This window comes from Ambystoma mexicanum, chromosome 2p, assembly GCF_040938575.1.
Source record: "Ambystoma mexicanum isolate Mex_15411 chromosome 2p, UKY_AmexF1_1, whole genome shotgun sequence".
Lineage (NCBI taxonomy): Eukaryota > Metazoa > Chordata > Amphibia > Caudata > Ambystomatidae > Ambystoma > Ambystoma mexicanum.
The window spans coordinates 1,012,190,315-1,013,297,031 of record NC_090923.1 but is presented as its reverse complement, the minus strand read 5'-3'; the positions used below and the strand labels follow the sequence as shown (position 1 = coordinate 1,013,297,031).

General features: G+C 46.8%; 1 protein-coding gene across 4 annotated transcripts; it reads right to left on the bottom strand.

Moving 5' to 3' along the window:
- Window positions 1–209,549: 209,549 nt before the first annotated feature.
- On the bottom strand, window positions 209,550–954,596 carry EHBP1L1 (EH domain binding protein 1 like 1). Of its 4 annotated transcripts, XM_069644852.1 has the most exons (21): window positions 953,835–954,596; window positions 701,804–701,861; window positions 641,085–641,180; window positions 551,726–551,779; window positions 550,831–551,009; window positions 478,762–478,907; window positions 473,284–473,319; window positions 472,759–472,854; window positions 471,621–472,104; window positions 421,436–423,431; window positions 414,194–414,448; window positions 412,628–412,797; window positions 411,158–411,206; window positions 352,579–353,442; window positions 308,814–308,889; window positions 269,347–269,435; window positions 268,844–268,964; window positions 254,045–254,144; window positions 253,589–253,662; window positions 221,137–221,251; window positions 209,550–212,495 (listed from the first exon to the last, which is right to left on the bottom strand). In XM_069644852.1, the coding sequence occupies exons 1-21, from the start codon at window positions 953,936–953,938 to the stop codon at window positions 212,408–212,410; spliced, it is 5,250 nt and encodes a 1,749-aa protein (XP_069500953.1). In that variant the 5' UTR covers window positions 953,939–954,596; the 3' UTR covers window positions 209,550–212,407. The 4 variants fall into 4 exon arrangements, with proteins under 4 accessions (XP_069500953.1, XP_069500955.1, XP_069500954.1 ...); XM_069644854.1 differs by lacking the exon at window positions 414,194–414,448 and having other exon boundaries at window positions 953,835–954,595; XM_069644853.1 differs by lacking the exon at window positions 473,284–473,319 and having other exon boundaries at window positions 953,835–954,595.
- Window positions 954,597–1,106,717: the final 152,121 nt, after the last annotated feature.

The following is a 1,106,717-nucleotide window of genomic DNA, read 5'->3' as shown; positions in this document are numbered from 1 at the left end:
CCCTCTAATATTTCAATCTTTGCAATTATTTAATGCAGAAACATGTGTACCCTTGCATTAATCCAATGGGGGCAAGAACATCTTTGTCTCATGGATATGCGACCTAGAAATACACAAGACCAGCTGTAATATTTCTACAGCTCTTTATTATTCAGCTGTTGTATTTTTAAGAGGTTAAAGCATGTTATAAATCAATTGATCAATGAATAAAGCAACTGGCAGTAGGCCAGTTCACGCACCAAACAATAATGCCAATTGTGTTAGAACACAGTGGGCCTCAATACGACCCTGGCGCTCACGTAATGAAGGGTGCCGGTACGGAACCGGCTCCCTTCATCACGTGAGCGCCGATTACGAGGTTCCCTTTGCGGGACCCGGACCAGACGTCTGGTAAAACCAGACATCTTTTCCGGGTCCCGCAAGGGGAAGAGGGAGGTAATAACAGGCCTTTTGTAATGTGCCCGTTATTACCTCCCTCCCCATTCCCATTGAGCCCTATGGGGCTCAACTGGGAATGGGGAATGGTTCCTTCAAGGAGGAATTACCGGGTCCTCCAATGTTGGAATGACCCAGTTATTCCTCATTGAAGGAACCCGGTAATGGTGCCCGGTTTGGAGGCAGCCATGGTGCCAATAGCACCATGGCTGCCTCCAAACTCGCCTCATTACGAGAACGGAAGTAGCCATGGAGCTATTAGCTCCATTGCTGCCTCCGTTCCGGGCTCCATTACCGGGTTCCTGCAATGGGGACTTACTGGGTTACTCCGAGATAGGAGGACCCGGTAAGTCCTCCATGCAGGAACCCATCCCCGTTCCCATTTGAGCCCCCATAGGGCTCAATGGGAATGGGGAGGGAGGTAATAACGGGCAGATTACATCTGGCCCGTTATTGCCTACCTATTCCCCTAGCGGGAGCCGCAAAGCACGCCTGGTTTTACCAGGCGTGCGCTCCGGGTCTCACGATGGGAAGCTTGTAATCGGTGCTCCCGGAATGAAGGGGGGCGGTGCTGTACCGGCCCCCTTTATTCCGGGAGCGCCAGCCTTATAATGCGGCCCCCAGTGTCTTGTAAGCACTTAAATGACCATAAATCTGTTAGTCACTTACAGCAGAAATGATCAACACAGAAAATGACCACACCATAATGTGGTCTTCAGCAGTATAAATGAACAGCAAACATACATTTGGTGACTTAAACCACATTTAGTGAGTTTACATTTTATGTCACAAAATGTATGTTTGCTGTTCATTTATACTGCTGAAGACCACATAATGGTGTGGTCATTTTCTGTGTTGATCATATCTGCTGTAAGTGACAGATTTATGGGCCCTCATTACAAGTCAGGCGGTGGACCATGGTGCTATTAGCACCATGGTCCATGCCGGATTCCGCCATGGTGGATGGCGGAATTACCGGTAATTCCCCATTCACCATTTGCTCTTCCCCATTCCCATTTTTGCCCCATAGGGCATAATGGGGATGGGGATGGCGCTAATTACAGCACCGTAAATTACGGTACCGTAATTAGCACCAAGGTCGCTTAGCGCCTTGGACTTTAACACCTGCAAAAAGCAGGCATTAAAGTGTGAATCAGGCGCCGTTAAACCCTTAACGCCTGACTTGGAATGGTCATTTAAGTGCTTACAAGACACTGGGCCTCATTACAAGAACGGCGGTAGCCATGGAGCTATTAGCTCCATGGCTGCCACCTTTCCGGGCTCCTTTACCGGTTTCCTGCAATGGAGACTTATCGGGTTACTGCAAGATAGGAGGACCTGGTAAGTCCTCCATGCAGGAACCCTTCTACATTCCCATTTGAGCCCCCATAGGGCTCAATGGGAATGTGGAGGGAGGTAATAACGGGCAGATTACATCTGGCCCGTTATTGCCTCCCTCTTCCCCTTGCGGGACCCGGGAAGCATGCCTGGTTTTACCAGGCATGCAATCCGGGTCCCGCGATGGGAAGGTTGTAATCGGCGCTCCCGGAATAAAGGGGGCCGGTGCTGTACCGGCCCCATTTAATCCGGGAGCGCCAGGGTCGTATTGAGGCCCACTGTGTTCTAACACAATTGGCATTATTGTTTGGTGCGTGAACTGGCCTACAGCCAGTTGCTTTATTCATTGATCAATTGATTTATAACATGCTTTAACCTCTTAAAAATACAACAGCTGAATAATAAAGAGCTGTAGAAATATTACAGCTGGTCTTGTGTATTTCTAGGTCGCATATCCATGAGACAAAGATGTTCTTGCCCCCATTGGATTAATGCAAGGGTACACATGTTTCTGCATTAAATAATTGCAAAGATTGAAATATTAGAGGGTAGGACACCCCCCTGTTCTATTGGTTATAATTCCACAGCATTCAAGGTACATACATATTACACAAAGTTACAGAAAAGATTACATAATGAAACAGTATCAGTTTACATTTATATTTACATATGTTAGCTTTAGTGGTCCAGGTTACTTATTTACATGTTTTGTGGAAGTCCATAGTTAGTTTGTATCATCTCTAGTGAGGCGGGAGGCTAGCTGTTATTGGCTGAGTATTCAGTATCTAGAATTGGTTAAACAGCCACATTTTTAGTAATTTTTATGAAGCACTGGAAGGATTCTTCATTTTTGATGCTTAAGGGGACAGCATTCTAGTGTTTGGGGGCCATAACAGGGAAGCTGCTTCCCATGGCTCTAGAGCTTTTGTAGCGCAGGATCACCAGGAGCGACTTTTTGTTGGAACTGAGCGTTCTGTTGGATTCTTTTTTTAATTATTGAGTTATTAATGTAAATAGGTGTTTTCTTAGCAAGGCATTTGTAGGTGACACAAAGTGATTTAAAAAAAATTCTGGCCTTAATGGGTAGCCAATGGGTTTCCCTCCTAATATTGGAGATGTGATCTGATTTTCTTAGGCCTAGGGCTGCTCGTAGTGCTTTATTTTGCATGAGTTGCAATTTGCATAGTTTGGTATTTGATGTGCCTAGTAGGAGTATGTTACAGTAGTCCAGCTAGGATAGTATCAATGTTCTGGCTAGGGTGATGCAGTTTGTAGGCGTGAGGAACTGGCGACTTAGGGCAATCAGCTTGGACGTATAGGAGGTAGATGATGACAGTGCATTCACATGTTTCTTGATTGTTAAGTTGGCGCCTAAGTAGACTCCTAAGGTTTTTACTTGTTTTGATACTAGGATCAGCGTACTGTCAATGTTTATGGATGTGTAGTCCGAGTGGAGGGCGTTGATTTTAGTTTGGGAGCCCACAATGAGAATCTCTGTTTTCTCATCGTTGAGGTATAGGCTGTTCAAGGCCATCCAGTTTTGTATTATTGCGTAGATTTTATTGATGATCACCAGGTCATGGTCATAGTTTCCTGTGATCGGAGTGAGGATCTGGGTGTCATCTGCAAAGTTAGTGTGGATGACACCCATGGCATCCAGTGCCGACAAAAGGAGCTTGGTATATGCATTATATAAGTTAGGTGAGAGACATGATCCTTGAGGTACCCCAATGGGGACTGGGATGGGGTCTGCTGCTTCTTTACCAATGGCTACTCTGGACGTGCGTTCAGCTAGAAAGGATTTCACCCATAGTGTGGCATCCTTGGAGAAGATGAAGTCATTCGCTAGTGTAGCACATCATTTATCGTGGTCCACTAGATCGAATGCTGCCGATAAGTCTAACAGCAATAGTATACATAGTTTACTGTTGTCCCCAATGGTGTCCATCTGGATTTCTAAGCCCAGGAGCGCTGTTTCGGTACTATGGTTAGGCCTGAATCCTGATTGTCTAGCTCCCAGGAGCTGGTTTTGTTTTAAAGGGGTTTGGATTTGGGTCTAAGCTATTTTACCTATGATTTTGAGCAAGAAGGGGACTGTAGTTATTGGTTGGTAATTTGTAGATATTGATGGGTCTAGTGACATTTATTTCAGTAGAGGAGTCACCCAGGCCTCTTTTATACTGGCTGGGACCGTGTTCGTGTTGAACGAGGCATTCAAAAAATTAGTAATAAGCGTGAGAGTGGGGGTGCATAATTTGACTAAATGTGCTGGGAAAGGTTTATAGTGAAATTTCCGAATGTCACATTTTCGAATGCCTTTTTCTCGAATGAAAAATGGCGGGGAAAAAAATGTGGAATGTTTTTTTTATTTTTTATTTTTTAATGGGGGGGGTTCCTCCCAATCCCCTTTTTTTTATTGACCCTTTTTTAACTAACTAAAACAACAAAAAAATATGAAATAAAAAAAAATTATATTCGGAATTTTATTTTCGAAATTCTTTTTTCCGACAAAAAGGCATTCGAAAATGTGCATTCGAAATTTTAACTGGTTACCACTGGGAAATTATCCCCTTTGCAATTAGGAGCTTTTAATTTAGATATGGTGTCTAACACTGAGTTGTTAGTCACAGGAGAAAAGTAAAGTGGAATAGCATATTCGCATTGCCTTTCGTTGCATTGAGGGTAGGTTCAGGAGTATTTTTGTCAGCTAGCATTTTTCTTTTTGTACACATTTTGTTTTGTAGCAATTCGATTTTGGAGGCTAACGTGTTTTGGATAGTGGTACACCACACTTTACTAGAGTTGGCCGGAGTGGTGACTGGGGTTGGATTTTACAATTCTCTAAGGATGGTGAAAAGCTCCTTAGAGTTGGAGGTGGCATTATTAATGTGAATGTTGAGTGCATTAGCTTTGTGAGATATAATTGCTGATTTATATAATTTATTTGCAGCTGTGAATGCATTGGCCGAGTCTGTTGTGAGAGTTTTTTTGTGGATAGGTTCAAGGGATCTTTTTGATCTCCTGAGTGCGACTAGTTCATCATTAAACCAAAAGCTTGTGCGTTTATCGCCTCGTCGTGTTTTGGTTATCATGGGAGCTACTGAGTCAATGGTAGTGGTGAGACACTTGTGGTACATATCTGCAATGTAGCACTGATTATTGCTTGTGGTTATATATTTTGAAAAGGCATCACTAAGTAGTGGGGATAGGTTGTCTGCTGTAAGCTTCCGGGTGTTTCTAGTTGCAAATGTGTTCGTTGTCTTGGTTTTAGGGGAACATTTCTCATTATTGACAATAGTGAAATTAATGCAGTGGTGATCGGACCAGCTGAGGGGCGCGATCTCCTCGATGCATACCTGGGAGTTGAGCGTAAGTACCTAGTAAAGTGTTCTTCCTTTATTATGGGTAGGTGCATTTACTAGTTGTGTAAAACTTGTGGCTTGGAGTGCTGCATGGAAAGATTCGGCTTTATGATCCTGGTTGTCGTTGAAGCCTAAATTGATGTCTCCTGGTATGATGGATTTGGTGTTAGGTTTGATGTAGGGTGCTAATAGGAGCGGGATATCTAGATCTGGGTAGGTATTAATGTTGGGTGACCTATAGATAACTAGCATGTTGGTTGTTGTTTTTGGGTTGGATGCGAATTTGGCTAGGAGAAGTTTGTATCCTTCTATTTCTTCAAGGGTGCAGAACCTAATTTGCACATTAGTTTTGGCTATTATGGCCACGCCGCCTCCTTGTTCATTGGCTCTATCCGTCCTAATGATATTATAGCCTGGAGTGATGGCAAGAGCTAGTAGAGGGCCAGATGCTTGCTGCAACCAAGTTTCGATAACTACAAGGAGGTCCAGCTGTTGTTCAATGATGAGGTCATGGATCTCAATGGCGTGGGCTCTGAGTGAGTGCACATTAATTAGCATACATTTGACGTCTGGTGGTGTCTCAGTAGGAGACAACGTGATAGTGGTGAGTAGGTGTGGTTCTGGTGTGCTAAGGAGGTGTTTAGTGGCAACTATAGATGGTTACTTCTGGAACCTAACCTGCAGCTAGCTGCTGTGTGTATTTACAGCACTGTGACAGACACAGAAGTTCCGAAGAATTTCTGCAGAGAGACAGAGCAGCGTCTCGGAGCTCTGAACATACAGCACCATGAGCACAGGATGGGCGGGCAGCTCTGAGGCACGGGATGTGTGTGGAGTCACACTGACACTTGCCTGGACCTCGTGGTGTCCAGGGAAGAGAGTGTGTGTCTAATTCACAGTACTACTATGCTGAAAAACGCAGGGCGACCCTACGCTCTGGACCATGATATTATCATACCAGTATACATTGAAAAATTGTCCAGAGGACTCTATTCAGATATTGCGTATGAAAAGTATTATTTATTAAACTTAATACAAAATGTACAAAAATAAATCAATCATGCATTAATCAACACTCTAAATTACATTAAAGTTGCAGGCAGGGGGGCGTGGCTAGGCGCCGAGGCAAGATGGCTGCCTAGAGGATCGGCTCCGCCTCACATAAAAATAAATATAGCATTAGGGAACATATTATGTCACTAAACCTACCTTAATCTTCGTACCGAGCGTTGTTAACATCCCGCTCTCACTCGGTGGAACTTCTCCGCGGCTCCGGCATGAGGAGGGGCTCCACACGCTGCAGGCTTCTCTTACGGGCTTCCGCATCGGACGAACGTCAGAACGCGAACCGCCCCTCGTGAGGAGAGGTGCGGCGTTCCTCATCAGCTGACAGCGCGGACTGGGCCTAGACTTCAAGCACCTTCCTACGGGTGCGCCACCTGCTGGAAGACAAAGAAACAAAAAAACAGTTAGAAACAGTCTTTAAGCGAACTTATTAACATATTACATGAAAGCATACTGAAGAAAAAGGCTAAAAAAATAAATAAATAAATACATTTAAAAAAAAGAAATACTTTTAAAATAACAGAAAAGACAGAAAAGTTTGTTTCATAACAGAGGCAACACAAGTCTTCAACCTTATCGAGGAAGCTAAAAGTAATTAAAGGGGCGAACAGGCTACTTTACAAAGTCATACAGAAAATTATAATAGTGAGCACGTCATTCAATCTCCCTTCGGCAAAAACTAATTTCTCCCTTAAACTTTACATCACTACCATGCCTTCTCGCTGCAACTTTCCGATATTGTACAGTCAGACAGGAATATAATCATACAACCGGTTTATTCCTACAGCTCCACAGGTTCAAACCTCTATTTTTGGATAACAGCTCTAAACAACAAATCTATTGCAATCTCCAGTAGTATATGCCTTATTATTCTGGGCTTTTCCACTTTTGGGTCTCTTTAGCTCAGAGTTAAGCTTTGGGAATAATATGGATGTAATAATTATATACTACTCGTCATCATAAATATCTTCTACAAAGAATCATACGCCATAACTACTTGAACTTGTTAACATTTTCTCAGATATGGCAACCAGCAAAGCAAACCAAAAAAATGGCGCCTCTATCAAAGACGCTACCGCCTCCTCAACTACTCTGAAAAGTCCCAAAAGCGACTCACCACCTCCAATTGGAATCTCAGACCCAGCCATTAAAACCATTCTTGCTGAAATCAGGGCACTCAAACCCTTTATGGAAACCACAAATATTAAGTTACAGCAACTAGATGAAAGGTGGATGGGAGTTAACAACAGAGTAGAAGAGGCAGAGAAAAGAATTGGCGCGCTTGAAGATTTATCGCCTAAGGTAGCACAAATGGAGAAATCATTAAAGAACTTCAAAAGCATAATGAAGATTTGGAAAATCGAAGTAGGCGCAATAACCTACGCATCTCTGGCCTTCCTGAAGGAATTGAAGGCACGGACCCCATTGTCTTCCTACAAATATTCTTACCGGCCATACTACATTTGCCTTTGGAAACTACTTTTAATATACAACAAGCCCATAGGATTGGCCAACCCTCAGTCTCTCCCTCATCTCGTCAGCCACCAAGAACTATTACATTTTACCTTTTGGAATACTCTCAACTGCAACTTATCATCTCCACAGTTAAAGAACGTAAATCTCTAATTTGGCATGGCAGTAAGTTATATATCTCACAGGATGTTGCTAGAAGTACAGCACAAAGAAGAAAAGTCTTTTTGGCGTTCCGGCCTGCTCTTAAACAACTTAATGTCCGATGTGGCTTGTTCCATCCTTGCTCCTTTAAAGTTACATACGAAGGACGCTCTGCAGTCTTTGATGATCCCGCTGACTTAAGGCTCTTCATACAATCCATCAAAAATGAAAATATGGACACCTCTTCTCCAGCGGCGGCCTCTACTTCACCTACTACTTGAAACTAGATCTCCATCACTTTACTTTTATACTCATAAGTATCTAATTACCTAATGCTATGATTTTACATTGATATTTACTATGTGGGGTGGGCGCTCTTTTGGGTCCATCTTCCACAGGTAGTCGCTTTTTCCTAGTTAGCGACCCGGTAGGCGTTTCCTATCCCCCATATATATCTCCCTTTAACTCCTTTTCTCATGTCCTGTTTGATCTCTAAAATTATTCATTTGTCATGGTATACTACCCGTCAAGGTGTGATCAAACCCCTCTCTCCCCTCCCTGACCCCCAATGTTCCTTCCTTCTGTACAAATATTGGTGTAAACATAATTTCAATCGAATAACAATGGTATATGCTTTTTTATGTACGATAGCTATAAGGTGTATGAATATCAAATCTCCTCCAGCTAAATGATCTTTAAATGCATAACATGGAATATCAAGGGTTGCAAGAATCCAATGAAAAGATGTAAAGTATTATCTCACTTGAATAAATTTAAACCAACAGTAGCTTGTCTACAAGAGACACACTTATCCCTCAAAGAAACAATGAAACTCAAGTCTCTTTGGGTGAAGGAGGTTATTGCTAGTCCAGCTTTATCCAAGAAAAATGGTGTTGCTCTACTTATTAGTAAAAAACAACCCTACAAAATCCTTGCCCAAGATGCAGATACAAATGGCAGATGGGTTTGGGTAAAACTGCAAATTGACACGACACAAGTATCTATTCTCAATATTTACGGACCTACACTACCAGATCCCTCCTTTTGGAATAATATCAAACAAATGATTTTGAAAAATGACTTCACCAACTTGATAATGTGTAGCAATGTCAATCAGGTTCTTAACCCTTTTTTGGATCGTAAATCCAGCTGCATATTTAAACCCAACAAAACTCACAAATCCTTTATAAAATGTCTAAGAGAAACAGGACTTATTGATTCGTGGAGGATATCTCATCCTTCACATTTGGATTATACCTTCTATTCCCCCCCACATAACACATTGTCACGTATTGACCATATTTTTGCTACAAAGACTCTATCTGGATCCATTATAGACTCCAAGATATCCAATATCATTATTTCTGACCACGCTCCAGTCATCACTTCCTTCTCCCTTACAGATATGAACAAAGGTTCATCCAGATGGAAACTTAACAATTTTCTTTGAAATGATCCTAAATCTATTCAATCCATCAATACTTCCATTCAACAATACTTTAACGAAAACCAAGATCAAGATACCTCCACTGTCAATAATTGGGATGCATTCAAAGCGGCCCTTCCTGGTCACATAATGTCCCTATCAGGCAAGAATAAAAAAATCAGAAAAAAACATCTTGATGATCTTAATTCTAAACTCACTATTGCAGAACAACACTACTATACTGACACTAACTCAGCTAACCTACGACAAGTCATTAAGATACGCTTTGAAATCAATAAAGAAATCACTGAGTTAGCTGCAGGTACCATTCTTAAATATAAAACAAAGATCTATCAAACCTCTAATAAAGCAGGTAAAATGCTAGCTTCTTATTTAAAAACCAAAAAAGAAAAAGTTCAAGTCTCTCACATTCAAGATAAATTGGGCAAAATGCATCATAGGTCTGATGAAATATTGGAATGCTTTAGAACATTTTATACGGATCTACATACTCCAGAATGTGCTATTCCCAGAGAAAACATTGATTCCTTTTTGAACAACATCACTAGAACCACCTACCCTGAAATTGATCTATCTCATCTAGAAAAGGACATCACCTCTATCGAGATTAACAAAGCCATCCATGGCCTCAGAAAAGGTAAAGCACCCGGCCCTGATGGACTATCCACAGAATTCTACAACACATTTTCTCAACTCTTAACACCTAAGCTCCAAAAACTTTTTTCATATTTCATTTCACAAAAATGTTCCTCCGGATCCTTTTCTGAAGCTTTACTTATCATTTTTCCAAAACCTGAAAAGGACCCTGCTCTTCCTAGCAACTATCGACCCATTTCCCTTATCAATATTGAAAGCAACATTTTTGCCAAAATACTTGCCAATAGAATCGAATCCTCACTCCCAAGTCTAGTTAAACCAGACCAAACAGGTTATGTAAAAGGACGTAACATATCCTCTAATGCAAGACTCCTACTAAACGCCATCAACCTTGCAGCCAATGACAAAAAAGACACTCAAGGCTATGCGGCCATTGCATTAGATGCGGAAAAAGCTTTCGATCGTGTTGACTGGAATTTTATGTTTCAAACCCTACGTTGGCATGGGTGTGGTGAAAAATTTATTTCACTGGTTAAACTTCTTTATTCTACCCCCAAATCCGCTATTTACTTAAATGGTCAGACTTCCTCTTCTTTTCCCTTACTAAGAGGAACGCGTCAAGGTTGCCCCTTCTCACCATTACTATATATCCTCTCTCTTGAACCACTACTTGAATTAATAAGATCTAACAAAAACATCCCGGGAATTCAAGTCGGTGCCTCAATAAATAAAATAGCTGCATATGCGGATGATATTCTTATATTAATTAAAAACCCCAAACTTCACATTCCCAACCTCTTGAGTGTATTATCGCAATTTGGTCAGGTCTCAGGATATAAATTAAATATGCAGAAATCAGAAATTATGCCCCTAAATCCATACTGCTTTAAACATGATATTGTCACTTTTGGCCTCAAATGGTGCAGTAGCTCTGTCAAATATTTAGGTCTTCGTTTCGCCCCAACTATCCCAAATACGATCAAACTCAATACTGAAACACTACTGGGCACCCTCAAGGATCTAACATCCAAATGGTCTCCACCCTACCTCTCCTGGTAGGGGCGCATAGACACTATCAAGATGATGCTTTCTCCCATAATTCTATACTATTTACAACTTCTCTCCGTCCCATTATCCCTTTCCTTTTTCAAATCCATTTACTCTATTCTACTTAATTTTCTTTGGGGAAAAGGAAAAAGTAAAAGAATTGCTCTGACAAAACTGAAAGCCCCCTATGATATGGGAGGAGTTAGATTCCCTGACTTCAAGTCATATCACTATGCATTTCTTATAAAACAGTCTCGTCAATGGTTCATGGATCCTATATCCGCTGATATCCAGACCTGGTGTGCATTAGAAAAACAAGTAGTGCTACCACACGACATCACGGACTATATATACATATTTAAACATTCGTCTAAAAAGATTTTAGACCCTATTAAAGCTTCAATCTCAGCTCTACAAACCTTTCTTTTTCCCCACACTATAACCCCAAATAAGCATCTTTCCCCACTATTATGGCATAATAAGAACATAGTAATTAATAATAAGATCCTCAACCGCAAAACATGGATTCAAAAAGTTATCAGATTCATCCAACACATTATAGATGACCCGTATATCCTTTCCTTCCAGCAACTTTCTATCACATTTAACATTCCTAAGAAGGAGTTTCAATTTTATAACAACTTAATTAATTCCTGACTTGATGCACTTGCCCAATTTTCCAATGAAATTCTCACTCCAGATGCTCTTAGACTAATGCACCTTACCATAGTTGGTGAAGTTCGAGCCTCTAAAATATACAATATTCTCACCTCAACTTTTAAGATTTGCCCTATACGTCTGAAATGGGAACTTGATTTGGGCTTCATGTTTGAAGATGAAATATGGCATCGTCTGTTTGCTAAAATCAAACAAATATCGGTATCAGCAAATATTTCACAACACTATTATTTCTTCATGCATAGAGCATTCATTACTCCAGCCAAACTGGCTAAGTCTAATCCGAATTATAATGCTAAATGTTGGTCATGTGGCATATCTCCCGCCACGTATATGCATATGTTTTTTGAATGTTCGTTTATTGTTAAATTTTGGCAGGAAATTTGGAAGATTCTTAAGTGTATCTTCTGTGTTGATGTGCCCTTTTCCTTTGTTAACATATTTTTAGGAAGTATAGCCGTTACAACTTATTTCCCATCTGACTCTGCTAGACTTTATGATTTATTTATCTGTGTAGCTTTAAAATGCATCACTGCTAACTGAAAAGACTCTAGTTTGCTTTCTACCAAAATCTGGTGGAATACCATTTATAACACTCACAAACTGGAAATGTGCATGGCCAATAATCATAACACAATTCCTAAATATAATGCTAAATGATATTATTTAACCAGGTATTTTAACTGTTTTAATGCAACCGCTCATGGTACATGAACCTACACCCTTATATTTGCATCATTATCCATATTTCCATACTCATATTGAAATGCTAGAACTTAATAATGTTTGAAATGATTATTTTGATGAAATAATCCAATATACCCATTCTCCCCCCCATCCTCTACCTTCCTGATTCTTATATGTCTCTTGTCTGTCTCCCTGTACGTCTCCCCCCTAATCTCTATATTCACTACATATAAGTCACTCTTTGCAGACTTGTACTACTATTAATTTTATACTACTTGTTATATTAATGCGGTTTATATCTACTATAGTTCATATTATATTCGTAAGTGATTTTAACAAATGATTTAGCTATATAGAAATACTATTACAAGTGACCAGAATCATTTACTATGTCATTTCTCTATGGTTCTTGTTTTATTCAAAGTCTGTAACTTGTTGATATCTGTATCAAACTCAATATTTAAACAATAAAAATCATTAAAATAAAAAAAAAAGTTGCAGGCAGAACAAAATGTAAAACATTGCAGATAGCCAAACACATAGTTGCAATGAACAGTTCAATCATTCGTCAACATACACACACATACATACAAAAAATGCATCCACAGAAATTTGCTTTAGATATAAAAAGACGTTCAAATGATGACATGAAAAGAATTTAAAGAGAATGTCATAATATTTCATAAATTATGTCACCAAATATTGGAATGGATCAGAATAATAAATGCTGTAATTCATAAAATCACATCTCCAACAATCTTCAGTTTCTGACTGGTTTCGACGTGATGGAATTATTAAATCCATGTCTTCATCAGGGAATCCCGACTTTTTGCCACAAGTGTGAAGGACACAAGGGAATGTGCCTGCAATGGAGTGTCTACAAGAGTAGCACACAGATCTCACAGGAAGGAAGGAGTCATTGAAACTTCCCACTTAGTAGTGCCGCAATCAGTTTTTTCCCCCTTTTCCCCTCAATATGCAGCGCAAGATGACTAAAATAGTCTGTAGTGGCACTTATACAAACAGTGCATATTCCAATTTAGCACTTAAAGAAGTCGTGTAAAGCCCACGTGTGCGCCCAAATAGAATACACATCGTTCAGACCGGCAGCCGCGACGCCACCGTGCTGGGTACTTATAAATAGATGTGGAGAAAAGAGACCAAGGATTGTGATGTCACATCAATTTGACTCAATGAAATGACATTAAATGACATCACAGGCTGCAAATCGCACATTTAAAGCCCTAGAAGGAAAGGAATAGAGAGATACATATTTTGCTGTGTTAATATGACTGCTGACTGGCAACATGGGGCAGTTGCTGGGCCCTCCTGAGGCTCATGCACGGCCCCTTTCAACTGAAAGGCCCTGATGTTGTCCCTGCCCTTTACACATCAATTGTCATTACACAAAGTAACTAATTTTCCTTAGCTGCCCTGCAGCTAACAGCTGTGTGTATTTACAGCACTGTGACAGACACAGTTCAGAAGAATTTCTGCAGTGAGACAGAGCAGCGGCTCGCAGCTCTGAACATACAGCACCATGAGCTCAGGACGGGCAGGCAGCTCTGAGAGGCACAGGATGTGTGTGGCGTCACACTGACACTTGCCTGGACCTCATGGTGCCCAGGGAAAAGAGTGTGTGTCTAATTCACAGTACTAGTCATGGCCAAGCAGATTGTCATCAATCAAATGAATGGGCCATTTAACACACCCACCTTACACTGGAGGTTGCTGCTGGGCCTCAGGCAGCCCCTGGAGCCATTAATCGGTAGGTTTTGAGAGGAAAATCTGTAGGCGGTAGGACTGCTTAAAAAGATGTAACCTCCCGCTTGAATCTGTAGGGTTGGCAAGTATGCACTACCTGCAAAGGACAGTCTTTACACAACATTCAAAACTCAAATGCTCCATTGTTTCCACGTGATCTTGCCACCAATCCAGGAATGCCTTCTCGCGTAACTATCCATGCTGCTCTATTTCGTTCTGCTTTCTGCCGCTGCCTCAAGTTCTGTAACTGAAGCTTGTCAACTCCAAACAAGACAAACTGAAGGTGCCCAAATTAGCACAACGTCTCCAATTGGTTTATGCTCCGAGACGGATCCCGCTCGTCTCTTCAAGAGCCTGCCAGCTTGTTGTCTGTCCCTAAACAAAAGTACACATGTTATAGACACTGGTATCTGTCATGGAGATAGATGGACAATCGCATGCATTTTCGCTACTCCCTCACCCCATTCTTGGACCTCGTTGCTTGCGCCTTTTGCGAGCATAGCTTGCCATGCGCCTATTGCCCTCTCTAGGCGCCCAGCGATTGCATGGGTGGGATAATACTTCGCATCTGTGTCTTTCATAGAATTATGACATTCCTGTACGCTAGTCTAGAAAATCTGAATTCTATGTCAAGACAGAGAGGCTCGTATTATGCTTGTTCAAAGCCCTGAAACGAAGGTGCAGAGCGGTGGAACGGAAGTGGCAAACTTCAGGCTCACCCTCTGACAAACTGGCCTGCCGCCTGCTCCAAAGGTAATACAGACTCTCTATCCGTGCCAAGAAAAGGGCCCAGATTCAGGCACGTGTATGTGGTTCATCCAACAACACAACAGAACTTTTCAAAATCTGCAGGGAGTCTCCTCCTCCCTTATTCCTTCCCAGGCCTTCTGCAACGCACTAGCCACTCACTTCACTTTGGTGGTGACTCAAGACATCCTGAACAGTCTTGTAACTCACCCTCCCAACCCATCCCACAACCCCTTGCCTCCCCTGGTCACTCACCCTGCTTCTTCCTCATTCTCCTCCTTCACACTTGTCACACCTGAAGAAGTCACCAGAGTTGTCCGCTCCATGAAGGTCTCTTCAAAACAGGTGTCCCCTTGCTCATCCAGAACCATCAAGAACAACATTGGCTCTCTTGCCCCCGCACTCACTGATCTCTGCAACCACTACTTTTTTAGTTTGGTTCTTTCCCCTCCTCCCTCAAGCACTCCATTGTGCGCCTCCTCCATAAAAAAAACCATCAGCAGACCCTACCTGTGCAGCCAACTATTGCCCTGTTTCCATCATCCATTCCTGGGGAAACTGCTGGAGAAGTTGGCCTTGCCCCAACTCAGCTCTCAAACTGAACTTGTTGGTGGTCTCCACGACCAACAATCTGGATTCCGAGCATCGAGAGGCACGGAAACTGCTCTTCTGAACACCCGTAAAGAATTGCTCACATCCCTGGATTCCACCTCCTCAGCTGTTCTCATCCTACCTGATTTCTCATGTACTTTTGACACAGTCAACCACTCCATCCTCATATAAATGCTCCACGAGAACATTGGTATTTCGGAGCGGGCACTGGACTGGCTGACCTCCTTCCTAACTGACCACTCATCCAAAATCATCCTGGGCAACTTATCCTCTCCAGTTCCTTCTCTACCTGTGGTGTCCCCCAGGCCTCTATCCTCACGCATTGGCTCTTTAACATCTACTTTACTCAGCTGGCACTCCTCCTTGTCCCCCAACTTCCAGTGTTATGCAGATGACACACAACTATTTTTCAAACTTCCTGCTGACCCTCTTGCACCTTCCATCATCCCTGACTTCCTACATGCCATCCAGACCTGTTGCACTTCCAATGATCTCTGCCTGAATGCCAGCAAAACAGAGATCCTTCCCATTGGGACCCCTACTCCTGCCTTCTTCCCTTCATTCTGGCCTTCCTCCTTGGGCTCTCCACCTGCTCCTTCTTCTGAAGCCAGAAACCTTGGAATCATCTTCGACTCTCCATGTCTGTATGTGTGAGGGGAGCTCCTGCGCCTCCTCGCACATACGGACAGAGCAGCCTGAAGCGGGGCATTTCAGCACCCACACGCAGACCCCTGCATGCACGCGCAGGAACCAGAGAGCTGTTGCTTCCCGATTCAGGTTCATGATGCAGGAGCTGGAGTGCTAGGGAGGAAACTTCAGGACCGGGGCAGAAGGTAAGTTTATGTTCATTTATTTTTTATTTAAATATGTGTATGAATGCTTGTATGCTTGGGTGTATGATGATGGGTGCTCATGTGATTGATAATGTGCTTGCTGTGCGAATGCTGTGTGAATGTGTGTGTGTTTGTGTTGGTCCGTGGAGCTGATTTTGGAGAGTGGGGGGTGGGGGGTTGTACAACAAAGGCATTTTAAAAATGCCTTTGTTGTACAATCCCCCTACCCACCTGCCAAAATCAGCTCTCCTTCTGAGACACTGTGGAGCCCAGGGGACATGGATGGTATTTTTCTACTAGACATCTATCAAAGATGTCCAGTCAAAAATACCATGCTTTCCCTCTGGGCACCCCTTTGCCTTGTATATGCACATCTATGATACATGTCCAGTAAAAAATATCAGGCCTGCCCCCTGGACCCCCCAGCGCCAGGGGGCATTATGCTCTAAAATGCAACCCATTATTTTAAAACAATTCCCAGGGGGGAAATCCCCCTGGGCACCTCTTGATTGGTTCAGGCTACCTCGATACGCCCGGTCGCTATGGCATATCATGGCGAAATATTGATGCCCCTCCATTTAAAAAATTCACCAGCCGACAGTAAGACTGAGATCATTCTTATTGGATCCCTGCTACCGCTTTCCCTCTTTCACTCCAGCAGCCCTCCTTGGGTCCTGCAGTTGCGCCTTCTGGCGAGGAAACAAACCCTGATGCCATCTTGGACTCCACCCTCTCCTTCTGTCCTCACATACGGACGTCTCTAAGAAGTCCCACAGCTAGATGCACCTACTGAGTGGTATTCTTCCTTTTGTCACTTCCCCCAGAAGCTGACTGTTTCAAGCACCCTAGTTCTCCTGAGGCTGGAATATTTGTAACAACCTCTTTCTAAATCTTCCTGCCTCTATTCTTCACCCTCTGCATCTTATCCAGAACAGGACTGCAAGACTTGACCTTGGCCTTAAGCCAAGGGATTGTATATCTCCAGTCCTGAAATCTCTACACTGGCTCCAATTGGCACTTGCAAGGATCAGGTTCAAGACCCTCTGCATTGTTCACAAGGCTTTCTGTGGCCGGGAACCACACTACATGCAACTTTATCTTCCTAAGCATTTTTCTTCTTGAGCCCTCTGCTCATCCACCTCCAACTCTGTGAGGGTTAGACGCTTCTCCAGGTAGAGAGTGGTGGGGGGGCAGATTTCTCTCCTCGGCTAGTGCCTCCCTCTGGAACAGCTTCCCTGCTTCTCTCAAACTTGAGCAGGAACACCTCAGGTTCCGGGAACCAATTGAATACTTTCCTTTATGCTTCTGCTTTCTCTCTCTCCTGCTGATGTTCTCATACTGCTGCACTAACTGGTTACCTGGCCACCCTCTAAACCTTATGGGAGCCAGGTTCCCTCATGACCAGTAGTCCCATGCACTGCCTCCGGGCCCACCGCGCACTATGGACTGTATCTGCAACCCTCCGGTGCCATGCCTATTTGCACTTACTTAGAGCCGGCCACCCCAGCGTCACTTACTGGATGTTGCTTATTGCTCTCTCCCTTCCATCCCCCTGGCACTTCTCCTTTTGTTTCCCCTTGCACTTGCACGATCAGAATGACGCAAGGCCTAGTAAGATTGTTTGTTCTGTTGCCCTTTGCTTTTCCCTTCTTTGTCTTGTCACGCCTAGAAACTCCTGTGTACAGGCACGTTATAAATGACTTATCATATCATTGTTGTTTTGTTCCTTGGCCTCCTCACCCTTTTTTGGTCTTGTGGCGACGTGAAAAAAATGTTTTTGGTGTAGGCGCGTCCCAAATAACCAAGACATAAATGAATAAAGTAAACGAAGTCTGGACACGCTGGAAAGTAGGTACCATGATAAGTGGCTGCAGATTGCAATAGACCAAAGGTGTATGTGCCACAGTGTTAGCCAACATTGAAATTATGGGCGAACGAAGGAATTTGTATTGCCAATGTGCATTATGAACATGCGCCTCTGGCCTTTGCACATTTACATCTTACTGTGGAGGGCAACGGGGGCCGCCTGCATGAATGCAGAAATGGATATGATTGCGGGAAAATATCTATACAGAAGCTATTATGCCTGTACTCCACTGTTCGTGTCTCTACACTTTTGCATGATCACTGTACCTCTGTTTCCGTCACTATTATCCCTTCAGGTCTCTGCAATTATGCCAGACAAACTCTGATGCCTTTGTGGTTGCTTTAAGGATCAAATTCAAGACCCTTGCATTATCCACCAGGCTGTCTGAGGCGTGGGAACACACTAGCTGCAGCTCTCTCTGATAAACAACTCTTCTTCACAATACCTTTGATCGTGTCGTTACAACTCTCTGCTGGGGAAACGCTTCTCATAGCAGAGAGCAGAGGGCAGATCACTATTGACGTATAGGGAAATTCATGCCTGTGTGGGTCACGTCAGAGGTAATCTTTGAAAGAAAAAGTAAATGTATTTTACCGTTAAAATGGAGGTAAATATTGTGATATGTGGTTTACTTTAAATATTTCATTATTTTTCAGTACATTGATTGCCACTAATTTAATTCATTTTTGTGGCATGCTTTACCGAAAAATGAAAGTGACTCAGGCACGCAGTGAACGCTAGATGAAGGGTCTCACTGTTGTGTCCTTGAATACACTGCACTAAGAATTTGAAGGAGTAAATGTGTTGAAAATTCACAAAAAAATAAGATTCACTATATTGAAAGCTTACACTGGAAAGTAAAGTTTCTATTTAAAAAACAAAACAATGTTTTGAAGCCGTTGGTCCTCTGCTCCATTGGAAGAATGGATTTTCTAAACGCAATGTAAGCAAGATTTGAAATAATATTCCTTTAAGTGTATATGAAAAGTGTATTCTGTGCCATATGATGAACGTTCTGACGGATGAATGTTCAATTTGATGCAAAGAATAGACATCGTAGGTGTTAATTGTAACTTAAATTTATAGCCAACATATGAATGTACTGTGTATATTTAATTATTCAGTAGTTACTGAAATATGTTTTTGCATTCTCGATTTTAAATAGTTAGATAATCCTGATGTGTGCATGTCATGAGTACAGTCTACCGGCCGACAGCTTCTTCAACAGTATTTGGACAGTGTTAGGAAAGATTTCATAATTGTATGTAATTTTCCTTCCATGTATCAACCCCAATACTTTTGCTGCTGTTTAGACACCATTGACTGACTTTGCCAGAGAAGCACAGACTTCAGCTGCACTCCTCTGGGCTTTCGCTCACTTTTCATGGGGAAACTGACATGCCCTTAAGACAGTCAGTACTGGGAGACTTTGTTTACCTAAATCCTTTCCTCATGTTGCAACTTTTACCATACAGCATACTTGGGTCTATAGTCATTTCCAAAGGCCCTAGATACTCTCGCTGAACTTTTTATGAACTGTGCAGTTGTGTCATCGACAGGACTGGTGGCAGTTATCTTTTTGCATTCATTTTAACCCTTTCCTGCCATGTTAACCACGTTAACCGTGTTTGGCACAAATAGGTGGCCTGGCTCCAAAATGGCCATGCCACAAGGTTCTTTGTCCTGCCCTTTGGCCATCTTGCCCCTTCACCTTCCCCAGGTCGAGTTGACCCAGGTCAGTCCTTATTTGGTCATGCAATTTCCTGCGAATCCCAATGCTTTCATGGGCTTCCTCATGCCTTGTGTGTGCGCCTCCAGGATGTGGGCTGGAACGTCTGGTTCCAATGCACATTCTGTGTGCCAGAGAGTCTGGAGTGCCATGAATGACTGGGACCACCGTGGTCCGTGATTGGTCCACGTATGGAGTGTGTGTTTGTGAGCAGATCTCCCATTGAGTCCTCTCTGTTTTGGCACAAAGGGAACTTTGGATAAGAGTAGGCAGAAAACACCCATACCATGTCAATCTCCTGAGTTCTCACTGAACAAAGGATAGGCTCCAAGTATCCTGCAACACAAAGCCGAGTCGAGGAACAGCTCGTGACCCGCTAGAAGGTTTGGCACCCTGAGACCGCTGTCGTCGCGTGGGACCCCTCTGCATCTGGTCATCCTAGAAGGTCTGCGAAGATGCTTCGACCCATTGCAATAGTGGGACCAACTATTTTCGGCACCTTCATCAAACCCTGCAAGTAAGCTTTCTCGGAAGTGTCCCTGGGCTAACCAGTGGACTGACCATCTTACCCAGTTGCTTTGCTCTGTCACCACCGCCGTTTGGAGGAGGCCCTCGAATCTTGGTATACTGCTAGCTCTGTGTCCCTGGCACCCTCACACCAAATTTCGTAGGTCTGCAGTCTAAGAGTGCGCCAGGACCGGAGTGAACGCAGTTACCGAGTTGCCCTGCCGCAGCAACGTCTTTTGCAAGTCCGCTGCATTTGTGATTCTCTTGCCCATGAAGCCTGCTGCAGTGAAACTGGATCGATTCATCCACCCGGAGCAGAGAAATCGCCACTGTCCCGTTTGGGAATGATCGCTGTAACTCAGGACCTGAAAGGTGCAGAGACGTCCTTTTTGCTGCATTTGAACCTGCAAGCAAAGTGGACCGACCTTGCGAAGTTTGGGTCCTCTTGCATCGGGGAATGGTGAGTACTCCATACCCACACTAGTGGCCCCCTAGCGCAAGGGCCCCTTTTTACGCACAAGTGGCTCCTGGGTACCCCTCTCCTTTCTACTGCTATTTGCGAAATAGCTTCAAGTGGTGGTCCTTCTTGAATAGTGGGAACTTGTTCTGCATCGCCTCATCCACCTTCCCGAGCTGCTAGAGACCCCTGAAGAGTCCCTGTTTTGCCCATTGGAACAACCGCGTGCGCAGGCATTGCCTGTACTATTGAGCACAATGCTCCTATCTTCTTAGGGCTTGGACTGCCTCTTAGTTAGGTGTATTGTCAAAGTCGAACTGGGCCTAAAGACTATCTGCACTGCCTGTTTCCTTCCCCTCTAGTTTGTGGACATATTTCGTGCATTTAACCCTTTAGACCCCAATAGTCTTGTATATACATTGTATTGATATTGTTGTGTTGGTTTACTTAGTGTTACCGTGATTCTTTTGCTATGGTCTATGTTACAAAGGTCTTGTAATAAATGTGTCTATATTTTTGATATAACACCTGTCTGGAGTATTTTGTAAGTGTCCTTGCTCTGTGTGCTCATTGAGGTCCTTCAGTCACCCTCACCCCTCCTGAGACTATGGGCCTTATTACACGGATGGCGGTAAGGATTTACCGGTACCGGTAAAATACCGGTACCGGTAAATCCTTACCACCTTACTACGAGGTCCCTTTGCGGGTTGGGGGATTTAACGTCTGCTTTTTGCAGGCGTTAAAAACCAACCCGCAAAGGGACCGAGGGAGCTAATTACGGTACCGCAATTTGCGGTACCGTAATTAGCGCCTTCCCCATTCCCATTGAGCCCTATGGGGCAAAAATGGGAATGGGGAAGGGCAATGGTGGAAGGGGGAATTACCGCCCCGCCAACCTTGGAATGGGGCGGTAATTCCCCTTTCTGCCAAGGCGGTGCCGGTATTTTACTGGCATGAACCATGGCGCTAATAGCGCCATGGTTCTCCGCCATCCGTGTAATGAGGCCCTTAGTCTTGACCACCTGCCATAGTGACCCTGATTGGTCTGGCTTGTCCAGAGGTTACCCTGTTCCAAGAAACTAGGCTGGCCTTCTGAACCTCTGCCCCTCCAGGTCAGAGTTCAGAAATCCATCTTAACAAATTGGTGTACAGCGGTGGGATAGGACTGAAGGTATCCAGTGTTGCATACTAGTGAAGGCATTTCAAGTTATTCCTACCAGGACACATAGTGAATTGTTGTAGTATAACTGAAAAAGGCCATAGTCCTATCTAACAATATGGAAACAAGTACCTTGTTAACTTTAAATGCTTCTAAATCTGAAACATTGAGAAAGATGTGTGCTGAGAGAGGTATCTCTGCTCAAGGCACAAAAGTGGAAATGATCCAAAGAATCGTAGACTGGCAAGAAGCTCAACTTAGTGCCATAGCTTCTGATAACAGTGCAGAAGGAGGTGGGGCTGCTCTCACTGGCACAACTGGTAGTTCTGCCGCTGCACTGATTCATAGAGACCATGAGGATTTGGAGGATGTAATGTCTAATGTTTCCTCTGCCAGTGCTGAAGGTGAGGCCTGAAGAGGGAAAATGGGACGATCCCTTCCCCCGATTCCCGTCCAGACCATGGCCTATGAAGTCACGACCTAAGCACCCACCACGGGATGAGTTCAGCCCTCTGACTGCTGCCCCGAATGTTAAGATCCACTGTGGCCACGCCCCGCACACCCAGGCCAGCTGCGCGTCATCCAAAGCACGTGGTGGGACCTCGGGTGTAGCTGAGACCGACCATATGGACCAACTCGATTAGACGTCACCCACCAATATCGCCATCGTTAGAGATGACATGATGACATAGCCAACGGACAAGAACACACGTGCCACCAAGCACCTGGATCAGACACACACCAGCCCTCACGAAGAACAAACTCAGTGCTATGACGTAGAGGACTGCTCACACTCACAGACATGCATCGTTGTTATTTTTCACATAGGCTAACTACTGCAGCGCAGAAATGCAAGACGCCAGGTGGGCTCGTGTACATGCTTGCAGACGCTCCTTTGCTACTAAAACCAGGAAGATGTCACCCTGTAGATGGACTAATGTATAAGGACCCAAGTCGCCCCTTGCGACCCCAGTGTTATGGACTTTATGCCGCCACCCATAGACTAGGCCAAGGTAAGCCACAAACCAGAGACCCCAGGCCCGGAGCAGCTCAGACAGAGCTGCAAGGTGCTGATCATGCAGAACAAACCCTAACGGGAGCCCCACAGCCAAGGCCACGAAGTTTCAATCTACACGCCGCGCTCCCAGCGCCAAGGTTACACCTGCCACTGCTAAACACTCCTCGGAGCAGAAATCCAAATCAAATCCCCATAATTCTGCTTCAGCCACAGTCTCTCAACACGTGACCAGGCCGACCTGATACGATGCCAAGCTCCAAGGACCAGAGAAGCTCTGGGGTCTCACGCCTGGGACCCAGACTGCAACAACAAAGTTACAAGTTGGACACCGGCAGCGATGTGAAAGGGACACTCAACAGCCAGTAGTAAGACCTGTCCATTGTCCACCACTGACATATAGTCATAGGTACATCGCGAGCTGGGAACAGCGATCGTCCCAGGCTTGGGGGCTCGCAGATGAACCAATCAGAATATGAGGGGCTAACCTCTGACGACACTATAATTCAACCAATCACTAACTTTCCCCATGTAACTATTTTCATGTAGCAACTCTTAGGAACGACCCAAGCGTACCACCTGACCCCTTCTCTACCAATAACATTTCCTTCTATACGGGTCTATACTGACCCTACCACTCGGGGAGCCAACCCGAGATAGTGTTAGGTTTAGGGGCTAGTTTTCCCAGGTGACGCACGTAGTTGCGTCATCTGGTTAGAAAAAGGGCCTAATTCAAGAAACAAGAACCACTGTTTAGGGAGAAGGAGCTTGAATTTAACATGGGCAAACTGAAGATAGAGCAGGCAGAAAAACAGAAAGAAAGGGATCACCAGTTGGAACTGGCCAAGCTTCAGGTTGCCAATGGATCCAAGGGTCCTGGACATGGATCTGGGTCCTCCTCTCATCCAAGGTTTCCTAAAGATCTGCTCAGTGTGTATGAGAAAAGAATGACATTATGGACTGGCAGAATATATTTGAGTATGTATGTGAAGTTCAACAAGTTGACAATGCTGATATAATTGCCTGGTTACTTAGCAGACTGCTTCATTCTGGCTGCAGGACAATTATGGAAATGTCAAAAGCTGAGAGAGCAAATTTTGCAATGTTGAAGCAAACTCACATCTTAAAGTTTGGAAAGACTCCTGCCCAATGCTTAAGAAGATTCAGAGAGTACAAAAAGAAAGAAGGTGGTACTTGGGTATCTTATGTAACTGAATCCTTAAAAAACTTGACTGGCTGGGTTGAAGGTTATACGGTCTCTACTTTTGAAGGTATGATATGCCTTGTCATGCTGCAACATATTTTTGCATCTTCTTCCCCTGACCTGAGCTTAAGCAGCACTTGGCAGATTCAAAGGAGAAAGATCATAAGAAGCTTGCCATATCAGCAGATTTGTGGGTGTCACATAGAGTGTCCCATAAGGACAAGACTCGTCCTGGTAAGCAGGAGGAGGGGGAAAGTCTGAAGATAAGGAGGGTAGAGAATGTGATAAAACCTCCTCCGAGAAGGGCCACAAAAGGAAAAAAAAAGGTAAGACACACGAGAACTCACAGGGTAGTGGAGAAAAACCTCCAAAACAGAACTCTGGTTATAGTAAGGCCCCCTATGTAAACGGACCGTGTGGATCTTGTTTTGCTTGTGGAGCAACTGACCATGTGAAGGGAGATCCCAGATGTAAGGTCAAAACCTTGGGTGTCCACTCTGCTAATCTGGCCTTCTCCTCCCATGAGGAAGAAGAGATTCCAGGGGCATCCTTCTCCTCAGACTCCTTTCCCAGTGGGATAGAAGCTGAGGTAGTTTTAGTTTCCCTGGGTTCCTGCGAGCCTAAAGTCTCAGAGGCTTATGCTAGGATTCCAGATAATACCAAGCACTACTTTAAAGACAGTGTGCTGATCAGTGGAGTAGATACTCCAGCTCTTAGGCATAGTGGGTGTAGTCGAACTGTAGAGGATGCCACCTTGGTAGACCCAGAGGAAGTTGCCAGAGCTCCCCTGGTACCCACTAAGTTGGCTAATGGCCCACCTCTCATGTTCCCAGTAATATCTGTAAATCTTACTATAAATGGTACAGCAGTCAAGATTCCAGTGAGCATACAGAGGAATGTCCCAGGAAAGATCCGTCTGGGAAATGATCTCAGAGCTTTAGGGCTTGTGGGAGATACAGCAGAAAGACCCTGCACAAGGTCTCAAACAAGGGCAGCAGTGGCCAAGACCACGGCAATGCCCCAGCCAAAGGGTAAACCCAAGGCTAAAGGAGTAAGAAAATCCAAAAGAGGGAAAGAGAATATTCCCCCTAGCTCACCTACCACTGAGGTGGAGGTAGTTGGTCAATCACCTGGACCTGATGAGGAGGAGGTGATACCTGAGGTCTTTTACCCAAATGACCATCCTGAACTAAATGATTTGTTAGTAGAAGGTGGTCCTGACGGGGAACGTTTAGTAAGGGCCAACGTTAGTGCCCATCTCTGGAAGGCCTAAGGAAACAGGTCTGCTCCCAGCTTGAGAGTGAACCTCCTGGGAAGCACAGGATTTATTGGGAAGGTGGGCTCCAGTATTGTGAGCCTACAGAGTCTACCGAAGGAGACCTTTGGAGGTTGGTGGTTCCCCTTGCTGTAAGACCCTTCCTCCTTTAGCTGGCGCATGAAGTGCCCTTTGCTAGTCACCTTGGAATCAAGAGAACCAAGCAAAGGTTATCCATGCACCTCTACTGGCCCAAGATGGGGTGCAAGTAGAAAGTCACTGCAGGAGTTGTGCCTCCTGCCAGTTATCTGGTAAGAGTGGCTCAAAAATCCAAGCTCCACTGGTACCACGCCTAGTCATGGGGGTACCATTTGAGAGGGTAGGGATCGACATTGTTGGTCCCCTTGACCCTCAAATATCCTCAGGTAATAGGTTGATCCTGGTGCTGGTTGGCCATGCCACCAGGTATCCTGAGGCCATCCCATTAAAAACTATGACTGCCAAGTCAGTTGCAAAAGCTTTGCTTGGCATATATACTAGGGTTGGCTTCCATAAAGAAGTTGTGCCTGATAGGGGCAGCAACTTTATGTCAAAGTATATGCAGGCCATGTGGAAGGAATGTGGTGTCACATATAAGTTTTCATCCGCATACCACCCACAGACCAATGGTCTGGTTGAAAGGTTTAACAGGACCTTGAAAAGCATGATTGGGGCTCTGGAAGAACCTTAAAGAAGAAAATGGGATCTTCTGTTACCATGCTTACTGTTTGCCTACAGAGAAGAACTTCTGTTTGGTCACCCTGTAAGGCGACCCTTAGCCATAGTCAAGGAGGGATGGGAGATGCCCACTCCCCCCCATTACTACCAACATAGTGGACTATGTGCTAGGGCTCAGAAAAAGGATGGTGCTTCTGATGGGTCTGGCTAGTGAACAGTTGAAGTCAGGGCAAGCTCTGGTGAAACATTGGCATAACCACAAGGCTTCCCTTGTCAATTTTACACCTGGTCAGCAAGTCCTGATCAAGAATCCTATAAGGACTAGAGCTTTACCGGACAAATGGTCAGGCCCTTATACAGTGGTGGAGTCACTGGGTGAGGTCAACTATTTAGTGGACCTTGGAAGGGCTGGACAGGCTCCAAAAGTGTTCCATGTAAATAGACTGAAGGCTTTCATCCCAAGAGTTGAAATCGCTGCGTTGCTGCTGGCTTCAGAACCTCTTCCTGACCTGTTCCAAAGCAGTCCTTCAGACAGCTCCATTGAGGGTGTCCAAGTGGGCCCTCACCTGACTTCTGATCAACAGGCTGAGGTGAAAAGTTTGCCTAGGCAATTTTCCCCCTTGTTCTCACAGTCCCCTGGTTTGACACCTTGGTGAAAACATAACATTGACACAGGAGACAGTGTACCTACCAAATGTAGGGGATACAGAATGTCGGACAAAGTAAGGTCTAACATTAAGACAGAGGTCAACAAAATGTTGGATCTTGGTCCAGCACAGTGGTTTTGGTTCCAAAGGCAGGTACTTCTGAATTGAGGTTCTGTGTGCATTACAGGGCTCTGAATCCTGAAAAGACATGGAATTCCTATTAATAATAGGAACTCCCATCCCCTGCACACCTCTTGATATTGGAAACAAGATCCAACGTCAAGTGTGAACAGTATCCAGTTCTCTTCAACTTGATCTAACGTGTTTAAAATATTCAATAGGTGACTGGTATCTCTTAGATAAGTTGATGTTGCTTGAATAATTGGTTGAAGTAACATATCCAGGTACCTAGACAGTTGATCAATAACACTTTCGGTCGTTGCCACAATCGGCCTGAATGGAGGAGTTGTTATATTTTTGTGAACTTTAGGTAATCCGTAGAATACCGGAAGAATTGGATTTGTATTTAATACAAAATCCTTGGTTTTCTCTGTGATCCACTTTCTTATGAAAAACAACAATGAAATAGTGAGATGACTAGCACGTATTGCTGTTGAAAACGTTGATTGATGTTCCCTTGAATTTTCCCTTGTTATCAATATTTGTTTTTTATACCTGCCTTTATATTCATTTTCATATTGTTGTATAAGTAATAATCAAGGTGAAATGATGAGGAATAATGGAAAGACAGCTTATTAAACTGCACATTGGTGAAACAAAACGAACAATTAATATGTGTTGAGATACCATTCAGTATAAAAGACTACAATTCCCAGAATTCCACACCATCAGATGGAATACCTCTATATACACTATTAGATATAGATACCTCTTGACTACAAATAAACTCATGCCCGCAAGTGCTTTTAGACATATCCACTCGTTGAACATTATTATTCCCAACAGCTAGATGTTTTTAACCACACGAGTTTAATGTGGGACAAAGTGTGCAACAAAGTGAGAGATTGAAATGTCTTTGTAGGTCCGTGGGCACTACAACTTCCAGAAGTCTAGGACATCACGTAACAGAGATCATATGTCACATGACAGTAAATCACACGTGACATGACTTTAAATAATCATAGATAGCGAGTGAACCGTGTTACCCGCGAGAAAGCTGTAGGACAAATCTTTTGAGGCGAGGAAATCATTGATATATCTTTTGAGGCGAGGAAATCACCGACATAGGTAAGAATGCGGATGGACCAGCATCTAAAAATGAGTAATACGTAGTTGATCATTCAAAACATTTACACTCATTATTCTTTGTGTAGATTTTTCGAGAACCAATGGGAATTGACTTCTGTGCTGGGATTGTTAACATCGCTATTACCCGATACTGCAGCAACACACAGGTAACACACTGACTTTTGAATCTAAATTTGTAGAATTGGAAAAGCGTTTTTATAGCCTGACACATATTATTATACCTTATATAGAATGTAAGCTGACTAGGCATTACAGTGGATAAACACGTCGATACACGGTGTATTACAGAATCTGGAAACACACAGGACTAGACAACAATACTCAGGTAGGAACAAGGATACCTATCCTTCTAACACCATAGTGACGATTTGATCTAACCATTATCTAATACACATATCACTATTATTATTTTCAGAACATATGAGAACTGTTTCATAAGATGACGTTTCCATCATTCCACATCGAAATGGACAATTGAAGTCCTAAAGAAAAGAAAAACACTGTTGTTTTGTGTTTGGAAGAGAAATTATTTGTTCAAATTTATATTTATTTAGAGGATTGCTGAATTATCATTATTAGGAAATACTGTGTTTAATGAAATAGTTATTGCTCCTGAAGAAGAGAGGCATACTCTCGAAACGCATAGAGCTCCTTATCAAGAATGCTTTGTATTTTATGTAACCGTGAGTGAACTGAACTCTGATGTTTGTTGAAAATAAGCACTAAAAATACCATGTAGATAAAATAATATTTTTTGTATAATACTGTGTCTATTGAAACTTGCTTTCTAATTAAGAATTACAAAACAAAATGATTTACGAATTTAGCTGTTCCAAAAACATAAACTAGTGAAAATGATGACATTTGTTTAAATTTTGGTTGGATCTTGTTTCCAATATCAAGAGGTGTGCAGGGGGTGGGAGTTCCTATTATTAATAGGAATTCCATGTTTTTTCATTATATAACTGGCCTTTGATACCAAGGTTGTTGGTTTTCTCCCCCGCACTCCTAAGGAGCATTTAACGACTGAACAAGCCATTGGAGCTTTGAATTTCTTTAACAGAGACGAACAACTTATTTATAATATAGGGTGTGCAATTTCTTTTTTGCATTTTCTAGGGCTCTGAATGCTGTCACCAAGACAGATGCACACCCCTTGCCTAGCACAGATGAGCTGGTGGATACTTTGGGTGTTTTCAAGTACCTCATCAAGTTTGACCTCACTGCAGGCTATTGGAAAACACCCCTTGCAGTACATGACAAGGGGAAGACAGCTTTCTCAACAGCAAAGGGTCTTTACCAGTTCAGGGTAATGCTTTTTGGGTTGAAGAATGCCCCTGCCACTTCCCAGAGGCTTGTGAATCATGTGTTGAGTGGGTTGGATGAATTCTGTCTTGCATATCTGGATGATATAGCAGTTTTCAGTGCCACCTGGGAAGACCATGTGAAACACCTTGGGATTGTGTTACAGGCTCTTCAGAAGGCCCACTAGACCATAAAGGCCGGTAAGTGCCAGATTGGACAAGGATCAGCGGTCTACCTTGGACATGAAGTAGGTGTAGGAAGGATACAGCCACTACGCAGTAAAGTACAAGCAGTACAAGACTGGCCTACCCCCACTACACAGACCCAAGTGAGAGCCTTTATGGGACTCACTGGGTACCACAGAAATTTCATGGCAGACTAAGGTACCATATCTGCCCCTCTGACTGCTCTTACTACGCCAAAGAAATCCAAGAAGGTAACTTGGTCTGAAGAGTGTGGGAAGGCCTTCAATGGCTTAAAAGACTCCTTGTGCCAGGCCCCTGTTCTCAGGGTCCCTAATTACCAAAGACCTTTTATTGTGCAGACAGATGCCTCTGACACTGGGATAGGAACTGTACTATCACAAGTAGATGATAAGGGTAAGGAACACCCTATTGCCTTCATTAGTCACCAGCTTAAGGACAGAGAGCTCAGATGGTCCACAGTTTCTCTTTGTGTGGGCCCTAAGGAAGCTGAGGCCCTACCTCTATGGGACCCACTTCACTGTGCAAACTGACCATAAGCCCTCAAAGTGGCTAATGAACATGAAGGGAGAGAATCCAAAGTTGCTTAGGTGGTCTATAAGTCTTCAAGACTTTGACTTCACTATTGAGCATAGGTCAGGTGTCAAACATAGCAATGCTGATGGGTTGTCCAGATGTTTAACCAACCTGAACAAGAAACTCATCCAGGGGTGGATTAGTTCCCCCTGTCCTTAGTCTGAAAGGGGCCCCTAGGGGACCCTGACGTCTATGGAAACAAGGCGGGTCACCACACACGATAGAGACGCCAGACACGAGGTTGTATTCCCAATGCTAGGGTTTTATTGCAAAGCAAAAGTCTCAGTTGGCCAACTCGGTCTCACGCCCCGCGACGTGTATCTCTAGACCTCGAGGGACGCAAGAGAGTGAATTACGTACATCAGTTACATATATACAAAATGCATATCAAACAATCAGCTATGACATGTTTTACACCCCCCCTTTATTGGGTTTCTTTGAACTTGGTGTAATGATGGACATCTCCGACCACTAGGACACCTTCAAACATCTATTCTAGTAACAATTTGTAATTTGTGAGTGCGAAGGCATCTTTTGGTTATTGAATAGAACACAGCGCTTCTGTTCTTGGAAGCGAACTACATACAGGGGGGGAGTTGCATTCCGGACCTTGCTATCTATCAGGTGCTATTCGCGTCCTGGGAGCCGACATGCTCTAGCGGGCTCAGCAAAGGGGGGCCGTTAGAACAGCATAATTCGAGCCTTTAGCGGTATTATTCTAACATATTCTACCATGTAACGAGACTGGCTGGAAGCTGTGAAATTATTAAATGCCCTGCAGCTCTGCTTCAAGGCTACATTCGGGAGGGAGCCGGGCATTCTTCCTGGCGCTGCCTACGTTTGTGTTTCAGCGAACTCTTGTTATCCTCACGGCCCTGCGGCCTTGTCCTTTTCACATACAGACAACAATGTTCCACAGTCGAGCAGTGTAAGCGGAAAATATACTGTGAAGCAATAGGAACAGAAAGCAATGAGCAATGGTTAGAAAACAAAATGGCAATTCTTGTTACATCAAAATGGCCGTTCATTGGCAAACTCGAAAACCTATATTCTGTCGTATCGTGCATGAGACGGTTGGTCCACGGCCACCAAAATGCGTTTGTGGTCTCAAAGTAGAGGTATCCGTATTTCTAGACTGACAAACCCTCCTTTGGCCGTATGCCAAACGTCTCATCTATTTATTGAAACCTCCTCTAGTGATGATGAATCTGAAGTACTAATGTCTAAGTCTTGCATGCTATCGTGGACATCATTGTCTTCATCAATATCTATTACCATCAACTCTTTCACTGCTCTCATCTCATTTGGAGCTGGACTAGTTCGATCATGAGGTTGTTTTTTCTTTGTTATCAATGGCATGCATCCTTCCGTACATCCCTCAGTTACCTCTGCGCAAACTATGGGTAAACAATGTATACAACAACAGCACTACTAATATTGAGATCAACTTCCATCCCCAAGATCGTAGTATTCCCCAAAACCAAGATCCTATTCCCCAGCTCCCTTCTCCCATGGGGAGTTCAGAGCTTAGAACGTGCATTTTCTTTATTGCTTCAAAGATCGTGGGGGAATAGTCATCGACATAAACGCAACATGCTGATCGCACTATTTTGCAAATTCCCCAACGATCAACCAGGATTACATCGAGAGCCATTCTATTTTGCAGCGTCATTAACCTTATTCCTCTTTCTTCCAACGTCATGTTAAATAATATATCTGTTGTTGTGTGTATTGTATTCTTTAGGATTCTGGACAGTTGCCTTATATTATAGGAGTTCACTATCTGTCCTAAGAATGGAATGAATGATTTCGCTACATCAGTTGCTATAAAAACACCTTTGTCAGTCCTCTTGACTCTAGTTCTGGATAATCTGGCCATGGCTGCTGTTTCTAAGAGGAATACTCCTGGGAACAGTAGCCCTAGGTAACATGTACCTCCCCAGTTTCTGGGCAACCAAGGGTATGCTTTCTCTCCACATATAAAATAAACTGGATCACCTACGTATACTGGTTCTATTTCCCATTTTAGTACCACTGTATTCATACAACCAGTATATGTTCTGACTGAAAAAGAGCCTTTCTTTTTTAGACAAAAAGGGACAGTTCTTGGGCTATAATGCACCGTGTAAGATGGGGGAATTGCATCTTTGTCCCCTTCTGTTCTTACACGAAACGTCATTACAGATGGTTTTCTGGCGGGGACAATCTTTCTCATCTATTTTGTCGTGTTATCTTCTGTGTACTTTTCCTTGTGGGCTCTGGGCCTATTACTTGTGTTTTATGGAAAATGGAACAACCCACAGGCTTCATTATTATCTCTTCAAACTCATTCATGTTGGCTCTGTCTAACTGACCCGTATTACTCTCATTCCACTTCCCATAGAACATTGCACCTAAAGATGCACTACATGCAGAACTTAATGGTAATGGCTGTACATACCACCCTATTCGTTTTCCGGCATGCTGTGGTAAATGGGCACATACCCAGCAGTTTGTTTTCTTCAGGATTGCATATGTCATGTTCATTATCAGTAGTAAGGTGTTATTTCCAAAACCTTCCCTGTGTTTTTCTTTCATTGGGGGTAGGGTATAAGTGATCACCTGAACCGGGCTTTCAGTAGTGGATATATTAATTATTGGTAAATACATTTCTAATGGGTGTATTGGTGCTACCCACCATAATATTAGGGCTGTCGATATTGGTGCTACCACGCTCATAAAGCACATTATTATCGTTAGTGCCAGCATACAATTTGTTTTACCATGCATTTTCCTTAAATTTATAGTCTTTATAACTGACTCATTCTCAGCGGTTGTGGTGCAGGAGGAGGCTGGAACCGGTCCCGGCATGTTTCTCGTCGTCCTTCTTCTTCCTTATCACAGTTCGTTGTGGATATCTCTCTTCGTCGCGCTTGCTCTGATGTCTATAAATTCAGTGGAATTCTCACAGTTCAGTTTTGCCTGTCCTTTTTAGCCAGGATTCGATAATTCGTTTTTAGGTGAGATCACTTGTCCCTTCTTATACTGCTCAGAGGACCTTTGATCAGTTATCGCCTCAGTATCATGTGCGCCCAGCTTGTCCGCTCTGGTTCCGGACACACGTACTGTTAATCAATTATCTCACTTGCCATAGTACCATGTGCGCTCAGCTTGTCTGCTCTGGTTCTGGACACATGTACTTATTATGATCGCACCGAGGAGCCGCGAGTCTTGAATTGTCCGATTTGCACAATTCTCACGCTTCTCTCCTCTACAACCCTGGTTCCATCTCCATCCATGAACTGAACCAGAGGTTGACATAAACACCAAAAAAAAGAATGCGGATCACTTTGTCTTCCGAGGCCGCAGGTTGTATCGCCTTGCTCCTGGTATCGTATGATCCGTGAACAGTGCCGGTGCACTTTCAGATTCAGGCTTGAAGTCAGCCTGTGGCGCTACTGTATGTGCTGATGTGCCCCGCGCCAATGATGCAGATCCGTTTTTTGGCGTGCTGGCAAGTACTGGTGGGCACCAAAGGGGTACACAATTTGGTTTTGCTGGTATCTGCAAGGCAGATTTCACGTCGGTCAGCAGTGATGTCGATTCTGCTGGGGAACGTTGGGGCACTCTTTGCCCTTCCCCCTTTTTGGCAATCGTCTCAGGATTTGTTTCGAGTTTCACTTCTCGTTTTGGCAGATTAGGTGGCTGCTCACTGGCAACAGTTTCTTTCGTTTCTGGGACCGCTGTCTCTTTCCGGTCAGCAGTGTCAGGCAAGACTTTCAGTGCAGTTGGAATCTTTTTGGGATGGGTGGCATGGATCCACGACTTCCTTCCATCCACCCGTATTGCCGTCTGTGTCGCTAAAAGTACTTGATGGGGCCCGCACCAGCTGGGTGCTAATGATGACTTTCTTTCAAAGTTTTTTAGCAGCACCCAGTCTCCTGGCTCCAGCGCGTGCCCCGGATCGGTATACCGTACTGGTAATGCCTCCTGCACCTGCTGATGAATCAAACGCAATTTCTGCATTAAAAGGCCACAATAAATACTAAGCACAGGATGTTCTATCTCACTAAGTCGTTTTGGCTGAGGTGCGCACCAAACATTTGCCGGCCTCCCCATTACGATTTCGTACGGGGAGAGCCCAGTTTTAGCCTGTACATACGTACGCATGCATAATAGTGCTATTGGTAATGCATCCACCCAACTCAACTTGCTTCCCGCACAAATCTTGCTAATCTTTGATTTAAGAATCCCGTTGTGCCTCTCCACAAGACCGGCAGAACTCGGATGCCTTGGACTATTGAATCTCTTATCAATCTGGAGACCAGCACATATCTGTAATACCACTGCACCCACAAAATGCGGTCCATTATCAGACCATAGGACCCGGGGCAAGCCAAATCTGGAAAAATACTCCTTCAACATTACTTTTGCCATAGTCATTGCTGTGCAATCTTTCAAAGGATATGCCTCCACCCACTTACTGAATGCACAGATTACCACCAAGACGTATTTTAAGTTTTGGCACCTCTTCATCTCTATGAAATCAAAATGAACTACCTCAAACAGCATGGAGGGCGGGCCAAAACTGCCTGTTGGTGTCACTGTTCCCTTTCCTACATTGTGTTGTAAACACGTGATACAGTTCTGCACCAACCTCTCTGCATTCTTTTTTATGTTTACATTCTGCCATACATACTGTAGAAAGGTGCTGTATCATTTTCTTGGCACAGATGTGCGTAGGGCTGTGGGCCAGTCTGACCATTACAGTCACATACAAATTTGCCAACATCCAGTTTCTAGTTCCCTTGTCCACCCAACAACCCTCCAAATCCAACTCAGCAGATCCCTCTGCCCATCCCTGTATTTTATCGGCCGTAGCCTCGGCCTGCATTTCTTTGACAGTCGCAACTCCATCTTCTATCATACAGGGTACTTCCTCTGCCTGAACCGTCATCATCTTGGTATTCAAATCAGTGGCAGTTTGTTTCGCAATTCTGTCTGCAAACGCGTTTCCCTCTCCTATTTTGCATGTTACTTTTTTATGTGCCTCGCATTTCACTATTGCTAGGCGCTTTGGAAACGTGAGTGCAGACAGCAATCGTACAATCAAAGGGCCATGTTGAATTCTGGCACCATGTGATGTCAGAAACCCTCTCTCAGCCCAGAGTCGACCAAAGTTATGAACCACTCCAAAAGTATACTGACTATCAGTATATATATTCACATTCAAATTTTCAGAAATCTCGCAGGCTCTGGTTACTGCTATTATTTCCGCGGCTTGTGCTGAATTATAGGGGATTCTTTTACTTTCTACAACACTCTCTAGAGTAGTGATAGCGTATGCGGCAGTTGTCGTGCCATCTGGTAATTTAAAACATGAGCCGTCACAAAATAACTCTCCAGCCGGCTCTTTTTGTGGAATATCACTTAAATCAACTCTTCCCTTGGTTTCTTCCTCAGTGACCATTAAGCAATTGTGGGGGGTGATTCATTCTTCCCAATTTCTTTTATGGTTAGTGGCATTAATTCTGCAGGATTCAAAGCGCTACACCTCATAATTTGGATATGGGGCGCGAATAGGATGATTTCATATCTAGTCATTCTAGCAGAGGTGAGGTGTTGCGTCTGTGTCATATTTAATAAAATGTCTATGGCATGTGGCACCATCAGAATTAAGGTGTGCCCCAATACCATCCCTTCCGTTTGTTTCACTGACGCAGCAGCCGCCGCGACAGATCGCAAACATCGTGGTAGAGCGCGCGCTACAGGGTCCAGCGCAGAAGAAAAATAGCCGCACGGCCTATTTCTTCCACCTTGTTCCTGTGTCAAAACCGCCAATGCACATCCTTCACTTTCACACACAAATAGTCTAAACATTTTCTCATAGTTCAGCGTACCTAAAACTGGAGCCGAGCATAATGCAGTTTTCAATCCATCAAATGCTCTCTGACCTTCCTCATCCCACTGCAAAGGCATAACCACATCTTTTCTAGTTAAATTATCTAATGGTTTCACAATTAACGCAAAATTACCAATCCATTGTCGGCAATATGAAGCCATGCCTATTATGGCTCTGACTCCTTTTTGTGTCTTTGGAATAGGCATACAAGAAATACTTTCTATGCGTTCTGGCGTTAGTCTTCTCCCTCCTTTTGAAAGTAGGTAGCCCAAATAAGCCACCTCCTTTCGATTATACTGAAATTTCTTCAAACTAGCTTTATGGCCATGTGCCGCTAGGTGTGACAGTAGAAATACAGTGCTTTCTTTACAAATCTCCTCTGTGTCTGCAGCTAGCAACAAATCGTCTATGTATTGCAAAAGTACACAACCCACGGGTAATTCCAGCATGTCTAGCTGTTCTTTTAATGCTCTACTGTAAATACTTGGACTTTCCGTATAACCTTCCGGAATCCGCGTAAATGTAAATGATTGTCCTCCTAATGTGAACGCGAACAAATATCTACTGTCCTTGTCCACTGGAATACTAAAGAATGCGTTTTTCAAATCTATTACACTAAAGTATTCTGCTGAAACAGGTATCATTGTCAATATTGTAGTGACGTCTAGCACTAGAGGAAATTGCAGATCTACTACCTTATTCAATGCGCGTAGATCAATTATGAAACGGTATGGTACCTCATTACCTCCTTTTTTATAAACCGGAAGAATCGGGCTGTTGCATGTACTGCCTGTGATTTCCTCTGTTACCCCTAATTTCACCAAATCGGTAACAATACTCTTCAATCCTTTCTCACCTTCAACTGAAATTTTGTATTGGGGTATTCGCGGTAGGGTAACACCTTCTTTTAAAATAATCTTTACTGGCTCTATTTTTAAACATACCACATCGTTGTCATGCATTGCCCATATACAGGTTGGTACTTTACTTAGTTCCCCTGGTAACGCTTCGGACATGAATTCCGACACAGGGCATCGTGTGGCCATATCGTTAGAAACACTCTGTCTGCCGTGCAATGTATAACAGAACCTAGTTTTTTCAACAAATTTAATCCCAACAAATTTTCTCCACAATTTTCTGTAAGAAGGAAAGGACAATGTTCGGTAAATGGTCCTATGGTAACTGGGACTGGTTTGGACACTGGGTTTATGACTGGTGTACCTGCGAACCCTACGGAAATATTCTTTTGCCCAGACAGTGGTATATTCAGAACCAAGTGATTGGGCCTCATTACGACCCAGGCGGTAAGTTACCGCCTGGGCCGTGACTTTACCACCATGGCGTAAACTACATTTACGCCATGGTGGTTGGCGGACTTACCGCCCCATTCCGAGGTCGGCGGGGCGGTAAGTCCCCAATCCCCATTTACCCTTCCCCATTCCCATTTTTGCCCCATAGGGCATAATGGGAGTGGGGAAGGCGTTAATTACGCCACCGTAAATTACGGTGGCGTAATTAACTCCATGGTCCCTTAGCGCCATGGATTTTAACACCTGCTAAAAGCAGGTGTTAAAAGCGCCATGGCGCTAAGGGACCTCGTAATTGGCGGTAAGGGGTCGGCGCAGCTAACGCTGGCGTTAACCCCTTACCGCCAGGGTCGTAATGAGGCCCATTGTCTATTGAACACTTCTGTGCTCCTGTATCTACAAGAAAGCGGTGCTCCTCATTCCCGACTCTCATTTCTACATAGGGTCCTCTCTGATTCACGGGAATAGACACTGGTTCCGACCCCTGTCCTGGGCTATCCTATTGGGGAAATAACACATCGTCCGATATGTAATCATTACTATTACTGTAATACGTGTTTGGCTGTGTATCGAAAACATTTCCACTCTTCCCTCTATTTCCCCCACTATGATTTCCATATTGTTGATTCTGCTGTCCCTGACTCTGGTTTGGGGCATTTTGGTTTTGGCCTTGGTTTTGATTACCTCCGTTATTATGATGCTGCTGCATACGGTTACCAGACATTTGGTCGAAAAAAATTGGTCGACCAGACAAATGGTCGAACCAATTTGGTCGAAAACCAAATGGTCGAATTTTTTTTTTTTTTTATTTTAACCCTTTTTTTTTATTTTTTTGGGGGGGTCCCCCCCAACCCCCTTTTTTTCTCTAAAAACCCCTTTTTTTTACAAAACGAAAACCCGAAAAATAAATATATAAATAAAAAAAAAATCGACCATTTGGTTTTTGACCAAATTGCGTCGACCAAATTGCAGTCGACCAGTTTTTTTTCGACCAATTGACTGGACACCGCTGCATACTATTCCTATTTGGTCCATTCGCTCCTGGGTGTCCTTTATGCTGTCTCCTCTGACCAGACCCATTTCTATTCTGTAGATGTGGGCATTGCGCTTGCCAATGTCCTTCCTCTTTACAATATGCACACTGATTCGGCCCCACTGTTCCCCCATGCATATTCAAACTACTCCTTCCTTGTGCGTTCCCTCCCCCTCTATTATGTCCTACTACTTGCTGTATTAGTACCTGTGTTCTAATTAGACATTCCTTCAAGTCTGCCCCCACCTGTTTTAGCAACGATAATTCGTTCACCATCTCCTTCTGTCCCAGCGATGGTAACTCCTGTAGTTTATTATGCGACCCCTTTTCCCCCTTCCCAGGTCTCCCGACTTCCCTACTCCTGTACGCAGGTTTAGTAAACATTTCGGCATAGTCATTATCAAATTCATCTTTAAGCTCAAAAAGTCTATACACATGTTCTCTCACTTCTTCATCCCTGCCATTGCTACCCTGATTGGTCTAGCTTGTCCAGAGGTTACCCTGTTCCAAGAAACTAGGCTGGCCTTCTGAACCTCTGCCCCTCCAGGTCAGAGTTCAGAAATCCATCTTAACAGACAGTAGTTATCAACAATGTATCTGTGATAACAATCATCTCGGATGATCGCCAGACAACTATCTGTCCTTTCGCGTTTGCAGTAACAAGGAGCAACATGGGAGCGTATAGGTTTTACAAACGTGCATATATGAAATTGTTGCATTTATTTCAATTTTAAAGCACTCATTTCACCTGGGTAATGGAGCGCCATGTGCGTAAATTTCTTGTCACTCATGGAATATAACTTTTTGTGAAGAACGCAGATTTGGATTAATCGATTGATGATCGGAGTTGGCATTAGAAGATCACTGTTGACAGTTAAACTAAAAATAAGAAAAATACATAGTTCGGTAACTATGAACTGTTTGAAAAAGTTAAACAAGTTTTTGTGGACTTAATTAAGTGTTTTCATCGTTATGTCAAAATCAAAACTACTTGTTACGGTCCTGACTATTGCTCTTTTCTTCAAAATAAAATGTTTCTATCATTTTTGTAAAAAGAAACAAAGGTTTTGCGCTTGTTGTGGATGTGTGTGTTTAAGTTACTGGTTCTGCGTTAGATAACCTTATGAGGTTGGTGATGACAGGATACCTTTGGCTATGCTGCCCACTAACGGCATTGAAATAGGTGGAGCTCATCCTGAGTGTATAGCGATGTTAGTGTTAGGGGCAGGCAAACCTAATCAGTGCCGCAAGGGCCTTTGAACTTAGGGCCATAGAATCTTATTGAGTCTATCTACTTAATTGAGAAATGTAAAGTAGATAGAGTCTATAAAATAATTTTTTTTAGATTTATTTTTGAACTGTGAAAGGTGGTTCCTACAGGAACCTTTATTTTGTTGTTTTTTATTTACTTTCTTTTTTTTTTGCAAGAGAGGTCAGAAAGTAAGGTGGGGAGGGGAATGAGGAAAGAGGCACCAAGAGGCACTGACCACAAATATGGAGGGGCAAGTGGACAGGGGAAGATGTTGCTCATGTGTTACATCTAAGGTAGGGGGGAGTGTTTCTCATGCTCTTTGATTAAAGCTTCAAAAGCACTTCGAAATTGCTCCCCACTGCAGAGTGGTGTGTTGCAGTATATACAGAGTACTGTTGTCTGGATCAACAACCTCTTTTATAGCTTGCAAGGTAGCTGGTGGGATTTTGTGTCCCACAGAAGTAGGCTGCGTGGTTACAGTATTGGTTGAGGAAGATGAGGTGGAGGAAGAGAGCCTACTACTTACTAAGAAAGGAACAACCTTTCTGAGAGCATTGCAGTAGTTGGATTTGGTGTGGCGGCGCATGGAGGTGGTCCCATAGGAGTACTGTCCAGGTAGTCTGCGACTGAATACACCGTGGCACTCAGTGGATTTCACTTTGGTAGCTTTAGCCTTTGGTACATTCCCAACAGTGGTAAAGAACTGCCACACCCATGATTCTCTCTGGGTGCTAGAGGTAGGCACATCCTCTGCCTCATCTTCTTGGTCCTCTTCATTGTCTTTGGAAGTACTGCGCTTTTTTTTTGTTTTGTAGGTCCTCCAGCTGGTGGTGGTGGTGGCTGTTGAAGAGGAGGGATGGCAATAGCTGATGCCATTTCTTAGATAAATATCAGTTTTCTTCCAAGTATGTGCTCTTTGCTAGATTGTTAATGGATAATGAGTAAGAATGGGTGTAGGAGCCGTGCAAGGGTACATTTTGAGCTTGAAAGTTCCTAGATCAGTAGAATATGCAGTACCGACTGTTCGCGAAGCACGGACCCTATCGCGAAGAGCAGACGTGTTCATGGCCACATCCTCATGCTGCGCGCGAGGTCATGTGACTCTGTCCGAAAGGTCAGCGATGATGTCCGATGGTCGTGGATGTCGACGAACGTAAAAACAGTGGGAAAAGTTGCAAAAAGTGCATAGAATTGCTAGAAAAGATGATAGAAGGTGGAAAATGGCAGAATTTTAATATGAAACTGTGTAAAGTGGACACACATGTTTCTATATGGGGTAAGTATGGTATTAGTAAGTTGTAGGAAATTCGCATGCACTGGTAAAAACCTATGAAATTCACTGAAAAACTTTGTTAAAGGGACATTATGGTTAAGTTGCACTAATACAAACCTATGAAAAACATTTTTAAAGGGACGTATGGTTACAAGTAAACCGAAAAACCTCAGAAATTCACTGGTAAACTAAGCAACCATAACTCGTGCCACCACCGTGCACCGCTAAGACTAACACTCAGGACATCAAAGATGATATCACAAATGTCATTGATGACATCACTGAATGACAACACATATCCGGGCCACTTGTTTGTGTTTACTGACATGATTAGGCTAGCAACCATAACTCGTGCCACCACCGTGCACCGCTAAGACTAACACCCAGGACATCAAAGATGATATCACAAATGTCATTGATGACATCACTGAATGACAACACATATCCGGGCCACTTGTTTGTGTTTACTGACATGATTAGGCTAGCTTTTTGTTTTTACTGACAATAAGAATTTTCAAAATTTAGAACGTGCTATATATCTACACACTAACCTTTTTATATGTTCTTAAAGTACTTTCCTTAGAGTTTAATCTGAGCTCCAACAAACACTTCCAGGTCCCTCTATGTGTTGATATCCATAAAGATTAGATATTGTAACTGTTCTGGGTTCCAGTTTATGATGCTTGTGGGTGATGTGGGTATCTTAAGGTGTTCTTGATTTATGTGTTGCGGACAGGGGCATTGGACATGTCAGTGAGGCTGACCAAAATGGGCCATGCTCTAGTTTGAGAAGTGTATGCTCTAATTGGTCTAATTGGTCATTGTCTCCAAATGTGTGATGACTATTATGTTGTTAATATTATGAGTGGTGCTTCCCTTGAGAGGTACAGCTCTATGCTGGGTTCTATGTTCATTCATCCCCAGGATTTTTTCTGCAGTTTTTTTTCCTGAAAAAATGCATCGAAATCGCCCAAACTCCCCTCCTCTATTATGCATTATGTATTCCCTATACCCCATCCCACCCTAACTCGTATATGACCTTAACAGGCCCCCTCCCACACTCCATATTTTTCAATGATTTTTTCAGCAAAAAATGTTCGGCAAAAAGTGCAGCAAAAAAAACCTGGCGATGGATGAATGTTGTGCCCTTTACTGGCACATCAGAGTGGTTCTGGTGAGACCCAGCCTCGGGTGAATAGATGATATAGATTCTGGTTGAGCCTTTTTTTAGAGGGTGCAGTGTTAGTACACCTGCTGTGGAAAGGTAAAAAGCCATGTTTTTAGAGATTTTCTGAAGATTAGGTGGTCACCATCTGTGCAGAACCAACCGGCCATTCAGTTCCATAGTTTGGTTGACATAAAATACATAGAGGATACTCAATATACTACATGTATCAAATTCTGAAGGATGACAAGCCAATCCGACCCCGCCAAAATTGAACGTGAGTGGCTGCAGGTTGCATGCAGATGGAGAGATGAGCGCTTAATTAGTTAGAAAATATGCGCACAGGCATTCTCAGCTTAAACACATCTGCCCACACTATCCCTGCGTTGCAATCTCCATAGTAGCTACTGATAGTGAAGGGTCATCTTTAAAAAGTTATGCTCGATGAACTCACAGTGAATAGTGGGCCCAAAGGTCACAAATATATACGGAAACTGCCACCTGACTCAGAATCTGAGGTCCACTTTGGAAGAAAAAATGACTCAGCATTATTGAAGCATAAACATTTAGGAGGCTAAGGGCCTCATGATAAGTGTTCAGGTCTGGAAATAATACTGGTAATTCCGGCTCCAGCAGGTTTTCCGGACTGGCACACTTCAAGTTTGCCGGTGGTGGCCACGGATCTCCCGGCAGGCCTGCCCTGCCAGAAGTTCAGGCCCCTACCAGCAAATAAATGCCTGAATCTCTGTCACTAATTGTCTGCTTACTTTACTCACTGTTAAAGCAAAACATTTTACTTCGCTACAAGAAAACGCCAACATATTTATTGCTATTGACCTTGGGAGGTGTCATTATCGCTTGGGTCAATTACCCTTCCCCAACGTATGGCCCTCAACTTTGCCTTGGGCCATAACTTGGTGGCAGAGCATTATACCGCGAGAACGACCCCTTCCTCAGTCTATGTGGCTATATTGGTAGTTGGGTGTCAGTGGGTGGGGGAGGTTGGATAAACTAGAACAGGGGCCTGGAACCCTTGGCTCCCCAGATGTTTTGGACTACAGCACCCATCGACCCTCACCAGCATAGTCTATAGTGAGGGATCACGGGAGTCGTAGCTCTAAACATCTGGAGAAACAAAGGTTGCAGACCTCTGGGCTAGAGGGACCAGATAACTACAATGCCACAGAGACACCTTTTTTTCAGGCTTTTCTATTCCAAGAATCCTTAGAGACTTTAATGAGAATTAACCAGACACACCTGAAAAGGAAAAGAAACACAGCCTCCCTGATGATTGATAGAGTCAAGAAAACGTTTGGAGGAGAAAACTAACTGTTGCTTTAGCAGGTAAATCTGACTGGGAATCAGAGTGCGCGCCTCGTCTCCATTTCTTCTTACAAGGGACCAGATAACTACAATACCACTGAGACACCTTTTTTTCAGGCTTTTTTATTCCCAGAAATATCTCAACAGTCTGAAAGTGTGCAGCAACTCCAAATTTGCGTCAGATGTAGACAATACCTTTTTGTCAATTTCATATAATCCAATATGCTCTAAATGTCCTTTTGGTGTGTTCTTTAGTATCCTTTATCTACATCCCCAAACATACATAGTTAATATCACATAGCTAGGTTTGTATGGCATCACTTGCCACAGGAGTCAAAAGTAGCTACTGCTAGCTGTTGGATTCAAGCTAAGCTGGCTCCCCTTGGGTATAACCAGGAGTTAAATAGCTCCCAGCTCCTGGCAATTTCGAAATTTGGACTGTTGTCGGAACAATAGAAATATTTAACTTTGATAGAGCAGTTTGACAAGCCAAAGTCAACTTTAGAAGTATTTCCCATGATAAAATACTCAAAGGAAAGGGCACACAAATAGAAGGGTATGTGTGGGCGAATTCACACAAAAAACCATAGATTAAAGAAATAAATTGGTGGCTTTAAGTTTAAGGAACGGTTTTCACTTTGGAAATGTCTTTCTGTTTCATGTTAATTGTAAGTAGTGCATGTATGTGGCAAGCCCGCTTATAACCTAGATGGCCCTTACCACTGTAATTAATGTTCATGGCTCGTTTACTCCTGTGGTGCCTGCGTCTGGTCAGATGAAAGGACACAAAGAGAATGTAAAAGTGTGGTAACCTGCTGATCAGAGGGGCAACTAAAGCATGCAGAGAAGTGTCCTTCATGGTGGGGCAGACCAACAGTTAATGGGGCACAGCAGCAATTAGGGTGACGATTACCCGGCCTTGCCCCCCACCCCTGGGATACCTATGCCACCAGGATACCTGAAATCCTAGCCACAGAGCAAACCCCCGTAAATGCTATGCCTATAGCCGCAACACCTTACATTATGTCATGTCAGCTAAATGTCATTTACGCTACCACGCGTGGGTGGTGGGCAGTTCCAACCCTAAGACGCAGAGCAATGTATCATACCTCTCAACCTTTGAGACCCGAGGACGGGTTAGCAGCTGATTTTGTTTTTTGGTGAGAACCCAGGAGGGAGCTTTCTGGTTGAGTGAATTGATTCCTTGGCAGTTGACACCTGCCAAAAGCATGTGAGTTGAGAGGTACGCTGTGTCGTTATTACCTCAGTAACTTCCTGTTTCACACCCGCTCATAATGAGTAGGTCCACCCCGTGCTTCCTCAGTTAGTGGTGACAAGGAGTGGCTTGCGCTGTTCTCCCACGCCACTCTCGGCATTGCCACTCCTTGTGGCACCTTCTTCACGCTGGTCTATGGGGAGAAGGGTCAGAGAAAAGATTTCTATCATCATCATGCAATGCAAGGACGTATAAAATACAAACAATGGCAGAGAGAATGACTGACACATTAGGAGTGAATCAGTACACCCTCTGCTTTGTGACCGAAGGGTTGTGGCTAGGTGGCCGAGTCTTCAGGTGTCCCGTCGACATCCGTTTCCATGACTGTGCCTGCTCGTCGGCTCCTGATCCCCCATATAGCATTCTGCGGGTGCAATGATTGTGTTGCGCGTTGACATCTGACATAGACTAGTGGAAGGCATCTTTCTATCCTTTTACGAGGCTGCAGACATTCCCATTGCCAGAGGCTCAGTTCCTGAGGGCAACTGAACATAGGGTTAAGGAGGACATAGCCGGGAATTAGTCACCCAGCACTGATCCCATATGGGCACATTGCCAATGGATGAGTATGACTTGTTCAAGGCCTGAGGTGGGCTTTGTGGTCAAGAGACTAGAAATGTATTTGACAGCTACGAAAGAAGATTACGATGAAGCCAAAAGTTCTACACTACTCTACATGGTAGACCCAAACATGTATAAATCTTCAACACTTTGACAAGTGATTTCTACCAGGAGGCCAAATAAGTCTTCAGGCTTACTTCAGCCCGATGATCAATGCTGCTTACGGACTTTGGGATGCCAAGAAAAAGTAAAATTGTTGGATGTATTTCATGCCCAGTTGCGTCCACTGAAATTCACCTGCACCCTGTTCAACAACGAGAGCAAGGTTCGAGCTCAGCTGATACAAGAGTGCTATTGATATCAAGAACAAATACAGAGAGAGCCATGCATTTCTCTAAGAGGATTCTTGAGCTAGTTTGCTCCAATGAATAGGCTTTAGAAAGGGCACATGGCATGAACAAGCACTATCACAAAACCCAAACCACAAAGGCAGGCTCGTCAATCACGTCCAGATACCTCAACTCGTTCCCCAGGCTTGTGCAACTATTGCGGAGAATCATTGTCAAAGACAGGAACATTCCCAGCCCAAGGGCCGTCCGGTGTAAGATCCGGAAACCCAATAATTTCACTACAATGTGCAGGTTGCAGTTTCCCCAGCAATTGTGCAGAGGCCCAGAAAACTCGACCAAATGAAAGGCAAAGGTAGTGCAAGTCGAGGTATCTCCAGACGAACAGGGAGAATGAATGCAAGATGAGTACCAAGAAGTCTTCTTCTTCTCAACGGCTGGCAACCAAAGTACACCAACATCCAAGGGAAGATACCAGCATGCTAATTGACACTGGTGCATCAGTGAACAGAATAGTGCACTCACACATCAGGTTGCTGCGGAAACCTCAACCGCTGTTACTAACCAAAGCTTGTATCTTCACATTTTGTAAATCTGGGCCTATTCCACCCAAAGGTTTTTCACGTCCGAAATTTGTCATGGGTAAAATTAAATACATTCCAGATTCTGTATGACAAAGATCAACAAGGATATGCTATTTGCATGTGACACTGCCAAGGCACACAAGGTGGTCCATTTTGCATTTGGTGTGTATATGGAAGACGCAGGTGGCCTTCTTAGGTGACATGACAAGCTGTATCAAGGGGTTGGGTTTTTGCAAAGGCCAGACAGTGAGGCTACACATCGATGAAGCGATAAAGCCCCTAACACTTCAATACCAAAGGGTACCTTTTCACTTTTGGCAAAGACTTTGAAAAGGAGCTGTACGAGCTGGTGCGTGATGCCATTCACTAGAGAGTGACAGGTCCTACCCCCTGGGTGTTGTGGAGCATCTCTATCAATATGATACGATAGGTTATTTATAACGTGCTTAATACCCAGAGGTTTCTAAGCGCAGACCTGGGGATCGAACCCGTGGTGCTCGGTGTCGTCTTGCTTCCAAGGAGAGCACGTTGCCCCTGAGCGATACTCCAGATAGTAGGTGCACCTACCTAATAAAAGGCTAATGCGAAACTGAGACTGATTTGAGTTTCTTCATGCTAAACTTGAGTTTGATGGCTGCGTTCTCCAGACTGCTAACCTATTGCCTGACCCACTTGGCAGCCGCTCCTGTCAATCCATCGGAAGTCAGGAGCTTCATGGGTATGCTTACATACTTCAGGCGTTTTATCCAGAACTTGGCCAATATATCGGAGCATCTACACAACTTGACCAGAAAGGGCCTGTGTCTTGGAGGTCTTTGTGGATGTTAGCCTGTTCAGGCTGGGCAAAGAATTGACCCAGAAAGCTTGTAATGGGGTACTGCTGCCATTGTGAATGCTAGCCGGGCCCTAGGGGAGCAGAGGTTCTCTCGCATAGAAAGGGAGGCCCTGGCTGCACTATCATGTCTATGGGATGCCATCGGTGATTGTGACTGATCAAAAGCAATTGGTTCCCATAATGTCTGGCTCAGCACTGCGTCCCCTGGAAAGAACAGAGAAGGGGCTCCCGCAGCTCCAAGAATTTGAAGTGACTTTGGTCTACTGGCCTGGAAGTGGCAATCAGCAGACTACTTTTCACGACACCCCAAGGCTGTAACAGGAAGAAAAAAACACAGATGGGCTCAGTGATTCCACACCTGGGCAGGTGCCCATGTCAATCCAGGGGCTGGCTGATGCCTCAGTGTAGAGGGAATGTTTTAGGATGGTATCGGGCGCAATCGAGACTGGACAATGGAGATATCTCCTTCAACCCCAGGAGAGTGGCACAGCAGAGGCTAAGGCAACGCTGCAGTTTCTATATAAAGTCAGTAATGAACTAACTGTCTCGTGCAAGAGTTTACAGCCGAGAGGCTTTTGCCTCCTGATACCCTCCCCATCTATTCCCGAGGTCCTGGAGCTGGCACATAAATGGCATCAATGATCTGCCAAGACCAGAGCTTGTCTGAGCAAAAAGGTATTGTTTCCCAGCCGCGAGGTGCCGGCAGACTGTTTGGTGCAAGGTTGTCTATGTTTCCCGGGATCGAGGTGCCGGCAGACTGTTTGGTGCAAGGTTGTCTATCTTTCCCGGGATCGAGGTGCCGGCAGACTGTTTGGTGCAAGGTTGTCTATCTTTCCCGGGATCGAGGTGCCGGCAGACTGTTTGGTGCAAGGTTGTCTACCTTTCCCGGGATCGAGGTGCCGGCAGACTGTTTGGTGCAAGGTTGTCTATCTTTCCCAGGATCGAGGTGCCGGCAGACTGTTTGGTGCAAGGTTGTCTATGTTTCCCAGGATCGAGGTGTCGGCAGACCGTTTGGTGCATGGTTGTCTATGTTTCCCAGGATCGAGGTGCCGGCAGACCGTTTGGTGCAAGGTTGTCTATCTTTCCCAGGATCGAGGTGCCGGCAGACCGTTTGGTGCAAGGTTGTCTATGTTTCCCAGGATCGAGGTGTCGGCAGACCGTTTGGTGCATGGTTGTCTATGTTTCCCAGGATCGAGGTGCCGGCAGACCGTTTGGTGCAAGGTTGTCTATGTTTCCCAGGATCGAGGTGCCGGCAGACCGTTTGGTGCAAGGTTGTCTATGTTTCCCAGGATCGAGGTGCCGGCAGACTGTTTGCTGCAAGGTTGTCTATGTTTCCCAGGATCGAGGATCGAGGTGCCGGCAGACCGTTTGGTGCAAGGTTGTCTATGGTGCCCCACATCTGCCTCAGCTCTGCTCCCGCTCCAATACTAGCTGTGGCAAATAGAGAAAGACAATGGACCTCTCACAGTATAGACTTTGGCACCATAAACACTGATAAACATTTCCTAGCCAGAGCAGACCAATGTCCCCGATTCTCCGAAGTAGACTTTTCACAATCAACATCTCTGAATGATTATCTGTGTTGGAGGAAACCTTTGCAAGGCACGGGTTGCAAGATGGACAGCGCACACCGCCCCCTTTTTCAAAGGAAAGGGAAGTACTTCCATGATGTTCTATTATCACTAGGCATGAAATATCAGTGCATCACCCTGCACCAACACAGATCTCAAACGGTTCATGCACACCTTGAATAAGGCTGTCTGCATCACCCAAGAATAGTGATTCTGTGTCAGGAGGTAACAATATAATTTCCTACACTGTAGCCCATGGCCCCAAGGGGCCCCCGCTAGTGCGTCTACATCCTGGCCCTTTGAGGGAACACACACACAGAGAAGACAGACACAGCCACCAGGGGAATAAAAGGTTTATATGAAAAGTGAAGTGTGTGTTTTGTTTAAATGTTCTGTATGTGTGTGTTTGAAAGAATCCATCCAGCCCACCATGGGGCTGGGTGGATTGTTAAAGGTGAAGCAAAGAACAATAGGAAAGAACTCCCCTGCTCATGAATGGGCTAGGCAGGGGAGAGAAGAAAAGAATCCAGAAAGATTGGAGAAGAGGGGGGAAGAGAGAGACGTACCTGGGCGTTTGCTGCCTCGAGCGGCCCCTTGTGGCTTCAATCCTTCGATTAGCACGGGGGGGAGGGGGATAGATGGGGGAGCCCCACAGGGACTGTGAGCAGGGGGGCCAAGCTGCTTTTTTCAGGAGCAGCTCGGCCACCCCTAGACCGTGGTGCTTGTCGGCAAGCCAGGAGCCAGACCGGACGGTCCCAAAGACATTTGTGGCCCAGGCAGTGGGGAGGTGGCTGCCTGGGCCCATTAAGAATAGCCCTGCTAGGGCTGCGTGTGGGGGGCAGCCCTGACCAGACTGCCCGGCCGTGCCCCCAAAGCCCGCCTCGTGGCCAGCGAGGCAGGCCCCTTCATGAATAAAGTCCATCCGGGCTGTGTATGACAGGAGAAGCCCGGGAGGTGAAGGAGAGTTGCACAGCGGAAGCCCGCTGCACCAACCTGGCAGCCAACCTGGGGGAAGACAGGAGGCGTGAAATCCCAGGCTGCTCTGTTGAGCGGCCGTGGTGAAGACAGCCTGGGCCACCCAGCGGAGTGGCCTCGGTGAAGGTGAGTGGTCTGCCCCCTGCATATCGCAACGCTTTGCAGAGCGGTTGGGCCTGAAGATCAAGGCTGTGGGAGCCGCGGTGAGCATGGCCGCATCCCCATGGTAAGCGGGACACCGCCGAAAATAAAAATTGCACCCGGGAGGGGCAGTGATGTTGGGTGGGACCCTCAGCCAACGAGGCACACCCTGAATAATATTAATACTGCTGGGTCATGGCAGTGAGTGAAGGTGGGCCTCCCAACCAATGGGGCTCGCCCAACAATAATACTAATACTGCAAGTGCGGCGATGAAGTGTGGGAGGACCTCACTGCGCAGGGGGGCAACCAGGACTATGAGAGCCCGGGTTGTACCGTGAGTGTGTTGGCCCCATGTGGTGGATGAGGCCACCCTGAATGGAAGAGCTGGGGCTAGGGCCCAGTCACCAGCTGGAGGGAACGGGGTGCCTAGCCCCATCCGGAGGGGGCAAGCCTCATCCAGAGGAGCCAATCCTCATCTACTCATTTGGGACAACCAGCACTTTGCAACCGTGAACCCTCACCCAAAGCCACACACACCTGGAGGGAGGTTGTTGCTGTAGGAGACTTCTGAGTTGTTTGAGAAGCTTAAAGGAGTGCTTTCTGTTTGTTGTTGAGCTTTGTGTAGTATCCTGCTGTTAAGTGTGTTTGTAAGGCTATCTATGCGTTCCTCTTTGTCTGAATGTTTGTTCAGTGTGTGTTAGTGCCTTGCGTTAATTTACCCTTTTTATTTCTTTAATTCAAGTGCATGCGGTAGCATTCAAATCAACCTTTTACACTACAAAAGGAATATTCATACATATCGAAACAATTAATTACATCATGGATTCAAACATCTAATACATTAAAATTTCATACATTCACATCAGGTTAAAACTTGAAGCGAACATACTTTATAAAATATTTTATGTTTAGGAAAAAATCGATAAAAGATTAATAGGAAGAAATTAAATGGGAGAGGTGCCTGAGTGGAAACGCATTAGTTGCAGTCGCTGTCTTTTTTCTTTGTGCTGCCGGAGTATCTGTACACTGTTTTTCATTGAAGGAAGAGGAGCCTTTAAAAACTGCAAAAGTCTGCTAAGCGGAGCGTAGTGGTGCTTGAGTGGAGATGCAGTCGTTGCAGTCCCTGTCTTTTTTCTTTGTGCTGCCAGAGTATCTTTACACTGTTTTTCATTGAAGGAGGAGGAGCCTTTAAAAACTGCAAAAGTCTGCGAAGCGGAGCGTAGGGGTGCTTGAGTGGAGACGCAGTCGCTGCAGTCCCTGTCTTTTTTCTTTGTGCTGCCAGAGTATCTTTACACTGGTTTTCACTGAAGGAGGAGGAGCCTTTAAAAACTGCAAAAGTCTGCGGAGCGGAGCGAAGTGGTGCTTGAGTGGAGACGCAGTTGTTGCAATACCTGTCTTTTTTCTTTGAGCTGCCGGTGTATTTCTACACTGCTTTTCATTGAAGGAGGAGGAGACTTTAAAAACTGCAAAAAAAAAAGCGGAGCGGAGTGGTGCTTGAGTGGAGACGCAGTCGTTGCAATCCCTGTCTTTTTTCTTTGTGCTGCCGGAGTATTTCTACACTGTTTTTCATTGAAGGAGGAGGAGACTTTAAAAACTGCAAAAGTCAGCGGAGCGGAGTGGTGCTTGAGTGGAGACGCAGTCGTTGAAGTCTGTGTCGTCTGCCGTGGCCTGGCTAGGCTTCTTACAGTTATTCCATCTGGCAGGTAAAGCCCCTTCACCCTCCTCCTACATTGACTCCGCAACTTGCTCCATTCTTCTCCCTGCGTGTTTAGCATTGAGCTCACTGCGAGTGTTTGTTGACTTTCAGTCGTTAACTCATGGCACACCTGCAACGAATATTTGATACAAGCACCGCCTGTTTAATATTACTTTCCCCCTTTTGAGGGGGTCTCACTCGGACCGGCGCAGTGACTGGTGGCCTCGGTCTTTGAGCCGCGAGCTCTGCACTGTTTTCTGGAACCATCTACTTCTTTTTTTTTCTTTTGTTTGGTGTTTTGCGGTGACTATTGGCCTTTGGCCTTTGAACTGGCCTTTTTCCTCCTTCTGTTTGTATAAGATCTGGTTTTTCCCATTATGGTTGCCCTGAGGAGTGGCTTTGGGGCCAGTAACGGTGAGCTGGACCTCGAACAGCTACCTAATCCTGGGGCTCAGCCAGGATCTAATCTCAAGCAAACACTGGGACTCTTGCCTATTCCCTTATCTGAGGCAACCAACAGCTTACTGTTCAGGGATGCTGCAATGAAGGGGACAGATGGCAAGTCCTTACTTACAACAACTGCATTAATTAACCCGATGCCGCCTGGTCTGTCTCTAGGTGACCTGCCTTTGAACTTTTTACCTCCACATAGAGGGGCTATGGATAGTTTGGCAATTGTACCGTCTGGCAAAGGGCTTTTGGAACTAACAGATGCAGAATGTCTTCAAGAAGCTGAAGTGTTGACAGTTCCCCCGCCCATGAGGAAAATAGTTAGGTTCCATGCCTCTACTCCACAGCGTTTCATGAATTTTAGGAACTTTGGCGAAGCAGGCGGTCTTTCACGCTGCAAAAAAATGCATGAGGTTGGCGGGATGGGGGGTTCCTTTGCTGACTGGGGTGCTTCTAAAGTGACCTCTACACCGGATCTCTCTAATCTGTTTTTTTTTTGGAAAGTCTAATGATAGATGGACGTCTAGTAGTGATCATCGATGCCCGCCAGAAACTACTGGTGGTCACTTGAGTCAACAGGGTCCTCTCCGAGTGAGCAATTCTACCATCGCTCTAGAGGTTGGCCCTCAAGAACGGACTCAGGAAAGCTGCCTGGAGGATTCAGTCCATATGGTTGCTGATGCCACTAGGGATTTGTTAAGGGACACTATAGACCTGGACATTCCCCCTGCTTTGGCAGCACCTAATTATAGGAACTGTTTGCCAAAAACGATGACAGTTATCAGTGCTTCTATTGTTCACAGTACGTTAAATCCAGGGGTGGGTCCTGAAACTCGGTCGGGTTTGGGGAATCCTATGGGCACGTCTGAGATAGGGATCGGTGAGCTAATTTCCCTCATTATGTCCAATTTACACATTAGTCTAAATCTGGTGCTAAAACGTTATGTGATACACAGGACAATTTGGGTGGGATTTTGGCTGGTCAGCAAACGGCTTTCAATGATCTTTTGGTACATATGGCTTGTTTTGTGAGTCTACTTGGCAATGCAAATCTAGCCAGCAGAAATGTACCTATGGGGAAGAGTACCCAAGACGATTTCAACTGTAGATTGACAACATTGGATGAGAAAGTGTCTGCTATATTGGAGGCTCTCTCATCAAGACCTGCGGTGGACCTGGAAGACAGGGGATCCCAGTGTGGGGTCCTCTTCCACCCTGAGGAGACTGTTCGGGAATCGTCACTGCTAATTCAGGTTCAAAGTGCACCAGACAGCCCCTCAGCTTTGGTAGAGGCTATGGGTCTCTTGCATGACAATGTTGATGAACAGGAAGTAATAGTAGTGGCTGACTCAAATTCCCCTTCTAATGAAAATGAATTTGATTCAGAGTCAGCAACGAACAATCTAACAAGGGGAAAAAAGCGTAGGAAGAAGGTTAAACACACATAAAAACAAAAAACATGCCCCTTTTGAAAATCAGGGGGAGAAACTCTAACCTTAAAGCCATATGACAATTACAACAGCATGATATGCACAGGCATAATAATGGTGGTTGCGATGAGGCGGCTAATGGGGATGCAGAGGAAGTGTGTACGACTCCTCGTCTAGGCTCGGTTAGAGGTACTGGTGTACGTGGAGAGGTGAATACAGGGAGCCTTGTACGTGGAGAGGTGAATACAGGGAGCCTTGGTATCTCAATGGGAGCGCATCGGGGGCGGAAGGTGAGAGCTTGGTTGAGCGTCCTCAAACAAAGCAAACAATGATGATAGCTTTTGGCAAAATATTAGCACAATGCATGCATGCACTTCCACCTGTCCATTGCAGTCCAGTGGTGTTTCCATCACTCATGTGACTAGTTTGCTTGGGGTGACTCTTGAGAACAGTTCGGAGGAACTATCCAGGAGCTGTAGGTCTGCTCCCAACGCAGCTGTGGTGATGTTGAGCTCTTTGATAGTTGGGGTGGGCGAGGCTTCTCAAGAGCAACAGGAGGTTAGTCTGGCTAATAGTGAAGTCTTGAGAGGGGCTATACTTCCAAGTGCTGAGGTGAGCCTGGGTCAACATGTACCCACTGTGGCAATTGTGCCGGCGGCAGAAGTCGCTCGCTCTGGCAGCAAAATCATAGGCTGGGTACCTAATGTGAAATTTGTGAAAGGGACTAAACTTAATAGGACAGGGTTACTAGCCATCTTTAAGACGGTCCGCTCTTGAGAACAATAACTACTGATGGTATAGAAGCTATATCCCGGCCAGAATTGATAATGGTAGAATGGTCAGTGATTTTCACTCGGTCATGGCTGCAACCATGGTGTGGGACCAACAGTTTGATCTCCAGTCCATGAGATTTGATCTTGTGGAATTACAAAACACTGTCGAAGCCAATACATTTCTTACTTTTCAGCAACCTGGAGTATTGACCCCAGCTGTAGCGGTAAGGACCCCTTCTGTACCACCGGGTGACTCTAGCACTGTGTTGTCTCTTATTTCTAACCTCCTGGGCAACGGCCAAGACTGGTCTTGGATTCAGCTGGCTCTTAAGACTTTAGAGAGCTTGAGGCAAGGTCTGGGACATGCATGACAGACTTGCTATTGAAGTCATCTCCTGGAATACTTGCAGCAGCTCTAATTTGTACAAATGTATGCTTAATCCAGCAGGTATTAGAATTCCGAGAATCTATTTGTTTCAAGAGTCTATGCTCATGGTAAATCCTCTGCTAGACGGCTATCTCTTGTCCTGCTGTTAGGGGTGAGGCGGGGTGTCCGCCGGTCAGGGGGGCTTACTATCGCTATAGACTCTATTGTGGGGCTTTCATGGGAAATCATATGCTGTACAGAATGGCTTCTGGCCATTGGGTTAAAGATGGGGCTTGGCTTCACTCCAATCTTGATACTCAATCTCTATTGGAATCCCATTAGAGTCACGTTTGAAACAATTGAGTATGGTTTGGGAGAAATTATGTATGACTGGATTCAGAGGGGATGTGGTAATCAGGTGATTTTGGGAGGGTATTTTAACTCCCTCTGTGCAGACGGTGCACAGTGGAATTCTAAGGGGGCTTTGCCTACAATGCAGCATGCGAATATCAGACGAGGTATTCGGTGGGATCTTCTTCTGGGGGATTTGGACATCTTGCACTGATCTTCTGCCACTTTGGTGCATAAAACAAGCAACGCGTCAAGTTTGGATGTTATCGTATTCAATGTGGAGAAAGAACAGAGTGTTCTGTTGTGCTGACCCCATTGGGAGTTGTTACTTAAGGTTGAGGCACCCTCTTCGCTTTTACTTTCATGGTACGAAAGTTCAGGTGGAGAAACTAACCTCTCTAAATCAGGACTTGCCGAGAGCTTAGTGCCAATAATGTTGTAATAACTAGTACTATTATAAGCCAAAGAGTTACGTTGCAAGCTTAAGCACAAATTGAGGAGTGATCCATTATTGCCAATCGTAGAAGAACAGAAGGGAGTGATTTTCGTATGTTTGTTTGTTATTATCATCTTTACTGACATTTTCTTCAGTGATCTAATTATCTATCGGATTGAGACCTTCCACAGTGTTGGCTTCCTTATTTACACCTTCCACATTGTCTGCTCCCTTATTTACACCTTCCAGAGTGTCGGCTTCCTTATTTACACCTTCCACAGTGTCTGCTTCCTTATTTACACCTTCTACAGTGTCCGCTTCCTTCTTTACACCTTCCACAGTGTCGGCTCCCTTATTTAGACCTTCCACAGTCTTGGCCCCCTTATTTAGACCTTCCACAGTGTTGGCTCCCTTATTTAGACCTTCCACACTGTTGGCGTCCTTATTTACACCTTCCACAGTGTTGGTTCCCTTAGTAACACCTTCCATAGTGTTGGCTTCCTTATTTACACCTTCCACACTGTCGGCTCCCTTATTTACACCTTCCACAGTGCTGGCTTCCTTATTTTCCAAATAGCCAGTCATTTCATTTGGGAGGTGTCCGTTATGCCATTTGTGTCCTTCTTGTCTTTTTTAGTTCTTGACAGAGCGTTGGTGCCAAGTATGCCACGAGTGGGGCTGCGCGCACGTTTCCTGCCCGGGCGCAGTGCTGCGTAGGCCATGGGGGGTCATTACGAGTATGGAGGTAGCCATGGTGCTATTAGCGCCATGGCTACCCCCATATCGCATACCGGGTCCGGGTTCCCTGAATGGGGAAATACCAGGCCAATCCCACCTTGGAGAACCCGGTATTTCCCCATTCAGGGAACCCATCCCCATTCCCATTCGAGCCCCCATAGGGCTCAATGGGAATGGGGAGGGAGCTAACAACGGGCCCGCTAATAACCGGCCCGTTATTAGTTCCCTGGTCCTTTAGTGGCTCCCACTAAGGGCACCTGGTAAAACCAGCCACCCTTAGCGGGACCCGCTAAGGGACCTCGTAATGCGGCTTTAAGGGGTTAACGGCACCAGCATCCTTACCGGCACCGTTAACCCCTTACCGCCAACCTCGGAATGAGGCCCCATGTCTTCATTGTTTCTTGCTTTTCATGTGCGCAATGTGCAAGATGGAGGTTAAGGTAAGGAAACTCTAACCTGTGCTCAGTGCTTTAAGTGGGATTAGAAATTGAGGGGGGGCCTTGTTAGGGGGCGTGGTCTAAGTACGGATGTGCTTAGGCCACGTCCCCTATCGAGAGCCCCCTCTTGCCCAAGGGGTGGGGGCTGCCAAAAGAAGCAGCGCTGGGGTGCACTGGCATTATTACCTTTGATGCGGCCAGCCCCTCCTTTCAAACAAAAGAAGGGGCTTGGCGCACCAAAGGCGTGACACCAGTGTGCGCCAGCACACACCCAGCAGGCAGCCTTTTCATTCAAGGACCCAAATGGTGCAATGCTTTACCACGGGCTTCTTGAATGAAAGTGCTGATGGCTCTGTACTCTGAAACAGGAGGAGGGCTGGACTGCCCAGCACTTTGTTTGTTTCCGAGTAAACAGCCATCAGACAGCGTGAGGAGCACAGGGGCTTCATGCTGGGTGATGGCTATTTTCTCAAAAACAAAAGGGGGGCTGGGCACATGCATGGTGTAGGGCTGTGGGAAGTGGATCAAGCAGGCCAGAAGGGAAGGGGCAAGAAGGGCCGCTCCCTAGGTACTACAGTGATGAGCAATCAGATAAATTGGTGGCACGGGAGGATGCACATGTTGAAAATGTCCTTAGAGGCTAGCGGCCATGCAGCCATCACCACTGCCCCCTCCAGTAGTGGCTGTGAGGAGAAGGGTCCTTTCATGTCCCAGGGCAAGGGTCCAGCTAAACTATGACACATGGTACTCTGTGTCCAAAGTCCCACACAGCCAGTGTCCAGTTAGCTCAACCGGCATCAGTTGCACCAGTGGCTGACTCTTTTTGCCAGCGGCACCACCAGAAGCGGTTGGGGTTGGTATGCCACATCAATAGCACACATCTTTGTGCAGGAACCCCTGGACGAGACCATGCAGGGACCCACTGCATTTACTGCGAGGACTCTGTTGCCATTGAGGAGCAGGACTGTGAATTGGTGGTGGGCAGGCTGAGGAAGCATATAGCACCCCACCACTGTTCCCTCCTCTAGGGCATTGTTCAGTGGAGAGGAAGGAATGTGGTAAAGAAAGGAGCCAACCTCACAGGGGTACTCCCCTCCCGCGAGAGTGGCAGTAGTCTGTGAGAGAGGTGGACCACTTTAGGAAACACTCTGTGGAAGAACTTAAGAACTCTGGTGGGCTCTGTACCCTGTGAAAGAGCCAGAGACCCATAGGTGCTGGCTGTTCCTTGTGAAGGCACCAGATAACCTCAGTGGGTGGCTCTTCCCTGAGAAAACACGAGAGAATCTTAAACTCTATCTACGCCCTGTTAAAACACCCAAGAACCATAAAGGCGGTCTGCACCCTGTGAAGATACCAGGGAATTGTACAGGGTGGTTCGTCCTGTGAAAATACCTAAGAACCTTAATGGGTGGCTGCAGGAACCTTAGTGGGTCGCTGTGCCTTGAATAACATGACAACATTTGACAAGTATGTGATCAGGATTCTATGGGCCTCATTACGACCCTGGCGGTACAGAGTGAATGGCGCTGTAAAAGGTGCCGCGCCGTTCACTCCGTACCGCCGCATTACGAGTTCCTCTCGCGGGACACGGTAAGCACGCCTGGGAAAACCAGGCGTGCTAACCGGGTCCCGCGAGGGGACGAGGGAGCAAACAACGGGCCATCTCGTAATGGCCCATTGTTTGCTCCCTCTCCCATTCCCATTCAGCCCTTTGGGGGCTGAAATGGGAATGGGGAAGGACTGTGACCGGGTCCTTGGAGGGAGGAATTACCGGGCCTTCCGAACTCGGAATGGCCTGGTAAGTCCTCATTCTGAGGACCGGGCCCCGACGTGATTTCGGCGGCAGCCATGCCGCCAATAGCGGCATGGTTACCGCCGAACTCGTAATGAGGGCCAATGTCAAGACCAGGAGGCTTGTTTTATGCTTAACTCTTTATTCACCACTCAAGCAGCAAAGAACAATGGGCCTCCTTACAAGGTGGGCGGTAAGGGGTTAACGGCAGCGGTAAAGGTGCCAGAGCCATTAACCCCTTACTGGCCTATTACGAGGTCCACTCGCGGGACCCACTCTGGACGTCTGGTTTTACCAGACGTCATTAGCGGGTCCCGCGAGCGGCCCAGCATGCTAACAACAGGCCCATCATTAACGGGCCCATTGTTAGCATGCTCCCCATTCCCATTGAGCCCTATGGGGGCTAAAATGGGAATGGGGATGGTCCGGGTCCGTGTACCCTGAATGGGGAAATACCGGGCCCTCCAAGGTCGCAATGGCCTGGTATTTCCCCATTCAGGGAACACGGACCCGGACCCGGGTTTGGAGGCAGCCATGCCCTTATTAAGGGCATGGCTGCCTCCAAACTCATAATGAGGCCCAGTCTCTTTGAAGTTTAACTCCACTACACCTGACATGACACTAACATGACACTATCCACCAATCAGGACACAGCTGTCCACATAAACCTTACTCACCCTCCATATTTCTCCTCTTTCTGTTGCTGCACACGCAAAACTTCTGTCAACTGAATGCCCAACCATGGCACAACAGGGAAAGTGTCTGAACTGACGGTGCCTAACATGGCACAACTTCAAGCATTTGCTATATATGCCTGCCAAAAACCTGTGCTCGGATCTTCAGGAATCCACCGGTTCACCTTCCGCACCTGGAGAGGACATACACAATACAAACACTCATTAAGGCGATGGGTGGGCAATCGCTTATACAGCCGCCTCCGCATCCCTCTCTCTCAGCCTCGTTGTCTGTGCCTGATCTACTGGCGTATCGCATGCATGACTTACGCTACCCTCTCTATGCGGTCAGAGATTGCGCTGGTTGGATAATACTTTGCCTCCATGTCTTTAATGGAATTATGACTTTCCTGAACATAATATGGAAAATCTGAATTGTAAAACATTACTTCTAGTATATTCAATGCAATTACATGTGTAAGGCAGCAACTGGTCAGGGCTATTCACACACAGTCACTTCTAAAACTATGGGCCTCATTATAAGTTTGCCGGTGTGGGAACTACGGAACCAGTAAGCTTGCCAGTACTGTAGTTTCCGGACCGGCAAACTACGAGTTCTGCTCGCGGGTGCCTTTCTGCCAACCAGGTCGGACCTGGCTCCGAGCTAAGTATAGCTCACACCTCCAGCCTTCCTTCCACAACAGCCCCTGATTTGACTATTAGCCACTTCCCCAACAACTCCCACAAACCTCTGTCCTCGTTTCAATGTGCCCCATTAATGTCGTCCCTCCCAGAACACACCCAGGAAATGTGCAACCTGCGCACAACTTGGACCTATTAGCCATCTCGGAAACCTGACTCCACAAAGCCTCTTGCCCTGCCATCTCCAGAGCCCTACCCCAAGGCTACAACATCTACCATCAGGACAGCCTACACACCAAAGTGGGTGGAGTTGCCCTCATAGTCAAAGAAGCCCTTCCTCTAAGACAGGTCACCAACTCTTTCGAAGGTAACAGTGATATTTTGTCCCTCAAGCTTACCACCTCCCCTAACTGCACCATCACAATACAAATTGACACATTGTTTATCGCCCCCGGCCCCATGGAAGAGTTCCACGAGAACCTCCTCCATCTCCTATCCGACAATCTAAAAATCGCCTCTAAGTCTATCCTCAGAACCTCAGATTCAACGATCCAGAGGATTCACAAGCCAAATCTCTCGGCAAAGCTCTAGATACCTTGGGTTTCAGACAATCGATTGCGAACCCCACCCACTCTAAAGGCTGCATCCTGGACTGGATAGATAACCACAATTGCTCTCCATCCATCAGCTCCAATGCCCCCTGCCCCTGGACAGACCACCATGCCATCTTGTTCTCCATCCCTATGCCAACGAAACAAAAACCTCTTACCGCTCCCCTACCGCCCGCTCTAGCTCAGAGCATAAGTAAACTAACCAAAGAGAAGCTACAGCCTTATTTAGAAACCCCTGTCTTTAGACCTCCTTTCTCCAATGACCCTAAAATTTTAGCTGAGATCTATAACTCTGCACTAAAAAAGGCAGTCGATGTCATAGCCCCAAAGACAGCCAGGAAAGCAAAAACTGTTATGCATGCAAACTCTTGGTTCAACCTGGATCTACTGTAACTCTAAACCATAAAACGCACCACCCATTCTGTAGTAATCTGGTTTATGTGTTTCCTAGGAGAGGAGAAGTGTAGTAATCGGGCTTACAGAGTAGCAATGTGTGTGAGGTCATCTGCTAGTGGAATGTTTGGGTGGAAGTGTTCTGCTGGGTGACGGTTGGAGAGAGAGAGAAAGCTGTGAGCAGAGAAGATGGGTGTGGGGGTGAGCCCAGTGTTTCCCTTGTGATCTTGTATCCCTACAATCCCCGTGTCTTGTGGAGGAGTACAGGACAAGGACAATAAAGAGACTGAGAACCTACTTGAAGTACTGGAGGTCTTCATTGTTACACTGGCGACGAGGATGGGATGGTAGGTGGACTGCCTGTTAAATGGCGCTGCTGGGGGGGGGGTGCAGCTCTCCTGGAACACTGCCCCTGTGAGGTCCCCCCACACCCAAGCCGGCCCTGGGCGTGCTGGCCTGTCATACTTCGTATATCAGACATGGTCCATGTTGATGTCCGGAGCACCTCACTTGTGCGTGGGGCAGAATTTGCTGCAGTTCTCAGTATAGTGCCTTGCGCGGCTGCTATGCGGGTATGGGAGGCGGCGCTGTGAATCTGCGTGGTCAGTGTCTCCTGTCTGCAGCTTAGGCGACCGCTGTTCTGTGTGCACCTGGTACCGTGTACTGAAGGCAGACCTGTGCCCTTGCGTTCCCAGCCTACGGGCTCAGAGGCGGTGGTAGCGGGAGTATAGAGAAGTGCTCCCTCTATCCATGTTACCAGAGCGTTTTGGTACGGAGAGCAAGCCCGTTGTTGCGGTGGAAATGGGAGGAGCGGCATGCGTTCAAGTTTTGTTTCCGACCTCCGTGCCCTGTGAAGGCAGCTGTGTCTGGAGTCAGATCTGGCTCTGAGCGCAGCCTCCATGTTGCTGATTTGGCGTCCCAGGGAGTAATGGTGACGTCATAGCAGCCCGGCAGGTCTTCGGCCAGTCATGGAGCCGGGCCGTTGGCATTCCCATGATGCGCTTTGCGAGCGTGGCGTTGCCATGGAGTTTCTTTGCGCTGGCAGGCGTCGGATCAACAGGAAGTTGTCATCGTCGTGGAGAGAGCCGCGGTTGAACATGAAGTTGTTGGCCTTCAAGGAGGGGCATGTTTTTGACTTTCCGCAGTGCTCTGGGTACAACTCGCTGTGTTGGAGTTCACATCTATAAGCCAGGAAGGCATGTCCGGGTCAACGAGATTTGATCAGCTGTTTCCTTATTACATGGGAATTTCCAGTGTTTTTCCCGAGGAGTTTTGACTGGTATTCTTCTTGGCTATGGCAAAAGTCAGGTTAGTGTCAGGGCCGTTTACATGGGCAAATGAGTGTATATGTTGTGGCCATCATTAACAGAATAGTTGCTCAAAGTCCGATTTTAGCCCCAGTTCATGGTCCAGTGTAGTGTTAGGGATATTGTTGCTGAAGGCCGTTGTCAGTTCCCTGTGGTGTCCTTTGTTGTTGATATAGAACCTTATGTAATGGGTTCAGTGTTTTTCCCTTTGCATCTCCCAGGTGTGGGGGAGGGGGGTTGAAATGTGATTAATTCTGGTGGTTGTTGTGTAATTAGTACTGCAAATGCAAATGACCAGTGCCATGTCTGTGTGTTCCATCTGGGGGTGGAAGTTGTTTCTGGGTAATGTCAACTCCAAGTAGTGTGGATTGGGGTTTGAACTTATTTATGGAAGAAAATACGAAATGCATTAATGTGACCTTCGTCATGTGGAACACTGACTTTCATGCAACAGAGACATTGTTTGGTGCCCAGGAGTTCATGCCAGTTTTCATCTGTGGGCTGTGCTGGGGGCCATCATCCAATTTCTTCACATGTATTATGCAATGTTTACAGCTTTGAACATGTGCTTTTCATGATGTCTGCTTTCAACTTTCATGGTTTATTATACAATGTTATGAGAATGTCATATTTTGCATGTTTGATGTTATCAGTCTTTGGGGTGTGAGTGTGGAGTATGGGTGCATGTAAGTAGTTTGTCGCACCTGTGGTCACATGTTTTTTTAATGCATTTGGGTTCTTGGCGCCTGGTATGTGTGCCGTAGTGGTCTCCAGATCTGTGTGTGTGGGAGTGCGTATTGGGCTATTTGACTCTTGGAGTTGTTGTTCCATGGTGCCCTGATTCTGAGGTAGGTCGCTATGGTGTGTGTGTAGAGTGCTTGATATGCCTGTTCATATTCTGTGTTCTGTTATTGTAGTGCCTGGTCTAGTGCCAGTTTAGGACATTGTTTTGGGGTGTATCTCGGGAATGTTTACCTGGGTTTCATAGTGCCGGGTTTGGTCCCAGGGTAGGTCGCTATGGTGTTTTATGTCCCAGTTGTGTTATCCCTGAGTGTGTGGTTGTAGTTATGTGGTGGTTTGGTGTGGTGTTGTGGTCATTAGTGCCTGATGTGTAATCAGGGTAGGTCACTATTGGCATTGGCGTTGTGGTCATTAGTGCCTGAGGGTATCAGGGTTGGTCACTTTTGGCGTGGGTGTGTAGAGGAGGTCCCAGATGTGACCTGCACCCCTGCCCCCCATTGCGAGTTGCCAGTAAGGTACTCGCCATGGTACGTGACGTATGAGGAGCAAATTAACCAACAGAGAGCCGCACTGGGACTCTGCCCCTTGTACGTAAGGAGATCAATACCGGTTGAAGCAGCCATAACGCGACAACCCTGGGCAGCACGATACCCTATCAGACAGCCATACCAGCCACTGATACGAAATGAGGAATACCTGCACACGGTCCACGAGAAGACCCCCTAAAGCCTTAATGGAAGGCCAGTGAAAATAAACCAAGGGCCCGAGCAGCCCCGAGAACAAACAGAATTGGCTACTTAAAGCCCGAATGCCAGTACTAGTAACTGCAAGGATAATGATAATGGATGCAGGGGAGAGACACTGTTAAAGCGTAAGAGAATGGTGCCATAAAACAAGATGGAAGCAACCACCCAGTTGAATGTGTGTAAATAAGCTTGAAATGCAAGTGGCTAAGAAATCGATACTGCTTGCAATGCCTAGTAGAAGAGTAAAGCGGCAAGCACCAACCATATATCTACCTCAATACTGCACAATGTACACGTGCAACTCCATTTTGTGAAAGCAGAAATGTACCCAGGTGGCCAAAGAGTTTAGAAACCCAGCAAAGACCAGAGAAGGAGCGGAATCAAAACTCAACAAAGAGAGGCTTATGCCGGGAGATCGAGGTCAACCAGAGAAGGGGAGGTGAGCATGAGCTCACGAGACTCCAACTACAGAGAATACCAGCCCGCCAGTGAAGGTCAAGATAAGAGAGGCCCATGCAGGTGGCCAAGCGCACACAGAATTAAATGCACAAAAGGTTGGAAACTGAAGCAGATTCACAGGGAACCAACACGTGACCAGACAGGCGCGAAGATTTGCCACTGCCTGATGTCATCCAGAACCAGAGGGTGCCATAACTTTTCCTGATAAGAGACTACAGATCCGAGGCCATACCCAGCCAACTAATTGACACATAGCCCTAAAACACTGATTGATGGAAGGGAGGAAGGGTGAATCTTGGGACACTAGGCACCTTGGTGTCTACTCTGCATGCTGCTAATTAAAATGGCGATTTATGTTTAGGGGTGTAACTTGCCCAATCACAAGGGACCATGTAATCTAGGGTCCTATAGACACTGTAACCAATGAGACGTCGTACTTGTAGTGATGTCAATCATTTGTGTTGTAGAGGGAAGGGCGTAGACGCCCACCCGATAAGAGTTGTCCAATCCACTTGCGTTATTTCCATATACAGATATAGCACCTATACTTAAGTTACCTTTCCCAACCAATTGTATTGCATGATGATTTTTTGTAGAATTAGACGTCAATGATGACGGATTTTGCACAAAAAGGCTGTTCGACTAAAGTTCGAGGAAGTCGGGGTAAGGCAGGTGTTCGTGATGCTGCTGATTTCCATCTGCTGATGTATGTATCATTAAACGGACTTCCCTTTGCCAATTTACTGAGTCCTGATTATTGAACCTTGCTGAAGTATGTGAATCCTGCACTCTGTCCTCGCATGGTGCAGCTATCTTGTATTACTAGTTTTCGAGGGTGAGTACTGACCAATGGGCCATCAGTAATTTCCTCTCCTTGTCAACACTTGGTAGCAGAGGATGGTTTCAGCCATCGATTATAGATTATCGATTGATATAGTATAAGACACCTTTAGACCGATGGCACAAAGTAACTCTGGGCCTTCGGTTACATCACGAGTCCTTTCGCTATTCCGGCTGAGTAGGCTGAGAAGCTCCCCATGGACAATGATAGTGTAATCATTCCCAAAAAATCTGCAGTGGGTCTGAAGGAACCCGCCTTTCCAAGCATAACCCTTCTCATTCCCACGGGCAGCGGATCGGATGAAAACCATAAAAGCAGGAAGAGGAAGGTGCGGTGATCCTGAAGTTCCAGAGAGGAAAAGAGGCGATCGGTGAGTGAAAACAACGAAACTCGTTACCTTGGCAAATGTCTTATAGGCCTTACAGTAAGAAGGGGAAAGGTAACGGAGGGTGGTGGAGAAGATTAATACAGTTAAAAGTAGGAAAGACTGTAGAGATATAGAGGGTAAAAACCCGGGCACCTGAAGTAATTGGGAAAACCAGGGGGGCACCCGAGAAAATAACTGTAAGTAATACCGGGGGGGGGCACCCGAGCAAAAAACTGTAAGGAATACCGGGGGGCACCCGAGAAAAAAAAAACTGTAAGGAATACCGGGGGGGGCACCCGAGAAAAAAACTGTAAGGAATGCCGGGGGGGGGCACTCGAGAGAAAACTGTAAAATTCGCCTTGTTCCTGCGCTTTAAAGAGTGGTCAGAAGGAACTTGAACCCAGAGCCCACAGAGGGGGGATTTTAGGCTACAATGACTTTTAAAGACGTCATAAAGGGGTTAGTTCAAATCCCATGACGGGGTAACAATTAGAAGGCAGGTATACGTATGACCAGCTGGCGTCTGTCTAGTCTGTCAAGCGTCTGTCCTATATGTCTTCTTATGTCCTTTATATGTCAAATGTGAAATTGTTGTACTGTTGATTAATTGCAATGCATTTTGGTTTTATGCGATTCCGTAATTGAGAGGGAATCGCCACTGAATTGAGAAGTGTTGAGCGAAACTGTTGGTGTAGAGCTTGGCGGAAAAGTTGGATTGGAGCTTGCATATATGGTGCTCGCTCATAGTAGTAAAAAGTTAAAAACTGTGTGAATATTGTTGGAGACGAAACTAAGAATGGAGGAAGTTACCCCGCTTGCACACTTATGCAAGCAGTTGCCAAAACATGCAACAAAGCTGAAGAAATATAGCCAGGGGTGGGTTAAGAGCACGGCGAATAAGATGTTTATGCCGTGGCCCCAAAATGGGTCATTGTCAAAGGCGGTTTTACAGCACATGACCACCTTCCTACATGCCACATAGAGCGGGAAGAAGCTTGAAAAATGCCTTGCTGTTCTCGAGCTTTGGAAAATGTTTGAACAAGCAAAAGAAGAAGAACGCCGCGCAGACTGGATATTAAATGTATGTACAGAGGGGGGTGAGACGCCTACCGCGCCACCTGCCCCACCGGAACCAGTTGTTGAGGGAAGTAAGTCAGAGGGTCTTTACCCACTAAGAGAGCTTAAGGCAGCCACAGGTTATAGCAACCCTGCATATGAGTCACCTGCGTGTAGCAGTAACGAGACGAAAGAGAAGGAACAGGAAATTGACTCAGCCTCCACAGTCCCATGGGGAAAAGAGAGGCGAGGTGAGGAAAGGAAGGAACAGGCACAAATGAGTGCACCTCTAGATAGAGAGAGAGAGGGAAAGAAGCGGAAAGGAACTGATGAGTTAACATGTACAAAGGACGAATGGATGGGAGGGCAGATACTGTTGAAGTTAGATGGAAAAGGAAGTGATAGTGCAAGGCCGAGTGAACGGTCTGATGAGGCACAAAGAAAGGAAAGGGAAAAAGAAGTGGGCATAAGAAACGAGAGGGCAAGAAAGAAGGATAGGTTGAGGCGAGAACAAATATATCACGAAGAAGCAAGGTATACCGCTGAGTCGCACGCAATATGCAGCCTATGAAAAGTACAGGCAGAACATGCTAAGGTTAGAGGAAGAGAAGAGGATGCACGAAAGAAAGGTAAAAAAGCGAGAAGATGAGGAAAGTAGAAGGACAAAGGAACATAGAGATGAACAGATGAGGGAAGTTGATAAGGCTAAAAAGGAAGCAAAAAAGCGAAGAGAAATGGATGAGGAAGCAGAACGTAAACACAGGCAAACGGCGCGAGATTTAGAATTCTAGCAACGGGAAGTGAAAATACCCAATCCTGTTGTAGACTGGGAAGACATAGAAGAGTTCTTCCCTGCACGCGATGCGGTACCAGGTGCAAGCAGGACAGTTATTGATGATGACTTCGACACCAGAAGCATCGGGAAGCAATTAATAAAATATATGATGAGATGGGACTGGAACGAATCTCCCAAGAGGGAAGGGAAGATGAGCACTTACAGAGCACTCAGTTATATGACACTGAAGATGTCACCCAAAGAAGTGGGACTAGGGGACGTTCCCTAGATAGACTAGAAGTTGGGCAGAACGAAGATGATGCGAGAAGTTGTGTAAATTGGGAGTACTCCGAATCAGACTCCGATGGAGGAGCGGAGGAAGTGGCATATGACGAAGGGAGGCGGTGCGAAAAGTGACTCCCAGGGAACCGAGAGATACGATGGTCAGATGCAAGCGGGTCCATAGATAGGACACCCAAGTCCGCTGGACAGTCCAGCTGACATGAAGAGACACCCCACGGTCGGAGGGGGGCGTCGGTACCTGCCTATACAGATAGGCTAAGGGCATTTCCAGGTAGACGGCAAGGCGGGAACGCTGCCCAGGAAAGAGACCGAGGAGGTATATAGAAGGAAACGGAGGATTGCGCATTCCAATTCCCACTGTTAGAAAAGGGGGGAGCAAGACCGCAATATATTCCATGGTCACACATGGACCGAGAGAATCTTAAAAATAAGCTTCCAATGCTGACCTCGGGAGCCGGAAAGTGGATACATGAGCTAGAGAAAATGACGGGGGGAGTCACTCTAGCCATAGGGGAGACCAAGGGTCTTCTAATTGCTATACTTGGTGAAAGAGCAGACAACATGTGGAAAAGGGCAGGATACCCTTGGGTAACAATAACTAACACCTCTCATGACGGAGCACCATTTAACAACTGTAGAGCAGCAGTGTGGAAAGCGCTGCGTACGCTATATCCAGACACATCTGATATGGGAGCTATAATGACTCGAAAAATGAAGGAGTCAGAGGATCCTTTGCTTTATATCCAGAATTTTCAAAACGCATGGGTGCTCGAAACGCATGAGTCTTGGACAAAATCTATCCCTGTATTCTATCATATATTGTGCCAAGGGTTACCAGAACCGGTACAAAAACAGCAAAAAAAATTGGTAGGAATAGAAGCTAAACCGTGGGCCGAAATCCAGTTGACGATTGCCCATTACTGTAGACTGTTGCAAGAAAAGAATCGGAAGAAAGAGGCAACGCGTAAGGGAGAGGAGGCGAAGCTAGTGCAAAGGAAGCTCTCAAAGTATGCTCTCGAGGGAGCCATGCTAACAAGTCCAGCTGAATCGAGTGCACAACGTGCCTCTCACCCGCCACAAAACAATTAGGGTAGCGCAGGATATTACCCGAGAGGAAGGGGATTTGGAGGAAGAGGATGGCAGAGCAATCAGGGAGGCTTTAGAGGTAACCAAGGAGGTTTACAGAATGTTCAAAACGGTATCCAGAACGCACCGATGGCCAGTCCGACTATGCCAGATGGACAGATGGCCCGTCCGCCGCCAGTGTGTTGGCTGTGTGGAGTGGCAGGACATGTGGCGCGCATGTGCAGGAGCCAAAACATGTGGCAGAACAACCAAGGGGTGGGGGCAGGCATGGTGAATCAACCTGCTACCCCACAACAGGGCAAGGCACAAAACTATACCGTGCAGCAGGAGGCAGCTGGCTTGCAGCAAGGTGCACAGCAAGTGGTCCAACCACTGAACATGGGGAATGTACCACAAGGGCAACCCCAGCAGATACCGCTGCAAGTGTCTCAGGGCACTAATTCCGGTGGGGGAAACCCACAGGTATACAATGGACCGAACCTGTATATGAAATAGGATGGCTCACAGGGGACTCTGATGTGTTCTATCCTATCAGTGACACCAGGCCCTAACAGGGAACCTATGGTAAATGTCACCATAGGGGGGAAAGAATATTCCTTCTTAGTTGACACGGGTGCAACGCAAGAAGGCAAGTTCTCCTTGTCCAGTGAGGCAATAGATACCCAGAGTTTTACTGGAGCTCATAGCAGAGTTCCCTTTACTGATGCACTCCCAGTCTCTGTGGGAGAGTGCGACATGAATGTACCTTTATTGTATTCTCGTCAGTCCCCAGTAAATATCATGGGTCGGGACTTGATGACAAAGTTGAATGTGACCACCTCATTCACTGAGGATGGCATAGTGTGCTCCACCCCAGGAATGCATTATTCAAATGTGTGCGAAATGATTAGAGCATACTCCGGACATGCAGCCATGAGAGCCATACCACTGGAACCAGAAGTGTTCTCATATGGCGTACAAATGCTTATGGCGGGGTTGCCAGGCCTCGCAGAGAAAACTATGAGAACTCCGGATGAGTTTCTATTCAGGCCAAGAATACCCATGCACGAAGAGGAGGGACAAGTATTTCCCTTAATGATACACTCTGCCGCAGTGCGAGGAAAAGTGGTATTGGTTGAGGGATGTGACGATGAGGGCAGACCTTGGTGTGCGATTGTCGCCATCGAAGAAGGGTATCGAGTGACTGATGTCACCGATGACGATCTGTTCGAAGAACACCATGACCTAGAAGAGACGCGGGTGGAAGTGAGTCTCATATTTTGGGTCAAGATGATCAGGCGGGAGGTACCGCAGAGGATGATGTTAACATTAGCACGTCCAGAATACTTTGATAACGACATGGCCCTGGTGCCGGCCAAGGTATGGACTACAGGGCCCTATGATGTAGGTCTCCTGAGGGGGGCCAGCAAAGTAAAAATTACATTGAAACCAGGAGCAATTCTGCCACGGGTACGACAGTATCCCATGTCCAGGGAAGCAGATGAAGGGATTGCAAAGTCAATCTCTGCCATGATGGAGCAGGGCATCCTGGTGACGTCAGAACCACCATGCAACACAGTGATTTACCGTGTCAAGAAATCTAAGGGAGGGTCCTGGCGTTTAATCTAGGACTTACAAGCATAGTTGAAGCCGAGTTCCCTCTAGTCCCTAATCCATCCACAATTTTGTGCAATATACCCACTGCAGTAAAATAGTTCACGGTGATCGATTTGAAGAATGCATTCTTCTCTATTCCATTACACCATGACTCACAAGACCTGACGTCATTTACTTTCAGACAAATGCGCCTGAAAAGTACGAGGCTGCCACAGGGGTACTGCGAGTCACCATCTATTTTCAACAGAGTCCTGCAAATGGACCTAAGCAATATTGCAGTGGACAGTGTTGTTTTGCAGTATGTAGATGACATTCTAATCTGCAGCATCACTTAAGAGCAATGCCGACACAACTCTGTCCAGCTATTGACTATATTGGCTGAGAAGGCGTACAAAGTGGACAAGGACAAGTTGCAATACTGCCAACAGGAGGTGCTGTACATTGGGCAACTGATCTCACATGAGGGGAAAAAGCTAACCCCAGAAAGGGCTGAGGCTATCATGATCATGGCCGAGCCATGCACAGTAAAGCAAATGCAAAGCTTCCTAGGCCTGTGCAACTATGTCAGAGCATGGATCTTTGACTACAGCTCGTATACCAAGCCCTTGTTGCAGGCCCTTAAAAAGGCCTAGGCGACGAGAGAAGAAATTGAATGGAATGAAGCGATGGAGAAAGGGTTTACAGAACTCAAGGGGGCAATTTGTAAGGCCCCAGTCCTCGGGATTCCTAATTATGCTGAGGAATTCTATCTGTTTTCTCATACTGATGGCGATTTTATGACGGCAGTGCTAGCGCAGCGAACCTCACTGGGCTATAAACCCCTAGCCTATTACAGCGGGAGTCTGGACCCGGTTATGAAGGGGCACTTCCCATGCGAACAAAATCTATCTGCCGCCGCGTTCGCCGTTGAGAAGGCATCATCCATTGTGATGGGGTGTTCCATGACATTATATGTTGAGCACTCACTATTCGCCATGCTAGAGAAGCCAAAGGGCACGCTGACTTCTCAGAGAACATCAGCCTACGAGGTGATGATCTCTAATCCATCGATCAAAACAGTGCGAAGCAAAACTGTGAACCCTGCTATGTTTATAGCTGAGCCAGTCACAGAGGGAGAACCTGTGCATGACTGTGCAAATTATGAGGAATTCGATGATGAAATCCCCAGGGTAAAGGAAAATGCCCTGGCAGATGGAGCGATCATCTTTATTGACGGGTCATCAAGAATTGACCAATATGACGGGCAAAGGTATACAGGTGTGGTCGTGATCAAACACATGGCGAATGGAGAATTCCAAGTACTTGTCAGTGCACAAATACCATCCGACTATTCAGCACAGGCTGCAGAACTAGTGGCATTGATACTCGCCATTGAGAATCATATGGACCAGGAAGTAACAGTGTACAGTGACTCCGCCTATGTGATGTCTACAGTGCACGCAGGACTAGCACGCTGGAAAAGGAGGGGCTACCTCTGAGCGGACGGCACGCCAGTGCAGCACGCGGCCTTGCTGGACAGGCTGATAAAAGCACTACAGCTCCCAGTGGGCATAGCGGTCATAAAATGTGCCGCTCATACCAAAGGGACAGATTTTGTGTCACGTGGAAACCATGAAGCGGACACGGAAGCCAAATGTATGGCATCCAAAACTGAAACAATCATGGACGTGGAGGTGGCACGTACCCATGAACGAATGATGGTAGCACGAGCCACTCCAGAAGCCTATCGCAATATGGGGCAGTCTCAATTAATGGAGCTCCGGGGGGGGCACCTCAGGAGGAGAAAAATGTATGGAAGCGTCAAGGGTGTTCTTTAAACCCCTCTGACGGATTGTGGAGGCAGGACAGCACTTGTAAACCAGTAATGCCTGTCGCCCTTCTAAAAGTAGCGCTAGAACAGCTTCACTACCCCATTCATATGTCAAAAGAAAATCTTGCTGCAACGCTCGCGGAAGACTGGTTTATACCGAATTTAGCCGAGCATGTTGCATTCTTTGTGGTAAAGTGCATTGTCTGCCAGCAATTCACTTCTGGGCACACATTAAAAGTAGTGAGAGGAGTCATCCCCAGACCAAATGGACCTTTCCAGCACCTACATATTGATTATGTCGATATGATTCAGGTGTGTAATGGGTACAGGTATTTACTTGTGGTGGTGTTTCCCTTTTCCAGATTGGTAGAAGCAGGCCCCTGTACACACCCTGACGCTGCCTGTGCTACCGAATTCCTGATGAGGGAGGTTTTTCCTAGGTGGGGGGTGTCTGAAGTAATAATATCAGATAATGGGGCGCATTTTGTAAATGCTCTGTTTGAACAGATTAGCTTGTTGCTTGGTATAAAGCACAACTTCTCGTTGGCGTATCACCCAGAGGGAAACGGGATATGTGAACGGGTCAACGGCTTGCTTAAGGAATGGATAGCCAAGTTGAAGCTCACATTAAGAAATGGATGGATGCACTGCCTACCACTGGCATTGTATGCGCTTCGGTAACCAACCAGGCTCCGACCATCATCTCACTCCGCACTAAATAGTTACTGGGAGAAGGATGAGGACTCCCCTTAACCCCCGAGATAGAGTTAGATGTGATGTCCAGTCAACTAGGGAGGTTCTAGGAGAGGAGATGAAAGCCTATCTGGATTGTCTCACAACAAGTGCCACTGTCATTTCAGGCCAGCTGCAGCGACGGCGGAAAGGGGACAGCATTGCTCAAAACACAACAGATAGTGCTGATGCAGGCGCATCTCACAGCCCATGCGCGCCTCTTGTCTTCCCTGGAGATCGCGTCCTCGTGAAGAATTTTACAAGAAAAAGATGGGATGAGCCGAGGTTTAATGGCCCGTTCATCGTAGAGGACTGCACCCCGTCAGCTGTCAAGCTCAAAGGCAGAAGAGCCTGTATCTTCCTGAATAATATAAAACCCTTTATCGGAGAGAGAACTCCTACTGCATCTACTGCCGGGGAATCCACAGACAACGGGGAAGGACCACAGCACGTGCAGACAAGGTCTATGGCGAGGAAGAAAGATGCACGAGCAGAAAACACAAACTAAGGAACTCGCTGTGAAAATTGTGGCTGTACACTGAACTTCTCCTCCAGGCACTGAATGAGGTACAAGACCTCCCGTTTGCCTAAGAACTTCAATTGATCATTGGACGCTCTCGTCTGCATCGTCACCCACTTGTCTCCCGCTGAAGAAGGCCTGACCGTCGACGCGCCGAGGAGCATCCACCGGTGGGTTTCCCACCACCTAAGGACCACAGAGACGCCGACGACTCGACGCCCTTGCTGGGCCACAGTTCTTCATCATCTCTTTGCGGTCCAGAACTATCGTCACCGAGGTGCCCCGCACGCCTCTTCCTTGCAGGACGCCAACGCTCTGTCGTCGACGAGCACCGCTAGGAATGAAGCTGCCACTTCCCTGCCGTAGTTCACCCTGTTCACCGTCGGACGTTCGACGACCCGTGACTCCTGCCTTAAAGGGAGGGCACTCAAGAAGGGCCGTCAATTCCCCGACACCGAACGCAAGTTCCCCGACACCTCTTGACGATCCGTGGATCCCGCCTGAAAGGGAGGCACTCAAGAAGGATCGGTCGACGCATCGTCGGAGAATTCCACTCCACCAGGTACATTGGGGGGGGTAAAACCTTAATAGGAGAAAGTGAGACTATTGGTGGTTGCCCGGGCTCTCCTGGGCATTTTCACCCGTGTTGGATTCCCCAAGGAGGTTGTCTCTGACCGAGGATCCAACTTCATGTCTAGTTACATGAAAACCATGTGGAAAGAGTGCAGGGTAACCTAAAAGTTCTCCACTTCTTACCACCCCCATGTCAATCTGGAAAAGTGAATACCCTTCATTTGAATGACAGACGTAACTTGATGGCCGTAGGCCAACCGTCTTATGCACCGAAATATAGAAATATAGACTGCTATGCTTGACCAACAAGCGGCCATTTTAAAACGTAGCAAGAATCACCATTTTGCTTGTTAACCATTGCTCATTGCTTTCTGTCTAAAACTGCTTTGCGGCTTGCAATTCCTGCGAATTCTGCTTACTCTGCTCAACTGTTAACATTGTTGTCTGAATATGAAAGGACAAGGTCGCAGGACTGAGGAGTTTGTTGAAACTCCTCATGAGTAGCCCAGAAAGGAATGCCCACGCTCCCTCTCTGTAGCCTTGAGAGAGAGCTGCACGGCATTTAATCACTTCACAGCTGCCAGCCAGTCTCGTACGATGGTAGAATATGTTAGAATAAAACAGCTAAAGGCTTGAATTATGCTCTTCCTACGGCCCCCCTTCGCAAAACCCTTTAGAGCGTGTCGGCTCCCAGGACACGAATAGTACCTCATAGATAGCAGAGCATGGAATGTGGCACTTCCCCCGTGTGCAGCTTGCTTCCAAGAACAGAACCACCGTGTTCTGTTCAACAACTAAAAGCTGCCTCCGCACTTTCTAAATTGCACATTGCTACTAGAATAGACATCGAAAGTGTCATAATTGTCATACCCATCGGAAATGTCCATCGTCATCCCGAGTTCAAAGAAGCTAACCAAAAGGGGTGTTAAACATGACATTGCTGATTGTATGATATGCATTTTGTATATTTGTAACTGATGTACGTAATTCGCTCTCTTGCGTCCCTCAAGGTCTAGGAAACTCACGTCGTGGGGCGTGAGACCAGAATTGGCCAATTGAGACTATTTTTGCTTGCAATAAACCCTAGCATTGGGAAATTGAACCTCGTGTATGGTTATTGCCTTGTTTCCATTGCACGAGGTACCCCTAGGGGCCCCTATCAAGATGGCGCCCGAATAGGGACCCTCCCCGACTTGCCCCATCGTATACTTTGTAACGTAGTAAAGGCGGAAGAACGGCGAGGACGGGACGGTCGAGCCGGGATCAAGAGGTGTACGGGGCACCTTGTAGAAGAGAGGAGAGATTCCTTCTGCAGATCTGCACACATCTGATCCCTGATCGACGTACCGGGCCAGAGGGCAAAGGAGGCGAGGGTCCTGAGACGAGGCAGAAGCCAGAGGAGTGCAGACACGACGTTGGGAGAGGTTGCGTTAGGACAGGCAACTTGTTTTATCAGGTGAGTCATTCCCCGATTCAAATAAAAACCTGATTTTTGGTACAGTGTTGATTTTGCAAATTCAAACGTCCAGGTAAAGGTTAGCTAACCAAAGGGGAAGGTTAAAGAAACATGCCTGGAGTACTGTCCACTTTAGCAGGGCTTTTCAGCTGCGGTAGACAGTCCTTGGAATATGGCCAAAATGCACCGCCTGGGGGAACGCCGGCTTATGACATGTATGCAAAATATGGTGTGGGTGCGATAATATTTTGTGAAATTTGGCATAGGCAAACTAGAAAGCAACCCGACCATCAGTGGTCGATTAGTGGTAGCTTTGAGATTGCGAGGATAGATAACCTAGAAAGGGTGCTAATTAGGAAAAAAACGCGACCCGCAGCTTTTGAGACTGTCAAAGATTGGAGGAGGGAAGCAATGCTCCGACTTAGGAGTAGAGAGAAGCATGCGCGTAGGCACAAAACGAAGCTTGAGGTAGCAGAGAAAAGGAGGAGGAGGAGTGGACGGCAAGTCTAAGACGGGAAGGGAGACGTGACCAGATGAACATAGAAGGAATATACCCGCAGCGGGAACTACACATAGCAGACAAATTAATGGAACATTTGCTAACTAACACGGGTCGAGGCCCAAAATCAGAATCGAAACCAAACACGCCAGTAGTGACTATGCAGGCCCATCCAGTAGCTCTCATACCCCCTCCCGTAGCCCAAGCACTTCCCCTCACGCAAGCATTAACCCAAGCCCCACCCATAGCTCGAGCCCTCCCACAAGCGCAGACCGCAGACACACAATTTCCCAGCACCCAGGAAGGCCCTTCACAGATGCCACCTGTGTCACTTGTCCCATCCGCACCTCCCGCTCCAGAGACAGATTCAGAACCATCCGTCCCTCCCGAAGTCGAAATTGAGACCGGGGAGGCGAGAGGCGGGGCTGAAGGAACAGGATTTGGACGGGTAACTCGAAGCGCGATCAGCAAGGAAAGAAAGATTGAATTACGGCAAGAGGCAGAAATGTACATAGAAGGAAACGATGGGACGGCAGCATTGGCCGCATTGTATGGGTACCGAAGAAGCGATGAGAGACAGGTAGTGTTGGAATGCATGGGGAAATTTTTGGTGGGAGAATGGAAAAAGTTACTTGACAAATTACCACCACAACGATTGTTAGATTTGAACCAATTAGCATGTTGTAGAATAAAAGATGAAGAAGTAAAGGAACATGTGAATGGACTTTTTGATTTTAAAAATGAGTTGGATAATGAATATGCATTGTCGGAGAATTCCACTCCACCAGGTACATTGGGGGGGGTAAAACCTTAATAGGAGAAAGTGAGACTATTGGTGGTTGCCCGGGCTCTCCTGGGCATTTTCACCCGTGTTGGATTCCCCAAGGAGGTTGTCTCTGACCGAGGATCCAACTTCATGTCTAGTTACATGAAAACCATGTGGAAAGAGTGCAGGGTAACCTACAAGTTCTCCACTTCTTACCACCCCCATGTCAATCTGGAAAAGTGAATACCCTTCATTTGAATGACAGACGTAACTTGATGGCCGTAGGCCAACCGTCTTATGCACCGAAATATAGAAATATAGACTGCTATGCTTGACCAACAAGCGGCCATTTTAAAACGTAGCAAGAATCACCATTTTGCTTGTTAACCATTGCTCATTGCTTTCTGTCTAAAACTGCTTTGCGGCTTGCAATTCCTGCGAATTCTGCTTACTCTGCTCAACTGTTAACATTGTTGTCTGAATATGAAAGGACAAGGTCGCAGGACTGAGGAGTTTGTTGAAACTCCTCATGAGTAGCCCAGAAAGGAATGCCCACGCTCCCTCTCTGTAGCCTTGAGAGAGAGCTGCACGGCATTTAATCACTTCACAGCTGCCAGCCAGTCTCGTACGATGGTAGAATATGTTAGAATAAAACAGCTAAAGGCTTGAATTATGCTCTTCCTACGGCCCCCCTTCGCAAAACCCTTTAGAGCGTGTCGGCTCCCAGGACACGAATAGTACCTCATAGATAGCAGAGCATGGAATGTGGCTCTTCCCCCGTGTGCAGCTTGCTTCCAAGAACAGAACCACCGTGTTCTGTTCAACAACTAAAAGCTGCCTCCGCACTTTCTAAATTGCACATTGCTACTAGAATAGACATCGAAAGTGTCATAATTGTCATACCCGTCGGAAATGTCCATCGTCATCCCGAGTTCAAAGAAGCTAACCAAAAGGGGTGTTAAACATGACATTGCTGATTGTATGATATGCATTTTGTATATATGTAACTGATGTACGTAATTCGCTCTCTTGCGTCCCTCAAGGTCTAGGAAACTCACGTCGTGGGGCGTGAGACCAGAATTGGCCAATTGAGACTATTTTTGCTTGCAATAAACCCTAGCATTGGGAAATTGAACCTCGTGTATGGTTATTGCCTTGTTTCCATTGCACGAGGTACCCCTAGGGGCCCCTATCAAGATGGCGCCCGAATAGGGACCCTCCCCGACTTGCCCCATCGTATACTTTGTAACGGAGTAAAGGCGGAAGAACGGCGAGGACGGGACGGTCGAGCCGGGATCAAGAGGTGTACGGGGCACCCTGTAGAAGAGAGGAGAGATTCCTTCTGCAGATCTGCACACATCAGATCCCTGATCGACGTACCGGGCCAGAGGGCAAAGGAGGCGAGGGTCCTGAGACGAGGCAGAAGCCAGAGGAGTGCAGACACGACGTTGGGAGAGGTTGCGTTAGGACAGGCAACTTGTTTTATCAGGTGAGTCATTCCCCGATTCAAATAAAAACCTGATTTTTGGTACAGTGTTGATTTTGCAAATTCAAACGTCCAGGTAAAGGTTAGCTAACCAAAGGGGAAGGTTAAAGAAACATGCCTGGAGTACTGTCCACTTTAGCAGGGCTTTTCAGCTGCGGTAGACAGTCCTTGGAATATGGCCAAAATGCACCGCCTGGGGGAACGCCGGCTTATGACATGTATGCAAAATATGGTGTGGGTGCGATAATATTTTGTGAAATTTGGCATAGGCAAACTAGAAAGCAACCCGACCATCAGTGGTCGATTAGTGGTAGCTTTGAGATTGCGAGGATAGATAACCTAGAAAGGGTGCTAATTAGGAAAAAAACGCGACCCGCAGCTTTTGAGACTGTCAAAGATTGGAGGAGGGAAGCAATGCTCCGACTTAGGAGTAGAGAGAAGCATGCGCGTAGGCACAAAACGAAGCTTGAGGTAGCAGAGAAAAGGAGGAGGAGGAGTGGACGGCAAGTCTAAGACGGGAAGGGAGACGTGACCAGATGAACATAGAAGGAATATACCCGCAGCGGGAACTACACATAGCAGATGAATTAATGGAACATTTGCTAACTAACATGGGTCGAGGCCCAAAATCAGAATCGAAACCAAACACGCCAGTAGTGACTATGCAGGCCCAACCAGTAGCTCTCATACCCCCTCCCGTAGCCCAAGCACTTCCCCTCACGCAAGCATTAACCCAAGCCCCACCCACAGCTCGAGCCCTCCCACAAGCGCAGACCGCAGACACACAATTTCCCAGCACCCAGGAAGGCCCTTCACAGATGCCACCTGTGTCACTTGTCCCATCCGCACCTCCCGCTCCAGAGACAGATTCAGAACCATCCGTCCCTCCCGAAGTCGAAATTGAGACCGGGGAGGCGAGAGGCGGGGCTGAAGGAACAGGATTTGGACGGGTAACTCGAAGCGCGATCAGCAAGGAAAGAAAGATTGAATTACGGCAAGAGGCAGAAATGTACATAGAAGGAAACGATGGGACGGCAGCATTGGCCGCATTGTATGGGTACCGAAGAAGCGATGAGAGACAGGTAGTGTTGGAATGCATGGGGACATTTTTGGTGGGAGAATGGAAAAAGTTACTTGACAAATTACCACCACAACGATTGTTAGATTTGAACCAATTAGCATGTTGTAGAATAAAAGATGAAGAAGTAAAGGAACATGTGAATGGACTTTTTGATCTTAAAAATGAGTTGGATAATGAATATGCCGAAATGTTTGCTGCACCTGGATACAGGGGTTGGGATATTAGAAGAGAGGGGAGAGGGACGGTAGAATCATACATACAGCGGAGACATTCAATGTCATCTGTACAGAGGGGCGACAAGCTGAAAGTGTGTATACGAGAAGCTATAAAATGGGTGTCGAATCCTAGTATACCAACAATGGTCATACATGACATATTTGACGAATATTCCATGCCAATGAAAAGAAAAGCACTGCAATCGATGGCTGAACATTTGATGGAGAAGGATATAAAAAATAATAAGGCCAGCCCACCTGAGATACTAGCGATATACAAGAGAGCATTCGAGCGAAGTACAGGAGAAACGGGCTTATCACTGGACTTAGGAATACTATTGAACCTAAGAGAAGGGGGAGGGATCGTGAGTGGGGTATTTCCAATGAGAGAGGTTCCGCCCACGTTTGTACCAAAAGTAGAGATCCCTGCGACGGGTACATTAGGAGCGCAGGTAACACCAGCCCTTTTCACCGCCCAGTATGTGCATGTCTCCTTCTCCAGGCAAGAGGTGAATACTATAAAACAGACGATTCCCGATATAAGAAAGAATCCAGCAGGTTTCTACAAGGAAGTAGAGTCAACCCTGAGATCAGCAGTGCTTACTATGAGCGATATAGATTTGATTTCCCAGTCATTTTGCCAGCAGATATATGGAAACAGATGAGGACAGTAGATGACGTGGCGGCTTTTGGCTCCACATGGGCAGAGTTATTATTGGAGGATAAAAATGGAAAAGTAGGGGAAAATCCAGGAACCCGCATGGCAGATCTACCAGAACGGATAATGCAGAGATTGAGGGAAATAATTCCAGAAAAAAGGATTCAGTGGGACAAATTAACTACATGTGTACAGGGCAAGGATGAGCCAGTAACGGATTATTTCAATAGATTTGAAGGAGTATTCACAGACTTCAGTGGGCAGGATGTGAGCACAGAGTCGGGAAAAAGGCTATTTGTTGATAAATATGTGAGGGGACTAATATCACCAATTCAAGATATGTTAATGATGTCAGAAAGTTCCTGGGTAGCAAAACCGGTGAGTGAGATATTACACATAGCCCAATATTACGAAAACAGGGTAAATGTGGCGAAAGAAAGAGAGGTGAAGGATAGAGTAAATTTTAAAACGAGGGTGTTACTGCAGCAGGTCATTGGATACAATAAAGGTAGAGGAAATGCAAAAGGCAGAGGAAATTTGAATAATATGCATGGGGTGTCATTGGGAGTAAATCAATGTGCGTACTGTAAAGATGAAGGACACTGGCGAGCGCAATGCCCGCACCTACAGAATAGAGGTGGGTTTGGTCAGAGAAGGCCTCATAGAGGACATCAGGGGTCAAACGGCCCAAGCAGAAATAGCATGCAGCAGCAGCAGGGATATACCAATGGAGGTACTCAAAACCAATCCTATGGTCAAAACCAAGCGCAACAGAACCAGGCATTGACCCAAAGTGTGTCGATCCAAAGTCAGGGCGGGCAGGGCCAACAGAGAAATGATCAGAGTGGAGGACACCGAGGGGGAAATGGGAATATTTTTGATACACAGCCAAACACGTATTATAGCAGCAGCGGTGACTACACATCGGACGATGTGTTATTTTCGCGATAGGACAGCCCACGGCAGGGGTCGGAACCAGTGTCTATTCCCGTGAATCAGAGAGGACCTTACGTAGAAATGAGAGTCGGGAATAAGGAGCACCGTTTCTTTGTAGATACAGGGGCACAGAAGTGCTCGATAGACCACCACTTGGTTCCGGAGATCCCACTGTCGGGGCAAAAGAATGTTTCTGTAGGGTTCGCAGGTACACCAGTAATTAACCCCATGTCCGAAGCTGTGCCAATTACAATAGGACCATTTACTTTTGACAGAAAATTGTGGAGAGAACTTGCTAGGATTAAATTTGTTGAGAAAATTGGGGGCAGTCATACATTGTACGGCAGACGGGGTGTTCCTCACGGTGTGGCCTCACGATGCACCGGTGACGGAATTTATGTCAAAAGCGTTACCAGAAGAGCTAAGTAGAGTACCAACCTGTCTGTGGGCAATGCATGATAACGATGTAGGATGCTTGAAAATAGAGCCAGCAAAGATAACTTTGAAAGAAGGTGTCACACTACCACGAATTCCCCAGTATAAAATTTCTGGTGAAGGTGAGAAGGGATTAAAAAGCATTGTTACTGACCTGGTGAGATTGGGGGTGGTTGAAGAAATTGCAGGTAGCAAGTGCAACAGCCCGATTCTTCCAGTTTACAAGAAAGGAGACAATGAAGTACCCTATCATTTCATAATTGATCTGCGTGCATTAAACAAAGTGGTAGACCCACAATTCCCTTTGGTCCCAGATATCACAACAATACTGACAATGATACCGGCCACTGCAGAATACTTTAGTGTAGTTGATCTGAAGAACGCGTTCTTTAGCATTCCAGTGGATAAAAGCAGTAGATATCTGTTCGCGTTCACTCTAGGAGGTCGATCATTCACATTCACACGCATTCCACAAGGATATACAGAAAGCCAGAGCATTTACAGCAGAGCGCTAAAAGAGCAGCTAGACATGTTAGAATTACCCGAAGGTTGCATACTCTTGCAGTACATAGATGACTTGTTATTAGCTGCTGACACAAAAGAGATCTGCAAAGAAAGTACTATATTACTATTGACACACTTAGCGACCCATGGTCACAAGGCAAGTTTGAAGAAATTCCAGTATAATCAAAGGAAGTGTCTTATTTGGGTTACCTACTTTCGAAAGAAGGGAGAAGATTAACACCAGAACGCATAGAAAGTATTTCTCGTATGCCTATTCCAAAAACTCAAAAAGGAGTGAGAGCTGTAATAGGCATGGCCACTTATTGTCGGCAGTGGATCAGTAATTTTGCGTTGATTGTAAAGCCGATGATAAAGTTGACTAAAAAGGATGCAGTGATGCCTTTACAGTGGGATGAGGAATGTCAGAAAGCGTTTGAGCAATTGAAAGCTGCATTGTGTGCTGCGCCAGTTTTAGGCACTCCTAACTATAAAAAGATCTTTAGACTATTTGTGAGTGAGAGTGAAGGATGTGCATTGGCGGTTTTGACACAGGAACAAGGTGGAAGAAATAGGCCGTGCGGCTATTATTCTTCCGCGCTGGACCCTGTAGCACGCGCACTAGCACGATGTTTGCGATCCGTCGCAGCGGCTGCTGTGTCTGTGAAACAAACGGAAGGAATGGTATTGGGGCACACTTTAATTCTGCTGGTGCCACATGCTATAGACGTTCTATTAAACAGGACACAGACGCAACACCTCACCTCAGCTAGCTGACAAGATATGAGCTCATCTTGTTTGCACCCCATATCCAAATTATGAGGTGTAGCGCATTGAATGCTGCAGAATTAATGCCACTGCCCATAGCAGAAATTGGTGACAACGAATCACCACCCCTTGATTGTTTAATGGTCACTGAAGAAGAAACAAAGGGAAGAATTGACTTGAGCGACATCCCACAGAAAGAGCCAGATGGGGAGTTATTTTGTGATGGCTCTTGTTTTAAATGACCTGATGGCACATCAACGGCCGCATATGCAATTACTACCCTAGAAAGTGTTGTAGAAAGCGGAAGAATCCCCTACAATTTGGCACAAGCCGCAGAAATAATAGCACTGATCCAAGCCTGTGAACTCTCTGAGAATTTGAACGTGAATATTTATACTGACAGCCAGTATGCCTTTGGCGTGGTTCATAACTTTGGCCGACTTTGGGCTGAGAGGGGTTTCTTGACATCACATGGGGCCAGGATTCAGCATGGTCCTTTGATTTTGTGATTGTTGTCTGCACTCACGTTTCCAAAGCGCCTAGCTATAGTGAAGTGCGAGGCGCATAAAAAAGTAACATGTAAAGTGGGAGAGGGAAATGCATTTGCAGACAGGATTGCGAAGCAAACAGCCACAGATTTGGGAAATAAAATGATGACAGTACAGACTGAGGAAGTACCTTGTATGATACAGAATGGAGTTGCCACAGTCAAAGAAATGCAGGCTGAGGCCACGACCGAAGAGATTCAGGGGTGGGCTGAGGGCTCTGCTGAGTTAGATTTGGAGGGATGTTGGGTGGACAAAGAGACCAAGAACTGGATGTTGCCAAATTGTTATGTAACCGCAATGGTTACAATGGCGCATAGCCCTACTGTTAAGTTGTGCGTCCCGAGGACGAGGCGTACCTGTATCTCCAGGAGTCTTGCGTGCCGAGGTAGCCAGGTCGTGGTAGGTGTAGACAGGTAGCTGATGAAGAGAAGTGACGCAAAGAACCAACCCCGGACCCGTCCTGTAATACAGGATTGAACAGGGGCCAGCTCCTGACGCCACAAATGACACTTTCCGATATTAACGTGGCATCAGAATAGTGCAAGCACTGATTGGGAAGGTCATAGAAGTTACTGGCAGATACTGGCAAAGTATCCCAAGCAGCTATCCAGGATGGTGAAGGTTCAAGGTAGCCAGTATGGGTAAGCAGAGAGTCCAAGGTACCAATGTAGGTAAACAGAGAGTCTAAGGTACCGGTGCAGGTAAGCAGGGAGTCCAAGGTACCAATATAGGTAAACAGAGAGTCTAAGGTACCGGTGCAGGTAAGCAGGGAGTCCAAGGTACCAATGCAGGATGATGAACAGGAATTCACCGAAGCCGGAGAAGCGGACCAGGACCACAGGAACCCCAGCAGGAGGCGGGCAACACGGGCAATAGAAAAGGAGCAGGAAGGGGAACCAGAGAGAAGAGACCAGAGAACACAGGAGAACAGGTAAGGGCAGGAGGGAAGGCAGCCTGGCTAGAGGAGGAGCAGAAAGGACCAGCCCAGGATCAGGATCAGGACCCAATAACCCCAGAACCAGAGAAGCGAAGCGGAAGGGAACCAACCGCGTTGAGACGCGATGAAGAACAAAATCGGATCGCTTAAGTAGCGGTCCTGTGCGAAACCGAGGCTTGAACCGCGCTGCAATGCGCATGCGCGAATGGGTGCTGCCGCGCGAACGAGTCTCGAAACGCAAACTCGCTCAAACAGCTACGCGAACGACACCCGTGCCCTACACGGGTCAGGACGGAGAAACTCCGCCGGGGAAATGCGCCCAGAGCGGCGCGTCGTCTCCACAACCTGAGACGTGGGTACAACTGCCAGGAACCAGCACGCCCCCCAGAGCCCCGTCGCCCCGCACAGGTAGGTGTTCTAACACCTACCCACATTTGCGCGAAGAAGATGGTACAGCATTTATCCACAGTATGGAAAAATGAGCACATAAAAAGGAATGCAGAAAGGCTAGTTCAGAATTGTATTACGTGCCTGCAACACAATGTAGGGAAGGGAACCGTGACTCCAGTAGGTAGTTTTGGCCCACCCTCTATGCCATTTAAGGTGGTCCATTTTGATTTCATAGAAATGGAAAGGTGCCAGAACTACAAATATGTGTTAGTGGTGATTTGTGCATTTAGCAATTGGGTGGAGGCATATCCTTTAAAAGACTGTACTGCCATGTCAAATGCAAAAGTAATGTTAAAGGAGTATTTCTCCCGGTTTGGGTTGCCCCGTGTCCTGTGGTCAGACAACGGCCCACACTTTGTGGGCGCAGTAGTGCTACAGATCTGTGCAGGTCTGCAGATAGAGAAGAGATTCCACAGTTCCAGGCATCCCAGTTCTGCCGGGCTTGTAGAGGGACATAACGGAATCTTAAAGTCAAAGATAGCTAAAGTCTGCGCTGGGAGCAAGTTGAGTTGGGTGGATGCATTACCCCTAGCGCTATTGTGCATGCGCACGTCTGTGCAGGCTAAGACTGGGCTCTCCCCCTATGAAATTATAATGGGGAGACCAGCAAATGTATGCTGCGCACCGCAGCCCAAGAGATTATGTGAGGTCGAGCATCCTATGTTAAGCACGTACTGTGGCCTTTTAATGCAGAAGTTGCGTTTGATTCATCAGCAGGTGCAGGAGGCGTTACCAGTGCGATATACCGGACCGGGGCACTCGCTGGAGCCTGGAAGTTGGGTCTTAAAAAAGAACTTTGAGCGGAAGACAGCATTAGCACCCAGGTGGCGCGGCCCCTACCAAGTACTTTTGGCAACGCAAATGGCCATCCGAGTAGACGGACGGAAGGCATGGATACACGCAACACATGCAAAAAGATTCCCAGGACTGTTGACAACTTCCGACGACCAGAGAAAGGAAACGGTCTCGGAAACGAAAGAAACCGTTGCCAGTCCATTGCGACAGCATCAGCCTGAGCGAGAAGTGTAGGTTGAAACAAAGCCCAAGCAAGAAGTGAAACTCGAAACAGAGCCTGAGGAGGCTGCTAGTAAGGGGAGAGGGCGAAAAGTCCCCCAACGTTGCCCAGCAGAAACAACATCACTGCCGGGCGACACAAACCCTGTATTGCAAACACGAGCAGAAACAACGCGTGTACCCATTTGGCGCCCACCAGTTTCTACAAATGCACCAAAGCCAAAGAAAGAAATTACATCATTGCCACGGCGCTCATCGCTACCCATCATTGTGCCGCAGGCTGACACTGAACCTGATACTGGGAGTGCAACGGCACTATTCACGGATCATACAATACCAGGAGTGAACCGGTATAATTTGCGGCCTCGACAGGCAAAGTGAGCCCCAGATCTTTGGTGCTTTTCTTTTGCTTTTGGTTCCACTCACGGACGGAGTAGGAGCCAGGGGCGTAGAGGAGAGAAGTGTGAAAATTGTGCAAGTCGGACAATTCAAGACTCACGGCTTCTTGTTGCGCTTATAAAAGTACATGTGTCAGGAGCCAGAGCAGGACAAGCTGGACGCACATAAGTACTAAGGCTGATAGAGTACATGTGTCCTAAGCCAGAGCGGGACAAGCTGGATGCACATAGTACTGTATCAATAAAGAACTGTTCAGAAATCGTCTGAGCAGTGGGAGAAAGAACAACTAATCTTGTTCGGAGTGGATAGGTGATCTAGACTGTGAAAGGGCTGGCAGAATTGAACTGTGACATTTTTCGTTGAACTTTTCTGGCATCGAGAACAAGAGACAATTGCGACGAACTTTGCGAGCAAGAAGAAGGACGATGAAGAACAAATCAAGACCAGTTTCAGCCTCCTCCTGCACCACTGCTGAAAAGACGATAGATTTAGAGACTGTAAATTTAGGGAAAAAGCATGGTAAAATGAATAAGGTACTGATTTGGACATTGGTCCTGTGTTTCTTAAGTATGGTAGTACCAACAATAATAGCTATTACACTATGGTTCCTGGAGTACGCGCGCCCGTTAGAAACACTTTTGCCAAAAGCAGCTACTGAAAGCCCGGTTCATGTAATCACTGGTACTTTGCCCCCAATGGAAGAGAGACATAGAGAAGGATACGGCAACAATACATTGTTGCTCATCATGAACATGACCCATGCGGTTTTGAAGAAAAAAGATTGCTGGGTTTGCGCCCATTTACCACAGCACGGTGGGAAAGGGATAGGCTGGTATGTACAACCGTTACCATTGATTTACTCATGTGAAGTAACATTGAGTGCAATGTTCTTTGGGAAATGGAACAATAGTAATACGGGTCAGCTAGATGAGACGAATATGAATGAATTTGAGGAAGTGATCATGAGACCTGTGGGTTGTTCCATATTCCACAAAACTCGCGTGGTTTCACTAGAACCCATGAGGAAGAATACACAAAAGATAACAAGACTAGATAGATTACATAGGCAAAATAGACCAACCCCGCCAGCAGAAAAAACATCAGTAATGGCATTTCGAATGAGGGATGAATGGAATAAAGATGCTGTGCCCCCTGCCTATACAGTGGATCACAGCCCCAAAACTGCTCCCCTATGTTTACAGAAAAAGGTATCCTATTAAGTAGGAACGATTAGCAACTGCCTGAACACAGTGGTTTTAAAACACGAAATAGAACCTGTGTATGTAGGGGACCCTGTTTACTTTATATGTGGGGAAAAAGCATATCCACGGTTACCTAGGAACTGGGGAGGTACATGCTACCTAGGTCTACTGTTTCCAGGAGTGTTTCTCTTGGAGACAGCAGAAGTAGCCAGACGAACAAAAGGTAGAACTCAAAGGAGTAGCGAGGATGGAATGATAGCAATGGATATAGCCAAATCATTTATACCATTCTTGTCCCAAATAGAAAATTCTTACAATATAAGAAAACTGTCTGGAATATTAAAAAAACAATAGATTCAACAACGGATATTTTATTGAATATGACGTTAGAAGAAAAAGGAATAAGACTAATGGCACTTCAAAACAGGATGGCTCTCGATATAATATTAGTTGATCGTGGGGGAGTTTGCAAACTCGTAAAAACTGCATGCTGTGTGTATATAGATGATTACTCCCCTATGATATTTAAAGCAATCCGGAAATTACATGTCATAAGTTCCACACTCTCTACTGAAGAAGGGGGTTAGGGGATAGGATCCTGGTTTTGGGGATTATTGCGGTCTTGGGGATGGAAGTTGATTTCGATATTAATGATGGTACTTGGTATATTCATAACATGTTGCTGTTGCATACAATGCTTACCAATAGTTTGCACTGAAATAACTGATGGATGTACTAAGGGATGTATGCACATGGTGTCGAGAGGAAAACAAACGCATGGCCAAAATAACAGAGACACTGATGAAACAAAAACAGTAAAACAATTCATGGCTATAGACATTAATGATGAAGATGGTTCAGACATAGATACACAGAGAGGCACAGCTCCTCCCTACTGATGAGGTCCAACCAGACCGAAACACGTGTCTGGGGATGCTGTTGGTACTCTTGTTCAGAGGAGAATTGCCTAGCATTTCGGTGCTGGACTGCCCCAGGGCAGGACAAAGACTGATATGTTTGGGATATTTCTTCTCTGTGAAAGATAGTGAGCTAAAGACTCTGGGTAAGTCTCTCGCAACCAGGACTAATGTCTGGCAGAGAGACTCCCAGGACCCCCCTTGTTAATTTGCATATGCAAGTAACTTTGGGTCTCACCCTAAGTTACTAGGGGAATCCAGACGTGGACCCCTTGCTCACTATTCTTAGAGAGGTACAGCTCCTCCCTACTGATGAGGTCCAACCAGACCGAAACACGTGTCTTGGGATGCTGTTGGTACTCTTGTTCAGAGGAGAATTGCCTAGCATTTCGGTGCTGGACTGCCCCAGGGCAGGACAAAGACTGATATGTTTGGGATATTTCTTCTCTGTGAAAGATAGTGAGCTAAAGACTCTGGGTAAGTCTCTCGCAACCAGGACTAATGTCTGGCAGAGAGACTCCCAGGACCCCCCTTGTTAATTTGCATATGCAAGTAACTTTGGGTCTCACCCTAAGTTACTAGGGGAATCCAGACGTGGACCCCTTGCTCACTATTCTTAGAGAGGCACAGCTCCTCCCTACTGATGAGGTCCAACCAGACCGAAACACGTGTCTGGGGATGCTGTTGGTACTCTTGTTCAGAGGAGAATTGCCTAGCATTTCGGTGCTGGACTGCCCCAGGGCAGGACAAAGACTGATATGTTTGGGATATTTCTTCTCTGTGAAAGATAGTGAGCTAAAGACTCTGGGTAAGTCTCTCGCAACCAGGACTAATGTCTGGCAGAGAGACTCCCAGGACCCCCCTTGTTAATTTGCATATGCAAGTAACTTTGGGTCTCACCCTAAGTTACTAGGGGAATCCAGACGTGGACCCCTTGCTCACTATTCTTAGAGAGGCACAGCTCCTCCCTACTGATGAGGTCCAACCAGACCGAAACACGTGTCTGGGGATGCTGTTGGTACTCTTGTTCAGAGGAGAATTGCCTAGCATTTCGGTGCTGGACTGCCCCAGGGCAGGACAAAGACTGATATGTTTGGGATATTTCTTCTCTGTGAAAGATAGTGAGCTAAAGACTCTGGGTAAGTCTCTCGCAACCAGGACTAATGTCTGGCAGAGAGACTCCCAGGACCCCCCTTGTTAATTTGCATATGCAAGTAACTTTGGGTCTCACCCTAAGTTACTAGGGGAATCCAGACGTGGACCCCTTGCTCACTATTCTTAGAGAGGCACAGCTCCTCCCTACTGATGAGGTCCAACCAGACCGAAACACGTGTCTGGGGATGCTGTTGGTACTCTTGTTCAGAGGAGAATTGCCTAGCATTTCGGTGCTGGACTGCCCCAGGGCAGGACAAAGACTGATATGTTTGGGATATTTCTTCTCTGTGAAAGATAGTGAGCTAAAGACTCTGGGTAAGTCTCTCGCAACCAGGACTAATGTCTGGCAGAGAGACTCCCAGGACCCCCCTTGTTAATTTGCATATGCAAGTAACTTTGGGTCTCACCCTAAGTTACTAGGGGAATCCAGACGTGGACCCCTTGCTCACTATTCTTAGAGAGGCACAGCTCCTCCCTACTGATGAGGTCCAACCAGACCGAAACACGTGTCTGGGGATGCTGTTGGTACTCTTGTTCAGAGGAGAATTGCCTAGCATTTCGGTGCTGGACTGCCCCAGGGCAGGACAAAGACTGATATGTTTGGGATATTTCTTCTCTGTGAAAGATAGTGAGCTAAAGACTCTGGGTAAGTCTCTCGCAACCAGGACTAATGTCTGGCAGAGAGACTCCCAGGACCCCCCTTGTTAATTTGCATATGCAAGTAACTTTGGGTCTCACCCTAAGTTACTAGGGGAATCCAGACGTGGACCCCTTGCTCACTATTCTTAGAGAGGCACAGCTCCTCCCTACTGATGAGGTCCAACCAGACCGAAACACGTGTCTGGGGATGCTGTTGGTACTCTTGTTCAGAGGAGAATTGCCTAGCATTTCGGTGCTGGACTGCCCCAGGGCAGGACAAAGACTGATATGTTTGGGATATTTCTTCTCTGTGAAAGATAGTGAGCTAAAGACTCTGGGTAAGTCTCTCGCAACCAGGACTAATGTCTGGCAGAGAGACTCCCAGGACCCCCCTTGTTAATTTGCATATGCAAGTAACTTTGGGTCTCACCCTAAGTTACTAGGGGAATCCAGACGTGGACCCCTTGCTCACTATTCTTAGAGAGGCACAGCTCCTCCCTACTGATGAGGTCCAACCAGACCGAAACACGTGTCTGGGGATGCTGTTGGTACTCTTGTTCAGAGGAGAATTGCCTAGCATTTCGGTGCTGGACTGCCCCAGGGCAGGACAAAGACTGATATGTTTGGGATATTTCTTCTCTGTGAAAGATAGTGAGCTAAAGACTCTGGGTAAGTCTCTCGCAACCAGGACTAATGTCTGGCAGAGAGACTCCCAGGACCCCCCTTGTTAATTTGCATATGCAAGTAACTTTGGGTCTCACCCTAAGTTACTAGGGGAATCCAGACGTGGACCCCTTGCTCACTATTCTTAGAGAGGCACAGCTCCTCCCTACTGATGAGGTCCAACCAGACCGAAACACGTGTCTGGGGATGCTGTTGGTACTCTTGTTCAGAGGAGAATTGCCTAGCATTTCGGTGCTGGACTGCCCCAGGGCAGGACAAAGACTGATATGTTTGGGATATTTCTTCTCTGTGAAAGATAGTGAGCTAAAGACTCTGGGTAAGTCTCTCGCAACCAGGACTAATGTCTGGCAGAGAGACTCCCAGGACCCCCCTTGTTAATTTGCATATGCAAGTAACTTTGGGTCTCACCCTAAGTTACTAGGGGAATCCAGACGTGGACCCCTTGCTCACTATTCTTAGAGAGGCACAGCTCCTCCCTACTGATGAGGTCCAACCAGACCGAAACACGTGTCTGGGGATGCTGTTGGTACTCTTGTTCAGAGGAGAATTGCCTAGCATTTCGGTGCTGGACTGCCCCAGGGCAGGACAAAGACTGATATGTTTGGGATATTTCTTCTCTGTGAAAGATAGTGAGCTAAAGACTCTGGGTAAGTCTCTCGCAACCAGGACTAATGTCTGGCAGAGAGACTCCCAGGACCCCCCTTGTTAATTTGCATATGCAAGTAACTTTGGGTCTCACCCTAAGTTACTAGGGGAATCCAGACGTGGACCCCTTGCTCACTATTCTTAGAGAGGCACAGCTCCTCCCTACTGATGAGGTCCAACCAGACCGAAACACGTGTCTGGGGATGCTGTTGGTACTCTTGTTCAGAGGAGAATTGCCTAGCATTTCGGTGCTGGACTGCCCCAGGGCAGGACAAAGACTGATATGTTTGGGATATTTCTTCTCTGTGAAAGATAGTGAGCTAAAGACTCTGGGTAAGTCTCTCGCAACCAGGACTAATGTCTGGCAGAGAGACTCCCAGGACCCCCCTTGTTAATCAGACATAGATACCCCAGACTTATCCTCATCGGAGGAGGATACAATGAATGAATAAGACGTTTGGCATACGGCCAAAAGGAGGGTTTGTCAATCTGGAAAAGTGAATACCCTTCATTTGAATGACAGACGTAACATGATGGCCGTAGGCCAACCGTCTTATACACCGAAATATAGAAATATAGACTGCTATGTTTGACCAACAAGCGGCCATTTTAAAATGTAGCAAGAATCGCCATTTTGCTTGTTAACCATTGCTCATTGCTTTCTGTCTAAAACTGCTTTGCAGCTTGCAATTCCTGCGAATTCTGCTTACTCTGCTCAACTGTTAACATTGTTGTCTGAATATGAAAGGACAAGGTCGCAGGACTGAGGAGTTCGTTGAAACTCCTCATGAGTAGCCCAGAAAGGAATGCCCACGCTCCCTCTCTGTAGCCTTGAGAGAGAGCTGCGGGGCATTTAATCACTTCACAGCTGCCAGCCAGTCTCGTACGATGATAGAATATGTTAGAATAAAACAGCTAAAGGCTTGAATTATGCTCTTCCTATGGCCCCCCTTCGCAAAACCCTTTAGAGCGTGTCGGCTCCCAGGACATGAATAGTACCTCATAGATAGCAGAGCATGGAATGTGTCTCTGCCCCGGTGTGCAGCTTGCTTCCAAGAACAGAACCACTGTGTGCTGTTCAACAACTAAAAGATGCCTCCGCACTTTCTAAATTGCACATTGTTACTAGAATAGACATTGAAAGTGTCATAATTGTCATACCCGTCGGAAATGTCCATCGTCATCCTGAGTTCAAAGAAGCTAACCAAAGGGGGTGTTAAACATGACATTGCTGATTGTCTGATATGCATTTTGTATATATGTAACTGATGTACGTAATTCACTCTCTTGCGTCCCTCGAGGTCTAGGAAACTCAAGTCGCGGGGCGTGAGACCAGAATTGGCCAATTGAGACTATATTTGCTTGCAATAAACCCTAGCATTGGGAAATTGAACCTCGTGTCTGGCGCATCTTTTCGTGTATGGTTATTGCTTTGTTTCCATTGCACGAGGGACCCCTAGGGGCCCCTTTCACCCAGACCAATGGTCTGGTTGAGAGATTTAATAAAACTCTCAAGGGCATGCTAGGTGCTTTGGGAGAGCCCCTAAGGAGGAAATGGGATCTCCTCCTGCCATGCCTGCTGTTTGCTTACAGAGAGGTACCTCAAGAAGGCGTTGGTTTCAGCCCCTTTGAGTTACTCTTTGGACATCCCGTGAGGGGGCCCCTTGCCTTGATCAGAGAAGGTTTGGAAGCCACCCATCCCGGTCCCGCCAAGCAAGTGGGGGACTATGTGTTAGGCCTCAGATGGAGGATGACACAGATGATGGGTCAAGTAACGGCGAATCTCAAGGCCAACCAGGAATTGAACAAATACTGGCATGACCTTAAAGCATCGCAAGTGGATTGGACTCCGGAAAGGAGGTCCTCGTGATGGAGCCTACCAAGCCTCGAGCATTGGCAGATAAATGGACCGGACCCTTCAGGATAATCTCCAAGATGGGCGAGGTCAACTATCTGGTTGACATGGGAGTCCCAGGGGTAGCCCCTCAGGTTTTCCATGTTAATAGGCTCAAGCCTTTCCACAGGCGACCCGAAGTCTCATGTCTCTTGCTGGCTTCAGAGCAAGAAGAGGATGAGAGTGAGCCCCTTCCTGATTTGCTGCATAGCAACCCTCAGGATGGCTCAGTGGAGGGAGTGCATCTCTCTCTAGATTTGACAACCGAGCAGCAGAGGGCCTGCAGGACTTTGCTCCAGCAGTATGCCTCTCTGTTTTCGCTGATGCCAGGCCTTACACCGTGGTGTAAACACAAGATTAACACTGGTGACAGCATGCCTGTCAAGAGCAGGAGCTACCGAATGTCAGATACGGTTAAGAACCACATCCAGGCTGAGGTCGCCAAGATGATGGATCTGGGTGTTATTGAACCCTCAACCAGTCCCTGGTCCAGTCCCGTAGTCCTTGTCCCCAAGGCAAGTTCCCAGGCAGGTACCAAGGATTGGAGGTTCTGTGTGGACTACCGAGGAGTCAATGCCGTCACCAAAACTGACGCGCACCCATTGCCCCGGACTGATGAGCTCGTGGACACCAAAGGTGCGGGCAAATTTGTGAGCACCTTTGACCTCACCTCAGGCTATTGGCAAATAGCTCTGACGGACCATGCCAAGGAAAAGACGGCGTTCTCAACACCAGAGGGACTCTACCAGTTTAGGGTCATGCCTTTTGGGTTGAAGAATGCCCCTGCCACCTTCCAGAGATTGGTCAATCATGCTCTCAGTGGGCTGGAAACCTTTTGCGTGGCTTGTCTAGACGACATTGCCGTCTACAGTTCGACTTGGGAAGAGCACTTGACACATCTGGGTAGAGTGTTGCAGGCCTTAAAAAGGGCTAACCTCACTATCAAGGCCACCAAGTGCCAGATAGCTCAGGGGAAAGTCACGTATCTTGGTCATGAGGTAGGAGGGGGTCAAATCCAACCTCTCCCCAGTAAGGTACAGGATGTACAGGACTGGGAGACTCCCACTATGCAAACCCAGGTGAGAGCCTTTTTGGGCCTCACCGGGTACTATCGCAATTTTATGGCGGACTATGGAACCATAGCTGCACCACTGACAGCTCTGACTTCACCCAAGCAGCCTAGGAAGGTCAATTGGACTGAAGACTGTCAGAGGGCCTTTGATGGCTTGAAAGAAAGTCTGTGTCGGGCACCTGTGTTGTGTGCGCCTGACTACAGCCGACCCTTTATCGTCCAGACGGATGCCTGCGACACCGGAATTGGAGCTGTCTTGTCCCAGTTAGATGACAAAGGGAGAGAACATCCTATCATATTCATCAGTAGACAACTCAAGGGTAGAGAACTTAGGTGGGCTACTGTTGAAAAGTAATGTTTTAGTATAGTTTGGAGCCTTAGGCGTTTTAGGCCCTACCTTGCGGGGTCTACCTTCAAGGTCCAAACAGATCATAAGCCCCTGAAGTGGCTTATGCAGATGAAGGGTGAGAACCCGAAACTGCTCAGGTGGTCCATTAGCCTGCAAGGGTTAGACTTCACCATAGAGCACAGACAAGGGAAGAGTCACGATAATGCAGATGGCCTTTCCAGAAGGTATGTTGACCGTCTGGATGAGGGTGTCTATCCCGTGGGAGATTAGGCACCCTCCACCTCAGTCTGGGGGGGCGACTGTGATGCTGGAAATGCATCGGAGGGACAGGGCCTCCGTATCCTTGTCCTTTACTGCTTTTTATCGTGTGTTCTATCGTGTTTTCCGCACAGGAGTTCATGTGGGACTCCTGGCGGTGCAGCTCTCTTTTGGTTTGGTGAACGGACCCGTGGGATACCGTTATGGCACCCATGGGTGGGGGTACAACCCTGTGCCCCTAGTGTATGTTTTTGGGCACCTGTGGGAGGCCTGCAGAGCAGGGTATGGGCTAGTGGCAGCTCCATGCTGAAATTGACAGGTGCGCGGAGTATCCTCCATTTTGGGATACCCCGGCCCTGCCATTGCGATCCGTTGATTTCTGATGGTAAACAAGATGGCCCCGGTGGCCGCTTGCTTTCTATTACCCATTACCTTGTTTTACCAAAGTCCTGGGAAGCCCTGACTCTGTCCCTTCCCCCTGACTGGCTGTTGGGTGGAAATGCCATATATGGTGTTGTTGTGAAGGCCCGGCCAGACTAGCTGGAGCCTTCCCAGTGATGTATGTTGTGGGTACCTCCTGTGGGTGGGACCTGGGTGAATAGAGTGTGTGACGAATATGCATTCTGTGTTGTGGGTGTCTAGTATCTGGTGGTTGACACAATGACTGAGACAACCCTGCCCGAAACCGGTATGAATGCAACTTGGAGTGTTGAATGGCTCAGTACTTGTCCCACCACACATAACTTGTTGTGAGTGTCTGGAGAGAAGTGAATGGCCTGAATACCTCATGTGCCTGATTGGCTGCCTGCCTGCATGAATGCCTGTAGTCGTGATTGGATGCTTGAGTGTGACCCAGCAGAATGAATGGGAGATCAACAGCATATCTGGGGACCTCTCACTGCTAGGAATCATGTCCAGAAGCTGAAGTCCACTACGACGAGTAACTGGAGTAACTGACGCTTGACCTTGAAACCCCCGCTGGACGAGAAGGAGTGCTGTGGCTCTCCCTCGCAATCTGAAAGCTGCTGTGTTTCCAAGGTCTGACCCAGAGAGGACCTGGTAAGGCGCCCTCTTCCCGAGCTACGAGGGACCATCGTGCACCGCTGTTCTTTGCCAACGCTCCCTGGTAGACAGACCTTCGACAGGCTGCCGACCCGATACGGGGACTGCTGCGAAACTCCAAGGGGAAGCACTCGGACTGTTGTCCGCCACTGTCGACGACCGCCGTCGCCGACCGGAGCCGCCGTGCTCCCGTTTGCCTAAGAACTTCAATTGATCATCAGACGCTCTCGTCTGCATCGTCACCCGCTTGTCTCCCGCTGGAGAAGGCCTGACTGTCGACGCGCCGAGGAGCATCCACCGGTGGGTTTCCCGCCACCTAAGGACCACACAGACGCCGACGACTCAACGCCCTTGCTTTGCCACAGTTCTTCATCATCTCTTTGTGGTCCAGAACTATCGTCACCGAGGTGCCCCGCACGCCTATTCCTTGCAGGACGCCAACGCTCGGTCATCGATGAGCACCGCTAGACACGAAGCTGCCACTTCCCTGCCGTAGTTCATCCTGTTCACCGTTGGACGTTTGACGACCCGTGACTCCTGCCTTAAAGGGAGGGCACTCAAGAAGGGCCGTCGATTCCCTGACACCGAACGCCAAGTTCCCCGACACCTCTCGACGATCCGTGGCTCCCGTCTGAAAGGGAGGCACCCAAGAAGGATCGGTCGATGCATCGTCGGAGAACTCCACTCCACCAGGTACATTGGGGGGGGGGGTAAAACCTTAATAGGAGGAAGTGAGACTATTGAACATATGGGGCCTCATTACACGGAAGGCGGTAAGGGTTAACGGTCACCGGTAATGGTACCGGTGACCGTTAACCCTTACCGCCTTACTACAAGGTCCCTTTGCGGGTAGGTACTTTAACGCCTGCTGTTTAGCAGGCGTTAAAAACCAACCCGCAAACGGACCAGGGTGCTAATTACGGTACCGCAATTTGCGGCACCGTAATTAGCGCCTTCCCCATTCCCATAGAGCCCTATGGGGCAAAAATGGGAATGGGGAAGGGCAATGGGGGAAGGGGGAATTACCGCCCCGCCAACCTTGGAATAGGGCGGTAATTCCCCTTTCCACGAAGGCGGTGCCGGTATTTTACCGGCATGGACCAAGGTGCTGATAGCACCTTGGTCCTCCGCCTACCGTGTAATGAGGCCCATGGACTGGGCTTGTACTATATATCTTTTATTTACAGGTTGCCCAGGTGGGGGGGATCTCCACACAGAACTGTGCCTAGCGGTAGTGGTCAGCATTCTGCCTATTGTTTCAACCATCTTACGTTCCTGCCTATCTCTATTGCTGGTTTCCGCGTTATTAATCTGTGTGACATTTTAACCGTACAGTTGATGCACTTTAATGAGATTCGATAACATTAGTGGTACCACTTTAGAATTGTATATATTTATCATTATTGACTTCCAAGTACAAAGTGAGTTATTGTGATCGTGTACATACCTTTGAATATTAATTATATAAAGACTGTGTTTTCAGTAATACAGTGTGTGGACATTCCTTTGTGGGGGCTCGGGGACTACACTGTACTTAAGAACCAGCCCGCATCACCTCCTGAGAAGCTAGGCCTTGATTGCTCGTCCATTGCTACCTTATAGAGAATCTTGGCTGGGGTCCGCTGTGCCTCTCCTCTACCATATAGAGAGCGGAAGTACAGACCCTACCAGTCTAAAATCCTTGACAACGCAGTTTACACTCAGGTCCCTGAAACCATCCGCATCCTTGGTCTATGACAATCTGGTTTTTGCCCTGGTCATGACACAGAATCTGCTCTGCTTGATCTAAAGAATCAATTAGATGAGATTAAGGATGGAGGCAGGCCAGCACTACTCCTCCTCCTGGACTTATGAGCTGCATTTGACCTAGTGGACCACAACATTCTGTGTCATCACCTCACCTCCTCAGCTCACTTCTCCCTAAAAGCCACAGCTTGGATCACCTCATTCTTGGAAGGAAGAGCCATGGGAGTGTTCTCAGATCAGGCTTGCGCAGCCCCCACCACCATCCACTGCTGAGTCCCGCAGTGATCCTGTATCCCTCTCACTCTCTATAACATTTTCACTCAGCCTCTATTTGACATCTTAGACGCCACTGGCATAGCTTACACCAACTTTGCTGATGACACCCAGGTCCTCCTCCCACTCCCCGGTAACTACGAAACAGATGCCAAGGCCCTTAACACAGCCTTCTCCACTATTCAGGCCTGGTTGGCAGCCAATTGTCTCTGTCTCAATGGCGACAAGACAGGAATCCTCCAAGTGGGTGCCCAGGAAATCCTCAAAATACTCAGCAGCCAATACACTACTTTCACAATTGACAACAAACAGATCCCTGTTTTCTCCTCTGTCAAGACCTTAGGAGTCTAACTGCATGCGACCCTCACCATGTCACGTCAAGTAGGTGCTATTGCTTCCTCAGCGGCTTACTCCACTAAGCTGATTAATGCAGCCAAACCATTCCTATCCACTGAGAACTGCCGCTCGATTGCCAGAGCGATAATAGGTTCAAGATTGGACTATTGCAATGTCCTCTTTTCTGCCACTTCTTCTAAAAACCTAATGACACTCCAAATAATCCAAAACAACGCACTTGGAGCTGCTCTTAACATTCCCAACAGAGAACACATCTCTGCAGCCAGACGGGAAGCCCACTAGCTTCCCATCAAAGAACTTGTCTTATTTAAAACTCTCCCCATCACTCACAAGTGCATCACTCACACAGTCCCCCCGCCCCACCTTTCCTCGAAAGTAGACAGAGCTGGCTCTTCCAGACCTATTACAACACCATACTCCCACCGACTCATAATCCCAGAGTCAAACTCACAAAAGCAGTTGGTGCTAGCTTCCCTTTCATTGCTGCCAGACAATGGAATTCCCTGGCACTTACCCTCAGAAATGAACCGTCCCACCTTGCAATCTGTAAAGCCCTCAAAACCTGGCTGTTTGACTAACCTTTGCAAAGCCCTCAAACCTGGCTGTTTGACTAACCTTTGCACTCCTGTTTTTTCTTTACTGAAGCGTACTCATGTTCTCAGTAAACAAACTAACTGTGTACACCTGATATGTTATGTCTTTCACCGTTGTACCTAAGTAACCTACCTACCTCTGTAATAGAAATGTTATTGTATGCATGTACCACTGTAACTACTATAACTAAGCAACTTACCTACCTCTGTAACAGTGCTGCAATGCCAACGGGCTGTTGTGCGCTATACAAATAAAAAAAATAAAACATTAAATCAATTAAAATAAAACATAATAAACTAGCCTTTCATAGTAAACTAACCATACACTATATACATTGTCATAGAAATATGTTCAGGAATGATAGTATGGCTTTAGTTTTATTCTCTGCATCCTGCATGCAGAGTCACAATGGCATCATGCAGGTTAATGTGAGCCTAACAAATCCTATGTTGAGGAAGCGGGGGACACCCCTGCAACCCATGAAACTGCAAATACCTAACATGGGCAGCAGCGACACCCCCGCAATCCACGCTCTTCATGTTTAGTATCTTTGGCTTCAAACTAATGGCGGTGAACGAATTCGGTCAAATTTAGCATTCAATCACATTTTTACGAACTATTTCTGTGAAACGAACCCTCAGAGCCACATCCGCCCTTCTTACACCCCGCCCCTTTCCTTCAGTAGTCATGTCCCCCACAACATTTTCAGCAAAGATACTCGACTGCCGTGAGCACTAAAAGAACCGAAAAGATGGATATAATAGAGGTGTGGACATGTTACTCACACCCTTGTTAGTTTTTTGTATAAGACCGTCTATGATATGCTCATTTTTGGAGCAAAGAGAAAGGTGTTTAACTAAGTTTAAATGGTAACAAAAATAAATGCCAGAATCCCTGACAAGGACATCCCACCGATTCTCCTCTCCATATGCTATGCCCACAGTGCTCTCAAAGCATTAAACAGGTGTCAGTGATGTACTGACCATTGATGCTGCCGTCATTCATGACCTTGACATGCCCGGTGCATTAGGCAAAATTGGGCTGGATGATGTTTTTCTTGCTGCTTGCGTTCTTGCACCAATTGATGTTACAAGTGATGCAGCGAAGCCTTATTGCACATTTGCACAGTATCTCTTCCTTGTGGTGCTTGCTGTGAGACCTCCTCTGAAGACATGCAGATGAAAAGTGGCCACTTTGACTTTGAAACATGGATCCACAAAGTAAGCCAGCAGGTATTCAATGTTACCTTTAAATCTTCCTACTCGTGGATAACCATGCTTATTCAAGGGAGGAACTGAGGGAAGGAGAGTTCACTAGGACCTAGTTCAATGCCAAGCTGAAACCTGAATATTTCTGGCATTATGGCCAAAGGCGACATGGAGAATGTTATTACATGGGGAAATACTGGCCTACATTAGTACACCTGGCATGGACATGTTCTCTTAAAGTGGTATGGCACTTGGGTAAAGTTGACATGATGAGTTTGCTCATGAAAGAATATACTGGCATGCATTGGTACAGCTGGTATGGACATGTTTTACAGTGGCTAAGAATTTTTACTGGCATTATTGGCAACGTCAACATGAGTGTTCTTATGTGGGGATACTAGTCTACATTGTTGCAGCGGGAACATACATGTTTTGTAACAGCGGCATGACCTTTTTTCTACTGGCATTATGGGCAAAGACAACATGATGAGTGTTATTAAATAGGGATACTGTCTGTATATTGGAATAGACAGTATGGGCATGTCTATTTACAGTATTGTTACTGCCAATATAGGCAAAGCATACATCAGTATGTTTATACTTGTGCATAATAGCATGTATTGTTGTAGCCAGCATTGACATGTTTGGGTGCAGGTAGCATGAAAATGTTTTTTACATTGCAGAGTAATGGCATATATTGTTGGAAATACATCATGAAAATGCGTTGGAAATTGCTCCTGTGAACTGTTGGTAAACTGGCATCTATTCGATTTGTTCATGCATTAGACTACAACACTGATTGTGAACTTTGTGACTTTTTACCCAATCTTTTACACAAAGTTGGCTGTAAAATGCAACATTTTACCCAATAGTTTTTAAAGGTTTCTCAGTGGGCAACCCATCAGCACCCCATTTGGTAGATGTGTGACCCACTCACTACTCACGGTCAGTGGAGTAACTTTGCTGCAAATGTTGGGGGGGACATGACATCTGAAGAAAAGGTGCCCCAGCCAAATGAATGGGGACAAAATGGTGTGCCATGAAAGTTGTCCCCACCTAAAATTACGCCCATGCGTCACGGTTGCTCGCACACATTCATGAGAAGTGTTTCCCACCCGCGATTTGAACTAAATGACGCATCACCACTGTCCAGATTTGCAAATCAGGTATGACATTACGGGAGCAAATCTCAGATGCTCAGAGCAACTCCTAATTTGCTTCAGTGCAAATCTCTGTGAATCTGTTCCTCTTCCAGATCCTCCAGTAATACACATTGTAAATAATGAGTGAACTAATCCAACACCCAGTCCCCACCGAAACGCACTGGGTAGAATGAGCTTTGGCAAATCCTCTTGGAAATGAATTGGGAGCCAGGATCTGCTCCAAATCTCCAGTGAAATCTACATGGAGAAATGCTGCAACACCGCTTTGAAATACATTGATCTGCAGGGATCTACTGAAATACTCAGAACATGGAGCTGTTCCAATATCCCACTGAAATGTAGTGCTTGTGAGGGACTTGACCCAAAACCCCACTGAAATGAACTGGCTCAGTAAGGGCCATGCGCCGCAGCTCCATTGAAAAGCACTGGATATAAAAAGGGGACCACTCCAGTCCTGCTTCAGACTAACGGGGACCTGATCAAATGGCGGTAACTGCGTGTGAGTACAGCCAGGCTGCAGGAGGCCACCTAGAACATGTCTTCAGCAGCCGGTTTATTCACTATTTACCGGCTTCAACGCTCCCGAACTGGAAACTTGAAGAAGTCTAAGGCCGGGTGCATCCCAGTGTGACCCACTGAACTCTCCTTGTTTCCTGGGCTTGGCGCTGTCCTAGAGTTCCAGAGACCACTCCTTGCCAGGCCCCTCGGCTTAACCGACCGCTTCTTTACCTCTCATGAAGAAACCGGTTGGGCTTGCCTTGCCAGTGAATAGGAAGAGCCGTTTTTCTCATGACGCAGGCATCGTGGTCGGCACTGGCACTCCTACAGCGCAGATTCACGCCCTGCACAGGTCAGAGCTATGCGTAAGGGCTGCCGTATGCTTTCGCAACCCCATAGCACATTCTTGCGGCAGCTAGACCAGGCCGGGCCTACGCACAAGCACGCCAAAAACAGGCAACCCCAGGATAAACACATCGAATATGTGCACACACATTCTTTGCAGGCATATCAAGGGCGGGTAAAACGTATCATGTATCTGAACGGTGCCAACATAGCTACAGATGCAATGAAAATACCCTGGAAAATATGGCAAATAACACATGGTGAGTGTTTTAGAGTTCATATATCAAGAATTGGGGGCTACTATTAACAGTGGCAGAGCCAGCGGGGGGAGGGACGGGGATGGAGGGGGGTTGGCATCCTCCCACTGGCGCCCTATTATCCACCTAACCGCCGCACTCCCCCTCAGCCCCCCATCCCAACCAGGGCACCAAAACCTGCCTCCGCTACTGAACCCATCACAGACCAAAATTCACATTTTGACTGATGTGCTAACAGTCCAATTTATACATCTGCTGAGGGTATTTACACCTCAGAAGAACGTTTTTGGGGAGAATAATGAAACCACGTTCTGTTAACCCGTTGCTGTCGAAAAACATTAAACAGTAGTTCCTGGAGCAGGCATGGCAATTCCACGTTAAGCATTCAAATCTAGCAGTGACAAACGTACTAAACGTCCGAAGGACATTTTGAAATACATGCATTTTAAAAAATATTGTTTCATTAACCCATTCCTTTACAGAACCTTTTTTTAAGGAGGAAAGTCTCAGAACAACATGGCTATTCCACTTTAAGCATTGCAGTCAGGATGCAAAAGTTATCTACAATTCTGAACAATATTTTAAAAAAGTAAGTTGTGCAATTATATGCTGTTACTAACCTGTTCCTGTCTAAAAACCCATTCCAAAGTGCATAATGTGCCCAGGATGGTTGTATGTGATTACAACCACTGTTAATTTGTGGTCTTCTAGTAAGACTCCTTATTTCATTTTTGTATGTGGTTATCCCTCTGGCCCCCACTACCTCTGGCCCCTAACCAATTCCCTCGGACCAGAACATACCTGAACGATATGTGAATAATAAAATTACCTTTAAAGCCCCCACATATAATCACAGTGTCATTGTGCCTGAGCAACTGCTGCTCAATCCAACCTAAGTGTTCCTCAGTGTCATTGTGCCTGAGTAACAGCTGCTCAATCCAACCTAAGTGTTCCTCAGTGTCATTGTGCCTGAGCAACTGCTGCTCAATCCAATCTAAGTGTTCCTCAGTGTCATTGTGCCTGAGCAGCAGCTGCTCAATCCAATCTAAGTGTTCTCCAGTGTCTTTGTGCCTGAGCAGCAGCTGCTCAATCCAACCTAAGTGTTCCTCAGTGTCATTGTGCCTGAGCAGCAGCTGCTCAATCCAATCTAAGTGTTCCTCAGTGTCTTTGTGCCTGAGCAGCAGCTGCCCAATCCAACCTAGGTGTTCCTCAGTGTGATTGTGCCTGAGCAGCAGCTGCTCAATCCAACCTAAGTGTTCCTCAGTGTCATTGTGCCTGAGCAACAGCTGCTCAATCCAACCTAAGTGTTCCTCAGTGTCATTGTGCCTGAGCAACAGCTGCTCAATCCAACCTAAGTGTTCCTCAGTGCCATTGTGCCTGAGCAACAGCTGCTCAATCCAATCTAAGTGTTCCTCAGTGTCATTGTGCCTGAGCACATAGCTATTGACCAACGTAAAGGTGCAGTTATCTATGGCACCCGTGACCACCAGGGCCCTGTACTACGGGTCTCTAACCACTTCCACAAGTCGAAATCGTAGTGACTTGTGGATTAAGAAACATTCCCCCTGGAAAATGAGGTATAGGAGGAGTAGTAACGATGACAGCCCCAGTTTTGCTAAACGTGTTTCTGTGTCTGGGGCTAAGTGCGTCTCTTGCAACAAGGCAATGTCAGTACAATGTCTGAAAAGGCATAGTAACACTTTCCTAGCCTTAGAGAAACAGTTAAGACCCCAGACATTTCATGTGAGAACGTGAACTCCTTTAGTGCATTGCATTGCTGTACAACCCCATTTTCTGCACTGAAGAGGCACCCAGAAGACCACTCACCAGGCCAACTCCCAATGACAGTGGCCCAGCTGGTCCCATGTATTCATCTTACATCCTGTCCCCCCATAGAGTCTGCATGTCACCCCAGCTCTCTTAAACTCAAACACATCTGAAAACAGTAACTGTGTAAGCACAACCCCCAAGCCCTCCCCCCACCCCGAGCAACAACCTCAACCTGCCGGTAAGAACCTCCCACCCCATCAACCATCCCTGTTGCATGCACGCTTTACCAGGGAGGCCACCCTGAGCCGCCAATCGGCACCACCCAACAGAACATGGTTAACCAGCTTCAACTGTGAGAGCACATTTCTTATTCCATCGGCACCATCTTCTGAGTTTGCCCTGAAAGGCCATCAGCCTGGTTCCCTGGCTGCCGATGAATACTCCCCATTATTGTCAGGCGACCGAAGGAACCCCGGTGGCAAGGAGTCCAGGAAGTCTCTGGCTTCCTCTGTCATATGAAAGAACAGGGATTTCCTCTAGTCCTACTTTGCTGGGAACAAAATGGCGTATTTGATGCCTTTGGACCTCATAACTCGCTTAACGTCCATACAGGATTTTCTCAAGGCTTGAACTTTATTTGAGAAATTTGTGAAGATGCAAATCTGGTCCCTTTTGTACACCAGCTGACCCCTTTCCCACGCTAGGTGCAAAACTGTGTCTCGGTCTCTATAGTTAAGCAAGCAAGCTATCATCGGCCTTGCAGGGGCTCTAGGCTGGGATGCGATGTGCACGCTTGACCAAAAACACAGATGAAAAGCTATCCGGGCCCAAGATCTCTTTCAAGTGCAGTTCCACTAATAGTTCCATTGATTAAGTATCGCTCACTTCCTGGACCCCAATGATCCAAATTTAGTTCCTACGGGATCTCGATTCTAAGTCCTCCTACTTATCCTTTAGTTCTTTCAGCATCCTCTTGATCCATTAGATGTCCCACACTAGTGTAGCCGATCCGTCCTCCACCACCGAGATCTGTTTTTCCGCTTTTCCCAGGTGCTCACAATGTTCGTCCAATCTCACTTTCATGTGGTCAACTTTACAGGTTAGGGAGTCCAACTTGGTATCCAGGATATGTATTCTAAGCTGCAGTTGCCCAAATATATCTTTGATGTCATCCAGAGGCTCTCATCTCACTGCCTGACTGACCTACATGGGGTTCTGGAGGGGCCGCCCCAGATGCCCTCCCTTTTTTGTTAGCAATGCTTGCTTCAAAGGAGAGCTTGGCCTGTTGTTTATCCGCTTTGCCCATTATCAGTTGTAGTGTGAAAAGCATGCTTGTCCAGTACATGGGTACCAGTCATCTGCGCCAGTTAGGCTACCACAGTGCACACCAATAGGGGTTCAGGCCCAGCACTTAATGAGAACTCTGGGCTGACCAGCACCCTTTTGCACCAATGGAGACCTTAAAACAGCTTGGAAGACCTCCACTCAGATTTGTAATTTACCACGTAGCCATGGCAGTGCGACTGGTATAGCTGGGGCCTCTCCCCTTCCTCCAAAAAGACCAACCAGGCATTAGGCCTGTCATGTCAGCTGGGAGGCCCAGACTCCACTCCTCACCTTTTTCAAATGACAACTCCTGCTCCCCATTCACCGTCAGTGTTCCATCCAGCGTAGATGCAGCAGCAGCAACAATTCCCAGGGCAATGCACCCACCAGCCCTGTAACAGAATGTCCGCTCTGCATCTCCCGGGACCGCGATGTATGCACTCCCAGTTACCTCAATGCTGCCTCCAAAGCTCCCCAGCTCCTCTTCCCAATGTGCTTCGGCAGCTCACGCGGACTATGATTTGCTGCCTCATTAGGGGGCCGTCCTGAGTGCACCACATTGTTCAGGTGTCCCGCTTCTGGGCTAACCCGGTTCCCTGCCAGCGCGGGCCGTCTCTTCCTCACTGCCCTCTCCTCCACACTTGGCGGGCACACCCACGAGGTCGGACTTTTCTCTACACATCTGTCAATCGAGGGAGGCCCAGCTTCCAGCACCTGGCCCTGCATCGAAGACAATGGGCACGACCTGGCCCAACAGTTAGTCAAGGGTATGAACCAACAGGATTTTTTCCAACGTCACAAGATATTCAGCGTATTGCGCCTGGAATTTGAACGATCAACCGATGCCGCTGACAGTATGAATGTGGCGGATTGTACGGGGTGTCACGGAGCTGAACCACCTTGACTGGGCTCGAGCACCACCCCCCTTGCAATGATAAGCTTTTATCAGAAAAAAACGCATGTGGTTATTCTAGTTTTTGATAATGTGATTTGTCCGCAGCAAAACAGGTCTATGGTTCTTATTATGAGTACAATACATACTGGAAGTGATCATTAGAAATAAATATTGTACAATTTTATAACAAGCCAGTTTACAATGTTAATAGAAGCAAATCATTTCCTTTTTAGTTTTTTTTAAAAGTGGCTTTGGCAAACAAAAAACACAGACCCACACTCGCCCCATAGGTCTTTTCCTCTGGTCCCGCAGCTATCAGCAACGGCTGGAATGGTTCTAGCGAATTTCCACCTAACTAAGCAGCTCATACTTACATAGAGATAGAGAGCTAGAGTGAGACACAGAGAAAGATAAAGAGATAGATAAAGAGAGTGCAGAGAGAGAGTCAGAGAAAGAGAGGGCGCTAATGATGTGCTACTGCTAATGATACGCCGAGCACTGCTCGCTACCCTTTAGGTGACTCACACAGATTACCTTTAGGACAAGCTCATTAGTACTCTGGCCTGAAAGACACTCCAGTTCTGTTTTTGATGTATTTCACATCAATAATTTGGACTTCCTTTTCATAAGGGAAACGGTTTATGAACATAGCCTCTACCAGGCCAGGTAATGCCCGAGCCAGTTAGAAGCCCCAGCAAGCTAGGGCTTTAACGTTAGCCTGGGCATTACCTGCCTCGGTGAAGCCCCCGTCCTGAGGGGTTTATTGCTATTAGTATCCCGGGAGTGTTGCTGCATTTGGAATATCGTTTTTGTGGCATTCTGAATGTTTGTCTGCTGCTGCCACTTATCTCAGCATTGCGAGCTAGAAGAAGCTCTTGCTGAGCACTGTACGCTTCGTGGAGGAGGCAGAGCCAACCGGCGGTCACGTGACCAATCACGTGACTTTCTGCACTACAAAGCGCAGACCCAACCGCCCGAGCGGCGAGTGTTGCTGCATTTGGAATATCGTTTTTGTGGCATTCTGAATGTTTGTCTGCTGTTGCTACTTATCTCAGCATTGCGAGCTAGAAGAAGCTCTTGCTGAGCATTGTACGCTTCGTGGAGGAGGCAGAGCCAACCGGCGGTCACGTGACCATCACGTGACTTTCTGCACTACAAAGCGCAGACCCAACCACCCTTGCGGCGTTAAGCCCGACGGGGTAAAGGGCGCTGGCTGTTCTGCGGCTGTTCGGCGCAGGAGGTGCTCACCCTGAAGTTAGCCAGGAAGCAATTAAGGTGAGCTAAGCAGAACACTGCTTAAACGCTGTTGGTATCCTTGCCTATTGATAATATTGATCTGTAAACAGTGACTCTTCTTGATCATATCGCATTACTGTAACAGCTGGGCCCGGGCCAGGGAGACTGCGGGGGGTTGACCCCTTTGATCCCTTGACCCCTGTGAGCCCAGCAAGCCCGGAGAGCCCACTGAGCTTAGCCGAGCCGACCCGGTTGAACAAACTGATTGAGAAAAAGAAAAAAATGTGATTAATTGAGCATATCTGAGCTTTTACGCCTGGAAAGGATAGGCGTAGGATGTCTGCAACTTATGACAAACCCAATACCGAACAGCTGGCACGCAGGAAACAGGAGCCTAATGCTCCAACACACATGGAGAATCAGATTCATCACCAAACTAGATTACAGCTGCGGCGATGGAATTCGCTAGCTTCCTCTAGCAAAATCACACGCGCCCTCACAAGCAAGTCAGACTGTGACTACAAGAGTATGGAAAACACCCTAACACCTGACTTTGCTTTCGATCATGGTCTAACTTCTGCTACAAATCAGATACAATCTGGGAGCCTACAGTGCAAAACAGACTGTAATACCCTAACGAGCGAAAAGGAGGTCGCGGACCTTACTATCGTTAATTACCAAGATATCACTCAACCACATGCTGCGAGTGCAAACTGGATGGTGAGCTGCCCCGCCGACTTGTGTCCCGTCAGTTTAAATTCTGATGGTGGCCGCGAAGGAGAATCACTCTGCGAAGCCGAGACCCAATGCGTGTGTAATCATGCGCCAGGACTGACTGGTGCTATCTTCAGGCCATCTTCAAAAGATGGAGAGGGGGTGACTCTCATCCCCATTGTAAGTGGAAACGTGCTTTCAATCTGTCAGACCGAGGATTCCACTCGAAGCTTGCTCACAACGGTCCAAGAACTCACACAAACAACCTTAAAGAGCCCTCAAACAAACGGAGAGGAGGCTCCTTGTAGAAATTCAAATTGTTGGAAAGACTCTGCACCCCTCGATGCCTTGCCTGAAAAAATGACGAAGTATTCTCTCAAGCCCATCACTCCACAATAGAGACTCTATGCTGCGAGGAGATCAACAGTACAGGAATAAATAGACAGAACTTGTTGGAGGTCATCAACAAAATTCGAAACGACATTTCCTCTATAAATAAATTACGCAGCTCTTTCAGGAAAGAAAATGTGGATGCTACGAGACAAAAGCCCAGCACCAAAGAGGCTATCATAAACATCACGGAGGTAATGCACGAGTCGCTGAGCGCATCGTCTATGCGGAATCGGAACAACACCTATGGGAAACGCAGGCGCATTGAAAATAGCGTATCCCCCACTCTGCCGTGCTCACAGAGGAAAGGCACGAATCCACCTGTCCCGCCAATAAAGAATATCATAACACCTACTCATACGCATAGAGGTGCTCACAAGGCAAGACAATCATCTACCTCCTCATCCTCATCCCCTGACTCACTTACCTCAAACCAAAACTACACCAAACCAAGATACTCTAAACCTCGACAGCAGGCATCTTTTCAACAAAGGAACAAGGAGGCACGTTCAGAGCTAGTGGGTTCTATAATGAAAGTAATCCAACCCATAGTGATGTCGTCACTTGCTATTTCAATAGCTCCATTCATAAAACTCTATGAGCAAGTGGACAGGAATCTGAAGGACCTGACCACCCTGGTTGCAATGATGAATTCAAAATTGGTAGGCATGGACATGGAAATCACATTAACCAACCAGGTACAGCGCGATTCTAATAAAAGAATAGGGGCTTCCTTAAACACCCTGCTGGATCAAAGAAAAACTAATGGTAAGGAAAAAAAGCTGCTGGTTGAAATCACGAAAGAAGCACTTAATCTATTAAAAACAAAGAAAATGTCATCTGAGATCGCCAGAGAGGAGACCATGCCTGTCAATCCGAATCAACAGGAAGAGAGTGTGTCTAACAAGAGACTGAGTGGTCAGCTGACTCCAAATCTGGCACCTTCATCGAACACTGCAGAATATCCGTCTGACCAGACCGCATGCATGATAGGTCGAAGACATGAAGAGATTGACCTAATGCTGCCTCCTATAGATCTATAGATCTAACTAAAGATGAACACATACAACAAGACAAAATACAAAAGAAAAAAAAGCTTGTATGCTCAAATAAGAACTGAAGTACTGCATAACTCGATGGAAACCAACACACCATGCTCCACTGTACTCGAGTCTGGTAGAAGAGAGGTTCCCGAACCAAAAAACATGTCCTGCTTCGAAAGTTTTTTGGAAAAAACGAGATCATCAGATAATACAGCTGTGCTGGATCCACAAACACCAACTACCTCATCAGACGTGAGCAAATGTGGAACCCTTCAAACCAGCGAATTAACGATCTCTGACACAGAGGAGACAATAAATAATGACATATTTCCGATCTTCAAGGGAAACACTTAAAATCCAATGCAGCAAGAACTTTCGACGTGGTAACGACTCCAGAAAGTTCTTACGTAACATAAAGGCCCTCATTACGACCCTTGCGGAAAGCGACTGACCGGAGCACCACAGCGTAAATAGCGTTTCCGCCATTGTACGAAGGAGCAAAGTGCGGCCCATTCCGACCCATCGGGCACGAGCACCACGCCACGGCGGAAGTGCAAAGTCCGCGATGGCGGAAATGACCCCAAAACGGCCCACACCGCCGCCGTACGGCGCCCTAGGTGCAATACCGCCACCCCTCTTAGCGGTCACCGCAGTGTGCGCCTACCGGAAAGTACGGTGCCCGGAAATATACGGAAACGGAAGTTAAAACATGGGCCCGGAACGGGAAACATCCCGGCGTACACCTATAAAAACACCAAAACCACACAACCACTAAAATCACTACCCTGAAACACACCCCAACCCGTCAACCACCCTAGCGAAACCACGAAAAATGGGAAAAGTAGCGAAGAAAGCGTGCGACCGCAAGCGGCAGGTCCACTTCTCCCGTGAGGAACTCACCGTGCTAACAGAGACCCTCCAGGAGAATGCAGCCGTCGTCTTCTCCACGCAAATGACCAGGACGGCACTTGCAAACAAGAAGGCCATATGGGCTCTGGTGGCACAGCGGGTAAGTGCGGTGGGGACCGCACCCCGCACCCCACAGCAATGCCGCAAGCGATGGGACGACCTGCGGATACGCGTCCGCAGCATACTCTCTGCCAACCGCAACATTGCCACAGCCACCGGGGGAGGTCCTGAATCACCCATCAAGTTGACCCCCTGGGAAGAAATCTGTGCCTCCACCATCGGAATGGAGAGCATAGAGGGAGTCGGAGGGATGGAGAAAGGAGTGCAGACATCCGAAGATTCAGGTAGGTGGGCCAGATAAAACAATGCCAAATCCACAAAGTCCAACCATGTGAAGTACCATGCGTCCACATAGTGCAACAGAAACACATGTCCAGGAGAACGTCCACACACATCGGCCTGAAAGCGCACGTCAAAACCCACAATAAATACATAAATAATTAAAAACCCCTAATACACGCACTACACGTGCAGCAGGCACACCCTAACTGCAGGCTGCCAAACAACTGCACCCTCACTCCACACACAAATCAAAGCACCTCCAAGACCCCGACCCAAATCACCCTCAGGTACCACCCCAATGCATGTGATACAATGCCATTCCAATTCCCACTGACCCATCAATAACCCTCGCCCTCCTTTACTCCACCACAGGGTCCGATCCAAACGACGAGCTACAGGACACCCCTACCAGCACACCTGCAAAGAGGGCCAAGACCAACGGCCAGAGACCCTCCACCTCAGCTGCACGCATCAAGACACGGCAGCAGCACAAATCAGGTGGCAGCACAGAGGAGGGAACATCAACAGGCACCCCAGCAGCCAGCATGGCCACAACACCACCACCACAGGTCCCCCCAATGGATGCCACAGAAGGCACTGCCTCTGGTGGCAGCAGCACCATAGGTGACACCCCATTGATGGCAGCATGCTCGGACACAGAAGACGGGGATGTCGAGGTCAGATCCATCCATGACCTGTCCCAATCCCCCTGTCTGTCCCCTCCCGTACAACATGAGGATACCACGCAGGTGCAGCCACAAGACGACGACTGGCCATCCCCCACAAGCCCTGTGGCAAGGCAACATGAGGACAACAGCCCCTCTGTGACACCACCGCAAATGGCCATGGCCCAGCAGAGGCAACAGTCCCTCGACAAGTTAATCGTCCAACAGCAGCAAATGGCCACACTCCTCAAGGGCCATGCCGATGAATGTGGGGGCACCAAGGCAGACATAGAAACATCAACAGAGACACTTAGGGCAGAAATGGAGAGAGGTACAGAGACGCTAAGGGCACAAATTGAGAGTAGCACCGAGAGCCTGAGAGTCCAAATGGAGAGTAGCACCGAGAGCCTGAGGGGGGAACTGCATGCGACGTCCAAAGACGTATGTGCCGAACTTGCCGCAGTGCGCCGTGTGCTCACTGAGCTCTCGCAAACCCTTAGGGACATGCATGGACGTGAGCAGGCAGACACATCATCCGTTGCAAGTTCCGTCCAGGGCAGCCCCCAACGTAGATCTGGAAGGAACCTGCGCTCCACAGGCAGGGGTGCCCCTGATACCCGCAGAGGGGGCATGCAATAGCGACAGCCCACTGACAATGAGCATCTTTGGACACTGGTGTTCGGGTGGGAGGTAGGAGGGTGGAGGGGGTGTGTTGGGCTCACTTGGGTGGCGGGTCGATAGGGTGTTCAACATGATATCACATATGCCATAAAAAGTGCACGATCAACCAATGAGAAGTGTGGACATTGATCTTTGTGTACTAGGCCATCATAGGCGTACAGTCCATATTGTGCATGTCCCAGACACACGCAGTGCCACGAGTCCCGTGTCCATGCATCAGCCACCAGGCGTGAGTGCTAGAAGCATACATCAATGAGATGCTGACGAATGTCACGGCCCTCCGGTGCCTCGCAGACTCCATGAGGTGCTGCCACATCCCCACCCTCATCATGACCATCATCAGGTGCTTGCAGTTCTGCGTCAGGGGGCATGGGCACATTTCTACGTACGCACATGTTGTGGAGCATGACACATGCCATGACCATCTTTGCAACCTTCTCATGGCGGTACAGGAGTGCCCCGCCAGACCTGCTGAGGCAGCGGAAACGGGTCTTCAGTAGGCCGAATGCCTGTTCGATGACTACACGGGTACGTGAGTGGGCATGGTTGTAGTCCTCCTCATGCTGGTCCCGTGGGTTCCGGACTGGTGTGAGGAGCCATCTCTTCAGTGGATATCCAGCATCACCTGTATGTGGACGAGAAACGTATGATGTGGAATGCCATTGATACGTACGCACACCCCCCCCCCCCTTCCTGGCAGGTCATTGACAATTCACATACCCCACATCATCATGCATGTAATGAGACTCACCGAGTAGCCAGGATCTGTTCCCTGCGTGTCGTTCCATGTAGCGTGGTATTGTAGAGTTCCTCAAGACCATAGAATCATGGGTTGATCCAGGGAATCGGGCACAACAATGTGTAATGATCCTGTTGGAGTCACACACCATCTGTACATTCAGGGAATGAAATTGTTTTCGGTTGCGGTACTGGGCCTCCATGGCATGTGGGACGACCAATTCAACATGGGTGCAGTCGATGGCACCAATGCAACCCGGTATGCCGGCAGGTGCATGGAATCCCACTTTTGTGTTGGTAATTTCCTGCTCCGAGCGTGGTAGAGAGATGTAGTCGTCTGCGTGCTTCAGGAGGGCATCGAGCACTTGCAATAGTGTCCGTGAGAACAGTGGCTGAGAAATGCCATGCAACTGTCCGACTGTGTGCTGGTAGGTGCCTGTGGCCAGGAAGTGGAGTACAGACACCACCTTCAGTAGGGGTGGGATGGCGGTTGGGCTATCTATCATGCTGACAAGGTCAGCCTGTGTCATGTCCACAATGGCGGCTATGGTGTCCCGGTCCAGACGGTAGAGGGTGTGGATCTGCTCATCAGTGAGGTTGAACGGATGTGCTCGGAGGCGTTGAATTGCGGGCTGCCTGCGTGGTGGTAGTGGCTGTGCTGGTGGGCCTTGCTGGCCCTGCCTTGGCCTCCTCCTCCTCCTGCGTCTCCTCCGTGCGGCTGGTTGTAGTTGGTGTTCGTCTACTTCTTGGAGTCGGAGCACTTGCAGTGCTATCAGGTCCCCCAGGGCCAACATCGCGAGTCCTGCCGGTAGCATTTCGGTGTGGTTGTGGGAGGAGACTGGCTGTGCAATTTATGTGTTTTCAGGCTGTATGGCCTCCACCTGTGGTGATTGATTCCACCTGTGCAAACTGCTCTCCCCTTTGGCCGAGCACGTCCCGCGCACAACGCTGCAATTCGGGGAATTGTATCTTGCTATTGCAATCATGTATTAGTACCCGATGGCCGTGTAAGATTGGTTGATATGTTCATTCTGCTGTGGTCCCATTGTTTCACATACTATCTGTGCAGTCGCGAACAGACTTGTGAGGGGTCAGTGGGACGTAGTACTCGAGTAACGGTGGGCCCTCATGCATCACTGTACCGAGTTGCAACGACGGGCGGGGCGTCCCATTCGTGGGTGAAGGCAGTTGCCATTTTCACACACAGCCGCACTCGATGGGATGATTAGTGATTTCAAACGGCCACAGATGCCTTTTCGACGTGATGTTGCAAATGAGGAATTCGAAGGGCGGCGCTTTCGGTTTCCAGCTAGCGGCGAGGAGATGCCCACAGGTCTGACTGCAAATGTAACGTTCTATTGTTCTATGTCCTTGAGACAGGGCCCATGGCGAGGGAGCAATGATTGATATGAATAGTTTGGGATGCGCAATAGCTACGTGGGCGATGAGGCCGTCCGTTCCCAAATACATGTTACTTCACAACACTGGAATTACGGGCTGGGGCACTGTGGATTTAGCAGGCTGCATAACGCACAGACTCAATGGATGTTTCTAATGTCATGTGAGTAATTATTCAGGCATTTTGATCCCGGGATGAGGGAATGATGGATGGATGCATGGGCAGGTGATTTGATACAGAGTTTGCCATGTACAGGGCTTCTTGGGATCTATCCGCCTCCCCTACGCTATGTGATGCAGGGCTGCCATAGTGGGACCATCGTCCATCTGGCCTTGTTGAGCCCTCCCTGTCTCGAGGCGCCCTCAGACACTCGTTTGCGATGGTGTTTGCACCTCGATATAGATGGTTATGAGTCGCAAGTGGTTTTGGGGTGGTGATGTTCCTTTGGAGTGGGCTAGCATGCATATGGCTGTGGATTTCGTGTGATCATTGAAGTGAGTTGTTGGTATGTAGTTCTGATGGCCATTCTGTTCTTTTTCTTTTCTTTTGGTTGACAGGTATCTCCTCCCCTTTTGCCACTGCCATCTGTATGCCACTCCTGCAGATGGATTTTACTCCCGACACCTGCTGCTTCGTGTTAATCAGTGGAGCAGCATTACGATCTTATGGGACGATCGCCAATGGGCCACATGCCCTTACGCAGTACTGGTGGCTCGGAGCAACATTTCGGCCTTTCAGCTGGACTAGTGCCTCCCCATTGGGACGGCCCTGCGGTTCTGTGCGCTTCCATGTTGCCTTTTCGGACGTGAATGTGGCTCTGTGTACCATGGGGGAACAGGGCGACACACAGGTAGTGGCTGGTCATTTCTTGCGGAAGCAGCCCACAATGGTGATTGGTGTTTTGGATTTCATGGCCTGATGGCTGTATGTGCTTGGTGATTTTGATGTGCATAAATATCTATTCTGATTTGGCCCGTGTAGCGTTTTTCTTTGCAAGTGATGTGGCATATGCCTATTTGGGGGGCGATGTATTGTGAGGAGATCTGCATTGGGTTCCAGCTTCGGGGTTTAGTTGCGTGGTACTGTGCTGTGCGCGTTTGCCTACGAAGCCCAGTGAGGTCAGGGATGGGGGCTGCCAATATGCCAGTTTGAATGTTGTCATGCTCAGGGGCGGGGGATTGGGTTTTGTGTAACAGATGCCGGTCAGCCAGGTGGACTGGTTGAATGATGTGGTTTTCGGAATATTGCTGGTCACAGGTGCCTGTGTTTGCGTGCGTTTCTTGGTGGGGGACTGTGGTCATGTCCATTGGGATGGCTTCTGTATTCGTGCCATCTGTGCCCTGCAGCTCCCATTGGCCCCTGTTGTGTTTCTTTTGTTCGTTGGCATGCATGGGTGACTTGTACATTTCAATGGTTGCATTGTGGCTTCATTGCACCTACGGGGAGTTGTACTTTGTGGGCAGGGAGCGGTGTACAGGCACTCAGTGGGGCCGTTTACGGTTGATTCGCGATGCCGTACTTCTCGCCATGGCGGAATGGTACATTCCGCCATGCCTGATGGCGTTAGGTACATGTCCGCTAGGGTCGGAATTGGCGTACCGTTGCACCATGGTGGTGTTTGCGGTTTGGCATGGCGCGCGCGCGCGTGCTTGGTGCAGTTAGCGTTGGCGTTCACTACGGTGTCGCTAATGGCTTCGTACTTTGCGGTGACGGGTCATAGTCGCACCGAGCGCTATTCGATGGCGGTATTGCATTTCCGCCATCGTTTTTCGATTTCCGCAAGGGTCGTAATGAGGGCCAAAGACTGTTAATGTTACTGTAAATCAAAATCTAAGAACGGAAGATCAAAATCTATGGGCAAAAACACGAACTCAACACAAGGAAAACTCTGAAACGGCAAATGTAGGGGAATTAGATGTAAAATCACCCGTGGATGCTAACAAGGACAACGAGCAAATTAATGAATTACTGAACTTGTCCACCCATGAGGATGCAGATGAATTGGAAGCACCCGAATCTGCGTTACTAAACGGGTCACCGACAGCCCATAAGGTTCCCTTTCAAGAGAATGAATCGACTAACATCGAGCCAAAAAATATGAACCCAACGTTGGCTCCCACTGATCTAATCCTTCAACGAATATGTTCGCTGATACCGAAGTTGGCAAAAACAGTAGACGAGCAGGCCGCTGAGACAAGCCCGATTTTCCTAACAATGAAAGAAAGAAGAGACAACCTCATCAAGAAAAATGCTGAAAGAGAAAAATGGAAGATGGACACAAAAAAAAAACACCCCTTACTCTGAACGCTCGGAGGAAACTCGAGGGGTGCAAACGGAAGTTAGAAAGTTTGTACCCATTAACCACAACGGGAAGGGGTCCCTTGCAAGAAACAGATTTGTGCCGAAACAAATGCCCGAGGAGTCCAAAATACGATCAACATTTCAAACACAAAAAAAAGTCGGCGAAATTCCTGTTGTAGTGTACAAACTGAAACTAGAAAGAATTGAAAGTCGAGATGATCCGATCATGAACCGCAACAATGTTCTACGCCTCTTGCACTGTGTACCGCGTCTGCGAACCATACAATCGCTTGATATTCAAACAGTGGAATTCCCGCAAGAAGGCCAAAATGATCATGTGATCCTCCATCTGAAGTCAAAAATGATATTTAACATTATCTTAGAGGCAACTTCGGAGATGATGTCATTAGGGTTTGACATCTTTGAATTAACCGACAGAGACAACTATAACGAGTACATACAAGAGCACACAGAAGCTTGCTCAGCTTCTCCTGATAGGAAGAAATCCATCGAGGCTCAGATTTCGGCGTCAACGCGACAGACGCACCAGTTAAAATGGGATCACGAAAGTAGTCACGACTCTAAAAATGTGACATACAATGAAAGAGACTTGGGGGAGCAAATCCAAATAACATTTGCTAGTAATGAAGCATCCAATATGAAAAACAGCAAAAATGGAGCGAGAAACTCTGAGATGGAACAACCTGAAAATTGGGGGTGGCTCGCTAAGGCCCTGAATAAGACAAATCAAAGTTAACGCCAATCGGAGCCCAAGTTACAAACGATTAAGATTGGATCCTGGAATACCAGGGGATTCCCACACTTGTTCCAAGAAAGCTGGCTTTCTGATTTGGATATCGTCTGTCTACAAGAGACGTGGATGGGCAACTGCCCTAGTTCCGGAGACTATGAGATTGCTTTCAATCCCGCCATCAAACAAACACTCTAACAAATCTCAACTCGCCAGTCAATGGATGCTAGAGATGGAACTAAGAAACTTGACAATGATGAATGGAAATATCGCAGGTGACATCCCGGCCAAACCAACGTGGTCCAGAGGTAATCAACGATCCACGCTTGATTATTTCTACGTCAGCGAGAAAGTACGCCAAATGTCGATCTCGCTTGAGGTGCATCAAACGTTCCTGAGTGATCATAACTTAATCATTTTGTCCCTTGCTACAACCAATGGACTTAAATGCCCAGCATGGAACTTTCCTCTACTGATCGAATCTAACAGAGTGAGACTGAGTCTAAAGAAGACAGAGGTTTCTCACATTATAACCTCGTATGTAGAAGAGCAAAAAGAAATCGAGTATACCCATCTGCTAGTCGATTATAAAGAAAAACAACAGGGCTCTAAAGCCTGTGGATTCGTCACAAAACACAAATTTGACCTAGAGGTGAGAAAAAGGAAGAGAGAACTGAGAGCGCAAATAAGACATCTGCCAAACTTTGATTCCAACATCTACTTAAACGCGAAAAGAGCATGTAAACAGAAATACAAACACTGGCTACGAAACCACAAAGCAACTATGTTACAAAATGACTCAGAATTAATAATGGAAAAGCTGCAAAACAAAAACTCCTCTGAATTCTGGAAGCTAATTAATAACAAAGGAGCGCCGCAAATGGCTTTGCTGGCTAATGTTATAACCGAAGCTGAATGGGTTAAACACTTTTCGGAACTATACAGCAAAAGAAGAACTGTAAAAGAGAGCTCACCACCCAACCTCGAAAGCTGGAATTTAAACTTCGAAAAAAGTGATATTGAGGAGGTAATAAAAAAAGCCAGCTCCTCCAGAGCTCCAGGTCCCGACGGCTTAACAAACCACACTTTCAAAGAAAATCCGGAGATGTGGACAGAATTATGCTATGCTTTGTTTCACAGAATATCGGCCAATTGCAAAAGCCCTGAATCGTGGAAATGTGCGATAATTATCCCAATTTTTAATAAAGGGAACCACGCAGATCCAAAGGACTATCAACCCATTGCGCTACTAGATGTGTTGGGCAAAGTGTATGCTACCCTATTACAGCAGCAACTAGCGAAATGGGCAGCCAAATCAAAACATCTCGACCCACGTCAGACTGGCTTTGTCAAGGGAGTTGGAGGCGCCTTGAATCTACTACTGATAAATCTACTCAAAATGGAAGCCATAGGAACTGGAACCAAGGTGTATCTAGCCCTAATTGACTTCTCCCATGCCTTCGACAGCATAAATCGAGACCTATTATGGGCCAAAATGAAGGCCTGGGAGTGCCCTGAAAATTTGATCGCAGCCATCCGTGAACTCCACACTGGCACACGTATTAAAATTCGACTTGATCAAAAAGGCACCCTTTCTGAAGCTATCAACACCTTTTGCGGAGTCAAGCAGGGTTGTCCTTTGGCTGCAATAATATGTAATCTATTCCTATCAGATATTGGAGGTGCAATTGATAATGTCCGATCCTTTTCTCCGAAAATACAGGCTCCCCAATAAGTTGGATGTTGTATGCAGACGACCTGATATTACTGGATACTACACCAATAGGTCTACAGCGTAAGATGGACGCCGTGGAACACTACGTAAGAGCTAACGGTCTACAGATCAACAAGAAAAAGTGTGAGTTGTTAACATTGCAAAACTTGAAGAACTCTAAGAAGAAGCCTTTTAAATGGCACCTAGAGAACGAATGCCTAAGTAACATAACAAACACAAGATACTTGGGCATGCAAATTAATACCAATCTGAATGATAGTCCCTGGGAAGAGATCATCAAAACCAAATGTCGGCAATTTGCTTGCCAAGGAAGCGTCTTACATAAAAAGTATGGCAAATTCTCCATACAACCGGTAAGGAACTTCTACTGTCAAAAGGTAGTGCCTGCACTCATATACGGCACAGAAAATGCATTTGGTTGCTCCCCTGATGTTTGGTTGACTCTAGAAAATATCTTTTGGGTACGAGTCTTGCAATTACCGAAGGGAACTTCAACTGCTTGCATCAGATATGAATTAAATCTAATATCAATCAATGCACAAGTTAGTTGGAACATGTTGAGCCTCTTCCAGAAGGTGACCATGAAAGATGTAGCCCTGCAGTTTGAGATACTCCAAAATCCAAGCAAGGGAAATATACTGAGTGCCTTCTATCACTATGGAATAAACGTTGCGAGGAAATTCTTGCCTTTTACAACATAGACCTAAAAACTCTTCATGACAATCCGAATGCAGCAAAAAGCAAAGTCTGGTGCCTAGATTGGATTCTGACAGGGGAGCTTAGGACATCAAACAAGCTAATGAAAGACGCCCCGCTCGAAGCCAGAAAGCTAAACAAGCTGCAGAATCACGTTGATATATATCCAGATAATGTGAGTAGATCGCTGTATATACTGTTTCGATTAAATGTCTTCAAAACTAAAGAGTGGCTAAGAGAGTTACGTAATACAGAAGACTCCAATGCAAAGTGTAGATTCTGCAACCAGACGGACGAAACGCTAAAGCATTTAACACTCTTTTGTAAAGGGCTACATGAGCAAAGATCGCTGACATTGAGGCCACAGCTAACTAAATACCAAACGCCAAGTGCTGATGAATGGTGGCAAGCCTTGTTTGATAGTCGTGAAAAGCAGCTGAACTATGCCTTAATCCGCTTTTTGACTCTGCTGGAAAAATTGTTGACGTAGTACAGGTCGCGGTTACACTAAAAACATTTTTAGGGGAAATATGGATATCTGTAAATTTGTAATGATGTACGTGTTTCTTTTTTAAAGGCTAATTTTTGCCAAAGAAAAAAAAATATGTGTATCCCGGCATGTTATAGCAGGGTGAGTTGATAAACATCGTGTTTGCTGTTTCTTAACTTGAACAAAAACTACAAACCAAGCTGGCTGCCATAGATTAGAGAGAAGGGAACTACACATAGTCCCTTCTATGTTTCCATGGTGGCTCATGCCGTGACGGTGATACACCAGAAACATTGAGTGTTCCCGGCGTCGGTGAGGAAGAAAGGAGCCTTACGTAAGTGGGGAGGGTTTTGGGGTGGTGGGGGATGTGGAAATTACTTGGGGTGGCGGGAAGGAGAGGAAAGGGAGCGAAGGGAAACATGTACCTTATTCTCAGCAGGGAAGATAGCGGCCTCCCGCTTCCGAGGAGGTGCACATCGGCGGCTTTACCATGAGGTAAAGACCTGGTTCCGAGCTTCCTGATTAGCTGGGAGGCTGCCACCCCCGGGTACTAATAGAAAATATAAATGGTTATAGCTTGGGGGGGCAGGACCCGGAAACAATATTTGTACTCAAGTGGGGGCTCAGTATTAAGAAGTCTGAATACTACTGTTTTAGGAGCATCTTTGTTGTGTCTCGGGAGGATAGCTCAGGGGCAATGTGCTCGCCTTAGAAGCAAGACGACACGGAGCAACACAAGTTCTATCCCCGGGTCTGCACTTAGAAAACAAGACGACACAGAGCAACACAGGTTTGGTCCCTGGGTTTGCGCTTAGAAAGGAAGACGACACGGAGCAACACAGGTTCGATCCCCGGGTTTGCGCTTAGAAACCTCTGGGTATTAAGCGCGTTATAAATAACCAATCATATCATATCTTTAAACCTGGTCATCCCCACTGAATCCTACTTCTTCCCCCAAGCATAGCCCCAAATGTGTCTGACCACTTTCATAAAAATACGAAATATTACACAACACTATATCGTGAAATGCTCATATGCACCTGCAGAAAAGGTAAAACATGTCGCACTGAGGCTTATACTGCTGGAGTTAAATCTACAGCGTGCCAGGGGTGTGTTTGTTCCCCTTTTCAGCCTGCAGCTTGCAAAAAGAGACGTGCAAAGTCTTATCTGACGTACTTTCTCCAGAGCCCTTAACAAAGACTTTATTGCTCGAGCTTGCCTCGACAAACTACCAGGTTTGTTTAGTGACAAAGTACAACCCATCAGATCGAATGTTCAAAGGAAAACCTCTTTGGTGGACGTGGAAATCAGGGACGTCATTTAGGGGTCGTCAGAGGTCGCAACTGCGACCTCTGAGGTCTCCCTCGCAAACTCTGTGGTCTCCCTCGCGACCTCTGTGGTCTCCCTTGCGACCTCTGTGGTCTCCCTTGCGACCTCTGTGGTCTCCCTTGCGACCTCTAATGCAAGCTCCTGGGCTGTGGCCATCACCATGTGGCTCTTTACTTCTGGGGTGGCTGGCTTTCTTGTTCAGACCCCTTTCAAAAAAGAAGAAAAATAAGAACAGGAGTGCCCTAACCCTAAATAAGAAAGAATTGGAATACCAAATAATGTATCTTTCTGCAATTCTATACAATAAGTGCCAGACTCATGAAAGGTTTATTTATATTTATATTATTTCAGGCACACTTCAGGGGTGAGTCACTGATTTAGTCTGTTCTTAAACACCTCTACTCAGCCTTTCATCTTTCTGAGGTCGATAAATGAGTACCAAAACAGGTTGGGTGATATTGGGTGTATATTGTTTCTATATAAAGCGCTTAAGAATAAGTGCTATAAAATACCACATCATTATCATTTGGTCATGGACGTCTGCTTGCATTCACAGTAATTTGGTAACATGGGCCTATACACACTGATATTACCGATACATATGGCGATCCATTCTTGTATGAAATGTACATCACAGAGTGATATCGTAACCATATTTTTCATAGTGTACAATGCTATGAGATGTCACTTCCTGTTTTGTCAACCGGTGAAAGGTCGTGTTGCATCGCTTCCCGCGATATCACTTCGGGTGGTGTCAAATGACATCACTTCCTGTGATGTCATCAGGGGTCGTGTGATGTCACTTCCGCTACCCCTGGCATTTTGGTGAAATGACGTCCCTGGTGGAAATCACAAAGAATAATATCAAAAACCCTCAACGGCAGTTATTCGCGTGCCACCTAAGGAGTACAAGTACAACTTAAGTATTATTATTATTATCGCTATTATTATTAGTTTTTTTCTACTGGCTAACAGTACTGCCCCTTTCTCTGAAATGGGGTGTATGGATGAGATGGTGAATGTGTGGGTTCAATGGATGGAGGGGTAGATAAATACATGTATGAGTGAATGGATGAGTGAGATATTGGAATGGATGAGTGACTGAGTGGGTGGGTGAATAAACAGGTGGGGGGTGGGTGAAAGGCTGGAGGGATGGGTGAGCAGTTGGATGGGTGCCTGAGTGGGCAGATGGGGGAGTGGGTGAAAGGCTGGAGGGATGGGTGAGTAGTTGGATGGGTGCCTGAGTGGGCAGATGGGGGGTGGGTGAAAGGCTGGAGGGATGGGTGAGTAGTTGGATGGGTGCCTAAGTAGGCAGATGGGGGGTGGGCGAAAGGCTGGAGGGATGGGTGAGTAGTTGGATGGGTGCCTGAGTGGGCAGATGGGGGGTGGGTGAAAGGCTGGAGGGATGGGTGAGTATTTGGATGGGTGCCTAAGTAGGCAGATGGGGGGTGGGCGAAAGGCTGGATGGATGGGTGAGTAGTTGCATGGGTGCCTGAGTGGACAGATGGGGATGTGGGTGAAAAGCTGGGGGGATGGGTGAGTAGTTGGATGGGTGCCTGAGGGGGCAGATGGGGGAGTGGATGAAAGGCTAGGGGGGTGGGTGAGTAGTTGGATGGGTGCCTGAGTAGGCAGGTGGCTGATTTAGTGGGTGGATGGATAATTGAGTTGATGGATGGGTGAAAGAGCAGATGGATGGCTGGGTGGGTGGAGCAGGTGGACACATGACCTAGTGATGTTCCTATATTCCTGAGTGGATGGATGGGTGAGCAGAGATGGGTGAATTGATGGATGATCGAGCAGCACTGCATTTGATCATGGCAGGACCTGCCCACACCTCACCAATTAAGAGTGCTAATGCTATCGACCGGACTACGCACATTAAGCGACATGTCCATCCACAGTACAGCACTACAGACAGTGTGGTCAGGAAAACTGTTTTCATGTAGTGTACCAATCAGCATAAGAAAGGGAAAAGTTCCCCCAGCGTGAGAGACAGATGACAGGGCAGGGACGCTTGCCTTAGGTCCTCCAGGAGGGAAGAAGACAGCAGGACAATTATCACAATATGCAAACCAGAAGTCATTGGTCAATTCGGGCCGACTCTCCGGGGGCCATGCAAGTGTGATACAAAGAAAGGGCGCCAGGTGTAGGAACTAGTCCGGTCGCAGTGTTATGCTGGGGAAAAAATGGGTGATTCACCAAAGGCGAAGACCAACACCAAACTGCTGAAGGCGCGCAGCATATATTTAGTGCATGGTGCAAAAAAATGCAAAGAAGAGTGCATGCGAAAGTACCATGGAAACAGTTATTCACTCGAAAACAGTGTGGAAACATTCACGAGTTAAAAAAAAAGATATGCAATTGCTTCTGATGTCCCCAAGGACCCCCGAGCCACTCACAAACTATAGAGTGAGGAAGAGCAACACGGCTCCAACAAAAAGACCCAGGGCTACAGCCCCCTCGCATCCCCCTGCCCCCGCACCCCCCGCCCCCAGCAACGCGCCTGAGCAACACTAGCAATCCTGGAGCACAGCATGGATTAGACAAGTGAGGACAATAAAACAGCGTAGTGTGTTGTCAGACACAACCACGACAACACAGGAAGGGCAAGGAGAGATTCAAGGAGGATGCCTGGCTATTCCTGAGGCGCAGGCAACCAATGAAAAGAGCAAACACTTAGACAGCAGGAAGTTCCCACCTGGACACATCCTTAAAAAAGGAGCCAAAGCGGACAATGGAGAATGAAACGAAATTAAGACATGGAAAGGAAATGCACTTAAATAGAGATGGGGAAAGAAAATGAAAAGAAAAATTGCAAAAGAAAGAAATGGCCAAAGGGTAGAGAGGGACTGTTAAGGAGGGACGGGGCGCCTGCGACGGGTCCCCCAAGGACCCGAAGGGGTGGGGGGGGCAAGGATGCTATTGCTCAGTGCAGAATCCTGAGGATAGCGGCAAAAGAGAACACCTGTAAGCTAACTCCTGACTTTATGGATGTAATAAAGTTTGCTGTGGCAATTTTTCTCCCACTCAGTCAACTGGTCATACCTCTCATTGGGGTAGCTGTTGGGGGGTTGGGCTCCAAGGGCGGGGGGTAGCAGTTAAGGAAGGGGGGCAAATCGGGGTGTGTGAGCAGCGGATGGAGTCGTGCCCCCACTGAGAGTGTCAGCGCTAAGAGCAAACACTTAGCAAGCAGGAAGTTCCCATGAGTGCACAAAAGCCATCAGGACCTCGCTCCAGGTGAAAGGGAATGCTATGTGCATCACTCATCGGGCACACCTTCATCACACCTACAGGCTCGGCGCAATGATGTCAGATAAAGTATTTTGGAAAAACATGGAAACAAGTTCAACAGGAAGAACGCCATGTCAAGAGGATACCGTGGTGGCGGGAACCCAGCCACCTGCGGCAGTGCATGCATGATCAGGCATGCCTTGACTGATAAGGTAAGTGCATTAATCCGTTTAATTAGCCGAGCTACTTGATACCCAGCAGGGCGTTGCACGCAATGTTCTAATAATAATTGTTCTTTTATAACCTGCTTAATACCGGAGACCAGTTCTAAGCATGAGGCTGAGATTCGTGCCTGTGTTACTATGTGTTGTCTTGCTTCCAAGACACAAACCCATTGCCCCTGAGCCATCCTCCCAGAATGCATTGTGTGGCTGTACATCACATGAACCAGCAGCCTGCCTCTCGTGTATACAACGCACTGCCAGTATGGGAACCCGGAAAATAACATATATACAGTAGGTGCAAGGCGAGGGATACAGTACTCGGGGATATACAAAGGAGATATCTCCATCAACCCACCCCGGTTACCACAACAACAGCATTGCGTTTATTACATGTTAGCTCCACTAATACCAAGTGACACAATACCCTGGAAACCCTAACATGCATGATAATGAGAGACTGCAGTGTGTGTCACCTCCATGACATGAAATCACGTGTCTTCCATGTGAGCATTACCTCGGCAGCAAGGTGCGGATACTGAACACCTTGGCACCCCGTGCATATGTATGTAAAGGCTAGAACATGACTATAAGGTGATTCCTGTTGAGATAATTCTGCCCTGTACACTAGACAATTGGTTCCATTCACATTCTCATTTGATGTAGGGGCAGAAGAGTCTGACTGACAGGAAGTGTGGTATAGGACCCCAGTTGGGCATCACCATGAGCTGTCCCATAACAGGCAGAAGAGGAGGAACTTCTCCAAAGCGTTATGAGTGCACCACAAACCATTTGCACGCCGCCCCGTCAACCACTAACTGGAATGTATCGAGGACAGAGAGAATCACCCCTGTGCGGGAGGGATTCTCTCTGTCCTCGATACATTCCAGTTAGTGGTTGACGGGGCGGCGTGCAAATGTACCTTCCACTGAGACATTTGAATGGGCTACTTCCTTTCTCCGGACAACTCTGTTACATAGTATTGCTGATCTCACACTTGCCTTTTACTTCAAAGTTCATTCACGGGTATGTCTTTCTCCGCATTTCGTCCATATGTGTGCAGCCTTCACTTGTGATGTAATGTTGCTACTTCATTTGCTTTAACACACACCAGTCTCTCAGGTCGCTTGCCAACTCACCGGCTGTGTTTGCTTCTTTCTTGTTTTTCTATTTCAAATTCACAAGTCAAGGTTAGTACCACAGGCTTGGCCTCCCCTTCCCAACTCTGCCGTTCACCCGGGAGGGTCGATGGCGTCCTTTAAACACAATGCAATCTTCACTTGTGGGATCTAGCCTTCTCCATGTGTTTTTTTGCACGGAGGCAACGACCTCCAGTAGGGAACCCTTGCGGTTTTCAGTCTGCTGCTCTCATCCCTTGGCCCGTTGCTCTGCTCCAGTAGGTGCGCCTTCATCCTGTTAGTTCTGCTCGTACTTGTTTTCCGCCTTGCAAAGAGTGTGTCTTTAGGTGTTGCCTTTTATTCATGTGAGATGAGCTAACTGGTATCAGGTGTATGCACTTAGTGTAAAGTGCCTGACTTTACCTGACCCGATTAACGCGACATGTCCAGAACAATGTGAGCGAGTTACTCTGGTCACTCTCAGTCACCCTCTTCCTCAGCCCAGTGTTTGTGTAAAAATGAGGGGGAATTGGGACTTTGGAAAATCCTAAAAAGGGGGGAATACCGCGGCTCAGCATTATCAGGTAATAATGTACCCATGCATAATGTCCCCAGTAAAAGCCATTGGCGACATTATATATAGTGACATTATTTATGGGGACATGTTGCGGGGATGTCCCCTGCACCCATTTAAAAAAAAAAAACAAGGGTTGCAGGGGTGACCCCCGCAAGTTAAATGTAATAATGTCTCTGCAAAAACAGCTACTTTTTTGTCAGCTGACATTTTTGCGGGGATATTATATGGACCGTCTCACCATTGGCTGTCTCACACCCACTCCCCGAACAAAACAACTGCTATTATTAAAATCTGGCAACATTGATGAACAACATAATTAGCCCAAAAGAATATTTTAGCCTTTGCTGCAGCTCTCAACTGCATTGATAGGGCTTGAAAATGTAGTTGTCCTGCGGGTGAACAGATGTCACGTCATACTGGCCTACTCGAGTTTTGGCTAACAGTCTTCATAATTTGGCAGACCAAGCCTTCATCAGGGCCTCAGAGAAATTTGATACATACAAGATAAGAGCAGTCCTTCACCCCAGTTGTCACATCAACAGGTAGTGCAAATTGTGCACAGAGATGAGCTGGGCACGCGCCATAGTTAGGAAAGGGGACATGGTTCATATGTCAAAACATGGAGCAATATGTCTCCAAATGGTTTCAAACATAAAATGTATCACAACATCCCTTTTTGAAGAGGGTAGCTCCACTGGATTAGTACAATACAAAAGTTGCCCTTGATTGTCATTTTGCTTCGTATGCTTCTCCTAATCCCTAGTCACGCAAATCCAGGCAAGTTGGAACTTGGAATTTCCGTGGCAGTGCAGTGCAGTCATTCAATAAATGTAAAGACAGCAACACACTCTATTTCACTATGGTGTCACAACCTGCGGCTCACGCAAATGAAAAACTAAAGCTGCGTTTGAAGAAGCCAACTAAAACCCTGGGAGCGCTGCTGGCTTAATAGTACAGGATGGAGATCCCACAGAAGGGGGGCTGGCAGCAAGCGCTGCTCAAAAGCAGTGGCGAAGCTACGCACGAGTGCTGGAGAGTTCAGAGCGAAGCACCCAGCAGACAGGCTTTGCCGCTCGGGGAGAAGCTGTCAACAGGAACAGAGCTGCCAAGCCCGGATAAGTGTCAGGGACACTGGAACGACCAGGGCTCTCCAAGTGACCGTGAAAGAAGTAGCGGTTCGCAGCAACAAGCAAAGTTGTCTTTATTGAATACCAAATTGAATGAAATACATAACGATACCTTTTTAGAATACTGAACTGAATTAAATACTTAACGTTACCTTTATTGAATAGCGAACTGAATGAAATACATAAAGTTGCCTTTATTGAATACCAAACGGAATGAAACAGGCAAAGTTGCCTTTATTGAATACCAAACTGAATGAAACTTGCCTTTATTGAATACCGAAACGAATGAAACAAGTACAATTACTTTATTGAATACTGAGTTGAAAGAAACACGCAAAGTTGCCTTTCTTGAACACAGAATTGAATGAAAGAAGCAAAGTTGCACCTGTTGATTAACACATTGAATTAATCAAATGATGCAAATCGAATGAATCAAACAATGGAGCATTTTTTTGGAATACCAAATTGAATGCATCTTTTGAGTACTGAACTAAATGAAATAAGCAAAACCTGCATTTATAAAACACTGAATGAAAGGAAAGAATGAACTTACCAAATAATGAACAATGAGCTGAAAGTGATTATGAAACCAAGCTGAATGAAAGACTCTAAGAGCAAAGTGGACGTCAATGTTGAGAAACCACTTGCTTTGTGGAGCTACATTGGAGAAACTACTTGTTTGGCGGAATGTTGAATTACTCAAGGACACCTGGACGTTCCTGGTTGTGTGACCTGTAATGGGTAGACTGTGTGGTCTAAAACTGTGCCAAGACCAGAGCACCCTATTATGCTATCAAGGAAGTTTACGGTTGTGGAAGAAGGAAATCAACCATTGATGTATATCAGACTTGGGAAGGGAACCGTACGTTGTAGAGAATTGTCGAAATACGAAACCAAAGCACCAAGAGATTTCTTTTGTGTCGCCTTTTGATACTGATCTTTGGGAAGGAAAACCTGAGGCATGTTGCCCTGAAATTGCTCATTTGAACTTGGAGAAGGCCATCCTGACCTTTATAAAAGTGTTTTATTGCTTCAAGTCGGAAAGAATGTAAATTGAACATTGTAATGAACTTATTGACATTTGGGGAAAAGAAGCTGAAGAATAAGCTTGAGCTGAAAATAGCTCAGTACTTTACTTTTCAAACACTGTTTAGTTTATTGTTGACATCCCAACATATTGTTTTGTATTAGTTTTGAGGGCAGTATAGGTTTTGGACACAGACAGACTTTTCAGTTGAACATACTGACACAGACTTTCCTTAGTTTCTTTAGGTAGGGAAATCCCACCTTAGTAATGGACAAGTTAGGCCTTACTCCATCAGGGCATTTTCATTAATAAAAGCTTTTGTGATATTTTGAATCTGTTGTCTGTGTCTCCTTCCATGATGCCAATCTCACAAAGTAAACGTATGCAAACAAACTATTTTTATTTATTTATTTATTTAATGTGTTTAGCGCCGAAAGCACACAGGCATAGTAGCACGGGAAAGAAAGAGACCATAAAAACGAAAAGGAACAGTCCTAAGGCAGACAGGAAGAAAATATCAAGGCTCAAGTCTAAAATGTCATGACAGGGGAGATTAAGAAAACAGCAAGGTTTTCAAGTATTTTGCGAAAGCCTACAGGGTCTGTTTCCTGTCTGAGGGCGGCGGCAGTGCATTCCAAGATCCAGCAGCAATGGATAGGAAGGATAACCCCACGCCATTGGTACGCAGGAAATGTACTGGGCAGATCAGGTGCCGGGAAGATGACCACAGGGTTCTCGCTGACTGGTATGGACGTATCAGTTCTTTGAGGTAGGAAGGGCAAGAGACATACAGGCATTTATGCACCAACGTGGTGTTCTTAAATTGTACTCTTGCCACAACGGGGAGCCAGTGTAGAGATTGGTGGAATTCTTTTATGTGACCCCTTCTTGTTTTCTTTTTAACTATGTGAACCGCATCATTTTGGACCACCTGGAGTTTCGGCAAGCTTTTCCTCGAGGTACTCCAAAAAAGAGCATTACAGTAATCAATTCTTGGAAGTATCACTGCACAAGAAATTGAGGGGCTGTTTGATTCAGACAGGAGAGGGCTAATGTTTTTCAAAAGCTGGGCATGTGTCTATTGATGAAGGTCTCAAAGGGAATGTTCACCACTGTATGAAATGAATGTATTAAACTGTAAACGGCTGAACATGTTTGTCAAGGCTTCTTAAGACTATGGGTTGCCAAGTACTTTTTCGCACCATGGTTGGTCGTACCTCATGTGGGTGACCACCTGCTTTAAGGTCAGCCGAGGCTACCATGCTTTGCAGTGGTACAAGTGTACCAAAAAAGTAGTGGAACTGTGGTCGCTGCAGGGGAGAGGCTAGGCGGAAGCATAGTGCAACATGTGACAAGGTGATGCAGCCAAGGCATTGCAATATTCTAAGTGACTAGTAACTAAGACTCCTATTACAACATTACACTTGCACAGGCACATACATGGACAAATCATCTATACAGAATTGTGAATATGGTCGTCAAAAGTAGAGGAATAATAAACAGAAAAAATAAAAGTAGTGGAACACCGCTCCCGACTGTTTCCGCTCACTTCGATCACAGCTGCTTTGAGTTGTGAAGGCATCACTCTTGGTAATTGGTGTACAAGTGCTTCACCAGGCCTGACTCGCAGTAATCAGGTCTCTTATAGATGTGGAGACCTGCTGCAGCTATTTGGTCATGACTGTCTTGTATAACACCATGTCCTCATGCAACCTTAGTCTGTGTCTGCCAAGGATAGTAGTGGTATTAGCCAATCAAACATTAGAATGACTGTACTCCATTCGAAATGTGCCAGTAAGAGTGCACAAGGTGCTTCAGTGGCCTGGCAGCCAACCAACTAGTTGGCGCGGGTATCCCCTCAATGACTTGTTATGTGGTGTTTGATGGTAGGAGGGCATGTCCCTCCTACTGATATGCCCAACTCACCATCCCAGCCTACCCAGCACATTGAGAAGGCTGCACACATATGGACGAAATGCGGAGAAAGACATACCCGTGAATGAACTTTGAAGTAAAAGGCAAGTGTGAGATCAGCAATACTATGTAACAGAGTTGTCCGGCGAAAGGAAGTAGCCCATTCAAATGTCTCAGTGGAAGGTACATTGTTTGAAGCTATAAAGCGAACAAACAGGAGAAGTGAATTAAGAGAGAGTAAACGTGAACTTTAAGTCGAAGTGGTCCTGCATTGGTACGTAAAGAAAGCCGCACACATTCGAAAGTCTTCGGGATCCGAAAGGGGTCCAAGCCCGATTGAGGGAGACTCGAAGAACAATAAGCTTGGGAAAGGGAGCGCCCCTTGCAAATTTGTGTTGAACTGTGATGTGAGATGTCTGAATCTGACAGAGGGGGACCTACGTGAACTGTGTAATGTAAGGTCTGAGCCCGACAGAAGGGGACCTTTGTGAACTTTACGTTGGAATACCATTTTGAAGTCAATAAAGAGACTTTAACGGGAAGGCCAGGTAGGCCTCAATCCACGGTTTGGAACTGTCATCCTGCCTACAAGGGCAGCCTTACTCTGTGAGGTTTAACATGAGGAGGAGAGCTGGCTCAACTACCTTTATTCTTTTGAACACTGATTTTTCCTTTGCATACATTTCTCCTTTTTACACTTTTTGTACAAGAGATAGGGCAGGCATTAGGTTTTTGTTAGTATAGGCCATTTTGATTTAACAGACTCCACTAGCACTGTTTTTTTTAATCGTTTGATGGTCGAGACTACTCCCATCTTAGTTATAGGGCAAAAGTCTTAGTTACTTACCTGTAACTGTATTTCTCCAGCATTGGTATCTTTCATAGATTCACATGCTTGAATATTCCCCGTCCTCAGACTGGGAATCCTCAGTGATACTTTTTTTTTTAAAAAATATACATCCATTTTCATTATTCCATAGAGAATGCATGTAAATACCCCATTGTGGCATATAGGCCGTTCTATTGTGTAATCCCTCCACCTCACTTTGGGCCTTTATGGCCCCAACCAATGAGATGACAGGGTTTAAGCTCCGCCGCAGTCAGCCATCTTCAGATTTTGAACCGTAGGAACTACAGTATGATGGGTGCTGAGCGTAGGAGCAGCCTCTCAGGGGAGACGGGTGGGCACATGTGAATCTATGAAAGATACCAATGCTGGAGAAATACAGTTACAGGTAAGTAACTAAGACCTCTCCAGCATTGGATCTTTCATAGATTCAGATGCTTGAATAGAATACCAAGCAGTTAAAACATGCCACCATCATATATACATATATAAGCATAAATGTAGAAACAATATTTCTGACAAACCTTTGCCATACAGCAACCCAACGGTTACATACTCAGGGATACATACTCAGGGAAAGGCGGGAAAGGAGGCTGGTCCTACTTTATGCAAAGAGGTGGCGAAGCACTGCCGGTCCAACTGCAGATTCTTTGTTGGTATCTTCTGCCAGGCAGTAATGTTTAGCGAACGTGTGCAGAGTGCTCCAGGTAACGGCCCTGCATATGTCTTTCAGGGCTACCCCTGCGTGGAACTCTACTGATGCCGCTCTCCCTCTGGTGGAGTGTGCCGAAGGCGGTTTGGTGAGGGGGTCACTCTTCACTTGATGACAGTGGGTGATACATAAAGAGACCCATCGTGCCAAACTTTGTTTGGAGATATGCTGTCCTTTTGTGCGACCAGAAAAGGCAATGAACAGTCTGTTTGAGGAGCGGAACTCTTTAGTTCTCTGTAAGTAAAATTTCAAAACTGTAGCCATATCTAGAGAATGCAATGCTCTTTCTGCTTCAGAGGTATGATTCTGGAAAAAGGATGGCAAGACAATGCGCTCTGTGAATGTCATTTCCGATAAAACCTTGGGAAGGAATTTAGGGTGTGTTCTCAAAATTACGCAGTCCTTCTGAAACAAGGTAAAAGGAGGTTCTGAAGACAAAGCTTGCAATTCACTGATCCTCCTGGCCGATGTAATGGCTATCAAAAAGGCTGTTTTCCAAGATAGGAATTTCATGTCACATCTGTGAATGGACTCGAAAGGGGGTTCCATGAGAGCCATTAACACAGTGTTTAGACTCCAGGTAGGTACTGGTGAGGGCGTAGGAGGGTAAGTACGCATCAACCCCTTCAGGAAGACCTTGACAGCCTGAAGAGCGATTAATGACTGTGTTCCTGGAGTCGTTGTGTATGCTGATATGGCCGATAGGTGAACTTTGATGGAGGACAGTGAGAGCCCTGCCTTAGCCAAATGTAATAAGTAAGGTAGTATCTGTTCTACCGAAGCTGTAAGTGGGTTAATTGTAGACGTCTCACACCACTTAGAGAAACTAGTCCATTTCCGGACGTAGGTGATTCTCGTCGAGGGGGCTCTAGATGCCCTGATTATGTCCCAGCAGTCTGCCGGGAGATTCAGATTCATAAGTCTACGCTGCTCAGGAACCAAGCCTTGAGGGAGAGGCTCGCTGGGTTGTGGTGAAGGACTTTGGGGTTCTGTTGCGTCAATAAGTATTGAGGCGCTTTGAGGAGAATTGGAGACCATCAGGATAGATGCTGTAGAGTCGGGTACCAAATCTGTTGCGCCCAGTCCGGCGCTATTAGGATCATGGAGCAATTCTGCATAGAATTCTCGCTATGAGTGGAAAGGGGGGAAAGGCATACAGGAATTTCCCTGTCCAGCCCACTGAGAAAGCATCTCCTGCTGATTGCTGTTCCGGGTACCTTGAAAGGAATTCTTGGCATTTTCTGTTGGTTCTTGTGGCAAAGAGGTCGATCTGTGGATGGCCCATATGGAGAGAATCCGCTGGACTTCCTTCTCGTCTCCCTGCTCAGTTTGTCCGCTAGGATATTGTCCGCTCCGGGAGAGATGTTCCGCCCTGATTTGGACTCTGTGGTGTAAGGCCCATGCCCATAGCAGTTGAGCTTCTTGTGACAAGACCTCTGATTTCGTGCCCCCTTGCTTGTTTGTGTAGTGCATGGAGGTTGTATTTTCTGTCTGGACGGTCAGTACCTGTCCAGCTACTCTTGGAAGCAAGGCTTTCAGAGCCCACCGTATCGCCCTGAGCTCTAAGACATTGATGTGGAGCTGTGACTCCTGATCTGACCAAGTCCCTTTTGTTTGGAGGTCCACCAGGTGAGCTCCCCAGCCCGAAAGGGAAACATCTGACCTTAAGAGAAGAGTAGATGTTGGTGTCGGCATGGCATTCCTTGTAGCAGGTTCTGCGGAGTGTTCCACCACCGAAATGCATTGTGTACTGTTGTTGGTATCTGGACTACATCCTCCCATGAACCTGTAGCTTGCTTCCATTGGTGGTCCAGGGCCTCCTGGACTGGTCTCATGCAAAGTCTGCAAATTGATATGAGAAATATACATGAGGACATCATGCCCAGGAGGGATTTGAAAGAGCGTGCCATGGTTGCCCCATTTCCTAGGAACCATGAGGTGGAGCGGAGGATAGCTGTTACTCTGTCCGCCGATGGTTTTACCCTGAGAATGCTGGTGTTGAACTCGGCCCCCAGGAACAAAACTGTCTGGCTGCGTACTGGGCAGGATTTTATGTTGTTTATTGAAAGACCTAACCCTTTTAGGAGTTTTATAGTTTTTGAAACTGCCAATCGAGCGTGACTAGAGGAGTTCGCCCTTATCAACCATTCGTCCAAATATGGAAAAACTTCCGTTCCCATCCTTCTGAGTTTTGCTGCAACAGGCGGCAGGCATTTGGTAAACACTCTCGGTTCTGACTTAGCCAGAACGGTAGCACCCGGAATTGGAAATGCAGGTCTCCTTCCGCAAACCTGAGGAACTGTCTGTGGGCAGGATGAATTGGAATGTGGAAGTATGCATTGGAAGTATGCATCCTCCAAGTCCAGAGTGGCCAGGAAGTAGTTTCTGTTTAGCCACGGTAGGACGCGCTCCAGGGAAATCATTTTGAATTTGAGGCATTTGATGTATTTGTTGAGCGTTCTCAAATCTAATATGGGTCTCCACTGGCCGTTTTCCTTCTTGATTAGAAAGAAGCGGGAGTAGAAACTTTTTCCCTTCTGAGGGTAAGGAACTGGTTCTGTTGCTGCTTTGTGCAGTAATTTTTGAACTTCGGACATGACTTGATTTAGCATATGCACTTTGCGAAGGGTGGGAGCAAGGGATGGAGGTTGGTTTAAAAATTCTATGGTGTGACTCTCGCGGACCACCTGCAACACTCACTTGTCTGATGTTATCGAATGCCAGAATTGGAAAAATTGGCTTACTCTTCCCCCCAAAGGAGTGTGACATTGAGGGGGAAGAACCGACCTTTCAATTGTATTTGTTCTGGGCTTTACCTTGGGTAGAGCCGTGTCTTCCTCTTTGGGAGTACTTGTTGGAGGATTGGTATCTGTTGCCCTGAAATGTGTTTCCTTGCGCCTTTTGACCATAGGACGATCGATTATATCCTCTGTCTTTTGACGATGAGCCTCGAAAAGGGAGAAAATACCTACAGTCTCTATATTTATCCTTTAAGGAACTGATGGCTCGAGCTGTGTCCCTGTCCGTTTTTATTCCTTTTAGATGGTCATCGACCTGCTTACCAAATAACTCTTGCCCATCAAAGGGCATGTCCAGTATTTGTGCTTGCACCTCAGGTCTGATATTTGCGGCTTTCATCCAGGCCTGTCTCCTTAGTACAGTGCCGTGAGCCATCTGCCTGAATCCTGACTCAGCCACATCGACTGCAGCATCGATCATGTGATCTGAAGTAGCTTCTCCATCTGCAATGATCGACTTGGCTTCTTCCTGGGGATCCACAGGTAGATTTTTGGTCAGCTTGGACATGCAAAGCCAAAGCTTGCGGTCAAACCTAGCGGTCATGGCCAGCGCGTTGCCCGCTCTAATAGTGAGGGATGCTGAGGAAGACACTTTTCTATCCATGGCTTCCAGCTTACGACCTTCCTTGTCTGGTGGTGCTGACAGTGGTGATGAAGGTTTGGCTAACTTTTTTCTGCCCGCTACAGTGATAACAGAGTCTGGCTTAGTATGACCCCTTAGACAAAGCGGTGCTGAGTCTGGCACCTTGTATTTCTTTTCAGGTCTTGAAACCAGAGCAGGTGTGGATAATAGCGTGGCCAGTATCTTTGACCCAGACTCCCATATGGTGTCGAGAAGAGGAATGGTGGTAACCGTTCATCTGCGCTTGTCCCTTTGCTCGTAAAGCACTGATTTCTTCTCTTGCGATGCAACTTGTAATTTGAACAAGTCGGCAGCTTTTCCGATAATAGTATGAAACAATACTCAATCGTCCAGTGGTGAAGAATCACCTGGAGAGTCTTTCTTTCTGGGCTTCTCAACAATATAATCATCCCATTCGCTGGGAGCATCAGGATCCTGTGTGATCTCCCCTTCTTCAGGGTCTGAGAAATCCCTGAACGGGTCCTCTTGCCAATCAGAGACTCACACAGACGATGCTACCATAGTTGTATCTCGAACCAGAGATCGAGGTCTATGTGATGATGCTGGAAACGGGACCCTTGTCGGTGAAGCACTGAGTGTTCTGCTCCTGGATCTACGTAGAGGCTCAGGCGATCTTGCTCTTTTCTGTGGTCTACTCTTGGAAGGGGAGTGACTTGGTGTACTATGTCGAGGTGCGATGTCCCTCTGGTGGGTTCTCGACTCTTTCAGCACAGATGACCTATTCCTTTCTTCTTGCCATCTGTTGAATTCCTCGATGATCCTTCGCATCGATTCCATGAGCACAGGGTGATAAGGATCGGCAACGACCTCAGTAGATTGCTGCCAGGGAGGACTGTTTTCCATGGGGGTGAGAAAAGATTGCTCACCAAGAAATTCTGTGTCTGAGAACTCCTCTTGAAGAATGATGTCAGGGAGTTCTGTCATCTCTTTTAAAGGAGATAATTGTGCTCCAAGTGGTTCAGGAGCCTCTGAAACCTGAGGCGTTGCTCCCATAGGCTTGGGGAGACTGCTCACATTGGATGGTTTAGCTGTGATGTCCACGAGGGGCGTTTTGGGCCTTATTTCTTCCATAGACGAAGAATTTTGTGGTGTCGTCAACGGAGGCTCCGTGAACGACGGCTTCGACAACGGTGGTTTCGTCGATGGTGGCTTCATGGACGACAGCTTCGTCAACGGTGGTTCTGTGGATGAAGACTTTGAAGATGTTTGGTGACCCTTATCCGTCGACGAGAGGTTTGTGGACGAGAGCTTCGTTGTCGAGAGCTTCGTCGACGAGTGATGAGCTTCCTTCATCGACTACTGTTTTGTAGAAGTTGACCTCAACGACGAGGATTTGGTTGTGGACGATGAGGCTTGGAGTGTCGTCGTCGTCGATGGGGGTTTCGTCGACGGCCTGGTCGTCGGCGGGTCCCTATCCTTACTGCCGTTCGTAGATGGCTTCTCCGTAGACGATTGCCCCCCACCCCTGTTTTTTTTTAAAATGCCTCTTTACATTTGGAGGGGTTTTTTTTCTTCAGGGTGCCATATCCTGTGGCCTCCAGAGCCCAATGGAGGCATGGAAGAAGTGGTTTCCAGCTTTCTCTTACTCTTTAGAGTGGGGGAGGAACTCCTTTCCACTGAAGAGGTCCTTCTCTTAGAAGTTTGCCTCTCAGATGGTTTAGTAGACAGTACAGGAGCTGTTTTGGCAGACTCCTCGTCAGAGGACAGACCTTTGGCTTCTAGGTGTAACAGAAGTCTCCTGTGTCTGTCTGGCAGGGTTTTGGTGGAGAAAGACCTGCAAATGTCACATTTATTGATGTCATGAGGGTATAGGCAGTAGATGCAGTGGTCAGGTAGATCCTTCATGTAGACCCATTTTTTCCTGCACCTCGTGCAGTCCCTGAATAGGGAAGGCTTCTTGGCAGCCTGAAGTTCAGCCATGCTGAGGAGAAATTCAGTCAACGAATTTGAGGCAAGAAAAAAGATTCTCGGTGCCCAAAAGGTCAGAGCTGGAGGATTCCCTCTGTCTGTGAGACTGCGGTGAAAAATCTGAAGATGGCTGACTGGGGCGGAGCGTAAACCTGTCACCTCATTGGTTGGGGCCATAAAGGACCAAAGTGAGGTGGAGGGACTACACAATAGAATGGCTCATAGGCCACAATGGGGCATTTACATGCATTCTCTATGGAATAATGATAATGGATGTATATTAAAACATTTTTGATAATTATTTTTATCACTGAGGATTCCCAGTCTGACGACGGGGAATATTCAAGCATGTGAATCTATGAAAGATCCAATGCTGGAGAATAGGAGTTTCTCCAACTCCAATATTTTCAATAAAGGTTTTACAAATTGTATCAATTTTGTCAGTGTCATACTTGTGATACGATGCCTTCCCCACAGTATGAAGTTTGTGAGTTCAGTAGGTAATGAGTGACTATATGTGATTAGGTATGATTGACTATGTTTGTACATGTATGATGGGACTGTCAATTGTATTAATCTTTGCACATCCAATGTTGTCACAAAAATAATTAACTTTATTGTTTTATTGATTTTGTATTAAACCAATAAAATCTAAAATGTTGAAATAAATCACCTTGAGTGACGTTAAACTGAGCCAAACCTATTTGTTGATACTAAAATATGGTATGGGAGATTGTTTGTGTGAATTGTGTTAGGAGCTCCACGTTCTCCCACCTAGAAACTCAAAATAGTGGAGGACCGCAGGTTTTTATTGTTAGTTGGCTTTCTCAGCATCTCTGCTTCACCTGGTTCCGCACAGCTCCTGGTTCGGCTTCTTTTTCTTTCTCTGTCTCTCCATTATGGTTCAGTCTTCTACCTTTTATACACCTGTTGTCCATTAATGGGCTGCAGGTGTATACCATTAGCTAATACTGCCTGGCCCTCATTACATGGACATGCCTGACCTTTCTGCATCTTCTTCGTCCCAGTACCAATGTGGTGAGAGTGTGTATTCTTCATAACTATTAGTTGCTTCTTCCTTGTCTCAGTACTATTAGGTTCCCCAAGAGGGGAATAAAGGGGGACTGCTTTATAGTGACCTATAAAGGTCGTGAGAGGGTTGGGCTGATTGTCATAAGGACAAGTGGGATACTGTGTTTTAGTTCATTGTACCTTATTGTCAGGTTGTTCTCCTTCTATGCCTAACACTTCGGGATGACAGGATCCCGTGTTCTTTTCAGAGCTAAGGAAGTCTGGTGCGCAGTATCCCATAAGGACCTCTGGGATAGGCATTCCCTCCTGAAAGGAGGATGTAGAATACTGCATCTTACTTAAGGTTATCTCACCTCCAATACCCAAGGACCCTCCATCCAGGTGGTCCTCCCTTGCTTGTCCATCTCCAGGGTGCAGATCCAAAAGCGATTGCCTTTGCCTGGCCACCCGCATAGAGGATCCCAGGGAAGTAAATGTGAGACGACCCTCTGGTTTCTCACAACTTCCGGTTGGAAAAGGAAAATAAAATAGTTCATAACACTGCCTTATGTTTCTGTGTATTCTTATTTAGAGATGCTCAGACTGACCTCAGAAGTGGTGTTGTGCTGCTTCATTTCTATGATTCTGTTCTTGCATTGCCTGTCCTCACCCTGTCCATGCCAGACACAGACATTTACGTCCAGACCTGGGTTATCTTCTTTCAATATGTGTTCATCATTGCCCGTGAGGAAATGATTGCTAAACAAGTCATAAGGCAGGGTCCCCTAGATTTGTGAAAGGCATCTGAATGACTAATCCAAATGCCCACTCATGCACAGGCCTTGTCCTGCGATGGACATGATTGTACTTGTTGTGCCTGGCCATTGTAGGGGTCAGCTTCCACCTATGTATACCATATGCACTATCCACCACTGATGGTTGGTTTTGGTGGTCAGATTGGTGCAGTTGTTCCCCCTACTTCATTCCGTCCTTCGCATTGACCACTTATCAATAAGCCATCAATCACCAAGAACACCATTATGATATGATAGGCCATGGGATCAAACCTGTGTTGCTCCGTGTCGTCTTGCTTCCAAGGCGAGCACGTTGCCGCTGAGCTATCCTCAGGCATGTGCTGTATCTGAATTTATATAACTGGTGTGCTGCCAGGAGTTTGTGCCAAGGTATCTGTGATAACTGTTGTGGCACATATGCTGTGTAGCAGTTTGTGGCCACAGCAGTATCATGCGTCATCACAGGGCTTGGTAACATTGGAGAAAAGTGCAGTGACCTGTAACTCCTCCTTCAGGTGCCTCAGCCTATAAGACACGCCAGGGAAGCATGTGTGGATCCCAGTGTTGGTGAACAAGGTGAAGTGAGTCTGGGGCAGAATGACATATGCCAACTTTTATGGCTACCGTGGACTGATACTTCTTAGATGGCAGCAGGTGCAATGCGCACAGCACCTGCGTAGATACTGCCTGTGGTCCTTCTGTGTCATGATCCATTATTGACCTTTAAAGCATGTAGGTCTCTTCCTCACTAATTTCAAATAGGATCTTCCTCTGCCTGCACATCTTCCTCTGCCTGCACATCTGCCTCTGCCTGCACATCTTCCTCTGCCTGCACATCTTCCTCTGCCTGCACATCTTCCCCTGCCTGCACATCTTCCTCTGCCTGCACATCTTCCCCTGCCTGCACATCTTCCTCTGCCTGCACATCTTCCCCTGCCTGCATATCTGCCTCTGCCTGCACATCTTCCTCTGCCTGCACATCTTCCTCTGCCTGCACATCTTCCTCTGCCTGCATATCTGCCTCTGCCTGCACATCTTCCTCTGCCTGCACATCTTCCTCTGCCTGCACATCTGCCTCTGCCTGCACATCTTCCTCTGCCTGCACATCTTCCCCTGCCTGCACATCTTCCCCTGCCTGCACATCTTCCCCTGCCTGCACATCTTCCTCTGCCTGCACATCTTCCCCTGCCTGCACATCTTCCCCTGCCTGCACATCTTCCCCTGCCTGCATATCTGCCTCTGCCTGCACATCTTCCTCTGCCTGCACATCTTCCTCTGCCTGCATATCTGCCTCTGCCTGCACATCTTCCTCTGCCTGCACATCTTCCTCTGCCTGCACATCTGCCTCTGCCTGCACATCTTCCTCTGCCTGCACATCTGCCTCTGCCTGCACATCTTTCTCTGCCTGCACATCTTCCTCTGCCTGCACATCTGCCTCTGCCTGCACATCTGCCTCTGCCTGCACATCTGCCTCTGCCTGCACATCTGCCTCTGCCTGCACATCTTCCTCTGCCTGCACATCTTTGTATATTTCTCCTTGACCTCTGCTTGTTGTCGGTTATATGTGATGTGGTCAAATTATTTTGGTCGAAAATGATTTAATCAAAATATTATTCTTTCTTTTTGACTCTGTCGCAAATATATGTGGGGGGGAGACACCCCCTGCAGCCTCCCCATGATCCCCTCACATTAGTTATTCACCTACACCCACCATATATTTGCGGCAAAAAGCGTTAAAATAAAATTAAATCAAATCGTATTCGACCAATTCTTCTGCGGCCAAACCATCCGTTACCATCATAGTCAGCTGCCAGAAGACGCCTACGCCTCACCACCATGTATAGCTCAACAATTGTGTGGATTACTACTGCTTTCTAGCCTGCCTCTTTACTTTGCACCAGCTTTGGCTTTTTGCCAAATATATTTTTAAATTCTATTTGTTCCTAAGTTTCTTTATTTATACATGGCTCTTTTGTTTCACAATCCCGGGTTCACTAGTAAGCACTGTGATATCCTCGTTTTCCTGCCATAAAATGTTTTGAATTTTATCAACATGGAGCATATTAGAGTGCCAGTGGCGAAAACAGCTTTTGGATCGGGGAGGCCGGAGAGAGGGTATCCCGAGGGTGCACACTGGTGGATGATCATTCTTTTTCATTGTACAGCAGCACTAAGGTGGGAACAAGTGGTGAGCCAGTCCAAGAGGTTTAAAATAAAGTGAGGCATAGACCAGGGAATAAACAACAGAAACAGAAAAAAAGGCATAGGAAACAAGTGACTTATAGAGGTAACATTAACTTAATGGAGAAAGTGTTTCAAACTAAAGAGGGAGTGGTGGGGTCAGGTAGGGAAGATGGGGGTAAAGGGCAGGGGAGTTCGCTCTTTAGTAAGTAATTGAAGCCTAACTTTGAGGAGATCCACAGTTGGGCTGGCTTTGATTATGATGGGCAGCAGGTTCCAGTGGAGCAGGGGTGGTAGCGGGAAAGAGCGGAAGCGAGAGGAGGCACGGAGGCAACAAGATGATCAGTAAACAGAGAGTCAATCAGAGAGTTACTGAGGAGGAAGACCATTGATAGTTTTGTAGTCTAGGTGAAGGAACTTGAAAAAGGAATGGTTGTGCATGGAGAGCATTTTACCAGCACTTTTAATGGGGCGGCAAAGTATGGGTTCAACAGAACTCAGTTCCCGGAATTACCGTCGCCAATTACACCTCTCACGGTATTAACAGCGTCAGTAGCCCAGGTAATGGAAATACCGGCAATACCAGAAACATGTGCACATGTGCACAATGCTATCACTGGCACATTATGTACATGGACTTGCCGGTAATACTGGCAGAAATTTGCCGGTATTACAGGCAAATCCAAGCCGGTGATACCACCACCTCATACCTGCTAGTAAATGGACCCAGGTGAAGGAAATAAGGCCACAGGTGCACCCAATCTATCCCGGCGCAACCAATGCACACAGGAGCAGTACTAAAGGGCCACACCCACCCCAAGAACACTTCCCTAAACAACCATGCTGCCACGCGTTGAAGCTGCCATGGACCTGGAGGTGCTGCATGCTGATGTGCAGCTGATAGTCCTGGAGCAGCAGCAGTGACGACAGGAGGCCAGGATAGAAGGAGAAGGCGAAGGAGGATGATGGGGATACAGGTGATGCAGGATGCAATTGTTTTTATAAATGATAGACTTTATAATGCACTTACTTTTTTAATCCAATGACAGTCTTCTTTTCCTCTCAAACATTCCTCATATTCAATTGTCTCTTAGCATTCACGCTGCTCTGTAATGCTTCAACTGGTATAGTAATAGTTTATTTTACTGGTTTCCTTCACAGCTAATGTTTATTTTTACGTCTTTTTTTGGGTCCCCTCGCATTCCTACCTCTACTTTTATGTGCCAACCTATGCCTTGAACGAACTGCAGTGTTTGTAAAAGCCGGCAGCTATACACATTTCAAAACTGAGACAGAGCGAACAGGGATTTCATTTCACCAAAATGCCAGGAGTGGCGGAAGTGACATCATACAACCCTTGACCTTTGATGACATAACAGAAAGTGATGTGATTTGACTCCCACCCCAAGTGACATCATAAGAATTGATGGCACCCAGGGGGCGTGGCTAACCGCCATGTAGAGCGGACGTGTCTCCTGAGAGCACCGCGCTGATGTGCCTTGATAAACTGTCTTTAAGTGACTTTAACGTGCTCCGGAACCCTACAAGTTGCACCATCCACCGCAGAACCACCTCGGCAACTTTTGCACCGTCTCCCAAGCGACTCAGTGACGGCTAACACCTTTATCCGGCGAGCGAAGAGGGTCCCCGAGCGGATTCAAAATGGCGGCTCCCGCGCCCTGATCCCTTGAAAGGAGGAGGGGACCGAACAGCTACACTCATCGATCAAGAGGACCGATCCGGATGCCCTGATCGGACCGCGCCTTGCCCACGGCACGCGACCGGGCTTGGGTGTGTCCTGGACAGTTGAGGGGGCCCCTGGCGTGAGCGGTGGCCGACCGGTACCGCAGAGGTAAACGGGGGTGGCAGAGGACCACCCCGGGCACCTACATCGGAGGCAGGGTGAGGGGGGGCCTATTCTACCCCCCTGCACCTGAAATTGGGCTGTCCTCCTCGAGGCGTTGTGACCCCCGCCGTCTTCCTCCCCCCCGCCTGCTGATCCTTCACCGGGGGGGAGGTGTGGGCGAAAACACCTGACCCCCTCCTGCAGACTGACTCTCCGGAGGACCGCGAGGCCCACTCCTAGGGCCCCCATCAATTCACAGCCGACGGCGGAGGGGGCAACTGCGCCCGCCTGATCCGAGATTTCTTTTTGTTTCCCGAAATCAGCCTGCTACCCCGCTGCTTCTTAACATCGCCCTGCGACGGGAACGAGACCTAGCGGCCTCTCGACTGCGCCCCCGGCATTTTCGGTGCAGGAAGGCCCTGTGTTGACGACATGTCCAGCAGGAACAGCAGGCCCAAGCAACAGCGCCAGACCACGATGGACACCTTTGCAGCCTGTGAATCCCCGAATCCTGAGGGCACAAATAAAGCGGCCCCGGATGCTCAATCTAACCCAACGGCGCCCGCGGCTTCAGAGCCTAGCAACACCCAGATACTCGAAGCCATCAAGCTTTTCCAGGCAACAATGGAAAACAAAATAGATGCCATTGCCACAGACCTAGGCCACCTGCGCCAAGATGTCCGCTCCCTGGCTGGCAGGACTGAGGCGCTTGAAACACAAACACTGAATCCAAAACTCACCTTCTTCGAGACGTCGACGAGCTTCAGCAAAGGGTCAAAAACTTGGAGGACAGAGCCGAGGAGGCAGAAGGAAGGGCTCGCCGGAACAATATACGACTTCTCGGTTTGCCAGAGGGTTCCGAAGACTCCGACCCCACTAACTTCATAGAGAACCTCCTGCTACAAGAGGTAGGAGCTGGCAAACTCTCCCAGGGCTTTACCATCGAGAGGGCCCACAGATCCCTGGCCAAGAAGCCACCGCTTGGAGCCCCACCCAGGCCAGTGATAGCGGGAGTTCTCAACTACAGGGACCGTGAGGTCATTCTGGCCTTTTCCCCGACTGGTGGCCAAATCCAATGGGACTCTGCAAAAATCGCCATATACACTGATTTTACTTTTCAGGTTCAAATGAACAGAGCACAGTTCATACACACCAACGCCAGATTGAAAGCCGGCGGGCTGCGTTATATGCTCTTGTATCCTTCCAGACTTAAAGTACTGCATAACAGCAAGGCGCACTTATTCGACACCCCGGCCCAGACCAGGGACTGGATGGACGGATTACAGATCCCTGATATTGAGGAAAGGAAATGAAACGGAGACCGAGATAACGATCCTCCTGTCATTCAGGGGGGAACTATATTTGCTTGAACCGTTACACAGCTGAATGGATCCTCCCCTCGGAGACCCGGAGTCCTTGTTCACTCCACCCCCTGATTGTTTTCCCTCTTTTTTGGGTACATATACCCGCCCGTAGGGCACCTGGAGACCGATGCGCGGTCCAACAGAGCAGAAACGGGACAGTCATAACGAAGGCAACCTCGCTGGGCCAGCTCTATGTTTGGAGTTTTTTTCACAGTTAAGTAGGGAGGGTGGGAATACAGGAGTTTTTGTACACGTTTGTGCACAAGTTGGGGACATGCACTGGGACACATCGAGACCACGGGAACAATTCACATGCAACGCAGCACCTCCTAGATCCCGAGCTCCACCCGCTACACAGAATAAACCACACCACCCCTATGGCTGACACAATAAGGGTCATTACCTGGAACGTCAGGGGCTTGAACAGCTTTGTTAAACAACAACGGGTCCATACTTACCTGAAAAGATGCAGGGTCGGAATCGCCATGCTGCAGGAAACTCACTTAATACCCAAGAAACTGGAAGCCCTGGCAAAAACTTGGCGGGGTACCCTAATAGGTTCGACTTACTCCTCCTACGCCAGGGGGGTTCTGATTTGGATTGCCCCCACTGTTCCTTTCCAACTCACTAGCACTAAAACAGACAACGAGGGTAGGATGGTGGTGGTGTGCGGCTCCATAGAGGGCAAAGAGGTTTGCTTGGTCAGTACTTACGCACCCAACCATGACGCGACTGCCTTCTTCCATTCCCTTCATGCGCGACTCAGCCCATATGCGGACAGAATTATGATATGGGGGGGTGACCCTTGATCCTCTACTTGACAGATCTGATAATAAACATGACCGACCCTCCCCCCCAGCCAAAATACTTGCCCAACTAATCCAACAGTTGCAACTCAGTGATCTATGGAGGGTCCAGCACCCTGAGCAGCGGGAGTACTCCTACTCCCCACCCCACGCCGTACACACCAGGCTGGATTACATCTTTCTCAGCCTAACGCAACAGTCCATATTTATTGATGCGCGCTACCTGCCTACGGTGCTGTCGGATCACTCTCCCCTTCTGGTAACCTGGGCGGTGTTTCCGCCCATACCCCCGATACCCACATGGAAGCTGAGGTCCGAGGCCCTACTTGACTCTGCATTCAAGGAACGCATTAAAGATAGCACTGAAGAATATTGGCAAAATAATCTGCATAGCCATAGACACTTGAGCACAACTTGGGAAGCATATAAGGTGGTCATGAGGGGCGAGATGATTGCAGCGGTTGGGGGAGCCCAGAGATCCTTATATCCTCGCTTGAGCGCGCAGAAAGGGACCTGAGTACGCTCGAAGGTAAGGCTGACCCATCCCCTGACCACTTAAAAAAAGTGGCCGAACTTAGACAAACCTGCCTAACTCATTGGGAATCCCTTGGTAAACTGAGTTACGCCAAACACACAGAAAGAATCCATGCCCTGGGAGACAAGCCCGGGAAACTCTTAGAGTGGCTCTATAAAAGGGAGACCCCCAGGCCACCCATCTGCCATATACTCACCCCCGATGGCACGGCGGTACATACCCAACAAGAAATCAATTCGGTCTTTACTGACTTCTATCGTAACCTGTACTCCGAAGCTCTGCCCCCCTCTGATACCAGGATCGAGGACGCCCTTGACGCCATCGACCTACCTAAACTAGACTTGCAATTGGCTGCGACCCTTGATGAGCTTGTCACCCCGATGAGGTCAAGGTGGTAATCAGATCGCTACCAGCTGGGAAGACCCCCGGGTTCGGAGGGGCTCCCGGGAGAATTCTGCAAGACCTATGAGGAAACTCTTGCCCCAATATTGGCCCAGGTCTTTAATGAGGCCTTTGAGCGTTGCATCCTCCCGGACTCCATGAACGAGGCCGCTATTATACCCTTGCTTAAACCGGAGAGGGACGGGGCAGATTGTGGTTCTTACAGGCCCCTCTCTATGCTTAATGTTGACTGTAAGATCCTCACCGCGCTGCTGGCGAATAGACTGCGCAGAGTTATCCCTCTGCTGATCCATCAGGACCAAACGGGATACGTCTCAGGGCGCTCCATCACTGAGAACCTGCGCAGGCTGCATCATGTTATCTATAGCACTAAGGGAAGGCCGCAGAAACTTGCAGTGGCATCACTTGACGCCACCAATGCCTTTGATTCGGTGAGGTGGGACTGGCTGTATGCCACTATGGCCAGAATGGGGATAGGCCCTGTGTTCCTTAAGTGGACCCGGCTGGTTTACGCCAGCCCCACTGCGAGGGTACGTACCAACAAAACCTATTCCGCTAATTGGTCCCTACACAGAGGCACCCGCCAGGGGTGCCCTCTGTCCCCCATGTTAAACATCCTCGCTGCTGAACCAGTGGTGGCCTACCTGAGACAGGAATATGGAGAGGGTGGCATTAAGATAGATGGGGTGACCCACCTCATCTCTATGTACGCTGACGACACCCTACTGTACCTACGGGACCCTGAGCACATCCTTCCCTACATCTTGGAAACCCTGGACTGTTTCCACAAGCTCACCGGTATCCAGATCAATAGGAGCAAGTCTTGCCTTTACCCCCTTGCAGCTCTCTACACCGATGAATACAGGTCCCTCCCCCCTCTGGACATCGAATGGCAGACTACTTCCTTCAAATACTTGGGGATAACTATACACCGCAACCCAGCCACCGAACACATCCTTAATACCGTAAGGGCCAAAGACTCTCTCACGAAATCTATGGAGTTCTGGGGCCGGCTCCCGCTTTCGATAGCCGGGAGAGCGGGACTCCTCAAAATGGTCGCCCTTCCCTGCCTATTACATAACTTCACTAACGTCCCCTTCAACATCCCCCCTCTTTTTTCAAAGATCTCAACAAACTCTGTAGGGGCTTCCTTTGGCAGGGAGGCAGGCACAGGGTAGCATTGGAGACTCTCCAAAGACCGTACGAGAGGGGTGGACTTAAGATCCCCAACTTTGAGCTGTACTTCCTCGCCAGCCAACTGTCAGGTACTGTCAGGTTGGAGTGACATATTCTTTACATACAGTATCATATACTCATTTACATTGGGTCAGGGGAGACACATATTTAGTATAGAAAGGTTTTGGGAAGTTATTATGGGTTACATTTTTAAACAGCCAATTTTGCCCTTAACCTTCATTGCAGTCTATGGAAAATGCCCCAAGCCAAGATGAAGGTTCTCAGTCTAAATTCTAATTGGCTGGAGATTGTTTATAGGGAGGACAATGAACATTCTAAACTGCCTTTCATTGTCCTTGCCCAGCTGAGGGGTCATGTGCCTTGCAGCTCCTGCTTAACTTGTTCAAGGGTGACAAGTTTCAAGCAGTTGAGCGGAATATCTGAAAGTATAACAGGAGTCGTGTATGGAGTTTGGTGGAGACACAGGACAGGAGTTAGAAATTTCCAATTTTCTGAGAAAAGAAGTTTTCAAGTCTCAATCACAAGATAAGTGACTTTTCATTTTTGATGAACTTTGTAAAAAGGTTATATTAATTTAAAGGGATTTAAATCGCAAATCTGTATCTAAAAAATTGAAGCGCGTACGTTTGTTTTCATCTATACGTGTCATTTCAAACTAGCGTGTGAGTTTTTTCCCGTTACTTTGAGCCCGCGCGTGTGTCTCTGCGCGTGAGAGTGAAGCGCGAGCGTGAACTTTGGACTCGCGTTTACTGTTCATATACGCAAATTTTTTTTTTCTACGTGATAAAATAAAAGCGTGTGTGCTTTTTCCCGCGATTTGGTTTTTGCGCGTATGCGGTTTTTTTCGTGGGTTGGACTTTAGCGCGAGTGAGTTTTTATCGCGTCTTGGACTTTAGCGCGTGTGCGTTTTACCCGCGATTTGGATTTTCAGCGTGTGTGCGTATTTCCCGCGACTTGGAGAAAAGCATGTGTGTTTTTTCCCGCGGTTTGGATTTTCAGCGCGTGTGCGTATTTCCCGCGACTTGGAGTAAAGCGCGTGTGTTTATTCCCGCGGTTTGGATTTTCAGCACGTGTGCGTATTTCCCGCGACTTGGATTAAAGCGCGTGTGTTTTATCCCGCGGTTTGGATTTTCAGCGCGTTTGCGTTTTACCCGCGGTTTGAATTTTAGCGCTTGTGCTGGCTTTCCACGTGAAGATTTCATCGCAAGTTTAAAATTCGTTCCTGAGTAAAAGACACTCTACAAAGAAAATATAAAAACAAATACAAGAACTTAAAAGAACTTCCTTAAACTTATTTGAAGAACTTTAGACCTTGTTCAAGAATCTTAGGGTTGAGAAGACGAACTACAAAGTTAAAAATTACATTCATGGACCTACTGAGAAGGCTGAATGATCTATAAGATTCTGGTCCACAAGTAAGGAAGTCTTGTCTGCTTATCACTTCTCTGGGCATACTGAAGAGAAGTACCAGGTATGGTTTTCTGACTGTTTTGGTAAAGGATATAGAGTTTAAGGTTAGTATAGTAACCCATTGAGTAATGAGGTGTATTGCATGTTTATGTTTTAACTACAGGTGAAGAACCAGCGAGTTGATAGCTTCCAGCCTGGTGTTTGGTTCTTTGTCCCTTCCCCCTTTCCCCTGAAAGTGAGGTAAACTGAGCAGTTATATATATGTCAGCTCAGAGTGCCACATTTTGGGTGGATTGTCGGGGGTTCAGCAGCTTCTGCAGACACCAGGTTCTCAGCATGACACCAGCTGAGACATGTCACGCAGTGGATGGCGGACGAAAGCACGACAGACACCCGTCTCCTTCAGCCGGCCCTCTGCCGGTTGTTACTCAGAGGCATACTGAGGGCCGGGGAGGGTGCTACGAGTCACCGCCCTTACCTCGCCAAGCTCAGGATCCGGCTTTGGACAAGGGCCTGCAAACTGGTTGGGTCGGATGACCCGTTTTCCCCACAGATCCCTATCGCTGGAATCATGGTCACTCACTCTTGGGGGCATGTCGAAACACACGTACACAATGGGAGCCCCTTGGGGTGGCCACACTGGGGGACTTGATCCAAGAACAGGAAATACTAACTTTTTCGGAACTCTGTGAGACCACGGGCCTCCCGGCTGGACAGTTCCTGTTGCACAGGGTGGTTGTACAGGCCTTGTGCAGTAGATGGCCAGTCGCAGCTGACCTGACCGAGGAGAACAAATGCATTGAAATGATATTGAACTCCGCTGAGGGGGGCCACGAAACCTCACAAATCTACGAAGCCCTGTTATGGGGTACGACCAGGGGAGACCTCAAATGTAGGAGTAGGTGGGAAACTGAACTGGGCCTCATTTTTAAAGACAAAGATTGGGGTGACATAACCCACTATCATAAGAAGGTCTCCAGGAACGCCCGCTTACAGCTCATTCAACTGTATATCAGCAATAGAGCGTACCTCACGCCGGAAGCCATATCGAGATTCACGGGAGCTGGAACCCAGTCATGCCCCAAATGCAATGAACCCAGGGCGGGAATGACTCATATGTTCTGGGGCTGCCCAGTAATCAGGTAGTTTTGGTAACAAGTGAAGGACAGAGTGGCTGGCGCAGACATCGTAGTTGAGGTGGACGAGCCAACGGCCTGCATTCTTGGCAAATACAGGCGAAACAGGAAGAACAAACCCCTATCCAAGCTCACTGACCTTATTTACATCACAGCCAAAAGACATATTGCCATGGGGTGGAAAAGCCCCAGAGGTCCACATATGCCCCTATGGTGGGGTGACCTCACAAAGTGGATCATAGCTGAAACCGTGGCATGGGAAACGGCTATTCATGTGCAAAGACTGTATTCCAGCGAGGAACTACACTGCTGGCTGGCCCTTACGGTGCCCTTGCTCCACCCTGATGCGGATGATACAGAGCGGAGTGGAGGGAGTTGCCCGGATACGGGCACGAACTAGAGAGGAGCAGTGAACTAACCGGGGTTTTGGGGGGAGGGAGAGGGCGGGTGGGGTTTTGGGTTGTTTTCTTGATATGCTTAACCATTCGCCAATGATGCTTTTTTGTATTTGTTGTTTATTTCTTGTTTTGAAACCAATAAAAATATTTTTTTTAAAAAAAGAATTGATGGCACCCAACGTTTCACCCCTTGAAAAACATTAAGTGGCTTTACATAGCATTGTTCCAGTGCACTAAGAACAATATGGTTAAGATATCACTGTAATACGATATACATTTCATACAAGAATGGATCGCCATATGCAGAATTAATATCAGTGTGCATAACGCCAACAACCATAAGGCAATAAAGCACTGTCAACCGGCCAGTGACAAACTGTTGCTGCTGGAATGGAAAATACTGTATGAACAATCAATATAGTGAGAAACACTCAGATCAATATATGGCCAGAACAAAAACGTTTTAAAAAGCTTTTTACAGCATGTAAACTCGAAATGCAGCTTAAAAAGTTATAAAAAGTTGCCAAACCAACTAAGACACGGTCTAGGAGCTCTGCAAGGGTATAGTTTCAGCTTGAAACAACCTAGATTGGCCAAAAATGAAGTTTTAAACTGTCCGGGGGTATGGACACTGTCTGCTGATACTTCTGTTGCGCCGCACAGGTGCGGTCACGTGATGACGTCCCTGGACGTCCGGGCACACGACGGCTGTCCTGTGGACACCTATTGGGCCTGCAGATGATGTACCCATGTGTGCTAGTGTCCGCAGGACAGGGGCTGAGTTCTTGAACTAAGTAAAAGTGCAACACGTGCGATCGGACATGTCCAGACAGGCGCAGTGTCCGGGGACACAGTGAGATCAGGTGCGCATGCATGCCAATGTCCGCAAGACAGGCGCGGAGGTCCAAACTAATTAAAAGTGCAACACGTGCGAGCGGATAAGTTCGAACAGGCGCTGTGTCCGGGGGCACTTCCACTTTGGGTATGGACAGCCCGGACAGTCACGCAGTTTGCGGACTCAAAATTGGGCTTTTGAAAAAAATTAAATGCAACAGTACACACACAGATATTTATTGAAAACAAAAACATCCATTCAATTAGGAAAGAGATGGGAATCGGAATGGGAAACATATATGAGATGAATGGGATTTTCTACACAAAGTTCATGAGGGGAGGAAGGGATTGAGGTTTCATCATAGCGTCTTTCATTTAGGGAATTTAATGGGGATGATTGGTTGTGAAAGAGTGCATGGGCAGTGATATCCAATATTTTCCTTCACATGATTTTTCATAAACGTCAACTGCATAAAATTATTAGTTAATCCATTTTTGGTGATAAGTTCATCAGTTCATTCTGTGCATTTGGAGTTATAGGCTGGTTATCAACTGTTTTGTGAGAGGTAGGCGATTTTGGCCATTTTTGCCAATTGGACACGCATGGACGGAATGGAAGAAAAGGGTAGGAAAGCCGAATTGGAGGACAGAAAGGCAAATATTTCTGAAAAGAAGACACAATTCCAAGTTTAGGAAGGGGTGATTTGCATAGGTCAGGCAAACACTAGGTAGGGGAAAATGCCATAGATTGGGGGAAAAGCGGGAAAATTACCGAAAAAAAGGTATGTGTTGGACATGGTTGGCTTGGTGCGGCAATGGCTTTTATGCATTTTGAGAAAAGAAATGCTCAGGTACATTCCCCCGACTCTTGTAGTTAGGAAAGCACACATTTTTTGCAGTGTTTTACACAGGAGTTTTACGCTCACGACCTGAACAGATGCACTTTGCATGTGTAAATCGGGAGAACCAATGTGGTGAGGATTGGCAAGCACACATTTTTTGAAAGAGCAGAGGCAGACCTTTTCAAGGGTAGGTGACTTGTGCACGTTACAAAAGTGTATGGTGCCTAAAGCAGCGACTAAATGTAGGTCACATTTGGGAAATGAACGGGTTGTGTGACAAACGGAAACAGCAAATGGGTCAAAACGTTATGAAAACCACACAAACAACAAATGTTATACCTTCCCACATTCCCACAGGGGTGCCGATATAAACGGTACCTCACATGTGTGGGTGCACCTACCTGGGCACCAAGGGGAAAGCCTAAAACACAAGTAACCCCAAGTCTGTTTTTACACCTGAATTTCACACTTTCTCCAGACAAGCGCAACATACAGCTATGGGCCTCGGGTGTCCTAGCCACCAAGGAAAACAGGGAACCCCATGCATTTCCGGAAAGAGGACACCCGTGGGAATCCGCAGAGGTATGATTTACGCAAATCGGCCCAGAATGTTTTACCAAGACACCCCCGCAAAGTCCGAAATGTGGGAAAAAAACGCATTTTCCGCACATTTCACTCAGCTCACCCATTGAAACACGCCGCCAACAACACATGGCATACTGTCCCGTGTTCCCACAGGTGTTCCGATCAAAACGGTACCTCACATGTGTGGGTGCACCTACCTGGGCGCCAAGGGGAAAGCCTAAAACACAGATAACCCCAAGTCTGTTTCCACACCTGAATTTGACAATTTCTCCAGACAAGCGCAACATACGGATATGGGCCTCGGGTGTCCAAGCCACCAAGGAAAACAGGGAACCCCATGCATTTCTGAAAAGAGGACATCCTTGGGAATGTGCAGAGGTATGATTTGCGCACATCGGCCCAGAATGTATTACCCAGACACCCCAGCAAAGTCCAAATGTGGGGAAAAAAAACAATTTTCCGCACATTTCACTCGACCCACCCATCGAAATACGCCGCCAACAACACATGGCCTACCGTCCCGCTTTCCCACAGGTGTCCTGATGAAAACGGTACCTCACATGTGTGGGTGCACCTACCTGGGCGCCAAGGGGAAAGCCTAAAACACAGGTAACCAAAAGTCTGTTTCGACACCACCTGAATTTGATACTTTCTCCAGACAAGCGCAACATACAGATATGGGCCTCGGGCGTCCAAGCCACCAAGGAAAACAGAGAACCTCATGCATTTTGGAAAAGAGGACACCCGTGGGAATCCGCAGAGGTATGATTTGCGCACATCGGCCAAGAATGTATTATGCAGACACCCCCGCAAAGTCCCAAATGTGGGAAAAAAATGCATTTTCCGCATATTTCACTCGGCTCACCCATCGAAACACGCCACCAACAACACATGGCCTACCGTCCCGCGTTCCCAAAGGTGTCCCGATCAAAATGGTACCTCACATGTGTGGGTGCACCTACCTGGGCGCTAAGGGGAAAGCCTAAAACACAGGTAACCCCAAGTCTGTTTCCACACCTGAAGTTGACACTTTCTCCAGACAAGCGCAACATGCAGATATGGGCCTCGGGTGTCCAAGCCACCAAGGAAAACAGGGAACCCCATGCATTTCCGAAAAGAGAACATCTGTGGGAATCCGCAGAGGTATGATTTGTGCAAATCAACCCAGAATTTATTACCCAGACACCCCCGCAAAGTCTGAAATGTGGGGGAAAAAACGCATTTTCCGCACATTTCACTCGGCTCACCCATCGAAACATGCTGCCAACAACACATGGCCTACTGTCCCATGTTCCCACAGGTGTCTCGATCAAAACAGTACCTCACATTTGTGGGTGCATCAATCTGGGCGCCATGGGGAAAGCCTAAAACACAGATAACTCCAAATCTGTTTCCACACCTGAATTTGACAATTTCTCCAGACAAGCGCAACATACAGATATGGGCCTCGGGTGTCCAAGCCACCAAGGAAAACAGGGAACCCCATGCATTTCCGAAAAGAGGACACCTGTGGGAATCCGCAGAGGTATGATTTGTGCAAATCAGCCCATAATTCATTACCCAGACACCCCCGCAAAGTCCGAAATGTGGGGAAGAAATGCATTTTCCGCACATTTCACTCGGTTCACCCATCGAAACACACCGCCAACAACACATGGCTAACCTACCACGTTCCCAGAGGTGTCGCGATGGAAACGGTACCTCACATGTGTGGGTGCACCTACCAGGGCACCAAGGGGAAAGCCTAAAACACAGGTAACCCCAAGTCTGTTTCGACACCTGAATTTGACACTTTCTCCAGACAAGCGCAACATACAGATATGGGCCTCGGGTGTTCAAGCCACCAAGGAAAACAGGTAACCCCAGGCATTTCCGAAAAGAGGACACCCATGGGAATCCGCAGAGGTATGATATGCGCACATCGCCCCAGAATGTATTACCCAGACACCCCCGCAAAGTCCGAAATGTGGGAAAAAAATGCCTTTTCTGCACATTTCACTCGGCTCACCCATCGAAACACACCGCCAACAACACATGGCCTACTGTCCCGCGTTCCCACAGGTGTCCTGATGAAAACGGTACCTCACATGTGTGGGTGCACCTACCTGGGCGCCAAGGGGAAAGCCTAAAACACAGGTAACCCTAAGTCTGTTTCGACACCTGAATTTGACACTTTCTCCAGACAAGCACAACATACAGATATGGGCCTCGGGTGTCCAAGCCAACAAAGAAAACAGGGAACCCCATGCATTTCGGAAAAGAGGACATCCGTGGGAATCCGCAGAGGTATGAGTTGCGCACATCGGCCCAGAATTTATTACCCAGACACCCACACAAATTCCGAAATGAGGGAAAATAACGCATTTTTCGCACATTTCACTCGGCTCACCCATCGAAACACGCCGCCAACAACACATGGCCTACCGTCCTGCGTTCCCACAGGTGTCCCAATGAAAATGGTACCTCACATGTGTGGGTGCACCTACCTGGGCGCCAAGGGGAAAGCCTAAAACACAGATAACTCCAAATCTGTTTCCACACCTGAATTTGACAATTTCTCCAGACAAGCGCAACATACAGATATGGGCCTCGGCCTGAATTTGACACTTTCTCCGGACAAGCGCAACATACAGATATGGGCCTCAGGTTTCCAAGCCACCAAGGAAAACAGGGAACCCCATGCATTTCCGAAAAGAGGACACCTGTGGGAATCCACGGAGGTATGATTTGTGCAAATAGGTCCAGAATTTATTACCCAGACACCCCCGCAAAGTCCGAAATGTGGGGAAAAAATGCATTTTCCGCACATTTCACCCGGCTCACCCATCGAAACACACCGCCAACAACACATGGCCTACTGTCCCGCGTTCCCACAGGTGTCTTGATGAAAACGGTACCTCACATGTGTGGGTGCACCTACCTGGGCACCAAGGGGAAAGCCTAAAACACAGGTAACCCCAAGTCTGTTTCGACACCTGAATTTGACACTTTCTCCAGACAAGCACAACATACAGATATGGGCCTCGGGTGTCCAAGCCAACAAGGAAAACAGGGAACCCAATGCATTTCGGAAAAGAGGACATCCGTGGGAATCCGCAGAGGTATGAGTTGCACACATCGGCCCAGAATTTATTACCCAGACACCCCCACAAATTCCGAAATGTGGGAAAAAAACGCATTTTTCGCACATTTCACTCGGCTCACCCATCGAAACACGCCGCCAACAACACATGGCCTACCGTCCTGCGTTCCCACAGGTGTCCCAATGAAAACAGTACCTCACATGTGTGGGTGCACCTACCTGGGCGCCAAGGGGAAAGCCTAAAACAAAGGTAACCCCAAGTCTGTTTCGACACCTGAATTTGACACTTTCTCCAGACAAGCGCAACATACAGATATGGGCTTTGGGTGTCCAAGCCACCAAGGAAAACAGGGAACCCCATGCATTTCCGTAAAGAGGACACCTGTAGGAATCCGCAGAGGTATGAGTTGCGCACATCGGCCCAGAACTTATTATCCAGACACCCCCGCAAAGTCTGAAATGTGGGAAAAAATGCATTTTCCACACATTTCCCTCGGCTCACCCATCGAAACACGCTGCCAACAACACATGGCCTACTGTCCTGCATTCCCACAGGTGTCCCGATGAAAACGGTACCTCACATGTGTGGGTGCACCTACCTGGGCGCCAAGGGGAAAGCCTAAAACACAGGTAACCCCAAGTCTGTTTTCACACCTGAATTTGACACTTTCTCCAGACAAGCGCAACATACAGATATGGGCCTCGGGTGTCCAAGCCACCAAGGAAAAGAGGGAACCCCATGCATTTCAGAAAAGAGGACACACGTGGGAATCCGCAGAGGTATGATTTGTGCAAATCGGCCCAGAATTTATTATGCAGACACCCCACACAAAGTCCGAAATGTGGGAAAAAAACGCATTTTCCGCACATTTCCCTCGGCTCACCCATCGAAACACGCCCACAACAACACATGGCCTACTGTCCCGCATTCCCACAGGTGTCCCGATGAAAACGGTACCTCACATGTGTGGGTGCACCTACCTGGGCACCAAGGGGAAAGCCTAAAACACAAGTAACCCCAAGTCTGTTTTCACACCTGAATTTCAGACTCTCTGCCGACCGGCACACCATACAGATATGGGCCTCGGGTGTCCAAGCCACCAAGGAAAACAGGCAACCCCATGCATTTCTGAAAAGAGCATACCCGTGGGATTCCACAGAGGTATGATTTGCGCAAATCGGCCTAGAATTTTTTACCCAGACACCCCCGCAAAATCCGAAATGTGTTAAAAAAAAGCATTTTCCGCACATTTCCCTCGTCTCACCCATCGAAACACGCCCCCAACAACACATGGCCTACCGTCCCGCATTCCCACTGGTGTCCCGATGAAAATGGTACCTCACATGTGTGGGTGCACCTACCTGGGCGCGAAGGAATAAGGCTAAACCACTGCTATCCCCCCAAAGGGTTTGGGGAGCCAACCTACAGATTTAGGCCTGGTGTGTTTCAGCCACCAAGTAAAACAGGGCGCCCCCATGCATTTCTGAAAAGAAGACATCCGTGGGAATTCACAGAGGTATGACGTGCGGCAATCGGGCCAGGATTTATTACCCACAATCCCTGGCAAAGTCCGAAATGTGGCAAAAAACCCCACAATTTTCAGACATTTCCCTTTGGTCACCCACTGAAACAAGTCGCCAGCACCACATGGCCTACCGTCCCGCGTTCCCACAGGTGTCCCAATGAAAGGCAGACCTAGTATGCGTGGGTGTCGTACATGAGTGAGAATGGGTACATCATTTGCACAGCAAGTGGTCTTTAGTGCTCCCAGTGCAGAGGAAGTGCTATCAGTAAGCCCCTTCACATGCACCTTTGCTCACACTTCTCATACAGTCACGTCACAATGCAGTCGGACAAGCAAGGTGGGATTTAGCACAAGGACGAACCTCCGTGCTTAGCACAAGGAGGAACGTCCTTGTGAGCAGTGATGCCACGGCAAGGCACCCACCGTATCACTGGCCATTTATACACCTTTCGTGTCTGCAGTCAGTGGGCATCCGTGTCAGCAGTCGCACCTCTACCAAATCACTTGCGCCAGAGCAAGCGTATCTGCACACTTGTACCATGTGTCCGTGTGCACATAATGCAACCGTGTCTCCAGGCAACATCTTTCACATCATTTTCCAGCAATTGCACATCAACTGTCCGCATTCAAATGGCATGTGCCAACAATCATATCTGCACGCTGATAGCAAGTGCACATTGGCTCCCTTGGTTGCCTGGCCTACAGACGCTGTCTCTCACACCAACTTCAAGTATGTCCATAGCAAGATTTTTACAGCACTCATATGTGCAACCTTACCCACACTAAGCTAACACCCTCTAACATGCTACTCATTTCTGCAGTGCTGGGAAAGTGCATTCACAGAAATGACATCTGCATGTTCTATGTTGCTATGCCTCACTCACACACTAATAGTATCTAAGTCATTCCTACAGAAGACATTTCATCTACACCACACATACCACAAGTTACGGTAAAACAATAAAGAGGGCAGGGTGGTACGGGGTACGCAAGACACCTCCGCCATATAGGTGTCCAAGTACCACTTTCATGGCCTCAAGGGAGGGAGCCAAAGTGGCGTGTACTATTTCCAAAATACACCCCTTGAGTGGAGGGATCTGGAATGGTGTTCCCATCTTCACCAACTCACCCCTCGAGTGGAGGGAGTGGGACTGGCGTTTGTTTGCATGGCAAGCCTTAGGTGGAAGGTGCAGAAATTGCCTTCCTTTCCACTGTACGCCTGAAGCCTAGGGAGCTTCACTGATGTTTTTTTCTAAGGCAGGCCTCAATTGGAGCGAGCTTCACTAGCATGCCTTGCAAAGACACCCCAAAGGGGACAGAACCAGAGTGGTGTTCCCTACTTCCCCAAGCAACGCCTCAAGTGGAGGGAGCTGGAGTGGCATGCCTTTCCAAGATACACCTCCAGTGAAAGGAGCCTGATTTGCGTTCCTTTGCAAGTCACACCTCGCACAGAGGGCGCGCTAGACTGAGCCTTTCCATCTACGGCAGGCCTCAAGTGAAAGGTACCGGAGTGGTATGCCTTCCCCAAGGCAGCCCTTAAGTGGAGGGAGCAGGACTAGCATTGCTTGCCAAAGCACTCCAAAAGGGGAGTTAACCACAATGGGGTTCCATTCTTGTGCATGGCATGCCTCGAGTGCAGGGATCCATACTGAATTGTCTTTCGCAGGCACGCCTCTAATTGGACAGAACCTGAATTGTGTTCCTTTGCAAGTCATGCCTTGAGCTGAGGGAGCTGGACTGAAGTTTATTTCTAAGGCAGGCCTCAAGGGAAAGGTACGGGAGTGGTGTGCCTTTCCAAGGCAGGCCTCCAGTGGAGGGAGCAGCACTAGCAATGCTCGTGAAGGCACGCTAAATGAAGTGACGTGAGGTGAAATGCTGTTGCATTTTCATTGATGGTACACCTCCAGTGCAGGGAGCAGGAGTGCCATTCCTTTGTAAGAGGTGCACGAATTCAGAGCCCAAGGGTCCCTTTCAAGGGATGATGGCCATTTCTGGAAATCAGTCCATCTCCCAATACTTTTCCTTTGTACGATACAAAAGGAAACAAGGCTGTAGGCAGAGGCCTGGATTGGAAGGGCATTGGGGACAGTACACCCAGGTATCCTTCCTCACTCCTTGTTTACTACACACCTTACATCTTCTGTACAGGTGTCTTCATTGCTGTGGCAGGAACAAAATCAGCAAAGTGTCGATCTTACAATCTGGCCACCTCTTCTACCTCTGGAACGGAGGGAATTGCTACATGGACCATAGTCAGCGATTGAACAATTTCTGTTTCAAAGTTCAATAAGGAAAGGTTGTTTTGTGGAGTAGCTGCACGGTACACCACATAAGTATTGTACGTTGCTATATGCATAATGCGTGTGGCCAACATTTTGTACCTGTAGCGCGACTTGCGTTCAGCCTTGTATGACCCAAGCACTTGGTCGGCTTTATCTACTCCACCCATGTACTTGTTGTAGTCCAGAATGCAGTTGGGCTTCCACACTTGCTGAGTCTGCCCGCGCTTAGTGACTGCAGAAGTACTTTCATCATGAATAGTACTCAGCATGTACACATCCCTTTTATGGAGAATTTTACTGCCAACAGTTCATCCCGCCGCAATGCCATACATTCTCCCTTGGCCAACTTCTTGCACACAAGTTTTCTGGGGAAGCCTTTGTGGTTACAGCGCATTGTACCGCATGCCAAGTGTGCCCACATTGAACAATTCCCTGAACAGTGGAATTCCTGTGTGGAAATAGTCCACATACAAATGGTGACCCTTGTGGAGCCATGGTGTAAGAAGATCCCAAACAATCTTCCCAGTTGTCCCTAAATGGGCTGGGCAGCCCGGAGGGTTTAGGGTAGAGTCTTTCCCAGTGTAGACTCTCATGTTGCAGGCATAAACAGTGGTACTTTCACACAACATGTAAAACTTGATCCCATATTGTGCTCTCTTGCTAGGAATGAATTGCTTGAACACTAACCGGCCTTTGTACAACATCAATGACTCATCAATCGATATGTTCTGGCTAGGAACATAAACCTCTGCAAATCGCTGAGTCAAGTGCTTCAGAAATGGCTGAAGTTTGAACAGCCTATCAAAGTTTGGGTCAGTTCTGGGTAATGCTGCCGAGTTGTCATTGAAATGCAACATACGTAGCAGTGCTTGAAAGCGATTCCTACTCATTGTAGCTGGATAAAACAGGGTTGAATGAACCGCTACAGTAGACCAGTACATTGAGACAGACGGCTTCGGCGATATTCCCATGAGCAGAATGAGACCCCAACATTTTCTCATCTCAAGATCGGTTGTTGGAACCCATGCTTGTGCTCTGGAATGGGGTTTCAGAGTGGGACCCCTTGACCTCAAGAACTGTGCAGTGTACAATGTGGTTTGCTGAACCATATCTGCAATTAATCCATCATCAGAAAAAAGGTTGAAAAAGTCAATAGGATGAAACCCATCCATATTTACTGTGCACCCTGATATTCCAGTGAAAGGGGGCACAACAGGCTGAGCCATTGCTGGAGGCACCCACTGCGACTCATCATCCTTGAGAGGAACTGGCACATGCCTTGCACGTCCTGCATGTCCCCTCCCCCTTACAGGTCTCCTGCATGTGGGAAGGGTGGGAATAGGTGCATGTACTCTTTCCACCTCTTCATCATCAGATGATGAGCAGGAAGAACTACCATCCACAGAGAAATCACTTCCCCAATCAATTTTGTGCTGACCCTCAGAAGCAGTATCTGTTTCAGATTCCATATCCACCTCTGTGCCATGCTCTGAGCCAGATTCCATCAGTGCAGCTAACGCCTCTGCACCAGACAGTGATCGTCGCCGAGAAGCCATGACTACTGTCGCTATGGAACCCTTCACTGCCCAAAGAACAGATAAAGACTGAAATAACTATGTGTGCTTCTCAAAGTGTGGAACCTAGTAGAGTAAGTGCTATGCAATGCCACAAACCTACACCACACAAGGACGCCAAAATGTCCAAACTCTGCAATATGACGTACTCTGAGCATGCTACAAAAAACAAAGTACAATTTTGCTAACACTCACGTGAAATGCTAAGGACCAGCTCACTGCTTACTTACAAGTGGGTAGACAGGTACAACACACCTGCACCTAAAACAAAGACAACAAAAAATCTAAGGAAGATGTCCTCAACTATACATTACAGAAATACAAGTGTGGAGACGAGGATTGCACCCACAGTACCAATTCAGAGAAAGCCAACGTGCGTTGCACCCTCCCCTCCTCCATGAAATGCTGATGGATGGGAAATGCCGTTGAGAAGCAACAATGTAACGTATTAGTGATTGGGTGAGTTGAAAAGGCAGAGGCGATCAAGACGCAGACAGGGAACAAAAGCAAAGTATATACCAGACACTTTTCACAAAAAACCCTGCTCATTCACGTAGGGTTCAGTGTTGGAGGGGGAAAGGTCACAAGGACGGAACTACTGCAAGGGCAAGCAAGTGCAATTAGGCTGTTGAAAGTGGTGATGGTTAGCAAACAAATAAGTAGCACCGACATACTGAATACATTCACATGCCATGAACACAAAGCAATTGCTAGGAAGCTGGAGTCTCACTGTGAACAAATGTACTTACATGTTTATTACACTTACACAATCGAGTTAGTCCATCAGTTATTGCCCCCCCCCGCAACATATCGTCTGGGCAAAGGTGAGGATGTGCGCAATAAACAGCTCCATGCCTCTTTTAGAAAGGTGCACCCCGTCTCGGTGAAGCATCACTTCACCTTTTATGAATCCATGATGGATTGTTTTAATTCTGTCATTCCCCTTTGTTAGTCTTGCCAGCTCCCCATTCAGTTTCCTCACTGAGGAGTTGATGGCTCTTGCATTCCCTGGAGTTCTCCAATCCCTCCTGGGAATCATCTGGGACCAGGCCACCATAGTGTTTGGAAAACACTGTGCAATCCATTAGAGTTCCGCCATGAGCAACTCCTGTACCCCTTTCCGTCCCACAGACGACAATTAATTTCCTCCTAGATGAACCACTATAAGGTCGGGGGGGCATCTCCTTTTGCCTGGGCATCGCTGATGGCTCCTCTGAGTTGGTGAAGGCCCATCCCTCCAACCCCAAACCAATGGACATCGAGGCCATCCCTTCCAGCCCCAGATGCGGTTGGCCCTCGGAAAAGTCGGGCATCCCTTTTCATGAAAGAGTGGCCGATAATCCACACAACCCTCATCCTCAGGAAATGGAAACAGGAAACCCCCATAAATATGGCCATACATACAGTTCACCAATAAGCACAACTATTGCTTGAACACATGGCTCTTGCAACAATCCCAGACACACACTTCCCCCAATCTGACATGCACTTCTCATGTGAGATTACAGTAGGTGCTTACAGAATTGGCACATTCTTCTCTGGCAAAGAGGTGAAGAACACTCTATGTCACTGTGTGCCAATGACACAGTTCTGCTGTCACAATTGCAATCAATGAAAGTTTCTGCTCCTGTGGGCCACCGATTGGACTGCACGGTGGTAAGGTAACTTGCACATGCTGCAGCGTTTACTTTGCCAGGGTGACTATTCTGACAGAAGAAATGAACTCCACAGCTCGTGTGCTTTGTATGCTCTCTAAATATTGGCACCCTGACAGAATGTGCGCTATTAATCACAAATGGATGCCATTTTGGACAGTTTCATTGTGAGAGCTTCGGCTACAGCTCCAGCACCACTGGTGAACTTGGGGGCAGTCGACCAACAAGGCAGAGAGGCGGCCAGAGTCACACACATCAACCACAACCATCCTACATCTCTGCCTGGCCAACGCTACAGCTTTCCCCTCCATGAAGGGATGGGGACCCTGCCGGGGCTCCCTGCAACCACTGCTGAACTTGGGGGACAAAAGACACACATGGGAGACGGGCACCCAAGGCCAGTGACATCACCCCCTGACTGTCCTGCCCCTCTGGCTTCCCTGCGCTACAGCTTTGCCCCCTGTGAAAGGATGGAGACTCTGGCGGGGCACACTGGGACCACTCCTGGACTTGGACGACAGAAGTGGTGACCATTGCAATAAAAGGAATGAGCTCTGTACCACGTGGGCATTGCATGCTCAGAAAAAATTACCATCTGCATTACTACTGCAAACATTTTTGTGACACTGCTGCTAGTTATTGTTACCACATTTGTATTTCTGCAAAGCAACCACCTTCCTCTATGCAAGCCACACCCATCATTGTCCCCAGGACCTCCCCACTACCCATTCCCTCCCATACCATTGACACTGCAGCCACAGTTCCTCCCACCACAGTAACCATCCATCTCCACATTACAATGGATATCTACAAAAGTAATATATGAAGTACGTACATCAGTCAGTGAAAGCTTTCCAGGAGCCACAAGTACAAAGGAAACAAAAAATAATTACATTCAGTACTTAGCCTACCAATAACACATCTAAACTGTCTTGGGGGTTTCTGCTAACTTTTCGATTTCTACCACCCGATACATGGCACATCCCAGTCATCTACCACCACAGAAGGCTACACTGCACACTGATAGGAAATGGAATTAAGACCAATAGGCGTATGGCTACCCCCAGCACAAAAAAAAACTTTTACAGATAGCTAAGTTGTTCTCCCAGGGGAACAGCACTGTTCAGCTGCTCTTGGGGGGGACACATGGGATGGCCCACCTCATGCATCCCTCCCTGGGGTCAGATGCCCCTTCCTAGAAGCAGATATCTGCCCCCAGGGAGGGCTGCATGAGGTGGGGCCCTCCATTTGGGGTGGGGGGTGAGTGCCACCCCCCGTTGCAGTACAACATTTGCCGGCAATGTAGGGTGCCTCTCAGCCCCCCTAAAATGCAGCCTACGATTTTGTATTATTTTTTTTGTTTACCCAAATTCGATTGCCGCAGATGGCCACATTAGTGTGCCAATCTGCCTCCAGGGTGCCCACACCCTACTGCCCCATCTATTCGGGGGCCTGTCCCACCATTTGTGGTGGCCCCCTCCTCACCCACCCCGAACGGAGGGGGGGGCACATCATGCAGCCGTTCCTAGGAGGCTCAGGGAGGGCTGCATGAGGTGTCCCCCCCAGCCATTTGGGGTGGGGGGGGGAGAGGGCCACCACAAAAGGTGGGGCAGGACCCCCAATGCATGGGGCAGTAGGGTTTGGGCAACCTGTGGGCAGATTGGCACACTAATGTGCCCATCTGCACCAAGCCAAGTTGGGTAAACAAAGAAAATAATACAAAATCGTAGGCTGCTTTTTAGGGGGCGCTGATGGGCGGCCTACATAGCTGGCAAATGTTCTACTGTAACGGGGGTGGCCCTCTCCCCCCCACCCCAAATGGAGGGCCCCACCTCATGCATCCCTCCCTGGCATCAGATAGGGGGGCCCCACCTCATGCATCCCTCCCTGGGGTCAGATGCCCCTTCCTGGGAGCAGATATCTGCCCCCAGGGAGGGGAGCATATGTGTTAATAATGCAAACCTCTCTGTTCTCTACCAGGGCTCTGAGCATGACCAGCCTGCCCTCCATGTCCACCACCTCCCGTGTGACTCTGAGCGGAACGTGCGGTGCCACCCAGATTAGCACTCCCCTGGCATAGGCAGAGTACGGGGAGCCCACCACCGTGCCACTCCACTTTTTCCCCACCAGTTCCAACTTGTGTCGGGTCAGATGTGTTTCTTGCAGGAGTGCGATGTCAATCCTCTGTCTTTTGAGGTACAACATGACTTTGTTCCTTTTCAAATAACTATTAAGTCCCCTGACATTCCAGGTGACAATCTTAAGGTCTCCCATGGCAAGTACGTATCTTCCTGCCTCCCATGTAGCGGTTCCAAACTGCCCACGTGACACCGACGGCGTCCCAGTCCAGTAGCTCCTCATATAAGCTCATACTCCCTTTAACTATACACACAACAAAACCCCTACTTCCCTCCCCTCCCCCCTCCCGTTCCTTCCCCAACATCACACACCCCAACTGCTGCCCAGCTCCAGCCTCAGAGCTCAGGCACCCCCACATCTAGCTCCGCAAGCACCGGTCGGTGCACGGAGCCCAGTAGGGTGAGGTCACCCTAGTGGCCACCCACCTAAAACTATCGTGGGGTAAAGAGTATCGCCCTGTAAGGCTCCCGGTCAAATAAACATTAATCACAGTGTCCTTGACAAATAGTGCAATCATCTGACCTTCTTTACCGAAGGTGTCGCTCCGACTATATTCAAGTCCCACGAACCACGCCATCTTGTGACGCCATTTTACGCCTCCCGTATCTCTTCCGAGCCCTTTCTAGGCCGAACTTCTGATTCCTGGGGGCATCCTTGCGCATCGAGCCATCCCATGGCATCCTCCGGGGTCTCAAAAAACAAAGTTTTATGTGCATGAATGATCTTCAATTTAGCAGGATAAAGTAACATGTATTTGTGGCCCGCTTCTCTCAGCCTCCGCTTTACAGACCCAAAGTTCATGCGACTACGTTGTACAGTCAAGGTATAATCTGGGTAAGCCGTGATGTTTGCCGCTCCTCTCGTGATCGTCCCTCCTTTACGGAAGTATTCTAGTATCCTCTCCTGGTCGCGGTAGTTGAGAATTTTGGCGATCATAGGCCTAGGCGGGTTCCCCGGTGGCGGCCTCCTCGTTAGGGCTATATGTGCCCTTTATACTGCAAATCCTTGAGATAGGGCCCCTCCAGGTATCTCCTGTAAGAACATGGATTCGATGAAATCCGTAGGGTCACGGCCCTCCATCCCCTCCGGTAGGCCCACGATACGGATGTTGTTGCGACGGGCTCGTCCCTCCGCCTCCTCCACTCTGCTCTCCCGGTTGCCCACCCTTTGTGTCAGGGCGTGCAGATCGGCCTTATGGGTGGCACAATCTGCAGTATTCGGGCCAACTTCTTTTTCGAGGGACTCCGTGCGCTCCGCTAGGGCCCTGACATCCTGTCGTAGCAAATTAACGTCCTCTTGGACCTCTCCAACCTTAAGGTCCAGCGCCGTTTTTAGTTCAGTGACGGCCAGTTCCAGCTTTGATTCCCAGGCCGCCCTCAGATCCGCAATCGCCGCGAGGGTTTCTTGGTTGGTGCACGAAGGCGTCGCGCCACTCACAGCCAGCGCATCCTTACTTTTGGTAGTGTCCTGGCTCGGGGACGTCCTAGTGAAGTCGTCTAAGGTGGGCTGTTTCGCCTTCGGTCGCACTGGCCTGCACGACATGGCTCAGGGAATCAACCAGCTGCTCAAGCAGCAAGTGTGCGTACAGTGCACCTTCACAGCTGGGACACCGTGCAGCTCGCTTCTATTCCTGTCCCGGATCCTGGTCGGCCATTTTGAGTCGCCCTTTGTTCCCGGCGTCTTTTAACTCATCGTCACCGATCTCCGTCGCCGTTAATCCTGTGCCTTCCAGAAGTTCACAGTGCGTGGCCAACACCTTCACACACCAGCATGTGTATCGTCGGTGGTCAGTGGTCCGTCGTACCGCACACATTTGCCCGGATCGTTGTAGGATCTCGGGAGCTCTTCCAGAACGCGTCCTCCTACATGGCTCTCATAGCCACGCCCCCTCCCCATATATACACTTACTAAATAATTTGACTTTTTTGTTGTTATTCAGGTGTCGTTGAAAATGTTTGTCATTATACTTTTTCATTATTAACACTGCATACCTCATAAACTTCCTCCCCTCTTCTGCCACTCCTTCTTCATCTCTTCACACCTTTCCACCACCACCGATGGGAGTACCACGCCACTGTACCCCACTCGGAAAACCTTCAAAGGTGGTAATCAGCCTCATTTAGCTACCTTAAATGCTTGCTAAACTGTCAAACACTCCTCTGACATCTGTCTCCTTCTCGAAGACTTTGACCTTGACGTCCTTGCGATTACCGAGACGTGGTTGAATGCCAGCTCTGTCACTGCTCTTGACACTCTCCTTCCTGAGTGCTAAAAAATCCTCTCAAAACCCAGACACTTCAGACCTGAAGGTGGAGCGGCCCTGATCTTCCCTGAGTGGGTCCCTGCCTCCATCATACCTACTCCATCCTACTCCTCCTTTGAATGCCTCGTCTACAGGCTTGGGGTCTCACCTACTCTCTCTCTCAACCGTGTCAATATCTACAGGCACCCTGCCCTATCTCTCTCTTCCTCTCTGAATGGGCCGACCTCGCCTCCTGCCTCTCGACCTCTTCTTCCAATCTCCTCCTCCTTGGTGACTTCAATATCCACCCGATTCCCTTGAATCATCCACTTCGAATCCCTTGAATCACCCACCTCTCAGTTCTGCATCCTCTGTGACTCTCTCTCTCTTTATTCTCCCATCCGTCCCGACCCACTCTGCCGAGTCACACCCTCATTTCTGGTGACAACCCTATCTCTAATTCGGTCAACAACCGCCTCTCTTGGTCTCACCACTCTGTCCTCTCCTCCCTCCTTGGACCCCTTGGCCCTCTATCCGCACCACCCCGAGCACCTTCACCCCCCATTCCCACCTCTGACTCTCCCTCTGACTCTGTCCTTGCTAACCTGCACCTCTCCATCACTAACACCCTTGGTATCCTTACGCCTGCCATGAGGGTATGCTTAAATCCTGCTTCCAAGAACAGTTTCTATGATTCCGATCTTGCATCTCTGAAACACAAGTGCAGAGTTGCAGACCTTGGGCCTACACTCTGACCAACTGGCCTGCTCCAAAGGCAATATCGCTTCTCTATCAGTTCCAAGAAGCATCCCCACATCCAAGCCTGCATTTCCGGAGCCACTAATAACACGGCTGAACTTTTCAAAATCGCCAATCAAGTTGCAGTCTCCACCTCTTTCCTCCCTGTCCAGGCTCTGTGCACCGTCGTGGCCTGCCATTTCATATCCAAAACACAGGACATCTTGTCTTTGCTCTCTCCCACCCCCATCTCTACTGCCGTGCCTGCCCCCCTGCCTCCCTTGGCTCCTCTTCCTCCAACCCACGCACTCTCCTCCCTCCTGCCCATACCAGCAGATGAAATCTCTAGAGTGGTCCACTCTATGAAGGTCTCCTCAAAACAGGTGCTCCCCTGTTCCTCCAGAACCATTGAGGACAACATTTCCTCTCTCGCCCTGGCACTTGCTGACTTCTGTAATCATTCCTTTGACACTGGCTCTTTCCCCCTATCCATCAAGCACTACCTTGTCCACCCCCTCTTAAAAAGCCACCTGCTGAACCCTCAAGCCCGGATAATTATCGCCCTATCTCCACTACCCCCTTCCTGGGTAAACTCCTGAAGAAATTGGCTCTGCCCCAACTGACCCTCCACACTGATCTTGTTGGTTGCCTCCATGACCATCAATCTGGATTCCGGGCATACAGAGGTACGGAAACTGCTCTCCTGAACACCCATGAAACCATGCTCAGAAATATCGTTTCCAGCTCTCCTGCTGTTCTAATTCTCCTCAACCTCTCCTCTGCCTTTGACACAGTCAACTATTCCATCCTCCTTAAACGACTCTGTGACATTTTCGGCATCACTGACCGGGCACTGGATTGGCTGACCTCTTTTCTCACTAAACGCCCTTCACAGTTGCAATTGGGCCCTTTCTCCTCCACCACCTCACTCGCTACCTGTCGCGTGCCCAAGGGCCCTATCCTATCGCCATGGCTCTTCAATATTTATCTTGCCCCTCTTGCTCACCTCATTTCCTCCGTCTCGCCCCATTTGCAGTGGCATGCCGATGACACTCAGCTTTCATTCAAACTTCCCTCTACTGCCTCTTCTTCCCCCTCTCCCATCTCTAACTATCTGTCCGCCATTCAGGCATGGTGTGCAGCTAACGATCTCTACCTTAATGCCAGTAAGACTGAGATCCTTCTGATTGGGACACCTGCGCCCACTTTTCCTCCCACCCTCTGGCTACCCTCTTTAGGTCCTCTATCCCACCATCCTGTGAGGCCAAAAACCTTGGGTTTAGCTTTGATTCCGCTCTCTCCTTCATCCCTCACATCATGGGCTTTACTAAGAAGTCCCACTTCCAGCTCCACCTCCTCAGAGGTATTCTTCCTTTCCTCACCTTCCCTCAGAAGCTCAATGTCTCCAAAGCCCTGACCTCTCCAGGCTGGACTACTGCAACAGCCTCTTTCTCAATCTACCTCTTTCCTCCCTACCCCCCCTCCAGCTAATCCAGAACAGGGCTACAAGACTTATCCTTGGCCTGAATCCCAGGGACTGTAACTGCCCAGCCCTAAAATCTCTCCACTAGCTCACGGTGGCTGCGAGGATCAAATTCAAGACCCTCTGCATCATCCACAAGGCCTTTTGGGGCCTGGGACCATGCTATGTATCTCCAACTTCCCCCCCCTAAATACTCCCCTGCCAGAGCCCTATGCTCCTCTCACTCCAACTCTTTCACTGTGAAATGCTTTTCCAAGCAAAGAGTGGGGGGTAGGTCCCTCTCTTTGGCTGGCACCTCCCTTTGGAATATCCTCCCTGCCACTCTCAGACTTGAGCCAGATCTCCTCAAGTTCTGGAAACTGTTAAAAACTCTGCTTTTCTCTACCTCTTTCCCTTCCCTGCTGATCACCCCACTGATGCTTTGACTGTTGGCCTGATCCTCATGAACCTCACAGGATTCCAGGCCCTTCTTCCCAGATAATACCAGCCCCCCACTGCACTGCCCTTGCAGGTCCCTGCCTGGCAGCGCTGCATCCCACCCTCGGGAGTCGCTTGCACTAGCACTTATCCTGAGGTTTTCCTCCTTGGTCCCCCTGTAGCACTTCCCTCCCAGGCCCGCCACCTGCACTTGCCCATTCCTCTGCCCTACTCCCTTTCTCCTGCATGTCTCCTCACTGCACTTGCACGTCTGAATGCCATAAAAAGCCTAATATGACCATAACTGTATTTTACTGTTTTTGTCATTTTTCCCCTGTTCCCTTCCCATTTAGCCTTGAGGTGCTTTGAAACACTAATCAGTTGCATAAGCGCCTAACAAATGCTCAATAAAATAAACATAAGTGAGTAATGCAAAGAACACATAAGTAGAAAAAAAGAGTATCAGAGAGGAGGGATACAGATTAATATGACATGCTCCTACCATAAGCGTATTGGTGTTGAAGCACTGCCTGTCCTATTGCCGTTTCCCTTCTGGTGTCCTCCAGGCAGGAATACTGGGTGAACGTGTGGAGTGTGCTTCATGTGGCCACACGACATATATATCTTAAAGACACTCCCACCTGGAATGCTGCCGAAGCTGCTCTAGCCCTGGTGGAGAGTGCTGTCGGCACAGACAGTAGTGGATCGTCTCTCATCTGGTGGCAGTGGGTGCTACAGCTTGAGACCCAGCGAGCCAGTCCCTGTTTGGAGATACATTGTCCCTTGCTGCAACCCGCAAAAGCGTCAAAGAGCCTTTTGGAGGTTCTGAATGCCTTAGTATGCAGAACTTTAGTGCTCAAGAAACGTCCAGTGAATGCAGTGTCTGTCCATCTGCAGTCCTATGATTGCTGAAGAAGGTAGGTAATACTACCCGCTCCGACAATGTATTAGGGATGGACCTTGGGTGAGGTTGAAGAATGACTTTATCCTTCTGGATTATGGTAAAGGGTGGGTTGACGGCAAGTGCTTGCAGTTCCCCAATGCGTCTGGCTGATGTGATGGCCACCAAAAAGGCTATCTTCTAAGACAGAAATGTTGGGTTTCACCTATGAATAGGCTCGTAGGGTGCTCTCATCAGCACTGTCAGAACAGTGCTAAGACTTCAGGAACAGGTGGGTTTCCCTTCCTTGGGAAAGGTTTATTTTATTTTTATTTTATTGTTCATTTATCATGCGCTTAATACCAGTGGGTGGTTTCTAAGCGTGGGATCTGATTTCGAACCTGTGTTGCGCCACGTTGTGTTGCTTCCCAGACAAATGCGTTGCCCCTTAGCTATCCTTCCTCGCAAGATGCGCATCAAACCTCTCAGGGAAGCTTTAACTGCTGGGTCAGAGACCATAGACTCTTCATGGGCTTAGTGGTGAAAGCAGAAATGGCTGTAAGGTGTACCTTCTGGATGAAAGCGCTAATCCACACTTTGCCAATTGAAGGAGATAGGGTAAGATCTGCTCAATACATGCTGAAATGGATCTGTGCTCAATTGTGCGCACCACACCTTGAAGCGCTTCCAGTTCTTGGCGTACGTCTTTCGCGTGGACAGAGCACTGGCCGCTCTGAATATGCCCTAGCACTCTGAGTCTAGTGCGAGGTTGTGGAATCTTTGCTGCTCGGGAACCAGCCCAAGAGATAGACTTGTGGGGATGTGGTGGTGCAACTTGCCCTTGTGCTGCGACAGTAGATGCTGATGTGCTTGGAGATGGATGGAGGTCTCCTGCGACAGTTGTTAAAGTGCAGTGTACCATACCTGATGTGCTCTCGCCAGGGCTATGATGACCATGTGCATGGTTGCTCCTTCATTCTCCAGAGGACACATGGTATTAACAGTGATGGAGGGAAGCTGCGTAGGAATTTCCCCCTTCAATCCACTCCGAAAACATCTCCAAGAGAATGTTTCTCTGGGTAAATGGAAGCGAACTGACTGCACTTTTTGTTTTTGAATGTGGCAAACAGGTCTATCTCGAGCTTCCCCCACCTGTTGAAAAGCTTGTTCAGTTCCCGATCGCTCAGTTCCCATTAGTGGGATTGTAAGAAGTATCTGCTGAGCTTGCACACCAGTATGTTGTCCTTTCCAGGAAGGTGTTCTGCCCTCATGTGGATCTTGTGTTTCAGTGCCCAATGCCAGAGTCTCTGCGCTTCTAGCATCAAGACGTTGGATTTTGTGGCCCTCTGTTTGGTCACATAGTGCATCAACATTGTGTTGTCAGTTTGCACCTTCACTACTTGACCGGTGAGAAGTGGTAGGAAAGATCTCAGGGCCCATTGGATGGCCCTGAGCTTCAGCACATTTATGTGCATGCAAGATTCTTCTTCCGACCACACTGCGCTGGCCTGCAGACCATCATCAAGATGTATTTAAGGTCACACAAGCATGTAATGAGGTAAATTATGTTAATGGTATTAAAATTTGTAAATGTGAGTTGTCTTCAAGCGGTGTGCCGGCCCAGGTCCAATGTAATGTACCTGGAGGTTAGAGGGCATACTGAGTATAGCCTGCAAGGAGAGTGGCCGACCAGTTGTGTAGAGTGCCATAGGATGGATTGTACATTAGGCCCCGGGCCTGGAAGGTAAGATCTCCCCAAAGACTCACTGATGTTTCTCCTCCTTTTATAGCGAATCGAGGTGGCAGCAGGGTGTAGTACCCACATTCAGGAACGTCCACAACTTGAGTATTTTTTATTTACTCTGTTCAATTGTAAGGAGTAACTTAGCACTGCTATTATGTGATTCTCCTGTACTGGTCTTGTATTCTGCGCTCTAAGGTGATTTCTCAAGGAATGTTGCGTTCACGCTTCTTAGCGTGTTCTCAGGAGTTTTCTTGGATATCCTCTTGCTTTCAATCTGTTTGTGAGGGCTGGTGCTTGTCCATCGTATTCAGCAGTGTCGTATTGCCCAAAAGATAGGTTTGCTGTGACTGTTTTGGGATGGAAACTATCGAACTGTAACAACACATTTCTATCCGTAGGTGTCCTGAACAAGAGTCTTCAATTGTTTGCCTTTATGTTTAGATCCAAGAAGTGTACTTCTTCCATGCTGCTGGAAAAGGTGAACTTTGGGTACCTGTTCCTGCTATTGAGCCAGGTTACGAATGACTCTAGGTGTTCCTGATCCCCTATATGGATCTGCAGTACATCATCTATGTACCTGCGCCAGAGGGCAATCTGGCCTTGGAACTGGTTGTTGGTATAAATGTGTGTTCTCTCAAAGTTAACCACATATAAATTGGCCAGTGCTGGAGCAAAGTTGCCCCCAGCGCAGTGCCCAACATTTGTTCATAGAATTCATCTTTATACATAAGGAAATTCTTTGTTAGGGCTATTTCAGCAAATTCTAACAGTAGCAGGCTTGGGATCTCCAGGGGAGGTATTTGTTCTTTCAGAATTTTGTCGATCACCAAAAGTGTCTCCATCTGGCGGATGGAGCAATAGAGGGACGCTATATCGAGAGTAACCAGTATCTGTTTATGTGGATCGAAGTGTGTATCTTTTTTATCAGATTAAGCACTGCAGCAGTGCCTTTAATATAAGATTGTATTCAGGGTATCTCTGGTTGCGATAGTGGTTCAAGGATGGAATTAATACCTGCAACCATCGGTCGGCCAGGGGGAGGTGAGAGGCCTTTGTGTATCTTCGCCAAAGTGTAAAATGCTGGGATACATGGGAAGGTGGGGAATAGGAATTCTGCCTTTTTTACTGATGTGGCCCTCACTTGCTACTTCTTCTACCAAGTGGAAATACTGATTCTTAAACTCTCATTGGGGTCCTGTGGTAGTCGTTGATAATGTAGATTATTATTCAGGAGAGTGGTGACGATTTGTTTGTATGCTGTTCTGTTCATAAGTACAATGGAACCACCCTTGTCTGCTGGTTTGATGACGATATTCAGGTTATTACACAGGTTGTGTAGCTCTGTTTTTTCTAGTCTGGACATATTCTGTAGGTCAGAGTCTCTGAAATATAGTTTGAGTCTAATCTTGCGCAAGCTCAATACAAGTGTTTAATGAATCGTACCTTGCTGTAAGTATGAAGCTGAGACCTTTCTGGAGTAATGCAGTTTCATACTTAGGGAGGACATGATCAGATAAATGTATGACTAATAGTTCAGCAGTGGGAGTCTCCCTTTCCCTCTGCTCCTGGTGATTCTCGGGGAGTTGTGCTCTTGCCCTCTGCTGCGGCCCCATCCTCTGCTGTGTTGATCTAAAAAAGGCTATGTAGCTCCGTCCTGAAACCTTTGGTCGGAATTATCTTCAAAATGGACCATCTACCTTGTACATTGGAGCATGCCTTTTTCTGAAACCACACGACGAGGCCTAGCATCACTGCCACTCTTTCCAGAGATGGACATACCCTTGGGACCTGAGTATCCAGATCTGCCCCAGGAAGATTGAGGTTTGCACTCGTACGGGAGAGGACTTGTCCCTTTTGATAGAAAATCCTAGGTCCCGAAGCAGACTGTAGTTTTTGCCACCACTTCTGATGCTGCTCCCAAGGACACCCCCTTTAGGAGCCAGTCGTCCAGGTATAGAAAAACCTCTACTTCCAACCGCCTGAGATAGGCGGCTAATGGTGCCAGACATTTTGTCAAGACTCTAGGTGCTGACTAAAACCTGACAGGAAGCAACTTGAACTGGAAATGGTGTTTGCCCACTGAGAACCGAAGAAACTTGCCGTGCTGGGGTGGATAGGAATATGAAAGTAGGTGTCTTCTAGGTCTAAGGTGGCCCGAAAGTCTCCCTTGTTGAGCCATGGGACCACCATTTGGAGAGATGTCTTTTTGAACTTGAGGCAGCGCACAAATTTGTTGAGGGCCCTTAGATGCAGTATTGGGCACCACTGTCCATTATCCTCTTTATTAGGAAGAAGTGAAAACAAAACCCCTTTCTTTTTTGCTGGAGCGGGACCCACTCTATTGCTGCCTTCAGCATTAGTTTGTCGACTTCTGCCAACGGTTGTTCCAATAGGATGGACATACCCTTGGGACCCGAGTATCCAGATCTGCCCCCAGGAAGATTGAGGTTTGCACTCGTACGGGAGAGGACTTGTCCCCGTTGATAGAAAATCCTAGGTCCCAAAGCAGAATTGTAGTTTTTGCCACCACCTCTGATGCTGCTCCCAAGAATACCCCCTTTAGGAGCCAGTCGTCCAGGTATGGAAAAACCTCTACTCCCAACCGCCTGAGATAGGCGGCTAATGGTGCCAGACATTTTGTCAAGACTCTAGGTGCTGACTAAAACCCGAAAGGAAGCAACTTGAACTGGAAATGGTGTTTGCCCACTGAGAACCGAGAAACTGCCCGTGCCGGGGTGGATAGGAATATGAAAGTAGGTGTCATCTAGGTCTAAGGTGGCCAGAAAGTCGCCCTTGTTGAGCCATGGAAGCACAATTTGGAGAGATTTCTTTTTGAACTTGAGGCAGCGCACAAATTTGTTGAGGGCCCTTAGATCCAGTATTGGGCACCACTGTCCATTATCCTCTTTATTAGGAAGAAGTGCAAACAAAACCCCTTTCTTTTTTGCTGGAGCGGGACCCACTCTATTGCTGCCTTTAGCATTAGTTTGTCGACTTCCGCCAACAGTTGTTCCAATAGGTTTGTTTCTTGATCGAGTAGGTCGCGACGGAGGTTGCTGAATGAAGTCTATGGTGTGGCCCCCTTGTACCACCTGTAACACCCACCTGTCTGATGTGACTGTGCCCCAGTGTTGCAGGTGTTGGGTTACGCGTCCTACCACCCAGGTGCTATGCGGAAGAAGCAGCGTCCTGGAGTCAATTTATCTTGCCTTAGCTCTGCCCTGGCTGAGTGCCCTTTTTCCTCTTTGGGTTTGGTATCTCGAGGAGCTCTGATGGTACCTGCCCGCTCTTTTGTAGGAGCCTGATGATGACGTTTGTGCTTGAAAAGACCTGCCATACGCTCTGTATCTAGCGCTAGAGCGAAAAGAGGGAAAGGGACAACGCTCTTTATCTTTGCCTCTGAGGGAGCTGGTTGCCCTTGCTGTATCATTGTCCGACATGATGCCTTTAAGTGGTCGTTAGTCTTCTTCCCAAACAGCTCTTGGCCATCAAAAGGCATGTCTAGAATTTGTGCTGGTACCTATGGCCTAAAGTTAGTGGCCTTCATCCAGGCTTGACGTCGCAGGACTGTGCCATGGCCATTGGCCTAAACCCACAATGGGCGACACCCAAAGAGGCATCTATGAAATGGTCTGAGGCACTCTCACCATCCTTGACTATGGATTTAGCCTCCTCCTGAAACGCGGCTGGTAGGTGTTTAACCAGTCGTGACATTCAGAGACATCATAGAGCTCTATCTAATCTGGCCATCATAGCCATTGCGTGGCAGGCCCTTTCAGTCGATGAAACAGTCTCTGATACCTTTCGACCCCTTCGCCTCGAGTTTGCGTCCCTCCTTGTCGGGTGTGGCTCTGAGTGGGGAGGCTGGGTTCTGCAGTATCTTTCTTGCAGCAACCGTCACCACAGAGTCAGGCTTTGGGTGACCTCTAAAGTACAAAGGAGCCGAATTGGAGGCTTTGTACTTTTTCTTTGGTCATGACAACAACGCAGGTGTGGAGAGTGGGGTGGCCAATATCTTCTCCCCTGCTTCACAAATTGTATCCAGGATCGGAATCGTGGTTACTGTCTGGCGTTTTTTGTCCCTAAATTCATAGAGGATTGATGTCTTCTCCTCCGAAGCCACTTGGATTTTGAAAATCTCTGCAGATTTGGCAATGTGGAGTGAAACAAGACTATATCATCTGGAGGGGAAGCTCTCCCTGGAGAGTCATGCTTTTTCTGCTTCTCAATGACAATGGTGGCCCAGATGTCTGGCTCTGTGTCAGGCGTATCTCGTGGTAACTCTCCCTCTTCCAGCTCATCCCCTTGTGTCTCAGTGCCAGTAAATTCCATGAAAGGGTCGTCCCCTTGGTCAGGTTCCATCAGATCGTCCATGGGGTCCTCATGCCATTCAGAGATTGTGATGGTAGATGATGCTCTGGGCTCTCTGGTCTTTCGTGGTGAGGACCGTGGTGGGGAGGGAGAAAGTCTCTGTCTTTGAGGTCTGGGTGACTCACTATAATGTGATCCGCTGCCTCTGGTGACTGCTGAAGGTGAAGAGCATAGAGTGCGGACCATGGGGAGCTGCTTCAAGTGCGGGCCACAGGGGACCTGCTTCGTGAGGGTCTACCTTCAACCTGACTTGGCAGAGCAGGAATTAGTCCAGCTCTTTGTCTCCTTTGAAATTCCTTAATTATTGTATGAATGGATTGCATTAGGGCCGCGTCTAAGGGATCTGCTGTGTCGTCCATGACTGGTTGCCAGTGTGGGCTATGTTCTTTAGGCTGTGCCGGCTGTAGCTCCTCTCCCTCTGAGTGCTCTGCCTGCAGAATGAGGTTTGGCAATTCTGCCATGTCTGTTATTTGGAAAAGCTGTGTGCCCCCTCTAAGCTCCCTTACTGTGGAGCTTGTGATTCCATGGTAACTAGCTCTTTCTCTGGGTGAATTAACTGTATTGGAGGCTCGCCGAAGTTGTCTGCTGCCATGGACGATGGGGCGCTAGTCGACAGGTCCTTTTTCTGCTGCTTCGTCGACGATTATGCCCTCATTGTTTCGTGGATGAATTCTTCGTCGATGATTTATCAGTCACTGGGCTAGGCGTCGTGGTCGGTGCAAGGCTGCTCGTGGACGATGGCAAAGGTTTTGGCATGGACGGCGCCCCCATGGATGATCACTCCGCCGATGAAGAAGACATGAATTCTTTCCCTTTCTTCTGATGATCCCCCTTCTGCAGGGCGGTGCAGGACTTCTCTGACACCAGGGTGGCTTTTTCACTCCTTTTCTTCGCCTTGGGAGGTGGAGATTCCCCCCTGTCCACTGATGAAGCTCTCATCTTTGGAGCTTGCTTCTCAGTGTGTCTGCTTGATGTGGAAGGCAGTTTTTGAAGATTCCTCGTCGGAAGTCATTTGCCTGCTTTCCAGATATAGCAGAAGTCTTCTATGCCTGCCCTCCATAGTCTTTTTAGAGAAGGTTTGGCAAATCTTGAAGGACTGTATCTCGTGAGGATAGAGGAAATAAATAGAATATTTATGAGGGTCTCTGATCAAAATTACCCACTTGCCACACTTTCTGCAGTCCCTAAAGAGAGAGGTTTTCTCCTTAGCAGTGTGTATTTCTGGCTCTGCCATGAGGTGACAGGAAGACAGCCAGAATTCAACGATTTAGGAACGAAGGAAAGTGTCCTGAGCCCAGGAAAACTATGGCCAGTGAAGGCAAAATCCCATCAATGAGACACTACCTTTAGGTAGAATAAAAAACAGGTTTAAAAGGATGAAAGTGAAAAAAGCTCAGAGAGCTCAAAAGGATTCCCCTGTTCAGTTAGACCACAGTGAAAAATCAGCAGATGGCTGCCTGGGGTGGAACTTAAGCCCTACCACCTCGTTGGTTAGGGTCCAAAAAGACCAAAGGAGGTGGAGGGACTGCACAAGTGAAGGGCTACACAAACTCTATGGGACTTGATGTGTAGCATTTTCCTATAGGAAAAAGTTTAATTAAGTATTACACCAACGGACAAGTATCGCTTCCCACACTTAGCACCCAAACTGTGGAACACCTTACCTAACACACTTAGAGCCGCGACTTCCCTCACAGCCTTCCGGAAAAATCTCAAAACAACACTCTTTAACTAACACAGCTTCCCTTGGCCAACCTGCCCATCCCCTCACCATTCACAATCTCCTTGTTTGCAACTAAGTATGTACAGTGCCTCTCCTCTGTATTTCATGTTTTTTACGATGTCTGTAACAGCGCGACAATGCCCTTGGGTTGTGGGTGCTTTATAAATATTAATACATAATTATTATTTAAATTAACGAGGATTCCCAGTCTGGTGACAGCAATATTCAATCATGTGAATCTATGAAAAACAGTATTTTTCTGTCTTATTTAAAAGATTGCCGAGGGGGGAAATGCCTGTTCCAACTCTGTGTGAAGATTCAGACGTAAAAATTGACAAAGCGCCTGCCCAGCACAAAATAATGAGTTGATTCGTCCAATTGACAAAGGGCGACGAGGAGAAAAACGTAACTGAATCGCTACAGCTCTTGCAGAAGAACAAACACGAAACAGGAAAAAAGCAGAAATTACTAGTACTTAATCTGCAACTTCCGGGCAAACCTCATACACAGGTATGTCATTTAGGGGTTGCCAGAGGTCGCAACTGCGACCTCGGAGGTCTCCCATGCGACCTCTGTGGTCTCCCTCGCGACCTCTAAATAAAAAAATAAAAAAACTTTTTTTTTTGTAAAGCTCCTGGGCTGTGGCCAGCAAGCACCATGTGGCACTTTACTTCTGGAGTGGCTGGCTTTCTTGTTCAGGCCCCTTAAAAAAAGAAGAAAAATAAGAACAGGAGTGCCAGAAGTCTAACACTTTCAGCACTGACCCTAAATAAGAAAGAATAGGAATACCAAATAATGTGTCTTTCTGGAATTATATACATTAATTGCTAGACTCATTAAAGAGTCACTGATTTAGTCTGTTCTTAAATGCCTCAACTCAGCCTTTCATCCTTCTGAGGTCGATAAATGAGTACCAACACAGGTTGGGTGATATTGGGTGTATATTTTTTCTATATAAAGCTGTGGGATTTATCAACCCACTCATCCAAGCCCTGCAACATCACTGTGCATTGCTGGCAGCAGAAACATCATAATGGCCACCGGAAAGCATGCTGCTCACTAGAAATCACCAGAAATTGCACAGTGAAAACCTAAGAAATAGGCCACCATCCACTTTTGCCTATTTTAGTGAGCACAGGAGATCACTGGCCAAAACCACCAGTGTGCTATCCACCCAGCAGCCTGAAACCACTTGGAAATAGCAATGCTGATTGCAAAAGAAACAGAGTTATTTTCAAAAAAATCAGTTTTTATTTGGTGTCAAAATGTGCTCAAATCATGGCTCACAAAACCACCAAAAAGATCCAACCTTCTTGTTGGGTGTTCCACATTACTCTACAGCAGGATTCCACATCAATGCAATGTCAGCAAGAATCATGGGTTCTCAGAGCAAAAACCCCTATTTTAAAGATACTGATGGAAAGACAGCTGTCAAAAATGGGTGTAATACTGCTGCTCGCCTCTACCAAAAACCCGGCGTTTTAAAACCATTTTTGTATAGTTAAACAATTGAACTCAAAATGCCATATAGAGTGCCACACATTGATTTAATGTGGAAAAAGACTGGATTTAAAGATATGGTGCTTATTTTGAATGTATAAATGTATTTTTACAAGGAACTTTGTTGCAATTGACCAGAAGGTAATCTGATTTAGTTAAAACTTCAAGAGGCTTTCATTCCCTGAGAGCCCTTAACACCTCGGGCCTTCACACCAAAAGGGAGGGTGTCGCATTGACATGCTAATCAAGAGGGGATGGGATTTTCTCTGCAGCCCAGAGGAAGGAACAATGGGGGCTTTGGGATGAATAGGATTATGCTGATTTGGGTGTGACTGGTCAACAACTGCTCTGGGAGAGACAGGACATGTGACCCTCTGAGTCAGCCAGCTCTGGGGGCGGAGACAAACCATTGTGGATTCAGATAGCCCAGCAAATATTTGTTTTATAAAAAATGCTTATAACAAAGTGCACTGAACTGACAAAAATGTAAAACATTGAGATTGTGAAATTGAAAAATTCACTCACAGTTTAAGACGAAGCTGGACACTGTGTGATGTTCTGAGACCAAACCCCGGAATTTATTAATATCGCAGCTGCAGTGTTTTTGCTATGGACATAAGAAATTACAGAGATGTACTCAGATGGAGTGTGTATGCCTGTGTAAAACTTGGTGCAGAACCAATATTGGGAAACCCACCAAAAACCCGAATAAGTGGTCATTTCTGAACCCAAGCTCGTAGGAACATGGGACCTGAACAGAGACATGCCTTAATTAACCTGTGATGTGTATATGTATTATGAACAACTTGTGTATCTGGGAAATATATGTTTTGGGTAATAGAGTTTCTATGAAAAAGCAAAGGGCAGGGATTTCAGTTAAGCCATAAACACAGCATCACTCTGACTCATTCTGACACGCTGCTCCTTTCTCCAGTCAGGGGACAGGGAATTCTCTAACCTATCAAATCCTTAGAGGGTTGGGCATAGAGAATCAGCCTACCCACCCACTTTAGAAACAAATAAATAAGGACTGCTAGGACAGATGAGGAACACACTCTTTTCCACTACTCAAACTATTCTTGCGAAGCACCCTGATGGAAGACTACAGACTCCAGATAGATCCAGAGACCAGACTCTAGAACCAAACTCTAGAACTTTGAAGCAGAGAGAGGCCTCCCCAAAAGCTGAACCCTTCTCAGCAGGACTTCAGAATCTTTTGCAACCTGATTCTAACACCTAAACTTCCACGGGGCCTAACCAAACCATTCAACAGCCGGGCCGTGCTGTTGGCTTCTAGCTTCTAGCTAAGAAACCTGTGCTAGAACCAGGGTCCAGACCCAGAAAGCAGAGCTGTATCCAGACCCGTCAGATCCAGTTCAAGAGGCCGCAGACCACCGTGCAGTGCTGAACGCAGACCAGAGTGCCTGAGACCTGTCCCGTGGTGAGAGTGAAGCCAAACCCTTGACCAGATCTTTGACGAGGCCCACTCCATTCTAAAGCCTAGGAGTGAGTATCTAGTCTAGAACTGTGCATAGTCATCTCTTAGTCTAAAGTAATCTTATCCCATCCATTTTAACCTGTCCAGAACTGCATTATAGAATCTTGTGTCCATCCTGATGATTCCAAATCTGTAAAGCGCAATCTGTCAATTTGAAATCTTGACTTTATTTCTGAAAATCTACCTTCACAAAAACCTCGGTAACCTTTGAACCGCATGTCCTAAGATCCTAAGCTTTCCAACGAACCCAAAACATTCCAATTCATGATAGTTTTTCCATAATCACGTTTCACGCACGCGGAAAAGTTGCCGCGAATTGCAATTTGGCTCCATTTCATTTTTGTCAAAATAGCTGTTTCTTGCTTTCCACTGCTGTTTTTCGTTTTCAACCTGATAATCATTCATGAATCATTGCTAGTGTTGACCTGAACCGATCCAAAGTAACTATCACTTATCCTGAATCTCCTTTAGTGAATTCAAATCATTTTAGCATATTTTACACATTCATTGCAATCACATTCAAAAGTATGTTTGCCTGTTTAAAATCATACCTGTTCTCTCTAAGTTTGCTGGGGGAACTGGGATTGAATTGCATTATTGATTGTATTCCTGAAACCTGTGTGCCCTCCTTTCCATCTCTTCATATTGCATAGTGGGGGGGGGGGTGAGTAGTCACAGGGGAAAAAGTGATTATATTATTTTGTGATTGAAATCATATCAAGTTTATTTCTGTGTTGCATTCTTTCCATCTTGCATTTCCTTGAATCATATAAAGTATTCTCTGCTACAGTATCCTTCCTATTCCTACTCCTAAGTGATTAAAGAGATTGTTGATTTTGTAATATTACCTATTGTTGATTACCGTCCATCTTCATAAGTGTGCTATTCAGATATTATTTTGTTCATAAAAGTGTGATATATATATTGTTTAATTCTTCAAATAAACCTTTTAATTTGCAAAACAAACCTACTTCTTGGCTCAGTGAGGTCGGGGGGGATTCAAAGAGAGGGGCGTTATATAAGGGTTCATCATCGAGATTTAAAGGACTTTGACATAAAAATATATAAATAAGGGCTTCCATTGGGCATCCCATCCTAAGCATTGACTTAGTTGGAGTGCTGGATTGAAGTTATGTTACTTTATGTTATTTTGCACTTATATAGCGCCTTATATACCATTGGTATGGTCTGAAGGCGCTGGTAGGTTGAACGCCCTTGGGAACCGAAGTTCAGATCAGTAGAGAGAGTAGAGAGAGTCAAAGGTGCATGTGAGCACCGGGTATGTGTGCAGCTCGTGCGTTATTCGTGTAATAGCTGCTTCTTAGCGGTAGGTGTGGTGGTTGAGAGGTCAGGAGAATGTGTTAGTTCTGGCAGGTTTTATCCAGAACGGCTGTGGCTGCGTTAGGCCTGAGGAGAACGCCTGGCTGGGGGGTGTGAAACCAGCAGTGTTTACTTAGAATGATGTGCAGTGAGCGGCGGATGTTGGTATGAGAACATTTATACCAAATGGTGTCATAGTATCTCTGTGTTCTAGTTGAGTGGTGATGTAAAGAAGATAGTAAGCGTGGTGGTGTGATATGATGGGTTATATGCTCTTTAAACGCTCTCTGCATTCTAAGCCATACTATATATGTCATGCAATTCTACGCGCTCCAGTCCGTCCAATACTCCTGTCTGCCTCGCGCTCTAGTCTTTCCCGCACATGCACTCTTGTCTACCCACGCATGCCCTCTTGTCCGCCCCACGCATGCCCTCTTGTGCATACCCATCCGCTCCATACACTCATCTGCTCCCTACATTCATCCACTCCCTACACTCATCCACTCCGTACACTCATCCACTCTGTATGCTCATTCGCTCCACATGCCCATGTGCTCTATACACTCATGTGCTCTATACATTCGCCAGGTTTGTACATTCATCTGCTCCGGCGATCTACACACTCTCCGCACTTCCACAATCATCCACTATCCACACTCGTGGGCTCTACATACTCGTCCGCTCCACATATTCATCTGTTCTACACACTCATCCAGTTTACGCTCATCCGTTCTGCGTATTCGTCTGGTTTGCGCATTCCTTCATTCCTGCATTCTACTTGCTTCTCTGAGATTTACGCACTCATCCGCATTACGCACTCCCCCTCTCTACCCCCTCACCCCCTCTACGCACCCCCCCTCTGCGCACCCACCCCCTCTGCGCGCTCCTCCCCTCTGTGCGCCGATCCCCTCTGCACGCTCATCCCCTCCGCGCGCTCATCCCCTCCGCGCGCTCATCCCCTCTGTGCGCTCGTCCCCTCGGCGCCCTCATCCCCTCTGCGCACTCATCCGCCCCAGCACACTAATTCCCTCCGCGCACTCGCCCGCCCCCCGCAACCTCATTCCCTCCGCGCACTCGTCCGCCCCCTGCGCACTCGTCCCCCCTGCGCACTCGTCCCCTCTGCGCACTCGTCTCCTCTGTGCACTAGTCCGCTCGATGCACACTCTTCCCTTCTGCACACTCATCCCCTCTGCACACTCTTTCCCTCTGCACACTCTTTCCCTCTGCACACTCTATCCCTCTGCACACTCTTTCCCACTGCACACTCATCCACTTCACTGACTCGTCCACTCCATGCACTCATCCCCTCTCTGCACTCATCCACTTTAAGTACCCCTGTTTTTCACGCATCTAGCAGCAATATCCTGTTCTATATATTCATCTCATACACTCATCTGTTCTATACCTTCATCTGCTCTGCACACTCATCTTCTCCATAGTCTCATTTGGTCCATACATCCAGTCGCTCCATGCACCCATGTGCTCCATACACCCATGTGCTCCATACACCCATGCGCTCCATAGACTAATGCGCCCCATACACCCATGCGCTCCATACACCCATCTGCTCCATACACCCATCCGCTCCATAGACCCATCCGCTCCATACACCCATCCGACCCATACACTCATCCTTCCTATACACACATCCGTCATCTACACTCTTCCGTCCTATACACTCATTCTGCTATATATACTTATTTCGCTTTATACACTCATGTGCTCTATAGACCCAACCTTTCTATACATTCATCTGCTCCGGCTATCTACACACTCTCCACGCTTCTGTATTCATCCGCTATCCACACTCGTGTGCTCTACATACTCATCCTCTCACATACTTATTTGTTCTATACACTCATCCGGTTTACACTCATCCGTTCTGCACATTCATCAGGCTTACGTATTCCTGCGTTCTACTCGCGTCACTGTGTCTACGCACTCATCGCACTACACGCTCGTCCGCTCTACACACTCATCCACTAAATATGTTTATCCATTCTATACACTCATCTGATCTACATTTTCATTAGATTTCCACATTCATTCGAACTATATAGTTATCTGTTCTTCCATTCATGCATACACCCACTCAGCGCATCTGCTTCACCTGCTTCATCTATTCTAACTATTTCATCCATGCCATTCACTTTGTTCACTCGTCATGCAATTCTGTCTATTTCAGGAGTATAAATCTCGTTACTGATTCCGTAAGATTTACTCTTATTAACCATTTCACTGCTTTGATCTGCTTTATTTGTTTAATTCTGGATGTCCTTCAAGTTTATATTGGGGATTATTGGCTGTCAATTTCTTGCGTCAGGTAGTTTGTTGGATTGGTATCATTGAATTGCTGTTAGTCTGTTTGGGTTATTTGGTACAGGTTGGTTTTTAGGGGAAGAGCCAGGTTTTCAGCAGTTTGCGGAAGGACGTTAAATCCTCGGTTAGGTGGATGTGGGGTGGGAGTGAGTTCCATAGCGAGGGCGCCAAGGCTGAGAATGATGATCCACCTAACCTGACTGAGTTTGTCTTTGGTATTACTAGGAGGCCGGCTGAGCTCAGGGTGCGAGGGGGGTGATAGGGTTTTAGCTTGTCTTGAAGATATTGAGGTCCGGTTTTATGCAGTGCTCGATGGGAGATGCATAAGGTTTTGAAGGTCAACCTTCAGGCTACTGGGAGCCAGTGCAGCGTCTTAAGTGGTGGGGAGATGTGGTCTCTTGGGCCGAGCGCAAGTAGAAATTTGGCAGCCGCATTCTGTGCCCTTTGGAGTTTATTCAGTTGGTACGCTTGGACTCTGAGGTATAGGGGGTTTGCGTAGTCCAGTCTTGATATAACGATTGATCGGACTGCGGAGAGTCTGTTGGGAAAGGAGAGATATGGAAAGATGTGACTAAGGGTTTTTAGGTGGCAGTGGCAGGACTTTGAGACGTTGTTGACTTGGAGCAAGAGTGTTAGATCAGAGTCAAGGGTGCATCAAAGATTTTTCAATGAGTTGGAGGGGGTCGGTGAGTTGCCCATGGCGGATGGCCAGGGTAGCGGGTGCGGAAGAAGTTCTGAGTTGCCACATACCATGATTTCCGTTTTGGAGGGGTTTAACAAGAGGTGGCTTTGGGACATCCAGAGTTCTATGTCAAGGAGGCAGAAGGTCAGGTCGGGAGTTGGGTTTTGAGTTCAGGAGTTTTAGAATTAGTTGAGTGTCGTCGGCGTAGTTGTAGCACAGGATGTTGTGTGAACGAATTATCGGTGGGAGGGTGATCAAGTAGAGATTGAATAGGAGGGCGGCTAGGCATGCTCCTTGTGGGACTCCTGTGTTGACTGGTCTGGCTTGGGAGGTATAGGTGGAGAGTATTGTTATTTGGTACCTATCTTTGAGAAATGAGGCTATCCGTTTAAGAGCAGTTCCACGGATTCCTAGGGAGTGGAGGCGGTCTAGGAGGATTGAGTGGTTGATTGTGTCAAAGGCGGCGGATAGGTTAAGAAGGTTTAGTGCGGCGCATCCCGCAGAGTCTGCTGTCATTTTATCCCAGATTGAGGTTAGGGTGGTTTCGGTTCCATGACGGGCTCTGAAACCTGATTGTGCGGGGTCAAGGAGGTTGTTGGCTTCGACAAAGGCATTTAGTTGGGAGTAGGCGGTTCGGTCAATGAGTTTGGCAAGGAACCTGGTTTTTGAGATGGGGCGGTAGTTTTTGGGCTCGAGAGGGCCGAGCAAAGGTTTTTTAATTAGAGGTTTGACATGAACCGTTTTGAATGCATCGGGAAAGATACCAGAGGATAAGGAGGCATTTATGATGGATCTTGCGTGTTCTCCTGCGCAGGTGGAAGCGAACATTTCTTTGAGGGTTGTGGCTGGGCAAGGATCCAGCGGAGAGCCGGATGGTTTGCGGGCAGATAGAAGTTTGAGAAATTGCTCTGGAGATATTGGACTAAAGGATTCGAACGTTGGTCGGGTAGTGGTCGCAGCCAATGGACTGGGCGGTATGGGGGAAGTATTGTCTGGTGGATGTAAGAGAGTTAGCTTGGTGGCTAGAGTATTTGTTCTTTCGAGGGCTGTGGTGTAAAAGTGGAGGGAGAGAGAGTCGCACAGTGATTGGGAGGGGGTCGGGACGGTGATGGTGCAAGCGGGTTTTGTGAATTCGGAGATGATTTTGTGGAGTTCTTTGCTTGGATTTTTGCAGTTTAGGATTCGGGAGTTGTAGTGGACTCTTTTTGCTTTGTGGATTTCGGCCTTGTACTGATAGAGATGTCTGGATAAGGGGGCCTTGCTCTCCTGGGTTTTAGTAATCTGCCATTTACGTTCTAGGTATTTATATAGATGTTTAGTGGTCTTCAACTCTGGAATGAACCATCTGGGGAAAAGGCCAGGGCGTGTTGATGGTTTGCAAGAGGGAGTGAGCCGCATCAGAGATGCATTGAGCCACGAGTCAAAGGCGCCAGGGGTTAGTTGTTTATTGAGTTGGCAGGTAGGTGGTGGAGACTGGAGGAGGGCGTCCGGCACGATTATTAGTTTTTCCAGCATTTGCGTAGGTTCGGATTCAAGTACGCAAAGGGGGTCAGGTGAGCGAATGGTGAAAGAGAGAATGAAGTGATCGGACCAGATGATAGGGGTGGGTGGGTTTAAATGAATCCGGGTGTTGGAGCTAAAGATCGCATCAAGAGTGTGTCCTTTATAATGAGTCGGCCCATTTATGTGGGGTTGGAGGTTCATTGCGTCTAAACCGTCAACCAGAGAGTGTGTCATAGGGTTGGTGGGGATGTCGAGACATATGTTGAAGTTTCCAAGAAGGGTGAGATTGGGATGGTTTAGTTGAAGGCTGGCAATAGAGTCACAGAGGTTGTTTGCGAATTGTCTATCGTGGCCAGGGGGTCTGTAGATTATTAGGAAGCTGTGTGAGAGCGACGGGGAGAGGGATAGTTTAACGAGGAGAGATTCGCAGGAAGGAATGGAAGGTTGGTTGTCGATGATAGAGGCGCGGAAGAGAGACTTGAAGACGAATGCTAATCCCCCTCCTCTAGAGGGACGGGTCAGTGGGATGAGGGAGTAGTCAGGGGGGAAGGCTTCATTGGCGATTGGGGCGAAGTCGTCTGAGAACCAAGTTTCGGTGATGAAGACCAGCTCTGGTTTGTCAGAGGCGAGGAGGTCAAAGATGCAGTGTCTGTTTTTTGCTACGGATCGGTCATTAAAGAGGATGCAGTTCACTTCGGCAGGCGAGGATGGTCTCGGGGCTGGAGCAGAGGGGGGTGTTGGTGGAGAGAGTGGAAGCTGGAGAGGGGGGGTATTAGTGTGGGTGATGATTGTTGGGAATAGTGGGCACGCTGACGAAATGGATCGCTTCGGGCCAGGATGGGTGATTGCCTGTGTTAGGATGATCGGGTTTGGTTCGGGGGATTTGAAGGTGGGTTGTGGGCGGTTAGGCGTTTCAGTTGCAGATGATGAGAAGTCGAAGGAGAGGGGTTTCAGGAAGGGTGAAGCCACGGGGGAAGGAGGTGATTGGGGAATAGAGGAGGTGGGTCGAGACAGGGGAGGTGAAGAGTGTTGAGAGATTGAGGGGGACCAGGTACATTTCCTCTTTAGTTTCTTTGTTGCGATTGGAGTGTGAGAGAGGGTGGGGGGTTGGAGGGGGAGAGGGATGCAGCTTTGGTTCTTGCTAGGGCCAGGCATGCAGTTTTTAGGGAGGGGAAAGGGTGTGGTTGGTGGTGGAAGGTGGTGGGGGTTTGTGGGCAAGGCGGGGGGTGGGAGGTTGTAGGGCGGGATGTCCTGGTATGATAGTGAGAGGAGCGGGGATGGTTATCCTTGGCTGGTCGGTGGTGGGGTTCAGGGGAGGAGTGGTCTTAGGGTGGATGTTTGCAGAGCAGGATGTCCCCGGTATGATAGTGAGGGGAGCAGGCATGGTTATCCTTGGTTGGTCGGTGGTGGGGTTTGGGGGAGGAGTGGTCTTTGGGTTGTTGGCTCGCCATCGTGCCCCTCTGGCTTGGTGTTTGGAGAGGGGAATGGTAGGGAAAGCGAAGGAGGGTTGGTTGATTGGGGAAGAGGGGGGCCGGGACGGGAGGGAGGGCAGATCGTGCAGTGGGAGCGGTCCATGCTGCTTGTTTCCAACAAACTTTGGTGGAGTGAGTGCACTCATGCTTAGTAGCTGTTAGGTGTAGTCTCAAGTGCGACTTCTAGTTTATTGGACTATATAAATTCGGTGATATCACTGGCTGAGAGTGAGCTTGATTTCAGGGTCCCACGAAGCCGGGTGATATTATTCACTTATTCTAGGTTTTGGTGAACTATTTGTACTAGCTTGCAGATATTAGGCCGTTTTGAAGTGTAGCTAGTCGTTAGGAAGTGCTAATTAGGCGGTCTGTTTAGTTGTCGCTACAGCACAGTTACGCTGTTGGGTAGGCTTTCTAGTAGGCTGGAGTACAGGCAAACTATTAAGGAGGAATTGGATGTAGCAGCACCCCAGGTATGGTTTTAGTTGGACTTTTAGGAGGAGTTTAGGCAGGTCTTTACTTGTAGTTCACGATTGAGTGGGGGTATGCTATTAGGCACATTTCAAGTTCGATTTGCACAATTGATATTCAGACTATTACGTGTACTTCCAGGTTCAACTGATCACAGAGATGATGTTGGGTTAATTAGGTACTAATAGGTACACTTCTAAATTCGACTGTACACATTACTAGGGCTATTCTAACTTAGGCTTTGTGCAGGGAGGCTGTTGGGCACACTTCTATAATCAGCTTTTGCAGAGAGGCTATTGGGCACACTTCTATAGTCCGCTTTCACTGAGAGGTTGTTGAGCACACTTCTATAGTGAATTTTCACAGAAAGGCTATTGGGCACACTTCTATAATCAACTTTCACAGAGAGGCTTTTGGGGACACTTCTATAGTCATTTTCACGGAGGGGTTGTTGGGCACACTTCTATAGTCAACTTTCACAGAGGGGCTATTGGGCACACTTCTAGATTTAACTGTCACTGAAGGGCTATTGGGTACCCTTCTATAGTCACGTTCACAGAGAGGGTGTTGGGCACACTTCTAAGTCAACTTTCACAGAGAGGTGGGAGGGCACACTTCTATAGTCAACTTTCACATAGAGGCTATTGGACACACTTCTAGATTCAACTGTCTTAGAAGGGCTATTGGGTACACTTCTATAGTCACATTCACAGAGAGGTTGCTGGGCACACTTCTAGATTCAACTGTCACAGAAGGGCTATTGGTTACACTTCTGATTGTAACTTTCCAGAGAGGCTATTGGGCACAATACTAAATTCAACTTTCACAGAGAGGCTATTGGGCACACTTCTAGATGCAACTTTCACAGAGAGGCGATTGGGCACAACACTAAATGCAACTTTCACAGAGAGGCTATTTGGCACACTTCTAAATGCAGCTTTTCACACAGAGGCTATTGGGCACAATACTAAATGGTATTTTCACAGTGAGGCTATTGGGCACAACACTAAATGCAACTTTCACAGAGAGGCTATTGGGCACACTTCTAGATGCAACTTTTCACACAGAGGCTATTGGGTACACTTCTAAATGCAACTTTTCACAGAGAGGCTATTGGGCACACTTCTAAATGCAACTTTTCACACAGAGTCTATTGGGTACACTTCTAAATGCAACTTTCACAGAGAGGCTATTGGGCACACTTCTAGATGCAACTTTTCACACAGAGGCTATTGGGCGCAACACTAAATTCAACTTTCACAGAGAAGCTATTGGGCACACTCCTAAATACAACTTTTCCCATGTATAGGATGGAGTTTCCAAATGCAAATATACTACAGATGGAGTGAATTTAGACTGGTGGTGCTTTGTTAGATGAGTGGTAGGGTAGTATGGCGTGAAGTAATTGCTTCAGTCCCCGCCCAGTCCTGAAGTCACTTACAGATTGGGGGCGCGGTAGCCGGGATTTCTGGATTAGATCTACCACTTGTGCAGCTTAATACAGTGTGCTAACTGACAGGATACATAAATCCTGTTGGGCTACTACGCTGTGTTACACTGTAAAAGCACACCTCAAAAGGGAACGCTCTCAGGAAACGGTCTGTTTTGCAAAATAAAATAATAAACTTCTGTAAATCAGGAAGGAAACCAATTTCCAGAATGGCGACATTGGTAGACATCAAGATAGCTAGAGAACACCTTTTACATAAGCTATTTGTGAGAGGTGAGTGGACTGAGCAGGACCAGAATGCGTGGTTGCAGATGATCACACAACAGGTCATTGCAACTCGGTTAGATATCTGAAGAGATCAGGGTCCCTTACATGTGGCCCTGAGTGAACTATATATGGCCCCTAAGGCCAAGGATGAGCACAACAGGATTGCCAGGGTAGCGGCATATTTATATTTATCTATGGGAGCCATACAGGACAAACATGATGAAAGCCAAGATCTGGCAAGTAGGCAACTGATATCATTAGAGAAGGCCCAATCGGACCTGGATTCTTCTGAGCAGAAGCAACTAAAATGTCACTATTTGAGTTGATGACTGGACGCAGGATGGTGCTTCCCCAGCATCTGCTTTACAAGACCCAAGAGCAGACATTGATCAATGCCTCCACAACTCATGAGTATGTTGAAAATTTAAGAAAACACCTTCAACATGCTTTTGCCTATGCTCAGCGAAATCTAGAAAGATCAGCCGATAGCATGAACACCCACTATGACTTGAAGACTACCAGGAAATAATACAATGTAGGAGACCGGGTCTATCTATACAATTTCCAAAGGAACCAGGCCAAACAGCGGAAATTTCTGCCTACCTGGAAGGGACCTTTTGAAATTGTAGACAAGATCTCACCAGTCGCCTACAAGATCTGCATCCCCAAAGGAAGTTTGGCAGAAGGGGAAGATAAGTGGGTCCATATTAATCAGCTGAAATGTTGCCATCCTAGGCACACTCTGCAGCAACTGGAGCAGTCTTCTGGAACCCCAGAGGGGGCTACTCCAGATCAATAAATTCCAACTCTAAAACCAGTCCACACATAGTCTATAAAATACAATAATGCAAAATGTCTCCTGATTTATAAAATGTATATGTCCGCCCCACTACATTAATAGTGGTGGGGAAATGTCTACAAATATGTTTTTGCTTTGTCATCCTTGGAGCGATAACCTACAGAAACCACAGAGACTAACCAAGGAGGATGACCCGGGGACCGGGAGCAAAGATCCGAGGGGTCCGGGGTATCGCTCAATACTCCCATCAGGACTGGCGAGGAGAACCGATCGGTCCTCCCCTGATGGAGGAAAAGATGCTGAACTTTGCCATTTGTGGAATCCGAAAAGATGAGGCTTACATCCCAGTCTTGCGAATTTCCATTGATGAAAGACCAACGGCCATCGCAAGAAGGGGGCTTGTGGGATGTATCAACCCACTCATCCAAGCCCTGCAACATCACTGTGCATTGCTGGCAGCAGAAACATCATAATGGCCGCCAGAAAGCATGCTGCTCGCTAGAAATCACCAGAAATTGCACAGAAAAACCTAAAAAATAGGCCACCATCCACTTTTGCCTATCTTAGTGAGCACAGGAGATCACTGGCCAAAACCACCATTGAGCTATCCACCAAGCAGCCTGAAACCACTTGGAAATAGCAATGCTGATTGCAAAAGAAACAGAGCAAGTTTAAAAAAAATCAGTTTTTGTTTGGTGTCAAAATGTACTAAAATCATGGCTCACAAAACCACCAAAAAGATCAACCTTCTTGTTGGGTGTTGCACATTACTCTACAGCAAGAATCCACATCAATACAATGTCAGCAAGAATCATAGGTTCTCAGAGCAAAATCCCCTATTTTAAAGATACTGATGGAAAGACAGTTGTCAAAAATGGGTGTAATACTGTTACTCGCCTCTACCAGAAAGCCGGAGTTTTAAAACCATTTTTGTAAAGTTAAACAATTTAACTGAAACAATGCCAAAGAAGAGAATTCCATCAAAATGCCATATAGAGTGCCACACATTGATTTAATGTGGAAAAAGACTGGATTTAAAGATATGTTGCTTATTTTGAATGTATAAATGTATTTTTTTATTTACAAGGAACTATGTTGCAATTGACCAGAAGGTAATCTGATTTAGTTATAACTTCAAGAGGCTTTCATTCCATGAGAACCCTTTACACCTCGGGCCTTCCCACCAAAAGGGAGGATGTCGCATTGACATGCTAATCAAGAGCGGATGAGATTTTCTCTGCAGCCCAGAGGAAGGAACAATGGGGGCTTTGGGATGAATAGGAATATGCTGATTTGGGTGTGACTGGTCAACAACTGCTCTGGGAGAGAAAGGACATGTGACCCTCTGAGTCAGCCAGCTCTGGGGCGGAGACAAACCATTGTGGATTCAGATAGCCCAGCAAATATATGTTTTATAAAAATGCTTATAACAAAGTGCACTGAACTGACAAAAATGTAACACTTTGAGATTGTGAAATTGAAAAATTCACTCACATTTTAAGACGAAGCTGGACGCTGTGTGATGTTCTGAGACCAAACCCCCTGAATTTATTAATATCACAGCTGCAGTGTTTTTGCTATGAACATAAGAAATTACAGAGATGTATTCAGATGGAAACACATAAATAAGGACTGCTAGGACAGATGAGGAACACACTCTTTTCCACTACTCAAACTATTCTTGCGAAGCACCCTGATGGAAGACTCCAGACTCCAGATAGATCCAGAGACCAGATTCTAGAACCAAACTCTAAAACTTTGAAGCAGAAAGAGGCCTCCCCAAAAGCTGAACCCTTCTCAGCAGGCCTTCAGAATCTTCTGCAACCTGATTCTAACCCCTAAACTTCTGTATCCAGACCCGTCAGATCCAGTTCAAGAGGCCGCAGACTGCCGTGCAGTGCTGAACGCAGACCAGAGTGCCTGAAACCTGTCCGGTGGCGAGAGTGAAGCCAAACCCTTGACCAGATCTTTGATGAGGCCCACTCCATTCTAAAGCCTAGGAGTGAGTATCTAGTCTAGAACTGTGCATAGTCAACTCTTAGTCTAAAGTAATCTCATCCCATCCATTTTAACCTGTCCAGAACTGCATTATAGAATCTTGTGTCCATCCTGATGATTCCAAATCTGTAAAGTGCAATCTGTCAATTTGAAATCTTGACTTTATTTCTGAAAATCTACCTTCACAAAAACCTCTGTAACTTTTGAACCACACGTCCTAGAACCGAAATTTAACTGTCATTTTGAAGCTAACATCCTAAGCTAAGATCCTAAACATTCCAATTCATTATGGTTTTTCCATAATCACGTTTCACGTGCACGAAAAAGTTGCAGCAAATTGCAATTTGGCTCAATTTCATTTTTGTCAAAATAGCTGTTTCTTGCTTTCCACTGCTGATTTAGTTTTCAATCTGATAATCATTCATGAATCATTGCTAGTGTTGACCTGAACCGATCCAAAGTAACTATCACTTATCCTGAATCTCCTTTAGTGAATTCAAATCATTTTAGCATATTTTTCACATTCATTGCAATCACATTCAAAAGTATGTTTGCCTGTTTAAAATCATACCTGTTCTCTCTAAGTTTGCTGGGGGAACTGGGATTGAATTGCATTATTGATTGTATTCCTGAAACCTGTGTGCCCTCCTTTCCATCTCTTCATATTGCATAGTGGGGGGAGTGAGTAGTCACAGGGGAAAAAGTGATTATATTATTTTGTGATTGAAATCATATCAAGTTTATTTCTGTGTTTCATTCTTTCCATCTTGCATTTCCTTGAATCATATAAAATATTCTCTGCTACAGTATCCTTCCTATTCCTACTCCTAAGTGATTAAAGAGATTGTTGATTTTGTAATATTACCTATTGTTGATTACCGTCCATCTTCATAAGTGTGCTATTCAGATATTATTTTGTTCATAAAAGTGTGATATATATATTGTTTATTCTTCAAATAAACCTTTTAATTTGCAAAACAAACCTACTTCTTGGCTCAGTGAGGTCGGGGGGATTCAAAGAGCGGGGCGTTATATAAGGGTTCATCATCCAGAATTAAAGAACTTTGACATAAAAATATATAAATAAGAGCTTCCATTGGGCATCCCATCCTAAACATTGACTTAGTTGTAGTGCTGGATTGAAGTCACTTACAAAGCGCTTAAGCGTAAGTGCTATATAATAACACATCATTATCATTTGATCATGGACGTCTGCTTGCATTCACAGCAATTTGGTACTATGGGCCTATACACACTGATCATATCGTTACATATGGTGATCAATTCTTGTATGAAATGTACATTACATTATAGTGATATCATAACTTTATTTTTCGTAGTGTACAATGTTATGTGATGCCACTTACTGTTTTGTCAACCGGTGAAAGGTTGTGTTCCATCACTTCCAGTTATATGACTTCGGGGTGGGGTCAAATGACATCACTTACTGTGATGTCATCAAGGAGCAAGGGTGGTGTGATGTCACTTCCGCTACCCCAGGCATTTTGGTGAAATGACATCCCTGCTCATACATCCTCACCCATACCTGAAATGCCCACTGCAACACCAAAATTAAAATGAGCTATTGGTGTCGGTTTGATAAAAAGGCCACGCTTGACCTCCTTTGACCTGGCAGATATAGTCCAATTTCATAACTGGCATACATAGGCATTGCAACAATTCGTTGAAAGTAATAATCCATTAAACCCTATTTGGTGTAACTGATGCATTTTCTATGTACATTTATAAAGGATGGAACCAGCTTTAGGAAGCCAAAATCCTGAAGCGCTACAATGAGTGATCAATACAAATAGCCCTATTGCCTCTGTAATAACGTAATCGGATAGCCTTGATGTTTCATATCCCACTACAGTCCAATACGACTTTCAGAATCTTGGACCTCCTCTTAAATAAAGACATTCAGATAAAAAAAATGTTTTGCAATGCCTAATGCAATTTTAAAAAAGTATCTTCCCTCTTCAATGGCAAGTTGGCACTTCATTTTTTAGGACACTCATAGCATAATCCACATCTATCTATTCGTTTTCACAGGAGTATAATAAAACTGCAGGGCATTAAACACATGCTATGGCATAGGATTGGTTAATCCACGTCTGTCTGGGGTGAGGCCAAATTAGAATGTAGAAGACTCATATCCAGCGCTGTATGGTGCCATAAGCTCAGGTGTGTAAAAGTGAATAGCCCTTGGAAAGTGTTACACTAAAGTACACACATGCAGAAGGTGATTGACCTCAATAAGATATGGGGAGTGGATTTCTTTCTTAGAGGTTCTGAACACAAGTCCATTTGTTGATTTATGAATTCTATCAAAGTGCTTTTGCATTGCTAGGGAATGTTGGGCACAGATGCTTCATTAGGGCACCTCCGCCAAACTGACAACCAGAAAATAATGACCTGTTCTCAAACCCAACCATATATAATTACTGGTCTAAAAACCAAAAGCTAGTCCTAACTACAAATGGTGCATTTAATTGCTGCACATTTCCAGCCCCAACCCCGCAAAACAAACGTCAGAGTGACTGCAGTGTGGAAATTTCCAGAAGAGTCTGCTGGAGAACCAGCACAGCACAGATGACAGTAAAATGTAAAACAAAGGGCGTCTGATTCCCTGCCTGTTATACAAATCTGTTATAGGAGGGACAGTTTCTGTAAGGAGCAAGTGCAGGATACCTCCAGGTACATTCATTGTACCATAAATCCTGCGCTGCTCAATTTCATGAGCTCACATCAAATGCATCTAACATACTCAGCCTTGATTGTCACACCATCATCCTTTCGAGCTTGACATGAGGGTTGCTCTGCTCCTTTGCATTCCCGCTCTTCACGGCAGTGCGTGGCTACTTGCAAGCATTTCCCCCACATTTAACAATGACATCGGATCAACGCACGTCTTTCATCCATGGACCCTAAACAAGAATCCAAACACGTAACTAAGCCTACTGCTGTTATAGAAGAAAGCATTGCTGCCATTTTGAGCAAGGTGCGACAGCTGTTGGCACTGGATCGCCACAGTGCGAGCCATCATGTCGCTGCTCGGCATGATGTTGTGTATCTACCTGATCAGACTCTCCACGTTGTGGATGTGACCCCGCCCCCCTCAAAGAATTCCTGGATGCTCGATGGGTCTAAGTGTCTGGATGCTTCACGGACCGGATTGGTCTTGATGAGTACCGTCGAGCGATAAGGTGGTGGGGCCTGCGCACCAATAGCTCCAGAGGCATGGACTTCCAGAGCCCCATACCAGTTGACGGTCCCTACAGATGCTTCCCTGAAGGGCTGGGGAGCCCACACCGGACGTCTCCATGCCAGAGGCCAGTGGTGGCAGGAGGAAGGGAATCTTCACATCAATGTCCTGGAACTGTGAGCAGTGTTCTGGGACCTCAAGTAGTGCCTTCCGTCCCTCAAGGGCAAAGTGGTGAGGGTCTTTACGGACAGTACCACCAGGATGCTCTACATCAGGAAGCACCAAATCCCCATTGCTCTCTAGAAGCGCAGGACTTGTGGCACAGGGCCGTTGCCCAGGGATGTTTCTCATTTTTCACCTGGCAGGAGTCAAGAACACCAGACTCACTCGGCAGGGAGCTGCGTTCTTGACACGAGTGGGAGCTTCAGCAGGATCAAGTGGACAACCTCTTCCTCAGGAAGTCACTGCTGCCACCAGATTATCCTTTTAGCACACCTAAAGTAACCAAACATTCTCAGTGTTAGTCTAGGGCAAAAGTACCCCATTGTATTGCAGTGTAAGCAACTTTGTACAATAAGTTACCACAAGTGATACAAAGTAACCAAAAGTAGTAACCCAGTAACACGACGAAGGGAAACAATGTTCCCCAGTACTGACAGCCTGAAAGACATGCCAGTTCCCCATAATATATGAGCAAAAGCCAATCTAGTGATGCTTAAGACTTCACTGCACTGCAAAGAGCCAGACAGAATCAAAAATAAAAGCAAAAGGTTTAGGGGTTCCATAAAGATGTACAGAAAAGTTCATCAAAGAAATCTTTCCTAACGGCAACCCACCCCCATCCTGAAGCAGAGTTTAGTGGTTGTTTGGAGAGCGGTCAATGAGTGGCTAATCTGCACCGGTGTTAGTGTGATTTTACTTGTATACATTACTTTCTAAATTGTGTGTTTCAGTAAAGATACTGTGGACATTCATTTTGAATGTAAGCTGTACCTTACAAACACCTTCACTCCTGAGATGAAAACGTAACTTAGGGAAAATGTAACTTGCTACAGGTTGGTCTTCCTAAAGTTTGGAGAATGTCCCAAATAAGTGTTAAGAGCATTTAAGATACCTGTACTACAGACAGATTTGTCATAGATATGCCCATGTATGTTTGGCATTTATATAGCGCTCTATATATGACTTCAAAGCGCTTGTGGTTTGAATGCCCTCGGGGGCCGTAGTCCAGGTCAGTCGAGAGAGGGTAGCACAGGCTAATGCGTTTGCCCGACGGTAGCTGCAGTCTAACATTGGGTGTGGTGGTATTGAGATATCACCCCTGTTCCACGATTCCCCACTCAGAGATGAAGATACACGGTGGTGCCGCCTGGTTGCAGGAGAAAAAACAAAATGGTCAACAGCCGCAGTTATGATCTTGGAAGCAGCACTGCAAATGGCAATAGAGACTGAAAACCTAGTCACTAACAACTAAGTGAAAGCCTTCTGACAAAATCTATGATCTCCTACACCTCCTTTTATGAAATGGTTTCTTGTAAAAAACAATTTTGTTTTGATTACAAACAAGTAAATAAAAAAAAATAAAAAAGATATCAGTTCAATGTGCATTCTGGCAGCATTAGCCCTGTATAGGACGTTTATGTGTGCAGCAGGTCGATAGCTGCGTTCTAGCAGGATGTTCAGGTGTTCATGGGGTATTGTTCGTATGTGAGCTGATATGCCGAAATTGATTGAGAGTTGTAGCTGTGCTCTATTGTGTGTTGTAGAGAGCATAGTGATAGGAGAGGCATATATGTCTGGAGTGGGTATGTTATTCTTTTGAGCCCACTGTTCTGGATTATATTCATGTGTTTCACGATAGCTGCACTCGGAGGGAGATGCACAGGACACAGCTATGCATGTGTAGTAGACTCTGGAAGTGGATAGTCAGCAGTCGTACATCTAGCACTGTTAGGGAGAATTCTCATAAATGTGCTAATTCCCTTCACTTTAGAGACCCCCAGCAACATTGCTAGATTTTGAGGACTTGATTTTGTTACCTGGAGAGTGAGAGCCTTTTTTCCCACTCTCTCATGTATTTTGATATGTTTTACCCTTGTGTTTTCTTTGGATATGGAGTCTAACCAACTTCACAGGCTTCTTGTTCATTTGTATTACAGAGCACCTTCAGTGCAGTGACACAGGGAAGCCGTTCAGGCTTTCCCCAAGGTTTAAATACCTTCTCTGGGATCAACTGTTTCCCAGAGCAGTGGAGTGAAATTGACTTCACTTAGTCTTTTAAATTCCTAGGCCCAGCATACCCTCTTACAAGAGTGCTGGAGGGGTTACCTAGTATCCGCTGTATCTAAATACTCATGTAGCAGTCAAATGCTACCCTTTCCTCTCAATGGCTGGTGGCAGTGGTTTTACAACGAACTACCATGATTTTTCCCGACCGCAAACACCAATAGTGTTAATCGCAGGAGCTGTGTTTTTCAAGATTGCCTCTGAACCCCCTCTGTAAAAACAGGTCTCATCTTCTTTTTTCACCATTTCTTTGTGGAAAGGTCCTTCTAGAGTTTTGCTCAATGCGCCAAACCAGGCTTGGTCTCTTTGTTCATTTGCTTTCAGGACTGAAGACCGCCTCTGGCGCCTGAGTGTCTGGGGTGGGCAGGAAGTGAGGGAGGTGCCCGAAACGCCCTGTGCTTAGTCTCCTAGGAGACCCAAATGCACTCTGTGGTGGTTGGCTGGCTGACTGTCCAGCAAGGACAGCCACCCTGCTGGGTGAGTGACAGCTCGGCTGGAATGAATGGGAGGGAACTGAATAAAAGGTGCGTTTCTTGGCTTGGAAGGCAGTCGACCACATGACCGAAGAAACCAAAAGCGCTTGAAGAGGACGGCTGCTGAAACTCCTGGACCGTTGGTTTTCCCGGTGAAGCCCTGCTGCAGGTCCGAATCACCAAGCTCACATCCACATTCACCAAAGCATCATGCACCACAACCCTCCCGACCCCCTCACAATCGCTGTGTGACTCACTCTTTCTCCACTTTTACACCACAGCTCTCGAAAGAACAAACGTTCTAACCAACAAACTAGCTCTCTTACACCCACCAGGCAATCCACCCTCCATACCGGCCATCCCACCGCCTGCGACCACTACCCAACCAACGTTCGACTCCTTCAGTCCAATATCAACCGACCAATTTCGCAAACTTATATCTGCCTGCAAACCATCTGGCTCTCCGCTGGACCCTTGCCCAGCCACAATCCTCAAAGAAATGTTTGCATCTACCTGCGCAGGAGAACACCCAAGAACCATCATAAATGACTCCCTTTGCTCAGGAATACACTCTCTGGTTGACGGTTTAGATGCAATGAACCTCCAACCCCACATAAATGGCCCGACTCATTATAAAGGACACACTCTTGATGTGATCTTTAGCTCCAACACCCGGATTCATTTAAACCCACCCACCCCTATCATCTGGTCCGATCACTTCATTCTCTCTTTCACCATTCGCTCACCTGACCCCCTTTGCGTACTTGATTCCGAACCTCCGAACCTATGCAAATGCTGGAAAAAACTAATAATCGTGCCAGACCTAGCCGACACCCTCCTCCAGTCTCCACCACCTACCTGCCAACTCAATAAACAACTAACCCCTGACGCCTTTGACTCGTGGCTCAATGCATCTCTGATGCGGCTCACTCCCTCTTGCAAACCATCAACACGCCTTGGCCTTTTCCCCAGATGGTTCATTCCAGAGTTGAAGACCACTAAACATCTATATAAATACCTAGAACGTAAATGGCAGAATACCAAAACCCAGGAGAGCAAGGCCACCTTAGCCAGACATCTCCATCAGTACAAGGCCGAAATCCGGAAAGCAAAAAGAGTCCACTACAACTCCCGAATCCTAAACTGCAAAAATCCAAGCAAAGAACTCCACAAAATCATCTCCGAATTCACAAAACCCGCTTGCACCACCACTGTCCCGACCCCCTCCCAATCACTGTGCGACTCACTCTCCCTCCACTTTTACACCACAGCCCTCGAAAGAACAAATACTCTAGCCACCAAGCTAGCTCTCTTACATCCACCAGACAATACTTCCCCCATACCGCCCAGTCCATTGGCTGCGACCACTACCCGACCAATGTTCTAATCCTTTAGTCCAATATCTCCAGAGCAATTTCTCAAACTTCTATCTGCCCGCAAACCATCCGGCTCTCCGCTGGACCCTTGCCCAGCCACAACCCTCAAAGAAATTTTCGCTCCCACCTGCGCAGGAGAACACGCAAGATCCATCATAAATGCCTCCTTATCCTCTGGTATCTTTCCCGACGCATTCAAAACGGTTCATGTCAAACCTCTTATACAAAAACCTCCCTCGACCCTCTTGAACCCAAAAACTACCGCTCCATTTCAAACACCAGGTTCCTTGCCAAACTCATTGACCAAACCCAACAATCTCCTAGACCCCGCTCAATCAGGTTTCAGAGCCCGACACAGAACCGAAACCACCCTAACCTCAATCTGGGATGACCTTAAAAACACGACAGATTCTGCGGGATGCGCCACATTAATCCTTCTTCACCTATCCGCCGCCTTCGACACAATCAACCACTCAATCCTCCATGACCGCCTCCACTCAATAGGAATTTGTGGAACCGCTCTCAAATGGATAGCATCCTTCCTCAATAATGGGAAACAAATAACCCTACTCTCCTCCTATTCCTCCCAAGCCCGACCAGTCGACACTGGAGTTCCACAAGGAGCATGCCTATCAGCCCTCCTGTTTAACCTCTACATGGCCACCTTCCCACAAATAATTTGTTCGCACAACATCCTGTGCTACAACTACGCCGATGACACTCAACTAATTCTAAAACTCCTGAACTCAAAACCCAACTGCTGACCTGACCTTGCTTCCTGCCTCCTCGACATAGATCTCTGGATGACCACAAACCACCTCTTGCTAAACCCCTCCAAAACCGAAATCATGGTATGTGGTAACACTGAACTTCTTCCACACCCACTACCCTGGCCATCTGCCATGGGAAACTCATTGACACCCTCTAATTGAGTAAGAAACCATGGATGCACTCTAGACTCAGACCTAACCCTCTCGCGCCAAGTCAACAACATCTCAAAGTCCTGCCACTACCACCTTAAAACTCTTAGGCGCATTTTTCCATACCTCTCCTTTCGCAACAGACTCGCCGCAGTCCAATCAATTGTTATATCAAGACTGGACTATGCTAAACCCCTCTACCTCGGAGCCCACGCATACCAACTGAATAAACTAGAAAGAACACAAAACGCGGCAGCCAAACTGCTACTAGAGCTTGGCCTAAGGGACCACATCTCACAGCCCTCAAAACTCTGCACTGGCTTCCGGTGGCCCGAAGGGTGACCTTCAAAACCTTATGCATTTCTCACCGAGCAGTGCAGAAAACCGGACCTCAATATCTTCAAGACAAACTAAAACCCTATCAACCTGCACATACTCTAAGATCAAGCTCAGCCGGCCTCCTAGTCATAACAAAAACAAACTCAGTCAGGGTAGGTGGATCATCATTCTCAGCCTTGGCCCCCACGCTGTGGAACGCACTCCCACCCCACATTCGACTCACCGAGGACCTAATGTCTTTCCGCAAATTACTGAAAACATGGCTCTTCCCCTAAAACCGACCCCTAACTCAAACTGGATAACTGCAACTCAATAACATTAGCCAAACTGCTAGATCATAAATAACAATCCAGCATCATGATACAAGCGAAAAATCTAAAACTAATAACCTATAAGGTAAACTAAAAAGGACAAACAGAATAGAATGAGTAAAATGGATCAAAGCAGTGAAGTGATAAAAAGAATAAGTTGTATGAGAGCAGTAAAGTGGTTGAAATTAATGAAATAGATAAAATAAATGTAATTGACAAGAGGAACAAAAGGAACGAGAGGAATAAAGTGGATAACAGCAACTCAAATTAGCCCAAACTACTAGATCATAGATAACAATAACATAAATAATAATCCAGCATCAAGATCCAAGCGAGAAATCGAAAACTAATAACCTCTAATGCAAACTAAAAAGGACAAACAGAATAGAATGAGTAAAATGGATCAAAGCAGTGAAGTGAACAAAAAGAATAAATTGTATGAAAGCAATAAAGTGGTTGAAATTAATGAAATGGATGAAATAAATGTAAGGACGAGAGGAACAAAATGGACGAGAGGAATAAAATGGAGAGGATGCAAAAGATGAATACATGATATGGATGAGTGCACAGAGTGCACGGGATAGGTAGAGTGCATGGAAAAGGATAGTTGGCATGGAATGTTAGAGGTATTAGTTCCATGGTATAAATGGAACTAATAGAATAGACGATTCAAGTGCATGAGACGGGTGTAGTGCATGGGACAGATGGAGTACATGGGACGGTTCGAGTGCATGCGACAAGTGACATAGGTTGAACCGATAATGCAGGATGAATGGATGAATGTAGGTGGAGCGGATGAATGTCAGTGGAGCGGATGAATGTCGGTGGAGCGGATGAAGTGCGTAGAGCGGATGAGAGCGTAGAATGAATGTGGAGTGGGTGTAGAGTATGCTGAGTGGGTGTAGTGTGCGGAGCGGGTGTAGAGTGCGGAGCGGATGTAGAGTGTGCGGAGCGGGTGTAGTGTGCGGAGCGGGTGTAGTGTGCGGAGCGGGTGTAGAGTGTGCTGAGAGGGTGTAGAGTGTGGAGTGGGTGTAGAGTGTGGAGTGGGTGTATACAGTGTGGAGCGAATGGGTGAAGTGGGTGGAAGGAATGGGTGAAGTTCAGGGTTGAACGGATGAAGTATGGGGTGGAACGGACGAAGTATGGGGTTGAACGGATGAACTGGGTGGAACGGATGAAATGGGTGGAACGGATGAAGTATGTGGATGGAAAGGATGAAGTATATGGATGGATGGAATAAGGGGAAGTGGGTGAATGGAACAGGTGAAGTATGTGGAAGGAACGAGAGAAGTAGGTAGATAGAACGGAGAAAGTGGGTGTATAGAACAGGTGAAGTATATGGAAGGAAAGGGTGAAGCATGTGGATGGAAGGGGTGAAGCATGTGGATGGAACGGGTCAAGTATCTGGATGGAGCGGGTCAAGTATGTGGATGGAACGGGTCAAGTATGTGGATGGAACGGGTGAAGTGGGTGGATGGAACGGGTGATGTGGATGGATGGAATGGGTCAAGTATGTGGATGGAACGGGTCAAGTATGTGGATGGAACGGGTGAAATGGGTGGATGGAACGGGTGATGTGGATGGATGGAACGGCTGACATATGTGGATAGGACGGCTGAAGTATGTGGATAGGACGGCTGAAGTATGTGGATAGGATGGGTGAAATGGATGGATGGAACAAGTGAAATATGTGGATGGAGCGGGTGAAGTATGTGGATGGAACGAGTGAAGTATGTGGATGGAACGGGTGAAGTATGTGGATGGAGCGGGTGAAGTATGTGGATGGAACGTGTGAAGTATGTGGATGGAACGGGTGAAGTATAGGGTGTAGTATGTGGCTGGAGCGGGTGTAGTATCTGGATGGAACGGATGAAGTAGGTGGAACGGATGAAGTAGGTGGATGGAACGGGTGAAACAGAGTGTATGGAACCGGTCAAGTATGTGGATGGATGACACATGGAGAATGGATAACGTGGGTAGAACGGATGAAATGGGCAGACCGGATGATGAAGGGATAACCTGCATAGATCGGACAAAGTACATTAATCAGAAGGAGTTCATCGAACTGATAGTGTGCATAGAACTGAGCGAGTACATGCAATGGATGGAATGCACGGAACAGATAGAGGGCACGGAACAGACACTGTACAAAAATGATTAGAGTGCATGGAATGATCTGAAGTGCATAAAACGGTTGGAGTGCATAGAACGGTTGGAGTGCATAGAACAGTTGGAGTGCATAAAATGGTTGGAGTGCATAAAACGGAGTGAATGGAACGGTTTGGAGTGCTTGAAACGGTCGGAATGCATGGAACGGGCGGAGTACATGGAACGGTGGGAGTGCATAGAACTATTGGAGTGTGCTCAATCTCAAGCACCTAAGGTAAACCACCATATCACATCTCCACGCTTACTCTCTTCTTTACACCATCACTCAAAACAGAACACAGCGATACTAACACACCATTCGGTATAGCTGTTCTCATAAATTGCCTCATACTCCCCATCATCCTAACTAAACACAGCTGGTTACACACCCTCCAGCCTAGGCGTTCTCATCAGGCCTAACACAGCCAGAATCAGTCTGGATAACAACCTGCCAGAACGAACACATACTCTTGATCCCCCAACCACCACACCTGCCGCTAAGAAGCAGCTATCACACGATTACCACACCTGCTGCACACATATCCGGTGCTCACATGCACCTTATGACTCTCTCTCTCTACTGACTTGAACTTCGGTTCCCGAGGGGGTTCAACCTACCAGCGCCTTGAGATCATACCAATGGTACATAAGGCGCTATATAAATGCAAAGTAACATAACACAACATATGCAGATGCCATGAAACACGTACCCGCCTCCCCTCTTTTACAAGATCTTTAGAGGCAGGATGACTAAGAGTTCATTTTTTTTTAACTCCCCAACTTCCTGATAACGGGCTGTTGGCGAGTGCAACATGCATGTTGTGGTTTAGCAACATGTTGGCTTAATGCTAAGGACTTAAATATGGAAGCAGCACTTAACTGTAAAAGGAAGAGGAGATGTAGCTTAATCTGCAATAACATGCATGGCTGTGCATGAATTGGTCACACACCCGAACATGTGTTTACGTTCACCGTCAGCATGTGTATAGGGGTATCAGGAGTGTAGAGGGCACGGGCACGACGGAAACCTCCACGCTCAACTGAGAGACAATAAATGCCCGAATTCATGTGTCCTGCGGGAGACCATTCTAAAAGCATGAGCTCCAGTGCCTTCCAACGTGGAACTTTCTTGTAATGAGATGCTCCTTTCTTCATGTTAAAGCCCTTGCACACTGCTGTGTTTGTGGGTGGAAGACCCGCACGTTTTACATTGACTTAAAAGTATAACATGTAACTAAGTTGGTGGGATAGGGGGGTTATTGGTTGGTGGCTGCAATTCAACTGGAAAATCGAATGCATTTAGTTTTGAGGGAATCCTGAGTTCAAATCAGAGCAATCATATATAACAAAAGTCCCTCCATAAGGTCATCAAAAATCTTATTTCAATTATTCAAAGTATTTACAAACACAACTATTTACAAAAAAGACTAAAATCATGGAATTTTATGTTTTAGTTCATTCTGTCTCAAGTTCACCAATTAAATGTGGCCCTTTTGTGGTCAATCCTTATAAAGGGCAGCCATTAATGTGTCATAATAACTGTTTATCGGTTCAGTTTTCGTCTAAGCCATTATTATTATTACGTCACTGGAACTACTTTAGCGGTGTTTATAAATATTTGAATGTTTTTTTTTAATTAAAAAAAACATATTTGAATGTTCCCCTTGTATAATACAAAATATACAACACTCTGTAATTCACATATCACAGGGAGGCATATTTTGTGCACACGCATCTGGCTTTTGCTGTGCCATGTTCCCATGTGTGGCAAGTGATCTGTTCCATCACTTCAGGTTGGAAAATAACTTAAGCCTACAAAGCAATAAACACTCTCTGTAAGCCCAATAGCTACAAAAAAGATATTTTCTCAAATGTGCTCACTAAAGAATAACTAGATGAATGGTGTTTCTTGACTTGAACCAAAAGGCTGGTACACAGATTGCCCTAAACGTGTGTGCCGAAGTAATGTGACAGATAACTCTGTCATATACTGAAGTACAGAACACCAAAATTCAGATGTACATATTTGTGTGGGCTCTGTTTGCATGGGCCTTCCTTACCCAGACCAGGGAGGTGCCACACTGGAACTACCCCCATCTCCAGGCCAGCTGGTGAGGAAGGGGTGGAGAGCAACCTGCAATGTAAACAATAGTAGGACAGGAAATTAACCACAAACCTGGGAAATGAACCACAAACATGGGGAAAGGAACCACACACCTGGGCTGCGGATGACAAATAAGGTACAGCGCACAGTGGGTGGGGGGGTCTTAGCCTTTGTGGACACTTACATTCAACAACAGGCTAACATAACACCATACTTCATAGCACAGTCCTGCTTCTACATTTCCCCACACACTAGTTGCCTTATTTTAATGAGGGTAGTGAATACACCTGCAGAGCAGACCCCAAACCAAATGAACCCTGTAAAGGCTCCCAATCACATCTTCCTCTTCTTCGTTTCACTAATACTCATTACTTCCTACAACACCTTCCCTGCTAGACAACATTGGCAGCTGTAGTCTGCATTAATCATAACTCTAAATGTAACTATGCCAGCCACAGAATATATACAGACATCGGTCCTTGGCACTGCACATTACTTCTATTCTATTGAACTGTGGCCATCCTGTTTTAAATGGCTTCGAACCCCCACTCACAGGCAAATATTCTGGTGTGCAGTTAATCCCTTTTCTCTGTGATGTGCCACTAGTAATGATAGGACTCAAGCAGCCCTGATTTCCTCCGTGACAGTACTTTATAATTTCCTCCCTGACGGTGTTGACAGTTTGTATGGGCACCCCGTGGGTGGGTCCAACTGGATGAGCCCTCAGCTCAGCCCTGGTCCCTCCCACCTGAGCAGAGCCTACTATGAGCTGCCACACTCCTCAATTGAGCTCTGGCCGCGACAAACATAGTGACAGAGGTTACAGGTATGACTCTTCGCCGCCTTCCCTGTTTGGCCCTGGGGAGGCCACTTGGATGGCGAGGAAAATGAATCTTCACTGCCCACCCCATATGGCCCCTGGCTGGATTGACTTACCCCGCAGACTGCACCATCTTCACTCGGCCCGCCACATGTACACGGCATGGGGACTTGGATCTCCTCAAGTCTGCTTGAGCTCACCCCTGGGCAGACTTATGCCCCCAGGCCACACCGCTTATCTGGGGTTGCCCCGCATGTCTGGGTTCTGCCCATACATGCAGCCCCGCATAGGGGTGCATACATCACCTGCGCTGCCACTCCATGCAGCCCGGAACTTTCATCAATCGTTGGGCCCACCCTGTCTAGCTCCTGGGTGGGCCAACAGCTCCTCAGGCCACACTGGAATCTGAGCTGCTCCTGCCGCGCAGTCCGGCCCTGTATACTGCTAGGCCGCATCTGGCATACACAGCCCAGCTAACAGGATCCCGGGAGCCCTCTTGCTTTCTCTTTCTCATTTTTTTCGTATCTGTTTCCCGAACGGTCTTTTTCCAACCGCCCTTGTTTCAACCACAAAGGTAATTCCATTATTGCATTATTGTTGGCAGTGGAGTCCTGCCCATTATCATCAGTCTAAATATGCCATGTGTCCTTCCTGGTGGGGACACTTCAGTACAGTCATGTAAGTCCAGTAAACAATCAACGCACGTACACATTAATAAATAATTGTTATAACCCTTTTTCTGTGTTTGTGTGTGCTTTTATCTGACTTATCCTCTCCATTAACGCCGCACTACCTATACCTGTCTATAAGCCAGACTTGAAAGAGCCCCATTTGGGCAGAGTGTTACATATGCATTTGTAAACAAATGCGTAATACGTGAAATAACATAATATAATACTTCACGTTTTTGAATAAAAAAGAGAAAAATAAAAACAGTGTTTATTTGTAAACATTAATTAACTTTAAAATAAGAATGAGTAAGATAAAAGCTGGGCACAGGAACAGTCATTTTATATAAAGGTAGATGGCCTGATAAAGATTGATCAGGCATGTGCACATTAAATGGGTCGAGTGGAGACTCAGAACAGGACTAACCAAAATCTTAAACCCAAGTATGCTTTTTGGTTAACTGAAATAATATTAATAAAGACCTTCAGAATGTCTTGTTTTACTTGCTGTTCAGCAGGATTTGGTTCCAAAAAGGCTTTAGAGGTTGCTGGTAGCTTCTACACGTTGTGCACATATTGTTCCTAATGAATGACATGCGTTTTAAGGTTTGCGCGTTAGGCAGCACGTTATTAATTGCTTGTTGTCATGCTTTTCAAGGACTTGATACTGAAAAGGATCTGGGCTCAAAAACCAGTTGGTTGTGTAATGTGATGTGGTGGATGCTGCTTGGCTGTGCGTGTGTGCCGAGATCCTGACACAAAAGCCCCAGAGTCAACTTGCATCACCACCAGCCGTTACAGCCACCAGGTTCTTGCACAGCCCCGAAATCTAACTCATATTCACACAGGTCAGGGCAGTTACTTTGTTTTCACATAGGCCGCTACAACCACCTTGTTTTCACAGTGGCAATGGCATCTATTTGTTGCTCAGGTCAACGATGGCAGCCATCTTGCTTTTGTGCAGGCTTTGGCAGCCAACATATTTTCCACATATATCACAAGCACTATCTTGTAAGCACATTCTGTGGCAACTAATTTGTACAAAGGCTGCACCAGCCAATTTTTGTTTTGTCCCACAGATTTATTCAAAATGTTAACTGCATGGAGTGCAAAGACAGCTGTTGGGACGGTGAGGGCGTCCAGTGCATAACAATTTTAAGGCACTTACGTATCTCCTGGTGAAGGTAGTTTGCCCCTCTCGTACCAGCACTTAAAGGCACTATAGAAAGTGAGGTGTCAACTCAGAAGTCGAGCGAGCCCCATGCTCATTCACATTTCTATCACATCCTCCACAAAATTAAAACACAAACACACATGCGCACACACAGAAAAATAAATAGAATGTAGAACAGTGAAGTCTGCAGAACATTTGAAAACCAAAGGCATAGCCGGCAGCTTTTGTCTCTGTCCTTAATGCAGGAGTTCATGGATTGTAGGTATCAATGTCCTGGGCTGACATGACGGTTCTGAAAAGCATCTGGGTTTTGGCAAAAAGTTTATAAGGGACTCTGCCAATACCTGCTGTAACTCTTCCCTGAGCCTCTGGCTTAAATCGGCCATCCCAACAGCATTGCTTGTCTCTCCGAGAGGCAAGGGTAAGTAATACTATCTTCACTTGGTGAAAGTATGGTGGAGCCTTCTCCTTTGTGCATTAGTAGTAGTAGAAAACTGCATTATTCGTCTGTGGATTCCTGGCGCAAGGCAGTGCTCTCATGGTTGTACATGAAAAATACTTTTTCGGGAAACAAAGGAGCCATAGTTCAGATATCGTGAGAAGGGTAAGCCCATGTAAAATATCAGGCCTATGTAGAATGGAGATCAGAACTGTAATGAGGAAAAGTGAGAGGAAGTTCAGGTGTGGAATGAGGATCATAGCTCATACCAAAAATTAGGGTTGGCCGAAATTCTGATTTGTAATGCAGGACGAGTAATGACAGAAGAAAGTGGACGCGTGTGGGAGAAGAGATCTCAGATCTGCCATGATGGACAAAAGACATGCATTACAGGTGGTCTTTGAAGGACCAGAGAGATAAAGAGCAGATCTGTAATGGAGGGATGGAAAAAAAAAACTCAGACCTGCAATGCATAACGTGCTGTGATGTGTATTGAGGTAGAGGAGAAAGGGGGCTCAGAGGCTGGTCAGATCTGCACTGTGCCCTGTGCAAGGGGAAAGATAGAAATAGGTTGCAGCTGTAAAAAGAGACAGGTGAAGGACCTAGATCTGTGATGAGGGTCATATGAGAGGAAGATCGGATCTCTAATGTGGGAGGGGTTAGAAGGGGCACAGATTTGTAATGAGGGCGTGGAGCCAATGAGCCAACCTCTGTAATAACTGACAAGTGAGAGGAATCCTATTTCTGCAATTGAAGCCATGTGCTGGGGAGCTCAGATCCGTAATGAGCGACAGGCGACAGGAATAATGCATTCAATAACAAAAGAGAGAACTACGTGGGACAAAGGGAACTGCAGTGAAGGCACACGGTGTGACAAAACTCAGGGGTGTGATGAGGGACATGTGAGAAGGAGCTCAGATTTATAAGGAAAGGCAGGTGCAATTGACCTCTGAACGATTATGAGGAACAATACCATGGAGGAATACAATACTCAGTTGTCCTAAATGTCACAGCTAAAAAAGAAAGAAAGAAGGATTAAGGTTGTAGATGTTTGCCAGTTCACAATGAGATCAATGGCTCCAAGAATCACCAAAAAAGATGGCAATCCTAAATAATCTCTTGCATACGTTCTGGCGTAGGTTATTTTCAGGTTTTCCCTTTGGTTTGTTCATCCCTCATTCCTTCCATCAGATTCTTCACAGCAGGAGGAGGTGCTATGGTTGTGGGTGTCAATGGTGGCAGTAGGAGGAGGTAGAGTATTCATAGCATGGCTGTTTCGAGAAAGCACACAGAAAGTGATGTTATGTTATGTTTGTGTTGCCTCTGTTTAGTGGAGTTGCAGGTGGTTGGTGGGGTCAGGACCACAGAAGATTGCGTTATGGCTGCCTCTGGTTAATAGTGCAATTCAGCAAGAGAAGATGCAATTACTGCGGGTGTCTTTGATTGGTAGTAAAGTCACATGAAGTTGTGTTATGAATTTGAGCGTCCCTGGTTAGTAGTAGAGCCACAGCAGGTGACCTTGTGTTTGGTTGGTAGGTGTAGGGTGGCAACAGCTTGGTTTATAGCTGCAGTTCCTCTGGTCAGTAAAGCCGAGCAGAAGGATGATGGTTGTTGTTGAGTGGACGAGCAGCAGAAACTGGTGGTAAGGTTGTGGATTCTCTGGTTCGAAGTAGCAGGGTAGGAGGATGGGGTATTGCAGCTGAGGTTGTCTCTTGCTGGTAGGGGTAGACCCGTAGAACGTTGTTCCATGGTGTTAGCCGTCCATAGCTCCTCTGGAAGATAAGGCTCAGCCAAAAGCGGTTTTCAATGTTTGGATTCCCACCGTTTTTCTAGTAGTTACTTGAACGGCTGGATATGGTTATTTTATGACATTGGCTGTCACAGCTCGTCTGATAGGCAGTGGTAGGACACACTGAGGTGTGTTTATGGCTTAGGGTGTCTATTGATCCCCTGGTGTGCTCCTCTGGTGTGTAGGGGCAGAGCCGCAGTAAGAAAGGGTATTGCCGTTTGCTACCTCTCTGTTAGGGAAGGATAGAATGACAGAAGGTATTTTTATGGCTTTGGCTGACTTTTCTGCTGCAGAATAAGGTGACGTAATAGAAATTGAAAGAAGAACAAGACCCCTCTAGTTTGCCCATTTCCCTATCAATCGCAACAACCCAAACCCAGTATGATTGCCTTCATCTCTAGATCATCCTGTGGGTAGGGCCACAGAAAGTGGACTTAAGGCCATCTTCTTTTCAGATTGTCTAGATTCTTCCACTGGAAGTTCTCCGCTGGTGGGAACTGTAAGTGCAAGGCTGCCCTAGCTTATCCGACACTTTTCTTTTTTGTTGTACTTTCTGCGCCTCTGCTCCAGTCCCCGCTCGAGACGTTCATCCTCCTCGATTGCCCTACATCAAAAGAAGAAGAGAGTTAGGTTTTCACATTGAAAGAAGAGGGCTTTGGGCAAGGTGGACCAGAGTCCTGGCAAACAATTACAGTCACACAGAAACGCCCCCACACACACGCAAAAGAAGAGGAATGGAGAAGCAGTGAAGAACCTCATGTGAGATAACTCAACAAAGGATTCGGGCAACTGCAATTACTCTCAGGGTCACCTGAAAAAGACTGTTCCGCTCTTTGAGAAAGACACTTCCCTTTCTGGAAACTCATGCTGCTGCCAGGATTTTTCTTTTCATTTAAGTGAAAAAAAGACCCATTTTCAGTATACAAATCACATTCTATGCTACTCAAAGTCAAAAGGGTTGGCATGTACTTAGATGATACAAGTACAGACTTTGTAATCAAATCTGGAAGCATAAAAGGTGTTCTAATTCATGTTTAAAAGAAAACTTCGGTACTTAAACTTTATTTGGCCGCAGGCCATACTTTTTTCTCCATTCAACCATCAGGTCCCTCTCAGTATAGGGGACACAAACACCTGGACAATGGCATTAGAAAGAGGTGATAAGATCATGAGGGTATAAGCTAATACAAAAATGTGTGTATGCACCATTTTAAACTCATTTTGAGGAGCCAACAACCACCAAAACTGTCCAGATCTAGGAATCCGAGGTTGCTATGGTAATTAAGGGGGTCCTCTGAGTCTCGTGTGAGCTTACGGGCGTTACAGATAGGCAGCTCAGAGAAAATGTAGATTGTTTCCTCATTTTTACATTACTTCATAATGGATAACCTTGGTTCAGAAGAATATGTTGGGCCTCATTACAAATACGGCAGTGTAGTAAAAACAGTAGTATGCCGGAGTTACTCCATTACCACTGTGTTACTACCACATTACCGCACCACCATACTGTAGGTTTGGTAATAAGATGAAGGATTTTCCTCCAGCAAAATCAGTAATTTAGCTGAAATCCCCATGGACCCCAATTGACTCCAAAAATGGGACTTACATCACCCTATCACTACTTGTAATCCCGTGGTTAATCCACGGACCAAGTGGAAGTATCAGAAAATCAGTTTGGCTGTATTTTGGCAGATTTACTGCTGCAATACCGCCAAACTCCTAATGAAGCTGTTTTTCTCTTCTGCAAAGTCTTTAACTTTGAAATTCCCAGCCAAACTTTGAATCATTCTTGTAGCGGAAAATGCCATTATCTCCTGTGGTGCTGTGTGGCTGCTACGTGACACCCACACCGGGTGACAGAACCCAGGTATAAATGGCGATGGCGATGCCTTCCGTGAGCCCAACAGTTCCTTGGATACTTCCTGTCAATGGTGACTGAGGAAGGGGTGGACAATCCAGAATCTGCAGTGAAGACAAAAGATCCTTGTGCCGGCACTTGCTGCAGTCCCTAGATCCATAAAGACGAGTCACGCCGCATTGACCATCTGCCAAGCAGACTACCATAGCCCATGTGACTGCCAAGAAGTATACAGATGCCCCAGAAATCCCCACGTGAATCATGCCAAGCACCCCTCCTGACTATTTAGACTGCACACTGCATCGGCAGCATTTGACACTGTCGACCACTCTCTCGTGCTGTCTTATTTCTCTTTCTTTAGGTTTTAAAAGCACTGTTCTTCACTGGTTTTGTTCCTATCGTTCTATTCACAGTTGTTCTGTTTCCTGGGCTGGTCACACTTCCTCTACGTTCCCTCTTCAAGATGATGTACCTCAGACCTCTGTCTTGGGCCCCCTTCTCTATTCTTTTCATACAATTCCTCTTGCATCTATCGTCACGTTTATGCTGATGATTCACAACTTTTCCTATCCTTTGCTTCTTTCACTCCATCTGTTCATGGTACTATTACCTCTTGTCTCCAGGCCATTCAGTCTTTGGATGCCCGATCATTTTCTCCACCTTAATCCCTCCAAGAACTAGTTTATTTTCTTTCCTGCTGCTACTACTACCTCCTCTCCTCTTCCTCCTCCTTCTTTCTCTTTTCCCCGACTCCCTTCCCATCTCGCTGTCTGCCCGTAATCTTGGTGTATATATTGATTCTTCTCCCACCTTCTTTTCACAGATCGCTGCCCTTTCTCATTCTTGTAATTTTCACCTCTTTAATATTTGGAAAGCCAGACTGTCGCTCTCATTTCATGCCACCAAGATACTAGTGTCTTCTCTTATTTTTTCTCGGCTTTTCTACTGCTCGAATCTTCTTTCTGGTCTTCCTGCTACTCATCTCAGTCCACTCCAATCTGTCTATCACTTGTCTATATGACCCCGTAATCCCCACATGGATGAAGCCAATTGCTCCACCAGACTATCAAGATCCCACCCTGCACCAAGCAATTTGAGGTATAGGATCCTCCATTGGCCCTGGGCCACATTTTCTTGGAGGTCTTGTAGTCACATTGTCACTGTTAGGTTGGGCTGGCATAGCCTAGCAAATAAGCAGTATGCAATGGGTTTTGCCTGTTGGCCTGTTCGCCAGGCTCACCCTCCGCCCTTCATTCTTTACTTTAACCCATGTACCTCATTTTCATTGAAGACCTCAACAACTGGCCATAACTCAGCAAAAGGTAAGACTGCCTTCTTTGTTCACTGCCCATCTGATCTGTTCACCATAGCTAGACCTTTAACAATGACCACTTCAAGGCTACTGTTCTCTTTTGCACTGTCAACACTTGGCCACTTTGCAATTGTGTGTGCTTTAGGGCTTTTAAGTATTTGCATAGGTGCTACCAATCCACAGTATACCTGTATTGCCCCCTACTAGATCACTTCATAAATGTCATGCTAAGCCTCACCAGTACCCCACTTGTGGGATTACCTATCACACGCAGCCTTAACTACTGATGGCCCTGATGCTTACTTAAATCAACCCACTTCCACCATGCACCCATGCATTCTAACTCTCCTTTTCACACCTTGTTCTCCTATCCCCAAAGGGATTTTATGCATACCCTAGAGTTATCTGAACCCCCAACTCACCACATCCTCCATTCGCACTGCTTTCCTGTTATTCACCTCTATCACAAAAGACACACTACCCAATCCCCTCACACACTCATCATTCACGCCTATCGCATCTATCCTACGCTAGTCCTACTTTGAGACCCTCCTCTCTCCCCTTCCCCTTGCTGTCTCAGTCTTACCTCCCTCTTGGGTTCTGTACGGACAGATTCTCTGCAACAAGTCTTCCTTTATCACTAATTACTTTGACTCTTATCGCCCACACCTATCCATCACGACCATTACTGAAACCTGGATCTTCCCCCACCACACTGCCACACTCACTGCTCTGCACATGGACGATGACTTTAACTTCTTTCCCTGAATCAAACACGTGGGTGGGGTTGCCCCCATGATCAGCTAGCCTTTGGCCCCTCTGACTTTACCTCCTCATCTTTGAGCATAATGCTTTCCAACTCCTAGCTGCTAGTTCCCTCATTATTCTCATCATTTTCCACACCCAGACTTTCTAAACTCTTTAATCCCTGACCCTGATCCCCTTGTTGACTCCCTTCCCACTGTAGCCCCTATTGTCCCAACCAACAATTACAGCCTCCCTAATGTCTCCTGTGACCTCGGCTTTGAAAATAATTCTAACTGGTGAATCAAAGTAATGAGCAGTACCACCACTGGGTGGGACAGCACTACTCCAGCAATCCACAAGCAGTAGTAGCCATAGTATATCCTCAACTACAACAACAGCTACTGTAACCATAATACAATCAATTGCCCACTTGCCTCTTGCTTTCGGACTTTAAGTGATAATGAAAAAAGCACACAGGCAGGACCTATGAAGTGAGTGCCCTCAGGAGGGGAAACGACTCAGGTCTCCCGCCAAACCCAGAGGCAAAATAACATCAGCTCTCTGATCGGAGAGAGCAAAAAAAGATGCCCCTAAGGGGGCACAAAGGAGGATTACAGGGTATTTTCAATATCCCTCTACGAATTCACCTTGCCCTCTCTATTTTCTCTACCAAACCTGCGTAGTCCTTTTCACCCCGTGGGCATGCCAGGAGTGATAGAGGGTGTGACAGACGGGGCTATAGCTGCTGTCATTGACTCTGCGGATAACCTAGATCACAGTCTGCCATCAATTGACAACAATGGATCCCTTCCGCGCATAAGTGAGAACCCAAGGCGGTATTCATTGACCGCTGACAGCCTCAGCCATGACAACCCCCTCGATGACAACTGGTGCTAGTATAGTATTGACTTCTATTACAGTGGCCACAAATTCAAACCAGGAGGTTCCCTACACCGATGGGTGTCTTGCGGTCATGGGAACATCCCCGACATCTCCGATGACCCTGTGTGGGACTGCTAATATCCAAGCAGATGACCTATCACTCGGCGCAACGTCCTTTATTTTGGCTAAAATTGAGGGCTTATTTCTTCTCTGCCCAAAGATGACAGTGGACCAGCAATCTATTAAACATACACTTGTAAAGGTGGCAGAAGCCACTATGACCAATAGACAATGCAACAGCCAGCCCAACAATCCTGTGCTCCAGGCTCTACCTGGCGACGGGGGTAACAGGGGCACAATGGGGGGAACATGTTTGTCTCAGCGTGATCCCAATGGAAATCCCTTCCCCTGTTCTCTTAAGAGCGTAGTCCCCCATCTCGATAGGGCAATCCGATTAAATCTCTGCCCCTCGAATGACTTCCTGCATATTGAGGATGCTACAGAGGAAGATGCGATCAAGACCCTAAGAGTGAACAGTTGATGTGTGCTGGTGTTCCCTGCGGGCAACCACGGCAACAGGCCCACGGCCCAGCCTCAACTATTTGGACGACGACTTGGATACCCCACCACACAAGGTGGAATCCTTGATGGTATTGCATGGGGTGCCACAAAGACAGACCCAGACACCTCTCCCTCACTGTGATCCTCCTCCTCTGAGCTTTCATCATAGGTCTATCACAATGGCCCAAGGGGATGGAACAGTGAGGCAGGTGGTCCTTCAAGGCCGCGAACAACTCAGTTCCCTCACCTTAATTTAAACCCTCCAAGTAACCAGCAGACCCGAAGCACCATACAGCAAGGATGTGGGACTAATCTGGACGCAGATGGTGCAATGTTTTTGCCAAGGCCTCAACCCCTCTCTACAGAGGGTAATTCCCAAAACTTACCTAGCATAAACTAGAATCTACAGCCCTACAAGGAGCGTCCAATTGGAGTCCACAAAAACCACAATGAGGCACAAGTAAACTCTTTGCTCTCCAGATCAGTGAGTCTTGAGCAATTCGAACCAAGACCCGATCACATTTTTGAACCGCTCCCCACTGGTATCTATATGGGGGACTTTCCACAGCTATCTTCAATTCGTAGTAGAGACATAGCCCGAATTGAACTACCTAAGTGCAACAGCGCCCAGGATTGGGCTCTAATTGAACTAGTCTCATCAGTGGTAGTCTCACTATTAACTACATGCGCAGGGACCCTACTGTCTATGGGCTTTGTCCTTTCAATCTGCCAAATGCGGCCCTCAAATCATCACCCCGTGCCAATGTTAGCCCACAATGAATAACCTTAAGTTATTTTCTGAGAGCTGGCAGATGGGTAAATGAAAATAAGCATCCTGGAGGTCAAATGTCACTAGCGAGTTGCCCTGTGTTAGTGTGCCTAGAATCTTGAACTTTCCCCTTTTATTAATTTTTTTAGGGCCTTCGGTCTTAAAAGGGCCTCTACTTCAATGGTTCTCTTAAGTTGTTCTCCTTTGGGCAATATTTCCATTGCACTTCTTTGGAGCATTTGATAGACGGCCAAGAGCAACTCTGCTTTGTATTTGCTCTTGTGGCTGCACCTGTGTTGGGAAATCTGGTGGGTCAGGAAGGGAGTAGTTTCTTACCTGTAACTCCATTTCTCCAGCGTTGGTATCTTTCATGGATTCACATGCTTAGAATATTCCTTGTCGTCTAAGCATGTGAATCCATGAAAGATCCAATGCTGGAGAAGGGAGTAGTTTCTTACCTGTAACTCCATTTCTCCAGCGTTGGTATCTTTCATGGATTCACATGCTTAGAATATTCCCTGTCGTCTAAGCATGTGAATCCATGAAAGATCCAATGCTGGAGAAGGGAGTAGTTTCTTACCTGTAACTCCATTTCTCCAGCGTTGGTATCTTTACCCTTGGCTTGGGTTCCCAGCCTGACGACGGGGAATATTCTAAGCATGTGAATCCATGAAATATCCAATGCTGGAGAATGGTAGACTGTATACCGTTTCTACAATTTGAGTGACCCCCAACTCCATGGTCACAGTCCTTTAGCTCTCAACAAAGTTTACCAGCCTGCCCTCCACAGGCATTTGTTGTTGTAAAGGCACATCAAAGTGGCTTTCCTTAGGCAGTCATCTTCTGGGATGCCACTGGATGAGTAGGCTGTCTCCTTCTGATCACCTGTTCCTCATTTTTGTGAAGGACTGTCCCTTAACTTGGACCACAATGCTAAACGTTGCCTCTGCACTCTGGCAGGAGTTTGGCTTGTGTGGTGTGCCCTAAAAAACAGTTTCATAGTGCCGGACAAGCCCAAGGACTCTGCTGTCTGCCTCAGCTTTTTGAACTCCTCCCAAATATAGACAACCTAGTTAACAAATAGTGTTTCCCCCTTGAAAAGGAACGTTCATAATCACGAGTGTTGTTTGGGGGAAAAACAGAAAGCCTCAACCAGCAATGGCATCTGAACCCATCAGACAATGTCATGCCTATTGCTATTAAATACACTATATCATTAAGCATGAAAGATATGTTTAGAAGGCTCAAAGCCACCTGATAATAACTTCTTTATTGTCTTGTGACTCTCCAGAGGCATGTGGCTAAGCTTCTTCTCAACCACCTGCCACAAGGTGTACTGATATCGGCCCAACTTGGTGGCCACATTGACTGATCGTTAAGTCAACGGTCCAGAAGTGAATACTTAATATGCTGTGTTGTCAATCCTTTTTTACTCTCTGTCAGGGGGTAATGCGGGAACACAGGTGTTCTCCCCTTGGAATTAGTGTCATGTCCCACAGGGAATCTTCAAGAGGGTGGCCAAACAAAGTGGAAATATCCCTTAACAGTCTATACTTCTTCAACATTATCCTGTTCAAATATGTGACCTATGTTCTCTTTTATCAAGACGTCCATAATCAGATCTTTGAAGCATTTGCCGAATTGCAAGAAGGACTGATCTTCCGTAGGTCACTTCTGAAAGACAAGAGAATTGCTCACTGAGTCCCACTGTTTCATGCACTTTGATGTGAAGACACTTGCTTGTCCGTCCCAATGTGGACATGCAGAATGGAAATTCCACATTCAGAGATTAATGGCACCTGTTGATTCAGCATTATTCCTGGGTAGGTGTCCAATCCACTTGTGACTTGCAAGTCTTGCTGTACCTCAGCCTCCACATACTCTTGTATGCTCTTAGCCCCACAAATGTTTCTTGTTATTGAAAAGTGATTCTCCCAGACAAATATATCAGATTTAGGATATGAAGCCAAGAAATAATCCACCATCTTACTTACTGCTATGTTTGGGTTCCCCACTTTGAAGCCCTTAGCCTCTGTGGCACCTTCTGAAAAGTGACTGATGCCCTGTGGCATGAGGTCTGGCAGCTCTGATGCCTTGGAGTCTGGCGAACCACCATGGATCAGCTAGTCTGTCACCTTGACCTCCAGCCTATCAACTGGCACATTAAGAGCCCCTGAAGCTCTTGGCATGACCCAACCTTGTAGAGCCAGCTTTCTGGATCCATGCTGCAGAGCAGGCACAGTAGGAGTAGCAATCAGTAGCTTCACTGATCCCATGAGGCTGGTCAATTTGGACTTGGACATTGAAATCTTGCACTCACTGGAGTATCTGCCCTTCAACGCCAGGGGGTGACACGCTTCAGAATTTTTGCTATTCTGATTTACCCCTCAGATTTCACATACAGAGAGTATGGGTGTCTCTCTTAGACATCTATCTGGATCACGTGACATAAGCCTTAATCCCTGAAACATTTTTACTCATTTTGAAGTTACTTTAGAGTAACTAATCACATTTGCAAAACCAAAAGACAAAATATGAAAGAAATTAAACATAGTGTGACATTTTTAACCCATGGTTTTAACCGTGACCCTAGATCAGCAAGCACCTTATGGCGTAGGAAAAGGAACTTTTGGGGTAGGGCTACTTGCACCATTTATAACTGACTGGGGATATGTCACTTCCGGTGTGCATCCGGTGATACCCAGGCAGTGGCGCGAGCATAAGTAGCATGTTCGGGTGTGGTGCAAGCATATTAAAAGGTTTCAAAGGTCCCAACTTGTTGACTGGCCGATTCATGAATAAAGCATCTGCAGTGAGGTTATTTCCCATGAGGAGTAAAGTGTTCTTATATGTGACTAGCATCGTTGTTTTGTGAGTCAGGATTTTCTTTTAAAGAAGTGTTAGCTTCAATGGCTTGCATTTTAGGTAGGTTCTTACAGGAGAGGCAGTGCTGAGGTTGCAGGGGGTGCTGAAGGTAGGTCGCATAATTAAGGGTCTTTTAGGGGAAGTGCACGTGTGTGCGTTTGTGTGGGATTGAAGTACACTGGCAAAGCAGCGCGTGTGTCCTAGTACTGGAGCAAGTGGAGGTGCTTCTACTTGTGAGCTACAGGACGTACCGTCTCTCTTTGATATCCAGGTCCCGCACAAGCTCGTCCCTCTGGTTGACTAGGGACACAAGCTCCTCCAGTAGCAGCTGTTCCCGTCTCTGCTGGGCTTCTGTCTTCAGCCAGTCTGAAAGGAACAGACATCAGAATTACCAGCAAAAGGCATTTCATCAACACCCCATATCTAACCATTCCACTTTGTGGCCACCCTTATCCCACCTTATTCTGTGGCTTCACTGAGGTAGTCAGAACCAACTATGCCTGTTAGTGAAAGACACATCCTGTGTCAAAAGGTAATTTTGGCTACAGCATTCCCAGAATTGCTACTTACTTAGCCTCTTCCTATGGAAATTCACTCCACACCCAAGCTGTTGTTTTGCAAATATGGCTGTTCTTTTTTGAATACATAGGAGACATGATCAACAGGCCAAATTGCTGAACCTTGGAGTCTGAAAATTTGTGTTTTAGGTCCAGCTTCAATACTTCTGGGCACATCACACTGTATGCCAGTGATGTAAACTAAAAGTATGAAGCAAGTAAGTATTCATAATGTACTGTCGAGTGAGTTGTATGGAATAGGCTCAATTATGTTTGCCCATCTCCCTCTTGTTTACATTCAGGTTTCTGCAACCACTTCTAAACAGGACCCACACACCAAGCTATTCACAGTAAAGTTATTTATTTTCAAATGTAATTTTTATTGAGGTTTTTCACATAACAAAATTCAGAAAAGAATACAATAACATTAAGAAAGGGATACACATACTCTGGTGTTGCATGGAAGATTGAGGAAAGGGGCAGAAGCCGGTGGTTTGGGTTGATTACTGCAAATCCTTTTGGTCGTTGGAGATTTGAGCACAATTAAAATTTTTGACAGGAAGATTTTGCTGCATATATATGTGGGAGAGACCCCACGCAGAACTGCCCTTAACCCGTTTACATTCATTATATCCCTATACCCACCCCCCACTTATATATGTGGTAAAATGCACAAAATGCATTGGGACTTATTCCTCAACGCCCAAATTGCACGTGCATTAATCAACTCATCCCAAGCCGGCCATGAGTCCTTCCCTGGGGAAGTGATGGTTGGGGAGTAGTTCATTGTGAAGATAAGTTCATAACCTGTCCCCACTTCTCAGGGGCTTCGTTCACTTCTGGGGATGTATAATAGTCTCTTGATGCTGGCTTGGTACAGGATTAGTGTAGGTCTCGGGTGGGTCCCAAAGGGGGACCAGTCTGGTGGGGCATTGCTTGTCTTAAGCTTGGTAATTGAGCCCTTCGTTCTGAGTCCCCAGTGGATGCACCAGAGCCCACGTTTATTACATGGTTAGGTTAGTTTTCTCCTGCTTTATGTCCCAGAGTACTATCGTAAGACAAGTTGATAATGAATAAACCATTAGTATGGTATCTGCTTGCTATGAGGGGGGGGGTGTATCATAGATTGGGTAGATCACTGTTCCCCTGATGATGATGAGGCAGGGCTTGTGAGTGGGGGGGTGAGGGATATCGCATAGGTGCCGCTCCACCCCTGAAGCCTTCATTTGTACTGTGCCTAGGGATCTTCACTCTTCTGCTGTCGGCTATAAGTTGTAGTCTAGAAAGTGCTCCCAATGTTTCTGCGTCATTAAGGTGGTAGATCAGTCGCTAATATGCTGCAATCTTTGCTAATTCTAGTGACCATTCTTCTAGGGTGGGGACATGTGGCTGTCTCCATGGCCTTATAATGCATTGTTTCACCAGTGTTAAGATTGTGCTGAGCTACCTTTTTGAATGCAACGTGAGCTGTTCTAGAGTGGGGAAGTCATGTATTAGAATGAACTGCTTCCACCGCTCCATGGGGGTACTTAAGTAGTTTCTGATAATCACCAGGTTTTCCCACCAGTATTGATGTAAGTGTGGGTATGACCACAATACTCGCAATATATCTGTAACTGTCGTGGGGCATCTTGAATAGACTCCTGGTTCATTCTGTGTGATGCTGCTTAGCTTGCATGGGGTCCAGTGGTAGTCGTGGATCACTTTAATTTGTGTGAATTTGAGTCTCGCTTCACAGAGGCCATGTATGTTGTAGGCTGCAATGTTTGCACATTGCTTACCTGTATATGTGCATTCCAACATTTTCTCCCATTTTTGTTTCAGTGCTGCCACAGTGCTCCTGTTATATGCTGCTTCAAGGAGTGTTTCTGATATTATTCCTTTGTCGCTCTCCCATTTCCCTATTAACGTGGCCAGAGGAGAGCATTACTACCCTCGATTTAGAGTGGGTTACTGCCACTTGTATGTACCTCTTCAGTTGTATTTATTGACATTGATGCTCGTTTTGCAGGAGAAACGTTGTAGTTTTTTAAATGACACCATCTGTTGTGGTCGAGTGTCCCATATATCTCCTATTTTCTTTATGCCTCTCTCTGCCCAGTCTTGCCACTGAAGAATGCGGTTGGCTATTCTATGGCCTATTCACAGGGGAGCCTCTGTGTGCAGCTAAGTGTCTACTTGTAGCAGCTTATGTGCTTTCCCCCAGCTGTACGAGGAGCACGCCATGATGGGGGTGGTGGGGGGCTTTGTCTTTCCATATAGTGATCTGTTGATGATGTTGGTATTTGATATCATATGATATGATATGGCATTTGTAACGCGCCTATACACAAGTGTTTCAAGGCGTGACGAGGCAGGGAGGGGGAACAAGGGGAAGACAGACAACGATCCTACTAGGCCAGGTGTCATTTAGATCGCGCAAGTGCAGGGGTAGAGGGGAGGGAAAAAGTGCAAGGGGAAGGGGGAGAGGGGGAAGTGCAGGGTAAGTAGAATAAAAATACATAATAGGGCCAGCTGGTGGCAAGTGCAAGGTAAGTGCAGACAAGTGCTGGGAAGAGGGGGCTGTAGGGATACAGAGACAGTCCCGCAGTGCAGGGGTTGCCAGGGAGGCAGTGCAAGTGGAGAGTGGCTGGGCCAATGACCGAGGTCGGTGAGAGTGGCCCAGTTGCAGATTCAGTGCAGTTTCAGTGAAGAGTTTAGCAGGGGAGAGGGAGAGAGAAAGCAGAAGCAAAGAGGAAGGCTTTGAGGTGCTTCCGGAACCGGAGATGGTTTTTCTCAAGTTTCAGGGAGGCAGGAAGGCTGTTCCAGAGGGATGCCCCTGCCGCGGAGAGAGATCTTCCCCCAGCTCATTGCTTCGAGAAGCGGCTGACCCTGAGGGAGTTGGAGACGGATGAGCGAAGGGCTCGGGGAGGAAGATATTTAGGAAGAGAGAGTTGAAGGTATTTAGGTCCCAGGCCCCAGAAGGCCTTGTGGACAATGCAGAGGGTTTTGAACTTAATCCTCGCAGCCACAGGGAGCCAGTGAAGAGATTTCAGTCCTGGAGAGATACGGTCCCTGGGCTTGAGGCCAAGGACAAATCTCGCAGTCCTGTTCTGGATGAGTTGCAGAGGGCAGAGAGTGGAGGCAGGCAGATTAAGATAGAGGCTGTTACAGTAGTCCAGCTTCGAGAGAACCAGGGCTCGGGAGACAGTGAGCTTCTGGGGGAAGGAGAGGAAGGGAAGAATACCTCTGAGGAGGTACAGCTGGTAGTGTGACTTCTTAGCAACGTCAGATATATGAGGAGAGAAGGAGAGTGTGGAGTCGAAGATGACCCTGAGGTTTTTTGCCTTGCAGGTAGGAGCAGGAAGAGGGCCAAGAGAGGCTGGCCAGAGAGCTGCAGGGAAGGAGGGAGTGGGTGTGCCGATGAGTAGAATCTCAGTCTTACTGGCATTAAGGCATTAATAGCATTTGAAATGCTATTCTCCAGGGCAGACCATTTTAGCTTGTACTTGGATCTGGGGGAAAAGGTTGTGTAGGGTGCAATATTCAGTGCCCGGCTATACAGTTCCATGTTTGCCATTGCCAGGCCTCCTGATGGTAATGCCATGTAGAGTTTAGCTTTGTTAGTCTTTGGTCGGAGTGGTCCCCATATGAATGTCTTCATTTTCCTCATGACTGATTATAGCCACGCCGGGTCTGGTTTTATTAGTATTATTCCAAAGGCATAGTTGAGTTTGGGTGTTATTGTCATTTTTATCACTTGGATGTTGCTCCAGAGAGAGAGAGATTTAGCCCTTGCCGCTTGTCAATTTCCCTGTTAATCTTCTCCCAAAGAGGTTGTACATTATGTTGTATTAATGTTGTGCGTGCCTGTGTTAAGTTTGATGCCTAATTATTCCAGGCCGTTAGGCACCCAACGGCTGGGTGTTGGCATATGTTGGCTCTTGTCATCTACTTAAAGTTAACTTCTGACAGTTACCTTTGTAGCCTGAAAAGCAGGAGAAGTATTTGATGGTGTCCATTAATGTTTGGATAGATTGTTTGGGATCCGCTAGTGTTAGCAGAATGTTGTCTGCATATATTTTTTGTTTTATTTCTCCTGATGGGAGGTTCATTCCTTTGATCACATTATTGTGTCGTCTCACTGCTGATAATGGTTCCAGTGCCAGTATAAATAGGAAGGGGGACAAAAGGCAGCCCAGCCATGTACCTCTGCTGATGTTAGAGAGTGTCCATTGCATTGCACCATAGCTGTTGGTTTTGAATACAGTAACTTTACCTTATTGATAAATCCCACTCCTAAGCCAAATCTGGAAAGGATCCGAACCAGGAAACCTCACTCCACCCTGTTGCACCCAGAAGCACTTGTGTACAGGCACGTTAGATATTACTTATCATATCATATCAAAGGCCTTCTCAGTATCTAGAGACAGGGCGAGAGGGGGGTGTACAGCATCCTTCTCTAACCACAGCACATGTGGGACCTCTCTTATATTATCTATTGCCAGTCTGTTTAGGACGTAACCCATCTGTGCTTGGTCCACTAGCCTTGTTAGATACGGTTGAAGTCTAATAACCAGGATTTTCCCCACGATTTTAACGTCAACATTGATGAATGAGATTGGCCTGTAGCTGCTACAGTTAATGTTGTCTCTTCCTTCTTTTGGTAGGATTGCTTCTTTTAGTAGGACCGTTACCAGGGCTCCATTGAATTCGGGGAACAGGGCGCCTTTGTCATCGGCCTCATTGTATAGTCTCAGTAGCAAGGGTACCAGCATTAGTTCACAGCATTTGTAGAACTCTGTCGGTAACTGATCTTCTCCTGGTGACTTTCCAGATGCCATATCTTTCAGAGCTCTATGTACTTCTTGCTCTGAGAAGGGGAAGCCTGGCCTGGGTTGTGCTTCTTGATCCAGATGCTGCAGTGAACGCCCCCCATGAAGGCAGTTTCCTTTGTGTGGTCCATGGATGACTCTGTTGAGTACAAGGCTGAACAGTATTTTGCAAACTAGGTTATGATGTCTGTGGGCTGTGTGATCATCTCCCCTTCATCTGAAAAGAAAGTGGGAAAAACCTTTATCCGACTGTCACTGTTTAAGCTGTGTGGCTAAGACCTGCCTTCTCGCCTTGCTCATAATGCTTCTGTCAGAGGTGGAATAGAGCCTGTTCTGCTTGCGTTGTAAATTAAGTGTTACTCAGCGGAGTGACTAACATACTCCTAGTCCATAGTCCCCTTTCCTCCATCCTGTATAGGTGTCCCTCGCGAGGGACAGGAACTGAACCCTTTTTCACCAGAAAAATCACTTTCCCTTTAAATTTGTATGCACGCGGGGGCGCGGGCCGGGAGTGCAGGCTCCCTTAACCCTGCTTACCGGCACCACACCTCAGTCCCGGCTGTATTATGTTGAACAACCTTGCTGCTCTTATTTTAGGGGGAAGGTTGGCAGGACGAATGGAGGAAAGAGGACTATGGACTAGGAGTATGTTAGTCACTCCGGTGAGTAACACTTAATTACTCCTATGTCCCGTCCCCCTTCCTCCATTCTGTATGGGCGATTAGCATTGACACAACCACCCTAGGGAGGAGAGCTGCCCCTGTGAGCGAAAAGATTACGCAGGACTGCTTGGCCGAATGCTGCATCAACCCTGGCACAGGTAGCCAGGCAGTAATGTTTGTAAAAGGCCGATGGGTGGCCCATGTGTCCGCCCTGCTAATCACCTGCCATGGCACATGGCGCTGAAAAGCGACTGCTGCTGCCTTGGCTCTGATGGCATGCACATGCATGCCCCCTGGCGGATCCTTGTGCTGCATCGTGTATGCTTCCTGGATTGAAGCAGTCTTCCATCTAGCTATGCAAGCTTTGGATGCTTACTAAGCCGCTGAATGTGACAAACAAGGCGTCAATCTTGCGGAATCCCTTAGTTCTCTCCAGATAGAATTTTGGTGCTCTTTTGACATCTAGGCAGTGCAGAGTCTTTTCTGCCTCTTCCTTGGGTTCTGGGAAGAAAGTGGGGATCACAATCTCCTCATTAATATGGAAAGAGGAAACCAACTTTGGAAGGAACTTGGGGTGCGTACGGAGCACACCTTTGTCCCGATGAAACATGGTATAGGGCTCTGAAGCCACAAGGACTTGGATCTCGCTGACCAAGTGAACTGAAGTGATTATGACTAGGAGCGCTGTCTTTAGAGTAACCAGTCTGATATCCACAATGGCCATGGGCTAGAAAGTTTTGTGCACCAGGGCGCTGAGCACAAGGTTAAGATGCCAGATTGGTTGCAGCGCTTGACCGGAGGGTAGAATCTCTCCAGACCTGCCAAATGCCTTTTAAGGACCGGAATAGCCAAAGAGAAAGTACATTTGTCTGAGTTCCTGTATGCACCAATAGCCACAAGGTAAGTCCGGCAGGTGTCAACCTGGACCCCTGATCTAGCCAAGTAGGCTGAGAAGAATAAGACATGGTCCAGCGTGGAAGCCAGTGGATCCACGACATTTTCCTGGTCCATTTCATTTTGTACTGATTTCGTGTAGATAGACTTCTTGCTCCCTGTATGATTTCCAGGTTGTCTTGAGATAGCTGGAGATGTTGAAGAGTTACATGCTCAGGTACCAGACTGCTAGGGCTAGCCTCTCTGGATCGGGGTGCTATGAGGATGAGGTGCAACCGCTGGGATTGACTGATCTTGCTCACTACCCTGTGCGCGCCACCTCCCGTCCCAGTACGCATACTGTTGACAAGTCTGGTTGCTCTCTACCGCAAACAAGTCTATGGGCCTCATTACAAGTTTGGCGGTAGCCATGCCCTTAATAAGGGCATGGATACCTCCAAACTCGGGTCCGGGTTCCTTGAATGAGGAATTACTGGGCCATTCCAACCTCGCAGGACCCAGTAATTCCTCATTAAATGTACCCATCCCCATTCCCATTTGAGCCCCCATAGGGCTCAATGGGAATGGGGAGGGAGCTAACAACGGGCCCGTTAATAACGGGCCCGTTGTTAGCTCCCTGGTCCCCTCGCGGGACCCGCAAAGGATGTCTGGTCTGACCAGACGTCCAGAGCGGGTCCCGCGAGGGAACCTCGTAATAGGGCGGAATGGGTTTAACAGCGCCGGCACCTTTACCAGCGCCATTAAACCCATTCCGCCAGGGTCCTAATGAGGCCCTATGTCTGGGCGACCCATTTGTTGAAAACTTCCTGTGGAGTACTCTCCCATTCAGCTGCCACTTGTAATTGTCGGAGCCCAACCGACTGAGCCTGTCCGCCCTCCAGATTGGACACTCCCAGCAGATTGATTGCTGAGAGCCATACCTCTTGAGCAATTGCCCACTCCCAGATGTTTAGGGTCACCCGACACAGCAGAGGGGATCTGGTGCCCCCCTGCTTGTTCGGGTAATACATGCAGGTAGAGTTGTCCGTTTGGATACACACTGCACTGCCCTTAATCACTGGAAGAAAAGACTTGAGTGTGTGCCAGATGGTCATCAATTCTAGCCAGTTGATGTGATTCTACTATTCGGTCAGAGACCATAGCCCATGTGCTTCCTGTGCCCCCAGGGTGGCACCCCATCCCTGGAGAGAGGAGTCTGCAGTAATTATGTGTTTTATCAGAGCCGGTCGAAACGGCCTGCCCTGCATGAGGTTCGCCTCCTGGCCCCACCATCTGAGGTCCCGCTGAAAAGTGGGAGGGAATGGTGACCAGTGCCCCCTGATTACCTGTTTCTTGGTCCCAGGAAGCCACAAAATGCAGCTGCAGCCTCCTCATTCGGAGCCTGGTGTTGGAGATGGCAAGGAGGCATGCCACTGCCTCTCTAGCAGGTGTTGGTACCACCACGCTGTTGTTGCTATTCTGCTGATAAAATGAGCGACCGAAGCCTTGATAGCTGCCACCTTTTCCTCTGTAGGGAATACATTCTGCTTCTGCGTATCCCATAGCAGTCCCAAGAACATCAGAGTTTGCCTGGGGCACAGCTCCGACTTCTGGTAGTTGATTGAAAAGCCCAGTTCGAACAGTGTAGCCATCAGTCTGTCCACTGAGGCCCTGACCTGCTCCGGAGACGTGCCTCTGACTAACCAGTCATCGAGGTAGGGATATACAGGCAGACCCTCCATTCTGAGGAGAGCCGCCACAGCGTTCATTAGTCTTGTGAACACCGCCAGAGCTGAATTGAGACCAAAGGGTAGTACTTTGTATTGAAAATGCAATCCCATGACCCGGAACCTGAAGAAGGACCGATGAGGCTGCACTATGGGGCCATGTAGATATGCGTCTTTCAGATCCAGGGAGCATGTCCAGTCCCCCACACAATGTCTGCACTATAATAGCTGGTGTCACCATTTTGAACTTCTGCAAAAGTAGGTACAGATTGAGGAAGGAAAGATCTAGCACCACTCGCAGGCTCGCTTGTTTCTTCTTTTGAATGGCGAAGATTCAGGAGTAAAAGCCCTGGCCCTGCTCAAGGGGAGGGACCCCCTCCACTGCCTCGCTCTTCAAAAGGGAATGGATCTCTGCCAAGAGTGAGGATGTTCCGATCTGAGGGAGGGGGGGACAAGGGGCAGGGGTTGGAAGGGGAAGTTGGAAGCTTGTGGAGAATACCGAGATCACCCTTGAGTCCAAAAAGTGTGCACCCCAAGCTTGACTGTGTAGGGCCAGTCTGCCCCCGACTGGGGTGCTGTGCACCTGAAAAAAGCTGTAATTGCTTCTTTGGTTCTGAGGCTGACGACTGGGAGAAGGACTTGAAGAACCCCTTGTGGGCCAACTTGTGAAGTTTTCGCCTATGCTGGTGTAGAGGAGGATCCAAGTACCCACACCTCAACCATCTCGCCCATATTGCCTATATGTTGGGAACCAGAGTGTGAGACACGTGCAGTACCAGTAAGAATACTAATACCAAGGAGAATACTGGAAGCAAGGTTCCCATTGAGGAAACCATACCTGCATACGAGAAAGTATGATGGCCATTTAAATGAAATCCCGGAAGAAGCAGAAAGAGTGAATGGCAAAGACGAATGGTGACGTCACACATAATCGAGCTGACGTACATAGAAGATGCAGAGACAAGATGTCTATAAAACATCAAGAAAGTATGGAAGATAAGTGACATCTTGGGGCCAAGGTGAAGAAACTAATGCTACAGAACTGAAGTAATTTTACACGTGTACAGATGAAAAAGAAACACAAGCAGACAAAGTATTCTTGAGGCTAGTTTTATAGGGAATAGATTGCAGCAAGCCCCAACGTATTTATATGTATATCAACGAGTAAAGGATGGATGTTTCCACTACGTATTATAGCAGTGCTGGACTAACGAAAGAAGGCCTCTTTTTCAGTGTGTTGCAGTTAAAAACGATTGAATTACAAAGTGAATCTGAGAAAGGCAAGGCTGGATGAGCCAAGGAAGCCAAGGTCTTATCAGGATGGGGTGAGCTGACATTGGATACAAATCGTGTGAAAGGACAAAACTCTTGTTCAGAAGGCATGAACAGAACAAGGGAGACTTCAGAGATCTATTCGAAAATAGAATTTTAAATACACTAGAGGCTCAAAATCATGGTCTTCAGTCACGTGGAAGGATGAAATTGGACAAACATGACGACAAAACCTATGCACGAGAGCAGAGTACTGACAGAGGTTAGAGTGCCAACCAATTGTAGGGGCCACGTAATTAAAGGTCCTATAGTTTGTGTAGCCAATGGGACGTCGTATATTTAGTGACGTTCATAGTGGCCATTTTGAGGGGATGGCTTAGTTGCCCCACCTGATGTTAAGAAGCCTATCACTTATTCTCACTGTCTTAGACTAGTATGGAACGTATACTTAGATGTTTGCGCAGGCCCTATCACAATTGCCACTCGGTTTTTGTAGTTTGCTACATAGGATGATGTTAATGATACGTAGGTAGAAGTCACCTATGATGATTTCTTGTTATAAAAGGATGCTTTTATTTAAGATGCATTGAGAGTAAATAGCGCTGAGACGTCTGTTGATGTCCGTTGTACTCCCTGTTTTAGATAATTGATATTAAAACAGTTATCTTTTTTGCCAACTACCTGATTCGTTTCGATTATTGATGTATGAATACATTCTGCATCCCCATCCATCTCAAGGGTATTGTTACTCATCTTAAAGGGCTGGGATCATCCAGTTCACTGGCTAGGGGACCTGTCTGGTTGCCTGGCTCGGCGGTCCTGAAACCCCTGCAAACTACCGAAAGATCGACCCTTGTCGGAGCAAGATTGGTTCTGATGGAAGGCTTTTGCTGCCAGCTTGGTTAGAATGGCCAGTGATTTGGCCGTCTGCAAGCTGCTTTTCTTTTTGTCCAGTTCTTCGTCCATAGTAGAGTGGAAAAGTTTGCCACCCTTGAAGGGCAAATCGAGAATTCTCTCCTGGACCTCTGGGTTGAGCCTGGTGGCCTTAAACCAGGCCGTTCTCCTCATGTCTGTAGCCACACAGATCGCCCGACTAGCAGCGTCTATGTGGGCCACTCTGGCCTTCATGATATCTTGTGCCAGTATTTTAGCCGCAGCAAGCCCAGCCTTGAAAGAGGCTTGTTTGTTGGCCGGAATGTCTGGGATAAAGTCTGCAATCTCTCGCCATACCCTTTGACTGGCCGCCACCAGGATGGCATCAGCGTTGGCTTGTCTGAGATGTAGGCCTGCATTGGAATGGACCTTTTCTCCTCTTTCCCAAGCAGTGCTGAAGAGGAAGTGCTCAAAGAGGAGGCCTGGGGCTTGGCATTCATAGATGCCGCTGCTACAACTGAGGATAATGGCTGCAGGTGTACCAACAAGAATATAGTGTCGCCCTCCACCTGCCTCGACTTTGCATCCAGCCTCTTGTTGACTGGTTGTGTAGAGTGTGGCTTGAGCACACCCTTTTTGGCCAGTGCTTCGACATCTTTCTGAAGCGGGATGCCGGATCTGGCCTCTGCTCTTATGTTGAGCACCTCCGCCAATACTCCTGATTCCTGCTGCTCTTTTTGGGGCTGAGGAATGCCCAGGTATTCGGATAGCCTGTCAAGGAAAGCCCTCACAGAGGAAGGCGTGTCTTGCTCATCTTCATCTGTGTCCTGCGGATCCTCGCGTTGGCCGGGACCGCTGGATCCATAGGTGGAGTCTCTGTCGGCGCTGAGATCATTGGCACTGGTGTTGATGCCAGCGTTACCACAGGAGCTGGTGGAGGCGGTGGTGACGGAGTAGGGTGCGCAAGCTGGCAGAAGTGGTCATGTGGGAGGCAGCATTTCCTGTATTATGCCCTTCAGGATGTTTCCCATCTGCGGAGACCTCAAGAGGGATTAAAACCTGTCAAAGAAACGGTCCTCACAGGCAGGCTAGGAGCATACCTGTGTGGTGCCGGAGGCGAATATGCCAGGTTATGGCATATCTGCCACCCATCACCCAAGAGTACATGCCCTCATTGTACCGAGCTCCAGTGAAGGTCGGGTACGACGTGGTGCAGGTGATCGGAGTCATTGGTACCCAGTCCGCCCTGGCCGAGGGTTTGCGCCTCTGCAGTTCATCCAATTGGCGGGCCTCAGTCCTGGCTGGGGTGCTTTCCTGCCTTTGAGGGTCTGGCTTGGCCACCATTTTGTCTGCAATGCGCCGCCATCTTGTCTGTGCCTTCCGCACGTGGGACCATGGTCAACGCTGGCCTGGGCTCGGCCTGCATACCTGGTCGCATCAGCTCTGCCTCGCCTTCCACCTCTGACGCGTGCCTGGTAGGCTGTTGGCCCTCAGCCATGTGGCCGGTAGTGCTGGTGCTGCCAGAAGACACCCCCTCTGACGAGTGTCTGGTACTAGAGCTAAGCCCCTCTGGGTGAAACCCGGTACCTCCTCTGTGGTGGAACCGGTAGGTAAGAGCCTCGGTGCCCCTTATGCTGGTGCAAGGGTCCGACTGACTCCTCCAACCCCCCAGGCTTCCCTGGAAAGGAGTCGCCTCTGCGGGGTGCTTTAGAGAAGAGTACACTTACCTTCTTGGGTTTTCTCCTCACGTATTCCTTGATACTCTCTGGCAGAGTTGTGGAGAACAACTCTCTCCACTGCATGAACTGGTTTTTGAGGGACCGGGGTGTTAAGTGTCGTGTAATATTAGGGGAAAAAGCGTGCATTGAATTACGAGGCTTGGGGCCTCAGCCAGGAGTGCTGGTGAAATTGGTCTGCTCCCATTGATGTGGAAAAGGGGACTGAGTTGTGGCGCCGGTGGGCGGGGTTAAGGGAAAGTAATTTTTCAGGTGAAAAAGGGTATGGTTCCCATCCTTCACGAGGGACGCCCATAAAGGATGGAGGAAAAGGGACAGGACGTAAAAGTAAGTATGTGCACAACTCATATTTGGGCATGATGAGCTTCTTCAGCTTGATGGGAATGCAACACATCGGTCGGTTTGCTGTCCGATCACTTCCAGTTCTTTGAGCCCTAGCGCTTTCCGTCACTTCTGCGCTGATGAGGCGTGTATCATTAGTCCTCTGGTGTATGCTTTGAGTGGGGCCAACACTGTGACTGTCAGTGGGTGTCTTTGTTCAGTTTCATATATACTTCCGCCTTAGCAGGGATGGCAGTCTTTTCTGTCGGGTGTTTGTATTGGCTGGCGTTCATTCAGCATCTTAAAATCATCAGTTCCTGAGGGGACCTATCTACCTTTAGTTGCACCAAGGCGTGGTCCGAGAGGCTTGTTGGGGTTATGGAGCAGTCCACTATGGCTGCATTCGCTTTTTCGAGAGTAATCAATTCTTGCGGATGTGCCAAGAGCGCATGAGATGATCGCTTCTTACTTGATCTCTCTTCTGTCTTTGACACGGTCAACCATGCCATCCTGCTCAACCATCTCCGTGATAATCTGGGCATCACCGATAAGGCCTGGGCTTGGCTGACCTCCTTCCTCTCTGATCAACCCTCCCAGGTCCAACTTGGGTCCTTCCTCTCCTCTATCTTTATCTCTACCTGTGGTGTTCCCCAAAGGTCTAACCTCTCTCCCTGGCTGTTCAACCAATAACTGGCTCTTCTTGCCTACCGCATTGCTGCTCTCTGGCCCAACTTTCAGTGCTATGCGGACGACACTCAACTCATTTTTAGGCTCTGTTCCGCCACCTCTTCTCCTTCTCTCATCTCTGACTGTCTGTCCGCCATCCAGGAGTGGTGTGCTGCCAATGATCTCTGCCTTAATGCCAGTAAGATCAAGATTCTACTCATCGGCACACCTGCTCCCTCCTTTCCTGTCACTCTCTGGCCGGAATCTCTTGGCCCTCTTCCTGCTCCCACCTGTGAGGTTAAAAACCTTGGGGTCATCTTCGACTCCACACTTTCCTTTCTCCTCTCATCTCTGACGTCTCTAAGAAGTTACACTACCTGCTGCACCTGCTCAGAGGTATTCTTCCTTTCCTCTCCTTCCCCCAGAAGCTCATTGTCTCCAGAGTTCTGGTTCTCTCCAGGCTGAACTACTGCAACAGCCTCTTTCTAAATCTGCCTGCCTCTACTCTCCGCCCTTTGCAACTCATCCAAAACAGGACTGCGAGATCTCAAGCCCATCAATCGTATCTCTCCAGGACTGAAATCTCTGCACTGGCTCCCAGTGGCAGCAAGGATTAAGTTCAAAACCCTCTGCATTGTCCACAAGGCCTTCTGCGACCTTGGACCTCAATACCTTCAACTCTCTCTTCCTAAATATCTTCCCTTCTTCGCTCATCTGCCTCCAACTCCCTCAGGGTCAGTCGCTTCTCCAAGCAGCGAGTTGGTGGGAGATCTCTTTCTTCTGCTGGTGCCTCCCTTTGGAACAGCCTCCCTGCCTCTCCGAAACCTGAGGAGAACCATCTCCAGTTCTGGAAGCACCTCAAGACCTTCCTCTTTGCTTCTGCTTTCTCTTCTCCTCTTCCCTGCTAATCTCCTGGCTGAATCTGAAACTGCACTGGTTACCTGGCTACCCTCTGATCTCAGGCCCAGGTTCCCTTCCCGCCAGTTGTACACCTACACTGCCCCCTGGGAACCCTTGCACTCGGGGACTGTTTCTGTATCCCTACAGCCCCTACTAGCACTTGACTCCTTATGTCGGCTCTTACCGTTGCACTTGCCACCAGCTGGCTGCACTTTTATTTACTGTCTTTATTTATTTTACTCTTATCCTATGTATTACACTGCCCCCTCCCTTTTTCCCACGCACTTTTCCCCTTTCCCGCCACCCCTGCACAATCTCAATGTCATCTGGCCTATTAGGATCGATGTCTGTCTTCCCTCTGTGTCCCCCCCTTGCCTCGTCACGCCTTGAAACACTTGTGTATAGGCACGTTAGAAATGCCATATCATATCATATATTCTCTGCCTCTTGGATGTTTTAGGTGCCAGGGTTCGATCGGGCCATTGTCTTGTTTCAAATACCATACAATCCCTTATTCACTCTTTAGCTTCATGGCTTTTTTGTGGTGTGATCTGTCCAAGAGAGGGTCATTAACCATGTTCCAATCTCTCCTGAGAATTACAGGAGTTAATCCCACTTCTGTTAAGAGACTGCTACGAGAAGCCTGACTAGCATGGATCCTAGGATTATTTTATGTGTGCTTGGGTCTATTTTGATTGGGATGATTCTTCCCTCTCCGTCTTGCCAGGTTCACAGGATCTTGTATCTCATGTATTTGTGAAAGAGAATGGCAACCCTGCATTTCTTTCTCTCACTTTGCCCTAGGCAGCTGTATAACACTTGTCCCACCCAATCGCTTTGTAATTTTGATGTGAATTTTATATGTAGAGGTCTCTCCTGGATGAACACCACATCTGGCCTTTTGTATTTCAGGTATTGTAATATCTTGTTCCTCTTGACAAAGCTTTTTAGGACGTTAGGACGTTCATTAAGGTATTTTAAGGGTGGACATACTTATCTAGTTCAAAGTGTTGTACTATTAATAGGCTTGTTTTCCCCCTGAAGGAGACACCTCAGGTCTTCTGGATGATATCTTCTCCTCCCATTTGCAGTGCGCCTCTGCGGGTCACAGGTGTTGTTTAGTGGGATTAGCTTGATTGTACTGGATCTTGTGAACATTTTTAAACCGTGTCAACCGAACATTCAAACTTGGGATCATCGCGGTTTCCTCTGCTGTGCTACTCTTCTTTGTCTTCCCACATTGTTGCATTCTTCCGACTGGGTGCGGTTTTAGCATTCCCTGAGGACGCACCATGGTCCCCACATTGGGTGTGGAGCTTTGATGTCTGGCATGGTGCGGTTACTTTCCACAGTCGTCTCTACTATGAGTTTCTTACCATTAGTTGGTCCAGGGGAGGGATGAGGGAGGTAGCGCAGCAGTTTCTTCTTGTTCAATCTCATTGCTGAAGTTATGTTGCTAACGTTTCTTTCAGGTCCTGACTGGGTGAGGGGAGCGCAACTTATCTGTCACATGTTCTTACTTTCAGGTGGGCTGTGAGGTAGGCTTGAGCATCGAGGCTGGCTTCTTGTACTTAAGGGTCTGTTTGCATCTGTCCTCCATCGGTTTGGTTTGCTGTTCTTTGGGGCTGTCGTCACCTTGTCTGCCATGGAGGCCTGCTTCGGTTCTTGGTCCAGGGATTCCAGCAGCATTTTTAATTTGTCTGGTTGTGAGTATTCTGTGGTCTTGCCATTTCTTATGACGATCATCTTGGCTGGATCTAGCAATCCATAGCAGGGATCTAACTTTTTAAGGGTCGGTTTTAGGGCTAAAAACGTCTTCCACTTCACAAGGGTAGGTCTAGCATAGTCAGGCGTTATGTGTATTCATTGACCGTTGTATACAAATGAGTTGTGTTTTTAGCCACTTGAGGTATTGCTATTGTATGTTTACTGCGCAGAAGCCAAGCGATAAGAGGAGGTGCAGCTATGTTTGTGTTGTGGGGTTTTTCAATCTGATTCTATGTGCCTGTTTTACTTCCAGAGACTGTCAGGGTTCCCCACCATACACATATAAGACGGACAACCAGGGTGTCTAGGAGAGTCAGGCTGTCTATGGCTGGGTCTGGAAATAGGAGGGTTAGTGATTCCTAGTGTCTGTGGATGGCTGGGTGGTGTTTAATATCATACACAGTGTTAGTTCCTTAACTCTCTTTGCAGGAAACCTGTGCCACAAGATGGAGACTCTGTTTAGCAGCCCCGATTTGCTATGGGAGAGTGTGTGGTAGATTGGAATAATGTCTAGAATTCTAAGCTGCCTTTCAGTCAAGTAATTGGCAGGTCACAGCTGTTTGAGCTCCAGAAAATCAGAGACTTTGAGTTTGATACAAAGAACCTTTCAGGCCATATCAATCAGAAACTATATCATAGTCAATTGAGTTAACCAGAGACGTTGAGACCTTGCAGAAGAAATCAAGAGGAATTAAAACAGTCATAACAAATACTTGAGAAGAAGAGACAGAGAAAAGAAGCCAAGCCAGCAGCAGTCTTTTGTGAGCTAAGGAACAACTTACCTGTAACTGTTGTTCTCCAGCATGGGTCTGGCATGGATTCACATGCTCATGAATATTCCCCACCGTCAGGCCGTGAATCCTCGGTAAAGAAAAAAATCAGTATCAGTTTCGTTTCTGATCTGTCTTTCTTAGTAGTAACCAATCACTGGTCTCTGGGTCATACTGCCCCCAGCCAATGACTGCCCTCTCCCCACGCCCCGCCTCTGGCAGCCATCCTCAGATTTGGTAGCACGTAAAGTGGCAGTATGACCAAGTGAAGAGCCGCAGAGGGGTAGGATGGAGGGTTCGCATGTGAATCCATGCCAGACCCATGCTGGAGAACAACAGTTACAGGTAAGTAACTCGTTCCTTCTCCATCATGGGGTCTGGCATGGATTCACATGCTCATGAATATAAGAATACATAGCAGTACACACATGCACAACCACGGGAGGTGGCAAAGGCTCAATATTAAGCATTACATCAAAACTCAACATTAAGCATTTCTTACCTCCTCACCAGGCTCACCTTAAGCGAACAGGTTGCGCAGCACTGCTTGGCCGACCCTGGACTCCTCCCTGGAATCCCGGTCGACGCAGTAGAATCTTGTGAAGGTGTGCATCGATCTCCATGTAGCAGCCCTGCAGATGTCCAGCAGGGGCACACCAGACAGGAACGCCGTGGTACCAGCGTCCGCTCTGGTCGAATGGGCTCTCGGACGGCCGGGCAATGGTCGGTTCGCCAACCGATGACAGTGCATGATGCAGCCGGAGAGCCATCTGGAAATGGAAGCCTTCGAGAGAGCCTTCCCTTGGTTCACAGGTCCAAAGTTCACAAACAGCTGTGATGTCCTCCGAAAAACTCTTCGTTCGGTCCACGTAGAACTTCAGCGCTCTAGCTACATCCAGCGAGTGCAAAGTCTTCTCGGCCGGCAACAAAGGCGACGGTAAAAAGACTGGTAATACCAAGGGCTCGTTGAGATGGAAGTCCGATGGCACCTTGGGCATGAAGGAGGGGTGCGTCCTCAGCACTACCATCGTATCGTGAAAGGTCAGGTATGGAGGCTTGCAGGATAGCGCCTGGATCTCTCCCATGCGTCATGCAGAGGTGATGGCCACCAGGAACGCTGTTTTCCACGACGGAAACTTCACGTTGAGCTCCCACGCCGGGGCTGGTGCCTTTACCAGCGGGAATGATCGAAACTGTCCTTTCATAAAGATTCCTTATCCAGGCGATGAGACCACGTGGATGACCGCCCTGTAGTTCTGGTGTATCGGGAAATCGCTGCCAGGGGTATCTTGATTGAAGCATGAGATAGTCCAGATTTGGCTAGCGACAGAAGGTACGGCAATACTTGAGGGGCCGTAATCTGCAGAGGGTTAATCTTCTGTGCACGGCACCAGATAGAGAACCTCTTCCACTTATGTCCATAGCACTTGAGAGTTGAGGACGCCCTGGCCTTCGCAAGAACCTCTCTGCAGTCGGCCGGGATATCGTATCATCCAAACTCTAGTGCCGCAGGAGCCAGGCCTGCAAGTTCAGCGACTCTGGGTCGTGATGAAGAATTGCGCCTCCTTCTCTGGAGAGGAGAACTGTGTCCGTCGACAGCTTCACTGGTGGGGACGCTGACAAGTCCAGAAGGTCCGGGAACCAGATCTGTCTCGGCCACGCCGGTGCGACGAGGATCATTCTGCACCGGGACCTCTTGAGCTGGTTGATGAGTCGGAGCAGCAACGGCAATGGAGGAAACGCATATAGGAACAGGCCGTCCCAGGGGAACGAGAAAGCATCGCCCATGCTCCTCGGTTGGGGAAACCTGCTGGCGAACCTCTGGCACTTGGAGTTCGTCGCTGTCGTGAACAGGTCGATCTGGGGTTTGCCCCATCGCTGAAAGAGTCGGTCCACTTGAACCTGGCGTAGTTCCCACTCGTGGCACGAGCGCAGCTCTCTGCTGAGTGAGTCGGTGATGGTGTTTTTTATCCCTGCCAGATGAAACGGCACCAGAAACATCCCTTGAGCAACGGCCCAATGCCACAGGTCCTGGGCTTCCTTGGATAGGGCCGGAGATCTGGTTCCGCCCTGCTTCCGGATGTAGAACATTGTGGTGGTGTTGTCGGTGAAGATCCTCACCACCTTGCCCCTGAGGGACGGGAGAAAGGACCTGAGGGCCCAGAACACTGCCCGGAGCTCCAGGATGTTGATGTGGAGCGGCTTCTCCTCTGGGAGCCAAAGGCCTCTCGCTTGAAGATCTCCGGTGTGGGCTCCCCACCCCTCCAGGGAGGCATCCGTCATCACTGTCGCCTGGTGGGCAGGGATCTGAAAGTCTGTCCCCGCCGCTAGATGAGCGCGGGTGCCCCACCACCGGATCGTTCATCGGAAGGTCTCGTTGAGAGGGATCCTGTCCTCGAAGCTGCCCGTCGATTGAATCCAGCGGGCGTCTAGGAACTCCTGTAGAGGGCGCATCCGAAGCCTGCAAAGGCGCACGAGATAAATGCAAGAGGACATCATCCCGAGGAGGGACTTGATGGACCTCACTCTGGCCACGTTCGTGGCCAGCAGACGCTGCACCTTGCCTAGGATGGCCTTTGTCCTTTCCTCCCACAGCGAGGCCAGACGCGCCACTGTGTCGAGCTTGGCTCCCAGAAATAGTGCGACTTGAGAGGGGACCAGGTGGGACTTGGGGAAGTTGATGGAGAACCCCAGGTCCATGAGCAGCTGGACGGTCTTCGCTGTGTGTTCTACGGCGAGCTCCCTTGTCCTTGCGCGGATGAGCCAATCGTCCAGGTAGGGGTAGACGAGGATCCCCTGCAGGCACAGCTGCGCCGCCACTGGAGCGAGGCACTTGGTGAAAACCCTTGGTGCCGACTTCAATCTGAACAGGAGGGCTTTGAACTGGTAGTGCCGCCTTTGGAGAGCTCCTAAGGCCTTAGATGTCTCCGTGTCCGCCTTGATGCGTGTCCAAAACCTTGGCTTGTACGTCCTGGCGGAAATCCGTCACCTTGAGCCACACTCATTGTCTGAGGCAAACGCCGTTGCCTAGCTGGCGGAAACCGGTGTCGGCAATATCCGATGCCACCGTTATGGCGTGGTCCGACGCCACCTCGCCTTCCTGCAAGATCTCCAGGGCCTCAGCCCTCTTGTCGTCTGGTAGGAAGTCCAACAGTGGGGCGATCTTGTACCATAACTCCCTGTCGTAGCGGGCCACGATCGCGAGGGCGTTGTCCGCCTTAATCGTTGTTGCCGCTGACGAGATAACTCGTCGTCCCATTGCATCCAGCTCTTTTCCTTCGCCGTCCAGCGGGGAAGTTGACGTTGAGGCCGATGCCCCCTCCGCTTTCTTCTTGGCCGCCGCTGAGACAACCGAGTCAGGGGTCGGTTGCGCCCTAAGGCACAAAGGGGCCGCGTCGGACACCCGGTACTTCTTCTTGGCAGGCGTCGTAGACGGGTTCTTGAGAAGGGTGAGACCCTCGTCCCAGATGTCATCCAGCAGAGGCATGGCGAGGACTGTCTTCCTCTTGGCCTCGTGCCTCGTGCCGTTGGTAAAGGAAACCTTCCTTCTTTTTCTCTTCGGGGCAGAGCTGAAAAAGCTCAGATGCCCTGGCGATCATAGCGTGGAAAGACCCAATCTCGTCGGGCGGGGAGGCCAAGGCTGGAGGCGATGGGAGCTCTGTCCCGTCATCGCCGCCGTCGTCACCTGTACCCGTCGTGGCCGTCGTGGCCGTGTCCGTTCCTGCGTCATCCCCAGGTACGGGGGATGTGGTCAAAGGCTAAGCAGGCCGTGAGGGCTGAAAAGGCGGGGCTGGATTGGTCCGTCTTCTCTTGTTTGGGGGTCTTCCCGAAGGACCTTGCTCTGGCTCCTCCGACGGGCCTGGTTCCAGCTCCTCTGTCGGTGGTAGGGGCAATCTCGTCTTTATCTCTGAACATAAAGATTATATTGCCAACAAAATGGCCGCCGAGTTGTCCTGCAGCTCTGGAAGCGACGGGCGCGGTGGTTGACTAGGAAGCTCGCTGGCGCCGCCGTCGCTCTCGTCATCCTCTTCCATGGGACTGGGCCTCTTCGACGCCCTCGTCGAGGCCCTCCAAGAATTCAACCAGTTCTTCCTCAGAGGCTCTGTCCATGTCCACAATGGCCACCGGCTCCCCCCCCTCTTTTTCCGCCGGGGTCTTCACGGGAGTCTTCTCGATGGGCCTGAAAGAGGCTTCCCTCCGCGGTAGCAGGGAAACTCTGGGCCCCGAGGTCGCCTCCACTGGTGTAGCCTCCTCAGGCTGCGCCTGGGCCGCCGCAACTTCCTCGATAGAGGCCTTGGCCGGGTGATCCAAGGCCTTCACCACCTTCTGCGGGCCTGTGGCCTTCACCTTGGGGAGAGGGTCACCACCTCAGTCCCTCTCGGCTGGATCCTTCGAGATCGACCGGGACCTCTCCAGAAGCTTCGCTGGGTTCTCGGCCTTCCTCTTCCCTGAGCCAGAGCGTTGGCTTGTGGTTGATGGCGCTGGAGAGGATGCGACCTGCCTGGCAGCCGAGGAACCCGACCGTTCGGTGCTCCCGGTGCCCGCGGACTCGCAGTGCTTTGCCTTCTGTTGGACCCCCGTCGCCGGGGCACCCTCACAGGACTTAGAAGACTGCTCGGACTTCTTCTTCTCACCTGACGGGCTCTTTCCTTCCAGCCAGTTGGAGAGACGAAGGTGTCGGTCCCTGATGGTCTGTTCCGACATGTTCCCGCAAAACGCACAGTCCTTCTCCACGTGCGTTTTGTCCTCATGAAGGTAGTAGAGACATTTCGAGTGCTCGTCCTCCTTGAACACATTCTGCACCTGGCATCCAGGGCAAACCCTGAACAGCTTTCCGTGCGTCGAGCTTCCTTTCTCCTGGGCCATGACCGGGTAGGCCGCAGAAACTTCTGGACTCCTCCAAGAAGCGTAACTCAACGAAAACTTCACCCTTGAGGGGCGTAGAAAATCCAAAACGGGTCCCCGTTGATCAGATGTAGATCACGGTGGAGCTTGAGGCTCTATTTGACCGAAAAATGAGAAAATCTCTTTGAAAAAGCGCGAAAACGCAGCAAAAGCTTGAGAGCTAAACACGAGGACTCCCAACACTTGAGCGTGCGGTAAAAATCTGAGGATGGCTGCCAGAGGCGGGCTTGGGGAGAGGGCAGTCATCGGCTGGGGGCAGTATGACCCAGAGACCAGTGATTGGTTACTACTAAGAAAGACAGATCAGAAACGAAACTGATACTGATTTTTTTCTTTACCGAGGATTCCCGGCCTGACGATGGGGAATATTCATGAGCTTGTGAATCCATGCCAGGCTCCATGCTGGGGAAGTGAATTTATTTCTGACCAAGAAAACTGTTATGAAAGAAACTCTTGAATGTTTTTATGAGAAACTCAGTTCTTGTTAATAACTGCCGTGCAGCGTGAACATAGAAAAGATAGTCCACATCGCACCATTAGAATTTTGTATCGTTTTTGATAAGTTGCTAAGAAAAACTGATGTGAATGGAAGTTCATTGCGCGCATTTAATTAGAACTAACTGAGGCTTGCGGGCAAGCGATTACTCGGACACTAACATTTATTAATTTAGTGTGTTTCCTTTTGTCAGTACAATTACAGCGTCACGCATGTTGCTACCCTCGGGGGTAGATAAGGAGGACACACACACGGAGAGGTCGTGGCATACATCCACTTTATTATTTTACAATAACGAACTGGCGCCTCCTTGCGCCTACCCATAATCCCCTTCCCCTTCCGTTCTTCGTTCCCCGTGGCTCCGCCCTTCCAGTGGCGGGGGCCGCACTCTTTAACCCTCTAGTGCCGGGCAACACCACCCCCGGACAAATATGTTCAAACATCAGAGTCAGCATTCCTCGACTAGTCTCACCGGCTTCCTGACTGCTCTCCGAGGTCTTTCGTCGGGTGCAATCGGCCTTGGTGACTCTGGCATTCCTTCTCCCTGACTCGTTCCTCCCGGGTCCTTTCCCAGAGGGATCCATAGGTAATCCCGCGGATCTCGCGGTTCTGGAGAGGTCGATCTCTGATGGGGTTCTGCATCTTCTCGTCTGCTGTAATGTCTAAATTGTTGGCAGTTCCTGGTGATGGCTCGGTTCTGGTCTTCTGCTGTCACCATCGTGCCTTTGACTGCGGTTATCCTCATCGGGCTTGGGACGAACCGTGTGTCTGTTTTCTTTGGTGTTGGTTGTTGGACGAGCACTTCATCTCCGATGTGGAAATCCGGTATCACTGCGTGTCGTCGGGAGTCAGTGTCTTTCTTTGCTTTCTCTTTGGCTTCTGCATCCTTTCGGAGTACTTCCATGTCGGGGAGCTCCTCATGTGATGCGTTGTGGGGTATGCGAGTTCTCACGGTGTAGCGGAGCATTAACTCTGCCGGCGTCCTGTTGGTGACTTCATGAGGTGTGTTTCTGTAGTCTCTTAGAAGTCGGCACAGCGCCTGGTGTGGGTCAACTGCTTCCAGTCTGGCTCTCTGTCTCATCTCTTTGATCGATGCCATGAAGCATTCAGCCATGCCGTTAGCTTGCGGGTGTCGGGGGGTTATCTTCATATGTTGGAACCCCAAATGTTCCGCTAGAATGTTGAATTCAGCTCCGCAAAACGGTGGCCCATTGTCGGATTTGACTGTTTCGGGTATTCCCCACTCGCTGAACACTTCCTCTATTGCTGCCGCTACTTGCGGGAATGCGGTGGTGGTGACTGACTTGACGATGGGGAATCTTGAGTGCTCGTCTATGAAGAGTAGGAGGTATTCACCGGACTCCGTTGGCCCGTAGAAGTCCATTGCCACACGTTCCCACGGGTGTTCTGGAATCTGTGTGTGCTGTAGTGGAGGTGGACGTTCTGGAGGGGCTGTGCACTGACAAGCGTGACAGTTTCTCACCCATTCTTCTACGGCTGCGTCCAGAAAAGGGAACCAGACGTGGCATCTCAGTTGCTTCTTCGTGTTGTCGGCTCCTCTGTGCCCTTCGTGGGCCGTGCTGACGACCTCGTTTCTTAACGTGGCGGGGATGACTATCTTGCATCCTCTGAGGAGGATGTTGCCATCTTTAACGGCTAGTTCTCTATATATCCTGGCCAGTCTTTCAATCTCTTGTCTACACACCCCCGGGTGTGCCAGCATTGCTCTACGGTGGTCGTTCCACTTGTTGGTTGATGTGAGGCTGATGGCAAGAGCCGTGGTGGGGTCAGCGGCCGAGGCGGCAGCGACTCTCTCGAGGGATAGTGCTGGGGGTAAAGAGTTGGCTGAGATGTATCGTACATATGCGACATCTCCTTCCCGGGTCACTGGGGGCCCAACGGGGTGTCGCGAGAGATAGTCAGCGGGGTTCAGGTCACCCCCGGGACGGTGGATAATGTCATAATTATATTCTTGTAGCCGGATGCCCTACCTCTCGATCCTCGGGGGCATTTTTGTGTGCGGATTCCCGAATAGAGACAGCAGGGCCTGGTGATCTGTTATGAGCGTGAATTTCTTCCCTATGATGAACGAATGAAAATGCTCACAGGCCCAGACGGCGGCCAGGCTCTCTTTTTCTGCTTGGGAGTAAGCAAGTTCTGTGGTGGACAGCGCCCTGCTCACATAGGCGATCACATGTCTCGGATGGATGTCTTCACCGCTGGTCTGGGCGAGGATGGCGCCCAGGCCCACGGGGCTTGCGTCGACGACGATTTCGGTGTGCCATGATGGGTTGAAATACGCCAGGCGGTGTGCTTCAGTAAGGGCGCGCTTGATATCCGCAAACGCCTGCCGACAAGCAGGGGACCATGCGAACACCGAATCTTTTTGGAGGAGTTTCCTCAATGGGTCCGTCAGGGACGCGTAGTGAGGTATATATCGTGCGCAGTAGCCTGCCATGCCGAGAAAAGAGCGAACGTCCGCTACTTGTTGCGGCTCGCCGAGGTTGGTGATCGTGTCGACCTTGTCGGGATCTGGCAGCATCCCTTCACGGGAGAAAATGTGTCCAAAGAACTTCAGTTTTGTCCTGCTGAAACGACACTTGGAGATGTTGAGGGTGAGGCCTGCTTTCTGAAGTGCTGCGCACGTGGCACGCAGAGCCATGTCATGGGACTCTTTCGTGGACCCGAACACAAGGATGTCGTCGCTGTAGTTCAGCGTGCCTTTAATGGGTCTGATTACGTGCCGAATGGCTTCTTGAAAGATCTCCGCGGCGGACGAGATCCCAAAATTTAGCCGGCGGTATCTGTAGAGTCCGTCATGTGTGGCGAACGTTGTGATGGGTCTGGAATCAGGATGTATCTCCAGCTGGTGGTAGCCTTGATTAAGGTCGAGTTTAGAGAACATCTGTGCATTGTTCAGTTGGACGATCATATCTTCGATGCATGGTCCCGGGTGTCTTTCCCTTTGGATGGCAGTATTTGCCACCCTCATGTCCACACACAGCTGGATTTTACCCCCTTCCTTTGGTACGACCACAAGGGGAGATACCCATGGGGTTGGCCCCGTGGCAAGTTCAATTATACCATCATCAAGTAGTTGTTGGAGTGCTTCTGATACCGCTGTTTGCAGGTGGAAGCCAACTCTGCGGGGATGCTGAGGTACCGGTCTGACTGAGGGGTCAATGTGGAGTATGATGGGGGGGGCTCTGAGTTTGCCCAGCCCTCTGCATAGGTCAGGAAAGTCCCTTACAATGTCAGCTTGGGTGATCAGGGTTTGTGGTTGGTAGGATGCTATGGAGCCGATTGAGTCACTTCCGAGTTCGTTGGTTGGGGTTGCTGTGATGGTGTCACCTGCTTTCACATGTATTTCAATGAGCCCCAGACGGGACGCGGTGAGGTAGCTGAGCAGACATCGACTTCTGGCCAGTGATCTGATAACGTGTACTGACGTGTTGATCTGGCGGCCGTTCAAGAGGAGGCGTTGCGGGAAACATCCCATTGACTGTAGGGGAGTTGTGGCACCCCATTGAAATATCCTGGAGCGAGATGGTTTGAGAGCTGGCGGGTTTGGTATTGCGGCGTAGTCCTGCTCGCCCATGATGTCGACAGTTGCCCCTGAATCAACCATGAAGTTGAACTGGCAGTTGCCTAATTTGACAGGGATTCTGGGGGCTTCTCTGGCTTCTTCCGAATCAAGTATAAGGTTGACGAAGTCGTCTTGGGCGTATGTGTCGTACGGCATGTCATACGTACATTCCTGCTCATCCTGGTAGGTTGTCTCGTATCTGTAATCCATCGGTGGATAGTCATATTCATCCACGGGGCGTCTGGCTTGGTCTGACGGCCCGTATGGTGGCATGTACTCTTGTGGTTGATACTCGTCAATGGCTCTGATGTACCGCCTTTGACCTGGTCCTTGTTGGTGGTATCTGGGTTGATTGTAGTGCGGCGGCGGCGGGCGGGGTGGCGTTCTGGTTAGTGCTTGCGGCCGCATCGGTGGAAACGGTACACCCTCCCGGCACACGGAGTGAAAGTGCCCTTCTCTTCCGCAGTTCGTGCACCGTTGGGATAACGAGGGGCACGACCCAGCATGTGGGAAGGACATCCCGCAGCGGTAGCACTGCCTTTGTAGTCGGGGAGTGTGTGTAGGCTGTGTTCTATAGGATTGTGGCCCTCTGTCATGTGGGCGAGGTGGTGGTATGGCCGCAACGAGCTCAGTGGTGTCTAGTTTGGGGCTGCCACGGACTGGCCATGGAAGAGGCTTGGGCATCAACCCTCTCATGTATGCGGGCGAGTTCGCTCACTTCCTGAATGGAGAGGGGTTTCTTTAGAAGCTGCTTCTTTAGGGCGGGAGACAGACATCCTTCAATGACCCTCAGCCTGATGGCTTTCTCTAGGGAGAAAGCGTCGAATTGGCAGTTGGCGCCTTTAACCCTCAAGCGGGTTATGAATTCGTCCACGGTCTCTTGCGGCATTTGGGTACATTTGTTGAATAGGTAACGTTCATAATCGCGGTTGACTTCTATGATAAGGAGTTTGTCAAGCGCAGCAATTAATTTCTTGAACGTGTCCTGTTCAGCCGAGGGGATGGTTTTCACCAGTTTTGATTTCGCCCCCTACTAGGTTAAGAAAAATGTCTCTAATGTGGGGGGAGTCGCCGTCACCGGACCCTCTGACGTAGTGCTGGAAATCCTCCATCCAATCGGTCCATCTTGGTCCTTTCGTGGCTTGAGGGGTCATGGTGAATGGCGGTGGCAGTCGCAGCTGAATCGGCTGCGCGGCACGAGCCTGCTGTGGCGAGTCGGGACGGGACCCACTCAGAGAGTTTCTTCTGCTCATGGTGCTAGGTGGCGGTGGCTGGAAGGCGCGGGTTCAGCTCGCGTGGTAATCGTGGAATATGCACGTGTTAGGGGCACCCACCTGGAGGATGCTGTTGTGGGTGAGGTCACCGCTCCACGTGTTGCAGGACAAAGGTCTGCCGCGTCTTCGTGCTCCTGCTGTGTAGGGGCCAGGTGTCTGCTCTCAGGCGTGTGGTCGCTGTGGAGGCAAGGAGCGGCCCTTGTGTGGGCGGGTGTGCGGGTGGCGGGATTTGCCAGCCCGAAATGCGAGTCTGCACACTGTGGAGGACAGGAGGAGGCCTGGATGTGGGTGGTCACGTGTGCGGCGGATTGCCGACACGAAAATGTGAGGCCGCACTCTGTGGAAGGCAGGAGGAGGCCCGGATGTGGGCGGTCGCGTGTGCGGCGGATTGCCGACACGAGAAACAGGAACGCGCGCCGCCTCTGGGGCGATGGAAAAGCCGCGGCTGGAGCCCGGGAGCTCAGGAGCGCTTCAGGCGCGGATGCGTCGTGCTGCAGGAGGAGGAGGACTCCGTCGTGTGCGAGGAGAGGCCTCGTCGCCAGTGTTTCTACCCTCGGGGGTAGATAAGGAGGACACACACACGGAGAGGTCGTGGCATACATCCACTTTATTATTTTACAATAACGAACTGGCGCCTCCTTGCGCCTACCCATAATCCCCTTCCGTTCTTCGTTCCCCGTGGCTCCGCCCTTCCAGTGGCGGGGGCCGCACTCTTTAACCCTCGAGTGCCGGGCAACAACGCACTGTAATGTTATCCTTTGATTCAGCACGAGGAAACAAATCGCGTGCCGGATACTAGCGCAAAGGACCCTAGTGAACTAGAGCGCTTGACGCTGCACACTCGGAATCTTCTCTATGAGTGACAAGTCATTCGCCTTCAGAAGCAGTGTGTAAGCAAGGCGTTGCACCTCAAGGAATCCAGACTGCGTCATTAACCAGACAGCGCAGCACTTCAGAGAAGCTGTCAACATTTCTTTTGAATAGCGCGAGGCAGCGCTGGTAAAGGCAAGGACAGAAGTTTAGCAGAACAAAACGTTTAAAAGTGAACTCTGAAGCATTCCATAGCTTGATCAGGAGGTGTACATTGTTTCATTTCGAATTTATAGAAAAGGAAATACAAGGTGAATTCAAGTGGTTTTCCAAAGAAAAGACTTTCAAAAGAAAAAAAATACAGCAATCTTTCGTTATTTCTTCAAGTGCCTATCAGCAATAAGGTATAGGCAGCAGGTACTGGAAGGGGTTTTAAAGGAATTCATCGTAGGCAAGATAGAATAAGAAGTTAATGCTATTGTGTGTTAATTTTGCGGTCATCCAAACTACAGCTCATTCTAAGGAGGTTCCAGGAGACGAGGGCAATTGACGAGACCTGCGTTTTTGTTATTTCATCCACTTCCCCTTTCCCCTTGAGTTTGTCAGCTTGGCAATTGTAATCTAAAGATTGTCTGGTGTGCAGGGTTGGGGGGGGTCTGGTGGGCTATCATCACTCCTGCAGGAATCAAGGGCTGGGGCCTGACAGAGACGGTTGAACTCTATGTGGAGTAGTTTAGGCAGCCATTATCCAAGGAAGGTGGACAGATCTTTTTCTCCTAAGTCCCTTGGAAAGCCCAATAGGAGTATATTGTCCCTCCTGCTCCTGTCTAGTTTGTGTGTTGACTCGTTCAGCTCCATCACTTTTAACCGTATGTGTTCCAGCCCCTCTACTCTGTTTTCTACCATCTTTATACTCTCGTCAGTCAGCGTCTAGCAGTCGGCCCGCCTGTTGCTTAAGATCCTTCGCGAGGTATAGCAGCTCTATGCGAGTTGCTGATGTGCGTGTGTTGATAGAATCAACCATGGCTTGGAATACAGACATGTCTTACTTCCATTGGCTGGGCCGCCGGCTTGTGCGCCTATTGATACTGTGCTCTGTGGGTTCCCTGTTCGAGCCGGTTCAATGTAATTTCATTGCGGGATGTTTTTTTGCAAGGTTTTTTACCGCAAATATTTTCAAGAAACAACCCATCAAATTTTTTTACAATAATTTTTGGGGGGCAACCCCCTCAACCCCCCCATTCCCTTTCATTTTTGATTTATTCCCAAACACCCACAACACATATATATAATTTTCTATCTCCCTCACCTCCCCCAAAATTCGATGGTTTCTTTTGTTAAAAATGTCGCTGTGAACAACCCCGCAGAAAAACGTCCCGCGATGAAAGAACATTGTACCGTTCGAGCCATTTCCCCCTACTTGTCAACCTGTTGGGTGCGTGGGTCTGTGATGGGGTGTGGTTTTCTGTGTCCGGGTATGGTGTTTCTATATGATCATGGGTTCCCGGGTGCCACGCTCACACATGCTGTGCCCCCAGTAAGAAACCTCTCCACTAATGTTGTTTGGAACCCCCCCATTCGAGCTCATCATTCGAAGCTCAGAGAAATGGGCCCATCTTGGCCCAATGCTGGCTATACACCCCTCTCGATGTGCCCCTGCAACAAAAACATTCTCCTGTGAAGTTTTCATGCACCCAGGTCCACATCATATCAAGGAATTTAAAAAGCACAAGAGGCTGTATTCCGATAGCATTTGGGTCTTTCATATCAGCAACGTATAGGAAAACGTGTAATACCTTCACTGTTAAAAGGCCACTGTCTCACCACACAGACAGTCAGAATCCTGAAACAGACGAGTGAAACCTTTGCAGAAGCGAGTGATCCAGCCTTATACACGTCCCACATAGCTACACAACCTCTATAGCCAATCAGAGAACATGAATTGCTAACCAGTCCACTACAAACAGGGTGCTCCCTTTGAGGTAAGACGGACTATAACGCACCTAAGGGGTGAGAACAGAGGGTTAGGGATTTTTCACCCCAACACAATTCCAAGAATGTTCTTTATCGTGATAAAAGAGAAGTTGCCAGCATTCCAGGAATATGGCATATGCAAATATACTGAGAGAATCTCTTGCATCATGGAATCTCGTCTTATCCAGCTCCGTGAGGTGAAGATCCCAGGCACAAACCATCTCAGACAGAAATTCACACACTTTAACGTGTTCTGTTCTAAGGACTCGTAGGCAATGAGACTGAGTGGTGCCTTATTGCAGAATGGGAGCACACTGATGAGTGTGCAGTCCTCCCCCCTCTAAGATGAAGGGAAACTGGATTCTGAGGTGGAACCAGTAGACACGGAGGGAGGTGGTAAGGCATATGTTTGTCTTTTAGCTGTTTGAGCATTCTCATTAACTGTCTTCCCCTTCACAGAGCCTCCTGCTGTAGGGTGAAAACTACTTGCAGAGAGAGCCCTGTCTGCTCTGCTGCCCGGTTTAAACCGAAATAGTTGTAAGTGTCCTGAAAGTCACTGCCCTGGAACGTTTGTTGGCATCAACGCTTTACTAAATCAGAGGTGCAGAACAGTAGCTGGAGTTCACAGCTTCCTTCCCCATCTAACTACTATACTTGCCACTGCTTTTAAACAGGTCTGGCATGAGAAGCTAAGGAAAGTGAAGACTGAGCAGTAAAAAACGATTCCTCATAGGAGGGGATAGGACACTACTCGCAAAAATCCTTGCAGAGAAAAAGAGTGTGTACAAAATCAAATTAACTGATCAGGGATCCTTCCGGAATGAGTGGAAAATGTAAGCAAGGGTTGAGCAGGCTGCAATGCATCGCGGGGGCTCTCTGCCAGCCTTACACTCGAGGTGCACTTATTGCAGAGCACAAATAAAAAGAGAAATAATGTCAGGGACGCTACCATTTACAGAGTCGTGCAGGGCTTGTAGGCATCATTCTTACAGTAAAGACTTATGATGACGATCCCATGATAGGGAACTGGTGGATGTACCAAAAGCTAAGGAAGTTGTGACACAGAAGCCACATTGACTTTAAGTATGGTCAAAAAGGGCTTGAGCATTAAAGAAAGCCAGGACATAACATGCAAAGCAACTTCAGTATTACTAATGATTGTAGGAGGAATACAGAAGGCTTAACATGCGCTGAAAAATACAGCTACCGTGTACTGTAGGAATGTTTTGGAGCATTACATGACCAGTACAATTATTTTCAATACTGGAGGATTACAATGGTCTAAGCAGAGCGTGAAAGAGCAGATACAGTGACGGTCAGTCTGAACACTGAGAGCAAAGAATGACAAAAAGCTAAGTAGGCACTGTCACTTTCAGAACTCTTGACAACTACTTCATGATGTACTGAAGGTTTTTCCGCCTGTGTCATACCAGGCATGAAGGTCATCGAAAGTGCTTACAGTGAGCACTGCAGAGGAGTTGTGAACCAAACCTCCATTTTAATGCACTAGTCACGCGAGACAACATGATCAATATACATAGAATCGCAGCTGTTGTGTTTCTGCTTTCTGAGCAGTCTGAGAAAGTAACCTTAAAATGGATGCTAGTATTTACAGAGAGCAAACCAATTCTAACAAGCATTGGCAAACAAACAGTTTTGGCTGTTGTGTAACCATGGGATAGTCATTTGCCAAGCACTGTCTTAATGGTACGACTGGCCTGAAAGATGGCAACAGCTAGAAAATGGTGCTTTGAATAGCACTGCCTGGCAAATGCCAAATATGTATACGCAAGCCAAAAATGTTGGCTTTGCCAATGCTGTTTTTAACAAGCCATCGGTGAAAGGACACACGTGCTGCTTATGAATTAAGTGGCTGAAGACACACTCATTTATTGAACAAGTAACACATTTATAATAACTGCAATTAAGCCATTGACTCTCAAAGGACTACTCAGAAATAACACTAAAATGCCAAAGTGGGATGTTACTGCTTGAGAAAGCTAGCTCAGAACCTAAGAGGATGTGTTTTGGGTGGGGAGGAGCCAGTAGTTGGTGGGAATTACCATAGCGATTAGCATTGTCATGGTCAGTAATTTGGTGGGTAAATAACCAAACAATACCCACAAACCAAACAACGCCCACAACCTGTGTGTCAATTTACAGATCCCATTTCACTCCTGGTTGTACTAAAATGCAAACGTTGTGGGTATTAGGTGGCACATTAGCATTAAGTTCAACTAGCACAATAAGGGCATTAAGTTCAATAGGCACCACCTAATAGCCAACATTAAAAAGAGTATAACAGCCTGGGAAAAGGGGAAAGCTATTTTAACTCTTTAGTTCTTACCCCTGACAAAATATTCAGAGTAATAATAATACTCCTAGTGCCAATCAACCTGCCCAATTTCAATTTATACATCCTCTCTCATTCTCTCTTGCTCTCTATTTTACTACTCGTTTATTTTAATTTCCTCTTTTTCCTTCCCCTTCCCTCAGATTCCATCTCTATCTCACCAAAACTCTCCTCCATTGGTCTATTGTCTCAATGCAGCTTGTTCTCACTCGTCAATGATACTCAACCTCTTTGTGCACTCCCCCACCTGACTTTGTTTTCTAACCTATATTCATCTAGCCCTTCCGTCCCCACCACTTTTCTCTACCACTCAATGTGCCTGTTTCCCTTGTGATTCCCCCACATATTTAGAGGACATATACTGTACCTTCAATTGCCATCATAGCGCGCAACTCCCGGCTCAGCAGCTCAAAGCGTCGCTCCAGGTCCTGTTCCTCCATTCTGGGAGAAGAAACAGACAATTAGAGGGGATAATGAGAAGAGAGCATAGGTTAAAGACGAAAATACTGAGAATGTATGGTTATGTCCTACACCTCAACACCACAAACAGTACATGCGGGACTGGTTGCGTTTGAATAAGGTGCCCTTACTCCAGACTCAAACTTCCAGGATTTCATTTCCTTCTCTCTCTCTCTCTCTCTCTCTCTCTCTCTCTCTCTCTCTCTCTCTCAATCTTTCTCTCTCTCTCTCTCTCTCTCTTTCTCTCTCTCTCACACACACACACTTTCTCTCACACACACCCTCTTTGTGGCCTACAATGCTATCCTTTTCCACTCACTGCCTACCACTTGTGTGCCCCTTTTGTACCTGCCAAAGCACTTACAGCAGCTGCAGTTGGTCTTGGCGCCGAATCAGCGCATTCTTCTTGTTCACTAGCGTGAACCACTCCTGGATGAACTCTTCCTCCTGAGACTTGTTTGATCCTTTATAAGAAATGTTACCAGGTTAGACAACAAGTGAACAATATCCTTGATCCCACACTGGTAAGCAAGCCCCTCTCCTTACCCTAAAGGGCCTATATGTTTCAAACTCCCCCCGCATAACTCAGACAGATCACCCAAAAAGATCAGCCACATAAGCATGCTGCAATAACTTAAATATCATACAAGACACCCTTAACCACCACAAATCCTCTCCTGCATTAGCCATCAATCTGAAGTCTATAACCCCCAGCGCCACCTGCCAGATGTTAAGGTGTCGAAGCACTGTAGATAGGATGGCTCTTCAGCAGACCGTTGTCAGATAAGACGAGGGAAAGGAGCATACAAGTGCACACAGCAGCAGGTGTAGTTTAAGGGACTACACCTATTGTGAAATTATATCCTGCAGATTGTATATTTGGTGAGGAATGTGAGAGGTCAAACTTCCATAAGCAGATCATTGATAAAATACATATGTTATTTTGCTTCAAAAGGCTATTACTAATCTTCCTCTAAAGCAGGGACTCCAAAATGTAAATGGTACGTAGATGGAATACAGGCCCGTTTCCTGGGGCGGGCAACAGCCTGGTGCACAGATGAGGCAATGGACGCAGCAGAGAGCTTGCTAAATTTTCCACCTGGGAAAGCAGGGAGCTTTCACATTTAAGATCATTAAGCACTACGCGGTCAGAGGCAGGGGACAAAAGCCTAGCCTGCCTATAATCCATCTAACTCCCATGATGCAGCCAGTGGCTTAAAACTTGCCCAGAGTTAAGAAAACACCCACCTCCCAAATTGGCATCTGTTTGTGATACTAGAGATTCTTAAACAGCCCCAAAACCTTGGATGGTTTGTTAAGTTCTGCAGAGCACTGGCATGACAGAATGGAGGCGGTTGTGGGGGCAGAAGTGGAAGACCACAGTAAATGGGCAAAGGAAGGCATCATTTGAGGAGAGGAATTCGTGTATTCTCTTTTAGCTGATGACTAGGCTCATTTGTTTAATGCTAGGGCAAGCAAATGAGTGACTCCATGTTATCTGAACATCACTGGAGTTTCTTTTGAAAATCATTGTTTTCTGATATGTTAATGCACTTGAAACAAAAGGCCAAAACTCTAACAATGCACCGATCTGTTAAATTAAAGTCCTGGACTGGAAACACACCCTTTGGTGACATGGAATCACCTGCTAAAATATTCTGGAAGGCAAACAAGTTTGAGTAAAGAGGGGAAAAGGCAATATTGATATCAATTATGTTTTGCTGCCGTTTAGTTTTAGCAAAGGGGCAGGAGTTTAAAAGATGTAAGTTTGAAAGCTGAGTGGATTGACCTTAAGGGGATTACTTTTGCTTGGTGGTGTGTGTGTGCGTAAATTTGTTTTATTTACTGTGAAAAAATGTATGTACAAAGGTAGAAAACAATTATTATTGAGAAAGCTAACGGTTTTGACATGTGTGTAGTGAAAGATTTTCTTTCTTGTGACCGCAGGCTTTCAGATCACCTGCCCATGTATATTCACGATTTGCCTATTTTTACAAATGCGTGTCCCAGTTACCATTATTTGATAAGGTTTTACCAGGATATGTGAACATCCAACCTATGATAGGCATTGTCATCATACAATAAGGAGCTAACATAATTGCCAGGTATTTATACAAATGGCCAGCTGTAGCCATCAGACAACAGCAACTAGCATAATTTACTAAGTATTTCAACATGTTGGCATTGTAATTACACCACATAATTATCATTTACGATTTGTACAGAGCTTCACGTAGATGGACCACTTCTAAGCTCTGTATTAATCAGTGATATTATCAACCACTGATGGTACTCGATTTGCCTTCAGATTGATGAAGAGCCTAGTTGGTGCAACCAGGGTTTGGAACTTGTCACATGGTATTGTCCCATTCCCAAAGCCAGCCCGTTGCACATGAGCTATCCATCGGCGTACAACTATTTGCCAGAAGTTAACTTTAGATGCACAGGTATCCCGCACCATTAGGCAGCTATTGCCATCACATGCCTAAGTACTCATGCCATTTTCTATATATTGCATCCTATATTTAGGTTCTCTCTATGTAGCAGGTTTGCCAATTAAATGCTCATGTACTCACACCTGGCAAGTATTGTTATACTTTTCCTAGGCATGCAGATCATATGGCAACAAGACTGCTTTACCTCCCTCATAGCCTAATCCAGGGGCGTTGCCAGGTCTGGAAAAGACCTGGGGCTACACTAATGTTGGAAGTTTCGGAACTGGGGACTAGCTAGCCTTGTGGTTGTAGCTCCTGAGATTCTATCCGGGGCTAAAACCAAAAGACCAGGGGCAATAGCACCATAGCCCCCCCCCCCCTGGCCTAATCTAAAATGTTGGTAAATACCCAGTATGCTGCGCTGCTAGATGGTATTGGGTAAAGTGGTTACAAGTCGTGCTAGAGACTGACGGGGTGTGTTTCCCTCACACACCTCTTGAATACAACTACCGCACAAACACAAAGTCTGGATGCCTCACTCAAAAAATCAAAGAGTCAAGTACCTATATTTTTCAATGTATTGTGAATATATTAAAGATAATGATTATCCTCCAGTAGAAAAACGAAGAGAAAGTTACAACATTCAGCATGTTCTAAGTACATTCCACAAGGTGTTAGTAACACTGGTTCAAGGCAAACAAAAAGATATCCAAGGATCACATAGATTCAGCCAACATTTGACCAGTGAATTACACCAAGTGTTAATGAAACTTCAAAACAAACAGAGAATCCAAGGAGCGCATGTATTCAGCCATTTAGCATACGTGTAGTGAATTACACAAGGTATTAATGCAACTGGTTCAAGGCGAACAGAAATTCAAGGAGCACATGTATTCAGCCAACACGTGTTTTGAACTAAGTTCTTCCTCAGGGCTGTTACTGTCATGTGCATTTTCTAACCCACAAATACATCATCATACAAATACATGACAAACAGTTGAAACAAATGACGTACACCAACGAGAAATACAGGGAGAGAGAGAGAGAGGTAAGCAATAAAATCAAGCTTGATTATGCATGCACAGATGTTGTCATTAGTATGTATACAATTCTCTGGCATTTCCTAGTATCTGCTAGCATGTAAATTAATTTCCTAATTTCTTGTTAATGAATAATAATGTTTAAAAAAGTCGTGGGAGTTGTTCCGTGCAGAAAGGCAGGTATTGCTATATTTGTGCACCACCATTAGATTTTGGGCGTCGGGCAAGAATAGAGGTTGTGCAGAGAATTAAGTTCTTAGCACCTGAAATGAGTATGTTATACATAATCCAAACACCCATAGTGAAAGTTAAATATAAATTGTTATTAAAGTTGGCCGCTTCATAATATGAGCACCTATAGTAAGAGTTAAAGGATAGTTCCGGGACTTTTTTTTTATTGTCCCTACGGTTCGGCCATGTGTTTTTAAGCATAACTCGGTAGATCGTAGAAAACTTTCCTATGGACCTTACCCGACTTTTCGTCCATTAACGCACTCGAAATCAGCCGCCATTTTCTGATAATCCTATCATTTCCCCCCATCGCCCTGGCTCACCTGCTTTTGCGGCACTAAATCAAATCCCCCGCCCCTGAGCCTGACATCAGCAGACGCGTACCGCCCATTTCCCAACGCCAAAGCACGTTTCGTGTCAACAATCGCTGCGCCTCAGCTAATGAAGTGTCGCCATGGAAATGGCAGGACGCCTCTTTCCTCAATAAGTATAAACACACCGTTTCACAACACACAGCAGCAGATTTTCGTTTCCATTACTCTCTCTGTGTTACTTTGAGTATTCTGTGACTCGTTTCTGTGCTCTGGTCAGCTACCTTCGCCGCTTCTAGGCCTTGTGAACACCTGTACCATCTCTGTAAATTATTTTACTTTCTTTACCACACAATGGCTACAATAATGCCGTATATGTACGAGCCCGAGTACACCGAGCAAGAACTACTGGAAAGGCAAGCACGCGAAAACGATGGGGATTTGGACGGCAGTTGGGAGGACCAGTCAACGGATGAAGAGCCTGGACCATGTCGCATGGACGGCGTCTCCACCTGGTGCATGTGCAATCGGTGCGAGCAAATGCCAACTGAGGAGGAGAACTGCTGCTGCCGTGAAAATTCCGGGTGCTTGGCCTACATTTCGGAAGGCGAGCCAAGTCCGCAATGCATCACCGAGCTGCCAGAGTTCAGGGAAGCCTGCCTCTCACGGACCGTGTTGAGGATGATGATGGTGCTTATGCACGAACTTCGCGGCACTGTTCGTCCGCGTAATCCGAGTAACGAGTAAGTATACTCTGGTTTTGATGTCAGTGATGCCACTACTATGTCATGGTCGCCTCCCACATATAAAATTACATCTACATATCATTCGAATGCATGTAAATTGGTTCCATATTGTGCATTTTCTAGATAGAATTTTTTTCAAAGCAGAATGACATTTTTTACCTGAATCGACAGTGATAAGAAAGTTTTGTCATTTTAATACAGTTTGCATCTTTCATTTTCACAGGTGGTACAGGCTGGTGGCCTATCGTTGCTTCACTTGGTGGCTTCACTGGAGGCTCGGACACCGCGTTCGGAGAGTAATACCTGCCTGTGCGGTACTTGCCATTAGACAACATTTCCCCAGCGACAGTGGACAATACCGCGGATTTTCCCTGGATGTGCTGCAACCAGAACTTTACAATGTGTAATGTTTATTATTTATGTTCAATTGAAATTAAGATCTAAAATAAAACCCAACATATATTTTAACAATGGTTGTTTTGATTTTTTAAATGAATCTAGTGTGTCTCCATTGAATAGTCTTCCTGTGCCTTCTCTTGTCACACCACATGTCTCCGGCCAGCATCCTCCCTCACGCTGGCCGCCCACCTTCAATCCACATAACCGTTGAACCCATATGCAGCAGACATACATATGTTATTTTGCGGGTTGGCATCAAGCCTCCCGGCCTTGCCTCCTCCCCCAAAAATACTTACCACACCACTTTGTTCAAGCGTTGGCAATAAAAGGAAGGCCGTTGGATTTTATTGATACAAAACATGGTTATAGGTAAATAATCAATATGGTTGATCATAATAAATCATCCTTTTGGGCACCGGGTACAGAGAAGACCCCCTCTGGCCCGTGCCGCCTTGCCACCACAGGCCAGCCTGCTGCTGACTAACTGCCTAGGCATCCAGGGTCTCCAGGGTGAACTGCACCCATATATATTCTCCTGAGAGGGTGAGGTATTTATAAACTCACCCCCCTGCCTTCCATGTACTAGATCCTGCAGCCTGCCTCTTAGATGCAGTTAGATGGCCTCTCCTTGGTGAGGCCCTGCGGCAAACGAGTCTTGTCTGCACGACCACCGCCCTAATCCACACCCCCCCGCCCTATCAAAGGCAGTTGGCACCGGGGTACTTGTGCTGCCAAGTGGAGCTGTCAGGGAGCGATAAAGGCCAAGAGGTGCCAAAGACCATGTACACTTCAAAGTGGTCTATAGAGCATGGGTTGTTGTTCCCATGTCTACCTCCAGACCCCGTGTCTCCAGCCAAGCATCCCCCCTCACGCTGGACGGCCCCCTGCAATCCACATAAGTGTGTCTCCATTCACGAGTCTTCCTGTGTCTTGTCTGCACGACCACCGCCCCAATCCACCCCCCGCCCTATCAAAGGCAGTTCGCACCGGGGTACTTGTGCTGCCAAGTGGAGCTGTCAGGGAGCGATAAAGGCCAAGAGGTGCCAAAGACCATGTACACTTCAAAGTGGTCTATAGAGCATGGGTTGTTGTTCCCATGTCTACCTCCAGACCCTGTGTCTCCTGCCAAGCATCCCCCCTCACGCTGGGCGGCCCCCTGCAAACCGCATAATGCCACGACATGTACACGTCATTCATTCACAAACACACCCCTGTTTCGAATTATTTATAACCCACTTCATATTTCTAATGTGAACTTCTTTGCGCTTTGCTAGTCAACCCGTGAAGGTGCTGGTTATCTGCTCTTCGTCTCTGTGAACTTCCGTGACCACTTCGAGGAAACTCGTCAGTTTGCAACCTGTGAACTGCTCCCTGTTCTACGACAAGAAACTACTCTGATCCCTGCATCTAACTGTTTGTTCGTCAAGGTAAGGCCATGTACCATAATCATTTTGCGTCCAATTTCTTTTCGTTCAAGACAGTACATGCAAGTAACTAGTCACATGTTCTGAGTTTAGTCAAATTATTTTTCTATTTTTTTAAAGTTATTCAAATACTTATCCGCATGTGAATAATGTGTATAGTTCCAAGAACCAAAACGAACCTTGCATTGAACCTTTTATGTGTCATTTAATTTTTTAACACATTGGTATTCATAGAGAATTGTTGATCTTTACTTTTCAGAACTTTCCACAATGCCTGCCTGTTCCATTGGCGGTTGCCCTTCGAAGACCCATAATAAATCTGAAGGTACTATAATGCATGTTTTCCCTAAGACAATAGATCAGATAAGAGAATGGGTCCGATATTGCGGATATCCACCGTCTGAGCTTGAAAGTAGAGTCCTAGAAGTCTTTGCGGACAAGAGGGGTGATCGATACCGCATCTGCAGCAGGCACTTTAGCTCAGACATGTACTCCACATCATTGCTAATAAAGAAGAACACACCGCGAGCGAGGCGAAAATTGCTCTCAACCGCTATTCCCACTCTATTCGTCCACATCCCTCCACTGGTGAGTCAAGTTTACGTATTTATCTCTCGGCCTTGCGGTAGTGTGTAGCATTAGCTAACAATAATTTCCCCATTTATGTATCCACTCAATATGAAGGTGGAAGATTCTCCATCCGTGTCGTTATTGCAGTCATCAGCCACTTCAAGCGCCTATCGGGTAATCTTACTTGGCTATTCTGCCACTGACTTGTTTTAGGCATGTAAATCAATAGTTTTAATTTATTGTGCAATTATTTTACCTAATGGTACACCTTTGTACTCGTCCTCTAGTCTTCGTTTTCAGTTATAATTATTGTTATCCAAAATAATGCAAGTACTGTCTTTCAGGGAGATGCTGAGGAGTCCAACGTATTGACGACAACCGTTGATGTCACTCAGATGCTCGAGGTACGTTTCCGGACAGTTCCATCGATGGAGATCATCAGATCTTGCATTCTTGTAGCGTGATTGTTACACACAATGTTTCTTTCGTTTTTAGCCATTGATATGTCCTTCTGTCGTCTCCCTCCTATGTGTCTTCTTTTTTCAATATTGTGTTCATTACTAATGAAAGTCCTATGTTTAAGGGAGTCGATGGAGCATTAGTCCAAGAAGAAGGGGGGAGCATGCAGTTACGTGTCGGCGCAACAGCTTGCAGAAGTGTGCACCGCAGTTACATCGTCCCTTGATGTTCTTATGCATTTCGAGGTATGGATACTGACAGTTCGATCAAGCAAAATCATATGACGTGATTACATCTGCTATACTTCCTTCTTTATTAAAGCAAGTACTATGTTTCAGGGAGATGACGGAGCTTCTTCTACAAGAACATCACCCCTAGTAGTTGATGCAGATCTCTGGGTGGTGACACTTCCAACGATCGAGCAAATCGAATCATATTTACATATCCATTATTTATTTTAGACAACTGATCATTTGTGCAGGTCTATTTAGATGAGCCGTTGACGCCTGCACAAAGTTTATGTTCTTTTTAACAAAATAGAAAACCATACTAATGCAATTACTGTGTTTCAGGGAGTTACTGAAGCATCATCTTCAATAATATCATCAATGGAAGTCTATGAGGAGCCCGAGGTATGGATCTTGACAGTTCCATCTAACTAGATCAACAATGCGTGAATAATTGTCGTTTGAATGTTCTACACAAAGCGTTCATTTGTGTTTTGCTATTGAGATGTACGTGGGTATTGGTCCCCAAGTACATTTTGTGTTTTCGATATTATTATACATACTAATGAAAGTTCTATGTTTCAGGGAGTCGATGGAGCGTCAGTGCGTGATGGATGTGCTTATCATGAAAATATAGTCGTTGCAGCGCAAGAGGAAGTGGAGACATGCACACACGAGTCGGAGCAAAAGCGTCCTGATGTTGAAGTTCGAGGCAAGAAAGTTTCAAAGAAAAGAAAGCAAAAGAAGGTTAGTGTCCTGGTCACTATATTATGTTGTTTTTCACTGTTAATAGTTCAATACTGTAAGTTGTGTTTAAACTGAACATCCCTTTTCCAATCTGTCCTCTAGATGCGAGTGGGTGTACGAACTAGATCTACACAGACACTGAAGCGAACGAGAGATGTTGCTTGTCAAACCTTTTGGCAGGGACTTGAGACTGGAGATGCATCGTGCCAATGGGAAGAATATGAAGTGATTGACAACGGAGCTATACCACATCCAGCCATTGATAGTGAATGTCCTCCTGATAGTTCGGATGCAGTCGGAGATCAATTCACAGAATCCACACCCGCAAAAACTAAGACCGCGAGAAAGTTGAAGAAATTGTTTTATTCACCCATCGCCAGAGAAGGAACAGATGTTGCAATGGAAGAGAATGAAGTGGACGACAATGAAACACCATCAATATCACTGAACATAGCGGAAGACGATATCAGAGATTCTACCTTTCATCTGAGTGACATGTCCTCAACGTTACAGGCCGAACCAGCTGGGATGCAGAGTGACAGTATAAGGAAAGAGGCCAAATTCATTGTATTCGATAGTTGTTTGATTGATATTATTATTCGGATGAAATGTGGGCATTCGGTTGGTGGGGAAGTATGTGGGGAGCCATTGATTAATGTGACTCGTGCAATTCGAGGCACTAACCTTAAAATACATGCCACCTGTACAAAATATCATCCTTTCTCATGTTCTGCACAACCCACGCTGGGGCAACTGCCAGCAGGCAATCTACTTTGTGCAGCGGCTGCACTTTTTAGTGGTTCAAGTTTTAAAAAGTTAGAGTCTTTCTTTCAGTGTGTGGGAATCCATTTCATTGCGAAAACTCAGTTCTACAAATACCAAACCGATTATCTATTTCCAGCCATTAGCGAAGCTTGGAGAATGGAAAAAATGTCTATTGATAGTACATTCGCGGGCAAACGGTTCAGGCTAGCCGGTGATGGACAGTGCGACAGCCCAGGATTTTCAGCCAAGTACTGCACCTACCACTTTCAGGACATGGAAAGTAAGAAAATTGTGAGTTCGGTGGTCGTGCAGGTGTCACAAAGTACATCCTCAGTGGCCATGGAGAAAGTTGGCTTTGTAGCATCATTGCAAGAACTACAATCGCGGGGAATGGTGATCGACCTGATAGCCACGGACAGACACGTTTCAATTGCCAAGACAATGAGAGAAGAGTACAAAAATATAAATCACCAATTTGACGTTTGGCATCTTGCAAAAACAATCAATAAAAAAATGTCGGCTGCAGGTAAAAAAAAAGATATGCAAGGTATTTCACAGTGGTCCAAGTCAATCAGCAACCATTTTTGGTGGAGCTCAAAAACATGTGGAGGGTCATTGGAAATTCTACTGGAAAAATGGCGGTCAGTAATGCTACACTGTAGCAACGTTCACTGCTGGACCACAAACCAACATTTCCACAATTGTGAACATGGCCATTTGTCCACAGAGGAGGCACGGAAGAAGAAGTGGTTGATTCCTTCATCACCCACTCACAAAGCCATTGAAAAGATTGTATTTGATAAAACTATAACAAGAGATTTGAGGGGACTCACGGAATTCTGCCACACAGGAGATTTGGAGGTGTTCCACAATATGTGCCTAAAGTACAGGCCAAAACGATTGCATTTTGGCATGGAGGGCATGATAAATCGGACTCTTCTAGCGGTCTTGGCACATAACCATAATGTTGGCCGTCAACAAAGTAGGACGACCAGAACTTTAGGGACGCTTCGCTACAATAAGGCCTTCACTAAAAGAAGTAAACAATGGGTTATCAAACCAGTGTTTGAGGATATGCAATATGACTTTATTGAGAGACTTATTGTTGATGTCTTAGATAGGCACATACATGGAGTTGTGAACGAACCTGTGCAGGGGACAACTGCATTGCCACCCAACATTGCCTCTGTTCCATGTCCACCTAAAGAAGAGCTCATTGAGAAATACACATCACGGTTTAAATGATTGTAATTTGATTGTCTGTTCTCACGAGTCTCCTCATGTCGCAGGCCCATTGAATATGTGTAGCTATGTATTGTGTAAATAAAAGTGATTGCTCTGTGAGTCCTGTGAGATGGCCTTACACTGAATGTAGCTAACTAGGAATGTGTGCTCGTTCAAAGTGAAGGTCAGTTGCTTTGATTTTTTCTCGGGTGCCGGAATGGCCCACGACTCAGTATAAGGTTCTATTGTTATTTGACCTTGACAGGCCGGGACCATCCCGAAAGACTTCTTTTTGGGGGTGCGGGGCAATAACGTAAGAAATGATAATGAATATAATTTCAGAAACGAAAGCCATTTAATGTTCGTTCATTAGAAGAAATAACGTCGGCATAGAAGGAGTGGTATTTCGGGGCTGCCCTACGCACAGACACAATGGAAAATGCAAATATAATGTAAGTAACTCTTTAGATGAGTTTATACCGCAATTTAATTACTATACAGTAGCTTTAAAGACGGGTTAAGTTGTACTTGTTCGTTCTATGTGGCATATTGTTTTGTACCGCGCACTATCTTGAGGAGAACCATCTCCTTTTACGGAAGCACCTCAAAACCTTCCTCTTTGCTTCTGCTTTCTCTCTCCCTCTCCCCTGCTACAACTGGTCCACTGTCTGCGACCTCGGTCCTGGGCCCTTCCACTCTCCACCTGCACTGCCTCCCTGTCAACCCCTGCACTGGGGGACTGTCTCAGTCCTACAGCCCCCCCTTGACGTATAATACCCAGTTGCAATGTCCTAGCTATGAAATAATTTCCCGACCTAATATATAAAATGAATAATTTTAATAAAGATCTGATGGTGAGACTAATTTCATTTTTTATGTTTTTAAAACAGGTACATCCTTCATTATTGTATGTGTCACGAGTACCAGACACCGGCGGATGGCTTTTTCAACCGCCAGTTGCTTCTCCGCGTGAACAACGTTACCACCCTGACCATTTTATGGGACGATCGCCAAGTACAAGTATGCCCTTACGCGGTACTAACGGCTAGATGCAACATACAGACCGTTGTGGTGGCCTAGTGCCTCGTTGTTGGAACAGCCATGCGATTATCAGTGCGACCGAAGAGCTTATTTTATCGTAAACCAACACCCTGTGTACTGCACACGAACATCGCTTGCCTCAAGACGAACTATTTTGGATCGAGAGCAAAGAAAAATGCAAATCGCTGAATATTCTCTAAACATTTGATGTCCAATAAATGTACTTTGCCAAATGTACAATCTTGCCATTTGCTTTTAAACCACAGTTTCATATTCCGAATTGTGGCGCTGTATTGTGAGATGATCTAAGACCCTGCGGAAAAAACGGAACTGAGGCTATGGGCGTCGTGCGTCCTACTTATCACATCGGATGATGTCGGACGTCTGAGGAGGTCCTCGACGACGGCGCATCGACGTCATCGACGCAGGACGCAGACGCCGAAAAGTTTCCGAAGCAGCACAGCTGTGGTGATTACATGTCATAGATATGGAATACGTCGGAGGACCCAATCCCCTCGAAATGTACTTTACCAAATTTACAATCTTGCGGTTTGATTTAAAAGTACAGTTTCATATTCCCAATTGTGGCGCGCTGTGTTGTGTGAGCTCATCTGTGTTGATTTCCGGGTTCTGTGTGGAGTCACGTAGAAGACGCCTGGGCGCGTTTGCCTACGCAGCTCAGTCACGTCACGGATAGAGGCGGGGAATATGAATCTTTTGATAAAGTCTGTTTCAGGGGCGGGGGATTTGATTTAGTGCCGCAAAAGCAGGTGAGCCAGGTCGATGGGGGGAAATGATAGGATTATCAGAAAATGGCGGCTGATTTCGAGTGCGTTAATGGACGAAAAGTCGGGTAAGGTCCATAGGAAAGTTTTCTATGATCTACCGAGTTATGCTTAAAAACACATGGCCGAACCGTAGGGACAATAAAAAAAAGTCCCGGAACTATCCTTTAAGTATGACTTGTGTTAAATATTGGCCGTAAAGGCGGTTTCATACCTCGTGGTTTCTTGTATCCTACAGTCAGGAAATACAAGATATAGGTATTAATACCAGTTTTTGAGATAGGTCAAGGGCAGATATTGGTATTTTCTGAAAGAGATGATTGTTAGTCGCTTACTCAATTTCCAGTGGCAGTAAGGAAGTCTAGTCAGTACGCGAATGCTGCCAATGCGAAATGGTAACAGACCAGCTTGATAACTGAACTGCGCCTAAAGAACTACATTGTTCTTTAGGTCTAATCCAGTTATCAAGCTGGTACATTTCAAACGTTGGCTGAATATATATGCTCCTTGGATAGCTTGTTTGTCTTAAACCAGTGTTCGTAACACCTTGTGGAATGTACTTTCCGGTGCAGATGCTGGTGCATTTATATTTTGGGAGGAAGGAGGTGGCGGAAATGCAAGTTTCGTTCCACCTCTCTGCCATACAAATGAGCCGTGGTGTAATTGGAAGGCATTAAAAGCCTAACTGGAGGCTTTTACGCCTTTCAATTATATGATGTTATTTATAACGCGCTTAATACCCAGAGGTTTCTAAGCACGGACCCGGGTATCGAACCGTCTTGTTTCCAAGGCGACCACGTTGCCCCTGAGCTATCCTCCCGAGACTCAACCACGTTATGGCTCTGAAGAAAATGAGCCCCTTTGAGTGCTTTCTTCACCAACTGAAGAGAGATATTGGCTCTTGTTACACTTTCAACCGAGGGCCAAATTGTTGGAAAAATAGTTCACGCAGCACCAAGAGACGCTTTTGCAGAAGCATCATCGAGTAGAGTGCCCTTCATTTAGACAACGTGCAAAAACATGAGATAGAAAATGAATTGCTATTTAAAATAATTTTCAGTACAAGTCAATAAAATGGTATTTAAATTGAAGAGGAAGTGCAGAGCGCAGGGGAGCAGTACAGGAGCAACTTGGGTGGGCAAGACGTATTCTGGTGTTTTGCACTGGGTGCAATATTGTCTAGAAACGGCGCTAAAGGTTGCAACTCTGCAAATTGAAAGTAGGACAATGTCGTCATAGTGCTAAGAATAATCTTTGAGTAAAGGCTGTGTAGATTGTATGAAGCAGGATACGGCTATCCAGGGCCAGAAGGACTATTGTAAACCATGGGAGCGGTAACAGCAAACACACCACGGATCTCAATAAAGGGCACAGTATAACGAAAGAAGACCGCGGTGCATCACTGCACTCCTGTGGCTATTTGGGAAAATGCAACATCGTGTTATCGCAGTTGGATAATTTACACATGACATTTCACAATGGCATATCTTCCAAGATAAGGTCACATCACATGTTCCTTTCATTCAAAGGTGAGGGCAGGAGGAAATCAGGAGATGGAGGTTATACGCTCACAATATCCCCTCTGACCTCTGAATCCGAGAACAATTGCGGAGGAGATCTGATAGGAGTCCGTGTTCTGCCGAATCTTATTGCAAAGGACCATATTCTGTTTGGACACGGCAACGGCGGCGCTTTTCTCCGCTGATTACAATGTCAAATGGTGTAAGCTTTTATAGCAAACAGAATATGCCACTCGTACCTGGCCTACTGGCGCCAGGGAAGGCATGACCATGGCGACGATGGCCAGAACAGTGGAGGTTATTGTGGGGGAAGCCAGGAAGTGGTGGCATGTGTGAAGGGCCCTATGCCGTCTATGGTTCCAGTGTTATCTGGCTTAAACAGTGAATAACATCACCTGTTAGTGACTTGTATCACCATGGGACGTGTCGGGTGCAAGTAAAGCAGAGGAGGAATGTGTATGTATGCTCATAGGGATGGTGTTCACCAGGAGCAGAGAAAAGCCTGTTGGGGTACTTCTCTTCAAAAACAATTCAACAACAATGGTAAGACGCACTTATTTGATAGAAAATGAATGTCACTGCACATTGGACCCAAATAAACAGCCCCATTTACAAACATGATAAAATCATTAATTCTCGGGTATAGGTGCATACAAAATCAAATTGACAGGAACTAAACTATAATTAAACTATTGCAGCACTGTGGAAAAAGCTGAAATATGAGGCATCAGCCACAATTCACCAAAAATATAATTAGAATTTCTGTGCAAGGAACCTCTGTTCTGCCAGCCGTACTCACTTTTCAGAAAATGGCATGTGGGCATGTGCAAGACAGGCCACAACAGCGCAAAAAAACATTTTTTTTGTAATTGTGAAGGCATGGGACTCTTTAATGACACAAAATAAAAGCATGGGGACACAGGAGACATGGGGGCTCAAGAGTGTCTCGAATGAGCCCTACTGCCATCTGAAGGGAAGCTCCTGAAAAATAAATATGTTTTTCGGGGTGCAAACTCCCCATGTGCACACCTTCAATAGATTGTGGCTAAAGAGTGCATGTCAAGAAAAGAACTAAAAAAGTCTCTAGTCTATCGCCTGAGACGATGAACCTTATCCACTAACCCCTTTTCACAACTTGCCTTCTTTCTAATCTGCCCCTGAAGTAATCGTTTTCCACCATTCCCTCAACAAATTCCATGTATAAACCCAAGGCCCACAAACACTGTCCCCCAAAAGCACCTGAGTCCATGAGGTGTCGTAGCTCTGTTTCCACCACCGATGCACGACTGTCGATCTGGCTCTGTTCATTCTCCAAGGCTTGCAGCTCTGCCAGAACATACTGACTGGTGTCCTGGAACCTCTGACAGGGACGAGGAAGAGAAGTATTAAAATACAGGTGGAAACTCACCTACTCCATGCCTAGGTGTTATGCGTAAGGACTGTGAAAATCGAAGCTATCCAATCCACATAGACCAATAATGTAGCTTCATCACCCCCCAATAAATGCACATCCAAAGCTAGGCACAGCATACCACGAATACTACGCCCCAACATGTTATGATAGCCACAGATGTTGCACTTAACCACACTTTTCTATGATAAACATATCCAGAAACTATTTCCACCTCATCAAACCTGGTAAACAAACATTCGGGAACCTTGCTAAAACCTTACTACTATGGACACACAACCAGAAATTAAGCTAATCATACCATGATATATGCATGTTAAGTCAACCATACCGGAATTTCTTCCTCTGGGATGCCAGGCTCTGTGACAGGCTCTGGGGATGATGAAGGCTCTTCCAGGGAAACACTCTGCCTCTTGACATCTGGAAAAAAGGAAGGGCACAATCATCTCTCAAAGGTTATCACTGAAACTTTAAATTAGTGTACCTTTACATCTTTTGAACAGCTTGTCACGTTATTGCTCATAGCGACTACAATATCCTTACTCTGTGAAGCCTTTCAGTCAAACTCAGAATCATCTGCGTTTCCAGGACCTATTCACGTTAACTTTATCCAGGAGAGGACATGGATGTGTGACAAAAGCAAATTATAGATGAACCGAACCACTCGCTCTCATCGATGAATTTTGAGAAGAGGACTATTCCTTGACACACCTGCATGAGATATATCAAGTCACCCACACATTGTTTGGAATGATGGAGGGTGGAAGAGCAACGGCCAATGCCCCCCCAACTGATCAATGCGAAAGAGTGGAAGTTAACTGAAAGTACCTGGTTCCAAGAAATCTAAAAATTAGAACACAACTGCCGCAAAAGGAAGAGGAAGGGGAAAAAGCTTTACAAGACTAGACTTCAATAAAAAGGGAGGGACATGGATTTTGAAATGTGCATCTTGGGTTCATCATGAAGCTACTGTCGTGAAAGACGTGTTTCACATTGTCTCGGGGACATTCTGGACATGTTAGCTAAAAACGATAGATGCAGAGTAGGGAAATGTAAAAGATGTGTAATATTAACAACAGATGAAAGGAAACTGTTACATATTTTTGTGAATATTATTGGAGGTAAGAAAGCACATTATTTCATGTGAGAGGAAGTGTTGGAGGTGGGGCGTGAGAAACTGATTCCTATTGACCCATTTTATATGGGTTTCTCTTTTGACCTAGACTGTGTTTATTGTCTTCTAAGGGGGACTTGAATTTGTGAGCACCTAAAAGGAATGCAGATAGCAAAAGACAAATAATAGGGAAGTGGATGTTTTATCGGATCTTAGATTTGCCATGAGAGCATCACTGCTAGTCATGATAGGCTCCATGGATGAGGAAGAAAGCTTACAGTCACAGTTTATGAATGGGATTTGGGGCAGGGGCAGAGGGTCATGACCTGAAAGGGAATGTTTTATACATTTAGTGGGCACAGATGCAAATGTTTGGTATATTTACACTCCAGGCTTGGTCAGCAGAAAGTTTGAATCTTGGCCGGGTTGGGAATCGAAACATGACAAGATCTATTAGTTGCAAGTTATACATCTCATGAAGATAATGATGGATTATATCCACTCTTTAAGTTAATGGTTTACATTTATATTACAAGATATCCCTGGTGGCCACAGATTTTAAGACAACTCTACTAGATATTTGGCTTTTACAGGAAACACACCATCACATTTGAAGCTTTTGATTAGGAGAAGACCAATACAAATAAGGCTTGTTGCCGATAATATATTGTTTTATGTTACATATCAAAAGGGGTGATTACTAGCCCTGTCATAGCATTTCAAAGGAATGGGCAGCTATCAGTATTTATTTATTTGTAACGTGCCAAAGCCCGCAGACATCAGGGTGCACACAGAGACTAAAGACAGACATGAAGCACAGGACAAGCAAAGGCTAGATGGTTTAGGACAGTGTTGTTTATGTGAACAAAAACATATTCAGAAATTTATGAAATTGGAGTGAGTTGGATTCTTGCCGACGTTTCAGAGGCATGGTGTTCCATGCTTTCGGGGCTAGAGTGACAAAGGATCTTCCGTTGCCCAAAGTGCATCTTGCTTTAGGACAAGCAAGAAGCCAGGTACCTGACAATCTTAAAGTTCCACTTCGTTCGTAATTGCCAGTCTATCTGAGAGGTAGATAGGTGCAGTACCCTTAGTGCACTTGTGGCCAAAGTGAGTATCTTGAACTGTACACGACCTGCCACAGGCAGCCAGTGTAGTTCCTTCCTCATTCCAGAAATGTGAGTGTTTCGAGGTACGTTTTTTGCAATGCGAATAGCATCATTTTGTATTACCTATAGTTTCGGGATGCTATTCTTGCTCGTACCTCCCAACAGAGCATTATAATAATCAATTCTGGGAAGGATGGTAGCTCGAGCAAAGGAAATGCAGTTTTTTTCCGAGAGAAAGGGTCTCAGCAACTTAAGATGGTAATGTGAATTTTTAGAAATATGATTCGCTTGACCATCAGAACCCAATGGGGCTTCTAAGTAAAGAGCCAAGGTTTTTACTTTGTTGAGAACTGGAATTATACAATCCTCAATCATGAAACTGATGTAGTTTTCAGGGACCTTTGACCTAGATTGGTAAGAGCCAAAAATTACCAACTCTGTTTTGTTGCTGTTGAGGAACATCCATTTAGTTGACATCCGCTCCTTAATGATGCTGCTAGTGAACTGTAGATTATCCGGGTCTACTGTGTGTGCCCCCTCCAACTCAACCAGCAGCTGAACATCACTGGCGTAGTACGTAAAAAGCATGCCCATGTCGGTCAGTGTGTCACAAAGTTGCTTAGTATAGAGGTTAATAATACTGATGACAAACTTGCACCGTCAGAGACATCATAGGCTATTGGAGCTGAAGTGGAGGAGACATTTCCCCATCACACGGCTGACATCCTGGTACCCAGAAAAGATTGACCCAAGCAGATGGGATTCTCTGAACAATGACCGACAGTGGATACAGTAGTTAAAAGGTGGTCATGGTCCAGGAATGTAGGTCTAGCAGTGTACTCTCTGTCCTGTGCTGCGGGCGGAAGCCAGACTACTTAGGATGTAGAAGAGTAGTCTCCTCAAGATGTTTTTTTTTTTAAGCTGTATACAGGCAACCTTGTTGATTACCTTAGGTAGAAAGTGTAATAGGCCTAAGGTCCAGAATTATGTTTGATGGGATAACATCCCGAAACATGAGGTAGGGTGTACTTTTCTCAGAACATCTTCCATCTGAAGCAATGTAATTGAGTGAAGTGAACATTTAGTGTGGTGAGATTGATGCTTAGCACCTATGGAAATTTTACCCAAGTCAACAGTTGGTGCATCCCTATATGGAGCTGGGCTAAAAAACTGATCCTTCTTGATTTTATCTCGAGCGCTGTTTACTTTGGCCGCAAAGGCTTGTTGAGCTCTAGCACAATCCACGGTATATGGAGTAAACGGCTGAACCTGCGCTTTGGGCTTCTCTAGTTAACTCATCATTTCAAATAGTTTCTTTGAATTATTTTCTGCATTTATGATTTGGGCATTAAAGACATTTTCTTTTGCTTTATATGTGGGCAGTTTGTAGGTCATTAGCGAGGTACTTCCACAGTAATTTGTTAGCCTCTGTTTTAGATTTTTTACCAGTAACTTTCGGCCTGCTGTTTAGCCTTTTTAATAACCCCTTGATCTGGTGTAAACCACCTTGTATGGCAGAGGCCATCCCTAACCGTCTTCCATCTCAAGATAGCTAGTTGCATCCATTGGTCAGTCAGGATTGTTCGGTAAGTAGCGGCCAACATATCTGGAAGGTCTGAGTCCTTGGTAGCATTCAGTAGCATCTTTGTGCATTTGGAGAGGGCCTCTGTTTTGATTCTTTTAAAATTGCTACTAAGGATCCTTTTTGCAGGGTTGACTTTTTTCTCTATTTTATCAGGGGACTGGAAAGAAAATTCCCCAAATAGGTGGTCTAACCATCCACAAGGCCTGGTATTGGAAATGACAATCTCTAAATTATGAGACGCAACCCAGTCCAGTATCTTGCCTTTGGAATGGGTGGCTTCTGTATTATGGACACAGAATTCAATATTATTCAGATTGGATTCCAAAACCGTTGAACAGTTAGGCTTGTTTAGCGGGCCAGAATCTTCATTAAAGGTAGCCATGTTCTCCGGAGGGCAGTAAAGCAAAACCAAATGTATACAGATGTTGTAATTTGGGTACATTTCAGATGCAAAATTTCGCAGCCAGACTTAAAGAGCCACCTTCCAAGTAAGAAATGTGATCTGGGTTGTCAACACAGGATCGAATGGAGGCTTCATAAGCCCTGCTAGGACCAGGCTCAGGCTCCATACAGGTGGAATCCTTTTCTTTTGTGGGAAGGTACGTAAAATGCCTTTTAAGTGTTTGATTAGCCTGTCCCTGTAGAGAGAAGATCTTCTTTTCCGTGTAAAGCTGGAGATTGCTGATAAGTGCACTTTGATGGAAGAGATCACCAGACCCTCTGTAGCTAACTTTAGCAAATAAGGAAGGATCTGATGAGGTGTTATAGCTAGCAGAGGCAGGTTAGGCGGCTGTGCACACCATGCACAGAATCTTTTCCATTTTTGGCCATAGGAAATGTTGGAAGAAGGCGCTCTAGCTGCTGTAAGAATGCACCAGCAGTCCTGAGGGACATTCAAATGACTGAGTTTGGAGTGGTCAGGAGCCATGCTGTTAACTTGAGAGAGCCTGGGTCGTAATGAAAGATCAACCTGTTGCTCTGGGATAGAATATTGGAATGACATCCTAGATGAATTGGATTGTCCGCTGCCAACAGAAGAAGATCCAAAAACCAGGTCTGCCTGGGCCAGTACACGGCTACCAAGATTATTATGCAACAAGCTTTGCATATCATCTGTATCGTTTTCCTGATAAGAGGAAATGGAGGGAACACGTAAGCAAACACACCATTCCAAGGTAACAAAAATCCGTCCCCCTGAGAGTTGGGATGCGGAATCCTGCTGGCAAATTTGTAGCATTGCTTGTTGTTGACGCTGGAGAAAAGATCTAGAGGGGGATGACCCCACCTTGGGAAAATGTTGCCTATCTGGATGCTGTGCAGTTGCCACTCGTGTGTCTGCGAGGAGTCCCTGCTCAGGGTGTCTGCTTGCTTGTTCTGCATCCCGGGCAAGTAGAAGATCTGAAGTAGAATGTTGTGCCAGATGGCCAAATGCTAGATGGTCTGTGCTTCCTGGGACAAGGTGTTTGATCGCGTTCCACCTTGCTTCCGTATATAAAACATTGTGGTTGTGTTTTTGGTGAGAACGCGCACCATCAAATTCTCAGTTAGAGGAAGAAACAATTTTAGAGCCCAGTGCACTGCCCGTAATTCCAGTACATTGATGTGTAGGACGGATTTCTCGGGGGTCCAGTGGACTTTGACCTGGTGCTGGTTCAAATGAGCACCCCATCCCGCCTGGAAGGCATCGGTTACAAAGGTAAGAAGGTAATTTGACTCTATCAGTGGCATTCCCTTCGCAATGTTGCAGGGGTATGTCCACCATTTCAGTGTGTTTTACAGAGTCCGGGAGATGGCTACTTTGTCTGACCAGGAACCCCAGGTTTGTGACCATGTGACCATCTGGTAGCCAGAAACATTTGCACTGGCCGCATGTGCAGCCGGCAGTGGGGAATAAGCGGAATGCAAGAGGACATGGTCCCCAGAAGAGCCATGTATGCACAGACTGTGACTAGCTTGTTTGGCTTGAATGAGTTTGCTATATCAATCTTTTGATTCTTTCCGCAGAAGGTTTGACCAGATTGTGACCCGTAAGGAATTGCGCACCCAGGAAAAACAAACTCCTTGAGGGAACTGTACAGGATTTTGTATAGTTGATTTTAAAGCCCAACTGTTGGAGCAGTGTCTCTGTTTGGTTAAGAGAAGATAAGGCTTGTTTATACGTTGACCCCCGAACCAGCCAATCCTCCAAGTAGAGGTAGACGTGGTGGCATTGTTTCCAGAGGCAAGCTGCTACTGGTGTCAGGCACTTCGTGAATGTTCTGGGTGCAGATTTCAGGCCGAAAGGCAGTACCCAAAATTGATAATGGCTTTCGCGAACTACGAATCTGAGGTACATTCGGTGCCTTAGATGTATTGGCACATGGAAGTATGCATCTTTGAGGTCTAAGGCCGCCAGGAATTCCTGGGCTGAACGGCTTTTATTACCTCCTGCAGCGTTACCTTTTTGAATTTTTGTTTTTTGATGTTCTTGTTTTGTCTTCGTAGATCCAGAATAGGGCGCCACTTCCCGTCTGGTATTTTGACGACGAAGTACCTGGAGTATACTCCTTTTCCTCTTGCTGAGGGAGGCAATTTTTTCCATAGCTCGTTTTCTTAGCATTTGTCGTATCTCGTGCTGTAAAACCTGATGATGCAGGTGAGATACCTTTGTAGGGGGGATTGGAATTTGTGGGCGCTTCAACTCCAACAAGTAGCCGTACTGGATTGCATCTAGCCCACCTGTCATTTTTTATTGTTTGCCACTTGTCGAGGTAGAACGCCAAATTTCCCTTCACCTGACTGCCCTTGCGGCAGTCATTCTTATGCCTTATTTTGCCAACCTCTCTGAGAGGTGGCAGATTTGCGCTTTCTTTGCCCTTGGTATTCTCTGTTGCGCTGGGAGGATTGATAATTCTGCTTGTAGCCCTGAGAGTAATATCTGGGCCTACCATAGTTCTTGTTGTCTCTGGAGGATGAGAATCTTGCATTGCCTGAGGAAAAGAGCAAAAGGACCTCCTGCCTTGAAGGGCTGTGAGAGACCTAGTCATGTCCGAGTCAGCCTTCACCGCTTTAAGGGCCTCATCAATTTTGTCACTGAACATATTTTCCCCTTCACATGGCATAGCAATGACCTTGTGTTTAACTTCCTGATGAAAATCTGTGCAACATAGCCATGCATGGTGTCTAAGGACTACACCATTGCTGATCTGCTTGAACCCAGTTTCTGCAAGGTCTACAGCGATGTTGAGGCTGTGATTCGAGCCTTGCTCTCCTTCCCCCACCAGCATCATGGCCTCTTTTCTCTGCTGATCCGGCAAGTGTTCCAATAAAGGAGCCAGACTGTGCCACATCTCTCGATCATATCGAGCGACTATTGCCAGCCAGAGCATTGGCTGCTTTAGCAGTTGTCACCCCAATGGTAAGAACCTTCTTTCCAAAGGCATCCATTTGCTGATTTTCATTGTCTGGCGGAGTGGTACACTTATGCTGTGTTTGAGCATTGCGGCTTGCTGCCGCTAAGACAACTGACTCTGGAGCAGGTTGTGAAGTGAGGCATTTCGGTGTAGTATCTGGACCCTTAAACCTCTCCCCCAACCTTCCTTTAACCGCCTGCTCCGTAAAAGGATGTTTCATAGTACAGAGGCCCTCCTGCCACACGTGATCCAGAATGGGTACGGAAAAGACTGCCTTCCTGTGTTTACCCATATGGTCGACGAGGAAACAATCTTTCTTCTCCTCATCTGGAATAAGGCCAAACTCATGCATGCTTTGGACATCATGGAGTGAAGTGCCCCGATATCATCCTTAGGCGAAGGCTGAGTCGGGCTACCCAGTGCATCTTGGTCTGGATCAGTGTCCCACGTGTCAGCACTCTGTGGAGATGAGGAGGCAGTGGAACTTGCATCCCTCGGATCAGTATCCTGGTCTGTGTCAACCAATTCCCCTTCTTCTTGGTCTCTCCTACGTGGACTGAATGTACATGGAGCTGGTGGTCTAGGAGGTGCTTGAATCCTAGAGTGTATGCCCTGGTTTCTACAAGGATAGGTTGTATCCCTTCCTTGAGGGGTAACGTGAGGTTCTCCATAAGGTTGAATTGCTTGAGCTTGAGGAACCTGAAGTCTGGCATCAAGCTGACCTAACAGACTGCAGTGTAGTAAGGACCTGCAGGGAAAGCAGGGATTGTGGATTTATAAGGGGGTATTTTGTCTGCATAACGCCTATTCCTGTAGATGTTGATGGCAGAGTCAGTGTTTGAGACTTTAGAGGCGTTTTTTCCTCTCTAAAGGAGGATCAGAAGTTCCTGCTTCAGGATCGGATTCAAAGGCACCTTGACATTCGTGTGGTGGAGGCTCAATATAAAATGTAAGCTCATGCTGCAGAATGTCTTCTGGCATAATAACTGGGTACTCCATAGGAGACATTCCCAGGGGAGCCTGGTTGTCCTGCATCGTGGTCCTAGTTGGGGTTTTCAAAATACCTTTAGGGGACAATATGTTGCCTTCTGTCAGTAATTCAGAAATCTCTGACATGGAGGTCGCCAGGCGCGTAGGCTTTTCAGCAGATAACTTTTTCTTGGTCGTCTACGGGGTAGTCGTCGACGAGGTGGTCGTCGATGGGAGATGAGCCGCAGACACTGAAAGATGCCGTTGTGGTTGATGCTGTCGTCGATGGTGCTGTCATCAGAGTAGACTTCGATGACGATTTGGCCATTTACGGGTGTCTCGATGAGGGTGCATGGCCATAGGAGGATCTCTGAGATTCCGACGACAAGTAGTGGTTTTTTTGCTACTCGTCGAGGTAGACTTTTTCAATGACGAGGTCGAGGAGGATGCCGTAGCCGATTTGGCTTTGTGTCTGTCTGTTGACAGAGGAGATTTCCTGGACTGGTCTACAGATTTTGACGATGGGTGCAAGCCCTGGCTTTGTCCGACGGTGACCTCGGCAACAGACAGTTGTAAGAGTGCCTGGACTCTGAATGGGACTTTTCACCACTAGGTGGAGGTTTCTTTACAGGTAAAGAGTGTTTGGCTTTATCGTGCCCCGAGGACGATTTTGCCTCCCCTGTCTTTTGCCTCTTTAGCACCGGCTCCTCAGATCTGGACCTCTGTCTTGACAGTGACGTCCTGTCAGAGGGAGTGGTTGTTCTCCCACTCCGTGATGCGCCAACCTCAGACGCCGGATAGGCTCCTTCATTGAGCCAGCAGATTAGTCATCGGTTCCTGTCCTTAAGGGTCTTTTGAGAGAAACCCTGGCAGATGTTACAGCTGTCAGCGGAATGGTTCGAGTATAGGCAGTAAAGACACTCTGTGTGCCTGTCCTCCTCGTAAATGTTTTTAGGCAGTAGATTTCGCAAGGCCTAAATAAGGACTACTTAGGTCCTGACGTTTCCATGGTTGAAATTGGAAACCAATGTATTTCGACGTTGGTTGTATGATATGATATGATATGCTATGATAGTTTATTTATATAACGCCTATACACAATATGTTTCAAAGCGCTTCAAAGCAAGGGAGGGAACAAGGGAACATATAACTATATTCTTACAGGCCATGAACAGTAAAGATGCGAAATTAACTATCGTACTCGGCCTGACAACATTTCAGATAGTGCAAGAGATAAGACATAGATAAGGAAGGGAGGGGGAGAGTGGGAAGGAAATGGAAACAGACAGGCGACTACCGTACTAGGCCTGACGACATTTCTGGTAGAGCCGGAGAAAAACAAAAGGTGAGCGAGAGGGGCGCAGAAAGGGAGGGGAGGAACAAAACAAGCGACTATCATACTAGGCCTGACAACGTTTCCGATAGTGCTGGAGGGAGGGGGGGAACAGTAAGGGGATGGGGGAGCAACAGACGAGGTTGCTATCATATTAGGTCCAGGGACAATTCTGATAGAGTAAGTGCATAGAAGAAAGTAAGGGGAGAAGGGGAGGAGATAGGAAAAGGGAGAGGGGAGGAGAGGAGAGAACAGAGAGTAAGCAGTCAAAAAGAGTGGAGAGCAAAAGGGGAGAGCAAATACAATTGCAGAAGTCATTAGTAACACATAATGTTGCAAGCCAGGATACAAGATGAAGATGGGAACAGCATGATTCAGGGCCACCATGAGTACAAGATGCAAAGGAAGTCCAGCATGAGAGTTGAGTAAGGGTGACGCACCGTGAATCAATGAAGTCCATGAAAGTAAAATCCAGCATTGGCCACAAGACGGTGATGGTGAAACCAGAATGTATCAGGACAGACTCCTGTGTGCGGGAAGGGGGGGCTCAAGGGAACAACACGGGTGGACCAGAGAGGGTGGGGATGGCCTGTGGGGACAGAGGGTGTAAATACATGTTGGTGCATACTTACCTGCTGTCTTAGCAGGGGGTCGGACCCTGGATCCTCCTGGTCGGAACAGATCCAAACAGGAATTGCCCTTTTCTTTGACTGCCCTTCACTTTGGACATCCTTGATCTAGGAGTTAAGAGCAGGAAGGAAGAGGTAGGGCTAAGAAGGTGGGTGGTGCTTAGGCCAGGTGACCTAGATCCACTTACACCTGCTCTCCAGCTGCAAAGGAAAAGAGGCTGGAGGGCTCCTTAAGTAGGGAAAAGAGCAGCAAGCAGGAAGGCCCCCAGGTGGGCGGGGCTTGCTAAGTGGTGAAAAAGAGTGGCAACAAGGAAGGCACCAGGTGGGTGGGCCTTAGGCCAGGTGACCTAGATCCACTTACACCTGCTCCCCAGCTGCAAAGGAAAAGAGGCTGGAGGGCTCCTTAAGTAGGGAAAAGAGCGGCAAGCAGGAAGACGAAATTTTCGAAGAAATTGAATTTTATCTCAGGAGAGAGGAATACCAACAGCTCAGAAGAGGGTTGAAATCAGAGGTGAAGCTGCTGGGGCGGAGCCATACACTCGACATCCCATTGGTGGGTACCAAAAGCACCCACAACGACGTCAATGGGACACCCAAGGTGTCAAGTTTTTCCATAGGAAAATTACTAAGTCAAAGTAACCAGGGTTTCCCAGCCTGACGACAGGGTATATTCATATCATGTGAATCCGTGTAAGATCCAATGCTGGGGAAGAGGCCTTTCCCTGAAGTGGCAGGTCTCCTTCATGAAGAGGGGCCTTGCAGTACCAGCTTCTTTGTTACCACCATGAGGGTCGACGTCCGCCGTTTGTTCGCAGTGGCCATTGCTAATCTCTACCTGCAGCATGCCAGGAACCACTCCAGAGCCAGGCAAGTAGAAAAGTTAAGCTTCTTTAATGTTACAGTTCATAGTAGGAAGGTAAGACTGGAGATCAGGTAATATGCTTCTACCTCCTCTGGCTCTCTCTCTGCCTGTCCCCAACCGTCATCCCTGGAACCCTCATGCCCCCTCAGTTCCAGGCTTCATACCAACACTCCGAGCTCCTATACTCTCATACACATACACACAGCTCACCTAGCCAGATGTAAAGTTAGGCCCTAGCACAAGGTTAGGCGCTAGGCTACAACACATCTTCCTTAAAAGAAGAAAATAGAAAACTATCCACGTGTGCACAAGGAATTTACCATATCGAGAAACAATACTCCTTGTGTCCTGGTCTGCCCCCCAGGACCTCATGGCTACCACCCCCAAGCACCACCTGCTCCTAAAGAGCAATAGACTTTACTAACTCACATAAACCATCAATACAAAAACCTTGCTCCTTCTGTAAGGGCCTGTAACGCCCAAACCCTAGACTTGCCACGTCCAGGCACAACCTCACCCAGTACAGGACACCCCAGTCTCTGCAGTGCGTGCAACACTCAAACATCCACATTCCTAAATGTTTATTCTCAAAGAACTATATACAACACGTGGAGATTAACTTTGAGGTCTAAATATCTCCAACCCTACAAATAAAATCACTAGCACCAACCTTTATTGCCACTAACAACTCGCCACTTACAACACCACCACCTCTCTCCGACACAGAACAGAAAAGAAAAAGTATAGGAAAGCCACTCACAACACAAAGATCACATAAACACAATGATGCAACCACAAAAGACGTGGCGCGCAAGGTATGCACAGACACTGCTGTACAAAAACTGCACACGAGCACAAACAAGATGAAAATAGTAGTGCTTGATAAATTTAAAAAAAAAATGCAAATAAATATATAATTCATCAAGTAACTTGCCAGTGTAATGGTCCACCTGGTCACAACATGACCTCACCATCACTTAAACAACTTAAACAAATACACTAAAACTACACTGGCATCAATCTGTGTGTCCAACTCACTAACATTAAAAAATCAAAAAAGAAAATATATTTCAATTCTAAATATGCACTGCCTGGCACCACAGACCTCAAGTAGGAGTCAGAACCATCACTCCTAGAACAATACTATTTCTATAACTACTACAACTGGAGACAGATGCGGGTACCTACAACGCACCTTTCCTAATGTATGGGTCCAACCTCCTACACTTCACACATCCAATTGCGCTTGATCAGCCTCCGACCCTAAATTTCAGGCCCCATTAAAATACTACCCTATCCTCCTAGGGTTCAGCTCATCAGAACACTACAGCTCTAAGTGTTCAAACCTCTTTATCACTCCAGTTTCACGTAGGTTTTATTACCAAGGCACCACACCTGGCCAGCATGCGAGCCTAGCCTTCTCCTTCAAACATGCTCGTGCTACCTCTCACACACACGCAGTAAATCATGTATGTCACTAAGCACCTCACTTGCATTCACTCAATGCAACCTCAACATTTGCTTGTGCTACCTCTCACACACACACACTCTCATATCAACACGTATGTCCCTACATACTTCACTTACATTCACACAACACAAACTCTTCATTTACGCAAATATCACCATACTTGCCCTTAACACCAATACATGCACTCAAACCATTTCCACTCAAGACTTTTACATGTACCTTAACAAAATACACATATATTCAAAGGATGATCAACACTAACAGACATGGTGGTGACCAAGCACCATTCTGAAAGTGTGTGCGAAACTAATATAACATACATTTAAAACACCCCAATAATTAATTTACGAACGTTCCTCATTTATAACATAAGTGTGCAATTGCATTTTCAAAAGAAATTATTTGGACATTTCGCCTTTAAAAACCAATTATCATCATTTAAGAAAAACTTCTCATCCAATTACAAAACCCAGTGCATCACCATCTAATAGTTCATCATTATTCATACCGTAATGGATCAATAAATAAAATTATGTGCATGTTTCATTCAAAAATACATTGACTGCATTTTAACATCCTTGCTCTACAGAACTCACTGCAACTTGAACACGACTCCAAGTGTTCATTCACTCCCTGCAAACACACAAAACAGGCTTCCCATACACATCAATTCACTTTTAAATTGTCTCCTTTGATTTCCTTATAATGGTCAACAGCAGCGCTTTGAAAGCTGCATAACCCTGTAAAAACTAAACTTGCATTTAAAATAAAAAAACACCATTCGTGAAACATGCAGCCAAAATTCCTTCCATGGCCGTTGCATTTATCACGTGCGTGTAATGCGCATTCTCCAAAGTCACAACTTGCTGTTGAACCGGCCTCGAATTCACAAAATAAACTCTCACATTCTCCATTGTCAGTGTGCAGTTCAACCGGCATTGAAATTTCAAATTCCACTTCTTTCCTTCCTCTGTCAGCCAGCATGAAACAAAAGTTCCTTATCTAACGTCTTTTTTTTCCAGAACGTTCTGCAAACAGACTTCATATCACCAATAAAACAAACTGGCTTTTGTAAACGGTCCGAAAACAATGATGTAGTTCAACAGTACCTCAGAGCTTCTCATGCGCCCTGCCGGATTGCCGCTGCTTCATATTTCCTCACATTCATTTCCATTGACTAAACAGCCGGCATCGCATTAAACAAACTTCACAGTACGCCGCCCAACGAAATCTTCATCAGTCCATTCCAGGAAACGCTCACCAGTTCCGTGGACGTCATCACGTGTATGAGCATTTTTCATGAGGCCTTTCTGTTGGGGGCTGCTCTGGGTCACCGGGCAGCCCCATACTCATGTGGGGGGGGGGCACCCGACGGGACTCACAGGGGCGGCGATCACGCCGCAGACACAAGGGGGGGTCACCCCACCCGCTCCGGACCACCAGAGCTCCACACGTGGCCGGGGGCACCCGGCACATAGCGGCCCCGGCCCTGGGGGCACCCAGGCCGGGGTTGCCTCCCCAACCCGCCTCACATGGCTGGGGGGACCCACAGGGACGGCGTTGCCCGGCAGGGGCACCGTCCGGATGGCGTTGCCCGGCAGGGGCGCCGTCCTCAAGCTGGGCCCCGTCCATGGGCCCAGATTACCCAGCGCAGCACCAGCATGGTGCTTTCAAAGACGACGCTAGAGTCAGGATCACTCGGACTGACGAGCCGGAAGCGGCCCGTTACTTTTATTATGTTGGTCACGTGGCTAATGCCACGTGACCCATGACAACATCCTGGGAGCTACCATGCTCCGAGGGGTTTACTTTGCAACACTTTCCTTAAAACTCCCTTTCTCCGAGAGAAGGAGAATCATGGCACCGGGTCCTCTCACTGCATTCCAGCCTAACGGGCAAGCAAGAACGCAAACAAGGGAGGGCCAGCTGCACATGCACACCACCCACAGCCCTGAGGGACCCTCTCCATGTCCCCAAATTCGTCTGCCCATCTTTCCTTTATTTTTTTCACAGTACCTTAAATCAGGTGATTCGCAACATGGGCTGCACTCTTCAAAAGCCTGCATATTTTTCAAACGCCACCGCGCTCTCAAGGCATTGGCCACTGCCCATAGCTTCATATGTACACCGGCAGTGTGTACTCTCATCTTCTGGCTGCCTGCGTGGGTACTTTGCTCCAGCCTCATGTACCCCCATAGTGCAGGATTTATACCTGTCCTAGTCCTCTCCAGACCCTCAAGCAGCACAGACATTTCTTGATTTCACTTGTTTTGGCCTCTGCTTTACTTCAATGGACTTAGTTCTTCACATGGACTGCCATCTCCTCCAAGGCCTCCCTTCTTCTCTTTGAATCTCCACCTCCATCACTCATTACTTTCCCACCTTCCTCTGGGTTCTTAAAATCCTCGTCGCCAAAATGATGTATCTTGGGGAGTGGTAATAACTTAGGCAGGACAGACAGACACCACTGCAGAGCCAGGCATGTAGACAGGCTAAGTTGATGTATTGTTTCAGTTAAAGTAGGATGTTAAGACTGGAGATCAGGTAATATGCTTCTACCTCCTCTGGCTCTCTCTCTGCCTGTCCCCAACCATCATCCCTGGAACCCTCATGCTCCGTCATTTCCAGGCCTCACACCAACACTCCAAGCTCCACTACTCTCCTACACATACACACAGCTCACCTAGCCAGATGTAAAGCTAGGCACTAGCGCAAGGTTAGGTGCTAGGCTACAACAGTGAGAATAATAGATTTCTAAGCATAAGGAAGCATTGAGGATCTAGCTCAGAAAAAAATAAACTTTGGGTAAGTAGGCAGCATTTGCATTCTGCAGCATGGAGAACACAGAATTGAATAAAGGGAAGCTTCATGGGAAGATTACCATGAAGCTTCGGAGCAAGTGGAGCCAAACACTCTGATAGTGTCAGACACTATGGCACTAACGGCACTAAACTGTCCACTTGGCGACTGCCATGGCGGCGCCATGACAGATTGCAGAGCAGGGGACTACATTACCTGGGTTTCTGAGTATGCGCAATGTATCCTGTGATACACCGCATTGGACCCCAGTCCTAGGACATGGAAGCGGCGTTCAAAATGCAGGGATTTAAGCCCTGACAGTCTGCACGCATGCCCTTCTCAAATGTTCCCAGCAGGACAAGGAGCGCTTTACCCCTGGTGCCCTGACTTGCTTTTCTTGCTTAACAGCAATTTGACATCAGCTTCCCGCTTCTATTAGATTGGATTGGACAATGGAACCTGGTACTGGTGCTTAAACTCTGTATAAGACGAACTGGTATATGAACCTGGACTCTGTTCAAAGGATTGGCTTTGGGTTTCTTCATTGTTTTGGAGATTTGGATATGGATTTCCTTGCAACTATCTTGACTCTGTTTGGATTATTATTCACTCATGGAAGAACCGCCTCGGCAAACCTGTGCCTTACGGATTCGTTGAAGACATCAGATGTGTGCCCCCACACTTTCCCACTTTAGTTTGTCCTTGTGACACCCAGGTTAGGTCCATGTGTGGTTGTTTTTTTTGCAACTATTAGGACTGCCATTTTTTTCTTCTCTGCCTTTCGTCATCATTGTATTTCATCAACCCTGTGTTCCGTCCGGATTCTCTTTTTCGCACATCTCAGGTAAAACTATTAAGATAAGGTGCAGTGGGACCATACAGTTGTGTATGCCTATTACCCGTTTACTCACTTAACTGCCTGTTTCATTGGTAGCTACAAAGAGAGCTGTAGCATCTTTCCCTTCCATTTGATCAATCAGCCGGCTCGTGCAGTGTTTTACCCATTCCCCTCGCCTGCTTATTGAGAAGAAGGCTAATCTTCACCTGGGATATCCACTCCTGAGAAGTAGCTTCTAAACTTTTTAAAGTGATAAGTCATCTGCTTGGCATCATTCATACGTTTGCATTTCATCGCATGATGCCTTTTAGAGTACCACAGGGTCATTACGAGTTTGGTTGAATAAGTGGCTATAATTCTGTTACTGAAACCTCTTTCGGTGCTCATGGAAATACTGATGTTTTTACCGCTCTGCAAAATCCTGAGTTTGGCTTTGCGATGAAGGATTTACATCCAGCATCATGCTGGAGGTAAACCCTCCACTTCTTGTAATCCAGTGGTAATACCAAGGAGCCAAGTGGCAGTAACAATAACCAATTTTGGCAGTAATTCTGGTGGAATTACTACCAAATTACTGCCAAACTCCGAATGAGGCCCATAGCTGTTTCACGTGATTTTCGCCTGTCCTTTGCGGCCATCGTGTATCTTGGGGTTCTTCCTGCACTCTCAGGGCTGGATTTTACATATATCATAAGCCTTTTCCAAAGAAAAGCCTCAGCTTTCCCATACAAAGCGGAGGTATGTGTTTGTGGGCGGACGTGAGAGCTGTGACTATCTGTCCTCAGTAATGAATTCCAAGACATGAATGTATTCATCTGTTTCACCCATGAGTCAGTCATGGAGCTGGGATAAGATATCTTTAGGAAACCCAGACTCATCAATCTCTAGAGTCAGGCCTATATCCCCATCTGAGACAGCAAATTTGTGATTGAAGCCTCAAACTATTAGCTTTGACGTGCCATTACACGTTTTGAGTGACCTGTCTAAGGCAGATTTCTCTTTTTGCAACTTTCCCACCATAGTCCCTATGGACCTCCAAACATTGTGCTCTGTTTTTCAACCTGTTCTGTCTTTTTGAGGGTGAGTAAAGCCTTCAGCTTCTCTTTCCCTGTTTTTTGCTCATTTGCTATGGGGAAACAAAATAGTCCTTTGGACTATCAGTACTCAGATACTATGTTTCCCTTTTAACTTTGTGACTTTTTAACATTGTACACAGCATCTTAGAATGCACTGCAATGGGTATACTTTTGTATCACCCACGCTTTTTACACTTGAGATTTTTGGTTACTTTCATCTGTGCACAAAGACACGCTGGTGGGTAGCAGATACAGTTTTACCATTTTTGCATTATTTTTAGTTTGCACATTCGAGTTTACCACGTATAGCTACTAAACGTGGCAAGTGCCCTAAAATGGTGGTGCCATAACATTTCTGCTTGCTTTTTGGTCATATTGTAGTTTGGCCTTCTTTCTGCCTTGCCAGGTCAGGAAATCTCTTATAAGGTCAAGCACTTGTGGGTGGGACTCTCTAGTTCGACTGAAGATCCAAGAAGGACTCATGAAGAGGCCTGGCATCCCTTTGTTTGTCTGCCCCGATGAAGCACTTTTGGACTACCTGATCTCTGAAGACCCTGAGCGATGCTTCAGCCCTTGGACTAGTGGGATCAACTACTCTCAACACCTTCTCGAGGATCCAGCCATTCTTAGCCTTTGAAGTGTCCCTGGACCACCCAGGGACTGACCAGCTCTCATGTGGGCTACCTCACCAGAAGCGTTGCCATTCCGCAGTTGCTCTCAGAACATTGGCAGTTGCCAGCTTGTGGTACATGGTGCCATCCTTCCGAATTTCCGCACTCCAGTATCAAAGGATCCTGTGCTAGAGAATCATCTACAACCACGACTGGGAGGATGCCTGTTGTCGCCTCTGTGCGGAGACCATCACTGGAATTCATGTTCTCATGTCCTGCGAAGTGCCCTGAAGAGGCCTACATTGTGAATATAGCATATCTTCATTGCCACAGGTTGCATCTTGCATCTGGACCTGTCCGGAAGAATCTTTGCACCCAGAGCTCCTGGGCACCTCTTACTGGAACCAACGGCGGGAAACCCAATCTCCAGCGACCACCCAGAAGACCCAACAAGTCATCTAGGAAAATCGGAGCCAGGGGGTAATAGAACCCAAAGCCTTTGTCCCCCCTGTCCTCCATAGGATAACATTGGAAACAATTCCCTTTGGCTCCTAACCTTCCATTCCACTGCCGTTTGATCATCCAACCTGGGTAGTAGTTTCGGAAAGATAAGAACACAATTACTTACCTCAGTATCATTGTTGAATATCTTCTTTGAACAATCACCAACACAAGTAAATTCTAACTTACCTGCAAAAACTCATTCAGGGGAGAAGCAATGTGGCTCCTGTGACTTTTGGGCACAAGGCCTCATTCCTCTTAGGGATTGGACTGCTTAAGCTAGGGAAATCACCTGTGAATCGGTTCTATCATATGCTGCATTATTGTACTTACCTCCTGTGCTGATTAAGTAATTTGAATGCATTTTATGAACCTATGGGGAATGTATACATGTTTACAATTGAGTACTGTCAGATAATATCACCTGCTGGTTTCATGTTTCAGGGTGCGTAGAAGGCCTAGAATAAATATTTGTATTGTTATACATTCCTGTCTGAATTTAATTATTGTGTAATATATTGTGTTGACTCATTGAAGGGCACTGACCCCACTCACACTCTCCTGAGAATAGCTTTGACTGTTGTTTGCCTTGATTGGGTTTTGGCTAACCTCTCAGAGTTCCCTGTTCATAAAACTAGGGTGGCCTCCTAAAATCTGTCCATCAGGCCAGATTCTAGAAATCCATCTTAACAAGAATCTTCTGCAGTTACATCTGCCATGACGTCTATAGGATGTATGCATACTTTTGCTATCAAAACACCATCACCAACAGTAATATGGGTCTCGTATGAGACTTTGATACACGCTGCACCACTGAACACAGCTTGTAGGTTTATGTTAAGAGAATTCCTAATAGCAATTAGTATTCCACCCATGTTCCACCCTTGTTCCACCTCTTTGATGCCTAACATTTTATGAGCCATTTATTTATTTATTCTTTATTTGTAATGCGCACTATACAGCAAAGTTGTGTTTCAAGGCGCATCAAGACAAGAGGAGGAATAGGGATAAGGGAGAAGGTATAAAATAAAAATGTTCTTAAACGGTCTTCAACATTTGGAACGTGCAAGTGCTCTAGAATAAAAGGGGAGGCAGGGGGAGAAATAAACAAAACGCTCTGACTAGGTCGTAAGACTATTTAGAACGGTCAAGTGCTGGATATGAAAAGGGGAGCATGGGTGGAAGGAGGGTGATAATGGGGAGAGGGTGTGAAGTACAACACGTGAATGCAAATACAAATAAAAATGCTGATTCGGGTAAGGTAAACTGCATAAGGACAAACCAGAAATACAGTTAAGACAATCAGGTAAAAGTGGCTGCAGACTGGAAAAGCCTTGCCTCATGGAATGAGGGGCTACATGAAACAGCAGTAAGACTAGGCACAGCTGAGAGTGGGTGCACAGGGTAAGGGAGCCACGCTGGATGGTGCATGGGCAACATCACGTTTGCAGGTAAAAGGAAGGGTGCAGACAAAGGAATTAGGAATGCTGGCCTTAGGGTGTGGGAGGACTGAATCCATTTGCAAGGAGGAAAGAGTCAAGATGGTGCAAATAGGTTAGAGGAGAGAAGCACAGGGAAGACAGTGAGGTGCAAGGGAAGAGGAGAAGGGTGAGGGAAGAAATGGGAAGCCAACAAAGATATTTATATAGCGCCTATACACGATGTGTTTCAAAGCGCTTCACAACAAGAGAGGGAACAAGGGAAAATACAAACACATTCTTACAGGCCATGAACAACAAGAATGTGAAATTAACTATCGTACTCGGCCTAGCGACATTTCAGATAGTGAAAGTGTTAAGACACATATAAGAAGGAAATGGGAACAGACAGATGACTACCATTCTAGGCCTGACGACATTTCTGGTAGAGCCGGAGAAATACACGAGGTGAGGAAGGGGGAAGAGAAGGAGAGAGAGGAACAAAACAAGCGACTATCGTACTAGGCCTAGCAAACATTTCAGATAGTGCTGGAGGGGGAGGAGGGAATAACAAGTAAGGGGGGGGAGACGAAGGAACAAGTTACTTACCTGTAACTGTTGTTCTCCAGCATGGGTCTGGCATGGATTCACATGCTCATGAATATTCCCCGTCGTCAGGCTGGGAATCCTCGGTAAAGAAAAAACCAGTATCAGTTTCGTTTCTGATCTGTCTTTCGTAGTAATAACCAATCACTGGTCTCTGCGTCATACTGACCACAGCCAATGACTGCCCTCTACCTAAGCACCGCCTCTGGCAGCCATCTTCAGATTTGGAAGCACGTGAAGTGGCAGCATGACCAAGTGAAGAGCCGCAGAGGGGTAGGCGGGAGGGTTCGCATGTGAATCCATGCCAGACCTATGCTGGAGAACAACAGTTACAGGTAAGTAACTTGTTCCTTCTCCAGCATGGGGTCTGGCATGGATTCACATGCTCATGAATAAAGAATACATAGCAGTACACACATGCACAACCACGGGAGGTGGCAAAGGCTCAACATTAAGCATTACATCAAACTCAACATTAAGCATCTTACCTCCTCACCAGGCTCACCTCAGGCGAACAGGTTGCGCAGCACTGCTTGGCCGACCCTGGACTCCTCCCTGGAATCCCGATCGACGCAGTAGAATTTTGTGAAGGTGTGCGTCGACCTCCACATAGCAGCCCTGCATATGTCCAGCAGGGGCACACAAGAAAGGAACGCCGTGGTAGCTGCGATCGCTCTGGTGGAATGGGCTCTCGGACGGCCAGGCAGCGGTCGGTTTGCCAACCGATGACAGTACATGATACAGCCGGAGAGCCATCTGGAAATGGAAGCCTTCGAGAGAGCCTTCCCCTGATTGACAGGTCCAAAGTTCACAAAGAGTTGTGACGTCTTCCGAAAACACTTCGTGCGGTCCACGTAGAACTTCAGCGCTCTAGCCACATCCAGCGAGTGCAAAGTCCTCTCAGCCGGCGACGAAGGCGACGGGAAGAACACAGGCAACACCAAGGGTTCGTTGAGATGGAAGTCCGACGGTACCTTGGGCATGAAGGAGGGGTGCGTCCTGAGCACTACCCTCGTGTCGTGAAAAGTCAAGTACGGGGCCTTGCAGGAAAGGGCCTGGATCTCTCCCACTCGTCGTGCGGAGGTGATGGCCACAAGAAACGCTGTTTTCCACGACAGAAACTTCAACGGGCCGAGTGCAGAGGCTCGAACGGAGGTCCCATGAGCTTGGTCAGCACCACGTTGAGCTCCCACGCCGGGGCCGGCGCCTTCACCGGCGGGAACGATCTGAACAGTCCCTTCATGAACTCTTTCACCAGACGATGAGACCACAGGGACGACCGGCCCGTGGTTCTGGTGTATCGGGAGATCGCAGCAAGATGAATCTTGATGGACGCGTGTGCCAGTCCAGCTTTGGCCAGCGTCAGCAGGTACGGCAGTACATGGGGAGCCGTAATCCGTAGAGGGTTAATCTTCTGTGCGTGGCACCAGACAGAAAACCTCTTCCATTTGTGTCCGTAGCATTTAAGAGTCGAGGACGCCCTGGCCTTTGCAAGAACCTCTCTGCAGTCGGCCGGTATGTCGTATCCTCCAAACTCTAGCGCTGCAGGAGCCAGGCCTGCAAGTTCAGCGATTTCGGGTCGTGGTGGAGGATGGCGCCTCCTTCCCTGGAGAGCAGATCCGCGTCCACCGGCAGCTTGATTGGCGGGGACACTGACAAGTCCAGAAGGTCCGGGAACCATATCTGCCTCGGCCACGCAGGTGCGACGAGGATCATCCTGCACCATGACCTCTTGAGCTGGTTGACGAGCCGGATTAGCAGTGGCAAAGGAGGGAACGCGTAGAGGAACAGGCCCTCCCAGGGGAACGAGAAAGCATGGCCCATGCTCCTCGCCTGGGGAAACCTGCTGGCGAACCTCCGGCACTTGGAGTTCGTCGCCGTCGCGAACAGGTCGATCTGGGGTGTGCCCCACCGTCGGAAGAGGCGATCCACTAGATCCTGCCGTAGTTCCCACTCGTGACACGAGCGCAGCTCCCTGCTGAGTGAGTCGGCGATGGTGTTTTTTATCCCTGCCAGATGAAACGGCACCAGAAACATCCCTTGGGCGACTGCCCAATGCCACAGGTCCTGCGCCTCCTTGGACAGTGCTGGGGACCTGGTTCCGCCCTGTTTCCTGATGTAAAACATGGTGGTGGTGTTGTCGGTGAAGATCCTCACCACCTTGCCCTTGAGGGACGGAAGGAAGGACCTGAGGGCCCAAAACACTGCACGGAGCTCCAGGATGTTGATATGTAAGGATTTCTCCGTCGGGAGCCAAAGGCCTCTTGCGTGCAGATTTTCGGTGTGCGCTCCCCACCTTTCCAGGGAGGCATCTGTGGTCACTGTCTCCTGGTGGGCTGGGGTCTGGAAGTCCATGCCCGCCGTCAGATGCGCGCGGGTGCCCCACCACCGGATCGCTCGTCGGAAACTCTCGTCGAGTGTGATCCTTTCCTCGAAGTTGCTCGTCGTTTGGATCCAGCGCGCGTCCAGGAACTCCTGCAACGGGCGCATCCGGAGCCTGCACATGGGAATGAGGTAGATGCAGGAATACATCATTCCGAGGAGGGACTTGATGGACCTCACCTTGGCCGCGTCGGCCACCAACATCCGCTGCACCTTGCCCAGGATGGTCCTGGTCCTCTCCTCCGACGGGGAGGCCAGAAGGGACACTGTGTTGAGCCTCGCTCCCAGAAACAGAGCGTCTTGCGCGGGTACCAGGTGGGATTTGGCGTAGTTCACGGAGAATCCCAGGTCCGTGAGAAGTTGGACGGTCCTTGCCGTGTGAACCACGGCGAGCTCCCTTGTCTTGGCTCGGATGAGCCAGTCGTCCAGGTAGGGGTAGACGTGGATCCCTTCGCGGCGCAGCTGCGCCGCCACCGGTGCGAGGCACTTGGTGAACACCCTGGGTGCCGACCGTAGTCCGAAGGGGAGGGCTTTGAACTGGTAATGACGCCCTTGGACCACAAACCTGAGGAATTTTCGGTGCCCCTTCAGGATGGGAATATGGAAGTAGGCATCCTCCAAATCCAACGACGACAGGAAGTCTCCTTCCTCCAGCTGACCCAGGACATGCTGGAGGGTGACCATCCGGAACTTTTGCGCCTTGATGAACTTGATCAGACGTCGCAGGTCCAGGATGGGGCGCCATCCCCCCGTCTTCTTCTTCACCAGGAAGTATCTCGAGTAAACTCCGGAGCCCCGAAGCCTCTTTGGAACGAGTTCGATGGCGCCCTTCCTGAGCATCGCCTTTACCTCCAGGAGAAGTTGAGGGACGTGAAGTTCTTTCCTGGCCACGGGGGGGACGCGCGGACACTTTCTTTGAAACTTGAGCGCGTGGCCCCGGGCCAAGGCGTCCAGCACCCAACGGTCCGTGGAGATGGACTCCCACACGCTGACGAAGCTCGCCAGCCGGCCTCCCACCGGGGTGCTTCGGTGGGGGCCCGACCCCACGGCCGGTTCAATCCTGCTTCGACGAGGCTTTGCCGCCTTGTCCTTGGCGACGACGGCGGGGTCCGCCAGACTTGCCTCGTCCTCTGTAGGCCTCCTGAGACGACGAGCGGGCCGCTTGACGGTAGGAGGAGAAACCGCCGCCGGAACCTTTGGAGGCGCCCTTGCCTCCGCTGCTCCGAAAGGGCGTCCGTCGTTGTTGCAGAACTCCAAGGGCCCGGGCCGTCTCGGTGTCCGCTTTAATGGCCTGAAGGGAATCGTCCACTGTCTTCCCAAACAGGTTGTTCCCATCGAAGGGCATGTCCAGGACTCTGGTCTGAACGTCCTGACGGAAATCCGTAGCCTTGAGCCATCCACGCCGCCTAAGGCAAACGCCGTTGCCCAACTGGTGGAACCAAGTGTCGGCGATGTCCGTCGCAACGGTAATGGCGTGGTCCGAAGCCACCTCACCTTCCTGCAGGATCTCCAGGGCCTCTGCCCTCTTGTCGTCCGGCAAGAAGTCCAGCAGGGGAGCCAGTTTGTACCAGAGCTCCCTGTCGTATCGGGCCACGATAGCCAAGGCGTTGGCAGCTTTAATCGTCGTCGCTGCAGACGAGATGACTCTGCGTCCCATAGCGTCCAATTTCTTTCCCTCGCCGTCCGGTGGGGAAGTCGATGTGGAGGCCGCACCCCCCCCCGCTTTTTTCCTGGCCGCCGCAGAGACGACGGAGTCCGGGGTAGGCTGCGCCCGGAGGCACAGGGGGGCCGTGTCCGGGATCCGGTACTTTTTCTCGTACCGGTCTCTTCTAGCTGGCGTCGTGGAAGGGTTCTTGAGGAGGGTGAGGCCCTCATCCCAAATGTCGTCCAATAGAGGCACTGCGAGGACCGTCTTCCTCTTGGCCTCGCGCCGCTGATAAAGGAAACCTTCCTTCTTCTTCTCCTCAGGGCAGAGTTGGAAAAGCTCGGATGCCCAGGCGATCATGGAGTGGAACGATCCAATCTCGTCGGGCGGAGAAGCCCTGGTGGGAGGCGACGACGGTACATCCTCGTCGTATACCTCGTCGTCCGTACCCGTCGCTGCCGTGTCAGTCCCCGTATCATCCCCTCGGGTGGACGGGGAGGAGGGCTGGAAGGGGCGCGACGGCTGAAAAGGAGGAGGAGGGTGGATCCTTCTTTTCTTGGTAGGGGGAACCCCAGAAGGTCCCGGTTCTGGGTCCCCCGACGGGAGAGGTTCCGTCGGCAACGGTAGTCTCGTCCTTATCTCTGAGCATAAGGACTGTATAGCCAACAAAATGGCCGCCGAGCTGTCTCGCGGCGCTGGCAGAGGGGAATGTCGTCGTCACCTGCGTCGGGATCCATCCCGACGGGCCGGTTTTCTTCCACGCCGAGGCCGTGGTTTAAGACTTCGACCGCTCCTCCTCCGAGGTTGAGGCCGAATCTACGACGACGCCCTGCCCCCCCTTTTTCTTCCCCACGGGGGATTTCACGGGGGTCCTATCGATGGGCACAAAAGAGGACTCCCTGCGAGGTGGCAGGGAGACTCTGAGCCCCGAGGTCGCCACCACTGGCGTAGCCTCCACAGGCTGAGCCAGGGCCGCCGCGACAGACTCGATAGAGGGCTTGGCCGGATGGATTAAGGCCTTCACCACCTTAGGTGCGCTCACCGCCTTATCCTTGAGGGGGGGGACAGTGCCTCGCTCCCCCTCCGCCTTCGAGCTCGACCGGGGCCTCTCTAGGAGCCTCGCCGGGTGCTCGGCCTTCCTCTTACCCGACCCAGAGCGTTGGCTCGTGGTTGATGGCGCCGGGGAGGGTGCGCCCAGCCTGGCGCCCGTAGAGCCCGACCGTTCGGTGCTCCCGGTGCCAGCGGACTCGCGGTGCTTGGCCTTATGTTGGACCCCCGTCGCTGGGGCGTCCTCAAAGGTCTTAGAAGACCGCTCGGATTTCTTCCTCTTCTTCTCGCCGGACGGGCTCTTCCCTTCCAGCCAGCTGGCGAGACGTTGATGGCGGTCCTTCATGGTCCGCTCCGACATGTTGCCGCAAAACGCACAGTCCTTCTCCACATGCGTCTTGTCCTCATGTAGGCAGTAAAGACAAAAAGAGTTTTCGTCCTCCTTGAAGACGTTCTGCAGCTGGCATCCAGGGCAGACCCTGAACAGCTTTTCGGGCGTCGAGCTTCCCTTCTCCTGGGCCATGACTGGGCCTGAGAAACTTCTGGAGTCCTCCAAAAGCATAGCTCGACGAAATCTTCACCCTTGAGGGGCGCAGACGAATCCGACACGGGTCCCCGTTGATTGGATGGAGAGTCGGTGGAGCTTGAGGCTCTTTTGACCGAAAAATGAAGTTTTTGAGAAAAAACGTGAAAAAAATAGCACTAACGCTCGAGAGCAATAGCACGAGGATCCCAACACATGAACGTGCGGTAAAAATCTGAAGATGGCTGCCAGAGGCGGTGCTTAGGTAGAGGGCAGTCATTGGCTGTGGTCAGTATGACGCAGAGACCAGTGATTGGTTATTACTACGAAAGACAGATCAGAAACGAAACTGATACTGGTTTTTTCTTTACCGAGGATTCCCAGCCTGACGACGGGGAATATTCATGAGCATGTGAATCCATGCCAGACCCCATGCTGGAGAACATTTGTTACTATCATACTAGGTCCGGGGAAAATTCTGATGGAGTAAGTGCATAGAAAAAAGTAGGGAAGAGGGAGGAGAGAGAGAGGGGAAAGGAGAGGAGAAGAGAATAGAGAATACAAACAGTGAATGTAGCAGAGAAGCAGGGGGAGTGCAAAAAACAGAAAACAGTTGCAGAGGTCAGTAAAACACATAATGTTGCAAGGGAACAGAGAAAATGCAGGCAAGGATTCACGATGACGATGGGCACAGCATGATTCAGGGACAACCTGAGTGCGACATCCAAGGGAGGTCCAGCAAGAGAGTTGAAGGGGTGAAACACCAAGGTATAGGGGGGAAGCAGCAATAGAGAAGAAAGTGAAAGCAGGGTGCCGAAAGAACCAGAGGTGTGGGGGGAATAGTAAGGAAGCAACAAGAGGTGAGCAGACAGGAGAAAAAGACAGCAGTAGGTATGAGAGCCGTAACACGATTGAACATGAAATGCAAAGGGATCACAGCAATGGGGAATGCGCCAGGAACATCAGTGCACACAGTGCTCAGCTGCAGCGAAGCAGCGGAAACCCCAAGAGTGGCAGGCACCTGTGTGGAGGAGCTGCAAAGGGAAAGCAAGGAAAAGAAACAAACACTCAGTTGTAACCCAGCCTACCTAAGGGGGGCACGTAGGCTGCAGCAGGAAGATGGTGCTCTGGTTGTAAAGGCTGGGGGCGGCACACCGGTCATGGCCTTACAGGGACAAAGTCCTCCGTGGGGGCCTTAGTGGGGAGCCAGCTTCTCCTGCCGGCTCACCCTGATTGGCCATAAAATGGATGTGGGCGCCAATCCGCCTCCAGCAGCTCGGAAGGGACTGAAAGCAGCGAAGCAGGCTGCAAAGCAGTAGAAATGGCAGCGACCATGTTGGAAGTCACAGGGCGGCAGTGCATACCTTGAGTCCTGGTGCTGCAAACCTGCCAGGGCCAGCCATCAAAAGCAGCATCTGAAGTTGGGGTCATGCAGGCTGTGGGCAACAGGCCTTGAGGTGGTGGTGGAGAGCCCACAGAGCTTACAGCCTACAACCTCCTTCAGCAGCCCTCCAGCCAGACAGGGACAAAGACCTTTGTGAGGGCCTTAATGGGGATCCGGCTTTGTTTGCTGGCTCATGCTGATTGGCAATAAGATTGATTTAGGAGGCCAATCCGCCTCCAGCAGCCCAAAATGGACTGAAAGCAGCAAAGCAGGATGCAAAGTAGTAAGAATGGTGGCGGTAATGTTGGAAGTCACAGGGCAGTGTATACCTAGAGCCCTTGTGCTGCAAACCCAGCAGTGCCAGCCATCAAAAGCAGCATTCAATGTGGGGGTCATGGAGGCTGTGGCCAACGGCAGGGCCATCTTAAGTACTTTTGGGGGTCTGGGCACAGATATCTTTGGGCCCCCCCCCCACCAAACCAAAGAAATGAAGTGATCAAGAATATCTGATCGCACCCTTCCCAAATACCTCCCTCGTTGTGATCACAACCTACAAATTGATATGCTTCCTCGCAGCATGCAAAAGTAAGCATGACTTAGTAAAGTAAGCAAACTGACTATGTATACTGCAGTGAAAACAGAAAGCATTACATGTTGAACTGATCAAGGCAGAACAACTGACAGGCAATAGGTTTCGAGCCTAAGCAGCACGCCATCAAATATCCTGACGTGTGCTGTTTAAGTCTGGTGACAAATGGAATATTACTTATTTAGATCAGGCAGCCTTGTGGGGCCCCCTCCAAGTTAGAGGCCCGAGCAAGTGCCCATTTTGCCCTCCCATAAAAACGTCTCTGGCCAACGGGCCTTAAAATGTTGGTGGAGAGCCCAAGGAGCCCACAGCCTACGACCTCCTTCAGCAACTCTCCAGACAGACAGGCACAAAGGCCTTTGTGAGGGCCTTAGTAGGGAGCTGGGCAAAGGCCTTTGTGAGGGCCTTAGTGGTGAGTCGGCTTCGCCTGTCTCCTCAACCTGATTGACTACCAGATGAATTTAGGCAGCCAATCCGCCTCCAGCAGCCAGAAGGGACTGAAAGCAGCAAAGCAAGCTGCAAAGTACTAGAAATGGCAACGGCCATGTTGGAAGTCACAGGGCAGTGCCTACCTTGAGTCCTTTTGCTGGAATCCCAGCAGGGCCAGCCATCAAAAGCAGCATCTGATGTGGGTTCATGCAGGGCAACGGCCCTTGAGATGTCAGCAACCCTCCATTACCATATTTATAATGCTTTCCCTCCTCCACTCGGAAATGCACAGAAGGGGCCATCTCCCAACATCTTCTTAAAGTTGACAAAACCCCTTGACAGTTCTTCTGCATCCGTTCAATTAGGTCATTGGCAAATAACACACATATGTATTTTGAATGATTCTTTGAAACACTCCGTTCCCTTGCCAGAAGCCATGTTTTGGCTACAATAAAAGGAAGGCGTAAAAGTCAATCTTTCCTTTATTCAGTTGTAATCAGAGATTATTGATTATTCACTCAGAGGGGCTTATGATAATTGTTCAATTTATCTCTAAGATCACATTTCGCAAAGGCTGCTGAGAGCCGTCAGCGAGTTGCTGCTCTAGCAACGCTCCGGCCAGGTGAATTCCATACAGGGCAGTGGAATTTGATCTCAATAGAATCTTTGCCTTCATGAGAATACAGTCCAGGAAGGAAATAGGCTTCTGTGCTTTGGTGCTTCAAAAAGAAAAGGATTTAAGGACTTTCCATAGATTTTTTCTAAAGAAAATGTCACTGGGGCACCGTTGGTTGGAAATCCAGGCATTTTAAAGTGAGGTTACAGAAGTCAGAAGATGGGAAATTATCACTAAAGAAAGAAAAATTGTTTAAACATAACTTAAGAGGCATAAACAGACCAGAAGGAAAAGAGAGAAATATGCACTTGCACGTTCTGAATACTCACAAGGCATAGTAGGTTTGTCTTTTATCTTCCACTGTAATCATTGTTTTCAATCCCATGTTCCTTCCCTGTTGCCCTGTGGGCGCTTTGAAACAGAATTGACTTACTTTATAAGCGCCTAACAAATGCACAATAAATAAATAAATAAGTTAGAATCATAGATTTCTACACATTCAGAAGTACTGACAATCTAGTTCAGAAAAAAAGAAAAAAAAACTTTGGGTAAGCAGGAGGTATTTGGATTCTGCAGCACGGAGAAAACAGAACTGAATGAAGGGAATCTAGATGGGAAGATGACTGCGTAGTTTAGGAGCAGATGGAGACAATCACTAAGCCGCGCACTTGGTGTTGATTGTCACACTTCCTCGGATCATGGTAGCTCCCAGGACTTATGCTTGGGTCACGTGGTGTTAACCATGTTTCCCACCTAATAAATGGGATGAGCCGCTTCCGGCTTGTCAGTCTGACAAAGAGCTGACTCTTGTGTGGTTATGTGGAGCACCATGCTGGTTCTACACCGAGTGCAGCAGGCCCCATGGCGAGGCCCTGCACGTGGACCGGCATACGGCTGTATGTGCAACCCGGCCTGGGTGCTCCCAAAGTAGGGGCTGCAGTGAGTTGGGTGCCCCCAGCCCACAAGTACCGCTCCGGTGATCCGGAGCCTGCAGGATGATCCCTGTGGATTGTCTGCTGAGTGAACGCAGCCCAACGGTCGACGTCGGGTGATCCTAACATCAGCTGTGGCCAGCTCCGGTGATCCGGGAGCGGACCACAATACTGGCGACGAGGGCTGGTCTGGGCCCCGCATGCTGAAGTGTGTGGGCTGCGGGAAGCCCGTGTTTTTTTTTGTTGTTGTTTTGAACGTCTGCGGCATCAGCCGTAGAAGAAAGGAGGAAGTGCTGCGGGGGTCCAGGGCCCCGTGTTTTGCTATCACACAGGCCTCTTGGTGCCCGCAAGGTGGATGGAATGCAGCGCCGGCCTCATCTGAAGAGGCGGCGGCCGGTCCGTGGCCGCGAGTTAAAAGAAAGGGAGGCAGCTGATGGAGAGGGGTGCCCGTGCTTGCGCTGCTCCAGCTGCAACCCTATCAAAGAGGGTGCTCGTGCTGCCGGGGTCGGTGTGTGCCTGCACCCCCGCCGTGTCCACCGCAACATCAGGTGAGGACATGTTGCGGCCGCAGCAGCTGCGTGTGAAAGGAAGCTCTGTGATGGGAGCAAAGAAAAAAAAATGAAAAAAAGAGCAAAATGGAACAGAGGCCCGTGGCGGCCCCCAGAGTAACAAAGGAGGTGGGCGTGGCCTGTGATCACCGGGCCTGCGGTGGTGAACAAGAAGAGAAAAAAAACATCGGCCCTGCGGCGACCCGAACAGCCGTTGGAAGCGGTCCTAGGAGGGATAAAAGGGAGGAGGAGCTGCGCACCAGCAACATCGACAAGAGGGGCAGCCTGGGGGCACATAGAACACCAGAGGTTCGTGCTGCAAGCCCCGTGAGGTGGGGAATCACCATGCTCTGCTCTGGAAACAGAAAGCATGTCAACAAAGGTCATCTCTATGTCAGTAAGGGCAGCACCAACGGCTCCTGATAGCCCCACGGGTGATACGCCAGCAGGCGTGCACACACCAAGGAGACACGTCATTTGGGGCAGTCCCCAGAGTAAAAGAAGAAGCAGCATTAGCCGCACTGGCGGTGAGTGTGCAGCGTGCAAGAGCCCGAGCATCGATGCAGGGGAGCAAGGCACACGCTCTAGGTTGGAGTAGTAGAAAGGAAAAGGGCGGCCAGGGATAGTGATGGCGTCCCAGGCTGCATGTGCAAGAGTGGTGGTACGATAACCCCTCTCGGTCCCGGCGGTGCAAGTAGAGGCCCCAAGGTGATCCGGGGTCCCGCAGGGGTGGATGGCAAGTGTGAATACAAAAGGTATCTGTGTTTGAGGAGTGCCAGTACAGTGACAATGGCACCTGCAAGACACTGCAAGACACTGGGCCCAATGGAATGTGTTTGTTTTGTTTGTTTGTTTATTATTTATAATGCACGGTCATACCCTAGGGTAACAGGGCGCAGCAGTTACATGAATATGCAAAGCTTGGTTACAACAGTGAAAATATATACATACATACATGTAGAACAAAAGTTATATACATATCTACAGATGATGGTAAAATCTTACTTTTTTAGCCATAGGATGACATTAGTCCGGAAATTGCAGTAGGGGAGGTCTGTTCTCAGAGTGGGGGGCAGGGAGTTCCACAGTTTGGCGGCTTTCGCTGGGAAGCTGTTACCCCTATTGTGGAACGATTGAAGTTGGGAATGGAGAGGCAGTCTTTGTATGCAGTTCTTGTGGGTCTCAAGGAGGTCTGTCTATGGAATCTATCGATCAAGTAGATTGGGGCAGCGTTGTTGAGAGATTTGTGAGTAAGTGACAGGGTTTTTAGCATGATTTTGTCGTTAATGGGGAGCCAATTAATCTTTTGGCTATGTACAGAGATGTGGTCTCTTCTGGAGATGCCTAGTGCCGCTCTGAGGGCGTTATTTTGTCGGGTTTGAATTTTACTGATAGTGGCTTTGGTAGACCCTAGGTAGAGGGCATTGCAATAGTCCAAGCGAGACAGAATAAGGGCTCTAGCAAGGGTAGTGCAACTGGTATCATATAGAAATGGCTTGGCTGCAGGGATCAGTTTGCACATATAGGCAGTAGAGGACGCTAAGGAGTTCACCTGTTTCTTAAAAGAGAGATTTGAGTCTAGGTACACACCCAGTGTTTTGACCTCTTGACCCACTATGATACTGTTACCATCGATTATAAATGAAGAATAGGCATGGCCTAGTTTCTTTAAGCTTCAGGGGGTGCCCAGGATAATGAGTTCAGTCTTGTCATCATTTAGGCATAGTCCATGTGTGGCCATCCATGCCTGGATGATGATGTACACTCTATTCACCAAGGCCAAATCCTTTTCATAATCCCCAGAAAGCGGAAGGAGGATCTGAGTATCATCTTCATAATTAGTGTAGGTGATACCAAGATGATCCAGATCATCGAAAAGGGGCTTAGTAAAGATATTGTGCAGTGTGGGCGAGACACAGGAGCTCTGTGGGACGCTGCAAGAGATAGGTATGGGATCTGCCGCTGCTAAAGGCGAAAAGACCCTCATGGTTCTGCCATTGAGGAAGGATCTAATCCAGGTGATGGCCTCGTTGGAGAAGTGAGCAGCTGTGCCAAGGTGAGTGCATAGGATAGTATGGTCAACAAGGTTGAATGCAGCCGAGAGGTCTAGGAGGAGGAGTAGGGCAGCTTTACCGTTGTCTCTGAGTTCATCGTCTTGTGTCTTAAGGACAATGAGGGCCGTCTCAGTCCCATGTTGGGGGCAGAAGCCTGATTGTCTGGCTCCTAGAAGGTGGTGTGCTTCCAAGTGCTTCTGTATTTGTACATAGGCAACCTTGTCTAAAATGTTTAGAAGAAAGGGTACAGTGGTAATCGGTCTGTAGTTTGTAGGTGTGGAAGGGTCAAGGGTGGGTTTTTTTTAAGAGTTGGAGTACCCAGGATTGTTTAAGATTGGTAGGGATAGTACCAGAGGAGAAGGATGCATTGATTAGCTTAGTGATGAAGGGGGAGAGGTCTCGGGCAGCATCCTTGATGAGCTGTGCGGGGCATAGATCACCCTGACAGTTGGAAGGTTTCAATGACAGGATGATTCTTTCTACTTCGAGTATGGAGACTTTGGTAAAGTTGAAGCGGGTAGATTCAGTGCCTATGGTACTCTCAATCGGTTTGGGTGAGGGGGTGGCATTTAATGAGGCTCTTTTACTGGAGATTTTGTTTTGTAGAGTAGAGATCTTGTTAGCTAATGCGTTTTGGATCTCTGAGCACCAAGTTTTATCTTTGGTGCACGTGTCAAGCGGTGCTAAAGGAGTCTCTATTTCTTTGAGGATAGAGAATAGTTCCTTCGTACTAGATTTAGCTTGGGATATGCACAAGTCGAAAGTGGTTTGTTTTGCTAGGCATATTTCTTTTTTGTAGAGGGCTGAGAGTTTAGTAAATTTGAGTTTATTGGCTGCTGATGGTAGTTTTTCCCAAGTAACCTCGCAATTTCTTTTTTGCTGCCTTAGGTTTTTGACGAATGGTGTAAACCATTTGTTCAGGTGCGTTTTGGGCTTGCTTGGTCTGAGTTTGAGAGGGGCAATTAGGTCCAGTGAGGAGGACATCATTTTGTTATATTCTTTGACCAAAGTTTCAGGATCCAAGTTGTTAGGGAGCATGTTAATTGTGGGGAGTAAGGTCGGGATGTGTCTCTCCATGGTAATACTCTTTTTATTTCTAGTTAGCGTGGGTGGGGCTCTGATGGCTAGTGGGAGTGGGGGTCTGGTGGTAGAGAGCGTGAAGGACACAACGTGGTGGCCCGTCCAAGCTAGAGGTGAAATAGCATGGATATTTGCTTGACAGTTGTAGTCAGCCACCCAATCAAGTATCCTACCTTTGTCGTGTGTAGGTGCATTGCTTCTTTGAGTGAATCCTAATTCAGAAAAGGTATTGGAGGTACTGCTGGCAAGCTGGTCAGTTGTGTCGTTGGAACCCATATTGTGGTCCCCGAGAATAAGTACTTGAGTTGAGTTTTTGAGGTTGTTGGACAAAATGGTATTGGTGTCCTCATCAAATGTTCTTATTGGGCCAGGGGGGCGGTAGATCAGGTGGATATTGAGGGTTTGAGCAGTAGTGAGTAGAACTTTAACAGAGAGCAATTCACAAGAGAGGACATTAATGGGGGTGGTTAATCTCATGGAGAGACTGCATTTGTGAATAATGGCAATACCCCCTCCTCTGGAATTTGGTCTGTCTTGTCTTAATATGGAGTATCTGTCCGGGACTGCTAGCATGAGCATAGGGCCTGCTGCCGGATGTCGCAAGGTCTCTGTGATGGCAAGGAAGTCAAAGTCTTCTCTGAGGATCAAGTCTGCAATTTCCGTAGCGTGAGCTACTAAAGATCTGGCGTTAATTAGCGCTCCTTTGATCTGACGATTTGTGGAAATTATGTGCAGGTGTTGGACTTGTACTTCTTTAGGTTTGTTATGCTTAAATTGACTATTTGGGGGTCTGGAATCAGAATTATGGAGTGGGTTTAAGTTTAGGTTGATTTGGTCAGGCCTGGTTGGCAAGGATTTTAGTCTAGATATAGTGGGCATTGAGCAAATTGGAGGTCCATTTATTTTGGCTAATCTGGCTCTAAGTCTTGAATTCCTATCTAGAGTTGGGCAAGGATTGCTTGTTATTAAGGGTTGGGTGCCATTCATATTTGAAGGTAAGCTGATGAACGGCGTGTTGAGTGAGTACATAAAGATGGGTAAGTAGGGTGGCATGTTATGGAGCATGAGATTGCATATAACGAGCACGAGACAGGCAGTCTGGCTGGTGACCAGCGGGGACATGCTAGATGGTTGGAGGTAGACATTTCTTAGGTGGCTAATTAGTAGTCCTGTCGCTAGGGATGTTTAATTGATGAGATGAGCCTAGTCTACTCAGAAAGGCTAAATCAAACGGATATCTGCAGGTTGAGACGGGCAAGGGATACAGGGTACCTCTTAGATGCAAGTCAGTGGGGCAGCAAGCTAATAGGGACTAACCACAAACTTGTGTCTCTGGTCAAGTAGTAATAGGCCACATACTAATATACAAATGTACAGTGCTAGTAAATGAGCATCAGAGCAATTGGGGCAGGCAATAGCACAGTCATCAATATAGGGAGACAAAGCAGTCAAACATGGGAGGTACTAACCTCGTTAAGGGGTGCACAAAGTAAGTATATGTGCCCTAAACATAGAAGTGTGGGACATAAGTATGAGTAGATACGATAACGGGAGCATGCACATATGGGCACTGGCATAGTGCTAGTGATATAATGTATACAGTCATTGTAACGGTGTGTAGTCTCCAGTAATTACACAGATAGCTATATATATATATATAAAAGCAAATTAAATACAGTGCTATTAAACAGCAAGGCAAATAAGCACAGGCAGAAGCTGTGGGAAGTCAGCAGCAAGAGTGGGAGGCGAGGCAATCAGGCGGAGGAGGCACAGGCCTCGTCGGAGTAAACCAGGATAAAGGTGCAATTTCAACTACAGATGGGATGCTAACTTTGTGCATGAGCAGGGTAGAGGAGGCGGGTTTGCCGGTGAAGGCACTGGTCTAGCGCTAGTAGAATAGAGAGGGTAGGTGAATGCCCTTAATTAGTAGCAGTAAGTACAAATGATACAATCAATTCTGGGCAGATATGTCATATTGCATCAATCGCAGAATGAACAGCATGGCAGCTCGAGCAAAGGCAATTGCATGCTTATGAACATTAATGAGACAGTAGTGCACATGGTCACTTGCTGTTAATTAGGCAAAGTAGTGTGTATGTGGCACTTACACGGCAAGAATAAGTAAACTAGCACATGCAGTGTTGTGGGAGCCGTTCGCTACAGTATAGAATGTAGTAGAGATGCACTTGTTTGCATAGTTCATAGAGATTATAGCTAGCATAGTGCTCGCGGATAGTCTTGTGTTGCCTAATGTGGGAAAGTTAGTGTAGAGGTTCTTGTAGTGGAGGGGGAGCCGTGGCCGGATCAGGCCGTCAGTGCAATATGCTAACGTCTTTCGTCCAACTCAGTAGAAGACGTAGGCAGCGGCAGCGACCATATCTGGGTGGCTAGGCGGGATAGTTAGACGATGCTTGCAGGAGTTGAGTAGAAGGCGGCAAGTGAGTCGTAGGGCGCATAATAGGTTTCAAATGGAAAGAGGGCCAAAATAGCACTCCTCGTGCAGTCGGATGGTTCCAGGAGTCTCACCTTAGTAAATGCAACATCAGAGTCACTGAGCACACGAGCATGTCCAAGCTCGGTCAGGCTCAGTCAGGAAGCAGCCTTTGTCGGTTGCTGGCTTTCGCCTGCCGGTGCTCCCCGATAGGCTAAGGGGATGCGGGCAGCCAATCAAAGGGCAAGGCAGGCTTCTGGCCTTTGCAGCAGTGTAAATTCAATAGGAATAAGCGGCGGCGGCCATCTTTGAGTGGCAAAAAACCTGTTTTTGCAGTTTCAAATTTAGGTGGAATAGGCTTCGTTTTTGTTTCCAGGAAGCGCAGAGGGCTACAATAGATTCTAAGGCAGCGCTTAGTCAGTGCCTTAATTAAGAAGTGAAAATACGATTTTGAAGATGATGTTGGGGCAATGCCTAATAGCAAAAAGGTGTAGCCTCCAGGCTTACCTTTGACCAGGCAGTGCTTGGGGTTGCATGGGGCTGCTCCAGCAGCTGGAGGGAGAGGGAGATCCTGCTCCAACCTCTGCAAGCCAAAAGGACATCAGGCTCAGTCAGGAAGCAGCCTTTGTCGGTTGCCTTCGTCGGGGGCCGGCTTTCGCCTGCCGGTGCTCCCCGATAGGCTAAGGATACTGGAAGGAGGGAAAAAGGGTTGCAGCTCTTGCAAGTGCTTGTGCGCCCTCTGACGTCAGCAATGTCCGGCCAGCAGCCTATGTGTGGAGGGGGAAGTGAAGTGAGTGGTCCGTCATCTTGCCACCGGTGTCCTGCCACTGTTCGCCCAACTGTCTAGAGACTAGGCCGAGGTGGCCCCTGGTACACCTAGGTGCGGCTTTGCCGGCCCTTAACGTTGAGCTGGTCCGTCATCTTGCTACCAGAATCCAGCCACGAGTTTGTCCCACCATCGAGAGACTAGGCCGAGGTTGCCCCTGGTACCCTGGAAAGATGCACATGGAGGTCGGACTGGTATCCTCTGGTGTGGTTCGTGTTGCAAGGGTGTTTTGTCAGTGGTGCAAGTTCCACTCACCCAGGTTAATAAAGGGTGTGCTTGCATGTGGGGTTTCCAACAGGTTGTCAGTAACCCACCAACCCTGACTGTCACCCCCATGGGTACCAAGGCTCAGTCGGTGGGGGTAACCTGGACTACCAAGTGTGTGAAAATTAGTTGCATCTATATTACTAGTGTATTAGTTTGGTTCTTATGGAAAAGGAGGGGTGTTGCATGTCATGCCTCCAGGAAGCATGGTAGCTCCCAGGACTTGTGCTTGGGTCACGTTGTGTTAACCATGTCACCCATCTAATAAATTGGACGAGCCGCTTCCGGCTCGTCAGTCTAACAAAGAACTAACTCTTGTGTGGTTATTTCGAGCACCATGCTGGTGCTATACCGAGTGCAGCAGGCTCCATGGTGAGGCCCTGCACGTGGACAGTGCCCCTGCTGGGCAACAGCGTCCCACCTGAAGGTATTGGCCGTGTGACCATGGCTGGCTGTGCAAACCCGGCTTCTGTGCCCCCAGAGCCGGGGCTGTGGTGAGCTGGGTGCCCCAGCCCACGTGTACCGCTCCGGTGATCCGGAGCCTGCAAGGTGACCCCTGTGGACTGTCTGCTGTGTGAATGCAGCCCAATGGTTGACGTCGGGTGATCCCAACATCAGCTGTAGCCCTCTCTGGTGATCCGGGAGCAGGCCACAGCACTTGGTGACTGCCATGGCGGTCAAATCGCAAAGCAGGGGACATTACCCAGCCTCATGGGTGCGCAGCAGATGTATCATGCACTGCGTTGGATCGCAAGTCATGGGACATGGAAGCAGCGTTCAGAATGCAGTGTTCTAAGCCATTGTATTCTGCATGCGCGCAATTCTCAACTGTTACCAACAGGATAAGCAACACGTTAACCCCAGTTTCTTGACTTGTTTTCCTTGATTGCTGGCTCTTTGACCTCAGCTTCCTGCTTTTTCTAGATTGGACTGGTCCACAGACCCTTGTTTTGGTGATTGAGCTCTGTACAAGACGAAATGGTATGTGAACTTGGTTCAAAGGATTGGCTCTGGATTTCCTCATTCACTCACGGGACAACTGCCTCTGTGAACCTGAGCAGTAGGGACTTCTTGAGGACATCCGTTGTGTGCCTCAACACTTTCCCACTTTTGTACGTGCTCCCGCCACCCAGGTTAGGTCCTTGCACAGTTGTTTTTGTTGCAACTATTGGGATTCCCATTTTTTCTGCTACACCGTTCGTCGGCTCTGTTTTCTCATGCCTGCCTTCCACCGAGATTTCTTTCTTCTCACATCTCGGGTAAAACTATTAAGATATGGGGTGGGTGGACTGTACCGTTGTGTATGCCTAATACCCTTGTACTCACTGTATTGCCTGTTTCATTTGCAGTTTTGGAGAGAGCCTGGTGCAATGCATCCTTCCTTTTCTTTTGCTCCATCAGCTGGCTAGTTCAATGTTTTACCCATCTTCCTCACTAGTTTATTGGGAAGAAGACTAATCAGTTCACCTGGGATATTCACTCCTGACACGTAGCTTCTAAACATTTTAAAGTGAAAAGCAACTTGCTTGGCTTTTATCCATGCATAAGGCATTACATCGACATAACTAAAGGATTTAGGGTGCGAGAATAGTGTTTATGAGCGAGGAAGCGGAAAAGAAATTAGAAGTGACGGCCCAGAAATATGTTTAGAATTACAGGTAGTGACCCTTGAATGGAAAGTACAAGCAACACTCAATACCCAGGAAGGGAAGAAGGAAGCGTTGCTAATGACCTTATAGGCCACCTTTGGATGGTCCGCCAGCATTTTAAACTAATTTCAGTAAAAAATTGCAGTTTTCCTGCTGTAGGTATTCTTCCAGTCTAATGGCACTGAATGGAACGTTCAAGTTGGACCAGCATATCAATGTAGGGAACATTAGATAACACTTCAAAAGACTGAGAGCCACATGGCTCCTCAAATGTCAGACATAGTCATAGTCATACCCAGGAAAGAGAGGAGGAATCTGTGTCCAAGTGCATGAACCAGGAAGGCTGGTCAGAATTGGCGTTCATTACATTGCAAGAAGATTAGTTATCCAAAGCCTGAACCCAGCTCATGGGAAAATGTAGCCTAAGGCATGACCCATGAATGGGTGTAGGTAGTGCTCATGGATTTGCAAGGGGAGGAGTTTGCTCAGGTAATGGCCAAAAAAGGAGGGGTATGTCTAAAGGTCTCTGGATAAATATTTGCAGCTGGCTCTGCATACATTTTAATTAAATATATATCAGGTCCTAGGTACAAAAACTCACCTGGTTCTATGCCTTCATAGCTAATTATACCCAAAAAAAGGGTAGGAAGACATATTGTTGTTCATGGTGCTGGAAAGGGAAGTATTAGCCGAGGCCATGCGCCAGAAAGAAAGAAAAGAGCAGCGCAGCAGAAGAAGAAATTAGATAAAGGTCACAAAACCTGAAGCGAAATATGAAAAAACGGGTCCTGAACAAGAAAGAGAGAAGGAAACAGAGGGCCTGCACCGAGTCAACTGAGAAACAAAGTTCCTAAATGCGCAAGGGGGAGTGTAAGGCAACACAGTTAGGGCATTGACAAAAGGGATTACAGCATAAGTAGCTATCTGGCTTAGCAGGGTGTATTTACCAGTATCCACCCCAACAACCTTCTTTCAGCAAGCAGTGAGGAATACATCGTGTTGCTTTTATAGCCTCCCTTGGGCAACTAATGTCAAAGCTGTATTAGATGTTTCCCCAAATCTCAAAAAAGGTAAACAGTGGCTTACCAGAGTGGAGCTGCTGCGGGGAAGGAGTGGATCTAGGTCTTGCAGTGTAGGAACTCTGAAACTCTCCAGTGACGTCCTGTGTAAAAAAGTGGTCCACAGTCAGAATTTGCAATGTGAAGATCAGAGAAAGAATATGGAAATAACAGAGGGACTTTATTAGTAAGGAGCAAAAAAAAGAACGTGTGAAAATGTCAACTTGTTATTAATCAACACAATGGCATATGTACTGACAGCCCGTTGTCCTTCTTCCTATAGATACTGACAATGTCCTAAGTGCTGCTAGCTGCAACTTGAAAAAAAATAAGAGGAACATTTTGCAAATGCTCCATTACAGGTCCCGCCCCAATTGGCATGTTATACCTCACTCCTTTTCTCTTTGTCATACAGAAAGAGTAGACACAGCGGGGGCTAAATTAGTGGGTTTGTCAGCAGGAAAGGGCTACTAGAACAGGAGTTACTATGCCGAGAAACGTCTCATCCCCAGACGCATAGAAAGCATGAATCTGATAGGAGGGAGGCAGCCTTTTAATTAACACAGTTAGCTAAAGAGGCTGTTCGGGTGGCATGACAAAGCCAATCCTCTAATCTTGAGCTATCACACATGGAGTAATCCAAATACATAACATTTTCTCTCTCGATGTTTCTCTGGCTTGCTCCTGGCAATGCAGATCATAACAGGAAATGGCTACTTATTTATCTAGTTAACAATTAGAAGAAACAGGAAACACATAACAATTTTTACAAAATGTGTGAACAGTAACACACATTGCTGCCTGACGAATGACACAGAGAAGACGATGACAATGAAAAGCTAAAATAGCAGGCTAGGCGCCACTCTAATTTTAGATACCTTCAAGAGTAGCTGTGACAGCATTTGTATGCAATTCTAGCATGGAAGACACCACATCACAGGAAACAAGCTCGTCGGTCATATGTTTACCAAGTGCGCATTCACCATATCTCCATATGAACCTCATGACCCAGCACTGAAAGACACCCCTCACCAGTATCAAAAATGTACTTCATGAAATGGTACGGCTTCCTTCTATTTGCGTGTTAGCACGCCTAGGCAACCAGACAGGGTGCTCTGCCCCTCACTGATTGTTTAAGTACAATATTGTAAATGTGTTGCCTGTGAATGAAGATTTTCTTTTCACTGATGGAGGCCAGGAAGGACTTGAGAGAGAAATATATCTTTCTTGTGGAAAGACACCGTCAGGAACCCTCAAAGGAAACAGACTTGCCTCACCCACACTTTGAAGAATCTGTGGTGATAGATGTTTTTAGATCTGTGGCAACAAATCATATCCCCATAAAAAGGTTAGTTCCACAGTAGATCATTCTTAACAATAACTGAAAAAGGCATCTGAGCATTCGTATTTCTGGGCTCCTTACACCAGAAGAGATAACAAGTGTATTTGAAACCTCAACATCATGAGCAAATCAAGGAAAGTGATATGCATACATGAGGCCGTTCTCTCCAAGAACCTTTGAAACCATTGTTGGAGGCTTGACTCTTGAAGCAAATGTGAGCTTGCCGAGGATCTTGCATTCCCTCTGAAGAGAGTAAGGCTCATCCAGCCTTTTACCAACCATTGCCAGATGAATCTGAGGCATTGTGAAGGAAAGGAGGGGGACCTTAAAATGATGAAAGAAAGCCATTTGTGATGAGTCGGACACAGAAGCATATTTTGATTGCTATATACTTTTATTCAAGAGAAAAGGGGTTGGAGAAACACCTACCTTTCCCTATAGCTATGAGGGGTTTCACTGCTTCAACCAAAATGACTAGTGTCCAAGTCAGGATGTCCAAAAGTAAAAGTCCTGTGTCCAAAACCTAAGCTGACCCTCACATTCTAAACTAATCTTACAGTGAAAGGGTGAATGGTCTTTTGACTGCGTCCTTGCAGCTCTACTTTGCAAGTTCAACTTAAAGTTCCAAAAAAGTGCAAAAAGGAAACAAACAACCAATGTTCCACAAGGATATGAAAGGGGTTCCCTTCCCCTACAATTCCACAGTTCCTTCAAAACACACAGTCTCAAGATATCAACAGGTCTTCACTTCCTTCTTCTGGTTTTCCAATGTTGCCACAAAATAAAATATATTTTCCTCTTTTACACAAGGCTTGTAGCATCAAGATATAGCTTCTCCTCTCTTGACAACTACAAGTTTCCTTACATCAGTTAATATGCTTTACAACACTAAGACATTGCTCCTTCTCTCTGAAAGAACAGAACTTCCGCTCTTTTGCAGATTTCACAGGTTCAAGAGATTGCTTCTCCTCTCTTGACAAAATGACTGAAATATGTACAGCTTTAATATCTTTCAAAACAGTCTACCTGGTATACTCTCCTGCCAGGTTTTATTCAAACATCTCAGTTCAGAGTTCTCCAAACAACGCACCTGGTATACTCTACTGCCAGGTATGACTCAAGTTTACTTGTATTATATTTTACAGTGTTTTATTCTCTTCACATGCCTCCGCGAGTGGCGTTCGCTGAATAAGTCTTCCTCCTCTTTGCGTCAGAGTCTCTTGTACTCTCTGGTCTTCTCACCGCTCTGGCATTCGCGTTGTAGCTTCCACTGCTCTGTGTATTGTGACAGCAGTCCTCCCGGTCTCGAGTCTCTCCTGCCAACATCTTCCCGACAGTTCTTCTGCTCTGCTTGCCACAACCTGGCTGCTTCCCAGACCGCATCGGCAGAGGAGATTCTCCATCTTTCAATCTAACCGTAGCTTTAAAGCTTTCTGGTATGGGTCACCTGATCAGAAGGACTAGAGTGCATCACATGCTTCTTGTTGTTACTCTGCATTGCTCTTGTTCTCTTCCTCGTCCAAGTGGATTCATGGGAACCAAGATATATTTGCCCATGGCTTTCAATATCTTTTTCTGCACTGTATGCCATGCAGGTTTGAGATGCATATAGAGGACTAATATTATTAGCCCTTCCAAGGAGGGGGAGGCATTATGTAATTTCCATGGCGAACCGCCTGCACTCGCCCGAGGTTGGTCTGCCCCCATGTCGTCCTCCCGCAGATAGTCACCCCCGGGGTTGGAGTCAGATAGTTTATGCCCATCCCTGGCAACATGGGGAAAGACTTTTCCCGGGGCATCAGGGACGACTTCGTCATATTTGTCATACAAGTTTAAACAAAATATAACAGACCTTATGGTGGCAGGGCACAGTCACAGACACATAAGGGGCGAAGCAATGTAAGCTATGACATTGTTGAAGATACGAGGGGATGGTTATAGGTCACATGTGGGGACCCAATTCTGGAAATGAATTCAACGCACAACAAACCTGCAGAATCTCTTGGGGGGGGTCATCATTGCCTTCTGTAAGCTAATGTTCCCATCATTTAAAGCTGTCATGGTGTAGCCATGAATCCCAGTGTTCAAGGACTTGTTTAGAAGGAAAATATTGAATTGAAACAAATCCAAGATATTATGCAGGCCACCACACCCTGTCTAATATAGCAAGTAAGAATTGTAGATTTCACTCCTGTGAGGGGCATTGGACCTATGACCCCTTGGCCCCTGGATTTATTTCAATATTTTTGCTGATAGGCTTGGGAGAGAAAGTGGACAACCTATGAGGTAGAAGCCCTGGAACATGATCTACAGGTTCCATCTACAGGTTATGCTTGTTCTCCAGGGTGGCAGATTACTCAACACTCTCACCATGATGATTGGTGGACCATCACTTTTTCTTCTTTTGGCCTGATAATGTGCTGAAGAAGAATCTCTTGATTACTCTTTTTTACTTCGTCCTGTGCCTGCTTCCCATGTGTGTTAATCCTCTAGCGCCCTGAAAGTATCTGAATCGATTTTTGGGTGGGATTCAGGCATATCTTGAAACAGGTTGGATGGAACATTGAGAGCAATTATTGCTAGGATCTTTTCAGTCTGAATGACAGAAATCCAGTTAGCAAGCTGCTCATAGGTGGAGTCAGACAGTTCAGCGGGGGTTGGTCCAATACCTCCTCCAGTGCCTACAATTTTAGAAAAACACTGCAACCAGGTTTACCTCCATATGTCTGCTCCTGAATTGGCTCTTGATGCAATGTCACCACAATAACAGTAGCAAACCGGTGTGGTGGGGCAAGGTGCATCCCGTAAAACACATGCTATTAAACCTTGAAAACACAACAGGGCCTCATTCCGAGTTTGGTGTTAATTCAGTTACTGCCAAAAAAGTCTCAGTAGCCAAATTACTGCCACTTGTTTAATGCACCCGAAACTTGTGATGATGCCCCATGTCTGTTACTACTCTCCTTACACAAACTCAAACCACGAGACCAGATCAAACATTTACCATGCAACCTTATTTGTTGTGCCATTTTTAGTACCAATAAAACAATTCACAAGTGTAGTCTAATTATCACCACTTCACTGGTTATACAATTTGCGACCTGCCACCAAACACCAAATGACAAAGTGTCATGTTATATATTGTTAATCGTTTATGCTGTTATGGAGTACGTGACACCAGGTTCCTCTCACTTCTAAGTGTTGAAGTATCAGCTGCTACTATTACATATTCAATAGTACTCAATATATGGACATTAGAAGGATGAAAGGCTAAGTAGATCATGTGGCAGGATTTGAATTTATGATGTGCAACATGCCCCACCTCTGAAGAGAGAGCTTTTCTTGGACGCCATCCACCCGGGCATCAAGACACATTTGAAGAACCAACATAAAAAGTATTAGTTAATTAATAAAGATAATTACTGGGTTTCAATTATATATCAGTCTTATTCCAATGTTTGCATATAACAACCAATTAAAATCCATTGTTCCAGTCCACTTGAAATTAATTAACATTCCTCCGGGGGAAGCAGGTGGTACTAACAAGTTACGTTTATTAGTGGAAAGGCTCAGAGCGCACATGTGCAAGAAAGCAGTCCAACATCTGAAACGAATGCAATAATGTATAACTGAAAAAGCCGCAGGGCAATCCACAATATGCAATAATTAGAGATTGATTATGAAGGACTAGGCTGACAAAGATTTCATTTTTGTATTTAATCAAATAATTAATCGATTGGTTATCAATGGTAGGTACCTGAGTAAGTTCAGTTGAAAATGGGCTTAAACGGGGCTGAAATCCAATTCAGCTACTGGTAAGTAGAACAGTTCTAAAGTTAGTCTATAGACAATCTTACCTAAACAGACTAATTATTAATACAAATTAGATAGAAGTAGGCTCATTATTTGCCTTCATACAGTGACCACATGGGCCAGAGGACACCTCACCAGGAACATACAAATCTGTTTCCCTTTTTTAATAGTTACCCTGAACACAGCCTGTTGGTGAGATGACAGTTAGCAGCACCAGCTATGCCAATCCACTTTATGAAGCCACATCCCGCCACAAAAGAATCCAAGATGGCCTGGCAGTGTCATGAAGAGAAGCATTCCGGTGGCAATACACTGAGAAAAGTTGCCTCGTTATCCAGAGAAGAAGTTGCAAAGGAGGTTGGGACATGGGTCGTGCACAAAGCAATATGATATAACGTGCCAAAGCCGTGCTCATTGGGCCATGTGCTTAGTTTCAGTTGTATATCTAGTGACAGGGTGGAGTGAGGCTTCTTGCATAATTACGTGCAGTGTCTGGAAAGGTATTTTCGTCCTCAACAACAACAAATATGAGATAAGAGGCATTCAAGTGTCATCTGGATAGGTGAGGGAAACTGTTCTGTTAGAGCCATCCACACCACCATTCCATTAAAAATGGAATGGAAGAACTGTGCCTTTAGAGCCCTCCTTCATGTCATCCAGGGATTGCAAGCCTAAAAATGTCTGATTAAAAGCTACTAAAATGCATAAAAAGTCACTCGTCATCTCAACTGTCCCCGTGCACAAACGACACCATTTCGTATTCGCCAAGAGCCAATTACCACTCACCAATGGCTAGTGGCAAGTGCATTTTTTCAGGCCTGATCTAAGGTGCGCTTATTAGGGTCAGATTCCAATTCTTCAGCTTGAAGTGGGAGAATGTTGCTGACCTAAGTGTGGGCCAGCAAGGTTGGATTGTCAGCATCAGTTTAGGAACCTGAGGTAGAAATGAATTAACGATAAGGCTCTTTCACAATCATTGTCAGCATGCAGAAAGCGATGGGCCTGTATGTAAAATGTTTTTAGTGCAATTAAGGCATAGGCTCTATAAAGGTACCAATGAGCTGTAATTCCATTAATGGTGCTGGCTTCAGGAAATGGTATGGCAGTCGGAAACTATGTTCCCCAAATCCTAGTACTAAATGGGGGTAAAGACTGAGTATGCATGAACGCAGGGTAGCAGAGGACAAGAGCAGCCACCACTCTGAGGTGAAACTGTATAACGTTTCCACGGTCAAGTCTGCCGATGAGCAAAGTGGTTCCATACTCAGCCCATAAGTGTCTAAGACTCTAATCTAGCAGAGCCCACTCAAGATAAAGAGCCTCCACCCTTCTTCTTGATCTTTCCACCACTAGATACAGCACACATCGTGGTTCTTTCTACACACAAGAAAGACAACAAGGTTGGAAGCTGGGCACATGGTGCTTGTAGGCTTGCGTCAGTGCAACAAATTGTCAAATCATTAAATCCACTAATGGCAAGAGCATGGGGTGTATTTTGCAGTCTTCTTGGCTCTGGTATGTGGCTCAGAGACAGCACTCAATTTAGCCCCATGGGAATCAATGTAATCGCCACTGGGAACATCAGGGTAGGACCCGGAAGATCCATCCCTATTGGCAACCTAGGCCCAGGGCCAAGTTAGTTTAGACAATGATAGTACTGTGGGCCAGGCCACGGTGGAATTAGGCGTTGATGGCATCACATGCAAATCCCTGGCAATATTAGGCATTGTGTGGAACACATGATAGAAGGAACAGTACACTTCTGTCGGGATGTGGATCTGCTGTTTTCACACCTTCCCTCATCTTTCAAGAAGGGACACACAGCCAGTACAGGTCAACACACTGAGAAAGCCAAGATGTCAACTGGAAGTCACGTTGATGTAAAGAAAATGGAGAACTATTCTTGACGACTCCTACAACACACGCTTTGCTGTTTTCAATGTCTTCACAGTTATATGTGATTTTAAAGAAGGAATAATATCCAAATGGATATATAACGAAAGGTACACGTAACTTACCTGTAACTCTTGTTCTCCAGCATGGGTCTTGCATGGATCCACATGCTCATGAATATTCCCTGTCATCAGGCTGGGAATCTTCGGTAAAAAAGAAAGCAGTTTAGCTTTAAACTAAAAATGATCATCTCCTCTAGAACCTTTCAGTGTCCTTTGGGTCATACTGCCCCCAGCCAATGAGGATCATCCTCCTATGCTCCACTCATGGTGGCCATCGTCAGATTTGGTAGTGCACGTAGAGTGGCAGTATGAACCAAGAAGACCCAGTGAGAGGAACGATGGGGGGTTTTGCATGTGAATCCATGCATTACCCATGATGGAGAACAAGAGTTAGAGGTAAGTACCGTGTACCTTCTCCAGCATGGGTTCTTGCATGGATTCACATGCTCATGAATACGATTACACAGCAGTAAATGTACACAACCTTGGGAGGTGGTAAGGCTCACAGAAGCAATACACTTACCCCTGGAACAGACTTACCTCAAACAAACAGGCTGCATAGCACTGCTTTGCCACCCAGGACTCCTCCCTGGAATCTGTGACAACACAGCAGAATCTTGTGAAGGTGTGGATAGACCTCCACGTAGCATCCCTGCAGAGGTTGAGCAGAGGGACACGAGAGAGAAATGCAGTTGTTGCCACAATGGCTCTAGAAGTGGTCTGTTGGCCACACAATGGCAATACATGATACAGACGGAAAGCAACCTGGAAATGGAACCCTTAAACAGAGTCTTTCCATTTCCCACAGGTCCAAAATTGATGAAAATCTGAGAAATCTATCGAAATACCTTTGTTCATGCCACGTAAAACTTCAGGGCGCGCGCAACGTCCAGTGAATGCAACGTCCTTTCAGCAGGCGAAGAAGGATTCACAATGAAAGTGGCAGAACCAAGGGCTTGTTGAGATGAATGTTCGACAGATACTTCGGCTTAGTGGCATGGAAGGACCAATGCAGAGGTTTACAGGAGAGGGCCTGTATCTCCCCTACCCGCCTGGCCGAGGTGTTCGCCACAAGGAAGGCGGTTTTACATGACAGGAGCCTTAAAGGGGCACAATGCATTGGTTCAAATGGAGGCCCCATCAGTTTAGACAGTACTACGTTCAGTTCCCACGCCGGTGCAGGAGCTTTTCCTGGTGGGAATGTTCTGAAGAGACTCTTGAGGAACTCCTTAACGAGCCTGTCCGACCACAGCGAGAGCTTGCCCGCAGCCTGTGTGTACTGGGATATGGCAGGTAAGTGGACTTTTTTAAAATTTTGTTTTATTTTTTTAGGTAGGTGGACTTTGATAGATGCATGGGCAAGGCCAGCATTGGCCAGTGAGAGCAGGTATTGGAGGAGCTGCGGGGCAGTCACGAGCAGCAGCAACATCTTCCGCGCCGGGCACCACATCATAAAGTGCTTTCATTTGTGCCTGTAGCAAGTGAACGTATAGGGAGCCCTGGGCTTAGCCAGGATCTTCGTGCATTCTAAAGACAGCGAATGGTGTTCAAATTCTGCAGGAGCCAGGCCACTAGGTTGAGTGACGCTGGGTCGTGGTGCAGGATTGAACCTCCTTCTCTGGAGAGGAGGTTGGGAAATGGAGTTAGTTGGATGACCGGAACCACCGACAGATGGAGAAGCTCTGGGTACCAGATTTGCCTTGGCCATGCCGGTGCAATGAGGGTCATTCTGCAGTGGCAACATCTGAGTGTGTTGATCACATGTAGTAGAAACGGAATTGGAGGGAAAGCGTACAGGAAGAGACTCTTGCAGGGGAACGAGAAGGCATCCCCCAGGCTCCTTGGCTGAGGATACCTGCTGGCAAACTTCTGACATTTGGAGTTGTGCAGCTGTCACAGAGAGGTCAATTTGAATAAGACCCCATTTGCTGAAGAGGTGCAATACTTGCACTTGCTGAAGCTTCCATGCATGGCAGCACTGTAGCTCCCTGCTGAGAGAGTCCACGATTGTGTTCTTGACGCCTGCCAGGTAAAAAAGGATTAGAAACATGTGCTGAAGAATGGTCCCAGGCCATAGAGACTGGCCTTCCAGGGAGAGAGTGGGGAAGCGCGTCCCGCACTGTTTCCTGATGTAAAATAAGGTGGTTGTGTTGTCCATGAAGACCCGCACCACCTTTCCCTAGAGTTGAGGCTGGAAAGACTTGAGGGCCCAGAAGACCGCCTACAGTTCCAGGACATTTATGTGCAGCTCCTTTTCTTCCAAGAGCCAGAGGCCTCTAGCGTGAGAATGTCCTGGGTGGGGTCCCCAACCTTCCAGGGAGACGTCAGCCGTGACTTTAGCCTGGTAGGGAGGCATTTGAAAGGGAGATCCCTGTGTAAGGAGTGGACGAACTGACCACCACTGCAGGGTTTGACGGAATGCCTGACTGAGGACGATCTTGTCTGTCCATGTGCCTGTGACTTGCTGCCACCTAGCATCCAGAAATTCTTGCAGGGGTCTCATCCAAAGCCTGCAAAAGGGGACCAGGTGGATGCAGGAAGACATCATACCCAACAGGGACTTGATTGACAAGACCGTTTCAATGGCTGCTGCCCAGAGCCATCGGACCTTTCCCAGGATGTCCTTCACCCTCTCCTCTGAGGGAGTCGCAATGCACGGGATTGTGTTGAGTATGGTGCCCAGGAACAGTGCATTCTGTGATGGCACTACACAGGACTTCGGATAGTTGATCAAGAAGCCTAGTGATGCTAGAAGTTGTATGGTCTCTTCCTTGTGCTGGGTTACCAGAGTGTGGGAGCGGGACCGAATGAGCCAATCATCCAGGTAAGGGTAGGCATGGATTTTCTTGCGGCGTAGATGTGCTGCCACTGGGGGCAAGCATTTGGTGAACACCCTTAGAGCCGATTTCAGGCCGAAGGGAAGGCCCTTGAACTGGTAATGTCTTCCCTGGATGACAAAAGGCAGGAACCTCCGGTGCTTGTGATGAATGGGGATGTGGAAGTACGCATCCTCCAAGTCGAGAGTTGCCAGAAAACCCCCTTCCTCCAGCTGGTCGAGCACATGCAGCAGTGTGATCATCCTGAACTTTTGGGATTTGAGGCACTTGTTGAGGTGCTGCAAGTCTAGGATTGATCGCCACAATGTTGACTTCTTCTTTAACAAAAAGTATCTGCAGTACATTTCGGAGCCCCAGAGGTGCTGAGGGACTGGTTCTATTGCCCCTTTGTGAAGCATGGTCGAGACCTCCTGCAGCAGCTTTGCCATGTGCAGCTCTTGATGTGTGAGGGGAGAAATGCAGGGGGCATCTGTCTTGAAATTCCAAAGTGTGCCCCTGCTTCAGAACGTCCAGTACCCTTTTGTCTGTGGAGATCTTTCGCAACTGATTGACAAAGTTTGATAGTCGGCCTCCCACTGCGGTGCAGAAGAGGGGGTGTGGGTCTTGGGCCGGTTCAGGCCTTCCTTGGCATCTGTGTCCTGGATAGGGGGGCGACGATGATGCTTGGTGCCACTGCCGTAGGCCTGGGAGTGACCCCTATAAGCCTCCTGGGAGGTGGAGCGGTAGGGCTGGTGATAGGGAAAGGTGTAACCCTGGAAGATCTGGAGACTCTCCCCTTTGGGGAACAAAAGGATGGCCTCCTCTGTTTCAGGGTCCCCAGAGAGCAAGCCGTCTCTGTGTCGGTCTTGATGGCCTGGAGTATGTCAATGAACGCTTTTCCAAATAGGGTGTACCCATGGAACAGCATGACTTCGGTTTGCACATCTGTGCGGAAATTTGCAGCTTTTAGCCAAACCTGGTGTCAGAGAGCCACACCATTGCCCTTCTGGTGGAAGCCGGAGTCCGCAATGTCGAGAGCGACAGTGATGGTGGGTCGGAAGCCACTTCCCCTTCCTGGAACAGGGCCAAGGCTGCACCCTTTTTATCATCAGGAAGAAAGTCAAGGATGGGCCCCAGCTTGTAACATAGCACCCTGTCGTACCTCTTTCTGGCAGTGGAGAAGGCTGAGACCTGAGGCACGTAGGGGCCGAGTCTGGAGCCTTGTATTTCTCCTCCAACCGGTTATGCTTAGCAGAGTGGTATTAGGGGCCTTCATGACCACTAAGCCATCCTCCGATATGTCATGCAACAAAGGGACCGATACGATGGTCTCCTTGGAGGACTGCTGCTGCTCAAAGAGGGAACCCGCCTTTTTCTTCTCTTTTGGCACCAGGTTGAAGAGTTTGGCTGCTTGTGAAACTATGGAGTGGAAAGAGCCAATTTCGTCTGGGGGGAGGCCGTGGCAGGCTCATCAACATCCAGAGGTTCCCCATCCATGGGAATGTAGTCATCAAACCCATCTGTACGAGGACCTTTGGTGTCAGTGTCCATGCCAGTGTCAGTTTGAACTGGCTCCTCCACCACGGTAGGCTGAGCCGCTGTTGCTGGCCGAGAAGTAACAGAGTCCTTGGGAGGCGGTGTCGGCTGGTGCCGAGGGGGCCTTAGGGGGCTCATGGCCGGAGCAGGGACAGTAGCAGTGGGCATTCTCTGTTGAATTTCTGCCACCAGAGTGTGCAGGGTGGTTAGGATGTCCAAGGGCATGTCTCTTGGTGCAGATGCAGTCAGTACAGCAGGAGCAGGAACTGGGCCTGAGCCCTTTGGAGGGCTAAACGGTTGGGAAGTCCCACGGGTCGGTGAACCCAGATAAGGTATGGGTAGAATGGGATTGGATTCCCCATGGCCCCCATACTGATCTGAATAAATATATTCTAGCAGGTCCTCCTCAGAACTAATATAAATGGCTGGGGACTTTCTAGGGGAAGCCCAGAGGAGCAAGAGTAAAAAGTGGGACAGCCTTGGTGGGCCTGGGCAGGAATTCCAGAGCCGGAAGGCATGTCTCTCTCCTGATCAGAGACCTTTGGAAAGGAGTCAACAACTGGAGCCTGCAGAGCAGGAACAGGTGCTGTCGAAGGGGAACTTGCCTCTCTACAAAGGAAGTATGCACAAACAAAAAGTGTAGAAGACTGCTTGAAGATGTACCGTACACAGGAACATCTGAAGCACAAAACTAATATGATGGCAAAAGGGTATTTTTTCATGAGACAAAAGTACTGAGAGAATGGGGGCAAAAGTGGTAGATTACTAGCTAATAGTTTGAAAAGGATGACGGAATCTTAATTTATACACAGTATTGAGAATGCGCAAGGTGATATAGTCATTAAAAACAAGGAAATTTGCCAATGATTCTGCTCTTATTATAAGACTGTATATAGAGAGGATACATTCCCATTGGTGTTTGAGTTAGAGAGTTTTTGTTGATGCTTTAGATCTCCCCAAACTAAAAGCTGAGGACAGAGATACATTGGATGCAGAGTTTGAATTAGGAGAGATCTTACAGGCCATTAAAGAGCTTGGTGTTGGCAAGTTGCCGGGATTAGATGGCTTACCGTCAGAGTTTTAGAGGGCATTTGAAACTATATTGGCTCCCTTTCTATGTGACTTATTTAACGATTTTATATGTTAAGGGGCCCTTTGTCACGCAATGATATTGGCTATTATAATGCTAATTTGGGAGCCAGGTAAATACCACAAGAAGTGTGGTAATTATAGACCCATCTCATTACTCAACGTGGATGTTAAAATATTTTCTAAAGTACTGGCTAATAGACTGGATAAATATATTGGAGGCCTAATACATAAATCACAAGTGGGTTTTATAAGGCACAGATTCGGGTACGACAATAGCAGGGCTATTATTGGCATACTGGGACTCGACAAGGATGTGATTCAAGAAACAGTACTAGTTTTTATCGATGCTGAGAAGGCTTTTGACAGAGTGAATTGGACATTGTTGGAGTACACAATGCAGAGGTAAGCTTTTGGATTACGATTTTTACAGGTGGTGAGATGTTTACTTAATGATGCCATGGCAAGGACTTGGGTCAAATATGGGGCTTCCACCTCATTCAAACTTGAAAGAGGTACGAGGCAAGGATGCCTGCTATCTCCGTTTTTATTTAACATGGCTTTGGAGCCCTTAATTGCATATATACATAGAGAAATTGGTATTAGGGGTCTTTAATTTGGAGATGCAGAAATTAAAGTACTGTCATATGCAAATGACATGGTGTTTATCTTGTCAAATCCTGGGGAGGGGAGTAATGCTTTGAAGAGAGCATTTGAAAGAGTGAGTAAACTCTCAAGACATAAAGTAAACTGGGAAAAGTCAGAGGTTTTCCCACTCTCTGAGAGATGCAACAGAGTTGATTTTGAAGAATGGAATTGTAAATGGTCGGATTCACAGGTTAAATATCTAGGAATATATCTTATAAGGGACCTCAAGAGAATTGTTGAGATAAATGTAGAAATTTTGATTGGAGATCTACTTTCGTACGTCAGGAAATGGGAAAGTCTAAATCTAGGAATTTGGGCCAACATTAATTCCATTAAAATGGCTCTGTTACCTAAAGTATTATACTTGGTCCAGTCACTCCCTCTGCCTTTTTCCCAAAAACAATAAAAAAATATTGATAATACATTTCAGAGGTTTTTGTGGGGTGAGAAGGGGAAGGCGAGAATCCCTCGGTATATTATGATACACAAAGTACTGGAAGGTGGATTTGGTTATCCGGATCTTATTAAGTATCATAGGGGCTTTATCTTAAAGAAGGCTGCCCACTATATGGTGTCCATAGATAAATATGAGCCGAGATGGCAAACAATTGAAAGGGAGGTGTTTTATTCATTTGAATGAGATAATATTTACTCAATAGGAAGAATCCCCTCAAAACTGAATAGACTACCTAATATAGATGTGACACGTACAACTCTAATTAATTGGTTGACTGATAATGACCAGAACATTTATTTACATTACAAAGCTTCACTTTGGGGTAATCCTGGTCTTCAATTGGCGAACAAAACTATATATTGGCGCCTTTGAATCCTAAAAGGTATTCTGAGGGTAGAGGACTTGGTAGGAGAGGGACATGTGGTTTCCTTCTTGGAACTACAGAGGAAGTTTGGTCTGGGAAAGAGGGAGTTGAATACATTTAAAGAAATAAGAACACTTCTTCAACAAAGACTGAGAATGCTGTCAAGCTAATTGGAGAAAAAAAATGACAGGATGTGCAATACTCGAGTCGTCCCCGCGTGCAGTCTCTACTTATATTAATCTAATGCCTTTAGATGTTCTTACTATTGGGTCATGGAGAAAATTGAAAGATAAATGGGAACATTAGTTACAATGTGCAATTTCGGAGGAAGAGGAAGAGTGGAGAAAGCTACTACAGGTGGGTTATAGGAGCAAATTAGATTGAAACCTGCGGCTTATTCACCAAAACATTGAGTTTTTTTTATGTTGGACTCCTGTACTTGTGCATAGCTTTGATCTCCTATACAATGAAGAATCTTGGGGGTGTGGGAAGGAGAGAGGGACTTTAGTTCATATGTTATGGAATTGTTCAAGATCTAGTGGTTTTTGGGGAGATGTATTTGATAGGCTGGACACAGTACTGTCTTTAGGTTTTCAGAGAACGTCCCTGTGTGCAATTCTTCTGTCTGACAAAGGAAGATGACTGCTAAAAGATATAGATGTTGGATTGACAAGGTTTTGATGGTGGTAATAAAAGACATTGTGGAAAACTAGGAAAAAGCCACAAGTGGAGAATTTGGTCAATGATATGCAGTTGTTGTCAGATTTTGAAAAGTACATGTATAACAGCAGAAATCAGGAGAATGTTTATTTGGATCGCTGGTCACCCTTTAATGATTTATATGGTTCATAAAAATGTGTTCTGCAAATATAGTCCTAATCAAAATTGGTGTTTGCCTGTTGATACATACTTGGGTACATATTTTGTATGTGTGATGTGTGTGTTATGTGGTGGTTTTTGTGTTGTGTTTTGGTTTACTTATTTTGTTTTCTTTTTTTTCTTTCTCCTTTCTTGTCTCCCTTTCCTCTTTAGCATCTAGGTCTTAGTTAACATGCAAGCTCATTGGTTGTGCTGGAGGGTTCATGGAAATATGTTACTGATATTTTGTTAATGCACTTGATAGATATTTAAAATCTTTTAGTAATTGTTAATTTAAACCTTTGGTAGACTTGTAAGCTATTAATATTGATGTTTGGCTTTTGCAAAGTGCTACTAGTTGCTGATTTTATTACTTGTTTCTGAAAATGATAAAGTTTTCAACAACAAATAAATAACGAGTTACGTTTTTTATGAAGCCTAATATCTACATGCAGTTTGTATCTATTGTCTGAGAGTGCCATCTAGTGGTCCTTTCACTAATTCAATTCCAGGATTTATAGTTGTTTCATGTCATTTCACTAACCCTAATTACATTCTACCTACACTCACCTTATAAATACATTTTCCGGGGGGATACTCCCGTTCTGCCGTCACCTACCCGTGAGTCCTCTTTTTTCCCCTCCATTTATACTATTTTTAACTAAAATCTAATTATACTTTATTTTACAACCAAAAGTCACAACTGTATTTCAACCATCACACCCGCATTTCGAGATGCATATAGATAAAATTGATATTTTGTACTGTTTATTTTTTTAGTCTATGTTTTTTTGGTCGACTATATCACTAGTTACAGTCTTCACCAGAGGAGCTACAATATTCTGACTGCAAAGTTCATACGGTTAGGAAACCCCTAAATACAAAATACTTATTTGTATAAGGAGCCAACTAAGCTGGCACACTTGATCAGATATTTGAAACAGATGCAGTGGGTGATTGACCACCTCTTTACTGTTACAACTACATTAACCTTGACATCCTATTTCTCTTAAATACATCAAACAACACAGAAACGGTACCAGTGGTAACCCGTTTTAATTCCGCCAAAATCAACACCATAAATGGGGACTAACACCGCCATAGCACCACTTGTAAAACAGCACTAATTCCATTGGACCCAGTGGCGGTAACGGTAAATCCGTTTGCTGGTAATCTGACATATTTACTGCCGAAATACCACCAAACTTGTAATGAGGTCCAAAGCCTTAACATTGAAAAACATACCCCTCGCTTTCATCAGTGTCAATTAAATTCAAGCAGTATTAGTAGTGTTTAGCCGGAAACTATTTGTACTCATTCACTAGTTTCAGAGAAGTAATTTTTCTGCAAGAAGCTCTGGGAGCTTTAGAGAACCGTGCTTGATACAAAGTTGTAAATATGGGGGTGTTTGTGGGTTTCTCCACGTGTTAAATGTGAATAGGATGTGCTACTTTAAGTGTTACTTTGTGTTCCAGCTGATACATATTAGATTTGCACGGGCAGAGCAAGATAAATGTCAATATTGCCAAATGAAATACAAACACAATCCAGATATAATGTGCTATTAAGTGCCTAGAAGCTGGGTGATGATGAGTTTCATAATGTGCATGCGTGGAAGGGGACTTGTCATGAAGAACTCACTGTAAAGAGGACATAATCGTTTTTATATATGCATACACATTGACATATGGACACGAGGAATTTACAAATTCATTCTTTTTCATAATCTGGTTAGGATCTGTAAATTAGAGCTCGGGAGATAAACTCTGAGTGATTGGAAAACTGGTTTGGCAATGCTTGGAGCCCGAAGCAGCTGCAACAATAATTAGCTAGTCACACACCAGCCGGCATGGGAGTTTTATGGCTCAGCAGTATCACAAAGGAAGATGTCATCTTTTTACGTGCATGAGAGCTTGCAGAGGGTTCTGGCCATTTGCTTTGACCAACAATAATTGTGGGGTGAAGTGACGCTTGAAGCAAGAGTGATCGATGCTCCCTGGGTTTCTACTGTTTTCTCAGGATGTGCCATGTGTGCTGAAATGGTAGTCATTTAAATTATAATGCTCCGGGACGCCAGTAAAGTCGGGCGGGTGAGATGGCTATTGACCTTTTTATTCTGCTCTTCCTCATGTTGTTTGAAGTACCCATGCAAACCATATGCAATTACATTTAGGGTTAAAAGGTTTCAGGCCAGCTGAAACTTGTAATAAATCACGTTTGTGTGTGAATGTGTAACTGTGTGATGATATCATGACCTGCCACAAACAAATCCTAAAGGGTGTGCTATGAATATGATCTGACAATGCTAGTTAAGATTATCGTGACCAATGAGAATGTGAGAATTGAAGAAAGATTGGAATTATTTTGTGTATATCTTGTCCAATGGACATGGCTACAGAGCCATGATATAGGACGTGATTCTGAGGTGTTCCTGCTGATCCTGAATGATCCGGATGAGAAGATATGATCTAAGGCGGCTACAACACTCAATTTTGGTGCTGGAGATGCATGAATAAATGGGGGACAACGTGATCACAATTCCGCAGTGAAACATAACACAGTTCAGGAATTGTGAGCCGGAGAGGGGGGGACCGAGTCCTGTCGGAAGAGAAACAAGATGGCGGTTGAACGGGGACAAAGGATTGAGCCGACGGGCTATAACAGAGAATGAAGAGTGGGCGTGACATGGATGAAGCAGGATGGGACCCCGACCGGCTGGAATGAGAGGATTGGGAAGGGACGAATAGCAGGCAGGCAGATCCGCAGAGCGCAGACGAGCATAAGAGCCCCTGCGGAGACTGGAGAGTGGATTAGTGGCTTGGAACGGGGCAGAGGTGGATACGCCAAAGGACTGAAGTGGCTTGGCCCTCGCACCGGAGCTCCCGACACCGAGGGATCTACGAGAAGCTAGACGCAGGAATCATATGAAGAGCCCAGTAACCTCAGGGGGCCAGTCGAGCAGAGAAGACAAAGTGGGAACTGAAACGAGGCTGCCGGCACACTGGCACATCTTGCGAACCCTAACAACAGTGTAGCCATAGTAGACATTGGAAGTATCCCATCGAAGAGAAATTCAAAATCGGAGGCCGCATATGGCTACGCAGCAGAACTTTACATGAATCGTCAAAATAATTACATTGGATACTTTGCGCTCTGATACAGTAACAGGCATGAAAGAGGTGCAGCCCGGGCCTTGCGAATAAAGTGAAACTGACTAGTAAAAGAAGAGCCACGGATTCCCATACACATCGGAGGCACAGTGAGTGTATAACACTGGGCGAGATCTGCGCATGAAAGAGACGGCCACACGAGCCGTGGTAGTCTCTTTCATGTGCAGTAGCTGTTAGTCTGACTCATGGTAGTCAGACTAACAGCTACTTGGATGCTATAACTTGCACGCACTGGGTGAGGGCAGTAACTACACCGACGAACGCTGCAGCAGAGACCCAGGAGCAACATGGCGACCCGGCCCAAAGAGAATACCGCACAGCAGTTATTCAAACAAAGGAGCAGACTGACACTCTGGAACCGGCCAGCACAGTTTGCAGGAATAGGACAGGACAGAGAGTGGATGAGGTGTTGGCCAACAGGGTAGGAAGCAGAAGACTTTGTGCGGCTCGGGCGGCAAAAGGAAGAGACAAGACACCCGAAACTGCCATAAGGCCACAACTGGACTAATTACAGATACAATACCCATGCAACACACAGTCTCTAAGGAGTGCAGCAACAAGGACCACATCGCTACCCAGTGCGATCCCAGCATCTGCAACAGACCTACAGCAACCACTCTACCAGGTGAGCTGAACTACAGATGGGACAGTGCCTTTGGGGGTTAGAGACAGTGCTGGGTTCCCTGGGAGAGCTGTAGACACCAGGAGGGGTCACAGCAATCAAGCACAGACTGTGGAATACTGGATCCCATGGAGCAGGGTAGCCCCAATTCGGAACGGGTGCATATCATCTGTGAGAGCCAGGACACGGGGTGCAAACTGACAGCAGCACCTAGCGCGAAATGGTGGTATTAGCTAGGATATTCCGAAATTAACAGCAAGTACTAGGACAGAACAGAATGCGGACTCCAGGGAAGTGCGAAAAACAGTGAACATTGGTGGACTGGGTAGACTGAAACACCACCACCGGCGATATAATCAACGGAGAGAACCCCTGCCACGAGTTGAACTCTAAGGAGACTCCGGAGAGAGAAGCGGGCGTAGCAACAAGTACAAGCCCCAGAAAGACATAGGTAAACAAAAGGCTACGAGGAACAACGGTAGAGAAACCACCCAACACAGTACCACAACAGACAAGAAACTGCACCACGTTGATTTTAGTAGGGAAGAGTGCTACAGCACAGTTGGGTGAAACAATGGCATCCAAGTCAAATAAGAGCAAAGGGAAACGGTCATCGATTGATGCATTTGCCAAACCTGCACAAATGGCGGATAGGGCAAAGACAACAACGCAAGAGGCATGAGGAGAGGAGGCTCCCGGACGAAGTGACCACTAGATACTAGAAGCCATAGCGGAGCTAAAATCGACACTTTAATTCAAAATTGATGCAATCATTATCGATGTGAACCTCTTGAGACAGGATGTCAGGGCATTAACCGAACGCACAGGAGTGTTAGAGAAGGAGGTGAAAGCTTACACAAGCAGTTGCAACAAAAACTCTCAGGAAGTATCCATACTGCAGCAACAGGTTCAAAATCTAGAAAACAGAGCAGAAGAGGCTGAAGGTTGAGAACTAAGGAACAATTTACGGATTGTTGGGCTCCCGACAGACTTCACTGAAAATATGCTGTTGCAGGAAATAGGAGTTGGGTCACTCACCCAAGGGTTCACAGTTGAAAGGGCGCATAGGGCCCTGACAAGAAAACTTCTGCATGGAGGCCCGGCTGGTAATAGCCAAGATACTGAATTACAAGGACAGGGGTGAGAATCCTATAACACTTACGGAAAGGTGGAACGATCTGCTGAGCATCAAAACAAAGGATGAACTATGTGGCTGTCAAAAGGAGGTTACATGCAGCTAACCTTAAATACATGTTGTTGTAGCCGGTGAAAGTTAAGGTACTATATAAAGACTGTGCTGTCTTTTTCGAGACTCCGGAAGACGTTAACAAGTGGATGGACACGATGATTATGCCGACAGAGAAAGAAGACCCGGTGGGAGGCGGGAGTGATAAGTGAATCTGCGTTGATTAAATAATGTACACTTGAGCCGCAAAGTGGCCATTTCAAAGGGATCAGACGTCGACATTTAAGCCATTTAAGCCGGAAGGTCAAAAGCTAATCTAACAGTCAGCTAAATGCAGGAATCAGCGGGGCCGCTTGGACAAAAGCGCCACGAGGAATCACACTATCACTCACATTAGTTTAGTAAGAATAGGATACTACACTCTGAATACCGGCATCAGAGCCTTGATAGGAGCGAGATGCAGGGATGCCTGAGCTTCAGATTTGGAGCTGGGCACAAGTTGGGAATGGTTGGGGAGGGATGTGGGAGGGGAGTTGGAGTAGTTAGAAGGATGTTGGCCTACAGATACGCACAGGGTAAGAAGGGCGAATGTGACAAGGGAGAAATGAGTTCCGAAACTATTAGAGAGAATGGGTGAACTCAAAATAGCAACCTGGAATGTCAGAGGCCTGAACAGCTATATTAAAAGGAATCGGGTTAGGGCATATTTGAGACGCCAGAAAATAGATATAGCTCTCCTGCAGGAAACTCATTTGACCAAGGATAGACAAGATACATTGGCACAGAAATTGGGAGGGATAACGTACGCATATGCTAGAGTGGTTCTCATATGGGTGGCACCGAAAGTCCCATTCAAGATCCTCCAAACCTTTCTAAGACACAGACGGTAGGATGGTAATACTAGGGGGAATGGTAGAAAATAAGGAAATAAGTGTTATCAATATGTATGCCCCAAATCAGGACACAGCAGCTTCTTTCACATCTTTATATCACAAGATTAGCCTAGCCCGTACAGAGATTGTGTGCTGATATGGGGGGGGGATTTTAATTGTACGCTGGACCAGATGAGGGATAGGTCCGATAATAAATATGCTTATCCAAACCCCTTGGCCAAGGCTCTGAATACACTGTTACATGCATTCAAGTTAGCTGATATATGGAGAACAATGGACCCACAGGACCAAGTGTACTCTCACTACCCCGCTCTGACTAATCTATATACGAGGCTAGACTACGTGTTTGTGGGAAAGGAAATGCTGGGTGAATTCAGACATGCTGAATATAAAGCACGTTTCCTCTCGGACCATGCCCCTCTGTTTGCTACGTGGCAATCCTCCCCACCCCCACCACTGAGTCAGAATCCCGACATGGAGACTTAGGGTTGAAGCACTTAAGGACACAGGGTTCTGAGAACATTTCAGGGAAGAGGTGAAGGAATATTTCAAGTACAACACAGGCAGCGTAAACTCTGCTGGTACACTTTGGGAGGCCTTTAAAGTAATGGTGAGAGGGGCGCCATACCAAAGTCGAAAGGGATGCAAGATGTGATTTTCCGAGACTTTCAAAAAACAGAAAGTAGGCTGGAAATCATAACGCAGGCTGGAAATAGGTCCCTAGAGGAGCCCTAGGAGGTGTCCCGCTTACAACAGGAATGTAGGGAACACTGGGATAGGTTAGGCAAATTAAGCTACAGGAAATATGTTGAGAGACAACATGCAGAGCGGGATAAGCCGGGGCAATTGCTGGCCTGGTTGTATAAGAATGAGACTAAACGGGAGACAATTAGAGCACTTATGGGTGATGACAGGGAGTTGCGGCAGACTCAGGAGGAGGTAAGCAAATGTTTTTATAACTATTATAAACACATGTACAGGGAAACCTCAAAGAGTGTTATGTCAGAGATACATGAAGCATTGACCGAGATCTGCCTCCCCCAACTAAATATGGAGGAGAGGGACAGCCTAGAGATAACCATCACGAACTCCCGACCGGTAAAGTCTCAGGGGCAGATGGGCTTCCCAGAGAATTTTATAAAGAATATAAGACAGAAATCCTAGCCCCACTACTAGCAATGCTATACGAGGTGCCAGACACGGGCAGATTGCCCGAGTCCCTGAGATAGTCAGTAATTGTGCGCCTTCTTAAACCATAGAAGCTGAATACTGACTGTGGCTCGTATAGGCCCCTTTCATTGCTAAACCAGGATGTAAGGATTGTCACGGCAGTCATGGCACATAGACATAAACCAGTCATATCTAAACTAATACATCCAGATCAAACAGGATATGTCCCACACAGGAATATTACCAATAATCTAAGAAGATTGCACTACATAATAGATTACACTCAAGGGGAAACACAGGAAGTTGCAGTGGCATCACTTAATGCAGTAAGGGCGTTCGACTCAATCCGATGGCCTTGGCTGTTAGCAGTGGTGGAAAAGTTTGGTATTGGACCCACATACATTAAATGGGTGCAGTTGCTGCACAACGAACCGCTAGCAAGGGTCAAAAGGGGCACAGGCATCTCGGAACAGTGGCAGTTGGGTAAGGGCACGAGACAGGGATGTCCTTGGTCACCAATGCTCTTCATTCTGGCATTGGAGCCACTAGCGGTTTATTTAAGAGAAGAATATGGAGAGGCAGGCATCAGCACCCCGGGAGGAAGGCATTTGATTTTGTTATATGCGGATGACATGCTTCTGTATTTGCAGCACCCTGAGATGAATTTACATTTTGGATGTGATGGAACGATATGCTGCACTGTCAGGTATAACTATTAACCTCAAATCTGTTCCCTTTGGGAAGGTACGCTGTGAAGCCCATGCGCGACATGCCGGTATTACCAATTAAGTGGGAAACAGAAACATTTTGGTACTTGGGGGTAGACATCTACCACAACCCTAAGATAGAACACATACAGAACACGGGCGGTTAGCAACATTGAAAACTGCATGTCTTTCTGGGCTAGATTGCCACTGCCCATGATGGGACGTAGAGCACTGCTGAAGATGGTGGTGCTGCAGAGACTACTACACTATTTTGCAAATATCCCGTTTGCGAGACCGGAAACGTTTTTCAGGAAACTGCACAGTACATGCAGGAGCTTCTTATGGCATAATGTGAGGTGTAGAGTGGCATTGTGGAAGCTCCAAAATCCATACGAACGAGGGGGAATAAATGTGCCCAACTTTGAGGTATATTTTGTAGCTAGCCAGTTGCAATTTGTGGCCAAATGGCTATCGGATGGCCAAACACCCGAATCAAGGTTACTACGGGTAGAAAGTACTCTGTTCTTTTTGAACAAAGTGATATGGCTAGCCGATCTAAGCGCAGCCCGCGCGCACTTGCTGTTGCACCTGGGGTGCCTAATGTGGCCAGGGCCTGCTATCTGTTGGAGAGCACAACACCGTACTCCCCGCAGATCCCACTTGTAGTGCTGGAGGGGGTGGACGAACAATGAGGTTAAATGTGAGGAAGTACTGGGAACTTAAGGGAGTGGCAACAGTGGGAGATGTGCTGAAGGAGGGGGTGGCCAAGGATTTTGAGGAATTGACAAGAGACACGGAGGTAGTCCTCACATATTCCCGCCTCCTGAAGAGTCTTAGACGCAGATGGCTGGAGACCAAGACGTCCTTACAATAAGACGAGACTATAGAGACATTTTATGATGTGTCGGAAGGTGGACACTAAGTCTTGCGGATATATGAACTAATAATGAACTAATAATGTCTAAGATAGGAGGGGAACTAGGACAGACGAGGCAGAATTGAGAAGTAGACTTACAAGAACCAATTTCGGACAGTATGTGGAGTAGGAATGCACAATTACAACCAATCCAATTATATGTGACCCATAGGGCATATCTGAACCCGAACAAGATCACCAAATTTAGCCAGGCAGCAACACAATCATGCCCGAAATGCGGGGAGATAAATGCAGATCTAGTGCATATGTTCTGGGCATGTATAGAGATTAGTAGATTCTGGGGTGAAGTAGCCCAAGCATTAGCAAAGGTAGATATTACCCTGGATATTGGATCCCCCATAACTTGTCTGCTAGGGGGCTTCCCTATGCCTAAAAGGGCTAGACATGTGAGTAAGCTCAAGGACTTGGCATATATACTGGCTAAACGCAGAATAGCGATGGGATGGAAAGCACAGATGAGGCCAGCTGTACACACCTGGTGGAGGGACCTGTTAAAATGGGCAAACGCAGAGACTGTGGTGTGGCAGGAAGCGATAGGACGGACCACAGAACAAGGAGGGGTGGGGGGTGGACGCTTGGTAGTGGATCTGGCCACCTCTGAACAGGGTGACAAAGACTTGGAGGAAACTCTCATACAAGAGAATAACAAGGCTAGAGGGGGTGATGGGGAATAAAGGAGAGAGATGGAATATTAAGTGCGATGTAGGCCAGGGAGGGGTGGGGATCAGATTGACAATTTTTGTTGTGAAATGTTGTGTATATGATTAAACAAGTCTGCAAGTTGCCATGTTATCTAAAAATATTAAAAATAGTTTTAAAAAAAAAATTAAAATCTTGTCCAATCACATGTGGGGGGTTGTCATACACCCCGGCGCATGGAGGCTACGGCATAGATGGAGGGCTGTGGGACGCCTCCATTAAAGCATCCCATTACATTTTTCTCACGCCTTCCATACGCGGTCCAGTCTTTTTCGACTACAGCACTGCTGGAAGCATTTAAGCAATTACTTCCGGTTCTCCTACGCATTGCAACTGCGGTGTTTCCGTACTGCGCCTTCAACGCTAGTTTTGCGACTTTCTTTGAATACTGCTGTCCCCCGTGCCTTTTTCCTTGGCACCTCTCTGCCCTTCTCCTTGGGCCCCCTTTCCATTCCTTCTTTCCGTTTTCCCTCGTTTTGCTTCCCCTATCGCTCCTCGCTTTGCCTACTGACATTGCGGCTTTCTTATTCATCTTTCTAGCTGTTTACAATTCCTCTTCTGTTATTGTTTTGCTTACCTTCTCTGTTTCCGACTTCTCTCCCGCTTCCTTCCATTTCTTTTGGATTCCGTCCATATCCTCATTCCCGCTGCCATTCTTTGAGCCGGATCTGCTTGAATATATACCATTACTGACTCCTCGGCACGGATTGCATCTGCATCTTCCTTATTCTCGCTGCTACTTCAGCACGGAGCAGGATCAATATCCCGGACTTGTAATAACACCTGATCTCACCTTTCCTCTGGGGTTTTTTGTGCCGCCTGGCTTTTTCCCCGTCCGGCTGTTCCAGAAGGGGGTCACGAGCGTTTAGTCAATATCAGACTGTAATGGTTGCTTCTTTTCGGGGCAGACCGCTGCAACCAAAAAAGCCCAAAGATTTCAACTACAGAAGAAGGTCGTTAAAGGCAGCATATCACAGATTCTTCTGATACAGGTGAGGAGGAGAAGGAGGATGGAGAACTCAGAGAGTTCGGGGAAGAAAGACTTAGTATTGACAGGGGTGGATTGTGATAAAATATATAGGCATGTTTTAAATGTTGCAAAAATGTATATAATGTGTCCATTTATGTGATTCGGGGAGACTCAGGTTAGTTTGACTCTACAGCATCACCTAGCTCCTCCCCGGACGATTGTACAATGAACTTGCTTTACATACAAAACATGCACTTGCTTCTTAAGTGGTGGGCCTGCTTGGGTTAAGGTGATTAAAGGCCCATCCGCACAAGAGCTACCACTGAGAAAAATCAGACTGGAAGTCTTTCACATTTATGCCAATAGATACAACAGGAAGTAGTCCAGGCCTGGAGGTACCCCACCCATGTTCTTCAGATTGCTTAGTCAGGGTATCACAGGAAGAACAACATTCCTATAATTAAGTTTTGAGACACTTGAGGTGATCCTTTCCTACTCCTTTAACATAGCTATGCTTATCAAATGGAAAGTGGCATTTAGAAGTTTGACCAATAGCCTCTCTGAAAACTTGAATTTAGAAGTGTGCCCAGTAGATGCTCTGTGAAAATTGCATTTAGAAGTATACCCAATAGCCTCTGTGAGAGTTACATTTAGAAGTGTGCCAAATAGCCTCTCTGATAAATTGAATTCAGAAGTGTACCCAATTGCTTCTGTGTGGAAAATTGTACCTAGAAGTTTCGCCCAGTAGCCTCTCTGGGAAAGTTGCATTTAGAAGTTTGCACATTGAAAAAGCATACAACCCATCATATCACACCACCACGCTTACTCTCTCCTTTACATCACCACTCAACTAGAACACAGAGATACTATGACACCATTCGGTATAACTGTTCTCATACGAACATCCGCCGCTTACTACACATCATTCTATGTAAACACTGCTGGTCTCACACCCCCAGCCATGCGTTTTCCTCAGGCCTAACGCAGCCACATCCGTTCCGGATAAATCCTGCCAGAACGAACACATTCTCCTGATCTCTCAACCACCACACCTACCGATAAGAAGCAGCTATTACACAAGTACCGCACGAGCTGCACACATATCCGGTGCTCACACGCACCTTTTGACTCTCCCTACTCTCTCTACTGATCTGAACTGCGGTTCCCAAGGGCATTCAACCTACCAGCGCCCTCAGACCATACCAATGGTATATAAGGCGCTATATAAGTGCAAAATAACATAACATAACATAACATCTGTAGCTTGATCGTCATATACAATATTGGTCTTACACCACAAAGTTACTAAAAAGAACATTCATTTCTGATTCATGATTTTTCTGGTGATTTTGCACCATACTTTATTTCTCTTATCACAGCTGCAGTATCAGTCTTGGCATGGCCAAGGGGCCTAGAAGGCTCAGAATGCCACCAGCTGCCAAGACCAGCCCTGGACTTACTCGTGGGGGAACAGGGGAATGATATGGCTGGCTGTTTGGAACCTATGCCCTGTGCCTTGGCAGTTGGGGCACCAGTATTACACATGGCCTCATTGTTTCCACCCCATGCCCTCAAAAAGTTCTTCCTATCGAGTTGGAGGTCCTGGAGGAGGTAGATTAAATTAAACCATGCTTGTCTCTGCATACTCATCCCAAAGGTTGATGCACCTGGAGATGGCATGGACATGGTTTACGGGAAATGTGTTTTCCTTCATTGTCAGTGGTTATAAATTATTAGTGCCCTCTCAGCCAATCAGGAAGCTCACAATGGGATCTTTACTAAGACTCAAGGCTCAAATGGTTTACCTCCAATGTAACGGACCGATCGTGCTTCATCTCATAGAGAATTGGAACCTATATTCCCACAACAAAACCATTTTTCTGCCCCGTCTTGCATAAGGGGGACATAATCCTTGATGGCTTTGAGTGTAAACTTTACCATAATTCCACTCTGCATCTTTCGTCAAACCATCACCAATGCTATCAAGGCTGCAAGTAACAAAAAGCTGTGGTTGGAAAAAAGGGCATTTTAAGCGCTTCCGTCACCTGAGCATCAGGAATCCTTTACATTTGCTTAGACAGAGGCCAGACAAGTACCCGCTGATTTAATGGAATTATCAATCCCTTGTATTGACACAGCAGGGGAATGTGTTTAGGCTCAAATGTCTGAAGGCAAGCCTGTATGTAGGCCGCCAAATTCAACAGTAATGTGCAAGAAATGATTTTGGATCTTCCATTGGATGCACTGGAGCTTTTGTTTATCCCAGCGCCAAAGAGGAGCTCAGCAAGGAAAACACCTCCATCCAGACTGCAAGTCACTGGTAGAGCAGAATAAACATCCATTCTTTAGGGACTATCCCGGGTCGGAAAGCTTGTGTTCTTTTGCTTGGAACAGAAAGCACAGTCGTAAATATAGATGCCACATCCAAGAGAGCAGTCAAGATCCCAGCCTTGGGGCTTCTCCTCCACCCATCCTCAGCTGATCTCAAAGGGACACAATGATGTGAGGATCAGGGAGCATGTTTCACCTGAAATGGGACCCCTGTCAGTACACTTGCAAGCATGGAGTCAGCTTTTAAAAGACCCTTGGGTACTATCTGTCGTTTCAGAGGGTTTTCATCTCATCATCCCCCCCATTCCTTCATCCCATTCTCCCTTTCCACAAAGGAAAGTGAATTTCTTTTTCTGGAGGTCAACCAACAACTCTCCATGACGGCCAAAGAGCCATTCGCCAGCCCATGGAGGAGCTGAGACTATTTTTAGATTGGGATATCAGGTGGCAGAGCCACCTATAATCTGAAACTATTACATCAGAGTACAGATAGGGAAAAATGGCACATGAGGAGGGACACAAAGCTTGAAGTTGTTGTTTGATTATTTGCCCGCCCATGGCCATTTCCACCCAATTCATGCCCCTCCCTACCGAAAAAATCTCCTCATGGGAACTCTTTCAGCTTGCTTTAAACAAGCCAAACTGTGCACTCGAAGTGCCTGCCAGTGTTTTTTCAAAGCAATCTTTCTGACAGTAAATTACTTAATTACCTTGACTAGAGTGCATGTAAAATGTTGCTTTAGTCTTTGAATTTACATTGAGGTGACCTAGCAGAATATGTTCTGTCATTGCAGTGAGGGAACATAAGGAACGTTATCGTGAGTTTTGTCAGGGTTATTAGGGAGCGTCTTAGAACTGTGTGCCTATTTATTTTCCTTATCAGCACTTTAGCGAGCCGGTTTGTGCTGGTCCGCGCTGGGGCATGTGGCGTTGTTTATCTAATGCTGTGGACCATGATGCCCCACAAAGAATAAGGAAATTACCTATGAAAAAACTTGTGGTATTCTGTAGAGATACATAGCTTAAAGAAACCTAAGTGGAAGGCCTATAATATCTGGCCAAAATCAATGCACAGGAGAATAAGGAATTGTGCCCAGCAGTGACTAGGAAACATAAGCATGCCATCATAGATGCAAAGGAGACTGCCTATGATGCGAGAATTCAAAATGCAAAGTCTGGCTCTGGAGAAACATTTAAAATCCTGAGGCAACTTGAAAACCCAGCACCATCGGACAAGAATTCAATTAAAGATAGATCTTGGTGTGTGGCCATCCAAGATGCACTGGTTAGCAAGCTGCTTAAGATTTACTTATAACACGCTTAATACCTGAGTTTGGTGGTTTCTAGTGATTGCATCGAATGCAAAACCATTGAAAAAATGCATCGTAAAAATGCATTTTTTTATTTTTTTTAATGGGGGGGTCCCCCGAACCACTGTTTTTTTACCCCTTAAAACCCATTAAAGTACTATGTATTCGATGCAATGCCTAGATACCAGTTTGGTTTCTAAGCGCAGATCCAAGATTCAAACCTCTGTTGCTCTGTCCGATCTTGCTTACAAGACCAACACGTTGCCCCTGTGCTATCCTCCGTTCACAAGATCAGGGAGATTACCAAGCTTAAGACATTAAATATCACTCGACCTGAGGGTTGTGAGAATTTGCCCAAGACCTCTGTTGTGTTCTCCACCTCAGGTAATCCACCTGAAACATTTACTTTTAGACATGTGTCTGAAATAGAGGTAACAGGCATTTTGGTGCAGCTTAAACTAACTGCCTGTAAAGGTGACAATTGCCCGGTGGTGGTTGTTAAAAGGTTGTGTGCCAGCAGTGATACCAATTATCACCAAGTTTATTAATGGATCCTTTCCTGAGGGACAGGTAACAGACATGGTAAAACAGGCATTTCTGGATCCCAATATTGCGACCATCTATAGGCCCATCACCAGTGTACCTTTTTTGCTAAAAATTCTAGACCAGGCTGCCCATTTGGAGATTCAGGAACACTTAACGAAAAACAACATCCTGGGCACACGTCAATCTGGATTGCGACAAGCACATGGTACAGAGACAGCGTTGCTAGATTTGAAGGTAAACATACTTCAAGCAATAGACCAGGGCAGCAGAGTGCTACTGATGCTATTGGATCTGTCAGCAGTGTTCAGCCTGGTCGATCATTCATTACTGGTTGAAAGATTGTTAGAATCTGCATATTTTTCACCATCAACAGCATACTGGGTTAAGTCGTTCCGGTACAATGTCCTTTCATCGACACCCGTTTTGGAGTCTGCCAAAAAAAACTAATTGAAATGTTTTTGGGGGGGTGGGAAAGGGCATATAAAGGGTTGGGGGGGTCGGGAATAACAAAACAAAGGTTATCCGACAGGGAGTTTGGGGGGAACCCCACAGAAATAATTAAAAACAATATTCAATGCATCATAAAAACACCCGTTGTAAAAACAGGTGTCGATGAAATGACATAGAACCAGTCGTTCCTATCTGACCGGTCTTCCAGGGTTTTAAGTGGCACTGCGGCAGCAGACGCGATTCAACTGCCTTTTGGTGTATCTCAGGGGTCCTGTGTAGCCACTCTTTATAATATTTTTACCATGCCATTGTTCGAGTTATTGGATGAGAGAAGAATTATTTACACCAACTACGCTGACGATACACAGTGCCTCATTCCGATCCCAGGGTATTATGACAAAGACACTGAAGTACTCAACGAAGTATATTCCCTTATTCAACAATGGATGTTTATTATTAATGGGATGGCCCTGAATGACAACAAGACTGAGCTGATGTTAGCAGGTACAGTGAATAGGCTTAACTAAATGATGCACCGAATATGATACTTTTATTGTAGCTGGGTGCACTATAGCAAGGTTAAGAAAAGTCAAAGCTTTGGGCATTGTCCTGAACATGAAGGCGCAGGTGAACAACATTGTCTCTACCTCCACTTACCATCTCAAATTGTTGAGGTAACTGCAACCCTTCCTGACTAAAAAGAGCTGCACCGTGGGTGCCAGCGAAATTATTGGTGCAAAGTTGGACAATTGCAGTAGTCTGCCACTTTGCTCCTTGGGATCAACAAGGGAGAGATCAGTCAATTGCAAGTGATTCAAAACAGCGCAGTTCATGTGATTGAGGGGCTAGGAAGGAGGGAGTGTGCCTCGGAAGCCAGAAGGGGGCTACATTGGCTACCATTGAATTCACTTGAATTGATTGTTTATTTGCATAGCGCCTATGTGTTTTAAAGCGCTTCAAGGAGGGAGGGAACACGGGAGAATACAATTATATTCTTACAAGTCCTTGAAACAATACAGAATGAGAAAGAACAATAATAAAATAACTGTCTTAATCAGCCTGGCGACATTTCAGATAGTGCAAGTGCAAGAAACAATTGGGGTGGCGGGAGGGGGACATGAAACAGAACAAACAGTTACATTACTATGCCTGACGACAGTTGTTGTAGTGCTGGAAAATTAACAAGGGGAGGGCAGGAGGGGGGTGAAGAGAGGGAGAAGAAGAAGAGCAAAACAAGCAACTAACATACTAGGTCTGACTATGATTCATAGTAGTGCTGGGGGGGAGGGCAGGGGAAAGGGAGGGGAAGAGGAAAGGAAGGGGTAGAGACAAACAAGCTGCTATCACAAAGTCACGAGACAGATGATAGAGTAAGTGCTGGTAAACAATAATAGGGAGGGGAAGAGGACAGAGGGTGAGAGAGGCAGGTGGCTGCAATTACTATGCCTGATGGCAACTGAGGTAGTGCATAAAAAGACAGAAGGGAGGGCAGGGGTGAGGAGGGGGAGGGAGCAGGTGGAATGAGAAATACGGGCGGCTACAATTACTATGCTTGACGGTAATTGAGGTAGTGCTGGAATTTAACAGAAGGGAGGTGCGAGGTGGGAAGGAGGAGGGGGCAGGTAGAGTGAAAAATACAGGCAGCTGCAATTACTATGCCTGACGGCAATTGCGGTAGTGCCGGAATTTAAAAGAAGGGAGTGAAGGGGTGGAGAGGAGGAGGGGGCAAGTAGAGTGAAAAATACAGGCGGCTATAATTACTATGCCTGGTGGCAATTGGGGTAGTGTCGGAATTTAACAGAATGGAGTGAAGGGGTGTGGAGGAGGAGGGGGCAGGTAAAGTGAAAAATACAGGCGGCTACAATTACTATGCCTGACGGCAATTGAGGTAGTGCCGGAATTTAAAGAAAAAGGAGGGGACGGGAGGGGAGGAGGAGAGGTAAGAAGGAAGATAAGACATGTGAAACATCTTCTCCAGCTGCAGTTGGGTTGGCAGGGGGCGGAAGGGGGCACAACAGACCAACACAGGGAAGAATGGGGGGCACACACAAAACCACAGGGGAGGTGTGGCGGGGATGTACACAAGTATCAAAAGGGGGCATGGGGGGTGGGGGACGCAATCAACCAACATGGGGCATGGGGGGTGGGGGAAACACTCAACCATCACAGGGTCATGGGGGTGGGCGGACGCACTCAACCATCACGGGGGGCATGGAGGGGTGGGGGGTTGCACTCAACCATCACGGAGGGCATGAGGGGGTGAGGGGACTCCCTCAACCCTCACAGGGGGTATGGGGCAGTGGACGGACACAGTCAACCATCACGGGGGGTTTGGGAGGGTGGGGGGACACAGTCAACCATCACAGGGGTGCATGGGGGCTGCGGGGACACACTCAACCATCACAGGGGGCATGGAGGGGTGGAGGGATGCACTGAACCATCAAGGGTGGCTTGGTGGGTGGGGGGACGCACCCAACCCTCACGGGGGGCATTGGGGGTTGGGGATGCACTCAACCATCATGGGGGGCATCAGGGTTTGGGGCACTCACTCAACCATCACGGGGGCAGCTAGGCAGCGTACCAGCGTGGAGAGGGGCAGACAGGGCCTTCGATATGAGCCTTAGATCGTAGGGCCGGCTCCCGCCTCCTGGTGAAATTGATTGGCTAAAGATGGGAAGCTTAGCCAATGGGAGCGGCAGCCAGCCAGGCCTTAGGGAAGGGGGGCCAGTGGCACAATGGAGCAGCCATCCTAGAAGGCCAACATCAAGGTGGAAACAAAGTAATTACACGCAAAATGTCACAAAACACATGGGAGCTGCACCTCCCAAGTGAACAAAGTTTGTGCCTTTTTGTTATTGTAGAAAGTAAAATCAGAGCCCATGGATGCTCACCCTGCATGCCGGCAGTCCGATCAGCTGTGAGCAGCTCATCTCACACACCGCTGCCACCATCTCTGAAGAAAATGCAGCTTGAAACTTGCATCTCTTTTTGGGTGCTGACACTAACACATACATGTCTGTATGGTTACAGTCCAAGCTATCTTTCTAACAGTATCTCTTGGTTACCTTTTTGCAGGGCGCTTCGATCCAGTCATACCAACTTGTTGACAGTCCCGCAAACAAAACTGGCAGTTGTGAGTCAGGGAGCATTCTTTAGTGCTGAACCCAAACTATGGAACACTCTGTCACCAGACATGAGGCGTTGTAACTCTCTAACCATGTTTAAACATATCCTGTCCTGAAGACCCAGCTATTTGCATAAGTGACTTTTCTATGCCTACACAAAAGCTGAAACTGTTGGCATTGCCAATGCTTGTTTCATATTGTTTACAATACAGGAAAAGGACTGGCCCGATGTGGACACAATCATGGGCCTGTTCTTCTCTTAGACAAGCTCAAGATGATCACGCTAGCTTCGCCTTATTGAGGGAAAGTGGCTCTGTGTGGAATATCTGAAAAACGCTTACTTGCACGTCCCAAACTTGGAGCCCCACTCGAAATTTCATTGGGTCTCTCTAGGGGAATTACAGTTTAAATATAAAGTCCTACCCTATGGGCTGAACTCAGCCCCATGAGTTTACTAAACCGACGAGGGAAAGAGAAGCAATTTTCTGTCTGAATGACAAGTCCAGGGATCTTTGCAACAGGAGACCTTGGCTTTCAGTTAGGTACTGGTGGATTTGCTCTTCCTCCTATGGCTCTCTACTAAAACAAAGAAATTGCTGCTTACTCTGTCCATGCCTTTTTCTCATATAAGCTACATCTGGGGAAACCCAACAGGCCAAAGTATTTCTGACAAAGCAGAGGGCCAAAGATGCCAAGTATCACACTTACTAAAGAGAGAAAACATCATGGATTGGTAGTGTAAGAGGCTTCTCAGCCTAATAACTGCCTATGACCTCACTGTACATGAAACCCAAATGCACGTATCATCTCTACAGGATCAGGCAAAATAAAGCATTGTCTTTTGGCTTCCAATAACAGTGGGAATCAAGCAGGATCTTGTCTGGTGAAAGACAGACATCACTCTGTTGGTCTAGTTACTTCTTCACAAACCTTACCCCCTTATTGTGACAGGCTCTCGTTTCTTCTGGTGGAGAGCCACACTGAAGTATTTGAACAACATCTGTGATCTATGAAATTTAAAACACTTGTGCCCTCATCCTCAAATTAAAGCCCTTGCTTCCAGTCCCGAAAGCCTTCCTCCCCCTGATCAGTAACAACCAGGATTTGATCTTGATGGACGATACATCTTTGATGTTCTACATCAAAAAACAAGGGGCACCTGATCACCTCATTTATGTTGATTAGTCATATGCTCCTGCAAATTGGCAGTTCAGCACAAAATATACCTACAGAGGAACCATTTACCAGAGAGATCAACTTTCAGGAAGACATCTCAGTCACTTTTATTAACAGATACAAGAGGGGAGTTGTTCTACATCAAATTTCTTCCAATCTTCCAGTTATGGGATTCCCTCAACAAAGACCTATTTGCAAATTTTGATAACTCCAAATGACAACAATACACATTCTGGATGGAGATGGGCCCACTTTCTTTGTAGGACGGTGTGAAGGCTTATTTATTCCCTACGGTCCCTCTCATCCAAAAGGTCCTGATGTCGTCCATTGGGCCAAGGAGTTTCATCATCATTCTCATAGTTTCCTGTTGGCTTTCGAAGTTCTGGTTCTCTGAGCTGATGTCACTAGCATTAGCCACTTCCATACCTCTTCCACAATTTCCAGAGCTGCTCAGTCGTCAGCGGGAAGAGGGGCCATCTTTTCCCATCTGTTTCACTGAGTTCAGCAGCATGCTAAATGATGTCTTAACCATGGGCCACTTGGACCTTTCACACTCTAACAAGCCAATATCACAAAATGGATCATTTCCTGTATCACTGAATCCTACAAATGACAGGGAAATCTAAAAAAGGGCAATCTTTCCCTGGCATATAGGAAACAATCCATATTGCAATAGTGGCATTGGAAGCTTGTGTGCTCTGCCCAGCAAGTCTGTAAGTGATGAAAAGCCTGTGTGAGTTTCTTATCTGTTCACATGTATTCAGCTAGAGCTAAGGCAGCCTCTGTTACCTTTTCAGAGACACATTCCCATTGACGTAATCTGTAGAGAGGGCACATGGCCCTCCCCATCCGTTGTAGACATTATTCCATGGAACGTTGTTCCAGAGTGGATTCAAGATTTGGGCAAACAGTACTATAAAATATTTTTGGGGATAAAAAGGCATCTTCCTGTTACTGCCATTGCTTTATAAATCTCCCATGAGTATGGAGAAAGGGGATTACAGACTAGGAGTATAGTAGTTACTACGGTGGGAAACTCTTACAATTTTCCTCATTAATATCACAGACTCACAGACCACCAGGGACATTGCATAATCTTCCCCTGGATTAGACAACTTCCTCACATCTGGTGAAGAGGTGTGAGGAGTAGAAAGGTGCGTAACAGCCATGAGGCTAAGAATGGACTCGGGAGCCTTTGAGATTCTCCATTTGCCTGGCGCATGCAAATCACATCTGGAGGCGATATCGGCTTCCAGGGTATCACACAGAGCCACCACCTAGCCTTCCGTATGGGACTTTGTCACAGATTGCGTAATGGGTTCAAAGGGAAAGGCAACGGGGGATGGAAGGATGAGTGTGGCAGTTGATGCTGGGAAGTAGATTACTTTGGTTTTAGATGAAATGAACATTAGGCACAAAAGTGCCATACAGTGGTGGTTTACAGAGAAAGCTGGAAAAAGGAGATGATAGTGCAGGGGTGAAAAAGGAAAAGGAATGGAAGAGGTTGGTGTCCTCAGCAGATACTTGGTAGGGGTGCCCAGAACAGGAGACAGGTATGCTGAGAGAGAAGGTGTATAGGGTGTGAAGAGGAGCAAGCCAAGAACTGACATTTGGACTGTCAACAGGGGGCGGTTGAATGGAAAAGTATGGTAGCAGCCACTTCTGAAAACTGTGCCTGAGGTTCTGGCACAAAACAGAGGTCCTCCGATAGAACTGGCCTGTTATTGATGTATTATGGTTGACCAGTTAGACTGAAATGCAGTTTCTCAGAAATCTTCCTGGCCTTCAAGATGACACCCTTCTGGATGTGAATGCCAGATAGTGCTAAACTCCAGGATACAAGAACCAAGGATAAAATAGCTCCCTCAGACATCTTTTTTAGCTTTTCACCTATTAAGCTACTAAAAATTACGATTCTTTTTAATCTGAATTATTGCTGTTGGTTTTATGTTGGGCTGCCTAATTATGCTCTTCCATTTTTTTCATATAACATGCTGCTGTTCGCATTCTCTACTTTCTTGGTTTTACTGCTAGAATTTCTCCATACTTGGCTAAGCTTTGCTGGCTTCTCATTCCAGATCACGGTCAGTTCCACTTTCTTTGAGTTACTTTTAAATGTGTTAATGCTGTTGCTCTTTGCTATCTTGGTGACTTTGTCTCATTGGTTCAGCCAACTAGGCCACTTCATTCAGTTAACTAAGAGTTCCACTCACTTTCTTCTTACTACTCTATAACCACTCTGCATAAACCATGTGCCTCTTCTCGTTTTTGCTCCTTTCAACTCCAGGCTCCAAAGTTCTGGAACATCCTTCCATTAGATATTCGTTCATGCTATACCTTGACCTTGTTCAAGAAACACTTGAAATAACACCTGTTACACATAGCTTTTTCCTCCTGACCATGTTACCGAATGCTTGATTGTTATTTTTTCAGAACCATTTTTTTTCCTCACTTGTGGCTTGTGGTTATTATTCAGCACTATGGATCGTGGTGTGATTTAAATAACTGAATAATAAGAAAAGGCAATTCCAACGAATTCCATGAGCTCCTTCAATCTCTTGAAGAATGCTCTGGTTACAGAAGAAATGTCCTCTTTGCCCCATCTGCATGGTCTGGTCATCCCCCGCGACCACAGGTAGAGAGGACAATAGTGCTGGTAGATGAGGTGGATCCAACAAAGGATGCAAAGAAACCACAGGAGAGGTTGCTTGTGGAGCCGGAGGAGAGTCCTCATGGCCATAAGATACCAGAGGATTGGATGGAGAAGGGTCCCTTGGAATTGAAGGTTGAGGAGGAGCCAAAACTAGCAGATCTAGAATCGGAGGCAGCACAGAAGCCTGCTTGTCTCCGATTAAGCCCAACATAGCCCCTCAATCCCTGGGAGGTCATTCATTAGCCTTTCAAACTTTGTAAAAAAGTCCTTGTTAGAAGGTACTGTATTGGTACTAGATAATCAGCATCCTCAAGACTTGGAAGGCCCATGATTTCAGGTGTCGGGGTAAACTAACAGAGACAAATGCTGAAAAGAGTCAAACCCGGCAGCAGACACTGGGATCTATTCAACCTTGCTAGTAACGGGTGGGCCGTAACCAACCCACAATGATTTCGGTAGCGTAACCCCGGAATCCTACTTTGAAGCCATATTCCTGCTAGCTATGTTGACCAGTGAATGGTCCTGTGGCTTCAATGACTAGGAGTGAGATGAACTTGGCTGAGACAAGACTGGCTGATCAGCTGACCCCTGGCATCCCTGCGTCAGAGGGGGGCCGGCTGAATTAATGCAGCCTACACAGATCTGCATAATAGGCAGAAATATGTGAGAACTAACAACAACTTTGGTGCAGCAAGTGGCCGAGACTTTATAACAAAGAGGAACCCAAGGGCGTACCCTGGTACCAAGCCAATGGCCCTCAGGGCAATATACCCTGTTTTTTGGTATTTTGGTGCCCAGGCTCTGCATAGCCCTCAGCCCATGGGCCAGTGTTACCCCAATGTGGAGGAATCTCAGAGTCACCGGTATAGTGGATAGTCACAAAAGGTTCAAGAGGAACCCTCCTGGTGACGGATGAATACACCTGGGAACGTGTCACCGGGCCGAGGTGCAGAGGAGATTTACTTGCATTTCATTATCTCTTTGAATTGTCACTGACAACATACTAGAGTCTGAGGAGGTGGTTTCTTGTATACATTCTACAACCACAAAAGATAAAAAACCACGTTGCAACAGTGATCATGCCCTAGGAATTCGAGACAATGCCTTAGGATCTGCATCCGGTAAGTTCCTGTTTCACGATAGGCAGGTGGTGAATCCAGATTGATGCAGATTAAGCCAGGTGCACAGAATCACAGGAGGATGTGGGAAAAGAAACTAGACAAGGAAATTAAGAAAAAATGGGCTGGCACAGGAAACATTACAGTCACTCTGTTAAAGCATTCAGTCCCATCGGGTGCGGTTGAAAGAACTGGCAGTTGTAGCTATGGGGCGTATATGGCGAGGCAGAGCTGTGCTTCATGCATGCCCTGTGCACTGTATCTTATTTATAGATTGTCTTGGTGTCAAAAAGTATCCAGTCATGAGTATGGAGGAAAGGGGACTGGCAGTTGGAGTAGGATCTGCTTCCATTCTCAGGGATCCACATCGAGCAGGAGGTCTAACCCATTCAGAAGAGAAGTGAGTATGGTGCTAGTGGGCAGCAGCTCACAATGTGGATTCAAAACAGCAAACACAAGTTAAATAGAGCTGCAATATACTGTTAACCAATTAATTGTAAATGCTGAATATGTAGTTCATTTGCCTGAACTGCAAACACAATGCCTGCTCATAGGTTAGGCTCACATGAAATTCAGTGAACAATTATAAGTCCCATGGACCAACCCAAGCAGTGATAAAATGTAGCAGGAATCAGTGAGCAGTGTGAAATGTAGGGTCGTTTTAGGGGAAGCAATGCGAAGGAAAGAAGCAGAGAGTCAGGAGCTGAGGTGAATGGTGAAGAAAGGATTGGGAAGCAGGATGTTCAGAGATAGATAATGTGGAGGTGAAAGAGGGAGAAAGAAGCATGAAAGATGGGGAGGGAGAAAAAGAGAAAAAGAGGAAAAGAGGGAGATCTAGGACTAGAAGAGAGAAAGGAGAGAGGAATTGTGTAGCAGCCTAGAGCATAGCAGAAGGTTAAGGAGGGAAGGAAGAGGGTGAACGAGGAGGGGAGAGAGGAGCAGAAAGCAGGATGGGGTAAGTGATAAGAAGCGGAGGAGGAGGAGTAGTCAATGAAGAGGGCAATAATGGAGGGGGCTTATAAAAACCTAAGGGACTGGCGAGATTCCTAAATGGGTGGATATGCATAACCAAGGGTAGGCTCAGAAAGCCCACAGGAGGGGTTAAGCCTGAGAGACCCAGGGTCCTAGGTGTCTGATGCCTGTCCCACGTTTAGATGATCTAAAGCATCAGGAGTGGGGGCGGTTACAAGAAATTACGGAAGCTAAGGAGAAGATTACAACATCCTGAGAAATCCTACAAATGATTAAAAAAAAGACATCACAAAAGACCAAGAAAGAAGTTCAGGACCACATTAAACCCCAAAAGACTGTGAGTAACTCAAAAAGAAGACTAACTACTCTAAATGATATCTTTCAGAACTCCACCTCATGTCTTCAGCTAAACCAAATCCCTTACTTTCTGTTGGTTAGAGTAAAAGACATCTGGGCTGTGGGTTGTGTAATAATGGTACATCTGGACGCTCTTGTAGCTTATTGACATAGGCTTTATTGTCAGTTACATTAAGCTAACATGTAAGGCAACCACTGGGTCCCATCACCCAGGCTTAACTGACATCAGGTAGAACACTCATACAGCATTCACACATCAACATTCCAACATGACATCACAGTGTCTCACATTCACAAGCAAGCACTTCACAACACATCTTCCTTTCCAATGACGCACATCCACTTGACATTCACCAACAAGCACTTCACAACACATCTCTTTCCTTTCCCACATACACCGATAAACACATCACAACACATCCCCTTCTTACCACAACCATCACTGACACAGGGAAGACAACACAAGGCATTCACACATCAAAACATCCACACTGTGCATCTTTTTAATGAGAGATGCAACTCAAAATAAAACTTCAGGGACGCTATTCCTACCTAACTGGGACACTATCCCTACCCTCATGTTGAGAGACGCTATCCCCACTCCGGGTCTCCACCCCTTTACTACACTTAACAGGGACGCTACCCCTAAACCTTATGCTAAGGGACGCTATCCCTTCTCAACAGGGACACTATCCCAAAACTCCTTTTGAGGGACGCTATCCCTACCACTTACTTGGGACGCTATCCCCATACTAATACCTAATATCCCTACTTCACTCAGGAACACTACCCCTATCCAGATGAGGGACGCTATCCCTAAACTGGTGCGGGACGCTATCCCTACTTCACTTAGGGACGCTATCCCTATACACATGAGGGACACTATCCCTAAACTGGTGCGGGACGCTAGCCCTACTTCACTCAGGGACGCTATCCCTATACATACGCGGGACGCTATCCCTACTTACACACTGGATGGGACACAATCCCTCCTTCACACTAAGGACGCTATCCCTTGTACATGAAACGGAACGCTAACCCTGCTTCACAATCGGGACGATATCCCTCTACTTAAACACTGACTAGGGCGCTATGCTCTAACGTGGCGCTACCCCACCACTTAACTTCAATTATGTGACATACGATCCTTACACTTCTGGGACGCTACGCTATCCTACTCTTTACAACATTGGCTACACATACACACACCTCAGGCAAATAACATTTGCATTGAAATCACTGTGTAGCTATAATCAGTCAATATATATATATATATATATGCGGCCCTAAAGTCCATGCTGCTTTATTGCAGCCTAATTTTACTCTTTGCGCATTCCTTCCAGCTGCCTAAAAGTCTTTGTTGCTCTGGGCAACGTAACCCTAGAATTCCTCCAGAGGTTACGTCTAGCCCATTCACCCTCTCCTTCTTGATTCCCCAGGCATGCACCAAGCAACTTCCTACTTTGTCACCTAAGTCACATTAAATATTTATTAAATATCCTGAATGTCCACTTGTACCTGAAAATCCTCAAAGGGTGACACAACTCTTAACACAAACCTGACATAGCCACATCAACACACCCATACTGCTTGATGCACACCTCTTCTTCATCTCTTTAACCTGTTAGCAGTTCCATAACCCATCCTAAAAACACATTATCATAACGTGCACCGCTAACAGTAAAGGTAAAATCATTAAAGGATACCTTAATTCTCCCGCAACACGGGAGCCTCCTCTTCCAAGTCTCGTACAGAGGCGCTTTGATCCCTTTTCAACCAGAGTTGCGTTGTCCTTCTCGGACGCTTCACTTCCACACCTGCCACATACTGTGACTCTACGCCGTTACACAGGCCTCTCAACTGCATGCTGTGACTAATCCTTGCTTCACCTGTTTGCGCCTATGCCCCCTTCACATCACTTCACTTCATATCTTTTATGAAACCTGTCTTCCTTACGCCAATCACTGATTTGTTTACAAATACGGCTTGAAGAGAATACAGTTTCCGGGCTCACCCCACTGTGTCTTCATCACGCAGATGGGTCCTTTCCTCTGCTCCTAGGGCACTTTCAGTCTTTGTACACAAATCGGAGGATCCTTCGCCCGCTCTGCCACGCCAACCCAACGCATCCTGGAACGGTGCGCAACTTCGTTCCAACTCTTTGCCTACACTCCCATGTAGCTATGTGACATCATCAGATGCGCACACACCACAGAGGCACACCGAGCTCTCCCAGTCCAACGGTCGTCGTTCAGGTACAATACGGCGTGCCTCACAATGTACAGGCTGAGTCCTGAACTAAACACCTCAACTGCATGCTGCTCCTTCTGGCACTTCAAAGAACATAAGAGTATATGTCAATTTTTAACGTTGGAGCCATGGGGTCTCATATGGATACTCCACCACTGGTTCCTACTTATACCAACTTGGTAGTACTTCACTTCTAGCGATGTCCTGGGCGGTGCTGGGGATTGCTACACTGCACTCCCTCTACGCAATGCCCTTTCTTCCATTAACGGCTTTTGGACGCTGCTTCATACTTTGGGCATTTTGCTTTTAATTTGGGGATTCATCCTGTTCTTCAAATCTCTACTTCAAGCGTCCTTACTTCTCCTTTGGGGCTTAACTTCTCTTTTCATTTTTTTCTACTGCTTCTACACCTGCTCTGGGTTGTATAGCTACCCCTGCAGTGGGCTCTTCTTTATTTTCCATATGTCCAGGGTCTGTGCTGCGCTTTATTTACTTTTAAACCCTTTGGCTACTGGGCTGGGCTGCCCCTTGATCTTCATTTGTGCCCTGGGTCTGCGCTGGGCTTTCTATACTTCTCAACCTCTCTGCTTCTGTACTGTGTTGCCCGTTCTTCTTTACATGTCCCCTGGTCCTGCACTGGGACTTTCTCACTTTCTCAATCCCCTGTGCTCTGCACCCCTGGGTGATGGGACTTACTTCTGGGTCTTTGGGGGGCAGTGGTTCCTTCTCTTCTCCTGTTGCTCCCCCTTCAGCAATTTCATCTTCAATTTCTTTGCATAGGTTCTTTGTTTCTTTAATCCTCGTCCCCAGTCTAATAATGGTATATCTGTACACTCTTGTAGCTTATTGACATAAGCTTTATTGTCAGTTACATTAAGCTAACATGTAAGGCAACCACTGGGTCCCATCACCCAGGCTTAACTGACATCAGGCAGAACACTCATACAGCATTCACACATCAACATTCCAACATAACATCACAGGGTCTCACATTCACAAGCAAGCACTTCACAACACATCTCCTTCCTTTCCAATGACGCACATCCACTTGACATTACCAACAAGCACTTCACAACAGGTGGTCCATTGATCCCTATGATGTGGCACATCCTCAAGACTCACAACCTTAGGGTCCTTTTAACAGCATCCTCAAGCTCCAGCAATTCATCAATACTCCTATAACCAATGCAGTGATTAGTCTCCTGAACACAATGAAAACCTGTATCCACCTCACCTATCACTCCACTAAAACCATAATCTCTACCTTTGTTCTGGCTGGACAATGTTTCTAGCTCCTCCTTTGTTATGCCCTCTACTCCTTCACTCCTCTCAACAAAGTACTAATATTTGCTACTCACACACACCCTTTACAACCTCCCTCAAACCCCTCCCTGTCCTCTTCTTATAACCTGTGGGCAGGATAGCTGCCCATGAACAATCAGTCCCTTTTCAAATGTCTCCTCCTGTTCTATCAATCATTTTGAGTATTGACCCCACACCTGCCTTATCTGGCTACCTCCATCTCCTGCTAGTCTATTTTATGTGCTATATGCTCCCAAGCACTACCTAACATATCTGTCACCATTCATCCTGCAGTGCCTCCGATTTCACTCCCTTTCCCTTCTGGCGCCCACCCACTAGATCTCGTTTCTGCCAGAAATCAAAAACATTGTCATAGCCCAGGGGAGTCAAAGTGACTATCAAAAAGTCTCCTCTCCTTGGAAGGAGGACCCATGCTGTCAAGTCTTGTCACACCCAACATTTACCCCCGGTTTCCATAAGTATATCCCTCTAAAACTGCACATAAATGTAAATAATGGATTACTGTCATTTTCAATATTTATGTCTTTACAAAGCGTTTGAGTCAGCGCTAGTCCAGAAAGGAGTGGTATGGTCACTCTTTCTCTTTCAAGTGTAGATGAAGTATATGTGTTGGCCTCTTTCTTAAACAACTTTTTTGTCCCCACCTTTTTTTAGCAGTGCTTTGGCTTCTGGGATCTGCAGACAGATATGGTCTTTTTTTAAACCTGTGGATTGCTCATCCCTAAATACTATTTGGGCTAATTCCCAGTGCAAACAACAACCTCCTGTGAAGTAATCTTCCTCTGCTGCATGTACCACCATGAATCCCACTCTCCCCCCATCATGCAGTAAACATTGTTTTGTCCTCTGTGGGCGTTGCTGCAGGGAGCCGCGCTCAACAAAATGACTCCCATCATCTGCGTCGTAACCTAGCTAAGCATGCATTATTCCCCACTGAACAAGGGACTTACCACAGTGAGAATCTCTGACTTCCGTCTCATGTTCTCTGACATATGGGCCCCCACCTCATTATCCTCCAGTGACAAAGATTCGCTCTTCAGGCGCAATCGCCGTTTCTTCACCAGGTCAGCATCTCTAACATGAGAGAAGCCACACTTGCTGCCATGGGTGCGTGGAGGTGCAACAGGCGTCCCCTGGCTGGTGTTGGAGATACTACGCTGTAGTCTCTCCTTAACTGTTCCCACCTCTGCTCCTTCTTGCTGAACAGAGCCCTTCATGTCAGCCGTGGCCAGGTCTCGATCGCCATTTACTCTCAGTTTCTTAGACCTGGGAGGGGGCAGAATCCCCCCCGGTCTGGCAGCCCCAATGCCTGCTGTCACAACCCCGTTTACATTCACAGCTTCCTCCACTTTGGCGTCATTCAAAGAATCCTTGCAAGGTGTGTCAGGCTGGTCTTCTGCCAATGGCCGGGTATTGTTAACACTAGTGCTTGTGGTGGGCAACACTTCCAAAGTCTCAGATGCACCTTGCCCATGCACGACTTTGCCTGCACCCATCTGTAGCTCTTTATCCTCTGGCCTCCTGCCGACTGGTTTTAGGACAATGGTGCCACCAGGGGTAGTCTGTATCTTTTCAGAGTAGAAACGTGCTGGGTCCACAGAGAAGTGGTCATCTGTGTCAAACTTCCCCACCTTGTATGTGCTCTGGCTGCTATTCTGCTCGATCTGCACAATGTTTAGCTCTTGCCCAGTGAAGAAGGCCCGGATTTGGCACAAGTATGTCATGACAATCAGCTTGTCTGGAACCGTCAGGAACACCATGTCGGAAGGATCCAATAGCCGAGAGATACCCAAGAGGGCGAAACAATCAAAGGCCTAGAGAGAGGATGAAAAAACATGAAGTGTTAACGCCAGAGTATTTGAATAAAAAAAGAAGAATGTTAAATAAAATTTGTATCCATTTTACACATTTCCTAGATTATGCTTGGCAGGAAGTGAGCATTGTGAACTATAACCCAGTAAAGTGGTTTATGACCTTTTCCAAAGGAGATCCATTGCTCTTAATCCTTCCCCTTGGATTGATGTATGTGTCATGTTCCTCCAAAGGAGTCAATCTCGTTACAAACGACCGGACAGGACTGTCTGTACTGCATAGCAAAGGCATATGTTCAGCCCCCGAATATGCTTTCGAAAATCCCTGTGACATTTGTGTGTGAGTCAGGTTCTGAATAATGCACAGTGGCTTTGTCTCAGAGAGCACGGCCATTTCATACCTTACTTGTTGAAGAAACATAATCTAAATATCCAAATAAAACTACTTTATCAGTTGAGGGAGAACCCCATATCACAAAGCGGAGACAACCAATCCATCATTTACCTAGGGAGGATATCACATCGAACAGAGGTGACAACAACTACATCACTCCCCAGTGTGATTCAATGAGATGTGGCAAAGTCCCCAGGCTGCCCTTTAAGCTGGGTGGAGAGGAAACCATGCAGCGGATTCCACCACATGCTAAGTGATGTTGGTCCCAGGGTGGTATGGGGTGGACCCCCTGGGTGCCCTCATCATGCAATGGACAGGGAGCACAGTTATTATCCCATTGACACCATATTATTGCCTGGCCCTTTAAGAAAGTTGCGTCAGATTATTACCCAAGACAATTATGAAAGCGAGAGAACTTCAAGCCCTTTAAGCCACAACCCACAGGATGAACTAGACTTTGGGCAGAATAATTAATGCAGACATAAGTAAACAGTAGAGACGCACTGCTACAATGCCAGGTGGGGACACATGCAGTGAAGCTGGAGAGCAAGTGTCAGTTGCCTCCTTCAAGGCACATGGTGTCTGTGTTTCCTCCTGCATGTGCAAGTGGAGGAGATCCACATTACTGAAAGAGAGAAACCCAAGAAAATTAACCGATTTAGATACAGCTATTCCTGACTAACGAAAGAGGACCACCCACACAGGCAAACCCTCATGAAAGGGATGGCCTTCAGGATGCAGTCAGGCACCATAAAAGGGGAAGCGCTTTTGAGAGAGAGGCTGCTGCTATCTGAGTTTGTGCAAGGTGTGCATATGGAACAGGTCAGGGAGGAGAGAAGAAGGCGCTAAAGCACGGACTAGGAATTGGAGATACTTGGCCAAACAAGAGGAACAGCCTCAAGAGGTAGGTGGCTGGGGAGTGTTGGCCAGACAACAAAACAAACTGAATCAAGAACTTGGAGGCTGCAGAGGGTTAACCAGAGGACAGGTGGAGATTAGTAGAGTTAAGGGAAACAGATAGAGGGAATGATCAAAAGGTGCTTTAAGGTGACAGCAAGAGGGGAGGGCTGGAGATTATTAAAGAGGGGATCAGGGGGACTCTAGTTTTGAGGAGAAGGACACAATTGAGTTGAAGATCAACAGTGACTTAAGGTGTGAGAAATAGAGCCTGATGTCCTGGGGGGCACTAGCTGGAAGGAGGGGGAAATTATTAAACTAGACATAGAAGGTAAAAATAAGTGTGTGAAGGACAGTTTTGAAGAAGAGCACTCGAAAGTTGAAAATAAGCTTGAGGGAAAGAAGAAAAGTGAGTGTGCTGTAGAGGTAGCAAGAAGGTCACAGAAGAGGGACACTAGAGAGAGGATATCGTAGACATTGGAGGTAAAAAAGGAGGATCCATCAACGTGGCAAAAGGTGAATGAGAAAGGAGAATGAGATTTGATTTAGGAAAGCGGCAATGAGGCAATGAGTTTGTGGAAGTGATATTAGAAGAGGAGGGGGTGGAAGAAACACAGGCATTACATTCACGATAGGATGAAGTTGAAGGTCTTGTTGCCTTCAATGAGAGGATATGTGGGCCTCTGAGCAAGAAGAACAAGTTACTTCTTACCTTGTAACATTCTTTCGACGGGATGTTCCTCCGACGTATTCCTCATCTTAGATATCTCCTTCCAGCTCTACTGGCCTCGGAAAAAATTTTCTCTAGAGGGCGCTGCGCGTTGACGTCCTCCGAGTCGATGTCCCTCGACAGCCGCCGTATCGACGTCGACGTCATCCTGCCTATAAAGGCTGCGCGCAGCGTCCGTTGCTCAGTTCCGTTTCGTAGCCCACTATAATACTTTCTGGACTAACTAATCACCCTGAAGGAGCGTAAGCTGCAACAACAAGGGAAGTAGAACTGCGGGGATGGATGGGAGGGTCGATGAGGAATACGTCGGAGGAACATCCCGTCGAAAGAACGTTACAAGGTAAGAAGTAACTTGTTCTTCGAAGGGATTGTGTCCTCCGACGTATTCCTCATCTTAGATAGGCTCCCATAGCAGTATTCTATTATCGGAGGAGGGAGTACTGACTTCACGCTGTCTTCTATTGATGAATAGAATGCAGTACAGCCCTTCCAAATCTAGTCTCTTGACTGGAGGAGGAATCCAAATTGTAAAAACGTGTAAAGGTATGGACAGACGACCATGTAGCGGCCGCACATATGTCTTTAACCGGCACGCCTCTTTTGAGGGCCGATGAAGCTGCAATACCTCTGGTCGAATGAGCCCTAAGGTTTTGAGGGGGCTCTTTCCCTGCCAGTTTATAACATTCCAGAATGGCTAGAATGATCCATCTGGAAATGGTCTGCTTAGTTATTGGTAACCCCAGCTTGTGACCTGCGTAACCTACAAACAGCTGGTCTGCCTGTCTTATCCTGGCTAGTCTACTGATGTAAAAACTTAAAGCCCTCCTAGGGTCTAGCCTGTGTAACCTCTCTTCCTCTTTCCCCGGGTGAGGAGGAGGATAGAAAGATGGTAGGGTAATCTTCTGAGTGATATGGAATTCAGAAACCACCTTTGGGAGGAAATTAGGCTTCACTTGCAGGACAACTTTGTCTTTGTGAAATATTGTGTGAGGGGGTTTACAAGAAAGAGCTTGTAATTCGCTCACCCTTCTAGCAGATGTAAGTGCTATTAATAAAAACAGTTTTAAGGGTAAGGAATCTTAACGAACAAGAATGGAGAGGTTCGAAAGGTGTACCCATCAGGAAAGTTAGTACTAAGTTTAAATCCCATAGGGGAATTTGGAATGGTCTTGGGGGATAAACATTGGTTAACCCCTTTAGAAACTGTATTACCAAGGGTAATTTGAAATAGGATGGTTCTTCCGCAGTACGCTTAAAGATGGATAGCACTGCGAGATAGCCCTTAATGGTGCCAACTTGAAGGCCTGAATTTGCCAAATGTAGTAGGAAGGACAAAACCATTGGTGTACCACATGAAAAAGGGTCGATATTCAGTTCTCTACACCAGCTGCAAAATTTGTTCCAACGGCAGTGGTATAAAGACTTTGTTGCTGGCCTCCTTGCCGAAAGCAACACCTCCATAACATCATCAGGGAGGTCCCAATCCTTGTACCTCAGCCTTTCAGAAGCCAAGCGTGAAGGTTGAGGGTTTTGATGTCTGGATGGAGAACCTGACCTCCCTTCTGTGAGAGTAGGTTCTCTCTGAGTGGAAGTCGAATTGGAGGGCAGATGGACAAGTCTAGAAGGTCCGGGTACCACGTTCTCCTGGCCCAATCCAGGGCAATTAGGATCATGGTTCTCCAGAATCTTCTCAACCTCCTGATCATTTGAGGAATGACAGGGACCGATGGGAACGCGTACAGAAGCGGAAACTCCCAGTCCACTATGAACGCGTCTCCCAGAGCTCCTCTCGGGGGAAATTCCCTTGAGCAGAACAGGTCGCATTTCCTGTTTAGGCTGGTGGCGAACAGATCTACCTGAGGGGTTCCCCAAAGGGCGAAGATCTCTTGAAGGACTTCCTGAGCTAGCTCCCACTCGTGGGAGACTGTGTTCTGCCTGCTCAGAGCGTCCGCTGTCAAGTTCTTCTCTCTGGCTAGGTGAACTGCCGATAGAGAGATTCCTTCTTGGATTGCCCAAAACCAGAGCTGCATCGCCTCTCTGCACAGGGGTAGTGATCCTACGCCTCCTCTTTTGTTGAGGTAATGCATGGCCACCGTGTTGTCCGTCATTATCAGGACGTTCTTCCCTTGTACAGCTGGCAGGAACGCCTTCAGCGCAAGTCTGATGGCTCTCAGCTCTAACAGGTTGATATGTAGTCTGGACACCGATGGAGACCAACGACCGCTAATGGTCAAGTCGTTGGCGTGGGCTCCCCACCCCGTGAGTGAGGCATCCGTGACTACTGTTATCTCCGGCCAGGGTTGCCAAAACTGTTCTCCTTTCAGAATGTTCTCCTGATAGGCCCACCACTGAAGGTCTCGAGCCACCCTGCCGGGAACCTGAAGAAGATCTGTCATTCTCCCTGAGAATTGTGACCACTGAGTCCTCAGTGCCCACTGGAGGGATCTCATTCTCAGGCGAGCCTCTGGCACTAGGAAAATGCAGGATGCCATGAGGCCTAGCAACCTCAAAAAGTCGAAGGCTGGGAGACGTTGGGCATGTTGGAACTTGGTAACCATCTGTAGAATATCTTGAGCCCTCACCTCTGGTGGCAAGGCTTTTCCCAGGGAAGTGTCCAGGATCGCTCCTATGAACTGGAGTCTCTGCGATGGTATCATTTGTGACTTCTTTAAATTGAGGGAGAAGCCCAGTCTGTGAAGGAAGTGGCACACGTGATTTAGCTGGATCTGAGCTTGTTCCGGAGAAACAGCCCTGATCAACCAATCGTCCAGGTAGGGGTAGACGTGAATCCCTTCCCTCCTTAGACTTGCAGCCACTACCGACATTAACTTGGTGAAGACCCTCGGGGCGGGGGTCAGCCCAAATGGCAGCACTCGAAATTGATAGTGAGAGTTGCCAATTGCGAACCTCAGGTATTTCCTGTGTTTGAGATGGATAGGCACATGGAAATAAGCGTCCTGAAGGTCCAGAGATACCAACCAGTCCTGGAACTGAAGGGCCTGGAGGATCTGAGAAAGAGTGACCATCTTGAATTTGTCTTTTCTGAGGAATTTGTTCAATTTTCGCAAGTCCAAGATGGGTCTCAGTCCTCCGTCTTTCTTTTGAATGAGAAAGTAAGGGGAGTACCAGCCCTTGTTCCTCTCCGCTACAGGTACCGGTTCTATGGCACCTTTCTCTAGCAGGTCCCAAATTTCCTGCAAGAGGAGCGGATCTGGAGCTTTCTGAGAGCTGACCCCCGGTGGATGACTCTGAGGTATACGTAGGAAAGGCAGGCAGTAACCTTGGGCAACTGTTTCCAATGCCCAAGCATCTGACGTGATAGCCTGACATACCGCCAGATGTTGAGTCAACCTGCCTCCTACAGGTGTGCTGTGAGGGAAGTCCTCAGAGTGGTTTTGGGGCGGCTGATGCAGATGCCGATGGTAAAGGGGTACCTGCTGTTGCTGCGGCTTTTGAATATCTACTCCGTCCACCTCGGGTAGTTCTTCTTTGTCCCCTTTGAGCCGGTCGTCCTCTACCTCTTCCGAATGCGGAGTAGAAGCGAAAGGACTTGCCCCTCGCAGAGGTTCCTGTGGGACGAAAAGGAGTCTGACGGATTGCAGCTCCTAGGGATTTTGCTGCTGCTTTTGAAGTTTGCAGTTTCTCTAAACTGTCATCCGCCTTTTTCCCGAACAAAGAAGAGCCATCGAATGGCATGTTCAAGAGCCTGGCTTGCACATCTGGGGCAAAACCAGACTTTCTCAACCAAGCGAATCTCCTGGTTGATGTACTTGCCGCCATTGCTCTGCTGATACTGTCAGCCAAATCAATGCCCGTCTGGAGGGATTCGCACATAGCGTCTTTACCGTCCTGTATAATATTCAGGAACGCATCCCTTTCTTCTCCCTCCGGGATGCAGTCAGCCGCTGTAGAAGCACACTCCCAAAGTGTATGGCTGAACCTAGCAAGGGTGCAAGTAGCATTAACAGATTTTAACGCCATGCTACATGCTGAAAAGACTTTCTTTGCCATAACATCATATTTTTTATCGTCCCTGTCCTGTGGGACGGTAGGATAAGCCGTCTTGACATCGGTAGAGGATGCTGCCTGTACCACCAGACTTTCTGGGGATGGGTGTTTAGACAAAAACTCTGGGTCTGTAGAAGATACCCTGTACTTTGTAGACAGTTTTTTATTTACTGCTTGTACTACATCTGGGGTTTCCCAGTTTGTCATGATCTTTCTCTGAAGAGCTTTATGAAAAGGCACCACAGGATCCTCCTGTGGGCCTTTGTCAAGAATATCCGTGAGGTCATCTTGTTGGAAAGATTGTGAAGGTGCAGACCACCCCATGAACTCTGTGATCCTGGCCATTAAGGCTCTATAGGGGGTTTCAGCATGCTCCCCCGGGTCTGGCTTAGCAAACTCCACCTCAGGGGAAGTGTCTAACCCACTTGCCTCATGTAAGGAATCATGAAGATCCTTTAACCTCCTCTCTTCAGAGGAAAATTCCTCTCTAATTGGGGTTACAGGTCCCTGCAACTCAAATGTGTCTTCCTGTTCAGACAATTCACCCTCTTCCAAAATTGAGGACATAGTTCTCAATTGTTCTGAACTCATAAAGGGAGTAAATCCCATTTCCAAGGCAGAGGGTGCCGAACTTGTCATTATCGGCCTCGAAAACGTCGATGTCGTCGACGCCGACGTCGAAGGCTTCGAGCGTGGCGTCGAAAACAAAGGCGGAGGCCTCGAAGACCTCGACAGAATTGGAATTCTACTCGACAATCTCAAAGCCATCGACGTCGAGGACCTGGGGATAGTCACTGGGTGTGTCGTAACCGTGACTTTTCTTGGCGTCGACGCCGGTGTCGAAGCTGGCGTCGAGTCGACAGACCCGTGTGTCGAAGGTCCCTTCGACAATGGCGTCGAAGACATCGACCTCGGCGTCGACGGAACCCTCGTCGACGGCGTCGACGGACCCTTCGAGGAAGGTTTGGAGGTCATAGTCCTACTCGAGGGTTCGAGACGCGCTCGAGAGGTTTCCTTCGCCGGGTACTGCGACTCGCGGCGTTTTTGACCTTTGGTTCTTTCGACCAGAGCATCGCTCTCGGCAGTCTTCGAGGGGGTCGAGGCCGCTTTCTCGAAGACGCTCATCATATTTTTGCGGAATTCCTCCCATTCAGCCCGGGAACTATGTTTCGTGGGGCAAGGGATTCTTTTTGGCGAAACAGAGGAAGAGGAAGACGGAGAAGGGGATCTTCGACGTCTCCTCTTTGAGTGCTTCGATCTCGAGGAGTGATGAGACCCACTCCGAGACCTGGAGCGCGAATGGTGACGAGGAGACGAATGTCTCGACTTCGTCGACGAAGAAGAAGCTTTAAAAGTCTTACCTTTCTCCAGCTTCCCCCTATGCTCCTTCAGGGCCTTAGCTGTCATGGACATACAGTCCTCGCATTCCGAACAATGGTGTTCAGTTCCCAAACACCACAGACAAACTCTGTGAGGGTCAGTCAACGACATCTTTTTCCCACAATCTCGACATTTCTTGAAGCCGGATCGAGGAGTTGTCGGTTCCGACGAGGAAGCCATCGAGTACGGATCGAATGACTCGAGGTAAATAGGATTAATCTGACTAAGAACTGAGCAACGGTATTCCGAGGCACTGAGTAAGCGCGGAAAAACGGAACTGAGCAACGGACGCTGCGCGCGGCCTTTATAGGCAGGATGACGTCGACGTCGATACGGCGGCTGTCGAGGGACATCGACTCGGAGGACGTCGACCCGCAGCCCCCTCTAGAGAAAACATTTTCCGAGGCCAGCAGAGCTGGAAAGAGATATCTAAGATGAGGAATACGTCGGAGGACACAATCCCTTCGAAGAAGAGGTTTGGGACTGCCGAGAAATATGAAGCAGACTGGTGAGTGGTGGAGAGGACTAGTGACAAAGAAGTAAAAATTACTTACCGGCAGTGGTGTAGGAGACTAGTGACAAAGAAGTAAAATGTACTTTGCCTGCAGATTCCTCATCAGATTGATATCCATTCCAGTGTCAGCTGCTCAGAAACGTTCTCAACCGGGGGTGCAGTACAACTCGACTCGACCCTCTGTCCCTCTTGATTTGGTCGTGTTACTCATCGGCTCGGGACGTTACGACGGCCGTCATATATACTATGTCACTACGTCCCTGTACCTCAGTTCCTCACCTTTGTCCCCCTGACCTCAACATCCGTGGAAGAAGGATCCAAGGATTTGGGCTGAAAACAACCAACAAAACTTTTTTTATTTTTTAAACCAAGAGGAACAGGATTGCACTGAAAGTCACTGGGCCTCATTACGAGTCCGGCGGTAACCGAGGAGGTAAAACCACCTCGGTTACCGCCGGACTCGTATTACCATTCCGCCTCCGTGACTCCCGGAAATACCAGGGCATTACGACCCTGGTGTCCTGGGAATTCCAGAGGCGGAATTCGGTAAATCCCCATTCCCATTGAGTCCTATATGGGGAAGTGAAAACACCAGCACCATCTCGTGATGGTGCTGGTGTTTTCACGTCCGCCTGCAGGCGGGCGGTGTTAAACCCGCCAGGTCAGACCTGGCAGGAACATCACCTCCCGCCTGCAGGACTCGGGATCGGGCGGTCCGGAATTAACAGTGGCGGCGGGTTTACCGCCACTGTTAATTCCGGACCGCCTGACCTGTAATGAGGCCCACTGACTTACAGCGTTGCCTCAAACTGTGCCTGATACATAACTATCAAAACCTAATCCCATAAGAAGAGGATAACCACATAAATAATGCAGGCCACTTTCATAGCGGAGTCAGATCGGAGGGTGATAAGGAATCCTCGGGAGAAGAATCCATAGAAAGAACAGCAGTACAGAGTACGGAGGTGGGATGAAAGTCCTTAGACAAGGAAGCTCTGCAAAACCGCCCTACCGAAACGGGCATCCGATCCACATACTTCATCCAGGCAGTAATGCTTGGTGAACGTGTGGAGCGATGAACATGTCGCTACTCGGCATATTTCCTTTACTGGAACGCCTCTTTGTAAGGCAGATGAAGTTGCTATACCCCTTGTAGAATGTGCGCTGATGCCTGGTGACAGATCTTTCCCTACTCTCTGGTAATATTCTGCACACAGCAGCCCTGCAGATGTCCAGCTGGGGCACACCAGAAAGGAACACCGTTGTCGCAGCGATCGCTCTGGAGGAGTAGGCTCTCGGACGGCCCGGCAGCGGCCAGTTCGTCAACCGATGGCAGTGCATGAAGAAGCCAAAGAACCACCTAGAAATGGAAGCCTTGGACAAAACCTTCCCATGGTTCACAGGACCAAAGTTTACAAACAATTGCGAAGTCTTCCGAAAAATCTTTGTGCATGTCACATAGAACTTCAAGGCATGAGCAACGTCCAGCGATGCAAGGCCCTCTCCGACAGCGGCAAAGGTCTTGTGAAGAAAACAGGCAACACCAAAGGCTTGTTGAGGTGGAATTCTGTCTGAACCTTCGGTATGAAAGAGGGGTGCGTACACAGTATCACCCTTGATTCGTGGAAAGTCAGGTATGATTGCTTGCATGATAGGGCCTGGATCTCACCTACACGTCTGGCAGAGGTGATGGCCGCAAGGAAAGCCGTCTTCCAAGAGAGAAACTTGAGTTGGGCCTGTTGCATAGGCCGAAGGGCGCCCCCATGGGCCTGTCATAACCACGTTGAGTCCCCACGCTGGGGCAGGTGCTTGCACCAGCGGGAAGGATTGGAAAAAGTATTTGAGAAACTCCTTAACGAGTCTGTGCGACCACATATAGGATCTCCAGGGGGATCTGGTGTAGCCGGAGATAGCCGCCAGATGTACCTTGATGGATGCGTGAGCCAGCACAGCCTTTGCCAAGGACAACAAGTACGGCAAGGTCTGAGGAGCCGTGACCCTCAGAGGGGTAATCTTCTGTGACCGGCACCACGTAGCAAAACATTTCCACTTATGGCCGTAGCAATTCAAAGTCGTCGATGCCCTGGCCTTGGCCAGGAACTCCCCGCAGTCCGCTGGCAACTTATAAACCCCAAACTCTAAAGCTGCAGGAGCCAAGCCTTCAGGTTCAGTGATACTGGGTTGTGATGAAGGATTGCAACTCTCTCTCTGATGAGAAGATCGAGAACCACTGGCAACTTGACTGGAGGTGCGGATACCAAATCTGCCTCAGCCACGCCAGAGTGATGAATCTTGCATTGGCAAGGTCTAGGTGTGTTGATGACTCGTAGCGGGAGAAGGAATGGAGGGAACGCATACAGAAACAGTCCTTCCCACAAGAAGGAGAATGTGTCCCCCAAGCTCCTCGGCTGGTGGAACCTGCTGGCAAACTTCCTACATTTGGAGTTCACCACCGTCGCAAACAGATTGATCTGGGATCTGTCCCATTCGACCAACAGGCGGTCCACCTGATCCTGATGAAACTCCCACTCAGGGTAGGAGCGCAGTTCCCTGCTGAGGCAGGCTGCAATGTAGTTCTTGACTCCCGCCAGGTGAAGAGGGACGATGAACATCACCTGTCTGACAGCCCAGTGCCATAATTCCTGGGCTTCCTTGGAGAGAGCCTAGGATCGAGTGCTCCCATGCTTCCTGGTGTAGTACATGGTGGTGGTGTTGTCCGTGAAGATCCTCACCACCTTGCCTTTCAGAGACAGTAGGAACGACTTGAGGGCCCAGAACACCGCCCGTAGCGCCACGATGTTGATATGCAGATCCTTCTCCTCTGGCAGCCACAGGCCTCTGGCATGTAGACGTCCGGTGTGTGCTCTGCAAGATTCCAGGGAGGCATCCGTGGTGACCGTCTCCTGGTATGGGGGTTCTGAAATCCTGTGCTTTGGGCGATGTGGGAGCGGACCCTTCACCACTCTATCACCTGTCAGAACTCCTCGTTGAGAGGGATCTTGTCCGTGAAGCTTCCAGACACCTGTATCCAACGGGCATCCAGGAATTCTTGTAGTGCTCACTTCTGCAACCTGCAGAGATGGACGAGGTAGATGCAAGATGACATCATGCCCAGTAACGTCTTGATGGCCCGCACCATGGCCGTTTTCGCCAGTGACAGTCGTTGCACCTTTGCTTGGATGGCTGCTAGCCACTCCCCTGAGGGCGACGCCAGGCGAGACACTGTGTTGAGTCTGGCGCAGAGGAACAGCATGTTCTGCAATGGCGTTAAGCAGGACTCGACGAGTGGGCGTGCATCAGCCAGTCGTCCAGGTACGGGTATAGGTGTATGCCCTGTAGGAGTAGATGGGCTGCCACTGGTGCCAGGCATTTCGTCAACTCTCTTGGGGCTGACTTCAAGCCGAATGGTAGGGCCTTGAACTGGTAGTGCTGTCCCTGCAGCCCAAAGCGTAGAACTTTCCGATGTTTCTTGTTAATGGGGAATTGGAAATAGGCGTCCTCTAGGTCCAACAACGCCAAGAAATCCCCTTTCTCCAGTTGGCTGAGCACGTGCTGCAACATGACCATCCTGAATTTTTGGGACTTTAAGTATTTGTTCACACGTTGTAGGTCCAGGATGGGTCTCCTGCCCCCTGTCTTCTTTCTGACTAGAAAGAATCTGGAATAGACTCCGGAGCCCCAGAGCCTTTGGGGAACTAGCTCTATTGCCCCTTTTCATAGCATGGCACTTACCTCTTCCGGAAGCTGAGGGATGTGCTGCTCTTGACGGTGTAAGCAACTCATGGTGGCAACAGTAAAGGCAGACACAAGTGATCACAGTTCAAAGTGTTTATTAAACTGTAAATGCAGGGTGGAAAAACGCCTAACCTAAACCTAAATCTAAGATGGGAGCCAGTGTCGACCATCAAATCATAATAAGGCAGTTCTCGTGGCTTTGTGTCAAAATAAAAAGGCCTATACTAAAAACATGATTCCTTACAGCTAATTACAGGAAGAGTGTGGCATAGGGTTTCAATAAAGGAAAAAGTGTTCACAAATAATAAGTCAGTATGCGATTGCCAGGGGTCTCCTTTCCCCATGGTTTTCAGCACGGGACAAGGTGGGTCTCCTGAACAAAGCACAGACGCAAGCTTTACCAGCACAAGCTGACAGTTCAGTTCCTTTTTAAAAAATGTTTTATTGATGTAGCTGTACTTTGTCAACTTTACAATATTTTACACAGTATTCATATATAAAATTTGAAAAAATAAAAGGTATTTGCATTTTTAGTTTCATTTCAATAAACACTTAAAATAAATAAAGAAAAAACATTGTTTAAAATTAGGATGAACTAGAAAAGAAATAAAACAGCCAAATAGAACACAAATTGCACAACAGATTACAAACATGAAATATAGATAATTCAGACCCAAGTGTCTGTCGATAAGTTCATTGATTACCTACACTTTGGATTTTAAAATAGCTCAATGCCAGCTGATTTCATATGTTGTCATTTATATCATATACAGTTGTCAATTGAATCAAGGATCAGTTCTCTTTTAACTTAAGGCCCTTCAAAAATTCAATTGCCCTGATTCGCAAATGTACAAGGAAACCTGAATGTATCATGAGCCATAATTGATCAGGCGTGGGCTCACGGAACTCCTTCAGTGCTGGTTTGAAATGCGTAATTCTTTGATTCATCAGAGCCGGACACTCGACCATAATGTGTTTCAAGGATTCTTTTTGCTCAGGTTGCTCACAATAACGACACAAATTGTTGGTCGATTTTATCATCTTCAGCTTCGCCTGAATTTCTCAAGTGTACCAAAGATTAAAGCGTAATCGCATAAAATCTTGTCTATGGGACTCAGATGGAGATAGCACTACATATTTCTCTGAGTTGCTATAATCTCTGATAAACTGAATGGGTGCTCATAAAAATTGCGATATTTTTCGCATTTGGCTCGCGTTTGGATCCAATCAGTCTGAAAGAGCTTGGTTTTCGCTCTCATCGGATTTTGGAGGAGTAGTAGTAATGAAATGTCGCTCGCGGCCAAGGTATGTACCACCAACTTGCGCCGTTGTGAGATGAATTTGTTGCCAGAATAGAACACATATGTGGCCAGCATGCCCACCACCATTGACGACTGAAGTGCTAGGGTACATTTTCTGAACATAGCCATTACTTGCCATTGGTAGCGCACATACAAAGATATCAATCTAAGTTCATGTCAGATCCATACCACAGGGACACATTGGGGCAAATGGAGTACTTTATGCCAAAATTTCCCTTCCATATTTGTCCAGGTCTGGTCTGTTAAAATCGATTTAGTTTCTGAAGCATACAGAACAATAGGAGAGACTTTCTGCAAATAATAATTGATTGCTGGTTTCAAGGAAAATTTACCATACTTGGCCTGGAGCCTATTAGCTTGCGAGGTTGCAGTTGTTACTTTTGTTTTTAAAGACTCTAGGGCCTCATTACACGGACGGCGGTGGACCAAGGTGCTATTAGCACCTTGGTCCATGCCGGTAAAATACCGGCACCGCCTTGGTGGAAAGGGGAATTACCGCCCTATTCCAAGGTTGGTGGGGCGGCAATTGCCCCTTCCCCCATTGCCCTTCCCCATTCCCATTTTTGCCCCATAGGGCATAATGGGAATGGGGAAGGTGCTAATTACGGCACCGCAAATTGCGGTACCGTAATTAGCTCCCTGGTCCCTTTGCGGGTTGGTTTTTAACGCCTGCAAAAAGCAGGCGTTAAATTCTCCAACCCGCAAAGGCTACCTCGTAGTAAGGTGGTAAGGGTTTACCGGTACCGGTAAAATACCGGTACCGGTAAACCCTTACCGCCTACCGTGTAATGAGGCCCTATGTGTACTTTTATATTCCCTTGTTTAGCAATAACCGAGCTCAGCTATGTGTATTGCTGTACACACTCCAAGACGATGCCCATCAAAGACTAAGATTGTTTTTTGATCTTCCAATTCTTTGGTATATTACACTTCATAACTTTTGTTTTGAGCAAGTTGATAGTAAGATCATTTGTTTGATAGTAGTTATCCTAGACAGTTCAGGTCCAGCTATCCGGTTCTTTGATGGTTAAGTCTCTTTGTAATAAAAAGTCTCTTGCCTTCGAGGGCCTGATAATTTCAACTAACAAACACAAAGTTCTATTTCACATATGACTTTGGGTGACGACCTCACCCCTGGTTCCCCCTCGTCCGGGTTCAAACCCCACACACAAAGTTCTGTTTGCCAAATCAACCAGTTCCTTTCTCAACAAACTTTGGGTGGCGACATTCCACCCCGGATCTCCCTCTTTGGGCACGGACCCCTACTCAATCGTCAGCCTCCCTCCTTCGGGTTCACAATAGCTTTTCTTGTATCCACAAATCATAATGTCCTTTTACACATATCACTGTGGACACCCCTCCCCCCGGTTCATTCCTATCAACACAAATGCCAAAGGGGACAATCCACTTCCCTTGGTCTCACGCTACTTCTCGTATTCACAAAACTTAATGTATCTTTTAAACACTTCTTTTAGGCTTCACCCCTTCGATAGAGTTCACTCCTGTCAATATTTGTTTCATAGGGACTTTAGGCTTCGCCCCTCTCCATTAGCACCCCTCTGCCAGGTTCACTCTTGCCAACCTTTCCATTGTCAGCTTCCCTCCTTCAGGTTCACTCTTGCTAACACAATGTTCATGTATTTTTCATACCGGTATTCGTTTCCCTTAGTTTCCCATTCATATGCAGGTCAAAGTCTTTCAACTGTATGGAGGATTTGACAAGACTCCTTTATGACCACTTTGACCCCTTGTGCCTTTTTCTAAAACCTTCTGCTTACTGTAGTTCAACTGCAGGGTAATCGCATAGTGTTTCTTAAGTGCACACTGACATGGTGTTTGATTCTGTTATGCTGGCTTTTCCCTTTCCTTATATCAATTGTTCTTTGTTCATTCAAAGTTCAATTAGCCACTTGCTACTTTCGTTCAACACAGTTCGGTTTCTTTATCGGCTCTACCCTCGACTCACCAGCTGTGATGAAATGCTTTGCTTTCTTGTCTGTATAATTAAGGCCAGTACCCTTTGGCATTGCATCTCTCCTTGGCTTGGCTGTTAGCAGAGGAGGCGTCCGGGTACCGTTGACATCTGCTGCAACACACGCTGACTATGGTCCGCGGTCTTACAATTCCATCTCTTGAGGCTTCACGGGTCTCTGTCGATAAGGGCAAGGTCACTTCTCCCCATGATATCCTCTCGACTCGTGCCGTCTTTTGCCTTCTCTTGAACTGCTGTGCTGAGTTAGCTCTCACGTTGTGGGGTCTGCCTTGCTCTTCTTGTGCTTTAGTGCTCCACCGTTTATCCCTGTGGGGAAAGGAAAGGGCCGTCAGGTGTGTGAGATTCTGGTTAATTGCCTGACTCTGCCTGGCCCTTAGGTTGGGACATGCCAGGTACACAGCTCTAGAGTTGATCTGCTGTCTTCCACAGGGTGACAAATTGTTTGTGTCAAACGGGGGGGATACGTCATGAGAAAATATATTCTTTGTCCTAGGGGGCTAGGTAAATTCAGAAGGGTGAGATTGGTAAAGTTTGTGAAATAAACGTGAATGACCAGGATTGCTATCTTGAAATAAACAAGGGGAATTGTGGGAATGGTAGTTTTCTGTCCTAGTAGATTGGGTGTGGTCGGAAAAGAATAACCTGAGGGACAGGAGACGAAAGATGGGGAGTATTCAGTTAGAAACTGGAAAAAAAGGATTCTGGGAGTTGTGGGGTTTGAGGGTAACGGGGTGGTAGGATTTTGTCAAGGGAGTTTCTTTGGGTGGAAGGGATGTTGATGTGAATAACCGGCAAAAAACTCAGGAACTTCGTCCCCCTCACCTTCCTCTTCGTTATAATACTGCATCACCCGTCCTCCCACTGGGGTGCACAAGTGGGGGCCCAACGTCTTGGCAGGTTCAAGCTTGCTTGGGTGCCGGTGTCCTGCCTTGCGGGCGATAGCAACGCTGTCCTCTGCTACCATAGGCCTGGGAGCGGCCTCTGTAGGCTTCTTGCCTTGAGGATCGGGAAAGCTGTCTTTAAGACGTGGAGAAATCATGTGATGACCTGCTCGATTTTCACATGGAGGAGCAAAAAGAAGACGAGCGGTGGGTGCCGAGGTAACGGACCCTCTCCGTATCCATCCTCATGGCCTGGAGGGACTCGTCGACAGCCTTCCCAAAGAGATTCTCCCAGTCTAAGGGCATGTCCAGTACCTTCGCCTGGACCTCCTGACGGAGGTTAGTGGCCTTCATCCATCCCTGTAGACAAAGACAGACACTGTTCCACATCTGGCGGAACCCTGTGTCAGCGACGTCCACTACTAACGTGATGGCATGGTCCGATGCCACTTTTCGTTCCTGGAAGAGGGTGAGGGCTTCCATCTTCTTATCATCGGGGAGGAGCTCCAGAAGCAGTCCTAGCTTGTACCACAGTTCCCTGTCATACCTGGCTAGGATCGCCAGGACATTGGCCGCCTTGATTGTGGATGCCGCTGTGTAAATCACTTTCTTCCCCATGGTGTCCATCCTTTTCCCCTCGCTGTCCGGAGAGACTGACGATGATGAAGACGGGTTTCGAAGGCTGTTTTCTCGCAGCAGCCGGCACTACCGAGTCTGGCGATGACTGCAACCTCATGCACTTGGGTGCGGAGTCTGGCGCCCTATACTTCTTCTCCAGCCTGTCCCATTTGGCTGGAGCCGTGCAAGGGTTCTTCATGAGGGCCAGGCCCTTTTCTCAAATATTGTCCAGAAAGGGTACCACCATGATAGTCCTTTTGACCTCTCGCCTTTGATACAAGAAGTCCTCCTTCTTGGTTTCCTTGCATACCAGCTGGAAGAGCTTGGATGCCCTGGCGAACCTGGAGTGGAACGATCCCACCTCGTCCAGGGGGGAATTCCTATAAGGAGCATCCAAATGTGGCGATTTATTGTCCGCTGGGATGAAGTCTTCATCATCATCCGTAGTCATGGCCGTATCCGTCCCTGTACCAGTATCAAGGTCCACTGGGGAGTTGAGGCCCAACGTGGTGGAGGAGGTTGATATGGGGTGTCAAACGATTGGGGACCTGGTGGCACTGCAGGTTCCACCATGGGCATCCTCATCTGCATCTCTGACACCAAGGTGTGGAGAGTCGATTGAATGTCCGAGAAAATGTCCCTCGGCTAAGAAGGCAGAGAAGGAAAACTAGGCCCTGCGCCGGCGTCGGCCTCGCCGTCCTCTTGGACCGTTTGCATACACTCTTGATCCTCGTCGTCCGTGGACCAAAACCTCCATAGTTTGAGCAGCGACCTGAGAGCACTATTTCAGAGTCAATTCACCCCCACACCCTTTTCGACCAGGTGCATGACCCTGCAATGGCCACTCAATGTGTGTCTGGATCACTGTCCCAAAGGAGCCTGGTAGATGCACCTGACTAAGATGGCCGGGGCTGCACATGGTTCCAAAATGGCAACCCAACTGCTGGAACTGGATATATCCCTTTGTCATGATTCCTGCCCCTCATGTCCCCAGCCCTCCAAGATGTCAGGCTGGAGCCAGGCCACAATCACCTACATGACCCTCAAGGGCCTCTCCATCCCTCCAAAGACCCACTTGGAGTCAGACTTGGCACTTGTGGCACCAGACTCACTCACTCCCATAGGGTAACATTGGGGATTGGACTTGTAGTGCATTGATGGGGACAAGATGGATGCCCCCAACATATTTCGGTTCCCAGAACTGCATGTGCAGTCTAGTCTTTTGGGTGTAGTTCACCCCAGAGACACCTGGGATGCCCAGGCTGAGAAACATGCTTTGGGCCTCATTACAACCCAGGCGTTAAGGGGTTAACAGCGCCGTAAAAGGTGTCGGGGCCGTTAAACCCTTAACGCCTGATTACGAGGTCCCTTTGCGGGTTGCACTTTAACGCCTGCTTTTAGCAGGCCTTAAAAAAACCAACCCGCAAAGGGACTTAGGAGCTAATTACGGCACCGTAATTTACGGTGCCGTAATTAGCGCCTTGCCCATTCCCATTGAGCCCTATGGGCCAAAAATGGGAATGGGGAAGGGGCCATGGTGAATGGGGAATTACCGCCCCGCCAACCTTGGAATGGGGCGGTAATTCCGCCATTCACCATGGCGGACCCCGGAATGGACCATGGTGCTAATAGCACGATTGGTTTAGCGCCCGGGTCGTAATGAGGCCTTTTGTGTTTTCTGCACCTGCAGCGTGACACTCACCGTGTTCGGATCGGTCTCCAGTAGGCCTGCATCTTTCTTCTGCGCTCTGCTCCTGCAAGAACAAGAACACCGTTAGGAACAGCCTTACCTTGCAGCGCTTCTGCCCATCTTTCATCGCTCCTTCTGTTCTGCGGGCATCTTCGGCGGTGTCATTCCCATCCCGGCACGCCGCTTCCTAAGGAAAAGGGAAAAGAACAGAAAAAAGGCATTAGTAAGCATTCAACAAATCTTTGCTTATTTTTAAAGACTGTACGAGCTTCAAACGCTTACCTGAATCCCAGCCGCTCTGAGGGAACTCTGTCTCTGGAACTTCTCATCCATCTGCAAGAGGGAAAAGACACTCCAGGTTAGCGTGGAAACATTTAGAGGCGCTGCATACCGCGCTTACTCACCGCATTTCTTCTTCATAACCGGCATCCACGCTGAAAACGTTGCGGCACCTAAAAGACACAGAAAAAGAACTCAGTTCAATACAAATACGAAAGGGTCGCATCGCGCATCGCGCTCTCACTCACCTTCAGCACTACTCATCTCATCAGCACGTCGCCATCCCCGGACGCCGGCCATCTTCTAATGAAGGAAAGGAACAAAGTTAGAGAACTGTTCAAAAGACTCATTATACTTACCTGTCGGACTCTTGCCAGTGAAGTAACTAGGCAGCAACAAGCCCGCATCAATCAATGTCAATCAATGTGCCCCTGGGCTGAAAGCAGGACGGAGAGCACACTTTCCAAGAAAACAAGGTGAGCTGTGGATCAAAGGGAAGGGTTGGACCCCGGGGAAGAAGGGGTTCAAGCACACAGAGACAATAGGGAATTTAAACTCTACCAATCCTGTGTTTCAGGCCCAGTCTCCAGTCGAGTAGACTCCAGGGAAGGGTTCGAGATCGTAAGAGGTCAGAACAGGCTGAGTGACGTCCCCGTGCATACCAGGTGAGCATTACACCCTTGTGTACCTGACCCCAAGATGGCCACAGTTCAATGCGTGCGCGCACACTATTGTACAACTATCATCCCACCAGTCTTCACAACACAGTTTTCCGATCAGGTGCAATCCCTGCCTGTGCTTCCATTCATTGGCGGCTGGCACGTCACTCTTTTAGCGCTGCTGTCCCCACAGGGCAGCTTCTGCCTGTGGCACCTGTCTGTTAGGGGCTCCTTCTGTGCCCCTTCGCCCTGCGGTCCCAGGTTCAGCTGACAGCACCCGCTGATGCTGTCTCCTCCACACCGCAGCCCATGGTGCTGCAGGAGTCTCCTACATGAGGATAATTGACAGGATGATCCTCTGGGGGCCCCACCACGAGCTTGTCGCCACTATTATACAGTGGACAATGACATAGGTAGGATTTCTTCAGCATGGGGGCTGGCATGGAGCCTGTGTGCTCTTTTCCTAATCTACCGGCAATGGGGATCCTTTGTCTGTGAAGTTCTGCGAGGAAGGTGGGGTCAAGCTAGTGGGGATAACTTAAATCTATATGAAGTGATATTGCGGAAGTTGGACATTCTCTTTGAGGAAAAGTCAAGTATCATATTGGAAAGAGACTATTTTGACATATGTGAACAAGGAGTGGGGGAGTCCATTGAAGACTTTATTACTGGATTGCGTGAATTGGCTAATAAATGCAACTTTGGGTTGACTTGCAATGAGCGTCTACGAGATGAGTTCATGCTCAAGGTACGGGAAAATAAAATCAGAGAGGAAATATGGATGAAGGGAGATCCAAGTTTGGATAAAGTGCTTGACCTTTCTAATAAAATGGAACATATGATGGATTACATCAAATAATTTGAAAAGAAAGGTTGTTCTAGTTCAGACAAAGTGTGTGCGGTGTCGAACCGCAAAGCAAAAAAGGAGGCCATAATGAAGAAGGTGGCTGTTCTGCAGAAAAATGAACCCCCAAGGAAGATAAGTTCTGCAGATAGAAAAGCAGACTCAGTTAAAAATACTTTAGGTGTGGCAGCACCTTTCACTTTGCTAATTCAGAGAAATGTCCTGGGTTAAAGACAGACTGCCATAAATGTGGAAAAAGGGGACACTTTGCCCAATGTTGTGAACATTTTTGTCGTGGGAACGTGCAAGAAACTGGGGAACTTCCTGATGAGGACGAACATGAAGATGGACAAAACTCATATGTTGAAAGTGTTAGCTGATCAATCAGCCAAGTTGGTTCCAAACAAACAAAGGAGAAAAACGTGTGCAATTGTAAAAGTGAGTGGAAGGAAGTCTCCATGTTAGTGGGCACAGGGTTGGACTATACCATCATTGAATGTGATGTGTCAAAAAATAAATTCCAAGGGACACGATTGAATCCACCAGAAGTAAAGGCGAGTGCCAATGGTGGCATCCACATTGAAGTTTTATGAGCGTTTGAGGCTCACCTGGAGTGTAAGGGGAGGAAAATTGTAGCCAAAGTGTATGTCTCGTAAAAGGGAGGAAATCTTCTACGATGGTATGAGCAAAGTGAGATGGGGATTAAGATTGATCCCAGTGTACCAGGTCTTGTGGTAGTGGTCAGCCAAGAGGGGATGAATTGGCATGTCTCAAAGGGTATCACCACAAGAAAATAATTGAAATAGGCGCTGTACCTGTTGTTGCACGAGTAAGGAATTTCTGATTTCCTTGAAGGAAGAGGTAAAGAAATCAATAGGTTGATAAAGTATGGTGCCATTGAAGTAGTGGAAACCTCAGAGTGGGTTTCACCGCTGGTTGTGGTCTGAAAGAGCAATGGTCAGGTACGACTGTCAGTGTGCCTCAGAGGTTTCAATAAGGGTGTGGTAGTTGATACATTTCCCCTCCTGACTATCAGTGAGTTAGTACATTTAGCTGCTAAAGCATTCAGGAAACTTGAATTAGCCTTGGCTTATCACCAAGTCAAACTTCATCTGGACTCAAAAGGATTATACCACCTTTGTTACACATAAAGGAACCTTTAGGTTTAAGAGAATGCCCTTTGGTATTGTGTCTGCAGCCTCTTTTTTCCAGAAGTTGATACATGTACTGCTGAAGGATGTCAAGGGTGTGGTGTATTTTCAAGACGATGTGTTGATTACGGGGAAGGATGTCGCAGAACATGATCAAGGTTTTGCATCAGTGTTGAAAATATTGTCGAATGCAGGTCTTACCCTTAGGAAGGAAAAGTGTTGCTTTCGAGAGTGGCTTTGATTGATTATTTGGGTCAGTGAGGATTGGAGCCTAAAGAGAAGAACAAGTTACTTACCAACTGGTAACGTTCTTTCGACTGGTTGGTCCTCCACCGCATTCCTCATCTTTGATAATCACGTCCAGCTTCGGCTGCTTCGGAAAAATAAATTCTCAGCAGAGGGCGCTGTGCGTCAATGGCATTGAGTCGATGTCCCCGACAAGGCCTTGTCGGGGGTGACGTCAACAGGTGTACAAGTAGCAAGCGCTGCGCCCGCTGGCCTCAGTTCTGTTTTTCCCCTCCTGTTCGTGTTGGTTGTTAGTGTAGGCGGAGAATAGACTGCCCTGCGAGAGCTGAAGTTGTGACAGCACGGGAAATTTACTATGGGGTAGGCTGGGAGGCCGATGAGGAATATGTTGGAGAAACATCCAGTCCAAAGAACGTTACCAGTTGGAATGGATTGTGTCCTCCAACGTATTCCTCATCTTTGATATACTCCCAAAGCAGTATACTGAATTTGGTGCATGTATTAGAATTTTGAGATTGTCAGCATTCATAAAGCCAAATAAAGTACAGCTTTACCAAAGGCAACGTACTCAGAGTAGGAGGCATCTAGACTGTAATACTTTGTGAAAGTATGTATTGAAGACCAAGTTGCTGCATCACAAATCAATTTAATAGGAAAGCCCCTTTGAAGGGCTGTCGAAGAGGCTATACCTCTGGTCGAATGGGCCCTCAAGCCTTCTGGCAGATCCTTGTCAGCTAATCTGTAGCATTCTCAGATGCCAAGTATGATCCACCTTGATAAGGTCTGCTTTGAAACAGCTTGACCCAATTTCCTTCCGGTATACGAAATAAAGAGTTGGTCATCCACTCAGAGCTTGGAGAGCCCAGAAATATAAAAGCTTAAAGCTCTTCTATGGTCCAACCTATGGAGCCTTTCCTCCTCTTTAACGGGATGCAGCGGGGGATAGAACGCCGGCAGAATGATTTTCTGATTCAAATGGAAATCAGACACGACTTTAGGTAAGAAGGAGGGTTTAACCCTCAATACAACCATGTCCTTGTGGAACACGGTATAGGGTGGCCTGGAAGAAAGTGCCTGCAACTCGCTCACTCTACGTGCAGATGTCAATGCAACCAATAAAATGGTCTTGAAGGTTAACAACCTCAATGGGCACGTGTGCAAAGGTTCAAATGGGGCACACATTAAAAACCTTAGAACCAGATTAAGGTCCCAAACTGGGACTTGAAAAGAAGAAGGTGGGAACAAATTTGTGAGCCCTTTCCGGAATTGAATTACCAAAGGAATTTTTAAATAAGAGCACTCTTCCAAAGAGCGCTTGAAGATGGAAAGCACTGCGAGGTAACCTTTAATGGTCCCAACATTGAGACCTTTGTGTGCCAGTGATGAGAGGAAAGATAACTCCTTTGGAATTGAACAAAGAAAAGGATCAACATTATTTTCCCCGCACCAGTCGCGAAACTTGTTCCAACAGCAACGGTATAGAGATTTTGTTTATGGCCTTCTTGCCGAAAGCAACATCTCCATGACGTCATCCGGGAGGTCCCAATCCTTGTATCTCAGCCTTTCAGAATCTAAGCGTGAAGGTTGAGAGTGTTGACCTCTGGATGAAGAACCTGTCCCCCCCTTTGCGAGAGAAGATCCTCTCTCTGTGGAAGACAAATTGGAGGACAGATGAACATGTCTAGAAGGTCCAGGTATCACGTTCTCCTGGCTCAATCTGGGGCAATTAGGATCATGCGTTTTCCGAACCGTCTCAACCTCCTGATTACTCGAGGAATGACGTGGATCGGTGGGAATGCGTATAGTAGTGGGAACTCCCAATCTACCACAAATGCGTTTCCTAGTGCTCCTCTCAGAGGAAATTCCCTTGAGCAATACCTTTCGCATTTTCGGTTGGTCCTGGTCGCAAATAGGTCTACTTGAGGGTTTCCCAAAGGGCGAATATCTCTTGAAGGACTTCCTGCGATGGTTCCCACTCGTGGGACACTACACCCTGCCTGATAAGGGCGTCCGCCATCGTGTTTTCCTCCCCGGCTAGGTAAACTGCTGATAAGGAGATTCCTTCCTGAATTGCCCAGTACCAGAGCTGCATTGCTTCTCTGCACAGTGGTAGTGATCCTATACCTCCTCTTTTGTTGAGGTAATGCATGGCCACTGTGTTGTCTGTCATTATCAGGACATTCGTTCCCCGTACAGAGGGCAGGAAAGCTTTCAGTGCTAGTCTGATTGCCCTTAGCTCCAAAAGGTTGAAGTGAAGTTTGGACTCCGATGGAGACCAATGACCATTGATTGTCAGATCGTTGGCATGGGCTCCCCGCCCCATGAGTGAGGCATCCGTCACTACTGTAATCTCCAGCCATGGTTGCCAAAAATGTTCTCCTTTCAGAATATTGTCCTTGCAGGCCCGCCACAGGAGATCCTGTGCAACCCTGCTTGGAACCTGGAGTAGGTCCGTCATCCTTCCTGAGAATTGGGACCACTGAGTTCTCAGAGCCCATTGAAGGGATCTCATTCCCAGGCAGGCTTCTGGCACCAGAAAAATGCAGCATGCCACGAGGCCGAGCAACCTCAAGAAATTGAAGGCCGGAAGATTCTGGGCAGTCTGAAATTGGTAACCATCTGAAGAATGTCTTGAGCCCTCGCCTTGGGTGGCGAGCTCTTTCCCAAGAATGTGTCTAATACAGCTCCGATGTACTGGAGCCGTTGGGAAGGTGTCATCTGTGACTTCTTTAAATTGAGGGAGAAGCCCAGTTTGTGTAGGCAGTGGCAGGTGACTTTGAGATGGTCCAGGGTCAGCTCGGGAGAGTGTGCCCTGATCAGTCAACCGTCCAAGTAGGGGTAGACATGAATCCCCCCTCTCCTGAGATACGCTGCCACCACCACCATCAGTTTGGTGAAGACCCTCGGGGCGGAGGTTAACCCGAATAGCAGGACTCGAAACTGAGGTATTTTCTGTGCTTGAGATGGATTGGCACATGAAAATAAGCATCCTGAAGTTCCAATGACACCAACCAATCCTGAAGTTGGGGGGCCTGAAGGATCGGAGAAAGGGTGACCATCTTGAAATTGTCTTTCCTGAGGAACTTGTTCAAGTATCTCAAGTCCAAGACAGGTCTCAGTCCTCCGTCCTTCTTGGGGATCAAAACATATGGGGAATACCAACCCTTGTTCCTCTCCGCTACAGGCACTGGTTCTATAGCGCCTTTCTCTAGCAGGGTTAACACCTCCTGCACACAGAGCGGATCCGGACTCTTCAAAGAGTGTTTCCCCGGTGGATTGTTGTGAGGCTGTGTTATGAACGGAAGGCAGTACCCTTGAGCTATTGTTTCCAGAGCCTAGGCATCTGAAGTAATGTCTCGCACTTATTGCAGATGCCGAGATAGTCTGCCCCCCACTGGTGTTTCATGATGCAAATCCTCAAAGCGGTTTTGTGGCGGATGCTGCAGCTGTTGATGGTAAAGAAGCTGTGGCTGGAACTGGCTTTGCACACTTAACTCGTCCACCACGAGGGATTTTCCTTTGGCCTCTTTGACTGGCCATTCCTCTTGCCTTTCCAAATGAGGAGTAGTAACGATAGGATTGTCCCCTCCAAGACTGTCATGACGAACGAAAAGGCTGAGGTTGCCTAACAGTGGCCCCTAAAGACTTGGCAGCCGCCTTTGAGGTCTGCAACCTCTCAAGGCTCTCATCCGCCTTGTTTCCAAAAAGGTGAGACTCTACAAATGGCATGTTGAGAAGACGGGACTGCACATCTGGTGCGAAACCAGACTTCTGCAACCACGTAAACCTGTGCATAACTGTGCTAGCAGCCATGGACCTGCTGACGCTGTCTGCAGTGTCCAATCCAGACTGAAGGGATTCACGCATGGCCTCCTTGCCATCTCTAACGATAGCTAGGAAACCCTCCCTTTCCTCCCTCTCTGGTATATGCTCTGCCGCCATAGAGATGCACTCCCACAGAGTGTATGAAAATGTGGCTAAAGCACAAGTGGAGTTGGCGATTTTAGGGCCATAGTCCCAGCTGAAAATACCTTGCGGGCCCATCCATCCACACGCTTGTCTTCCCTATCCGGAGGGATGGTAGAGTATGCTACTTTGCTAGATGTAGCTGTAGCTGCCTGGACACCATACTCTCGAGAGTGGGGTGTTTGGACAGATAACCGGGGTCGCCACTGGAAGGACACTATTTTCTACTGAGGGACTTATCCACAGCTGGGATAGAATCTAGGAACTCCCAATTTTTGGCCACCCTATTTTTGCAAGGCCACATGAAAGGGTAACATTGGGTCTGTAGGTGGACCTTGGTCTAGATTGTCAGTAAAATCATCTTGAATAAATTGAGCTGTTGGTCTAGCCCAGCCTAAATACTCTACTACCTTTGACATCAGATGCCGATAAGAATAGTCACCATATTTTCGCCCGGCTCTCGTTTGCCAAATTCAGTCTCTGGTGAAGTATCCACACCACTGGCATTGTGCAGTGTGTCAATGAGGTCCCTCATTTCACTCTCTTCAGAGATTAAACACTCTGGCACAATAGGAGTACTAAACTCCAGACCAAACGGGACCTCCTCTTCCTCAGATCTTTCTTCTTCAAAAATTGAAGATAGAGATTTAAAGTACTCTTTCCTGGGCAAAGGAGTGTAAGATCTTTCAGGAGGTGGAGTCAGTTTTGTGGAAAGTTTTGACTTAGCAGCCTTTTCCTTTGCTGCAACATGCTCCGATGGCTGAGCTGGAACTTTAGAAATCTTCAGCGCCGATGGTTTCGGTGTCGACGTCGACAAGGGCAACAATGGTGTCGATGGAAATGGCATTGAAGGCGTTGAGGCTCGACGACCACCTTCAAAGATTTTGCCTTCTTAGTATGTAGAGCCTTGGACGGCGTCGAAGACCTCGAGCGCTCGCCACGACTCGAGTGACTCTTCTTTATCGGAGACCTTGAAGGTTCTCGATCGGTCTTTCTTCGATCACCCGGGTTTGAGGGTGCGCGAGTGTCGGAACGGGAACGCTCTCGCCCGGCTTCCGAAGAAGGCGCAGACAGAGGCTTGGCCTTCTCAAAAACGTCAAACACTTTTAAACTAAATGCCCCCCACTCTGCAGAAGACGAATGCTTAGTGGGGCACCTAAATTTACTGGGGGCATCACTTCTTTGATCTTTTTGTCAAAGATGGCGAGTGGCAAGAGCCACTTCGGGATCTTGACCTTTCTTCCTCCCTTCTGCGTCGAGGAGAATGAACTCCAGACTCAACGGTCGGATTTGGTTTTACGACCCACCTCTAATTTGCCCTTCCTCTCTCGCGGGGCTTTACCGGTCATCGCCTGACACTTCGAGCAGACCTCCGTGTCATGGTTTTCTCCCAAACACCACAGGCAAGATCGATGTGGGTCTGGGATGGACATCTTTGAACTGCATTCCTTGCACTTCTTGAAACCCGAGCGAGGGGTAGTTGGGGTCGATGATGACGACATCTTCGAAGATTTTCTTACGAAGAACGAACTATGTAGTTTGAAATGAACTAACGAGGCGTGCCAAGTCTCTGAAGCAACACATTCTGTGGAAAAACAGAACTGAGACCAACGGGCGCTGCGCGTGATACTTGTACACCTGATGACATCACCCTCAACGTGGGCCTTCGAGGGACATCGGCTCAATGCCATCGACGCACGCATCCCCTGCCGAGAAACATTTTTTCAGAAGCAGTCAAAGCTGGACGTGATTATCAAAGATGAGCAATACGTTGGAGGACACAATCCATTCGAAGTTGGTTTCGGTCATAGTGAAAGTGGACCACCAAAACACAAGCAAGGAATTTTGTTATTTCTTGGCTTTATATTAGGCTCTTTGCTGACAACAGCAAGGCCATTAGAGAACTATGTAAAAAGAGTTGTCAATTTGAATGGAGTAGTGTGTGCCAATGGGAATTTGAGGATATCAAGTGTGCTGTTGCGAGTGCAACGGCCTTGGGGAATTTTCGGCACTGCATGCGAGACATTTGTGATGACTGATGCGAGTGATTTTGGTTTGGGGCAGTACTTCTGCAGAATCAAAATGATGTTGAAAGGGTTATAGCCTTTGCCTCACAGGTGTTGAGAGGCGCAGAGATGAGGGACACAGTTTTTAGAAGGAGGCACTTAGAGTGGTATGGGCAGCAAAAAAGTGTAAGGCTTTTCTGTGGGGTAGGTCGTTTACAGTATTTATTAATCACAAGCCACCGGTGTGAACCCATAGACCTAGGGTCTTTTAAGACGAGGCAGCAATACTTAGAGGTGGATAGCGATGCAGAAGTTACTCAAACATAAATAATAAAAATGACTCAGAAGTTGGCAAAACTTAGTTCTGTTTTAATATCAATGATCTAAAACAGGGAGTTACATCATCCAACGTTCGCTCGAGCTCTCAATATATTTAATAAAAAACATAACTACGTGGCAGAATCAAAATGATCTTGAAAGGGTAATAGCCTTTGCCTCACAAGTTTTGAGAGGGCAGAGATGAGGGACACAGTTATTTATGGTATGGGGAGCAAAAAAGTGTACGGCTTTTCTGTGGGGTTGGTCGTTTACAGTATTTATTAATCACAAGCCACCAGTGTGAACCCATAGACCGAGGGTCCTTTAAGACGAGGCAGCAATACTTAGAGGTGGATAGGGATGCAGAAGTTACTCAAACATCAATAATCAAAATGACTCAGAAGTTGGCAAAACTTAGTTCTGTTTTAATATCAATGATCTAAAACAGGGAGTTACATCATCCAACGTTCGCTCGAGCTCTCAATACATTTAATAAAAAACATAACTATGTGGCAAACTGCAAAAACCTACTTGGGGATATATTAGGCTCTCAGGGAACATCTACGTATACGTTCCATACTAACAGGGATTGTGATTGGGTCTCTAAATCAGGTGGGGTTCTAAGCCCATCCCTAGTGACAAGTTATCTTCATCGTCATAAAATCCTTGACAATGAATTGGTTACACAAACTATAGGGCTCCCTCATACGTGGCCCTCTACAATTGGTTGGCAAGCTTGTACCCCTCTGGAATATTCCACCCGCTAGCAGCACGCAGGCTAGCATCTCAGGTGCATGGATAGACGGCATGGTCTTGCCTCCCCACCCAGTTAGCCTACATCTATCATCATTCCTACAGTCTGCCAGTCAATTAAGGCTTTGATCTTGGCCTTTTAGGAGCTCTCTGTGCCTGAGAATTAAAGGGAGTGTAGTATCGCCTTGTCTTCTAGTTTCGGTGTAGCTTGACCCAAAGCTATTTTGATCTTGACCATTTGACTAGAGACCACTCTTTCGAGCCTTTTGCTGCATATAATACTATTAAATGATGAACTTTTGACGCTTTCAGTGTTTTTTCATACTGCTTCAAACAGAAGTTTGTTTCTTTCTCACGTTCATTGTAGCCTTTTGATAGTCGTCCAACTCACTGTGGCCTCAACTTCTTGGTGCTGGGCCAGCTAAGCCTTTCTTGAATTTCTCCTTCGCCATCAGTTTATTTCCTATTGCGCCACACTGAAATCCCTTCCAATCATGGGGTTTCAAGCCTGGTATTACCCAAATTGACCTTTTACAATTGACCTTTTACCCAATTGACCATTATATTATTTTAGTTATTCTATATATGTATTTGGTTGGTTTTGGATTATCAATAATATAAGGGGATTGGGTGGGGCGTTGCAGGGGGTTTCCCCCTGCATATATGTCCTAATTGACCTTCTAAATTAGGTACTTTCTCCTGAGGTCATTTCTCCAGAGGTCAATTGTGAAAAGGTCAATTAGGAACAAGTTACTTACCTGTAACTGTTGTTCTCCAGCATGGGTTTGGCATGGATTCACATGCTCGTCCGGCTGGGAATCCTCGGTAAATAAAAAATAAATCAGTTTCAGTTTCATTTCTGAACTGTCTTTCAACTAGTAACCAATCACTGGTCTCTGGGTCATACTGGCCCCAGCCAATGACTGCCCTCTACCTAAGCCCCTCCTCTGGCAACCATCTTCAGATTTGGTAGCACGTAAAGTGGCAGTAGGACCAAGAGAAGAGCCGCAGAGGGGTAGGAGGGAGGGTTTGCATGTGAATCTATGCCAGACCCATGCTGGAGAACAACTATTACAGGTAAGTAACTTGTTCCTTCTCCAGCATGGGGTCTGGCATGGATTCACATGCTCATGAATACATGAATACATAGCAGTACACACATGCACAACCACGGGAGGTGGCAAGGCTCAACATTAAGCATTTCAACAACTCAACATTAAGCATCTCTTACCTCCTCACCAGGCCCACCTTCAGGCGAACAGGTTGCGCAGCACTGCCTGGCCGACTCTGTACTCCTCGCTGGAATCCCGGTCGACGCAGTAGAATCTCGTGAAGGTGTGCGTCGACCTCCACATAGCAGCCCTGGAGATGTCCAGCAGGGGCACACCAGACAAGAACGCCGTGGTAGCAGCGATCGCTCTGGTTGAATGGGCTCTCGGACGGCCGGGCAACGGTCGGTTTGCCAACCGGCGACAGTGCATGATGCAGCCAGAGAGCCATCTGGAAATGGAAGCCTTCCAGACGGCCTTCCCTTGGTTCACAGGTCCAAAGTTCACAAACAGCTGTGATGTCTTAAGAAGACTCTTCGTGCGGTCCACGTAGAACTTCAGCGCTCTAGCCACATCAAGCGAGTGCAAAGTCCTCTGAGCCAGCGACGAAGGTGACGGGAAGAAAACAGGTAACACCAAGGGCTCGTTGAGATGGAAGTCCGACGGCACCTTGGGCATGAAGGAGGAGTGCGTCCTCAGCACCACCCTCGTCTCGTGGAATGTCAGGTATGGAGGTTTACAGGAGAGGGCCTGGATCTCTCCCACTCGTCGTGCGGAGCTGATGGCCACAAGAAATGCTGTCTTCCACGACAGGAACTTCAATCGTTCTGAATGCAGTGGCTCGAATGGCGGCCCCATGAGCCTGGTCAGCACCACGTTGAGCTCCCACGTCGGGGCCGCAGCCTTCACCGGCAGGAATGATCGGAACAGTCCTTTCATGAACTCCTTCTCCAGGTGATGAGACCATAGAGATGATCGCCCCGGAGTTCGGGTGTATCGGGAGATAGCCGCCAGATGGATCTTGATGGAGGCATGTGCCAGCCCCGCCTTGGCCAGCGATAGCAATTACGGCAGCACTTGAGGGACCCTAATCCCCAGAGGGTTAATCTTCTGTGCACGCACCAGACAGAGAACCTCTTCCACTTGTGTCGGTAGCACTTGAGAGTCGAGGACACCCTGGCCTTTGCAAGCACCTCCTTGCAGTCCGCCGGGATATGGTACCCACCGAACTCTAGTGCTGCAGGAGCCAGGCCTGCAGGTTCAGTGATCCTGGGTCGTGATGGAGGATGGCGCCTCCTTCCCTGGCGAGAAGATCCGCGTCCGTCGGTAGTTTGACCGGGGGGATGCTGACATGTCCAGAAGGTCTGGGAACCAGATCTGTCTCGGCCACGCCGGTGCGACGAGGATCATCCTGCACCAGGACCGTCTGAGTTGAGTGATGAGTCGCAGCAGCAACAGCAACGGAGGGAACGCATACAGGAATAGGCTGTCCTTGTCCTTTACTGCTTTTTATCGTGTGTTCTGTCATGTTTTCCGTGCAGGAGTTCATGTGGGACTCCTGGCGGTGCAGCTCTCTCTCTTTCGGTTTGGTGAACGGACCCGTGGGATACCCTTATGGCACCCATGGGTGGGGGTACAACCATGTGCCCCTAGTGTATGTTTTTGGGCACCTGTGGGTGGCCCACAAAGCAGGGTAGGGGCTGGTGGCAGCTCCATGCTGAGTTTGACAGGTGTGCCGAGTATCCTCCATTTTGGGATACCCCGGCCCTGCCATTGGGATCCGTTGATTCCTGATGGAAAACAAGATGGCCCCGGTGGCCTCTTGCTTTCTATTACCCATTAACTTGTTTTCCCAAAGTCCTGCGAAGCCCTGACTCTGTCCCTTCCCCATGACTGGCTGTTGGGTGGAAATGCCATATATGGTAGTGTTGTGAAGGCCCAGCCAGGCTAGCTGGAGCCATCACGGAGATGTATGTTGTGGGTAACTCCTGTGGGTGGGACCTGGGTGAATGGAGTGTGTGACGAATATGCATTCTGTGTTGTGGGTGTCTAGTATCTGGTGGTTGACACAATGACTGAGACAACCCTGCCCGAAACCGGTATGAATGCAGCTTGGAGTGTTGAATGGCTCGGTACTTGTCCCAATACACATAACTTATTGTGAGTGCCTGGAGAGAAGTGAATGGCCTGAATACCTTGGGTGCCTGATTGGCTGGCTGCCTGCCTGCATGAATGCCCGTAGTCATGATTGGATGCTTGAGTGTGACCCAGCGGAATGAATGGGAGATCAACAGTATATCTGGGGACCTCTCACTGCTAGGAATCGTGTTCAGAAGCTGAGGTCCACTACGACGAGTAACTGGAGTAACTGACGCTTGACCTTGAAGCCCTGCTGGATGAGGAGAATTGCTGTGGCTCTTCTTCACAATCTGAAAGCTGCTGTGCCTCCAAGGACTGACCCAGAGAGGACCTGGTAAGGCACCCTCTTCCCGAGCTACGAGGGACCATCGTGCACAGCTGATCTTTGCCAACGCTCCTTGGTAGACAGACCTTCGACAGGCTGCCGACTCGATACGGGGTCTGCTGCGGAACTCCAAGGAGAAGCACTCGGACTGTTGTCCGCCACTGTCGACGACCGCCGTCGCCGACCGGAGCCGCCGTGCTGCCGTTTGCCTAAGAACTTCAATTGATCATCGGACGCTCTCTTCTGCATCGTCACCCGCTTGTCTCCCGCTGGAGAAGGCCCAACCGTCGACACGCCGAGGAGCATCCACCGGTGGGTTTCCCGCCACCCAAGGACCACAGAGACGCCGGCGACTCGACGCCCTTGCTGGGCCACAGTTCTTCCTCATCTCTTTGCGGTCCAGAACTATCGTCACCGAGGTGCCCCGCACGCCTCTTCCTTGCAGGACGCCAACGCTCCGTCGTCGACGAGCACCGCTAGGAACGAAGCTGTCACTTCCCTGCCGTAGTTCACCTTGTTCACCGCCGGACGTTCGATGACCCGTGACTCCCGCCTTAAAGGTAGGGGACTCAAGAAGGGCCGTCGATTCCCCGACACTGAACGCCAAGTTCCCCGACACCTCTCGACGATCCGTGGATCCCGCCTGAAAGGGAGGCACTCAAGAAGGATCGGTCGGCAGATCGTCAGAGAACTCTACTCCACCAGGGACATTGGGGGGGTAAAACCTTAATAGGAAGAAGTGAGACTATTGAACATATGGACTGGGCTTGTGCGATATATCTTTATTTTACAGGTTGCCCAGGTGGGGGGATCTCCACACAGAACTGTGCCAAGGGGTAGGGGTCAGCATTCTGCCTATTGTTTCAACCATCTTACGTTCCTGCCTATCTCTATTGCTGGTTTCCTCGTTATTAATCTGTGTGACATTTTAACCGTACAATTGATGCACTTTAATGAGATTCGATAACATTAGTGGTACCACTTTAGAATTCTATATATTTATCATTATTGACTTCTGAGTACAAAGTGCATTATTGTGATCGTGTACATACCTTTGAATATTAATTACATAAAGACTGTTTTTCAGTAATACAGTGTGTGGACATTCCTTTGTGGGGGTTTGGGAACTACACTGTACTTAAGAACCAGCCTGCATCACCTCCTGAGAAGCTAGGCCTTGATTGCTCGACCACGTACCAATAATAGAGAATCTTGGCTGGGGTCCTCTCTGCCTCTCCTCTACCATATAGAGAGCGGAAGTACAGAGACCCCCTACCAGTCTTTACAGAAGGGCCTTAAACTGATAGTGTTGCCCCTGGACCACGAATCGTAGGAATTTTCGATGTCCTTTTAGAATGGGGATTTGAAAGTAGGCATCCTCCAAGTCCAGCAACGATAGGAAGTCACCTTCCTACAGCTATCCCAGAACGTGCTGGAGGGTGACCATCTGGAATTTCTGAGACTTGATGTACTTGTTTAGACGACGAAGGTCCAGGATGGGTCGCCAACCGCTGGTCTTCTTCCGGACGAGGAAGTACAGCGAGTACATTCTGGAGCCCCGGAGCCTCGTTGGGATGAGTTCTATGGCTCCCTTTCTTAGCATCGCTCGTTCCTCTAGAAATAGTTGTGGGATGTGGTTTTCCTTCCTGACCACGGTGGTATACGGGACACCTTCTGGGCATCTAGCACCCAACGGTTGGTGGAGATGGACTCCGACATGCTGATGAATTTCGCCAGCCGGCCTCCCACCGGGGTGCTCAGGTGGAGTCCCGACGCCACGGCCGGTTCAGTCCTGTTTCGTTGTGGCCTTGCCGCCTTGACCTTGCCGCCTTGGCCTCCTTGGCAACGACAACGTGATCCTCCTGTCTTGCCACGTACTCTGTAGGCTTCCTGCGACGAGGAGCGGGTCGCTTGGCGGTACGACGAGGAACCGTCGCCAAATCCTTTGGAGGCACTTTGCTTACCTCCGAAGTTCCGAAAGGACGGCCATCATTTTTGAAGAACACCCAAGGCCCGAGCCGTCTCAGAGTCCTCCTTGATGGCCTGCAGTGACTCGTCCACTACCTTGCCAAACAGGTCATTCCCGTCGAAGGGCATGTTCAGGACCCTGGTCTGCACATCCTGGCGGAAATTGGTGGCCTTGAGCCAACCGCGCAGGCAAAGGCAAATGCTGTTGCCCATCTGGCGAAAGACGGTGTCGGCGATGTCCGTGGCCACCATAATGGCGTGGTCCGAAGCCACCTCACCTTCCTGTAGAATTTCCAGGGCCTCAGCCCTCTTGTCGTCCGGGAGGAAGTCCAGGAGGGGAGCGATCTTGAACCACAGCTCCCTGTCGTAGCGTGCCATGATCGCAAGGGCGTTGACCGCTTTAATAGTCGTTGCCGCCGTCGAGATGGCCCGTCCTCCCATGGCGTCCAGCTTCTTCCCCTCACCGTCCGGCGGGGACGTTGAAGTTGTAGCCGTCGCCCGGCCGATTTCTTCTTGGCCGCCGCGGAGACTACTGAATCCGGGGACGGCTGTGCTCTAAGACACATAGGGGCGGAGTCCAGGACCCGGTACATCTTCTCGTACCGGTCTCTCTTAGCAGGAGCCGTGGATGGGTTCTTCAGGAGTGCCAGCCCCTCGTCCCCGATGTCGTCCAGTAACGGGACTGAGAGGACAGTCTTCCTCTTGTCCTCCCGTCGCAGGTAGAGGAAACCCTCCTTCTTCTGTTCTTCGGGGCAGAGCAGGAAGAGCTCAGATGCCCTGGCGATCATGGCGTGGAAGGAGCCAATTTTGTCGGGTGGGGGGCCCCGAGTAGGTGGTGATGGGAGGTCCATTCCATCGTCACCACCGTCGTTGTCCATCCCCTTCGTCGCAGTCTCTGTTCCCGTCTCATCCCTCGGAGGAGGGGATGGGGGTGAAGGCTGGTAGGGGGGAGGAAGATGGACATGTCTCCGCTTGTTAGGCAGGCTCCCCGACAGACCAGGCCCTGCTGGGTCGTCGGTGGGGGGTAAGGGCATCCTTGTCCTTATCTCCGTACACAGGGTCTGTATAGCCATCAAGATAGCCCCTGTATTTTCCCATGGTACGGGCACCGGCTGCAACGGGACTGACGGCTGGGTCGTGGGGTCCTCCACGGCCCTATCTTCCTCATTGCCCCCCTTTGTTCTCTTCATCTGCCTCGTCGGGATCCTTCCCGTGGGCCTGGATTCCTCAAACTTCTTGTCCAGGATCCTTTGGACGCTAGCCAACTCCTCCTCAGAGGTGGTATCCCTGTGCGTTATGGCTACCGTGCCCCCCTCTTTCTCCTGCTGGGGTTTCACGGGGGTCTTCTCGCTAGGCAGAAAAGATGATTCCCTCCGGGTGGCAGGGAAACTCTAGCCCCTGAAGCCGTATCCATTGGGGAAGCCTCCGTTGGTTTCACCAGGGCTGCCACGACTCCTTCAATCGAGGCCTTAGCCGGGTGAATCAGGGCCTTCACGACCTTGGGCGAGGCCTTCGACCGGGGCATTCTCACTGGAACTGCACGTGTCGCCATTTCTGGTTCGCAACATATAGGCAGCATGGGGGCAGAGCTTTGGATGGAGGTATCCGGCTCCTCCTCTACATGTGGGAGTGTTTTTGAATAAAGGTCTTGAAGCGGTCTCTAGGAAGATAATGAGGTGGGTCACCTAAATACAGGGGCATTAGTTTGAAGTTAAGACTATGCCAGGCAAAGAGAATATAATTGTGGATTACCTATCAAGGGGTAGCTATGTTCAAGAGGAACAAAATGGGGATGATGGTGAAGATGTTGAGGAACAGATGTTCTTGGTTTGCAAGGGAACTATCGCAGGACGAGAGTGGGCAGAGGCTGCCGAGCAGGATGTGGATATGCAGCGTGTTATGAACTTTGTGAGAACAGGTTGGAGGGACTGGGCGTCAACCAATGTGTTGGTGGGCAATCACAAAGTTAATGATGAGTTGCGTATAGGAAGTGAATACTTGTGTAAAGTTGGGTGTTTAGTACCGCCGCTGAGAATATGGAGAAGACTATTGGAGGTTGCTCATAGAGGGCATTACCGAATAACGAAGACCCTAGGAACGTTGAGGGGAGATTTTGGTGACCTGGCCCAGATGCTGAGACTGAGGGGCTAGTGTAGGAATGTGCAGTGCGTCGAGACGCAGATAAAATGCTCAGGAACTTGGTTCAACCATTGAGGCAAATTGAGCTGCCTAGTGGGCCTTGGGATTTTGTGGCACTGGACGCCCTAGGTCCGCTCATTGGGGAAAGAGTAGTGAAGACATATGTTATTGTGGTGATGGGTTTGTTTACCAAGTAGGTTGGAACAAAAATTGTTCGCAAAGCGGACTTTAGGGATATAATAAAGTTTTTGGATGATGTGTTTCAAAGGGAGTGTTGCCCCAGGAAACACATGACTGACAACGGAGTAGAACTGACATCGAGCATCATGGAGTAATTTCTCGAGAGCTTAGGGGTGACACCTCATCGTACCTTGTTATATCATCCTGAGACCAATGGAGCTGTTGAGTGGTTTAATCGCAACCTGATGAAGGGAATCAGATTGGCTACAGATGCTGGCCAGAATTGGGAGGAGCTGGTGGGGAAGAGAGTTTGTGCTTACCGGTTGGCTCCACGTGCCACCAAGGGTCTTATTCCATTTGAGGTCCTGTGAAGAAGTAAACCATACATGGTGACCAATACGCCAGGGTTGGGTAGGTCTGGGTTTGTATAGTGGAGTGATAGGGAGTTCAGGGAGAGGGTGCAGGCCAGAGGATTGCACATGAAGGAAAGGTACGATGTGCAGAAACGTGAGGAGGGGAAAGTGGGGTGTGGCCACCATAGTGTTTGTGTGGAAGTCTGGAGGGGTGCCGAAATGTGAGCAGAGGTTCTGGGGACCACAGAGAGTGAGAAGAAAATTTGATAATGACGTGGAGTTGAAGAACTGAGGCATATGGAACAAAAAGATGTTGGCTGGGAGGGAAGAGTATAAGGTCTCATGGAGGTGAGAGGTCTTCAACTGAAGAGACTTCGTCTTAGGGTTTCATATTTGTTTCACTTGGGAAGGTGTGTGTTATATTGTACAATGCAGTTATGTTCAGTTCAGGGTTGCATGACATCACAGGGAGGGATTCCACCTGGGAGCCCCAGGAAAGATTGTTGATGGACAAGACTCCACAGAGCTCTAGAGTGTGGATCAGTTAGTGGAAGAAACTGAGAGGTGCAGGAGACTAGGGGACCCATTTACCCATGCACTGCACCTCAAATATATACAAATAAAGCAGTGTATATCCTACTTGAATCCATTGAATATCATCAGTTTCCTGGTGTCATAAAAGGAAGAAACATACAGCAATCATGTTAGGGAACAAAAGCAAATCAAAAGTGCAAGAGGCAGCAAAAACCAAGTTTTACTGAGGCAAAGCTCACAGTTCTTTTTGATGAGGTGGTGGCTCATGATGATTAGCTATTTGGAGCCACAAGTCGCACATGAGCTTTCAAGTTTTTATTGACATGCAAATATATGCAATCATTGGTGACTGAGAAGCAATTGGATGAATTGTTCTCAGATACATATGTGCACATATTTTCCTTTAAGACCAAATAAGGTTGAATCTTACGTTGCATGTAGGTTGGAATCTATTTATTCCTTCATTAATTAGAGATATAATTGAGAAATGACTGGGTGGATTTGCGCACTTTCACTAACAACAATGTCATGAAATTACATTTGTTTATACATAATAGTGTATAAATGGCTTTTCAGAACCAATTTACATAGAGCTGGCTAAGTCCAATGTAATGTTTCTCATTAAAGATTAAGGCGTCTGCTGCTGTGAAACTAGCTTCTGGGTTATTTATGCCATTGGAAGCTGCTCCCAAACATCATGCTCACCAGGACAGTGGCTGATATTTTGTCGAAATATGAAACCAAGGATGTTTAATGATGCCCAAGCCCTTTATGTGGATTACTTGCCGAAATCAGCTGATTTCATGCATGGAATGTTATCACTTGTGCATGACGTTAATACCTTGATCAATGTATATTTGTAACACCCCAATCCATTCACACAGTACTTAAAAAGTGGTCCAATTGCCTTATCTCAAAACATCAAGCCCATAGCCTAAACTCACTCATGTTTGGAGGCCTTTGCATAGCAAAGAGATGGACAACACCTACTACTTCCCCTCACAATTGCTATTCTATAATTCATCTTTTCTATTTTCCCACTGCATCATGGGACCCGCGACAAGAGAACCAGTTTGCTTACAGGTTGGGATTCACAGTCAAACCTATAAACTAGAATTTCGATGGACACTTGATGATTCCTTATTGAGATCTTGTACTTTAGGAGCCTTGTCAGACAGTAATAGAGACTGTGATGATTCTATCAATGTCATAACTGCCCCCCCGGGGGACAGTCTATCCTCATGTAGCCAGGGAAAGGCAGAAGCTACCTGATCCTGACCCTGAGGGCGACTAGCTGAGGGAGGGCCACATGAGGGGAGATGACCCTCATGGGAGTGAGGTGTACTCGCTAGGTGGATCAGGGTATCCCCTTTCACCTTAGAGCCTAACAAAATCCCCATGACTCCCCAATCTTCTATGGCATATTGTAATGTTAGACAAGAACATCCAGTCATGACGAATAGCAAAGTTCTTTCCGTTCATATCCTTATTTGAAAATGTCCGACAATACTGAGATGAGGAGGAGGACTAGCGCGATGAAGATTGTTGATGCTGAGAAGCAAGAGACACACTCTAGTAGTTGGGAGAATTCTATCGGTCCCAGGACATTCAAAAGCACCAAGTGTCGGGAAAGATAGGGTCTCAATACTCCCGATGCGAGTTGGGAAATCCGATGGAAGCAAGCTGCAGCGTTGAACGAGGAAGCTCCTGAAGGCGCCGTCAGAAGAAGCACTGAAACGGGAGGTTTGCCACCAGGACGTCATTTGGGGGTCGCCAGGAGTCGCAACTGCAACCCCTCTGCTCTCCCTTGCTGCCCCTAAAAAAAAGAAAAAAAAACGTTTTTTCTTTTTTTAACCTTTTTTTTTAATGGAAGCTCCTGGGCTGTGGCCAGAGCCATGCGGCTCTTTGTTTCTGGAGTGGCTGGCTTTCTTGTTCAGGCCTCTTAGGGGGTTCCACAAGTGTAACACTTTGGGCAGTGACCCTAAATAAGAATGAATGGGAATAACAAATAGTCTTTCCGGAATTATATTTAATAATTGCTAGACTCATTAAAGGTTTATTTTAGGCACACTTCAGGGGGTGAGTCACTGATTTAGTCTGTTCTTAAACACCTCAAATTCAAAATGCAGATAAAAACTATATGTATTTTGCTTTTCGCAAGTTGCAGTTATGGCATATTTGTTCTGCCATTGTCTCTGTTACGATCATCTCGAGACATTCCATCTCGGTGTGTTCGGTCACTTGATAAAATCCTTATGTTTTATGCTTATCCTACAGCTTATGTACAATGTAGAAATGTTTGACCAGTGGCCCTTGATTTCATTTTGCCAAAATTAATGCTCTGTTGTAATGTGTCTATCTTTCCTATCTCCCTGACATGCTTGCTGTTCAGGATGTTTGTTTGCATGTATGAGGTAATGAGTGCCCAGAGTACGGAATGCAGTCTGAGTGCACTGCTTTCCCTGCGCTACTGTACATTTTTTAATTCACAGTTATGAACCCTCTCAATGGTAGGTATTTTGCCAACCTCTGAAGCCTGAAAAGTAGATCCATGCAGGCTTGACATGCGGCCAACTTTGCACTGACCTGCAGATGAACTGGCCTGCTGTTAAATCTCAGTTACCAGTTTAATGGTATCCACTACAGACTGTAATCTGCTTACTGATTTTGAGAACATTCAGACATGTAATTGCTCCTTTTACTATATCTGGTAAAATAGCTATAGCTGGTAAAATAGCTCAGTGGGTTGAGTGCTAGCTGCTGCAATGTGTGTGTGATCAACAGGTTGCAGGTTCGAATCCCAGCAAGGCCAACGCAACCTTTCATCCTTCTGAAGTCTATGAATGAGTACCAGCACAGGTTGGGTGATATTGTATGTATATTTGTTCTATATAAAGCACTTAAGTGTAAGTGCTATATAATAACACATCATTATCATTTGGCCTTGGAAGTCTGCTTACATTCACAGTAATTTGGTACCATGGGCCTTTATACACTTATATTAAAGATACATTTGGTGATTTATGCTTGTATGAAATGTATATCACATTACAGTGCTATCATAACCATATTTATCGTAGTGTATTTAGTTATGTGATGTCACTTCCTGTTTTTTAAGGGGTGAAAGGTTGTGTTCCATCACTTCCTGTGATGTCATTTCGGCATGGGGTCAAATGACATCACTTCCTATGGTGTCATCAGAGGTCAATGGTCGTGTGATGTCACTTCCGCTACCCCAGGCATTTTGATGAAATTACATTCCTATTTGCCACGTGGATGCCGTGAGCAGACGAAGCTGCCGACTGAAGTCTGAGGCATCGCGGGAACCGGAGAGCCAACGAGACGCCTGTCAGACAAGGAAGCAAACCGATGGGAGAACCGAGGACCGCCAAGGATACCGGAGCTACGAAGTGAAGCCGGTGAGCCCATAGAGGGAAGTTGGGGCGCTGGGGCGCTTTGTGACATGTATCATGTACCCATTGCTTCATTTGTGAGGGTGTTTGCCAGGGCTTAGCCCTGGCACTTATTTGTGAGCCTCAGCACTTATTGTCTCAGACCCACTTTAATTATGAAGTGGAGAAAGTCAGTGCATCCATCAACCACAATGAGCAGGATAGAGCTGTAGTGCAAACCTAAATATGTCGACACTGTGGGGAGCAGCAATGGGTGGTGGCAGCAGTGGTACCCACCCACAGTGTCACAGGAGTACTAGAAAATATTTGGACCCTGGTATTTATCTTTTCACAAATTAAGGACTGCGTGTACCATTAGAGCAGAATTGTATGAACTTGATGAGCCCAACCAGGGGAGCTAGGACTCTGGGACATTTGTTGAGAGAAACAAAGGCAGATGATAATGGGTTGAGGACCCAATGTATAAAAGAAGCAGATATCAAATCTTGGAACTGTTTAACATTGAGAAAGAAGGAAAGTTTGTTCATTGATAGAAAGCCCTGGCAGGAGAGTATATCAGGCATAAGGATTGCGAGCCTGGGACCGCACCCAAATACATATAAGCAAGTCAAGAACGTCCTAGCAGAAGAGTATACCAGGCATAAGGAATGCAAGTCTGGGACCTGCACCCAAATACATATAAGCAAGTCAAGAAAGCGCTGTCAGGAGAGAATACCAGGCATAAGGATTGCGAGTCTGGGACTCGCACTCAATTGTGTTGATCCAAATCATTGAAAGCATAATAGGAGAGTGTACCATACTGCCGGAGGAGGGTCTGGGACCCACTCTCATACTTGTTGAATTTTTTGGAGTGTGTGGAATCCAGGGGAAGGGAGTCAATCCCCCCGGAACTGGAAATGTGACATATTGTGACCAGGAAATAATTTCTCCATGCTGCTGTCAAGAGGCTAAGAGAAGTGGAGCAGTTTCTTGACCTTGTGGAAATCTGGGAAAGCTCAAGGGAAGAGTAAAATTCCTTGAGATTGTAAATTGCAGAAATCTGGGAAGAATCAAGGGAAGATCCATACACCTTGAGAGTGTGAACTTTACGTAACCTGAAGAAACTCGGTGGAAGTGAAGTCCCGCCCGCCCCCTTTGAGACATGTGGAAATTTGTTTTATTTTCAGCACCTTTATTTGGAACTTTATGTTGGAACCTTGGAAAAGAGCTGTGAGGGGCCAGCTGAGAGACATTTCCCCTTTCACTTTATATTGAGTTTAGCATGTAAGCGTCAGGCTAGGATTTGGACACAGGATGGAGAACTTTACTTTGGACATTCTGACACGGACATCATTTCATTGTGTTGAGGCAGGGAAACCCCTCTTAGAGTTAGGGCGAGATAGGATCTTCTCCAACCCCCTTTTTTCTTTGGTTACTTAACGTCTTTGACAACCACCATGACACCCCATAGGGCTCTATGGGATGGGATTGCCTGAATCCCCGGCACCAGTACTATCAGTGTCAGTGATTCTGGCATTTCTTTGCCGGTAGGGGCCTGATCTACTGGCAGGTCAGGCCTGCCGGGAGATCCATGGCCCCCAACGGCAAACTTGTGTATTGCCGGTCTGGGAAAAAAGATGGTACCGGAATTACCAGCATTTTATCCGGACCAGCAAACCGGTAATGAGGCCCACAGTGTTGGCCATGGATTTGATAATGTAAGAGGTAAGTTATGCTATATTATGTTATGTTAATGGCATTTATACCATGCACCGCTGCCATTTGCATGTTCTGCAGCACTCTGGTAGCTCTGAAAAAAGAGGAAGGGGTGGGTTTGTTAGTGGTAGGAGCGGGAGAGCGCACACATGCTTTTGCAGTTGTGTTGTGTAGGTGGCATAGTTGGTCAGTGTGTGGTGTGCTTGCAGGTATATGGAGAGTTTATGTAGGGTAAGTGGGTGAGAACGATCATGCCAGGATATAGGGTTGAAACATGATTGTGCTGGTTGTCTGTTGAGCAAACTGAAGCAAACTGCGTGGTAGTTAACAATGGTAGGCATCTCTTTTACTGGTAGGCCAATCTGCTTGAATCGTGTGAACCAGGAATCCTGAACTAGGACCCAGTACATTGTGCTGCACCTCTTTGCATTAAAGTGGCATGCTTCTCTTTGACCATGGGCCATAGTTTGCAAGTTAGGGTGACAAATCTAAGAGCCATGTTTTTAGTGTTTCCTGAAGGTTGGGTGTTCCTCTATTGTGCTTATTGCCTTGGAGAGGGCAAACCAGCGTTTCGTTGAGATGTTCAAAAAGGCTGATCCACCATTTTTAATTTTCGATTATGGTTTGTGTTTAAGATGCATGTCATTGCTAGAACGCCGGGTTCTTTTTGGTCTGTACAGTGATTTGCTCTGTGAACAATGCAAAGTGTTTTGAAATAGATCCTTTTCTTGACTGGTAGCCAGTGTAGGGATCTTAGTGCTGGTGTGACGTGTTCTCTCTTGCTAAGTCTTAGGAGGGGTCTTGCTGTTGCATTCTGGATCATTTGTTTGTGTTTGTAAGGTAGTCGGGCATTCCAAGGTAGAAACTGTTTTTTTTTTTATTAAAATTTTTGTTTTTGACGCAAACGCATCTTTACAAAAACACGAAACGGATCTTCCAGTAATTCATTCACTTATGACATTCTATCCAGAATTAAACAGGAATAAGAAACTATTCTTATAGTATTAATCAGAATTACATAATTCTTATAAAAGGACAAAAACACAAGTAACATAACATAAAAAACAATACATTACACCAGCAGGGCTAGTAAAGGACGATACATTGAGCATAGCATAATGTTACATAAAAGTGCCTTCTAATATATAAATTTCTGCTAACAAACATTTTCAGAGCGTATTAAGTAATCGCAATGCGGATTCAATGATTTTCACTAGGCGAACAGTTGCGTTAACAATGGAATTGCAAGAGCCCCTCATACAACTAGACCATATAAGTTCTCTCCCAGCTTCTGAATGGGCAGAAGCAAAAGCCTTAAGATTCAGTATTCTCGCTGTTTCGAATAACGGACAAAACAGAAACAGATGTTTTAAAGTTTCAGGGATGTCGGTTTTTTTTACAGAATCTGCAAGATGTCTTTACAGTAGCGTTTAAATCTTCTCCCCAGTGTTTTGTGCGTGTACTTGTGTGTACCAGATCTAAACGAAAACGCATATACTCTGTCCTAATTTCAGGACTAGGGCAGAGCAGGAGATATGGTTGACGTGGAATTTGTGCATGTCTAAAGGTTGCATATTCTGAAAAAGAGGAGTAGGTTGCAATCTGATCACATGTAATTGCCCAGTCATTCCAGAAAAGACGTTTATGTGCAGTGAGTATTTTATAATCGAGTTCTTGAGAGGTAATATTTATACCAGATAAAATCGTACATATCCGCTTTTGAAAAAGCTTAATTGACTTGGGCTGCAGCGAGTGTAACATTTGATAGAGATCTTCATAGAGAGAGTTTGTCATCGGAAACTGCATCTTTGCAAAGAGTTTAAGAATACGCCAATTGTGTCGCGCTCCAAGAGAGATTAAGCCCAGTTCGTGTCTCAGAATAGCATTAGGGAGATATGCCGGCAATCCTAAGGTAGTCTTCCATAGTCTAGCTTGTAACTTATTCAAAAAGGTAGTTAAATCTAAAAGGCAAATGTCAAGGCCATATAAAATGATTGCTTCCACCTTTTTGGTGTAAAATTCGAATAATGGTACTAAAGAAAACATACAGTATTTCCTATATATGATTTTCATTTGATTTTGTAGAGGGATTATTTTTTTCACAAAGCGCTTTGTGCCAAAAGGTTGCAGAGGAGTTGTTGGCAAGATTGTATCCTAGATATGTGGTGTGTGTTGTCATTTGAAGATGATTTAGGTTGATGTGCCAACAGAATTTACGCACCTTTTTCTTCGAGGATAAGACTAGGATGTTTGATTTTACAAGGTTTATCGAGAGGTTGTTTAATGCACAAAAGTGGCTAAAAATTTCAAGTTTTTTCTGCAAGCCAGAATGAGTGCTGTCTAATAACAGCACATCATCGGCGTATGCTAGCCATGAAAGTTTAATCCCACCCAACCGAACTGGGTTGATTTGTATCGAGTCCCAAAGATCTTCTATATCCGATAGATAAAGATTGAAGAGGACAGCTGCAAGATTGCAGCCTTGTTTCACTCCAATTGCTGTGGGAATAGCATCCGTCAGCAGTCCACTACTGGAAATACGGACTCTGACAGAAGTTTGATGGTGTAACAATGCAATAAGAGCAACTAGCCCTGGAGGAAATTTTAACCTCAGCATCTTTTCCCAGAGGATACTACGGATCACACAATCGAATGCAGATGAAAGATCTAATGAGGCGATGAAAACAGGACCGGTAGCGGAGGTGTGTGCCCCCGCAGTTAGATGAGCTAAAATTGTGGCATTTAGTTGCGTACCTAGATTCTTCCTAAAGCCAGTCTGTGCCTTATTTAGTGTGCCATTTACTGTGATATATTTTTCAACCTCATCTAATAGAAGCAGTGCGAACACCTTGGCCGCAACATCCAATAGTGCAATAGGTCTGAAATTTGATGGTTCTTTTAGGGATCCCTTCTTGTGTAAAAGAATGATGACAGAGGATGTCCAAGACGGAGGAAGCCTCTTAGAGATAAAAATAGTTTGATAGATCTTCAAAAAAATTGATGCCCAAAAGAGTGGGTCGTCTTTAATAACACAAGGAGGAAGTCCGTCAGGACCTGCACATTTAGAGCTTTTTAGTTTTGAAATCGCACAAAGAACGTCTTCGGTTGACCACGGACAAAAATCTGGAATTTGAAGAATTAAGGTCTTAATATCAACCTCTTTGAATCGTGTGGGTAAGATATACTTTTGGGTGAAAAATGCCACCCAAGAGTTACCATCTAAAGCGGATTCAAAGAGAGACGCGGAGTTGCTATTGATACCTCTGAGCAATTTCCATGTGTCTCGGACATTCTTGTTACAAATAAGTTTCACCATATTTTGATTGCCAGTTAAGTAAAAAGCATAACGTGATGCCTTTATTTTGTGTTTGTATTTCCCTATTAAAGCCTTTTTGGCAATCACATAGCTAGAAATGTCCGTAGAAAAGAGTTGCTTTTTCAAGGTTCTTAAAGCACTATTTCTTTCAGATTTTAGTTTAGCTAATCTTTTAGCTAAAATGATTTCTGTATTAGATGTCTTATCAAGTGTTGTTGATGAGTGCGCAATGTAGACAAGATGTGAGTGTATCATACATAAATTCCATGTTAGAAGGGTTTGATAATTACTATCATTCACAGAGAAGGGCCACCAATCACGATTTACAAGAAATGTTATTTGACGGCAAGTATGTGAATTCCATCTGATGGATAAAAGATGACGATCGCTATGAATTAAGGCTAATGTTTGAGACCTATCAAAGGTTACTACTTCGGCAGACAGCGTGGAAAACAAAATGGCGTGGTCTCCGAGACCAGGGAAGATCATAGTCGTAGGAGAGAGCAACCCTATAAGATCATTTGATGCTACAATATAGTCAATACAGGAATGGGAGTTGCCCCTCTGCCATGTAGCAAGTGATGTAAGCACCTTGGGGTGGATCACATCGAGATCCCAGTGTGACAATAGTTGCACCCATTTTTTCCCATTTGAAGAGGCATTCTTAAAATAATTGGAAAATGTGTTCTGATTATATGGGACTGTTAAATCATATAGGAATGCATTAAAGTCACCAGAAATGATGGTCGTGATGTTTGGATGAGTGGAAAATACATCAAACAACAAGTCATTTAATATTTGAAGTGCAACATCAATAGGCAGAGAGTTAGGATTCCAGTATAGACAAATTAACAAAATTCTTTTCCTTTCAGAAAAATCAATGTCAACAATTACAGCCAAACACAGTTGATTAGTAAACCTTTGAATTATATGGAAAGTCAACTTGTTATTGAGTAAGAGAGTCAGGCCACCACTTGGGCGACCGGCTAAGGGAAGCAAAGCAGCTTTGTGTATAGCAGTAAATCCATCCAATTGAAAATCATAACAGTGCATCGTTTCTTGAATAAAAAAAATTGATGGTAAATCGTCAGCACATGTGTTTTTGATCCAGGAGAGCAAATTATTAAAACCACAACAATTCCAAGATTGACTGTGGAAATGGTTACATTAGGATTTTGAAGTCGAACCCAGAGAGGAGGACAATATAGGGTCCGCTGAGGTTATTGTCGGCAAAATCCCTAGTAAACCATTTAAGGCCGATGTTAAAAGAGCTAGGTTGGATATAATTTTTTCATTTTCTGATGTAGAAGATGAAACATTCTCATTTGTGAAATTAATTTTGGAAGGCGAAGGGGGCTTGTATTCCAAGAACTGCATCGCTTTTCCTAGTGCTGCAAATGCCTGAAGATTAAGCCCCAGAGAGGAAAGATCTGATTTGTGTTCCCAAATGACCTTTGCAATAATGGGAGATAGAACCTTGCATAACATCCTGTTGTTATTGACCAAAGGGAGCTTTATCCATTCTACATCCAAGGAGATTAGATTTCGCAGTGTTGGAATTTTATATAAAGAATTCATCAAAAATGAACGATTAATTGGTACTATTCCATTTATTTGTACATCGCTGGACCAGCCAATTAAAGTTTGGGTTTCTTCCGGGATGTCATTGAACGAACAGAGCTCCCTATCTATTGTGCATGGAATTGAAGAAGGATTTTTAATACACAATTGCAATTCCTCATTCTTAACTTCGCCCAGATTCTGAGAAGACCTCCTTGCTTCGTGGTTAGATGGAATTGGTGTTTCAAAAGCAGAGGCAAAATCTGGCTTCAACGGGGCCTTAGAGGCAAACAATTTTTGCGAAGCACAGATTGGGATTGAAGTCAAGGAGATGGGATCGTTTGGGATAGAAATTTCCTTGACATGTAATCCCGGAGAGGTATGAACCTGGTGCACCGATGCTTGCACAACCGTAGTTTGTGGAACTGCGAGGTAATTACCTTCTTTTAAAGTTTTATTTGTAGTAGGATTGCAAGAAGTTTTTTTGTTCTCTACAGAGGGAAAGAATAAGTTCAGATTAGGTTGAAGCATAGTGCTGCTTACTGATGAAACTTCTATGCAAGGGGCCATATAAAGTTCCTTTTTTGTATCAATTGTTACTTCACTGTCTTGATTCAGATGTGAAGTACCAATAGTTTTTTTAATTTTTTTAGGTTGTTTTTTGTTAGACTTCAATTGTAGAGCAAATAGGCTCTCTTCGTTGAGTTGACTAGCATTCAGATGAAGGTCATCATTAGCTAAACACAACGAGGAGGAAGAGGTGACAACGCTGGTTGGCACAACTTCAACACATTCCTGCCGACTATTATTGAGAACCACTGTGGTCGTAGGAGCTTCTTTCATTTTACGTTTATTTCTGCGTTTAAGTGCACGTAGGTATGATTTTTTCATCCTACGAGACACGTGGTAGAAATCTGAGCCATTATTTGTAATTTCTGCATTCTCTTGGGCTTCTTCTTCGTCTAATAAGTTGGTAAGAGCAGAAGGGCTATGTAGGGGAGATTCCAAAGGATCGGGGATTATCTGTTTGCATGAGTCAGTATGAAGTAATTCGACTGAAAATAGCTTGGAATTATGAAGCAGTTGTTCTATTTGACAAATTCTTTCGTGTTGGAGATGAACTACTTCCAATAAATCCAATGGCGAAGTATTTGCATCAGTCGAAGCAGGGTTAGATGAGGTGATAACATTTGCGAAGGATGTCGGTCTACCCTTCAATAAGAAGGATGCGTCTGAGGTTTGTGTGCTATGGGAAGCACTAGCCTGAGATAAGATGGTAGGTTGCAAACTCTTCCTTATTAAATCAGCGCTACGTTCTGCGCAATTGTTATGAAAGGTGTGACAGGCCTCCTGAGCAAGTATATACCCTTCAATTTTGACCAATTGTAGAGAATTGTTCGCAATGGAATTTTTAATATCTTTTAGCTGAAGATGCGTAAGTTCATGACCCTTGTCTAACAGATTTAATATACGTGTAAGAACAGGAAATGTATGTAATTCCTGTTCTAAAAGCTGAGAAGAATTTGTTATTTGAGGAATGGGAGACGATTGAGGATAAGATGCAAAAGAGTGAATGGGCGACTCTTGGAGTGGTTGTTTGTTAGAGGAGTCTAGATTGGTTGGGTCAACAAGCAACAATTTCTTCAAAGAGTTGTGCTCAGAAATTAGGGAACTGCCCAAACTCTTTGACACGGAAACACTAGATGTTATTTTCGGTAAAGTGTCAAGATTAACGTGCGCAGGAGATGTAACAGTTGGGGTAGGATGAAAATGAACTTGTTCACGCATGCCCCAAGAAGCCGCGGCAGGTGTCGAAGGGCCTAATGAGAGACTAATCCGTCTTTCTAAAGCAGCAATGATTCCTGGGGCAAGCATTGAAGTATCCGAGATGGGGATTAAGATTTTATCAAGCACCCCAGGCGAAGTATCAAGGTTGGACTCCATGTCATTTGCCACCTTTAGTGAAAATGGAACATCCTTTTTTGTATCATATGTAGATTCATAGGACTGCGAGATCATCTGGGTCTCAATGGAACAAGGAGGCTCACTAGAAACATTAGCAATAATATTCCCATTAACCGTCAGGGGACTAGCTTGAGGGGACAACTGCCCTCCCTCTGAGGGGTCAGAGCTTTCCATTTTTACTTTTTGTGGCTTATTAGATAGACGCTTTGCAATAGAGTCTTTCATTCTTTTCCCATTCCTTAACATACGTGGCGAAGTATCCATAGAGAGGGCACATCAACCAATACAGATCACAAAAGTCAGCATATAAGTATTTACCTCACTCACAACAGATAGTACTCCTACAGATAGAAACAAAGTTGCAGGTGGAGTTATTTACCTAAACGAAAGATTCTAAGCATTTTCCACTGTAGAGAAACCAGCCACCATGTGATCGAACATCGCTAACAGCCAACAATCGTTTGCGATACTTCGCAACACTACGCAAAACTTACTTGGTGAGGGGTCGCCACAAATTCTGTTTTCAACCCAATAATATCTTATGGCATTGATGGCTAAATATGCCAACAAAGATAATGTATATGCAGCTAAATGTGCAAAGTGCACCCCGCACTACGAACAGCGAACAGCCACCAGTACTTGACTGTACTTCACAGTGCGCGGCGCAAGTGCGCCAAGGTATGGCTATTTAAAGTTGAGAGGGTGGGCGTTCAGGTAGCAGGAAGGGGCGGAGCCACCCTTCACGTAGTACACCCTAAGCAGGTAGAAAAGAAACAAAATATTTCAAAATATTTCAAAGAAAAAAAATAAAAAATTGACATGTGCATCTCATGCAAATGCGAACTTCAGAGGCGTGACTTTGGGCAAAATAATCTGCACGTGGTCATAAGGGGTGTGTTTGGGCCAAATAAAGGGCACACAGTCACAGAAAGTGTATTTAAGTCAAGGGCACACAGTCACAAGGGGTGTGTTATAATCGAGTGATAAACACACAGACAGAAAAAGTCACCTCCTACTTCCTCCAGGAAGGGCCAGGCAAATAAAGTGTCCTCTTTAAAGACGTCCTCCAGGCGAAAGTTTTTCACGGCTCACACGCTGATGTCATCTCCCGAAGGGTCCGTGTGCAGCCACAAAGAAGCGCGGTAATGGCGATTCAAGCGGCAGTCATTCCGGCAACAGCCAACAGTACTTGACTGTACTTCACAGTGCGCGGCGCAAGTGCGCCAAGGTATGGCTATTTAAAGTTGAGAGGGTGGGCGTTCAGGTAGCAGGAAGGGGCGGAGCCACCCTTCACGTAGTACACCCTCCTACTTCCTCCAGGAAGGGCCAGGCAAATAAAGTGTCCTCTTTAAAGACGTCCTCCAGGCGAAAGTTTTTCACGGCTCACAAGCTGATGTCATCTCCCGAAGGGTCCGTGTGCAGCCACAAAGAAGCGCGGTAATGGCGATTCAAGCGGCAGTCATTCCGGCAACAGCCAACAGTACTTGACTGTACTTCACTGTTGGTGTGGTATATTCTTGAGATGACGAGAGAGATGATAGCAAGTGTTCTATGTGGGAAGGTGAAAAAGGGGAACATCTGCTTGATAGTACATAGGTAGAAAGGCATTTCTTACTACTGAGTTGACTTGAGGTTCCAGTGTTAGGTCATTGTCCCTGAAAATTCCATGATGTATAACCACTTTGGATACTTCAGGTCTCAATCCCATGACAGTAGGCCATGATATATGTGGACACCTCCAAATAATAGAGAAGATGTCCCAGATGGTGATAGAACAAGGAAGAATTTGAGAAATAGAGGACAAGGAATGAGGAACTTTAGAAATGATCTCAAGATGATTTAAAAAAGAAGGTTTCAGATAAATAGAGATTAAAGGAATTGAACTGACATATGGAAAAGTTTAACAGTGAAATATAAAATGGCAAAACAATGATAATTGAATGACAATTCATAAACGGAGAAAATGTAATTTGTCAGAAAAAACGTTTTTGCCACAAGACAGTGAGCCTTATCAAATTGATGAAGAGAACAGTGTAGAATAAACAATAATACATTATGGATCATAATTTTGGATCTAGTGAGTCGCATACGTTTAGGTGGGCAGCTGGCACATATTTTAAAGGTAAGGAACAGACACATGTTATTAGAGGATGATCTGATGAGTCTATTGGAAAAGGAGGATGACAACAAAGTAAGGGCTGTGAGGCAGAAATGACATCTAAAATGTTTCCTAACTTGTGAGTGAGAATTTTAATGCATTGATAGAGGTCTAAAACAAAACAACAAGTTACTTACCCCTGGTAACGTTCTTTCGACTGGATGTTCCTCCCACGTATTCCTTATCTTTGATATTTCCAATATCCAACTTCGCTGCTTCGGAATTATTTTTCAGCAGTGGGCGCTGTGCGTCGATGCCTGCCGACTCAATGTCCCTCGGAGGCCTCCATCTCGATGTCGATGTCACTGTTGTTATATGTAGCATGCGCAGCACCTGTTGGCCACAGTTCAATTTTTATGAGTAAAGCATTTATCTTGTGTTCGACGGTTACCCCCCCTGAGAGAGTGTAGACTGCAACCACAAGGGAAATTCTATTGCGGTGTAGGTTGAGAGGGGCGATAAGGAATACGTGGGAGGAACATATGGTCGAAAGAACGTTACCAGGGGTAAGTAACTTGTTCTTCGAATGTATTGTGTCCTCCAACGTATTCCTTATCTTTGATAGACTCCCAAAGCAGTTTACGTAATTTGGAGGAGGGAGTAGAATTTAGTATGACATGAATATTTTATGGTTGTATATGCACTGAATGCAACACTGCTTTTCCAAATGCCAATTCTTGTGCAGAGGAAGAGTCTAAACTGTAATGTTTAGAGAAGGTGTGTACAGAAGACCATGTGGCAGCTGCACATATATATCTTAACAGAACACCCCTCTGTAAAGCAGATGAACTTGCCATGTCCCTGGCCGAATGAGCTTTTAGGTGTTCTGGAGGATCTTTATCTGCCAGTTTGTAGCATTCCGATATTGTTAGAATAATCAATCTGGATATAGTTTGCTTCGTAATGGCCAGTCCCAATTTGTGACCTGAATAGCCCTCAAATAACTTGTCATCTTGTCTAAATCTTGCTAATCTGGAGATGTAAAAGCACAGTGCATGTCTAGGGGCAAGCCTGTGAAGCCTTTCCTCTTTCTTCCCAGGATGTGGAGGAGGATAAAAAGATGGTAACGTTATCTTCTGAGTACGATGAAACTCAGAGACAATTTTGGGGAGAAAAGTGGGCTTCACTTTTAGTACCACTTTATCCTAATAAAAGACAGGAGGCTTGCAGGATAAAGCCTTTAGTTCACTCACCCTTCGGGCTGAAGTAAAAGCTACTAAAAAGATGGTTTTTAGAGTAAGAAGTCTTAAGGGACAAGAATGTAATGGCTCGAAGGGAGCTCCTATCAAAAAGTGTAACACTAAGTTAAGATCCCAAAGTGGGACTTGAAACAGGACTGGAGAGAAAACATGAGTTAGTCCCTTTAAGAATTGTACTATTAGAGGAATCTGAAAGTAAGAGACTTCCTCTGAAGTGCGCTTAAAAATAGAAAGTGCTGCCAGATATCCCTTGATGGTACCAATCTGGAGCCCCAGATTTGCCAGATGTAATAGAAAGGATAACACCATCGGTGCATTACATGTAAAAGGGTCAACATACTTATTTCTACACCAGCTGCAGAACTTATTCCAGCGGCAGCAGTATAAAGATTTAGTTGCTGGCTTTCTGGCCGAAAGTAAAATCTCCATTACATCATCCGGGAGGTCCCAATCCTTGTATCTAAGCCTCTCAGAAACCATGCGTGAAGGCTGAACATCCCGATATCCGGATGGAGAACCCGACCGTCCTCTCACAAGAGAAGGTCCTCTCTTAGTGGAAGACGTATCAGTGGGCAGATGGACATGTCCAGAAGGTCCGGGTACCACATCCTCCTGGCCCAATCCGGGGCAACTAGGATCATGGATTTTCTGAACTTTCTCAACCTCCTGATTTCGTGAGGAATCACAGGGACTGGACGAAACGCGTACAGGAGTGGAAAATCCCAGTCCACCACAAACGCGTCTCCTAGAGCTCCTCTTGGGCGAAATTCCCTTGAGCAGTACAGCTTGTACTTCCGGTTGGCACTAGCTGCAAACAGATCCACTTGAGGGGTTCCCCAAACGGTGAAGATCTCTTGAAGGACTTCCTGAGCTAGTTCCCAGTTGTGCGAGACTGTGCGCTTCCTGCTCAGAGTGTCCGCCGTCGTGTTCTTCTCTCCGGCTAGGTGAGCTGCCGACAGAGAGATTCCTTATTGTATTGCCCAGAACCATAGCTGCATTGCCTCTCTGCACAGTGGTAGGGACCCTAAACCTCCTCTATTGTTGAGGTAGTACATGGCCACTGTGTTGTCCGTCAGTATCAGGACATTCTTTCACTGTACAGCTGGCAGGAAGGCCTTCAGCGCTAGTCTGATTGCCTTCAGCTTGAAAAGGTTGATAAGCAGTTTGGACTCCGATGGAGACCAACAACCGCTGATTTTCAAATCGTAGGTATGGGCTCCCCACCACGTGAGTGATGCGTCCGTCACTACTGTTATCTCCGGCCATGGTTGCCAAAAAGGTTCTCCTTTCAAGATGTTCTCCGATAGGCCCACCACTGAAGATCCAGTGAGACTCTGCTCAGAATTTGTAAGAGGTCTGACATCCTTCCTGAGAATTGTGACCACTGGGTCCTGCGAGCCCCTCATTGGAGAGATCTTGTTCTCAGGCAAAGCCTGTAGCACCAGAAAAATGCAGAATGCCATGAGGCTGAGCAACCTTAGAAAATCGAAGGAAGGTAGATGCTGGGCATTCTGGAATTTGGTCACCATCTGCAGAATGTTTTGAGACCTCACCTCTGGTGGTGAGGCTTTCCCCAAGGATGCATCCAGGACTGCTCTGATGAATTGGAGTCTTTGTGATGGTATCATGTGGGACTTCTTGAAGTTGGGGGAGAAGCCGAGTCTGTGAAGGGAGTGGCAGGTATAGCAGAGATGTTCCAGGGCTTGTTCTGGGGATCTGGCCCTGATCAACCAATCGTCTAGGTACAGGTAAACGTGAATTCTGCCTCTCCTGAGACTTGCTGCCACAACTGCCATGAGTTTGGTGAATATCCTCGGGCGGAGGTCAACCCAAATGGCAGAACTCGAAAATGATAATGAGAACCACCAGCGGTGAACCCCAGGTACTGTCTTTGCTTGTGATGGATCGGCACATGAAAGTAAGCATCCTGAAGGTTCAATGATACCATCCAATCCTGAAGCTGGAGGCCTGAAGGATTTGAGAAAAGGTTACCATCTTGAACTTGTCCTTCCTGAGGAACTTGTTCAAGTCTCTTAAGTCCAAGATGGGTCTCAATCCTCCATCCTTTTTGGGGATTTGAAAATACAGGGAGTACCAACCCTTGTTCCTTTCTGCTGCAGGTACTGGTTCTACATCACCTTTCTCTAGCAGAGTTAAAATCTCCTGCATAAGTAGTGGATCTGGAACTTTCAAAGAGTTGTTCCCCAGTGGATGACTCTGAGGTTTTTGAAGAAAAGGTAGGCAGTTACCTGGGCAACTTTTTCCAGTGCCCAAGCATCTGAAGTAATAGCCTGCCATTACGTCGGTTGTTGTGATTATCTGCCTCCTATTGCAGTCTTGTGTGTCATGTCCTCAGAGGTGTTTTGCAGCGGCTGGCGCAGTAGCTGAAGGTAAGGCAGCCGCTGCTGTTGCGGTCTTAGTTTTCCTTCCCTGTGCACTGCGGGGGAATCTTATTTGTCCTCTTTGAACTGGCAGTCCTCTGCCCCTTCCAAATGTGGAGTAGTGGCGAACGGACCTACCCCTCCAGGGTGTTCCTGTGGGGCGGTTTGGAATCTGTCTGATTGCAGCACCAAGGGATTTGGCTGCTGTCTTGGAAGTTTGCAACTTCTCCAAAATCTCATCGGCTTTGTTCCCAAATAAATGTGTGCCATCAAAGGGCATGTTGAGTAGCCTGGATTGTACATCTCGGGCAAATCCTGACTTTGTCCATCAGGCAAATCTGGGCATCACTGTACTTGCCACCATAGCTCTGCTGATACTGTCAACAGAGACGAGAACTGTCTGGAGGGATTCACACATTGCATCTTTCCCATCCTTGACAATGTTAAGGAATCCGTCTTGCTCTTTTCCTTCGGGGATATGGTCAGCCGCCCTAGAAATGCACTCCCAAAGGGTGTGTGTGTGAACCTTGCTAGCGTGCACGTAGCATTGGCCGACTTCAAGTCCATACTTCCGGCCAAAAAAACCTTTTTGGCCATGGCATCATAACATTTGACGTCTCTATCCTGAGGTATCATATGATAGGCATTTTGCCTACTCCTGGAGGTGGCCACCTGAACCACCAGACTCTCTGTGTTGGGTGCTTGGATAGGTAAAAAGGGTCAGAGCTTGAAACTATGTACTTTGCCATCAGCTTTTTATTTACAGCTGGAATGACTCTGGTGCTTCCCAATTAGTAGCCACACGCCGTTGTAAGGCTTGATGAAAAGGAACAATTGGGTCCTCTTGTGGCCCTCTGTCCAAGATATCGGTAAGATCATCTTGTTCAAAGACTGGTGTAGGTCCTGACCACCCCATGTATTCCATAACCTTTGACATCAGTTGCCTCTATGTCACCTCAGCGTGGTAACCAGGGTCTGCTTTGCCAAAATCAACCTCCGGAGAGGTGTCTCTTCCACTAGCCTCTTGAAGGCATTCTTGCAAGTTTTTCATGCATGAATCCTCTGGTATCAATGCTTCAGGCACTGATGATGTTACATACTATAACCCAAAGGGCCTTTCTTCATCAGAGGTTTCCTCTGCACCGTCATAAATAGAAGAGAGGGATTTGAAGAAATCTGAGTGTGGCAAAGGAGTATAAGTCTTTTCAACTGATGTTGTCATTATGTTTGTTGTCACAGGAGACGAAAATGTTGAAATTGTTGATGTTGACATCGGTGGCTTCGACAGTTGCGTCGATGGCTTTGACGGTTGCGTCGAAGGCTTCGACAAATGTGGTGTCGAGAAGGTCGATGCTCGAGTCGTCGATGACATTTCCATAGTTATCGGTGCTGATGGCATCAATGACGCACTTTTTGTTCCTGTGGAATCAAGCCCCTCGGCGTCGATGACGTTGATGGTTCAGTCCTCAGGGGGACTTTTTCTCGACTCGAGGGATTGGATCACTCTCGAGGAGACTTGGCTGTCGGGTCCGAAGACACACAGCTCTTGTGCTTCTGAGGTCTATTGACCGGAGCATGGCCTTTGGGTGTAGTTGAGGGGGGCAAGGCTGCGTTCTTGAAAACCTTTAACATTCGGAGTCTAAACTCTTCCCACTGGGCCGGTGAACTAGATTTAGTGGGGCAAACGACCCGTTCCGGTTAACTTGAAGATGAGGAAGATGGCGATATATGGCGCCATTTCTTTCCATGTCTCAAGGTAGAACGAATGGTGAAAACCACTTCGTGACCAGGAACTTTTGGTCTTTTTTCGACAAGGAGAAACTGTTCTCGACTCATCTGATGTTTTTTGTTTTGATGGAGTCGTGGGGGATTTCTGGGCCTTACTTGCCGCAAGCATCCCTCTACGCTCTCTCAGGGCTTTGGTTGTCATAGATAGGCAGTCCGAAGACGGATGAGTCAACTGCAGGCAGATCCTGTGAATGTCCGTCACGAACATCTTTGCACCGCAGTCACAGCACTTTTTGAAGCCGGATTAAGGAGTGGACAACGCCGAATATGATGCTATTTCACGTCGGAACTCGAGAATTAAAGAAATTATCGAACAAGATTCGAAGATACTCCTGTCAGGGAACAAGGCGTACCGCATCTTCAGAAAAACTGAACTGAGGCTAACGAGCGCTGCACGTGCTACATAAACCTAAGGTGACATTGACATCGAGATGGAGGCCTCCGAGGGACATCCAAATGACCAGGCATCAATGCACAGCGCCCCCTGCTGAAATTATTTTTTTATCCGAAGCAGCAAAGCTGGATATTGGTAAATATCAAAAATGAAGAATACGTGGGAGGACAAAATCCATTCGAAGAAGTGTTACCTAATTAAAATTATACATGGATCACCCATCCTATGCCAGAGCATCTTACAATTGCTAGGCAAGATGTTATGTGAAGAGGAAACAAATCTGGAAGCAACAAGTTCACATATAAGATCTAAGGTCATGTAAGAGGTGGGGGGGAGAGCAAAGAATAAGTGAAAATGTAAAGAAAAGGATGACAGATACCTAAAAGTAAATGACATCAATTCTAAAGTCAGTGAAGAAAAAGAGTTTAAAATCTAACATTTTAAAGAATCTTTAGAAATTGACCTAACCTTCACCCCGTACGGTTAAGGTAGTCTGCACAAACAAGTAATGTAGCTCCCAATAATTAATATATCTAGAATGGGACAGGAATTGAGTTTTAACCAGCTTCAAACAATTGATAACATGTGCAGCTTATGATGGGCAATTAAGTCATATATACGAGTGGTACTAGAAGCATGGGAATTCATTAACATGGATTGATTAGCACATATCCAAATTCCAATACCCAAACCCTAAATCTAGAGGTTTAGAAGAAAAGAATACACAATATACAAATATAATTTCACATTCTTGGATTTTGGGTAATGTTTTACTTACTTTCTTATTATTCAGTTTGATATCAAGAGGGTCCAGTGAGTCATAATTACTATAAAGGAAACACAAATGAGAGATTAAATGATAATTAATATCCTCTTCACAACATTAATGAGAATTGACAAATTTACTACAACAAACATTGTTGTTTTTACCCTGACTTTTTCAAAATGAGATTCTACTCATCGGTACTCCCACTCCCTCCTTCCCTGCAGCTCTCTGGCCTGCCTCCCTTGGCCCCCTCCCTGCTCCTACCTGCAAGGCAAAAAACCTTGGGGTCATCTTCGACTCCACACTCTCCTTCTCTCCTCATATTTCTGACGTCACCAAGAGGTCACACTACCAGCTGCACCTCCTAAGAGGTATTCTTCCCTTCCTCTCCTTCCCCCAGAAGCTCACTGTCTCCCGAGCCCTGGTTCTCTCGAAGCTGGACTACTGTAACAGCCTCTATTTTAATCTGCCTGCCTCCACTCTCCGCCCTCTGCAACTCATCCAGAACAGAACTGCGAGACTTGTCCTTGGCCTCAAGCCCAGGGACCGTATCTCTCCAGGACTGAAATCTCTACACTGGCTCCCAGTGGCTGCGAGGATAAAGTTCAAAACCCTCTGCATTGTCCACAAGGCCTTCTGGGGCCTGGGTCCTAAATACCTTCAACTCTCTCTTCCCAAATATCTTCCTTCCCGAGCCCTTCGCTCATCCGCCTCCAATTCCCTCCGGGTTAGCCGCTTCTCGAAGCAACGAGCTGGGGGTAGATCTCTCTCCGCGGCAGGGGCCTCCCTCTGGAACAGCCTTCCTGCCTCCCTGAAACTTGAGGAGAACCATCTCCGGTTCCGGAAGCACCTCAAAACCTTCCTCTTTGCTTCTGCTTTCTCTCTCCCCCTCCCCTGCTGAACAGCTAATTAATTCTTCACTGAACCTGCACTTATCCTGCAACTGGACCACTCTAGACGGCCTCGGTCCTGGGCCCAGCCACTCTCCTCTTGCACTGATGCCCTGGAACCCCTTTGCACTGCGGGACTGTCTCTGTATCCCTACAGCCCCCCCCCTTCCCCAGCACTTGCTCTGCACTTACCTCGCACTTGCCACCAGCTGGCCCTATTTATTTATTTATTTATTACTTTACGCCACTTACCTTGTACTGCACTTCCCCCCCTCCCCTTCCCCTTGCACTTTTTCCCCCTCCCCCACCCCTGCACTTGCGCGATCTGAATGACACCTGGCCTAGTAGGATCGTTGTCTGTCTCCCCTTGTCCCTCCCCTCCCTGCCTCGTCGCGCCTTGAAACACCTGTGTATAGGCGCGTTACAAATACCATATCATATCATATCATAATCAACATCCAACCCCAACATACTATTCTTACTAGGGTGCATCATTGGTTCCCCTTAAGACTTGCTGCTTGCTGACTTGCACCAATTCCAATTTGATTCACACTCACCCATGCCAACATACTAAAATCAATTGCCAACTCACATCTTGTCTGGGTGGAAGTGGTGCAGGATGGCACAGAAGCCAAGACCATTGCGCCAGGATGTTGTAAAGTTGGTGATCCTCACACCACGATAGCCTTTGGTGACTTCCCTGCACCACTGAAGCAGTGAGTGGCTGGTACTGACCAGGCTAGAACTGTCCAGGAGGCTCATCTGCAACCAAAATAAAAAAGAATAATTAGAATGACACAGCAGTAGTGGGTGGGCAGAGAGGGAGGAAAAGATATGGCAAAGATACTTTCTAAAGTCCACACTGCGGTTACTATAGAAGCCACATGTCCGCCTTTGGGCTCTGAGAACAAGGTTAATGTCCAACATAAGGCCAACAAGCCAAACAAGTCTCTGCTTCATTCATAATGTTTTCAGGCCCACATGGGCCCAACAATTATTTATTGCTGATTATAAATAGGTAGAAGTGGAGGAGTCCTCTGGGTAAGGGATTAAGTATAGGGGAAGAGTGGTGTCCTTCCCCCTTATTTTGAATCCCTCCACCAAAATATTAGGCTTAAGGGCACAACATATCTAATTTCACAATTCCTACAAGATTGAACCACGACCAAAGCAAGAAAGAGCCAACCGAAAAACATGCAAGAAGTCCACTGTTGCATGCATTAGGAATGTAGCGAGGCCGGCCTGCAAAGCACTAACATGTGCAAATACAAATGTTTACCAACGCTAGACTGTGAATCATGGATCTTTGGAAAAACTAGGGGTAGAACTAAACTATCTTGTGTAAAGTACACAAGTTTGCAAAGTTTGATCTGTTATTTTCACTTCCCAGATATTTACACACTTCTTTACTATTGCTTGTCCCCGTCTTAACTGTTTGGCCCTTTCCAATATTTACCACTTTTCTCGGTTGGAATGTGCAATCCCATTTAACTGCTATTTCTTTTATAATTTGTCCCACATAAATAATAGGTGATTGTGCTCTATAATGTAAAGTGAATGCAACATTATTCTTATTTTTCTACCCTCGGCTTGTGCCCCAACCTATTGCTGTAAAAAAAGAGGACAACCTGTTCATAGTCTCCCAATCTTTGAATAGGGGAACCTGTTATCTCAAGCTGACTCTTTGTGTCACCACTCACTGTAATGAAAAAACACAGTCTCGTTTTACCATGCTGAGTTGCTAGCTAGCCACAAGCCAACAAAATGGTTCTTTATGTTATCAGGGACCTAAGTACAGTCTCTACCTATTTGCTAAATGTTTACTCGATTAGAACGAAAACATTACTGCCCTTTCCTTATCTTCTTTTATTTGAAAAGTACAAACTGCCACTGCCAAGTGCCCATGTTGTCATTCCTTTAAAATATACACATTGGATCCAACAGCTCTCATCATTGAATGACGATATCTGCATGTGAGTGACTATCTCATTTGGTCTCTTTACATCTATTCCCCACCCACACACTTTGAAGGCATCAGCGCTGAATCACACACCATGAAGAATATTTAGATGGAGCGGAGTTAGTTCAAGCAAAACCAGGAGATTACCGGCTAGAGCACACGTGCAAACTCTGCAGATGTGAGTTAAGACAGTCATACCTGGGCACACTCCTCAGTTTTCACCTTTTCCCCACTTCCCTCTACAGCAGGGGTAGCAACGGTAGGTATGTTATCATGTGCTAGACAGTTATTGGGCAGAGACTGGTCTTCGCTCTTGCACTTGCTCTTGGTGAACCTCTCATTGGTCATCAGGACAGGATATGCCAGGGAGCCGCTAAGCTCATAAACGGATGGAGCAGCTGCAGGGGACAGGTCAGCAGTTTTCGTGGAATTTGAGAGAGACAAATCTAAATCCTGGATAGGAAAGAAGATGGCTCTGGTTGTTTGGTTGTCTGCTTGGTTTGCCTCTTTGTTACTTTGTTTGGGTAAGTCGCTAGATGTTGAAGCTTTTACTGACAATGCCTTCCATGTGGTTGAAGGAGGTTCAACAAGAGGCAGAGAAATGGCTGCTGGGAGGCTCCCAGCATCTCCTCTGGCTGGTGCTGATGCTTCAATGTAACCCTCATCCAGGCTTATGAACACAGGAGGTAGCTCCAAAGAGGAGGATGCATCCTCCCCCCTTAGCGGGGCAGTAGGAGAGAATGCCCCAATCTCAACTTCAGCATACATCTCAGCATGTGCCATACCGCCTTTCTCCTCATGCATTAGAACATGAAGTACTTCTGCAGAAGTTACTGTGTCAACCCCTCCATCTGTTACAGCATGAACATCAGCAACCTCTTTTACAATACCTTTTGCTGCACTCTCTGAATTGCAAGGCAGCTCTAAGCGAGACATAACATCCACTATCCAGGCATCCCCCGCACTCAAAAATGAACCCTCCTCTAACTTGTCTTTCTTCCCATACTCCAAGGAAGACAACCCCAATAAAGAAGTTGGTTCAACCTCCATGACTCTACTACCCTCCATCATTAATTCTTCCTTTTCATGTTCTAAAATGCAAGTTATCACCTCAGCAGACTTGACATCATCTAGTCTACACGCATCTGTGATTAGCACACCTTGAGTTATCTTCTCTATAGTGCCCCCATTTTCACTGTCTAAGTTAATGGTAGATACATCTTTCACACATGCAACATCCTTTATGCTAAGTTCCATAGAAGCTCCCTGCAATTGTTCCTGTTCTCCATCACTCCTCTCATTCAACAAGGATATAGCATTATTTATGCCAAGTAACATACAAGCCTCTTGCATTGGTTCCTGTTCTGCATGACTCATCTCATTCAACAAGATTCCCCGCTCTTTAGAAGGAAACACTTTTAGTAATGTATACTCTATGTCACTACACCTCTCATCAAGCTCATGGTTGATTGGCTCTTCTAGACCTTCATGCTTTAACTTGAAGACAGTAGCTTCACCAGCAGAAAGTTTCACATCATGTAACCCATCTTCTTTTGACTTGTGCACCCAAGCAACACTCAACGTATCCTTTGGCCTGTCTTTTCCTTCAGTCTCTGAACGAGGCACTGTTTCAGACGAGGACGCTTCCACTATCCCCGCTCCCTTCATTCCATGCACTTCAGGATGTCTAAAGTGGCCTTTTACTATATCTTCCTCTTTACATTTATCTAAGGATTCCACTAACCCAAAATCTTCAAACACATCAATTTCCATATTACCACAAGTGTCCTTTGTCTTATTATTCTCATGTCTTACTGTGGAAACTAGCTTTAGCACACCATCTTCAATTCCACGCATTTCAAAATCGTCCAAAATATCCCCTGTCCTTCCTTTATCCTCACTCCTTAATGGAGATATATTTGCAAATGATAATGTATCAATTGACCCAGCACTCCTAAACTCAAGCATTGATGCATCTTCCAGTATCTCCTCTAGACTCTTTCTTCCCTCATCTTCTGAAGTATGTAGCACTATGGGTGATAACTCTTTACCTAGCCCAGCGCCTTTGAGTTCATCTTTTCCCAAGACTTTGCAACTTTTCTGCACTCTTCCATTTTCCTCACCTTCTGAAAGGAACTCATTTATAGTTGGTAACCCCTCTACTCCATCATTTATGATCTTGTGCATGTCAAAACCTACTGGAGGATCCTCTTTCTTTCCATTGCCTTCCCTCTCTAAAAGAGATACCACCACAAAAGGGGAACCTGGCCTTGACCCAACTTCTGCAAATTCAAACGTCCCTGCATCTCCCTCATTTTCCTCCTGCCTCAATCCCTCGTCATTCACTAAGGAAGATGTCTCTATAGATGATAACATCTCAGTTAATACAACCTCTGTGTTCAAATCTACCCCATAAGATATGAAAGTGCCATCTAAAGCAACATTGCCCACCCTCTCATAGGGTAGTACATCCCCAAAAGATGTATCATCCTTTAATCCAACATCCTCCATCTCCATCCTTGGGGTACATTTGAAATGTTGGTTCACTTTGTCTTGAGAACAGCTTTCTAGAGAATCAACATTAAAGGGATAAAAAGCTTCTCCTAATACAATATCTTTGTCTTCAAGTGATTCAGTAGATCTGTAGTCTTCTACCATAACATTATCCTCAATCTTAGGGGCTGGATCGTTCAAAGAAGAGAACGCTTCTTTTAATGCAATATTCTCCAACTCATGTGCTTCATTTAGCCTGAAAGAGCTCTTGGGCATACATTCCTGCTGACTGTCTGAAGGAGTTTCTTCTTGAGAAGAATCTGTATCCACAAATCCAAAATCTTTGGTTGTGTGTGCTCCTCTACATTTGAAGCTGTCCTCTGCCATATCTTTCACCACACTGTCTAAAGAATAGACATCTACAAAATGTAATTCTTCCACTAAGCAAACATTCTTAATCTCAACTGTTCCACTATACCTGGAGGTGTCTTTCACACAATTGGGCAACTCGTTCTTCAAAGGAGATGCCTCTACAGAATATGCAGCTTTCATTAAGTCAGTAGACAAAGTCTCAGGCATTCTAGTATTTATGAAGGTGTAATGTATCCCCTCTCTCTCATCACTTTCTAAAGAATCAACTTCTATAGAGGTTTTCAATGATGCATCATCCTTAATATCAACTGTTCCAATATGCTGGAAAATGCTTTCAACCTGACATTTCCCCTCAGTCCCTAAAGAAGGTTGCACTACACACGTTAAATCTTCCATTGGCTCAACATACTTGATCTCAGACAAAGAGTCTTTGGGCACACATTCATGCCCATCTACTGAACAAGCTTTCTTTTGATGAGGCAATGCATCCAGCAATTCAAAACCCCTGATTTTCCCTTCACTCTCTAAGGAAGGTTCCTTTTCAGAAGGTAAATGTTCTACTGAATCAACATCTTTCACCTCATTTATTGCAGAAAATCTAAAGGAGTCGCCAGGTATACAAAACTCCTCACTTTCTGAATTCTCCTCTGCTTTCTCTGAAGAATAAACCTCCACAAAATGCAACTCTTCCACCAACTCAAAACCCTTGATCTCATCCATTTCGCTACAGCTATATGTGTCTTTCACTGCATCTGCCAACTCACTCTGCAAAGAAGCTACCTCTTCTTGAAATGCAGATTGCATTACCTCAGTAGTCATTGCCTCATGCGTTGTAGTACATACAAAGGTGTCCTTTATCCTGTCTCTCTTATCACTCCAAAATGAATCAATTTCTATAGATGTCTTTGCTGGCTTAGCATCTTTAATATCAAGTGTTCCAGTGTTCTTGAAAAGGTTTTCAACTTGGCAGGCACCTTCACTCCCTGAAGGCACCTCTACAGGAGTTAAGGCTTCAATGTCTTTCATCCCAGGCACTGCAGAAAACCTGAATGAGTCTTCAATCACAGATTCCTTCCAACTCTCCAAAGGAGCCACCTTTTGAGGAGGTAATACATCCTGAAACGTGGAATCTTTGATTGTATGCACACTGCCGCATTTTAAAATGTCCTCTTTCCTATCATTTACCACAGTGCCTGGGGAATGTACCTCTACAAAATGCAACGGTTCTGCTAACTGAACAGCCTTGGACTCATCTAGTCCTCTATACTGAAAAGTGTCCTCTACATTATTTGCCAACTCTCTTGATGAAATAGAAACATCGACAGGGGCTGTAGCTTCCATTTGACAACTATCTCCAACCTCAAACCCCCCAGTATGTATGGAGGTGTCCTGTGTCCTGCCTGTCTCATCATTCACTAAAGACTCTATGGAAGTTAGACCTTTAGCTGACTCAACATCCTTAACCTCAAGTGTTCCAGTATACATGAAAGTGTCTTCAACTTGATATTTTCCATCACTTCTTGAAAATTGCACCTCTACAGGCGTAAAAGCTTCCTCTGGGTTAGAATTCTTAACCCCATGTTTACCAGAGTATCTGGAAAAGTCTTCAACCACGCATTTCTGCTCACTGCCTGATGGCAACTCATCAGGTAATAACGCTCCATTTAAACGTGCATCCTTGTTATCATGATTTCTAGGATACTTCCACATGCCTCCTCCACTGTCCTTCCCATCACTCTCTGAAAGACCTATGACTGAGGATGGTACAGTTTCCACAAACCCAAAATATTGGAAAGTGTCATCTACCCTGTCTTTGTCCTCACTAGCTGGAGGAATCACTGCAGGAGATGGCACTTCCACTGAGACGACATCCTTGATTTCACATGTCACAGTATATCTGAACTTGTTGTCAGCCTTACTTTCCTCCTCGTTAAATGATGGCTCCTCAACAGAACATGAAGCTTCCAATAATTCCACATTGCTTGTCTCTTGTGTGTCAATAGAACCCTGAATATGTTCTGTTATAACTTTCATGTCACCGTCTGGGGGAGGTGTCTCTACAGAAGAGGACACTTCCACTAATACACCATCTTTGATCTCATATGTTGCCGTATATGTGAACATCTCCCCTACTCTGCCTTTATCTTTACCCATCGAATGAAGTATCCCCAATGAAGGTAACACATCCACAAATTCCTCTTCAGTAAATGTGTGTGTTCCAGCAAGCCTGAGAGCATCTTCTACCACAGCTTTCTCTGCGCTATTAGAACGTGGCAACTCTACAGAAGACAACACATCCATAAGCCCGATATTCTGGCTTTCTTGGATATCAGTATACCTGAATGTGGCATCTGCAGCATCATTTATATCACACTCTGAAGTAGCTAACACTTCTGTTAACCCAACATTTTCAACATCATGTGTTACATTATATCTACAAGTCCCTTCACTCAATTGGATGGGTTTTTCTAACGAAGATAACACATCTCCTAAATCAATATCTATGAATGAATGTGGTGCAGTCTGTTCAAAAGTATGATCTACCATAGCTTTTTGCTTACTCTCGGATGAGGGTATGGTATTTGCTACTTGTGCTGCCTCTACGTCCATAGGTGGAAGTACAATTGAGGAAGACAAGGCTTCAACAAACTCAATCTCATTGACCCCCTGTTTGGGAGTATTCTTGAAGGTATCTTCTACCCTAGCTGTCTCATTATCTGTATGAAACTCCATTTCAGAAAATGAAGCATCCCGTAACCTCACTTCCTTGTTCACAGTCATACCATAATATCTTGAAGAGTCTTCTAGGCCACCTTGTTCCTGGCTCTCTATGGAAAGGTGTTCTGTGGAAGGAAATGATTCCCATATGTCAACATTCTTAATAGCATGTGCTCCAATATATCTGAAAGAGTCTTCTAGGCCACCCTTCTCCTCATCCACTGAACCAGCTCGTATGTCAATGGAAGACAAAGTGTCCACTAAGACAACATCTTTAGTATCCTCTGCTGTACTAAACCTAAATGTGCCTTCTTTCATTGCTTCACATGCTGAAGGAGTTAACTCTACAGTAGACCAGTCTTTCACTCGTCCAATTACCTTAATTTCATGGGGTTCTAAAGAACTAAAATTGTCTTCTGTCCTATCTTTCTTACTACTCTCTGCAGGAACAACCTCTAGATACGACATCACACCAAAAAGCCCACCATCCTTGACCCTGTGTGTTTCTGTGAACCGCAAAGCATCCCCAGCACTTCCTTCCATTTCAATTTCTGAAGGAGTAACAGCTAAAGAAGACAACATTTCTACCTTTGCAGCATTGCTTTCTTGTTGTTCACAGACTCTGAAAGTGTTTTCTAGTGCACCTGCCCTACCATTCTCTGAAACCGGTACTTCTATGGAGGGTAACACTTCCACACCAGCATCCAAGACCTCACGCGTTCCAACACACATGAACATATCCTCAACACTGCATTCTGCTTTAATTGTTGAAGGAGCTGCCTTTGCAGAAAATGACATTTCCACAAACCCAACATTTGTAACTTCATGTGTTCCACTATTACTGAAAGTGTTGTTTAGTCTAGATTTTTCCAAGATATCACATGGAAGTGCTTGAACAGATGGCAAAACTTCCCTTATTCCATCTTTCTCAATCTCACACACTGCAGTACATCTCAATGCACACTCCACAACCATTTCCACTTCATTAGCTGAAGTAGGTACTTCTACAAACAATGAAGATTCACCTAATTCCATTTCGTTTTCTTCAGGTACCTGGCAATCACATTCTAAAGATTGTGTGGATGGCTCCTCTATTGTGACCTGACTTTGCCTTATAGAAAAGACTTCTAGTGTATCTGTTGAACCCATTTGTCCAACAGTTTCATCAGTGCCAACCCCAACATGCATTGGTGCTACCTTACCCACTTCTCTGCTCCTCTCCTCTGTCAAGGCAGGCTCTATCGAAGACAGAAGAGTGGCATGTTGTTCTATTGTAGATGTTCCTGCAGAGTTGAGACCAGCCTCCCACCGAGCATTCCCCACTGTATCTGATCTACACCTAGCTTCACTCTCCATTACACGAAGCATCTCCACTAAACTTGGTGCCTCCATTGACACTTCAAAACCATCTTCATGAGCTACCCCAATGTGTACTCCAGTGGATGCATCTGACTCATTTCCCATAACCTCATCCACACACTCAAAAGCAGGAGGCACGCTTTCTAAAGGTTTTCCCACATCAACATCTTTTGTGGCAAACATATTTATATACGGTTCCACTGGTGACAATTTTTCACTTGCTGTCCCTTTCCCTTCAAGGGCCACAGTGAAGGGTACCTCTTGCAAAAATCCTGTTTCTGTTGCCTCATCAATGGTTGCCTTTATACCCTTCTTTATATCTAGGTCGAATGTAGCAGTTAACTCTACAGGCGAGAAGCCTTCCATAAACACACTTTTTCCATTTAGCATCTTTGGCTCTTCCTGGGTGGTACCCGCTACCCAACCTATCTTCTCATATTCTAAGGGGGTTGAAGTTACTTTATAGGGGGACCCAGCCACTAGCTTAGCCACCTTTACCTCGTTATCCACAGCATCATCTTGAGAAGACTCTTCTCCTCTATTTTCCTTCTCACTGTTCAAATGTACTTCTGTGGAAGACAACATCTCCACCAAACCCGTGTTTGAAGTTAGCAACTCAGCATCTTCTTGAGAAGATGTATTTATATAATTCTTCTCTTTGTCCATAGCATGTATCACTGTTGAAGGCAAGTAATTTATAGCCAGTATCTCTGCCTTATTTTGAGAAGGTTCGGCTTCTCCACAAGTATTCTCATTGTCCCTAGACAGTACCTCAATGGAAGACATGTCTTCCACCAAATCCATATTGTTTTTAGATATTCTCTGAGAGTCCTCTTGAGAAGGTTCAACTTCTCTATGATTCTTTTTACTGTCCATAGATTGTACCTCAAAAAAATGTGTATTATCTACCAAACTCATGTTTTCCCTCGTCAGTACATTGGCATCCTCTTTAGAAAGTAGATTATTGTCACTGTCCATCAGAGATACCTCTGCAGAAGATACATCTTCCTCCAACCCAGTGTATTTTGTAGTCAGTACCTGTGCTTTTATTTGGTAAGGTTGAACATCTCTATTATTCTTTGCACTGTCCATAGCAATCCCATCTATGAACACTAACTCTTTGGCCAACTCATGTTTTTTAGTCAGCACTGCAGCATCCCCTTGAGAAACACCTTCCCTGGGACTACCCTCACTATCCATACTAACTACCTCTGCCTGGGTTAATGCTTGCTCTACCCCAACTAGTTTTGCAGTCACACCTTCAACATCTTTTTGAGCAGATTCAACTCTCCAGTCTGTCTCCTGACTTCCTAAAGATACCTCTACAGGAGGTAGGCCATCCAAAAACTCAGCATGTTTTGCAGGGATCAGCTCAACATCCCCTTGTGAAAACTCAAACCTATGGCTCGACTCACCTTTAAAAGAAGGAACCTCTACAAAGGATAATCCTTCCACCTCAACAACTAGATTTGAAGACAGTACACCAATATCCACTTGAGAAGTTTCAGTTAGAATCTGAGACTCCTGACTGTCTAAAGCAGATACTTCTACAGAAGATAGGTCATCCACCAAACCAACTTTCTTTGCGTCCAACTCAACCTCACCTTGAGAAGAATCATGTGTCTGATTCTTCTGACTGTCTTCCTCAACCAACCCAACTTGTTTTGTAGTCAGTACATCAACATCATGTTGTGAAGAAACAGTTCCTCTGTGAGTTTGCCGATTGTCCAAAGCAGAAAACTCAACAGAAGATAGTTCATCCACCAACGCTGCTTGTTTTGCACTTAGCAGCTTAGTGCCTTCTTCGGAATAACCTTCTTTGTGATTCTCCACAATTTCCAATTCAGGTACGTCTATGGTAGGTACCTCTTCAACAAACCTAACATCCTTGGGAGCTGCCTCATCAGCATCCTGTTTTAAATGTTCATCTTCTTTACCTTTTTTCTCATTTTTTAAGCTAGGAACTACATTAACGACCTCATGTACCAACGCAATATTTGTTTCACCCAGTGATGCAATATTTCCTTTAGAAGCTGCATCCTCACTACCCAACTCCTCACTGCTTAGATCAGGAATCTCTGCAGATGGTAGCTGTTCTGTAACATTCACATCCATGATGGTGTTTATTCCAATCTCCTCTTTATATGTTGTCTCATTAGTAACACTGCCAATTCCCATTTCTAAAGAAGGCAAGACATGCTCTGCTAAGTTGGCTTGGGGATTCACAGTGGTGTCTTCATCTGCCTTTAACTTCTCCTCAGCCCTAGACTTCTGCTTGCGTTTTCTCACAGGAGGTACCTCTACAGAAGAAGGAGTTTCTGTCTCTACCACTAACTGTGCTGTTTGTGAAGAGCCTTTATCAGCCTCTGTCAGATGCACTGTCATTATAGATTGTGCACTAGAAACTTCTGTAGGATGACTTGCGCTGAGTGATTTCTTAAGCCTCGGAGCCGGCTGAGGATGGTCTTCTCTTGTCTTCCAGACTGGATCAGACCTGAATATGGGAGAAACAGAAGTTTGTAACAAAGATAAACACATCTCTACACTTCATTATAATCTCCCATTACAGTAGGATATTAAATATTTATAACAAACAGCTTGACTGAATCCTATAAAAATGCACTTGAGAGGCCAACTGGCGTTGCAGGGCAGAACTTGGAGACATCAACAAATGGCTGAATTGAAACACTACTCATATCTCATGTATTAACCTGGGACAGGAACATCCCAGGAGAGTGTGCAAAGTAATGTATTCTTGGAGATAATCAATACTGGATCATGGAGATCTGCAGGATTCCCACAGAGGCACAAGATGCAGGCAGAACAAATTACTTACTTACATTTAGTAATGTTCTGCATGATAGGTACACTCTTCCTCCCACATCTTTTTAATTAGCTCCAGGCACAGAGTGGATCCGAAAATCTATTGACAGCCACTTGGGGTTCTGGTGAGGCTTCAGGCCACATGTGCATTGGTGTATGGGGCACAGAAGTGACATAGCTTGATTGTATAAAAACATGCGCAGGTACGCACCTGTGTGTGTGTGTGTGTGTATGTGTGCGCGTGTGTGTATATACATATGTGTGCGTGTATATATATATATATATATATATATGGGATACATTACTCACCGTAATCGTATTTCTGATGCTTGTATCTGCTTAGATTCACATGCTGTGCATAGGCCGACATCTAGTGGAAGCTGCGGAGTATTACAGTTTGTTTTTCGAAAGTCGAAAAAGGGCGTCGACACAGGGCGTGCCAGTAATACTATCCCTAGTGTGACGTCCACTGTACCCATGATCCCTCACGCGTCTAGGATCCCCAGATTGTGTTTTTCCTGACATGAGGTAGCATGAGGAGTAGCGTGAGTACAGATAGTCCAAGCAGATAGACAGAAAGGTAAGACTACAAGCAACCATGCGCCTTCTCTCGGAGGGGAGGAAGGGTGGGTCGCATGTGAATCTAAGCAGATACAAGCATCAGAAATACGATTACGGTGAGTAATGTATCCCTTCTGAGGCTTGTGGAATCTGCTTAGATCACATGCTGTGCATAGATTAGCGAGCAGTACCAGAAAAAGGAGGTGGGATGTGAGAAGGGTCATGAGCAAACAGGTGTCTTAGAACCGCTTGTCCCACTTGTGTATCTGTCTTGGAATGAGTGTCAATGCAGTAATGCTGAGTAAAAGTGTGAATAGAGCTCCAAGTAGCTGCTTTGCAAATGGTGTCGAGGGGAACATTTGCAATGAAAGCCAGAGTGGCCCCAATGCCTCTAGTAGAGTGGGCCCTTGGTGTAAACGGCAGAGTCTTTTCAGAAAGAGAGTAACACAGCTGTATACAGTTGATAATCCACTTAGAGATAGCGCCCTTAGAGACGCGATCCCCCTCTCTGCCTGTAGCTACGGAGACAAACAGTTGATCTGTTTTCCTTAGCGGTCTGGTTTTATTTACATAGTATAAGACCGCCCTACGCACATCTAGGGTGTGTAGTTTCACCTCAGCCGAGCTTTGTGGGTTTTGGAAGAAAGCCGGAAGCTCGATGGACTGGTTTACATGGAACTTGGATATGAATTTAGGTGAGAACCTAGGGTGTGTGCGTAAAACCAGTTTGTCCTTGTGGATAGTAAAGAAAGGATCTTGCACTGACAGAGCCTGAATTTCACTGACCCTTCTTATGGAGGTAATGGCTACTAAGAAGGCCGTTTTATAAGTCAGGTGTTTGAGACTACTTTTATGCATGGGTTCGAAGGGGGGCCCCATGAGCTTAGCTAGCACCACGTTGAGGTCCCATCCTGGCGGTGGGTTCGAAATAGGAGGGTGAAGTCTCTTTACTCCTTCCATGAAGGCTTTAACCACTGGTACTTTCCACCACGAGACCCTGTTATGGGATGTGGTGTAAGCCGAGAGGGCTGCCAGGTGTACTTTCAGAGAGTTAAAAACCAACCCTGCATCCAGCAGGTGGAGCATGTATGTTACAACGTTGGAAGGAGTGCAATCAACCGGGTTGATTTGTTTATTCTGGCACCAGATAATGAATCTTTTCCACTTGTCAAAGTAACAGTGTCTTGTATTTGGTTTCCTGGACTCTTTTAGAATGTCCATACACCTCTGTGGTAATTTGAGATGTCCAAACTCTATGACTTCAGGAGCCATGCTGCTAGGTTCATAGAGTTGGGTTCCTGATGCAGTGTTTGACCTTGTTGCTGGGACAGAAGGTTGTACCAGGCTGGGAGTCTGATGGGGTCGCACACCGCCATCCTGCGTAGGTGTGGAAACCATGGTTGTCTCGCCCACATGGGAGCAACTAGGATGAGCGTCATTGATTCCTTGTTCATCTTGCACACCACCTTCCTGATGAGAGGAGTTGGTGGAAAAGCGTACGCAAACCTCCCTGACCAGTTCATCCACAGGGCATTCCCCTGGGAGTCCGTTTGGGGGAACCTGGATGCAAATCCTGGGCATTGTTTGTTTTCGCTTGTGGCGAATAGGTCTATAGTGGGGAAACCCCACTGAGAGAAGAGATTTTCTACTACGTCTCTGTGAAGGACCCATTCGTGTTCTTCTGGGAGGGGGTCTCTGCTTAGAGCATCCGCTAGGGAATTGAGCTCCCCTGGAACATGTTGCGATGACAGGAAGATGTTCCGTCTGAGTGCCCATATCCATATTTTCTGGGCAAGCTTGGACAGATTTGGCGAACGAGTCCCTCCTTGCTTGTTCAGATAGAACATGGCTGTCGTGCTGTCCGTCCTGATCTGCACCGACAAGTTCAGTAGATGGGGCTCGAATGCCTGCAGTGCTCGGAATACTGCCAGAAGCTCTAGCAGATTGATGTGGTTCTTGGCTACTGAGTGAGACCAGAGACCCTGCGCTGTGTGGTGGAGATGGTGAGCTCCCCACCCAGTCAGGCATGCGTCTGTAGTAACCACTGCCTGTACTTCGGGATCGTAAAAGGGTTTCCCCTTTGCGATATTCTCTCTTGTCCACCAGTGTAGGCTCTGTACGAGTGTTGGCGAAACGACCACTAGATCGTCCCACTGACCACTTGCCTGAGACCACTGTTTCGCCAACCATTCCTGCATGGGACGCATGCGCAGACGCGCGTGGGGGACCAGGTAAATGCATGACGCCATCATGCCCAGTAACCGCATAGCTTTGCGTACTGTTATCTGTTGACCTGACTGATAATGCGGAATTTGCAGAAGTATATTCCGAATTCTTTCTTCCGAAGGGAAGGTCAATTCTCTCTGAGTATCTAGGATCGCTCCTAGAAACTGTTTTGAGGTGCTTGGCACCAGACTTGACTTCTTCTCGTTGATAGAGAAGCCTAATTCGTGGAGGAGGTCGATAGTCCTCTGAATGTTTGATCTGCAGATTCCTGGGGTTTCCCCCGTTATGAGCCAGTCGTCTAGATAAGGGTACACTGGGATTGCCTCCCTGCGTAGGTGTGCAGCTGCCACCGCCAGTACCTTGGTGAATACCCTTGGTGCTGAAGCTATCCCGAAGGGCAGTACCTTGAATTGGTAGTGGCGACTGTCCACCTTGAAGCGCAAGTATTTTCTGTGCGCCGGGAGCATGGAAATATGAAAATAGGCATCTTTCATATCCAAGGTTGCCATGTAATCCCCCTTTTTTAGGAGTGGGATTACCTCTTGTAGCGTGGTCATACGGAATTTTTGGGGCTTGACATACTTGTTGGCAGGCCGTAAGTCCAATACTGGGCGCATTGTTAAATCTTTCTTTGGCACAAGGAAGTAAGTTGAATAGATACCCTTGTTTACCTGGTGTCCTGGGACGAGTTCTATCGCGTCCTTTAGGAGCAGATTGTAGACTTCCTCGAGGAGGATCTTTTGATGTTCCAAAGAGTGGACTTTTTGTCTTGGAGGGTGGTTTCGGGGACGTTGCAGTAATTCTATACAGTACCCCTTGGATACTGTCGACAGCACCCATCTGTCGGATGTTATCCCTTCCCATGCCTGGGTGAAGCTGGATATTCGTCCCCCTACTGGGGTTGCATGGGAAGGGACCCTGAAATGAGCGTCACTGCTTCGGTGGAGGCGTGCCGCCTCCTTTACTGGGGCTGCCTCTGCCTCTACCACGTCCTCTTCTACTAGCCCTACCATACCCCTGGGTAGACTGTTGTGAGTTGGTGTTCCACTGTGTACCCTGGGTGTGGGAATAGCTATTACCTCTATTGGAATTTTGGCCGCGGGGGCGACGAAAATTGCCGTTCCCTCTTTGGTTAGGTGGTTTTGTAGTTAACTGGCCAAGGGATTTGAGGGTGTCGAATTCCTCCTTAGCGTTTTTTAGTGCGTCCTCGACTGCCTTTCCAAACAGGAGATCACTTTCCACTGGTTTGTCTAAGAGTGCAGCTTGTGTTTCTGCTCTGAATCCCGACTGCCTCAACCAAGCATGTCTTTTGATGACAGTCCCCTCTGCTATAATTCTACCCGCATTGTCTGCGGCGTCTAAAGTTGCTTTTAAAATGCAGCCTGAGACGTTTCTTCCCTCTGCACAAATGCGAGATAGCTGGCTTTTAAGGGGTTCGGGAGCGGAATCTATTAGTGCTGCCACTTCTTCCCACTGATGGCAGTTGTAGCTGGCCAACAGTGTGGTGGAATTCGCGATTCTGGTTTGGTAGGCTGCCGTGGAAGCTACTTTTCTACCAAAACCATAGAGTTTCTTACGTTCTTTGTCGGGGGGAGCCTCCGAGGAAGATAATGGGGTTCCAGCTCTCTTGCGGGTGTTAGTTACGACTAGAGAGTCTGGCTTAAGTTGGCCTCTAATATATAGAGGGTCCGACTGGGCTGCTTTAAACAGCTTCTCTACTCTCGGGTTTACAGGTCTTGTCAAGTTTGGGTTGACAAGGGATGGTGCTATTCTGCGTTGAATAGATTTCAGGATGGGAATGGTCTGGGCTACTGTCTTCCTTTCCCCTATTAGTTCCTCCGCGAAGTCCCTCTCTTCCTGGACACCTTGTGTGTCTATGTGGAAGTGGTTAGCTGCCCGAGAGAGCAGTTCATTTAGGAGGGGCTGATTATCTATTGGGGAATCAGACACTGGGGCTTCCCTTTCGACTGGTGAGTCCATTCTGAAAATATCTGGGCTATTTTCTGGCTCATCCTCGTCTTCGTCCTCCCCGTAATAGTCTGACACTGCGAGATCTTCTGGTGTCTCAAAATCCTGGCCCTCTATAAGGGAAGAGTCTCCTTGGCCTGTAGGGAAAAGGCAAGAATAGGGTTGGACCTCGAAGGGTTCTGAAGCCTTTACTGGTGTCTCGACCCGGGGCCTTTTATTTGAAGGGATAGGGTCCCTTGAACCTGAGGGAGAAGATTCCTGAGGGTTTAAAGCTAGTAGTTGGTCAGGGTGTCTTTCGAAGAAATTTGCTAAGGAGGACATCCTTGACATTACTCTGTCAATGTCCTCGCATGACCAGAGTTTTGAGCTTGGGGTGACCCTGCTGGAACTCTCTATGGACTGTCCCTGAGAAGACTTGGACGGGGAAGTCAGTTCTATTGTTGTGGGGGATTGCAAGGGTTGTTTCCTTTGTTGCTTACCCCCTTCCCCGTGGGTGGAAGTGTGTTTACCCTTTCCCCTATCTTTCGACGCCTGGCGTCGAGGAACGGATGTGGAATCCCTGTGTTTCGAACTAGGCTTCGAAACTGGGCCCTCCTCACTCCCAAGAGATGTACCCTTTCCCTGGGGTGCGGGCTGGGGATGGAAGCCGTGTTCGTCTCCGGACGAGTGATCTTCCGTGATGTTAATGGGCGAGGCACTCTGTGCAAGTGTGGAGGCTTGCCTGACGTCGTGCGGCGACCTCGACCGGGACCGCCCAGAGGACGTCCTTTCGGACCGCTCCTTTTGTGCCTCTTTCCGAGGTTTCGACGACGTCGAATCTCGGGTGGGTTTTTTGTGTTTAGCGTGTGTATGTGTAACGCACTTGTCACCGGGGGACTTCCCCATAGTCGCCGGGACGGACGACCTTCCGAGGCCGGGGACGTGCGTTAGGCTGTCTTTCGACGCCTTGGTGCCCTCGCCGTCCGAAAGTCCGGCGTCGCTGCCGTCGCTGAAGGTACCCTCCGCCTCCATAGCTGCTAGCTTGGCGTGGTGGGCCCAACGCTTGGTGGAGCGGTCCTTAAGAGTTTTGGTCTTAAACCTGCTACAGGCCCTGCAACCCGCCTCGGGGTGGTCTCTGGGCAGGCAAAGGTTGCACGTAGCGTGCTTATCTACCCAAGGGTATTTCTTATTACACTTGGGGCAAAACTGAAAGGGCGTACCCTCCATACGCGCCTGTGGGCAGCGGGCAGGTGTGTGTAGGTAAGAAGGTGTCTATAACCGAGTGTGGAAGTGTACCACCCCCCACTCTCCCTACTTGTAGGGCCGAGGCCAGCGGCCCAGGCCCGAGCCGAGGCGGAAGCCTCAAGGCCCAATCCGTCAGGTTTCGACGTTGATCTCCTCCCCGGTTCGGCGTCGAGATGCTGATCGACGTAAGGGTGACAAAACGGGGCAAATTAGAATTAGTTTTAAGTGCAAATATGGCAAAGCCAGGGAACTCCGATGAAGTGCTTCCGACCAGAATGGCGGAAAAAAACAATCTGGGGATCCTAGACGCGTGAGGGATCATGGGTACAGTGGACGTCACACTAGGGATAGTATTACTGGCACGCCCTGTGTCGACGCCCTTTTTCGATTTTCGAAAAACAAACTGTAATACTCCGCAGCTTCCACTAGATGTCGGCCTATGCACAGCATGTGATCTAAGCAGATTCCACAAGCCTCAGAAATATATATATATAGCAATTGCCCACCTCACACTCTACAGAGTTTACAATAAATTGAGTAACTGCCATAAGAAAGCAAAAAATAAGCTGTGAATAATCAGAGAATTTCAATCTGTTGAGGCGTAGGAAGGAGAGAGATGGGGTAGGGCACCAGAAATGATTTTGACATGGAAGTATTTGACAAACTATTTTTTGAAGTTGGATATAAAATGATTCTTTTAGATTCATAGAAAGTAAAATATACTTTCTATTTTCCACGGGGCCCTGGCAAACTACCATCCCATCACTAGCCTCACTTTCATCTGAAAGACCATCGTCAAGGTAGTTGCCAAACATCTAAAATTTAGCAGCTCAGCCTGCTTCACGATTATCAATCTGGCATCAGCCCCAAATGCAGCATGGAGACAGCCATCATGGGTCAATGACGCCTTGCAAATTATTGGTAAAGGTGATGCATGCCTATTAGTCCTTCTCGACCTCTCTGCCGCATTCCACATGGTTGACCATGATATGCTACAGTCCACCTTTATTCAGAGAATAGGCTTGGCAGGCACCATCATAAAATGGCTCTTCTCAAACCTATCTGGGAGACACCAGGCCATCCAGTGCCACCACGTGACCTGCAATGTGCCCCAGGGCAATATATGGATAACACCCAAATATACCTAAAAAATAGGGGTCCCTAAAACATCACCTGCCTCTGTGCAGGCCTTGCTATCATTCAAATGTGGGTGTCACGTGCCTATTTGAAACATAACCCTACTAAGACACAATTTGTCCTCCTACGTCCCCCAGACAGTCTACCACTCAAAGGTGGCTGTATAGTATGAACTTGGGCAGATTTACCCTGCAACTAACCATCCCAGGGAAATCCCCTGGATTCATTGTTGAGAGCAAACTACCCATTCAACGACACATAGCTAAAAAAGGTCCCAAAAGCCAGGCATCAAACCACCCTACTTCGCAAGATCAAACTCCTCATGCCACCCCAAGACTTCAGTGCGGTAGTGCAGGCTTTGGTAATCTCTCACATAGATGGGGAAACACCCACTAGCAGTGCTCCCAGCCACATAGCTGCCCCCCGTAAGGCACCACAACATGTCTCTTTTCAGGGACATGCAAGTTTGACCACAGCTCCCCCACCATATGCGAGCTGCACTGGTTACCCTTAACAGCTCCATTCCTAGTTAAAAAATACCTGTACTTCATTTCATCTTGTATTTCCTACAGATTAGAAGATGCATTGTTACAAGAAAGTTGCACTTTAGCTCAGGCAGTAAAAATAGTGGACATCCTCTCTGTGCCCCTGCTCTGCTGGTACCACTGATCCAAACATAACCATAGAAATGGATGTTTGGAAGTAGGGGCTGGAGGATCCTATGTGTCCATTGCTTTCTATTTTCAGTTTTCAGTATTTTTACCAGCTAGTTATTTCTTTTTAGTTTGAAGTATTTACAAATGTTATGAAGTCATAGTGGCTGGTGCACAGCTGATCTTTAGGGCTAGAAGCAGAATTAGCTGGAGGCAAATTGAATGCATCAGAAAGAACAGAAGCAGAAGGGAAGTAATTTACCTCATCTTTTGAAAGGCTGTGAAAGCAGTGCAATAATTTAGGACAGCCTTTGCTGCCAAATAGTTCAGGCATTAATGCTTGAGTGTGAATAGACAACAGATTTCCAGAAACTGAACTATACACTTCATGGCAGAAGAAACTAAATGATTCGTAGTCGAATAGGCCAAGATATTGTTAGGAATATGTTCGGTCATTGAAAGTCTTTTTGACAATGCCCTTGACCTTCTGAGGGCCGGCAAGACCAACAAACAGCTGCATGTTAATAGTGTGCTCTTTGGAATGAGACACATAAAAGTTGGGATTTTCATAAGATCATGATGATGAAAACACTTTTGCTTTTAGAACGATGTAGAAAGGAAATGAGCATGTATTTTCTGGGATGTGAATCTTGGAGACAATTTTCGGATGAAAAAAGGTGGACTTTCTTTCAGGGCCACCTTTTCCTTAGAATATATCAGGAAAGAAGGCCCGACATGAAGTGCCAATAGATAACTCCCACATTATACATAGATGGTAGCCCACTAGAAGATCATCTTTATAGTAAGGCGTCTCAGGGACAAGAATGCATAGGCTCCAAAGTTGCCCCCATTAGAATTGTCAAAGCCTGGTACACCTCCCTGGATACAACAATGAAAGGTTTCGGAGGAAAGAAGGTGTACTCCCTTTCAGAAATTGAATGACTTTACGAATCGAAAAATACTACCCCTGCTCAGCGACACTCTTGAACAAAGATATAACAGCTCAAAAGCTCTAACCAGTTCCTACATTAAGGCAATACCGGGCCAAAATCCTCAAGAACTCCAATTCAACAGCGCTGGGCATCACAATCTAGAAATCCTTCCCCCTAAATTGCCTTAATGGAAGGCCTATGGGCAGATATCATCAGATCAATAACATCATTAGAGAGGTCCCACAGAGTACCCCATCCTGATACCTCAGCCCTTCAATAGCCATGCACAATTGCTTAGATTGCTAGGCTAGCCAAGTAAAGAATGAAACATCACCAGGATCAACTCTGGCCACAGCAGTTGAAACTTATCTATTTCTCACAGGTTGGACATGGAGGACACCCAATGGACTGATAATTGTGAGCTGATCCTCAATGTCTCCCTAGAAATGGGACCACTGAAACCCTAGGGCACATTGCAGGGTTTTCAGTCACATCCTCGCCACTATGACTGGAAAGATGGAAAGATTCATGAGGCCATGAGAAACAAAAGGGAGAGAAACTGCAAGCCAAAGCCTGGCTGGAACAGAGATGTATGTCGAGAGCTGTCTCAAACTCTCTATGAAGGTGGGAAGACTTGTCCAACTTCACTGTTCAAGATAATCCTAATGAAGTGGACCATTGGCAGTACAATTAACTGGAAGGGAACTTTCCCCTAAGCCGAATCACAGGTACCTCCTGTGATTAATATGAATGGGTATGTGGACACACACACCCTGGGTACATAGGAACAGTCATCTAACAGACATAGAGAATTAAGGCAAAAGTTCAATAGGCAAACGTCTAAATTAGGCTGCCTATGACTTGTAGCTGGAAAGGATCATGAGAAGGAAAAGCAATAGGAGATGACGGCTCAACTGGGGCTACCTGAAATAGGAAGCAGTACCTGTTAGGCAGAAACCTGTGCAGTTCCCTTGGGGAACACTGCAAAAGATTTAAGACTACAGGTATAGCAGTAAACCCACTTGGTAGCAGTCTGCACCACCCAGATTTACCTGGTAGCTGTGGCTGAGCAGTCAAACTTCCCTCAAAAAGAGTTAGGCAGTATGCAAAGTATACACAATATGTACTCAGACACAACAGCACAAGCAAACACTGACCAGAGCTTGGTTTCAAAAGTATATAATTATTTATTTATAAAACACACATAAGTTGAAATCACTCTAGCAAAATATAGTAAAAAACACTTCAAACACAGTTATAATGAAAGCAGTTCCAACCCTTACTCCTATCTAGACAACTCTAAGTTAACACCACATAATTAAAACAGAGGTGAGCGCTTAACGTTAGATGACACTCTAGTAGGTTCAAGAAAGGGGTAAAAAGAAACAGGAATGGGTTAAACACACCACTCTAAGGTCCAGAACACTTGCAATAGACTCAAAGAAACACAAAGTCTCAGGTGAGCAAAAGTCACTAGGCAGGGCCCACTCTTAGAGTAGCCGGAGCGAAAATGTGCCCAAGATCACACTGTTGTTAAGGATTCAAAGTCTTGCAAAGAGTTAGAAAGAGTTTAGAGTGGCTTAAAAAGTTTAGCCAGGGTGTCCCAGGCACTCCCAGGTTCGAAAGCCGGGGGCTAAATCTACCCCGTACAGTCGGTAGCAAGGGAAGCCAGGCGGAACACGGTACCTTAAGCGGAAAGGATCCTCCAGCGGTGGCAGTTGTTCCAGGCAGTGGCAGCAAGGCTCGACGTCGGTCAGGGGAGAAGAAGTTCTCGCTGAAGAGCAGAAGAAGAAGGTCGTTGCACTGCCCGGGAAGAAACCAGCCGCGGAGTCCTCCGGTTAAAGGGTTGTACCGACTTTCGTGGTTGGGGTAAAAGTGGTGGGGTTCCGGTTGCCGGGGTGCTTGGCACTGGCAAGGCGGCCACGAGATACCTCGAGAAGCGAAAAGAAGGCGAAAACTGGTTGTCCCCACCAGTCAAGGGAAGGAGCCACTCCGTTAAGAGTTCTCCTCGGTCGTCGGGAAAAGTGGTGAGACGGTTCAGCAGGGCTCCACCGGGTGGTGTCGTCGAAGCAGGTCGGCTCAGCTCTTCCCTCGTCGGATTCTTGGTCCTGTGGCGACTTCTGAAGTTCCAGTCCCCAAAGCCCTGCTTTTATGCAGCAAACCCCCATTCACCCAGCCTAGCTGTCACTCAAACATGCTAAGTGGTGAGCCGGCCGGCTCACCACTTGGGCCAATCAGGACGGAGTGCGACTTGAGTTACCAAGGTAACTCAGTCCAGGGTGCCTAAATCCCCCTCCACCCCTCCTAAGTACCCCAGACAGAGTGGCACCACTTTGGAGGGCTTCTGTGGAGAAGCCCGCCAAAAGTGGAACAAAGGGCTCCACTTTGGGTCAGAGTTACAGAGGCGAACACCAACGCCATTTTAGAATCAAGTTTTGGCAAAAAATCCCAACCGGAGTTATAAAAATAAATATATAAACCGGCGGTATGTTTAAGGCTACCGTAAATAAATAATTAAATGTGTTAGCCTAAAACAATGGGAAATCCCATAGGGAAATATTCGCGGTCGAATATAAAAAGTAGTTTCCACTGCCACCAGCCAAAACTCGATCAGGGGGGACGGAGACGTGCCCCCTCGACTAACAGACCCTGGGGCAATCGAATTGCCCCAGCCAGTACGTCCACAATATGATGGTTTGTACTGGTTCTGTTCAGGATCCAAGACTAGCAAAGTCTTTGGTGACTTTACATGCCCTGGGAGACAGTAGTCAGTCCCAGGGTATGGAGTCTATGTTGGGGAGTCCCTAGGACACCCCTGGGTCACGGCACAGAGGGTGCTGTGTAACCCACATCACAAAAATACATGAGGCCCTATGGAGTAAAAGACCCCATAGCCCATTCAACACAAGGTTTAACCAAGAAAACACACTTCAACATGTTCAAGAGTGAGGGTAAAAGAGTCCCACTCTTGGCAGGAGAAAAAAAAGAAACCCCAGAAATCCAGCAAAGCTGCTGGGGGACTCACTAGGTAGGGAAATTCAGCCTAAACAGAGAATTCTCCCTAACACTCGCCCCCCCCAGACTAAGGGACAGGAGGATTTAATCCACTCCTGGATGAACCTCATACCTCTAGTCGATGATATACATCCTAGAGAGTCCATCAGCATTTTGATGGTGACACCCTGACCTGTGCTCAATGGTGAAATCAAACCCTTGCAGGCAGATTGACCATCTCAATAGTTTTGGATTTTCCCCTTTCATTTGCATTAACCATCTCAAGGGTTGGTGGTCAGTCTGAATAACAAAAGTAGAACCATACAAGTATGGCCTAAACTTCTTCAGTGCCCACACAATAGCAAAGCATTCTCTTTCGATAGTTGCCCACCTTGTCTCAGGATCCTTCAGTTTCCTACTGATGAAGCAAATGGGGTGCTCCCTACCCTTCTCATCCAGTTGGCTTAGAACTGCACCTATACCTACATTGGAAGCATCAGTTTGTACAATGAAAGGTTGGTGGTAGTCCGGGGCTCTCAATACTGGAGCTTGGCAAAGAGCTCTCTTCAGTTTTTCAAAGGCCTGATTGCACTCCTCATTCCATGTTACCTTTCTAGGGAATTTGGGAGAGGAGATTACATTCAGTGGAGAAGCTATGGTCCCATAGTTCTCAATGAAATTCCTGTAATATCCAGTGAGGCCTAGAAAAGCTCTCACTTGGGTTTGAGTAGTTGGTGTTGTCCAATTTTGCACAGCTTCAATCTTGCTGGGCAAAGGCCTTATTTCTCCACCTCCTACCTCATGTCCAAGGTAGACCACTTTACTTTGACCAATCTGGCACTTACTGGCTTTGATTGTCAAATGGGCCTGTTCCAGAGCCTGCAACACATGTCCTAGGTGGTTCACATGTTCTTCCCAGGAGTGGCTGAAGACTGCAATGTCATCCAAGTATGCCATGCAGAAATCTTCCATCCCAGCCAGAACTTGGTTCACCATCCTTTGGAATGTGGCAGGTGCATTTTTTAGTCCAAAAGGCATGACCTTAAACTGGTACAAGCCAACTGGGGTTGAAAATGCAGTTTTCTCCTTGGCATGGTCTGTCAGGGCTATTTGCCAATAGCCTGACGTCAGGTCAAATGTGCTGAGGTACTTGGCTGCACCAAGTTTATCCACCAACTCATCTGTCCTGGGCAAAGGGTGGGCATCAGTCTTGGTGACTGCATTTAGAGCTCTATAGTCCACACAGAATCTCAAGTCTTTGGATCCTGCCTTTGGTACTAACACAACTGGGCTAGACCATGGACTAGTAGAGGGCTCTATTACCCCGAGATCAAGCATCTTCTTGACCTCTCCTTTGATGTGGGCTCTGATATGTTCTGACATTCTGTATCCTCTGCTTTTGACTGGCAGACAGTCACCAGTGAGTATCTCATGCTGGCCCCAAGGGGTCAAGCCTGGTGACAGTGAGAACAGGGAGGCAAACTGATTTAACATAGATTTGCACTCCTCTTGTTGCTCAGGTGTCAGGTCTGAAGAGAGATTGACTCCTTCAACTTTTTCATCTAAAGGCACACCTCTGAGGAGATCAGGGAGAGATTCACTCTCTTCCTCCTCTGCAGCTGAAGCTAGAAGCAAGGCCCCTACATCAGGTCTGGAGATGTATGCTTTTAGTCGGTTGGTGTGGAAGACTCTAGGAGCTTCCCTGGGTCTGCCCAGATCCACCAGATAGTTGACCTCTCCAAGTTTTCCCACAACCTTGAAGGGTCCCATCCATTTGTCTTGCAAGGCCCTCTGCCTTGTTGGGAGCATAACTAGAACTAGCTGGTCTTGAGTAAACTCAACCATGTTAGCCTTCTGGTCGTGCCAATGTTTGACCAGGGCTTGACCAGCTTTCAAGTTGTCACTTGCTTCTGCCATCATGTGTGACATTCTCCTCCGGAGACCTATCACATAGTCAGTCACTCTGACTGGCTTGAGGGGAGGAGCACCTTCCAATCCCTCCTTAATCAGGGCCAATGGACCTCTGACGGGATGGCCATAGAGAAGCTCAAAGGGAGAATAACCTACTCCCTCCTGAGGGACATCTCTATAAGCAAAGAGAAGGCATGGCAGTAGAAGGTCCCACTTTTTCTTAAGGGGTTCTTCTAAAGCACCTATCATGCTCTTCATGGTTCTGTTAAACCTTTCAACCAACCCGTTGGTCTGAGGGTGGTATGCGGTTGAGAACTTGTAGGTAACTCCACAGGTTTTCCACATGGCTTTCATGTAGTGGGACATAAAGTTTGACCCCCTGTCAGAGATTACCTCCTTAGGAAACCCAACCCTGGTAAAAATACCAAGGAGGGCCTTAGCCACAGCCGGAGCTGTAACAGTCCTCATAGGAATTGCCTCAGGGTACCTAGTAGCATGGTCTACTACAACCAGTATAAACCTGTTGCCTGAGGAGGTTGGAGGATCAAGGGGACCAACAATGTCAATCCCTACCCTCTCAAATGGGACTCCCACAACTGGGAGAGGCACTAAAGGTGCCACATTCTTGGAACCAACCTTACCAGAAGTCTGGCAGGTATGGCAGCTCTTACAATATCTATCTACTTCAGCCCCCATCTTTGGCCAATAAAAGTAGAGTGAGAGCCTTTCCTTGGTCTTCTTGAAACTCAAGTGACCAGCCAAAGGTATCTCATGGGCTAGTTGTAAGAACTGTTGTCTGTTCTCTTGTGGGACTACAAGGCGTTTGTAGTCTCCAGGTTCAGACTCAGTGGGTTCACTGTAGAAGAGGCCGTCTTCCCAGTGCAACCTATACTTCCCAGGCTCTTGCCCATCAGCTTGAGAAGCTGCCTGGTGGCGGAGACCTTCCAGAGTTGGACATTCTCTTTGCCCCTTACGAAAAGCTGCCCTGCTAGGCCCACCTTCTGCCAGTAAAGACTGCAGCTCAGGATGGTCCTCAGGGTCCAAATCTCCAATAAGGTTGGGGCCTCCTTCTAGCTCTTCCTCAGAGTCTAGCTCAACCACACAGGGTTGTACCTCCCTCTCAGCCTCAGCTGGAGGTGGAGTTACAGGTGTAACTTTGGACAACCTAGGGGAAGTCCTTGTTGGAAGCCCTGGAGTGCTTGCTGCTGGCTTTTTCCTAGGAGTCTTGGGTTGCCCCTTTGCTCCTGATCTGGTAGTTACTGCAGTAAGTTGCTCCAGTGGGAGAGGAGTGATTTCTGTCATCATCTCCTGAGATAACCCTCTCAGGGTTTTCTCTCTTGCAGGTTTGGTGAGTTCCTGGAACCGTTTGCTAGGAGGTCTGGGGGTATGAGATACAACTCCAAGAGCTTTGAGGTCATTACCCAACAGAACCCTACCTGGCACCTCACATTGTACACTGACAGGTATTTTTACAGCCATATCATTACATTGGATGAGAACTGGTAACTGGGGACACATCTGCACAGGCCCACCAGCTAACTTGGTGAGGCATTTGGGTGCCTTAGCAACATCCTCTGCCTTGAAAAACGATTCATCCACCACAGTTATGCTGGCTCCAGGGTCCCTAATGGCAGGGGTCTCCTGACCATTCACCTGGACACTGTCCTTATAATACTCTTTAGTATTATCTGGGATAGAGTTATAGACATCTAAATTCTGTTGTTCCCACAACCCTAGAGAGACTAAAGAAACACTAGCTGAGACTCCAGTGGGTTCATCAGCTAGTAATAGAAAGTTTCCACTTGCCATATGTACTTCCTCTTCTGGAGCGAAGGCTAAGGAGGCAAGCTGGACCCCTGAAGGTTTACCCTTACATCTGGGATCTCCTTTCACATGGTCAGTAGCCTTACAAACAAAGCATGAGCCAAAGGCTCGCTGGAATGGAGGCTTGTTCTGACCTCCTTCTGGTCTGGGACCAGGAGGTACACTAACCTGATTTGGTTTCCCTTGTGGCTTACCCTTATAGTTTTGTTTGGGGCCCTCTTTGGAATTTGTAGTATTAGAATTCTCTTTGGAGTCCTTTTTAGACTGTTTCTCCCCATCCTTCTTCTGAGTTACCCCAGAATCCTTGTGAGTGGCCCTGTTGGCAACCCACAAGTCAGCAGCCTTAGCTAGTTTCCGGGAATCCAATTCCCTGGAATCAGCCAAGTGTTGTCTGAGCTCAGGAGAGCAGGCATCATAAATAGTCTCCAACATAAACAAATTCTTCATACCTTCATAAGTGTTCACCTTGTAACCCTTAATCCATCCCTCTAAGTTTTTCAAACATTCACTCACCCAGGTAGCCCAAGGGGTACCATCATGCTTTTTGAGGTTCCTAAACCTCTTAAGATACTGGGAAGGGGTCTTCCCAAACCTAGCTATCAAAGCTAGTTTCACACATTCATAGTCCTTCCTATCCTCCTCCCCCATCTCCATTACCACATCAGTTGCAACAGGGGGAAGCCTAGAGAACAACCAGGTGAGTAAGTCATTTCCTGTGATGTTCTGGAGCCCATGATTATATTCAAACAGAGACAGCCAATCCAACACATCCAACTTAGGCTCATACATACCAATCAATTCTTTAGGCATCCGGGATCTTTTAGGACTGGAACTTCTAGAGGAGCCAGAGAGAGAAACATTCTCAACAGATAATTTCTTCATTTCTAAGTCATACTTGAGCTCCATTTCCCTTAGCCTTAGTTCTTTGTCAGTTTGAGCATTAAGTTTCTTATACTCCAATTCTAGCTTCATTTTCTCCAGTTCAAAGTACTGAGGACTGAATGTGGGACCTGGTAAAGGTCCAGTAGGTACAGCAGGTAGAGCAGGCAGAGGCCTAGGGGGGACAGTTACAACAGCCTCACCCTCCTCTTCTGACTCTTCCTCAGAATCATCAACATTTTGCTCCATGTTAACTTCAATACTGTCATCTACAGTTGCTGGAGTGGTAGGTTCCTCTGAACCATCACCCAGACTTTGGTTAGCCAACAATCTTTCAATCAGCTCCATTTTCTTGCCCTTAGTCAGGAGATCCTTATGTTTACAGAGCACTCTTAAACAATCAGCAGTTTTGGCTGCAAGGGACTCTTGACTATAGCTTTCTATAACTGACATGTTAGAGGATTACTTTTACAGTGCTAAGCTTTGTGGTTAGTTACACTAATGTATCTAAAGCACAATAAAATGTATACTCAATACAAATCCCACCGCTGTACACCAGTGTTAGGCAGAAACCTGTGCAGTTCCCTTGGGGAACACTGCAAAAGATTTAAGACTACAGGTATAGCAGTAAACCCACTTGGTAGCAGTCTGCACCACCCAGATTTACCTGGTAGCTGTGGCTGAGCAGTCAGACTTCCCTCAAGAAGAGTTAGGCAGTATGCAAAGTATACACAATATGTACTCAGACACAACAGCACAAGCAAACACTGACCAGAGCTTGGTTTCAAAAGTATATAATTATTTATTTATAAAACACACATAAGTTGAAATCACTCTAGCAAAATATAGTAAAAAACACTTCAAACACAGTTATAATGAAAGCAGTTCCAACCCTTACTCCTATCTAGACAACTCTAAGTTAACACCACATAATTAAAACAGAGGTGAGCGCTTAACGTTAGATGACACTCTAGTAGGTTCAAGAAAGGGGTAAAAAGAAACAGGAATGGGTTAAACACACCACTCTAAGGTCCAGAACACTTGCAATAGACTCAAAGAAACACAAAGTCTCAGGTGAGCAAAAGTCACTAGGCAGGGCCCACTCTTAGAGTAGCCGGAGCGAAAATGTGCCCAAGATCACACTGTTGTTAAGGATTGAAAGTCTTGCAAAGAGTTAGAAAGAGTTTAGAGTGGCTTAAAAAGTTTAGCCAGGGTGTCCCAGGCACTCCCAGGTTCGAAAGCCGGGGGCTAAATCTACCCCGTACAGTCGGTAGCAAGGGAAGCCAGGCGGAACACGGTACCTTAAGCGGAAAGGATCCTCCAGCGGTGGCAGTTGTTCCAGGCAGTGGCAGCAAGGCTCGACGTCGGTCAGGGGAGAAGAAGTTCTCGCTGAAGAGCAGAAGAAGAAGGTCGTTGCACTGCCCGGGAAGAAACCAGCCGCGGAGTCCTCCGGTTAAAGGGTTGTACCGACTTTCGTGGTTGGGGTAAAAGTGGTGGGGTTCCGGTTGCCGGGGTGCTTGGCACTGGCAAGGCGGCCACGAGATACCTCGAGAAGCGAAAAGAAGGCAAAAACTGGTTGTCCCCACCAGTCAAGGGAAGGAGCCACTCCGTTAAGAGTTCTCCTCGGTCGTCGGGAAAAGTGGTGAGACGGTTCAGCAGGGCTCCACCGGGTGGTGTCGTCGAAGCAGGTCGGCTCAGCTCTTCCCTCGTCGGATTCTTGGTCCTGTGGCGACTTCTGAAGTTCCAGTCCCCAAAGCCCTGCTTTTATGCAGCAAACCCCCATTCACCCAGCCTAGCTGTCACTCAAACATGCTAAGTGGTGAGCCGGCCGGCTCACCACTTGGGCCAATCAGGACGGAGTGCGACTTGAGTTACCAAGGTAACTCAGTCCAGGGTGCCTAAATCCCCCTCCACCCCTCCTAAGTACCCCAGACAGAGTGGCACCACTTTGGAGGGCTTCTGTGGAGAAGCCCGCCAAAAGTGGAACAAAGGGCTCCACTTTGGGTCAGAGTTACAGAGGCGAACACCAACGCCATTTTAGAATCAAGTTTTGGCAAAAAATCCCAACCGGAGTTATAAAAATAAATATATAAACCGGCGGTATGTTTAAGGCTACCATAAATAAATAATTAAATGTGTTAGCCTAAAACAATGGGAAATCCCATAGGGAAATATTCGCGGTCGAATATAAAAAGTAGTTTCCACTGCCACCAGCCAAAACTCGATCAGGGGGGACGGAGACGTGCCCCCTCGACTAACAGACCCTGGGGCAATCGAATTGCCCCAGCCAGTACGTCCACAATATGATGGTTTGTACTGGTTCTGTTCAGGATCCAAGACTAGCAAAGTCTTTGGTGACTTTACATGCCCTGGGAGACAGTAGTCAGTCCCAGGGTATGGAGTCTATGTTGGGGAGTCCCTAGGACACCCCTGGGTCACGGCACAGAGGGTGCTGTGTAACCCACATCACAAAAATACATGAGGCCCTATGGAGTAAAAGACCCCATAGCCCATTCAACACAAGGTTTAACCAAGAAAACACACTTCAACATGTTCAAGAGTGAGGGTAAAAGAGTCCCACTCTTGGCAGGAGAAAAAAAAGAAACCCCAGAAATCCAGCAAAGCTGCTGGGGGACTCACTAGGTAGGGAAATTCAGCCTAAACAGAGAATTCTCCCTAACAGTACCTAGAAAAAAAATCATCAGGAACCCACTCTTCACTGTGCCCAGACCAGAGTTGAGGATCTGTTTAGCAGTATCCTTGCCATCCAACCCTACCTCGAGAAGTGGCTTCTGATATTCATCAGGCATGTGCCAAGCTGCCTTATAGACCATGCTCTGCAAAGTATTTAAACAACAAGTCAGGTGTGCAGGTGGCCATTACCTTGCATATATGGGAAAGTTCCTGTAGGCAAACACTTTCCTCCCAAAGGAATCCAGCAGTGTGGATCCCCTGGCTAAAATCAGGTTTGGGAATGCATTAGGTCTAGAGCAATCACTGGATGCTTGGACCAACAGGCTCTCTGAAGTAAGGCACGTAGTCAAAATGTCAGGCTCTCTAGTTGCAGTCCCATGATTTTTGCAACCTTTTGCACACATGGAGTGCTCAAAAAGGTTTCCCCCACAGAGTGGACACTTCCCCACTAAAGGGAATGGGGAACTCCTAATTGACATTTGACTCCATGATGACATGTACTGATAATAGGTGATTTCAATATCTGGTTGGAGGACATACATCTCTTGGAATCAGCCAAATTGTGTGATATACTAAATAGCTATGCTTTTCAGTCTCTGACCATGGCTCTCTTCCACCGACAAGGCCATCGCTTGGATTTAATATCATTGCGGGGACAAGGAGTTACCATGGGGGCTACGTTACCTACCTCCTGGTCTAACCATTTATTAGATTTTTCTCTCTTAATTTATCTCGAGCATATTATGCTCCCACTCAACATATGGAAAAGGTCTGGAGAGGAAACAACAAAGACCTTGCAAGGATCTCTGGTGCAGATTTAGCCGCAGCTGTAGAATCTTGCGATAAGGACTGTATGTGATATGTATTTTGCTACAAGGATGAATGGATTACAATTAAATGTGATAATTTGGTGCCAGTACAACTTAAATTGCCTAGAATTTTTTCCAATCCATGGTATATCCCAAATCTTGTGAATTTATAGTAAAATTATCACCGGAAAGAAGAATCATTAAAAAAAAGCATAGAGTTCTGCACGACAATAATACTGCTGCACTGAATAAACCTAAAGAACTGTTCTCTACTATTACAAAATTCTCAAATCTTTCAAGTGGTGTTTCTAGTACCACCCCATCGTCTGACTTAGCTAACGATTTTAATATGGTTTTTTATAGATAACATTGAAGCCCTCCAGGATGAGATACGCCAATCGGCCCCTCAGACTGAATATTCTATTTCTGATTCCAGACTGGCTAAGAGTTCTTTCAGCTTTGCTTTTGTCACCACTGATGCCACTCTTAAACTCCTTCAAAGTCTGAAACCCACGAATCACACATTTCATATAATCCCAGCCTGTTTTGCTCAGTTGCCTGCTACCCATTTGGTGCACTTTTAGACATTCGTAAATCTTTCGTTAGATCGAGAACCATCAGTGTTGAAATTCTCTTTGGTTACTCTTTTGTTAAAAAAAAGTCATAATTGGTTCCAACATCTCTACAGATTTATCGATTTATCGCAGGGTGGCAGGCCTGCATTGGCCAGCAACAATTTGGGGGAAAGTAGTAACACTTCAGCTACAGGCTCATGTGTAGAAATTGCATGCACTTGACATTTTTCAGTCTAGTTTGTGCCCTTTGCGGTTTGGATTGACATTTTGAAAAATGCAGATGAGGGTGACATGACGCTGTTGATCATATTGGATCTGTCTGCAGCATTTGATACAGTATATTTGGACATCCTGCTCTCCAGATTATCGAATGTTGTTGCAGTCTGTAAACACTAATTGATATGGTTTAGGTCTTTTTACACCAATTGCACTCCATATGTTAAGACTGGGACCTACACCTTGGATCCCATCCCAGTAAAGTGTAGAGTTCTTCGGGACTTTTTGTTATCACCTCTGTTGTTAAACATCTATATTCAAGCAGTTATGGAAATGTTCAATATCTTTGTTATCACTCACTACACAGTGTATCAACAAAGTTGGTAAGTGGATGACGACAAATAAGCTCCTATTGAATACAAACAAGCAAAGCTTATTTTGTTCAAGCTAAAACACCTTATTGGGTATTCTGTTTGTATCCCTTTCCCCTGCTAATTCAGGTTCCCTATGACCTTCTCTATGAAGATGAAGAATTTAGGCTGCTTGTGACAAGTACATGTTGGAGCAATAGTACATTCTATTTTTAACACCCTACACTTGCATATGCATGTGCTTCCATTTCTTACACCATCAGACAATGCTGTTGTGGTGGGCTCCTTGGTCAATTCCAGAATGGATTATCTGCTTGGCATGTTATCCGACATCCTCTTAAAGCAACTTTACCATCTACAAAGTGCTGAAAACCCAGCAGTTGGACTGATATTTAAGCTACCTAAAACAGCTTCCATTTCTGTTAAGCAGAGGATAGATTTAAAAATCTTATGCTTAGTTTTTAAATGTGTTAGTGGTCTTGCTCCTGCCTACCTAGCTATCAAAATGTCATACTATCAGCCGACTCATTCCCTTAGTCGGCTGAAAAGTATCTTTTGACAATCCTGCTGTTCCGTTGCGTTCACAGAGATGGTAGGGGATTTTCTGTCTATGACCCCTGCGTATGGAATTCATTACCCTTATCCTTTCGGAAACCTACCTGCCTAGTAGCCTTTCGGAAGGTATTAAAAACCCACCTCTTTAAGTTATATGCATTCAATGCTTGAGGTCTTTTGCTTTCGGTCAGTGGCTTATTTCTATCACCTAGATGCGGTTAATTCAGCCCAGTGCGCTATATAAATCACACAAATCAAACCAACTGTTACATTCTGTGTAGTCCCATAGTCAACAGTGGCAGAAATTCAGCAGCCTTAAGTATTACGCTTTATTCAGACACAATACCGTACATGTCTGGAAAGTCCAGCTCATGTTATGTAGCTAGCTAAATGGCATACTGCAGACCCAGTGGTGTCTGATCTACACATATGTAATAGTGCTAAGCCAAAAAACCATCATCATCCACTACAGGGCCACCATAAGGGAAGACATGCTCAGACACATCCTCAAACATATGCTCAAAGAAAACTTTTAATCCGGGGAGAAATATCCCCAAACCCGGTCTCAAGACATGCACTGAAGAACGATTAAGTCTGGACGCTGGTCTATATGCTAGAAAGACAACAACCAATGCTTCTATATCAGCTCTGGCACCCAGTGGTGATAGGGGCAGTGTCAAGCATGATTCTGGTGGCAATGACACCCCTAAGAGCATTCCCAGAGGAGCGCAGTGTATGGCCTTAGGTCCAGTGAAGTGGAAGCAGGGGACAAACGAAAAGGCATCACGTTGTTCTGATGAACAACTGTCAGCCTTAACCAGAAAATGTCTTAAAAGGGGAACTGTATATTTTGGATCTTTCCAAAGAGAGGGAATCCAATGCTTCTTAGAGCTGTGTTTGGAGTCCAATGGTGAGTCCCAGCACTGCCTCCTAGAATAAAAAGAAGAATGTTGTCAAGAAGAAGATGATTCACTGCTTGAGTTGGAGCTCTCACAAATCTTTTTTGCGACAGATCCACTCAGGCTGGCTTCAAGTCATGGTATTGTTGTGGCAGAGAATTGCACTGGAGCACAGGGGACTGAGAGCCACTCTCTCTGCCTCTAACTTTATCGAACTCAGTAAACACCTTAATCACTTCTCTCGTCCAGTCAGCCTTTTGATGTATGGCCTCATAAGAGCCACAGGCGTTGGTGTCATGATGCAGTGCAAGGAACCAACCTTCCTTGTATATCCTAAACAGACATCTACATCTTTCAATCTTAAAAGGCTTGAACCTTGATGTCTTAGGAGGGGTCACAATGCAACAAAAAAACACGAAGTCTGCAAGCACCAAAGTGGTAAATACTTGAAGCAATGTCTGCAAAGCATGGAGAAAACAAATGGTGGAGGACTGTGGCTTAACGGAGACCTTGGGGGTCTGTTTTGGAAAGCAACAGTGGCACAGGCACCTAAAGTGGCAGCCGGCAGACACATGTATTCCTCCATTGGCCCCAGTATATGATGAAAGGATCATATGAAGGGACTGTCTACACATGAAGAAAGGTTCCTGAGGAAGGGACTTCCCTGAGGTCCTCCAAGCACCTTTCATACGGCCCCCATATCAGGTACTTGCAGCCCTAAAATTATTGGAACAAAATCCATTTGGGAAGGTAAGACTGTCTGCCATAATATAATGCTTTCATATTTCTTTGGCCTGTGGTTGGACAAAACATAATATCAGACCGAAGACAGAAGTTAGTAAATGAGAGGTTTGTTGCACAGAAAGGAGCAGCCCCCACAAAAGGGCAAGAAGATCTACAGATGACAGAGCACTCTCAGGAGGTGAAGTATATGAAGGGGGAACAAGCGCTACTCAGCACTCTTAATGCCTGTCATAAGGGCACGAAACAAAAAAACAAGTAGTATCGAAAAAGCATTCCACCCACTTGGGGGTAAATTGAAGGAGGTGGTAAGAATGGCACAGTGATGGAGGAGTCTCTGAATCGAAAAGAGACGAAGGTTAATCCCTTGAACCATCGCTTCACAGCCGGAGAAAAATTGTTATGCTTCAATAACAACTTCAAAGATCAAGCTGTGGTGAGCTTTATGAGACTTGGATGGCTGCAATTGTTGGATAAAGCCAGGAGAGGGGATCACCTCCGGGTGTTGGGCCTTTATGTGGAGGACACGGAGAACACACTCTGCACCGATCTACAATCACTGTTGGTGGACAGATTGTGCAGACAAGTGATTCAGCGACTATGCAGGCAACTTTTTAAAAACCCGTCCTAAAATGCAACTTCATTTTAGCACTTTGATGGTAGTGCTAATAGCAGGTGAAATGAGAAGAGGCATTGATGAGGGTGATATTTAAATTGAAATCTGTGCAGTTTAGACAAAAGTACATCTTATTTTTTACCTATGCCCTGAAACATTGGTCAAGAAGAATGACCTCATATAACTAAGAAAAGTGCTTGTGGCATTGGGCGCGCAGGGTTCCCTGGGGCACCCCATTCAGCTTAGAGTGGATCGCAAAGACAAGTAATACATCTTTGAAACAGGTGGAGGCTGCTTAGGCCTTTCTGGGAATTATCTGAGGTGAGGGGTACCGCCATTAACTTGATTGGTTTCTAAGTGTTTTGAGTTGTTGGAAGACACTTCATCTATTGGGAGGCAGAGTAGGAGCCCCAGAAGACCATAATGGAGGGTTCTCTTTGAAGGCGGCGGCGGGAGGGTTTGAGCTGGGATTAGGCTTTCACTTGCTATTGGAGACTTTTATACTGGTGAAATACAACCACAAGTTTGAAACAGTAAAAAAGTATCTGATATTTGAAAGCAGTAAGCAAGGATTTGTTCCATATTTGTTCTGTTTGATTAAAAGTATACTACACACCACACATTCGTTCAACAAAGGGCATGGGGCAGTAAAATCTAGGAATTTCTGTTTTGCGCATACTATGTAAGGATACAATGCATGGTTTTCTACCTAGATCCGACCTAGGAGCTCGAGGACACACTAATAGGGCAGTAAGTCACAATCACCTGTTTTTGCCCTTCATGCAGTTTAGGCTTGCACTTTGTTATGTTTTGCTATAGTTCCTTTCTGTGAAGTTGGATCCCTTTTTCCATCAGCCCCCCTCCCGTCCCATTTCTGGTTTAGTTGGTCCACAGAGTTGTTATTCATTTTGAGATCTATGTTTCCTGAGATTCTTGCATCTGAAATGAATCTAGCTTGAGTTGTGAATGAGGGGTGAAGCTCACTGCGTGTATTTTCATGTCATGATTGAATTCTTGAGGAGGTTATACTGGAAGACTGTGTGATTGGGTTGTGCTTATCTCCCATCTTAATGATAACAAAACGATAAAACATTGGAAAAAGAAACTGAGGTGTGGTGGCCCGTTCACCCCATCTATATCCACCAGCACAGTCATTTTTGCCACTAGTTATGCCCACCTGGACACAAGGCATGGTAAATACCCTTAACTCACTTACACCTGGGGAAATAAACATAGACAAAGAACTGCGAACATATGACACCAGTTCGATGATATGTGACACCAGTTTGCAGTTCTTTGTCGCAAGCTATGCCGTGGCACTGTGAAGGAGTTGGTCTCCTGATAGCTGCTAAAAGACTTAGGAAAACATACAGATCAAGTCTGTCCATGGAGTTATTTCAAAAGATGAAGACGGAAGGTTTTCATTGGAAATGACTGCTCCGTGGCTATTAGAACCACTGTGCGTTGTTAGATTGGTAACATTTCTAGTCTTAGCTAGCTACTCAGTCCTGAGAGAAACGTGTTCAATACAGAGATGTATTTTCCTTTTTGGTGGGAAGAAAGCCTGGAAAGGGTTGAGCAACAACCCACTAGGAAACACTGCAGAAGCCTTCAAAAGCATTTGTTGTCAAAGGACGACATGCGCTAGCACCTCTACTGGATTGTTCTAGCACAAATTAAAAATCTTCGCACATAAAGTTTAAATTGAACAGCGAACAGGAAGGTTCTCAACATAGAGACTAGTTTACTCCATTACCTTTAACTTCATATTTTTGTAATGTCACCCAGAGACTGGAAAATGGTGCACAGCAGCCTTTCATTTAAAAATGGAGCTACAAAGCATGCATGACAACGCCGGAACCTCCCTCACATATGCGTCCCACTGCAAATGCCAGTCCAACATAATGTCCCGTGGGTTCTTCTTAGCAGGGAGGGTTTTATGGAAGACAGCAGCCTGCTCAATAGCAGTTTTAGTGAGGAAAAGGTGGGACTGATTTTGAGTCATTAGAAACTAGCTATGGATGAATAATGTACACTCTGTCACTCTTTGGTGTATGGCAGGTAGTGTTGATGACGTCATCAAGATGGTCACAAACACAGTACATATAATCTTCAATATTTCCTTTATGTATGGACAGATTTTAATTTCTACGGTCTCAATCAAAGGGCCTAAACAAGTGGTCCTAACAACATGGGTGAGACCCCACCTGCATCCACTCTGGGATCCCAGAATGGTCATTGGAGTCCCAAATCAGAGGACTTTCAACAGTTGATACTCATAAACCAGGAAGTGAGACGGTCACGCCATTCGTAGATGGACATGGACTACTTGTTGAGAGATGCACTGTTCTGGTATACTGCTCCCAGTACGCCATTTCCCAGGGTTGGGGGATGCACACAAAGGTCAGGAAATCCAGGGACTGTGTACAGAACAAGAGCAATCTATGTCATCGAACCTGAGGGAACTATCTGTCATTTTTAGAGATTTAAAGTGTATTCTTCCTTGCCTGAAGGGTCATTCCAAACTAGTGAACACAGATACACAGGTGCTAAGTCAACAGACCTGTGAGGGAGAAGGAGGAGACAATATCTTGGGCCCTTGCACAGAAGGCCAGGGAGTTGGGATTGTGGTTGAAATACCATGTGTTATCTTTCTCAGCCTTTCATATACAGTGATTAGACAAGTCTCAGGTAAATCGCCTTAGCAGCGTTTTTTTTCCTCAGAGCACCTGTATCTCTCACTATGTATCTGCATGAGAATAAACAGGACATTTGGCCTGCTTTTTAAAGATCTGGTTGCCACGAGGGCAAATGCTCAGCTACCTAACCTCTGCCCCAGATACCTGTAAGAAAGAGAATGGGAACAGAAGCTGTCTCTATACTATGGACAAATACCCTGTGTTAGGCCGTTCCCATTTCCCTGCAAACCAAGTGTGCTGACACGAGTAAGGGAGGAACATCATCACAAGATCATGATTATGCCTTACTGGCTGAGGCATGCTTGGTTGCTGCTTCTGTCTTCAGCTAGCAGTAGTACTAATATATCTCTTGCATCTTCTCCTGTACCTGGTCCCTCTAGGATGGGCAGGGAGGTCAGGCAGAAGGCACTATGAGTGGGGGCATATACACTGAGCGTTTAGGTCTTCAGAAACAGGGCATCTTCAGGAGGTATCATTCTCTCCCTTTAGGGCCAGACATCCATTAAAACTTAAAACATACAAAAGAAATGTGGGGCATTTTCAGAGTGGTGCTCCCACACCTCTATCAATCCTTTGCCTGCCTACCTACCTCAGGTCCTGCTGTTCCTTCAGGATGGCTTTAACTTAGCTCTATAGGTATCACCTTCAAAAGTCAGTGATCTGCCAGGCAGTCTTTCAGTGAACCGCTGAATTAGGTGCGAGATGCATCAGAGCGGGGGAAGAGGTTGCTCAGAAGCTGTCACCTTTTCAGGCCTCCAATTAGATACCATCTTCCTCTTAGGACATCCCATTGGTCCTCAGGTCCATGAAGGTATCACCCTTTGAACCAATGAACTCAGTTGACCTGCAATTTTCTCTTTCAAAAGCTTTTTTTGGGAGTGGTGACAACAGCTTGCATTGTTAGATTATTCTGTACCACCCTGGGCAGGAATCCATATTTGACTATCCAACCAGAAAATCTGTGCTCAGACCCAATCCAGTGTTCAAGCCCAAGATCATTTTCTCTTTCCAGCATTTGCATCAAGTGATTCTTCCCTCCTTATTTTCCTTCTCTAGGAAATGATAAGGAGAAACTGCCCCATCTTCTAGTCATATGAAAGGGGGTTATCTTTTATAACTGATGAACAAAAGCAACTAGAAAATCCAACAGCCTGTTCATCATATAAAGGGCATCTGGCCAAGGTAGAGAGGCCAATTCTTCCCCCCTTAGTTGTTGAATCGGGAACCCCATTACCAATGCTTACTCTGCCAATATCGGTCCAGAGCAGATCAACCACGGTCATAGCTGTATTGTGGGCAGAGTTACAGGGATTCCTTTCCCAGACGATTGTAGGGCTGCGACTTGGCCAGTTCCCCATACATTTATCTCCCACTACAGCAATTATTTAATGGGTTCTGTAGTAGGAGGTACAGGACTTGACAGAGGTATGACTCCCCACATGGTGGTTGATATGCAATAAACATGTGTGCTGCATTAATTTACGAGCCCATATCTTCTTTGGCGTGCCACTGACAGAGCTAGTGCATTCCTCAATAGGTTAGGACTGGGATGAGGAAGAGGGATGCACATACATTACTCCCAGTACTAGCATTACTCGTCACCCACCACAGCCCTATGAGTAGGGCCGCTGTGCTGAAAAGTTGGTATCATACTGGAGGCGTGCAGGGTGAACTCCTCCCGTATACTGGAAGAGCAAAGGATGGAGGAGTCTCACACTGAACCAGGATGGAAGGGTAAAATCTTCAGCTAAGTGTTGCTGGGGAGAGGCAGATACTGAATGAAGCCCCACGCTAGTTTGGGAGCACACAGGCATGGAGTCAGCTGCTGGACAGGGTGCCTTTGAAAAAAAGAACAGTGTTCTTGCTCAATGTTTCTGTATAACGAAGGCCCTGAGGTCAGCAAGAGGTTGGTTTGAGCGAAAGAGAGTGGGTTGGCTGAACATGCAGACCTATGTACTCCCACAGTAGGAAATCCTTGGCAGCCAAGCCAAAGACAATAAATGGCATGCACATGGGAGAATGGTGTGTAACTGACCTCTGCCTTAGAAGGGCAGGGGTCTCTTTATAACTTTGCCTGCTATCATCATTATGGTGGGGGGCATTCCACATCAGGGCGTCTCTAGTCATAACATCCCTAACAATGCATAACGAAATTGCAAACACAACATAAACTTTTTTGTTTACTAGTCCAATATGTAGCCTCTTCCCAGTGGTCTCGCCTTGGGTATCTGGTTCCAGGGAATTCTGGGGATTGACGTCTAACTGTTAAAGCTTCTTCCTCAGTTCTTTGGATATACTCTGCCAATTCCCTTTCCTACATTTTGGCATCAGACTCTGTGCTCGTTGGTGGTCTGCCATGGTCGGTCTCGACATATTCATCTTTGATCAGGCCTGGGCGTCTTATTTTGCAAAACCAGCCATAGTTCCTGGTCACTCAGGCACCCCATCTCCCGCTACGACCCCAGAGCCCATTTTCTTTGTTAAGGTCCAGGGGGTGGTATTGAAGGGAAAACAGAGGATTTGTATGGGGGTCAAGTGTGAATAAGTGCCTAGTCCCCATTCGAAAGCGCAATGTCCTGGAGTCATCTCTGGATGCTCTCTTTTCAGTAATCCCCCACCTGTTTTCAAAAGGAGTGGACCACCTTGAACTCCTTCCTACGTCTTGATTTGTGCTCTGGGATGGGTGGCCTACCTTCCTATTCTACAGAGCTTCACTGGGGCAACACCTGTGGCAGTGTGAGGTGTCGCCCGGTAAGCCATAATGAAAGACGTGAGGACGGCTTCCAGGGGCTCTCTTGTTTTGGGAGATTCTTGCTCAAAGTCCTCATAAAACGTTCAACATCCCTGTTGGCTTGGAGTCAGCAGAGGGTGATCCATTTGTGGGTACTTCCATAGAAACTTACAAACTCCACAAAGATCTTACTCTGGAAGGGTGGGCCATTATTGGAGCGTATGGACTTCGATATGCCTTGTGTTGCAAACATTTCTACTAACACCAGCTCAGCACCCATCTATGGCACATACCTGACTTCTGGATACTGGGAAAAGTCATTTAAGTACTACCACAAAGTGCTACGTGTTTAGCACTGTCCCGAAATCGATGTTCAGAATCTGCCACAGTGCCATGCCCCTCTAAGGCAACTGAAACTAACGTTTTCCTTTACCCATGCCTTGGTATTGCTCATCCCTTGATGCTCGGAATAGGCCAGTTGCATTATGCATGGTATGGTGTCAGGAGAATGATCATTCAGTAGCCATGAAACAGGACTTCTTGCAAGCCCACAAACAGCTCATTTCGTACCCTCCCGAGTCCTAAAGAAAAGCATAAACTGCTGCCATCTACTGGCTGTGCTCTGAGAGGAAGACCGATTTATTTCGGGTGTTTTTTGTGCGACCTTTAAAAGTGAAAATCTCACACTACGGCGGGGCAGGTGTGTGGGGGTAATTCACCCCCTAAACCTGTCTCAGGAAGTAGCTCCCCTGCCACCCCCACACTCTCCTCGCTTGGCAATTTTACTATGAGATTGGGGTGTTTCACCCGACAAGCCCCCTTTCCTCCATTTCGCCTCCTTTCCACCAAAGCATTCCCCCGCAACCCCCACCACAGACACACTGATTCACACACACAAACATGCACAATAACCCGTTCCCCGCCCCGTTCCTTCCACGCCGTAAGCATTCCCCCTTGTCCCCCACAGACACAAACACACACACAGAAAATCCCAAAACACTTACCTGGGACACCCGCGTCTCCCCTCTTCTGGCCCGGCCGTGCCTGTCAGTCGCTATGCACACTCGTGTGTGGCCGGGGCGTGACAGTCTGATTTAGAAAGACGCTCAGAACAGTCTCTGACCGGTCTTTCTAACTTGTTAGTTGTTTATCGTTTAAAAAAAATATTTTTCAGTTGGTACCGCGGGAGGGATCCCCACAACAGTCACACTGAACCTTTGATGGTTCTGTGTTTCTCTGTGCCTGTATGCGATATTGGCCACCTCCACTGCCACACTGTAAGACTAATGGGAAAGTTCTCACAGCGTGTACTTCTGCTACCTAGAATCGCTTTAGGGAGATGTACAGTTCCCTCAGGATTTGGCTGCAGAGTTGTGGTGAGAAAAATCTTGGGATCGTTTATGTGGTGATATCATCTTCCTCTTCATTCAGGGTGCAGCTGCTGCAGACGGGCATAGAAGGCGTCAAGGGATTCGCTCCCTGGCTGGCCTGGTGGAGTCTGAAACTTTCATAATACTTGTTGACCAGGTGGCTGGAATACGTGTGTCTTTTGCCCCCTTGTAGCAACCATCTCCAGCAGAGTCTTGAATATCTTATGAACCTCCCCTCCAGCGTAGAATAAGAGCAGAAACCTATTTGCAGCATCATTCAATTCCCGAGAGGCAGTAAAGAATATTTCCCATCTTTCTGTCTACAGTTCCCACCTTGGCCCTACGGTGGTAGGAGCTCCACATATTTCGAATTGTCTGCCATGAAAAACAGGGCATATTCTAGCCTCACTCAGACATAGTGCTACATAGTGTACCTGCATGTGGCGAAGTGCTCTTAATGGGATGGGAAGGAGCAGAGGAGGATGAGGCTGCAACATGCTCTCCATGGGCTTCACTGCCCATCCTGATGCAGGGAAATGTGCCATTTGCCAAAGGTAATTTCCTACATTGTCTTTGGTAAGTGTAGTCGTAGAGAACAAAGCTTTATGCCTGGCAGCAGTGGCTGGACTTCACCCATTCTGGAGGGCCTGGAGAGGAGGGTGTGAAAGTGATGTTGGGCAAGCATCCGGGCCGGCAGATGTACACTGCCTCAACAAGCTTGTTGATTTTGTTACAGCCGAGCACCAGCCGTTGGGTGAGTGCACCTGTGGTGTTATGGGGTGTCTCCTGCCTGTCAAGACACCCCCAAGAAAGAGACATACAAGGGGAAGTGCTCTCTATTGGACCAGCCCCCTGTTCCTGGTCCGCTTTTGTTAACACTGTGACGTAGGGCACCACCTGACACGGGTGGCGTCCTACATTAACAACCCATCCAACCTTTATGAAACAAACAAATGAACATCACAAGCAATACACCAACAACTGTCCACAGACCCTCAGGTCTATGCATCAATATTCTTCACTCGAGCACATAGTCCTGGAGTCGTCCTGGGGGCTTCCTCCCTGGTCGTTGCAGGTACCAAGATAGTCTCCCCTCTCGCTGACCCAACGCTATGCCACTTTGGTCAGCTCTTTCACATTGTTGTTCGGCATCTTCCAGTTGTGACATGGGCAGCATTCTGGTTCTGATGCCAACTGGGACTCCAGCCCTGGCAGATCTGCCTCGGGACCCCCTTGAAGCTGTCTAAATCAGCTACAGTTAGGGGTAAGGGATTGCTAACCTCTCACTGCTGTAATCATGAACTCCTGTTTGCTGATAAATGTCAAGGCACTTGTCTCATGTGGTAAACACAACTTGTGTCTCGGAATGCGCAAGCGGGATAGAACCATGTCTCCCACCTCCATGTGGTTCTCCTGAAGTCGTCTCCGGTCTGGATCCTTGACACTGGCCCTTTCTATAGCTTCTCTTATCCTCATGTGATCATGCATAGCGAGGCTGTGTGAGCCATGTTTTGGGATCAAGGACAGCACTTTTCGCCACAGAAAGGCTTGTGGCGTATGGTATTCCCTCGTAGACCATCAGAAACAACATCAGGGCCTGTTCAAGGTGCTGTTCATTATCCATAGCGACACAGAACGCTTTGCAAGCATCCGCATGAAACGCTCAACATCCTCTTTGGCCTGTGGCCAGCAGGGTGAGATGCGTTGTTGGTTGACTTCATGGAGCCGTAAGAAGCGTGCAAACTCCTAACACTGGAATGGCGGTCCATTGCCTGACCTGACCAACTCAGGGGATCCCATAGACCGCAAACAGCTCCTCAAGAATAGGAATGATGACTCCCGCCGCTGTGGATTTCATAAAACGCCCTACCAGGTAGCGGGAGAATTCGCCAAGGACAACCAAGAAATTTCCAAATGACTGCAACGTGCCAATGTCCAGGCTAAGTGCACGCCACGGAACCGCTGCCCTGTCCAGCCATGCAATGGGAGGTTCTTTGGCCAGGAGTTTGGCCGCCTGGCACCAAATACATTGGGCTGAGGGTGTCGTCCACTGTTGGTTCAAGATATGGGAAATAACCTTCTCACAGAAGCACGCCTTTGTTTTGCTAGCACCCTTGTGCCCTACATGGGCCAGCTCAAAACATGATCCTGCAGCTTGAGAGGAATGACCAGCTGGCAGCCACAATGTACCACCCCTTCATGGCCAACCGAGCACTTGCCTTTGGTCTTCCTAAGCCCCTGGCGTCTGGTGTTGTGTGGTGGACAGGAATGTCTTCTACTGGCCTGTCTGCAATTAGACCATGAGATCCTGGAGGCCGGCATCTCTACGGGTGGCATCAGAGATGACTGTCAGAGACATGGACGTCGGGACAGAAGCCCTGGAGGTCATGGTAATTAATCCCTCTGCATCCTCGTCAGCCTCACCATCATCGGTACCCTGCATCACGGGATGCCGCCACAAGTAGTTGGATGGGTTGTCCGCTCTGGCCCAGAAGAGCAGCGTGACGGCATATTGCTGACACTGTAGCAGCCAACGCTCAAGCCAGATGGGAGGGTAGCTTGTGGTCTATGAAAACGGTCACGGGTGTCCGTAGAGGTAGACAGTCTTAAACAAATGATGAGGACCATGTTTCTAATAGCAATGCCCGAATGGGTTGAGCTATGGTATGGTCAAAAAATGCCAATAAATAAGTCTTGCGTATCTGTAATCTGGGTACAATCCCTTGTCAAGGCAGCATTTCAGTGTTCAAAATACCCATTAGTGTTCTGCACAATGCTCCATTCGGGCATTGCTACTAGAAACACGGTCCTCATCATTTGTTTAAGACTGAACGGCCTTGAGTACGACCCAGTGGGTCGAAACACGTGTCGGCTGAAGACCTCATTCTGGATATCAATAAATACAACACTTTTCTTATAATGAGATTGTGGAATTAATGAAATGACTATATGAGAATATTAGACTTCTTTTTGGGAGAGCGCAGACACCCCATACCCAGCTAATATCTACTGTGCAATGTATTTGATAGACCCATACGGTTGGTCTATGGGTTTGGAGTACACCACCCTCCTTCTGTTACAATTTCTTTAAGACTTTAGTGCCTTCTGATTAGGATCATACCCGTACACCTGAAATTTATGGCATCTGATCATGGACCACATTGGTACGAAATGTACTGTCTAGCGGTATAGGCGAACAGCCACCGTAGGTGAAGATCTGTATCCCTGGCAGAGCCAGTTTAAGGGCTGAGTGCTGCCTGTGAAATCGGGAGGAGAACATGATTAACTGAGGCCCCTGTGTTATAGGAAATGGGCACTGCCATGGACAAAATGGATACAGAGCTTCAAGGCTTTTGGCATTTGCCCTGGGACACTAGGCTAATGTCTGAGGTGAACAAGGCATCCTCAATATCAGCCGTGCATTCTAGCCTTGACAACATTGACATTTGGTCATCATCCAGGGCCGCCACTTATGACATCACTGGCGGGAGCGTGGCGACATTGGCAGTGGTCAGCTGGACTGCGCAATTTCCAGGCGGCACGGCCTGGCAAAGTGGTTGGGTTTGCCACATCGGCCACAGGAGAGGCCAGCAGTCGGACAGGCATGATCATGAGGCAGCACGCCCCGACACGCTTTGAAGGACTTCTGATGACATTAAGCCAGTTTTGGCATCGACTGCCTTGCCTTATGGTTGTACCAGCATCTGGGCATCAACGGGCCTTTCACTGCAACTGCATGGGCGGTTTCTGCGTGCCCGGCCTTGGATGCTCCCACCATGAGCGGTGTCCCTGAGGCAGCAAGCTCTTGTGTTCGCCCGAGTTCGAGGATGTGTTGCAACAGAATGTCTGGTTACTTTGTTTGAATTATCTGTGCCCTGATCACATCAGTCCTGTCGTTTCGAGGCGATCATGATATGAATCCTGAGACTCTGATGGATCCTGATGTGCCTGGTGCAGACAGAAACGCTCATAGTCTTGGTTGACATGGGGATGAAAGTAGGCCTGCAATGCACCTTTTGATTCCTCATATGAATCATCCCTTGGCTGTAGAGTCTTGAAAATGTGATGCACCTCGCTCCCTTCGTAAAGCAATAGCATGGCATTCACAGCCCTGTCGTCCGTCTCTCAAGCTGTGTCAAAAACATTTCAGCCTCTCGACCCACTTGTCCCATTGTGGGCCCAAAGTTGCTGGGGCACCTGTGATGTTGAACTCAGAGACAGGTTTCCCTGTAAAACCACGATTGTATCCTCTTTGCACAGCATTGGGTTGACTGCTGAGCAGTTGAGAACGAGTGGGACGTGTTATGATCGATGACAACACCTCGTCATCTGCATCATCCCTGTCCATCGCAGATCACCAACTTCAGGAGTGCAGCAGGAGAATCACAAAGGTAGGGCACAGCGGATCAGCATCTACAGTAGGGCCGCTAGCTGGCACCACCATCACAGCAGGGAATTCATGGCAGATTGTAATTGGTTATTTATAACGCGCTTAACACCCAAAGGTTTCTAAGCATGGACCCGGGGATCGAACCTGTGTTGCTCTGCATTGTCTTGCTTCCAAGGCGAACATGTTGCCCCTGAGCTATCCTCCTAGGCCCAGGGGAATGGGACCCCACAAGTGAAGGAAGAGTGTGGTCCCCTTTGTGGCAGCTACACCAAGCAGAGGTAAGGACGCACAAGGGAAACCTCCAGCACCACACCCACCTTGGGCGTGGCCAGTCGTTGTGCTTAGGAGCTGCTGGGAACCAGTCAGCCCCCAGGAGGAACAGAAGAGCCTCGTCAGCAAGTCACTGTGGAGATGCTGAAACAACTGAGCTCCATCAATAGGAGTGGGTTGGGCGGCTGCCCGTTCAAGCTGTCGACTCCAGCTGACTGAAAAGCAGCAGTGGATGCACTCTGCAAAACCTAGCGGGTTTGGGAGTGCAGCCCATGCAGGGAGTGGGAGTGGAGGCAAAGCAGAGGCAAAGCAGAGTTGGAATCCTGCAGCATGTCCTCCAAGCCGCGGTGCTCCTTGCATGCTGCCTGCGACAGGACAATGAGGGCGTGGGGTGTAACTGGCCCACCGCCCTCCTTCGTCAACAGTTCTAAAGGGGTGTCTTCAGCCTGGCAGGTGACCCCCCTCCCCCAGAAAGAGACACACGCCGTGAAGTGCGCAACAGCAATGAGAAACATTTTTCGTGTACTTCCAAAAAGGGCACCAAAGCAACAAGTGTACAGCGGGCACAAAAGGAAAATGCAGTAATAGGAATAAGAATGCTATTTGTGGGGGAAAAATGCTCGTGCTGGCAAAGGATAGATTCTCATTTGTATAGTAGGACAATGGCACAAGTTGTAAAAAGACACAAATACACTTCTTGACAATATATCGTGCTTTCTTCATTTCCGCACCAAATGAAAATGGCTGCATATTGGGAAACAAAATGATGCACGAGATTGGAAACATAATCATTGCCTGCCCTACTACCTCCCTCAGCACAAATGCCACTAAACATTGTGTTACATGGTGTGCATTTCTCCCTACACAATCAACAACAATAATGTCGTCTGCATCTAGCGTCACCAAAGTCTCACACAAAGAAACCAAAAGCAATCACTTCAGTGTAGGTGCTCCATTCGCGTACAAACCCACATGATACAATGCACACAACTCCCATCGGACGCACTTTTTCATTCAATGTCAAGTAATGTATGTGCAAATCACCCACAGAGCATACGCTGTGGCTCGTACAACACACAGCCATAAGCTCACCCTCTGCATTAAGGTGAATAAATATATTGTATAGCAAATTCTGGGCCCACATTGCACACCACAAATCTTATTGCGCAATCCTGTGTCCTCCACAATCCCAAGCAGAATATGTGCATTTGCTAAATCGGCGTATGTTACACTTACAACCCAGCAACTGTGGCGATGCCTGCGATTTTTTGCAGATGGGCACTCATGGAAGTAGTGTAAAACAACTTCCATAACAACTCCTTTTTCGGACTTTTATAGTGGTTTTTATTTGTTACTCTGTGCCTCACATTCTTACAATAGCATTTTCACTGCAGCCTTTAGATTCGAAAACCAAATGTCATTGCCACTGTGCGACAATGAAATGCCATTTCCATTAAAAAGGTGCAGATATAGATGACCAATGTTCTCATTCTTACAGAAATACATCCCAGCAGCACGCAAAAATTTGCACATACTTCTGTTGATAAGACGCCTTCCCACCTCTGGCTGCCGACAACATTCATTAGAATAGTTATATACTGGACTTGGTGGTATACATGAGAAAATCACCTTTGCAGTGGAAAAAATGCGCTTCACTTCTTTCATCATCTTTTTCAGCTGACGGTACATACTTGCACAAGCCATTGAACTCAAAAGCAATGCTCCATAATGCACAATCACTGGGTGTACAGTACCTAAAGTGGCCACTCGTCAACATTCTTCAACCAAATGGTGGAAACTACGGACAGGGACAACGCACCACAAAGTCTACACTTCGTCTAAATTCAAATTGCTATTATGGCCTCTTCCAACGGCATATTGGAGCAGATCGAGCACAAAGCGATCACCCACTATGAATACTTTGCGTTTAGCCATCTCTGCCCGCCTCACTACACACAGGAATTAAACAAAATATGGCTGCCTTCTCTTGTGACGTACAATCTAAGCACCTCGTTGGACAATTGCAACAATCGCATTTCCATTGGCCAGCATGTTCAAAAGGCACAGAATATAGCATGTGCTCCTCGCAAAGTACAGTTAGAGCCGCACCCCAACATTTCATTAACAGTTCTTCTTCCCTTTCCACTATCCTCTTCCCACCACGCCCTGATTAGGTATATGTAAGTACTGACACACGTATCCACCAATAGCCTCCAAGACTTGAGCATCCTACATTGTCACTTCTCCACAACAGTTCATATGTACCGTTACAACTTTAGGCTGCACGTGTGCTGTTTTTGGAAGCACTTCCAGTTAAAACTTCAGTGAAACATTGCAGTAATTATACATGCACATTCATGCACATAAGCACCCATCACCACAAAAGAAACGGAGGGACATTTTTTTAGCAGTGTGTGCACAACTCTGTTAGAAGTACCTGTGCGCACGATATCTGCTTATAAGCGTCCACTATGTCTTTAAAAAGCATACTAATGTTCCTCCCATCTGCCACCATAAAGTGGCAATTTGTTGGTATATGCTTCCAATGTTTTTATTTACCCATATCACACACTATATTAGCTAATCAGTAACTCTGTTCTTGCCTTCCCACATTGATGCCACATGTGTTCCCTACTAACCCACCTACTACAAAACTCGTGAAAATAAGGCACTAAATGCGCCACTGAATGTATTTTAGTAACCTACAGGCACTTTCCAAAAGGTCTGTGTCTGCACGGGCGTGGTGCTTTCTAGGCTGCGCTGTCGCCACAGGCTCTTTTTAAATTTGCCCACCTCCACTTTCTGTCCTCACCAACTCATGCATATAAGAGTGTGCAGCTTGTCCTTCGCCAGCACGGCAGGTATCCTATCTCTGCTTTAGTAAAATGTGTGCACTACCTCCCACTAACTGCAAACAATAAAATAAAAACCCTGTGCATTATGCAGAATGACATCTGGTCCCTGGAACCTCAATACCTTCCACTCTCACTTCCTACATATCTGCTTGCTCCACCTTTTCCCTCATCAACCTCTTACTCCGTCCGGGTCAGTTGCTTGTACACGCGATGAGATGATGGTACATGTCTTTCTTCCGCTGCATCCTCCCGGTGCAACACGCTCTCTACCGCCCTGAACCTTGAGGAGAATAATGGTAGTGGTGAGGTGAGGGTGATACACTTAATGCTGGCTTGGAGATGCCAGGCAAGGTTTCCTGCGTTGTTGGAGAGTGAGTGGAGGCTCCAATGCTTCTTCCCCGGAAGAAGCAGATTCTGTGGGACCCTCTAGGACAGCAATATCAGCTTGTGCTGGAAGGATCGCTCAGGCATCTAGCTTGGACATTTTCAAGGGTGCCTGGCAAAAGCAAGGCCTTTCGGGGGAGGCTACTCACTTCATCGAAGAGTCTTGGGCCCAGGAATTACCAAATCTTACAAATCAGCTTGGGCTAAATGGTGATGCTTGTGTTTGGAGAGTAAATTGCATCCCGCTAGAATAGATGCAGTGCATATCATAAACTTTCTAGCTATGTTTGCATCCCAGGGTAGAGCCTGCAGATCGTTGAATACCTTAGGATATACTGTTTCTGTGGTCCATGAGCAAGCCATTTCTTAGACATCAACCAAGTGTTTATGGGATGGACGTACAACGATCACCTTTCCAGGAAGGCATTCTTGGCCAAGCTGATCTTGCTTCTCTGTTGCTCCCTTGGAGCAGAGTTTCAGATGCCATGAGTTTCAGATGCCATGGCACTAGAGGTGGCTACGGAACAAGTTACTTACCTGTAACTGTTGTTCTCCAGCATGGGTCTGGCATGGATTCACATGCTCATGAATATCCCCCGTCGTCAGGCTGGGAATCCTCGGTAAAGAAAAAATCAGTATCAGTTTCGTTTCTGATCTGTCTTTCTTAGTAGTAACCAATCCTTGATCTCTGGGTCATACTGCCCCCAGCCAATGACTGCCCTCTCCCTAAGCCCCGCCTCTGGCAGCCATCCTCAGATTTGGTAGCACGCCAAGTGGCAATATGACCAAGTGAAGAGCCACAGAGGGGTAGGTGGGAGGGTTCTCATGTGAATCCATGCCAGACCCATGCTGGAGAACAACAGTTACAGGTAAGTAACTTGTTCCTTCTCCAGCATGGGGTCTGGCATGGATTCACATGCTCATAAATAAAAGAATACATAGCAGTATACACATGCACAACCACGGGAGGTGGCAACAGGCTCAACATTAAGCAATACAACAACTCAACATTAAGCATCTCTTACCTCCTCACCAGGCTCACCTTAAGCGAACAGGGTGCGCAGCACTGCTTGGCCGACCCTGGACTCCTCCCTGGAGTCCCGATCGACGCAGTAGAATCTTGTGAATGTGTGCGTCGACCTCCACGTAGCAGCCCTGCAGATGTCCAGCAGGGGCACACCAAACAGGAACTCCGTGGTAGCAGCGATCGCTCTGGTCGAATGGGCTCTCGGACAGCCGGGCAGCGGTCGGTTTGCCAACCGGTGACAATGCATGATGCAGCCGGAGAGCCATCTGGAGATGGAAGTCTTCGAGAGAGCCTTCCCTTGATTCACAGACCCAAAGTTCACAAACAGTTGTGACGTCTTCCGAAAACTCTTCGTGAGGACCACATAGAACTTCAGCGCTCTAGCCACATCCAGCAAGTGCAAAGTCCTCTCGGCGGGCGTCGAAGGCGACGGAAAGAAAACTGGTAACACCAAGGACTCGTTGAGGTGGAAGTCCGACGGCACCTTGGGCATGAAGGAGGGGTGCGTCCTCAGCACCACCCTCGTGTCATGAAAAGTCAAGTATGGAGGCTTGCAAGATAGGGCCTGAATCTCTCCCACTCACCGTGCAGAGGTGATGGCCACGAGGAACGCTGTCTTCCATGACAGGAACTTCAAAGGCGCCGAATGCATAGGCTCGAATGGGGCCCCCATGAGCCTGGTCAGCACCACATTAAGCTCCCACGCCGGGGCTGGAGCCTTCACCAGCGGGAATGATTGGAATAGTCCCTTCATAAATTCCTTCACCAGGAGATGGGACCACAAGGACGCCCGTCCCGTCGTCCTGGTATATCGGGAGATGGCAGCCAGATGTATTTTTATGGAGGCGTGAGCCAGTCCAGCCTTGGCCAGCGACAGCAGGTACTGCAGCACTTGAGGGGCCGTAATTCGCAGAGGGTTAATCTTCTGTGCACGGCACCAGACAGAGAACCTCTTCCATTTATGACCGTAACACTTGAGAGTTGAGGACGCCCTGGCCTTTGCAAGAACCTCTCTGCAATCAGCCGGGATATTGTACCCTCCAAACTCTAGTGCTGCAGGAGCCAGGCCTGCAGGTTCAGCGACTGTGGCTCGTGGTGGAGAATGGCGCCTCCTTCTCTGGAGAGAAGATCCGTGTCTGCCGGCAGCCTGACTGGCGGGGACGTGACAAGTCCAGAAGGTCCGGGAACCAGACCTGCCTCGTCCACGCCGGTGCGACGAGGGTCATCCTGCACCTGGACTTCTTGAGCTGGTTGATGAGGCGGAGCAGCAACGGCAATGGAGGGAACGCGTATAGAAACAGGCTGTCCCAAGGGAACGAGAAAGCATCGCCCATGCTCCTCGGCTGTGGTCGATCTGGGGTTTGCCCCATCGTTGGAAGAGTCGATCCACTTGATCCTGGCACAGTTCCCACTCGTGGTACGAGCGCAGCACCCTGCTGAGTGAGTCGGCGATGGTGTTTTTTATTCCTGCCAGGTTGAAGGGAACCAGAAACATCCCCTGGGCGACGGCCCTATGCCACAGATTCTGGGCCTCCTTGAATAGGGCTGGGGATCTGGTGCCCCCCTGCTTCCGTATGTAGAACATTGTGGTGGTATTGTCGGTGAAGATCCTCACCACTTTGTCCTTGAGGGACGGGAGGAACGACTTGAGCGCCCAGAACACTGCTCGGAGCTCCAAGATGTTAATGTGAAGAGACCTCTCCTCCGGGAGCCAAAGGCCTCTTGCGTGGAGATCTCCGGTGTGGGCCCCCAACCCTCCAGAGAGGCGTCCGTAGTAACCGTCTCCTGAAATGCCGTGGTTTGAAAGTCTGTGCCTGTCGTGAGGTGACCCCGGGTGCCCCACCATAGGATCGCCCGATGGAACTCCTCGTCGAGGGGGATCCTGTCCTCGAAGCAGCCCCTTGCCTGAAACCAGCGGGGGGCATCGAGAAACTCCTGTAGCGGATGCATCCGAAGTCTGCAAAGGGGCACAAGGTAGATGCATGAGGACATCATCCCGAGAAGGGACTTGATGGACCTCACCCTGGCAACTTTTGTGGCTAACAGGTGCCGGACCTTGCCCAGGATGGTCTTGGTCCTCTCCTCTGAAGGGGAGGCCAATTGCTCCACTGTATCGAGCTTCGCCCCCAGAAACAGTGCTACTTGCGATGGAACCAGGTGCGATTTGGGGTAGTTGATGGCGAACCCCAGCTCCGTGAGCAACCGGACAGTCCTCGCTGTATGATCGACGGCGAGTACCCTTGACTTGATTAGCCAGTCGTCCAGGTAGGGGTAGACGTGGATCCCCTGCAGGCGCAGCCGCGCCGCCACTAGTGCCAGGCACTTGGTGAAAACCCTGGGTGCCGACTTTAATCCGAACGGTAGGGCTCTGAATTGGTAGTGGCGTCCCTGAACCACGAACCTGAGGAACTTCCTGTGCCTTTTTAGAATGGGGATGTGGAAGGAAGCTTCCTCCAGGTCCAACGACGATAGGAAGTCGCCTTCCTCCAGCTGTCCCAGCACGTGCTGGAGGGTGACCATCCTGAATTTCTGCGCCTTGATGTATTTGTTTAACCGACGCAGGTCCAGGATGGGGGGCCAACCGCCTGTCTTCTTTCTGACGAGGATGTACCTTGAGTACACTCCGGAGCCCCGGAGCCTCCTGGGGACGAGCTCGATGGCACCTTTCTTGAGCATCGCCTTTACTTCCAACAGCAGTTGAGGGATGTGATTCTCCTTCCTGGCCATGGGAGAATGCGAGGGCACTTCTTTAGGAATTCCAGTGAGTGCCCGTTGGCCAGGGTGTCCAACACCCAACGATTGGTGGAGATGGACTCCCACACTCTGACGAACTTCGTCAGCCGGCCTCCCACCGCGGTGCTTCGGTGGGGGCCCGACAACCCGGCCGGGTCAGTCTTGCTTAGAAGCGGCCTTGCCGCCTTGGCCTCCTTGGCGACGAAGGCGGGAACCCCCTTGCTTGCCGCGACCTCTGTAGGCCCCCTGCGAAGAGGAGCGGGCCGCTTGGCAGTAAGTGGAGGAGCCACCGCTGGATCCTTTGGAGGCACCCTGTCTGCCTCCGGGGCTCCGAAAGGGCCGTCGCTGCTGAAGCACCCCAAGGGCCCGGGCCGTCTCCGAGTCGGTCTTGATGGCCTGTAGAGACTCATCCACAGCCTTACCAAAGAGGTTGTTGCTGTCGAACGGCATGTCCAACACTCTGGTCTGGACGTCCTGGCGAAAGTCTGTCGCCTTGAGCCATCCTCGTCGTCGGAGGCAAACTCCGTTCCCCAGTTGGCGAAATCCGGTATCGGCAATGTCCGTCGCCACCGTTATGGGGTGATCCGACGCCACCTCACCCTCCTGCAGAATTTCTAGGGCCTCCGCCCTTTTGTCATCAGGCAGGAAATCTAGCAGGGGAGCTATCTTGAACCAGAGCTCCCTGTTGTAGCGGTCCACGATTGCTAAGGCATTGGCTGCCTTAATCATCGTCGCCGCCGACGAGATGACTCGTCGTCCCATAGAGTCCAACTTCTTGCCCTCGCTGTCCGGCGGGGAAGTGGAAATTGAAGCCGCCGCGCCCGCTGCCTTCTTCTTAGCCGCTGCCGAGACGACCGAGTCCGGCGTGGGCTGGGCCCTGAGGCACAAGGGGAGGCAACCCCTCATTTTTCTGTTCTTCAGGGCAGAGCTGGAAGAGCTCGGATGCCCTGGTTATCATGGCGTGGAAAGAGCCAACCTCGTCGGCTGGGGATGCCCGTGGGGCGGGTGACGACGGGATGTCCGCTGCATCATCGCCGCCGTCATCGTCTGTCCCCGTCGCCGTATCCGTCGCCGTATCCTCTCCCGGCGAGGCGGATGAGGGGCCCACCGGTCTCGCAGGCACGAAGGGCGGAGCGGGGTGGACTCTCCTCCGCTTGTTCGGAGGGCTTCCAGACGGGCGTGGTTCTGGCTCCTCCGTCGGGGTGCGTGGTAATCTCGTCTTTATCTCGGTACATAAGGATTGGATTGCCAACAAAATGGCCAACAAGCTATCCTGGGGCTCAGGCAATGGCTGCGACGGACGGGATGGCCGCTCCACTGGGCCCTGTTCGTCATCGTCGTCGCTATCTTCGATCACGTCAGCAGGGACCATCCCCTGGGATCGAACCTTCTCGAACCTCTCGTTGAGGTTTATGAATCTCTCGTTGAAGCCTATGGACCTTTCGTTGAGGCCTTTCTCAGTCTCCACCAGTTCCTCTCCTCAGAGGCTGATTCCGAGTCTGTAATGGCCGCCGCCCCCCCTCTTTTTCAGCCGGGGGCTTCACAGGGGTCTTAGCGATGGGCTGGAAAGAGGATTCCCTCCGCGGCGGCAGGGATAGTCTGGGCCCAGAGGCCGTTTCCATTGGCGTAGTCTCAGCCGGCTCTGCCAGGGTCGCAGCGACCACTTCGGTAGAGGCCTTTGCCGGGTGGATCTAAGCCCTCACCACCTTAGGTGCGTCCTGGGCCTTCGCCTTGGGGGGAGGGACAGCGCCTCGCTCCCCCTTCGAGACCGACCGGGTCCGCTCCAGCGGCCTACCCGGGTTCTCTGACTTCCTCTTCCCCGAACCAGAGCGCTGGCTCGTGGTCGAACGTGCCGGGGAACTAACGTCCTGCTTGGCAATGGAAGAGCCTGACCTTTTGACGCTCCCAGAGCCCGCGGACTCGCAGTGCTTGGCCTTCTGTTGGGCCCCCGTCGCCGGGGCGCTCTCAAAGGACATAGAAGCCCGCTCAGACTTTTTCTTCGCCTTCTCACTTGCTGTGCCCTTCTCCAGCCAGGTGGCGAGGCGGGAACGACGATCTTGTTTGGTCCGTTCTGAAAGGTTCTTGCAGAACGCACAGTCCTTCTCCACGTGCGTCTTGTCCCCATGGAGGCAGTAGAGACATCGCGAATGCTCGTCCTCCTTGAAAACGTTATATAATCCGCATCCAGGGCAGCTCCTGAACAGCTTGGATCCGGGCGTCGAGCTCCCCTTGTCCTGGGTCATGTCCGTTGAGGTAGGCTGCAGATCTTCCGGAATCCTCCAAGAAGTTTAAACTCGACGAAAACTTCACCCTTGAGGGGCATAGAAGAATTCCGAAACGGGTCCCCGTTAACGGAAGTAGAAACGGTGGAGCTTGAGGCTCGATTAAACCGAAAAAATGAGAAATTCTCCTGAAAAAGCATGAAAACGCAGTAAAAAACTCAAGAGCTAAACACGAGGACTCCCAACACTTGAGCGTGCAGTAAAAATCTAAGGATGGCTGCCAGAGGCGGGGCTTAGGGAGAGGGCAGTCATTGGCTGGGGGCAGTATGACCCAGAGATCAGTGATTGGTTACTACTAAGAAAGACAGATCAGAAACAAAACTGATACTGATTTTTTCTTTACCGAGGAGTCCCAGCCTGACGACGGGGAATATTCATGAGCATGTGAATCCATGCCAGATCCCATGCTGGAGAATAAGAGTTATTTTCCTGAAGAGGAGGACTTTCATATCTCAAGAAGCACCAAGACAGGTATAAGGACAGTTAGAGAGCCAGCTTTCCGGGGGCAGCCTAATCTTTGCACAGTTAGATGCCTCACAGCTTACAAGATGCCTCGCAGTTTACAAGGCTGCCTCTGACAAGGCAGTATAGGCCGCGGAGGAGTCGCAGCTCTTAGATGTTCTAAGGAGGCCCTTTAAGGCAGTTTCTGCTGCTATCCCAGCTTGATAGGTCAAGTGTGCGATACAGCAGGAAGGCATAGATACAGGCATTTTCATAGCTCACGTAGCTGGAGGGGCTATGGCTTCCAAGGCTTTGTGCCTAGGGGCTTGTCTGCAGGACATTCTCAGATCTGCAGATTGGTGCAACAAGTTGTTTTTCAGGAATATTTACTTTAAGCCAATTGACCAGATGGCATTGTTGGTGGTAAGCTTTAAACTGACAAAATACAAACCTCGACACTTGGAATATAGATTTTCCATGCTATTGTTAAGAAGCTAAACAATTAGGGGCCACTTAAGCACAAAGCAAGTTGCTGTTTAAGGCGCAAACATGGTTGTGGTTTCCCTACTGGAGGTTGATGTGCAGTCCTTGTGCTTATGTTTCCCGTGCCACAGGTTTCAGACAGCAATCCTGCTGGATCGTGAAAGTGGAGGCGGTATTTGCCAGGGATTTGCACATGCAGAGTTGGAATTCGTCATGATTTTTCAAGTTCAGCAGTGAAAGCAAGAGGACATGCGGGGGAGCGTGAATAGCCGGTTAGAGGACAGATTGAAGAAGTGATTGGTAACATCTTGGACTACAGTGTCTTCATTTTCTTTGGGAGATGTAGTTTAGTTCGCTAGTTATTTAATTTATTGTTGTTAGCTGCTTAGTTAGTTGTTAGTTGCTTTATTGTAGCAAGCCCCTCTTCGGCCTCCTAGGCTCCCTGGGTGTCTCCTACACCAACTATGCTCACGACACCCAAATCCTCCTTCCTCTTTCCGGATCTTACCCCACTGATGCCCTGACCATCAACAAAATCTATTCTAAGATCCAAACCTGGATGGTAAACAACCACCTATGTCTGAATGACGAGAAAACAGAGATTCTGCTGGTGGGCACCCCGACCATAATGGAGAAACTCTGAGAGGATTTCATCTCCCTTCCTCATTGATGGCATACAGATACCAATATCCTCCTCAGTGAAAACACTTGGAGTTCACTTGGACTCTAGTCTCTCCTTCACCAAGCATGTGAGTGTTATCTCCTCCTAGGACGCATACACAACAAAACTTATCAACGCTGCCAGACATTTCCTCTCCCCAGACAGCTGCCTAACCATTGCAAGAGGGATCATTGGAGCAAGACTCGACTACTGCAATGTCCTGATCGCTGGAACCTCTCAACACAATGTGAACAAACTCCAAGTCATCCAAAACAATTCGCTCAGAGCAGCCTTGAATATCTCCTCTTTAGGAGATATTCAAGAGGTTCCAGCGATCAGGACATTGCAGTAGTCGAGTATATCAGAAACCAGAAAAAAGGCCATTGGCTACCTATTAGGGAAAGAATCAAAACTCTTGCCATCACCCACAAATGCCTGTCCAACAAAGCCCCACAATACCTGTGCCAGAAGATTGAAAATTCTACCTTCACCAGACCAGGAAGGACAATCTATGCACACCGCCTAAAAACTCTGAAGACAAAAATGACAAGAGGAGCAGGCCTCAGCGCCCCCTCAATCGCAGCTAAGCACTGGAATTACTTGCAGCTGGACCTTAGAGCAGAGCCCTCTTATGGAGCTTTCCGTAAGGCACTAAAAATGTTGCTCTTTGCCTAAACAAAACTACCAGTCTGCGTATTTTGTACTCAATTCGGTGTAACCGGTTGCAAAAGCGCCCCAATGCCCTTGGGCGCTTTACAAATATAAACAATAAAAATAAATAAATAACAGATAGTTAGAGAGTATAATACTTCACCCATGTGTCTTTAATAGAATCGTATTGAAAATGTGTATTCTATCACTTTACCAGAGATGATATGGAGGAAAGGGGTGCAGGGCACATACGAATAATAATGAACAGCCAGTCAGATAGCATAGCAAGCTAAACGCTCACCCCTGACATCTGTACGCAGCCTGCTGTTGCAGGCTCGAATCTCGGCAGGGTCAACTCAGCCTTTCATCCTTCCGAGGTCAATGAATTCAGTACCACTTTGTTGGATAATAATGTCTATTATTATTAACATCAAATAAGCCTATTGAGTCATGCTGTTCCTTTTTGCAGGCACATCCAAATTTAGGGTCAAAAGCAGAGAACTGCTGTGATGCAATCAAAACCCAGGCATATACCCCATTCCGCCACTGACACCACATTCAAACTTTTAAATCAGTCAACTTGGAATGGTGAAAGTTCAGTGTTTCTTAAGCTATCACCATTTGGAAAGTAAAAAACAAAATACGTTTTCCAAAAGGTCTACAATTTAAAATAGTTTGGGATAATTTATCATAGAGATTAATTGCAATTTTATCAGCATTTACAATGACAGTTTGTGTTAAACCGTAATTATTAAGTACTGAACATAATTGGGCTTCTCGTGATTGCATGGTGGAGATTTCATTCCACTAACTGAAAATAGTACCACACCAAGATGGCTGACTTTCTTCTTACTTATGGCCGTAGGCAGGATCTTAAAGAGTGTCCCCTATAGATCTGTGATAAGGGATCCATAGGGAACTTGACATTCCTGTGTCACTTCTGTTTGCATGACTAACACCATTTAATCTTTAGATATGATAATGATTTGGAAATGTGTCTACAATACTTTTTTAAAATGCTATTACTGTTTACAGTCTGCGGGCGAATGCCCTGACATTATCAATACAATGGGAAGATGTATGTAATAAAGCACTCACCTGCCCTCTGCCTCTGCTGCCTGTCCCCCGGGTGTCGACCTCTGTGCTGCAGCCCCTTGCCAGTCGTTCAACTCCTTGGCATTCAATGGACCTGCTTGGCATTCTTCTGCTTTCTTGTCTTCTACTTTTGCTAACTCCAGACATTGCTTGGGTACCCCAGGGGGTGAGGAGGTCTTTGGATCTTGATGAGGCTCTGAACGGGACCCCCGGAAACGTGGCTTCAAAACAGGAGGTTCTTTAAGTTTAACACCCTCAGGGGCAGGCTGCCCCTCCGTGCAACTTACTCTGGTTATCAGGGAGTTCTCGCTCGTAGGTCCAGACTCGGTCTGCAGCTGTGGCACTTCCTTGGCATCTCCCGGTGTCTCAGATGGGGGACGGGTGGAGTGGCGGACTTGCGGGGGCGGTTGAGATGGAAGGGCTGGCCTAGCCCGCATTGGATGGGGCCCACTGTTTTGTACTGAGTTGATGATCTGGTTGGTGCCACCTGCAAGAGATATGGTCAATTTAGGCTGGCTGAAATAACTGACTCAAATCAGGAGTAATGACAGCACTGACTTCGTAAATGCCCATTGTACATTGCAGTGGAACTACACCAGGGTGACTTGTGCAGTACCTATAGTACCTATAATCCTGAGAGACCTGATTTTCTCAACGAGCCTCAAGCCCCCTTGACTCTACCCCCCCCTGGATCCCCAAGTAAGTTCGACCGAGAAACTGCAATATCAAACCCACACTCCCCCCCACACTATGCCCCAGTATGATCGGCCAGACCCCACCGACCTGAGACGAGGGTCCGAAAACAAAGCGAAGAGCCAACACCTCGGAGGACACGCGGACAGTTAGTTTTACTTTTGTTGTTTGTTAGTTGCTTAATCTTACTAAGCTCGAATTGCATATATGTTATACATTAGGTGACTCACCTTCACCATGCTCTTGATGTTTTAATGCATATATATATACATAAATGCTAATAAAAACATTTAAAAATAAAAAAATTAAGGTATAAGTGCAAGCTGGGAATAGTGCTAGAGCTTTTCTTGTACGTAACCTACCGTGCTGCAGAAAGGACATTTCTGTAGATAAAAAATGGCAGATCTACAACTGAAGGTTCAGTGGGGAGTTCTGGTAAGGCACTCACCTATGTCGGGTGGAGCCCCCCCAACTCCCTTAGTGGTTGCTGTGAGTGCTGGATCTTCCTCTTCCTCTGTCAGCGTGTTTAGCTCCCTGCTGGTGTCTGCAAAAACAGGAAATAGAATCCGGGAAGGGAAGAGGCGGTAGAGGGTTACTGCTCTTACTGAAGTGGATGCAGGGTTTAGAAACATAGGGAAAAGAGGAATGGAAAAGCAAGAACAAAGGGAGAGAATGCCACAGGATGAGGGAGGAAAGAGGTCTAAACACACAGACAGGGAAGATAGAACACGTTTGAGCAAGAGAAAAGATAGCAGGTGTGAGAGATGTGAGAATTTTGACAGAGAAATAAGTGAGGAGAAATGGATGGGAGGGGGTGGTGAACTGGCGAAATAAAGGAGTCGCAAAACGTTTAGAAAGGTTCACGGATCAGCATGGCATTAGGATTAAAAACAAAAAAGGAAAATAAAGATAGCGAAGCAAGAGGAAGTCAAAGAAATAAGAGGTATTCAGGGAACACAGAGAGACAGCCTACCTGTAAAGTATTCTGATAAGATGCTTTTAACAAAACCTAAGGAAGAAGAAGAAGAGGAAAAAAAGGAAAAGGAGAGCGAAAGTAAAGAAGCACAGACATATTTATAGTGCAAAATATCACACACAATACACACTGCAAAGAAAAGATCACATAGCCAAGTAAATGGAGCATGGTACACACTCGTGCACACACGTAGACAGAGCCCATTCAAAAGGAATATCTGACACAACCAGTCCAAACCTAAAATATTCACTACTAAACAAAACGAAAATATGATAGGCAACATTCAAAAGGAAATATATTACACACCTGAACCAAATGAAAAATCTCCCACACCCCGGCCAAAAGCAAATAATACACGCCGATGTAACTGGATTGGTAACAGACCACCAAAAAATTGAAAAATAATACACTCGGCAACCCGAGAAAATATATTGCGAACATTTGAAAGTATCAGTATCCATCCAAAGCGAAAATGTATCAGTCATCTGAAATGGAAATATTTCACATTCCCTCCAGATGGCACTCATCTGATCATGCAAAGGTTACACCCCCAAACCAAAGCGAAAAGTATTGCAAAACACATCTAATCCGAAAATATTCCAAAAGTGAAATATTAGAGGGACCAAAGGGGGCCTTAAAGCATACCTATTGAAAAGAAAGTAATTGCACATTCATCCGAGACATAATAGTGTCCAAAAGGTTCATATTACACACCCCAAAGAAAGGGACAATATCACACATCTGTCCATCGAGAAAATGTATCATATCAATTCCTATGAGTGACCATCATACACGCAGCCCTAGAAAAAGTATTGCACACTCGATGTCCATAGGGGCATATTACCCGCTCTGCCCAAAATGGAAAACATATGGCACCCACTCTAAGGGGAAATTGTTACAAAACACGGCCGAAGGAAAGCATTTCGACAGACCACCTGATAGGGAAATATCACAACCCTGTCCAAAGTAGAAACATTGCATAACTGCACAAAATAAGGGATATTTCACACTCGCACAAATGAAAATATTACAGAACTCATCAAAAGCCAGATACCAAACCTGTACCAAAACAAAATACATACCTCTCGACTGTGAGTGAGACTGCTTTATCAGAAAAGCACAGTGGCAAGTGCGTATGCCTGCTTTGTCCGTCTAAATAAATCACTCAACTCAAGCGCATTAAATGGAGGAAAGATTCACATTTGCACAAAGAACAGTTAGTGTATGAAATTTCTAAGGAAAAAAATGAACCGTCAGCAAGTATCTTAATACTGTTCTCAATCATTACTGGGAACCGTCAACATTCAAAGCCAGGCTTAATGGCAAGAACAGTTGAGCAGAAAACTTACAGTCGAAAAGGAGGCAGAAACGAGTTATTCCAGTAATACAGGCAGAGGTGGCACAGTGGCTATCTTGGATGGGAGGGGGGTACAGCCAAAAGTTGCCCTTCGAGTGACACCTGTGCGTGGCTGTGGTGCTGCTTTTACTGTGATGTTGCTGGTCGCAGAAAGGTGCGCTGCTCCCGCAGAGCCATCTGCTGGATGGGATTGGGATTGTCATTTTATAGTGACAGTTGCTATCTTGGGCAGGAGGTGTTACTTTATATGCTGGCCGGACTGGGAGTGCTGCTCTTCTGGTGACGCCTGCTGTCCAGGGCCTGGGGAGCTGCTTTTATAGTGAAACCTGCTGCCTGGGAGTGCTCACTTTACAGTGACAAGGGCTGCCCAGAGCTAGGATAATGCTTTTAACATTGATGTTAGCTGCCCAAGACTCGGCGTGCCGCTTTTACGAAGTCATCTTTTTTTTAAAATGTGTATTGTTATATAACAGCCAAATAGGGACTTTTAATAACAACATATATACAAAAAGAAAAAAAACATCTCATAAAAACTAAAAATCTGATATTCAATGGGAAAATCAGGTATTAAAAAAGGGGCTTTATTTAGGGGGAGTTTCCACATTCCCATATTACCCTATCATCCCACACCCAAGGACCATTTACAATCAACCTAGCTATCAACTATCCCTTATTTCTGGTCTCAAAACTTTCTTTTATAATCACCCAAAAGCGAGTATAGTGATATAATAAGGGGATATACTTCCCTCTCATAAAACAATCGAAGGCATCCCAAGTTGCTATTTCCCACTACCCTATGCGCTCAAAGTATATTTTCTATTAAAACGTTCAATGTACAAGGAAGTGCTTTGCTGACTTCAATGCCTGCTTATAGAATCTACACCTTCCATTATTCTTAGGTATCCCATGTCTAGCAACCAGTGTTTCAAGAGTATTGACTAGATTGAACTTTATTCTCATATATTCAGCCCTCAAAAGGGAACGTGGAAATTCCCTAAGGTACCTAGCCATTTGTCCCAAAGAGAACTCCTCCAGTAGGTAATTATGAGAGCTACTCTTTGCTGCTAGGTTCTCTAAATTCTGCAGCCTGTCCACACTTGATTTCTACCTTCAATAGTTGCTTTCAAGATAACTGTTCTTATAGAAAGTTCCCTCATTGTACATGCCTCTGCAGCTAGATATTTTAGGAGATTATGATCCTCAGTGTTGGACAATCTCCAATAGTATCTCACTCTTCTGCTTCGAAGGAGATCGTCGACACAGCTAGTATGACACTTATGTCTTAGATACTCAATGGGCAAGTTCTTAGGAAAGTTGAGCAAGAATCTAAGGCAACTAGCCTCTATTTTTTCCAATTCCTTTACCTTTAAGGTAGCCAGATCTTCTTATTAGGTTTTCTAAAAATCATGGTGTTGGATTTGCCAATGTTAATCTTTAAGTCAAGTAATTTAGCAAATATGGCCAGCTTGTCCAAATATGGCCAGCTTGTCTATGAGCATTTGCAATCCATGTGGAGTTTTATCTATCAACAAAAGATCACCTGCATAATCCAACCAGATTTTGTTTACCACTCCCCACGTTTCGTATGTAAGAATTCTGCTTCTCGAAAATAGACAGGTCCGCAAGATATAGGGTGAATGGCATCGGGGCAAGGATGCGCCCTTGCTTCAACCCTGCACATGTAGCAATGGTCTCAGTAAGACATCCCACCTGATCAAGTCTGACTTTAACAGTTGTGTTCTGGTACAGAAGAACAATCAGATTTAGAAGATCAACTGGAATTCCCCAGCCGTGTAGCATTTGCCACAACAGGTTTCTATCCAAGGTGTCGAAGGCGGCACTGAAGTCTATAAAGGCCACATAAATGTCTGCCCTTACAGACTCCAGGGACCTTCCACTACAGTGATCAAAGCATTAAGATTATCCAAAGGGGAATGAGACTTTCGAAAATCAGTTTGATTGTAAGGCATGATTTAGTTCTGATTGGCCCAATCTAAAAAATCGCGTAAGAGAAGTTTGGCAAACAGTTTTGATAAAATGTCCAACATCACAAGAATGGAAGAGTTCTTAGGATTCATTATCTCATCACGTTTATAGATAGGAACAAGAATACTATTCTGGCAGCTTGCCGGTAATTTATTACTCAAGCTAATGCCTTTGAATACAGGAAAACGATTTTTCTCCAGATGGCTGTATTGAGTTTCATAAGCGAAATACACAGCCCTTCTGGACCAGGCTCTCGAGATTCCTTGCTACTTTGAATAAGATTAGCCAATTCAACTTCTGTAAAGTTCCTAGCCCACAGGGCAGACCAGTCACCCTGCCATACCTCAGTATTAGGTGATTTCCCCAGTGTTGCTTTTATATGCAGAATCTATGCTTCCCCCAAGGCGCCCCACCACACGTTCCAGCACAAGATGACAATTAGCACATTGCCAAAGACCCTGTGTATCTTTTGTTCTCTACAGATCTCTATACAAGCTTTCCATTTTTCGGTGGGTTGGGTGCTTTTTAAATTTCAGTCACTTTCTATACTTCCACTTAGCGCCCTTAATGCTCATAATGGTCTACAAAGAAAAATCATCAGCCTGCATCAACTATTTGATCTCTTTTCTCAGAGACCTTTATTTATCCAGTATCCTCTGATCATACGTATGCTTATGCTTTGCAGAACCATTCTGAGCAAATTCGTAACACCAGCTACCATTTTCTGATGGAAGCAGTGATCCATTACCTGTGCTAGGAAGTTTTCAAATCTGGCAATCAGAAGACCATCTTTGCTTTCACTATACTTCTCTTCCATAATCAAGGAAGGTAGACAAGTTGCCGCCTTCAACCCATCTGCATATCTGAGGACCTCTGTTCCTTTCACTAAAACAAAGTCATTAGCTTTTGCCAAAATTCCCAGTCTCCACTTAAGACTGTTTAGCAGCTATGTTAAGCCCAATCTCCCGTTTTATCTCTGTCTTCTTTTGCAACATGTGTTGCACTGCTAAGAATCAAGGGGTAGTGATCACTTTCTTCATGCAGCTCTACTACAAGGCTTATAACACAACGAAAACACCAGGACGACACAAAGCAATAGTCCAGCGTGGAACAACTCGTGGTGCCAACCTTAGTGAATGCACCTAGTGTATCACCATTAGTCCTGCCATTAAGCATGGTAAGTCATCGGTTGACTAGGCCAGGCATGCTCTTCTCACTACCTGTTGGCTAGGACTGGAAGAGGTTCTCTTACGGTGACATCTGCTTGCTTGGCAGCACTGCTAAAACATCACAGCCCCTTGGTACCGGACGGACAGACTACTGCAAATGACACCTCCCAATGGCACATCATGGTCAAAAGTCAGAGTGCTACAGAAGGGACAAGTTCCCTACAAGTCGGCGTCCCAAGTTCCTCATTCGAGTAGCACCTGCAGGCTGGGGCGCTGAATGCTCTTCTCACAGAGACACTTGCTGACCATTGTTTTGGGTTTCTACATACAGTTCCCAGCCCCTCTACTACTTTAGCCCACCATACTTATAACCCCCTGAGTGTGTCCCTTACAGTGCTCCACTGCTTCCAGCTAGGACACACGCTGCTCCATGTTGGAAGTGCTGCTGAATTACCCCTGCACATACTTGTGAATAGCACTTGACAGCAAAGGTTAACAGATATAATATCAGCCACCAAAATAAAACCGGCTCACATACTCCAAGATCGCATGTAACAATCCATTTGAGTGGTACCTTGGAGCATCTTTTTGTTTTGGGCTTGTGTTTCAAAGGGTGCCTATTAAAGCACGCATATCCAATTATATTTATCAAAATACAAGCTTCACAGGACACAAAGTCATTAAACTGGCCCTCATCACCCACAAAACCGTCCCAAATAGCCTGCTGGGCTGGCCATTTGGGCATTGCCCTATTTCCTTGAAGCCCAGTCCCAGTCAGCTAAGAGGGCATCTTAAATAACCCTTGCATCCACTGAGGAAGAGAAGCCTAGCCCATGCTGAATGGTTATTGAGAGGTCTGTAGGACACGTGTTATCAGTGTGTGTGAATGAAGGGAATACCATGAGCGTGAAGGGTTCATGCAGGATGTTTGGAAAAAGATGGTCAAGGTAGGATGATCCCCACCTACGGGTGCTGCTCCAGTGGATGACCGGTCGTCCTGGCGAGCTTGCTTCTCATCCTCCTCATCACTGTCAGCGAAGTCGTCCAGATTGCCAATATCCAGTGGCTTCACACTCATCAGGCTAGCCAGGCTCTGCATGTCTTCATCCCTGTAGCAAGGAACAAACAAAGTGAGGCTGTGTAGGCCAAGCAGACTCTAATATTAAACCGAACAACCTTAGGGCAAAGGGGGAATACACTCTTACCTCTTATCTCACAGTTGCAAGCTTCAAAGCGCCCAAAAGACATGAACAGCATTCTAAAATCTACATAACCATCTATGCACGTGTGAAAAGTTCACCTAAGCAATCTGTGAAATACCAGATATGGCAGTCTTTAAAGGCTGAGATGCACAAGTTATTTAGCATGCGTTGACGTTTATTCAGATGAACACTTTGAACATATTAAGAGTCCAGTAGTATGGGGGAAAGGCAGTAAAGCAGCAGTAATTCTGCTACCACTGCTGTAATGACCCATGACCGCAACCGCTGTACCACAGGCTACGGAGATAAGGTGCAAGATTTACCTCCATCAAAAAGCTGGAGGTAAATCTATCACGTTACTGCTAAAACTAGTTGGATTTACCGTGCAGAATTATTGCTTGCATTAAATCTGCAAACTATCCCTATTGAGTCCCATGCAGGTTCAAAATGTCTGCAAGATAGGGGCGGTTTATTTCCTGCTTCTAGCCTAGGAGATCCTTGTGAGCTTGAAGCCAACAGCTACAAGGGGCTACTTTTGACTCTGCAGGACTGATGCATTTGAGAATGTTAATAAAGAAGAGCTGTGAAACATCTACCACTCATTTAAACATAATGAATCAAACATAATGTGCAAAAATGTAAGATTTGCCTCTCCTGTAGAAGTTATAGGTTTGCAGTGCACTGTGTACTCGCTCCTAGCTCCCTAGCAGTTGGTCCTGCCTATTGGGTGATGCCCGACAAACAGGAGCTGATTTTAGCTCCTGCTTATTGGATCTTTGAACCCTCCTATGGACTCCAAAAATGGGAAACACCACCACTGTGTCGCCACTTGTAATCCTGTGGTACATCCACGGGTCTAAGTGGCAGTAACGGTAAGTGGTTTTGGCAGTAAATCAGTATATTTACTGTCAAATTCGTAATGAGGCCGTCTCCTCTGCATATGCCGCCATCAACTGTGCCACAATCAAATTGATGTCCTGCTGCACTAGTATGTAGGTAATCAGAGGATAATGGGTAACTAAGCTCTTTAAGAATTGCATGACGGGTAAGTCAAAGAAAAGCCCATGTTCAGTCTTGCACATAGCAATTGATAAAGCGTCCTACTATCCTCTCACCGTGGAGATCTGCAGACCATCCTTCAACAAGGAAAGCTCAACATCCAGCACCCTCACCACAGTCGGTGGGAAAGGGTTGATCTGTAGCCTCTGGCATGAGAACCACGTTCTTATATTTTTCCCTCAGGAACAAACCATTAAGGCTAGAACTTCCACTGACCTTGACCTTTGAGCATGACCACGAAACTTCAGACATTCAGAAGCCAAGAGTGTCGCTGTAAATTGCCCTTGTTTGTGTCCAGAGATACTGAAATCATCCAAACCACTCTGTGACTGAGATTCTATGTCACAAAAAAGAGGAGACCAATATTCCTTAACTTCTTTTACTTTTTTACACCATGTGAGTCAATTAATCAACCCAGGCCTTATCAGGCCTCGCAACCTCACTTTTTATCCATAATCACGTACTCTTTTTTTTGTTGCAGCAGGTGTTACCCTTTTTTTAATAACCACAAGTATTATCTTTAAATTGCTTAATTTGCTTTGTTTGTTCTTTGATATACATGCATTCAATAAGGCCATGTTTTGAGTACTGATGCTCTTTGGTTTTCGCTTGTCTTCGACATTTTATGACGTTTTGTTTGCTAATGACGAGTGTCGCAAAGGCCCGACCTGTTTATACATATATGGTTGTTTTGTGCTTCATTTTCAGAACAAACATGAGGGACCAGAGAGGTCACTGAGTTGTTTGGTGACACTCGGTGCGGTCGCTTGGTGTGCCCTGAAGTAACACGATTCTTCCCCTCAAGTCTTCAACCCGGCCTGTCCCACTGCTCAGTGGTTTAGCCAAAGTTTCACTACAGAGTGGTCTGCGGCGGCGTATACATGGTGTCCTCTTTGGGCATGACTCCTATACACTAAGAAAAAGCTATTTATTTAATTGGAATGTTTTCTCGTGTGCGCTTTCATGACCAAGCCGAAGTTTTCGTTTTTTTAGACTGTCTTCATTATATTTATTATTACCCAACTTAATAGTACACATTTTATTGACTGTGTAAGGATGACAGATAGAAAGGACCCTCCCAAAATAAAAACATTTGCATGCAGGTTCTACAAATATCTCTGGACATCCAATTGTATGTGAAACTAGCTGCATAGGATGAACTCTCTTAATTGGCCTAACCACTGCAATCTCTCCCTGGTTTCTGTCGCAGTATACTCTGCTGTTTTGTATGTGCGCCATCGTCTAACGCCACCAGCAGGCAGGTGCTGGGACTGGGGGAAGGCAGTCAAACTGACACAGCATGCGCATGACTATTTGTTACCAGCCCGCAACCCTAGGTGGCGTTTCATCAATGCATTTCAAGTGCTCTCACAATGTCTCCTGGATAAACCACATTATCAAAAGTCTGTGTCTTTTTGTCTGAAATTGAGGGCAATAACTGCTCTGTTACACTTGTGAAAACATGTGACGTTCAGTTTTGTGTTTTCTCTGAATAAAGGGATTTATTGTGCAAGATCCATCAACAGGATTTGCTCATTACACAATACGCAGCTCCCCGGGTGTTTTTTTCTGGCCCTCCTCTCATGCCCTTGGCCAGTATAAATCTCTGTTGAAGGATTCCAGCAACCTTGGACAACCTCAGGACCCATATTTAGCACTGCTGATTGGAAAGACAACTAGGAGGTGGGTGATCTTAGGGAGTAATATGATTTCGAGTTGTGACACAAGCTATATTCCCCCAAGAGGACTGTTATAGCAGTACAGTGCAGGATTACCCAGACCTGCCCTGGTCGTCATATTTCAAAAAGTCCTGGGGACTTTAGTGTACCAGACCCCTGACGGTCTCAGGCAAACTACAGTGAGAGCAACAGAATTATAATGCCCAGGCAGCATATGCCATAGTGCCTCCACCATGCTCCTAGTGTTTCGGTGTCCACCTCACAGGTGGCCTTGGGTGACTCTCAAGTGCTGCCAAAGAGCACTCCAGGAGGTCAACATTGGGGGCAGTATGACAGCCCTAAAGAGGCCTGCCTTTTATACACTTCTCAGGCTCCACTATTACATGGGAGAGCACTCTGTGGTCAGACCAATTTGCGATTAGATTTTTTATTTTGCCTTAGTCTACTGATCTTAATTTCCTGCATCATGATGAACAGCGATATCATACATTGAAGTATTTAGACCTTAACACCCATGCCTCCTTTGGCAATACATGGGTACTAGCGACTAACGTGATGATTCTGGCATATGGCTTGTGAACCCTCGTTTTTGCTTTTGAAGACCTCCTGCTGCTTTACAAAGAACTCCAGCACAACCAGCACCTCTCAATGGGTAAGCGCTTCAATTTTGGCGTGTTTTGCTCCTGATGCGGCGCGCTTAGCATTTTGTGCTCCAAATTCGAAAAATACCTTGCTGGCAAAGCACTAACTACCTGGAGAGCCCTCACCTGGCTCATTTCTTCCAAAAACCCTGGTTTTCACTCTATTTCTGCCTCTCCCTCCTTGGGGCCCATTGTTTCTTTCCTGCCTCCAAGATGGCTGCTCATTTTCCCTTTGCCTAAGCTCCACTGGGCCTGCACTGGTCTCCCCCTCCCGTTGGTTTCAATGGTCACCATAGACCAATAGCAGCAACCCGGAGACCAGTGCACCAAGGCCCACACAAAGGCTCCTGTCAGCTTCCCTGTCTGCTTTACAGGCTGCAACATGATATTTCTGCAACAGCCAAACCCTCCCTGAGGCTGCTACCCCTGGACTATTGGACTACCATGACTCGTACAACACATTCTGCCGTGGTTAGTCCCTCCTTTCTGACTTCCTTTGTACTACCTACTCTGCTGGTACTCCCTCAGCTCTCCTTGTTAGGTTCTCAAATTGTAGTCGTGTCTGTACTCACCCTTACCATCTGACTCCCACTTGAGTCCTTAACTACAGGACCTTCATCTATCCTGAAAGTCAAACTTGGGTGTATTTTTGCATTTAACTTGAAAGTCAAACGTGGGTGTATTTTTGCATTTAACTTGAAAGTCAAACTTGGGTGTATTTTGCATTTAACTTGAAAGTCAAACTTGGGTGTACTTTTGCATTTAACTTGAAAGTCAAACTTGGGTGTATCTTGCATTTAACTTGAAAGTCAAACTTGGGTGTATTTTTGCATTTAACTTGAAAGTCAAACTTGGGTGTATTTTTGCATTTAACTTGAAAGTCAAACTTAGGTGTATTTTGCATTTAACTTTGCCCATTGATTGTAATCCTGCTAGCCCAGTGACTGTTCCATACCGCTGCACTTGCTTACTCCTTCCCCTGCCTCCTCTCTTCATACTCATGGCGCTGTCTGTTTCCCCCATCTATTCCAACTGCTTCTCTATCAACTATCCTTCCCTTCTCACTAAGTCTGGAAAGAAGAAGTTTAAAAAGGATATCCTGGCCTCCAACCCTGGTCTCCCTATTACTGATACCTATACCAGCGCCTCTTCCAGCCAGACCCTCACCGACATCCTTTGTTGTTCCTTCGCCGGATCTATGGACCCCCGTATGATCTCTGAGCTCTGTCCTGTCTCCTACTCTCCCATAAATGGTGGCACTCGCTGGGAAGTCCTCATGGCTTCTTTTGACTCCTCCAGAGTCATCCTTAACATCTAACTAAATGGCACTGTCATGGTCCAAGGTCCCCAGGCCAATCTCCTCCTCTTCAATAGGCATTTCCCTTGCCTCATCACCTTCCTTTCTTCTCCGGCTGTCCCCTCCTCTCATTCCTTGGCTACCTTGCCCACTTTTCCCTCCTCTGCCCATCTTCTGGCTACCTCCACAACTCCGCAGGACGTACCTCTGATTTCTACCCCTCCCCGGAAGGTCTTTAGGCCAGCAACCTTCTTCATCTTGCCACTCTCAACTCTCGCTCTGCTGTCAAACACTCCTCTGACATCTGCCACCTCCTTGAAGAACTTGACCTTGACGTCCTTGGTCTTACAGAGACATGGTTCACTGCCAGCTCTGTCACGAGCTTTGACACTCTCCTCCCTGATGGCTACAAGATCCTCTCTGCACCCAGATCCACTGGCCCTGGAGGGGGTGGAGCCTTGATCTATCCTGAGTGGATTCCTACCACTATAATTCCCGCTCAGATCTACTCCTCTTTCAAATGCCTCGTCTGCAGGCTCTCAATCTCTCCTAGCCACTCTCTTACTGTTGCCACTCTCTACCGGCCCCCTGTTCAAATCACCTCTTTTCTCTCTGAGTGGGCTGACTTCTCCTCCTCTCTCCTGGCCTCAACCACTCAACTCCTCCTCCTTGGTGACCTCAACATTCACCTTGATTCTCCCTGTCCCTCAACTTTGCTCTTTCGCGACCTCTGCGATTCCCTTTCCCTCTCTATCCTCCCCTCTGGCCCAACGCACTCTGCAGGGCACACACTTGATGTCTTGATCTCCTCTAGCCTCCCCTATCTATCCCATCCCTCTCTCCACTCCCCTCCCCTCTCCTGGAGTGACCACTACCTCCTCTCCTCTCATCTCTCTCTTCCCCCCAAGCCAAGCCTACCCCAACACTGCCACCTACCTTCGTGGACATCCGGCCCATGAAGCATGTGTCAGTCGAGGCTTTTGCTTCCACTTTTCTCTATTCTTCTATTTCTGATACCCTTGATGTTCTTGCCCCTGTCATGAGGATCCGCCTGAAGTCCAAAGGCAAGTGCAATTCCTAGTATGACTCCGGCCTAGCTACACTTAAACGTAGGTGTAGGGCGGTTGAGAGAAAATGGAGGGATTCCTGCTCATCCTCTGACAAACTGGCCTGTCGCCTACTCCTAAGGCAATACCGTCTTTCTGTCCGTACCAAGAAGAGAGTCCACATTCAAGCCTGTATCTCTGCGGAATCTAACAGCTCGGCCCAACTCTTTAAAATTTGTAAGGAGCTGGCCAACCCTGCTGCAGTCTCTATCCCTCCCCTGGCCTCTCAGGCTCTTTGCAATGCCCTGGCCTCACACTTTATCTCAAAAACCCAGGACATCCTGTCCACACTCTCCTCCACTCCCTCTCCGTCGGTACTCACTGACCCTCGTCCAGCCACACCCCCACCCTCCTTTTCTTTCTTTCCTCTCTTCTCCCCTGATGAGGTCGCTAGACAAGTCCGATCTATGAAAGCCTCATCAAAACAGGTTCATCCCTGTTCCTCTAAAACTCTCAAGGACCACATTGATACACTGGCTCTGGCCCTTGCCGACTTCTGCAACCACTGATTTGCCTCAGGATCCTTCCCCTCCCCTCTTAAGCACTCCCTTGTGCATCCTCTCCTCAAGAAACCCACAGCGGATCCCTCTTGTCCGGCCAACTATCGCCCAATTTCCATTGCCCCCTTCTTGGGCAAACTCCTTGAAAAGCTGGCCATCTCTCAGCTAAACCTTCATTCTGATTCTGTTGGCTGTCTCCATGACCATCAGTCTGGCTTCAGATCTGGCAGAAGCACGGAAACTGCTCTCCTGAACATCCGTGAAGATCTGCTTTCCGACCTTGACTCTAGCATTCCCTCTGTTCTCATCCTACTTGATCTCTCCTCTGCCTTCGACACGGTCAACCATACCATCCTGCTCAACCGTCTCCGGGATAACTTGGGCATCACCGATCAGGCTCTGGCCTGGCTGACCTCTTTCCTCTCTGATCGACCCTCCCAGGTCCAACTTGGGTCCTTCCTATCATCTATCTTCCTCTCCACCTGTGGTGTTGCCGAGGGGTCTAACCTCTCGCCCTGGATTTTCAACCAATACATGGCAACTCTTGCCCGCTATATTGCCATTTTCTGCTCAAACTTTCAATGCTACACTGACGACACTCAACTCATTTTCAGGCTACTCTCGGCCACCTCCTCCACCTCTCTCATCACTGATTGCCTAACTGCCATTCAAGATTGGTGTGCCGCCAATGATCTTTGTCTTAATTCCAGCAAGACGGAGATCCTCCTCATTGGCACACCTTCCTTTCCCCTCACTCTCTGGCCGGCCTCCCTTGACCCTCCTCCTATCCCCACCTGCGAGGCCAAGAACCTTGGCGTCACCTTTGATTCCACACTCTCCTTCTCCGCCCACATCGCTGATGTATCAAACAAGTCAAACTTCCTACTGCACCTCTTCAGAGGTATTCTTCCTTTCCTCTCATTCCCCCAGAAGCTCACTGTCCCCCAAGGTCTGGTTCTCTCTAAGCTGGACTATTGCAACAGCCTCTTTCTTAATTTACCTGCCTCTACTCTCCGCCCTTTACAACTTATCCAGAACAGGACTGCGAGACTTGTCCTTGGACTCAAGCCCTGGGATCGTATCTCTCCAGCTCTGAAATCTCTCCATTGGCTCCCAGTGGATGCAAGGATTAAATTCAAAACCCTCTGCATTGTCCACAAGGCTTTCTGGGGCCTGGGTCCAACATACCTTCAGCTATCCCTCTGCAGATACCTCCCATCTCCAGCACTCCGCTCCTCTACCTCTAACTCCTTCAGGGTCAGTCGTTTCTCAAAGAAACAAGCTGGGGGTAGATCTCTGTCTTCGGCTGGGGCCTCACTCTGGAACAGCCTCCCTACCACTCTAAAACTTGAGAACCATCTCCGGTTCCGGAAGCATTTCAAAACCTTCCTCTTTGCTTCTGCCTTCTCCTCTCCTCTCCCCTGTTGATTCTACTCTCCCTTGGCACCATGCACCTGGCCACCCTCTGTCCTCCGGACCCAGGTACCTGCTCATCTTGCCAACCTCACTCACTGCCTCCGGGCCACCCCTTGCACTGGGGTCTGTATCTGTACCCATACTGCCCTCCCCTTTTCTCCCTGCACTTTCAGACCTACCCGGCCTGCTGCCATAAACCCAGCACTTGCCACTTGCTGGCTGCATTCCCATTGTATGTTGCCTTTTTATTTATTATTTTATTATTATTTTTGTTTTTTCCTTCTTGCTCCGCATTCTCCTTTTGTTCCCCCTTCAATGCACTTCTCCCCCTTCCCCCTCTACCCTGCACTTGCACGTTCTCAATGTCACTGAGCCTAGTAAGATCGTTGTTTTTGTTCTCCCCTGTTCCCCTTCCCTTGCCTTGTCGCGCTCTGAAACACTTGTGTATGAGCGCAATAGAAATAAAATATCAATATCAATATCAATAATTTCCACACACCCATTCATAATCCTTTGATTATAATTCAGACACTGAAATGAGGTGAGAGCTTCTTGGCGACATAGAACACACTTTAGACATCATCCTTAAAGAAGCAGACGAGAAAGATTGGATAAACAATAAAACCAGGATGATTTTATATACCAACTATCCTAGAAGAACAAGTTACTTACCATATCTGGTAACGTTCTTTCGATGGGATGTTCCTCCGACGTATTCAATATCTATGACAGTAATGTCCACAGCTGTGCTGCTTCGGAAAATTTTCGGCAGAGGGCGTCCTGCATCGATGTCGTCGATCCCATGTCCCTCGAGGGCCTCCGTCGAGGGTCGATGTCACTGCATGTTATATATAGGACGCACAACGCTCGTAGCCTCAGTTGTAGTTTTTTCCCAGAACGTATGGCACCAATCTTCTGCCAGCCTGACTGCAGATAGCCTTGCAGAAACGTAAGCTGCAATCGCATAGGAAATTCTCCAGAGGGGCAGGTTGGGAGGGCGATGTGGAATACGTCGGAGGAACATCCCATCGAAAAAACATTACCAGATATGATACGTAACTTGTTCTTCGAGGGGATTGTGTCCTCCAACGTATTCCATTTCTATGACAGACTCCCAAAGCAGTACCAGATTATGGAGGTGGGAAAAGAATTTAGAAAACCAATCAAATGGCGGAATAAAGAACCGCCTTACCAAAGGCCAAATCCTGCCCGTGGATTGAATCCAGGGCGTAATGCTTGACAAAAGTATGTAGAGAAGCCCACGTGACTTCTTCACAAATATTCTGAATAGGAACATCCCGCTAAAGGGAGGTGGAGGTAGCCACACCCCTAGTAGAGTGAGCATGTAATCCTACCGGAGGGTCCTTACCCGCCAAACGGTAAGACTCAGTAATAGTGAGGATAATCCAGCTGGACAAGGTCTGTTTGGTAACAGCCTGGCCCAACCAGTGTTCAGCATAACCGATAAAGAGCTGATCGTCCACTCTGACCCAGGACATCCGTGAAATGTAAAAGCTCAGAGCTCTCCTAGGATCCAACCTATGGAGCCTCTCCTCATCCTTGCCAGGATGCAGAGGAGGATAAAACGCCGGAAGAACTACCTTCTGGCTTAATTGAAAATCAGACACGACCTTCGGCAGAAAAGAAGGCCCCACCCAAAGGACAACCCTGTCCTTATGGAAAACAGTAAAGGGTGGCTTGGCCGAAAGGGCCTGCAACTCACTCACTCAGCGAGAGGAAGTAACCGCAACTAAAAACACTGTCTTGAAAGACAACAGTCTCAAAGCACAAGAGTGCAAGGGCTCAAACGGAGCACCAATCAGAAACTTCAAAGCCAAATTCAAATCCCAATCCAGCACCTGGAAAGGGGACGGTGGAAACACATTAATCAGTCCTTTTAGAAACCGTGAAACCAAAGGTATCTTAAAGTAAGAACACTCTTCAGACGAGCGCTTAAATATGGACTGCGCCACCAGGTAACCCTTAATGGTACACACTTGAAGGCCCTTGTGGGCTAAAAAAAGCAGAAAAGACAAAACCATAGGAATGGAACATTGGAAAGTATCAACATTCTGTCTCTTGCACCAGTCGCAGAACTTACGCCAGCGGCGACGGCACAGGGACTTTGTTGCTGGCCGCCTGGACGAAAGCAACACCTCCATCACGTCATCCGGGAGGTCCCAATCCTTGTGTCTCAACCTTTCAGATACCAAGCGTGAAGGTTGAGTGTCCTGACCTCTGGATGGAGAACCTGAGCAGATCCTCTCAGTAAGGAAGACGTCATGGAGGGCAGATGGACAATTCCAGAAGGTCCGGGTACCAATGTCTCCTGGCCCAATCCGGAGCCACAAGAATCATGCGGGTCCCGAACCTTCGCAACACTTGAGGAATGACGGGGACTGGAGGAAATGCGTACAGCAGCGGGAATGACCAATCCATCACGAATGCATCTCCTAAGGCTCATCTCAGAGGAAATTCCCTTGAGCAGAATCTCTTGCACTTCTGGTTTACACTGGTGGCGAAGAGATCCACTTGCGGGGTTCCCCTAAGGGCCAGGATCTCCAGAAGGACATCCTGAGCCAACTCCCACTCATGAGAGACTGAGCTGTGCCTGCTCAGAGCGTCCGCCGCTGTGTTTTTTCGTCTCCGGCCAGATGAACTGCTGAAATCGAAAGACCTTGTTTGAGGGCCCAGAACCAGAGCTGCATCGCTTCCCTGCACAACAGGAGTGACCCTGTACCCCCTTTTTTGTTGAGCTAGTGCAATGCCACTGTGTTGTCCGTCATGATCAGAACACTTCTCCCCCGTACAGTCGGCAGAAAAGCCTTGAGGGCAAGCCTGATGTCTCTCAGCTCTAACAGGTTGATGTGGAGTCTGGACTCTGATGGAGACCAACGACCACTGAAGGTCAGCTTGTTGGCATGAGCACCCCACCCTGTGAGGGAAGCATCTGTCACAATCGTCACCTCCGGCCATGGTTGCCATAACGGTTCCCCATTCAGTAGGTTCCTTTCGTCAGCCCACCACAGACGATCCTGTGCTACCGAGATCGGAATCTGAACGGGATCCGACATCTTGCCCGAGAACTGGGACCAGTGCAGTTTGAGAGCCCATTGCAGAGATCTCATCCGCAGTCTGGCCTCCGGCACCAGAAAGATGCAGGATGCCATGAGGCCCAGCAACCTTAGGAAGTCAAAAGCCGGGAGACACTCGGCACGTTGAAACTTGTCCACCATCTGCACAATGTGATGAGCCCTGACCTGGGGAGGGGAACACTTCCCCATGGATGTGTCTAGCACAGCCCCGATGTACTGGAGCTGTGGGGAAGGTGTCAAATGCGACTTCTTGAAATTCAGGGAGAAGCAAAGCCTGTGGAGGGTGCAGCAGGTGAGACCGAGATGATTCAACACTTGCTCAGGAGAGCGTGCTCGGATCAGCCAGTTGTCTAGGTAGGGGTAGACGTGAATCCCCCCTCGCCTGAGGTAGGCTGCCACGACCACCATGAGCTTGGTGAAGACCCTCGGGGCGGAGGTCAAACCGAATGGCAGGACCCGAAACTGAAAGTGCGAGTCGCCAGCTGCAAACCTCAGGTACTTTCTGTGCGTGGGATGAATAGGCACATGAAAGTACGCATCCTTGAGGTCGAGAGACACCAACCAATCCTGAAGTTGAAGGGCCTGGAGGACCTGAGAAAGAGTAGCCATCTTGAACTTGTCCTTCCTGAGAAGGTTGTTCAACCAAGGCAAGTCCATGATGGGCCTCAACCCACCGTTCTTCTTGGGAATCAAAAAGTATGGGGAATACCATCCCTTGTTCCTCTCCGCCACAGGCACCAGTTCTATGGTGCCTTTCTCCAGCAGGGATAGGATTTCCTGCACAAGGAGCGTATCCGGGCACTTCAAAGAGAGATTCCTCGGTGGACTGTCGTGAGGCCGCCGAAGGAAGGGAAGGCAGATGCTGTGGGCTATGGTATCCAGAACCCACACATCTGAAGTAATGGCAAGAAATTCTCCGAGATGCTAGCCTGCCCCCAACCGGCGAACCATGGAACATGGCCTCATGACTGAGATGCAGCGGCTGCGGCAGTGCCTGATGGCAAAGAGGCAACTTCCTGAGCGGCTTTGGCACCACGATTTCCCCGACCAGCACGTGGAACTTTTTTCGCTGACAACTTTGACTGGCAGCCCCTCTTGATCTACCAAATGAGGAGTAGTATCGAAAGGATCCTCCCCTCCATTGCTGTCCCCTGGGACGAAAAGGCGGAAGTTGCCGTACTGCAGCGCTCAAAGACCTTGCTGCAGCTTTGGAGGTCTGCAACCTCTCAAGGCTCTCGTCAGCCTTGCTGCCAAACCAATGAATGCTGTCAAAGGGCATGTTCAGAAGATGGGATTGCACATCCGGGGCAAAACCCGACTTCCACAACCACGCAAACCTGCGTATCAAGGAGCTCGCAGCCATGGACCAACTGACACTATCTGCCGTGTCCAAACCCGACTGAAGGGATTTGCACATAGCATGCTTGCAGTCTTGCGTGAGGGCCAGAAAGTCATCCCTTTCTTCCCCCTCAGGAATATGCTGAGCCGCCCAAGACACACAGTGTGTGTAAACTTCGCCAAGGCACAAGTGGAGTTGGCCGACTTCAACGCCATACTCGCAGCAGAAAACACCTTTTTCGCCCAACCATCAAAGCGCTTGTCGTCCCTATCAGGAAGGATGGTAGGGTACGCAGTCTGCTTCGAGGTGGCCATAGCCGCCTGCACCACGAGACTCTCCGGAGTAGGGTGCGATGATAAGTAGCAGGGGTTACTACTGGATGGGCGGTATCTTTTCGGGTACGACCTGTTAACTGCCGACAGACTCTCCGGAGCAGTCCAAGCCACCGCCACCCTCTTTTGCAAAGCCATGTGAAATGGCAACACCGGGTCAGTGGACAGACCCTGATCCAGGATATCCATCAAATCATCCTGATCAAACTCCACTGGGGGGCAGACCAACCCAAGTACTCCGTCATCCTCGACATGAGACGCTGATAAGAAGATTCAGCATGTGCCCCAGGTTCAGGCCGGCCAAACTCCACCTCCGGCAAGGTGTCAAGTCCACTGGCATCATGCAATGACTGACGGACTTCCTCCATCTGACTATTCCCAGATGCACAGGCAAGCCCATCTCCTGATCCGACAGTTCCTCAACCTCCGAAATGTCTTGCAAAGGTTGGAAAAACTCCAATCTAGGAGGAACAGAAAAGGGCTCAAAAACAGGCCTCACATCATTGCTGCAAGCCTTCCTCAGAGGTTCCACAGCCCTCAGGGGCACCTCAGGCAAATCCTCCACAAACGGCGTTGTGGGCGCCGACAACTTCTTCGAGGGCGGAGACTCGAGAGAGTCCTTCAATGGACATGGCGCTGACGGCTTCGACGACTTCTTCGAGGCCGAAGCCTCGAGAACATCCTCCGCCGGACACGGGCCCTCTGCACGGCCTTGGCCTCTCATTTCACTACTAAAACTCAGGACATCTTGTCCACCCTCTCTTCCTCTACCATCTATTCCTCCTACTCTACCACTCCTGGCCCATCTGAGGCCCTCTCCCCTCCTCCTTTCCCCTGTTGACCCCTGACGATGGTTCTAGACAAGTACGATCTATGGAAGTCTCATCAAAGCAGGTTCTCCCTTGCTCATCCAGAACAATCAAGCACCACATCGATACCCTTGCTCAAGCCTTGTCCGATTTCTGCAATCACTTCGTTGCCACTGCAACTTTCCCCTCCCCCTTAACCACTCTCTTTTGTATTGCCTTCTAAAAAAGCCCTCAGCCGATCCTTCCTCTCCGGCTAACTATCGCCGATCTCCATCACTCCTTTCCTGGGCAAAATCTTGGAAAAGCTGGCCATCTCTCAACTTAATCTACACACTGAATCTGTTGGTTGCCTCCATGGCCATCATTCTGGCTTCAGAGCTGCAAGAAGTACAGAAGCTGCTCTCCTGATCACCCGTGAAGACTTGTTCTCCAATCTTGACTCTAATCTCCCTTCTGTCCTCGTTCTCCTTGATCTATCCCCTGCTTTTGACAAGGTCAACCATGCCACCCTGCTCAATCATCTCTGGGACAACATTGGTATTGTTGACCTTCTTTCTCACCGACCGACCCTCTCAGGTCCAACTGCGGTCTTTCGTCTCTTCTGTCTCTCTCTCTCTCTCTCTCTACTTGTGGTGTTCCCCATGAGTCTAACCTCTCTCCCGGCTCTTCAACCACTACCTGGCACCTCTTGCCCACCGCATTGCTACTTTCTACTCCAATTACCATCGCCAAAGAGAGCTGTAGGCATCCCTCTGTCCCCACTAGCACCCCTGGGAAAGGAGGCCAACACTGGAGCCTGTGGTGATGGCAACAGTGCAGCCGCTGGCACAGCCGGCACCGGCGTGACTGAACAAGGCCTTAGAGGCAGAGCCACTATGGAAGCGGTCATAGCCACTGTGGAGACAGTTAACGTGGTTGTTGACAAGGTTGTCGATGGGACGAAAACTGGTGAAGCGGGCTCCGTAGACGAGGTCGTTGACAAAGTTGTTGACGAGGTAGCAGGCTTCTTGGATGAAGTTGGAAGTCATTGACAGGACAGCAGGAACATCCATCCGCATCGTGGTCTGGATGCAAGCAGTAGATGCATTTTTGAAGTCGATCTTCGACAAAAATTTTCTTTAGGCCGCATTTTGAGCAGGCCCTGAAGAGGCTTTTCCTTGTGGCGTCCGCCATAGTGCGTGTTTAAGGCACAAGTCTGAGACTGCAGCTGCACACAGTCTGGACATCCAAACGGTGGCTAGGATCTCAACCATCAATGGATCCCCACCGCCGGTAGTCACAACGGTGACTAGGATGAAGAAAAAAATTATTTCTAAAAAATAGGATAAAGAAAATATCGAGATTTCGAGGCATGAACACGTGGACTCACACAACAACGTGCGGTAAAAATATGGTGATGGCCATCGGTGGAGCTAAGGAGTACGAATATCATTGGCTGGGGAAGTATGACCCAAGATGACAACAATGGGCTATAGAAGCGACGAGAATATTTTAGCTTTAAAGCAAAACTGCTTTAACATTACTGAGGATTTCCAGCCCGATGACGGGGAATATTCATGAGCATGTGTATCCATGTAAGACCCCATGATGGAGAATGGTGGTTAGAAAAGGAGATGGGTAAAGTAGTACCTTATGATTTTTGGATCTTACAAATATGTTGCCATAATCAGTGATTTGCAGATGTGGTCCCTGACGAAGGACTTCCTATGGTCCGAAATGCATTGGACACTCACACTCGTTCCCATTTCGTCTCCTAATTAAAACTTGTATTTTAACAGCCTGGATTGTTGTAAAGGACAGTTTGCTACTGAAAACAGTATCTAACTGCTTAAATTGTGTGTTTGAAATTAGCAGCATTATTTGCAAGGAAACAGACAGCACTTATGGGTTTTGCTCCTTGGTGCTAGCTGTATATATCTATACCCCACTGTCTGTGACAGTGGTTAGCTTTCTGATCCAAATACTGTGTTTACACAATGTATAGATTATACATTACGAGGAGGTGGTGCCCGCTTCCTTAGTGATTAATGTTTCTTAGTAATTGCCATTGAGTTTGGCCCAATTTCCTCGATGTTGTTCCAATTTTTTGTGATGGATTCCTGCTAAGGTGATCATTGTCGCTGTTTGATGCCTGCATCTTCCGCACCAAAGAAAGGGGGAGTGGGTAAGGATAGGAAGTGAGATCATAAGGCCTGATAAGGAATTCATTGGTTAAGGGTTAAATCTTTAAAACACTGAAAACTACCGAATGAGCCTAGCGCTACATGTTTCTGCTATTGAAATAAATATAAAGGAGTTGGAGCATAATACTTGACTCCCTGACTTTAATAGATTTAAAACTACCTTATTTCTATTTGTATTTGGTGCTTATGTAGCGCATAATGACCCAACAGGTATCAAAGTTCTGAAGAGTCTGGGAAAAGCAGTTGATCAGTAGAATGAGGAGACAGTTAAAAACTAATATGTTTTTCAAAAAGTGAGACAATTATACTTAGAAATATCTTGCAGGAGGGTATTCCGAAGCTTTGGAGCGTGAACTTGAAAAGAGCGACCTATCACTCTTTTTTTCTTGCATCGTGGTACAGACACCAGACATTTGTTACTAGATCTAAAACCCTTTTTCATACATGCCGATGCAGTTTATTTGGCAGATACTCAGGTGCTGTCCCATAATGGGCCATATGGGTTAGCATGAGGGTTTTGAATATAGCACGATCCTTCACTGGTAACCAGTGCAGCTTCGGTAGGTTAGGAGAAATATGGACATGTCATAGTGTATTTGTGACGGTTCAGGCAGCTTTGTTTTATACAACTTGTGCTAATAATTTTGCAAGCTATGGTTGCGCAAATGTCTTTTTTCAAATATGGCTGTATTTGTTTTAATAACATTGGAAGATCATTTGATGAATTGATGAACTGATAAGTTCATTTCAAAGATCATGTACAGCGAAGAATGAAATATAACACACAGCGTGCTCACTTCGTCCTTGGGTTGTATGCATATATTTGAAATCAATGTAGAAGAGCACTGTTTCTCAATTTAAGAGTGATGGTAGCTAGCAGAATTAAACAGAATTAAACTATGCATACTTGTCATCAAACACAAATGCTTATCTAATACAGCCCCCCAATATCTGACTGACAAATTCTCGAGGCACCGATCATCCATACCCACCAGATCATCGTACCTACATTGCCTCATTATACCCAATTATAAACTGAAAACGGCAGGGGGGTTGAGCTACCCGGTGTCCTCCCCACTGACATTCGAGCCAAACCCTCCTTCTGGACTTTTAGATCCAAAGTGAAAGAATTGCTCTTTGCCCAGCAACTTTAGCTCACCCCAGTCACACTCGAACTTCCTCTTTTCTTGTTCGACCTATGTGAAATTACTACTCCCCCTCCTTTTTTTACTCAGTAGCTGTACCAGCACTACTGCTATATTTAGTACCAATGCTCATCAGCCTGTGGAGTCCTTGTTCCCAGTCCAACGTATCCTCATTTCTCGCTAATATCTGTAACCATCTGTCATATTATTAATCATATTGACCACTTTGTAACCTGGTCCTCATACCTAATATCTTTAACCATCTGCCATGTTGTAATCATTTGACCACTCTGTAACCTGGTCATTATAATTCTTCATTCCCCAGCATTTGTAACTGGAACAACTTATTTATGCTCAAGCGCCCAGATTCCTCAGGGTTAGGTGCGCTCTACGAATAATAAACTAAACTAAACTAGCAGCAAGAATTCAATTTTGTTTGATTCTAACTTAACCAATTATTGCCCATCCAAGTTTCAATGCTTTCAACACAATATAAATATAATATAAATTCCCATTACTAACAAGTGCGGGCCTGTGTACCAATTTTTCTGTAGCCAACCTTGTGCTACTAAGACCATCGTTATATTATGGTACTTGAATCTCTTCAGTACTATCTGAAACAGGGTAATCAGAGGAAATGAGAACATCGCAGTGAAGTTCCCTGGAACCAGTAAGGCATCACTGTTGGGTGAGAAATGGATCAAAAATAATTGAAGAGGAAGGCAGAAGACTAATTTCCAGATTTGTTTTGTCATCCGATTCTGTATTTTTGTGATGGTGGTCTCCCTGGCATGCGTGGACCCGTGTTCTCATCCTGGCTTCTGTCTGCACATTCAGCTGCTTCATCTTGGCTCTTTCCTCCTGCATTGGAGGAGCATGATGCCGGTGCGTCTTTCTCGCAGGAAGTGTCTTCCTATCTAAGCGGTCCTGGGCTTGGAGGAATCTCTGCCCTAGGGGAAGAGGCAGCGCTGCGCTGGCTGCTATGGGTACCCACCAACCACGCTGACTGCCTGGCTCTCCCGTTTGGCTCCTCTGAAGGGGGCGGGACCGTCTCCTTTCCATGGCAGAGCAAGCCGGCATCTGTCACCCCTTTGCTGGTCTCCCTTTCTCTTGATCTGCTGGTATAGTTTAGACCCTCCTTGCAGTGGGGGAAGAGATCCCATTGTTCTGCGTTTCACATTGAGGCTGTAACAGATATGACATAGGTCGAGCCATCCACCTTAAAGGGGCCTTGCACATGGTTACCCTGCTTAGTTTCCATATAACCAACAAATGCTTGGGGCTTTGCAGTGAGGGAGGGGGGTGAAAGGGAAACTGATACTTCACCATTCCTTATCCCCAGAGGAAGGGTCGCTCCCAATGGGATACCGTTTGCCCTGTCTCCTAGAGAGGGTATTACGTAGTGGGCTCACCTCCCCAGTCCCAAAGGGGTGGCTACCCCTTATGGAGAAGGGACAAATTCCCTGGATTTGTCACAGAATGATTAAACAAATAAGATCAATGATCAAACAAATATGAAGTGTAGCCTGCCAAAGCACCATACTAGCTGTGTATGTTTCTATTTAAAACTGACACTGAAGCATGCTTCTCCAAGATATCCATAGGTGGTATTTAAAACACTCACTGAAAGGCAAAAAAGGATTTGTCTTCCTTAGCACTCTTCTACAAAACACTAATGCCTGTGTCTTCTCTACTAGGCTCACAGTGTCTTACAACATAATGTTTAGTCTAGACACGTCACTGGCCTCCTCATCATGGACAAATTGTAAGAAATCAGCTGGACTTAACAAACGATGCAACACAAATCTAGTGAAAGGGTTATTTTTGGACTGAACATAACAGAGATCAAGGGAAAGGGCAATATGCCCTAAGCAACACAACAGAGTGGCTCTGTTCTTCAGTAAAAAGCAAATGTGTCTTGGGTTTTCAAATTAGTCTCTCCAGCTTTCTACTAAGCACACATAGTGCAAGGGTTCATGGGAGCTCTCCCTTCTTTCATGGTCTTCCTCGATTCGTCCTACTTTGTTTTCTTACCTATGTCTTATTTAACTCAGGTATGGTGAGTAAGACCTCCTCCCGTGGTCTTAAGCATGTCTGGAGGCTTACAGATATGGGATTTGAGTTTTTACATAGCTTAGAGTGTTTCTTAGCAAAAGACAGTCTTAGCGGCTTTAAGTGGTGTTTCTCTGTACCCTTGCAACTACCCTGTCCCTGGATCCTGTCTCTCTGGTGCAGCAGACAACCATCACTTTTCTTCTTGATTACCTTCCACATGCACGTGCACATACTTTACCAGTCCTCCCTTTCCCTTCATTCAAACTTCACCTGTATATCCGTGATACTCCACCACACGCTTGTTCCTCCTACCCTTCTCAGCAAACTCCTCCTCCTACGTTATCTCTCTTTTCTACAGATTTCTTTATCTCCTCATGATGACTTTCACGCTCCTACAATTCTTCTGAGGTTCTTCTTCACCTCCTGCTAACAGTTCTCCACCTCCCCCTTTGTAGTCCTGATGTTTTTTGGCACCCCCTCCTGACGCTTCTCACCTTCCTCCTCTCCTGATGTTCACCTCCTGACAACTCTCACCCTCCTACTCTCTCCTTTAGATGTTCTTCTCCACCTACTCCTGTCTCTGCTCCTTTGTGGTCCTCAAGTCTGCTCCAACCCCTCCCCTGCGCCCACTCCAAACACCCACACTGTTTTGAATGAACTTTCTCTCTTTTTACTATTGGCAGGTCAAGAAAGTTACTGCTTTCACATGCATGGAAATTGGATCGTGCATGTAGAGTGGCTAATTTGGACTGGCAATTTACTCTCCCCAGCTGTGCGCCATTATGCTGTTTCCTGCTTTGCAGATGTGCTGCTCGAGGGATTAAGCCAGGGAGTAGCCATCTTGGATGTGTACTCTCTTGGAGTCACAGCAAGAAGCTGCTTGCTCACCCTGGACCATGGCGCCTCGGCAGTGTCACTTTTTTGTAAAGGTGCTCAGTGCTCGGGACACCTTCTTTAGACGCCGGGCCCCTGGAGGTAACAATGGAAGCAGGAGTTCGGGCACCCCCGATCCACCAACTCCTCCCCACAACGTCCCTTGTGTTGTGGGATCCCCCACCACATTTTTTCTATTTCCACCACTGCTTTTGTCCCTTAAAGGAACAAGTGCACAGAGTGGACACATTCTGAAATCAGCTATCATCCAGAACTAAATTGTGACTTAATGTAGCTATTTGCATGAAAACGCACCAACATAATGATGTGCGCTGCATGAGGTAATGCAAGATTTTGTTCATGCTTTTCTTGTTAAGTTCAACAGAAACTGAAATACCCATAGTCTATGTATCTTGCATAAGGTAATGCAAGATTTGCCGACACTGTTTAAGTACCTTGCATGAGCAAAGCAAGGACCCGTTATTGCTTGCACCAATGTATTGTTGCATGAAGTAATGCAATTTCCGGGCAAGTTTCTCAACGCTCAATGTAATAGTGATGTAATGCAAGGTTTCTCTACGCACAAAGTATCTTGCATGAGGTAATGCAAGGTGTTCCCCTACAATCAATGTATGTTGCATGAGGTAATGCACAACCTTGGTTCTCGCCATAGTGTGGGTTATGAATGACATTTGGGCAACAACTGAGTGATTGTGATGTGTACAGTTTATAGCCTCATCAGCACAGAGGTCTGTTAGGGAGAATTCTCTGTTTAGGCTGAATTTCCTAACCTAGTGAGTCCCCCAGCAGCTTTGCTGGATTTTTGGGGTTTATTTTTTTCTCCAGCCAAGAGTGAGACTCTTTTACCCTCACTCTTGTACATGATTTGAAAGTGTTACTGTGACTTGCTATGTGCTTATGGGCTAGGGGGTATTTTTTCCCCATAGGCTATCATTGGTTTTTGAATGTGTGTTACACAGCACCCTCAGTGCAGTAACACAGGGGTGTCATAGAGACCCCCAAACATAGACTCCACACCCTGGGACTGACTACTGTCTCCCTGGGTCTGTAAAGTCACCATTTACTTTACTAGTGTTAACTTAGGAACTTAACCAGTTCAAACCATCTTACTGTGGAAATACTGGTAGGGGCAATTAGATTGCCCCTGGGTCTGTTGTCGAGGGGGTACTGTCCCGTCCCCCCTCGCCGAATTCTGGCTGGTGGCAGTGGATACCATGGAAATATTCCACCGGAATACTTCCCAATGGGATTTCCCATTGTTTTTAATGCACCACTTTTTGGTGCAATGTTAAAGATACCGCCGGTTTATTTATTTAATATAAATTCACCGGTTGGGATTTTTTGCCAGAACTCGCCGCCAAAATGGCGTCTAGGTTCACTTCAGTAACCCTGAACCCGAGTCGAGCCTTTGTTCCACTTTTGGCGGGCTTCTGCACAGAAGCCCTCCACAGTGGTGCCATTCTGTCTGGGTACCACAGGGGGTGTGGGAGGGGGTTTAGGCACCCTGGACTGAGTTGCCTTGCCAACTCATGTCGCACTCTGGTGTGATTGGCCCAAGTGGTGAGCCACCCCGCCCACCACTTAGCATGTTTTTTTTTTTTTTTTTTTTTTTTTTTTTTTAATTGTAATATTCTTTATTGTGCAGTAATGACCTAACACTATACATTCAGTAGTCTGAGAAAATGCTATGAAGCTTTACAAAATCAAATGCAAATACAAGGTTTTATTTAACTGTTTCTATTGAACACTGAGGATCCTCTGGAACTTTAGCATGTTTGAGTGACAGCTAGGCTGTATGAATGGGGGTTTGCTGCATAAAAGCAGGGTTTTTGGGACTGGTTCTGGAGAAGTCGCCACAGGACCTAAGAAGCCGAAGAGGGAGAAGCCGAGACGACCTGCCAAGACGACACCACCGGTGAAGCCCTGCGGAACCGTCTCACCACTTTTTCCGACGACAGAGGAGATCTGCCGCCGGAGAGTCTCCTTCCCTTAACTGGTGGGGACAACCAGTTGCTGCTTTCTTTTCTCCGTACCGAAGCATCTCGTGGCCGCCTTGCCTGTGCCAAGCACCCTGGAAACCGGGATACCACTTTTTACCTCAACCACGAAAGAGGGGTAAACTCCTTTGTGAACGGAAAACTCCACGGCTGGTCTCATCCCTGGTAGTGCAACGACCTGCAGCTTTCCTCCACGTCGAGATCACCTCTTCCCCTGGACGACGCCGCGACTTGCACCCACTACCAGGAACAACTACCACCGCTGGAGGATCCTTTCCACTTTTAAAGGTACTGTGTTCCGCCCGGCTTCCCTTGCCACCGATTGTACGGGGTAGATTTAGCCCTCGGCTCTCAACCCTGGGTAAGCCTGGGACACCCTAACTAAACTTTTTCTAAACTCAGTAAAAACCTTTTCTACTCACCTGCAAAGACTTGTGACATTGTGTGATCTTGGGCATATTTTCGCCTGGCTCTCTCTAAAGCGGGCCACGAACCAATTCTCCTTGTTCCACAGTTGACTGCCTTTGCTAACCTTATGTGGAAAGTGTTTTACCTTGCTGCTTTCATTACTTCTGCTTTTTCCCTCCCTTTTCTAATAACTTGTTGGAGTGCCATCTGACGTTAAGCGCTCACCTCTGTTTGGAAATAAGTGGTGTTAACTTAGACTTATCCAACAAATGACTAGGGATGTACATATAAAGTAATAGTGACTGTGTTTTGACTTACTTACCTTTTTCTGTGCTAGTGTAATTTATGAGTGTGCCTTTAAAATAAATAAGTATATACTTTTACACCTAGCTCTGGTCAGTGTTTGTTTGTACTACTGTGCCTCTGTACCTATCCTGTATCCTCTATATACTGCCTAACTCTTCTTGAGGGAAGTCTGACTGCTCAGCCACAGCTACCACAGTGAATCTGTGTGGTGCAGACTGCTACCAAGTGGGTTTACTGCCAACACCTGTAATCTTAAATCTTTTGCAGTGGTCCCAGAGGGAACTGCACAGGTTTCTGCTTAACACTGGTGGCAGCGGTGGGATTTGTATTGAGTGTACACTTTAGTGTACTTTTGAGATACCTTAGTGCAACTAACCACAAAGCTTAAGCACAAGAAAGAAAAAGTCATTTTCTAACCTGTCTACTATGGAAAGTTATAGTCAAGAATCCCTTGCTACAAAAACTGCTGATTGTCTAAGACTTCTCTGTAAGCATAAGAATCTCATGACTAAAGGAAAGAAAATGGAGCTAATAGAAAGGTTGTTAGAAAACCAAAGTCTGGATGATGGTTCAGAGGAACCTATCACTCCAGCAAATGTAGAGAACAGCAATGATATTGATATTGAACAAAGTATTGATGATCTTGGGTCAGAACCAGAAGAGGAGGATGAAACTGTTGTAGATGTTCCCTCTAGGCCTCTGTCTGCTCTACCAGCTGTACCTACTGGACCTTTGCCAGGTCCCACATTTAACCCTCAATACTTTGAACTAGAGAAAATGAAAATTGAATTAGAGTACCAGAAACTTAGTGCTCAAACTGACAAAGAAATAAGGCTAAGGGAAATGGAGCTTAAGTATGAGCTAGAAATGAAAAAAATTGTCTGTTGAGAATGCTTCTCTCTCTGGCTCCTCTAGAAGTTCCAGTCCTAAAAGACCCAGGATGCCTAAGGAATTGATTGGTATGTATGAGCCTAAGTTGGATGTGTTGGATTGGTTGTCTATGTTTGAGTATAATCATGGGCTCCAGAACATCACAGGTAATGAGTTACTCACCTGGTTGTTCTCTAGGCTTCCCCCTGTTGCAACTGATGCGGTAATGGAGTTGGGGGAGGAGGATAGGAAAGAGTATGAATGTGTGAAACTAGCTTTGATAGCTAGATTTGGGAAGACCCCTTCGAGTATCTTAAGAGGTTTAGGAGCCTCAAAAAGCATGATGGTACCCCTTGGGCTACCTGGGTGTGTGAAGGGTTGAAAAACTTAGAGGGATGGATTAAGGGTTACAAAGTGAACACTTATGAAGGAATGAGGAATCTTGTAATGATGGAGTCAATTTATGATGCCTGCTCTCCTGAGCTCAGACAGCACTTGGCTGATTCACGGGAATTAGATCCTAGGAAACTAGCTAAGGCTGCTGACTTGTGGGTTGCCAACAGGGCTACTCACAAGGATTCTGGGGTAACTCAGAAGAAGGATGAGGGAAGACAGCCTAAGAAGGACTCCAAAGAGAATTCTAATAATTCCAATTCCAAAGAGGGCCCCAAACCAAACCATAAGGGTAAGCCACCCGGGAAACCACAGCAGAATAGTATACCTTCTGGTGCTAAACCAGAAGGAGGTCAGAACAAGCCTCCATTCCAAAGGACCTTTGGGGCCTGTTATGTTTGTAAGGCTACTGACCATGTGAAAGGAGATCCCAGATGTAAGGGTAAACCTTCAGGGGTCCAACTTGTCTCCTTAGCCTTCGCTCCAGAGGAGGAAGTCACTATGGCAAGTGGAAACTTTCTACTACTGGCTGATGAACCCACTGGAGTCTCAGCCAGTGTTTCTTTAGTCTCTCTGGGGTTGTGGGAACAACAGAATTTAGATGTGTATAATTCTATCCCAGATAATACTAAAGAGTATTATAAGGACAGTGTCCACGTGAATGGTCAGGAGACTCCTGCCATCAGGGACACTGGGGCCAGCATAACTGTGGTGGATGAATCATTTTTCAAGGCAGAGGATGTTGCTAAGGCACCCAAATGGCTCACCAAGTTAGCTGGAGGGCCTCTGCAGATGTGTCCCCAGTTACCAGTTCTCATCCAGTGTAATGATATGGCTGTGAAGATACCTGTCAGTATACAATGTGAAGTGCCAGGAAGGGTTCTGTTGGGAAATGACCTGAAAGCTCTTGGAGTTGTGTCACATACCCCCAGACCTCCTAGTAAAAGGTTACAGGAGCTCACCAAACCTGCAAGAGAGAAAGCCCTGCGAGGTTTATCTCAGGAGATGATGACAGAAATCACTCCTCTCCCACTGGAGCAACTTACTGCAGTAACTACCAGATCAGGAGCAAAGGGGCAACCCAAGACTCCTAGGAAAAAGTCTACAGCAAGCACCCCAGTGCTTCCAACAAGGACTTCCCCGAGGTTGTCCAAAGTTACACCTGTAACTCCACCTCCAGCTGAGGTTGGGAGGGAGGTACAACCCTGTCTGGTTGAACTAGACTCTGAAGAAGAGCTAGTAGGAGGCCCAGAACTTATTGGAGACCTGGACCCGGCTGACCATCCTGAGCTGCAGTCTTTACTGGCAGAAGGTGGACCCAGCAGGACAGCTTTTCGTAAGGGACAAAGGGAATGTCCAACTCTCGAGGGTCTCCGCCAACAGGCTGCTTCTCAGGCTGATGGGCAAGAGCCTGGGAAGTATAGGTTACACTGGGAAGATGGCCTCTTCTACAGTGAACCCACTGAATCTGAACCTGGAGACTACCAATGCCTGGTAGTGCCCCAAGAGAACAGACATCAGTTCTTGCAACTAGCCCATGAGATTCCTTTGGCTGGTCACTTGAGTTTCAAGAAGACCAAGGAAAGGCTCTCCCTCTACTTTTATTGGCCAAAGATGGGTGCTGAAGTAGATAGATATTGCAGGAGCTACCTTACCTGCCAGACTTCTGGTAAGGTTGGTTCCAAGAATGTGGCACCTTTAGTGCCTCTCCCTGTTGTGGGAGTCCCATTTGAGAGGGTAGGGATTGACATTGTTGGTCCCCTTGATCCTCCAACCTCCTCAGGCAACAGGTTTATCCTTGTTGTAGTAGACCATGCTACTAGGTACCCTGAGGCAATTCCTATGAGGACTGTTACAGCTCAGGCTGTGGCTAAGGCCCTCCTTGGTATCTTTATCAGGGTTGGGTTTCCTAAGGAGGTGATTTCTGACAGGGGGTCAAAATTTATGTCCAACTACATGAAAGCCATGTGGAAAACCTGCGGAGTCACCTACAAGTTCTCAACCGCATACCACCCTCAGACAAACGGGTTGGTAGAAAGGTTTAACAGAACTATGAAGAGCATGATAGGTGCTTTAGAAGAACCCCTTAAGAAGAAGTGGGACCTTCTACTGCCATGCCTTCTATTTGCTTATAGGGAAGTCCCTCAGGAGGGAGTAGGTTATTCTCCCTTTGAACTTCTCTATGGCCATCCAGTCAGAGGCCCCTTGGTCCTGATTAAGGAGGGGTTGGAGAGTGCTCCTTCCCCCAAGCCAGTCAGAGTGACTGACTATGTGATAGGTCTCCGAAGGAGAATGTCACACATGATAGTAGAAGCAAGTGACAACTTGAAAGCTGTCCAAGCTTTGATCAAACATTGGCATGATCAGAAGGCCAACATGGTTGAGTTTACTCAAGACCAGCTAGTTCTAGTTATGCTTCCAACAAGGCAGAGGGCCTTGCAAGACAAATGGATGGGACCCTTCAAGGTTGTGGGAAAACTTGGAGAGGTCAACTATCTGGTGGATCTGGGCAAACCCAGGGAAGCTCCCCGAGTCTTCCACACCAACCGCCTCAAAGCCTATGTCTCTAGACCAGAAGTAGGAGCCTTGCTTCTAACTTCACCAGAAGAGGAGGAGGAGAGTGAAGCTCTACCTGACCTCCTGAGAGGCTTACCTTTGGACGAAAAGGTTGAAGGAGTTAATCTCTCTTCAGATCTGACCCCTGAGCAACAGGAGGAGTGCAAAGCGATGTTAAATCAGTTTGCACCCCTGTTCTCACTTTCACCAGGCTTGACCCCTTGGGGACAGCATGATATACTCACTGGTGACTGTCTGCCAGTCAAAAGCAGAGGATATAGAATGTCAGAACATGTCAGAACCCACATCAAAGGTGAGTTCAAGAAGATGCTTGATCTCGGGGTAATAGAGCCCTCTACTAGTCCATGGTCTAGCCCAGTGGTGTAAGTACCAAAGGCGGGATCCAAAGAGTTGAGATTCTGTGTGGACTATCAAGCTCTTAATGCAGTCACCAAGACTGATGCCCACCCTTTGCCAAGGACAGATGAGTTGGTGGATAAACTTGGTGCAGCCAAGTACCTCAGCACACTGGACCTTATGTCAGGCTATTGGCAAATAGCCCTGACAGGCCATGCCAAGGAGAAAACTGCATTTTCTATCCCAGTTGGCCTATACCAATTCAAGGTTATGCCTTTTGGACTGAAAAATGCACCTGCAACATTCCAAAGGATGGTGAACCAAGTTCTAGCTGGGATGGAAGACTTCTGCATGGCATACTTGGATGACATTGCAGTCTTCAGCCACTCCTGGGAGGAACATGTGTCCCACTTAGGACATGTTTTGCAGGCTCTTGAGCAGGCCAATCTGACCATAAAGGCAAGCAAATGCCAAATTGGACAGAGTAAAGTGGTCTACCTTGGACATGAGGTAGGAGGTGGAGAAATAAGGCCTTTGCTCAGCAAGATTGAAGCTGTGCAAAATTGGACAACACCTACTACTCAGACCCAGGTGAGAGCCTTCTTAGGCCTCACTGGGTACTACAGGAATTTCATTGAGAACTATGGGACCATAGCTTCTCCTCTGAATGTGATCTCCTCTCCAAAATTCCCAAAAAAGGTCAAATGGAATGAGGAATGCAATCAGGCCTTTGAAAACCTGAAGAAAGCTCTTTGCCAAGCTCCAGTACTCAGAGCTCCTGACTACCACCAAACTTTCATTGTACAAACTGATGCTTCTGATGTAGGTATAGGTGCAGTTCTTAGCCAACTGGATGAGAAGGGTAGGGAACACCCCATTTGCTTCATTAGTGGAAAACTGAAGGATCCTGAAACAAGGTGGGCAACAATTGAAAAATAATGCTTTGCTATTGTGTGGGCACTGAAGAAGTTTAGGCCATACTTGTATGGTTCTACTTTTGTCATTCAGACTGACCACCAACCCTTGAGATGGTTAATGCAAATGAAAGGGGAAAATCCAAAACTATTGAGATGGTCAATCTGCCTCCAAGGGTTTGATTTCCCCATTGAGAACAGGTCAGGGTGTCACCATCAAAATGCTGATGGACTCTCTAGGATGTATATCATCGACTAGAGATATGAGGTTCATCCAGGAGTGGATTAAATCCTCCTGTCCCTTAGTCTGGGGGGGGGGGGCGAGTGTTAGGGAGAATTCTCTGTTTAGGCTGAATTTCCTAACCTAGTGAGTCCCCCAGCAGCTTTGCTGGATTTTTGGGGTTTATTTTTTTCTCCTGCCAAGAGTGAGACTCTTTTACCCTCACTCTTGGACATGATTTGAAAGTGTTACTGTGACTTGCTATGTGCTTATGGGCTAGGGGGTATTTTTTCCCCATAGGCTATCATTGGTTTTTGAATGTGTGTTACACAGCACCCTCAGTGCAGTAACACAGGGGTATCATAGAGACCCCCAAACATAGACTCCACACCCTGGGACTGACTACTGTCTCCCTGGGTTTGTAAAATCACCATTGACTTTACTAGTCTTAACTTAGGAACTTAACCAGTTCAAACCATCTTACTGTGGAAATACTGGTAGGGGCAATTAGATTGCCCCTGGGTCTGTTGTCGAGGGGGTACTGTCCCGTCCCCCCTCGCCGAGTTCTGGCTGGTGGCAGTGGATACCATGGAAATATTCCACCGGAATACTTCCCAATGGGATTTCCCATTGTTTTTAATGCACCACTTTTTGGTGCAATGTTAAAGATACCGCCGGTTTATTTATTTAATATAAATTCACCGGTTGGGATTTTTTGCCAGAACTCGCCGCCAAAATGGCGTCTAGGTTCACTTCAGTAACCCTGAACCCGAGTCGAGCCTTTGTTCCACTTTTGGCGGGTTTCTGCACAGAAGCCCTCCACAGTGGTGCCATTCTGTCTGGGTACCACAGGGGGTGTGGGAGGGGGTTTAGGCACCCTGGACTGAGTTGCCTTGCCAACTCATGTCGCACTCTGGTGTGATTGGCCCAAGTGGTGAGCCACCCTGCTCACCACTTAGCATGTTTGAGTGACAGCTAGGCTGTATGAATGGGGGTTTGCTGCATAAAAGCAGGGTTTTTGGGACTGGTTCTGGAGAAGTCGCCACAGGACCTAAGAAGCCGAAGAGGGAGAAGCCGAGACGACCTGCCAAGACGACACCACCGGTGAAGCCCTGCAGAACCGTCTCACCACTTTTTCCGACGACAGAGGAGATCTCCCGCCGGAGAGTCTCCTTCCCTTAACTGGTGGGGACAACCAGTTGCTGCCTTCTTTTCGCCGTCCCGAAGCATCTCATGGCCGCCTTGCCTGTGCCAAGCACCCCGGCAACCGGGATACCACTTTTTACCTCAACCGCGAAAGAGGGGTAAACTCCTTTGTGACCGTAAAACTCCACGGCTGGTCTCATCCCTGGTAGTGCAACGACCTGCAGCTTTCCTCCACGTCGAGATCACCTCTTCCCCTGGACGACGCCGTGACTTGCACCCACTACCAGGAACAACTACCACCGCTGGAGGATCCTTTCCACTTTTAAAGGTACTGTGTTCCGCCCGGCTTCCCTTGCCACCGATTGTACGGGGTAGATTTAGCCCTCGGCTCTCGACCCTGGGTAAGCCTGGGACACCCTAACTAAACTTTTTCTAAACTCAGTAAAAACCTTTTCTACTCACCTGCAAAGACTTGTGACATTGTGTGATCTTGGGCATATTTTCGCCTGGCTCTCTCTAAAGCGGGCCACGAACCAATTCTCCTTGTTCCACAGTTGACTGCCTTTGCTAACCTTATGTGGAAAGTGTTTTACCTTGCTGCTTTCATTACTTCTGCTTTTTCCCTCCCTTTTCTAATAACTTGTTGGAGTGCCATCTGACGTTAAGCGCTCACCTCTGTTTGGAAATAAGTGGTGTTAACTTAGACTTATCCAACAAATGACTAGGGATGTACATATAAAGTAATAGTGACTGTGTTTTGACTTACTTACCTTTTTCTGTGCTAGTGTAATTTATGAGTGTGCCTTTAAAATAAATAAGTATGACAATGCATTACTTACCGTAAAAGCATTTCTGATGGTTGTATCTGCTTAGATTCACATGCTGTGCATAGGTCCGACATCCAGTGGTCACTGCGGAGTATTGCATTTTGTTTTTCGTAGTCGAAAAGGGGACGTCGACAAGGCGTGTCTGTAACACTATCCCTATAGTGACGTGCGTTGTACCCACAATCCCTCACGTGTCAATCCCTCACGCGTCGAGGTCCCTCTGTTTGTATTTTTCTGCCCTGAGGGAGCCTTCTAGACGTGAGTGAGTACAGAAAAGAGAGAAATATATTAGAGGATGTCTATGTTCCTTCCATCCGAGCGGGGAGGAAGGGCGGGCGCATGTGAATCTAAGCAGATACAACCATCAGAAATGCTTTTACGGTAAGTAATGCATTGTCTTCTGATGTTTGTTAATCTGCTTAGAATCACATGCTGTGCATAGACTAGCGAGCAGTACCCGGAGTTGGCGGTGGGTTATGAGAAGGAACAGTAGAGAAAAGATGTCTTAATACTGCCTGTCAGATCTAGAGTGTGCATCTAGACAGTAGTGTTTTGTAAAGGTGTGCACAGAACTCCAGGTAGCCGCTTTGCAGATGGACTCAAGAGGAACATTTGCAATGAATGCTATGGAAGCCCCAGTGCCTCGAGTGGAATGTGCTCTTGGCTTGAAGGGTAGTTCTCTCTTAGCAAGAGTGTAACAGAGAGTGATGCATTGTACAATCCATCTAGATATAGTGGACTTAGAGACTGCATCTCCTTCTCTTCCTGCTGCCACCGAGACAAAGAACTGATTAGTCTTTCTCAGTGATCTGGTTCTTTCCATGTAGAACATGACAGCTCTGCGTACATCTAGTGTATGCAGACTTTTTTCTCCCAAGCTGGAAGGGTTTTGAAAGAACGTTGGTAGTTCTATAGATTGGTTTACATGAAAGTTCGAGATGAATTTTGGTGCAAGCCTTGGGTGTGTGCGAAGAACCACCTTATCCTTGTGAACTGATACGAAGGGATCTAGTACAGAAAGAGCCTGTAGTTCACTTACTCTCCAAATGGAGGTGATAGCTATTAGGAAAGCAGTCTTAAGAGTGAGGTATTTAAGAGTTGCCTTGTGCATGGGTTCGAAAGGAGTGCCCATGAGTCTAGAAAGTACCACGTTTAAGTCCCATCCGGGAGCTGGGTTAGCTATTGGGGGGTGTATTCTCTTTACCCCTTCCATGAAGGCCTTGATAACTGGTATCTTCCACCACGACACTTTAAGTTGGGAAGTGGTGTATGCAGAAAGTGCCGTTAGGTGGACTTTAATGGAATTAAACACTAGACCTGAATCCAGTAAATGGGTCAAGTACAGAATAATGTTAGTGGCAGAGCAGTCAACCGGGTTGATGTTCTTACTTCTACACCAGATGAAAAATATTTTCCACTTGCTAGAATAGCAGTGGCGAGTATTAGGTTTTCTGGCTTCCCTGAGGATGTCCATACATCTCTGAGGGAGATGTAAATGTCCAAATTCTATGATCTCAGGAGCCAGGCTGCTAAGTTCATGGTCTGAGGGCATGGATGCAGTGTCCTGCCCTTGTCTTGTGACAGCATGTTGTACGGGCAGGGAAGTTTCATTGGGGGAGATAGGGACATCTCCATCAAGTGAGCGAACCATGGCTGCCGGGCCCACATTGGGGTCACTAGTATCATGGTAACCTGCTCTTGGTGCATCTTGTGCAGCACTTTGTTGAGGAGGGGAGTCGGGGGAAAGGCGTAAACAGATTTCCCTGACCATTGAATCAACAGACCGTTCCCCTTGGACTGGTTCTGGGGGTACCTGGAGGCATAACTTTGGCATTGTGAGTTCTCCAGGGTTGCGAACAGGTCTATTTCCGGGAAACCCCATTGCGTGAAGACGTCTAAGACGATGTCTTCGTGCAATTGCCAATCATACTCTTTGGGTAGGGGGAAGTCTCTGCTGAGTTTGTCTGCTAGCAGATTGAGTTCCCCTGGTACATGTTGTGATAGTAGGAACATGTTGTGTTTGAGAGCCCACTTCCATATATTCTGGGACAGCTTGGACAGTCCTGGCGAGTGAGTGCCCCCTTGCTTGTTGAGATAGTACATGGCTGTGGTGCTGTCTGTGAGGACCATCACTGTCTTTCCTTGTAAGTGTTCCTGAAAGGCTTTCAGTGCTTTGAACACTGCTAATAGCTCCAGCAGGTTTATATGTTTGGATGCTAAGCTCGGAGTCCACACTCCGTGAGCAGTCTGATGGGATAGGTGAGCCCCCCATCCTCTAAGGGATGCGTCTGTGGTTAGAGTGGCTTCCACTGCGGGTGTGGCAAAAGTTTTCCCTAATAACAGGTTTTCCTTTGTCCACCACCGTAGCGAGAGAACCAAGGCCTGCGAGACCACCACTAGATCGTCCCATTGTCCGCTGGCCTGACACCACTGGCTGTAGAGCCACTCTTGCATTGGGCGCATGCGCAGGCGTGCGTGAGGTACCAAATAAATACATGACGCCATCATCCCTAGCAAGCGCATTGCTTTGCGTACCGTAACCTCTCGACCTGCCACATAATGGGGGATCTGAAACAGCATGTTCTGGACCCTCTCGTTGGAGGGGAAGACGAGGCCGTCCTTTGTTCGAATTAGAGCCCCTAGGAATTTTTTGATTTGGCTGGGGTCTAAGCTGGACTTCTTTTCGTTGATGGAGAAGCCCAGTTGGGACAAAAGGTCTACGGTCCTTTGGGTATTGGAGAAGCATGTTTCGTAAGAATCCCCTGTTATGAGCCAGTCGTCGAGGTACGGGTAAACCGGGATGGATAATCTGCGCAGGTGGGCCGCTGCCACTGCCAGTACTTTCGTGAATACCCTTGGTGCAGATGCTATCCCGAAGGGTAGTACTCTGAACTGGTAGTGTTGTTCTCTATCTTGAACCTGAGGTATTTTCTGTGCGCTGGCAACATTAAAATATGAAAGTATGCATCTTTCATGTCTAGTGTTGTCATGTAATCCCCCTGTGATAACAGTGGGATTACATCCTGCAAGGTTACCATACGAAACTTTTGGGGTTTGACAAATTTGTTTGCTGGACGCAGATCTAATACAGGGCGCATGGTTAAATCCTTTTTGGGTACAAGGAAGTACACTGAATAAATACCTTCTGTTACCTGAGATAGGGGGACAGCCTCTATAGCTTCTTTTTTCAGTAGCTCTTCTACTTCTTGAAGAAGAATAGTGAGGTGTTCCGGTGTCATGCGCCGGTTCCGTGGGGGTCTGTATTTTGGGGAACCGTTGAATTCGATGCAGTATCCGTGGGCTATGGTGGATGATACCCAGCGGTCTGACGTTATTCCCTCCCATGCTGAAAGGAACGATGTTAGCCGGCCCCCGACCGGTGATGCATGGGAGGGGACCCGAATCTTTGGGTCATTTGTTGGTATTGGGCGTGGGGCCTTTTGGACTGGAGCCACGCCCTCTTCCTTTGCCACGACGTTGGCCTCTTTGACTGAACTGGGTGCTTTGGTTAGAGAGCCAGTTGGTAGCAGAGTAATATTGTTGTTGGCTTTGCTGCTGGCGTTGGCCACGAAAGGAGCGTCTATTGCCATAGCTGCGTCTGTTAGGTGGCCTAGAAATTTGGTCAAGAGTCTTGATGGTATCAAACTCCTTCTTCGCATGTTCTAGGGCCTCATCAACTGCTTTTCCAAACAGATGTGTTTGCTCTATGGGCTTATTTATTAGGGAAGCCTGGGTTTCTGGCTTAAATCCCGAATTGCGCAGCCAGACATAGCGTTTGAGAAGTATTCCCTGAACCAGGGAACGGCCAGCTGTCTCTGCGGCATCCAAGGAGTTCTTTATGATGCCCTGGTTTACAAGAGTTCCCTCTGATATAGTAGCCAACAGGCGTGAACGCAGGGGTTCTGGTGCGTCCTCTGCTTCGCTGCGCAGCTTGCTCCACTGTGCATCTGCGTAGCTAGCTAGTAGGGAATTGTTATTCGCAATCCTAGTTGAGAAGGCGGCGGAGGTCGTGATTCTCTTCCCAAGTGCATAGAGCTTCTTGCCCTCTTTGTCAGGTGGTGCCTCACTAGTAGATAGTGGTACCCCCGCTCTCTTTCTTGTGTTAGTAACTACCAGAGAGTCCGGAATAGAATGTCCCCTGATGTACAAAGGGTCAGAAGACGAAGGGCTGAAGAGCTTTTCTATCCGAGGGTTGACCCCTCTGACTAAGGCCGGATTGGAAAGGGAAGGAGTTATTCTTCTCCTTATAGAAGCCAGGAGCGGAATGGACTGACTGACCGGGGCTTTTTCTTTAATAACTTTTTCTACAAAGTCTATGTCCGGAAGAGTCTCCCCTGTGTCTATTTCAAAATGCGCTGCTGCCTTGCGCAATAGTGCATTAAGTGAAGGCTGGTCATCTATGGGGGAGGTGTTCCCAATAGGTGAGTCCTTGGGAGGAGAAGGGTGAAAGACATCAGGGTCTGAGTGCACTGATGGGGATTGCCAAGGCTGCACTGATGGGGAGTGCCAGGGCTGTGAGGTAGCTGTATCTTCTTCAAAAGCTCCTGCGCTAGTGTAAGGGTCTTCCTCAAACCTCTCCTCCTCATGTTCTTCCTCTCCACCTAAACACTCCTCATCTTCCTGGAGGTATTGCTCCTCTTCAGTGAGGTCATATGCATCTGTAGAAGGGGGAAACAGCCTAGGAATCCTGCCCTAGGGTCATCCTGGGTCCATTCTCTTGGTCCTTTGGGTGTGGGTGGGTTTTGGCTACCCAAAAACCTCTCCATCTTTTCCATACAAGAATGGAGTCTTTCCAGGGTCTCATGGGGGACCCCTGAATAGTCTAGAGGGGGGAAATCAGTGTTTTCACCTTCAAAACGCTTCAAACGCTCCCACAACGTCGACGAAAGGTTTCCGTCGCCCTCAGAAAAGCCCTCCGGTAGTTCAGAAGTGCCTTTAGATGAATGGGGCAGTTCCTGGATACTCTTGTGCTTTTTCGGCGTTTCTATTTCCTTGGGTGCGGTATTCGACGTCTGTTTTGTCGTCCGCTTACGTTTGTCCTCGGAAACAATTCTCGCCAGACTCTCGACGACGAGTTCGTCAGTCGAGGGTTCTGATGTCGTCGTTGCCTGCATTGCGCGTTGTTTTTCGACGGCCGCTCTATGGAGCGTTACGTCGGATGTTTTTGAGGTAGCGCCCGTGTTAGATGAAAGCCCAATCGCTGGTCGCGGCTGCGTTTGCGGGTGGGGCTTGAGACCCTTGCGGTCTGAGGTCGACGCCGGAGTGCCCTGCGTCCCCTTCGGCGCTGGTGGATCCTTCGTCCTCGACGAAGAAGAGCCGTGGGTTGTGTGCTTAGGCCTATGGGGTCTGTGTGCGTCCTTGTCGCCGGGGTGTTCATCCCCATAAGCAGGGCGTGAGCCGAGCCCGTCGGGGCCGGGGACGGACGTCGAGGAGCGCAAGCGCTCCTTCTGGGGGTTAATGACTTCCGTAACGGATGTCGAGTTATCACCCTCCTCGTCACTTTCTGTAACAGCGGCGGCGGGTGAGGAAACTGACTTCGACATAGCGTAGTCAGCCCACCTCTTAACTTTCCGTTCTTTAAGAGTTCTTGGTTTCAAGAGCTTACAGGCCGCGCAGCTGTCCTCTTTATGATCGAGGGGCAAGCAACGATTACAGAGCTTGTGTTTGTCCTTCCAAGTGTATTTGCCCCTACAGCGTGGGCAAAACTTAAAAGGTGTCCTCTCCATAGCTGAGGCAATAAAAACTGGTGATAACAACCCCAAGGGACCCCAAGGGAAAGATAGGGGAGAAAGAAAGACATTCTCGACGAGAAGATAAAAGTTCGAACCCCCACTCTCCCTACTGTATGTTGGCCGGCGAGGCCTGGCCACGTGTTCGGCAGCGCCGAGGGATCTCCTCCGTCTCTTCCCCTCCGTCGAAAACTTGCTCGGCGGAGAAACAGCTTCACAGCTAACGTCGAGGGGAGGGATCTTTAACAATAAGTATATATTAAGGACCGAGGTCCGTAGTAATTGTTTTGCAATGTCTCTCTAGGAGCTCCGCGTAAGGCGACCATAAGCTGGGCGGAAAAAAACAATCTGAGGGACCTCGACGCGTGAGGGATTGTGGGTACAACGCACGTCACTATAGGGATAGTGTTACAGACACGCCTTGTCGACGTCCCCTTTTCGACTACGAAAAACAAAATGCAATACTCCGCAGTAACCACTGGATGTCGGACCTATGCACAGCATGTGATTCTAAGCAGATTAACAAACATCAGAAATACTTTTACACCTAGCTCTGGTCAATGTTTGTTTGTACTACTGTGCCTCTGTACCTATCCTGTATCCTCTATATACTGCCTAACTCTTCTTGAGGGAAGTCTGACTGCTCAGCCACAACTACCACAGTGAATCTGTGTGGTGCAGACTGCTACCAAGTGGATTTACTGCCAACACCTGTAATCTTAAATCTTTTGCAGTGGTCCCAGAGGGAACTGCACAGGTTTCTGCTTAACAAGGCCCAGCAAAAAGCAAAATCACTGGAGAAGGAGTCAAGGAACATTTAACCTTTTCCCCCCTTCCCAACCACAACATCCCCTAACCCTCATTCCGGTTAGTCCACATCCCTGTACGTATCCAATCCAGTGGACCCTAACTCTCTTTCCCCAACGGGTATGCAGTGGCCTGTGTACGTTTACAGTGCAGGTGCCAAAACCCTGCGGGGAGCAGGACTTCCTGCTGCGCCTGGGCAATAACCAGAGGAGCCATGACAGCCTCGTTGGCGACCACAGCAACAAACCCTAGCGTCACAACGTACAAAGCAAATGCTGTGCTACGGCAAAAAACATCTGTTGATTAAACATTAGCTGTGGAAAGGTGTCCAATTCACTTGCAAGAGCTCTAGCACATCTCCCTCCAAGTCTTTCTGCAGACTTTCATTTCCAAATCTATCTCTAGTTCTGGAGAAATGCTCCTTCCAATCACCTATATCGTAATCAGGTAAAGCAGTCGAAAAACCATACACCTTTTGTGTGCTGCAATACTTGTATTCTCAGTCTTGAAGATTTCTGGCCTACAGGATGGTTCCACGTGTTGTCGCCATGGCCACTTTACGCGTTTGCATTTTAAACGTGCAGTTTTCACTGAGGTCGCTGATTTCTTTATTTTAAAATGGGGGTTTTCCACCCAGCTCGCATCTAACCTACACCCCACCAGCTCACCCTGCCAACCACCATCCCCTACCCCAAACACGCAGCACATATTTAAAAGAAAAAATCATCGAAACTGCAAATGTGTAAGGTGGCCGTGGCAAAAACACAGCATACGCCCCATGATACCTCCAGATTCTTTTCCGACAATAGTCATAACGCCAATCGGACAACCTGCGTCGCATCACATGCCTTCAACCTTGTGAAGTCTGCAGAATACCAACAAACAAGCCAGTCTGTCACAACCGTCCCAGCTTTTCAGCTAGTGCATAGAGAGGCCCTAGTGCTCTTCAGATCAATGTTGCAAATCAGGCACAGTGTAATGAACTGCTTCTTTAATTCACAGAACATAAGGAGCAACTCTCTATAGAAGGATTGCACATGTCCACGACGTTGATTTTGAAAATGGTTCCCCCTGTTCCTTCTGCAACTCCATAATTGTCATCATCATCCTAACTCTTTCTATTCGGCATTAAGCCATTAAGAGTACAAAAACACAACATAAAATGTCATCAAAGTACAAAACACATTTAAGAACAAGATAATACACATCAAGAAATAAATTAAGGTTTGCACGTAAATAAGACTAACAATCACCAAATGTACGGGGGAATACTCACAACCCCATCAATAAGTTTTAAATAAAATAAGCCAACCAGATACAAGAATTAAATAGCTAACCTACTAAAATTACCTTTTGTGTGGGAGAGAGCCCATGCAGCACACAAGATTATAAAATATCTTACATGCACAAATAGTCAATATCCTGAATAGTTAGTCATAATACAGATAACATCAACCCTTTAGCTCAGGGGCATGGGTCCCTCCTAAATTTTGCTCTTACCAATGATGCACGTTGAATGAATGTAGCTATTCTGCAGACCTTGTCCATATCATCTGTCGGTTTGCAGTGTTTCCAGGCTTCATGTGCAGAATGAATCCCTAAAACTCTAAGGAATGGCCTCAAATAGATAGACCTCAGGTTTCTTAACTGCGGGCACAGAAAAAGGAAATGTATCTCACTTTCCACATCTGTGCCACACTGAGGACATCAGTCTAAGTTTCCATTACCCCAGAATTTCGTTATGAGGGCTAACAAAGCTTCCCATTCTGAAGTAGATGAAAAGAGCCTGTGCAAAGGGGGTTTGCAGTTAGTCTAAATACACTTCATGACCAAATTCCTACTTTATCCTAAGGTAACCAGGACCCAATTTTAACTTCTCACTTGCCTGGAGCCTTCTCCTTCTCATGTAGAGTATGATTACTTCTTTTTTAAATTGTTGGACAGTGCCTTAGTGATAATCTAGTTTTGTTTTATTTTTTTTACATGGACGGTCCACGACAGGCTCTTTACCCTTCCAGATTCATTACATAAATCAACTCATCTCTACATTTTTCAAGGGACGGGGTATACCACAATCTCAGCCAATATAGTGCAGGCTTTAAAGAAGCCATGCTATCTAAAAGACTCGACTCCAAATCCATCTGAATGAACATGTTCCGAGCGCCTTGCGGAAGTTGGAGCATGTTTTTTAGGAAATTGCTCTCGGCTATTGCCGAACTGGACAGATTGGCACAACCCCAGAGTTCAGCTCAATATGTAGCCACAGTTACGGCCTGCTTCTCGTACAGGTATACTGCTGGGTTTACTTCACCCCTACCATGTCGAGTGTAAAAGGCACAAGTAGTTCCACTATATTTTTCCAGATTGGTACGAGCTTTAACGAGTTGTGCAGACCACTGGCCGTTCTCATGCAAGCGGGTGCCAAGAAACCATAAAATAGGACTTGCTCGAGTTTCCGTCCATCAACCCTGATATCCAGAACCTAGTGGTTGACACACCTAGATCTAGATACCAGTGTTTTAGTTTTGCTTATGTTTAGAAGTAGTCTTAATTCCTCACATTTCGTAGGTAAACGTCGACTCAGTGGTTATAAGACCCTGGAGAGATGTGGCTAAAGGTACAGCATCCTCTGCAAAAAATAAACAAGGGTAAATATCTGCACCCGTTTCTCAGGGGATCTAAACAATTTTGCTGGAGGGCAACTATCAGCTCATCCATACTATGGGGTGGTTTCACCGGCTAGGCCATAAAATAACTGCTCTATTGTTACAGTAGAGCAGTTGGACACAGGAAATCAGCTGGGATGGCAATTCTCTCTTTACTAAACCCTCCCAAAGAAGATCATGTGGAACACCGTCAAACGCAGTTTTAAGGTCGACAAAAACTGCGTATAATTTCATTTTACACAAGACAGTGTATTTCTGGATCAGCAGATTTAAACGAAAGCCTTGGTCAGTGGTGCCCATACCAGACTGAAACCCCACCTGGAGGAAGCTAATATTGTTATTGCTTTCCACCCAGGATTGCATATGGTACAAAACTACCTTGGCGAAAAGCTTCCCCGAGCTGTCAACCAAAGGAATCGGTCAGTAGTTCCCTGGTTGCCCCATCCCCCCCCCCTTTTTGTAAATTGGGAATATTTCTGCATGGCGCCAAGAATCTGACACTTGGGCAAGTTGATACAAGCAGAAAAGAGTTTTAACAAAACTGGTGCCCAGATTACCGGCTCACCTTTAAATATGTCTAGATGGAGCCTATCAGGGCCTGCTGCTTTACACCCCTTCACTGAATTAATGGCTCTAACAACGTCCTCCAAAGAAATTATCAATCCACTTATGCAACCCTCCAATTTCTCATCTGGATAACGACCCATCCTCTCCACCCCATATACATTTGCGTCAGAGGTGCTAATTCACTGGATGGTTGTGTCCCTGTTTACCTGTTTTCCAGAGGCTACCTTCCAAAACATAATAGTCACCATTAGCATGGGCTTCTGCTAAGTCGGCCCATCTCATTCTTAAGTGCATCTCTTTTTTCTTTTCAATGATTGATCTGTATTGCGTGCGTCTAGCTTGCAACAGAGATTTATCGATAGGTGGGGCCATGGACAGACAGTCCACCAAACATTACTTAGCCTGGGCACATTTAAGATCGTAACACCCCACCTTTGCTTATGTGTGCCTTTTTACTGCTGATATTGGGTGGGTTCCAAGTGGCTAGACACCTGAGATCATCTTCCCAAAGTCGGAAAGAACCCTATGGTCGTTGGAGTCTCGGCTACACATATTTTCAATATATGGAAGGCTTATTTTCTAGAGAGCCAAGAGAATATCCTGCTTCAAGAGATTCACCCACTTCACCCCTTTCCTTGCATGTCCTGTAATGGCCACAGCTTGAGCTGATAAGGGGGAGCTTTTGGTAGGGAGGGAATTAAAAGGGAACGAGAGGGAGCTCGATCATGGTTATTGGTCACTTTCTTGTCGGTCAAGAATCGTGAACTTGGCTATAAGTCTCCAGGCTCCAAGAAAAACTAAGATGTAGTCGATCAGTGAAGAACTTTTAGGCCTAAAAACCGTGTGGGCAGTAGGTTGATCTTCACCAAATCGATGATTACATGCCCGTAAGCCGAGCGTAAAAAGTAGGCGAGATGTTTCAACTTCCAGGTTATGCGTTGGCTGGGGCAGCCGACAGAGATGGTATATCCCACACTGTATCCTGGTCGTTCCACAACCCTTCCAGATCGACCAGCGGTTCCATTTGTAAGTTGAGGTCACCTACAACCACTATATGGGTGTTTAGTTGATCATACGCTACCTAAATGGTTACCAATTCGCATATTTTATTAACAGTGATCATAGAGTTGGTTCTGTTGTACACATTGAATAACAGGAAGTGAAGGCCATCCGGCGTGAAATTCAGGGAGGAATTGACTCATATTATAGCCGGCCACTTTGTAAAGCCCGCTAGATCCCCGTGTGTAGGCACCTAAAATGACTGGTAGCCTTGGAGCTCCACTGTGTCCATAGCCCATGTTTCCTGAAATAAAATGAGTTGATATTCTCCAATGAATTCTTGCCAACCTGGAACCTGATATGGTCAATGGGAAAAAAACAATTAAATAATAAAATAACTGGGTCAATCGCGAAACTAGGGTTGGAACATTCCTCCTCAAGTTCATTAGTAGTGGGTATTTGAGAGACCTCAACAGGAACCCCAACGTCCTGAATATTACTATCTAGGTTGGCTGTAGTTCCATGGAAACAGTGTCAGGTGGGTTATTGACAGGTTTCACACACATCGTCTGGGAGTAGATTTCGACCATATCTCCAGGAAGGTTCTGACCCACTGTGCCAAAAGACAATACAAAGATCCTTCCCTCTATTTGGTCGGCTATGCTCCCTACCTCAAAGTCTTCCAAAGGATCCCTGGCAGGCTTCCTTGAGCGCTTGGAGCACAAGCTACTAGAGCTAGCAAGGGAAGGAGTGTCCTTCTTAGCCTGCTCAATAAGCTCACATCCCTCACATGCAACTACACAGTTAGAGCCTGCAATGACACCATTTACCAACATCCCATTTTTAGAGGACCTATCCCTCTTCCCAAGGGGATCAAACAGTCAATATCCTGGATTAGATCTTTGATTTCGGAAATAAGAACATTAACATAGTTAATTGGCTCAAAATATTTAAAGGTTTTTTTCTGCCACTCCTTAGGTGAGATTCGAGTTAGGACTTTTCTTTTAGGCATATTAATAAGCCGTTAATAAGCTATTGTGGGTACACAAAATGTCAAAAAAATACTGGCGATGAAAAACGGCAGGAGAAGAATCACTCAGCCACACAAGATAACACAGGGAAGAGGAGATCGAACCATACAACTACAAGTAGAGGTAGAAATACAAGATCTGGCTAGTTGTTAAACCGCTAAATAACACTCTTTGCTTAACGAAAATAAGGGCAGCCAACCAGCCTGCAACTCCCAGCCAAACACAATACCACACTGATAGGGGCAGGAGCAGGGCACGTCCGACTGGCTTGGTGGGCAACCAGAGTCCATCCTGCCTCCTCCCTGCTCCCTACTTCATGTACAGAGCCACAAGGCCCCCACTAAGGCAGAAAAGAGAAAGAAAAAAACAATTAGGGGCACTGCGCCACGAAAATCACTGCCAGGCTAGAAAAATGTCCAGACGGTGAGTCAGCACGCAGATGTGACGTGCAACTTTTAGCGCTTAGCACTTGGGTGGCCAGTCGACCAAGTACCAAAGATCTGGTATGGCCAAGTCAAATGAATGGTTCCTATTAATAGTTCCAATGTTGCAACGTTTCGTCAGGCAACCTTGCTGGCTCCACCCCACAGTTCAGCTGGCATCAGTCAATCACCAACCGCAGCGATGATAAAGTACTTCAGTGTGTTAACATCACCACCCGGGGCCAGGTTTAAGAGTAATGGGGATAAGCAGTTTGGAGAACTGGCATACCCCAGCTCCTTGCTCACACCCTCGTCGCGGAACCCCTGCAGAGCTGAACACCGCGGCCCGTCTTTAGTCACCCAGGCTTTGCTGCTCCGGGCCGTGGGTTCAGTTAAAATAATATCCCATTATTTGGGGAGGAGCCTGGCGACACCAGCACACCTGTGGCCTGCAGAGCTGAACACTGCCGCCGCACTTAGTCCCCCGGGTTTAATTGTCACCACCTTCTGAACTTTTAACAATGGTGCAGGAGAATCTCCAGACAGTGTCCCATACTCTAATGTCTTTTTAGTTTGGGCTATTATGTATTGTTTGTGACAGCTATAAGTCGAAACTATTGCATTAGGACATACAAAGGGATATCTGGCATATGAGGACACACAGCTTGTAGATGTTAATTGGTTATTTGCCCACTGATTGACTGCCCCTGACCATGCTAATCCCTATTGTTATTCCCACCCAGTGTTTGCCCCTCCCACCCTCATGAGAGCTCTTTCAGATAGCTTTATTCAACCCTTACCATTAAACTTTGCAAAGTGCCTGCCAGTGTTTTTTTAAAGCAGTCTTCTGAGAGTTAATGACTTAATTGGAGTTGCAAACCTGCTTCTGGTGCAATCAAAATGTCTTTACTAGGTCTGCCATCAGTCAATTGATTTATAAGCACTATGCCTGTCATTCACTTAAGTCCTGTTAAAACAAGCATTGTCAAAGCCAACATTTTGGCTTGTGTATAAATATTAGGCATTTGCCAGGCAATGCTATTAGATTCCCAGTTACTCGCACCATTGTGCAGCCGCTACAACCAATGGCTAGTTAATACCACTACAGTTGTGCGTGGGAAGTGCCACCCTGCTCAAAAAGTACCTTTTGTCGAATCGTTTTATGGCCGGAACCACATGAAGGACTCCAGCCAGAGTGCTTCCCTTGCAAGTACTCTGAACAAGCCAACTCCAGTTCCTCCTCCCACTTGTGCCACTCAAAAGGAAGAGTTCCTTTTTTTCAAGGTCAGGCTGCGACAAGCCCCAAAATTGTTGCTTTCATGACAGGCACCTACACACTCAATATGAGGCACAAGTCTACAACTGTAAAGCCTTTTCGTTTACTTTGGAAACGCGTAAGAAATAGCCAATTCTGGTAAAAAAATAAAAAAAATAAAAACAAAGGTAAAAGAAATAAGTTTAACATTCAAAACGTGCATTACTATTGGGAGTGAAAGGGGCAGATTCTGAAACACATGTGCATCTCAAAGATGCACTTGCGCCACCGACCCCTCTTTGAGCTGCAAAAATTCACAAAGAAAATACCCCCATTTATGCGCAAATGTCTAATATATGCATATTGACTAATTGGCAAGACACATTTGAGGATTATTTAGGAAGTTGATTTGCATTTGTATGTATTTCTGAAATATGTATTTTAACTGTTTCTAGTAGTTGTTTAATTGTGGGATTTTAATTGAACATATATGCACAGGTACTTTGTCAGATGGTTGTGCACTCTACTGTCGTAAATAATCGCGTAATATGATGCTGTGAATAAGTGTCTTTCTTCCCTTGTTAACATATTGACTATGACTATATAAACGTAATATTGATGGTAAAGTGAATGTTTAATTAATTTAAAGAAATATACTCAGACAATTGTTTAGTTGTTCATGGTTTAAGTTCCTCAAACTTCGAGATCTTCGCAAATTTTCATAGATCGTTGATGACTGAGATGTGTCAAATATGTGTGAAATCCCATTAAAAACAAACACAAAGCAGTAAGTAGCCTCAACTCCCCACCTCCCACGCCCCCCCATTTAACACAGAACATCGACTTGGGAGGCTTCCAGCCCTATCTAACTTCATCCAGGACAATCAGATGACATTCTAGAATGATTACGGTGGACAGGATGAGGAAAAGGGGTGACGAGCCTAGAAATTCTGTGCAGAGTATGTAGACCTCATGATAGACTACATGGCAGAGCAGGAAGGCAATCTCTTTCAGATGCATAGAGTGAGATCAACAATCAGTGTCCAAATGAGACAGGATGGAAGTAACTACCAACATGAATGGCCTGGGAGTTGCCCTATGACACCCAGAAAGATAAATAAGCACTTGGGTGACATGAAACGGTGCATAAAGAAGAATCTTGCCTCAAATGAGATCATGCCAGTGGCAGGGGTAAGGCTTGTTCCCTGAAAGTGTCCTGGCACTGGCAGAGGAGGCAGTTTCTGTGATGGTCTACACTGTTCCATTTGTTGGAATCAGGGGAAATAGATACAACTGTGGAAGAGCCAGGTGAGCATCCACAGAAGCACACTGTGCCTTCTGTGTGCTTTAGCAACATCTGCTTTATGGAAGACTAGCAAAAAAGTACCCATACTCAGCATGGGTTTTGTAAATAGACATGATAACACTCTGATCAATTGTTGAAAATCAATGATCCTGTAGGCCACTGTTTCGGGTCGCTTGATGTGCTTTGCACGCTGAAGTAAACTGTACTGAGAATGGGCGCGTGTGGCTGGCTGACATATGCCGGAGCATAAGTGGAAGGGAGGCGAGAGTTGGCGTGCTGCAACATACTGTGAACTTCTGTGCGCTCTCGCCACCTGTCGCCTCACTCTGGCGCAGTGCAGCGTGCTGCAGTGCAAATAACATGGAAATGGTGGATCCTAGGGCCTTGAAAAGTGTTTTTCAGGCCTCAGCTTTTCTTTCTCACGTTGAGATGCTTAAAATGAGCATTGTCCCGTCCTTCTACGACCACCTTGAAGTTTCGCTAATTTCAGGCAGCCGTCTCATGTATGAAGGGACAGAAATCTGGGGAAAGGGGTGAGTTGTCCAAATGTCAGGTAACCAGTAATGTCCGGAGGGTCCCAACAAGTGACTGCAACATTTTGTGCAGATTGGTGGAACAGTGTGGAATTGTATAAGGAACAAGCTAACAGATGTTCTACTTCATAAATATATATATAGAGAGAGATGGGGTACAATAAGATTGGATACCAGAGTTTGTAGGCAACGGATGCCACCTCCAAAGCATGTTTAGGCCACTGAATGTCTGGAGTAGCCAGTGCTGTGTGGTGCAAGGTGTTGTCCCGTACCCTCAGGGTAAACACAGAGGTACAATGTTGCTGTTTAGTACGATAGCTGTCATTGTGCATAGCCATACCCTTAAGTCCAGGTTAGGGCCTCAAAGTCTCCATTAGCCAGAGTGGATGACTGACATAGGTCCATGATGACAAATGGATGCTTGGTGATCACTGAATATTGGCGAAATGTTGTAAAATGTAGAAGATCATCACATGCATATATACATACATACACCTACCAATATCCCTGCTCTCTATCAAATACATGCAACTAAACAGGACACCACCAATGTGCATATATATGATGTAATGCCACCTCTTGAGGATAACATTGTGGAGGGGCCAGTACCGACAAACATGTCCACAAACCCAGAGGAGGACCAAGGCACCTAAGCTAGGGATGGCAGTGTGAAGGACATCCAGAAAGTTGAGGTTGGGGCCCACCACCTGACCACATTGACACCCTCTTCTCTGACCCAAATACACCAAGACAAGTCAACAAGTGAGTACACACAAACTGACCTAGCCGACACCCAAACTCTCATGTAGGAGCATATGCACCACCTCTCAATCAGACACAACACACTTCTATTTGGTCAACTCTTGTTGAGGGACTGCAGGCTCTCTTCAAGGAGGTTTTTGGAACATCCAGGGAGCATGGTGCAACCAGGCAGGTCCTGATACATGTGGTCAGGGAGGTCCACCAGGTAGTTAAGCAGGGGTTTGAGGAACTGTGCAATAAACTTCAGTGCATTGCAAGGAGGCAGATCTGTCTGTCCACGTAGCAACAGTCTGACAGCATGGCTGCTGCTAACTGAATTGCAACTGCCTCAGGGGGAGATGTAGCTGTAATGACAACTCCATTTAGTGATAGTTCTATGCCAAGAGTGGCTTCCCTCAGTTAACAGATTCTGATGATCTAACAAGCCACACCTAAGAGGGCACGTTATGGTGGTGGGAATGTGGTTTGAGAAAGAAGCAAAAACTCTGCCACAGCAAGCGTCATATCTGTTGGGGACATTGTATCCTAACAACTTTGTATTCACTTTATTTGTTTGCCAGCATTGCACTTAAGCATTCATTGACAGTTGGTGTTAGGGTGTTTTGTATTTCATTTTGTCATCTTCTGGTATGATGTTAAGACTCAAAATACACTTGTTTGCAGTTAAGTTGTGTGTAAAGTCTAATCTCAATTATGCACAACTTGAAAGGGGTCAGGAGTACATGTGGGTACGTCACAGGTGACAGAAGTGTTCCCCAATCTAGGATACCACTTTGTTCAGATGCCCACTAGTATCTGTGAGGATGCAGTGCCTTAACATCTTCTCTTCATCTGCCAGTGGAAAGGCCGTCAACCACCTCCTGTATGTTCTTTCACTTCTCATCCTGCCACTGATAGGTACTTTTAGTCTTTGCCATGCTTAGGGCATGATGTCTTGTAGTCTCGAAGGAGAGCACATACTGAAATGCATTTGAAATGTATTCAGGTGCTGGGAAAGAATCCACAATTAAGAACAGAGAATTATGTTTAGTTTGGATTTTTGGGCTGTGCACCATTCTTATCTTTTGTTATGAAACACACAGCACATTGTGTAAGAAATATTTCTGGGATGCACTCCAAACGGTCAGGGAATTGTGCCAGTTGCTTCGGTTTGTTATAATTAACAGAACTAAATGTCCTAGCTAACAATAATTATTTAAGGAACTACAATGAACTACAATGTTGCCGGCTGAAGCCGAATATGAAGGAAATAGCTGTGGGACGATGAGGAGGCAATTTACAACAGGGTGAAAGGATTAGGCAATTTGCTGTTGATCTTGCTTTAGACATAAACAAGCAACATGCTACTGCTAAAACGCTGATAGTGGGAGATGACACAAACAGCAAATTTCTCCCGCTAAACGATGACAGCGTGGCATGGTCTAAGCCGCATCTTGCTCTTGCTGATAGTGAGCTTAGACTATAAAAAGGCTGGCTTCTGGGAGGGCGAGGGCGCGGCTTGTGGAGCTGGGCGAAGCAGACAAGTCAGACCAGAGGCTGAAGATAACCATCCAGAAGCAGACTGGAAGCTCCCTTCATGCGAGACAATGAAGAGGGGAGGAAGGGACCTTCCTCCTTTTTTCTGGCTGGATTTTGAAGCCTCTGAAATTGCATTTTTGTGCTTCTTACATCTCAGAAAGACTTAACTTTTAGTTTTTTGAGCAGACCTACTATTTTTGAGAATAACTTTTAATGGAGCTGTATGCTGTCTAACGCACTCGGCTCACCCCCTATTCACAATTAATTATTTTTGACACCATGATCAACTCCAATTGGCACTGAAACCTTTTACAGCATCTTTTCCTATTTTCTGCTGCTTTTTGCTATCCAAGGTGATTTGATATGTGGTTTTTGGAGTCAATATTTTTAGATTTTTCTGGATTGTTCAAGACCAGAGGCATCCAGGCATCCTGCCTCCAACTCTAATCTCTCTACATTCTGAGGATAGTAATGAGTATGAGCATCTTTTGTACCCATCTTTAATATTACATTGGGAAAGAGGAGAGGTATTGAGAGGGCAGGTCATTATATGAGGTTGCCTAGCGAGATCTGATAAGGTGGGCAATTACCGTTGAATTGGTTATTAGACTTCTGATATGATTGATTGATGTTGAATAGACATAGAGGCAAGTTATTAATACAATGACAAGGATAGAAATTAAATATGGATACGCAGTAGCTAAAAGCAGCTCCTGGGTGTCCAGCATTAAACAGTAAACAGGAGCTAACACTGGAGAACCAGGAGGTAGTACATAGCTTTCCGCAAATCTAACTTCCACATAAGATGCAAACATATCATTTTGCCTGTTATTTATGACCCCTATGCTTTAAATGTCATATAGCTGTCTAAACGTTGATGAATAGCTTGTACCAAATGTACAGAGTTAAATTCACATAGGTGTATTTGTTCTGCATCAGTTGGCCTGAGGAGCCAAAAGTAGCTCCTGGTAGCTGTTGGTGTTGGCACTTCTAGGCTATAAGCAGGAGCTAAATAGCTCCCAGCTCCCCTCAATTTCGAACCCTGCAAGGCTAGCGTGTACTCATTAATAACCTTTTGCATTAGTGTGTAACGTGTAGTGATAACAGTAGAAATGTTTCTGTATTACTTATTTCTCATAAGTAAAACATTTACAATATACATGAGCGTGTAAGAGCATTCTTTGAGTGCTCATTACTGAGAATTTGTTAGAAGCATTTGAAGATGAGCATTATGGGTGGGGCATCTATTTGAATATACTGTGTATTTATATGTTATATATTGTGCATGTCCTTAATACACACACAAAGGGTTAGTGGATGATGTGAGCAGTGGACAATGGTCCATCACAAAATATAATGTGACATTAGCAAACCGCTCCTATGCGGATGAAAGAGATTAGCCGCTCACTGCAGGGGGCTGTTGCCTACTCTCTTTAATGATGCACAGTGACCAGTGTATTCTTTTTCCTACCTCTACTCCTACCACAGCTCCTGCTGGGGGGAGGGGTGTCTTGGACACTCTCCTGGGGGTGGAGGCAAGGCTCTGCGAGGTAGGGGTGATAGGAATCATGTCACTTTTGACACCCCAGATGGGACATCACTGCTTAAACAATCCTACACCCTAAAATATTCTCCCTAATTAGCTACTGAAGAGAGGATAACGGGGTTGCTACAGGCCTGGAGATACAAAGAATACAAGTAAATATTTAAACACACTCTCTAGTGAAGATCAGGGTGTAGAATACATAGCTTAATGCACACTCTAGTGAAGAGCACGTTGTCTTTTTAAGCAAGAACTCTTAACAGCTATCTAGCTAACAGATACTAGAATGGCTAACCCACATGTTGATGTCTTTATACCTGTAAACTGCTGCAGAGCAGTAACCAGGTGGTTACAAGAGGGAGGTGTTAAAGATGTCAACACCAACTATACTGTGGCAGTGGCTGTGCCTGGAGGTTTGTCAGGGGAACCCTGTTTACATATATGACAACACCTGGTGTCAGGCTTGGAGAAGTGTTTGAAACCCTATACATTAGAAGGGCTCTAGATCAAAAACAGTACACAAACTTTACGTATCCTGAGTTAGCTTTGCAGCAGGTAGGCCACCAGACCCATTTTCAAGGGGGTTTGACATATTCCACTGCCAGGCCTAGACATGGCCCTTTTGCTATGGAAGGGTTAGTCTTAGAACACATCCTTAGGTCCCGCCCAAATAAGGAAACAAATGCCCATATACCAGGGAACACTATGACATTCTGCTGAGATACTTTGATACTGTTCACGCTCAAGCTGTAGAACATAGAGCTTTGGGAACTGCCCCAGCAGCACTCAGACCAGTAATAGCAGGGGAGGAAGGAACACTTCCCTTCCAGACCCTCAAAGCCCTATTGGGCACCTACCCCACAAGACAGGAGGAGATCCCTAAATGGTATTCCTATAAGTTGAGTCTGTAGAGGCAGCCTACCCTCAAGTCACTCCTCAGCAGAGGCAGAGGGCTCTAGCAATCATAATTCCAACAGGTTGTAACCCACCCATACAACACTGCAGATCTAAGGCGATACACCTTACATCACCAAAGCAACAAGAACTTCCAATCAACAACCACAACTCATGGAAGACGAACCCGATGAAAACAAAAACCCAAGACAGAACCTAGAAGAACTCTTCGAAGATGCTGACACCCCAAAACCTACACCTCAACAAGAGATCGACCAGGAAGGAAACCCCAACACCGATCAGAAGACGTCCAACAAGAAAGTCCAAACCAAACAACATTGCCAAACTCCACTGCAATTTTATAAACACTAGATCCATTTCAAAACACTCAACAGAGATCTTGGACCTACTCGATGACAACGACATTGACATCCTGTTCATCACAGAAACATGGCTGGACAAGAACTACAAAATCACACTCCAAAGCTGCCTTCCAACCAACTTCAAATGCCTTCAAATAAACAGAAAAAACAAAAAAGGAGGAGGCATCGCAATAGCATACAAAGAACACCTGAAAATAAAAACAGACGAACCGCTCTACATTCTCAACTGCGAAACCATGGTAATACATCTAACAGCAAGCCCAAAAACAAACATCGCATTCTCCTGGTGTACAGACCACCGACATATGATGCAACCTTTGTCGACAACTTCGTAGAGGCCATCACCATCCTACCATAAACCATGAACACCTAATCATCCTGGGGGACTTCAACATCTGGTTTGAAGACAGTCACCCCAACTCCCAAAACTTACTGATTGAACAACTCACTACCATGAAACTGCAACAAATAGTCAAAGGGGCAACACACTTCGCAGGGCACACCCTCCATGCAATTTTCGCAAGGAAAAACTCATCACCACGGCACCGCGATACAAATACTGTGGGGCGACCATCTCATCATCCCATTCGTGATCACTATGCCTACTCAAGTCTGCATCCAGCCACCTAAACTCACAAACACCACAAAAAGAAACTGGAAACACGTCAAAGAAAGCAACCTATTCGAACAACTGGAGTTAACCAAACCCTCAACTACAGAACTAGAGCTAGCTGACCGAGATGGCAAAGCGGAGCTACTACGCAAATGGATTGCAGACACATTTGACAGAATCGCCCCAGAAAAACCATTCACCCCATCAAAAAAAGAGCAATGGCAAAATGGTTCACCCCACTATTAAGCACCATGAAAAAGGAAAACAAAAAGATGGAACTGGAATGGAGGAAAGAATCCAACCCAAAAAAAAAACACTGTTCCACAGACAAATCCGCGCATACAAGACGGAAATTCAAAAGGCGAAGAGAAGGCATTATGATGACAGAATCACCAATGCCACCAACACACAAAAAGACATGTTTAACATCATTAAAGAGATGAGAAACCCACCAGGCTGCAACAATACCCCAACCCCCTCAGAGAAACTATGCAACGACTTGGCAGACCACTTCAAGAAAAAAATCAATGGCATCCGACAAAACATAAAAAACATACCAACCTACCACAACACACTACCAAGCAAACCTATCACAGAACCTCAGCACAAACTCAAAAACCTTCCTGAAATATCAGCAGAGGCATTCGCAATGCTGGTAAAACACAGAAAGAAAGCTGGATCACCCATGGATCCCTGTCCCCCGGACATCTACAAATCAATCCTTGCACAAGGAACGCCAGCAGAATACTACAGAAATCTTCTGAACCTATCACTAGCACCAGGAACTGTACCGAGGACCTTCAAGTCAGCATATATCAAACCACTTCTGAAAAACATAAGCAGCGACGTAGAAGACCTCTCCAACTACAGGCCGATTTCAAACATTCCCTACCCGGCAAAACTCCTGGAAACCTACGTATATAAACCAACCCAAGAATACGTAGAAAAACACCACCTGCTAGACCAAGCTCAAGTTGGTTTCAGGCCCGCAAGAGGAACGGAAACAGCACTACTATCCATCTGGGACGATCTAAAAACAAACACAGACTCAAACACAACCTCAGCCCCCATTCTACTGGACCTCTCCGCAGCCTTCAACACAGTTAGCCATGACACCCTAACCAAAAGACTAGAAGACATAGGCATAACAAACACAGCACTGCTCTGGACTAAATCATTCCTAGCAGACAGAACAGAAACCGTATGGATCAAACCCTTCAAATCCACTCCAAGAGTCAACGACTGTGGAGTGCCACAAGGATCCTCACTATCACCACTGTACTTCAACATCTACCAGACCCCGGTTATCAGAATCTTCAAAAAGTACAACATTACATGCTGCAACTATGCAGATGATACTCAAATCATCTACAAAATCAAAGACACCCATACCGATCATTCTAACCTAATCGAGTGTCTAAAAGAAGTCTTCAACTGGATGACTGCCAACAACCTATAAATCAACCCAGGAAAGACAGAAATCATAATCATATCCAAAGACCAAGAGAACGGAAACGCCATCCCGTGGCCAACGGAAATGGGAACCCCACCATCACCATCTAAGGTAGTAAAAAATCTGGGAGTCCTGATGGACAACACCCTAACCTTAGAACCACAAATAAATGCAACAGTCAAGAAATGCTTTTTCCGCCTCCACACGGCAAGAAGAATCCTACCTTTCCTCTCCTTCATGCACAAAACACTCACTATCGTCGCCCTCATGTCAAAAATCGACTATGCAAACAGCCTCTACATCGGAATACCAGAATACCTCCTGGAGAAACTACAACGGATCCAAAATACAGCAGCCAGACTACTCCTCAAACTATCAAGAAGAGAACACATCACTCCTGCCCTAAAAACACTACACTGGCTCCCAGTAAAACATTGCATCACCTTCAAAACAATGTGCATAACGCAAAGGGCAATCAGTGGACAAGGAGCAGAATTCCTACAAAAGAAAATAACAATCTACAAACCAACAAGACTCCTCAGGTCAAGCAACGAAATCCGCCTGGAACCAAAACCATACCTCAAGAAAAAATATGGAGGCAGCTCCTTCTACCACTTAGCCGCAAAAACCTGGAACAACATCCCAAAAGAAATAATAAACACCAAAAATCACCTAATATTTAGGAAACTACTGAAAACCTGGCTCTTCAGCACCACAGATTCAAACTGAAAACAGAAACAGAAAGAAAAAGGGATGACTAAACTGGAGTGGACACGGACAACTCCCCAGAACGACTGTGGAAAAGTCCCTATGTGGAAAAGCTACCATGGCACCTAGACGAGGGACACCAGGGAAAAGTGGAACACAGGCAACACCCATGGAGACAGAGTCAACAACCCCAACCTAATCCCGCCCAACACCCGCACTCGCCCCTTAGTTGCCACCAGGTACCACAGTGTTATGGAATTGTCGGGATACTGGCAATCACCACACTAGCTGAGCTGTGGACATTGGCAGTTGCACTAGCCGTATGAGTATTTGTATTTTGTTTATTTGTATAGCGCACAAGGTCTGAGGGCAACCGGGCGCATTTTTTAGTTACAGGCAGGTTACAGTCACAATATTTACATTAAAATATGCAAAATATAAATGATACATAATCAATGGTACGCAGGTTACACAGGCTCAGCAAAATACAAAGGCAAGATATAATGCAAAACGGCCTATGATGCTAAGATTAATGTTACAGTCAAGGTCATGCCTGGTCATGGGTGGACAGCCAAACTTTGGCCTTACGCTTGAAGGCAGGGAACGAGGATTCAGCTCTGAGTGGGTTAGGTAAACTGTTCCACAACTTAGCTGCAAGGACTGGGCAGCTTCGACCTCCAGATTTTTGGAGGTTGAAGCCTGGGATGACAAGGAAATTAGAGTGTGTGCTTCTGAGAGGTCTCGCAGCTGAGTGAGATGTGAACCTGTTGGAAAGGTAGGTGGGGGCTTGGTTCGCGATACTCTTGTGTGTGAGTGCCAGAGCTTTAAGAGAGACTCTTTGGGTAACTGAAAGCCAGCTGAGGTTTCGTCTGTATTCCGAAATTGGTGAGGTCCAAGGGATGTTAAGGGCCGCTCTGATAGCATTCTTTTGGATAATTTTGAGTTTTCTGATATTGCATTGGTTGGTACCCAGATAAAGGGCATTGCAGTAGTCAATATTGGATAGGACCAAAGTCCTGGCTAGGGTAGTACAGTTGGCTGGAGACAGAAAGGGGAGGCAGGCTGTGATGAGCTTGCATGTGTAAGATGCAGCTGATGAGACTGCATTAGTTTGTCGAGTTAAGGAGAGGGTGGAATCAAGGTACATACCTAGTGTCTTGGTGTCCTGGGCCACTTTGATGGAGTTACCATCAATGGTGAAGGACTTGAATGAAGAGTCAAGTTTACTGAGTTTTTGGGGTGAACCTAGGATGCGGAGCTCAGTCTTCTCATCGTTTAAGCACAGTTCATGCTGCGCCATCCAGGACTGGATGACTTGATAAATGGCGTTGATAGCTAGGGAGTCAGTTTTGTGATCACCTGTAATAGGAATAAGTATTTGGGTGTCGTCAGCGTAATTAGTGTATGTGACGCCCATGCGGTCCAGGATGTCAAATAGAGGTTTTGTGAAGACATTGTAAAGTGTCGGGGACACACATGATCCTTGGGGGACTCCACATGTGATAGGGGAAGGTTCAGCAGTGGCGGTAGGGGAAAAGACCCTCATGGATCTGTTGTCCAGGAAGGAAGTAATCCAGGCTGTAGCTTTCTCAGAGAAGTTGGCCGCAGTTTTGAGGTGGTGGCAAAGGATTTGATGATTGACTAAGTCAAATGCTGCGGAAAGGTCTAATAAGAGAACGAGCGCCAATTTTCCCTTGTCTTTTAAGTCTTCGATTTGTGTTTTTAAGTCTAACAGCGCAGTTTCTGTGCCATGGAGAGGGCGGAAGCCTGATTGCCTTAGACCCAGGAGGTTGTTGGTTTCGAGATAATCTTGGATCTGCAGGTATGCCGCTCGATCAAGAATTTTTAAGAGAAATGGCACTGTGGTGATTGGCCTGTAATTGGTGGGAGTGTTAGCATCCAAGGTTGGTTTTTTCAGAAGAGAAATAACGCAGGCATCCTTGAGGTTGTCCGGGACGATCCCCGACCTGAAGGAGGAGTTTATGAGTGTGGTGATGAAAGGCAAAAGGTTATGTGAGGCCTCCTTGATAATAGTGGCAGGGCAGGAGTCTACCTGACAATTAGAGGGCTTAAGGCTGTTAATGATGTGTTCAACTTCAGAGGTGGAGAGAGGTGAGAAGCAGAATAGTTGCAAGGATGCAGTATTGGGTTTGTAGTTGGCCTGAGGGGCACGCTGTGATATAAATGAGTGCAGGCTGTTCTTTTTCTCATTAATTTTAGTTTGGAGCATGGTGATTTTACCCAGGAGAGCCTCTTGGATGTTAGTGCACCAAGTGCTGTCTTTGGTGCAGGTGTCTGGAGGTGAGGCAGGGGATTCCAATTCCTTTAGGATTTTGAAAAGCTCCTTGGTGTTGGATTGGGCAAGTTCAATACGTTTATTATAAGTCTCTTTTTTAGCAGACAGTATGGCTTCTTTGTAGTTTAGAGTAGCTAATGCGATGCTTACTTTATTAGATTCAGTCGGGTGGCTTCTCCAGCGAGTTTCAAGGGTCCTTTTTTCCTTGCGTAAGGTTCTCAGCTGAGGCGTGAACCAGGAATTAAGGTGAGGCCGGGGTTTAGGTTTAGGTAGTTTGGAAGGAGCGATAAGATCCAGTGCTTTTATCATAGTCTGATTATAAGAGTCTACCAAGACAGTAGGATCCGAGCATACCGAGGCAAGATCATTGAGGGCAGGGAGGAAGAACGGGATAAGTTTGGCGCAAGTTATGTTACGCTTGTTCCTGGTGAATGTGGCAGGTGCTATGTTAGGGGTGGAGTGGATGGTTTTTGGTAAGTTGGAATTGACCTTAGAGTCACAATTAAGGTCAGCTATCCAATCTAGGATTCTGCCCTTAGAGTGAGTAGGTGCGATAACACATTGTGTGAAGCCTAGGTTAAGTAGTAAGCTGTTGACATCATGGGCAGATGCATCGTTAGGGTCAAGAAGGCCTAAATTGAAATCAACTAATACGATGATTTGAGAAGTAGTCTTGGTGTTTTCAGACAGGGTGTGGGCGAGATCCTCAGTAAAGGTGGATATGGGGCCAGGGGGTCTGTATATAATGTGGACAGTAATAGTTTGGTTGGGAAGATGGCAAACTTAGCTGTGAGGGATTCTGCTGATTTGAATCGGCCAGGAGTGGAAAGACGGAGATTTATAGCTGTTTTATAAATAATAGCAAGGGAAGACAGCTAGGGCTGCGAGGGAGGCTGGGGGAGGAGGAGCCAGATATGGAAGGGACCTTGAAGGTCGGACGGACCCAGATCAGGACAGAGGTGCAGGGGTGCTCCCGAACCCCACCTGGGGAGATTACAGAAGCCCTACGCCTCAATTCAGGATAAAGAGGCCAACTAACCAATTGCACTAACAATTTCCCCCTCTGCATACTCCTCTCAAATTCCAAACCAAACCAAACACAACCACAAACCTACAGCACAACAAGCCGCACAAACTTCACTACATCGCAACAACAAAAGCACACATAGACTTGCACAACAGTACACAACGATTACCGGCCGCAAACACCCCAGGCCCAGCCAACAGAGCCACCGGGCTGAGGCCGCCAACAGCACATCACTGCTCTCTTGCACTTTTCCACCTTCCTCCCACTAACCCCCCTCCCTTCCTCTTTCAGAGCTGCCAGAGCACCAGGGGACCACTCTGGCGGTGATAGTGCACGGTACAAATATCCTTTAACATTAAGATAACATAGTTGGCTTTCGTGTATAGTTGGTTATACCTACATTTAATTGGGACTCCTTCAATTACAGCACTAACCTCCATTCTGGGAGAGATACTGAACTCACAAGGAGCCAGAAGCAGCAATGAGTTTAGGACTGGGAATAGCTGGGGTAAGCTATCCCATGGTAGAGGGAGTACTTATGCCCATCATAAAAGGAGGGTCAGTGAGACTAGAGGTCTTCCGGCACATAGCGGTATTGCTCAGTGACCAGGAAAGGAAACTACAGTTTGGTCACATTGTGACAGCTACTTAAGGTCCCTAGGTAAAGATCATCTAGATAGACGATATGCACAGTGGCCAAGGAAGAAATTAGGTGAGAGTAAACACTCTAAAAGGATAAAAGCTACTAGTGCCACTTGTATCATGCAGGAACCAGGCAGAAATGACTTTTCAGCTAGAGGCAGAAAAGTAAGGACACATGTTTCCAGTATGCTTCCTGTCGAAGAAGAAAGGGGGACCTTTCATGGCAGAACAGTATCTGTACAAAGAGACAGTACAGGCCCCTGGCAAATAGCTGGTTGGGGTAGAAGACCCTACAAGGACAGAAGTGGTGAGAAAAGTACCTAACAGTAAAGAGATAGGGCACAGCTTAGGCAACCACAAAGATACAGAGATGAAGATTATCCTTCTTCTCCTTCACAGAAAGAGAAGTAACAGGGCTTGGCACCCAAGAGGGAGCAGAAAGCCCATCAGGAGAGAGGAGAAGAAAGGAGAAACGAAGCAAACTGCAGCTTTGAGAGTGAACAATGTCAAAAGCTCTAAACCAGACTCACAGGATCATAGCAGTGACTACACATCCAAGTAATTGGATTCTGGCACACAAGTCTCCATATTCAGAAAAAAAGCACAAGCTTTTACATTACATTCCTACAGATCAGAAAGTAGAAGTTATTACTCCCACAGGAGAAGTGGTTTGCATATAACACAAGATGGCCCTTTAGTGAAGCACAATTAGAAAAGGCTATATGTTATAGAAAGCCCCAGGGGGGAAGCAATTAAACCAGCTTTTTCTGATGGGCTGTTTTAGGTGCAGCACAATCATTCAAGAATCATGTAACACATGACACAGATTGCCCTCCACATAAAATGCCAGTGTTTGCAACACCAACATCTCAGAGACAATATCAAATCAAAGCATAGGCAATACCACATTTGAGAATAATTGTGGATCAGTTATTAGACCGAGGGGATCTAGTACAACAGGCAAGCACACACAACACAACATTACTTCCAGTGTCCAAACCAGGTGGTTCATAATGACTGGTTATTAACTTTAGGATTTTAAACGCAAGTACACGCACAGAGCCCATTCAGAACATGCATAGTTCAGGCCTTCTGAGTAACATAGAGATATAAATATAAGACTGTGTTGGATTTGGGAAATGCATTTTTTGCACAGCCATTGGATCCCGAGAGCTATACATACACATCAATAACATTCAGAGAGAAACGGCTTTGCTTCACGAGACTTCCCAAGAGTATACAAAAAGTGCAGGATTATTCTCAAGTAAAATACAATCACTATTGGAAGGCATTCAAACATGCTGGACATAGGTAGTTGACATATACTGCAAAGATGATGCCTTAAAAATGAACACGTAGACAAGTGGACTTAATCATAAGGATTAAAGGCTACATTTTAAAATTCTAAAATAGCCCATACAGAAATTATATTTTGAATGGATTGTGTCCTCCCACGTATTCCTCATTTTATGATATTCGTATCTCGCCAGCTTGGCTGCTTCGGAAAAAAATGTCTCAGTAGAGGGAGCTGTGCACCAAGTTGTGGCGTCGATGTTCCTCAACGCGCTCCGTACAATGTCGACGTTACCATCAGTAAAAGTAGCTTGTGCCGCGCCCGTTGGCTTCAGTTCCGCTTTTCCGATTGCTTCGCTCGAGTTAACGGCGCGCTTTGAATTTTCTTCAAGAAAATGTTGTCTTCATCTACCCCTTGTACTCCCAAGACGGGGTTCAAAAAATGTGTCGACCATGGACCTAAAATCTCAATCACTGGTTAGTGTTTTGTGCCTGGGTTCGGACCATCGGACCGGCGAGTTTGGCTCCTGTCAGTCGATGACGGAGAAAGCTCTTTGTGAGAGAAAAGGTAAACTGGCGGTGGGGCGGGAAGCTTCCAAGGCCTCTTCAAAGGCCTTGTCAAAAAAACATAGAAAGTTGGGCGAATCGAGGGATTCAGATCGTCATAAAACCTTCGCCAAACTGATGGCGGTTGTGGCAGCGAGTCTCAGGAGAGGGGGGATTCACCTCTACCCCTACCTGGACGAATGGTTGATCAGAGAGCATTCTCCCGAACAAGCTCGGAATCATCTGTCAATCACCTGTCACTCCCTTCACAGACTGGGCTTCTACCTCAATTACAAGAAGTCCCACATGATACCATTCCAAAGGCTCCAATTTATTGGGGCAGTCCTGGATACTTGCTCGGGCAAAACCTCGCCTCCCGAGGTGAGAGCTCTCCACAGTCTGCAGATAGTAACAACATTCCAGAATGCCCAGCATCTGCTGGCCTTCGATTTTTTGAGGTCGCTCGGCCTCATGGCATCCTGCATTTTCCTGATGCCAGAGGCCCGACTGAGGATGAGATCCCTTCAATGGGCTCTCAGGACTCAGTCGTCCCAATTCTCGGGGAATATGTCGGATCTTCTGCAAGTTCCAAGCACAGTTGCTCAATACCTTCTTTGGTGTGCTTGCAACGACAACATTCTCAAGGGAGAATCTTTTTGGCAACCATGGCCGGAGATAACTGTAGTGACGGACGCCTCACTCACGGGGTGGGGAGCCCACACCAACGATCTCACAATAAGCGGTTGTTGGTCTCCATCGGAGTCCAAACTAAACATCAACCTGTTGGAGCTGAGGGCAATCAGACTAGCGCTGAAGGCCTTCCTGCCCTCTGTACGGGGAAAGAATGTCTTGATAATGACGGACAACATGGGTGGCCAGGTACTACCTCAACAAGAGAGGAGGCGTAGGGTCACTACCACTGTGAAGAGAGGCAATGCAGCTCTGGTTTTGCGCAATACGAGAAGGAATCTCTCTGTCGGCAGTTCACCTAGCCGGAGTGCAGAACACGGCGGCAGATGCTCCGAGCAGGCAGAGCACAGTGTCCCACGAGTGGGAACTAGCTCAGGAGGTCCCTCAAGAGAACTTCACCCTTTGCGGAACCCCTCAAGTGGATTTGTTCGCGACCAGGGTCAACCGGAAGTGTAAACAGTACTGCTCAAGGGAATTTCCTCCGAGAAGAGCTCTAGGAGACGCATTTGTGATGGACTGGGAGTTTCCACTTCTGTACGCATTTCCTCCAGTCCCTGTGATTCCTCACGTAATCAGGAGGTTGAGAAAGTTCAGGAGAACCATGATCCTAATTGCTCTGGATTGTGCCAGGAGGACATGGTACCTGAACCTTCTGGACATGTCCATCTGCCCTCCAATACGTCTTTCACAAAGAGAGGATCTTCTCTCGCAAGAGGAAGGTCAGGCTCTCCATCCAGAGGTCAAGACATTCAACCTTCACGCATGGTTTCTGAGAGGTTGAGATATAAGGATTGGGATCTTCTAGATGACGTAATGAAGATTTTGCTTTCAGCCAGAAGGCCAGCAACTAAATCTCTGTACCGGTGTCGTTGGAATAAATTCAGTAACTGGTGCAGGGATAAGGATATGGACCCTTTTCAATGTGGCACCCCAATGGTGCTTTCTTTTCTGTTCTGTTGCATCTAGCCAATCTGGGGCTCCAAATTGGAACAATTAAAGGATATCTGGCTGTGCTGTCCATTTTCAAGCACTCCTCTGAAGAGGTTTCCTACTTCCTACTTAAAAATTCCATTGATTATCCAATTCTTAAAAGGGCTCACTAATGTGTACCCTCCAGTCCCTTTTCATTTCTCGGCTTGGGATTTGAATCTTGTACTAAAATTTCTAACTTGTATATTTTTTAAGCCTCTACATACTTGTCCCTTGAGGCCTTTAACATTAAATACTGTTCTTCTTGTGGCCTTAACCTCAGCCCGCAGGGTTAGTTAGTTGCAGGCTCTCTCGTGCAAACCACTGTACACTACCCTTTACAAGGACAAGGTAGTTCTTAATTGCCGAAGGTAGTTTCTGACTTTCATTTGTCACAAAAAATCACACTACCATCTTTCTACCCTCCTACCCATTTAGGTAAAGAAGAGGAGAGGTTTCATAGGCTGGACCCAAAAAGGGCTCTCAATTTTTATATATCAAGGATGTCAAAATTGCGTCAGGATGACCAACTTTTCATGGGTTATACTGGCCATAAATTGAGATTAGCAGTGACAAAACAAACTATATCCCGCTTGATCATTTTTGCTATAGTAGAGTGTTACAGATTGGCTGGAAAAGACCCACCGGATGGGCTTCGTGCCCATTCCACAAGGGGTATGGCTACTTCCGCGGCTCCAAAGAGGGGAGTCCCTGTAGCAGATATTTGTTCAGCCGCAACATGGGCATCATTACATACCTTCATCAAACATTACTGTTTAGATGCCTCTTCTTCCCATGAGAGATTATTTGCTAAGGCGCTACTACATTCTGTTCATGATAAAAACAATTAGAACTCCCAACTCCCAAAAAATTACACTGCTATGGGAGTCTATCATAAGATTAGGAATACGTGGGAAGAGACAATCCATTCGAAGAACAAGTTACTTACCAACTGTAACGTTCTTTCGACTGAATGTTCCTCCCATGTAATCCTCATTGCCTCTCCCATCCTACCCCGCAGTACAGTTTCCATTATTTACACTTCTCTCTCACAAAGAGTTTTCAGTCATGAGGCACGCCTGGGTGTTCCTCGAATATTTCCTCGAAAAAACAGAACTGAAGCCAACGGGCGCGGCACAAGCTACTTATACTGATGGTGACGTCGACACTGTACGGAGGCCGTCGAGGGACATCGACGCCACGACCTCGTGCACAGCACCCTCTGCTGAGAATTTTGTTTTTCCGAAGCAGCAAAGCTGGCGAGATACGAATATCATAAGATGAGGAATACGTGGGAGCAACATCCAGTCGAAAGAACGTTACAGTTGGTAAGTAACTTGTTCTTCTGGGATTTTCATTATCTGATGAGGGACGAGGGCTTGCACCACAATTCCTAGAGAAATGGGCACACTTTCAGAGCCCACATATACTTAAGCAGTTACAGGCCATACTAAATTTTTGGTGTTCATATGTTGCTGACTATGCAGTATTAGTGAAACTAATATGATTTGCTAAAGCCCAGCTTCCGTCCAGCAGACTGGGAGGGAGAGCACACACACATTCTGCAACACTTATATCAACTGATGATTCATAGTAGTCCTCTCCAGGACAGAAACACAGATAAGGACTTGGAAGTGACACTGTTTCCTGGTCCAAAACCTTTTACATATGTAGTATGTAACCATGGAGAGACAAAACCCATAGCATATCCCTCACATGTCTATGCAATTCCAGAGCAAAAGTTTGCTCCAGAGAAAAAGACTCTAGCTTCAGTTCAGATAATAGTGCAGAAGGAACACACATTAGCTGCAAACATAATTATGCAAATAAATACATCATTGGTGCAGTTAGATGCAGCTACACACTCTTAGTATTGTAAATGCGAAGGCAATACTCTACAGATGTGTACAATGGGCCTTGACACAGTCTTTAACACTAGAAGCAGATGCAGCAGTACTAGACATCCAACTTTGGATGTTTGCAAATGTTATATACTGTGATGGAAGTGCTGGTCCAGCAGTTGGTACAAGCTCTTAATATTCTGCTGCCTGTGCTGCTGTAAAAGGGTGATTCAACCATAAAAATTAGTTTGAACACCAGGATACCGAAACAAAACATTTAGGGGATACATCAGCTCAGGTTGGTGAGATACAAAGCCTCCTCCTTGCACTGCGACAAACTGAGGTTGTGCTGTGAGGTTATCATTTTGGCCTTCAATGGTGGCAAGCCAACTCATTCAGAGATTCTAAAGGCAAACCAATATTGTCAAAACAACTTTGCCAAAAGGTATGGGACATCAAAAAGGGTAGACCTCTCATCTGGGTTACTCATAGAAAAGCACCCAGAAAAGACTCTGTGCATAGGGCAGGCAATGCTCTTGCTGATCAGCCTGCAAGACAGCGGACTGTATAAAAGATGGTAGCAGAATGAACACGCTCCACCACATACATAGATGGAGAACATAAAAGCACCTTTAGATGCAAATAGTTCTAATCCACCAGGGGTCCCCACCACATATGCCTACACTGTAAAAGAGAATACAGTAATAGTCACTCTACCTACGTCAAAGGGAGGCACCTTTGACATGGTACTACCAAACAAGCAGGGTATATCAAAACTGAACTCTGCCGCACATGCAAGTGTATCAACAACCCACTTTGGGGTGTTAACTGCTACACAACCCTTGCAAGACAGATATTGGTGACCAGGGCTTGGTAAAGAAGTATAATATGTTTGTAATTCCCGAAAACCACCAGTGAGCACACTAACCAGGGTGAAAGAGCCTTTTTAATGCATGTATATGGACCACATAGGTCCACTGACACCTGACAACAAGCACAAATATGTATTGGTTGCGGTAGATTTGTGCACAAGATTTACCTGGCTAATTCTCCGGAGGAAAGCTGATTGTAAGGAGGTCATAAAAGGTATGCTGTCCTTAGTAGCTATGACAGCACTGAAATTAGTCCAAGCTGACAATGGGCCAGCCTTTTAGGGCAAAGCCTTAAGAGAGGCCCTGTCAAGCTGGGGTTGTACTCTGCACTTCTCTAATCCGTTTCACCCACAAACAAATGGAGTTGTAGAGAGAGCCAATGGGATAGTAAAGCCAGTCTTGACTAAATGCATCCTTTCTTCTGGTGATAATTGGGTGAATCATGTATCTATAGTACAGCGTAACATAAATAACCTACCTCACCTTTCTCAATGTGAGGGTAAAACACCATATGAGTTGCTATCTGGCACTCCTATGTATATTCCTGACTTATACAATCCTTGTAGGTTTCAAACCAGACCAGCTGCTCTTCATAAATCTCCTGACAAGTCACAAAACAGTTTGAAATCTGGGCACTACATCCTGGAGAAGATCCATGACAAAGAAGCACTTGTACTGCACTACAGACCTCCCATTAAGGTACTGGAACTCATTGGCTCAGGAACAGCAGTCCCACCAGCCCCCTTCCTCCTAAGATAAGCATGCGTCAAGTGTCTGTTGACCACCATCAGCCAGTTCCTGATGGTTATGCCCCTGTTCCTGAAGGAGGAGACCCTCTATCCTGAACAACCTGACCAGGTGGCAAGAATAGAAGATCACATGATGTTACCAATAACTCCAGAAACCTCAGGATATTATGAGCATAAGTCTATTTTTCTGAGAACAGAAAAGCCAGAAACAAGGCTAGAAGTAGAGCCAAGCACAAAGTCCATACGAGGGAATTGTGACCGCCCAAAGTGCACCAAGAACTGTAAACCTTTTGTTTGAGCAGTAGTCCTGTTCTATACTTTGCTGTGGATAAGTATTCTCAACTTTTTTGTCCTATTGACCACAGGACATTTTTTAACCCCAATGGAGAGCCTGATGATCAGCAGACAGTTGAACATAACACCTTTAGCTGTAGAACACACACTGAATAGGAGGGAGGTGCAGGCTGCTGATGAGGGTGGAGGCTCAACACCAATAAGAATATACCCACTAGAGTAAGGGCAATTCTGGACACACCAGTATAAAACCAACAGTGGGCCAACTATGCTGCTCGAGATACATGCACTATCGGTGATAAATGAATCTAGGATAGTGTCCCCTAAGACAGCTGTTGAGGCCTAATTTAGAAGCCTTTGCTTAAAGAGCACTGTTAGATCCTGAAGATGATCTAGACACTTTAAATAACATGGCAGACCACGTATGTTTTGCAAAATATTTGGACACCTTTCCATTTTATTAACAAAACCCGGTGCAGTGGCTAGACAAAACCTAATGAGAGCATTGTCCTGTTCCACTTTTGAATTCACCACCACAGTTTAAGGCACAATTTCCTCATGAATCAAAACTCTAGGTGGAGGGGGATCTTAAAGCGCTGAATGGATATATATGCCCTCAACTCCTGCAAATAGCAGGTTTATGTGGTCCACTCATTCTGTGGTGTATGATACAACTTTCTATGCCACTATGACAGAGAAAACATGGCAAGGGTCAGTCCCTCTTAACATGACATGCAGGTGAACCTTGGAAAGCACATGGAACAGACATTCTAGCATGTAGAAATACACATTTAATGTATTTCCGCAATCACACTCATTTTGTAGTAATGTGTAGTTCAAGCTGTTTATCCACTTATCCAGATTGGGTGACCAAAGAGGGTATCTTTACAAAGCAATACAGGAAAACAAATATGAATTTATTACGAAGGCCTCAGGCATTCCAGTACACTGAAATCTTGGCGGCAATTAATATTGTAGAAGACACGAAGGTATAGGCGTAGGGGCTTATGGCGCTTGGGTGTCACAAAACATTTCACAAATGTATGCCATTTCCATAGGCAAAGCATGTCAATTAATGGCAAAGCAAGCGCCTTTAAATGAGGTTGTTCGCGAGATATTCACATGGGGAAAGTCGGGTAATTGGTCAGCAATCCTAGATAAGATAGATCAACTAGGAGATGCTAGGTCCAAAAGGGAGGTGAAAAAGCAGAAATCCCCTGCACATGGAAAGAGGCTGTCCTGGAAATCCAAAGAATGGCAGGACGGTCCATACAGAAGAGCCTTCTTGCTGCTGATGACAACTTCATTGCATTTCAACAGGGAATCTACAAGCTGAGAGATGTGGTAGTAGATATGGTGCAGATTATCCAAGCAGACTTGGAAACTTTACAAGATGAACCACAAGCAGTTGTTGAACTTTTGAAGATCACAGACTTCCTGGACACGCTGTCTAGAGGTGTTCTGAGATTGGACTACCATCACGTGACCAGAGCAACTGGCAGAACTGAACCTATCAAGAAAGGCTCAGAGAAAGGCCATTTCGGAGTCCACCTGCACTCAGCATGGGAAAAATACCTTATGTACTGACATTTCATGTGATTCTGAACATTCCAGCAAATACACCTCTGTTGTGTGAGAAACTACAGTTCTGGAGTGCCATGTATCAGTAAATGAGCAATGGATACAAATCATCTATGAGGTGCCCTATACCCATGCCTGTGTGGCGAACAGGGACTCTACTGTTCGTGGTTACTCCCTCAAAGACGCCATGCCAGATGCCAAGACATTGCTAAGATCAGTCCATGTGAACAGAATTCCAATACCACCAAATGTACTCTGAGTGTAATTTGAATGGAAACTTTCAGTAGCAGAACTCTACTACTACCTAATGCATCTGATATCGTGCAGTTCAATAATTCATACTGTGGTGTGCTGTGGGGATTGCCAGCTTGATCACTGTCTCAAAGGTGGTGAAATGTTGCAACATCATCCTTCATCCACCAGTGCAGACAGAACAATTAAATTGGCCTGAAATAAAGCTATTGCCTCTGAGGTTCCCGCAATTATCATTGAAACTGGCATATCTCCTGAATATGAAGCTACACATCACTAGCACCACAGAAACCTTTGTGGAAGCATCAAACGGAGCACAGCAAGCAGCCAGAGACATGCTGGAGAAATCACCAGACTGGCCAAAAGAGGTTCACGCCCTATTGGAGAGCTCCACTCCAATGAATGGGAGCTCCATCCTGGGATCCATTACTGAATGGCTGATGAATACAGTTTTCTCCATCAATCCATTGAAAAGCATATTGTACTTCTTTGAAAACATAGGCTCAGGGATCACATCTGTGTTCTACATCCTCGCAGCTGGGTTCATCCTAATCTTGATCATCTTTTTTATTTCAATTTGGGAAATAACAGCATTTGTTCAGCAAAGCACCAAAGCTGTAACCTGACTTACAGATGAGAACTGTGTGGAACATTTTGTGTGACGGATATCTACCCATCTCTGATTCATCTACAGACATACATCATCGGCTGGAGGTTGTCTGCTGACCAGCACCTGCTGCAGCTGGCTCTTCTCAAGAAGATATATGTTTATATTATAGTATTTAGTAACCTGTGATGATCCTGAATTAACACATTTATAGCGAATAAGTAGTATGTGATGTTCGTTATGCTCTTTTGTCTATTCACTCTTATTTCCATGATCCCTAAGATGCCTCCACGGGGGGGAGGTGAAATATATTTTTAGTTTTAGCCATGTTTAGGGCATGATGTCTGAGCAATATTCCAAGTCGTGTAATCTCGAAGGCTCGAAAATAGTGAAATGCATTTGAAATATATTCAGGCACTGGGAAAGAATTCACAACTAAGAACAGAGAATTACATTTAGTTGGTTTTCTGGACTGTTCACCATTCTTATCTTTTGTTATAGAATACGCAGAACATTGTATGAACACAATTTCTGGGATGCACTCCAAACAGTCTGGGAAGTGTGCCAGTTGCCTCGGTTTGTTATAATTAACAGATCTAAATGTCCTAGCTAATAATAACAATTATTTAATGAACTACAATGAATTGCAGTGTTTCCAGAGAAAGTTGGATATAAAGGAAATAGCAGTGGCGCAATAAGGAGGCAACTCAGAACTGGGTGAAAGGTTTAGGCAATTTGGTGTTGGCCTTGCTTTAGACATAATCAAACCATGTCCTCCTGATAAAACACTGATAGTGGGACATGACTTAAGCAGTAACTTGTTCCCGCTAAACACTGACAGTGTGGCATGATCTAAGCCGCGTCTTGCTCTAGCTGATAGTGAGCTGAGACTATAAAAAGGCAGGCTTTGGGGAGGGCGAGGGAATGTTTTGCGATGGTTGGCGAATCAGATGAGCCAGGCCAGAGGCTGGAGGACAACCACCCAGAAGCAGACTGGAAGCTCCCTTTGTGCAAGCCACTGCAACAGGGATGGGAGAATCTTCTTCCTTTTTTTCTGGCTGGTTTTTGAAGCCCCTGAAATAACATTTCGGGGCTTTTTAAGTCTCAGAAAGACTTTTCTTTTCTCAGCAGACCTACTATTTTTGAAAAGAACTACTACTTTTAATGGAGCTGTATAAGGCACTTGACTCACCACCTATTCACAATGAACTATGTTTGACACCATGGTCAACCATGGTCAACTCCGATTGACACAGAAACCTTTTACAGCATCTTTTCCTATTTTCTTGCAGCTTTTTGCTATCTTGGGTGATTCTGCCTCCAACTCTCATCTCCCTACATTCTGCGGATAGTATTGAGTATGAGCATCTGTTTAACCCATCTTTAATATGAAATTGGGAAAAGGGGGAGGGATTGGGAGTCCTGGTCATTCTATGAGGTTGCCCCATGGGATCGGATGAGGTGGAGAGTTAATGTTGTTGTATTGTATTGTTTATTTATATAGCACTTATAGACAGGCAAGTGTTTCAAAGTGCTCAAGGAGGGTAGGAACACAAGGAAAGAACAACAATCGCTCAAAGCCCTTGAAACTCTGAGACGATAATAGTCTGCACAGACAGAGTAAGTGCATAAAATACATTTAACAGTGTGGGGATATAGCGATTCTGCACGTTTGTAACAGTACAATTGGGGTTAAAGACAGACAAGACGATCTTCAGGTGTGGTGCGTATGGATCGAGAAGTGCACAGAGGGCCATAGGGAGGGGAGGGTCAAGTGCACCCTGTCGGTTGTGACTGGGTTAAGTGCAGCGAGAGCCACTCTCTTGGGTACATTTCTCAATGCATTGAGTGAGGGTGGGGAGAAGGGCCCTGAGGCAAGTGCGAGAAGACTGACAGGTGCGCCGGGGACCAGTGAGACTCTGAGGTACACCAGGCGGCCAGTCAGCGTGCTGTAAGGAATAGGAGTGAGAGAGGGAATGGAGAGAGAGCTAGGTTAGCAAAGTAGAGGGAGAGAGAAGGAAGAGGAAGGTCTTGAGGAGTTTCTGGAATTTTAGGAGATCCGGCTCAAGGCATAGAGCGGCAGGGAGGCTATTCCAGAGGGGGGCACCTTCTGAGGATAAGGATCTCCTGGCAAATCTCTGCTTGGAGAATCGGCTCACTCGCAGAAGGTTGGAGCTAGATGAGCGGAGGGCTCGTGGGGGACAGTATTTAGGTAGGCAGCATTGCAGGTAGGTAGGTCCCAGGCCCCAGAAAGCCTTATGGACAATGCAAAGGGTCTTGAATTTTATCCTTGCAGTCACGGGGAGCCAGTGGAGGGATTTCAGTACTGGAGAGATGCAGTCCCTGGGCTTGAGGCCAAGAATAAGTCTTGCGGTTCTGTTCTGGATGAGTTGCAGAGGGTACAGGGCAGAAGAAGGGAGTTTGAGGAAGAGGCTATTGCAATAGCCAAGCCTGGAGAGAACCAGGGCTCTGGAGACAGTGAGCCTCTGGAGGAAAGTAAGAAAGGGTAGAATACCGCTGAGGAGGTGTAGTTGATAGTTAGATTTTTTAGAGATGTCTGAAATGTGAGAAGTGAAGGAGAGAGTGGAATCAAAGATGACCCCAAGGTTTCTTGCTTTGCAGGTGGGTTCAGGTGCAGGGCCAAGGGCGGCCGGCCAGAGTGAAAGTGAGAAAGCAGGAGCAGGGGTCCCAATGCGCACAATCTCAGTCTTAGTGCCATTGAGTCAGTGGTTGTTGAAGTGGTTATTAGGCTTCTGATATGATTGATTGATCTTGAGTAGGCATATAGGCAAGTCATTAATACAATGATGCCTGCTTACTCATGATTAACCTTTCGCATATTAAGTGTCTTATGTATAGCGACTATAATAGTAGAAATGTTTCTTTATTACTTATTTCTCATAATTAAAGAATTTACACAATACAGGAGAGCATAAGAGCATTCATTGAGTGTTTATTACTGAGAATGTTGTCAGAAGCATTTGAATATGAGCATTATGTGTGGGGCATCTATTTGAACGTACTGTGTATTGATATGTTATATTTGGTGCATGTCCTTAATACACACACAAAGGATTATTGGAAGGTATAAGCAGTGGACCATCAATCAAATATAATGTGAAATTAGCAAACCGCTCCTGTGTGGATGAAAGAGATTAGCTGCTCACTGGGTTGTTGCCTACTTTCTTTACTGATGCATAGTGACAGGTATATGCTTTTTCCTACCTCTATTCCTACCACAGCCCCTGCTTGGGGATGTCTTGGACACACCGGTGGGGGTGGAGGGCAGGCACTGTGAGGTAGGGCTGATAAGAATCCCATCATCCCTCCTCCTCTACCACAGTTGACATGGCAGTGGAAAGCTCCCTCGTTTGGCTATTTTTTAAATGTTGACCTGTATGCCTTTTCTACTGGATTGAGTGGTGTGATATGTGTCAATTGATTGTGTTGTCTTTTAGCTTGCGCTCTTTCCAGGATCACTTGCTGCATTATTTTGGGCACAAATGTTGATTTGACATTTTTTGCTATAAATAAGTTGACATTTTTTGGTATAAATAATTTACTCAACTCTAACGAATATGTCTCTTTAGCATTTTTGCCTACGTTTGCTGGTTGCTCCTCTATTACATGCTTAATTTTGCTACTTTACATGTCTTCTACCCACTTTGTGAGTATATTTTGCCCTCCTTTTGCGTAAGTTCAATGTGTTTCCATAGCTCCGAGATGTGCATTTCTGAGTATAATTCACATCTATTTCTTGTGCATCTCAGATTTGTGCCCGCACAATATTTCAGTATCTGCCCAAAGTGAATGTTCTGTATTCTGTTGTGTTGGCAAAGAAATCTTTAGGGTTAGGGTGGATGGTGCCATTTATTTCTGAGTTATCATTACTCCAGTGGTTGGCGCAGGGTGATTTAAACATTTGAGGGGTAGCAACCTAGTGGCTGTACAATTCAAAGATAAAGGGCCTCATTACAACTCAGGCGGTAAGGGTTTTACGGCGGCGTAAACAGCGCCGACCCTTACCGCCCGAGTACGAGGTCCCTTAGCGCCATGGCGGACTTAACACCTGCTTTTAGCAGGTGTTAAAATCCATGGCGCTAAGGGACCATGGAGTTAATTACGCCACCGTAATTTACGGTGGCATAATTAACGCCTTCCCCACTCCCATTATGCCCTATGGGGCAAAATGGGAATGGGGAAGGGAAAATGGGAAAATGGGGATTTACCGCCCTGCCAAGGTTGGAATGGGGCGGTAAGTCCGCCTACCACCATGGCGTAAACGTAGTTTACGCCATGGTGGTAAAGTCACGGCCCAGGCGGTAACTTACCGCTTGGGTCGTAATGAGGCCCAAAGTATCTAGAGAGTAGAAAGTGTTCAAGATGTTAAACTGAAGACTGCGAAATATAGAGACCTAAAATGACAAAAAGATGCTGATCCTTGGGAAAATAATGCATCTCCCCGTGTCTTGGGATTCCTTATCTGAAGAAAAGCTGAGATTGCTTTGAGAAGGATTGAAGAACAGTACTGTGCCTCAACAAGCAAAGAGAACTGGATTTTCACATTTCCTAAATACTTTTCATTTTGGTGATTTGCACTATTGCGCAGTCCAATGATGATGTGCAAACTGTCAACAACAGAGATATACCCCAGAAAGTTGCTGTACATACTTCATTCCAGCTTGCACAGAATACTGCCATTGTGTCCTACAAGTGGATGTTGTGTTTGTTGTCTCAGAGATGAGGCAATTTTTGTAATTAGATTTTTAAAGTGTTTATTTATTGGAGCTTCTGGCAAGAAAGAGGACTAAAATGTCATCTATAGGTATCAAATTGAGTTAGGTTTTTCTAGATGTTATCATTTGTTCCTCTACTTGATGGCCCATGGGAGCCGGTTACTAAAACTGGAAACTTTCCAAGAACATAAATGTTTTGTCATTATCATCAGCAACATCAGCCTATGGCCATATGATAAATGTAACCACTGAAATGGGATTGGCATTTGCAAAATGTTGGAAGAACGGATTATGCCCTCAAAAATTAGCACCCCTAGAAAAAAAAATGCAAGCCGGAAATCAAATTCTGAGGGCATACAAATTGATCTTAAGTGCAACAGCTGGTTGAGCATTGGGAATCAAAAACATCTCTCAGCAAACTGATTTTAGCTGAAACTAAATGGAAACACACAGATCGCTCTATCATTCTGCCACATAATTCCATAAAACTACTATAAAGTGTAGGGGTGGGGGTCCGTGCGATTCACGTCGAACTGAACATGCCATATACTTGCCCCTTCCACAGACTTCATGACCATTCAGAATCACAGTTTTATCGGAAATTCTCTCAAAATCACAGGTCACATAGCTTGCCCACTATTAAATGCCCTCATGTCCTAGTGACGATCATAATAGAGATAACAAAAACTGGGTGGGACTTACGTTGCTTTGCCCTCACGAAGAAATACACAGGACAGGGAGAGTTGCAGGGTGGCATCCACCACCTTGACTGAGCGTGGCTTGAGCTTGAGTTTGAGTTCTGTCTGTGTCGGTGTGGCACTGACAAACTTCTTCATGTTCACGTCCACCGAAGCCAGCACCTTCCGCTGGCCCTTTGACTCCTGGGGTGCCAAAGAGGTGAAAAGAAATTCAGATAAAGATGAGTAGGAAGAGAAATATGTGTCAGTGAGTGTGGGGCCCATCAGGCTATAGTACTGATGGTGTCAATGACGATGGGTCCATGGAATTCTCATATTAAGGATGGATCAGCTTCATGTTAGTGAGCGTCTTTTGTATGGTCGAAAGATCCACTGTCAATGGAAATGGGACCAGGGGGAGAGCTATAATTTCAATATCACTGAGTATGGAACCTTAAAGCGCTTTGATACTATTATGGTGATGATATGGCACAATATAAGAGCATATCAACATAACGTACTATAAGATTGCGATACAAGAGAGAGCTGAGTTCTGTGTCAGTGGGAGTGTAGCTTGTGAGGCAGTAGTACTAAGTAGAAAGATCTCAATTTAGTATCCAGGAGTGTGGGAATGATTAGGTGGTCCTAGTGGGATAGCTTTGGTCGGTGTCAATATGGGGTCAAAGAAGCTGTAGCAATGTGCAGAAACTGGTTTATTGTCATTAAGTGAGGTAACCATGAAGCCACACTACGACTGAAAACTCAGCTGTTTGATTAGGTTACTATGTTAGGGACAACTCAGTGTGGTACCAAATGATCTGTTATGGATGAGACATTAATGCTGAATAGAGAGCAGGTTGGTATAAATGTGTGGGAATCTCATGGGATGGTGAAAGTTCAACTTAAATTGCTTGACTTACGTTTTCGATCACAAATGTCCATTCTTTGTCCTCAAACTCATCGACGTGGGGGTCCTGAAAGAAAGAGAAACAATTGGGAAAGTCACTAATGGTGCCAGCGCCCTACCATCACATAATGTTTCATGCACAGATTACAATATATTTTTCTATGTGGAGTAGAATAAAAAGCATCCGAAAAATGTATGCATAAAAAATGTATGCATGCTTTTTACTCCAGTCAATATTTTAATTGATTTGTAAGGTGGAGAGGAGAACATACAAATGTGCAAGGCTTTATGCCAGCATGACATTTTTATGCCGCCGAAAATGCTTTGAATTCGTATGGAATCCACCTGCTATTTACACCAGATAAAAGCAGGGGGATTTCATAGGAATCCAAACACTGCCTGCCAGGTATAAGTGGCAGGCGGAATTTACTCAATTTGCACAACAAAGTGTACCTTTGTTGTGGTTGCAAATGACTAAAATTGCACAGAGTGGATCTGTTTACCCCTACTCCTCTGTGTAATTTGCAAATCTTCACAATCTGTGCAATTCAGTCTTCTGACGGCTAGTATCACTGCCCCACCCTTCATCCGACCATAAATAGCATTGGCAACACCTTATCTTGTATACAGTTCTACAAGTATCACCTGTACTCATCTATGGAGCTCTTTAAACCTCATCTAAAGTATTGTAGCCCTATCTGAACACCCCGTCTCTGGTATTGTGGCCACATCTGAGGGCCTCACCTGAAAGAACTGCTTAGTTCTGGTTGGCCACACCTGGAGCATTATGTTCAGGTGTTGCAACCACATCCTTGGAAGGATAGTGAAAGATGAGGAAGACGAGTTGACTCATAAGTCAAAGATTTAAATGCTTGAAAGGGATGAATGGCAAGTGAGCTGTATACTTAATGGTACAGCACACAGAACACATGGCACTTTCTAGAACTAAATGTCGTGACACAGACTAGGGAAGTTGGGCTTGTAGCAGCACACGTGGATGCTTCATCATGGAAAGGTTTGTAATTTAATGGAAATAGTTTTTGTCAAAAATGGCACAGGTAAAAAAGAAGAGAAGCAAATTAAAAGGCATCTGGAATGTACACAAGGCTGCAAACAAAACAAGCAAGCATTTGCAAATGCAATAGTTTTGGATTTGTTTTATAGTGCAACATCCGTAAGTGTTGTGAAGGATTTATGTCATACATGATGTCCGATTATTCACATCCTCTGAATGCTATTGCAATCATAGGCCCAAAACTAGCACATTTTGCCAGGATGTCCATTATACGTTCAGATACTGATATCATATGCCAGATATTACTGCTATATCCGAGATATAGATGGTATATTCGCAGATACAGGCACCATATGCTAGGCATGTTTATACATACTCCGGTAGACCTGTTGCAAGATATTGGCGTCGTATGATATGATATGGCATTTATAACGCTCCTATACACAAGTGTTTCAAGGCGCTACGAGGCAAAGCAGGGGGAACAGAGGGAAGACAAAGGCAACGATCTTACTAAGCCAGGTGACATTGAGATCATGCAAGTGCAGGGGAGGGGGCAAAGGGAAAAGTGGGAGGAAACGGGTAGTGCAATAGATAGGATCAACAGTGAAATAAATAAAATAAAATAAATAAGAACAATAGGTAAAAAAGTGCAGACATCAAGTGTCAAGAGCTGGTAGGGGAATGTAGGGATACAGAGACAGCGCCCAAGTGCAGGTGTTGCCCGGGAGGCAGTGCAGGTGTGCAACTAGCGGGGGAGGGGAATCTGGAATTCACCAAGTCCCAATTTCAGAGATGTTAGAAGCTCCAACCTGGCCTACTTATAGCCCCCATGAAACCGTTTTGACTTCTGTCAGCTCCCACCACAAGCGGAAAAAGACTTGTCACATGAAACCAATCCTTTTAATTCATTTATAATTTTACGAAAAGTTCTAAAAATAACAGACAAATCTGTTACATTTAAATGAACATCACTCATTATAGACTTCTTCAATATGGGTGATTTTTTTTCCAACACACTATTATTTTAAGAGCAAACAAAACAAGAAACAATACAAACATATTCATAACATCAGTGGATTACATTTTGAGTACATAGTTCTTACAACTTCAAATAACCTAATTACTATAATAACCATATTTACATTACCTAAGATTATCCACTATAACTAATCCTCTATACTACTACAGTAATCCTACACATATAACAAAACCAGACAATACGCCCAAACATCGACAAACAACAAGTAGAAATTCCATATTAGTCCCCTCTCCTTTCACCTCCTATGCTCCACCTATTAGTCCTATAATGCTTGCGTCAACTATATAGCTCATTAAATGGTCCCCATACCTCAGAATAAGAGTCTTCTCCCTTCTGTTTTTTTAGCATGAGTTTCTCATAACTAGACAGTGTTCGCATGTCCGACAGTCATCCCTCAATTCTTGCTTTTTCCTCGACGTCCATGCCCTTAGAATGTGCTTTGCTGCCACCACAAGTACTCGGTTAATCCACCCACTATACTCTTGAGCCACCACACATCTCCCAGTATTTGACAGCAGAATTGTTGAATATGGCGTCCTTGGTAGTGCAACTCCCAGTATTAAATCTAGTATGCTAAGAACATCATTCCAGAAATCAACCACTCTCGCACATTCCCATTGCATGTGTAATAAGGTACCCCCATCACGGCCACAGCCCCAACACGACTCTTCATCAGTCATACCTAAGCCAGCCATCTGTGAAGGGGTCCAATATAGGTGACAGAATCCTTTGACGCACATATCGTAAATTCAAATCCATCTTCGAGTGTGTGCCAGTTCTCATCAGGCTATCCCACTCCTTTACAGATATGTCCTTGTCTAACTCCTTCACCCATGCCTGCCGCAATTTCTCCCATGCATTCATACAAGAACTATCCAACGGCATCATTTTCAGATAAGTCGATACCATACATGGAGAGGGCTGAAAAATGCTGCAGAGCATTGGTCTCTCTTTCATAGGGCTATCTAACATCCCGTCTTTCCGCTAGGAGGGACTTCAATTCTATATATATGCCTGTACTCTCTTTTCCCTAGTCTGAAATTTCCTCTGAGTAACTCAGAAGGAGTAATTTGACCATCTTTCCACACATCACATACCCTTAAAATACCTTTCTTAACCCAGCTTTGCCAGCACATGGTCTTATTTCCAATCTGAAGCCCCACATTGTGCCACAACAATGCATCATAATGAATCCAAATATTTTCCTCTCTATTGGTCATGAAGGTTCTCAAAGCATCTCCAGTCGTTCCTATAGTAGGCAATTTGGTAATTAGATTAGGCACCCTCCCCATTGTATATACATCTGGTAAATATTTCTCTTTCTATATAATGTTCCATAACGGTATGTCATTATCCCTCCCATCAAAATATATTGATGACTTCTTCAGTACAAACCCCCTACAATAATCTTTCAAATTGGGGTGCCCAAAGCCCCCATCTCACACTGACCGTATCAGAATGTACCGTGGAATCCTAGGTCTCTTGCCTTCACCCAAAAGAAATTTCTGAATCACTTTATCAATGCGTCTAATAGTTGTCTTTGTAAACCTTAGTGGGATAGACTGAATGATATAAAGAACTTTGGGCAAAAGTACAATTTCTATTGCATTCATCTTTGCCCAGACACCGACTTCTAACCGATCCCATTTTAACACATCCTTCTGGAGTGTCTCTATTATATTAGCTACATTAAATTCCACCATCTTATTCAGATCATGAACCAGATGGACCCCCAAATACTTCACAGTTCCTGTATTCCACTGACAATTCCACAAGTTCAAATCGCTTCTTGGTTGGGTAACATCCAAAGGAAAGACCACTGATTCTCCCAATTAATCGTATGACCAGACAGGTGTCCCACCTCCTCAAACATATCTTAAGTTTACCCCCCTCCTTTGGGTTGGACAGTAATATTGTCATGTCATCCGCATAACATAACACTTTGATTTCTCCGTCCCCAACTCTAAGCCCCTATATACCTTGTTCCTCTCTAATATAAGCTATCAAGGGCTCTACTGCCAGGTTAAAAAGATAAGGCGACAGTAGGCAGCCATGTCTGGTACCCCTAGTCAAAGGAAATGAAGCAAAGGGATCTCCATTTACCCATATTTTTGAACTAATACAAGAATGTAAAGCTTCAATGATTCTCAGAAAGGCATTCCCAAATCCCATCTTCTTAAGCGTGTAATCTAAGAAAATCCAATTGAGCCCATTGAATGCCTTCTCTGCATCCATAAAGATTAGTAGCATGTTCTCAACCTCATCCTTAGGAAGCCCCAGTACATCAATAATAGTTCTGATGTGATCATAACCATGCCTCCCACGAATAAACTCAACCTGAGAATGTCCATTTAGCCGCCAATATACATGTCCAGCCGATTAGTCAATATTCTAGTGAATATTTTTGTGTCCACATTTAATAATGATATTGGCCTGTAATTCTCACATTTTGTATAATCCCTATCTGGTTTTGGAATTACTGTGATGCACGCCTCTTGCATCGTTGGACACATAACCCCTTCTGTCCTGAAAGAATTGTACAGGGTACATAGTAATGGAGCTAAAGAGCCTGGTAGAACTCAACTGGCAGCCCATCCAGGCCCGGCTATTTACCTATATTAAATTGATCAATTGCTCTTAATATATCCTCCTCCCTGATAGGCTGATCAATGGTTATTGCATGTTCCACAGTCAATTTTGGCAAATTAATTTTTCAAAAAAACTCTTCTAAGCTGTCTGATGTCGGAAATTGGGTTTCTCTATACAAAGACGCATACAAATTATTAAAACACTCACATATCTCGGCCAGACACAGAACGGGCGAGGATAGCAGCCTCACTCAGGAACACTGAGGTAAGATGAGCTGCACAGCCATGCCAGCCGAAAAATAAAATAACAAAACTCTGACTATTTTCGTTAATATAAAATGTATGCATCATAGGGTGGTACGCACCTCACTGGTATTGTATTTATACTTTAACAGGACCACCTAAGCAGGTATGGGACCAGAGAGGATCCTGCTGTCACCACCTCATTGTCCAGATCACCTGACTGGGGTAAGGTTTGTGCCCTACACAGTGTGAGTGCTCCACACAATATAATGGCTTGGCAATAAAAACAACATGTATTGGCAGCTTACACAAGGTGTATGCTCACGAGCGGTAATGTCCTCACCAGCCTGTGGTAAGGTTTGTGCCCTACATAGTGCGAGGCCTCCAAACAAATTGCTTGGCAATAATAAAAAAATATGCATTGTCAGCATACACAGTGTGAATTCACACAAGTGTTAAAGTCCTCCCTGTGTCTATGTTTTATTCACAGGCACAACTAGGACATCAGAAGTCGTATAACACATGGTCCAAACTAAAGGATAACGTGGCCAGAGCTGGAAACATGGCTGTGTCGCAATAGGCTTTGCAAGTAAATTGAAACATGGTAAGTCTCTCCTTGGGGACACTTTCTTAGCTATTAGTGTAGCTTTATACACATGTTTACCCTGGACAATCACACTGAGTTTTTTCTATTTGGTTTATGTTATAGAGTCACAACACAGAAAAGGTTGTCAAGAACCCAGATAACATTTCCCAGTCCTGATGAAGGCCGTTGGTAGCAATAGCTTGTTGAACTGCTATAGGCCAAAATCCAGACGTGTCGACTGTTTATGAATACTTGTGTCCACTACAGACACCGGATTCAAAATATCTAATGTTTAGTTCTATACCAATGTTAAATCCTACATAATACACAAGGGGATGTATATTGTCAGTCATCTAACAGTGATAAAATGTGTCAACGTATATGTAAAGTGATGTATATGTTTTTTTCCGTAGGGAATTTATTGGGTTCACTTACCTGTGGTGACGTTTTCGCCTGTATGTAATGCACTATAACATCTTTATGTTCTAAATAATTGTTCAATTGTGTTGGTTTTTGTACAGACGCGGTCGCCCTGATCTATTGTTTACATTGAGTTTGACTTTCCTGGAGAGATCAGAGAAGTACCAGGAGCCCCTCTTTTTCTACACATTGCTATAGTTATTGCCATCATCAAAATGTCTGAATTTAGGCAGTCTATTTTTTCTCCTGTCTGGTCATAAGAAAAACTGGTCATGAGAAAAAAGTAAAAAAGATCTCCCTAAAACAACACTGTCAAACCTAGTTAGCACTCAGAAGTGAACAGGATGGCAACAGGTGAAAATCTCCAATGGGTAAAACAGTCTTGTAGCAGAAAGAAAACCCTTGGAAGGTCCGGTACAGAACAGGAGTTAAGGGAAAAAGGTCAAGGAGTCCTCTGCCATAGAGAGTGTATTCCAGTGTCAAGTGAAAGAGCTGCAATGTACTGTTTAAGAAGCATGCACTGGCAAACAAAGAGGGGAAGGTGGCGCAATACCACTACTGTACTGGAGCAGGTCATGCAAGTGATGCTAGAATATGCAGTGCATTGCTTGTTAATTGTAATGAATATATATATTTTTTAAATGAGGCCCATACTTCCCCTGCGGTCCAACAATAACCTCAGCAGCAATACAAACTATTTTGGACTGCACATTAGCAGGCGGTTAGGTTAGGATGTTTATGACCACTTAAAAGTGTTGCTGGTCACATGCCCCTTTTACTGAACTAGTACTTTAGAGGGTCTGTATAACTTTCCAGCAGGCAGGTGTCAAATATATTTGAATCCGCCCTTTGCGCAAGCATAGGTCCACTATATGCTGTTGATTCACATGGGAGTCATACAGTGACTCCTCTCTGGGTCACTGAAGAAACATGACTATGGGTGAGGGTGTTCCCCAGTCTAGTCTGTCTGCAGTGCTGGCAACATTGGTATTCTTTGAACCTAAGTTTTAGGAGAGAAAGAACAGGCAATGTCCATTGAAAATGTTCTTGGTAGCTGTAGTGGAGAGTGCAGCCTAGGAGCATTGCATGTCCTTACTGCCTCTGAGCATCATGAAAGTGATGTTCCAACTAGCTCAGCAGGGTGTCCTTGCACAGATTCTGTCCTCAACCACATGCTGCTAAAAAAGCATCTTCCTTAACCTTGAAGTGTGGATTGCAGCATGAGACTAACAGGTATGTGTTTTTGTATCTATTGAGCCTGTTAATTCATACAAATGCAAGGTTCACAGCAATTATTTCGCCCCCTTTATTATATCTGCCTCATGTATATCTGCCTCATCACTCAAGCCATAGTCCGCACCATGCTGGACATATTCTGTTCCCGTAAGCGCACCAGTGACAGCGCCTCATTGATTTACAAAAGGTTTAGCCTAGCATGGTTGTTGCCCGCCAAAAATGGTTGTGCACATTTTAGCAATAAGCAGCAGAAGTAACTGACTTTATATGAAGAATCCCACATCCGATGCTCAGTCTTTCATTTTAACACAGGTTTCACACTGCTGAATGTGGTTTATTACCTTATTCATGTCGGGACACCAAAACGATCTCTGTAGCAAGTGTAAGGTTTTCCATATTCCTCCATGTCCAAGAGTTAGTGCTCTATGACACCACCCCAAAAGTTGTTCTTGATCCTCAGACACCAGAATAATCAGTTTGTTTTACTTGAACCAAAGTTCATTCAGTTTATGTAGTCGTGTTAAGCCTTGTTTGGCAGGATCATGTTCAGCCTGAGCATAGTGGTCCTTGTTTCTTTCCAAAATCTCCCCCGGCCAAATGATTTGCGGAATTGTTGTGCAGAAAACATTGTGTGTGAAGGTACAGAATCTTCAGAACTTTTTGGACCATCTAGACAAGGCATTTGCTTTTGTGTTGCTTTTTCTAGTTAGGTAGCTAATTAGAAAAGAAAACTGGGAAAAAAATGGTAACAATCTTGCAAGTTTCTTCTTACCAAAACGTAATGTCTTCAAATACTGAAAACAGGAGTGGAATGCGTTGTTCCTTCTAGTAAATATCTCTGTACTATGAATGCTTCCTAGTAGCTCTTTCTCTAGTATCATATCATTCATTTGCACCCGAGGAGGGCGTTCAATCAATCAGGTGGCTGGAACAGCAGACAAGAACACACTGTGTACCACCCACTGCTTCCAGCCACCTGCGGCCCTTTCCCGGGTGGCACCATCATGATTGTGGGGAGGCAACAGGGAGCATTTCCCTGTTTCCCCTGCATGCACCCACCCTCCCCAACCCAAAAACAAATCATACCCTTCCCCACCCCGCCCGATCCCACTTACCCGCTGGCCGGAGCTTTATGCTCTATTCACGGCGCTCCTCCCGCCTGGGGTCACCGCCATAGAAATGGAAAAGGGACTAAGTCCCTTTTACTATGGTGGTGGCCATATTGTTTTTATTTATTTTCAAGGGAGATTGTGCTCGCAGAATATGCAAATCTCCTGTAAAAAAGAAAATTATAATAATTAAACCATTCACACCTTGAATAAACCCTGGGGTGTGAATGGCTGTATCCCCCCTTGTCAGGGGTGGACATGGCTGGTAACAGCCCACAGCCCTCACTGAGGTTGTTGTTTTGCTCGAGCTTGCCTAGGCTCGGGCTGGCGGGCTGTTACTGGTCATGACCGGCCTCCGATGCAAGGATGATTGCCATATTTTTTCGTTATTAAGCAGTCGAGAACAATTAGGCAACCCAAAGTCTGTCCACTCTGCATGTGAAGTTCTGAGACAGATTGGTGCCAATGGTGATATCTGAAACATTAGCCTTAGGTACATACACAATACCACCAAATTCAGCAGGGCGAATCAGGTGTTAGTGCTATTTTGTTTCAACAAACGGGATGCCACGCAGCGTCCCGTTCACTGAAACAAAATATTTACTTAAGATGGCCACCATGGATCTGGAAGACGAGATTCTCTACGGCGCCCCTCTTCCAGGAGGCTGGAGCGGATGTAGCGGCGGTTGTGCACCACCATCTCTGAAAGAAATCAGGTAAGTGGTGGTAGGGGGACTGGAGGCCCGTGGGGAAGTGAGGGAAGGGGGGAGATGGCAGGGCAGGGGAAGCAGTCATCAGGTTGCTTTAACGTAGGCTTGGATCATGGGATTCCGCCTGAGGTCTGAGCAATCTGATTGGTTTGGTCCCCCGCCACAGGTGCTAATGTTGATTGGTATATGAGAGAGTAATTATTGGATCTTCTGTAAAATGTTTATTTAATTCCTTGAAGGTTGTTTCGGCTTCGGAAGTGCAACTCATGGTTGCTTCAAATACACTGGGAGATTGGTGCTTTCTTGTCTGAAATGCTTGAATGAACTTGCGATAAAAAGTAAGAAAACCAGTATGATAGGTCAATCTTTTGTTTTCCGAACACGCCAGCACCCTCTGCTTCGAATAAGGTAGTGACTAAGTTGGCGGATGATCTCAGGCGATCTTCGTTCAAATCTTGGCTTCCACTTGATCGCATTTTGGGAACCCTGAACAAAACGCTTTACCTCCCTGGGCCCTAGTTACCTTATCTCCCTGCCAAAATTAGAAATACTTTAAAATGAAATATGATCAATCATTTATAATGCGCCTGTACATAAGTGTTTCTAGGACGAGACAAGACAAGGGAGTGAAGTGTGAGAAACCTGAGGGTTTTCTCCCGAGTAGACCTCGAGAATCCCTTATTCAGGTGGCCAGGGGAGGGCTGGCACTCTCAGATCCCAACCCTGGGGGTGGACGAGCGAGGGAGGATCTCCTGGGTAGGGGAGCCCGGGGTTATGCTTGGGTTATGCTTGGGGGGAATCTTGCAGGCGAGACGCAGTATTATACTGGGAAAGAAGAGAAGGAGAACAAAGTCCTTGAGGCTTCATAGGCTGTGCCAACTCAACCTCCCTTCCACCCGATGAATCTCTCTTGCCAGAATCCAACAACCCCTAAGCCTCTGGTAAGCCTATTAAGAGCCCAAACCCTGTTACAGTATGAAACAACCTCTCCCAGAATCCCTGTTTTCCTGTTGCCTACCCAAATACTCCCGGTCATTCCTTTCCACGTCCCTCTGGTTATTATTTCCTGAACTCCCAATTTATTTTGACAAAACACCATCGTTCCCCCTATTCATTTCACATATCCTACCAAACTCACCCTTCAGTGCGTAACAAAGCCCCTAGGACGAAGGATATAATATCGTATGACACCTTTTCCCTATCCTTCTTAGCAGGATACGTAGAAACTCTAACCCCCCCCTTTCTGACACCAACCATGAAAGACAACAGACTAATACCAAAATCGTTTACCTGAAATGTCCCGACACAAGGGTCAGGCAATTGACAATAATTACACACATCTGACGGCCCTTTCTCTTCCCCACAGGGATAAAAGGTGGAACTAGGGATCACACTTTGAGCAAGGCAGACCGGATGACGGGACAGCTATTCCAAGACGGCAGTTCAAGTGGGGAAAAAAGGCGGCGAGGACCGAAAGGACGACAAGGAGGCAAGTGCCGTTGCCCTTTCAGACCCAGACCCGCGAAGCCTCCGGGAAAGGAATCACAAGGCCGGTACAACAGCCAGCGTGTGGTGTAGCAGGTGTCAGCGATGCACGGAACCATCCTACACTGATAACCGAGTCAGGGAGACACGCTTGCTACCAATACCAAGCGGTTCATCACAGCCAGTGAGTCGGAGGGAGAACCAATAGTAAATGAAACTGTGATTGAGCAAAGGTTGCAAGTGGCAACGTAATATGAATCAAGGAACAAAGACTTTGGGCCTCATCACGAGTTGGGCGGTAACCCTTAAATCCGGCAGAAACAGTATTAGCGCCGCCAATACTGCCCTGCTGGATCACAAGTGCAAATCCAGCCGGCGGTATTACTGCTAGCTGTATTACCATTGGCGGTAACATTGCCAGCAACCAAACGCGCTATTACAGAGCCATCAGAAGTCCAGAGTTGGCGCTCTTTGCGCCAGAAAACTGGCGATAAAACCACCAAAAATACCCCGGCCAAATTCTGGAGGTATTTTAACACATGTGACAGCAATAAGGGCCCAGGCAAAAAAAATGCACACCAGAGTCCTACAAAAGACCCTCCCATGCACAACACACCCTCCCCAACACCATTTCACCATCAGGAGCAGGGAGGAGACAGCAATAAGGACCCAGGTGAAAACAATGCACACCAGAGACGGAACAAGTTACTTACCTGTAACTGTTGTTCTCCAGCATGGGTCTGGCATGGATTCACATGCTCATGAATATTCCCCGTCGTCAGGCCGGGAATCCTCGGTAAAGAAAAAAAAATCAGTATCAGTTTCGTTTCTGATCTGTCTTTCTTAGTAGTAACCAATCACTGATCTCTGGGTCATACTGCCCCCAGCCAATGACTGCCCTCTACCAAAGACCCTCCCCTGGCAACCATCCTCAGATTTGGTAGCACGTAAAGTGGCAGTATGACCAAGTGAAGAGCCACAGAGGGGAAGGAGGGAGAGTTTGCATGTGAATCCATGCCAGACCCATGCTGGAGAACAACAGTTACAGGTAAGTAACTTATTCCTTCTCCAGCAAGGGGTCGGGCATGGATTCACATGCTCATGAATATAAGAATACATAGCAGTATACACATGCACAACCACGGGAGGTGGCAACAGGCACAACATTAAGCAATACAACAACTCAACATTAAGCATCTCTTACCTCCTCACCAGACTCACCTTTAAGCGAACAGGGTGCGCAGCACTGCTTGGCCGACCCTGGACTCCTTCCTGGAGTCCCGATCGACGTAGTAGAATCTCGTGAAGGTGTGCGTCGACCTCCACGTAGCAGCCCTGCAGATGTCCAGCAGGGGCACACCAGACAGGAACGCCGTGGTAGCAGCGATCGCTCTGGTCGAATGGGCTCTCGGACGGCCGGGCAGCAGTCGGTTTGCCAACCGGTGACAGTGCATGATGCAGCCAGAGAGCCATCTGAAAATGGAAGCCTTCGAGAGAGCCTTCCCTTGATTCACAAGTCCAAAGTTCACAAACAGCTGTGACGTCTTCCGAAGACTCTTCGTGCGGTCCACGTAGAACTTCAAAGCTCTAGCCACATCCGGCGAGTGCAAAGTCCTCTCGGCCGGAGACGAAGGCGACGGGAAGAAAACTGGCAACACCAAGGGTTCGTTGAGGTGGATGTCCGACGGCACCTTGGGCATGAAGGAGGGGTGTGTCCTCAGCACCACCCTCGTGTCGTGAAAAGTCAAGTATGGAGGCTTGCAAGATAGGGCCTGGATCTCTCCCACTCGTCGTGCGGAGTTGATGGCCACAAGAAATGCTGTCTTCCACGACAGGAACTTCAACGGCGCCGAGTGCATAGGCTCGAATGGGGCCCCCATGAGCCTGGTCAGCACCACGTTGAGTTCCCACGCCGGGGCGGGGGCCTTCACCAGCGGGAACGATCGGAATAGTCCCTTCATAAATTCCTTCACCAGGCGATGAGGCCATAAGGACGCCCGTCCTGTAGTTCTGGTGTATCGGGAAATGGCAGCCAGATGTATTTTGATGGAGGCGTGAGCCAGTCCAGCTTTGGCCAGTGACAGTAGGTACGGCAATACTTGAGGGGCTGTAATCCGCAGAGGGTTAATCTTCCGTGCAAGGCACCAGACAGAGAATCTCTTTCACTTATGTCCATAACACTTGAGAGTTGAGGACGCCCTGGCTTTTGCAAGAACCTCTCTGCAGTCAGCAGGGATATCGTATCCTCCCAACTCTAGTGCTGCAGGAGCCAAGCCTGCAAGTTCAGCGACACCGGGTCGTGATGGAGGATGGCGCCTCCTTCTCTGGAGAGAAGATCTGCGTCCGTCGCCAGCTTGATAGGTGGGGATGCTGACAAGTCCAGAAGGTCCGGGAACCAGATCTGTCTCGGCCATGCCAGTGCGACGAGGATCATCCTGCACCTGGACCTCTTGAGCTGGTTGATGAGACGGAGCAGCAATGGCAACGGGGGGAACACGTACAGGAACAGGCCGTCCCAAGGGAACGAGAAAGCATCGCCCATGCTCCTCAGCTGGACGAACCTGCTGGCGAACCTCTGGCACTTGGAGTTCGTCGCCGTCGCAAACAGGTCGATCTGGGGATTGCCCCATCGTTGAAAGAGCCGATCCACCTGGTCCTGGCGTAGTTCCCACTCGTGGCACGTGCACAGCTCCCTGCTGAGTGAGTCGGCGATGGTGTTTTTTTATTCCTGCCAGGTGGAAGGGAACCAGAAACATCCCCTGGGCGACGGCCCTGTGCCACAGATCTTGGGCCTCCTTGGATAGGGCTGGGGATCTGGTGCCTCCCTGCTTCCGGATGTAGAACATCGTGGTGGTGGTGTCGGTGAAGATCCTCACCACTTTGCCCTTGAGGGATGGAAGGAACGATTTCAGCGCCCAGAACACGTCTCATAGCTCCAGGATGTTGACGTGAAGAGACCTCTCCTCCAGGGAGGCGTCCGTCATTACCGTCTCCTGATACGCTGGGGCCTGAAAGTCCATGCCTGCCGAGAGGTGTGCACAGGCACCCCACCATAGAATCGCCCGACGGAACTCCTCGTCGAGCGGGATCCTGTCTTCAAAGAAGCCCACCGCTTTAAACCAGCGGGCGTCGAGGAACTCTTGTAGCGGACACATCCGAAGTCTGCAAAGGGGCACAAGGTAGATGCACGAGGATATAACCCGAGGAGGGACTTGATGGACCTCACTCTGGCCACCTCCGTGGCTAACAGGCGCTGCACTCTGCCCAAAATAGCCTTCGTCCTTTCTTCCGACGGAGATGCCAATCGCATCACTGTATCGAGCTCTGCTCCCAGAAACAGTGCCACCTGCGACGGGACCAGATGGGATTTGGGGTAGTTGATGGCGAATCCCAGCTCTGTGAGCAGGCGGACGGTCCTCGCTGTGTGTTCAAAAGCGAGTTATCTTGACCCTGCACGGATTAGCCAGTCGGGGTAGACGGGTAGACGTGGATTCCTTGCAGGCGCAGCCGCGCCGCCACGGGTGCGAGGCACTTGGTGAACACCCGGGGTGCCGACTTTAATCCGAACGGCAGGGCTCTGAATTGGTAGTGACGCCCCTGGACTACGAATATGAGGAACTTTCTGTGACCTTTTAGAATGGGGATGAGGAAGTAAGCATCCTCCAGGTCCAGTGACGATAAGAAATCGCCCTCCTCCAGCTGTCCCAGCACGTGCTGGAGGGTGACCATCCTGAATTTCTGTGCCTTGATGTACTTGTTCAACCGACGCAGGTCCAGGATGGGGCGCCAACCGCCTGCCTTCTTTCAGACGACGAAGTATCTTGAGTATACTACGGAGCCCCGGAGTCTCTTGGGGACGAGTTTGATGGCCCCCTTCCTGAGCATCGCCCTTACCTCCAACAGCAGTTGAGGGATGTGATTCTCCTTCCTGGCCACGGGAGGAATGCAAGGACACTTCTTTTGAAATTGCAGCGAGTGTCCGCGGGCCAGGGTGTCCAGCACCCAACGGTCGGTGGAGATGGACTCCCACACGCTGACGAACTTCGTCAGCCGGCCTCCCACCTGCTTGGAAGAGGCCTTGCCGCTTTGGTCTCCTTGCCGACGGCGGCGAGACCCTCCTTGCTTGCCACGGCCTCTGTAGGCCTCCTGGGACGAGGAGCTGCCCGCCTGGCGGTAAGTAGAAGAGCCGCCACTGGATCCTTTGGAGGCTCCCTGTCTGCCTCCAGAGCTCCGAAAGGGCCGCCGTTGCTGAAGGACTCCAAGGCCTCGGGCTGTTTCTTTGTCTGTCTTGATGGCCTGGAGGGACTCATCCACCGTCTTTCCAAACAGGTTGTTGCCGTCGAACGGCATGTCCAAAACTCTGACAAGAACAAAGTTATGGCAGAAAAAGTCACGAGTTCACAGCGCTTATACAGTGATTAAGAAAATAAACATCAAGGCTGCGGGTATCTGGGCGGTGTGGGTGTACTGCCAATACACATCGACAGGAATAGTTGAAGAAAAACAAAGATGTTCCCAGTCTCACTGCGCCAAGAAATTATAATTAGTTGTTTGTGCAAAGAAAAGCCTTTATTGTTTGTGCGAAGAGAAGCCTGACACGTGTTTCAAGCTGTATACAGCTTTTCATCAGAGGGTTAGGTTGCAGCAATAAGAACTCCACATTTAGAGTAGGACAATGCCAGATACAGTTCTCAAAATGCCTCGCAGTTGCGGAAAGCTCAATGACCTCTTGTTTCAGTCTACTCGTGTTACCATTGCACCCAATGGGAGACTGGGAACATCTTTGTTTTTGTCCAAAACTCTGGTCTGGACGTCCTGGCAAAAGTCCGTCGCCTTGAGCCATCCTCGTCGTCTGCGGCAAACCCTGTTGCCGAGTTGGCGAAATCCGGTATCGGCAATGTCCGTTGCCACCGTTATGGCGTGATCCGACGCCACCTCCCCTTCCTGCAGAATCTGTAGGGCCTCCGCCCTCTTGTCATCCGGTAGGAACTCTAGCAGAGGAGCTATCTTGAACCAAAGCTCCCTGTCGTAACGGGCCACAATCGCTATGGCATTGGCCGCCTTAATCTACGTCGCCGCCGACGAGATGACTCGTCGTCCCATGGAGTCCAACTTCTTGCCCTCGCTGTCCGGCGGGGAAGTGGAAGTTGAAGACGCCGCTCCCGCTGCTTTCTTCTTGGCCACTGCCGAAACGACAGAGTCCAGCGTGGGCTGAAAAGAGCCAATTTCGTCGGGCGGAGAAGCCAGAGGGGGGGGTGATGACGGGATGTCCGTTGTGTCATCACCGCCGTCGTCGTCCGTCCCCGTCGCTGTATCCATCACCGTATCCTCTCTAGGGTCCGGCGAGGGGGATGAGGGGTCACAGGCCTCGCGGGCACGAAGGGCGGAGCGGGTGGACTCTCCTCCGCTTGTTCGGAGGGCTTCCCGACGGGCCTGTTTCTGGATCCTCCGTCGGGGTCCGTGGTAACCTCGTCCTTATCTCAGTACATAAGGATTGGATCGCCAACAAAATGGCCGGCAAGCTATCTTGGGGCTCGGGTAATGGCTGCGACGGACGGGATGGCTGCTCCACTGGGCCCTCGCCATCGTCGCTAACTTCGATCACATCAGCGGGAACCGTCCCCTGGAAACGAACCTTCTCGAACCTCTCGTTGAGGCCAATGAACCTCTCGTTGAGGCCTTTCACGGTTTCCACCGGATCCTCCTCTGAGGCTGAATCCGAGACCGTAATGACCACCGCCCCCGCCTCTCCTTTTCCGCCAGGGTCTTCACGGGGGTCTTAACGATGGTCTGGAAAGAGGAGTCCCTCCGTGGCGGCAGGGAAACTCTGGGTCCCGAGGCCGCCTCCACTGGCGTAGCCTCTGCCGGCTTCGCTAGGGCCGCTGCGACAACCTCGATAGAGGCCTTTGCCGGGTGGATCAAGGCTCTCACCACCTTAGGTGCGTCCTGGGCCTTCGCTTTGGGGGGGAGGGTCATCGCCTCGCTCCCCCTCGGCTCCCTTCGAGATCGACTGGGGCCTCTACAGAAGCTTACCCGGGTTCTCGGACTTCCTCTTCCCCGAACCAGAGCGCTGGCTCGTGGTTGATCGTGCCGGGGTGTCGCCCCCTGCCTGGCAGCCGAGGAGCCCGACCTTTCGGCGCTCCCAGTGACCGCGGACTCACGGTGCTTGGCCTTCTGTTGGGCCCCCGTCGCCGGGGCGCCCTCACAGGACTAAGAAGACCGCTCAGACTTTTTCTTCGCCTTCTCACCTGCTGTGCCTTTCTCCAGAAGGCGACGAGGCGGGAATGACGATCTTGCTTGGTCCGTTCCGACAGGTTCTTGCAGAACGCACAGTCCTACTCCACGTGCGTCTTGTCCTCATGAAGGCAGTAGAGACATCTCGAATGCTCGTCCTCCTTGAAAACATTTTGCAATCCACATCCTGGGCAGCTCCTGAACAGCTTGGATCCGGGCGTCAAGCTTCCCTTGTCCTGGGCCATGTCCGTTGAGGTAGGCCACAGATCTTCTGGAATCCTCCAAGAAGCGTAACTCGACGAAAACTTCACCCTTGAGGGGCGTAGAAGAATTCCAAAACGGGTCCCCGTTATCGGAAGTAGAAACGGTGGAGCTTGAGGCTCGATTAACTGAAAAAATGAGAAAAATCTCCTGAAAAAGCGTGAAAAAACGCAGTAAAAGCTCAAGGGCTAAACACGAGTACTCCCAACACTTGAACGTGCAGTAAAAATCGGAGTATGGCTGCCAGGGGAGGGGCTTGTGTAGAGGGCAGTCATTGGCTGGGGGCAGTATGATCCAGAGATCAGTGATTGGTTACTACTAAGAAAGACAGATCAGAAACGAAACTGATACTGATTTTTTTTTCTTTACCGAGGATTCCCGGCCTGACGACGGGGAATATTCATGAGCATTTGAATCCATGCCAGACCCCATGCTGGAGAATTACAAAAGACCCACCCATGTACAACACACCCTCCCCAACACCAAGTTGCCATTTGGAGCCGGGAGCCTTCATGTGGACATGTACTTGCTGCGCCTGGAGCTACAGAGACCTGCCAACCAGCCCAGGGCTCTGGGAGCACAGGTGAAGCTTGTGTCCGTCTTACAGTACCTCAGGACTGGCAGCTTCCAACACACCGTTGCCATGATGCATGGTATGGCCCAGTCCACCTTCATTGCCGTGCTGGGACAGGTGCTGGATGCACTGCTGCTCCATGTCAATAAGCACATTGCATTGCCAGCCATAAAGACACAGGTCAACCAGCTCAAGGCACAGTTCCATGCCAGGTGAAGCTTGTGTCCGTCTTACAGTACCTCAGGACTGGCAGCTTCAACACACCGTTGCCATGATGCATGGTATGGCCCAGTCCACCTTCATTGCCGTGCTGGGACAGGTGCTGGATGCACTGCTGCTCCATGTCAATGAGCACATTGCATTGCCAGCCATAAAAGCACAGGTCAACCAGCTCAAGGCACAGTTCCATGCCATTGCCTGAACGTCATAGCAGTCCTAGATTGCACACATGTAGCACTAGTAGCACACCGGGAACATGAGGCAGCCTACAGGAACCGTAAGAATTACCATTCCATGAACATGCAGATGACCTGTAGCCATAACCTAACTTTCACCCATTGCTGCGCCACAACCCAGGATCCACCTACGACTACATGGTCCTGTGCAACAGTATCCTGCCAACGTACATGGAGCGGCCCGAGGCCAAAACACATGGATGTAGGGGGAGCCCAAATCCTATCTTAAATGCATGCCAATTTACACCTGTTGGGGGGAGGTATAAACACAGGAATCCCTGCATGCCACCAGGAGACACAGGCAGCACTAGCACAGCACCATTTCCATGCATGTGTCTCTCACGAGAACCCTTGCACACGTTCCACACAGCATAACACACTCAATCGGAATGCCACACACTTGTGAAAACAGAGTCAGATATGGAAAGCCAACTACCACAAAGCATCTTGTGTGAGTTGCAGTGCTGCACCTCACCCGGACACACAAGACATAATCCACCCTGGCCACCAGACAGTCATGGCAATAGAGTCCGAATGTAGGCACATCCACAAAACCACCTCACTATTTGGAGTCATGACCATGGCCATCCCTGAGATAGTGACCCCTGATTGGCCATTCACATGCCTTGCCAAATGTACATGATTGTGCCACGTACCAAACGCAACACCAGCAATAGCGATTGCCACAACACATGACCTAACAACATGTCACGTGAACATGCAGATGGGAATAGTTTCTTACCTGTAACTCCATTTCTCCAGCATTGGTATCTTTCATGGATTCACATGCTTAGAATATTCACCGTCGACATACTGGGAACCCTCGGTAAGCTTATAAAGCCGTTTCCCCTAGGAAAACGTTCGACACTTTTGTGTCCTATCTATGTCGTTTTGGGCTACGCACGCACGCCCCACTAGGACGTAGTGGTATAAATGCCCCGCCCCCGCGGCTCCCTTCAGATTTCGACCCCTCCAAAGTAGAACGGGGTGAAACAAGAACTACAAAACAATTGCATGTAGGGGAGGCCGGCGGGCGCATGTGAATCCATGTAAGATACCAATGCTGGACAAATGGAGTTACAGGTAAGAAACTATTCCCTTCTCCAGCATTGGATCTTTCATGGATTCACCTGCTTAGAATAGAATGCACAGCAGTGAACCTGAAACAAGAGAGGAGGTGTGAATGCAATCCGGCACCCACTCCATCCTGCATAAGGCGAATCACGATCACATAAGGTTAGAAATTAAAACGTGCCACAGTACTGCACCGAGTAATATTCATATAAGCCATAAAAGCATACATAAAACACACGCGTTTACATCTATACATATATATATATATATATATATATATATAAATGCATATCCAAACCAGCATAGACCCTTCTTGAAGAAAAGGGCTTATCTTACTGAAAAAGATGTCGCAAGACTGCTCGTCCCATTTGTATCTCATCCGCATGATGTTGTTCGAGGCAGTAGTGGCAGGTGAATGTATGGGGCACTGACCATGCTGCCGCCCTGCAAATGTCTGTCAGTGGAATCCCTGCCCACAACGCCGTCGACGACGAAGTCGCCCTGGTTGAGTGAGCTCTCGGACGTCCTTGTAGCGGTTTCCCCGCTTTTGAATGTCAGAAGGCAATCGTCGACGAGACCCATCGGGCCAGTCCTTGTTTTGAAATTGCCTTCCCCTTTGCCGAAGGCCCATATGCAACAAAGAGTTGCTGCGTAGATCGAAGTTGTTGAGTTCGATGGAGGTAAAATTTTAGAGCTCTCTTGACATCCAAGGTATGTAAGACCTTTTCCACAGCTGATGAGGGGGTCGCAAAGAAGGTGGGCAGGACAATGGATGAGTGTTTATGATAAGTCGTAGGAACTTTCGGGATGAAACGAGGACTTGTTAACAAAATCACCTTGTCTTTGACAAATCTGAGATACGGAGGGTCTATGATCGATGCTTGCAACTCTGAGATCCGTCTAGCCGATGTTATAGCTATTAGAAAAGCCACCTTCCATGATAAAAACTTCATCAACGATGTGGCCATTGGCTCAAAGGGTGGTTTCATTAACCCTGCCAGTACCATGTTCAGGCTCCATGTCGGTGGAAAATGCTTAACCGGAGGGAACGTCCGGAACAAACCTCTCATGAAGTGCTTCACTAACCTGTCGCTAAACAAGGGCGTTGATTTTCTCCCTCTTGTGAACCTAGAGATGGCCGCCAGGTGAACCTTTAGTGATGAAAAGGACAATCCACTCTTCGCCAAATGTAGTAGATATGGAAGAAGCTGTTCCGGAGTAACCCTCAGAGGTTCCACTCCTGCCTGTCCTTGACACCACATACAGAATCTTCTCCACTTACACCTGTAGGACTTGTTGGTGGAAGGGGCCTGCGCAATCTGTAAAATCTTCCGACAGTCCGATGGAATGTTCAAGGCACCAAATTCTGAAAAGTCAGGAGCCAAGCTGTGAGGTTGAGACTGCTCGGATTGTGATGCCACACTGTTCCTTCGTCCCGGGACAAGAGGTTGGGAACCTTCGGGAACGTTATCGGATGATCCGCTGACAGGTGGAGCAGGTCAGAAAACCATGGCTGCCTCGGCCAACACGGCGCCACCAGGATGACTCGGCACCTGTACCTGCATATCCACTGCAGAGTTCTCCGTATCAGAGGAAACGGAGGGAAGGCGTAGAGGAACTTGCCCGTCCACGGGAAGGAAAACGCTTCTCCCACCGAATATTCCTGTGGCCACCTGCTGGCGTACATCTCGCACTTCTTGTTTGTTTTCGTGGCGAAGAGATCCAGCGGAGGCCGCCCCCATTTCTCGAAGACCTTCGACAATTGATCGGTGTCTATTTCCCACCCATGAATCTGGTCCATATTTCTGCTGAGCGAGTCCGCCTGCTCGTTCCTTACTACTGGAAGGTGATGAGCTCCAATGGATATATCGTGTTTTAGAGCCCAGTGCCACACCTTCTGAGCCTCGATGGAGAGGGTTCTGGATCGTGTACCGTCTTGCTTCCTTAAGTAAAACATTGCTGTGGTGTTGTCCGTTAAAACTCTCACTGTGGACCCCCTGATGTGAGGCAGGAACGCCCTCAGGGCCCAGTGCACTGCTCTCAATTCCAGAACGTTGATGTGCAGGAGAGATTCCTTCTGAGACCAACGTCCTTGTGTCTGCAGAGTGCCCATGTGCGATCCCCAGCCAGTTAGGGACGCGTCCGTCACTACAGTGAACCGGAACTCTGGCTCCTGTAGGGGTACTCCTTTGGCTATATTCTGAACTCTCTTCCACCACCGAAGAGCTAACAGGAGCTCGTCGTCGTCGACGGTCAGCCTGTCCAACCAAAGGCCCTGAGCCTGCGTCCAACGATCCGCTAAAAACTGTTGCACTGGCCTCATGAACAGGCGGCAGTTGGGCAGCAGAGGAATGCAGGACGCCATAGCCCCCAGGATTGATGTATATTTTCTCACCGACAGTCTGGAATTGATTTTCAACTGACTTGCCAATCGACTGAGCCTGGTGATCCTGTCGAGGGATGGTCTGACTAACCCTAACTGGGTCTCGAACTGTGCACCCAGAAACACCAAGCATCTTGACAGCGTTAACGAGGATTTTTCGAAGTTTATCGCAAACCCCAACAGTTGCAAGAGGCTCATGGTGTCCTAAGACTCCTGTGCGTCGACATAGGGGAGGACCCCCTCACCAACCAGTCGTCGAGATACGGGTATACATGGTGGCCTTGCCTTCTTAGCCAGGCTGCCACCGGAGCCAAGCATTTCGTGAACGTTCTGGGGGAAGATTTCAGTCCAAAGGGAAGAACTGTGAACTGGTAGTGAGTCCGCCCTACCACAAACCTTAGGTACTTCTTGTGTCGCAGACACATCAGTATGTGGAAGTACGCGTCCTGCAGGTCCAGAGACGCCAGGAAATCCCCTTTTTGAACTGACCAGATCACCTCCTGGAGCGTGAGCATCTTGAACTTTATGTTTTTCAATGATTTGTTTAGCTCGCGCAAGTCTAGGATGGGACGCCACTTTCCATTTGGCTTTTTCACCACAAAGTATCGGGAATAAACCCCTTGACCCCTTTGTGATGACGGGACTAGTTCTATAGCCCCTTTTTGTAGCATAAGTGCTACTTCCTGCAGCAACACGCTCAGATGGGATTGAGTTACACCCGCCGGTGGAATGTGCGGAGGGTTGCTTTTGAATTGCAGGGAATGTCCGTATTTTACTGTGTCCAACACCCATTGATCTGTTGTTATTAGCTCCCATTCGTTGATGTAACATGATACTCTGCCCCCCAGAATGTACCGATGCCCGTCATTGCTGGTCCTTGTTCTGCTTATCCCTCGTTGACGACGAGTAACCTGCTCTCTTATTGGAGGCCTGGTAGTCCCAGCGACGTTTAGCCGCTTGCGAAGCTCGCCTGTATCCCTGAGTGGAATATGCTGGCCTACCGAAGGGTCTGTCCCTCAATGTCAAGAATCTGGACTTCCCCGATGCTCCCCTGAAGGGACGAAAAGACCGGAAACTCCGACCACTCTGGAGGGCCCCCAAGGAACGCGCCATGTCCGAGTCCTCCTTCATGCCCTTCAGGGCTTCGTCAATCTTCTCGCCGAAGAGGAGGTCTCCTTCAAAAGACATATCCAGTACCTTGTACTGCACCTCCGGTCGGAAGTTGGTGCATTTTAGCCATGCTTGCCGTCGGAGAACCACACCGTTGTTCACCTGCTCAAACCCCGACTCCGCAAGGTCTACTGTGATGTTTATGGCATGATTTGAAGCCTCTTCACCTTCCCTGACCAGCAACATAGCTGCTTTGCGATGTTCATCCGGAAGGTGTTCCAGTGTAGGAGCCAGCCGATGCCACATCTCCCTGTCGTATCTAGCAATTATGGCTAGAGAATTGGCCGCCTTCACTGTTGTAGCACCTACCGACAGGACTTTTTTGCCGAAAGCATCCTGTCGTCTGGCATCACTTTCTGGGGGGGTCGTACACTTATGTTGAGCCCTTGCCTTTCTCGCCGCCGCCACCGATACCACACAGTCAGGAGTTGGTTGTGAGGAAAGGCACTTGGGAGTAGAGTCCGGGGCTTTGAATTTTTTCTCTAGACAACCCTTTATCGCTGGCTCTGAGAAAGGGTGACGCATGGTTTGAAGTCCTTCCTTCCACACATGATCCAGGATGGGCATTGAAAACACTGGCCTTCTCCTTTTCCCCATGTGGTCGAAAAGAAAACAGTCCTTTTTTTCTTCTTCTTGGGCCAGTCCGAATTCCGTACAAGCCCTGGCCATCATGTTGTGAAATGACCCGATATCGTCTGGGGGAGACGGCTGAGCCGGGCTCCTCGGGGCTTCCAATTCTGCATCGGACTCCCAGGTCGGATCCCTGGAGGGGGAAAGGGAGACCACTGACGAGGCTCTGCTGCCTGATTCCGAATCCAACAGTTCCCCTTCCTCGCGGTGTGGGGCTGAGAGGTTTGCTTCCGGAGGCACTGCCGCGGGGGTTGAAGGTGGTGGGCGGCGAGATGGGCCCGGGTCGTCGACGACCGACCTGGCCGGAGTTGTTCGAGGTAGTCTGTCAACCAGTGTCTTCAGCAACGTTTGCAACGTGGACAAGACCTCCAATGACAAAAATGATTGTGGATTGAGCAGGGGGGCAGAACCCGGAATGCTCCCAGAGAGAGGTGTGGTAAGTTGTAACCCCAGGTCTGCAGGGGCAGCTATTCTCTCACCCTCGTCTCCCGAGGACACTCACAAGGCCTCTTGCTGTAGAAGTGCCTCTGGCAAAATTGGGTCAAAGACCTCTGGACGCCAGACCTCTTGCGGGATTTCCGTCGACGAAGCGATAGTCGGCCCCGTCATCAACGTCGTCGTCGCCTGCGGTCCAGGAACGGTTGATGTCAACTGCGTCAGCGGCAGAGAAGTAGTTGACGACTGCCCTACTGTCGACAACGGTGGTGGTCGTGCAGGCTTATGCGTTGTTCCCGCCTTTTCTGAACTCGACCTGCATTTCTCTGCCTCTCAACTCGAGGCCGATCTATGACGATCGCCCGAGGAGGATTTAGATTTTTCTTTGTCTTTCCTCGCTGAAGATAAGGACGAAGATGCCTTCTTCGAAGAAGAGTCCCTGGAATGGCCTACCGACGATTCCTTGTCCACCGGTCGCGATTTCTTTACCGGGGGTTCCGACGACGATGAGCCACGTGGGGCCCCTGAATATTTTGACACTGAAGCCGCGCTGCGTGTGGAGCCCACCTCCGAAGGCGGGTATGTTCAACCATGCTACAAATCTGCGACTCCGATCTTTAAGAGTCTTCTGGGAGAAGCCCTTACATATGTCGCACTTGTCAGCCGAGTGATGAGGGTGCAGACAGTATATGCAGTCCATATGTCCGTCCCCCTCGTACACCTTCTTTGGTCCGCACGTAGCGCACGGGCGGAAAAGTACTTTTCCCGACATCAGGAGAAAAACTGCAACAGCACAACCTAACTAAGTAGAAATGACACGAGGTGCTCCCACTTTGGAGATGGTTGAAATCTGAAGGGAGCCGCAGCGGCGGGGCATTTATACCACTACATCCTAGTGGGGCATGTGTGCGCGGCCCAAAACGACGTAGATAGGACACAAAAGGGTCCAACGTTTTCCTATGGGAAACGGCTTTATAAGCTTACCGAGAGTTCCCAGTCTGTCGACGGGGAATATTCTAAGCATGTGAATCCATGAAAGATCCAATGCTGGAGAAATAAGGGTACCCCCATCCTGAATTGAGGGACAGACTATTGTGGCAATTAGATACAGGGGTAGTGCATGAAGTAAGTAGTTCATAAATGGAATGCTGCACCTTGCACAGCACACACCATAATACACGTAGATATCTGAGAAATACTGTACTTGCTCACCATGAGTGTGACACACATAACCATTAACATATGAATTGATACACTGCTGTATGTAAACGTCAGCCCATGCATGCCCCAGAAGGTGAAGTATGTTTGACAACATTGCACTGAGATAGCATGTACCTTTTACATTACTTTGCTGCCAATGTCACTGATGTCTGAGCCTTGTACATCCACTGCACCTACCTAGGTCTAATGTCCGCATTCTCTACCCTGCAGGTGATTCTGGATACCCGCAGTACACATGGCTCATGACCCCTGTGCGTAATCCACAGACTTCAGATGAACTGGCATATAACATTGCCCATGGGCGTACACACAGCTGCGTTGAAATGGCATTTGGATTGCTGAAGGCACGCTTCTGGTGCCTAGACCGTACAGGAGTGGCATTGATGTATGCACCAGAGAAAGTAGGCAAAACCGTACTTTTCTGTGCCATGCTGCACAACATTTGCTGTCGCAGGCATGTGCCACTGCTCCCCGATGCTGATGGCCAACCACCTGGGGATGGGAGTGACGATGAAGATGTGCCCGTAGCTGGGGCACATGCACACAGGGATGGGGTGAGGGAGGGGAGGGTGGCCAGACAGGCCTTGATTGACAATTATTTTTGATCTGGTGGATGGGCACATGTAACACATATCACTTGTAAAATAAATAGCACTTTCACTCAATCATGAATGTCCATACTTTGTATGCATTATGAACGTGATTTATTATTTGTTGGACAATCCCCCCTCCCCCTGTGAACACCCAAGCACACAATCCCCCAACCCCCTGTGAACACCCCAGCACACAATCCCTTCCGACCCTCCTGTGAACAACCCAGCACACAATCCCCCCCCACACCACCTAGATTTAGGTTTAGATTAGGCTTTTTTCTCACCCATTTATGCAGTTTAATAAACACCCTTGAACTGTGATCATTCGTGTCTGTCTTTAATGTTGCCACCATGAGTTCCTTACAGAAGACAGCTCGAGGACAAGACAAACAGTCTTACTAGGCCTTGTGCCATTCAGATCGTGCAAGTAAGAGAACGAGAAGTGCTTAGGGAAAGGGAGGGGCGGGGGTGCAAGAATGAGTGGAGGGGAAAACAGGGCAGCAATGCTCTGAGTAAGTTCAGCCTCTGCAGCGTGGCTCTGGGTAGTGCAAGGAGAACAATGGATTGTAGGCTTACAGTTACAGCCCTTAAGTGTGTGGTAGGCCCAGAGGGACTGATTAAGAAAGAGCCTAGTAACTAGTGAGACCTTGAGGGTAGCTAAGCAACCAGTTGATACAGCAGACAGGTAGGTCAGCAGTGGAGGGAGAGAGAGAGAGAAAGCAGAGGAGAAGAGGAAGGTTTTGTGTTTGAGAGGGGCAGGGAGGCCATTCCAGAGGGAGGCACCTGCAGAGGAGGGAGATCTACCCCCAACTCTCTGCCTGGAGAAGTGTCTAACCCGTAGAGTGTTGGAGGTAGCTGAGCGAAGGGCTCGAGAAGGAAGGTATTTTGGAAGAGAGCGTTGGATGTAGTGCGGGCCCCGGCCCACGAAAGCCTTGTGGACAATGCAAAGGGTTTTGAACTTGATCCTTGCAGCCACCGGGAGCCAGTGGAGAGATTTCAGGGCTGGAAATATACGGCCCCTGGGCTTTAGGCCAAGGATAAGTCTCGCAGTCCTGTTCTGGACTAGTTGCAGAGGGCAGAGAGTAGAGGAGGGCAGATTGAGAAAGATGCTGTTGTAGTAGTCCAGTTTAGGACTGAAGAATACAATTGTTGTAGACATATACCTCATGTTCTGCGTAGTGTCGCAATGGTAAACAACCTGCTGATTCTGCTTCTGCCTGCCACTAAAGGCCACGTAACATTTATGAATACCAAATGATATAAAAGTAATATGTGCTTAAATGTTTTACACTGACCATTAGCCACTGGCTTTGAATTTTCTAGGCTGAAAGTGACTGGGCAATGCAAGGCAGATATACCTGGAGCACCTTCAGTTACCCAACAGTCAGAAACCTTTGAATGGCTCTGTCACAGACTTCGCTGTGGGTAAAAAATACATGACATTCTTTAGAGGTCAGCAAGACTACGGGAGGAGATGTCGTACAGCGAATAGTTGGTGTCAGTGTTCCCAAATCATGATTCCCACATTTGCACATTGTATAATCCTGGGCATATCAATTTACTTTACCTTCATGCACCCAGGTTTCATGTTCTTCCAAACTTGCAGCACTTAAACTGGCTAAATACAAGTATATGAGAATAAAAGGTAGTACACTCAGGGCCCTTTTATGTGTTCTATTGAGGTGTACAGTTACTACATAGGCAAAGCTCGTTATGCTACATTTATCAAACAGCATGGTTCTGAATGCTGGCACCATACAGAAAACACATAAAATAGATGCCCATATTCATGATACTCTTTCACACACTGTGACCTAAGGCAAATCACTTAATCTCCTTGTGCCACAGTTCCTTTATCTGTCAACTTTTTAAGGACACAGATTATGCAACATGACAATAAACCACTAAAAAGGAGTTGCAGATCTGTATTGTGCTTCAGACGTTACATTCTGCATAAACTACAGTGATTCTTATTGGCCAAAAACAAATCAGAAGCTATAATGTCAAGCACAGGGAGATTTGAACGCAAGCACTGACAAGAGAAATACTGAAGCATTTTACTTTGAATTGCCTGTAGTTTCCTTTTGCCACTCGTTTTAGTGCATTTTTGACATCTTGCGCAACATTTGGTTTGTTTTCCTTCAGACAATGAGCAGGCAAAGTCAGAATGTAATGCTGTTTATTTTGCCGGTGCCTATTATAAGATAAGATAACCTTTAACCAAGCATCAAACACGTTGTTTTTAGAGATGAGCCTACCGTAGTTCTGTGTAATCTAGTCTTCTGTAAACAACAAGAAACAAGCAACACATTTCCTCTGAAGAGAGGATCCCTGTAATGCCACTCTGGACCCTATAAGCATGACAGTCCAAAGAGTCAGAAATGCAAGATGCCAGTGACTGTTTGGCCAGCCCCCAAGAGGGCCAGTGACTTGTACATATGCAAACAGATATTCTCTTAGACAACCATTCAAACCTTATCCAACTGGTGTCCTCATGGATACAGGTGCCTCAACACTGATCATGGATACAGGTGCCTCAACATTGGACCTGGTCGACTAATGATAAATATCCAGTTGTGCTGACATCATTAGAGACACCACGACATAGTACCGTTAGCCACGAAGCAAACTTGCATCCCTGCACGAAGTTACACGGACACACAGATGCACACGCAAAGAATATGCTTACACAGTTCTGTAGATAGAGGACAGATACATATACATACTGTCAGAAGCCTTTCCTTTTCATTAGCAAAACACAGAAAGGCAACAAAGCAAGAGATGCAGAGCCAGCTTGCAGCCGCTTATTGCAACTAACCATATGAAACTACAAGGTCGTATAAGGAACCTGGAAGGACGAAGTACCACTAACCCAGATGGAAAATAATACAATATAGACATATAGAAATCATAGCATAACTATACTAGAATTACATGAAGCCACAGGCCTCAGACTATGGGACGAAGGAAAACAGATTTTGCAGCACACTGTCCAGGGCTAGTGCTCACAGCCAAGGTCGAAGATGAGCAGAACATTTCTGGCTCCAGGGACAGTGAGCCACCTGCCAAACAGCAGAAAAAATCCTCAATAATTGCAGACAGAAAAGCTCAATTTTGCTGTCTTCACCCACATGATCCGGCCAAGCCGAACAATAGCCATTTACGCACGGTTGGAAGAGGAGCAGTTCCCAGTGAAGCAGACAAGAACTAATACATGTGGTGTTTTAGAACATTGCAACCTGCAGGCACCCTCTAAGGCAAAGTAATTATACCAGTAGCAACAATGGGAAAACATAGGGCCTCATTACAAGTATGCTGGTAAGTAATCCCAGTTTCGGCATTCCGGTGCCACCGTTTCCGGCAACCCGTGATGCGAGAATCTCTGGATGATTATGTGCTGTCGTGCATGCGCATTCTGGCATGCCGTAAACTGCTGTACCGGCATCACGGAAACACTATCAAAACCCCAAAAAACTATCAACACCGTCGTCCTCAGTGCCGGTACCTCCGAATCCGGCAACACGGTCCCGGACCGTTCAGCACCAGAAAAAGCGGTCCTGCAATTAAAGTGATCGCTAGAACAGGAAATCGGCTTGAGGCCATTAAAAATCAAAATCCATTGCAATCCTCAGAGCACAGGTGTCATCCACCCCTACTGGGCAGACAAACTCCACTGTGAGCATGACAGCTAGAGTCTGTGAGACCTGAAAGTGGAAGCCACGCTTTTCTGAGGCCGAGCTGAACATGCTAGCGGACACCATTGTCCATCATGCTGCAGAGCTCTTCACCAACGACCAGTGCAGGCAGGCCCAGCTGTGCAAGAAGAGCATCAACGAGAAGGTGGCCCAGAAGGTGTCGGCAGTTGGCATAACCCCCCGCACACTGCGAGACTGCCACAAGCGGAGGGACGACCTGCGATTGAGGGTTTGCAACCTTCTCTTGGCCCAGTGGAGACAGGGCATGGCCACAAATGGCGGGAGCACATCCCCAATACGCCTGCTACCCAGGGAGGAGACGTGCAGCAGTGTGCTGCACCTAGAGTCTAATGAAGGGGTCGGTGCAGCAAAGGCCGGAGCTGGCACACCGGAAGATGCCGGTGAGTACATGTCATGTCAACCCCCATGTCCACCATGCACCCACTACTGTACCAACATATGACATGAATGGCAATAGCATAGTCCACAACACCAAAAAGAACCTGCATGCGCTACACCCCAAGAAACCAACAACCTGGATACATAAACCAACATACACCCTGGCAACCAAAGCATGACACATACCACCAATAAATGTACAACACAGCACAGGCACCCTGTACTGCCAACTGAACATGCATCACCATAACACAGCGTACTGCATGTGTGTCTGTCGTGCTTCCCATGGCACAAAGTCACAGCAGTGCTAAAACCCATCTCCACCCACAAATTACCACTCTTACACACAAAGGCAACATGTGACCGCCTTGTCCCAGCCAACCCGAGCCCTGAGCATAAATGCACAACTGTCTCCGTAACTGCTACAGGCAGCAGGCCCATGCTGACCCTATCTATACAACACCCCTCACCACCTCAACATCCCACAGTGTGAAGGTTCCCTCCCCTAACACTGTACCCAACAATTGGCAGTACACCACGACAGTATCCCCAGCGCACTACACTACCATGTACAAACAATACACATCCTCCCGCTGAGTACGGATGACACAAGCTTGTGTGCATCATGCCATGTACCCTGCCATGTCCCCACCATAGCACAGCCACAACCAACATAATGCATGTATCTCTGCCTCATCAATCCACACTGTTCAATGACAACCTGCCTTTCTGACTCCCTCTGACAATGAAGATGCCCAGTCAAGCACCTCACGGGGCACCAGCCGCCGCCGCAGGACACCACGGATAACCACCTCCACCCAGGACACCACAGCCTCGACTGGCACATCTGCCACTGCCCGCACAGCTGCGCCCATCCAGGCAGCACTAGTCTTCCCTGCTGCGCCCGTCCAGGCAGCACCAGTCATCCCAGATGCGCCCGTCCAGGCAGCACCAGTCATCCCAGCTGCGCCCGTCCGGACAGCACCAGTCATCCTTGCTGCACCCTTCCAGCCAACACCATTCATCCCTACTGCGCCTGTCCAGGCAGCACCAGTCATCTCAGCTGCGCCAGTCCAGGCAGCACCAGCTGCTGCAGTACCAGCACCACCAGCGGAACAGCCAGATGCACGTGCACATGTATCCAGTGCAGAGGAAATGGCTGACGATGGTGGAGTGGACACAGGGGAGACCACTGACCACAGCACATATGAGCCAATGGTATTCAGCCCCATGGACCCAATTGAACTGGGATAGCCAAGCCAGCCCTTTAAGACAAGGTAGCAATACTTTGAGATGAATGGGGATGCAGAAGATACTCAAACATCAATAATCAAACTAACTCAGAAAGTCGGCAAAGTGGACTGTTTTATTGTCATTTATCTAAAACAGGAAGTACAACGGACATCAACGGAAGTCTCACAGCATGATCTCAAAGCATTTCATAAAAAACATCACTTTTATAGCAAAAACTCATCATACTGATGTCAAACAATGTAATTGCAAACGTCATCCTATGTGGCAAACTACAGAAACCTATTGGAAAGAGTGATTGGTTCTAAGGGAACATCTAGGTATATGTTCCATGCTAGTCTAAGGGAGTGATAGGGTCTTTAACATCAGGTGGAGCAACTAAGCCCTCCCATCAAACAGGTCACTATGAACGTCACTAAATACATGAAGTCCCATTGGTTACTCAAACTATAGGGCCTTTAACTACGAAGCCCCCTATAATTGATTGGCTCTCTAACATCCATCAGTACTTTTCCACCTATGTCAGCAGCACGCAGGCTAGTCTTCCATGTGCTGGTGGGCTGGTCATAACCATAGCGTCCCATCAATTAGCATATCATCTCTCATCACCTCAGTGGTCTGCATGTCAATTAAGGCTTTGAACACAGCCTTGGAAATGTTCCTTGCTCTGGAGAATACGAGAGAGTAGAGGCACGCTCTGTCTCCTTGCGTAGGTGTGGTCCATCATGTGTGTCCATTTCCACCCCTCCACGGGCCTAAAGACCACAAATTTGAGCTCTCGTGCATTTAAAATACTAATATTTAACGAACCTCTGACGTCTTCCTTGTTTTCATGCATGTCTTCTGAACAGGAGTTTGTTCTTTCATTCTTTCACACGATTGTAACTACTGTCTGATCATTACAGTGCAAAGCGGCCTTGGCTTCTTGGGGCTGGTTCAGCCTCGCCCTTCTTTGATTCACTCCTGTAATTTAATTGCTTTTCAACTGCGAAACACTGGAAAAAAGGCCTTCCTTTCCTGGTCCAGCTCTGCTATAATGTGTAGTGGAATCGTCCATAGTTCACTCAGTTCTATATATATACGTTGGCGCATGCCGCAACCTATTCACTACATAGCTAGTCTCAAAAATACTTTGTCTGCTTGCGTTTCTTTGCATCTGTACACATGTAAAATAACTTGATATCTTCATTGTTTCTGTAGCATAAGCCTCTTCATCTCGAGCCTGAGATGTTACTTATCTTTGATACTTTCTTGATGCTTATAGAATATCTACGTTTTCTTGTCTCTGCATCTCTTCAAGGTATGTCAGCCTTACTTCGTGTGATGTCACCAATCTGCTCTTTTGCTCAATTTTCATGCTTCTTCTGGGATTTCATTCAAATAGCCATCATACTGTCTCGTATGGAGGTATGGCTTTCTTAATGGGAACCTTGCCTCCAGGATTCTCCTTGGTATCGGTATTCTCACTGGTGCTGCTCGTGTTTCACATTCTGATTCCGAACATATAGGCAATATGGGTGAGATGCTTGAGGCAGGGTACTTGGCTCCTTCTCTACACTCGCCCCTCTGGGTGATTCATCGACCACTCTCACATCATCTTTCACATCTAGACTGCCTTGTCTGGAGAAATGCTTTTTCTGGACCCATGTCTTGATTACTCCTCTCAGGCATCCAGCTGATTTTACATGCTCATCCTTGTTGCAAGTCATAAGCATGCACTGTCCACTTGGACTACAATAGATCCATTTTCCCACATACGTCTTATGATTCTTTGGGTATAGGAACTTCGTTCCCTCAGGTGCATGGATGCTGGCTCTTACATAGTCTCTGATTTCTTCATCTGTCAGCTCTTTGGTTTTCCACCCTGGTTCAACATCAATCATGATCTTCATCCCTATGGCTTTCTTTGCAGTCTTCCTGCACTGTGAGATTATTATCCTGATCACACAAAATCCAAGCATGATCATTACCAACAGGGCTCCAAGGAACTTAAACATGTCTGCCATCCATTGTGGAACCCACGAAAAGAGTGATCCAAACCAGCTATCATCAGCAATGTCCTCCACTTCGTCTACCATCTGGACGTGTCACTTCGTCAGTATCTCTATGGCCTCTGTCAAGGTACCATTCTTATCGTCATGAGAAGGTATGAACGTGCAACATGATTCTCCAATTTTGGCACAAACACCTCCATCCATAGCTGTGTTCATGTCCAGGTCATATCTATTCCGGAGAGTCATCAGGCGTATGGCTCTCAACTCTTCCCTTATGGCATTGAATCCCTTTATGGTAGTGTTGATGGTCTGCAACAACTCCCATCTGGTAATCTGCAGCCACTTAGTATTTGCTGCAGTCTGGATCCTTGGCATAAAGATTATTGTGAATACCGACGAAATCTGGCTGAACAATCTGTGTTTATATGGGATTGAATGAAAGGCTTCTATTGACTTTGCTGAAAAATAGTTCTCTCTCTTCATATGATGTATCAGTTCTACAGATCTCTTCTTCCTCAGGTGTGCATCTGCTTTGGAAAACTTCTAATATTCAAGTCACCCTTAGGAATCACCAATGCTGGAACATGAACGTTTACTATGGCACATCGTCCTACCCAATCCTTGGGCAGCTTCATATATGCTCAGGATCCACAAGCCCAGTAGCGATCCATGATCACTGCTGTCCCAATGTTCATTCCTGGTACATCAAAGATTCAACCACAGTTCTGGTTCTCTCCAACTTTTCTTGCGCCATTGTTTCTGAAACACAGTTTTGCACTTTCCAAAGGCACTATCTGCAAAGGTCCTCCTTTATCTTCGACCCATGTCAGTAGTTAGCAAGTTTCGGCCATAGAGGCTTGCATTCATTTTGTACCAGGTCAACAGTAGGCTCATCAAAGCCTATTATCGCCCAGGCTCTGCAGATAACCACTGCTTTTTCCCATTCATCTGGTGAAAGCACTGATCCCCAAATCTGCATCTGGCCTCTCTTCTTCCATCTTCGGATTTCTTCTGCAGGTTTTCCTGGACTCTCAGGTTTTCTGTTTATCTCCCATCTAATTCAAGCTCCTTTTACTCCAGGTTTTTCATACCTGATCACGTGATTCTTGGTATGTTCTCGGAATCTTGTCTTTGTGTCTTGGACATAGTCATCTTCTTCTAGATCTGTCCATTCAGTTGCCCATTTGAGATAGGCTGTTCGGCCGATGAACTGACCTCTTGTACGGCAGAGTGCTATGTGTGATAGACAATGTGCTGTCTGGACATCTATTTCAATAGCTATGAAGATCTTAGACTTCCCCATACTATAAGGCGGGAGTGCACATACAAAGCATTCCTCCTTCGAGGTTCTCCTTCCCACTTCTTTCATATGCTGATACCATATGTTTCCCACTTCTTTCATATGCTGATACCATATGTTATTTCCCAAGTGTGCTGTACTATCGAGGTAATCATTCAACTCACGATCAACCTCCTTAGCACTTCTTTTAGGTATATTTTTTTTTCTTATGCGCTTCTATAATCATATAATGAAGTACTTCAGCATAATTCCTTCTTACTGAGACAATCATAGGAACATCTGTCAGTGAACTTGTTGGTTTCCATGTGCTACTTGTGTAGGAGAAATCACAAAAAAATCTCTTTCTTTGCCTCTCCTTACGAATCTGTATCTGTTGCTCAAGGAACATCTATATAACATTCTTTCCAAAATAAGGATGCCTGGTGACATTTATCACAGAACCAGTCGCTTCTGCACAAGCTCCTTGAGTAGGGACAATTACATAAGGTCTCGGCTGTCTGGCCCTCCTTCTGCATAGGAAGATACACAGGGATCCATACTTTATTTGGATCCAAATAGTATGCAGTACGTTTTGTAAGTGAGATAATAATCACAATAAACAAGATGCATGTATAAATGATATACAAATAGGCCACTTGGTGCAGCAATAGCTCCTTGCCCATCATGGTGGCCTCTCTTTGGTAGCAACCTTATTGTTGCCTTTGACGTTACCCCTTCTCAATCTTTTTAAGGAAGGAAAAAGCACATTTTATTCGGGTAACATCATGCAATACTCTGGCAGTATCTGGATCTGCTCCACACGTTCTTCAAACAGCTGGATTATTGTAGGACGATTAACAGGATTCCTGATGTACAAAAAGGAGTATTCCTTTCACCAGACAAAATAAGGGTGCGTATACAGCAATAAATAGAAGACTGCAGACAGTAAGTTCTGGACCTCTTCCCTCAAAAACCTCATTCAGGACGTTCTCAATGTTCTCTCTGAATATAGATTGAATTGTTTGATGATGGCACGTAGAAATTCATTAAGTGCCCCTGTACTCCTTGGATCTCTCAAGAAAGCACAAACATCAGTTTGCCTTCCAACAAGATGCAGACATTCCTCGATTAAATAGTAAAAGACCATGCCAACTAGTCTATGAACATTATCATCAGATAGGGGCATATGTACTTTCCAAACTGTACTCAGAAAGCTGAAGTACTTGCACTATTATAGCTGCAAGCAATCTCATCACGAATGGACCACTGTTAAGATCTTGCAGGAACAGATGAACGTTAGTAGTTCTCCCCACAAGTGCAGGATATGCACAGAGAATGAAGAGAAAAATAGTAAGAACGATCCTGTGAAGGTGGCCATCAGGCATTACCATGGGTGCCTCAAAAAAGAAACTCAGTGAGAAAGGAATCAGGAAACTAATCCTTCTTCCAGTCATCGAAAAGGAACTCCAAATCTGGCATCTTTCCTTCTCGATCAAGACTTAAATGTGTCTTAGTCCTATGTTAGCAAGCTCCTGTGGCTCAGGAACAAATAACCTTCTTTCACTCCTTTTTTAGCATTTCTAAAAGAATGTCCCGAAAAGAACCACAGTCTAATGTCCTCTTTATCTGTCTATTGGACAGTCTCTGCGTCCTTCTTCCTCGTCATGGATCTAGTCTGCACATGCTGAGGTTCTTCCCCAATGCTTGCTTCTGACTGGGGTGGGGGTGAAGGGGATTCTCTGGTGTAGATCTTTACGTCTCCTAGAAATATCCACACCCGTCTTCCTAGCACCTTCACTGCTGACGGTGTTACATCCTCTATGGCAAATGGACCATTGAATCGTGGCTCGTGCCACTTCCTCGTGAAGTACCTAATTATCATCTCATGTCCGGGGAAAAGTTTGGGAAGACGTAATTCTTCAAGTCCGGTTGTGGTATGGTCTCAATCTGTGTTCTTAGCCACACACCCAATCCCCTTGAGTTGATCTGAAATTACAGAGATACTTGTAATCACACATGGTAAGTAGGCATGTAACTCCTTTCCTAACAATTCTGCTGTTGTCTGGGCATCAATTCTAGTTCTAGATGGAGGAGTGAGGGGCATCCTCATTCGCCTCCCTGTCACTATTTCATGGGGCGTAAGATGGTGGTCAGAGCCTGGTTGATTTCTCAATGCATACAATGCCACCGGGAGGCAATGTAACCATCCTTTTTTCAATGTGAGCTTCAATTTGGCTATCCTTTCTTTAAGCAGGCCGTTGAGTCTCTCACAGACCACATTCGCTTGCGGGTGATAAGCCGATGAAAACTTGTGCTTTATACTAAACAACAAGCTTATTTGCTCAAAGACTTCATTGACACAATGAGGGCCATTATCAGATCTTAATACTTCACATATTCCCCATCTAGGAAATACTTCTCACACTAGAAATTTCACTGCGCATGTGGAATCTGGATGTGTACAGGGACCACCTTTACTCCACCTTGAAAAGGGACGTACCACCACTATCATGTACCTATATCCATTACAGACCTGCAGCATATAGACATAGTCGATGTGTAAATGCTGAAAAGGACCATTAGGTCTCAGAATGACTCTTCTAATTCTACGCAGCAGGTGCCCATTAGTAAACTTCTGACATACGATGCAGTTTACTAAATAAAATGCGACGTGTTCTAGCAGGTTCGGTACGGACCAGTCCTCCGCAATAGCTGCTGTGAGGCTTTGCCTAGTTACATGTGCAGGGTAGTGCAGCTGTTCCAACACCACCCTTAATAAGGCTACATGCATCACTGGTTTACCAGTGCTTTCCTGTCACCACAATGCTTCAGAAGGGGATAAAGAACACCCCCTCCGCGTCCACAGGTCTTTCTCATCCTGTGGCGCATCCCCCTGGAATTTCCATCAGTGAACTCTAGACAAGCTGTTAAAGCTCTCATGCACACTTATCATCACCACCATGCTTTCATTCACATCAGGCGTATCAAAACTCATTATAACTTCAGAACATGCAACTTGTTTTGCTGCCTCGTGTGCGGCTTGATTTCCGCACGAGATAAAGTCTGCTCTCTTAGTATGAGTTGCGCACTTAATGACTGCAATGGCTACTGGGAGTTGTAGTGCTCTAATAAGTCTGTCCATAAGGCGGCATGTTGCACTGAAGTGCCGTCCACTCAGAGGTAGCCCCTCCTTTTCCAACATGCTAGCCCTGCGTGTACTGTCAACGTCACGTAGGCAGAGTCACTGTACATGGTTACTTCCTGGTCTGCATGATTCTTGAGTGCGACAATCAGCGCCACTAATTCTGCAGCCTGTGCCGAAAAGTGAGATGGTAGTCGTACCTTTATCAATACTTCAAACTTTCCATTGGCTCTGTGCTTTACCACAGTGGCACCTGTATATCTCTGCCCGTCATTTTGATTGATTCTAGAAGAATCGTCAATAAAGAGAATCTCCCCTGCTGCTAGAGCATTTTCTTTCACCCTCGGGATCTCATCATAGAATTCCTCATAATTCGAGCAATCATGTGCATGCTTGTCTTCCGTCAGTGGTTCTGCTGCAAACATGGCAGGGTTCACTATTCTGCATCTGACTATTTTAATTGCTGGATTCGATATGACCACCTCATAGGCAGAAGACCTTTGACAAGTCGAAGTACCTTTGGGTTTTTCCAAAATGGCAAACAAAGCATGTTCAACAAATAACGTCATGGAACACCCCATTACTATGCTGGCAGCTTTCTCAATGGCGCACGTGGCGGCTGCCAAAGATTGTTCGCAAGGAAAGTGACCCCTCATTACTGGACCCAAAATCCAACTGTAATATGCCAGAAGCTTATACCCCAATGTAGTTCTCTGCATCAGTACTGCTGTTATGACTGTGCTATTCGTGTTCAAGAATAAGAAGAATCTGTCAGCATAATTGGGAATTCCTAAAACTGGAGCTATGCAAATTGCCTTTTTCAACTCATCATACCCTTCCTCCATGTCCTCAGTCCAAATAATTTTTTCCTGAGTTGCCCGTGCTTTTTTCAGAGTCTGCAACAACGGCCTTATATATGAACTGTAATCGAAGACCCATGCTCTAACATAATTGCATATTGAAGAGGGAAAATCCGAACACACCCTCAGTCCCGGACGACCCCCTAACCGGAATAAGTACCAACAGGATCATGGCCGTCGATCCTATGAGCTTATGCCAATCCCCACTGTTGCAGCCATGGCCAACTACCACAAAATGTACTCTACCGGCCAACCATATGTTCCTGCCACGACACAAACACTGCCTAGAGTGGACGAAGAGACACTAAACAGAGCTGGAGACAACTGCATGGATAGACTCGACTAATGCCCCCGAACCATAACCACCATGCTGCTGGTTGTTAGAGACATCCCGAAGACGTAGCTCTGTCAGACACAAAGCACATGTGCAGTCAGCACGATTGACACACACACCAACCTACACGAAGAACACATAAAGCTCAATGAGATAGAAGAGGGGGACACATGCACAATATTAGCACGTTTACTATTTTGTCATTGGGCTTGTTAGAGCACCGCAGAAACACAAGAAGCAAAGAAGAGCTTGTGTAATAAGCTTTAAGATGCTTACATGCCACTAACTCCATGGAAGGACAGGGGCACTTAAGGGACCTGACCAACCATAAACCGTCCACTAACCTATGGATACTATGAGAACTCCATAACCAAAGCCAGAGCAGGCTGCAGCAGAATACAGTAGGCCGCACTGGTCTCAGAGAAATCCCACATTACAACGTGATGTGCTAGCAGAACAAACCCAGGGTGAGTAGCAGGCTGCCAAGGCCACCATGCTGCGAAGCGACATCCCACACCCTGAGCCAAGGTGACGCCGGTTGCAGCAAAGACTATTCCTTGCAAAATACACATTAATTCGAGGCAATTGAGCCTGTGAGAATGGTCTCCAACCACGGGACCCGGCCGAGCTGAGAATGGGCCAAGTCTCGAAAGCTGGGAACAGGCAGCCACCCCACGGCTAGGCAGTGACTTGCAACATATTGGTTGCCTCCAGACACCTTGTGAATGGAACACTCTTATGGCACATGGAGCTAGTTGTTCACACACCATTGTAATACACAGACACATAGTTGCAATTCACTGTGACATGTACTGGGAACAGGTGTCTTGCGGGCTGGGAACGAAGTTAGTCCCAGAGTTGGGGGCCTGCCACCTGACCAATCAGGACACTAGGGTCTGGGACAGATGGTGAGGGGTGCCAACCAATCACTAGGCTTCCTCACTGTAACCTTTTAGAAGTAGCAACTGACACGTAACATCCAATAATCATTTTGCTCTATAGGGTTCTATATTGAACCTACTACTCAGGGGCCAATCCTGTGCCTCGATAGGTTTTGGGGGAAGTCTGCTGGGTGATGACGGTTATTACGTTACGAATGTACAAAACTGGCCTGCGAGCCAGAGAGCAGCGAGATGTGCATGAATGTCGTTCATGCATATGACCCCTGTGTGTTTCCTATAGTAAACCACAGTAACTCTTGCTCCTTGTGTGGACCTCGACTTCTTGGAACCAGGGAAGGAGTAAGGGCCTTCCGTGAGCTGGAAGCCTGCAGACCCTTGGCGCAGCTCTGCCAGCCCCAGAGATCTCCCTAACAAGTTGGAGGCCCCAGCAAGTTCGATTGTGAGGCCAGTTCTGCCAGGTGCTGCCTCCTCTGCCGTCGGACCTCGGAGGATTGCAGGACCCTCGCAGGAATTGCGAGATAACCGGCCTGCGCAACTCAAAGAATTGGTCATCGGAAGCCGACTTCAAAATTATCCACCCCGCGATTGGCGAGTTGTCCACGCAGTCCAGAGGTGGCGAGGCAAGCTAAAGGAGGGGAGTATGTTGCCGAGCAGCGCCGGCAGGCGTGTAACAATGTACGTGTAGCCCCCCAATGAGCAACCCAATTTGTGTGGACGGGGGAGATGTGTAAATAAGAATGTGGGGGGATGTGAACTTGTGATGAGCACTGGTATTGAAGTGGGTTTTTGCACGTGTGTGAGTGTAGGGACTGGAAGGGAAGTAGAAAAGTCCCTTGTTTGTGTTTAATGTGTATTCAGGTTGCAAAGCAACGGGTCCCTGTATTAAGTAGGAACTGTCGCTGATAAGCTTGGATCTTGAGTGTGTGCGTAGATATAGTGGATTCCTATAAGTTGGACGTTTTTATTCGCCGAGTAGATGACATATTCCCGTAAAGGATAGCCGGAGCTATCTTATATTGCGGAAGGTGGCATGGCTGGTTAAGTCTCCCCGGTGAGAGGCATTTCATTCAGCAGGTGATGCGGTGGGTGCAGTCCAACCACGTAGAATTGATAAAGAGTAAATGGGTATACCTCACTCCTGAGAGGTGAGAAGACAGCTGTGGGGCATTGTGGGTTCCGGGAAGGGGTTGAAATAACACGTTTCTTTCATGCAAATGTTAGTTTGGTGACGTCACCCATAGGCCATTGGATAGGACCTTGCATTGTTGGTTGGTGGAGAGTTAGCAAGATGGCATTTTCTTTTTGGATTGCTAGGCAGATGAACGAGCGGCAGGGCGCAGACGGAACCTGAGCATGATTGAGGTGGTGTGCTGGACAACCGCAGCTCTGGTGAAGGCTGGGCAGTACGAGAGTATGCCGCATAAGGTACAGAGCAACAGAGTCTCATAGAAGAAAAGGAAAAGAGAGACAACAGCATATACTGTATTGCATAACCCACAAATTTCTTTTTCCCTTGCATTGCCAGCAGAGTGTCAAAATCCTCAGTTTGAGGTCAAGTAAAATACAGACTGGTATTGCTCTTCGCGGGAAGGTAACAGGGGAAATGTATAGTGGATCAGGAACAATTGTAATCCCCATACAACACATGTGTAAAACCCTGCCCCTCTATAAGGACAAAACTATCAAATATATTGTGCAATGGTCCAAGGGTACAGAAGGGAAGGTAATAAGACCTTGGCCGCCTAACGGCAGCTTATCTCCAGACGTGCTGCAATCACTACTGGCCCATCTACAGAGCACATAAAAAGGGAAGAAGTTAGCTAACCGTATGGAGATATAAGACTTATGGTGTATGTTCCAGGTGGACAGACCATGGATGATGAACTTGCGGGGGGTGAAGGAGGAAGGCACAGACTCATGCGTGCCACCTCCAGCACCACCCAGCGTCGCCTCCGACGACGCAGAGGAGGAGCAGGGCTTTTACCCGTTTAAGGATCTAGAAAAAGTGAAGGAGCCATGAGAATTAAAGGCTGTGGAAGGATCTTCCAATCCCACATATAAGCCGTCCCTTTATCCCCCAAAAATCCCGCAGCAAGGGAAGGGAGAGGGGACCAACAGTTCAGGCCTTGATGAAGAGAGGCTGTGGCGCGATAAAACAGAATTTGCAGGGATAGGCCCAGATGAGTGGGGAGCGGCACAGGTACTATTGAATTTGCAAGGACTCACAACAGGAGAGGCAGAAGATGAAGCAAAGGCAATAGAGGAGTTGGGACAGGGATGTAGAGGGAAGACAATGCATGTGGTAAGTACAGCGCAGCAGCAGGAATGTGCAGAGCAGAATGTGGATGAGGAGATGAGGGTACGAAAGGAAGCAATACTAAGGGGGTTAGAACTGCAAGGGCAGGAACGGAGGGAGCGGCTGGCGTTGATGGAGAAGGAGCAGGAAGGGTCAACAGAGAGGGATACGAAGGGAGCAAGGCAAGTAGCGGAAATGGAAGAGGTGGAGGAGAACACAGTGAGGGAGGAAGGGGACGCAGAGCGAGAAATGGCGTTCTGGAGGATAAAGATATTGTTGCAACAGACACGTAAGTACAAAGAGGGAAAATGAAAAGAGTTAAAGTTGCCAGGGACCACAAGGGAAGGTGACGAGGAATTGCAGGCAATTAAAAGGGTCAGAGAAGCAATAAAAGAGGAGTTAGGTAGGAAGAAACGCGATGAAGAGCAACGAGAGTAGCAACAGGATAGGCAGATCCCTCACAAGTACACAGTGGGTGGCGCAAGTACAACCAAAGCACACCTGGTAGGCACTGGGTTAATAAACCCGGGGTTACGGGATGAGGAAAATGCCTGCAGAACTATGAATATAGATCTTGAAACTGTAACAGTACGTTACCCACATGCATGCAAGTTAACATTCTCTGACGAATTTTGGACCAATGAGGAAGATGAGGACAGGGCCGATAAATTAAACGGCGAATAAAGAATAGGGCTTAGCGATGCTTTACATAACACAAACAGGCACGGGAATGTCATGCGAATGTAAAACACAAGAGGAGAGAAATGGGCAGAAACAAATAGATGGCACAACCCAAGAGATAACCAAAGAGGCAGCTCCGCAGACGCTTTGTACAAGCAGGCTTCCAGACCTCCCTGGGCGCAGCAGACATGGGGCAACGGTAACACAAACTAGGGGGCACACATGCTCACGGGGCGGGCTCTCAGGGGCATGGGACACCCTGAGTGGGCCACAGGCAGTGCAGATTACGGACATGGGTGCAGGAGCAGATGAGAAAGGGCTTATTCAGATACAACAGTATAGACGCACACCAGAAGAGAGGCTTGTTTACTCCCAGATGCCCCTATTATAGAGGGGTGTGACAATGCCGCAGTACATACCCTGGAAGCACACAGACAGTGAGAATATTAGCTTGCGGCTACCCTCTCTAGATGGAGGAGGGGGGAAATGGATATATGAGATGGAAAAGCTGACGCCAGGACACAGGTTGGCGGTGGGCGACGTTAAGGGGTTGCTGGTCTCCATATTAGGAGATGCAGAAGATGACATTTGGAAGAGGGTGGGGTTCCCGGGAGTGATCACTCACAACATTGCACATGATGGAGCACCATTCACAATTGGCAGACATGCAGTATGTCAAGCACCGCAGACACAATATGCCGACACGTCAGACATAGGGGCGAACATGTCACGCAAGTTGCGTAACGATGAGGACCCCATTAGCTATATCCAGGAGATCCAAGAGCTTTGGCGCCTCGACACTCGGGAGCCGTGGGATAAAACGATAGCTATCTTTTATCACATCATGATACAAGGATTACCACAGCCAGTACAGAGACAATTGAAGAAATTGGTGGGAATGGAGGATAAGGCATGGTCGGAAATACAACTCACAATAGTACCCCATTGCAGGCTGTGGCAAGAAAAGATGAAGCAAAAAGCAGAAGATAGAAGAGCAGATGAGGTGAAACTAGTTAAAAGAAACTGTCCAAATATGCTCCCGATGGAGTGCTCATAACGAGTCCAGCCCCACAAACACAGACAGCAGTGTCACAACCCCAAACTCAACTTCAGCCGCAGCAACCATACAATACCATGCAGCCATTCGAACCACAGATGCGATGAGGGTACATGGGAATGGGCAGTTTCCAAAATAATTATAGAGGAAGAGGAAGGTTTCAGAGAGGGCAGGGTTTTGGACCACAATCACACCATCCAGGAGGGGGGTTCAGGGTATTCCCACAGGAGCAGGGTGAGAGGTAGAGTTCCAATAGCAAGCACGAGAGCCACCTCAAGGCTGGACCTGCGGGCAAGTGGGGCATATTTCCCGCACATGCAGAAGCCGGGTGATGCAAACACGGTGGGGTGAGCAAGGGCAACAGACCTACCAGGGTGGGCAGAGCGGGTATTACCCACAAGGCGTCTAGCAGACAGGTCAGTCACAAAATATGCCATAGCAAAAGGTACACCAACCCCAGACACAAAAATAGGCAATGCCAGTAACACTACAGTTACAGAAAGAAGCAGGAAAACTCTGTACTCTGGACCAGAGTATTATTATAAATCGCAAATCTGAAGAGATGTCCAGAGAGCAAAAATATTTTAACCACAAAGGTGTATCAAATTTTTTTCAACATGATACAAAAAATTTGAAACAATCAGTTAATGGCATATTACTTAGCATTACATTATTATATCGCATAACACGACAAAATGGGTATGCATAAAAACTAGCTAAAATTAGTTCATCACAACAACCATTCATAGTGCAGCATTCAGGCCATACACAACACTCAGTGACATTCAACCAACCAACAAATACTAAAAAACATGGCAACATTGATTAACAGTAGGAGGTGGGGATAAACATTCCTCACGTCCCATCCAGTTATTTAAACATTTGACATTTTTACACAAATAGCAATAGTATATTTCTTTTAAAATAATCTATTGCAAGGGTGGATCTAGAAAGAAAAGATGTCATATAGATCACATCCCTGGAGAGTAATCTCAACCGGTTTCAACGTAGAATGTACTTTGGATAACATCTTCATCAGGAGAAAGTGGCCGTAAAAAGCTGCAAGAAGGAGCAATACTGCATAAATATGCGGCAGTACCCTATCTCAAACCAAACTCAAAAACTAAAAAGTGTCTACACCACGTGCCACCTGTTACAGAGCATGTATTCAGATAAAATTATGCTGGAGAAGTGAAAAAATCAGAAACAACCCCGAGTGCAGGATTTTTTTAAACCAAAGCAAGAAGGTGACGCCCAAAAGAGCTGTGCTGCAAATGACAAGTAGGTTACTCCACAGAAGACCTCAACTGCAGAAAGTTTAGATGGCAGAAAGGGCTAGTCCACTTGAATATCAAATAGAGGAGTGGACGAATGTGCAACAAAACTGACCTCATGTGTGAACACATACGCGGCCAGAATAAAAAGACAAGGTAAGGTTGCTGGTGTCTTTCCCCAAAGCAGTCACTGAGATCTTAATTTGGACAACAAGTAAAAAGAGAACAATTGAGGCATGGCTAAGCCGACATGATCACTACACTGAACAGGATTAACCTGTAACATATGGGGCAAACCTTGTTAAGTTCTCATATAGCATAGCATTGGAATGAAGGAGGTGCCCAAGGCAACCCAGGTGGCAGTGAGCTAACCCATGGGCAGCCAATCCAAATTGCCTACTTGCCATGCATACTAAATGCACTAAAAAGCTGATTACATAATGCCAACTTGTAGGCACAACGCGGCTTAGAAGGAAATGCAAACTGGCTAAATATAACCTCAGAACGATATTAGAGCACAGAGGACAGGGCCGTATCTTAAGCTGTGCTGCAGTAACTGCGCTGCCAAGATCCCAAAATTTACTATAAATCACTATGGGTAATAAGTTGCCAAAATTGCTATAAATCACTAACAAGGGCCAAGTAAGAGGTTGAATACTTACACAAATTCTAGAGCGTGCCTGGCGTAGGCGGCTGTCAGTTGCAAAATCGTCTGACGCGGAATGCACAATGGACGGGCTCCGCCGGTGACTTGATTGCAGCCAACTAAATACACCTCCATAAATCATGTGATGTACGTGATTGTGGCAGCGCGGCATAGCCACGCTAGGTAAGTCCAAGTGTGTCATGTGAAGCCCGTGGCCAGTAAAAAGCCCATAATCAGCCATATAGAAAATAGTGCATTCAAAGACAAAGAAAGAGGACTAAATGCTTGGTCCGGTTGAACAACAGGCTAACAAAAGGACCGCGCAGACTATTATAAGTTAAATAGACGTGCCTAGATAGAAAAATAGACAGAATTACTGAAATTAAGTGAATGAGGGGCAAAAGACCTTCTAAACAGGAGAAAAGGTGGAAATGGGCCACCTCAATTAAAGCAATTGTAATAGCTAATTTGCTAGAGATGTACCCAGGTGACACAAAGGTGCAAGGAACTGAAACTGTCCATCTGGCAGTGAACTCCCATGTTTCCATGGAGTTCAAGCCTTTGTGGAGAGTTTTTAACTTAAAAATCCACATCTGTTCTTTATAGGCCAGTTTGTTAGCTGTTTGCACTCACCCACTTACTGAGATATTTTCGATACAAAACCATCTTAATGTATCTGCCTCATGGCCCATCTCGATAAAATGGGAAACCAATGAGGCAGTGAGAGAGTGCATCCTGATCTTTGAGCGGTGTTCATTGATGCGCACATGTATCTCTCTTGAAGTCTTGCCTACATAGAGCAGCTGGCATGGACATTGGATTACATACACTACATTCTTGCTTTTGCAAGTGGTGAAGGTACGCAAATCCCAAGTCCTACCGTCATTCAAAAAATGTGTCTTTTGTTGGAAAACCTACATGCCATGCAAGTGGTACAGGAATAGTGACCTAGCACAGGTTGAAGGTTGGTTTCCCTGACCAAATTGCGTTGTAGCGGTAATCTGTTGGCTTGTATATGCTTCTGTGCCAAACTCTTGCTCTTTTTCAAAGCAAAAAGTGGTTTATGTAGTTTAATTTCAGCAGAATTCATGATCCTCCAATTCTTAAGGATAATTCCCTTAATAGTCTCACTGTATTTGCAAAATGTAGAGACACAGACTATCTGTTCTTTTTGTGTGCTTTTGGTTTGCGCAATGAGTAAGGCATCCCGATTGATGTATCGCACCCTTTTTCTAGAGTGTTTAATACATTTTTTGGGATATCCCCGAAGTAATAGTCTAGCTTGTAACACATCTGCATGTTTATTAAAGTGGGTGATGTTGGAACAATTACACCGTAACCGTAAAAACATACCGTACAGCAGGTTCCGTAAAAAACATTTAGCGTGTTGACTCTCGAATTGCAAGGTGATATTGCTTTCTGTGGGTTTTATATACAACTCTGTTTGTAAAACCCCTTCTGCAACAAAAATTGATAAATCGAGAAAGGCAATCCTAGAGGTGGAAAATTCAAAAGTGAATTTTAAGTTGGAGTCCACCTGGTTAAGCCAGACCATAAATCTTTCCAATGAGGAAGAATCCCCTTTCCAGAGCAACAAGATGTCGTCTATGTAGCAACGGTACAACTTGATGTGTTTGGCAAAGGGATTGGTAGCATTCAGCACATTGTTTTCCTCGAACAAAGACATAAAAATAATCACCAAATTAGGGGCAAAAGTACAGCCCATCGCCGTTCCTTTAGTTTGTAAAAAATAGGTGTCCTTAAACTTAAAGAAACTGTTGGACAGGACTAGTTCAGTACAGTTAGTGAGGAAATCGGTAAGGACATTGTGTGGTAAGGGACGTCCGTCTAGCATGATACGCAGACTTGAGACAGCTTTATCCTGAGGGATGTTCGTATAAAGTGCCTCACTATCTAATGAGACCAGAATTTGGAGGCGTCAAAGGGGTGAGCTTCCACTAAATTAATCACGTCCCTAGAGTCCAAGAGGAAAATGGGGGTGGCCAGTGCTAATGGTTTGATTAAAACATCTATATATTAAGACAAGGGTTCTAAATTAAAACTGCAACCAGAAACAATAGGCCGACCCGGTGGTCTCAAAATATTTTTGTGAACTTTTGGGATGATGTAGAAAAGGGGGGTTCTTTCTTCTGAGAAGTTGATGACATCAAATTCCTTAGTAGACAAGAACCCCTCTCGGAGTCCTCTTTCGCTAATCGCAAGTATCTTCTTTTTTATGGATGGAGAGGGGTCACTAGAGATTTTTTGATAATGACCCGGTATATTGAGTAGTCTGAGAGCCTCTTGGTTGTAAAGCGCAGCATCCCAGACCACAATCCCCCTGCCCTTATCGGCAGCTTTGATCATTATGGTAGGATCTTGGGATAAAGAGTGGATTGCATGAAACTCTGCAAGTTCAGGATTGGGTCTTATATTGTTTCTTAGAGTGTGCCATATATTTTTCTAACTCCTTCAACACAATTGTTTCAAAAATGTGAACTTCCAGAGGGAGGTCTGATGAATTTGGTGTAAAAGTAGAAGGTTTCTCCAGACCAGAAATGTTACTTTCACTGGTATTCTCTTTGTCAGCAAAGTATACTTTCAGTCTATTTTTTCACAGAAACCGTTGGATCTCGCTAGTAAGGTGCATCGCACTAGGTGTTTGTGTAGGGATAAACGAAAGGCCTCCGTTTAATACAGCTAATTCTGGTTCAGAAAGGGCTCGAGGTGATAAATTAAAGATAGGTAATATCTCATTTACCACCTGTATGACCGGTTGCGAGTTTGAAAGTCCCAGTGCCCTTGGCCCTGTGGAGGGGCATTCTGTATTTGCATATGAGGCTGTCTGTATATTCCTCTGCCCTGCTGAAAATTCCTGCGGCCTCTGGGACCGCCCCTTCCTCGAAAAGGGTAATTCCCTAAATTCAATTTAGTGGAATCCTCATTGCCTGAACTATTTGAGGAGGTGTCTGAAAAGGTGACACCACGTCTCCTGCCAATCCCTCCAGGCTGATTGCCATGTTGTGTCCAAAAGACTTGAGGATTGAAATCGTCTGCCAAGTAGGGATAGACAATCTCCTTTTTAAACATGGAAATGTCTTTTTTGAGTTTACTTGTCTTTTTTTCTTTAGTTATATTTTTAAACTCTGAAAACAATTTTTCCACTTGTTCAAGTTTTTGTTTAGCTTCAGTGATAAGGGGATTGGCCAAAAATGCCTTCTCTTGTTCAAGTACAGTTTCCATAATTTTTTGGCTCACTCTTTGGGCAGTAGTAAGGGTACGGACAAATAAGTCACAGCTACACTTGGTTGCCACTTGACTAAAAGCTACTTCATATTTCGTATCGTCTACGAATAAACAAGGAATAATCTTGACCTGTAGGCCTTGAGGAATAATACTAGACTTAAGATATTCCTTCAATACATGGCCATGCATTTCTGAGCAGAATTGTTTCTTCTGAAGTCTAAGGACTGCATCGCCAGAAGCATTGTTGTCTTGGATAGGCAATTGAAGGTTTTCATAAAAAGAAGGGCCCTCTATCAGTTCTGCTATTTGAGCTTCAGGAAAAGAGATTGTGTCAGATTCTGCCATGGTGCACCCAAAAAGCACTGCTCAAGGGCTCACAATCCCAGCTTTGGAAAACCCTGTAAACACCAAAAAGAAAAGAAATAGTAGGTCCCAGCAAAAAGGATACAATTAAATTACTAAGCAGCACTAACCTGCACAGCCACGGGCTGAATTACTACAGTTACAGAAAGAAGCAAGAAAACTGTACTCTGGACCAGAGTATTATTATAAATCACAAATCTAAAGAGATGTCCAGAGAGTAAAAATATTTTAACCACAAGGGTGTATCAAATTGTATTCACCATGATAAAAAAAATTCTAGACAATCAGTTAATAACCTATTTCTTAGAATTACATTATTATATCACATAACACGACAACATGGGTATGCATAAAAACTAGCTAAAATTAGTTCATCACAACAACCATTCATAGTGCAGAATTCAGACCATACACAACACTCAGTGACATTCAACCAACCAACAAATACTAAAAAACATGACAAAACTGATTAACAGTAGGAGGTGGGGATAAACATTCCGCACGTCCCATCCAATTATTTAAACATTTGAAATTTTTTACACAAATAGCAATAGTACATTTTTTTAAAAAACAATCTATCGCAATGGTGGATCTAGAAAGAAAAGATGTTATATAGATCACATCCCTGGAGAGTAAGCTCAACCGGTTTCGACGTAGAATGTACTTTGGACAGTGTCTTCATCAGGAGAAAGTGGTCGTAAAAAGCTGCAAGAAGGAGCACTACTGCATAAGTATGCGGCAGTGCCCTATCTCAAACCAAACTCAAAAACCAAAAAGTGTCTACCCAATGTGCCACCTTTTACAGACCATGGGCCTCATTACGAGGTTGGAGGTAAGGGGTTACCGGTACCAGTAAAGATGCAGGTGCCGGTAACCCCTTACCTCCGTATTCCGAGGTCCCTTTAGCGGGTCCCGCTATGGGTGCCTGGTTTTACCAGGTGCCCTTAGCAGGAGTCGCTAAGGGACCAGGGAGCTAATAACGGGCCTGCAATTAGCATGCCCGTTATTAGCTCCATCCCCATTCCCATTGAACCCTATGGGAGCTCGAATGGGAATGGGGTATGGTTCTCAGAATGGGGACTTACCGGGTCCTCCAAGGTTGGAATAACCCGGTAAATCCCTATTTCGAGAACCCGGACCCGGAATGCGGTAAGGGGGTAGCCATGGTGCTAATAGCACCATGGCTAACTCGTAATGAGGCCCCATGAAGTCATCAGATACAATTATGCTGGAAAAGTGAAAAAATCAGAAACAACCCCAAGTGCAGGATTTGTTTAAACCAAAGCAAGAAGGTGACACCCAAAAGAGCCGTGCTGCAAATGACAAGTAGGTTACACCACAGAAGACCACAATTGTAGAAAGTTTAGATGTCAGAAAGGGCTAGTCCACTCGAATATCAAATAGAGGAGTGCACAAATGTGCAACAAAACTGACCTCATGTGTGAACACATACGTGGCCAGAATAGAACGACAAGGTAAGGTTGCTGGTGTCTGGCCCCAAGGCAGTCACTGAGATCTTAATTTGGACAACAAGGAAAAAGAGAACAATTGAGGCATGGCTAAGCCGACATGATTACTACACTGAACAGGATTAACCTGTAACATATGGGGCAAACCTGCTCACCTGCAGCTGGGATCGCGCTGTTATAGGCACCACCTTACTGCAATGGATATGTAAGGGTGACCTGCTAGATGATTTGTGCAGCAGGGCATATCGTGTTAGCAGAAATAAGCCTGGTTCACTGTTGAGCAAAAGATATATAGGACCTCATTACGACCCTGGCGCTAATGGGTTAACGGCGCCATAAAAGACTGCAGCGCCGTTAACCCATTAGCGCCTGATTACGAGGTCCCTTTGCGGGACCCGACCTTAACTGCTGATTTACACCAGCCGTTAAAGTAGGGACCCGCAAAGGGACCTTGGTGCTAAGTACGGTACCGCAATTTGCGGTACCGTACTTAGCACCTTCCCCATTCCCATTGAGCCCTATGGGGCGAAAAGGGAATGAGGAAGGGCCATGGTTCAATGGGGAATTACCGCCCCGCCAACCTTGGAATGGGGTGGTAATTCCCCATTGAACCATGGCGGACCCGTTACAACACCGGCACCAACCAGGGTGCTAATAGTGCCATGGTGTAGCGCCGGTGTTGTAATGAGGGCCATAGAGTCCACTCAGTATAAGCTCTGCATAGGGTGCACAACAACAGTAATACTGTGGAACAAAAAAATTGTACAGGGGCTACCTCCAAGTGAAAGAAGGGACAGCCCCTTTGTTTTTAAGTTCTCATATAGCATAGCATTGGAATGAAGGGGGTGCCCAAGGCAACCCGGGTGGCGGTGAGCTAACCCATGGGCAGCCAATCCAAATTGCATACTCGCCATGCATGCTAAATGCACTAAAAAGCTGACTACATAATGCCAACTTGTAGGCACAACGCGGGTTAGAAGGAAATGCCAACTGGCTAAATATAACTCGGGGCCATAGCAAATGGACCACAGAACGTTATTAGAGCACAGAGGACAGGGCCGTATCTTAACCTGTCCTGCAGTAACTGTGCAGCCAAGATCCCAAAATTGACTATAAATCACTATGGGTAATCAGTTGCCCAGAATGGCTGTAAATCATTAACAAGGGCCAAGTAAGAGGTCGAATACTTACACGAATGCCAGAGCGTGCGTGGCGTAGGCGGCTGTCAGTTGCAAAATTGTCCAACGCAGAATGCACAATGGGCATGCTCCGCCAGTGACTTGACTGCAGCCAACTAAATACCACTCCATAAATCACGTCATGTACGTGATCGTGGCAGCGCGGCATGGACACACTAGGTAAGTCCAAGTGTGTCACGTGAAGCCCGTGGCCAGTAAAAAGCCCATAATCAGCCATATAGAAAATAGTGCATTCAAAGACAAGGAAAGAGGACTGAATGATTGGTCCGGTTTGAACAACAGGCTAACAAAAGACCCCCACAGACTATTATAAGCTAAATAGACGTGCCTAGATAGAAAAATATGAGCAATGCTTTTGCTAGCCACGGACAAGCAACAGAAAACTTGCCAATACATTTTTGAGACTAGAAGGACTCTCCAAACCAGAAATCAATAAGTATCGGGAAAAGGTTTCTCTCACTAATTACATTGAACACAACATGATCCCTAGGGGTCTCCATATTCTTGTTTTTCTGGACCTCACCCATGACGATGATCAGAACTTAGCCCAAGAATGGGAAGAGAATCTTACTCTCAGCACTGAGAAAATGCTTAAACTCTTAGTCACTCATGCGGAACGCGAACATGCACGAGTGTCCATACAAATAGACAAACTCCAAAAAGAAATAGGAGACATGAGCAATCCTAGCACTGTTAAAGATAAAAATTATGATAAAATCATACCCTTCTTAAAGACTACCAGGATGAGGTTAAGATATATACATTTGAAAATTCTTTAGAGACGAAAGGGATTACAACAATGATCGGGTCTACACCTTCCAAGCCAAGTTTGATCACGACAGCATTAAATCCACTATTAAAACCCCTACTACCACCTCAGTTTCACCTGAAATCGAATACGAAGAAGAACAACCGACTACTGCCAGTAAAGGGGAAGGCAGTCTTACTCCCTCACTTACTCATCAATGTAGAGGGTTTCTGGCTGAAATAAAGCGTTACAAAAAGGGAAACATTCCCAATCCCACAGCACAAACAAACAAAACTGTACGGTTTAATGTCCCTTTAGGGCGAATTACAACAACTCCCACTACATCCTCCGAGGAGGAAGAGGAAGAGGATCAAAGGTAAGACAAAGGGCAAAACGCAAGTCCATTCTTCAAACCTAGTGTGTAATCTATCCAGTAGCGTTCTGTCCAACACTGAGCTGTCCTTATTGAATAAAGGTCTTTCTTTTGCTCCCACTTGTCATACTGACTTTATTGAATTTCAGATAGACCTTTTCAAGTTTATTCGCAAGCTCAGACTCAAAAAGTCTTTCCGCAATCAGGTCACATCATATACTCCCAAAGTGGCACCACCACCAGTAAGCCAGCTAACCATTGGTGATATTGAAGACACCTAGTTACTCATGTCACTTACGGACGATACACAACCCACTTTGTCTTCTTTACAACAGGAACTTGGCATACACCAACAAAACCTCAAATTGGCAGAACACAAACTTAGATCTAAATTTGTACCAGCATCTGCGAACAAAAGTGTCATTGATACCTTCTACCAGGAAATATTGCAGGACATTTACAAGCACATTGACAAACCCCAATCTTCGTCCCACAAGTCTAACCTTACACTATCTGAAAAAGCTGCCCTCAATAGTCTGGCACAAGATACAAGTATTACAATCAAGGAAGCAGACAAGGGCGGTAATATAGAGATACTTGACACCACAGACTATATCACTATGGCGCATGATCATCTTAGAACTCCTGGCTGCTACCAACTTTTACTGGGCAACCCAACACAAGAAACGGTATCATAACTGAAAACTCTCATACAAGACTGGCACTCGCGTGGGACACTGACTGATGATGAAAAACTCTTTCTTTTCCGTCCCAAAGCAGTCATTCCCACCCTGTATCTTCTGCCCAAAATACACAAGAACTACACCACACTTCCCGAGGTCCGACCAATAATGAGTGGACTGGGATGGGCCACTGAGGCACTGTCCCAATATATCGACACTGCAATAAAGGACATTGTTCCAACGCTTCCTGCCTAGCTACGTGACTCCACACAAACTTTGCAAATTCTTAACAACATCGAATGGTGTTCTAACTTTCTCCTAGCCAGTTTTGATGTTAAAGTGCTGTATACCTCTTTTCAGCATCATCTAGCTTTGGAAACCATCGGTTTTACTTTTCGTCATCACTCGGCTTCACATACTCAGCACGTCAATATGATTAAGGATTTTCTACAGTTTACTCTAGCCCACAATCAGTTCCTATTTGACCGTCAATACTACCAACAAACGAAAGGAGTGGCCATGGATGCGAAATATGCTCCATCTTTGGCCAACCTCTTTATGTATGGGCTTTTTTGAGGAGAAATATATCTTTAATAATCAGAGGTTTCAGCGGAATCTTATAGTTTGGAAAAGATATATCAACGACGTCCTGGTCATTTGGAACGGGACGTCATCCCAATTTGAAGAGTTTTCCAATTACCTCAACCATAATGACTTTGGCATTGAGTTTTGCGGACATGTGAGCCCTGACTCACTAGAATTCTTGGATATTCAGATCCATATCATGAATGGCATGCTTCAGACTAAAACTTTTTGTAAAGCAACTGCTGTCAATGCTATCCTTCATGCATCTAGTTGTCACAGAAGATCAGTTATTAGCAACATCCCATATGGTGGGTTCCATCGAGCATGACGGAATTGCAGCACTCAGGCTGCTTTTGAAGGAGAGTGTGACATGATTAGGCAGAGGTTCCTGGAACGAGGGTACAAGGTACAATCTATTAACAAAGGTTTTGATCGCATCAACCAAGTGTCTTGAGATTCTGTGCTGACCAGCCAGAAAGCTCTGAATACTGCACAGCAGGATACTGTGCAGTTTATTACCAAGTACTCACAAGACAATCGTGAGGTGTATCAACTACTGAATAAACATTGGCACCTTCTGTGTCTTGATCCTGATCTGTCATCTTACATTTCTAAGAAACCTAAAATTATTTTTACTCACAATGAAACCTTGGGCAACAAACTTTCCCCCTCGTTCCTTAAACCAAAACCATCTCATACACATCCTCTCACTTGGCTCCAGCCCAAACCGTGTGGCTTTTTCAAGTGTGGACGATGTAATTTCTGTAAATTTTCCTTGAACCAGAACGTGTTTAGCTGTCATCAAGGTCTCACGATTCAGATTTCTGATTTCATCAATTGTAAGTCCAAATTCATAGTCTATGCCATATAGTGCATATGCCAGAAGGTATACGCTGGCTCCACCATTAGAGAACTACGAGTACGTATTTGTGAACTTTCGCTCATCTGAAAGTCAAGATACCTAATTGCCATTAGCTATGCATTGGCAACAACTCCACCAACTGGACCCAGTGAATGATCTTAAGTTTACTGGTCTCATGCAAGCACATGCCCACCCAAGAGGTGGCGATCGCCAACTGCTGCTGCGGCAGATTGAGGCAAGGACTATTGCTAAACTACGCTGTACCACTCTGGGACTCAATACAGACACGGAATTGAATGTATTTTTCTAATAGTTCTCTTAGCGTTGGTTCTTTACTCTTTTATTTGCATCCTGTTCTCTCGTTTATTGTTTTGCACAACAGTCATTTCATTCAAGCTACTCAGCATGTATTTTGTTAAAATTTTAACTGACGTGCACCCCGGATAAATTTTTCATGTTGCTACTAAAGCAGACTTATGAAGGTGTCCATCCTTCTTACCACAGCTTTGCAACACACACCCTGTACACATGTTGCCTATTGCCTTTGGCTTCTGCTACACCAATCGCAATCTTTAATACTTATGCCGCCATGCACTCTAAAAAGATGGGGCATCATGGTAGATTTTAGGTTGTCCAGATATGTTTACCCCACATACGCTCTCACCTGCTATAGGTTGCACATTTCTGTTTTTTCACAAAGAGACTTATAGTTCAAAACAACTCGAGTTACACGGAACTCCGATGTACTCTCCATGTTTTTCTTTTCATCCTGGTGCTGCGATATGCCGCACGCGCAGGTGATGGCGTCACGTGACACATCCCGTGGCTCTCACATTTACAAAAGCGGAGGATCCAAGCCGCGTTTCGTTTTAACACTGCCGCTTGAAGGCTACGACCGCCGGGGATCTAACCCAATTATTTCAGGTAGGTTTTGCAACTGCGTTTAAGCAGAGAATACAATGACTTATTGCATACGGGCAAAATCTCTTGAACTCGTGACACACTCCCGGCAGAACGCCACCTCATGCACACGCTTGTATTTTTCTACAGGTCTCGATAATGTGACTGCACTTGGGATCGGCCTATTCACCTTTACTTGCTGGTTATCAACCATTTATATCAGGTATGCCAGTTAAGGTCAGCATTTTATCCGTGTCGCAGTCACTGTGACACATTACTATTGTGTTTCATCCTTTCTTGGGCCTTATTTTCAACAGAACGTGGTGATACCACAGTGCTTTTTTATTTCCAATGATCCAATGAATTTACTGCGAATGAGGCCCTTCACCTAATTGTACCCAACTGCATTTTCCAGCCGGCTGCTTATCATGGTTCTTTGTTCATCCATTGTCTTCTGACAACAATGTCACGGTAAATATACATCTTCAGACTACCTTTATTGCACTATGGGACACATATACCCTGTGCACCGTTAATTCACTATAAAATTGGTGCTTATGAGGGAATGGACATCGTAGAGGTGTGGCCACTGCACAACTCTTTCCTTTTTTTCACTCTGGTTCTGAACTTCTTACATTATACTAGCATTACACATATAACAGATAGACAGGACTTGTCGTTATAAGCATCATCACCTTTGAAACTTACAAGAGTGATTTCTTAACTATTTATCACTGATTAGGACTTATGTCACACATTTATTCTGTATGTAGTATTAACTAGAATACACTGCTCACTGTATATCCCATACCTTTTGTTCTCTCCTTATGCATGGGATTCTACATCGCTGGACACTGGATTATGAATGTGCTATCTTCAATGGTAACATTTAACTTGATTTTATTTATGTCCAATGGCAACATTTTTCTTGTAATTCATTTTTCAAAATATTTTTGTTTACATTGTATCTCATTTCTTGTGGTCCTCCGTGATGGTTTCTGGCCCTTTTACATATGCAATCATGTGTTTGATTTCAATTTTTCATGTCTACTTTCATTATGTACATACCATGTAATTGCCATACTCTGTGACTTTTCTTTGTTTTATCATGACCAGTTCTGCCTTGAAAAGGACCCGTTGTTCAGGGTCGAAACACGTGTCGGCATTCCTGTTCTTTTTTTCCTCATAAACATTTACGTCAAGCATTTGTTCTCTTGTTTTCATGACTTTATTGTCAAGCATAACTTTGTACTCTTGACTCTATTTGCTCTAAGATGATAATGATCTTGTAGATCTGTGTAGTCAATTAATCCAGCTAAAGGTAAAGTTATAACTGAATAAATGTGACTCGGATTCGAGTGTGATAAAACGAAAGGGAAGATTCGAGGTCTTGACTCCCAATTCAGGTTCCAATTTTGTGGACATCCGTCAATTAATCCAGACCAGGGCTGCACAACTTGGTTGGGGTGATACCCATTTTTGTTTGATTTTGTCTTAGTCTAGTAGTTCCGAGGTCACTACTAGTCACTCCTCTGTGCAGCAGCCCCCCCACTTCTCCTATAAAAAAAAGTGGTTCCCTATTTATAGTCCAAATTGTAGTTCCTACACTACCATTTCTGTAGTCCCAGCGCCTCCTACGCACGGCATACCTCGAACCAGTTTCATAGATAGAAAAATAGACAGAATTACTGAAATGAAGTGAATGAGGGGCAAAATACCTTCTACACAGGAGAAAAGATGGAAATGGGCCACCTCATTTAAATCAATTGTAATAGCTAATTTGCTAGAGATGTACCCAGATGACACAAGGGTGCCAGGAACTGAAACTGTCTATCTGGCAGTGAACTCCTGTGTTTCCATGGAGTTCAAGCCTTTGTGGAGAGTTTTTAAATTAAAAATCCACATCTGTTCTTTATGGGCCAGTTTGTTAGCTGTTTGCACTCGCCCACTGGCTGAGATTTTTTCGATACAAAACCATCTTAATGTATCTGCCTCATGGCCCATCTCGATAAAATGGGAAACCAATGGGGCAGTGAGAGAGCGCATCCTGATCTTTGAGCGGTGTTCATTGATGCGCACATGTATCTCTCTTGAAGTCTTGCCTGCATAGAGCAACTGGCATGGACATTGGATTACATACATTCTTGCTTTTGCAAGTGGTGAAGGTATGCAAATCCCAAGTCCTACCGTCATTCAAGAAATGTGTGGTTTTTTTGGAAAGTGGTACAGGGATAGTGAACTAGCACAGGTTGAAGGTTGGTGTCCCTGACCAAATTGCATTGTAGCGGAAATCTGTTGGCTCGTATAAACTTCTGTGCCAAACTCTTGCTCTTTTTGGAAGCAAAAAGTGCTTTATGTAGTTTAATTTCAGCAAAATTCAAGATCCTCCAATTCTTAAGGATAATGCCCTTAATAGTCTCACTGTATTTGCAAAATGCAGAGACACGGACTATCTGTTCTTTTTCTGTGCTTTTGAGTTGCGCAATGAGTAAGGCATCCCGATTTATGTATCGCACCCTTTTTCTAGAGTGTTTAATACGTTTTTTGGGATATCCCCGAAGTAACAGTCTAGCTTGTAACACATCTGCATGTTTATTAAAGTGGGTGATGTTGGAACAATTACGCCGTAACCATAAAAACATACCGTATGGCATGTTCCGTAATAAACCTTTAGGGTGTTGACTCTCGAATTGCAAGGTGGTATTGTGTTCTGTGGGTTTTCTATACAACTCTGTTTGTAAAACCCCTTCTGCAACAAAAATGGATAAATCGAGAAAGGCAATCCTAGAGGTGGAAAATTCAAAAGTGAATTTTAAGTTGGAGTCCACCTGGTTACGCCAGACCATGAATCTTTCCAATGAGAAGAATCCCCTTCCCAGAGCAACAAGATGTCGCCTATGTAGCAATGGTACAACTTGATGTGTTTGGCAAAAGGATTAGTAGCATTCAGCACAATGTTTTCCTCGAACAAGGACATAAAAATAATCGCCAAATTAGGGGCAAAAGTACAGCCCATCGCCGTTCCTTTAGTTTGTAAAAAATAGGTGTCCTTAAACTTAAAGAAACTGTTGGATAGGACTAGTTCAGCACAGTTAGAGAGGAAATCAGTAGGGACATTGTGTGGTAAGGGATGTCTGTCTAGCATGATACGCAGACCTGAGACAGCTTTATCCTGAGGGATGTTCGTATAAAGCGCCTCAATATCTAATAAGACCAGAATTTGCTTGGAGGCGTCAAAGGGGCGAGCTTCCACTAAATTAATCACATCACTAGAGTTCAAGAGGAAAGTGGGGGTGGCCATTGCTAATGGTTTGATGAAAACGTATATATATTTAGACAAGGGGTCTAAAATAGAACCGCAACCAGAAAGACTTATTAGTCAGTACCCTTACTACTGCCCAAAGAGTGAGCCAAAAAATTATGGAAACTGTACTTGAACAAGAGAAGGCATTTTTGGCCAATCCCACTATCACTGAAGCCAAACAAAAACCTGAACAAGTGGAAAAATCGTTTTTAGAATTAAAAAATATAACTATAGAAAAAAAAGACAAGTAAACTCAAAAAAGACATTTCCAAGTTTAAAAAGGAGATTGTCTATCCCTACTTGGCAAACGATTTCAATCCTCAAGTCGTTTGGAAACAACATGGCAAACAGCCTGGAGGGATTGGCAGGAGACGTGGCGTCACCTTTTCAGACACCTCCTCGAATAGTTCAGGCAATGAGGATCCCACTAATTTGAATTTAGGGAATACCCTTTTCGAGGAAGGGGCGGTCCCAGAGGCCGCAGGAATTTTCAGCAGGGCAAAGGATCATACAGACAGCCTCATATGCAAATACAGAATGCCACAGGGCCAAGGGCACCGGGACTTTCAAACTCGCAACCGGTCATACAGGTGGTAAATGAGATATTACCTATCTTTAATTTATCACCTCGAGCCCTTTCTGAACCAGAATTAGCTGTATTAAAAGGAGGCCTTTCGTTTGTCCCTACACAGACACCTAGTGCGATGCACCTTACTAGCGAGATCCAACAGTTTCTGAGAAAAATTAGACTGAAAGTATTCTTTGCTGACAAAGAGAAAGTGAAAGTAACATTTCTGGTCTGGCGAAACCTTCTACTTTTACACCGAATTCATCAGACCTCCCACCTGAAGTTCTAATTTTTGAAACAATCGTGCTGAAGGAGTTAGAAAAATGTATGGCACACTCAAGAAACAATATAAGACCCAATCTTGAACTTGCAGAGTTTTATGCAATCGACTCTTTATCCCAAGATCCAACCATAATGATCAAAGCTGCTGATAAGGCGGGGGGATTGTGGTCTGGGATGCTGAGCTTTACGACCAAGAGGCTCTCAGACTACTCAATATACCGGGTCATTATCAAAAAATCTCTAGTGACCCCTCTCCATCCAAAAAAAAGAAGATACTTGCGATTAGCGAAAGAGGACTCCGAGAGGGGTTCTTGTCTACTAAGGAATTTGACTTCATCAACTTCTCAGAAGAAAGAACCCCCCCTTTTCTACATCATCCCAAAAGTTCACAAAAATATTTTGAGACCACCGGGTCGGGCTATTGTTTCTGGTTGCAGTTCTACTTTAGAACCCTTGTCTAAATATATAGATGTTTGCATCAAACCATTAGCAATGGCCACCCCATGTTCCTTTTGGACTCTAGGGTTGTGATTAATTTAGTGGCAGCTTGCATCTTGGACACCTCCAAGCAAATTCTGGTCTCATTAGATATTGAGGCGCTTTATACGAACATCCCTCAGAATAAAGCTATCTCAAGTCTGCGTATCATGCTAGACAGACATCCCTTACCACACAATGCCCCTACCGATTTCCTCACTAACTGTCCTGAACTTGTTCCGTCCAACAGTTTCTTTAAGTTTGAGGACACCTATTTTTTACATACTAAAGGACGGCGATGGGCTGTACTTTTGCCCCTAATTTGGCGATTATATTTAGGTCATTGTTCGAGGAAAACAATGTGCTGAATGCTACTAATCCCTTTGACAAACACATCAAGTTGTACCGTCACTACATAGACGACATCTTGTTGCTCTGGGAAGGGGATTCTTCCTCATTGGAAAGATTTATGGTCTGGCTTAACCAGGTGGACTCCAACTTAAAATTCACTTTAAAATTTTTCAAATCTAGGATTGCCTTTCTCGATTTATCCATTTTTGTTGCAGAAGGGGTTTTACAAACAGAGTTGTATAGAAAACCCACAGAACGCAATACCACCTTGCAATTCGAGAGTCAATACCCTAAAAGTTTATTACGGAACCTGCCGTACGGTATGTTTTTACGGTTACGGCGTAATTGTTCCAACATCACCCACTTTAATAAACATGCAGATGTGTTACAAGCTAGACTGTTACTTCGGGGGATATCCCAAAAAACATATTAAACACTCTAGAAAAAGGGTGCGATACATCAATCGGGATGCCTTACTCATTGCGCAACCCAAAAGCAAAGAAAAAGAACAGATAGTCTGTGTCTCTGCATTTTGCAAATACAGTGAGACTATTAAGGGCATTATCCTTAAGAATTGAAGGATCTTGAATTCTGCTGAAATTAAACTACATAAACCACTTTTTGCTTTCAAAAAGAGCAAGAGTTTGGCACAGAAGCTTATACGAGCCAACAGATTACCGCTACAACGCAATTTGGTCAGGGACACCAACGTTCAACCTGTGCTAGGTCACTATCCCTGTACCACTTGCATGGCATGTAGGTTTTCCAAAAAAATGACACATTTTTTGAATGACGGTAGGACTTGGGATTTGCGTACATTCACCACTTGCAAAAGCAAGAATGTAGTGTATGTAATCCAATATCCATGCCAGTTGCTCTATGTAGGCAAGACTTCAAGAGAGATACATGTGCGCATCAATGAACACCGCTCAAAGATCAGGATGCGCTCTCTCACTGCCCCATTGGTTTCCCATTTTATCGAGATGGGCCATGAGGCAGACACATTAAGATGGTTTTATATCGAAAAAATATCAGCAAGTGGGAGAGTGCAAACAGCTAACAAACTGGTCTATAAAGGACAGATGTGGATTTTTAATTTAAAAACTCTCCACAAAGGCTTGAACTCCATGGGAACATGGGAGTTCACTGCCAGATAGACAGTTTCAGTTCCTGGCACCCTTGTGTCACCTGGGTACATCTCTAGCAAATTAGCTATTACAATTCCTTTAATTGAGGTGGCCCATTTCCACCTTTTCTCCTGTTTAGAAAGTCTTTTGCCCCTCATTCACTTCATTTCAGAAATTCTGTCTATTTTTATATCTAGGCATGTCTATTTAGCTTATAATAGTCTGCGGGGGCCTTTCGTTAGCCTGTTGTTCAAACCGGACCAAGCATTCAGTCCTCTTTCTTTGTCTTTGTATACACTATTTTCTATATGGCTAATTATGGGCTTTTTACTAGCCACGGGCTTCACGTGACACACCTGGACTTACCTAGCGTGGCCATGCCGCGCTGCCACGATCACGTACATCACGTGATTTATGGAGGTGTATTTAGTTGGCTGCAGTCAAGTCACCGGCGGAGCACGCCCATTGTGCATTCGCGTCGGACGATTTTGCAACTGACAGCTGCCTTCGTACGCCATGCACGCTCTGGCATTCGTGTAAGTATTCGACCTCTGACTTGGCCCTTGTTAGTGATTTATAGCAATTTTGGGCAACTGATTACGCATAGTGATTTATAGTGAATTTTGGGATCTTGGCAGCGTCATTTGCTACTGCCACGAGTTATATTTAGCCAGTTGGCATTTCCTTCTAAGCCGCCTTATGCCTACAAATTGGCATTATTTAGTCATCTTTTTGGTGCATTTAGCATCCCTTGCGAGTATGCAATTTGGATTGGCTGCCCATGGGTTAGCTCACCGCCACCCGGGTTGCCTTGGGCACCTCCTTCATTCCAATGCTATGCTATATGAGAACTTAACAACAAAGGGGCTGTCCCTTCTTTCACGCGGACAAAGCCCCTGTGCAATTTTTCTGTTCCACAGTATTACTGTTGTTGTGCACCCTATGCAGAGCTTATACTGATTGGACTATATATATATTTTGCTCAACAGTGAACCAGGCTTATTTCTGCTAACACGCCTTGCCCCGCTGCACAAATCATCTAGCAGGTCACCCTTACATATTCATCGCAGTAAGGTGGTGCCTATACCAGCGTGATCCTAGCTGCAGGTGAGCAGGTTTCCCCCATTTGTTACAGGTTAATCCTGTTCAGTGTAGTAATCATGTCGGCTTAGCCATGCCTCAATTGTTCTCTTTTTCTTTGTTGTCCAAATTAAGATCTCAGTGACTGCTTTGGGGCCAGACACCAGCAACCTTACCTTGTCTTTCTATTCTGGCTGCGTATGTGTTCACACATGAGGTCAGTTTTGTTGCACATTTGTGCACTCCTCTATTTGATATTCGAGTGGATTAGCCCTCCTTGTCATCTAAACTTTCTGCAGTTGAGGTCTTCTGTGTTGTAACCTACTTGTCATTTGCAGCACAGCTCTTTTGGGTGTCACCTTCTTTCTTTGGTTTAAACAAATCCTGCACTAGGGGTTGTTTCTGATTTTTTTACTTCTCCAGCATAATTTTATCTGAATACATGCTCTGTAACAGGTGGCACGTGGTGTAGACACTTTTTGGTTTTCAGTGTGGTTTGAGATAGGGCACTGCCGCATATTTATGCAGTATTGCTCCTTCTTGCAGCTTTTTACGACCACTTTCTCCTGATGAATACGTTGTCCAAAGTACATTCTACATCGCAACCAGCTGAGCTTACTCTCCAGGGATGTGATCTATATAACATCTTTTCTTTCTAGATCCACCCTTGCGATAGATTGTTTTTAAAAAAATGTACTATTGCTATTTGTGTAAAAATTTCAAATGTTTAAATAATTGGATGGGACGTGAGGAATGTTTATCCACACCTCCTACTGTTAATCAATTTTGTGTTGTTTTTTAGTATTTGTTGGTTGGTTGAATGTCACTGAGTGTTGTGTATGGTCTGAATGCTGCACTATAAATGGTTGTTGTGATGAACTAATTTTAGCTCGTTTTTATGCATACCCATGTTGTTGTGTTATGTGATATAATAATGTAATATTAAGTAATATGTCATGAACTTATTGTTTCGAATTTTTTGTATCATTGTGAATAAAATTTGAAACACCCTTGTGGTTCAAATATTTTTGCTCTCTGGACATCTCTTCAGATTTGCAATGCCAGTAACACAACACATAGAGGCACCACCAGTACTCCAGCAACAGACACAACAAATGGCAGCACCACAGCCCCAACATGTGCAACCAGTACAGCAGTTGACAGTTACAGGATGACTGCCCACAACCGACAATGGCAATGCCACCAGTAACAAGGATGGGCTTAACACTAGTAGGACATAATCCATACACAGGGAATGGACAGTCATTGTAACCACAATAGGACAGCCCACAGATGAACCTGCTGAGTCCCATCCTATCAGTTACGCCTAATCCTGCGAAGGAACCTCGCATACGGGTGGCTATAGGTGACTAAACCTTTTCCTTTCTGGTTGACACTGGGGCGACTAGGTCATGTATATGGGAGGGGAAATATACATTGTCAGGCGATGCCATGAACACTCAAGGATTCTCTGGGGCTCGAGAAGTGGTTCAGTTTACTGATAACATCTCCTTATCTATAGGAGAGCATGACTTATCTCTACCTTTACTTTACTCTAAGCAAGCACCTGTAAACATACTGGGACGCGACCTAATGAGCAGACTGAACATGACAATCTCATTCACAGACAAAGGCATAGGGCCTCATTACGACCCTGGCGGTAAGGGGTTTACGCCAGCGTTAGCTGCGCCGACCCCTTACCGCCAATTACGAGGTCCCTTAGCGCCATGGCGCTTTTAACACCTGCTTTTAGCAGGTGTTAAAATCCATGGCGCTAAGGGACCATGGAGTTAATTACGCCACCGTAATTTACGGTGGCGTAATTAACGCCTTCCCCACTCCCATTATGCCCTATGGGGCAAAAATGGGAATGGGGAAGGGTAAATGGGGATTGGGGACTTACCGCCCCGCCAAGGTCGGAATGGGGCGGTAAGTCCACCAACCACCATGGCGTAAACATAGTTTACGCCATGGTGGTAAAGTCACGGCCCAGGCGGTAACTTACCGCCTGGGTCGTAATGAGGCCCAAAGTGTGCTCCACACCAGGCATAAACATGCTCATGGCTAGGCACATACTCCAAGCATACTGTGGCCAAAATGTACAGAGGGTGGAGCCAGTTGACCCTGCGATCTTTCAGTACGGGATGGACATGGTCCTTGTATGGCTATCCGGAATTGCAGGAAAGGTATGGAGAAGACCAGATGAGTACCTCTTCAGGCTAGAGATACCAGCTGATGAAAAGGCATGGAGGGCCAATATAACACTATCTGACGGGTGTCGACTGATGCAAGTGTCTAATGAGGAACTGTTCTACCAAGCAAAAGGAAAGAGTGAGATGATGTTGGGGATGAGTGTGTATCTATGGATACGAATAACATACAGAGACGTGGCACAGAAGATGGCCCTGGCATTGGAAGCTCCACCTCCCTTGAAAAGGACCTAGCAAAGGTACCCGACACACTACGAACCACCAGTCCGTATGACATGGGTTGCATAAAGAGCATAGGAGGAGTGCAGATAAAAGTAAAACTTGGTGCTATCCTATCAAGGGTTAGACAATACCCCCTAACCAAAGAAGCAGATGAAGGCATCTATGAAACAATAAGTGCCCTAATTGACAGGGGTATCCTGGTACCATCAGAATCTCTGTGCAACACTGCAGTGTACCCCGTTTGCAAGGCGAATGGGGGGTCATGGCGTTTCATACAAGATTTGCACCCTCTAAACCACATTGTAGAAGCAGAGTACCCTAGCAGCTAACCCTGCAACAATCCTATGTGGCATCCCCGCTGAAGATACCTGTTTCAAGGTAATTGACCTAAAAAATGCGTTTTTCTCGATACTCGTACACCCAGATTCACAAGATCTAACGAGCTTCATTGTCCACAACCAGAAGTGGAAACACACCACGCTAACACAAGGGTATTGCGAATCACTGTCTATTTTCAACAGCGTAATACAGATGGACTTGGCCAATGTACAAACAAAAAGCACAGTACTGCAGTATGTAGATGACATCCTCATTTGCAGCATCACTGAGGAAGAATGTAGAGCAGACTCTTTATACATGCTCACCGTACTAGCAGAAAAAGGATACAAGGTGGACAAGGCCAAGCTACAATACTGCCAAAGGGAAGTGCTGTACCTCGGCCAGGTGATCTCGCAAAACGGCAAACGCATAGCACCAAACAGAACACAAACAATACTTCATACAACCCAGCCAAAGACAGTAAGAGAACTGCAATGAATCCTCGGGTTATGTAACTATTGCAGGGCTTGGGTCTTTGATTACAACACATATACATGTCCTCTCCTTGCGGCATTAAAGGAAGCGCAGAGGAACAACAAACAGTTGTGTTGGACAAGGGAAATGACAGAGGGATTCAGCAAGCTCAAGACAGCGATATCTACGGCTCCTGTTTTAGGAACACCAGATTATAAAAAAGAGTTCTTTACATTTTCACACTCCAAAGGATTGATCATGAAAGCAGTTTTGAGACAAAAGACAAGCATGGGACACAAGACAATAGCATACTACAGCGGGCAACTGGACCCAGTAATGCTAGGACACTTCCCATGTGAACAACAGTTGGCTGCTGCTGCATTTGCTGTAGAGAAGGCATCACCAATAACTATGGGGAGCTCCACAACACTGTATGTGGAACATGCCCTCTTTGCAATACTGCATAAACCAAAGAGCACTCTTACAACACAGCGAGCAATGGGATATGAGATCATACTATCCCGGTCCGAATTGAAAACAGTGAGTTGCAAAACCGTAAACCCAGCACAATTCCTAGTAGAAGAGTATGAAAAAGGGAGAACGTTCTCACGTTTGCACACAGGCCACCAAATTCTACACAGAAACACGGAAAGTAGAGGAAGACGCACTTGAGGGGGGAGGTAATGTACATTGACGGGTCTTCCACAATTGATCAAGGCGATGGCGTCAGGAGAACAGGTGCAGCGGATGAAAAAGGATTGGACAAGTGAGGTAGTTAGGAGTGTTCGGCTACCCCCACACTATTCAGCACAGGCAGCAGAATTAGGACCGCTGATTCTATTGCTCAGAGAATGTGAAGGCAAAAGGGTCACTATCTATTCAGACAGCGGCTATGTCAATTCAACAGTACACTCTGGACTAGCAAGGTGGCTGAAAAGAGGGTTTAGGAGGGCAAATGGAACACCTTTATAGCACACTCTCCTCCTGGGAGAATTGATAGAGGCCATCATACACCTGTAAAAACTAGCGTTATTAAAATTCCAGGCCCATACAAATGGAGATGACCCAAAATGAAAGAGGTACGAAGCAACAGACTATCACGCATCATACTTTGAAGAAATATGGGACCTGCCAGAAAAACAAAAAGAGAGGGGAGGGGTGAGGCAAATGCTCATGAAAGAGGGGTACAACCCCCTACCAGAAACTCAAATTATGGAACTGCAGGAAGCTGCACCGATGGATGAAAAGGAACTCTGGGTAAAAAGAGGGTGTTCAATGTCCCCTATGATGCCTTATGGTGGCAAAATAACACTGGAAAGGTAGTGATGCCTCGTACACTACTGAAAATGGCCCTCACACAATTGTACCATCCCATGCACACAGGGAAAGAGGTCATAGCAGCGCACATTGGAAACTCATGGTTCTGTCCCGACTTAAATGCACATGTTTCCAATTTTATCAGTAACTGCCTCACGTGCCAACAATTTACCGCTGGAAACACCCTAAGAGTAATAACAGGAGCAATTCACTGTCATTAAGGCCCATTTCTACACCTTTATATTGACTAAGTCGATATAATCAACGTATGTCAAGGCTAAAGATACATGATAGTAGTGGTTTGCCCCTTTTCAAGGTGGATCGAGGTGGGGCCATGCTCCCATGCCAACGCCCTTAGAGCTGCTAAATTCCTAGTACGAGAATTATTCCCAAGATGGGGCGTCTGTGAGGTCCTGCAATCCGATAACAGCCCCCACTTTGCTAACCAAATGTTCCAACATATAACTGCCCTGTTAGGGATCCAACACAAGTTTGCCTGTGCATACCATCCACAAGCCAATGGCATGTGTGAATGCCTCAACTGATTATTGAAGGAAAGCATAGCTAAAATGCAGCAAAGCACCAAGAGGAACTGGATGCATTGCTTACCCCTGGCTAAATTAGAACTAAGAAATAAGCCTGGCTCTGATCACCACCACACCCCACGAGGTGGTAGCAGGATGCCGCATGCGCCTCCCACTAGCACCACCTAGCAGGGCAGTAAAAGACTGCGAAGGAGCAGCAGAGATTTTTGCTAATGAAATGTTTGATTATGTGAATTCACTTGTTCCTAGCGCCTCTTTTATTTTTCGACAGATACAACGGACGCAAGGGAAAGTAGAGGACGGCACACAAGAGCACGACAGCATTAAAGATCCAACAAAGGAGCTCCCTCTTAAAGCAGGGGACCAAGTACTCTTAAAGAATTTCCTCAGGTGCTGAAATGCGGCCCACTTTACAGGCCCCCACATGGTAGAAGCGGTAACAGAGAGGGCCGTGAAGCTTGAAGGCCGACCAGTCTGGTATCACGCGCAGGATATCAAATCTTACAAGGCATTGACTCAGCCCCAAAACGTTTCCAGAGAAACTGGCAGCGCAAATGTCACAAGAACAGAGAACGCCCCAGATAGTGGCGGTGCCCCAATCATAAACACTATAAATATTGATGATTCCCTAAATTCAGACAACCAAGAACGTGCCGTCCATTGCATGACTAGATGCTCGCAAGCATCTGATATCCACACAGCTATTTTTGTACAGATTGATCAGTAAAGCAAACATTGTCCCATTATTAAGAGACTATGAGTACCGGAGAATGTACAACATCCTTCCGCGTGTGTGTCAAGTACCGCTGTCAGAAGGGATTAAGATGTTAAAACAGAATTGACCACACTGCATGCACAATCTCATTAGCGAATACACTGTGTTAACACTGTTTCCATGCTCTCTCTCTCTTCCCTTTCTTTCGCACATGCAGGTTGTTGCGACTGTGACTGTTGATGTATAAGTAGGTTAGGATAAAGGTTACAGGATACTAGATGCTACCCTCTACTGACTACCCTGAAGCCTTGTTGCATCAATACATTCACAGTATACGGAGAGACATGCACACTAGGCCAAGGCTGCCCAGAATTTACTATTACACATTTCTTGAGTACTTAGCACAAACACACCCACAACTTCACCACATTATACCGACCCTTAGACACAGATCTGTAAGGAAAATATGGGAAGAAATGTTTGTATGGGCGCTAATTGATTATCTAGTATGCAGAGCTTAAAGAATCTCATCATTACTATCAATAATGCTTTTTACCGTAATTTTCAGGCGGGCAACTCTATCATCTCATCAGCCGCAACAGTGGTGTAAGTACAGGAGAGGATAAATGGTTAAATTAATAAACATAATTATGTGGTTATTACTGGCACAGGTTTCTTAGCTATTGTATTCTGGCAAGTGTCCCTCGCTTCGCATGCTTCCACTGCATTTAATACTAATATTTCCCCAACCCAAGCAGCAAGGACAACTGTGTCCGGTGGCACAAGTGACACTGCTGATAAGGTAAGGAGAGGTAAACGTAGCGTGGGGTGCGATACAAATGGCGTAGACCCTTACATCACCGACACTGCACACATAGCTAACAACATGTGGTACAAACACATGTAAAAAATCGGTAAGGATACAACAAGGGAGAGGTGTTATGTCTGCTCATTGATACCCTATGCCATGGGTGCCTCCAGGACCTATGTAGCGATGGAGGTACCAGCTGCCACGGCGCAATGCCTCTTAAACCTTGGAATGTTCCAAATGCGAGGAAGTTTCCAAGGGAAGACAACAACGTTAAGGTGGAGATCTAAGGAAACATTTCCCTATGAGGACAATTTTATCAAGACATTACCAATGATGGACAATTACTGGCAGTATGCAGAGGCCCGGCGTTACATCACTGACGGACCAGAGAAAGGAGAAACAAAGGAGGTGACACTTCAGTACCTGCCGTGCGAATGGGGAGCAAAGGAGACAGGTGGAGAACCCGGTTGCTTGGAGCGACTTCAAGTGCTGATATACGGCAAAGTATATACAAACTATGGATGGGAGGATGGAGTAGTAGGGAGTAAAGCGTTGACATTAACCAGAGCTGATGTGACGAAAGTGCAAGAAGAAAATGACAAGTGCCTCAAGGAATGGGCCAAGAGTACGAGCTTGCTGACATGGGTGGATAAGGAAGACGGGCCAATAACAATTATTCTGCTGACTACACCTGCCTTATGCTATCAGCATGATGGCACCGAAGAAGTGGGGCAAAACGAAGGCTGCAGAAGAATAGAGAAGATCCCGCAAATAGGGACGGGAACGGTGGTGCTGATGGACCACTATTGGGCCTGTAGTTCTAAGGCATACGAGAAGCTCCCACCGAATTGGGGAGGGATGTTCCTTGGCACATGTCAACATACCTTCGTTGGTGGTACCCAAAACGCAAGTGAACATAAACAATTTCCCTAAAATAGACGAAGGAAACAGTAGGAAGAAGCGGTCGTTGAAATCCACACAAGACCCCATAGATGACGCCGCAAACAAGAAGAGAACACTAAGGAGAGTAAAGAGGGGACACTATTTCTGCCACTAGACGAAATACCACCGGCACACCGACTATTCAGTAGAACTGCAATGTTCTTCTCAGCATTAATACACCCCAGAATCCAGACATATGCCAATGCAAACTGGCTCCAAATAACACGCTGGGCGTTGATGACTATAAACTCAACTGTGAATGGGTTCAATGCAATAAAAGAAGAGCTCTGAGCGATACGGTTGGTGGCACTGCAAAACAGATACATCCTAGACCTCCTCACTGCTATAGAAGGTGGAGTTTGCGCCAAGATTGGGAGTTCCTGCTGCACATCCATTCCAGTGAACGATGAGGACAACGGAACTCTGTCCGAAGCAGTGATGCAATTGGCGCAGATGCACGCGAAGATGGAAGAAGAATCAAAGTGCATGAAGAAAGATAGCAGCTGGTTCTCATACATCTGGTCCTGGATGCCATCCTCATTATCTGATGGCCTAAAGGTGTTAGCAGGAGGGTTAGTTATGGGAGTAGCCTCTTTGTTTGGCGTGAAGTTCAGCATGGCAAGATGCAAGAAGGCTACTGAAGAAGCAGTGGGCATTAAGTTGCTGATGGTCATGGATAGTGATGGACATATGGACGAAGTAATGCGAGAACGAGAAAGGCTAAAACAATAGATAACAGAGGCAGATGTGTATTCCCCTACAATGAAATTAGAAAATCTGCACAACCCAAGGAAGTATGTAGGGAAGTGGGTCTATTGCAAGCCTCGAGGAGGCTGTGTCTACATGTACTGGTCGTTTGAAGATCATGTCAACCACTATGGACACTTGGGTGGAATAACCAAAGTATGGCATTTGATGGATGACAGAAGGAACCATAATGTTCGACCAGAGGGGGGACTGAAGAGGGAAAATCCAAACACACCCTCAGTCCCGGACTGTCAAAACTTGAAGGGATTAAAGGGTATCGACCCCCTCTCCCGAACCACAGAAGCCGGATACATCAACCCTCCCATCGTGGTTTGCACGGGCGCCTGAATATAGATAACAAAGGTAACCATGTGGCAGCCAATGGGGAGAAGAAGGGATTAGGGCAAGGGTGTGGACTGATAAGGGAAAGGTGGAGAAGATATATCATGCATATAAATAAACATTGTCATAAACTCTGTTAATCCTGTACTCTTAAATCATAGACTCCCAGACCTGCCTAATTCTACTCATACCCAAAAGCCTAACTTTCTGCTTGAACCATAGGCCCTAGTACCTACTTAATCATAGCCAACCAAACATGAAAGCACATATTACATAGGTTAATTGCAACATAACACTCTAACATTGAACCTGAATGGACAAAGTGTAAGACATAAACCAAAATGCAGGATATAACTCTTAAAGCAAGCTGTATGGCACAGACAAGGGAATTCCCATTCCATGAATAAACAAATCACATGGCCCTTTGCGCTAGCATATACAAACAAACAAACAAACATGCCCCTTCCACCTTGCCTTGAGGATTCACCCCTATACGGCATGTAATATTCAGGATAACGTGTCTTTAATGTTCTTATCAGCACTTGCAGCGTTCGTTACACTCTTTGGGCTGTGCGCTACCAATGAGGTTCACCAAACATGATATTCAGCATTGTAATTTTCTGCACCTATCACACACAATAGCATGGAATGCCCTTCATTAGACCTTCTCTACTCAGCAGCGAAGTAGCAGCGTGAATACACATATCCCCTTCAACGTAACAAATGCTTTCTCCAATTACCCGAGGCACTTACCGCGAGGCACCCAGACTCAGGAGAATGAAGCAAAGTTCTTGCCGAGGCCATCTCTGCTCACTGCCGCAGCCTGGGCCCATAAATCAGCATTCCTCCGGCGTCGTAATCTCCTTAAGTTCTCCTCACCAGCAACGCCGCGTCCGCCTGTGCGTCACACCATTAATTATCCGCATCTGATCAAGGGTGGCCGGCGGTTTAAGAATGCTCATGATTAGTTACAGCTGGCACAACGCACAAACAACCCAGAACTACACATTGGCCCACAGCCTGCTGGGTAATGTAGTTCAAAGCTCATTTTTTGTAATTCAAGAGCCTTCGCTTGCCCCAAACCCCATTCCTGACACAGACGACGGTTCAACAGCACCATGGCCGTCGATCCTATGAGCTTATGCCGATCCCCACTGTTCCAGCAATGGACAACTACCGCAAAAGGTACCCTACCGGCCGACCATATGTTTCTGCCACCACACGAACAAAGTGCCTAAAGTGGACGAAGAGACACTAGACAGAGCTGGAGACAACCGCATGGCTAGACTTGACTAATGGCCTCGAACCACAACCACCATTCTGCTAGTTGTTAGAGACATCCCGAAGACGTAGCTCTGTCAGACACGAAGCACATGCACAGTCAGCACGATTAACACACCCACACACTAACCAACACGAAGAACACGTACAGCTCGATGAGATAGACGACGGTGACACTATTAGCACATTTATTATTTTGTCATTAGGCTCGCTACAGCACCGCAGAAACACAAGAATCAAAGAAGAGCTCATGTAATATGCTTGCAGATGCTTACCTGCAACTAACTCCATGGAAGGATAGGGGCACTTAAGGGACCTGATCAACCTAAAACTTCCACTAACCTATGCATACTATGAGAACTCCATAACCACAGCCAGAGCAGGCAGCAGCAGAATACAGTAGGCCACACTGGTCTCAGAGAAATCCCACATTACAACGTGATGTTCTAGCAGAACAAACCCAGGGTGAGTAGCAGGCTGCCAAGGCCACCATGTTGCGAAGTGACATTCCACACCCTGATCCAAGGTGACACCGGTTGCAGCAAAGACTATTCCTGGCAAAATACACATTCATTTGAGAGCCTGCAAGAATGATCTCCAACCATGTGTCCCCGGCCGAGCTGAGAACAGGTCAAGTCTGGAAGGCTGGGAACAAGCAGCCACCCCAGGGCTAGGCAGCGGCTTACAATATATTGGTTACCTCCAGGCACCTTGTACTATGGCAATGGAACGCTCTCATGGCACTAGTCGTTCACACACCATTGTAATATGCAGACACATAGTTGCAATTCACTGGGACATGTACTGGGGACAGGTGTCTTGCGGGCTGGGAACGAAATTAGTCCCAGACTTGGGGGCCCGCCACCTGACCAATCAGGACACTATGGTCTGGGGCAGATGACGAGGGGTGCCAACCAATCACTAGGCTTTCTCACTGTAACCTTTTAGAAATAGCAACTTTTGGGGATGACCCAAGTACACCACCTGACACAGTAACATCCAATAATCGTTCTGCTCTATAAGGTCCTATACTGAACCTACTACTCAGGGGGCAATCCTGTGCCTCGATAGGTTTTGGGGGATACCTGCTGGGTGATGATGGTTATTACGTCACAAATGTATAAAACTGGCCTGTGTGCCTGAATGTCGTTCATGCATATAGCCCCTGTGTGTTTCCTATAATAAACCACAGTAACTCTTGCTCCTTGTGTGGACCTCCACTTCTTGGGACCAGGGAAGGAGTTAGGGCCTTCCGTGAGCTGGGAGCCCGCGGGCCCTTGGAGATCTCCCTAACAATAGTCCCAAAAATCATTGCATGTGCTTTATCGTGTGTGGATTTGCTGTTTTCAGAATAGCCTCAGCTCTTACAGAAGTAACTTTCTTTCCTTCTTGCAAGATTAACTGACCTATGTACAACACCTCTTCTTGACAAAACTGCAATTTCCCCTTGTCTACTTTATATCCTTTCTCTGTGAGAATAATCATTAACCAAACTGAATCACATCTGCACTCTTCCGCTGAGGTGCTATAGACTAATATGTCATCTACGTATTGCAGCACAACACTTGGCAAATGATCCATCTGCAGGACTCTCCTGAAAATGTATGGAGCCTCACAGTACCCTTGGGGTAATCTCGTGCTTTTTAACTTAGTCTGTCTGAAAGTAAATGACGTCGGATCATGAGAAAACATATTCAAGGGGATTGAGAAAAACACATTTTTTCAAATCAATCACAGTGAAATAAAAGGGATACTACATAAGATTGTTGCTGGATTAGGAACTAGAGGAAGGGTACACTGACATATTAAATGGTGACTCTGACGTCACTAAGATACCTTGCCCATCATGGCGGATATCGTCTTAAAAATACCTTCTTCTGTCTCTTGAGACATGGAATACTGTCGTGCTTGAGGCAAAATTGCTCCTGGTTTCAGCTTAATCTTAACTTCTCCAGCCCCTTTCAATAGGGCTACGTCATAGGGGCCAGTTGTCCATAATGAAACTGGCACCTTCGCCATGTCTTCATCAAACAACTTGGGACGCTACCGTGCTAACATCATTTTCTGAGGGACCTCACATCTGATTGCCCCCACTCAATAAGTAATACTCATTTCAAATACTATTTCGTCATCCGACGGGTGGTCTCTGAACAGATCCTCGTCTGTGATGTCAGCCAATCTGTAACCTTCTCCAATGGTGATCACTGTGCACCATCGTCTACCTTCATAATCAATTCCGTCAAGCATGGCTAACTCTCCTATCACTGTAGCTGCTTGTAATTCTAAGGGAAAAATGTGTCTATAGGTATCCTGTGCCTAAATAAAAACTCATCAGGTATTCTCACAGTCTTTCCCACTAAACCAGGTAGCCATGTTAACAAAATGTGCACCCCATAGTGAAAGACTTCTGGTTCTAACGGTACTCCTTGTATGGCCATTTGTCCTGAAAATGCCATAATAAATTCACTCACATTCAAATAATGCATTCCTGCGTTGAACACACTATACCTTCATCAGTGAACGAAATCGTCATGTTTAACTTAGTCATTAAATCTCAACCTAATATATTAACAGGTGCCTGTCTGGAATACAATAATGGTACAGACATGTCACATTCTCCTATAGAGACTGGTAGTTTTTCAGTGAAAGGAACTCTACTTGTACCTCCTGCGAAACCTGGAGCATTCATGGCATTTCCAGATAATGTAAATTTCCCTTCTCGTATACATGAGCGTGTTGCACCTGTGTCTACTAAAAAAGAAAACGATTTCCCTCCTATAGTGACGTCAACCCTCGGTTCCTCTTAAGGATTGAGAGTCACTCATAGCACTGAACACATCGAGTCTCCAAGTGAGCTGTCCTATTTGGGGTAAATGCTTATTCCCGTACCTGTGAAAGGATTCCCTCCCTCGACAGTGACACCCCCTATCCTACGAGTCATTACCTGTCCTGTACTTGTGCCTTGCTGTATTTGCATGGGTGAATGCTGTGACTGCCTTTGCGGTGGATTCATTGTCGTTCGCTGTGTTTGCAAATCTTGCTGCATTCTCGGCGCTTGTGTCTGCTGCACTGTCTGATTTTGGGCAAAACCCTCTCCACCTTGTTGACTGCATACAGGCGGATGAGTAGTCCACCCTCTTGAGAACTGCTCATTCTGCACAAGCCCTTTCCTACCACACATACGTGCTTTGTGCCCTGTCATTTCACATGTCCAGCATATAGGAGGTCTCCGAATTTGCCCTCCCTGCATGCCTTGACTATCATTCTGCGTGTTTTGAAACCCACTCTGATTATTCTGGAATTTCCCTAATTATTCTGGAAGCCTCTACCTCGGTAGCCTCCCCTAAACCGTGGTATGAATACATTATTACCTTGATCAAACTGTCTTGGGTTATTCACCTGTGGCGTGCCTGCTGGTTGCTGTGAACCTGACCCTTCTCCGCTAGTCAACATCGCCCCTTCTATGGCGTATTTTGTCAATTTCTTCTGCACTAGTTTCGTTTCTTCACCTTTGCTAGCGTCATCTTTCTTGCAATTCTTTTCCTGCAGTAATCAGCTGTATGTCTGACCATGGTTTTGCTTCCATACCGACTAGTTTCTTGAGCTGCTTCTGCACTGGGTGTGGCAGCACCTCACATAGTATATGGTAAAATATGGGTATAGATTTCCCCCATGGCTCACAAGTTTCCAAAGACCACTACTCTTGGAAATTTTGAGAGGATCCTCCCCTCCTGCATTTTTCTTGCCATTATAGCTCCCATATCTGACGTGTCTATATACTGTGTTCGCAACGCTTTCCAGACCGCCGCTCTGCAGTTATTAAACAGTGCTCCATCGTGTTCTGTGCAGTGACACTCGAGAATTCTGCTCTCGACCAAATGTTGTCCGCTCTCTCCCAAAGAATAGCGGCTAGAAGATCTTTAATGTCTCCTATAGCTAACGTGTTTCTTCCTGTCATTTTTTTCTAACTCATGTATCCATTTCCCAGCACCGGAAGATCAACTGGGAAGTTTACACCTTAAATTATCCTAATCCATCTGTGGCCATGGTTTATACTGTGGTCTGGCTACACCTTTCTCTAACATAGGAAACTGCGAGATCCCAAATTCACATTCATCCCCCATCGTCTGTCTGTCCAAAGCAGGGACAGTGGTTCTGCACCGCTTTCTTCCTGGTAGAAACCTTAACCTCGTACTATGGAATCGCCCTCTAGGTCGATTTAGTCGTGCCAGTGATTCGGTCGCCTGTGGTTTGGGTAGATGTAGATCTGACCATCTCACTTCTCTATCCATTGGAGAACATCTTTCAGGACCACAAGCATTATCTCCCTCTTCCTCACAGAAGATTCCTTTATCCTCGTCTGACATCTCCTGTCCCCAACTTGTATTGCTTCCCTCTTTTTCATCTCTGTTCAGAGTTAGCTTGTCTAAAGACAACTCTCTATGCTCTAAATTATATGAGCCTCCCTCTTTATCGTACAACTGCGTACTGTTATGTTGATCGTCTTTACCCTTTCATTTTGTTTCTCTCTTAGTCCTCATATCATGATAGACTTTATCGATCGCGTCCCCAGTGCTTCTAGTATCAAACTCATCCTCTAGATTTGCTCTAGACGGACCTGGCATTGGTTCACTTGTCAGTAAGAATTCTACTATGTCCTCCCATGCTACTAGTGGATTAGGTTCCATTCATTTTTTTTCTACACGATCAATGTCACATGCTCTCTGCCTTCTTTCGTTCCATTTCTTCATCAAGCTCTCTTCGCTTTCTCACTTCTTCTCTTACCCTTTCTTCTTCCTTTCTTTTCATCTCACTTCTCTCGTTTGCCCTACATATTTCTTTGTCTCTACATCTTTGTATTCTTTTATCTCTCAATTTCTGTTCTTCCTCTACCTCTCTTTTTCTTTGTAGCCTGTCTCGTCCTTCGATTGCCCTGTCTGTTGTAATACTTTCTTTGCACCGCTGCCATTTCCTGCTTCTTCAGTTGTTCAGCTTAATACAACTGTTCCCGTCTTTGTCTATCTTTCCTTCTAGCCCCATCTCCTGTCAATCGTTCTTCTCGTTCTCTATCTTTGTTATCTTGTTCGTCTCGATCTTCTCTTTGCCTTTCTTCCTCAATGCTCTTTCCATCAAGTTTGAGCAAAATCTGACCACCCATCCATTTGTTCTGTATGAACGCTACCTCATCACCCTTATCTTTCTCTCCTTTCCATCTTTTTATTTCCCATCCTACATCTAAGGATGTACTCGGTCGATCACTTGTCTCCTTGTTCCTTCTCTCTTTGTCCCTCGGTACTTTAGAGATTACATCTTTTTCCGAAGCCTTCTCTGGACTCTCGTTGCTGCTACGCGCAGGCGACTCATGCCGGATTGCTGTACCCTGTTGCTGCCTTAAGTTCTCTTAATGGGTACACTCCGTCATCCTTCATACTATCGCCTTTTACATCACATGTGGCGGGGGGAGCAGAAGGCCCCTCACCCCCTTCTTTACATATGTTAAGCATCCAGTCTTCAGGAGGCAGCTCTTCCCTTTCCTCCTGGTACATTTTCCAAGCTCGCTAGCCTTTTCTTTAACTTTTTTCCCGTGTATGCTGCGTGCAAGTATGTCATCATGTGTTGCAAAACTGCCTTTGATAGTGATCCCCCTTGTGGCCATGGCATGAACATCTTATCTGCTGTGACTTTGGCCCATTCCGCACTATACTGCTTAAGCTTTGGTGCATGCTTTGGCAACTGCTTGGATATATGTATAAGTGGAGTACTATCCTCCATTTTGACTCATCACACTTGACTGTGAATACTCACCTTTACACTTCACACTTTTAAAATAGGTTTCAGAAAAATAACACAATATGAGCGTGCACCAATCGTCGCAGCTCCAAGCCTTTTATATCACGATTTATTTCAATCTACTTATTCATTAAACACCATCCGTTCAATTAAATAAACAAATAATTACATTTCAAAATCTCGCTCTTTCCTTTTCACGTCTCTTAAATTATTCACTATTTCTTTACTACATATATATTTACACAATACATAAAACAGATGGACAAACTGACAGACTCGGCCGGCCTACATGTATCTCAGTCTACGCTCCTTGAGACTATATCTTCATTCACGTTCTTCGTGACACCCTTAAAAATACTCTTTGAACAGTCTTTAAACATGTCCGTCGCCTACGTCATCCACTATAGGAACTCTGGATATGACTCCTTCTGATACGTGCTATGATGCAGGACACTGGGCTTACTCTAACTGTGATGTTCCTCATCTCACAGTTTCTCAATTGCTTGACGATCTTCGTCTCAAGTTAATTACTTTAATAACTTGATGCGCATCGTCTCGAGTTGTTTATCCCAACCTCCCTCTGTAACTTATTTCCCCTTATCACTCTTTCCACTCACTTCCCATTCACAATTTTGCTACCTCTCTCACTTTTTACTCACCATTCGCTTTTTTGACTTCCGACTCTCGGGATTGTTGTCTCTTCAACCAGCCTCTTCAACCTTCCGTCCACTCAGCTTCCTGTAGAAATCGGGAGGAGATTCCGTACAAACCAAGGGACCCGTCTCACCTACGTTTGCAAGCCTTATTTTTAAGCTAATTTCCACTATCTACAGTGAGCTTCACATCTTTTCAGCCGAATGGCAGAGGATGTCCGATGTTGCCGGGAACCCAAAGCTTACTATGTCGACGGTTCTTTAACCATCATCTCTATGCTACCGCATGAACTGGTATAGCCGACCCAGACCTTTAAAATGAGGTAGCAATACTTTGAGATGAATGGGGTTGCAGAAGACACTCAAACATCAATAATCAAACTAACTCAGAAAGTCGGAAAAGTTGACTGTTTTATTGTCAATTATCTAAAACAGGGAGTACAACGGACATCAACGGATGTCTCACAGTATGATCTCAAAGCATTTCATAAAAAACATCACTTTTATAGCAAAAACGCGTCATTACTGACGTCTGCTACGTAATTGCTAACGTCACCTACGTGGCAAACTACAAAAACCTACTGGAAAGAGTGATTGGTTCTAAGGGAACATCTAGGTATACATTCCATACTAGTCTACGAGAGAGATAGGGTCTTTAACATCAGATGGGGCAACTAAGCCCTCCCATCAAACAGGTCACTATGAACATCACTAAATACACAATGTCCCATTGGTTACTCAAACTATAGGGCCCTTAACTACCCGCCCCCCTATAATTGGTTGGCTTTCTAATAACCATCAGTACTTTTCCACCTATGTCTGCAGCATGCAGGCTGGTCTCCCAGGTGCTGGTGGGCTGGTCATAACCATAGCTTCCCACCAATTAGCTTATCATCTATCATCACCTCAGTGGTCTGCACGTCAATTGAGGCTTTGAACTCGGCCTTGGAAATGTTCCTTGCTCTGGAGAATATGAGGGAGTGGATGCATGCTCAGTCTCCTTGCGTAGGTGTGGTTCATCATGTTTGTCGATTTTCACCCCTCCACATGACTGAAGACCACAAATTTGAGCTGTGGTGCATTTAAAATACTATTATTTAATGAACCTCTGACGTCTTCGTTGTTTTCATGCACATCTTCTGAACTGGAGTTTGTTCATTCACACGATTGTAACTATTGTCTGATCGTTCCAGCCCAAAGCGGCCTTGGCTTCTTGGGGCTGGTCCAGCCCCGTCCTTCTTTGATTCACTTCTGTAATTTAATTGCTTTTCAACTGCGACACACTGGAAAAAAAGCCTTCCTTTTCTGGTCCTGCTCTGCTACAATGCATAGTGGAATCGTCCATAGTTCACTCACTCCTATATATATATATATATATATATATCAGAAAAAAAATCCCCGTACCAAGGTGCAGGAAAAGTGGATGGCACTCCGGGAAGAGGTTTGGATTTGAAGAGTCCTTTCCAAACCCAGAGTCAGGAAGTCAGGATGTTTGCAGGCACAAAATAGCTTTAATAATAATAATGTCAAGAGAGAGAAAAAAACACGAGAACAACGACGCGTTTCGCGGAAACAAACCGCTTGTTCACGTTAGGGGTAAGGAACACAGAAAATGGACTATAAGTCTAACAGTTACTCTATGGTTTCAGGATAGACAGTGGTAATACATAACACACGATCTCACAGTCAAAAACGGCGGCCATATTTGAAAGTGCATTTACCTCTACCATTCATTACATTTTGAACATAGAGTGGAAAAAAAAGTGAAAAAAGAGTGAAAAGAATATGCACATTGCTCAGACTGTAATTACTCATTTTTATATATACGGCGAACTGATGTGGCATCTAAGACTTAACTGTTTTACCAAGATTACTGTAAAAACAGAATTTCCATGCTAATACATTTGCGAACGTCCCGCATTTATGTGGTAATTTGTAGTAAATACTCATTATCAATTTATATCCGTATTCAATTAGCCAAAGGTTAACCTTTGTTGTATATGAATCTCTGATTGGGATTACGCAAAGGTTAGCAGTGCTAACTAGGTTGGCAATGTGCTTTAACAGTCCACTGAGCCAGCCCATTGTAGGTAAATTGCAATGTACTTTAGCAGGTACAAAAGTAACCTCCCAATATAAAGATCAATAAAGTATCTGACCTTTATTATTTGTAAATCTCTGATTAGGATTTTTTGGTTTTTGTATGAATATACTAAGGTGTTAAGATAAAGTGCTTAGTGCATCTGCTAAAGTGCTAGTGCAAACGTAATGAGTAACTGTGCAAATACGCAATATATTAGCTGCTGTTAATAAAGTGCCAGTGCCCTTTAACAGTCCACTGTATGAGTATATTCAAGTGTTGAGATAGAATGCTTAGTGCATCTGCCAAAGTGCTAGTGCAAACGTAATGAGTAACTGTGCAAATACGCAATATTATATATATATAAGTTGGTGCATGTCGCAACCTATTCACTACATAGCTAGCCTCAAGAATACTTTGTCTGCTTGCATTTCTTGGCATCTGTACACGTATAAAATAACTTGATATTTTCATTGTTTCTGTAGCATGAGCCTCTTCATCTTGAGCCCGAGATGTTAATTATCTTTGATACTTTCTTGATGCTTATAGAATATCTACGTTTTCTTGTCTCTGCATCTCTTCTAGGTATGTCAGCCTTACTTCGTGTGAGGTCACCAATCTGCTCTTTTGCTCATTTTTCATGCTTCTTCTGGCATTTCATTCAAATGGCCATCATACTGTCTCGTATGTAGGTATGGCTTTCTTAATGGGAACCTTGCCTCCAGAATTTTCCTTGGTATCGGTATTCTCACTGGTACTGCACATGTTTCACATTCTGGTTCCCAACATATAGGCAATATGGGTGAGATGCATGAGGGGGGGATACTTGGCTCCTTCTCTACACAATGAGTCCCCAACTCCCACCCTTCTCCAGTGTCAGGGAAACGGATGGCAGACTGCGGCGCATCAAGGAGAGTCAGGATGCCTTGACTGCCCTACTTCAGCAGCACCCCCACAAGGCGCAGTTGATGCAGGACAGTGCCCAGGCCAGTGGGTGTCGAAATGCACATGCCCTTGGCGATTGCACTACTGCCATTGTACAGATGGCCAGGAGGGTACACAAGGGCAACAGTGTCATTTCCTCCATTGCTGAGACAATGGCAATGTGCCTTCAGGCATTCATTGACAGACATCACACGGAACCGGCACACGCACCATCCACTAGTTCCACGCCTACCAGTTCTGTGCCCATCAGCCCAAGGCGACGTTCAATGTGGCTGACCAGCTCTGCACACAGTTGCACGCCAGATACAAAAAGGGGGCGCAAATAGGCCCAGAGCACACATGTGCCCTGTCTGTGACTTATGCAAGGACTACTTGTAGAACATGACAGGAGTTGAGGAGAGAAAGTTGGGGAGGGGGAGTGGGAGTGTGGAGGGAAAGTTGGGGGGCTGTGTGGGGAGGGATAACATTGGTAGTTGTTGTAGTTCCACATTAGTTAATCATTCCATTATATAAATTACAGTGTTGCATTGAAATCATGACTGGACATTCCTTTTGTTTGTGTAACTGAGTGATTTATTTCCTGTACACTGTTGAGTGAGTTAGCTGTCCTAGGACGTGTGTTTGTGTGATGATCTCAGATATAGTGGGTAATCAGTGCATTCCGTTCTTCACGGCCATCCACGGCATCTCTGCGATGTGCCAATGGCAGTTCATCATCACTGTCATTCTCATCCTCCGCATCATGTGGGTGCATGTCCATGTCCGGGGGCAGTGGTATGTTTTGCCTGATACACATGTTGTGCAACATGGCACAGGCAAGCACTATCTTGCCCACCGTCACAGGGCTGTACATATGTGCCCCTACGATCTGCTCAGCCAGCGGAACCCTGCCTTCAAAAGGCCAAATGTCTGCTCAATCGTACGAGTCCTGATGTGAGCAAGGTTGTATCCCTGCTCATGCTGGTTCTGTGGTTGCCTCACAGGGGTCATCAGCCATGGCATCAATGGGTATCCAGCATCACCTGCGCGGGAGCACCAGAAAGGGGCAAAAGTAATTGTGGGGCCTGGATTATGTTGGAACATTATGTATCTTATTCACTAACCAATGCAATATTTTACATGCTAATTGCTCAAGACGTAGCATATTTCATAGTTGAGAATGTTAACATATGCATTGTCAGTAGAAACGGATGTCCATGCATTGTATGGACATTTTTGCGTGTAATCAGGCTGATCGTATGGATTTATGTCTGCAGTCATCAATGTCAATGTAATGAAACGTGCAAATAGCAAATGTGGATTCTCTGGGTTTAAGTGTGCCGGTGCCATTACCAGGTGGCATGTTTCTGGGCCTGCAAAATAGTGATCTGCCTGACACAGCCGGCATGCCCAACAAGGCAGACCCTGCCGGGCGACGCAGACCTGGTAGGCAGAGCTGACACAGATAATAAAGTTTATCCATGTAAAAAATAAGATTCCCGATTATTTAGGAATTCAGTACATCCCTGAAGGCGTACCTGCATTTTGATGCACAGGATGTGCTGCACGGGAGGGTTGCACAGCATCAATGATTCTGGCCAAAAAATGGATGTGGATATATACACAGAGGGGTACCATACAAGGAACTGAATGGAAGGGGAAGGCGATGACAGCCTTTGATTGCCGACCAGCCAATACACTTCGTTAATATGCGTGTTGGATGTGCGGTTTGCAGTCACTTTTCCATGGCCTATTCACACCCACCTTGACCTCTGACCCTTTCACTACCACACACACAAATTAGACTGATATGTGTGTTTCTATTTTGTTCCGATTTCCAAGTTCTGGACACATGCATATGTGTATGTGCACTTGAAACAGGCAGGGGAGCTGCTTACTTGGTGTGCGGTAAGCAGGTGGATTGGAGGTGGGGTGTTGTGATGCATGAGAATGATTAGCCTGTGCTGCAGGTGGTGTGGGTTGTGCTGAGTGACGTTTTCAGGGATTTGGGACATTGGTGTGATGCATTCTGTTACCTGTAGTGCATTCGGTGTTGCAGTACAGCTTTGATGTTATGCATGCGCATGCTCTGTCTGGCCATTTGACACACCACAATAAAGGCCTTCAACTCAGGCATGCTATTTGTGTGTGGGACACATGCACTGCAGATAAGTGTTTCCGCCACCAATTTCAACAGTGCACATGCTTTGGTCATTACACTCACCCAGCAGCCAGGTATGCTATGGTGTATTATGCCCCCTGCCCCCACTTCAACAGTGCACATGCTTTGGTAATTACACACACCCAACAGCCAGGTACACTATGGTGTATTAAGCCTCCTGCCCCCAATTCAACAGTGCACATGCTTTGGCATTTACACTCATACAACATCCAGGTACGCTATGGTGTATTATGCCCCTCCAATTCAACAGTGCACATGCTTTGGTAATTACACTCACCCAACAGCCAGGTACGCTTTCCGCTGTGACGTGCCATGTAGCCTGGCAAGGTGGAGTTCCTCAGCACCATGGAATCATGGGTTGAACCTGGGAATCTGGCACAGCAATGGGTGAAGAGGTGGCGTGCATCACACACCATCTGCACATTCAGTGAGTGGTATAGTTTTCAGTTCCTGTACACTGCCTCAACGGCATGCCTGGCCACCAGCTCCACATGTGTGCAGTTCAATGCACCAATCACATTGGGCATGCCTGCAAGAGCATGGAATGATATTCTCATGGCATTGACCTGGTCAGCTGTTCTGGGTAGGCCTATGTGATCTGACATGTGACGCAGGAGTGCACCAATAACCTGAAAGAGGACCCACGAGAAACAGGGTTGCAATAGCCCATGCAGTTCACCCACAGAGTGTTGGTAGGTGCCAGTGGCAAGGAAGTGTAGCACATTCACCACCTAGAGCAAGGGAGGATTGCAGTACAGATCTGTATGAGGCTGACAAGGTCATCATGGATCAGGTCCACTATGGATGTGATGGTGTCCTTGTCTAGCTGGTACAATGTGTGGATCTTGGTTTGGCTCAGGTTGAAGGGTGTGGCCCATATGCGTGGTATGGGTGGCTGCCTGTGCGCTGCTACCAGCTGGACATTGTTGTTTTGCATGGCCATGATGTCCCTCCTTCTTCTCCAGCACCTACGCCACATCCTCTGCCTCTTCAAGTTGTATCCCTTCATACAGGGCCTCCAGCTCCATTACTGCTACTGCTGCTGCAGGCCTGGTAGTGTTGGAAGGGGTGTGGGAGTGGTCCTTCTGTGCTTTTGCAGTGCTCGTGGTGGCCACCTGGGCTTGTTTGGGCCCCCTTTGCCCTATCTGCACACCTAACTCTAGTTAACGCCTGGCCCGCGATACAGGTGTATCCGGTGCGGGAATCACAGTGCTACTGGCTCGTTCATGCAGCTGCTTCTGTGTACATGGTACTCGTAATGTGCACATACTAACGCCATGCCGGTGTCCCAGGCAAAGCCGACGCATTTTGCCGCAGATTCCATTCACAGTGTTGCTGGGTACAATAGGTCACTTGTGGTGACCGTGTTAGCGGCATTGCGACTCAGAGTATGCCGATCCGGAAAAAGGTGCCGGTATGGAGCGACCGGCACCGATATTTCTGGACCGGCATACTTGTAATGAGGCCCACAGTCTTTCTCATCACCTTAAGAGGGTACACAGAGCAGTGAGAACAGAGCTGGGTCCAGGGCCTGAGGAGACCCGCTCCAGCCAATCAGGGAACACAGATCCCAGGGTCGATGGCAAGGGGCAAGGGCCAATGGTAATTCCGCGACCCTGCAACAATGCAATAGATAGTTTTTGGGGAAGGCTCAGGCACAGCCAACTGACATACAAGGGCCAGTCAGCTAACCTCTTTAGGTGCCGTCTATAAGCACTACCACCACAGCCACCCAATAGTGTAAGCTCATATGTTTTTGGGGAAAAACCCCAATTTGTGACGACATACCCCAGAAAAAGCCCCTGACACGGGCTCAGGAGCTGTGATTGCTGGGGATTTCCATATTTCCTGTATCCCTATCTGTTATAGAAAATAATGGAGAGTTCTAACTTGCCCTTGACTGAGTCCTCTGTTATTTACCGGGGGAGGGTTTGTTGGGTCCTGGGTGCTCTGCTGAACGGTTGTTGTGTATCACAAACCCTGGTCCTCTGGTATACCTATACACCTGTTTTTGGTTCTGTGACATAGTCCACTGCCTGGTTCTAGGCACCAGCAAGGTTGTGAATCATGGGGCTGGATGTCACCCTGAGCCAGAGAATGTTTGGCCTGGCTGTAGTATGGGGAGGATCCCTTGATCACCCCACTTTGGTCCCATCACGTGGAAGGGGACAATCACAGGGCCATATCTCGGACAGTCTTACTAGTTTAGATCTCTCTCACCCCATTTACCCAGTAGGCCAGCCCAGTCCTGACAGCTTTTCCTTTGCCCATACCTCTTAGCAAATCTAGCAGGATAACACTGATATAACTCCTCCCCAAGAGAGAGACCGGCAGCTATCACTAAGCAGACCCAATTCTATATAATTGAAAGAGAAGTTTTCTCTTTAAGTAAAAGGTTTTCCCTCAAACTCCCAACGGTAGGAAATATTTAGATAAAGTTACATCTTCTCTCGATATATCAAAGAATATTCTCCAGGCGTTTGCAGGGCCCACAGTGAACTCTGCGGCTCTGTAGATACAATGTTTGAGTTGGCGACTCACTGAATGCTGAATGTTCGGTGTGGGAAGAAAGGTTTCAGCACTATTGTCCCCTGGCAAGAGAAGGAATGTTCCCTGTACGTTCAATGAAACCAAGTGTTCCAAACTTTATCTAGAGTATTTTTGAAAACACATAATAAACACATCCAAGAGTTCAGCACAGCATAATCAGCAGCCAGGATGGTCAGTGGACAAATGGCCTCATTACGAGAATGGAGGTAGCCATGGATCTCCATGGCTGCCTCCGTTCCGGGCTCCATTACCGGGTTCATGCAATCGGTACTTACTGGGTTACTACGACATAGGAGGACCCGGTAATTCCTCCTTGCAGGAACCCATCCCCATTCCCATTGAGCCCCTATAGGGCTCAATGGGAATGGGGAGGGAGGTAATAACGGGCAGATTACATCTGGCCAGTTATTGCCTCCCTCTTCCCCTCGTGGGACCCGGAAAGCACGCCTGGTTTTACCAGGTGTGCGATCCGGGTCCCGCGATGGGAAGCTCGTAATCGGTGCTCCCGGAATGAAGGGGGCCGGTCCCGTACCGGCCCCCTTCATTACGGGAGCGCCAGCCTTATAATGAGGCCCTAAGAGTAAAATGCAATATGCCTGAGAGGCCAATTTTAGACTTGGCCCACCCCCTTGGCCCCAAAGCAGAAACAGATGGACACAGGGAGGATCATCAATCACAACTCTCACTAGATTACCTGCCACTGGTTCAGACCCTCACTAGAAGCTGTGCCTTGGGTCCTGGGGGAGGGGGCACCCTATAATAGCACCAAACTATAATCAGGCAGGTTCGGTTGTAGGGACAGGAGGCTCATGCTTGAAAAAGCCTGGTGAGTGGTGGAGAAGGAGAGGCTGGTGAGATGGAGGAAAGTGAAGTGGTGGCAGCAGTGGAGATGGGCTAGTTAGAGCTAAGAGGGTCAATGAGATGGTGATAACATCAGGAGGTCAGAGTGAACAGAAGGAGAAAGTGAACGTTTAAAAGGTGCTAGAGGTGGCAGTGACATCAGAGAGTGAACAGAAGGAGATGATAACAATGGGGGAGAACGAGAGCAAGAGGAAGTAGTGAGAGTTCAAAAAGAGGAGAAGTTAATGTCATTAAGAGAAAGACAGTGGCAGGAAGAGGAGATAACATTGTGGCAAGTAAATGGAAGTAAAATAAAAGGTGGTAGGAGTCAGGGTGCAGGAGAATGTTGTGGGACCAAAGGGGAAGTAAGAAGGGGAAACATGAGAGACTGGTAGTGATAAGGAGGCAGTAGCATCAGTGGTAGACTCAGATAGGGAAGAGGCTGAAAGGAAAACATCACAAGGAGGACGTGGCAGTGGTAGTAAAGGTAGTACAAAGGCAAATGAGGGAATAACATCTGCAGGAGGAAAGAAAGCTGAGACAGGAACAGTAGGTTGTGACGAAAGGGACTAGGAGAAGCCACCACTAGCTACCAAGAACCGGCAGGCTGTGAGGGATCACTTGGACTTCAGAAGGACCAGACAGTGGGAGAAGGTACAGTGGGTCAGGGAGATTAATATGAGCATGGCTAGGTGGGAGGAAAGAAACAAGGAGGAAGCCTAGACTGGCCCCAGAAAGACAGCTATAGGTTCCCTGTTGGCTATGTCCACCAACCCACATGCCTGCTCACAAGCCTGTACCACGCAGTGAGTTGTGGGGTATGGCACTCCAGAAAAAGCCCTACAACTAGTTCAGACCAAGAAGAAGGGTTTGATTCACACTAAAGCCTGCAACACCAAAGAATATGACTTATCCCTCTTAAAAACTAGGGCACTTGCTTGTGAGGCCAGGAAGGCCAAAATACCTGTACTTCGCAGAAGAGACAGGATAAAGGAGGAGGGCTTCCGAGGCTAAGGCACTCGACCCCACTGAAGAGTTTGGCAAAATCTCACTTTCATTTAAGTTGCCCAATTTTGTAAACAATTGCTCAATGAAGATAGTAAACACTGACATGTGGTCTTGGTTTTCTTCTTGATTCCGGGTGAAAATCTGTGACAGTTCTTAATCAAGACAATCCCAGCTGCAAACTATTAAAGCATTACTTTGCAAAGGCACTGGTTGCATGTCAAATCAAAAACAACTGAAAAGGGGAAAGATGTACGCAAAAAAAATAATTGCTAAAATGGGGGCATAGAAGTGGGCTGACTATCTAGGGCCTTTAGTCTAGGGAGGATAGCTCAGCGGAAACGTGCTCGCCTTGGAAGCAAGATGACACAGAGCAACACAGGTTCGATCCCCGGGTCCGCTCTTAGAAACCGCTGGGTATGGGCATAAGTGTGTTATAAATAACCTATCATATCATATCATGTCCTTGTAAGGTCTTACGGTCTTGGCTGACATCGTACACTATATCTCAAAGCATGGAAATGTTGGGTCCTTACCCTGTACAAAGTCACACTGATGTCCACGTTCTCAGGCACCATCCACACCACAACACCTCGATATGGGTTCTTGATACCCGGTTGCCAGCTGTGAGGCTAAGGAAAAGAGATAAAAAATTATAACATGTACCTGATGCCACAATAGAGATTATGGCGATGCAAGTATAGAAAGTCAACCAACATAAGTACTCTTCCCTCAAACTCTGTGCATTCACTAACTCTACATATATACAACAAATATGCTCATCCAAGACAGGAATACATTCCAAATATATTATATTGGTTTGTCCATGACATGCCTGTTCCACCAATCAAGGGACTAACTCACCTACAGCATCACATTGCCATAAACTCATGGAATGGAGTCAACAAAGGAATATCATCATGCCACTTCATGAACTGGATTCACTCAAAGCATGCATGCCATTGCTCCACATTTATGGAGTGCAATGACCCAAGTTCTTTCCCATTCTGTAATGGCATGGCAAGCGGAACAACGCTGGTTTAAAGGGTTGCACAGAGCATTGCATGTGGTTGTGATTAATAAGGTTACTTACCGTAGTGACCACCTTACTCCTGGTCCATAGTCCCCTTTCCTCCATACTTATGGGACATTCCTCCGTCCTGTGGGACGGGACAGGAGCACTTTGTAAAAAGCATCACATTTTTCAAAAAATGTATCCTTACTCTCTTTTTACCTGGGGTACCGCATGCGGCCATAGCCCCGCCCTCCTTAGCTCCGCCCAACGCATCGCCCATCAGTCCTTTTCTATCGCCAGGTCAGAGACCTTTAAGCAATAATAGAGGAACCTTATTAAAGGGGACGGCGGGCGGGCGTATGGAGGAAAGGGGACTATGGACTAGGGGTAAGGTGGTCACTACGGTGAGTAACCTTATTATAATCCTACGTCCCGTCCCCTTTCCTCCATATTTATGGGAGATTCCCAAGCACTCCTCACAGGAACTACTGGTGGATGGAAACCCCTTACTGAAAAAGGTTTTTTTAGCACAGCCTGGCCAAACTGAGCATCAGATCTGGAGCTCAGGTCCAAACAGCAGTGTTTACAAAAAGCCGATGGAGAGGCCGAGGTAGCCCCATTTCGCGATGGTCTCCCAGGGGACATACTTTTGAAAGGCAACAGCAGCTGCCTTGCCCCATACCAGGTGTGCGTGAATCCCTTTAGTTGGTTTGGAGGCCTGCTTACCCTGCGGATTACCAAAGGTCACCAATAGTTGAGAAGAACTCCTAAATTCAGATGTTCTGTCCAGATAGAACTTAAAGACCTCTTCTAACATCCAGGCAATGCAAAACCCTTTCGACTTCCGAAGCCGGCTTTGGGAAGAAAACGGGCAAGGAGATTTACTGATTTAGATGAAAATCAGAGACCACTTTTGGCAGGAAAGAAGGATTCGTCCTCACGACAACCTTATCCGTGTGGAAAACCAAGAAGGGATGCTCCACCGACAAAGCCTGGAGCTCACTCACGCGTCTTGCCAAAGTCAAGGCGACCAAGAAGGACACCTTCCACGAAAGGTGCTTAAGATCTACCGTAGCCATTGGTTCAAAGGGCTTATGGCACAAGGCCGTAAGGACCATATTCAGATACCACATCGGGTATGGTTTGCGAACAGGAGGGTAAAGACGCATTAGACCCGTAAAGTGCCTTTTAACCACTGGATTTGATAGTGAAGAAGAGCACTGGTCCGTGGATAAGAAGGCGGCAACTGCCGAAAGATAAGTCGATTGTAGCCATCCTGGGGTCCAGTTGTTTGGCTAAGCACCAGTGGCAGAACTGAAGCCATTTGCTCCTGTATTGTGATCTCGTTGAGGGCTTCCTGGCTGCCTGAATAATGCGCGTGTTATCAGCAGACAGGTTGAGATGTTCTAAAGATCTGAACTCAGGCACCATGCCGCCAAGCTGAACGATTGTGGGGAGGGGTGCCACAGCTGCCGATCTCTCTGGTGCAGCAGGTCGGGAACCAATGGAAGCCTGTTCTGTGCACACCTCGACAGATGTTGAAGCTCTGAAAACCAGAACCTGGCCGGCCACCATGGAGCTATGAGCAGAAGAGAACAGTTCACTGTGCTCCACAGCTTGCAAATCGTCCGATGAATCAGAGGCAGCGGCGGAAAAGCATAGGCCCTCATGTTGTGTCAAGGAATCTCCAGAGCATTCCCCAGAGAGGAGGCTCCCAGACAATTTCCGGAGGCATACAGAGGAAGTTTCCTGTTGGCCGAGGTTGCAAAGAGGCCCACTTCTGGAGTGCCCCAACACTGGAAGATTTGTAAGAGGACCTCCACTTTCAATTCCCACTCGTAGATGACCATCGTTCGTCAGCTGAGGGCATCCGCAATAATGTTCAGCTGACCCGGGATGTGTACTGCCACCAGCCCGATGCCATGCTGAACCGCCCATTCCCAAATCTGAATGGCAAGATCCACAAGAGGAGGAGACTTGGTACCCCCCTGCTTGTTGATATAAAACATAGACACCACATTGTCCGTGCGGACATGGACCACTTGGTTGACAATGATCAGCCTGAACGCCTTGAGCGCCAGTAAGATTGCCAGGAGCTCCAGGTGATTTACATGGAGGAGCTTGACTTGGGGCGACCAGAGATCGGAAACTTGAAGAGGGTCCAATGTCACACCCCACCCCAGAAGGGAAGCGTCCGTCGTGATTGTCATCAGCAGAGCAGGGTCCTGAAAAGCTGTGCCCACCAATAGATCGCTGAGAGACGACCACCACAAAAAGTCCGCTCTCATGAAAGCCAGAATCGATATCATTCTGGGGTCCGGATCCAGAGCTTGACGCCAAGAACTCCGAAGATCCATCTGCGCCCGCCTCATCTTGAGCCGAGCAAGAGGAAGAGCCAATATACACGAGGCCATGAGGCCCAGAAGCCTCTGGAACCACCAGGCCGTCATACTCTCCGACTGCGCAAAGACCTGACACGTGGCCACCAGATCCACTATTCTGTCCCCGGTCAGGTATACTCTGCAGTCGATCGTGTTCAAACGAAAACCCAGGAAAATCAGGTCCTGAGAGACCGTCATGGAGGATTTACACCAGTTCACCGACAGCCCAAGGTGGAACAGGAGCTGGAGGAGAGACTGAAGGTTGCTCGAGGCTTTCAGCGAAATACGGGTACACGTGGATAGCCTGAAGCCGAAGATAAGCTTCGATAACCGACATCATCTTCGTAAAGACACGCAGTGCCAAGCTGAGGCCAAAAGGGAGCACTCGGAACTGGAAGTGCTCCTCTCCCACGGAAAACTGTAGGTATCTCCGATGCAGATTCCAGATCAGGATTTGCATGTACGCATCCTGAAGGTCCACCACGCTGAGCCAATCGCCCTTCTGTAAAGAGGACTTTATTTGACAGGGCGTGATCATCTTGAATTACTCTTGGGGTCGAGAGAGATTGAACTGGTAAAGGTCTAGGATGGTGCGCAGGACAGCATGGTTGGGTTTGGACACCATAAACAGCCGGGAATAGAAGCCCTCCCCTCGCTCCCCTAGGGGAACGGGTTCCACCGCCCTCAGATCCAGTAACTTCTGAATCTCGACTCTGAGGGAGGGTGACACCGACTGCTGGAAGGGAGGATTGATGGGTGGGGTAGGGGGAAAGGGGAAGCGGAAGCCATCCCGAGCGACTGACAAGACCCACCGGTCCTCGGTGATGGTCTGCCACGCCTCCCAATGAAACGCAATGCGTCCTCCCACCGGGGTCTCGTGCGAGCGCAGAGGAACTTCATTTAGCTGGTTTTTCGGTGGCAGCTCCACCTGAAGAGGAGGCTGAGGAACGGGAGAAACACTGGCTCCGTTGCTGTCGTCGGCGGGAATTTCCAGATGGGGTATCAACCCTGGAGGACTTTCGGTCCAAAAAACCCCTGAACCCAGAGGAAGGTCGAGGCTGCGAGGACGTTCTCTGTGACCTGAAAGGCGGTTTCACCAGGACAGCCAAGGACTTGGCGGTCTGAATGCTATCCTTAGTTTTGGTCAGTTCAATGTCCGTTGTAGAATGAAAAAGCTCCTTACCATCAAAGGGCAGGTCCAAAACCTTATCCTGCACCTCCTTAGAGAACTTGGTGACGTGCAGCCAAGCCGGGTGAGAGGTGTCCACGCCAAGCATAAGGCCCCGGGCCGAGGTGTCGACATGAGGACATGAGGTGTCACCTGAAAACCCACTCCCCACACCTAGGCCCGATGGCGTAGTTGTAAGGGAGGAATCCAAAATGGCCACCGTAGTCTTGGCGGGAGCGTCCGCCATTTTGTTCGCACCTGAGGAGAACTGCGACATGTGTGGAAGTGAGACAGGGATCTCGACAGTTGGGTCAGGGGTCTTCATCTTAGCCTTAATACAAGGAACCTCGGCCAAGCCGGTACTGCGTGGCCTAGAATGTTTTTGAGACATACTGCAAGCCAGAAAAGCCTTCAACGAAAGGACCTCGGCCCTGTCGGTAACAGAGGAATTCCAGTCCAAGACCTCACTCCGTGCCCCCTCAACAGATCTGGTGTCACCGCTTGAACGGGAACAACGAGGAACTCACCTCACCGACAAGACCTTAACAGGCCTCTCAGAACTGTCGGTCACTTTAGCCTCCAAATGAGGGACCTCGCACCCGAGCCCGGTAAAAGCCCCTTCACGAAGGGCCTCAAACTTTCGTTCAGTAACGACAGTCTCAACAGAGGCCTCAGGGCGCACCCCAGTGTTTTTACGGGAAGCTCCAGCCAAGGAGACATCGAAGCAAGCTCCGGTACCACCGCCACAGTAGAACTGGGCTCACAAACAGCCACCACAGGAGGGGCGTCGGATAGTAATCCGGTGTCAATAGGCCCCTGACGGAGGCTCTCGGAGAAAAGTCTGGTACACTTTTTAGGCCCAGAAGGCACATCAGGGCAAGCCCCGGTAATAGAGCTTTTGTTGCTCCTACCGGACCGGGAAGAGCCTGGAAAGGAGTCCCCCGGCCAGGGTGCTCTAAATAGTAAAGAACTCACCGGGCGTTTCTTCTTCGATGAACATAAGAAAATGCAATGGAGGAGAATGCTAAAAGACCTCCTCCCACCTCTCCAAAGGACGTTGAAGCTCCCGGACCGAAAGGGAGTCGCAGTAAAAACACGAGTCCCACCAGTGATCCGGACCCAAACACTCTAAACAAAGAGGATGGGGATCCGCCCTAGCGAAGCGTCGCTGACAAGAAAAACAAGTAGGAAAGTCTAACTGAAACGGCATAGACAGCCTACTACACGACCACTAAGCCAGAGCAAGAGAGGAGAACACTGGAAGGAAAAAATCTTCCGAAGATGCAAGTGCGTCCAGTCCCGATCGTGCGGAGAAAAGGACTGATGGGCGATGCGCTGAGCGGAGCTAAGGAGGGCGGGGTTACGGTCGCGTGCGGTAACCTGAGTAAAAAGAGAGGAAAGAAACATTTTGGAAAAATGTTATGCTTTTTACAAAGTGCTCCGGTCCCATCCCACAGGACGGAAGAATGTCCCATAAGTATGGAGGAAAGGGGACAGGACGTAGGAGTATTATTCTGTACCTTCCATCCACCACTCTTCAGTGTTGCATTTTCCACCCTAAGTAGGACAGGTATGCCCAGCTGTGGGTCCAGACCCTACTGTTACCAGAAACCCAAGCTACACCTCACTAATGATGGATGCCCAATTAGGCTGAAACATGTTGTGGGTTGCTTGTGGTGTTGTGGAAAAGTGGTGTGACCTAGCAGTTTGGGCTGGACAGAACCTTTTGAGGTGGCATGAAGCCTGATTTGCATATGGTCTTTCCCCTTCTCTAATGGCATTGAAGACTGAAAACCAATAATTTGGAAACTATGCAAGTGCCATGGCTGTGGTTGTGATTTAATCCATATCTTCCATTCATCACGCTTCATTGTTCAAAAATTCTATCAAAGCATGACATTAATGAAAACTCACATAATGAATTCACACATGGCATTACATTGCTCCAAGTGAATGGAATGGAATTACCCGGGGACTATCATTGAAGGGATTCACCCAAGGCATGCCATGATGCAAGTACATGTGCAATAGATCCACCCAATGTGATGCATAACATTGCTCCAAATCAATGGAATGGATTGGTCAAAAGCATAGACAAAGCTTTGCCCTGTAAAGAAAGAATGGCTTTGCCCAAATAATTGCACCACTCACAATGCACGACATTGCTTGAAATGCATTGAATGGATTCGCACAAGGCATGGCATGTTAACAAACATATGGAACTGATTCACCCTTGATATATCTCCAAAAATGTGCCCTTACTTGGTTTCCTTCCTAGTAAAACAATCAGGTTACCAAACACATGACCTCCCCCTAAACACGTACATTTGCCATGTTAAACTAATGACTTACTGGGGCAGACTCTCCATACTAAACACGTGGACTCAACCACGTCAGGGTTTCTCTACGTATATTGAACACCCCAAATTCATTGTTTCCTATGTGAATAAATGCAATGGACTCTTCCCTATAATATCCGTCACCCTATCTTGCTGATATATGTGACCCAACTCACGAAATACCAAACTCGTGGAAGGGGCATACCCACAGCGTGCCTCCACCACAAGCAAATGAAAGGGAGGCACAGAAAGTATCCCAAATAAATAAACTGATGAATTGGGATGGAGCAAAAGTCATATCTAGTGACTACTGTCATTTGTTGCTGGGCCTAATGGGAGTGTCTGACTGCTCCCTAGCAAAAAGGTTAACTTTATTTTTTTACAAATGAATACAGTTATTTTATTCAACACAACATGCCTTTTCATGCAAGTGCTGTATGATGGATAGCAGAAAAGGAATACAACATTGCTTCATTGAGGATGCTCTGGACTATCCATAGTATTTGTCTGTGATTCATCGAATAGTCAGAGTGAGTATGTGTGTCCAATTTACATAGGAATATATTTTGGCCCAGCACATAAGGACTTAAATGCCCAAAAGTTCCATAATCGTGTTTTCATGTTCTATTACTCAAGATGCTGCATATGTATGAAACGGACACTATAACGCCATCTTTCCAGAGTCGCTGCCTCTTTCACTTTGTTGCATGTACATCAAAGAATAAAAGGTATGTTGTATTAAACAGTGTTATGCCAAGACACAACCAGTCTTACTCCTGATATAATGCATATGGGCCTGGACAGCTCACCACTTGGGCCTTAACGGTGCTTGCCACATTATTTGTGTGAAAAGACGTCAATTGGGCTATCAGGGCCTTATCCATGCAACCTTTCAAATAGGCGGCGCGCATGAGCTGGAGTTTTACTGAGTCAAAAGTTGTAATTAGGCCTGTGGACACAAGTAATCGATTGTCTTTCTGTACACCCATTTTGCACACACTTTCAAGTAATCAAATAAAATCTACAGGTAGGTTCCACTATCATCATCACTGACCTAAAACTTTCTTCTGCTGACTTATCTTATTATTATCTAGCTAAAGATGGATTTGTAAAGAAGGACTCCACCCAATATTTTAAAGGCTGTATGTAATAATGAATGGGGGATTTTCTTTAGGAGAGGTTTTGTCCCATTTCTAAATATTGGGGAAATTAGAGGTGTATTCTGCGAATCTGGCAACAGCCCAGTGATAATATTAGAACTGAAAAAAGTAAACGAGAACTGGTGCCCATATTTCAGTATCCCATTTATAGAAGTAGCATGGATCAAAATCGAACCCCACCTCTTTATTTGGTAGTCGGGCTAACAGTGCTTTCTTAACTTCTTGTATTGTTGTATAGTCAAGAGCCTGTTGGGTTTGTCTTGGGGATCGTGGCCTAGACTCCAACAGGTAGCTCCACCTTGGGGTGCAGAGTATACATTGTTAAAATGCTGTACCCAACAGTCTTAAAAGATTATTGTTTCCACCATTGGGATAACGTCAGTAGTTCCAAGATTAACAATTTTCCAGAAACCGTTGTCATTATTTATATTGGTGGACTTTTAAAAGTCCTTCCAACCTTCTCCTGTTTTTTCCTTAATTTTTGGAGGATACACAAGTCTAAAAATTCAGCCTAGACTGCGTAATAAACAAAACGTTGTCAGTCTCACTAAGAGACTGTACTGTCCTTCAAATATTTGGGTAGGCACTGTTTATGTTAGCAGCACTCCTGATCAACCTGCTGTTGTTTATTCTTTTTGCAGAACCGAGAAGAAGTAAAGCATGTTTTCACTTGGGCCATAAGGAGAGTAAAGTTCTCATAATTATAGTATATCTGGATGACTGGGCCAGGAAATGTGGATTGGGAAAAATAGCAAGGTATAATTCCGGGAACTTTTCTCAATTTCTAATATAACACTCTCCTCTCAAAGGTTATATGTATTTGGAAATATAACAAAATCTTTGACTCTTATGGTATTTCCTTAGGTAAATGTAGGCAGGTGAGACAAGCAAATCTCCTCATTTATCTTCCAGCATCTTCGTGGTTGATGAATCTGCTTTTTTCGCGATGTCATGATTGTAAGAATGTAAGCAATAATCAACTGTAACTGGGCTGCACCGACTGGTAATAGACTGGGGTCTCAGTTAATAGGGCAGAGCACAGCAGGGGCATTTAACAAGGTTCTCCAGGCTGGTACCACATGGTACAGCCTGGGGAATGGATGATTACTGCTATTAACATCCATGGTGTGCTAACCGGGATGTTGATCGCAATTTGTTTTCTATCAAATAATGGCCTGAAGCGACCATTTGAGGGAAAAAAAACTCCTCAAAGATAGCCACTACGGGAATGGCAGGTGGGGGCTGTGCAGAGCTCCTCTTCCACTTCAACGGAGGGCTCTGGGGGGCTCTGGGAGCTGTGATCAGGGAAACAGAGTGCCAGCGATGTAAGGGTAAGTGGGGCTAGGGTGTCAGGGTGTGAGGCAATGGCAGGAGAATGCAGAGAGGGCAGCTGAGGCAGGGAGAATGGGAGATGCATACAGCTTGCTTTGAGCATGAGCTTGGATTGTTAGATCCAGCCTCGGTTTGTAGCAAACTCATTGGCTGCGCACTCATTGAGGGTGCTAATAAACAAGCAATACGATGGCCCCCCCTCCAGTCTTTAGAACTAGATACAACGTCATCAATTGAGGGAGACCTCCGGCCCTAGATTGCCTGAATCTCCATGAAATACATTTTTTGCTACTCTTTTAGTTCAAGTGTTACTACCACCTTCCCAACTTGTTGGGGCTAAATTATATGTGCAGGTGCAGCATATGTCAGCAGATTTTAGGTGAATCATGTATGCAGCACTCCCAGTCTGGAACAAGTGTGTTGCTTGGAAGAAACATCCATGAAATACTGCTTAGTAAACACATGGTGAGTAGTCCAGGTGGCTGCCTGACAGTTCTCATGAATGGGCACAGGGCTCATGCTTTTGGAAAGTTACGAATGCTTTTGTAGATCTTGTGGAGTGTCCATGCAGTTTCTCTAGAAAGTCCATGGGGGTATATGCCTTAGAAATGAATGACACAATATGTCAGGCAATGGTAGGTAGCCTTGGCCCTCATAGGTCCAGGTGAAACACCACAGTGAGTGACACAACAAAGGATCAGACTTACGAAAAGATCTAGTCTGTCCAAATATAACTTCAACACATGGCTACATCCAAATTATTGAGGGCTTCTTTTGCCAGGGAATCAGGAGGCAGAGGCTGCAAGACAGGTAAATACATTTTCTGATTCAAATTAAAATCAGATAGAAATTTAGGGTTGAAAGCCAGAACTTTCCTAACAACTACTTTGTCGACATGCATGGCTGAGTATTGCTCCTGAAAGGATAATGGCTAAAGATCACTTGCTCTCATGGTAGAGGTGCCTGCAACTAAGAGGTCAGTCTTACAGGAAAGGAGGTCAAGGTCACAGGAAGCCCTAGGTTCAATTGGTTTACTTATGAGCAAATCTAGTATCAAAATCAAGTCCCACTAAAGTGGTGGGTTTATGAAAGTTGATATAGGTGAAGGAGATAGTTAAGGTGACGACGACTAATGACCTTATACCACAGAGAAAAGAGACTGTCGCTGATGTTGAGTTAGGGTGAAATAGAGAAAAGATAGAGCTTGTAGGATTCAATATTGATGGCAATACTGGACAAATGAGACATAAAATATAAGGTGTTTTCTATGGGCGCAAAGAGTGGGTTCATATTATTTTTCAGAGCCCAATGGCAGAAGAACATACACTTGCCTTTGTATTGTTTCTCAGTTAAATACTTCTACGAAATGCTGCAAAAACAACACAAAAGCTAGCAATCGCTTATCCCGGAGCAAGTCGATCAACAGCAACGCGGCGGAAAACCAGCTACAGGTGGCCTAAAACTCTGCTCCTGGAATACAAGAGGCCACGGGCACCTTACGCACCTAGTGATGTAAAACTATCAGAATTTGACGTCCTCTGTTTCCAGGAGACCTGGCTAATGGAGTCGCCTTCCCTTGATGGGTACAACATCTTTTTGGCCCCTGCAAAAAAGGGCTCGAAAGGGCGGCCGACATCAGGAATCTTGACTGCGATCCGACATAACTGCGGCCTGTCTGAAGCAAAAGTTTTGAGAAGTAATCAATCTTTACTTATGATTAGTACAAAACTGGATGAGCATAAAAGGGCTCGAAAGGGAGGCCGACATCAGGAATCTTGACTGCGATCCGACATAACTGCGGCCTGTCTGAAGCAAAAGTTTTGAGAAGTGATCAATCTTTACTTATGATTAGTACAAAACTGGATGAGCATAAAACAAACAAAGGTAAAAATGTAAAATCGACATTAGTTATAATGAACATTTACTGGAACCCAGCGGTTGTCGACGCCAGAAATTTCCTGAAAATGATTGAACAAGCCATTGACTCGGCCACAGCTACGCATGCGGCATTACATCTATTGCTGTGCGGGGACATCAACTCTTCCTGTGATAAAAAAACGAAAAAGAACACTCGGTCCAAAAAACTTCATCCACAGTCTCAAGAGGGAGGGCATGGTCAAATCTGATAGCATCCAGGGACCTACACAACATGAGTGAGGTCCTAGCCAAAGAAACCTTTCTCCCCACTTGGGAAAATGGCCCATCTAACGCAACAATCGATTACATCTATGTCTCCGACAGCCTGGCGAGACTAACTACGGAATTTGGGGTGACAAGGACCAGCAAAAGTGACCACAACTTGCTGCACGTTACCTGGCAGACAAACCAGATCCAAAATCCAAAGACATTAACTCAACTGGAAACAAACGTCAGAGGAACAAAAATAAAATTGTCAGCGAATGCAATAATCGACCTCAAACGGAAGTACTGTGCTCAAAACATCACTACTCAAGCAAACGAGACAGACTATCTACCGCTCTTAGAGATCTATAAAAAGAAGAGGGGCCCCAAAAACAACGAAGAACCCAGGAAGCATGTGTACGACAAACTCTTGGTTGAAAAGAAGAGAGTCCTAAGAAAAGTGAAGAGGGAAGCCCTCGTTAGAGGTCTCACAAAAACAGACAAGACAGTCATAGAGGCCACCAGGGTGTACAGATCATGGCTCAAACAGCATTGGGCGAAATTGTTCCAGCAAGACGCCGAGGAAATCCAAACAGCTATACGAGGGAACAAAAGCCGAGAATTCTGGTCGCTAATAAACTCAGCTACACCACAAGAAAAATCAACTATAATTAACAACGTAGGAGAATCTGAATGGGTGAATTTCTTCAAAACCCTCTTTGCCCTACCAGAAACAACTAGGGCTTCTAAGCAGAACTTCAAATCTGCACAATGGATTATCTTGGATAACATCGAAGGCATAAGTTGTCAGATTAGGTCACTTAAGAACTCCAGAGCGCCCGGACCTGATGGGATCACCAACGTGGATCTAAAGGCACAACCTGAAGAATGGACGGCTTTCCTGTGTGAAATTTTCCAGAGATGTGCCCTATCAAAATCAATCCCCCCATCATGGAAATCAGCGACGGTGGTGCCCATCTTCAAAAAAGGCAACAAAAGCGACCCGGCAAACTACCGCCCAATCGCCTTGCTGGATTGTATAGGCAAGGTGTTTGGGTCCCTCTTGCTAAAGGAATTCAAGGCGTGGGCTAAAACGGCGCCTTGTGAGGACCATTTACAATCAGGGTTCAAGAAAAATTTTGGTACATCTGCAAATATCTTGATAATGAACATCATGAAACATAAAGTCCTCGAGGGAGGCCCACGGATCTTCACTGTCTTCGTGGATCTTACTCAGGCCTTTGATCGTATAGACAGAGGCCTGTTATGGGACAAGTTAGAGGCATGGAACTGTCCGCCTTCCATCTTAGAACCCATTAAAGCGCTATACTCGGAGACAAACATGAGGGAGAGCCTGGATCAACAGGGTCTCTTATCCGCCCTGATTCCAACGAAAAGGGGTGTCAAACAAGGTTGCCCTTTGGCTCCGGCACTGTTCCTGGCATTCCTGGGAGACATCAAGATATCGGAAGAAATGGTGCGCAGTTTCGCCCTTAAAATTGGGAAAGAGCACGTGGGAAGGCTCCTGTATGCAGATGACGTTATACTCCTCGATCATACACCAATTGGACTGCAACGTCAGTTGAGTAACCTCCAGCAGTACATGGAAAGAAACAACCTGGAGATAAACGACAAAAAAAAACAAACTAATGTCTCTGTCCAAAAACACTAAAACCACTGGAAAGGCAATTCTAGTTCTGAATAAAAACCAAATTGAAAACCAGAATTTAAGTACCTGGCCGTCATTTTGGACAATTCCAAAAAAGAGACTGGTATGCAAAATCTCCTAAAAGAAAAAACTAGAAAACTCATAGCACAAGCAAAAGCTATTGATAGGAAATTTGGTCGATATTCCCTGATCCCGTTGATCAACTTTTATAAAATGAAGGTGGTCCCAACTTTAGCCTATGGAGCAGATGCGTTGCCTAATATTTCCACATCCATCTGGTCTACCCTGGAGGCAATGTTCTGGCGGTCTATCTTGGGGCTTCAAAATGCTTGCCTATAGCGTGCATAAGACAAGAACTCAGTCTCCTCTCCCTCGAGGGATCAGTAAGATGCAATTCCATAATGCTCTTCCGTAAATGTCAAACGGCGGATAGTCCTTCTGTCTACTACTTGATTCTTCAAGAAATAAATGAACAAAAATGTCAGATGCTAAATGGCTGGTCAGACCGAATCAAGAAAATCCTTCAAGAAGTTGCACTCGATATGGAGACTCTTAACACCAATCCAGTAAAAGTACTGACCAGAGTGAAGGAACTCGATTGGATCAAAACAATTGAGAAAGCGGCTTCAAACAAGCTAACGAGTCACCTGCCGGTGAATATTCGCAAACTAAACGAGCTACAACCATTTGTCAAGCAGTTCCCGTCCAAGCAAGCAAGGTCTCTGTTACTAAGAGCTAGACTGAACTTGCTATATACAAATGAGATCTTATTTATACGGGGTCTCGCGACTACAAACTCCTGTAGATTTTGTGGCCCAACAGAAGAAATAGAAACCATCCGTCATTTGCTGCTTTCTTGTCCTGAAACCCTGAAGTTAAGATCCTTGTACCTGAGACACATCTTCTCGGACTACATGCTGCAGGACGAAGCACTTTGTTGGTCAAGGCTAATAGCGGGCGATAAGACCCCATGGCTGTTAGCATCCTATAACATCTTACGCAACTTACAGGAAATCCTGCAGGCTCCTCCAAATGTAGTGGTGTTCGGCTCTCCACATACGTCTCCTTCACATTAAAATAAAAGTGTCTTCGCTGACAGTTTCACAGAGACTCAGGACACGAAGTTAGACAAACATTATCAAGTGGTAATGAAAAATCATTCCTTCTTTTTGTAAAAATCTTACAGATTAAAAACAAAATAAATAAATAAATAAATATTTCTTTAGTGTAGACATAATTTCATTGTCGGGCCCAGATTACCCAGAGAAGCATAAACTAGCTCAGCAAGTATCAAGCTCACAAACTGAGCAATGGTAGGGAAGGGTAGAAGATCTACCCTTTCCGATAACAGTACTAGACCTGAGTACCAGAAATGGTCTGGCCAGTTCAGGATGATCCAAATCAAGGTAATGTTCATTCTGTTCCTGAACGTTTGTAGCACCTTGTGAGTCTGAGAACTTGCCTGGCCATTCAATGAGAAAAGTATCCCCCAGGAAGTCCAACCTGTCTGCATCCATGAAACATAGGACTGACACTTGCTACATATTGTAGAAAATCAATCCCTTCAAGGGACACCCACTGCATATAAATGGTCTGAACTTTATCCTGGTGAAGTTTCCAATTATGTGGTAAGTGGCTGGGATGGCAGAGTCTTCCTCCTATTTGATGACAGCCTGGACATGCAACGCACTGCAAAAATGAAGTTTGCAGAAGCCAAGAGACAGAGCTGGATGGACTGCTATCATGCACAGTAGGCGACAGCGGGTGCCCCTTGCACCCTCAAAGGTAACATAGCAGCAGTGTTGCCTGAGACAATTTGAACCATATACACATGAGAACATTTGAACAACTTGAAAGAAAAGCCTTTGTCGCTGGAAGAATGACCTTCAAGTCCAAAACATGTATGTGCTCTTTCTTGTCTTGTGCATATAAAAGGATGTACACCTGAAGAGTATTTCAGTGCCTCCAAACCCCCACCCAACTCCAAAACATCTATTATCACAGAAAAAGGAGGGGAAGTACTCTAGAAGAGGACCACAAAAAGAAGGTCTTTCACACGGGCTCACCAAAGTAGAGCCTCTAACAGCTGTGGGAAAACCTCCAACAACTAGTACTGAGAGTATCAGTGCTGGTTCCATTGATCGGGCAGGTGAAACAGGACCTCCCACAACATGAGTCTTGCAGAGTGCAACAGATAAATATAAAAAGCTGTGAGGCCCAGAATCGTTTGGAGCCAGAATGCCTAAATAATGCTCTCCTTGATGCCTTCAATCCTCTCTGGGGAGACGAAAGCCATAGCTATCGAAGTGTCAAGAATTGTTCCAAGAAACAGAATCTTTTTCAGTGGGAACTAATGAGACTTGTTCTGATTTACTAAACATAATGAAGCACTGACAGAGTGATGCACACCCTCGGAACCTTCTCCTTGAGAGGTGACCTGGCAGGGTCTCTGGTCAGCCAGTCATCCAGGTAGGTGTACAAATGCATCCCCAGAAACCTGTGTTTCACTGCCATTACAACAAGGGATTGCTGAACACCCTTGAAGCATTACTCAAACTGAAGGGAAGGCATCTGTACTGCTAATGTCCATCAACAATTCTGGTCTGATGTTTCTTCCTCATGGGTATGTGGAATTAGGTATCTTGAAGACTGAGAGATGCCAGTCAATCTGATTTTTAAAGTGACTCCAGGATTTCTGGAATCTTTAGCATTAGTAAAGTTTCTAAGAAGAGGAAAACGTTTAGAAATAACATGTCCAGAATCCTCAGCCTTTTTGGTGTTCCTGGGACCTCCTCTATGTCATCGAGAGACAGAAGATTTGGAACCTCCAATGAGTGTTCCAGTAACACTCTCTGGACAAACTCCACCATCAACTTTGAACCTATTAGTTTGGCCTGCATGTGCTGAAGACGACTACGTAAAGATCTTGGTGTGATACCTACACAGAACACATGATGCACGATCTGCATGGATCAGTTGCCGAAAAGGGTTGTATGCACTGACTAGAAACTTAAACATTGTGACATACAGCATGCGACCCCTGCCAGTATGGGCAGGCAAATTTGAAAAATATTTCATACACATTTTTTAAAATAGCCACCTGAATCAGAGAGATTTCTTTGGTAAAACTAGACAGCATAAGAGGCAAATCCGCTTAAAATGCAAGGAGCACCCGAAAGGAATCGGCACAACCAAAGAAGTGGCAGTTGTCCTACCCGACCGTTAGGCAGAAAAACACTAACAGGCGGTTGGGGCACAGCTATGCAGGGGAGAGTAGATACTTGGGTGTGTAATGGCGGGCTTGCATACATGGGTTTAGCGCTTGAAATGCTTTTGCTATTCTATGCAGCGTCTTTAGAGAAGTCTGCAGCAAGAGCTGGCGCTCCCAAGAAGTTGAGAGGAGGAAGAGCCTCATGGACAAAAGAGAAACCATGCTGCAAGGCAAAGATATCAGGAGTGAGACTATTTTTATAAATTCAATCATCAGGACGTGATTTAGCTGAGACTATAAAGAGGCCAAAAATGTGCATTCGCCACTATTCAAGGGTGAGTGGTAATGGCAAGTGCAAAATGGTGTTCAGTGTGCATGTGGAAAACTGGCATTCATGCAAATTGGCAAGTGTCTTTTATAACCGGCTAGTAACATGTACCTTGATTTTTGACCCCTGACAATATGCATGTTTATAATGGCATTGCTCAGCAAGCTTGGTTTCCGAATCTCAATATGAACATAAGCAATCTGTGGACATTTTATGTCTGCCGAACTCAGCATCTGACTTTTACAATGCACTCCTGCAAAATCACCAATATATAGTGATCCAAATTTCAACATGGATATATCACAGGCATTTCATCACATCCTGTCACATCAGAAAAGTTCCAATCTCCAATATGCATCACATGTACCCATCCCGCGATTTAATTTATCTGCCACAATTACCATCTCTGTCTACACTGGGTTTTGGGATCATGGAGCTGTCACTGTCTAACCATTGCGTGCCTTGCCAAATCCAATTCAATGCCACTAAACTTCTTATTCCCACCCTGGTTTTCTTGCGTCTTGATTATTGATCTGCCCTCCTGCATGGCCTCCCTGGCCTCTAGACTTGCCCCCCTCTGCTCCATTTTCAACTCCTCTATGTGTACCTTATTTATTCTCTCTGCCCGTTCTTCCATTTCTACTTCTCTTCAGTCAATGTAATGGCTTTCTTTTGAATCTCGCCTACTCTTTCACTTTTTATGCATTGTCTACAAAGCTATGCACGGTCTTGCACCACCTTCTTTTTCCTCTTTAATCCCATTACATGTTCTCTCCACATCCTTACCTTGATATGATATGATATGATATGGCATTTGTAACGTGCCTATACACACGTGTTTCAAGGCGCGACGAGGCGGGGAGGGGGGGAGCACGGGGAGACAGACAACGATCCTACTAGGCCAGGTGTCATTCATACCGCGCAAGTGCAAGGGTAGAGGGGACTGGGAAAGTGCAGGGGGAAGGGAAGAGGGGGAAAGTGCTGTACATGGTTAGTAGAATACAAGATAAATAATAGGGCCAGCTGGTGGCAAGTGCAAGGAAAGTGCAGTAAAGGTTAGTAGAATACAAGATAAATAATAGGGCCAGCTGGTGGCAAGCAAGTGCAAGGTAAGTGCCGGGAGAAGGGGCTGTGGGATACAGAGACAGTCCCATGGTGCAGGTAGGCAGTGCAAGGGAAGAGTGACTGGGCCAAGGACCGAGATCGGTGAGTGGTCCAGTAGCAGATTCGGTGCATGTTGAGTGGTTTTAGCAGGGGAGAGAGGGAGAGAAAGCAGAGGCAAAGAGGAAGGTTTTGAGGTGCTTCCGGAACCGGAGATGGTTCTCCTCAACTTTCAGGGAGGCAGGAAGGCTGTTCCAGAGGGAGGCCCCTGCTGCGGAGAGAGATCTACCCCCAGCTCGTTGCTTGGAGAAGCGGCTGACCCTGAGGTAGTTGGAGGCGGATGAGCGAAGAGCTCGAGAAGGAAGATCGCAGCCACTGGGAGCCAGTGCAGTGATTTCAGTCCTGGAGAGATACGGTCCTTGGGCTTGAGGCCAAGGACAAGTCTCGCAGTCCTGTTCTGGATGAGTTGCAAAGGGCGAAGAGTCGAGGCAGGAAGATTTAGATAGAGGCTGTTGCAGTAGTCCTGCTTTGAGAGAACCAGGCCTCTGGAGAAAGTGAGACTCTGGGGGAAGGAGAGGAAAGGAAGGATCCCTCTGAGGAGGTGCAGCTGGTAGTGTGACTTCTTAGAGACGTCAGATATGTGTGGAGAGAAAGAGAGTGTGGAGTCGAAGATGACTCCAAGGTTTTTTGCCTTGCAGGTAGGAGCAGGAAGAGGGCCAAGGGAGGCCAGCCAGAGAGCTGCAGGGAAGGAGGGAGTGGGTGTGCCGATGAGTAGAATCTCAGTCTTACTGGCATTAAGGCAAAGGTCGTTGGCGGCACACCATTCCTGGATAGCAGAGAGAGACAGTCAGAGATGAGGGAGAGATGCTGTCCCTTCTATCTGTTCCCAAACCTCCTTGTACAAAATCTCGCTTCTGTCCATTAACCCTACTTGTGCCCAAAGACTGGAACTATCTACCTCTTTCAATTTGCTCATCCTCTACCCTTTCTATTTTCCGCTCATCCCTTAAGGCTCATCTACTACCTCCTCAAATGTAATTATTTCACCTTTCGGTTTTTTAATTGTTTTACCTATTTTTGGTACCACCTTTCATTGTTCATTGCTTTGGCGAAAGCGTTTTCATAAATGAATATACTACAAATGACAACAGTTCCCTCAGCAGTTCTGTTGATGCAAAGTTTCCTCAGGGGAAAATTAGCTACAAGCATTAACCGGTATGTAATTACTGATCGACAATTCTATTGAGTATCCCACAATTAAGACTCCATTGATGGGGAAAATGAGTTGGTAAAACGATTGTGTGTGTTAGTCAGAATGTGGAATAACAAAGTGAACAAAAGTGGGAGACGTGTGTAAACGGGGATGGTGTTGTAGAGGTTGACAGGGGAATACAAGTGCAAAAAAAAAAATCTCAACAAAAAAAAAATGAAATAAACGGCACATATATCTTTGGGATTTCCAGAGAATACCGAAACAATCTGGTAAATGACCCCCGTGATTATTATTATGTTTCTCGGGAGAAGCTGGTATTTTATCTAATGTATTGACACCTGTTTTTTTATATAATTTATAAATAGCTGTGCAGGAGCAGGATTCGAAATGCTGTATTTCTGCCGATGAGCTATCCTCCCAGCCCTGGTTGTGCATAAGTATAGCACTGACGTTATCCACTATTGCCACCTTGTGGTCAATCTAATCATGCATTTTTGACTTGAACATTTATATAAGGAAACTAAGAACACAGGTAATAAAGGAGGTGGTCAGCTCTGGGTTTATTTACTAGGGGAGCGAGTCGAAGTACGTTCACCAAAAACTTTCTTCACGTTTATCAAGCTATGCTCTTTAAATGTCCGAGTTCATTTGTGGATGGGATCGTGTTAAGAGTTCTCTACTCAGCTTGAAGAAAACAAACTACCTTGCAGAGGTGGACTGAACCAAAAGAGGCCCTGGTAATAATGTTCAAGGTGGCCCCATATTACACATTTTCAGCACGCCCAACCCTTTTCCTATGCGAAAACGTGGAAGTAAATTATGTTAGCACACAAAAGAGGCCAGGGTGCACAGGCCTACCAGGAAATCTGCACAGTTCCCTGCCACTCCAACCCAGCTACCTTGCCAATAGGGTTATTTCCAGTCAGGCTTTTCTTTCATTGGCGGTTTAGTTTTACGCTAAAACGAGCACAGCACGTTTTGTAACAGCACGCACGTTTGCATTTTTTTTTTCTGGGTGGATACCTCTCTTTTTTAAAGTGACAGGCATACACTGGTTCCAACCCCACACATGTCATGAACTGTAGAAACATCAATATGATGTCATATACACAGAACACAATAACACTGTCACGGATGAACGAGGCCAAAGTGACGGACAATGGCTCATAAGAGCTAAGAAAAGATTAGAAATAGTGACCATTTTCACACGAGAAGTCCGTGTTTCCGTTATATTTGTGGATTCTAGAATTCCTTTCTTTTTACTCTGAAGCATGACATTTCTATTAACAACATGATTACACCGTTTACACAAGCAATTAATATGCCAAGCAAACATTAGCACACAATATGTAGTTTAAAATGCGTTTGGAACCAGTTTGTGATCATTCTCCAAATTGACAATTAGTGGCAGGCTAGGTTGGTCTCGACACAATTACTACTTCAACAACGTATTTTAAAAAAAAATCCTGCGATGTGTTTTACTGTTGTTCTGCATTCCTTTCTGATTTGTATTTTAGAACGATTACCTTGAAGGTAAAGTGAGGCGTGTTCCTAACCCACACATATCATTCATTAACTGTAGAAACGGCAATGCGGGTCGCCGTATCTACAAGTATTTTACATGGATTATTCCCTTACTAGGCAGAACGTTAAGTTTTATGGTTGTATGCAGAGGCTTGTCTATGCAAACACGAGTCGTGTTTTAAAATGAAAGTACTAATTTAGCAGTAAATTGTATGCATGAGTATCTGTGATTTTTCCTCTGTTAAGCGCAATTGGGCAGTACACGCGGTCCGGTATAAGAGACAAATATGCCCCCCTGCACTGACAATAACATGCATCTGGCTCAAATGACAGGCGCTGCTCAGTCCCACAACCGCCCTTTTAATATCAAAATGTCAGCGGCAGTGTACACAAAATGGCTGGGTCTGACTCTTCGCAGACGCTGGGAGCCTGGACGACTGGGAAGTGGCCCATGGCAGCCAGAAACATAATGCAGCAGGGAACTTTGATAAAAAAGGATGGATGGATGCGGGGGCCATTGTATGACTTTTAGGGAGAAACCTGGAGCCTGCTACGTGGCCTTCCAGTGACAGGCTTACCCATTAGCCCAACAAGCAAGCTGGCGAGGATTACACTGGTTACCCATAAAGCAGGGTCTTCTGCTGCCTCGCTTACTCTGCCGCCATGGCCAGGCTGTCCACAGCCATTACTGGGGGTCTCTGGACAGAAGCCGTTCCCTAACACCATCTCTGGTGCATGAAGGCATGGGGTGTAGGGGTGCTGTGTCGCCTCTGCTCCTCCCGTTTCTTCCCTTTGTGCTCTCAAGGGTGCACACGTTGTATATATGGCAGGATGAAAGGAGATAGAGAAATCAGCGGCTCTGTTAGGGAACGGAGCTGTTCACATTAATTGGGAAGTGGCAGTTTATTGGGCCTTTCAAAGCTCTTGTTAACGAAACTCCATGTTTATAAGGTGTCTCAAAAGAGGCCCGCAGTTACAAAGACAATTACACCAACTTTAAAAACACGTATAGCATGGGTGTTGAATGGGGGTTAATGTTCAACATAACTATTTACCCCACACTTTCACAGTGTTGTAGAAGAGCAAGATGAATTTCCACAGCATTTCTGTGTAATTGTTAGCCAGAGGAGGCTCCATGTTTCGAGAGAGTGAGTGTGGCTGGGCTGCTTAGATGCACTCCAATAATTCTAACATAATGCAGGGGAGTATTGTCCTGCAGTACTAGCAAGCTGTAAAAAGTCACTTGCCATCTCAATTCCTTACATACAGCACACCATTTCTTACTAGCGAGATTCTTTTGCTCCCTGACTATGGCTTTCACCCCTGCTGTGAGGGGAGGCCATGGACGGTAATGGCCCGCCAGTCCGAGCCAAAGTAGGTACGAGTGAAGGGAGGGCTATGGGCCGCTGCCAGTCATGGCTGCCCCCACGGCATTGGTACCCTGGGTTTAACTCGGGAGCAAATGGATTCTTTTTTACTTCCGGAGGGGGATGTGTGTGAGGGGAGGAGGAAGGGGGTGTCTCTGGATTAGGGGCAGAGATTAATAGCGTGTGTGAAGCTGTACTAGGAGTGGGAGGGGCAGCGGTGCTTGTGTGTGTTTGTATAGAACAGGCACTACACACTCACACCGTGTCCACAGTTATTACACTTGACAGTGTCGAAATATGGTGCCATCATTTTACATCAGTGGCAGAGCCTGTCGCTGGGAACTCCTTGGGCCGTGTAACCCGAAACCGCCAGTGTGAACCTCCCAGAAACAGTCTTGTCTTGGTTCAAATCACAAATAACGGCAGGCGACTAGTGGCAAATGCCTTTAAATAGTGTTTGGAAAGGGTTGTTTGCTTTCACACTGGCAATTAGACACCATAGTCACTGTAATTGTACACAATTTGATTGTATTCGAGACAGCCTGACACATGTTTTGAGCTGGAGGGCTCTTACTCAAAGGCTGAAAGCTATATCAACACCAAAAGACAGAGTTGCACAATGTCACATCAATAGTGCAGCGGTTGGTCAACACACAAGGGGGACACAATTGGTGGGTTGGACAGTGCATTAATAGTACACACAAATATTTAGGCTGATGGCTAATATCCTTTGTATATGGAAATGCAAAGGCCGTTTATTCGGCAATGTACAAATCTCTGATGTGTGTTCCAATGTGGATTATAAACTGTTGGTATCCTCATGGTGTTACTTTACGATTGCCTAAATATTTGTGTGTACTATTAATGTACTGTCCAACCCACCAATTGTGTTCCCCTTGTGTGTTGGCCAACCACTGCACTATTGGTGTGGCATTGTGCAACTCTGTCTTTTGGTGTTGATATTGCTTTCAGCCTTTGAGTAAGAGCCCTCCAGCTCGAAACACGTGTCAGGCTTTCTCGGTTACAATTAAATTGTGTAAAATTACAGTGACTCTGGTGTCTAAGTGCGCAGTATTAAAGCAAACAACCTTTTCCAAACATAGTACCCTCATTGTGGGAAACTTGGCATGCATGAAAATCTTGTGAATACAACAGCTTTATTAATTTCCTGTGTACATTTACACACAAGATTAGAGCAGTGGGTAGTGCAAAGGTCAGGTCACTTTACAGAACCCAACCAGAATGCTTCTTTTGATGTTTATCTACAGGGATGTAATTGCAAGCCATGGAGAAAAGCCTCTGAAACAGAATGTATTTCTCTGAAACCTTTCAAAAAAATAAACTGCACACTGTGAATAAAGGAATGGTTTCTTTCCACTCAGCTGTGTTGATGCTCATGGAGTAAACAGAAGTGCTGTGCATATTTATTTTCCTAGTATTTTAGAATTGTCTAATTAATAAGATGAAAAACGAAGTTGCAATTGATAATTAATCTTTTGTAACAAATTATGCTTTTTTTCCCAGTGATAGCAAACCGGTATTACACAACACAATTGTATTTTTCAGAGTTCCTGTGCTGTGTGCATAATCACGCAGAGGCAGATCATTTTTACACTTATAATTTAATTTCCACTCTAATTATAAAAACAGTGTGTAAAATGATGAGTATGCACGGTCTAGTTTACATCCATTCAACCTTGAAGTCAATGGGTACATTGCTATAAATGGTCAGTGGCAGCATAGTCATTGCTCAAGGGAGAGTGATTGTCATTACACAAATCACAAGTGTTCTAGTCTCTCAAATCTTGAGGACTACAAATAAAACATCCAAAACCTGACTCTCCAGGAAGTGCAAGCACTGTTCAAAAACAAACAGAAACTTAGAAAAACCTATCCCTGTGATAATTCAGATAGGTATTTAACTTTATGTAGCGCTTCATACATGGTTCATCCAACATCTAGGCACTGTGATTATTATACCTCAGTCGATACTCAGTTTACCAACCTCCAATCGATGTTAGCCAATAAGGTAGCTCAGTCGGTTGAGCGCTCATTGCTGCAATCTATGCGTGATCTGTAGGTTGCAGGTTCGAATCCTGGCAAGGCCAACTCAGCCTTTCATGCTTTCGAGGTTGATAAAGGAGTACCGACTTCGGTTTGGTGATAACTGTGATAAATATGTTCTATTTACAGCGTTTTACCAAAAATGCTATATAAATAACCATTTGACCCTGAGATTAGATATAGAATTTAGCATGGAGTCCTTGCCTCGCTGCACTGTTATATCATAACATTGGCATACCATTGTCATGGCCGCAGGACCAGGGCCACTATCTTTATCATCTAAAGGGTCCAAATGGACCCAGTCCTGGCACCTAGGGCGCCAGGCTCATGAGAAAGTGTGCTCTGCACACTTTGTGTCTGGGGCACGTGCATCCAGACCGGGTGTGGCCATTAGGAAACATTGGGGATCACGTGCAGCAGTCTTTGGAAGTGGCAAGGTGGAGCAACAAGGCGGGGAGTGGCTGGGACCAGGATATTTAAGCCAGCGTCACCCGCACGCAAGCGCTTACCGCTGCCTGAAGCGCTCTTACCTGTTTTCCAGCTCATCATCTCAACACGCACCTTACCTGACTCCAGCCACACCACCGCTTGAAGCACAGCTTACCTGACTCCAACACTTCATCTTAGCGCGCACCTTGCCTGCTTCCAGCAATACCATCGCTCGACGTGCATCCTACCTGACTCTAGCAACACCATCACCGGACGTGCATCTTACCTGTCTCCTGCAATCCCATCGCTGGCAGCGCATCGCATCTTATCTGATTCCCATTGTCATTGGAGTCGGGCGCATCCTCACCTGTTACAGACGTTTAGCTACGCGGGAGCTCTTCTTCTCGCCCAGCATCCTCAGAGATCCATCCATCCAGTAATCGCTGGCAGGTCTTCGGATAGCCGCTTTCCGTCTGACACCGCCAGGCCATCCCTGCAAGAGAAAAAGACACACAAGGTTAGAGACTGCATAAATATCTTACGCTTGGCTGCGCAACATATAAGTCTTGCGTTCAACCTTGAAAACCAACTTACCTTTTAATTGGGAGCTCTGCAATTCCCTCTGGCACCATTTGGACTCGCTCCAAACACCGCAACTCCGCGTGGCCATCTTCACACCTATTGGGGAGAGAAAAGACATTACAAGGGTTACGGACAATAATCACAGGAAAAAGACATTGCAAAAGGATTCGGACAATAATCATTGTTAAGAACACTTACCTTCAAAGTGGTATGGTCACAGCCGGTCTGGGCCACCACACACACAGACCAGTGAAGTAACTAGGTCCATCAGAGGTGCCCCTGCTGATGAGAAGCAGGACGGAGAGCTCATCCTCATAAGAAAACAGGTGAGACTATATGGGTAAACGCATCCTCACCTCATTCTGGAACGAAGGGTTCGAGGGAAATCACAATCCAACCACAGCATTCTCACTGCCTCTTGTATTCTCTCAGGGGCAGTGCCAGCAACCAGAGCAGCCCACACTACAGCAGCTGGGGAAGGAGTCCGATCAAGGGGAGCCAAGTCCAGGGAGGGCTCCAACCATGCCCCAACGTCCACCAAGAGACCAAGTGAGCATAACAACCATTAGGTAGTAATAGCGCCAGGAAATTAGGACTTTCATTAAACATCAAAAGACAATTCTCAAAACATACAATACAATTCAAGTTTGCTTTACTATGTAATTGGCTATGTTTTGTGTTTTCAACATTTAAATATATACAGGAGAGATCAGGAGAGATCAAATGGGCAGACTGTACGGAAATAATGAAAGGTGTATTCTGTCACAATGCAGAATGCTGCCGCATAGTAATGATTTCCATATAGTTTTTGCACACGTCTGCTGTATGTCACATACATTTTACTCTCTTGCAAAGGAGAAAAGTCATTTGTACTCTCCTGAAATCACACCTACTCTCAAAGTTTAAAAATAGGGAGTAAAATACTCCCACCTCAAAATCTTATCTGGAGCACTGGCTCCACCCCTGGTGGCCATCTTCAGATTTGCCATAGCACAAGTAAAGCGGAATTATGAGCAAAGATAGAGCCAAGCAGGATAGGTGGGAGGGTTGCTTGTGAATATATGAAAGATAGAAATGTTGGAGAAGTACAAATTACTTATCCCTGGTAATGTTCTTTCAACTGGATGTTATTCCCACGTATTCCTCATCTTTGATATATTCACATCCAGTGTCAGCTGCTTTGGAAAAGATTTCACAGCAGAGAGCACTGTGCCTCGTCGATCTAGTGACCCTCGGCACCACCGTCCGCTCTCGATTATGACATCGATGTTGGCATATATAGCACGCATTGTGCCCATTGCCTCAGTTCTTAGTTTTTCGCTCTCGTATGCATAGACGTCTCCAAGGCCACAAGATGACCAGACGTTGGAAGAGAGGAAGGTATAAAACACGGAAATTCTTCCAAAGCTAGAGGGGCGGTTTGGGAGGGCAATGAGGAATACGTGGGAGGAACATACAGTCGAAAGAACATTACCAGGGGTAGACAATGTGTTCTTCGAATGGATTGTGTCCTCCCATGTAGACCTCATCTTTGATAGACTCCCATGGCAGTATGTTGCAGGAGGAGGGAACAGAGAATTTACTTTACATTAATGCTGTGAAAAAACGATTTCCAAAACGTCACCTTCTGACCCGATGCAGAATCCAGGCAATAATGCCTTCTGAAGGTATGAAGAGAAGACCAAGTTGCAGCACTACAGATGTCCTGTACTGGTATCTCCTGTTGAAAAGCCAAAAAAGTAGCCACACCTCTGGTAGAATGAGCTTGTACGCCGTCAGGGACATCCTTGCCTGCCAAGTTATAGAATTCAGAAATGCATTCAATGATCCAATGGGATAACGTTTGCATGGCTTCAGCTTGACCCAACTTGTGACCAGTATATCCTGCAAAAAGCTGATTGTCCTGTCTGAGTTTTGCCAGCCTATTGATGTGGAAACTCACCGCCCTTTTTGTATCTAGGCAATGAAGCCTCTTCTCCTCTTTGGAAGTATGTGGAGGCAAATAAAAAGTAGGCAGAACAATCTTCTGTGTCAATTGGAATAAAGAGCAAAACAAAAGAGATGATGGCTGGAAGTTTAGAATGAATCATAACCTCTGTGCAACCCTCCAGACCATCTTTCCCCGCCTGCCAAGCCATGAAATTCAGAGACCACCTTTGGTAGAAAAGAAGGATAGACACTCAACACAACCTTTTCCTTGTAAAAGGTGGTAAACGTAGGATTACAAGACAAGGCTTGCAACTCGTTAACTCTATGAGCTGAGGTAATAGCTGTTAAAAATACAGTTTTAAGGTTCAGCATCCTTAAAGGACATGGATGGAGAGGCTCAAATAGAGCTCCCATGTGAAACCTTAGTGCCAGATTTATATCCTAGACTGGTACAATGAATGGGACAGAGGGGAAAACGTTGGTTAACCCCCTGAGAAACTGGATCATGATAGGGATCCTAAAATATGATACCTGCTCTGGTGAGTGCTTAAAAATTGACGACACTGCCAAGAATCCTTTTGCAGTCACAACCTGCAAACCATGATCGGTTAAATGAAGCAAGAATGGCAGCACCACCGGTGTGTCACACGTGAAAGGGTCAATATTCTTAGCTCTGCACTAGCTGCAAAACCTGTTCCAATGGCAGCAGTACAGAGTCTTTGTTGCTGATCTTCTGGCCGAAAACATCACCTCCATTACATCTCCCAGGAGGTCCCAATCCTTGTATCTTAACCTCTCAGAAACCAGGCGTGAAGGTTCAGAGTCCTTATTTCTGGGTAAGGAATGCAACATCTCTCTTGCAAGAGCAAATCCTCTATTTGGGGAAGACGAATTGGAGGGCAGATGTGAATTCCTCCCCTGCTCAGATTTGCTGCCACTACCGCCATCAACTTGGTGAAAACCCTTGAGGCGGCGGTGAGCCCGAAAGGTAGATCCTGAAATAAAAAATGAGAACTGCCAATGGCGAACATCAGGTACTTCCTGTGCTTGTGACGAATAGGCACATGAAAGTAAGCATCCTGAAGGTCCAATGATACCATCCAATCCTGGAGCTGGAGGGCCTGAAGGAAAGAACGTATGACCATCTTTTACTTGTCCTTCCTGAGAAATTTGTTCAAACATCTCAAGTCTAAGATGGATCTCAATCCTCCGTCCTTCTTGGGGATTAGGAAATAGGGAGAGTACCACTCTTTGTTCCTTTCCGCTACAGGTACTAGTTCTAAAGCACCCTTTTCTACCAGTTTCAACATTTCCTGCACAAGGAACGGATCTGGAACATTGAATGAGTGGCTCCCCAGTGGATGGTCCTGAGGCCTTATTAGAAAGGGGAGGCAGTAACCCTAGACTACTGTTTCCAACGTCCATACATCTGAAGCAATCCACCGCCATTCTTGCAGATGTTGTGAGTCTGCCTCCCAACACGGTTTTGTGGGTTAAGGCCCCGGAGAGGATTTGAGGTAGCTGTAGCAGCGGCTGATGGTAAAGTAGTCATTGCTTGAGTGGACTTTGCACCTCTCCCTCGTCGACCACGAGGGAATCTTCTCTGACCCCTTTGACTAGTCAGTCCTCTCACTCTTCCAATTGAGGAGTAGAAGCGAAAGGACTTACCCCACCAAGATGATCCACTGGGAGAAGAGGGTTATGGCTGTCTGATGGTGGCTCCAAGGGATTTGGCTGGTGCCTTTAAGGTCGGCAGCTTCTTTAGGCTATCATCAGCTTTGCTGGCAAACAGCTGGGTGCCATCAAAGGGCATGTTGAGGAGCCTGGTCTGCATGTCCGGCGCAAATCCTGACTTCCTCAACCACGTGAACCTGCGTATTGCCATGCATGCCGCCATGCCTCTGCTGATACTGTCAGCCATGTCCATTCCTAATTGTAGAGACTCCCAATTAGCCTCCTTGCCATTTCTTACAGTGCTCTGGAAGCCGTCACTCTCTTCCCCTTCGGGAATATGGTCAGCCGTCATAGCTACACAGGCCCACAGGGTGAATGTGAATTTTGCTAAAGGGCAAGTGACATTTGCAGACTTGAGCACCATGCTTCCGGCAGAAAATGCCTTCCTTTCCCAAGCGTCAAAAAGGGTTTTCATCCCTATCCGGTGGGATGGTAGGGTATGCAGTTTGTTTCGAGGTAGATGTCGCTGCCCAAACAATTAGGCTTTCAGGCATTGGGTGTTTTGACAGGTAGCTAGTGTCGTTACTAGATGGGCTGTATTTTTTGGTGAGGTTTTTGTTCACCACTGGACTAGACTCAGGAACGTCCCAATTAGCCATGGCCCTTTTCTGGAGAGCTCCATGAAAAGGAAATATGGGATCCTTTTGTGGACCTTTTTTCTAGAATATCCATTAGGTCGTCTTGCTGAAACATTGGAGCAGGTCTGCCCCATCCCATGAAATCAATGACTCTAGTCATCAGGTGACTACTGGAGGCATCAGCAACATGGTCTGCTGTGTCTGGCTGACCAAATTCGATTTCAGGAGAAGTGGCAACCCCTTAGCTGTTTGCAGATTTCCATAGAAATTCTTTATTCTGGTTTCTTCAGAAATAAAACGTTATGAAACATTAGGTCTGTCCAGTTGCAATCCAAATGGTGTAGTGTCATTGTCTAAGGGCTCATAATCCTCATAAATTGACTTAAAGAAGTCCTTTTTTGGTAATAGTTTGTAAGATTTAGGTAGAGAAGGCAAAGGTATTGATGGTTTTGACAAAGGCGTCGATAACTTCGACACCAACGGTGTCAATGACTTTTTCATCGATGGCATTGATGGTATTGTCGCTAAAGGCATCGACTTCCTCAACGACATTTCCGTCGATTTTGACTTCTACACAGCCCTCGAAGGGCTTGACCCTCGACTTGAAAGAGTATCTGACGATTTCCCGTTGTGTCGAGATCTCGAAGGATCTTGAGGGGTCTCCGGCTTGCGTCCCGGGCTGGAGGGCACGCTGGATTTAGCCTTTGGACTTTCCTTGTCTGCCTTATGTGGCTCGACAGGAGCATGGCTTTTCACCTTTTTCTTCGAGAGAGTTGGGGCCTCATTCTCAAAGAATTTTTACATTTCCTGTCTGAAATTTTCCGACTCAGAGCAGGAGTAGAGGAATTAGTTGGAGAAACTATATTTCTCTCAGGAGAGGAATCAGTTGAACTCGAAGAAGGTGACCTATAATGTATTTTCTTCAACTTCCTTGAAGAAGACGAGGAATGGTGCGACCCGCTCCTGGAGAGTGATCGTTTTTTAAATCTTTTTCTTCAAGGAGAGTCACCTCTCAACTTGTCGGAAGATCATATTTACAATGAAGACATCGAAGGGGATTTAGTAGGAGTCCTACCCACTGCTAGTTCCCCTTTATGCTCTTTTAGAGCCTTACTGCAAATCAACTGACAGGATTGATAGTCTGCAGTTTTATGTTGGACTCCCATGTCACCACAGACCCACCCGATTGGGGTCCGTGAGGACATCTTGGCACCGCAGTAGTAGCCCTTCTCGAACCCAGTCTTTGTGTTGAAGGAGCTGAAGATGAAGCCATCTCTATGAAGTTTTGACAAAAAAAACGAAAGCGTGCTGCAATTCTCGAAACAAATGCTCTCGCGTAAAAATGTAACTAAAGACAACGGGCATTGAGCGTGCTATGTATACCAATGATGACGTCGACTTTGAGATGCAAGCCCTCGAGGGACATCGAGTAGACCGCATTGAAGCACTGCGCCCTCTGCCGAAAACCTTTCCGAAGCAGCTGATGCTGGAAGAGATCATATCTTAAGATGAGGAATACGTCGGAGGACACAATCCATTTGAAAACTCTCTTTGCTATGGAATCAAACTTTGTATCGTCCCTATCAGGGGGAATTGTAGGATCGGCGGCTGCTCTTGATGAAGAAGTGGAAGCCTGCACCACCACAGTCTGTGGAGACTGATGTCTTCATAAGAACTCAAGATCTACACTTGAAGGCCTGTATTTCCTAGTAAAATCCTTATCAACCGCAGGATTTGTATCAGGACTTTCCCAATTTGCCATAACTCTGATCTTCAGAGCAGTATGGAAAGGGAGAACAGAGCAATTAGGAGGGCCCCTGCCGAGAATATCTGTGAGGTCATCCTGTTGGTAGACCACAGCCGGCCTTCCCCAGCTCAGTCACTTTGGCCATGGCTGCCCTATAGGAAGCATCTGCATGTGCAGAATGCTCCGGGCTGGCAATTCCACCACTGGGGAGGTTTCTAGCCCACCAGCATCTCTTAATGAGTCCACCAGATGCTGCATTCTGGACTCCTCAGAAATGAAGGCCTCAGGAACATTGGGAGTTCAAATTCCAGGCCAAAAGGAGGAGTGTCCTGATCAGTGACCTCCTCCTTCTCAAAAACTAAACAAAAAGGGGGTCTTTACATGTATTCCGGTCTAGAATTAATGTGCCGGTAATTCCGTTTACCACCACGTTTCTGGACCGACATACTACAAGTTTGCCAGTGGGGTGCCCTGATTTACCTACAGCCAATAGCTGGAGGTAAGATAGGCCCCCCACTGGCAAAAATCAGCCAGTATTGCCAGCACCAGTATTACCAGTGCCGGTAATACCAGCAATCCCTCCATGGGACTTCATGAAATGGAGATTAACCTACCCTTTTACTGGCACCTGTAATCTGCCGGCAATTCCTGCAGACCAGATGCCGGTAACAGTAGCTCCGTTTGGTGGTATCCCACCAGATTTCCCGGCGGGATACCACGAAACATGTTATGACCACCATAGACTTGAAAAAGTCTTTTCGAGGGGATTGGGTCCTCCGATGTATTCCATATCTATGACAGTAATCACCACAGCTGTGATGCTTCGGAAAATCTTTCGGCGTCTGCGTCCTGTGTCGATGACGTCGATACACTATCCTCGGGCGTCATCGGATGTTATAAGTAGGACACACGACACCCGTAGCCTCATTTCTGTTTTTTCCGCGAACGTGTTTGCTTCGAAGATCTCGGCACGCCTCGATTCTACTGAATCCTGTTCTTTCGGTTCTTCAAACCTGTTTCTTCATTGCTATCGTATGATTCTTCGGCTTCTTCCGCCCGGCATGTCCGGGTTTAAGAAGTGTCGGGTGTGCGGGTCCAAGATGTCGCTGACGGATACGCACGTCACTTGCCTCTGGTGCCTCGGGGAGGACCATGATACGGACGACTGTGTCGACTGCCAATCGCTCACATCGAAGGCCTTGCGGGAGTGTAAGAAGAAGCTGTCGGTCGGTAAGGTGGCCAAGCCCCGGAAGTCGCGTTCCACTGGTCTTTCGACGGACGATTCGAGGGGCGACTCTCCGCATCGTCGTCATGAGTCTGGGGGTTCTCGGTCTGGGAGTCGGTCCCGTCATTCCTCTGCCTATGCGAGGCACTCCAGGAAGCGCCGTCACCGGTCGCCTTCCCCGTCCTCTTCCGAGGACTCTGCCTGTCGGCGGGTTGCTTGTCCCAACAAGCATTCCACTCCTGAGGAATGGGATTCCTTCCGAAAGGAGATGTTGGCGATTTTTCAATCGCAGGGAACCGGTCCGTCCGCGCCGTCTGAGGACGTCGGTCGTGGCCGTGTTAGAGACACTGCTCGTACGCCTTCGGGCTCGAGCAGTCGTCGCGACCACCAGGCACCTTCGAGGTCCCGGTCGGACAAGGATGGTCCCTCTAGACATTTCCGTTCCAGGTCCCGGTCCTCGACACCCTCGAGACTGTGAGAACCTGTGAAGTCTTCGAGGAAGACATCGACGCCGGCGGCGCCGAGGTCGTCGACAGACTCTCTCGAGGCCTCGTCTCGGAGGAAGTAGTCAACGCCATTGGCGCCCAGGCTGTCGAGAGACAAGCTCGGGGCTCCACCCTCTAGGCCTGTGTCGACGCTGTCGAAGCTGTATGCGCAGCGCTTGACATTGACGCTGATTCCATCGACGCCCTCAACGCCTTTCGAGGCGGCCTTGTCGGAGGTACCCCGTGGCACGGTGGCACCCCCCAGAAAGGCGCTGGCAAAGGCCAAACATGTTGTTGTGCCTTTTTCTGTACCGTCCTTCCAGCCTATGGATTTTATTTCTGAGGTGGATGAGGAGTCTGAGGAAGGTGAGGTTCCTGCAGAGGTTCCTGATAACATTGTTTCTGGTCATAGTCAACTTGAGGACTTGCGTCAGTCGCTGCACGACGCCAGTGGTCTAGACACCTCTTTCCGGAGGTGGAGTTTGGTCATCCGGAGCCTGGCATGCATGCCGAATCCTCATACCGGTACCTCATGGCAAGGGTCACGGATTACCTGGGGTGGTCTGCCCCCCCTGGGGATTTTCAGCAGGATGACCTGACTGATATCCTGGACCAAGGTCCTCCAACTGACCCGGTGTTGCCATTCCATATGGCCTTGCAGAGAAGGGTGGCTGCGGCATGGACTGCTCCGGAGAGTCTCCCGGCAGTGAGCAAATCCTTGCCGATTAAATATCGCCCAGCCAGTGGCGACCCCTGCTACTTGACCACGCACCCTAATCCGGAGAGTTTGGTGGTGCAGGCAGCTACGGCCCCAGCAAAACAGGCGTTGTATCCTACCATCCCTCCTGATAGGGACGACAAACATTTTGACGGCTGGGCGAAGAAGGTATTTTCTTCTGGGGGTATGGCGCTTCAGGCTGCCAACTCCGTTTGTGCCTTGTCTCGTTTCATGCACACTCTGTGGAACTGTATTTCCCTAGCGGCTGATCATATTCCCAAAGGGAAGGAATGGGATGCTTTCCTTGCTATCGTGCAGGATGGCAAGGATGCAATGTGTGAATCCGTTCAGTCGGGTCTGGACATGGTTGATTGCATTAGCCGGTCCATGCCGCGAGCACCGTAATACGCAGGTTTGCGTGGTTGCGGAAGTCGGATTTTGCTCCTGATGAGCAAGCCCGGCTCCTCAACATGCCCTTTGATGATGACCATCTTTTTGGCAGCAAGGCTGACAAGAGTCTTGAGAGGTTGCAGACCTCCAAAGCTGCAGCAAAGTCGTTGGGCGCTGCAGTTCACCAACCCCCACCTTTTCGTCCTAGTGGACAGCAATGGAGGGGAGGTTCCTTTCGATATTACTCGTCCTTTAGTAAATCGAGACGAGCTGCACGTCAAAGGGGCAACCGTAGGAATGCCAGAGGTGGAAAACAAGGTACTAGAGGTGCCAAGGCCGCGCGAGCAGTTGCCTCTTTGCGCTCAGGCACTGCCGCAGCAGCTTCAGCTCAGTCATGAGGCCCATGATTCTCCGGTTGGGGGAAGGCTGGCGCAGCATCTTGTAGAATGGCGTGCCATTACTTCAGATGTGTGGGTTCTGGAGATCATAGCCCACGGCTACTGTCTTCCTTTCCGGCAGAGGCCTCACGACAATCCACCAGAGAACCTCTCTTTGAAGAGTCCGGATACGCTCCTTGCGCAGGAAATTCAATCGCTGCTGGAGAAAGGCACCATAGAACTGGTGCCTGTAGTGGAGACGAACAAGGGATGGTATTCCCCTTATTTTTTGATTTCGAAGAAAGACGGAGGATTGAGACCCATCGTGGACTTGCGCGGTTTGAACAAGCTCCTCAGGAAGGACAAGTTCAAGATGGTTACTCTTTCTCAAGTCCTCCAGGCCCTTCAACTTCAGGACTGGTTGGTGTCTCTCGACCTCAAGGACGCTTATTTTCATGTGCCGATCCATCCAAAGCACAAGAAGTACCTGAGATTTGTGGTTGGCGACTCACACTTTCAGTTTCGGGTCCTGCCGTTCGGGTTGACCTCCGCCTCGAGGGTCGTCACCAAGCTCATGGTGGTTGTGGCAGCTCATCTCAGGAAAGGGGGGATTCACGTTTACCCCTACCTGGACAATTGGTTGATCAGGGCGTGCTCTCCCGAGCAAGTCCTGGATCATCTGTCCGTCACCTGCCACTCCCTTCACAAGCTGGGCTTCTCCCTCAACTTAAAGAAGTCCCACTTGACGCCAACTCAGCGGCTCCAGTACATGGAGCAGTGCTCGACACGTCCCTGGGGCAGTTTTTTCCTCCCCAGGTGAGGGCTCACCACATTCAGCAGATGGTGCACAAGTTTCTACATGCCCAGAGTCTCCCAGCGTTCAAGTTCTTGAAGTTGCTCGGCCTCATGGCATCCTGCATTCTTCTGGTGCCAGAGGCCAGGTTGCGGATGAGATCTTTGCAATAGGCTCTCAAGCTCCAGTGGTCACAGTCCTCCGGCAGGAGGTCTGACCCCGTTCAGGTGTCGCCCTTGGTCGCCCAGGACTTTCTGTGGTGGGCCGTCGAAGGCAATCTGATGAGGGGGACTCTGTTTTGGATGCCCTGGCCGGAGGTGACGATCGTGACGGACGCGTCCCTCACGGGATGGGGAGCTCATGCCAACGAGCTGACAGTCAGCGGTCGTTGGTCTCTGTCGGAGTCCAGACTCCATATCAATCTGTTGAAGCGAGGGCCGTCAGGCTTGCCCTGAAGGTTTTTCTGCCGACTGTGCGAGGGAAGAATGTCCTGATTCTGACGGACAACACAGTGGCCATGCACTACCTCAACAAAAAGTGGGGGCAGGGTCACTTCCTCTGTGCAGGGAGGCGATGCAGCTCTCGTTCTGGGCCATCCAGCAGGAAATTTCGATCTAGGCAGTTCATCTGGCCGGAGACGAAAACGAGACGGCGGACGCTCTGAGCAGTGGGAGTTGGCTCAGGAGATTCTCCTGGAGATCTTTGCCCTTTGGGGGACCCCTCAAGTGGATCTCTTCACCTCCAGTGTCAACGGGAAGTACGAAAAGTTCTGCTCGCGGGGATTTCCTCCAAGAGGAGCATTGGGAGACGCGTTTGTGGTGGAGTGGTCCTTCCCACTGCTGTATGGGTTTCCTCCAGTCCCCGTCATCCCGCAAGTGCTGCGGAGGTTACGGAGGTTCGGTTCCCGGATAATCCTCATTGCTCCGGCATGGGACCGGAGGATGTGGTACCCGGACCTTATCGACTTGTCCATCTGCCCTCCACGTCGTCTTCCCTACCGAGACGATCTGCTCCCACGGGAGGGGGGGTCAGGTTCTTCATCCAGAGGTCAGATCCCTCAACCTTCACGCTTGGCTTCTGAAAGGTTGAGGTATAAGGATTGGGACCTCCCTGAGGAGGTGATGGAGGTGTTGCTTTCGGCCAGACGGCCGGCAACAAAGTCCCTGTACCGTTGCCGTTGGAGAAAGTTCTGCGACTGGTGCAGGGTTAAGAATGTGGATCCTTTTTCATGTGACATTCCTGTGGTTCTATCTTTTTTGCTTTCTTTAGCCCACAGGGGCATGCAAGTGGGTACCATTAAAGGTTACCTGGTGGCACTGTCCATATTTAAGCGCTCGTCTGAGGAGTGTTCTTATTTTAAAATCCCTTTAATTTCTCAGTTTCTCAAAGGGCTCACTAATGTGTTCCCTCCGTCACCTTCCCAGGTGCCCGGGTGGGATTTGAACCTTGTTCTCAAGTTTCTAATGGGTGCTCCATTTGAGCCTTTAAATTCTTGTCCTTTGAGACTGTTAACCCTGAAAACTGTGTTTTTAGTTGCGGTCACTTCTGCTCGCAGAGTGAGTGAGTTACAGGCACTGTCTGTTAAGCCACCCTTCACTGTGTTTCATAAGGACAGGGTTGTCCTTAGAGTTCATCCTTCTTTTCTTCCGAAAGTTGTGTCGGATTTTCATTTGAGCCAGAAGGTCATTCTTCCGGCGTTTTATCCTCCTCCACTTCCTGGTAAGGACGAGGAGAGGCTCCATAGGTTAGATCCTAGGAGAGCTTCAAGTTTCTATATTTCACGCAGGTCCTGGGTCAGAGTGGACAATCAGCTCTTTATTGGTTATGCTGTAAGGCGTTTGGGACAAGCTTTGACTAAGCAGACTTTGTCTAGATGGATTATCTTGCCAATTTCTGAATGTTACCACATGGCGGGTAAGGACCCTTCAGTAGGCTTACGGGCCCATTCGACTAGGGGTATGGCTGCCTCTACTGACCTGCAAAGGGGTGTTCCTATTCATATCATCTGTGAAGCAGCCACTTGGGCTTCGGTCCATACTTTTGTACCTCACTACTCCCTAGATTCGATCCATGGGCAGGATCTTGCCTTTGGCAAAGTGGTCCTTTACTCTGCAATTTGATTGGGCATTCTAAATTTGTACATTCTAAATTATTTTCCCACCTCCTTATGTTGGTACTGCTTTGGGAGTCTGTCATAGATATGGAATACGTCGGAGGACCCAATCCCCTCGAAGAACAAGTTACTCTCTTACATGGTAACGTTCTTTCGATGGGATGGTCCGACGACGTATTCCATATCGCTCCCTCCCTGCCTTCCCAGCTACAGAATTTCTTATGCGATTGCAGCTTACGTTTCTGCAAGGCTTTCTGTGGTCATACTGACAGAAGATTGGTGCCACACGTTCTGGGAAAAAACTACAACTGAGGCTACGGGCGTCGTGCGCCCTACTTATAACATCCGGTGATGTCGGCTCGACGGAGGCCCTCGAGGACAGGGTATCGACGTCATCGACGCAGGATGCAGACGCCGAAAGATTGTCCGAAGCAGCACAGCTCTGGTGATTACTGTCATAGATATGGAATACGTCGTCGGACCATCCCATCGAAGGAACATTACTAGGTAAGAGATTAACTTGTTCTTCTAGGCATAGGCTTGAAAACCTTTGTCACCTCAGCTGAAGACATCAACAGCTTCAGTGTCGAGGAATTTGATGCAAGTCCCGACGAAGGAGTGGAGGTGTGAGGCTTAACCTTCAACTTGGAGGTCGCCAAAGCTTCTCAAGGGAGCTTCGAAGGATTCTTGCCGGGGGCTCAAAGGGGGGGCGGGCTGCAACCTTTGTGGACTCCTTAACGGCTTTATGAGGCTCGATAGGTTCGAAAGCCTTCTTTTACTTTTTCGAAGTGGCAGGAGGAACCACCTTCTCAAAAACCTTCATCATTTGGAGGTGAAAGTCTGTCATGCTTCAGCATCTCTGCCTCTGGGTGGTGCTGTTTTCAGACCCGCAGGGTGTTTTCTACCATCCTCCGAGTACCCCCAGAATTATTATTTGACATTTCCTTTCTGAAATCTTTATTTCCGAAAACATGGACTTCAATTCCCACAATGCACCTGGTGGCAGTTCTCATTTCCTGGTTATTCTTATGCGTCAGTGTTGGAACCACAATCCCTAGACACCCTAGAGATCAGTGCTACTTTCACCTTCCCAGGACCAGAGAGGGAGGAGGCAGATTAACTTAAGGTGTGCTGCTCCAGGTGCTGCTAATTAACCTGCTTCAGCACAGGGCAGGACAGTATTTAAGCAGCTGCCTGCAGGAGCACAGGTCTCTTGCATTGAGTTTGCTCCCAGCCCTTTTTGCCATGAGCCACAATATTCTTCTGTTTCCTGTTGCTTTCAGATCCTGCTCCTGTTGCAGTGCCCTGTTCTCCCTGCCTGGCAGTCCTGCTACTCTCCTCTGTGCTCCCTGCCTTGCAGCTCGCACATCTCCTCTACCTTCTGACCTGCTCCTCTGTGCTCCCCGCCTTGTAGCCTGCTACTCTCCTCTGCCTTCTGCCCTGCTCTTCTGAGTTTACTGCATTGTAGCCCTGCTCCTCTGTTGCAGTAATTGTTTCCTGTTTGCATCCCCTAGCTCTCCACCTCCTATTGTCTTGCTCCCTGCCTGCTGTTCCTTCTTCCTGTCCTTCAGGCTGTGTTTTCTGGCTTTAGCCCCCAAGTCCCAGTCCTGGTTTCAGAGCTACAGTTTCCTTGTATCCATCTTCTGCCTTGCCCTTGTTATCCCACTTCGGAGCTACAGTTTCCTTGTATCCATCTTCTGTCCTGCCCTTGTTATCTTACTTCAGAGCTACAGTTTCCTTGTATCCGTCTTCTGTCCAGCCCTTGTTATCCTACTTAAGAGCTACAGTTTCCTTGTGTCCGTCTTCTGTCCTGACCTTGTTATCCCACTTCAGAGCTAGTTTCCTTGTATCGTCTTCTGTCCTTCCCTTGTTACCCCACTTTAGAGCTACAGTTTCTCTGTTATTTGTCTTCAGTCCCGCCTTTGTTACTCGCGTCCAGATTTACAGTTCCTGGTTACCGGTTTGCAGTTCCAGTCTCCTGTACTATTGCAAATAGATTCTTTCCTACTTGCTTTGCTTCTGATCTTTGCTTACTTGACTGCCTATTTTTCCCTAGTTCTTTATGTTACCGTTTTTGTCATAACTTGTGCTTCGGTTATGCCTTTGTTCAGAGTTTGCCTGCTGGGGTTCCCAGCAGGCAATCTCTGCCCCTTCCCTTGTACTGTTTTACTTGTAGTCTATAGTGAATTAAATGTAACAGTGTGGTGCATTCTGTTCCCTCAGAGGGCATCCGCTGTAGGTTCTGGCTGGTCCCATACCAGCTTGTCTCGTTTAAGTACACTCCTTGTTTGTACCCTAGGGTCCAGACACAGAAGCCACTCCTGCTTCCCCTTTCCATGGGCTTGCAAGGAGTGGTGTCTGTAAAAGTAACTTACACAGAAGCTTTGAGCTTCCCTTATATCTGTGGGCAGTCTCTAGTCCAACCTGTGTATACACCCCTAGTGGGATTCCTCATTGTTTGTCCAGTGCATGGTTCCCATCCCTTCTTGTTCACCATTGAGATCCGTCCTTTCTTCCTGTTCCGTCATTCTGAATTACCTTACCTATTCTTCATTCTTGTTTAGCTTCCTGCTGTATGCACTTACCTGCCCCCTTACATCTGCACAGTTACCAAAAACCTACCTGGGTGCCCTGTGCAACGTCTGACAAAGTCCTCCCATTCGGCTTTGGTAGCTGACTTACCTGTGAAATTCACTCGTCTGCGAGCGGGTGAGGAGTCCGAAGATGAAGAGCGCAAACACCATCGCTACTGGAAAGCAGATCGCACAGATGAGGCATCTTCATTAGGGGAAGCGGATGACAGGGAGAGGAGGTCAGAGTACCAGAACTGTCTCGGCCAGGCAGTTGCTACTAATATCAGTTTGCACTGATGTTGCCTGAAGACATTTAACACCCAAGCCACCAGGGGGATCGGGAGGAATGCATAGAGTAACTTCACCTCCCTAGGCAATGAAAAGGCACCTCCCAGGCTCTCCGGATGAGAACCTGCTGGAAAAGGTTGAATACCACTTGCTGTCATGGGTGGCAAACAGGTCGATTTGCAGAGTGCCCCAGCAATGGAAAATCAGGCAGAGTTGCCGATTCGTAACAGGTGCTGAGTTCCATGCTGCGGGATTCCACCAGTGTCTTCTATGCACCAGGCAGGTGCCAAGAAATGACAAACATCTGCTGCTCCCGTGCTCAGTGCTACAGCATCTATGCTTCTGTAGACAGGGAGAGAGATCTGGTGCCCCCTTGCTTGCACATATAAAACATTCTGGTAGTGTTATCCATGAAAATACAAACCACACAACCACTGAACTGAGGAAGGAAGAACTTGAGGGCCCAAAAGAATGTGTGCAGCTCCAGAAGGTTGATATTAAAACACTTCTCCTCGTCTGCCCAGGGACCCTTGCATACATATTCCCTGTATGCACACCCCACCCTTCGAGGGAGGCATCCGTCGAGATGGTGATTTGGTGTAGAGACAGGCAAAAAGGAGCACCTTGTACAAGGTGAGGCCTGGCTGACCACCAGCGTAATGTAGTGCCTCCCTGAATTCCTGTCCTCCTAGGAACGCAAGGCCCGTCACCAGCATGCATCGGGGAACTCCTGGAGAGGCTGCATCCATAGCCTGCAATGCTGGAGGGAAGGAATGCACAAGGACAACATCCCTAACAGAAACTTCAGGAGACGGACCGAGGAAGTTGGCAGTCGGAAGAGCAGTCAGGCCTTTGCAAAGAGGGATCGCACCCTCTCTTCCGAGTGAGTTGCCACGCAATAACGCACGTCCAGTTGAGCACCCAAATAGTGAGCCCGTTAAGACAGGGTCAGACAGGATTTTGAAAAGTTAACAGAGAATCCTAGAGATTGTAGGCATTGGATAGTCTGTGTGGTATGATGTGCTGCCAGGGAAAACGATGTCGCCCATACCAGCCAGTTATCCAGGTACGGGTAGACATGTGCACCTGAGTGACGAAGGTGTGCCACAACTGGGGCAAGGCATTTGGTGAAGACCCTCATGGGTCACCAGAGGTGCAAGGGTAGTGCCCACAGCTGGTAATGGCATCCTGCCTCCGTGAAGCGCAGGTATGGGCCGTGTTTTTTCGATGAATCGGGATGTGGAAATAAGCATCCTGCATGATCAAGGGATGCCAGTAAATCCACTTTTTTGCAGTTGGGATAAAACGTGCTGCAGTGTAACCATCTTAAAGTTTGAGCTTTGAGGAATTTGTTGAGGACCCGGAGGTCTAGGTTGAACCTCCAACCTCCTGTTTTCTTCTTAACTAGAAAGTACCTGGAGTGCACTCCTTGTCCTTGCTGATGGGATGAGACTCTTTCGATGGATCTGTTCGACAGAAGCAAATGAACTTCCTGTAGTAGTAAATGGACATGCTTCTTTGTAAGGGCGGAATGGTCGATGGCCAGTCGACGAACTCCAGTGTGTGACCCTGCTGGATAAGGAATGACACTAATTTGTCTGTGGTGATGAATTTCCCCTTGTCGATGAATTGGGAGAGCCTCTCTCCCACTGGGGTGTAAAAGTGTGGGGGAGGGGTGAGCCTGAGACGGGTCAGGTTAGTTTGGATGGCTGGCTCCTGGTATGCGAGGAACTGTGGAGGTGCTGGTTTCCATGTCCATCAGTTTGTGTACCGGGATAGGTGGTAGGAGGTCTCTGAGCGGCCGAGGCGGGGTAGCAGCTGTACCACTTGGGCCTGGTTGCGGTGCGGATGGTTGTGGTTTGGTATAAAGCAGCCTGTGTCGCAGCTCAGACACCAAGGACTGAAAGGTAGAAAGAATGTCCATGGATATATCTCTAGCAGGCCCCACTGTAGGAGGTAAGGCTGCAGGAATGGTATGAGGGCATATGCTTAACTTGGGGCTGGGGTGCTCCAACTCCATGTCGTCGTCAGAGGAGACTCCCAAGGGACCCTCTAGATTCGAATCGATGTAATTGCCCTTATGCAGGTGCCAGAGCCGGTAGATCCCCATTCCCATTTGAGCCACATAGGGCAGACCTGGCGGAATGAAAGGCACCCGCGAGCACAACTCGGAGTGTACCGGTCCGGATACAACAGTACCAGTAAGCTTGCCGGTATCATTGTATCCAGACCAGCAACCTTGTAATGAGGCCCAATGTATTTTAGAGTCCATCCTAAAGTACGGAAAGTGCAGTGCGGTAAAACAGGAGATTTGTTAGGCTTGAATTATTTTGCATTGTGGGACTGTTTGTTTGCCATTCAGGATTTTGAATATAAAGTTACAAACATTCTTTTGGTTTCTCATTTTTCTATAGATGTACATATTATCAGGTTCCTTTGCTATGCCATCTGTGTATTTTACAAATGAACTCTACAATGCAGTATTATTGTAGGTCTTGAAATCCAAACCTTAAATATTTGCACTAAGTAGAGCTTGGCTGGTATGTATTCAAGTGCCTAAATTGCAGAGTGTGATAAAATCCTGGCTTCACTATTTAAACAAAGTGTGTGATCATGGGCAAATTATTTATGAACAGTTGTTGACTGAGTAGCCCAAATATTATGGTTGACATTTAAATGTATATTTGAAACAAGAATACTATAAGTCTAATTCTCAAATAATTGGGGAGTATAAAAATAGCACAAAGGATGAGCAGTTTATAGATACCCCATTTTTAAAAAATGTGCATGTCACCTTATTCTCAAAGGTGACCTGTGGATTTTCAGGCTGTCGTCCTGCGCAGGTCAGCCCATTTGAATACATGGATTCTGACACCAGTGTATTAGAAACTTGCAGCATCCCCATGCTGTTGTTATATATCCGTATGCCCCTCCGGTCGCTGTAAACCCAGCCCCCTGTCTCTGTGTCCGTGTGTCGCTGTGTTCCCTGCCATCCTATTCATGTGCTTGGTCTTGGGCGCTTTAAAGATAACCATCATATCACATCACTATGCTTAGTCTCTACTATACACCATCATTCAACTACAACACAGCTACACCCCTGATTAATTCGGTCTAGCTGTTCACATACGAATACTACCACATGAACACCTCATCACCCTAATAAAACGCAGATAGACAAGCACATTCCAGCCTAGTTGCTCACATATGCGTCCTTCAGGCCTAACGCAGCCAGAGCCCAGTCTGGGTGTCCACCCACCAGACTGCACACATCCAACTGATATCTCCAGCACCACACCTAACGCTAGTATGCAGCTAACACCTGGCAATTACATCAGTTGCACACATATTTGGTGCACCCACGCACCCTACGACACTACATCTCTCCACTGACCAGAACTACGGTTCCCGAGGGCGTTCAATATACCAGCACTTTGAGGTCATACCAATGATATATATAGCGCTATATAAATGCCAAGTAACATAACATAAGATCTTTCCCAGTGACAGGCCCTGAAAGGATCTGTTAAATGTGAAAATATTTCTATTCCTGTTTTATGGATAGAAATGTACATGGCACCGCATACAGCTGCTGTACTGGCCTTCCAATCAGTTAATCAGTGATCTAGTTGTACTGCAACTTCTATCATATCTTTTTTGTTTGTTTTATTAGCAAACAGTTTCAATTGAAACCTTACAGCTATTTACAACACAAGAAATGAGAAAGACAGAGAAAAAAAGACACATTTAAAACATTCAAAAATGGAACACTAATAATAAAAGAAAATGATAAAAGTCCAAATAACCATAGAATCAAGGACAGCACATTCTTTACGTGTTTTGGTGCTAAACGATTACCTCAATTTTTTCGAATATGATCTTGACCAGTTCCTGAAGAGCGAAAATCTCGGAAATCCTAGACTCTCGTATCAATTGGAGCCAGATTTCGCTCTCCGTTAATGTGCTGTATCCAGAGTAAAATGTCTTCATCATAACTGATGTGTCCTGAATACCAGGACAGTTCATGATCAGATGCTGCAGAGATTCCAACGTGTAACCACAGCGTCTACAGCGATAGTCCCTAGAGGTCTCTGGTTTCATGGCCTCTAGTAGCTCCTTTGTCGGGAGCAAATTTATATAATATGAATGACTGCCGCTGGTCAATATCAATGACTGCCGCTGGTCAAGGAATCACAGCTGTAATAATGTCATTAGGTTTATCATTTACTCTGTGATAAGTTGTAACCAGGGACCATTATGGTAATTTAACGTATATTACTGGTTTCTTAAAATGGCCATTGTAAGCAATCACATTTCTGAGTCCTTGCTTGATGATCAGCAACTCTTTTATTTTTGATTGAGGTGCACATTTCAGAGCAACCTTTGCCTAGAAACATTGATGCCACCTCAATGAATAAATTATATGTTTGATGTAGTGGCCAGACAAACTGTAGCGTCTACACTACAATAAACAATAATAAATCAAATCTTAGCGTGGAAACATGTGGGCAGCCTAAATGGTACAGTGTTTGAAAGTTCAAGAATTTCCAAGGATACACATTTAACTTTTCTAGTAACGAATTCAAGAATCTACATGCCATATTTGCTAAACATTTCTCTAAATCCTGCACGCATTCATTTACATATTGATTCACTCAGATGAGACGCCTGCAAGCCCTACCAGAACAAACATTTCATAAAGCTTTTTTAAAGTAGCTTTATGGTTTTGTAACGAAGGTTTAGGACCAGGTAGGCTTGAAGTACAATACAGCAACACCAACCAATATTTATCTCATGTCTCATGTTCATGTGATCAATGCCATCCTTGTGGAAGCCAGGAGCTAGCTCAGCTTTTTGCAATTGTCAGCTTAATATTTCTTCAGCTTTAAAAAAAGAACGGCTCACTAATGAATTGAGCCTCAAAAAAGGCAAGAAACTGTCTTCATGACCTGCCCACCTGATAAACTCACATGGCAGTATAAAAAAGTAATATTAAAAAAAGAAAGCATGTTTTTCATTCCTACATGCAAATTCTTCTAAAGAACATTTGAGAATTTAACATGACTCTGAAAACCTTGCTGAAGGCACAGACAATAACAGAAAATGTGACCATGGATCTATAGAATATGCCAGCTCAAACGCTGGCTACACACATCTTGGAAACAAAAAGAGTTCATCGATGAGAAGTGCTGTACTTTCCAAGCCGAAATGCCAAACGGTTTGTTAGAAAGGTGAGTTGGTAATCCATTCTGCAGTCACGCTGCGCATGCATCCACAGATGTGGACACTGTGCTCACTAATAGTAGGAGCTGGCAGTTCTTTAAGACCAGATACAGCAGGAACAGTTTAACAATGGTGTGAAGTTACCGCCGTAAGTGCCCCGCTGCTCCGACAATGAAGCACCCATGGTACATATGTTTTGGGCCTGTCCAGTGATACGGATCTTCTGGGACAAAATCAGAGTCAAAGTGGCAGGGAGTGGACTCCAAATACATGCAGGGAACCCTGAGCAGTACTTGCTGGACCTCTTCCCAAGAGGAAGTAGACATAAGTCGCACCTTGCGACCATGATGGACTTAATATGCATATTGGCCAAAAGGTAGATAGCAATGGCGTGGAATTCCAGGGAAGGCCCAACAATAGACTCATGGTGGTCAGATCTCCAGAATTGGACACTGGCGGAAGCTGCGTTGTGGATAAGGGCGGTGCAGAGAGGGGAAGGGGAAACAGGGCAAAAAATAACGGCATGGAACTCCCTGATGCAGGACCAATTTGGACAAAGAGAGGAAAGTGACACGGAAGATCCCAGGAGAGCAGAGGAACAATAAACGATGGAAAGATGCACTTGAGGCCCCCAAGTGAATGAAGGCACAAGGGAGAGACTCCGCGACTGCCCACATGGACAGCAGCAGACTAAGGTAGCATGGTCACCTGATCGCTCCAGGATGGAAGATGCTAAGTGTAATCCACGCAAAGTGGCAGAATGCCACTTATGTTATGTGTGGTTTTGTTTGTTATTGTTCTTGATTTAAACATAAAAATAATAAAGAGTTTAAAAAAACAAAAAAAAAACAATGGTGTGAAGTTCAGCCCTTTTGAGAAATCCCAGAACTTGTGATTTGTTCGACGACAAGGAAAATCCAATATCATGAATAAAACACTCAGAACAGCATTAACAGCATTTGAAAGGGAGAGCTACTGAGTCCCCAGGGTGAAAACGTGGGAATATAAGGGTCCGCTTTTGCCATACATTTCAGTTCCATCATGGGGAGCTATCTTCTGTTTGTCCTGATGAAGGCCTAGCCAAACTGAGGGGCGGTGTAGTCAAAACCTCTCCATCAGAGGCTTAAACACACGTCTGTCGACAATGTTTTGTTTCCTGTTGTATAAAGCGCATTGAGGGTATGAATTTGGGGAAGAGACCTTCACAAGCATGTGATCTTGTGATTAGTCTGTCACAGGCCTGTCGTTAACATTTGGCCATAGGAAACCATCTAAGTTTAATGCGATCACTGGGGATGGCCAGAGGAAAGAGACTGAGGCTACCAGTCCAGACCCCTGCCTGTGTAATAGAAAAGTTTCTTATACAATATATTTGTCACTTTTTACTAACCCCCATCATGGAACATTTGTGAAATTTAGTCCGACAATATTCTTGCTGCTCAATTACATTGCGTCGGCTGCATCCAACGCGATGTAATTCAGAAGCAAGAATATTGATTTGTGGGGATCTATCCCAGTGACTTCACAACTAGACAACCGTTTTATGGACATTATCATTTCAACATTGGCCCGGATTTGATAAAGGCTCAGGCGAGCCGAAACACGTGTCATTAAGAAGAGGGCTATCTGTTTAATTTTTGTACATTAGAAAACCTACTGGCGCAGAGTCCTGGAGTTATCCTTTTTTCCTCTGTTTGGAAACAGCCTGACCTTGCTTGTATCCTGTGTATCCTAGTTGGTCATCAATTCGCAATTTAGACATTCTGGAGATGTAAACGCTTAACGCTCTCCTAGGGTGCAATCTATGGAGTCTTTCCTATTCCTTAACAGGATGAGGTGGAGGATAGAAGGAAGGAAGAACAATTTCCTGACTCAAATGAAAGTCTGAAATGATCTTGTGCAAAAAAGGACGGCTTGACCCTTAAAACAACCTTGTCCTTGTGGAAGATGGATGGCTTGGATGAAAGTGCCTGCAACTCGCTCACTCTACAGGCTGATGTCAAAGCTAGCAATAGGATTGACTTAAAGGTTAACAACCTTAACGGACATGTATGCAGAGGTTCAAATGGATCACACATCAGGAATTTTAGAACCAGGTTGAGGTCCCAAACCGGAACCTGGAAAGGAGATGGAGGGAACACATTAGCGAGCCCCTCTAGGAATTGAGTCACCAGTGGTATTTTGAAATAGGAGCATTCCTCTGACGAGCGCTTAAAGATGGACAGCGCTGTCAAGTAGCCTTTAATGGTACCAGAGTTTTACACAGAAAAGAATCAACATTTTTTTCCTTGCACCAGTTGCAAAACTTATTCCAACGGCAACAGTACAAAGACTTTGTTGCTGGTCTTCTGGCTGAAAGCAACACCTCCATTACATCATCAGCACCGTCGGTCCCAATCCCTGTAAATCAGCCTTTCAGAAGGTTGAGAGTTTTGACCTCTGAATGGAGAACCCGAACCTCCTCTCGCAAGAGATGGTCCTCTCATTGTGGAAGACGTATCGAAGGACAGATGGATATGTCCAGACGGTCCAGATAACAAGTCCTCCTGGCCCAGTCCGGAGCAATTAGAATCATGTGTTTCCTGAACCTTCTCCACCTCCTGATTACATGAGGAATAACAGGGACCAGAGGACACGCATTCAGGAGTGGAAATTCCCAGTCCACTATGAACGCATCTCCTAGAGCTCCTCTTGGAGGAAATTCCCTGGAGCAGAACAGTTTGCACTTCCGGTTGACACTGGTCATGAACAGATCCACTTGAGGGGTTCCTCAATGAGCGAAGATCTCTTGAAGGACTTCCTGAGCTAGGTCCCACTCGTGGGAGACTATGCTCTGCCTGCTCAGAGCGTCTGCCGCCGTGTTCTCCTCTCCGGCTAAGTGAACTGCTGTTAGAAAGATTCCTTCTTGAATTGCCCAGTACCAGAGCTGCATTGCCTCTCTGCACAGTGGTAGTGACCCTACACCTCCTCTCTTGTTGAGGTAGTACATGGCCACTGTGTTGTCCGTCATTATCAGGACAATCTTTCCCCGTACAGAGGGCAGAAAAGCCTTCCGCGCTAGTCTGATTGCTCTCAGCTCCAAAAAATTGATGTGCAGTTTGGACTCTGATGGAGACCAACGACCGCTGATTGTCAGATCATTGGTGTGGGCTCCCCACCCCATGAGTTAGGCATCCGTCACTACCTTAATCTCTTGACATGACTACCAAAAAGGTTCTGCCTTCAGAATATTTTCCTCGCAGGCCCACCCCCGAAGATCCCATGAGACTCTGGTTGGAATCTGAAGTCGTTCCAACATCTTTCCCGAAAATTGCACCACTGTGTCCTTAGAGCCCATTGTAGGGATCTCATTTTCAGGCGGGCCCAGAAAAATTCAGGATGCCATGAGGCCGAGCAACCTCAAAAAAACGAAGCCCGGCAGATTCTGGGCACTCTGAAATTTGATAACCATCTGAAGAATGTCTTGAGCCCTCACCTCGGGTGGCGAGCTCTTTCCCAAGGATGTGTCTAACACAGCTCCGATGTACTGGAGCTTTTGGGAAGGTGTCATATGGGACGTCTTGTAATTGAGGGGGAAGCCCAATCTGTGAAGAGAGTGGCAGGATCTAGGGCTTGCTCGGGGGAACACGCCCTGATAAGCCAATCATCCAGGTAGAGGTAGACGTGAATCCCCCTCTCCTGAGATTCACTGCCACTACCACCATCAGTTTGGTGAAAACCCTCGGGGCAGAGGTCAGCCCAAATGGCAGAACTCAAAATTGAAAATGAGAACCGCCAACTGCGAACCTCAGGTATTTCCTTGGCTTGAGATGGATTGGCACATGAAAATAAGCATCCTGAAGGTCCAATGACACCAACCAATCCTGGAGTTGGAGGGCCTGAAGGATCTCAGAAAGTGTGACCATCTTGAACTTGTCCTTCCTGAGGAACTTGTTCAAGTATCTCAAGTCAAAGATGGGTCTCAGTCCTCCGTCCTTTTTGGGGATAAAAAAATATGGGGAGTACCATCCCTTGTTCCTCTCCGATTCAGGTACTGGTTCTATAGCACCTTTCTCCAGCAGGTTTAAAATCTCTGGCACAAGGAACACACCCGGAATCCTCAAAGGGTGGTTCCCTAGTGGATTGTTGTGAGGTCTTATAAACGAAGGCAGTAACTGTGGGCTACGGTTTCTAGAGCCCAAGCATCCGAAGTAATGTCTTGCCATTCTTCTAGATGCTGTGACAGTCTGCCCCCCACTGGAGAACTGTGACTCAAGACCTCAAAGTGGTTTTGTGGCAGCTGTTGCAGAGGCCAATGTTAAGGAGGCTGCTGCTTGAGCTGGCTTTGCACCTCTACCCCATCCACCACAGGGACATTTTCTCTGGCCTCCTTGACTCGCCATTCCTCCCACCCTTCCAACTGAGGAGTAGTAGCAAAAAGATCTACCCCTCCAAGGTTGCCCACTAGGACGAAAAGGCTGAGGTTGCCTAATAGTGGCGCCTAAAGACTTGGCTGCCACCCTTTGAGGTCTGCAACTTCTTAAGGCTCTCATCAGCCTTGTTGCCAAAAAGATGAGACCCGTCAAAAGGCATGTTGAGAAGTCTAGATTGCACATCAGGTGCAAAACCAGACTTCCTCAACCATTCAAATCTACACATAATGGTGCTGGTAGCCATGGATCTGCTGATGCTATCTGCAGAATCCAATCCTGACTGAAGGGACTCTACATGGCCTCTTTGCCGTCCCTAACAATAGTTAAGATGCTGTCCCTTTCATCCCCTTCAGGAATGTGCTCTGCTGCCATGGAGATAATATCACATAGAGTATCCGAACATTTTCTTGAGGGCACAAGTGGAGTTAGCAGATTTCAATGCCATGCTCCCTGGAGAAAATACCTTCCTCGCCCATCCATCTGCGCGCTTGTTGTCCCCATCAGGAGGGATGGTAGGGTACGCAGCTTGTTTCGAAGTAGCCGTAGCTGCCTGTACCACCAGAATTTCCGGAGTGGGGTGTTTCGACAGGTAGCCGGGGTCGCTACAGGAGTGGCAGTATTTTTTAGTCAAGTTCTTGTCGACTGCCGGATTAGATTCCGGAGTCTCCCAGTTCCTAGCCACCATTTTCTGCAGTGCCACATGAAAGTTCAAAATAGGATCAGTCTGTGGTTCTTGTCCAGAATGTCTGTGAGGTTGTCCTGGCCATAAGGCAAAGGGGGCCTACTCCAACACAAATACTTGCCCACTTTTGACATAAACTGTCTATAAGAAGAGTCAGCATGTTCCCCTGGTTCAGGCTTTCCAAACTCAAGTTCTGTGGAGGTATCAACCCCACTTGCTGTTTGCAAGTTTTCACACAAATCTTGCATTCTGCTTTCCTCAGAGATAAAGCTCTCTGGTACATTAGGTGTACCATATTGTAAACCAGATGGGGCTTCCTCATTATCCAAATGCTGCTCTTCTTCATAAATAGAAGTAAGGGACTTGAGGAAGTCTTTTTTCGGGAGTGGAGCATACATTTTGTCTGGGTTTGTACCTACAGGCTTCGACATCGTCGACGTCGAAATTCTCTTTGTAGATGCTGATTTTGAAGGGGTGCTAGCCACTGACGACTTAACTGGCAAATGTGGCGCAGCTGGCGTCGAATGCTTTGGCGCTGATGTTGATACCGACGGCTTAACAGGCGTCGAAGGCCTGCCGGGGGTCAAAAGCATAGCCAGCATCAAAGGTGTCAATGGCGTTGACGACCTCGACTTCTCCCTATGTCTCGCGTGATCCTTTGCTTTTTCAGATCGGGGCCTCAAGGGCACCTGATGCAGATGAGGCCTTTTACCCGGGCTCAACGGCGTGCAGGTTTTCGGACAAGACCTCTCCTTTCCGGCTTCTTCCGAAGGCTCGGTGGGAACATGGCTTTGTTTGTCAAAAATGTTCAACATTTGCACCCTGAAGGCTTCCCATTCAGTCAGTGTTGATTTTTGTGTAGGGCATGCAACCCTTTCAGGGGAACCGTCAGATGAAGAAGTCATAAAGGCGACCTTCGGTGCCACTTCTTCGATTTTTTGGAAGACGAAGAAGAGTGGTGGCAACCACTCCTCGACCTAGAACGTTTGGCCTTCTTCCTCCGAGGAGAGTCGCCTCTTGACTTGTCGGTTGAAGGCCTAGCGGGTCGGGTAGGGGATCTTTGGGGGAATTTTCCTACCTTAAGTTTCCCCTTCCGTTCCCTCAACGCTTTTCCCATCATGGATTGGCATTTGGAACACCCGAGGCACCACAGGCAGATGCGATGAGGGTCAGTGAGTGACATTTACGATCCACAATCTCTGTATTTCTTAAAATCAGACTTCGGTGTCGACAATGTCGAAGAAGAAGACATATTTATCGATGATTTTGTTACGTAAGTCACAAGATGAGGCGTGCTGAATTTCACTCGAAACAAACGCTGTTGCGGAAAAACAGAACTGAAGCCAACGGGCGCTATGCGTGCTATATAGGCCTTCGAGGAACATCAACTTGATGCCATCGATGCACAGCACCCTCAGCCATAAAAAATATTTTGCCGAAGCAGCTGAAGATGGACAACAAGTGTCAAAGATGAGGAATACGTGGGAGGACACAATCCATTCGAAGAGGATGCTTTGAGTGTAATGCAAGACTGATGAGTATGGGTGTATAGTTAGGGTTATTAAAATTTAACGTGTCTCCCATAGGAGACATTTTTTCTAGACTTTCATCCCGGTAGAGGGAGACATTAGTCCGGTCCCCACATTTTGTAGGTACCCACATCCTGTACAGCGCTATGCTGCTCTCGAGCTAGATCGTGCTTTAAACAATAAAATTAAAATAAATGCCGAGACAGTACAAATAACATATAATGGGGCTCATCATGAGTATGGCGGTATATGTTAAAAGTGGCAGTAACGGAATTACCACCAGTTGTACCACACCTCCCAATAAGGTGTCGGCGCTAATTCTGCCAGTGGAATTAGCCCTGGCAGATTTAACACTGGCAGAATTAGCCCCAGTGCTAATTCCGCTGGCGGAATTACCACCAAGAGTGAAACTGGTATTTCCGCTGTATTACAGGATGAAATACCACAGAAATACCACCAGAAATGGGGGGTAATTCCGCAGAAAAATACAATGCAGTTAGCTCCACCTAGAAGGTGGAGATAAATGCATACAGGTGATGCAAGACAAGTCCAAGGCGCACCCAATCCACTCTGAAAGACCACAAAAGGCCTACACCTGACCCAAACACACTTCCCAACACCAGGCTGCCACTAGATATCGCAAACTGGGACATGCAACTCCTTCTGCTCCACAGTGAGGTGCAGAGAAAGGAACAGCAGCACAGGACGCAGAGAGGATGAGGAAACGCCATGCAAGGTGAGGGCACATTCCCCCGGTCAGGGTCTCACCCTGGACATTAACTGACATCCAGCTGATTACCCTGTACCAGCTGAACAGTATGAGAAATCTGAGGGCATTCTCACATTTAGCCCTTCTAGAATCCCCCGCCCCATCAGGTAACCAAGAGAAAGACCAGGCTGGCAGAACCCGACCCTGGGGGTGGACTAGCGAGGGAGGTTGACCTCAGCAAAGGGTCCTTGGGTATTGGGGAGAGGGTGCCATAGGGTGAGACATTTGTGGGTATTTTTATCCTTGTCCCATTAATACTGGAAACATCCAGAAACCACCCCAATTAAGAAGAAAAGCAAGGAAACAAAGATACCTAGATGAGACATGGTATCCCCCTTTTCTAGCGCTAATTCACCCTACTCACCCTCAGTATTTGAGGGATATTACCTTCCCTATCCCGTCCTACCCTTCATGTCACCAGACGATACTGAGAAGAAGAAGAAGCCTCAGCCTCCAGCGAGCACAGGAGAGGCATAAAGAGGTGGTATGGGAGCTGAGCGAGTTGGAAGTACAGCTGTCATGCCTAAACAGCCCAGAACCAGCCGGCAGAGAACAGAATGCCAGGACGCTAACCAATTGCAGAGAAAGGCATTGAGAGAAAGCGTGGCGAGGGAGCCTAGTCTCCAGGGACCCGGAGTTCATTTAAGGGAGTTAAGAGGCATGCTGATCCCTTTTGAAAATGCTTGAGGTGCTTGTTCTCATGGGCAGAGAGGAGGAGCCCCAGGAGTGTCTCAGGGGCAGATGGTGAGACGCTGACCTCAGCCATAAGAAGCTGTGCAGATTTGAAGCCGACAGAAGCGACAACGTGACCGGTGAGTTTCAAAAGGAATGAGAAACCCAGTATGCGTATGAAAGCTGCTGAGTTACATTGTGGCCAGATGATTGCGTGCAGGAGGCACGCTATGGAGAAATCCCCAAGTTAAAGACATGAGCGAAAGAGATGCAGATAATGAATGTGGTGAAACTATGTATCAGAGTGGTCACGCATAAAAAGATGTGCGTTCTCGAAAGTCTCTGAAACTGAAGGACAATGGAAATGTATCTATAATAGCAATTGCACAGAATGAGAGGAATTGGAAAGACTGTTAGGAAGCAGCAGAAGGGGAGATAAGTGAAGAAGTGAAGTGTGAGCAAAACCCAAATACATGTAAAGTGAAGGTTGGAGAAAGCCAAAGCAGAAATATGTTATTTGGCGAAATTGAACTAGCCAATCAAGGGGCACAGTCAAAGTCCAGGGCACCTCGCTGCGCAACCTATAGTGGGTGAACCATGCGGTCTGACAACTGCGCCAGGACCAGGGGGCCCGCGAAGGAGGCTTAATCTTGGGAAAGGGAACCCTGAGAAGCCCATTGAACTGTGTGAAACTAAGAGGCTTGAGCTCAGGGAAGGGAACCCTAAGAAGCCTATTGAACTGTGTGAAGCTAAGAGGCTTGAGCTTGGGGAAGTGAACCCTGAGAAGGCTATTCAACTGTGTAAAACTAAGAGGGTTGAGCTTTGGGAAGGGAGCCCTGTGAAGCCTATTGAATTTTGTGAAAACCAGGAAGTTTAAACTTGGGGAAGGGAACCCTAACAGGCTTATTGAACTTTGTGATACCAAGAAGCTTTGGACGCTGGGGAAGGAAGGGAATCTGGCTAAACGCTGTGAGACTTTGTGAATTAAAAGAGTCTTGAAAAGAGCCCTGAGACACCCGTGGAACTTTGCGAACTGATTTATTTTGAACTGGGAAAAGGAGCCAGAGAAGAGCTCCAGTTCAATTCAGCTCCGTCTTTTACTTTTGAACACTACTATGTTGAGCAAGATAATCCCTACACAATATTTAGTTAGATGTGAGGGCAAGCATAGGTTGTGACACAGACAGACTTTGTTTTGGACTTACAGACTTAGACTGGCCTTAGATACATCAGTCGAGGGAAATTACAACTTAGAGATAGGGCAAGATAGGTGTTACACCAACACAATAAAGGTTTCCAAGCTCTTACCCTTGTTGCCTATGTCATCTCTTGATACCATGCCTGTCTCACAACAGGGAGACCATTGTAGAGCTACTTGCCTTGATCCATGACGACATACAGAACAGGATTAACATCAGAACTGCATTACCCCCCGATGCTGAAGCTTATGTCGGCCCTACATTTCCTTGGAACTGGCACCTTCCAGCACACTGTGGGCATGCTGCATGGCATGTTCCAGCCCACATGTTCATATGTGCTTGTGCAGGTGCTGGATGCTGGATGCACACCTGCGCCATGCCTCCTGCCTGGCAAATCTCCCTACCCAACACCCCAGACCAAATAAATGGCACAAAAGCAAATCCAATCTAATAGCCGCGGTGGACTGTACCCACGTGGCATTGGTCGCCCCCAGGCATCGGAAGAGGTATACTGCAACAGGAAGCAGTATCACTCCATGAATTTGCCCGCTTCATTGGTTCCACACACAATACCATGTCCTGCAGAGTGATGCAGCCTTGGTAGGCTTAGGTAGGAAGTCCTCAGCTGAAGGCATGCCCACACTAAGCCAGAGCCCTTAGGGAAAGAGGTGACGTGACTATCATCGGAAATGCTGATGGAAGTTGAGGCAGCAAGGAAACCCTTGATGTGCTAACCAACACAGTGGTAAAGGTGACAGTTGTGGACAAGCCCCTAGGTGCTGTGGCCGTAGAAGGAAGAGCAATCTTTGTATACGGGGTCATGGTGGATGAAGTCGTCGATGAGGTTCATGTTTGACGATTGAGTGGAGTCAGTGACGGGTCCTTGGATGACTTGCCCTTCGACCAGTATCTGCTTGGCCGCTCATGCCAGCGATTTTCTCATGGACGGAATGAGTCTGCCTACCGGTAGGCTAACTGTCGACAGAGGCAGTGATGGTGACCGGCCTCCCTCCGAACTGGGTCCCGTAACCGCGGCGACCGCTTATGACAAAGGCGTTGGAGCGCCTTTTTTTTGGTTCTTCACCAAGGAGACATCCTTAAAGTACCCCAACCTCTTTTTATCTGAGGGAGTACGCTCTTTGTACTGACCGGTCCTTAGCATGACTACGCTCGGAGGCCACTTCAGAGGCCTTACCGTCTTCGATCCATGCCACCAACTGCTGATGGCGGTCCTTCCGTGTCTTCGAGGAAAAGGATTGGCAAATCGGGCATCCATGCGCATCGTGGTCAGGATAGAGGCAATAAATGAACCTGGAGTGCCGATCCTCGATGAAGATATTCTTCAGGCCGCAGTTCTCACAGGACCTAAAAAGACTTTTCTTTATGGCGTCTGCCACAGTGTTGATTGGAAGGCCCAAGACTGGGCCTGTGGTGCCACGAGTTGGAGATCCAACGATGGATAAAGGATCTCCTCCAGCAACGGGTCTCCGCCGCCGGCAGACACAACGTGAAAGAGGAAGGTGAAGAATCTATGAATTCTCACAAAAATAGTTCAAAAAACAGCAAAAAGGTTGTCGGATTTCAAGGAGCAAAACACAAAGACTCCCAGCACGAGAAACGTGCAGTAAAAATCTGAAGATGGCCACCAGGGGTGGCGCTTAGGAAGACGAGTGTCATTGGTTGGGGCAGTATAGCGCAAAGTGATACTGATAGGCTATAGAGGAGCCAAGCAGTTTTTAGCTTACAGCTAAACTAATATTTTTTTTTACTGAGGTTTCCCAGCCTAATGACGGAGAATATTCATGAGCATGTGAATCCATGTAAGACCCCATGCTGGAGAAATGCTTAAATAAGGTGTTTTGGAAACAGTACGCTGGCTTAGCAATGTTTAGTTCCATGTATGGGTTCAAAGAAAAAGTACTGTTACCACAAAATGAATAATGTGTAAAACATCAGAATCTTCTTCCAAATAACGTCAATCATGACCTAACCTGCAGCACCCCCTTGTACAGGTTCCCACGTGCCTTTCTAGCAATTCTGCACTGGCAAGCAGCCACGCCTGTTGCTCTACTATTTGGATCTTTGCCAGAACATCCAAGTTCGCATCTTCAGCAGTTATGCTAATAAATGTGACCCATCACAGTCTCAAATCATGGATCTCATGCAGGGCTGACACTATCCCACAACCGTCAGTGTGGTCGCACAGTGCCCCACCTAAAGTGGGCCCCACAGGCAGCAGCTACCCTCTGCATCTTACCTGGTCTTGAAAGTAGCGCCTGGAAAGACTGTTTCTTTGCGAGGCGATACCATCTTTCCCCATGCACCACTCAAAGCCAATGAGCATCTTCCCCCGAGGCCCTGCAGACTGTCTTTGGGGTTGGACTCAGTGGTCAAAATGTACAGAAACGTAGTGGAACTATGCACCCCTTTCAACCACACATCACCCCCAAACCCTACCAAACTCACACTCACACACACACACACACCGGCCAGTGGCGTACCGAAAGGTGGGATCAGGTGGGGGGGGGTCAAGCTGCCCCCCAGTGGCTATTTTAAGAGCCAGACCTGGCCATTTGTCAGTAGGGCACCGTTCCTGTTCGGCATCTCATTCAGGGTGCCCAACGGGGAAGGTGTCCCGCTGGTTGGAAAATGTGTGCCGAGCAATTCCTGCTGAGCGTGGTCTTTGTCCCAGCAGCAGGACACATTACCCATTCTGAACGGGAGAGGTGTCCCGCTGCCAGGACAATATCCCAAGGAGCTCCGGGCAGCAGAGGAGCTCTCACATTGCTCTGTCTCAACAGAGAATTACAATGTGAGCCATTAAACACTGATGGGAGGGAGGGGGAACTTTTAGCAGGGACTTTTGTCCTTTTAGAAATGGAAATGGGAGGGAGTGATCAGAAGTGAGAAGGGTGCATAATGTTGCATGCTTTATGAAATAATGACTAGGGGCTCATTACACGGTAGGCGGAGAACCATGGCGCTATTAGCGCCATGGTTCATGCCGGTAAAATACCGGCACCGCCTTGGTGAAAAGGGGAATTACTGCCCCATTCCAAGGTTGGTGGGGTGGTAATTCCCCCTTCCACCATTGCCCTTCCCCATTCCCATTTTTGCCCCATAGGGCATAATGGGAATGGGGAAGGCGCTAATTACGGCACCACAAATTGCGGTACCGTAATTAGCTCCCTGGGTCCCTTTGCGGGTTGGTTTTTAACGCCTGCAAAAAGCAGGCATTAAATTCCCCAACCTGCAAAGGGACCTCGTAGTAAGGCGGTAAGGATTTACCGGTACCGGTACCGGTAAACCCTTACCGCCTACCGTGTAATGAGGCCCTACGGCTTTAAACCCCAAGGGCGATTTGTTAGGCTCACATTAATTGGCATGGTGCTATTGGAACTTTGCATGCAGGATGGGGAGAATACAACTAAAGCCATACTCTTATTCCTCAACATATTGCTATGACAATGTATATAGTGCATAGTTATTTTACTATGAAAGGCTAGTTTATTATGTAATGTGGTTTGCTTCCAAGGCATTGCTATAAATAAAGTATTATTTAAGCCCATGAAATTCAAAGCAAAGCCTTAATAAATAGCTATATCAACTAAACCTGGGAAGATGTGCTCAGTAGCTTAAATTGTCCACATCCCGGTTTCACCATTTAACAAAAGTGTGTGATCCTGGACAGATCATGTAATCACACTGTGTCTTATCTGCAGCTCTGTAAGTGATTCTGATTCACTTCATAGCTTATGTTAATATATCATGCTATTGTAAAAATAAAAAATAAAAGCCTAATGACTATAGAGTTGCTCCATATATAATAATAGTGCAATTTAGGTATTTTGCATCACAAAGTTATTTGCCACTCAGTTTACTTATGGCAACTTATTCTAAAGTCACTGCCATGGTGCCTCCAAGTATCAAAGACTGATGATGCTCCTTGCAATGGTCTTTTCTGTGAAGTCACTTCTGTTGGTGCAATCCATTTGCAAATTAGGAGATGTGCATGTATTTTGTCCCAGAGCGCCTGGACAGAGCTCTAGTGGATGAGTTTCCTGCATCTGTAATGATCCTGCAGTTTTATTTTATTTTTTGTTATGTGTTAAAATGCTATCTGCTACTAATGTTACCAAAAAAAGTAATTGGGGCAGGGGTGGGCGATTTGGGGGCCTGAATGAGACCGCATGGAATTGTGTGCACTGCATTTAGGGGTGAAAAGTAGCAGGACTTTGTTCGTGGGCCGTCCGCCCCCTCACTCTTGTAATGCTGGATACTCCCCTAACACCGCCCACTCATCTACAATACAAAGCCTCTATTTGACATATGTCCCATTTCTTCTCCACTTCAACTCCCAACACTTTTTTACAACCATACTATCAAGATTGAAATAAACAGAGTGAAAGAAAATGCATTTTAAAAACAGCTTTACTTTCAGTCAAACTTTCCCAAAGCATGACGCTAATCACCCACCATTTGCAGCTCTCGGATATGCCGATCACCCTAAACACCCACTCAGAACACTCCCCTGCAGCAATCTAACGTTAATCCCGTTTAAACGCAAAAGACAAGCGCTGATCACATTGTGTGCAGTTTTGTGTTGGCTAGGAAATGGCCTTTATGTTCCAAGCAGGCATCAAAACACACTGAAGCAATGGTTTTGAAGCAAGACAGCTCTTCACCAGTGCAAGTAAGGGAATGATGGGCTGTCTCAAAAAAGGAAAGCAATGTCTAACCCTTTAGTTCCTGCCACCTTCGATCACTGTTTGGTCTGGCTTATTATGACATGTACGCAGTGGTCGAAGTGTACCAAAAGAAGTAGTGGAACTATGTTCCCTGCTGGCCTGCTCCCCTCCCCACAAACCCCATCACCACACCCCCTCTTACACACAATACAAACCCCCAAACACGTGCACCTGCTGTTTAAGGGAATGTTCAGTGCAATGCACTGAAAGTGCAAGCTGCAACGTCTTCCTACACTTTTATTTTAAACGAAACCATTCCGGAACGGTTTCTTTTTAAAGTAAAAGTATAGGAGCTGTAAAACGTAATTTAAAAAAGTAGAGGAGCACCGCTCCCAACCGCTCCCGCTCACTTCGAACACTGCATGTACGAAGAATTATTGTTAACACTGGCATCTTTATTCCTGTTTCGTGGGGAAAATAACACGATCGATAACGCATTTGCAGTAGAATACCTCCACCACTAAGGACTGGAGCTCAGGGTGTCGCAGTCTTTCCCTTCTAAAAGCCCTCCATACCAGGTTGCACACACGAATTGATGTAAGGTGTAAAAAAGAAAGGACACTGATGAGTGTTGTTAAATAATTGTCTTTGGTTGATATGTACGAACATCGCCGTTTGATTGTTAACAACACACTGGACCTCATTACAACAATTGCGGAATGGGTTAACGGGCGCCGCTAATGGAGGCAGCGCCGTTAAACCCATTCCGCAATATTACGAGGTTCCCTCGCGGGACCCAATGTGGACGTCTGGTTTTAACAGACGTCCAGAGCGGCTCCCACGAGGGGACCAGGGAGCTAACAACGGGCCGGTCGTAATCGGCCCTAACAACGGGTCGGTCGTAATCGGCCCATTGTTAGCTCCCGCACCCATTCCCATTGAGCCCTATGGGGGCTCAAATGGGAATGGGGAAGGCCCAGGCCCGGGTTCCCTGAAGGAGGAATTACCGGGCCCTCCAAACTCGGAATGGCCCAGTAATTCCCCATTCAGGGAACCCAGACCCGATTTTGGAGGCAGCCATGCCCTTAAGAAGGGCATGGCTGCCTCCAAAGTCGTAATGAGGCCCACTGTGTTTATTGTTGCTGGATTTTAATTTGCGGTGTATAAGAAACCAAACCGTATAACCACGCACAACATGACAATCTTCATAAGATTGTGGAGTATACTATAGTAAATTACGAGATAACTGTTGATACTAACTAACGTGTAGGAGAATATCCTGTAGTAGTCTTCCGAAAGCCCACACCAGATCGCAGTCAGCTACCCAAATCTGAGCATTCGTTCAAGGCAACTAAAATGATTGGCACAAAAACACCTTTTAACCTGTCCCCATTTTTTTTCATGAAGTTTGCTTATTTGACAGACAAACACACAAAAGGGAAGAGCTTCACTGTGTGGAACGATTACTACAAGCTGGTGGGACTTGTCTTCCATTCGAGATGGGGAAAATAAATCTACTATCATACTGTCTTTCCTTATCATGTTCGTATAAGGATTTATATATTTATCCGGTTGGTTTATTAAAATGTGTATATTTTTCAAATCATATCTTTAGCATAGTATTCTTGAAAGCCAAACAACAAATATTTCTAACAACCAGAGCTTCGGAATTATGGGTCAAGTGCATAAAATGTAGACTGGTCTCAAATCCGGCTTCACTCCGTAACTACAGTGTTTGAGCATCAGTGAATAATTGTAGGTCACTGTGTCTTTTCTGCAAAAATTAGAATTTTGAAGACCTGATTCAGTTCAAACTGTAGTATTTTTTTTAAAGGCCTGATTTATGGTATTGCTCCATATAATAATAATAATAATGTCGTTTCACGTTTCATGTTCACGTTAGAGGGCCAGGCATGTCTCTTGCCGCACAAGTCCTTGGGAATCTTAGAACCGCCCTCCACCTCAGTCCTGCACCCCAGGACCCCTTTCAGCAGACACAGCTCTTCCAAAGAACCTGGACCCTAAGCATCATCTGCCCTCTTGCTACTTGCTATTCTCAGCTGCGCCCAGTCCATCATCTTTGCATAAGCGTGTCATGCACAGTGGAAAAATAAGCATGTGACCAACCTTAGAGCAGATGCGTCGGTTCCGTCTGGTCCAGACCACAATCAATTTATCCGGCTGCCTGTGAAACACAAAGAAAGGACGATTAAAGCAACGTCGGAGCGGTTGAGATGGCTTGAAATTGGATTGTATATAATGATTTCCTAGAGGTGGAAACCACATGGTGTACGAAGTACCACAGTATATTTTTTCACGTTTAAATAGGAGTCTGTTTGTAGTTGTCTCAGTTAAGTTGGTGCTAAGCGGCACCGATATGTGATTAAAAATTAATGCTACAGATGTAGAGATGAAGGTTTGAATGAATGTCAGAAACATAGATCCTGTGTGTTGTTCGGTTTACTGCCTCAGTTAGCAGCCATTTTGTAACCAAGCATTTGGAATTTGTTTCAATTGGCAACGCTTTTTTAGGGTTAGAAAGTGGACATCCACTTGGAGCATCTTCATCACTAACCATTGACAACCATCACAAACCATACTCAGCCATTTCCAAACATTGGACACCACTTCCAACTATTGCCAACAATGTTTAAGTAGTTTTACTCATATTTGGCACTTTATCACCAATATTAGTTTTGGCTCACATATGGAGCCTTAGCACCACCATTTGTTTTGGCCTACCGTGAGGGTACATAGTTTGCCTCATAGATAATGCATTGCCACACAATTGGTTTTCCCTCATATTGGGCACTTTAGCCCCACAATTAGTTTGGGCTCATGGATAATGCTTTAGGGCCACAATTAGTTTTGGCTCATAGTTGGCACTTTAGCTCCACAATTTGTGTTGGCTTATTGATGATACTTTATAGACAGTAACAGTTTTAGCTCATAGATGACGATTTGGCACCACAATTAATTGTGGCTTATAAGTGGCCCTTTAGCCCCACAAATATGTTTCGCTCATAGGTGGTGCCATAGCACCACAATTCATTTTGGTTCACAGTTGTTACTTTAGGACCACAGTTAGTTTTGGCTCAATGTTGGTTCTTAAACATCTAGTGAGTGTACATAATCTTGGCTTGTAGATGGTGATTTAGCATCACATACAGCTTCGGTCAAAGGTGCTACATTAGCGACACCTATTGTGGCAACATAGTTTTTGCGTGTAGGGTGGGTTTTAGAACCACCATTAATTTTGTCTCTTGGGTGTTGCTCCAGAGGGTATATAGGATATGGTAAGCAACAGGCAATTCACTTGAAAAATCACCAGCGAGGCAGGTGAGGTTGCGAAAGTGTGGCAATGCTAAACTCCTCTCCCATGAAACTGTTCCTTCTGCTTTTCAAGTTGCCATCCTGGTCTTTCTGCCTCGGACATGGAAGGCAGACTGTGCTGCCAAAGGCAGTCAACAGTGTCTATGTAATAACCTGTGATGTGATGTGGGCCTTAACAGTGTATGAAGGCGAACAATTGCAATACTTGGGCAAATGATAAACGAACTTGTCTTGTGGGAAGCAGGTTTGGACTGGGGCATAAAATTGGCTCGGGCATCAGTGCAAAAGTGTCCCACACTCAGAAATGTCAATTCGTTTATTTTGTCTCAGACTGTTAGAAAAGTACCCACAGGGAGTTTATTCTGGTAAACTGTGTTGCAAATTGCTCATTTTAAATAATAGTTGTCCCGTAACACTGGTCAAAACTACCAGCAACACAGTGAAGTAATTCATTAAACTGGACCACTTTACCCAGAAAACAGGCCCATTTTGACCACAAAACTAGACCATACTAGCTAACATGTTGGGCCTGCACTTTGGGCATTGTCCTATTGCTCTATAGGCCAGTCCGAGCCTGGTGGGTGGAGGTATATAGGGGTGTGTGTTCCACCAAGTCATTGGGCCTCATTACAAGTAAGGACGTAGCCATGCCGCTTTTAGAGGCATGGCTACCCCCATACCGGCTACCGAGTCCGGGTTCCAGGAATGAAGAACTACCGGGCCATTTTGACCTTGGAGGGCCCGGTAATTCCCTTTCCTGGAACCCGGACCCGGTACATCCCCTTTCCCATTTGAGCCCCCATAGGGCTCAATGGGAATGGGGAGGATGCTAACAACGGGCCGTTAATGACAGGCCCGTTGTTAGCATCCTGGTCTGCTAGCAGGTCCCGATAAGGACGCCTGGTTTTACCAGACATCTATTGCGGGACCCGCGAGCAGACCTCGTAATGAGGCGGTAGAGGGATAACGGGGCCAGCAGCTCTACCGGCGGCGTTATCTCTCTACCGCCTTCCTTGTAATGAGGCCCATTGGCTTACTGCTCCATCCCCCCCACGTTGTGCTAATTATTTTGAAGGTCACATGTTAAATGCTCAACAATTAAGTGCTTAAACAATGAATCAAAGTATCTGCCAAGCCCCCTTTCAAGGAGGCTCTTACCATTGTTGTATATGGCACGTTTCCCTACTTTAATGTTTATAATGTTCTGTACAATTTGTTCAAGGCGTTTTCATTTTTGTTGCTTCCAGGATTTGACAGAAACATAATTTAAAAACATGTGCACAGATGCAATGGGATCACAAAAGGTAACCTTACTCTAGGGGCAAGCAGTTTATTTTCCAGCGTGCTTGACTATTTCTACTTCTTCCAAAGGCCAACCATGTGGTGTGCCTGATCCAGCCTCCCAACTCCACTTGTGAAGAGGGTTCCTTGGCAACCTTATTAGAGATATTATGAGGCAACCATCGATGTAGGCAATTATTTCCCTCCCCAATCAAAAGCGCAAGACCAATATTCCTTTTCGGTTCAATATAGTACTGTCTGTGATTAATTTACGACGGCACAGGATTTTTTCGTACTCTGTTGGGACTTTGCACAGGCTCGGAACATCGCTGCGAGCGGCCGAGTGCCTTGAGCGAGAAGCTTCGCAGAGCGTGGGCGTGGCCTGTGCATAGACCGGAGTAGGGGTGCAACTCGCAAAATGGGGAAGAACAAGGGAAAATGTGGGTGTTACGCGAGACGGCCCGCTCGAGGCATCGCACGTCCACAACTGCGCAGGTAAAATCGTATTCATGGATATGACCGCGCTAAGCTCTCAATGTAACCACCACCCAAAGGCAGGCATACAGACACTTACGCATAGGAATCACCACGCAGCGGTAAGGTCGCATGGTGGATTTAGGGATGCGTGGACGCAGTCAGGGTTCTGATAGAAGTTAGGGGTGCGCATAAGCAGTGGAGCGGGCTGCAGGAACGATTTTCCACAGTTTTACCAGAGTTACATACATTATTATGCATGTTGTCAGACATTTTTATGCATGTTGTCAGGGTGCCGGTAATAGTTACGGGGACTCCGCCCCAAGGTGCACATCTGGTTGCGGGGGACCCCACGCACTGTTACAAGGGTGCTTGGGTTCGCACTGGAGGAGAATACAAAGCTGGCTGTATCTGTCTCATTTTGCTTTGCATGGTGGCAGTGCTCCAGATAAGATTTTGAGGCGAGAGTATTTTACTCCATATTTTTAAACTTTGAGAGTAAATGTGATTTCAAGAGAGTAAAAACGACTTTTCTCCTTTGAAAGAGGGTAAAATGTATGTGACATTGTCAGGCTGCTGGTCCTGAGGATAACCAGGTAGAAGAACTGGAAGCGTCGCTGTAGTGTTCTTCCTACCAATGTACCCCTTTGTATTTCTAATCAAACTACAAAAGGATCAATTAGCCGAAAGATGGAGATCACTGCATCCGTATTTGGCAAGTTCAGACACCGTTGTCACCCTCGGGTTGGAGATCCAATACCGATGACTGCCTAAATGGAAAGACCTGAGTTCAAAACCATGTAGTCTCCCAAGAACAATGACATGAACATGAATACCAGAACCAAGCGAGAACACGAAATAGCCATGGTGCAAGAAGAAACAAGGAGATTAAGTGTATCACACTTAGCACTGTGGTCTATGGTGAAAACACTACTCAGGAACTCGTACACCATCCAAACCTAACGCTAACACCTTGCCCGCAAAAGGACGCCTATGCGGAAGTAGTCTCTAGTCCAGGGTACTATCCCGACGAAACGAGGACGCCTAGCGGCTTATGCGCCAATGATCACAGTCTCTAGTCCAGGCGCGTTAGAAATGGGATGGTGTAGGTTCGCTCTAGGCAGTAGTAGAGGCAAAGGAAGCACGGCCACCCAACCAGCCATAGCGGATTGGAAGCCGTTACCCAGTCGATGGCGTGTGACGGATGCAGATGATGTCCGACAAGAGAAGGCAGGTCGTTGGACGGTCCGGGGTCAGCAGCGTGTGAGCAATGTAGGTAATATCCGGAAAGAGGAAGTAGGTTGTTGGACGGTCCTGGGTCATGCAGCATGAGAGCAAACAGGCAGTATCCGTAGAGAATAAGCAGTTTGATGGGCGGTCTGGAGTCAGCAACAGGCGGGCAAAAGAAGGCAAGACAAATCCGCAATGCAATACAGGTCAGAGGAACAGTCCGGAGTCGAGTGCCAGGGGGAGAGCAATTAGACAAGAAGGGCAAGAGGGGGTCAAGAGCAAAGGTACGAACAACAATAGCCTTGATACAAAATCAGAAGCAACGATTGCAGCAACCGGGAAGAGATTATAACGGGTGAACACGGTCTCGCTTTCGCCTGACTCCTCCCCTGCGGAACGCGATATCGTTACGCTTGTGGAGGGGATGCCACAATCACCATGGCAATGATGCTGTATGCGTTTTGAAGTGGCTGTGGATGTAGCGGGAATCTGAACGTGATGTGTGTTTGGAAGGGATTCTGCCAGGGATATTGCGGTAATCTGAACGTGATGTGTGTTTGGAAGGGATTCTGCCACGGATATTGCCAGGTGACAAAAAGGGTAATGAGTGTTTGTGGCCAATCCTGACAGACATCCAGCCGACGTGTGCAAAAACCGAATGGAAATCATTACCATGCAGCAGCTTTCTGTGTTGTGGCAGAATACACCTTTCATTATTTCTCTTAGTTCAGAGCAGTGGGTCTAGAAAGTATGCGCCATATATTATATGGAATACTCAACACATCTCCTAGATGAATTGAAGATGAATATAGAAAGGAGCTTGGCTCCCTTTCTTTACTACATTTGGAAGATAGCCTATCGAATGGGTGGAACCACACTTTGCTGATATGGTTTAAGAGAGTTATATATATTTTATCAATCTAAAAGCATGAGGCTTGATGGGGGTGAGGGTAGGAGACCTTGGTGGTTTAAAAGTGGCTCATATTACTGGTTAAACGTTGTGGAGATTTTATTTTGGGATATCCATGTACTCATGTAATTCATGTAACAAAATGTAAAGTATGTAACAATATTAAGAAAAATTACAATACATTTGGATTTTTTAAAGACCTTATTCCACTAGATACAATGATTGAGAAAACTAGACTTTTATGCCAATGCTGTACAAATTGGCTGAAAAATCATAAACATAACTTTCTACCAAAGGACACCAAAGCATGCTTTACGCTATCCTATCTAAACAAATATGTAATGTCTGGTCCATCATTAATAGAAAAGAACAAAATCACTCAGAAAAAACAATGCAATCCGCTATCTGAGACTTCTTGTGTAAGCACTTTGAAGAACTATACAAGATCCCAACTTTCTGCCCTTTCATGTCTATTAATGGGCAATTAATTTCTGTTTTGAGGACATTGGAGATTTAATCAGAAAATCTTCAAATTCCAGAGCCACTGGTCCTAACGGACTTAGTAACTATACGTTAATAAGAGATCCAATTCTATGGGCCTCATATTATTATATTCCTCTTGTTTAGAAACATCATGCACACCAAGACGTCTCCGGTTTCATGGGAGATCTCCATCATCATCCCAATCTACAAAAGGATGAAAAGGAAAACCCTCATAACAATAGACCTATAGCTTTTCTCGAGGCTGACAGCAAAATCCTTGCGTCTCTCATTCTGAAAGAATTGGAATCCTGGGCAGCCCACTTCGGTTGACTAATCAAGTTCCAGAATGGATTTAGAAGAGTGGTTGGCACAACCCTAAATGGCATTATTTGCCATGTCCTCCAGCAACAGGCATGGAAAAAAGACGCAGCTGCACTGTACGTTGCCAGCATTTGTAGCCACCCACTCATTCAAATCATCAGTGATGCTTCAAGGTATTGCTAATACAGCATTATATAAGACACAGCTTTCACATGTATGGATGTTAGACTTAAATCAACCCCAGTATCAGTAGACTCTGCATGAGGTGCCCAGAGTGGGGTGTAATCAAAGGCCCCGTACTGAATAGCCATGTGAAAAAGGCCTACGTGTCGGTTACCAAAGGAAAAGCAGCATTGTAATTCACAAAGGAAGAAGAACTTCAAAGGTCCCTTTCACATGAAAAACAGGATGTTTATACACTGACACAGGAATAGCTTTGCATGTGTGTTTGCAAGTGAAAGCAAGACATGAGAAAAATGTTCCCCAGGCAACATAAAGATGTCAGGGAAAAGACATGATGTGTGTGTTGGCAAAAATAAGGTAGATTATGCTTCACATGAAAAATACCTGCAAACATCTGAAAGAAAACCAAACTTTGTTGCCATGAACATTTCTTTTAGGCCCAAGGCAGAGCCTTTTGGCTTATTGGTGGGCAAACTTCACAAAGAACTCCCTCACAGCCAGCCTGGTTCGGGCATCTGTGGGATGTTTCAACCCATTGGTCCAGGCCCTGCAACATTACTGTGCATAGCTGGCAGCAGAAACCTCAGAAATGGCCGCTGGAAAGCATGCAGCTCACTAAAAATCACCAGAAAGTGCGTAGTAAAAATCTGAAAAATAGGCCGCCATCCCTTTTTGCCTATCTCAGTGAACACAGGAGCCCACTGCCAAAACCCATCATTTGGCTGCCCACAGAGCAAAATCATTGCAAAAGAATCACAGAGCTGTTTTAAAAATACGTTTTTTCCCTGGCTGTCAAATTTGAAAAAAATCATGGCTCACAAACCACCCAAAAGATCCAACCTCCTTGTTGGGTGTTCCACATCATGCTTATTCAAGAACCCATACAATTACAATGTCAGCAAGAATCATATGTTATCAGAACAAAATCCACTTTTAAAGATACTTGATGGAAAGAAAGCTGTCAAAAATGGGTGCAGTACCGTTACTCGCCTCTGACAGGCGCTGGCAATCTCTAAATCTGACAGGAGAAACTTGTGTTTTCAAAGCTAAACATGTCAAAGAAGGGATTTCCATCAAATGCATATAGAGTGTCACACATTGATTTTCATGTTGAAAAAGACTGGAATTAAAGATATGTTTGCTTATTTTAAATTTATAAATGTGATGTTTTCACAAGAAACTATGTTACAATTGACCATAAGGCAACCTAATTTAGCTGAAACTTCGAAGAGGCTTTGACTCAGCCCAGCTTTGGAGGCGGGCCAGACTGAAAATGTGGATTGAAGTGGAAGTAAATGTATGTTTTAGGAAAATGCGTATAGCAAATTGTACTGAACTGACAAAAATATGAAATTTAGAGATTGTTAAAATGAAAAATTCGCTCACAGTTTAAGACTAATCTGGAATCTGTGCAATGTTCTGAGACTGAACCCCGGAAATTATTCATATTCCAGCCATTGTGTTTATGTTAGGAACATGAAAAAGTACAAGAATATGCCCAGATGGGATGTGTATGCTTGTATAAAAATTGATGCAGAACTAACATTGAGAAACCCACCAAAAGTGCAAAAATGTTGTCATTTATGAACTAAAGCTCGCAGGAAAATGAGAGTTGAACAGAAATGTACCTTAAGCAATCTGTCATGTAATGATGTATTATTAACAAGTGGTGCATTTGGGAAATATGTTTTTTGGGGAAAATAGATTTCCTAAGTAAAAGCAAAGGGGAGGGATTTCCTTTGGACCATAAACACAGTGTCACTCTGACACATATGACACACTGCTCCTGTCTCAAATCAGGACAGGGGAAATTCTCTGACCTATCAGATCCTTAGAGGGTTGGGCACAGATAATCAGCCTCCCCACCCACTTTGGAACTGGATAAATAGGGACTGTTGAGGACCCAGAGACACACACTTTCCACTCATCAAAGGATTCTTTGGCGAAGCACCCTGCAGGAAGATCCAGACTCCAGACTCTAGAACCAGACCCAGAATCCAGACTCTAGAACTTTGAAGCAGAGAGGTCTAATCCCACAAGCTGAACTCTTCTCAGCTGGCCTTCAGAATCGTAAGCAACCTGATTTTAACCCCTAACTTCCAAGGGGCACCACAAAAGCCAACATCCTGGCTGAGCTGTTTTGCTATTCTAGCTAAGCACGCCGTACTAGAACCAAGATCCAGACCCATAGAGCAGAGCTGTAACCAACTCATCAGATCCAGTCCAAGAGGCCGCGCAGACCAGAGTGCCTTGCTGAGAGCAGAGTCCAGGAGCCCTGGTCCTGTTCGGTGGCGTGTGAAGTCCAAACCTTTGACCAGATCTATGACAGGCCCATTCCATTCCAAAGCCATAGGAGAGGGTATTTAGTCTAGAACTGTCCATAGTCATCTCTTAGTTTAAGGTAATCCTATTCAATCCATTTCAACCTGTCCAGAACCGCATTATAGAATCTTGTGTCCATCCTGAATTCTTCTCATTATATAGTCGGTGATAATTGTAGCGATAATCATCTGTGCGCTGATATTTTCTGAAGAAAGTCAAGTGTCCTGGCGCACAACAATCAGAGTGGAAGGCGCCCGGTTATGGTGGTTTTCCCGTTGGGTATCTTGTACTTTCATAGCTCCTTAGTATAAGTCCATCTTGGTTCCTAATCTTTAAAGCGCATCTTTCATTTTGAAATCTTTACTCTGTTTCTGAAAAATCTACCTTCACAAAAACCTCTGCAACTTTTGAACCATACATCCCAGAAACATCCTCAGCTTTTAAACAAACCTAAAACGGCATTCCAATTCCTTATAGTTTTTCCATAATCGCATTTCCCGCACGAGGAAAAGTTGCCGCAATTTCGCATTTGGCTCAATTTCACCACATGTAAAAATAGCTATTTCTTGATTTCAACTTCTGAATTTCGTTTTCCATCTGCTAATCATTCTATAATCATTCCTGGTGTTGACCTGAACCGATCCCAAGCCACTCTCACTAGTTCTGAATCTCATTTAGCGAATTAAAATCATTTTTAGCATTTTTCCCATTCAATTCAAACCACATTTAAAAGCAATTGACCTGTTTAAAATCATACCTGTTCTCTCTAAACTTGCTGGGGGAATTGGGATTGAACTGCATTGTTGATAGTTATTCCTGATACCTGTGTGCCCTCATTCCATATCTTCATATTGTATGTTGGGGGGAGTGAGTAGTAACAGGGGAAAGAGTGATCATATTGTCTTTTGATTGAAGTCATATCAAGTTTTATTTCTGTGTTGCATTTCTTCCTATCATTGCAATCTCTTGAACCCATACAAAGTATTCTCTGCTAGATTACTCTTCCTCTTCCAACTCCTAATTGATTAAAGAGATTGTTGATATTGTAATATTACCCATTGCTGATCATTGTTCATATTCATAAGTGTGATATTCAGATATTATTCATATTCATAAAAGTATAATCTATATATTGTTCAATTCTTCAAATACATCTTTTAACTTTGAAAAACAACCTATTTCTTGGCTCAGTGAGACCGAGGGATTCAAAGAGAGGGGCGTTATATAAGGGTGCATCATCCAGAATTAAATGAACTTTTGACATAAAAATATATAAATAAGGGTTTCCATTGGGCATCCCATACTAGGCATTGACTTAGTTGGAGTGATGGATTGAAATCACTTACAGATTGGGGGCTCGTCCAGGATTTCTGGATTAGATATACCAATTGTGCAGCTTAATACAGTGTGCTAATTAATAGGATACATAAATCCTGTTGGGCTAACACGCTGTGCTACACTGTAAAAGCACCCCTCAAAAGGGAACAATCTAAGAAAATGGTTTGTTTTGCAAAATAAACTAAAAAACTTCTGTAAGTCAGGACGGAAATCAATATTTCCAAATGGCGACATTGGTAGACATCAAGATGACTAGCGAACACCTTTTACATGAGTTATTTGTGAGAGGTGAGTAGACTGAGCAGGACCAGAATGTGTGGTTGCAGGCAATCACACAACAGATCACTGCAACTGGGTTAGATATCTGGAGAGATCAGGGTCCCTTACATGTGGCCCTGAGTGAACTATATATGGCCCCTAAGGCCAAGGATGAGCAAAATAAGATTGCCAAGATAGCGGCATATCTATATTTATCTATGGGAGCCATACAGGACAAATATGCTGAAGGCCAAGATCTGGCAAGTAGGCAACTGATGGCATTAGAAAAGGCCCAATCTGATCTGGACTCTTCTGAGCAGAGGCTGCAGAGGAGCCAGGAGTCATAAAATGAAAGCAGGCAGTATCTAGTTAAAATCAAAGAGGATATTGGTATCCTGCAGCAGGAAAAGCAGACCAGGAAACCAGAATTCTGGCCTTGCAGAAGGAGTACCAAGAAGGTTTGGACTCCCTACTGCAGAGCCAGAAAAAGCTGGAGCAACAACTGGACTTCAACAGGGTATGCCACCCTGCAAAGCCACCTAGATAGTGAGAAGGCAGAGAGCAACAAATTCATTCTGAAAGACCTGGACACCCAGGCCGAGTTTGATGAAGAGCGCCAGAAAGCTGGCACACTTCAAAAACAGAGGGACGACCTGGCGGCACAGAGGCAGGCTCTTGCTCAGGAAAGGGACACCTTAGTCCAGGAAGTCTGTCACTTAAAAGGGAAACTGGAAGAAAATCACCTGGCCCTTCAGGGACTGGGTGACCTCCAAAAAGAGCATGATATATTGTTAGAGCACACCAGGAGGGTGGAAGATGATCTGGCCAGGAAGGAGCAGGTCAGTATGGGCAGGACTCAGGAGGTAACCCTCCTGCAGCGAAGACTGGCCCAGTACTCAAAAGCAACCCAGGAAGCACAGAGAGAAAATTAGGCTCTCTGTGAGAATAATGACAAGCTCCACAGCAGGTAGCCATGCAAGAGAGACTGATAGAGACTAGTAAGGCCTTGATTGAGGAACAGAAAGCTCAGGTACTTGCATGGCAACAGGGAGCAGGGGCTGATAGAGATGAGGTTTGCTGGGAAAGGGAAACACCTGAGCATAACCTCAGGAACCCTAGTACCAGAGGCCTTCATCTCTCCCAGTCCCTGGACTCTGCCACCCCCATGTCCACTGGCGGACATGTGCCCAGGGCCACGGGGATGGCAGATTACTATCCAGTCAGAAGTATGGGGCTCATAGGCCAGTACCTCCAAGGAATGGATGGGTGGGCACCTGGGTATGGGTACCCAAGTACTGTGAAGTTTAGTGGGGAACTACAGGAGGGTAGGCCGACTAAGGGCATCCTAAAAACCTCTGCCCAGCTAGGACAGTGGGGGGGTACCCATCAAATCCTGGGAGCAAGGAAGAATCAGAAGACTCCTCTGAGCGCCCCAGGACACAGGAGACTAGGTCCCCACATTCTGCCAGCCATTCCCAGGCTCGCAGAATCCGGGAGAACCTAGAATATCAGACGGGCGCCTCTGGGAGCAGTGCCTCTGAGTCAGAGGATGATTGGACCAGGGTTACCCGAACCAAGAAGGCCAATAAGGCAAAAAGGGCCTTGCTTAACGATCCCTTAAAACAAATCAAGGCAATAAGGAGCATCATCACGCCTTATCGTAAGAACGCTAAGTATTCTGTTTGGGAGCACTTAGAGCTCTTTGAGCAGATGATGGAAAATTTCCATTTGAAAGACAGTAGTAGCTGCATTCAGTATGTGAAATGGACATTCTCACCGGAATACTCCAGTTTCTTTGCGGGGCTGGAGGACCAAAATCATTCTAGGTGGTCCACCTATAGGGCGACCAACTTGAAGCATTTTTCTGTACACAGAAATCCCCAAGAGGCTCGCAAGGCAGCCTACAACTTGCAATGTGGGGAGGATCAGGCCCCACAAGAATGTGTGCAGCAACTAAAGCATGCCTTTGCGCAGACTACCAGAAGGGTGCGCACGGATAGCCGAGAATTTGTTAATACTTTTTTCCATGCTCTACCAAAATACATCATGACCCAGCTAGTGAGAGATTTTCATGAGAAAAGATCACTAGACTGGGTCATTGAACAGGCCACCCGGATCTATGAGGTGCAAAAGCCCATAGACAACAAGAATACTCAAAAAAGCCCCAAAACAACCAACCCCCCTGCTGCTGCTAAGGTGGCAGAGGTAAAGGTTGCCCCCATTTTAGATTTGGAGATGGGGGGGCCTAAAATCTTGCCTGCACAGCAGAATAATTCCAAACCCAGAAGGCCCTGGGGCCAGTCACAGACAGGGAGCCAAGGAGGTAGTCCCACAAATGGGATCCCTCACTCCCTTGACTATGTAAATCCCCGCTACAAGGGGAACAGACCCATCCTGGGTTAAATGTGGACTCCTCCAGCCCAAGGGGGAGGATCCAACTAGGAACCAAACCCAGGGAACCTCCCCCCTAACTTCCACCAGGAGGGCAGAAACTCCCCAAATCCTGGACGAAACTTTTTCCCCAGGTATCCACAAAATTTCCAACCCCAAAATCATCCATCCATCTTTCCCAACTTCCCTGAGCCCAGACCACCTAATCCGGGAGAGGGGAGGCCAAGGGTGGAGGGGTACCCAAATCTTCCCAACCCGGGGTATTACCAGAGAAGGGATAGCTACCCTTCCCGGGATCAGCCCAGGGGAGAAAACAGAACCCTGTATCAGCCTGAGCGGGTTTAACAGCTAGAGCGCCAGGTCCAAAATATGGTACAGGATCTGGGTCGCATGCTGAGGGCTCAGCAGAACCCTCAGATGGGCATGCCGGCACATAATGCCTCCAACTCTGGACTTGGTACTCCAGAACAATGACGGGGGCAGCACCCCGACAACCCACCGGTTCCCAGGGAGGAGGCACAAGGGGAAGGGGGGGTGTGAAGCCTTGGAGGAAGCTTCCTTCCCCACTGGTAGAAAGCCCCTGGAAACCCAGGAACCGGAAACACAATCTCCTGCCCCTGAAAGCCTTCCACCCAAGGAGCAAAGGGGGGGTAGGAGAAACAAAGGATCCAAACAGACCCATTTTGTGGAGGAGGTACAGATCTTCCAATGTGAAGGAGAGGGGTCTTCAGAGGATCCTGGGAAAAGGATCTTCTCCTTCATAGATGGGGGAACTCCTCCCAAAGAGAAATGGGTCCCAAAGGATTCAAATCCAGACTGGGTAGATGTGGGGACTGAGCTAGCACCGCCCATCATCCAACCCCAGAACCAACAGCATGAAAATCCCCTGGTTCAAACCCATCCTGGTGACTGCCTCCAAGAAGGGCGGGGGCGGCACAGAACCAGAACCAGGGGAACTCAAAACTTCTCCCATCTCTAGTTGCCACCTTTTTCTTTCAGATTCCCTAGGCTCCCACAGAATACTGCCCAAATCTCTTCTCTCTCAATGTCCAAAACTAAAAAACTAGCCCACCAGTTGTCCAAAAATGTGCATTATCTGTGCCCACTTGCGGAGAAGGAGGGAAGATAATATGCCCCGGTTCAAATACAGGGGCAGGGTACAATTTTGGCACTGGTGGACACTGGATCCCAAGCTACCCTTCTGTCCAAAAAGGCCTTTGATTAACTGAATTCAGGAAGGGGGGAGAATTACCAAATTCCCCTCACCTCTCTTCCTGGACAACTTCAGAACTTTGACAGGAAGGAAATTCCCGTCGAGGGGACTGCGGATTTGGACATTAAAATTGGGCAGCACAAGGTGAAGCACCCGGTCATAGTTGTGACTCCAGAAGGCACCCCTTGTTTACTAGGGAATGACCTCCTGCGAAGGTTGTCACCCCTAATAGACTGTGTAAACAAGGTCCTCTGGACCCAGACTAGCCGACCGACAAAGTTAAAACAGAGTGTCAACCATGTTAGTTTAAACGGTACATGCCACATGGTTGAACAAAAATCTGACCAAGTAGAATTTCACTTTCAGAACAACCAAATTCCAGACGTGACAGTAATAGCAACAGGACAACAGACAGGTGATGGGGGCTCCTCTCTATTTCTGAAAATCAACCTTCCTTCCAGTTTAAGGTGGCATTCCACACTGGAAGGAAACACTCTGAAATTCTTTACCAATCCACAATCAGATATTCCCACTCCTATAGTTCAGAAAAATGTGAAATCAGCTCAGAGCCTGGCTGATCTTCAGCAAATTGGAGAGCAGTTGTTCATCCCTGTTCAGTTAAATGAAGGGAAGGACTCTGTTCTCGCCCGAGTATGTGTGAACAACGGTAAGAGCTTCATCAGCGAAGCCATGTTCCGCCAACTCCCAAAAGATCCAGCCATTCCCACATTCAAACTGATAGACAAATGGGAAATGGATCTGGAAACACCCAATTCCAAACATCTCCTGCCAAGCAGGTGTATGCTCAAAATCTCCATAGGCAACAAGAGCATAGTTCATAATTGTTGGGTCGTGCGAGACGTCACTGCCGCCTTTTACTTAGGCAGTGATATTCTCAATCGCTTTGCCATTAGTTTGGACCCAATAAACTTCAAAGCTTGGTCCCAATTAGCGGATAATCCCATGGGCTTTGATGATCCAGAGAAAGCATTTAGGTCAGCTCAACTGCTGCCTTATGCAGTTGAAATTCAGATTGGAGAGGAAGTCACCATCCCAGAAAGGACCCGACAATACTCCCTGGAAGTGAAAGTTAAATGAGGACAGAAATTAAAAAACCCTAATGCTTATATTCATCTAAATGCTTCTCTCCAACAGCAAGGGTTGGGGGTAAACCCAACACCACTAGTCAATGTAGAACATGACACCATTCCAATAGAGGTGGATAACAGCGACTTAAAGAGTATCACTCTAGCCACAGGCACCATTATTGGAATGGCGGTTGATGACCGACATTTTTCCATTGATTTAGGAAATGAACTGTTAGGACCAATCCCCAAGGTCTGTTTTGACAGTGACAGTGACAGTGATGACAACACAACACCAGACAGGATCTTCACCCGGCATGGGGGGAACTCCCTGGTGTACAATTCCTGCCCTTATGTAAGGAAGATGTGACTTGTGACTTCAGGAGGGATGAGGTGATTTTCCAGGTCCATGAGGGCGGCCTTTCCGACCTGAAGCCACCAGTCCAAATCAGCACTCTGACCCGGGACTTCTCCACCCAGCTGGAGGAGGCCGCTGAGATAGCAAAACCAGAAGTCTTTCCAGGCTTCAGGCAGATGGTTGAAGAGAGAGTCAACCTAGCTGATGCCTGTGAGACGCACCGTCACCCACACAACAACAATTCCCACGGAACCCTGGCATGACTCCACTGTTTGTGAAGCAATATCGCTTGCCTCTCGCATCAATGGAGTCCCTTACTGAAATAATGAAGATCCTTGAGTCCCGTGGGATAATCCGTCCAGTCCACAGCACCTTCAATAATCCGGTGCTGGGGATATTGAAGCCAAACGGCCAGTGGAGACTCTGCGCCGACCTTAGGGAGCACAACAAACGGGTCCATACTTCCCGATGGCCTCTTCCCTACATTGACCAAGGGCTGGCCCAGATCCAGGGGTCACAGGTATGCACTGCAATAGACCTGACCAATGGATACTGGACTGAACCTGTCAGTAGGGAGGACCAATACAAGCTGGCTTTTACCTTTGGGGGCCAGCAGTACACATGGACCGAGACTCCCTTCGGATACCTCAACTCCGGCAATTAATTCAACATTTTCCTACATAAGGCCATGCCCGACCTGGGTGGAAGGGGTAACCTGGCCTATGTAGATGACGTTCTCATCAAAAGCTCAACTGTGGAGGAACACATAGCGGAGATCCGTTATGTTCTGACACAGTTGAGGGCAGCCAGAGCAAAACTTTCCTTTCAAAAGGCACAGTGGTGTAGAACCTGTGTAAATTTCTTGGGGCATGAGATTACTCCTCAGAGTCTCTGTCCCCAGGAAAGGAAAGTGGAAGCACTCCAGAAATTGAATGACCCCACAACTCTGCGGGAACTAAGGAGCCTCCTTGGACTGAATAATTACAGTAGAAATTTCATTGAGGGCTACGCAGAGATCACAAGACCCCTGATTCATCTTTTGAAGGGGGGGATCAAGTGGGAGTGGGGTCCAGAACAAGCCGAGGCAGTAAGACAACTCAAAAGAAGCCTCTCACAAGCGCCTTGCCTAACTTACCCTGTCAAAAACAGGTTCTTCTTGGAGACAGGGTTCTCAAATACATGCTTGACTGCAGTATTATACCAAAAGCATGACAAGGTCAAAAAAGTAATCTCCTATGTGAGTAAAACTTTATCCTCTGTAGAAGAAAAATTCACCGATTGTGAGAAGGCACTCCTGGCAACGGTGTGGGCATTGAAGAATTACCGCCCATTTATCCAGGGGGAACACATCATAGTGGCGACTCCACACCCACCTCTGCAATATCTCCAAAGTGACAGAATCCGGGACGGAAATGTAAGTAATTCCCAAATTACTTCCTGGATTCTGTCAATGCAAGGCTTTCCTGTGGAGGTCAGATATGGCCAAAACAAGAAGAGTCCCCTTGCGCAAGGTCTTGCTGACTTGCATGATTGTGCCAGAGAAAACAGTCTCGAGGACGAAAGTCTAAAAATCAAGGACAACATGGAGGCATACCTCAATTCCCCACACAAAGTCTTTGAAGAAGACAAGTGTGAGGGAATGCCCACTGTCTATGTGGATGGATGCTCTTACCATGTTGACAACAACGGGGAAAAAGAACTTGTGACCGGCGTAGGGAATGCATGGGTGAATGACACCCCAGAACCCTACGCTGGGTACAAGATTGGTCCCCGAAGTAGCCAAGTGGCAGAGTTGATGGCTGTGCATCAAGCCATCCTCACTGTTGTCTAACATCAACTCCACAAACTGGTCATAATCACCGATTCGGATTATGTACGGAACGGGTTTGTTAAGCACCTGGTTAATTGGAAAACCAGAGGCTTGTTATGTGCTAATATTAAACCCTTGAAACATGGGAAATGAATTCAAAACATTGATGATCTGGTCGCCTCGAATGGGATGACCATCTACTGGAAAAACATCAAGGGTCATTTCAAAGTAGAGGGATCAAACAAAACTGGAAATGACTTAGCTGATCAGCTGGCCAAAACCGGGGCCATCCAAGAGGATCTAATTGAGATTGAGTCCCTGTTGGGGGAAATCCAGGTCACTGCTATCACTAGGTCCCAGACAAAGGCTCACAATGATCTCTCAACTGCACAATGGAGTAAGGAGACCCCAGATTCTGATTTGATTACGGCTCAAAAAGGGGATCCAATAATTGGTAAGTTTTATCAACACATTGAGGATCCTGAGATCTCTCCCCTGACGGATACCGATTCAATTGGAAAAGAGGAGCTCAGAGTGTTGATGAAATGTCCAAAAATTTTCAGAATCCAAGACGGTCTGTTGGTGAGGAAATCCCTAGCTGGCCATGATCAGTGGGTGGTTCCTACCTCATTCCGAAGCCTGATGTTAAGTCACGCCCATGATGCGGCCACAGCCGGTCATAGGGGGTTTCATACAACACTTGAAATCTTAAGAGAGGTTGCATACTGGCCACACATGGGGCAGGACCTCGCCAATACTTGAAGGGGTGTCTTGTGTGTGCACAATTTCAGCCGCCAACATCCCTCACACACTGTGCGCCTCTCCAAAAGAGGAGGATGACACTGCCATGGTCAGATTTGCAAGTAGATTTCATTGGGCCCGTGATTCGCTCCTCTAGGGGGAACAAGTACATGTTGACTGTGACATGCTTGTTTACTAAATAGGTGGAATGTCTCCCGGTCCCAAACTGCAAGGCAAAAACAGCAGCTGCCCTGATGATCAACCACATCTTTTCGCATTTTGGTCTACCCCAAAGGATTGAGTCAGCAGAAGTAGCCATTTCACCAGCAAAGTAATGACAAAGATGTGGGAGATACTTGGGGTTAAAAGGAAGCTACACATTGCTTACCGGCCAGCCTCTAGTGGTGCAGTAGAAAGACACAACAGAACAATTGTGAGCAAGTTGGGGCCAAGTTGGGATATTCGATTACCTCTTGTCCTAATGGCCATCAGATCTACCCCTTCATCTGCAACTAAAATGTCACCATTTGAGCTGATGACTGGATGCAGGATGGTACTTCCCCAGCATCTGCTCCACAGAACCCAAGAGCAGACATTGATCAATGCCTCCACAACCCATGAGTATGTTGAAAACCTAAGAAAACACCTTCAACATGCTTTTGCCTATGCTCAGCGAAATCTAGAAAGATCAGCCGATAGCATGAAGACCCACTATGACTTGAAGACTACCAGAAAAGAATGCAATGTATGAGACCGGGTCTACTTATACAATTCCCAAAGGAACCAGGCCAAACAACGCACATTTTTGCCTACTTGGAGGGGACCTTTTGAAATTGTAGACAAAATCTCACCAGTCGCCTACAAGATCCGCATCCCCAAAGGCAGTTTGGCAGAGGGGGAAGATAAGTGGGTCCATATTAATAAACTAAAGTGTTGCCATCCTAGGCAAACTCTGCAGCAACTGGAGGAGTCTTCTGGAACCACAGAGGGGGCCACTCCAGATCCATAAAACTCCAACTATAAAATATTCCACATATAGCCTATAAAATACAATAATAAAAATGTGTCCTGATTTCTCAAAATGTATCTGTCCGCCCCACTACATTAATAGTGGTGGGGAAATGTCTACAAATATGTTTTTGCTTTGTCATCCTAGGAGCGAGAGATAAACCATGGAGACAGAAACCTAGGAGGATTACCCGGGGACCGGGAGGAAAGATCCGAGGGGACCGGAGTATCGCTCAATACTCACATCAGGACTGGCGAGGAGAACCGATCGATCCACCCCTGATGCCGGAAAAGATGCTGAACTTTGCCATTGATGGAATCAGAAGAGATGAGGCTGACATCCCAGTCTTGTGAGTTTCCATTGATGGACGATCAACGCCAATCGCAAGAGGGGGGCTTGTGGGATGTTTCAACCCACTGGTCCAGGCCCTGCAACATTACTGTGCATTGCTGACAGCAGAAACATTAGAAATGGCCCCCGGAAAGCATGCTGCTCGCTAAAAATCACCAGAAAGTGCGCAGTAAAAATCTGAAAAAAAGGCCGCCATCCACTTTTGCCTATCTCAGTGAACACAGGAGACCACTGCCAAAAGCCACCATTTGGCTGCCCACAGAGCAAAATCATTGCAAAAGAAACACAGAGCTGTTTTAAAAATCCGTTTTTTCCTCGGCTGTCAAATTTGAAAAAAATCATGGCTCACAAACCACCCAAAAGATCCAACCTCCTTGTTGGGTGTTCCACATCATGCTACTTCAAGAACCCATACAATTACAATGTCAGCAAGAATCATATGTTAACAGAACAAAATCCACTTTTAAAGATACTTGATGGAAAGAAACCTGTCAAAAATGGGTGCAGTACCGTTACTCGCCTCCGAGAGGCGCTGGCGATCTCTAAATTTGACAGGAGAAACTTGTGTTTTCAAAGCTAAACATGTCAAAGAAGGGATTTCCATCAAATGCATATAGAGTGTCACACATTGATTTTCATGTTGAAAAAGACTGGAATTAAAGATATGTTTGCTTGTTTTAAATTTATAAATGTGATGTTTTCACAAGAAACTATGTTAGAATTGACCATAAGGCAACCTAATTCAGCTGAAACTTCGAAGAGGCTTTCTTTCCCTGAGAACCTCTCACCTTGTTCATTCCCACCAAAAGGAGAGGATTTCGCATTGGCATGTTAATCAGAAGGGGAGGAGATTTCCTCTGCTGCCCTGAGCAAGAAACAATGGGTTCCTTGAACTGAGTAGAAAATGCTAATTCGGGTGTGACTGACAACAACTGCTGGCAGGAAGACGAGCCATGTGACCCTCTGGCTCAGCCCAGCTTTCGAGGCGGGCCAGACTGAAAATGTGGATTGAAGTGGAAGTAAATGTATGTTTTAGGAAAATGCTTATAGCAAATTGTACTGAACTGACAAAAATATGAAACTTAGAGATTGTTAAAATGAAAAATTCGCTCACAGTTTAAGACTAATCTGGAATCTGTGCGATGTTCTGAGACTGAACCCCAGAAATTCTTCATATTCCAGCCATTGTGTTTATGTTAGGAACATGAACAATTACAGGAATATGCCCAGATGGGATGTGTATGCTTGTATAAAAATTGGTGCAGAACTAACATTGAGAAACCCACCAAAAGTGCGAAAAAAGTTGTCATTTATGAACTAAAGCTCGCAGGAAAATGAGAGTTGAACAGAAATGTACCTTACGCAATCTCTCATGTAATTATGCATTATTAACAAGTTGTGCATCTGGGAAATATGTTTTTTGGGGAAAATAGATTTCCTAAGTAAAAGCAAAGGGGAGGGATTTCCTTTGGACCATAAACACAGTGTCACGCTGACACATGACACACTGCTCCTGTCTCAAATCAGGAGGGGGAAATTCTCTGACCTATAAGATCCTTGGAGGGTTGGGCATAGATAATCAGCCTCCCCACCCACTTTGGAAATGGATAAATAGGGACTGTTGAGGACCCAGAAACACACACTTTCCACTCATCAACTGATTCCTTGGCGAAGCACCCTGCACGAAGATCCAGACTCCAGACTCTAGAGCCAGACCCAGAATCCAGACTCTAGAACTTTGAAGCAGAGAGTCCTAATCCAACAAGCTGAACTCTTCTCAGCTGGCCTTCAGAATCTTAAGCAACCTGATTTGAACCCCTAACTTCCAAGGGGCACCACAAAAACCAACAGCCTGGCTGAGCTGTTTTACTATTCTAGCTAAGAACCCCGTGCTAGAACCAAGATCCAGACCCATAGAGCAGAGCTGTAACCAACCCGTCAGATCCAGTCCAAGAGGCCGCACAGACCAGAGTGCCTTGTTGAGAGCAGAGTCCAGGTCCCTGGTCCTGTCTGGTGGCGAGTGAAGTCCAAACCTTTGACCAGATCTTTGACGGGCCCATTCCATTCCAAAGCCATAGGAGTGAGTATTTAGTCTAGAACTGTCCATAGTCATCTCTTAGTTTAAAGTAATCCTATTCAATCCATTTCAACCTGTCCAGAACTGCATTATAGAATCTTGTGTCCATCCTGAATTCTTCTCATTATATAGTCGGTGATAATTGTCGCTATAATCATCTGTACGCTGATATTTTCTGAAGAACGTCAAGTGTCCTGGTGCACAACAATCAGAGTGGAAGGCGTCCTGGTCTGGTGGTTGTCCCGTTGGGTATCTTGTACTTTCATAGTTCTTTAGTATAAGTCCATCTTGGTTCCTAATCTTTAAAGCGCATCTTTCATTTTGAAATCTTGACTCTGTTTCTGAAAAATCTACCTTCACAAAAACTTCTGTAACTTCTGAACCGTACGTCCTAGAAACGAAATTTAAATGTCATTTTGAAGCTGACATCCTCTTTTACGTGTTTCCATAATTGTGCTTCCCGCATGTGGAAAAGTTGTCGCTATTTCGCATTTGGCTCAATTTCACCACATGTAAAAATAGCTATTTCTTGATTTCAACTTCTGAATTTCGTTTTCCATCTGCTAATCATTCTATAATCATTGCTAGTGTTGACCTGAACCTATCCCAAGCCACTCTTACTAGTTCTGAATTTCATTTAGCGAATTAAAATCATTTTTTAGCAGTTTTCCCATTCAATTCAAACCACATTTAAAAGCAAATGACCTGTTTAAAATCATACCTGTTCTCTCTAAGCTTGCTGGGGGAATTGGGATTGAACTGCATTGTTGATAGTTATTCCTGATACCTGTGTGCCCTCATTCCATATCCTCATATTGCATGTTGGGGGGAGTGAGTAGTAACAGGGGAAAGAGTGATCATATTGTCTTTTGATTGAAGTCATATCAAGTTTTATTTCTGTGTTGCATTTCTTCCTATCTTTGCAATCTCATGAATCCATACAAAGTATTCTCTGCTAGATTATTCTTCCTATTCCTACTCCTAATTGATTAAAGAGATTGTTGATATTGGGCCTCATTACGACCCTGGCGGTAAGGGGTTTACGCCAGCGTTAGCTGCGCCGACCCCTTACCGCCAATTACGAGGTCCCTTAGCGCCATGGCGCTTTTAACACCTGCTTTTAGCAGGTGTTAAAATCCATGGCGCTAAGGGACCATGGAGTTAATTACGCCACCGTAATTTACGGTGGCGTAATTAACGCCTTCCCCACTCCCATTATGCCCTATCGGGCAAAAATGGGAATGGGGAAGGGTAAATGGGGATTGGGGACTTACCGCCCCGCCAAGGTCGGAATGGGGCGGTAAGTCCGCCAAACACCATGGCGTAAACGTAGTTTACGCCATGGTGGTAAAGTCACGGCCCAGGCGGTAACTTACCGCCTGGGTCGTAATGAGGCCCATTGTAATATTACCCATTGCTGATCATTGTTCATATTCATAAGTGTGATATTCAGATAATATTCATATTCATAAAAGTGTAATCTATATATTGTTCAATTCTTCAAATAAATCTTTTAACTTTGCAAAACAACCTATTTCTTGGCTCAGTGAGGCCGGGGGGATTCAAAGAGAGGGGCGTTATATAAGGGTACATCATCCAGAATTAAATGAACTTTTGACATAAAAATATATAAATAAGGGTTTCCATTGGGCATCCCATACTTGGCATTGACTTAGTCAGAGTGCTGGATTGAAATCACTTACACATCCCAGCTCTTTACAACTGCAATAAAATGGGTCCTGCCCCAGGGGTGTTGGAAAACCAACTTTATTTAGACTTGATGTCTCTGCAGGACAATTTCCCTTGGCTGGTGCATGTCTGGAATGTAGAAAGGATGTGTGAAAACAGGGGCTGCAATTAAGTCTGAACTCTGACTTCAAACAACCAACTTCAAAGAGACTAATACAAATCTCTGGTCACACGTTGGCCCAAAGAGGCCAATGGCGCTGAGGACAGGAGAGCTACCATTTGTCCAACATGAAGATTTACTATTAATTTAAAAGCCCTATTATAAAACGTCTGCCTTTTTCACAGCAATCAAAAGTCATAGTGATTACCTGTATGTTTCATTTTCTGGTAATTTCCAGGCGATTTTGGTGATATAGAACGCATACACCTACGACTCAGGGAACTGTAATGGCCATCTAAAATGGGTTTCTGGCTGATCTGAAAATGTTCCAAATATGAGTCTTGGAGAATGGGTGGACGGTGAAATTAGGGATCTGCATAGTAAATTGCATGATTCTGACGATTATGGTTCTTGTAAAAACTGCAGAAAATTGCCACACGGCCGTGTAACATGGTGCGGACATGGCTGTTGCTTTATTAAATTCACCCTGATTAGCTGAATTAGAATATACATATATATTATGGCAGTTACTAGTAAATCACAAAGATTTTGATACATAATTAGTTTTTGCCAAAAATATGACATGAGAACAAATGGCGGTTTCAAATGGAAATTGCCATGTGTCTGCTCCAGACTCCTAAACCAATCCTTAGAGATGGGCTGGAGTTGGGAGGAGAGAGAAGGGTAACTCTTCAGTCCTATTTGTGAAAACTCTAGCAAGCTACTCCCCAAGTTTGTAAACTTGATGGTGTCATTGCTACTATATAATGTCGATGCACCATGAAAAAGGGACTGAGCTGCTGAAGCTTACCATCTGACAGCTGTCAAACCCCAAAGGAGAAAATCGAAATTGCATCTGGGCGGAGCCGTCCATTGTTGGGGAGACCGAAAAAAGCTGAATGAACTCTATGGTGAAGAGCTGGGGGGCATCCTTGAGAGTGGAGTGACCAGAGTCCTGCCCCATCCTCCAAGAAGGACCTGAAAAGCAGCTGGCTTTCCAGAACTTTAATGTAAGTAGAACTGAGCCCTGGGAAACCAGAAAGTGGGGAGTATGCTTGCCTTAAATCCTTTCCCTTTATAGTGGGTGGGGGGCAAAACTGTGTTGATGTATTTATTCATGTATGCACTTGTATAGCGCACTAAACCCTTAAGTATCAAAGCGCTGTTACATACATGTTACTCTTATTTCATAAGGTTACGGTTTCATACATGTTACTCTCAGTGCTTAGGTTACAGTTACATTCATGTTAAGCTCATTGCGTAAGGTTACATTCCAGTTATGTGTTATTCTTTTTGCATAGGGTTACGTGCTGCTTAATAGAGGTTACTCTTATTGCATAAGGTTACAGTTGCAAACATGTTACCCTCAGTGCTTAGGTTACAGTTACATTCATGTTACACTCATTATTTAGGGTTACATTACAGTTACGTGTTACTCTTTAGCATATGGTTACGGCAGCTGCTTCATACATGTTCATTCTAATAGCATAAGGTTGATGTTGCCTACATCTTACTCTCAGTGTTTAAGTTACAATTACATTCATGTTACGCTCATTACCTAAGGTTACATTACAGTTACGTGTTACTCTCTTTGCAAATGTTTACGGTTGCTGCTTCATACATGTTACTATCATTGCATAAGGTTACAGTTGCATATAAGTTTCTCTCAGTGTTTAGGTTACAGTTACATTCACGTTACTCTTATTACTTAGGTTACATTACAGTTACGTGTTACTCTCTTTGCATATGTTTACAGTTGCTGCTTCATACATGTTATTCTCATTGCATAAGGATAAGGTTGCATACACATTACTCAAAGTGTTTAGGTTACAATTACATTAATGTTACGCTTATTACTTAAGGTTATATTACAGTTACTCGTGACTCACTTTGCATATGTTTACGGTTGCTGCTTCATATATGTTACTCTCATTGCATAAGGCTACAGTTACATACATGTTACTCTTACTGCTTAATAGGTCGGCTTGCAGTTCAAAGTCCGTGTCGGATGGGTTACCAAGAAAAAGTGGGGGGAACAAGTGAACTTCAAGGGAGCAATTACACGTGGGCATAGAGATGCATGGATCAAGGAAAGAAAGGGCGAGCGCCGTGTGAGAAGTGTGGATCGTTAGAAATAAAGGTAGCATGACATTGAGAATGCCGGTTGCATTACAGGGATAAGTAAGGAGGTAGGGATTACCTTGCAGCAGTGAAGGCGTCCAGATGATTGGTTTGGCAAGACAATCCTTATGTTGAGGGAAAAAAAATATCTGACAAAAGCTTATTTGTTCTGAAAACATACATAGTTTATTCTTTGTGTCCTTTGCCTAATTAACTGAAAATATTTATTTAATTAATTCCCCTTGGCAAAACACCACAGGGTGATTTTTGTTAAAATCCCAAATTAACGAATCTCATTCCCGGTGTGCGCTGAAAATGATTGATGAGATGTGATGTAGTTGGATAATCCTATTTGTCCTGTTAACCCTGACTTCTTTTTGAAGAGGGGTGTCTTTGTCCCTAAACTAAAAATAGTCTCTAAACTGTCAGTTTCCTCATAACAGGCCTTTAAGTGGAGAGGGGGTCTGAATTCTAAAATTGTCAAATCATCCCAATTTTTTCTGTCCAGCTTCCCCAACACAGGCCTTTAAGTGGAGGGGGGGGGTTTCAAATCCAAAATTCTCAGAATGCCCCAATATTGGCTTTCTGGCTTCCCCAACGCAGACCTTTAAGTGGAGGGGATCTGAAATCCAAAATTCTCAAATCATCCCAATTTTTTTTGTGCAACTTTCCCTACACAGGCCTTTAAGTGGAGGGTGGGTCTGAAATCCAAAATTCTCAAATCACCCCAATTTTTACTGTGCCATTTCCCCAACACAGACCTTTCAGAGAGGGGGGTATGAAATCAAACTGCATAATCACCCTGTGTTTATTTTAAACCAAAAGTGTGGGTGAAATTATAATTGCCAAAGGCATTTGTACCAATCTCTAAACCCCACTGCTAGCCTTTAAAGTGCACAGGAAAATCGAAATTGCGCAGCACTCCATATGTAGATTGCTTGTGTTCATTGACCAGTTTGACTATTTCTTGAAGTGAAGTCTGTATAAAGGAAAGTATTATGATTTGTATTTTTTTCCAATTAACTTGCATGATTTATTTGTGAGTCACAAAGAAGGTGGCACATGTCGTTTGAGTGGGATCTCTATTATCTATCTTCCAAATAAATACAAACATACGTCCTATACCCCAGCCTGGTTCTTGGCTCACTGTGGGCATAGGGCTTGGGGGGAGGAAAAGATTTGAGTGACTCTATACGAGTCTTCAGTAAGGCCAGCATTAAAAAACATAAGCAAGTATTGCAGGGCTCCTTGATTTGGGGTGGGAAGGAATTCCCCAGGTTAAGGGTGGTCTCAATATAATGTGACATCAGGATGCCTGTGGCGTCCCATGACAATGACACAGGTTTGCTAAATCTTCCAGTTGGAAGTACTTTGCGGGAATAACGAGTCCTGGCCCTTCAGGGCAAGGCCAAGTCCCATCATTTTATGGATTTACGAAAACAATGATCATGCAATAGATTATCTCGAAAAATGTGTATTCCCTTTTCTATGCCTAAAATTCTAAGGAGCAGTTCTTCAAGGATGGACCTAGGTTGGTGCATTTGATACATAGATATAACAAAGTTCATATGATAAAGATGCTCAATGTAGAGTAAAAACCTGGACGCTGTCCTCTGTCCTCGGTGTAAGGAGATGATGTGTGAAGCCACGGAAGAAATGAGAATCTGCAGGACCCGAAAATCCATGGATAATATTTTATCAGCAGCTGAAATCTCCTTATTAATGAGTGACATATTTCAGTTAGGTAAAACATAACAAAATGTAGCTATCAGGAAGAGCACTTGACATGCACACTATAGACTCACTTGATCATACAAGCACAACTGGACGAATAGAATTACAAAATCATGACAAGATTTGAAAGGATGGAAACAAAAAATATGTTTTTGCCCGAGGATTAGCCGAGTTAGAGTGGCACTGGCAGGTCCAAGCTCATCAGTGACATGGTATTGAAGAAAGGAAATGATCACACCAGACTGGAAACTGGGACATGAAACTCGAAAACTAACTTAAACTGAGTGGGACGGACCCTGTGTTTAAAATGTATAATAGTCAGATTATTTCTCTAGTACACAATACAAGATTATATTTTCTATTTCCAATGAATACAAAATAAAACATTTACCTAAAACAGTTTGTAGTCTAGCTCTGTTTCTTGAATACAATCTTTCTTCAATATACAAGGCAAGAACATTACTAGCATCTTAACTGGTTGCTTATTTTTGCTCCTAGTGTTACCACCTGCAGATGTTTTCTACTTCTTTAGAAAAATGTGCACATATGGAAAAAAAGTGAGACATAACTCCCAAGAGGCATTAGCTTGTAGCTCAAGGGTTCGGACACACGTGATTTAGCAGACGCAGAAAGGTACAGTGGGCCACTCAAGTTCAGTTGCCCGAGACAGGAATCTGTTTCCAAAACTGGGACTATGACTACCTTCATTTGATGATGTCAGGCGACGAATGGAAGGCTTAAGTACCCGGGAGAAACATTCCACTAAAACACTGCAGTACTTCAGTGAAAATCAATGATCCGTCACCCACTCCAAAAATAGCTCCATGGTTTAGAGCCAAGATGAGGTCGTCCACCTAATTGTACACTGACTGCAAAATGCAAACCTTCCTCCCCATATGCTGCTATAAAGGAGCAGACGGCCACCCATCGGTTTTCACTGGGACACACACCACTAACTGTTTAAATAACAACTATAGCTATTACCTAATCCGGTGATACCCTACTGCATCGTCCGAGTCAGACTGGCTCATCAGGACACTGAAAATTATTCTGATGAACCACCCTAAGAAACCTCTGCACATCAGACACACACCTTTGCAAAGGATGTTAAACCCCAAGAGCTACCTGCCCAGTAAGGCAGTGTCCTTAATAGGTAGAAGGTGATCCAAATGGTTGTTTACAGATGAGCAAATATATTTCTAACTGTGTTTTAATGTAAATATATTAGTGGGGTTCACAACCCCACAGCCCTTCCCTGATATACCTTCAAAGCTAGGGTGGCAGCTGTCAAGCCCAGAAGATACTCATTAGCGCACTAACGTCCAAGTTAAGTAGGCTTTGCAATCAGTGCTTAATTTGATTAAAGAAAGGGGTGCCCTATGTTCTAGCATACATGTCCCAAATCGAAGAATCCGCTTGACCGCCACTGCTTCCACCAAAGTGTCAACATATTTGGGCTTGCATCTGAAATTCCCACCGGCTCATTGGGGGTGATGAGCGCACACCACCCATGGCAGATGTGTGATTTATAATTACCAATCAAAATACCATAACAAAACCTAAGATATGTGTGACTTGAAATGAGACACCAGATGCTTAAACGCTTATTTAAACATACTATTCTCATTATCAGTTTCCTCTGATTCTTCAGGTGGCAAGTGGAACATGTTTACAGCCCATGTGCAGAATAAAGAGCAGAAGTGCTTTCTTCATAAAGTGATGGACAAATGCAGACTTTCTGAATTCATTAACCTGCCTGTCGAACACCAGAGCAATATCTTCTTCTATAGGTCAGCACAGGCAGTGGCGGTTTGCCTGGATTTGCCACTCTAGTGGTGTTGTTGGCTGGTGACTATCCTGATTGCATTGGTGCCACTCTTACCCAAAAGTAGTACTGACGACTGTGCGGCAACGATCAGAGAACTCGGCCAGTGAGTTTCTTAAGCTCAGAAAGTTGGTGTCCTCATATGTGTATAGGGGGAATACCAACCCGTGTTCCTCTCCGCTACATATCGGTGCACCCCATGCTGGCTGAAAACAAGAAGATAAAGAGGAAGTACCCTTCTTAACAAGGCCTTGCATGTGTTCCACCTGCAGTGTCACCGCAAAGTCAGCATCATACTGACACCGGCACATGTGCATGCCCTCTTACAAACTGAACAAGTGTGCTGCACCTGGTACCATGGCTGCCTGGCTGTTTCAAGTACAGCGTGCCAGAATCACCCACCTTTCTGTGACAGTACTGTCGGCAGCGCTGGCTCAGAGGGTGCGGCCGCACAAGGGCGACAGCACCGCAAATAAAAGGTACCTTGCCTCTAGCTCAAGGTGCCCTTAAACACACTTTATAAGAACAGCAGGGGGCTCATCCGTCGAACAACAGCACTAAGCCCTGCTGCCGTTCTGCATTTGCGATGGGCGGGGTGGGAGTGAGGGGGGCCCAAACCTCACACAGGGCTGACTCAGTTATTACAGAAGTGATGCACCACTAATGCCATGTAGGCTGACTAGAGGAATGTACTGTCAGCTTCCGCCTCATTTTTATTCATGGAAATGAAATTAGCGAAGCAGTGCTAGCATGGCTCACATTGTTGTTTCTTGTTGTGTGACTGTGACTAGACTGGCATTTAACAAAATAAGGTTGTCAACACACAACCTCATAATTGAACTGAGTCTGAGACAATAAGTACCAGTGCACATAAATAGGCCCTGAGGCTCAGCCCTGGCAAACCCCCCAGAAATTAAGCACTGCTGGCAATGAAGTAATACCAATGGGTTATGTGTCCCCAATCTATTTTACTCAAACTAACATACTATTCAGCTTGAGGTTCAGGGCATGAGTTTTGTGTGCCCACCAAACCAAGTACACGTGATTTGGCTGCAGTGATTGGCTACTGAAGATTCAACCCGTAAGAAAGCTAAACGGGTTGAAACACCTCCTGAAGAAATATGTGGAATAAGTGATCCTTCCTTCTTTCGGAGTTTGATACATTTAGTGTCATAATGTCAGGCAATAGTAGCATTTATATCACATTTCGCAGTGCCTTTTGCCTCTCTCGCTTTCTCTTGCTCTAACCTCTGATTTAATTTGTCTGCCACACCCTGCATCTTTGGCTCAGTTCAATGAAAGCGTCTCACGCATGCCCTAACATGCAACCAATGCGCCTAATGGTTCAAAAGCCTATGGTAGCGATTGTGACCCAGCAAATGAGTTATTTCAGTGTCTTGGGCCTCTTCCTGGCGGCCAGGGCATACGTTCAAATCCTTGAGAAGTTAACTCAGCCCTTCAACTTTCTGAGGTTGAAACATGAGCACCATTGATTCAAGGATGCCATTTGGGAGTTTCCAGTGGTCACAGCTGTGAACCCTGAGCTCTCCCTTGCTACCCCTGTGCTACCCCTGTGTCTCCATTGCTACCTTTAAAAATAATGTTTATTTTAATGTACGCTCATGGCCTGTGGCCAGCACCATGTGGCTCTTTATTTCTGGAGTGGTTGGCTTTCTTGTTCAGGCCTCAGTGTAAAGCTTTGAGCAGTGACCCTAAATAAGAAAGAATAGGAATAACAAACAATTTGCCTTTCTGGAATTCTATACAATAATTGCTAGACTCATTAAATGTTTATTTCAGGCACACTTCTGGGGGTGAGTCACTGATTTAGTCTGTTCTTAAACGGCAACTCAGCATTTCATCCTTCTGAGGTCGATAAACGAGTACCAACACAGGTTGGGTGATATTGTATGTATATTTCTTTTATATAAAGCACTTAAGCGTAAGTGCTTTAACATAATACATAATTATCATTTGACCTTGGACGTCTGCTTGCATTCACAGTAATTTGGTAATATAGGCCTATACACACTGTATTAACGATACATATGGTGATCCATTCTTGTATGAAATGTATATCACATTATAGTGATATCGTAACCATATATTTTGTAGTGCACTTAGGAACAATGCTATTTGATGCCACTTTCTGTTTGAAGAGGTGAATGGTCGTGTCCGGTGATGTCAATTCAGGGTGGGGTCAAATGACATTACTTCCTGTGAGGTATTTGGAGGTCAAAGATCGTGTGATATCACTTCCGCCACCCCTGGCATTTTGGTGAAATGACATCCCTGCATTGATTTGAGTAATGCCTTCAAGGATGAACTACCTTTAACTGTACAATATCAGGTTTTCTCAGACCACACACAGATCGAATCAGAGAGCGTTCAACTCACTGAGCTATATTGCCAGTTATCGGGGCAAGACTTTATTTAGACAATTAGGCTAGAAAAAAACACTTCACAGCACAACTTGCTGAGCTATCTTGGCAACACTTTATTTAGACAATTAGACTGGAATGAAAATGTTCGCAGCTGCATCCAAAAGGACAGCAAGCTTGCTCCAGGGTACAAGAAGATTTCCCAAACGGTCTGGTTTTAATATGGCCATCATTACACACGAAATCCATCAAGTGAAAAGAGATAGTATGTTGTGTCCCATGGCACAAAAATATGGGATCTTCAAAGAAACATCTTACCCCTACACTGTAAAGAGGGCCTTCTAGAAAAGCGTTGTCATAAACCCTGAGGCAACCATAACATCCACCTAGAAACACAGACTTTGGCCTCAGCCCTTCAGCAATAGCCTGCAAGAAAGCAGCACTGACAATGTGGCTATGAAGAGCTCTGCTGGCATCTGCCATTTAATAGATGAGCGTTTCAACATATTGTTAAGACAACTGTTGGGATTACAAAATGATGATAGCCACAGAAGTAGCGAAAGTCAGCTCAAAGGAACTAAGACCAAGCAAAGCATTATGGAAGTCAAGCATCTGATGAAATTATATTTCATGGCCAGGGTCAGACTGGGACAAGAAATAGGCCTGGTCACCCAAGAAAAAGTGGCCCACCCCTCGCCTCATGACCCTTGACCTCTGATGACATCACCAGAAGTGATGTCGTTTGACCCCAGCCGAAAGTGACATCCCGGGAAGCAATGAAACACAACCTTTCACCCCTTGCCAAAACAGGAAGTGGCATCAAATAGCATTGTTCCTAAGTACACTAAGAAAAGAACAAGTAATTTACCAACTGTAAGGTTCTTTCGACTGGACGTTCCTCCCATGTATTCCTCATCTTTGATATTCGTATACCACCAGCTTTGCTGCTTTGGAAAAAAGAAATCACGACTGAGGGCGCTGTGCACGAGGTTGTGGCTTCGATCTCCCTCGAGGGCCGCCGTGGCGTGTCAACGTTACCAGTAGTACAAATAGCTCATGCCGCGCCCGTTGGCTTCAGTTCTGTTTTTTCATTGTATAATTCAAGGAATCATCCAAGCGTGCCCCAGACTGTAAGCTCTTCGAAAACGCAAAGTGTAAATCACGTAAATGGTACAGCAGGGTAGGTTGGGTGGGACGATGAGGAATACATGGGAGGAACATCCAGTCGAAAGAACGTTACAGTTGGTAAGTAACTTGTTATTCGAATGGAAAAAAAAACCTTCTTGGGAAGAAGAAGAGTCTAAGCAATAATGCTTATTGAAGGTATGAATTGACGTCCAAGTTGCAGCTGAGCAGATGTCAATTACAGGGACTCCCCTCTGAAGAGCTGCAGAAGTTGCCATGCCCCTTGTGGAATGAGCCAGATGCCCTTCCAGCGGTTCTTTTCCCGCCATTCTGTAAAACTCTCCAATAGCTAGTGTAATCCAGCGGGAAATAGTCTGTTTTGTCACCTCTAATCCCAATTTAGGACCGGTATAACCCACAAAAAGTTGGTCATCATGGGAGTGAGTCATCATGGCAGAATTTAGCCTTTCTTGCAATATAAAAACCCAGAGCCCTTTTTGGGTCCAATTTATGCAACCTTGCCCAACTGAGGAGGAGGGTAGAAAGTTGGGAGTGTTATCTTTTGCGACAAGTGAAAGTCAGAAACTACTTTCGGCAAGAAAGATGGTTTAACTTTAAGGACTATACTTATGAAAAGTAGTATAAGGGGGTTTGCACCTTGCTCCCTGTTGGATGATGTTAATGCCACAAGAAGGGCAGTTTTCAATGTTAAAAGTCTTAACGGGCAGGAATGTAAAGGCTCAAAGGGTATACATGTTAAAAACATTCACACAAGATTGAAATCCCAAGCAAGGACATGAAATGGTATTGGGGGTACACGTTAGTGAGCCCCTTCAAAAACTGTATATAGGAAACCTCTTCAGAGGAGCGCTTAAAGATGGAAAGCGTGGCTAGGTATCCTTTTATTGTTCCAATCTGGAGCCCCAGATTGGTCAGATGCAACAAGAAAGAAAGCACCATAGGAGTGCCACATTGAAAAGGCTCCATATTCTTGTCTTTGCACCAGTTACTGAACTTATTCCAACAACACTGATACAAAGACTTGATTGCTGGCCTTCTGGCCAAAAGCAAGATCTCCATTACGTCATCTGGGAGGTCCCAATCCTTATACCTCAGCCTCTCATAAACCATGCGTGAAGGCTGAGTGTCTTGACCTCTGGAGGGATAACACGACCTTCCTCTTGCGAGAGAAGATCCTCTCTTTCTGGAAGACGTATTGGAGGGCAGATGGACATGTCCAGAAGATCCGGGTACCACGTCCTCCTGGACCAATCCGGAGCAATTAGGATAATGGTTTTCCTGAACTTTCGCAACCTCCTGATTACGTAAGGAATCACGGGTACTGGACGAAACGAGTAAAGGAGTGGAAATTCCCAGTCCACCATGAACGCATCTCCTAGAGCTCCTCTCGGAGGAAATTCCCTTAAGCAATACTGTTCGCACTTCCGATTGACCTTGGTTGTGAACAGATCCACTTGAGGGGTTCCCCAAAGGGTGAAGATCTCTTGAAGGACTTCCTGAGCTAGGTCCCACTCATGGGAGACTGTGCTCTGCCTGCTCAGAGCGTCCGCCATATTCTTCTCTCTGGCTAGGTGAACTGCCAATAGAGAGTTTCCTTCTTGTATTGCCCAGAATCAGAGCTGCATTGCCTCTCTACACAGTGGTAGTGATCCTACGACTCCTCTCTTGTTGAGGTAGTACCTGGCCACTGTGTTGTCCGTTATTATCAGGACATTCTTTCCCAGTACAGAGGGCAGAAAGGCCTTCAGCGCTAGTCTGATTGCTCTCAGCTCCATGCGAGACCAACTACCACTGATTGTAAGTTCGTTGGTGTGGGCTCTCCACCCCATGAGTGAGGCGTCCGTCACTACAGTTATCTCCCGGCATGGTTGCCAAAAAGATTGTCCCTTGAGAATGTTGTCCTCGCAAGCCCACCAAATTAGGTCTTTAGCCACTCTGCTCGGAACTTGCAGAAGATCCGACATGTTCCCTGAAAACTGGGACCTCTAAGTCCTGAGAGCCCATTGAAGGGATCTCATTTTCAATTGGGCCTCTGGCACCGCTAAAATGCAGGATGCCATGAGACCGAGCAACCTCAAACAAAAAATCGAGGGCCGGAAGATGCTGGGCATTCTGGAATTTTGTTACCATCTGCTGAATGTGATGATATTTTTATTTTTATCACGCTCATACACAAGTGTTTCAGAGCGGGAGAACCTCGGGAGGCGGGGCTTTGCCTGAGGAGTATCTAAGACCACTTCGATGAACTGGAGTCTTTGGAATGGTATCATATGGGACTTCTTGTAATTGAGGGAGAAGCCCAGTCTGTATAAGGAGTGGCAGGTGATACTGAGATGTTCCTGGGCTTGCTCAGGTGAGCGAGCCCTGATCAGCCAGTCATCCAGGTAGAGGTAGATGAGAATCCCCCCTCTCCTGAGACTTGCTGCCACTACCGCCATCAGCTTGGTGAAAACCCTCGGGCGGGTGACAGCCCGAATGGCAGAACTCGAAACTGATAATGAGAACCAGCAACTGCGAACCTCAGGTTCTTTCTGTGCTTGAGATGATTGGCATATGAAAGTAAGCATCCTGAAAGTCCAATGATCCCAACCAGTCTTGACGTTGGAGAGCCTGAAGGATCCATGAAAGGGTTACCATCTTGAACTTGTCCTTCCTGAAGAATATGTTCACATTTCTTAAGTCTAAGATGGGTCTCAATCCTCTGTCCTTCTTGTGAATGAGAAAGTAGGGGGAATACCAACCCATGTTCCTCTCCGCTACAGGTACATGTTCTATTGCACCTTTCTCTAGCAGGGTTAAAATCTCCGGCACAAGGAGCAAACCTGGAATAGTGACAGAGTTGGTTCCCGGTGGATGATCCTGAGGCCTTTTGAGAAAAGGAAGGCAGTAACCTTGAGCTACTGTTTCCATTGCACAAGCGTCTGAAGTAATGCCCCGTCATTCGTTCAGATGCTGAGAGATTCTGCCCCCAACTGGTGTCCTGTGTGTAAAGGCCTCAGAGTGGCATAGAGGCGGTTGCAGCAGCGGCTGAGGGCAAAGATGCCGCTGCTGGGGCTGATTTAGCACTCCTTCCTCATCCACCACGAGGGAATTTTCTTTGTCCTTTTTGCACAGCCTGTCCTCTTCCTCTACCAAATGAGGAATAGTAACGAAAAGGACGACCTCTCCAGGAAGATGTGCCTGAATAAGGATGTTGAGGTTGCCGAATGGAGGCGCTAAGGGACTTAGCCGCCGCCTTGGAAGTCTGCAGCTTCTCCATACTTTCACCCGCCTTGCTGCCGAACAACCTTGAGCCGTCGAAAGGCATGTTGAGAAGCCTGGCATGTACATCCGGTGCAAAACCCGACTTTCTCAACCACGCGAATCTGCGCAGTACCGTGCTTGCAGCCATGGATCTGCTGATGCTGTCAGCAGTATCCAGCCCTGCTTGGAGACACTCTCCCATCGCCTCCTTGCCATCCTTGACTATATTCAGAAAGTCTTCCTTTTGTTCCAGAAGGCTAAGGCCTTCTGGAATATGTTCAGCCGCCATCTTGACACAGTCCCATAGGTTGTGAGTAAACCTGGCTAGGGTACAGGTAACATTACTGAACCTTAGGGCCATACTGCCTGATGTAAACACCTTGCAAGCCCAAGCATCCACTTTTTTATCCTCTCTATATGGGGGAATAGAGGGATAGGCTGACTGTCTGGTGGCAGTTGCCGCCTGGACCACCAAACTTTCAGGCATAGGGTGTTTCCTGAGATAATCAGGGTCACTGGTTGATGGCCTATACTTTCTGGAAACATTCCTATTTACAGCTGACCCCAATTTTGGAGTCTCCCAGTTAGCTTCTACTTTCCTTTGGAGGGCCCTATGGAAAGGTAGAACTGGGTATTTTTGGGGACCCTGATCCGGAATGTCCGTCATGTCATCCTGCTGGAAGGTTGGTGAGGCCCTACACCAACCCACCTAGTCAGTGACCCTGTTCATGAGGTTCCTGTATCCTGAGTCTGCATGTTCTGAAGGGTCAGGTTTAGCAAACTCCAACTCTGGTGATGTATCCAGACCACTGTCAGAGTAGAGAGAGTCGCAAAGATCTTTCATTTTTGACTCACTGTCAATTAATTCTTCAGGTAATTTTCTAGAGCCATATCTGACACCTAATGGAGAAATATCCTCCTCTGAGGCACTTTCCTCTTCAAAAATAGAGGACACTGCCTTAAAAACGTCAGACTTCAGTACTGGTTTGTACATTTTTTCCCGCACCGGAATTTGCCTTCAGAGAATCGAAGGTACAGTCAAGGACGTCGACGATTTCTTCGATACAGGAGTAATTGTCCCCTTTGACTTCAGCGTTGCAGTGATCGGCGCCTATTGCATCGATGGAATCGCAGTGTGTTTCAGAGTCTTATGCTTCTTTGCCGGAATCAGGGATCGACTCGACTCTCGGGTCAAAACCTTTGATGCCTTAGATTTGGGTCGAGAATGACGAGTCTCTGATTCACTACTTGCCGAAGTAGTTTTCGTCCTTCCTGCATCGTCCAAGGGAGCAACCGGGGTCTGACTCTTGCAAGGCTCTTTTGAGGGGGTTGAGGCTGCATTCTCAAAGATTTGCATAATTTCCACCCTAAAAGCATTCCACTTGCTGGGGGAATCTGACCTAGTCAGGCATCTTATAACCTCTGTGGAGGTGTCCGAGGATGAAGAGGGAGACCTGTGTCGTCTCTTCTTCACCTTGTTAGTAGGAGAAGATGAAGATTGTCTTGATCGACTCCTCGATCGAGACCTCTTCGAGTGTTTATGACGAGTAGAGTCTTTGGATTCACCCGATTCTTTATATTTCTTCGAAGAGCCCTTCGAAGCTTCCTGCCCCACCGCCAATTTACCTTGGCGTTCCCGAAGAGCTTTTTCAGTCATAGACTGACAGGAGCAACAGTCGTCGGTCCAATGGTCGGGACTCAAACACCAAAGGCAGTCGCAGTGAGGGTCTGTGAAGGACATTTTTGCCCCACAGTTGTGACATTCCTTAAACCCTGACTTAGGGGTAGAATGGGTCGTAGATTAGGACATTTTTCTTGAGGAAAAAACAAAGCTTGCCGTTATCTCGAAGAGAAGCTATCAAAAAAAGGGAAATGAAGCCAACGGGCACGGCACAAGCTATTTGTACTACAGCGCGCTCTGCCGTGAAATTCTTTTTCCGAAGCAGCGAAGCTGGCGGGATCCGAATATCAAAGATGAGGAATACGTGGGAGGACACAATCCATTTGAAATATGTTTATGATTTCACTAATGTGATATACATTTCATACAAGAGTGGATCACCATATGTATCACTAACATCTGTGTGTATAGATCCATATTGTCAAATTACTGTGAATGCAAGCAGACGTCCAAGGCCAAATGATAATATGTTATTGTATAGCACTTACGCTTAAGCTCTTTTTTATAGAACATATATGCACAAAATATCACCCAATCTGTGTTGGTACTCATTTATCAACCTCAGAAGGATAAAAGGCTGAGATGGCCTTGCTGGGATTCGAACCTGCAGATTACAGACACATTGCAGCAGCAAGCGCTAAACCCACTGAGATATCATATCGGCTATATTAAAATGAGCAATTATTCTGTAGTGGATACCATTAAACTGGTAACTGAGATTTAATAGCAGACCAGTTAAGTTAATCTGCAGGTCTGGTTCAAAGTTGGATGCATCCCATCCTGCAGCAGCATGTGAATGATGCATGCATCATAATTTATGATGCACACACCAGGCATGCAAATCATTCATCAAAGCAAGGTAACACTTGTTACCTTGCTTTGATGAATTATGTCGTTGCGGGTGCTTTTTGTTCGTTTAAAAAAAATACAAATATTTCTCCTTGAACCATCCATTTCCAGAGGTCTTTCAGAAAGTGACTCCTGTTCTGTGCCAATCAGTGTATGGGGAGGGGGTGCCATTTCGCCTGAAGCCACCACCTAGCCTGAGTAACAGCACAGGTGTGGTTTATTTTCATGGGGGACAATGCTGCCTGTCTCTCTGTAGGGGTTCATCCCATGCTAAGCATTTTTGTTTGTTGCAGAGCCCCGTCAGCTCCACAATAAACATAGCACACAATAATGGGAGCCTGCGGGGCGTGACAGAGTCAGAAGACTGGTCCTGCAGCCAATCATTATTGCGCTAGCAGCGTGTTACCTGACAGGGGAGGAATTCCCTCCTGTCAAGCAGTGTGTCTACGTCGCGGTAATGAGATGAGGGCCATTCGGTCCACCGTGTGGCAGCATGGGCATGTGTGGAGGGGGCATGCAGGTAAATTAAGCGTTTAAAAAAAGATTTAATATGTATGCATGCATGTATGGATTATATGTATGTGTGTACGCTTTTGTTTTTATAAATGCGTGCATGCAAGGGAGTTGTATGAGTGATATGTGAAAGTGTTTGTGTGTGTATGTCAGACCCAACCCCTACATTTAGGGTGCCCTTAAATTTAGAGGTGGTGACTGCCGGGCATGTCATTATTTTTTGTTGTACCCATGATGCACAGTAATGTGCATCAAGGGCAAAGCAAAAATGGCAAGTGAAATGTTATTACAGGCTAGACTGCCCTACATTGAGTGTAGGCCAGTCTATCCACGTAATAACACTTATTATTGCTTTACCCTTGATGCACAATTACTATGCATTAAGGGGAAAGGAACCATGATAAGTGTTATTACATGGCTAGCTTGGCCTATGATGTCAATGTGCATTTACCTTCCTACTGTGGCATGGCATGTGTTACTTTTTACTTGACATCAAGGGTAAACGAAGCATGATGAGTGATTATGTGGCTAGACTGCCTTAAATTGGTGGCGGCAGTTTAGCCATATATTCTTTGTGTGTCATGGCCTGTTCCTACTTTGCATCAATGGTAAAATCAAATATAAGTGTGATTACTTGGTACACTGGCCTATCTTGGTATAGCCAGTCTGGATATATTTTCTTTTTGTGGCATGGTATGTTTTACTGGCATGGAATCCTTACATGGCAATACTAGCGACATGCAAAGACAGGCATAGACACAGCCAGCATGAATATGTTTTATATAGTGGCATATGTCGTGGGCGAAGGCATAATGAAAATGCATTGGAACATTTTCCTGTGCACTGTTGGTAACTTGCATCTATTTGGGTTTTCCATGTGCTACCATACAGAATTGAATGCCAGCTCTGTGGCTTTTTCCTCATTTTTTCACAGAAAGTGCTGTAAAATGCAATATTTTAACCCATTATTTTAATTTTTTCTCAGGGGGAGGAGCCCGTCAACCTCCTTTGTTTTGTCCGAGCCCCCTCGCTGAGCTCAGTCGCTTATGCATGTTAGACACATTCATTTATGCCACTCCAGTTAAAAAATGCACCAGCCACCAGTTGTGCCAAGCAATGAAGATCAGAAAAAAATCAGGATGCTTGAATAAACATGAAATATGAATACAAGGCTTCCCTATTTCATTGTACCTTCACAGTGAACTCTATGTTGGACCTCAGCGTATACACAACATCAAACAGAATCCATCTTCAAATAAGAGTGGACCAAATTAGCCCTCGCAAAATAATCGTGAAATAAAAAAAAAGATGAAGTAAAACAACTGAATTGACTTTATTTATTTATTTGAATTCTTGATCAGAGTTCCAAATTGCCGCAGGCCTTACGGCGCACACAAAAACAGGACATGACAAATAATCGAAAATGAGCAGAGCAGCCAGAAACAGAGGGTACTAAACAGGACCTAAGGAGCAGTGAAGAAGTGAGTTTTCAGTTTCTTTTTAAAATCAGCCAAGGAAGTGGAGGATTTACCAGGTTACTCACCGTAGTGACCACCTTACTCCTAGTCCATAGTCCCCTTTCCTCCATACTTATGGGACATCTCTCCGTCCTGTGGGACGGGACCGGAGCACTTTGTAAAAAGCATCCACATTTTTCCCAAAAATGTGTCCTTCCTCTCTTTCTTGCACGTGGCCCGGCACGCGGCCGTAACCACGCCCCTCTTGGCTCCGCCCCGCGCATCGCCCATCAGTCCTTTTCTATCGCCAGGTCAAAGACCCATTAGCAATAACAGAGGAACCTTATTAGAGGGGACGGCGGGCGGGTGTGTGGAGGAAAGGGGACTATGGACTAGGAGTAAGATGGTCACTAGGTGAGTAACCTGGTAATACTCCTACGTCCCGTCCCCTTTCCTCCATACTTATGGGAGATTCCCAAGCACTCCTTACAGGAACTACGGGTGGATGAAAATACCCCTCACTGAAACAGGTTCTTCAGCACAGCCTGACCAAACTCAGCATCAGCCCTTGAGCTCATGTCGAGACAATAATGCTTACAGAAAGCAGATGGGGAGGCCCAAGTAGCTGCCATAGCGATGGACTCGCAGGGGACATATTTCTGAAAAGCAACCGCGGCTGCCTTGCCCCGCACCAGGTGTGCATGAATACCCTTAGGAGGTTTCAGCCCTTGGACGGTGAAAGACGCTGTGATGCAGGCGGCGATCCACCGAGAAATAGTTGCCTTAGACGCCTGCTTGCCCTGAGGGTTACCGAAGGTCACAAAAAGTTGAGAAGAACTCCTAAACTCGGAAGTCCTGTCCGGGTAGAACTTAAGAGCTCTTCGGACATCAAGACAGTGTAGAACCCTCTCAGCCTCAGAGGCAGGGTTCAGAAAAAAGACTGGTAGGGAAATCGACTGATTCAAATGGAATTCGGTCACAACCTTCAGCAGAAAGGCCAGGTTTGTCCGAAGGACTACCTTGTCCTTCTGAAAGACCAAGAAAAGAATGCTCCACGTACAATGCCTGGAGTGCACTCACTCTCCTTGCTGACGTAACGGCGACCACAAAGGACACTTTCCAGGACAAGTACTTGAGGTCCACCTTAGCCATTGGTTCAAAGGGTTTATGGCACAGCACCGTCAGGACCACATTTAGGTCCCACGGAGGGTGTGGATTACGAACCGGAGGGTAGAGGCGTGTCAAGCCAGCAAAATGCCTCTTCACCACTGAGTTAGTCAGGGAATAAGAACACTGGTCTGTAGAAAGATAAGCGGAAACCGCTGAGAGATAAGTCTTGCATGACAGAACATGAACCCCTGTGTCATGCCTGCGCCATGGGCGCATCCATTTGCGCTCAATATGGACTATTTGTTTATCATTTATTTACAACAGACTCTTGGATCCATCTATATTTACTTTGGGGACTTTATTTCCCATTTGCGAGACTTTGGTGCTTTATTATTTTTTCCAACAAACTACGCATACCACAATGCACTTGGCTACAAGCATCGATTCCTGGCTGTTCCTATTGGTCATCAAAGGAACTACACCCCCCAGAAGCCCTAGGGATTTGCTCTGCTTCCACCAGCCCAGGAACAGAAAGGGAGGTGGCCGATTGCCTGCAGGTGTGCTTTGCCAGGTGCAACCAATTAGCCTGCCTCTGTGCTGGGCTAGGCAGTATATAAGGCTGCTGCCTGCAGTGGCTCAGCCTCTTGCATTGAGAGTCCTTCCTCCACCTTTCACGTCCTTCTACAGATCTTTGTATGCTGTTTACCATCACTCCTGCTTGGATCCTGCCTTGCAGCTTGCTACACCCTGCTGCCTACAGCCCTAGCCTTCTGGGCTCCCTGCCTCAGTCCAGCTCCTCTGGGCTTCCTGCCTTGCAGCCTGTTACACTTCGCTGCCTACAGCCATAGCCTTCCAGGCTCCCTTCCTCACAGCCCTGCTCCTCCGGGCTCTCCACATTGCAGCCGATCACGCTCTGCTGCCTTCCAGCCTCCGCCCTTGCCCTGCCGGGCTCTCCACATTGCAGCCGATCACGCTCTGCTGCCTTCCAGCCTCCGCCCTTGCCCTTCCGGGCTCTCCACATTGCAGCCGATCACGCTCTGCTGCCTTCCAGCCTCCGACCTTGCCCTGCCGGGCTCTCTACATTGCAGCTGATCACGCTCTGCTGCCTTCCAGCCTCAGCCCTTGTCCTCTGGGCTCCCTGCTCTGCAGCCTGCCTCACTCCGGTTGCCTTAGCCCTTGTCCTCTGGGCTCCCTGCTCTGCAGCCTACCTTACTCCGGCTACCTACAGCCCTTGTCCTCTGGGCCTTCCTACTTTGCAGCTTATCACGCTCCGCTGCCTACTACCTACCTTTTCCGCTGGGTTCTCGGCCTAGCAGCCCTCTACAGTCCTCTGCTACCTTCTACGTTCAGCGGCCCTGCCCCTCAGGGTTCACTCCTTACTGCCCGGCCCTTCTGGGATCCTTGCCGTGCAGTCTGCTTTACTCTGCTGCCCTAAGCCCTTTTCCTCTGGGCTTTCTACCTTACAGTCCTACTCCTGTGGGCTTACTCATTGCTTTCCTGCTCCTCTGAGCTCTCAACCTTGTTCCTTACTGTCCTCTGCTATCCTATCCTGTTACACGACTTTCCCTTCATCTCCTTCTGCTAGTTTGCTATCACCTCCTTTCCTGGATTTGTCTGTAGTATCTTCTCTTGTACTGTTTGTAGACCCTTTGTACAGAGCTTGCCTGTTGGTTCCCATCAGTCAACCTCTGCCCCTTCCCTTGTCTCGTTTCTACATTACAGACACCCATAGCTGCTGTTCCAAGTCATGAGCAAACAGCGTGGGCCTCTGTTATAGCAAACTGTGCAGAAGGCTAGACTATTTCCAAGGTTCGTGGAATACTCTTTTCCTATATCTGCATACACCCCAAGAGGGAATTCATTCTGTACCTTTTCCCTTGCTACTCTTGCCTACTCTTCATTCTCCTTCCTTTCTACTGTGTGTGTACTTATCTGTCCACTTTATTTTGGCACAACCACCCAAACCCTTTCTGGGTGTTCTGTGCCACTCTTAAAAGAGTGCCATCCTTGACACCCTGACTCTGCTAGGGAGGACACGAAGGACAGCACCGTGTGAACCGTGGCCACCCTTGGATCCAACTTCTTCTCCAAACACCAATGACAGAACCTGAGCTATTTACTCTTGTACTGATATCTGGTCGAGGGTTTTCTGGCTGCCTGGATAATACGCATGCTATCTGCAGACAAATTCAGATGCTCTAAAGACTTGAACTCAGGCACCATGCCGCCAAGCTGAGCGATTGAGGGGAGAGGTGCCACAGCTGCTGTTCCCCTTGGTGAAGAAGATCGGGAGTTACTAGTAACCTGATCGGTGGATACACCGACGGGTGTTGAAGCTCTGAGAACCAAAACCTGGCCGGCCACCACAGGACTATGAGTAGAAGGGAACAGTTCACCAAATTCTTCAACTTCCAAATTGCCCGGTGAACTAGAGGCAGAGGTGGTAAGGCGTAAGCTCTCATGTTGTGCCATGGAATCCCGAGAGCATCCCCCAGAGAGGAGGCTCCCAGCCCCCCTCTGGAGGCATAGTGAGGAAGCTTATTGTTTACTGCTGTAGCGAAGAGGTCCACCTCCGGTGTGCCCCAACGCGAGAAAATCCATGAGAGGACCTTCGCCTTCAGCTCCCACTCGTAGCTGACAACTGCCCGCTGGCTGAGGGCATCAGCTGTGACATTCAGCTGGCCCGGGATGTGTACTGCAAGCAGCCAGACACCATGAAGCACGGCCCACTCCCATATCTGGATAGACAGGTCCACGAGTGGGGGAGACTTCGTTCCCCCTTGCTTGTTGATGTAATATATTGACACCACATTGTCCGTGCGTATGCGGACCACCTTGTTGGCAATGAGCGGTCTGAACGCCTTGAGCGCCAGAAAGATCGCCAGAAGCTCCAAATGATTTATGTGCAGGAGCCTGTCCTGAGGCGACCAGCGGTCCGAGACCTGAAGAAGATCTAATGTCGCACCCCACCCCAGAAGGGAGGAGTCCGCTGTGATCGTCACCGTGGGGGCTGGGTCCCGAAACCCTGCACCCACCGACAGGTTGCTGAGAGATGACCACCAGTCCAGGTCCACTCTCATGGAATCCGGAATCATTATCCGCTTGGAATCCGGGTCCACAGCGTGACGCCAGGAACTCCGAAGAGCCATCTGGGTCCGTTTCATCTTGAGACGAGCAAGAGGAAGAGCCAGCACGCATGCGGCCATGAGGCCCAGAAACCTTTGGAACCACCAGGCTGACATGCTCTCCGACTGCGCAAACATCTGACACGTGGCTAACAGATCTGCCATTCTGTCCCAGGTCAGGTACACTCTGCAGTCGATCGTGTTCCAGCGAAAACCCAGGAAAATCAGGTCCTGCGAGACCGTTATGGAAGATTTCCACCAGTTTACTGACAGCCCAATATGGAACAGGAGCTGAAAGAGTGACTGGAGATTGCCCGTTGCTGCTAGCGGACAAGGGCTGCGTAAGAGCCAGTCGTCCAAATACGGATACACATGGATACCCTGGAGACGAAGATAGGCCGCAATCACCGACGTCATCTTTGTAAAGACACGCGGCGCCGAGCTGAGGCCAAAAGGAAGCACTCGAAACTGGAAGTGCTCCTCTCCCAAAGAGAAGCGGAGATATCTCCTGTGTGGGTTCCAAATCAGGATATGCATGTACGCGTCCTGAAGATCCACAACGCTGAGCCAGTCGCCCATCTGCAAGGAGGAGCGTATCTGGCTGGGCGTAATCATCTTGAATTTCTCTTGGGGTAGGAAAAGATTGAACTGGGAAAGGTCTAGGATGGTGCGCAGGCCAGCCAGGTTGGGTTTGGGCACCGTAAACAGCCGGGAGTAGAAGCCCTCCCCTCGCTCCCCGAGGGGAACAGGTTCCACAGCTCTGAGGTCCAGAAGTTTCTGAACCTCGGCTTTGAGGGAGGGCGAGCCCGACAGCTGTAAAGGAGGGTTGCGGGGTGGGGTAGGAGGTAGAGGTAAGCGGAAGCCCGCTCGAGCGACTGACAAGACCCATCTGTCTTCTGTGATGGCCTGCCACGCCTCCCAATGAGACGCAATGCGTCCTCCCACCGGGGTCTCGTGCGAGCGCGGAAAACCCTCATTTAGTAGGTTTATCGGTGGCGGTGCCACCTGATCCTGAGGAGGAGGCTGAAGAGCGGGAGAAAAACTGCGTCCGTTGTTGCCTACAGTGGTTATTCCCCGCAGGGGTATCCACTCTGCGAGATTTATGGTTGAGGAAGCCCCTAAAACCAGAGGAGGGTCGACTTTGTGACAACGGTCTCTGGGTTTTGAAAGGAGCCTTAACCAGGACAGACAATGACTTAGCTGTCTGAGTGCTATCCTTCGTCTTGGTGAGCTCTACATCTGTTGTAGAATGAAAGTGCTCCTTACCATCCAACGGAAGGTTCAACACCTTGTCCTGCACTTCTTTTGAAAATTTAGTGGCATGCAGCCACGCCTGCCGTGAGGTATCAACCCCCAGCATAAGGCCCAGAGCCGAGGGTGTCTAGGTGATGAGCCGCAGCCTCCAGGAGATCCTGGGCCAAGACCCTGGCATCGTATAGGCCACGCTTGAAGTCTTCCAACTTCTCGACCGGAATGTGCTCCTCAAACTCTGACAGACCTTTCCACATCCGCATATTAGCCCCCGCTAATATCAACTCAGCATTGGCCTGCCTGAGCTGCAAGGCCCAGTTGGCAAAGATTTTCCTCCCTAGGGAGTCAAGGAGCTTGTCCTCCTTACCCAGGACCTGAGTAGCCGTCGTGGAAGAGGATGCTGCAGGTCTGGATTGCAAAGTGGCCGCAGCCACCACTGTGGAGGAGGGAGGCGGACAAAACGACAGGGCTACCTCTTCCGAACAATGTAGCCTGTACCTCACGTCAATCTTCTTATTGACAAAAAGTCCAGAGTGTGGCATTCCCAGACTCTTCGGACCTCGGCCAGAACATCCTTCTGCAGGAATAGGCCGGTACGCTCCAAGGGAGACATGGTGAATGCCCCAGAAAGCACGCCTTCCTGCGGAGCGGGTGTCTCGGGCACCAGAACATCTAAGAAACTCATCATGTCCAGTACCCGGTCATGAAAAGCTCTGATAGAGCGGGGAAGGTCCTCGTTGTCCTATCGCCTTGAGGGTCATCCGACAGGTCAGGATCCTGCTGAGACGTGTCAGGCACTGCCTTGTCCACTGGGGACAATGGAGGCAAAGGCGGAAGAGCCAGCGGAGGCACCACAGGCTAGGGAGACCCTGGCGGAACCACCAGAGGAATGGGTTGAGCCGAAGGCATAGGTGGACATATCTCCATGAAAAGCCCTTTGAAATATTCCCTCATGGGGTCGGTGCACATAAGCGCTTGAAATTTACCGAAAAAGCCGTCCTGCAGAGACTGTTTCGGAACCTGAGGAGGCCTCTCATGAGGTGGACAAATCCGAGGACGAAGCGGGGAAGGGTGCCACACTGGCCCCTCCACTGACATATTCACATAAATCAAAGGTGCCGCCCCTGCGGGCAACGAAACATTGTGCGGAAGAGGCATCATAAACCGACCAGTAAGGATGCGCACAAGGGACCTTAAGCTCACCAAGGGACCAAGCCCTACACCAGAGGCCGATGGCGTAGTTGTAGGGGTAGCACCTAAAATGGCCGCCGCGGTCGTGGCAGGAACGGGCGCCATTTTGTCCTCATCTGAGGGGAACTGCAGCACGTGAGGTAGTGAAGCAGGGGTCCCCGTCGATGGATCAGGGGTCTTAATCTTAGCCTTAACATAAGGAAGCTCGGCAGAGCCGGTACTATGAGGCCTGGAATGTTTTTGTGACATACCAACCGCTAACTCAGCCTTCGAAGGAAGGACCTCGGCACTGCCGGTAAAAGAAGAGCTTTGCTTCTTTGCCCCCTCAACAGGTCTGGTGTCACCACAAGAGCGGCAACGGTGAGCAACAGCTATTACCGACAAAGCCTTGACCGGCCTCTCAGAACTGTTGGTAGCTTTAGCCTCTGAACGAGGGACCTCTGACCCAGGCCCGGTAAAAGCCTTTTCTGCGCGGGCCTCGAAAATCCGTTCGTTAACAACAAGCCCAGCCAAGGCCTAGGGGCGAACCCCGGTCTTATCTTTGAGGGAAGCCGACAGAGAGGCCTCAGAGCGAGCTCCTGTACCCCACGACTCAGTAGAACGGTCTACAAACAGCCCCCACAGGAGGGGCCTCGGAGCGTACTCCGGTATTCACAGGCCCCTTACAGAGACCCTCGGAGAAAACTCTGGTAGAATTATTAGGCCCTCAGGGCACCTAAGGGCGAACCCCGGTGACAGAGCCATCAACGCCCCTCCCGGCCCGAGAGGAACCCGGAAAGGTATCCCCCGGCCGGGGTGCTCTGAAAAGTAAAGAACTTACCGGGCATTTCTTCTTCTCCTCGATGCACACCTGAAAATGTGAAGGAGGAGTTTGTCGGAACGCCTCCTCCCACCGCTCCAACCGACGTTGAAGTGCCCGGACCAAAAGGGAGTCACAGTAAAAACAGGAGTCCCAACGGTGATCCGGACCCAAACACTCTAAACAAAGAGGATGGGGATCCGCCCTCGCGAAGCGACAGTGACACGATGAACATTCAGGAAAGTATAGCTTCAACGACATAGACAGACCAGTAAACGAACGCTAGCGAGAGCCAGAGAGGAAAAATGGAAGAAAAACTTCCGAGGATACAAGTGCGTCCGGCCCCAATCGAGCGGAGAAAAGGACTGGTGGGTGATGCGTGGGGCGGAGCCAAGATGGGCGGGATTACGGCTGCGTGCCGGGCCCCACGCAAGAAAGAGAGGAAGGACAAATTTTGGGGAAAAATGTGGATGCTCCCACAGGACGGAGAGATGGGACGTAGGAGTATTAAGATGCAAAGGAAGCGAATTGCACAAGCTTGGGGCGATGACATTGAAATTAGTCTTGCCAAATTTGGTTAGACGAAAGCGAGGCTGGCAAAGACTGGCTTGTTCAATTGACCTGAGCAATCGCCCTGGGACGTATCGTTGAATACGTTCTGCAAGATAGCTGAGTGCGGTGGCATTCAGACATTTAAACGTAAGCGTGAGAATCTTGAAAGAGACCCTATGCTTGACAGGGAGCCAATGTAGTTTCTTCCGGGATTCGGTGATGGAATGCCTCCTTGACAAGGCAAGCACGGCTCTAACCGCGCCATTTTGGGTGACTTGAAGGGCCGCGATGTTGGCGAAGGATGTGCCTGCCAGAAGACTATTACAATAGTCAAGCCTTGAGTTGATAAGAGCGGAGGCAAGGAGAGACATCTTGTGAACGGACAAGAAAGGGCGCAGTGAGCAGAGTTGCTTATTAATCCAACCACATGGGGCGCATAGAGAGTTCGGCGTTGATTGTAACCCCTAGAGTCTTTACACTTTGAGCAACAGGGATGGAAACATTAGCAATCAGGAATGGTGAATATTCCTCAGAGAGATTCTTTAGCATGTGAGAGGAGGCTGCTGTCAGGATTTGTGTTTTATCCGCGTCTAGAGACATTGAGTTCTGACTCATCCAAGAGTGTATGAGAGAATAGATGGCAGAGATAGCTTTTGAATCGGCGGAGTGTCGGCGGAGTAGGAACCAGAGAGCTTGTGGATGACCTGGGTGTCATCTGTGTAGTTGGGATCCAGGACATCAAGCAACAGAAGCAGAGGAAGGATATAAATGTTAAAGAGAGTGGGGAATTGTGAAGATCCCTGAGGAACACCTCATGTCAGTAAAGAGGGAATAGATGAGGAATCATGAATAACGACACAAGCATTACGGGGGCCTAAAAAGGATGCTAGCCATTGTGTAGTAAGTGTAGTGCAGCCAACAAGAGATTGCAGCCTAGATGCTAAGAGCTAGTGGTCAATTTCCTTAACCAAAGAACCTAATCCATGAAGGCAATGCACAAATGGGTTCACAATGAAAATATTTCAAGCAGCATTCTGTATGATGCAATTACCAGGCACTATGAGCAACATTTGGTTTGCTGACTTGTAGATGAAAACGTTTTATTTCATTCAGCACATAGGCAATGGTTCACATGTGGAGTTGTGTATTACAAATACACCTGCATGCAGAGAATGTGCCAGTGCGTTGAAAATTCACGCCTACATGCGCTCAGTAGGGGGGAAAGGTGAAAAACATGAAAAGGTTGGACAAAAAAATCATCCATCTAAAACCAAGCACCAAGAAGTGCTGTAAGTTTATAAAAGCTAGGCAAGTCTACCAAACACATTCTGCACTACACTATGCTAGCATCAACAGCACACTACACGGCCCTCAGGTGAAAGGGGATTGAGCCCAAGCTGAGCACCACTGACACGTTAGACCAACAGAATTTGACATCCCACAGTTTCAACATGTCAACCATCCAAAACATCATGAGGATTATCCATGAACCGTAGAGCCCAATAATTACAAACCATTACCTACCAAAGTTCTTGACATCTTGTGCACTCTTTTCCCTGCCACGTTTAGACATAGCACCACTGGCCTCGGCCAGTTTTATGTCTTTAGAACGACAAAAAAAATAGTGACACACTTTTTCAGTGACTCTAAAATAACGAACGCATGTCGAATTTTGTTCTCTTTTTTATTTGGGGGTGTCGCCCCAAGCCCACTTTTCCCCCCGCTTTACTAACCCTCCTCAAACTCCACCCTTTTTAATCCCTTACCCCACCCCCACATATACTTTCGACATTTTTGTTGTTATTTATGTTTCACTGAAAATGTGTGTCACTATTTTAATTTCGATTTCGTTATAACAACTCTATATTGCATGGCCCATTGCATCACAACGCCTATTTTCACTTGATTCCTGGGCCAGGTCATTCATGCCATGCTGCATAGAATGGGGCAGTGAGATACATCTTTCAGAAGCCCAGAGTATCTTGTAGAGTATCTTGTAGACCTTTAGGGCAAAGTTCTCAATTATTCAGGCTTTTCCAATTTAATGGGGAAACTGCCGACACCCACGCTACCCTCATCTCACTAAAAACCAGGGCACACATCTACAAGACCTGAAGGACGGAGCAAATCATAAATATCCAAACGGGATGTGAAGACGACCTCTGCTTTAGCCATATCTTTTAACAGACTGTACTCACGTTTCCATGATTCTATGAAACAGCTGACTTCCATCATGATCATGGACAGCCAAGTCTCATGCATGATCTGGGTGCAGGTATGCAAGATGCACACCATGTTCAAACTCACAAATTCATTACTAAGTCATGGTTACATGCATGTAAACATGTCAGATTGCTCATATTTGGTAATACTGTGCATGTCGCGATGAGCCACATGCACGCCAGTACATCACACGCCCTCGATGGGGTCAAATCCACAGATCTTGCATGCCAGGCTGTTGTTTTCTTTGTGGTAGTTTGTCCATGCCTGTCTACTGTGGGGGTGTAGGACACTCAACAATCACCAATGTCCTCGTGTTGCTGTGGTGAGGGGGGTTTGCTATTGGGAAGTGTGATGTACTGGCGGGCTATATCTTTACCCAAACACACTACCAGCAGTCTAACTCTAGCAGTTCCCATTGTTTATCCATCAAATTCCTACAACCTTTGTCATTCTAACAGTCTCCTACCTTAATCGCAAAACCCTACCAACTCCCTAACCTAAACCGTCTCATTATTCTTCCTCAAAAACATTACCACCACCTAAATCCGATCTGCCAAGAGTGTTTTATGCAAAAACACTACCACCACTCTAACCTCAACAAAGTGTCCGTCCCTATTGTTTAGAAGCACAATCACCTGTGCTTAGGGTTTTGGGATAAGGGTTGTTGAGCTCTGCTGCACTAAAGGATCCCAGTCTCCTAGGCATGAGCGGAGACTACTGTGATCAGAAATGGGAGAGGTAGGAGAAAGAGACAGCGAGGTGGTAGAGCTGGCCCTTCCAAAGTAGAATGCAAGGAGTGAGAGAGATTGCTCATGCCACTCTAGAAGTCGAGTCAAGATAGCATTAAGCTGGTATTTTTCTGCTTTTGCATTGACCATATGCCGACTGAGTGAAAGCTTGTATGCAGCACCATGATGCTGGGTGGGTGCCAAGAGCCACGAGGATTCCAAGATGGTGGTTCAGAGGCAGGAAGAATGATTCAGGACCAGACCTGGGACTTTGTGTGCCGGGTCATGAGTGCAGCTATCTCAGCTTGGCAGCAGCACCATCACACTGTGCCTCTGCATGTGCGGCCCCCCCTTCCTAGAGAAAGACCCAGATTTGGCACAGGAAGCAGAGGGCTACTTTCTGCTTCTGCAGCCTCCCGTATTGCACTGCAGGCTTGCTCCAGCACGGCCTCACTCATCTTGTTTACTGCCTTCAGGCTCTGATTAAGCCGAAACATCTACGTTGCTTGATCACAGCACAAAAAAGTTGCTACGATTTTCTGCCACCTGCTGCTGCCCTGCCCCAATGCCTGTAGCCTATTCATGAGGTTATTGAATGCCTTTGTCACATATTGCATGGGGTGGTGCATTGTCAAAATCCACGGCGAGGGGCTGCTATGCATCCTGTAGCTTAAGGTGCTGCAATGCCTGGGTGTCCACAATGATGAAGGTGGTTGTGCCCCTCTGAGGCACTCAGGGGAAATGGGGTTGAATACTGCTGGTGAGATAATGGGAGCAGCAGAATCTAGCTGCCCGTCTTCAGAGATGGAACAAAGAATTAGCTTTCAAAGTCCTACAGAGTTCTTTGTCAGGCGTGCAGTGTGAAATGAGAAAGCCACAGCACACGTTGTTCTCAAAATTAAGAAAAAAGGGCATTTTAAAATTCATTGGCTGAAGCCAAAATATGCAGAAATGTAGGTCTGGAAACTACTGCTTTATCTAAAAGACCATAAAACCCCTGAAAGTAGGAAACCCATAATGGTTTGGAAACAGTACACATTTCTTACTGAAAGTTGCATTTAACATAAAAAAGGAAAAACAAATCGTTTTCACATGTCACTTTTAAGTAAGGTCCATGCAGTGTTAAATTGGGCCCCAGTAGTTTCCTAAAAAAAAGCATATTGAAATGAGAGTTTTAAAAACACATCATTTGAAGCAGGGTCAGTATTGCATTTTCCTTACACAAGGTCTAAAAACGTCTACTGCAAGCTTTATGTAATGTCAGAGCATTTTAGTGATTTTAATGCAGCTGCTAAGATTTCCTGGTTGGTATACAATGTGGCACTACACTATATGCTTTCAAGGTTTAACTGGTTCAGTCTCCAATGTTACCTCAGTGATCCTCAAGCTTCACAATGGTTTCCTCACTTGCATAGTGTGGCAAATGCAAAATATGTTGCCAATTCTTTTACGATTCAGAGTTCGTTGTTATCTCAGTGTATCCCATGCTCGATAATGGATGCCACCCATTTGAACTTATATGCCCAAGATTTCCGCTGTTGTTATCCTGTGTGCCTCACCCATTACGGGGCCTGAGCAGTAGTGTCCAACAACTGACCGTGATAAATGGTCTGCAGGGTTGTCACCTGACTTTGTTGATGTAATGACGCTGCTGGATCTGAGCCCAAAGTTGGCCATAGTGTGTCACAAAACCTATATCTATGTGCAGACCGCTGTTGTTCACATTAAGCATCTTTAAGTATGTGATCTCCCACGTCCTTATGTGTGTGGTGCACGTTTTGAAACCACTAATTACAATACTCCTTTGAAAATAACATCAGTACTTTTAGGAAATTACTGGCCCCAACTTTGACACTGCCGTGGCCTAACATAACAGTTACATGTGAAATTGATTTGTTCTTCCTTTTTTTGTTAAATGCAACTTTCAGAGAGAAATGTGTACTGTTTTCAAGCTTTATGTGTTCACTCCTTCCAGGAGTTTTATGATCTTTTAGATAAGACAAAGGTTTCCAGATCTGCATGCCAGGAATACTGTTCCTTCAAAATGATTAACTCTGTATAGCTTTGGAGGTGTTCTCTTCAGGTGCAAACTCATTCTATCCATATTGGGCTCTTCACTTTAACCAAGTCTTTCACATATGGCAACGTCTGTCACAAAAGAGGTTGTGCTCATGGGGTTCTCAACTACTCTCAACTTCAAGTACTCATCGGGTTCTCATCAATTCTCAGGTTCACGAGACGTTAAGGTTCTCAGCACCTCTCAGATTCAACTGCTATTAAGGTGCTCAGAGTCTCAAAGGATGAAGTGCTCTCATGTATCTCAGCACCATTCAGGCACAACTGTTCTTGAGGTTCCCAGCAACTCTCAGGTTCATGTACACTAAGAGTTCTTAGTGCCTCTCTGGTTCATGCCATCACCATGCCGCTATTAATCTCCTTCTTCCTGGTACAGATGTTGACAAAAAGTAACACCATCTGTTAACTTAGCACTCTAAAATCAACTTTGGTTCATCCCTTGTGCATATAAATGTTACTCATCACCTCAGCTTCAGATCACAGGAAGTTTCATAAGTGGCAGCCCCCATCTTGTGTTTTTGTAGTTGTTCTACAAGCATACTTGTTGCTATCTTGGCACCACCCTGTCAGCATCAGAATTTCTCAGCCATTGCAAGTACCCCACATCATCAGAAACAATGTAAACACCTAGACCTAGACACAGAGTCAAGACATAGATTCAAGACTTAAGCACTGCCATGGTTACCAGCATCTCCCAGGTTCATGTACTGTAAGCGTTCTTAGCGCCTCTCGGGTTCACACCATCACCATGCCTCTATTAACCTCCTTCCTCCTGGTACAGATGTTGACAAACAATAACACCATCAGTTAATTTGACACTCTAAAAGCACCTTTGGTTCACCCCCTGTGCATATAAATGATGCCCGTCACCTCAGCTTCAGATCACAGGAAGTTTCATAAGTGGCAGCCGCCATCTTGTTGTTCTGACAATGAACTTGTTGCTACCTTGGCACCACGCTGTCAGCATCAGGATTCCCCCGCCACTGCAGATACCCCACAGCATCAGCAACAATGTAAACACCTAGACCTAGACACAGATTCAAGACTTAAGCACTGCCACTGTGGTGGCATTGCTTAAGCCCTGACCTGCTGTATAGAGACACATATTGTCAGAACATTTCAAGTATTGATACTCAGCCTAAGGGCCTGAAGTACTGACATATTTACGAGGGATTGGTGCTAATAATAATGTTTATGTACGAGAATTGTCCTTTATTGCTTAAAGACATATGTGATAAAAAATCTATTGAAACAGGATACCATTAGAATTTCTTGAATTCATCTCTGTGTAATGCCATAATACTGATACGTTACAGCTCACAAGAATTTGTATTAGTACACTTGGAACATCATATTGGCAATGCCCTGAGGGGTGCAGGACCTCGAATGTAAACATTTGTTTTCTAGGAACCGGAAACACATGTGCAGGCTTATTCTGATATCACTGGAATGCCCACAGAAAGTGTCCCAGCAGCTAGTGCATCCTGTTGGTAGGACTATTTTAGATACATTTAATAGGAAATCTGTCCATAAAACTAAAAAAGGATGATCCCACAGAGTGTCAGCATAAATAATCTCCCAGATGTTTTGTGGTCCTTGGGGTATCGGGTAGAAACCCCCACTGAAAGTTCAGTGCCATATGAAAACGCAGCATGTGTGTACATGTAATACAACTGAAATTATAATAAAAACACCTCCTTTAAAACTCCAAGTGTGTTGGGTGATGTTGTGTCCAAGCTCCAAGCAAGGGCTCGCCAACCGCGGTTTACAGGATATGGTGCTAAGGGAGAAGCATGGGCATTGCCTAACACCACTACCAAACCTGGGCTAGCCTGGAAGTGTGGGGAGCTTTCGAAGGGCTGGCAGAGCATGACTGTGGGCTTGCTCTAGAGGGCACATAGATTCCCCAAGTAAAGGCTTGTGATTGCCACCAACTAGCACCACCCGTTTACTATTGTTAGGTGTAGTGTATTGTATTTCCCTTGCCTCCCTGTGTGTGTATGTGTGTGTGTCAGCCTGTAGCTGTGATGTCAGAGTGAGTTCTGGAATGTTTGTTTATTATGGAAGCTTCCTTCCAAGAGGTTCCAGGAGTCACAGTTGAGATAACTTCCTGGGTGATGGGGACCGGTGGGCCTTTTCCTGTAATGCATGCAACTGAACCATAAATAAAGGAACCTACATGCACCTACCCGATCCACAGACTTCCATTACATCAATGGCGTCGAGTGGTGCTTGAGGGGGACTGGAAGTATCATTACTCTCATATAGCAAACTTTTAAAACAGCCAGTACTATGCACATTTGTATGTCGCAAAGTAATTTGTGATATAGTAACGAGGGTTGCAATATATGATGTAACAAATGGTATATTTGCTGTAGTGACTTAGGTACTATTGATTAATGTAAAAAGATGTTAAGGAAAAAATGTTAACAACAAAGGTCACTAAGTATGGAGAAAAGTTTCCACATTTTTATTGGGAAAATCATTAATGCAGCATAGGTTGCACATTTGATGCATGACAAGTCGTAAAAAGTTGGGCCAAATGTTTATTGGAAATCAGTAATAGCAATAAAGGTTGCACGTTTGGTTTATGTGACAAAGTTCAGAAGTATAAAAAAGGAGTAGAAAACATTGGTTTGAAAATCACAAATTGGGCACGTTTTTGGTATGAAGTGACAAAGGTCATGTGAATAATTAAAAAATGTACAACACATATATAAGAGATGTATGATAAGTATTGCAAAGATGGGAATTTAACTGAGATAACTATTGTGTTTGATGTCATGGTGCCCTGTGGCAGCCTAAAGAGTGGTGTGGTAAGCATTGTTTGACGAAGGTAATTGGTTCCCCAGTTCTCCAATGGGTATCCAGAAGGAAGAGCGATAAACATTGTTTCTTGATACTATGTTGGATCCCAGTACCCCACGGGACTGCCACATAACAATTTGAGTAAAAGATGTTTGAAAATGACATCATTCAGTGCACACACACATTAATATGGTGTATGCTGCTGTGATGTTGTTATCTACTTGACCTTCATTTTAAATGGCTAGTCAGGTTGTGTGTAGGATGAGAGCGTGGTGTTTTGTGTTGTTCCTGTCCTCCATTCTAATAGAATTTTGGTCCAGATAGTGGATGTTACCTCACCTAGTCCCTAAGTCTGTGTGGGTCAATTGTCTGTGTGGTCCCTGTTCTCTGTATCTGGTTGAGACATCTGTCTTTTCAGTTTTATTTCTTTCCTGCCTCTTACATGGTGGCAGTGTGTCTGCTCTGCGTTTGTTTTCCATCTCGCTCTCTCACCTTTGGCAAAGATCACCCTGGTTGTGAGTTAAATGTGTTTGGTAGAAAGGGAGGTGTGTGGTATCCTGTCCCTCTTTCCCTGCGTGTGTGTGGAAAATGTGGTTGGTAGAAAGAGAGCTGTGTAGTGTTGTGCCCCACTTCCCTGTGTGTGTGGTCAATGTGTTAGGTAGAAAGAGAGGTGTGTAATGTCTTGTCTTTCCCTCCCTTCCCTGTGTGTCAGCCTGTAGCTGTAATGTCAGATTGAGTGTGGGAATGTATGGATATTATGAGAGCTTCCTTCCAAGGGGTTCCAGGAGTTACAGTTGAGATAGCTACCTGGGTGGCGTGATCGGTGGGTCTTTTCCTTCCCCTTTACTTGTAGTGTATGCAACTGAAACCTAAATACTGGAACCTACGTGTACCTACCTAAGCCACAGACTTTCATTACTACACTAGGCCATGGGAAAGAGCAGCAGAAAAGCTCACTAAAAATCAGTATGACCCATGTTACAGCTGTGTATTTTTTTTCAGGCCTTGTTTGGCATCATACAGGACACAAAGGTGGATGGGCAGCCTGCGAGGGCAGCAAAAGGCCCCTCAAGAGGCCTGGTGAGATATGGAAACTCAAGTCCCTCAGCCCTAGGCTATGCCTATGGGACAAGCTCGTAGCTCCAGTGGGGCTCCAGTGTTGCCCATAGAGGGGACAGAAAGACTCACAAAAAGTGAGACCTCAACATTTAGCACATCGGAGCCACAGTGATTTAGAGAGAAAACCATTTCCCCATCCAACACAAAGGTAACAGCTATATACATCTCGCAGAATCTGATTTATTTTCTGAGATCACAAGCCTGTTGGCAGACCTACACACCAGAGGTTGCCTTGAGCAATGCATACCACACACCCAACAATTCACAATGTGCATACCTTTTCTGCAATACCTCTCCAAGTAATGCTAAAAAAAACGGAGAAATTGTTACCTAGACCCTTTCTCTGTAATATTCCTACCAACTTCAAACACATCTCCCTATTCTTGTTACTCATCATAGAGAGTACAATTATCCCTTGACACCCACATCCATTTAAACGACATGCGTAATGCACTATAGATCTGTGCACATTGCTAACACTGGTTCTCCTAGCCTCCCATGAATACCTCACTACTGTCAGTCCTATAATCATTGCTCACATTAAGCTGCATATCCCTTGATCCCATTTACCTAGACTCCCCCACCCCCAAACACTCACATGCTGTCACCGGATGGATATTACAGCAAGTTCAGTAATACATTAAAAACTGTTTTAGAGCTTCTGCTCTCCCCTCCTGAGGTCAGTTTAGCCACAGCATTCATCTCTGCTAATGCCCACATTCTAAGCATCATTATTCTAAATTTCGAATGACAACGATTTGACGTGCCAGGTCTTTCAGGATAGCACCTCCTGTAATTAACAACGAGATAAACCCTTTTTACCTTTTATGTGATTACAGAAGACTTTGCTCATATTGTCCCTGTTTGTTCTTTAATTGATGTCTTTGAAACGCAAATTTAACTGAATGTATTTCACTCTTGTATGTGCCCCTTATACCCAGCACTTGACTGATTTGGATTGCACCAACGCTGTGATTGATTAGATCGGCCCACTCCCTATTGCCACTCCTGCTCCTTTGGGGGACCACGAAGCATATGTGTTTTCAGTCGGTGCATTACAAATGAATAATCTTTAACCTCTGGACATATTGATGAGATTCATTTCCCTTCATCCATTATAGACAGCAGAATTGGCAGTAATCCACATATTTGAGGTATACCTGGGTAGTTTGCCCAAAGTTCTTAGGTAGCCGTCATTTATGCGCAAATTCTAAGAATTGTGATGCTGGAGTGCCGAATTCTTTCTCGGTTGTCCTTATTTGTTCCTGGTGTGTCCATTAAACCAGGGCGCTCATCATACTTTCCCCTTCCAGACAGAGGAAAGGACATCACTGGCTGCCGTTGTTGCCCCAGAGGCAGTGATTGCCCAAAAGGGTAGACTGGGAAAAAATGGTATTTCCAGTTTAAGAATACACTTAATATCCACCACTCTCATACTAAGGTGTATCTGACTCGGCAGCTGCTCCTCACCCCTTTCCGTAGGTGGCAAACACTCGATTCGGTAATACTTTCAAGGAGAACTTTTCTTCTGTCGTCCAACGTCTTGTGAACTGCAAATGAGCAGCAGGTGCTGCAAAATGCGCCCCCACTGCTTGCTCAGGAGACGACAAAGTCACGAGGGAACACCAAATATTACACTGAAATGTAAGATGGGATGTCACACAGTATACACATGCACAACACTGGTCTCCTCCTTGTTTTGGGGCACATGGGAACACGCAGAAGCACATAAGCATGCAAGCACAGGGCCAACTCTAGTCCCCACTATGGAAAAGGTAAAGGCTTGAATGCCCTCTCCAGAACCGTGCCTGGTTTGCCAAAGATTGGTACAGGAAATATATCCTGTAGCACAGGGAAGCTCCTGGCAGCTGCTGAAAGACACGCATCCCAATCATCAGTTTAGAATGTGGCAGGGCCCGGTTCTCCAGATAACTAACAGGTGCTACATTCCAAGCCCGCACAACAGGTGGTCTTAAACCAGCCCCGTGTGGGCTTATGGGTCATGTGGCCTCTTTGTCCAAAGATAGAGACATTATTTTCCTGATGCCAACCTGTCAGCTCTGACTTCTAACAGAGAGAAACAGGAGTCTGCCATGGGTGAAAAAGCTAAAAAGCATAAACAAAAAGAACAGGAAAAAACGGAGGCTATTGGTCAGGTGACTGGCAGCAAGATGGTGGAGCACTGATGGGATGAAGGACTTCACAACATACCAGCCTGCTGGAGTGGGAGGCACCCACCTCATCCATGACTTCGATAATTGTGGAATGGTATTACCTCAAAGGTGGTAGATTTTCGTTACACAGAAAACGTCATGTCCTCTCAATGCCACAAACACTACCCGCAACTGCTCCTTCAAATATGGAACGGAGACCCACGATTCAGTGGTGGTACCAGAGCCCCTTGGTACACAGTTGGACTTGGTGATCCAAAAAGACACAGGGAGCCCAGTGGCCCAAAGAGCCAACCTTCTTCCAATGCCCCGAGCATCATGCTGGTGTCATTATTCTGGGATGCCCTGCCCTGCCCTTCCCACAACCCCAACCACTCTGCTGGGCACTAATGATCAGGCACTGCAATCGAGCGAAATGTATGTGGAAATGGTAGCTTCAGTTCTAATCACCAGGAATAAGCCGAAAGGTAAAGCCAAACACCAAAGAGAATTCCATCGGGAAAAGGGAGAACTTAAACCTGAGGTATCGACTTAAGAGTCTAGAGCATGCCCCATTTAATTAGAAAATGAGCATAGAAAAATGTAAAAATATTAATAATTTTTCAATAGACAGAACATTGTGACATGTTTCAAGTAAAAGCAAATAAACACTACCATTTGACTGATTTAACTTCTAAAAAAGAAACAAAAGTCATGAATGAAAAGACAGCGTACATGACAGTTTTCTTTTCATAACATGCATGTCTGATACAAATTTGTAACACTCAGTATCAAGGAGTCAAACATAAAACCAATACAACATCGGAAACCACATACAATGAATTGAATCCACAACAAGGAGGCAGCTACAAGCAAGGAAAAGAAATGCATTGGTCAGCTTTTGATTCGAGAGGATCTGGCTATGAATATTTTCTCATTCGTCATAAACGATTCACTACACAATCCTCAAAAAACGAATACGTTACATTCAGATGTCCTTCTGTTTCATTATGACAGCACTGCAGTGCATTCGCATGTCAATCCATTGTTTTATGTCATGTCCCCATGTATCTTTGTGCTGAAAACAGTATGACCAAGATTCAGCACTGAGTCAAAAGCTGGAATATCGAACTGAAAACATCATAGCACCAGACTGTTCTTCAATTAGATATACAAGCTGTTCCCCCTTTATGTTGCATTAATCGACAGGTGGGAGGCTGTTTGACACATACTCAGGAAGAGAAAGGGTCATTTTGGTAGTATTGACTATTTTGTTTCACCCCACTCAGTCCTCTGGATTGGATAAAAGGAAAGGGTGTTAAATTCAATTCTGTGAATCGTAGCTCTGATGATGTTGGCTAATCATTTTATATTCTAAATTGCAAAAGGGTATTCTAATACCATATGTTATTCATCAGTACGAGACAATGAGCCTGATTCTAAAAGCAAATGTAATGCACAAGTGAAGGATATGCACAAAAAAGCACCTGCACATGTGTAGTTTGCACTAGATGTCTTAGTGACTTACCTGTAACTGTATTTCTCCAGCATTGGTATCTTTCATAGATTCACATGCTTGAATATTCCCTGTCGTCAGACTGGGAATCCTCAGTGATAAAATAATTATTACATTTTTTTTTATATATACACACATTGCTACATAGAAATGCATGTACATAGTCCATTATGTCCTATGAGCAATTCTATTGTGTAGTCCCTCCACCTCACTTTGGTCCTTTATGACCCAAACCAAAGAGGTGGCAGGGCTTAAGCTCTGCGCAAGGAAGCCTTCTTCAGATTTTGAACCGTAGTAATTACAGTATGATGGGTGCTGAGCGTAGGAGCAGCCTCTCAGGGGAGGCGGGAGGGCACATGTGAATCTATGAAAGATACCAATGCTGGAGAGGTAAGTAACTAAGACTTCTCCATCTGGATCTTTCATAGATTCAGATGCTTGAATAGAATAACAAGCAGTTAAAAACATGCCACTATCATATACATGTATGCATAATACAGAAAACATATCTGTGTTTAAACCTTTACCATGCGGCAACACAACGGTTACATACTCAGGGAAAGGTGGGAAAAGGAAGCTGGTCCTACCTTATGCAAAGAGGTGGCAGAGCACTGCCTGTCCAACTGCAGTTTCTTTGTTGGCATCTTCAGCCAGGCAGTAGTGTTTAGCAAACGTGTGCAGAGTGCTCCACGTGGCGGCTCTGCATTTGTCCTTCAAGGCCACCCCTGCGTGGAACGTTGTTGGCACCGCTCTCCCTCTGGTGGAGTGCGCTGAGGGTGGTTTGGGAAGGGAGTCGCCTTTCGCTTGGTGGCTGTTGCAAGAAGAAACCCAGCGCGCCAGACAGACCTTGTTTGGAAATATGCTGGCCCTTTGTGTGGCCAGAGAAGGCGAAGAACTGTCTATTTGAAGAACGGAATTCCCTAGTTCTTTGCAAATAAAACTTTAATACTCTTGCTATGTCCAGAGAATGCACTGTTCGTTCTACTTCCGAAGAGTGTTTCTGGAAGAAAGTTGGCAGGACAATGCGTTCTGTGAGCGTCATTTCTGATACTACCTTTGGAAGGAACTTAGGGTGTAGTCTTAAAATGACACGGTCCTTATGGAACAAAGGGGGTTCAGAAGATAAGGCTTGTAACTCACTGATCCTCCTGGCCAAAGTAATGGCTATCAAGAAAGCCGTTTTCCATTAGAAGAATTTTATGTCGCATCTGTGGATGGGCTCATAAGGAGGCTCCATGAGGGCTGTTAGCACAGTGTTTAAACTCCAGGTTGGAACCGGCATGGGCGTTGGCGGGTATGTACGCAAAAGTCCTTTAAGGAAGACCTTGACGGCCGGAAGGGAGAGTAAGGACTGCATCTCCGGTGCCGTCATGTATGCCGTAATGGCTGAAAGGTGGTCCTTGATCGAAGACAGTGAAAGACCTGCTTTTGCTAAGTGTAATAAATAAGGAAGTACTTGCTCCACCGAAGCGGTGAGAGGATCAATAGCATATGTCTCACACCACTTGGAAAAGCGAGTCCATTTCCTAGTGTAGGTGATGCGTGTAGAAGGAGCCCTTGAGGCCCTGATTATATCCCAGCATTCCGCAGGCAGATTGAGATTCATCAGTTTACGCTGCTCAGGAACCAGGCCTTGAGAGACAGGCTCGCTGGATCGTGAGGGAAGACCTTGCGGTTCTGTTGTGTCAATAGATACTGATGCGCTTTGAGGCGAATCAGGGGCCATCGGGACAGGTGCTATAGGGTCGAGTACCAGACCTGCCGCACCCAGTCCGGTGCAATTAGGATCATAGAACACTTCTGCTCTTTCAGTCTGCGTAGTATCCTGGAAATGAGGAGAAAGGGGGGAAAGGCATTTATAGGAATTTCGGTATCAGGTAATATTATTCCCCAAAAGTTTGGGGGTTGCGGGGGTGTCCCCCGCATGTTCTATGCAATAATGTCGCCACAAAAAACAGCCATTTTTCGGTGATATTTTTGCATGGCAACCTTTATGTGGCGACATTATTACATGGAACCGGAATTTCCCCGTCCGATCCACAGAGAAAGCGTCTCCTACTGACTGAGTCTCTGGGTACCTGGAGGCGAACATTCTGCATTTCTTGTTGGCCCTGTTGGCAAAAAGATCGAGATCTGGATGGCCCCATAAGGCGAAGATCCATTGGGCTTCCTTCTCGTCCAGCTCCCACTCATGAGAAGACGTGTAGTCCCTGCTCAGTTTGTCCGCTAGGACATTGTCCACTCCCGGAAGGTGTTCCGCCTTTTTGATTTGGACTACGTGATGCAAGGCCCATGCCCATAGTAGTTGAGCTCCTTGAGATAAGATCTCTGACCTCGTGCCTCCTTGCTTGTTTGTGCAGTGCATGGAGGTCGTGTTGTCTGTCTGTACAGTGAGTACCTGCCCCACTACTACCGGAAGGAAAGCTTTCAGTGCCCACCGTATGGCCCTGAGTTCCAACACGTTGATGTGGAGTTGGGACTCCTGGGGTGACCAGGAGCCCTCGGTTTACAGATCCGCAAGATGAGTGCCCCAGCCCGAAAGAGACGCGTCCGTCCTCAAGAGAAGGGTCGACGTTGGTGCCTGAAATGGCATTCCTTGTAAGAGGTTCTGCGGAGCGTTCCACCATCGAAGAGCCTTGTGCAGCGTCGTTGGAATCTGGACAATGTACTCCCACGAGCCGAGAGCTTCTTTCCATTGGTGGTCTAGTGCCTCCTGAACAGGCCTCATGCGAAGCCTGCAATTTGGTATGAGGAATATACATGAGGACATCATTCCCAGGAGGGATTTGTAAGAGCGCACCAATGTCGTTTCTCTCCCTAAGAACCACAAGGTTAAGCAGAGAATTGCTGATGCTCTTTCTGCTGACGGTCTCACTCTGGGAATGGTGGTGTCGAGCTCGGCTCCCAGGAAAGAAACTGTCTAGCTGGGAACCGGGAAGGACTTTGCGATGTTTATGGCAAAACCTAACCCTCTTAGAAGATTTGTTGTCTTTGAAACTGCCAAGCGTGCGCTTGAGGCAGAACTTTTTCTTATCAACCAGTCGTCCAGATATGGAAAGACTTCTGTTCCTGTCCTCCTGAGTTTCGCAGCCACAGGTGCTAGGCATTTTGTAAACACTCTCGGTGCTGATCTCAGACCGAACAGGAGCACTCGAAATGGAAAATGAAGATCGCCTACAGTGTGCTGGGTGGATTGGTACGTGGAAGTATGCGTCCTCCAAGTCTGGAGAGGCCAAGAAATCGTTCATGTTTAGCCAAGGGACCACTGCTTGCAAAGTTATCATCTTGAATTTGATGTGCTTGATACATTTGTTTAGCGCTCTCAGGTCCAAGATGGGTCGCCATTGACCATTCCCCTTCTTGATGAGGAAGAAACGGGAGTAGAAACCCTTCCCCCTTAGAGAGTAAGGTACTGGCTCTATTGCTGCTTTGTGCAGCAGTTTCTGGATTTCGGACATGACTTGCTTTAACATATGCACCTTGTGCAGAGTCGGGGGCAAGGAAGGTGGCTGGTTTAGAAATTCTAATGTGTGTCCCTCGCAAACCACCTGTAACACCCATTTGTCTGATGTTATTGACTGCCAGTGTTAGAACTGTCTCACCCTTCCCCCCACCGGGGTGTGACGTTGAGGGGGAGGAGCTGGACTGTCAGTTTTGTTTGCTCTGTGACTTCCTTTGAGCGGAGGCCCACCTCCCTCTCTGGGCGTAGTTGTTGGAAGATTGGTACTAGATGTCCTGGTATGAACTACCTTGCGACTTATGGCCATAGGAAGGGCGGTTAAAACCTCTGTACTTCGACGATGAACCTTGAAAAGGAGGAAACGACCGGCGATCCTTGTCTTTGTCTTTCAAGGAGCTGATGGCACGTGCCGTGTCCGCGTCCGTTTTGATTCCCTTGAGGTGGTCATCGATCTTTTTCCCCAGGGAGTTCTTGACCAACGAAGGGCATGTCCAATATCTGCGCTTGGACCTCAGCCCTGAAATTGGTAGCCTTCATCCAGGCCTGTCTTCTCAGCACCGTGCCGTGGGCCATCTGCTGGAAACCTGACTCAGCCACATCGACTGCAGCGTCAATCATGTGATCCGAAGCTGCTTCCCCATTGGCCATAATCGACCTGGCTTCTGCCTGGAGTTCCACAGGTAGCTCTTTGTCGAGCTTGGACATGCAGAGCCAAAGCTTGCGGTCGAATCTCGCCGCCATGGCCAGCGCATTGCCCGCTCTGATGGTAAGCGATGCTGATGCGGACACTTTCCTGCCCATAGCCTCTAGTTTGCAACCGTCCTTGTCTGTTGGGGCTGATAGAGGTGATGCTGGATTGGTCAACTTTTTCCTACCTGCTACTGTGATGACCGAGTCCGGTTTTGTATGACCTCGTAGACAAAGAGGTGCAGACTCCGGAGCCTTTTATTTTTCTCTGGCCTGGAAACTAGAGCCAGAGTGGATAAGGGTGTGGCCAATATCTTGGATCCGGACTCCCAAATGGTGTCGAGGAGAGGAATGGTAGTAACACCTGTGCTCATAGATCACTGACTTCTTCTCCTCCGATGTGACCTGTAACTGAAATAATTCTGTGGCTTTGCCGATCATTGTATGAAAAGAAACTAGATCATCCAGCAGGGAAGAGCCACCCAGAGAATCTTTCTTTCTGGGCTTTTTCGACAATGTAATCGTCCCATTCGCTAGTATCCGGCTATCGCGTGATCTCACCTTCTTCTGGTTCAGAAAATTCTCTGAAAGGATCTTCTTGCCAGTTTGAGACCGAAACAGAGGATGGTACAATCGTTGGATCTCTAGTTAGAGACCTTGTCCTGTGTGACGATGCTGGAGAAGGGACCTTTGTCAGTGAAGCACTGAGTGCCCTGCCCCTAGACCCGCGCGGTGGCTCAGTTGAACGCATCCTTTTCTGTGGCCTACTCCTGGAAGGGGAATGTCTTGGCGTGCTTTGTCGAGGTGAAAAATCCCTCAGCAGGAGGTTAGGTTCCCTCGGTACAGCTGACTTGTTTTTTTCATTTTGACATCTGTTGAACTCCTCAATGATCCTTTGCATTGATAACATGAGCACAGGATCGTAAGGGTCGGCAGGCACCTCTGTAGTAGGTTGCCAAGCAGGGCTGTGTTCCGTAGGTGTAAGACAATGCTGTTCCTCAACCAACTCAGTGTCTGAAAACTCCTCTTGCAGGATGACATCAGGTAGCTCTGGCATTTCTCCTAAGGGAGATAATTGTGTTCCCTGTGGTTCAAGAGCATCCACAAACTGAGGCGGCGCTTCTATAGAATCAGGAAGACTGTCTACATTGGATGGCGTAACAGTGGCGTCAGCGAGGGGCGTTTGGAGCCCTAATTCTTCCGTCGGTAAAGAAGCTCGCAGTGCCGTCGACGGAGCCGTGGTCGAAGATTTCGTTGACGACGGCCGCGGGTCAACGGACGAAAATTTCATGGACGGTGACTTGCCTTTATCCGTCGACGAGTGCGTGGAGGAAGATTTCGTGGATGGTAACTTATCCGTCGATGAGTGCTTCGTGTACGAATGTCTCGTGGACGAGTGCTTCGTGGACGAATGATGAGCTTCCTTCGTCGACGATTGTTTCATGGATGATAAACTCGCTGACAAGGACTTAGTCGCTGACGATGCGGTTTGTCGCGTGGTGGTCGTCGATGAGGGTGTCGTCGACGGCTTGGTGGACAACGGGCCTCTGCCTTTACTGCCGCTCGTAGACGCCTCTCCGTGGACGACTGCCCCCCCCCCAGAGTTTTTTGCAAACTCCTCTTTGGAGGTAGTTTTTGGCGTAGAATGCTTCATCTTATGGTTTGTAGACTCCAGGGGAGGTAGGAAAGGTATAATTTCCAGCTTCCTCTTGCTCTCAGATGATTTGCTGGAGTGAACAGGGGCTGTCTTCGCAGATTCCTCGTCAGAAGAAAGCCCTTTGGCTTCCAAATGCTGGAGAAGGGAATAGTTTCTTACCTGTAACTCCATTTCTCCAGCATTGGTATCTTTCATGGATTCACATGCTTAGAATATTCCCCGTCGTCAGACTGGGACCCTCGGTACACATATATAGCCTTTTCCTATAGGAAAACTTCTGACACTTTTGTGTCCTATCTACGTCCTTTTAGGACCTGCCTACGCATGCTCCTTAGGCCGTCCCAGTATAAGAGGCCCGCCCCCGCGGCTCCCCTTCAGATTTCGGCCCCTCCAAAGTAGGAAGGGTTAAACTTATCACGCAAATACATTGCATTCCGGTGAGGTTGGCGGGCGCATGTGAATCCATGAAAGATACCAATGCTGGAGAAATGGAGTTACAGGTAAGAAACTATTCCCTTCTCCAGCATTGGATCTTTCATGGATTCACATGCTTAGAATAGATTGTATAGCAGTAACACCTGAAACGGTGGTGAGAATGTAATGTAATATACCCTCACCATAATACACAATGCATATGTACAGCAGGAATAAATTTACTCATATAACCTTACCCACATAAAGTATACTGTCATCAAAAGGTAGAAAACAGATTCTCCACAGTGTGGAGCTTACCTTACTGAAACAGATGGCGCAGGAAGCTCTTCCCATCTGCACCTCGTCCGCATGCTGCCTGGCAAGGCAGTAGTGGCGGGTAAACGTGTGGGGCACTGACCATGCCGCAGCCTGGCATATATCCGTTAGCGGAATTCCGGCCCATAATGCTGCTGAGGAGGACGTTGATCTTGTAGAATGGGCTCTAGGATGCCCTTGCAGCGGTCTTCCGGCCTTGGAGTGGCAAAACGCAATCGTCGATGAGACCCATCGAGCCAATCCTTGTTTAGAGATCACTTTTCCCCTCGTCGACGGACCATATGCGCTGAACAGTTGTCGAGTAGACCTGAGTTCCTGTGTACGATGTAGGTAAAATTTCAGAGCCCTCTTAACGTCCAAGGTATGAAGAGCTTTTTCTGCTGCCGATGATGGGGTCGCGAAGAAAGTAGGTAGAACGATGGACGAGTGTTTGTGATACACTGTCGGAACTTTTGGGACGAACGTAGGATTAGTTGCCAGGACCACCTTGTCCTTAAAGAATCTTAAGTATGGCGGGTCTACGACCAGCGCTTGCAGTTCCGAGATTCTCCTAGCTGATGTGATAGCAATTAAGAATGCCAACTTCCACGATATGAATTTCATGTCCGAAGTGGCCATAGGCTCAAAGGGCGGTTTCAGTAAGCCTGCCAACACTGTGTTGAGACTCCAAGTTGGAGGGAAACGTTTTACCGGGGGAAAATTTCGAAATAAACCCCTCATGAAGTGTTTCACAAGTCTGTCTCTGAATAGAGGAGACGACTGTCTCTTCCTCGTGAACATCGAGATGGCCGCCAGGTGCACCTTTATCGATGTGAAGGATAAACCCCTCTCCACAAAGAGAAGCAGGTAAGGTAGAACTTGTTCCGGCGTCACCGTCAACGGTTGTAGGCCTTGCTGTCCTCTACACCATTCACAGAACCTCCGCCATTTATAGGTGTAAGATTTGTTGGTAGAAGGGGCTCGAGCCACCTGCAGAATTTTTTGACAATCCTCCGAAACGTCTAACGCACCGAACTCCGAAAAGTCAGGAGTCAGGCTGCAAGGTTGAGACTGTCCGGGTCGTGATGCCACACCGTGCCTTTGTCCCGGGATAGTAGGTTCGGGACTCTCGGAAACGCTATTGGATGTTCCAGCGACAGGTGAAGCAGGTCGGAGAACCACGGTTGCCGCGGCCAGTACGGTGCCACTAGAATTACCCGGCAACTGCATCTGCGTATCCTCTGTACTGTCCTCCGTATGAGGGGGAACGGAGGAAAAGCATAAAGGAACATGGGAAGGAGAATGCCTCCCCCATGGAACCCTCCTGAGGCCATCTGCTTGCAAATTGCTCGCATTTCTTGTTGTCCTTGGTTGCGAAAGCGTCCAGAGGGGGGTGACCTCATTTCTCGAACACTGTCATCAGCTGAACTGTGTCCATTTCCCATTCGTGTACCTGGGCCATGCTTCTGCTGAGGGAATCTGCTTGCAAATTCCTCACTCCCGGGAGATGGTGAGCCACGATGGAAATCTCGTGCTTTAATGCCCAATGCCATGTTTTCTGGGCCTCCATGGAAAGAGTTCTTGATCGCGTCTCTCCTTGTTTTCTCAAATAAAACATGGCCGTCGTATGGTCGGTCAGTACTCGTACTAGCGATCCCTTGATGTGTGGTAGGAAAGCCTTCAAGGCCCATCGTACTGCTCTGAGCTCTAACACGTTTATGTGTAGGAGTGACTCCATTGGAGACCAGCGACCTTGCGTTTGAAGAGTACCCATGTGAGATCCACAGGGACGCATCCATGACTATGGTTCGCTGAAACTCCGGTGTACACCGTTGTTTAGATTGTGGAAACTCTGCCACCACTGAAGGGTCCGAAGCAGCTTGTCGTCGTCGATGGTTATCTTGTCTGACCACGATCCTTGGGCCTGCGTCCATCGGTCCGCGAGGAATTCCTGGACTGGCCTCATGAATATGCGACAGTTTGCCACTAGATGGATGCAGGATGCCATGGCCCCTAGGACCGAAATGTATTTCCTCACTGAGAGCCTGTTGGTTTGTCGTAATCGGCTCGCCAGCTGATTGAGTTTTGAGGTTCTGTCGAGAGAAGGCTTCACTAGCCCTAACTGGGTCTCGAACTGTGCCCCTAGGAACACCAACGTTCTCGATGGCCGCAGAGAGGATTTTTCGAACTTTATGGCAAATCCCAGCTGTTGTAGAAGCTGCATTGTGGCTTGCAAACTGTGTTGGTCGACGCTGGGGAGGATCCCCTTACCAGCCAGTCGTCGAGGTGTGGGTATACGTGGTGGCCTTGCTTCCTTAACCAGGCCGCTACTGGGGCCAGGCATTTTGTGAACGTTCTGGGGGAGGTCTTGAGCCCAAAGGGAAGAACCGTGAACTGGTAGTGAGTCCGCCCTATTACAAATCTCAGGAATTTCCTGTGTTTCCGACACATTGGAATATGGAAGTACGCGTCCTGTAAATCCAGGGACGCTAGAAAATCCCCTTCTTGAACAGCGCGGATCACTTCCTGCAGCGTGAGCATTTTGAATTTTAGGCTCTTTAAAGAATTGTTGAGATCGCGTAAGTCTAAAATGGGACGCCATTTGCCGTTCGGCTTTTTTACGACGAAGTATCTTGAGTAGACTCCTTGACCTCTCTGTGATGTTGGAACTAATTCTATCATGCCCTTTGCTAACATGAGAGTTACCTCTTGTTGCAGTATCCTCAGATGGGAATGAGCGGTGAACGCAGGTGGAATGTGCGGAGAGCTGTGCTTGAATTGTAGAGAGTGCCCGTTTCTTATAGTGTCCAGCACCCAATGATCCGTCGTTATTCGTTCCCATTCGTCGACATATGCTGACACTCTTCCCCCCAGAACGGTGTGTTGTCTGTCACTGCTGATCTTTAATTTGCTTGTCTCTCGACGACGACGGATAGGATGGTCTCTTCCTGGACGTCTCGAAGTTCCGGCGTCGGTTTGCCGTTTGGGAAGCACGCCTGTATCCCTGGGAGGGGTAAGCCGACCTGCCAAAGGATCTGTCTCCAGACGCAGAGAATCTGGAATTATCGGAAGCCCCTCTAAAGGGACGAAAAGACTTGTAGCTTCGGCCACTCTGGAGGGCACCCAATGAACATGTCGTGTCCGAGTCCTCTTTCATTCCCTTTAGGGCCTCGTCTACCTTCTCTCCGAATAGAAGGTCTCCCTCAAAAGGCATATCTAAAACTTTGTATTGTACCTCTGGTCTGAAGTAGGTACACTTAAGCCATGACTGTCGTCGTAATACGACTCCATTATTGACTTGCTTGAAGCCTGACTCAGCGAGGTCCACCGCAATGTTTATTGCGTGATTGGAGGCTTCCTCACCCTCTCGGACAAGTAACATCGCTGCCTTCCTATGCTCTTCTGGAAGATGATCCAGCAACGGCGCCAGCCTGTGCCACATCTCTCTGTCGTATCTGGCTACAATAGCCAGAGAGTTTGCGGCCTTTACTGTGGTTGCTCCCACGGAGAGCACATTTTTGCCAAAGGCATCCTGGTGTCTTGCTTCGTTTTCAGGTGGAGTCGTGCACTTGTGCTGGGCCTTCGCCTTCCTCGCCGCTGCCGCCGACACCACCGATTCCGGCGTTGTTAGGGTGGATAAACACTTGGGGGTAGACTCTGGAGCCTTAAACTTTTTCTCGAGGCGTCCTTTCACTGCCAGCTCCGAAAAGGGGTGACGCATTGTCTGCAACCCCTCCTTCCACACGTGGTCTAGTATTGGTATTGAGAACACAGACCTCCTTCTCTTACCCATGTGGTCGAACAAAAAACAGTCCTTTTTTGCATTAATACTGAATGGGCGACTCTGGCTGGTTTGCCGGCCCAAAGCAGTTCAAGGACCAGGCTTTTCAGCTTCCTCAAGAAAGTTTGCAGTAGCAGGAGTGGAATATTGTTGAAGAGGTACAGAAGATTTGGTAGCACTATCATCTTAACCAATGAGGTTCTACCCCAGAGCGTCAGAGGAAGCGTTTTCCAGCGTGTGACCCTGTCCTGTAGGGACTTTAGTACTTCCTCGTAGTTATCACGGAACACCTCATGCTGGTCTAGTGACAGTTGAATTCCCAGGTAACGAACCTTGGCGGTCTTCCACGTGAGACCAAAATCGTCTGCAAACTGTTTAGTGGCTTGAGTCAGTGGGAAGACGACGGATTTAGAGTGATTGATTTTTAATCCGGAGGCTGCTCCGAATTTGATGACTTCCCGCATGACTGGATTCAGGTTAACTTCAGGGTCACGTATGAAGAGAGCCACGTCGTCGGCGTATAGAGAGACGATAAGTTTGTGCGGACCAATGGTGAGTCCCCTCTGTTGTCGGAGTTCTCGTAAATTGGAGGCTAGTGGTTCCATTACCAGGGCAAAGATTAGTGCTGACAGCAGGCATCCTTGTCTCGTACCACGCTGTAAATTTATTGATGCTGATTTTGCCGTGCCCACTATGATGTTAGCTTGTGGCTTAGTGTACAGGAGGGAGACTAGCTTTATGAAATGGGCCCCCAACCCCATCCTGGTGAGAACCATGAACATAAACGGCCATTCCACCGAATCGAACGCTTTTCCGGCGTCTGGCAGGACCGCTATTGCCTGGGATGTTGGGTCAAGCGCCTCGATGATTCCGAACATTCTCTGTATGCCGAAGGTTGTATTGTGGCCTGGTATAAAACCTGCTTGATCTGCCAACACCAGTGCGGGCATCAGGGGCAATAATCTGTTCGCCAGGACCTTGGCGAGTATTTTATTGTCGAGATTAAGCAATGAGATCGGGCGGTACGACGCACATTCTTCTGGTGGTTTACCTGGTTTGTGTAGAAGAATTACATTGGCTTCCCGGGATGATTGAGGGAGCGTCCCCCGCTCCAACGCTTCCTCATATACTGCTGCCAGGAGCGGGGTCAGTGTTTCTGCAAAGGACTTGTAAAATTCGCCTGTGAGGCCGTCGGGACCAGGCGCCTTGGATGAGGGCAGGGACTTTATAGCTACTCTGATCTGTTCTTGTGAGATCAACTCAGCGTTGTAGTGGCGGGGTGTGATTAGCTGGTTTGAGCCTTAGGAAGAGTGGTGAGTGGTCTGAGAGTGTTCGTGGCTGGATGCAGCACGCTAAGGGGCCATTTATTGAGGTAAAGAAATAGTCAATCCGGGAGTTTGTGTTGTGGACTGCAAAGTGAAAAGTATAGTCACGCTAGTCCCCACTAGAGGCTCTCCATATGTCTTGTAGATCGAACGCTTTGCAGATTTCCTTTATTTGGAGACCCGCCTTAGATGGCGGCTGTTATGTAGCCGGTGATCTGTCTCGCGTGGGGTCCATGACTGTGTTCATGTCTCCGCCCCAGATAATTGTTGCAGGGTCGCAGGTGGAAAGCTGAGTCAGTACCCAACCAAAGTTGTCGGGGCCATCCACATTCGGTGCGTATGAGTTGACAAAGGTCACTTTCTGACCGGCGATGATGCCGCTCACCAGGAGTGCTCTTCCCTCCGCGTCTCTTGCTGTATGTAGTAGCCGAAAACTGAGACGTCTGTGTATGAGGATGGCGACTCCCCTCAAATAAGTATAATAGGATGAGAAGTATCTGTGGCAACCCCAGCTCTTGGCCCACAGGCGATCTTTCCCTGGAGTGAGATGAGTCTCTTGGATCAGGGCCACATCCACTTCGTGGCGTCTGAGGTAGTGCAGGGTTTTCCTGGTCTTAGCTGGGTTGTTGCTGCCTCTTATGTTCCATGTTAAGACATTGAATGGGGCGGTTTAGATTTTATAAAGGACTGCTTCATTGGTGTATTAGACGGTGGTTGTCTGGCTATGGTTAACCCAGTGTCTGGATCGGTGCTCTGAGAGCGGAGGTCTGGGTGCAGCGACAATTCTGATGGCGGGCACGGAGTAGGCGGGGAGCCGGGCAGACACAAACCAGTGGGGGTGAACTTTCCTAGTAACTTCTGAGGACTCAAACTACGGGTTAACTCCAACAGGCCCGAGACATTACTCTGCATCGGGTGGGCAACCACAAACAGGCCCACCGAGAGGAGCCTCGTTAACCAACAATTAAACAACGTGGCCCATGGAGTCGTCCCACCAGGGGTCAGGGCCATTACCCCGGCGGAAGAACTCAACGTAGGCAATAAACAAATTAACAGTAGCTGTGCTAGGGGCGCATGGGGCCTCCGAATTCTCCCCGCCCCGACTGATACTGTTTGTGGAGGTTTCAGCTTACTCTGAGTTGCTAGACAGCTTCTTGGATGCTATCCTGATATTGTCGTTTATGGAGGATTCCTGGGATTTCTGTCTCTCTGGGGTCTGGGGCGAGCTTGGTTCTGATCTGGGCATCCTAATCGGTCCAGAAATAAGTTTGCTTCATCTGGGGTTTGGAAAAACTGAACCTTTCCTTCGTGCTGGACTCTGAGGCGCGCCGGGTATAGCATCGAGTACGCCAGTTGACTATTACGGAGTCTCTGTTTGACGCTGGCAAATATTTTTCGCTGTGTTTGCACTGCTGGGGAGAAGTCGGGGTAGAAATGGATTTTGTCTCCCTCGTAGTTTAAGTCGCCATTCTCTCTGGCGAGCCGGAGTAAGGAATCTCGGTACCTGTAATTCAATAGCCTCGCTATTATTGGTCTGGGAGGAGCACCTGGCGCTGGTCTCGATGCTGGGATTCTGTGAGCTCTCTCCACAATGAAGAGACGGGACAAAGCATCACTGCCAAATAGATTGATGCACAGAGCTTCTACGAAGTCTTCCATTTTCTCCTGCGTTTGCTGCTCTCTTACTCCGACAATCCTTAGGTTGTTCCTTCGCAACCTGCTTTCTAAGTCTTCACACTTGGCTGCGGTTATTTTGATCTGTGATTCTAGCTGGGAGACTCTATTGGTTAGAGTAGTTGAACTGTCATCGAGGTTCGACACTCTCTGCTCCATTTCGTTCATGCGTTCGGTATGAGAGTCCATGCGGTGTTGCAGGAGGTCGACTTTGGACGCAAGGCCGTCCATTTTATTGCTCAAACTGCCAATGCCCACCATCAGATCTAGGAGGATTTCTTTAATTTCAAAGGGGTTATTGGAAGCAGCGTCCTGGTGAAGCCCAATAGACGAGGGAGTTTGGTCCTCTTGCTGGACAGGTGCTTTAGGGGTCGGGCCACCCTCGAAGTTCAGCTTCCTCTGGGATTTGTCGTTCTTTCCCATCGTGGCTGCGAGGTTGGGTATGAGTTATGTGGATTGAGGGTGGTTCGACTACTTCTTGGGCTCCTCAAGAGCCGAGTTGTGGACTTGGCTGGATGTTGCTGGATGTGGCAAGTGGCCTGCGGCCATGAAGGGCGGAGAAGCAGACCCTCTCGTGTAAGGTGCGTTCCTGCCAAACCCAGCCCCTGCCGTGTGTTTCGGTGCAGGAATGGCGTATGTAGATAGCCGTCGGCCTCGCGGCCCTCTTTGATACGCGGGGGGGTGTCTTCACTGGTATATATTTGGGAGGAGGAAGACTGCGGGTCTACAGTTGGAGTTTGTGTGCCGCGGTGTGGGGACAGATGATTATCCAAATAAGGGCGGCTTCCCAGCTGTAAGTGGCAGATTTCGCCGAGATGTGGAAGGTGCAGTTCGTTGAGGTGTTGGGAGGTGCTAACTGCTCTGTGCACGCGGCTGCCGTTCCGCGGGAGGGGAACCGTGTAGTCCGCCGAGTCCCTTCTAAGGTGTGTTAGTGCAGGGGGGGGGCGGGAGGGCTGGCCGCAGGCAGGGTCCGCTCTGTCTGGAGTCTATCGCGGCATCCCCCCCCTCTCCTTACCTTCGTGCCCCTGCACCGCTATGCCGGATCCTCCAGGCGAGGGCCGCGCCAGGTTCGTGCAGGCACGGGCAGTCCGGGCTGGCTTGGCGTGAGTAGGTGCAGGCAGCGGAGCCAGCCTCCCGGACGTCGCGTCACTGTGGCTCCCACTCGAATGTCGGCTCTGCGTGGAGGAGGGGGAGCGAGGCCGTCACCCCGTTGGAGACCACAGGGTGTCTCACGCTCGACGGCTCACAGCCAGGGATGGCTGGCTGCCGGAGCAGGCAAGAAGGTTGCGGGCCGGGGCGGGGGGAATGGCAGGGGGCCTGCGACACAGCTCGTCCCACACGTCGCTGCCTCCTCCGCTAGGTTGTTGTTCTTCCCCTGTTGTCGGCACCGGCTGGGGGGGAAGGAAAGGAGTCTGATGGTCGGCGCTCGCTCCTCGCCTCACAAACGCCTCGACGCCGACATCTAGGGCGCAGGGATTCTTTCGGAGGGGCGGCCGGGCCTACGTAGGCCGGGAGTGTTACGTTCGCCAACAGGGCCGCAGGGGCCGATTTTCAGGATGGAGGGGCCGTTTTTCTTCAAGATTTCTTGTAAATGATACTGGAGAGGTCAACGTTTCAGGCACCGGGGGTTCGATTCGCAGAGATGCCTGAAACCGCAGGATTTTGCAGGATTGATGCAGGGCTAAGTGGGAGCTTAGTCCAAGGTGGCCATCTTGGATGGCCCTCTAGCGCCCTCTATAAGTATGTAACCTAGTTGACAGAAAGCCTTTATACACAGCAGGTGATAGTAGCTACCCACTGAGAAGGCACCTATACACTCCTTCCAGAACTGAATAGACAGAGGGAAACATTTGATTTCAGTTGACTCATATCTCCATCCACCCAAAAGAGAAGCTGAGTGCCACCAGCGTATGCATAAAAAAACGAGGCAAAAAGCCTTAATGAGGTCGGCGAGGGGCCTAACATGAAGACTGAAAAAAGGGGAGAAAGGGAAGAGACCTAGGGAATACCGCATAGAAGGGAAAGCAAATCAGAAATGAATGTAGAAAGGAAAGAACAAAGATACCCCACCTGTAGAAACAGACATATAAAGAAGTGAAAAGAGGGGAACAGACAGCCAAAGAGCAGGGTTTAAGACTCTTGGATATTATAGGAGAGAATAGGTGAAAAAGACTCAAAGCATAAGGAAGGAGGAGCAGAAGGAACAGAGACAAACAAAGAAGAAAGGGCTGAGAGAATGGTGAATATTCTGAATTCTGAAAAAAAAGAAAGCAGAGGTGGTCCCAAAGATCTTGCCACCAGAAACCGAAGGGATCACAGAAGGAGGTGAGGAGGGTTCTTCAAGTATGGCCAATAGCTCACTTTGCTTATTGGCTGTGCTATCAACACAGGATGAAAATAATTTGTTTGCAGTTCTTAGAATTTCTGATTGACTTAAATTTAGATTGATGTATCAGTCTACAAGAGTAGAAATAATTGTGGTGAAATTCTTTCCTTGTTTCCTGTGAAAGAGGTGGCTGCTGCTAATTCAGGGATAAACCATTTAGATTGTGATGGCTTTGTGGTGATAATCCTGGATTTAGAAGCAGTGACCGTGTTAAGGGCAGAAGTAAGCCAGTGGTCAGCAGTAGTGTATTAGCAGAATCTACAGCTTAAGATCGCCTGCTAGGAATAGAAGAAAACAGAGATATAAAAAAAATACCACTGAGCAGTTTAGTCCAGGGTCTTTTCGTTGTAAAACGTTTAACTGCATAGGTGCCAAGCATCTTGAGTTTGCAGCTATTAGAGAAAGGAATCAGGCGTGACCTGGTTACAAGGTATTTAGACAAAAGTAACCAAATGACAGAGGAGGAACTCCAGGGAGGAGGAAAAAGGCTAACCGGTCATCCCAGGAACTGTAAAGTACAAAACAAACTTGTAGACCGTTTGCTTAAAAACCAATCCAGTCAGCAGAGCTGGAACATGACAGGAACACACAGGGGGCGAGTGACTAACAATTCAATAATCACTCTGCATGTCTAATTCTTATTCCGTAATGAATTTATTAATCAAGTGATTTTTCTTTAAAGATATTCAAAAAACAGTTTGTTTTTTAAAATTATAGAAACATTGTTAAAAAATATACAAGCAGTGAAAGGATCTTAACACAACTCAAGAGATACATACAACATCAAAATTACAGTTCAAAGTTAAGACTACCTAATAACTATAGAGTTGATCATGCTCAAGTGGGGTTTGGAGCATGGAAAACACAACTTAACGTAAGTGCTACAAAAAAACAATCACAAGCTAAAACATATAACAGGTATAAAGTGTGATATTTAGGATGAGCATGATCAACTGTATAGTTATTAGGTAGTCTTAACTTTTAACTGTAATTTTGATGTTGTACGTGTCTCTCGAGACCGCATCTCTCCAGTCCTAAAATCTCCCCACTGGCTCCCAGCTGCTGCTAGGATCAAGTTTAAGACCCCTCCACAAGGCTGGGACCCCGCTACATCCAACTCTCTCTCCCTAAATACCTCCCTGCTAGTGCCCTTCCATCTTGTAGCTCCAATTCTCTGCCCATCAGACGCTTCTGTAAGAAGAGAGTGGGAGGTAGATCTTGCTCCTCCAAAGGAGCCTCTCTCTGGAATGATCTCCCTGCCTCTCTCAGGCTTGAGCCAGATTACCTTACATACCAGAAGCTCCCCAAGACCATTCTTTTCTCTTCATCCTTCCCTCTCCCCCTCCCTTGCTAACACCCCAGTCTGCTACAGTAACTGGCTGCCTGGTTCCCTCTGAGTTCTACAAAGCACCAGACTCCCCCACCCAGTTCTCCCCCTTCCTCGCACTTAGCATGTGGACCCGCTTCCCATGCATTCCCTTGCACTTGCCTAACTGGCCTCCCCTTGGCACTCACCTATCCACTGTGCACCTCTTCCGTCCCCCTACTCCACCCCCCCTTTTCACTTGCACGCTCCCTTGTTCTCCTCACCTTTTTGCCTTGTGGGGCCTTGGAACACAATTTGTTGTATAGGCGCCTTACAAATATCCAAAAAATAAATAAATGCCACCGAAACATGCGTTTTAGACATGCCTGTTCTCCAGAATCTCTGCTGAAATTGCCTGCTTTGTTTCAGCAGTTTATTCTGAAATTACCCACCTGGTCCCCGTTATCTTTCCTGTGAAGGCGCTCCTTGTTTCCATGATCTGACAAAGGGGCCCACCCACTCCTTGCACGACATTTGCAAGGACTAGCACTCCCTCGCCCAATGTGAGCCAGGCTGTTTGCAAGGGGTTCCAGATGGCAACCTGGTGCTGCCTCATTCTCTCCTCCCAAGTATGTCCTGGGCATGCAGAATTTGTATGGACCTGTCCTTTTAAAGTGTGTTTGGTGTTGTTTGGTTTGTTCCATTCCCACATAGATGTAAAGATTTTAAAGTGGCCAAGTCAATTTCTCATACTTTTTGAAAATGTGGATTTTGCAATTCTTTCAACACTAGAACATAAATCTGATTCCTTCTGAGAACCAGGAACAGGGAGTTGCATACTACCACTAACATGTCTTAATCAACATGTCCAAGGCATGCCAGCATTTCACATGCAAACAATCATTGGGTTTCTCATACTTCGTTGCATGTTACATGAACATTTTCCATGTACACACTACTGCTACCACTATTCCAGTCAGGTCTGCCCACAGCACCCATCAAATTTACAAAACCGACACAACACTAGCCACGAGGTCCTGCACATGATCACCTGACCTAGGCTCTACTGAATCTCAATATTAGAAAGTGCTGGGGATCCTGGCAGTCATTGTCTCTTCCGTGGTATGTGATGCTAAGGGAGTAAGGCTGGCCCACCGCCACAGCCATTGGCATGTGCCCTCCTCTGTGCCATTTTGTTCTTCACACGGCCCTTAATGGCTGCCTGCACTCCATCTCGCACCAATGACCATTTGTTTATATACTCCAAGCACGTTAATGTCCAAGGAGAAATATTACCACAGGGCATTGCACGCAGCAATACTGGATCCCTGCCCATGGAGGTTAAATATCACATCCTCATGCTGTTCCAGGAAGTCTATGAAGATTTCGATTGCTGACTCTGTAAACATCTTGGTCCTGTGACCCATTTCTCCATCCTTGCTCCCCTGCTCATCCTTACCTGCCATATCTGCTCCCAGGGCTACTCACGCCTCGAATCAGGCACCACAGGATTGATTTCAGGGCCGCTTCCTGTTTTGGCTGTGCTCTCTGGGGATTTGCACCCTTTATTCAGAGATCTGTACATATGCACGTGTTTTAGAAGTGTGGTGTCATTTGAATCTCTGAATTTTGCCATTGTGTTGAATCCAGATGCCCTGTAAAGTTTGCCACTATGTTAAATCCTGCTGCACTTTGAAATTTGCCATTGTGTTGAATCCTGCTGCCTTGCGATCTTTACCACTGCTTTAAACATTTTGCGCCCTGAAGTTTGATATTGTATTGAACCGAGATGCCCTGCAAATTTTGCCACTACTTGAATCTTGCTGCACTCTGAACTTTGCCATTGTGTTGAATCCACGTGCCCTGTAAAGTTTGCCACTGCTGTAAATCCTGCTGCACGCTGATTTTTGCCATTGTGTTGAATCCTGCTGCCTTAGGAGCTTTGCCACTGATTCAAACCTTGCTGCACTTTGAATTTTGCCCAGATGCTTGCCACTGTGTTGAATCCTGCTGCCTTAGGATCTTTGCCACTGCTTTAAATCTTGTGTTGAGCCCTGAAATGTGCCATTGTATTGAACCCAGGTGCCCTGTTACATTTGCCATTGCTTGAGTCTTGCTGCACTCTGAAGTTTGCCATTATGCTGAACCCAGGTGCCCTGTGAAGATTGCCACTGCTTTAAACCTTGATGCACTCTGATGTTTGCCATTGTATTGAATCTAGGTGCACTGTAAAGTGTGTATCAATTATCTTTCACAGGAAAGACCAGGAGTTGGCCCTAAAATAATAGACCTGTAACTCAACACAGATTATTTTTACATATAAAAGATCATACTCATTTTTATTACAAAATTCATTACACAATAATATTACCAAAAATAAGTAATAATAGGAAAACCACAATCTAATACAAAAATAGAATGTAAAACAAATTATACAGTGTACATCCACAGTATAACAACAACCGGGATCACAATAGTGTGGATCTATTAATCACACATTCTAACGCTCTTATATAGTGTGAGAAAGTGTGATTAATAGATCCAATTTCAACAAGCCATTCATCACAAAAAAAATTGTGTGACACACTGAATGATTAATGTCAGCAGACAGACGACCCTGAAGAAAACACAAACAGAAATTAATGCAGTCGATGGAAAAATGTACCAATATCAAAGCAATCTCCCAAATCCACAGCCAAAGATCAAACAACCCGCAAAAAAGAAAATATACACCACAAGCCAGAAATATACAAACTGCTAAGCGATGGAGGGACTGTCATCCTATTCCTCACCGAAATCTGGCTAACTCAAAACTTCCAAGGTAATAGCACATGATTCCCGACCCAACAACTTCAAACTTAAACAAGTCAGCCGAGAAAGAAAAAGAGGAGGAGGTCTTGCCGTAGTATACAAGGACCAACTCAAAATAACAACGGTACCACCACTAAACATCCCAAACTGCAAATCACTCCTCCTGCACATAGTCTTACATCAACAAACCAATTTATCATTTCTACTTGTCTGCAGGCCACTGACATACATCCCTAACTTCACAGACCCGGTTATGGATGCCATCACCAACATCGCCATTAAACAAGATCGCCTGATCATACTGGGAGAGTTCAAACCCTGGAAGGAAGAAGAGAAATCAACTAGCAAAAATGCATCCACAACAGTTGGTGAAAGGAGCGATACACACATCAGGCCACACCCTAGATGCAATCTTCTGTAACAGACACCTGGTGAAAACTGCACCACCAATGCAAATCCTCTCGTGCAACTACCTCAGTATACCCTTAGTGATCCACATGCCAATATGGATACTTGCTAACCGCCCAAAAAATCATGCGATTCTGAAAATAACCTGGAAATCCATTAACAGTGTGGACCTAAACACGAGACTGGAAGCCACAACACCATCAATCACCGTTCTAGACTCAGCCAGCATAGAAGAATGGACACAATCCAAAAATGTATCACGAAAACATTGGATGGCATTCCAGCAGAAAACCCATTCACCCCCTCTCTAAAGAAGACAATGGCAAAATGCTTCACAACCCACCTCAGAGCACTGAAAAAACGAACAAAAAACTGGAACAAGTATGGAGGAAAAACTACAACCAATGGAAAAAAAACAACATACCAAAGAGAGATACGACTGTACAAAGCCAAAATACTCAAAGCAAAAAAGACATTCTACCATTAATGGATCCCAAACCCAATCAATACCCAGAAAGAGACGTTCAACATCAGAAACAAGCTAGAAACCCCATCAGCTTATAACAACTCACCAAACCCATTACAAAAGCTATGCGATGACCTTGCAGACCACTTCAAAAACAAAATCACAAACATCCAGCAAATCATTGAGAGCAAGTCATAAATCACCAACTACCCCCTCAACCAGCCAACACATCTACTAGACTAAACCACCTCTGACCGATCTCGACAGAAAAATCAACAGCCTGGTGAGCAAAAGCAACAGAGCTGGGGCTTCAGCAGATCCTTGTCCACTAGACGTATACAAGACTATCCTCACCCAGAAAACCCCTGCAGAATATTTCCTCAAACTCTTCAACCACTCAATAGCAACAGGAACCATGCCACGAGCCTTCAAATTGGTGTACATCAAGCCATTCCTTAAAGATCCAACGCAAAACACGGAAGACCTAACCGACTTCCAACCAATCGCAAACATCCCATACCTCACAAAACAACTACAAAACTACATCTATGAACAAATCCTGTAACATGTAGAACAAATCAGATAATAGGCCAGGCACAAGTAGGTTTCAGACCTATGAGAGGAATGGAAACTGCATTAATATATATATGGGATGATCTAAAAATCAAGGAAGACTCCATCGTCAAATCAGCAAAAATACTACTCGACCAGACACAGTCCACCACAAAACACTCATCAAAAGACTCAAAGGTATTGGATTCAGCAGCAGAGCACTCCTCTGACTAAAATCCTTCATGATCGAAACAACGGAAACAACCTGGATAGCACCATTCAAGTAAGAACCTCGTAAAACAACGTGAAGTCCCACAAGGCTCATCGCTCTCACCACTGCTTTTTAACATCTACATGCACCCCCGATTAACCTCATCAAAAAAACATGGCCCCACTTGCTACAACGCAGATGACAAATCATTTACAAAATCAACACCAGTGAAGAACAAAACCCAACCCTTACCAACTGCCTCACTGAAATAAGCCATTGGATGAGCACCAACAGCCTTAAACACAATCATGACAAAACATAAATCAGGATTGCATCTAACAACCTTTCGAACAATCACCACATTCCATTGCCTACCAAACTGGGAACCTCACCAGAATCATCCAAAGTGGTAAAAAATCTTGGAATACTAATGGACAACAAACTATCACTAGAACCACAAGTCAACACAGTAGTTAAGAAATGCTTCTTCCACTTACACACAATCAAGAGGATACTCCCCTTCTTCACCTTCCCACACAGAACACCCACCGTCATCTCTCTCGTGATGTCAAGAATAGACTACGCCAACAGCATCTCGGAATGCCAGAAAACTACAATGAACACAGAACGCAGCAGCAAGACCACTCCTCAGACTCACTAAGAGAGAACACATCACACCAGCACTGAGAACACTACATTGGCTATCAGTCAAAAAACAAATCTTCTTCAAAACACTCTGCAATCCACTGCCAAGGAGTCGAATTCATACAGGGAAAAATAACCATCTGCAAACCAACACAAACACTAAGGTTCATCAGGTTCAAACTGAAACAATATGCAAAGCACACATTCGGGGGATGCATACTCTTGAATAGCAGTGAGATCATGGAACTCACTCCCAACGGAAATACAAACAACAGAGGAACACCTAAAATTCAGGAAACTGTTAAACACATGGCTCCCTCACCAAGGTAAATAGGGAACGCCAGCGAAGGAAAACTGCCAATGCAACACAATTAGAAACTCCGAAACTGGATCACTCAGAAAAAAACACCTGACCCCAAAGATCAAAGAATATTAACCTAACAGATCAACCCAACCCACAGAAAAAAACTCAGATGACTGCCGACTAACCCTACTAAACACGATCTAATACTCTGCAAACCCACCCTCCAACACCAAAGAAACTAGACACAAACCTCAGCCACAAAAAACAAACACTGCAAACTACAAGCACTATATTGACTCTCCACAACACCCAAGACATACATAAACCACCATATCCAACCACGCACCAAAAACCACACAGCCTTGATCAAATAAAAACCAACCAGCACAAAGTGACTGTTTTTTCTGAACGGAAGCTACCAACAGCACATCAAAGATCTCTTGCGCTTTTCCCTCTCAATCCCACACACTAATCCATCCCAACCTCCTTCCTTTTCTGATCCCTTGGGCACCTGGAGACCATGAAAATGGCAGCAGTGCACAGTTAAAATCACAGTAACATAACATGCACACTTTTTTTGGAAATCTGTACACATGCACGTCTTTTACACAACAATACGCTTGTGGTGCCATTCGCAGCAATCAATGTCATATACATTTGATCCAATGCCTGTGTTGTTCATACATTGGGTCAGACGAGACATCATTTGCAGATTGGTTTTGCGCTTATCAATCAATAACGCTTTATTCGGCACAAAAAGCCATAAAAGACAACACATACAAAATTGTTCATTAAAAAAAGACCAACACATACAAATTTGTTTTTCGCACAGACAATGAAAGGGCGACATGTTTCATATTATTAACATTTCCAGAAGAAATAACCATAAAACTCCATATACAAAATGTCAAGAAATACAAAAGGACCAAGATACAGTCTGAAAAAAGTTCTAGCAGCGTCATATTTATAAAATAACATTCTAAAATTTCAAGTAGGGAGAGAATACTTGCAGCCCCAATGACTGTCATTGCCCGGTAAACATATTCCCAGTAGCCAATTTCCCCCAGATCAGTTTATGTTACTTCAGAGACCTGTTTAGTTATTTTTTGTCTATAGAGCCACGCTTCTTGAACATAGCGAGCAGTGCAGGTCACTGTGCTTGGGCTTGTGCTCTCTTTACAGAGTTCCAGAGCATCAGTGGTTGTACGGATTCCAGCCCCTCAATAAAGGGCAAAGATATTGTACTCTCAACGTTCTCTCAATTTGCGACAAACATAAAAGGAAATAATGTATCTTTGCCCAAAACACATAAAGAACAAATAGGTGACCCACTCTGCCCTCACAGTTGTGCAAAAATGGCTAGCTGTAATGTCCGAAACCTAAAGTTAATATACAACGATCTAGCATACGATGGAGTTAAGTACTTGAGGTTACTTTCTGGACCAAACTCCCTTTTATAACCAAAATAGTCTGGTCCCAGTTTCAATGTATTTGCTTCTTCAATCATTTTCGTCCTGAAAAGGACGATGGCTGCTTTCTTAATTCTATTTAGGGCTCTCTTGTTGTCACTGTGCGGTCCTGTTCACAAACTAGATTCATTCAAAGTAAGCTGGATTTTTTTAATGTGCTTTGCCCAAGCAATGCTTTTGACACCCTCCTTGCTCAAAAAATGCTTTAATGCATCCCTGTACTTTTCCAACCCCTCTGTACTACAGAAACTTATCCAATATAATATTGGGGTATGGGAAGCTTGTTCACCTACTGGACGAACATCAAGTCCCAAATGTAGTGGTGCATTGCATGTGCCTCTGGGGAGCTGTAAAACCTGCTTCAAGAATGTATTTTCTTCTTTTTTTAAACTTGATGTGTTGGCGTACCCCCAGAGCTCTGCTCCATAGAGGGAAGCCGAAATCGATTGTTTACGCAAAGGTTCAATGGCTGGGAGAGGGTATACGGTCTGTATAATGACAATTTTATGTAGAATGCACATATAACGAAAATGTTATCATGAAAAACTTAACGAGAATGTATGTGGGGGTGGGGTAAAGGGTTAAATATTGTGGGGAAATGGTTAGGGCGGGTTTTTAGGTGTGTGAAGGAACAAGTGACTTACCTGTAACTGTTGTTCTCCAGCATGGGCATGGGTCTGGCATGGATTCACATGCTCATTCCCCGTCGTCAAGCCGGGAATCCTCGGTATAGAAAAAATCAGTATCAGTTTCGTTTCTGATCTGTCTTTCTCAGTAGTAACCAATCACTGGTCTCTGGGTCATACTGCCCCCAGCCAATGACTGCCCTCTCCCTAAGCCCCACCCCTGGCAGCCATCCTCAGATTTGGTAGCACGTGAAGTGGCAGTATGACCAAGTGAAGAGCCGCAGAGGAGTAGGTGGGAGGGTTCGCATGTGAATCCATGCCAGACCCATGCTGGAGAACAACAGTTACAGGTAAGTAACTTGTTCCTTCTCCAGCATGGGGTCTGGCATGGATTCACATGCTCATGAATATAAGAATACATAGCAGTATACACATGCAAAACCACGGGAGGTGGCAAAAGGCTCAATATCAAGCAATACAACAACTCAACATTAAGCAACTCTTACCTCCTCACCAGGCTCACCTTAGGCGAACAGGTTGCGCAGCACTGCCTGGCCGACTCTGGACTCCTCCCTGGAATCCCGGTCAACGCAGTAGAATCTCGTGAAGGTGTGCGTCAACCTCCACGTAGCAGCCCTGCAGATGTCGAGCAGGGGCACACCAGACAGGAACGCCGTAGTAGCAGCGATCGCTCTGGTCGAATGGGCTCTCGGACGGCCGGGCAGCGGTCGGTTTGCCAACCGGTGACAGTGCATGATGCAGCCGGAGAGCCATCTGGAAATGGAAGTCTTCGAGAGAGTCTTCCCTTGATTTACAGGTCCAAAGTTCACAAACAGCTGTGATGTCTTCCGGAAACTCTTCGTGCGGTCCACGTAGAACTTCAGCGCTCTAGCTACATCTAGCGAGTGCAGAGTCCTCTCAGCCGGCGACGAAGGCGACGGGAAGAAAACTGGCAACACCAAGGGCTCGTTGAGGTGGAATTCCGACGGCATCTTGGGCATGAAGGAGGGGTGCGTCCTCAGCACCACCCTCGTGTCGTGAAAAGTCAAGTATGGAGGCTTACAAGACAGGGCCTGGATCTCTCCCACTCGTGCAGAGGTGATGGCCACGAGGAATGCTGTCTTCCACGACAGAAACTTCAACGGCACTGAATGCATAGGCTCGAATGGGGCCCCCATGAGCCTAGTTAGTACCACGTTGAGCTCCCACGCTGGGGCAGGGGCCTTCACCAGTCAACTTCTTGTCGTTTTCGCAGTGTATAATGCATATGCTCCCAGTGTTCTTCCTCTTTTGAAATTAATTCCTGAACGTTATCACTGGCATTGATGGTGCCATAACAACTTTTAACCAAAGCCAATTCCGGTTAGTCACACCAGATATGGGGATACCTCTTGCATAGTAAAAACTACATATGAGTGAATACAATCAGTGTAGCTAAATCCTTTGTAAAGAAAATTTTAACAAAATCAATACATAATTTCGCCTCCTTTTAATAGTACGTTAATTGTGTGGTCACAGCTGAAGAGATGAAGTAGTGGGCAAAGCATTTCGAACTGGATGTCCATAATCTGGGCCATTTCTACAAAGATACATAGGGCCCTATTCATGGAATTTTTTGCGCGTAAAATCGTGAACTTGTGCGCAAAACTGCATGCAAAACACTGCTAATCGATTCCTGGAACAAACTGCGTGGGACTTTTCCGGGACATGCGTGGAATTCGTGCAGGCTCCCCTGTTTGCCTTTGCGCAGGAGTCCACGCAGATGGTGGGTATGGTCTGCGTAGGGAGGCGGAACACACAAAATGGGGAAGAACAAGCCAGAAGAACAAGTTACTTACCAACTGTAACGTTCTTTCGACTGGATGTTCCTCTCACGTATTCCTCATCTTATGATAAATCGTTATGATAAATCGTTATCTCCAGCTTCGCTGCTTCGGAAAATAAAATTCTCGGCAGAGGGCGCTGTGCTCGAGGTCGTGGCGTCGATTGTCCCTCGACGGACTCCGTACTCTGTCGACGTCACCGATGGTAGCAATAGCTTGAGCCGCACCCGTTGCTTCAGTTCTGTTTTTTCGATGAACATATTGGAGAAGCACCCAGGCGTGCCCCATGACAGATACATTCTTCGTGAGAGGAAAGTGTAAGAAAACGTAAACTGTACTGTGGGGTAGGATGGGAGGGTCGATGAGGAATACGTGGGAGGAACATCCAGTCGAAAGAACGCTACAGTTGGTAAGTAACTTGTTCTTCGAATGGATTGTGTCCTCCTACCTATTCCTCATTTTATGATAGACTCCCATAGCAGTGGCAATTTTGGAGGTGGGAGTACTAATTACAGTTTTCATGGACAGAATGCAGAACTGCCTTGGCAAATAACCCCTCATTGGAGGAGGCAGTATCCAAGCAGTAATGCTTGATAAAAGTATGCATTGTTTTCCAAGTTGCAGCTGAACAAATATCTGCTGCCGGAACTCCCCTCTTTAGAGCCGCAGAAGTAGCAATTCCCCTTGTAGAATGGGCTGGAAGCCCATCTGGTGGGTCTTTTCCCGCCAATCTGTAGCATTCAATTATGGCCAAAATGATCCAGCGGGATATGGTCTGTTTTGTTACTGATAAGCCCAGTTTATGACCGTTATAACCCACAAACAGTTGGTCATCTTGTCGTAATTTAGACATCCTTGAGATGTAAAACCTAAGAGATCTAGTCTATGCAGTCTCTCCTCTTCCTTGCCCAAATGAGGAGGAGGATAAAAGGTTGGTAGTATTATTTTTTGTGACAAATGGAAGTCCGAAACTACCTTTGGTAAACAGGAAGGTTTAACCTTAAGGACCACCTTATCCTTATAAAAAACAGTATATGGTGGTTTGCATGAGAGAGCCTGAAGTTCACTAACCCTGCGGGCTGATGATAGGGCCACAAGAAGGACAGTTTTTAGTGTTAGAAGCCTCAATGGACAGGAGTGCAGAGGCTCAAAAAAGTATGCAAGTCAAACATTTTAGTATTAAATTTAATTCCCAAGTTGGGATATGAAAAGGTACTGGAGGGTATATGTTAGTAAGCCCTTTTCAGAATTGAATGATTAATGGTATTTTGAAATATGAAACCTCTTCCAAGGTGCTCTTGAAAATGGACAGCGCAGCAAGGTATCCTATTATTGTTCCTATCTGGAGCCCCAGATTGGCTAGATGTAAGAGAAAAGAGAGCACTACTGGAGTGCCACATTGAAAAGGGTCCACATCCTTATATTTGCACCAGTTGCTAAACTTGTTCCAGCTACATCTGTACAAAGATTTTGTTGCTGGCCTTCTGGCCGAAAGCAAGACTTCCATTACGTCATCCGGAAGATCGCAATCCTTGTATCTCTACCTCTCAGAAACCATGCGTGAAGGTTTAGTGTATTGACCTCTGGATGGAGAACCCGACCTTCCTCTTGCGAGAGAAGATCCTCTCTTTGTGGAAGACGTATTGGAGAGCAGATACACATGTCTAGAAGGTCCGGGTACCACGTCCTCCTGGCCCAATCCGGAGCAATTAGGATCATGGTTTTCCTGAACTTTCTCAACCTCCTGATTACTTGAGGAATCACGAGGACTGGAGGAAACGCATACAGCAGTGGAAACTTCCACTCCACTACGAATGCGTCTCCCAGAGCTCCTCTTTGAGGAAATTCCCTTGAGCAGTACTGATCGCACTTCCTGTTGATCGCGGTGGCGAACAGATCCACTTGAGGGGTTCCCCAAAGGGCGAAGATCTCCAGAAGGACTTCCTGAGCCAGCTCCCCCTCGTGAGAGACCGTGCTCTGCCTGCTCAGAGTGTCTGCCGCCGTGTTCTTCTCTCCGGCTAGGTGAATTGCCGATAGAGAGATTCCTTCTCGTATTGCCCAGAACCATAGCTGCATTGCCTCTCTGCACAGTGGTAGTGACCCTACTCCTCCTCTATTGTTGAGGTAGTATATGGCCACCGTGTTTTCCGTCATTATCAGGACATTCTTTCCCTGTACAGAGGGCAGAAAGGCCTTCAGCGCTAGTCTGGTTATCCTCAGCTCCAAAAGGTTGATGTGAAGTTTGGACTCCGATGTAGACCAACGACCGCTGATTGGTGCATGCTCCCCACCCTGTGAGTGAGGCGTCCATCACTACTGTTATCTCCGGCCATGGTTGACAAAAAGATTCTCCCTTGAGAATGTTGTTGTTGTAAGCCCACCATAGAAGAACCTGAGCAACTACGCTTGGGACTTGCAGAAGATCCGACATATTCCCTTTGAACTGGGACCACTGAGTTCTGAGTGCCCATTGAAGGGATCTCATTCTCAACCTGGCCTCTGGTACTAGGAAAATGCAGGATGCCATGAGGCCGAGCAACCTGAGAAAATCGAAGGCCGGTAGACGTTGGGCATTCTGGAACTTCGTTACCATCTGCTGGATGTGGCGAGCTTTCACTTCGGGAGGCGAGGCTTTTCCCGAGGAAGTATCCAAAACTGCTCCGATAAACTGGAGCTTTTGGGATGGTATCATATGGGACTTCTTAAAATTGAGGGAGAAGCCCAGTTTGTGGCGGAAGTGGCAAGTGATCGAAAGATGTTCCTGAGCTTGTTTTGGAGAACTTGCTCTGATCAACCAGTCGTCCAGGTAGGGGTAGATGTGAATACCCCCTCTCCTGAGACGCGCTGCCACAACTGTCAACAGTTTGGTGACAACCCTTGGGGCGGAGGTCAACCCGAATGGCAGAACCCGAAACTGATAATGAGAGTTGCCAATCGCGAGCCTCAGGTATTTTCTGTGCTTTGGATGGATTGGCACATGAAAGTAAGCATCCTGAAGGTCCAATGATACCAACCAATCTTGGAGTTGGAGAGCCTGAAGGATCTGAGAAAGAGTGACCATCTTGAACTTGTCCTTCCTGAGGAACTTGTTCAAGTTTCTTAAGTCCAAGATGGGTCTCAGTCCTCTGTCCTTTTTTGGGATGAGAAAATATGGGGAGTACCAACCCCTGTTCCTCTCCACTACAGGTACCTGTTCTATGGCACCTTTCTCTAGCAGGGTTAAAATTTCCTGCAACAGGAGCGGGTCTGGAGTTTTTACGGAGTTGGCTCCCGGTGGATGATTCTGAGACCTTTTTTGGAAGGGGAGACAGTAACCTTGAGCTACTGTTTCCAGTGTCCAAGCATCTGAGGTAATGCCCCACCATTCCTTCAGATGCTGAGAGACCCTGCCTCCCACTGGTGTTTTGTGCAACAAGGTCTCAGAGGGATTTGGAGACGGCTGCAGGAGTGGCTGAGGGTACAGATGCCGCTCCTGAGGCTGATTTTGCACCTCTTCCTCGCGCTCCACGAAGGAAGTTTCTTTTGCTCCTTTGAGAAGCCTGTCCTCTTCCTCTACCAAATGAGGAGTAGTAACGAAAAGAACGACCCCTCCTGGAAGATGAGCCAGAATAGGGTTTTAGAGGCTGGCGCATGGAGGCACTAAGCGATTTAGCTGCCGCTTTCGAGGTCTGAAGTTTTTCTAGGCTTTCATCAGCCTTACTGCTTCTTGGGGAAATTACTATCTGCAGCAGCAATGCTCTCAGGCTTTTCCCAGTTTTTCTCCACCCTCCTCTGAAGAGCCCTGTGAAAGGGGAGAACTGGATCTTTTTGAGGACCTGTGACAATTATATCCGTCATGCCATCTTGTTCAAAAACGGGTGTTACCCTAACCCATATTCTCAATTACTCTGGTCATAAGACTCCTGTACCCTGAGTCTGCATGTTCTGCAGGATCAGGTCTGGCAAACTCTACTTCTGGGGAGGTGTCAATTCCACTGGCAGAATGTAGAGTGTCACTCAGGTCTCTCATTTTGGACTCTTGTCAATGAGTTCCTCAGGAACTTGTTTGTGCCATATGAAACTCCAAAGGGAGTGACTTCCTCTTCCTTTGAGCCAGATTCCTCATAAATTGAGGAGATGGACTTAAAAAAGTCTGACCTGGGCAACGGAGTAAATCTTCTTTCTTCCTCTACCGTACGCGTCGGAATGGAAAAATCATTTGAAGTTGTCGAAGAACTCTTCGATGACTTCGAAGATGACTTCGATACAGGCATTCGATACAGGTTATTTTTGGTTTCGATGCTGAAACGGTCGACGCCGATGGTGTTGATGAAGTCGTCGAACCCTTCCACGACTTATGTTTTTTATATGGCATCAGAGAGGTGCTCGACTCTCGAAGAGTCCTCGTCGACTTGTCGTCGACTGGAGTTTTTCGAATATCCTCGACACTACCGGTTTTTACCAAGGTAGTCTTAGACTTCCCTTTGTCGTCCAATGGAGCGACCTTAGGGGTATGGCTCTTCCGAGGTTCATTCGAGGGGGGCGGGCCGCATTCTCGAATACCTCCATCATCTTTTTACGAAATTCTTCCCATTTTATGGGAGAATCCGATTTTGTCGGACATCGAATTTCTTCGGTCGACTCGGAAGATGATGATGAGGGAGATCTATGTCTCCTCTTCATTTTTTTGAACGAGGAAGAAGAGTGTCTCGATCTACTCCTAGATCGAGATCTCTTTGAATGCCTATGGCGATCCGAGTCCTTCGAATCAGTCGCTTTCTTATGTTTTTTGGACGTAGCCTTCTTAGAGGCTTCCCTCCCCACCGACAGTTTACCTCTCCTCTCACGAAGAGCTTTCTCGGTCATGGATTGGCAGGAACCACAATCGTCGGTCCGGTGACTGGAACCGAGACACCAGAGACAAATCCGGCGAGGATCCGTGATCGACATTTTCGATCCACAATCTACGCACTTCTTGAACCCAGTCTTGGGTGTCGAAGGAGTCGAAGAAGACATTTTCTTCACAGAAAATCTCAAGCGCGCCGTTCTCGATTGCAAAGCGATCGGAAAAAACAGACAGAGTACGGAGTCCGTCGAGGGACAGTCGACGCCACGACCTCGAGCACAGTGCCCTCTGGTGAGAATTTTTTTTTACGAAGCAGCGAAGCTGGAGATAACGATTTATCATAAGATGAAGAATACGTGGGAGGACACAATCCATTCGAAAGTGGGCGTTACGAGGGACGGACCGCAGGCAGACCATATCATGCCCACAAATGCGCACGACAAAGCGTTTTCATGGATGTGACCACGCAACCTCCTGCCTCCGAAAGCCCAAGCAAATCCATTCAAGTCTCCGCCACCCACAGGCAGGCGCAAGTACACTTGCATATAGCAATCGCAGCATGGAGGTGGGTTTGCATGTCGGATTTAAGGGTGCGTGTACTCAGCGGGGATCGGATTTAGGGGTGCGCTTACACAGTGTAGTGTGGTGCAGGGATGGATTACGGGTTTTTGCCTGCAGAATTTCCGACTTTTACCCGAGTTACGATACATCGTACGCATGTCAGCGGGGTGCCGGTGACAGATACGGGGACCCCGGTCAGTGTCCACGAGATGCAGGCCCGCATGCGTAGAACCCCAAGCACTGTTTGAAGGGGGCGTGTATTCGCGCCTGGGTGAACATGCAACGGTAGCTGTTCTGGCTGCTTATCTTTGCCTGGGGGTATGTCAGGGGCGTTCCGGCTGCGACTTGCGTACATGGTTACTTTGCGCAGAAAATTCCATGAATACGCGGGGCGTGCATTTTTTATTGTACACGCAGGTTCACACAGTGTCGTTCTCGCCGTGCAGCCTTTGCGGGTCAAATGTGCATTGTTCCATTAATCGGCCCCATAGTGTATATATCAGTACAACAAGTATTCCGCTAACTGGAATAGACTGTTAATATACCACACTGTTATTCGAGCTTCCCTACCTGTCACCTTGTTTCATCCACACCGTAAAAAGGATGCATTGAGATCAACTGTAGTAAAAAAAACAGGGCAAAAGAGGAAGGATAGCTTTACTATAATTTTCCTCGCCATGTGTGCCAAAAAGATTCTGAACATAAGCTTTCATCTGCATAAAACAATAGCAGTTGGTATTCTTACCTCCTCTCTGGGGGATAATTCCCTTCCCTTCCGTTTAAAATCCGTGAATTGTGAGATTCTCTTGAATGCATGTGCGGGTAACTTTAAGCTGTCGAGCAAACAGTGGTTGAAGTGGGAGGAAGCGGTTGGGAGCAGTGCTCCTCTACTTTAAAAAAAAAAGTTTCACTGTTCCTATACTTTTTTTTTTTTTAAAACCGTTCGGGTATGGTTTTGTTTTGAAATAAAAATGTAGGAAGAAGTTAAAAGTTGCACTTGAGTGCGCTGCACTGAGCATTCCCTAAAACAGCAAGTGTGTTTGGGGGTTTGGATTGCACGTGGCAGGGGGCGTGGTGATGGGGTTTGTGGGGATCGAGGGCAGGACAGCAGGGTAAATAGTTACACTACTTCTTTTCGTACACTTTGACCACTGTGAGCAAGCATATCCTAAAACAAAATCCCCGTGAATAGGCATATCTGGTCCTTGCGTGAAATTGTTTAGATGCAGTTTTCCGCAACATTGCATTTCATTATGGTACATCAACATACCCATTGCTGTAGGTAAAGAATCCCTGCTGTTATACTGTTCAGGATCCTGAGACGGAGTGCCTCGCTGGGCTCAATGACAGCGCTGAAACGTAAATGTAAAAAATGTACGATGAACTCTTTCTCCTTAGGGAATTATACCCTCGAGATCAGGTAGGAATACCAACTGCTATTTTTATGCAGATGGTACCATATGTTCAGAATGCTTTTGGCACACATGTCAAGTAAAATTATAGTAAAACTAACCTTCCTCTTTTGCACTGTTTTTAAGTACAGTTGATCTCAACGCATCCTTTTTTATGGTGTGGATGAAACAAGGTGACATGTAGGACAGCTCGAGTGACAGTGCTATATATTTATTCGTTTAGGTATTTATTTAGACATTTATATAGCGCACAAGGCCCATAGGCATCTATACGGAACTGTCCCCATGAAATGGTTTAGTTTTATCTATATCCGTCCTTGACTTAACTAGAGGATATTTTCTTCTTTTTTTTTCCCTTCTCAATCACTGGGTCTTGGCTTACTTACGCTTTCACCTTTGATTACTTTCTATATCACTATCTTTTCATTTGGTTATTTGAAACAATATGATTGGAAAATGATGTAATGTTCCCTTTTTTTCATACATGTTTATGATTTTGTTTGTGCTCAAGAAGTATTTTTTGGTTCAAATTTGGTATTGAACATATTGTAACCTATGTTCGCATTTTTGTTATGCTATTGAGAGTGAAAAAATATTACAATTTATATATTGAAAATGTTGTGGTGTATGTGGCTTTTCTTTACAAGAACCATGCATTAATATGGTCCAAACTAGGGGTTGGATTTGATACAAGAGAACCCCAGTTACTGTATGGTACTCCACTAACTTAGTATACTATGTAAGGTGTAGGGTACATCCCCCGTTTCTTGCAGCAATGCTTCCTTATGTTATTTTCCATAGACATCTAGGTGCTTTTAGCTTAGGAAATTGGTTACATTTGGTACTTATTACATAAAGTTAGAATCATATGCAGTCCATCACAGTGGTAGCAAGTTACAAGTTGCATCATTATCATACATTATTTACAAATCTGCCAGCACTGTGCTTTGTTACTATTTGCAAGAAGTTACAGTCATAGGCAGTCCAGCACCGTGGTCGCAAGTTACAAGTTGCAACATTATCATACATTATTTACAAATCTGTTAGCACCAAGAAGTGAGGTGTAAAGTGAAGGGGGTGATTTAGTTGCAGATTCCCTGAGTGAAAAGGTGTGTTTTCAGTTGTTTACGAAAGGTCCAAAAAGAGTTTTCTGCTCTTACTTTGACTGGTAAAGCATTCCATAGTTAAGCGGCTATTGTGGGGAAGCTGTTACCCCCCGCTTTTTGTAAATTGAATCTGGGATTGGTGAATAGGTTCATGTTAGCCAACCGCGTGGGCCTGATGGCCTGAGATCTGACCACTTTGTCCACAATATATCTTGGCGCTGTTTTGGACAGACATTTGTGTGTCAAGGTGAGAGTTTTTAATTCAATGCGTTCTTGCGCTGGTAGCCAATGAGCATTCTGTCTAGTAGTAGATATGTGGGTGCCTTTGGGAATGTTAAGTGCTGCTCTCAAGGGATTATTTTGGAGTACCTGAAGTGTTTTAATGTTTTGGGTGTTAGTGGCCCGCGTAGAGGGCATGACAGTAATCCAATGTAGTTAAAATGAGGGCTCTGGCTAGAGTAATGCAGCTGTCCGATGACAAGAAAGGTCTGCATGCATTAATGAGCTTACAAGTGAGGGCTGTTGCTGACGCAGTGACGTTCTCTTGTTTCGCTATGGTGAGAGATGAGTCCAGGTAAAAGCCAAGGGTTTTCACTTCTTTGGACACTTTTATATGTTACCATAAATCAGAGGCATTGCTAGGAGGGGGCTGAGAGGGCTATAGCCCTGGGTCTTTTGGTTGTATCCCCGGATAGAAGCTCAGGTGCTACAACCAAAATGCTACCTAGCCCCGAGTCCCGCCAGTCCCAACATTATCTTAGCCCCTGATCTTTTCCAGACCTAGCAACACCCCTGCCGTCAATGTTAAAGGTTTTAAAGGGGTCGTTTAGTTTAGTGAGCCGATGTTGTGAGCCTATGAGGAGCAACTTGGACTTATCGCCATTAAGGCATAGACCATGATGAGCCATCCGGTTGAGTATGGCAGTCGGTCAGAGTCATGGTCGCCTGTTATGGGGGCGAGGATTTGGGTGGCGTCTGCATAGTTAGTATAGGTGACACCCAAATTATCAAGACGGTCAAAAAGAGGTTTGGTAAAAATATTGAATAGCGTTGGCGAGACGCAGGAGCCTTGAGGTAGTAGGTTGTGCTCCTGCCGTAGGGGAGAAGACTCCCATGGTTCCATCTGACAGGAATGATTTTATCCATTGGGTGGCGTTAGGTGAGAAGTGAGCCACTGACGCTGTGTCTGCATAGGATATTGTGGTCAACAAAATCAAATGCTGCAGATAAGTCCAGTAGGAGAAGTAGAGCTAGTTTAACTCTGTCTTTCAATTCGTTCAAGAGAGCTGTTTCCGTCCCATGCCTAGGGCGGAAGCCGGATTGTCGTATTCCAAGGAGGTTATTGTCTTCCAGATAATTTCGTATTTGTAGATACGCCACTTTATCTAGTAATTTCAGTAGGAATGGCACTGTTGTGATGGGCCTGTAGTCAGTTGGTGTATTTGGGTCCAAGGAAGGTTTTTTTTTTAGGAGGGGGAGCACCTAAGTGTTTTATAGGTCGGTGGGGACAGTATTGTTGGCAAATGAGGCATAAATTAGGCTTTTGATGAATGGGGTGAGATCCAGGGCACAGTCCTTAATAACCGTGGCCGGGCACAGGTCGCCTTGGCACCTTGAAGGTTTAAGGCTAGTGATAACTTTGAGGATTTCCTGGTTCGTGACACTTGAGAATTCGAATTGGGGCACTGAGCTAGTACCATGGTCAGGTATGAGGACGCGCTGTGGATGATCCGGTTGGATAGAGGATTTTTTAAATTCAATTTTGTCTTGAAGTAGTGTTATTTTATTAGATAGGACATTCTGTATGTTTGAACACCACTTTGTGTCCTTGTTACAGGATTCTGCTGGAGGGACAGGGGACTCACGTTCTCTAAGGACGAAGAAGAGCTCTTTGGTTTTTGAGTTGGCCTTAGTTTTTCTATCACTGTACAAAGTACTTTTGGCCAAGTGAACTGCTTGTTTGTATTTGAGTGAGACGGAGGTGAATTCAGCTTTGTTAGTTTCGTTAGGCAGCTTTTTCCAATAAGTCTCTGCTAATCTTTTAGTATTCCGTAAAGTTTTTAAGACAGGTGTGAACCATGCATTAAGGTGAGCAACTGGTTTGGCTTTACGCATGGTGAGTGGTGCCAAGTTATCAATAGCTGTGAGTACCGTTTCGTTGTACAGTTTTACACGTGTTGAAGGGTCATTTGTCCCTCGGTTTTGGTGTGTTAGAATAGGTTGTGTTATGATTGGCTGTAGGAGCGGAAGGATGTTGTTAACCGTAATGTTTCTTTTGTTTCTAGATAGGGTGGCTGGGGCAGGTGGTGGGAGGTTGGTGGGGCTGCACCTAGCAGTAATCTTGAAGGTTATGAGATGGTGGTCAGACCAGGGGCAATGGGAGTTCGAGGTGATGTCAGTAATGCAATTAAGGTCCACTAGCCAGTCAAGAATGCAACCTTTGGTGTGGGCAAGGTTTTGGATGTGGTGTGTCAAGCCCAAAGCTGTAAGGGTCTTGGCTAGTGACAGTGCTTTATTGTCTAGAGGGTCATTCAGGCCTAAATTAAAGTCACCCATGATGATGGTCTGGGAGCTCGGTTTCGTGTTGGTAGAAAGGAATTGGGCTACATCATTCTGAAATGAGAGGGTAGGGCCTGGCGGTCTATAGATTAGGTGGATGTTCAGAGTGGCAGTAGATGAGATTGTCAATTTCAGTGAGAGTAATTCTCTAGAAGGTAGAGTGGTGTTTGGTATTATTCTTAAGTTAATGGTATTCTTAGCTATGATAGCTACTCCTCCTCCTTTGATAAAGGGTCTATCCATTCTAAAGATTGTGTAGTTGTCTGGGATGACTAGGGCCAGTGCAGGGCCAGCGGCTGCGAGAAGCCAAGACTCAGTGATTGCTATGAAGTCTAACTGGTGTGTCACGATGGTATCAACATTATCCAAGATGTGAGCCGGAAGGGATCTGGCATTAATGAGGGTGCCTTGGATAACTTGGTTGGTCTTACTCTTGTTGTTGTGTGCAACTGTCATTAGTACAGTACTTTGTGTCAGTGAGGATGTGGATCTGTTGTTTCTGGTAATGTCTGTTACGTTACTTTTGGTTGGGAAAGTTGCATCCTTACTGTGTGAAGAGATGTTGGTTGTAGTAGTATGGGGGTATGACGTTCTGTTGGAGAGGTGGGAATCCCTTTGCTGTAGTGATGGGGTTAGGGAGGAGGGGGGGTCTCTGTTGTCCATAAATATAGTTGTCAACCTGAGGGTCCTATGGCTTGAGTGGCAAAGGTGACTAAGACTTGACATGGTGGTTAAGGCAATTGTCGGTTTAGCTGGTAGGGTGGTAGGTCTGTGACTAGTCGGTGATGAGTTAGTATGTGGGAGGTAGCCTGGAGGGAGGAAGTGGATAGGTGAGATGGTGCTGGAGTCAGGGAGGTGGCATGGCGTGAATCGGTGGTGAGAGGTCCGAGGTGCGAGTGGAGTTTGGCCGAGACGGCAGACATCTTGGGAAATGTGGTTGTTAGACACCTTTGGATTGAGTAACATAGTGTGAGATCAATGACTACAGTAAGATTGAGTTCAGGGAAAGTGCGTGAGAGGCAACATTATTCTGTATCTATCATTAGCAACCTATGTGCAAGGACAGTACTTGTGGCGTAGCTAATATTTGTTAGCAAAAGCACATGTGATGCAACACCTGCTTTTAGCAGTGCCAGTTTAGGACTAGATAATGCGGTAGGCCTGGCGCTTACAACATTTCAAACAAAAGATGAGGGGTATTTAGGTATCGTAGGCATCACATACATTTATCTTAAGCCTGTTATCGTGTTAATCATGCCAACGAATGAGGTGCACCAAGGCCACTAGTACAAGCCTTAGCGCAACTTGTAGAATCAAGTAAAGCAGTGGGTCGCATCACATTTCAAAACAGAGATGAGACCATTAGGCATTTAGGAGGCGGCAAATATAATAAACGTAAGCAATGTGCGGTAACATTCACAACGAGAGATGACGGGCATTTAGGGAGTAGCTAGTACAAGTGTAATGCACGTTTGCGGTTTCAGTTGTGCAATAGGCCTCACGAGTATTACATTCCAGAAACGGATGAGAGGCATTTAGGCAGTAAGAGGCAACCAATACAGTAGTCTTAAACACGTTATGGTGACAATCACTTCAAAGAAGAGGGGCATTCAGGCATTAATACAAAGTGTGTATATTTCGAGAGTACAAGTTTGTGATCGTGTGGAATGGCAATGAGTATTGCTCGGAAACGAGCACTTAGATGAAACTTGGCGATAAGGCTCTTTGTGTAGTTTTGGGCCACAGATACAGTCGGTAATACCTCAGGCACCGTACTAGTACAAGTTCAGCACTAACCGTTGGAGTTGCATATATGTGGACAAGCAAGGCAGTTACTGACTAGTGAGCTTCACGTTTTCTGTAACGCCGTTCCTTGCAAGGAAGGTTCGGGAGGGGATCAGCTGGCAAGATAAGTACTTGTGGAGTTGGTATGCCGGCGTGTCTCTTCGCCAGAAGTTGGGTTAGAGGCAAGGCCAATATTACTGTATATTCCAGTTGGCTGAATACTTGTAGTGATGTATACACTATGAGCCAAATTCATGGATTTTTTTGCAAGGTTCAAAGTGACTTTGCAATGCTGAAAAATGACTTTGCACTGACGACACAGTTGGTATGCCTGGCGTGTCTATTCGCCGGAAGTAGGGTTAGAGGCAAGGGCAATATTACTGTCTATTCCAGTTAGCTGAACACTTGTAGAGATGTATGCACTATGGGCCCAATTAATGGAATTTTTTGCAACTGTGCAAAGTGTATTTTTGCTGCGAAAAGTTCATTTCGTGCTCCAAAAATGACTTTTCACTGACAAATACACTTTGCACAGTTCCGTGAATCAAGGTTTGTGTCGGCAGTGCAAAGTCACTTTGAATCGTGCAAAATATTCCATGAATCATCCTTATATGTCTTTGTAGAAATGGCTCAAATGATGGACATCCAGTCCGAAATGCGTTGGCCGCTGCTTCATCTCTTCAGCTGTGACCACAATTGAACATACTGTTAAAGAGAGGCGAAATTAAGAAGACTCAGTCGCATTGTTTCTGTTAAAATGTTCTTTATAAAGCATTTATTAATGGATACATGATTGTATTAAGTCATACGTAGTTTTTAATATGTGAGAGGCGTCTCCATATCTTATGTGACTCACCAGAATTGACTTTGGTTGTATAGATCCCAATATAGTGTTGATTGGGTTACTGGATGACGCCTGGAAGTACTAATTGTTATCAAACAGCAGCAGACGAGCAGTGTCCTCTCCCCTCCCTTGTTTTTCCATGAAAACCTTTTAACATCTCCCAGATGCTGCTAACGATATGCCAAAATGTGCCGAAATGTAACCTCTCATGATGTCTGATGCCAATATGGTTTCTGAACGTTGTAAAGTTTCTTAATGTTTTGTTCAGCTCAAACGGCACTAGCCTGCCCAAAGGTCCAGTTTTGAGAAAATGCTGTTACCGTTCAGATCTGTGACAAAGTCGTAATATATAATTCTCTTTGGAGTGCTTGATTTTCCCTCTGCATATCAACACACAGTCGTAGGGCTGCATTGGTTTGGTGGTAACGAAAATCCGTGACAACCACAGTTTAGATCTTGGAGCTTTTTCCTAAGACATCCATTTCAGTTCTGATTACTTCTTTGTTCGTTACACAAATGGCAATCGTAGATGTGGGACGACCACTGGCTGTATTTTCGTATCAGTGTTCAGTGTCACTTGCTTCCCCCGTAACCTACCTATTCCTTTGAAGAGGGCCAGATAGGGGATGTTAATCATCTGCGGGCAGTCTTCTTCTATTCTCCCAAGAAGTTCTATCAAGTTCTGTTATTTCACTGTAGTTTAACACAGAAGGATAGCCTCTCCTTTCTTTGCCAGTTTTCCCTTCGTGGTTCAACTTTCCCTGGAACTCAGCCTTACAGGGTTAGTGATGTCTTTCTCCAAAAAGCATATACGGTTGTGTCCTTCGTCCATAACTTTGGCTCCAGTTTACTGAAACTGTCATCACGATAAAGGATGTGCCAATATTGATGAGAGCACTAAATTGGTGATATACACAGAGTAGTATTTCTGTTACTGTTGATTGGTTAAACACCATTGTAATGGCAAACAAATATGGTCCTTCTTGTGTTCCTAATTCTACGGCTAGTGGTGGGGTTATATCTTCATAGGTGTCGCCACCCAACACACACTCTCCTTCATCCACATCTACACCTACATAGTTCAGTCTGCACCATCGCCTCCACGGTCAGGGCATTCCCCTTGTGCGCAATGATGCACTGTAGCACATCACTGAAAACTGATATAGTTTCTCACTTCTGTAGCAGTGTTCGTTTTGTGCTTGGCAGAGACCTTCATAAGAGTATGGGCCTCTGCAATTTAAGCATTCTTGTTGCTCCCACCCATCATTGGTGCTGTTCCAAAGATGCCAGATTTGGCAACTTGTGCAAAACAAAAAAGGTGATGCAAAACAAAAGAGGTGATGGCTGGAAGGTTTAGAATTAATCTCAACCCCTGGCATTGCTTTGGGCAACCCTCCATACTATCACATGTCTTCATATTGAAATATACAATTATATGTCACCATCTTTATATACAGATCATCACATGCCATATGATTTTTATCATATCTATCAGCATCAATCATTTTTATTTAAAAGAATTCTCCAGCAATTCCACAAAATAAATTGTCATAAGGTCAGCTATTCAAGAACCAGCTAGATCGTATCCCGATCTAAAATGGCGACCGGGACACGCATCTGCGTCAGTGGCGCAGTGACGTCATCACGTCCCTACACTATTCGTTTTCAAAAAGAGGTCCCCATTAATGCCGTGTCCTCTTTTTGAAAACGAAAATGAATTGTATTAATTGAAGTCACCCACCAGCTACTAAAATCACCTTAGTTTTGGTGCACATTTTTGATACACCAAGATAGGAATAAGTATACTAGTGTCATAGCACCAGTAACTGTTTTGTGTTGAAATATGTTCTATGTTGTTATGTGTTTTTTTACATATGTGACCAATGGGTCAAACCTTTTACTATGTGTTATGGAATAAAATCTGATATATTTTTGTAAATCCGACATTTCCATCTTTTTATATATGCTGAAAAAGATGACTGTTTAAATTCACTCAATGTTTGGTCATTTCTTCAACCTATAGTGCAACGCCAATAGGTAGCTCGATGTAGAACCCCTCCCTCCTTTTGTTCTGCAGTCCTCCCCCAACGAGCCCCTAACAAAAAAGAGGACACCCCTGCTCATTGAGTATCTTCCTTGTCTTTAGAGTATACAAACAAATTTCGAATAAACAGAATTCAGAGAGGACAAGATGCTTGGACAGAGCCCAGTCTTATAAAGTGACCAATTTGGGACATATAAGTGAAAATATCAGTACTTCCAACACAAAGGCACAAAAGTGGCAGAAAATTATCATGCTCATTATACAATTGGATTAAGTAAGTATAATGAAGGAATCCAATTATTGAAAGTTATGTACACAATCAATATGGGCCCTGTGACTAACTAAGATGTAATTTCTTGTTCCCAACACACAGCGATCAAGAACTATTATCTATAAACAATTCTGAAAGATCTCATACAACAACAAACTTGAAAACATTGATTTGTCAAACAAAGAATATTAGTAATAGAATCCCTCCTAAAGAACCACCTGAAAAGATGTGGAAACACGTGCAGAGGGGCATAACAACGGCAATGATGTTCAATTGCAAAATTTGGAATGAAATGGTATGGTGAAAAATATTCCACGATTTGTTGAAGAAATCTTGTCAATGAAATTGAATTGCATGATTTATAAAAAAATAGATATAATTTGGAGCGCATCAATTGAGTTTTTGTGATTATTTTTCTAGCATCATTCTTCGCTTGCCAAGCCATTACAAAAGGGGAAAGACCATATGCAAATCAGGCTTGGTCCCACCCCAAAAGAGGCAGACCAGATCGAACTGCTTGGTCAGATCCCTTCAGCAAGAGACCACAAGCATCCCCGGACATGTTTTTACTTCCCTGGGCCTCAGTGAGGAGCAGCTGGGGTATCTATGCCTGGCAGGCACAGGACCCACGACTGGGCATCACCGCCCCACTAAGGGTGACTATGGAAAAACAAAAGAAGTGATGGCTGGAAGGTTTTGAATGAATCTAAACGTCTGGAATTGCTCTGGGCAACCCTCCAGGCCATCATTCTTCGCCTGTCAAACCATTACAAAAGGGGAAAGACCATCAAATCAGGCTTGGCCACAACCCAAAAGGCACAGTCCAGCCCGAACTGCTTGGTCACATCCCTTCTGCACAAGACCACACGCATCCCCAGATATGTTCCAGCCTTGTTGGGCCTCATCAGTGAGGAGTAGCTTGGGTCTCTATGCCCAGTAGGCATGGAATCCACATCTGGGCATACCTGCACCGCTCGGGGTGACTATTGCAAAACAAAGGAAGTGATGGCTGGAAGGTTTAGAAGTAATCTCTGGGCAACCCTTCAGACCCTCGATCTTCGACTGCCAAACCATTACAAAAGGGGAAAGACCATATGCATATCAGGCTTGGCCCCACCCCAAAAGGGTCAGTCCAGCCCGAAACGATTGGTCACATCCCTTCTGCACGAGACCACAAGCATCCCCAGATATGTTTCCGCCTTGTTGGGCCTCATCAGTAAGGAGTAGCTTGGGTCTCTAGGCCCAACAGGCATGGAACTCACGTCTGGGCATACCCGCACCGCTCGGGGTGACTATAGCAAAACAAAGTGGACGACTGCAAGGTATAGAACTAATCTTGACCTCTAGCATTAAACTGGGCAATCCTTCACACCCTCGATCTTCACCTGTCAAACCATTACAAAAGGGGAAAGACCATATGAAAATCAGGCTTGGCCGCCCTCAAAAGAGGCAGTCAAGACCACACTGCTTGGTTACATCCCTGCTGCACGAGATCACAAGTATCCCTATACACGTTTCAACCTTATTGGGCCTCATCAGTAAGGAGCTGCTTGGGTATCTAGGCCCAGCAGGCACGGGAACACGTCTGGGCCTACTCGTCCCACTTGGATCGACAATAGCAAAAAAAAAAATAGGTGATGGCTGGAAGGTTTAGAATTAATCTTAACCTCTGCCATTGCTCTGGGCAACTCACCAGACCATGGTATGAAAGGTTTCCCAAAGCAGGGCCAGTGTTTCAGATCGATTCAAAACCTTCCATCCATCACTTTTTAATGAGACTCAACAAGGTTGAACCATTTCTGGGGTTTCTTGTGTTTCCATGCAGAGGGGACCTGGCCTAGAATTTTGACTTGGCTGCTCCCATTGGTGGCAGTACTTGACTGATTTGCATATGGCTGGACCCCTTTTGCAATGACGCAGACGGGCTAACAACCAGTTGTGTGGAAGGTTGGCCGGAGCAGTGCCTGTGGTTCAGGTTTATGCAAAACCTTCCACCCATCATTTTTTTGGTTATAGTTTGTCTCCCTGTGTCATAGAGGGTATGCCCAGATGTGGGTCCTTTGCTGGCTGCGCTATAGGGAACAAAGCTGCACCTCACTGACAAGGCCGAAACATGCCTTGGGTTGCTTGTGTTTCCGTGCAAAGAGAGGGAACCTGGTATCGTAGTTCAGGCTTGACTGCTCCCATTGGTGGAAATACCCAACTGATTTGAATATGACTGGGCGTTATCTCCAGCGAGCAGATACCTGGGTACCAGCTTTCAATTGACATTGGCCGGATTGCAGATCACCCCAGAGGTTCCTGTGGGATGGTTCAGGGAAAATGCATGTTCCTTTCTTCGAAGTCTGTGTGTTCACCTCTATGGAAGAGACCTTTGGGACAGACTGTAGCCCCAACCAAGTTCCATGTAAAACCCTTCTTCTTGCATAGTCCAACAGACTGGGTGGTCTCACCCCCTTAAACAGGCAATCTGCCACAGTGAACCGGTCCCCTTGTAGCCTTCCTGTAAGAGTGCAATCCTAGCTGTTGTGTTCAAAGTCATCTACCTAATGAGTGCTTTGACTGAATCAAGTGGGAGGGGACACAGGAAATGTGGGAGCACTGGGAGAATCCAAGATGGTGGGACACTTCTGTGAACTGGTACTCCGATCCTGAGACCGCTAACTCTGACCTCTCTCCTATCTACATCCTGATGTGAGCTCCTCATTGTCCTGGCAGGGCTTGCCTTTGAAGCACTGGTTACCATTTAACCCCCTGTGGAGCTTTCATGTCTTCTGCAGAAGGTGGCAAGCTTTCCAAGACAATAGAACATGGGGGTTTCCTGGGCTGGGCCCAAATAGTTGTCTTTGGGCGAAACCCAGTCCAGACACTGATACACATAAGGCCCTGTTAGTGAAATGAGTCACTAGCAACCAAGATAACAATAATATGACACCAATATTTTGGGATGAATAATCGTAGACTCCCAGGGGCCACTCTGTCAAAACTGGACCTGGCTAATATTTAGATTTAGTCTGCCACTGAGAGCACAGAATGATATGGATTCAAGCTGTTCCCTGGCTGCTGGAACATTGGGTTCCACCAGACTGTTGACAGGAATGCACATGTCACTCTAAAATTTTGATGTAGCTCTGTAAGGCAGCTGCTGGGAGCTGTCAGTCGGCATGCTCGGAAGTGTCACATGTTTGCAGTAGGATTTCCAGCATAATCCATTATGGGTGTGAGATCTCATTAGCAGATCTGATTTACAGAGAAAGAGTTACCAACATCATGTGATAATAAAAATCAAAAAGTTCAGGCTTTTCCGCCTTCACAGATGGAATTCTCTCACACTAAGCCATTTTTCTGGGCCCCAAACCATTTACACTGTCTTTCAGAAGTTGTGGATGCCTCTCAGAATTATTGTCCTCTCAGTGCATTTGACCTTTTTTCCTAAATTGTGGCAATCAAAGCTTGAAAATGTCACCCGTTTCCAGATAGATATGGTGCTACAATCCAGCTATTCCACATCATTGACCTAACATCAAACTGTTTGCTGTAGCTTTCTCTCCCCAACTTGATCACCTAAAACCGGTCTCACTATATCATATGCTCCACTTTTCAGCATTTAGAGTGCAAGGGCTGCATTCATGTGTGCATAAAAGCACTTAGGAATGTATGACGTTTTTTATGCCTCATAGCATCATATATAATCTTTATCCACTGAATGGTAACCATTTGTATTGGTTACTACTTTCACAATCTGCATTCTGAGCTGTTGACTGGAAAGCGCACCAGCTCTTCTTCTCCCAACTCGAAGGACTTCCCACCATGGAAATTGCAAAATCCTTCCTCTACCAGCATGCCCTCTCTCTCCTCACCCACAGATCTTTAATCCATGCTTAGGACCTCTGTGACTCTGTCCACAGTCCTTCCCAGCCTTCGGGCACAGGCCCACCTTCTGTCCTTTGGCCCTTTCTTTACTTACCATCAGCTTTTATTTCTCCACAACCATATACCATCTCCCCACTCACAAATGTCTATACCCACAGAAGCATTTGCAATACCTGCCCTCCACGGTCCACCTCTGCAGCAGGACTCAGATTTCTAGTGCAGGATGTCATGGCCATGACGGGGTGTAGAGTCTAGGTCGCATGAACCCCCCCCCCCATCGCTTGCGCACTACAGCGCTACCACCCAAAAAGGTCCTCCTTGGGTGTTACGTGGCTGCCACGCCTTTGCATACACTGAACACAGTGTTATTCTGAGGACTGATGTGTGGCGAAGTCACACAAGGGGTCCTGGTACTTTGCGGTATCGACCACCTAGCTCACATACCACCAGAGCTCCCCAATGGCTACCCAGGATTACTGTTGGGCCACTAATTTTAAAATGACATTTTGTCATTTTGTGTCGGCCTCCCTTCACTGATAAAGTAATTAAAGGTATAAAAAAAATAGTATGATTCGTGAAAGGATGTAGAAACAATAAGTAAAAGGCCTTAATTCTCCAAATGAGGGGCAGGGGGCAAGAACACCAACATTGGTTACAACAAATACCACAACATAAAGGCCAATTGCGTAAAGAGCATAGGACTCATGCATCATTTCGTTTGAACTTCCTCTGCACCTTCCATTAGGCAATTAATCTGTGGTCCAGTCTTCATTCTGTCTTTTAGCTGAGCCTGGCAGGTGTGCTATTGGTTCTTCCTCATAAGCCAGTAGGAACTCTCCACTTTCTTGTGGTGTAGGGAGGTGTGTGTTCATCCACGAGAGGCCACCTTAAAGGAAGCAGGGTATGTCATATAGCAGGTGAGCTTATGGGTACTTGCCATTTCATTTGAACTTTAGAACTATCTTCTCTTCATAACATCCCTGTTAAAGTCTGCAAAAATATAATCTTGTGCTCCTAGAATATCTCTGGGGTCAGAAGGGGCCACAAAGCTGATCTGGATCCTGCACCCCTGATGGACCCCTGCTGACAGTGATATGGTGACGGTGGGGCAGGTACACACCTCATATACAACTGTCGATACATTGAGTCCCTCAGCTCCCTAATGGTTCGATAAGTGCCTGTAGGGTTGACAAGGGATTTGGAATTGGAGATGAAGCACTTTGAAAGGTTACTTGTGCTGAACATCTCCTTAGCATGACTCAGAAACGGATTCTCAAGTACTCTGACAAATATTTTCAATTTCAGTCCAACATGACTGGGCCTCATTATGGGGTCGGGGGTAAAACTTGCCGGTAGGCGGTGGGCGACCGCCGGCCCCATAACACTGTTTATGCTGCCTGACATCCCAGTGCCACCGGGATATCATAGGCGGCGACGGAATGGTTATTTCCCATTCCCTTGGAGTCCTGTAGGACTCCATGGGACTGGGAAAGCTGAAGCACCAGCACCGTTAGTAACAGTGCCAATGCTTCAGTGAAAATCCTGCCGGTAGGGGCCTGAAATCCCAGCAGGTCAGGCCTTACTGGGAGTTCTGTGCCCCTACCGGCAGACTTAGTTTAATGGTCCGGAAAGGTTGCCCGTCATGTTGTTAACGGCACCCTTATTTCCGGACTGCCAAACTTGTAATGCAGCATTGATACCTTCAGCTGAACGGAGTCAGAAACTGGGACTTTACATTGTGGGGTGCATTTACAGGCCCTAAAGAGAAATCCTTGTTACCTGAAAAGCTGCATTAAACATTGCCACCAAAACCGGCTGTGCTTTGCTTTCCATGGCACATGTGGGGCAGGCATTTGAACATTTGACCAAGAACGGCTCTGCGTTTGCTTTTCTTACCTCTGAATAACAAGAAGTTATGCACTACATCCAAAAATGGCAAGGATTTCAAAATTGCAACCCAACACGCCTTTTATTTTCCCTTTCATGTGAACAGCAGCACCCTAAAACACTGCAAATGAAAAAAAACACAGCTTGGCTGTTGCTTTTATTCCATGTCAAATCAAAGAACCCTGTGCAGGGGGCCTACCCCCTCTGTGTTAATGGACCAACAGAAAATGCAAACTCACTCAAAAAGGACAAATTAAAGAATCCCATGACCTACAGAACAGCATTTCAAACATGAGATGAAAAATGGCTTGCACACGTGTGAAATAAAGAAAAATGACTTTTAAAAGCTGCTGTGAAAGGATAAATTTGCTTGCATAGAAAATGTCAGTGAAATATGTTGTGGGTGGGGTGTTGACTAAAGCCATGTACATTATGTTTTTCGCCACAAGACTTCAATCACCTTGAAAGAGACTCAGAATACTAGAAAAAAACGTTTTTGGGCTCAGGCACAAAACTCAATTGAAAGCCTTGCCTCCCACTGGAAGTTGCATCTATAAGTGAACTATTCCGCAATGACATGTGATGTGACTGAGGGCGTTATAATTCCCTGCTCTGCCAAACTTGAAGGCAGTATTGGCAGGGAGGACAAAGAAAGAAAGTGTGGCTAGAGCTTGACCAGGAAGTGACATTTCCTCCTGCACCCACTACCAAGGACAAACTGACAAACTTCAAAGGATGTAATAAAAATCTTTGCTCAACGGCTGAGCCAGGGGAAGACAGTTGGCTGTGGAGGATGATGAACTGCGCTCCCATATGTGACAGATCCTCCAAATTGACATTAAAAGATTGATTAATTTTAGGCTTTTTACGCAGCAGTCAGAATAAGAAGTAATTTAGTTTCTGCTATTTTTCCATGTGATTTCCAGGCGGTTGTTTAGAGACTAAGTGCATGTTCTTAGGACTTTGTGGACTGAAATGGCCTGTAAAGATAAGTTTCTGGCTGATTTAAAAATGTGACAAGCATGAGATTTGAGAGAAAGATGGAGAATGAGATTATGAACATGCTTAATCATTTGCAGAGTTATAACTGCTTTATATTTTATGAAAAAGACAAAAATGCACCAAAGGGCCATGCTATCTCGCACAGAGATGGCGATCGGCTTACCTAATTCCCTATGAATTACTGAAACTGCATATCTATTTCTTATGGTGGTGGCTAGTATAAATATGAAGTTAGGAAACATAACTCATAAGAACTGTAATAAATGCCAAACAGATGGTGCTCCCTCCCCTTGAACCAATTATATCAGGGGGCAGGGAGAGGAATGGTAGGCTGTCCTATCCCAGGGTAGGAGTAATTATAGAGCACTCCCCTAGATTGTAAAGTGAATGATGTCATTTGGGCTATATAAGGGGGGACTGTACTGGAGAAAGACACACAAGAATCCGGGGAGACAGGAGAAGGAGGACGAAGAGGAGGCAGCCGAACCATCCCAAGGAGAGTGCAGATACCAGACCCCTTGCCTAGCAGTACAGAGTGTCCTAAGATCCAACTGGCTGTCCAGAATCCAGGAGAGTGCAGAGACCAGAGCCCTTGCCTAGCTGTCCAGAGTGTCTGGAGATCCAGCTGGCTTTCCATAATCCCAAACCAAGGCTTACTTTGTAAGTAGGAAATAACACCATTGAAATTCCCACTGGGAATTCCATTGAAAATCCCATTGAAATCCCATTGGAAATCCCACTGAAAGTCCCAAATTGTCAGTATAATTCATTCCCCTTTCTATAGAAGAATATGTAACAGCATGTGTATGTTAGTGTATTTATTTGATAAATCTTTCAGTTGTCTGTATAAACCCTTAGTATCATTTTGAAATAAATCAATTAATTCCCCCATTGAAATTCATGTTCAGAATTGTTGCCATTCGAAATCAAAAATCTTGTCGAGTGTTTTTATTAACTTAGTCATTAAAGTATAGCCTCCACAGTCTCAGTGTAACTGAAAATCGAATTTGCCAGAGTATTGTGTGCATTACCCAACAAACTCCTAATTTCCTCTGTCCTTTTGAAAACCCAAAACCGTAGTCCCATTGAGAGCAATACCTTTTGCCTAGAATCCTATCTGTTATGTGCCTCTGTCCTTGTCTTTGAAAACCGATTTCCGATTTTGAAAGCTAAACCCTTTCCTTAGCTACCTGTCATTGTAAATCCTGTGTAAAATGAATTTCCATTTGCTGTTTGTATTTTTTCCTTTTGCATTTGCTTTCACCCCAAAATGTATTTCCCTACCTCATTTCCACGTTGTTCTGTGTACTGATTAGTCGTCTCTAAGCTTCCCTATCTCCTCAAAGGTAGCAACACGAATTTCCTTTTATTCTGTCCCCTAGCAGTTGTCAGTAGCTCTGTGAATAATAATCCAAGTCTGATTCTGCCGTTTTGCTCCAAAAACGGGTGTCATTTTGTTTTCTGACTTCCCATCTTGGGGTGGTGGGGTTTATTCCAAATCCGATTTCTATCTCTCTATCCTTACCTCTTGCCACTGCCTTCCATTCAAAGGAATTAAGTTAGCTGATGCTTGGGGGTGAGTGTTGCAGGGGGAGTGCTAAACCTTGATGCTATCACTGGATTAAAAACTGTTCTCTTTCTTGATTTGCCATTAAAGATCTGTGTAAACTGTGCTAGGATATCTGAACCAATTGTTCTGTAGAAATCATTGCATTTGTGTTGCCACATATTGGTGGCTGTTGTAAAATTGTTTGATTTTTCTTTATCATTAAACCATAAATGAATAAATATCTTATTGATACACACCGGCCTGGTTCCTAGTCCATTGTGACATGGGGTGTTTGTGAAGGTTGGGTGCGAGACATGTTGGGGGCCTGCTCAAATAAAAGAACCAGTGGTTTATTAAAAATAAAAAGTGCTTTATTGTACGCCACATTCATTGTCGGTGAAGGAGTCCCTGACTCGAGTTTGCTGTGTAATAAAACCGTGACAACATGCTCCGCTGTCATGCACTGTCTGTGGAGTTTCTGAAGGGGCAAGGGGAAATGCTGCAGTCAATGTCAATGTAATGGGTTTCTGCGCTAATGATGGAATTTCTTTGAGAAAAGGGTAGGGGCTGGGTTAGATCCATAACTAATGCATATGTAAGCTTACATTCTTTAATGCAAAGCAATTGGTGGGGCCAATACTAATCTGATGAAACTGTGGATCAATTACTATAAGATGTGGCTTGGGAAATTTAGAACAACCAATTAAGAGGAGCAAACCTCACGCCACTGCCAGTGGGAGAACAAACGCACAGAGCCCAGTTTGAAGCAATAGATAACTACCCATGTAGGTGATGTGGCACACAGTATTTAGCTATTCCTAGTGCTAAGCCCCAGTGGTCATACCACTCGATACCTGATCTCAAACGGGTTGCAACTTATAAAATACGCAGATTCTTATATGACTAAGTCAAAGGTTTTGATATGGGTAGGCTTGGGGAGGTTCTCTTCAAGGGTGAAATGGATAATGGGGGATCGGGAGAGTGGAAGACTCTCTGGATGTCTCTGTTTCTAGACAGTATGACTTACTCTATATAAGAAGCTGTTTACAGCCAAAGACCCTCCAGGCGTGCCTTGTTTGTTACCGACTTCCCATGGCACAAGGTCACCATCCCTTATGTTTTCCCCCATCATTTGTTTTCTGTTTCATGCCATGTGTCCTTGTGCTTACGCTTACGCTTGGGCTGGGTTCAGGATGGAGCACTATTCTCCTGATAGTATGACCTGAAAGGTGATTCATCCACCGCAATACCTTAGGTGCGGAGAAGTGATTATGGCCAGAAATAAAAGTGGTGATGTTTAGGAATTTAACTGCCCCTTAAAAGGAAAGAAGGTGTTGACCTTATAATTACTAAAACAGACAAACGTTCTGGAGGAAAACAGAGGCTTTATCCTGAATCGTACATATCAAACAGAAATATCTGTCTTACTTCCAAAGCTAGAGGGGTTGCCATCCTTTTAAGACAGGGAGTGAGATCTTCTGTAGGCATGCTAATAAAGGACAATGGAAGTAGATATATTTTAGCCCAGATGTTACTCAGTGAGTCATTGGAGGTGTGCATGCACCAAACTTCGCATCTGGGACATTCTTTAGGGAGCTTGCTGTTGCAGTATGTACCTTGCCTTGTGTGAATGTAATTGAACGGGATAACTTTGACCTAGTTCTGGATAATACCCCAGATAGTTTGGTTGGTTGGACTCTCCCTCAGATTGGGAGTCCCTCCACCATGACCAAGATTTTTTAATAAGTTTAACTTGAGTGACATCTGGTGTAGGTTGCACCCCAGAGATAGGAAGTATGCATTCTACTCACCCGTTCGTGGCTTGTACTGGAGAACTGGCAATATTTTTGTGACTAGGAGACTGGTCAACCTCATACACAGGTCTGAGATGGGCATAATTTTCAGCTCAAACAAATATTTTCGTATACGCCCTGCTTGAGCAGCCACGTAGTAGGATAGATAGGAAGATCCTGCCTTTATACCTGATGAATGATCCACTTGTGACTGAATGTTGCACAAGGAAGAATGGATCCTTTCTACAAGTTACTGAGGATTCTGCAAGCTCCTTTACAGCGGGGGATGACCTCAACACCTTTTTAAGAGTAGAATTGATTAGCTATGCTGCTCACACACACATATGGAAGGCACGACAGAAGCAGATGGGCTCCTTTACCGATAAGGGCACAGAAAAAGGATCTATGGTACCAAAAGCGAATAGGACAAGCTGATTCTAGCCAGGAAAGAACTAAATTCCAGAGCTGTAGCATAGGCCGAGATCCCACTCTTCTGCTTGCATCAGTGCTATTGGGAGCAGGGAGATACATGAGGAAGGCTGCTATGTAGGCAACTCTCAAAGATATGTAATGATATTTCCATTAAGGCAAGTGTTATCAGTGGACAGCAGTCTAGTATCGATGAATGCAGACATAAATGTTCTGCTCTTTTTGTGAGAATCTTTATAGAGGCTTGACTATCCCTGAGCTGGACTTGCTGGACTTCTTCTTTAGAAAGATCACTCTCCCGTCTATGAGTGATGAAGACAGATGCACATTTGATGTGCCTTTGCACCAAGAAAAAATAGATGAGACCACAGACAACATGAAACTGGGCAATCCCCTTAGCCAGAAAGGTTTGCAGTGAAGTCTTATAGCAAGTACAAATCCCTCCTCACACCATTTCATTTTTGACCAAACATATGAATGAATGTATAAGAGAAGGATCTTTACCTGAGTCTATGTAAGTGACAGTTATAACACTTTTCTTTAAACACAGGAAAGACATGTTAAGTGTGATAGCTACAGACCTTTCTCCATACTGAACGTGGGTGTCAAAATATTTGCCATGGCTCAGGGCTTCAGGTTGAGCAGGGTTCTAGGTAATTAATATATCAGTCTCCCACTGGCGTTATGCTAGGCACATACAGAAATGCCAATGTCAGGATGATAGTAGAACATTTGAGTATATAACTAGAAATCCCCTATACTTGGCTCCTGTGGTGAGCATACATGTACAGAAGGCCTTTGGTCAATTGGGCAGTCATACCTTAAGCGTATGCTTGGAAAATTTGAACTGGGCAAATGATTTGCACAGACCTTTAGTACCCTCTAAGCCAACATGTGAGTCAGGATCTTGAATAATGGGTTTTCTCTCTGATGGCTTCTCTTTGGGCATGGGTAGACGGCCGGGATGCCCACTGTATACGGTCTTATTAAATCTTGCATTGGGACCACGTGTGGCAGAGATTAGGAAGAACCATGATATCCACAGCCTGCACATGGCTGATCAAGTTTACAAAGTATTGTTATTTACAATGCTATGATTATTCCACTAGAACATCCAACCGGCAAGGATCCTGTTAATGGAACTGAGTCTTTCCAAATCTCGAAAATGTGTTTATGGGGGCATTTTAATGACTTGGCATTGACGTGGTCCTGCAATGAGCTTACCTATCTGGGAAGAAGCTGGTGCATCATCTGAAAAAGCAGATGACCTCCAATCTGACAATGGTACTGAGAAAGATCTAGAGAGACATATCAAGATGGGGGTGGCTTAACTTAACCGTATGAGCAACCGTTAATGCCCTGAAATGTGCTTTTCCCCAAGGTCCTTTACATCCTATAAACCCTCCCCTACAACTCCCCCAACCACCCATGAAGAACAATGCTGATAAGGTATACTGAGTGTCCATGAACTTTTTTGGGGCAAAGGGAAGTAAGTGACTGATGCGCTCTGTGTGGATAATGCAGAAAAGGGTTATGGACAGTGGGTTTGGGCTGCCTAACAGTTTTTATTATCATTGAGTATTTATTCTGTGGATGCCAAAAATATAACTTGGATTAAGGTTTATTTGCCTAGCTGGTTGCCACTCCAGAAGGTGAAGTGTGCCTCGTATGAGCTTGAAGCTAGTCTCCATGGAAAGCATGTCCAAACAGGTCAGCTCCCTACCGGCCGTATCTTTGACGGCCAGGACATTGCAAGGCAGCCTGAAAAGAATGAATGATAATATCTTCTCCATGTGAAGGCATATATATAGGGGAACCCCACACTGATTAACAGGTATCCAACCTCTACAAGCCTAGTTAAATAAATGTAGGGATCTTGCACATATGCAATGTCTACAAAACACACAGGATGGTAGATTTTAAATACCTTCGATTTAAATTTAAACAGGCAGGTTGAGAGCTGGCTAGATATAACTGTCTCTCTCTCTCTCTCTCTCCCTATATATATATATATATATATATATATATATATATATATATATATATATATATGTATATTCACTAACAAAAAACATTGTTAAAGGGACGCTATGGTTAAGTTGCGCTACTAAAAACCTATCCCCTTTTCTCAAAAAACTATGCTAAAGAAAGGTTCTGGTTACAGTGCCCTACTAAAAACCCATCAAATGCAGTGAAAAACTTTGGTAAACGGATGTTATGCTTCAGTTGCCCTAAGAACAACCTAGCAAATTCAGTGCAAATACTTTTTTTACAGGGATGTTAGTTATTTTGCACTAACAACACCCTATCCACACTATGGTTACAGGTAAAACCGAAAAACCCCAGAAATTCGCCAGTTATGGTAAGCAAAGCAACCATACCTCACGCCACCACTGTGCACTGCTAACACTAACACCCATAACCTCACAAATGTCATTGATGACATCACTTTAGCATAGTTTTTTGAGTTAAGGGGATAGGGTTTTAGTAGCGCAACTTAACCATAACGTCCTTTAACAATGTTTTTTGTTAGTGAATTTCATAGGTTTTTAGTAGGGCACTGTAACCGGAACATTGCTTTAGCATAGAGTTTTCTGTAATGGTGATAGGTTTTTAATAGCGCAACTTAACCATAACGTCCCTTTAACAATGGTTTTTGTTAGTGAATTTCATAGGTTTTTAGTAGGAACATTGCTTTGGCATAGTATTTTGTGTAAAGGTGAGAGGTTTTTGGTACCGCAACTGAACCATAATGTCCTGCTAACAACGTTTTGTCATGGATTCCTTGGCTGCCCTCATGACGAACATGGTGAAAGCCCAAATTCCCCTGTGCATGTATCCATTTGTGCTACCCCTTCCCTTTCCTAATAGTGTCAGTGTATCTTAGAAATTGAAGGTGTACATTTGAAGTGTTGGTGAGTGTGTGAGTGGTTTCTCTTTTTGTGCTAACAATGCATGGTGAATCTATGTCGCACATTAATGTCCGAGATGACTGCAGGTAAGCAATATGGAGGTTTCCTAGGGAGACTGCACCTGGCCGGCGTATGTGTAATCACAATGCAGGTATACGTAGGACTCCAGTACTAGCCGCATCTTCTAATGCACTTTTAATTAGTTGTGGGAGCGCAGGTCTGTCTGTTGCACAACTATGCGCATGTGTAGGGAATCCTCTGTGTGATGGTAAACCGCCCCTGTCACCAGCCCTACGGATTCATACGTTAGGCTACTGCATTTGAAGCAGTCCTGGCGACCCCGTGAGTTGCTGTGCAAACCTACCAATGTATGGCTGTAGCACGCCAGGCTGTATAAGGCTCACTGGAAAACAAGGAACAGCAACCTCCAGTGTACGGTGGGTGTGTTAAATGTCGCCTTAATTTAATTGATCTGCCAATAGCCTTTCCATGACCCGTGAAACAGAAACACTGTCTCTGCACTGAGTACTGTGACAGAAAGTGGCAAAGGTTCGCTTACGGGTCGTAGAGTTGGAGAAAACATTTAACTGCAGGCGTGAAAGTTTGTAGTGAGTCTGCAAAATGGCACAGCTGGTGCGGCTTGGTCACTCACATACTAGTGCATGTAAAGAGAAGTAAGCAAATAGTAGAATCTTCGGCGCGCAAAGAATATCAGTGGTGGTTAGAAAAGTACTGTAGCCGCATGGGTGTCACTGAATAATTCTCTTTGTGCTCCACTAATGAAGCTGCGTTTCTCGTTGTTGGAAGCATTCTCGTATTTCAGATTTTATTCATCTCTGTGATTGCTGGTCCTACAGCTAATGCTGTATCATGAAGTGTCCGTACTCCGTACTGCATGTGACGAGAAATTAAATCAAAGCACAAGCGACCAGTGGGCAGGGTAGTGCCCTTACAGCAATGCAGTACGGTAATTTCTTGTCCAGCAATCTCCACATCTGCTGCGGCCAACAACAGTACACTCCTGTGGAGCAGCAAATCTTTAAAACATCCTTGCAGACCATATGCTGCAATACAGACCCTTACCTGGCAAAGGGCATTGTATTGTGCATGTACTATGATGCGTTATTCTACAGAGGGAAGCTACTTGGAAATGCTTGGGATGGGTGGGGCCAGGAGCATGACAATGACTGCTGCCTATTTAAGTGAGGGACACCCTCGGTTTCCCTTCCTCTGCACGTCCCATTTGTTATCCCTGTAGCTGGTGCCCCTTCCGTACAGGCCCTTGCCTTCTGTTCCTTATGTGTCGTGTGTTACAAGATCAAAATGAATAGAAATGAACTGGAAAAGGAAAAAAGGTAAAAAAGGAAAGCTCCTTGCAGAGTTGAACAAAGGAATTGACAATAAACGGATGAAGAGCGGCGCGCACCGTACACGCTCCACAGAATGTGCGCTATAGAAAGGGGGCTTGGCTGTGTGCAAAACACTGTAGGGTAATCGGATAGAAAGGGCTGCCTGTAAAAAGAGGTTTTTTTTCCATGTTCCGGTGCATTTTGAAGTGTGTAAGTGCGGAACACCTAATACAGAAATTCTTCATGTACTTCTAAGAAGGGCAGAAAGACTTTTTGGATAGATCCTGAAAAATCGTAATGGCAGGAATAGTAAGATGAAGGCTATTTGTGGGAAATACTCTTGGTGCTGTGAAACGTCATATCCCATTTTGGAAGTACAACATTGTGACATGTCGTAAAAAGGCACAAATAGACTTCTTCACAATGTACCGCGCTTTCTGCATTTCCAGACCAAATGAAAAATAACGCAGCCACATCTGTGTCTGCGTAATGCGATAAAAAATTATGCAGGATATTGGAAACAGACGCATGACCTGGACAAGTTGCTCCTTCATCGCAAACAGCACTGAAACTCTGGTAACATGTTGTGAACATTAACATCCACAATGAAGAACAGTAATGTCGGCATGATCGCGTGTCACCGAAGGCGTACAAAGGAAAATGAAAATCAGTCACTTCATTACAGATACTGCATACCAGTAGAAATCCACATAATGGAATCTAAATTGCCCAGCCACTGCACAGTGTGTTTCATTCACTTTCAGACAATGTATTTATTGTATTCAGAACTCCCCCAAAATCCGTACGCTGTGGCTCGTGAAATGCACAGCCATAACCGCCCCTTGTGCATTTCTGTCGACAAATACCCTGTGTACCACAGTCTGTGCATACAAACCACACCCAGAAACCTTATTCAGCAATCCCGTAGCCTCCACAGGCCCATTTGTATGGCTGCCATCTGCAAAAGGGCCGGATGTGGTACATGTAACCCTGCAACTATCGTAAATCTGCGGACTTTATGTGCTGTGCGCGCGCGGGTAGCGGGGAAATACATTTCAACCAGGGTAGGGGATTCGGTTTGTAGTGGTGGCTCTGTAAAGGGCCTTTTCTTTTTATTTCTTTTAAGGTGCTTTCATAGAAACACCTTTTTTCCCATTTTTATACGTGTTTTTGTGCTTTTAGTTCGCCTCACATTCTTACAATAGGGTCTTCAGTGCAGCCTGTAAATTGTAAAACAAAATATCATTGCCACTGGTTGGCAAAACAATGCCATTTCCTTTGAAAAGGTGTACATATCGAGAACCAATGTTGTCATTCTCACAGGGGCACTCAAGAAGTCACACATGCTTCTGTTGATAAGAACCCTTGTGACCTCCGGCTGGCGACAACATTCATTGGAATAGTCCCATACTATTCTTGGTGGTATACATGACAAAAGCACATTGGCAGTGGTAACAATGCGCTTCACTGCTTTCATCAACTTCTTCAGTTGATGGTACACATGTGAACAAGGCATCGAACACAAAAACAAGGTTCCATGGTGCACGACCACAACATGTACAGTTGCAGAAGTGGTCACGCGTCGACATTCTGCAAGCACACCACCGAAACAGCATGCATCGAGACTTAGGATTGGACCCGCAAAGGGACCTTGGAGGTAATTACAGTACCGCAATTTGCGGTACCATAACTACCGCCTTCCCCATTATATTGAGCCCTATGGGGCAAAAATGGGAATGGGGAAGGGCCAATGGTGAATGGTGAATTACTGCCCCGCCAACCTTGGAATGGGGCGGTAATTCTGCCATTCACCATGGCGGAATCGGTAAATTACCGGCGGCAACCATGGCGCTACAAGCGCCATGGTTACCGCACAGGTCATAATGAAGCCCAATGTTTATTAGCAACGTAATGCAAGGTCCGAAAAGCTCACTGTCTCCACAGCTGTGGTTCTCTCTAGGCTGTACTATTACAACAGCCTCAGTCTAAATTTGCCTGCTTCTACTCTCTGCCCTCTGCAACTTATCCAGAAGAGGACTGTGTACCTCGTCCTTGGCCTCAAGCCCAGGGATGATATCTCTCTGGGACTGAAATGTTTGCGCTGGCTCCCAGCACCTGCGAGGAATAAGGTGAAAACCCTCTTCATTATGCACAAAGCCTTCTGCGCCCTGGGGCTTCAATACCTGCAACTGTCACTTCCTAAATATGTCCATGCTCGAGCTCTTCCCTCATCCGCCTCCAACTCCCTCAGTGTCACTCGCTTCTGCAAGCAACCACTTGGTGGTAGATCTCTTTTTTTGGCTGGGGCCTTCCTCTGCAATAGCATCTCTGAAACTTGAGGAGAGCCATCGCCGGTTCTGGAAGCACCTCAAAATCTTTCTCTTTGCCTCTGCTTTTGCGCCTCCTCTCCCCTGCTGACTTACTGCCTGAAACTGATTCTTCACTGGTTACCTGTCCACCATCTAATCTCGGCCTAAGGCCACCTACCCCCGTGAGTCGCACCCTTACACTGCCTTTCTGGCAAACCCCTCACTTGGGGACTGTTTGCTGTATCCCTAACAGTTCCACCACCTCCTGATGTCTGCACTTATTCTTGCATTTGCCACCATCGGGCTGTATTTTTACTTCTTGTAATTTTTTCTTCTTCCCATGTACTGCACTTTCTCCTCCCCATGCACTTGGGTGATCTGAGTGCCAACTGGCCTAGTAGGTTTGTTGTCTCTGTCTCCCCTCTGTTCCCCCTCCCTTGCCTCATTGCGCCTGGCAAAACTAGTGTATAGGTGCATTATAAATGCCATATCATACAATTTCACATCATATCATATCATACACACATTGCATTCATAACACCAGGATGCCTGCCACTCACCTTGTACACTTCATAGGTTTTTTTTCACAGTACTCCACTTACGACAAACTTTAAAAAAAATGATCACACAAAAGCACCACTGAATGCATGTTACCAACTTCAAACAAGTACATACAGTGCATGCATGCAAACAGGATGCCTGCCCCTTACCTTACACACTTCCACCATAGGCTTCTGCACTTCTTTGTACAAAGAGACCTTTTGCTTACACACCACAACCACAAACCTATTGAGAAATGCCTTAGCCTCCACAGTCCCATTTCCATGGCTCCCATCCTGAAAATGGCCAGATGTGGCACGTGCAATCCTGAAACTACTGCAGAATCTGCTGAGTTTTTGTGCAAGGGGTGGGTGAAACAGGGTAGGGGTTTGGGTCTTTAGTACTGTGTCTACAAAGATATATATATATATATATATATATATATATATACTTTTTTTCTCCTGTTTTTGGTATGTTCGTGCTTGCATACAATTTATTTTTTATCTCTTTCGATGACTTTCAGTTTGCTTCTCCTCCTGACATTTCTACCGACTGAAGGTGAACGCTTCCCTTACCTTTCTACAGGATTCTCTGCAACGCTTAGTGCACAGTGGAAAACAAAACAACATTGCCAATGGAGGTAAAAAAAATGCCATTTCCTTGGAACCACTGCAAATCTTGCTTGTTAATGCTGTCATAGTTGGTGCAGAACATCCCAGCACTGCACATAAAGTCACACATGTTTCTATTTATGAAACCCCTCCCGACCTCTGGCTGTGGACAAATTACACCAGCATGGTTCCATGCTCCTCTTGGTGTTATGGATGAGAAAATCACCTTGGCAGTGGGAAAAATCTGCATCACTGCTGTCATCAACTTCTTGAAGTGACGGAACAAACATGAGCAATGAGCACGACATGTACCCCAAATGTAGTGGGGTTTATCTTACAATACACAGTGGCCATAGATCACAGGAACAATAATATAAAAGAGTAAACAAGTCAAAGGCATCCCCTAAAGCTACAAAGAGAACAAATCAAGATGGAAGAGGAGTGAACCCTAGCATATAGTGATGACTATGCAGCAGCGTTGATGAAAGCGATTTCCATTCTCAACAACAGCGATTTGGAAACAATACAACAACCCAATGATTGGGATAAGGTTGTCCAACTTAGAAAAAGGCTCATACGGACAGAACTACATGGAGTAATCATGTTGGAATACCTTAAAAACAAAGCCCTCCCCCAAGGTCTAGTGGTCCACAACGAACCCCACCTTTTTTGGATAATGAAAAATTCCGTGTTCAATGGAGCTACATCACAAACTGGTGCGGGAGAGACTGGCTTATATTAATCATTGACACAGCCAAGGAAACCTGTGAAAAAATAGAGATAGATCTTAAAAAGATTGAAGAGGATATTAAGAAACGTGCCTCAATGGACACATATAAAAAAAGAATTGAAGAGATCAAAAAAGAAAAGAAGGATTTCAAGATCAGTAACACACAAGAAAGAATACAAAGACTTAAGAAAGACCTGGCACAGTTTAGTCATGAACAGGTATTCCCCTATGTTAAAAATGACTATAAACCCAATTTTCAACAGCAAGGGGCACCCAATCGCTCCAATAGACACGTTAGGTTTAGGGGTACTTCATACAGTACCATTAATGACTTCAGTGATCCGGACAACTCGGATGAAGGCACTTCAACCAACATAACATCAACAAGAGGCCAAGGGACCAGACGCCAAGGTAATAACGGAAGAAAACAATCCACCAGACTTTTTTTATACCAAGGCTAACCCAGAGGCAACTGGGGCCAGGACAGACGACAAGCCAGGAGCGGGAATCGCTTTTAGTTAATATCTCGAGCTATACCCCCACGCCAATGGAAGAAAAAGTCCTTAATAAAGGATTAGGCTTTGTAATAATGAAAGAACATGACCCCTTTGAATTCCAGATAGAATTCAACAAGCTGATGAGAACAATTCTGCTTAAAGAATTATTCGGCAACAACAAAACTGGAAGTGACACAATTATCACTACCAACCACATCGGACTCCGGAATCCATCCTCCTTTTGTGCTCCAAACAGTAGGCCCTCTCCCAAGTCCCTGGTTTTGCAAAACAGGGTGCTGGCAGAGATAGAAAAACTTGAACAGTAGAAAACAAGACCATTCCAAAATCTGTCCAGATTAGAAAAAGAGGCGATTGAATCTCTGGCTGACAACCCGATCATCATCAAGAAGGCAGAAAAAGGGGGCGGCATCGTCATTATGAACCGGGAGGACTATGTCAATGAATGCAGGAATCAATTGAACAACACAACCTACTATAAAAAGTTGCATGAGGATCCTACTAAAAAACTACAGAGCATGATCGCACTTAAAACCTCTAAGGCGCAGGAGAGGGGCTGGATCTCGAGACAGGAAGCAGAGTTTCTTACTACTAAAAAACCCAACATACCAACATTCTACTGTCTGCCAAAGATACATAAAACTTTGGAGAAGCCACCCGGACAACCTATTGTATCAGGCATTAACTCGGTTCTTGAACCCCTGTCGAAATATGCAGACCACTACTTAAAAAGGACACATAAAATAAATGCAGTCCTATTTAAAAAACATGACGGCAGCCATTAGACACTTCGAAGAACCTTGAATTTAACAGTGACACACACCTACTGGTTGGAATGGATATTGTTGCGCTCCATTCTAATATCCCCCAGCAAGCCACTATTGAGACAGTGGAAGAAATTCTACTCACGAGACTGGACGCAGACCCTGTACCATCTTCTTTTATCCTATGGTGTATAGAAACCGCACTGACAAACTATTATTTTGAATGAATTTGAAGGGGTATTTTACCAACAGATTGAAGGAACAGCGATGGGGCCACTATGGCCTCTAGTCTTGCCAACCTATATGTAGAGTTCTTCTAAAAGAAATACATCTACCCACATCTACACATCCTCAAACGGACCAGATATATAGATGACATCCTGATCATATGGGAAGGTTCTATCGAATCCACAACAGCATTCTTGAATTGGATCAATGCGCTTAATCCACATCTACAATTTACTATGACAGCCAACAACACCACAACCAACTTGGGGGGCGCTGTGACGTGCCGAACAGTATGGCCGCCTGATCTCGGAGCTCCGTGAATGCTGACATCCTGTTGTTAAAAATCCTGTGGATCGAAACAACCATGCTCGAAACTGGGGACTCAGGAGGGCGTCTGATCCTCCCCGGTGATATCTGGTGCCAGTTTGGGGCGAATTGATCGAGCCAACCCCGAGAAACATCGTGGAGAAGTGAAACTGCCATTGTCAACGGCTGGATTGTACTGATTTGCGCCATAATCACAGAGGCGGTGGAGGCTGGTGAGGGGGTGCCGTACGGTTCTAGTTCCACGCTGTGCCCCATCGGAGCGAAGTCGATGCCCCCCATCCCACATCAAAGCCACATCTCCCATTGCCCATCTGACCATCAGACCGCTAACGTATTGACCTCAGAGCGGTCTGCCTTGCATAAGCGCTCGGTTGAAGCGGGCGCGAAGATCCTGCTGCCCGGGAGCTGGACCCGGGCTGTCCCGCTCCCCAGCGCCACACGAATCAACTCCTCCCCCAGCTGTGGGATCCACGTCGGATTGCAACAATACCCTGCTGGATCTCCTCGACCTCCCAGCCTGCCGCCCAACGCAGCTTGGCGACCACTTGCCAGCCACCATAGTCGCCATTTCTGGAGCACAGTAAATAACCTCTTCCCGCGCAAGCTGTGGGTCGGGGAAGTTATGAAGAGCTCGTAGTCTGGGACCTGACCCTGGTCTGCCTCGCAAAGGATATCTCTGGCCATCACAGCAGGGTTCACGGGTGACTAGTGGCACGTAGGTGCTCGCTAAGAACCCCTGTATCCATATTCCAGCAATCTCCTGCATGCCTAGCACCCGCTCAGAGGGTTTGAGCCATAAAACACTTCAGGACAAACCTCATCTGTCACTCGACCCCAGGCGAACTGCCTGCTGCTTTTTTAAAGGGCGATCTCTAAGAAGGTACAACTTGCACAGAGCAACAACCCTTTACCACGTAATAACAATTGTTGGGGGCTCTAAAAACAAAGACAAGAGAAGAGGCCCTATGTCCCTATGGATGTGTTTGCAAACGCTTCCTGCTCATCTCAGGAAACTTATCATACTGAAACCTCCAACTTACCTGTGTCTGATCTACCCTCCCAAGAAATGTCCCAGTATATGGCCAACATGGAAAGAGGGTTTGCGGCGATTAACACTAAACTGGACGACATAGGGGACAGCATTTCCTCTATTCGCGCTGACATTGGAAAAGTTAACTCAAGAGTTGCGGAGGCAGAAAACAGGGTGTCAACCCTAGAAAACACTGCCACTACACAAGGCAAAACTTTGGAGAAGATCCAAATGGATGTTAAATCATTACAACACAAATGCAAAGATTTGGAATCCCGCTCGAGGCGCAACAACATTAGGGTGGTGGGGGTGGCGGAGCACAAGCTCAACACTACAATGGAACAATTAATTGAAGACATGCTTCACACCCTATTCCCAGATGCGCAGTTCACGAAGCAATTCTTAATCGAAAGGGCACATAGAACATTAACTGCACCTCCTAAGCCTGGTGCACCACCTCGAACCATCATAGCTAGGCTGCTAAACTACCGGGACCGGGACCTGGTGCTCCGCCTGGCTCGTGAACAAGGCCCCCTCACATTCGATTCTAATCGCATTCATATCTACCCTGACTTTTCCACAGGGGTACAGTCTGCACTGAGATCCTTCGACTCTGTTAAAAGAATGCTGAGAGAAAGAAAAATACCATATGCCATGATGTTTCCTGCTAAACTCTGCATTCAACATGCCGGCAAGACGCAATTCTTTGAATCGCCGGATGCAGCAATATCTTACATTGAGAGAAATATGCCAGAGGCACCCACTGAGAACTGACCATCTTGAATCTACATTATGTAATCCAAATAAAACAAGAACAGTGGTGACACAATTGTCTCGAATCGAAATCCACATCAGGGAGGTGGAGACGTCATATGCCAATACCCCTGCACCCGTAACACTAGCCAGGCTCAACGACGCTTTAAACAAGTTTAAGACACTGGCTGAACAAGAGATCTGGTATATGTCTCAACCTACTAAATCCAGGAAGTACGGTGAAGGTAATAAGTTTGCCAAGATGCTAGCGAACCTTATCAAGACGGAGCAAGGACATAGGCAAATTACCACCATAATGGACGAAAATGGTATAACACACGTCGACCGTCTGGAAGTGAACACTGTGTTCCGGGACTTCTACAATAAACTTTACTCAAACGCTGACCAAGTGTCAGCAGAGGAACTCCAGGAGCATCTTGATTCCTTCCCACTCCCCAGACTCTCCAGGGAGGAGAGTGCCATGATAGATCTACCTCTAACCTTAGAGGATATACAACAGGCAATCAAAGACTTGAGGGCGGGCAGAGCCCCGGGATCCGACTGTCTCCCCGCGGATCTCTACAAAATCTACATAGACGAATTAGCCCCAAGTCTCCTGGAGGTCTGGGATGAGGCCCTTGAAAATGGAATACTCCCACAGACAATGAGAGAAGCCATCATAGCCATGCTACTAAAACCTAATAAACCGTCACATAGCCCATCCTCATATAGACCACTGTCTCTCATCAACGTGGATACAAAAATCTTTGCGAAAGCAATAGCAACTAAGCTAAATCCGTATATGACCAGACTAGTGCATCCAGATCAAACAGGCTTCATACCTGGCCAGTCCACCGCCCTGAACCTCAGACGCTTCTTCGCCATCACGTCCCAACTAGATCACCGGGCACAAACGGTGGCAGTCACGTTAGACGCGGAGAAAGCGCTTGACTCCATCTCGTGGAAATACATGTACGGAATACTTGAGAAGATGGGCTTTGGTCCAGGATTCCTCAGCTTCATAAAATTGTTATATTGCGATCCCTATGCTAGAGTGCGGACCAATAAAACTCTATCCACTGCCTTCACCTTGCAGAGAGGTACCAGGCAAGGCTGCCCCCTCTCTCCATTAATATTCGCTCTGACAATAGAAGGAATGGCAGCGTACTTGCGACATAACCATGCCTGGAGAGGGATCCGTATAATGGGATCTCCACAATTCATTTCCCTCTACGCCGATGACACGATGCTGTACATTAGAAACCCTGAAACACACTTACCACCGGTCATACGAGACATTACTAAACTTAGTGTGTACTCCGGTTACAAAATGAATCAAACCAAGTCTGAAATAATGCCACTGACCGAATCTACAACCCAGACTGCAACAATGTGTGAGTTACGCTGGTCCCCCGCCGCCGCAAGATATCTGGGCATCACTTTGTCACCTGAAAAAAAAAACCTGTATGCAATTAATTATGCCCCATACCTGATACAGCTTGATCTTAAACTTAAAGCCTGGCCAAACTGACGCTATCCTTGTACGGACGAATATCATTGCTGAAAATGGTGGTAGTCCCAAAACTATTGTATCTATTTAACGGTATCCCGATTTGGCCAGGCAAGAGATTTTTCAACACACTCCAGACTCTGGCTACTCGTTTCGTCTGGGGAGGGAAAACACCCAGATTAAACTGGTCCAAGCTGTGTGAGAGTTACGATACGGGTGGTCTGGCGGCCCCAGACTTTCTATTATATTATTTGTCAGCACAAGCTCACTTCGCAAAATACTGGATGACTAAAACAGAGCAATTTGCACATATACACGCAGAAAAATTTGCAGCATCACCACTGGACCTTCGAAGCATGATATTTGCTAAAGTGACGCGTGAAAAGACTCTAGCTGACCCTATGGAATCAACTGTCAGAGCATGGACACACATCTTAAAAAGAGTGAGATGTGAAGTGCCATATTGGCCACACCTTTCCCTATGGAACTATCCTGGGCTGGAGCCCACAACAGACCGTACTATACAAGTACTATGGGACTCTACAAAACAAGCAAAGGTTGCCGATCTATTTCCAGGAGGCCGGTTCCTTACAGCTGCACAGATCCAAAAAAGAGTGGGGACCAGCCTGACCACAACGCTGCATTACCAAAGATTAAAAGCCGCCTGTAAGAAGAAATGGCCGTCCTTTCCGGCTGCCCCGCCAATTCATAAATTTCTATCAGAAGTTCTGACAGAGGAAGGTTTTATAGGTAGTGTGTCCAGCCTATACAGAATCACTCAATCTAACACCCCTTCCAAGAACGAGATGAGAGCCAAGTGGGAAAAAGACTTGAACATACAAATAAGTGAACAACAATGAGTGAACTACTGTAAATATACAAATAACATATCCCTATGTGCAAATTTTAGACTTCTTCAATTCAAAATGTTGAATCAACTACACATTACACCCAAGCAAGTCTCCATATTTGACCCAACCAAACCGCAGGCATGCCCTAAATGTAACACAACTGAAGCAACAGCCATCCATATGTACTGGGAATGCCCGCCAATCAAGCGATTTTGGACAGAAGTGGCTGACACCATGGAGGACATTTTACACATGACTATTCCTCTCACACCCTAAAAAATACCTCCTGGGTAATGTTGGCTTGGCTTCAGTTAAAACCCGCAGAGTATTTGCTATTGGGGGTGCAGTCGCTAAACGGAGTATCCTCAGAAAATGGAAATCAAAGGAACCCCCTACTCATAAAAGCTGGTTACTTGATTTAGTTCATACACAAGAAAGTGAAGAGTCATATGTATGAGGGATTATGTCTACATCTAGACCTAAAGACATATGGGCCCCCTTCAGGACATACTTACGTGCGGTAGAGGAAGAGGAAGGAGCTGATAATACATCAAACTGAACTGTATTATGTTGTACTATGTGTCCTATTTTTCTTATGTCCTCTGCTCTTTACGTTCCACCTTTCTAATATTTGATTCTCTACATTATGCAAATCTGTCAAAGTATGAATCTTGCTACAACTATGTATTGTGGTACTCCTCTCTGAGCAAATGTTTCCCGTAACGTGTCATTGCCAGTGCTAAATAAAGTTAAAAAAGATAAAACACTACCACCAACATTTTGGACCCGACCATCTTCCACCAAGCAGGACAACTACGAGTGAAACCCTATCACAAACCGACAGATAAAAACTCCTTGCTAGATTATACGAGCCACCACGTCAAACATCTCCAGGATAACTTACCATTAGGACAATTTCTTAGGCTTAAAAGAAACAGCTCCCTGAATGCCACCTATGAGGAGGAATCAAACACCCTGAGCAAAACATTACGAAGACGAGGCTATCCAAAAAATGATTAAAAAAGCGGCTAAAAGAGCTAGCAACAACAACAGGGAAGCACTGCTGGAAACTAAACAAACCAACATCCCAGAGGAGAGACTTGTATGTGTGAGCACATTTACAGACCTGAGTCTGAAAATTAGAAACAACATGATTCAAAAGCGTTGGAAGGTGTTCAACACCTCCAAGACATCCCTAGCATGCCCCATCTTCACATACAAGAAAAGCACCACCATCGGCAATAAAGCACCAACAAACTAAAAACCAGTCAGCAACAGAACTGCAATAACTCCACCCTGCGGAATACCGGGAAACCTAAGGGACACCATTCCTGTGGCAACTGTGGGGTGTGTAAAATGACTAAGAAAATCCAAGAAGTAGATATTGGTACCAGCAAAAGGTGGACACAACAAAGTTTCTCCAACTGCAATACAACCCACGTGATGTATCTGATAAGATGCCCCTGCGGTCTACCCTATGTAGGGAAAACTAATCGGAAGATTAAGACAAGAATTATTGAACATCGGAGCTGCCTAAAAAACAAAACAGACAAGGCTCCTATGGTTATACATTTCCAGGAGAAAAACCATAACTTTGATGATTTCACGTGGACAGTGATACAAGTCTTAACGGGAGACAAAACGGTTCAACTAGAACATCTACTCCTAAAAAAGTACAGGAAATGATTTACATTATGAAAAGCGATACAAAGGGACAGAACAAGGCCATTGAATGGCACAGGATCAAGCAATAATGCAAAACCCTACTGTGGACTCGACTACACCCCCGATGTTTTCCTATGGAAGACCATCATCCATGCCGTTCCGAACAAAAAGGGTAACCCCGTAGTGCTTGCATATCTACACATAAGCACTAGTTCCAGAGTATTTATTGTATCTCTAGACTACAGATTGGCACTTACCTAGCATTAATCCAACATCTAAAGTGGACCTCGCTATACTCCCGGCCTAATCATCTTTTCTATACTCACTAATCAAGTCAACAATAACCCCCAGGGTAAACCGCTATTTGTGATAAATGCTTGCACATACACACCATCTGCTGAGTACCTCTAGTGTTCCTTGTACAACTTGTGATAAAGGCATACACAATTGCACTATGTTTCCGAATATCTATAGTGTTTTTATACAATGGATTGTTCCTTACTGACATGTGCGGCCAAAATTGGCTATCCATCATAAGGGCTCTACCACTTAAAAATATGCATTTAAGTGATTATGTTGGCGGAAATATTTGTACAAGCGTATAGATACGCCTAACTATGGAGTAAGACTTCCGATGTGGCGCTATACATTCCCTAGTAGGGCTCCACCCTAGTTTAGAGGGTGTATGTCCATCAATAGGGCTCTTTACACTATATCTCGAACACAGGTGGGGATGGGCTGGACTGTTATAGCATAAAATCAAGGAGCAAGTGTGCGCCAAACCGCAGAGGAGGAGTGCGTTGTTTCGGGCACACGTGGTGTTCCCCACTTTATTAGATGAATACTGGGTGAGACTACCCCATATCCATTTGCAACCAAGAGGTCATAAGTGATGCTGAACATCCAGGCCACTCTAAGATGGCGCTGTGCATCGACTAGGTTATCAACAAAAGAGAGGGAGTCCACACGTCCTTTAGTGTACACGTTGCTGCAGCAACAGTTGCCAACTCGGAGAGATGCAGACCGCTCGAGGCAGTTACAGCTGGGTTCCACACAGGGAAGAAGAACTACACATATACCCAGCAGCGCGCTAAGGTGAGCGATCACACAGCAGGTTACTATTTATGCAGTATAAACGACTCTATAAATTGGAGAGGTTTCATAACATACGCCCTCCTTTAATACTTTTTACTTATAGTTACACCGCCAACAAATGCGAGCTCTCCCGATCACTCGATTAAGTCCACACACGCTGCGATGATCTCAATCTACGAAGAAGGTAAATGACTTGCATTTCCTTTTATTTGACTTGTCTGTGTATCCTGAAACTAGACCTAGTCAAAGTGTACTTACTATGACACAGTCTACTACCTCCTCTTCCCATAGATTTACTCCATTTCCCTGGGCACTAATCACCCGTGAAGTCCCAAGTAGACAGACTGGTGAGGAGGTTGAACTTACATCCCTAGCACCATCTTGCCTTAGGACACCAGAGTTGTGACCATATATCCACTTCACATGAGGTGAGTTTTCACCCACTCCATTACCACGGGCCTGATCTGACCCGGACCTTTGATCTGTGTAGCATGTGGGGATCTGGCCCCTTTGGTATTGTTTTTAGCGAAGTTTAAGGTATGCTTCTCTATTAACTAGGCTCAAGGAAGGATGCATACAAGCACCTAGCACCTTTATTCTGGATGGCTTCGCCCTCTCAAACACCGACGCAGGTAATCTGCTGAGGTGTTGTACTCATACAGTGAGTCTGACTAGAATATAGAGGAATAGTAGCTCATTCTGGTTGTCTGCTTCTGTTTTGTCTGATAGGTGAAGGACGAATAGAAATTCCACGCTTATTTTTCCACCAGCACTCTAGTGCAGTCTAAACGCCTGTACAAAAACCAGGGTTTTACTCCTGATGAATGGTCCGGATGTTTTGCCATTGTGAACTGAAACATGTTGAGACAGTATAGTGTATAATGAGAATACAGTGAAAAATGTATGCAAAAGATCACAAAGTTTTATGCACAAATTCTAGGTTTTCTTAGAGTGTTCAAGATCTAGAAGACAACAGTGTGTACAATCAAAGGTTGTTATGATACCCCGGCCACTGATGTGGCAGTTTGTAAATGTGTGGGACCATTGCTTAATCAATCTATGTGTTTGTCTTTTATCAAATTTTAGATGAATTAATGTATGATGTTTAATGTTTAAATTTATAATGATTAAATTGTTTTTTAACCACTGAAAGAAGTCCCCCTTTCAGTTCTCCATCCGATCAGACCTACCTCTATCTCCTTTTTGTTCCATCCCCAAATATAGTGCTCCATAATGCACGACAACTACATCAACAGTACCGACAGAGGCCACACATGTACAAAGGAGAACCATGGCACCGAAACCCCACTCATAGACTGTGCTCCAAAAAGCCTCCACTCCTTGAAGCTGAAATTTAGCAGCAAAGCCTCTTTCCACAGCATACCTGTGCAGATCTTGCACAAAGGTATCACCCCCGATTAGCACTCTGTGTCTCTCCATCACTACCAACCTCACTGAATCGGGTTTTGGGGAATAATATCACCGCCTCTTCCACTCAACCACACCCTCGACACCTGATTGGGTAATTCCCACAGTTCCATTTCCATGCACAACATCCTTAAAAGGGCAGGATGTGGGACGTGTGCGTTCCCAGCTACAGTAAGGGCCGCGCCCCAGTAAAGCAGGGACAATCCTTTTCCCTTTCCCCTCCAGCCATGCATGCAAGGCGCTAGGCCCTCACCATAGAGAACACACCATAGTACACGCTATGTTTAAATGCTCATGTCATGTGCACTGCACTCCCCATCTGCAATTGAGCCTGCCAGCTTTCACCCTGGCCACATATTTGCATGCATGGATGCATAACGTTGCGTTGGGTGTGCTGAACGGTATGTAGGAGGCTGTATTTTACATGTGTGCTATTGGACTTCACGGGAATGGGGATTTATCGTTCCACCACCTGCCATGATATCCCAGTGGCACCGGGATGTCAGGCAGTGGAAACTGTATTACGGGGTCTGTGGTAGCCCGACGCAGTGTAATTCTTCTGATTTCTTTCCTGAACAGAACATTTCATATAAAAAAAACAAGTGCCCATTCCCTAAGCCTGCCTAATTGTCTCCTATCAGTTTGTAGCTATGCAGATCTGTTGGGTTCGTGAAGAAGTTCAACATAAAACTTCTTGAGTAGAAGTTTTATGTTGACCAAATTGGGAAAAGACAATGAAAATTGATAGGTGTCTACTGCCTGCCTAAGCACTGTTTTATTTGACCTGTTTGCTGCTTTGATTAATCGGTCTTCAATGTTATTTTGTTTTTGCTTGCCTTCTGTGTCTTTTTTATATTCATAATTGTGACTGCGGAGGGCTGCAACACCATCCAGAAGTATTCTCCCCCAAGACCCTTGTCTCTCAATCCGTGCCTCTCTCCGTGAGGTTTGAGAGAGACTACATCTCTGCACTTCTGCATCAAACCCAAAGAGAGGGGGAGCGGGCAGATCTAACACGTTTTTTCTGGTGTGACGCTCAAAACCTTGATACAGTGATAGCATGTGGTGTCTCGTTGGTTAGTGCATGCAAAAAGGGGCATTGCAGGCTGTGCAGGGTATGAATAGAATCCCAAATGGCCGACATTCTAACACCCCTGCCCCTCTAAGCACTCCTGCTGTTGATTCAGCAGCCCAGGTACAGATCCACTCTCCCATTATCAGCCACCAAATACACCCACCCACTGCCCAGGCCCTGTACACCCCAATCCATTGCTCCTATGTCACTTACAACCCTTACTGCTACCGGGCATTTCCAGCACTTGCTTCTACTCATCAATTCGGATCATGAATACACAACGCTGCGCATGATGCCCTCATAAAGATCAACACTACTCGTCTTATTCGATTGTTTCTCCATTTTCAACACTTCACTTGAATTCAACGTAGTTCCCACCAACTTACAATTACCTTCATAAGGCGTCTACTTAAGAAAAACACTCCAAACACAGGAGATGCATACAGTCACAGTTCCATTTTCAGTGTCCTTCTCCAAGCTAAACTGTTGGAGCGCAAAGTATACGATCAATTGCGGTACTAAATCAATTCTCACATTCTAATTGATCAAGTCCAAGTAGAGCATCTATAATCTCCATTTTGGATGACTCAAGAAACAAGGTCAAATGCCATAGAAATGGCTCTCATCCTCCTGGACCTCGCTACAACATTTTATCCATACTAATAAACTGCCTACAGCACTTGTAGTGTGAGAATCAGAAGTAGAAAACATATCCTCCTTCCTCTCAAATTCCAAATAGTCTCCTTTACTCCTTTCTGTCCACTTCCATCAATGATGTGCTCTGCCGAACTACATCTATAGCCACGGCACGCAAGACATCCGCCAACTTAATCCAATTCTGTCAGAGACATTAGTAGCATTAGCAGATGGCTGCATGTCTCAAAACTAAATTAAGCTATAGCCAGAAAAGACAATGTCAGCAGGTTGCGCTTGAGTTCATGGATAAAAGAACAGAGGTGTAGGGCGTCTTCATTACAGGCAGAGGAGATTGTGATTGTGAGAGAGAGCTGAGAGCAACAGCCGGAGAACCAACCTATACACTTAAATGAAGGAAACTCAGCACCCACCGCAAATAATGGATTGGGTTGGATGCATAAAACCAAGTAACGAAATGGATGAGACGGATGTGTAAGCGGTTCCTAGAGACTTGCAACCTGTGATTCGCTAGATGTTTTGGACGTCTATTAGTATGATATTTCACAATTGCCTCTGCTGGCTAGGACTGGTTGGATGTATAAACCAACACATCAGAAGAGCCAAAGTCTGCAGACCACTAACCTAGGGGCATAGAATGTATCACTTTACAGTAAGGAGTTACTGGATACACAAACGCCAGCCAGCCATTTGACTAGTACTGTGTTGAAGCAGATATCTGTGTGATTATGTTCCACACAACTAACAAAACAGAAAAGTTAAATAAATCAGCACCACACTCTTAAAGCAACCAAAAGTGTCAAATCGCCAAACAGGTGGCAAATTGTGGTTTCCCAGCACCACCAAAACCAAAACAGAGCATGACAGACACACATACACCACGCTCATATGCAACAGAAGCTGCATCAAAATTTAATACTGAGGGCAACATATCACATGCCTCAACATCATTAACACAACACAACACATTTGACACATCAAGGCCTGAACCACAGCTCCCTGATGCATGCAATGTCACAGTGTATTGATATTTGACTACAGTGTACTTATTTTGGAGCCCTGACGCACCCCATATGTCTCACTACCTGTCACACACAGAGGCTTACACACACAGTGTACTGCGCGCACACACACAATGCGATACTGTAGCTATGTTTGGGTGTATGAAGTGTAATTTATAGGCCTGAAGCACATGCCTTCACGATATTTACCAGTCTATATTTCAGTGCATACAGTGTTCTTTTCAAAGACCTGAATCACACACGCACACCCAAACCGATATTGTACAGTATCTGTGAATGTATAATAAGAACAGTGTTCTGTTCCTAGGCCTGAAGGAGAGGCCCCATCGCGCCCCTTCCTTTGCCAAACAGAAAACTGAGTCACCTCAGCCAAAGGCACATAGACACTGAACAGGCCCTAGAAAGCAATAACGAAAGTGAGAGGGATGGGAAGAGCTCGCAAAGAGGGACCGTGGCATAGAGTGAGACAAGCGACAGAAGAAGACAAAGAAATATGGTGTGAGCATGGGGAACGGGATGAAAGTGGGGCGCTTTCTTCTGAATAAGGCACTACTATATAGCACCAACAATAATAAAGTGTATATTTGCCGACAGTATAGAAGAATGGAGGGAAGAGAAGGTTTAAATGTTATAAAAGGGATGAAGGAGACCATGGGGAGGGAAGACAGATCAGAAAGTAAAATGCTGCAAAATGGGGTAAAAGGCGGGGTAGTGATGGAAGAAACGCAGAGGAAAGAGAGGTATGATATCAAACAACAAGAAAGGAAGAGAGGTGTGAAAGTGAAGATAAGGACGGAAACAAAAATAGGAGAGATGTGTCAAGAAAAGGGTAGGGAAAGGACGAGGGAGAAGAGAATGATGACCATAGAGTACAAGACAATTGGGAAAAGATGAGAGCCAGCAAGAAGAGACAAAAGCAAAACTGACAAGCGAGATTAATGTAGATATGAGGGGAAATTGATCCGGAGCTTTGAAATACAATTTACTTGATGTATAAGTGCCTTACAAATGCACAATAAATAAATAAATCCTAAGGAAGCACAAGAGTAGAGTGGTGATGGTAGAAATAGATGAAGGGTAGAGGTTATGGGGATCTTTTCAATTAGAATGTGCATTTTCTTCTGAGAGCTAAATTGCATGAAGGAGACACCTTCCATTTGTGCGTCATTGCAAAAGTGCCCCCATTGCAAGTTTAATCCTTTCAATCACTTAGTGGTAAGCTATAAAACATGGTTAAAATCACCTTCGCACCTTGGTTTTCCACAGATCTACTTTCTCCCTTTCACCACTCTGGACATTTCACTGCATTTTATTGCAGTCCTTCAGTGTGGAAGCAGCACTCCTGTATCCCCTATTCTGTGTGTTGTGACAATAAGTAAGTGACTGTATCATACCTTATCTTTCAGTGTGTGTCTTACAGTCTTGATGATACAGTTTAAAACAGAGATTTGCTTTTTCGGCTTACATTACTTTGCATGCTGGTAATTGTAGGCTTCCCTACAGGATTGTGAAAATAAAGCAACCGTCTTACTTGTTGTTCTCCTCATGTTTTTTATAAATTGTCAGGAGGCTTTATTGTGTGGTTTGTCCTCTATCACTTATCTGCCATGACAAGTGATAGCCCCACTTCCATCACTGCACCATCCACCCGCCAGGTAGAATCCCAGAGCAAGTTTTCAATTTGCGGCACTGAGTGGAACCAAGCAGGAAGGGGAACACAAAGTGCAGAGCAGCTTTAGGGTGTGTGGGGAATAACGTGATGGAATGAGGAGGGCCACATCAGCAGTTTGTGGTGGACCGTGAGACGAGGAAGTTGCAGTGTATCTACTGAGTGATAACACAAACGCATAATTAAAAGAACTGACTGGAGTTTCAGAAATGACAACACATCCTTTTACACAAGTCATGACATCATGGTCAGTAGCATAACATGACTTTCGACCCAGATGACTTTTCAAGTAGTGGTTGAAACATCCTACATAAGTACAACTAATGAATACGTGCACAATTGTACAGAAGCAGTTAGAAGATGCGCACATAAGTCAAAAAGGTGAGCTCAGGGTTATCAGTCAAAAATGAGGCTCATTTCATCGTGTGCTAAGCAACAGATTAATGACTGATGGTAGTGGTGTACAGAAGTATTCGTATTTCAGCTTCCGGTGAAATTCATGGAAATCCGAGAGTATGAGAGGAGCAATGGGGCTGCAGGGGCACCCCATGGGACATGTACTAGCAACTTGTAAACACTAAATGATACCTGATAAGAAGTACACATGTTTAGGAATTCGTCCAAATGGCAGATTCTATCCAGATGCGCGGCTCATGACATAGAACTTGCAAAGAAAGAGGAGTAGAAGAAGACCCACAACCAAAATGGTCGAGGAAAGACTTTCGGCAACCCAGAGAATCTGAGAAATGGGGCAGACAGGCATCAGCAGCTAAGGAGAGTGAACTGAAAGAGAACTTGCCAACTAAGGCAGCACGACCATTGGAAAGCCTGGGGACCACCTGGACTACCTGGGACTTGCCAAACAGAGATCAGGGACAATATCACAGAGTCTTGAGTCGATGGCCACTTTGAAAAAGGTCATCCCTCACCGGCAAGATTATACAAAATAACCAAAAAAGACTGTAAAAACAGAGCAGCATTACAGTGCGAACAAGAGCAACTGAAATACTAGAAAGGGGATCCAAAGTATCCACCATACTAGGAGCCAAGCTGACACCAGCAGACACCAGCTACATATCCAATCTACGTAGGGAGCATTAAAGAAGACACAAGGGTCAAAGTGTATAACAAGAAGTAGTGGAACGGTGTTTCCTGCAGTGCTGGCCTGCACCTGCTCCCCACATAGACCATACATACATAAGTCACGCCCTTTACACCCCCAATACAAACCACATACATGGGTCCTGCCATGTTTCTCCATTCCAAAACCCCAGACTGAAATAAACGCAGTAAAAGAAAATGCAAAATGCATCTTAAATGACCCCCATTACTTTCATTCATTGTCCCCCACAGCATGCAGCTTTATGCACCCGATCCGTTTCTAATCATCCCCCTTTCACAGCTGTTAGGATTATGCCAACTACTAAAGCCAACTCCCCCACCCATCCATTACTTTAACATACAAATACGCTTGCAGCAAATTAACATTTGGTTGCATAAATGAAAAAGACAAACGCTGAACACTGCAGGAGCAGGGCTCTGAGGGGCTCGGGATTCGGATTAAAGTCCCAAAGCAGGGTACTGAAATAAACAACAAGCCAGCAACTGCAAGATAACTGAACTTGATGTGAAGTTATAGCAGATCCAGCAGGTCCGAGGTTCGAATCCCCAGTAAGCTGTCAGAAAAACACAACCATTCCAGGAACAGTTCTCAGCCCACAAAAAATAAGGGAACGATGGCTAATTTTACTAAAAAGTAGAGCAACGTTGTACCTTTTAGTTTCCGCCGACTTTGACCTCTGAATGGAAAACAGTGCTTCACTGCAGCAAGAGATGTATAGGCTAGTTAACGAAGATAGACGAAAGCCACTTGATCTGCATTGACTGTAGACCATCAGTAGCCAGCATAAGACATCGGCATACCTATCACCTCACCCCGAGCTCCCTATGGGTCAAGATTGCTGTCTGGAAGCTTGTTTATTCCTACCCTGGCAATGAGGCAAAGACAGAGAGCACAACTGCATAACATGACATAAAAGAGCCTAAATGTATCAACAGCACTTTAACAGAGAGGCAGTCTACAAATCACAGAAAACATCAGATTAAGAGATGGTCACTGCTATTCAGGGGTTTTCCGATAAGGAGTTACATCCTAATGCTTGGGATAGACGAGTAACCTCAATCAGGGCAGTTTCTAGACAAAACTGCGCCCAAGGTGACACACCACAATATGCCCCTCCACCCCACTGCTCCTCGCGTGCTAGACCGTACTGTACTCCTCTCCAAAATCATTAACTCATTGCAATTTAAATACTGTTTCATTGATTTGCACTTAAAATTAATAAGTAGACAATGTATACAACAATATATTCATTTTCATGATCTCATGTTTATGTTCATTGTCTAAATTAAGGGCACTCTTCTAGATGTTGCTGCTGCAAAAGCCTTTATTGCAACAGCATAATTCTTTTTCAAACAATTTGATCTCACTTGAAAGTGTACACAGTGCTCAGAGGTTTTCCAAAGGTAACGGCTGAAGAATAGAAGATGGGTGTAAAATAAAGGGAAAGAGTTGGGCGGTGGTGAAAAGAAGGCAGTTCCCTTCACTATATTAAGTAAGGTTATGGTACAAAGAGTTCTTTGAAACAACTTCAAAGCACTATAGAGGAAGACCAGAGAAGTAGGCATAGTAAGAGATGAAGAATTCATGTTGCCATATGATCTCAGTACCAAGACAAAGTATAACAGTATGTCAAGGATGGGGTCCCGCAGTCCTTGCGTACGTGTCCTTTTTCTGTGTTCCGGCGATACTGGACTGGATATGGACGTTGTGTAGAGCAGGTAATCGGCTCGGCACACACAGGAGAGTGAGAACCTGGTTTTGTCACCCTGACTCCCCACACCACTTGAGCACTTCCCCTGTATTACTGAGGCAGGAGGACACTACAAACATTGACAAGGGAAGAGAGGGGTTGATTAGCCGCAGATATGTAGACCTCTGGAGATATCCCAAAGATGACAGGCTAAAAAGAACAACGGACCAGGACGTTAGGAAAACGATTCAAGGTACGAGCTGGCAGGCCGGGAGGCAGAAGAAAAAGGCCAGTAGGTAAGACGGTCCGGCAAAGGCTGACAAAGCTGGCAAGACAAAATAGGCAGGACAGGGCAAGATCAGGCAAACAGACAGAACAGGGCAAGACAAGGCAGGCAGGGAAAACAATGATGGGCAGCAACCAAAAGGGTACTGCCAGAGCGCAATATGACGTTGGAGAATTGTAAATGGGAGCTTAAATACTCCCACTATGCAGAGCGAGGCTCACTGGTGCTTGGTTGGCGTTTCCGCAAGTTTCCCAGTACCGCGCATTTGTAGAACCTGGGTACCGGGCCACTATGCATGCGCGGTAGAAACAACATGGTGACACCCATGAAGCGCTGCCACCCTGTTCTGGAGTGCTTTCCCATCAGTCCATCGCCCTAATGCCACTGAGGATATATGCGCAGGACGGGTGCTGCAGGAAAGTGTGTGAGGATGGATGCATGCCAGTGTGAGTGTCTGTTGAGTGTGTGCTTGCAGTGGTAGCTGTAGTGTGTGGAGCAGGGTGTAGGGCGTGCAGCGGGTGCATGACACAATACCTTCTTATCTAGAAAATGTGATGAGTCCTTAGGCATGTGATGGGAACAACTCCCTGATGGTTCCTGGGCATGTAATGTTAACTGTTGCCAAACAGTTGCATGCAGGATGGGTGGCTCATGGGCAACATGCTTGTTTTGGGAATGGGACAATGTCGTGTGAAAGGTTTGAAACCCTGGTTGTACCGACTAGGCTCTTCATCATTATGTGGGTTATGAATCACGTACCATTAGTGGGTAATAGTAAAACATATCGATACAGAGCTTAGATGTGGTTACGAGGCTCTATAAAAATCTCCAAATTACAATTATATGATGCAAGTACAATGCCAACATATTGAAATACCTTGTAAATTGTGCTAGTTGCTGTTGTCAGATGGCAAACACTGGCAATTTGTTTCAGTACCTGGCAATGATGTGAGTTTCTTACCGTATGATGACAATATCTTTAATAGGTTGTATTTTAACATTAGCAAAACCTATTAAACATGGACACACTATTCAAAGACTAGGCAAATCGTGAATGTACATGGGCATGTGATCTCAATACCTACAGTAGCAACAAATAAGATCCTTTCCCTACACACATCAAAACTTTTGGCTTTGTTAATGCTTCTTTTTTTTAACTTTGCACATACAATATTTGCACAATAACACACACACACACGCAAGAACGCGCGCGTGCGTACCATCAAGCAAAGGAAGTAATCCCCTTAAGGGTGATCTCCTCAGCCTTCAATTGTTTCAAACTACTGGCCTTTTTTCTAAAACTTAAAGGGATACTCTAGTAAAAAATTTTATTTCAAAAATAGATAGGCCACATTAAAAAAAAAATACTAGCATCCTCCGTTTTAAAAGGGCCTATGTAAAATTTTGAGATATTCAAGCTCAAAATTCGAAAAAGCAAGCACAGGGGGGCCGCCATTTTGTGAAATGGAGGCCCTCCTGTGCTGGCTTTTGCTTTTGCGGCACTAATGAAGGAAAAGCCAGCCAGCTGTAGTAAACAAAGTCTACCGCTGGGTGGCTTTCCCTTCTTTAGTGCCGGGACTCGGAGGACGCGGACCGGAGACCAGAGCAGGAAAGCTGCAGCTGAATCTCGGTAAGTGCTATTTTTTTTACAAAAAATAAGCACTAGCTGCGGTTTTTTTTCTAAGTTTTCCGGGCTGGAGGAGCCCGGAAAACTTAGAAATAAAACCGCAGCTTTAAAAACGTATTTGTTTGCGGTCGCTTTTGAAGCGACCGCAAACATAAATACAACGTTATTGTGTTGGGAAACGCTGCGGTTTTTCGTTCCAAGTTTCTCAGGCTCCTCCGGCTCTGAGGAGTCTGAGAAACTTGGAACGAAAAACCGCAGCGTTTTCCAACACAACCGCGTGTGTTTCTGCCTGCTGTGGCTATCACTTTGGGTCTCCGGTGCTCCCAGGGGAGCACCGGAGACCCAAAGTGAAAGCCACAGCAGGCAGAAACACATGCGGTTATGTTTACATGCCGCGTAGTGTTTCTACCTGCAGCTGATTTCCCATTTGGGGCTCTCGGGCTCCCCGTGGGGAGCCCGAGAGCCCCAAATGGAAAAGCAGATTCAGGCAGTCACAACGCGGTTGTTTTCCGCCATGCCGCGTTGTGTCCGCCTGAATCTGCTTTTCCATTTGGGGCCCTCGGGCTCCCCGTAGGGAGCCCGAGAGCCCCAAATGGGAAATGCTACGTTGGCTGCCTGAATCTGCTTTTCCATTTGGGGCTCTCGGGCTCCCCGTGGGGAGCCCGAGAGCCCCAAATGGAAAAGCAGATTCAGGCAGACACAACGCGGTACGGGGAGCCCGAGAGCCCCAAATGGAAAAGCAGATTCAGGCAGACACAACACGGTTGTGTTGGAAAACGCTGCGGTTTTAAAACCGCAGCGTTTTCCAACACAATAACGTTGTATTTATGTTTGCGGTCGCTTCAAAAGCGACCGCAAACATAAATACAACGTTTTTAAAGCTGCGGTTTTATTTCTAAGTTTTCTGGGCTCCTCCAGCCCGGAAAACTTAGAAAAAAAACCGCAGCTAGTGCTTATTTTTTGTAAAAAAAAATAGCACTTACCGAGATTCAGCTGCAGCTTTCCTGCTCTGGTCTCCGGTCCGCGTCCTCCGAGTCCCGGCACTAATGAAGGGAAAGCCACCCAGCGGTAGACTTTGCTTACTACAGCTGGCTGGCTTTTCCTTCATTAGTGCCGCAAAAGCCAGCACAGGAGGGCCTCCATTTCACAAAATGGCGGCGCCCTTGTGCTTGCTTTTGAGCTTAAATATCTCAAAATTTTACATAGGAACTTTTAAAACGGAGGATGCTAGTATTTTTTTTTTAATGTGGCTTATCTATTTTTGAAATAAAATTTTTTACTAGAGAATGCCTTTAAATGACAGCAACAAACATCATTGGTAAAAATATTGCTTTTTTCCCTATTTACTTTTTTCCATCCCTGTAAATAGCATAGTGTGGCAAGGTGACTCTGTGTCACCTGAGCGTGTGTTTTCCAGTGCTAGCTTTCATGCAACAGAACAATGCATTCTGGGAGTTGTAGTATTTTTTTGTTTCAAATGGATTAACATACCAGAAAACAATAATTTTCAAAAGAAACCCCAGTGGCGTTCACATGGCATGTAGTCACTCATTTGATCGCCCTAAAATAACTCACTAACACGAAAATGAGCTTAGTCTCCTGCTACAAGAACATAAATGAATGCCAATTCTTCCTCTCCTCATATTATGTCTTCCAGTGAGCATTTACTTCGGTCTCCCAACCTGGCACCCACAATCGCCTACTTATGCAGTCTCTGGCCCTTTTGATTAAGCAATGAAAAAATGCCTTTTTAGTCCACCATGAACCGCTTCCATTACCTTTTTCTTCACTCTTAAGATGCCTTTTATTGTGTTTTTATGTTATGTTTAACTACTTTGTACCCATTTAGGGACAACTTTGCTTTAAAATGTACTATTTGGACCCATTTTTGTCAACTTATCTTGGACAGTGAACCTCCCCAAATCATACTTAGAGGTGTTGGACTTGCTAGGTACATTCATTTGCTTCATTTTGCATTGTAATATGAGGTCACTTTCAAAAACATTTCCAGCGACACTTGCGGTTCCCACCCCCGAGTGCAGCACTACTTTGTAATCAAAACCACTAGCAAAGACCCTTCATTGTGGATTTCCTCTTCGAGTTAATACGATTTTCTGAGGGAACACAATTGTTAATTGGAGATATCAGTTTGATTATAAATGCAAAACTGATCATCTGTAAACTTATATCCAACTCATGTTGTTGGCATGAGAGATTGCTAATGAGACCAAATATCCTACTTAATAGGGGGTCATGTGTAAAAAATAGGCATAACCATTCTACACATGATTGATACTCTACTACACATTTAATAATTTGTATTACAGAGAAGGAGCATGGCACCGGATTCCAGTTACACCTCCCCATACTCTTTACCCTACAACTACACAAGCATTTACGCTATCATAGCATTTTGATGCCGGCGCAAATGCTGTGAATTCCTATGGAATAAGCCTTATTTTTACACTGGAAAAAAGCAGGCGGATTGCATAGGAATCCACTGTAAATGCTGCCGTCCATACATAAATCAAAACAAAAGAGGTGATGGCTGCAAGGTTTAGAATTAATCTTAACCTCTGGCATTGCTCAGGGCAACCCTCCAGACCATCGTTCTTCGCCTGCCAAGCCATTACAAAACGAGAATGACCATATGCAAATCAGGCTTAGTCCCAGGGGCAGTCCAGCCCGAACTGCTTGGTCACATCCCTTCTGCACAAGACCAAAGGCATCCCCGGACATGTTTCTGTCTCACTGGGCCTTATCAGTGAGGAGTAGCTTGAGTCTATTTGCCCAGCAGGGATGGGATCCACGTCTGGGCATACCCGTCCCACTCGGGATGACTAAAGCAAAAGCAAAGAGATAATGGCTGGAAGGTTGAGAGTTAATCTTAACCTCTGGGATTGCTCTGGGCAACCCTCCAGACGATTGTTCTTTGCCTTGCCAATTCTTTACCACAGGGGAAAGACCATATGCAAATCAGTGTTTGTCCCAACCTAAAAGGTGCAGTCCAGCTGAAAGTGTTTGGTCACATCCCTTCTGCACGAGACCAAAGGCATCCACAGACATGTTTTGGCCTCGTTGGGCCTCATCAGTGAGGAGTAGCTTGGGTGTTTAGGCCCCGCAGGCATAGGACCCACATCTGGGCATACCCATCCCACTCGGGGTGACTAAAGCAAAACAAAAGAGGTGATAGCTGGAAGGGTTAGAATTAATATTAACCTCTGGCATTGCTCTGGCAATCCCCCACTCTGGGGTTGCTTGTGTTTTCGTGCAGAGGGGACCTAGCCTAGCAGTTCAGGCAGGGCTGATTTGAATATGGCTGGACCCCTCTTGCAATGGCACAAAATGGCTAAAAAACACTGATGTGGAAGGTTCACCAGAGCAGTGTCAGCAGTTCATATCAATTCAAAACCTTCCAACCATCACTTTTTTGGCTCCATGCATAAATGGCAGGTGGCATTTACTCATTTTGATCTGAAGGTTACACCTACTTTTTGCACTTTTTGGTGCAAATGATTAAAACTACATAGAAGGATCCCGTTCGCATTTAAGAGTTCATGTTCCATAGTGGCATAAAGTTAATAGAAGGCGTAAAAGCCTTGGGTAAGGCTTGTATGCCCTCCATTAACGTCACGCCACATTTTCCATCAGTTGTATGGCACAGAGGAGGTGCAGAACACAACTTGGTTTTCCACGACCTTCTATCCTCTCCGCCATACAAATGCTACATTGGCAATCCCTATGGAGATTGTTGTACGTTGTGCTCGCATGGCAGGCAGCATGTATGATTACAATTAAACACTGCCCGACATGCCGCATGTATGGCATTGTTTAATTGTAACTGTGAATGCTGCTTACCATGCTTGCATGGCAAGCAGCGTTCGCAATTAAAACGGCAGTGTTTACTCATTTGAACGAGAGAGTGCAAACGTGCAGGGCAAAAGGCAGAGTACAGACGTGTTCGCCACCTTTTGCCCTGTACATTTGAACTCTAACGTGCAAATGATGAACATTTGGCGGCTGGCACCTCTCTACACCTGAGTGCAAACGTACCTGGTCCTCGTCGTTTAATTAGGTATTAGAGCAACATGAGCTCCAACGTGCCCCCTTTGTACAATGTACACTTATTTTATACACCCAACTAAATTAGATTCTTCTAAACTCAAACGTGGCAGCACACGTGTCTAGGGAATTGACTGTTTATAACTCTCTGAGACCAAACTTCAGACAAAGTTAAGATCCCATTGCCAGCTACAGAAAGGAAATAGCGACAATGGACAATAATTGAAGGCCTTGCAAACAAACTAGGAATAAGATGCCTAATCACAGAATAATAAAGTTCATGGCACGGGGCTGAGCCTGATAACATAATATGAGTCACTTTGAACTCTAAACAGGAAAAAAACATCTCATCAACGACCTCTAATCTGAACAGACCAAGAAGCTTGATTACTGAACATTTACCCGTAGACACATTAGACAACGAGTATTCACAAAGTCAATAGATTTGGCGTTGGTAAGGGCATTGGAAGGTGGGGGCAAGAACAGTGGTAGAAGAGGCTAAAGAGTATCGAGGATGAGGAGGTAATGAAAGTGGGAAGCGTGCAGGGTGATGTCTGCAGATGTCTGGGCAGGGAGATAAAGAGTGGTGCTGTGCATGCACACAATGAGACAAAAATACCACAGAATCGAATTTGTAGTGGCTAAGGAGATGTACAAAAGCCCATATGTTAGCAACTGAATCCAGTAAGTGGAATTTCAGCCAGGACTCTCTTCCTTCAAGTAAAACAATCATTGGCAATGCCAACAGTTTGGGCTTTTGTGTAGGCATGGCAAAGGCACTTGGCAGGCACTGCCATAGTGTTATTAACTGGCTATTGATGGTAGTAGGTGCAAAATGGTGTGTGCCCCTGGGCATCTAACAGCAGTGGCTGGCAAATGGCTAATACTTATACACAAGCCAAAACTGTTGGCTTTACCAATGCTAGTTTTAAAACAAGCGTGGTGACTTCTGAACTCTTAGTCCATAGTCCCCTTTCCTGCATACTTATGTTAGTCCGTCCTATGGGGACGGGACCAAAAACTTTTGCACAGCACAAAAGTAAATTTCCCTTTTAAGAAATGTAGGTGGCCCGGTAGGGAACAGAGGGTGTGTGTGGCTAGCCCCACTGACTCTCCTACCGGCAACATCAGTCAGTCCTTCCATCCGCTTGATGGTTACACCAGACTAACAACCTAACGATTGGGGGGTGGCGGGCGGGGCATATGGAGGAAAGTGGACTATGGACTAAGAGTACAGAAGTCACTACGGTGAGTAACTTGTTCTTACTCTTATGTCCTGTCCCCTTTCCTCCATACTTGGGAGATTACATAGCACTAATCCCCTTGGGAGGCTGGCAATAATCGAGGAAAACAGGTGGTGTAGTACTGCCTGGCCAAACCTGGCGTCAGCTCAGGCTGAAGGGTCCAAACAGTAGTGTTTGCAAAAGGCAGACGGTGAAGACCAAATTGATGCCTTACTGATGACATCTCATGGGACGTTGCTTTGGAAAGCAACAGCTGTAGCTTTAACTCTGACTGCATGGGCGTGCAAGTACTTGGCTATTGATTTCCTTAGTAGCTTGTACGCTTCAGTGATACAGGCGACTATCCATCTTGCTATTGTAGCCTCCAGTGATTGAAGGCCTGCCTGCTGACCGCCAAAAGAAACAAACAAGCTGTCACATTTTCTGTACGCTCTTGATGGCTGCAAATAGAATTTAAGTGCCCACCGCACGTCAAGCTATGTAGAACTCTTTCACCTGTCTGTGGGGATGGGAAAACTGTAGATAAAATGATCTCTTGGTTCAAGTGAAATGCTGACATTGGTTTGGGAAAAATGTAGGGTGAGTTCTTAGCACCACCTTTTCCTTATGAAATGTATATGGCTCGGTTTCTGACAGGACTTGAATCTCGATAATCCTTCTAGCGGAAGTAATGGCCACTAAAAAAGCCGTCTTCCACAAAACAAGCTTTATGACTGACGATGACATGGGTTCAAATGGTTTCTGCGAAATTGCAGCGAATACACCATCGAGATCCCATACCAGTTAAGGTTTAGCCACTGGTGGAAAAATATGGAGCAAACCCTCAAAGTGTCTTTTTATAATGGGGTTTGATGTGGATATGTTAAGTTCTGGGGAACTGGTGAAAAAGGAAAGAGAGGAGGGCACCACTTGATAGTAAGAAATGTCTATACCTCTATTAAAAGAAAATCTATAAAGATACTTTAGCCTGGAGCAGCCAGTCCATAAAGGATCCCATAGCACCGGGATCTATTCAAACCAATATTCTCCAAAAAACAAAGTGGATCCACTTTGTTAGGAAAGGCGCTTCTCAGTTGGCCCCAATAAATGGTTGCTGTTTGTTGGATAAATGCTCATAATAACAAAAACTTTAAATGAATGTGAGACAGAAAATGTTTAATGCACATTTCTGAATTGTTGGATGAAAATCTTCTTAATAGATAACACATAGAGCATCCATCGAAAATTGTCCATAATACTATGGTGTTAGTGCCAATGCATTTCGGTGAAAACCTTCATCAGGGCAGTATTACAGCTCAACATGATACATTGTATATTTATTCTATTAACAACAATTTTAGCAATATTATTAACAAAGGTTGCAAAATTCATTATAATGTAACGAATGAAAAACACGTACCCATTCGTGAAAACACATCCGTGTGGAGAATTGGAAGCAAAAGGAAAGGCAATTCAATTAGTATTCTACGGTACTAAAGGGTGTGTCAGTAATTCAACAAGCTTACAGATACTCCATACCTTCATAGGGTCTCTGAACGCCTGGTAAACCTCGTCCCTTGTTAGCAAAACGTAAAAATCTGGAATGAAATATAATTTTAGAACCAGGGGTAAGCCCCTCACTAATTTAAACTAAGCTATAAGTCCTAGGGAGTGTCAAATCTTACCTGACGGTTTGTAAGACGATTCACCCGCAAGTGCAGCGTCCAGCGCGCTTGCGGTGTGAATGATTGTGTATTTAAGGGTAACCATGGAGACGAAGCGAGGCGTCGTGGTCACGAGGAAGCACGTACGCCTCGCGCCCCACCCCCTGGCGTTAGCCCTGGGGCGGGGATATCTCCATGGTTACAAGAAGCTTGTCGATTACAGCCTTCTTAGTAAAACACCAGTGGGTACGATTGTATATGGGAGCCGGGTAAGTAGTATCAAAAGTACACTCTTAGAGCTGGCGGGGAAGCTCTTAATACACTCTGTCTCGTGTAAACGAGGATGTATGGGTATTATAACATGACAAAGTGTTAATGGCTATGATGAACATGATTATATCCATTTATTAACTATTCGCATTCATCGCTGGGGTATTAAACGAAATTGGTAGGGGTCATCGGACGGGTATCTAATATAATTAATTACTCCAGTGTTTTGAAATTTTTGGTAGTAGAAAAAATCGCACACAGAATTTATGTCCATAGCGGTAAAATGGAAATTACTACACTTAAAATGTGTATACCCACTCAAATAGGAGTGAAAAATACTAATCAAACAGTTAACAATAATAAACAGAAAAACATTTATCACAGCAAATTCTGTCCATCTACATGAGATAACTAGCCCATTTCTCTCAACCATGATTAAGCAATTCCAGCCTGATCCTGTTGGGAAAAAAATTATTCATTGAGTCCCAATACTTCATATAGCACATATAGTTGATCTCTTCATTGAGCCCTCTCGGTGTGAGGGAGCTCAAACGGTCAATCCAAAAGGACTCTCTTTGGTCCATCTTTCTTTGGAAATTCCCATGCATGTCTTTTTTCATGATCACTTCTAGAATCACAAACCGGATTTGGGCTAAGTTATGTTTTTTCTCATCCCAATGTCTTGATACTGCTGAATTCACGTTATGGTTCCTTATGCAAGATCGATGTTCGTTCCATCTATTCTTTGCTGTTCTGACAGTTTGGCCCACATAATATAGTCCGCATGGTCATTTGATAGCGTAAATAACATTTTGGGAGTCACATGTAGCAAAACTCTTAAGTTTAATTGTCTCTCCTGTGTAGGGATGCTTCACTGTCTCTCCTTTTATGACGTAGCTACAATTACTACAATTCAAACACGGGAAAGTGCCAATCTTTGTTGTGAATTTCCCTTTTAAAGGTGGTTTTGTTTGAACCAGTCTGTCCTTTAGATTCTGGCTCCGCTGATATACAAATGTAGGAGTTTCCTTAAATAGTTGTTCAACTCGTTGATCGCATAGAAGCGTATTCCAGTGTTTCTTGATGATACATTTAATGCGATTGCTCTGACGTGAATATTTGGATACGTAAACCAGCGGTGGAACTTGCTCTTGTTTCGTATTGACCTTCAATAGGTCTTCCCTCCTCTGGGTGGCTCCCATACAGTCAAATGCTGAGGGTGAAAAGACTTGTAAGTGACCCAGAGGATTATCAGGAAGCCATCTTAGAGATGGGCAAAAAGTTTTTGGATAGAGGATATTCAGATGAAGAAGTACACGCAGCCCAATCCCGGGTAGCCACCCAGAGGAGGGAAGACCTATTGAAGGTCAATACGAAACAAGAGCAAGTTCCACCGCTGGTTTACGTATCCAAATATTCACGTCAGAGCAATCGCATTAAATGTATCATCAAGAAACACTGGAATACGCTTCTATGCGATCAACGAGTTGAACAACTATTTAAGGAAACTCCTACATTTGTATATCAGCGAAGCCAGAATCTAAAGGACAGACTGGTTCAAACAAAACCACCTTTAAAAGGGAAATTCACAACAAAGATTGGCACTTTCCCGTGTTTGAATTGTAGTAATTGTAGCTACGTCATAAAAGGAGAGACAGTGAAGCATCCCTACACAGGAGAGACAATTAAACTTAAGAGTTTTGCTACATGTGACTCCCAAAATGTTATTTACGCTATCAAATGCCCATGCGGACTATATTATGTGGGCCAAACTGTCAGAACAGCAAAGAATAGATGGAACGAACATCGATCTTGCATAAGGAACCATAACGTGAATTCAGCAGTATCAAGACATTGGGATGAGAAAAAACATAACTTAGCCCAAATCCGGTTTGTGATTCTAGAAGTGATCATGAAAAAAGACATGCATGGGAATTTCCAAAGAAAGATGGACCAAAGAGAGTCCTTTTGGATTGACCGTTTGAGCTCCCTCACACCGAGAGGGATCAATGAAGAGATCAACTATATGTGCTATCTATGAAGTATTGGGACTCAATGAATAATTTTTTTCCCAACAGGATCAGGCTGGAATTGCTTAATCATGGTTGAGAGAAATGGGCTAGTTATCTCATGTAGATGGACAGAATTTGCTGTGATAAATGTTTTTCTGTTTATTATTGTTAACTGTTTGATTAGTATTTTTCACTCCTATTTGAGTGGGTATACACATTTAAAGTGTAGTAATTTCCATTTTACCGCTATGGACATAAATTCTGTGTGCGATTTTTTCTACTACCAAAAATTTCAAAACACTGGAGTAATTAATTATATTAGATACCCGTCCGATGACCCCTACCAATTTCGTTTAATATCCCAGCGATGAATGCGAATAGTTAATAAATGGATATAATCATGTTCATCATAGCCATTAACACTTTGTCATGTTATAATACCCATACATCCTCGTTTACACGAGACAGAGTGTATTAAGAGCTTCCCCGCCAGCTCTAAGAGTGTACTTTTGATACTACTTACCCGGCTCCCATATACAATCGTACCCACTGGTGTTTTACTAAGAAGGCTGTAATCGACAAGCTTCTTGTAACCATGGAGATATCCCCGCCCCAGGGCTAACGCCAGGGGGTGGGGCGCGAGGCGTACGTGCTTCCTCGTGACCACGACGCCTCGCTTCGTCTCCATGGTTACCCTTAAATACACAATCATTCACACCGCAAGCGCGCTGGACGCTGCACTTGCGGGTGAATCGTCTTACAAACCGTCAGGTAAGATTTGACACTCCCTAGGACTTATAGCTTAGTTTAAATTAGTGAGGGGCTTACCCCTGGTTCTAAAATTATATTTCATTCCAGATTTTTACGTTTTGCTAACAAGGGACGAGGTTTACCAGGCGTTCAGAGACCCTATGAAGGTATGGAGTATCTGTAAGCTTGTTGAATTACTGACACACCCTTTAGTACCGTAGAATACTAATTGAATTGCCTTTCCTTTTGCTTCCAATTCTCCACACGGATGTGTTTTCACGAATGGGTACGTGTTTTTCATTCGTTACATTATAATGAATTTTGCAACCTTTGTTAATAATATTGCTAAAATTGTTGTTAATAGAATAAATATACAATGTATCATGTTGAGCTGTAATACTGCCCTGATGAAGGTTTTCACCGAAATGCATTGGCACTAACACCATAGTATTATGGACAATTTTCGATGGATGCTCTATGTGTTATCTATTAAGAAGATTTTCATCCAACAATTCAGAAATGTGCATTAAACATTTTCTGTCTCACATTCATTTAAAGTTTTTGTTATTATGAGCATTTATCCAACAAACAGCAACCATTTATTGGGGCCAACTGAGAAGCGCCTTTCCTAACAAAGTGGATCCACTTTGTTTTTTGGAGAATATAAGTTCTGGGGAACTGACAACGGCTCCTATAGCTGATAAGCATGTATGACAAGAATGTATATTAATGACGGTAGAAGCTAGATGTGACAGAAATTATAGGATATTGTCCAATGAAGGATGAAGAGGGTCAAATGAATGGTCCAACATCCAAAAATAAAACCGTGTGGATTTACTGTTGTATTGTGACCTGGTAGATTGCTTTCTGGCAGTTTGCATGATGGTAAGATTATGATCTGAAAAGCCTAAGCCAGAAAAGGCTAACTGCTCCGGTACCAGACAGCTAATTCAGAGATGCTGGGGAGGGATGAAACACCCGTCCCCCCTCTTGAAATAGGAGATCTTGTGACACAGGCAAAGTCAATGGGTCGTGAGTGCTGAGGAGAATAAAAACTGAGCAACAAATCCTGGTTGGCCAGTTGGGAGCTATGAAGAATAGTGTGCAGTTGTTCGCACTCTTGATTTTCGACAGCACCCTGGAAACCAGAGGTAATGGGGTAAATGCATAACACAGCATTCCTAACATGTAGTGTGTCCCCTAAAGATGTTGGATCCTGGCACAAAAGGGATGCAAACTGCGGACACTTGCAATTGTGAGATGTCACAAAAAGGTCTACAAGAGGCAGACCCCAGGCTATGAACATTTATTGTAAAACTGATTCCTTCAATTCCCATTTGTGACTGCAGTGGGAAAGGCGGCTTAATGTGTTCGCAATGTTGAGTTCTCCCGCTAAATGAACAGCACAAAGATGAATCTGGTGATGCACTGCCCGCTCCCAAATTTGGATGGCTAGATGACATAGAGGTGGTGATCCCGTTCCCCCTTGCTTCTTTACATAAAACATAGCTGTCATCCTGTCTGTTTTCAGAAGGACCCTTGAATTCTGAATCAGGGGTAAGAAGGATTTGAGTGCTTTGAAAATTGCTAGAAAATCTAGCAAATTGATGTGGTATAGGCTCTCTGAAGGAGACCAAAGAGCATGAGTCTGCACTTGCCCTCGTGTAGCTCCCTAGCCTGTTAGTGGCAAATCCGATTTTTTGGTGTGCTTGTGAGGAGCATCTTGAAATGGCACCCCTCATTGGAGGTTCATGTCGTCCTTCTACCAGAGAAGGTATTGTCTTAATTCGGGAGGAATCCAGATCTTTTTTTGATTGCGGATCTCTCTTGATTCCATGACTCCGCTACATGCAGCTGGATTCTCCTCATCTTAAGATGAGCCAAAGTGAGAGACAATATGGATGTTGCCATCAGAACTAGGTGGTGCTGAAACCACCAAGTGGAAGTGACATTGAGACTGAGAAAGTGTGCAATGTACTCCTCTATGTGCTGAATTCTCTGCTGCGTGAGGAAAACTCTGCTATACTGGAATGCTATCTGAAACCTATGAATATGATGTCTTGCGTAGACTGCAGGTGAGACTTGTTGTAGTTGACTGATAGTCCCAGCGTGAACAGCAAATAGATTAATCGCTGTAGAGCTGCTGACGCCTACTGGTATGATTCCGCTCGGCCTGGCCATTCATCCAAATAGGGGTATATCAGGATCCCCTGTGCTCTGAGGTGCGCTGCTATAGGGCTCATGAGTTTTCTAAAAACTCTGGGGCTGCATTGAGTCTGAATGGGAGAACTTAGTATTGATAATGATGTTGGTTGAGAGAAAACCTCAGAAATCTCTTGTATGCTGAATAAATTGGAACATGGAGATAAGTGTCCTTCAGATCCATGGTGCACAGCCAGTCTCCCTGGTGAGGTGTGTTGCAAGTATGACCTGGCGTGACCATCTTAAATTTCTCTAGTGTGAGAGAAAGATTTAAGGTGGACCAATCCAAAACCATTTGCAGGCCCACCCATTTTTTCTTTGGAACGGTGAAGAGGCAAGAGCAAAAGCATTGACCTCTTCTGAGGTGGGGTCTACCTCTATCACCCTGATGTCCAGAAGGTTGGATATCTCTTGGAAAAGAGTGGCCTAACCCATCTGTATAAGAGGAGGAGAAGAAGGAGGAAGGGGGATGGGTAACCGGTACCCCCTGGAGACTACTGATAGTGTCCATGAATCCTAAGAAATGGTACACCAGGTCAGAAGGAAGTCTGAGATTCTACCTCCTACTGGGGAGGAGTGTAACTGGACAGTTATCTCATTGTTTTTGTGTATCTGATGATGCATTGTTAGTGGGGGAAAACCTCTATTTGAAGTTCTCTGCTGCTTTCTTCTCCGAGAACTGGGAGATCTATCTGGTTGTCGACCCTTTCTTTCGTGGTATCCACAAAATATCTTTTTTTAAATCAGATCGGCCTTGCCTGGAGCCTTTAAAAGGCTTCTGAGGGGCCTTAGTGAGTACTGTCAGAGAATTTGCAATTAGGGTAGAAGTGTTCTTCTCATTCAACTCATCATCTGAGGGTGAATGGAATAAGTCAATGCCCTTGAAGGGAAGAGCTAACATTTGTTCTTGAACATCTTTGTGACAGTGAATAGCTCTAGCCCACGCTGTTGGTCTCAAATCTACTCCAATACTGACAGCCCAAGCAGTGTTGTCAATGAGGTGAGCTGCATATTCATGTAAGTCTTGAGAAATCAATCTGGCTTCAACTAAACAAGACTTGAATGCTGCTATTCTTTCCTGAGGAAGGTATTGTTGCAAACCTGCAATTTTCATCCATAATGGCTGACAGGAACACATCAGAGTTTGCTTGCCTCAAATGAAGGGACACATTTGTATTAACATTTTTGCTGTATGTGTCCAACAGCTTATCCTCTCTAGATAGATTAGAGCTCTGTGTGGCAAAAAGATGTACTCTGTGGTGTTTTTGCAAAAATTGTAGCAGGGACAACGACTGAAGACTGAAGCTGTGGGGTTGTTGACAGGCTGGGTGTTTCTGAATAAAGCACTCTGTATCTAGCTTCTATTTAATTTTGCTGACAGAGGGCACCAAATGTGGGGGCTTTCAAAGATTTTTGGCTTGCTTCAGCCAGCACATCTTTTTGTAAGGGAATCCCTATTTTGCAGATTTGTTGATTGAGAGAATGCCTGATAAAACACTGGGTTCCACGTCCAGTTTTGAACCACAACCATTCTATTATGGAATGCTCACACAGACAAGGAGATGTCCTCTTAACTCTCATTGTCCTCATCGACATAGGTGTCCACCTGAGTGTGCGCAGGGGGAGTGTCAGCCGAGTCAGAAGCTTGCAGAAGAGTGTCTTGAGGTGTATCAGGGCTAGTAAAAGTAGTTTTGTCTGACAAATTACGATCTGTAGGCAAGATTCTCCCGTCTGTTCCCAATTTCAAATTGAAATCTGATCTGGGTAGATCCTTTCTGGTTCTGGCTCCACATCTGTGGAACAATCTTCCCGAAGCATTAAGGATTGAAAACAACCACCTGGCGTTCAGGAAACGTCTCAAGACACACCTTTTCAGATAAGGAATTCACTTTTCTAGGCTCATAGAGCTACCATTCTGGTATAGGAAGCGGTCAGGTCTTCTGCCTGGTTTTTTGTGTTGTACTGTCCAAGCGCCCTGATGCCTGTGGGCTACCGGCGCTTTACAAGTATAAATACATACAAATACATACATACATACATACAAAGGAGTGATAGAAACTGTGTCACTGGACGAGCCCGCTTGAACCATATATTCTGGAGCAGAGGGCTGTGTTAGATTGGGGCTGGGATGAGGAATAATCTCCTTTATTACATTTTAAAAATAATCCTTCATAGGGTCAGAGTGCATGATTCTTTGGAATTGTTTATTTATTTATTGTTTATTTTTTATAAAGCGCTACAAGCCCATAGGCCTCAGAGCGCACACAAAGGACAAACAGCTAGATTCAGTCAGGGGGAAGCACATGACATGAGGAAGATCTTATCCAAAGAATTATAGAATTCATAGACTCTATCCTCAGAAAAGGCAGAAGATGTAGAGGCTGTTGGTGTGGCTGTAGAGATACCAAGTTATTTGTCTGACTGGGGGAAGAGCCCCAAACCTGAGGGAGGACGATGTCACCAGGTAAATAGTCAACCAAGTAATCATTGGAGACCATTGAACCGTTACAAATTCACTCTCATTTACTATTGGGGAGAGTAGGCAACAAAGTCAACACATGAATAGACTCCGGTGAAGATACCTCAGAAATATCCTCTGCCGCTTAGGACACTGATGCTAAAAGAGGTTTTCCGTGCTCTTTAGCCACCATTTTGAAGGAGGACTGTTGTTACTGTAACTTCATCACCACACCAGAAGGTTTTGAAAGTGCCCCACAGATTTTAATGTCTGAAAATCTATAATCTGAGGCAATGTGGAGACACAGGGAGCTGTGCTAAATGTGGAGCTCTTATTTCTATGAGAGCCTTGTAGGCCATCTGGGTGTACCCTAGAAGCTAAGGCGTCAGAGGAATATCTGGACGGTTGAAAACCCTTGGGATGCAGAGGCATCACCTCAGGTCTGTAAGACCTGATAATAGACCTCGGAAGATCCTCAGTGTTACCACTGGTAGAAGCCCGGATGGCCTCGGTGACCGCTCAGGCTACAGTCCCAGACAGGACCTCGGTGTGTGCACCTGTAGAAGCTGAGACGGCCTCGGAGCAGGCTCTGGTAGAAGCTGGGAGGGCCTCGGAGCAGTCTCCAGTAGTGCTGTGGCCAACCGCAACAGGACTAGCATCCCCCCGCTTGCGAGATGTGCTCAATTTACCTGATTCGATGACTGCTAAAATACACATTCTTTAATCTCTCTGGACGGAGACACGTGAAACACCTCTCTCCAGCAAGCAAGTCTTCGTAGAAAAAAGTCTGGGGTGAAAGGACAAAGCTGGAGGAATGGTTGGGGCCTAAGAACACTAAGCAATGTGAGTGGGTGTCCACCACCCCAAAATGCCTGCGACACGGAGTGCAGTTGGAAAACTGGTAATGCCTGTCATGAAACGTAACCGGTATGGCCGGAAGGCGAATTAACTGAAAAAAATGTTAAGGGAAAAACAAGTGCCTAGTATGAAAAAATGTGCGTGCCATGAAAGCTTCCAGTTCCGTCAGTGCGGAAAAAAGGCCTGCTGGATGTTGCTGGTAATAGGAGTCAGCGTGGCTAGCCTGTCCACGCTCTACACCTACCAGGTAACCTACACTTCTTAAAGGGGAAATGTACTTTTGTACTTTACAAAAGTGTTCTGGTTCCGTCCCCATAGGAGGGATTCCCATAAGTATGAAGGAAAGGGAACCTGACATAAGAGTTTAACAGGACTTCAGTGAAGGACATGCAGGGTGCTTATAAATCGAGTGGCTAAAAGCAGACCTAGTTAGGACATTTTATAACACCAATAGCTGGTTTAAAACTCCAATTAAGTCATTAACCCTCAGAAGACTGCTTTGAAAAAACACGGGCAGCCACTTTGAGTGCACTGTCTGATGGTAAGGCTTTATTAAAATGAGCTCAAAGAGTTACCATGAGGGTGTGTTTTGGGCAGGGAGGGGCAAGAACTTGGTGGGAATGGCCATAGGGATTAGCATGGCCATGGGCAGTCAATGGGTGGGCAAATAACCAAACAAAACCTATAGGCTGTGTGTCTGTCCTCATATGCCATTTCTCTCTATCTGTACTCTAATGCAATAGTTACGGCTTATAGGTGTCGCCAGCGACACCTAATAGCCCAAACTAAAAACCTGAGAGAGCAGAGGCTGGTAGAAACAGTGGTGGTATACTACATGTTCACAAGTGGTTCCATGCCAGTCAATATCTAAGCAATATATATATATATATATATAAATATATATTTCAGTTACAAAAACTTTATTTAAGAGACAGTTAAGGTGAAACAATGTCATTCAGCAGGTTTTGGAAGTGACAACAACCTTAACTTGGAGTCCACGCGTTGATGTCATTCATGATGCCGTTTTCATGTCATTGCTAATGCCATCTCTGATATCGTGTCTGCACTTATGGGCTGAAGAAGAAGCGACACTGATCTAAGGTTGTCATCCATTCAAACGCCCACCGAATTTCAATGGTTTTGTTGCGATAAAATGTTTCATCTTAAAGGAATGGTTCGGTCAGAAATTTTTATTGTCCCTACAGGTCAGCCATGTGTTTTTAAGCCTAAGTCGGTCGGTCGATCGTAGAAAAATTTGCTATGGACCTTACCCGAGTTTTCGTCTACTAAATACACGCGAAAACAAGCAGCAGGGCGCTGCCATTTTGTGATAATCTTATCACTTGCCCCATCGCCCTGGGTGACCTGCTTTTGCGGCACAAAATTATAGCCCCCGCCCCTGAGCCTGTCATCAGCAGAAGCGTACCGCCCATTTCCCAACGCCAAAGCACGTTTCGTGTCAACAATCGCTGCGCTTCAGCTAATGACGTGTTGCCATGGAAATGGCAGGACGCCTCTTTACTCAATAAATATATACAGACCGTTTGACAACACACAGCAGCAGATTTTCGATTCCATGTCTCTCTCTGTGTTACTTTGAGTATTCTGTGACTCGTTTCTGTGCTCTGGTCAGCTACCTTCGCCGCTTGTAGCCTGTGTGAACAGAAACCTGTACCATCGCTATAAATTATTTTAGTTTGTTTACCACACAATGGCTACAATAATGCCCTACATGTACGAGCCCGAGTATACCGAGGAGCAACTACTGGAAAGGGAAACATGCGAAAACGATGGGGCTTTGGACGGCAGTTGGCATGACGAATCAACGGATGAAGACCCTGGACCTATTCGCATGGACGGTGTTTCCACCTGGTGTACATGCAATCGGTGCGAGCTAATGCCAACCGAGGACGAGAACTGCTGCTGTTGTGAAAACTCTGGATGCGTGGCCTACATTTTGGAAGGCGAGCCACGGCCGCAATGCATCACCGAGCTGCCAGAATTCACGGCAGCCTGCCTCACACGGTCCGTTTTGAGGATAATGATGGTGCTTATGCACGAACTTCGCACAACTGTTCACCCTCGTAATCTGAGTAACGAGTAAGTATACTCTGGTTGTAATGCCACTACTATTTCATGGTCGTCTCCTATATTCAAAATTACATCTACATATCATTGTAACGCATGGAAGTCGTTCAATAGTGTGCAGTGTCTAGATAGCATTTGTCCGAGCAGAATGCCATTAGTTACAAGAATTGTCATTGACAACAAAGGTTTAATAAACTTATCTTGGTCATTTAAAAACAGTTTGTATCATTCTTTTTCACAGGTGGTACAGGCTGGTGGCCTATCGTTCCTTTACATGGTGGCTTCACGGGAGGCTTGGACACTGTGTTCGAAGAGTAATACCCGCTTGTGTCGTTGGTGCCATAAGACAAACTTTCCCCAGTGACAGCGGTCAGTACAGGGGATTTTCCCTTGCTGTGCTGCAACCTGACCTGTACAATGTGTAAAGTTAAGTATTTTTGTGCCATCAAAATAAGAAACAAAATAAAACACAACATATTTTTTAACAACGGTTGTTTCGATTTTTTAAATGAATCAAGTGTGTCTCCATTCAGCAGTGTTCCGGTGCCTTGTCTGCACGCCCCCGGCCCATCCATCCCACCCCCCTCTATCAAAGGCAGTTCTCGCCAGTGGATGTGCGCTGCCATGGGGGGCTGTCAGGGGCGCAAACGGCCAACGTGCCAAATAGCATGTACACTTCAAAAGGTATCCCACGCCCAGGGGCCATTGCTCACATGGCCTCCTTAGACCCAGTGTCTCCAGCCAGGCCTCCCCTGAAGCAGGCTGCGCCCCTGCAATCCACATAAGTGTGTCTCCTTTAAGCAGTGTTCCGGTGCCTTGTCTGCACGCCCCCGGCCCATCCATCCCACCCCCCCCTCTATCAAAGGCAGTTCGCGCCAGTGGATGTGCGCTGCCAAGGTGTGCTGTCAGGGGCGCAAACGGCCAAGGTGCCAAACAGCATGTACACTTCAAAAGGTATCCCACGCCCAGGGCCATTGCTCACATGGCCTCCTCAGACCCTGTGTCTCCAGGCAGGCCTCCCCTGAAGCAGGCCGCGCCCTTGCAATCCAAATAAGTGTGTCTCCATTCAGCAGTGTTCCGGTGCCTTGTCTGCACGCCCCCGGCCCATCCACCCCAACCCCCTCTATCAAAGGCAGTTCGCGCCAGTGGATGTGCGAGCCATGGGGGGCTATGAGGGGCGCAAACGGCCAAGGTGCCAAACAGCATGTACACTTCAAAAGGTATCCCACGCCCAGGGGCCATTTCTCACATGGCCTCTTCAGACCCCATGTCTCCGGCTAGGATCCTCGCTCACGCTGGCCGCCCCCCGGCAAACCACATAAAACCACAACATATACAAGTCATTCATTCACAAAAACACCCCTGTTTCTAATACTTTATAAACCATTTGATATGTCTCATGAGAACATCTTTGTGCTTTGCAAGTCAACTCCTGAACATGCTACCTGAGAACCACTGAGATCGATGCTAATCTGCTCGTCGTCATGCTGTGAACTTCTCTGACCGCTTCGAGCAAACTCGTCAGTATGCTACTTGTGGCCATCTACCTGTTCTCCTGCCACAAACTACTCGGCTTGCTGAATCTTACTGTTTGTTGGTCAAGGTAAGGCCATGTATCACAGTCATATTTCGTTCATTTTTAAATTTCTATCTATTTGCGAGTAGAGTACTCAATAGTGCTATGTTCATTGGTCTCATTGCTATTGACTTGAGTTTCAATTGTTATGCTATCAATAGATTTATTTATTTTCATCTGTGTCAATTGTCATTGAATTGCATCCGTCGCGGGTCCTGTCTATAATATAAGCATGTTTCCTTTTTGTGCAAGACAGTACATCCAAGGGACCAGTCACATGTTCAGTGTTTAGTCACATCATTTATTAATTTGTGAAAGTTATGCAAATACTAAGCCGCACATGATGAACTGGTATAGTTCCGACGACCAAAACAAACCTTGCATTGAACATTGTATGGTTCATTTACTTTTTTATCACATTTTTATTCATCAAGAATTTATAATAATGTTGATATTTACTTTTCAGAATTTTCAACAATGCCTGCCTGTTCGATTAGCGGTTGCCCTTCGAAGACCCATGATAAATCTGAAGGCACTACAATGCATGTATTCCCTAAGACTGTAGATCCGATAAGAGAATGGGTCCGATATTGCGGATATGCACTGTCAGAGCTTGAAAGTAGAGTCCAAAAAGTCTTTGAGGACAAGAGGGGTGATCGATACCGCATCTGCAGCCGGCACTTTCCCTCGTACATGTACGCCATATCCTGGGTAACAAAGAAGAATAAATGGCGAACAACACAAAAATTGCTAGCAAACGCTATTCCCACTCTATTCGTCCAAATTCCGCCACTGGTGAGTCAAGTGTCCGGATTTAGCTTTAGGCCTTGCGGTAGTGTGTAGGTAGCCGAATGGATTAATTGATATTTTAGGTTTTGTGTCCCTTGTAATACTTTCGATATTGATATGGTGTATAGCTTTTTGAATAATGACATTTAGCAATAAATTATTTTTCGATGTTATAACACTCAAAGGAAATCTATTTATGGGCACAGGGAACTGTGCTATATTTCGCTTTTTCAATAGCATTATTCTCAAGTATTCTTTCGCCTTACATGGCACTTTTTAATATTGGCATTTCACTATCAAACAATAATTTACATTTACAACTTCTTGACTATCCACTGAATATGAAGCAACAAGATTCTCCATCTGTGTTGTGCGTGCAGTTATCAACCACTTCTAGCACGTATCAGGTAATCTTACTTAGCTATTCTGCCACAGACTTGTTTTATACATGTCAAGTAATAGTTTTTATGCATCGTGTAATTATTTTACCGAATGTTTGGTTAGTGCTTTCCAATTGATAAACACCTTAGTTGTCGTCCCCTAGTGTTTGTTTTCAGTTATAATTATTGTTATCCATACTAATGCAAGTACTGTCTTTCAGGGAGATGCTGAAGCGCCCACCACATTGACAACATCCCTAGATGTTCTTCAGCAGCACAAGGTATGGATACTGACAGTTCCATCGAACGAGATCATCAGATCTTGTATACTTGTCGTTTGATTGTTCTACACAATGTTTCATTCGTGGTTAGCCATTGATATGTACCTGTGTCGTCGACCCCGAGTGTGTATTATGTTTTCAATATTGTAATCCTTACTAACGCAAGTACTGTGTTTCAGGGAGTTGCACTTGATGCGGAGCCTGACAATCAAGTAATTCCAAACGAAGGTGAAGCGGGAGCATGCATATACAATTTGGTGCAACAGCTTTCGGAAGTGTGCACTACATTTACAACATCCCTAGATATTCTTCAGCAGCACGAGGTATGGATACTGACAGTTCCATCGAGCGATATCATATAACGTGATTCCATTTGCTACACTTTCTTCCTTATTAACGCAAGTACTGTGTTTCAGGGAGACGACAGAGCTTCCTCTTCAATCACAACATCTCTTGTAGTTGATGCAGATGTAAATAAATCGGAGAAATAAGTCGAGAAAATCGGATCATATTTACATATCCATTGATTCTTTTAGACAATGGATCATTTGTTTTTATCTATCTGAAGCAACCACCACATTGACAACATCCCCAGACAAGCTAGAGAGAAGTTGGGTTCTCAGTACAACAGTTTTCTGGCTGATGGATGTCAGATACCAGTGGTACCCAAGGTTAAGACCTTGGGCACCTATTTGGAGGCCAGCCTAGACAACAAGGCACATGCTGACGCCATTGTGAAAAGCACTAATTATCATCTGAAAGTGCTCCGTCAAGTGGCTCCGTTGCTTTCAGAGGATAACCGCAAAAAATTAGTCCGGGGCGTAATATTGCCTAGAGTGGACTATTGTAATGCTCTTTTGGGAGGGGCAAATAAAGTAGATCTACAAAGACTTCAAAAGATTCAAAACTCTGCGGTACGCATCGTTTTTCAGATGAAGCATCTAGAGCCCACATCTGCAGCCAGGAGGAGTCTCCACTGGCTGCCAGTCTCGGCTAGAATACAATTCAAGCTCTTAACAACCTGTCATAAATGCATCTACAGTGACGCAGCTATATATCTTAAGAACAGGCTAAAGATATATGTACCTAGCAGATCTCTTCGCTCAGCTCAGACCTGCTCTCTACACGTAGATCGAGTAAAAAGAGCTTGTGGTAATGGCCGCGCCTTTCATGTGCAGGCCGCACAGGCCTGGAATGCCCTTCCGGTGTCTCGATGCAATACAAACAATCTTCTGATTTTTCGGAAACAGTTGAAGACCTTTTTATTTTCATAAAATCTAATCCAGTTACCTGGTTGTACTAGATAGGGCCTACTTTCCTTCTTCTGGCGCCTGGATGCCTTCGGGCTTTGGCGCCTTACACATAAAATAACATAACATAACATAACATGTTCTTCAGCAGCACGAGGTATGGATACTGACAGTTCCATCGAACGAGATCATCAGATCTTGTATACTTGTCGTTTGATTGTTCTACACAATGTTTCATTCGTGGTTAGCCATTGATATGAACCTGTGTTTTCGACCCCAAGTGTGTGTTATGTTTTCAATATTGAAAACCATACTAACGCAAGTACTGTGTTTCAGGGAGTTGCTGAAGCGTCCTCTCCAATAAAATCATTCATGGCAGTCTATGAGGAGCCAGAGGTATGGATACTTACAGTTCCATTGAACTAGATCATCAGAGCTAGAATACTTGTCGTTTGATTGTTCTACACAATGTTTCATTCGTGTTTAGCTATTGAGATGTACCTGTGTGGTCGTCCTCAAGTGTGTTTTATGTTTTCAATATTGTGATCCATAGTAATGAAAGTACTATGTTTCAGGGAGTCGATGGAGTGTCATTCTGTGCTATGCGGATCCAGAAATTATTGTCGTTGCAGCGCAAGAGGAAGGGGCGACATGCGGATACTAATCGGAGCGACAGCGTGCAGATGTTAAAGTTCGAGTCAAGAAAGTTGCAAAGAAAAGAAACAAAAATAAGGTTAGTTACAAACAGTTCATATTTTTAGAAATTGTTTTGTGCTGGGGACTATATTATGTTTTTTTTCTGTCAATTGCACAATACTGTATCTTGGGTTTAAACGGAACATCCCTTTTCCAATCTGTCCTCTAGTTGCCCGTGGGTGTACGAACTATACATGCACAGACAGTGAAACAAATGAGAGATGTTGCTTGCCAAACCATTTACACTATGGAGGAACTATTAATTGAGGCGCAGCGTGTTCAGGCTCGAGATGCATTTGTCCAATAGCCAGAACATGAATTGAATGTGTCCGGAGAATCCAGCAAAGTTTTATTGGACCATTGCTACCGTGCGACTGCACCACCACAAGAAGATGATACTGAATGTAGTGAAGATAGCTCAGAAGTAGTCGCATGTCAATTCACACAATCTACACCCTCCAAAAAAATGCCACCCAAAAAGCTGTCGACATTGTTGTGTTCTCCCATCAATGTTCAAGTAACAGATGTTGAAATGACAGAAAATGAACCAGCAGCACTATTCACTGACTCACCAGAACATGATATCACCGATATTAGTTTCAATTCGGGTGATATGTCCACAACGGTACAGTCCGAAACAACTGTGACACAGGATGACAGTCTAATGAAAGAGGGCAAATACATAGTATTCGACAGTTGTTTGATGGATATTATAAGTATGCTGAAATGTGGGCATTCAGTTAGAGGGCAAGTATGTGGGAAGCCATTGATGAATGTGACTCGTCAAACACAAGGCAGTAACGTCAAAATACATGCCACCTGTACATTACATCATACGTTCTCATGGTCTGCACAACCGATGCTGGGGAAACTGCCAGCAGGCAATCTACTGTGTGCAGCTGCCTCACTTTTTAGTGGTTCCAGTTTTAGAAAGTTAGAGTCTTTCTTTCAGTTTGTGGGACTCCATTTCATTTCTAAAACGCAGTACTACAAATTCCAACATGATTATCTATTTACGGCCATTAGTGATGCTAATTGAACAATTGTCTATAGAAAGTACATTCAAAGGCAAACGGTTCAGGCTAGCCGGCGATGGACAGTGCGGCAGCCCTGGATTTTCAGCCAAATACTGCACCTACCACTTTCAGGACATGGATAGTAAGAGAATTGTGAGTTTGGTGGTCGTGCAGGTGTCCCAATGTAAATCCTCAGTGGCCATGGAGAAACTAGGATTTATAAAATCATTGGAATATCTACAATCGAGGGGAATACACATCGACCTCATAGCCACGGACAGACATGTTTCAATAGCCAAGACAATGAGAGAACAGTTCCCACATATTAAACATCAATTTGACGTATGGCATCTTGCTAAATCAATCAACAAGAAAATCTTGGCTGCGGGGAAAAAAAGGTTTGGAAAGTATTTCACAGTGGTCCCAGTCTATCAGCAACCATCTTTGGCGGAGCTCCAAAACTTGTGAAGGGTCAGTGAAAATTCTACTTGAAAAATGGTGGTCACTAATGCACCACTGTACCAACGTTCACCGCTGGACAGAAAACCAACATTTCCACCTATGTGAACCCTTTGTCCCCAGAGGAGGCACGGAAGAAGAAGTGATTGATTCCATCTTCACCTACACACAAAGCCATTGAGAAGATTGTGTTTGATAAAACTCTATCAAGAGATTTGAGGGAACTGACAGAATTCTGTCACACAGGAGGTTTGGAGGTGTTCCACAATATGTGCCTAAAGTACAAGCCAAAGCGATTGCATTTCGGCATACAGGGCATGAAACATGGGACTCTACTAGCGGTCTTGGCACATAATGAGAATGTGTGCTGAACAATCTAGGACTACGGGAAATGTAGGGATGCTTCGCTACACTACGGCCTTTATAAAAAGAAGAAAAAAATGGGTGGTCAAACCAGTATATGAGGAAATGGAATTCGACTTTGTTAAAGGCCTTATTGTTAATGTACTAGAGATGCACACACATGGAATTTTGAGCGATTCTATGCACAGCACAGATACACTGCCACCAAACATTGCCACCGTGCCATGTCTACCCAAAGCAGAGCTCGTTGAGAAGTACAAATCCCGGCATAAATGATTATAATCTGATTGTCTTTTTGAAAAAAATGTTATTTTACAGTGTACATATAAAGTATGCTAACCCTAACCACTCCCTTCACCATCCTGAGTGGCGAACAACCTGGGTGTCATCTTTGACTTCTCTCTCTATTCACCTCATACCGCTGACCTTTTCAATATGTGTATGTATATATTTTTATTGTTGTAACAAAGCTTCGCAATCTCATGTAAATGCTGCGCACTGTTACCTGAGGGGAGGCTTGCGCATTACAAATAATAAAACAAACAAACAATAAATCTCACTTTCAGCTCAACTCCTCAGGTACTTCATACTTTTCCTCACCTTCCCCCAAAAAGTCAATGTCTCCATAGTTATGGTTCTCTGGGGCTGCAAAGCTCGCGGACAACGAGGACAAACTTGGGGGCCTTGGTACGCACCAAGCGAGGCGCTGCAGATGGGAGAGAAGCCAGTTCGCATTATCACACAGTGAGGCCTAGTACAAAGATGGAGTCCAAAATCTTTCTACGATCGACCGACTTAGGCTTAAAAACACATGGCCGACCCATTTGGACAATAAAAATTTCTGACCAAACCATTCCTTTAACAGTGAGCTAAAGTTTTTTCACGGAACTTCAAGGATCTTGTTATGCTACAATATCTTACCTGACCTGCTGCCAGGTAAGATGTGCAGTAGCATAATGGTAAATAATCATGGCCCACTGGCCTCTTTGCACTAATTAAGCTTAAACATCATTGGCCACCAGCTACGGCCTCAGGCTGTGGCCAGTGTTCTCTTAAGTAGTAAATAACCATGGCTAGTGGAAACGGCCTTTGGCCGTGGCTTCTGCTACTTGCACCATTTAGGGCAAAATACCATTGCTCTTTGACCACATTCAACCATTTAGGGTAAAAGACCAGTGAAAGTCACATTTTTTTCAGGAATATTCTGTGAGAACCATTGTTTAGTTTAGTTTAGTTTGTTTATTTGTAGAGCGCACCAAGCCCTGAGGCATCTGGGCGCTGTCTTACATGTTACATATTTACAGTTGCAATTACATACAGAGACATGTTGCATATTTACAGTTACACACAGACACAGAAGTACATAGAGTACAAGAGGGGTCGTTTAGGGCTGATTAACATATCTTACATATTTGCATACAGTGTAGTTAAATGCAGATCATAATAATACAATAGTTGCCAGAAAGAGGCAGGTGTGTGCTGTTTAGTTATTAGTTGGTAGACGTTTAGTTTCTTGATGTGCAGATGTTAATTCCTGAAAGAATGTTTCTCACAGGAATGCAATGTCTTTTCATTCACGTGGAAAAAAGAAAACACAGTGAAATTAAAATCTGTTGCCACGCCCCCCACCAATTCTCTCTGTGCATCCCTACCCCTTATTTGATCTCCCCACATTACCATCTGTAGCCATACTGCCCACAGACCCTCTCCTAAAGTAATGGGCCAGATGAATATACAGGTAACACCTACTGCCTCTACTCAGATGAGTATTTATGCTAGTGCACCAAATTGGCCCCTCCTCAACACTAATATCAGCTTTTCTGTCATTTCTTACTTTGGTGCATCTCATTTTCCCATGATAATGCTGTGGCACTCCTGCAAAAGTTCCATGGAAAGACGAATATGAAAATGTGTGGTCTGAAAAAGATCTCTCTAGCCACCCCACCTCATCCTGCCTGATATAAAAACTTCCCTTTCCCGCCTCCAAATATAATTTTGAGCAGTTTTCCTTTTCCTGCTCCCACAGGATTATCGCAGTAACTGCTCACATCAGGCAAAAAAATTGCAGCTTTTCATTTTGAAAATGCATCTGTGTTGCAATGCTCCACAGGTGATATACAAAAGTTTCTTTGGCCAGAGGAAGGCACCCCCTTTTCCATCAAGTTAATGTTTTCAAACTATTTGACTGATTTACACCAAACCACCAAAAGGTACATCTGCTTAGCTTGGTTTCCCTTGTCACATATTTGGTGTAAGTTCGTCCAGCGGTTTTCGTTGTGCGCCTGTTCAAAGGATGCAGTTTTTCACCTATGAAAAAATGAACCGGATAGGTCCAAACACAGCTTTTTTTTCAATGCTCAACAACTTTTGCCACAAGTTTCTAAAACTGCTGGGGCCCAGGAAGACTTTCTCTTTTCCAAATTTCAGATGGAAATATGAAATGAACCAAACGTTTTTAGCAATAGAATGTTCTCAGAAATCCACGGTTCATATGTTTTACCTTAACTACCTTAGCAACAGAGCAGTGATTTCTGCCCTATAACAGTATATATAGATAGGATGCACCCTCATAGTTCAGATAAAAACAATTTGAATTGACTTTTTCCAAAATACGATTGCTAATAACTTTTGACTTGCTGAATGGATTTGGATGCACTTATCCAAAGAGAAGAGAATATTCGTTAAGCTGTTCAAAAGTTATTAAGAAAACAAAAAGGCTGCTTTCAGCCTAATGACCTTCATTTTCCCATATAGAAAAAGGTGTTTAAATTGAAAGCGCATAGGCTGGGCAGATTTGCATCAAATAAAAAAACAATTTGGGGTTAATGCATCACAGATATTCCTTTTTTGGTTTCAAGTAAATCCGTCCAATAGTTTAAAAAACATTGACATAGAAGCGAAAAACCGTTATATATCTCCCATTGTACATTGCATCAGTGGGGCGTTTCAGAAATAAAAATCCATCATGTTTTTCCTTGTTGCACGGAATTACCTTGGCTATTCTGTGGAAAGCCACAAAGGAAAAAGGCTCAAATTGAGATTTGGAGCGGGAAAAGTGTTGTTTTCACCTTAGAGTAGAGTTGTGCAGGGGAAAAGCTGAGTATGAGTAGTGGAAGAGTTAGGGGTGGGCTAGAGAGCCAGTTTTGTAGCAGAACATGTTCACCTTGCCAGGGGAATCCTGTGGGATTCTCTCCGAAAATTAGCAAGACGGATGCTCGGAATAATAAATGTGTCAAATGAACCGCTGAGAGAAAGGGAACAATAGGAGACGATCGGGGAGAATGTATGCATGGGGGGATAAAGGGAACCTAGAAAGGAGGTGGGGTGCAGATAGAGGGTGGCAGTGGGGATGGGGAAGACTTTAAAATTGTCAAGCGTTTTTCCCTTACAAGAGCAATCAGGTAATGATGCATTGCCATGGGAATCATACATGCAGTAATGCAAGACGGCATGGTGCTAATTGTGGTAGGTTTCTACAGAAATGAAAGGAAGCTGAAAAAAGAGGGCATGGGCCAATGGCACACAGCCATGGCCATGGGACGTGGCCGAAGGCCAAGGAAACTGGTCTTGTCGGTTGGCCACTATCTTTTCTAATAAATGGTGTAACATGGGCAATGCACACAGTCGAAGACAATGGCCATTGGGCCCTGGAGTAGATATAGCATAACAAAACCCTTGCAAGTGAGTGAAAGAATGTTATGTAAGGCATAGTTAAGATGATCCTGTAGGATGCTTTAATCAGACAACATCTAATTTAGAGGAACTGCCTACCCACCCCAAATCAGGCACACGCAATATTCCTTTATTTAATAGAGTTATTTTTATGAATCTAGGACCCGCAATTTAATAACATTGATTGCTTACACCTTCCCTCCCCTTTCGGCACAAAAACACACAGGATTGCCAGAAGGTCTATTTATTAACAACATATAAATACTTGAATCAAATTAAAGGACAACGATAAGATATACATAAGAAATAATCAACAAACTGTTCATCTCGGTTTCCTATTAGTTAGAGAACTAAAGACTTTTGTAACACACTGATCAGCATAGGTATCTGTGCATTTAATTCACAATGAGCATGCATGCGCCATGGAATGAATGCCTTACGGTCCAGGAGGAATTTTTCATTTGTAAAAAAAAAAGCCAAATAAAAGCATCCCATGCGATCCAAATCTCACTACTTACCCTTTATTCAAAATAGATGCCACCCCCTTTACTCAATAGACAGGTCAGAATTTCAACAGCATTTTAAACGCAATTGCAACAAACTGATAGACATTCATGTATGTAAATAACTTGTAAAAGGAAACTTGTAACAAGTCTGGAGGCTAATTCCCTTCAGTGCTGTTTCTATTTAATACTTGTGTAAAAGCGTTCCTTTCTCACTTTCAATTGGAAACTTTAAACAGTGAGAGAATGGGTTGTGAATAATCACCCTCTCCCTTTTGTATGGAACACCTTAGCTTTCACAACAGTATTCTACTTGATGACGTATCCAGGAAGTGATTTCAATTACTTTAATGGTATAGCTATGTGCACAGTGAGATGTGCTATGCTCTTCTGTGCTTGTTCATTGTACAGAAAAGGAGTCAAAGGGTCTCACCGTACACAGGCCATAGGTACTATTTTATTGATCTATAATTCCAGAAGCATCCACACTTATGAAATATTTACTTATTTCCCAGGATGTACAGTCAATTTATATACACCCACCCCTCCGTACTTACAAATAACAGGGACAGGATTTAATCTAATTGTCCTCCCCTCTGGATTATTTCCCCTTTAGATCATACTCACGTGAATTTATTTGATCTTTATCACAGTGAGGTAGGCACACTCTTAAGGACTCGCAAAAATGGGATCAGCTTTCCTCCTCAGCCTGTCTGCTGTCACTTACACTGAAGAAGGGCTGGGGCTTTAACTGTTACTAGGCCTCCCTTTCAGGGCACTGGTTATAATCCAAAATGGATTAAAAAAGGAGAGCAATCTGTTCCTTCTCCTTCCTGTTGTTATCAATTCTTCCTTCTCTCCATCAGTGAGTGAGTGAGTATTACCAGATTACTCACCGTAGTGACCACCTTACTCCTAGTCCATAGTCCCCTTTCCTCCATACTTATGGGACATCTCTCCGTCCTGTGGGATGGGACCGGAGCACTTTTTTTCAAAAATGTGTCCCTCCTCTCTTTCCTGCGCGGGGCCCGGCACGCAGCCATAACCCCGCCCACCTTGGCTCCGCCCCGCGCATCGCCCATCAGTCCTTTTCTATCGCAGGGTCCAAGACCCATTAGCAATAACAGAGGAACCTTATTAGAGGGGACGGCGGGCGGGCGTATGGAGCAAAGGGGACTATGGACTAGGAGTAAGGTGGTCACTATGGTGAGTAACCTAGTAATACTCCTACGTCCCCTCCCCTTTCCTCCATACTTGTGATGAGATGTCTTGAGGCATGCTGGTATCTCAGTCAGTGGACAGTATGCAGAGACTGGTCCTAGATGAGAGTGTGGGAATAGAGGGAGGAGTGGAAGACATAGGGAGCACACAACACTAGGTACCACGTAGACAGTATATAAGAATAATTACTGAGGAGGGGGGCGCTAGCGAGCCTGACCAGTATGGCCGCGAGTCTATGAAGCTCCTCTCCACTAATAAATCCTGTTGCCGATCCGGACGGTATCCAGTACCTCACCAGAATATACTTGGCGCGAATGGAGAGCGGGTGGTTTCGTGCCCCAGCAGGAGTGTTTTCAAGGATAATTAGTGCCGGGAGGCCTTAATCCAGCGAGAGATCTGCTGCGGCGGAGGAGGCTGTGGCCGTGCTGCCGAGTGGGGGATGTGCGGCGCCGGCTGGCTGGTGCCTTGGACGCAGCCTGTGTGGAGCCCTGCGCTCGACTGCTGGACGTCTGCCAGAGTGAATAATAGCCACAGGGCTCGGCTGGAGGCAGTATGCAGTGAGACCCGGGCCGGGGAGGAGCGGCAGCTTGGGAGTCTGCCGTGCGGGGGCTCACGCTGCCTCAGCCCAAATCCGGCTGGAACGGCCCTGGGGTCTGGCGGCCCCAGCTGCAGCATACTGGTGCTTGGTGGGGATCACAGGCCGCGAAGGCGACGACGGCAGATTGGGACGGTTACACAGCGTCAGGGCATCTGTCATCAGCCTGCACGAGGTGAGGAGGCCAGTGCAGTCTTGCACTGGGGGGAGACCCTTGGGCCCTTGCATGTAGCATGGGGACATGTGGTGGCCTCACGTGGCCCCCTGCCCCCTCTCTGGCCCTGTGTATTGGAGACTTGGCTGCTGTATGGGACAGTGTGACACCCTGCAGACCCCTTCGGATACATCTGGATCGCATGCATGACTGTATGTGCATGACACAGTGAAGTGTGGTGCATCTGCCTGCTGCTGGACCTGCCCGTCAGTCATCAGGGCATCAGAGTGTGTGGGGAACGCGGGGGCCCCCCCTGCGCAACAAGGTTCGGCACGGCTCACGGATTGGCGGTAGTGCACAGGACGGTGGCTGCTGTACAGTAGACCTGGGACTAGTACTTGTTACAGGCAATCCTGGGGGACGGTGGTGCGGGGTCCCGATCAAGTTCACTGGTGTGCCCGGATGGGGTCGCCCCGTCCCAGTTTCCCCATCTGCGGATTGAGCTGTACGGAACATCTTGCAGACAGAGGGGAGTGGACCGGTCGGACCAGGGCATTGTGGGGCTCCGCTCATAGACCTGAAGGGGTGATTGGCTTCTCCTCCCGGACCCTAAGTGACATGTCCAAAGCAGGTAAAGGTGGAAAGCAGCAGGCTAAAATAAACTTCGACATGGCGTTGCAGGTGAAGGTAACAAGTCGGCGGAGGAACAGCAGGAGACCCAGCCACCAGCGTTCCCTGCGGATCATGCGACAGCCTTCCAGGATATTAAAGCTATGTTTGTGCAACTGCAATCCAGTATACAGTCGCTGGATGGGAAGCTGGACTAATTGACCTGCAAGGTGGACTATATGCAGGTGATACTGGACAAACATGGGGAGAGATTAGATGAAGCAGAGGGCAGAATATCGAGAGTGTAGGATGGGGTGGCCTACACGTCCAGAGATATGGCAGTAGATATGGCAGTCGTTAGGAGGGTGCTGAAGGCGGTCTCAGAGAAATAGGAGGCAGAACAATGTCAGGATAGTGGGATTGGCTGAGTCGCAAGACCGGAAAAATATGGAGGAGCTGGTGGAGGAGATTCTCGGGAGGCGCTGGGCTCTGAGGGCTTTTCGTCATGCTGTGTTGTGTAGAGGGCACACAGAATCCCGGGTGGCAGAAGGCCGGTTCCCGGGGCCCTACCCCGCCCGCTGATTGCTCGCCTACTGAACTATCGAGATAGGGACAATACCCTCCACAAGGCAAGGGAGAAGGGGACGGTCTGCTACAAGGGATATGTGATAAGGCTCTTTCCTGATTTCTCTGATAAAGTACAGGCTTCGAGAAGAACATTTATCGCAGTTAAAAAGGGATTGCGAGATAAGGGCATAAAGTACGCTATGTTGTATCCTCCAAAATTAAGAGTCGAACATGAGGGCAAGGCATTTTTTTTCAAACACCGGAGGAAGCTAGCTCCTTTTTGGATATGTTGCCAAGGTCTTCAGGATCCCGGGACAATAACACATGATACACCTGCAGGGATCATGGGGTGGCCCGAGTCACCCGCGTTTCTCCTGAGGTGGGGTGTTTCTTGGATACGAGATATCTAGCATGTGCGGTGTGGGTCGGCTCCTAGCCACCTCTGAAGCAAGAGCTTGATTATTGCTATGGTTGGGGTTGTTACTACTCTTGAGTTGTTGGGATACTCAGTGCGGGGGAGGGAAGGCTGGTTTGTTTCTAAGGGGTATAGGGTGGGATCAGAGGGGGGAATAAGACACCAACAAGTTTCGGGGGATGGCGGTAAGGGTCGGGGGGTGGGGATATGGTAATATGGATGGTTTGGGAGTGCAAGCAGGTGAGAGGTAATTTGGATAGAGATGATGAACTAATCATGGATGGCGACACTTAACCTTTTGACTTGGAATATTTGGGGTCTTAACAACCCACCTATAGTTTGGTGGGTTTTCAGCAGACGAGGATGCTGAAGGACTGCGAGGAAAGGGCATTGATAGTACAGGGGGTAACCCAAGGGAGGCTGTATACACTGATTTGTTACTACAGAACTAATCAAGATGTGATGGATCCTTTGCAGTGGGTCGAGAGGCAGTTGGGAGAGATCCCGGAGGGAGATATTTTGTGGGCAGGCGACTTTAATACGGTCCTGGATCCAGCTCAGGACCAGTTGGGCGGTGCCCTACGCCCAATCAGTAGAAGCTCGGACAGAATTCGGGCATGATGTCCGTGTGGGGGGTGGAGGATGTGTGGAGGACGAGGAATCCAGCGGCGCGTCAATTCACGCACTTCTCCACCCCACACAATACGGCCGCTCGGCTGGATTATTTCTTGATATCCCGCAAGCTGTTGGGATGGATATACTAGCTCGCACCCTCTAGGACCATGCCCCTGTTGTGTTGAGACTTCACTTGAGGGGACGGGTAGAGTTGAGGCCCCCCTGGAGGTTCGAAAATGATAGCCTTACAGACACGGTCTTCAGGGAGGAACTATCAGCTGCCATAGATATGTACTTCAGGGAAATGTGGGGTCAGTCACATCAGCTGGGACCCTATGGAAAGGATTTAAGTGTGTGATTAGGGGGGTGTGTTTAACCAAGGAAGTGGGTATTCTGCGACGCATAAGGAGGGATCTTGCCGCCAAAGAGGAGGAGGTCTGTATTTTGCAAATAGATACCCCCACTCTGACAAAACTCCAACAAGGGGAATTAATGCAGATATTGCAGTAATTTCACATCCTCGCTCAGAGGGAGGTGAAATATCTGTGGGACAGGACGGCACCTCGTCAATATGGAGAAGGTCAGGTTCCGGGCCGGTCACTAGCTAGAGCCACTCAGCTGGGCGAGCAGGCAAATAGAATAGCAGCTATCACTGATGAGGGAGGGGTGAGCCAATTCGAGGATGAGAAGATCATTATCAAATTTCATAAATTCTACAGTCATTTATACTTTACCCAGTCACAGGCCACGCAAGTGGCTATAGACTCCTACTTGGATGAGGTGGGACTATACTGGTGCTCTGAGGGGCAACGGGAATGGTTGAGTAGACCCTTAACATTAGAAGAGGTGGTTGGGGCCATTAAGTCGCTGCTGAGTGGGAAATCTCCCGGGCCGCATGGCTTCACGGCTGAATTTTATAAATGTTATGTGAACAAATTGGCACCATACCTACTGCAGGTATACCAGCAAGCAGTGGTCGAGGGTAGGCTGCCCGAGTCCCTTCGGGAAGCGGTGGTAGTCATGTTGTTAAAAAGTGGGGAAACCCGCCGAGGATGGTTCTTCGTGCCACCTGATTTCTCTCATTAATCTTGATAATAAAATATTGGCTAAAGTGTTAGCGGCCAGACTGGTGCCACTAATGCCCACTATGGTCAGAGCCGATCAGAAGGGGTTTATTCCTGGGTGGTCAAAATCGTTTGGGCTGCGTAGGATGTTTGGCCTGATGGCGGCATTACCTAAAGATGAACCAACGGTTGCAGCCTTACTTGATGCCACCAAGGCATTTGATTCCGTTGAGTGGCCGTTCTTATTCTCGGTTTTGCAGAGGATGGGGCTGGGAGACTCATTTATCTCGATGATCTCCTTATTATACACAGACACGGTAGCCAGGGTGAGGGTGAACGGGCGGACAACAGACCGGATACCACTTGAGCGAGGGACGCGCCAGGGGTGCCCACTGTCCCCTCTATTGTTCGCCCTGGCAATTGAACCGTGGGCAGAACGGGTAAGGGAGTTGCATATACATCGGGGGGTCCAGCTGTTCACCCATAGGGTGGTGACTTCACTTTATGCAGACGACATGGTCCTGTTCATCCGTCACCCTGAGGTCAATCTGGACCCGATTATGATAGACGTTCAGCTGTTTGGAGAGCTATCAGGGTTTAAGGTGAACGCCAGTAAGTCGGTTATATTTCTGTTGAAAGAGGCAACGAGCCAGTTTCGTGATGCTTGGGGATTTCAATAGGAATTGGTCCACACCCGCTATTTAGGGATCACGATTGCCAGGGAGGTGGAGGTAGTCTATCGTAGGAATTATCTAGAAACTCTGGAGTTGGCCAAGTCCGTAATGGCTAGATGGGGCACACTCCCGCTTAACTTATACGGTAGGATCTCAGTGGTCAAGATGACCATTCTTCCCAGGTTTCTTTATGTGTTTTTGAATGCACCTATTGCAGTGCCTAGGGCATATTTTCGGGACCTCCGCTCAGCAGTAACCCAATTTATATGGGCTGGTAAACAGGCGCGGATCTCCTGGGATAAATTGGTGGTGCTAGTGCCAGAAGGGGGCCTGGCCCTGCCGGATTTTGAGCTATATTATACGGTGGCACAGGCGAGCTTCCTGCGGTACTGGTACGGGATGACGGCCGAGCGTCGACATGTGGAGGTGGAGAGATCCATGGCTTCTCCTGCACTGCTGCAAGCAATCATTCTTACGTCACAGAGCCGACCCCGTGCGACTCGGAGCCTGGTGGATCTCACCTGCAGGGCCTGGACCCTTTTGGAGCGGAAGACCAGGGGGGAAATTCTATATTCACCAGAGCTTCTGGTTATTTATATCCCGGGTATCCCTCTGACCAGTGATAGAGGTTATGTGGCTCTGATGAAGAGGTTGGAGGTGACTAAATTCAGAGAGCTGTTTCCAAATGGTAGGCTCATATCAGCTGAACAATTGCGAGGGAGGGGAGATCTATCTGCGCTGGATGTTCTTCTGTATTATAGATTGAGGGTGACATTGCAACGATTTTTCCCATCCTTCCCGGAGCAACCCCACGTGGCGGGTACACTAGATAAATTGATACGGGGGTGTCTAGGGGGTTGTGTGATGTCCACGCTTTACGCGATGGCCTTGAGGGACAGGTCAGTTACAGGGAAATCATCACGGGAGGTGTGGGAGAGGACGCTGGGCAGGGAAATATCGGTTACCACATGGAGGTACTTCTGTGAAATGACTAGGAAAGGGGCGATTTGCACTAGGTTCAAATTGGTTCATTTTAAGTTCCTGCATCAATATTATTATTCACCGGCTCAGTTAAAGGAGTTTTTCCCTCAGAAGACTGGCGCTTGCCTTAGGTGTGGGCAAGCTGAGGCGGGGTTACTTCATGTGGCATGGGCTTGTGTGGAACTGCGACAATTCTGGAGGCAAGTCTTTGATGCTGTTAGTGAAATAGTGGGGCAGCGAGTTGTGCCGGACCCTATGGTTGCCCTACTGGGGTACACTAAACAAATACCCAAAGGGACGAGGAAATTGATAGGCCGCCTTTTGATCTTAGCTAAGCGAAGAGTGGCTATGGGTTGGGGAAGCAGGTTTTGCCCTAGGGTTGCTCAGTGGGCGGAGGATATTCTGTACTGTAATGAAATTGAATCCAGATGGGGTGTGATGCAAGGGAACCGTTGGGGGGACAGGCACATGTGGCATGCATACACCCTGTATCTTCTTAGGCAGCCAAATGTTGAGGGGGCGGACCCCCCCTCTCCATAGCATGGTGTACATGGATCCTCGGTTCCGAGGAGGTGCCTGCTGATGGCCTTCCATCTCCCAGGGAGGCCGACAGGGTTTGGAGCGTCGGGGCCCTGGTGAGGACGGGGTCGTTGGATCTGATCTGGGTTCTAAATTACAGCCCAGGGCGCTTGAGGATTAAGAGCTGAGTGGATCTGCCACGATTCAATCTGCTATCATGGGATGTAGGTGATTTTACTGAAAATAAGTGTTCGAAAATGATCATGGATAAGTGATTGAAAAAGCGATCGTTTCGCAATTTCCCATAATGAGGAAAACATTACTGTATACTTATTTTTGAAATACAGAAATTATATAAATTCACATCCTGCCAGTGTTGAGCTGTGCAGGAAATAGTGTACACACAATTCTCAGTCAAAGGCAGCTGGTACGGTTTAGTTTGTGCCCCCTATATAAGGTTGCCCAGCACTAATGCTAGCAAACACTTTTTATTGTTCTGCCCTGTGTCGTCATTGCCACAATTGCCCGGTCCTGAGAAGTAGTAAATGATAAACTTTCCAGTCACTCTGACTCGTTCCATTCCTTTCTTTCTTCCTCCCTAGCACAGTGAATGACAAGCACTTGTGAAGGGGACCAGATAATTTCTGCCGATGTGGCTTTTTCCTTGTCACTAAATTCAAAGCTGAAGAAACCGTAGACTGCACTGAAACAAGAGAAATCCTTTCCAAATAACAAAGTCTGCAGATTCTTGAAAATCAAGTGAACAAAGAGAACTTCAAAACTGCTACAAAGAAAATTACCTCTCTCTTAGCTAAGGTGACCACAGTGGATTGAGTTTCTGATCAAACATCTGTTTAACTTGCAGAACACATTTTTAACACAAGCTGGCATGGCTCTACCTTCATCCTTCTAAATGGGATAAAATAAACAATGTTAAAAAATGCAATAGGAGATCAGGTGAGAAGGAGGTGAATTTTCGAAAACGTATGTTTCGAATAAATCGAACTCGATAAAGTTTAATTCGGTAAAATCGCATTCGGTATAAAATACGGAAACGGTTATCATGAGGTCAAATACCGAGATCTTTAGTGGGTGCATACGTCCACAGAAGCACAGGCCCAGATGAACAGCACCGTCAATGTATTGAGGATCCTGAAGCCATATGTAACAAATTTGGATCAACCCGACAGCAAAGATAAATACCCTAGACAACAAGAATAATGTTATCCAACTGATGGAAAATGTTAAAATATGTCTATTACACTCTTTGGATGGCAAACAATTATTTGATAGGGCGTATTGATGATTCATTAAGAAGGCCTTGTGAAATTGTGATTTTGGAATTCATTTTCAGTGAGTGATCTTTTTATAACTACAAATCGGCTACTAAACCAGATGGATCCTTTCAAATAGGCTCCTATCCATACTTAAAGGTCAATATAATTGAAACATGGCAAAACATTTCCAGGGCAAAATTCCCTTGACTTGGATGCTTTCTCTGCCAAAAGGGAAAACCCAAATATGACTCTAAGTTGGGCATAATATGAGAATCATAGTGACCTAGATGAACGCCCTCCACTGCCTTTTATTTTGGCTTCAGGCACTCACAGTCTCTTTGCCGACAACAGAGTTTCTTCCACTTTAGATGCAGATGAGGGTGACCAAATGTGTTGTTTTTCAACCTGAATCAGAGAGCACTGACACTTGAGCGATACTCAAATAACATGGAAGGAACTGCCTGTAGTTGGCAGTCAAATCTGGATTCTGGCATGGCTGAACATGGGCAGACATTATTAAAAAAGAGCAGAACTCCCAGACCTGCTTGAATAGTTCCAAGCAGCATTTGACCGATAAAGGTCTGACATGCACAGGTTACAGCCGATAAACAGATCTGGACCCAGGCATGGTTGAAATGAAAGGGCCGAACCCAACCTGTTTATTTGAACACAGTAACAGGGACACTGTTACTACCAAACACATTCTCCTCTCCGTCTTCCCCAGACCCATACATCTGAGCATCTTATTAGACAATGGTGGACATTACGAGATTCGTGGTAATGGAAAAACGATGCCTGTAAGGGAATACCGGCACCGCATACCGCTCCGGCCTATTACGAGTCAACAACCCGGTATCAGCGCCACCGCTGAGACTGTGCACCCCCGTACCGGCATGCGCACAGGCACGCGGCCCTTCGAGCCGGCAATACCGGGATGGCACTAACAGGAGGACATCACAAGTAATGCGGACATGCAAATATCAGCATCATGAAGGCTGTAATAAGGGATACCCGGATGCCGGCATCACCAGCATCGCAAATCACAGCAAACGGCAATGTGCAGTGTTCCCAACTGCCACAGGCGCACACAATCAGCACAGGTGGAGGCAATGGAGACTGCCCCAGCACAAAAGGAGCACACCCACACACCACATCCCTTTCCATACCAAAATGATTCCACTTGCAGTTGCAATATTGGGGCTGGAGGACTTGCTTGCATTGCTACACCAGCAACAACAACAACAGGCACCACAGAGGAGACACAGGAGGAGAAGGAGGGTGAGACAGGCCCAGCAAGCCCCACCAGTGCAGCCAGTGGTACCGCGCAGGCAGCCCCCAATCCCTCGCATCAGAGCCAGTCCATTCAACCTAACCCCTGAGCAGATCCACACCCTATACCGCCTGGACCGAGACACCATCACCACCATTGTGGACATGATACACGACGACATTGTCAGCCTGATTGAAATACGCACCACCATCCCCCCTCGACTGAAGGTAGTGTCTGTGCTCCACTTCCTGGCCACAGGCACCTACCAGCACACAGTGGGGCACATGCATGGCATATCACAACCCTTATTTTCTCGCATGCTGAACCAAGTGCTGGATGCCCTCCTGAAGCACTCAAACAACTACATAACCCTACCAAGGACTGCCCAGGAGATCCTTGACACAAAAGTCAGCTTCCATGCATTGGCAGGCATGCCAAATTTTATTGGTGCTCTTGACTGCACCCATGTGGAATTGGTGGTCCCGCATGCCACGGAGGTGGTGTACCGCAATCGTAAGCTATATCACTCCATCAATGTACAGATGATATGTGACTCCAGCAAGATCATCACACATTGTTGTGCCCGATTTCCCGGATCAACACATGACTCAATGGTCCTGCGGAACTCCACGCTACCACGCTACATGGAGCGACATGCAGGACGACGTGCCTGGCTGCTTGGTAAGTTGCATGACAGGCACATGGCAGTGTAATGGGGGGAGAGATGCACACACCACCCTGGTGTCATTGTTGTGGTGACTGCACAATGTCCATATTGCAAAACACTGTGCCCCAAAGCATCCCAAACTGAACATGACAACCAAACCCCATAGTAATGACAGAAGCTGCACACCAATGACAATATGCCTGACTTTCAACAGCCCACATCCCACAACACGTCCACTGCACATCATCAGACCTCACCCTCTGTAACACAATCCAGCAACATGCTGTGAGTATGCACAATGTAAATGTCCGCAGCAAAACACAACACAGGTAAAGCATCCATGAGTGTGAATAAATCAATCCCACTAAGGGAATACACTGCTTGTCACTGGGCCACCACCACCACAGTAGCACTACATGTCACCATGGGAATAATAAGCGCTGAATGAGAAATCATGCTGAGACTTGTGCCAATGCTGCTAGTAATAAAATCATACTAATCACTACACATCACATTATGATACCAAACACAGCGGTCTGCATCCACAGTGCATGAACACCAGCAAGGGAGTGGACACCCTGTATCATCTGGACGACGCAACCCACACCATTAGACCATGGGACAGCACACATTGTGGCAAGGTAAAATATGTGCATACATCCAGGGACATGTGCATGTGAACAACAAAATATCTGCAGGCATGTGTGATAAGTACAGGTGTCTATCAGGGATTGGCTTACACATACCTTATTTTGCACCCATGCAGATGATAGTGGCTATCCCTTGAAGACGTGGCTCCTCACCCCTGTCCGGAACCCACAGAACAGGCACGAAGAGGACTACAATCGTGCCCATACCCTTACCCCTGTGGTGATAGAGCAGACCTTTGGCCTGCTGAAGGCGCATTTTCGCTGTCTTAGCCGGTTTGGTGGGGCACTCCTGTACAGGCATGAGAAGGTGGCCAAGATCATCATGGCATGTGTCATGCTGCACAACATGTGCATCCAACGGAACGTGCCTCTGCCCCCTGACATTGAACAGCAACCACCAGGTGAGGATGAAGAAGATGGGGTTGCACATCATACAGGTGTTGATGCACAGGAGGGACATGCTGTGTGCCAGTCTGTGATAGGCCAATATTTCTAAGACACATGGATGCAGAGGGTGCCATGAATGTGGGGCTCAGGGCACTGGGTGTGGGGGTATATGGACACTATGCACTGTAATCCAATAAAGCACACATACACAATAAGGAATGTCCAGTCAAGTGATTTTTTGGTACACAACGGGTGTATTTAACAGGAAAAAGTAAAAAAGTGCTCAGACCCTCCACCTCACACACACCCCCTCCCCTCTCCCCCCACAACTCCCCCACACATCCCCTTCCCCCTCCCCCCACAACTCCTCCACACAACTCCTTCCCTTTCCCCCTCCCCCCACAACTCCCCCACACAAAGCGTGCAATGTTATGCCACTCGAGTCTGCATAAATCTGCAAATGCAGGCTGACCCTGCTACTAATATTCCGGGTCGGACTCCAGGGGCGGCATGTTAGGGCGCCGCATGGTGTGCCAGACCTGCGCAGGGGGCTCGTCTGTGTGGAGCTTGACAATGACCCCGTGGGTGCATGCTCTACTGTCGGGGCAGGACGCTGAGCCTCCAAGGCATCTGCAATCCTGGCAAGGACCTGCCTCACTGCCAACAGCTCCTCACAGATCTTTAAGGTGCTGGACTCTATGGCCCCTTTCATGGCCACAGTGTTCTCTCTGGCCATCTTCCTTGTCACGTCATCATCAGAGACATATTGTTTTACAAGCCCGGTCAGCTCCTGCTGCCGCGCCTCCATCTGTGCCATCCTGAACTCCCCGTCCCGGACCCCTGTGGAGGTGGATGGTACGTGTGGCAAGGGGCCCAATTCAGGTGGGTCCTCTGTGGGGCTCCAGGCTTCTGGTTCTGCCTCTCCTCCAGACTGGACGTGCAAGGTGCCATCGGGTGTGCTAATTGGGTTGTGCTGGGGTCTTTGGGTGGGGCTGGGTGTGGCACCTACTTCCAGTGAGCGGTTGTCCTCCTCAGGGACACATACCTCGCCTTGGGAAAGTTCCTCATCGCCACTCTGTGGCGCAGTGGCAGCTGCCTCCCCTACCAAGCTGTTAGCTGCAGACAGGGTCCCTTCTGTCACTGACTCAACTGCAGCGGATTCCGAAGGTGTTGGAACTGTCGGTGTAGTGGCTGTCCTTTGACGCCCCTGTTCCCTGCCATCCTGTGTTGCATTTGTCCTCAGTCGCTGTTGTGCCTTGCCTGTGCCCTTAGACGTGGAAGGACTGTTAGTGTCTTCCATGGACCTGGCCCTCTTCGAAGGAGTGGTTGCCTGTGCTGCAGAGTCCTCTGCATCGCTGTCTGTATCACAGACTGTGGGGGACCGAAAGAGGGACGGCATCAGTGATGGTTGGACATGCATCATGCATCCATGGGATTAGTGCAGTTGTACACATTTGATCTCTTGCTGTCCTACAGTTGTGGCATACAGGTTGCTTGCCATATGGTGGGGTTATTCAGGCATACGTTAGGTTCACACATGTGTGAGGTGGTGTATGCTGTGTGACATGCCTTTGTGTTGTGGACTGCATGCAGTGTGAAACATGCTGTTTCCGTTTGTGGTGTGTGTCTCAGGTATGGCATTGGCATGCTGCATGCATGTGAATGTGGCAGTGCTGGGGACGGCATCTAGGCAGGGATGTATCCATGTGTGTGTAATGGCCCATGCATTGCCTCATGGCACGGTGACATTGGTGGACCATCATTATACTTTGCATTACAGTGTTTTCTTTGGACACTCACCTCCATCTGCCGATGACGATGCTCCACGTTCCATATCTCCCACTCCTTCTATGGACTCCATTCCAATGGTGCTGGCACAGGTTTCTTCCCAGCGGGTGAGTTTAATGGGTGAGTTGGACCCACCACCAGTAGCCAGACCCTGGCTCCGGTTAGCAGACAAGATATTGCGCACTCGGAGGCGCAGGTCGTCCCAGCGTTTTTTAACGTCCTTTACAGTGCAGGGGGTGGTGCCAACCACACTGACTTTCTGGGCCACTAGCTCCCATACCTCTTTCTTTTTCAGTGTGCAGCTCTCTTCAGGTCTGAGGCAAAGACCACGTCTGCATTCTCTGCCAGAGTGTCAGCCAGCATGTTAAGTTCATCCTCGGAGAACCGCTCCTTCCGCTGCCAGGATGCCCCTTTCTTTATGGCCTTTTGCATAGTGCTGGTGGTGTAGATGCTGATCTGACTGTTGGTTTAAGGCTCCAGGTCCTGTATCTCGAGGATGGCAATGGATTGTGTTTTTCCGGCGTGACAACTTTACTTTCGGTATTAGCGGGCCCGCTAATGCCAGGTCCGCTAATGCCGGCCCCGTTATTTAGGGGTGGACAGAGGCGGAAGATGTTATAGACCAAGGCCGTTAAGCCAGCGGTGCGGGCTGCACTCCCAATCACCACAACGTGGTGTGTCTATTCTGTGTTGTTTGATCAAGAGAAATTACCAGTTTTCATCAAATTGTTGCAAAGTATGGCTGTTTATTCTTAGTTTAATATTTAGCAATTGTACATCTTAGTGAAAGCAGATGTGCAGGGTGAGCTCAAAAATGGCCAATGCATTTCGGAAACTGAATTCCTTCGTCAGGGCCAGCTCAAACTCAAATTATGTGTAAAAAAACAAGTAAACAAAGCAATCAGCAAGTACATTATCATGGTTGCAGCATTCCAATATACCGGGTATAAATACCCTGTATTCAAAAAGCATGAATGTCCAAAATCGATAACCCAAAACGTGATCGATTATATGTATGTAAAGACAAAAACACATACCAATATCATATATGATGGTAAAAAAAAGCAAAAATACATACGTGCAAAGCCGTAACATTTGTGTAGTTGGATTGGCATATCGTTAAATCACCATGATGATGAAGCACCAGAACGAATAGTAAAGAGAGGAGAGGTAGAAGAAAAAACAAAGAAAAAACAATGAGCTATTTCTTTCTCTACGATTTAGTGAAATAATTCAAATGATAATACACTAACCTTGCCGTAAAAACAGCATGAATTCAAATCTTGAAGAAGTCGTCAGGGTAATGATTCCTGAAAAGCGTTGCTAACCACGTGCAGACTCGGTCTGAAAGAGACATGCACCGTGGTGATTAGCTCACTGATACGTAATATGTTTGCAGAGCACAAGTGTCTCTAAATGCTATTGTGCAGTGTCCAGAAGAGGAAAGTATCTTACCCAGCAACGGCAGGCGACTGAATCCACGGGGGACGCCACAAGGGCGCGCCCTGCGCGTGCCTAATACTTATACTTGTTTACCTTAGGTTGCTAAGGAAACGTCAAAAGCCGTAGTGAATGCGGCGGCCATAGTAGAGAGGCTACTAATGAACATAGTGAGTATAAAGGAACCAGCGTTATGGTGTGCGCTGTTAGCGTCAATACTGTAGTGCACCAGCTCAAACTAAAAAAGTAATTAATAATGTAAAGACGGTACTATCAACAGCTCGAAATAAAGCGCTGCTGAGTTTACTCATATAATATAGTAAACTATATTTAATGGTGAAGGATAGCAACGTATTGAGAATTAGTAAAAAAAGTGCTCTTAAAAAGATAGAGTCCGAAAGCCGGATAGAGAGGGCCGGTGATAGACAAGCTGTGTCATGCGCTCCAACTCAATGATGACCTCAAGAAGAGGTGAAAATGAGGAGGAGCGAACCGTGAACGAGAAAAGTTCAAGGTGTTGAATCTAAGAATACCCTCAAATTCAAATCAGCTAGAAAAGAGGAAAAAAGTGAAAGTGAAACAAATTAAAATTACCTAAAAAAGAGGAAAAAAGTAAAAGTGAAACAAAGTTGGAAACAAAAGGTGACGTACTGGAGATAACCAGGACAGATCATGAAAGGTATGTGTGAGATTCTTTACATACAATGCTGGTTATACAACACATCACGAACGTGAGTAGAGAGCATACATTAAGGTTTATACCAGAAATGGTATCTTCAGAACAGTCACAGTATTGTTACAGTATCGTTCATCCCGTTCGGTGATAGCGAGTCGAGCCTGTCAATCCAAAATGCTTCTTTCTGTACTCGCCATTGTTTAATGTCATGAGATTGGCTTTTCGGAGGCATTACTTCGAGTACCAAAAATCTCAGTTGGCTCACCGTATGTGCATGATCGTTAAAATGCCTAGCAACGGCTGACATTCTGTTCTTGTTTCTGATGTTAGACTTATGTTTGTTGATTCTGATGCGAATCTTACGTGAGGTCTCTCCAACGTAGTATTTCCCGCAGGGACATCTGATTGCATAAATTACATTCTCTGAAAGACATGTAGCGTGTTGTCTCAAAGTAAGTTTTTTGCCTGTTCGTGGATGTGTGACCGTGTTGCCTTTAATAATGTTGTAACAGTTCCCACAACTCATACATGGATGTGTTCCAGGGAATTTGTCAGGTCTCGTTGTGGGTGTCTTGTCTTTGGTGTTAACTAACAGATTCTGTAAATTACTTCTCTTCTGATATGCAAATGTGGGTGGAGTAGGAAACAGATTTGCAGTTCGTTCGTCACTTGTAAGGATATTTCATTTATTGTGTATTATCGCTTTGAATATTTAGTTACAAAAACCAATTCGGGACTATCTTTCACAGGTTTTTTCACTAATAATTGGTGACGTTCTTGTGCGTCGGTCTTATTACAAGCAGTGGTCAAATCCGTTTCTGGATACCCTCTTATTTGCAATCTTTCCTGTAGCTTCTGCAATTGTAGGTGACAATCCTCGGGATCACTGACTATTCTTTTGATCCTTAACATCTGTCCGTAAGGTAAATTTTGGAGAGTCTTGGGAGGATGAAAACTAAGCCGGTGCAATAAGTTGTTCCGATCTGTAGGTTTTGTGTAAAGTGTAGTGGTTATTCTGTTTGCTTGGATAACTGTTTGCACGTCGAGATAATGAACATTATGATTGCCTATATCTATTGTAAATTGGATGCGTTGGTCGATTCCATTGAGGAAAATGAGAAATTCTTGAAGATTGTGCTTGCTCCCTGTCCATATGCCAAATATATCGTCTATGTATCTGATCCATGTTTTCAGCTGATGTTTCCATCTTGTTTAGACAATACATGTGTTGTTTCAAACTGATGCATGAAGCAATTGGCGTACGCGGGTGCTATAGTAGCTCCCATCGCAGTTCCTGATACTTGGTTGTAGTATTTGCCATCATATTTAAAGAAAGAATTCTTAGAGATAAAATCAAGTAGAATGATGAGGAATTCTTTATTGGCTCTAATGTCAGTTATTCTAAGTAAGAGGGCTTCTACTGCTTGTTGTCCCAGGTCATGCGGAATACTGGTATAAAGGCTGACTACATCAATCGTGAATAGAATGTCTTCTGAAGTAAGGGAAATAGTGTCTAGTATTTGGAGAAAATGTGTCGCGTCTTTGACGTACATGCTTGTAGTTTGAATGATCGGTTGAAGAAAAAAGTCTATGTACGTTCCAAGTGGTTGCAACAGACTCTTCGTGGCTGCCACTATTGGTCTTCCAGGTGGGTTGGTCATGCTTATATGGATTTCCGTCAAAGTGTACAAATGAGGCATTACTGGATATGAAGTGAAAAGGTATGCTCTCGTTTTTGTACTAATCCATTTGTCTTCTACTGCCTTGACTAGGATTTCTGTTAACTTTCTTTTGGTCTCTGGTGTAGGGTCTTGCGGTAGTAGTTTATACGTGTTAGCATCTGACAGTTGTCGTAAACACTCTAAATTATATTGTTATGCATCGTGGATCGCCATAGCTCCGCCCTTGTCAGCGGAACGGATGACTATAGAGTCATCGCTAAACAGATTGCGTATTTGTGATAGTTCACCTCTGCTAAGATTAGATCTTTTAGGTGCTTGAAATTGCATTTTCTTCAGATCACTAAGTACCATTTTTTGAAAAATATCTATTGCCGGTACCTGTACTGGTGGACAAAAGGTACTGCTAGGTTTGAATTCAATGTACTCCGATGTCGTAGCAGTGGCAGGTGTTGTACTCTCTGCAAAAAATGTCTTTAACTTTAATTTACGAATAAGTTTGAATAATTCAATTTCCGTTTGGAACTTATTAGTGCTGTAGGTTGGTACAAATTTGAGTCCTTTCTCAAGGGTCTGTATCTCACGAGTGGAGAGAATTATTTTTGACAGGTTAACCACTAACTGCGATTCGTTTGCAACCTTGTTTGCATCCTTTGACTTCCTCTTTCTCCCCCTCCTTGTCCTCTTCTTCTGTCTAAAAAACCAGTGTTAGTTGTGCGTTTGGGTTGCGTTGATCTGGATTCTTGAGCTGATGTGCTGGCTGGTTGGGGATCTGTGGTCGCTCTCTCTTCTTGTTCTGGGATGTCGGAATCAGAGCTGCTGTTGCCACTTGCGTTTTTATATGGGCGTGTGCCCTGTTGTTGGTATTTGTCAGCCCAAGTCTTAGTTACTTACCTGTAACTGTATTTCTCCAGCATTGGTATCTTTCATAGATTCACATGCTTGAATATTCCCCGTCGTCAGACTGGGAATCCTCGGTGATAAATTAAATAATAATAATAATTAATCTTTTTTTTTTTTTTAAATTATATACATACACTGCTACCTAGCAGTGCATGTACATAGCCCATTATAGCCTATGAGCCACTTCATTGTGTAGCCCCTCCACCTCACTTTGGTCCTTTCTAGCCCCAGCCAATGAGGTGGCAGGGGTTAAGCTCCGCCCCCGGCAGCCATCTTCAGATTTTGAACCGTAGAGATTACAGTATGATGGATGCCGAGCATAGGAGCAGCCTCTCAGGGGAGGCGGGCGGGCGCATGTGAATCTATGAAAGATACCAATGCTGGAGAAATACAGTTACAGGTAAGTAACTAAGACTTCTCCAGCATTGGATCTTTCATAGATTCAGATGCTTGAATAGAATACCAAGCAGTTAAAACATGCCATCATTATAAACAGATATGCATAAATACAGAAAAAACATATTTCTGATCAAACCTTTACCATGCAGCAACACAACGGTTACATACTTCGGGAAAGGTGGGAAAGGAGGCTGGTCCTACCTTATACAAAGAGATGGCGGAGTACTGCCTGTCCAACTGCAGTTTCTTTGTTGGTATCTTCATTCAGGCAGTAGTGTTTCGCGAAGGTATGCAGGGTGCTCCACGTGGCAGCTCTGCATATGTCCTTCAAAGCCACCCCTGCGTGGAATGCTGTTGACGCCGCCCTTCCTCTGGTGGAGTGCGCAGACGGCGGTCTAGCTAAAGGGTCGCCTTTCAAAAGATGGCAGTGGGTGATGCAGGACGATACCCAGCGTGCAAGACTTTGTTTAGATATATGTTGGCCCTTGGTACGGCCAGAGAAGGAAATGAATAGCCAGTTTGAGGAGCGGAACTCCTTGGTTCTTTGCAAGTAAAACTTCAACACCCTAGAAACGTCCAGAGAGTGTAATGTCCTTTCCGCTTCCGAAGCGTGATTCTGGAAGAAGGTTGGTAAAACAATGCGCTCAGTGAACGACATCTCCGAAAGTACCTTGGGGAGGAACTTCGGGTGAGGCCTTAAGATGACGCGGTCCTTCTGGAACAAGGTAAACGGGGGTTCCGAAGACAAAGCTTGCAACTCACTGATTCTTCTGGCCGATGTGATGGCTACCAGGAAGGATGTCTTCCAAGACAAGAATTTCATATCGCATCTATGAATGGGCTCGAAAGGAGGTTGCATGAGGGCTGTTAAAATGGTGTTGAGGCTCCAGTCCAGAACCGGTGTAGGTGTAGGCGGATAAGTACGCATCAGTCCTTTCAAGAAGATCTTGATCGCTGGTAAGGAGAGTAAGGCTTGCGTCTCCACGGTTACTGTGTAGGCAGCTATGGCTGACAGATGGACTTTGATAGATGACAGTGAGAGCCCTGATTTAGCCAGGTGCAACAAGTAAGGCAGGATCTGATCAACCGAGGCCGTGAGGGGATCGATCGCAGAGGTCTCGCACCATTTGGAAAACCTGGTCCATTTCCTGGTGTAGGTGAGTTGTGTGGACGGGGCGCTAGCGGCCCTGATGATATCCCAGCATTCTGATGGTAACTTTAGGTGCATCAGTTTACGCTGTTCAGGAACCATGCTTTGAGAGACAGGCTCCTCGGGTCGTGGTGGAGGACCTTGTGGTTCTGTTGTGTCAGTAGATATTGATGTGACTTGAGATGAATCGGGGTTTTGCAGGATAGATGTCTCAGAGTCGGGTACCAGACTTGCCGTGCCCAATCGGGTGCAATAAGAATCAAGGAACAATCCTGTTCTTTCACCCTGCGAAGTACCCTCGACATGAGGGGAATGGGTGGGAAGGCGTAGAGAAGCTTCCCCGACCAATCCACTGAGAACGCGTCTCCCAGCGATTGGTGCTCGGGGTATCTTGAAGCAAATCTCTTGCATTTTTTGTTGTTCCTGGTGGCAAAAAGGTCGATCTGCGGATGGCCCCATAAGGCAAATATCCGTTGGATTTCTCTGTTGTCCAACTCCCACTCGTGTGACGCTGTGTATTCTCTGCTTAATCTGTCCGCTAGGACATTGTCCACTCCTGGAAGGTGCTCTGCCCTGATCTGTATCCCGTAGCGCAAGGCCCATGCCCATAGCTGTTGGGCTTCTTGCGACAGAATCTGAGACCTCGTGCCTCCCTGCTTGTTTGTTTGTGCATGGAGGTCGTGTTGTCTGTCTGGACTGTAAGGACTTGACCAGCTATAACCGGTAGGAAGGCTTTCAGCGCCAACCTTACGGCCCTGAGCTCCAACACGTTGATGTGGAGCTGGGACTCTTGTGCCGACCAAGATCCCTTGGTCTGGAGGTCCGCGAGATGAGCGCCCCAGCCTGATAAGGAAGCGTCTGTCCGCAGCAGGAGGGTCGATGTCGGTGCTTGAAACGGCATTCCCTGCAGAAGATTCCTTGGAGCATTCCACCATCGAAGGGCCTTGTGCAACGTCGATGGGATCTGGACAATGTCTTCCCAGCATCCGAAAGCTTGTTTCCATTGGTGGTCCAGAGCTTCCTGAACCGGCCTCATGCGAAGCCTGCAGTTCGGTATGAGGAATATGCATGATGACATCATGCCCAATAGGGATTTGTAAGAGCGTACGGATGTTGTCTCTTTCTGAAGGAAGCTCGAAGTAGAGCGTAGAATCGCTGCTATCCTCTCTGTGGATGGTCTCACTCTGGGAATGCTGGTGTCGAGTTCGGCTCCCAGGAAGAGAGCAGCCTTGCTGGGAACGAGGCAGGACTTCGTCTGGTTGATGGAGAAACCTAACTCTTTTAGGAGGTTGACCGTCCTCGACACTGCCGAACGAGCCTTTGCAGCTGAACTTGCCTTTATCAGCCAATCGTCCAGGTATGGAAAAACGTCCATTCCTGCTCTCCTGAGACTTGCCGCTACCGGTGCCAGGCATTTCGTGAAAACTCTTGGCGGCGATTTTAGCCCGAACGGGAGCACTTGAAACTGAAAGTGGAGCCCTCCCACTGTGAACCTGAGGAACTGCCTGTGTGCCGGATGGATCGGAATGTGGAAGTATGCATCCTCCAAGTCTAAAGTGGCCAAGAAGTCGTGCTTGTTTAACCAAGGTAGCACCCCTTGTAGAGCTACCATCTTGAATGTTATGCGCTTGATGAACTTGTTGAGCGCCCTCAGGTCCAAGATGGGTCTCCATTGACCGTTTTTCTTTCTGACGAGGAAGAATCGGGAGTAAAAACCTTTTCCCATCTGAGAATAAGGTACTGGTTCTACTGCTGCCTTCTGAAGCAGTTTTTTCACTTCGGACATGACCTGCCTTAGCATATGCACTCTGCGGGAAGTTGGAGGCAGGGAAGGAGGTTGGTCCAGAAATTCCAAGGTGTGACCCTTTCGGATCACCTGTAACACCCATTTGTCCGATGTAATTGACCGCCAGCGCTGGAAAAACTGGCTCACCCTTCCCCCCACCGGGGTGTGGCGAAGGGGGGCGGGAAATTGGCCGTCAGTTTTGCTTGCCTTGCGACTTCCCTTGGGCGGAGCCACGTCTGCCTCTATGGGCGTATCTGTTGGAAGACTGATATTTATTGTCTTGGTACGCGCCGCCTTGTGCTTTTTGACCATGGGAGGAACGACCGTATCCTCTGAACTTGGAGGATGAACCCCTAAAGGAACGAAAAGACCGATGGTCCTTACTTTTGTCCTTCAAAGAACTGATGGCTCTGGCTGTGTCAGTGTCTGCCTTGATTGCCTTCAAATGGTCGTCTATCTTTTTTCCAAAGAGATCTTGGCCGTCAAACGGCATGTCTAGTATCTGCGCCTGAACTTCAGGTCTAAAGTTAGTAGCCTTCATCCAGGCCTGCCTTCTGAGCACTGTGCCGTGCGCCATCTGCCTGAAGCCTGATTCGGCCACATCAACTGCTGCGTCGATCATGTGATCCGATGTTGCTTCACCATCCGCGATTATGGATTTTGCCTCCTCCTGGAGCTCCGGTGGTAATTGTTTCGCCAAGTTAGACATGCGGAGCCAAAGCTCGCGATCGAATCGTGCGGTCATGGCCAGTGCATTGCCCGCTCTGATAGTAAGTGATGCAGAAGATGATACTTTCCTGCCCATGGCTTCCAGTTTACGTCCGTCCTTATCCGGTGGTGCCGACAACCGTGAGGAGGGGTTGGCGAGTTTCTTTCTGGCCGCCACTGTAATGACTGAGTCCGGTTTCGTATGACCCCTTAAACAAAGCGGTGCCGAATCCGGAGCTTTATATTTCTTTTCTGGCCTGGACACCAAAGCCGGAGTCGATAAGGGCGTAGATAGGATCTTGGATCCGGAATCCCAGATGGTATCGAGGAGGGGAATAGTGGTCACTGTCCTCCTTCGTTTGTCCCTGTGCTCATAGAGCACTGATTGCCTTTCCTCCGAAGAAACCTGAATTTTAAACAGTTCTGCGGCTTTACCAATTATGGTGTGGAAAGAGACGAGATCATCCGGCGGTGAGGCCTTGCCCGGCGAGTCTCTCCTCCTGGGTTTCTCGACGACATAGTCATCCCAATCACTGGCTGCGTCTGGCTCCTGAGTTATTTCTCCTTCTTCTGGTTCCGAAAATTCTCTAAAAGGATCCTCCTGCCAGTCTGATACCGATATAGTGGACGGTACCATCGTAGGGTCCACGTCCAGAGATCGCGGTCTGTGCGATGACTGTGGTGACGGGACTCTTGTAGGTGAAGCACTGTGGGTGCTGCTCCTCAATCTTCGAGCAGGTGATCTCATCCGTTTTTGCGGTCTACTCCTGTGAGGAGAGCAACCAGATGTGCCTGGAATCTAGGAATAATTCCTGCTTCTAAGGGATTAATCGGGATTTGCTTCTCCCTTTGCCGTTTGTAAAATTCTTCTACAATCCTCTGCACGGATAACATGAGTATCGGGTCATGAGGATATTCGGATTCTCCCGTGGACGGGTGCCAAGGAGGGCTGTATTGTTTCGGTAAGGACTCTTCCACCACTTCCGCATCAGAGAATTCTTCCTGAAGAATTACATCCGGAAGTTCTGCCATGTGCCCCAAAGGTGAAAATTGCTGTACCAGTGGTTCAGCCTCAGTATTCTTCTCAATGATATTGCTTTCAATGACAGGAGTTTCAAATGTGGACGGCAGTAATTCCTCCGTAAATGCCGAAATTTGTGGTGCCTCTGAAGGTGTTATGGACGATGCTATCTTCGTCGACGACTGAGATTTTCCCGTCGACGAGGGCTTCGCTGCCGACAGAGATTTTCCCGTCGACGACTGAGATTTTCCCGTCGATGAGGGCTTCGCCGTCGACGACTGAGATTTTCCCGCCGACGAGGACTTCGTCGACGACTGACCTTTTCCCGTCGACGAGGGCTTCGTTGACGAATGTGGAGTATGTTCCGTGGACGACTGCGTCATGGATGAATGCTTCGTGGACGAGTGGTGTTTCTTGCTCGTCGACGATTGCTTCGTGGTCGACATGTCCGATGACGATGATCTAATTGTCGACGATGTCTTAAGCGTCGTCGTCGTCGATGATGGTTTTGTCGACGGTATGGCCGATGACGGGCCTTTACCTTTCCCTTCATTCGTAGACGGTTTACCCGCCGACGACGGCCCCCCCCCCCGTTTTTTGCAAACTCCTCCTTACCTCTGGAGGCAGATTTTGCTGACTTTTTCTGGCTTGGTAAGTCAACTGGAGGCAGAAAGGGTATCAATTCCAGCTTCCTCTTTTTGGACTTGGGAGAGGAACTCCTTTCCACTGAAGAGGCCCTTCTCTTTGAAGTTTGTCTCTCAGATGGAGTGCTGGATTGGACAGGAGCTGTTCTGACAGACTCTTCGTCCTAAGATTGATCCCTGGATTCCAGGTATGAAAGGAGTCTTCTATGCCTGTCATGAAGGGTCTTGGTGGAAAAGGTTCTACAAATCTCGCATTTTTTAATGTCATGCGGGTACAGACAATAAATGCAATGCTCGTGGGGGTCTTTGTAGTAGACCAAGTTCTTCTTGCACCTCGTGCAGTCCCTGAACAGGGAAGGCTTCCTGACAGCCTGAGGTGCCTCCATTTCTGAAGAGAAGTTTTAGTCGACGATTTTGAGAGGAAAACAACAAGTTTTGTCTCCAAAGTTAATTGGAAAGAAGGCCCCTAAGAAGGGGAACAAGATGGAATATATTTTACAAATATATACCACACAAAAGTAGAAAGAATTTGAAAAAGCTCAGAGAGCTTGAGGATTCCCTGTGTCTGAAAGACTGCGGTGAAAAATATGAAGATGGCTGCCGGGGGCGGAGCTTAACCCCTGCCACCTCATTGGCTGGGGCTAGAAAGGACCAAAGTGGGGTGGAGGGGCTACACAATGAAGTGGCTCATAGGCTATAATGGGCTATGTACATGCACTGCTAGGTAGCAGTGTATGTATATAATTAAAAAAAAAAAAAACATTTTTAATTATTATTATTATTTAATTTATCACCGAGGATTCCCAGTCTGACGACGGGGAATATTCAAGCATCTGAATCTATGAAAGATCCAATGCTGGAGAAGTGTAGACTTCGTTAATGAGGTAGTCAAAAGTGTCACTGCGAAACAAGAGGCGGAAGAGGTGTCAGCGCTTTCCATGATGGCGATAAGGGATGTTTTTGGGTCTTTTGCGGCATGCCGGTACTGTCGATACCGGCATGCCGCTACGCACGTGCATGCATACTCGTAATCGTCCGCTGTTAGCGGCGTCAGTGCTACCCGGACCCGGTATTGCCTCCATGCCGGTAAAAACTGATTTTTACCGCGAATCTCGTAATGACCCCCAATGTATGGGGGTGAGACAGTGAATGTTTCACCACTGGGGATCGAGGGAACTAACAAACCAACTAGACCAAAGGACAACCAAACCTACTCAGAATTTAGATTTTAGATTTTACAGGGTAGGATCCAAGGTGACAGTACTTTGAGGTTTCTTTGAAGTGTGACACTCGGAAATGTATCCAGATCCAGAGCCATCAGGGATCTGAAAGCTTTCAGACTCCAACTCCTGAAAGCCCCATCTTCTAACTGACCTCCTCAATAGTCCAACAGAGAATATGTTTTTAATAACTGCAATAGGAACCTATGTATTCAGATAAATAAAAGAACCAGGAGGCACAGAACTCGAGAAGAGTATCGGCTTGCCGAATTAGGAGTTCAGTTAAAAACATAGTAAAGGTGGTACTACACCCCAGCTCTTCTAAAAACAATTTCAACTAGGCCGATCAAATAAGTGTAGGGGGATGTCCAATTTAACATGGGATTTAAAATGTACTTTGTGTATCGAGGTGAATTTACTTTATGTTAATACAACCTCATCCAGAGCTTTTGCCAGTGTTTTTCACTCTGTTTTAGCACAACATTTCTCTGTGTGCTGCTATTGCCTGGTCTGTGTGAGGTATAGCAATGTGTGTTTCAGACAGCAGCACTACTTCATTGCTGTTTTGTATAGCTGTGTAATCTCTCCTTCATATAGTACAACTGTGTGAATTATGTCTGGGATGGGAATATCAGTATATTAAGCATGGCAATGTTATCGCGCCTGCATTTGGTACAGTAGTGTACACTCATGTTTTTGTTTGGTGTAGTAGTGGTATTGTGTATGTACATTTTCTGGGGGAGTTTGTGTTTGCAGTGCCGGATTAAAACCCTGTGGAGGCCCCTAGGCAGTCGAAATGTTGTCCCCCCTAGCAAATTATCTCCTAATACGTTTTTAATGTTCTTTACCGCTTTATTTTGATCAGTTGTTGCAGGCTCCTAAAAGGATTTGGGCCCATAGGCCGGTGCCTACTTGGCCTAATGGATAATCAAGCACTGTGCATGTGCTCGTGTGTGTGTGTGAGGCACTTTATTGACTGACAATACTACATATTGGGCCTTGAGGAATGACCACCAAACTCATTTCCTCTTATCGCCACTTAGTCTGGTGGAATTACCGACAGATTGCAAATAGGATAAGAACAGAGATAGTCATCCATTTAGGAGTACAAAGGACTCCAGGGGGATTTTGGAGGTTTTACAGCGAGTTATAATTCCACGGTTGGTAACGCCTCAATTTTTTGTTTAATTGAGGAATTACCTCCAGGGATATGCTCACAGTAAATCCTACACTTTACCTCCAAAGTCAGAAAATAGCAGTTCAGGAAACAGGCAGTAAATCAGAACTTGTATTTCAGGCCATTTTCATTGCCACTCTGAGTTTGCTGCAGCAGTTCCTAGACTCAAATTTAGGATGCAGGAACATCATTGTACACCTGTCATGCAGGGCTTCTCAGTATACGCCTGACTCCTGTGAAGATGCTTATACATGAAAGAAATGAAGGCAATGTCTTGGGCAACTCCTACTTCCAGCCCTTTCCAGAAGAGTCAGGTCTCAGACATTATGTAAGATGCACAGGGGCCAGAAAGTGCTGATGAATAGAAACCTGAGTCCTGCATTTGAACTCAGCTGTGCCCACCGAGTTAAGGGAAGGCAGCACCAGAATGGTCCCCCTTGTGTTTTGGATAGATATGTGACATACAGAAATCCAGGGACGGTGGGAAACAGGTGCACAACTCCAGTTCTACATGCACCACACTATTCAAAACTCCTCATTGTACGAATTGAGGCCACAGAAGCAGAAATGCTAGCAGTCCTGTGACGGCTGGTTGAAAAAGACAGGAAACGTCACATTTCTGCAATTCAGCAATGCTAACTCGCCTGTGTTTGTTGCCACTGTGATATTTCTCTCCTTGGCATTGGCATCATGACCAGTGTCTCTGTGTTTTATATAGCAGTCCCATGTCTTCTATAGATTGCTCAGTTTACACGGGGGAAGATTTCAATTTGCAAGTTACTATCCAGGCATAAAAGTTGCCCTCCTGCCAAAAGTGCCTTTTTGGCCTCATGCCTAAGGCACACCATTCTTTACTCGCCAAGATACATTATCACTCTCCAATGGAGGAGCAAACATTAGACAGCCTGCAATGTATCTTTTGGTAAATCAATTTGGTCATGCAGAAGACACAGGCATCAAAGATATTGATTTACTCACTACAAAACAGGAATACTGCAAACACTATTTACTGGATCACCTTTTCGAATACTGTTTCTGTGCTGCTTATAAAGACCTAACACCACCCAGAGGCCATTTAAAAGTGCTATAGGGGAAGACGGAAATGAGAAGGGGAAAGGCGTTAAGAGATGGAAAATAATCTGCATTAAGCTATAGTAAATAGCTTAGGTTGCTTGTCTTGAGATAAATGTCCCTATGAAGTTACTTTGAAGCAATATAATGTGAGGTACAGTAGGTGGATTAGGAGAGTGGGGAATCGGGTGAATGGAAAAGAAGAAAGAGAATGGAGCAAGGTTGGAGAAATCAGGGAAAATCAGGCTTGATCTGGAGGGACAAAGGGGCTGTACTGGCAACACCCAATATACTGTAAACAACCCCTCTGTTCTCTGACACTACCTTTTATTCACACATTTGTTGGTCATACCAAGGTTTGAGGATTCTTGTATTATATAGCAATGACTATTGCGGAGCTGAATATCGCCCAGTGCTTTTGACCCAGGTAAGCACACATAGCACTCCCTGAGGAGTTAAATCTTGCACATCTCCCATTGGCATTTCAGGACTCTATCCTCCTGCCTAGGCTGTTCAACATCTACCTGGCTCCTCTAGCCCATTTGATCTCCACCTTCTCTCCTAACTTCCAGTGTTATGCGGATGACACGCAGCTCTCCTTCAAGCTTTCCTCCTCCACCTCCTCCTCTTCCTCTCTCATTCCTGACTTCCTCTCTGTTATTCAGGCATGGTGCTCTGCTAACGATCTCTGCCTTAATGCCAGTAAAACAGAGATACTTCTCATTGGGACCCCTGCTCCCACTTTCCCTCCCACACTCTGGCTGCCCTCCTTGGGCCCCATCCCCTCACCCTCATGTGAAGCAAAAAACCTTGGCGTTGTCGACTCCTCTCTCTCCTTCTCTCCTCACACCACAGACCTTGCCAAGAAGGCCCACTTTCAGCTTCACCTCCTTAGAGGCATTCTCTTTTTCCTCACATTCCACCAGAAACTCAATGTCTCCAGAGCTCTGGTCCTCTCCAGGCTGGACTACTGCAACAGCCTCTTCTTGTTCTGCCTAACTCCTCCCTTCACCTCCTTCAACTAATCCAGAATAGGACTGTGAGACTTATCCTTGGCCGCAAGCCCAGGGACCACATCTCTCCAGCTCTAAATATCTCCATTGGCTCCCGGTTGCTGCGATGATCAAGTTCAAGACCCTCTGCATCATCCACAAGGCGTTCTGGGGCATGGGGCCCCTCTACATCCAACTCTCTCTCCCTAAATACCTTCCTGCTAGAGCCCTTCAGTCGTATAGCTCTAACTCTCTGCAGGTCAGATGATTTTCCAAGCAGAGAGTAGGGATAGATCTCTCTCCTCTGCAGGTGCCTCCCTCTAGAATGGCCTCCCTGCCCCTCTCAGACTTGAGCTGGATCTCCTTAAGTTCCGGAAGCTTCCCAAGATCTTCCTTTTCTCTTCTTCTTTCCCTCTCCCGCTCCCTTGCTAATGTCCCTGTCTGCTTCTTGACTGGCTACCGGGTTCCTTCAGAGTTCTTCAGGGCACCAGGCCCCCCCATTCCAGTCTACCCCTGCACTTGGTCTTCCCGGACCACCCCCACTTCTCTGCCTGCACTTGCCCTTCTGGGCCCCTCCGCGCCACTTGCCTGGCTGGGCCTGCACCCTTGTAACCCTTCCAGCCCCTTATCTCGCACTTAGCTATGATATGATATGATATTTTATTGATATCGCGCTCATACACAGGTGTTTCAGAGCGCGACCAGGCATAGGGAGGGGAGAAAACAAAAACAAAAATCTTACTAGGCCCAGTGACATTGAGAACCGTGCAAGTGAATGGGGAAAGGAAAAAGGGGGAAAGTGCATGGGAGGGGGGAGAAATTGGAAAGTGCAGAGCACAGGAGAGAACAAAATAATAAGTAAATATATAAGGTGATCAAAGAACAGTGGTAGTCTAGCATGTGAGTGGCAAGGTGGCCAGGAGGCAGAGCAGGAGGCTGGCAGGGTGAGCAGGTACCTGGGCCCGAAGGACAGAGGGTGGCCAGGTGCAACAGTGCCGAGAGAGAAAGCAAATCAGCAGGGAAGAAGCAGAGCAAAGGCAGAGGCTGAGCTCATGGACTTTCCTTCCCCTGCACACTCTGCTTCACCCAGCTCTGTGCACCTGGAACTTGCTTTTCCTCATGGGCCCTTCTGCCCTGACTGGCACTTCCCCCCATCTCCCCTGCACTTCTCTTACTGCACTTGTACGTTCCGAATGTCACAAGGTCTAGTAGGATCACTTTTGTTTTGCCCTCCCTGTTCCCCCACCCTCTTGTCTTGTTGCGCCTTCAAAAACGTGTGTATAGGCACTTTATAAATACACAATAAATCAATCCCTCTTTTCCCTCCTCCTGTAGAACTAGGCACACAATGACAGAAACTGCTACAAAGGGCGTCCATGTACGAGAGTGGTGCTGCCTGAAGTCTCCACCCAGGCAACTGCAACAGGCTTCACTGGTTCTGAAGGCTGATGGGGAAGCATGGAAACAGATCCTTAGTTCAGCAGAGGTGGCACAAGCAGAAAAGAAAATCTTGCAGGGAGATGGGAATTTTCAAAGTTGCTCTGAGTCCAGTGATCTACAAGTGCTCCATGGTGTGGTGTGCAAATTCAGCACCAGAGTGACAGAAATTAAAAGGCCAGGCAAGGCCCCTATTGTGAGAGTACAGCTGGCTGATGGGTGAGACCCATTGAAATATGCAGGCCAGTTCCAAATATTGTTTTCCAACATGAGGCCTAGTGAATGTACGAAAAAGGGGCCTCCCTCAACTTTACTAAAATGGAAAGGCACTCAGCTGAAGGAGAGTGTGCCTTAGAACTCAAACCTGCTGAATGTGCCCAATGCATCACAACAGAAATGTGTTGCTGCAAATATTGACTCCATAGACTGGAAAAAAGAAAGACAGATAGCAGCATGTTACATTGAAGTTATGCAATGCAAGACGGAGATCTGGAAATATAAGTGAATCCAAGTGACAATTCATGAACACGAATAAAAACACTTATTGTACATCAAAGAAACTGACATTAAATGGAAAAGCTTATTTGGAGTTTTAAAATGGCCATCAGTGTCTCATGTTAAACTGCGGCCTAAGTGTGAACAATAGAGAAGGGACTCATGTCTTTTCAACTATTATATTAAAGAAATACCTTGCACATGGACAGAAGGCCCAGAGGCAATGTAAAATGTTACATGTATAACACATCTTTTTGATTTAAAATGCTATTTTTCTCAGAATTAGGCATGTAGCTTGCTGCTGCAGCGTCCCCCACTGAACCGCTGGGCTGGGTATCTGGATTTCTGACCTCAAAGACCTTTGGCTGAGGCCCACGAGGAAAACAGGTCTGTTTCAGTTAAATCCAAAGAAATACAACCGTTTTTAGATCAAAATTGTGGAAGGGTCAGATAAGGCAGCAAACAGAACTGACCTTTCAGGACTGCCATGGCCCCAAATAAATGCCTCAAAGAGAATCCTATTTGAACTTCAAAGACTGTGTATAAACAGACAACATAGATAAACCGATGTCCAAATCATGTGATTTGGAGAAAATGGAACAGTTTGGGTTTGATCTGAATGTGGAACTGGAGGTCCCATATTATACCTTGCCATTTGGTTAACATTGGACTCCTTTTTCCTTAATAACAGGAGAACCGTGCATCCCAATAAGCTCATCCTGGACTCATATTAAAGATCACAATACGCCTATTAGTTCTATGTAAATATTAACATCATGCAAGGTGTGTAATTTGAGGTAGAGTTAGAAATGGGATTGTGACACTCCTATAAATGATAGAAATTTGAAGCTTGGTAAGCTGATACAAAGAAAAAATAATGTGTTTTGTGAAGTTCAATGTTCATAACTATTTGGGTGTATGAATAAACTGCAAATAAATTATACTGTGATCCAGGAAGGTGGTGCACAGACCAAAGTAACTTTAATAGGCCCAGCACGAGTCGCTGAATCTGAAAATATATAGTTTGTCATGGTTATCTGTAAATTGAAGAAAGTTGTCATGTTGTGACTTTCTAAGAAATAAAAATGCAACTTTAATGTCATTTAAAAAATGCATTTCACTCCTCCCCCTCATTATCCATAATCTGAAACTCCTAAAAACCTTGCCATATCGGCAGGCAGAGGCCGAACTAGAGATGTGGGGGAAAAGATGTATGTCCAATTCGATCCATGGGAAAGTGGCTTGGCACAGCCCCATATTCATAATTTGGGATGTGTCATAAGTACTATATAAAAGGATTACCCGATGACCCAAGGACAAATGAGGTTGGGAAGGAACTGGGAGAGCTGCCAAAACCATTGGGGTAACACCTTGTCAGGAGAAAAGCTAACTAAAGACCATCCTGGAGGGAGCTGCCTGCATTGAGATGCCTTAAACCTTGCATGGGAGGCAGAGATTGAGAAACTTAAAAGCTGACCGGGCCTGTCATTTGAGGAGCCAGATGAGGACTGGGTCCTGGTGACTATCCTTGACAGAAGCCTTTGACAAGATCTATGCCTTCCAAAGATAAGCCCTGCGGTTTTCCTGAGTGGCCAATAACCAAGGCCTCCCATTTAAGCAGATTGACCCCAATGACAACAAAAGTGTGGGGGAATCTGCCAGCCTTAATCTCCTTCGTGCATAGTGGGTGGGGGGGGAAGAATTGTGTAGACCCTAGCCATATTTGACTACAAATATAACTCAATTAATTCCCCTATAGAAAAACAACACATCCCTCTTAAACTGAAGTGTGAGGGGAATCCGTCTGTTTTAATCCATCCCATTTCATTAGTGGGTACTCTTCCATTATTGGGATGGGGTGCGGGGGGGTAAAACGGTGTAGATTCTAAGCATATTTAATAAAAAACACTTCAATTAATTCCCCTATATAAACAATCATGGAATGATTCTTGTTAGAATTCAAAACTAACAAATCTCATTCTCAGTGTGTTATAGTCTCCATAGCCTATAAGGTAGTTGGTGTCCCCTGGCCCACAACGACAATCCCAATACCCTGCATCCCCTTTGAAAGTGAATTATTCAAAAACAAATGTTCCCATTGATTCCATTTCATTTCCAAAACCGCTGCCTTTCATTTGAATGTGCTGTGTTACAAAACAAGTGTTCCCCTTTATTCCAAATCCCCAACACCCTTTCTTTCATTTGAAGGCATCATTGTCCCAAAAACAAAAATCCCTATCCATTCCATGGCCCCAAAGCCTGAATGTCAAAATAAGCCAGGTGTGAGTCTCCAGTGAAAGAAATACACTCTCACCTGGGAGTGAGCAAGTGAAACTCATAGCAGAAAGGCTTGAGACTGCTTTGGGGGTAAAGAAGGAACAAAGGTGCTGATCTGAAATAAACTGTGCATTCCCAAATGCACATATCTTGGGTGCAGAAAGATTAAGCCCACGTTCAAATTGAATGCATAAATGCCTGTGAACTTTCTAAGTTGATAACCAAATGATAATCTGCCCGATTGTACTGCAATATTGCAACGCATTGTGTGATTTAATAATTTGGAGCTTGTCGGATAGGAGATAAAAAGAGTAAACCTGAGTTGTATTCTGTCAAAATTAAAAGTGTCCCATCTATTTTGTGTAGATTTGGATGCCACAAAGAAGGTGTCCTGTGTAAATTGTTTTCTAGATTATCTATTAAAACCACTTTTTAATAAACATATCTATTATCTCAATACCCCGGCCTCATTCTTGGCTTAAGTGTGGCACAGGGGGAGAAAGCCTTAGTGATATTATATTTGGTTCAGACAGGGCTAAGTGAACGTATTATAGAATTAACGGTACTTGGTGTAGCGCTTTAACTGGGCGGAAGAAGGTCCTTCCTGTGTTAATAGTGGTCCTCAATAGATATCATTACAATGACTTCATTAATGACCAATAGTGATGACTATAACCCAAGAGGCCACTCTCAGCAGCGGGTGCAGTAGGCAATTGCGAGGGGTTTGCCCGATGACACTCAAAGCCTGGATAATGCTTATTGAAAATGGTTCCTTAGAAGGGGTCTCCTCTGCCACCTTTTGCTTATCAGTTGGTAGCAACAAAAGATGTCAAACAAAAGTGCCATCTCGCTTGGTGGTGAAAGGTCAAAGTATTGAGTGAAACCTAAAGTAGGTGAAAGTAAAGCGTGTACAAATAGGTAATGTGTCAAAAGAATCCAAAAGTAAAGTGAGTAAAAAAATTAAGTACTGGCTGGGAGACTGGATAGTGTTATTTATGCTCATGATAAAGGGATGGGGAAGGGGCAGGGAAAGAACCAGGTACAGGAAAAGAAGCAATGGGGGATTTATAGGAAAACATTGGACAAAGGGGATAAGTCGATTTTTTACATAGATATCTAATGAAATGAATAGGGGCTTTGCTTGCACAATAATCATCTCCCATCCTTTCTGTGGGAGACTAACTACCGACTTCCAGATGCTCAAAAGAAAGGAAAACAAGCTCTGCGGATGGCAGAAAATTGTCTCTTGTGGTAGTCTTTTCTTAGATAACCGGAAAACAATCATCATTTCCACATTACGCAAGGTCCTTATGTCTGGTTCACATTAATACAAAATGCAGTTTGAACTCTATACTTTGTCTTGTCGAGGTGGTTGTATTTGTAATGGTTACCTTTTGGCACCAAGATCGCCAGGCAAAAGGGTAGAAGGGACCTGAAGCCTTACTCTCGCCTGTAGCCGTGAGTGGCTACACATCATGCATTGATACTACAGCTCAAAATTAGCTTAAAGATGAAAAAGTGAGGCAGAATAGGATGGGTTGGCCTGCTTTCTTTGCATAACTCTATGGCATGACACAGGCGCTTCCTATTATGCAACATTCTCTTTTCTGTGTATATACAGTAGTAAGAAAAAGGCTTTTCCAATGAAGTAAAAAGAACTACCACTCCCAGGACACATAGCATCCGGATGCCATCTGTTCCTCAATCCTCATAATTTGTTTCCTATGTGAATGATGTAATTGGTGGAGTTGAATTTCTTTTGAGACCATCTTCTGCTGTATCCACCTGTCTGGTAAAGAAAGCCAGTAATGCCAGGAATAACAACAAGCATGACAGGGAGACAGAGCAAAAGCAGGGGGAATACTGTGAAGAAGCATGGGAAAGGCAAGAGGAAGAGAAGCACTGCCATGAAATGGCCAGCTACTGCCACAACATGTCAGCTAGCAGATAAGGCACAAGCAGACGATCAGAGATTGAGATACAGGGATGCGCACTGAAGTGAGGACACACTCACAGGTCCAGGAAAAGTCTCATGTGGTGAAATTGCAACAAGTACAAAAGGCAGCAGCAAGACTGCTCTTACACTTGGGCCTGAGAGAACACATTCCCTGTCATTACAGATTATTCACTGGCTTCTAGTCCGGTGTAATGACACTTTCATGGCAATGACAATCATTCACTGAGCCCTACACAAAAAATTATCTATATTCTGAAACACTCCTCCCTTCAGCATCCGCTCCTTGGAAGGCCACCTACTTTTGAGGCAAGCTAATAAGACCTGGATCTTCCAGTGCTGAAACACTCGCAATAGCTCCATCATCCATCCAATATTCATTTGTTCATTCATTTTTTACATTTGTATAGCGCCTTTCACCATAATTATGGTCCCAACGCGCTAGTAGTTGAACGCCCTCCTAGGGACCAAAGTCCAAAGTACGGGAGACTTGGGAGGTGCTATGATGCGTGTGTGCATTTCAGCCATTAACGTTATGAGAGGGTGGCCAAGACCCTGCTAGTCACTCATGTCTGAATGGCATGTGGAAGGGTGGAAGCAGGTATACTTGAAACTAAACAGGAGGGGTGTGTAAGAGGATAGACAGTTATGTGTGTAGCTACAGTTAACATTTTTTGTCGTGAAAGGTATTTAATTCTTATGGAAGGGATGTTGTGCAAAGTATTTGAGTTATATGTGAAAGCAGATCTGTGTGGGAAGGAGGCCGTGCCTTCAGCTACGTTCCGAAGGTGCGGCGTGCAAAAGGAATAAATGGGTTAGCTATACATTCAACACTGTCTACCACCTGGGTTGTATCTAGGTGCAAAGAGCAGTACTTAATGTCACATACGATATAGGTTCCATAAAATACCGACTCTCTGTGCAGATCTTAGAGTGATAGACTGCCCATCCCCAGGTCTTTCAAGTGCAATAACACTTCCACCTTAAATGTTTTATGCAGCGACAATGCCCACCCTCATGTTACCTTCCCTATTTCTTCTAGAGCAGTAAATGTGGTGGCCTTCACAGTTCTTCACATGCAATACATCTGCAGACCTTCACAAGTTCTTCTAACTGCAATACATGTGCTACCCTTCACAGTTTCTTCTAAGCTAGCCTACCCAAGTTCATTCTACGTGCAATACATGTGCTAGCCTTCACGGTTCTTCATATGAAAGGCATAAATTAGTTTTCAAAAATTGATTAGCAGCGTTTGCTAATTAAATCTGTTTTGATTAGCAAACAGACCCATTTGATTCGCAACTTTGTACTATTATTATTAGTGTCACCAGAAGTCATTTGTACCCAAGACATGAAATTAGCAACAATACAGAAGTTTTGCATACCGCTGAAATAAGACATTCTTGAGAGGAGTCAGGCTTTGCAAATTCTTTAATCTTCAGCTAGACCTGCAGGTCGTGTAACTTAGTTTACCTATTCAACCCAAGAGAAATGAACTGTACCCATAACCATGGAGGACAACACCTGTAAAATGTGATTTCTGTAAAATGGTGCATGTCACTACACACCCACTTTGTTTGGAACCCTGCTGCCACCCAGAGGCCAGTTACGCACAGTGAAACTTTTATTTTATATTTACTTCAAAGTAAATGTTAAAAAAAAGTTTCAAACATCTCTTGCAAATGATTCTCGCCCGTCATAAAATCTACTCGACCATGCGAGTGGGCGGAAAGACTTTGCGAGCCATAGATGAGTGTCTGTAAAATGTAGAAGGTTATCTGCATATATGGACAAAAACACAAGATAAAAAGGCTCTGAAAATAGTTTAGGCATCTGTCTCCTGCAGGTGATAATATATAATACAATCATAATCAAAAATCAAAGAGAGCTCTGGAGGCCAATTACTGTGTTTAGTATTGCAGTAGAGTTGTAGATGTACAGACTGGATAGAAATATTGATCACTACTTTGAGTAAGCATCTAGTTCGCTTTGTGTATTCGTTATGTAAGAGGCAAGAAAGAGACTAAGCAGAGTGGATTGGGTAGCAGGCAGAGACCTGGGCAAACTAGGTGGAATATTGTAGTTTGTGGTCATCTCACTTTCAGGGTAACTGGTATAAAGCAACAGGGTGATAATATTGAATGTCATAGAATGTCAGGGAGTATGGTTTTGCTCATAGGAGTACCAATTGCAAGATGTATGCAACCTGTAGGTTACAGAACTAGGTTTGCCATCATATGCATTTCATCATGTACATTTTCAAAAATGTTCACTCGTCAATTTGATGCATATTCCCCAACAAAATGAAGTATAGTTAACGCTATGAGATTTAGATAACATTAACATAAACTTTACTGTAAAGCATAGAGATGATGCAGTATTTTACACCATCAATACTGTAATTAAGCATTATGTAACAACTTACATTTTAGCAATGGAATTGCTGGATTGTCTTTTAAAAAAGTATAAAGTTGACACATAGAGGTTTTCGCCAGACAGCATATTGAACGCTTAATAAATGTATCTTCCCGATTACTTCTGGTTCGCAATTATTTGAAAAAGGAATTCTTGCATAGCACTCTCACACATGCCTTTGGAACCTAAGAGTGGAGCAGATGATTACTTCTGCACTATCTCTCCACTAGCACTTGAAGTGAACAGGGAAAAGAGATAGATTGAAGATAGCACTGAGAACAAGAGGAATCTAGTAGGGCGAGCTGTGTGCCTTAATTGAAGAGGGCAACTTAAATATCTAACCTTGCTATACAAGTGCCCATTTGATTAGCAAACCTACCGAATTGCATAGAAAATTGCTATGCAACACTGCTTATTTTATGCCTTGATATGCAATAGATCTGCAACTTTACACAATTTCTTCTAAGCACAAGACATGTGTTAACCTATTCAATATCTTCTACCCCTGAATCCATCTAAGTGACACACATTTCCTGCCCCCAGACTAAATCTAAATGTGACACGTTTCCTGCCCCCAAAATACACGTCAGTGCAATACATTTTTCCCCCAGAATACATGAGAAACCTTTTCTTCCAAAGCCCATTGCATTAAGCACCCACTTTAACTAATTGTCTCCCAGAAGACTACGTACAAATATCAACGGATGGATTATGTGACTGGAGCTGGTCTTGGTGAGGCGGGGTACGTTGATTGGTAATGGAGGTCAGGTGCACAGGGAAAGCCTCATGGCAAGAGAGGCCAGAAGCTGTGATTCTGCCATATCCTTAGAGTATACAGGGATGGAAAGCCAATGATGGAGATTGGAGGGTGATAGCGGAGAGGACATTGGGGGATTGCAGGAAGGAGCACCTTACCCTCAATGAGGAACTGACAGAAGAAGTGCCAAGTAAAGGGGTTGGATGTACATCAAATGGGCCATGCTCATACCTTTCCACATGGAACCAAAGGTCTAACCTCTACTTCAATTCGATACAGGTGGGCCTAAATTGGGGTACCGTTTACCAAACAAGTTGCATAATCCTTGTTACATTGCCTCACATGAAGATTTAGGCACCTAATTTATGTCCCATTTGAGGGCACCACTTGCCAAAAAGATTGCATAATCCCGCTGCATACCCATGTCCTTTCTTTTACTTGACATGCAATGGTGGAGCTACTATTATTTTCCTCTTTTACTGTCCATGTAACAAAGACCAGCCCATTGTCTACAGAACATAGATGGACTGGAACGGCATGGTTAAATTGTCATCTACGTTTACCACGTCATTTCCTGCAACTGTATCAACAAACTTCGGTCTGCCAAATATGTGTGCAATGTAATATACCGTCTGCGTGTAATGGTTGACAAATGGGTATGTAAAGTGCATGTCTGGCATGTAATGGTTACTAGCTGTGCATCAAAGGAGCATGTAATGTACGTTTAAAGTTTAGCAGATCCCGCAACTGAAACCAGTTGCGCTAGGTATAGATAGTTGCATATATACACGCTGCTAGCCCCAACCATTACAGCAGCATTCCCATGTTAGCTAGATAAATGGCATGACAAATTCGGCCCTCAAGCCAGTAGACACACTATTTGCTAATACTGCAAATCTGACAGCACCCCACCACCAACAGATACAACATGTTTAATATAACGTTACAGTACTACTCATCTCTGACAAAATTATCATTTACATGCAACCGTAAATTTGTAATATCATGCATTGTGTTTCTCCTGCAAGGCAATGCTACGTTTATCATTTGCATGCAATTGTATTTGCATAATATTATGCAATGTACTTCTCCTGCAATGCAAAGCACTGTTTATCATGTATGTTCAGACTGTGATCTGTCGAACTCCCGGCCAACCTAAAGCACTTCAAGGCTATGAGAATGGCAGTTAGGCACTATACAAATATCATACAACATATCCACCCATGCAACCAAAAATGCACATACAGGCGGCACCCACGCATACTTACTGCAACAACTACAGGCAGCACACATACAGGCATCATTAGCTGAAGATGTTCATGCACAAAAGTACATATATTCATGCATGTCCACACATAACATGTGTGTGCACCCACACAAACACACAGCACGGAATGGCATGGTGAGCAGTTAATTGTCTCCCATCCTCTATGCCCCCAGATATCAGGTGCTTCCAGAGTGCTGCATCAGCCAAGGAAGCCACTGCCATGGGGAAGGGAGATGACACATGGTGGGGCTGTGCTAGAATCAAAGGGGTGGGAATTAAGAGGTAGGAGGAAGCAATGATTTCTGGATAGCGGAGAAGACAGTAGCTTAGAGCGAAGAAGAACGTGGCCAAGAGGCAGCAGATCGGAGGTGGGCATGAGGAGAATGGGACGGGGGTGGAGGGTATGCAAAGTGGTGGGACTGGGGAAGATGCCCAGCAAGCTATCAGTGATTGGTTAGCTGACTGACCAGGCAGCCAAATAGCTCTGTACATTGGAACAAATTACTCTAAATCCAAGAGGTGGAAAGAGCATGACAACGAGCATCAGTAGTCGCGTTCGTCTCGGACCTTGGTGTGCCTTGACAATTGTAAATAAGGTATGCTGTGAGGTTCTTTCCTCTGGAATGAATGACTGATGGCCAGCAAACATCAGATGGTATCAGTATCTGGCACCGAAGTTTCAGAAGGATGTGGAAAGCAGACCAGAGGATTGTCCTGCCTTGTCCGACTGTGTGTCCAGTGGTGGGTCCTCTGGTGGTGACCGGACCGCAACCTTTGGAAGCCCCCAATGGGCCTGGGAGGGGGGCTTGGTCGAGTTTGTCGAGCTCTGCTCCGTGAGCCTTGCCACATTGTTGCCTTGAAACCAAGTCAGGACTGTAAGATAGTGAATGCGTGCTGGAAGTTTAGTGCACATCGGTTTACAGACTGATTGCAGTTTAATTACACAATTGGATTCAGATCTGCATGGCCTGTTCTGTAGTGCACGTAGTGAATGTGAGCTCCTTAATAAGGTCCCTTTGAGCTGTGTTTGTTTTAAGAAATAACTGAGAGGGCTGTTGTGAGGTGAGGATAGTTAGCTGCAGTCATCTGTAAGCGGTCGGATAGATGAGACTTGGTGTAGCCGCATAGTCAGCAGTTCCGGGGACTGGAACACCTCTGTACTTAGGCATTACGGAATTGTTTAAGTCCCCCACAACCCTGAGTTATTTTACATGTTTTGGGTGTTGTTTGTGTCAGTGACGGTCACATGACCGATTCTATTCCCCGGTATGTCTATTGCACTTCAACCTCAACACTATTTACATCATAGGTGGCCATCTGACTTAAGTGCCGCTATGAGAGGGCATGGGAAGAGATACAACCTGAGGAGTCGGGAAGAGACCCCCCCTCAATAAAGAAATGACCAACATTGTCCATGGAGGATATGGTGGAAACCCCTTTAGTTCGAAGAAAATCACAAACCTCAGGCCGCTCCCAAATTGTATAGTGAAGTGGTACACTTTCGCTCAAATTAGACATTTTGATACAACTGATATACTTTGTAGTGCCTATCCTAACCTCAGCCTTTCCTAACCTATTGTTCTCTGATGAAGAAGATCCTGTTGATTTGCAATATAATAAGGAGAAATGTGGAGACGCACGTGTTCCTCATTACCCTTTTGAGGTGACGACACCTTCCAGCCTGAATGCTCGTTCAATGGCAGTTCTTTGTCAGCCTTAAATCTACATCTGCAGGCGTTTGTCCTTCTGTATGATAGATAACATTGGTCTTGAGGTGAAAACTCACACTAGGGAGTTATGAGAATTGAGAGCAATGGTTTCATTGATAATACCGCTGCTCAGAGATAAGAATATGGCTTCTATTAATGAGGAGGAATGAAAGAAGTCTACAACTGAAAAGGACTCTAAAGTAATCATTGTTAGTTCTTAGATGCATTCACCTGAGCCTTTATCCGAAGAGGCGCCCCAAATTCAACATAGCTTAAATAGATCTTCGTGCCAACAAAACAAATTTAAGAATCAACAGACGGACTATCGGACCTCCAGGAATGGCTCACAAACATTTCTCCGGAATATTTTAAGATTGGCAAAGAGACGAGAGAATTGTAATGTACAAGAAAAAGAGAAAGGTGACAAAATGAAGAAAAAAGGGGGAAATCTGCTGAGCACAACAGATCTTGCACCTATCAGGAAGAGCTCAGAAAGTCTGGTGGAAAACATTTGTGAATTTGAATGTCCTGGCAGTAAGGATGGGTAGAAGACGCTAGAGGGGGGCAAGAGACACCAAGAAAAAATAAAAAAGGAAAGTGAAGAAATGCAAGAAGATTACCCACTTCTTGAATACACGGAAGGCCCTGTTTAATTAAATGGAAGATCAGTCTGCTGTAGTGGAATTCACTGATGAACATGTTCAAGAATTAGCTCAATCCCAAGAAGTTGACAGAGGTCCAATGAACAAGAAAGACAGAACTTCCAGTTTGTCTGTGGCTTCACAAACCCAACCCCAAGTCGAAGGTCTTTCGGGAGAGGAAATCCATCCAAAAAGGGCAATTGCTAGATCCCAATCCTGGAGTGAGGTGACCACCAGAGAGGGGGCGTTGGAACTTACTAATCATAAGATTGACTTACATACTAGTGCTTGTACTCCAGTACTCTCTCAATTTGCATTGGAGAGGGCTAGAGATATGACACCTGGAGAAAGGGCTGGTTGTTAGATTGTGAAGAGGACAGAGTTTAAGGGGCGTGAATTGCAGTGTGCTTCGAGTTTTTAACCCTTTTTTAAAGAAGAGTCGGATATTCTTCTTTACAGATCGTGTGTACTGACTTTACAGGTGACATAAAATTCGTTGACTTATGTGACGATTATGATTTGGGGAAATGAGATGTGCATTTTTACTCTCAATTAATTTGTGACATGCATACTCTGTAAAAACGACCTGTTACTAAAGGGTTTGGAGGTGTTGAACCCCAGGCTACGAGTTGAGGTGGATGAGAGATTTAGAAAAGGAAACGGGGGACCTAGGATTGACAATGGCCCAGAATGAATTTGTCATGTTCATGCGGGTGAGGTTAGAGAGGTAATTGCAAATCACAATTTAGAGCAAGGGGGCGACTGGGCATGGCCTGCTTCCTCCTTGGGGACGCCTGTGTGACAAAGACCAGGCTTTAAAGATATCTATCTGTCCATAGTATTGCAGTATTATGTTGGAATACAAGAGGTGACAACAGTTTCTGGAATCAGTGTAAAGGGATCTTTGATAAGAAATATGAAATTGTTATGCTTCAAGAAACTTGGTTGCAGAAGCTTCTGTTATTGATGGTTATGCAATACAGATACGTGATGCTCAGAAGGGAGACTTTGTCTGTCCTTACTGGGGTCTGTTGACAGCTACTGTGTCAAGACACGACTGGCTCCCTTGTATAGTGGCATCTACAGAAACCCATCGTATTACTAGATTAAAGAGGGGAATCTGAGGAAGTATGAATGAGGTGCTACTGATCAACAGGATTAAGGTATACTGATCAACGAATACCTTAATCCTGGGATAGTAGATGTCACCAAAATTTTAATGGTTATAGAATATGAATTGTTTAAATGGTCATCAAAAATACTAGTCAGTCTGGTACTGAAAGATCTGACCACATGGGCTGAATTGATATCCAGACTGAATATATATAACAGACTGGATTTCATAAGGGAGTAGGGACAGTTGAGAGCGGTTTACTTCTAGCACTATGTATGGCAACTGTGAACACTAACTATGCTGATTCATGACATTTTTCTAGTTTAGATCTATCAGCAGCTTTGACCAGGGTTGTGTTTTAGCACCAACCCTGTTCAATCTAAACAGGCCTGACCTTTGGATGCTGAGTATGCCAGCAAATGGTTTCCCTGTTAAGTTGGGGAAGCTTAGAGTGGACTGCATATTATTGCTGGACCAGATGTCTTTTGGTCTTCATTGCAGATTTGACATTGTAGTGGCCTATTTCTCCGATAATGGATTACTCGTCAACCCTGACAAGCCTAGAATTGTATCAATAAGGAAAAAAAAAACATAAGAGCATATTCTGGACAATAAATGGGGAGAGGATAGAGGAGGTCACTCAATTTGTCTAGCTGGGCTTAATAGTAGCGCTTCTGAAACAAAACAAAAAATTGGTATGGTGAGAGTCGAAGGTAAAATCTTGCCACTTGTTTCACTTATGAAGTCCATCAAACTAAAGAAATGTGCTTACTCATTGTGCCCGTGAATTCAATTCTATAGGGCTAAAGTAACACCAATAGCCATGTACGGCCTGGAATTATTGCAGTTCAAACAAAGAAGGTGGTTTTATAGGCAAGAGGGGAAGATCTGGAGAAGTGTGCCGCGTGTTCCCTCCTCAGGTCCTATAAGTGTGATCAGATTAGAGTTTCACCTGCAATCATGGTGGGTGCATTATTAATGCCGCAGGCTAGGTTTGTACTTAGAAATAAAGCATGGGATGAATGGCTCCATACATGATTAATTAAGGGTCTTAATGAGTGGGAAATCAGTAAAATTCTTGAAAGAATTAGAAAACGAGTGTGAATCGTATCTTCACAAAGCCAATGCCTCATCAGATATTGCATTAAACAGCATCAAACAAAAAATGAAGATCTGGGATAGAATAATGGATGGGAATGATTTACAAAGATTAATTATATATAAAGATATTGCTCATCAATATACGAATGGGAGAACTCTATGGCCCTATTTGATGAGGTTCTGTCAGGAATGGCACTCTGTCAAGAGTGGCACAGGGTACCCAGGTAGTGTTTGGGTGGCTGTGCTGAAGTAAGGTAGCAGATAAGCACACACAGCAGGAAATCCAACAAGAAAGAAGAGTAGGAAACAGTAGCCGAGAGCCAAAAGGGACAAAAGATACAAAGGTACAAAGGTACAAACAAACTGGATTCCCTCTTGGGGTGTATGCTGAAACGGGAAAGAGTGTTCCACGAACCTTAGGAAACTCCAGCCTTCTGCACAGATTGCTATAACAGAGGCCCACGCTGTATGCTCATGGCTGGGAACAACAGCAGTGGGTGTCTAACACTGAAAACGCGACAAAGGAAGGGGCAGGGGTTGCCTGCCGGAAACAAACAGGCAAGCTCTGTACAAAGGGATTACATAAGACACATGAGAAGACAAGAACAGAAATATCCAGCGAAAAGGAAGTCAATGAGCAATCTAGCAGAAGGAAATGAAGGAAAGGCAGTTAGACTGAAATAGATAAAGACTGAAATAGATAACTAGAGGACTCAAGGAAGAGAACAAGGAGCAGCAGTCAGGAAAACAGAAGGGCTGCAAAGTAGGAAGCAGGTCTGCAGTCAAGAGTAGCACTTGGTGCAGGCAAACTGTATTGGACTGCAGAGGACTGTAGTAGGCTGCAAGGCAGGGAGTCCAGAAGAACAGGACAGAGAGAGAGATTAGTAGTAGGCGACAGACAGAGGGCCCAAAAGAATAGGGCCGCGAGGTAAGGAGCCCAGAGGAGCAGGGCTGTAGGCAGCGGAGGGAGACAGGCTGCAAGGAAGGAGCCCAGAGGACACGGGCTGAAGGCAGCAGAGGGAGCAGGCGGCAAGGAAGGAGCCCAGAGGACAAGGGCTGTAGGCAGCGAAGAGGTGCAGGCTGCAAGGTAGGGAGCCCAGGGAACAAGGGCTTGGAGACAGCAGAGGGTTGCAAGCTGCAAGGGAGGGAGCCCAGAGGACAAGGGCTGTAGGCAGCCGGAGTGAGGCAGGCTGCAGGCCGGGAGCCCAGAGGACAAGAACTGCAGGCAGCCGGAGTGAAGCAGGCTGCAGGGCAGGGAGCCCAGAGGACAAGGGCTGTAGGCAGCCGGAGTGAGGCAGGCTGCAGGCCGGGAGCCCAGAGGACAAGAACTGCAGGCAGCCGGAGTGAAGCAGGCTGCAGGGCAGGGAGCCCAGAGGACAAGGATTGTAGGCAGCCGGAGTGAGGCAGGCTGCAGGGCAGGAGGCCCAGAGGACAAGGACTGTAGGCAGTCGGAGTGAGGCAGGCTGCAAGGCGGGCTGCAGAGGACTAGGACTGTAGGCAGCCGGAGTGAGGCAGGCTGCAGGGCAGAGAGCCCAGAGGACAAGGACTGTAGGCAGCCGGAGTGAGGCAGGCTGCAGGGCAAGGAGCCCAGAGGAGCATGGCAGCAAGGAGTGAGCCCAGAGGAGCAGGGCCGCTGACTGTAGAGGGCTGCAGAGGACTGTAATAGGCTGCAAGGCAGGAAGCCCAGAGGACAAGAGCTGTAGGTAGAAGGCAGCGGAGCGTGATCGGCTGCAAGGCAGGGAGCCCGGAAAGGGCACTGGAACAAAACAGGATAATGCAGCAACAGGGACAGCATACAAAGCAAAGGGTCAAGGCAAACAGAAGCGGGGAGAACTCAAGATGCAAGACACTGTGCTCCTGCAGGCAGCTGCTTATATACAGCCCTGCCCTGTTCTGAGGCAGGCTAATTGACCGCACCTGGAGCCGCACACCTAAAGACAATCTGCCTCCTCCCTCTCTGGTCCTGAGCAGGTGGAAGCAGCACTGGCCGCTGGGGCTTCTGGGGATTGTGGTCCCAATAACGATGAATGAGAATAGCCAGGAATTGAGGACTGTAGCCAGGTGCATTATGGTAAATGTAGTTAATTGAATAAAATAAGAAAGAACCAAAGTTGAGCAAATGGAAATAAAAGACCAAGGCGTGAAAAGGAGTTGTTCAAGGAGTATTAGGAGGATAAATGAGTACCAAGTAGTCCATGATAGTTGCCAATGCGTGCGCCAGCGGCGTGGGCATGACAGGTTCCCATCCAGGGAAATCTGTATATGGTACCTTAGGTTTCGTTTAAATGGACTCCTGACACTTGAAATTGTGGGTCCTAGGCTGGGTATATCTAGGGAGGAGAATCTGTGCAGGTGGTGTAAAGAATTGAATATTGAGAAATTGCATCACCTGATAATAGAATATCTTGTATTTGTTTTAAGAAGGATTTTATACTTTTAAAAATATGTCCGCTCCATTTCAGCTGTTATCCCAGACAATCTATGGTCTACATTGATAGAGGGACAACGTGTCTCAGAAATTGTTACTTTTGTGGCAGTTTTAAGGGAAATATTTGCAAGTGAGGAGATGTTTCATAGGAAAAATGAATGAAAAAATTGTGCAGTTCCCCTGAGATGTTATCTTTGCATTTTAAAATGATGTGATTTACATGTATTTTACGTATTTATCGGCACCTTTATGTGCATTTTTTACAATTGATTTATTTAACGTTAATGTAACTGTTGTAAATGATTGATTGCGTAAGATGTTAAACATAAACACAATAATACATAAAAATAATAAAAAATTAGTAGAGCCATACTGTCTGGGTAGGTTGTGTGTGCTGCCCAACACCAATAACGGATATTGACCACATGCCAAGGATTGCTTCAGACTCATTTGATCCGACCCCAACAGTTAGTATCTACTTTTAGAAATAAATGAACATTTCACTTAATTCATTCCTGTCACATTATGATGTGCATGGTGGGCGTTGCAACTCAAATGTTTCGTTTTGTGCATATAAATAAGGATGTGTGTTTCTTTCAAAACTTGAATCCGGAACAGGAGGGACTGTCAGCAAATGATTTCCTGCGCGACAGCTAGCCACAATGAATGAAAATAGAGAAAGCACTAGAGCCACCTGTCTGTGCCAAACAGAGGAACGCCAGGTGGCAGACATCGAGCAATGCAGAGTTCTATTTTTGGCACAGTCCACTATTTATACTATACTTCACCATTCAATGATGTGGCGGACAGTGTACAGTCTAGCGAATGTCTTCTAGCCCTGGCAGGACAGCTGTGTAACTCTTGAAACGTGTTATATTTAAGGCAAATGGACCCATAGGCCAAATCGGGAAGATCAAATGTACACCAGTGCCATGCGGGACATTGTGCAGAGGTGGGAAAGATGGCATGGCACGGCACGATTAGGAGTGGGTGGGGCTTGCTGTAGTGTTAGTGTAGTGTTAGTGCAACTGATGTGCAATTTAGAGCTAAATGTCTCAATTCGTCTGTTTTAAGTCCTTCTTTTTACTGTTGAAATTGAGTTTTGAGGCCTACCACTTTGCTGGAAAACACTTTGTCCCCACAAAACTGAAACTTACTAACAAAAGATAAAAGTATCACTGGCACGCACTGACCACCATCCCAACAAGTAATGATGGAAAGATAAATTTCAATATCCATAATTCATTTCTTAAGAAAAACAGCTAGACCTGGACTAGAAGAAACTGCAAACAATTCCCTTTAAATAACATGGATAGGTACTGCTGCTTTGTATTGTGAAAACGGTACTTTAATGGATATTAATGATGATGACTTATGATGATGACTATGTTTGTAGTGCAAACATATTTTTTGTCACTTTGTCACTCTAGTCTACAATCGATCAGATTTCAGAAAACATTTGAAAAAGCCACATGACAGAGCCTGATGTTAATTTTCAAAATCGCTTTTGATGTACACACAGCATTTGATGTACACACAGCATCTTTTTACTGTACACGCCAGTATGAGAGAACAGGAGTTTTGAGTAGTTTATGTATAAAGAAAGTTGGCAGTGCCAAGGAGAGGAAGAAAAGGGGAAAGCAATCTTGGTGTGTACTAATGCAGACCTATAGTTTGGAAAAATCTTTATGGTTTTTGGTGTATTTTGATCACACATATTAACAACTTAAGACAAGTAAAGGAAGGAATCGTGATTTTTCACTAAATAAGGCCTTACTCGGGCATGGTTTACAGGAATATAGTGTTGCTCCATATGTAACACATTTTTACCAATTGTATAGTGCACACTATAAAGCTTTCTATAGACATTCCGTAGGTAGATGTGGTGTAGAGACTACATTGCTGACTTAGGGACCTGGTTCTAAACGTGCCACGTTCACTATCTATGATAGTTAAAGTGGGTAACACTAGGCACACATTTAAAGATTTGCTTATATCCATGATGACTACTATCTTGACATGCAAAAAACTAAAGTTTATTTATGTCAAAAATCAAATGTTTTCAAAATCACGAATAACAATGAGCTCGAGGTTTGTTGCAAAGAATCTCCATATCTTTCTGAGTTTATTACACAACTTCTTTTATTACACCTCTTAAATCACTGAAAGTACAGTTGGGGTTAACTAGATTTTTCAGGTTGCCATTATCTTTCATTCTGGTACTTATAGTTTACCATTGGGGATGTGAAAATTAAAGCCCCAATGATATGTTTTTGGCTTAACATGTTGATATAAGGATTAACACGTTGTCATGTAGCTTTATTATGCAATGTGTGTTTTTTGTAAGTAAACTCTATAAGACATTATTACTTTAGGCCTTGAAATCCAAACAGTACCAAGTAAAGCTTAGAAAGTAGGTGGTCAAATCTACTGAGTGGATTAAAATCCCAGCTTCACTGTTCAGCCAAGCTTTGTGATCCTGGTTCCCCCTACCCACACTCCTCCACCCCCTCTTCCCCTGCCACCTGTCCAGCCATCCCACTCCCTCCTGTTTGGATGCAGCCAGAGTGCCACTAGTTCTTTTTTTACACTTCCGCCACTGGTTCTGGTAAAATGCAGGGTGCCAGACACTTGTGTTAGGGCCTGCAGTGTGTGATGTTGGGAATAGGTAAGAGGGAGTAGGGGGGAGCAGAGACATTCAGAAAGAGCAAGGAAGCGGTGGCTTGATCCGACGACAGGCCAGCAAACGGGGCATTGTTATTGAGGCACCAGCCAGCAGCTTTATGCGAAGGCTTGCATTTCTTTTGGCACACGTTCATGCTTAGCTAATTGGCCGGCATTAATTCACGGCGTTCTTGTAACACATGAAGTTTCCCGACGCTCACTGCCTCATCAACACATTTGTGAATTTGACCCCAGAGGAGGTATGAGGTGGAGTCGTTCTTATTTAATGTCGTTAAGACTAAACCTATTGAACGTCTTCTAATGGATGTGCCAGTTTGGTTTGTACATTCTAACATGTCTCCCTCTGTGCTTTTCTCTGTCCACCCCATATACTTGCTCTCCTATCGTTCTCCCTTTACTCCGCCCCTTATCCTTATTTTGCTGCAGTCTCCCTTTGCCCTGTTTATTCTCACATCTGCTTGCGTGCACCACCACGTCCTTGCCACTTCACAATATCTATCTCCTTATTCCTTCATCACACCTTACAGTACAACCCTCTCTCGTTCTTATTCCTTTGCCCTAAATCCTGCAGCTCTGTAATATCTCACCACCTCACCTAGTACACCATCTCTCCTACCTTTCCCTTTATCTGGTTGCATACCTATCACTCGATGATTACTCCATCTGCTTTCCCTGTATATATCTCTACCTCATTATTTTGCCTCAACAATTTCCACATACACCCCATCTGTCTCTTTGTCGTACTACGTTATCTACTTGTGCACAACCTCACACCTGCGAACACTGTAGACCTACCTGCCTCCTGATTCCCTCACCAGCACTCAGTAATCCTTTCTATTATTCCATCAACCCCTCCCCTTCCTTATTGTCCCATAGTACCCCCTTTCTTCCTCGTATTCCCCGTCTCACCCTGCATTCTACTCTCTCCCTTTTTACTCTGTCTACCTCTTCCCATATACCCTTCTCACACTGCTTATCCCTTAACAACCTATGCTGGTACTCGCCATTCGCCTCCATCATCTATGCCTGTATACGACCCCCATCTCATTCCCTCGCCATCTCTCTCTATATAAACTATCACACGTCGGTATTCCCTTGCCATCTCTGTGTACATCTCTCTCTCTTTCATTACTCTCCTACCCATTCCTGTACACATCTGCCTCCCCAGTAATCCTCTCCCCTTCGTGTCTTGCACGTGCCTCCCTCCCTAGTATTTATCTCCCCACCACCTCCCACTTTACAGTCCCTTTCTCTAAATATTCCCCTCACAATCTCATCTTTGCTTTTTTTCGCCCTCTCTCCCTCCTCCCCTGCTTCTAGTTGGCCTTCTGGCATAATTTACAGAGGGTTCCCCGGCCTGGCATCTGGTGACGCATTGTTCCATGTATAGCCATTCCAGCCCCTTGTACGGTCATTCGCAGAAACAGTTGGCCTTTAGGCCCTAGCATTTATCCAGCTACAGAAAGGCGGGGGCGTTAGTTATGAAAACCATTAGGCGTTATTACTACATTTGTTTGGCCCCTCTCGTGCACTGCTATGCCTTTTCCCTAGGTTATGTCATTCTTCCCCTACTTAAAAAGGCCTTCAACTCATCCCGGCTGTTCTTTCTCACTCCAGCACATCCCAATCCTACTCCTCTGCCCTATTTTCACGTGCTCCTGCCCTGCTCGTCACTAATCTTCGTCCTCTCCTCTCCCTCTCACCTTTATTCCTTACCATTTCCCTTTGTTCTACCCTAGCCCGCCATACACATTCCCTCCTCTCACTCCTGCCCTTCTCTTCACAGTCTAACCCTTCTTCCCCTCTTCCCTTCAGTCCTGCTCTTCTCTCCCAAGTTCTGTAGTCTCCAGAGAGCCTGTGCCCCGGGTGGCGTTGAGCCACGCCATTGATTTCAGACCAGGCGCATGCTACCCAGCTGGCTGCACTTTTATGAGCAAGGCCAAAGTCCTGCAGCAACTCCCTGCAAAGGCAGGCGCAGACACGGCGGAGCAATCGGGCCAGATAACTTCTAAAAGGCTCAGAGTGGATACTTTGTCGGCATTTCTGTGATACAGTCAGTTGTATCCCTCGCAGGCTTTGCCACACATTGAGACTACTGTGGGGGAGTGGGGGGGGGGGGGGGGGTAGGTTGCCAACCTATCTCTGATAAAGGCCCTTGAAGCTTTCACAACCTCTGTGTCACACAATGGCGGTAGACGAGAGGCTAACATGGCACTGATAAAGAATAGCTCATGTCAACTTTGTAGTGAGAGTGCTCCGGCAACGAACTGCTCTTAAACTTTTCACTGGAACTGATTGAATATACTTGAGGAATATTAGACGTGAGTTTGAGGACAAACCCCAGTGCACCCCCCCCACACCCCAAAAGGCCAACATCTGCGTAGTACTGGGAAAGGCCATCTGCGTAAAATCCCAGCCAACCAGAAGTCGATGCACCTGGGTGAGGAGATGGCGCTTCAAAAGTCTGGACTTTTGAGAGCTCTGATAAAAGTCCTTCAGGGCCTCAACAGACTCAGTCACACAAAGGTGGCTGGCAAGACAAAAAGCTAAAGCTGATAAAGGACGGCCTTCAGGTCCCAGCCGCCTAATGTCACACAATGCTCCCTGGTAAGAGGGTAACCCTTCCGTGATAAAGGCTCATTTTCAGGCCCTGCCAGTCTGCCACACAAGAATGGTGGGTACAAGCTCTGATAAAGGATCTTCAGGGCGTGGCGGCTAGTGAGGAGCCAAGATGTCACTGATAAACTTCAGGCCTAAGGCCCCGTGTCCTTGCTGCAGCGGAAAAGATTGGTCACCAGCGGCAAAGGCTTTGTAACAAAGCGCAAGCCACACTACAAATGTACAGAAGAGATTAGAAGGATCAAGGTGTCTTAAATAAACCACATGATGGGTCAGAGAAATGTATGAATGCACCACAGGCACTTCCTGGATTTAATAACTACAAAGATATTATAAGAACAACTATGTCCAGTTAAAGAAAAAGTAAAAACACAATTTTTCGGAAACCATGCCAGCGTCCCACTGTAGTCACTTTTCTGCATGAATGTGTCCTAAGCGCCCGAAAATAAATGCCAATTTCCATGGCATAATATAATACATTATTATGAAAATAAATACTACCAAAAATCCGTGGTGTCCAAGAGCGCGCGCGTGTGTGTGATGAACTGAGGGGCAAGGGGAGGAGGAGACAGTGAAGAACCTGTGATAAATTGAAGGGCACGCTGAGAAGAAGCAGAGCGATAGAGCGCCTGCGATGCATAGGGTGACAAGAGAGAGCAGGGTGAGATGAGGAGAGGCAGAAAGTCTATGAAGAATGGAGGGATAGGGTTGTAAGAAGACAAAAAGAGCCTGTGGTGAAATAAGGGCCAGAGTAAGAAAGGGAAAAGAAGCATAGAGCCTGTACTGAAAGACAGAGCAAGCAGACAAAGAGAGGACTGGCCCTGATGAATGGGGGAGAAGAGAGAGGGAAGATGAAAGAAAAGGCAGACAGACAGATGGAAGAAAAGGCAGTCAGAAAGTATGGGGTGGTTACGAGAAAAAGAGAGTATGTGATGAATTATAATTGAAAGAGCGTGACTGTTCTCCCAAAGGGGCATCTTGATGCTAGGAATGCTGAACTAAAATTTAGTTTTCAAAACACTAGACCGTGCAGATGCTATCTAGGAAAAAGCCGCGTTTTCAATTCTCTACGAAAATGCTGGATGATCTACAATTGTTATAAGCGCTGCCAGTAAGGAGTTCAATAGTTTTGATTCTAGTACCAAAAAAGATGTTACCCTATGTGGCCTAATGAAATGTAGGTACTTCAACTTTACTCTCGTGGTTGTACAAAATTCGAGTTTGTCCCTGTTTGTAAAGTGTATGGACCAAGCAGAGTCCCTTACATGTTACTCTCCGATTAACTGGATATCAATGTAGGGCGCACAGGACTGGGGAAATATGATCCCTATTTCCTACTATAGACATGATTCTACAGCCACATTATTTACAATCTGCAACTTGTGCATAGAGGGAATAGATAAATTGAACAGCAGAAGTCGAGGTGACCGGAGATAACCACATTTACCAGCTGCATTGTATGAACAGATAGTCAGGATGTGATGTGAAGGAAAGAGGAGACGGAGAGCCTGGGGTGAATGGAGGGACAGGGCAATAGGAGAAGCAAAGGAGAGCTGTGGTGCCTTGGTTAAAGTTACATACATAGTATTAGATGTGACACAGTGAGAGACTGTGATGTGGATATGAAAGAGTGCATGTGATGAATGGGGCAGGGGTGGTAAATGTGCCCCAACCAGGGAATCAGTTTCATGGGAAATGTCAACTATGCAGTAGTAGTAGTAGTCATTTATACAGCGCCTTTTCCCATTACTATGGTCTCATCGCGCTTGTGGGGGGGATGCCCTCGGGAACCGTAGTCTAGAGTATTGGGAAAATTCTCAGAAAAGGCTTAGAATGCGTGTCTGCATTTGGCACAGCTAAGGAATTAGATGGGCTGGCCGGCCTCCATTAAGCAACCCAAGATATCAGGCATTTGGACGGGTGCTGAGGAAGGTCAGGAGAGTGTGTGAGTGCAAGAACTGTGGGCCTGATTCATGGAATATTTTGCACGGTGCAAAGTGTATTTTTGGCCCAGGCCCAATGTATCCAGCTGGACCAAATTATGTCATAGGTTGTTGCTGTATTCTGATGGGAGAGGTGTTGAGGCTTAATCTGGTGTAAAGGGGAGATAACATTATGTGCTCAGCTAGACCAAATTTGTCGTAGGCCGTCGCTGCATTCTGATGTGTGTGGGTAACCATGCCTGCGGCAGATGTCCACAGAGGTGGTGCGTTTATACGTACCGTGAGACTCGGATGGAGCTTTGTTATTGATGCCAGTGTTTGATCAGGTTGTCTGTGAGAGAGTCCTCTAGGTGCACTAGCCAGTTTGGCTAACCCTCGCATTGCTAAGCGCAATACATTGGTTAACCCTCAAATTTCTAAGTGCAAGAAAGTGTCTAACCCTCCCATTCCTAAGTGTAACACATTGGCTAGCCCTAACGTTTCGAAATGCAACACATTGGCTAACGCTCGGATTTCTAAGTGCAATACATTAGCTAACCCTCACATTTCGAAGTGTAAACCATTGGCTAACCCTCACATTTATAGGTGCAACACATTGTCTACCCCGAGGTTCCTTCTGAGTGCAGCACATTGGCAAGCCCGCATGTTTCTAAGTGCAATACATTGGCTAACCCTCACATTTCTAAGTGCAAGACATAGGCTAACCCTCACATTTCTAAGTGTGAATACATTGGCTAACACTCGCATTTCTAAGTATAATGCAATGGCCACCCCCAATGGCACAACCTTTGCGTCTTCTCCAACACATTGTCTGTCCCCCCAAATACATCCATGTGCAACACGTTGTCTGCCACTGTGAAATATTCCTTGCTTGCCTATCTTTGTATTACAGGGTGGTTCCAATGGGCAAATGCCTTCCATTGGGAAAACCACCATTCCTTTAAATAAACAAATGATAGGCAGCCCAGTAAGCACCACTTTTAAGGACTGTGCTCACTACACATTTGTCTTGTCACTGCTACCGCCTAACACATTTAAATATGAATGTGCAATGAATATTTGATATTTTTGTGAGAAACATGCAAATAACCCACAAAAAGCTAAAGGCATATTGACCTTTTAACATATTAGTAATCAGCTGGTTAAGTTAATGATACCCATGATTGTGATCCAAACCGTATGGGTCCAAAGTCTATGATCTAGCCAATAGGCCTGTCCTCATTATTAATGTTGGTGTTATATTGCACTTTATACTAGTATTCAGAGAGTTGTCCAAGGTCAGACAGTTTTAATGAAATGGGGAAGCCTAGATTAGAACCTGGATCTTCTGGTTCTAAAGTGAGCAACTTTACTGCTAGGCTGCACTTTTCCTTTTTCCTCCCCTGTCAAATCTTTTTGTTTAATGTAGAACATTATACTGGTGTTGTATTTATGGCTAATATGGTAGGCCAAGGAGTTAGATGCTTGAGACCAGAGTTATGTTCTGCAGTTAACTTTATTGTTGTAAAACAGAAAAGGTGGGAGTAAACTCTATGGGTGCCTCAGGAGTCTATAAAAATGATACCTGAAGATACCCTATTCTACAATTGAAGATTAAAAACACCGGCTAACACAACATCCAAAACCTTGTTCTTAAGCAGTCCTTGGCCTTTTGACTTCCCTTTACTACAAGAAAAAGACCAAAGAATTGGCCAAAATTTAAAGTTAACAAAAAAGTACCTATACTTCAAATAAGTCTATGTTGAGATATTCAGACAGAACAGTTCATTATGTAGGTTACAAACAGACTGCGTTCCCTCTCGCCATCTCCGCGTTCACCTTGTGCCTTTCTCCGTAGACACCTTGGTGGAGTTTATGTTGGATGGTCTTGTCTCCGACTTAAAGCGATCCTGTGCCTTGGGCTCAGAGTATTTGAGCTTCTTCCAAATGTGTCGGGACATCTTTGGGTCCTTCACTTGTCCTCTGCAGCAGGCCGCTCTAGGTCATTGTCTTGGGTTGCACTCGGGTTGCGTTTGGACGATTCACTCCAGATTCTGCGTGCAGCATCTCTTTCTAGCTCTGATACTTTCAGAGCCTTGCAGAGGCCCGTCCTCTGCCCCTAGTGTTCCTTCTTATTGATTGGTATTTTCGGGTCCCATTCTTTGGACGCTTCCAAATGTTTAACCCAGCCTGCCCCCACCCTGCTTGTAGGTTGCATGGGTTGGAGGGTTCTTCTTCTTTCACTGCCACGCCCCCTTCAGAACATCTTGATTGCTTGCAATGTGAGACTCATATTTCTCCACCCCCACCGTCTCTTGGTCCTTGCCCAGCAGACAATATTCTTTTTGTTGCCCTTCAGCCACGGACAAGCCTTTCGACCACATGGTCACAAGTGGAGGTCCTACATTGTGGCACCTCCAATTTCACAAAGGTTAATGGCAGTAGCTTTACCCTTCTTGGTCAGCTATTGGATTGCAGGTTTCCCTGATGTGTAGTAGGGTCTCCCCAGACCTATTTGAGTTCAGGGTCTAGAGAGGTTCGTTTTTGGACCAGGTAATTCGGAGTGCCACACAGGTACTTCCTCTATCCATGGGTCCTTCTTGTTGGCTGGTATTCTCTTCTCACTCCAGACCTTGGGTGTTTTCAAAGAATCACCAGAATGCTCCCCATCTCTTTTGAGTTTCAGGGTTCTTTTCCTTTTCAATATGAGACCCCTTTGGAGCTTCTTAGCTGTGGGCAATGATGTGAGATACGTATTTCTCCCACCAGCCCTTCTTTGGGGTCTTGACACACCCAATATTCTTGTATATTGCCCTTCTGTCACAGCAGGGGCTTCGTAAACTCTTGGTTGCTAGAGGAGGTCCTAGGCTGTGGCCCCAATGTTAATGGTGGAGGCTTTCCCCTACTTGTCAGCTTAAGGTTTGTAGGCTTTCCACCTCCGCCTGGGTTATGCCTACTGATGCGTAGAGCCTCTTCCAGAGCGTAACAGGACTTCACCAAACAGCCGACTTCTAGGTTTCTCCCCTCTGGCATTCTTCTCTTCGCTGCCTCTCCTCTAGGTGCAAGTTAGCAGGAACAGACACATCTGTATCCCTCAAAATCTGCCTCTGATTGGGTTCTCCCAGTACCTTTTATCATCCTCCCCCTGGAACTGTCTCGTCCCCTCGCCCTTTACTCTCCATTGATAATCTCTAGTTAGTGTTTCAATACTGAAGACTGATTGGTCATTCCGCGTGTGTCGGTACCTCCGTTCCATTACTCTCGCCTTTATATCCAGCGTCCAGCAGGGACTGGTTCATTGGGTGATGGTTCTGATTCCCTTTAATCAGGGTCAGTGGAAGTTTAAATGGCAGTAGGGAAGTTAGCGCCATCTTAGTTCTTACCGTGATGTGGAACACGCCTTGGCATGGTTCCATGTCTCCCGAGCTTTGTTTGCTCTAACATCCTGCCGGAACTACCAAAGCTCTATGAGCGTATGCTTACGCGTCCAGGTCTTCACTCAGGTAATAGACAATTGAGTATTTACTAAACACCACAAACTCACTGCACAGGCTAAAGGCTGCATGTCTAGGATGTCTGGCAAGTGTTGTGGGTTTGTGCTCATACCAATACTGCTTCCATGCTTCTCAAAGAGTTCTGCATCCCACTGATTCACCCTGTTGCAAAGGTCTCCTTGGACCTGTGGCCCCTTTAGTCTCTTTCTTCCCTCGGCGGGCCCTTGAAGGGGTTACAAAACCACCTGGGGAGTAGTGAGCCCATGGGTACCTCAACTGTCCTCAGGGAGGCATATCAGGTAACTGCCAGACTAACTTTGTCACTGACAACCAGCTACGCCTGGTTGAAATGGGGAGTTTGGACACAAAAGGAAACGGAAGTGCAGGGAATTACAGAGATGTGCTCATGGTCACACAATCAGCGCTTTGGCTTAAGGCGCTTTATAAATCAATAAAATACAATAAAATACAATGTTGGTGAAGCTGGAAAGCCAGGATTAGAATCAGTGTGTTCTGATTCCAGAGTCTGAAAGGCTACACTTTACCCCCAACGCCAGCTCCATACAGCTGGCATTGTGGGTAAATATATATGAGACCAAACACTGACTGTGTAAAGACAGCTGTAGTGAGCAGGCACACTTGCACTGGTTCCAGATCTGGATAGAATACCTGGGGCATATGGACAAACAACACCATCAATACCTCTCATGCATATCAAAAGTTTATTTGTTCAGAAATCCATTACAAAAGAGACAACCTCTGCAGCTTAGTCGTGTTTGCTATATATATATATATATACCAAGAAAGTTATGGTGGGTTTAAAAGGTTTTCGGAAAAAAACGTTTGCCTGAAATGTGAAAGTAAGATAATCCATTTGAGCCAAGTCACACATTCCAGAATGCTACCTAGTAGCCAATGCTGGAAGTTCACCTCCAATTTTGAACCACAAGAGCAAGGCATTGTGAGTATGCAAATTAATAATTGTGGGAACTTTTTTTCCAGGAAATTGTCTCTGTCTAAGAGGTCACTGCTACTTTATATAGCTTAATCAACACAAGACAGACAGGTGAACGTTTTTTTTTCAAACCTTCTTAAACCCACCATACCTTTCTTGGTGTTGAAACATGTCCCAAATGCTCCAACCACAAAACTGTCAGGACTATACTGCACTGATGATCCCTCATAAGGGTGAAATCAGGTATGTACTTATCCTGACAGCCGTGCAAATTGTCCTTCGTGGATTGATTAAGCTATGTATTTTCATGATGGTAACAATTGCAATTTGTGCATTCCTATGAGGTGTTATCAAGAAAGGAGGGCTGGACAGTCAGATGAGAAGGGATATATATGGGGTTGGGATATCCCTTCACTCGCTAGAAAATTATGTTTAAGCACAGTCCTGAATAGTTCCACTGGTGGGATGGCTTTGATGGCCAGGGAAGTGCATTCCAGTGGAGTTTGTCAAGTAGTGAGATACCACAGAAGCAGGAGGAGGCCCAGAAGGGATTTGGTAAAGAAGGATTTTTGAGGGAGAGAGAAATGCCATGACTGAGAGGAAGAGTATGACGAGATACAGTCAGCAAGGGATTGGGGGTCATGGAAAGAGGACGGGCCGTAGACCATGGAAAGATTTAAAGAAGACTAGGAGTATAATAAAGGAGTGTTTTTTTGCTTGGTAAGCCATCCAGCGTGGTGATGGTGGTTGAGGTTGGGGAGTATATGGGTAAGCTGAAGAGGGTGTGTGCAGAGAGATTGCGAACTTTGTTGAGGCGAGGGGCAAAGGCATAGACAGGGTAGGACCTGAGCGGGACAGGCCACCCAAAATCTGTAAATGCCCACTCAGCAGCTCTGTGTGGGCATTTGCAGATGTTAATAGAACTGTGGTGGGCCCAACAACATTAGATTCAGGCCCCACGTGTTAGGTAATCCCTGCTATGTCTCTGGAAGGCATGAGTAACGTGGAAGACCAAGGAGAAGACCCACACAGTTATCCACTTATGGAGCATCAAGGTAGATATGAGTTTTTGCTGAGTGGCGAGTGAGATGTGGATGGATTTTCCTTATACTCACAATTATGAGCCTGGCTGTGGTAACTGTGACCATGATTAATTGAAAGAGTTTATTCAAAGAGTTTAAGGTTGCTATCAAAGAGGGGCCTAAGGTTGTGAGCAATGGTAGATGTGAGATGGTCAGGAAGAAAGATATTGGAGAGCGGAGAGTGGGGCAAACCACTGGGAGAAGATGTGAGAAAGATGCCTTTGGTCTTGGAGTTTCACATAAGGCTGCGTAAAGCCATCCAGCATCAGTTACAGGTGAGGCAACTGGTAATCCGTCCTGGCAAATTATGGAAAAAGTGGGGGATGAGAAAATAATATCTGGGTATCATCAGCGAAGACGTGGTAGTGAAAGCAGAAGGAAGAAATTAGTTTATCCAGGGAGCAGGTGTGGAGGGTGAAGAATAGTGGGTCCAGAATATTTTTGGGGGAGGGCCCACAGCAACAGGGTGGGGGAGGAGCTGCTAGACATCCATGATCTATAGAATGAGTGGTCAAAGAGAAAGGATACCACCCAGTCAAGTATGGTGTTCTTGAAGCCAAGGGAGGAAATATGTAGGAGGAGGGAGTGATCAACAGTGTTAAAGCTCATGACAGGTTATGTTTTACAGAGAATGGAGTGGAGATCAGAGTGGTGAGCAATGAGCAAAAAGTTGCAGACGTGGGTGAGAGCAACCTCAGAGGATTGCTTAGACCAACAATTAGATTAGGGTATACCTTGTAGTTGACGATTTGGTTAAAGAAAACTCTCACAAGGATTTTGGAATGATGGGGTAGGGGCGAGAAAGGCCTATATAATGAGGGATTGCTGGGGTCAGCAGTGATTATTTTAGTATGGGTACAGCTGTAGCTTTTTTGTAACAAGCTGGGAAGATACCTGTTGAGACAGAGAGCTTAAAGCAGGAGGAGAGATGTCAGGAGGTGAAATGTGCAAGCTCTATGATCGTTTGGGGGTGCGTATCAATATGAGTGCAGGGTGTGAGAGCAGAGAGAAGGATGGTAATGAGTTTGGCAGGGGAGGTGGGAGAGAAGTAGTAAAGTGAAAAAAGAGTGGGGTGACGAAAGGTAGGAGACATACATATGTAGGCACAGTGGCACATATTTTTGTGATTTTGGAGAAGTAGGAGGAAAGGTCCTCAGCATAGAGAGAGCAGGATACAGAGTGGATGATAGGGGGTAGAAAGAGTGGCATGCAGGGTAATGGATTGTTTGTGAGGTTACAAGCAGAGAGAGGATATACGATTTGTGTATTAAGTGGAATTGTGGTTGTCCTCAGCAGTTTAACAGCTGGATAGCACCATCTTTGGAAGTATGGTGGGAGCGGGTGATGGAGCATGCAGGATAGTGAACATCAAAGGGGAAGCAGTGCAGTGTTGAACTCAATATAGACAAGTTCGATAGAGTGGACAAGAGAGTTTGGAGCAAGACGTTTACCTAGTTAAGATGGGACACCTTGGAATCAAGTTGAGATGTTCATTTGGTGATCGATGAAGGAGGGTGGAGCCGGAGTGGAGGGGTAATGGAAATGGTGAAGTGGATGGGTGAGTGGTATGGGGTCAAGAGAGGAACATCTGATGTCATTGCTGGGGTAGTGCTGTTGGTCTTATTGGTCAATGCACTTACAAATGTGCTTCAAGTGAAGAGTTTAGGTTTTAATCTTAAAATAATCTTGGAAGAGAAATCCCCTTAAACAGCCTAACAGGGGTTATGCTTTCATACCCAGTGACCACATACTAAAAATGGAAATAGTTCACAGTGACCTGTAGTTTGAGGGCTTGGATGGAGTGACATGGGAGGATCGGAGAGACGGTGACCTTTGTGATGAAGGAAGGGTTAGTGGAGGGACAGGAAGCGAGGACAGAGAAGGTAATACTTGGGGTGACTGTGGGAGGAGAAGAGAGACATGGAGTAAGGATCATGTAACTGAAGTTTAGGTAGATACTAGAATATCTGACTGCCATATTATTACACCTCCTATAGCACCAAAGGCCATCCAAAATGTGCTCCAATACACTTAAGCCCAAACCAAAATAGATGATATAAACAGGCTTAGACAATGAGTATCACCACTTATAGAAACAAAGAAAAAGAGGAGCCCAACCAAGAGGAGCAGCTTTAAGCAGATGGGTCATCAATGATCTATGGAAATGCACTTGGTATTGCATCTGCTTTGCTCAAGTAAAATTGGCGCATATCCAGGAAAGTGATGGCCTGAATGTCAAGAGGGCCTCCAAATCTTGTCTTTGAATAATGTACATGTGGTGTTTATACATTGCTTGCCCTTGAACAATCGCTTCCCCCTTCCAGGCCAGTTGTACATGAAGGGTTCTCAGCTGCCTGAAATCCAATCACAGTACTACAGAGCTTCTATCAAATGACTGGTCACCTACTACTGCTCTAAGGGCCTGATCCATGGAATTTTTGCACAGTGCAAAGTCACTTTTCACTCCTGCACATTCACTTTGCACGCCAACACACACCCTGATTCATGGAACTGTTCAAATTGTATTTTTGCGGTGCAAAGTCACTTTGTACTGCATAAATGACTGCACTGCAAAAATACACTTTGCACAGTTCCATGAATCAGGGTGTGTGTTGGCGTGCAAAGTGACTTTGTGGCACTGAAAAGTGACTTTGCACCGTCCAATAAATTCCATGAATCGGGCCCTTAGTCTCTTTAGCAACTTTTAGACATTTTACTTCAGAGATAAGAATAATAATTATCACCCCAAGCCCCTCCATTTATTTCCCATTAATGGCTGATCAGAAGGGAAAAGCATAATGCTCCATTTTTCAAATCTGAAACATGTTTGCACTGAAGACCAACGCCTGGTGAGGGGATGCCCATATGGACATTGATAGTTAAAAGTCAACCATGTGAACATCGAGAAAGCCAAATGAATACTGAAGGCGATGATCTCCCTGGGTGGCGCTACAGTGGTCCTGAATAGGATAGACTATGTGGAGGAATGCATGAGAGAACTAACAGACACCACTAACTACAAACAACTGGACAAAAATCCGACGTTGAAATTGGAAAGATTAATCCATCAGAAAGTGGCAAAAGCAGAAGAAAGGAGGTAGATTATGAAAAAAGAGGCTGATTTCCTTGTGGTAGATAAACCAAGGATTCCACAATTTTACATTCTTCCAAAAATTCATAAATCCCTTACTAGACCACCAGGGAGACCGATTGTGTCAGGGTGTGACTCAATTTTGGAGCCATTATCAAAGTTTGTAGACCATTTCATGCAGCCGATGGTCAGGGAAATGGCCTCTTTTGTGAAGGATACCACCCAAATAATCAAGGAGGTAGAAGGCAGACCCTTTAACACCAATGATGAGATATTGATCTATTTAGATGTGGTGGCACTTTATACAAATATACCACAGAGGGCCTCATTGGAGGTATTGGAAGAAAGATTGCTCACAGAAAATATAAACACAAATACACCAACCTCCTTTATCATGTGGTGTGCTGAAATGGCATTAATGGAGAGCTACTTTCACTTTAATGGCCACCTCTATAAACAAATACAGGGCATGGCAATGGGGGCTACATTGGCCCCAAGCATTGCAAATTTATATATGGAAGCCTTCGAGAAGAGTTACATCTACTCAGATACCAATCCATTTAGAAAGAACATTCTACTATGGAGAACATACATAGATGATGTTCTTATCATTTGGAAGGAGATGAGAACATGGTAACCCAATTTTTCGAGTGGATTAATGTACAAAATCAACATCTAAAATTCACCAAAAATGTTAGCAAGGATGAAGTCAACTACCTTGATTTTACAATAAAAGTGGACAAAGAGAAGGGCGAGCTATATGTAAAACCATATAGAAAACGGACAGACCGCAATGCATTATTGCATTACAGTAGCTTTCACCCTACCCAAACACGTGACAACTTACCTTTTGGGCAGTTTTTACGACTGAAGAAAAACAGCACAAACAGGGCTGACTATAGAGATGGGGCTAGGAAACTAAGAACCAGCCTATATGAAAGAGGGTACCCGGTGAATTTAACCAAAAAGGCCACGAAAAGAGCTGATAACAACCATCGAGAAGCTATCCTCGAGCAAACACCGAAAGCCAAAATAAAGACAATTTAGTCTTTGTGAATACATACAGCAACATTTCCAATCGGGTTCGGAAGATCGTACATCGTATCGGAGAATACTTGAGAAAGGGAAAGTTCCCCTAGATAGACCACTGATCGCCTTCCGGAGGAGTAGATCCATTAAGGATCAGATTATGCGTAATGACATTACAAAACAGACTCAAGCGCAACCAACTCTAACAGAAACCTGGGGTTTACGACGACCAGAGGGTCATTATCCATGTAGATCCTGTAGCTGCTACGAACAGATGAAAAAAACGACAGAAATAGTCCTTGGCCTCAACACCCCGTGGAAACAAAAAGTTCTAACAAATTGTAATTCTAAATTTGTGGTGTACGTTATCTGGTGTCCCTGTAATAAATTATACATAGGGAAAATGGAAAGAAAGGTCAAAACCCGGATAACTGAACACAAAAGTTGCATAAAAAACAGGGTTCACTCAGCCCCATTAGTAGGACACTTTATAGAAAATATACATAGAGTGGAAGAGCTGAGGTGGTCTGTAGTCTAGCAGGTAAAGAACAGCAACGACATCAACTTAGACTGAAAAAACTATTCTTGAAAGAAAAATAACTAATTTTTCTAACTAACAGTACCGACTCGGGGCTAAATGAAAGAGCAGAATAAAAAGACCACGAAATCCGCTTGAGACCAGGTGCCAGGGTGGACCTGTATGTTTTGATAATCCAGAAAGATGTATACATCATCCCATCAAGACTACCAAAATGGGAGGTGATAGTGAGATCCATAGACCAGCCTAGTAGATTGTGATCTCCGACTGTGACAGTATGAATGGGAGATCTACCTAATAAGGTCTGGGCATTTTGGAAGTAGATACAATCTAGTGTCTCTTTTGACGGCATAGGCATGAGAATCACGGGCATCCCATATTACCCCAATTACTACATTTTGTAACTTATAACCAGTTTTACAATAAAATTCAAAAACGTATGCTCAAGCTAGGAAGACAGCAGATCACGGAAGACGTGACTTAGGTGATCCCCAACAAAATTGGACTTGATTAAATGACAACGTGACCAAGTATGGAGCGGCGAGAAAAATATGTAAAGATGGCCATCAGAAATTGTAATTGTGGAATAGCATAAAGCAAGTACATTTGAAAAATCAAACATAAAGTCCACATAGACACGGATACACTAAATTGAATTAACAAAAGTGCCTAAGAGAACAAAGGAATTATGCATCTATAGATGGAGTAGGGGAGATGAACAGGATACATACCTGCATCCGCCAGGGTTACGTTAATGCCATAATGAAATAATGAAGCCAATGTTTACAGAAGTTGGAATACGGGAGAAGAAACCTGTAAGGATGATGCGGAATAACAGCGAACGAGCCGCGGGAGCTCGAGTGAAACAGGGGGGCTGAAGGCAGTGTTTTTTACCTTCGAGCCTTAAATAGAAAAGGGCACCCTCGTATACGGACAGAAATCACGTGACGGAACGGTCACGTGAGATCAGAGACGACCATAAAAACAGGAAGTCAAGGCTGAGAAAAAAGAACGCGTTCGGTGAAGACCTACCAGGCGAAAAGGAAGGCGCACAAGGGGCTCTGCAGGACAACACAGGTAAGAGACTGCGGGCAGTAGTGTTTTAGAGATAATGAGGCAGTTGAAAATCAGAAGGGATATGACTTGAAAGGGGAGGTTTAGGAGGACTATGTTAACATGTCCTCACATTCCCTGCATACCCATTGTCTAAAAGGACATTCTTGTCGGTCTGTATTTTTTTTTCCTGCAGTAAAATAGCTGTTGTATTTGGTAAAACAGCTAATTGGAGACATGCGACCGTCAGCACAGAGTAGGAGCCAAAACCCTAAGCCTTGCTAGACTCACTAAACTACACCTGAAAATGAAACTGTCCCTAAATGGTAAGTTTTGAATGTGGTCTGGCGCAATTAGCCCTGAATTGTAATAATATAAGTAATGGGCTAAGAAAAATAATAACAGCAAAATAAAAACAGCAAAACCTGATGAATTTTTTCCCTCTGGCTTGTTGTATTTGTCCTGTGTAGTCCAATGAAGGTGAGGACAATTGGAACAACCCGAAGAAGACAGGAAGACTCTAGAGCGAGTATTTTGAGAAACTAGCAAAGTTAAAACTGAGAGACAAAAATCGGGCACTTCGGTAAGAGCAGAAGTTGTGTCTAAGAACTGAGGGATAATTATCTTAATTAATGTAAGGAGAAAATCCATTTAAAAGTGTGCGCGTTTGTCACCTTGCTCACGGTATATAGGATTGGTGCACTTGATTGGCTAGAAACAACGAGGAAGTACAACTTACAGCATAAGCAGAACCATAAAAAATGTGTGTGCGAAGAAAAGACAGAGCTCCACACGAGACTGAATTACGACATTGAGGTATAATGAGAACATGTCTCTATGACTGTTTTCTTGTTAAAGAATTATATAAAGAGATTTGGGTCACGATGGAGTATAGACCGGAATGTGACAATAACAAATGGTAAAGAAAATTAAGTAAAGAGAGAATAATGTCTAAGAGATTAAAACATGTGAAGCCTGTTAATACTACCAAGTGTGGGTGCATCATCGATAGATGATAAGGAGGAGTAAAAAAGTTAATGATTCCCTCCAGCTGTGATTTAAGCATAGCAAGTTCTATCTAATGAAAAATACAACCATGATATGTCAAACATTAAAGTCAATTGTCCTTTACTTGTTTCCCACAGATGTCTTATCCCACTCAGTGTCTTATCCTGAAGAGAGGAACAAAGGGAGGGACGAGGTGTGGATCCCCTAATGGTTCCAAGAAGATAACATTGTATTGTACATTACAATTGAATGTGGCTCTACACCTGATGAATTTCCTAACAATAATCACAAACGTTTAAGGAAAGAAACATGTTGGGAGTGTTTGTGAATGCAGTATGAAAGATTGGAATGAGTGGAGTAAATACTGACGGGTGGAAGTGAAAAGGACTAGGGTATGCCGTCTCATTTGGAGAGGGTTTCTGACCACAGATCCATTCTGAAAATTAATTTAATGAGAGAATGAAAACATTGAAGAATTAAGAGACCACAATATATTGTTGAAGTACAGTGTCAATATGTCGAAATTGTAAAATCTGTTTTATATTCATGTATGCACGTTTTACACAAAAGTGTATACTTTTTTATGATTCTATGTTTTATAGAAAAATTAATAAATTGATATTTTTGATACTTTAAATTGGTATGTGATGATTTCATGAATAATAACACATACAAACGGGCAGACACGAATGGTATAAGGGGAAACAAGTGACCCTGTGAATATATTGTATTGTACCAAATCATAGAGGGCTGTTCACATGTGGTCTAGAGAAATATCTCCTCTAGTCTTTTGGGTGTTTGTAAAGATAATCTCCCTGCCAACTTACGTGCATCAGTCTTCATAATACACTAAAGAATGGTTTCCAAAGATGAGCCACCAACCGCTGGAAGACCCCTTCACCAGATGCATAACCTAACCTATAACACACACTGTTCCTGCATAGATCTGCAACTGACCAGTGAGTACGTTTCCAATTTGTTTGTGTTATAAACAGTCCATGTATTCTATCAACAAAAAATAATGCGTTTGCTTGGGCATCTCTGAGCGGGATCCAAAGCTGGGACCTATTGTTTTTATTTACAATCAAGTGTGGGTTGGTATCAAGTGAGCTTTGTCAAAGCCTGCAGATTCAGTATAGGTGGCTCTCTTGGGTCGGAGCAATGAGCAGCTTAAAAAAGATTCCTTTTTAATATGCAGCTGGCTTCTCTCTTATTCACATCTCCTTGAGTTAACTTGTTTCCCAGCTAGTGTTTGCAAGGTAGTGTTGACAGTGGTACACAAAAAAAACATGGCTCGCCTGCGATTTACTGCATGTCTCCCAGTATTTCCACCAGTTTCAGTTCTAGCTTTAATTCTCACAAATGTACCTTGAACAACATCTGACCTCTGCTAGTGCTAGCAAGGAATTCCTTTTCCTGTTAGACATCTTTGTTGTGATATCTTTTTTGTATTTCTGTGTTATAGCCTATTTTACTTAAAGGAGCAAGTGTATTTGGGCAGAGGGGAGTATGAGAGATGTTCAAGGAAATAAAAATTACCATCTGCATGTCAAAACAACTTCTTAAGCCGAGTTAGTCTATACCCATGCCACAGCAATTAAAAATCAAGCAGAATACAGTGATTTTTCTTTTCTGGATGTGGGCTCAACCCATGTCAAGGGAGATTGCCCTGATTGGCTGCTTATAAAATATGTGGCATTCTCCAGTTCATTTTTTCTTGAACTGGTGTGAACATAGAATGGTCAACTTCAGTCTGACTCCACCAGTTTTCAACAGGCAAAAAACAAGGCAGTAGTTATTAAAGGATTTAGACCAGCTGGTCTTTTAAAATCTGAATGGTTTTCCCTTTAATTAAGACTTCCTTACAAACAATGGTCTTTCATCTGACTAAGTAAACAAGCAGAACTTTATGAAAAATACTATCTGGCTTTACAGACAAAATCACACCTTTAAAAACCGTCAAATCAACGGTAAGCCTATTTGACAATGGTGGTACACATCAGTCTACTGTGTACTTTAAGTGGTCATAAGGAACGCACAGAGAAAGTGGTAACATCTATGATAAATACACAAACTCTTAAAGAACCTAGCTAGATTAAGGTATAACATAGAGATAACTCTAAAAAAACAAACAAAGCTTTTTTTTTGTTAGCGAGATTGAGACAGATGAAGATTCTAATAGGCAGTTCTTTTGAACTTTTGTAAAAAGCCCAGAACCCACTCCGTCTGTTTGTGATGGCCTTTTTGATAATGTATTGCTCCTGCAACCAGACCCACCTAATAATAAAAGTCTGATTTCAAATGTGCCCGTTCTCATTAAGATTTGGAAAAAGGTTTTACAATTCAGCTGCAATCAATTGTTGAAATCAACAGGCTTTTAGGAGAGCGCCAGTGTATTTTCAGGCCAGGACATGGAACAGACACTGCATTAGTAAACGTCAGGGAACAGCTACTTCGGAGACTGTATGACAACAATAATTATCTTCCTGGTATGCTGTAGTAGCAGCCTTTGACATCCTGGACCCGGGGAGCATTGTGACAGAGAGACATGGTAGGTGCCTAATAGGGTCATTCTTAGGCAATCAAGTCAACTCTGGTAGCATAGGTGGTATTATGATGATATTATGCAGCATGTGCTCCCAGAGGTTCCAGCTCTGTCCACCGCACCAGCACTTTGTCCAATATATACACCAAGCTGTTTCACGATTAAGCCTGCATGTGAAATATCACTACTATACAGATGATGACAGCATTTGTCTCTTATTGTTATAAGTGGATGCAAAGAAAACTGCCTTGTCTTAATAGTAGCAAAACCAAATCAGTAACAATATGCTCTCACATTAGCCTAAAAAAGAAATTGAATGCATGCCTCTGCTTCTTGGTAGATTCTCATCTCCTATCTACAGTCCCTAAAATGAACATTCTGGGCATCATTTGTGCTTCCCATCTGGACTTGGTATCTCATGTCAATGTGTCTGCTTCCAGTGCAACATTCTACTTACTGCTATTTAAAAATAAATGCGGTCACACCTCTGTTAATCTCATCTGGGTATTACAGCTGGGGCAATAGGTGGAGCTAAACACAACTATAGCAATGCCATTTACATGGGATCATCAAAGACTCATTCAGAGATTCATGGTCCCTTAAAAGCACGTCCATAGGGCTGGTAGGAATAGGCGTTGTATGAAGTACAGGCAGACAGCAAAGGCCAATGCATTTCGGACGTACAACGGTCCTTCCTCAGGGAGAAATCTGGCCTGTACTATTAGGAGGTACAAATCCACCAAACCGATGTGTATATGTCAGATAAGCTGTCCTGCAACGAAATGTCCTGATGCTAATATAAGGTCATCGGGTCGTAAACCCCATCATCAGTTAAATGCCCAGTATCTAACTGATGCCTACAGTGCACGGACGCACAGCGCTATTTTTACACAGGCCCAATATTGCGACAGTTGGTAATGGGGTTTACGACCTAATCAACTCATATCAGCGTCTTTTCGCTGCTGCACAGTTTATCTAACATGTCCACATCCTTTTGGTGGATTTGTTCCTCCTAATAATACAGGCCATATTTCACCGGGAAGAAGGACTATTGTCTGTCTGAAATGCATTGTGGTCTGCCTGTACTTATAATAAATTATGTTTTAATTACTAACAAAGTAATAGCACTAATAATTATAGTCATATGAAGTAATTATATTTAGGCATTTTGCCTTACATGTTTTCTACAATACAACAGCATTAGCTGTCAACAAGTGTGCAGCCATCACTCTGGGTCTACACACTGGACCTTTCAGTCAGTTATCTGCTCATGAACCTGTGTTCACTATCTATAGGAACGCCGTTCGTTTTGGGGTTTCTGTAAGTACTACTTTCTTTTGCTATTGTATGGTACAGCTTTCAAGCAAATTATCGATGTTAGCCATGTGAACTTTCATACAACAGAGTTATAAATGGTGTCCCTTAAACACCACGGAATAATGCAAACAATCAAATAATGCACTGCACTCCCAGCTTATTAGAGAGAGCTATTTTCTGATTGTTATTGCCAATAGTCCTCTCACGTGCGCTACTAACAACACCTGAACCAGAACTGTTCCTTATTATTAGAGGCAGGTGATACCACTATTTGTTTTCGTAGTGGTTTGCACATTTTGGGTGGGATACAATGTTAAAATTGTATATGTGTTTATTTTACTCTGCTTTATGAATAAAAGGTGTCAAAATTGTTACTGATCCTCTGGCTCTACTTAGTAATGTTCAGTAGATCCATACTGAACTGACTCCTAGTGCCCACGTCCTTTGTGTGCAAGAGTGGGGTAGCCTTTATGGAACTTTTTGTATTCTCATGTTCTCGTCCTCATCCACAAGACCCTCGGAAACAAAAAAGAGGACTCTGTGCTCTAATAGTTCTATACCCATGTAACATTAAAGACAGCTCTTTCTCACTTAAATTCCAAACAAACTTGTCCTGATACATCGACGCTTTCTTGCTCTTCTGCGCCCCATCTCTATAAAGTTCAAACGGATTAATGATAATGCATTTTTATATCTGTTTCCTAAGTATTTTGCTAGCTCCAGTAAGGTGAAATCTTCTGCATAATCCAAATGGTCATTGAAAGAGCTGGTATCACGTGAGGGTGGGTGGACATCACCTAGTTTGAACATATAAATTAATGGTGGACCACTGCATACAGTCATGAAACTCACCAGAGTCCACACTCAGAAACACTGGAGTCTAAGCAATTTCTAAAAATATATATTTTATTTATCTTGTAATATTAGTACTAATCCTAGAATCACAGACACAATTTAATTAAGAAAGACAAAGTGCAAAAGTGTCAATATTCTTCACAAACACATCCATGAAAAGCTTTCACTAATCAAAGCGCACACATTCATACAAATTCATACATACTCATCATCACTACAACAATAAAGCTCAAATGCTGAAAAGCAGCAACAGCGTGCTACAACAATGTGCAAATACATCAATGTGCAAAATACATGCCACATAAATAGTGGCAATATGTAGAAAACAAGTTATATCCACATACAGGGATGCAACAAACATGTGTTCCATGAATTCATTCCTCCTGTCAAGATCGAGGAATATGGTCGACTAGTAGGGGTTTTTAAGTCGGACTCAATGCGGAGGAACCACTCTCAAAGTCACAATTTCATGATTTTACAACTGCCTTCCCTTGCTAGTTTCAACTTTCACATGATTAAATCATAATATCCCATAGTCTTCATCAGGATCAAAAAGTGCGAGGACATTCACCTCTGCGAACAAATTATGCAGGACATGTTCTGAATTAGATTGCTGCAACCAGAATAATAACAAAGGCCAGGACAAGAATAAAGCCTTATAATCCTTACGTCCATATAAACAGGTGGGTGGGATCACAATAGATGAACAATATCATATCTTTAAAAAGACTTCAAAATCTTCTAGAATGGATGGGAAGAAAAAAGGATCTTCCTTTAAGCCAGTGCAATTACAGTCAATGCAAAAGTGTTCTCCCAGTATATCGCATACCGGCATATGCTGTATGACAAGAGCTAAACTTGCAGCACCTCTCAAAAAAGGAAATCCAAATGGTCGTAACATGAGAACAAATCTTAATAGTCTTCAAGTATTACATCAAACATAGATAAAAGTGCATATGTAGAAAATAATGCCTCATGGATTACCGAAGACTAAAAGAAGAAATAACAAATTAGATCTAGTGAAGTAATTCAAAACAACAACATAGAAGGTAAATTAATTAATGAGGTGCAGGTTATGGTTTTGGTTTAAAATTCAGAAAAGAAAGCAAGAGAAATATTGATTAATGTTCAACTGATTTTCGATTAAAGTGAAGCGTAAAACATTCATTTTCTATTCATAAGCCCACACACAAGTCCATAAAGCACTCAATGGTTTGATAACAGCAACAGAGGGGTCCTTTAACATGCCTGAAAAAGGACCCCAGGGATTATTAACATCTAGAAATGCATAGGAAAGGTGTGGGTGAAGACGCAGAAACAGGATGATGAGAAAGTTGGGAGGCAAATTCCATTATCTTGAAGTCTAAACCCTTACACATGTCCTCTGGAAGCTAATGTCCATCATCCATGTGTCTCAATGATAGTGAATATGATTTGCATGGTAGCTGTTACATGTTAAATGCAAGTCGAATCCACAGCAGGGCCCCTTTACAGTATGCATGAATTCTCAAACAGGTCCATCAAATATGGAAGGAGGTACTCTTCGATTCACAGATTCTCCAGCATACATGCCAGATAAACCTTGATTGAAGTCCTCAGTAAAGTTATCACCAACACAAAGGCATCAGATGCACAAAGAAATCAATGCCCCCAATACAAGCCGGCAAGATCACAATAGTTCCCGAGCTCCAGTTCTTAACACCATCAGAAATCTTTGCCACTGGTCTGGTCCCTAAACCACTGAATAAAGGCAAAAAGAACAACTTTGCTGGAGAAAACCCAAGCAGACCCTAATTACTTGGCAGACTTGTGCCCAATCTTGAACCTTCCCTTTTAGGAAAATCAACTTGTCTGTTTAAGGTTGCTATTAGAAAGCAACACATGTACACTGCTACTGTACTGCTAAGTGCGACCTTAAACATCTTCCAACATGTCCAAAATAGTGCAGCCCACATGATAATGAGCCTGAAAGCTCCCCATTGGCTGCCGGTGGTGCAGGGAGTTGAGTTCAAAATTATATGCATACCTTTTTGACCTCTCTGGCACACCTCTCTGAGTGGATTCCTGCCACTGTCACTCCTACGCAGACCTACTCCTCTTTTGAATGTCTTGTCTGCCGACTCTCTCTCTCTCCTAGCCATTCCCTTACCGTGGCTACTATCTATCGGCCACCTGGTCAAATTTCCTCCTTCCTCTCTGAGTGGGCTGACCTCTCCTCCTCACTCCTGTCCTCAACCACTCAACGCCTCTTTCTTGGCGACTTCAACATCCACCTTGATGCCTCCAGTCCCCCCACTGGTCTCTTTCGTGACCTCTGCGACTCTCTCTCACTCTCTATTCTCCCGTCTGGGCCTACTCACTCTGCTGGGCACACTCTTGATGCTCTGATCTCTTCTGACCTTCCCCTCTCCGTCCCTCTCTCCACTCCTCTCTCCTGGAGTGATCACTTTCTCCTATCCTCCCACCTCACCCTCCCTACCCCACAGGCAAAGCCACCCTCTTCACTGCCACCCACCTTCTCGGTCATCCAACCCATGAAGCGTGTGTCAGTTGAGGCTTTCGCTGCTACCTTCTCGCCCCCCCCGCCCCTTCGGCTGACTCCCACCCTGACACAGCCCTCTCCATGCTCCACTCTGCTATATCTGTTACTCTTGATATCCTTGCCCCCGTCATGAGAATCCGCCTGAAGCCCAAAGCCAAATGTAACTCCTGGTATGACTCGGATCTCGTCACCCTAAAACGCAAGTGCAGGGTTGCAGAGAGGAAATGGCGTGCTTCATGTTCATCCTCTGACAAACTGGCCTGCCGCCTGCTCCAAAGGCAGTACCGGCTCTCCGTTCTCACGAAGTAGAGAGCCCTTATCCAAACCCGCATCTCTGCGGCATCAAACAACTCCGCCAAACTCTTTAAAATCTGCAAGGAGCTGGCCAACCCTGTTGCAGTCTCTACCTCTCCTGTCCCCTCTCAGGCCCTCTGCACTGCACTGGCCTCTCACTTAATCTCTAAAACTCAGGACATCATGTCCTCGCTCTCCTCCTTTCACCTCCCTCCCTCCCTACCCGGCTCTTCCTCTGGCCCTTCTGCGGTCACCCCTCCTCCCTCTTTCTCTGCCTTTCCACCTTTCTCTGCTGACGAGGTTTCCAGACAAGTCCGATCAATGAAAGTCTCGTCTAAACAGGTTCACCCCTGTTCCTCCAAAACTATCAAGGACCACATCGACTCCCTGGTTCCTGCCCTGGCTGACTTTTGCAACCACTCCTTCGCCTCTGGAGTCTTCCCTTCCCCCCTCAAGCACTCCCTTGTGCACCCTCTTCTCAAGAAACCCTCTTTCGACCCCTCCTGCCCGGCTAACTATCGCCCTATCTCCATCACTCCCTTCCTGGGCAAGCTCCTGGAGAAACTGGCCATCTCCCAGCTTAACCTCCATGCTGAATCTGTTGGTAGTCTTCATGACCATCAATCTGGCTTCAGAGCTGCCAGAAGCACGGAAACTGCTCTCCTGAACATCCGTGAAGACCTGCTCTTGAACCTTGATTCCAACACTCCGTGTGTTCTCATTCTGCTCGATCTCTCCTCTGCCTTTGACACTGTCAACCATGCCATCCTGCTCAACCATCTCCAGGAAAACCTGGGTATCACTGGTCAGGCTCTGGCGTGGCTGACCTCTTTCCTTTCAAATCGACCCTCCCAGGTCCAACTGGGGTCCTTCCTCTCCGACATCTTTTTCTCCACCTGTGGTGTCCCCCAGGGATCTAATCTCTCTCCCTGGCTGTTCAACCAGTATCTGGCACTCCTTGCCCACCGCATCGCCGCTCTCTGCCCTAATTTCCAGTGCTATGCGGACGATACCCAGCTCATTTTCAGGCTACCCTCAGACTCCCCCTCTCCTTCCCTCATCTCTCTCTGTCTGTCTGCTATCCAAGAATGGTGTGCCGCCAATGACCTCTGCCTTAATGCCAGTAAGACTGAGATTCTACTCATCGGTACTCCCACTCCCTCCTTCCCTGCAGCTCTCTGGCCTGCATCCCTTGGCCCCCTCCCTGCTCCTACCTGCAAGGCAAAAAACCTTGGGGTCATCTTCGACTCCACAGTCTCCTTCTCTCCTCATATTTCTGACGTCGCCAAGAGGTCACACTACCAGCTGCACCTCCTCAGAGGTATTCTTCCCTTCCTCTCCTTCCCCCAGAAGCTCACTGTCTCCCGAGCCCTGGTTCTCTCGAAGCTGGATTACTGTAACAGCCTACATCTTAATCTGCCTGCCTCCACTCTCCGCCCTCTGCAACTCATCCAGAACAGAACTGCGAGACTTGTCCTTGGCCTCAAGCCCAGGGACCGTATCTCTCCAGGACTGAAATCTCTACACTGGCTCCCAGTGGCTGCGAGGATAAAGTTCAAAACCCTCTGCATTGTCCACAAGGCCTTCTGGGGCCTGGGTCCTAAATACCTTCAACTCTCTCTTCCCAAATATCTTCCTTCCCGAGCCCTTCGCTCATCCGCCTCCAACTCCCTCAGGGTCAGCCGCTTCTCGAAGCAACGAGCTGGAGGTAGATCTCTCTCCGCGGCAGGGGCCTCCCTCTGGAACAGCCTTCCTGCCTCTCTGAAACTTGAGGAGAACCATCTCTGGTTCCGGAAGCACCTCAAAACCTTCCTCTTTGCTTCTGCTTTCTCTCTCCCTCTCCCCTGCTGAACAGCTAATTAATTCTTCACTGAAACTGCACTGATCCTGCAACTGGACCACTCTAAACGGCCTCGGTCCTGGGCCCAGCCACTCTCCACGTGCACTGATGCCCTGGAACCCCTCTGCACTGCGGGACTGTCTCTGTATCCCTACAGCCCCCCCCCCCTTCCCCAGCACTTGTTCTGCACTTATCTTGCACTTGCCACCAGCTTGCCCTATTTATTTATTACTTTACGCCACTTACCTTGTACTGCACTTCCCCCCTCCCCTTGCACTTTTCCCCCTCCCACACCCCTGCACTTGCGCAATCTGAATGACACCTGGCCTAGTAGGATCGTTGTCTGTCTCCCCTTGTTCCTCCCCTCCCTGCCTCGTCGCGCCTTGAAACACCTGTGTATAGGCGCGTTACAAATACCATATCATATCATATCATATCATATCATATCATTGATACATGACGAATGACTTTAAAGGGTCAAACCATCTAGGTACCTCACATAGGTGACCTTATGAATCTTTTGTTCTCCAATTCCTAAATTGCACTCTGAGCTGGCAGAAGGCTAATAACTATGACAAAGACTTCATGAAGACCTCAGACATTTGGAAAAACACAGCTAGTTCAGGAGACAGGTCTTCATGAAGACGTTATCATAGTTAGTGGCATTCTGCCAGCTGAATGTGCTATTTAGGAATCGGAGGACAAAAGAATCACAAGGTCACCTATCTGAGGTTCCTAGATGGGATGACCCTTTAAACTCATTGGTCATGTACCTCAGAACCGTGCCTAACACCCCACTGAGGACTAACATTTAACAGTTGGACACTGCGTCTTTAGGAATGTGGCTACTTGGCTACGCTTTCAAAGATGTACAGATCTCCTCAAACTCTCTATTCCTTTCCCTCTTTCGGCGCCCACTATAACTCCCATTGCTTCGATAGCTTGCTAATCCCTCCACAGCCTTGGCCCCCAACGCCCTGACGCAGTTTTCACTGCATGCAGCATTGTACATAACTCCAAAATGAAATAAATACACATAAAAGTGGCTTTACTTGATTAGATTCCCTAAAAATAGCAGTACTCTCCTCATAATGTGTTCCTTCTCCCCAGTCAACAGAATATTTGGCTGCTTTGTGGACTTCGAGGCTGCTTTTCATACAGTAGGCAAAGCTTTATTATTGTTGAAGCTTAGGTTTTGGGAATTAGATCAAGGGGTAGTGCCGTTACTGGAGGATATACACTCAGGAATGTGGACTTGGTTTAAGAACAGTAGAAATCTAATACTAAGGTAATCTTCCCAGCAGATTAAGGTCGTGTTTCCCCTGGCCAGGGCACAATATGCCTCAGACAAAGAGTTGGCACTTTGAAACTACTGGAGGGGTGATTCAGAGCACTACACAGGTATACTAACATAACATAGGATAACTTACTGCTAAAATATAAACAATGGCTTGTATTTTGTATTTATTTGTGGCAAAGATGCATTTTATCCCTCTTTATGTTATTCATAGCAGTACTGCTATCTGTTTTTGAGAACCCTCATGCACCACCTCACCCCTATGATTAGTGGGGTTAGCCATAGAAGTGCTGTACTTTGTAAATTACATTATCATTTTGAGCCAAATCCCAAAGGACACTGGATGCGCAATGATGAGGGTCTCAAAGTAAATTGCAACAAGACCAAAACAAGTCTTATTGGTAACAATACTACTTGATATATTTTAATACAGGTTTTTGTGCAGCGCTTGTATGAAGCTATGAAAGCTGCTTGTTATTCTGATGCCTGTTAGAATATTCGTGGGCATCCAGTGAAATAAAGTTTTAAAGATCGATCTGGATCCTCAAGTAGTCTCAACGTAATCGGAACATTGGATCGCCATTGTAATAAAAGACGCCACTTTGTGAAATTAGCACGTGTGCCAAGAGGGTGCTAGGACTCTTATTGGCAGATAGTTGTCTGAGATCAAAGATTGGTCGAGCAGCAAGACTCTGGAGTCTGCAGTTAGGCGATTAACTTCTTTGGGCGCCTCTATAGCTAGCACTACAGCATCCCATGTGGGGCATGACGATAGATACGACCCATGCACCTGTGTGGGAGAGATCAAGCAGTTGTAAGCCATGCTGGCAATTGAGAAAATGGAGTGTGGGAACTCCCCCCCCCACGCACTTTTGTGAGTGGGGGATTGTCAGAGTGATGTGGGTGAGGCCACTTCCAGTGGGGCTAGGTGAAGGATAATGTAGGATGCCTTGAATGCCAGTTGCTGGCTGCTTTGCATATAGTCCAAGTGAATTTTGGGAATGTACGAATGACCAATGATTTGGAAAATATGTCTTAGATAGTAATAATAGCATGCAATCTGTCTGAACATGTAATGTACACTGGGTGTGATGCTCATTTCATTTTTCATAATGCTAACTCTAACATTAAAATGCCGGCAAAGTACAAGCATATGCATTCCTATAGACCATTTCATTTGGGCTGTCCTGCTAAATCCAGGACGACTTTTCAATGCAGTTTGTAACTCAACTGTATAGCGCGCCTATCACCGAGTCTCCTGGACCACGTGTTTGAGCAGTGGACAGGATAAAAGGACGAATTGCATTTACAGCCAGAGAACTTCATCAACTTGCGAGGTTTCGACTTCAGCCTCCACAGAACGGCCCTCCGACAAGACAGTTTTTGCCAGAGCGCAGTCTTGTTCCAGCCCAATTCCTCCCCTGGTTGTAGAACTCTGACTGTGAAATCGGGAGAAATGCATTTTTAGTTACTGCGTTGAGCTGTGGTGTGACGAAGTGGCTGCTAGCCCTTCTATCCTGGCATTGGGGTTAGGCAATAGGTTTTCTTGCATAGTGAAAGTAAATGGTGAAGCGTTTACTTTGCCCAAAGGCAGCATCTATGTCTTTTACCTTTTGAGACAGATTGCATTCACAATTTGGAAATAAAAAAATTGCAAATATAAAGAAACACGATCTAGCGGTTGTTGGTTATCTCTTGTATCCACATCGACATCAATATCTAATATCACTTTGAGACTAAAGTGTGAACAACATTTCAATATGCAAATTATTGGTGCTAAGGCAGAAACAACTGGTCTTTCCAAATTCAATTGAGTCACAGAAAGACCTTTGCTGCCTAAGTAGCTGAAATTATTTAAATGGAATACGGCTCCCAATATAGGGTTGAAAAAATAGGACTGATTTGTGTATTTATATACTCTTTTCCAAGGTGTGTGTATTCAAAGTCTGTCTCCGAAAATACATCACATCCTTTCCTGAATTCGGGTATGGCTTTCCTGAAAGTTTGGACTAACACCTTATGAACGAGTAACTGCATACGTGCTTAATTTATCTCACGACAGGGTTTCTTCAAAGAGAGTTTTCTTGACAGAAGTTTAAACTAATTGTTTTTGGTTGCTATCCCTTTATCTATGAATAGTTGAGGATTTGCATTATCTGGCATGTCACAAAGGCCGTTCTATGTAGTGTTAACTACCTACTCGCAAGGCCTTTTTGGTAACCTTTGACATTGTTCAAGATGCTGCAAGGGAACCATCGAAGTCATCTTCAAATTTGATTCACGTCCGCCTCACTCACCTTCCATGTCCTGCTCGATGCCGAAGCTCTGTCGTCTCCACATCCAAGACCCACAAGTCTTTTAGAGGTTACAACACGACACCATATGTAGTTGCCATCGTCTTCGAGCCCCAAGCCGTCTCCACAGCAGTAGAACAGTAGAACTAAGCTGTGTTGAACTAATTGCGCCTGATCACTGCCAAAGGCAAATACTCGCTTCACTGTAAATGAAGCTGCTGAGTTATCCAGCACCGCAGACTCGGCACACCTAGCATTTTCCAACATCTTCGGCCTGCAAAACGTTGCTGCTGCCGAACCCTATGTGTTGAATCCAGTCGCTGCCACTACCCAACTCAACCCCAACTGAGCACCCAGACACACAGTTTGTAGAATAAAGGAGGGGACAGCAGTTCTGTCCTTATGGCTTGCTTTAATGGGCCCTAGTTACTTGTAAGACCACATGCCCTTACCTTTTTCAAAGACTTCAGTGTACTTGACATTGTTGGTGAAGATATTGACCGTGCACCCCCTCTTCAAACCTAGAGTGCCCCTTTTGTTCCAAAGTCTGCATTCTCTGTGCTTTCCTTAAAGGAGTGTTTTATATAGTTTTGGAGTATTTATTTATATTTCTAGTTTAATTAAATTATCCCATGTTTATAGAACTTGGTTGGACATTCTTTTATTTTGGTACCACAGTACTATTGTTTGAACTGGTTCTGTGCTACCTCAAAACTCCTGCTGGAATGTATGGCCTGCCCTCTGCCCTTGTTACCCAAAGAGGCGAAGCAGGTGTACCTGGCAGTTTCACCTTTATGACTGGGACCACTGCTGGTTTAGTAGTAGTGTGGGGCTAAGTAGGCGGTTTATCCACTAGTAATGCCTGTAGTCCTGCAGAGCAGTAGTCATTGCATCACAGCTAACAAGTGAAGATGGACGCCGCAATGTTTAATAGCGACATTGCCCGTTTACTGTGTTTAGCGCTAGTTGTCCGGCGGGGTGGAGGCCAGGTGCGCAACGCCATTGAGCTAATCGGGCTTCAGTCCCCCCCGCCCAAAATGTGAGCTGAGGGGCGGGCTGAAGCCTGATGAGCTCAATGGCGTTAGTCAGAGATGGGAAATACGCTTTTCCTGAAACAGGCGACTTTAAAGTGTAACTGTGTTTGTGCAGAAAAATGTATTTGCACAAATGCAGCAAAACTTTAAAGCTGCTAGTTCCGAGAAAGGCTTCCCTCACCTCTCTGACTAACAAAAATCAAATGGACACATCAGCCCCCTCCCCATAAATGTGAACATGATATGTTCTTTCACATCTGAGGGGAAGGGGCTGATGTGCACCCTTGCGTTTTGTTAGGCAGAGACATGAGGAAAGCCTTTTCTGAAACTAGCAGTGCATATTAGCTCATTGTATATGTATGTGTGTAAGGAGTGTGCATGTAATGTATGTGTGAATGAGTGAGTGTGTGTGAATTATAGTGTATGATCTATGGGGGCTGGGTGTGCATGTAAATGAGCGAGTGCATTGTAAATGGGATGTTTAAATGAGTGAGTGAATGTGTATTGTGTGTGCCTATGTGTAATGCTGGGCTGCTAACATTTGATACGTGGGCCCCATGCCAGAAAACCCTTGGGGTAGAACAGAGGGGGCGGAGCCTCCAGGTTTGCCGAACCCATTTTCTAAAGTGGCACCTCCCATCACCAGTTAGTCCCCCCCCCCAACCTCCACCGCCCGAAATGTGGGTTTTGTTGCGCCCCTGGTGGGGGCAGCAGTAAAGTGAGGCAGTATATGAACGGATGGGCGGGTAATAAAGAGAGGTGCAGTGAGGGAGGAGATGAGGACATGGGGTGATGGAGAAACAGGGGGCCCAGAGCGCTGGGGGGAAATATTACAGAGCCACGGGAGAGGCCTAGGATGACCAGCACATTGGCTGTCACTGGCGGCAGAGCATGCTTGCATTTCCCAAATCCTGATTGGCCCACGACTCTCTCACGAGTACTAATACATTGTTCTCGTTAATGAAAAAAGAGAATGGGCCGTCCAGAGCATGAAGAGGGGTCACGTCACGGCCTGGTAGCACCCCAAGAAGCGTGTTTTTTCTCACTGTGTTTCTTTTGTCAGTTATATAGAAAAGCAGACCAAGGAGTGGGCCAGCTGGTGATAGTGTTATTTTTGTGGCGGGGGTCCATTGGCTTTTTGCCTCTATACACTGCGACTATGCCAGCAACCCGAATTCGCTTGTCGCTCCATGTGTCTCGGGATTTCTGCGTGAAGGGGCTGGGCGCAACACTTGACTGACTAAGCGGAAGAGAAGGCGGACGCGTGCCAGCTCGATGGCGGGTGGGGGCAGTCCAGATGACATTAGAGAGGACTGCCGAGAAAGGCCACCAGAAATAGAAAGGCTCCCTACCGCGACCCCACCCATTCCGTTTCACAAAATAGAACAGAAACAGTCCCCTGATCAACCCGTGATGCGGAAATGCACATTTTCACAGGAAAGGTGCCCTTTTCGCAAACCCATGCTCGTTGCTTGGCGGTGTCTTGATCCTGGAGTAAAAAACGTTTGGTCACAGCAAATGTTTCTTTCAACGTTTTACAGTAGAGCGGTTTTCTAATTACTTTTACCCTCCATAAAATGTTAAAAAATTAAGCAGTGGGTTGACTGCCCTACCCATTAGCTGTCCTGAATGCTAAATAACAGATAACAAACTTGCAGGGCACCCACCCTTCCATTGGTCAGGGTTGAGGTGGGTGCTGGGGAAACCCTGCGTGTAGATAAGGCTGCTCCAAGAATCTAAGGGAGCAAGTAATGTGGTGTGACGTTACTATTTCAATATGCACCACCCTCCCTTCTACCCCCGAACATTCCGGGAAAGATGCTTATTTTCCCTATAGACACGCCAGTTTCCTAGAACAGTTAACACGTTTCCCCAAATTACAACTTCAAGGCTCTACAGTGTGTGGACTGTCCCCGGAAAGACGACTCATCTCCTGAAATAGGTGAATATTTTACCAAGAGACTAGTTAGCTCCTAGATATGTGCACTTGTAATGGAACAATACTGGCATTTCTCAGTCGGGAAATTGTACCTCGAATGGCACAAAACATCTCAACGGGGCTGCTAAACCCCAAGTGGCACAGGGCATTATCAGCGTGATTACTATCTTTTTAGACCTTCACCTTGCTGCAATACTTTTCCTGGCACAAAACCAACACTTTCCCAAAGGGCTGCTCTGTGGGCTGTTAGACATTTCCCTGGGCTGAAACCGAACAACTCATCAGCTTGGCTGCTATGCATTTGATGCAACAGGCCTGCAATTCTCAACACGGGGGTAATACTTGCCATGGATATCTACCATTACCTCTCACCAAGGTTGCTATACTTTAAATAGAACAGTGGTCGCTTTTTCCTGGTTGATTACTATAATTTTAGACTAACAGTACAAACACCTCTCATCAGAACTTATACCTTGCAGGGAGTAGTTCTGACACCACTCAACAGGGGGAATGCAATGCGTTTAATAGAAGGCTACCAGTCCTTCTTGGCAGATAGTTTTTTTAGTGGACAGTACTGGTACTTCGTAATAAGGGTGGCTACACTTTTAATGGCACACAACTCTTGAACAGTATTGCCATACTTTTAATGGGGCAGTACCATAATTTCTCATGAGCGCTGATCTACTTCTAATCTGCCAGAGCTGGCCCTACTTAGCACGGTTGCTATGCTTTTAATGGGACTGAACAGGCACTGTCCATGACAATTGTACTTTTAATGTGACAGTACAGATCCTTTTCGCCAGGGTTCTGTTATTTTAATGAGACCATTTCAGCACTCCTTTTAGAGCTGCTTTGCTTTGAAACGAGACAGCACTGTCCTTCGACAAAAGGGTTTTTATACTTTACCGGGTTAGTGCCAGCACATCTCATCAGGCCTTCTATGCCTTCAGGTAACCAGCAAAGAGGCGGAATGTTTGGAGAGAAACGCGAAGCTTTGTAACAGTGTTTAAGACCCTTTGCAGACCCACTGTTAACAAGGGGCTTCCAATATTCAAATATGATAATGCTTTGTTATTTGTTTCTATGTTATGCTGGCCAATGCTGTACTTGAGTAGGCTGTGTAGCATGCCATACTCCGTTTGTGATGTATTATGGTGATTAACGGTGCCATGCTGTGCAGTATATGCTATACTTTTCTAGGTAATGCTATTATGGGCTACGTTACACTGGGCAATGCAATGCTATTATTGTGCATATGTTAAGCTATGCTATTATTGTTTTCTTATGGTGTCTTGTGTTGTTCTATATGGTGCAATACTGTGTTATGTTGTGCTGCACTAGATTGTTATGCTACGTAGTGTTTCTTTATTAGGTTATGCTTTGACTATGAAAAGTCATCCTATTTTAGGTTGTGGTATGTTGTTAAAAGGCTATTCAATATGCATTGTTAAGCATGAATAAAACGTCAAAATATAGTAATCGAGTCGTTGCCTGTGGTACTATAAAACAATCACATGCACAGTTCCATTTGCCCCTGCCCGCCACCCACTCAGAGAGAAGCAAATACGAACATCCAGCCCATACCTGGCCCACTGACCTACCATTTCTTGTTGCACTCCAGCATGAGCTCCTGGTAGGAGGCCACGAACTGGAACTTGGACGCTCGCTTGCCAACCCGCTGAAGCCTCTTCCATACCGAAGTCATCTTCCAGGGTCTCCCTCAGGGGTTCTTCTCCACGATAACCCCCTAAAACGTTAATCCTTCTCAGTGGCTATGCGTCCCTCGTCGCCGAATTATCCATTCAGCGCCAGTGCCTGCGCCCTGTTCTTCTTGGTTGGGAATGGCCAATCACAGACTACGTGGGGGTGCTCCCTACGAAGGTCGCTCTGGACGCGGACCCCAAGGGCACCTCCAGAGCCCCCTGCGCCGTGGCCTTTGGCTGTCTCCGATACACTCTGCCAAGAAGGGAAGAAAGGCGAACACGATGTTACAACCCTTCTCCAGCGTCGATGCACGCCACAATATATCCAACTGAAGCCTGCAGCCTTCTTCGGAGCCCTTAGCAATAACTCTTTCCCCTAGAACATACTCCCCTGTGTTTATGCCAAGTCGCTTCTTAAAAAGGGAAGTATAACCGCCCTGGGTTCGGGGAGGGGCGGCTAAAGTCGTTCTCGCCTTACTTTGCCAAGAGTTTGCTCGTACTTTAAGCAAACGCCCCGATAAAATGTGTGCTCGCCTTGCACCCTCACCCAGGGGGTGTATTGAGCTCTTGGGAGCTTCTTCTTATCTTGCGCTCTGGCGACCAGTTTCCTGTCACTTCTGGGTTTCGAAGGGGTTAAAGGGAAAGCGAAGTGGGCTGTCCTCTGCTCTTTCTGTGGAGGGAGGGAGGCTGGGCTGGGACGACTCACTGGCTCCCCTGCCTGTGCAGGGCGTTTTTACTGTGCACACCGAGCGACATGCTGCGCCTCCCTGCAAGAAGGAACACGCGATCTCAAGTTGCCTTCTGTCAGGTGGGAGTGGCTCGCACAGTCCTGGTTTTCATTATGCATTCTGGTAAATGTAGTTTTTCATTTTTTGTTGACACCTAGAACTGGGTCCTCCAAACAAAGTTCAGAAAGTGGTCTGCTTTTCCTTCCCAACATGGTACAGTGTGCAGCTGAGCTCCTCATAGTCTTCGGCTCTTATCGCAGTCCTCTGTAGGGAATGCTGTGGAAACATCTCTTTTTCAGACTGTGGTTGTACACAAGAGTCCAGAGTGGGGGTACTACCACAAACCAACACTGTCACAAACCGTCCCACCTGGCAGTAGGCACCTTGTCGTCGCATCACTAAAGGGGCTGAGAATGCACAATGTGGCACTTTTTTAAAACATAGATTTTCGGAGAACATAGCTCCCTTTTAGAATTGTTATTGAAAGATATCTTGATCTGACAAAATAACATCACATAATGTACTCTTAAAGCGCACTGCACCATTTGCTCGTTTTACCGGAGAACACGTGTCAACACACAACTCCCCTTTCAGACCTGCCCATTAAGTGTGACTTATTTTTTTTTTATGTTTTATTTTTTTTATTAACATAGTTTAATATAAACTTTTTGTTCTAACACAGATCCTTATACATATCCTTATACAGTCCTTGTGCCTAACCCTCGGCCCACATATCTTATCAAACATTTTCAAACATTTAGGGCATCAATGAAGTTGACTTATTTGAGGCCGCCCACCAGTAAAGAAAATGTTGCTTTAATGTACACCATTACCCAACAATTGATAAGAAGGAAACAACTTGAATATGCCGGCTCTAAGATTTGCGAGCCCTGGGCTGCAAGGGGATGGGGGAAACTAGTTTGCATATGTATTCACTGCACAGTGACATCACAGACAATGACATTGCAGAGACTGACATGGGTCTGACGTGGGTCTTTGATACTGGAGGGGATCATGAGAAGTTACATTAAAAGAAGTTGCCAAGAAGTAAGCCAAGGGAGAAATGGGCCATTATTATTTATGGAGCAATGTAATGAGTGGCTTTTTTTGAAAAATCTGACGCTGTGAGCTTAATCACTTCTAGGAATTAAAATGTTGGCAGATAAAGTATTGTGAAATAAAATTATTTCCTCAGGATCACATGCTTTATTAATTGGTGAAGCCTGGATTTGAAAGTATTCTGCAACTCGGGAACTTCACCACATGTCTTCCCTGCGGTAATTGGTATAAATATGCATTTGGCTTTCAACTATAGGTTTTTATACAGATGACTTGAAAAGTACAGACAATAATAATAAACCAAATCCTTATCGAAATACATTAAGCAAAAAGAGTACGATTGTAACGTTATTTTCTCATCTTGCATTGGAGGACTACCTGAATGCAATTCAGGGTGAGGCAAAAAGATAGTGCCTCTGATTATAACAAAATAGTAATCATTTGTTTTTTTATATAGCAATCTAATTTAAATCACTTTACACAGGACATATTTACATACGCAACTGTGACTATAGCAATGGATTAACTTGCATGATGATATGGGGCCACAAGTCACACATGACGTTGCTACAGAACGACTTACTTAGGATAATATGCCCTCCTTCCCTCTCCTGTTCCTCTCACCCCAGCACTTTGAGGAGGCATGCACGCAGCAGCAGCAACCTTCACAACATGATCACCCCTCTTTCCTGTTCCCTCTTCCACAATAGCTCTTTCAACGGCCTTGAGATACATTAAGTGTTATCCAAGCAATCAGCATAAAGCGTTGCACTGTATCATAACATTACAGTGTAACATAAAGAAGAGGATACTACTTTGTTCTATGGTGTCAGCGAGATAGCCCTGAGTGTAATGTGGTGACCACGGTAGGAGTGTTGCAATCTCTCTACCTGCGAAATAAATTGCTCAGGTGGAAGATGCACAGCAGGTACAGCAATGGACTACGAGATCATCGGCAGGTCGGACGATGACAGCGACGACGAGGAGTGAGTAATGTGCACCTGCATTACCTGTCTTTGCACTTTTTCTTCCAGAAACCACAAAGGGGCAGCAAAGGAGGAAAAAGCTGACCAGAGCCTGACAGCGGAGGTTCCACAGCCTCCCAAGGGGACCAGCGGTGGAGCAGAAGACGACAGAGCCAAGGAGGGGTGACTAATGTACGCTTTCATCAGTGTGTGTGTGCTTTTTCGTTCAGGTACCATGAGGAGCTCATCGGAAGAACAACCGATGACAGGCACTATAAAGGATCCCTTGCGTGAGGATGTGCCCCCCTATCTGACCAGACACCTCCCTGCACAGGCAAGGGTCCGGAACAGGCCCGATGCATGTAATGTTGAACAAAATGAATTTCTTTTTCACAGAATTGTAATTCGACAGACCTGCCCTTGCGTCTCAAAACAGTGCGACAGCAGAGCAAGAGTAACTGGTACCAAAAACAGGTATAGCACTGCGCCTGTTCCCTATGTTTTTTTTTTTACCAGAATAAGGTAAACCAAAGAATAGTCATAATTATAATTGTCTTTTTTGATTGGACAGATCCTTGAATTCTAGTTGGATTTTTCAAAATCACATTGGAGGAATGGGACGGTTATAAGGGGAGGTGAGGAGACCTTTGATGCCCTCTGACCATCAGAACAGGTGTCACAGCTGACTAAAGATGATGATGTGGTCTAGTACCTAATGCAGGACAATTTCTAGATATTATTGCGCCCAGGACCAAACACCTAAATACGCGCCCTCCCACCCCACGTTTATCCTATACTGAGAATTAGATAATTGGAATGTAAATAACATTTCATTGACTTGTACTTAAAATGAATAAGTAAACAATTTATAAAACAATTTAAAATGAAAAATCCAGACAATAGTTGAGCTATGGTTAAATATTATATTTATATTCAATATTACAAACAGGAATTATTGTAGCAATCATCCCGTCAGTGGTGGTGGGGGGCCTACAAGGCTGGTAACGTCTCAGCAGCCAAAGCCTAGGCAGGTCAGTGCAAAACAAAGGCTTCAGTGAAGGCCCAGGGCTGTTACGCCTTCCGATAAGGGGGTGATAGCTTTTCACACTTTGGGGCTCCATCCGGGTCCAAATGGTTTTATTCATTTATTTATTTTGTGGGAGACAGCTCTGTTCGTATTACCGAGGCCAGCTCTGTATGTATTACCGATGCCAATCTCCCATAAAAAAGTACAAACAAGATAGATATACAGACAGACGAAGTAAGCTATATGGACAGCACAGAACACTGGCACATCCACCCCAGAAAGCTACAGCTCTCTAACTGACACCTTGAGAATACTCCAACGTCACCGACCAACATTCCATGTTGACATCACAGCACACACAACTTCCAATACATTGCAAACACAACCCTCAACCTAAACTACAAAACCCCTCCCTCCGTCAACCAACACAGCCATACAAGGAGACAAGACTAATACAAAAGAGAAACACCCATGTCCCGTGCCAAATCCACATGTGGCCAGCACGAAAACCCAATAAGTAACCACAAAGGAAAACCACAAAAGTTGGAACCATGACAGCACAAATGCAGGGACGTCATTTCACCTAAATGCCAGGGGTAGCGGAAGTGACATCACACGACCCTTGACCTCTGATGACATCACAGGAAGTGATGTCATTTGACCCCACCCCAAAGTGATATCACAGGAAGCGATGAAACACGACCTTTCACCCCTTAGCAAAACAGGAAGTGGCATCACATAGCATTGTTTCTAATTACACTACGAAAAATATGGTTATGATATCACTATAATGTGATATACATTTCATACAGGAATGGCTCGCCATATGTGTCGTTAAGATCCGTGTGTATAGGCCCATATTACCAAATTACTGTGAATCCAAGCAGGCGTCCATGGCCAAATGATAATGATGTGTTATTATATAGCACATATGCTTAAGCGCTTTATGTAGAACAAATATATATATACAATATCACCCAACCTGTGTTGGTACTCATTTATCGACCTCAGAAGGATGAAAGGCTGAGTTGCGGTGTTTAAGAACAGACACAATCAGTGACTCACCCCCTGAAGTGTGCCTGAAATAAACCTTTAATGAGTCTAGCAAATATTGTATAGAATTCCAGAAAGACACATTATTTGGTATCCCTATTCGTTTTTATTTAGGGTCACTTCATTGCTGAAACACCTGTTCCTTAAAAAAAAAAAAAGTAGGAGGCCTGAACAAGAAAGCCAGCCACTCCAGAATCAAAGAGACAAATGGCGCTGGCCACAGCTGAGGAGCTTGCATTAGGGGTAACAATGGAGACCACAGGGGTAGCAAGGGAGAACTCAAGGGTCGCAGATGCGACCCCTGCAAATCCTAAATGATGTCCCTGCACAGTTGGAACCCCAGTGGGACAAGGGCAACCAAAAAATAACCACCTGTGCAACCATGAACACAACATTTGAAAGGATAAAACCTCAACTGCAGCAGCGTGAAAAACAAACCCAACAATGCTGCAGATGCCCAGCAAACCACCAGTAGAGAAAATCATAATGACTAAAGCATTACTAAAACGTACAGCAGATAGTACTCAAAGGCCTAAACATATGGATAATCGTACTCAAAAGCCTCCACCTTCCATGCACCTGCTGCAAAAATTAGAAACCAACAAAACGTGCAGTCCAACAAACCAGAACCAACTTTACACAACCAAGCTAATCAACAGTCCACTAGCATCCAATACCCATCCTAAACCCGAGCTCAATAGCTCATCACGACTGTAACCAACAGTCAATACCTCCGTGACTGAACCAATTTGATACACCACCACACAAAAAGCAAAACACCACCCATACCACTGTTCCAACGTACACTGACCACCATACATACATCCACTGACCACCAAATGTACCGAAACACCACCCATACCATAGGGATCCTGTCTTTCTCCCCTATTGTTTATATCAAGTAATTATGTGACTTGCTGGGCAGTCTGATGGTACAGTTTGCTAATTATGCAGACAACACCTAGATTCTCCTTGAACTCTCTGGGCGCTATTCCAAAGATGTGGAAAGGGTCAGCCAAGTCTTCTCAGCAATCCTGTTATGGATGGCGCTAAACTCTCTAGCTCTTAATAATGAGAAGACTGAGTTGCTGATCATTGGAACTGGTGCACGGTTAAAGAAAATGGATCGCAAATAAACTCATTATCTGATTGCAGGTAATAGTATTCCTGTTGCCCAGCACGTTAAAACACTGGGAGTCTATCTAGACTCTCAACTAATATCAAGCAAGCATGTGGCACATTTCAGCTCATCATGCTCATTGTGACAAATCAACGTCCGGGGCACCAGTGGTCCAGGGATAAGTATCGGTTTCTAAACCATCAATCAGTCCCATACCTATAGTACACCAGAAGGTATCCGAACAGATTGGAAACACAAGCAAATTATAAACCTGTGTTCAATTTTGGTTACGTGGACGGAACAGCAGGCTTATCTCTGCAAGGTCGTGAATCGTTGGTTAGTTGCAACACAGCGAGAATACAATTATTACCCAATGATGAAAGGGACTGTCCAGTCAAGGTTGTATACATATATCTACTATATTATTATCAGAACAGACAGTAAGTTCTAGCACACTACAAAATACAACTCGCCTCGTAATGGAATGCAGAGGACAGACAGTTTCAAGAAGGAAAATGGATGCACTCTGGATACTGACAGGCGGGTAGTTGGTAAAGTAATTAATCTCAATAGTTCAAGGATACTTGGTTTCAACACAAGGGGAGCAATGGGTCGTAAAATGTCACTAGGGGCCTTTGGAGAAGGACCAGGGGGACAGAATCACAATGTACCTTGTGCTTGTAGAAGTTCTTGGTGCTCGACAGGGTGGAGTCGGTTTTAGGGCACTTTGCAGCTTCTGCGACAGAGTTCAAGACAGGAGACAGCTGCGGGTATCAGGGGCAGGCAGTTCTGTGAGCGAGGCTGGACGGTCGCTGCAGGCTGGCCCACACAGCGGCTCATGGTCAGGATTTGTTGTCTCAGTGCTAATCGGCAGGTCTGAAGCACTGGTCAATGAGTCGCGGACGGCGTGAGCAACTGCGGCCTAACAACAGTCAGTGGTGCAGTTCGTTGCAGCTCGATGGGCACGACTGGCTCGAAAAATGTCCTTTAAGGCAGACGCTGGTTGATGCTTGTCGATGCACTCCTCCTAGCTTCTTCATTGGGCTTGTGTAGTCCTTTAAGGTGGACAGCCGAAAGCTGAGGCGAGTGTTGCAGCAACGGCCTTGTCCTTGGTTTGGTTCAGAGACTCTCTGGCACTTCCCGCCTAGGAAGCTTGCTGCAGAGCCTAGCAGGGTCTGCTGTGTGCTGACTGGGTCCTCTGGATTCAGAATCTCTCTCTGCTCCCTGGGAGATGTTTAGGGGAGGGATCTTGATTCTCTCTTTGGAAATCCTGTTCTTCCTTCACTGCCAGACTGTACCTTCTGCCAGTATCCAAATGAGTTATTCTTGCTACTCCTTGCAAAGTCTTCAGATGATCTGCCCAAAAGAGGGCATCAGCCCTCTTTTAAAGGCTAAGCCTACCTTAATCAACCGATCCTGGGTTACCACCAACAATCTCCTGTATGCGTGAGGTCATAACCAGAGTGCGTTGCAACAGAAAAGGTAAAAGGGTGAACATATGTAATACTAAGTCCCACCCATCTTCCTGTCTGTTGTGGATCAAAGGGTCTCTCTGGTTAATTGAGTTCTCTGTGGTTCCTGATTGAAGCAGCAGGTCTCCCTTGAAGCTGTGGATAGACCAGACTTTTGGTTTCCGCCAAACCACATACACGTACCTTCTTAATGGGGTCTATGTAAATACATAGTCCCAGACATGACAGGTCACTGCCCTTGATACTGAGAAGCGGGAGCTGGCTTCAGGTTGACACAGTGCATATCAAAGCATGTTGTGGATTCCTGTCTCCTTTGTTAACCTATAGCAGCAAAGCCCCATGTGGGCCTGTTTGACGTATACTCTATTAGTATGTTAATTTTGTTAATTGCTGCCACCATGTGCAGAGGGTAAACAAACAGACAGGGCAAATCCATGGCGCCTTTGTTAGCTAATTAGGCTAGCCGTGACAGGAGGAAGGTTTTGCCTTCCCCCTTCTGAGATGCCTTGATGTACTCTTGGCTGTCATATTCCAACTAAATATGACAGGGAGGACTACGCCTCTACGCCTCGTCCACCCAGAGTGCACAGGTCTATGTGTCCAGCTCCGAGTCCACCTCCCCCTTCTCCTCACCTGTCTCCTCCGAGGCACGTACACTAGGCTCAGTATCAACTTTGCCTTGCTTCTTTATAGTCCTTGGAACCCTGACCTTCGGTGTTCTGGTCTTCTTTTCGTGAAGATAAGGTCTGGCCCCTCCGGAGGCCACCTTGACAGAAGAGTGAACCTATCACCGGGGAACCCCAGGGGGCCAGCCTCAGTTCTAGGGAAAAAGCCCGAAGGCAGAAAAAACCCTAGTCCCTAGATGGGTTCTTAGATGGTATGTTTCAATGATGTCAGAGTTGATGAAGTAGTCAACGTGTGAGATGGCAGGAACTCAAGAGGCCGGGAACCAGGACACGGAGGGTATAGAAAAGTAACGGGATACTGTGAGTAGAAGACAAGAGAAGGAAAGAGAAGGACTGCCGAGAGAAAGCGTAGTCAGGAATAGCACTAACCCCCTGAATCCGGCGAGATGAAGGGAACCCTTCGCCGGCAGGTATACGCTGAAGGGAACGTAAAGGTAGGAAAAAGATAAAGGCTCTAGGAATCTCGGAGGCGACCGGTACCACAACCGGCACAGCGCTTCCGTGAGAGCGGAAGAAAACAACCAGTCAGAAGGGCTGAAGGAACAGCAAGTCACGTAAGAAAGCTCCTGCCTCCGGACGCGGAACACAGTGCGCGAGCACCTACGTGGCCGGAGAGCGAGGGTGAAGTTTTAAGGGTAGGAGGAAACAGAGAAGCGGAAGGGTACCGCAGCTGTAGAAACCGCGGAAAAAGGTGAGTGCAGAGCAGACCGTAGCGAATACGGGATAAAGGGAAGGTAGGGCAATAGAAGTAAAGAGAGGGAACCAGAGAGTAGGAGAAATACACAGGAAGGCAATAATCCGAGGTGGGAGCGATGAGAGCGTGAAATAACAGATACAACGCGCCGAAAAGTGGGCGGAGCCGGATATATATAAGCTCCATTGTCCTGTTGGGCGCCATGTTGGATGAGGACTAGACCGTTCACCGTCTGAACCGCCATAGATACCAATTGCTTCCAATCTTGGTTCCTGACAGTATACCCCCTTCCTCTCAGGGAACCCCCCGGCTTGCCCGGGTGAAGGCGATGAAACTTCCTCAAGAGCCGAGGGGCATGAATATGACTTACTGGTTCCCAAGACCTCTCTTCCACGGGATAGCCCTTCCAGTGAACCAGGTTTTGGAGTCGACCTCTGTGATATCTGGAGTCCACTACGTATGCTACTTCGTATTCTTCTGGACTGGAACGTACCTGGGTTCAACTCTTGTGGAAGGGTCTCAGGAACGAGTCTGCCTTGTACTCTTTGAGCAAAGAGACGTGAAACACCGGGTGAACCCTTTTGAGATAGTCCGGAAGTTTGAGTCGAAAAGCAACCGGGTTGACCTGTTGGAGAATGGAAAACGGTCCAAGATAAAGGGGGGAGAATTTTCCAGCATGAACCCATCTGGGAAGAAACTTAGTAGATAACCAGACTAGTTGTCCAGGTTTCCACGTAGGGTTGGGAGCTCTGCTCCTATCTGCCCATCTCTTCTGTGATTGTTGACTGAGTTGGTGTGCCTTCTTGGCGAGTTCATGGACCTCCTGCAGTTCCTGTATCACTCCGTCCAGAGCTGGAATCTTAGTGGCTAGGGAGCCCAACCCCGGTAGGTGTTTGGGATGAAATCCGTACATGCACAGAAAAGGGCTCATTTGGATAGTGGTATGCAGGGTATTATTATAAGCAAACTCTGCTTGAGGAAGGAAACTATGCCATCTCTCTTGTTGGTTGCTGCAGAAACACCTTAAGTACTGTTCCAGGTTTGCGTTTAACCTTTCGGTTTGTCTGTTGCTCTGGGGGTGGTATCCCGAAGAGAGGGCTCTGTTGATACCCAAGACCTGACAAAGCAAAGCCCAGAATTTGGACGTAAACTGAGGTCCTCGGTCGGATACAATGGTCTGGGGCAGACCGTGTAGACGGACTATATCTCGGAGGAAGATATCTGCTGTCTCAGAAGCTGAAGGGATTTGTTTAAAGGCCGAAAAATGGGCCAGTTTGCTAAATGAATCTATTGTGACCATAATCACCGTCATGCCATCAGACGGGGGAAGATCAACGATGAAATCTGTAGAGATATGTTCCCATGGTCGTGACGGTAAGGTATGTTGTTGTAAGAGTCCGAGTGGTTTACCGGTTCGGTATTTGTTAGAGGCACAGATTGAACAGGAGGTAACATACTGATATACATCAGTCTTTAATCTTGGCCACCAAAAGCCTCTTTGCAAGAGTTCATAGGTCTTTCTGATGCCTGGGTGACCCGACAATGGGGTATCATGGCACCACGAAAGGACGAGCTTCTGGAGCTCTTTGGTGGGAATAAACAGGGCGTGACCATGATAGTACAGTCCATCCTTGCCTTGGATGACTGAGGCGGGTAGTCTCGCACCGCCCTAATAATGAGGTATCAGATCTCGGAAAAATGAGACAGTGGAAGCTACAATCTTGAGATTTGGGAAAAGGTAGTCGTGTTCATTGTAGGTTCCTGAGCCGTCTCCGATACTCCGGGATAAGGCATCTGCCTTCTTGTTTTCTGTGCCCGGGATATAAGTTAGTATGAAATCGAACTGTAGGAAGAAATATGCCCACCGGGCATGTCGGGCATTGGTGCACTCCATTTGTTGTAGTACTCGGAGATTGCGATGGTCAGTCCTGATCACGAAGGGATGGGATGCGCCTTGTAAGAGATGTCGCCATTCCTGGCAGGCGAACTTGATGGCTAAAAGTTCTCTCTCTAAGACGGAGTAGTTTCGTTCACTACTGGTGAGGGTCTTCGAGAAATACGCCACCGGGTGTTCAATGTCATCGGCTGTCTTCTGTAACAGGATAGCACCTACAGCTCCTATCGAAGCATCTGTCTCCAGGATGTAAGGTATAGTCTGATCCGGCTGGATCAAAATGGGAGCGGAGGAAAAACATTCCTTAAGAGCCTGTATTGCTCTCCTTTGTTCATCTCCCAAAGTAAACTTGACTCCTTTCTTGAGCAGGGACGTGAGAGGAAGCACTAGATTGGAGAAGGTAGGTATAAATCTTCTGTAAAAGTTGGCTAACCCTAAGAAGCTTTGTAGTTCCTTGATAGTGCTGGGTTCTCTCCACTCCAGGATAGCCTTAACCTTGGCTGGGTCCATCTCTATGCCTTCTCCTGACAAAACGAATCCCAGGTAGGATACGGAAGTGGACTCGAATATGCATTTTTCCGGTTTCACCAAAAGTTGGTGTTCAAGAAGACGTTGGAGTACCTTTCTCACTAGTGACCTGTGTTCGTTTAGTGATTGAGAGTATACTAGGATATCATCCAGATACACTACCACCGAGATAAATAACATGTCTGCGAACACCTTATCCATATACCTCTGAAAGACAGCGGGGGCGTTGACCAGGCCGAATGGCATCACCCGGTATTCGAACAATCCGAAAGGAGTGCGAAACGCGGTCTTCCATTCGTCGCCTTTTCTTATCCTTAGGAGATGGTAGGCCCCTCTTAGATCCAGTTTGGTAAAATATACGGCTCCTTGCACCGCCTCCAAGATGTCTCGGATTAATGGCATAGGATACCGGTCTCTAATGGTCACCTTGTTAAGCCCTCTATAGTCGATGCATGGACGCAGTTCGGAGCTGTCCTTCTTTGGTATAAAGAACAAGGAGGCTCCACAGGCTGATTTCGACTCTTGGATGAGCCCGTTTTGGAGATTAGAGTCCAGATATTCTTGTAGAACCTTCCTTTCTGGGAGTGACAAAGGGTACATCCGCCCAAAAGGAATCACTGCATCAGGTACCAGGTCGATACCGCAATCCTCTGGTCGGTGAGGGGGAAGATCCCGAGGTTGGATGTCTATGAATACCTCAGAGAAGACGTGGTATTGAGGTGGAACTGAGGCTATGATGATCGAACTCGGTGTAGGAGGTGGTTCTGCTTCAGGATGAGTGGAGGAATCCATGTGGCCCATACAAGTTGACTTACAGAATAACGAGTTGAAGCTCACTCTATTTGCCTTCCAGTCAATGTGGGGATTGTGTTTCCTTAGCCATGGAATACCGATGACTAGAGGGAAATGGGCTGCTCTGATCTGATCAAAGACCAGATACTCCGAGTGATGACTCATCTCCATCTTTAGTGGTATCGTTTCTGTGGTGATGGGACCGGATGACAGTGGTACACCGTCTACGCCCTCTACCGGAATGGGAGTTGTCTTACGTTTAGTAGCTATGTGATGTTCTGTCGCCCAGTTCGCATCCATGAAGTTACCTGCAGCTCCACAGTCTAACATAGCAAGTACCTCTATGGAACTTGAAGGAGACAACCATAACTTGACCTGGAACACCATCAGGTTGTTTTCCTCCGGGTTGTTCATGGTTCTTGAATGGTTGCAAGGGTACTTGGCACTTCCCCCGAGACTTCCCTTGCTGTAGACCGGGGGTTGAAGTTTTCCTTCCTCCGGGGTGGCACTTCCGGACAGCTTCTCAATAAGTGTTTGGCGGAACCACAGTACATACATAACCCGGTCTCTCTTCTTCGTTTACGTTCTCCCGGCGTAAGAGGTCCCCTAGTAGTTCCGACCTGCATGGGTTCTTCCGAAGGAGCGTAGGTCCGGGTCGTTGGAGAAGGGTTCGGTAGACTGAGGGAATGAGAATTACTCCTGTATCGTCTTCTTTCTTGCTGTCTCTCTGTTATTCGGTATTCAATCTGTAACGCTAAGGTCATCAATTCCTGACAAGATACTGGCCGGGCAACACGAGCCAACTCGTCCTTAAGCTCGTCGTGGAGTCCTCTCCGAAATATTGTTTGTTGGGCAGCATCAGGCCAGTCTGCCTTAGCTGCTAGTCTTTGAAATCTGGCGATGTAGGTCTGCACGTCTGTGTTCCCTTGTTCGATATCCAGGATAGCTTCTAAAGAGGAGTATAGTACCTCTGGTCTGTCGAATCGTTCCTTGAAGCCCTCTATAAAACGATCATAATCAATCAAGGAAGGGTCGTTTCTGGCAACCAAGGGAGTTGCCCAAGCCAGAGCATTTCCTGTGAGATTGGCGATGATGAATCCAACCTTCGATCTTGCTGATTCATAGGCATGGGTACAGAAGGCAAAATACACACCACAGGCATCAAGGAATTCCTTCATTCCTCCCGGGTAACCGTTATATTTGCCAAAGGAAAGGGGCATCGCAGGTAGGTCTCCACGGTCGTCTCTATGCAGGACTACCTGCTGTCGGAGTGCTATGTTCTCTGTCCTCAGGGCTTGGACTTCAACTGTGAGATTCTGCATTGCCGCTACCAATTCCTGGTATTGTTCCAAGGAAGCCATGTTAGGATTCGGGCGTTGTATACTGTCCAGCTCCGAGTCCACCTCCCCCTTCTCCTCACCTGTCTCCTCCGAGGCACGTACACTAGGCTCAGTATCAACTTTGCCTTGCTTCTTTATAGTCCTTGGAACCCTGACCTTCGGTGTTCTGGTCTTCTTTTCGTGAAGATAAGGTCTGGCCCCTCCGGAGGCCACCTTGACAGAAGAGTGAACCTATCACCGGGGAACCCCAGGGGGCCAGCCTCAGTTCTAGGGAAAAAGCCCGAAGGCAGAAAAAACCCTAGTCCCTAGATGGGTTCTTAGATGGTATGTTTCAATGATGTCAGAGTTGATGAAGTAGTCAACGTGTGAGATGGCAGGAACTCAAGAGGCCGGGAACCAGGACACGGAGGGTATAGAAAAGTAACGGGATACTGTGAGTAGAAGACAAGAGAAGGAAAGAGAAGGACTGCCGAGAGAAGGCGTAGTCAGGAATAGCACTAACCCCCTGAATCCGGCGAGATGAAGGGAACCCTTCGCCGGCAGGTATACGCTGAAGGGAACGTAAAGGTAGGAAAAAGATAAAGGCTCTAGGAATCTCGGAGGCGACCGGTACCACAACCGGCACAGCGCTTCCGTGAGAGCGGAAGAAAACAACCAGTCAGAAGGGCTGAAGGAACAGCAAGTCACGTAAGAAAGCTCCTGCCTCCGGACGCGGAACACAGTGCGCGAGCACCTACGTGGCCGGAGAGCGAGGGTGAAGTTTTAAGGGTAGGAGGAAACAGAGAAGCGGAAGGGTACCGCAGCTGTAGAAACCGCGGAAAAAGGTGAGTGCAGAGCAGACCGTAGCGAATACGGGATAAAGGGAAGGTAGGGCAATAGAAGTAAAGAGAGGGAACCAGAGAGTAGGAGAAATACACAGGAAGGCAATAATCCGAGGTGGGAGCGATGAGAGCGTGAAATAACAGATACAACGCGCCGAAAAGTGGGCGGAGCCGGATATACATAAGCTCCATTGTCCTGTTGGGCGCCATGTTGGATGAGGACTAGACCGTTCACCGTCTGAACCGCCATAGATACCAATGCTTCCAATCTTGGTTCCTGACACTATGTGTGTGATGTGCGGTGAGCATAGGAAAATTTGTGCAGAATAGCTCCACTAATTTTCCAGAGGTTGATCTACCATCATTCAATTAAATTTTAAAACATGTTAAAAGCCCAGGTGAGCGCACACCCACAGTGCGAATGGTCGAATTCCTCACACTCATATATGAATAAATTGCTGTGGAAGATACAACCGTACCTATCTGAGCAGAATAGGACAGTAGTGGCATCTGCCACTGTCAATGCAAAGCTTGATTACCGTAACAGTTTGCTGGTTGACACTTCATAGGCTAATATTAAGAAACTGCACACTGTGCAGAATGGAGCGGTTTGTGCGGTATGTGGGCTCAGGAAATTAGTGTACGTGTCGGAGGCTCGTCGGAAGTTACACTGGCTCCCTCTGGAGCAAAGAGTACAGCATGGGGCTAACTCCCTTGTTTACAAGTGTCTGTTGGATGATGCCCCTTTGTGTCTTTGTTCACGTACCCATAAAACGAAATGTGTGGTCTAATAAGGATGCACTTCTGGTTGTCCATGCTTCCATGTAAAAAAGCTTGGAGATACCAGCTTTGATGTATGGGCTCCAGTGTTGCGGAATGCACTGCCTATTCTGCTGAGGACAATATCATCATTATCTCGTTTTAAGAAGGGTCTGAAGACCTTCCTTTTTGATAAAGGTAAAGTTTAAGGAGATTGCAATCTTAACAGCTTAGATTTATGTACGTTTTTACGTTTTTCTGTTCCTGTATGTCTTGTCACTGTATTGGGGACTGCGGGTCAGAGGCCCCATATCAAAAATAGATAGATAGATAGATAGATAGATAGATAGATAGATAGATAGATAGATAGATAGATAGATAGATAGATAGATAGATAGATAGATCTCAGAACACATTCTCCACCAAATAGGTATACCAGCAACTAAAATGGAAACCCTTCCACCGAGCACCAAACAAAACCCAGACACCAAAGTGCAGGGACCACATACCAAACAAAACACTTGGAAGACAGCCCGTGGAACAAATAGGCAAATACCACAGGACTGTAGATGGCAATACATTGAAAATACAGGAAAAAAGACATCATAAGGTGGAACACGGACGTACTTCCTTAGTTATTCAAGAAGCAATAAAAAACAGCCAAAGAGGGTATGTTTCACACCTCTCCACTCCGACAGTGAACATGCGCCAACCTGACTGTATCCATACAGTGCTGGATCAGAATGATACGTTAGCAATCTCAGTGATGAGGGCCCCTATTGTGGGTTAGCAGAGCTGCACCATGTGGGCTGGGACAGAGTCCCCTTTGCAGTTCGAGGGCTTAAGCGAGCCGGCTGCGGCAAGGACCTGCTCCTGGGTAACTTGGCAGAAAGAAAACGGCGTAGCAGGAGAGGAATGCGCCACTCGGAACTGTTCAGAGCACACGTAATTGGAGCTTTGGTAGCGAGAAGTGCTTTTTTAGCACTGATTTTGGTAAGTAGTGTTTCGATTTTGTGCGACAGGGCATCTTGTATTGGGGTGCAACAGTCTTTATCGGTGCAAGTGCCCGCAAAGGCGGGAATGGGGGTTTCCAGTTCTCTGAGAAGGGAGAATAACTTTTTGGTGTTACTGCATTGGCGATCCTAGCATTATAAGAGTTAGATTTGGAGGTGACTACTGCTTTCTTGTATGAGTGTGCAACAGTCGCGCGAGCAGTGCAGTTGCTTGGTGAAGGTTCTTCTGTACATAGGTGCTCGAGGGCCTTTTTGTTCCTTCGTCAGATGACTACGTCCTCTGAGAACCAGGAGTTATTCGATTTGAGAGGCTCAGAGATTTTGCTTTTGATGGTTGTATGCAGGTCTAGCATGTGGAGATGACAGTCATGGAAGCGATTAGTCAAGCCTTGAGGAGAGTTGTTCTGAGCCTGTGCACTGGCATCCAGCGACGCTAGGAGTGTGGGCTGTAAAGCTTCAAGACTCAGTTTACGGGTGTTCCGGACTCATATTGGGTTCTGTGTAGGTGCCTGGATTTTCAGGAGCTTTGTTAAGGCGATATTAAAGTGGATTAAGGAGTGGTCAGACCAGGATACTGTATTGATAGCTGATATATCAATAGTGGTATTCACTGTGAGTATCTAGTCCAGGGAGCGTCCTTTAGAGTGGGTGGTTAGGTCGACCAGCTGGGTAAAATTCATGTCTTCGAGCGCTAATGTGAGCGCTCCTGGTTTGGGGGCGGTGGCATCTTTGTATCCTAGGTAGTGCATTTGGTGAAAGGTTTCATAATAGGGGTGCTTAGGAGTGGGATGTCTACGTCAGGGCAGCTGGCTCCATTTGGTTGCCGGTAGATCAGGAGTAAATTAAGGTTGTAGTTTGGATGAGTTGAGCAACCTGGAGAAAAGGGGAGGTGACGGAGCTGTGTGCATTACTGGGCTCATGGGAGTACTTCAACCTGGTGTGGGGCTGACACTTAAGCATAGGCGTGTTAGGGCGAGCAGTGGGCGTTGGTTCTCTGAGGGAGGGTTGAGCAGATGATGCTGACCCATGGCTAGGAAATGTGTCATGTCCTGGTGCACGGCTAGGTGGCTGGCTGCTTCAGCTCTGCGCAGGAGAGTCACCACTCATGTGAGATGCATGCGCCTGCTGCACTGTAGGTGTACCTGAAACAAGTGTGTTGCAAGGTATGGCAAGGTATGGCCACGGGAAAGGTTAGAGGCGGCAAGGAATAGGTGTGGAGCAGCTGGAGACATAAGAGCCGGTTGGGGAGTGCTCTGCTATCCTTGCGCCGCACAGTGTCGGTAGCAGGCTGTTGGTGGTTGGGAGAGTGCGCTATGAGAGGAGCTCGCTGTCAGGTGGTAGGATAGATGGGATCAGTGGGCTCAGGGGTAGCGCTTAGCTCATCTGGCCCTGGCTGCTGATTAGTTTCCTGGATGAACATGGGAGGCGCACTGGGTAGGGGATCTGGCGGCACAAACATCAATGGTCCAGCAGCGGCAACTGGTCAATCGGGCGATGTCATGGTGCGCTGGGGGCAGGCAAATCTTGTTGAATGCGACAGTGGGGCAGCAGTGGGAAATGTCAGCGGATTTGCTGTGCAATGGGACTCGGAGTACCAGCCCAGAAACTGTGGGAGGAATAAGATTGGACACAGCAGTTTAGGGTTCTTGCGCAATGTGCAGGGTGTCGAACAATAGGCGGATAGGCAGTCAATGCAAGTCAAAGACCGGCAGCGACTGCTATGTAGGGACTTTGCTCCTGGCATTCGCAAATGGTCAGCTGCACCTCCCGGCTAGGAGAGGGGGCCATGGTTCGTCCAGCAAGTGACCAATCAGGATTCTTGCTTCTTGGGGCTCCCTGGGAGCCTAGCAGAGGCCCAGGCATGGCGGCGGCCAATCAGGGTGCTGGGGCTCCAGTGGAATATAGGAGGTGATGCAATGCTCTCATCTCAGTGTAGTCTCTGTGCCGGTCCGTGAAAGTCGAATGGGGCAGGCAGAGACTGCTATGTAGGGCCTTTGCTCCATAAAGACAAGGCAGTCTGGGTATGGCAACAGCAGTCATCTGCTGTAGAATGTTCCTATACTGGGGGAGACCCTCCCCTTAGTTGATTCATCTTCGGATTTCAAGACAAGAAGAATTCACCTGAAACTCTGATGAGGATACAGTCTATTTCAATGTCCTCTGCCATAGTGGTTAACACAGACGCCTACAAGGAAGAGGAAAGTTCGTCTCCCTACCCATCTCAAGGGCATATTTGCAGTGAAACTGCTGAGAGGACAAGGTGGACTGCAACTGAGGCACTAGCACCCAGGAGTTTGCCACATGAGGTGATAGAACCCCAGCAAGTGCGCTGTAAAAACCTTCCTGGTTGGGTAGAGCAGGTGAAAGGACTCACCTTGCCCCTGAGACCCTAGGCTGTGTCTCCTAGCAACCACAGAACCAAGGAAGCAACCCCTGGCTCTGCCTGCATCTCTGAAGCGCTTCCATGCTGTTTTGGACTCCTTCAACACAGTCCACCCTGCTGGAAATGAACCGACACTCACTTCTGACCTCGATGTTCAACCGCCTCTGCATCGTCAAGTATTGATGACTGCTGACACCCAAAGGCTGTTGTCTCCGCAACTGAGAATGCACCAAGTCTTGTTATGTCACCAACTCAGCACCGCTTGCCTGCTTACCAGTTTCTTCAAGGTCCAAGCCATGACCACTGCTGTATCCCAAAGTTATACTGAGCTAGCCACAACCACTCATTTCCAAAGGGCAGTCTCTGCTTCTCTGCACCAAAGGCTACCAAGTCTTCCACCTCCGCCGACCCAATATCACCTGTCATCCCCTGCGTCTTTGACCAGAAAGCCATCACCGCTGCCAAACAGCACTGCATCATAGGAATCCGCTGCCACCACTCCTCGTCGTGACCCTAGGTTGGTGCCGAAAGCAACCAGACTCGTGGTTTGAGCCCAAAAAAGCCTGGCTCGATGATGTTGAGCCCCCAAAGTCAGGAACATAAGGTATTTGAAGAGGTCCTGCAATTCCGACCCACCTTAAAGTTCCCTAAGGACTTTGAAGCCCCCTCCTCTATTGTTTGAGCGACGTATGTGACATGGCCATGAGTAAGACCCTGTTGTGGGGGCAAGAACCCCTCTGAATACTGGGTAGGTACCCTGCCAGGCAACATCAGAGCCAGAGCTACCCCAGAGGCGGTTTGGGCTAGGTGAGCGGGATCCCTATCCACAGCTCCTCTGTATGCATGGAGCCGAGCATGTGGTACTTCTGTCTCTCTCCCAATGCCTATCAACCTTTGTCATTGCCAGGAGTCTTTACTCTTCACCAGACCCCTCAGTAACCTGACATCGATGGTGGATACTGGGAAGCAGCACAACATAAAGATCTGGGACTACAAGTACCACAATGCACGTGGGCAGAACAAACAAGACCTGTTCTGGCACAGGGGAAACAGACTGGTTTCCAAAATGAGAATGGTCTCAGCTTCCCCTTTCAGAAGCTATACAGAGGGCTAAAACGTATCGTCTCCTAGACCCATAACTTGCTATAGGGGCGCAGTGGTGCAGCGGCAGAGGAGCTGGAGCCAGAAGGGAGCTGGCCATGTGGTAATGTGGAGGAGTTGAGGGAGACCGGTGTCCTCTGAATGCATGGAGCTGCGCATGTACATTGGTACCTCTGTCTCTGTTCCAATGCCTATCAGCCTCTGCCCTGGCCAGGTCTCTTTTTCATTTTTTTCTGATGGCTCTCAAGAAAATAAAATGTCCAACATGCACCAGATTCTTCAGACCCCTGCAATGGATAATGGTTCACAGTAATCAGCACCATCCAGAGAAAAACGACCAGTACTAAAGGCACCTGGGCCCAACGGACAAGATTTGGCCCGGACAAGAGCAATGAACAAGTTACGCAAATGTGAATTGACTAGGCTTCCCCCTTCACAAGGTGAATAGGGGACCAAACACCTACCCCACAAACCCCAGACTGGCTATAGCAGAGCAATAGGGCAGCAGCAGGGGTACTGGAACTAGCAGGAAACTGCCCAGATGTAGGGGATACCAGGGAACCCCAAAACATTTGTAGGCGAAGACCTACTGAATCCAGAAGGAGAGCAGCCAACAAATGACCCTATTGAACACATGGACCTCATGACAAAGATGGAGGCTAAAAAGGAGGTGGCGCTAGAGGTCTTTGTGAAGACTTCCATGGGAAGTTGCAACCCTCAAAGGGATAACTCAGACAGTGATTGGCCCAGGGAATCAGCTGACAGGAAGGGCTATACAAGCAGTATGGACAACAACTCCAATTCACAAATCCTGGCCACCAACACCTTTCTCCAAAGTTTACGTGGAATACAGAAGGCAATGCAAACACGCACGCACGCACGCAGAGAAGAGCAATGAGGCCAAACATCCGTCCCAGAGACCAGGTGCCTTCATACCCATCGAAAATTTAGCATACCTTTTGAAACCATGTCGATGAATGTCAATTGCACCAGAGCAATTGGTGAGAACCCTTGATTGGCTGTGACATTAAACTGCTAATATTTCAAGAAAATGGAAGGAAACTAATTGGCAAAGAATCCAGACCAGTAAAGTAACCATTTGCCTTAAGTTAGAAGTGGAATTATGCCAAAAGAACCTATTGAACCAACTCCCTACTTCCCTCCTCTCTCTGAGATGATAAAAGGAAAATAGACTCTTCCAATTTCACTACTATCTCCAAGGACAATCTTCTGATCCCTTAAGTCAAACAGGCTATGTTCTCTGCCATTGTAATAAGTTGTCACCAAATCTATTAGCACTCAGAGCTCTCCTAACTCAAGGAGAGACACCCCAGGCTCCACTCCACAAATCCATACTGCTTTTGTATTAACGATAAATCATTCTATGAACATTCCATTAAGAAAACAAACCAATAACATGTTACTAGCTACAATTTGAGCAACATGTATATCTTTGTGGTAAAGATAGTTCACACACATTTGTTTTTATCAAACTTGAACATTTAAAATCTAACTAGGCCACCTAAAAAATGTGCTTAACGCGTTTTGGTCCTGAGACTATCTTCAGAAGCAACAAGAGGCTAAGGAGAAAGGAGAAAAATAATCGACAATTGCATAGTATGACTCAATTAGAGAAATATTATCCGTGCAGTTGATGACCATGGTCATTTTGGAATCCAAATGGTTCTCATTGTTTTATAAATGTCCCGATCATCAGGGGTTGAACAATGTAGATTTTCCAACTGGTGTCGGGGGAGCAGGTCATGATTCTCTGCATGCTCACTTGGCAGTTCGTTAAAAGACCTGGGAGGTGTGTATTTGCAATGCCCAGCAGGCTACCAATTAAGCCCCCACAGTTTTACCAATTATTTTTAGATTTAGGAGTGGTTCCTTTGTTACTGAGCTTCTTGATCATGGCTCTTTTCCTTTTGCAGACAGTGGTACATTGTCTTTAAGGATATTGACGGAGAGCTATGCAATGGCATTCACCATGTCATCAGGGGCTGAGCAGAGGATGGATTGTCTCTGCTGCAGAGGAGCAGTGCCTAGAAGGCATAAAACAGAAAGGTTACATCATAGACACACCGACATGTTAGGAAAGAAATGCTGGGTTGGTGTGCAGATGCATTGGTTTTATAACCAATCCCGCAAGAATGTCATGAGGGAATAGCCCTGTATGCAGCTTGCAATCCTCTGGAGTATTATTTTTTAAATCAACTAAAAGATTACCATAGGGAATTTTGGTGCCGTCTTCAAAGGACTCTAAGAATTGTAGTTTGGAGAGGCCTACCCAATAGATTAATCTATAATTTGTCACAGGGGTTCTTAAATGACGTAAAAGGTGTTAAGGTTCATAGATCTAGAGCAACGACCCTTATGAAATAAGTTTTGTGACAAAAAGTACAGTGTGAACATCTTCTCAGTTGCTGGGTTATCACAGGTTTCACACATCAAGTCATCTACTATCACTAGGTTCAAAAGGTCAGGGAGAAGAGACATTAATCGTGAAAAGTGGCGGGAATCCCCTCAACACATTTGTATAATTCATCTTCCTCAACAGTTCCCTAAACATCTTTTGCCAACACAAGTATATCCAAAAAATGTTGGTCTGCTGGTGCAGCAACATGTGTGCTGCATTTTCTAAAACATGTTTGTATAAAATATCTTTCTACAATTAGAGAATCCCACTAGGATGCATGAGAAAGGGTGCTGTACACAACAGCCCATGTTAAGAGGGTAAGAACATTATGATACTAACACCCTCAATGACCATAAAGCAGCATTTCACAGCCACTGCTTCTTAACTCTGACAAATGTCAGAATGTTCAATTGTTAGGGAGTTTAGTATGGAGTAAGTTACGATTTTATTGAAAATATGTGCTGTGTATTTTGTTTTCAACAGAACTGTTGTATAATAATTATATGGTGATTGTTTTTTTTATTATATAGTATTTTTTTATTATAACACATATGTTATGCTTTGTTTTAATATGTATTATTGATGTTCATTGTATTTAATTTTTAATACTTTTACATTTGCAAAAAAGTTCATATGCATATCTTTTTTTATATTTTATAATGGTATTTTATGTATTTACGATTGTGGGTGAATTATGGTTACCATAATATTTGATTTTTTTAAATAATATTTTATAAATGTATTGATAATATGTGTATGGTGTTACCTTAACATTATTATGTCTAATGATAAGTTATTGTTGACTTGACCTTGACTCCACTTCTCTTTAACGGTTACGTAAGTAATTCTTTATGAAATGATTTAAAGTACTATAACAAAATGTATTGAAATATATTTATGTTGGATGTAATTGTGGTATCTTTATTTGTTTAGATGGATAATATAAACATAATTTATATTTTTGAACATTTTAATTTAATTTGTATGACAGCCCTTAAAAAGAACCTTTTAAAATAGTCAAATTAAAAAACTCAAACTTCATATTTAAAACATTTCAATTATATTTCCTTCATCTATTATAGGGTTTTTCAAAAATACCAATAAAGGATTATTTTTACATAGGTTATAAATGGATACTTTTATGTACTTGTTAAAACTTATTCTGGCTATCATTACGAAAATCGCCAGAAATTAATGTAAAGTATGTACAAGTATACTTATATAAATTAATAAATATTGAAACTTTGAATTTGTTTTATTTATTCTTTTATTACATAATTATGAGATTGCCGTTGTTCTTTTTAATACAATTAAGTAGGTATCTTTTAAATTCCATTGCAAAGGTTCCTTTATGGTGATTTGCCCACCATTACATTCAAACCATAATGAATCTTGCGCTATATATATTTATAATGGCAACTGTTTGTGGTGTTTCCATGATGATAAATAATACGTTTGGTTTAATAATTTGTTCCACAAATAGAAACCTGAGAATGTGTATTGTTTGTAATTGAAGTGTTTAATTTTACACCATGAGCTCTATATCTCAATAACATTAGAATGAGGTAGTTAGAACAATGTCTCACTTGAATAGTCTGTTTAACTAGTTGTACATCATGCACAAGTGTAATTTATAAGACTGTTTGTAAACATGTCTTTAAATGTGATCTTGTTAACATTAGGAATATGTAACAGTAGAATATGTTCATGATTAAAAGGTTGCAAGTTGGAAAAGCTACAAGACATGAACTGATGTTTGTCCAGTACCTGCTTCAACACTAATATATAATATGGTTGGTATAAAATGTATGCAATCAGGAAGACTAAATTTATGTTAAAGCTCATGATCAATGTAAGCAACAAAATCCTTAAACTTTTTTTTGTTTTACATTTAATTGAGCAACAAGTTCCTCTAAAGTATCAAGCTGTGTGTTATCTTGTTGCATTGCAGAAAGAGCATCTTGCATTGCAAAGTGTACTTCATTTAATTGTAGTGGTCGGTCAGGTGGATCAATTACATTTGAATTTGTATTAGTCGTTGGCTGTCGGGTATCTTTTGCTAATTATGTTTCTTAAACCTTTTCTTGCTTGATCTCTTCATCAAGCAACCCTGCACAAGGAGCAGATCCGGAATTTTGACAGAGTTGTATCCCGGGGGATGATCCTGAGGCCTTTTTTGAAAAGGAAGTCAGTAACCTTGGGCCACAGTTTCCAGTGCCCAAGCATCTGAAGTAATGCCCCGCCATTAGTTCAGATACTGAGAAAGTCTGCCTCCCGCCGGAGTCTTGTGGGTCAAGGCCTCAGAGTGGTTTAGAGGCGGCTGAAGCAGCAGTTGAGGGTAAAGTTGCTGCTGCTGGGGCACCTCTCCCTCACCCGCCATGAGGGAATCTCTGACCCCTTTGGCCGGCTTGTCCTCTTGGAGTAGAATCAAAAGGACTTACCCCTCCAAGAAGATAAGCCTGAATAGGGATGTTGAAGTTGTCTAATGGCAGCGCTAATGGATTTAGCCGCCGCCTTTGAGGTCTGTAGCTTCTCGAAACTCTCATCCTCCTTGCTGCCAAACAGCCTTGAGCAGTCAAAGGGAATATTGAGTAGTCTTGCATGCACATCTGGTGCAAACCCTGATTTCCTCAACCACGCAAATCTGTATAATACCGTGCTAGCAGCCATGGATCCGCTGACGCTGTCTGCATTATATCCAAACCTGACTGGAGACATTGACTCATTGCCTCCTTACCATCATTAATGATCGGCCGGAAGCCGTCTCTTTCCTTGCCTTCCGGGATGTGTTCAGCCGCCATAGCAACACAGTCTCACAGGGTAAACATAAATCTAGACAATGTGCAAGTCACATTAGTGGATTTCAAAGCCATACTACCCGCAGTGAAAGCTTTTCGCACCCAGGCCTCCACCCTCTTGTAATCCCTGTCAGGAGGGATGGATTGATTAGCTGACTGCCTGGTAGACGCAGCCGCATGAACCACCAAGCTTTTAGGAGTGGGATATTTGGTGAGATATTCCACGTCACTGCTGCATGGTCTGTACTTCCTTACAAAGCTTTTATTAACTGCAGCTGCAGTTTCCAGGTCTCCCAATTAGCAGAGACTTTCTTTTGTAGTGCCATGTGGAAAGGTGGAAATCAGGTCTTTCTGAGGAACTTGGTCCAAGATGTCAGTCATATCATCTTGTTCGAACGATGAAGTAGACCTACTCTATCCCATAAACTCAATAACCTTTCCCATCAGTTTTATGTATGATGAATTAGCACGATAAGAGGCGTGAGGCCTGCCAAACTCTAACTCTGGCAAGGAATCCAAGCCACTAGCTGACTGGAGATTATCATACAAATCTCTTAGTCTGGATTCGTCAGAAATAAGTTCCTCTGGCACATTGGGGGTGCCGAGCTATAGACCAAAAGGTGGTCAATTGTCATCGGAGGGTTGGTCTTCCTCATATTTCGCTGACAGAGACTTAAAAATGTCTTTATTTGGAAAGGCTTATAAACCTTGTCTTGTACTGTCAACGGGTTTGACAATGTGTAAGTAGTCGTCAAAGACGGCTTTGAAAATAGTGCTGGTTTAGTCGCAGTCGACTTCGATTTTGGTGTCGACAGCTCCAACTCCGACAGAGTCAGCAAAGACGTTGAAGGCTTCACTGCCTTGTGCTTCTTAACCGGAACCAAAGTTGGACTCGGTTCTCGATTCATCAAAGCTCTCAACAATTTCTTGTCCGATCGAGAACTTTAAGCTCGGCTTTGAAGATTTCGACTTCCCCTTATGCGTAGCGACTAGGGCATGGCTTTTTTGCTTTTCATTCAAGGGGGTCGAGGCTGCATTCTCGAAGATTTGCATCATCTCACTCTGAAATGCGTCCCACTTTGCATGGTAATCAGATTTCGTAGGACATCTGATTACTTCTGTGGAGGAATCACTGGAGGTCGAAGGTGATCTATGTCATCTTTTCTTTGCCTTCTTAGAGGAAGAAGATGAAGAGTGGCGCGATCGACTCCTCGATCAGGACCTTTTTCACTTTTTGCATCGAGACAAATCCCTCGACTCATCAGTCTTTTTCTTCCTCTTCGAAGGTGACTTCAACGCTAACCACCTCACCGCCAGTTTACCGCTATGCTCCCTGAGAGCCTTCTCGGTCATCGCCTGACAGGATCCACAGTTGGCGGAACGTTGCCCGGAGCCGAGACACCACAGGCAGCCGCGGTGAGGGTCAGTAATTGACATTTTCAACTCACAGTCCTAGCATTTTTTAAACCAGACTTGGGTGTCGATTGAGATGAAGATGAAGACATTTTCTCACGAAAATCTATCACCGAAGCGCGCCGTAATTCACTCGAAGCGTTAGCTCAAAAAAACAGAACTGAAGGCAACGGGCGCTGCATGCGCTATTTATGCAGATGATGACGCCGAGCGGAGGCTCTCGAGGGACATTGACTCGACGACAATGCATACAGCGGTTCTGTCAAAAAACAATTCTGAAGCAGCAAAGCTGGAGAGATATTTATCATAAAATGAGAAATACTTGGGAGGACACAATCCATTCAAAGTGTCATCTACAAATTGAATATCTATGTTTGCATTCCACGTTCCTAAAATGACAGAGCAGTTGTCATTTATGTCAATGCTTTAAGAATTTCATTTGAATATATATGATCTTTTGGGCTTTTTACATTTAACATGGTGTTTAATAGCTGAAAAGTGGTCATTATTAATGTTGATTCATGCTCCTTTCTTGGAAATCCTAATCAACATCTTTATAAAAGCTGTCATTTGATTTGTATGTTCTTTTACAATAAATACACATTTGTGATTTTGAAAGCACATTACTTTGTCATGCAAATCTGGGCTTTTATAAAAGTTTGGAATCATACAGTTAATATACTTTTCAATAAAGATAACGTTGCTTATTGTTTTTAAACTAACTTCACCAAATCGGGGAGCACCTTCAACCCATAAAACCATATGTTTTTGAGGTGTTCCTCGGGCTTAATTCTCCTTTCTCCAGAAGTAATGTGTAACTTTACCTAATGGTGGATTCTGTTTGTTTAAAATAAAGTTTAACATAGCAAGTAAACTATGATAAGGGGGATAGATCAGGGGCAACGCGTCTGTCTTGGAAAAAAGACAATGCAGCGCAACACAGGTTTCAATCCCCATCCCACACTTAGAAATCAATCTCTGGTATTAAGTGCATTATAAAAGAACAATTATAATTATAATCAATATGTTTTGATACATTTACTGGATGAAGTGCACAAAGGTCACTTGGAGTTAAAGTGTGTCATTTCTTTTATTTCGGCAAAAAGCCATAACAAGAACAAGCATAAAACAGATACAGATAAAAATATTCAAAAAAACTCATGACAGCTGAAAGACTGATGCCCCTCATAATACCCAAACTTAACTCGGTTCCAGACAACATGGATCCAAACTCTCTAGTCGAACAGTATAATGAAGCTATGAACTCAGCCCTTGACCACATTGCTCTGCTTAAATTAAGGAACAGCAAACCCAAAAAACACCTTAACTCGTGGTTTACTCCTCATTTAAAAAATCTTAGGCTACTCAAAAGAAAGCTTGAAACTGTTTGGAGTCTCTCTCCATCAGCCGAAAATAAACTCAACCTATCTAAGGCCTCTTCCCAATACAAGAAAGGCATCCTATTAGCTAAACAGGAAACCTACAATAACAGAATCTCCCAAGCTAAATCTAGTGTCAAAGAATTGTTGAGTATTTTGAAAGAATTGGAAACACCTATTGTACCACAAGAAAACGTACCAAGGACAAAAAGTGGTGTTCCAGCATCCAACATGCCCTAACGAACAAAGTCGCCAACTTACAAACCAAAATTGCCCTCAAGAAAGCCTCGCTAATGCCCCAAATCCCTCAGAGTACAGCTTCACCTTCACATCCTAAACAAGAAACACGTTTTTGCGTCTCTAAAGTATCGACCATTGAGGTGGAAAAGGTTATACTAGGACTCAAATCGTCCAACTGCAAAGGGGATCAATGCCCAGCACAACTTATTAAGGATGCTGCAAGAGAATTATCGCCCTTTATAACTAAACTCAACAATTCCTCCTTCACCACAGGCACCGTACCGAACAATCTGAAAGAATCTTGGGTACTGCCATTATTAAAGAAGCAAACCCTAGACCCGACCATTCCCACAAACTTCAGGCCTATCACGACTGTGCCATTTCTTCTAAAAAATTTAGACAAAGTGGCCTATATGCAAATACAGAACTTTCTAGAATCCAACTGCTTACTCGGAACCCGTCAATCTGGGTTCTGACCGCAACATGGGACTGAGACGGCTTTAATAGATCTTAAAGCCCAAATAGACGAGTGTAGAGACAATGGACAAGCAGCCCTACTCTTCTTTCTAGACCTTTCAGCTGCATTCGACTTGGTTGACCATACAGTCTTATGTAGCCACCTACACTCTGCAGCCCATTTCTCTAAAGAGGCTATAACTTGGATCAAGTCCTTTCTGAGTAACCGGACCATGAGAGTCTTCTCTCCATCGGCCTCAGCAGATCCGATCCCTATAACCTGTGGCGTACCACAGGGATCTTGTGTGTCACCCACACTCTACAATGTATTCACTAAGCCCCTCTTCGACGAAATGGATCATCTGGGCATCGCCTACACAAACTACGTAGACGATACCCAGATCCTCCTTCCACTCTCAGGAGATTACGCCGTGGATCTGGCTCTAGTGAATAGAATCTACGGCATCGTTCAGGCATGGATAGCCACTCATGGTTTATGCCTGAACGATGACAAAACTGAGTTTATTATCTTAGGCACTCCGACTTAAATATCCAAACTCAGCCCCGACTATGCCAACTTCACTATCGATGGCAATAACATAAAAGTAGCCAAAGAAGTGAAGACCCTAGGCTTTTACCTAGACGCCACCCTGAACTTTTCTAAACAAGTTAACTCATTAGCCTCTTCCACTGCATACACGTGCAAACTCATTAGAGCTAGTAAACAATTCCTTTCCACAGACAGTTGCCTTACGCTCGCCAGGCCCCTCATACTTTCCAAATTAGATTACTGTAATGGACTCTACATTGGAGCGAACAAACATACCATCCATAAAATTCAGGTTCTCCAGAACAATGCCTTGAGAGCAGCTCTTAAGAATAACAGAAATGAGCATATCTCCTCAGCAAGAAGAGAACACAAATGGCTATCCACTTTGGATAAAATCCAACTTAAGATCCTCTCCCTTACGCATAAGTGCCTCAACAATAAGGCACCGCCTTACCTCACGGACAGATTATGCAAAAAAACATCGTCCAGACAGACAAGAACAGCCAATATGAACTGCCTCCAAATTCCGCGTTTCAGACTCTCAACCATAGGAGGACACAGCTTCCGAGTTAAGGCTGCACAACTGTGGAACTCTCTACCCCCTAGCATTAGAGAACCCCATCCCTTCTCTAAATTCAGACGGACTCTAACCAACTGGCTAAGAGTAAATTATATCTAATCACCCAGACCATCTCCTCTCTCTTGACCCCTCTGACGCCCACACTTGAATGTCCACCTTTCTGCCCTCTGATCAGCCTACTATGTGCCTGAACTGCACTCCGGATGTATTGAGCTCACTGTGTCACTATGTTGTCTTGATTTGCAATTTACACTGCAATGACTCTGGTGCTTCTCGACCACTCCAGTTCACACTGTACATAACTGTAACTGTATATTGCAACTTGCCAGATATTCTTGTATATTCCTATGTTTATCCTGCACATATGCACCCTAGGAATGGAACCATTATGGTGAACTGTCTAAAGGCATTTTTCAGAGTAGAAAGGTTTGAGTGCATAGGAATGCTAGCTAAGATAATTAAGATGCAAAATACATGGCTTGCAGGGCCTACTAGAGGTGAAAATGGACCACACTTAAGATCATGCAAATGCTGGTTAAGGCCACAATTAAGTATATGTAGCTATGAGACTAATTTAGTCAAATAAGCAACTAATGTAAACAATGGTCCCTATATTAACTATAGAATGATGCATGAATCAATTCCGAAATATGTGTTAGATTATGCAAGTAGTGTGGTTATTAGGCAATACCTATTGTTAAAGTTCAAGATCAGCCAGGTTTTAGAGATAAAAGGTGCGAGACTTGGACTGGAAAAAGTAGATATGTGTTGTCTATGTGGTGAGAATATCATTGAGTCCCTAGAACACATAATGATTCATTGTGAAAGTCTAAATACACTTAGAAACAACTGTATACAATCATATAAAAATGGCATGGAGTGTGACAACAAGTCTAAAATGTAGCAGATATTCATGGAACGAAACAATACACATTTTTTATATTTTATGGTTACATTTTATTGGAAATGTAGTGAAATTTTAGAAGAATTATCAGAAGGCATATTTTTATTTAAATGTTTAAATTTTAGATCTGTAATTTTAAAAACAACTTCTTAAATTGTAAGCAGATAATGCTTTATTTGTATGATACAAGGTATTGATGAAATAGATGAATTTTGTATTATATGAATTTTGTATTGTGTGAATTGTCATTGTTAACTGGTATGACAATTAAATGGTGGTTTAATGTGATTTAAATGACCTGATGTAACAATATACACAGCCTTGCTGGCTGTTAGTATATAAAATAAGTATATAAATACAACTTGAAGATTAACCAATGAGAGGACATAATGTTGAATGCAATTGATGTATAGCTGCAATGAATGCTTATTGAACAACACATTGACTTTGTGAAGGAGATCTATAGGAATGGTGTTTACTAGTTTTGAGCCACATGTCGGCTGGCTCATTTTTGTAAAACCGTTGAATAATGTTCATAGAATCTTACTGAAGATAGAATGTGAACGGATTGAGAGTAATAAAAAATACTGTTTTAGACAAAAATAAAAAAATAAAATGTTGTTGAATTGAACATAGAATGTCGTACATGTGATTTATCATCCCTTGTGCAATGGATGGTGAGAGGAAAAGCGCAACTCACATTGGAATAAGAATGTTTGCTAGTTTAAAATCAATCCTCGGGGTTCCCTTCCCCAAGTTCCAAGTAACACAGTTCACAGAAAACAAACAGTCTTGATACTTCATTCTCAAGACCCCAGAAAGTAGCTCCTTGAGCCTCAGGGTTCCCTTCCCCAAGACTTTATCTTCATTGGAAAAATGTCTTTAAGTTGTCAACATGTAGCGCTCACTGGTCTAGGCGCAGTTGTCAGACCAAACAGTCCACCTATTACAGGTCATGCAACCAGGATCCCTAACCTTTGGGCCTCTTGACTTTGATGTGTAGATTTACAATCCTCTGGTTTTTCCTTTATCAGCCTCTTGGCTTTGCCAACACTTGTCACACATCCTCTCCAGTCTTTGGCCTTCTCACTCTGCATTCAATCATAACAGTTTAGTTGAGGGTGTTCTACTCACACCAATCTTCTCATAGCACTTGTGCCCTTATTCTCCCCTCGTGCAGTCAGGATATTCACTTTAGTTGCTTGGTTTGCTTAAATTCAAGATTTCAATTAACTCAGAGTTTGTTAAGCATTTATACCATTTAATTATAGAGTTCCATTCAATATGGTATTCAAAATTCTTTGGGTTTGTTGAATTTGACGTTCCATTCAATTTGGTATTCAACAAACATTAATTAGGTTTTCTTGATTTTAAAGTTTCATTTAGTTTGGTATTCAAGAAGCACTATTGTGGTTGATTTTAAAATTTCCTTTAGTTTCGATATTCAAGAAGCACTGTTCTGCTTCATTTTTAAATTCCATGTAATTCAGTATTTAGTAAGAGTTATTTTCGTGAAATTATAAAGTTTCATTCATTTTGTAGTCAATATAATGCTGTAGGAGCGCCCAGGAATGCATGCATCCTCTGTGACACTCACCGGCTTGTGGTTTCTCTGTTCAGCAGTTTCCGGCACTTCTCTCCAGCAGGGGGCAGGAAACTCACCTCTGTGCACTCCATGGTTCTGGTGCATGTCTTCCTTCTCACATGGCCCCCGGAATGCTGTTCTCTGGATGCAGACGGCGTCCTCTCCATGGGTTGCTCTCTCGCAGTTCTGGCTGCAGAGCATTAGGTACAGAGGCTCCTAAACTGACACAATTTACACGGCCAACCGGCTACAGGCTGTGCAAGTCTTGTGGCTAGTTTTCTGGCGTCCTGGCTCCTCGTCCGGTCCACCACAGCTGCTGACTCTGAAGATTGGTCCCTTGCTGGTTTCCTCCACGCAGGCCTCCTTCTTGCTCACTGTTCTGAAGGCGACATTTTGGTATATTTCCAAAATATATTGGTTAGTTCTTCCATTAGTTATACTGCTATCTGATCGATCCACCTGGGACCACCTCTAGATTACTAAGAGGAAAAGCATGTCATTCTTAAAGTTGACTATTGGTTACAGCAACATGTACGAGGCGCTACGACATTAAGAGTTCTCATTGGTCAGCACTTTGCTCAACAACCTTGGCAATGACAGGTCATCAGCACATGAAGTAAAAATGGGAGTGGGGGGTCAGAAGTCCAAGACTTGCATCCTTCCAATTAAATAAGACGCTATCCATTATCCCTGGGCCATGAGCCAAAGATATTCCTTTGTATTTGGCCTTGTTAGACGCCTTTATTCTGAGGACATCTGGGGAGTCGCAGCAGGTGCAGGGTCGTGTCTGGCCTTAATGAAATGGACACAGGTTTTGATTTATGGGTCACGTAAGGAAGGCATGGTATCGAGTAGTAGACACAGACACAACGGATACAAGTTTTGAAAACCTTTATTTAGTATTTTAGTTGGGTTGGCAGAATTCCTAACTGGCCCCAACTCTAGAATACGGGCAGTCTCCACCATTAAATAAATAACAAACACGTCCAAGTCAGTCTAGTCAAATAAAAAGGCCTATACTAAGAAAACCTAACCTTGCACTCCTTCTCAAAATGACAAACGTGAAAAGGCAATACAAAAGGAAACTAGTGTCTCAAAAGAAATGTCAGAATAGCTCCAGTAACAACTCCCTTCCCCACGTTCAGCCCCACAGGGTCTAGAGAGTTTCTTAAAAAAGGATAAGTGGGTGGCACAGTTCCATTAGTCTTGCACACTTTGGCTTACTGGTACTATTCAACAGTTCAGTCTTGGGCTTCAAACTTCTGGTAGTTCAATCACTTCCTTAGGCTTTGCCCGCCTTGTCATCAATACTCAGTTCACAGTCACTTTCTCAATTTCTCACAGTACTGCACAGGAATCCCTCTGCCGGGCTCGAGCCTGTCTGTTCATCTTTCAGTTTATCACACAATTATGCACCGGCTCCCGTCTACCGGACTCAAGCTTGTTTCTTCTTTATGTGGGTTCCCTTCTCCACTTTTTATCTCAGGTCTTTTCACTGCCGAAGACTTTCCAACTGCAAGGATTTTACATAGACCTCTGCATGACCACTTTGACCTCTCTTTCAACAATTCTTCAATTCACAATCTTTCTCGTTTTGTAACACCAATGCCTCTTGGTACTTGTAGTTCTTATTCTCTTTAGTTTGCCTTCTTGGCCTTTTCCAAAGTTCATTTACATTGCCCTCTTGGCATATTCAAAGTTCACATACGTCGCTTTCCTCTTATTCAACTTTCTTTCCTTGTCACGGTTACTTTCTTTCCGTTGGTTCGCGCTGTAATATTTTTCAACTTTCAGATGACAGTAACTTTTGCTTTTAACACAAACCAGACTTTTGTTGCCTTTAGTAACTCACTGGGTGTGTTAATTGGTTCTCTTTCATCTTATTCATGCAGCAGCTTGGGCCGTTATCAACACCTCCTCTGCTCCTCCCCAACACCGCTGTTCAACCGGGAGGGATGCGGGCGCTTTCTGGCAACTTGAAGGTTTCTTTCGTCCGCTCACTTGGTTTCGGTCTCAGAACATTTATGGCTTCCCGAAAGTGTGTAATTCTCGCCTGGCTCTCTCTCGATCCTAGTGACTGCCTATCGCCCATTGGTGTTCCAACTTCCACAGCTTGGTATCCATCAGCCCCGAAAGAGCTGTTCCTTCTCGTATCCAGCATCGCTCAAAGTGTGTCTGTGCGTGCCACCTTTTATCCTCACAAGGAGTGTTAACGAGTGACAGGCGTCATTGTTAGGACTACATGCCTGACTCTGCCTAGCCACATTAAAGGGACAGAGCCAATGCAAGTCAGGTGTAATCTTTCTGATCACATTCCTCATCTTCCTTGGCTCAGTACGGTTGTCAATGAAAAGTGGGGAGGAATTATAGGAGCTGTAATTTCCCATAAAATAAGCAGGAATAGGGGTTGGATGGGTTGTGGAAAAAGGGGGTTACCATGTCTCACGATTGTGTGCTTCTCCCCCACTCCCTGAGGACCCCCCACCCAGGAGATCCTCCCTCGCTTGTCCACCCTCAGGGTCAGGATCCAAAAGTGATGGCCTTTCCCTGGCCACCTAAGTACGGGATCACCGGAGACTAGGTTGTTAAACAACCTCTAGTTTTCCACATACACTTCCCCTATGTGATGTGGACAAATCTGTTTCACATGAGAACCGCGAGGGAAAACCTACGCTGCTCTGATCTTTATCTTTTCGGTGTTCTATTGTGAAACGGTACGGATGTTAAGTCTAGAAACCTTTGCATATCCCGTGAATTGGAATCCCATTGCTGACTTACCCAGATAAGGGGAGAATTATCAGTTTCAATAGGATACTCTGCCAAATATCCCATGAAGGCCTCTGATAGGTCTTCCTTACCCTTCTTGTTTGATGTCTCGCCTGGGTTTTTGGGGGATTTAGTCTTATTCCCTGGGACAGAGGGCTTGGTGATGGACTCCCAAACAGCTAAAACTGCCTGGAGTTCTGAATACCGGCCAGACTCCAAGGGCCTCTGTCCCCCCTCTAGTGCTTCTGTAAAAAGTCTCGATGTGAGGCTTCTCTTGTCTGAGGCTAAGATCATGGCAGTATGCAATACTGGCTTTGCGAAGTTAACAGTATTCAGAAAAAATCTTCCTTTCTTGCCTGCAAACTACCGGTAGAAGGTAGTTACCTCATCAATCATGGGATTGTTGTACTATTGTATTGGGGTTTACCTAGGAGAACTGATGAATCAGTTGCAATGTCTGCAGGTTCTTCGAAATTCTGCTGCACAGCTTGCTCTAGACATGCAGAGAATTACTCCCTCAGCACTCATGTTGCAGCTGCTCCATTGGCTAATGGTTACAGCTCAAGTTGAGTTTAAGATCCTGCATATTTCCCACCGAGTTCTGCATTATGCTAGGGCAGCTTATCTGAAGACAAAACTAAAACAATATCAACTCACAAGGTGCCTTTGTTCATCCTCGTAATTGTTACTCAAAATTCCATGCTATCAGAGAGCCCAGATAGGGGGCCATTCCTTTTCGGTTCTTGCCCCTGCCCCGTGGAACGCCTTACCCGTCTCTATGCGTGGGATTGCAGGTTACCTCCAGCTTTGAAAACGCATCTCTTCTAGTCTTCTATTGTGTGGTAGTACACCAGGGTGGTCCTCCTCTAGCGCCTAGATGCCTTTGGGCCATAGTTTGTACTTTATAGGTACTGTACATTACATTACATTTAGCTTCTTATTACTTTTCCAACCACTGGGGCCTTGGTTGATCCATTCCTTATAAGGTTTTAACTTATAATTAGTTGGTGTGGGGGGCGGGGGCGCATTTGTGCACACAGGCGGATGCAGCATTCCGTGTGAGCTCCAGTGGCGTGTCTGAGTCCGGAGCAGTACAGGAGCTGAATTCAAGCCGATTTGTGGTGGAAAAGAAATATGAGGTGCATGAAGATGCCTTCCACACATCCTGAAAAAAATCGCTAAAATCTGACTGGCAGAACTGAAGTTCTATTGAACTTTTGATAGCAGCTCTGAGCGGCCTACACAAAGGTGACCAGTGCGAATGCAGGCCCTGCCCACCGGAGGTCTGCAGGTGCACCGGAGCGGTGATCGAGTGACTCATGGTGAGGCCAGGCGCCAGGCCTCGCAGGATAATACTGCAAGCCTGCACGCAGCGCTCCAGAGCAGATACCAGGGGAACCGAGGTATGTAAGGACCCCCTGTCCCTCGAAGAAGTGTAGGAAAATGAACATTGCTGAGACACTGCAGAATACAGGGAAACACTCCCTCCCGACGAGACCCACTGAGCTGGTCTAACGTGCCACCTCCCCCCAGAACTAAGGAGCAGCATGCGAATTAGACGCACGGTGCCCGGGCAGCAGACGAAGCCCGCCGGTGTGAACATGGAGCTGTACAGTGGCCCTGTGGCAGCGGTAAGGCGGGCAGCTGGGGTGGAACGGGCAAGTCAACTTGGGAAGCGAAGAGATACCACGAGGCGTGCATAGCCAACCGGGAACCGGGGCACCCAACCATTAATTTAATACAAGAGGGACGCTGAGAACACTCCTCATCTGCAGCATACCAGCACCAAATTAAAGGTGCAAGCGCTGTCCCGTAGACTGACACCACACGTGGGAAGTTTACAAGAGTAGCAGGCAGAGGTTATTGATTTCGCACGTCGGCGCAAACCCCCGCCCAGCACCCCCTTCCCTCCCCCCGGTCCGCACCCTGTGGTAAGCACCACAAGCCACACAAACCTGCCCTCTTGAGCCCAGATGTCGGGCCACAAAAGCAAAGAGTGCTGGAGCGTTTATGTGGGAACATGCAGGCACCTCAACAGAGGAGGCGTGCCACACAAAGCTGGGCAGCCGCTCAGGAACTAGCTGCATCGGAGCCTGAAACGTGAACCCTTCTGCTGCCTAATGGAATTCTAGAACAAATGATCACACGTGGGCACTGCACTGGGCCCCAACTATAATGGCAGAAGGCACCCTCGGGGCTGCAACAAACACGCGGACCCTAGCACAGAGAAGAGGCGCCTGAGAGGCTTACAATGGAGTCGCAAGAACAGAAAGGAGCTATCCGTCCCCCAAAACTGAGACGCACAACAAGAGAAAGTAGGCTCCCTAACACACAAGATCGTACCAAATAAGTACTGGATGGCAACCTACGTAATTGAGCACGTACCTGAACTTGGGCATAATGCCCCACACTCCACCACAACCGCAACAAGTGCAGAGACATGGTAGTTACAGCCTGAGGGCAGGGCACAAACAGCCTGGCTGCAAGACCTTGGCACGGTCCAACGTTTGAACTCAATAAGTCATTCACTGAGTCCCATCACGGGTGAAATAGCAAAGACACTGACGGAAATCAGCCCTTGCAAACACTGACACGACAGAGCCCGCGCATGATTCTTCCGCCCACAAATTGCACTGCGGGTGAATAAAACAGTCACAAAATGCCAAATGCAGGGACCCATACAACGTTGTGCATCAATAACTAAGTGTTCCCTTTCAAGCAAGCCCTCAACCCTGAACGATGCCCAAAGGAGCTGCCGCTTAGAAGAGTGGCACAATAGATAGGTTCACGAAACCAACGATCAAGGAGAACACCATGAGCGCCAACACCTCAGACCACTCTGCGCCACCTCCTTCGCCTACGACAAGAGCGCCCATGGATCTATTGGGGGTCTACACAGCTATGCAACAAAGCTTTGCTACACTTAACGACAAGCTAGACGGCATTAACACTAATGTCACAACAATCTGCAATCAGCTAGAAAAAGCCACCAGCGGCATTACGGAGGCCGAAACCAGGATAAGCACCACCGAAGATACACTAGAAGCATTGCAAACCACAGTGACTGGCACAGTGACCTAGGAGCAGTCAAACTAAAGTGTAAGGACCTAGAGCAAGATCACGCCGTAACAATATACGCATAGTAGGGGTCCCGGAAGATGCGCTGAAAGGCCCAATGGAGCAAGCAGTAGAACAGATACTGAAAGACCTCTTGAGGGACCCTGGATGGTCGGCAATTATTGTTGAGCGCGCGCATAGATCGATTGCCGCACGACCAAAGCCGGGTGCCTACCCAACACCGACAATCGCAAGACTTATGAACTTACTGGCACAGAGACCTGGTACTACGGGCCTCTAAAGACAAGCAAGAATTGAAATAGGACGTCATGATGATGGAACAAATATAACTCATGGATTATGTCAAAGTTCAGGCCAAACCAAAGAAGAAGACCAAACAAATAAATTAAAACTAGAATTCCTTGGAATTAACTGATCCAGAAACAAAAGGAAAATTTATGGAGTTGGTTTGGCCTTGTAATTGAGACATAAAAAAAAAGCTTGTATTTATTTACGCTATATGCTTAATAAAAAAAAAAAAGAATTGAAAATGGGATCCAATGTTATCCGCATATTCCCCGACTACACCATGGCAGTGCAACAAGAGAGGCGCATGTTCATGGGAGAAAAGAAGCTGCTCAAGGAACAAATGATACCTTACGCTATGCTGTACCCGGCCAGACTACGCGTGCAATATAACAAAAAAACATTTCACATTAACGGAAGAGGCGACCAGTTTCATTGAAATGAACATCCCACTCCCTAAAAAACGACCTTCCGGAGACAACGATGGAAGTGCCTGGTTCTCCTAATTCGTGAAGGCGATACAAACATGTCTAGCTGCACTCTCCTTCAGATTCGGACCTACATCACAAGAACATCCCATACACTCCTGCCGACTTGTATGCCATATTGCATATATTGAGATTGTAATCCCTTGTTGGTAGGCTTTTTTCACAATGTGCTCTGGAAACGTAAACGGAGATCAGAAACTGTGAGTGATGAATACTAGAGACCGCTACCGGACTCGGGCCGCCACTGCAGAGGCCCCCCCATGCGTGTGCTTTCTTTAGTGGAATTGGTAAGGGTAAGGGTGGGTGGGGTTAGTAGACAGGGAGGGACAGGCATAGTTCACGTTCGGGGAACTATGAGGTTGGGGGAGCTGGGAAGGGGCATTGGTCGGGGTATTTAAGTTAAAAAAATGCACAAACAGCAACAGGTTACTGCGATGTATGTATGAGATGTTGGAGTGTTATAATGTGGCAAGCAAAGAGGAGACAATATGGCTGATAGATCCCCAGCAGACCTGGAGCTGAGGGGCGCCTGGCGCTCATTACACAGGTCACAGAGGGCATACACTTTTTACTCTTCTGTGCACGATATGCACTTTAGGATAGACCCATAGTTGGTATCACAGAGAGTACTGGGCTGGTCAACAGAGGTTAGAATACTGCCTAGGACATTTTCAGACCACTCGCCGGTGCTGCTTTCAATGGCCATCCCAGAAGCCGCACCACAGAAAGCACCATGGCGATTCAAGGCAACCGCTCTGGCAGACCCGGTATATGAAACTAGCCTGCTCCAGCACATTGCAGAATTTTTCGAGCATAATGATGGTTCCGTCACCAGCAAGGCAGTTCTATGGCAAGCGTTCAAAGCCTACATCAGAGGAGTCGCCATGTCCACAGAAATGGGAGTTCTCAGAGATAAACGGAGGGAATTGGGGAGAAGGGAGATAGCCATAGCCAAGCTCCAAGAACAGTATGCTACTGCTCCGAAAGCACAAATAGCGATAGACATCAAAGCACAATTAGACGATTATCGAGCAGTGGCAGATTGCGAAATACGCTACTTCGACAGGCCAGCGGCTGCACAGAGATATAGCGAACAAGAGCGACCAGGTAAACTACTGGTGAAAATGGTATGCGGAGACAGAGAGAATACGCACATCCCATGTATAACCAGAAGGGATGGGGTAATGGTCACGAGCCAAGAGGCGATTAGTGAAGTCTTTTATTACTTTTACGCTGAACTGTACACCCCCCAAAGCACAGCAACAGAAGGGGAAATAGACAGTTGTCTAGCCAAAATACCCACCACACTGCTATCGAATGAAACCAGAGAAGCTTTAGACAGCCCCCGACAATAACGAAATAAAAGAAGCCATAAAGCCCCTACCGGGTGGGAAGGCACCCGGCTCTGATGGCCTGGGCGCAGAGTTTTACAAAGAGTACATAGAGATACTGGCCCGACGTCTTCACGCGGTGTGGTCCGAAGCACTAGAAACTGGCATGCTGCTGGACACATCGCGCGAGGCGGTCATAACCTTGCTACTCAAACCAGGGAAGTCTCCAGAGGACTGTGGTTCGTATTGTCCGCTATCCCTCATAAATGCAGATGCAAAGGTTTTTGCGAAGATACTAGCAACCCGCCTTAACCCACTAATGCCGCACATGGTCCATGAAGATCAAGCAGTTTTTGTATTGGGCAGATCAATGGCGTCGAACATTTGACGGTGTTACAACATACTGGCAGAAATTACTAAAAATACTGAAGGGGTTGCAATGGCATTGGACATGCATAATACCTTTCGACACTGTGTATTGGCCTTTCCAATTTGGAGTCCTGAACAACTACAGATTTGGCCCGAACTTTATAAAGTGGGCCTGTATACTCTACACACAACCTTATGCAAGGGTATGTGTGACCAGACGGTATTGTCAATCTTGAAACTCGCCGGGGAACAATGCAAGGCTGTCCATTGTCCCCACTACTATTTGCCTTAGTGATTGAGCCACTGGCCGACTTACTGAGGGCTAGATACAGTCGAGCGGGGATGCCACTGGCCGGCAGGATAGCTAATAACTCTCTATGCCAATGATATAATGTTATATGTGAGGAACCCGGAAAGATACCTGCATAAAGTCCTGGAAGTGGTAAAAGAGTTCAGAGAATACTCTGGTCTGAGATTGAATGCTGCCAAATCGGAAGTGTTCCCCCTAACGGATGCAACCACACAACCCAGGCAGCTACACAGACTCAAATGGGAACCACAAAAGGTGAAATATCTGGGAGTAGACGACACAGCTCATATGCACTCTTAATTATAGCATACTAATAGATGCACTCTGCGCCAGGCTCAACCGCTGGAACCTCCTCCCGATTTCGCTGATGGGCCGTCTAGCACTGTTTAAAATTATTATATTACTCAAATTGTTCTATCTGTTCAGCACGTCCCAGTATGGCCAGGTAGACCCTTCCTCTCCAAAATTCAAGGGGTATGTTCAAAGTTTGTATGGAAAGGGCAAGCACAAGTGAGTTGGAAACGGCTGACCAGACCATATGAACAGGGTGGTATAGCTGCCCCTGATTCCGAGCTTTACTTTCTAGCGGCACAAGCCTACTATGCAGTGTACTGGACGGAAGGTGGTCTAGCGGCCTCACACATGCAGGGCATGGACAAGACTTACAGACAACTCCAATGGTGCTGTGTTATATAACCCAGCCATGACTATTAGCGATGCGCCGTACATCACCCCATCACAGGATGTACAACTGGCCACACACTGGAGGAACAAAGGCATAAACCACTTTGGGGACCTGTATGTTGATAAACAATTTGTTAGTTGGGATATCATAAAGGCGATTGTCGATGACACACCGATGCAGAAGTTACAATACCTCAGGCTATGCTCTGCAGTTGCAAACACGTGGGAGGGTTTCCCCGAGGAGCCACCATCACATCCAAGCCTGGGATATATACTCTCCCCTAGTCAGGTTAGGAAATCAGCCTCCACGCTATATAAAACCACTCTGCCGGCCCGAGAAATCCAAGCTCCAGATTTTAGAGGGGAATGGGAAGGGGACCTGCGTATCACCCTTACAGATGCACACTGGTCACAAGTGTGTTGGTTTACGAAGAATATATCTTGCAACTCCAGATACCGCCGGATACATTTTAAGATACTGAACAGAGCCTATCTTGCACTAGCCCGCCTCAAAAACATGTACACTTCAGTAGCAAGAGAATGCCCAAGGTACGAAAGTGAAACAGCGGACATACTACACATGCTATGGTCGTGCAAAAAACCTGCTGAATATTGGACTCATGTGTGTGAAGCGCTTAGAGAAATGTCAGACCAGCCAATAGACTGGGATCCTGCATCATGTGTGTTGGGTGTTTTGTGCAGAATGAACCCGAATCGCCGTAAACTCCTGAATCTAGGCCTGTTACTAGCTAAACGTGTATTACTAATGCGTTGGAAAAACAGAGATCCTCCTGTGCTAGAGGAATGGATAAAGGACATGACATGGGCGAATGACAACAAAGAAGTATATTACTTCCAGTCTATTGCCAACGTCCTGTTGCCCGAAAGATATCTGGGGTTGGTTCAGACAGTATTTGCCGGACAGGAATGTAGAAGACGACGATATAAACATGTAAAACTCCAATTATGTATACAATTGAATAACTGTAACAAATAAGAAATCCGACTGCATACAATGTAATCTGTTTAAGCTGTGCAAAGTTAAATAAAGGTTTTAAAAAGATAACTTATAATTAGTCGGCACCTGGCATTTAAAGGCTGTTTGTTCTTCAATTAATATGAGAGAAATATGTCTTGTACCTTGGGAATTCTTATTTCATGTTTTCTTCTGGACTGTTGAAGCCCTCCCTTAATTCTTCCATACCCTTGGAGAGGGGCTGCATATCCACTGCCTGCACCCGGCACAAATCTGTGCTTCAGTGGATTCAGCAGTTTGAGTTTTCATAAAACTTCAAGACCTCTACTCATTTCAATGCGTATTATGTCTTCCATTTTTAAAATTTAAAAATAAAAATCTTTTTACTTTTATTTTCTCAACAAAGTAACAGTTACATCTAATGGTACATCATGAGTGGTGTTACATCAGAAATTGCATCATTCCCAACTGGTAATCAATTCTGACACAGATTTATATTTCGCATCAACCAGGTGTGTCCAACTGATATATGTAAAAAAGTTCATACCCATTCCTGCCTGCATATACATGGTAAATCCAGCTCCTAAGAACTTCAACTTACTAAAGAAATTCAAACAAAACCAGTGCATGCGCTTGCCCTTCTCACCCTCCCCTCCACTGTACCCCTTCCCGTTATTCTCACCCCTTTCCGCAACCAAGCCCTGTGTCATATCTCAATGCTCAACATGTAAGGCAGCCATGAGGACCACAAGGCAGCATATCATCTGAGGGGGTGGACATTGCCTGCATTAATGCATTAAAGGCCATAACATCATTACTGACTTCCCTCTGCCCCCTGTACACTGTGCAGTGCCATACCACTGTTTCAGCTTCCAACCATTTCCTCAAGTCCCCCCACCACATCTCTATTCGGGGACCTCCACCGAACTTCCACGCTAACGCAACCCTGCGCTTGACTAATATGCATATGAGATCATTAATTCTGGTGAGGTGTGCTTTGGCACCTGTACACAGAAACAGTCCTAACAAGCACGCCCCAGGTGGCCAGTCATGCTTGGCGATCCAACCCTTAATTAGTTGTGTCTTGATCATAAGAAGCATTGTATTCAGCCTTGCTTTCTCCTATGTTACTTAAATCTTAGTTTGTCACTTTGTCCTGTGACTCTTCACATATGATATCCTTTGATGGTTTAATCATCTAATTTTTCTTGATGCTGTAAATCACAATGTGATTGAATGTTTGTTTTATGAAACACCAATGTTGCTTTCATAATATACTTTGGAAGTGGCTGCTAAGTGAAGCAGTCTGCAGGCTGCAGGGAGGGAAGCTGCTCTTACCAACGCTCCATGGCTTTACTGGATGTTTTCTGGCTGCTCCTTGCTCCTCCCAGGCTCCTCCCGCATTACCCATAAAACCTACTAGTCCTGCGAACCGAACCGCGAAGTGGCTGTTAAGTGAAGCAGTCTGCAATCCGCAGTCTGCTGGTGCGGTGAGGTGAAGAAGTTAGCTTTTTTCAGCCGTCTTCAATTTTATTACTTATTCCCTGCCTACCTCTTGTGAACACTTGTAAATTACGGGCCAAGGGTGGCTTGAATGGACTGTGGTTAGAGCGGATTGGATTTTGGAACTTGGAGGTAGATGCTGGCAATACGCCAATGGCATACAACTGATTGGATCCCAGGGCATGTCGAATTGCTGTAATATATAAGGAGATCTCATCCTAATTGATAGACTTGACTCCATGCTGCTCCGTCCCACGTTGGGAGAAGGGGCTCTGTGTTCCTAGCAGCTAAGCAAATAAGGAAGAGGAGACTTACGCACTGAGGCTAACCGCTGATAAGAGTCGGCAAACCCGCCAAACCCCAGGCTGCAAGCGCCGCTCTCCCGTGGGTGGCACAGTTGGTGTGGGCTACTGTGGGCTTTTTGTTGCTGCTAACTGTGGAACCTGGTCTGAGTGAGCCCGGTGATCCTGGTCTAAGGTGGAAAATGTATTTTATTAATTTGTCAGGGGGTGGGAAGACAGACAATGACAGCCCTGTAAGCCAGTAGGGCAAGCCTCTGACATATACCAAAATATTGGTATTTACTTGACTTTTAGAACTTGGTATCATCATCATCATTTTTTTTAACATTTTACCCATTTGAACTATTATTAACTATTTTTAACTGTTTTGTGTATTCTATATGTAGCTGTTATTAAAGGTTTTCTTGTCTTTATACTGTGTTTTTTATTGGACCTTTATGGACTGTATAAGACATTCCTAGATAATTTTGATACTTTGCACGTTCATTACTGATCTGGTTGTTCTTGTTGATACCGGTTACCAGCAAATCCCATAGCATCTGGGCTGTGGTGAACTAACGATATTATAGGAGCGATAGAGTTTTACAAATTATTAGAGTTACTGGGCCTCATTACGAGTTTGGCGGTAAGAAATTGCCATTACCGGCATGCCGCTGCTACCGTGTCCATGTTGCACTGCTGTAGGAATCAACGGTTGATTCCGAGTCTGTGTGCACACGCATTCCGGCATGCCGGTCACGGCAGTACCGGCATGCCAGTAAAGCCTTCAAACCCCCAAATAGAGGCTTCATCAAATACGCAGATGGCGTCACCGGCATCGCAGAATCCGCTAAGAACGGCACTGTTGATACCGGTACCGCTAATACCGACACCGCTAACAACTGCACCGGAAATAACGTCATTGCGCCGGGACGGGAAATGCGTCGGCAGCCATCTTGAAAAACAAAATCCATTGCAATCCTCTGCATACAGGACCTGGATTCCAGAACTGTGTACCGTGCCAGCAAGAACATGTCCAAGGCCACTCGAATGCGTAAGCGCCGTTTTTTTTCCAACAAGGAGATAAATATGCCCACCGACAGCCTTGTCGAGCATGCGGATGTTGTTTTATGCCAAGACCTGCGTCGTGCTGAGCAATTAAGGAAGAAAAATATCTGGGAGGAGGTGGCCAGAAGGTCTCTGCAGTGGGGGCAACTCCATGCAGTGTCAAAGACTGCCGAAAAAGGTGAAACCATCTGTGGCTGCGTGTACGCAACATCTTGTCCGCCAACTGCAGCCAGGCCCAGGCAACAGGTGGTGGTTCCTCATCACCCATCAAGCTGGCACGGTGGGAGGAAACCTGTAGCTCTGTGATCGACATGGAGTCCATAGAGGAAATCAGGCATTCAGAGATGGGAGTCCCATCATCGGTCAATGGCGGTGAGTGACCCTTAGCGTAATACAAAAGTCACCACACACACCTAATACCCCAAGTAAAAAGTTAGAGTTCAAATGGCAGTAGATGAGAGCAAATACATGGCCCATCACCTCTCACCTCAAGTCAGCCCTAACACAAACGCTACATCCTGGCCACGCAAACACACAACATACCCCACTGACACAAACCACATGAGACCACAATTGCAAACACAAGCAACATATGCATGCATACACAAATATACATCACTGTCGAGATGCTGGCCTCACCACTGTGCCATCTCAATGCATGGTGCACACAACTCCACTAACGATTGCACACTTCAGACACAACCAAACAGCACATGGCACACAGCCCCTGAGCCATGGCTACAGCACACAAGCCACGTCACACCTCTAGGCCACCCAACAGACACCATGGACATCATCGCTGCACCACAAGGATGCCAGAACAATACACGCCCCAGCCCTTGCAAGCACCATGCCTGCCCCTCCAACATGCACACGACCCAAAATGTACCAACATCGATGTATGTAGCATGTACGTTTACCCATGACTGATGCCCTGCCTCTCGTCCCCCACAGGCTCGGGATCAGACAGTGATGCGGAACACACCGCAACTACCAGTAAAACACCTGCACGCATGGGCAGAGGGGACGGTGATGCCACCAGGCCGTCAACATCAAGGGCCGGCCCAAGGAAAACCACTGCTCCCAAGCCACAGCCCACTAGCCAACAGGGCGAACCGGCCAGAGAGCAAGAGGAGCAGCTAGTTACGACACAGAGTCAGGAGCCCCCGGCCGGACACGTTGGTGCCATCAAGGCACGCATGCCAAGAGACACATCGGCCCCACAGGTCACACCCAAGAAAACTCTGGCCCCCTCAGCAGACACCTCATGTGCCGTCAGGGGATGCATCACCAATGGCCAGTGGTGTCGAGGGGCCACCGTCAAAGGCCACAAGTGACATAGGTGAGGTGGCACAATCCACACAGCATAGCACGCAGGAGGATGAGGAGCAGGATGATGCGGACACAGCAGGCCATTGCATGTCCGAGGACATGCAACACACACCGCCCATGCAGGACACCCCACAGTGCTCTATAGTACGTAGATCTGGTGGACGAATTATTGTGGAGGTGATGACTGAAAATGAGTTCAACCCTGTAAGAAGTAACTCACCACTTCTTGTGCAACCACCATCTGCAACATCCATACGGGACCTTGAGGGGCGGCTGAGCCGCATGGAGGGGTGCCAGCAAGCCATGCACGACATGGTGAAACAATACCTTGCCGAAGTGGAAGCCACACGCCGGGCCAATCAGCAGAACACCCAGGCAGTTACCCGTGCTGTATACTGTGTGGCCAGGCAGGTGCGTGAGGGCCTGGCAGCCATGACGCAGGCTGTCAACCAGTTGGCTCCAACCATGGCCGAATCTCATCCTGCCCCAGACGTCTCACAACCCCCACCATCGTCAAGCACAACCCTGGCGAGCTCGACACAGACAAGCCCTGTGCGTAAGTCCATGCGCAGTATGCGCCGGCCGGTGGAACATCCCCCGCCATATAAAAGGGGGCGTCAGTAGCCTGAGACACCTGGACATGTCAGGAGGGAGTCCAGTAGAACTCGAATTGGGTGCAGGGGGGGCATGGGTGTGTGGGGGTGTTGGGCCATGGGGAGTGGGTGGTGGGGTTGCGTGGGTGTGTGGGGGTGTTGGCCTATGGGGGGGTGGAGGTGTTGGGCTATGGGGGGTCGGGGTGTTGGGCCATGGGTGGTGGGAGGCATGGGTGTGTGGGGGTGTTGGGCCTTTGGGGGTGGGTAGTGGGGTTGGTATGGGTGTGTGGGGGTGTTGGGCTATGGGGGTGGGGAGATAGTTTGTAGTATGTCGAGGGTAGAGGTCAACGTTGATTCCTGTACATAGTTGTCATTGCATTAATACACCTGCTTATGAAAAACACATAACTGGACATTGCTTCTTGAGGTATCCGGTCATTGCATCGACAACCAAAGTATTGACAGCCATACCATCTAAAAAAAAGCATCTAAAAAAAAGCATCCTAGTGCATTTTTTTAGATGGTAAAGAGTTTAGTTTAATAAAAATGGGTTTTAAAGGTTACAAAAAATGGGGATTGGTGGGTCCCCCATTAAAAAAAAAGAAAAAAATGCACTAGATGCTTTTTTTTAGATGCTTTTTTAAAGATGGTATGGCATTAGATGCTTTGGCTGTATATGGAATGACTATAAACCCTTCTTGAGTGTGTGTCAATTCATGTTTCATCAGTGCCCACTGGCCAGTGTCCCCCATCCCAGTGCCCAGTGTCTCCCATTCTCAGTGCACAGAGCCCCCGTTCCCAGCGCCTTGTGCAACCCAGTCCATCAAAAATATTGTGCAATCAAAGATTGGCACACAGCACGTCCTTCATGCACATTGTGACGTGGCCGATGTGCAGCATCTTCTCCATCATCCTCATCATCCGGTGGAATTTGGTCCATGTCAGGGGGCAGCGGTACGTTGCGCCGGATGCAGATGTTGTGCAGCATGGCACATACCAATACAATCTTGCCCACCTTTTCAGGCCCGTATATGAGTGCTCCACCCGACCTGCTGAGGCTGCGAAACCGTGCCTTCAACATGCCAAAAGTCTGCTCAATCATCACACGAGTGCGTGCATGTACACGATTGTAGTCCTCTTCGTGCCTGTTGAGTGGATGCCTGACAGGGGTTATGTGCCACGGCTTCAGAGGATACCCAGCATCACCTTCATGAGAGCAAAAGAAATTTTGATTATGAGTATTTTTGCCATTCCATGTGTGCACAGGCTGTACATTGTTCATGGTCAAATGCAAGAGATTTTCACTGCCAGCTATTGCCATTACATCAGAGTAAAAATCAGGTCAGTGTACTTGGTGTCGATCCATGGTGGGGGAGCATGGGTAACGTTCACAACTTAGGGGCTTTGACATCCAATACAGTACTCACACAGATGAGGACAGAAGGTCCATGATGTAGTCACATGTGATGGGTGTGTGGCAGAGGAAGAATCAGAATGCATGTACAGCACTGTATGATGCATTTGCCTGATGTCCGACATGATACATGTAGGTTTGCCCATCATGCTTCCGACTACTTGATGATGCCATGCTCATGTCCCTCAACAACTTCACCCATGTGACCATGGCACAATAGAATTGGTGGTATGGTCCGCCAGTGTAGGGATACGTTCCTTTGATGTTGACTACTTGATGAAATCTATTTTCTACATCCATGTGACTTTGGATTTTTAAGTGTCCCTTGAGCTGCACGGAATGGCATGGTGGTCTGTGGTGTTCCTGTCGAGTAGGGGCAGTGACAAGGGATTCCCTGAGAGGCTTTTAATTTTTCACACAGTCATGGCTGCATGGCCTGTGATGTGCTTTGCTGCGCTCATGTGAATTCTGCTTTGTTATGGCAGGATGGTGCACTGTGGTACCTGTGGCTCCGGTCTGATGATGTACCATGTGCATGTGCCGGGGTGGGCGCTGTGTTTGTTGCTACCATTTACACATTGCTGTACAGCCATGGCACGTCTGCATCCATTGTCAGTCTCATGTATTTTGTTGAAATCATTTGAGTCACAGTGTTTGGCACCCAGGACAGTGTCCAAACCCCCAACAACACCCCCCATGGCCCACGCAGTAGACAGGTTGCATATGCCTCCCCCCCCAACGACACCCCCATGGCCCAGGCAGCAGACAGGTTGCATATGCCTGTGCCGCCCCCCAACGACAACCCCCATTGGCCCAGACAGCAGACAGGTTGCATAGGCCTGTGGTCCCCCCAAACAACACCACCATGGCCCAGACAGCAGACAGGTTGCATATGCCTGCGCCCCCCCCCAACAACACCCCCCATGGCCCAGACAGCAGACAGGTTGCATATGCCTGTGGACCCCCCCCAAATAAAACACCCCCCATGGCCCAGACAGCAGACAGGTTGCATATTCCTGTGGTCCCCCTCTCCAACAACACTCCCGATGGCCCTGTGGTCAGACTTACCCAGCAACCAGGCATGTTGTGCGTGTCGTTCCATGTAGCAGGGAAGCGTGGAGTTCGCAGCACCACTGCATCATGTGTGGATCCAGGGAATCTAACAAAGCAATGCGTAATTATCTTGCTTGCATCACACACCATCTGGACATTGAGGGAGTGGTATAGCTTCCGGTTGCGGTACACCACCTCCACGGCATGCCGGAATACCAGCTCCACATGGGTGCAATCGAGGACACCAATGACGTTTGGCATGCCTGTCAATGCTTAGAATGCAATTTTGGTTGCATTCACCTCCTCCGCAGTCCGTGGTAGGGATATGTGGGCCCTTGCGTGCTTCAGGAGTGCATCCAGCACACAGGAAAAACATGGTTGTGAGATGCCATGCAGCTGCCCCACTGTGTGTTGCTAGGTGCCTGTGGCCAGGAAGTGGAGCACAGACACTACCTTCAGCAGCGGGGGGATGGATGTGCGGATGTTGATCAGGCTGACCGTCATGAATGAGGTCCACTATGGTGGTGATGGTGTCCCTGTCCAAGCGGTACAGGGTGTGGATGGGTGCAGGGGTGAAGTCAAATGTACTGGCCCTTATGCGAGGGATTGGTGGCTGCCTGTATGGTACTACTGCCTGCACTGGTGGTTTGTGCTGGCCCGGACTCACCCTCCTACTCTTCCTGCACCTCCTCTGCATTCTCTGGTTCACTGCCTGCTCAAGGAGTAGCAGTGCAGGCATGTCCTCCAGCTCCTGTATAGCAACTGCTAGCAGTGTCATTTTGGACTTGGAAGGGGTGTGGTGTGTGGGCGTGCTCCTTTTGTGCTGGGCCTGACTCCATGGCCTCCACCTGCGCTGATTGTGTGCACCTGTGGCAGGTCTGGACACATCAGATTGCTATTAACGGCTGCCCCGCGATGCCGGTGTTAGGAGCATCATGGTGACCCTTCTTACCGGCATCTGGATGCCGGTAAGCGCATGTCTGTGCAACTCGTAATGTGCCCTACATTGCGGCATGCCAGTGTTACTGTCATGGCCGACGCGTGTCCGCGCACATTCCGTTAAGGTGGTGCCCGGTCACAGCGGGTCCCTGACGATGCCGGTAATACCGGCATTGAGAGTCGTAATACGCTGGTCCCATAAACGATGCCGGTATTACCGTACCGGCATCATTTTTGCCAGACCGCCAAACTCGTAATGAGGCCCACTGTGTCACTGTGCTGTAGGGGGCGCTGACTATCATGAAATGCAAAGCGGCCTCAAGTCTTATGGCCATTCAGGGCCCAAAGAAACATAGGAAATTTAAAGAGAAGGAAAAATCCCATCTATTAGAGAATATAGTTGCAATGGCAGAGGGGGCACCCGGGGTGTCCGCAGGTCTCGCGGGGGCTCTGGATTCCTATCTACAAAAAGTTATCCAATTAGACGAACCGATTAGGGTGGCAGAGCTGGTAATTACTTCCACAGGGAGGCTGGCCACCCTGCGTAAACCCACCAAATCCAAGAGAGAGCCAGACTGGTACCCCGGCTGAAAGACAGTCCATGTCAATTGGATGTCCCTAACCTGGTGTCTGGCTCGGCTGTTGCCCCAGTCCTACTTTCATTACCTCGTGTATCAGGTGACAGCAATCAGGCTGGCCCTGACAGCATCCTCCATGAGGGCAATGATCTCTCCCCTGCTGATATTTGAATCACAGGACATGCCCAAAGGGATGGGTGATGAGGTACTAACTAGTGAACTAATGGTACCCCTGATTAATTTTATGATGATTTTTAAAACTGGTATCATGAATACCCTGTTGATTCTGGTTGACCAGGTAAGGTCGCTAAAAAAGAGGTAGAGGTACTAAGCACCCAGATTAGACAATGAATCGTGACCTATCTGGGAAGGAGGTTGGTGTACCCACTGGACAGTCAGCTAATCCAGGGAGAGGAGGGGGGAAGAGCATGGAGAGTGCTAAGACCCAAGATCTAGTGGTCCCTCTAATCACCACCCCAGCCAATGTACGCTCCCCTCGATGCCAGAGCGACCCTTCTTACCATCTCAGCATCTGAAACCTCTGGGAACTGCCTGCAGGGTGGAAGCACCCATAAGGAGGGTGACACTGTCCGCTCAGGATAAAGGAGACCCTAGATGGTACCCCCTTCAGCTGCCCCCGGAGGCTCTACCACTGGTGGGAGTAATATTGAATGTACCAACTCTGGAAGCTGGGTGTAACGAGGATTGTGGGGCCCTGATCGATAAATTCAAATATCCGGGGTGATTCCATCGATCCCTGTCTGATACGAATGGCTCGTAGAGCAGTGTGGGTGGTTCCATGGCCAAATAGATAGCTGTGGGGGTGACCTTCGAACATGCTCAGGTGACCAAGTCTCTGGTTGAGTTTAACCTAGGCACCCCCAGCCATGACCATAGGACTTGGTTGGTCCCGTCAAATTATTCCCCCCCCATGGTAGGGAGGCGGGAAGTACTGTACCAAGGGACATTGGTTCTGTTTGCTCAAAAGACCTTCTTGGCTCATGTCAAACTGCCACCCTTGTAGCTCAGTATTCATATGGCCCAGGTTGCTTGAAGGGGGTTCTAATGGTCATTAGGCCTGTGTATCTGATTCTATGTATGCCCGTAACCAATGTGCTTGCTTGGCGGACATGGACGATATTGAATGATGCCTGTCGCCAGGGGTGGCTCTTAGACAGTCCCTGTGGGTGGCACATAGTGTTGCTCTGGCCCATCCTAATGTGGGTACTGAGGAGGGGGACAAGCACGTCATTACTGTCATGGAATGTTGCTGGAATAAAAATAAGGCTTTCCTGTTTAGAGACACAGTCCATATTTGGAGACGAAGATTTTGTGCTGCTCCAAGAGACATGGTCCCAGGATGAGATTAATGTGGATGGTTTTGTCGCATATCTGGTGCTGGCGGAGAGAAATAACCGAGGGAGAAATTATGGTGGTTTGTGCATTTTGGTTAAAAATCAACTGGAGAGTGAGCAGGTGGTTTTGAAGACACCGGTGCCATACATATTAGTGGTTAGGATTCACAGACCTGGCCAGGCAGACCGATTAGTGGTCCATTTTTATAATAGCCCACACAAACTACATGGTAAGAACTGTTTGGGTGTGTTGGCTTCAGTTCTGGAGGATCTCTCCCCCGGGTTGTATACGGGCAATGTGTGTCTGGTGCTAGATGGTGATTTTAATGCAAAATTGGCGGGTGGGCGCGTTGACTCTATGTATGATAACACAGAAGACGCGGTGGCGGAGATACCCCCACCCATTATGATGGACCCTAGGCTTTGTGTAGAGGGGTTGCACCTATGGTACTATCTTTATGATTGGGGACTGTGTGCTGTAAATGGGTGACTTGGTGCAAATAAACCAGGCAGAGTCACTTTTTCCTCCACAATGGGTAGCTCAATGATTGATTACTATTGTGTCCCAGTTGAGCACTGGGGCCTCTTAAAGGGGTTCAGCATGGTGGACAACATCTTTAGTGACCATTTCCCCATCAAGCTTGATATCCACTCAGTACCAAGGGCGGTCATGCTGAGCCAAGTGTATCCCTTGAAGGTGTAATTGGATCCCTCCCAATGTTGGCTGAAATGGAGGGAGGATAGGAAGGAGGATCTACTAAGAAAGGCAGTCCAATCAAGCCAACATGAACTGGAGAATCTGCTGTCGGGGAATTTGGACAATGTTACTATCCAAGAGGAGTTTGGATCCTTGCTGACCAAGCTCTCCTGCGTTTTCTCTGGTGCCCCTGGTAAACATACAGGACAAAGAAAGGGGTGGGGATTTGACTCTGAGTGTACCAGAGCTAGGGCAAATGTACTTTCCACGTTGAGCTGTGTAGGGGTCTATAAAATTGCCATTATTAGTGCTAGGTCGCATTACAAGACGGTTCTGGCTACTGAAAAAAGGTAATCGAGGGAGACCTGGATGGTAGCCTACAGGGACAATGTCACCAAACTGTTCTGGCAGATTGCCTAGCGGGGTCCCTTCTATACATTTTAAATGGATATTCCAAATAGCAATGTATCGGATAAGGCTTGCATGGAGCACTTTTCATCCTTATACAGTGATGGGAGGGGGGCTGAGCATCGTGGGCTAGTGATTGGGGTCAGTCTGGGGTGTCTGGAAGGGGAGGGCACCAAGGCAAGTATTGTTTTATCAGTGGAGGAAATTAAAAAGCAAAAAACAAGGGGGGGTCCTGGGAGTCCCTCTGCCGGACATTAGTCCTGGTTACGAGAGACTTACCCAGAGTATTTAGCTCTCTATCTTTCACAGAGGAGAAATATCTAAAACATATCAGTCTTTGTCCTGCCCTATGGCAGTCCAGCACCAAAATGCTAAGCCATTCTCCTCTGACCAAGAGTACCAACAGCAACCCCAGACACGTGTTTTGGTCTGGTTGCACCTCATCAGTGGGGTGGAGCTGTGTCTTTCTAAGAATAGTGAGCAAGGGGTCCACGTGTGGATTTCCCTAGTAACTTAGGGTGAGACCCAAAGTTACTTAAATATGCAAAAAACAAGAGGGGTGGGGGGTCCTGCAAGTCCCTCTGCAGGACATTAATACTGGTTATGAGAGACTTACACAGGGTCTTTAGCTCACTATCTTTCACAGAGGAGAAATATCTAAAACATATCAGTCTTTGTCCTGCGCTAGGGCAGTCCAGCAGCAAAATGCTAAGCAATTCTCCTCTGAACAAGAGTACCAACAGCAACCGCAGACATGTGTTTCGGTCTGGTTGGACCTCATCAGTAGGGTGGAGCTGTGCTTCTCTAAGAATAGTGAGCAAGGGGTCCACGTCTGGATTCCCCTAGTAACTTAGGGTGAGACCCAAAGTTACTTAAATATGCAAAAAACAAGGGGGGTCCAGGGAGTCCTTCTGCCGGACATAAGTCCCGGTTATGAGAGACTTACTCAGAGTCTTTAGCTCACCTTTCACAGAAGAAAAATATCTAAAACATGTCAGCCTTTGCCCTGCCCTAGGGCAGTCCAGCACCGACATGCAAAGCAATTCTCCTCTGAACAAGATTACCAACAGCAACCCCAAACACGTGTTTCGGTCTGGTTGGACCTCACCAGTAGGGTGGAGCTGTGCCTCTCTAAGAATAGTGATCAAGGGGTCCACGTCTGGATTCCCCTAGTAATTTAGGGTGAGACCCAAAGTTACTTAAATATGCAAAAAACAAGGGGGGGCCCTGGAAGTCCCCCTGCAGGACATTAGTCCCGGCTACGAGAGACTTACCTAGAGTCTTTAGCTCACTATCTTTCACAGAGGAGAAATATCTAAAACATATCAGTCTTTGGGCAGTCCAGCACCGAAATGCTAACCAATTCTCCTCTGAACAAGAAATTAAGGCCATTGGTCGGAACAGTGTAACCAAATCACCAGGTCAGGATAATGTCCCAGCAGACTTATTTGTTATGGCCCCAGATCTCTGGGCCCCAATATTGACACAAGGGTTCAATGCAATATATGCGGGTGGTGCGATACCACCCTCATGGTCCACGGCTATTATCCAGCCAGTCTACAAGAAGGGACCTCAGGCTTCCCCTGCCGCATATAGACCTATATCACATGTAGACTGTCTGTTTAAGATATTAGGCCGTGCCATCCTGGCCCGTCTAGAGGGCTGGGTTTTGAGCAGTGGGGTTATCTCTCCGGTCCAGCTGGGATTTCGGCCGGGGCTGGGTACGGCTGAGCAGACGTTTAACCTTTATTTGGTGACCGCACACTCACTCTTTTTGAAGGAGGAGCCAATCTATCGGGCGTTCATGGATCTGAGCATGGCATTTGATAAGGTCAATCGGGCAAAGCTGTGGTATATGCTCAGGTCCATGAACTGCCCTTTGGCCCTGGTAAACCTTCTGGACAGGTTGCATGATTCTACGACGACAGGGGTCAGGAGTGGTGCTAATGGTATTGCACAGGTTTTTTTCCCAGTCAAATTGGGGGTACGCTAGGGATGCGTCCTGGCGCCTCTACTTTTTTGTCTATACATAAACGGTCTTTATAACTTCTCCCGATGTCCCAAAGATGGGTGGGCGGTCCTTACCGGTCCTTGTGTATGCAGATGACTCTGTTTTGATGGCACGTACCCAAATAGCTCTGCAGGCCCTCATTTCTGACTATGCTGACTTCATGGAGGAGTTAGATTTAATGGTGAATGCAGCGAAGTCGGCAGTGATGTCCTGTTGGACGGAGAAACGGAAGATCACATTTGGGGCTATGCGCTGCAGGAAAAGTGTCATCTGCAGGGTCGACTTTTTCTACTACCTTGGGGTTAGATTATCTGCTAATTTTAGCGCTACTGCCCATGTAACTAAACAGGTGCAGTGGTTTAAGCAGGCTTTGGGTTGGGTCTCTAAAGGCTATGTCCATGTTTAGAGCTAGACCAATTGCCCCGCTGCTGCAGTTGTACAAGGATAAGGTGGCTTTGGTTACCAGATTCTGGATGGCATTGTGGGGCTATTGCAATGTTAGTGCGGGTCAGATACCAGAGAAATACTTTTCAAAGAAACTGTTGGGTTTGCCAGCTTCAGCATCAAATTTCGGTGTACACACAGAATTGGGCTGTACTCCGATTGGGGATGTGGTCTCCCTGCAGCCAGTTTTGCACTGGCTTAGGCTATGGGCCAATGGGAGTGCTTACCCACAGACTAATTATCTCTCTGACTGATAAGGACTTGGGAGGCAAGGTCCCATGGCAGTCTCATATTAAGAAACAGCTGATGGCGATTAACATCACACATCTGTACCCACCTTGTAGTATGTTCTCTTGCGGAGAGATAAACCGATGGACTCCCTGTTTTTATGAGTTTTTGAGTATGAACAGAGAAAGTATGGAAATATTGAAACAAAAGAACCGAGGGCTAGTGACAATCATGTCCCGGGTGTCCAGGGCTATTTGCTGTGGGCGGAGTTCCCTGTGGATCGCATACTCATATCCAGGGCAAGGTTTAATTGTATCCCTCTATGGGCAGTGGTGGCAGCCTGGTCTGGGGGATGCAGATCGGTCTTGCCCTGTGTGTGAGGCGCTTTACGAGGACTTGGCCCACCTGGTATTCTTCTGTCCGGCTTATGTGAGGGCTAGAGGATAGTTCATACGACCCTTAGGGCAGGAATTGGGCTTTGTACAGTATCAGCCTGTCCTAATATACTTACTGTGGGTGGAGTCACCATATGTGGGCTGGTCTTTGCTCTCATATATATATAATCAGCAGTTTATCTGCGGAAAGGACTGCAAAGTAGAGTTTGTTGAAATGAGATCATGTGCAGCCATTTAACAACCTGTGTTCTGAGTTTCTTTTTAGCTGCTATTTTTGCAAGGTTTTATGCTGTATTCTACTGTGTCATAATTGAAATGTATTTTTGTATTTTGTATTGTTTCTATGCATATCCAAAATAAACATAATGATGATGAATTGATTAAGTCAAAAGGCTAAGAGTGTGTTCAAATAATATGCATGCTGAATATATCTGAAGAAATCTGATATATACTGCTTTGAAACAATAGATCCAAAGAAAAATAATTAAAATAATCTGGAATCTGCTAACCTGGTCGGAAAACTTGTTTTTCCTTGTGATTTCCCACTCCCTTCGGTGAGGACATGTTGGCCTCTCTGCAAGCACATCTGGGGCACTTCTGCTCTCACGCTCCTGGGAAATAGCGTGCAGAGTCATGTATGCCCTATGTGTGACATCTACCTGTGTCAATTTGGATCTAGCATTCCTGGACACCCTCTTTTTATACCTCCATGCATTAACCCATTCCCCATCTGTGAATGCCCTTCCAACGTCTGCCTCCCACTTAGCTCGTACTTGAGTGCCAGAGTTTTAAATGTGTCAAGCAAAAGCTCGTAGAGCCTGGAGACCACATAACCTCCCTCTGATAGGTCATCATACAAAGTGTCTAGTACCGGTCTCCCTCCACAAACCCCCTGGAATTCAGGCCATCTTGCCTCAACTGACCTAATCACGCCAAGGTATGTTAGAAACTGGCTTCTGGGGATATCGTACCCGTTAGTTCAGGGAAACCCAACAACTCTCCGTCATTGAACAGTTCCCTCAGGGTGATTATCCCATTGGGTTCCCAGCAGAGCCTGAAGCTACAAACCTTGCAATGATTCCTCCTGCAAATTGCTGCCAGGGGTATGTTGGTAGAGTATTGGTCCAGCCTACTCAAGAACTGCCAGAGTCTATGCCATATCTTCCGCACAGCTCTAGTATCATGGACGTACCATACAAGCTGGTGTCCTTTACCCAGATTACTTCCCTCAAATAACATGACCTGACCACTTCCTGCAATATACAGGTGTCAAGCAAGGCAACATCCGCCAGTCAGGTCACAAAAAACTGCAACTGCCCTGCTGCCCTGAAATGCGGCAGCTTGATCCCAACATCTTTGTAGTCCCTGCATAGTGTGCGCAGCAAGATTCTGCACCTCTTCCCCCCAAATAAAACCCCTGAGTTTGGAGTCAATTTTGCAGAAGAACAAATCAGGGATGTCGTAGGGTATGTTCGCAAAGTGATGCTGTAGGCTTGGAAATGCCACCATTTTGAGAAGTGCCACTCTAGCCATCATTGCCTGGGGCAGCCCTTAGTGTATTCATTTCATGCTATTTCTGGGGGTCATGATGTACACTCTTTCCTAAATATCGGAAACTGTTCATGGCCCACTGCAGCTCTAGGTTCGGCAGGCACCTTTGCTCCAGCCTGGCTAGCTCTGTCAGGGGGAACACTGTCGATTTGTCTTTGCTAATAGCCATGCCAGAAAGCTTTGAAAGGTTGCCTAGAATGACAAGTATTTGTGGTAGGTTGAACTCAGGGTTTTGTACATAGAGCAACATGTTGTCCGCATACAACTAAACCACATGCATGCTAGCCCCCACCGGTATGCCTGCATCTGCAAATTTGGCTCAGAGAAAAGCTGAAATAAACAACATGGCAGAGAGCAGGCACCCATGAGTCCCACTCATCCGAGATATCCTTCCCGGTCATTACTCGGGCCTTCGGCATCATATATATTAGTTTTACCCATTGCAAGAATTTCTGACTAACCAAAAAGGGCTGCAAGGCAGCGTATAACCAGTCCCACCGTACTGAGCCGAACACCTTGATCTTGTCAAGCAAAGCCACCACATAGTTGAACTCAGCACTGCTGGTCATGTGTATCACATGGTGCAATCTGCACAAATTCCAGGAATTAATCCTTTCCGGGACATAACTCATTTAGTCTGGGTGCATGAGGGCACCTATCACGTTCCACAATCAATTTGCCAGGTGCGCAATGAGAGTCTTGCAGTCCTGGTTCACCATCGGGAGCAGTCTATAGGAACCACACTCTAGCGGGGGTTTGCCAGGCACAAGTATTGGTACTATGATGGACTCCCTCAGGCTAACATGAAGCTGAACCATCTCAAATGCCTCCTCTAGCATCTGCAGGAGTTTAGGCATAAGCCCGTTAAAACTATTTCAAAAATTCCACCTGGGAGGCCATCTGCCTCGGATGTCTTCCATTTTTACAAAGATGGCAGCATTTTACTGTTGCGATTCTCCATTAGTAGACAATCTACATATATCGTTTGTGTTGCATTTCAGCGTATACATTGCTTGTGTTATATTCTTTGTGTCTTCCTGCTGCAAGCAATATTCTTTGTGTCTAAATGCACTTTTTACCTAATGTCTGCATATTTGCTTTGTGTCTACTGCATGCATGCGTGTCAATCTAAAACAGGTTTGCTTACTGTTGCCATCTCAAGTTACATCGGGTCCATCTCTTCCTGTCTTGATCTGGGATAAGGCCAGTACGGTCGCCATAATGCATAGCGTTCCTCTCCTTTACGATATTGGGGTGGGGAAGGGCAGTTGCCATTAGCGACGTATTAATCTGTCTCTCCACACTTGACTTGAAAAAAGGGTATGGGCAGGTGCCCTTAAATCCGGCTGACAAAGAAAAAACTCCTTCTCTACCCCACGGGGGCTTTTTCAATTCAAGGGGCTTCCCTTTGGTCTGCTTTTGCTACCTTCCAAAGACTCATGGATAAAATGTTGCAACCCTGTTCTAACTACACACGTTGATGTCCTTGACCGCTTGCGCACACACCCAAATGTACACATTTATAGTATCCTAATTAAACGAAAGGCATTTAAAAACAGTGTCCTGATGTTGTCAATTTGGCTCTTTTAATGGCGGTGTGTCGGTAGTATCCCAACACGTGTTTCGACCCTCACACAGGGTCCTCTTCAGGGCTACCGTACCAATACAGGTGTGTTATATTTACATGGATCAAGAACAGAACAGGTTTATACATTGCCAAACCAATTTGCATAAACGCTCCACGTTATCCATACCAAATTATCATGATTACAAAAAAAAACACAAATCAAATTCACACTTTACCAAACAAGTTTGTATATGGGTTCTAACAACAGGCAACAGTTTCAGCATTATCCATTGGTTATAAAAAAGAGAGAAGAAATGAAGGAAGACTTAACATACACCGTTATAAAGATTCTTGTGCCCCCCCATATATTAACAGGCCCTTGACCTATGATCTCACACTTATGTTTTGAAATTCTAATAGCCAGTATCCCCTAAAAAAAACTCTAGAGCCCTTCAGCTACCACCATTGGTATATGTGCACCACAACCAGCCTACAACGTGTGCATGCCTCAGGACTACCACTGTTCTAAAACGCCGAACAAACAAACAATACATTTGTATCACCAATCTGCGTGCCCAACCCTTACCCTGGCACTAAGTAGAACCGCTGATAATTACTGTTGCTTGATCCTTACAATGATCACGCTCTGGTGCTGCGTTAGTGGCTCACTCTATAAAGACATAGATACAAAACATACCAAATTCAGAAATAACTTGATGTCAAAGTGCCCCATCACCAAAGAAACCACAACCAAATAAAGCTTTACCTTATTTGAACCCACTGGTTGGTTAATGTTCCTCTGCTAAAGTGCAACATTCCACTCTCAAACTGATGCCATCTTGTTCCCAAGCCTAAAGAAAAACACCTTTGTAAACCCCATTTGGACTAAACCTATCTCCGATCTTGGCAAGCCTGAATCCGAGCACTTATTCTTCCTCGTGTGCGATCGCGCTCAGGGAGGCCTAGTGGCAAAGTCTGCAGTGATCCGCAATTCCAAATGTGAATGCAAGCAACGTGCCCGCCTCTCCCTTTGATACCACCAATGCCAATGTTGCCCGGCCTAAAGGGTAGCAGCTACCTAGCCTACATGCTGCATATTCCAACATTTCAACCACGGTGCTCAGTTAGGTCCGTAATAGTAAATGCTCAAAAACTGTGAGGGATAAGGGGAGCCCCACTCCAAAGGCTTGATATTGCGTATCACAGAGAAATCCTCACTCACAGACGTGGTGACCAAACTTGAAATTGGCTTAATCTTGACACTCTTGAGATAGCTCAGTCTAAAACCCCTATTCTTGTCAATAATACAACTTAAAGGGAGAAAATTCTTCTGACTAGTGGCATGCACACGGTGAGCCCATTCTGGTGATCATATATGGTCTACCTAGAATTGTCCCGCCTTCTATAACTTGTTTCAAAGTCCCTCCCAATTAGGATAGCATATACCAGGCTAGTCAGTCATGATTCCTGACCTTCAATTGTAATGCTGGCACTGACTGATCACTCACTGACTTGTCGGCAATCGACAGAAAGGCCCCCATTGCATGTTCTGTATTAAGACCATGCATAACCCTTCTGTGTTTACAGATTAACCGAGCTTCTGCTCTCAGTTTTCTCTCTCTGTCACCCCCTCTCAGATTTCTAGGGATAGTTAGTAAACCAATGAATTAAGATTCATTCTTCTTTTCTGTCCAGCTGATGTTGCCGGACCCAATGTGCCGATAGTGGTAATCTAGGATCTTCCTTGTTCAAAGCCAACAAATCCTCGCCCATCCGGAGCCTAAATTCTTGGATTGTGCTTCCGAGATAATACAGTCCACATGGGCATAGAATTGTATACATAACAAATGTACTCTTGCAGTTAATAAATTCATTTATCACCAACGATTGCTTAATATTGATCGTCACATCCTTGCATTCTCTGGCATACTTACACATCGTACATGTACCACATTTAAAGAACGCTTTCAGTTTGTGCCTGAGCCACATGTCTGGTCTCTCGACAGGTTTTAAAAAGGATGAACATAACTAATTTTTGAGAGTAGGTGCTCTCGTAAATACCAAATCTGGTTTCTTAGATATATAATGTCGCAAATCAGAATCTAACATCAGTATTCCTCAATGTGTGCACACATTTTTGAAGAGCTTAGCATTCTCACAGGAGTACTGAATCACCATCTTCACTGTACTCACATCTTCAATCCCCACCCCTTTGGGTTGCAACATGTCCTTCCTATTAATTTGCAAAATGCGGTTGTTAGCTTGTGGCACAGTGTCCCTGGGATACCCCCTCTCTGCAAATCTTGTATTAAAAATCTGACATTATTTCTTAAACTCTGACGCCTCTATACAATTGCATTGCGCCTGAATAAACTCACCCACTGGTATATTTTTAATGGCACTGGACTTGTGAGAACTTGAAGCAAAAAGAACTGAATTGGCTGTGAAGCCAATTCAGTTCTTCTTCAGCATGCCAGTGGCTTCAATATACCAGTGGGCGAACTTTAAGTTTAAACCATTGTCAAGAATGAATATGAAAAGTAATTATATTACAAACTTGCATATGTTGGATTTGAAAAATTTGAAATATGTAATCATGTGCGGTCATATTTTTTGCTTTACGAAAATGCAATGTTTAATATGTAGTAAATCTGAATATGTAGAAAACATACTTGAGGACATATACTTATATATCATTTATAACTTATATTTATATTTTTTAAACATATCTTTTTTGTTTTATATATATACAAATATTTTGATCTATTATGCTAATTATTAGTAAAACAGTATGCCCATAATTTAAAATGTATATATATATATATGCCTTTTGAATTTCAACAACATATATTTCCAATGAAATATTTGTATATTGTTCTTTTTTTCCATACAGTTACAAAGGTTCAAAAAGTATAATAGAACACATAGGGGTTTGTATAAAACCTGGAAGCAAATATATGTAAAGCATGTTCTTATGTTACACTTTATAGAAATAATAAATTGTTGATATATTTCCAAAATTGTAAACAAAGTGGTAACAATGTAATGTATTGTAAACACTTAGGGGGTAATTCATAGAATTCAGCGCACAAGTGGCGCACGCGGCTGGCGCACAGTGTGCGCGTGCGAATCCCTGCGCCAGCCGCGTGCGCTAAAATCCATTTCCGCGCACAGCGTATTCATGGATTCCAGCAACTAAAACCACCCGTGGCGCACAGTGGCGCAGCGACCCTGCAGCAGCGCCAGTTACGCCCCCAAGAACGCCTCTCGCGCAGGGAAAAGCCATCAATATACCCAATCCAGCGCAAAGGGCTGCGCTAACCCTGTACCAGCACGGCAAGCGGGCTACGTGTATCACTGGGGTGCGCGGGAAGTACCTCACGCGATTGGCCCCGTGCGAGCAGGGTATGCGTATTTCAGGGGTGCGCAGGAAGTTCCACACGCGATTTCCGTAGGGTACGCGTATCTCAGGGGTGCGCGGGAATTTCCACACGCGAATGGGCCCGTGCGAGCAGGGTACGCGTATCTCAGGGGTGCGCAGGAAGTGCCACACACGATTTCAGCAGGGTACGTGTATTTCAGGGGTGCGCAGGAATTTCCACACGCGATTGGGGGTATGCGTATCTCAGGGGTGCGCAGGAAGTGCCACACGCGATTTCAGCAGGGTACGTGTATTTCAGGGGTGCGCGGGAATTGCCACACGCGATTGGGGGTACGCGTATCTCAGGGGTGCGCGGGAAGTGCCACACGCGATTTCCGCAGGGTACGCGTATCTCAGGGGTGCGTGGGAATTTCCACACGCGATTGGGCCCGTGCGAGCAGGGTACGCGTATCTCAGGGGTGCGCAGGAAGTGCCACACGCGATTTCAGCAGGGTACGTGTAATCCAGGGGTGCGCGGGAAGTTCCACACGCGATTCCATCAGGGTACGTGTATTACAGGGGTGCGCGGGGAGCACCACACGTGAATTGCACGTGTGGTCCTCCCATGTGTTCCCTCTACACCCTCCACAGCCCCTGCAGGTGGCTCACACCACAGGGGCCTACCCTGCACATGTCCTGCAGGCACACGATCCACCATGGCCATGACCCCCAGCCAACCCACATGTCAACTTGCACTACTGCCCACCAACGCATGTCACCCTGCACCCCCAGTCACCAGGGGCACCCTCCACCAGGCCCCACCCATGTCTCCCAGCACCCCCACCCCCCAGCAGTGCAGGGGCACCCACCAACAGGCCCCCACCCATGTCTCCCACCACCCCCACCCCCCAGCCACCAGGGGCACCCACCACCAGGCCCCCACCCATGTCTCCCACCACCCCCACCCCCCAGCAGTGCAGGGGCAGCCTCCACCAGCCCCCACCCATGTCCAACTCATGTCTCCCACCACCCCCACCCCCCAGCACTGTGGGGCACCTGCCAGCAGGCCCCCACCCATGTCCAACGCATGTTCCCCACCACCCCCACCCCCCAGCAGTGCAGGGGCAGCCACCACCAGGCTCCCACCCATGTCTCCCAGCACCCCCACCCCCCAGCCACCAGGGGCAGCCTCCACCAGGCCCCCACCCATGTCTCCCAGCACCCTCACCCCCCCAGTCACCAGGGGCAGCCTCCACCAGGCCCCAACCCATGTCTCCCACCACCCCCACCCCCCAGCAGTGCAGGGGCAGCCTCCATCAGGCCCCCACCCATGTCTCCCACCACCCCCACCCCCCCAGTCACCAGGGGCAGCCTCCACCAGGCCCCCACCCATGTCTCCCACCACCCCCACCCCCCCAGTCACCAGGGGCAGCCTCCACCAGGCCCCCACCCATGTCTCCCAGCGCCCCCACCCCCCAGCCACCAGGGGCAGCCTCCACCAGGCCCCCACCCATGTCTCCCAGCACCCCCACCCCCCCAGTCACCAGGGGCAGCCTCCACCAGGCCCCCTCCCATGTCTCCCACCACCCCCACCCCCCCAGTCACCAGGGGCAGCCTCCACCAGGCCCCCACCCATATCTCCCACCACCCCCACCCCCCAGCAGTGCAGGGGCACCCACCACCAGGCCCCCACCCATGTCTCCCAGCACCCCCACCCCCCAGCCACCAGGGGCAGCCTCCACCAGGCCCCCACCCATGTCTCCCAGCACCCCCACCCCTCCCAGTCACCAGGGGCAGCCTCCACCAGGCCCTCACCCATGTCTCCCACCACCCCCACCCCCCCAGTCACCAGGGGCAGCCTCCACCAGGCCCCCACTCATGTCTCCCACCACCCCCACCCCCCAGCAGTGCAGGGGCACCCACCACCAGGCCCCCACCCATGTCTCCCAGCACCCCCACCCCCCAGCCACCAGGGGCAGCCTCCACCAGGCCCCCACCCATGTCTCCCAGCACCCCCACCCCCCCAGTCACCAGGGGCAGCCTCCACCAGGCCCCCACCCATGTCTCCCACCACCCCCACCCCCCCAGTCACCAGGGGCAGCCTCCACCAGGCCCCTCCCACCCCCTCCACCCCCCAGCAGTGCAGGGGCAGCCTCCACCAGGCCCCCACCCATGTCTCACACCACCCCCACCCCCCAGCCACCAGGGGCAGCCTCCACCAGGCCCCCACCCATGTCTCCCACCACCCCCACCCCCCAGTCACCAGGGGCAGCCTCCACCAGGCCCCCACCCATGTCTCCCACCACCCCCACCCCCCAGAAGTGCAGGGGCACCAACCACCAGGCCCCCACCCATGTCTCCCACCACCCCCACGCCCCAGCAGTGCAGGGGCAGCCTCCACCAGGCCCCCACCCATGTCTCCCACCACCCCCACCCCGCAGCACTGTGGGGCACCTGCCAGCAGGCCCCCACCCATGTCCAACTCATGTTCCCCACCACCCCCACCCCCCAGCACTGTGGGGCACCTGCCAGCTGGCCCCCACCCATGTCCAACTCATGTTCCCCACCACCCCCACCCCCCAGCACTGTGGGGGACCTGCCAGCAGGTCCCCACCCATGTCTCCCAGCACCACCACCCCCCCAGTCACCAGGGGCAGCCTCCACCAGGCCCCCACCCATGTCTCCCAGCACCCCCACCCCCCCAGTCACCAGGGGCAGCCTCCACCAGGCCCCCACCCATGTCTCCCACCACCCCCACCCCCCAGGGGCAGCCTCCACCAGGCCCCCACCCATGTCTCCCACCACCCCCACCCCCCAGCAGTGCAGGGGCAGCCTCCACCAGGCCCCCACCCATGTCTCACACCACCCCCCAGCCACCCGGGGCAGCCTCCACCAGGCCCCCACCCATGTCTCCCACCACCCCCACCCCCCCAGTCACCAGGGGCAGCCTCCACCAGGCCCCCACCCATGTCTCCCACCACCCCCACCCCCCAGCAGTACAGGGGCACCCACCACCAGGCCCCCACCCATGTCTCCCACCACCCCCACCCCCCAGCCACCAGGGGCAGCCTCCACCAGGCCCCCACCCATGTCTCCCAGCACCCCCACCCCCCCAGTCACCAGGGGCAGCCTCCACCAGGCCCCCACCCATGTCTCCCACCACCCCCACCCCCCAGCAGTGCAGGGGCACCCACCACCAGGCCCCCACCCATGTCTCCCACCACCCCCACCCCCCAGCAGTGCAGGGGCAGCCTCCACCAGGCCCCCACCCATGTCTCCCACCACCCCCACCCCCCAGCACTGTGGGGCACCTGCCAGCAGGCCCCCACCCATGTCCAACTCATGTTCCCCACCACCCCCACCCCCCAGCAGTGCAGGGGCACCCACCACTAGGCCCCCACCCATGTCTCCCACCACCCCCACCCCCCAGTCACCAGGGGCAGCCTCCACCAGGCCCCCACCCATGTCTCCCACCACCCCTACCCCCCCAGTCACCAGGGGGAGCCTCCACCAGGCCCCCACCCATGTCTCCCACCACCCCCACCCCTCAGCAGTGCAGGGGCAGCCTCCACCAGGCCCCCACCCATGTCTCACACCACCCCCACCCCCCAGCCACCAGGGGCAGCCTCCACCAGGCCCCCACCCATGTCTCCCACCACCCCCACCCCCCAGTCACCAGGGGCAGCCTCCACCAGGCCCCCACCCATGTCTCCCACCACCCCCACCCCCCAGCAGTGCAGGGGCACCCACCACCAGGCCCCCACCCATGTCTCACACCACCCCCACCCCCCAGCAGTGCAGGGGCACCCACCACCAGGCCCCCACCCATGTCTCCCACCACCGCCACCCCCCAGCACTGTGGGGCACCTGCCAGCAGGCCCCCACCCATGTCCAACTAATGTTCCCCACCACCCCCACCCCCCAGCACTGTGGGGCACCTGCCAGCAGGCCCCACCCATGTTTCCCACCACCCCCCAGCAGTGCAGGGGCAGCCTCCACCAGGCCCCCACCCATGTCTCCCAGCACCCCCACCCCCCAGCACTGTGGGGCACCTGCCAGCAGGCCCCCACCCATGTCCAACTAATGTTCCCCACCACCCCCACCACCCAGCACTGTGGGGCACCTGCCAGCAGGCCCCACCCATGTCCAACGCATGTTCCCCACCACCCCCACAACGCATGTTCCCCACCACCCCCACCCCCCAGCAGTGCAGGGGCAGCCACCACCAGGCCCCCGCCCATGTCTCCCAGCACCCCCACCCCCCAGCCACCAGGGGCAGCATCCACCAGGCCCCCACCCATGTCTCCCAGCACCCCCACCCCCCCAGTCACCAGGGGCAGCCTCCACCAGGCCCCCACCCATGTCTCCCACCACCCCCACCCCCCAGAAGTGCAGGGGAAGCCTCCACCAGGCCCCCACCCATGTCTCCCACCACCCCCACCCCCCAGCAGTGCAGGGGCAGACTCCACCAGGCCCCCACCCATGTCTCATACCACCCCCCAGCACTGTGGGGCACCTGCCAGCAGGCCCCCACCCATGTCCAACTCATGTTCCCCACCACCCCCACCCCCCAGCACTGTGGGGCACCTGCCAGCAGGCCCCACCCATGTCCAACGCATGTTCCCCACCACCCCCACAACGCATGTTCCCCACCACCCCCACCCCCCAGCAGTGCAGGGGCAGCCACCACCAGGCCCCCAAACATGTCTCCCAGCACCCCCACCCCCCCAGTCACCAGGGGCAGCCTCCACCAGGCCCCCACCCATGTCTCCCACCACCCCCACCCCCCCAGTCACCAGGGGCAGCATCCACCAGGCCCCCACCCATGTCTCCCACCACCCCCACCCCCCAGCAGTGCAGGGGCACCCACCACCAGGCCCCCACCCATGTCTCCCACTACCCCCACCCCCCAGCAGTGCAGGGGCAGCCTCCACCAGGCCCCCACCCATGTCTCCCACCACCCCCACCCCCCAGCACTGTGGGGCACCTGCCAGCAGGCCCCCACCCATGTCCAACTCATGTTCCCCACCACCCCCACCCCCCAGCAGTGCAGGGGCACCCACCACCAGGCCCCCACCCATGTCTCCCACCACCCCCACCCCCCCAGTCACCAGGGGCAGCCTCGACCAGGCCCCCACCCATGTCTCCCACCACCCCCACCCCCCCAGTCACCAGGGGGAGCCTCCACCAGGCCCCCACCCATGTCTCCCACCACCCCCACCCCCCAGCAGTGCAGGGGCAGCCTCCACCAGGCCCCCACCCATGTCTCACACCACCCCCACCCCCCAGCCACCAGGGGCAGCCTCCACCAGGCCCCCACCCATGTCTCCCACCACCCCACCCCCCAGTCACCAGGGGCAGCCTCCACCAGGCCCCCACCCATGTCTCCCACCACCCCCACCCCCCAGCAGTGCAGGGGCACCCACCACCAGGCCCCCACCCATGTCTCACACCACCCCCAGCCCCCAGCAGTGCAGGGGCACCCACCACCAGGCCCCCACCCATGTCTCCCACCACCCCCACCCCCCAGCACTGTGGGGCACCTGCCAGCAGGCCCCCACCCATGTCCAACTAATGTTCCCCACCACCCCCACCCCCCAGCACTGTGGGGCACCTGCCAGCAGGCCCCACCCATGTCTCCCACCACCCCCACCCCCCAGCAGTGCAGGGGCAGCCTCCACCAGGCCCCCACCCATGTCTCCCAGCACCCCCACCCCCCAGCACTGTGGGGCACCTGCCAGCAGGCCCCCACCCATGTCCAACTAATGTTCCCCACCACCCCCACCACCCAGCACTGTGGGGCACCTGCCAGCAAGCCCCACCCATGTCCAACGCATGTTCCCCACCACCCCCACAACGCATGTTCCGCACCACCCCCACCCCCAGCAGTGCAGGGGCAGCCACCACCAGGCCCCCACCCATGTCTCCCAGCACCCCCACCCCCCAGCCACCAGGGGCAGCCTCCACCAGGCCCCCACCCATGTCTCCCAGCACCCCCACACCCCCAGTCACCAGGGGCAGCCTCCACCAGGCCCCCACCCATGTCTCCCACCACCCCCACCCCCCAGCAGTGCAGGGGAAGCCTCCACCAGGCCCCCACCCATGTCTCCCACCACCCCCACCCCCCAGCAGTGCAGGGGCAGCCTCCACCAGGCCCCCACCCATGTCTCATACCACCCCCAGCACTGTGGGGCACCTGCCAGCAGGCCCCCACCCATGTCCAACTCATGTTCCCCACCACCCCCACCCCCCAGCACTGTGGGGCACCTGCCAGCAGGCCCCCACCCATGTGCAACTCATGTTCCCCAGCCAACATGTCATCACAATCTAGATCCCTGGTCCCTATGGTCAGCCTCCAAATGCAAAACACCCACCCGAGTATTGCATCCACCCACTCATAATTTGCAATTACATCACACAACACCAATTGCAAGTTCCGAAACAAACACATTTCCCTCACATACACCCAATGGGTGTCAGTGAATCTCAAAACACATATCATGAAACGCATGAAACCAATGAGATACCACACATTGAAGTTCACCAAAAAAATATGTATTAAAGGAAACATAAATAGAATAAAAAATGAAGAAACAGAAATGTGAATGTACAAAAATGAAAAGAAGCATGTCTGTTAAAAAAAGCAAAACCAAAAATAAATTTCCAAAGTAATGTTGTCCAAAGTCAATGTCCACAAAACAAAATCCAATGGGAAATAAAAAAGAAAGCCATTGCTCCATGGTTAAAAAGTGAAAAAAAAATACAATCCAACTGTGAACTATGTACATGGGAACAAGCCAGGGTCCATTATCCCAACAAAATAAAGGAAACCTATATAACTACACTAACTAATAAAATAAACTATATACAAAAATGTGGCCAATGTCCAAAAGGTCCAAATAAAATAAAAACAAAAATGAAACCTAACACTACCTACATAACTATGTACAAGGGCAGCGGGCTAGTTTCACGGCTCACTTGTGGATGTCCCGGGCCAGGGCATCATCGAACTCCTCCTCAATGTCCCGGAGGCGGTCCTCCTCCATGGCCCCGAGGGTCCGCAGGGCCGTCGACGTCTCCACCTCCAAACCCCTGCGGATTGCCTCGAGGCACTCGGCCCGCCTCAGGGCCCTCCGCATGGAGTTCTCCGCCCTGACCATTGTGAGCCGTGCCTCTTCCGCCCGCTGCCGCTCCGCATCTATGGCGTGGCCCAACCGCTGCCACGCGGAAGACACTCTCTGTCCTGGGTCCTCCTGCCCTCCGGCCGATGCCTGCCCCTCCGATGTTGAAGGCCCCGAGCCTTCATGGCTCCCACCACGTTGCTGCTGCTGCTGTGCCTCTGCCCGTGCACTGCCTCCTGCTGCCAGCACATCCTCCGTCGGCTGGAGTGCAGTCGTAGATGTGGCCGCCCCTGCTGGACGTCCGACTCCCGACTGTGGCAGGGATGCCTCCTTCACCAGCCTGGCCGCACCGTCAGAGGCAGCTCCACAAGGCACCCAGGTGACTGATGGGTGGGAAGATGACACAGAGGACGACTGGCGCGTAGGGGGTCCAGTTGAGGAGGGGGTCGTAGCAAGCCCCATCAGACGGAGTAATCCGGCCTGGGTGACCTGTCCCAGCAGGGTGACGTGGTCAACGAGCCATTCGAGATGACTTGCAGTCTCTTCATGAAAAGACTGCAGATCACCTCCCATCGCCCGTTGACGCAACGCCACACCAGCCAGGACAGGCTCAACCCGGACCTGGATAGCCACGTCCGCAGGCAGAGGAAGGCCAGTTGACGTGAGCTCATCCCCTGCCTGAAAACGGGTCTGGACGTAGGCATCCCTGCTGGTGCAAGATGATGCAGGGACAGGATCAGGGACAGGATTGCACACAGGCACCTCCGCGGCGGCCTCTGCTGCCTCCTGTCCCTGGTCCTGCACTGCACCACTAGCACCAGTGGGATCCCCACATCCAGACCCCGTCTCTGGTGCTTGCACGGCCTCCTCCTCCACCAAACCCCCCACCAACCTGGATGACTCCGTGCCATCTTCCCCTGTTGGGCCCTGTGGGGTCCCAGCTGCCCCTTCTGCTGCCGAGGAGTCCAACTCCAACCTCTGCCTCTTGGACCTCCCCCCGGCAACTGCGGCCTGGGACGCGGCACCGGACTCCTCACTCCCCGACGAGATGACAACATGGGAGGGGAGCTGGGCCTTGCGTCTCCGGCTGGCGGTGGGATCCCCGCCGTTGTGCTCCACAGCACCTTCTCCGCCCTCTTCATCAGTTGACGCTGCAGACAAGGAGAAACAAAACACAGGCATCAGGGCACTGTACAATGGACACATACACACATGACAGTTGTACATGAGTGGCATTGGCAAACCTCAGACATGTCATCACAATCCCCAACACACGTCATTACAACTCGCACACATGAGCCATACCACAGCCATATCGCAACTGCCACCACCATCCATACACATACAACAGCATGAGCAGCCAAAGGTGAGCCAGACATCACATGCAACACAGGAAGTGCACCACACATGTACACACACCACCACACTTGCATGCATGTGTACACCTCTGCCAAGTGTCGCAGTGTTCAGACGGGCATCCATGTCACATCTGCCAATCAGGCTTCCACATACCGCTGTCACATGCATCCATGTTGCATCACTGTTGCACCCTTGTCAAATACACACACATGCACATGTACACAGTGCTGATACATGCAGCCAAAAACAACATACATGCGTGACATCACGGACATGTCTACTTACATACACATTCATCCAAACATGTGTGCCCACACAACTGCATTTGGCATGCAAGCCTACACACACAAGCACCATCCATGTCTCAGACATTACAGCCCTCGCATGTGTCAGCCCCACGGACCTGTACACCCCCACCCATACTCGACCCCATACAAACAGATGTGCAACCTGCACACTACTGAATAATCACCACACGCACTGCTCACAATCAGGATGCATGTACACTCACCGCTCGACTCCAGACGGGTCTGCTTCTCAAGGACCTGGACATGGAGCGCTGGGGATATGCGTTCCAGGACCCTCATCTGTTCTTCCGACAAGTGGCCCCGGCGCCCCTTGGCATCCGCTGCCTTCAAGAGGCGCCGGGCCTTGTTCAGGGTCCTGGACCTGAAGTCCTCCCAGCGCTTCTTGACATGTTGTAAGTCGCGGACTGCCACCCCCTCCACGTTGATGGCAGTCACGATGTCAGTCCAGATCCAAGTCCGTCCTTCCTTGTCGGCGCGGGAACCTCCGAAGAGGGCATCATACTGCCCCAGGACTTGCTCCACCAGGACACCAACTTCGGTGGCACTGAAGCTGGTGCCCCTCTGCCTCTCTGGCCGGGGGTTGTCAGTGGTCCCAGATGGTGTTTGCCCCGACATGACAACCCCAGAGGCAGGAGTGGGTGGGCAACTGGGTCCTGGGGCTGGGCTGTGGAGCGATGGAATCCCAGTCGGGAGTCTTCGGTTCCAGCAGGGGTGGTCACAGCAACAGCACCCCTGGCTGATGTGCAGGCAGCAAATGGCAGGGCACGTGGGCAGCAGGCAGTCAGGCAGCAGCAGATGGCAGGTGGGAGCGTGCTCGGGGCTCTGGGGGGCAGTAGTTCGGCCTTCTGGGCAGGAGGGTGGTCTTCCGTGTGCTTACGCGTGGCCAGCTTGATACGGAGTGATTTGGCACGTGAAAAATCTGCACGTCAGCGTGTAATTCAAGGAAAGGCCCTTAGCGCGTAAGCGCGTCTGCACGCATACGCATTTTCATTGGACAGAAGGCCCCTCAAGCGCAAGCGCCCCTGTGAGGTGACGCGTACAGACGTGCATGGGCATTTCAGCACGCGTGAAAAACTGCACGTCCGCGTGTAATACGAGGAAAGAGCCCATGCGCGTAAGCGCGCGTGGAAAACTGCACGTCCGCGTGTAATACGAGGAAAGGCCCTTAGCGCGTATGCACGGCAGCACACATATGCGATTTCATTGGACCAAAGGCCCTTAGCGCGTGAGCGCGTCTGTGACGTGACGCGCGCAGCTGTTTCCCTCATTGCACGTGATGACAGAACACACGTGGATTTCCACCAATCGCGTGTGAAAGTTCCCGGCACCCTGGAAAAAACGTACCCATGGCTAATCGTGTGTGGAACTTCCCGCGCACCCCGAAACACACGTACCCAGGCCAGTTGCGTGTACGCTCACTCCCCTCCGATCACACGCGATGACACTCGGACCGTATCTGAATACGGGAAACCCGCGCACGGCAAAAGACGTGCACAGGCGTCAACGCGTCCGGCCACACGAAGGCAGGCGGAGCCGTCCCCGCGCACAGCATAAAAGTGCGCGCAAACAACAAACGCGTATATACAGCTACGATGAATGCCCCATTTGTCGCTGCACTGATCGTGGGACACCGCAGGAGGAGGAGAATAGCCAGGGCACGCATTTTCGCACCACGGACAAGCCTTTTTGGGATGCCTGACGACCAGGTCTATGGCAGGTATAGGGTTCCACCCCATATCATCCTAGACCTGGTCAGGGAGTGGGAAGATGACCTCACATCCCCCACCCTTTGCTCCCAAGCATTGAGCCCCTTGGAGAAGCTGCTCAATGTCCTGCATTTTTTGGCCACTGGGTCATTCCAGCGGACCACTGCCATAGTGGGGGGGGGGTCTCACAGGCCACGCAGTCACGCTGCCTACACCAGGTACTGGCAATCATGACAGCGCGCCCCTCAGTCCGCAGGCACATATACATGCCCAGAACACCCGCAGAAAGGCAGGCCGTTGTCCTGGATTTTTTCAGGGTGGCACACCTCCCCAAAGTGCTCGGTGCCATAGATTGCACCCATGTGGCCCTACGTCCACCTAGGGCCATTGAGCACATCTACCGAAACCGCAAGCACTGGCATTCCATCAATGTACAGGTGGTATGTGATGCAAAGGGAATCATCACCTCTGTCTATGCAAACTACCCTGGCTCCACCCATGAAGGTTTCATATACAGATTGTCCGCCCTGAGCCGGGCCCTGGAAGCTGGGCAGCATGGCGACACATGGCTCCTAGGTCAGTACAAATGTCCTTGCACATGCATGCAAGTCACACACAGACAAATATCCAAACCCTAATAATCTCAACTATTATCACCTCCCCAGGGGACAGTGCCTACCCTCTGAGCAACCACATGATGACGCCAATCCGGAACCCCACCACACCACCCCAGGTAAGATACAACGCCGCCCATATTGCAACCAGGGGCATAGTGGAGCGCACATTCGGAGTGCTCAAGTCACGTTTCCGCTCCCTTGACCGCTCTGGTGGGCAACTACTCTATGCACCACCAGTAGTGTGCAGGATCATTGTGGCAGCATGTGTCCTGCACAATGTTGCAACACGGCAGGGCGTCCCGGTGGACATGGTGGTGCCCCCACATCCCCAACCACAGGCACAGGCGCTGCCCATGGGAGGGGACAGGGCACGTGGCGAGGAAGCCCGGACCCAGCTTGTGGCCACATTTTTCACCTAAACTCCCACCCCTGCGGAGTGCACACAGGCCTGGCACATACCAGGTGACAATCGATGATGACAAAGAGACAGTCAACTGTCACAACCCTACCACCCTGAGATAGTTGCCATGGAAGTGCCACATCGTCTGCATCCCTAGCTACTTAAACACAAGCTATCCTGTGTGACCAAAAGGCACACATATGACATATGACATGATATGGGCCATACACAAGTATTCCAAGGCGCAATGAGGCAGGGAGGGGGGAACAAGGGAACACAGAGAACGGTACTACTAGGCCAGGTGTCATTGAGATCGTGCAAGTGCAGTGGTAGGGGGAATGGGAAAAGTGCAAGGGGAAGGGTGGGGGGGAGTCCAGTACAGGGGAAGTAGCCCAGAAAAATAATACATTGGTCGCCTGGTGGCAACTACAAAGGTAAGTGCAGACAAGTGCTGGGAAGGGAGGGCTGTAGGGATAGAGAGACAGTACTGCAGTGCAGGGTTTGCCAGAGAGGCAGTGCAAGTGGAGAGTGGCTGGGCCAGGGACCGAGGTCGGTGAGAGTGGCCCAGTTGCAGCTCCTGTGCAGTTCCAGTGGAGAATTCTGCAAGGGAGAGGCAGAGAGTAAGCAGAAGCAAAGAGGAAGGTCTTGAGGTGCTTCCAGAACTGGAGATGGTTCCCCTCAAGTTCAAGTCAGGCCGGAAGTCTGTTCCAGGGGGAGGGCCCAGCTGCGGAGAGAAATCTACCCCCAGCTAGTAGCTCTGAGAAGCGAATGACCCGGACATGCAAGGTGTGCATCACACACACCTGCAAAACAGGCCATGGCCATCACTGTCATGTCACTCAAACCCTCCCAAACATCAACATGACATGGCACGCAATACCCATACACCAATGCAGTAACGATAAGGTACACATTGCCATGTCCTAAATGTACAGTGGCATCGGACACTGCTGCCTGACCCGGAATCAGATGAAATGACAGACCAACAAAATCTCCCACCCAAAATAAGTCATTTCCAAATGCATTACAACAGTCGTAGACGTAAAATCACAATGAATGCCTGTCTACATGCACATTATGCATTGCAAAATCAACACTGCAGCTCATGTGTGCAGTGTCCTACTCCTGCATCACACTGCGCAGCGCACAGCACAGTGAACAGCCATTGTGTGTGATGCACACCCTGAGCATCACATCTAAGTGACAGACCACGTCAAACATCAAATTAGGCATGTACTGGATCCATGATCGGTCACAGAACATGTGCTGCCGGGACACAGTGGGCACCAGAAGGCAAACAGTGTACACGTGGATATGCAAGGGTGGGAGTACATGTAGTGCATCAGACTGCAAGTGTGTGGTTCTGCAAGGACATGCACTCCACATATGCATGTGCACTCAAGTGACCATCAGTGTTCCCTACACATCACATGTGAACATCCACCATGTGTACACCCCAGCATGTCAAACCACAACTATCCCCTCGCACCTGAAAGGAAAACACAACACATGAACAGGCATTGATCAGCAGAACACAACATGTACATAGGATACCACCATTACTATGTCAGAGTTCCCATCACACTGCAGGGCAAGGCAACTATCAACAACAACCCCCCCCTCCCTCACAAATGACCATGACCCACTGAACAACTGCACCTGGGTCATGGAGCCTCCAAACCTCAATTCCACCTGGCCACAGGATCACCTTTACCCTTCGTCACCATCTCCCACCTTGTGTGTAAAAAGATGCCTGAACCCTCAGAATCCACACTCATTTCCAAAATCACAAAATCCAAGGCATAAAAACGAACCCGAACACCCTCCAGTAGATGACTTGACGTAGCAGTACCTCACAAAGGCCAAGTACTACCACAATGATGCAACAACCAAGGTAGCACAGCAAAACAATGTCACGACAGGATGTGAGACATGTGCGGTTCATGACATAGGATGATGCAACATGAATGGATGTGTACTGTCACAGGTCCCCTGTACAGGCGCGGGAGTGTCACGAAACAACCACCCCCACCATGTCCCGGGTGCCTGCAAGGTCAAACTCACACAGGCCCCTGAGACCCTGGTGGGGAATGAGGTTCAGGGATATGCAGTCGGGACAGGTGTTGACACACTGGATGACTGGAATGAGTGGCAGGAGAGGGGAGGAGGAATGACACATGAAACTAGGGAATGCACGAAAATGTACAACCTGCATGAACACATACACAATCCAAACAAACTTGGACATCATTGTCATGGCCTTCTGTAGTCCAGGCTCAGGAGTGGTACGAACCAGCCACCCCCTCTAGGGTTTTGGCGCCTGCAAGTTCGGGGCTTACACAGGCATCCGCAACCCCAGTGGGGAAAGAGGGTCAGGGAACGTTGCTTGGATAGGCACGGGAAGCAGGAACACCGGGTAGAGGGTACAGGTTTCAAAATTGCATAGGATCACGGGTGATTAGGGAGAAAAAAACATACCAAATTGAACCACACATACATCCACGCATCAGTACACTCCCCAGCAAGCCTATGCAGAGCAGTTTGTAAGAAAAACAACAAGACACCTAGCTCTGGTTTTGAGTGCTGGCCTCCTGCCTGCGCACTCTCAGGTCCGGTTACAGGAGCACTGCAATGCTGCAAAGAGAGCCATAGTCAACAACCTGTACGTGCCAATTACACAAAAACACAACACCAAACATGCCCCATAGCAACAAACTACTCTACAAACAGACAATCTGTGGTTGATGCTTCGTACCCATATATAACATCACCCCTGTGACGGGTCATACACAGTCAATGCAGTAAGTCAGCCGCTGGTGGGTGCGTGGCAAATGGAACACCAATGTGTCACAATTCACACAACATGCAATGTTCCCTGGGTAAGCAGACAGACCCATATAGCAAGCCATGACTACAGAGCAAGTTGCGTACCACCATGACCGAAACAAAGTTGGCAGTACATTTATCATGAAGTACGTGGAAAAGACATGCACTGCACCCGAGTATGTCCCTTGCTGTATGTCCCTGTGAGCTGCCCCTTTCCATGTCTCGGAAGGCTACATGGTTGATACAAGTGCCTCAATGGACCTTGGTGTACCGGAGGGTATGTGCCACTGCCCCTGCATGTGTCCCAGACAACCCTACTATCAACAGCCATCAGTCCACAAACACATCTGAGCTGCATTGTGTGCTTCAACACCAATATTCGTCTAAGCTCACCCTCAGTGCTGTGACTAAGCCTGCATGTGCAACTCGCCTGGTGCAAGCTTTGCTGTGTCGTGGCCCCCCTGTGATGCTCACCTTGCCTGGAGTTCCTTGGAACATGTCAGCAGTTCTAGGATGTGGATCTGCAATCACTGTGCCTCTGCTTGTGCACACATGTGCATTTGGGCACCAACAAACGGGTCCAGAATTCTGTCGTCCAATGGGCCATGTCTGCTGGCAAAGGTGCTCTGGAGGCTCATCCCCCTGCAGAAAGGGCATGAAACACATGATTAATGCTTCAAAGTCATCTGTGTGTGTCTCATCAGGCATCTCATTACTTGACCATGTCAGAGAGTCACATCACAAATCACACCATCAGTCCGTCTTTCACCTCCAAAGTGTGGAACACTATCTACAGCATGAATTGCAACAAGCACATGTACAGGAAAGATATGAAACATACTACACAATGCATAGCAATCAATGTCCACATTAATCATGACACACCCCATCTAGCAAAAGCTGAACAGTGGACAATGACACCTAAATCATCCCCACTAGGGGTGTCAACACAAGTCACATAGCACCAGACATGCCACAGATATGACAGTCCAAAGCCCTTGTGTAAAATGCTGTAACACCGAACCATCCTTGAGAGCCCATGGATAAGGGAGGCAGGAGTGGCATATGTGAGTCAAGGAACCCAAGCAGCAAACACATACACAAGACAACCATGAAGGGCCCAGCTGGAACAGACAGTGGATGCCTTCAAAAGCCACAAAGCACTGCACCGTCACATGAAAGCACAATAGACTAGCAATTTTAAACTAATTCAACTATTAACCAATTACACTAACTATGGAAAACCTACATTACCTATTTAAACTAACTATCAAACAGAAACTTAACTAACTAAACTAAAAGAAAAATCAAAAATGACCACATACGACCCGGGGGGGACGGGAGGCACCCAGGAGGGGGGAGGTACAGGGTGCTGCTCAACATCCACATGCGATGATGCTGAGCCAAAAAAAAAATCCTCCATGGGCTCAACGCCTGCACAGCACGACCTATGTGGGAGATAGATGGTCGTCCGAGTCTGGCTCATCCTGGAAAGGAGGATGTGGCACAGTAGCCTGGCCACGCCTAGCCGCAGCTTGCCCCTCGTCGGCAGCAAGTCTGCCGGACGGGTGAGCCTGGTTCTGTGTGGCGATGTGACGTAGGTCTGCATGCAGAACCTCACGTGATACACGTGCTTCCTCTTGCAAGGTAGCACGTGTAACACGGAGTTCCTCCTGCAAGGCCTGGCTGGACAACCGCTGCACCTCCCGGCAAGCCTGTAGCTCAGCCGAGATGGTACGCTCAAGCTGTGCAAACCTCTCCTCTGCCTGCTGCCTCTGGGACATCATAAGGACACCCAGAGTGGATCTGAGGGAAGCATACTCCTCCCTCAGGGCATCCATGTGCGCCTCTGCGTGAGCAGCAATTGCTTGACGCAGAGACGACATTTCAGCCTGGCGTGCCCTGTCTGAGGCCGCCATGCCCAGCCTGAGCGAGCGGGCCGTGGACCGTGCTGCCTGCTGCTGGAGAAGCACCTGCCTAGCAGTGGGGAGCACAGATCGGGCCACACGCTCCATGCTCTCAGCGATGTTCTCCATTGCTGCCCCCTGCCGTTCGGAATTGGCAGTCATGTCTTGCTCCCACTCAGTATACAGCGGTTGCGCGCGGCGACCGCGTTGCCGGGCTTGACCCCTGCGGGTCCCAAGGACCGGGGGTCCTCGCTGTGTTGGCACCGCCTGCGGCTGCACGACTACATGCCCCCGTCGACGTGATGTCCCAGGCACATCAGTGACTGGTGTGGAGGGTGACCCTGCGTCCCGATCCACCACGGGCGGAGGAACCAAGACTGTCTGATCCCTCAGTGCAGGTGTCGCAGACAGAGGAGTGTCCACATCAGAATCACTCACCCCTGACACATGGACTTGATGCTCATCCAACTCAACATGGACGTCAGAGTCGTCATCAAGGCTGGACTCATAGGCAGCCAGAGACAAGATGGACTGCAGCACTTGGGGGTTTTCGTGGCCTACCACCCCACGACCCCCACTAGTGCCGGGTTGATGTGGTGTTACCAACCCTGTGTCTGGCATGACAACACCATCCTCCGCCTCCATTGCGTCATCACCTGAAAAATAGAGAGAAAAAGGTCAATACACATGTCAGAAGCACACGACACACACACACACCGACAGCAAAGGCATCCGGCAGACATGTGACACACAACATATGACCTGGCATGCATGCTGGGTCTACTTTGAATAGCTTCTGTGATCAGAACTGTTGAAAGGTGGCAGTTTCCATGGAAGTGGGTCTATGCAGTGCAGAAAATGTGTACGCCACTCACTACCTACATGTACAAGCACTAAATGGTGTGTGCCAGGAAATGTGAAGGAAGTGCAATGTCAAATTCAGACATCACGTGCATTGTGCATTCAATGTGTACCATGTCTAGAAGCCAAGCACCCCTCCACCCCAGTACCAAAGCAGGGATGCCTAGCATGGTATCAAAAGGCTGACCATACACCTGTGTATTGACAGGCAGTGTTGACTGGCATCAACAGCTTAATGTGATTCAAATTACAACACTGCAAATGATGCTGGGACAGTGGGCAGGACACATGATGGAAACTCCGGAGGCCGCCCACGTGTGAAGAAGACACAACAAGAGTTGGACAGAGTCATTGGCCATTGAACAGGCTGAGGCCTGTGAGCCACACAGATTGTCAGAGCCTAAACATGTGTGCAATGCAGGACTGAGCCACAGTTGACATGGGAAGGCTGATGAGATGGCAGGCAATGTATGTAACCAAGGACTTATATTACAGTGATCATCCAGTCAAGGACACAGAGGGGCATGCGTGCAATGCACATGGAGCATGAATGGGCACTCATGTCCCTGCGGGACATCTGACCCATGCACAGTACAAGTGAGATACCCTGCATCGAGTACTAAGGCTGTACCACACGGCATATGTCTGGCAGATTCTACGCTGGAAATTAGCATCTACACAGGACACATGAACAAGAAAGTACACATTGGCAAGATTGAAGCAGACCAGTGCAAAGGTGGAACTGGGGTGCAGAGTGGCGGAGGAGGGGCAAGGGAGCATGCCTACATGGAGTCCCACATGCAGGCAGAGGAGACATGCATGACGGTAGCATTGCATTACTTACACATCAGAACCATGTACACGTCACATGTAGCAGCAATCATGCACAACACATCCCACAAGTGAAACACACACGTCCTCAACAAACACGCATCAACACTCACTGGACTGGGCATCAAAGTCCAGCATCTCTCCCACTCCTTCGACTAATTCAGGTGGTATGAACTCCGCAACGAGAGCCTCATGCGGAGTGAGTTCTTCCTCCTCTGGTGCAGGCCCACCTCCAGTCACCAGAGTCAAGTTGTAATTTGAGGCACGCTTGGCCTTAGTGCTGCGCTTGATGTCATTCCAACGCTTTTTGCACTCCTGCGCCGTGCGCACCTCATGGCCGAATGAACTGACATGTTCTGCAACATGCTTCCAGTGGGTGTCACGTTGGGCAGCCGTAGTCTGACTATTGGCACCCACTAGCATGTCACGGCTGTGGCCCCGCACGTAGTCCACGAGGAAGTCCAGTTCCTGCTTACAGAAAGGCTTCTTCCTCGACGTGCAGGAGGTCTGGCTGTGTGTGGGGTCCCAGCCTGTGCTGCAGGTGCAACCTTCCTCCTCTTGGACTGTGGGGCAGACCCTGGCTGGCTAATGCCGCCCTGACCAGTATGGCCAGTGAGTTCGGTGGATTGAGCCAAGGGAGTGGCAGGTGGAGGGATGACCAAATGCCTGACTTGTGTCAGTGGCAGCTGGGTGCCCACTAATGGACCCTGCGCAGCAACATCAGCTGTGGCAGGGTCATTGACCGCAACGGTCCTGGTTGGCAGACTCACAACCGGGGTGCTGTTGGGTGCATCTGCCCCTGCACTTGCCAACACCCGGCTGTTCGGGGCAGCAGATGACATGACTGCCCCAGGGACACGTGTCTTGGTCTGAGCAGCCCGGCCTGCCCCTATGGTTTCCCCCCTGGCCTGTTGGAGATCTACCAAGGGCTCTTCAAGTGCCAACGCAGCCTGCGCTGGCAGACCCTGAGCCTGGGTGGCGGTGTCCACAGCTGCACCTGCAGCTACCACTACCCTTGGGCCCGTGGCAGTCGATGGAACGGACTGCCGGGTCATATGGGTGTCAGTGCCAGATGCAGGAGCTGCATCCCCCGGTACCACAGGGGGTGGTGGCATGGCTGCACCGACACTTGGCACAACATTGTGCTCAAGTGGCGCACCCCTGCCTCTTCCCCCTCTGTGGCTGCCCTGGACACCCTGGAGTCCCCCTACTCCCTGGTCACCATGGCCACGTCCCCGACCACGCCCGCCACGAGGAGTACGCCCAGCTGAGGCACCCCTCACCTTTGGTGGCCTCCCAACCATGGCACAGATGTAGTAGTGCTGGCACAGATGGAGTGGTGCCAATGGGAGGTGTACACCACAATTGACCTGGGCAATTAGGGTGAAGGGGGTGGGAAGCAAGATGTTAACAGCCCCCCTGCACCTGCAAGGCTGTATGTGACCCCGGTGATGTGGTGACGGGTCACGCAACGCTCAGGCACCCCAAAACTGAAGTAAAACCGTGCACGCAACCCTGCAGCTTATGTGCGTGGATTCAACCTCCCGCAGTACGCGGTTGCACCCAGTAACACGAATAACGCGTACGCGTGGGACACGCAGGCTACTATGACATCGAAAATGGGTGCGATACACAGGGGCACCCGCAGTGGGAAAAAGAGCGTGTGTGACTCACCGTCTGACTAGCGCAATGCAGAAAAACACGCGTAGCCAATACCCCCGCCAAAAGAAGAGATACGTCCTTGATAGCTGTGAAGTTGTGATGGCGCGCGAAACAACAGGAAGCAGCAACACACGTCGGTCTCCACGAAAGGCACGTACAGCGAACTGCTGGGCCCGCACACCTTTAACCCGTGCTGAGGGAAACGCACGCGCGCGTCACGTCACTTACGCGCATGGGTCCTTTCCTCGTATTACATGCGGACGTGCAGTTTTTCACGCGCGCTTACGCGCATGGGCCCTTTCCTTGTATTACACGCAGACGTGGAGTTTTCAACGCGCGCTTACGCGCATGGGCCCTTTCCTCGTATAACACGCGGACGTGCAGTTTCCACGCGCGCCTACGCGCATGGGCCCTTTCCTCGTATTACACGCGGACGTGCAGTTTACACGCGCGCTTACGCGCATGGGCCCTTTCCTCGTATTACACGCGGACGTGCAGTTTTTCACGCGCGCTGAAATGCCCATGCACGTCTGTACGCATCACGTCACAGGGACGCTTGCGCTTGAGGGGCCTTCTGGCCAATGAAAATGCGTATGCGTGCAGACGCGCTTACACGCTAAGGGCCTTTCCTCGAATTACACGCTGACGTGCAGATTTTTCACGTGCCAAATCACTCCGTATCAAGCTGGCCAGGCGTAAGCACACGGAAGACCACGCTCCTGCCCAGAAGGCCGAACTACTGCCCCCCAGAGCCCCGAGCACGCTCCCACCTGCCATCTGCTGCTGCCTGACTGCCTGCTGCCCACGTGCCCTGCTATTTGCTGCCTGCACATCAGCCAGGGGTGCTGTTGCTGTGACCACCCCTGCTGGAACCGAAGACTCCCGACTGGGATTCCATCGCTCCACAGCCCAGCCCCAGGACCCAGTTGCCCACCCACTCCTGCCTCTGGGGTTGTCATGTCGGGGCAAACACCATCTGGGAGCACTGACAACCCCCGGCCAGAGAGGCAGAGGGGCACCAGCTTCAGTGCCACCGAAGTTGGTGTCCTGGTGGAGCAAGTCCTGGGGCAGTATGATGCCCTCTTCGGAAGTTCCCGCGCCGACAAGGAAGGACGGACTCTGATCTGGACTGACATTGTGACTGCCATCAACGCGGAGGGGGTGGCAGTCCGCGACTTACAACATGTCAAGAAGCGCTGGGAGGACTTCAGGTCCAGGACCCTGAACAAGGCCCGGCGCCTCTTGAAAGCAGCGGATGCCAAAGGGCGCCGGGGCCACTTGTCGGAAGAACAGATGAGGGTCCTGGAACGCATATCCCCAGCGCTCCACGTCCAGGTCCTTGAGAAGCAGACCCGTCTGGAGTCGAGCGGTGAGTGTACATGCATCCTGATTGTGAGCAGTGCGTGTGGTGATTATTCAGTAGTGTGCAGGTTGCACATCTGTTTGTATGGGGCTGAGTATGGGTGGGGGTGTACAGGGCCGTGGGGCTGACACATGCGAGGGCTGTAATGTGTGAGACATGGATGGTGCTTGTGTGTGTAGGCTTGCATGCCAAATGCAGTTGTGTGGGCACACATGTTTGGATGAATGTGTATGTAAGTAGACATGTCCGTGATGTCACGCATGTAGGTTGTTTTTGGCTGCATGTATCAGCACTGTGTACATGTGCATGTGTGTGTATTTGACAAGGGTGCAACAGTGATGCAACATGGATGCATGTGACAGCGGTATGTGGAAGCCTGATTAGCAGATGTGACATGGATGCCCGTCTGAACACTGCGACACTTGGCAGAGGTGTACACATGCATGCAAGTGTGGTGGTGTGTGTACATGTGTGGTGCACTTCCTGTGTTGCATGTGATGTCTGGCTCACCTTTGGCTGCTCACGCTGTTGTATGTGTATGGATGGTGGTGGCAGTTGCGATATGGCTGTGGTATGGCTCATGTGTGCGAGTTGTAATGACATGTGTGTTGGGGATTGTGATGACATGTCTGAGGTTTGCCAATGCCACTCATGTGCAACTGTCATGTGTGTATGTGTCCATTGTACAGTGCCCTGATGCCTGTGTTTTGTTTCTCCTTGTCTGCAGCGTCAACTGATGAAGAGGGCGGAGAAGGTGCTGTGGATCCCACTGCAAGCAGGAGACGCAAGGCCCGGCTCCCCTCCCATGTTGTCATCTCGTCGGGGAGTGAGGAGTCCGGTGCCACGTCCCAGGCCGCAGCTGCCGGGGGGAGGTCCAAGAGGCGGAGGTTGGAGTTGGACTCCTTGGCAGCAGAAGGGGCAGCTGGGACCCCACAGGGCCCAACAGGGGAAGATGGCACGGAGTCATCCAGGTTGGTGGGGGGTTTGGTGGAGGAGGAGGCCGTGCAAGCACCAGAGACGGGGTCTGGAGGTGGGGATCCCACTGGTGCTAGTGATGCAGTGCAGGACCAGGGACAGGAGGCAGCACAGGCCGCCGCGGAGGTGCCTGTGTGCAATCCTGTCCCTGATCCTGTCCCTGCATCATCTTGCACCAGCAGGGATGCCTACGTCCAGACCCGTTTTCAGGCAGGGGATGAGCTCACGTCAACTGGCCTTCCTCTGCCTGCGGACGTGGCTATCCAGGTCCGGGTTGAGCCTGTCCTGGCTGGTGTGGCGTTGCGTCAACGGGCCATGCGAGGTGACCTGCAGTCTTTTCATGAAGAGACTGCAAGTCATCTCGAATGGCTCGTTGACCACGTCAGCCTGCTGGGACAGGTCACCCAGGCCGGATTCCTCCGTCTGATGGGGCTTGCTACGACCCCCTCTTCAACAAGACCCCCTACGCGCCAGTCGTCCTCTGTGCCATTTTCCCACCCATCAGTCACCTGGGTGCCCTGTGGAGCTGCCTCTGACGGTGCAGCCAGGCTGGTGGAGGAGGCATCCCTGCCACAGTCGGGAGTCGGACGTCCAGCAGGGGTGGCCACATCTACGACTGCACCCCAGCCGGCGGAGGATGTGCAGGCAGCAGGAGGCAGTGCACGGGCAGAGGCACAGCGGCAGCAGCAACGTGGTGGGAGCCATGAAGGCTCGGGGCCTTCAACATCGGAGGGGCAGGCATCGGCCGGAGGGCAGGAGGACCCAGGACAGAGAGTGTCTTCCGTGTGGCAGCGGTTGGGCCACGCCATAGATGCGGAGCGGCAGCGGGCGGAAGAGGCACGGCTCACAATGGTCAGGGCGGAGAACTCCATGCGGAGGGCCCTGAGGCGGGCCGAGTGCCTCGAGGCAATCCGCAGGGGTTTGGAGGTGGAGACGTCGACGGCCCTGCGGACCCTCGGGGCCATGGAGGAGGACCGCCTCCGGGACATTGAGGAGGAGTTCGATGATGCCCTGGCCCGGGACATCCACAAGTGAGCCGTGAAACTAGCCCGCTGCCCTTGTACATAGTTATGTAGGTAGTGTTAGGTTTCATTTATGTTTTTATTTTATTTGGACCTTTCGGACATTGGCCACATTTTTGTATATAGTTTATTTTATTAGTTAGTGTAGTTAGATAGGTTTCCTTTATTTTGTTGGGATAATGGACCCTGGCTTGTTCCCATGTACATAGTTCACAGTTGGATTGTATTTTTTTTTGACTTTTTAACCATGGAGCAATGGCTTTCTTTTTTATTTCCCATTGGATTTTGTTTTGTGGACATTGACTTTGGACAACATTACTTTGGAATTTTATTCTTGGTTTTGCTTTTTTTAACGGACATGCTTCTTTTCATTTTTGTACAGTCACATTTCTGTTTCTTCATTTTTTATTCTATTTATGTTTCCTTTAATACATATTTTTTTGGTGAACTTCAATGTGTGGTATCTCATTGGTTTCATGCATTTCATGATATGTGTTTTGAGATTCACTGACACCCATTAGGTGTATGTGAGGGAAATGTGTTTGTTTCGGAACTTGCAATTGGTGTTCTGTGATGTAATTGCAAATTATGAGTGGGTGGATGCAATACTCGGGTGGGTGTTTTGCATTTGGAGGCTGACCATAGGGGCCAGGGATCTAGATTGTGATGACATGTTGGCTGGGGAACATGAGTTGCACCTGGGTGGGGGCCTGCTGGCAGGTGCCCCACAGTGCTGGGGGGTGGGGGTGGTGGGAACATGAGTTGGACATGGGTGGGGGCCTGCTGGAAGGTGCCCCACAGTGCTGGGGGGTGGGGTGGTGTGAGACATGGGTGGGGGCCTGGTGGAGGCTGCCCCTGCACTGCTGGGGGGTGGTGGGAGACATGGGTGGGGGCCTGGTGGTGGGTGCCCCTGCACTGCTGGGGGGTGGGGGTGGTGGGAGACATGGGTGGGGGCCTGGTGGAGGCTGCCCCTGGTGACTGGGGGGTGGGGGTGGTGGGAGACATGGGTGGGGGCCTGGTGGAGGCTGCCCCTGGTGGCTGGGGGTGCTGGGAGACATGGGTGGGGGCCTGGTGGTGGCTGCCCCTGCACTGCTGGGGGGTGGGGGGGTGGGGAACATGCGTTGGACATGGGTGGGGGCCTGCTGGCAGGTGCCCCACAGTGCTGGGGGGTGGGGGTGGTGGGGAACATGAGTTGGACATGGGTGGGGGCCTGCTGGCAGGTGCCCCACAGTGCTGGGGGGTGGGGGTGGTGGGGAACATGAGTTGGACATGGGTGGGGGCCTGCTGGCAGGTGCCCCACAGTGCTGGGGGTGGTGGGAGACATGGGTGGGGGCCTGGTGGAGGCTGCCCCTGCACTGCTGGGGGGTGGGGGTGGTGGGAGACATGGGTGGGGCCTGGTGGAGGCTGCCCCTGGTGGCTGGGGGTGCTGGGAGACATGGGTGGGGGCCTGGTGGTGGCTGCCCCTGGTGGCTGGGGGTGCTGGGAGACATGGGTGGGGGCCTGGTGGTGGCTGCCCCTGCACTGCTGGGGGGTGGGGGTGGTGGGGAACATGCGTTGGACATGGGTGGGGGCCTGCTGGCAGGTGCCCCACAGTGCTGGGGGGTGGGGGTGGTGGGGAACATGAGTTGGACATGGGTGGGGGCCTGCTGGCAGGTGCCCCACAGTGCTGGGGGGTGGGGGTGGTGGGGAACATGAGTTGGACATGGGTGGGTGCCTGCTGGCAGGTGCCCCACAGTGCTGGGGTTGGGGGTGGTGGGAGACATGGGTGGGGGCCTGGTGGAGGCTGCTCCTGCACTGCTGGGGGGTGGGGGGGGGTGGGAGACATGGGTGGGGGCCTGGTGGTGGGTGCCCCTGCACTGCTGGGGGGTGGGGGTGGTGGGAGACATGGGTGGGGGCATGGTGGAGGCTGCCCGTGGTGACTGGGGGGTGGGGGTGGTGGGAGACATGGGTGGGGGCCTGGTGGAGGCTGCCCCTGGTGGCTGGGGGGTGGGGGTGGTGTGAGACATGGATGGGGGCCTGGTGGAAGCTGCCCCTGGTGACTGGGGGGGTGGGGGTGGTGGGAGACATGGGTGGGGGCCTGGTGGAGGCTGCCCCTGGTGGCTGGGGGGTGGGGGTGGTGTGAGACATGAGTGGGGGCCTGGTGGAGGCTGCCCCTGCACTGCTGGGGGGTGGGGGTGGTGGGGAACATGCGTTGGACATGGGTGGGGCCTGCTGGCAGGTGCCCCACAGTGCTGGGGGGTGGGGGTGGTGGGAGACATGGGTGGGGGCCTGGTGGAGGCTACCCCTGGTGACTGGGGGGGTGGGGGTGCTGGGAGACATGGGTGGGGACCTGGTGGAGGCTGCCCCTGGTGGCTGGGGGGTGGGGGTGTTGGGAGACATGGGTGGGGGCCTGGTGGTGGCTGCCCCTGCACTGCTGGGGGGTGGGGGTGGTGGGGAACATGCGTTGGACATGGGTGGGGGCCTGCTGGCAGGTGCCCCACAGTGCTGGGGGGTGGGGGTGGTGGGGAACATGAGTTGGACATGGGTGGGGGCCTGCTGGCAGGTGCCCCACAGTGCTGGGGGGGTGGCGGTGGTGGGAGACATGAGTTGGACATGGGTGGGGGCCTGCTGGCAGGTGCCCCACAGTGCTGGGGGGTGGGGGTGGTGGGGAACATGAGTTGGACGTGGGTGGGGCCCTGCTGGCAGGTGCCCCACAGTGCTGGGGGGTGGGGGTGGTGGGAGACATGAGTTGGACATGGGTGGGGGCCTGCTGGCAGGTGCCCCACACTGCTGGGGGGTGGGGGTGGTGGGAGACATGAGTTGGACGTGGGTGGGGGCCTGCTGGCAGGTGCCCCACAGTGCTGGGGGGTGGGGGTGGTGGGGAACATGAGTTGGACATGGGTGGGGCCTGCTGGCAGGTGCCCCACAGTGCTGGGGGGTGGGGGTGCTGGGAGACATGAGTTGGACATGGGTGGGGCCTGCTGGCAGGTGCCCCACAGTGCTGGGGGGTGGGGGTGGTGGGGAACATGAGTTGGACATGGGTGGGGGCCTGCTGGCAGGTGCCCCACAGTGCTGGGGGGTGGGGGGGTGGGAGACATGAGTTGGACATGGGTGGGGGCCTGCTGGCAGGTGCCCCACAGTGCTGGGGGGTGGGGGTGGTGGGGAACATGCGTTGGACATGGGTGGGGGACTGCTGGCAGGTGCCCCACAGTGCTGGGGGGTGGGGGTGATGGGGAACATGAGTTGGACATGGGTGGGGGCCTTCTGGCAGGTGCCCCACAGTGCTGGGGGGTGGGGGTTGTGGGAGACATGAGTTGGACATGGGTGGGGGCCTGCTGGCAGGTGCCCCACAGTGCTGGGGGGTGGGGGTGGTGGGGAACATGAGTTGGACATGGGTGGGGGCCTGCTGACAGGTGCCCCACAGTGCTGGGGGTGGGGGTGGTGGGAGACATGGGTGGGGGCCTGGTGGAGGCTGCCCCTGCACTGCTGGGGGGTGGGGGTGCTGGGAGACGTGGGTGGGGGCCTGGTGGCGGGTGCCCCTGCACTGCTGGGGGGTGGGGGTGGTGGGAGGCATGGGTGGGGGCCTGGTGGAGGCTGCCCCTGGTGACTGGGGGGTGGGGGTGGTGGGAGACATGGGTGGGGGCCTGGTGGAGGCTGCCCCTGGTGGCTGGGGGTGGTGTGAGACATGGGTGGGGGCCTGGTGGAGGCTGCCCCTGGTGACTGGGGGGGTGGGGGTGGTGGGGAACATGAGTTGGACATGGGTGGGGGCCTGCTGGCAGGTGCCCCACAGTGCTGGGGGGTGGGGGTGGTGGGGAACATGAGTTGGACATGGGTGGGGGCCTGCTGGCAGCTGCCCCACCGTGCTGGGGGGTGGGGGTGGTGGGAGACATGGGTGGGGGCCTGGTGGAGGCTGCCCCTGCACTGCTGGGGGGTGGGGGTGGTGGGAGACACAGGTGGGGGCCTGGTGGTGGGTGCCCCTGCACTGCTGGGGGGTGGGGGTGGTGGGAGACATGGGTGGGGGCCTGGTGGAGGCTGCCCCTGGTGACTGGGGGGGTGGGGGTGGTGGGAGACATGGGTGGAGGCCTGGTGGAGGCTGCCCCTGGTGGCTGGGGGGTGGGGGTGGTGTGAGACATGGGTGGGGGCCTGGTGGAGGCTGCCCCTGGTGACTGGGGGGTGGGGGTGGTGGGAGACATGGGTGGGGGCCTGGTGGAGGCTGCCCCTGGTGGCTGGGGGGTGGGGGTGGTGTGAGACATGGGTGGGGGCCTGGTGGAGGCTGCCCCTGCACTGCTGGGGGGTGGTGGTGGTGGGGAACATGCGTTGGACATGGGTGGGGCCTGCTGGCAGGTGCCCCACAGTGCTGGGGGGTGGGGGTGGTGGGAGACATGGGTGGGGGCCTGGTGGAGGCTGCCCCTGGTGACTGGGGGGATGGGGTGCTGGGAGACATGGGTGGGGGCCTGGTGGAGGCTGCCCCTGGTGGCTGGGGGGTGGGGGTGCTGGGAGACATGGGTGGGGGCCTGGTGGTGGCTGCCCCTGCACTGCTGGGGGGTGGGGGTGGTGGGGAACATGCGTTGGACATGGGTGGGGGCCTGCTGGCAGGTGCCCCACAGTGCTGGGGGGTGGGGGTGGTGGGGAACATGAGTTGGACATGGGTGGGGGCCTGCTGGCAGGTGCCCCAGTGCTGGGGGGTGGGGGTGGTGGGAGACATGAGTTGGACGTGGGTGGGGGCCTGCTGGCAGGTGCCCCACAGTGCTGGGGGGTGGGGGTGCTGGGGAACATGAGTTGGACATGGGTGGGGGCCTGCTGGCAGGTGCCCCACAGTGCTGGGGGGTGGGGGTGGTGGGGAACATGAGTTGGACGTGGGTGGGGCCCTGCTGGCAGGTGCCCCACAGTGCTGGGGGGTGGGGGTGCTGGGGAACATGAGTTGGACATGGGTGGGGGCCTGCTGGCAGGTGCCCCACAGTGCTGGGGGGTGGGGGTGGTGGGGAACATGAGTTGGACGTGGGTGGGGCCTGCTGGCAGGTGCCCCACAGTGCTGGGGGGTGGGGGTGCTGGGGAACATGAGTTGGACATGGGTGGGGGCCTGCTGGCAGGTGCCCCACAGTGCTGGGGGGTGGGGGTGGTGGGGAACATGAGTTGGACGTGGGTGGGGCCCTGCTGGCAGGTGCCCCACAGTGCTGGGGGGTGGGGGTGCTGGGGAACATGAGTTGGACATGGGTGGGGGCCTGCTGGCAGGTGCCCCACAGTGCTGGGGGGTGGGGGTGGTGGGGAACATGAGTTGGACGTGGGTGGGGCCTGCTGGCAGGTGCCCCACAGTGCTGGGGGGTGGGGGTGCTGGGAGACATGAGTTGGACATGGGTGGGGCCTGCTGGCAGGTGCCCCACAGTGCTGGGGGGTGGGGTGGTGGGGAACATGAGTTGGACATGGGTGGGGGCCTGCTGGCAGGTGACCCACAGTGCTGGGGGGGTGGGGGTGGTGGGAGACATGAGTTGGACATGGGTGGGGGCCTGCTGGCAGGTGCCCCACAGTGCTGGGGGGTGGGGGTGGTGGGGAACATGCGTTGGACATGGGTGGGGGACTGCTGGCAGGTGCCCCACAGTGCTGGGGGGTGGGGGTGATGGGGAACATGAGTTGGACATGGGTGGGGGCCTTCTGGCAGGTGCCCCACAGTGCTGGGGGGTGGGGGTTGTGGGAGACATGAGTTGGACATGGGTGGGGGCCTGCTGGCAGGTGCCCCACAGTGCTGGGGGGTGGGGGTGGTGGGGAACATGAGTTGGACATGGGTGGGGGCCTGCTGACAGGTGCCCCACAGTGCTGGGGGGTGGGGGTGCTGGGAGACATGGGTGGAGGCCTGGTGGAGGCTGCCCCTGCACTGCTGGGGGGTGGGGGTGCTGGGAGACGTGGGTGGGGGCCTGGTGGCGGGTGCCCCTGCACTGCTGGGGGGTGGGGGTGGTGGGAGGCATGGGTGGGGGCCTGGTGGAGGCTGCCCCTGGTGACTGGGGGGTGGGGGTGGTGGGAGACATGGGTGGGGGCCTGGTGGAGGCTGCCCCTGGTGGCTGGGGGGTGGGGGTGGTGTGAGACATGGGTGGGGGCCTGGTGGAGGCTGCCCCTGGTGACTGGGGGGGTGGGGGTGGTGGGGAACATGAGTTGGACATGGGTGGGGGCCTGCTGGCAGGTGCCCCACAGTGCTGGGGGGTGGGGGTGGTGGGGAACATGAGTTGGACATGGGTGGGGGCCTGCTGGCAGCTGCCCCACCGTGCTGGGGGGTGGGGGTGGTGGGAGACATGGGTGGGGGCCTGGTGGAGGCTGCCCCTGCACTGCTGGGGGGTGGGGGTGGTGGGAGACACAGGTGGGGGCCTGGTGGTGGGTGCCCCTGCACTGCTGGGGGGTGGGGGTGGTGGGAGACATGGGTGGGGGCCTGGTGGAGGCTGCCCCTGGTGACTGGGGGGTGGGGGTGGTGGGAGACATGGGTGGGGGCCTGGTGGAGGCTGCCCCTGGTGGCTGGGGGTGGTGTGAGACATGGGTGGGGGCCTGGTGGAGGCTGCCCCTGGTGACTGGGGGGTGGGGGTGGTGGGAGACATGGGTGGGGGCCTGGTGGAGGCTGCCCCTGGTGGCTGGGGGGTGGGGGTGGTGTGAGACATGGGTGGGGGCCTGGTGGAGGCTGCCCCTGCACTGCTGGGGGGTGGTGGTGGTGGGGAACATGCGTTGGACATGGGTGGGGCCTGCTGGCAGGTGCCCCACAGTGCTGGGGGGTGGGGGTGGTGGGAGACATGGGTGGGGGCCTGGTGGAGGCTGCCCCTGGTGACTGGGGGATGGGGTGCTGGGAGACATGGGTGGGGGCCTGGTGGAGGCTGCCCCTGGTGGCTGGGGGGTGGGGGTGCTGGGAGACATGGGTGGGGGCCTGGTGGTGGCTGCCCCTGCACTGCTGGGGGGTGGGGGTGGTGGGGAACATGCGTTGGACATGGGTGGGGGCCTGCTGGCAGGTGCCCCACAGTGCTGGGGGTGGGGGTGGTGGGGAACATGAGTTGGACATGGGTGGGGGCCTGCTGGCAGGTGCCCCAGTGCTGGGGGGTGGGGGTGGTGGGAGACATGAGTTGGACATGGGTGGGGGCCTGCTGGCAGGTGCCCCACAGTGCTGGGGGGTGGGGGTGGTGGGGAACATGAGTTGGACATGGGTGGGGGCCTGCTGGCAGGTGCCCCACAGTGCTGGGGGGTGGGGGTGCTGGGAGACATGAGTTGGACATGGGTGGGGGCCTGCTGGCAGGTGCCCCACAGTGCTGGGGGGGTGGGGGTGGTGGGAGACATGAGTTGGACATGGGTGGGGGCCTGCTGGCAGGTGCCCCACAGTGCTGGGGGGTGGGGGTGCTGGGAGACATGAGTTGGACATGGGTGGGGGCCTGCTGGCAGGTGCCCCACAGTGCTGGGGGGTGGGGGTGGTGGGGAACATGAGTTGGACATGGGTGGGGGCCTGCTGGCAGGTGACCCACAGTGCTGGGGGGTGGGGGTGGTGGGGAACATGAGTTGGACATGGGTGGGGGCCTGCTGGCAGGTGCCCCACAGTGCTGGGGGGTGGGGGTGCTGGGAGACATGAGTTGGACATGGGTGGGGGCCTGCTGGCAGGTGCCCCACAGTGCTGGGGGGTGGGGGTGGTAGGGAACATGAGTTGGACATGGGTGGGGGCCTGCTGGCAGGTGCCCCACAGTGCTGGGGGGTGGGGGTGGTGGGAGACATGAGGTGGACATGGGTGGGGGCCTTCTGGCAGGTGCCCCACAGTGCTGGGGGGTGGGGGTGGTGGGGAACATATGTTGGACATGGGTGGGGGCCTGCTGGCAGGTGTCCCACAGTGCTGGGGGGTGGGGTGGTGGGGAACATGAGTTGGACATGGGTGGGGGCCTGCTGGCAGGTGCCCCACAGTGCTGGGGGGTGGGGGTGGTGGGGAACATGAGTTGGACATGGGTGGGGGCCTGCTGGCAGGTGCCCCACAGTGCTGGGGGGTGGGGGTGCTGGGAGACATGGGTGGGGGCCTGGTGGAGGCTGCCCCTGCACTGCTGGGGCGTGGGGGTGCTGGGAGATGTGGGTGGGGGCCGGGTGGCGGGTGCCCCCAGTGCTGGGGGAGTGGGGGTGGTGGGAGACATGGGTGGGGGCCTGGTGGAGGCTGCCCCTAGTGACTGGGGGGTGGGAGTGGTGGGAGACATAGGTGGGGGCCTGGTGGAGGCTGCCCCTGGTGGCTGGGGGGTGGGGGTGGTGTGAGACATGGGTGGGGGCCTGGTGGAGGCTGCCCCTGCACTGCTGGGGGGTGGGGGTGGTCGGAGACATGGGTGGGGGCCTGGTGGAGGCTGCCCCTGGTGACTGGGGGGGTGGGGGTGGTGGGAGACATGGGTGGGGGCCTGGTGGAGGCTGCCCCTGGTGACTGGGGGGTGGGGGTGCTGGGAGACATGGGTGGGGGCCTGGTGGAGGCTGCCCCTGGTGGCTGGGGGGTGGGGGTGCTGGGAGACATGGGTGGGGGCCTGGTGGTGGGTGCCCCTGCACTGCTGGGGGGTGGGGGTGGTGGGAGACATGGGTGGGGGCCTGGTGGAGGCTGCCCCTGGTGACTGGGGGGGTGGGGGTGGTGGGAGACGTGGGTGGGGGCCTGGTGGAGGCTACCCCTGGTGACTGGGGGGGTGGGGGTGGTGGGAGACATGGGTGGGGGCCTGGTGGAGGCTGCCCCTGGTGACTGGGGGGGTGGGGGTGCTGGGAGACATGGGTGGGGGCCTGGTGGTGGCTGCCCCTGCACTGCTGGGGGGTGGGGTGGTGGGGAACATGCGTTGGACATGGGTGGGGGCCTGCTAGCAGGTGCCCCACAGTGCTGGGGGGTGGGGGTGGTGGGGAACATGAGTTGGACATGGGTGGGGGCCTGCTGGCAGGTGCCCCACAGTGCTGGGGGGTGGGGGTGGTGGGAGACATGGGTGGGGCCTGGTGGAGGCTGCTCCTGCACTGCTGGGGGGTGGGGGTGGTGGGAGACATGGGTGGGGGCCTGGTGGAGGCTGCCCCTGCACTGCAGGGGGGTGGGGGTGGTGGGAGACATGGGTGGGGGCCTGGTGGAGGCTGCCCCTGGTGGCTGGGGGGTGGGGGTGCTGGGAGACATGGGTGGGGGCCTGGTGGAGGCTGTCCCTGCACTGCTGCGGGGTGGGGGGTGGGAGACATGGGTGGGGGCCTGGTGGAGGCTACCCCTGGGGAGTGGGGGGTGGGGGTGCTGGGAGACATGGGTGGGGGCCTGGTGGAGGCTGCCCCTGGTGACTGGGGGGGTGGGGGTGGTGGGAGACATGGGTGGGGGCCTGGTGGAGGCTGCCCCTGCACTGCTGGGGGGTGGGGTGGTGGTCGACATGGGTGGGGCCTGGTGGATGCTGCCCCTGGTGGCTGGGGGGTGGGGGTGCTGGGAGACATGGGTGGGGGCCTGGTGGAGGCTGCCCCTGGTGACTGGGGGGGTGGGGGTGCTGGGAGACATGGGTGGGGGCCTGGTGGAGGCTGCCCCTGGTGGCTTGGGGGTGGGGGTGGTGGGAGACATGGGTGGGGCCTGCTGGCAGGTGCCCCACAGTGCTGGGGGTGGGGGTGGTGGGGAACATGAGTTGGACATGGGTGGGGGCCTGCTGGCAGGTGCCCCACAGTGCTGGGGGGTGGGGGTGGTGGGGAACATGAGTTGGACATGGGTGGGGGCCTGCTGGCAGGTGCCCCACAGTGCTGGGGGTGGGAGTTGTGGGAGACATGGGTGGGGGCCTGGTGGAGGCTGCCCCTGCACTGCTGGGGGGTGGGGCTGGTGGGAGACATGGGTGGGGGCCTGTTGGAGGCTGCCCCTGATGGCTGGGGGGTGGGGGTGCTGGGAGACATGGGTGGGGGCCTGGTGGTGGCTGCCCCTGCACTGCTGGGGGGTGGGGGTGGTGGGGAACATGTGTTGGACATGGGTGGCGGCCTGCTGGCAGGTGCCCCACAGTGCTGGGGGGTGGGGGTGGTGGGGAACATGAGTTGGACATGGGTGGGGGCCTGGTGGAGGCTGCCCCTTCACTGCTGGGGGGTGGGGGTGGTGGGAGACATGGGGGGGCCTGGTGGTGGGTGCCCCTGGTGGCTGGGGGTGCAGGGGGACATGCGTTGGTGGGCAGTAGTGCAAGTTGACATGTGGGTTGGCTGGTGGGCATGGCCATGGTGGATGGGGTGCCTGCGGGACATGTGCTGGGTAGGCCCCTGTGGTGTGAGCCACCTGCAGGGGCCGTGGAGGGTGTAGAGGGAACACCTGGGAGGACCCACACGTGCAATTCACATGTGCTGCTCCCGGCGCACCCCTGTAATACACGTACCCTGATGAGATCGCGTGTGGAACTTCCCGCGCACCCCTGGAATACACGTACCCCGCTCAATCGCGTGTGTAACTTCCCGCGCACCCCCGAAATACACGTACCCCGCTCAATCGCGTGTGTAACTTCCCACGCGCCCCCGAAATACACGTACCCCGCTCAATCGCGTGTGTGACTTGTCGCGCACCCCCGAAATACACGTACCCCGCTCAATCGCGTGTGTAACTTCCCACGTGCCCCCGAAATATACGTACCCCGCTCAATCGCGTGTGTAACTTCCCGCGTGCCCCCGAAATACACGTACCCCGCTCAATCGCGTGTGTAACTTCCCGTGCACCCCCGAAATACACGTACCCCGCTCAATCGCGTGTGTAACTTCCCGCGTGCCCCCGAAATACACGTACCCCGCTCGCACAGGCCCAATTGCTGTATGTTGCCACTTTTGTGATGCGCTGGGACTCTACCGCCTGCCTTCGTGTGGCGGACGTGTTTCAGCTTGTGCGTGTCTTTGGCTGTGCATGGCTTTGCCCTATTCGATTCCATGAATACGTGTGGTTCGAGTGTGTGTGGGCGTTCCGTCTGCTTCCCTGCAGTACATCCCCAGTTACGCCCTTATTTTCGCGCGTTGTTCCCCATTCCGCGCGTTACGCCCCGTGTCCCGCCCACTTTCTGGTGTATGCGCTGAGGTTGTGCGCTTTCACTGTGTGCGTCGCGCACGCCTTTCGGGATGCTGCAGTGACTTGTGCGCCATGCACGGGTTTGGCGCACATAACAACGATTAAACGCAAAAATTGAAGTACAAATATTCACATATGTATAATTTTTATACAAAGCAAAGACATGCTTTTATAAATATTTACTTTTTTAAAGTATGTCTCAATTGATTATCATTTAATTTTTGTGGACAAGTAACAGCATTTGTTTCTCCTACTGTAATTATTGTTCCACATTGCAAGCAGCCTGCAAAAGAAGTGGCATACTCATGATCAATGTTTGGTAAAGTTGGAAGTACCACAGAATCAGCCATCTGATATTTTTTGTGACATTTTAAAGGCGCTGGTTCATGTACTTTTTCAAATGTTACACTTTCTATATGTTTTCTATTAGTTCTGTGTTTTGTACTTGTGCTAACTACAGTAGAACAGTTTTTTGTTTGAGTTTTATTGTTTTATTTCTATAAACATTTCTAAAGTATATCTTCTCATGTCTATTTTGAGTATGTGACAACATGGAAGAATGTCCTAAATGATATTTTGGAGGGTTAGCCCTTTGTAAATATCCTTTGCAGATGGTCCAAATGACTTAAGTAACGTTTCACACATCATCTGGCTCAGGTGTTTTGAAGTAGTCCCAAATCCAAGATCTTAGGTTGGTAAATGGAATTGTTCCAGAGGGGCTATACATTTTTATGTTATGTTTTGGTCTTATCAAGAACACAACTTAAAATGCTTGTATTACTTTCAGAACTAGGGACATTTTGTTTTGGTGTTTCCTCTATATGCAAACTTTCTAATGTACAAATAAAAGACCCAGAAATAGATAAATCATCTTTTTTTGCTTCTGTGGACTATAACACTTTTAACTATCGAAATACTACTACTTGGAAAAGTAGGTGTTTCATGTTGTTTTTTGTCAAGGCAACAGGAGTTGGCACTGTTGCAATGGAACTAGGTTTAAAAGGCAAATTACTTGTTTCATTTTTATGTATAACAGAAGTGTTAACATTTGAAATACAAGTAGTAATAGTGCTAGGATGTATTTTTGTTTTTTTTGCAGAATAAAAGGACTTTGCACAGTTTAAACGGTACTAGTAGTGGTAGGTAAGAAATCCTTTTTGGAGCCTCAATAATAGAAGTTTGCACTTTTGTAATAGTACTAGTCACCGTAGTAGGGGATATATTTGTTTTATTTTTCAGAATGCCTAGAATTTGGACCATTGTACTACTACTAGTAATAGCTGCAATACTAGGTGGTTTATCTTTCGCATTTTGTTATTTAACAGAAGTTTTGATTATTGAAACGCTACTAAAAGTGGTAATAGTCAATGTAGGTTGTTTTTCACTTTCAATAGATGTTTGCACTTTTGAAAAAAAGTGTAATTTTAACTGACTGATTTTTGTTAATTTTAGGTGTTTGGCATGGTGAATCAGATTGATTACAAGTGGTACAGGCAGCCTCGGTAGTAACATTTGGAGTATTTACAAGTATATCACTATTTTCAGTTTTGTTTCAAATATTTTAAATGACTTGTGGAGATTGAAGAAAAAGCTTCATCAGAAGACTGTTGAAAAAAGTAAAACATAAGACATGTATAAATATTTTTGTTATGTTAAATAATTATTAACTAGTTTTATTTTTTACTAACACAATTTAAAAGTTTGAATAGTTAACTAATTGCATGCTTTTAATATTTGCTGTTATTGTTGAAAAGTAACACGTTTTTTAATTTTAAGTATTAATCCATTTTACATTTATTCATGATCATATGTTAAAGTAGACTTAGCATGCTGCAGTTGTTTTTGAAGTGGAAACTGACTGCCATCAAGTTGGACTGTAATGGTGTCTTTTGTAAGTGCAACCAGTGAAATGAGCGTCACTGTTTCCCTGTTCAATTAATATTGCTAAAGTATATTTTATATTGCTAGAGAATAAGAGCTAAAACTAAATTGTGGCTATATGAATGGAGACTGACTTGGAAAGAATGTAACAGATATGACATTTTTTTAATAGAGGTAATTTCTATATGAAATCAATAAATAAATCCCAGGGTTATTTAACTAAGTTTTCCTCCCCAAAGATAAGGATGCTGTTTTTAAGACTACATTTAAATCTGTGGCCCACTAAAGAAGTTCAAGGAGTTAGATAAAGAGCATAAGAAGAGAAATCATGTCGATGTTGTAAGACTGTTAATGAAATGGAAACTTTAAAACATCTGGTGGTGTTCTGTCTGAACCTATTGTCCCAGAGAAAATTGTTTTTACAAAGTGTTTTTAGAGATTATAGAGACTTAACCGCAGATATTTTATCAGAAATTATTTTTAGGGGTCAGTGTCAGACTGAGATTTTAGCAGTGATTAGATATTTGCTGTCCTTAGATATTTTAGGAAAAGAGTAACAATGAAAGCTGGGATTTTTGGATTGTATTAATTTTATTAGTATTTTTACATGGGTCGCTGAGATGAAATAGGAAATACTTGTATTGTTTTATTTGGTTAATGAGTTTTCGCAATATTGAAAGGTTGAATTGTATATCTATCCAATTAAAGCAACAAATAAAAAAAGTATATTTTCTACCAGTTCTTAATATTAACAGTACTTTGAACAGTTGTAATAATGTTAATGTCTTGGGAATTAATGTTTTCTTGTACTCTCTCTTCCCCAATGATGCCTTTGCTCTGATTTTCCTTTTTGGCTTTCTTTTCCTTTTTGGAGGAATGTTTGTGGCATTTTTCTTTATGATGTTTTTCCTTTTACAGCTTTTTCATGCTTGTTTTCCAGCTGTTATTAAATAACAAAGGACAATTTTTTTTGTTTATCAATGGGAATTTTTTTAAATAACTTTTATTGCATCATTACATTTCCGTTCAAAAAAGACAATTCTGTTTTAATTTTTGGGCAAAAAGACAATATTGTTTTACTTTTGTTGGATTTGAACCCTTTTCAAATAACAATGGACAGTTTTGTTTATAAAGGACAATTGGCCCTCATTATGAGTTTGGTGGTTTTTCGGAGGTAAATCCTCAGAGTTACCACCAAACGGATTTACAGTAACCACCACTTGTTCACATGAATTTACCATGGGATTACACGTGGAGGTAAGCATTGTAAATCCCCATTTTCTGCAGTCCATAGGACTACACTGGAGATTGTTGGTGGAATTGCCACTGGTGGAATTACTGTGCAGTAATTCCATCAATTTATGGAGGAAAAATGGAGGATTCACCTCCAGCATCATCCTGGAGGTACATCCTCCACTTTTCCTCCAACAATCGGCAGAATTACCACTCAGTAATTCTACTGGTGGTAATTCCGCCAAAACTTGTACTGTGGCAGTGCGAGAAAATTGAGGTCACGGAATTACCTCCACCTTTTGCCCGCACAACCAAACTCATAATGAAACCCAATTTCTTTTACTTGTATTGGATTATTATATTTTTGTTAACAAAAGACAATTGCCCCAAATTTACAAACTATGACTTTTTTGTGTGTCGATAAAAGTCATTTAGTCGTACATGCAGTGTAAGTTACGTTCAGTCAACCCGGTGGATATTACACTGTGCACAAAATCATATGTAAGTCACACCTGATTCACCAAGAAATGGTATGTTTGTCCAAAACTCTGCGATGATACATCTATCGCCGGAACACACGCCAGCACAACTGAGCGTAGTAATATAACAAACACCTAAGCACGACAAACATTTTCACCTTGAAGTCAAAAACATTTTTCACAGGCACCCAGACACTTTCACCATCCATCCCTGCCGGTACAGCGCAAATACAAAAACTATTGTGCACCATGCACAACACTTACACCCTCATCTTTATGGTTTAAATCACAACACGGCACACCCCTCTCCCAAGATCCATGTTCGCTTTGTAAATACCTTCAAATGGATACACTGGGGACATCACACAACAGACACACAACACCCTTGACACACCCATCAAAACCCGTAGACACCCACAGACACACTCCAAAAACGAAAGACACATTCACCAACACACCGACCAAAAATAGTCATATGCACACAAATCACAGCACACACCCACAGAAATGCCCATAACACATGGAGCGGAGAGGCAGGAAGGCAGAGGAAACAACGCCACTGCCACATGCAACTTACATGTCGGACTTCCTGAATTGGAGATTACACCATGCAATAGCAGAACATCTGCCAAACGTCACATCAATGCTAGGATGCCCACCCTGTCAACATGCCCATCACAAAGCAACACAGACACAGCACGAACAGGACACACACAACACACAAATACGCACACATTCCAACACATACCAAGACAAAATACGCGTAATGCACCCAAATACATGGCCAAACATTTGACCGCATTAAGACATTATGGGCCTCATTACGACCCAGGCGGTAAGTTACCGCCTGGGTCGTACCTTTACCACCATGGCGTAAACTACGTTTACGCCATGGTGGTTGGCGGACTTACCGCCCCATTCCGAGGTCGGCGGGGTGGTAAGTCCCCAATCCCCATTTACCCTTCCCCATTCCCATTTTTGCCCCATAGGGCATAATGGGAGTGGGGAAGGCGTTAATTACGCCACCGTAAATTACGGTGACGTAATTAACAACATGGTCCCTTAGCAGGTGTTAAATCCGCCATGGCGCTAAGGGACCTCGAATCAGGCGGTAAGGGTCGGCGCTGTTTACGCCGCCGTAAACCCCTTACCGCCTGGGTCCTAATGTCCTCACGATCAGCTTACAAGGTGTATTTGGAAAATGGCATTGCCCTGATCACTTGGTGGTCACTAGACCTGGGCACACAGGGAACCAACGCAGTACACATGGTTAACATGACAAAAATGAATTGTGCACAAAACCCAATCAACGTCAAACGCTACACTATAATCAATAAATACCATCACACCAGTGGCCTCAATCACTGCAGAGGTCGTGGTGTCTTGAAAGATGGAAGCTGCAAAGGCGGCCCGGCGCAAGATGAACTTCACAGAAGGTGAGGTAGACCTGATGGTGGAGTTCATTCATCTACAGACCTCAGACCTGCATGCTCCGGATGCTTGGACATCACAGACTGGCTCAGGCCCACGTAGCAAATCAATGTCCTGGGTATATGGCAACGTACTTGGTGGAAAATCAAAAAGAAGTGGTTGCATGATAAGTAGCAGGTGAAACTAAAATGCACCCAGTACAATGTCACCCAGGCTCACTGAGAACCACTAGGCCCTGGGTCGTGACTGAATCCCAGGGAAGAGAAGACCCTGTGCCTGATCCCAGATGAGGTGTGCACTGGCCTACAAAGCACGGTTGACAGGTATGGACTTCCATGGTAAACACATCACCTTTGTGCAACCACTCACATCCACATCTCCACACTCACATCTGTGACTCATCTCACTCTTTTGCTCCTGCTCCTCCCCCTCATAGACACCCCTTTCAACAAGTACCACCAAATCCTGAAGAAACACCCTCTTCCCCAAGCATGCCACCATCACACACATACCTGCACATCCCCCACTGCCCCTTGTACAGCATCACATGTTAGCACAAATGTACTGTTTTTACAGCACATATTAAATCAAATCTTAATACCAAAACTTGTCTGGAGTGACTTGCAAGATGCAGAGGCGTGGTTTGGCCATGAGTGGAGGGAAGTTGTAGCAGTGTATGTGGAGCTTTGGGGAGAGACAAATTGTGAACTGGTTGCCACATACAAACACGTTCATAGCACATTTGACATCACAACACACCTCTACCTGCACCAAGGCAATGTACCATGTACGCCTTCTTTGTACCATCAGTTGGAATGTGTCCATTAAACACATCCACGCATCAGGCTGGTGACATTGAATGCTGTGCAGTATTACAGTCCCATCCCCATGCGTTGCAACATCTGTATACCATTCACCCACGCATGGCCCACACACATGTGCTGAACAAGCGCAATGGCACAAGTAGGAATGGGCCAACAGTGTCGCACTTCACCTCAGGTGACATTGCCACCAGCGAGGCAGAACAACATACAGTCGATTGACAGATTCCACATCTGAGGCACGCACCAGTGTCGGGACCATGACTCGTGTGCATGCATGGAGATGCTGGTCCTGCCCTATCTGAGACACACACATCAAACACATATAGCGGTTAAGTCACACAAACATGTGTCAAGCAAACACAGCCAGAGCTTCTAGGTGTGCAAACCGGACTCACAATCCGCAGACAATCAGCAGTCCAGGCCTCAGCAACCACTCCAACACATGTTACTCAATGGAAATGTCATGATTCTGAAAATGCATTAGCCAACCTGTGTCACATTGTAAACATGTACATCACAGACGCAGCCAAAGCCAACATACCCAGACACTACTAACAGCCAGCCCACCGAGCGGATGCGATGCCAGTGGACCATGGCCCTCATTACAACACCGGCGCTAAACCATGGCGCTGTTAGCACCATGGTTGGTGCCGGTGTTGTAACGGGTCCGCCATGGTTCAATGGGGAATTACCACCCCATTCCAAGATTGGCGGGGCGGTAATTCGCCATTGAACCATGGCCCTTCCCCATTCCCATTTTCGCCCCATAGGGCTCAATTGGACTGGGGAAGGCGCTAAGTACGGTACCGCAAATACTGTACTTAGCACCAAGGTCCCTTTGCGGGTCCCTACTTTAACGGCTGGTCTAGACCAGCCGTTCAGGTTGGGTCCCGCAAAGGCACCTCGTAGTAAGGTGCTAAGTGTTTAACGGCGCCGCAGACTTTTACAGCGCCGTAAAACTAAAGGGTCCTAATGAGGGCCCATGTCTGCTACAGGACACACATCATGGACACTTGATGCTTGATGTAATGACTCATAGGTCCCCAGATACATGCGAGATGCACACCACCATATGCAAGTTACGACGTCTCACACAAGTGCCCATGTATGCACATTGCATCATATTCCTGACTGACAGGGTGAAGCTGTCTCCAGCATGTTCACAAGTCATCCAGGAAATGGCACTGTCCTGTCTGTCAAATGCCTGCAACACAAACCACTGATTTCAAGTAGAATTGTCATGCATAGGTGGCACGCAAACATGCCAATGCTGCCTCCCATGCCCTTGGGTATCTGCATGTGTGTACATGTGTACACCAACATCTGTACGTGGCAGAGTTCAAGCACCCTGCAGGCACTGTTCAGAGTACACATGTGGAAGCAGTTAACGCACCCATACCGACTCAGATTGTCTGGTAAACCATGGAGTAACTCCCGCCTTAGTCTAGCGCCATGCCATCAGTGAGCGTCCATAGCAACCATTGGCCTCCCTAATCACATAAAGTGTGACTGCGCCAGCACACGTGCTCAAATGCTGACATGGAAGACAGCAGGAAATGCTGTGGAGACAGGGCTGACACAGACCCACAGGAGGGACACTCAGGTTTGTGCAGGAGGACCATGAAGAGCATGTGGAGTGCAAATTCAGCCCCAGAGTGACAGAAATTAAAAGGCCATGCAAGGCCCCTATTGTGTAAGTATAGCTGGCTGATGGTTGAGACCCACTGGAACATCAGGTCAGTTCAAAACATTGTTTTCCAACATGAGGCGTAGTGAATGAACGAAAAGGGGACTCCCTCAACTTTACCAAAATGGAAAGGCACTCAGCCGGAGGAGAGTGTGCCTTAGAACTGAAAACTGCTCAATGTGCCCAATGCATTGCAAAAGACATGTGTTGCTGCAAATCCTGACTCCGTAGACTGGGAAAAGGCACAAATTTGCTGAGAAAGACAGATAGCAGCATGTCACATTGAAGTTATGTAATACAAGACTGTGATCTGGAAATCTAAGTGAAGCCAAGCGACATTTCATTGACACAAATACAAACATGTTCTGTCCAACAAAGAAACTGACATTAAACGGAAAAGCTTATTTGGAGTTTTAAAATGGATATCGATTTCCCATATTAAACTGTGGCCTATGTGTGAACAATACAAAAGGGACTTATGTCTTTTCAACAATTATATTGAGGAAACACCTTACACATGGACAGAAGGCCCAGAGGCAATGTAAAATGTTACATGCAAAACACATCTTTCCGATTTAAAATGCTATTTCTCTCAGAATTATGCATGTAGCTTGCTGCTGCAGCTTCCCCCACTGAACTGCTGGCCGGTGTACATGGATTTCTGACCTCAGAGACCTTTGGCTGACACTCACCAGGAAAACAGGTCTGTTTCAGTTAAATCCAAAGCAATACACATTTTTAGATCAAAATTGTGGAAGGGTCAGATAAGAAAGACCACAGAACTGACTTTTCAGGACTGTTATGGCCCCCAATAAACTACCTCTCAGCAAATCCTAATGCGGCTTCAAAGACTGCGTATAAACAGACAACATAGATAAGCAGATGTCCAAGTCATGTGACTTTGGAGAAAATGAAACTGTTAGGGGGTGATCTGAATGTGAAACTGGAGGCTTCTATATTAATGCCTTGCCTTTTAAATACCATGGGACACCTTTTCATTAATAATAGGAGAACCGACCAGGGTACGCACAGGCTATGGCAGCCTGAGGTCTGTGCTCCCGCCGAAGCTGGGCTAAAACGAGGGATTGAGCATCCCCAGACACCCCAAGCAGGATATTTGCAGCTCGTCGATGCGGTGAACCCCCAGGGGCCCCTCGGCAGAAAGAGCGACGTCCGTGGACCCCCTGGTGATGGAGAACGAGAACCCGTTGCCCAGGGAGGCGAGCCGCTTGTGATCAGAGCGGCCTCGGGGCATCGAGAGTGGCTGCAGCGCGCCGGAACCGTGAGAGCCCGACTGCTCGGCCATTCTTCCTCCCCAATCCCTCCCGCGTGAATGCCGGAGGACCTGTGGGGAAACCTTTTGTGGAGGCCCCCGGCGCTGGAGGATGGCACCGGAGCGTTGCGGGTGCCCCCCCCTCGGAGGAGATCCGCTCCCGAGGCCCAGGTCCAACGGCGGCGAGGACGCCAGCCCCCCCCCGGGCCTGGGCACAGAGACGAGCAGCGGGAGCACCGGGGCCTCTACCCACAGAACCTTGGAAGGACTTTAGAGTGGAGACACCGCGGGCCTGCGCTCGCAGGCCCACTGGGGCCTACATTGCTCCGGAGGGGGTGGGGGACTAGCTCCCAACCCCAACACTGGTGGGGCCCCAGATAGAGGACGCCTGGGGCGCTTGGTGCACTGTCAGGTACAGTAGAGTCAGCAGCACGGCTTCCCGGCTGCAGGGATCGCGGACCTCCTCCCCTTGGGGTGCTTGGTGAGAAGAGAGTGCCGCATCCGTCTTGGGACATTTAGCGGAGGGGCTGGGTCCCTGCGCCCAGACCCCGTGCAGGTGGTGGCCCCTGGTCCCCAACCCAGGGAATGTGCCCGCCTGCCGGCAATCGAGGGGGGAGCAGTGACAACTGGAATAGCCTGGGGGGCATGACGGTTGGACCCCCCCCCCGAGTGAACACCCCGTGATTCTGTCTACGCAGACCCCAACGACCATATCACCCCCCCTTAGGAGTGCAAGGAGGACCCGGAAGGACACAAGGAGAACAGACAGGGTGTGAGACCCCCACCCGAGGTTGGTGGGGCGTGTGCCCGCCCAGAGGTGGTCCCTCCGAGGCGGTCAAGACTGAAGGGAAGGGGTCAAGTCTCCAATTCGGTCCCCTCCCCCCCGTCCTCCCCTATGGGGCACCGTCTGAAGATCGGGGACAGGGGCCAGATGAGCTGGCGAAAAAGCCTCCAGGACTACCGGTACCAGGAGGCAAGGAGTGGAAACAGCGGCCTGGACCGAGAGCGTGGAATGGCCCAGTCGGAGACCCCGTCCCTGTCCACCACAACAATGGAAAAGGGTTTCGCCTCAGTCCTGCAGGAAATTCGGACATGCGAGCAGACATTGCCCAGAAATTGGAAAAGATGGACCAAAGGGTGGACAAGGTTGAGGACAGACTGCTACAGCTAGAGACCAACCAATCGTCGTCAGTGACCCAAGAGTTGGAAATGGACTTAAGACTGTCGGCCCTGTAGAAAAGGGATGAAGAAAGGGCCAGGCAAATGGACGCTTTTGAAAATAGAGAACGGGGGAATAACCTCTGATTTTCTGGGGTCCCGGAGCTGGAGGGAGAAATGGAGAGAGATTTGGTCCGGGTGGTGAGAGACATTATCACTCTCCTTTTCGCGAAATAGATGAAAACAGAACCAACGTTTGACTGGGTGCCCAGAGCGTGGGGCCCCCGGTCTATTTTGGTCCGGTTCCACTATTTTACGGAAAAAGCGAAGGTGCTGGAGGCAGCCAGGAAGGCTCGTGAGATCACATATAACAACGCTCAGGTGTCCATTTTCCAAGATCTCTCTTCGTACACACTGGCCGAACGCAGAATGTGCCGCCCCCTAACGCAGCTGCTGAGGGGGAAGGGAGTGCGCTACAGATGGGGCTACACCTTCTCCCGCACGTTTGAGTATATGGGTCAGCAGACGACCCTGGTAACGGAGGAGGACATAAGGAGAGCTATCCAAGACTATGTGACAGATCCGATCCCCCGGAGGGGACCCACAGGGCGCAGCCGTATGCGGGCCACAGGGAGACAGGCGAAGGAAGACAAGCTCCAGGAAATGTAAGAAATTAAACATGCCATCTCTGACGAAGAACAGAGAGCGAAATGACCCTAATTGATGAGGAACGGGCTAACCCGGCCCATAAGAGGTTGGGAGTCGAAGATCTCAGGATCCAACAGTAAACAGGTATAACGCCCACCTGGTTCCCACGGGGGCGCTGATCTAGTCTGGATTACTGCGGCCTCTTCTAGCGTGATGCGCAGGACCCAGAACACCGATTGGACAGGACCTCCAAATCGTGCTTCTTTGGCCCGTAGGAATATCCTTCTTATGGTTTGGAAGGTTGAACTCTCCATCCTGCTTCTGGTGCAGGGGCGCGCGTTCGTCCAGTTACTTCACTGGTTTTCAGAATGGCGCTGGAAAAATCCACTTGGCTTTCCTGAGCGATGCGCCGTAAGATGAAAGTTCAAAGTTCAAGTGAGGCCCCCTTTATGCTGTCTTTCTCACCTGTGATCTGTCCTTTACTTCAGGTGCAGAATGAAGGCGATGCGTCGAGGGGTTAACCTGCCGAGGTGAGTAGTAATGAGGGCAATCCATCTAGCTGTCCTTATCATTCCTCTGAAATGTCTCTAGTCCTTTCCCCATAGGGGCCGGGGTACGGTACCTGCCAACGGGGCGGCGCCGACCCGAAATGTGGAAGAAAAGCCGGTAAGTATTATGGCTGTTAATCAGGCTTTCCTTCTGTGAGTCCTTCTGCTCACCTTTTGTTTCTTCCTCTCTCCCCTAGGTGCAGAGATGTGGCGTCCGATGCTGACAGCCGCGATGGAGCCGGGAGATGTCTCGAGGACAGGACAGGTGAGTGAAGCGTGTCGCTGCAGCGAGCAACGCAATGCTTTTAAATTGAAGTCTTCCTTCAGGGATGCTGGCAAGAAGATTCCGGATGCAGGTAAGAAGCTTGAAATAATCCTTGGTTTTCACCTTTCTCTTCTCTTCGTTCCTTGCAGGTCTTCCAGGTTCAAGACGGGCGAGGCTGTAGTCCAGGAGCAGGAGCAGACACGGTGAGCGTTAAGCTGCAGGAAGCAGAACAACGCGAAGCATGAGCTGCTGTCTGGGTGTGGCTTAAATAGCCTCCAAAGAAGTCCCAGGTATGTATCCTTCCCCAACTAGGTATGTATCCTTCCCTGGCCACGCCCGAGTGAAAAAATAGTCCCTATGAAAAAATAGTCCCTATGTCCTTCCATCAGGGTGTCATGATGACGGGAAATAACCAGTTCTTGCAATTCCTTTTCTGGCAAAAATAAGCGTCCTTGGAAGTAAGGTAAGCCATCTTTGACTGAAAAGTTAGACCCCTTTTTGATCCAATCCTGCTAGGCTGAAGAGTCCAGGACTTGTTTTACTCGTGCTTGAATGTCTTCAATGGTTTGTAAAGTAGTTATTCCCAAAATTCTTTGTTCGGGAATTATCGGCACAGGTTCTGAGTTTGTGTCTATTTCTTCCATTCCAATTCGGGATAGAGCGTCCGCCTTACCATTCTTAGAACCGGGGCGGTAGGTGATTACAAAATCGAACTCAGCAAAGAACAAAGCCCATCAGAGCTGTCGAGACGATTGAGCCTTGGTAGTTTTTAAATATTGTAAATTTCGGTGATCAGTGATCACGGTGATGGTATGCCGGGCGCCGAGGAGATAATGCCGCCAAGCCTTAAAGGCGGACTTAATGGCTAATAGTTCCTTATCGGTAATCGCATAATTTATCTCCGGCGGTGAGAACTTTCTGGACCAAAATGCTACAGGGTGCAGTTGGTTGGTTTCAGGGTCTCTCTGAGACAGGACAGCTCCCATGGCTAAGCTGGACGCGTCGTTTTCGACTATATATGGGAGATCAGGACGCGGGTGCTTCAAAATAGGTGCGGACGTGAACTTGGCTTTCAACTCCTGAAAGGCCTGTTCGGCTTCCTCGGTCCATTCAAAACGTTTATTTTTTCGCAAGAGTGCAGTGATGGGTTGCACCACACGTGAAAACTCTGGGATAAACCTGCAATAAAAGTTGGCAAAAACAAGCATGCTTTGGACACCTTTCACTGAATTAGGTGATGGCCATTTGAGGATGGCATCCACTTACCATGAATCCATTCGGACCCCTTTAGGTGTCAGGATGAATCCCAGAAACTCAACCTCGGTGGTATGGAAAACACATTTTTCCAGCTTGGCAAACACTTTGTGCTGTCGCAATTTCTCTAGGACGGCCCTGACATGTTTTCTGTGATCAGATTCGGAAGAGAAGTACACAAGAATGTCATCGATATAAACAATAACACAGACATCGATGAGTTCCCGAAGGACATCATTCATGAAGAATTGGAAGGCAGCAGGCGCGTTGCACAACCCGAAAGGCATCACCTTGTATTCGAATAGTCCATATTTTGTACGGAAGGCTGTTTTCCATTCGTCGCCTTCTTTTACTCGTACCAGATGATAAGCCCCCCGGAGATCTAACTTGGTGCATACGCAAGCGTCCTTCACCTGGTCAAGGAGTTCAGGGATCAGAGGCAGAGGGTAACGATTTTTAACAGTTATCTGGTTCAATGCGCGGTAATCGATACAAGTCCTAAGGTCGCCCTCTTTTTTAGGCACGAAGAACAAAGCTGAAGATGCCGGGGACTTTGACGGGCGAATGAAACCATTGGCGAGGTATTGATCTAAATATTGTCTCAAATGCAGATTCTCAGGTTCAGTAAGGGCATAAATCCTGCTATAAGGGGGTTGTGCATCGGGCACCAGATCGATTTGGCAATCGTACGATCTGTGGGGAGGTAACGTGTTGACCTGTTCCTTTTGGAAGACGTCCTGAAAGTCTTGGTACTCTGGAGGTAGTTGCATGGGGACATAGGTTACTGATGCTAGATTAATCTTTGGATTTTCTGGGTAGCAGGTTTGTGCACAATCCGGGAAGGTTATTCTCTTTGCTCGCCAATCAATTCGAGGATTGTGCGTCTCTAACCAAGGGACTCAGAGAATAAGCTGAAACTGTGGAGCCTTGATCACATCAAACACAACTGCCTCCCGATGGCCATCCAGACCTACAAGGGTCACCTCAGCTGTGGAATGTGTTACCGGTCCAGAGGCAATTTCGGTTCCATCTACAGTGGTGATGACATCTTTGCTGGTTTTAGGAAGCAGAGGGAGGTTTATCCTAGAAACCAATTCTCGATCCACATAGTTTCCTATAGCCCCGCTATCGATGTATGCCTTTATAGCATGCAACCGTTTTGGCTGTTCAGGATCTATGAGGATCATTGGCACAATGAAATGCGAGGTCTGAGAGTTAGTTTTCAAGCTCGGCAAGCGGACCCCTACGCTTGCCGGGCGTGGTAGTTTCCCGATACAGAGTTTCCATGGATTTTATCAACGGCTCCTACCACCTTCTTGGGTGGTTTAACCGGGCAATCTCGTAGAAAGTGTCCTGAGGACCCACAATAAAGGCATAATTGCATCTGTCGTCTTCTTTCCCGTTCTTTTTGAGTTAGGGGTCCTTTAACTCCTCCGATTTGCATAGGCTCCGAGGCATCAGCCCCCTTGGGGTTAGCATGGGTTTTGGCCCACACCCGGGTTTCAAACTTGGACCGATCTGCTTTTCTGTTTTGCAGCCTGTGATCCAACTGGACCACTAAGTCTATATATTCAGTGCATTCTTGGGGTGGATTTACAACTTGTGCCAGGACATCTTTAAGTTCTCTGCGTAGACCTCGATAGAATAACGTGATTCTTTTATCCTCTGGCCAACCAGTTTCCTCAATTAGTCTATTGAAGGTTACAATGTAGGATAGAAGGTCTTGATTGCCCTGTCGCAGAGATAGAAGTTTGTCATCCAGAGCCTGTCCCTGGGAATGTCGAGCAAATAACCTTTCCATGCTTGTTTGAAATCCTTGAAAATCACAAAGAATCGGGTCATCTTGAGTTACCAGTGGGACTGACCAATCAGCAGCACAGCCGCTGAGATATGACAACACAAAGGCTACCTTGGTCTGATCATTAGGGAAGGCCCCGGGTCTGCATAGGAAGTGCAAACGACACTGATTCATGAATACGGCGAATCGTTTGGGGTCCCCAGTAAAGCGTTCGGGTGGGGCCAGCGGCATGTTTGCAGGTAGATAAAACAGCACAGGGTTACTGGAAACCACAGGAGTGGGGTTCCCCCCGGAACCGGGTAAAGGAGTTTGTCCAGCTTGACCTTGCAAAAGCTGTCTAGCCAGGTCATCAGTCCTTTCCCATGTTACAATCACTTCTCTTCTGAGGGCATTAGTCTCTTGACGAGCGGCGTGTACCTCGGCCCGTAATTCCCCCAGTAGTTGGGCCAGTTGGTCAGTCTCAGAAGTTTCCATAGCGCCTGGATGGGAATTTGTAGGGAGGCTTCGCGTTCTGTAACGCCCACCTGGTTCCCACGGGGCGCTGATCTAGTCTGGATTACTGCGGCCTCTTCTAGCGTGATGCGCAGGACCCGGAACACCGATTGGACAGGACCTCCAAATCGTGCTTCCTTGGCCCGTAGGAATATCCTTCTTATGGTTTGGAAGGTTGAACTCTCCATCCTGCTTCTGCTGCAGGGGCGCGCATTCGTCCAGTTACTTCACTGGTTTTCAGAATGGCGCTGGCAAAATCCACTTGACTTTCCTGAGCGATGCGCCGTAAGTATGAAAGTTCAAAGTTCAAGTGAGGCCCTCTTTATGCTGTCTTTCTCACCTGTGATCTGTCCTTTACTTCAGGTGCAGAATGAAGGCGATGCATCGAGGGGTTAACCTGCCGAGGTGAGTAGTAATGAGGGCGATCCCTCTAGATGTCCTTATCATTCCTCTGAAATGTCTCTAGTCCTTTCCCCATAGGGGCCGGGGTACGGTACCTGCCAACGGGGCGGCGCCGACCCGAAATGTGGAAGAAAAGCTGGTAAGTATTATGGCTGTTAATCAGGCTTTCCTTCTGTGAGTCCTTCTGCTCACCTTTTGTTTCTTCCTCTCTCCCCTAGGTGCAGAGATGTGGCGTCCGATGCTGACAGCCGCGATGGAGCCGGGAGATGTCTCGAGGACAGGACAGGTGAGTGAAGCGTGGCGCTGCAGCGAGCAACGCGATGCTTTTAAATTGAAGTCTTCCTTCAGGGATGCTGGCGAGAAGATTCCGGATGCAGGTAAGAAGCTTGAAATAATCCTTGGTTTTCACCTTTCTCTTCTCTTCGTTCCTTGCAGGTCTTCCAGGTTCAAGACGGGCGTGGCTGTAGTCCAGGAGCAGGAACAGACATGGTGAGCGTTAAGCTGCAGGAAGCAGAACAACGCGAAGCATGAGCTGCTGTCTGGGCGTGGCTTAAATAGCCTCCAAAGAAGTCCCAGGTATGTATCCTTCCCCAACTAGGTATGTATCCTTCCCTGGCCACGCCCGAGTGAAAAAATAGTCCCTATGAAAAAATAGTCCCTTTCAGGTCTCAGGGAGGCCTGAAGCGTGCAGCATGGTCTATATCAGTAAGTGCACAAAACACCTCCCTTTATGAGCCTGGCGCCTATTGCGCCAGGACTGATGTCCAACATGAGCCTGGCGCCAAAGGCACCAGGACTGAGTCCTAAGAGTCCCTATAAGGGGCCGCTGGGCTTTTACCCGAGGGCATGATTCCTGCTTCCGGGGGTGCTGGGCCTGGCCTGATGCTCCGGGGGTAGGCATCATGACAACAGGGTCCGCGGGAACAGCAAGTATAAGGGGTCTTCTGGGGGTGCGACTTGTCGTGGGGGGGCTCAAAGAGGAGTGCATCTCAATAATGGCCTAGCGAAGGCGGTAGGCTGGTGGTCCGGCCAATTACCAGCAATGGTGGAACTGTTTGGCTGGACGCCGGGGAGGGGGGAGGCGGGGAGGGCAAAAGTTGGGGTTGTTAAATTTGAGGTTGGGAAGGGGGGCATTGGGGAAAAATTTAAGGCCCAAACAGGAAGGAGGGAGGAGGGTAAAGGGGAGCATAGCCTATATCAAACAGAACCAGAGGGGTGCGGTGCTGGGAGGATGCTGACTGAGAGAAAAGCAAACCTAGCTAATGGCTAAATGTCTGCCTGCCCTGGGAGTGGGCTCTCTCAATGTGCGGGGTCTGAACACCCCTACCAAGAGGTCCCTGGTCTGCAGGGTATTTAGAAGGGCTAAACTTGACTTACTTTTCCTACAAGAGACACACTGGTGCGGGGGAGGGAACCCAAAATGCAGGGGGGAGGGATTGGAGAGGTATTTAGTGCATCCCACAAGACAAAAAAAAGGGGGGTGGCCATATTGATGGCAATGGACGTGGGTTTTGAAAAGGAGGCCACCCTAAAGGACCCGGAGGGCCGATATCTGCTCCCTGCAGGGCTCCCCTCTGACTCTGGCGGTGGTGTATAGCCCGAATGAAGGCCAAGCTCAATTCTGGGAAGAAATGAGGGACAGGCTGCAACTTTTTGTTTCGGGCACGATGATGGTGGGGGGAGATTTTAACATGGTCCTGGACCCAGCCGCAGATAGGAAACGCATGGGAACCCAGACCATAGGGTCGCGGACAAAGCCATGGCATGAACCTTCCAGAAGTTCAACATGGAACTGGGCCTGGTGGACACAATCCCGAGCTCCAGGACTGGAGATCCCTCATTCACATATTACTCCGCGATCCATGCATCGTACTCCCGAATAGATTATATCTTAGTCAATGAGCTCCTGCTCCCATATTTTTCGGGCCACAGGGCCGGCCCAGTCCCCTGGTCTGACCATGACCTGGTTCGTGCCACCATAGCGGGGGGATGGCGGGGAGACCGCAGAGGGCGGTGGAAATGTAATGACTCCTTGTTGAAAGACGAGGTCCTGTCACAGGAGGTGTTGGACACCATAACAGAATATTTCTAACTGAATGACAATGGCGAGTTTGGCACGCACATACTGTGGGACGCCTTCAAGGCGACCGTTCGTGGAGTCCTCATTAAAATGGGAGCCCAGAAAAAAAGGGAGAGGGAAGCCCAGGAGAGATCTATGAGAGAGAAAATAGCCCAACTCCAACCGGGGGGCGGGGGTCCAGAGGAGTCCCTAGAGCGAATGCCCACCTTGGAGGACTATAGGCTCCAGTTGAAAGACCTGCTTCTGCATAAGACCGAGAGGAGTCTACCGCTGGTGAAACAAAAATATGATGAGAAGGGGGACAGAGCGGATAGAATCTTGGCCTGGAAGCTGAGGGGTTCCAGAGAAGCAGGATGGTGAAGGCGGTGAGGAATGAACGGGGTTCGATGGGTTATGACACTCCAAACATAGGCGCATCCTTCCGTCAATACTATGAACAGTTATACTTGTCACAATATGACGGGGACGACGCCCAGATATAGGGCTTTCTGAACTTCATTCAAGTTCCGGCCCTGAAAAGAGAAATGGCGGAGGGTATGGAGGGGCCAGTGACGGAGGACGAGGTGGAGCAGGTGATTAGTGGGATGAAAGTGGGGACGTCTCCTGGTGAGGACGGCTTCTCAGTGTACTTTTACAAAAGGTTTTGCTCCACCCTCGCTTCATACCTGGTGCGGGTGTTCAATGTGGTTCTAGAGGGAGGAACCCTGCTACAATCTATGATGGGGCCCATAATAGTGGTGTTGCCCAAGGAGGGTAAAGACCCGATGGAATGCTCCTCCTACCGCCCGATATAACTTCTTAACATAGACGTCAAGATTCTGGCCAAGGTGGTGGGAAGGCGAATGGAAGGGATAATGGCAAGGCTGGTTCACGGGGATCAAGTGGGTTTCATAAGAGGACGGCAAGGCTCAGACAATATTCGAAATACGATAGGCCTGGTTCATAATGCTCAAGAGTCAGACCTCGAGCCAAGCCTGCTTTCTCTGGACTCGGAGAAAGCTTTTGACTGGGTTGAGTGGCGATATATGGAACTCCTCCTCCAGAAAATGGGTTTCGGGGCACACATCAGGAACTGGGTGTCTGCACTGTATAGAGCTCCAACGGTGAGGGTGCAGGTGAATGGAGAGCTGTCAGAATCATTCCCCCTTACACGGGGGACAAGGCAAGGATGTCCACTCTCCCCCTTGCTATACGTCATTTCGATGGAACCCCTAGCTATAGTCTACACGGACCAGTAAGGTAGGAGTGGCCTGGGTCAGGATTAGAGCAACTACTCTACCCCAGACTCCGAGCAAGTTACCAAACCCAAAGTAAAAAAATGATTGGATTTCATGATGTTTAGATTGCAATGATAGGCCTCTCTCCCACTGTGCGGGTCTCTCAAATTTAGCAGGGGCCCTGTCTCCTAATCGCATTGTATGATGTTTAGGTTGCACTGATAGGCCTCTCTCCCACTATACAGTTCTCTCAAATTTAGCAGGGGCTCCATCCCCAAACTGCATTATATGATGTTTAGATTGCACTGATAGGCCTCTCTCCCACTGTGCGGGTCTCTCAAATTTAGCAGGGGCTCCATCCCCAAACTGCATTATATGATGTTTAGATTGCACTGATAGGCCTCTCTCCCACTGTGCGGGTCTCTCAAATTTAGCAGGGGCTCCATCCCCAAACTGCATTATATGATGTTTAGATTGCACTGATAGGCCTCTCTCCCACTGTGCGGGTCTCTCAAATTTAGCAGGGGCTCCGTCCCCAAATTGCTGTGTAGAATGCTTAGATCGCACTGATGGGCCTTTCTCCCACTGCGCGGGTCTCTCAAGTTTAGCAGGGGTTCTGTCTCCAAATTGCATTGTATGATGTCTAGGTTGCACTGATAGGCCTCTCTCCCACTGCGCGGGTCTCTCGAGTTTAGCAGGGGTTCTGTCTCCAAATTGCATTGTATGATGTCTAGGTTGCACTGATAGGCCTCTCTCCCACTATACAGGTCTCTCAAATTTAGCAGGGGCTCTCTCCCCAAATTGCTGTGTAGGATGTTTAGATTGCACTGATAGGCCCCTCTCCCACTGCGGGGTCTCTCAAGTTTAGCGGGGCCTCCGTCTCCAAACTACACTGTGTGGTGTTTAGGTTGCGTTGGTGGGCGTCTCTCCCACTGTTCAGGTCTCTCAGACTCAGCAGGGGCCTCGTCTCCGAACGGCACAGTGTGATGCTTAGATTGCACTGATAGGACTCTCACCCACTATACAGGTCTCTCAAATAATCTAACTGCGCTTAGTTCAGTACTCTACCAATCCCGGAAACCCACCACCACCTAACTCAATTAAATCCCATACCAGCAGACCGTTAACACCCTAACCCCCCCCGACAGTGCACCCTTAGGAAACACACCCTACCCACCGAAAGAAAGCAACACTGAACCAGAGAACACCCCAGCGTATCCAGAGAAGGAAAACTGAGATCATTGCGACCGCACAACGCAGCATAGAGAACCAACTACCATATTACGCCTGCACCTAGACTGGAAAATGGACCGTACCAGAAAAGGACGCCAAGAAAGAGAACAAGATCGTGCAACAAGAGACGCGAACACACAACACCGACAGAACCCACAAGAAACAGCCCCATTGGAAGAAAACACGCCTAAAACAGCCACAACCGGAACAAAATCCGCAAGAGAAAAATCCTTATACCTCACACCCTACCTCGCAACAACCACGGTACACTGACACCCCAACATGGAAACCTCAAAACATGCAAAGAATTTCCTGATACACGCGGAAAAAAGATGGGGGCACTCACAAGAGAGTGGGAGGGCTCCGACCCCATTACCCCTTACATTACAAGAACAGAGGGGCAACATCGATTTCCACTACATCCCGTACAATACGGCGAAGTACCAACAACCAGCAACACCACCTCCCACCCAACAATCGGACCCATTGAAGAAACCACTGCTGATCTTCATCCGAGTAGCATCACAGCAGAAACACCAAGACTAATCAGCCCTGTTATCAACTTACTAGACCGCTTCAATGAAGAAGCAGCTGTCGCCGTTTTTCATCCTACCGACATCAATGTGGGAACATCACGAACAGACAATTACAAACTCGAACAACAAATAACCTCAAAACAAAATCTCACCCAGAGAATCCACTGTAACCTAATAAACACAAGGTCAATGTCCAAACACGCAACAGAAATATACAACTTCCTGTCAGAAGGAGGCATAGACATCCTATTTGTAACCGAAACATGGCTAGACGACAACTACAAGATCACCCTCAACAACTGCCTGCCTGAAGACTTCAAATGCATCCAAACAAACAGAACATCCAAAAGAGGGGGGGGGACTAGCGATCATCCACAAGGAACAACTGCCCATCAAAATGGAAGATCCAATAAACATCGATAAATGCGAACCCTTAATACTACGGCTTTCAGTAAACCCCAAAACCAACCTGAAGTTCATCCTGATATACAGACCACCAACCTACGATGAGACTTTCATAGACGCTTTCACGGAAGCAATCACTACCCTAGCCATCAAGTACAATCATCTGATCATCCTCAGAGATTTCAACATCTGGTTCGACGAAGAAACCACCACACAAAAATCCCTAACCGCCCAACTAGCAGCCATGCACCTACAACAACTAGTCAAAGGAGCAACCCACTCAGCAGGGCACACACTTGACGCAATCTTTGCCAACAAGAATCGCATCACCACGGCACCCCCAATTCAAATACTTTGGAGCGACCACCTCATCATTCCGTTCATATTCACGACGGCCGCTCCAACAAAAAAGCAACAAGAAAAACAACCCATCATGATGAAAAGAAACTGGAGAACCATAAAAAACTCCAACCTAACTGAGCTCCTAGAACTCAGCAAACCACAAGCATCAACCATGGAAGAAGCAGACGTAGACAAAAAAGTTGCCCTACGTCACACCTGGATCGCAACAACTCTTGACGACATCGCCAAAGAAAAGCCCTTCACCCCATCACGCAAGAAAACTACAGCAAAATGGTTCACCCCACTACTCAACGCCATGAAAAGCAAAAACCGTAAACTAGAATCTGAATGGAGGACCAACAACACTGCTGCAAACAAACTGAAATTCCTACAACAGATCCGCGCATATAAAAAGGAAATACAAAAAGCGAAGAGGAAACATTACGACAACCGAATCTTCAGAGCACCAAATGCTCAAAAAGAACTATTCAAAATTATAAACGAAATAAAAAACCCACCGGCCTGCAACAACACGCCAATCCCATCGACAAAACTTTGCGAGGACCTCGGAGACCACCTCAAAAACAAAATAACCTCCATCCAACACACCATACAAAACAGACCAAGCGTTCACAGCTCAAACCCCACCGACACAGATGAGGAACACGCAAACAAGCTACGAAACTTCCCAGAAATATCAGTTGAGGCTTTCGTCAAACTGGTAAACCAAAGCAACAAATCGGGCTCTCCTGAACACCCTTGCCCCCCGGACATATACAAAACAATTCTCAAACAAGGAACCCCCATGGAATACCACAGGAACCTCCTCAATCTCTCAATTTCAACAGGTAAAGTACCGCAGGGCTTCAAATCGGCTTACATCAAGCCGCTACTCAAAGACACAACAGGAAACGGAGAGGACTTATCTAACTACATACCCATCTACAACATACCCTACATAGCCAAACTGCTAGAAACATACGTCTACCAAATAACCCAAGAATTCATAGAAGAGCATTGCCTACTACACCAGGCACAAGTTGGCTTCAGACCTATGAGAGGAACAGAATCGGCTCTCCTCTCAATATGGGACGACTTCAAAACAAACGCAGAATCAGACAACAGGACCGCCCTGATTCTCCTTGATCTGTCTGCAGCCTTCGACACTGTCAACCACGCCATCCTCATAAAGAGACTAGAAGGACTAGGGATAACAGACACTGCCCTACTATGGATCAAATCCCTCCTAACAAACAGAACAGAAACAATATGGATGAAACCTTGTAAATCCAAACCCAGAGTCTCCATGTGCGGAGTACCACAAGGATCATCCTTCTTCCCATCTCATATTCAACATCTACATGCACCTATTAATCAAATTCATCAAAAAACACGGCCTCACATGCTACAACTACGCCGACGATACTCAAATAATATTCAACATACAAGACACCTGAGAAGAAAACACCACACTAAGAATTGCCTTTGCGACATATTCAACTGGATGAACCTCAACCATCTCAAAATCAACCCAGGCAAAACAGAGATAATGATTGTCTCAAAAAAGGGAGGAGACATCAACTACATCCCCTGGCCAAGAGAGCTCGGCACCACACCAGAACCATCATCAACTGTAAAAAACCTAGGGGTCCTGATGGATAACAATCTCACTCTGGAGCCACAAGTAAACTCGGTAATCAAGAAATGTTTCTTCCTCCTGCGAGCAGCAAAAAGGATCCTTCCGTTCCTGTAGTTCGCCAACAAAACACTTACCATCATCGCTCTGATCATGTCCAGAGTAGACTATGCCAATAGCCTATACCTGGGCATGCCCGAACGACTTCTAAAAAAACTGCAACGCATACAAAATGCAGCAGCGAGATTCCTCCTCAAGCTACCCAGAAGAGAACACATCACACCAGCGCTAAAAATACTACACTAGCTACCACTGAAACAACGAATAATTTTCAAGGCCATGTGCATCACGCACAGAGCAATACACAAACAAGGCGCAGAATTCCTAAGCGATAAACTACGCCTACATCAACTGACAAGAACACTAAGATCAAGCACCGACATATGCCTGGAACCAAAACCCTACAACAGAAAAATACTCAGAGGATCGTCTTTCTCTCACCAGGCACCCAAAACCTGGAATGACCTACCTAAGAATATACGGAATACAACAAACCACCTAGCATTCAGGAAACTCCTCAAATCATGGCTCTTCAAAGCGTAACCACAGCGCAGACGCACTAGAATGCCCAGACATTAAAACAATGATGAAAATAACTCCAAACTCGGCCACTCTCAAATTGGACAAACACTCAAACCAAAGAACCAACCACTCGACAGAGCATAAGACATCATGGAAAATAACCACAAAGGAAGGCTGTAGAGACTGACCACATATCTAGACCCAGACGAAAGCCCTCAAGTGACTCTCCCACTCGTACTTACCGGACAAACATATCCAGACCGGCAGACGCACCTAGATAGACGTTGGCCTGCGTCACATCTAGATAGGATTGATTGAATGATAACATGCCCGCGCCTAGAAAAAACGTGAATGCTAGCATGTGCCACACTTAGAGTTGTGAACACCAGCATGCGTGGCGTTCGGATGGAGCTGTGAATGTTAGCAAGCACACACCTGGACGGATCTCTAAACTCTAGCGTGCGCCGCATCTAGATAAAAGTGTGAATGTTGGCATGACCACACCTGGATGGAGTCCTAAACATTGGCCTGCGCTGCGTCTAGATGGGAATGTAAGGGCCAACAAGTGCCACACTCAGACAGAGCTGTGAATGTTAGCATGGTAAAAGTCAGGTAACCCACTAACCAATATAAGCTCAAACTCTGCATACTTATCTCACTCAAAAAAAACTCCCACAACCATCTCTCACACAACAAGCCGCACGCAATTCACAACACTGCAACAACACATAAGCCGGAACAACAGCACACGCGGATTGACTCCGATCCGATACCCGCACCAAAGCTCAGCACCCAGTGTATACTGAGTTGAAGCTGCCAACCGAACACCACTCCTCTCACTATCCTACTCCCTTCTTCACCTTACTAACCCATCCCACCTTTATCATTTACAGATCCGCCTGAGCGCCAATTCCGTTGGTGACGGTGCACGGTACAAATACCTTTAACATTTAACATTAAAAGAGGTGAGGTGGAGTTCAAGCTCTCCCTGTTTGCTGATGACATCCTGGCATACCTGGTGGAGCCGAGCTCGTCACTCCCCCCTCTCCTGTCCTTGATTAAAACCTTTGGGCATTTTCTAGGGGCTAAAAATAAATAAGTGGGGGGCGTGGCTACGAGGGCCATGTAGGAGGACGTGATCTGGAGCAGCTCCCGAGATCCTGAAATGATCCGGGCGTAAAAGTGCACAACGATGGGCCGACGACTGCTGAAAATACACATGTCGGTGTGTGAATGATTGGGCCACGCTTGGTGAACTTTTGGAAGGTATAGGAAGAACGGCGGCAGAGATCTGCACGGAAAGGATAAAGAGCGCCAGAGACAAAAGACGACACAAAATGGCCGACCAATGTCCGGAACAAAGGAAGGAGCAGGCCGCACGGTGATCAAGCAAAAGAGGCGTACTGGATGCGCAGTTGTCATTTGTGCAGAACACAGGTCCTCTGGGTCATGTCGAATAGAACGGTGAGGCCGAAGGCGAAACAGCCCACCCTGGACGACTTCGCTAAGACGTCCCCTGGTCAAGACAATACCAAGAGCAAGGATAAGCCGCCTGCAGGCAGCATGAAGACAACGGGCGCTAACCAAGAAGTCCTAGCTGCGATTGCAGACCTAAAGGCGGCCTAGGAATCTAAACTCGAATTAGCCGTCACTGAACTGAAAACGGCACTGGACCTTAAGGTCGGAGAGGTGCAGGAGGATGTTAATCTACTCCGACAGGACGTCAGGGCCTTGGCAGAGCGCACGGAGTCCCTTGAGAAGGAAGTTAGCCCGAATACCGTGGATTGTGCCTCCCATAAGGCCTAATTGCATGCCCTGATACAGAGAGTGGGCAACTTGGAGAGCAGAGCGGAGGAGGCGGAAGGACGCACCCGACGAAACAACATCCGCATCGTGGGCCTGCCGGAGGGATTGGAGGGCCACGATCCCACAGAGTTTATTGAGTCCATGCTACTGCAAGAGATACCCGGAGGAGCCCTATCTCAAGGATTTGCGGTGGAAAGGGCACATAGAGCTCTAACAAGGAGGCCGCCGCCAGGAAACCCGCCTAGGCCGGTGATAGCCAAAATTCTTAATTACCGAGAACGGGAGAGGATATTGGAACACTTCCGCAAGGGAGGAACGATTATACGAGGAGCGGCAAACATCACGGCCTACCCGGACTATACCCTGTCTGTGCAGCGTAGCCGCATGAACTTTGGGACAGTAAAACGGAGACTGAGAGAGGCGGGCCACAAATACATGTTACAGTATCCGGCAAAATTGAAAGTTATACATAAACACAAAACTTTGTTTTTGAGACCCTGGAGGATCCCATGGGATGGCTCGATGCGCAGGGATGTCCCCAGGAGTCAGAAGTTCGGACGGAGAGAGAGCACGGAAGAGATAAGTAATGCACGAGGAAGGTGCCACAAGATGGCGCGGCACTGACCCGTGGGACTTGAATATAGTCATTTGCACAGCCTTCAGTAGAGAAGGTCAGACTATTGCACTAGATGTTATGAGCACTGTAATTATTATTGAAGTAATGGGAGCCTTACAGAGCGGATCTCTTCACTCCACAATAATCTTAGTTAAGTGGCCATTAGGGCGACTTCACCCTACTGAGCTCTGTGCATTGTTTGGTGCTTGCAGGGCTAGATGTGGGGGTGCCTGAGTTCCGAGAACGGAGCTGGGCAGCAGTTGGGGTCTGTGGTGTTGAGGAAGGGACGGGTGGAGGGAGGGGAGGGAAGTTGGGAATTTGTTGTTTACATAGTTATGGATAGTTTGAGCTGGTACAAGAAGCTACAAGTAAAGATGGAGAGCTGTATCTGTATCACGTGGGCAAGGGGGATTCACTACACGGGAGGCAAGAAGACACTCATGAGCCATGGGGGACCTTAAGATCGTAACATGGAATGTCAGGGGACTCAACAGTACTTAAAGAGAAACAAAGTCATGATGTACTTGAAAAGACAGAAGATTGATATTGCGTTGTTGCAGGAAACACATTTGACCCGGCAAAAACTGGAACTGGTGGGGAAGAAGTGGAGAGGTACTGTAGTAGGCTCTCTGTATTCTGCCTACGCTAGGGGAGTGCTGGTCTGGGTGGCACCGCACGTTCCGCTCCAACTTACACAAGAAGTGGTGGACACGGAGGGGAGGTTGGTCATATTAAAGGCTTTGGTGGAGAATAGAGAGGTGTGCATTATAAATACGTATGCCCCCAACCAAAATACTGCAGCATATTTCAGAACCCTGTGTACTCATCTGGGTGCGTGTATGGGAGGAGCGGTTATCTGGGGAGGGGATTTCAACTGCGTGCTCAACCCAAAGGCAGACAAATCTGATGATAAGATTGATAGGCCCACCCCAGCAGCCAGGGTATTGCAGACATTACTAGACGACTTCGGGTTGGCAGATGTTTGGAGTCTGAAACACCCTAATGAAACACAGTACTCGCATTACTCAGCTCCGCAGCAACTGCATACGAGACTTGATTACTTTTTTGCCACGCCAGATGTGGTGATAGAGACCACCCAAATAGACTATAGAGCGAGGGTCCTGTCGGACCACTCGCCTTTGGTTCTGAGTTGGCAGTACTGCCTCCCCAGGGTGCGGATACCGACATGGCGCCTCCGGGCAGAGGCGCTCCGGGACCCGGTCTTCAGGGAAGATATCAGGGATGCGATCACACAGTACTTTGAGGTAAACACAGGCAGCTTGGACTCAGCATGCACGCTCTGGGAAGCCTTTAAGGTGGTATTGCGGGGTGCTGCTATTGCTAAATCAAAAGGCTTACAGGGTGGGGTCCTAACGGAGCTAGAGGAAGCGGAAGAGAAACTGGAACGGGAAAGCAATAGGGCAGGAGGGGATGCGGAACTTGTACTCGAACTACAGCAGAGGTGTGCAGAGCTTTGGGAAAGGCTCTGCAACCTTAACTATAAGAAGTATGTTGAGAGGCAACATGCAGGTGGGGATAAAACTGGCCGGTTGTTGGTGTGGTTATATAAGAGCGAAACCCGCAGGCCCCCGATTAGGACAATAACTAGAGAAGACGGGGAGGTGGTTGACACCCAAGAGGGAGTCAACGAGGCATTCTTAGACTATTATAGGACATTATATGAGGACAGAAGAGGGGACAATCGAGAGGAGATTAGAGAAACTCTAAAAGACATGGACTTACCTAAGATTAGTGCTGAAGAAAGGGAGGAGCTGGACGCGCCGATTACCTTAGAGGAATTGGAGGAGGTGGTGAAGCAGCTACCCACCTGTAAGACCCCGGGCGCGGACGGATTCCCTGGCGAATTTTATAAAACATATAGAGAGGAAGTACTCTCCCCTATGCTAGAGATGCTCAATGAGTCTTTTGAGATGGGCCGGCTGCCGGAATCGCTTAGAGAAGCGTTAATTGTGCCTCTTCCTAAGCCCAACAAGCCAGGGCATAGCTGCGGCTCCTATAGGCCTTTGTCAATGTTGAACCAGGATAGCAAGATATTGACGGCGGTCCTGGCCAATAGGCTGCGTAGAGTTATTAGCAAACTGATACACCCGGACCAGACAAGTTATGTCCCCAGCAGAAATATAACCCACAACCATAGGCGACTCCACCGGGTGGAAGAGGGAAACAGGAGCGAGGGGGAAATGGCGGTGGTGTCCCTAGATGCAGTCAAAGCTTTTGACTCAGTGAGGTGGCCATGGTTGCTGGAGGCCCTGAAAGAATACGGGATGGGGCCGGGTTATGTTAGGTGGGCAAAATTACTATACAGTGAACCACTGGCCAGGGTGCGCACAGGATCGGTGATATCTGAGAGATGGCAACTCAGTAGGGGCACCAGACAAGGGTGCCCCTGGTCCCCGATGCTATACATACTAGCCCTGGAGCCCCTGGCAGTGTACCTCAGACAACAATATGACATGGTTGGTATTGAGGTAAGGGGAGAGAAACATCTAATATCCTTGTATGCTGACGATTTACTACTATACTTGAAATATCCGGAGGAAAATCTTCAATATATTCTAGAGGTTATGGAAAGGTATGCAGAACTGTCTAGCATAGCGGTGAACCCCCAAAAATCGAGCATGTTCCCATTGGGGAGCTACAGAGGAGCCCCTCTGGAGCGGTTGCCAGTGTTGTCCGTACCATGGGCGGTTGATTCCTTCCGCTACCTCGGAATAGATGTGTACCATACGGTGAAGGAGGAACACTTGCATAATACCGAGGTGGCTGTGGGAAAATCCGAACAAGTATGAAGTTTTGGGAGAAGTTGCCGCTGGCGATGATGGGACGGGGGGCGATGCTCAAAATGGTGGTCCTGCCCAGGCTGTTACATTTCTTCAGTAATATACCATACTTGATACCCAAAAAGTTTTTTGTCAAACTGAATAGCATGTGCAGAGACTTCCTATGGCATGGCAAAAGCAATAGAGTGGCGCTATGGAAGCTGCAGAACTTCCATGATAGAGGGGGCATTAAGCTGCCAAATTTTGAGGCCTATTATGTAGCTGGTCAGTTGCAATATGTAACCAAATGGCTTTCTGATGAGGTAACTCCTGAATTTAGGCTGTTTGGACAGGACTGCACTCCGTTTTACCTAAAGGAGATTATCTGGGTGCCTAGACTTGAAATGAAAGAACGCCCGGGTATGAGGTTGCTTGGATGGAAGATGTGGCGCAGAGTATGCCGACTGATGGAGAACTCGTACCCGTGTTCCCCACAGGTGCCGCTAGTCGCCTTGGCTGGGGGAGACAACCAACTCAGAATGATAATCAGGACCTATTGGGAATCGGTCGGGCTGGTCACATTGGGAGATGTATGGCAAGAGGGGATCATTAAGGATTTCGAAGAACTGGGAGAAGAGGAAGGCTTGCACAGAGGCCAATATGTCACGTATCTTAGGCTAGTGCAGATTATTCATAAAACCTGGCCAGAGACTGTACTGGCGGAGGAGCCAGACGTCATAATGGGAACAATATATGACATATCAGAAGGAGGGCACGAGATCTCTAGATTGTATGAGATGGTGATGACCCGGGTGGGGAAGGATTTGACTAATTTGAGGCTGGACTGGGAAGCAGAGGTGGGGGCACAGATGACCGATGGGATGTGGGAGCGTGCTATGGGATACCACAAGAAGGTGTCCAGAAACGCCAGATTGCAGCAGATATAGTTATACATAACGCATAGAGCCTATATGACCCCGAAGAGAATATCTAAGTTTGTAAACGCAGGAGGACAAGCATGCCCAAAATGCGACGAAGATGACGCTGATATGACACACATGTTCTGGTCTTGCCCAGTGATTGAAGGTTTTTGGGGGGAGGTGGCACAAAAACTAGCAGACAAAGGGGTCACGCTCAACATAGATATGGCCTGGGCCTGCCTGTTGGGAGGGTTTCCCAGACCACGGAATACTAAACATGTTGGGAAACTGAGGGACCTGGCATATGTGCTTGCAAAAAGAAGGATTGCCATGGGCTGGAAGCAGTGCCACAAGCCACGGGTTGAGGTATGGTGGCGGGATTTGCAAAAATGGGCGGAGGCTGAAACGGTAGTATGGCAGGAGGCATGTAGCAAGTGCGGGGAAGAAGAAGTGGGTAACCTGATGGCATGGAGAGTGTTAATAACAGGACTGTTTGGCACAATAATGGATTCTGCAGCTTCGGAAGGAAGCGATACCCGGCCACACGCAGCAGATACAGAATGAGAAACGCAAACAAGTTCTTGAGGGGAGAGGGATTTGGGGAGCAGTAATGTGCATTAATTGATGTTCACGAGTCTGCTGTAAATAATGCTGCAAGTTTGGTTTGTATTGTTTATTTGTTTTCAAAATAATAAAAACTTTAAAATAAATAAACAAACAAATAAATAAATAAATAAGTCGAAGTCTGTACTAGTCCCCATGAGGGCCTGGGACCCGAGGTTGGACCCCTTGGACAGGTAAAAGGGGATTGTAGTGGGGAAAGATTCCATTCGATACCTGGGCGTTATCCTCACCAGGGACCTTTCACAGCTTGCCCCAACTAACTATGGCCCCGTAATGGCAGAGATTGCATCGGATCTGAGGAGATGGGGGGGGTGATCCTGTCCTGTTATGGGCGCATGACAGCAGTAAAAATGAATATCCTGCCGAGATTGCTGTACTGCTTCACGGCACTCCCATCAAGTGTCCCCGACCAAATCTTTCGGGATTTACAGAAAGTAGTGCGAGAGTTCATATGGCAGGGGAGGACCCCGAGGATAGGACCCCGAGGATGGGGAGAGATACGCTAACTCTACCCAGGGAGGAGGGGGGTTTTGGGTTTCCGGACTTTCTTCTCTATTACCGGGACGCCCAGTTGCACGTCCTTCTGGAGCATATGAAAGAGGGGATGGGTACCTACTGGTCCTACCTAGAAGATATGGACGCCCACCCTCTTAAAGTACGTGACCTCCTGTGGATGCCACAAGCTTATTCCGAGCAGATTGAAAGCTCACCCAACCTTGGGGGTACTCTGGGCGATCTGGAGAGAGGGGGCCCCGACCGCACATCTCACTTCATGGCCCTCCCCGATAACATCTCTCTGGGGTCATCCTCTCCAACTTGGTAGCAGGGGGTTTAAGAACGCTCAATCCTGGTCGGACATGGGAATGGAATGGGCGGGCAAATGTTTAAAGAGGGCGAGTTCTTCGCGTATGAGGAAATGAGGGAGGCTCTTGGCGGGGATCGCTTTCCATTTTCAAATACCTTGACCTAAAGGGTATTCTCTGTGACCAGTCATGGGGCCAAAACCTCAGGAGACAGCTGACCCCCGTCGAAAAATTATTGGACACGGCGACAACAAGGAAGGGGGCGGTGTCCAAGATGTACAAAATATTGAACACCAACAACTTAGAGATGAGGAGGGGATTCCGGAAGTTCTGGGATGATCTGGCAGGGGAGGCCCTCGCGGAGGACGCATGGTCCAGGATATTCAAAATAGTATTCCACGAGAACTTATTCACGTCAGACATGGAGCACAATTTCAAGGTCCTGCAGGGGTGGCATTGAGACCCATTGAAACTGTCAAAGATGTTCCCTGGGGTGTCTCCTAGATGTCCAAGGGGATGTGGTCAGGTGGGAATGAGGGGTCACATGTGGTGGTACTGCCCTAGGGTTCAGGAGTTTTGGGAAAGCGGAAGTCACAGAGGAATCACTCCCACAAAACCTGTTGACGATGCTGTTGGGCCTCCCCCCGGAGGTGTCGGAAATATACAGGTACCCAAGAATGTGGGAAACAATGTTGAGGGCGCGTAGAGTAGCCCTGGCGCAGAAATGGAAGAGCCGGGTAACCCCTTCCAAGGAGGATTGGTTGAAAAAATTAAAGAACATGTTTCTCATGGACAAACTGACTGCAACGGTGAATAACGACTCCAGCACATTCCAGGCGAATTGGTATGGGGTGCGACAGACATGGGGTTGGGACACTCATTGACACCATGTTTGCAATCTGGTTGGGGGTGGGAAGGGGAATATGTGGTATTCATAAAGTACCGGGCGGCCCACGGCCCGGGGGACAGCAGTCGTAACACAGCCAACACAGAGGTCAATGAATAGTTCATCCCCTAGGCGCCGAGAAGAAGTGATCATATGGAAGCTCCTGCGGTTAAAGTTCTGTTTGGACATTCTAATAAGGGGGAGGGGAGAGTTGGGGTGGGAGGATGGGGGGACAAAGGGGTTGGGTCCTAGGGTTTGATGAAGGTGTTAAATTTGTAACCACAATGAGCCCGTTTTTTATATTAAGAAAATGTGAATAAAGCTAAGGTTCAGAAAAATAATAATAGGAGAACCGTGCGTCGTAATGGGCTCATTCAGGACTCATTTCAAAGATCACCAAAAGCCTGTCAGTTCTATAGAAATAGTAACAATATGCAATCTGTGTGTTCTGAGTTAGAGATGAAAATGGGATTGTGACACTCCTATAAACCAGAAAAATCCAAAACTTAGTACACTGATAGACACTGCAATGAATGTGTGTTTTGTGAAGTTTGATGTTAGGTCATGAATAAACCACGAGAAATGATGGCTCCCCCTATGAAGGTTGTGCCACAATCAAAGTAGTGTCCCCAGATCTGTAATAAATCATAGAATCCAAAAATATATACTTTGTTGTAGTTATCTGAAAATTACAGAAGGTTGTCAAGATAACTTTCTGAGAAAACAAAAACGTAACTTAATGTCATTTTGAAATGTCAGGTGGCTGGTCTGTTACATCCCCGAGTTACTAACTATAACATTGATGCAGTGTTGTGGACTTAACATTGGCTCTTGCCCGTTGCTACCCACCCCCAGGGTACTAAACTGTGATTAGCTAGAGCTGACATCTCCAGGCCTGGGTTCCGCAAAGGTTCTCAGCTCACTGTGTACCTCTTCAAGGTAATAAGAATGGCTATGTGTTTGCACTGTAACTTATGAGTACCACCTTAGATTATGAGAGTGCTCTCCTGATCAGCGCAACACCTGTTACATATTGTTGCATATTTGTTGCTGTCTGGAGGCCTGAGACCAGCTCTCCTTTCCCACCGCTGATCGCTGTCCATTGTCTTCCTTGGCCATGTTACGTGTTCAGAGACCGCGAATCTGAGCTGTGCAACTCTGAATTACGAGGATTTATTAGTATGTTCTGCAGCTGGTCCCTTTGGTATCTGGGGATTGGTATCTCGTCTGTATCTCTTGACCCTAGCCGCGGGTCCTGTCTCACACATCTTGCTCTCTGTCCAGCCTGAATCAGCTCAACTCGTCTCTTGCTCAGCAGCCTGAGGCCTGCTGTAATTTTCCTAAACCTTATAATGCTGTTTCTACAGTGTCCATGCTATGCTACATTTCTATAGGTTAGTCAAACTTGGCTCTGTCAGGTCCCATAGATGCTCCTGCAGTTCCATAGGTTTATTTGCATGTAAGCATCTGTAAGCTCTGCTCAGGATCTCTTGTCTCTTGCGGTTTCTGTGTTGCTGAGTTTGGTTAATGGCAAAATAATAAAAGCAATGACAGTATGTATCTGTCCACTAACTATAGAACTGTACGCTCGTGCTCTTGATGTATTCGAGTGCGTGTTTGTCTTCCCAAGTGCGGATGGCACATGTGCTTCATGTCTAACGCTGCTACGTCGGGAGGTCTCTAACAACATCAGCAACATGGCTTTGTGGTGTTTAGTCCAGGCTGTCCATACAGGTGTCTTTAATCATAGCCTGTGGCTCTCCATCCATGTATGGGTAGACCTGTGCATCCCTTGATCGGTATGGCTGGCTGAGGGGATACCTCTCAACATACTTATCAATCATGGGTCCATTGGGAATTCATCCAAAATAGAATGGGTGATTGCAGTGTTTTCTGGCCTTCTTTCTTGTCGTGAATTTAGTAGGAGGGGGAGGGTGTGGCAGGCTTCCCCATCCCTCTTCAGTCCCCCCTCTGGTCAACCTGTCGACCACATCCTTATATGACAGTCCTTTTGCTCTTGGCTGCCATATATTTGTTATTCCTCTGAGGTGCCCATAGTAGTTTGTGTGGTAATGAAACGACTAGTTAATATAACAGCACACTCCTTCAGGGTTACACCAAACCCACTTCCCTTCATAGTACTTCGCATCGAATGGGTTGTTCAGCTTCATTGCTCCAAGTGGGAATAGTTCACATTGTGCAATCCTTTCCCTGATTGTGTTCCTTTCTGCCACAATCTCATTCTTTGCTCTTTCTATGTTCACACCCATCAGGACCTTCATCCCAATAGCTTCTTCCACTATTTTTTTGCACCTAGCCATGCAATTTTGATTTCAGACATTGACATTGCTGCTAGTATTGATGCACCAATTGTCACCTTCAGTCCATCTGACAGCCATGATGGCATCCATGACCACACATATGCTTTCCAGCTCTGGTCTTTTCCTGTCACCTTTGCTTTCTCTTCCATTTCCGCATGGATCCGTGCCAGCTGCGCCACTGAACTTGATAGAGTTCCATTATCTTTGTCGTTGGCAGGTGTGAATGTGCAACAGGAACTCCCTATCTTTGCGCAAACTCCTCCTTCCATGGCTGTGCAGAGGTCCAGAACATATCTATTCTAGAGCGCCACCAACTTTATCGCTCTGAGCTCTTTATTGCTTAATTATCACCATCAGCTCCCAGCGGGTGATCTGTAACCACCCTGCATTTGTATACGTCTGTACATAGGGTATTATCAATGCAAAGAACATTTGTGTCCTGCTGAACAGCCTGTGTTCTGCTGGAATTTCATCTAGCTCTTTCTCTGATGCTTCTGAGAAGTAATGTCCTCCTCTCTTTACTCTGCTCAGTTCAGCTGCGTTGCCTGCCTTCCCTTCCTTGGCTGTTTGTGCCACCTCGATCAACCTCTTCTTTCTTTTGTTATTTTCCATTTTCGGGAACTCATCGAGCTTCACATCTTTCTTTGGCATGACCAACGAAGGCATGTTGATTTGTAACAATGAGCAAACTCCTCCCCAGTCGGGTGGCCGCTTCTTGTATGCTTCCGATCCGCAAGTCCAGGAGTGGTCCATCAGTACTGCTGTTTCTGCTTTCATAGCTGCATGTTGTTCAATGCTCTTGCATCCCACATTTTTGCTGACTTCAACTTCGCCATTGTTTTGGTAGCACAGTGCTGGTGTCTTCAGAGGTATTATCAGCATCGAACCCACTTCGTTTTCCACCATTGTCAATAACTTTGCGTCCCACTCTTTCAGGCACTTGTAATTTTCTTCCTGTACCTTGTTCACTCGCGATTGGGCTAGTGTCAGTGCTTTGCTTCCCAGCACTCTGTCCGTCCATCCTTTGTGTACACTTGGATGTACACTAGTATCTGTGGTCTTTCCCAGCAACCTGGCTCTCCTCCAGTCTCCTTCTTTCTTGTCCATGGACATGGTATTTTCTTCAAGGTGATAGTCTTTGTTTCTCCTTTGTCAGGTCCATCAGTTATGTACTGTATACCTTTGGCTAACTGCCAATAATTGTTCATCATGTCTAATGTCTTTATGTAATTATCTTCATTCGGGAATGTTGCTTTAGACATCCATCTCAGCATTGCTGTCTTCCCTTGGAATCTTCCTTGAGTTGTCACCATCGAGAGATATATTAGGCATTGTGCTCTTGCTGCTGGTATTTCAGTTGCTATGAACGTTCTGGAGGTACTCATAACATAGGGGATTTGGGAGCTGACCTAACAGCTCTCCCAGGTAGATTCCTTACATACTTTTGTCATGTGTTTGTACCACGTTATTAGATACTTGAGCAGTGTCAGTGAGATAGAAGTCAACCCCTTTCATGTCTGTGTCAACACTGCACTTACCTCCCCTTACCTTATCAGCAGTGTTCTCCTAGCCACCTGACATGGTCGTTCCACCTGCTCGGGTTGGGGGAATGTTAGTAGAGGGTACAGAGGTAGCACTAGCAACGCAAGTACATTTCCTAAATACATATAACAACACCGCTAGGAATGAGTAAGACCAACAGAACCATCACATTTTTTAATATGTCATTCATTTTCACTTATGCTGCTTGATCCTTGCATCTTGCAGATATAGTTACTAAAGCTACCAACCTTCGTCAATCCCAGACGGAACCCGACATGTACGACGATAAGTCTTAAACAAATGATATTTAAAGATGACAGACTTATATTGAACCAAACACATATTCTTCGTCTCTTATAAGTGATTCCCCAGCTAAAAAACATCAAATCAAGAGATATAAAACTGGTGGAATTTGTACACAAAGAAAAAACGGATCAAGTATGGATACAATTTGAAACCAAAGAATTTCTAACTTGCGTTATGAATCAAGCACAGCAACTAAACAAAACAGGCTTTTTATGTGGCCAGGATGAAGAAGAACATTCCAAAAGAGTCAATAACTATAAAAAGCCCCAGTTAGAAAAAGAATATGAAGCATCTACGGGTTTCACAACAGATACTTCGATCAACAATCCACTGATGATAACAAAAATTGTAATGAGGAACCCAATTCCCCTGGCCGCATCGACAGATTCTCACCTTATAGAAAACTAAAATGGAACTCATCATTCCATCCTATACAATGAGAATATGATTCTTGGATGCTAGAAGTATCTCCCAATGAACGATCCAACTAATAACAACCAATAGGAACCCAAGAAACAAAAATAGCGGTATGCTCCTAGAATACCAGAGGCTCTGGCCATTTAATGAGAGAAGAAAATGACGACCTTACAAACATCAAATAATCTGCCTACAAGAAACCTAGCTCTACGATCTGCCAATATGCGATGGGTACTTTGTCTGTATGAATCCTCCGATAAAACAGAAAAGAGGACGTCCTGCGGCAGGATTGCTGACGTTAGTCAAAATAGACGGTACAATAGAAGTCAAACACACTTCATATTTCAACTCGTGAATTCCTTTAACGATAGTGGAATACAAAACATAATTGTAAAGATGATGACAAGAGAAAAACGAACCTCAAAACGATACTAATTATAAACTTATACTGTAATCCGGTTGCTATAAATTCAGACATATTTATTGATACCGTCCTCACGACAATCAATGATACCCGACATCAAAATATCCACACAGACATAATAATATGTGGAGATTTGAATATACATTTATTCACTGAAGAGGGACTGAAAGCTGACCGATCGAAATTAACACCAGTGGCGCAGCTATGGTCCAAAGAAATGGAAAAACGAAATATGAAAATGATCAATGGGAACCCTCTAGATGATCATCCAGCAAAGTCAACTTGGAAACGAGGTACTGCGACCGCAATCCTTAGTTACGTTTATACTTCTGATGGAATAACAGAGAACATCATAAAATTTACAAATATACCATCAGAACAAAGTGATCATAGTAAAATAGCAATAGAATGGTCATCGAAAACCCTAGAAGCAACTAAGACTCAATTGACCAACTAGCTAAATACAGGATTGAATCGTCTACGGCTCTCAAAGCCGCAAACAGACTGACTGACCAAAATATTCAAACTTGCACCATACAGTGACCTTGAAAAATTACAATACGGATGGCTCTTACAACCGTTCATGACATCAACGACTAGAAAAGATGAACAAATAAAGATTCATGCTCATACATACAATATACAAATAGCAGAAATGAAAAAAAAAACTTTGAAAGGAAATCAAGCAAGCAAAGAAATTTGGTAGCAATAATTTAAAGAAGAACACTAAATCTCTAAGACAAAAATATAAAAATCGACTGAAAATGCTAAAAGCAGAAATGCTACAAAAAGACGCTGGACAGATGCTACTCACAATGCGAAACCGGAACACCAGATTATTATGGTCACTGCTAAACGGGAAGGCAGATCAGCATGACAAACAACTTTTGAATGTCCCAGAAAAAGACTGGATAAATCATTACTCCTCTCTCTACAAAGAGACGATCAAATCGAACCAAATATGAACCCCAAAAAGGAAGGTAAATGGGATATCACTTGGGATTTAAATGATATATTAAAACACATTAAACATCTAAATTCATCACGAGCCCCTGGGCCTGACGGCCTGAGCAAGTAAATCCTGAAACGAAACCCAGTCGCCTGGGCAGACCTATGTAGGGAAATATTCTCTATTATCAATGAAACAAACACTATACCATTCACATAAACAACTGCTACATTGATCCCTATTTTCAAACACAGCGGCAGGGAAAATCTAGGAAACTACTGCCCGATTGCACTCCTAGACCCATTAGGGAAGATTTTTGCAACCTTTCTACTAAATAAACTAACAGCTTGGGCTAGGAGTGCGAATAGATGTGACCCGAGACAAACGTGTTTTACAAAGAATGTGGGACCCAACATCAATCTCCAATTACTTAATCTCGTGAAATTAGAAGCATTAATAGACGGAACAACAACTCATGCAGCATTCATAGACCTACAGTTGGCCTTCGCCGCAGTAAATAGAACAATGCTATGGAAAAAACGGAAGCCCTGGACTTGTCCAACAGACATTGTAGACCCCATTATAGCATTGTATTCGAATACATCAATCAGGATCAGACTTTCACAAAAAGGGCATCTCTCGGCAGAAATTCAGACATGGAACAGATTAAAACAGGGCTGCCCACTAGCAGCAACCCTGTTCAACCTCTTCATATCAGACTTTATGGATAGTCAAATGAATACTACAACAAACCCTCTGAAATTGAATAATACCCAAATATCATACTTCATGTATGCCGACGATTTGGTCATTCTCAACCAAACCCAAGTCGGGCTTGAAAAAAGAATACAAGAGTTGGAAACCTATGTGAAAATAAATCAACTCAAGATCAATGTCCAAAAGTCTCAGGTAATGACTCTTACCAATCAATCAAGGAACAACAAAAAACAGCTAAGGATATTTCTTGAAGGAAAGAAACTGCAAACAGTGACGAGAATAAAATATCGAGGGGTCCTGATTAACCAGTCAGAAACAGAAAAACCGTGGTCACTGAAATTGAAAGAAAAAGCTCTATCATTGGCTCAGCAAGGTAAGATCTTGCAGCATAAATACCGAGTATACTCCATGAGGCCAATCTCTACATTCTATAAACTAAAATAATACCTATCCTGACATATGGTGCCGAAAGTATCCTAAATGCCCCAAGCAAAATCTGGAACCAACTGGAAGGCATAGTGTGGAGAAAAACACTGCCCTTACCTGCGTCATACCCTGCAGCCTGGACTAGCTTCGAATTAGCCATACAATCAATAGTCTTTAGTAATTTTGAAAAACTAATTCTCTATAGAAAGACACTAACAGAAGATGACATTCTAGCTATAGAAATACTGTAAGAAAAAAAAATCATCCAAACAGAAAGCACTAACAATATGGAAAGCAGCATGTATATGTATTCTAAAACAAGAAGACCTAACAACGGACATGTTGATTAACCGTCCTCAAAAGGCAAAGATACAAAGAACTGATTGGATGCATACTATCCAGAAAAAAGCACAATATCAACTTGCCCTTAATTGTGAGCTTGAAGTCAGAGCAATTAACCAGCTGCCCCAATATCTTGACAAATTTCCAGATCGGGCTCTGAGAGATACATTTTTGAGATTGCGTCTAAATTTGCTACCGACGAGAGAGGCTCTAACAAAGAATAAACAGCTTCCCTTGACATTAGACTTTTGCAGATTCTGTCATCAAAAAGACCAAAAAGAAACTTTACAACATATTACTATGGAACTGCAAGAGAAGCGTAATATATTCAGAGATACGTCACAGCAAGGAAGCAGACAGCTTACGCATAGACAAGATTGGGCCTTCATTTTAAGTGGTGATGATAAATCATTGACTATAAGAATTATCCAATCCTGGAATCATATAATGGCAACAAAGCATAAATGAATGATACCATTGCAATATATACTAAATGTCTTTTTCTTTTTAGTTTACCTATTTCTGGTTTATTTTTTGTTTTAACAAAGATCTTTTTAATATGATGTTGCAAATAACTGTTTAAAGACATAAGATAGAGATAAATGAGTGAAAATGTTTGTAAAAACTATAACATTCAAAAAAGAAAAAAAAAGATATGGTTACCCGCCTGAAATGCATGAAGAAATACGTTGCTTTGTTAGTGGTGTGAGTACCTCTTAAGCCCAGAAGACCAGATAATCACTGAGGACAAAGGCAAATACTTCTTGCCACAATTGCAGGTGGGTCTCTCTAAGCGTGGCAAGTACTGGGGGTTCATTGTGCTCAAGCTGAGGTTATGTTTGGTCCAAATACTCTATAAAGGCACGGTAGTATACTCTGGGGGATCGTGCTAGGAATCTTCTGGGTCTCCTCACAGAATGGACAAATTGGTTTGAGAAAGTATCTGGGTGATGGGCAGAGGGCAACATGGATATGAATAAACAGCAAATGTTACATCGGCTTTCACATAAATTTTGTGCGGAAAGGGAAAATAACAAACAGACAGTGTTAGCTGATCTATATCCACAAGGAATCCGGTCTCCACTTCTGTTGCTCGTGAGCGCGGACCATTGGATGCCTTTCTCTCGGTCGTGTAAGTTCAGAATCCGCTTGTAGCTCTCCTAGGTGCTGAACGCTGGGCCTATAGGTCACGGTGACATGGTTGCCAGGCGAGGCTCCTGCTTTGTAGGGCTTGACGTCTGCCAATTGGTTCCAGATCGGCTTCCCTTCTAGTTTGACGGAACAGTCGGCCACTTTGTCCAAGACATGCGGACCCGTGAACCATGGCGGATTCCAGCACCGCACAAAGTTCCAGGGGAAAATGTTTTTAAATCCAGAGTCTTGTGGTGCGCAGTCACATTTGCTCTCCTCGCTGTCTTCTGGGCCTGCCCGGTGTCATTGTATCTTGCAGGCGATAAAAGATGTGCTAGCCACCAAAGAAGTAACATAATCATTCATTTCCTGCCCTAACACTTCTACACTATTCTCACAATCCTGTAGTGCTCTTATGGGAGGAGCCAGGGAGAGATGCATGCGCCGTCCAGTCACCACTTCATGGGGCGTTAAATGGTGGATGGGCCCAGGCTTACTGTGCAATGCAAAAAGTGCGAGTGGTAAGCAGTGCAGCCAATTTCTCTTTGTGCTCTGCTGTGTCTTGGCAATACACTCCTTCGGGGGGCCATTCAGGCGTTCACACACCCCATTGCGGGTGGTACGCACATGCAAACTTATGTTAGATGCCCAACAATTTTGTAATGTGCTGGAACATTTCATTGGCGAAGTGGGAGCCCTTGTCAGACCACAGGACCTCATACACGCCCCATCTTGGGAACACCACTCTGACTAGAAATTTGGCTGCTCTAAGAGTGTCAGCATGCAAAAAGGGTCCTGCCTCGATCCATCGCGAGAAGGGGCATACAACCACTGTCATGTAGCGGTACCCTTGACACACTTGGAACATGTCTACATAATCCACATGGAATGGGCCCACTGGCCCCAGTATGGCTCCTCTCACAACACTACGGGTATGCCCTGCTATAACTGCTGGCAAACCAAACAATTGCTCACAAATGCAGCCATGTGTTCTGCTAAATTAGGACAGAACCATGTTTCTCAATGCATGTAGCAATGGCCTCCTTCCCTGTGTGTGTTGGGTAGTGCAGTTGTGTCAATGATGTGTTCAACAATGCTAGTTGCATCACCACTATCACAGTGTGATCCTGCTGCCATAGGGCATCTGTTGGAGACATTATGCATCCCCTCCTTGTCCACAGTTCCTTCACCTCCCTTGGTGCAGCTCCCTGCAACTTCGTGATCTGTGATTCTGGCAATACTTTGTACCCTCCTTTAATACCATATTTCTGGTGCACTCGCTCGCATTTGGAGCTCCTCCTGTTTCCCATGGCTCCCCAAAATATGCTGCACATTTTGCCTCAAATTCTGCTGCTTAGTTCCCCCTTGAGATGGGATCCACCCCTTTCATGTGAGCTTGGCACTTCACTATTGCTACCTATGTTGGACAAGCAATTACTTCAATCAATCTGCCCAGTAAAAGTGCATGCTATACCGGAGTACTGTCCGCCCTTCTGAATCCTCTCCTGAGTCATCGTGACAATCCAGAGTGTACTGTTGATGTCACAGAGGCGGAGTCAGAATAGATTGTCACTTTCTTCTCTACACTGTGATCCGGTGCTAGTATTAGGGCCACTAGTTCTGCTGCTTGTGCTGAGTAATGGGATGGTAATCACGCACTGGCTACTACTCACTTGTCCTGTCCTCCTTCAGTGTCACTACTGCCGTCCCAGTATGCCTGACACCATCTGTCTGATCAATTATTGACAACCCGTGAATGTAGAGCATGTCTCCCCTTCCAGTGCATCCTCCTCTACTTTGCGAGTGTCACTGAACATCTCTATGTTTGCTGTACAGTCATGTGCAAAGTCTCCTACCTGTAGAACATCTGCTAGAAATGTTGCTGGGTTGACAATCCTGCATCTCACTATCTTCAGTCCTACATTTGATAGTATCATCTTGTACTCTGATGCTCTTTGTGTTGTCAGAGTGCTCTTTGGCTTTTGCAGTATAGCAAAGAGGATGTGCTCCACATAAAGAGTGTTGGTGCACCCCATGGTTTTTGCTGCTGACTTCTCCACTGAAAATGTGGCAGCTGCCAAAGCTTGTTCACACTGATAGTGTCCTCTCATTACTGCATCGAGTTGCCCACTGTAGAAAGCTAATGGCTTGTGTCCCATGCTTGTCTTTTGTGTCATTACCGACTTCATCACTACACCGTCAGTGTGAGAGAATACAAAAAAATTCAATTTTTTTAGTCTGGGGTCCTTAGCACTGGTGCTGTGCTTATTGCTTTCTTCAGTTCCTCGAATGCCTCAGTCATCTCTGCTGTCCATGTCAGTGTCTTGTTTCCTTTCTGTGCTTCCTTCAGTGCGGCCAACAGTGGCCTCGTTTTTGTGCTGTAATCAAAGACCCTTGCTCTGCAGTAGTTGCATAGCCCCAAGAACTTTTGCATTTCCATCACTGCCGTGGGCTTAAATGTCTTGCGTATTGTCTATGCTCTTTCTGGAGTGATCTGTCGGCCATTCTGGGATATTGTATGTCCACTGTATAGCACCTCTTTCTGACAGTACTGTAACTTGGCTTTGTCCACCTTGTATTCCTTGTCAGCTAACACAGTGAGCATGTGTACTGAGTCTTCGATACATTGGTCTTCTGTTATGCTGCAAATCAAAATGTCATCTACGTACTGCAACACTGGGCTCTCCATCTGTATGTTGCTCAAGTCCATCTGTATCACTCTGTTAAAGATAGATGGTGACTCGCAATACCCTTGTGGTAAACAAGTATGTTTCCACTTCTGGTTTCTACACATAGAGCTGGTCAAGTCTTGTGAGTCTAGGTGTAGTGGCACTGACAAGAACGCATTCTTCAAATCACTGACCATGAAGCAGGCAGCTTCTGTCAGATTGCTGCACATTATCTTCGCTGGATTTGCAACTAAAGGATATGCTGCTTCTACAATGTGGTTAAGAGGCCTTAAATCCTGTATAAAAAGCTATGACCCCCCCTTTGCCTTTCTCACTGTGTACACCACAGTATTGCATGGGGACTCTGATGGTACAAGGATGCCTCTCTCAATCAGGGATGTGATTGTCTCATAAATGCCCTTGTCTGCTTCTTTAGTTAGGGGATACTCCTTTACTCTTGGCAAAATTACTCTTGGTTTCAGCTTGATCTTCACTCCTCCTATGCTCTTTATGTGGCCCAAGGGACTTGTGGTCCATAGGGCGCTGGGTCCTTGGCCATATCCTTCTCCCAGAATGGGGGTGGCGCCTGCAGCGCCATTGCCATCCTCTGTGGTACTTCCCTGTAGTGTATATATAATCAATACGTCATACTCATTTCGAACACCATCTCTATCTCTAGCCTCTCTTCCCTGAAAAACTCTTCATCTGTCACTGTGGTCAACCTGCATCCTTCTGCCACAGCAATCCCTGCTATCCATGCCCATCCTGTGTCATCCATCGCAATTACTGTTATCCGATCCTCTCTTGCAACCACTGCCTCTATTTTTATAGGCACTATTGTCCCCTCTTCTTTGTCCATTAGCAGCTAAGGCCTGAATAGGTACTCGTTTGGAACTTGCCACATCTTCCCTGCAATTCCTGGAAGCCATGAAATGGCAATGTCAGTTCCATCCTGGAACAATTCTGGGTCCTCTGGCACCCCCCCCCCCCCTCTAGACCGTGTGTCCATAATGTGCTTGGACAATGTGTCTTATATTGAGCATGTGTATTCCTGGTGTGGAGCACACTATTGTCAGGCTAAGTCTTCATCGATGACCTGCAGAAGCTGCTGAACCCCCAACAGACCCTCAAGGGCATGGAACACTCGACTGCCTTAATTATAGCTGCGCACACAACACCCCGGATGGAAAGGGGAAGTGATTAAAACAACAAAGTAACAGACTCCTTCAGCACCCTCAGGAGAATCTGCAGCACAGAGGAGGAAAGTACAGATTAGAACATTTGCCACATTTCCTGAACTTGCTAGAACAACCCATCAGCATTACCTTTCACCCAATATACCTGTAGTTCCTCTGCAGATTGCCCAGAGGATAATACACCTTCTATTGACTCAGTTTTTCAAGAGAATATCTCAATAGTTCAATTGTTCTTTGCGCCCTTGTTACTATGAAATCCTGTTGAGCAACAAAATCTTAATAGAGTGTCTGTGAAGTAATGCAATAGATTCTTAGGATTTTTACTCTTCTTCTCTGGGTTGAAACAGCATTAACTTGAATCTTCTGCTCACAGACTTTATGTTTGTTCACTTGAGCATAAACAGAATGGTAGCTTTAACTTTTGAATAGTAGAGGGTTTTGGTTAAGTAAAGTTCAGAGTTGGGCTCTGTACTGAACCTGTCTCAGCTGTATGCCTGCGCTCCTGTCTCCTGAACATAAGAAAAGTCACCATGCAGATGCTCTCCTTGCAAAGTCTTTTTGTTCCCCATAGCAGGCTACGCTCTTACCGACACGTGCTGTGCTTCACTGACTTACTACGATGGAAAGTCAAAAGAAAATGCGGCAGTGCGAAATCGCGAGTAAATACTTTTCTTTATAGTCACTTTCAGTTCGTATCCCTTCGGTTTATAGTGATAATTCCGAATACAAAAATCTCTAAAACAAAAATCTCAAAAAAAAAGGCCGAAAAAAAATACATTTTTTTTATGACGTTTTTTTTTCGAAATGGGGGGGTTCCCCCCCAACCCCCTTTTTTTCTATTTTTTTTATTTTAACCCTTTTTTTTACTTACCTGACCCCAAAAACACATATAAATAAATAAATAAATCGCTATTTTTTTTCTTTCGAGATTTTGTTTTTGAGATTTTTGTCATTCGGTATTATTTTTTCGGCCTTTTGACTGACCACCATCCCTTCACTTGAAGGTTAAATAAACGGGAAAGAAAAACTGAGGCGGGCGCCGACCACAACCGAACAATTAAACTGGAAAATCTTTTTGCTTCGATCACTCGCGCCGTGCACGCAAAGCGAACAGCTGACAACAGATTCTATGAAACAGACACGCCAGACCTTTTAAGCAGCCACTGAGAAAGAAAATATTGAAATGATAACCCAGCACTGTACCGAACATTCAGCTGAATGTTCAGCAACAGAACAGACTTGGTACCCACAGCGAACGAAATCCAAAAGCTCCTACGTATACTAAGAACGGGTTACGCACCCACACTGTTAATTAAATACCACGCATCACATTAAAACAAAAACAAGCAGTCTTGAAATGTAAGCTTTAAATCTTCTCACTTGACACGCGCACTCTGCTTAGATCAAATACTATTCAATTTGCAAACAGTTTAACACCTAAACTGAAATGCTGTTACAGTTCCAGAGTTCTTATAAAACAAAGTACTTGACAACACACTTATCTTTATGTTGCTGTTAGTTCATCACTGCTAGTCTTATCCTCATAAACATTCTTAGCAGTAACTTCTTTGTAACTTGAATTCTTGATTAGGCCTCAGGACCTTGGCCTAAATTACTGTAACTTCCTGAAACCCTGACCTACTCAACTGGTAGTTGACAATGAAAGGCAGTTAGGCATTCCTTTCAACTGAACAAAAGGAAGCCCCAGCCAATCACATCACTGATCCTCTCCTCCATCTTGGCTTGGGCAATTGTTGACTCTCTAAATGACTAAGTTAAGGCCAAACCTGAAGTATATTATAATACACATAAAACCATAATAATAATCTCCTGAACAGTAACATAACAAACTTATATAAGTAACCCTGACAACTATTCTCTTGGCTGTGAATGAGATGGTCATGTTTAACCTGCTCATAATTTCTCATCCCAGTATGTTTACAGGTGTCTGCCGAGAGTAAAGCAAAGGCAGAGATAGATTGTGATCTGCTATAGATAGTGAGATTTTGTCTGTAAAAGGAGCCACTTGCTGAGCCCCAGAGAATCCTTGAGTGTTCATGACATCGCCTGGAAATGTAAATGTTCCTTCCCTAATGCAGGACCTAGCCACCCCTGTGTCAACAAGAAAGGAAAACGTTTTGTCACCTATCGCCACCCCTATGCAATGTTCCTCCGCAGGGTTGGGTGTGATCGACAGGATGGGACACATCAAGTTCTTCTGTGGGCTGTCCTATTGAGGATACATGGACATCCCATTCCCTGTAAAGGGGTTGCTCCCCACCATGGTAACTCCTCACAGTTGGCTGATGGGAACTGTTGCCATTGAGTTTGTGTCATTGTTCTGAATCTGTGCTAACTGCTGTGTGTTCCCCTCGAACCTGTGGTGCTTGCACCTACTGCAGGGCTGGTGCTGGCATCTGTGGTACCTGCATTTGTGTTTGTGGGGCTTGTGGCATCTGTTGTTACGTGCCCTGCATCTGTCCCTGTTGTTGTTTATCTTGTGCATAGTAATGGTCCTGATCCCTTGGGTAGGGCTGTTGTCTGCATCCCCTTGGACCTACACACTCTTGAAAAGTGTCCTACCTGCCACAGGTCCAACACTGTGGTGGCTCCCTCCCTTCCCCTTGAAAACCCCAGAGAAATCGCCTGGGTTCCGCTGCATCTGTTGCCCATATTCCCGAAATCCCCCAGGAAAACGCCCCTGGTTGTGATGCATCTGTGGTCCAAAGCCATGGCCTCTCTGTTGGCCTCCCCTTCCTCTGAACCCTTGCTGTGGGCCACACTGCCCCATGAACCCTCCCCCGATGGGTGGTGCAAACTGCTGTGGCTGTGGCTGATGCTGATGCGGGTGCTGTGTCTGTGGGCTGGGGCTAGTTATGACCGCCCCTTCCATTGCGTACTTCGATAGTTTTCTCTGTAGTAGTTTTGTTTCATCTATCTCCTGTCCTCTGCCTTCTTCTTAATCTTCTCCTGCCATAGTCTATAATGGTGAACTATCATGAGCTGTATTTCTGCCCATCCTTTCACCTCCATCCCTACCAATTTCCTTAAACTTTTCTGGACAGGTTCTGGTTGCCCATGTAACACTATGTGATCAAATATTGCTAGTGTTTTTTTCCCAAGGCTCTCGGGTTTCAAGACGTCAGAGCTCTTGAATCTCCTGAATGTACTGCACAGGGTCTCCATCTTCCCTCATCTTCTGTAAGGTAATCGCCCCAATGTCTGACGTGTCTGGGTATTGTGTCCTCAATGCTTGCCATACTGCTGCCCTGCAGTTTGCAAATCGGCGAACCATTGTGTGCTGTGTTTTGTGTCGTCACCCCCGGGAACCCCGCCCTTTTCCATACATCATCAGCTGCATCTCCTAAGATTGACACTAAGAGTCCCTTTACGTCACCCACAGCTAACCTATGTCCCGCTGTCATTTTCTCCTAGAATTTTTCATAGATCCATTCCCCAGCCCCTGTACTCAATGATGGTAACCTATACTTCACATTCTCCTTTTCGTATGCTTCCATGGTACATACTGAGGTTGCACCCCTCCTCTCACCAACAAGGGCATCTGTGTGAACCCTGCCTCCTCCTCAAGCGTCCTTCTAGTCAGCCTGACTTGTGGGTCCCCTCTCTCGCTCCTAATGCCGGTGCATACATCTATTGGCTCTAGTATGGGTATCCTGGTGCTGTAGTCATATCTCCTTGTTATCCCCTTGAACAAGCCATTGCTGTCTCCCCTTTTCTTCATCCTGGGAGGTCTCTAAGTATATTGATATATGTAGTGGTGCCCTGTTGGGTATTCAAAATGGTTGCCAGTTGTGTCATCTCCTTCTTTCCCTTTGTGCACCCTAAACTCCCATGACACTCGCTTGTCTATCCCCGTTGACTGGGATGGGAACTGCTCCCCCCTCTCGTCTCCACTGTACCTGTCCTCATTCTCGGACCCTGTGTCGATGTTACTACAAATAACGCCTATGAAACTCAGCCTCCTCGATGTCGTGTCTGTATTAGGCCTTGTGCCTCAAGTAGCACCTGCTTCCTCCTTCCCAGGCCCCCACGCCTGCTCCTCCCTTGTCTATTGTACTCCTGCCTCGTGAGCTTGTGCTGTCTGGTTCTGTGATTCTGTCCTCCTCAAGTCTGTCACCTCGCCTGTCTAGGGCTCCTTGTGTCTTTAATGCTCTTATTGCTCGCTCGTCTTCCTCCCTGCACGCTCGCTCTCTTGCCAATCTATCCTACTGTAACTTCATCTGTTCCCAATCAGCTAACTTGCGGTTTTCCCACTTGGCTACTGCTCTTCGCCTTTCGACCTCTTCCACTTCCCTTGTCCTTCTATCCCACTTCTCTTGCTCTGCTCTCTACCTTTCCTTGAGGTCTCTTTTGATCCTCTTCTCCCTCTCCTTTTCTATGCGCCCCGTCTCCTCCTCCTTCCTTCGTTCCCTATCCTCCCTCTCCATATTTTCTTCTCTCCTCCTTTCTCTATCCTCCTGTTCGAATCTCTGCTCCCGGTCCTTATCCCTCCTATCCGCCTCATCATTATCTCCGCCCAGTCTGATGTTTCGCTGCCTCTCTTCAGTCCCTCCAATGACTTAGTCACCCCTTCTGCCTCTCCATATGTTTTCCCTGGCAGCTTCAGGAGTATCTGTCCTCCCATTCATTCCTTTGTGGCTATGCTCCTGAGCCCCTCCTTCTCGCCCTTCTGTGCCTCGCTGCTTGCCTATCGCCCGCCAGTTTGTTGCCTTTCCCCTATCAGCTTTTCCTCATTAGTATATGGTGGTGGCTTACATGTCGGATTTCAGTACCTTTCTGCTGCATATATTTCTCGCATTGGATGCATCCCTTGCTCATCATCTGTGTCATTGGATGCTACACTTGGACGAACAACAGGAGGTGCGGAGGGATGAGTCCCTGGCTCCTTCACCTCCTGCTGGTTCAGCATCCACTGACGTCTCACTGCATCCCCTTCGCCCTCCTGAAACATGTGCCACAACTTGATTATGGCAATGCGCTTTGTTAACTTCTACCTTATAGGTACCCTGTATGTGTGTCAGTAGGGATTGCTGCACGTCTTTGGAGAAACATCTGCAAGGTGGCCATGGTTTAGATAACTTTCTCTCTGTATTTTTGGACTATTCTATGCTATCCTTCCAAATGTTCTCCAGATAAGGTGGGAGTGTCTTACAGAGGTGCTGAAGGGGCATGTCCCCTCCACACTTCCCTGATACATAGCCAGTACCTTTACCTGACCTCAAGTAGAGGGTTTCGATAGTCCGCTGTTTAAGGAAAAAGGCACAATATAATGGCAATACTTTCCAGTTTCTATGAGCCTCTCTGGCTCCACAACTTATCAGGAGGGTTCTGCGCACCGCCCCTCCTTCACAATCATTGCCTCCTCAGGCATTCCCACAATCTTGCATATGCGCCTTCCACGCACCACCACTATTCACCTCTTCTGTCAATCACAAGTTTCCAATACTAATTCTACACCGTCTCATGCTCTACGTGTCCTATGTGCGAACCTATGGGTGATGTCACCAAACTAAACAAGGTAGTGTTGAAAAATCAAATACTGCATGCACACTGTAATAGCCTGTTATTTACAAACTACACAAAAAACCCACAGCTGTCTGCCCACCTCCAGGAAGAGTACACCAATATTCTCTTGTGATCCAACTGCACCCCACTGCGTCGCCTAACGTGCGAAACGTCTCAATCCAGGAGACTTAACCAGTCGACTCACCTTCCGCAATCTAGCCCAGCTCCCTTGCTAACCCTCACGGGGATACCATCATTTATGACCCGAGCTAAAACGCCAAACCCACAGAAATACCACTATTTACATATCTTCTGTCATCCGTGCCCTTAAGTCAATAGTCTAGGTTATTCACCAGAACCTTTTACCTCTAAAACCGAATTTGCCCTAAACATAGAAATATTACTTCTACCTCTGCTCCTGTCCCTACTAGCCCTGACAATACTAAACAATACTTTGACAAGACTCAGCGATACTAAACAATACTCCGTAACACTCAATACCCTCCCTCAAACCCACAGTTGCCGTTAGACTGGGTCAATACTTACACTCTGTGGTCTGCTGGCACTGCTCAGCTGCCGACTCCTCCTCAAGGTGCTCACTTCCCTGTCCTGGTCTGCTTGGACTACTCGCTGTCTTCGGGCAGGATGATTTCCAAGGGGCTCCTGACAGCCTTTTCATGGGCATGCGTTTTCCCCTCTTCTTGAAATATGCAAGGGTCCTGCAGCCTCTCAGGTTCGGCGGTGGAGGAGACAACCCGGTGTTGGGCTGGAACAGCCAACCATCACCTCTGCTACCAACTTGTTGGGGAGGACCCCAGGTATGCAAAGGGACACTGGAAGTCTGCAGACTTGGAGGACCTAACTCCCTCCCCCAGGATACACAGAGGACTCAGTCAACGGCAAGTTCAAACTGTGGTTTATTACAGGCAAAACCAACAGGGATCAGGACAGGAACAGAGAATATCTATGCACATCTCTCTCTTCCTCGGCTCGCAGCCAGTTTTACCTCCAAATGTCACAAGCATTGTTTCACAACCTATGCCCTTCTCCAGAAAACCTATCGGGCCAAAAGATTGGGTATTGAGTATTCTACCACCTATAGTGGACATTATAGATTTTATTCTACTGGCCCTTGCGTGTCAGGTGGCTAGCCTGTTCCATCCCCAAGTTACTAACTATAACATTGTTGCAGTCTTGTGGGCTTACCATTGGCTCTTGCCTGTTGCTACCCACCGCTAGGGTACTAAACTGTAATTGGCTAGAGCTGACATCCCCAGGACTGGGATCCGCAAAGGTTTTCAGCTCACTGTGTACCTCTTCAAGATAATAAGAATGACTATGTGTCTGCATTGTAACTTGTGTGTACCACCTTAGTTTATGAGAGTGCTCCCTGCGCAACACGTGTTACATATTGTTGCATACTTGTTGCTGTCTGTGCCTGGCAGCCTGGTACCAGCTCTCCTTTCCCAACGCTGATCGCTGTCCATTGTCTACCTCGGCCGCGTCACGTGTTCAGAGACCACAAATTTGAGCTGTGCAGCTCTGAATTACGAGGATTTATCCGCATTTTTTGAAGCTGGTCCCTTTGTCATCTGGGTAGTGGAATGTCATCCGTATCTCTTGACCTTGGCTGTGGGTCCTTTCCCACACATCATTCTCTCTGTCCAGCCTGAATCAGCTCAGCTTGTCTCTTGCTCAGAGGCCTGAGGCCTGCTGTAATTTTCCTACTGTTTCTACAGTGTCCATGCTATGCTACATTTCCATTGGTTAGTAGCATATGGCTCTGTAAGGTCCCATCGGTGCTCCTGCAGTTCCATAGGGTCATTTGCATGTAAGCATCTGCAAGCTCTTCTCAGGATCTATTGTCTCTTGCGGTTTCTCCATTGCTGCGTTTGGCTAATGGCAAAATAATAAAAGTAATGACAGTATGTATACGTATCTGTCCACTAACTATAGAACTGTACGCTTGTGTCCTTCATGTATTCGAGTGCGTGTTTGTGTCCCGAAGTGTGGATGGCACATGTGCTTCATGTCTAACGCTGCTATGTCGTGGGGTCTCTAATGACGTAAGCAACATGGCTTTGTGGTGTTTAGTCCAAGCTGTACATACAGGTGTCTTTAATCATAGCCTGTGGCTCTTCATCCACGCATGGGTAGACCTGTACGTCCCTTCATCGGTATGGCTGGCTGAGGGGATACCTCGCGACATACTTATCAATCATGGGTCCGTTGGGAATTCATCCAAAATAGAATGAGTGATTGAGAAATTTCTGGCCTTGTGTCTTGTCATGAATTTAGTAGGAGGGGGAGGGTGTGGCAGGCTTCCACATCCCTCTTCACAAGGGAAATGACCCAGAAAGTTCATAGCACCACAGGAGAGAAGAGTCCAGACCCCGTAATTCTGGGAGGCTTTCCCGGTCACATATAAGTAGAGAGCGCCTAGAGGACAGGGAATGGACCACCAACTGTAGCAGCTCTGAGTCAGAGGGTGAGTGGACTCAGGTGCAGTGGAAAGGAAGTCTGCCAAACAGAAGAAAGGTCTTGTGAAAGACCCAATTCGGCAGATAAATGCCATAAAGAGTTTCATGACTCCCTACCACAAGAATGCAAAATATTCGGTGTGGGAGCATTTAGAGCTTTATGAACAAATGATGACACCATTTGCAATAAAAAAATTATGGGAATTGTATGGAGTTTGTCAAATGGACATTCTCCCCCGAATACTCCATCTTCTTTGCAGGGCTGGAGGATCAAGTTCATTATAAATGGTCCACCTACAAGGCAGCCGCCTTGAAACATCTTTCTACTCACAGAAACCCACAAGAGGCCCGCAATACGGTACACAACCTGCAGTGTGGGTAAGACCATGCACCTAGAAAGTTGGTGCAGGATTTGAAACAAACTTTTGCCTAGACTTCTAGGTGGTTGAACATCAATAGTAGGGAGTTCATCACCACATATTTTCATGCGCTCCCTAAATATATTAAATATATGACTCAATTACTGAGAGACTTTCATGAGCACAGGAGCCTGGATTGGGTAATTGAACAGGCCACCAGGATCTATGAGGTCCAAAAGCCCTCCAAAAAATTAAAATAAATTGAAGAAGCTCCAAACCATCCAACACACCTGCTGCTGTGAAGGCGGCAGAGGTGTGAAATACCCCTCTACTGGACTTGGAGAAGGGGGGCATAAAAATACTCTGCCAACAAGCATAATGAAAGGCATAATGAAAGGCAGAGGAGACCCTCGGATCAGCCCAATCGAATGGGAGTCAGGCAGGATACCAGACTGAGGTTTTGCATTCTTTCTGACCTTTACAGAGTACTGCATTATAAGGTGGAGTGGCATTTTCTCGAATGTCTTCCCTTTATCTAAACAGCCAAGAAAACAACTCTGTAACTTATCCTCAAGTTTGACAGTGTCCATGGCAGCCTTATCAGGTAGCAGCCTGCACCTGAGGATCGCCGTCTTCCCGCACCCCATGTCCTTGGATGAGCAATACAAACCAACATAGACAACGAATAACGTGGAAAACATGTTTTCCAGTAAAATGATGCTAACAGTGCTGAGAATCTGTGTACAGTTAATGGCAAGTGCAGCTTTCACTGAGGCATGCAGCAAATATCATTATGGCTCTGAGCGCATCAGAATGCACTGCGCACTAATGCCATACTTTAGCTCAAGCATTAGAACTCAGGAGAAGGGAGACTTAGGATGGAAAATGATGGGGAAACTTCCAATACCCGAGCTACTCCAGAAGAAGGGACAGTTACCCTTTCCGGGAACAGCAAAGGTATGAATCAAGACCTCCCTACCAACCAGAAAAAGTTTCACAACTGGAGCAAAAGGTCCAACAACTAACCCAAGACCTAGGTTGCATGCTGAGGGCACAGTCGAACCCTCAACTGGAACCTGCTGCCCAGAATAACCCAACACCCGGGTCTGATGCCTCAGGGGAAATGACTGGAAGAAAATTCTGATAACCAACAGGTTCCTAAGGAGGAGGGATGGGTGGAGGGGAGATGCACAGCTCTAGAGGAAGCTTCCTTTTCCACCGGAACAAAACCCCTGGAAACCTCTGAGCCTGAATATGAATCTGCTGCCCCGGAACAGCTGGAACCTAAAGAAACGAGGGTAAGTAGAAGAAGTCAAAAGAGAACCCACTTGTGGAGGAACTCAGGATCATCCCCTTTGAAGGAGAAGAATCCCTGGAGGATTCAGATAAGGAACTCTTCTCTTTATGGGAAGGAGGGATCCCTCCCAAAGATAAATGTGCCCCAGAAGACCCTGATTGTGACTGGGTAAGTAAGGAGACCGACCAAGAGCAAGAAGTCCGTAAATCCCAACAGATAACCGTGAAATCACAGAGGTATCCTCCCCCAAACAGATTCAGGGAACTGTCTCTGGTAAAAGGAGGGCAGCAAAGATTCAGGGGAGAATGAGGATCCCCAAATTGCATGTTTGTCTGGATGCCAAATTTGTCTTACAGATTTCCGAACTTCGACACCAAAAACTGTCCAAGATCACACAGTGTCGGAATTTAATATAAAAAAGTTCACCGCCATGCTGGCACATAATGAACATTTTCCTTGCGCCCTTGAGGAGAAAGAAGTAAGATTTTATGCTCTGGGCAAGATACAGGGACAGTGTGCATTATCACCATTGGTGGACACTGGATCCCAAGCTACCCTTCTGTTAAAAAAAGGCCTTGAACCAACTAAATTCAGCAAGGGTAGATTCACCAATTTTCCCTTACACCTCTTCCCAGACAACTCCAAAACTTCGATGGGAATGAGATTTCCGTTAAAGGGACTGCAGATCTAGAAATAAAAATTGGGCAACATAAGGTGAAACATCCGGTGATAGTCGTGACTCCAGAGGGCACACCTTTTTTATTGGGTAATGACCTCCTTCAGAGGTTATCACCCCTGATTGTCTGTGTGAACAAGGTCCTCTAGACCCAGACTAACCGGCCGATCAAACTAAAACAAAGCACAAATTATGTGAGTTTGAATGGCACATGCCATGTGATTGAACAACGTTCCAAGAAAGTGCAATTTCATTTCCAGAACAATCAGGTCCCAGACACCCGGTGATAGGGACTCTTCTCAGTTCTTTAAAATCATCCTTCCTCCCAGTTTTAAGTGGCATTCCACACTACTCTGAAATGTTATAATAGTCCTAAAACAGAGTCCCACAAGAAAGGACGATGAAAAACCGGCTCAAAGTCTGACCGATATTCAGAAAAAGGGTGAGCAGTTATTTTTCCCAATGCAGATAAATGAGGGGTAGGAGCCTGTTCTCGCCAGAGTATGCTTGAATAACGGAAGAAGCTTCATTAGCATAGCATTATTCAGGAAACTCCCAAAAGATCAGGCCGTTCCCACATTTAAGTTGATTGATAAATTGGAAGTAGGTCTGGAAACCCCAAATTCCAAAAATCTCCTGCCTAGTAGGTGCATGCCTAAAATGTCCATCGGCAAAAAAAATAATAGAACATAATTCTTGGGTCGTGAGGGATGTAGCTTCTTCCTATTATTTAGGCAGTGACATTCTCAACCGATTCACAATCAATTTGGAATTGATTAATTATAAAGCCTGATCATGACTGGGGGGTAACCCCATGGGCTTTGACAACACTGAGAACGCATTCCGGTAAGCTCAATTGCTGCCTTATGTGGTTGAAGTTCAAGTGATACAAGAGGTCACCATCCCAAGACAGGTGAGACAATTTACGATTACCCTTAAAATTAAGCGAGGACAGAACCTCAAAATACAGGACGCCTATATAAATTTTAATTATCATCTCCAACAATAAGGTTTGTATTTACATCCAACACCCCTAGTAGACCTATAACATGACACCATTCCAATATTGGTGGATAACAGCGACCCTCAAAGTATCACTTTGGGGTGAAGACACCTTTATTGGAATGGCGGTTGATGCCCCACATTATTCTATCGATTTAGGTAATGAAATCATTGGACCAATCCCAAATGACTGCTTCAGTATCAACAACGGTATCCCTACAGAAAAGATTTTCACCAGACAGGTAGCAATTTCTTGGTGTACTCTTCCTGCCCTTATGGGGTGAAAGAGGTGACCTGTGACATTAGGAAGGACGAGGTGGTATTCAGAGTCAACAATGACTACCTTGCATCCCTGGAGCCGTCAATACCATAACAAGAACGGATCAATCTTGCAGATGTCTG

Coding starts and splice junctions, on each gene's coding strand:
- EHBP1L1 (XM_069644851.1), bottom strand. CDS start 421,327: ATGCTAAATGGAAAAAGTGTGTTTATGGAAGGCTTCTCGCCTGTAGAG. Junction 411,207..412,627: donor CACTTCCACCCAGACAAGAT/GTGAGTTGGCAA, acceptor TTTCCTTTATAG/TAATTATGACTCACTGGACC. Junction 254,145..268,843: donor ACGACACCTCATGGACTCAG/GTGCTTTTGGGG, acceptor TTTCTTATAAAG/GATCAAACAAGTCTCAGGAG.